The 1,098,546-nt window shown below is 43.6% G+C and overlaps 4 protein-coding genes and 1 long non-coding RNA gene across 5 annotated transcripts; 3 read left to right on the plus strand and 2 right to left on the minus strand.

The window, feature by feature from the left end:
- Positions 1-171,535: 171,535 nt before the first annotated feature.
- On the plus strand, positions 171,536-648,303 carry KCNH8 (potassium voltage-gated channel subfamily H member 8). The gene is made up of 16 exons (XM_052642660.1): positions 171,536-171,626; positions 345,696-345,929; positions 384,412-384,543; positions 431,164-431,291; positions 436,842-437,082; positions 479,928-480,085; positions 484,568-484,775; positions 529,441-529,638; positions 547,651-547,850; positions 548,708-548,957; positions 556,525-556,739; positions 595,928-595,966; positions 604,104-604,456; positions 606,708-606,814; positions 609,247-609,323; positions 647,605-648,303. Exons 1-16 carry the CDS (start codon positions 171,551-171,553, stop codon positions 648,301-648,303), a joined length of 3,315 nt encoding a protein of 1,104 aa, XP_052498620.1. The 5' UTR covers positions 171,536-171,550.
- A 289,462-nt stretch (positions 648,304-937,765) lies between these two features.
- LOC128054170 (uncharacterized) lies at positions 937,766-945,203 on the plus strand. The gene is made up of 2 exons (XR_008199999.1): positions 937,766-937,921; positions 944,446-945,203. It is a non-coding gene; the product is annotated as an uncharacterized LOC128054170 (long non-coding RNA).
- Positions 945,204-954,931: 9,728 nt separating this feature from the next.
- Positions 954,932-1,013,297, minus strand: EFHB (EF-hand domain family member B). Its single transcript, XM_052643942.1, is given in 13 exon segments — positions 954,932-955,151; positions 959,236-959,417; positions 961,171-961,383; positions 963,821-964,028; positions 972,119-972,273; positions 976,573-976,640; positions 977,233-977,316; positions 987,989-988,118; positions 993,113-993,223; positions 995,501-995,681; positions 996,696-996,839; positions 998,053-998,115; positions 1,012,401-1,013,297. Coding segments are annotated over 13 exon segments (2,610 nt in total). The 3' UTR covers positions 954,932-954,977.
- An 8,219-nt stretch (positions 1,013,298-1,021,516) lies between these two features.
- RAB5A (RAB5A, member RAS oncogene family) lies at positions 1,021,517-1,054,254 on the plus strand. The gene is made up of 6 exons (XM_052652710.1): positions 1,021,517-1,021,855; positions 1,025,047-1,025,302; positions 1,046,821-1,046,972; positions 1,047,282-1,047,404; positions 1,049,339-1,049,432; positions 1,052,875-1,054,254. The coding sequence occupies exons 2-6, from the start codon at positions 1,025,140-1,025,142 to the stop codon at positions 1,052,988-1,052,990; spliced, it is 648 nt and encodes a 215-aa protein (XP_052508670.1). The 5' UTR covers positions 1,021,517-1,021,855; positions 1,025,047-1,025,139; the 3' UTR covers positions 1,052,991-1,054,254.
- Positions 1,054,255-1,054,423: 169 nt separating this feature from the next.
- Positions 1,054,424-1,072,941, minus strand: PP2D1 (protein phosphatase 2C like domain containing 1). The gene is made up of 3 exons (XM_052645919.1): positions 1,072,808-1,072,941; positions 1,067,593-1,068,665; positions 1,054,424-1,055,223 (listed from the first exon to the last, which is right to left on the minus strand). The coding sequence occupies exons 1-3, from the start codon at positions 1,072,939-1,072,941 to the stop codon at positions 1,054,424-1,054,426; spliced, it is 2,007 nt and encodes a 668-aa protein (XP_052501879.1).
- Between the last annotated feature and the right edge of the window lie 25,605 nt (positions 1,072,942-1,098,546).

A 1,098,546-nucleotide genomic window follows, 5' to 3' on the forward strand; every position in this document is an offset into this window, starting at 1 on the left:
TAAATTTAAACCAGTTTAAATGCAAATAACCACATGAGGTTAGTGGTTGCTGACTGTGCGTCACAGGACAACTTGATTATCTGAGTGAAAATGCAGGTCTTAACCACTAGACCACCAGGGAATTCCCTCACTACGCTCTTCTGAGTACTGACTGTATACCACACATGGGGCTAAACATCATCTCATTTAACAACCCCAACAAGTTACGAGGTCAGCACTCTTATGTCTGAGGAACCCAAGTTCCACAGAAATTGTTGCTTATCTTGAAGGCATCAGACTAACACGGGAGGGAGTCAGGATGTAATTTAGAGTCTGACTTCAGATCTTTCCTTGTGGAACTCTGGACAAAGAGGCAGCAAGAAGCACGCCATTGAATTCATTCTGCTCATTCACAACGACTCAGCTTCTGAGGATCCAGAACATGAGGTCAAATGCTGACGGGGTGGCTGATACAAGGAGGCTCATATTGACAGCGAATCCAGCGGTCCACCTGGTTCATAACATCGACAAGAGGGAAGCCCAGAAGAGCTGAGTTCAAATGTACCGGTCAGCGGTTAGCGAGCCTAGAACCAACGCCCCTGAGAAGCACGTTTACACTGAGCGCCCCGGACGCACGGCATGTGGCAGACACGTGTAAAACGGCGCCTGTGCCTGCTGTAGGGAAGTCCCACGCAGTGACGAGCGGGCAGACACGGGAAGGGTAGGGGCCTGGTCTTTTGCTGACGAGGCGTTGTGCAAATGGAAAACGGGAACTGCAGAACGAAAGCAAGTCACTCACCCGTTTATCCATAGTCCTGCTTTTCATGTGTTATCCTTGCTTCTTAGAAGTGATGCTTCACCAATGCATGGTCCAAAAATTCACGAATGGCCTCATGCTTAAGGCTCATCCAAGAAAGGAACAATGCTAAGAGGTTAGTCAAGGGAATAAGGAAGGCAGAACATTGGTTCAGCTACTTTTTGTCCCTCTCACACTGTAGGGGGTACTGCCAAACCCCAAGGTGGGGTCTCACTATCATGGCCTTTGCAATATTCTTAGAATTCATGTAGTCTTCTTGAGAGTTTGACACTTGTACACATCTTTTGGTTAAGGGGCCCAGAGAGGTCTAGAACATAAAAGAAAACTCTTTTCTCCTAACTGTGTATTAGGCATGAGAAGAGAGTTTTCTTTTATGCTCTGGACCTCTCTGGGCCCCTTAACCAAAAGATGTGTACAAGTGTCAAACTCTCAAGAAGATTACATGAATTCCAAGAATATTGCCTCCATTGAACTGCACAGGCATTAAGTAACTTTCCCCCAAATCCCACGGCGAGTGAGTTAGAAAGCCAGGATTTGAATGCAGAGCTACTGCATCCATAAAAAAATAATAATAATAATTTTAAAAATAATAAAATAAAATTTAAAAATGGCATCTAACCCTACCCTAAAATTGCCACTCTCTACTTCTGGGACCTGCTCCTCGTTGGCACCGTAGGGTTCGTGACCCTGGCTTGAAATCAAGAATATGATATGGCCTCATGTACGATGCTCACTGAGTGAGGTAGCCACAACAGTGAGGGCTTCACAGGCGTGTGCGTGTTCCCTTATCACTGTTGCCATCTGACCGCTTCCCCACAGGACTGTGAGCCCTTTGCGAGAAGGATCTCGTTTATGCCAATGCAGCGCGTATGCTAAAAGCGCAGACCCTGGAGTCAACAGCCCAAGCCCACCCCTCTTCACCTTACCAGCTTTATGGTTGAATAGTACCTGAGGCTTAATCTATAACAATGACTGAGTGTCAACGTGGAGAAGTTGGTACCATTGCAAGAAACAGGACGCAGGACAGGCCCCTGAGGGCCACGGGGAGGCACCGGATTCAGGCCAAAGAGAAGTGAGGGCGTAAACCTCAATCAGAGCCTTTATCTGGGTTTCTGTGGGAATGCCGAGGCAGCGCAGCATGAATATTTTAGAACTGGCCAGCTTGGGCTTCTCCAGTGGCCCGATGGTAAAGAATCCCCTGCAATGTAGGAGACACAGGAGGCATGGGATCGATCCCTGGGTCGGGAAGGTCCCCTGGAGGAGAGCACGGCAACCCACTCCAGTGTCCTTGCCTGGAGAATCCCATGGATGGAGGGGCCTGGCGGGCTTCAGTCCACGGGGTCACACAGAGGTGGACATGACTGAGTGACTTTCTCTTCACTTCATGACAAGCCCACTTCTGGCTGAGGCCTTTTCTGTCTCTGAAAATCAGCTACCCTGAGCAGTTTTAAGATGTCAAAACGTCGTAAGATACAGAAAATAAAAAGACATGGTGAGTACATGTTTTACTTCCCTCATTTGTCAAATGAGGATAACATAATTATACAATTACAACATCACACAGTTATAGTAACTATATACCGCACAGTATGTGACATGTAGGAAGCACGGTGTAGAAATGAGCGTAGAATTAGACACGACACCAGCTCTCACAATGCCTCCCAGAGTCAGAAGTGCCCTGAAAGACAGGAATGGGTGAATGAATGAATCAGTTCCCATGAGGATTCTCCTTAATGTTAGGCAACCGACATTCTCCATGTCTTAGACACAGAAAGTGAACCGGTGGATAAAACGGCAGCAGAGAAGGAACCAGACCTATGGAAGGAATGTGGCTCCCAGCAATGAGAGGCTTCGCCGCCGTTTTCTGAGCCTGCTCCCTGCAGTCCATCTATCTCTGTCTCAATATTTGAGGCACGCATTTGTCTTTCAGCCTCCTTCTGGCAGTTCCACAGTCCTCCCTTGAAATGTAATCTCCCCCATCCATAACCAGTGAAGTTTACTTGGACTTGGTGCCGCTACCCTCACTCCCAATTTAAAAAAGAAAATTTGCATCTTCAGACATCAGCAGCATGAGGCAACCTAAGAAATAAGTGTGCATTAGGCTTCTAAATAGACTTTTCCCTTGTTATCTGTATATAGCATCTGTCTAATGGAAAATGAAGCAGCAACATCCATCTCTTTCGACTGCCATTAAAGTTCACTGGAATCCAATGAACTCTCCCTGTTACAAGCGTAGGATCTGGTACCAGTCGCTGCTGCTAATGAACCTGGATCTTAGAGGCTTAGGCATTTAGAGTTGGGGGACTGGATGGTATGCAATCTATTCCCTGGATTTCCAAAGAAGAAAACAGAATCTAACGTCACATCTGCCAACAATCCTGGATAAAGGACTCATTTGTGTGTGTTAAGGTTACCCAATAAAGTTAAGTTTTCCTAAATCAGTATTTGGTCAATGAATGCAGACATCTTACTAGCATTAATACAAGAAACTTATTCAGTGAACAATGAAGCTTGGAGATATCCATATAAGGTCCCTTTGATGCCTGGAAGAAATAATTCACATTAAAACTTGGATAAGAAACTAACTCCCTTGTTCATAGTTAAGAATAGTTGTCTTCAAAACGGCATTGGATAAAGCCTTTGGCGGCCCATATCCGTCAACTTCTAGCCATGTGACTTCGTGTGAATTATTTAAAGACTCAGAGGGCCTGTTTCCATGCCTGTAAAGTGAAGACGCTAAACCAGATGCTTGAAATTTGAGCATTTCCCAGTTGGATGAGAAACTTTATATTCAAACTCTATGGTGCTAATTACCTACAGGTCGCCACACCGCCTATCAATATCGTTTCAGAACACGAGACAATACCAGACCCAGAATAGACTTAAGTAGACCACGGGATAACCTCATAAATGTGCTTTTTATATACACTTATGATTTTGCTTAATCTTTTGAGGCTATTGAGAAGTCCAATTTAAAAGCAAGTTGAGTTAGAGGCCTTTATATAGCATTCATTCTCACACACTCGAAACAGGAAATGTCAGCTATTTAATTAGTCAGCTTCATAATTTACTTTGTAAACTTGGAGACCATATCTGGGTTTTACATAATATTGATTACATGATCAGGGTTCATTAAGGGATAATAATTTTAAAATCACTTTTAAGTGTTAGGTTTTTCTAGCTAATTTCCTTTCCATATGAATGCTTCATATTTTAACATATCATCCTTTTCTCCTACTTATTTATTTATTTTTGCTCTAGAAAACCAGGGAGAATTCATCTAGAATGATGACAAAATTAATGGAAATTTAAATGAAAGTGTAATCTTATTGGAATTTCATTTTTGATGACATAATAATAGGCTTATAGAGCACCTTTCATCTATGGACCTCTAAGCACTTTACAACGTTAGTTAATTCGCACAACAATCCTGTGAGGTTGGCAATTATAATCAGCCCCATTATGTAAATCAGAGAAGTGTGATTCAGGGAGGTGAAACTCCCCAGGCGATGGGAAGCCAGGGGCAGAGTCACCGGCTTTCATGTCCTTAGCACTGCTCGCCCAAAAAGGCTCTTGGAAAGCCTTCCATTTTCATTGACTGCAACAAAAAGTTCTCTTTTCAAAAGAAACAAAGCCTCAAGGAGAGTTTAATTCTGTCACCTTGTCAGTGTTCCACACGGGATATGAAAGAATCTGAAGGATGGGACAGGACAGAAGGGCGCTTGCCTTGCAGTGCGAAAAGAACTTACTGTCATGAATTTTCCCACCAGAATAAGACTATGATACTCATTTACTCATCGGCAATATTCAAAGGAAAAAATATTGACCCAAATGCTAATGTGAGCATTGTTTATAAAGGCAGGAATTCTTTATTGAGTACTTTTTGGTTAGTGGGCCTGATACTAAGCATTTTGGATGCTCCCTCTCTTAATCCTTGTAAAAGCTTGAGTGTACTGGTTAGCCAATGCTGTGTAACAAATACCTTAAAACTCAGGGCCTTCAGAATACACTTGCTCATTTATTTGTGGCTCAGCAGCGGGGTGGCTGTATAGGCTGCAAGCCGTTCCACAAGCCTCTCCTGTTTAGTAGCAGCCGGAGCATGGATTTCCCACTAGTTTCTCTTAACCAGTACTGCATGCCCCATTAGCTGTGCAAGTTACCTGGCCAAGCACAGCGCCAAACTGCAGTGAGGCACACGGTGCCCAGCACGTTCAGTCCAGTTCAGTTCAGTCGCTCAGTCGTGTCCGACTCTTTGCAACCCCATGAACCACAGCACACCAGGCCTCCCTGTCCATCACCAACTCCTGGAGTCCGCCCAAACCCGTGTCTGTTGAGTCAGTGATGCCATCCAGCCATCTCATCCTCAATTATCCCCTTCTTCTCCTCCCTCAATCTTTCCCCAGCATGAGGGCAGTCCAGTTGTATAGCTAACCCATCAATGCGATAGGAAATTTTATTCCTCCCATGAAGGTGGCAAAAAGTGTGACTAATTTGAGTAAATAACCAAACCTAGCTTGGTACTTATTCCTGTTCTCATTTTACATGTAAAAAAGCAGGTTGCAGGCCGGAGGAGCTCAGGAGCTTGACTTTACGTACTTCTCTTGACCCCTGGTCTCACGGCTGTTTCTCTTTAAGCAGAAATATCTCACAGGCTGATTTCTCGTCCCTCAGATCATCCACACAGAGCAACATAGAGCCCCCTTATTCTCCTCTCTGGAGACTGGTGATGATTTAAATTATAGGGCCGTGGACCTCTCCATTCCGGTTATGGCTTAAGCAGGGGGTTAAGTAGCCCTTTTGATTCTGTGCGTAGAGCTCCTCATGGGACCAGAAGCCCTGAACCCTCCTCAATCCTTCACCACTAGTGAATTTTAGCCATTAAACCATCCTGCTGTGTTTCAAAGAATGAGGCAGACAGGGCACAGAAAGCACCCCTCAGCTTCAGGATCTGTGAATTAATCATTCCAGCGAACCAGACGCAGAGTTCCCCGAAGGTCTCAGACCTCCTCAAGATGAACACTAAACATATCTGACTCATTCTGTAGAAGCAATGCAGATTACCAACAGTCCCAAAGTCGAGGGTCTGAGGAGAGACAAGAAGTTCAAATAAACTCGCCCCTGAGGCCAGGCAAGGATGTCACTACTGGTGTGGCCATCACACATCCATCGATCACACATACTGTCTCCTGCCAGTCCCGGCAGGGACACCAGGAGGTGTGAGATGGGCTGGTTTCAAATCCCTTACTTTTATTGGCTCATCTTTCAGCTCAATTTGCATTCTGCAAAATCATGAACACAAGAAAAGAGAAAGATTGGCAACTTTATTGGTGTGTGTCTAGCAGTTTAAAAGGAGCTAATAGTGTGTAATATCTGTGAAAGTGGGAAATGGATAGAAGCTGCAACATTCCAATATTTGCTTTTCAAATTCCATTTTGCAGAGTGCAAGGATTCCCTGGCAGGGCTACAGGAGCAGCTGCAGGAAAAAAAGAGAGGCAGAGGTGCAGTGCCCTTGGACTCCCCTTACTCTATTGGAGCAGCTGCATTTTTCTCTGCTTTATCAATTGAACTCCATGTACAATTACATTTGAATAAAAGCATTCTGCTGCTTAAAAATGGTTAGAAACCACTGGTTTTGATCATGGCTTCCTCTGCCATAATATCCATTTTTCTGCACCCAAGAACAGCGCTCGTCTTAAACATGCCCTCAACGGGTATTAATTGAATGTTGGCTATTTATGTATCAGCAAAGAATGGGATTATCTTTGCCATGCTTTAGCCTTTTTGTCCCCCCCCCAAAACATGCCCTGTTTTATTTTGATTGCTTTAATCTTTTGTTCTCTCTCCCTTATGTTCAGCCTCAAAATTGCTATTTTACTCCTTGCCTAAGGACAGGCATGTTTGAAACCATTTCAAATAAATAATCTAACTGGAGATTGGAGAGGAAAACAATGTGATCTCTCAGGTCTAGGAATGGTTGTGTTTCACTTAATTTATGCAAAGCCTTCTGTAGCACACTCCCAGTAGAATTTCCTCTGGAAGCCTGGTGACTACCTTTCAGGCCAGCAGGGCTTCCTGGAGCACATGGACAGGCATCCCCCAAGGCCTCTCTCCAGTCACTTCTGCTTCCCATCTCTTTTTCTAAGTGTCGTGTTCAGATGAGCAGGGAGACTGCAGGCACACAGGCTGTTCCCTGCAACCAGAGCAGCTTTGTGTCTATTTACATGTGTACATGGTGGGATGGCTTGGACAGGCACTTCATTGAGAATGCATGGTGGGGTGGCTTGGACAGGCACTTCATTGAGAATACAGGGTGGGATGGCTTGGACAGGCACTTCATTGAGAATGCATGGTGGGGTGGCTTGGACAGGCACTTCATTGAGAATACATGGTGGGATGGCTTGGACAGGCACTTCATTGAGAATGCTGCAGCCTTCTCTTGTAACATGATGTTCGAAGCCTCCTTTTTCTCACAGCATTGAGTACTCTCACATGAAAGCGTCCCTCATCTTCTTGGCCATCACAGTTCAGAGAAGGAGGAGCCATGTTTAACCTTCGAGAGTGCCAATAACCCCTTCCATTCTCTTTGGCACCAGGCTTAGTGGCACACCTCTGATCCTAGATTTAGACACCTGTGGCCTTAGACTTCATGACAGTCTCCTTGCTGGCCCCTTTCCAATGGTCTTCATAGCTAGAATCATGTTGGAATAAAATTCATGCTTCTTCTTGGTCACATTTTGGGGTTGTTGGAGGAAACAAATTGGAATTATTAGAGAAAGCAAAGCAAAACCACAATGAGGTACCACCTCACACTGCTCAGAATGGCCCTCATTAAAATGTCTACAAGTAACAAACGCTGGAGAGGGGATGGAGAAAGGAGGATCTTCCTACACTGTTGGTGGGAATGTAAGTTCCCACAGCCACTGCGGAAAACATCATGGAGGTTCCTCAGAAAGCGAAAATAAGAATTACCGTATGATTCGGCAATCCTACTTCTGGGCAGGTGTCCAGAGAAAACTACAATTCAAACATATGCAGGCACTCCTGTGTTTCTAGCAGCACTATAGCCGAGATATGGAAACAGCTTAAAGCTTAAATGTTCATCAGCAGAGGAACAGACACAGAAGGTGTGGTGTCTGTGTGTATATATTGCGTATATGTATAATGCATATGTATAATATATACATATATGTGCGTGCATATATATATAATGGAATACTACTCGGCCATCAAAAAGAATGACATAAAGCCACTTGTAGCAACATGGACGCGACTACAGATTATCGTACCAAGTGAAGGAGGCCAGACAGAGAAAGACAGACACCGCATGATGCCACTTGCATGCGGAATCCAAACACAACGCAAATCAACCTATCTACGCAACAGAAACGAAATCACACGGAGGACAAACCGGTGGATTCCAAGAGGGGAGGCACTGGTGGAGGGATGCAGTGGAAAGCTGGGGCTAGCAGATATAAGCTTTACATACAGAATGGACAAGTAACAAAGTCCTACTGCAGAGTAAAGGAAACTATATTTAATGTCCTATGATGAACTATAATGGAAAAGGATATTTACAAGAGAATGTATATATATGTGTGTGTGTGTGTAACTGAATCACTTTGCTATACAGAAGAAATTAAAGCAACGTTATAAATCAACTATATGCCCATTTAAAAATTAACTAAAGAAAGTAAAGAAAAATAAAGCAAATTGGAATACTCGTGAATTTTTACTAGAGTTCAAAATCATGGGACTGTATTGACCTCTATTAAACAAGGTGGGTTAACCTTCCTTGTGACACAGAAATAAGCCTTATGGAGATTCTACTGATGTTTTAAGTTCATCCTCCAGCACCACATGGGTTTATGAGAACATCCAGATTCTGCAAAACACTAGTTGCCTAGCAGCCTGTGACAGACCCTTTCAGTGTCTCACTCGTGTTTGCACCTACATGTGCTTTGCACACCTTGGGCCAACTTCCAACTGCTAACTCCTGAACGTCTTTGCCTAAAGGCTTTCTCTAGTGATCCAAAGAATGTCCCAAAAGTACAAAGTCCAACAGCGAGAGAATTAGTGCCCTTTGGGGAGCAGCCCCAACCTGTGACCGACGGAAGTTTGGGCCACAAACACTGCCCTTCTGACACGACAGCTCTGAGAGGCGTCTGTTTCCTCCTGCTTTGAGGGCCCGCCCCTGCCCCATGGGCTGAGCTGCAGCTGCCCATAGTCGCAGTTGCCTTGATAACATCATTTTCTGTTTTCTTCCCTTCTCTGACTGGATTCCCCGGTGTCCTGTTGGCATCTTCAAGAATCATCTCTCAAATAAACTACCTGCACTCAGATCCTGTTTCAGGGTTTACTTATAGAGTAACCCAAACTAAAACACTACTATAAGCCTCAAATTAATCATTAGTAAAGGATGGGAAATGAACTCCCTCATAGCTTTGAAAGGATTAAATTTTAAAATGGCTGTATAATTATTGGGCTTCCCTGGCAGCTCAGCTGGTAAAGAATCTGCCTGCATTGCAGGAGATGCTGGTCTGATTTCTGGGTTGGGAAGATCCCCTGGAGAAGGGATAGGCTGCCCGCTCCAGTATTCTTGGGTTTCCCTGGCAGCTCAGCTGGTAAAGAATCTGCCTGCATTGCAGGAGACGCTGGTCTGATTTCTGGGTTGGGAAGATTCCCTGGAGGAGGGCATGGTAACCCACTTCACTATTCTTGCCTGTAGAATCCCATGGACAGAGGAACCTGGCGGGCTACAGTCCATGGGGTCGAAACAGTCAGACATGACTGATCAACTAAGCACAGCACACACACTTCTTACCACTGCTATTGCTGCAGAGAAGGCGTTCAACATACATCAGTTGTCCATAGAATCCCCCTCCTAGTCCCCACACCTTGGTTACCTGACTTCCTACCACTTTATCCCCTGCTTATTTCAATCAGGACACAGTGGTTTTCTTGCTCTTCTTCAAACATACCAAGCACACTCCCCACTCAAAGTCTTTGCACCTGAATGTCTTCTTTATAGGCACAGCTTTCTCCATCACTTCTTTCAAACCTTGTTCAAATAAGATCTGACCAGAGAAAGATTTCTAAGGCCATCACATATAAAGTAGCATTTCCCATAAGATCCCAGGTCCCACTCTAACCCACTTTAGTCATCACTCTCCACTGGAACAGAAGGCCCACAGCAACAAAAGCCAAGTCTGGTGTGTTTTCTGGTATGTCCTCAGCATCTATATCAGGGCTGAGCAAAGAGCAAGCACAAAAATACTATCTGTCGAAGAATTCATGAATGGGTAAGCATTCAGTTCAGCCGTGCCTGACGCTTTGCAACCCCGTGGACTGCAGTACCCCAGCACCCCTGTCCATCACCAACTCCCGGAGCTTGCTGAAACTCATGTTCACTGAGTCGGTGATGCCATCCCACCATCTCATCCTCTGTCGTCCCCTTCTCCTTCTGCCCTCAATCTTTCCCAGCATCAGGGTCTTTTCAAATGAGTCAGCTCTTCACATGAGGTGGCCAAAGTATTGGACTTTCAGCTTCAACGTCAGTCCTTCACATGAACACCCAGGACTGATCTTCTTTAGGATGGACTGGTTGGATTTCCTTGCAGTCCAAGGGACTCTCAAGAGTCTTCTCCAACACCACACTTCAAAAGCATTAGTTCTTCAGCACTCAGCTTTCTTCACAGTCCAACTCTCACATCCATACATGACCACTGGAAAAACCATAGCCTTGACTAGACGGACATTTGTTGGCAAAGTAATGTGTCTGCTTTTGAATATGCTATCTAGGTTGGTCATAACTTTTCCTCCAAGGAGCAAGTGTCTTTTAATTTCATGGCTGCAGTCACCATCTGCAGTGATTTTGGAGCCCCAAAAAATAAAGTCTGACACTGTTTCCACTGTTTCCCCATCTATTTCCCATGAGGTGATGGGACCAGATGCCATGATCTTAATTTTTTGAATGTTGAGTTTTAGGTCACCTTTTTCACTCTCCACTTTCACTTTCATCAAAGGACTCTTTAGTTCTTCTTCACTTTCTGCCATAAGGGTGGTGTCATCTGCATATCTGAGGTTATTGATAGTTCTCCTGGCAATCTTGATTCCAACTTGTGCTTCAACCAGCCTGGCACTTTGCCTGATGTTCTCTGCATAGAAGTTAAATAAGCAGGGTGACAATATACAGCCTTGATGCACTCCTTTCCCAGTTTGGAACCAGTCCATTGTTCCATGTCTGGTTGTAACTGTTGCTTCTTGACCTGCATACAGATTTCTCAGGAGGCAGGTCCGGTGGTCTGGTATTCCCATCTCTTAAAGAATTTTCCACAGTTTGATGTGATCCACACAGTCAAAGGCCTTGGCATCGTCAATAAAGCAGAAGTAGATGACACAATCCTAAATGGAAAAGGTACTTTTAAAGTATTCTTATATTGAAATATATTGATGAGGAGAACCTTGCCTGATTATGCCAGTGGTATTCTGAAGCTGGCTTGTATAAACTCATCAGAGCCAATTAATAGTCAGTCATTTTCCCAAGATTATAGTACAAACAAAAGTGCCTTCTGATTGACCAGATCAGAGCTTTACAGTAAGGATACATGTTAATGCTAGTGGAATACTGGTATCACCCTTATCACTAAACTGGCCTTTATATATGTGCTACAGACTGAATGCTTATATCCCCCCAAAATTCAGATGGTAAAAACTGATGCCCAGAGTGACGGTATCTTAATGAGACTTTGGAAGGCAACTAGGTCGGTGAGTGGAACCCTCATGAATGGGGTCAATGGCCTTACAGAAGGGACTCCTGAGAGCTCCCTCACCCCTTCACCATACGGTGATCCAGCAAACAGGCAGCCACCGTGAGCCAGGCAGCGGGCCCTCGGCAGACACTGAACACACTGGCACACGGATCTAGGACTTTCCGCCTCCAGAAGCGCGAGAAACGCATTTCTGTTGTTTACAAGCCACCCAGCCTAGGAGATTTGGTACAGCAGCCTGAGCAGACTGCGTGTGTGGTGCAGAGAGTGGAATCGTCCTCGAGGCGGGTTTAGTGATGCTCTCTTCTGTGCTAACTGCACCACGCACACTTCACTACAGCTCATATGACACACGAGTGGTTATCGCTGTAAGGACAAGGCTCTGTTTGTCTTTATAATCCTCGAGACTAACAAAATCTGCCCGTTTTCTTAAATGTTTGAATGTCACAATGACAGCACTCGGGGGTGTGGAGACTGACGTAAGAAGCAAGGACTTGTACAGCCGACCCCGTAACGCTTCCTCTCGTAGTGCCACACAGCGTGAAGTTGAGTCCAGCCTCGTCCTGAATTTGCATTAATTTCTGTGGAAATGATGAAGATAAATCAGTAGGCTCAGTCCATATTTTTTCACAAATAAACTCTGCTAAGGGGAGGGATTTTCAAGATATGAATCGAGTCAGCCCTTAAATATAAGCTGACTTCTGGAGCCACAGGAATATATCATCAAGAGTGAGTGGAGCTTCCAGTTTTGATCTCGCACGACATCAGTGAAAGAGCTACTGAGAGTTTGTACGAGATTTTCCTCCTCAAGAGATTATGAATCGAAGCAGGGGAGATTATGCGGCAATAGCAAGTGAGCCTAAAACCTGCAGTGACGGAGATTAGCACACACTGATTTTCCCTTTGAATCTCAGTCCTGTGAGGAAGATATGGCTTTCTTGGCTGGTCTCTCCATAGGCACTTTTACCCACTTTCCATTGGCCAGAACGTGGTCACATGGTCCTATTCTAATTTCAAGGGAAGCTAGGAAGGTAGTTTTTCTCTGTATCATGGAAGAGGGTAGTATTCAGATGAACACCTAGTCAGTCTCTACCACAATATGGTTTAAAAATAATCAGAGATTTTTTTTTCTACCTCTACCTTAATTTTATGGTAAATCTCATCATTGACCCAAATTACCGACAACAGCTCCCTCTTCCTATGAGTGGACCTGCCTGTTTGCTGCCCAACAAATAGCCTTCTCACTTCTGGTTGGGAGACTTGCACCCCTCCCCTAGAGACTGGACTTCCCTGGTGGCTCAGATGGTAAAGCATCTGCTTACAATGCAGGAGACCTGGGTTCAGTCCCTGGGTTGGGAAGATCTCCTGGAGAAGGAAATGGCAACCCACTCCAGTATTCTTGCCTGGAGAATCCCATGGACAGAGAAGCCTGGTAGGCTACAGTCCATGGGGTCGCAAAGAGTTGCACATGACTGAGCAACTTTACTTTCTTTTTCTTTCTTTCTTTCCTAGAGATTAACTCTCCTACACTCCCTTTATTAAACTCACGAGTTTGAAAGAGAAATCTGGTCTGAGCTGCTGTATTCTGCCTTTTTCCTCTACTGATGTGGCCATGTGGTCTATGACCACCATCTCATGCCAATGAGAGGAGATACAGCGAAAGCCCAGACAGCAGTTGCCGAAAGGACAGAAAGAACGTGGTTCTCGACAACCAGGGAGACCCTGAATGAACTCCAGAATGCACTACATTGGAGCTCTTCTTATATGAGATGGCCTAGTTTTTCTTAAGAAACACTTTTCCACTTACTTTTTATACAGTTCACCTCATGCGAAGAGTTGACTCATTGGAAAAGACTCTGATGCTGGGAGGGATTGGGGACAGGAGGAGAAAGGGCCGACAGAGGATGAGATGGCTGGATGGCATCACTGACTCAGTGGACGTGAGTCTGGGTGAACTCTGGGAGTTGGTGATGGACAGGGAGGCCTGGCATGCTGCGATTCATGGGGTCACAAAGAGTCGGACACAACTGAGCGACTGAACTGAGCTGAACTGAAGGTGTTTATGGTTTGATTCAACAGGTATTTATTGCGTGACCAGCGGGCAGAAGATACAGTGTCAGCCACAGAAAGGCACGTCCCATGCACTCCAGGTCTCTTCCTCTACCCAGAGTGATGCCAGACGCTTATTTCTAAAAGATAAACATAAACTCTCTCATGTTGAAACTTGCCTGAATATTTTGCCTGGAACCTTTCTATTGGTCAATTTGGGCTGTGCTAACAGAATATCATAAATTGAGTAGGTTATAAACAACAGAAATGTATTTTTCACAGTTCCTGCAGCTGGGAAGTCCAAGATTGAGGTGCCACTAGACTCTGGGTCTGGTGAGAGGCCCCTTCCCAATTGCAGATGGCTGTCTTCTCATTGCATCTTCACATGGCAGAGGAAGAGAAGAGAGCTCACTGTGGTTCCTTTTCAAGATCATTATTTTTGTTCACAAGAACCCCACTCTCATAACCTAATCACCTCCCAAAGGTGCTCCCACCCCTTAATTCACACGGGGGTTAGGATTTCAACATATGAATTTGGGGGAGAAGTGTAAACTTCTAGCTCATCATACCTGCAATCCCTGGAAGATGTGTAGTTTTAGAACTGCTAGAGTTTGCTGTGTTTCTTAGGCCAAGGAGAAGAGGAGAGAGGACCAGGCCCTTGGCTACACTGATGTCTCAGCTGTGAGTGGATGTGGTCTTCTTTTCTGCATTTATTTCATCTGTCTTGTCTGCAGTGGTCAGGCCATTTATTGTACATAACAGAGTTGAATACTGGTATCTTAGAGAATAAGGTGAACAACTCATTCTGCTTTTTGCCCAAGAGGTCTCCAGTTTTAGTCCAGAAAGTCCTACATCCGGGATGTAGGCAAATCAGGATGGTAGGCCACCCTCCTTAGAGAACAAAGGCAAGAGTGGTGGTAATTAGATGAAAACTAATCTAAGTGGATTCTGGAGCAGATTTTCCACCAGAAGGTAACAGATACTGGAGAATTAAAGGAGTTTCCTAGGCATCCTGAGTGATGCAGGACAAGTTGTCAGCTTTCCCCTGGAATAGGGGGGTCAAATGCCGCATTTCAATGGCAGGGAAAGGGTGCCTGCAGAAGACCGGGAAGTGGAGATCCTGATGGTGTCACTTGCAATGGCTGCAGGCGTCACTAAGAGACACAGGGCCCCCTGAGAGCACGTAACAGAGGAGCCCATCTCGACGTGTCCCCAGAGACCCCCGCGAAGATGTGAGCCCCAGTCCCGTGGGAGCTCAGGTCTTCTGAGTTGATTCATTCCCGCACGTCACTGACATAACATCGTGATTCCTAATGCAATTTTCAGGGACTCTAAAAAGAACTTGGAAACTAGCGTTAGAATCATTCAGTTCAGTTCAGTTTCTCAGTCGCGTCCAACTCTTTGTGACCCCATGAACTGCAGCACGCCAAGCCTCCCTGTAATTCTGATTTTAGCTCCTTCAAGCAATCTTTTACAGGCTGTTCCTTCTCCTATGAAACTAGTCTATCCTCAAAACGTGCCAGGCTTGAATGTCTCTGCTTATTTTCTACACTGGGGTTGAATTTTCCCCATTAAGTCAATTCTGCATAAGCTGTTATCTGTTTGGAGAGCTGATCCTCCTTGTACAGTTATCTGACGTAAAGGCATGGTGATGACCCTGATCACTTCAGATGCAGGGTGACGACTCACAATTTTGACTCCATGACTCTCAAGGTCTTTCCAGAGTACAGCCACTTTCCAGAATAAACAACAAGAAGGTTATTTATAGCCACATGCAGAATGTTCCCTAAAGCCTCACTGAACTCCATCACTTGACAACTTGTTGTCCATTCACGAAAATATACCATGTGACTTTTTCCCGGCTAGAGAATAAACCGTTCTCCAACTTGTCAATCAAGTTCATTGTTACTGGCCTCATCTTCCCTCTAATGGATTGTGAACATGTTCCTGCTATTTCTGCTTAGAAATGGTATCATTGCTGCTTATGAGGTCAAAAGACCACTAATAGAGCTTCTCTACGTGAGCAGAGTGCCCCAGAGGCACTTTTGAAATTTATTTTAAGAATCAGGCGGTTGAAAAAACAGATTGCAGTGAAGATTCTATAAGGCACTTACTCTTCAGCAAAAATTTTCATGTGTTCTGAACTGAAGAAATCTAAACCCGGATTTTAAACATTGTATTTTAAAAATAATAATGAATTGCCAAGCCTAAAATGAGAAATAAAGAAACTGAATAAACAGACAAAAATGCCGGTGTGCTTCAGGTGACTTTCAGTTTTACACGATAACAGTGGATCAACAGAAGCAGACTCATGGCCCATGGGCAGAAAATCTGAGCTCTTCCCAATCTCCTGGCTCTAAATTTTGATGATTCTTGGACACCATCACTGGTGTCTCAAACTTTCACTTCAGCCTTTCTTCTCATCAAGCAGTGACATTCAAAAAAGTATTTCAAAAGAAAATGATCAAAAATAAAGATTACCGCCACTGGACCAGCTAAATGGAACACATGCCTCAGATTTAAGATGATCTTTCCGTTTTAGAAAAGGCAGAGGAACCAGAGATCAAATTGCCAACATCCGCTGGATCATAGAAAAAGCAAGAAAGTTCCGGAAAAACATCTATTTCTGCTTTATTGACTATGCCAAAGCCTTTGACTGTGTGGATTACAAGAACCTGTGGAAAATTCTGAAAGAGATGGGAATCCCAGACCACCTGACCTGCCTCTTGAGAAATCTGTATGCAGGTCAGGAAGCAACAGTTAGAACTGGACATGGAACAACAGACTGGTTCCAAATAGGAAAAGGAGTATGTCAAGGCTGTATATTGTCACCCTGCTTCTTTAACTTCTATGCAGAGTACATCAGGAGAAATGCTGGGCTGGAAGAAGCACAAGCTGGAATCAAGATTGCCAGGAGAAATATCAATAAGCTCAGATATGCAGATGACACCACCCTTATGGCAGAAAGTGAAGAGGAACTAAAAAGCGTCTTGATGAAAGTGAAAGAGGAGAGTGAAAAAGTTGGCTTAAAGCTCAACATTCAAAAAATGAAGATCATGGCATCCAGTCTCATCACTTCATGGCAAATAGATGGGGAAACAGTGGAAACAGTGTCAGACTTCATTTTTGGGGGCTCCAAAATCACTCCAGATGGTGATTTCAGCCATGAGATTAAAAGACGCTTACTTCTTGGAAGAAAAGTTATGACCAACCTAGATAGTATATTCAAAAGCAGAGACATTACTTTGCCGACTAAGGTCCGTCTAGTCAAGGCTATGGTTTTTCCTGTGGTCATGTATGGGTGTGAGAGCTGGACTGTGAACAAGGCTGAGTGCTGAAGAATTGATGCTTTTGAACTGTGGTGTTGGAGAAGACTCTTGAGAGTCCCTTGGACTGCAAGGAGATCCAACCAGTCCATTCTGAAGGAGATCAACCCTGGGATTTCTTTGGAAGGAATGATGCTAAAGCTGAAGCTCCAGTACTTTGGCCACCTCATGCGAAGAGTTGACTCATTGGAAAAGACTCTGATGCTGGGAGGGATTGGGGGCAGGAGGAGAAGGGGACGACCGAGGATGAGATGCCTGGATGGCATCACGGACTCGATGGACGAGTGTCTGAGTGAACTCTGGGAGGTGGTGATGGACAGGGAGGCCTGGCGTGCTGCGATTCATGGAGTCGCAAAGAGCTGGACACAACTGAGCGACTGAACTGAACTGAACTTCCATGTAGCAGTTTTCAAAGACCCTTAAGAAGCGGCAGAGAGGACTGGAAAGTCTGTGAAGCAGTCAATCTGAGGTCACAGGGTCAGAGTTTAACTCTAGCTGCACCTCTCACCACTGTGTGATCTCAAGCAGGAGGCTAGAACCTTCAGAGCAGCATCTAAACAATGAATCTGTGGCTGCACTCCAAAGGGCCGTCTTCTTTCCTGCACTTCGGTTTATACGTGTGTCTCTTTTTTCCAACACAGGTGTGACTACCTTGAGGTAGAAAGGCAGAACCTCTCTTCCCCTGAAAGGAAAGCCCTCTGTACCAGGACTCAAGTATGGCTCAATAAATATATGATATAGAACTAAAAATTTGGTGGTGGTTTGATGTTTATGTTTCTGATCTTTATTGCTCTGTATCACTTGTGAAACGAAAATAAAATTTTCTCAACTAAAATCTTCTCTTTCTTGGGGTTCAGAATCTTTTTTGAGGCAGAACAGGGTGGTAAGAGCTGCTATGCTTGAACCTACTCCCCGTCACTTACCAGCTGCGTCATGTAGGGGCACTTCCTTGTTTCTTTATGCGTGTTTCCTCATCTCTAAAATTGGAGCAATAACAGTAACTCCATGATGGAGTTATTATAAAGATTAAATGAGTTAATAGACGAAACATGCTTAGAATGTGTTTGGTGCATAACAAGCCTTGATAATTGCCATATAAATAAATGTATACAATTAGTATGCCTCTTAGAATTGATGTTACAAATTATCATAACTCCTTCCCCTCCACCAAGCTTTTAGTTAATCTATGGTATATCTTACAATTAATAATACTTTAAAATTAAGGAAATACAGTAATTAAAGAAAAATAAGGGAAGAAATACAATGAGAAAATTCACAAAAGAAAATGTAGCTGAAGGAATGGAGAGTCCTGGAAAAACTAAAAATGAAACTCCTTTCAGTCAGTGCAGTTCAGTCACTCAGTCACGTCCAACTCTTTTTTGATCCAGCAATTCCACTTTTGAGGATATATCTGGAGAGTCTTAATTTAAAAGGATATATGCAACCTGATGTTCGTTGTAGCACTGTTTACAAAAGCCAAGACAGAGAAACCACCTGAATGTCCATCAGCAAAGGAATGGTTGAAGAAGATACAGCGTATATATACAACGGAATATCATTCAGCCATTTAAAAAAGACCAAAACAATGGCACTCACAGCAACGTCAGTGGGTCTGGCGATTATCGTACTGAATGAAGGAAGTCAGACAGAGAAAGACAGATAGCACATGATATCCCTCATATGCGGAAACTAACTGTAAAAATGATGCAGGTGAACTTACTTACAGAACGGAAACAGACCTACAAACACAAACCAAACGTATGGTCACCAAACGAGAAATGTGAGGGGGAGGGGTAAGTCAGGAGTTTGGGATAAGCAGACACACACTACCATGTACAAGACAGATAATCAGCAAGGACCTACTGTAGAGCACAAGGAATCCGACTCAGTATCCTGTGACAACCTACGTTTGAAATGAATCTAAAACCAATGGACATATGCATATAACAGAATCACTTTGCTGCACATCTGAAACTAATTCTATATTATAAACCAATTATAATCCAATATTTGTTTTTAATATAGAGGTACGGGAAAAGTGAAAGTGAAAAGATATACAAAAGGCAAACAAACAGTCTAGGCCTCATGGCTGCTTCATCTGGTTGCTTTACCTTGAGAATGACAGTGATCTTACAATCGTCACCAACTCCAGGAGTTCGCTGAGACTCAATCCATCGAGTCAGTGATGCCATCCAGCCATCTCATCCTCGGTCGTCCCCTTCTCCTCCTGCCCCCAATTCCTCCCAGCATCAGAGTCTTTTCCAATGAGTCAACTCTTTGCATGAGGTGGCCAAAGTATTGGAGTTTGAGCTTTAGCATCATTCCTTCCAAAGAAATCCCAGGGTTGATCTCTTTCAGAACGGACTGGCTGGATCTCATTGCAGTCCAAGGGACTCTCAAGAGTCTTTTCCAACACCACAGTTCACAAGCATCAATTCTTCAGTGCTCAGCCTTCTTCACAGTCCAACTCTCACATCCACACATGACCACAGGAAAAACCATAGCCTTGACTAGATGGAACTTAGTCGGCAAAGTAATGTCTCTGCTTTTGAATATACTATCTAGGTTGGTCATAACTTTTTTCCATGGAGTAAGCGTCTTTTAATTTCATGGCTGCAGTCACCATCTGCACTGATTTTGGAGCCCCCAAAAATAAAGTCTGACACTGTTTCCATTGTTTCCCCATCTATTTCCCATGAAGTGATGGGACTGGATGCCATGATCTTCGTTTTCTGAATGTTGAGCTTTAAGCCAACTTTTTCACTCTCCTCTTTCACTTTCATCCAGAGGCTTTTTAGTTCCTCTTCACTTTCTGCCATAAGGGTGGTGTCATCTGCATATCTGAGCTTATTGATATTTCTCCCGGCAATCTTGATTCCAGCTTGTGTTTCTTCCAGCCCAGCGTTTCTCATGATGTACTCTGCATAGAAGTTAAATAAGCAGGGTGACAGTATACAGCCTTGACGTACTCCTTTTCCTATTTGGAACCAGTCTGTTGTTCCATGTCCAGTTCTAACTGTTGCTTCCTGACCTGCATACAGATTTCTCAAGAGGCAGGTCAGGTGGTCTGGTATTCCCATCTCTTTCAGAATTTTCCACAGTTTATTGTGATCCACACAGTCAAAGGCTTTGGCATAGTCAATAAAGCAGAAATAGATGTTTTTCTGGAACTCTCTTGCTTTTTCCATGATCCAGCAGATGTTGGCAATTTGATCTCTAGTTGCTCTGCCTGTTCTAAAACCAGCTTCAACATCAGGGAGTTCATGGTTCATGTATTGCTGAAGCCTGGCTTGGAGAATTTTGAGCATTACTTTACTAGCATGTGAGATGAGTTGTGCAGTAGTTTGAGCATTCTTTGGCATTGCCTTTCTTTGGAATTGGAAAGAAAACTGACCTTTTCCAGTCCTGTGGCCACTGCTGTGTTTTCCAAATTTGCTGGCATATTGAGTGCAGCACTTTCACAGCATCAACTTTCAGGATTTGAAATAGCTCCACTGGAATTCCATCACCTCCACTAGCTTTGTTCATAGTGATGATTTCTAAGGCCCACTTGACTTCACATTCCAAGATGTCTGGCTCTAGATTAGTGATCACATCATGATTATCTGGGTCGTGAAGATCTTTTTTGTACAGTTCTTCTGTGTATTCTTGCCACTTCTTCTTAATATCTTCTGCTTCTGTTAGGTCCAGACCATTTCTGTCCTTTATCGAGCCCATCTTTGCATGAAATGTTCCCTTGGTATCTCTAATTTTCTTGAAGAGATCTCTAGTCTTTCCCAATCTGATGTTTTCCTCTACTTCTTTGCATTGATCGCTCAGGAAGGCTCTCTTATCTCTTCTTGCTATTCTTTGGAACTCTGCATTCAGATGCTTATATCTTTCTTTTTCTCCTTTGCTTTTCGACTCTCTCCTTTTCACAGCTATTTGTAAGGCCTCCCCAGACAGCCATTTTGCTTTTTTGCATTTCTTTTCCATGGGGATGGTCTTGATCCCTGTCTCCTGTACAATGTCACAAACCTCAGTCCATAGTTCATCAGGCACTCTGTCTATCAGATCTAGGCCCTTAAATCTATCTCTCACTTCCACTGTATAATCATAAGGGATTTGATTTAGGTCATACCTGAATGGTCTAGTGGTTTTCCGTACTTTCTTCAATTTAAGTCTGAATTTGACAATACGCAGTTCATGATCTGAGCCACAGTCAGCTCCTGGTCTTGTTTTTGTTGACTGTATAGAGCTTCTCCATCTTTGACTGCAAAGAATATAATCAATCTGATTTCGGTGTTGACCATCTGATGATATCCATGTGTAGAGTCTTCTCTTGTGTTGTTGGAAGAGGGTGTTTGCTATGACCAGTGCATTTTCTTGGCAAAACTCTATTAGTCTTTGCCCTGCTTCATTCCACATTCCAAGGCCAAGTTTGCCTGTTACTCCAGGTGTTTCTTGACTTCCTACTTTTGCATTCCATTCCCCTAGAATGAAAAGGACATCTTTTTTGGGTGTTACTTCTAAAAGGTTTTGTAGGTCTTCATAAAACCATTCAACTTCAGCTTCTTCAGTGTTACTGGTTGGGGCATAGACTTGGATTACCTTAATATTGAATGGTTTGCCTTGGAGATGAACAGAGATCATTCTGTCATTTTTGAGATTGCATCCAAGTACTGCATTTTGGACTCTTTTGTTGACCATGATGGCTACTCCATTTCTTCTGAGGGATTCCTGCCCGCAGTAGTAGATGTAATGGTCATCTGAATTAAATTCACCCATTCCAGTCTATTTTAGTTCGCTGATTCCTAGTATGTCGACGTTCACCCTTGCCATCTCTTGTTTGACCAGTTCCAATTTGCCTTGATTCATGGACCTGACATTCCAGGTTCTATGCAATATTGCTCTTTACAGCATCGGATCTTGCTTCTATCTCCAGTCACATCCACAACTGGGTATTGTTTTTGCTTTGGCTCCATCCCTTCATTCTTTCTGGAGTTATTTCTCCACTGATCTCCAGTAGCATATTGGGCACTTAATGACCTGGGGAGTTTCTCTTTTGGTATCCTATCATTTTGCCTTTTCATACTGTTCATGGGGTCCTCAAGGCACGAATACTGAAGTGGCTTGCCATTCCCGTCTCCAGTGGACCACGTTCTGTCAGACCTCTCCACCATGACCCGCCCCTCTTGGGTTGCCCTGCAGGCATGGCTTGGTTTCATTGAGTTAGACAAGGCTATGGTCCTAGTGTGATTAGATTGACTAGTTTTCTGTGAGTATGGTTTCAGTGTGTCTGCCCTCTGATGCCCTCTTGCAACATCTACCCTCTCACTTGGGTTTCTTTTACCTTGGGCGTGGGGTATCTCTTCACGGCTGCTCCAGCAAAGCACAGCCGCTGCTCCTTACCTTGGACCAGGGGTGTCTCCTTGCCGCCGCTGTTCCTGACTTTCAACGTGGGATAGCTCCTCTAGGCCCTCCTGCGTCTGCAGAGCCACCACTCCTCGGATGCTCCTCCCAGCCGCTGGCCCTGTCCTCGGGCATGGGTGGCTCCCCCCAGCTGCCGCCCCTGGCCTTGGGCTCAGGGTGGCTCCTCAGGGTCACTGCCCCTGGCCTTGGGCACGAGGTGACTTATCCTAAAAACACATGTACAAAAGTAATCAACTTGTCTTTTGAACCCTGGAGAAGGGAACAGCTACTCACTCCAGTATTCTGTCCTGAAGAATTCAGTACATGGGGTCACAAAGAGTCAGACACAACTGAGCGACTTTCACTTCACTTCTCTTTTGAAAGCCGTGACGTCTTTATCTTTAAGTCATGCTTAAAATAGTTTAGATCTGGCTTCTTAAATTATGTTCTATTGAAAACTAGTTCCATGAATGTTCGTTTGTATGTTTTTACCTACCCTTCACCCTCACCCATGGAGTTTTAATGTCTAATATTGTATTTGAAAATACTTTTGAAAATTCAAAGATCAGGGACTTACCTGGTGGTCCAGTGATTAAGAACCCCCCTTCCGACGCAGTGGACTCAGGTTCACCTCTTGGTGGGGGAACTAAGATCCCACATGCGGCACAGCAACCAAGCCGGCACATCACAACTCGAGAGTCCTTGTGCTGGGACTGCTGAAGCCCAGGCACTCTGGAGCTGGCGTTCGGCAGCAGGATAAACCCGCAGACTGAGAGTGGAGATAAGCCACCTCCCAGCAGCATTACCTCGCACCACAACAAAGAGTCAGTGCAGCCAAATCAAGAATTCAGTGACCAAAGAAGTGAGGCAGTCACCAGCAAGCCAGCTGTGATGAGCCTCCTCCTGATGAGACTTCTCAGAGTTTTTAATTGCCAGCAAGCGCTGAGATTCTCCTGGGGGAGATACCATAGGCCTTTTTTTTTTTTTTTTTTTTTTGCCAAACACATTCAGCCACATAACATTTACAGTGTTTTCCCCCACAGAGCATATGGCAGATAAGTTTTAAGAAGAAAAACATTACAATGGGCTAACTCACACAATACTTTATTCCTGTCTGTTGCCACCCCAGGGAGGAGTGGACACCACGTGAGGAAACATGGTACCCTGGGTCTAGGCTTCAGGGGTCAGCTGAGAAGGGCTCTTTCTAAGGGGCCAGCAGCTGAGAGAGGCCGCACTTCTGGAGCAATTGTTAGAGAAGATGGAGCAGCCTTTGGAGGCTGATGGCAAGAGAGCGGCCTGGGCTGGGAATGGGGGCTGTGGCGGCCTGGCCATGGCTTAGGAGGCAATGGGGAAGGTTCTCGTCTCCGCGCTAGCTGGGGGCCGCGTGACCTTGCTTAGTTGTCGCAGTTCAGCCAATGTAGATGAAAGACAAGCTTCCAACTCTGGAAAGCCAGTGAGAAGCGGAAAGCCAGTGAGACGCGGAGAGCCAGTGAGAAGCGGAAAGGGCCTGAGAGGAAGGAGCCGTGGCCCTGCGTCCTTTGCTTCTGCCGCACCTGGAGTTTTAAGAGTGAAAGCAGCCTCAGTCATACGCGGCTCAGCCCAGCAGAGCAGGGTAGGAAAAACACTTGAAATTCAGTACCAAACACTATTTTCTTTTAAATTTTTATTTTATGTTGGAATATAATCGATTTACAGTTTTGTGTTCATTTTAGATATATAGCAAATGGGTTCAGTTATACATGACAGGTGTATCTATATATCCCGTTTAAGTTATTACAGAACGGTGCATAGGGCTCCCTGGGCTATACAGTGGGTACTATTTTAAATATAGTACCATGCCTATGTTAATCCTAAATACCCCGTTTATCCCCCGCCCTATTTATATTCGGGTGGTGCAGCTTCTTATCATCCAAGTCCCCAAAGCTGAAAGGAATGTGCAAAGTCAAGTACAAACCAGGGCTTCCCAGGGAAGAGGATTCTATTCAGCCCAAAGTCAGTTAATCTCATAATGTGTTTTCCTGTGCTAAGTGGTATTTCACCGTAGAAGTTGTTTGAGCAGTACTCACTGGATTGCCACCAGCCTCCAGAGCTGGAGGGAAAAAAACGATCGTTTATGTATCTTGGTGGCTTATCAGGGAACAGAGAAGAATTAATGTATTTATTCTTTCTTCTGAGATTAAATGTAATTGCTTTAAAAAGATAATCACACTATTGTTTGAATTGTATGCATTTCTTATGAAGCTCTAATACATTTTCCTGTCATCTGACAAAGTATGCGTTCTCTTATCCTCATTTCCCTGTGGATAAATACTTCGTCAATTAATAAAGTATTATATGAGCACTTAGTGTCTGCATTTACCAGTGCAAGGATTTCATTCAGATTATGTTAATAGATTGTTCGCCTTATTTCTTGCATTAATTACAACTTCTTTCTGTGATTTCATCATACGAGCATTGTCTCTGTGAATACAGGGGGCTTTTTGGATTACATTCTTGTTTGACTACTGAAGTGATGCTAGGAAAATATTATTATATTGAGAACTACTCTCTAGGACTTGGATCAAAAGACAGAAACAGAGATTCAATTATTTTCAAATCTTAGAGGCGACACAATTAGTGCAAGTCTGTCTTCATTGAATCAAAATCAAGCAAGTTGGGGCTTTCTCGGGAGCTCACACTATCTTAGAAACAAATTTGTAAGATTGGTATGCCACATCATGATACCTTAGGCATAATTATGGGACGAAAATTAAAAAGGTTTCCTCCTCGTAATAGATCAACGTGGAATTCAGATGAAGCAGATATGTGGAGTGGGTATGAATTTGGGGCCACAGGTGTGCAGGAAGTTTTATTTTTTTTTTTCCCCTCAAATCAACTTAGCTCTGACTCACCCTGCTGTGCTGCTGGGAAATTTAATCACAGTTACGACGTGATTGTAACAACGTGACCCCCACCCTGCCCGGTGTCATACAAAGCTTCCAGGGCCTTCGATAACTTCTAGAAATGAAGAAGGCCCTGAGCCATCAGTCCCAGTACATCGCTCTTAGCCCTGAGGCACCATGGGCCTGACTCCCGGGGTCTCTCCAGGCCTCACCTGGCTCTGTGCTCCAGCACTTTGCCCTGTTTGGGAAGGCTGGGGGTCACAGCCACCCCTCAGAAACATGTCCCCACATCCGTGCACCTGCTCTCCTAATGTCTGCCTCCATTTCCTTTTTTTTTTTTTTTCCCCTTATTCTAGGGAACATTTCCTCCCTTCATGCTGTCGCTTTAAATATTTATTTATTTGGCTGCCCGGGGTATTAGTTGTGGCAATGGGAATCTAGTTCCCTGACCAAGGACTGAACGCAGGCCCCCATATTGGGAGTGCGGAGTCTTAGCCACTGGATCACCAGGAACGTCCCTGCACCTGTTGCTTTAATAACTACTTTCCCTCGAGACACCCCCGCCCCCAACCTCGTCTCTCCTTGCCCTCAGAGGTGATTTTAGAGTTGTCCTTTTAGGCTTCTCCGGGTTGGGAAGACTAGTTCAAGGGAACTGAAGATTACTGCCAGGTTAAAGCAGCTTGGAACTCGATCTGCAAAATCATCAGCTTTGTGCTTAGAATATAGGCAAGCAGGATGGACAGGGCAAGCGTCTTGACCCTGGAACACAAACTTTACAAAACACAATCCTACTGTCACGACTTCCCGTCAAAGGAGAAAAAAATTTATAAAAATCTAATTCATTAGTTTGAATTCAGAATGTACAAAGGCTCAGATTTGATGTTCTAGATGACAACATGGTGAAACATTAACACTGTGGTAAAACATTGACATTGTTTTATCTAATTACATTTGTTTATAGAAATGGTTGCTATTTCCATTTTATTCCTTAAATACGCTCATGAAGCATAACTCCTGAAATAGGGAGGAAGTGATTTTTCTCCCTGTATACTCCCCGCCCCCCACCCCCGCCACACACACACACACACACACGCACACGCACACACGCACACACTGCCATCCTCACCTCTTGGTCTTCCTGTTCCAAGACTTTCAAGATGGACTTAGGTTCCCATGCGGTCTCTCTCACTCATGGCCACCCTGCCCTCTGTGTCTAGACTTCTCCTCCATCTAGAGTGGTCGATTTAGCAGGTAAAACTATAGAACTGCAAAAAAAGCAGACAGCAAGTGAACTCTGAATTTCTGATAATAACGTTGAATTCTTTAGCGTAAGAATGCCCCATGGAACTTTTAAGATGTACGTATTCTAAAAATATCTTCATGGTTCATCTGGATTTCAAAGTCATCTGTGGTTTGCATTTCGTCTGGCAACTCTCCTCTTATCCTCAGGTCACTAGCTTCTTCTTTGAAAAAAATTTAACTGGAGGATAATTGCTTTACGATGTTGTGTTGGTTTCTGCCATACAACAACGTGAATCAATCGCGAGTGTTCACAAGCGCCTTCTCTCTTGAGCCTCCCTCCCAACCCCCACCCCATCTGCCCCTCTAGGTGGTCACAGACTAACTCTCTTGTTTTCCCCACTTTGACCTCCTCTTACAGAAAATTGCTCCATCAAAAGAACCATTGCACTAACTGTGAAAGAGTCTTCAACGAAAAACCCCAAACTCTCGGATGAGTTTCTCAACCTGCGCTCCCAGGCTGGGAGCTGCCTGAGAGACAGGCAAATGGCCTCGACAAGCACGATCAAACAGCTTCAGGATCCACTTCATGGCAGAAAGAGAGTCAAGATAAGGGATGAAGTCAGGGTAAGAGACTGCTTGTGCCGCATGAGAAAGAGAACTGAAACAGTCTCTAATAATCAGGCAATCTGACGTCTGGAAATAAAGTGAAAACTCTTCCACTGTGCCCTTGAAATGAGAGCTTGTTTTTTTTTCTCCAAGTGATAGCCCTTGATCGAGCTAGGAAAACAGACTTGCTCCTTGAACAGTTCTCTTTAGAAAAAATCTGTTTGGAGCATGAAGCCTCCTGTTTTAAAGAGAGGTGTGGCTGGAGGAGACAAGGGTCATTGAACTTGGCAGTTGTGCTTTGTCAAGCATTTAATATAGTTGAAGCCGAGGCAGAAGACTGTTCCTATAGGTAAAGAGAGTGAAACTTATAGGCCAGGCTTTACAAATAAGAGCGAAAGGAAAAGAAAGCCAGAGGCTTTTATTTTGGGTGAGAATAAGAAAAGCACAGGATACGGTCCTTCTGGTTCAGCAAAGCCTCCAAGATGCCTTCCAGTTGACCCTTTTCCTGAGCATTGCGAGGGTACTTCATAAATGGCTGTTCTTAAGCTGTTGCTTATTAAATCAGGTCTGAATCTGGCAAAGGGGCAGCAGCAGGCGGAGCAGAGTCAGTAGATGACGCATTAATGCAGCCTCGGAAATAATTTTCAAGTCTTACTCAACAACACAATTTGGTTATCTCCCACTTCATAGGGATGATTTCATTCCTTTGTTTTCCTAATCAGTCCACCTTCTACAATAGCCTTTTGAGTCAGCATTAAGTTCAGCAAAAGGGCATTCCTTACTGTAATTAATTCTAAGAGAAGACTACCACCTTCTTTAGCAAACACAGAGTGAAGAACTCTAACCTTCAATCATATTTGCACAGAAAGAAATCTGTTTATATAAGAAAAGAGACTGCAGACCGAGGCAGATCTGTGTTTAAAAACCATCTCCATCGTGCACTAGCTTTGTGATTTTGAAAGTGAAAGTGAAAGTCGCTCAGTCACGTCCGACTCTTTGCCACCCCATGGACTGTACAGTCCATGGAATTCTCCAGGCCAGAACACTGGAGTGGGTAGCCTTTCCCTTCTCCAGGGGGTCTTCCCAACCCAGGGATCGAACCCAGGTCTCCCACATTGCAGGAGGATTCTTTACCAGCTGAGCCACAAGGCAAGCCCTGATGTTAGATGGACCCATCAACCTCTTTGGGTCTCTCCCCTTAATGGTGATATGCAATAACAATGTCTCACATACATGACAGTTGTAAAAATTTAAGATAACACATTTAAAGTGTTTCACACATAATAGTACCTACCATTTAATGAAGTCTACTAGGACAACCTGAGACTCATGAAGAAGAATTGCTAAGATTTCTTGGGTAACATTTTCCAAAATGTGTTGGGAAAACATGCGTCCTCAGAGATGGGTCTTATAAAGAGATTCTATTATCAAATAAGTGTGGATAATTCAACTATAGGCACCAGTTAGAAACTGGTAAAACACTCATCTTTTTAAAAACTCTGAGGATCTCTGCAGCTAAGACATCTGCTTAGCTTTGTTTAACACTGAGTTTTCTAAGCTTAAGAATCTGGTAACATTCATTTTGGGCTTCCCTTGTATAATGAGGCATCAACAGGAATTCTAGTCTTGGGTAAATCTGATTCTTGCAGCAAAAAAAGAAAGCAAATTTGTTGATATTTGTTCAGTGGAGGATGTATTTCCCACTTATGTTAATTTTCCCATTGTTGCCTTACTTTTCCACTGATTTCTTTTTAACCTCTAATTTTAATTCATGGAAAGAAATTTGGAGGAAGTGTCACCTATTAGAATGTACCAATAACATATATAGACTACTGCTCAGCCATAAAAAGAATGAAATAATGCCATTCGCAGCAGTGTGGATGGCCCTAGAGATGGTCATGGTAAGTAAAGTGCATCAGACAGATAGCGTACGAAACCACTTACATGTGGGATCTGAAGTATGACGTGGATGAACTCATCCACAAAACAGAAACAGACTCACAGACAGAGAGGCTGGGCGTGTGGAGGCCGTGGGGGCAAGGGCTTGGGGGAGATGCAGGTTAGGAGTTTGGGATCAGCAGAGGGAAGCTATTATGTATAGAATGGGTAAACAGTAGGGTCCTACTGCATAGCACAGTGAGCTATATTCAAACCACAACGAGAAGGTTTGAGAAGGAGTATATGTGCGCGTGTGTGTTAGTTGCTCGGTCATGTCTGACTCCTTGAGACTCCATGGACTGTTGCCCGCCAGGCTTCTCTGTCCCTGGAATTTTCCAGGCAAGAATACTGGAGTGGGTAGCCACTCCCTTCTACAGGGGATCTTCCTGACCCCGGGGATCGAATCCGGGTCTCCTGCATTGCAGGCAGATTCTTTTTTACTGTCTGAGCCACCAGGGAAGCAATTTTTAAATGTATCAATTCATCTTATGACTGAGCACCTTTTTCCGGTGCAACTTTTAAATTTAAAAGTTTGTTGTCTGGCCAGATCAACTTCTAGAAGAAATTATTATATCTACAGCCTAGAAAATGCAGATGCTTTGCCTTTTGAGACAAACATGCTACGCTTGTAGCTTCCATGAATATCGATCCTGGATTGTCCACGTCCACTGAAGCTTCTTTCTCCGCACGTCATCTCGAATTCCGTCAGCTTCTGTCCTCTCTGCTCTCTCCTCCTCGGCCGTCGCTTCATCTTTGTAGCGTTAACATAATCCACTCTTCCAATTGTTTTGTCTTCAAAATGTATCTCTTCCCCATCTATTTGCACAGCAAAGGAAACAATAAACAAAATGAAAAGCAACCCCGCAGATTGGGAGAAAATATTTGCAAATGATGTGACTGATAAGGGATTAGTCTCCAAAATTTACAAACAACTTATGATGCTTAACAATATCAAAACAAACAGCCCACTCAAAAACTAAGCAGAAAACCTAAATAGACATTTCTCCAAAGAAGACATACAGATGGCCAATAGGCACATGAAAAGATGTTCAACGTTGCTAATTATTAGAGAAATGCAAATCAAAGCTACAATGAGATATCACCTCACCCCTGCTAGAATGATATCATAAAAAAAAATCAGCGGAGAAGGAAATGGCAACCCACTCCATTATTCTTGCCTGGAAAGTCCCATGGACAAAAGAGGCTGGTGGACTACAGTCCCAGGGGTTCCAGAAAGAGTCAGACACAACTCAGTGACTAAACAACAACAACTATTGTTACATAGCTAGGTTGTTGCAAGTTTTCCCCCTAATTTTAGCAAAGGTTATGAAGTGTGTAGCATTGATTCTCTCTGACTTGTGACAAACCTAATTCTAAAATGTTCACATGACTGACCTACTCTTATGCAATTCAGGGGGAGAAAATCTGGACCCCGTTATGTGATGTGTTGTTAATATTTTGTGGTGATCTTTTTTTTCTAGAACAAAAGCCAACAAACAGTGATTGCTGGAGAGGGTGTGGAGAGAAGGGAAACCTCTGAATTGTTGGCGGGAATGTAAATTGGTGCAGCCACTACGGAGAATAGTATGGGGGTTCCTTAAAAAATTGAAAATAGAGATGTCATATGACCCTGCAATCCCACTCCTAGGCATATATTTGGAGAAAAACATGATCCAAGAGAATACATTCCCCTAATGTTCACTGCAGCGTTATTGACAACAGCCAAGACATGGACGCAACCGAAATGTCCACTGACAGAGAAATGGATAAAGAGGACGTGGTACACATGTACAATGGGAAGTTACTCGGCCATTAAAGGAGTAAATTAGTGCCATTTGCAGCAACGTGGACGGGCCCAGAGAGTGCCATGCTGCGTGAATTAAGCCAGACAGAGAAGGAGCAGTATCGTACGCCATCCTTTATACGTGGGATCGCCAAAGGAATGATACAAATGAACTTACTTACAAAACAGAAAGAGACTCACACACTTAGAGAACAAGCAAACGGTTGCCACGTGGATGGGACGGTTAGGGAGTTTTGGATGGGCATGTTCACACGGCTATATTTAAAATGGATGATCTGCAAGGACCAACTGTATAGCACATGTAACTGCTCGAGGTTATGTGGCAGCCTGGATGGGAGGGGGGTTTGGGGCGAATGAATACGTATATATCACTCAGTCATGTCCGACTCTTTGCGACCCCATGGACACCAGGCTCCTCCATCCATGGGATTTTCTGGGCAAGAGTACTGGAGTGGGGTGCCATTGCCTTCTCCAATATGTATGGCTAAGTTCACCTAAAACCACCAGAACATTGTTAATCGTTTACACCCCAATACAAAGCAAAAAGTTCAGAAGGAAAAAAGACAAAGAAAAAAAAAATGTATTTCTTTCCCATCTAGGCTCCCCATTCCCATGAGCACCTGTCTATAAATAGCATTTCCACGAGCATCCAAGAGCATCTGAATGGAACATGGAATGAACAGGCCACACCCTCTGCAGGCTGGACCTTTCTCTGTCCACCCAGCATCCACTTTACTCCCCTGCTTCCTAGAGTTCTGACAGAGAGATCTTCACTTGATCTCTCCTAACTTCAAAAGTCAGATCCAGCCATTTTTAATAACCTGGAAGTAAGTTGTTGGTGGCCTGAGAATCCAGTGTTGCTGGTGATACATATACAGAGCCTCACGGCAACTGTCCCATGGATGGCAAAGTGCAGGCGACTTGTCCTATGAGACGCTGACTGGTCTGTTAGCAGACTGCTCACAGTCTTATCCATGTACTGCCTATGGCCTTTGGAAGAAGTATCCTATCGGTAATAACCCAGAATTTGCCAGCTTGCTCCCATTTGAGCCTTTTGGAGCCTCTCATACCTGGCCATCATGCAATGAGCCCAGGGATCCACAGCTCCCATCCCACAGGCCTTGGAGAAAGTGCCAGTTGTGAGGTTCAGCCAGAGCATCCATCTCATAATCTCAGCTCCTAGAACACTGAGCCATCAAAACAGCCTGCTGGGTTGGCAGGCTCCAAGCCGGTGTGTCCAAGCCCAGGGCCGCGGCAAGGAGAGGGCTGAGGTGCTTTGGCACAAGGGACGTGAGTGCTTTCTCAGCACCTGCCCACAGTATGCTTGCTTCCAGGTGCTATGACAAACACCTCAGCTTCTTTACGACTCTCTAAAATTATTCCTCAGCCCAACATGAGACTATAAACAAACAGGAATGTGGATGAAGTCCCTGAACGGTGAAACATAAGACCCCTCTTAAAGGAATACAACACACCCTCGCATCCTCAATCTTTGGTTGTGTTTTCCATGCTGCTCACTTCATGGATATGAAAGCTTGCTATTGCAAAATTCAAGTGCAGGCTTTCCATCAAGTTCCAGCCTCCCAGGGCAGAAGGCTTTGGATAAAAAGCCCAACAGAGATGTGGATGAGCCTAAGGTCTGTCATACGGTGTGAGGTCAGAAAGAGAAAGGCAGACATCATCTATTAACACACGTATGTGGAATCTAGAAAAATGGTACAGATGAGCCTATTTGCAGGCAGGAACAGAGATGCAGATGACAGAACAGCCACATGGACACAGCGGAGAAGGGGAAGGTGGATCAAACCGGGAGATCAGGATGGACACATATACACAACCGTGAGTGAGATAAATAGTGGGAAGCTTCTCTGCAGCACAGAGAGCTCAGCTCAGTGCTCCACGATGACGCAGAGGGTGGGGTGTGGTGGAGGGTGTGAAAGAAGCCCAGGAGGGAGGGGGTATATGCTTACACGCAGCTGATTCACTTTGCTGTACAAGAGAAATTAACACAATGTTGTAAAGCAGTTACAGTCCAACAGCAAGACCAAAAAAAAGAAAACAGTCCAATGATCAGAGGTAACTCACATAGCACGTGTCCAATGCAAGCCCTGTTCTACACACTGTACCTGTAGTGGCCATCTTCACCCTCCCAGTAATCCACTGAAGTAGATGCTGCTGGTATTTCCATTTTAGAGACGAGCGGTGAAGGAAAGAACTCTGACTGTGGGTAATGAGGCTTTGTGGTTGATAGGGAGCCGTTATAGAATCGACCGTCCTGCTGGAGTGAGGAGGCTGCTGGTGACCACAGAAAAGCACTTCGGGTTGACAGAGGAAACTGACAGTGCCGCCGCCTCCATTACTGCTGCAGGAAAGGCGTTCTGCTCACCACTGGCCTCAGTTTCCCCGTCTGTAACATGCACATACACTCATCTTTCCCCACAGTATTTGAAGGCATATTTCAAACCATCGCAGAAACCCACGACAATCACTGTGAATAACATGGCTGCTACCGCTAATACGTGACTTGAAGCTATGGAAACGGAACACCTGCTTCAGCATCATTACCTGGCTCTCTGGGCAGCTCTGTGCCTCCTGCAGCTAGAAGTGGGGGAGGGCTCAGAGCACATCTCCGGGACCAGGGAGCAGACCCCAGGGCAAACTCTTTAGGAAGGGAGGCAATCGGAGTCGCTTCGAGGTACTTTTCCAGGCAGGGTAAATTATTCAGCTTCTTGTTACTCTTCAGTTGCGCAGTCATATCCAACCTTTGTGACACCATGGACTGCAGCAAGCCAGGCTTCCCTTGTCCTTCACTATCTCCCTGAGTTGCTCAAACTCAAATCCATTGAGTCAGTGATGCTATCCAACCATCTCATTCTCTGTCGTCCCCTTCTCCTCCCACCTTCAAGATTTCCCAGCATCAGGGTCTTTTCCAATGAGTCAGTTCTTCACATCAGGTGACCAAAGTATTGGAGCTTCAGCTTCAGCATCAGTCCTTCCAGTGAATATTATTTCCTTCAGGATGTACTGGTTTGACCTCCTTGGGACTCTCGAGGATCTTCTCCAACACCACAGTTCAAAATCATCAGTTCTTTGATGCTCAGCTATCTTTATGGTCCAACCTTCACATCCACACATGACTACTGGAAAAATTATAGCTTTGACTAGACAGACCTTTGTTGGCAAAGTGATGTCTCTGCTTTTTAATATGCTGTCTAGGTTTGCCATAGCTTTTCTTTCAAGGAGCAAGCATCTTTCATTTTCATTACTGTAGTTACCATCTGAGGTGATTTTTGAGCCCCAAAAATGAAGTCTCTCACTGTTTCTGTTGCTTCCCATCTATTTGCCATGAAGTGATGAGATTGGATATGATATTAGTTTTTTCAATGTTGAGCTTTAAGCCAGCTTTTTCACTCTCTTCTTTCACCTTCATCAAGAAACTCTATAGTTCCTTTTTGCTTTCTGCCATTAGGGTGGTATCACCTGCATATCTGCGGTTTTTAATGTTTCTCCCATCAATCTTGATTCCAGCTTGTGCTTCTTCCAGCCTGGCATTTCACAAGATGTACTCTGAGAAATGGAGAAGGTGATGGCACCTCACTCCAGTTCTCTTGCCTGGAAAATCCCATGGACGGAGGAGTCTGGTGGGCTGCAGTCCATGGGGTTGCAAAAAGTCGGACACGACTAAGTGATTCACTTTCACTTTTCACTTTCCTGCACTGGAGAAGGCAATGGCAACCCACTCCGGTGTTCTTGCCTGGAGAATCCCAGGGACAGGGGAGCCTGGTGGGCTGCCGTTTTATGGAGTCGCACAGTTGGACACGACTGAAGCGACTTAGCAGCAGCAGCAACTCTGAATAGAAGTGAAATAAGCAGGGTGACAATACACAGCCTTTTCCAGTTTTGAAACAGTCCATTGTTCCATGTCCAGCTCTAACTGTTGCTTCTTGACCTGCACACAGAATTCTCAGGAGGCAGGTAAGGTGATCTGGTATTCCTAGCTTCTGAAGAATTTTCCAGTTTGTTGTGATCCACACAGTATATTCAACCACTTTTGACTTACAGAAAGGACAAATTTATATCATCAATCTAATATAAAGTTCTAATTTAATGGATTCTTAAGAAAATTTATGTTTGATTAGAAGGTAAGTTGATAACAAGTCTGAAATATCTAGCCCAAACCAACTAACCTACATCAAACCTATAGCACCCTTGAATACATGATAGAGGTGTAAATATGCAAATTGTACTCATTCCTGTGGAAAGCCAAATCAGTCTTGAGTGATACACCTTCCAGTGAAACACCTGGAAACCTAGGAATTTTGTCTGCATGCCCAGGGCTCCAGGAAGCTTGGTGTAACGATGCTCATCCTTTCTAGCAGACAATTTTAAACACAAATCTGTCACACCTCTTGCAAAAAAAAAAACACACAACAACAAAAAACGAAACAACAATAACAAATCTTCCTATGATTTTTCTCTTTTGGAAAGACAGTGAGGTAATGTAATGGGACTCTGTAATGTACTTCTACGACCCCCACTGTATTCTGTGAGATATCCCCACAAAAACGGATTTGGAATCACTCCAGCTCATGCTGTTGGTTTGGACTAAGACGGGCAGTATAAATGGGCAGACAATTTTTGATAATGAAATGTAGAAACTCATTTGGAAGACCCTGAGCAATGTCATTGGTGCTTGTTTGATACTGCAGGCCCATCAGCATGAAGTGGAACAGCTCTGCCTTTAAAGTGCCTGGCACAAAAGGAGTATGTCTCTCCATCTCGGGAGCATAAGCAATAAACATTCTGTTACTGTAAATTCCATTTTTTATAGCAGAGATTAATAATGCATGAGCATGCACTTCTTACTGCCATTCAAACGGATTTCCAGAAGACTTCTAATTCTAAATTTTAAAAGTTGTGTTTATGTTTTCCATATTGTCATGTGTGTGGTGTACCCGTATTAAGACGCAGAGACATAAATAGAAAATACACACTGTGAATCTCAGAAGAATCACCTTTCCATCCATACACATTTCTGGTGTCTCTGGAGAGATCAAAAGTGTCACTGCACATTTTTCAGAAAGGAAGAAAAGAACAGAAGCATAATGATGTTATAGCTTCCTGGGAATTTCATTACTTAAAACAAGTGAATTGTGCAGGTAAGCACAAGAGAAAGATTTCTCAGCACTCCTCCAAGAAATCCCTAAGAAATAAAACACTGATGTGAAGGTTGACTCTGAAATGGCTAGCCTGGAAAATGTCATTTATGCAAGGGTGTGTGGCCACCCTGACATGCGCGTGCATGCACGCACACACACACACACACACACACACACATAGAATATATGCACAAATAGAATGCAGTAGCTACGACAATCTTCCTGCAGTCAAGTTCTGAAACTGAGAAATTCATTTTTCAGTTTATGAAGTCGTTCAACCTCACACTTAGACCACAGATGGAAAATTACGTTCAAGTGGGCTCCCTGAAAGCCCTTCTGTTGGCTGTGATTCGTTTAGCCAGCTATGGAGTTGGGTGAAAAGTGCTTTCTGCTCCCTGGCTCGGATTGTTGAGGAAGCACTACAGCTTCTTCTGTCTCTTGTTCTGGCTCCTTCTCTTCTTTATAAGGTTGCCCTGGATTTTTAATCCATCTTATTTTTAGATGTTAGATAGGATCTTCCCCAAACCCCCACCACACACCACAGCATAGGTGGGCGTCTGATTGCATGAGACCAGCAGAATAGTACATGCCTCTGTCTAGGGCCCACTTTTCAGAAACTGAATTTATAAGATGACCTCGGAGGGCCATGCCAACCTTGCCGTGAAAGAGTCTGAGTTTTACTTGTGCTCACCTTATGTATGCATGGTGATAATTGCCATCTAATACTGACTCCTCAATCCCTTCCTCCTTATTCAGGGTGGCAATGTACCCAGCTAAAAATAGTCCATTATAGGTAGAGATGGCTTTGAGTACAATTCTAGCTAATAATAGCTGAAACTTACCGGGAAGGCTTAGACTTCTTGGGGTAGGTACCATTCCTTCCTGTTTGGTAGGTACCATTCCTTCTTCCTGCAGCGGAAGTTGAGGAGGGCATGGCAGCTATACTGCACCAAAGGAAGCCAGCATGCTTCCAGAAGAAGGCTGAAGCAGGAGAAAAGAAGATGCCCAGGTTCCTGCATTACTGTTAATCAGTTGGAGGAGACTTGGACTTACTGCCTCCACACTTTTTAAATATTTCACCAAATTAAGTTCATGTGCTCAAGTGACAAGGGTCAAAATGGTTAACATACCATAAGGAACTGACTTGAATGACTGGGGAGGCTGAGAAGCCCCACAGCCTGCCACCTGCAACATGGAGACCTCAAGAGCTGATGGTGTGCTTCTAAGAGTGAGTCCAAGACCTCAGAACCAGAGGAGCTGCTGGTGTAGGTCCCAGTTCAAGGGCAGGGAAGACCAATATTCCCAGTCCACCAGCCAGAGGGCAAATTCTCCCTCCCTCTGCTTCTTTTGTTCCAATCAGTCCCTCCACGGATTAAATGATGCCCACCTATGTTTGGGAGGATACTCTGCTTTCTCAGTCTACCAATTCAGATTCTAATCTTGTCCAGAAACACACTCCCAAACACACCCAGAAACATTTAACAAAATATCTGGGCATCCTGTGGCCCATCCAAATTAACATAAAATTAACCATCTCACATGCCTTACACTGCAGTAACCATTTCAGATAACCACATGTGTTATTTGAGGGCTGCTTGGGAGCTTTGGATAAGTGCTTGATGGGGCAAAATTGTCAGCAAAAAGTTTTTCTTTCCAATTCTTTCCTTCTGAGCAGGTTAACCCAACACCTCTTGAGAACACCCTTTGTTTTCCCCGCTTATCCTTCCCTTCTTTCAATTATGCTTTCTTGTTTTTTTGTTTTTTTTTTTCCAGCCCTCTCTAAGTCAATGCTTCTATTTTGCTTCACAAGGGTAAACAGAAAAATTGGAGATACTGAAATGGGGCTAGATGTATCTTAGTTTGGGTTTCCCCAAAGCAGACCAAACCTTGCCACAAGGATGTGGTACGAGTCATTCACTCAGGGAGTGATTCTAGAAAACACCTATAGAACTGTGAAGAAGTGAGACAGGAAAGGGAAGACGGCAAAGGAAGGTGGTGTTGTCATCCAGGTAACCAGTGGGCGTAAGTTGCCTCGGAGTTATCCCAAGTTGCCCAGACGCGAGACTCAGCAAGGCAGCTGGAGTATTTATCTTCCAATTCCTGTTACTTATTGTCCAAGGGCTGTTGGGGAGGGGTAGCTATTCCCTGCCACCTTTTGTTTGTAGGGTGAGAAGCTCCAGGTGAAGAGTTGCAGGGGGTTGTAACTGGAAGCTTTTGGGTCACTGTGCTCATAAATGGCTCATGAAAAGCTGAGAGCATATAGGCAAAGCGTCATCAGTATCTGTACATGTAATCCCTTGCCCCATTCAAATCTGTGTTTGTGCTACAGTCAAAGTTCACTCTGTTAAGTTAATGCTTCTTCAAGGTGGTGTCTAGTTTCAAGGAGATAAAGAGAGACTTACCTAGCAGGTTTAGTGGAACAAGCTACTCTTCTTGCTGCAATTCATCCAAGAGCTTACTTACCGTATCAGGAGTCTGTTTATCACCTGGTCCTTGCAAGCTCTCCACTATCAAATTGCCATTTCTGAGCCTTCGGGTGTCAATGTCATCTGAGATTGCATATCTAAGAGCCGTTGAAAGATCTCAGTGTTCTTATTTCCAGAGTTACTGTGACAAATACTTATAAAGCCCCTCAGAGAAGAACTGAGGAAACTGCTGCTAACAACCCTTGCTGTGTCATTTCAAGGCTCTCTTTCAAAGGGACTTGGAATGTACTCCCATTAAAGAGAAGAGCGGTGTCATGCTTTTGTCTGAGAACTGGCTCGTGTTTGGAAGTTAGGTGAAGAACAGCGATTTCCCATTTTTATAGCTACGATCAGCCTTATTGCTCACTTGCTTTTGATTTTTGTGGTTATGTTAGACAAAACTCCCATTGGCTGCCCACCTACCTCACCACACGGCACCCTGTGTTCTCTCTGCCTTTGTCACGTGTGGGCCACACTGGCCATGCTGACCGCCATGACGTGGCAGCTGTCTTGCCTCTAGTGTCTCGGCGCTGTCACCTGGCTCCTCTGTCCCGGCTGCTTATCATCCACATTGTCACCAGAAAGCCTGCTTTCAAGGCGGCAGACGGCAGCCATCACTGAGTTCTCAATGATGTCAGTGTTTCTCTCCCTACGATTCCTTATCATCTCCATGATGGGAGTATCTTCTTGTCTTTCCCTGGGAAAATATCCAGCTGGTTGCTTATCTAATCTTATATCTCTTAGTCAGGGAGTTAATTTTAGCACAACTTTACAGACCTTTTTTAACCACACCACATGGCATGCAGGATCTTAGTTCCCTGACCAGGGACCAAACCCATGTCCCCTGAAATGGAAGCATAGAGTCTTAACCACTGGGCCACTGAAGTTCATGAAGACTTGTAAACCCTTACCTGAGGTTGTACCAAGACATTCTGACATCTCTGTCTTATTTATTGCCATTGCTTCCAGCCCTGAGGAACCAACTCAGCTCCAGAATGGTGAAAGCAAAGGAGTCATTTCCAGGGCACCAGCAGCTGCTGCAAGAAGAAGGAAAGAAACCCTTCCAGCTTTCTGCCTGCCTTACTAATCTGCATGCCGCACTGCCCCCGAGGGTAACTGCTAGCCATAAGGGATTCTTTCACAAATACTATATGATATCATTTATCATACAAAAAGTGATCCAAATGAATCTATTGGGTTGGCCAAAAAGTTCATTTGGTTTTTCCATAACATCTTACAGAAAAGAAAGTGAAAGTAAAAGTCACTCAGTCGTGTCCAACTCTTTGCCACCCCATGGTCCATATGGTCCATGGAATTCTCTAGACCAGGATACTGGAGTGGGTAGCCCTTTCCCTTTTCCAGAGAATCTTCCCAACACAGGGATCGAACCCAGGTCTCCCACATTGCAGTAGGGTTCTTTACCAGCTGAGCCACCAGGGAAACCCAAGAATACTGGATTGGGTAGCCTAGCCCTTCTCTAGAGGATCTTTCCAACCTGGGAATCAAACTGGGGTCTCCTGCACTGCAGGCAGATTCTTTGTCAGTTGAGCTATCAAGGAAGGCCCTACATCTTACAGAAAAACCCAAATAAACTTTTTGGCCTGTCCAAAATATACAAAACAGAAAGAGACTCGCAGTTATAGAAAACAAACTTACCGAAAGGAGGCAGGGGAGGATCAAACTAGGAGTATGGAGTTAACTGATACAAACTACTATACATGAAATAGATAAGCAACAAGGATTACCCGCAGAGTAGAAGAAAAGCATTATAGCAGGCAAGAATAAGATATCCCTTCATACCCACTGCAATGGCTATAACAGGACAGACACAATTAATAAATATTAATAAGGATATGGTGAAACCAGAGCCCTCATACATTGTAGTTGAATACAAAATAGTGAAGCCACTTTGTAAACTGGTCTGGCAGTACCTCCATAGACTAAACCTATAATTACCATATGATTCAACAACTCCACTTCTAAGTATATACGGAAGGCATGTTGCATCCCACAAAAACTTGTATGTACGTAAATAATGCTTACAGCATTGTTTACAATAGGCAAAATGTGGGACCAACCCAAAAGTCCATCACGTGTAGATGGACCAACATAACGTGGTATGTCCATGCGATGTGGAAGCAAAACGCGATGGAATACTGGTACCTGCTGCAGCGCGGATGAGTCTGGAGAGCACCGGGGCGAACGAAAGAGACCAGTCATACTGCGTGACCCCGTTCGCGTAAAATGTCTGAAAGAGGCCAGTCTATACAGACAGAAAGCAGATTCCTGATCCGCCATGATGGAAGGATGGGGTGGGGGAGGATCGGGGTGAGAGAAGATGCCCAGAGCGGTGTAGGTTTTGGGGGCAGGTGATGAAAACGCTTGCGTGCGGTGATGGGTGCCCAACTGTGAGTACTCTAAACGTCACTGAATTACGTATTCCGCATGAGTGGATTTTGTGGTATGGCAGCCGCAAGGCAGTTTGCAATCGAGTAGCAGCTAAATGTCAGGTTTGCTGTGAAATGAGAAAAGCAGGAACGGTACACGAATACCTAAGTCCCCGGATTTTCTTTATCCAGCACAGGAGCCTCTAGGCACCAGTGCCTGTCTAAATTCACAACATTAATTAAAATTAAGCACAACTCAAAATTCAGTCCTTTATTGCAGTTACAACATTTCAGCCTTCAATAGTCACACGTGGCTGGTGACTCCACATTGAACAGTGTGCGTATAGCGCATACTCGTCGTGTCAGAAAATTCTCCTGGGCAGCGGTGCTATCTGTAAGTTTTATACCATAAGCTTATTTTTACATTTGTCCAGTGCACTATCTACTTAAGGACAGTGTCTCACTTTGAAATGTTTGTCTTTTCTGGTTTTAAGTGACTTTTCCTAATAATAATATATTTTTCATGTTATTCTATTTTTTAAATGGGCAATCTATATTAATTCCCTGCTACTACTCCAATCTTATCAAAGATTTCAGGATCAAATGGTGTAAATTATTTTCAACAGCACATTGGTTTGAAAGTTTATGCAGAAATGAAGTAGTCTGTATGACTGAAGAAAGATGAGAGTGTTGGCATATTAAGATCCATCTTATTCGTATGTGGATATTGGGTATTAATTTAGAAACAAAGGTGGTTTTGACAGTGAAGTTCTAATAGTTCAGCCTCATCTGAGAGGAAAACATGCCTCTGATTGAATCAAAGGCATTCAAAAAGGAGGGTTGGTTCAGTCTCTGTCACTCAAGAGGAAGAAAAGGGCAAAAGAAAATATTCTATTGATATGTGTTGTCATCTGGGTTTCTCTTCCATGGTTATCTGTGTCTGCATTTGATTGTATTTTATATCACCCTTGTGAACAATAGCACAATATGTCAAGAACATTAGAATTCAACTACAAAGGAGTTAAGGAAAGAGTTCTGGTTTTCATGTTGATCAGCATATCCTGCTTAGATTTGAAGGCCTCAAAATTAACTCATGCAATATAAAAAAAAAAAAATCAGACACAATGCAAACAGACAGTCTCACAAAAGACTTCCTCTATGGCTCATCAGAGTAAATTTTTTGTCAAAATACTCCCGTGCTAAGTAAAGGTTATCTATTCATACAAACACCTGACTTATAAAATCAATCAGGGCACAATAAAAAAGATGCTTGCTTTGTGTATGCATTCAAGTTGTGGCTTCCATGAACTTAACTTACTAAAAATATATTTCATTTTTTCTGTCTGCTCTGCATAACTCATTAACATCATAATCGCCAGCAATAATTGCCTGGAGTGAGTAAAGCAAATCATGAAAGATGAAGAGTTGAATTACCACTTAATGAAAGAAGAAAAAAAAGAAGACAATTTAAATCAACAGTCTACGATAGTGCCACCACTCCCTTTCTTGAGAAAATATATAGTAATTGTGTTTCTTGGAGCTTGTTGTGTTTATAAATGAGGACTCTCAGACAGTGAATTCTTGGAATGATTCTAAGGGCTTAATTGATGATATGAATCAGATGAACTCAAAATTATTTGCTCAGCAATCATAAGATGCATCTTTATAGCAAGTTGCAAATTAATACTCTTCAAAATATTTCAAAATTATCTTGACGGCAATTAGAAACCCTGACCAAAATGAAATGCTCTCTTTTGGTCTCCAAAATTAGTGAAATCCTTCTGATGTGTTCAATGTATTTGGGGACTTGATGGCTATCCATTTAAACAAGAGCTCTTCAGCTAGTGTTGATTTTAACTTTTAGGAAACATTTAGCAATGTCCGGAGAGATTTTTGGTTATCACAACTTAGAGGATACTAGTGACAACCAGGACAGCTGCCAACAAGAAAGAATCATCTCACCCAAAATATCAATGATATTGAACTTGAAACTCCTTATTTATATCAACAAAAGAACCGAAGAAAGCCCTAAAAAGGGTAACAAGTGAAAGGAAGGGATGATGTGTCTTAATAACCGAAAAGTTTAATGAGTTTGACCACAGATAAAATAATTAATGCAGTATTTTGCAAAACAACAATTTATTTTACAGTTTGCTGAGCAAACTGGAGGTAGGGAGATGAGGGACGACATGATACATTACATTACCCCAGCTGCCCTGAGGCGCCAGCTCTGCGGCCCCTGGTGACCAAGGTCTGGTGAGGGTCAGACAGCCAGCAGGCTGTAGTTGTCCTGAAGTGCAATTGTGATTTATCATTTTATGGTTCCTTCTTGAATCTGTGAACATGTGAATTATTGTGAAAAGCAGAGTAAGTGGGTTTAACAATGTCAGCCAAGTACACGTGAGAGGAAACTAAAGTGGAATTTTGACAGATGCCTTCACATAGTGCTTTTCAAACATCAGCCTTCATCAGAATCATCTAGAGAGCTTGTTAAAATACAGACTTTGGGGCTCCACCTGTAGAACTTCTCATCCAGGGGACGTGGAGGGCTCTAAGACTTGGCACTTTTAATAAGTTCCACAGGGATGCTGACCAGTGCTGGCCTGAGGCCACTCTTTGAGAAGCTCTGTCCTAATTTAATGGACACTGCACCTTAGAATGGAGTCAAAGATGACCGTGATGCAAAATTTTAGGGAGCAGAGGTTAAAGGTCCTTCTCTATGACACGCAGATACATGGGAACAGATTCACAGGAGGGGGAACTGGAGGCTTTAGAGAGGATGCTGGAATGTCTATGAGTTCCATCCCCTCTTGGATAAGGAAATACGCCCATCTACTCACTTGGGAAGACATGTTCGTTACAGTTTGTCCACCCAGAATGGATTTGAAAATTGGACCTGATAGGTCTAAACAGCAAGAGACTGATTGGCTCGCTGCTCTGAGGGCAGGGCAGGTGGGAAGAGGGTTCTGCGTTGGAAATGGGCTGCACCACTGGAGTTTTCCCAGGGAGAAGATGACAGAGTAAGTCCCTACTGGCAGATCGGATGTGGCTTGTATGCAGAAGACTCTGCATGTGTCTTCTTAAGTCCTGTCCAAGAAGGCAGCCTGCGGGGGTAGGCAGAAAAAGCTGGAAGCATTGCTGGATTTGTAAGGGCTGGGAGGAAGTACCATACGAGCCATGATCAGTTCAGTTCAGTTCAGTCGCTCAGTCGTGTCCGACTCTTTGTGACTCCATGAATCGCAGCACACCAGGCTTCCCTATACATCACCAACGCCCAGAGTTCACCCAAACTCATGTCCATCGAGTCGGTGATGCCATCCAGCCATCTCATCCTCTGTCATCCCCTTCTCCTCCTGCCCCCAATCCCTCCCAGCATCAGAGTCTTTTCCAATGAGTAAACTCTTTGCATTGAGGTGGCCAACGTATTGGAGTTTCAGCTTTAGCATCAGTCCTTCCAAAGAACACTCAGAACTGATCGCCCTTAGAACGGACTGGCTGGATCTCCTTGCAGTCCAAGTGACTCTCAAGAGTCTTCTCCAACACCACAGTTCAAAAGCATCAATTCTTCAGCGCTCAGCTTTCTTCACAGTCCAACTCTCACATCCATACATGACCACAGGAAAAACCATAGCCTTGACTAGATGGACATTTGTTGGCAAGGTAATATCTCTGCTTTTCAATATGCTATCTAGGTGGGTCATAACTTTCCTTCCAAGGAGTAAGTGTCTTTTAATTTCATGGCTGCAGTCACCATCTGCAGTGATTTTGGAGCCCAAAAAAATAAAGTCTGACACTGTTTCCACTGTTTCCCCATCTATTTCCCATGAAGTGATGGGACTGGATGCCATGATCTTCGTTTTCTGAATGTTGAGCTTTAAGCCAACTTTTTCACTCTCCTCTTTTACTTTCATCAAGAGACTCTTTAGTTCCTCTTCACTTTCTGCCATAAGGGTGGAGGCATCTGCATATCTAAGGTTATTGATATTTCTCCCGGCAATCTTGACTCCAGCTTGTGCTTCTTCCAACCCAGCGTTTCTCATGATGTACTCTGCATAGAAGTTAAATAAGCAGGGTGACAATATACAGCCTTGACATACTCCTTTTCCTATTTGGAACCAGCCTGTTTTTCCATGTCCACTTCTAACTGTTGCTTCCTGACCTGCATATAGGTTTCTCAAGAGGCAGGTTAGGTGGTCTGGTAGTCCCATCTCTTTCAGAATTTTCCGCAGTTTCTTGTTATCCACACAGTCAAAGGCTTTAGCATAGTCAATAAAGCAGAAATAGATGTTTTTTCTGGAACTCTCTTGCTTTTTCGATGATCCAGTGGATGTTGGCAATGTCCCTCTGCCTTTTCTAAAACCAGCTTGAACATCAGGAAGTTCGCAGTTCATGCATTACTGAAGCCTGGCTTGGAGAATTTTGAGCATTACTTTGCTAGCATGTGAGATGAGTGCAATCGTGCAGTAGTTTGAGCATTCTTTGACATTGCCTTTCTTTGGAATTGGAATGAAAACTGACTTTTTCCAGTCCTGTGGCCACTGCTGAGTTTTCCAAATTTGCTGGCATACTGAGTGCAGCACTTTCACAGCATCATCTTTCAGGATTTGAAACAGCTCCATTGGAATTCCATCACCTCCACTAGCTTTGTTCGTAGTGATGCTTTCTAAGGCCCACTTCACTTCACATTCCAAGATGTCTCGCACTAGGTGAGTGATCACACCATCGTGATTATCTTGGTTGTGACGATCTTTTTTGTACAGTTCTTCTATGTATTCTTGCCACCTCTTCTTAATATCTTCTGCTTCTGTTAGGTCCATACCATTTCTGTCCTTTATTGAGCCTATCTTTGCATGAAATGTTCCCTTGGTATCTCTAATTTTCTTGAAGAGATCTCTAGTCTTTCCCATTCTGTTGTTTTCCTCTATTTCTTTGCATTGATCTCTGAGGTAGACTTTCTTATCTCTCCTTGCTATTCTTTGGAACTCTGCATTCAGATGCTTATATCTTTCCTTTTCTCCTTTGTTTTTCGCTTCTCTTCTTTTCACAGCTATTTGTAAGGCTTCCTCAGACAGCCATTTTGCTTTTTTGCATTTCTTTTCCATGGGAGTGGTCTTGATCCTGTCTCCTGTACAATGTCCCAAACCTCTGTCCATAGTTCATCAGGCACTCTATCTATCAGATCTATTCCCTTAAATCTATTTCTCACTTCCACTGTATAATCATAAGGGATTTGATTTAGGTCATACCTGAATGGTCTAGCAGTTTTCCCTACGTTCTTCAATTTAAGTTTGAATTTGGCAGTAAGGAGTTCATGATCTGAGCCACAGTCAGCTCCCAGTCTTGTTTTTGCTGACTGTATAGAGCTTCTCCTTCTTTGGCTGCAAAGAATATAATCAGTCTGATTTCGGTGTTGACCATCTGGTGATGTCCATGTGTAGAGTCTTCTCTTGTGTTGCTGGAAGGTGTTTGTTATGAAACTCTATTAGCCTTTGCCCTGCTTCATTCCGCATTCCAAGGCCAAATTTGCCTGTTACTCCAGGTGTTTCTTGACTTCCTACTTTTGCATTCCAGTCTCCTATAATGAAAAGGATATCTCTTTTTTGGGTGTTAGTTCTAAAAGGTCTTGCAGGTCTTCATAGAACTGTTCAACTTCAGCTTTTTCAGCGTTACTGGTTGGGGCATAGACTTGGATTACTGTGATACATTTTCCTTCAAGATGATGGCAGGTGGAAAGTTTCTCCCCAAATGAGGGGCATGTTGGAGGGGCATCCCCAACAATCCACTTTAGTGCCTCCAGATAGTTCATTTTTAAATGCACGATAAACCTCTGAAACTAGATCAACAGAAGCCCACCTGTTAAGGGGGGATATTTAGCACTTCTCGTTCTCCTGCTCCGGTTCTGGAAGGGTCAGAAGCAAGGTTTGTCAGATGGAGGAGAACGCGTAGAATACGGGAGAGATGTCAGCTCTGCCCTCTTCCCTGACACTGGCCTTCCTGTCTGCAGGAGGCCTGAGCAACAGGAAGGGGAGATATGTCTAAGTCCGTGTGAGACTGGGCTTTTTAACGACTAAACTGAGAGTGCGCTTGTGACTTTTATTTCACTGGAGTACTATCTGTTTTACTGAAGAAGGACCAGAAAAGTCAAAAGCCTGCCTAAGATTTGATCCAGAGGAAGGGGAAAGCCTGCCCAACACTGGGGGTTTATAAGAATTGCAAATGAAACTTGTCTATGAAGCTAAAACCAGACTCACAGAAACAGAGAAGAGACTTGTGGTTGTCAAGAGGGAGGGTGGTCGGGGAGGTATGGATGGGGAGTCTGGAATTAGCAGATGCAAACTATACAGAATGGACCAACAGCAGCATCATACCGCATAGTGCAGGAACTATAGTCAATATCCTGTGATAACCTATCATGGAAAAGAACATGAAACAGAACGTGCATATATGCATAACTGGATCACTTGGCTGCACAGCAGAAACTAACACAGCATTGGAAGGGAACTATACTTCAATAAAATTTTAAAAAATAAATAAAAGAATTTAAAGCTGAAACTGAACACTTTGTCATACCCCTGTGAGTGACGCATCTTCAGCGATGGTTTTTACACGGTATTATCATTCCTTCCTCAGGACTGTGAAGACTTCTGTTGCACAAATCTCCGTCTGACCCATGGCTAGACTTTTGTCCTCCTTTACATTACGTTATAAAGTGCAGCTAATTGTAAACTAAAGGAAATCTGATAAATGGCTATCTGAAATCAGAAATACTATGTTCCAATCCAGGACAGACAGATAGCCTGAAGAGTTTACCAAGAGTTTGAAGTATTTTAATAACCCTAATTCCAAGATGAGCAAACTGAGAAAATCATTCCAGCTTTAATTCATACAAACAACTGCAGAACAAGAAAGAAAGAGCATGTGAGAATCCTAATGGATGCCTGTCATCATCCAGATCTGCCTTGAGTCTCAGGGATTTCACTGTTAGGAGCTGTGACCGTCTGTCAGCTCCTCATCACGTGTCCTGATCTCTTCAGCTTCCATCTGAGTACACCCTGCTCCCTGTCACCATATCAGTGTTATGAACTGACACGCCATTCTGATCAGATCACCAATCAAAGCTGGTCAGTGGGTCCTTATCTCTGCAGGGTAATAACAGCCCATGTCCTTTCGAGTACACCAAGCAGGGCATTCTCGTGGACCATGCAAATGATCGTTCTGGAACAGGATATGGTGACTGGATCAGAGCCTCACAGAAAGGCAGAATCAGCATTACCCAGTATTGCTCATCAATCTACCCACCTGACATATACATATATGTGTACTTGGAATACATATGTGAGCATGGAAGAGCTGATGCTTTCACACTGTGGTGCTGGAGAAGACTCTTGAGAGTCCATTGACTGCAGGGAGATCCAACCAGTCAATCCTAGAGGAAGTCAAGCCTGAATATTTATTGGAGTTATTGATGCTAAAGCTGAAGTTCCAATAATTTGGCCACCTGATGCAAAGAGCTCACTCATTAGAAAAAACTCTGATGCTGAGAAAGATTGAGGGCAGGAGAAGGTGGTGACAGAAGGTGAGACGGTTGATGGCATCACCAACTCAATGGACATGAGTTGGAACAAATTCCGTGAGACAGTGAAGGACAGGGAAGCCTGGCACGATGCAGTCCATGGGGTCACAAAGAGCCAGACACAACTGAGCAATGAACAACAACAAGTGACATATATGTACATGTGTGTATATATGCACATGTGTATATGATGTGTGCACACATATTTAAAAAAGATTGAGCAAGACCACAGAGTAGATGGACGTGCACTCATCTCCTGCAAGAACTCCAAAACTACAACTTGCTGCTGAACAACCGTCAACAGGAGAGTGTTGGATCCCACCAAAGGGAGACGTCACGCGGAAGTGCAGAGGAGAAGCCCCAGCAAGACAGCAGAGGGGCAGAATCTCATTCAGAATCTCACCCCATACCCGCCAGAGATGCTCGGAAGGGCTCAGATGGAACCTCGTGTGCACCAGCACCATACCTGCCAGAGATGCTCTAAGGGCTCAGATGGAACCTTGTGTGCACCAGCACCCGGAGACCCCACAGAGGTGGAGCCAGACCTGCCTTTGGGTGTTTGAGTGTCTCCTGTGGAGGCACGGGTCAGCAATGGCCTGCTGCGGGGACGGGGGCTCTGACTGCAGCAGACGGGTCACACAGCGTGTGGCACAAGCCCTCCTGGAGAAGGTCTCCATTAACCCCATTATAGAGCCACCGAGCAGATACCCCACAAACTGCAAAACAATTATACCAAAGAAATCCTCACACTGTTAAGAAAGTTCTAGGACCCACGACACTCTTCCCAACCTGGGTATCTGGCAAAGGGACTGAGAACTCCCAGAGAATTTGACTTTGGAGGCCAGTGGGATCTGACTACAGAACTTCCACAGGCCTGGGAAAACAGGCTCTGGGAGGGCACGAACAAAACCTTGTGCCACCAGGACCCAGGAGGAAGGGGCAGTGACCCCACAAGAGACTGAGCCAGACTTGCCCGTGAGTGTCCAGGTGTCTCTGGTGGAAGCGTAGGTCAACAGTGGCCTGCTGCAGGATCAGGGGTGCTGAATTCAAGACCTTTTGAAAGAGGTTGCATTACCAGTATCTTCATTACCCCTACCATAGCTTGGTCGCAGGGCAAAAAACAGGAAGGAAACACAGCCCTGCCCATCAACAGAAAATTGGATTAAAGATTTACGGAGCATGGGCCCACCCATCAGAACAAGAACTAGTTTCCCCCACAGTCAGCCTCTCCCATCAGGAAGCTTCCACAAGCCTTTTATCCTTCTCCATCAGAGGGCAGACAGAAGGAAAACCACAATCACAGAACACTAACCAAACTGATCACATGGACCACAGCTTGTCTAACTCAATGAAACTATGAGCCATGCCGTGTCAAGACACCCAAGACGGACAGGTCATGGTGGAGACTTCTGACAAAACGTGGTCCCCTGGAGAAGGGAATGGACTTCAGTACTCTTGCCTTGAGAACCCCATGAACAGTATGAAAAGGCAAAGAGATATGACACTGAAAGGTGACCTCCCCAGGTTGATATGTGCCCAATATGCTACTACAGAACAGTGGAGAAATAACTCCAGAAAGAATGGAAAGATGGAGCCAAAGCAAAAACAACACTCAGTTGTGGAAGTGACTGGTGATGGAAGTAAAGTCTGATGCCATAAAGAACAATATTCATAGGAGCCTGGAATGTCAGGTCCATGAATCAAGGCAAATTGGAAGAGGCCAAACAGGAGATGGGAAGAGCAAACATCGGTGTTCTAGGAATCAGTGAACTGAAGTGGACTGGAAAGGGTGAATTTAACTCAGAAGACCATTGTATCTACTACTGTGGGTAAGACTCCCTTAGAAGAAATGGAGTAGCCATCATAGTCAAAAAAAGAGTCCAAAACGAAGTACTTGGGTGCAGTCTCAAAAACAACAGAATGATCTCTGTTCCCAAGACAATATCACAGCAAGGCAACTCTATGCCCCACTACTAATGTGAAAGAAGCTGAGTTTAATGTTCCTATGAAGACCTAAAAGACCTCCTAGAACTAGCACTAAAAAAAAAGAAGTCCTTCCCATCATAGGAGACTGGAATGAAAAAGTAGAAAGTCGAGAGATACCTGGAGTAACAGACAAGTTTGGCCTTGGAGTACAAAATGAAGCAGGGCAAAGGCTAACAAGATTTTTGCCAGGAAAAAGCAATGGTCATAGCAAACACCACTTCAAACAACATAAGAGACAACTCTACACATGGATATCACCAGATGATCAATACCAAAATCAGATTGATTATATTCTTTGCAGCCTAAGATGGAGAAGCTCTATACAGTCAGTAAAAATCAGACTGGGAGCTGACTGCGGCTTCGATCGTGAACTCCTTATTGCAAAATTCAGACTCAAATTGAAGAAAGCAGGGAAAACCACTAGATCATTCAGGATGACCTAAATCAAATCCCTCACGATTATACAGTAGATGTGACAGAGAGATTCACAGCTGACAAATGTGAGATCTGAGAGACAGAGTGCCTGATGAGCTGTGGACGGGGCTTTGTGACATTGCACAGGAGGCAGTGATCAAGACCATCCCCCAGAAAAAGAAATGCATAAAAGCAAAATGATTGCCTGAGGAGGCCTTACACATAGCTGAGAAAAGAAGAGAAGCAAAAGGCAAAGGAGAAAAGGTAAGATTTACACCTCTGACTGCAGAGTTCCAAAGAATATCAAGGAGAGATAAGAAAGCCTTCCTAAGTGAACAATGTGAAGAAATAGAGGAAAACAACAGAATGGGAAAGACTAGAGATCTCTTCAAGAAAATTAGAGATACCAAGGGAACATTTCATGCAAAGATGGGCTCGATAAAGGATAGAAATGGTATGGACCTAACAGAAGCAGAACATATTAAGGAGAGGTGGCAAGAATACACAGAAGAACTGTACAAAAAAGATCTTCATGACCCAGATAATCACGATGGTGTGATCACTCACCTAGAGCCAGACATCCTGGAATGTGAAGTCAAGTGGGCCTTAGAAACCATCACTATGAACAATGTAGTGGAGGTGATGGAACTCCAGTTGAGCTGTTTCAAATCCTAAAAGATGATGCTTTGAGAGTACTTCACTCAATATGCCACCAAATTTGGAAAACAGCAGTGGCCAAAGGACTGGAAAAGATCACTATTTATTTCAATCCCAAAGAAAGACAATGTCAAAGAGTGTCAAACTACTGTACAATTGCACTCATCTCACACACTAGCCAAGTAAAACTCAAAATTCTGCAAGTGAGGCTTCAATGATACGTGAACCATGAACTTCCAGATGTTCAAGCTGAATTTAGAATATGCAGAGGAACAAGAGATCAAATTGCCAACATCCATTAGATCATCGAAAAAGCAAGAGAATTCCATGAAAACATCTACTTCTGCTTTATTGACTATGCCACAGCCTTTGACTGTGTAGATAACAACAAACTGTGGAAAATTCTTAAAGAGATCAGAATATCAAACCACCTGAGAAATCTATATGCAGATCAGGAAGCAACAGTTAGAAACAGACATGGAACAACGGACTGGTTCCAAATTGAGAAAGTACATCAATACTGTATATTATCACCCTGTTTATTCAACTTATATACAGAGTACATCATGCAAAATGCCAGGCTGGATGAAGCACAAGCTGGAATCAAGATTACCAGGTTATTATCAATAACCTCAGATTCAAAGATGATACCACCCTTATGGAAGAAATTGAAGAGAAACTAAAGAGCTTCTTGATGAAAGTGAAAGAGGAGAGTGAAACGCTGGCTTAAAACTCAACATTCAGAAAACGAAGATCATGGCATCTGTTCCCATCACTTCACTGCAAATAGCTGGGAAAACAATGGAAACAGTGACAGACTTTATTTTCTTGGGCTCCAAAATCACTGTAGATGGTGACTGCAGCCACAAAATTAAAAGACGCTTGCTCCTTGGAAGAAAAACTATGACCAACCTAGACAGCATATCAAAAAGCAGAGACATTACTTTACCAACAAAAATCTGTCTGGTCAAAGCTTTTGTTTTTCCTGTTCAGTTCAGTTCAGTTCAGTTGCTCAGTTTTGTCCGACTCTTTGCGACCCCATGAATCACAGCCTGCCAGGCCTCCCTGTCCATCACCAACTCCCGGAGTTCACTCAGACTCACATCCATCGAGTCAGTGATGCCATCCAGCCATCTCATCCTTGGTTGTCCCCTTCTCCTCCTGCCCCCAATCCCTCCAAGCATCAGAGTCTTTTCCAATGAGTCAACTCTTCACATGAGGTGGCCAAAGTACTGGAGTTTCAGCTTTAGTATCATTTTTTCCAGAGAAATCCCAGGGTTGATCTCTTTTAGAATGGACTGGTTGGATCTCCTTGCAGTCCAAGGGACTCTCAAGAGTCTTCTCCAACACCACAGTTCACAAGCATCAATTCTTCGGTGCTCAGCCTTCTTCACAGTCCAACTCTCACATCCATACATGACCACAGGAAAAACCATAGCCTTGACCAGACGGACCTTAGTCAGCAAAGTAATGTCTCTGCTTTTGAATATGCTCTCTAGGTTGGTCATAACTTTCTTTCCAAGGAGTAAGCATCTTTTAATTTCATGGCTGCAGTCACCATCTGCAGTGATTCTGGAGCCACAAAAAATAAAGTCTGACACTGTTTCCACTGTTTCCACTCTTTCCCCATCTATTTGCCATGAAGTGATGGGACCGGATGCCATGATCTTCGTTTTCTGAATGTTGAGCTTTAAGCCAACTTTTTCACTCTCCTCTTTCACTTTCATCAAGAGGCTTTTGAGTTCCTCGTCACTTTCTGCCATAAGGGTGGTGTCATCTGCATATCTGAGGTTATTGATATTTCTCCTGGCAATCTTGATTCCAGCTTGTGTTTCTTCCAGTCCAGCGCTTCTCATGATGTTCTCTGCATATAAGTTAAATAAGCAGGGTGACAAGATACAGCCTTGACGTACTCCTTTTCCTATTTGGAACCAGTCTGTTGCTCCGTGTCCAGGGGTCATGTATAAATGTGAGAGTTGGACCATAAAGAAGGCTGAATGCCAAAGAGTGGATGCTTTTGAACTGCGGTGTTGGAGGAGACTCTTGAGAGGCCCTTGGACTGCAAGGAGATCCAACAAGTCCATCCTAAAGGAAATCAGTCTTGAATGCTCATTGGAAGAACAGATGCTGAAGCTGAAACTCCAATACTTTGGCCACCTGATGCAAAGAACTGACTCACTGGAAAAGACCCTGATGCTGGGAAAGATTGAAGGCAGGAGAAGAAGGGGACGACAGAGGATGAGATGGTTGCATGGCATCACCGACTCAATGGACATGAGTTTGAGCAAGCTCAGGGCATTGGTGATGGACACAGAAGCCTGGTGTGCTGCAGTCCATGGGGTCGCCTAGAGTCAGACACAACTGAGCGACTGAACTGAACTGAACTGAACATACATATTTATGGCACAATACACATATTCATGTATATGCCATATACACACACATGCAGACACATATGTATATATGACAAGGAATTCACTAAGTGACTGTGGGGACTGGGTGGATGAATCTGACTGCTGTAGGGAAGGGCAGCTGGAAATTCTCAGGCAGGAGCTGAAGCTATAATCCACAGGGGGAATTTCTTCTTCAGGGTACCCTCAATTCTGCTGTGAAGGCCTTTCCACCGATTGAGTCAGGCCTACCCAGACTGTTGAGTCTAATCTCCTTACTCAGTTTTAACCAACTGCAGTTGTTAATCATATCCATAAATACTTTTGTAGCAGCACCTACATATTTGGTTGAATAAGGGAACACTCTAACTTGGCTAAGTTGATGCATAAAACTGTCCTTCAGAGTAGCATTATCAAAAGTCTTAGTGATTTTCCTTCTGAGGACCCAGGATTCTAATTCCTGAAATCTGTCCTGATAGAAATAAGTAGAGATATGCACAACGTTTTATGTATTAATACACCAGCACGCATGCATGCTAAGTCGCTCAGTCACGTCCAACTCTTTGTGACACCAGGGACTGTAGCCTGCCAGGCTCCTCTGTCCATGGGGTTCTCCAGGCAAGAATACATACATTGCCATGCCCTCCTTCAGGGGATCTTCCAGACCCAAGAACTGAATCCAAGTCTCTTAAGTCTCCTGCATTGGCAGGTGAGTTCATTACCGCTAGGGCCACCTGGGAAGCCCAATACATCAGCAGCTCACTCCAGCTGCTATCTCGAATCAGAGCTCTGTCCCACCAGCCATAGGCACATGCGTGCTACCCCAGAAAGCACGCTAAGCCGGCAAGTTCAAGCCAAGGGCATCATTGAGTCATTGGTGTTCAAGCTGAATTTTTAATAAAAAGTGGAAAGGGCTTAAAAGCGTTAAGTCTGCAAATTGTGGTTATTTACTTCTTCACACTGAAACATTTCCCAAAGACTCCACAGTCAGAACATTGTACATATAAATATAAATAACTGCAAGAGGCATTTTTAAGCACCAGTAAAAGCAAAAACAACGTTGTAATTATGCTAAGTATAGCAGTCAGAACATGACAACATAATTCGTATGTATCACAACGTTATGACTTTAGTTCTGTGCCTAACACCGTAGACAGCGTCTAACATTAGGGAATTAAAACTGGATATTAGAGAACTGGACTCAGACCTCCGGGCTCAGTGTTGGCTGAGCCAGTGGTGACCGTAGCAGAGAGTACAATGGAAACCACCTCCTGGGAATTAGTAGAGCTCGTACAGGCTGTTGCTCCTTTACCTGGCGTCCAGCTGGCCAAGGGCAGAGAAGACCCAGTGCCAGCATCAGCTGTCTGCTGCCCAAGCCCACCACTGCTGAAAGCGCCTTGAGCTATTCTGTGTCACCTGCAGGCATGCCTACTATTCTTATGCCAGCTTCAGGAAAAAAAAACTGCCTTTTGTCCAACTTCTCAACTTCTCCTACCACCAGCAAGGGTACAACTAGTCATAGCTCAGGGAATTCACGGATCAGGTCCTAGAGCATAGTGGACAGAGCTGCTTTGACCTAATTGTCTGGGCCCAGCTCCGTGCACTCTCTTGACCTTCCAACCACAGCCTTGAGTAGGGCTGGCCCATGGGACAGGTCAGTTAATATTTTGAACTCCCTTCCGTATCCTACGTAGCAGGTTGCATGGGCTCAGGGCCCTTCTGGGTGTGGGTGCTCTCTCTTCAGATCTGTCTAATCACACGGGTCCCAAATTTTTAAATTTGAAATTGAGAGTGGGGAAGAGATGGTCAGAAGCTAGAAGTTTCCACTCAGACCTCAGCTGTAGTCCAGTCTTCTACTTAAGCTTTTATGAGAGAGCTTTCACTATAGTATGGAATATTTTCTCAAATATCAATCAAAGGTGACCTTGATGCTAAGTTTCTTTTGAACACAGACCCCCTGTGAGAATCAAGAGATGCAACGTGCTTGGCAAGCAGGATTCAGACATTTCCAAATTCCCTGCTCTGATTTAAGCACACCCGAGAAGAATTAGAATCTCACCCGTAACCGTAACCCCTAACAAGGCTTAAATTTGGATCCTCTTCTCCCCTGCCCCTTTTGTCATTCTTAGGTTATATTGACCTCGTATTGATACTGGTATTGACCCCACATCACTCTCAACTCACCTCGAGACTGGGTAGAACAGCAGACCCAATTCCTATGTAAGTTACAGCTCTTTCTAATGACCTTAATACCTTTCATCTCTCCTGAATCTCCAGGCGAAAGCCTCTCTATTCACAGTCTCCGTCTTTCTGAGTTACAGTTTCAGCCTCCTGTCGCGGTCAAGCCCTGGTATTCAATAACGAGTCTCTTCCTGTTAGATCTTATGGTTTACCTCCTGCATGCCTCCTCAGCAGGCTGACATCCTCTGCTGCTGCTGCTTGAGTCCTGTGGAAGGCAGAATTATAAGACAGCCACAAAATCTCTGATCCTGTATAACCAATCCCTCCCCTGGAAGGTGGGTGGGGCGTCACTCTGTGATTAGTTTGCATTATACACCAAAAGTAAGGGATTTTGCCTTAAAGTCCCAAGTTAGGTGATTCTGAGAAAGTAAAAAATGAGACTATCCTGGGTGAGCCCCCTTTAAAAGAGGGTCTGGAGGCAAGAGATAAGAAACAGCAGAGACAGGGAAGGAAAAATTAGGACTTGGGATGAACACAAATACACCGCCAAACACACAATGTGTGTGTGTGTGTGTTAGTCGCTCAGTCATGCCCGACTCTTTGCGACCCCGTGGACTGCAATCTACCAGGTTCCTCTGTCCATGAGATTTTCCAGGCAAGGATACTGGAGTGGGTTGCCATTTCCTTCTCCAGGGGATCTTCCCAACCCAGGGATCGAACCCGGGTCTCCTGCACTGCAGGCAGATGCTTTACCGACTGAGCTAAACATACAATGGAGAACCATGAAGACCTCCTGTGTGGCACGGGGAACTATACTCAATTTTTCTGTAATAACAGATCAGGGAAATTGGGCTTCCCCTGTGGCATAGCTGGTAAAGAATCCGGCTGCAATGCAGGAGACCAGGGCTTGATCCCTGGGTTGGGAAGATTCCCTGGAGAAGGGAACAGCGACCCACTCCAGTATGCTGGCTTGGAGAATCCCATGGACAGTATAGTCCGTGGGGTGGCAAAGAGTCAGACACAACTGAGCGCCTGTCACTTTCCTACGTGCATAGCTGAATTACTTGACCATGCAGCTGAGACTAACATAACATTTTAAGACGACTCTATTATTACTATTGTTTAGTTGCTAAGTCGTGTTCAACTGTTTTGTGACTCCATGGACTGCAATCTACCAGGCTCCTCTGTCCATGGGATTTCTCAGGCAAGAATACTGGAGTGGGTTGCCTGCCCTCCTCCAGGAGATCTCCCCAACCCGGGGATGAAGCCTGAGTCTCCTTCACTGGCAGGCAGACTCTTTCCTACTGAGCCATCAGGAGAGGCCAAGTCAACCATACTCCAATTTAAAAAAAAAAGAGCAAGAAGTGGCTGAGATGCTCCCTGTTGGCCTTGAAGAAGCAAAATGCCATGTGGTAGAAAGTACCTTGTGGTTGACTATGTCTAGTGATCTCTGGGAAATGGGGACCTCAGCCCTTCAAACGCAAGAATCTAAATTCTGCTGATAATCATGTGACCTCGGAGAGGAAGCCAAGCTCCAGAAACACCCACAGCCCAGTTAGCATCTCAATTGCAGCCAAGTGAGATCCTGAGCAAGGACGCACTTCAGCTGTGGCTGGACCCCGACTCGCAGAAGCTGTGAATTCACGCACTGACAGTGAACGCATCTTGCTTTCAGTTGTCGAACTGGCAGTGCTGTGTTCTGCAGCAACAGGAAACTAATTCCATGACAGGTTCCCAGGTTGTTTTTCCTCCCAGAAGTGTGCCTGGAGATGGCCATCCTGAAGTTTGCACATGCAAAGCCAAGGTTAGCCAGAAGTTCTCTCAGAGCACCCCACCGCCCCCCAAAAGAGAGGCAAATGCATTCCTTCATCTTGAAACTGCTGGACCCAATGTCAGGTTCAGGCTCCTCCCCCTCCTGTAGGAGACTGATACCCACTGGCCACCTATCAAGACGTTTCTGAGTCACAAGATTAAAGAGACGTTGTCCTTGGGGACTCACGGGCTCAGCTGGAGGACTTGCTTCCAATGATTACGGCACAAAGCACCCTCTTGAATATGGTATTGTGAAGTCTGTTGTTGAAAATCGTATTCTTTTTGAAAATTACCGTTCATTCTGCTTCGCAGTCAAATCATTTCATTTAGGAGCAAAAATGTGATTTTCCACCAACTGAAGAAGGATCTCTCCATAATGAAGCTAAAGAAGCGTTTCTTGAGCAAGACTGCCTCTCCTGAAGCTAAGCTCTTCCTGCACAGCTTAGGGGGATAATGGACAAATCACTCATGTAGATGGAGAAATAAATCTTGGAGGGACAGACAGACCTCCCTTTCCATGCCTTGCTATGAGCATCTTTTTCTTGTTTCACGTGTAAAATGGGAAACAACTCCTGCCTATTTGGTGAATAACTATATAACCCACCACTTCAACATCTAAATCTTTCTCTCTGATCTTTAATACCTCATAGCCTCTGTAATAAAACAATCAAATCAACTCAATGTGTCTCAAATATGCCATACTCTCCGGCATTCCTGTTTCAAGTCATTTTTTGGCTCCTTGACACTGCTGTTTCTTGATATTAATATCTGCAATACTGTATTTGTAGCTACGAATTGTGTTTGCAAGGCAGACTTGCAGTGATGATCTGTATAGTGATTGGCGATGTGTGTCCCTGAATGCAATCACACAGAAATAAATTGCATTATAAAGACCACATTTGATCCCGCAATCAAGCCCATTCATTATAATTCTGAAAATTCCACCTTGCATAGGTCAGAGCTACCCCTTTGCATTTATCAGTTTTCCATCCTCATGGACTAGAGATTTATAAGTTTCTAATTATTTTCTAGACCCAACTGAATACCAATAATCAAAGAAAAACTGTTTAGTTTCTAACTGTTATAGTAAAATACCTTGTCTGATTACAAGTAAATGAAATCAAAATTTTGATCAGAATACTTCCATGGGTACAAAAGCCCCAAAGTAGGTAATATATGGAGGAGAATCAGATTGTTTTGTGGACACAAAAGAAATGGGTATGATTCTTTTTCTTTCTTTGCTTTCTTTTTCCACCACCACTGGATAAGAACTGTTACCGACTCAAATGAATATGTAAATAAATGATACTAAAGAGACATCACTTTGCCGACAAATATATGGTTTTTCCAGTAGTCAAGCATGCATGTGAGAGTTGGACCACAATGAAGGTGGAGTGCCGAAGAATTGACGCTTTCAAACTGTGGTGTTGGAGAAGATCCTCTAGAGTCCCTGGGAGAGCAAGGAGGTCATACCAGTCAATCCCAAAGGAAATCAACCCTGAATATTCATTGGAAGGACTGATGCTGAAGCTCCAATACTTTGGCTGCCTGATGCAAAGAGCAGACACATTGGAAAAGGCACCGATGTTGGGAAACAGAAGCCAAAGGAGAAGGGGGCAGCAGAGGAAGAGATGGTTCAATAGCATCACCAACTCAATGGACATGAGTTTGAGCAAATTCTAGGAGACAGTGGAGGACGGAGGAGCCTGGTGGGCTAGAGTCCATGGGTCACAAAGAGTCGGACACGACTTAGCAACTGAACAACAACAGAGATATCCTATCAGTTCAGTTCAGTTCAGTTCAGTTCAGTTCAGTTGCTCAGTCATGTCCGACTCTTTGCGACCCCATGACTCGCAGCACGCCAGGCCTCCCTGTCCATCACCAACTCCCGGAGTTCACTCAGACTCGCGTCCATCGAGTCAGTGAGCTATCCTATAAATCCCACCATTTCTTTTGCAGTTCAGATCATTGTCTTGGGTATTTCAGAATCTCACTAAGCATTTTGAGCTGTATTTAGGGAAGAATGACTTTAAAATGGCCAATATGCCAAGTCAAGAAATAGAAGAAAAACTTATATTATCCCTTTTTCCACATTAGCCCCCTTCCCCAAATATGGACTAGCACTGCAGCCTTCTCCCCTTTTTTGCCATGCCTAGGAGATGGTAGGCTCCAGGAAGACTGAAATGGTGACTTTCTTCCTCAGTGTTATCTTGAGCAGAGTTAGACACATAGCTGGGAGCTTACAAATACTTGCAGGACACATAAATACCTCTAAACATTAATAAATTTGAATCTCTCTGAAGTCAGAAAGTGGACTAAATAAATCATTTCATATTAAAATATCCCCTACCATATGTGCTACGTGTCTTATAACCAACCGTTAATAGTAATAGTGTTAGTCACTCAGTTGTGACTGACTCTATGTGACCCCATGGACTGTAACCTGCCAGGCTCCTCTGTCCATGGAATTCTCCAGCAAGAATATTGGAGTAGGTTGCCATTTCCTATGACTATAAGAACCCAGGTTCAAAACATAAAAACAATAAAGAGAAAAAATGTTGACAGACATCAGTGATCACACACTGCAGGAAACACAGACTTCAGAATTAGTTTAGGAAAATCACCCAACAAATAAAAAGTGAAAGAAAGAAAAAGCAACATCCACTGCCACGGAGACAGAAAATCAGAATTTAGAGCAAACAATATACTACCTAAAATATCCAGTTTTTTAAAAATCCAATATTCAACAAAAAATACAAGGCACCCAAAGAAATAAGCCTATGTGGCCAACACAGATAAAGAAACTACTTCTGTTTCAACAGAAAGTCTTCGAGTGAGGCCAGATGTTGGAGTTAGCAGACAAAGAAAAGCAGCTGTTATATCTGTAAAAGGAAATCCTGCTTATGCAATGAGAGGAAAATATGATAGCAAGTAGAGGACATCGGTAAAGAGATGGGAATTATAGAAGTTAGTCAAATAGAATTTCAGGTATTGAAGCTAAAGATCACTACAATAGCTCAATAGAAGATCTGAGGCAGCAGAAGCAAAAATAAGCAGACTGGTCATGGGTCAATAAAGATGGCCAACCTAAAGAATAGAAGGAAAAGGAGCTTCCCTGGCGGCTCAAGGAAAACGATCCGCCTGCCAGGGCAGGAGACGTGGGTTCCATCTCTGATCAGATCGGGGAAGATGGCCCACGCCTGGGGACAGCTAAGCCCAGTGGGCCACAGTTACGGAGCCGTGACCTAGAGCCTCGGAACTGCAACTGCTGAGACAGAGCGGCTGGAGTCCACGTTCCCCAGCAGGAGAAGTCACCACGGGAGAAGCCCACGCCCGCAGCTGGAAAGGAGACCCGCCTGCTGCAGCCGCAGAACGGCCCACGCGGCACTGAGGACCCAGCACAGCCAAGCAGACAAGTAAGACCAGGCTCAGAAGAGCAGAGAAAGAAGGCGGACGGAGCACGCGCGGCAGCCTACAGTGCGCGGTGTGTGTGACGAGCACCAGCGAGAGAGCAGGAAAAGGACAGAAAAAGCACATAAAGACACAATGGACAAACACTTCAAACTCTGGTTATTCCCTCTCCCCAAAAGCATTAATATACGTGTCTAGAAAGCTTAATGGACTTCAGGTAGCAGAATTCCAGGGAGACCCACATGTACACACACCATGGCATCCCCAGGAGGGAATCTTGGCAGGAACTCCCTCCCACCCCCTCCACATACACCCTGCAGCTTCGTAGGAACAAGTTCAGTTCCGTTCAGTTCAGTCACTCAGTCATGTAGGACTCTTTGTGAGCCCATGAACCACAGCACCCCAGGCCTCCCTGTCCATCACCAACTCCTGGAGCTTACTCAAACTCATGTTCACTGAGTCAGTGATGCCATCCAACTATCTCATCCTCTGTCGCCCCTTCTCCTCCTGCCTCCAATCTTTCTCAGCATCAGGGTCTTTTCCAATGAGTCAACTCTTTGCTTGAGGTGGCCAAAATATTGGATTTTCAGCTTCAACATCAGTCCTTCCAATGAACCCTCAGGACTGATTTCCTTTAGGATGGACTGGTTGGGTCTCCTGGTAGTCCAAGGGACTCTCAAGAGTCTTCTCCAACACCACAGTTCAAAAGCAGCAGTTCTTCAGCGCTCTGCCTTCTTTATACTCCAACTCTCACATCCATATATGACCACTGCAAAAACCATAGCCTTGACTAGATGGATCTTTGTTGGCAAACTACTGTCTCTGCTTTTGAATATACTGTCTAGGTTGGTCATAACTTTCCTTTCAAGGAGTAAACATCTTTTAATTTCACGGCTGCAATCACCATCTGCAGTTATTTTGGAGCCCCCCAAAATAAAGTCTGACACTGTTTCCACTGTTTCCCCATCTATTTCCCATGAAGTGATGGGACCGGATGCCATGATCTTCATTTTCTGAATGTTGAGCTTTAAGACAACTTTTTCACTCTCCTCTTTCACTTTTATCAAGAGGCTCTTTAGTTTTTCTTCACTTTCTGCCATAAGGGTGGTGTCATCTGCATATCTGAGGTTATTGATATTTCTCCCGGCAATCTTGATTCCAGCTTGTGTTTCTTCCAGTCCAGCGTTTCTCATGATGTACTCTGCATAGAAGTTAAATAAGCAGGGTGACAATACACAGCCTTGATGTACTTTTTTTCCTATTTGGAACCAGTCTGTTGTTCCATGTCCAGTTCTAACTGTTGCTTCCTGACCTGCATACAGGTTTCTCAAGAGGCAGGTCAGGTGGTCTGGTATTCCCATCTCTTTCAGAATTTTCCACAGTTTATTGTGATTCACACAGTCAAAGGCTTTGGCATAGTCAATAAAGCAGAAATAGATGTTTTTCTGGAACTCTCTTGCTTTTTCCATGATCCAGTGGATGTTGGCAATTTGATTTCTGGTTCCTCTGCCTTTTCTAAAACCAGCTTGAACATCTAGAAGTTCATGGTTCAGGTATTGCTGAAGCCTGGCTTGGAGAATTTTGAGCATTACTTACTAGTATGTGAGATGAGTGCAGTTGTGCAGTAGTTTGAGCATTCTTTGGCATTGCCTTTCTTTGAATTGGAATGAAAACTGACCTTTTCCAGTCCTGTGGCCACTGCTGAGTTTTCCAAATTTGTTGGCATATTGAGTGCAGCACTTTCACAGCATCATCTTTTAGGATTTGAAATAGTTCAACTGGAATTCCATCACCTCCACTAGCTTTGTTCGTAGTGACGCTTTCTAAGGCCCACTTGACTTTACATTCCAGGATGTCTGGCTCTAGGTGAGTGATCACATCATCATGATTATCCGGGTCATGAAGATCTCTTTAGAACAGTTCTTTTGTGTATTCTTGCCACCTCCTCTTAATATCTTCTGCTTCTGTGAGGTCCATACCATTTCTGTCCTTTATTGAGCCCATCTTTGCATGAAATGTTCCCTTGGTATCTCTAATTTTCTTGAAGAGATCTCTAGTCTTTCCCATTCTGTAGTTTTCCTGTATTTCTTTGCATTGATCAGTGAGAAAGGCTTTTTTATCTTGCCTTGCTATTCTTTGGAACTCTGCATTCAAATGAGTATATCTTTCCTTTTCTCCTTTGCTTTTTGCCTCTCTTCTTTTCACAGTTATTTGTAAGGCCTTCTCAGACAGCCATTTTGCCTTTTTGCATTTCTTTTTCTTCGGGATGGTCTTGATCCCTGTCTCCTATACAATGTCACGGACTTCCGTCCATAGTTCATCAGGCACTCTATCAGATCTAGTCCCTTAAATCTATTTCTCTCTTCCACTGTATAATCATAAGGGATTTGCTTTAGGTTACACCTGAATGGTCTAGCGGTTTTCCCTACTTTCTTCAATTTAAGTCTGAATTTGGCAATAAGGAGTTCATGATCTGAGCCACAGTCAGCTCCCAGTCTTGTTTTTGCTGACTGTATAGAGCTTCTCCTTCTTTGGCTGCAAAGAATATAATCAATCTGATCTCAATGTTGACCATCTGGTGATATCCATGTGTAGAGTCTTCTCTTGTGTTGTTGGAAGAGGGTGTTTGCTATGACCACTGCATTCTCTTGGAAGAACTCTATTAGCCTTTGCCCTGCTTCGTTCTGTACTCCAAGACCAAATTTGCCTGTTACTCCTTTCTTGACTTCCTACTTATGCATTCCAGTCCCCTATAATGAGCAGGACATCTTTTTTGGTTATTAGTTCTAGAAGGTCTTGTAGGTATTCACAGAACAGTTCAACTTCAGCTTCTTCAGCATTACTGGTTGGGGTATAGAGTTGGATTACTGTGATATTGAATGGTTTGCCCTGGAAATGAACAGAGATAATTCTGTTGTTTTTCAGATTGCATCCAAGTACTGCATTTTGGACTCTTTTGTTGACCATGATGGCTACTCCATTTTTTCTGAGGGATTCCTGCCTACAGTAGTAGATATAATGGTTATCTGTTCAAATTCACCCATTCTAGTCCATTTTAGTTCACTGATTGCTAGAATGTTGACGTTCACTCTTGGTATCTCCTGTTTGATCACTTCCAATTTGCCTTGATTCATGGACCTAACATTCCAGGGTCCTATGTAATATTGCTCTTTACAGCATGGGACCTTGCTTCTATCACCAGTCCAATCCACAACTGGGTGTTGTTTTTGCTTTGGCTCCATCCCTTCATTCTTTCTGGAGTTATTTCTCCACTGATCTCCAGTAGCATAGTGGGCATCTACCGACGTCTTGCCTGTGGCTGCTTCCTCCATCCTGGTTCTTCCAAAGTGCCTAGACCCAAAACAGGAATTGATAGGCTCACCCAAAAATATGCTTTTTGGGGGCTGATCTAGAACCAGCATAGTCTCTGTGAATCTCTTTGATTTCAGTTGCGCTAGATGGTAGATCCAAAATGCCATTGCCCTGTCTTCATCAACAGTTAATCAAGTGTTGCAGAGGTAGGAACATGGGGGAGAAACCATCTGGGGAACATGGAAGCGATGCTGGTGGCTACGGGAAGGCATCTGGATTCTGTGGGAAGGGCTACAGCTGATACACCTGTTTTCTAATTGGAGACTTCCCTGATGGCTCAGCCTGTAAAGTATCTGCCTGCAATGTGGGAGACCAGGGGTCGATCCCTGGGTTGGGAAGATCCTCTGGAGAAGGGAATGGCAACCCACTCCAGGCTTCTTGCCTGAAGAATCCCAAGGACAGAGGAGCCTGGCGGGTTACAGTCCATGGGATCGCAAAGAGTCGGACACAGCGACCAATACTGTACGAGACACCTACCCACCTGGGGAGCTCCCCTTTCAGTGTCCTATCTTTTTGCCTTTTCATACTGTTCATGGGGTTCTCTAGGCATGAATACTGAAATGGTTTGCCATTCACTTCTCCAGTGGACCACATTCTGTCAGACCTCTCCACCATGACCCCAGCATCTTGGGTGGCCCCACATGACATGGCTTAGTTTCACTGAGTTAGATAAGCTGTGGTCTGTGTGATCAGATTGGCTAGCTGTCTGTGACTGTAGTTTCAGTCTGTCTGCCCCCTGATCCCCTCTCTCAGTGCCTACCATCTTACTTGGGTTTCTCTTACCTTGGAGGCGAGGTATCTCTTCACGGCCTCTTCAGCAAAGTGTAGCTGAGGCTCCTGACCTTGGACGCAAGGTAGCTCCTCTCCCCGCCACTCCTGCCCTTGGATGTGGGGTATCTCCCCTCAGCCTACCCTGAACATGGGATATCTCCTTTCAGCAGCTGCTCCTGACACTGGACGTGGGATAGCTCCTCTCACCGCTGCTCCTGACCTTGGACACAGGGTAGTTCCTCTCGGCCACCACACCTGACCCTGGACACAAGGTAGCTCCTCTCACCTCCGCTCCTGACCTTGGACATGGGGTAGCTCCTCTAGCCGCTGCTCCTGGCCTTGGACGCGGGGTAGCTCCTCTAGCCGCTGCTCCTGACCTTCAACGTGGGGTATCTCCTCTCACCACTGCTCCTGGCCCTGGACGCGGGGTAGCTCCTCTCAGCTGCCTTTCCTGACCCTGGACACGGGGCAGCTCCTCTCGCTGCTGCCCCTGGCCTTGGACGCGGTGTAACTCCTCTCAGCTGGTGCTCCTGACCTTCAACGCCGGATATCTCCTCTCACCACTGCTCCTGACCTTGCACTCGGGGTAGCTCCTCTCGGCTGCCGTTCCTGACTCCGGACATGGGGTAGCTCCCCTCCCCACCGCTGCGCAGGCAGCCGCAGGAGCAGGGGAACCCACTGAAACTAGCAGAGGACAGGGCCGGGGTGGGGTCAGGAGGCGATGGGATGGCACATTCAAAGTGCTAAAAACCTAACACCGTCAGCCAATACTTCTATATCAAGAAAAACCTGTGACTCATAAATGACGGCAAGACTAAGATGCCTCCAGATACGAAGACTGAAAGAATTCATTACTAACAGATTTTCATGAAAAAAAAACTAAAGGAAGCGCTTCACATTCACGGGCAAGGAACACATGATAGCCTGACTCCGCACAGAAAATAAAGTACAGCAGTTATCACACTTGCGTGAAGAAGCACAGAAGAGTAAGTTAAAAATACTTACAGGCAACGAAATAGGTATGTGTAAACATATATTTGCATTTTTCTTGTCTTAACTGATTTAAAAGATGACTACATAAAACAGTTATTTAAACCTGTGTTGTTGGGCTGACAGCGTATAAACATATAGATATGTGATGATGATAGCATAACGGAGTGAGAAGGGACCATGTCTGTTCGATAAAGTTTCCACATTTCACTGGAATTAAGGGCAAGATGCAACTGGAAGCGAAGTGATGCTCTGGGAAGCTGTTCCAATGGCTAGGAACGGCCGTGTAGGGAACACGTAGGATGAGACTGGAGACTATCTGAGTGGGACAAAGAGGGCTTTCCTGGTGGCTCAGGTGGTAATGGACCCACCTGTGATGCAGGAGAGCCAGGTCCAGTCCCTGGGCTGGGAAGATCCCCTGGGGAAGGGCTTTGGCTACCCACTCCAGTATTATGGCCTGAAGAATCCCATGGGCAGGGGAGCCTGGCAGGACCCAGTCCATGGGTCACAAAGAGTCAGACACAACTCAGCAACTAACACTTCCACTTTCAAAGAGATACAGTTAAGAGATTTGGCCAAGGATTAGAACAAAGGCACAGGCAAATGGGAGGAAACATAAGTTAAAGGAAATTTACATCAGTTGAAAGGGAAGCAGTGTCTGTTAACGTAACTGGAAGTATTGGTACATTATTGTCCATTTACTTAGATTGTTTTCCAGTCTGAGGATTAACTAAAGCCAGGTCTTAAATGGAAGATAAACCAGGTGAGTTTGATGAGACTAGTCTCTCTAACCCGCCTCATCCTTGTTACTGCCCTAGAAAGCCACAGTCGAGTGAGCCAAGAGTTTCGGCAAGAAGAGGAAACGCACATGAAAGATACCAAGCCAGAGTGGCATTTAATGAAAGTCCTTCATATTTCAAAACGCTGGCACTGAAGCTGTCAAGGAGAATGAATCTTTATCGACTCACTTGACTCATCGTTTCACTTAACTTTTTAAAAGCCTCATGGTGAGATAGGTTGATCAATACAGAGAAAATCACTAAATCTCAGATCTGAAGAGGACAGGAGAGCAAGTGAGAACAGAAGACTGAGAAACTAATGCAACTGGCAGGCTGCGAGGGGAATCAGGGCTTCCATCTAGTTACCCGCTGAGCCCTCACCTTCGACTTTGCCTCATTCTGTTCTTCTCTACAGACTGACACTGCCTCATTTCTTCCTTCTCCCCTCCCAGTATTAACCACTATGTGAATAACTTCCTGAATTTATGAGACCATTGTAAGAACTGAGGGCACATTTTTTATAATATTAAAAGATAAATTTTTTCCTATGGCTCATATTCTATTAAAATGGCCCCAGAGATTTTGATGAGACATCTGGCTCTCTGGCACCCAAGTCTCTATGTAGATAAGCCACTGTAACCTAGAACCTCTGGGTATTCTTTCCTTTGCAACTCATATTACACACACAGGTAGGGCTTGTGTGAAATATGCTTTCCTAGGTTAGAGAGATTCAGGGAAATAAGCAACCGTTAGAGTGCCCACAGATCAGACAAATCTCAGATTAATAAAAATGACAAGCAGTAATTCAAGAAAATAACTTTTTCTATTTCTGTGTCCTCTTTTTATCACACTTCCTATTCCTTCATCATTCTCTGTTTATGGGGAAATATTGCCTTCTGAAAAATTGCTTTATCAGCAGGAGAGGAAGTCACCATGAAGCTGTGGTCAAGCAGTGTGATATAAGTGCCTTTCCTGCTAAGATGTGTAACCAATAGTGATGTGATAATAACAATCTGAGATGGAGTTATAACACATACAGTGTGCCAGGGCATAGTCTCAGGATCCACACCAATAGAAGGGAAGGCAAGTGTCACCTGAAGAAATGCATGCATCCGAAGAGTGGAGAGTGATGCTGGTCAGTAAGAACTTTTAGGACTTAAGCGTGGGAGGCAGCATCTCAAGTAGCCCTGAGAGAACTGCTCTGAGGAGGCGAGGGGAGGAGCCAGGTTATGTAGAAGCTTTGTAACAAAGGGCAGGTCATCTGAACATCAAAAATATTTTTGTGAATTAAAGAAAGCCAGATATCTCACGTTGAGGAACTCAGCAGTTTTCTCCTCTTGGGATGATGCAAGAGTCTGGCCTCACTGAGATCACTCCTTTCATTCCTCTCAGCCCTCTGAGGTCAGAGCTCATCAGTTCAGTTCAGTTCAGTCACTCAGTCATGTCCGACTCTTTGCAACCCCATGACCACAGCACACCAGGCCTCCCTGTCCATCACCAACTCCCGGAGTTCACCCAAACCCACGTCCATTGAGTCGGTGATGCCATCCAACCATCTCATCCTCTGTTGTCCCCTTCTCCTCCTGCTCTCAATCTTTCCCAGCATTGGGATCCTTTTGAATGAGTCAGCTCTTTGCATCAGGTGGCCAAAGTATTGGAATTTCAGCTTCAACATCAGTCCTTCCAATGAACACCCAGCTTTAGGATGGACTGGTTGGATCTCCTTGCAGTCCACGGGACTCTCAAGAGTCTTCTCCAACACCACAGTTAAAAACATCAGTTCTTCAGTGCTCAGCTTTCTTCACAGTCCAACTCTCACATCCATACCTGACCACTGGAAAAACCATAGCCTTGACTAGACGGACCTTTGTTGACAAAGTAATGTCTGCTTTTTAATATATTGTCCAGGTTGGTCATAACTTTCCTTCCAAGGAGTAAGTGTCTTTTAATTTCATGGCTGCAATCAACACCTGCAGTGATTTTGGGGCCCAGAAAAATACAGTCTGACACTGTTTCCACTGTTTCCCCATCTATTTCCCATGAAGTGTTGGGACCGGATGCCATGATCTTAGTTTTGTGAATATCGAGCTTTAAGCCAACTTTTTCACTCTCCTCTTTCACTTTCATTAAGAGGCTCTTTAGTTTTTCTTCACTTTCTGCCATAAGGGTGGTGTCATCTGCATGCGAGGTGATTGATATTTCTCCCGGCAATCTTGATTCCAGCTTGTGCTTCATCCAGCCCAGCGTTTCTCATGAGGTTCTCTGTTCAGGGCTCACTGAGAACTCTCCTTTCACACCTTGCAGCCCTCCTAGGTCAGAGCTCCTCAGGGCTCACTGAGATTTCTCCTTTCATTCCCCTCTCAGCCCTCTGGGGCCAGAGCTCCTCAGGGCTCAGCACAGGCAGTGGTGGGATGGCTGCCTGGTCCCAGGGATTCTCCTCCTTCCTGGGAACCTTGAGTGCCCACAGGTTGGGAACTCTGTGGAGGCTGGAATTACTGATGGCTATGATGGCTTTGTTTACTGGTACGGTAGGAAATATGTCATTTCTGAGAAGGATGGAGGTGAGCTCTGATGAGGATTCAACAAAGGCCTCAGCCAACCCTCAGGGGCCTGTGCTGTGCGCCCTTCACAACTGTTCTCATCTGGGCTGGGAGGCTTGTCATCCACCCACTGGCGGACATGGGTCAGCTCCCTTTAAAAGAGGTGTGGCCTTGGGCAGAGGATGACCAAGAGACTTTTCTGGGGGCTCCCAGCCATGTCAAGAAAACCCCCCGTCACTCCCAAAGTGAACTCCAGGTGGATCGTCAGTGTCAGCTGCTACACGTAACTACCGCAGGGTTACATTGGTCTCCAGACCCAGACCTGTCTGCCTGTGTCGGGAGCCAGCGTGAGGAACTCCGCCCATGGCAAAGGTCATGAGGAAGGAAGCTTGGCATACGCAAAGGTGTGATCAAGCCTCAGGAAACCCCCTGTTCCCGAGCATCTACCCTCAAAACCAGAGTACTTTACGGGGAGCTCTCCCCCATAACCATTTCTCTCAGAGAAGGAGTTAACTTGCAGCTCCAGTTAATAAAAATTCCTGGGCGTGAAAAGAGTGTTTCAACTTACGAACTCTGATGGTTCTCTGGCCTGCCTGATCAGGCTCGTTCGGCCACATGTGATTGTTTATAGCCTCCCAACTGTGAGAGGCATGGGATGTTTTAAAACTTTCTAAATACAGACTCTTTTGAGAAGTTAGAAGATCATTAGTATAGTATTAGTAGGATGATTAGGAATTATATTGGTGAAGGGTTTTTTCATTTATCCTGCCAATAATTACTGCCAATTCCCTGCCCTGGGTGTGCCAAGGATGTCTCAGGTCAAACCTCTCTGCTGACAGACTAGCTTATGTGACAGCCTCTCAACCATAAACAGCACAGAGAGTTTGGAGAATTAGCATAGGGCTTTTTTCACTGATGAGTCAATCATTGCTGCCAGGCCTCCATATCCTTAGGCACCTGGGAATATATTAATCAACATATTTGGAATATAGAAAAGGAAATATAGTAGTTTTTGATGTTAGCAATACTAGACTTTTTGAGTTAATGGATCTTCTCTTTTGTTATAGATCACTGTACTTTGTTATAAATCACTATAAATCACTATGCTATGTAACTTTATCACTATCTTAAGACAAAATAGATCTTAAGGGGAACATTGGTGAAGGGTTTACATTTGTTGAGCCAATATTTGCTACTAAATCTCCATATTCCTGCCCTTATAATGAATATAACTAACATATAGGAAAAATAAGTATTAACCTTTAAGATTAATCATGTTAAACCTTAGGTTAAGTAAATTCCTTTCTTGATTGTAACTCACTACACCCTCACCCTATAGGAATGCAACTTTATTTGGAGGGTGGCGCCTGATTTAAGAAAAAATCACCCCTGGAAAAATAAGTTTTCTGGTTAACTGACCAGTATCAGAAAGGGCCATAAAATGTCAGCAGACCTCATGGCTAAAAGATGATGAAACTCATAAGACCTTTGTATAATTTTATATGAAGCACCTGATTGTGACAAGGGTCAGGTCTTCTGACCCCCGCGTGACTTTGTATTCATCCCTATGTATAACAGAAAGGTATATAAACAAACCTGAAAAATAAAGAAATCGGATCAGTTTCTGGAAAGACTGATTCCCCCGTGTCGTTTCTTTCTTGCTCCCCGCTTTCCTGGCTGAATTCCCATCTGAAATGTGGGTACTCACCAAGCCTGCTAATTCTGCCTGGGCTTCTGAGATCGGACCGGGGAGGCCTCAGTGCCTCCTCTCCTTCGGGAGAATGGAAAGACGCCTGTGGCCTACGTAGGTGGTGATTGATATTCCATGTAAACCAGTTATTCAGCCTCTTTTCTCCACTAATTCTCTTACTACACTATCTTTTTCTAATCTCCCTCTATATCTGTAATTAAATAAGTTTTTTCCAGGACGCTGATTCCGTCCCCACCTTCGAATTACCCTGGATCCACCAGGGCTGGACCCCAGCATGCCTGTAGCCCCTGTTTTGTCCCTTACGTTTTTATGCCTGTCTGAATGCACAAGGAATACTGTTTATAACCATCACCAAAGTTTTGGTTAAGACTCTGCCTGCAGTTTAGGAGACCCGGGTTCAGTCCCTGGGTCACGAAGATCCCCTGGAGGAGGAAATGGCAACCCACTCCAGTATTCTTGCCTGGGACATCCCATGGACAGCGGAGCCTGGCGGGCTACAGTCCACGGGGTCCCGAGAGTCGGACATGACCGAGAGACTAAACAATGATAAAGAACCAGGCTCCAGAGAACCTTATAAAGGAAGCACGTGTCCTGGCTGCTTGAGTAATCGTTTGGCCTGGCTGCAGCGGCTGTGAAATAGATGTGTGAAGGAGCGGGGCACAGCATGCTTCCCCACCATGTTCCAGACATAATAACATTCAGGGAACTCGGCCTGAAGTGCAGGCATGTGGAAGTATACAGCAAGACGCTGTTGTAGGCAGACAGTCCTGCAGACTTTCCTGATCCCTGGAGGTCACTCTGTAGTCATGAGGGCTGGGATCCTAGAAGACTCCCGCTAGCTTTTGCTTCCCAACCTAAAAGGCAACCTTTGCAGCTTTGCAAGAGAACATGTCAAGCTTTTGTTTTCCCCCCAAGAGCTGTCAGATGGCTGAAGATTTACGGCAGGGAAGCCAGGGTAAGTGAGAGTGAGCTGAATGGGAGAAGCCAGGCAATATCCAAACGAGAATATGGTGTCTTTAGGTTTGGGTTTCTTGACGAGCAGAGCCTGAGACCTAAGTGCAGGCAGATGTGGAAGGGGATGGGGAAGTTTAACCCAAGAAACAAGAGAGAAAAGTAAGGAGATGAGACAAGGAAGGAGTTTTAAAAGGTGTCTGTTGTTCAGCTGGTTACTGCTATAGGCAAGTGGCCCTCAATCAGTCCTACTGAGAAACCTTGCAGGACGCATCTCAGACTGCTTCCCAGCAGGGACATCCCCAGTGGGCCAGTGGTTAAGATTTTGCTTCCAATGTAGGGAGTGAGTTTGACCCCTGATCAGCGAGCTAAGATCCCACATTCCATGCAGTGGAACAACTAGATCATAAAGCAGAAGGAATATTGTAACAAACTCAATAAAAGCCTTAAGGAAGGTCTCTGCATTCTGAGGCATCTGCAGTTTTCAAAATAGTCTTAAAAAAATAAAAGAGAATTGTTCCCACGAAAGAGTGAGTGCCTGGGACATTTTTTATAGGGCCCCAATCTCCCATTGTTCAATTGTGTCCCCAGGGTTAGGGTTAGGGACTCGCTAACTCTCCCATGCTTCTTGAGCAAGTTCTCTTAGTTCTAGCAAAGTGTTGAGGATGAACAGTGTTGAGTCCACATGGGTGGCTGTCAGCCTGCAGAGGAGCTGTCCACCACGGCCGACGCTGAAACCAGACAAAGCTGAGGAAATACTGCGTGCAGCTTCCGTGGGGGCTTCCCGAGTGGCTCATCTGCCTGCGATGCAAGAGACTTGGGTTCAACCTCTGGGACAGTGAGATGCCCTGGAGAAGGGAATGACAACCCACTCCAGTATCCTTGCCTAGAGAATTCCACGGACAGAGGATCCTGGTGGGCTGCAGTCCATGGGGTTGCAAGGAATCAAACATGACTGAGCGACTGACACTTTCACGCTTTTCAAACACGTCTGCTGCAGCTGACGGTCGTCTGGGTAGATGAACTCTCACAATGAAGAGGCGCTCACCTGGACCGCCAACCCTCTTCAGTGTTTCTGTTCTCCAGTATTCATAGGCACTTCCCTCTGTGTCCATGTGAGGAAATATTTTCACCCTTAGGAATAATTTCTCCAAGACCTTTGTGGGCTTCTTGCTTTCAGTTCTGGCTCAATCCTCTGACATGCAGAGTAATTGACCTAAACAGGGCCTCTCTCCTTATCCACAATAAATGTCAGCTCCTTCTGCTGCCAAGAGGAGCCGAGGTCAGGAGATCAACAGTGTTTGTAAAGCTGGGGAGATGTCTCCAAACCACACAGGTTTAAATGACTGGATTGATCAGTACTCTTAAGAGCCAGTTACCAAAAAAAAAAAAAAAATGTCATTTTTGTGACCTTCCATTTTGTCTGCTGATGTTTGAATATTGGAAAGGGCCTCTGGAGTTAGCTTTCACCATTAATTTTGTTGCATCTTTGGGTTTCTGCACATCTCATTTCTAAATTCTGTGATTTCATTTTGCATCATGAAATGGGCTTCTGTATTAATTTTTCAATCCCTCAGGCTGCTGAGATATGATATGCCAGTTATTTTGGATTCGTTGACTGTAATGCAATTAAGGGTGAAGAGGGAGCTAAACTCAAAGGGCAGAGACCTTTCCATTGCAAACCAGTTGGCTTTTCTCCTGTTTGAAAAACTCTGACAACGTGGATGCTTCCAGATTTCTCCCACACTGCTTAACTTTTTTGACTTATTTCACTGCACTAAAGCTTGAAATACATTTTTTTTCAGCAGAGAAAACAAGGCTGCCATTGCTGGCTGATGTCAAGAGAAGAAAAATAAACCTGAGGGTAAGTTTTAGGCTTCCTTCCTTATGTGATGTTGAATGTATGATTCTAAATAAGACTGTTCAGACCCTAAAACTCTAATGCTGGCTATCCTTGGTTATTCAGTAGAGGACATGATGCTTAATTTTGTTTAAAGTGAGCTCGATTTCAGTGTGTGCCACGAGTTTATAGCACCCTGGTAACTACTGTTTCTGGTCTCATCCATAGGTGGAGACACAGACTGGGAGAGCCAGGATTCAGTCCCAAGCAGCATGGCTTTAGAAACCATGCTTCTGGATTTCCCTGGTGGGCTAGTGATTGAGGCTCCGTGATCCCAATGTGGGGAGCCCAGGTTCAATCCCTGGTCAGGGGCTTAGATCCCACATGCCTCAACTAAGTGCTCACACGCGACAACTAAAGATCCCTCCTGGCAAAACTAAGGCCTGGTGCAGCCAAATAAATAATAATGATTAAAAAAACAAAACAAACCAACAAAAAAAACGTGCTTTTACTACCATCTCCTGCTGCTTCTTAGCCGAAGTGAAGTGAAAGTCACCCAGTCATGTCCAACTTTTTGCTACCCCATGGACTCTACAGTCCATGGAATTCTCCAGGCCAGAATACTGGAGTGGATAGCCTTTCCCTTCTCCAGGGGGTCTTCCCAACCCAGGGAGTGAACCCAGGTCTCCCACATTGCAGGCAGATTCTTTACCAGCTGAGCCACAAGGGAAACCCTTCTTCTTTGCCAAAGTTCGCTCTGCGAAAGTCTTTGCCCTGAATTCAGTGCCACCTTGTCAAGCTTTCGGGGAGTGAAGGATACTGATGGTACTAGACCAAAGAACCCGCCTGCCAGTGCAGGAGATAGTACAGGCCCGGGTTCTATCCCTGGACCAGGAAGAGCCCCTGGAGAAGGAAACGGCAACCCACTCCAGTGTTCTTGCCTGAAGAATTCTGTGGACAGAAGGGTCTCGTGGGCTACAGTCCATGGGGTCACAAAGAGTCAGACAGGACTGAGAATCTGAGCAATGTAGCAATGGAATGTAACATTTTTTGGTAGAGTTTAAATTTGTTTAAAACTTATCAGTAAAGTAAGAAAATCTTTCATGATGCTCATCTTTGTACACTTGATTTAATTTCTGCGATCCTGATTTTCCCACAAATCAAAGCCCAAAGGTGTGCCTATGTATTTTTCTGGGATACTTCCAAGTACCCTAGATGTGAGGGCTGCCATTTGGAGATATTTCAGTCATAATAAAATATAATTAAAATAGTAATTTTATTAGTGAGCTTTGATCTGAAAATCACCAGAAAAGCTTCCTAGCTAGTGAATAGTAGCAGCGTATTACCCTGCCGGCATGCAGCAATTCCAGCCTGGTTCTATTTTCTGGTTTAGAGACGTAATGAGGCACAAGGACCACTAGATGGCACCCGCGCCACATGAGCGCCCAACCGAAGCCCAGCCTTTGAGAACTATTGTGAGAACAGTTCTTACTTCAACAAGTTTAATGAGGTGTGAATACAGGTCTAGAGATGAGTCTACTTCTTTGACTTGGGAATTAGAGGCCAAGACTTGTGGAAGGAAAGAATAACATAAAGGTGAGAGGCTTATCCTCCACTCAACAACTCAATAGGAGTCAACAGGTTACCCTAGAGAGACACTGTCCCTGTGAGGCTTGGGAAGGTCACTTTCTGCCCCTTGCACGGACGGAATCCTTGTAAAAAGCTTCTCTGGGGACCCATCAAAAATATTTGTAATTATACACCGAACTAACTGATTTCTTGTAGCTCTTAAGTTGCATAATAAATGTGCAAAAATTTTATTTTACAAATAAAACACATGTAATTATATGATTATAAGATAAAATACTGCTAAACATTCTGTGTATAATGTTTCTCAAAACCTCCAGCTTTATCTAAAACAGAGGAGATTTTACGGATAAATAAAAACGTTCTTTATGTCAGTAAAGAAACAGAAACCCATAGGCAGTAAAAGGAGGGTGTCGACCGAAAAATCACAGTCACAGGCTGAAAGTAGCGTCACTGTATCCGGTGGGAACGTTAGGACTCGAGTCCAGGAGACAGCGTCTCAGGTGACCCCAAGAGAGCTGACTGCAGGGAGGCAGGGGAGGACCCGGGCTGTACACAAGTTTGCAGCAAGGGGCAGGTAATCTGAATTTGCAAGCATTACTGTTAATTAAGAGAAGGCTAAATCTCTCACGTTAAGGGATTCAGCGATCTTCTACGCATGGGAAGACGCACGCCCCCGGGCTTCCTGAAATAATTCCCTTCGCACGCATCTAGCTATCTCGGGCCAATCCTGCTTTCTTTATTGTTTACATACTAATTCCCTGTTGGCCCTAACAGATGGAGAATGTGGCGAATGGCCACCTCTCACAGAGTGATTAATTAAATGATAGGAAGTTTCAAGTACTAAATCACGGGGAACTGGACAATTCTGAGAGAGACGGGGATACCAGACCTCCTGACCTGCCTCTTGAGAAACCTGTATGCAGGTCAGGAAGCAACAGTTAGAACTGGACATGGAACAACAGACTGGCTCCAAAGAGGAAAAGGAGCACGTCAAGGCTGTATATTGTCACCCTGCTTATTTAACTTATATGCAGAGTACATCATGAGAAACGCTGGGCTGGAAGAAGCACAGGCTGGAATCAAGATTGCCGGGAGAAATATCAATAACCTCAGATACGTAGATGACACCACCCTTATGGCAGAAAGTGAAGAGGAACTCAAAAGCCTCTTGATGAAAGTGAAAGAGGAGACTGAAAAAGTTGGCTTAAAGCTCAACATTCAGAAAACGAAGATCATGGCATCCGGTCCCATCACTTCATGGGACATAGATGGGGAAACAGTGGAAACAGTGACATGCTGGGGTCCAGCCCCGGTGGATCCAGGGTGATTGGAAGGTGGGGACGGAATTGGCGTCCTAGGAAAAATCTTAATTACAGATATATAGAGAGATTAGAAATGGCTAATGTAGTAGGAAAATTAGTGGAGAAAAAGTGGCTGAATAACTTGGTTTATGTGGAATAACATCCATGCTCCAGATGGGAATTCAGCCAGAAAAACGGGGAGCAAGAAAGAAACGACATGGGGGAATCAGTCTTTCCAGAAACTGATCCGATTTCTTTATTTTTGGGTTTGCTTATATACCTTTTGTGACACATAGGGATGAATACAGAGTCATGTGGGGGTCAGCAGTCCTGACCTCTATCAAAATCAGGTGCTTCACATAAATGTATAAAAAAAAGGTGTTAGGGGTTTTACATCATCTTCTGGCCATGAGACCTGCTGACATTTTACGACCCTTTCTTTCTGATAACCAAAAAACTTATTTTTTCCAAGGGTGTTTTTTCTTAAGCCAGGCACCATCCTCCAAATAAAGTTGCATTCCTATAGGGTGAGGGTGGTGAGTTACAATCAAGAAAGGAATTTATTTAACCCAAGGTTAACATGATTAATCTTAAAGGTTAATACTTATTTCTCCTATATGTTAGTTATATTCATTACAAGGGCAGGAATACGGAGATTTAGCAGCAAATACTGGCTCAACAAATGTAAACCCTTCACCAATGTTCCCCATAAGATCTATTTTGTCTTAAGATAGTGATAAAGTTACATTTTTACATAGCAAGGACACAGTGATTTATAACAAAGTACAGTGATCTATTACAAAAGAGAAAATTCATTAACTCAAAAAGTCTAGTATTGCTAACATCAAAAACTACTATATTTCCTTTTCTATATTTCAAATACATTGATTAATATATTCCCAGGTGCCTAAGGATATGGAGGCCTGGTGGCAATCACTGACTCAACAATGAGAAAAGCCCTATGTTAATACTCCAGACTCTCTGTGCTGTTTATGGTTGAAAGGTTGTCACACAAGCTAGTCTGTCAGCAGAGAGGTTTGACCTGAGACATCCTTGTCACACCCAGGGCAGGAAATTGGCAGTGATTATTGGCAGGACAAATGAAAAAAACCCTTCACTAATATAATTTCTAATAAACCCACTATACTGTACTAATAATTTTCTAACTTCTCAAAAGAATCTGTATTTAGAAAGTTTTAAAGCATCTCGTACCTCTCAAGGTTGGGAGGCTCTAAACAATCACATGTGGCCGGACGAACCTGATCAGGGAGGCTAGAGGACCTCCAGAGGAATTTCTAAGTTGAAACACTCTTGTCACGCCCAGGAATTTTTATTAACTGGAGCTGCAAGTTAACTCCTTCTCTGAGAGAAATGGTTATGGGGGAGAGCTCCCCGTAAAGTCAGAGGTGTAGGCGAGAGCATGAAACAGTCTGGTTTTGGGGGTAGATGCTCGGGAACAGGGGGTTTCCTGAGGCTTGATCATGCCTTTGCGCATGCCAAGCCTCCTTCCTCATGACCTTTGCCATGGGTGGAGTTCCTCACACTGGCCCCCGGCAGTGACAGACTTTATTTTTCTGGGCTCCAAAATCACTGCAGATGGTGACTACAGCCATGAAATTAAAAGACGCTTACTTCTTGGAAGGAAAGTTATGACCAACCTAGATAGCATATTAAAAAGCAGAGATATTACTTTGCCAACAAAGGTTCATCTAGTCAAGGCTATGGTTTTTCCAGTGGTCATGTGTGGATGTGAAAGTTGGACTGTGAAGAAAGCTGAGCACTCAAGAATTGATTCTTTTGAACTGTGGTGTTCGAGAAGACTCTTGCAAGTACCTTGGGCTGCAAGGAGATCCAACCAGTCCATCCTGAATGATATCAGTCCTGGGTGTTCATTGGAAGGTCTGATGCTGAGGCTGAAACTCCAATACTTTGGCCACCTCATGTGAAGAGTTGACTCATTGGAAAAGACCCTGATTCTGGGAGGGATTGGGGGCAGGAGGAGAAGGGGACGACAGAGGATGAGATGGCTGGATGGCATCACTGACTCGATGCACATGAGTTTGGGTGGACTTCGGGAGTTGGTGATGGACGGGGAGGCCTGGCGTGCTGCAGTTCATGGGGTCGCAAAGAGTCGGACACAACTGAGAGACTTAACTGAACTGCTCCTTAGAAGATAAGCTACAATAGACCTAGACAGCATATTAAAAAGCAGAGACACTACTTTTCCAACAAAGTCTGTCTAGTCAAATCTATGATTTTTCCAGTGAAGGTGAAGGTGAAGTCGCTCAGTCGTGTCCAACTCTTTATGACCCTGTGGACTGTAACCTTCTAGGCTTCTCTGTCCATAGGATTCTCCAGGCAAGAATACTGTAGTGGATTGCCATTTCCTTCTCCAGGGGATCTTCCTGACCCAGGGATCGAACCCGGGTCTCCCACATTAGAGGCAGACGCTTTAACCTCTGATCCAGATGTATAAATGTGAGAGCTGGACCATAAAGAAAGCTGAGCACTGAAGAATTGATGCTTTTGAACTGTGGTGTTAGAGAAGAATCTTGAGAGTCCCTTGGACTGCAAGGAGATCTAACCAGTCCATCCTAAAGGAAGTCAGTCCTGAATATTCATTGGAAGGACTGAGGCTGAACCTGAAACTCCAATACTTTTGGCCACTTGATACAGAGAACTGACTCATTGGAAAGATCCTGATGCTGGGAAAGATTAAAGGAAGGAGGAAAAGAGGAGGACAGAGGATGAGATGGTTGGATGGCATCACTGACTTGATGGACATGAGTCTGAGTTAACTCCAGGAGTTGGTGAAGGACAGGGAGGCTTGGCGTGCTATAGTCCATGGAGTCATGAAAAGTCAGACAGGACTGAGAGACTGAACTGAACTGAACTTCAAATATTAAAAAGGCATCAAGAAGAATGTAGTGGCCCTCTCCACATTTTTCTACTGTAGAAAGATCTTTAGGACACTGCTGCTAAGTCATTTCAGTCGTGTCCGACCCTGTGCGACCCCATAGATGGCAGCCCACCAGGCTCCCCCATCCCTGGGATTCTCCAGGCAAGAACACTGGAGTGGGTTGCCATTTCCTTCTCCAATGCATGAAAGTGAAAAGTGAAAGCGAAGTCGCTCAGTCGTGTCCGTCCAACTCTTCGTGACCCCATGGACTGCAGCCCACCAGGCTCCTCCGCCCATGGGATTTTCCAGGCAAGAGGACTGGAGTGGATTGCCATTGCCTTCTCCTTAGGACACTACTAAATGAAAATCAAAAGGCAAGTTGTAAATCCAATTTACATGGCAAAAAAGTCAATATTATCATGTATGATCCCTTAGTTGCTTAACATCTATCTTTTTCCTCATCCCCAAAATACCTCCTCTCATCTTCATCCCTGTTAAACTCAATCTAAAGCCAATGTTCTATACCAACCAACCCTCAGTAACCCCCAGCTAGTGAATCCATCTCGCTGTTAAATACAAGTTTAAGGGATTAAAAGGGGGAAAAGAACTTCCTATCTCATAGAGTCCAGAGAGACAGGCATATTCCTGCCATCCCATGGGGAAACCTTGCCCACATCACCCTGTAGATACAAAGACTGCTGCTGCTGCTGCTAAGTCGCTTCAGTTGTGTCCGACTCTGTGCAACCCCATAGACAGCAGCCCACGAGGCTTCTCCGTCCCTGGGATTCTCCAGGCACTGGAGTGGGTTGCCATTTCCTTCTGCAATGCATGAAAGTGAAAAGTGAAAGTGAAGTCGCTCAGTCGTGTCTGACTCTAGCAACTCCATGGACTTCAGCCCACCAGGCTCCTCCGTCCATGGGATTTTCCAGGTGAAAGTACTGGGGTGGGGTGCCATTGCCTTCTCCGGACACAAAGACTACTTCAAGCAAATTAGTCACTAAATAAGCTTTTGTGGGTTGGCTTGGGAACCAGCTACCATATATGTGCTTGTGAGAAGTAGGTTTGTTGAGCAGCACATGCTGTTCAAACACCTGGGGTACAAACAGCTCCCAGATTGGAGCCTAAAAGTAATATTTATCCTTTTCATTTTTGTTGGCTTCCTGCAGCTTTTATCAGATCTCCCAAGTCAGATGGCTGCTGATGTTCCAATTTTTTTCTATTGTTTATTAACAAGGTGATAATTATGACATAAATTCAGTGGGCAATACAGCTTTATGATTATCTTCTTAGAGATAAAAACAAAAAGCTTTCTGTAAAACCCTGCATTGAATGGGGGAGGGGAGTACAAAATCTAGGTGAGTGTTTAATACAATGTGGGGAAAGGAGTCTGCCTCTGATGCTGGAGACCTGGGTTTGATCCCTGGGTCAGGAAGATCTGCAAAAGGGAATGACTACTGACTCCAGTATTCTTGCCTGAAGAATTCCGTGGACAGAGGAACCTGGTGGGTTACAGTCCATGGGGTTGGAAAGAGTCAGACAGGACTGAGCAACTAACACTTTCACTTCACAGAAGATGAGTGATTCTGAAAAGTCACCAGCAAACTTTGAAGACATTCAAAAAAGTTTTTATGTACAATATATTTGCAACTCGAATAATTATAGACTTTCAAATCTTTTCATGTTCATATTTGTCTGCCTGCCTTCCTTCTGCCTTCCATCCTTCCTTTAGCAAAATTACTGGTATCTATGCATCAGTTAATGTATAAGGGCCAGAGTCAGTTTGCATGAAACACGTTACAAAGCAAAGAACTCCTCCAATATTATCTAGAAGATAACTTGAAGCCACAGAAAAGCTTTATATACAGACTGAAGTAGCATTTAAAGATTTGCAACGGTATTTCAAGCTCTTCCTTGCATGCTGTCATGTAAACCAGAGCATCCAACTCAGAACAACTTTGAGTTAAGAAAACAAACGCAAAGGAAACAGGACTAAAGGAGGTCAGTCCTGGGTGCTCACTGGAGGGGCCGATGCTGAAGGGTGCTCACTGGAGGGGCCGATGCTGAAGGGTGCTCACTGGAGGGGCCGATGCTGAAGGGTGCTCACTGGAGGGGCCGATGCTGAAGGGTGCTCACTGGAGGGGCCGATGCTGAAGGGTGCTCACTGGAGGGGCCGATGCTGAAGGGTGTTCACTGGAGGGACCGATGCTGAAGCTGAAGCTCCAATACTCTGGCCACCTGATGCGAAGAGCTGACTCATTGGAAAAGACCCTGATGCTGGGAAAGATTCAAGGCAGGAAGAGAAGGGGACGACAGAGGATGAGATGGTTGGATGGCATCACTGACCCGATGGACATGAGTTTGAGTGAGCTCCGGGAGTTGGTGACGGACAGGGAGGCCTGGCGTGCTGCAGCCCATGGGGTCTCGAAGAGTTGGACACGACTGAGCGACTGAACTGAACTGAAACAGACACAAAGTCCTGTTCCAGAGTATGTGGTGGGCTCCCCGCCAGGATCCAAGCTTGCTTCTGTTGAATCAGCAACCAGTGTGCTTTCGCTGAGGTTGTTCTCAGATGAATACTTAGATGCTTCCTCAGTTTTAAAACTAAATCTTTAAATGAGTGCCTCAGAGTGTTCTCTGAGTGCCTAAGCCTGATGATGGTCAATTGTGATAAAAACTGCTCTGTCAAGGGAAACTGACTACTTATAACTGACTCCATCAGCTATATGTTTAGTTTATACAAAGCTTCTCTGATGTTGAAAAGATGCATTCACAACTAAAATAGGTTTTCTATATGGTTACATATAAAGGAATAAACAAGTCAATGGAATCATTTATATTTCCACTTGATTGTACCACGATGTCAGCAGAACAAAGCTGTTAACCAACAGGGGCCCTATTACCATTTGTGGTCTAACTCCTTGATCCCCAAAGCTGGATGGGGCAAGTGCTGTTCTCAAGACAGGGCTATTCCAGGTCAGCGTCTCAGCCCTGTTATATGGGGGTAGTTGGAAGGAAACCTACTTTCCAAGGTGTAAATCAAAACTCCTAATAACCGAACCTAGTGAGAATGGATTCCAGGTCTGTGTCAATTTTAACAAGAATGAGCTTGAAGCCAAACTTTACCCATACTTCTGAAAGATGAGGAATATGAGAGAAGGACTGTTCTAGGGGTGACCTGAGACAGAGGACTCCGGGCCCCACAGACACGCCAGAGCGCCGCTCTGGTGCAGGCTCAGTCAAGTGGAGGGCATTCTGAGGCAGGGGGTAGATGCCCCCCTGGGCTGGGCAGCTAGTGTTTGTCAAGCAGAGTAAAGTTGAGGTTTCTTTGCCCCCCAGACACTCCAAGGACAAAGCTAGTGGCAGAAGCAGAGCTCTGCTGAGGAAGAGACATAAGCAGGAAGAGAGATGAGGAAGAGATGAGACTCCTGGGGTCAAGGGAAGCTTCCGGGCTGCACAGGCATAGGAAGGCTCCTTGGTGGCCCAAAGGGAGGAGGCCCCACCCCCTAGCAAGTGTGGACGTGTGCCCACAGGCCTCTGTGCTGGGATCCATCTTAGCAGAAACTCGTGCATGTGTGTTGCGGAGAATCCTAGGCAGGTCAGATGTGTGAAAAGAAACAAGATAATTAGCCAAAGGTAAATAAAGACCCAGAAGAACTGTCCTGTATAAGGCATTACATCACCTCTTCACTGCACTCATCCTCATTAGTGAGGGACGCCTACACCCTTTGCCTCTGGTTGTGTATTTCCCCCCTTGCTTCAGTCTTAAACGGTTTCTCTTATCCTCTAGCCCCTGGTGGTCTAGTGGCTAGGATTCCTGGTTTCCATCCAGGTTGCTGCTGCTGCTAAGTCACTTCAGTCGTGTCCGACTCTGTGTGACCCCATAAACGGCAGCCCACCAGGCTCCCCCATCCCTGGGATTCTCCAGGCAAGAATAGTGGAGTGGGGTGCCATTTCCTTCTCCAGTGCATGAAAGTGAAAAATGAAAGTGAAGTCGTTCAATCGTATCCGACTCCTAGAGACCCCATGGACTGCAGCCTACCAGGCTCCTCCATCCATAGGATTTTCCAGGCAAGAGTACTGGAGTGGGGTGCCATTGCCTTCTCCTCCATCCAGGTTACCTAGGTTCAATTCTCAGTAAACTAAGATCTCTCTTCAAGACCACTGATTGCTGTCTCCCTGAGATCTATTTTGATACATTTCACTCACAAGATGCTTTCTGTCTTTACAGTATTTGGCTGAGAGATGTACAAGGTGGGGGCCACCCTCCCCCTCAGAGGAAACTTGGAGGGATGTATGATGTCAGCACAGCAGGGACCTCATGAAAATGCCCAGCACTGGGGCTATGTCAGTGTCCTCCAAGCCGCCCTATGGACTCAGCCCCTGATCCAAATGTAGCTGTGAACTGCTCGAGCTCATTGCTAGTCTCCCTGCTCTCTGGAGCATCACTTGGAAAGGCTTTGACGGTGACTTGATGTCTGGGGACTAGAGTCATCTGCTCACCTAGCCACACGTCTGGTTGTTGATTTTGGCTATTGACCAAGACCCTACCTGGTGTGGTCATTGAGAACATCTGTGACTAGCATTTTCATGTAGCCTGGGCTTTTGCGCAGTTTGGTGGCTGAATTCCAAGAGCAAATGTCCCAGAAGAGAATCAGGTGGCTGCTGTTTCAACTTTCATAAATTAGCCTCAAGTTCCACATGGCATCACTTTTACTAGAGTCAGAAGTTTGTCCCAAAGTAAAGGGGAAAGAACATAAATGCTACCTCTTCACAGAAGATGCTGGAAGGGAGAGAACATGTTCATCCTTGGAAAATTCAATCTGCCACACTAAGTCAACAGAATTCCCTGCCTTTCTTTTAATACCATCATTTGAATGCCTTGCATGTTTTTGAAAAGAAACATTGTATTCATGTACATAATTTGATTGATTGTATTCTTTAGACATTATTTATTTGGTCATGCCTTATACAAATAAGTAATATACTGGCAGCAAGAGCGAAGTTATTTCTTGAATATGGATGTGACTCTGCACTTATATATATATGTATATATTATATTTAAAATATACATATTATAATTTTATAATTTTAAGTGATTAGTATAGTGTTATTATAAGTCCTGGCCCTCCATCCATAATTTTGATGTATTGGAAACCTCTAGAAAAGTGTCATTTATCTATTCAGATATTGAAAATATTGGGTTACAATCATTAGTTTTATAATATAGGGATATATATGTGAAAAATTTTACTTTCATTTGTTGACTCAAATCAGCAAAATTAGAAATGAAAAAGGACAGGTCACAACAGACAATGCAGGAACACAAAAGATCATAAGAGATTACTATGAGCGCCTTTATGCCAATAAAATGGACAGCCTGGAAGAAACGGACAAATTAGCCTTCCAAGACTGAGCCAGGAAGAAAGAGAAATTATGAACAGACAGTCGCAAGCAGTGAAATCAGAATTGTGATCAAAACTCTCACAAAAAAAACCAAACCAAAACAAAACAAAACAAAATCCCAGGGCCAGATGGCTTCACAGGTGAATTCTATCAAATGTTTAGAGAAAAGCTAATGCCTACCCTTCTCAAACTCTGCCAAAAATTGCTGAGGAAGGAATACTGCCAAACTCATTCTGCAAGGCTACTGTCAGCCTGATGCCAAAACCAGACAATGACATCACACACACACAAAGAAAAGTTACAGGCCAATATCACTGATGAACATAGAGGCAAAAATCTTCAACAAAATTCTAGCAAACAGAGTCCCACATCAAAAGGATTGTACATCATGATAAAGGGGATTTCTCCCAGGGATGCAAGGATAGTTCAATAGACTTGAATCAATCAATGTGATACACAACATTAACAAATTGAAAGATAAAAATCATAAGATAATATCAATAGATGAAGAAAAAGCTTTTGACAAAATTCAGCACTGTTTATGATACTATCAAAAAGAGTTACTAGAGCTTATCAGTGAATTTTCTAAAGTTACAGGATACAAAATCAATACCCAGAAATCCCTTGCATTTCTATATACTAACAATGAAAAATCAGAAAGAGAAATTAAGGAAACAATCACATTCACCACTGCAACAAAAAGTAATTAAAAAAAACCATAAGAGTAAATCTACTTAAGGGGCCAAAAGCCTTATACACAAAAAACTATAAGTCACAGTGATGAAAGAAATCAAAGATGACACAACAGAGCAATATATCATGTGCTTGGGTTGGAAGAATCAATATTGTGAGAATGGCTATACTACCCAAAGCAGTCTACAGTTTCAACACAATCTCTATCAAACTACCAATGACATTTTTTTTTTTTTTTTACAGAACTGGAACAAAAACATTCCCAACTGTATGGAAACACAAAAGATCCCAAATAGCCAAAGCGATCTTGAGAAAGAAAAATGGAACTGGAGGAATCAACCTTCCTGACTTCAGACTATGCTACAAAGCTACGGTCATCAATACAGTGTGGTCCTGGCAGAAAAGCAGAAACATAGACCAATGGAATAAGATGAAAGCCTAGAGATACACCCATACAGCTACGGGCATCTTATCTTTGACAAAGGAGGCAAGAATATACAATGGAGAAAGACAGCCTCTTCAGTAAGTGGCGCTGGGAAAACTGTACAGCTATATGTAAAAGAATGAAATAGAATGACTTTGAACACCATACACAAAAATAAATTAAGGCCTAAATTTAAGAACAGAAACTGTAAAACTCTTAGAGAAAAACATAGGCAGAACACTCTGACATAAACTGCAGCAAGATCTTCTATGATCCACCTCTTAGCATAATGGAAATAAAGACAAAAAATGCAAAGTAGAAAATAATTAAACTTAAAAGACTTTGCACAGCAAAGAAACTATTAATAAAATGAAAAGACGGCCCTCAGAATGGGAGAAAATAATTGCAAATGAGGCAATTGACAAGGATTAATCTCCAAAATATCCAAGTAGCTCATGCAGCTCAATATCAAAAAAACAAACAGCTCAATCAAAAAATGGGCAGAAGACCTAAACAGACATTTCTCCAAAGAAGACAAACAGATGGCCAACAAACACATGGGAAGACGTTCAACATCACTCATTATTAGAGAAGTAAAAACTACAATGAGGTATTACACGATACTAGTCAGAATGGCCATCATTTAAAAGACCTACAAACAATAAATGCTGGAGAGGGTGTGGAGAAAAGGGAACGTTCTTGCACTGTTGGTAGGAATGTAACTTGATAGCGCCACTATAGAGAACAGTATGGAGATTCCTTTAAAAAAAAAAAGAAACTAGGAATAAAACCACCATATGACCCAGCAATCCAATTACTGGGCGTTTACACTGAGAAAACCATAATTCAAAAAGACAAGGCACCCCACTGTTCACTGCAGCACCATCATCCAGATGTCCATGGAGAGATGAATGGATAATGTGGCGGATTTATACCAAAGAATATCACCCAGCCAGAAAACTCAGTGAACTTGAGTCAGTTCTAGTGAGGTGGATGAACCTGTTATACAGAGTGAAGTAACCTCAGAAGGAGAAAAACATCATATATTGATGCACATATATGGAATCTAGAACTGGTACTGATGGGCCCTTTTGCAGGGTAGGCACAGAGACACCACAGGGGGAGATGAGGGCGACAGGTTGAGAGCATGGCATTGAGACGCAGGCATCACCAAGTGTAAACAGTTGGCTGGTGCGAAGCTGCTGTGCAGTAAGGCATCCAACCTGCTCTCTGACAACTTAGAGGGGTGGGATGGGGGAAGGGCTGGAGGGAGGTCCAAGGGGAACCCATACTTATGACTTAATTAAGTTGTTGTGTTGCAGAAAGCAACACGGTATTGTAAAGTAATTATCTTCCGATTTTTAAAAGAAAATAAAAAACCTGCCAATGCAGGGGTCACAGGTTCTATCCTGGGTATGTGAAGATCCCATATGCCAAGGAGCAGCTGCGCCCATAGGGCACAACTGCTGCGCCCGCACCCCAGAGCCCAAGCTCCACGACGGGAGAAGCCACCACAGCGAGACGCCCACGTGCTGCAAGGGAGGGTCGCCCCACGACGGCAAGCAGAGAAAGCTGTCGCGCCGCGATGATGCCTCACATAGACAGCAGTGAACCGCGGAATGTGAGGTTAAAAGCATGACGCCCTTTGCACTAGCATCCCCCGCCACCCCAGATGAAAGATGACACTTAGACATAGGTCTAACAAAAGACGTGCAATCATTTCATGAGGAAGGCTACAGAACTCTGATGAAAGAGACCAAAAATAACAAGTGAAGTGACATTTTGTGTTCATGCATAGGAAGACGTGATATCGTCCAGATGTTTGCTCTTCCCAACAGGTCTATAGATCCCCTGCCATCCCAGTCAAGACATAAGGAAGTAATGCTGTGGGTACTGTCTGATTATAAAGTTTGTACAGAGAAGCAAGAAAGCTAGAATAGCCAACATGCTATTGAAGAAGAGGAGAGAGTCAGAAGACTGGAACTAACTTCAAGACTGACTATAAAGATACGATCATCAAGACAGCGTGCTATCCGCAAAATAACAGACAAACAGATCAATCCAGAAATAAATCTACATAAATACAGTCAAGTGGTCTTTGACAAAGGAGCAAAGGCAATTCAGTGGAGGAAAAAAAAACAAGTCTTTCAACAAAAGGTGCTGTAAGAACCGACACCCACACGCAAAATCAAAAGCAAAAAGGAATCCAGATACAAACCTTACACACTTCTTCACAAAATGGAACTCAGAGTGGATTACCCACCTAAAAATCAAATGCAAAACCATGAAACTCCTGGGAGACAGCACAGGAGAAAACCTAGGCAGTCTTGTTTATGGTGATGTCTTTTTAGATACAACCTCAAAGGCACGACCCATATAAGAAATAATTGACACGCTGAACTTCATTAAAATTAAAAATGCCTGCCTTGGAAAAGAAGCCATCAAGAGAATGAAGAGACAAGTCATTGACTGGGGAAAATTATTTGAAAAAAAAATCTGATAAATATTATCCAAAACTCAACACTAACAAAATGAAGAGCCCAGTTAAAAAATGAGCAGGATGCCTGAAGAGATACCTTACCGAAGAAGACCCATGTGTCACAGACACGCACGTGACGTGGACAGGGTGGCGGGAGAGGGTGGACGAAGCGAGAAGAGCACTGACCGCACTGTGAGCAATTATATTCCAATTTTCAAAAGAGCAAATGCAATGGTCAAGATCATGTGTCATTAAGGAAGCTTCAGATTAAAATAACCACGGGAGGCTACTACACTACACACCTACGGGAATGGCCAAAATTCAAAACACGACTCCAAAGCCTGGCAAAAATGTGGAACAATAGGAATTTCCATTCACTGCTGGTGGGAATGCAAAACGGTACACATACATTGTAAGGCAGTTTGGCAGCTTCTTATTAAAAAAGAAAAATGCCGGGAGCCGGCACGAGGAGTCCCGCCTGTGGCAAAGGTCATGAGGTTAAGGGGCCAGACAGGCAAAGGTGAGTCAGCCTTAAGGGAGCCTCGCTGGATTTTCTCGAGCATCTACCCCTCAAACCAGAGTCTGCCCACCGTACTGCTTTATACTTTTCGCTTACGCTTCTGACATTAACAGGGGCTGTCCCCCACCACCTTCCTCTAAAAGGAATTAACTTAGAGCTCTGGTTAATAAGTCTCCTGGGCGTAAAAAGAATGTCTTGGCTTAAACCCCCTGATAGCTTTCTAACTTACCTGACCGGTCTGTCCGGATTTTTACAACTGCACATGTGAATTGTTTACAGCCTCTCAACCGCGAGAGGCACTGAAAGCTTAAGAAATTCTAGGAAAAATCATTAGAATAAAACTGATTAAGGGTTTCATTGTTGAGCCAATACTTCCTGCCAAGTTTTCATATCTTTTAATGTAACTTTATTTAGTGCTTTGAGGGTGATGCAGATTAAAGAAAAACACTATAGGGAAAATGAGATTAACATTCATTAAGGAAGAGAGCCATAAAATGTTAACAGGCCTTTTGGCCAGAAGATACTGTAAATCACCTGAGACCCTTTGTATACAGGAAGATTTGCAGAAAGAAAGCCTGGTCTTGATAAGGGTCAGGGCTGCTGACCCTGCATAACTTTGTATTATCCATTGATCTCTATGTACAACCAAAAGTATAAAAAGCTTTCCTGGAAAATAAAGGACGGACCAGTTTCTCGGACCAGTTTCTTGAAAATCTGGCTCCCCCCATGTCGACTTTCTCTCTCTTTCTCTTTCTCCCTCTCCCTCCCTCTCTTTTTCAGGCTGATCCCTTGGAATGCGGAGGCTTTCCATGTCTACTCATTTGCCCAGGCCTCTAAGTCCCACACGAGAGGGAGCCCAAGGCGGGGCACCCTCCACTTTCCAGCAGGCACCTGTGGCCTAACGTAGATGGTGCAAGTTTCTTGTCTTGAAACTTTATTAGCCTTCCATGTAAACCAAGGAATATCAGCCTCTTTTCTCCACTAATTTTCCTACTACACTATTCTTTCCTAATCTCTCTTTATAGCTCTAATTAAATAAGTCTCTCCTCGCCGACTCCATCCCCACTTCAAATTCCCTGGATCCACCGGGGCTGGACCCCGGCAGAAAAGCACTTATACAGCCCAGCAATGGCACTCCTTGTTATTTACCCAAATGAGTCAAAAACCTATGTCTATACAAACTGCAGAAGAATGTTTTTACCTCCATCCATAATTGCAAAAACTTGGGAGCAACCAAGAGTTTCTTCAGAAGGTGAATGAATACATAGACTGTGATCCATCCAGGCAATGGAATATTACTCAGTTTTAAAAAGAAATGAGCTATCGAGCCAGGAAAAGAGATAGAGGAATCTTAAATACATGCTCCTTAGTAATAGAAAGAGCTACATGCTTTATGATTCCAACCATATGACAACCTTGAAAAGTGAAACCAAGGCAATAGTAGAGACCAGTGGTTTCTGGGGTTGGGGGAGAGGGTGGGATAAATAGGTTGAGCACAGAGGGGTTTTCAGGGCGCTGAAACTATTCTGTAGGAGCCTACAGCGGTGGATACGTGTCGTACAGTTGCCAAACACTATAGAATATCCAACACCAAGAGTGAATGCCCAAGTAAGAGATGGGCTTTGGGGGATACTGCTGTGCCAATAAATGTTCATCAGTTGCAGCAAAAGTGCCACTCTGAGGCAGGGTGCCGGTGGTGGAGTAAGGGATGTACGTGCAGGGGAAGGGCTGTATGGGCTTCTCGGTACTTTCTGCTCAGTTTGAACCTAAATCTCCTCTAAACATAAAGTCTGTTTTAAACATCAAGAAGAAGTTAAGCTGTATAGCTAGTAACATGATATCACTACAATATTTATCTTGTTTTGAGTTACAGGGAATTTGTGATACCCCGGTGAATGGACACACCACTGCCACCGCGCTGGAAATCAGAGTCATCTAAGTTCAGGTCTGGGTGGCAGCAGAGTATGCGAAACCCCATGTCTAAAGCTATGGAAGTTTCTGTGATTATTTCTGACTCAGAGTTGGAGGAGGGACTGATGCGCTGTTTAAGCCAAGCCAGCTCTCTGCCACTTTATTTTCCAAGTGACAGTTTCCAAGTATGCCAGGGAGACCTCATCCACTGCGTTCTTCTCAGTCAGTGCTGGCTTGGTAGATGACACAGGACCAGATGTCCCATTATTTGAAAGGAATTTTTCCATAAAATGGAAAAAAACCCACAAAAAACAAGACTCTTGTGGTCATATTATATCCCCCCTTGAACCCAAAAGGGGCACGCATAATTTTATCAGTAAATGTAGCATAACATTGGGCATTTGAAACTCCGTTCCCCATTGCCTTGAAAAAGTGTCTTCTGTAGACAAATGATACCTTAAAGGAAGAAAGAATCCCAAAAGGAAAAGAACACCACTAGCAATTCTTACAAACAGCAGTTTTAGTGCATGAAAAACAGCTTTAGATTCATGTGTTCATAGTCACCTTGAAAATATAATTTTGGAGGAAAGACTTTTCATATGCAGCTGTTATATTTTAAATATTTCAATAAAATCCTATGATACACATAAGCAATTTATAAGAAATATATAGAAACAGAGAGCATCCCCAATTTGCTGGGGAGTAAGAAAGAATCCTGATTTGGAAGTTGGCTCTATGAGCTACACATTATTCTCATTTTCAACTGGTACATTTAATAGCCCTATTGTCACAGGAAAATTGCTTCTTCATTTGAATGACTAGAGAATGAGTCTCTTCAATCTGGATTCAGGAAGATGCTAATGTATTTTCTTAAACTCAGAAAGAATGTGTTTTCCTGGGGTCTAAATGATCAGGCTTCCCTTTTGCCAGCTGTGATTATATGGAGGTATTTCCTCCAGCTAACTTCTCTTGACTGTGACTCTGCGCTCTCCGGCATAACTCGAGCCATCTCTCACCCTCAGTCCATCAGAGGTAAATCTGGCAGGGATTAAAGGTGGATGATGAAATGCTAAGGAAGGGGGTCACTTCCATCGTTCACATCCCCCAGTTAGAATCTCCACCTTGACACAGTTCTAGGAGGGCCCCTCACCTACCTGGGCACTGCCCTACGGGTTGTTTTGACTGGTCTAGTCTTGCCTGCCCATGAAAGGCAGCCCCAAACTCTCAGAATAACTCTCTTGCTATTTTATCTTATTTTTTTTTAATTTTAAAAAGCCATTCTGCCTCAGCAAATGATCTGATGAGCCCCTTTCTGACATACTGCTCCTATGCCCATACCGATATACCCAAATCAAGGAGACAGCTCTGCATCAGTCATAGTTTATGAAGTACTTTCACATATCACCTTCTGGCCGGTGGCCTGTTATCTCCATTTATCTTTTGAAAAGGGGAGACTCGGGGTCCAGGAAGGTTATGAGATTTACCTCAAGGCCACACAAGAAACAAACTGCAGAGCCAGCCCAGGAGACCAGCCTTTTCAGCATCTGGTTCCTGGCTCTTAAATCGAACGTGGATTACTGTCACCTGGAAGACTTGTTAGCACCCAGATCCCTAAGGGTCACAAGCCGCATTCCTGAGCCAGCAGGACGCGGATGTGTTGAAGCATTTGCCTTCAAACAAATTCCCCGGTGGTGCCAATGCTGCTGGTCTGGGGACCACAGGTGGAGAACCGCTAGAACGTGCCACAAGCCCAGACCTGCACTATTTGCATACCCCTCACTCCAGACCCAGATAGATTTCATACAATGAAACAGTGTGCGACAAAAAGCAGAGATGCAGGCTTGTCACCTGCCTGCCTCTGTCCTCTCACTGAGGCTGGGGAGAGCAGAAGGTGTCACTGTTGACTGTTCCCTCCCACACCTCCGTGTTGTCACTGGTGAGCAAAGACTTGAGTCTGAGATGAAGTGACATTAGCCCAACGTGAGGCTTTGATGGTTTCAAAGTGTTTTCAGAGATCCATTTGTCAAACGTTTCTATTAATGGAAGTTTCTGGAGTTCTTAGTTCAGCGTTGAAAAAATGAACAACTTTAGCATAGCAATTTCCATTTATAAGGAACTTTGTATATTATCCGATTTGGTTCTTATAACAGTTCACAAGCTAATTCAGGCAGTTATTATCCTCGTTTTTCCAAACACAGAACCTGATACACAGAGAAATTCCTGTTGAAAAGCTTATGCTTCATAGGTGACAAAGTTCCCTACAGATTAGTACTAAAGAGCTAGGAAAATAAAGATTAAAAGGTCATTGAAAAGAAAGTGAAAGTAAAGTCACTCAGTCGTGTCCAACTCTTTGCAACCCCATTGACTGTAGCCTACCAGGCTCCTCAGTCAATGGAATTTTCCAGGCAAGAATACTGGAGTGAGTTGCCATTTCCTCCCCCTGGGGATCTCCCCAACCCAGAGATCAAACCCAGGTCTCCCACATTGCAAGCAGACACTTTACCATCTGAGCCACCAGGGAAGCTTAAAAGGTCATTAGGGAATTGAAAAGTAAGAAACAATATTGATAATAATATTAACATTTAGATAGCAGTGACTGTCATACACCTTTCTAAATAAAACCCACACACTGAATCCTTAAAATGACATCAACCTCACAGCTGCTGCCAAGTCACTTCAGTCGTGTCCGACTCTGTGCGACCCCAAAGACGGCAGCCCACCAGGCTCCCCCGTCCCTGGGATCCTCCAGGCAAGAACACTGGAGTGGGTTGCCATTTCCTTCTCCAATGGCCTCACAGCATTAAAAAAAAATTAATTTGACACAGATCAGAGACAAAAGTATGAAAGATAAAACAGCAAAGCTTCCAGAGGGAAATATAGGAGAGCATTTCCCTAGACTCAGAATGGGGAAAGATTTCTACACCAAAAGCCTTAACTAGAAAACACTGCTAAGTTAGACTTTATGAAAGTTCAGTGTCTCTGTTCATCATACGGGGAGTCCAAAAGCAACACACAAGCTGGAAGACACTCACAAGACTTATACGCCGGGAATGAGCTATGCCCAAACATATGAAGAAATGCTAGAAATCAATGAGAGGCAAGCCTGCCACTGTGAATGGACAAAGACTAGAAGAGGCACTTGGTAAAGGAAGACAACTGAGAGACCAGCAAGTGTATGGCAAGATGCTGAGCTCCACCAGCCATCAGGGGCGTGCAAAGCGAAGCTTCAGACCCCCTCTCCCCCCACTGAGAGTCTAAAATGGAAAAGGCCGACTTACTCGCCATGGAACACGGGTTGCATAACCGGAACATTCCTGCATGGCTGGCAGGGGTGTGAACTGGGCCAGCCTCAGCAAAGTGTTTCTCCCAGAACAGAACAGAAAATGGAGGAGATGAGACACCTCCCTGAAGACAGGTGCAAAGGTCCCACTGCAGAATACGTAACTGACTTCAAGTCAAAACTGTCTATAGGTAACCTGTTCACCACTAGGAATCTCTTTACGTATGCTCTCTCGAAAACCTGCACTGTTATTTTTTTTGTTTTTAAGTGATTTATATTTCAAATACACTGAAGAAATTTGCATTGTAAGTGAATGCAGAGGTGGATGTATATTCCTTTTGTAATATGAATAAGCCACATTGTAATTGCGTCTAACTAAGGACATTTCTTGGAAGTCCAGTGCTTAGGGCTTCATGCTTCCCCTGCAGGGGGCATGGGTTTGATCCCTAATTGGGGAGCTAAGAGAAGGAAATGGCACCCCACTCCAGTACTCTTGTCTGGAGAATCCCATGGACAGAGGAGCTTGGTGGGCTACAGTCCACGGGGTCGCAAAGAGTTGGACACGACTGAGCGACTTCACTTTCACTTTCAAGATTCCCCAATGCCTTGCAGTGTGGCCAAAAATGACAAAAGAATTAAAAAGACAAAAATAGCATTAAAAATGTATCTAATTGACATGTTCACTTAATCATGAAAACAGCACAAGATATATGATGAAAATAGCTGACAACAACTCAACTAAAAAAACTGCAACTTGATTTAAAAATTGGCAGATGAGCTGAGTAGGCATTCTTCCAAAAACACACAGGCGGCCAAGACACATGAAAAGATGTTCAATGTCATTCATCATTATTCATTGCAATGGAATACCACCTCGTATCTGTCAAAATGGTTATTATCAACAAAGCAACAAATAGCAAGTATTGGGGAGGAAGTGGGGAAAGGGTGTACTGTACTGGTGGTGGGTTGTAAATTGGTGCAGGCACTATGGGAAAGTATGGAGGCTCCTCAAAAATTAAAAAAAAAAAGAGCTACCATATGATCCACCAAGCTTGCTTCTTAGTATTTGCTCAAAGAAAACAAAGAGAATAATTCAAAAACATATATGCACTACAATTTTCACTGGAGCATTATTTATACTAGTCAGTACCTGGAAGCAACCTAAGTATCCACCAATAGATGAATGGATAAAGAATCTGTGAGATGTATATATATATATATATATATATATATATATATATATATATATATATATATATGCAATGGAATATTGTTGTTTTTGTTTAGTTTCTAAGTTGTATGTGACTCTTCTGTGGACCATAAACTGCATCCTGCCAGATTTCTCTGTCTGTGGGATTTCCCAGGCAAGAACCCCACTGGAGAGGGTTGCCATTTCCTTCTCCAGAGTGGAATATTGCTCAGTCATTAAAAATATTTTTGCCACTTGCGACAATATGAGTGGACAAAATTCAGGGTATTATGCCAAGTGAAATAAGTCAGACAGAGACAAACAAATACCTTTTGATCTCACTTATATGGAATGCAAAAAGCAAAAACTGAACAAAACAAAATGGAAACAGACTCAGTGATACAGAGAGCAAACAGGTGTTTGCCAGAGGGAAGAGGAGGAAACGGGTGAAGGAGATTAAATGGTTCAAGCCTCCATTTGTAAGATAAATAAGCCACACAGACACAATATCCAGCACAAGAAATATGGCCAAGAATGAGTCTGAGTGAACTCCGGGAGATGGTGACGGACAGGGAGGCCTGGCGTGCTGTGATTCATGGGGTTGCAAAGAGTTGGACATGACTGAGCGACTGAACTGAACTGAACTGAATATTGTAATAACATTGTATGGGGACAAATGGTTACTACACTTATCATGGCGATCATTTCTTAATATTTGAAAATTTCAAATCACTAAGCAGTACACTTCAAAATAACGATATTCTATGTCAACTATATTTCATTAAAAAGTAAAAATAAAGACAGATATATAACAAAAAAAAGGTTAATAATCTCATTAAATTTCCCCTTCCCTTTCGTACTTCCATACTCATGAAGTAACTTGTGTAAAGACCTCAGTTTCCTTTCTAAATTCAAACACACAAGAAATTTACAAAAATAACAAAAATGTTTGTTTTTTGAAAACGGAATGATACTGCACACGTGTTTCTGAAACTTGTTTTTCTCACTGAACAATACATCATAAATAACCCTAGCGATCAGTATACACACACCTAGTTTACTTTGCATCAAAAGCTTCCCTTCTTCAGCTGCAAGGAATTTCAGCCTCTGATAGCAGTTCCCCCTGGGCACTACCCTAGCATCAGAAACTGCCTCACCCAGGGTCATGTCCCCTTCCAGGGACTGCCAGCAGCCAACAATCAACTGGTGTGGAAACACAAAGGCCAACTTTTGTCTCAACTGGGGATGACCCTTGTGGCTTTCCTTGGGGCTCAGCTGGTAAAGAATCAGCCTGCAATGCGGGAGACCTGGGTTCAATTGCTGGGTTGGGAAGATCCCCTGGAGAAGGGAAAGGCTACCCACTCCAATATTCTGGCCTGGAAAATTCCATGGACTGTAAAATCCATGGGGTTGCAAAGAGTTGGACACGACTGAGCGACTTTCACCCTGACTTTTTGAAGATGACCCTGAAGGTCCACCGCAGCTCTGGAATATCCTCACAGCATTGTCTGAGGCCCCAGTGGAGACTGATTGTGAGTCAGCTGGTCTCTTTGCCCAATCTCGCCTTCCCCCACTTCCTAACTGGGGTATCTCCTAAGATCCCTGTAGACACAAAAAATATTCACAACCTAAAAGTTGAGAGTTATGCTTTATGCAGTGGGGATTTTTAGGACTTCAAGCCGGGAGGCAGCATCTCAATTAACCCTGAGAGATGTGTTCTGAGGTGGTGGGAAGGGAGAGCCAGGTTATATAGAAGCTGTGTAACTAGGTGCAGGTAATGTGAATGTGAGAAGATTATTGTCAATTAAGAGAAAACCAGCTATCTCAAATTAAGGGACTGCAGTGACTTAGCAGCAGCAGCAGCGGTGCCTTTCTGTATATGGGGAATTCGAGAGTCTGGGCTCACTGAAATGAGGCTTTTGACATGCACCTGAGCTATCTGGGCGCCTGTGTCCTATATCTTCACATCCCGAGTTCCCTCAGGGCTCACCACAGGGAGTGGCTGCAGTCTGATGGAAGCTATATGGCAGGAATTCTTCTCCTTCCTAAATTTCCTCAGGGCTCGCCAGCTCACACTGGAGGGCTGCAGTCAGTGAGGACTATGGCAGCTCTTGTTCACTGATAAGGCTGGAAATATTCCATTTGCTGTCTCTAACCAAAAAAAAAAAAAAAACAACATGCAGATCCCAGTCTCAGGGTCAGTTTCCACCTTCCCTAAGACAACTGCCTAAGTGAGGGAAACAGGGGTAGAAAGTGGAGAAAAAAAGGAAATAAATGAACAAAGGCAGCCAAGAGACCTTATATGGACTGATGATTTTAGTGCTTCGTGACCTTGGGCAGCGATGTGGTGCTTGGACAAGGAGCAACAGCATCACCTAGAACTCTGCCTGCAGAGAAAGCGTCTGCTTAAAAAGCATTCACAACCCAAAGCTTGAGAGTTATGTTTTATTCGGTGGGGATTTTTAGGACTTCAGGACCAGGAAACAGCATCTCAAGTAACCTTGAGAGAACTGCTCCAAGGAAGGAGCTCCAAAAGGAGGAGCCAGCTGATATAGAAGTTTAGGGATAAAGAGCAGATCGTCTGAACATCAGAAGATTATTGTAAATTAAGGGAACCCAGATATCCCAAGTTAAGGAACTGAGCACTTTCCTATGTATGGGCAGATGTAAGAGTCTGAGCTTACTGAAATCATTCCCTTTATCTGCGTCTCAGCTCTCTGGGGCCAGCATCTTGCGTTTTTCACACCCTGAGCTTCCTTGCTGCAGTCCATGGGGTCCAAAAGAGTTGGACACTGAACTGAACTGAACTGAGCTTCCTTGAGGGTCACCATAGGGACCGACTGCAGGCTGATGGCTGCCAAATCTCAGGTGTTCTTTCCCCCGAATGCTCTTAGGACTCAGAAGCTCAGTTTGGAGGGCTGCAGTTGCTGGTGACTGTGACATCTTTGCTTACTGATATGGCAGTACGTACCCCATTTCTCAGAAGAATTACAAAATTACAAAATTCCCTGGTGGCTCAGAGGGCAAAGAGTCTGCCTGCAATGTGGGAAACCCGGGTTTGATCCCTGAGTTGGGAAGATCCCCTGAAGAAGGAAATCGTAACCCAACCCAGTATTTTCGCCTGGGAAATGTCATGGACAGAGAGAGGAACCTGGCTGGCTATATAGTCCACAGGGTTGCAGAAGAGCTGGACACAACTTAGCGACTGAACATCAACAAAAATTCTCAAACCCTGCTTCCAAATGACTTAGTCAGAAACCCTAGGGGCAAGGTCCAGCGATCGGTGTTAATGTCTGGGGACCGCTGCTTTAGGCCATCACCCCACTTGCTTTCCACTCTCTTGCTGATGAGAATGGGCCCTGGTATCACACTTCTTTGTGAAGCCTTCCCCAAATCCACAACCCTGTTCATAAAGCTGAACAGAATCGCTGCACGTCACTGTGTCCTCTGAGCTCTTAGAGCACTTTGTTCACGTGTACAAGCTGCCATCACAGGACGCATCGCCTTTCCCGAAAGAGCAATTTTCCACCCACATCTGTTTCCAGTTACCTTGGATCCTATGAAGCCCACCACAGTGAAAAGGTGTCAAAGGCAAGCCTTCTGCTGCTGACAGTGTTGGCCCAGGAGGTCATGAATGTAGAAGTGAGTCGTCAGAGAAAGTCTGAATGACCCAGCCCTGAAATTTTCATAGAAGCTTCTTTCTCTATTCTTGAGCCTCAGGAGAAACACAAACCAATAAAGCAGTTATTAAGAAGAGAAAGAAGTTGATGAGCTGGAGAAGATTAAAAATCAGATCAGTGATCGGTAGGAATGCTGAACTGTTGCCCTCTTGCTGGGTTTAGATACCTTTCCTCTTCTTTATTAAGCTGTCTTCTTGCCGTTGCTGTTCAGAAAGCTTCCAACAATCAGGGCTTCTTGTATTTTGGGCTGTGTATCTTCACCCTTTAAATGAATCATGGGCTTACAAGCTTATGAACCAGAGATGGGAGCAAACAGATTCACACAGTTTCAGTGGAATAGCTCCTTGATTGTAAATTAGGTACTTTTGGGAACTGCAGAATTCCCTTTTTGCTAGTTGAGTATAATTAGAAAATTACTGCTCTAGCAAACTAAAAACAATTTTTAAAAGTGAATGCCAAGGATGCAAATTCTGGGAGAACTCAATTCACTTTCCATTCAGTGTTGATCAAACATAGCTGAATATTTGCAGCCATACCCGAAAGCTCTTCAAATCAATTAATTCTCATTTTTAATTTTTTGTATTGGGATCAGCTCCATGAAATGCTTTTTGAACACTTGGGCTTTGGTGTGCTGGTCAATTAGACAGACTTTTCTTGCAGACTGCTTTTGAAACACTGAGCGTGGTTCTTCCCTTGGTATCCACGGAAACGTAATGCCTTCTTTTCTTTAGCATCCACTACTTTGAAGTTTATTGATAATGAAAGCAAATAGAAGGCTTAATTGATAACAGACAATGAAGGAGAAATGGTATAAAGTATTCCTACGTATTTGCCATCATTCACATAGTTAATTGTGCTATTGTAATTGCCCAAGACAATAGAAACAAGCACTTCTCATTACTTCTGTTCATTTTTTTGCATTAATTTTTGTTACATAGTTTGTAAATATGTTCCCATTATGCTATTTTATTTTTTTTATTTTTTTTAATTTTAAAATCTTTAATTCTTACATGTGTTCCCAAACATGAACCCCCCTCCCACCTCCCTCCCCATAACATCTCTGTGGGTCATCCCCATGCACCAGCCCCAAGCATGCTGTATCCTGTGTCAGACATAGACTGGCGATTCAATTCTTACATGATAGTATACATGATAGAATGCCATTCTCCCAAATCATCCCACCCTTTCCCTCTCCCTCTGAGTCCAAAAGTCCGTTATACACAGCTGTGTCTTTTTTCCTGTCTTGCATACAGGGTCGTCATTGCCATCTTTCTAAATTCCATATATATGTGTTAGTATACTGTATTGGTGTTTTTCTTTCTGGCTTACTTCACTCTGTATAATCGGCTCCAGTTTCATCCATCAGAACTGATTCAAATGAATTCTTTTTAACGGCTGAGTAATACTCCATTGTGTATATGTACCACAGCTTTCTTATCCATTCCTCTGCTGATGGACATCTAGGTTGTTTCCATGTCCTGGCTATTACAAACAGTGCTGCGATGAACATTGGGGTACATGTGTCTCTTTCAGTTATGGTTTCCTTGGTGTGTATGCCCAGCAGTGGGATTGCTGGGTCATAAGGTAGTTCTATTTGCAATTTTTAAAGGAATCTCCACACTGTTCTCCATAGTGGCTGTACTAGTTTGCATTCCCACCAACAATGTAGGAGGGTTCCCTTTTCTCCACACCCTCTCCAGCATTTATTGCTTGCAGATTGGATCGCAGCCATTCTGACTGGTGTGAAGTGGTACCTCATTGTGGTTTTGATTCGCATTTCTCTGATAATAGGCATTTCTCCAAAGAAGACATACGGATGGCTAACAAACACATGAAAAGATGCTCAACATCACCCATTATGCTGTTTTAAAAAGTAATAGTGAAAGGTGTGTATGTCTGTTTTGAATAATTAGGCAATAAAAGGATAAAGACCAAAAAGCCACCCTCACACATGATCCCGTCACTAATGAAAAGTTAGCTATTGATATTTTTGTGACAATTTTTTCAGCTATTTTTCCGAATGTGGGCTTAATTTTTTCAGGTTTGGGATCATAAATGCACTATTCTGTTTAATAATGCTCATTGGGTCTTGAGCATTTTTAAATATCTTTCGCATTTAAAAAATTTTATAAGGTGGCCTTATTGTTTTCTAATGTCTTTTAATTTTATTTATAACATGACTTTAAAATTATTTTGATGTTAGAAATTCCTCAAGTAGAAGAGAAACTCTAGCCCAGAACTATTGAAGAGAAAATATGGGCTGTGCATACAATTCAAAATTTTCTAGTAACCGCATTTTAAAAAGTCAAAAAAATGTTGAAAGTAACGCTAATAATACATTTCACTCAACCTAATATATCTCAAAAAGTAATTTTGAAGTGCTGTTAACACAAATATAATTAAGGAGCTATTTTACATTCTTTTCCTCAGTCTGCATCTTCGAAATTCGGTGAGTATTTTGCACACAATACACCTTAATCCTGATAAGTCACGTGGTGTCAGTTGCCCGAAGCCACGAGTGGCCGGTGGTCGCCACGCTGAAGAGGGCAGCTCTGCATCTTCTGGCACTGTTTGCTTGACTACAACAGATACCAAACAAGCAAAATATCTAAACTAGCGTGTGAAGATATACGGCTGTCTCCACCTGGCTCCTCTGCCACACTTCTTCTTCCTGTCACATTTTCCCTTGAGAGTCTAAGAGGAGTTTCACCTAAAAATCCCCAGTGACCTGAAGACGACCTCTCCTTAAAGACCCCCCATGGGACTCTCCCAATCCCATCCCCAGCAGCCCAGGCTTGTAGAGCAACACCCCTGCGCTTCCTTGCTTCAGCCACTCCACGCCCTTGTTCTAAGGAATTTCCTTTCTCTCTGTGCCTCATTCTCCCGCCTCTTGCTTCCTTTGAGGTTATGCTTTCAGGGGGTATTTTCCCGTTATGCATCCATTGCCCCTTCAGACACTGAGCAACTGGACAGTCTGTCCTTCTAAGCAGTAATCTTCACACTGGGATCGGGGAACCACTGGATTCCAAAGGCTACATGGCGCTATGGGCCTCCCTGGTGGCTCAGCTGGTAGAGAATCTGACTCCAGTGAGGGAGACCTGGGTTTGATCCCTGGGTTAGGAAGATCCCCTGGAGAAGGAAACGGCTGCCCACTCCAGTGTTCTGGCCTGGAGAATATACAAGACAAAAGACAGACTGTTAGTTGCCCAGTCCTGTCTGACTCTGCGACCCCATGGACTGTAGCCCACCATGTTCCTCCATCCAGGGGATTTCACAGGCAAGAGAACTGGAGTGGATTGCCACTTCCTTCTCCAGGGGATCTTCTCAACCCGGGATCGAACCCAGGGCACCTGGATCGCATGCAGATTCTTTAATATCTAAGACAGAATGGAAGTTTGGTAAACACAGCCATGCAGACATTTCTGAAAGAATCAGTTTCCAAATCCTCAACTTCCAGACACATGCCCAGCTGAAAATACTGCTTGATCATATTTCCCAGGTTGTCCTCTCTTCCCTCCTTTTTTACAGACACCCCTCAGCACAGTTTTCACGCATGCTCGGCATCTGCTGCTGTACCCAAGGTGGGAATCCTCAGGCATGCACCACGACGTCATTTCCAGACGTCAGTACAGGTGCCCGGAATGGATGCTTACGTAGCAAACCCTTTCTCAGGGTAGGTGCTTCCCAATTCTCTGCTTTTCACAACTCCTCTGAGTTAGAGCTTATACTTATTAAACATAACCTTTGATGATAGATCACTAAGAAATTTTTGTAATATAACTTTAAAGATATGTCAAAGAATCAAAGAGTCGTTGCTAGTTACATAACTTTTTATTCTCATCTATTTATGCAAATATTCACAGAAAAAAATGTTAAACAGGAATAAAACTGACACTAAACCCTGTGTTTTTAAAAAATAAGTAAAATTTACCCTGCATGCATGACGAAAATCCCTATTCATCTTCTTAAGAAATGCAATAAATTTTACATTTTATGTTGATGATTTATTAACATTTGTACTACTTCTCTGTCATTTTTATTAGCTATTTATTAATGATAACTGTAAGGAAAACTCAGTCTGGAGCCTTATTATCATAAGAAATAAAATATTTAAATTTCAGTTTATAACAAACACCATGTTGATTCAGAGAATTCTGAATCAATCCTTTCAAATATAAAATATATTTTAAAGAAAAAATCATGTGAAGGAAATAGAATGGGAATATGAACTCAAAGAAAAAGAAATTTAATATGAAAAAATATGTCAAAATTTTCTTCTGTTAGAGAAAAACTTGCTTACATATACTTTAAAAAAAGAATAGTGGGTATCAAAAGGCTTTTATATTCAGGTTGGATTTGTTACACAAAAGAAAAATGTCAGATTGCCATTATGCTAGAAGTTACACCCTTTGAACTGCTTAAATGTATGATGAAAAATTTTCAGTTATCAAGTAAAAAATGTGCACTGTGACACTGTTTCAAAAAAACAAGACAGTATACCACTTAGTGGAGAAGGAAATGGCAACCCACTGCAGCGTTCTTGCCTGGAGAATCCCAGGGACAGAGGAGCCTGGTGGGCTGCCGTCTAAGGGGCTGCACAGAGTCGGACACGACTGAAGCAACTTAGCAGCAGCAGCAGCAGCATACCACTTAGAATGGCCATCGTCAAGAGTCTACACATAATAAATGCTGGAGAGGGTCCGGAGAAAAGGAAATCTCCTTCACAGTTGGGTGGGGATGTAAGTTAGTATAGCCACTATGGAGAACAGTATGGGGAATTCCCTGGCTGTCCACCACTTAGGACTCCATGCTCTCACTGCTGAGGGCCCAGGTTCAATCCCTGTCCCGGGAACTAAAGTCCCACAAGCCCCCAGCAAAAAGAAAAAACCGCAGCAGTGTGGAGACTCCTGAAGAAACTAAGTCTGTCATGTGACCTGTCATATGGTGGATCTATCATGCCACCCCGCAATCTCACCCCTGGGCATACATCTGGAGAAAACTCTAATTCAAAATAATACACGCACCCCTATGTTCATAGCAGCACTGTTTATAATGCACAAACGTGGAAGCAACCTGAATACCTATCAATACCCTTTATGAATGGATAAAGAAGATGTGTACACATATATGTACGTGTACACGCTGGAATATTACTCAGCCGTGAAAAAGAATGAAATCCTGCCATTTGCAGCACCATGGATGGACCCAGAGATTCTCACACTAAGAGTGAAGTAATTCAGAATTAGAAAGACAAATACCTAATATCACTTACATATAAAGTCTAAAATTACAATACAAATGAGCTTATTTACAAAACAAAAATAGACTCACATAGAAAACAAATTTAGGGTTACCAAAGAGAAATGGAGGTGGGAGAGGAAGGGATAAATTAGGAGTTTGGGATATACAGATGCACACTACTATATAGAGAACAGAAAACAAAGTCCTGGTGTACAGCGTGCTGCCGCTGCTGCTGCCGAGTCGCTTCAGTCGTGTCCGACTCTGTGCGACCCCACAGACGGCAGCCCACCAGGCTCCCCCGTCCCTGGGATTCTCCAGGCAAGAACACTGGAGTGGGTTGCCATTTCCTTCTCCAATGCAGGAAAGTGAAAAGTGAAAGTGAAGTCGCTCAGTTGTGTCTGACTCTTAGCGCCCCATGGACTGCAGCCTACCAGGCTCCTCTGTCCATTGGATTTTCCAGGCATGAGTACTGGGGTGGGGTGCCATTGCCTTCCCTGGATGTTCAGCATAGGGAACCATATTCAATATCTTATAATAGCCCATAATCGGAGAATCTGAGAAAGAATAGCTGTGTTTACCTGAATCACTTTTGTATACCCGAAACTAGTCCAATATTGTAAATCACCTACATATATATACATACACACAAAGGTGAGACAATACAAAGAAAAACTTGAACACCTCCTAAAATTGGTTTAGCTACCTTGCATCTGGTCTTCAGGGAGACCTCATTGGTAAAATCTTTTAACTTGCTGCAGCTCAGTCTCCACTTGAAATAGTATTATGATTATCATCACATTAATAACATGGACTAAGATCACTTACCTGACTGTGTTTGTAACGTTAGAATGAGATAACCTATGAAAAAGCATTTTGTCAACTATAAAGTGTTGAGGAAAAGTTTGTCATCAACAAATTTTTTTATTCATGAATTCCTTCACCAAAAAATATGTCTAAAGTATCAGTGACAGGAACCCTTTCATGTTTTAGGTACAAAAATGAAATAGAAACAGGAAATGTTTTGTAGATCTTACATTTCAGTAGGAAGGGCAGAATGTAAACAAGTAAACAAGTGAATCAGTTCAGTTCAGTTTAATTTCTCAGTCGTGCCTGACTGTTTGTGACCCCATGAATCTCAGCACACCAAGCCTCCCTGTCCATCGCCAACTCCTGGAATTCACTCAAACTCATGTCCTTCAAGTCGGTGATGCCATCCAGCCATCTCATCCTCATCTTCTGTCGTCCCCTTCTCCTCCTGCCCCCAATCCCTCACAGCGTCAGAGTCTTTTCCAATGAGTCAACTCTTCACATGAGATGGCCAAAGTACTGGAATTTCAGCTTTAGCATCAGTCCTTCCAATGAACACCCAGGACTGATTTCATTTTGAACGGACTGGATGGATCTCCTTGCAGTCCAAGGGACTCTCAAGAGTCTTCTCCAACACCACGGTTCAAAAGCATCAATTCTTCAGTGCTCAGCTTTCTTCACAGTCCAACTCTCACATCCATACATGACCACAGGAAAAACCATAACCTTGATTAGACCTTTGTTGGCAAAGTAATGTCTCTGCTTTTGAATATGCTATCAAGATTGGTCATAACTTTCCTTCCAAGGAGTAAGCATCTTTTCATTTCGTGGCTGCAGTCACCATCTGCAGTGATCTGGGAGCCCCCCAAAATAAAAGCTGACACTGCCACTGTTTCCTCATCTATTTGCCGTGAAGTGATGGGACCAGATGCCATGATCTTCATTTTCTGAATGTTGAGCTTTAAGCCAACTTTTTCACTCTCCTCTTTCACTTTCATCAAGAGGCTTTTTAGCTCCTCTTCACTTTCTGCCATAAGGGTGGTGTTATCTGCATATCTGAGGTTATTGATCATTCTTCCACCAATCTTGATTCCAGCTTGTGCTTCTTCCAGCCCAGTGTTTCTCATGATGTACTCTGCATAGAAGTTCAATAAGCAGGGTGATAACATACAGCCTTGACGTACTCCTTTTTCTATTTGGAACCAGTCTATTGTTCCATGTCCAGTTCTAACTGTTGCTTCCTGACCTGCATACAGATTTCTCAAGAGGCAGGTAAGGTGGTCTGGTATTCCCATCTCTTTCAGAATTTTCCACAGTTTATTGTGATCCACACAGTCAAAGGCTTGGGCATAAGTGAATAATGGGTTCCAAATTAGGAAAGGAATACAGCAAGGCTGTATATTGTCACCCTGCTTATTTAACTTATAGGCAGTGTACATCATGCGAGATGTCAAGCTGAAGGAAGCACAAGCTGGAATCAAGATTTCCAGGAGAAATATCAGTAACCTCAGACACGCAGATGACACCAGCCTTATGGCAGAGAGTGACGAGCTAAAAGAGACTATTGATGAAAGGGAAAGAGGAGAATGAAAACCTGGCTCAACACTCAAAGTTCAAAAAGTGCAGATCATGGTATCCAGTCCCATCACTTCATGGCAAATAGATGGGGAAACAATCGAAACAGTGACAGACTTTATCTTCTTGGGCCCCCAAATCACTGCAGATGGTGAGTGAAGCCATGAAATTAAAAGATGCTTACTTCTTGGAAGAAGGCGATGACCAGCCTCAGTTCAGTTCAGTGGCTCAGTCATGTCTGACTCCTTGGGACCCCATGGACTGCAGCATGCCAGGCCTCCCTGTCCATCACCACCTCCTGGAACTTGCTCAGACTCATGTCCATTGAGTCGGTGATGCCATCCAACCATCTCATCCTCTGTTGTCCCCTTCTCCTCCTGCTTTCAATTTTCCCAGCATCAGGGTCCTTTCAAATGAGTCAGTTCTTCGCATCAGGTGGCCAAAGTATTGGAGTTTCAGTCCTTCAAAAGAATATTCAAGACTGATTTCCTTTAGGATTGACTGGTTTGATCTTGCAGTTGAAGGGACTCTCAAAAGTATTTTCCAACACTACAGTTCAAAAGAATCTATTCTTCATTGCTCAGCTTTCTTTATATTCCAACTCTCACATCCATACATGACCATTGGAAAAACCATAGTTTGATAGATGGACCATTGTCATCAAAGCACTTTATCTGCTTTTTAATATGCTGTCTAATTTGGTCATAGTGTTTCTTCCAAGGAGCAAGCATTCTTTAATTTCTTTAATTTCATGGCTAAAGTCTGCAGTCTTATTGGCGCCTAAGAAAATAAGCTGTCACTGTTTCCACTGTTTCCCCTTCTATTTGCCATGAAGAGATGGGACTGGATGCCATGATCTCTGTTTTTTGCATGCTGAGTGTTAAGCCAGCTTTTTCACTCTCTTCTTTCACTTTCATCAAGAAGCTCTTTAGTTCTTTGCTTTCTCCCATAAGGATGGTGTCATTTGCATATCTGAGGTTATTGATATTTCTCCCAGCAATCTTGATTCCAGCTTGTGCTTCATCCAGCGTGACTTTTCACATGATGTGCTCTGTGTAGATGTTAAATAAGCAGGATGACAATAAACATACTCGACATACTATTTTTCCAATTTAAAACCAGTCCATTGTTCCATATCTGGTTCTAAATGTTACTCTTGACCTGCACACAAATTTCTCAAGAGGCAGGTAAGATGGTCTGGATTCTCATCTCTTGTAGAATTTTCCATAGTTTGTTGTGATCCGCACAGTCAAAGGCTTTGGCATAGTCAATAAAGCAGAAAGAGATGTTTTGCTGGAATGCTCTTGCTTTATCGATGATCCAGCAGATGTTGGCAATTTCCTTTGCCTTTTCGAAAACCAGCTTGAACATCAGGGAGTTCATGGTTCGCGTATTGCTGAAGCCTGGCTTGGAGAATTTTGAGCATTACTTTACTAGCTTGTGAGATGAGTGCAATTGTGTGGCAGTTTGAACATTCTTTGGCATTGCCTTTCTTTGGGATTGGAATGAAAACTGACCTTTTCCAGTCCTATGGTCACTGCTGAGTTTTCCAAATTTGCTGGCATATTGAGTGAAGCACTTTCACAGCATCATCTTGCAGGATTTGAAATAGCTCAACTGGAATTCCATCACCTCCACTAGCTTTGTTCATAGTGATGCTTCCTAAGGCCCACTTGACTTCACATTCCAAGATGTCTGGCTCTAGCTGAGTGATCACATCATCGTGATTATCTGAGTCATGAAGATATTTTTTGTATAGTTCTGTGCATTCTTGCCTTCTTTCCTTAATATCTTCTGCTTCTATTAGGTCCGTACCAAACCTGTCCTTTATCGAGCCCATCTTTACATGAAATATTCCCTTGGTATCTCTAATGTTTTTCTTTTAAGAGTTCCTTCTTTCCAATTCTATTGTTTTCTTCTATTTCTTTGGATTGGTAACTGAGGAAGGCTTTCTTATCTCATCTCTCCTTGCTATTCTTTGCAATTCTGCATTCAGATGGGTATCTTTCCTTTTCTCCTTTGCCTTAAGTTTCTCTTCTTTTCTCAGCTCTTGGTAAGGTCTCTTCAGACAACCATTTTGCTTTTTTGCATTTCTTTTTCTTGGGGATGGTCTTGATCACTGCCTCCTGTACAATGTCACGAACCTCCATCCATAGTTCTTCATGCACTCTGTCTATCAGATCTAGTCCCTTAAGTCTATTTCTCACTTCTACCTTATAATCATAAGGGATTTGATTTAGATCGTACCTGAATGGTCTCATGGTTTTCCCTACTTTCTTAGATTTAAGTCTGAATTTGGCAATAAGGAGTTCATGACTGGAGCCATAGTCAGCTCCCTGTCTTGTTTTTGCTGGCTGTATAGAGCTTCTCCAACTTTGGCTGCAAAGAATATAATCAATCTAATTTTTGTATTGACCATCTGGTGATGTCCATGTGTAGAGTCTTCTCTTGTGTGTTGGAAGAGGGTGTTTGCTATGACCAGTGCATTCTCTTGGCAAAACTCTGTTAGCCTTTGCCTTACTTCATTCTGTACTCCAGGGCCAAACTTGCCTGTTACTCGAGGTATCTCTTGACTTCCTACTTTTGCAATCCAGTCCCTTATGATGAAAAGGACATCTTTTTTAGGTGTTAGTTCTAGAAGGTCTTGTAGGTCTTCATAGAACCGTTCAACTTCAGCTTCTTCAGCGCTACTGGTTGGGGCATAGACTTGGATTACTATGATATTGAATGGTTTGCCTTGGAAACAGAGATCAATCTGTCGTTTTTGAGATTGCACCCAAGTACTGCATTTTGGATTCTTTTGTTAACTATGATGGCTACTCCATTTCTTCTAAAGGATTCTTGCCCACAGTAGAAGATATAATGGTCATCCTAATGAAATTCATCCATTCCAGTTCATTTTAGTTCCCTGATTCCTCAAATGCTGATGTTCACTCCTGGCATCTCCTGTTTGACCACTTCCAATTTACCTTGATTCATGGACCCGACATTCCAGGTTCCTATACAATATTGTTCCTTACAACATTGGACTTACTTCCATCACCAGTCACATCCACAACAAGACATTGTTTTGCTTTGGCTCTGTCTCTTCATTCTTTCTGGAGTGGGTAGCCATTCCCTTCTCCAGGGGATCTTCCCAACCCATGGATCAAATGCAGGTCTCCAGCACTGCAGGCAGATCTTCACTGATTCAGTCACCAGGGAAGCCCATGACCAACCTCGATAGCATCTTAAAAAGCAGACATTATTTTACCAACACAGGTTCATCTAGTCAAAGCTATGATTTTTCCAGTGGTCATGTATGGATGTGAGAGTTGGACTATAAAGAAAACTGAGCACCAAAGAATTGATGCTTTTGAACTATGTTGTTGGAGAAGACTCTTGAGAGTCCTTTGGACTGCAAGGGGATCCAACCAGTCCATCCTAAAGTGGATCAGTCCTGGGTGTTCATTGGAGGGACTGATGCTGAAGCTGAAACTCCGATCCTTTGTCCACCTGATGCGAAGAACTGACTCACTGGAAAACACCCTGATGCTGGGAAAGATTGAAGGCAGGAGGAGAAGGGGAAGAAAGAGGATGAGATGGTTGGATGGCATCACTGATTCATTGGATATGAATCTGAGCAAGCTACAGGAGTTGGTGATGGACAGGGAGGCCTGGCGTGCTGCGGTCCATGGGGACGCAAAGTGTTGGACATACTGAGCAACTGAAGTGAACTGAAACAAACGAACAAAACATGCTAATTTGTTGGAAGTGGTTAGTGTTAGGAAGGTGATAATATCAGGTATTTCAACTGTTGCTGAGTTTCCATTTCACAGTTTTGAAAAAAAAAATACAATCTCTTTCAAGAGACAAAACACCTCTTTCTCAATGTTTTAGAGTAGCCAAAGATCTCACTATAGTTCCCATCCTGCCCCTGGCGGCCAGCACAGTCTCCCTCCATGCTGCACATTGCCCCGTGTGTCCCGGCCACCGTGACCTCCCTGCTGAACCCCAGCCAGCCCAGCCACACTCTGTCCTTTCAGTGTCTGGACCGGCCATGACTTTCCTCTGGGAGTGTGTGGATGCTCCACCCATAGTCTTTGTTTTCCCATTGGACAGTACATTCTAACAAATTATCACTTCTGTTTGCTCCTTCTAGGTTGTAAGCTCCACAAAGGGATTGGTCTCTGGAATTCTGACTCACTGTTACCATCCAATCACTAACAAGAGTTGAATTTAACTGTAATTCTCCCCCATATGATAATTCTTGTTTTAGTATATGATTGCTGTCTAATTTAATTTCAACAGACATCATAAGGGACAGATTCTTTTTCTATTTCAGGTTCCCATTGCTACCTAAGACACACCCCTAGAATGGCAAGGATTGATGCGCAATATCAGTCATTTCTCACTTTGCAGAGGGTCAGAAATTTAGTTAGAAATTTTAGTTCATCTGAGCTAGGTGGTTCTCCTACACTCCTCTGACTTCAGCTCATGGTGGGGCTGATCCCTGTGGACTCCACTCAGCTCTCTGGTGGGGTCTGTGTTCTACCTGTGACCTCTCTGCCATCCTGATTTCTCCTCCACCTAAGCGTCTTATCTGGACGTCTTTGTAGCATGGCAGCTGGCTTTCCTGAGCAGAAGCTACCTTAGCAAAGCTTCCTGAGGTTTGTTACTGGAAATGGCACAGAGTCATTTTCTCCATAATCTGTTGGTAAAAGGAATTCACAAGGCTGGCCTACTTTCAAGGGGGTGGGAAACAGAATCTACCTCTTAATGGACGGAGCAGCATGGATTCAGAGAAAAAGAAATGACTGCAGTCCACTCTTGGGGGCTCTCAACTGCAATTGTTCTCATTTTTCAGATGAAGAAATTGAGACTCAGGGAGGTTAGGCTGATGAATTAACAAGAGGCAAAGATGTGAGCCAAATCTCGTTTCACTGACTCCAGAGCCTTCATCCTTCAGCGCTCTGCTTTACAGCCTCTAGAAGAGGCCTGGGTCTCATAAGACATGCTGCTGGGGAGGTAAATAGTGACTGCTTCCGGACCCTCTCCTTGCTTCAGTCAGAAGAATTCAACCTCAAACTGATTTACCCTCTGAGTTTCCACAAAATTCAATTTAAAAAAGGGATTCCTTTTATTCAGAAGAATACAAAACAAATCTCTGAAATAAAAGTGATTTTAAATTTCTCTGAGTTTAAGTCCCTGCTGCTGCTGCTAAATCGCTTCAGTCGTGTCCGACTCTGTGCGACCCCATAGATGGCAGCCCACCGGGCTCCCCTGTCCCTGGGATTCTCCAGGCAAGAACACTGGAGTGGGTTGCCATTTCCTTCTCCAATGCATGAAAGTGAAAAGTGAAAGGGAAGTTGCTCAGTCGTGTCTGACTCTTAGTGACCCCATGGACTGCAGCCCACCAGGCTCCTCTGTCCATGGGATTTTCCAGGCAAGAGCACTGGAGTCGGGTGCCATTGCCTTCTCCGTGTTAAAGTCTCTAACATATTCCAAAAATAGTAACTTTGTCTTTATGATTGTTGTTATCATTATTTTGTTTATAAAGATGTGTCTTAAAGAGATAACAGTTCACCATTTCAAATAGGCATTTTATACCTAAGATGAAGGTGGTTTTTACACAGTGATTTTAAAATACTAGTTTTTGGGGAAGGTCTCTTTTGAGCTTTTTAAAAATATTGTAATATGTGATATATCCAATTTCAAGCTGATAGGGAAACTGTACATTTCTGCTGTGCTCTTTCTAGGAATGTAATTTGGGGAGCAATTTTTCATACAGGTGGTGGACATGTTACAATCGTGCGCAAGTTGGACACGACACTTTTGTAAATTTTAATCATCCTGTGTCTTCGTAATGCGGCAGATATGGGAGGAGAGGAAAATGGTGAGCACTCATGCCCCCATGCTTCGTTCAGAGGAATGCTCTTTCTTCCTTCTACACACGGCATTTCTAGGCAAGATTTCATTTGAAGAAATGTATTTGCTTCAAAAGAAAAATGCAAGTTCAAAGCAGTCTTACTAAATGGTCTCCAAGCCAGGGAGTTCAGATACAAAGTCTGTGGCTTTCAGTTACCAAGTAATTCCTTTCAAAAACTCCTACCAAATATATTCCTGGAGTGCTCATAGGACTTGATAATTTTATGAACATTTTTGGCAGTGATGACGTTAATTGGAAATAAACAGGATAGAATGAAAACCTTCCCTCCACATGCTGCTTATGAAGTGGTATTGTAAAAATATTTCGCACTGGTAAAATAACTTTTGGGATTCGCAGGCGGTATAGTGGTAAAGAATTCGCCTGCCAATGCAGGAGACACAAGAAATGTGGGTTTGATCCCTGGGTTAGCAAGATCTCCTGGAGGAGGAAATGGCAACGCACTCCAGTATTCTTGCCTGGGAAAACCCAAGGACAGAGGAGCCTGATGGCTATGGTCCTTTGGGTTGCAAAAGAGTTGGACATGGCTGAGCACACACACACGCTTGTAACTTCATTAAGGACCTCTCAAAGGTAGTTCAGACGCCCACAACTTCTCTAGAAAAATCCTGAACTTTCTAGAAAACTGCTTTAGTTGAGAAATGCATTGGTTTTCCACCCAAGAAATCAGTGGAGGGCAAGAATAACTGGCTTATTGCTAATCAAGAACCACTGGGGAACAGAAACTGTCCTAATTCGCAAGTGCCACAAGCTTAAACTTAATTCAAAATCCATTCCACCTTCTTGACTAGTTTTACTTTGTTTGCAACCAAATCATATTTTCAATATCTGGTTTTAATGAGCACACTTTTCTAGGAACAATTCCTTTTTGTTCCTGAGGTAGCAACCTGAGAAGACAGGGATCACTTGAATTTCTTCTGGACTGGACAAGAGTGTACTGAAACTCATCCCACAGAGAGAGTGCTGGAAATTGTCAGGCACCATCAAATCATTAAAGAAAATAAAGTTGCTCTAGACCTGGTGTGCTGCGATTCATGGGGTCGCAGAGTCGGACACAACTGAGCGACTGAACTGAACTGAGCTGAGCTGAGACCTGGTTTGACACAGGCAATTGATGCACACTGGAGCTAAAAAATATAAAACATTTTGTACAATCAAAATCGATCAGTTCCCACAGACTGGGGATAGTTTCTTCAAATGTTAGAACAAAGGGATACCGAATTTCTAGCAGAGAGGAACTTTGGTCTCAAGGCAAAACATATACAGAACTAGCTTCAGAAAGCTAGGTTTAGAAGCCATACATGCATGAAAGCTATGTATGTTCTGGGTTCATACACTTGAAAAGGACCGCTAAAATCAACAATGTATGAGGCCAATGATAAAAGCAAGAAATTCAGTTAGCAGGCTACTGCATCAACCCAGATTAAAATTTTCAAGGAAATGAACCAAGCTATTAATAATAGCAAAGAGGATAGAAAGAAGGGGATGGATAAAGAGAAAAGTTGGTGTAGGGTGACCAGCCATCCGGGTTTGTGTGAAACTGAGGAGTTGCCCAATATGTAAGGCTTTCTGTTCTAAAACTGGGATATTCCTGAGCAAATTGCCCAGTTTTGAGGAAATTGAGGGGTTTCCAGGTATGCAAGGCTAGAACTGGGAAAATCCTAAACAAAAGGGACAAGCTGGTCATCTAATTCAACCTTCTTCCATTTTTCTGTAATGACACAGCTGCTTCCTGCCTTGGCCTCCTTGCAGAAGATTTTCTCGCTGCCAGTGCTTTGAGCTCATCCCTCTAAAACACTCAGTCACATCTGGAAAGCTTCAGACAATTCTATTCTAATTGTCATGAGAACATTTTGAGATGAGCCAGAGATGGAAAAACATGTGAGTAAACAATGATAAGCATTATAACTGCTTTCTATCTAAATCAGTGAAAATCAGAAGACAAGGGTCTGGCATCTTTGAAATGCTGAATAAAAATATAAGAAAATCTAGAATTCTACCCCCACCAAAGTATACTTCAAAACTGAAGATAAAATACATTTTCAGTTAAATAAAAACTGAAGGGCCACCAAATGAGCTACACAACAGAGTACGATAAAGAAAATTCTTCGGCCTGAAAGAGAGTGATATAAGATAAAAATTTAGGGAAATCAAAGGAAAGAAGAGCACAAAATATTAGAAACATTTATAAATAAAAATAGCTATTTTCCATGCTTCTTAATTTCTCTTAAAGAGGACTTATTTATAGGAATAGTAATAATAATGTACCATGATTGGCATCTAGTTTCTACTCAGAATTGAAAAAGCTGGAAAAAGTTTCATTTTCACTATTACAATGAACACTTTAAAAACAGATAATCTGCCAATTCACAATTTTTTCTCAAGCCCAGCAAGATAACTGAAGTTACAAAGCAAACAAAAAACCTGAAATCTAAGGGAAAAATGGGCTCCTGGGATAGAGGGGACACGAACAGCTGCCTACCTGGATCCCATACAATGGAAGAGAAGAATTCAAGCAAAACTTAAATTACTAAAGAACGTATTTGAGCTGACAGGATATTATAGGGCCTTTGGGAGAAACAGACACAGTGGTTGGACCACCTAGTTGAAGTCTCTTTTCAGTAGATCTCCTGAGAGTCAGGAGATTAGGGGCAAGGAGAGAACCCTGGGAAAGCCCTCCCTGCCATGGGTGCAGGTCTGGAAAAGGGGTACGGCAGTCATGATGAGAAAACCAGAAAGTCCTGCCCTGATGCTTCACCCCCGTCTCCCATCCTGAGCAGAAACTTCCAACCCCTGGGAGAGAGGCATCAAATTCTGTCGCCCTTAGACCACAGGTGAGAGCTCACTGCCCCCAGAGCAGTAGAACAATGACCTTACAATGGAGGAAAGGCAAGGAAACATGCTGAGCTCAGACTGTTGGAGATTCTTGACCACTAGGAGAGAGGCAGGGTCGCAGAGGAGACCTCACGCCTGATGCCCAGAATCCTGGCACCTGCCTAAGACTTAGACCAAACCCAGTAACACCAGACACAATCCCTGCCCAGGACAGCCAAACCAGCAAAAGCTGAGTAGTCAGTAACAGTGCTCTGATTCTGGGAGAGAGGCAAGAACACGGAGAGAGACTCTCTTTGAGGAGCACATTCGAAGAGAGGACCTGAGGCCAAAGGTAAAGAGGACAGAGAAGACCTCTTTAAGACACCAGCTCTCAGCTAAGCCAAGAGGTAGAGTTAAAAGCATCTGAAGGGATTCAGAGACAAAACTCAAATCCAGATCAAAACCTCCATACCAAAACCCAGTCAAAACACAAGGCTCACCTATGTCCACCCAAGTACATTTGTGTCATCTCTAGTATTCGATACAATATGCCAACTTTTACTCAAAAACTATGCACCAAAGAAGCAATAGGGAAAACTCTGTTTAAACACACACACACACACACACACACACACACACACACACACACAAGACTCCTCTGGGGGAACAGAGGGTGAGAATCCACCTGCCCGTGCAGAGGACACAGATTCGATATCTAGTCTGGGAAGATTCCACATACCTGACCTCCTCCACCACTGTGGGGATCCAAGAGCTTTTTTATATCAAAGTAGGTAAAATTGAGAGTCCCTTGGACTGCAAGGAGATCAAAACAGTCCATTCTGAAGGAGATCGGTCCTGGGTGTTCATTGGAAGGACTGATGTTAAAGCTGAAACTCCAGACTTTGGCCACCTCATGCGAAGAGTTGACTTATTGGAAAAGACTCTGATGCTGAGAGGGATTGAGGGCAGGAGGAGAATGGGATGACAAAGGATGAGATCACTGGATGGCTTCACCAACTCGATGGACGTGAGTCTGAGTGAGCTCCGGGAGTTGGTGATGGACAGGGAGGCCTGGAGTGCTGCAATTCATGGGGTCGCAAAGAGTTGGACACGACTGAGTGACTGAACTGAACTGAGGTAAAATGGACAGGGAACAGGAAAAGAAGAAAAAAGTCTTCTAAAAACCCTCCTCTAAGACCAAAGTTTGTTCCCTGGATCCTGATGGAAAGTAAAATTAAAGGTATAGAAGTTGGCAAAATTTGGATAAAAGTACATAAAATAGGCATATTTAAATGGGCTTCAAATAAGATGGCTACATCTCTTGTAAAATTATATTGTGTGATCAACAAGGTATGTAGATTGCCAACTGGAGGAGGAAATGGCAAGCCATTCCCATAATCTTGCCTGGAAAATCCCATGGATGGAGGCGCCTGGCGGGCTACAGTCCATGGGGTCACAAGAGTCAGACATGACTGAGGGACTGAACCTACCTACCTACCTAAAGAAATAATAGCTGAATGTACTAGCCAATAGAGTTACCCGATTTGTAAAAAAATAATTGAAAACTGGGAACTAACATGGAAGGACTAAGAAAAATAGAATAGTTGATACTGCTTTGGCTTAATCTGTAAACTCAGAATGGTCTTTGTTGAATGCCTTATACAAACCTTTGAAGACATGATGAATTAAACTCTAACGTTATAGAACATAGAACTTTGTAAAATAAATTTCAGTTTAATTAAAAATCTTTTCAATGGCTTTAATATCTTTAGGTGACAAAACTGTTCTTTGGAAAACTAAAAGCAACTGTCTTTGTCTTGCAAATGTCTAAAACCCAGAAATATAAACACAGGCCACCAAGACCTGAATTAGATCAAGAAGGCTAGACTTCAAAAGAAAGGGCATAAAAGTGGCAGTTTTAAATCCAAACTGCTGAAAATGCTCCCTTAGCCAAACTTAAAAGACAGTAAGCCTTAAACATCTGAGCAAGCAACTTCAGTGTATTCCAACTGTTTGTAAAGTAGTCAGTTTATACTGTAACACCTGATTCTCAGCTAAGCTTTTAGGTGAAGCCACGAGAGCTCTAGTTGGCTGGTTTGTGTCCGTGTGCACGTTTCACATGAGCTATCTCCACTTCAAAAAAGTACTGGCAGCTTCAGCCTCTTCAGCATGTGTTTGGGGCACAGACTTGCGTCACTGTGGTGTTGAATGGCTGTGCTGGAAGCGAACTGGGATCATTCTCATTCGCTTCTGAGAAGGCACCCGAGCACTGCGTTTAGGACTCTTGTTGACTATGATGGCTACTCCACTTCTTCTAAGGGATTCTTGCCCACAGTAGTAGAGATAATGCTCATCTGAATTACACTCACCCATTCCAGTCCATCTTAGTTCACTGACTCCTAAGATGTCAACGTTCACTCTTGCCCTCTCCTGTTTGACCACTTCCAATTTACCTTGATTCATGGACCTAACACTCCAGGCTCCTATGCAATACTGTTCTTTACAGCACTGGACTTTACTTTCCCCACCAGTCACATCCACACTGCGCGTCCTTTCTGCTTAGGCCCGGCCGCTTCATTCTTTCTGGAGCTGTTAGTAATTGCCCTCCACTCTTCCGCAGTAGCACAGTGGACACCTTCCACCCTTGGGGCTGCGTCTTCTGGTATCAGGTCTTTTTGCTTTTGAATACTGTTCGTGGAGTTCTTGTGTTCTCACGGCAAGAACACTGGAGTGGTTTGCCATTCCCTCCTCCAGTGGACCACTTTCTATCAAAACTCTTCACTGTGACCTGTCCATCCTAGGTGGTCCTGCACAGCATGGCTCATAGCTTCATTGAGTTATGGAAGCCCCTTCTCCATGAGAAGCTATTGGCAATATTAAAGAAAAGTGTTTGGTATCTCCTGAGATGTTCTTTCTTCTCTCTCCTTGCCATTCTTTGGAACTCTGCATTCAGATGCTTATATCTTTCATTTTCTCTTCTGCTTTTCGCTTCTCTTCTTTTCACAGCTATTTCTAAGGCCTCCTCAGACAGCCATTTTGCTTTTTTGCATTTTTTTTCCATGGGGTTGGTCTTGATCCCTATTTCCTATACAATGTCATGAACCTCCGTCCACAGTTCATCAGGCACTCTGTCTACCAGATCTAGTCCCTTAAATCTATTTCTCACTTCCAATCCAGCTTTGATTTAGGTCATACCTGAATGGGCTAGTGGTTTTCCCTACTTTCTTCAATTTAAGTCTGAATTTGGCAATAAGGAGCTCATGATCTGAGCCAGTCAGCTCCCTGTCTTGTTTGTGCTGACTGTATAGAATTTTTCCATCTTTGGCTGCAAAGAATATTTATCAATCTGATTTTTGTGTTGACCATGTGGTGATGTCCATGTGTAGAGTCTTCTCTTGTGTTGTTGGAAGAGGATGTTTGCTATGACCAGTGTGTTCTCTTGGCAAAACTCTATTAGCCTTTGCCCTGCTTCATTCTGTACCCCAAGGCAAAAATTGCCTGTTACTCCAGCTGCTTCTTGACTTCCTACTTTTGCATTCCAGTCTGCTATAATGAAAAGGACATTTTGTGTGTGTGTGTGTGGGGTGTTAGTTCTAAAAGGTCTTGTAGGTCTTCATAGAACCTTTCAACTTCATCTTCTTCAGTGTTACTGATTGGGGCATAGGCTTGGAATACTGTGATATTGAATGATTTGCCTTGGAAACGAACAGAGATCATTCAGTTATTTATGAGATTGGATCCAAGTACTGCATTTCGGACTCTTTTGTTGACCATGATGGCTACTCCATTTCTTCTAAGAGATTCTTGCCCACGTTAGTAGATATAATGGTCATCTGAGTTAAATTCACCCATTCCAGTCCATTTTAGTTAGCTGATTCCTAGAATGTTGATGTTCACACTTGCCTTCCTCAGCGATTGATGCAAAGAAATAGCAGAAAACAGCAGAATGGGAAAGACTAGAGATCTCTTCAAGAGAATTAGAGATAACAAGAGAACATTTCATGCAAAAATGGGCTCAATAAAGGACAGAAATGGTATGGACCTAACAGAAGCAGAAAATATTAAGAACAGGTGGCAAGAATACACAGAAGAACTGTACAAAAAAGAGCTTCATAATCCAGATAATCACAATGATGTGATCACCCACCTAGAGCCAGACATCCTGGAATGTGAAATCAAATGGGCCTTACAAAGCATCACTACGAAAAAAGGTAGTGGAGGTGATGGAATTCCAGTTGAGCTGTTTCAAATCCTGAAAGATGATGCTGTGAAAGTGCTGCACTCAATATGCCAGCAAATTTGGAAAACTCAGCAGTGGCCACAGGACTGGAAAAGGTCAGTTTTCATTCCAATCCCAAAGAAAGGCAATGCCAAAGAATGCTCAAAATACCACATAATTGCACTGATCTCACATGCTAGTAAAGTAATGCTCAAAATTCTCCAAGCCAGGCTTCAGCAATACGTGAATCATGAACTTCCAGATTTTTAAGCTGGTTTTAGAAAAGGCAGAGGAACCAGAGATCAAATTGCCAACATCCGCTGGATCATAGAAAAAGCAAGAGAGTTCCAGAAAAACATCTATTTCTGCTTTATTGACTACGCCTAAGCCTTTGACTCTGTGGATCACAATAAACTGTAGAAAATTTTGAAAGAAATGGGCATACCAGACCACCTAACCTGCCTCTTGAGAAATCTGTATGCAGGTCAGGAAGCAACAGTTAAAATTGGACATGAAACAACAGACTGGTTCCAAATAGGAAAAGGAGTACGTCAAGGCTGTATATTGTCACCCTGCTAATTTAACTTATATGCAGAGTACTTCATGAAAAATGCTGGGCTGGAAGAAGCACAAGCTGGAATAAAGATTACTGGGAGAAATATCAATAACCTCAGATATGCAGATGACACCACCCTTATGGCAGAAAGTGAAGAGGAACTCAAAAGCCTCTTGATGAAAGTGAAAGAGAACGGAAAAGTTGGCTTAAAGCTCAACATTCAGAAAACGAAGATCATGGCATCTTGTCCATCACTTCATGGGAAATAGATGGGGAAACAGGGGAAACAGTATCAGACTTTATTTTGGGGGGGCTCCAAGATCACTGCAGATGATGACTGCAGCCATGAAATTAAAAGATGCTTCCTCCTTGGAAGAAAAGTTATGACCAACCTAGATAGCATATTCAAAAGCAGAGACATTACTTTTCTGACAAAGGTCTATATGGTCAAGACTATGGTTTTTCCAGTAGTCATGTATGGATGTCAGAGTTAGACTATGAAGAAGGCTGAGCCCTGAAGAATTGATGCTTTTGAACTGTGGTGCTGGAGAAGACTCTTGAGAGTCCCTTGGACTGCAACGAGATCCAACCAGTCCATTCCGAAGATCAGTCCTGGGTGTTCATTGGAAGGACTGGTGTTGAAGCTGAAACTCCAATACTTTGGCCACCTCATGCAAAGGGCTGACTCTTTGGAAAAGACCCTGATGCTGGGAGGAATTATGGGCAGGAGGAGAAGGGGATGACAGAGGATGAATGGCTGGATGGCATCACTGACTCGGTGCACTGGGTTTGTGTGGACTCCGGGAGGGTGATGGACAGGGAGCCCTGGCATGCTGCAATTCATGGGGTCACAGAATCAGACACGACTAAGCAACTGAAGTGAACTGAACTGAGATGTTCTTTATTAAAAAAAAAAAAGTTTTTAAAAAAATTATCACTGGTGTTTATGCTCACCAATCTATAAAATGCTAATGTAAAGACAGTTCAGACTGCATACTTTTGGCTTTTACTAAAAGTTAAGAGTTGTGGTTTCTTATTTAAACATGTATCTAAACATTAGGAATAATGCAGCAACATTTTGATGTACTATAAGAAATAAAATGTATATTTTCAGTAAAGAAAATATAAAAAATATAATAACATTTCATTATAAAAAAAGAAAGAATTAGGGTTGATTTTATTTGAATGAGGACTGAGAGACAGGGTATACAGAGGAAGTAATGAGAGATTGTAGAAAGGAACACTGAGGAAAAAGTTTTATGCATAGTCAGGATTAACTAAATTTAGATTAAAGTTAACTAAATAGAGTTTGTTAAAGGAGCTAGTACAGGACTGGAATTTGATTGATCTCTGCTAACAGTGCTCCTTTTGATAACAGATTTTGTGAGGTTCTGTGACCTTAAAAGATCTACGTATATATTTTTTATTGTTTTTGTGACTTTGGTTAAATGAATAGGTATTGTTTCAGTGATTTATGATCCTATTGTATTTTACTTTCTGATATTTCTAACAAACTTCCCAAATATAAAAATCAAACTAAACTTCTTTTTGCCTCCAGCTGACACTGGGATGGATGCTTCAAAGAAACATCTCTGAGACATCTCAGAGAGAAAAGTTTAACTAAGTTTATTTGGTATTTTTAATTCTGAGAACATTGTCAAGTGACTGAAAGTGAACTTTAGGTTCCAATAAATGAGTAAATATCTTTAATACAGATATTCCAAAATTTATATGAAATCCCTAACATCTGATATGTCCTGATATAATGTTACCAGTCACAATTCTAGTGATTATATGAAAATGTTATATGTTGCAGAAATATCCAAGTTTCCTACTTGTATTGTACTCAAATCTTTAACCATGATATTTTATGTTCTGTCCCTTGTAGAGTATCATAATGTTACATTGCTCTTACAACATGAAGATTTTCAAAAAGACTCATTAAAAAGAACTTTTAAACAAATGTGTTTCTGATAAGCCTTAACAGTACTGAATTGGGCAACCAATCATAAACTCTACTGGAAACCTGATTACTTCATGCAGATCAACAGGAATCCATTACCTGGGACTGGATGAACTGGTCAATATGATCCATAACTTTGACTTGAGAAAACATACTAACTGGAATCTGTTTTCCAGTAAACCTTTTTCTCTTATGCTGTGACCTACAACAAGTTGATAAAGTATGCCTTTGTAAACAAAGGTATAACATTCCTCTCTTTCTCTCTGCCTGATCCTGCCAGGATTTGCCTTCTCCAGCTGGCTCTCCTATGGACCTGATGGTTATTGCAACTGGATTACAATTAATTATACTAAAAATTCTTTTAATTTTCTCTTTGCTTCCAAACTGTTTATGTCTCTGTCTCTCTGCTACACTATGACTTTGTAGATGTTATTAGCTACATTACTTCTATCTATTTTATAAGGTCATTGTCTGTAACAGTGTAAGCAGGCCTCCAAATGTAATGGTGACTAGGTGACTTGAAGTTTATCAAAATAATATAGTTTTGTATGCCATCAACAATTATAATAGTGTGATTCTAGGTATGGGAAGAAGAAACAAGGGAAATGTATCCTGGGTCCTAATAGGTTAGAAGATAAAAGACGCAGAGAATCTATTGTTGTGTGTCAATGGATCTAATTCAAAAATTAACACTGGAGCGACATGTCGATGGCTGCGCAGGTGCAGGAGGGCCTACAGGACCTATCTCACGTCGAAGGTCAGAAACGGCGGTGGTAAGGAGATACCCCTCGTCCAAGGTAAGGAGCAGCAGCTGTGCTTTGCTGGAGTAGCCGAAAGAGATACCCCACGCCCAAGGTAAGAGAAACCCAAGTAAGATGGTGGGTGTTGCAAGAGGGCATCAGAGGGCAGACACACTGAAACCATACTCACAGAAAACTAGTCAATCTAATCACACTAGGACCACAGCCTTGTCTAACTCAATGAAACCAAGCCATGCCTGTGGGGCAACCCAAGACAGGCAGGTCATGGTGGAGAGGTCTGACAGAATGTGGTCCACTGGAGAAGGGAATGGAAAGCCACTTCAGTATTCGTGCCTTGAGGACCCCATGAACAGTAGGAAAAGGCAATATGATAGGATACCAAAAGAGGAACTCCCCAGGTCTTTAGGTGCCCAATATGCTACTGGAGATCAGTGGAGAAATGACTCCAGAAAGAATGAAGGGATAGAGCCAAAGCAAAAACAATACCCAGTTGTGGATGTGACTGGTGATAGAAGCAAGATCCGATACTGTAAAGAGCAATATGGCATAGAACCTGGAATGTCAGGTCCATGAATCAAGGCAAATTGGAAGTGGTCAAACAAGAGATGGCAAGGGTGAACGTCGACATTCTAAGAATCAGCGAACTACAATGGACTGGAATGGGTGAATTTAACTCAGATGACCATTACATCTACTACTGCGGGCAGGAATCCCTCAGAAGAAATGGAGTAGGCATCATGGTCAACAAAAGAGTCTGAAATGCAGTACTTGGATGCAATCTCAAAAATGACAGAATGATCTCTGTTCATCTCCAAGGCAAACCATTCAATATCACAGTTATCCAAGTCTATGCCCCAACCAGTAATGCTGGAGAAGCTGAAGTTGAACGATTTTATGAAGACCTACAAGACTTTTTAGAACTAACACCTAAAAAAGATGTCCTTTTCATTATAGGGGACTGGAATGCAAAAGTAGGAAGTCGAGAAACACCTGGAGTAACAGGCAAACTTGGCTTTGGAATGCGGAATGAAGTAGGGCAAAGACTAATAGAGTTTTGCAAAGAAAATGCACTGGTCATAGCAAACACCCTCTTCCAACAACACAGGAGAAGACTCTACACATGGACATCACCAGATGGTCAACACCGAAATCAGACTGATTATATTCTTTGCAGCCAAAGATGGAGAAGCTCTATACAGTCAACAAAAACAAGACCAGGAGCTGACTGTGGCTCAGATCATGAACTCCTTATTGCCAAATTCAGACTCAAATTGAAGAAAGTAGGGAAAACCTCTAGACCATTCAGATACGACTTAAATCAAATCCCTTATGATTATACACTGGAAGTGACAAATAGATTTAAGGGCCTAGATCTGATAGATAGGGTGCCTGATGAACTATGGAATGAGGTTCGTGACACTGTACAGGAGACAGGGATCAAGACCATCCCCATGGAAAAGAAATGCAAAAAAGCAAAATGGCTGTCTGGGGAGGCCTTACAAATAGCTGTGAAAAGAAGAGAGGTGAAGAGCAAAGGAGAAAAGGAAAGATATAAGCATTTGAATGCAAAATTCCAAAGAACAGCAAGAAGAGATAAGAAAGCCTTCCTGAGTGATCAATGAAAAGAAATAGAGGAAAACAACAGAATGGGAAGGATTAGAGATCTCTTCAAGAAAATTAGAGATACAAGGAAACATTTCATGCAAAGATGGGATCGATAAAGGACAGAAATGATCTGGACCTAATAGAAGCAGAAGATATTAAGAAGAGGTGGTAAGAATACACGGAAGGACTATACAAAAATGATCTTCACAACCCAGATAATCATGATGATGTGATCAATAATCTAGAGCCAGACATCCTGGAATCTGAAGTCAAGTGGGCCTTGGAAAGCATCACTATGAACAAAGCTAGTGGAGGTGATGGAATTCCAGTGGAGCTGTTTCAAATCCTGAAAGATGATGCTGTGAAAGTGCTGCACTCAATATGCCAGCAAATTTGGAAAACTCAGCAGTGGCCACAGGACTGGAAAAGGTCAGTTTTCATTCCAATTCCAAAGAAAGGCAATGCCAAAGAATGCTCAAACTACTGCACAATTGCACTCATCTCACACACTAGTAAAGTAATGCTCAAAATTCTCCAAGCCAGGCTTCAGCAATACATGAACCATGAACTCCCTGATGTTCAAGCTGGTTTCAGACAAGTCAGAGGAAACAGAGATCAAATTGCGAACATCCACTGGATCACGGAAAAAGCAAGAGAGTTCCAGAAAAACATCAATTTCTGCTTCATTGACTATGCCGAAGTCTTTGACTGTGTGGATCACAATAAACTGTGGAAAATTCTGAAAGAGATGGGAATACCAGACCACCTAACCTGCTTCTTGAGAAATCTGTATGAAGGTCAGGAAGCAACAGTTAAAATTGGACATGAAACAACAGACTGGTTCCAAATAGGAAAAGGAGTATGTCAAGGCTGTATTTGTCACCCTGCTTATTTAACTTCTATGCAGAGTACATCATGAGAAACGCTGGACTAGAAGAAACACAAGCTGGAATCAAGATTGCCAGGAGAAATATCACTAACCTCAGATATGCAGATGACACCACCCTTATGGCAGAAAGTGAAGAGGAGCTAAAAAGCCTCTTGATGAAAGTGAAAGAGGAGACTGAAAAAGTTGTCTTAAAGCTCAACATTCAGAAAATGAAGATCATGGCATCTGGTCCCATCACTTCATGGGAAATAGATGGGAATAGTAGAAACAGTGTCAGACTTTATTGTTTTGGGCTCCAAAATCACTACAGATGGTGACTGCAGCCATGAAATTAAAAGATGCTTACTCCTTGGAAGAAAAGTTATGACCAACCTAGATAGTATATTCAAAAGCAGAGACATTACTTTGCCTACTAAGGTCCATCTAGTCAAGGCTATGGTTTTTCCTGTGGTCATGTATGGATGGGAGAGTTGGACTGTGAAGAAGGCTGAGCACTGAAGAATGGATGCTTTTGAACTGTGGTGTTTGAGAAGACTCTTGAGAGTCCCTTGGACTGCAAGGAGATCCAACCAGTCCATTCTGAAGGAGATCAGCCCTGGGATTGCTTTGGAAGGAATGATGCTAAAGCTGAAACTCCAGACTTTGGCCACCTCATGTGAAGAGTTGACTCATTGGAAAAGACTCTGATGCTGGGAGGGATTGTGGGCAGGAGGAGAGGGGATGACAGAGGATGAGATGGCTGGATGGCATCAGGGACTCGATGGACGTGAGTCTGAGTGAACTCTGGGAGGTGGTGATGGACAGGGAGGCCTGGCGTGCTGCGTTTCATGGGGTTGCAAAGTGTCGGACACAGCTGAGCAACTGAACTGAACTGAACTGACATTCTTGAGAACTTTTGCCTAATCTGGGATGATCCTCCCAGCACCATGGGACAAGAAAAATGGTAAGAAATGTCTCTCAAATATGGTCGAATTTCTTAGCATGGGGATGGACTGTGAAACAAAATGTCCCCTTTCATATCAATAAACAAAAATGTAACAGCCCCCAGAAAACTGCAGCTTCCAAATGTTAATTTCTGAGTCTGGAGGGCCCCTAAGGGGGAGAGCAATACCTTGCATCTTCTTGGACATAGAAGAGCACTGAATTCCTTACCGTGATACATCTGTAATGTTCAGACTGGCTGCCCCTCTGCTACAAACTTCTTATAACCTGACTCCCTCCCCTGCCTCCTCGGAGCAGTTCCTCAGAGCACCTGAGATGCCACCTCCCACAACTGCAGTCCTAAAAATCCCCCAAATAAAATAACTCTCTCCTGTCAGGTTATGACAATATTTTTAGTCAACAGTTCAGTTCAGTTCAGTTGCTCAATCGTGTCCGACTCTTTGCAACCCCATGAATTGCAGCATGCCAGGCCTCCCTGTCCATCACCAACTCCCGGAGTTCACTCAGACTCACGTCCATCGAGTCAGTGATGCCATCCAGCCATCTCATCCTCGGTCGTCCCCTTCTCCTGCTGCCCCCCGTCCCTCCCAGCATCAGAGTCTTTTCCAATGAGTAAAGTCTTCACAGGAGGTGGCCAAAGTACTGGAGTTTCAGCTTAAGCATCGTTCCTTCCAAAGACAGGTACTGCGACTTTGGAAGTCTGTTGTTTTTCATGAAATTACACATATACCCACTCTCCATGACCCAACAATTCCTTGGAATATACCCAAGAGAAATGAGTACAATATCTTTACGAAAGAATTTTATGAGAATGTATCTTACAGGTTTGGTAACGATAGCCCAGGGTAGAGAACAACGCAAACGTTTATCAAGAGTTCAGTTCAGTTCAGTCACTCAGTCATGTCTGTCTCTTTGCAACCCCATGAATCGCAGCACGCCAGGCCTCCCTGTCCATCACCAACTCCCAGAGTCCACCCAAACGATGTCCATCGAGTCGGTGATGCCATCCAGCCATCTCATCTTCTGTCATCCCCTTCACCTCCTGGAGCATCCCTCTGAGCATCAGGGTCTTTTCTAATGAGCCAGCTCTTCGCATCAGGTGGCCAAAGTATTGGAGTTTCAGCTTCAACATCAGTCCTTCCAATGAATATTCAGGACTGATTTCCTTTAGGATGGACTGGTTGGATCTCCTTGCAGTCCAAGGGACTCTCAAGAGTCTTCTCCAACATCACAGTTCAAAAGTTAGTTCTGTTTTATTTCACTCAAAATCTCGTCTCTGAGATCTGCTTCTGCAGAGAGGCTGTTTTTGGTATCGATAATTTCTTGATCTGTGTAATAATTATCACATCGTAACAACTCCTTACTCTGTACACTTAAGATTTGTGAACTTCCCTGCAAGTATGATGGAATTCAATAGCATGTATATATTTAAAATAATAAAAATTAAATAGAGCAGAGTAAAGCATATTTAATTCCAAACGTGGGTAAAGTTAATGACTGTAAGATGGCAGCCTTGTTGTCAGTACAGTCTGAATGTTCCCGGGGAACCCGCATTCTGCACCAGGTACATGGGTGTGGCGGGCGTACGTCTCCATCAGCAGCCCCGTGGAGCTAGGAGCGGGAGTCAGTTCAGGTGAAAGGAGCCTCGGAGTGAGCGGTGCCCAGCAGGAGGCTTCCCTTTGCCCTTTACCAGCATTCCCTCCTCGCTTATTTCACGCTCCCTTCCTGCTGAGAGGTCTCTGGTATTAACAACAAATAAATGGGCAGCTGTAGGCAACTCAGAGGGATGCCTTAGGTAATCCCTGTGTGGCGAACAGTCTAATTTCTTATTCATTCCTGTCCTTTTTATTTCAGGAGAAGGTAGAGGGCACTGCCCAGAGTCTCACCACTAATGAATACTGTTTGCTGTTGATCTGCCAGTAATGGAGGGGATTAGTTCTCCTAGCGCATATGGTGGTTATAACTGCCTCTGCTCCTTGTACACAGCATTCCTCTGTGCATTATCTCACTTATCGTCACAATAATTATGACAAAAGAAGGGGAAACATTATTATCTCCCTTTTAACCAAGAGGAAACCAAAGTTCAGATAAACTTTGCAAAATAAACACTTTATTTGAATTGCATAAGGAAAGGTGAAGCTTTCTTTTTTTAAAAAATGTGTAGTGTGGTAAAAGTCACATAATATAAAACATACTATTTTAACCACATGTGACTGGACAGTTCGGGGGCACTAAGGACATTCACATTTTTGTGCACTTCTCACCATCGTCCATCTCCTGAATTTTTCACTTTCCGAAACTGAATCTCTGTCCCCATTAAACATTAACTCCCCAGCCTCCCAAACCAACACCCTCCTTGGCCCTGGCGTCTACAGATATATTTTCTGACACTATGAATTTGACTATTCTAGGTATCTCATGTAAATCAAATTGAACAGTATTTGTTTATACCTAATATATCAGTTTAGTTCAGTTCAGTCGCTCAGTCGTGTCCGACTCTTTGCGACCCCATGAATTGCAGCACACCAGGCCTCCCTGTCCATCACCATCTCCCGGAGTTCACTCAGACTCATGTCCATCGAGTCCGTGATGCCATCCAGCCATCTCATCCTCTGTCGTCACCTTCTCCTCCCACCTTCAATCCCTCCCAGCATCAGGGTCTTTTCCAATGAGTCAACTCTTCGCATGAGGTGGCCAAAGTACTGGAGTTTCAGCTTCAGCATCATTCCTTCCAAAGAAATCCCAGGGCTGATCTCCTTCAGAATGGACTGGTTGGATCTCCTTGCAGTCCAAGGGACTCTCAAGAGGCTTCTCCAACACCACGGTTAAAAAGTGTCAATTCTTCGGCGCTCAGCCTTCTTCACAGTCCAACTCTCACATCCATACATGACCACAGGAAAAACCATAGCCTTGACTAGACGGACCTTAGTCAGCAAAGTAATGTCTCTGCTTTTGAATATACTATCTAGGTTGGTCATAACTTTCCTTCCAAGGAGTAAGCGTTTTTTAATTTCATAGCTGCAGTCACCATCTGAGTGATTTTGGAGCCCAATAAAATAAAGTCTGACACTGTTTCCACTGTTTCTCCATCTATTTCCCATGAAGTGATGGGACCAGATGCCATGATCTTCATTTTCTGAATGTTGAGCTTCAAGCCAACTTTTTCACTCTCCTCTTTCACTTCCATCAAGAGGCTCATTAGTTCTTCACTTTCTGCCATAAGGGTGGCACCTAATATATATTGGAATTTATTTTTATGGTTAATTTAATCCATGTCCTACAAACAGATTATATGATTTTTTAAGTCAGAAAAAGAAAACAAATATCGTATATCAATGTATATATGTGGAATTGAGAAAAATAGTGCAGACGGACCTGTTTGCATGGAAGCAGAAACAGACATAGAGAACAAATGTGTGGACACCAAGGAGGTAAGGGTTGTGGGTGGGGTGGATTGGTAGATTGAGACTGAAGTCAGGACATTACTGTGTATGGGATAGAGAGCTCGTGAGAACCTACTGTATGGCACAGGGGGGAGGTGAAGCTTTAATATCCAGTTTGGGGACATTCATTAGAAAGGGCATTCTAATGAAATAAAGTGATTGAGATAATCCTAAAATATGTTCCCATTTAGAGCCCAACGCTTCTCAGATCATCATCATAATCCATTTGTTCCTACCAGATATTTTCCTTGGGAGCACAGATTTTCTTGTATGCCCAGAAGTTGTCTTTCTAAGTTCCTCTATGCCCTCTATGCCCTACACATCTATTCTGCAATATGTTAATGTTTACTCTTTCTTATGTATGATGCTGCTGCTAAGTCACTTCAGTCATGTCCAACTCTGTGCGACCCCAAAGACGGCAGCCCACCAGGCTCCCCCACCCCTGGGATTCTCCAGGCAAGAACACTGGAGTGGGGTGCCATTGCCTTCTCCAATGCATGAAAGTGAAATCGCTCAGTAGCATCTGACTCCTAGCCACCCCATGGACTGCAGCCTACCAGGATCCTCCTTCCATGGGATCTTCCAGGCAAGAGCACTGGAGTGGGCTGCCATTTCCCTCTCTGCTTGTGTATGATAGGCAATACTGTTAATAAAAAATATCACACATCATCAACGATGGATTTCTTCAAGAATCTCATAAAGCATTTGGTTACAGCTTTGCAAGAAAATGTAGGAGGGGTTTACTCTTCCAATGGAAATATCTGTTTTGCAAGTAGCAAATTCATGCCTCACTGCTTTCTTCTGTTGCTTTTCTAGGTAGACAATAACTTTTCACCTTTAAACCACAGTGAAAATTTTAAAAGACAGCAACATAGGGTTTTTCAGTAATGTCCACCGCTCAGTTGATGTGATAACAAATAACCAACTGTGATCAAGTTTTGGTCATGTACACAGGCAAGGATAACTATGTCATGACTGGTCTGATTGACAACCATTTGAAGATGCCTTAGATGGTATGTCACATGACAATTTCAGAGGTATTCAGAGTAAGTGAACGGAAAGACACATCTTACAGTAGATGAAATATGATGTCACGTGTCTCGTAATGCAGAATCGACTCAGTTCTACTATTCTGGTCTCCTTTCAATGCACTGCTTGCCTTATTCCAGTAAGGATGTTTATCTCCCTTCATTTCATCACTATAGTTAAAATCCTTTTAAAATTCTTATTGTTTATATAATAATATTTCTTTATATTATAGATATATATGTTTAACTCTTTGGGCATGAGAATTTGGTATTTGTTAAAATACATCATACAATCTAAGAATTTTGATTAAGTCTTTGTGAAACCACACAAGTCAGATTTGGGACTTGAACCCATGGTCTCTTCACTAAGATCACACAGCCAGTCTCAGGACTCAATGATGCTCAGGTTATTTATGGCTCATTGCAGGAAGAAATCAGTGGGAGACAAACTGATAGTGAAGTGGATTTATTTAGAGAGATATACATTCCATAGACAGAATGTGATCCCTCTCAAAAGGTAAGAATGGCCTTGGGAGAAATACATTCCATAGAAAGGAGCATGGGCCATCTCAGAAGGCAAGAGGCTCCACAATACAATATGGTCAGTTTTCTTTTCTTTCTTTTAATTGGAGGATAATGGCTTCATAATATTGTACTGGTTTCTGACATACAAAAACACGAATCAGTCATAATTATATATAAAGCTCCTCCCTCTTGAGCCTCCCTCCCTTCTCCACTCCCACCCTTCTAGACCATCAAAAAAAAAAACCATCATATATTAATTAATAAATATGAAATCCAGAAAAGTAGTGCTAATGTACCTATTTACAGAGAAGAAACGGAGGTATAGATGTTGCATGGTTAGTCTTTTTCAGCTGGGTAATTTCATAGGCTAACGAGTGGGGTTCACTCCAACTATTTTGGAAAAGGGGTGAAGATTTCCAAGAACTGGGCCACTGCCCACTTTTCAGCCTTCTATGGTCAGCCTTGGAAGTGTCACGGTGCTGCTGGGTGTGTCAGTTAGCAGTTAATGTATGCAGTGAACATATAATGAGACTCAAGGTCCACTGAAAGTCAAACCCTCTGCTTTCTTGGACCTAGTTGGTTCTAGCCAGTTTTTTGTCATGTCCCTGGGTTATGCTGTTCTTTTCAAGGTTGTGTCCTGACCCCTTCCCTCCTGTTTCAGTTGGACATTATTGTTTGCTGTTCCTTAAAATATATTCTAGCATCTAAGAATTTTAATATTTTTTAAATAAAGTAAGAGTTGAATAAATTGAGATGAACTTCCAGTACAGTAGATGCTGCACTTTTCCTCACCGTAACCTGGTGTCACTGGCTGACTCAGAAGGTGGCAGACTAATGCCTCAAAATAACCATCTTATCTGGGTCTGGATGCCAGGCTCTTTTATAGAACAGAGATTGAGGGAAGGGGAGGAAACAAAGTAGAAAGACCATTAATCTTGGAAATATCTCCTAGAACGACAAGTCTCAGGCAGGGGATGGGTGTTCTGCCATCTACAGATGGACAGGGTTCTGAACAAAGGCGCTTTAACACTTAGGTAGAGGGGCAGGTTTCTCTAAGGCGAGACATTATGCATCATTATAATAGCAAAAGCAACAGAAAGCAAGTCAAAGAAACAGCTCCAATGAGGAGTCAGAGTTGACTTTTCCCTCCAATACACAGAGGGGGAACAGGGGCAGGATAACATCAGGAAACTCTGCCACTAGGAAGGGCAAAAATCGGGGACACAGAGCTTGCACTGGCTGATGGCGATTCTGAAGTCCTGCCCCACTTCCTACCCTGGGTGCACATTCATGGGGCCCTAACTCAACAGTCAGGGAGGAAGCCCCTTGACCAGTGTTTCCCAGGGCTTTCCTTTTCAGTCTGATTTCTGTCCCCTGAAGTTTGGGAGCCTAAGGATTATTATGCTTTGACTAATCACAAATATTTTTGTATCACACTCTTGACTTTTATAAAAGTGAAACGCTAAAACCTTCAACACATTTACTGTTTGTTTGCTCACAGTCATATCGTGCCATAAACCACTGCTCTCAGATTTCTTACACTTTATTGCTTTCTTACCCTTATCTTACCTCCATAACTGCTCACTTGTGAGTAAAATGAAGGCTTCCCTGGTGGTTCAGCTGGTAAAGAATCTTTCTGCAATGTGGGAGACCTGGGTTTGAGCCTGTGTTGGGAAGATCTCCCTGGAGAAGGGAACGACTACCCACTTCAGTATTCTGAACTGGAGAATCCCATGGGTTCAGAAGGACTGATGCTGGAGCTGAAACTCCAGTACTTTGGCCACCTGATGGGAAGAACTGACTCATTGGAAAAGATCCTGATGCTGGGAAAGACTGAAGGCGGGAGGAGAAGGGGACCACAGAGGATGAGATGGCTGGGTGGCATCACCGACTCAATGGACATGAGTCTGAACAAACTCCAGTTGTTAGTGATGGACAGGGAAGGCTGGTGGGCTGCAGCCTATGGGGTCACAAAGAGTTGGACACGACTGAGTGACTTTCACTTTCCTATCCTTATCCAGCTCCTTTGGCTTGACTTAAAGGGGAATACCTTTCTGATCACTGGGCTGAATCATTTTAACAGCCTTCTTAAATGATGTATCTTATGCACTGGTGTCTAGAATCAATCACCATTTCAGTCTTAACAAGGTCTTGAATTTAGGGACTCTATTTCTTTTCATTTCAACTTATATCCCTGCCTTTTCTTTAAAAAAAAAAAAACTCAATATTTTCTTGAAATAAGTTGCCAAAGGTAATCAACATCACTGCCTCTATCACTAAGTTTTACCAAGTGTTTTGCCATGGGATAACCTGGATCCCCATCTTTCTAGGCTCAGTATACTTTTTTTTTCCACTTTCTACTGCTCATCTGTTAACCTAATGGCACATATTTTAGAGTTTTGTGTTTCTTTGTTTTTATGGTAGAACCCACTTCTAGTTATTAATATTTGTATGGGTTAGTATATAGTTAGTTAAAGCCGAAGTGAGAAACAGATCCGAAACCTCAGTGTCTTAATATAACAGATTCACTTTTCACAAGTGTATGTTCTGTTGCTTGGTGACTTTCCTGGTCAATAGGTGTCTAAAAAGAATGTCTTTCTCTTTTAATCTTGGGATTAGGTTTCCAGTTTACTGCAGAAGGGAAGAAAGATCTATAGAGTAACACCATTAACCAAAATTCGTCACAATATCATGCAAACAGAAAAAGAGCTGGAAATTGTAAGGAAGCTTGTGGATATTTGTGAGTAATAGATGTCTCTGTCACTACATATGATGTGCATTAGTTATAAGTACTGAGCACTATATTGAGGAACCTAAGTCCATTTTATACAAGTTTTTACTGCCCCTCCCCAAAAGAAAAAATATATATAATTTATTATTTAGAAGTCTATCGAGGAAGGAGAAAAAGCTAAAAGAATTTATTCAAAACTGATAAATGATGAAATACCTTATGTTCAGAGAACTATATTCTGATTTTTTTGTTTGTCAAATATATAACACAAAACTGACAACTATTTTCAGTTCAGTTCAGTCGCTTAGTCGTGTCTGACTCTTTGAGACCCCATGAATCGCAGCACGCCAGGCCTCCCTGTCCGTCACCAACTCCCAGAGTTCACTCAGACTCACATCCATGGAGTCAGTGATGCCATCCAGGCATCTCAACCTCGGTTGTCCCCTTCTCCTCCTGTCCCCAATCCCTCCCAGCATCAGAGTCTTTTCCAATGAGTCAACTCTTCGCATGAGGTGGCCAAAGTACTGGAGTTTCAGCTTCAGCATCAGTCCTTCCAGTGAATATTCAAGACTGATCTCCTTTAGGATGGACTGGTTGGATCTCCTAGCAGTTGAAGGGATTCTCAAGAGTCTTCTCCAACACCACAGTTCGAAAGAATTAATTCTCTGGCACTCAGCCTTCTTTATCATCCAACTCTCACATCCATTCCTGACTACTGGAAAAACCACAGCTTTGACCATGCAGACCTTTGTCAGCAAAATAGACTCTGCTCTTTAATATGCTGTCTAGGTTGGTCATAGCTTTTCTTCCAAGGAGCAAGCATCTTTTCATTTCATGGCTGCACTTACCATCTACAGTGATTTTGGAGACCAAGAAAATAAAGTCTGTCACTGTTTCCATTGTTTTCCCATGTATATGCCACAAAGTGATGGGACCGGATGCCATGATCTTAGTTTCCTGAATGTTGAGCTCCCCACTAGTCACCTATAGGTAACTAGTTATCTACACACATGGTAATGCGTATATGTCAATGTTACTCTTTCCATTCATCCCACTCCCTCCTTCCCCCGTTGTGTCCAAAAGCCCATTCTCTACATTTGTGTCTCTATTCCTGCCCTTCAAACAGGTTTTTCAGCACCATTTTTCTAGATTCCATACATATGCATTCATACTGTACTGGTTTTTGCTTTTCTGACTTACTCCACTCTGTGTGACAGACTCTAGGTTCATCTACCTCATTACAGCTGATTCAGCTTTGTTCCTTTTTAATGGCTGAGTACTATTTTATGTGTGTATATATAGCACAACTTAGGACTGGAAATTCTGAATGAGATGGGAATACTAGACCACCTGACCTGCCTCTTGAGAAACCTATACACAGATCAGGAAGCAACACTTAGAACTAGACATGGAACAACAGACTGGTTCCAAAGAGGAAAAGGAATACGTCAAGGCTGTATATTGTCACCCTGCTTATTTAACTTACGTGCAGAGTACATCATGAGAAACTCTGGGCTGGAAGAAGCACAAGCTGGAATCAAGATTGCTGGGAGAAATATCAATAACCTCAGATATGCAGATGACACCACCCTTATGGCAGAAAGTGAAGAGAAACTCAAAAGCCTCTTGATGAAAGTGAAAGAGGAGAGTGAAAAAGTTGTCTTAAAGCTCAACATTCAGAAAACTAAGATCATGACATCCGGTCCCATCACTTCATGGGAAATAGATGGAGAAACAGTGGAAACAGTGTCAGACTTTATTTTTGGGGTTTCAAAATCACTGCAGATGGTGATTGCAGCCATGAAATTAAAAGACACTTACTTCTTGGAAGGAAAGTTATGACCAACCTAGACATTACTTTGTCAACAAAGGTCCATCTAGTCAAAGCTATGGTTTTTCCAGGAGTCATGTGTGGATGTGAGAGTTGGATTCTAAAGAAAGCTGAACACCGAAGAATTGATGCTTTTGAACTGTGGTGTTGGAGAAAACTCTTGAGAGTCCTTTGGACTGCAAGGAGATCCAACCAGTCCATCCCAAAGGAAATCAGTCCTGAATACTCATTGGAAAGACTGATGCTGAAGTTGAAACTCCAATACTTTGGCCACCTGATGCAGAGAGCTGACTCATTTGAAAAGACCCTGATGCTGGGAGAGATTGAAGGCAGGAGGAGAAGGGGACGATAGAGGATGAGATGGTTGGATGGCATCATCGACTCAATGGACATGAGTTTGAGTAAACTCTGGGAGTTGGTGATGCACAGGGAGGCTTGGTGTGCTGCAGTCCATGGGGTCGTGAAGAGTTGGACACAACTGAGCGACTGAAATGAACTGAGCTGAACTGAATACCACAACTTCTTTACCATTCTTCTGTCAATGGACATTTAAGCTTAATCCATGTCCTTATTATTGTAAATAGTGCTGCAATGAACATTGGGTTATATGCGTTTTTCAGTTATGGTTTTCTCAAGGTTTATGCCCAGTAGTTGGATTTCTGTGTCATTTATTAGTTTTATTCCTAGCTTCTTAAAGGATATCCATACTGTCCTCCATAGTGGGTGCATCAATTTATATTCCCATCAACAATGTGAAAGATTTCCCTTTTCCTTCACATTCCCTTCAGCACGTATTGCTTGTAGATTTTTTTAATGATGGCCATTCTTACCAGTGTGAGGTGTGCCCATCTTTTTTATTTTTATTCATTTCAATTTTTTAATTAAAATTTTTATTGCAATATAGTTGATTCATCGTGTTTTGTTACTTCAGGTGTACAGCACAGTAATTAAATTGTACATATACATATTTTCACTCTGTTTCAGATTCTTTCTTCATATAGGTTATCCCAGAATACTGAATAGAGTTCCTTATGCTATACAATTACTTTGCCGACTAAGGTCTGTTTAGTCAAGGCTATGGTTTTTCCTGTGGTCATGTATGGATGTGAGAGCTGGACTGTGAAGAAAGTTGAACGCCGAAGAATTGATGCTTTTGAACTGTGGTGTTGGAGAAGACTCTTGAGAGTCCCTTGGACTGCAAGGAGATCCAAGCAGTCCATTCTAAAGGAGATCAGCCCTGGGATTTCTTTGGAAGGAGTGATGCTAAAGCTAAAACTCCAGTACTTTGGCCACCTCATGCAAAGAGCTGACTCATTGGAAAAGACTCTGATGCTGGGAGGGATTGGGGGCAGGAGGAGAAGGGGATGACAGAGGATGAGATGGCTGGATGGCATCACGGACTCGATGGACATGAGTCTGAGTGAACTCCGGGAGTTGGTGATGGGCAGGGAGGCCTGGTGTGCTGCGATTCATGGGGTCGCAAAGACTTGGACACGACTGAGCAACTGAACTGAACTGAACTGATTCTATACAATAGGTCCTTGCTGGTTACCTGTCTTTGTACAGTGGTATTATTATAGACTATACGTTATTTCCAAGCTCCAGGTTTATGCCCCATCCACATCTCCCCTTTGCTAAACATAAGTTTGCTTTTGATATATGTAAATATGTTTTTATTTTATGAATAAATTCATTTCCATAATTAAAAAATAAGACTTCATACATGCACCCATCTTTTTAAAAGTTGTTTGTTTTGTGTTAAGTCACAACAGCTCTTGTTTTGCTGGATAATTCTATCAGATATATGTACTGTGATCATTTCCCTAATCAGTGGTTTTTCTTTTTATTTTCATAACAGTGTCTTTCAAAATGCAGTTCATTTTTTACAATGGTTTTAAATTATTTTTCTTATATAGTTGGTGCTTTTTGTAACCTATCTAAGAAGGTTTAATCTTTGCTAACAGTTTTTCTCCTTATTACCCTCTAGTAACTTTGTAGATTCAGTTTTTACGCTTGTGCCTTGTTGCATTTTGCATGAATTTTAGTGTATAGTATGAATTAAGGATCAGGGCTCATTTTTTAACCTAAATGGGAAAAGACTCCGCTGTATGCATATGTATAAATAAATCACTTTACTATTCTATATCTGCCTCTAAATCAGCTATACGCCAATATAAAATTTTTGAAAATAAAATAACTGCCTACCAGGTAAGAAAAGATACAGCATAGTACTAAAGAATGTTTTGACCATTGGACAATTGCGCTCACCTTCCATGCTAGTAAGGTCATGCTTAAAATCTCACATACTAGCCTTCAGCATTATGCAAACCAAGAAATTCCAGATGTCTCAGCTGGGTTTAGGAAAGGAAGAGGAGCCACAGATCAAATTGCCAGCACTCTCTGAATCGAAGAGAAAGCTAGGGAGTTCCAGAAAAACATCTACCTCTCTTTCATTGACTATGCCAAAGCCTTTGACTGTGAGAATCATAATAAACCGTGGAAAACTATTAAAGAGTTGGGAATTCCAAACCATCTTACCTTTCTCCTGAGAAACCTGTATGCCGATCAGGAAGCAACAGTCAGAACCCTGTACGGAACAACGGACTGCTCGAGATTGAGAAAGGAGTCCGACAGGGCTGTCTGCTGTCACCGTTTGTTTAATCTATATGCTGAGCACATCATGAGAAATGCCAGGCTGGATGAGTTACAGGCTGGAATTAAGACAGGCGGGAGAAACATCAACAACCTCAGGTAGGCAGATGATACCACTCTAAAGGCAGAAAGTGAAGAGGAACTGAAGAGCCTCTTGATGAGGGTGAAGGAGGCGAGTGAAAGGGCTGAGTTAAAACTAAATATTAAATAAACTAAGGTCATGGCATCCGGCCCCATTGCTTCATGGCAGATAGAAGGGGGGAAGGTGCAAGTGGTGACAGATTCCCTCTTCCTGGACTCTGAAATCACTGCCAGTGGTGACTGCAGCCACGAAATCAGACGATTGCTTCTCAGCAGGAAAGTGATGACAAACCTAGACAGTGTGTTGAAAAGCAGAGGCATTACTCTGCTGACAAAGGTGAGATAGTCAAGGCTATGCTCTTCCCAACGATCACATAGGGTTTTGAGAGCTGGACCATAAAGAAGCAGAGTGTGGAAGAACTGATGCTTTTGAACTGTGGTGCTGGAGAAGACTCCTGAGAGTCCCTTGGACTGCAAGACCAAACCAGTCAGTCTTACGGGAAATCAACCCTGTATACTCACCGGAAGGATTGATGCTGAAGCTGAAGCTCCAGTATTTTGATCATCTGATGCGAATAGCTGACTAGTTGGAAAAGTCCCTGATCCTGGGAAAGATTGAGGGGAAAAAGAAGAGGGCATTAGAGGGTAAGATGGCTGGATGGCATCACCGATGCAGTGGACATAAACTTGGGCAAACTTCAGGAGATGGCAAAGGACTGGGAGGCCTGGAGTGCTGCAGTCTGTGGGGTTCTGAGAGCTGGACACGACTGGGAGAATGAGCAACAAAAACTCGAATGAAAAGATCGAGCTTGGAGGCCCAGAGGAGCTGCAGGTCCTCAAAGATCTCGCTTTAGGAGCTTGGCACATGACAGAGCACCATATGGTATATTTCAAAGACAGTTATTTCCTATGAAATTGTCCTACTAGGACCCACTTATAACAGTTTGAAGTTAAATCCTTATGAGACCACAGTCATAGAGGTTATAAAATCAGGAGGGGTAATTTCAAAGGCAACTGCCTCCAAATCGTGCTTAAAGAAGTATTCTATTGATTGGTTTACATTGTTGCACGGCAGAAAGCAACACAACATTGGAAAGCAATTTTCCCTCAATTAAAAATAAAAAATTTTAAAAAGAAAGAGTCAGGGAGATTCTATCTGCTTCTGCAACTTCTCTGAATGTCTTCCACCATTAAACTCTATATCTGAATGGAATGGTGGTGCAACAAATAAATAAAAATACAAAACAAAAAGAAATTAAGAAGAAGCAACTCTTAGCAAGTTGAGGGCTGAGAATATCCAGACATAAAGAACCTCTGTGCTTGGGTGGGGAGGGGACACACACTTGGGAGTGAGAGAGAGCACCAGAGAAGCATCTCTGACTCAGCAGCTCTCTTCACTGTCTTTCCTCTGGCAGGCATCACTTCTCTCCTCCTTCAGGAAGGTGAGAGAGTGGAGGCCGAGGAAGGCCCACCAGTCTGAAGCATCTGGGACTTCTGCACAGGTTCCTTCTGGGGCTGGTTAGACTCTGCCTCAAGAGCAGATCAGTACATGATGGGCAAGGCATCCCAAGTGAGAGAGCAGGACCACGCTTACCTTCGCACTCCTAGGACGCCAAATAGTGCAAGCTGGACACTCGGCTAAAACTCACTCAGTGAAAATTTCAGGCAAATGACGAGGGAGAGAGAAAACCATTTGACTCGCTGAGTTGATATTATGGAATAACGGCCTTGAAGAGTCAAAGAAGTGGGCAGGGATTTAAAACTACTTTATTTTCCATGATAGGTTATTACAAGATACTGAATCTGATTCCCTGTACTCCACAGTAAATCCTAATCTGAAATAGATAGAGAGATAGACAGATAGGTGGATAACTAAATTACTTTGCTGTACACCTGAAATAACACAATATTGTACATTAGGTATACTTCAATAAAAAATAGTTTATTGTATATTTTAACTTAAAAAAATAAAAGGCATATCTAGTTGTTTCTATTATTAGTTTAAAAGATTTTACTTCCCCATTGAAACGCTTTGGTATCTTTACAAATTCAGTTAACTCTGAGTAAAGGGAATTATTTCTGTACTCTGTACACTGTTGCCTTGGTTCATAAGTCTGTCTTGGCATGAATAACGTGTGGAAGTGACTCAGTGATCTCTTTGGAGGTGGCATAGACGATGGCCTATAGCCATATAAAGGGTTCCATTTAAAAGCCTCTGAATAGCTAAGATCTGAAAGCCCTCGAACAGCTAATGTGAAAGAACTCCCCCAAACATAAAGAAAGACACTTTTGGGAAAAAAAAAAAAAAAAACTTAGCTTCAGTCCAGTTCAGTCGCTCAGTCGTGTCCGACTCTTTGAGACCCTATGAACCACAGCACGCCAGGACTCCCTGCCCATCACCAACTCCCAGAGTTCACCCAGACCCATGTCCATCGAGTCAATGATGCCATCCAACCACCTCATCCTCTGTCGTCCCCTTCTCCTCCTGCCCTCAACCTTTCCCAGCATCAGGGTCTTTCAAATGAGTCAGCTCTCTGCATCAGGTGGCCAAAGTATTGGAGTTTCAATTTCAACATCGGTCCTTCCAGTGAACACCCAGAACTGATCTCCTTTAGAATGGTCTGGTTGGATCTCCTTGCAGTCCAAGGGACTCTCAAGTCTTCTCCAACACCAAAGTTCAAAACCATCAATTTTTCAGTGCAAAACTTTCTTCACAGTCAAACTCTCACGTCCATACATGACCCCTGGTAAAAACATAGCCTTGACTAGACTGACCTTTGTTGGTAAAGTAATGTCTCTGCTTTTTAATATGCTGTCTAGATTGGTCATAGCTTTCCTTCCAAGGAGTAAGTGTCTTTTAATTTCATTTCTGCAATAGCCATCTGCAGTGATTTTGGAGCCCATAAAAATAAAGGCAGCCACTGTTTCCCCTGTTTCCCCATCTATCTGCCATGAAGCAATGGGACCGGATGCCATGATCTCAGTTTTCCGAATGTTGAGTGTTAAGGCAACTTTTTCACTCTCCTCTTTCACTTTCATCAAGAGGCTCTTTAGTTCTTTTTCACTTTCTGCCATAAGAACGGTGTCATCTGTATATCTGAGGTTATTGGTATTTCTGCGACAGCACATGAGTGCGGCCAAGAGGGGCTACCCCACATCCAAGGTAAGGAGCAGCGGCTGTGCTTTGCTGGAGCAGCCGTGAAGAGAGACCATGCGTCCAAGGTAAGAGAAACCCAGGTAAGATGGTAGGCACTGAGAGAGGGGATCAGGGGGCAGACAGACTGAAGCTACAGTCACGGACAACTAGCCAATCTCATCACATGGACCACAGCCTCGTCTAACTCAGTGAAACTAAGCCATGCCATATGGGGCCACCCAAGATGGGCAGGTCATGGTGGAGAGGTCTGACAGAATGTGGTCCACTGGAGAAGGGAATGGCAAACCACTTCAATATTCTTGCCTTGAAAACCTCATGAACAGTATGAAAAGGCAAAAAGATAGGACATGGAAAGAGGAACTCCCCAGGTCATTAAGTGCCCAATATGCTACTGGAGATCAGTGGAGAATTAACTCCAGAAAGAATGAAGGGATGGAGACAAAGCAAACACAACACCCAGTTGTGGATGGGACTGGTAATAGAAGCAAGGTCTGATGCTGTAAAGAGCAATATTGCGTAGCAACCTGGAATGTTAGATCCATGAATCAAGGCAAATTGGAAGTGGTCCAACAGGAGATGACAAGAGTGAACGTTGACATTCTAGGAATCAGTGAACTAAGATGGACTGGATGGGTGAATTTAACTCAGATGACCATTATATCGACTACTGCGGGCAGGAATCCCTTAGAAGAAATGGAGTACCCATCAATAGTCAACAAAAGAGTCTGAAATGCAGTACTTGGATGCAATCTCAAAAATGACAGAATGATCTCTGTTCGTTTCCAAGGCAAACTTAGCTTCAGTTCAGTTCAGTTCAGTCGCTCAGTCATGTCCGATTCTTTGCGACCCCATGAATCGCAGCACGCCAGGCCTCCCTGTTCATCACCATCTCCGGGAGTTCACTGAAACTCACGTCCATCGAGTCAGTGATGCCATCCAGCCATCTCATCCTCGGTCATCCCCTTCTCCTCCTGCCCCCAATCCCTCCCAGCATAAGAGTCTTTTCCAAAGAGTCAACTCTTCGCATGAGGTGGCCAAAGTACTGGAGTTTCAGCTTTAGCATCATTCCTTCCAAAGAAATCCCAGGGCTGATCTCCTTTAGAATGGACTGGTTGGATCTCCTTGCAGTCCAAGGGACTCTCAAGAGTCTTCTCCAACACCACAGTTCAAAAGTATCGATTCTTCAGTGCTCAGCTTTCTTCACAGTCCAACTTTCACATCCATACATGACCATTGGAAAAACCATAGCCTTGAATAGATGGACCTTTGTTGACAAAGCAATGCCTCTGCTTTTAAATAAGTTATCTAGGTTGGTCATAACTTTTCTTCCAAGGAGTAAGTGTCTTTTAATTTCATGGCTGCAGTCATCATCTGCAGTGATTTTGGAGCCCCCCAAAATAAAGCCTGCCACTGTTTCCACTGTTTCACTATCTATTTGCCATGAAGTGATGGGACCAGATGCCATGATCTTCATTTTCTGAATGTTGAGCTTTAAGCCAACTTTTTCACTCTCATCTTTCACTTTCATCAAGAGGCTTTTGAGATCCTCTTCACTTTCTGCCATCAGAGTGGTGTCATCTGCATATCTGAGGTTATTGATATTTCTCCCAGCAATCTTGATTCCAGCTTGTGCTTCTTCCAGCCCAGCGTTTCTCGTGATACACTAAAAATCTAGCTTAGGGTTCCTCAAATTTAGATTTAGGATATTTCCTGTGTTGTCTGTCTGTTTTTTTTGCCCGTTAGCAAGAAACTACTGTGGGGCTTCCCTGGTGGCTCAGTGGTAAAGAATCCACCTGCTAATGCAAAAGACACATGATCCCTGGGTCAGCAAGGCCTCTGGAGGAGGAAATGGCAACCCATTCTAGTATTCCTGCCTAGGGAATCCCACCAACAGGAGTTTGGAGTGCCACAGTCCATGGGGCCGCCAACAGTCAGACACAACTTAGCAAGTAAAACAACAATGAAATAAAGTACCATGGCTCATTTTTATTAAAGGCCTGTATTTCACACTGGAAGAAACTTCAACCACATGTGCTCTAGCATTTCTCAAATTGGGGTTTACATAGCCTAAGGAACATTTATTTCCCAATAATCAGGCTTTAGTATTAGATATTTAATACTTTATATAACCTTTTTCAAAACATTAATTATTTGAAGAAAATAAACTCTTTTAGTAACTTACTGAAATGGGAACTTTTTTCTGATGTGTATTTTTGTAGATAATTATTAAAATAATTTTGGTACAGTCTGAAATTATCACAAGCAACTCCTCATTGTCATAATCTGAGAAGTACTAGGAGCCTATAAAACAACAAAAGGTCGTCCAGGGAGATTTCCACGGAAAAACGAGCAGTATCTCATCCAGTCAATACGTTTCATTTTCAGGAACAAATGAAAATTTCAAGTATTTATAATGTGGCTTTTGGGTGGTAAGCATTTAAGGAAGGATAGTGTTCAAGTCTCGTTATGCTTCGTATATTGTTTTGTCAACTATTCAGTTCAGTGCAGTCGCTCAGTCGTGTCCAACTCTTTGCGACCCCATGGACTGCAGCACGCCAGGCCTCCCTGTCCATCATTAACTCCCAGAGTCCACCCAAACCCATGTCCATAAGTCGGTGATGCCATCCAACCATCTCATCCTCTGTCGGCCCCTTCTCCTCCTGCCCTCAATCTTTCCCAGCATCAGCGTCTTTTCAAATGAGTCAGCTCTCTGCATCATGTGGCCAAACTATTGGAGTTTCAACTTCAACATCAATCCTTCCAATGAACATCCAGGACTGATCTCCCCCAGGATGGACTGGTTGGATCTCCTTGCAGTCCAAGGGACTCTCAAGAGTCTTCTCCAACACCACAGTTCAAAAGCATCACTTCTTTGGCGTTTAGCTTTCTTCACAGTCCAACTCTCACATCCATACATGACCACTGGAAAAACCATAGCCTTGACTAGACGGACCTTTGTTGACAAAGTAATGTCTCTGCTTTTCAATATGCTGTCTAGGTTGGTCATAACTTTCCTTCCAAGGAGTAAGCGTCTTTTAATTTCATGGCTGCAGTGATTTTGGAGCCCCCAAAAATAAAGTCTGACACTTTTCCACTGTTTCCCCATCTGTTTCCCATGAAGTGATGGGACCGCATGCCATGATCTTCGTTTTCTGAATGTTGAGCTTTAAGCCAACTTTTTCACTCTCCTCTTTCACTTTCATCAAGAGGCTTTTTAGCTCCTCTTCACTTTCTGCCATAAGGGTGGTGTCATCTGAATATCTGAGGTTATTGATATTTCTCCTGGCAATCTTGATTCCAGCTTGTGCTTCTTCCAGCCCAGCATTTCTCATGATGTACTCTGCATAGAAGTTAAATAAGCAGGGTGACAATATACAGCCTTGATGTACTCCTTTTCCTATTTGGAACCAGTCTGTTGTTCCATGTCCAGTTCTAACTGCTGCTTCCTGACCTGCATTCAGTTTTCTCAAGAGGCAGGTCAGGTGGTCTGGTATTCCCATCTCTTTCAGAATTTTCCACAGTTGATTGTGATCCACACAGTCAAAGGCTTTGGCATAAGTCAATAAAGCAGAAATAAATGTTTTTCTGGAACTCTCTTGCTTTTTCCATGATCCAGCAGATGTTGGCAATTTGATCTCTGGTTCCTCTGCCTTTTTTAAAACCACCTTGAACATCTGGAAGCTCAAGGTTCATGTATTGCTGAAGCCTGGGTGGAGAATTTTGAGCATTACTTTATTAGCATCAACTATACGGCTATGTTAAAATTACCTTTTTCCCTTTGTTTACTTTTTGAAACATATATTCAAGTTGTTGTTACCACAGTTTTTATGAGAGTGGAACCATTATCCACATTAATATAATTATGCAGAAAGAGGCCAATTAATAAGTCAAATTGTGCTTTTGAATTTTGTAAATTCATAATGCACAGAGCCCTCAAAATTTTGGTTTGTTTAAATTATGTCTCAGAAAGCAATCAAATAAACTTGAAATTTTATACATTTCATTTTCATGATTAACCTTGACTATCTAGTTTTTAATAGAATTTCAGGTTTTTCCTGAATGCAATCGATATGATTGAACACGATTTATCCTTTGAATATAATAACACACTATATATTAATTTTTAAAAGACGGTAAACCTCTACAAGGATCTAATCCTTAGGAGAAATAGGGAATAGAGGTCATTTTAGCTCCTCCCCCAGATCCTTCCACACGTGCTTAAATAAGCATTTGAAAGCAATTAAAACTGTTAGATGCTTCTGTCTTGTTGCCTTTGGCAGAAAGAATGAGTAAGCTTACAAAATGCTATCTAGGGAAGTGTTTGTTGAAACTTGAGCTTAATGTAAAGAAGCTGCAGCGTGGGCTTGTTGGTCGATAAAAATACTCCTCATTTCCAAAATTCAAATAAAGCTACACTTCTGGATAACACTTCAGAAACAGCACGTGGCGCGAAGCCTGGTCAGGGCGTGCTTGAGTTCATTCATTCTCTCCCTCCCTCACTCACTGTGGGGGTAACCAGAGTCTCTGTGGTTCCTGAGTCACTGTATGAATCATTTCTGTTCCAAATCATTTCGTACACCACAGCTGTGATATTGATACTGATGATTTTTTTTTCTCTTAAAAAAAGTTAAAACATTAAATTTTGCAATGGCAGATTTTGTTTGAATGAGGTGTCCTGGTGACATAACCGTATGCCGCTGAAGGAGAGCGGTAACCCTACAGAACTGCTGTGTTCAGGGCCAGAGTTGAGACTGGTGTGAGTCCTGTGGGGGAAGCCAGACCTCATCCAGAAGAAAATCAGCTGAAATGACCACGACACCAATTCTTCACACAATTAGGAAGAGACATCCTCACAACTGTTTGAATTAAGTACTGCGGTTTTTTGATACCATCGAGGAAAACACAGTTGTACCTTACATCTGTTGAGAAAACACAAATATGCTTACTGGCAAATAGCTGACAGATACCCGGGTAGTCACCTGAACGGCCATGCCCTGTGTGTGCTGGGCCCCTGAGTCGCCTGAACGGCCGTGCCCTGTGTGACCTGACACACGAGTTGTTTGCCTCCAGCACATGCACTTCACTTTTTTTTTTTTTTAAGCCAAGTCTGGTGTTCAGGTGCAGGGCCTCTGAGTCACCTGAACTTTCGTTGAGTTAAGTAATACCTCCTGAGCTTCCCTGGTGGCTCATACGGTAAAGAATCTGCCAGTAATGCAGGAGATCCGGGTTCAATTCGAGAAGAGAATGGCAACCCACTCCAATACTCTTGCCCGGGAAATCCCATGGACAGAGGAGCCTGGTAGGCTGTGGTCCATGGGGTCGTTAAGAGTCAGGCATGACTGAGCAACTTCCCTTTCACTTTTCACTTTCATGCATTGGAGAAGGAAATGGCAACCCACTCCAGTGTTCTTGCCTGGAGAATCCCAGGGAGGCGAGCCTGGTGGGCTGCCATCTATGGGGTTGCACAGAGTCAGACACAACTGAGCAGCTTCACTTACCCTTTCCTATGTGCATTTACAAGTTATTGAACTTCTTGTTGTTATTAAAGATCATGTGCTGTGCATTACAGATTTTACTGAACTTTCCATCTATTTTCACTCAGATCAGCAATTTAAAATGAAATTATTCCTCAAAGGAGCCTGGAATTTTTTTTCTAATATTTGTTAGAATATAAAGTATTCTCAAAGTGCTGTTCCTTCTCAATTCCCATGATCCCTACTGTGGCATACCTGAATTTTCATATCCTGAGGCAGAGTCTGTGTGCCCTCTGCATCTATAAACAGTCCACATAACCATTTGTCACCCTTTAAATGTTCTACATTATTAGGCAACAGATATTCACTGTGCTCAGTTCTTTGCTAACCGGTAAGGAACCCAAAGAGGAAGACTGACAGATAAAAAGCCAAGGCTGAATCACAAGTTTTACAATAATTGCGGACCCTTTTATAAACTGCTATTGTGAGTGGTTTTTCAACTCACTTGTTTTCTTACAGTCTCTGCTTCACCTTTTCTTCCTGAGTTCTGCCAACTTCAAGGCAGCCTGGATGCATATTCCCAGGAGAAGAGCCAGCAGTAGCAGACACAACTTTGAAAATTAAAAAACATCCCTTTATTTTTTTTGAAAAAAGTTGCACTTTAATATGAAAATACTTCCTGAAAGATGTGCCTTGTTTATCCTATGGCTTTAGAAATAACTTTACCACATACCATGAATCATCAGAGGCACATGTACTCCAGCTTGAGAAGCTTTAAAGGTGATCTACAAAAGAAGGACTGCCATGAATATTTTATCAGAAGAGTTAGAACTCAAAAGAGAAGGAGAAAGTTAACCTTCCATCGCTACATTAGCACTGGAGCATCAGGGGTGCCACCTTAACAGTTTGGGGGAAAATATATATATATATATATAGATCCAGGAAAGAGCAGAGGTACAAAGGAAAAGTCACAAGGCCATTCTGCTGGGACCATTTAGATGTAAGCGTGCTCTTCCGAGCCGACTATCCGACCTTGGGAACGTCTCTGCCTCTCCTAGTGTACCGTTCCCCCTCTGCTAGAGCACCTGTGCCATCTCTACCATCTTCTCTAGTTTTTCCATCCTATGATTTTTAAATGCCCTGAATTTCTTGTCACTTTATAGCACTCCACTTTGAATTAATGAACACAGTAGAGGGGCAAAGATCCCTAAGTGCCAAGCTCGCCACCAAAAATAGCTTCGGTAATGTGATTCTAAAATGTCTGCCTGTCTGCAACTTTGAGGCTGCTACAAAAGAAATAAACGAACCTTTATTGAGCTACTACATGTGCGAGCGATCGGATGCTCCGTAATAGGGAGGAAGCGGCTGAACTTTGCTCCTTGCAATCTATTTAGAACCAAAGTGGAATCACAGAAGAAACATTCCAAAACTGGGTAACAGCAATGGACAAAACCAAATCTTGAAATTTAAAGTGACGGCAAACATGAGAAAGAATCAGTGTTAGAAGTCTTTTGGAGAAGGCCAATTTTTCACCTGAATTTTGGGGAAAATGATACCTAAGTAATAAAATGGAGAAAGGGAAAGTAGATGTTGGAAAAGTGACAAGAATGCACTTGAATTTGCAGCATGAGAATTTTTAATTAAGTAGTAGAATGAAGAAATTGGCAACCTGGAGGCCATAGTTTAGCTCCTTAAGTGAGTCCACATGGAGTAAATAACACTCTCTAGTCAGAGGACATAAAATCTGTATTGAAAATCTACATTAAAAAAATAAGTTCAAGCCAAGGACCACAAAAGATACAAAGCGTCCAAAGCACAACACTAGCTCCTAAGATATCTCTGACTTAGCAGAAGACTCAAAGCACCCAGACCTTGAAAGGTAATACAGCTAAACTTTATAAGAAATCAAGACATCAAAAGAAGACCTGTCTTGATATTTTACGAGACATTTCCAAATAAAGAATTTGAGTAATAAGATTACAACTCAGAAAAGAGAGAGACCAGTAAGCCAGCACCATGAGATTAAAAAAGAAGCGAACAGCATGATGTCTGACCACCAGGGACTTATAATTTTCAAGCGTCTACTTCACCAACACTTAGAAACGTTTCACCCCTCCCTTCCCCCTCAATACCCTTTTATTCCTATTTTCTGTTAACTGAGTGATGATGACATTGCCATTTGCATCAGCAGCGAGCCTCTATTCTCATCTTCTGCTAAAACACTGGGTTTAAAAGCATACAAAGGAGCAGCAGGAGGCTCGAAAAAGACCAGCTTTATATATATGTATAAATTTATGTTTCTTTTTTCCTCTGTGAAAGTCTAAAAACGGAAATCAGGGTAGAATCTGGGGAAGAGAAGGAGGGTGTAAGAGTCACTCACATCTTTAAGGCACTAGGCAAGACTGAATTGTCTTTATCTGTATATGAGCAAAGGGATACGGTTCTTCTTTCAAGTTCTCAGGGGCAGCAAGGATCGTTGCCAGGGTTTGATTTTCAAGTGGAGAAAAATGATTCCTAAGCTTATTTTGAAGCTGTCTACCTGAACATGGACCGTGTTATTTAAGCAGGAAGGAGACTTGGAAATCCAAAGCTATTCTTTCTTCTTTTTCTCTATGTGAATCCCAAAGGTAGGAAGTGTTGTGTTCAAAATCACAAACTAGATGAAGATAAGCTTCGGGTGACTCTTGAATTATCAATGCTTAATACTTTGCTATTTCAATAAAATCAAGTGACAGATTTTTTTCCTTGAAATTTAATTCTAGGCAAGATTTTGATCTCACCCAAGTGACGGATGTTTACAATCAATGGGCCTTGGTTTGGCCTTGACTTAAGACAGAGTATAATGTTCAGATGAATATACCATACTTATTGCCTGCCAAACTGTCCCTTCCTTTACATAACTTCTGATTTTTTATGTTGATTTTCAGTGTCATTTGTACTTTATCATAAAATAGTGGATATAGAAAATCTGGAAAATATTTCAGACTGGAAAGAAAAAAGTTTCTATCTCATCACTCCTGTTAACTTTATTTGAACAACATTTCAGTACATGTTTTTTAACTATTAGTATAAATGGCCTTGAAATAGTTTAAGAAGTAGGAACAGCTCCCTTAATGAATACATTTCAGTTCAGCTCAGTCACCCAGTCATGTCAGACTCTCTGCAACCCCGTGGACTGCAGCATGCCAGGTCTCCCTGTCCATCACTAACTCCTGGAGCTTGCTCAAAGTCACTTCCATGGAGTCGGTGATGCCATCCAACCATCTCATCCTCTGTCACCCCCTCCTCCTCCCACCTTCAATCTTTCCCAGCATCAGGGGCTTTTCCAGTGAGTCAGTTCTTCCCATCAGGTGGCCAAAGTATTGGTGTTTCAGCTTCAGCATCAGTCCTTCCAATGAGTGTTCAGGACTGATTTCCTTCAGGATGGACTGGTTGGGTCTCCTTGCAGTCCAGGGGACTCTCAAGAGACTTCTCCAACACCACAGTTCAAAAGCATCTATTTGAGAGAGAGAACAAGATGGTGGAGGAGTCGGTGGACGTGGAGTGCATCTCTCTCCATGGATACATCAGGAACACACCCTCAGACACAGAAGTGCACGCAGACCACAAGCTGAGAGTGGACAGGAGGACCTGCCCAGCGGAAAAGAAAATAAGGAACCATGCAAAACCCTGTGGGATGAAGGAGCTGGGGGAAAACGGGGGTGTTGGTAGGACTGGACCTGCCTTTGGCAGGTGGGGGAATTGGAGCAGGGGTCTGATCCCCACATGGGGCAATTGTCTGAGTCAGAGGAGAAACACTCAAGGCTGAGAGTGAAACAGCTGAGCTGTGGCAGCCTAAATAGAAGGAGAATCAGACAGTCCTTGCCGCAGCCATACTTACCCTGCACAAGGACACAGGTCCCCTAGAAGGGGCAGCGGCTGGGAGCTGGAGTTTAGGGGTCGTGGAGCAGTTCCAGGGTGAAGGCTATGGAGAGAGACTGGCCAAAGAGGCTATCTGATCACCAGGTACAAGAGGCTCAAAAAAGACTCTGATAGGGACATAACTCCTTCGGCAGAGGCAGTCCATGTCCCCGCAAGCCAAGCAGCTGTGCCACCTTCACGCTCAACCCTCACAGGGGCAGAGCTGCCACAGGCAAAAGAAGTCTTGTGTCTGGGCACACAGGGTCCCTTTGGTCATGTCCAGCTCTTTGCGACCCTGTGGCCTGTGGCCTGCCAGGCTTCTCTGTCAGGGAGGGGGTTTCTCCAGGCAAGAACACTGGGGCATGTTGGCCAATACTGGTGCCATGCCCTTCTAGAGCACTGTATCTCCTGCTGCCCTCGCCGCCAACTCCCCTGAGTACCTGGTGCTGCCAGAACCCCTGCGACCCAAGCAGCTGCACCACCTCCACACTTGGCTTTCACTGGGGCAGACCCAAGCCCTCCAGAGCAGACACAGGAGCAAACCCCAGTGGACAACCCAGATGCAGAGGTGGAAATAAAACCACCGTTGAAACCCAGGGGCAGTGTGACTAAAGGAAGAGGCAGAGAAATACGACACAATGAAGGAACCAACTGGAAACACAGAAGTCCAAATAAATGAAGGGGAAGTAGGCAAACCCCCTGAAAAAGAATTCAGAATAATGATAGTAAAGATGATCAAAACCCTTGAAAGCAGAATGGAGAAAACGCAAGAATCAATTCATAAAGACCTAGAAGAATGAAAGAATAAATGTAGAGACAAACAACACAGTCACTGAGATTAAAGACACTCTAGAAGTAACCGACAGCAGACTTTCTGAAGCAGAAGAACGAATCAGTAAGCTGGAAGGTAAACTGGTGGAAGGAACTTCTGAAGAGCAGAATAAAGTAAAAAGAATGAAAAGGGATGAGGACAGTCTCAGAGACTGCTGGGATAATATAAAACACACCAACACTCAAATTATAGAGAGTCCGAGAAGAAGAAGAGAAAAAGAAATGGTATGAGAACATTTTTGAATAGATTATAGTTGAAATTTTCCCTAACATAGAAAAGGAAATAGTCAATCAAGTTCAGGAGGCCCAAAGAGTCCCATACAGGATAAACCCAAGGAGACACATACTAGTCAAACTAACAAAGACTAAACACAAAGAAAGAATATTAAAAGCAGCAAGGGAGAAGCAACAAGTGACATACAAGGGAAAACCCATATGCTTAACAGCTGATCTTCCAGCAGAAACTCTACAGGCCAGAAGGGAATGGCAGGATATATTTAAAGTACTGAAAGGGAAAAACCTACAGCCAAGATTACTGTACCCAGCAAGGATCTCATTCAAATTTATGGAGAAATCAAAAGCTTTTCAGACAAGCTAAAGTTGAGAGAATTCAGTACCACCAAACCAGCTTTATAACAAATGTTAAAGGACTTATACAGTCAAGAAATACAAGAGAAGAAAAAAGATCTACATAATCAACCCCAAAAATTAAGAAAATGGCAATAGGAACACATATATCAATAATTACTTTAAATGTAAATGTATTAAATGCTCCAACCAAAAGACACAGCCTGGCTGAATGGATACAAAAACAAGACGCATATATATACTGTCTACAAGAAACTAAATAAGGACCTAAAGACACATATAGACTGAAAGTGAGAGGATGGAAAGATCTATTCCATGCAAATGGGAAGCAAAGGAAAGCTGGAGTAGCAATCCTCATATCAGGCAAAACAGACCTTAGATAATATTGCAAGAGAGAAGGAAGGGCACTACATAATGGTCAAAGGATCAATCCCAGAGGAAGACATAACAATTGTAAGTATCTATGCACCCAACACAGGAGCACCTCAATACATAAGACAAACGCTAACAGACATGAAAGGAGAAACTGACTGTAACACAGTAATAGCAGGAGACTTTGACACCCGCTTACGCCAACGGACAGACCATCCAAACAGAAAATTAATAAGGAAACACAAGTCTTAAATGACACAGTAGCTGAGATGGATCTCACTGATATCTTCAGGATATTCCATCCAAATGCAGAAGAATACACCTTCTTCTCAAGTGCACACGGAACATTCTCCAGGATAGGCCACATCTTGGGTCACAAATCAAACCTCAGTAAATTTAAGAAAATTGAAATCAAATCAAGCATCTTCTCCAACCACAATGCTATGAGACTAGATATCAGTTACAAGTAAAAATCTGTAAGAAACACAAACACATGGTGATTAAACAACACGTTTCTAAATCACCAACAGGTTACTGAGGAAATCAAAAGGGAAATCAAAAAATTTCTAGAAACAAATGACAATAAAAACAGGACAACTCGAAACCTGGGGGATGCAGGAAAAGCAGTCCTAAGAGGGACGTTCACAGCAGCACAATCCCAGCTCAGAAGCAAGAAGAACGTCGAGCTGGCCACGTAGCTTCACACCTAAAACAACTGTAAAAAGAAGAACAACAGAAAACTAAAATTGGTAGAAGGAAAGATATCATAAAAATGTGAGCAAAAATAAATGAAAAAGAAACGAAAGAAACAATGCTGCCGCCGCTGCTGCTAAGGCACTTCAGACGTGTCCGACTCTGTACGACCTCATAGACGGCAGCCCACCAGGCTCCCCCATCCCTGGGATTCTCCAGGCAAGAACACTGGAGTGGGTTGCCATTTCCTTCTCCAATGCATGAAATTGAAATCGTTCAGTGGCGCCCAACTCCTAGCCACCCCATGGACTGCAGACTACCAGGATCCTCCGTCCATGGGATTTGCCAGGCAAGAGTACTGGAGTGTAATAAGGATTAATAAAACAAAAAGCTGGACCTTTGAGAAGATAAACAAAATTGACAAACGTTTAGCCAGACACATCAAGAAAAAAGAGAGAAGAATCAAATCAACAAAATTAGAAATGAAAAAAGGAGAGGTTACAGCAGACAGAGCAGAAAGGCAAAGGATCATAAGAGACTGTGGTGAACAACCGTGTGGCAATAAAATGGATAACCTGGAAGAGATGGACAGATTCTTAGGAAAGTTCAGTCTTCCAAGACTGAACCAGGAAGAAACAGAAATTATGAACAACCCAATTACAAGCACTGAAATGGAAGCTGTGATCAAAAATCTCCCAAAAAACAAAAGCCCAGGACTAGATGGCTTCACGGCAGAATTCTATCAAACATCTAGAGAAGAGCTAATGCTTATCCTTCTAAAACTCTTTCAAAAAATTGCAGAGGAAGAAACTCATTCTATGAGGCCATCATCACCCTGATACCAAAACCAGACAAAGACAACACAAAAAAAGAAAACTACAGGCCAATATCACTGATGAACATAGATGCAAAAGTCCTCAATAAAATTTTAGCAAACAGAATTCAGCAACATATCAAAAAGCTCATATACCATGATCAAGCTCGGTTTATTCCAGGGACGCAAGGATTCTTCAATATATGCAGATCAATCATGTGCTACACCAAATTAACAAACTGAAAGATTAAAAACCATTTGACAGTCTAAATAGATGCAGAAAAAGCCTTTGACAAAATTCAGCACCCATTTATGATTAAAACTCTTCAAAAAATGGTCACAGAAGGAACCTACCTCAACATAGTAAAGGCCATATATGATAAGCCTACAGCAAGCATTATTCTCAATGGTGAAAAACTGAAAGCATTCCCCCTAAGACCAGGAACAAGACAAGGGTGTCCACTTTCTCCACTATTATTCAACACAGTTCTGGAAGTCCTAGCTACACCAATCAGAGAAGACAAAGAAATAAAAGGAATCCAGACTGGAAAAGAAGAAGTAAAGCATTCCCTATTTGCAGATGACATGATACTGTACATAGAAAACCCTAAAGATAGTATCAGAAAATTAATAGAGCTAATCAGTGAATTTAGGAAAGTTGCAAGATACAAAATCAATACACAGAAATCACTTGCATTTCTCTATACTAACAATGAAAAATCAGAAAGAGTAATTAAGGAATCAACCCCATTCACCATTGCAGCAAAAATATCTAGCAATAAACTTACCTAAGGAGACAAAATAACTATACACAGAAAATAAGACACTAATGAAAGAAATCAAAGATGACATAAACAGATGGAGAGATATTCCGTGTTCCAGGGTAGGAAGAATCAATATTGTGAAAATGATTATACTACCAAATGCAATCTACAGATTCAGTGTGATCCTTATCAAATTATGAATGGCATTTTTCACAGAATCAAAACAAAAAATTTCACAACTCATATGGAAACACAAAAGACTCTGAATAGCCAAAGCAGTCCTGAGAAAGAAGACTGGAGCTGGAGGAACCACCCTTCCTGATGTCAGGTTATACTACAAAGCTACAGTCATCAAGACAGTATAGTACTGCCACAAAGACAGAAACGTAGACCAATGAACAAGATAGAAAGCCCAGAAATAAACCCACGCACCTATGGGTAACTTATTTTTGACAAAGGAGGCAAGAATATACAATGGGGCAAAAACGGCCTCTTCAATAAATGGTGCTGGGAAAGCTGGAGAGCTACATGTAAAATAATGAAATTAGAACAGTTCTTAACACCATACACAAAGATAAAACCTGAATGGATTAAACACCTAAATGTAAGACCAGAAATGATAAAAACTCTTAGAAGAAAACATAGGCAGAACACCAGATAACATAAATCACAGCAAGATCCTCTATGATCCACCTCCTACAGTAATGGAAATAAAAACAAAAGTAAATAAGTGGGACCTGAGGAAACTTAAAAGCTTTTGCACAGCAAAGGAAACCATAAGCAAGGTGAAAAGACAACCCTCTGAATGGTGGAAAATAATAGCAAATGAAACAACTGGCAAAGGATTAATTTCCAAAATATACAAGCAACTCATACAACTCAACACCAGAAGAACAAACAACCCTATTAAAAAGGGGGAAAAGACCTAAACAGACATTTCTTCAAAGAACACACAGAGATGGCTAACAAAGTTATGAAAAGATGCTCAACATTGTTCGTTAGAGAACATTGAAATGAGAAATGAAAATCAAATGAAATGTTCATTATTAGAGAAATGAAAATCAAAACTACAATGAGATATCGCCTCACACTGGTCAGAATGGCCATCATCAAAAAGTCTACAAACAATAAATCCTAGAGAGGGTGTGGAGAAAAGGGAATGCTCTTGCACGGTTGGTGGGAATGTAAGGTGTTACAGCTACTGTGGAAGACGGTATGGAGATTCCTTAAAAACTAGGAATAAAACTACCATATGACCCAGCAATCCCACTCTTAGGCATATGCCCTGAGGAAATCAAAATTGAAAAAGACACATGTATCCCATTGTTTACTGTAGCACTGTTTACAATAGCTAGAGCGTTGAAACAACCTAGATGTCCATCAATAGATGGTTGGATAAAGAAGCTGTGGTATCTATACACAATGGAATATTACTCAGTCATAAAAAGGAATGCATTTGAGTCAGTTCTAATGAGGTGGATGAACCTAGAGCCTAGTGAAGTAAATCAGAAAGAGAAAGATAAATATCATATTCTAACACATATATGTGGAATCTAGAAAAAATGGTACAGAAGAATTTACTTACAGGGCAGCAGTTGAGAAACAGACATAGAGAACAGACTTATGGACATGGGGAGAGGGGAGGAGAGGGTGAGATGTATGCAGAGAGTAACATGAAAACTCACATTACTATTATAAAGTAGATACCCAACGGGAACTTGTTGTATGGCTCAAGAAACTCAAACAGGGGCTGTGTATCAACCTAGAGTGGGATGGGGAGGGAGGTTCAAAAGGGAGGGGAATATATATACCTGTGGCTGATTCATGTTGAGGTTTGACAGAAAACAGCAAAGTTCTGTAAAGCAGTTATCCTTCAACAAAAAATAATTTTTAAAAAATGCATCAATACTTCGGCACTCAGCTTTCTTTATAGTCCAACTCTCACATCCATACATGACTGCTGGAAAAAATACCTACCAACCTGAGGAATTCTTCTTCCAGTGTCCTATCTCTTTGCCTTTTCATACTGTTCATGGGGTTCTCAAGGCACGAATACTGAAGTGGTTTGCCATTCCCTTCTCCAGTGGACCATGTTTTGTCAGAACTCTTCAGAATGACCCGTCTGTCTTGGGGGGCCCTCCCCAGCATGGCTCATAGTTTCATTGAGTTGGACAAGGCTGTGGTCCATGTGGTCAGTATGGTTAGTTTTCTGTGATTGTGGTGTTCAGTCTGTCTGTCCTCTGATGGGGAAGGATAAGAGGCTTATGGAAGCTTCCTGATGGGAGGGACTGACTGTGGGAGAAACAGGGTCTGTTCTGATGGGCAGGGCCACGCTCAGTAAATCTTTAATCCAGTTTTTCTGTTGATGAGTGGGGCTCTGTTCCCTCCCAGTCGCTTGACCTGAGACCAAACTATGGTGGAGGTAATGAAGATAATGGCGACCTCCTTCAAAAGGAGGAGTGCCCCTGACCCTGCAGCAAGCCAGGGCTTATTTTATTAAATAAACAAGTTTATTAAATGATAGTCTTATTTGATTAAATAAGAATAGTACCACCTTACACTTCATGAATATCCACCCATCTGTTAATATGGATAATTCCTTTAGTTTAATAGGCATCCAACAAATGGAACCCTCCTTTTTAAATATCCACATGTCATAGAGAGATGGGGATCCTAATGCAAGACAGCAGCACCACCTTGAATTCTTAATGAATGGTTATAGATTTGAGGAATATTCCATAAGTTTAAATTTCTGTGTCTTAAGGAATATACATTTTATTAAGTACCTGTTCCATAATTTGAACAGAGAAGTTTCTATCACCTACCAAGCCCTCCCTTCATTTCTTGCATGTAAATGAACAACCCAGCAAAATAATGGAAAGCACTCAGAATATTCTTTGAAGTTCAAATTTCTGTGATTTGTAGATCAATAAATCAAAAGTGAATGCCCACATCCAGATCCTGCTTTCAGGATATCAATCAACAAGGGAAAGTACAAGAGAAAGTACAAAAGAAATTGTAATGAAAGTCCTACAGTTAATGCTGACTCTTGCTTCAGGGGAGGGCCTGCTTTAGAAAAATTTCACTCATCCATTCATTTATTCCTCATTCATTAAACATTTAGAAATACATCATCTGTGCCAAATAGCCTTAAAAGATTGCATAAGCTAATCTCCTTAAGATAAATGTTAAAGAGCTTAGTGTCAGGTATAAGAGACAGAGGGATACACTGACAGATATCAAATCATGTAGTAGTGAAATGATTAAGATAATAATTAGGATCACTAACTTGCATCTTTTCAACAGATATTTCTGTGTCTATGATGTGCCGGAGCCCATGTTAGCCACCGGGAATACAATGGTGGACAGCAGTGGATCCTAATCACCTTTTTAGGTTGCCTCATTTACCCCTCACAATTGCCCTGTGAAATGTACATTATTACCATTACTGTGATACTCAGAAAATATAAATAAGTCACCCAGAAATACACAGGTAATACTAGGTCAGATCATATTCAGCAACTGATGTATAGCTGTTGTGACATCTAACAGCTCTCTTTTAAGTGGCATTCAAATTCGGCTGGAGTATATGGTGGTTACGCCCAGGAAGTTTGGGAAGCACTTTCCGGTAACTGAGGACAATATGATCAAAGTCACAGCCTCTAGAAGACCACTCTACATTTTGGAAACTTCTAGGAATTTGGGACTCTTTGAACATAACATGTGAAGATGATAATAACTGTGTTTTGAGAGCTGATCTGAGCTCAGACAAAGACCTTTGACTTTATCCCATAGGTAGCAAGAGAGGCGACATGATCGCATTTACCTTTGGGTGGGTCATGTCAGCCTGGAGTGCAGAGAAAGGATTCAGGAAGAGAAAACTTCCGGTCAGGAGAGCACTGCAGGGGATTTCCACAAGGGGTGGCTGTGCCGTGCTCAGCCGCTCAGTAGTGTCTGACGCTTGGGACCCCGTGGACTGCAGCCCGCCAGGCTCCTCTGTCCATGGGGATTCTCCAGGCAAGAGTACTGGAGTGGATTGCCATGCCCTCCTCCAGGGGAGCTTCCTGACCCAGGGATTGAACCCAGGTCTCCAGCACTGCAGGAAGATTCTTTACCATCTGAGCCACCAGGGAAGCCCCCCAATAAGGGATGGCAGAGCCCTAAAGTAGGGCATTGATTGGATGGAAAAGTTAGAGATTCTTCAGAATGTAGTTGGGAGACCAAGTAAGGGGTTTAGGATCTGAAGGACACTGGGAATAAGGCATAAGGATGCCTTTCTAGAGCCTCACATAGATTAGCTGACAGGAAGAATAAGCATTCATGTGGGAGGAATATTCAAGGGGTGAAATAAAGCCCGCAGTTTAACACTGTTCCTCAGAAGCTCAGAGGAGTGTCCTGGGCTTCAGATAAAGATATGGAACATATCCTCCTAGAACATATATTTAAAATATGACAAGAATTGAGATGCAGAAGTTTAGTGGTCCAGTTCATGGAATCCTGACTAACACCAGGAATAGGTGAAGGAAGAGAGTCTTTTGAAGAATACTGAACGTATAACAAGGAAGCATCTTTTTGTCCAAGAAAAGAATGTTTGCTGTGTTAGAAACTTATGAAGTAGGGAGTTTTAAGAAGGGATTTTTTGACAGAATCAAATGCAGCAAAAAAATTCAGGGATATAAGGATGGAAAATGGGCATTAGTTTAAACAAGCAGGTCATTGATGACGTCAAAAGAGAGCAGAATGGTTGAACATGCATCCAGATTATAGAGGGTTGATGAGGGAATAAGGAAGTAAGAGAACAGTCCTGCTGCTGCTTATAGACTGCTTTTCAGGAAACCTGCCTAAGAAGGAAGCACAAAGATTGACGAGGTCAAGGAAGGTTATTTCTTAGAGTCAGAGAGTCTGCATTAGGTTATCAGAAGGAGCCAGTAGGGAGGGAAAACAAAGATATAAGAAAGTCTTGAGAAAGAGCAAGATTCTAGACTATGAAAAAAGTACAGGTGGCTGTGTGATGCTACGGACAAGAAGACATGGGAGCAAAGGAAAGATGGTAGAAAGGATGCGGGTATAAATTCACTGGCAGACGAGAGAGCAGGAAATGGAGGGTGCTCATCGTGAAGGTCTGAGGAGGTGGGGTGGCAGCCTGTGTTGTAGGGGGCCTAAGCAGAGTGTTGGAAAGTCAGAACAGACACTGGGGCACAACGTTTCCTGTGACAGAACATCCTCAAGGCAAGGGAGAGACGGGGCTGTCTAATACACAGATAAAGCCAGTGTTAGCTCCAGGTCCACTTCCTGCCCTCCCAAAGAGGCTCACATTCATTGAATGGCAAAAAGATATGGGTTGTATTCCTGGCCACGTGACTTGGCAACTGTGAAGATTCACTCTAGTTGAGGATGCTATTGCTGTGCTAAGTCACTTCAGTCGTGTCCAGATCTTTGTGACAATTTGGACTGTAGCCCACCAGGCTCCTCTGTCCATGGGATTCTCCAGGCAAGAATACTGGAGTGGATGGCCATGCTCTCCTCCAGGGGATTGTCCTAACCCAGGGGTCGATCCTGTCCCTTGTATTGCAGGCAGAATTTTTTTTACCGTTTGAGACACTAGGGAAGCCTCTACATAAGCATCACACAGTATTTCCTCAGCTTTGTCTGGCTTCAGCTTTGTTTTGGTTACTCCACGTTTATGGCAGGCTCATGCCTATACCTGCAGAAGGCGATGGCACCCCACTCCAGTACTCTTGCCTGGAAAATCCCATGGACACAGGAGCCTGGTGGGCTGCAGTCCATGGGGTCGCTAGGAGTCGGACATGACTGAGTGACTTCACTTTCACTTTTCACTTTCATGCACTGGGGAAGGAAATGGCAACCCACTCTAATGTTCTTCCCTGGAGAATCCCAGGGACAGGGGACCCTGGTGGGCTGCCGTCTACGGGGTCACACAGAGTTGGACACGACTGAAGCGACTTAGCAGCATGCCTATACCTACAGGGCAAGTGTTAAAGGTTTCAGTGAAAGCGACATTGAAGGTGACCTTTGGGTTGAGTTCAGTTGGTGAGGAAAGTTGTAAGGTGGTCATCTGAGATATAGGTAACACACTGTTAAAAGGGATGGAGGCTTGAAGGAGAGCAGTTCATTCTGGAAACTGAACACAATTCAGCATGGATCAAGGGCAGGATGTGTGCTGGCAGATGAGGCTGCAGGTCTATGCAGAGGTCAGTGGCAGATAATTGCCCCCTTGATAGAACAGGGGATGAAATTTTGCTTGTCTTCTAAAATATAGGGGTTTTAAGGAGGGGACCATATGATCAATTCATATTATAGAAAAACATTACGCTAGCAGCAGAACAAAGCATAAAATAAAGAAGAATAGTTTTGATGCAGGATGACCAGCTGGGGAAATCACCCTAGTGAAAATCACTGACTATGTCAACCAGGAGAGCGACAGGAGAAAATGCAGAAATGATTCTGCAGACGCGGTGGCTCACAGGCACACAGATGAGTGGTGGGTGACTGGGCTGTAAGGAGAGGACGCTTGACATTGGTTTCCAGATTGCAGTGGGGCTGATGGTGAACCAGACCTCAAAAGGGGAAAGACAAAGAAAAGTAGACGCTGCAGGAAGGCAGTGGGAAATAAATGAAGCTTTTTCCCTTTTCTGTTTAAGATTCATTGTCAGCAGTAGAATCTAGCAAATGCACTCATGGGTCTCTCTTCTCAGGAAACCTCCCACCCTGATGTGTCCAAGTCAGTTCAGATCCTTTGAGAAGCAGACACTAAGACAGGGTTAGATGCGCAAGGCAGGGAGGGTCTTCAGACTGTGATGGAAGGTGTATACCCCCGAAAGAACAGGAAGGCAGGATGATGGGTTGGAAGTAGGCTACATAATTGAGTGTCCACCAAGATATGAGGGATCCCGGAGCAAAGATTACCTGTTAGGAGAGTCCCACATTGGGCACCGTCTGCCAAGCTATAATTCTTGCATACTGCTGGCCATTGGCAGGTAGTAGTCCAGAGTGAGCCTGGCTCAGCGTGGAGAGAGTGGCAGATCCTAGTGTGAGAGCTAGACGCTGTCACCAGTGACACTCCTCCCAGCAGATGCTCTAAAGAGGGCACTCGACTGGCACACTTCCTGGCACCAAATATCTGCCCAGAGCTCCTTTTCTTCTAACACCATGCTTGGATAGCTTTCTCTGTTTTCTTAGATTCTCTATTTGTCTATTTGGCATCCACTCATCACAGGGCCAATGATATTGACCATATTTTCTTACTTTCTGTATTCTTGATGCTCTGATACTTGGGGGCCTTACAAACTGTAGGGACTGCTCTTCCCAGGGCTCAGTTCAGTTCAGTTCAATCACTCAGTCACGTCCGACTCTTTGCGATCCCATAGACTGCAGCACGCCAGGCCTCCCTGTCCACCACCAACTCCTGGAGCTTGCTCAAACTCATGTCCATCGAGTGGGTGATGCCATCCAACCATCTCATCCTCTGTTGTCCCCTTCTCCTCCTGCCTTTGATCTTTCCCAGCATCAGGGTCTTTTCAAATGAGTCAGTTCTTCACATCAGGAAGCCAAAGTATTGGAGTTTCAGCTTCAGCACCAGTCCTTCCAGTGAGTATTCAGGACTGATTTCCTTTAGGATGGACTGGTTGGATCTCCTTGCAGTCCAAGGGACTCTCAAGAGTCTTCTCCAACACCACAGTACAAAGCATCAATTCTTCAGCGCTCAGCTTTCTTTATGGTCCAACTCTCACATCCATACCTGACTACTGGAAAAACCATAGCTTAGACTAGAGGGACCTTTGTTGGCCAAGTAATGTCTCTGCTTTTTAATATGCTGTCTAGGTTGGTCATAGCTTTTCTTCCAAGTAGCAAGTGTCTTTAATTTCATGGCTGCAGTGACCATCTGCAGTGGTTTTGGAGCCCGCCAAAATAAAATCAGCCACTGTTTCTACTGTTTACCCATCCATTTGCCATGAAGTAATGGGACATGGAACAACAGACTGGTTCCAAATAGGAAAAGGAGTACGTCAAGGCTGCATATTGTCACCCTGCTTATTTAACTTCTATGCAGAGTACATCATGAGAAATGCTGGACTGGAAGAAACACAAGCTGGAATTAAGATTGCCAGGAGAAATATCAATAACCTCAGATATACAGATGACACCACCCTGATGGCAGAAAGTGAAGAGGAACTCAAAAGCCTCTTGATGAAAGTGAAAGAGGAGAGTGAAAAAGCTGGCTTAAAGCTCAACATTCAGAAAACGAAGATCATGGCATCTGGTCCCATCACTTCATGGGAAATAGATGGGGAAACAGCGTCAGACTTTATTTTTTGGGCTCCAAAATCACTGCAGATGGTGACTGCAGCCATGAAATTAAAAGACACTTACTCCTTGGAAGAAAAGTTATGACCAACCTAGATAGTATATTCAAAAGCAGAGACATTACTTTGCTGACTAAGGTCCATCTAGTCAAGGCTATGGTTTTTCCTGTGGTCATGTATGGATGTGAGAGTTGGACTGTGAAGAAGGCTGAGCGCCAAAGAATCGATGCTTTTGAACTGTGGCATTGGAGAAGACTCTTGAGAGTCCCTTGGACTGCAAGGAGATCCAACCAGTCCACCCTAAAGGAGATCAGTCCCGGGATTTCTTTGGAAGGAATGATGCTAAAGCTGAAACTCCAGTACTTTGGCCACCTCATGCAATGAGTTGACTCATTGGAAAAGACTCTGATGCTGGGAGGGACTGGGGGCAGGAGGAGAAGGGGATGACCGAGGATGAGATGGCTGGATGGCATCACGGACTCGATGGACATGAGTCTGAGTGAACTCCGGGAGTTGGTGATGGATAGGGAGGCCTGGCATGCTGCGATTCATGGGGTCACAAAGAGGGGATACGACTGAGCGACTGAACTGAACCGAACTGAATGGGACCAGATGTCATGAGCTTAGGTTTCTGAACAATGAGTTTTGAGCCAACTTTTTCACTCTCGTCTTTCACTTTCATCAAGAGGCTTTTTAGTTCCTCTTCACTTTCTGCCAGAAGGGTGGTGTCATCTGCATATCTGAGGTTGTTGATATTTCTCCCAGCAGTCTTAATTCCAGCTTGTGCTTCATCCAACCCAGCGTTTCTCATGATGTACTCTGCATAGAAGTTAAATAAGCATGGTGACAATATACAACCTTGATGTACTCCTTCCCCTATTTGGAACCAGTCTGTTGTTCCATGTCCAGTTCTATCTGTTGCTTCCTGATCTGCATACATATTTCTCAGGAGGCAAGTCAGGTGGTTTGGTATTCCCATCTCTTTCAGAATTTTCCACATTTTGTTTTGATCCAGACAGTCAAAGGCTTTGGTATAGTCAGTAAAGCAGAGACAGGCGTTTTTCTGGAACTCTGTTGCTTTTTGGATGATCCAGTGGATGTTGGTGATTTAAGCTCTGGATCCTCTGCCTTTTTTAAAACCAGGTTGAACATCAGGAAGTTCACTGTTCACGTATTGCTGAAGCCTGGCTTGGAGAATTTTGAGCATTACTTTACTAGCGTGTGAGATAGTGCAATTGTGTGGTAGTTTGAACATTTTTTGGCATTGCCTTTCTTGGGGATTGGAATGAAAACTGACCTTTTCCAGTCCTGTGGCCACTGCTGAGTTTTCCAAATTTGCTGGCATACTGAGTTCAGCACTTTCACAGCATCATGTTTTAGGAGGTGACGTAGCTCCACTGGAATTTCATCACCTCCGCTAGCTTTGTTCGCAGTGATGCTTTCCAAGGCCCACTTGACTTCACATTCCAGGATGTCTGGCTCTAGGTGAGTGATCACACCATTGTGGTTATCTGGGTCATGAAGATCTTTTTTGTACACTTCTCTGTATTCTTGCCACCTCTTCTTAATATCTTCTGCTTCTGTTTCCCAAGGCTGACTAATCCCTAAAGATAATGATAACTCAATTACGAGTGTGCTTTTTATAGGAAAACCAACCAGTCTCAGGTTTATGTCACCAACCACCTCCTTATCTAAGTCTCACGCTCTAAGCTAATATTTCCCCTGATCTCAATCATCTGGGGGGCAGGTACTGTGTAACTTAAAGGCAAAGCAAAAGCCCCTCAGAATTTCCTAAACTAGCCAGTCCTGAATTGCTCAGCCTGTCCTGCCTTGCCTGAGCCTGCTCCCCACGTCTGACTGCGCGAGCCGCTGCTCCTCCTGTGAACCGTCAGTCACCTCACAGGTCCTGTGCAACGGCACTGACCTCTGCCTGTTGTCTCTCAGTCTAGAGCACGGTAACTAGAGAACAGCCTCTGCTCACTGCAGCTAAAGAAAACCCTCGCACTAAGGAAGACCCAGCACAGCCTAAAACACAATAAGTAAATAAGTAAAAGTTGTTTTTCTAAAAAAAAAAAAAACACTGATTTTCCTTCTGAGCTCTGGAACCATTCATATTTAGAAGGAAAAGCTCAGAAGCCATCTGTTGTGACAGGTTATTCTATATGAATGTGTTCTTAGTTATTTGCTCCTCCAGGGGATGTTCCCAACCCAGGGATCAAACCGAGGTCTCCCACATTGCTGGCAGATTCTTTACCAGCTAAGCCACAAGGGAAGCCTGTTCTTAGTTAATAAGACCACACATTATAACAGTCAGTCCACAATATTTATTGTCAGCAAAGGACTGAATTAGCTGTGCTAGAATACCAAAAATGGGGCTTCCCAGGTGGTCCTGTGGTGAACCATCCGCCTGCAACGCCAGAGACCCAGGAGGCTTGGGTCCAAGCTCTGGGTCGCGAAGATCTCCTGGAGGAGGAAATGGCAAACCACCCCCGTATGGGTGCCTGGAGAAGCCCATGGACAGGGGAGCCTGGCGGCCGACAGTTCATGGGGTTGCAGAGATTCGGACACGACTCAGCAACAGCACACCCACACAGAGACACAGAATACCAAGAAAGGAGAACTGCTCACTAGATGACACTAATAATCCTTTACAACATATGCCACTTGTTATGGGTTTCAAAGATTTGCACAAATATTTTTTACTACCCAGTGAGGCAGGTAGGGAAAGCATTATCCTCACTTTACAGCTGAGGAAACGGAAATGCATAAAGAGTAAGTGCGCTGCTCAAGGTCGCAGGAAAATCACAAGGGGCAGCGATAGAGCCGCATGCAGCACAGGCACCTCTGGCCAATGCTCTTTCATACCAGCCTCTCAATTCAAGCACTCACTTCTCTTGAGGGCTGAAATTCTTGTTGCCAGAAAGTTTTAAGAATATTTTCAAAGCCTATAGTCAAACACGTGAACATATAAGAAGCATTTGTTTGTATCATGGCACTGGATGAGTGCTATAGTCTAGAAAATGGACCTGGAGACCTAAAATCATCAGACAGGTGAGGGGGTTTCTAAAGCCCCTTGCAGTCTCATCCAGACCGAAAAGACAGCATGGAGCACGGGGGAGATGCTGGGTCCAAACCTCAGGAGCTCCCAGAATGAAACCTGAAACTCACCCCAAGGCAGGCATAGGCAGAGACCAAAGGCAGCGCAGATCCCTCCAGCTGGGTGGATGAGAGGCGTAATAAGCGAAGAACGTACACACAAGGCTCCTTTAGAGTGGCTGCAAGACAGCAGACCCTCAAGGTCGCCCACCAGAACCTGGAGCATTTATACAGAGGCCCTAATGGGGCTCGGACTTCCCTGGTGGCTCAGACAGTAAAGTGTCTGCCTGCAGTGTGGGAGACCTGGGTTCAATCCCTGGGTCGGGGAGGTCCCCTGGAGAACGAAACGGCAACCCACTCTAGTATTCTTACCTGGAAAATCCCAAGGACAGAGGGGCCTGGTGGGCTACAGTCCATGGGGTTGCAAAGAGTCAGATATGACTGAGCAACTTCACTCACTCACTCACTCAATGGGGCTCAGTCCCAGTGGTTTCAATACCAGGTTCCTCTCTCAAGCCTCTGTCTTTGTAAACAGCTCTAGCCGTGTGCTGGAGGGAAGGGCGGACTGAGATTGCCCAGGTCTAGAGTGCAGGTGAAGCAGGGCTCAAGCCCTCTCCTTGACTTCTCTGCAACAGGAAAGAATTAACATTCAAGGAAACAGCGGCACTTACAATTTGGCTTTCCTTCTCAAGTGATTTTCCTGTAAGTTTTTCACTTGCGTCTTACATTTTCCCTACAAAATTCATCGACTTGAGCCCAGATCTTGTATCCGAAACTCTTATGAAAACACATAGAATAAGTGAAAACAGATTCTTAAATTTTGGAATACTACTATAAGGCAACCTCCTTTGAAAGTGGAAGTATTAACAAGTTGATGTGGGGGTTCTAACATGTAGACCTGTGTTCCCTCCCATTGAATCTGGGCTCTGTGCCTGCTTTGTTCTCAGTTTCTAGACAAGCCTTAAGAAACAGGTCGATCCTAACTCCTGTCTCTTGGGATTATGCACTCTTGAAGCCCAATCACCGTGCTCCAGGGATGCCTGGAGAGATTCATATGAAGGAGAACTCAGGCCCCCAAGCCCCAGCCCTGGTTCAGTCCCCAGCTGACAGTCAGCACTGGATTCCATCCAAGTCAGGGAGACATATCAGAAGATACTCAGAAACGCGCTGTCCCAATGAGCCTTGCCCAAATGGCAGATCTAGGAGCAAAACAGAATATTATTATTGTGGGTTTTAGGATGATTTGTGACATGGAAAATCAGTGTTGGTTTGACCTAGAGAGGCCTTCTATAGAACATAACGCAGAGTACCCTAGTCTGAGTTGAGGGATTTTGTGTCTTCTCTTACATATGAGTCAAAGAAATGATCTCTTCTGTGAACATGAGTCTCTTCATGTGGGCCTTGAGTTTAGTGGGTTGTGTGGTCAGCCTGTGTTCTCGTGGTGTGGTCTTACTCAGGTCACAGGGAAATGTCACGGTTTCCACAGGATGGAAAGGTGTTCAATGAGATGAGCTGGGTTCCTTTCTGTCAACCAGTCTTGAAGATCCCTTGGAGGAGGGCACGGCAACCCACTCCAGTACTGCCTGGAGAATCCCACAGACAGAAGAGTCTGAGATGCTACCGTCCATAGGGTGGCAAAGGGTTGGACAGGACTGAAGTGACTTGGCACACACAGGACAGTGGGAACATTTCCTTTAAGGAAAGGAAGGGAGATTTGTGACAGATGGTGCTGGAATTCCAAGTTTCCATTGTGTTGCCTTCATTCTTGAGCCTCTTTGATTTCAAGGTGCCAAAGTATGTCTAAGGGAACTGGGATATGCTTCAACTCTCATCAAGGTCATGTTTTAAAGTCGCAGTTTGGCTTCATCCGCCTCACAAGCACTTAGGATTAGGTCCTTGACTAGGCCAAAGCTTAGAGATGGCCTGGACCCAATGACTTGAGTGCTGATGCCCTCCTAAGAAAGATTTCATCTTGGTAGGGAAAAACATGGGGCTTTCCAGGTGGTAAAGAACAGGCGGGTCAACGCAGATGACATGAGAGGAGGGTTCCGACCCTGGGTTGGGAAGATGCCCTGGAGGAGGGCATGGCAGCCCACTCCAGTGTCCTTGCCTGGAGAATCCCATGGGCACAGGAGCCTGGTGGGCTGCAGTTCACAGTGTCTCAAAGAATCAGACAGGACTGAAGGAACTTAGCAGGCACACAGGGGAAATATCTAAGAGGCGGTGAGATTCACTTGCTACAGACCAGTAGGACCCCGATCTTGCATAAGCATTTCGGGCATTTTGGACGGGAGTCTTGTCAGGTCTCAGAGCAGGTGCTGCAGGAAGGGCTAAAGCAGCCAGCGACACGCCGGTTCCATTCGCCATAAAACCGGCGCTTTCTCGGGGTGCGGGGGGTGGGGTGCCCTTCCGAAGTCCTTCGTGTTGCTTGTTTCTTGCAAGGGATTTCATGCATTCGGCAATACAGATAAAGCCCACGACACAACAGCTTTTACACACACACACACACACACACACACACACGGCCCCAAAGTACAAATTTTCTGAAGCCGAGTCGTGGTTTACACTTCATGTATTTTATATTTCACTTCAGCCTCAGGGCGCCTCAGAGGAGGAGTTCCCCGGCTTGCGCCCTGACAGCAGCAGGCTGGTTTTTCTCGAATCCCCTGCACCGCCCAGGCAGCAGGGCGCCCCTCGTCTGTGCGTCTCCGCTCTGCCCAAGAGGCGACCCCCAGCCACTGGCAGGTGGCGGGCGCGCCGCTGGAGGACTCCGCCCGCGCAGTCGGTGTCCGCCGAGCTCAGCTGGCTCGGGCCGGGCGGGCCGGGCACGGGGGCGCGGACCCTGAGCCCCCCGCCCGCCGCTGTCGCCCTGGCCACCCACTCACCAGTCCCCACAAGCCCACCCCGTGACAGGCGCGCCGCCGCCGCTCCCGCAGCTCGCGGAGGCCGGATCTCCTCGAATTTCAACACAAAGGGAATCCTCGGCCGCAGGAAGTGCATCACCAGGAAGGGGGGTCGGGGCGGGGAGAGGGGGGCGTGCCTCCGCCCCGACAGCCCGCCCCCCGGGGGCCTGGACGAGCCGTGACGACAGCCTCGGGGTCCCCCCGACGCCCCCGCAACCGGAGACCCCGGAGCCCCGGGGCCGCTCTCGCCCGGCGGCGCGGACCCGGCCGCCCCCGCCTCTCTGCTCGCGGGCGCCGGCACCTGGGCTGCCCCGGTGCCCTCCCCGGCTCGCCTCCCGCACACGCTTCCCTTGCGGACTTTTGCTGGATGCCGCGCTGCGGGGTGCCCCGCTCGCGGCGGCGCTGCGCCCCCAGCCGGGGCCAGGCTTCCCCGGGGCAGGACGCAGGGCGGGAGGGCGTCCCCGGGCCAGCGGGGCGGCGGGGCCCGGAGGCCCGCTTTCGTTTCCCGGACGCCGGCCGGGGGCGCGGCGCGGCCTGCTACCCGGGGCCGCGCGCCTGCGAGCGGGAAGGCGGGCGAGGCCCCGGCGCGGCTGGCCTTCCGTGCTCTCACTAGGCAGCCTCCCGCGTGTTTACTTACGTGGCGGTTTTCAAATCAATAGCAACAGCAAACTTTTCTAGGTTTTGTTCCCCTTTCCCCGCAGAGTGGGACCCCGTTCACCGTCCAAGTAAAAAGCTATTATATCATTTCGTTCTCCTCGCTTAGCATGGCCTGCGGGGACCAGTGGCCATCCGGGGGCGAGGGGCTGAAGGCTCCGATTCGGGGCCGGGGATGGGAAGGTGCGGAGCCCCCGGCGGCGCCGAGTCCCGGGTGAGAGACCCGCGGGCCTGGGGAGGGGGCCGCCCCCGCGGGCGCGGGCGCCGGGCTCGGCGGGGGCGCCGGGAGGGGCCGGCCCCGGGGCGCGGGCGGCCGGGTACCTGCCCGACCTGTCTCCTCCCCTTCGCCGACACCACACCCACGGGACTCCGGGCTCCCCGGGAGAGGGCCGGCGCCGAACAAAGGGGTCTTTGTTCCCCGGCTCCCGGGGCCGGGAGCGGCGCTCGCTCGCGTCTCCCCGCGCCCCGAGCCTCGCGCAGCCCCGAGCGCCGCCCTCGCGACCCCCGCGCCGGCGGTCAGGGCGCGGCGCCCGGCGCGGAGGGGGCGCGCGGCGGGGGCACCGGGGCTCCCGCGGCCGCGGGGGTGGAGCGTGGGCCAGGTGGCCTCGCCGGGCGGGCCGGGCGCTGCGGGCCGGGCCGGGCGGGCGCCCCGGGGCTGCCCCCGCCGGAGCCGCGCCCCCGCCCTCGCGTCCTCCCGCCGCTCGCGGCGGCCCCTCGCCGGCGCCGGCCCCTCCCGGCCGGCCCTGCGCTCCCCGCTCCGCTTCTTGGCACTTTCCTCCCGAGCCATCCTCCTGCACAAACTTTGATGGAGAATCTCACACCGCGCTGGAAAGATGCCGGTTATGAAAGGATTACTGGCGCCCCAGAACACCTTCCTGGACACCATCGCCACCCGCTTTGACGGAACACGTAAGTCTTGCACTTGGATGAGTTGCATATATATATATATATATATATATTTAAACGATCTTTTCTCATGTAAATTGCTTTCGTTCCCACTGTCCATTTTGCACCAGGGGAGTGTTTCCTTCGCTTCTTGCCGAGGTGTCTTTTGTGGGGAGGATTTTTTTTTTTTTTTTTTTCAGTGTAGTGTTAACACTTCGATGTATTTGGCCCCCTTGATTTTTGGGTTTGTAAAGGCTGGAAAATAATCTGAAGAAAGACCTACACCTGTGTTATCTGTGGGTCCCGTAATGCCTCTTTAAAAAATCGGTTTTTATTAGTTTTATGAGGTGAAGATGAAAATTGTCCATATCGGTGAATTGCCAATCTACCTAGAGTTTCAAGGCTCCGTGGACAGAGGAGCCTGGCGGGCTACAGCCCATGGGCTCGCAAAGAGTCGGATAGACTCAGCGCGACTAACACAACAAATTATAGGGAGAGTTTGGAGTGTTCTTCTTCAGTGGAGCTTCATTCTGAAAAGTCTTTTGGATAGGCATGATCCCATCTGAGTTTAAGAAATGCAACTAGAATCAAGATCGCCAAGTGTAAGCTTCCTGTAGAATTCTAAGCGTTGTGAGTTGGTCAGAATATCCAGTCCTGCTTCTCAGGTAGAATAAAATACCTTTCGATCTGGAATTACCCTAGCACTCCAGAAGAGACTGTTGTGGAAAGAGATGCTGGGCATGCTAAAGGCTGATCTATCATAAGAGAAAGTTTCAACATATACATATGTATTTTGAGGACGAAAATCACTGGACGTTTAGCCTGTTTAAGCTTCAGTTTAAAAGCAAAGATATGCCCTGTGGATTCTAGGAGACGTGATCACATCTGCGAATGGTTCTCTTTCAGTACCACGGTCAGGTCCCCGTTACTTCCGGGCTTCTCAAGCCCTCCTTCTCCAAGGGCTGTTGGTTTTCCTTGCAATGAGCAGTCTGTGCTTCGCCCGCAGCAAAAGCTATCACTTGGTTTCACTATGAATGCTCACACCGTCCTCCTAGCTTGTGTTGCTTCTGCGTGTTGGCTTTCCTTTTCTGCCTATGCACAAAACTCGTAGAAACTCATCAGCTCCAAAGGCTTGTAGTGATTTCGATATCACTTTTTAGGATGATGGCATATTTCTCGGAGTTGCTGGGGGAGCACACAACTCCAGAAGTCTGGATACAAGGTCTTACTATGGTGGGAAGTAAATCCTGGACTTAGGCGCTTCAGGGATAGTTAGGAAAGTTTATGAGAGGGAGGAATGAAATATTTACTGGATTTTTTTCAGTTTTTATTTTTGACATCCAGCCTACTGGGGTGGTTGTTGTGAACATTCTTTCCAGTGGTTTTATCTTTATCTTTAGCTTTTCCCTCCCCTGTTATGTTCTAGATGTACCAGTGAAGAGCAATGCTATTGTCTTAGTCAGATGATAAGAAGAGAAAATACCATCATTAGGCTTTCAAACCCTTGCCGATGCCATCATGCCCACCGCCCAACCTCTACACAACGTCACCACTTCTGTCTTCATGCATGATTGCAGTCACTACTATTTATTACATTAGGAACTGATTAGTTTCTAGTGGATGTTATTCTCGAAGTTGAAAATTTAAACCCCAAAGACTTTTGATATTGATTACAAATACATCTATTGAAAATGAACTAATTGGTAAACGGTGGTTGCTTATTTCATTGTCATTTAAAGTTGAATGGAATGCGGTGTGTTCTCAGCATAGCGCTGGGAATTTCAGCAGGGCTATATTTAGGTATCAGTCGCTAATGAGAGGAGGCTTCGGATCATCTGTAAGAACACCTTTGCCTCTTTCACTATAACATTTGATGAACAGAGGGCATGTAAGAGAAAGAATGCTGTGCTACTGAACAGCTCTGTTTCTCTTTTGACTACACATTCAGGTGAATGAAATAGAAGGTTAGAAGTTTTAAAGCCTTGTTTGGGAAGACCATCGTCACATCACATCACCAGCATTTAGAATAATCGCAGAACTGGAACTGTAGAAGGAGAGCATGCTTGTCCTGTGCTCCAAGGGCCTGTGGAATTCCTGGAGGGGACAACTTTGTATCAAATCAGTCTGAAAATCAGTGGAGCACAGCATATAATGATACCCCCCCCCCCCATCCCAACAAACCCCACTCGAGGAATGAGGAATCTGTCTTCTCATTTGCACTTTCTTAGAATTGCAAGAAGACCTGAATAATCTGAAACTTAAAAAAATACGTTCAGCAAAATTTAGCCACACATTTTGCTGTATCTAGCATCATGGCAAACCATTTTGCCAGCTAAATATTTAGTTTATTCTTTTCTATTTTTTATGTATTGACACAATTTTATTAAGTATAATTACTGTCCCTGAAACTCTTTTCCTATGATCATCCTTCTCTCTCTTGACTTTTTTAGAGCAGTTGTTTATTTCCTTGGGAAAGATAAAACTACTTGCAAGTTTTAAATTTGCAAAATTACCACTTGTCCAAATAAAAATTATACTGGAGAAAGAGTAATGCGACTGTACTCAAAACATGGTGTGTTTACTTGGTACATTTCTGCCTTATTTGTTGGGTATATTTTATAGTCATGTTAACTTCTTACTCTGTTTTATTTTGGGCAATATCATTGAAAAAATAAGAGACCAAACAATAACCCTAGCAGCCCCCTTAGTTAGCCACCATGCAGTATTATTATTATCTTTGTTGACTTAATACTGTAGTGGAAAATAATAAATCTTGAAACATCATCTAAAATTTCTCCCAGGAAAAATTAAATATATGACAATAAAACCCTATAACATAATCTATAATTTATCACTTGCTGTATTATCACAGAACAGCATCAAAGCAGCTGACAATGCTTTTTATCACCTAGTGATGCTTTCCCTGGGTTTCCCTGGTGGCTCAGTCAATAAAGAATCCACCTGCAATGCAAGGGACTGACTGCAATGCAGGAGACCTGAGTTTGATCCCTGGATCCAGAAGATCCTGGATCCAGAAGATCCCCTGGAGATAGAAATGGCAACCCACTCCAGTACTCTTGCCTGGAAAATTCCAAGGACAGTGGAGCCTTGTGGGCTACACTCCAGGGGTCACAAAGAGTCGGACAAGACTGAGCGACTAAACCACCACCAGAGACACTTTATTGTTTGGCATGACAGGATATTTCTTCTTTTTAATGTTTAAGAAGTGACCTCTCTGTCAGGAGTGAAAGACAGTAGTGGGCCGCTAACTGAAGGCTTTTCCTCAGATGCAGTGTACTTTTCAACAACTACTGGAAAATACAAGTCATTTCATATAGAACTTCCCTAGCATAGAGTTACTCTTGGAATATGTTCTCCTGGTAAATTGAACGTAAATGAGACTTAGAAAAACCTAGAACTTTGCAAGTATTGAATATGTGTGCCCCATTTAGCTTAAAGCTCAACATTCAGAAAACGAAGATCATGGCATCTGGTCCCATCACTTCATGGGAAATAGATGGGGAAACAGTGGAAACAGTGTCAGACTTTATTTTTTGGGGCTCCAAAATCACTGCAGATGGTGACTGCAGCCATGAAATTAAAAGACGGTTACTCCTTGGAAGAAAAGTTATGACGAACCTAGATAGCATGTTCAAAAGCAGAGACATTACTTTGCCAATGAAGGTCCGTCTAGTCAAGGCTATGGTTTTTCCAGTGGCCATGTATGGATGTGAGAGTTGGACTAGAAAGAAAGCTGAGTGCTGAAGAATTGATGCTTTTGAACTGTGGTGTTGGAGAAGACTCTTGAGAGTCCCTTGGACTGCAAGGAGATCCAACCAGTCCATTCTGAAGGAGATCAGTCCTGGGTGTTCTTTGGAAGGAATGATGCTAAAGCTGAAACTCCAGTACTTTGGCCACCTCATGTGAAGAGCTGACTCATTGGAAGACTCTGATGCTGGGAGGGATTGGGGGCAGGAGAAGGGGACGACCCAGGACGAGATGGCTGGATGGCATCACCAACTCGATGGACATGAGTCTGAGTGAACTCCACGAGTTGGTGATGGACAGGGAGGCCTGGCGTGCTGCAATTCATGGGGTTGCAAAGAGTCCAACAGGACTGAGCGACTGAGCTGAACTGAACTGAACCCCATTTAGGGGTAAAAGTAACTCCAATGAATTTCTTTGACTCAGCATATAGCCATACTTCTCACTTAAAACAGTTGAACACACACACACATACACACAATCTTAACATTATGACTGCATAATGTTTTATTTTTACACCATTAATGTACATAAAAAATTACTTTCAGAGTAGACAATTGTTTTAAATACATGAATATTAACCTGGACAAAGGAAGGTATAATAACAGAGCACATAATTGCATATTTTAAAAAGAGTTTTTCAGTGTGATGAATGTTTGCCACAGGGTACCGTCTGAGAAAAACACTTTTTTTTTTTTTTTTGAGTATATAAAACTTTCAAAGAAAAGTGTCCGTTTCCAAACAAAGTGGTGCATTATCCTACATTTTCCAGTCACATCAAAATTTGGCCAGAACATTTTTTTCCCTTTAGGGTTAGTGAAACAAGGTCGAAGCTCTAAAGGAAGTTTGTAGCCCATTGGACTCTGTCAAGGAGATTCCAGTCAAAGTATTCAGAAATAATGGTGGTTTAGACACTCATTCGTATTTGCATATATTTTATATATTCCTGCTCAAAGTGGTCCAACGACATTTGTTAAATGGGAATGCTTCCTGTTCAAAGGCAGTTCTTAATGGCTTTTCGTCTTTATAGTTTCTTCAAGGTATGTAGATTTCATAATACCAGGACAGAGAGAAGTAAGGTAGCGAGCGCTGCAGGAAGGGAGCACAGTGAAAAAGGGAGCACCCGGGACTTCCTGAGTCTTTTCTGGGCTATAGTGTGGGAAATATCCAAAGGCATGTAGCCGACGAAAAGAAGGAGCTCCGTCGTGTGTGGGTCTGTGTAACAAGCTGTTCCGTGGAAACGTTGGCAGAAACACGCAGCGCTGCATAGATGTGTCTCGCGAGCGGCAGTCTGTACAGACTCGCCTGTGTTTTCACACGCCACGGGAAGCCGCTGGCACTCCCGTTCTTTTGGAGGGATGGTTCCCGCGCTGGTTTTCTGCGTCTGTGCAGTGAACCACCCCCCGCCTCGGTGACGTGCTTTCTCACCGTCCTCTAGGTCAGACATCAGGCAGGGACTAGCTGGGGCCCTGTGCCCAGGCCTTCGAAAGGCCACAAGGTGGCAACCAAGTCATCAGCTGAGGCTTGAGGCCCTCCTTCAAGCTCACAGGGTGGCTGGAGGAATTTAGTTCCTTGGGGTTTTAGGACTGAGGCCTCTGCTTTCGTGTAGGTCTTCAGCTGGGACTTTTTTCAGCAGCTGGTTTCCTTTGGGCTCCTGATGCAAAACCCCTCCCCAGGCCCTCTCACCGCAGAGGGGCTAACTTCTTCACAATGGAACATAAGTCAGCCATAAAAAGAACTAAGTAATGCCATTAGCACAACGTGAGTGGACCTGGAGACTGTCATACCGAGTGAAGTCAGGCAGAGAAGGACAATATATTTGTCTAAAATGTGGGATCTAAACGAGAATATAAATGAATTTGTTTACAAAACAGCAATAGACTCATTGATATAGAAAATAAAATTATGATAACCAAGGGGGAAGGGTGAAAAATGAGAGTGAAAGTCACTCAGTCCTGTCTGACTCTTCGTGACCCTGTGGACTCTAGCCTGCCAGGATCCCCCGTCCATGGAATTCTCCAGGCAGAATACTGGAGTGGTTTGCCGTTCTCTTCTCCAGGGGAATCATCTTCCCAGCCGGGGGATCTTCCCAGCCCAGGGACTGAACCCAGGCCTCCCACATTGCAGGCAGATTCTTGACCGTCTGAGCCACCAGGGAATATTCCCAAGAATACTGGAGTAGGTAGCCTATCCCTTCTCCCAGAGATCTTCCTGACCCAGGAATCGAACCAGGGTCTCCTGCATTGCAGGTGGATTCTTCACCGGCTGAGCTACCACGGAAGCCCAGCGGGGAAGGGGGAGAGGGATAAACTGGAGATTGGGGCTGATGTGTACACACTACTATATAAAAAATAGATAATGAATGCTGCGATTCATGGGGTCGCAAAGAGTCAGACACGACTGAGCAACTAAACTGAACTGAACTGAAGGGTTTACTGTTCAGCACAGGGAACTCGCTACTCTGTAATGGCCAACAGGGAAAAGAATCTAAAAAAGAGTGGATATATGCATCTATGTAACTGAGTCACTTTGCTGCAGAAGCTAACACGTTGTAAGTCAACTATACTAAAACAAAAATTAAAAAAAAAATAAAAAGCAAGGATAACTTTCTCTTAGGAGCTCACCTCCATCAGGTCCACCCAGAATAATCTCCCTTTCGATGTACTCAAAGTTGACTGATGAGGGATCTTAATTACATCTGTAAAATGCCTTCTAAAATCACATGACCTGTCCATATGCAAGAGAAAGGGATTGGATGAGGTGTCACACGAGGGGTTGGAAATCTTCTGAGCTGCTGCTGTCCCATCGCTGTCCCATCACACAAAGCCTAACATTTTCACATCTGTCTTTCTGTAAGGCAGGTTTACTGAGCACAGTCTCTGTAATTCTGTATGCACATAAACTCGCATCTGAATCCTTGGTGAATGTATGGCCCAACTCACTGGGCTGAGGGTGTTTCTCTATATTTGGTGATGATGTGTGAGTCAGCCCAGCCTAGGACGCGTTTAGTCAGTGGTGTTATCAGACTCTTCATTCTCCGATCTAGGAAAAAGGTGGGAGACATAAAGACATTTTCAGAATATTAATCCCAGTCTTTGGACAGTGTGCACTCTTTCCAGATAAGGAAGAGCCCATGAGGTCTGTTGGTCTGTGTACTGGAGGGTGAGCCAGTCCACAGCTGTGGCATCCGTCTAGGATCCAAGACGAGTCCTTGTACCCTAAGCGGACCAAGCTGTTTCCACTGTACTTACCTTCAGAACCACTTCTGTAACTGGGCCTGTATGTGGACTGTTTTGAAAGAGTATGTTTTCCATCTCTTTTTTATGCCTCTAACCATGTTTCAAATTTTAAGAAACTCCACATTATGCACTGTTGTGTTGAAGTTAACTATGCTAAATTAAATACTTTTCTTTATATAAGCTTTATCCCAAGTTTACTAAAACATAGAAAAGAAGAAAAAAAGGGAGAGGGAAGAACAAATTGAGACGAGGGATGAGGAAGGAGGGAATTATTTATTTTCACTCTTTTGACTTGAGAGATGAATTCTTTATCCTGCAAAAGACTTATCATATAGGTTCTCAAAACTTTCCTGCAATGAACAAAGTGTTTGATTTATAAGAATTTGGATTTAAACTGACTTCCCTGGTGGCTCAATGGTAAAGAATCAGCCTGCAAATACAGGAGATGTAGGTTCGATCCCTGGCTTAGCAAGATCCCCTGGAAGAGGGCATAGCAACCCACTTTAGTGTTCTTGCTTGGAAAATCCCATGGACAGTGAAGCCTGGTGGGCTACATCCATAGGGTTGCAAATGAGTCAGACATGACTTAGCTAACCAGAGTGCATTTCTTTGAATGAGTGTGATATAATAATAAACATTTTTCTACATGACCTTTAGAAGTACCAGATAATTTTGTTTCGACATCATCGTACAGAAGAGCATGGATAGGTAAACAGGTTAAGAATAGAAGTTATACCCCCGCGTATTTTCCTAGGCTCTGGTATTTGACATTGCCTGTAGACCAGACACGATGCTTGTCTGGGAGGGTGCGTTCTCTCTTAGGACGTCTTTATTCAGTGAGTCAAACATTTCCTCGAGGGTGTTTAATCCATGCTGACTCTATACAAAGCCATTATGTTAGCATCTTTGGGGTAAAGCAGGCTTTCCATTCTCTAAAAGAGGACAGGAAATGTAGGCACAGATTACCATTGTCGGGTTGGAAAGGGACACGAGTGTTCAGCAAGTTTAGGCAAAGGGCTGTGCACGTTTGGCTGAGGGAGGAATAGCTTCTCCAGGGGGCATCACACAGTAAATGACTTCTGGGTGGGAATGCTCAGCTCATATATGAAAAGGGCAAAAAATAATCTTCCAGTTACTTTGCCAACTTGTGTAGCACTTGTCACTGAGCCTAGGAAACTGAAGGTACTCCTTTTTTTTTCTTTTTTAAATTGAAGTATAGGTGATATACAATATTATATGTTACAGGTGCACAATATAGTGATTCACAAATCGCAAAGGTCATATTTCACTTATAGTTATTATAAAACATTGGCTGTCTTTTCCATGTTGTACAACATATCCTTGTAGGTTATTTTTTACCTGAAGATTTGTACCGTCTTAATCCCCTTGCCTATACTGCCCTTCCTCCCTTCCCTCCAAAAGTGTTTGTTCTTTCCAGCTAGAGATTACTCGCAGCTTCCATGAGAGTTTTGCAATATTTTTCAGCTTCTACCTATTAAGAGTTACAATACTTGGTGTCTGAATTTTCTCCTGGGCTCTCTGAACAAAGCTGAGAGACTCAAGCTCATGGGCTTCAGTGGGAGAGAGCTATATTGGCTTGGTCTTGTCTTTGAAAAAGCAAGATATTATTTTATTGTGTGTGTGTGTGTGTGTGTGTGTGTGTGTGTTTATCTGGCTCTTATGTCTAGATACTGTAATTAATTCTTATAGGCTGTCCAAGTGTGTAAACCAAATCGCTAAGATCCTTCTTCTTACTGTGTCTTAATAAAGCCTTTACACTTGAGCAAGGGTCCCTTATTACACAGTGAAATTGTGTGTGATTCAATTGTTCATGAATGTCTGCTTTGCCCATGAAGCCAGCTTTCCTTAGGAAAGGGAAAGATTGATTTCTGACTGCATAGCTGAGTGCCTTTCTCCCCCAGGGCTGCTCACCACTGTGTTGCTCCGTAGGACTACGCCTGTGAAGAAGAAAAGTAATTGAGGGTGTGCTGGAAAAGTAATTGAGGGTGTGCTAGTCCCCGTGAAGCGACTGGAGAAACGCCAACACTCAAAGGTACAGAATTGCCACTTCTTCAGAGACAGTAGGCTCACCCAGGCAGTGCCTATTTGCTGATCCTGTCTAAACACTGTTTTTAAATCCTTTTTGGTTTAGCAGCGCCTGCAAACAAAAACGATGAGGTTTCAACTTCATCGTTGGCATAGGTCATACTTAACAACTGCAGCAACTGAAGAGTTTTCTCAGTAATTTAAACAGTCAAATGTGGTTCTTGGCTTATAAATTCCCTGGAAAATTAATTTTGCTTTCCTTTTTAGCTGTTAATACAACTAACATCTCCCTTAAGCCCTTCAAAATTCACATGACCCCAAGTGAACTAATACTCTTTTCTAGCCCATGAACCCTATTTGTTCTCTGGCACTGTAATTGGCGTCCCCACCCACCCGTTTCTTCAGGCGGGAGCTCTGAGCCGGCCTGAGCGGCCCGTCCATCTCATGGGTCATCAGGCTTTGATGTTTCGCTGTGGAAGTGCCCTGATTGGGCGCCTCATCTCCCTCTCCTGCTCCCGCTCCAGTTTGGACCCGTTTCTCATGGGCACGATGGCAGCCTTACTCTCCTAGACTCTCATAGGCAGAAGCTTCTATCTGACCCACTTGTGCCCCCTTTCAGCCTGCATGTCCCCAGAGTGATTTTCTGTAAAAGCAGTGTCATCGTTTAACCCTGCAGTGGACAGTTCCCTGCCACTTCTTCCTCAGTGTCATCTCACCCCAAGGTCACTCTGCAGAATCCTGTCCAGCCACTGCCTCCTAAGGCTGCAGACACTGTCACCTGGAACCCTCTGGGCCTCTGCCTGGCCCCCGCCCTGAGAGTCCAGAGAGTCAGGCGACCTTCTCCCGAGCGGCCACAGTACCTTGCTCAGGCCGTGCCTTACTCAGCTCTTCTGCGTGCTCTGATGACCTGCCTTCAGGTGTCAACACTCAGCCTTCAGCTTCTTCCAGCTCTGACTGTATCATTCATTTGTTGCTTCCTCGCTTGGGCTTATGCTGGGAAGAAAGTCTGTGCTCAATAAATGTTTCTTTGGCTAAAAATATTCACACTTCTTAAAGACCAGGTTTGTATATTGACTGCCTTTATTGCCTTTCAGTGATAACTGGTGCTCTATTTATACAGTACTATGTGCTTAAATGTAGTTTTGAAACATAATTCCAGACTGACTTCTAGCCCTTCATTTCCACATGGGGAAGTACTAATTTCTTTTATGGGACTCTGATGATAGCAGTGACTACCGTTTGGGGCCTGTCTGCATCCATGCTGTGTGGCTGGCTGCTGCGTTATCTGTTCCTACACAGCCCGGCTCAGCAAGGAGGCAGGCACTTCAGCGCCCTTTCTGTAGCAGATGACAGGACTCAAGCTCGGAATTTTCCCAGCGTTATCACAGTAGCTTGTGATTTTTCTACTATAGCCTGTGATTTTTCTACTATATCACACTGCCTCTAAAATGTGGTTTTTTAATAGTAAGTATAAACAGGCTGGGGCAATCTGTGACAGCATTTCTAGTTTCCAACTCTCGCAAAAAGGGATTTCTGCTTTAAAGGTTTTAGCCTTTTCTGGTTCATATACTGTTTTGCCTTTTGATATATTATGCTGTAAGTACTTGTCATTTAAGGACTGTTTTTTGATTGGTACTTAAGACTCGTATCTGGAACTAAGTGCACTCACTTGCAAAGCAGTTTTGCTCATCTAAGAATATCTACTGTCCATTTTTTTTAAAAGAAAAAGTAAACCCATCTTCCTTGAGATTTTGGTCCTTAGAATTTACTGACTTTAGAACTTTCTGTGATGTTTTTGTTGTCAGTCTATTCTTTCTATAGAAGATATTCTAATTTTTATGGCTGTTATAGTGGCATCTTTTTGTGTTTTTACACTGTCTTACACAGAAAATTCTTCTACTTATTTTAAGTCAACTTTTATGGGAGAAATATATTATCCAGTGTTATGCACTTTTCAGTTCAGTTCAGTTCAGTTCAGTTGCTCAGTCGTGTCTGAATCTATGACCCCATGGACCACAGAACACCAGGCCTCCCTGTCCATCTCCAGCTCCCAATTCACCCAAACTCATGTCCATTGAGTCGGTGGTGCCATCCAACCATCTCATCCTCTGTCGGCCCCTTCTCCTCCCGCCTTCAGTCTTTCCCAGCATCAGAGTCTTTTCCAGTGAGTCAACTCTTCACATGAGGTGGCCACAGTATTGGAATTTCAGCTTCAGCATCAGTCCTTCCAATGAACACCCAGGACTGATCTCCTTTAGAACGGACTGGTTGGATCTCCTTGCAGTTCAAAGGACTCTCAAGAGTCTTCAACAACACCACAGTTCAAAAACATCAATTCTTCAGCCCTCAGCTTTCTTCACAGTCCAACTCTCACATCCATACATGACCACTGGAAAAACCATAGCCTTGACTAGACAGACCTTTGTTGGCAAAGTAATGTCTCTGCTTTTTAATATGCTATCTAGGTTGGTCCTAACTTTCCTTCCAAGGAGTAAGCGTCTTTTAATTTCATGGCTGCAGTCACCATCTGCAGTGATTTTGGAGCCCCAAAAAATAAAGTCTGACACTGTTTCCACTGTTTCCCCATCTATTTCCCATGAAGTGATGGGACCAGATGCCATGATCTTTGTTTTCTGAATGTTGAGCTGTAAGCCAACTTTTTTACTCTCTTCTTTCACTTTCATCAAGAGGCTTTTTAGCTCCTCTTCACTTTCTGCCATAAGGGTGGTGTCATCTGCATATCTGAGGTTATTGATATTTCTCCTGGCAATCTTGATTCCAGCTTGTGCTTCTTCCAGCCCAGCATTTCTCATGATGTTCTCTGCATAGAAATTAAATAAGCAGGGTGACAATATACAGCCTTGACGTACTCCTTTTCTTATTTGGAAACAGCCTGTTGTTCCATGTCCAGTTCTAACTGTTGCTTCCTGACCTGCATACAGATTTCTCAAGAGGCAGGTCAGCAGCAATCATTTACCTTTTCTTTATAATGAACTTACAGGAAGAGGGCTTACCTGTAGCTCAGATGGTAAAGAATCTGCCTGGCATGCAGGAGACCCAGCTTTGATCCCTGGGTTGGGAAGAGCCCCTGGAGAAAGGAATGGCTGCCCACTCCAGTACTCTTGCATGGAGAATCTTGTGGACAGAGGACCTGGCTGGCTACAGTCCATGGAACCGCAAAGAGTTGGACAGGACTGTGTGACTCGCTCTCCTTTACAGGAAGAAGTAAGGGCACCTGCTCGCTAACTCGCAGATCTAATCTAAAGCACTCTTTTTTGTTTGTTTTTTGTTCTAATAAGTCTTTTGGACAGATTTCCTTTTTGTTCTGCTCAGTGCAACAGAGTTTCTTACTGTTTTTACTGTCTTAGTTATTAAACTAGAGGGAACTGAGGCCAGAACACTTATCCAACTTTCAGTGTTTTATCTGATTGTCTAGAAGAAATGATCTTTGTAAGAAGGTCAGATGTTATTGAAATGTCAGATTCTCACTTTGACAGGAAGTAGCTTGTCCTTAAGTGTAGTGTTCTGGCCATTGCTTCAGTGGAAAGAATGAAGTAGAAGATTAAGTGGAGCCTGTTTTAGCCTCAACCCAGAAAGCTGTTTCTACTGTGATTCCATGAATTGTTGAGAAGAGTGAATGTCTTGGGATTGCAGCTTTTGTATTGTATTGTAACTTTGGGTTTGAATAAAAGTTATACGGTTAATTAAAAGATAATAATAATAGCTATTTGCCTAGCATTTCAGCATATCCATTCTTTCATTCCATCGCTTGAATTGCTTTTGAACTAATTGATAAAAAGTGGCTTTCTATTGTCATTTTTAATGTACATGTATTTACTGTAAGGGAAGCTAAGCATTATTTAATATATTTAAGTTGTATTTAAATTTCCTTTCCTGAGCATATTTGTTTATTCATATTCATTACCCTTTATTAATTAAATTGTTTCATTCCCTTTTTGACATTTGTGAGCTCTTTACATACTAACACACTGAACACCTTATTAGTGATGTGAATTGTATGTGTTTCCTCCAGTTTTGGTGGATTTTAGCATTTTTATGTAAATGAATTAATCGATTTTCCTTTTATGATTTCTGTGTTGTGTGCAGTACTTAAAGAGATGCTTTCTACTCTGAAATTATTAACAAGATGTATCCTATATACGTGTTCTATGTGCTCGAGCATAGGTTCATTTTGTGTATTCGATTTCTTTACTCAACACATTGTATGATTCAGTCTACTGAGTAGAGTGTGGGGATCAGGCTCTTCCTTTCTAGATCCGTATCCATTTTTCTGACAATATTCTTCCATAATGTGTCTTTTCCATGCTGATTAGAAATGTCTGGACTATCATATTCTACATTCGTCTGTGTAATTCTATTTTTGACTTAGTATATTCGCCTATCTTCTTCTTAGTGTGTAGTTTCACAGTTTTAATTGTAGAAGTTTTATGATGTGTGTTAAAAGTCTCATTCTATTCTGTCTCCCCTCCAGAATTTTACTTGGCTAATTGTACTTATTTGGAAGTCCACAGGAACTTAAGAATCAGATTATCTAGTGGGAAAAACCCCTCATGGTATTTTTAATGGAATCTCCTGTAGGAAAATGACATCTTTATAATGTTGAAAATTCATATCCAAAAATTTGCTGCATATTTTTATCTTTCACATCTCTTTTGGGGATTCTCAATAAAGGCTTGCTTTTTTCTGGTTTATTTGATGCCTAGTAATTTTATCTTTGTAACCACTGGATAAAGTCGACCCTTTCCTTCCAGTGTTTAGTGTTTCTAATGCAGTCATGTTTATTTATTCGAAGGCTATTGATTCTTACATTTTTTTATTTTTCTAACCAGTCAGCTTGCTGAGTTTCTATTATTCTTTGTAATGATTTTGCACTTGGGTTTTTGAGGCTTTCAGATAAGAAATAATATTGCTGTCAAATAATGAAAAGTTTGCTTTATTTCCAGTTTTCACAGCTCTTACTTTTGTCCCTTTAGTTTTTCTCTTGTCTAGTTGCTTTGGCTAGTATTATAAATACTAAAAAAAATGGTGATAATAAAGAACATCTTTCTTGTTTTTGACTTTAATGGGAATTATTTTAGTGTTTTTCTAATAAGAATTTTTCTGGTTTTTAGTTTGAGAAATATTTTATTATTAAGAGATTTTGTTATGTGTTCTTATTTATCAAGCAGTTTAATCAATTCTTTTCATCACCTATTCAGGTAATTCTGTGGTTCTTCTTGAATCAATTAACAGATTCTTTTGACAAATTTTATAATTTCAACTATCCTGGCATTCTTTCAATAAAAATTTCTTGGATGTGTTGCTGGTTTTCACTTGGTAATGTTTTATTTAGCAATTCACTTAGAATTTTACCTGTTACTGTTTTATTTAGAATTTCAGAGTGTGTGTGTGATATTCATTTTTTGTATGTCTATGTTATTGGCTTTTTGGTGGGGGGATCCACACATCCGTATTTGTGCCAGTTACAGTGTAATCTCATTGGGCTTAATATTGGTGCCAGATTTTTCTCAATCTAATATATTATCATTCACTGTTACATTAGAACAAGCCAGGACGGGCTGCTAGGCCTCCAGTCAGCTCTGCAGCTTCGGCTCACGGCAGTTTTCTAGTGGTGTCTCAGATGTCTGTGTACTGAACGCAGTCCTTACTTTAATGTGTTCTTAAATCTGAAAGATGCCCAGCAGCAACACATATCTTGTATCCTGGCATTTTCCAGGTGAAGAACATGTATGCATGTCCTTTCCTAGAACAACAGGCACACTGCACAGCACCCTCCTGTGACACCGTGCCTCGCAACACGTGTGATGCCTCAGGGCCGCAAGCCAGTGCGCTCAGTGGGAGACGTAAGTTAAGCGCACACAAACGTGCTGACGTAGGTTAAGCGCGCACGAACGCGCTGACGTTTGCATCTGCCGTGGGTGCCCATATTGGGGCAGTGTTACTGACCCCAGTAACATCAAAAGCCACAAATCTGCTGAATAAGTATCAGCATGTTTTTATTTTTTACATTAGTATCTGATGTCAGGAAGTTATGCCTGCAAACGACGATTCATCCCACAGAAAGTACCTTGGTCATAATTGCTATGTAGCATTGTTGCTGCTGCTGCTGCTGAGTCGCTTTAGTCGTGTCCGACTCTGTGCGACCCCATAGACGGCAGCCCACCAGGCTCCCCAGTCCCTGGGATTCTCCAGGCAAGAACACTGGAGTGGGTTGCCATTTCCTTCTCCAATGCGTGAAAGTGAAAAGTGAAGGTGAAGTCGCTCAGCCGTGTCCGACCCTCAGCGACCCCATGGACGGCAGCATTGTTACTGAGTTCAAGTTCACACTACTTGCTGCACAACAGGCCAGTAAGTCAAGAGACGAGCTGTTGCGGCAAGAAGTATTGATTTTGTTTGAAAAGCCAGCAGACCAAGAAGATGGTGGACCAGTGTCCCAAAGAACCTCTTACCTGAGTTAGAATCATTCAGGCTTCTTTCATCCTTAAAGGGCAGGAGGCTGTTGCAAACTTCTTGGTGCAAAAGTCCTTTGTTCTTGCAGCTGCCCTCGTAAGTCTGGTACAATGTTCCTTAAAAACTCCAAGACAATTGTTCTTTTCTGGTCTGCAATTTGTTCATCTCTATGTGAATGGAAAAGTGTTATACCCTTAAACTTCAGAGCCTCAACAATGGGTTATTCTGTGTATTTCAGGCTCCAGGCAATGTTCTTTTGCAAACGTCCGGAGTCAGCTTGACTAAGCTGGGGCCACAGAGATTAGAGGTAAAGGGACAGACCCAATATGGTTTGCTCTTCTCTACTGGAGCGTGATTTTCCATTTAGATCAAAAAATTGATCTTCTAAATGAATTTCATTCATTCATTCTTTTTTATTTGGGGGGAAGTTTACAATGGTATAATTTACATGCCATATATATGGAATTTAGAAAGATGGTGATGATGACCCTATATATGAGACAGCAAAACAGACACAGATGTAAATAACAGTCTTTTGGACTCTGCGGGAGAAGGTGAGGGTGGGATGATTTGAGACAGTAGCGTTGAAATGTGTACATTATCATATGTGAAGTGGATCATGGGTCCAGGTTTGATGCATGAGACAGGGTGCTCAGGGCTGGTGCACTGGATGACCCTGAGGGATGGGAAGGTGAGGGGGGAGGTGGGAGGGGGTTCAGGATGGGGAACACATGTACACCTGTGGCTGATTCATGTCGATGTTTGGCAAAATCCACCACAATATTGTAAAATAGTTAGCCTCCAATTAAATAAATTTTTAAAAATTACATGCCATAAAATCATCCCTTGTAAGTATAATTCAATGAAGTTTTCAAAAAACCTGTAGTCATAAAACTGCCACCACATTCAAGATATGCAACAGTATCTTCCCCTTCCCACCAAAGGTATTACCCTCCTCCCACTTCCAGTCTCTAGGGACAACTAAATTGTCCCCCACCTTACAGTGCTACCTTTTCTAGGATGTATGGTTAATGTGAAACCACGTGGTGTGCCGCATGCTGGTCTGGGCGGGGTGCTTCTGGCTTCCTCACTTAGCATAAAGCTTTTGCAGTTAATTCTTTTCCACATGTCAGTAGTTCTATAGTATTGTTGAAAACTTTATTCAGTTTTAAATTTGAGTTTTCTGGTACACAGAAAAAAATGAAGCAACAGAGGGTTAATGTATTGATTCAATAGTAGAAGAACTTAGTATTCATACCATCAAAGTTTTCTATGAAAAATCAGTTAATTTTAATAATACTTGAGTTTTTGCATCAAATTCATGGATGTAAGTAACGCTTTCCCAAGCTTATCTTATAGAAGATAAATCATATATTATTTTAAGTGTTACTGTAAATTCAGTTAAATGAATCCTTAAAAATAAAATTACTTGTTTTGTGGTGACAAGAAAAATGTAAATTCTGATGGAGTATAGCATCATAGTGAAGATAATACATGTCAAATTAAAAAATATATGCAGGAGAAAGAAATGTGCTTGAACTTGGTTGTACATTTTTGTGTCGAAAAGTGGTATATTCAAGCAATCATTATAGCGGCTATAATGTTCATAATTACCAAATATGTTTATATGTGAAGAATTCGTTACAGCAGTCACACTATGTGCTATTTGTTAAATGCAGGAAAGCAAGTGGCGTGCAGAACTTGGTTTTCCTTTTTACTGCCATCATCAGCCAGAATTTTAAACTGTCTGAGCCTTTGAATGAATGCTTTGTAAACAGCCTCAATGCCTGACAATTATTATTCTTTTCTGAATGAGCCTTTTGTATTTTCTTTTCATTTTGTTTGAAATCACTTGAAAATATTTAGTCAAAGTATTTAATCAGCAGAGTATATAAAAACTTCATTTTAGTGGATGGCAAGTATTGTAAACCAAGCTTAAAGACAGGAGTACTTTGAAATGTATCACTAGATAAGAAAAGGGGAAAGTGAAACAGTAAGAGCTCAAACTATGTACTAGATTTAAGAATTTTCCTTTGGAATACTGGGAATATTTTAGCTTGGAAGACTTTGCTTCTGTCTTTAATTGGGCACATTGATCAGTACTAAAACTGAACACAGTTGAAAAGGTCTGTCATTTTGCAGCACCTACATTTGACAAAACACTAAAAAGAATCGTAGAGATCCTTTTTATGACAATTTCTTGTATTACAGAATTTGTATTATATTGTACCTTTTTTGAAGGTAATTTCTCTGAGTAATGAAAGGACCAATGAGGGATTTGGACTGAAATACTTAGATGCTTAACATAAAAAGTTGAGTTGAGATTTTCTCAGTGTAGCAAAATGCTGGGGACAAATAGAATTGAAAATATTCTCTGTGTAGTGGAATTTATCCTGTGTCTTTAAGGTAGTTCAGCAAGTACAGAATATTTTTTCAGTTAAAACTTTTTATGGTCTATAGCAAAGAGTTAACTGAAGATGCCCACAGTTTCAAATTTATTAAGCATAAAATGCACCACTGAGGAAAATTACAGGAAATTTTACAAAAAAACATTAAAATAATATAATATAGATGCAAGAGAGATATTATTTACATTAATACCAGCAACTTAGTGTAAGAGACAAATATGGCTAAGTATACAACAAATGTGTGAAAATATAATGAAAAATCATTGTGTTTAGGTTATTTTATTTCTGGTAATATATAGATGCCATCTCATAGAAATAATTTTACGTTTCAAAATAATTTTGGGAAAATGAAAGGCTATAGGTTCACTGATATTGTAAAACCAGTCAATAATAAAAAATAGATACTATAATAATTATATAATTATATTCTTTGATACCTATTTTCACTTTCAAAGATGTCCCCAAGTCATCATATGTTATGCCCACCTCATAACAAAATCTTCAGAACTTGCCAGGGTCCAGCCCCGGTGGATCCAGGGTGATTCGAAAGGGAGACGGAGTAGGCGAGGAAAAAACTTATTTATTTAGAAATATAAGATTAGGAAATAATAGTATAGTAGGAAAATTTAGTGGAGAAAAGATGCTGAATAACTTGGTTTAGTGGAAAGCCAATAAAGTTCCAGACAAGGAGCTTGCACCATCTACGTTAGGCCACCAGCGTCCATTTGAATATCGGAGAGTGCCCCGCCTTGGGCTCCCTCTCTCATGGACCTTAGAAGCCGGGGCAAGTAAGTAGACATGGCGAGCCTCCACGCCCCAGATGCGAATTCAGCCAGAAAATAGAGTAAAGAGGAGGTACAGGGGAAACCAGTCCTTCCAATGACTGGCCTGGCCTCTATTGTCTAGAAAGGCCTTTTATACCTTTTTGATTGTACATAGAGATCAATGGGTAATACAAACTTATGCAGCGTCAGCAGCCCTGACTCTTATCAAAACCAGGCTTTTCTCTCTGCATACCTAGTTGTATACACAAGTTTTAGGTGATTTACATCATCTTCTAGCCAGAGGGCCAATTAACATTTTACAGCCTTTTTTCTGATAACGGTTTGCCAACCAGAAGACTTATTTGTGTTGATCTTCCCAAAGTCTGGTGCCATGCTCAGCACTAAATAAAGTTACATTCTTACATAGCAAGGACACAAGAGGAGTGCAGTGATATATACCAAAGAAAAGTAATTAACTCAAAAGTCTAGTGTTGCTAACATCAAAACTACTACATTCCTATTTCTATATCCCTATTACATTGATTAATATCCTTCAGGTGCCTAAATGATAAAGAATATGGAGGTCTGGCAGCAATCATTGAGTCAACAGTGAAACCCATCACCAATATGATTTTTAGCTCTTTAGAAAAGGCTCTGTATCTTTAAGAAGCTTTAAGCTTTGTGCCTCTTGCAGTTGGGGAGCTGTAAGCAATTCACAAGCTGTAAAAAGTCCGGGAACCTGTTAGGCAAGCTAGAGAGTTATCAGAGGGGGTTTGAACTGAAACATCCCTTTCAAATACAGAAGACTAAAGCCCTGAGTTAACTTTTTCCAGAGTGTGTCAGAAGAGTGGAAAAGCACAGTACAATAAGGCAGGCAGATTCTGTTTTTTGGGGTACATGCTCAGGAAATTCCAGGGGGAAACCCTGAGACCTGACTCGCCATGCCTATCAGGCCTCTCTGCATGACCTTGTCATGGGTAGGATTCCTCATGCTGACTCCCGGCAAGAACTCTTTGAAATAGCCACTTTTTGCCCTGCCTTAGGTCTCCAAGTACAAATGTCTTTACATTGGACTTTTATGTACACCCATGGTGGATTCATGTCAATGTATGACAAAACCAATACAGTATTGTAAAGTAAAATAAAGTAAAAATAAAAATTATAAAAAATAAATAAATTACCTTCGAGATTATCTTCTGTGATAGATCGATGAAGTTGAGGAAAAATTTATCTCCCAACTTTAATTGTTAATATAAATAAAATAAAAAATAAAAATAAATATTCAAGGGTTTATATAACCCTGTCCGCTGTCTCTTTAATTTTGATACACCAGATACCTTGAATGGAAGTGACTTGGGTTTCTCTTGGCCTGTGATTGTTCCTAAAGATTTTTATTGTCTCCATTTTAGAGAAAAGGAGGCAGAGGACCCTAGAGAGCCTCAGGATTTTGCCTCAAACTATCACATGGGAGGCTGGGCTCTCCCAGCCTTTAATTGAAAACCCATATTCTTCTTTCAACTTTACTCTGATTACATAGAAAGAAGGAAAGGGGAGGTGAATTGACAGTTAATGAAGCACAAGCTGGAATCAAGATTGCCGGGAGAAATGTCAGTAACCTCAGAAATGCAGATGACACAACCCTAATGGCAAAAAGTGAAGAAGAACTAAAGAACCTTTTCATGAAAGTGAAAGAGGAGAGTGAAAAAGTTGGCTTAAAACTCAACATTCAGAAAACTAACATCATGGCATCCGGTCCCATCACTTCATGGCAAATAGACGGGGAAACAGTGGAAACAGTGAGAGACTTTAATGTGGGTTCTTCAAAATCCCTGCAGATGGTGACTGCAGCCATGAAATAAAAAGACGCTTGCTCCTTGGAAGAAAAGTTATGACCAACCTAGATAGCATATTCAAAAGCAGAGACATTACTTTGCCAACAAAGGTCCGTCTAGTCAAGGCTATGGTTTTTCCAGTGGTCATGTATGGATGTGAGAGTTGGACTATAAAGAAAGTTGAGCACAGAATTAATGCTTTTGAACTATGGTGTTGGAGAAGACTCTCGAGAGTCCCTTGGACTGCAAGGAGATCAAACCAGTCCATCCTAAAGAAGATCAGTCCTGGGTGTTCATTGGAAGGACTGATGTTGAAGGTGAAATTCCAATACTTTGGCCACCTGATGCAAAGAGTTGACTCATTGGAAAAGACTCTGATGCTGGGAAGGATTGGGGGCAGGAGGAGAAGGGGCCAACAGAGGATGAGATGGTTGGATGGCATCACTGACTTAATGGATGTGAGTTTGAGCAAACTCCAGGAGACAGAGATGGACAGGGAGGCCTGGCGTGCTGCGGTCCATGGGGTCATAGAGTTGGACACGACTGAGTGACTGAACTGAACTGAACTGAGTAACCATGAATCAATGCTATTTCTGACATTTCATTTATACTAGTTTATTTAATTGCTACAATTCTGCAAAGTAGATATTTTTATTCCTACTTTGTGGATAAGAAATTAAAACCCAGAAAGGCTGAATAAATTGTCAAAATCATACACTTTATAAGTAGTGAAGCTGGAATAGATACATATTGTCTTGACTATAGCACTTTGTGGTTAATAAGATGACAAAAACTTGGAGCTAAATTGTAAGACATGCCATTTATTAGGGTTAAGACCTTAGTGGTTAGGGTTGACTTCACTTGGAGACACAAACCTTTTTTGTGCTTTTTAAGAACATGTCCTTTGGGAAACTCAATTAAGAAAGTTACAAGTAGCATGTTCTCCAAGTGGCATTTAGTGGATGACTTAAACAACGGTTCTATTAATGTGAGGGGTCATGACCACTGGTGTTGGTCACTTGGGTGACACACATCCAGGGCTGACTGTAGAACCACGTCACATTTTAAAAATGATTCTGGCCAGTTAGTGGTTGCTTAGGAGTAGGAGGAGAGGTGGAGAAGGGTGGAATTATAAAGAAGTGTAAGGAAGTTTTGGGGGCTTCCCTGGTGACTCAAAAAGTAAAGAATCTGCCTATAATTAGGAGACATGGTTCTACTCATGGGTCAGGAAGATCCCTTAGAGAAGGAAATGGCAAATAGATGGGGAAACGCTGGAAACAGTGTCAGAATTTATTTTTCTGGGCTCCAAATTCACTGCAGATGGTGATTGCAGCCATGAAATTAAAAGATGCTTGCTCTTTGGAAGGAAAGTTATGACCAACCTAGACAGCATATTAAAAAGCAGAGACATTACTTTGTCAACAAAGGACCATCTAGCCAAGGCTATGGTTTTTCCAGTGGTCATGTATGGATGTGAGAGTTGGGCTATAAAGAAAGCTGAGCACCAAAGAATTGATGCTTTTGAACTGTGGTGTTGTTGAAGACCCTGGAGAGTCCCTTGGACTGCAAGGAGATCCAGCCAGTCCATCCTAAAGGAGATCAGTCCTGGGTGTTCATTGGAAGGACTGATGTTGAACGTGAAACTCCAATACTTTGGCCACCTGATGTGAAGAGCTGACTCATTGGAAAAGACCCTGATACTGGGAGGGATTGGGGGCAGGAGGAGAAGGGGACGACAGAGGATGAGATGGCTGGATGGCATCACCGACTCAATGGACATAGTTTTGTGTGGACTCTGGGAGTTGGTGATGGACAGGGAAGCCTGTCATACTGCAATCCATGGGGTCGCAAAGAGTCGGACACGACTGAGTGGCTGAACTGAGCTGAACTGAAAGCTGCTGAAATGCTTTCTTGGGCATAAGCTTTAATAAGCATAATGCTTCCCTGGGGAAGGGTGGAATTATAGCTATACTACTGGCAATGACACCCACTTATTCGATATTCTGTGTCTCACAACTTCTTGATGAGCAGCCTTTCTGGCGTATTATTAGTTGTACTGATCCAAATTATTGAATAGAAGTGCCTTGAGAAACAAGTGAAATAAACAATGAAGCTATTGAAATTAACAATACAGAGTAATTGTTTGCCAGTAAAATCGTATCAATGTTCTTTTTATCAGTAGTACAGACTTGCCTGCTCTATTAGTGGTCTATTGTTTCACATAGCTGACAAGTCATGGGCTGGCTGGGAGGTCAGCTAATCCACAATCCAGCCTGGGCTTTGCTGTGCTGAGCTGGGCCCTTGACCAGGCTCGTTGGCTTCTGCATCTTCAGGCTCTGCCCTGTCTGGTCTGTTCACAGGAAGCTGACCTGGAGGCGTTTCTGCTCCATACACCTCTCAATATATGCTGATCTGAGTTGGATTCTGTGATCATGGCAAAGACACCACAAAGCCAGCCGAGTAATAGACTTCTTAAAGACTTTTCTTATCACGTTTGCTAACATCTCAATGGGCTTCCCTCATAGTTCAGTTGGTAAGGAATCCACCTGTAATGCAGGAGACCTGGTTCGATCCCTGGGTCGGGAAGATCCACTGGAGGAGGGACAGGCTACCCACTCCAGTATTCTTGGACTTCCCTGGTGGCTCAGCTGGTGAAGAATCTGCCCGAGGTGTGGGAGACCTGGGTTCGATCCCTGGGTCGGGAAGATCCCCTGGAGAAGGGACAGGCTACCCACTCCAGTATTCTTGGACTTCCCTGGTGGCTCAGCTGGTGAAGAATTTGCCCGTGGTGTGGGAGACCTGGGTTCGACCCCTGGGTTGGGAAGATCCCCTGGAGGAGGGAGACACAAACTGAGTCATTTGGGAAATACAGCTGTGGGGATAATGCTCCTCCCGCAACGAGCAGGCACAGAGAGCAGAGCACCAGCGTCAGTGACAGTGCTTGCTTTGTTAATATTATCTCTGTGTGTGTGTGTGAGGGGCGGTGAGTCTTTCAAAAATGAAAAGTTAGTTCTTAAAAAAAGGTTGGCCGTGTTTATTTTCTTCACAAAATGACAGTCTGGTATCTTTAAATGGCTTTATTTTCTCACATGCTGTCAAAATTTAAACAGAATGCCATAGAATATAAAATGTGTGATGCCACTTGTTTGATTTATGAAAACGTCACAGAAAGAGAGGGCCTGAATATTGGGTTGGCCAAAAAGTTCGCTCGGATTTCTCTGTAAGATGGTGTGGATAAACCTGAACGAACTTTTTGGCCAGTCCAAAATTTGTCTGTAATGAGAAACTACACAATGTGAAAAATATACGTGTGTGTGATGTTTTGCACAGGTCACCTACTCTGACAAGAATGGAAGTCACAGGACCATGGCAATCTTCCCTGTCTTGTTGACAGCGTACTTCTTGTTCCTAAGCAGCAGGTCCTTGGACATAGTTAGAACATCAAGTGCATCTTGAATGAATGAACCTTCAAAATACAAAGAATTCCCTTCTCATTATTTAAAAGGCTTTTTTTAAGGGATTAATTTATTTACTTGACTGCTACTTGGTTGTAGCATACAGGATCTGTTTCCCTGACCAGGGACTGAACCCGGGCCCCTGCACTGGGAACTCAGAGGCTTAGCCTCTGGACCACCAGGGAAGTCCCTTGCCCTCTCATTTAAAGATTTCATGAAGTCAAGGACTTTCCTAGGTACATGGAACCAAATTTGGTTAAATTACCCATGCTGGAAGGCTATCTGGAAAAGGAAATGGCATCCCATTCCAGTATTCTTGCCTGGAAAATTCCGTGGACAGAGGAGCCTAGCAGGCTAACCAGACAGCAGACACAGTGGCACCAGCCTACCACAGGAGGGTGGGGATAACAAGAAAACCAATAGCTTTCTTTGAAAGTCAAGTTGAAGATGGTGGTGGTATATAATTTTAAATTCTACACTAAACTGGAAGACAACAAGAGATACCTAGAATCCTCAAGGAAAGTTTAGGCCCTTAACAGTTCTCCCAGCATTTCTGTAACAAAGCCACTGGTGTGTGCTGTTTGACACAGGTGACCAGACCACTCGTGGTTAGTATGATAGGGATGAGACTCCTCTAGCACTCCAGCTGTGCTGCTGGATGTCAGCTGGGAGTGACCAGAAAGATTATAGCCAAATGCCTCTGCTTATTAGATACCTTGATATATCTATATAATACTTCCTAATTTTCCTTGTTACAAGTGCCTCTTATTTATTCTTCACATACAATGAAGTAGGCATGGCAGAAATTTTATCCTCATGCTACAAATGAAGAAATTGAGTATTAATTATATCACAGCAATTCATTCACCTGATTCCGATTTCCCCAATGTTACATGTACTCATGTGTGTGGGTGTTCAGTTCTATGCAGTTTTATCGCACGTGTCGATTTGTGGAACAACCACACAGTCAAGCAGTCAAGATACAGAACCATTTTTTCACGAGAATCCCTCGTACAATCTTTTTATCATCACAGCTACCTCTCTCTGTACCCCCAGCAACCTTTAATCTGCTCTGTATTTCTATAATTTTGTCATTTCAAGAACACGGTATCAGTATTAGAATTCAATAAGTATTTTTTGAGATTGACTTTTTTTTCACTTAGCGTATTTCCTTGAGGGTCCATCCATGCTGATAAAGTTGATACGCACGTTTATCAGTAGTTGATTACTTTTTATTACTGAGCAGTGTTCCAGCTATTGGTATTCTAGCTCCAGCTTTTCCATCTGTAACTGGTATCGAATGGGTTCTTAAGTTGCAACTCTAAACATGATTTATCTGAACAAATGCTTTGAAAAAAGGCTGAAACAGTCCCAAGGAGTCACCAGGCCTGTAAAGTGTAAATCTTAGAACACTGGTCTGCTCTGCCTCGGGTGTTTAAGTGTAACCCCAGTCATCTAAGTTATTTTCAAATATGAACGATGAAGTGTAACAGCTTTCATTGACATGTTTAGAGAAGGTGCCTCATTAACAAGTTTCCTCAGAAAAACTTGTGGAGAGGCTGAATTCTCATCTCAAATAAAAATAGAAAAGAATTAAAAATATAATTATGATATCAAAGCCTTATCTGCCTTTTAACCTGAGCTTCAGCATCTTTAGGGGACCGGTACTCACCTGTCCTCCCTTGTCCCCCTCCCCACCCCTCTCCCAACTAGAGACACTCTGTGATCATCTGTTTTGCATGCTGAGCTTTGCATCAACTTTCTTTTGAGGAATGAGTTTTGTGGCGGAAATTTTGAAGACATCAGAACTGTTACCTGAACATCTGTAACTGCGATTGTTTCACTGAAATACCTCCCCACCCAACTTCATGCCCTGTTCCAACCCGTTGTTACCGGGCCAGTCCTCTCCTTCTGCTTGGAGAAAATCTAGGTCAAGTTCTGTGACACTTTCGGTCAGCGTCGGGTAATGGAAAGGTTTCCATTACTGTAGCTAAGGTTAACAAAGATGCAGTGCGATGTAACAGCCGCAGTTTCCATCTTCCTCTGAAACGACACCTGCTTCCCTCCCGCAGCAGTGGTCCAGTCTGGCCTCTGTCGTGGGACAGTCTCCTCCTCGCCATCCATTAGACTGGCTCTTCCAGGGCTGAACCTGGAGGAGAGAGGAGAGATACTGGGTGGAGAAGTTCTTGGCTGACAAGTATTATTGTAAGCTGTCGGCATTTGGGAGCAAAGCTGAAGTGAGTTTGCTACGTGCTGTTCCAGCCGAGTGGTAGAAGCTATTCTGGCTGGCCACTGCCCTCTTCTGATTGGCTGATGGCTGGGCCATCTGAGTATTAAATCTTCAGAATATGCCGTGTGCTTTGGGGTCGTGGTGAAGTTTTTCTCTTTGGGGCACTTTTTGAGTTCTTTAAGACCTCTTCCTGTGCACACACAGCACACAGCACACGTCCCAGGAGCTTTATCACCTGTTGTTTTCTTGATCTGGGGGATCATGGTCATCTTTAGCTTATGACTCTTTCTTCATCCCTGAGACATCCAGTGTACACCTTCTGCTTCTTCTAAGGGGGTCGCTTCAGCCCTGCAGGGATCCCTCTTGCACAGGATGTTGGACTGGTTCCCGTGTGGGCCTGGATTTTGTGGAGTCCGCGGGGAACACCTCCAGACTCTTTACTGGCTGTGGCCAACACCACAGCCTCTGTTAACTGCACCAGCAAAGCTACTGGCCAGCCCCCGGTGCTCACTGTTTAGACTGGTTTCCCCAACTTTCCAGAGGACACTCTGTTGGTAAAGGCTGGTTTCCTGGGCTTGATGAGAAAGCCAAGAGCTTTTTGTTCTCTTGAAACCACCACCCTTAACCTCCCAACCCCACCCTTTTATAACCTCAGTGTGGATGAAGGGTTCAGAGTGTGCAAAACCAGTTTTGTTGACCTCATTTAGAAATCTTGTGTACAGCCTCTCACTTCTTTTGGTAATGTGGGGACACTACCACCTAATATTTTAGAATGTCAACATAAGTGGAAAATAAAATAGATATATCTTATTATCCTGTGGTATAACAGATACTGGGCACATGCTTGTCATCCAGTAAATGGGTAGCTCCAGCTAAAACTGATCTTCTGGAGCCTATCAGGGATCAATAGATTTTCTCCTGATGACTGTCAGTTTATATAAACATATCTTTTGTTTTTTTGTCATAGAACTTTAATATCCATTTTTTGTTTAATATTATGTTGTTGAAAAGCATACAGAAATGCTTTATTATAAAAACACGCATAGTACTTCATTTATCTTTCACAAGTACCTGGCTAGTTTGGGAAGTAGTTAGCTATCTTTCCATTTAAGAGGCACGGAGGAGATTCATATCCATGTGTTACAACATCATAGTCGATGTCCTTTCCTTGTATCAGTTTATGTTAATATTTTGTTCAGTTTTTCCATGAGGCCCTTAAAATGGCATCACTTTAATCCTGCCTCGCAGATGCGTCTTTTGAAGGACAGGCATCCGGGTTCCGGGTAAACTGCATCTGCTGTGCCCCTAACCTCCTATGTCTTTGCTTCCTTCCTTTAACAGGTTCCCAAACTGTCCAAATAATGTACACTCACTCACACACACCACTATTTATAATTTAATATTGCTTCAGCTAATTGTTAATTGCTGCAAAGGTATAATATCTTATTATATACAGTGTAATCTTATATACACTGTATCTTATATACAGTGTAATAGTTTCTCAAAGCTTAAAGAATTCACAACAGCTTTCAATACCAGAGAATTAGATGGGGAAGAGATTTTGGAAATATTGTGAAACGGATTGTGTTTTTTCCATAAACTGGCTTCAGAATTCTCAAAGTTGAATGTTCAGCCTCTTTTGGCAAATATATGAGTCCTTGTGGCATTTATTTTAAGGACAGATACTATTCCTAGCCACAGAGACTCTTACTTGTTCTAATCTCATTTATTTGTTTTTATAAATTGTATGTATTTTTGTGAATCATATGAATAAACTCTGTTTCAGTTCATCTTCCAAATAAACATAAGTTTTAAGAAAACCTGGGTTGTTTTGCTTGCTGAGAGACTTTTTCACTGGCTTAGAGTTTTCTAGGTTAAATTAGGTCCTTTAGGGGATGCATCTCACGTATTTTGCTCTTACTCATTCATTTCTGTATGGCTGCTTATGACTAGAAGGGCAAAAGTAAGATTCAGAGAAAATTAATGATCCCTCCTTGCTGTGTATTTTTCAAGTTGTCATATGTTGAGGGTTGATGCAAATAGTAAAGATACATAGCTTTCCTTCGTTTCTGCTTCAGTTTTCACATAGATATTTGGTAACTTGAATCTATAAATAAATAAGCCAACCAGGATTAAGTTGCTGTGAATGACAGATCGCCTCTGATCACTAAATCCACTTGAATGATTGCATGTATATTTTTAAATTAGTGCCTGTGATGCTTTTTGAAGTGAGCAGGGAAGCGTGCTGATTGCTTCCATTGCCAACTTTACAGAGAAAAGTGAGAAATATCTCATTAACCCAGAGTGAGACATGCTTTGGGTAGCCTCTGTAAAGTGAGGAGCTGAGATGGGTTTTGAAATCTAGAAGAGCTCACAGGTAACTTTTGCCGTGATGGTATGTGATTAGCCTTGAAGTTTTCTCTGCTCACTCAGTTGTGAAGGATCATCGTTTTCAGTGCACTCAGGAGCTTGACAGCGTTTCCACTGAAAGTGTGGCACTGGGGTCATCTCATCTGAGCAGGCACTCCCCTGTCTCAGTCACGCAGGAGCCGGCAGGAAAGGCTTGGGACTTCTACAGAACTGCTGCCTGTCAGTGGGGTCTCTCCCTAAAGCAGTCTTTCCTTTTGTCCTGATGTTTGTTACTTGGCAGTAGTGGGAATACTTTGACTTCCTTCCTGGACTGGGAAGGAAAAAGCAGTACTATTGTAAATCTTTCCTTCTCTTAGTACCCAGATTATCTTAACAAACATGTTATTTGGAACTATAGTTTAGAGAAAGAGATAGCCCTTAAGCTGCTATTATTTTATTATTAGTACTTTTTACTTATATATTTATCTGCCATGCAAGAATGCATACTCCTTGGAGATGGTCTTGTCTCTTTTGATTTTCTCTTATCTTTGCAGAATGTCAAAAACATGATAGATATACAAAAAATTGTTACTAAACTTTTAAGCTGATCAGCATGAAATTAGAATTTTAGTGTTTTTCTATTCAACCACCAAAGCATTTTTTTTTAGGTGAAAGTGCTAGTCGTTCAGTTCAGTTCAGTTCAGTTCAGTCGCTCAGTCGTGTCCGACTCTTTGCGACCCCATGAACCGCAGCACGCCAGGCCTCCCTGTCCATCACCAACTCCTGGAGTTCACTCAGACTCACGTCCATCGAGTCGGTGATGCCATCCAGCCATCTCATCCTCGGTCGTCCCCTTCTCCTCCTGCCCCCAATCCCTCCCAGCATCAGAGTCTTTTCCAATGAGTCAACTCTTCCCATGAGGTGGCCAAAGTACTGGAGTTTCAGCTTTAGCATCATTCCTTCCAAAGAAATCCCAGGGCTGACCTCCTTTAGAATGGACTGGTTGGATCTCCTTGCAGTCCAAGGGACTCTCAAGAGTCTTCTCCAACACCACAGTTCAAAAGCATCAATTCTTCAGTGCTCAGCTTTCTTCACAGTCCAACTCTCACACCCATACATGACCACAGGAAAAACCATAGCCTTGACTAGATGGACCTTAGTCGGCAAAGTAATGTCTCTGCTTTTGAATATGCTATCTAGGTTGGTCATAACTTTTCTTCCAAGGAGTAAGCGTCTTTTAATTTCATGGCTGCAGTCCCTGTCTGCAGTGATTTTGGAGCCCAAAAACTAAAGTCTGACACTGTTTCCACTTTTTCCCCATCTATTTCCCATGAAGTGATGGGACCAGATGCCACGATCTTCGTTTTCTGAATGTTGAGCTTTAAGCCAACTTTTTCACTCTCCTCTTTCACTTTCATCAAGAGGCTTTTCAGTTCCTCTTCACTTTCTGCCATAAGGGTGGTGTCATCTGCATATCTGAGGTTATTGATATTTCTCCTGGCAATCCTGATTCCAGCTTGTGTTTCTTCCAGTCCAGCGTTTCTCATGATGTACTCTGCATAGAAGTTAAATAAGCAGGGTGATTCAGTCGTGTCCAACTCTTTGTGAACCCATGGACTGTCCATGGAATTCGCAGGCTCCTCTGTCTATGGATTCTCCAGGCAAGAATACTGGAGTGGGTTGCTATTTCCTTTCCAGGAGTTCTTCCTGATCCAGGGAATGCACCTGAGTTTCATGCATTGTAGCAGATTCTTTACTCTCTGAGTCACCAGGGAAACCCACTATTTTTTAAAGAGCTGATTTTACTTATTTATTTATTTACAGAACTTTTTGGCTATAGGGCTTGTGGGATCTTAGTTCCTCAACCAGGGATTGAACCTGTGCACCCTGAATTGGAAGTACAGAGTCTTAACCCCTGGATTGCCGGGGAAGTCCCTCCAAGGGGACTTCTTTTTTTTTTTAATTCCTGAGTCACTTGTATTCAGGAATCATTACCATCAGCATTGGCATTGCCATCATTACACCTCCCACTTCTTGGTCTATTATTAAGTCCCAGTCAGTCTACTAAGCAAGCTTTATACATAAGCTCCTTTATTTCACGGCAACCTTATAATGTTAGCCACATTTCCATTTTACGAACGAAGACAGCGAAGTTCAGAAGCATCAAGCAATCTGCCCAGCGTCAGAGCTCATAAAGTAGCAGAGTCCAGACTGAAACTCAGGCCTGTCTTATTTTAAGCGCCAGCCACCAGATGGTCATGGAAGGAAGTATCCGCACCCCACCCACACAAGTCTTCCTAATTTACATATGTATTGATTATCTACTACGTGCCAGACAATGTGTGAAAGCTTGTACTTGCCCAGGTGCAGAAAGCAAGACATCATTCAATCAGTCGAACCGCTTTCTTTTTAATTAAAACTGTGAGGCAGATCTGCTTGTCTACGGCACACTTAACTTCTCACTTCTCAGTTCTTTGCTCAGTTTGTAGACGTCGCATAGAGATAAAGGATTTAGAGAAGAGGGGCCGGGGAGAAAGGCAGAGCTCTGTGTGGACATATACCTCGCGACAGGAGAGCACACCGCGCCCCTGAGGGGCGCGGTTCACAATGTATGATTCGGGAGAAGAGGACGGCGCATTTAGACCGGTATCTAAATAAATTCCCCTAAGAAAGAGGGAGTTGTTTATGTGACTGCGATTCTCTTGAGCACTGCGTAGGCCATATATTGCAGTCCATCCTCAAAGAAAGCAGTTGTCTTGGCTTCCGCGCGACTGGCCTGCGCGCGTCCTGGGCGCCGGCAGGCTTGGCACCCGGGACGCCCAGGCAGCGCCGCGCACCCCTGGTCTGCGCGGGTTCCCGGCGCCCGTTAGAGCCCCGCTCCTCGTCTTGCCTGTCGCCACTCTCACGTCGCCACATCCCCTTCCTTCTCTCGTCTGTGCCTAAAACACAGAAAGGAGATGAGGAGGGCCAGACACCCCGAGACGGACGAGCCCCCCTCCCCGTCGCTGGCGCCCCTCGAGCCGCCTCTCCACTCGGCCTCTCCGCTCAGCCCAGCGTGCCTGCCAGCTTCACCCCGGCCTTGGTACTAGCCCTTACAAGGCAACTCTATTTTAAGGATTGTTTTCTGTAGATTTTCAAATATATTTGGATAGAATACGTTTTTAGACAATAAACATGGTGATTTCCTCTAAAATTGTGTTTTATAAACATAATTAAGTTTTTACATTTCTCCTGGCAAGTTCGTAAATCTCAGTGCCCCCTGTACTTTTAGGGAAATGAAAAAAGTACCTTGGGTGAAGTCAAGCAAGCCAACCAAGAGTTAAGCGTTTACTTTAAAAGCTCTCATTTGTAGGTTTTGATTTGCATTTCTCTGATAATTAATGTTATTGGGTATCTTTCCATGTGCCTCTTAGCCATCTGTATGTCTTTTTGTAAAAATGTCCATTTATGTCTTCCATCCATTTTTTTGATTCGGTTGTTTTTTTTTTTTAATAATATTGAGGTGCATGAGATGTTTGCTTATTTTAGAGGTTAAATCTTTGTTGCTTCATTCACAAATATCGTCTCCTATTCTGAGGGTTGTCTTCTTGTTTTGTTTACAGATACTTCAATTAAAAAAAAAACTAGGACCTTCTTTACGTTTTTAAGAAATATTGATTTTTTTTTAATGTTCTCAGTCTTCAGAACTAAATTAACACTGAATTTTCATGTTTTCAAAAGTTTATTTTCCCATCGTGTCTTAAAGCATGTTCCTTATTCTGTTTGCCTGATATCTGCTTTCATTCTAATTTCATTAGAATATTTATAAAACATTTATAAAAATATTCACTATCCTTAAGGAGGTGATGTCCAGCCTATACAATGGATATGCTTGTTATTTCCAATAATAAAACCTGAAAACTATTATAGTGGAGAAACGTATAACATTTGAATCATTTTGACTTCTATCTAGTAAAAACTGTTATGTGTGTTTTCTTTAACAAAAGGAATTTTTGAGTCTATCTAGAATCGTTTTTGTTTCTGTTAGTGAAAAGTGTTGCAAAAGAAGCAATGTGCCAACTTACTGTGTTGAGTTAGACACCAGCCATTTCATGTTTTACTTTATGAAAGCCTTTGCCCAGCTCTTTGGAATATGGCTTCCTCTTCTGTTTTGTTGTAATCTTCTTTCTCTTCTTCTCCTCCACCCACCACCACCTGCTTTTCCTTCTTTTTTTAAAATGGTGACTCTGGCCTCCTTACCCCAGAGGAAGTACCATGAGTTTTAAAGGACATCATCACATTGGGACAAGTACTTTGAGTCCACACCTTTGATGATGAATTAGCAGGTTCTAAATATAGTAATTTAGAAATACTCTCTTCACTTTTAGATAAAAATATGAAAACTCTAGTAATTTCATGATTGGAAACACATGCAGAATAACTTTTTTATCAGTCACACTTTATTCTGTACTCTTTATTTTTTATTGGTCCATAGAGTGGTGATAAATATTTCATGTGACTCTAAATAGTTGAGATACCACTTTATGTAATATTTTCTATAAAATCCATGAGAACATAAAGACTAATTTTTCTATACATTCTAGCATGTTTCTTCTGGAAATACTGCATTATCAGCTTTAATCACTTCTAATATTAAATTTGGGGCTTCCCTGGTGGCTTGGCAAAGAATTTGCCTGCAATGCAGGAGACGGCCTGCAATGTGGGAGACTTGGGTTTAATCCCTGGGTTAGGAAGATCCCCTGAAGAAGGAAATGGAAACTCATTCCAGTATTCTTGCCTGGGAAATCCTATGGACAGAGGAGCCTTGTGGGCTATAGTCCATGGGGTCACAAAGACTCAGACATGACTTAGCTCCTAAATCACCAAACTTTGGTTTAGTGTCTTGATTTTTCTGTGCATTATATATTTATCCAATTAAATGTAAAGGCTGGTTGTAAATTGGTCTCCTAATAATCTCTCTGACATTTTATCAGAGGGAGAAAAAAATCCCTGTGAGCTATTTATATTTACATTTGAATTCAAGCACAAGTTCCCACACAGTACAGACTTCACCTTAGACAATTTCCTCAACTAATACATTTTTAGCAGCTGTGTGGGAGTTTAGGATCAATTTAGCTACATTAGCTTGTTTAGAAATAATGCTACCTAAAATGATAGAAATTCAAATCATAATATCAGTACTTCCTCTGGGCTTGTTTCCTGTTATTAGGATTTTCTCAGAAAATGTGTGCTGCTGAGTTAGAGGTAGAATATTTGTTCGCCTCCTGTCCTTTAATATTTCACTCTGATTTTCCTCTCTGATAATTAGATTCAGAGGTCCTCCTCTGGTAAAGCACTAAAGAAGCCAGAAAAATTGTCTTCTTTCAGCTTCTTACTTGCTGATAAGGAGGATGAGGCCTATAAATGCAACTTGACTTGTCCAGGGTCATATAGCTGGTTAGGACCCGTGATTTTTATCCGGTGTCACATTCATCCTAAAGCTGAATGAGTGAAATTGAGAGAATATTCACCTTTGAGACGCAAAAGTTTCTTTTCTACGTAGACTTTTGTTCTATGAGAACTCCATGGGAAATGTCTTTTCTACATAGACTCTTATTCCATGGAAATTGATGCTTCCATTTAAAATAATAAATATCTGAGACGTTATGAGATTTTTCCTGGACAACAGTGATTAAAATGATACATTTTAGGTATTTTCTTCATAATGACCTTTTTGTAGACATTGTATAATTGAGGTTAGGCAACCATAAGAAAGTGAGACCACAATAAAGACAGTAAAAAACAGAAGACCTAGTAAGGTTAAAACATGATTCTGAGCCTCTCAGGCTTCTCATAATACGCAATGTCTACCTTGGTAGAAATGGCTCTCTAAGAACATTCCATGACTTCTTTTTCAGTTAGATGCTAGCGTCTTTGATTACTGGCGGCGTTCTAAGCCCTATATTGAGTGTTATGCATGTTCCATTGAACACCGCTCTTCTCTTGGGTTAGAATCTTTTTTGGCTCTATGAAGCAGAAGTGACCTTTAGTAGCCATCCTTGAAGGTGGACACAAGTCAGGAAAGGAAGAATCCTTTTTTTAATTTTCATTTTGGCAAGTTAAAAGTACCTTACCAAATCAGTGTTTTGGGATTTGGGTTAAGGCTCTAATATCCAAAGCTAGTAACTAACTGGCAGTAAGGTAAACACTTGTGTTCCACATGGCGTGAATCTGCTGTTGTCTTTGTGGGTAGTCATATCCTGGCCACAGAGTGACTTTTCCTCCTGGATTACAGAACTTCAACTCATCCAGCAACACTCCAGCGCCCTCCTTTTGGGGTGGGCATTGTTCCACATGGCGTGAATCTGCTGTTGTCTTTGTGGGTAGTCATATCCTGGCCACAGAGTGCCTTTTCCTCCTGGATTACAGAACTTCAACTCATCCAGCAACACTCCAGCGCCCTCCTTTTGGGGTGGGCATTGAATGTGGGCAGAGGACTATTATCGAACGTCACCTTCCCTGACTGCTTTAGCGTACAGGAACGGCTCCCCTTTTCTCCGACACAAAAGGCACCTCATTCTACATCGTTCTGTGTTACTTTAATATATATAACTTGTCTTTTCTTGCTGAGATACTAGTAGCTTTTTTTTAGAGCAGTGGTTTTATTTTTGTTATGTTCGGCTGTTTATTCGCCTGTCGTCAAGTCAGAGCAATGATTCATTCAATAAGTATTTATTTAGTGCTTACTATATGTCAGGCGCAGTTCTAGGTACTGGGGAAGAAGATGTGAATTGTTGAGAAAATGTCCCTTCCCTCGTGACACTTCTGTTCTAATAGTGAGTGTGGGAGGAGATCCTAAAGGCACAAAATGAGTAAAGAGAGAGATACATGATGTTGAGGAAGTGGAAGAGAAACAGAAGAGAGTAGATAAGGGGAAAAGAAGTTATTTCTTTAGATAAGATAATCATAAAAAGCCTCTCTAAAAGTGACCTGATACTTAAATAATGAAAACAATGGAATGAAACCAGCGACGGAAACATTAGAGGTAATGAGGGAACGTCCAAGGCAGATCATTCCTAAAGGGGAAAGTGATACGAAGCAAGTTCTGAGTAACAAGAAGAGGCTGAACCCCGTAGGGCCATATCAGGGCCACGGCGGAAAGGAGCTGTATTGGGTTCAGTTGGAAATAGGAAGCCAGGGTAAGGTGTTAGGCAACAGAGTGGTGTTATCACTTTGGCTGTATTGGGAGAAGACATTGCAGATAGACATGAACAGAAGCCAGCTCTTCATATGTTGAGTTATCCTCTACAGATGGATAGAGAGGAGTCTCCTGGGTGGGGCCTTTTGGAACATGTGGTTTGTGTGTGTGTGTATGAGTGCGTCTTGGGGCAGACCAGGATTTGGTTTATTCTTCTAGATGTTAGATAGGTAGGTATATTAGCTGTTAGGTAGTAGTAGATGTTAGGTGCTTAGAGAGATGGGAGGCACTGATTGAATCAAAAAGGATCTTGACGCCTGAGGGAACACTGGGACAGGAAGGGAAAGACAGATTCTGTTTGAAAAAGGAAGTCAAACAGCGATGGGGCAGGCAGGAAGTCAGGAAAAGGAAGAGAAACGGGCCTGGGCCTGGGCGGGCAGGGGACTCACCACAGTATGGATGGGTTGGAGCCCAACGTGAGATGCCTCAACAAACACAATGAATTTCCATGGTTTCTTTCATCCTGTTTTTGTTGGGTCAAAGGCAGTGTAGACTAGGGTGATATGACCTGATACGTCATCATGTGCACATACAGTACACACGTGTGCTTCTCATGTATTGTCATGTATTCTTCCCAGCAGTTTCAAGCTGAGCACTCCTCCTCCACACCCCCTTATCCAAAACCCTGGAGGAGAGGTGCATTTCAGAATGAAAGATTTTTCAGATGTTAGTTAAGACAATACGCTGAATGACCAGATGTTGCAGCACACTCTACTGGAGTCTGGGGTGGCACTCTGTAATGAAGTATATTAATATTTTTCTAACCTGAGAAAAAATTGACCATGTTTAAGTTTCAAGTATGCAGCAAAGTGATTCAGTTATACAATTCTTTTCAGATTCTTTTCCATTTTTGGAGGTTACAAGGTACTGAGTAGAGCTCCGTGTGTTATACAGTAGGTCCTTGTTTATTTTATATGGTAGTGTGCATATATTAACCCTAACTCCTAATTTATCTCTACCAAATGTATTAATATTTCTGCATAATAACAAACATTGTTATTCTCACAAATGGGAAACATTGAGAATATAAATAGCCTCACATCAGTTTAGATAAAGTTTATATACAATAGAATTTATGCTGAGCTTTCAAAAAGTTTCCCATTTTCAGAGCTTTAAAAAAGTTTTGAAATCAAGAGATTTTTACTAAGGAAAAAAAAATTTAGAGAATTAAAATGACTTGTTAAATAGTTGGGCTATAATTTACACACTGCATTGGCTGACCACAAACTCTGTGATCTTAACTACATTATAACACTTGTACAGAAATGATGAACCTTGCCTATAAATACTTGTCCTGTATATGAAAGCACATACATGTATATTGAGAAATAGATGCTGTAAAGGAACTGTTTAGAATCTAACCATTTTCTGCAGTGAGTATATGCCTGTAAATTGTTTTAAGTATACTCTTTCTAACATGATACCAGCCATAATATTAATAATGACAATTATCTTGTAGTGCTTTGAAGATTTAATTATGATAAATCTAATTAATAGTAATTAAATGACTATTTTTGATAAATTATCTAAATTATCATAAATTTTAAGGGCCACATTTTTTCATTATCCTGCTGATTAGCAGAGAAAATTTTGCATAAATTATAGATGAAAGCAATCTTGTTTATTTTAACAGAACTTTGGAACATAAATTCAAGGAGTTGTTTATGCTTGAGGCCATTGTTTTTATTAAGTATCTACTGGAAATCTCCAACTAAACAGTATGAGGGGATGAGGACATTCTAGGTTAAGTAAGAACATCTGTTGTTCAGTAGCTCAGTTGTGTCCAGCTCTTTGCAACCTCATGGACGGCAGCATGCCAGGCTTCTTGGTCCTTCCCCATGTCACAGAGTGTGCTTAAACTCATGTTCATTGCGTCAGTGATGCCATCCAACCATCTGTCATTCCCTTCTCCTCCCACCTTCAGTCTTTCCCAGCATCAGGGTCTTTTCCAATGAGTCAGCTCTTCCCATCAGGTGCCCAAAGTACTGGAGCTTCAGCTTCAGCATAAGTCCTTCCAATGAATATTCAGGACTGATTTCTTTTAGGATTGACTGGTTTGATCTCCTTGCTCTCCAAGGGACTCTCAAGGGTCTTCTCCAGCACCACAGTTTGAAAGTGGCAGTTCTTTGGCACTCGGCCTTCTTCACAGTCCAACTCTCACATTTGTACATGACTACTGGAAAAACCGTAGCTTTGACTATAGGGACCTTTGTCAGCCAAGTGACTTCTTTGCTTTTCGATATGCTGTCTAGGCTTGTCATAGCTTTTCTTCCAGGGAGCAAGTGTCTTATTTCATGGCTGCAGTCACCGTCTACAGTGATTTTGGAGCCCAAGGGGAAAAAAAATCTGTCACTGTTTCCATTTTTTCTCCGTCTATTTGCCATGAAGTGATGGGACCAGGTGCCATGATCTTAGATATCAGTTCTGGAAAGATCTGAAAATGCCAAGAATGTGGTTAGTAGAGCATTTAACTTGTATTTAATGTGGTGGCCAGATGACTGTTTCCTTTCCTAAGAGTCTTTTAAGACTGTTCTCTATCTTAAAAGTTACCAGAGAAATTAATAAAAAAATGTTCTTCCTATTACTGAAAGTTAATATATATTTTTCATACTGCTTATGGGGTTATGAAGGCAAGAATACTGAAGTGGTTTGCCATTCTCTTCTCCAGTAGACCACATTTTGTCAGAACTCACCACCGTGACTGTTGTCTTGGGTGGCCCTACATGGCATGGCTCATAGTTTCATTGATTTAGACAAGGCTGTTTTAACTTATTTAACTTATGTGCAGAGTACATCATGCAAAATGCTGGGCTGGATGAAGCACGAGCTGGAATCAAGATTGCTGGGAGAAATATCAATAACCTCAGATATGGAGATGACAGTACCCTTTTGGCAGAAAGCGAAGAACTAAAGAGCCTCCTGATGAAAGTGAAAGAAGAGAGTGAAAAAGTTGGCTTAAAACTCAACATGCAGAAAACTAAGATCATGGCATCCGGTCCCATCACTTCATGGCAAATAAATGGGGAAACAGTGGAAAGAGTGACTGACTATTTTTGGGCTCCCAAATCACTGCAGATGGTGACTGCAGCCATGAAATTAAAAGATGCTTGCTCTTTGGAAGAAAAGCTATGACCAACCTAGACAGCATATGAAAAAGCGGAGACTTTACTTTGCCAACAAAGGTCCATCTAGTCAAAGCTATGGTTTTTCCAGTGGTCATGTATGGATGTGAGAGCTGGACCATGAAGAAAGCTGAGCACTGAAGACCTGATGCTTTTGGAACTGTGGTGTTGGAGAAGACTCTTGAGAGTCCCTTGGACTGCAAGGAGATCAAATCAGCCCATCCTAAGCGAAATCAGTTATTCATTGGAAGGACTGATGCTGAAGCCTAAACTCCAGTACTTTGGCCACCTGATGTGAAGAACTGACTCTTTGGAAAATAACCTGATGCTGAGAAATATTAAAGGCAGGAGGAGAAGAGGACAACAGAGGATGAGATGGTTGGATGGCATCACCGCCTCGATGGACCTGTGTTTGAGCAAGCTCCAGTAGTTGGTGATAGACAGGGAGGCCTGGAGTGCTGCAGTCCATGGGGTCACAAAGAGTCAGATATGACTGAGCGACTGAACTGAATGTATACTTAGCTTGACTGAAATATACTGATTTTGAGCAGGCAGAGTTATCAAACTCAAAAAAGTAATTTAAAAACATTACCTATCTTTCGGCTATTTAACTTCATAACTTTGAGATCATCCCTCTTCACGGGTACATGTGTGAGTCTGCGATTGTTTGCGTGTACATGGTATATTCTCGTTATAGGTGGTAGTTATGCTCTGTGAAGTTGTCATGAGCACTGGATTTGCAGACACCGACAAGTGTTCCTAAGGGAAATTCAGGATCAGGTTTTACTGAGCCTCCGGTCACCACATTTCTGTCAGCAGGTCAATACATAATTTTGTTTTTCAAAACCTTATTTAATGTTTATTGTTGATTCATTTGCATTGAACTCATGACCCACAGCCCTTTAACTCACAGCTGAACAAATGTATGTAATGCATGCATTTTCTCCACAAGGCGCCTCCCAGCCCTCTTGGGCTTAGGGGCCCTGGGCAGTACTTCAGCAGTGCATGTGTGTGGGGGTGTCGCACTGAACAGCAAAGACACCAATAGAAAGTGCAAAACGTGAGAAAAACGTGGCATTAGACCATGAGAAGGACACTTGTTTTATCAGACACGAAACAAGGAGGCAGAGAATTGCCCTGTCTCCTTCAGGTGGGAACGGGGCAGGTGACTCTGTGCAGGTCTGTGAATGACTGTGGAAGCACAGGCGTTGATTTGGTGGATACAGATGCATCTTGGTGAATAAGAAACTGACAAATCAGAGACCCACAAGTGGGGCTTCCTTGGTGGTCCAGAGGTTAGGAATCCACCCGCCAGTGCGGGGAGCACAGCTTCAGTCCTTGCTCTGGGAAGATCCCACGTGCCACAGAGCAATAAGCTCGCACAGCAGAACTACTGAGCCTGCACGCCTGGAGCCTCTGTTACTTATGGCAAACTACTTGGTGTTGGAATCCTTTCTTCTTGCAGCTGTCCACCTAGGTCAGGTCATGCTGTCCCTGTAAACCTCTGATGAGGCAAATGTTAATGTTCTCTGTTCTGCAACTTGTTGCCTTTACATGAATGGAGTCTTTAAGATCAGAGCCTTGAGATTAGGACACCCTATATGTTCCAAGCCATAGGCAGCTTCCTTTTACAAAAGGTACAGAGCCAGCGTGACTAAGCACGGGGGAAGGAACAGACCGAATATGGAGCCAGATTTCTCCTTCCCTGTTACAACACTTGGTGGGCAGCCAGGCTCAGTCTGTGCCTCCCTTTGTTGTTAGTCAAAGGCAGGTATCTCTGAGGGCAATATTCATCATCTGCATACCTGTGTGTGATATACTCGAGTGTGTAGGAACACGTATGTTATTGTATGTCCATTCCGAGCCAGAGCCGGGGAGAGAGGGAGAGAGAAAGAGGAGAGCCCTGATAAGTGGGTGATGGAAGAAAGCGATTTCTTACAAGGTGATGAATGTCCTAATTATTTACGCGTTAGTGTAGCAGCCTACTTAAAAATTCTTCGAAGTCCATAAAATTGACTTACCCTCTCTTGTTTATAGACAATTAAAATGAAAAGCTTTCATAATTAATATAATCTTAACATTATTTTAAAAGGCAGTTAATGGGAAGCCATCCGTCTTCTGACATCATTAATTCAGTTTTTGCCACACTTGTAGTTACTGAATTTGAACAGGTCATTATACATTAGAAGGTGGTGCTTTGTTTTGCTTTTTTTTTTTTCTCCTTCTTAATATGAAAGTCAGCGGAACATTTGCTTAGTGTGTTGCTAACTCGATTCTTTGTTCATTTATCAGAATTACTTTATGCCTTCTGTCACGCTGAATAGCACAGGAAAGTAAACACAGTGATCGGGTGGCCTTTTCCAGGAAATTCTGCATTCGATTGTTAGTAAGATGCAGAATTGAAGCCTCTTGCAAAGAAGTAAATTTCCTGCTTTGAATTATATTTTGTACTTAGCTATTTTTCACTGCCATATTATGGGGTCACAGAAATACTTATTCATTTCATTTTATATTTAACTTTTGACTTTTATTTTTTTTTATTCTCTTTCAGATTCTTTCTCCAATTAGGTTATTACATAATACTGAGCAGAGTTCCCTGTACTATACAGTAGGCCTTTGCTGGTTATCCATTTTAAATGGATAACCATGTCAGTCCCAAACTCCCTAACTATCCCTTCCCCTCATTCTCCCCGACTGGTGACCATAAGATCATTCTCTAATGTACTTGTTCATTTTAATGTTTGTCCATTTAAAAAGCTAATTGGGAATAGGGAATAAAAATGAGTGCTGTGTCCACCCCTTAATCTGTAGGCGCTAACTCAATGCCTCAGACATGAGCTCAGTACATACTGCTGCAGGTCACTGTGTTGCATATGATTGAGAGAGTGGCTGAAGTCTAGGGGTGAATCTTCCCTGTCTCCAGACACACTGTAGGCAGGGAGGTTAGACTGGCGAGACCACCACACAGTTCAGAATGGAAAGGTTAACTGAGAACTGGCAGCCGGGACTAGGAATTGATAAACGAGGCAGAGAGCTTGTAGCCTGGGGTTTGTGTCCTGAGTGGCATCTGCTAGGTAGGAAGAGAGAGCGTGGTTCGTCAGCAGATTTTGCTGGAGCAGGACATTCTTGAAGGTGAATTGTAGGGTGGCAAATTCTTGCAAGGCTTCAGTGATGTTTGGGATATAATAGTTCAGGTCTTGGAAGCTAGGTAATATGCTGGACTTAGATAAATAGACCAAAAAGAGATATTACAAAATGTTGAGCTGTTAAAGTTTGTATGCAGATCAAGAAGCAACAGTTAGAACTGGACATGGAACAACGGACTGGTTCCAAATTGGGAAAGGAGTACGCCAAGGCTGTATATTGTCACCCTGCTTATTTAACTTATATGCAGGATACATCATGCAAAATGCTAGACTGGATGAAGCACAAGCTGGAATCAAGATTGCAGGGAGAAGTATCAATAACCTCAGATATTCAGTTGACACCAACCTATGGCAGAAAGTGAAGAGAAACTAGAGAGACTCTTGATGAAAGCGAAAGAGGAGAGTGAAAAAGCTGTGTGACTGCAGTGATGAAATTAAAAGATGTCTGCTCCTTGGAAGAAAAGCTACGACCAACCTAGACAGCTTATTAAAAAGCAGAGCCATTACTTTGCCAACAAAGGTCTTGAAAGGTTGTTGCTGAAAGAAAAGACACTGGGATTCTTGGCCTCCAGAGGAGAAGAATTCAAACCGGGGCCAGAGACAAGGCTTGATTGCTCAGAGCTTTTGTGTAATAAAGTTTTATTAAAGTATAAAGGAGATAGAGAAAGCTTCTGACATAGGCATCAGAAGGGGGCAGAAAGAGTGCCCCCCTGCTAGTCTTCAGCTGGATGTTATATAGTCACTAGCAGTCTGTTAATGAAAGAAAGGAATGTCTTAAAACTCAGAATGGCACCAGGCCCCCCATCCATAAGATGTATTTTGGGATAATCTTGGCACCAGATGATTCATCCCGGGCCATAAAACGATTGACTTGAATCTTATAGAAGGGCAGATTACCATACAAATAGTTTCATTTACATAGATTGCTGCTAAGTTGCTTCAGTCGTGTCTGACTCTGTGCGACCCCACAGATGGCAGCCCACCAGGCTCCTCTGTCCCTGGGATTCTCCAGGCAAGAACACTGGAGTGGGTTGCCATTTCCTTCTCCAATGCATGAAAGTGAAAAGTGAAAGTGAAGTCGCTCAGTCGTGTCCGACTCCTAGTGACCCCATGGACTGCAGCCCACCAGACCCCTCCGTCCATGGGATTTTCCAGGCCAGGAGTACTGGAGTGGGGTGCCATTGCCTGATTAGGGGAACAATATCTGAGTATAACATACTGGTTTGTCAAGTAGGTTCTGAGCCATTAGGTGGAACTGACTTGAAGACAGTTTAGGGTAAATGCATAGAACATTAACATAGCTTAAGACAAACATTTCCATAAGAAAGATGCATTGGTTAACTCAAGGTTTGAGAATAGTTAATTTCAGGTGAAACCAGGTGTCATTATGGCGACACAGTATTTTAAGAGAAACCTCCTTTTAAATTATACAGAGAAGGAAAAAATATCCCTAGTTTGTTTCCTTCTGCCGCTTAAGAGAGATAAAAATGTCTGACACTTGCAGCCCATTTCCTCCATTTGGAGACCCCTGGCCTTCATGCCTGTTACCCTCTCAGTCTGTATAGTCAAAGCTGTGATTTTTCCAGTAGTCACGTGTGGATGTGAGAGTTGGACTATAAAGAAAGCTGAGCACTGAAGAATTGATGCTTTTGAACTGTGGGGTTGGAGAAGACTCTTGAGAGTTCCTTGGACTGCAAGGAGATCAAACCAGCCCATCCTCAAGGAAATCAGTCCTGAATACTCATTGGAAGGACTGATGCTGAAGCTGAAACTCCAATACTTTGGCCACCTGATGTGAAGAACAAACTCATTGGAAAAGACCCTGATGCTGGGAAAGATTGAGGGCAGGAGGAGAAGGGGACGACAGAGGATGAAATGGTTGGATGGCATCACTGACTCAATGGACATGAGTTTGAGGAAACTCTGGGAGTTGGTGATGGACAGGGAGGCCTGGTGTGCTGTAGTCCATGGGGTCACAAAGAGTCAGACATGGCTGAATGACTGAACTGAACTGAAAGTCACAGGCTTACATCCCTCTAGCAATGGCATTTAGAAGGATTAGGAAAAAATGAGATATTCAGTTCAGTAATTAGAAATTAGAGACAAAAAAGTTAGGATTTGTGTAAGTGGTATCAAGAGATCTGAACCAGAGAAGGAAATTTGAACTAGGAAAAGGGAGACGATTGTGAGTGATATTGCTGTGAAAGAATATGTTTTTAATGTACTAAGTACTGTTCATTTGGCTGAGAAATTCTTTGCCCCAAACACTGAGCTTCTGTAGAGAATTTACTGCTAGATATTGTTGTTTAGATTTTATATTAGAGTGGGGAAAAAAGCTATGGGAGAAAAGCTTGGACTGCAGAGAAACAATTTATATTTATATAAACAATTTATATTTATATTATTTCTCTGCAATTTTTCAAGATGTATTTATCCATGATGTTAGTCAGATATTGTATATTAATGACCTCTTTTTGAGTAACAGGTACAAAATAAACTTGTGTTTAATATATTTAGTAGAAATAGCCCTGTTAAGGGCTTCCTGGTTAGCTCAAGTGGTAAACAATCTGCCTGCAAGATGGGAGACCTGGATTCACTCCCTGGGTTGGGAAGATCCCCTGTAGAGGGGAATGGCAACCCACTTCACTATTCTTGCCTGGAGAATTCCATGGACAGAGGAGCCTGTGGGCTACGGTCCATGGGACTGCGAAGAGTCAGACACGACTGAGCAGGCATGCATATACCTACAGAGTACAGAGCCATGAAACAGATCTAGACATGCTTAAAACCTGACATAGGGAACTATACTCAGCATTTTGTAATGACCTAAAAGGGAAAAGAAGCTGATTATAGGAAGAGAAGCATTTAAGAATACACAAAGAATGGGAACTATTATAAAGTTTGACAGATGCAATTAAAGCAAATTTTAAAATTATTTAACAACAATCACACACAGACACGCACGTGTATATATATATAGCTTTTCTGTACACCTGAAACTAATATAACATTGTGAATCAACTATACATCAATAAATATTGACAAATCCTAAAAAAGAAAGCAAAGAAGAACTAAAGAGCCTCTTGTTGAAAGTGAAAGAGGACAGTGAAAAAGCTGGCTTAAAACTCAACATTCAAAAAACTAAGATCATGGCATCCAGTCCCATAACTTCATGGCAAATAGACGGGGAAACAACGGAAACAGTGAGAGACTATTTTCTTGGGCTCCAAAATCATTGTAGATTGTGACTGCAGCCATGAAATTAAAAGATGCTTGCTTCTTGGAAAAAAAGCTATGACCAACCTAGACAGCATATTAAAAATCAGAGACATCCCTTTGTTGACAATGGTTCCTATAGTCAAAGCTGTGGTTTTTCCAGCAGTCATGTACAGATGTGAGTGTTCAATCATAAAGAAGGCTGATTGCCAAAGAATTGATGCTTTCCAACTCTGGTGCTGGAGAAGAGTCTTGGGAGTCCCTTGGACAACAAGAAGATCAAATCACTTAATCCTAAAGGAAATCAATCCTAAATTACCATTGGAAGGACTGATGCTAAAGCTGAAGCTCCAATACTTTTGCCACCTGATGTGAAGAGTCCACTGGAAAAGACTCTGATGCGGGGAATGATGAGGACAGAAGGAGAAGGGGGCAACAGAGGATGAGATGGTTGAATGGCATCACTGACTCAATGGACATGAGTTTGAGCAAACTCATGTGAAGGACAGGCAAGTCAGGCATGCTGCAGTCAATGGGGTAACAAAGAGTCATACATGATTTAAGGACAGAACTGTTACAACAAAAAGCAAAGAAAACCTAAGATAGGGCAGAGTTAACATTACAAATGGTCTGGCAAAGGGTGAGGTGATTATTAAATTCTCAGTGGACTAAAGACTTAGAAAAATCAATAAGTCACATTCTACTGTTTACAAAGTAGATAACTACTAAAAACCTGTTTATGGCACTCAGAACTCTACTCAGTACTCTGTAATGACTTATATGGGAAAAGAATCTAAGGAAAAGAGTTGATATATGTATATGTATGACTGATTCACTGTATTGTACACCTGAAACTAACACAACATTGTAAATCAACTACTCTCCAGTAAAAAATTAAAAATAAATTAATCGCACAGCATGAATATAGAACAAGGGTCTCCAACCCCCAGGAAACTGGGTCACGCAACAGGAGGTGAGCAGTAGGCGGGCCGGCCAAGTTCCATCGGCTTCTCCCCATTGCTTGCATTACCGCCTGAACTGCCCCCCAAGTCCCCGTCCCATGGGAAACTTGTCTTCCAAGAGACCAGTTCCTGGTGCGAAAAGGTTGAGGACCTCTGATAAAGAATGTCTTTGTTATTATAGGAAGGGTAGCATTTGAAAATACACAAAAAAAGTGAACTATTATAAAGTTTGACAGATGCAATTAAAGCAAATTTTAAAACTATTTAATAACAATGATCATATTTCCCACAAACATGGCTAAAATGCAGGCCGCAGACTAGAAGCAGATATCTGCCACATACGTGATTGACCAAAGATCACATAGAGAATTGAGAAGAGCTCCTTATATCCGTCTGAAAAAGGAATGTGTCAAGGCAAATTAGAGAGGAGGAAGCGTTAATGGTAAGTCAACAGAAGAAAGAAAAAGGGAAAGATGCCCAACCTCACTAGTAACCAAGAAAATGCAAATTAAGACACTTTGCATCCATTTGGTTAGTACAAATTTTGGAAATCTGAGTTTAACATGTATTGGCAAGAATTCGGGAAAATAGGCTTTAAATATGTTTATGTTACTATGACTTGAAATAGCCTCTCTGAAACCACAATTTGACACGCTGTAATAAACTTGAACGTAAGCACCGTTTTTAGCAGAGCTATGCCAATTTTCAAAATAAGTTCTAGAAAATAATCTGCTACCAGTACATAAAGAGGTATGTCTAGAATGCTTGTTGGCATCATTTTCTATCAGAGTAAAATGTACTATAAATTTGATATGGAAGTTGTGACTGTAATTATGTAAAGAACTACTAAACACTCGTGAAGATGAACATCTTCATTTTAGGAAACATCTGAAAGCACAGTCTTGAGAGAAAAAATGCCTCGTGTGTCATTGTTCATATAAGGTTTAAAAATATGCAAAAATACCTCATATTATTAACAGGCATATATCTATATAGTAATAGTATATCATAGGCATGTGAATGATAAACACCAGCTTAGTGTAGGGAATACAACTAGATAAGGCAAGATGGAATTTGGATACAGAAGTGCTTCAATGTTGATATTTTTATCCAATATCATCAAAAGCAAAAATGGAAAATTTTGAAATTTAATAAAACTGGTTCAGAGATACAAAGACATATCATTCTCTATAATAGTATAGACAGTGATGATATTTCACTGAAAATGGTGTTAAAATTCACCTGTACTGTTGCTGGATGTGCTAAGACTCTCTACGAGGCAAATGTAGTGTCCAGTTCTCCTCAGACACATTTGACCAGGGGATGAACATTGAAGGTATATATTGTGACCCTAGATTATTGCAGGAGGAATGGGCAAAATGTAAATCTAGAGAGGGACAATAGTGTGGAATTCTTTCTCAGTGCAAGTCTCTGGGAGCTGGATGGGCATCTGCCTTGCGGTCAGAATATTTAACCAAAATGGGTGAAGCTTTGTTAAATATGGTTTAGTTTGGCGGGGTTAATAGAAAAGCTATTCCGCCTTGTGCCATAAAATATCTGTAGAATTTAAAAGATTTCAATAAATAGTTTATAGTTTTATTGAGTCTAATTTATATTCCATGGACTTTTCTATGAGTGTATGATGACATGATTTTCAATTTAATGTACAAAGTTGTGCCGCCATAACCATGATGTAGTTTTATATCATTTCTACCACCTGCAAAATTCCCAACATCCGGTTTGTAGCTAATCTTGGTTGCCACCCCTAGACAACAACTGATTTGCTTTCTGTCTCCCTAAATTTGCCTTTTCTGGATATTTCATACAAATGAAATCGTATAGTACAGCCTTTTGAATCTACCCTCTTTCACTTAATCGTGTTTTTGAGGTTCATCCCTGCTGCAGTGTGTGTCAATAATTTGTTCCTTTGTAGAACTGAATGGACTACCGTCAACTGCCTGGATGCCCTGTGCTCGATTTACCTGTTCTGTAGTTAATGGCCATTTGAATTGTCTCTAATTCTTGCCTATGAGTAATCCTGCTATGAAATTCTTGCACAAGTCTTTCATAGACATGTTTTTATTTCTCTTGAGTAGATTCCTAAAAGTGTAGTTGTGTCATTGAATATTTATGTTTAACTTATTAAAATACTGCTAACCTATTTTTAGTGTGTTTGCATCACTGTACATTTCTACCAATAATAGATAAGCATTCTTACTTCCACACATCCTTGCCAAAACTTATTACTGTTTGTGTTTTGATTACAGCCATTCAGGTGGCTATGTTATGCTGCCTCAGTATAGTTCTTAATGTTCACTTTCCTAATGAAAAATGATACTGAATGTCTTATCATGTACTTATTGGCTGTTTGATGTCTTCCTTGGTGAAATGTCAAGTTTTTTGCTGTATTTTAAATTGGATTATTATTGTTATTTATTGACTTACAAGAGGTTTAGTCTAGGTATAAGTCCTTTACTAGATACAAGATCTGCAAACTTTTTTCTATATGAAAGAATTTAAAGTGGGGCTTCATTTTCATGTGCATCATATCTCTCCTATGATCTGAATATAGATAAAAGTACTGCTTGGAAGACAATTTAAAAGAGGATCATTATCACTGTAGCTAATGCTTTAGGTAGTTAGCATTTTTATGCTCCTATGATTTATTTCCCCTTTTTCTTTTCAAAGGCAATTTAAATCTAATGAAAAACATTGATTCTAACTTATTAGAACACATGCATTCCAATTACCAGTGATTCTGTCAAAGTAATTGTATTTATTCTCCACATGTATCCAAAAATATAGCCATTATTCAAAACATCCTTTGAGGTTTGCTCATGGTTTGCGTTCCAAGCCAGTGTGAACCACCTGCACACAGTGTATGAGTGCAAACGCGCACACTGGCTTTCTCTGCTTCAGGCTCCAAGTTCATCCTTGGCCAGTTGCAGGCGGTAGTTGTGTTACAGGACAGGCCTTCCCGGCCCGAGAGCGGGCCCTCCTCTAAGCTCAGAAATGAGTTATCCGAGGAGACACGTGCTGACAAAGCAGGAGACGTCACTGGGCAGGGGCCCCGGGTGAGAGCAGCGGGGTGAGGGGCCCCGGGAGGACGGCTCTGCACGAGGCTCGCGGTCCCGGGTTTATGGTGAGAGGGTTCGTTTCGGGTCATCTGTGGCCGATCCTTCTGACCCAGGGCCCCTCCTGGGGACGCCCTCACTGCTCAGGCAACATGGATTCCAGCAAGGAGGGTTCTGGGGCGACACGGGGACTGGCGAGTCCTCTCTTTTGCCCCTTCCCGATTCTTCCGGTTGGTAGCGACTTGTGAGTGCCGTGTTGCTTACCAGGACCTCCTGTTGTAAAATGACTCATGCAGATGGTCACTGTGGTGCCTGGCCAGGGTGGGAGATTTCAGTCACTGTTTTCCATAACAGTTGGGCAAACTCCAGTTGGCAAGATGAGTGTTTCATGGAAAATGGGATCTAGTGAGACAAGAATAAAAAATACTCCTAAATAGGCTTTAAGAAACAACAGTAAGTAACAGTTCTAGACTTACCTGCTTCTGAAGGAACTAGGTTCATCAGCATTAAAATTTGCTGGGACAGATAGCTCTCCTCCTGCGTCACCTTTGCAGGTTGTCTGGGAGACATTGCTGCATTGACACAACCCAGTTGGGTGTATCTCTCACGGTGTTATTTTTTGCAGACTGCTCCTCTTAAAAAAAAAAATTGCAATTCACCCTTCCTGGCTTGAAATGAATGTCCTTTACACTTGAATATGCCTTTTGTTTCATTTTCAAAAGTCTTTCTAGAAGAAAACCTTGTATAAACACCTGGCATTTCACAAATTATTGTGTTGCTTAAGGGCACTTTTCCTGAGCCTTGTCTTTTATTCATCCATTGAAAGGGCAGAGCATAAACAGATCACTTTTGTGTGCTGCCCCTCATATGATGTAAGAGGTGGGGCAGGGAGAATAATACATATTCTTTGATGTGTTCTTTTTGTTCTGTTGAAGGATCCATTTGAAAAAGGAGAATTCATAACTTTTGTGCAGATATAAAACAAAACATGTTAAAAGATTTCATTTAACCTGTTCTCAAAAAGGGCAGTATGCTGATGTTGCAGTGTTCAAAGAAGTCAAAGAATCTCAAATTGATATGGAACAAAGACATGTTGAAATGAATTTACAAGAAGAGGTGAAACTAGCTTTTTGGAGAGGAGGCAGGGTCGATGCATGGTATTTCATTGGAGACATCCAATAAATTTTTCATAGTCTAAACTTCTGTATAGTCTTGAGCAAGGGTTGTCAAATGTTTTCTGTAATGAGCCAGATAGTAAATATCTTACGTTTGTGGATCCACGGTCTCCCTCTCCAATCTGCTGTTGTTATGTGAAAGCTTCCACAGACATTAAGTGAACAAGTGGATGTGATGATATTTCAGTGGAACTTCATCTATGATCACTGAATTTCATATTATTTTCTTGCCATGAAATATGCTTTCTTTAGAATTTTGTCCCCAGTCAGATTGGGATTATGAACTGAGTTTGGCGAACCTCTAATCTACCAGGAGTAACCCGTAAAGCTCATGACATTAGCACAGCTTTTACGAAGTATGTATTTTATGGTAGTAAATAGCCATACACAGTAGCCTAAATCAGTCTTCCTATCAATCTATCTTACCTAGCAATAAGAGAGCAACAATAAAACTCTATGCTAAAATAGTCAGAAAGAAAAAATAGACCGAGTAAAGATTACTAGACTTTGTTGACTCAAGTTTTATCACTCTTATCATTCACTTTGGTTATAAGACTCAAAATTGCCTGAATCCTGAAATGATTCTCTTCCAGATAATCCATATGAAATTGACTTGGAGTTCCAAACATACAGGGGAACTATAGATATGAGTATCTTCATTTTATTAAATAATATTTTTTAATTGTACATGTAAAACAATCGAAAATCCTTGCAAATAAACTTTACCAACTCTCATCCACTTGGCTGAATAAACCGATGAGTCCATAAATCAGGGAAAGTTATAAAATTATATTTTTATGTATTTATGCTTCTGTTATCTATTAGTGTGATTTACAGCTGCTAGGGCCATCCTATATATTCTTGGGGGTCTATGATTGCTTAATAGGTATTTTTGTGTTTATGAATGATCTAATAAGGTTATAAGCATATTTTCTATTATCTGGATTCCCATTTTATGACCAAGTACTGCCATACAGTTTTTATTTCTATACCTGCATTTATTTTTTTAGTGTGCTTTAGTCATTGTTTTAAAATGTAACCTTTACCATAACATTGGTCCAACTATGAGCTTTGGCTCCTTGCAATGGGGCATACAAATATATTCAAGAACAAGGGTCAAGGGAGTTTCTATAAAGGGCTAGAAAGTAAGTAGTTTAGGCTTACCGTCTCTATCACAGCTGTGCAACTCGACAGTCATAGTGTGAAAGCAGCGAGACAACGTGGAAATTAACATGTCCCAATAAACTTTATTTACAAAAACAGGTAAACAGGCAAGAAGTAAAATTTAGCAAAGGGCCTCAGTTTGCTAACTCCTATTCTAGAACCCCTGATGATTCTCAAAAGTCTAAGAAAGCTCTATCTATAATTATCTATTACTACTTTAACAAAATTGTTCTATAAATTAGGAATAATAAATTTAGGAAGCTATTATTTGCTTTATAAAATGATCCTTCCTTTATAGAAGTACAGTTTAAAATTAGAGCATTACTGATGCTTTATGTTAAAATAAAGAATTCTAGGGTTTTTTTTTTTAATTTATTTATTTTAATTGGAGGCTAATTACTTAACAGTATTGTAGTGGTTTTTGCCAATACATTGACATGAATCAGCTATGGGTTTACATGTGTTCCCCATCCTGAGCCCCCTTCGCAGAATTCTAGGTTTTTAAAATTTGTTTTCAATTAAAAGCTCATTTTTGAAGAAAATTGACATGCATTCTACAAGTTTTTTGAACATAGACAATGGGTAGCTTTTCTTTTTGACTCAGCCATAAGCTGTACACAGAATTGAGTAACCAAATGAATTGCTACCCATATCCTAGATATAAGACATTCCTTTTCGTGCTCATCTTGCAAGTGAAGGAGTTTTAGATGTCAGCCAAATCAGAGCCGTTTGAAAGAAGAAATTTCAATAGTTAAAGTGCATCAGTGGGTCACACTTTGACAGACCAGAAAGAAAATTTAAAAACTTATCAGTTCCCCAAAAGTCTATTTGCTGGATAGCTGATTTGCACAATTTATCAAAATTACCATTTCTTTTTGGATATATCTAATCAGTTCTCAGTTGCTGAGCTGATGAATTTTTATGAATGCATTTATAAGTACATTGTTTTATTTACTATTTTTTGATGAATCTACCAAATGTTTCATATCTCTTTTTAATTCTTTCTAAAGTCATTTTTGCTTTTATGTCTTTTAAGGGATCCTTTAAATTCTCAAGTACCATTAATTTAGCTTACTTAATAATTTATAAATTTTATAACAATTCCTATTATAGGACTATGTTAATAGTTTTTAGGTATTTCTGTGAAATCTAGCTTATTGGATTTTTGTCTTCATAGCAGCATTTTTAGGAATTATTAGGTTGAAAGATAATTTTTAAAAGGTCATAGAATGACTTAGTTTTCTTATGATTATACTTAGACTATACATTTTTAAAAATAAAGTGAAGTGAAGTGAAGTTGCTCAGTCATGTCCGACTCTTTGCGACCCCATAAACTACAGCCTACCAGGCTCCTCTGTTCATGGGATTTTCCAGGCAATAGTACTGGAGTGGATTGCCATTTCCTTCTCCAGGGGATCTTCCCGACCCAGGGCTCGAACCCAGGTCTCCCGCATTGTAGACAGACGCTTTACCATCTGAGACATTAAAAATACGTAATCCATATTCAGAGGCAACCAAATTTAGATTATGATTTTAATTATAAGGGCCATAAACATGACTTTGCCAATAAATGCTCCAAAGCAAATAAATTGATTCAAAATTTTAACTATTATGCTAGTAATTAAAATTGGATCATTATTGATACTTTATGTTAAAGAATTCTAGGTTTCTAAAACTTGTTTCCAATTAAAAGCTCATTCTTGAAGAAAACTGATGTGCCTTGCACAAGTTATACCAAAACAATCATATCAAAATTATGGTTTATACGGCATTTGATGAAATAATGGTGAAATAAACTTACTTTAGGTCTGAAAGAATAAAGAAATGAAATTGCAAAGAATGGGAAAGAACTAAAAGAATTAAGGAAAACCAATTTTCACATGTGAAGTGCTGAAGTTTTATATTTTAGCTGATAGAAATAAAAAATTAAGGCTGATATATTTATAACAGCTTCAAAAAAGTATAGTTATTGACTGTAATTTTTAAATTTATTAATATTCCTTGAATATTAATAACAGTTGATACATTTGATGAATATTGATGATAATTGGTTGACTTTTGTCAAAACTGATGTTGAGTCAGCAGAGATGGCCAAGTTAAGTGAAAAAAAATACCTTTCCTTGCCTTGAGAGGACAACTTGATTGAGGACATTGGAATCAATATTTCTGTTAAGTGAAATGAACATTTTAAAGCTGGTGTTCACAGGTTTTCCTCTGATACAAGAAACTAGTAAATGCTTTATTTTTCACCTATATAAGTTCTAAGAAAAACTGAGTCACTTTCCTTCTTATTGTGTCAATAGCTGTTTGTCCTGGTGACAAATATGCTTCCAGTTGGAGGAAACCCTCGGACCCTTGTCCTGTGTGTTCCTGGCATTGGAGTGGACTGCAGATGCTCTTTGTATTACAGAGTCCGAGGTCATTCTGCTCAGTGCACAACAGACCAGTAAATCAAGAGAAGAGGTGCTTGTGTTTTCCAGCTTTATTTGGAAGGTCAGAAGACTTAGAAGATGGTGAACTAGGGTCCCAAAGAACCATCGAGCCCAGGCTAGAATTCAGTCTTCTTTTATACCAAAAGAGAAGGGGGTGTGATTAGTTGTTGCAAACTTCTTGGTGTCAGAATTCTTTGTTCTTGAACCAATCCAGTTAGATCAGGTCATGATGTTCTTTGACTGTGTGGATCACAATAAACTGTGGAAAATTCTGAAAGAAATGGGAATACCAGACCACCTGACCTGCCTCTTGAGAAATCTATATACAGACCAGGAAGCAACAGTTAGAACTAGACAAGGAATAACAGACTGGTTCCAAATAGGAAAAGGAGTACGTCAAGGAGGTATATTGTCACCCTGCTTATTTAACTTCTATGCAGAGTACATCATGAGAAACACTGGGCTAGGTGAAGCACAAGCTGGAATCAAGATTGCCAGGAGAAATATCAATAACCTCAGATATGCAGATGACACCACCCTTATGGCAGAAAGTGAATAAGAACTAAAGAGCCTCTTGATGAAAGTGAAAGAGGAAAGTGAAAAAGTCGGCTTAAAGCTCAACATTCAGAAAACTAAGATCATGGCACCCAGTCCCATCACTTCATGGCAAATAGATAGAGAAACAGTGGAAACAGTGTCAGACTTTATTTTTTGGGCTCCAAAATCACTGCAGATGGTGAATGCAGCAGATGAAATAAAAAGATGCTTACTCCTTGGAAGAAAAGTTATGACCAACCTAGACAGCATATTAAAAACCAGAGACATTACTTTGCCAACAAAGGTCCGTCTAGTCAAAGATATGATTTTTCCAGTGGTCATGTATGGATGTGAGAGTTGGACTATAAAGAAAGCTGAGGGCCAAAGAATTGATGCTTTTGAACTGTGGTGTTGGAGAATGCTCTTGAGAGTCCCTTGGACTGCAAGGAGATCCAACCAGTCCATCCTAAAAGAAACCAGTCCTGAATGTTCACTGGAAGGATTGATGTTGAAGGTGAAACTCTAATTATTTGGCCAACTGATGTGAAGATCTGACTTATTTGAAAAGACCCTGATGCTGGGAAATATTGAAGGTGAGAGGAGAAAGGGGCAAGAGAGGATAAGATGGTTGGATGGCATCACCAACTCAATGGACATGAGTTTGAGTAAACTCTGGGAGTTGGTGATGGACAAGGAGGCCTGGTGTGCTGCAGTCCATGGGGTCACAAAGAGTTGGACATGACTGAGTGACTGAACTGATGATGTTCTTGTAAAATTCCAACAACAAAATGTTATTGTCTCCTCTGTAGTTTTTTATCTCTATCTGAATTGAAAAGTGTTATATTAATATCTTTAAAGATTACAGGCTTGAGAATGGTGAAAGGGAAGATATACCCATTTGAATGAAGAGTTCCAAAGAATAGCAAGGAGAGATAAGAAAGCCTTCCTGAGTGACCAATGCAAAGAAATAGAGGGAAAAAATAGAATGGGAAAGACTAGAGATCTCTTCAAGAAAATTGGAGATACCATGGGAACATTTCATGCAAAGATGGGCACAATAAAGGACAAAAATGTTATGGACCTAACAGAAGCAGAAGATATTAAGAAGAGGTGGCAAAAAAAACACTGAAAAACTATACAAAAAAAGATCTTCACGACCAAGATAATCACAATGATGTGATCACTCACCTAGAGCCAGACATACTGGAATGTGAAGTCAAGTGGGCCTTAAGAAGCATCACTACAAAGAAAACTAGTGGAGGTGATGGAATTCTAGTTGAGCTGTTTCAAATCCTAAAAGATGATGCTATGAAAGTGCTGCACTCCGTAGGTCAGCAAATTTGGAAAACTCAGCAGTGGCCACAGGACTGGAAAAGGTCAGTTTTCATTCCACTCCCAAGGAAAGACAATGCCAAAGAATATTCAAACTACCACACAACTGCACACATCTCACACAGCAGCAAAGTAATGCTCAAAATTCTCCAAGCCAGGCTTTAATAGTATGTGAACCGAGAACTTGCAGATGTTCAAGCTGGTTTTAGAAAAGTCAGAGAAACCAGATATCAAATTGCCAACATCCACTGGATCATTGAAAAAGCAAGAGAGTTTCAGAAAAACATTTACTTATGCTTTATTGACTACACCAAAGCCTTTGACTGTGTGGATCAGAACAAATTGTGGAAAATTCTGAAAGAGATGGGGATACCAGACCATCTGACCTGCCTCCTGAGAAATCTGTGTGCAGGTCAGGAAGCAACAGTTAGAACTGGACATGGAACAGTGGATTGGTTCCAAATTGGGAAAGGAGTACGTCAAGGCTCTATATTGTCACTCTGCTTATTTAACTTATATGCAGAGTACATCATGTGAAATACCAGGCTGGATGAATCACAAGCTGGAATCAAGATTGCTGGGAGAAATATCAATAAGTTCAGATATGCAGATGACACCACCCATATGGCAAAAAAGAACTAAAAGCCTCTTGATGAAGGTTAAAGAGGAGAGTGAAACAGTTGGCTTAAAACTCAACATTCAGAGAACGAAGATCATGGCATCTGGTTCCATCACTTCGTGGCAAATAGATGGGGAAACAATGGAAACAGTGTCAGAGTCTATTTTTGTGGGCTGCAAAATCACTGCAGATGGTAACTGCCACCATGGAATTAAAAGACACTTGTTTCTTAGAAGAAAAACTATGACCAACCTAGAGAGCATAGTAAAAATGTAGAGACATTACTTTACCAACAAAGGTCTGTCTAGTGAAGGCTATGGTTTTTCCAGTAGTCATGTATGGATGTGAGAGCTGGACCATGAAGAAAGCTGAGCACTGAAGAATTGATGCTTTTGAACTGTGGTGTTGGAGAAGACTCTTGAGAGTCCCTTGGACTGCAAGGAGATCCAACCAGTCCATTCTAAAGGAGATCAGTTTTGAGTGTTCATTGGAAGGACTGATGCTGAAGCTGAAAATTCCACACTTTGGCCTCTTGATGTGAAGAACTGATTTATTTGAAAAGATCCTGATGCTGGGAAAGAGTGAAGGCGGAAGGAGAAGGGGACAACAAAGGATGACGTGGTTGGATGGCATCACCAACTGGATGGACATGAGTTTGAGTAAACTCCGGGAGTTGGTGATGGACAGGGAGGCCTAGCGTGCTACAGTCCATGGGGTCGCAAAGAGTCGGACAGGACTGAGCGACTGAACAGACTGACAGATCCTGTATATTTTAGGCAACAATCCTCCAGAAGTACCCAAAGTAATAGAGTAAAAATACCAAAGGAAAAGAAGCAACCCCAATATGGAGTCAAATTTGTCCCTCCGTGCTAGGACTGGCTTTCCTCTCGTTGGACTCTGAGCCGGTTCAGGGTCTGGCGCTCCTGCCCACTTCGGAGTTCCGTGGCTCCGTCATGGAAGTTGCGGATTTACTCTCGTGCGCATGCGCTCTCTGCTCGGTGGCTCTTTCTGTGGCTGTCTCCCTCTCATCTTGCCCAGAGCCAAAGTGGAATGGGTGCTTCGCTCGGTTACCTTGACTCCTCCAGGCTGCTTGTTTTCAGTAGATCAAAGATATTTTTTTAATCCCAGCAGAAGTGTTTTTAAAAGTGTGAACAACCCAGGTGATATTCATTTGACCTCTGATGAGGTGAAAGGAATAAAACGTATAAAACTGGCTTCTCTGAAGGGATTCTTTTTTCCTGGATAACTCTGTGGGGAATAAGATGGCTCCAATCTATTTATAGCCAAAAGAATATTATCAGCATGGAGAAGCAGCCTGATGCTGTAACGGGGAAGGAAAAAGGATGCTGTTGGAGATTAGCTATTTTCTTCAAGTAACGCGTGGAAATAACAATGTGGCCATAGTTTGGCTTTCCCAATACGAAATGACTGTAGAGTTTAGGACAGGGCAGTCAAATGCTTCCTGAAAACCTTACTTCCATGCCCCTACTTAAAATCTCTCAAACTCAGCCTTATAAACTTAGGGTGGCTTCTACAAATGTGCATTGCTTTATTTCAAATATGTTCTTTGAGTCTTGTTTTTGTGAAAAAGTAAATATATACCATATATAGAGAGATATATATAATGTTTTTCTATTTATTAATAAGTGGCTATCAGTACTTTGTCCATAGTTTTATAGAATTACTTTCATTAACCCTGTGGACTCCTTTGAAGAATTGCTGTGATCATATCTTAAAACATTCAAAGAAACTGTTATAATAGTAACAAGCTGTCATGTGTTAAAGTTACAAAGTTAAAACGTGACTACACAGTTAAAAAAATAGAGTCCTCCTTGACTCCTGACTGCTGCACACACGTGCACACACACACACGCTTGTCTGGTAACCCTGTTCCCCGTCTGCAAAGTCTTTAGTGTGCAGCCTTACGTGTCTTTGCTTTGTATTTGCATTTATGCATATAATGTAAATGGGCTCATTGTTTAACACCCTCTCCAATTTTCTTGCTCAGCCTACTGTGTTCCCACTGAAACTGTGTGGGGATGTCCATTTTCCCATAAGCTTGACATGTGTATTTTACCACCGTTCTGAACATTATGAACAAAAAGTGATGTATCATTATGATTTTGATGTGTCTGACTGGTAATTGAATCTCTTTCACACGTATGGTTCAATAGCAAGTATTTTCTTATCATTTTACAGCTTTAATTATTGGGCAGATTTAGTCTACTTATTCTTCCAGTTTTATTCAGGTATCCTTGACATCAGTTCAGTTCAGTTCAGTCGCTCAGTGGTGTCCGACTCTTTGCAACCCCAGGAATCGCAGCCCGCCAGGCCTCCCCGTACAGTGCTCTACAAGTTTAAGGTGTACAGCACAATTATTTGATTTACATATATCATGAAATGATGACCACAATAAGTTACGGAGTAGTCATCATCTCGTACATATAGATACAGAGCTCCCCTGGTGCTCAGATGGTAAAGAATCTACCTGCATTGCGGGAGACCCAGGTTCAATCCCTGGGCCGGAAAGAGCCCCTGGAAAAGGGAATGGCAACCCACTTCAGTATTCTTTCCCAGAGAATTCTATGGACCGAAGAGCCTGGTGGGCTACAGTCCATGGGGACACAAAGAGTCTAACATAACTGAGTAACTAACATTTATATATACATCAGTTCAATTCAGTCACTCATTCGTGTCCAACTCTTTGCGACCCCATGGACTGAAGCACACCAGGCCTCCCTGTCCATCACCAACTCCTGGAGTCCACCCAAACTCATGTCCATTGAGTCGGTGATGCCATCCAACCATCTCATCCTCTGTCACCCCCTTCTTCTCCCACCTTCGATGTTTCCCAGCATCAGGGCCTTTTCCAAGGAGCTAGTTGTTCATATCAGGTGGCGAAAGTATTGGAGTTTCAGCTTCAGCATCAGTCCTTCCAATGAATATTCAGGACTAATCTCCTTTAAGATGGACTGGTTGGATATCCTTTCAGTCCAAGGGACTCTCAAGAGTCTTCTCCAGCACCACAGTTCAAAAGCATCAATTCTTCGGCCCTCAGCTTTCTTTATAGTCCAACTCTGACATCCATACATGACTACTGGAAAAACCATAGCTTTGACTAGACAGACCTTTGTTGTCAAAGTAGTGTCTCTGCTTCTTAATATGCTGTCTAGGTAGGTCATAACATTTCTTCCAAGGAGCAAGCCTCTTTTAATTTCATGGCTGCAGTCACCATCTGCAGTGATTTTGGAGATATATGTATTTATCATATATATATGCAGATCAAAATTAAAGAAATAGAAAACATTTTTCTTTTTCGTGAGGGGAACTCAGGATTTTGTAACAACATTCATATATAATATACAGCAATGTTAATTATATTTATCATGGAGTCTGGTACATCCCTGGTGCTTCCTTATTTGTAACTTTTTACCTCCTTCACCCAATTCCTTCTTTCACCACCCCCTGCCTCTGGTAACCACAAACCTGCTCTCTTTCTTCTATGAATTTGTTTGTTTCTGAAGCATAATTGACCTACAACACTATGTTAGTCCCTGTTATACAACATAGTGACTTGATATTTCTGTTCATGTAAAAATGATCCCCACAATGAGACTAGTTACCATATGTCACTGTACAAAGATTTACCTAATTATTTACTGTGTTCCCCACACTGCACAGAGCAACCTCTCTCTATATGTGTGGTTGTTATAAGTTACTGATCTCTTAAGTTCAAGCAGATTTTAACAGTCTTGCATTTTTATTCTCCATCCCTCATTTACTGTTTTTGACATCGTATTTTACATCTTTTTGTGTTGTGTATCCCTTATCTCTTCATTGTGAATATAGACGATTGTACCACCTTTATCTTTTAACCTTCCTGCTAGCTTTATACCTGGTTGGTTTACTTATTTAACTGCATATTTGCCTTTACTGATGAGATTTTTCCTTTATGTTTCCAGTTGCGGCCTTTTCTTTTTCACTTGGAGAAGTCTAAAACATTTCTTTTAAAGCTGGCTGGTGGTGCTGAGCTCTTTCAGCTTTTCTTCTACTATAAAGCTGTGGTCTCCCCATCAAACGTGTATGAAAGCTTTGTTGAGTAGCGTGTTCTTGGTTGCAGGGTCCCCCTTTCATCACTTTAATAGATTGTGTCACCACATTCTGGCCTCCAGTTTCTGTTGAAAAGCCAGGTGACAGCTTTATGGGAATTTCCTTCCCTGCGGCTTTTTCCTTGCACCTTTATTTTAAGAATTTCCCATTTTAATTACAGTCTGTCTTGGTGTAGAGCTATTTGAGTTGATCGCGTTTGGGACTTTCTGTGTTTCCTCTCTGTTTCCTATAGGTCTTCAAATATGTTCTCTGCCCCTTTCTCTCTTTCTTTTGCATCTGGGACACCTTTCACACTTAATGTAAATGTCTGTACACTTGATGTTGTCACAAAGTGACTTAACTGTTCACTTATTTTTTTTTTCTTTTCTTTTCTTTTTTCTTTTCAGCTTCAATGATTTCCACCATTCTGTCTTCAGGTTTGTAAAGCTGTTCCTCGGTATCATTTAGCCTACTGTTGATCCCTTCTGGTGTATTTTTCATTTTAGTTATTATGTTCTTCTTCTCTGGTTGTTCTTTATATTTTCTCACTGTGTTAAAAATGTCGGACTTCTCCCTCGGTTCATCTAATCATTTCCTAAATTCTTTGAGCGTACTTATGATCATTACCTTGGATTCTTTATTGGGTGGATTCCTTACCTCTGCTTCACTTAGTTCTTCCTCTGGGAGTTTATCTTATATTTTCATTTGGAACACATTCCTCTGTCACCTCGTTTTGCCCAGTCTGCTGTTTCTATTTCTGTGTATCTCAACCCTGGAGGAGTGGCCGTATGCAGGAGACATCCTCTGCATTCCAGCAGTGCATACCCCTCTTTTCTTCAGAGGAGTGTGATCCAGGATTGCTCTATGTGTGGGCTGCATGGGGCCTTCTGCTGTAGCCGCCGGATGAGTGTCAGTGGTCTGGTGGGCATGACTGGTCCCGTCCAGCTGGTTGCCTGGCCCTCCTTGTGCAGAGGCTGCTGGCCACTGTTTGTGGGACTGGTCTCAAGGCTGCTGGCTACATGATCCTGGGGTGCTTGGAGGGTGGTGCTGGCCCTTGGGGTGGAGGTGGCTTGTGGAGTGGGTGGTTGTGGGTTAGAGGTCCCAGATGTATTGCTGGCCTACTGGTGGGTGAGGCCAGCTACTGACATGGCTGGAGGCTCTGACTGGGATTCCCCAGAGTGGTATTCGCCTGCTGGTGAGTTGGGCTTGATCCCAGGGCCGTGGATGAGGAATCCAGAATGTCTTGGAGCTGGTGCTGGATTACTGGTGGGTGGGCATGGGGACCAGGAATTGGTAGGCATGCTGGATCCTGGAATGAGAGGCTGCAGTTATATGGTAGTCTTTGGCCTGGTGTCTGCCTACCAGTGGGCAGGGTCAGGCGCCAAAGTCTGAGGCTGCAGGGCTCTGGAGGTCCTTACGTTGGTGTGCTGGCCTGCAGGGCTAGGTCCTGGGCCCTCTGGTCGACAGGACAGGGTCCTGGGACAACTGTGAGCACAGGAGCTCTTAAGGCAGCTGACTAGTGGGTCAGGCTGTGTCCCCATCCATTTAGTTGCGTGGCCTGAGCTCGCAGCATTTGTGCCAGATGGCTGGTGGGCTGCTCTGGGTCCAGGTGTCCATAAGCTGAAGGGAGGACTCCAGAATGGCCCTTGTCAGCACCAGGGTCCATGTGGTAGTGCAAGCTCCCCAAATGGCTGCCTGGAGAGTCTCTTCCTCAGAGTGAGCTCTAGTTACCCCCTGCCTCTCCAGGACCGACAGGTGGCTATGACCCAGGCTCCCTTCAATCTGTTGCTTCTGCCCTAGATCCCAAAGGGTGTGAGGTTTTGTGTGCTTTTAATGAGTGGAGCCCCTTTTCCTTAGCCCCCTGGGTTTTCTGAGAATGTGCTGGCCTTCAACGCCAAATAATCTGGGGGTTTATATTCCCGGAGCAAGACCCCCAGGCTAGGAGCCCACTCAGAGGCTCAGACCCCTCCCTCCGCAGGGAGAGCCTCTGCAGCTGGAGCCGCCTCCCCGTCTGTGGGTCCCCCACCCACCCAGGTGTGCGTCCTGCCTGCACCCAGCCCTGCCCTCATGTCTGTCTGATTGAGGTCTCTCCCTCATATCTTTAGCCTTGGGAGAACTTTTCTGCTAGAATCTGGCTTTTACCATCAGTAGGCACTCTGCAAATAGTTGTGATTTTGGTGTGCCTGTGGGAGAAGGTGAGCTTGGGGTCTTCCTACTCTGCCCTCTTGGACATAATGTAGTACCTTTTTTTTTTAGGATACTTACATTTGGCTGCTCTGGGGTTTAGTTATGGCATGTGGGATTTTCATTGCTCCATGCAGGGTCTTAGTTTTGGCAGCTGAACTCTTAGTTGCAACATGTGGGACCTAGTTCCCTGACCAGGGACTGAACCCAGGCCCCTGTATTGGCAGTGTGGAATCTTAGCCACAGGACCACAGGGGATTCCAAAGTTGTCTTCTTTGCTTTTGTTTTTATTCTTTAATTGGAGGAAATTGCTTTACAATGTTGTGTTGGTTTCTGCCATACAATGAAACCCAGCCTAATTATACATATATCACCTCCCTCTTGAGGCTGCCTCCCCTCCCGCTGTCTTACCCCTATAGGTCCATCACAGACTGCCAGGCTGGGATCCCTGTGTTATAACAACTGCTCACCAGACATCTATTTTACACATGGTAGTGTATATATGTTGGTGCTACTTTCTCCATTCATCCCACTTTCTCCTTTCCCCATTGTATCTGAGTCCATTTTCTATATCTGCATCTCCATTCCTTTCCTGCAAATAGGTTTGTCAATATCATTTTTTTTAGATTCCATATATATGCATTAATATCTGGTATTTATTTTTCTCTTTCTGACTTACTTCACTGTGTATAACAGGTTCTAGGTTCATCCACCTCACTAGAACTGACTCAAATTCACTCTGTTTATGGCTGAATAATATTTCATTGTATATGTACCACAACTTCTTTATCCTTCATCTGATGTTAGGCATCTGGATTGCTTCCATGTCCTAGCCATTGTAGATGGAGCTGCAATGAGCAATGGGGTACATGTGCCTTTCTGAATTATGGTTTTCTTAGGATATATGCCCAGTAGTAGGAGAAGGCAATGGCACCCCACTCCAGTACTCTTGCCTGGCAAATCCCATGGACGGAGGAGCCTGGTAGGCTGCAGTCCATGGGGTCGCTAGGAGTCGGACATGACTGAGTGACTTCACTGTCACTTTTCACTTTCATTCTTTGGAGAAGGAAATGGCAACCCACTCCAGTGTTCTTGCCTGGAGAATCCCAGGGATGGGGGAGCCTGGTGGGCTGCCATCTATGGGGTTGCACAGAGTCAGACACGACTGAAGCAACTTAGCAGCAGCTGCAGCAGGATTGCTGGGTCATATGGTAGTTTTGGAGAAGGAAATGGCAATCTTAGTTTCTTAAGGAATCTCCATACTGTTCCACATAGCGGCTATATCCCACCAACAGTGCCAGAGGATTCCCTTTTCTCCACATTCTCTCTATCATTTATTTTTGGAGATTTTTTGATGATGGCCATTCTGACTGGTATGAGGAGATACCTCACTGTAGTTTTGATATGTAGTTATCTAATAATGAGTGATGCTAAGCATCTTTTCATGTGTTTATTGGTTGTCTGTATGTCTTCTTTGGAGAAATGTCTGTTCAGGTTGGGCTGTTTGTTTTTCTGATATTGAGCCATATGAGCTATTTATATATTTTGGAGATTAATTCATTGTCAGTTGTTCCATTTGGAATTATTTTCTCCCATTTTGAGAGTGGTCTTTTAATCTTGTTTATTGTTTCCTTTGCTGTGCAAAAGTGTCTAAATTTAATTAGGTCCCACTTGTTTATTTTTGTTTTTATTTCCATTACTCTAGGAGGTGGGTCAAAGAGTTGTGATTTATGTCAGAGGGTGTACTGCCTATGTTTTCCTCTATGAGCTTTATAGTTTCTGGTCTTACATTTAAGTCTTTAATCCATTTTGATTTTATTTTTGTGTATGGTGTTAGGAAGTGTTCTAGTTTCATTCTTTTACATGTAGCTGTCCTGTTTTCCCAACACTACTTATTGAAGAGGCTAGCTTGTTTCCATTTTCTGCTATATTCTTGCCTCCTTTGTCTAATATAAGGTGGCCATAAGTGTGTGGGTTTATCTCTGGGCTTTCGATCTTGTTCCATTGGTCTTTATTTCTGTTTTTGTGCCAGTGCCATACTGTCTTGATGACTGTAGCTTTGTAGTATAGTCTGAAGTCAGGAAGGGTGATTCCTCCAGTTCTGCTTTTCTTTCTCAAGATTGCTTTGGCTTTCAGAGTCTTTTCTGTTTCCTTACAAATTGTGAAATTTTGGGGGGTTCTAGTTCTGTAAAAAATACCACTGGCAGTTTGATAAGGATTGCACTGAATATGTAGATTGCTTTGGGTAGTATAGTCATTTTCACAATATTGAGTCTTCCAATCCAAGAACATGGTATATCTCTCCATCTGTTTGTATCATTTTTTTTTTTATTTCTTTCATCAGCAACGTGTAACTTTCTCCATAAGGATCTTTTGTCTCTTTAGGTAGGTTTACTCCTAGTATTGTATTCTTTTTGTTGCAATGGTGACTGTGATTGTTTCCTTAATTTCTCATTCTGATTTTCATTGTTAGTGTATAGAAAGGAAAGGAATTTCTGTGTTGTTACTTTTATATTCTGCAACTTTACTATATTCATTGATTATCTCTAATAATTTTCTGGTGGCCTCTTTAATGTTTCCTATGTATAGTATTATGCCATCTGCAAACAGTAAGAGTTTTACTTCTTTTTTTCCACTCTAGAGTCCTTTCATTTCCTTTTCTTCTCTGATTGCTGTGGCTATTTGGTTATTCAACATAATCAAAATTATGTTGAATACTAGTGCTGAGAGTGAGCACCCTTGTCTTGCCCCTCATCCTAGAGGAAAAGCTTTCAGTTTTTCACCATTGATAATAATTTTACTGTGGGTTTGTCATTTATGGCCTTCATTATGTTGCATATGTGTGGCTCACACTGTAAAGAATCTGCCTCCAATGCAGGAGACATGGGTTTGATCCCTGGTTTGGGAAGAACCCCTGGAGAAGGGAATGGCTACCCTCTCCACTATTCTTGCTGGAGAATTCCATGGACAGAGGAGAACAACAGTCCATATGGTCATAAAGAGCCAGACACAACTGAACAACTAACACGTGCTCCTTCTATGCCTACTTTCTGGAGAGTTTTTAATCACAAGTGGGTGTTGAATTTTGTCAGAAGCTTTCTCTGCATCCATTGAGGTGATCATATTGTTTTTATCTTTCAACTTGTTTATATGGCATATCACATTGATTGATTTGTGTGTGTTGAGTTCTTGCATCCCTGGGATAAAGCCTGCTTAATCACTATGTATGATCTTTTCATGTGTTGTTGGATTCTGTTTTCTAGAATTTTGTTGAAGATTTTTACATCTATGTTCATCAGTGATATTGGCCTGCAGTTTTCTTTCCTTTTTTTTTGTGTGTGTGTGGTATCTTTGCCTAGTAACAGGGTGATGGTGGCATTGTGGAATGAGTTTGGGAGTTTTCCTTTCTCTGCATTTTCCTGGAGGAGCTTGAGCAGGATAGATGTTGGATTTTCTCTAAACTTTTGGTAGAATTTGCTGGTGAAGCCATCTGGCCCTGGTCTGTGTTTTTTGAAAGATTCTAGATTACAGTTTTGATTTCTGATTGATCTGTTCATATTTTCTATTTCTTCCGGTTCAGTTTTGGACAGTTATACATTTCTAAGAATTTGTCCGTTTCTTCCAGGTTGTCCATTTTATTGGTATATAGTTGCTTGGAGTAGTCACGTATGATCCTTTCTGTTTCTGTGTTTCTTTATTAATTTTCTATCTGGATGATCCGTTCATTGGTGTGAGTGGAGTGGAGTGTTAAAGTCCCCCACTATTATTGTGTCACTGGCAATTTCCCCTTTAGTAGGTGTTAGCATTTGCCTAATGTGTTGAGGTACTTGTATGCTGGGTGCATATATGTTATATCTTCTTATCCCTTGATCATTACATAGTATCCTTCCTTGTCTCTTGTAATGGTCTTTATTTTAAAATCTATTTTATCTTGAGATGAGTATTGTTACTCCTGCTTTTTTATTTCAGTTTGCTTGGAATTTATTATTTCTAGCCCCTCACTTTCAATTTGTATGTGTCCTTAGGTTTGAAGTGGATAGCTTATATAGGGGGTCTTGTTTTTGTATCCATTCAACCAATCTGCGTCTTTTGGTTGGAGCATTTATTCTATTTACATTTAAGGTAATTATTGATATGTATAATTCTATTACTGTTTACTTTCTTGTTTGGGGTTTGTTTCTGTAGGCCTTTTCTTTCTCTTGTGTTTCCTGTATAGAAAACTTTCTAGCATTTGGTGAAGAGCTGGTATGATAGTGCTTACTTCTCTAACTTTTGCCTATCAGTAAAGCTTCTGATTTCTCCTTCAAATACAAATGAGATCCTTTCTGGAGAGAGTAATCTTGGTTGCAATTTTTTTTTTTATCGCTTTAAATACACCCTGTCACTGCCTTTTGGTCTGCTGCTTTTCTGTTGAAAGGTCAGCTGTTGAAAGATCAGCTTGAAAGATCATCCTTATGGGGATCCCCTTGTGTGTTGTGACTGTTTCCTTTGTGCTTTTAATATTTTGGCTTTGTATTTAATTTTTGTTAGTTTGATGTATATATGTTTTGACATGTTTCTCTTTGGGTTTATCCTGTTTGGGACTCTTTGATCTTCCTGGACTTAGGTGGCTATTTCCATTGCCATGTTAGGGAAGTTTTCGAGTATAATCTCCTCAAATATTTTCTTACACCCTTTCTTCTTCTCTTTTTCTTCTGGGATCCCTATAATTCAGATGTGGATGTGTTTAATGTTGTCCCACAGGTCTCTGAGACTGTTCTCATTTCTTTTCATTTTTTCCTTTATTCTTTTTGCTTCAGTTATTTCCACCATTCTATCTTCCAGCTCACTTATCCATTCTTCTGCCTCAGGTATTCTGCTATTGGTTGCTTATAGTGTATTTTTAATCTCAATTATTATGTCGTGTCCATTGCTTATTTTCTATTCTGTATTTTTTTCTAGCCCCCTTATTAGATATTTTTTATATCTTCTTGATCTGCATATCTGTTCTGTATATCTGTGCCTCCATTTTATTTCCAAGATTTTGGATCATCTTCACTATTGTTACTCTGAATTCTTTTTCAGGTACATTGCCTATTTCTTCTTCATTTGTTTGGTCTTGTGAGGTTTTTACCATATTCCATCATCTGCTGCGTGTTTCACTGTCTTTTCATTTTGTTTAATTTACTGTGTTTGAAGTCTCCTTTATGTAGGCTAGAAAGTCATAGTTCCTCTCAATTGTGGAGTCAGTCCCCAGTGGGTGAGACTGGACCAGTGCCTAGTGGTTTCCTGGTTTTGGGGGGACTTGTTCCTGTATTCTGGTGGATGGATCTGGGTCTTGTCTCTCTGAAGGGCAGTGTCATGTCCAATAGTGTGTTTTGGGGTACCTATAGGTTTGGTATGGCTTTGGGCAGTTTGTCTATTTTGGGGCAGTTTTGTGTTCCTGTTTTGGTGAATGTTTGGCATGAGGCATCCAGCACTGGAGCTTGCTGGCCTTTGGGGGTGGGGGATGGGGCTTGGTCTCAGGGTTGAGATGGAGGCCACTGGGAGAGTTTGGGTTGATTAATGTTTCCTGGGGTCAGAAGTTCTCTGGTAGCCCAAAGTCCTGGACCCGGATCTCCCACTTTGGAGGTTCAGGCCCTACCTCTTACCGTAGCACCAAGTTTTCATGGGCCACACAGCACAGAAGGAAAAACCCCAAGACTAATGGTGAAAGGAACACTGAACAGCCAAGAACACCCAAGTAACTCCCACACAAAGAGAAAAGAAGAGAGGGAAAGAAGGATAAAAACAAGAGTCAAAAAAGAAGAGAACTATCAAGCCAATAAACAAACCCATTAGGGAAAATGAATGCTAAAAACTAGACTAGCAAAAACACAAAATAAAAAACACGGGAAAATTGCATTATAACTAAAAAGTACAGTAAAAATAGGAAAAAATAAATAAAATGAATCTGTTTAAAAATCTGATGTTTTTAAATGGGAAAAAGTATGTTATAAAAATTAAAGGGATAGTAAAGAAAGAACATTAGAATAATGTGAAAAGGAAAAAGAAAAAAACTGTGACAAACCTAGACAGCATATTAAAAAGCAGAGACATTACTTTGCTAACAAAGGTCCATATAGTCAAAGCTATGGTTTTTCCAGTAGTCTCATATGGATATGAGAGTCGGACCATAAAGATGGCTGAGTGCCGAAGAACTGATGCTTTTGAACTGTGGTGTTGGACAAGACTCTTGAGAGTCCCTTGGACTGCAAGGAGATCCAACCAATCAATCTCTGACACTGCCCTTCAGAGAGACAAGACCCAGATCCATCCAGAAGAACATAGGCACTGGTTCTCTGCCTGGAAACCAGGAAACCTTCACAAGGTTCTGGTCCAATCCCGCCCACTGGGGATAGACTCCACAATTAATTGGAACTATGACTTTCTAGACTACATAAAGGAGACTTTAATCCCAGTGCAACACAGGAGATCAGTCCTGGGTGTTCACTGGAAGGACTGATGTTGAAGCTGAAACTCCAGTTCTTCGGCAACCTGATGTGAAGAACTGACTCACTGTGAAAGACCCGGGAAGGTAGGAGGAGAAGGGGACGACAGAGAATGAGATGGCTGGATGGCATCACCAACTTGATGGACATGAGTTTGAGTAAACTCCGGGAGTTGGTGATGGACAGGGAAGCCTGGCGTGCTGCAGTCCATGGGATTGCAGAGAGTCAGACACGACTGGGTGACTGGACTGAACTGGACCTGCTGTGGTCAGTGTGGGGGCAGCTCAGAGTCAGATCTGGCCTTCCTCCAGCTTGTGTACTTGCCCCCAAAGTCCACAGCCTGGGGCTGATTGCGAGGGTTTAATTTGATCCACGGTACCCGCGGCTGCAGGGGTGAAGTCCCTTCCCCCTTTTGCTCACACAGCCCCGGTGCTGTGTGAGCACAGCAGACAGAGCTGGGCTGCGTGTGTAGCGGGCCCGCGGCGGCAAGACCTGCGGGAAGTCGCTCAGTCTGCGGCGCGCTGGGCGTCCCCGAGGCTGTTGGCCTCGGGTAGTGGGTCTCTAGGCAGAGGCAGGTTCCCAGGCTCCCGGGAAGGGGCGGGCAGCACCTGTGCCGGCAGAGGTGGGGGCAGCTGCCGTCGGGACCTCGGCAGCCCCCGTCCCCTGACTGCGGCGCCCAGAGGTCCTGCCCTGATGGTGGTGGAGCGGCCCGCGTTCCCGCTCTGGCATGGCGCGCGGCGCTCGGGTTGTGTCGGCCTCTGTCACTCGCGTTGGCTTGGCTCCTGCACCGCTGGAGGGACGGCCCGCCGCAGCGGCCCTCGCGAAGGCGGGGCCCCGCTTTCTTCCGCACAGGGGCCGCGCTCCTCCGGCCGGCCGGGCCGTTCCAGGGCTCCTGCAGTCGTCGTGCGAGCCCCCCTCGGAGTGCCCTCACCGCGGCCAACCCGGTCTCTCCCTGGGGCCCGACCCCGGAAGCCCGAGCCTGCACACGAGGCCCCTCCCCGCGCGGGGGCACCTGCCGCCTCTCCGCTGGGGGCGCTGTCCAGCCGCGTCTCTGTGGCGACTTCCCTTGGTTACACCTCCTGAGAGCCCGTCGCCCATTGCCCCTGAGGTTCGAGGCCCTTCCCGCCCCCCGGCCCCCTGGTCCCTGCTGTGAGGGGCTTTGCAAGTCTCCTCCCTCGTGACTCCCTCCTCAAGGGCAAGTCCCCATCCTAAAATCGTTTCTCTCTTTTCTAATTTTTATCTTTTAATCTACCGCATGCTGAAGAGATTGGCTTGCCTTTTGGGGAGTCTGGGGTCTTCTGCCAGCCTTCAGAAGGTGTTCCCTAGCAGTTGATCCGCGTGCAGATGCTGTTTTTGATGTATTTGTGAGAAAAAAGGCCCCTCCGCCATGATGAAAATCCCCCTGTCTCTGTACTTCTGTATGTCAGTTTTATTATTTTATGGAGTTGACACAGGTAAATTGTTTTTTTTCCTTTGGTTAGTTCTTCTTCTCTGTTACACCTCTCTGAATTCTGTTAGTTTAATGTTAAAAGACTATTTATAGCCAATCATTATGTCTTATGGAAAAGTCAATGGCAACCCACTCCAGTACTCTTCCCTGGAAAATCCCATGGACAGAGGAGCCTGGTAGGCTGCAGTCCATGGGGTCGCTAGAAGTTGGACACAACTGAGCGACTTCACTTTCACTTTTCACTTTCATGCATTGGAGAAGGAAATGGCAGCCCACTGCAGTATTCTTGCCTGGAGAATCCAAGGGACTGGGGAGCCTGGTGGGCTGTTGTTTATGGGGTCGCACAGAGTCAGACATGACTGAAGTGACTTAGCAGCAGCAGCAGCAGCAGCATTATGTCTTATAACTTTTTTCTTATACTATCCAACTCTTCTCCACTGCATTCAGCCAAAGTGCCCCCAGGCTTACTCTTCAGTTCAGTTCAGTCACTCAGTCACGTCCAACACTTTGTGACCCCATGGACTGCAGTATGCCAGGCCTCCTTATCCATCACCAACTCCTGGAGTTTACTCAAACTCATGTCCACTGAGTCAGTGATGCCATCCAACCATTTCATCCTCTGTCAGCCACTTCTCCTCCCACCTTCAATCTTTCCCAACATCACAGTTATTCCCAGTGAGTCAGTTCTTTGCATCAGGTGGCCAAAGTATTGGAGTTTCAGGTTCAGCATTGTCTGTCCACTGAATATTCAGAAGTGATTTCCTTTAGGATAGACTAGTTGGATCTCCTTGCAGTTCAAAGACTCTCAAGAGTCTTCTCTAACACCACAATTCAAAAGAATCTTTGGCTCTCAGCTTTCTTTTTAGTCCAGCTCTCATATCCATACATGACTACTAGGAAACCATAGCCTTGACTAGACGGACCTTTGTTGGGAGAGTAATGTTCCTGCTTTTTAATATGCTGTCTAGGTTGGTCATAACTTTTCTTCCAAGGAGCAAACGTCGTTTAATCTCATGGCTGCAGTCACCATCTGCAGTGATTTTGGAGGCCCCCCCAAAAAATCTATCACTGTTTCTGCTTTTTTCCCCATCTATTTGCCATGAAGTGATAGCGCCAGATGCCATGATCTTAGTTTTTTGAATGCCAAGTTTTAAGCCAGCATTTTCATTCTTCTCTTTCACCCCCACGAAGAGGCTCTTTACTTCTTCACTTTCTGCCTTAAGACTGGTGTCATCTGCATATCTGAGGTTATTGATATTTCTCCCGGCAATCTTGATTCCCGCTTGTGCTTCATCCACCCCAGCATTTCTCATGATGTACTCTGCATATAAGTTAAATAAGCAGGGTGACAATATACAGCCTTGACATACTCCTTTCCCTATTTGGAACCAGTCTGTTGTTCCATGTCCGGTTCTAACTGTTGCTTCCTGACCTGCATAAGATTTCTCAGGAGGCAGGTCAGGTGCTCTGGTATTCAATCTCTTTAAGAATTTTCCACAGTTTGGTGTGATCCACACAATCAAAGGCTTTGGCATAGTCAATAAAACAGAAATTGATCTTTTTCTGGAACTCTCTTGCTTTATCAGTGATCCAGTGGATGCTGGCAATTTGATCTCTGGTTCTGCTGCCTTTTCTAAATCCAGCTTGAACATCTGGAAGTTCATGGTTCACATACTGCTGAAGCCTGGCTTGGAGAATTTTGAGCATTACTTTACTAGTGTGTAGTTGAGTGCAATTGTGTGGTAGTTTGAGCATTCTCTTACTCTTCAGTTCAGTTCAGTCGCTCAGTCGTGTCCGACTCTTTGCGACCCCATGAATCCCAGCACGCCAGGCCTCGCTGTCCATCACCATCTCCCGGAGTTCACTCAGACTCATGTCCATTGAGTCCGAGATGCCATCCAACTATCTGATCCTCTGTTGTCCCCTTCTCCTCCTGCCCCCAATCCTTCCCAGCATCAGAGTCTTTTCCAATGAGTCAACTCTTCACATGAGGGGGCCAAAGTACTGGAGTTTCAGCTTTAGCATCATTGCTTGCAAAGAAATCCCAGGGTTGATCTCCTTCAGAATGGACTGGTTGGATCTCCTTGCAGTCCAAGGGACTCTCAAGAGTCTTCTCCAACACCACAGTTCAAAGGCATCAATTCTTCGGTGCTCAGCCTTCTTCACAGTCCAACTTTCACATCCATACATGACCACAGGAAAAACCATAGCCTTGACTAGACGGACCTTAGTAGGCAAAGTAATGTCTCTGCTTTTGAATATGCTATCTAGGTTGGTCATAACTTTTCTTCCAAGGAGCAAGCGTCTTTTAATTTCATGGCTCCAGTCACCATCTGCAGTGATTCTGGAGCCCAAAAAAAGTCTGACACTGTTTCTACTGTTTCCCCATCTATTTCCCATGAAGTGATGGGACCAGATGCCATGATCTTTGTTTTCTGAATGTTGAGCTTTAAGCCAACTTTTTCACGCTCCTCTTTCACTTTCATCAAGAGGCTTTTTAGCTCCTCTTCACTTTCTGCCATAAGGGTGGTGTCATCTGCATATCTGAGGTTATTGATATTTCTCCTGGCAATCTTGATTCCAGCTTGTGTTTCTTCTAGTCCAGCGTTTTCTCATGATGTACTCTGCATATAAGTTAGATGAGCAGGATGACAATATATAGCCTTGACATACTCCTTTTCCTATTTGGAACCAGTCCATTGTTCCATGTCCAGTTCTAACTGTTGCTTCCTGACCTGCATACAGGTTTCTCAAGAGGCAGGTTAGGTGGTCTGGTATGCCCATCTCTCTCAGAATTTTCCACAGTTTCTTGTGATCCACACAATCAAAGGCTTTGGCATAGTCAATAAAGCAGAAAGAGATGTTTTTCTGGAACTCTCTTGCTTTTTCCATGATCCAGCAGATGTTGGCAATTTGATCTATTTGATCTCTGATTATAAAACCAGCTTGAACATCAGGAAGTTCATGGTTCATGTATTGCTGAAGCCTGGCTTGGAGAATTTTGAGCATTACTTTACTAGCATGTGAGATGAGTACAATTGTGCGGTAGTTTGAGCATTCTTTGGCATTGCCTTTCTTTGGAATTGGAATGAAAACTGATCTTTTCCAGTCCTGTGGCCACTGCTGAGTTTTCCAAATTTGCTGGCATATTGAGTGCAGCACTTTCACAGCATCATCTTTCAGGATTTGAAACAGCTCCACTGGAATTCCATCACCTCCACTAGCTTTGTTTGTAGTCATGCTTTCTAAGGCCCACTTGACTTCACATTCCAAGATGTCAGGCTCTAGATGAGTGATCACATCATCATGATTATCTGGGTCGTGAAGATCTTTTTTGTACAGTCCTTCCGTGTATTCTTGCCACCTCTTCTTAATATCTTCTGCTTCTGTTAGGTCCAGACCATTTCTGCCCTTTATCGACCCCATCTTTGCATGAAATGTTCCCTTGGTAGCTCTAATTTTCTTGAAGAGATCTCTAGTCTTTCCCATTCTGTTGTTTTCCTCTATTTCTTTGCATTGATTGCTGAAGAAGGCTTTCTTATATCTTCTTGCTATTCTTTGGAACTCTGCATTCAGACGCTTATATCTTTCCTTTTCTCCTTGGCTTTTTGCCTCTCTTCTTTTCACAGCTATTTGTGAGGCCTCCCCAGACAGCCATTTTGCTTTTTTGCATTTCTTTTCCATGGGGATGGTCTTGATCCCTGTCTCCTGTACAATGTCACGAACCTCATTCCATAGTTCATCAGGCACTCTATCTATCAGATCTAGGCCCTTAAATCTATTTCTCACTTCCACTGTATAATCATAAGAGATTTGATTTAGGTCATACCTGAATGGTCTAGCGGGTTTCCCTACTTTCTTCAATTTAAGTCTGAATTTGGCAATAAGGAGTTCATGATATGAGCCACAGTCAGCTCCCGGTCTTGTTTTTGTTGACTGTATAGAGCTTCTCCATCTTTGGCTGCAAGGAATATAATCAATCTGATTTTGGTGTTGGCCATCTGGTGATGTCCATGTGTAGAGTCTTCTCTTGTGTTGTTGGAAGAGGGTGTTTGCTATGACCAGTGCATTTTCTTGGCCAAACTCTATTAGTCTTTGCCCTGCTTCATTCCGCATTCCAAGGCCAAATTTGCCTGTTACTTCAGGTGTTGTCTTGACTTCCTACTTTTGCCTTCCAGTCCCCTGTAATGAAAAGGACATCTTTTTTGGGTGTTAGTTCTAAAAGATCTTGTAGGTCTTCATAAAACTGTTGAAGTTCAGTTTCTTCAGCATTACTGGTTGGTGCATCAACTTGGATTACTGTGATATTGAATGGTTTGCCTTGAAGACGAACAGAGATCATTCTGTCGTTTTTGAGATTGCATCCAAGTACTGCATTTTGGACTCTTTTGTTGACCATGATGGTGACTCTGTTTCTTCTGAGGGATTCCTGCCCACAGTAGTAGATATAATGGTCATCTGAGTTAAATTCACCCATTCCAGTCCACTGTAGTTCGCTGATTCCTAGAATGTTGACGTTCACCCTTGCCATCTCTTGTTTGACCACTTCCAATTTGCCTTGATTCATGGACCTGACATTCCAGGTTCCTATGCAATATTGCTCTTTACAGCATCGGATCTTGCTTGTTTCACCAGTCACATCCACAGCTGGGTACTATTTTTGCTTTGGCTTCATCCCTTTATTCTTTCTGTAGTTATTTCTCCTCTGATCTCCAGTAGCATATTGGGCACCTACTGACCTGGGGAGTTCCTCTTTCAGTATCCTATCATTTTGCCTTTTCATACTGTTCATGGGGTTCTCAAGGCAAGAATACTGAAGTGGTTTCCATTCTCTTCTCCAGTGGACCACATTCTATCAGGCCTCTCCACCATGACCCGCCCGTCTTGGGTTGCCCCGTAGGCATGGCTTGGTTTCATTGAGTTAGACAAGGCTGTGGTCCTAGTGTGATTAGATGGACTAGTTTTCTGTGAGTATGGTTTCAGTGTGTCTGCCCTCTGATGCCCTCTTGCAACACTTACCATCTTACTTGGGTTTCTCTTAACTTGCCGTGGGGTATGTTCACGGCTGCTCCAGCAAAGCACAGCCGCTGCTCCTTACCTTGGACGAGGGGTATCTCCTTACCGCCACCATTCCTGAGCTTCAATGTGGGATAGCTCCTCTAGGCCCTCCTGTGCCTGGGCAGCTACCACTCTCTGGGTTGCTCCTCCCGGCTGCCAGCCCTGGTTTCGGGCGTGGGTGGCTCCTCCCAGCTGCATCCCCTGGCCTCGGGCTCTGGGTGGCTTCTCAAGGTCACCGTCCCTGGCCTCGGGCGCGAGGTGGCTCTCCTGGCCACCCCTGATCTTGGTCGCGGGGTGTCTCCTCCTGGCCCCCACTGGCCTTGGACACGGGGTGTCTCCTCCCAGCTGCCACTGACCTCGGTCATGGGTTAGCTCCTCTCGGCCGTTCCTGCGCCGTCGCAGCCTGGCCCTCTAAACAATCCAGGGCAAAACCAGTGTCTGCTCTCCTCAATCTCTGCAGTGACCCATTGAAAAAGGTAACATTTCAAGTTTTCCCTTCCTTTCCAAAGCCTCAGTCCTTGACTGGGGACCCTTCTTTGCCCAGTAACAGCCGGTGGCTCCTTGTTTGTTTCATCTGTGTCCTGTCAACATGGCGTGGGCTCGCTGCTTGCCCGAGGAACGCAAGTTGTCAGTTCTTACGTGTGCAGGTAGCTTATTGTCAGGTTCCACTCTGCTATTTAGACTTCTATTTTTTTTTTGAAATTTCATCTTAGTATTTACCCTTTTCTATAACAAGTTATTTTTGTATGTTTTATAATTTGAATATTTTGTTCTCACTATCCTTTTGGATAGTATTTAATTTTGAGAACATTAGCTCTACTCATTTTTCATCTTTGTCCTGTCTTGTGCTTGAGCAGTTTTTTTCAGATTTGTAAAAAGTTTGAAAATGTGAAAATTTTTTAAATTTGAAAATTTTTTTCAAATTTTTCAGAATTATTTTTTCAGAAAATTCAAAGAAAATTTCAGTTTTTTTCAACAAATTTTTTCTTCTTTGGGAGAGTAGGTTATTGCCTGTTTTTCAAGTTACTGGATTTCCTCTACACATCTCAGATTGTACAGTCTAAGTAGCTTCAGTGTATTTCCACAGACTGGATGAGTTTTGTTTGTTTAGCAGTAAATATACACCTTAAAAATGAGAGTTTTCTTCTAGCTATTGTTCAGCGAAGAATATGGGTAGAATATTGAACTTCAGCCAGCTTGTGCTTTCCTGAATGTCTCATGATGTGCTTTACTTAGGATTTTGTCTCCTATTTCCGGTACCTGTGCCCACTGTTGGAGTCGCCCATGTCAGAGTTCCTGCTGTGATAGAATGTGCTCGTGTTCAATTTTAGTTTCATCCAGGCCAAAAAAAAAAAAAAAAATTATTCACCTAAATAGTCAGCCACTGTCATAGGTCTTACAACACACTATGATTTTCTGTTAACTTCCTGTGATCCAATTCTCCAAAGAACACCATTATCCCAGGATTTTTAAAGGTATTTTTCTGGTGAAGATAATCACAATCTGGTTGGATTTTCACATTACTATTTTTCCATCTGCTTTATATCTTCCAGGAAGTCCATAATTGTCCCTGATTTCAGGTGCTCTTTTACTTTTATTTTTTCATTTGTCCTTTTCAAAGGCATTTGAGATATGTTTATTTCACTCTCTTCTGTCTGGATTTGTGGCAGCCACATTTCCTTTATTATTGACATTCAGTTCAGTTCAGTTGCTCAGTTGTGTCCAACTCTTTGCAACCCCATGAACTGCAGCACTCCAGGCCTCCCTGTCCATCAACAACTCCCGGAGTTTACCCAAACCCGTGTCCATCGAGTCGGTGATGCCATCCAACCATTTCATCCTCTGTTGTCCCCTTCTCCTCCTGCCCTCAATCTTTCCCAGCATCAGGGTCTTTTCAGATGAGTCGGCACTTCACATCAGATGGCCAAAGTACTGGAGTTTCAGCTTCAACCTCAGTCCTTCCAATGAACACCCAGGAATGATCTCCTTTAGGATGGACTCATTGGATCTCCTTGCAGTCCAAGGGACTCTCAAGAGTCTTCTCCAACACCACAGTTCCAAAAGCATCCTCTAATCACATGATGCATTCATTTTGAGTAACTGATTATGTTTTTCCAAGTTACTATTTTTCAGCTTTCTACGAAGTTGACTTGGCTGTGTGGTTGAATTTGTTACCATTATATTTATTTTCACTCAGCCTGATTCCCATAAAAGAGATAACTTCTTATCTTGTTTTCAGTTTGAAATACTTACAGTAGGCATATTTAAAAATGGTCTTCAAACTTGCTGGCATTTTCATCCAGTCAAATATTATTACAAAAGACTTATTCCTTGCTTTTATTTTTTTACTGTTTTAAATACAGAATTGCAACCAGTTGTCATAAAATATTTAAGATTTCCATGTCACCTTTTAGAAAAATTCATTAATAGAGGCACTCAAACTCTGTCATTTTAAAGCATCAGTAACCAACTCAAAGGACATGAGTTTGAGCAAGATCTGGGAGATGGTGAAGGACAGGGAAGCCTGGTGTGCTGCAGTCCATGGGTCGCAAAGAGTGGGACACAACTGTGTGACTTAACAACAACAAATGAGAAAAGGAGTTTTCATTTGAAAGCTGAGGCTGATCCCCTGCAAGGATGATTTTCATACCCTATTTGACTGAAAGTTTAGATTCTCAGACATACGCCATTTTTAAAAATAGTAAAGAAGACACCTCCTAATTCCAATATTTAATAAGTTCCTCCTTACCCAACCTGTAATTTAGTACTCAACACAAAGTATACATGTGAGAAGTGAATATTAACGTAATTTAGTGGAGTTTCTGCAACAGAGAAAAATAAGAACCTATCTTCTGTATTTCCATGGACACTAATGTTCCCTTATTTTTTATTTTGTATTTCAATTATTTTTTTTTGCATCTTTATTTTTTTAATAGAAGGATTCCTTGCTTTTGAGTCATATCATTCTCTTTCTTTCCTCCTTGTTTTTCTTTATCCCCCACCTGCATATTTAATCTAACAAATATTTATTCAGTATCTCATTGGACCAGGTGCTTTGCATCCCAAGAGACACAAAGGTGAATGCATAGGCCCTGATTTTGGCCTTGCCTTTGTGTCTGCAAATTTAAGTGAGACTGCAGGGATGACAAGTGCTATCAACTGTAAAGTGCTATATAAGGTGCCATCGAAGTATAGGCAGATGCAGAAGTGATTCAATTTAAATTTGGGGTACAGATTTAACGTTTTAAAATTAGCTCTAAAAGCTTTCTGATTGTTGCCTTCAGTACTGAGTATTAAAGTGGAGATAATTTTGCTATTGCAAAAGAAGTCTCTTCAAAGAAAGAACTGTTTTACTAATGAAATTTTGGTTTAACTTTAAAGCTTCAAACATTTCGGGGAATTTATTAAGTATTAGTACTCTTTTTTTGTAGTTTGTGTGTATGCATCTGTGTATGCAAAGATCCAATGAGACAGTATGTGTGAAAGTGGTTTAAAAACTGTGAAGTGCTATATAAATGTAAGGTGCCATTACTGTGAAGGGAGATGATGTCAAGAGTGGAGTTTGCATGGCGAGGGCGCAGAGCCAGGCTTCTGTGGCCATACAGGGACAGGAAAAGACAGTACAGTAAGTTTAAGAAAAAGTACAACTTCCTATACGGTATATTTGGAAGCACACTAGAATGGACCCCATTTCCAAAAATATCTTTTTGTCTATAAGCTCCTATGGCATTTGAAATTCATCTAGGGACATTGTTTTTGCTTGTTGCTAATAGTAGTTAATAGCATGCATTCAAAAGTAGTCTTTCTATGATGCAGGGCTTTAACATTTGAAAGCAGTTTTGCTATATTTTTATTAGTTCATGATAACACATTGAGCTAGGTCTTGGTGGTGGTATTTTTATCTTCATCATCTTTGTCCCTTTTTTATTAATGAGGGAGTAAGGATAGGCAGTTGAATAGAGTATTTATCCCATAATCAACGTGTGACAGACTTAACCCAGACCAGTTTGCAGGTTAAACCCTTGTTTGTTAAGCAACTATTTTAGACATAGAGATTCCAAAATCTGACAGTCCAGTCTCTTTACAGGGCTCCCACGCATTGGTTGAAGAGGCCAATCTTATGGGTTGGAAACAGTTAGGGAAGGTCATAGACAGTGTTTGATTTAAAGTATTAAATTGCCTGGTAACAGCTTTACTAATTTGGATAAGGAAGAAAGCAGTATGAGTTGGTTTAGGTCAGGAGATGCTTTGTTAAGAGGTGGGGTTGTCCAATTACTTTAAAAAGTTAGGTAAAAAAAGAGTAGAAGGCCATTTCAGGGTAGTAAAGCATTATGAGGAAAGCCATCCTAACTGAAAGTGATGGTAAAATTAATGACATGATGTGTTTTCATGGAAAATACCGGTGATTTCTATAATCTAATGTTTTCCCTGAGCCTCACCAGCTGTGGGAACACTTGAATCCTCTCTTGCCAGCTGGAGTCTCCCCTGGGAGGTACCCCCATGCCTTTTCTCTGCTTTCATCACCTACCCTGGCACCCACTTACGAGCTGCTGCCTGACCTCCTGAAGTCCCAAGGCTCAGTGTGCTCCATCCTCCTCTGGTTGTGAGGGTAAGCCTTTCCCACCGTATTCCGCCTTTTCAGAAGGAATCCTGTGGCAGAACTTCCTGGCTCTGGCCGCATAGGCTTTTCCCCCTCGACTCCCATAGGGCTCTTCTTCAAGGCACATTGGAGCTGACAAAGCAGACGCATCAGAGACGGGTCCACAGCTCATCTAGTCTCCATGCCCATCAGAGGCCCTCTCTTTGAACACTTGCTCTGCTGTTTGACAGTGAAGTATCTGTTGCCCTCTTTGTATTAGTACAGTTCATCATATGGGTACGATGCAATGCTTTACCTTGCACTACAAAAGTGAAAGGGAGAGATATTCCATCTGCCTGATAATTCCCCAGGAGCCAGAGCCGAGCATGTAACCAAGGCTCAGCCAGTCAGATACTGGAGTCTGAGACCCTGATTGTGGAGCAAGACGTCCAGGAGAGAAGAGTGAGTTAGCAACCACGATGAATATGGAAGTGTTGGTCGCTCAGTCATGTCCAATTCTCTGTGACCCCGTGGACTGTAGCCCCTTAGGTGTCTCTGTCCGTGGAATTCTCCAGGGAAGGATACCGGACTGGGCAGCCTTTCCCTTCTACAGGGGATCTTCCTGACCCAGGGATCGAACCCAAGTCTCCTGAACTGCAGGCAGATTCTCTGCCATCTGTGCCACCAGGGAAGCCCATGATTACTATAACAAGGTTCAGTCCTGGTGCCAGTGGCTTATACCAGTGGTGATTCCTTTGCAGAGGCACCAGGCTTATAATTGCCTCCTTGGTCCTCCAGCTCCCATATTCCCTGAGTCCTGCTCTTTTTTCAATTTGCATCTTTCTCTTGCTTTCTTGCAGATTCTGCCACACCTGATATTATTCTAGCAAATGTTAGAAAGATAGAAAGAGAATGTTCATTTGCTTTAAAAAAATATTTAGCTCAAGTTAGTTTATTTATTTATTTTTTGCAACAATGCCCTCTGACTCAAAGCAAAAGACACGGTTGCAGATTTGGCTTACCGGACCATGCTGACTTTTCTTGCCTTGTGCCAGATTCTCCCTAGGAGACCCCGAGTCGGCCCTTTGTTTGGCTTTCATCTTCCTCTGCCTGCAGAAGTGGTATGCTTGCAAATGCCTAAACCTCATGAATACAAGCTCTATTTCTTTTCTGAATTTTCCAGCTCACATGTATATTGAGAAAATAATTAGGTACTATTTAAGTCATGAGGAGAGGGAAAGGACTACCTAATTCCATGTGTTAGGAATTTTGGATCCCTGTTCTGGTCCAGTTATCACCGATATTCTCAGTTAATGCTCATACCAGTGTCATCAAGTGGACACAGTGGAAGACTTTGAAATAAATAAAAAAAAAAAATACTGAATTTCTTCAGTGGAAAACTAGGGAAACTTAAGGAATACATCCCTCCTGGTTATCTGATAATTTTCAGATAATTGTCTTTGAGCCATCTTTAATTGTCTTTTTGAGCCATCTACAACTCTGTAAGCTGTAGATCACTAATAGCAATGCAAATGATTCTTGTCTATAGATGTACAAATACATTATTTCCTGGTGAGGTAAAATTTGCTTCCTTTGCCCACTGTTGAAGAAGCCAGGTTTTTATTCTATTAAGTTTATTTTAACATTTTTTGCTGCTTTTGTCTGTGGTTCTTTGAGCTAGTTTCAACATCTGACTGTTTGTCTCATCAATTAATAAATTAAATATTGTCTTGGACGCCTGCATACTGTAAATTCACATGACAGATTTTATCTTGTTCAATAGAGATCCTTTAACAATCTCGGTTTATGAACTAGGAAATATTACACTTTTAGCCCCTAGTGCTAATGAATGGCGGGGGTAAAATTTAAGACCAGATTTTCCAACTTCAAATTCAACAATCCATTTACAAGAAAGAAGGGAGAAGTAAAACAAGCATCTTATCACTTCTGTCCCTGTAAATTTAGTGTTTTCACGAGCTTCCTGCTTCCAGTGTCTTTGTCCTTTATTTTGCTTTACAAACTATTGCCGACTACTATTCTGAAACGCTGCTTTGTTCCTTTCCCTTTGGCCGTTTCTCTCAATGGCTTCTAGGGTCAGTTAGAATATTTTGAGCTATGGACTTTGGAATTTAATCCTCCCCATTCTAAGAACTGACCCATTGGAAAAAAAACCCTGATGATGGGAAACACTGAAAGCAAAAGGAGAAGGGGCCACATAGGATGATGGGATGGTTAGGTAGTATCACCGCCTCAGTGGACTTGAATTTGAACAAACTCTGGGAGACAGTGAAGGACAGGGGAGCCTGGCCGTGCTGCCATCCACGGGATTGCAGAGTCAGACACAGCTTAGTGACTAACAGCATCAGCTTGCCCACGCATCCTCCAATGGTATCTTACAGGCAGCATGCCTTGTATTTACTCATCTTTGTTTCCTCTGTTGTGAGACCTTCCCCGAAATCCAGTAAATCCTAAAAAGTCCCTTCCAATCAAAGTTCACTTCTCCCGTGAAGTTTTCCTGAATCTGTCTGTCATGGAGTCATTGTCCTCTCCTCCAAAGTTCTATTAAGAGCATGTGTCTGTCCAGCCATTTGACAGCCAGTCTTGTGGTTGTTTAGGGGCATGCGGACATTTATGAATCATGATTTTAGAGGCAAAATGGAGCAGTAGGTAAGAATATAGGCTTTAGAGTGAGGCTGCCTGACTCCACATTTGAGCTCTGCCGCTTCCTCCTTCTGCAACCTTAGGGAAGCCAAATAACTTCTCAGCAGTTTGGTTTCTTCACTTCTGAGAGGATAGTGAGATGTCCTAATTAGATCATTGTGACGATTACCTGTGCTAGTATATGCTGAGTGCTTATATGAGTACTTTTGGTCCAAAATAAGTGTTGTATAAAACTTTAAGATTATTATTGACATTATTACTGATTTACTCATTCTTGACCTATTTTCTGGGTGGAATTTAAAATTATTTGAGGAAAAAAATGCTTTTCAGAAACTTTTTAATAGTGCTTGTCACAAATTTGATCCTTGGTATAGGGGAAACTGTCGAAGGTTTGTGAATAGGGTTTTATATGTCAAAGGCAGTGTTTAGACACCATGCAGCAAGGTATTGGAAAAGTTATTGAATCAGCGGTTAATTCAGTAATTACAAACAGGCCGTAGCTTTTTATTCATTTCTAATTAACAAATGTTTTTTCAGTATTCACCATGTGCCAGACATAGAGATCAATCATAGAGATTCAGAGTGAACAAGCAACCCTTCCAGTCTTCAAGGCACTTAGCACCCAGTATAGGAAAATTAGTAAGTACATGAACATGAAGTCTTATTTCCACACTGTAAAAGGGTTACTGACCAGGGTTCTTGGCCTTTCCCAATCATCAGAATGTTGTAAGAGGCCAGACGAGAAATTCAGGCAAGGCTTTATTGGGGCCCTTAAAGTTTCCCTTTCTTACTTCCTGAGGGGGAGGTGAGCTAGTTCCTTACAAGGGATGAGCGTAGGGGTGTGTCCAGGGGTTGGGCTGGGGGGCTCAGGTGATCTGCCTGCCCGTCAGGAGGTGCTGAGTGCAGGAGGCAGCCACAGGACCCTGCTCTTGTTCCTGACACCCTGCTTTTGCTCCTGCACTTCGTGAAAATCATGAAGTGTCGGTTGAGTTTTTTCAATCTTTTTGTATCTTGTCCATGATGTGTCCCAACTGCACATGTAACAATTATTTTTAGTCCCTTACAGTTTGTTTGCGTTCTGTTGCTCTGAGAAATGTTCATCCACACAGAAGTGCTGCAGCAAAGGGCCCAGGCCCCAGCCCGTCTCAGCAGGGTATGTGTAAGCGCAGGAGACAGTGGGGAACAAAGGCAGGGACAGAACTGGTTTCTTCAAGGAGGTGATTCTTGAGCCAACCTGAAATGGAAGGCTTTGGAAGGTAAAGGTGTGGGAGTGTTCTAGCAAGTAGGCAGATCTGTAGCGGCCAGACCAACATGGTGGCCTACAGAACTGCAAGAGGATAAGTCTTAACTATGGCACAAATAAAGCTGGATAAGTAATAGGGCTCCATCGCCTTGGGTCGGGAAGATCCCCTGGAGAAGAAAATGGCAACCCAGTCCAGTACTCCTGCCTGGAAAATTCCATGGATGGAGGAGCCTGGTGGGCCACGGTCCATGTGGCTGAGAGACTTCACTCACTCACTGTTGCCATAAAAATAGCTTAGACCTTTCCCTGTGGCCAGTAGAGAACATGTGGAGATCTGAATCTCTACAGTAAATGATCAGGAAGATTTATAAACTACTGTGGTTCTAAATATGCTTAATTTTAATATTACAGAAGTAAGGAAACATTGTATGAACACAGCCAGTGTGGTAGTGACCGCACAACACCGCATCCCGAACAATAACAACTAGTGTTAATCCCCACTCCCCACGGTGTTTCCACTATATTCTTAACAGGGTAATACCCCATGTTTGTTTTGTAGGGTGGCTCCTGGAATGTAGAATCCCAAATACTTTGTAGAATCCTAAGTAGTTTTTAAGATAAATTAGCTGTATCATTAAGAACGAGGGGTCTGTAGAAATGAGGCTTGTTTCAGAAAATATAGAACAGAGAGAGATAGGATGAGCGGGATCCCCAGCAAGGCCACTACTCGGAAGAGCCCAAAGTTGTTACCAAGCCCGTAACTGCTCGCCCCACCACAGGCCGGTGAACCCAGGGATGTACTGGGGCAAGGAACAGTGACTTTATTTGGAAAGCCAGCAGACCAAGAATGTAGCATCCTGAAGAACCATCTTGCCTGAGTTAAAATTTAGGCTTCCTTTATACTCAAAGGGCAGGAGTTGTTGCAAACAGAAGTTCTTACAGCTGTCCGCGTAGGTCTGTTCATGATGTTCCTGTAAAACTCCAACAAGACAATGGTTATTTTCTGTTACACAACTTTTTATCTCTATATGAATGGAAATGTGCTATTCATATCTTTGAGAATAGCCCTTGATAATGGGCTATTCTGTGTATTTCGGGCTATAGGCAACATTCTCAACTTGTAGTAAATGCAATAGAATACAGAGCTTAAAGTAAGGAAAACAGATCCAATATGGAATCAGATCTGTTCTTCGCTATTGCAAAGTCACCAGAACCTCAAAGCAGTGGCTGGTGGCAGATGGTCTGTAATGAAGACTCACTGGCTGATCAACGTTTGTCTGCTATTGATTTCCTCTTCCTATTACTGATATTCCTATTATTGGCCTTGTGTTTATGGCAGAAAATCATAAAATAGGAAATGCTGTGTGGAGGGAAAGCTTGGCATTTTGAAAGCTGTTTCCATTCCTCTCTCAGTGTCTAACTTCTACCATGCTGCGTGTCCCTGCTTGCATTGTCCTACTAACATATTAAGTCTGATACTTGTTCATCACTAATCAGGTTGAAATAAATCATGTTATGTGTTGAACTTAGCTGAATTCTACCCTCTCTTTATTCATCTGACAGGGTGGTTTTAGAACAGTAAGTTCTACAAATGTCAGTGCACCAACAAACCTTCATTATAGAAGCAATTCACTAATACTGCATAAATCATGAGAAGAAACAAAGGATACTGCATCTTAAGAGGCAAACTTTTCAATCATCTAACAAAAGAATATTCCCTCAAATTTGTAAATATGTATTCTCAGCTTGCAGTGTTAAAAGTTCTTGTAGCTGCTGGATAAAAATTGTTATTTATATGATTCATGCAGAAGTGTGCCTAAGTCATTAGTTTCTGGAAACAGTTCAAGTATATATTATGTATTTATAAACGTACATAAAATTTAAAAATTATGTTCATAAATATATATATGTATTTAAAACTCTCCATAGTGAATGCTGTAAGTGCCTAACTACCAGGAACTGTCTCTTATCCTCATAAGGAAGGCTGCATTCAGTAAATTATGCAAGTCAGTGAGAGTCTTATTGACAAACAGCAGATGTGGTGATAAGGCAAAGTACTGTGTGATGTAGTAGTACTGTTTCTATTTAAAAAGTGCGTAGTCAGGCCTCCCTGGTGGCTGCCAGTGCAGGATACTTAAGTTCGAGCCCTGATCTGGGAGGATCCCTCATGCTGCAGAGCAGCTGAGCCCGCGCCCCACAAGTATCAGGCCTGCACTCTAGCGCCCAGGGACCACTGCTGCTGAGTCCATGGGCCACAGCTAGGGAGCCCGCCGGCCACGCTTCACAGTGAGAGAAGTCGCTGCCATGAGAACCCGGAGCACAGCTAGGGGAGCCGCTGCTCATGGCAACTGGAGGAGAGCCTGTGCAGCAACAAAGACCCAGCACAGCCAAAATTCAACCAGTCAATCAATCGATACATTAACTAATTTTTTAAAAATTAGCAGTCCTTTCTATTCTGACGAACTTGGCTTCATTCAGCTAATTTCATGAGTGTTGCGGTTCATTCGCTCTTCATGTCCAGCTCTCTGTGACCGCATGGACTGCAGCATGCCAGGCCTCCGTGTCCCTCACCATCTCCCAGAACCTGCCCAAGTTAATGACCGTTGAATCCGTGATGCCATCCGGCAGTCTCATCCTCTGTCACTGTCTTCTCCTTCTGCCTTCACTCTTTCTCAGCATCAAGGTTTTTTCCAATGAATTGGCTGTGTGCATCGGTGGCCAAAGTGTTGGAGCTTCAGCTTCAGCATCAGTCCCTCCAGTGAACATTCAGGGCTGATCTCATGATCTAGAGCCGCAGTTAACAATGAAGGCGTTCAGAGTAGGGTCTCTTAAAAAACTATTTCACTATAAACTCTCATGTGATGTGAATACTTTAGTATTTATTTTTATTGTGGAACTGAGGAATATAATATCTTGTTCAATGCATTACTAAGGCTTCTTATTTTTTAACAGCTAGTTGATCAAATTATTCCTTACATTTTTCCAGAAACTAATTTGAAACCTCTTTCAGAGATACAAGTAACTGATAAAAATAAAATCAGTTCCCCAGACTCATTCATGGTTGCCTAGGAGGATCGGAGGAGGGGAGGGATGGACTCAGAATTTGGGGTTACTAGATACAGACTATTACGTATAGAATGGGTAAGCAACAGAGTCATAGCATAGCACAGGGAACTATCTAATCTCCTGTGATAAATGATAATTAAAAAGAGTGTCTATTAAAAATGTATATATATGTAAAACTGAGTCACTTTGCTCTTCAGCAGAAATTAGCACATTATAAATCAACTATACTTCAATAAAATAATATAAAATGTTTCCGTATTAAAATAAAAACTAAACAAAAAATGGGTGAAATAAATAAAAATAGAAAATAAGATTAAGCCCCAAGGATCAGCTTGACAGAAAAGATTATCTTGAGAATTTGGTAAATGTGGTTCAAAATTATATCCAGATCATATATTAAGCACAAATAACTTTTAAGCTTTTATGTTTTAGATATTAATTTCTAAAGATGATTTAGTAATAATTAATAATAATCTATTTAATGAATAAACTTTACTAAAATCTTATATTCTGAAAAAAATTGTGTCTGTCTTAAAATCTACTGAAAATGTAAACAGTATGGCACCCAAGTAAAGTTACAAATTTTTATAACACAGACAGTTGAGTTTCCCACTTCATTTCCTTTCTGGAAGAATGAGTAAATGGCAAGATATAATCAGTGTTATACTTAGCTAGTGATCCTTTTCTTGGTGACTCGGAGGCTAAAGCATCTGCCTGCAATGTGGGAGACCTAGATTCGACCTCTGGGTTGGGAAGATCCCCTGGAGAAGGAAATGGCAACCCAGTCCAGTATTCTTGCCTGGTGAATCCCATGGACAGAGGAGCCTGGTGGGCTACAGTCCACAGGGTCACAAAGAGTCGGACACGACTGAGCGACTTCACTTCAGTGATCCTTTTCAGTTTTACTTCAGGTTTTTAGGCTTTTAAAGTAATATCGGTGTGGATTCTCTGCTGGAAAGCCTAGAAAAACTGAAAAGGAACAGAGCAAACAAGGAGCAGAGATGAAGGATGAAGCGTCTGAAGGGGAGCAGAGCAGCAGAAGAGAGACAAGGCTCACGTGAAGATGGATTCTGAAGATGACTGTGGAGGAGGGGGGCCACTGGGCGATGCTGGTGATGATGGCTGAGCGGTGACCACTGGAGGTGACCTCGGATGATGGGGAGGCGGCTGGAACGGGGGGAATGACCACGGAGAGAGCGTTAGCGGCCAGAGTCTCGGGTACATGGTGGGGTTTGGAAACCTTGTCCCATTTTTCTTTACTGGGCGCCTGTCTAGGACCAACATTTTCACCAGATCCTCTCCCGAGCACTTTCAGAACACGCTCACTGCTCTCCCCATCCTGTCCTTCCGTGACCATCGGTGCATGCTGCCCTGCGCCTGGTCCCATTTCCATTTCCTTTGGTGTTCCTAGTAGTTACATTAAGTCTTAACTGGTGATTTTTGCTTCGGATTTTGATGCCTCTTTATGACGTAACAGTAAAGAGGATATATGGTTTTTATCAAAATAACCTCCTGTTATGCAGGGAGTGCAGTTCTTTCCGTTTATGCAGTAGTTCAGTAGCTGCTTCCCTGAATACAAAGATGAGCTCCTTAGCTGATTAGCACCTCAGAGTGGCTTTGAGTTAGAGGTGTGTGTGTCAACCTCACGTAATAGTGCTACGTGGCCTTGCTCAGCACAGACTGAACAAGGTGTTTTTTCAGATGCAGCCTCTAGAAAAATAACAGTGTGACGGACTTAAGATTTGTTTTCTAAAGTTGATACTGTGCGTTATTTTTGTGAACGGACTCATGTTTGGGACATGGTTTTTATATATATATATATTTTTCCCCCTCAGAATACCTGAGTTCTTAATTGGGAGAAAACAAAACAAAAAACAAACAGTAGTTTGCCCTGTGAGTTAAATACAATAAACAAACAACTTTGAAAAGCTACTTTCCCAAACCATTAACTTGCACACTGAAATTTCATTGTGGGAATTCTTTCCCTTAAATTGTGCTGTCTAATCAACTTTTTTACCCTTAGGTTACACACAATAGGACTTCCCTATGCAGGAGACCAGGGTTTGATCCCTGGGTCAGGAAGATCCCCTGGAGGAGGGGAATGGCAACCCACTCTAGTATTCTCACCTGGAGAGCTCCTTGGACAGAGAAGCCTGGCGGGCTACAGTCCACGGGGTCACAAAGAGTAGGGCAGGACTGAGTGACTAATACACACACAGACAAGAAGTGTCTAGAATAGCTTAAGCAAAGATATAATTAGCAATTATTCTCTTAAAAATGTATATTACATGCCCACATGCTGCTAACAATATTTTTATTACAATGCAGTTCTTTGTTTCCATCTAATTAGTTTTCAAAATTTTAAATTCCACAAATATTGTTTAAGGGCCAATTATGCGCCATTGTGTTATTTAACCTTAAATTCCCTCCCCTGAGGATATCAGCATGCTTGTTTTGCAGATAAGAAAATTGGCAATGTTAAAGGATTGTAGTAAGTGACCCGGAGGCAAAGGTAGCTGAATGTGAAGCTTCTCACACTTGGTTGGTAAAGAATCTGCCTGCAGTGCAGGAAACCAGGCTAGATCCCTGGGCCAGGAAGACCCCTTGGAGAAGGAAATGGCAACCGACTCCAGTATCCTTGCCTGGAAAATCTCATGGACAGAGGAGCCTGGTGGGTTGCAGTCCGTGGGGTCGCAGAGGCAGGCAGGACAGCATCTAACACTTCACTTCGCACTTCAACATAGCATCCCACCAGCTGCTACAGTTAGCACAGTTCCTCACAGTTGTTCTTAGTGGATACCCTGTTCAGATCTCAGTTTTTATGTCAACACTCCTAGGCCACACACCTTAATTCAATCTGTTGGGGCCTTGAAGAGCTACGCCCCCTAATACCATCTATTTAGTTCTCTGTACAAGACAGACTAAGTCCAGGATATCTGAACTCTCCCACATCAAAACACAAGTTTTCTCCTCACTAGGTTCCATTCTTTTAATTTCATGGCTGCAGTCACCATCTGCAGTGATTTTGGAGCCCCCCAAAATAAAGTCTGACACTGTTTCTACTGTTTCCCCATCTATTTCCCATGAAGTGATGGGACCGGATGCCATGATCTTCGTTTTCTGAATGTTGAGCTTTAGGCCAACTTTTCCACTCTCCTCTTTCACTTTCATCAAGAGGCTTTTTAGCTCCTCTTCACTTTCTGCCATAAGGGTGGTGTCATCTGCATATCTGAGGTTATTGATATTTCTCCCAGCAATCTTGATTCCAGCTTGTGTTTCTTCCAGTCCAGCATTTCTCATGATGTACTCTGCATGTGACTGCAGCCATGAAATTAAAAGACGCTTACTCCTTGGAAGAAAAGTTATGACCAACCTAGACAGCATATTCAAAAGCAGAGACACTACTTTGCTGACTAAGGTCCGTCTAGTCAAGGCTATGGTTTTTCCTGTGGTCATGTATGGATGTGAGAGTTGAACTGTGAAGAAGGCTGAGCGCCGAAGAATTGATGCTTTTGAACTGTGGTGTTGGAGAAGACTCTTGAGGGTCCCTTGGACTGCAAGGAGATCCAACCAGTCCATTCTGAAGGAGATCAGCCCTGGGATTTCTTTGGAAGGAATGATGCTAAAGCTGAAACTCCAGTACTTTGGCCACCTCATGGGAAGAGTTGACTCATTGGAAAAGACTCTGATGCTGGGAGAGATTGCGGGCAGGAGGAGAAGGGGACAACCGAGGATGAGATAGCTGGATGGCATCCCCAACTCGATGGACGTGAATCTGAGTGAACTCCTGGAGATGGTGATGGACAGCGAGGCCTAGTGTGCTGTGATTCATGGGGTCGCAAAGAGTGGGACACGACTGAGCGACTGAACTGAACTGAACTGAGGTTCCATTCTATTTTCCCTTTGAATGCTTCACTTAGATTGTTACTTGGGGTAACAAATTGGTTGCTTTTACACAAAGCCATTGGATGTTAATTTATGTTTCCGGGAAAACAATTCATTAAAATTCCTTTCTTTTCTAAAACTAAAGGAACTGGGAGGGCAGTCAGTAGGGTTTGATGGATGGGGGCATCAGTAATTTTAAAGATAAAAACTGACAATATCAACTTCATTAACATTTCTCCTATGCCAAATTAGTAAGTTAAGATAATTGGGTTAAAAAAAAAAAAAGAGTGTTTTTCTTGAGTTAGAGGTGGAAGTGCAAGCAGGCTTCCTGAGAAGGGTGACCATATATGCCCAGGTTCTGCTTCGGGCAGTCCCGGCTTGTACTGCTGTCCTGTCACTCATTCCAGGTTAACATCTATCCAGACCTTTTAAGGACATGATTTTATTATTTATCTTATGAAGATGCACTGGGTTGTGTTTGACAGATTTTTGCTTGGCTTGTAGCTTCTACCATAATCTGGTCTAGTGTTTGTGAGGCCCAGATGCAGTGAAGCACCAGGTGCAATGAAACTTCTGGTTAAATGTGAAAGACAGTGACCAGCCTGTCTCTCTGTTCCCAATACTTTCCAGCTTCAGCTTCTCTTCAAAGCCTGCATGCATTGTGCTTGCTAAAACAGAAAGCTCTCTGACCTCAAGACGAGGTACAGCGAACTCCTTCCCTGACAGACTCACAAAGCGCCGAGGACACAGGAAATGGGGGAAGTTTGTTTGTGACTTGGTAAATGTGTACAGAAAACACCGCGTGACTAATCAAATTCCTGGAGAGTAGTCTATAGTATTTTTGTCATTTATCGTATGGTTTATGTAGTATGCATACAGCTGTTTGCATGGTTCAGAAAAGCTTTTTTATTTTGGAAGTAAGCCCCTTTTACCAGCAGGAACAGAGGAAAATATGAAATGATTGTTTAATGAGATGTTAGGTACCAGATTTGCAGTTCTTTTAAATATGTAACTTGTAAAAGAAGTTTGTTGATCTTTGCAATCCATTATGGAGACTATATGCGTCACTAACCACAAGACCACCAGAAGATGCAAATTTGCTGAAGAAGTACCGGAGTCCTCTTCAAATTCTGTTTGCTTCAAAATTAGTTAGAAATTTAGAATCAAAATAATCATAAGAATGGAGTGGTGAAAATATTCATATTTTGAAAAGCTGACAAACTCATTATTACAGACAATACTTGCAAATAAGAATATATTGAATTAGAACCTCACAAAAGGAAAAACTAAGCAAATGACAGAGCTCCGGTGGTATAAAAGACTCAATTTTGGAATTTTGTAATTGCATCTTGAAATATCTTGACTTATGGGAAGTTATTTCCTTGGCAGTCCTCCCGGCCAGAACACTGGAGTGGGTAGCCTTTCCCTTCTCCAGGGGATCTTCCCAACCCAGGGATCGAACCCAGGTCTCCCGCACTGCAGGCGGATTCAGCTGGGCCACAGGGGAAGCCCTAATGTCAACAGACAGATGGACGGATAAGAAAGATGTGGTGCAGCACACAGGGGAATGTCACTCAGCCATGAGAAGAGGGACCTCAGGCCATCTGCAGCGACACGTATACAGCTGGAGAGCATCGTGCTGTGAGCAAGTCTGAAAGAGAAGGACAAGTTCCACAGGACATCACTTAGCTGTGAGGCCTAAAACATGGCACAATGAACCCATATGCAGAGCAGAGGCAGAATCACAGACACACAGACCAGACTTGCAGCTGCCGAGTAGGGAGCAGGGAAGGGGGAGGCCTGGAGTCATTTTTCTATACAGCAAAGATTGGTACAACACTATAAATCAAATATATTTCAATAAAAAAAATTAAGGTGTAACAAAAAAGGAGCCAAATGACCTGTCTGTGATTTTCATGTATTATTTATAAACTGCATCTTGGAAGATGTCTGCAGGTAATTTTACAGAAAAAAAAAAAAAAAAAAGGACCATATAGAAAAGTGCATTTTTCAAATAATACTATGAATTAGAATCTGGTTAAAGTTCCTAAATATGTGCTTAAATAATTTTATGCTTATGCTGTTTCTAAATGTATTTCTCTTGGTAAAATTTTATAGAGCTTTACAGGCTTTAAAAAATTTCCTAACTACTTCAGTGTATACTTTCTACAATAAAAAATAGTCTCTGATAAAATCAGTACAGATATCAAAATCTGGAAATGAAGTATTTTGGTGTCATGTACTGACAAGAAACGTGCTGTTTTTATTTTTTAGAAAATTTTATTTTGAAAATAGTTACTGAATGTTTAATGCCATTTAATGCTGCACCAGTACATTGTTTGTCTTCATAACTGAGTATTTATTCTTGGCTGCCCTGGGTCTTTGTGGCTGTGTGTGGGCTTTCTCTAGGTGCAGCAAGTGGGGGATGCTCTTGGCCACGCTGCATGGACTTCTCACGGCTGTGGCCCCTCTGGTTGCAGAGCAGAGACTCGGGCTCATGGCCTTCAGCTGCTGAGGCTCTTGGGCCCTCGAGTGGGATCTCAGTAATTGTGGTGCACGGGCGGAGTTGCTCTGCAGCGTATGGAATCCTCCCAGACCAAGGATCGAACCCTTATCCCCACAGTAGCAGGCGGACTGTTATCCACTGGCCATCAGGGACGTCCACCTCACTAGTATATTAAAACATAGCTGTCCACAGTTTATCAGATATTTTAAAAATTAAATAATTTAGTTATTTTTATTGCTCCCATGGACTGTTAAATATACTCTAATTGCATGATAAATTATATGGCTTCTTGCTCATGTCTAAAGGATATATGGAAGTCGACCAGATTAAGGCAGGGAGGAGAGGGCATTCTGGGAACTTGATTATACTTGAGGCTGCTACTCTCTGTTTCTGCATCTCCTCTTTGTCAGTGTTTGCCTTGGAAATGGAATTCCACCAGCTACCACAGCTGTGGAGCCCACCTTTCTCTGAAATGGGACAGTTTTAGAGGTGGCTGGATAGATGCCTTCAAAGATGTCAAGTACCAGTTGTCTTGAAATTGTAAACTGATAATTTTAAGCTATGGCACCCTATTCCACAAATAAAGGGTTCTAAAGAGGATTAAAAAATAACCCTGTATTATCACACAAGTGATTGTCAGGTTTTCTTTCCTTTTAAAATTCATAACTTGGGTAAAATAACTTTTAAAAATATTTAATAAAAACATTTTTAACTGCTTGAGAGGACAAACTGGTATTGGGTAGGAGAAAGAGGAGAGTGAAAAAGTTGGCTTAAAGCTCAACATTCAGAAAACGAAGATCATGGCATCTGGTCCCATCACTTCATGGGAAATAGATGGGGAAACAGTGGAAACAGTGTCAGACTTTATTTTTTTGGGCTCCAAAATCACTGCAGATGGTGACTGCAGCCATGAAATTAAAAGACGCTTACTCCTTGGAAGAAAAGTTATGACCAACCTAGATAGTATATTCAAAAGCAGAGACATTACTTTGCCGGCTAAGGTCCGTCTAGTCAAGGCTATGGTTTTTCCAGTGGTCATGTATGGATGTGAGAGTTGGACTGTGAAGAAGGCTGAGCACCAAAGAATTGCTGCTTTTGAACTGTGGTGTTGTTGAAGACTCTTGAGAGTCCCTTGGACTGCAAGGAGCTCCAACCAGTCCACTCTGAAGGAGATCAGCCCTGGGATTTCTTTGCAAGGACTGATGCTAAAGCTGAAGCTCCAGTACTTTGGCCACCTCATGTGAAAGGTTGACTCATTGGAAAAGACTCTGATGCTGGGAGGGATTGGGGGCAGGAGAAGGGGACGACCGAGGATGAGATGGCTGGATGGCATCACTGACTCGATGGATGTGAGTCTGAGTGAACTTCGGGAGTTGGTGATGGACAGGGAGGCCTGGCGTGCTGCAATTCATGGGGTCACAAAGAGTCGGACACAACTGAGTGACTGAACGGAACTGAACCGAACTGAGGAGAGTCATACACAACTGTCAATGGGGAATTGGAAGAGATCTTCACTTCAGTTATTATAAATGAAATCAAGTTGTTTTAATGAACGTCAAAAATAATGAAATATTCATTGAAATGCTCCAAATTCTTTGCACTTGGTTTTCTTAAGGCTTGTCAAAACGGAGGACAAATATACAATATGTATACAAATAGAACAAGTAATGAGGGACTGTAAGTGTTTCCTAGCTCTATGAATAAGTAGAGGCCTAAAGAGATCAAAAGAGAGATCAAGAGAAGACGGCATTTAATCTGTCCACCCACTCTTCTCTCTGCCCATCCCCCCGCCCACCAGTCAGTTTTTCATACGTTCAGCTAATACCTCATGAGTGCATACTTTTGACATATTTCCTTGGCAAAGAATTTAAAAAACCTGATCCCGATCTTAAGCTTTCAGTCTAATGCAGGGATTCAAATCAAGTAGATATATTTCAGTGTGGCTAGGAGATTTCTGCTTATATGCTAATACCTTGGAGAAAGATGAGTTATTTTCTGAGAACTTGCTGCTAAGTCACTTCAGTCATGTCCGACTCTGTGTGACCCCGTAGATGGCAGCCCACCATGCTCCCCTGTCCCTGGGATTCTCCAGGCAAGGACACTGGAGTGGGTTGCCATTTCCTTCTCCAATGCATGAAAGTGAAAAATGAAAGGGAAATCGCTCAGTCTTGTCCGACTCTTCGCGACCCCGTGGACTGCAGCCTGCCAGGCTCCCCTGTCCCTGGGATTCTCCAGGCAAGGACACTGGAGTGGGTTGCCATTTCCTTCTCCAATGCATGAAAGTGAAAAATGAAAGGGAAATCGCTCAGTCTTGTCCGACTCTTCGCGACCCCGTGGACTGCAGCCCGCCAGGCTCCTCCATCCATGGGATTCTCCAGGCAAGGACACTGGAGTGGGCTGCCATGAGAACTTAGATATTTATTATTTTAATAGTTACACTTTTTGGTAGTAAAATGCTCATCCTTGGGTAAATATAATCTGCACTCAACTATTTTACTTCATTTAAACAAAATTTTAAAGTATCTAGCAATTGTTTGGAGAAGGCAATGGCACCCCACTCCAGTACTCTTGCCTGGAAAATCCCATGGACGGAGGAGCCTGGTGGGCTGCAGTCCACGGGGTCGCGAAGAGTCAGACACGACTGAGCGTCTTCACTTTCACTTTTCACTTTCATGCATTGGAGAATGAGATGGCAACCCACTCCAGTATTCTTGCCTGGAGAATCCCAGGGACAGGGGAGCCTGGTGGGCTGCCATCTATGGGGTCACACAGAGTCGGACACGACTGGAGCGACTTAGCAGCAGCAGCAATTGTTTATTTATTTATTCATTGGCCATGTGTCAGGAAGCATTTAACAAGGCTTCCTGTGTGCTGTTTTTGCTCTGTCATGAATCCTCTGTTCCTTATTAATTCCTGAATATTCAGAAATTAAGAAGAGTGGCAACCGCTCCCGGGGCTGAGAAACGCATGCATCTCCTTCCTTAGTTTTTCCATACGGTGATAAGTAACTATTTATGACCCCCTCCCTTTTTATGAACCGTACGGTAAAAGTGACTATTTACAACCCTCTCTCTTTGATATGGATAGCCTTATGTTTCCTTGATAATTTGTAAGTCTGGACTTTTGATCTTTATCTTTGCTGAACAAAGCTACCTTGTACGACAGTATATAGACCCACACTATGTTAAGTAAAACACCCTTGTTCCATCAGAGCTTGGGCCTTGGTGTCTTTCTTTCTTTTTCTCTCTCTTTGTTTCTCTCTCTCAGACTAATTCTTTGGAGCTCAGAAGCCCACTGAGCTCACTTTCTTACCCGGGCTTGCAAGACCCTCATGAGAGGGTGCCCTGTGCCTACGTGGAACAGTGCAAGCCCCACATCAAAGACTTTATTGGTTTTCCACATAAACCAAAAAATATCAGCCTCTTTCTCTCTTTTACTTTCTTATTGTTAACTCCGGACCACCAGGTTCCAGTCCATTAAAAGATCTCAACAGCCATGCATATGAAATCTTAGTTCCCCAGTCAGGGATTGAACCCAAGTCCATTGTGTTGGAAGCCCAGAGCCTTAACCACCGGACCTCCAGGGAAATCCTCATTTAAACAAATTTTTATTGATTACTTATGACATGGGCACAGGAGTACAGAGAAATCTGGTAAAACAACATCCTTGAACATGAACAAAGAAGGTGTAATAATAGTAATAACAGTTATAATTTGGAAATAGCCCTGCTCCTGCTCTGGGAAGACAGAGAAGGGGCATCTCATATGACCCTGGCCTGAGAGCGGGGGAGGGGGTGACAACGTCGGGAAATACTTCTGGGGAGGGTCTTTAGGAATGCATGAAAATTAACCATGCTGGGGAGAGTCTTTAAGAATGTACAAAAATTAACCATGTAAGAGCAGGAATCAAATGGCCAGCATCCGCTGGATCATTGAAAACGCAAGAGAGTTCCAGAAAAACATCTACTTTTCCTTTATTGACCACACCAAAGCCTTTGACTGTGTGGATGACAAGAAACTGTGGAAAATTCTTCAAGAGACAGGAGTCCCAGACCACCTGACCTGCCTCCTGAGAAACCTGTATGCAGGTCAGGAAGCAACAGTTAGAACTGGACATGGAACAACAGCCTGGTTCCAAATTGGGAAAGGAGTGCGTCAAGGCTGTGTATTGTCACCCTGCTCACTTAGCCCATACGCAGAGTGCATCATGGGAAAGGCAGGCGGAGGGAGCACTGAGGAGAGCACCCGGGCTGTGCAGTCGGTTCTCGCCACTTATCTGCTCTATGCAGAGCAGCGCATATAGATCAGTCCCAGCTCATCCACTTCCCCTTCCCCTTTTGGTGACCATACGTTTGTTCTCTGTGTCTGTTTCTCTATCTCTGCTTTGCAAATAGGTTCATCTGTTCTTTTAGATTCCACGTATTTGCACTAATACACCTTGTTTGCTTCTCTCTTTCTGGCTTACGCTTCACTCTGTATGACCGTAGGTCCATTCATGTTGCTGCAAATGGCACGATTTGGTTCCTTTTCATGGCTGAGCAATAGTCCATTGTTATCACAGCACATCTTTATCCATTCCTCTGCGGACATTTGGATTGCTTCCCATGTCTTTGCTATTGTAAATAGTGGTGTTATGAACACTGGAGTGCATACATCTTTGGGAATTTTTTTTTTTTTTCCTGGATATATGTCCAGGACGTTGGTTTTTTGAGGTGGGAATTCAAGATGCCTGAATTACCTCCAGGCTGATTGGTCTGGCAGACAAAAGAATATGCAAACCTGAAACTCAGTGATGAAGTTGGTCTTCAAGGGAGCATTTGAGGTTAGCTCCACCTCATGCAAAGAGACGACTCGTTGGAAAAGACTCTGATGCTGGGAGGGATTGGGGGCAGGAGAAGAAGGGGACGACCGAAGATGAGATGGCTGGATGGCATCACGGACTCGATGGGCGTAAGTCTGAGTGAACTCCGGGAGTTGGTGATGGACAGGGAGGCCTGGCGTGCTGCAATTCATGGGATTGCAGAGTGGGATACGACTGAGCGACTGAACTGAACTGAACTGAACGCGAGGATGGAGTTGTATAGACACATAGCAAGGCAGTTGACAACTGAACCTTTGAGAACGTACAGAAATGGAGGAGTAGAAATCAGGAGAGAAGCAATCAAAGACGGGGAATGGTCAGGGGCGAGAGATGAGCTCGTGAAGCGTGATAGCGCACTGCCAAGGAAACTTTTCAGGAAGGAAGCTGTCTTAGTAACAGTGCTGCACAAAGGCGTCCTCAAGTATGAAGTGAGAAGTTTGCCTGGGCATCGTGGTTAGTGGGAGAGAAACACGTAAGACTTTAAGTGGAGGCACTGCTATTCTTCTCTGCAAACTTGATGGCTGGCTGCTCAAAACATGTTTGTGAGATGAATGAAAGAATAAACAAGTAACTTACACTGATTTATACTGAATAAAGAACCTTTATTGAGAATATGTTAATATAAGCAGCTCTCCGTGCCTAGACTCTTACAAGGATCATTGGCCCAAGTATTATATCAAATATCATGTCTAAGAAAATAGAGATTATTAGTGCTCCTCCCTTAATTACTTCAAAGTGCTATAAATTAATCTGTTGATGTCTATGAAGCATTTTTGATACTTTCAGACGTAGGCATTGCAGGGATGTATTTTTTGTTCCTTTTCATGCTAATATGCAGAAATAGCTGAATTAGGCCAGTGGCAAAACAAGTCTAATGTGTAAACCAACTCGTTTAATTTATAAATGATCATTTGTATGTTCTGAAATATGCCAAGTTGTGCCTACAATACTGTGAATAGCTGTCTCCAAAAATGTAAAACGTAGATATAATACTCATCACCACCTTAATGCATTCTGGATGTGAAAGAGGAGGGAAAGTTGTTTTGCATGATATTTAAATGTAACTGATATAGATTTCAAAATTATTTTCTTTTACAGGTAGTTCAGGATATTCAATGTATTTAATATCAACTGGCAATTCTACTAAGATTTTTTTAAGATAATAGTTAGAGATGAATTTAATAAAACTCTAGCATGTATAGCCTGTGCCTGTTTATCTTTTTATTCCACAAGTTGAGAGTTAAATGCTAAATGCTACAGAAATTAATTTCTCTAAATTCAATCACAGTTTAAGAAAATTAGTCATTTATTCCTCTTGTTAATGTAGTGAGAAAGGAGTGGTGCAAAAGTTGCCCAGCTTGAAAAGCTCTACATTACGTTTTTACTCATAAGGGAATACTTTATTCTTTGAATTTACTCTCAAGAGCATTCACAGTTAGTGATTCATGTATCATTATTTTTATTCCCATTGTGCATTTGCAGTATAAAGCAAAATATTGTTAATTATTGGGTCAAAAATTGTTGGATGCTACCAAAGAATAAATTCATTGTCTCTTTGTACTTAAATTAACACCCTAACTCTATTTGGATGTATGTTTTCGACTTGAAAGGCTGAAAAAAGTGATGTGTGATTGTCAGTCAAGCCAATCTGACTTGCATGCTTGTCTGCACTAATGCTGCTACAGAGTACCACAAACTACACATAAGTAGAAACTGTAATCTTTATTTTCAGAAGTTTTCAAGAACCATATGCAGATCAATAAGAGAACGCTCAGTGCTGAACCCTCCAGAGACTCATACACACAGAGAAGGTGTCTAAGGTGGGAGAGCTCCGTGGGGTACAGTGAATTCAGAGGAGTCTTCATAGGGAAGGTGGTCTTCTTCCCGTTTTGCTTGTGTGGGTCATAGTCCCAGAGACAAATCTCTTTTCCCAGTTGGTGCTAGAATCCTGTTTTTGATGACTGGGAGGTGAGAAAAGGGGAAGCACATTTGTCGCTCGGAGGAACTCATGGTTAAAGCAAGGGACCAAGAAAGAGCAGACTTCAACATGTTTGGACTGCAGGAGTATTTTTTCCATCCTTTCCTTATTCAGGAAACTCAACTATGGGTCTGCTTTGGGCAAAGTCATGTTTTTACTCAGTCTTTTGGGACTTGCAGTGGCAGAAAAATACCTCCTTCACGGACTCGTGGACACAATGGAAGCAGGAGAGTGGGATGAATGGAGAAAGCAGCATCGATACATATACATGATGTATACGCACATATATATGCACTGTCGTGTGTGAAATAGATAGCTGCTGAGAAGTTGCTTATAACCCAGGGAGCCCAGCCTGGTGCTGTGTGATGACCTAGAGGGCTGGGACGGAAGGAGATTCAAAAGGGAGGGGATGTTTGTATAATTATGGCTGGTTCACATTGGTGTATAGCAGAAACCAACATAACATTGTAAAACAATTATCCTGCAATAAAAAAATAAAGCATATATATACATATGTATACATACACATTAATTTTTCCAGTAGTCACTTATGGACGTGAGGGTTGGCCTATAAAGAAAGCTGAGTGCCGAAGAATTGATGCTTTTGAACTGTGGTGTTGGAGAAGACTCTTGAGAGTCCTTTGGACTGCAAGGGGATCCAACCAGTCCATCCTAAAGGAGACCAGTCCTGGGTGTTCACTGGAAGGACTGATGTTGAAGCTGAAACTCCAATACTTTGGCCACCTGATGCGAAGAGCTGACTCATTTGAAAAGACCCTGATGCTGGGAAAGATTGAAGGCAGGAGGAGAAGGGGACAACAGAGGATGAGATGGTTGGATGGCATCACCAACTCAACGGACATGGGTTTGGGTAAACTCCGGGAATTGGTGATGGACAGGGAGGCCTGGTGTGCTGTGATTCATGGGGTTGCAAAGAGTTGGACACGACAGAGTGATTGAACTGATACTGATATGCCGGGAGCCAGCGTGAGGAACTCCGCCCATGGCAAAGGTCATGAGGAAGGAGGCTTGGCATATGCAAAGGCGTGATCAAGCCTCAGGAAACCCCCTGTTCCCGAGCATCTAACCCCAAAACCAGAGTCTGTTTTATGCTCTCACCTACACCTCTGACTTTACGGGGGGCTCTCCCCCATAACCATTTCTCTCGGAGAAGGAGTAAACGTGCAGCTCCAAGGCAACAAAAATTCCTGGGCGTGACAAGAGTGTTTCAGCTTACGGACTCCTCTGAAGGTTATCTAGCCCGCTGTATAGGTTCGTCTGGCCACATGTGATTGTTTACAGCCTCCAAACCTGAGAGGCATGAGATGTTTTAGACTTACTAAAGGCAAAATCTTTTGGGGAGTTAGAAATTATTAGTATAGTGTGTTGGTTAGGAATTATATTGGTGAAGGGTTTTTTCATTTGTTGTGTCAATAATTGCTGCTAATTCCCTGCTCTGGGTGGGACAAGGATGTCTCAGGTCAAACCTCTCTGCTGACAGACTAGCTTGTGTGACAGGATCATCCATACTCCTGCCACATGATTGTTTACTACCTCTCAACCATAAACAGCACAGAGAGTTTTGGAGTATTTTGAGAATCTAAATTAGCATAGGGCTTTTTCTTCTTGTTGAGTCAGTGATTGCCGCCAGGCCTCCGTATCCTTAGGCACCTGGGAATATATTAATGTATTTGGAATATAGAAAAGGAAATACAGTAGTTTTTGATGTTAGCAATACTAGACTTTTTGAGTTAATGGATTTCCTCTTTTGTAATAGATCGCTGTACTTTGTTATAAATCACTGTGTCCTTGCTATGTAAAAATGTAACTTTATCATATCTTAAGTCTAAATAGATCTTAAGGGGAGCATTGGTGAAAGGATGTTCATTTGTTGGGCTGATGTTTGCTGGTAAATCTCCATGTTCCCTACCCTTATAATGAATATAACTAACATATAGGAGAAATAAGTATTAACCTTTAAGATTAATCATGTTAACCTTGGGTTAAATAAATTCCTTTCTTGATTGTAACTCACTACACCCTCACCCTATAGGAATGTAACTTTATTTGGAGGGTGGTGCCTGGTTTAAGAAAAAACACCCTTGGAAGAAATAAGTTTTTTGGTTATCAGAAAGAAAGGATCATAAAATGTCAGCAGGTCTCACTCATGGCCAGAAGATGATGTACCTTTTTAATACATTTATGTGAAGCACCTGATTTTCATAAAGGTCAGGACTGCTGACTCTCGCGTGACTCTGTATTCATCCCTATGTGTAACAAAAGGTATATAAGCAAACCCAAAAATAAAGAAATCGGATCAGTTTCCGGAAAGACTGATTCCCCCATGTCGCTTCTTTCTTGCTTCCGTTTTTCTGGCTGAATTCCCATCCACATAATCCAAGTTATTCAGCCTCTTTTTCTCCACTAATCTTCCTACTACACTATCCATTTCTAATCTCTCTATATCTGTGATTAAATATGTATTTTTCCAAAGACGCCGACTCCGTCCCTACCTTTGAATCACCCTGGATCCACCGGGGCTGGACCCCGGCACTGATACACATTTACTTTAAAAGAAAACACATATTCCTCGTATATACATCTATATTCCTTCCTTTAGTTATCTTGGCAATAGCAACTTTCTCTTTAGTCTAACATTTAAAGGAACTCACTGTGATTGCAGCATAGGCAAGCTAATGATCTCTCCTGTCCTTCAAAGTTCATTTACTAATGAAAATAAATCATTAAAATGTGTTTTTGTTCCATTTAGGAGAATAATTTGTATTTCTTTGGCACAATGTCATTGTATTTCCTGAGGTCAGGGAAGTAGATTCATTTAGAAAGCAATGCTGATATATTCAAGAAAATGCATCAACCATTCAAAAACAGAGCAGGTTCCTGTAAGCAAAGCTAGTTTAACCTTTGGGAGTTTGAAAGGTCATTAACACTTACCCAGAGATTCACTATTCCACTGAAACACATTCAAACCAGTCATGTGGACTCTCTCAAATACTCCAAGAGGTTGAAATTCTCTTGGAGAAGTAAGCAAACGATTGTGTGTTCACATCTGCTCACAATACAAAGCACAGATCTGCCTGCTGTATTCCAAGCAAAACGCACCTTTGCTTAGGGAGATGCATTGTCGATGGTTGCAGGAGACGTGAGAGAAGTGAGGGCTGCCTGTTCATTCCAGGTGTCAAGGACAGAAGTCACAGACGGCAGCTGTGTGCTTGCTAAGGACCCGTGCAGACCGTCAGTGGGAGAGCTTTCCTGCTGCGCTCCTGCTTCTCACTATCACTGCAGCCTGGGCTGAAAGGGAGCAGAGCCCCAGGCTCTGAGACCCAGGGAGAGAGCCCCGGTGAGACCCAGGCTGAGAGACTTCGCGCGGAAGATCTGCCTGCTAGGCCTCCCTTTGCCAAAAGTAACAGATGGGAGACACTTCACCTTCCTTTCTGGTCTCGTGTGTACAGTACAGAGTTTGAACTAGGCGGTTTCTGAGATCTCTCTCTGTTCTAACAAAAGTCTAGTTTAGAATTTCCCATTTCTTCTTCCGAAAGCATTCTAAACTTGCCATCGTCTTTTAAAAACATTTACTTTTAGTTGGAGGATACTTGATTTGCAGTGTTGTGCTGGTTTCTGCCATCCAGCCGTGTGAATCAGCTGTAATATGCAGATATCGTCTCCCCCTTGAGCCTCCCTCGCTGCGCCCCCACCCCGCCCCACCCCCAGGTCATCACAGAGCACCGGCTGAGCCCCTGGGTTACACGGCAGCCTCCCACTAGCTGTCCATTTCTCACGTGGTCATGTATACACGTCACTGCTGCCCTCTCAGTTTGCCTCACCCTCTCCTTCCCCTGCCGTGTCCTCAAATCCTTGCTCTGCGTCTGCATCTCTCTTGTCCTGCAAACAGGTTCAGCAGTACCATTTGCCGGATTCCGTATGTATGTGTTCGGTTATGACATCTGTTTTTCTCTTTCTGACCAACTTCGCTCTGGATGACAGCTCCGGGTTCGTCCACCTCCCCACCTTTTACAATGGAGAGAAGGCGGCGGGGAGTTGCTGGGGCTCTCGTTTATGACTCCTTTCTCCTTCTACTTGCTTTCTTTTCCCATGATCTTATTTTCTCTAAAGTGACATTACCCAAATGCACGAAATGGAATTATGTCTTTGCAGAACATACGCCCAGCTCTGTGATGACTCACGTCTTGGTTATTACCCAGGGCTTCGTTGACAGTAATGCAGGAAGCCTACCACTGGCTGCATAACACCTTCTATTTGTCCTTCCAGTCTTAGGTGAAGTCTAAGAGACGATTCATTTGAATACTTTACCTCTTGTGAAATCCAGTGCTTTTCACATAGCTTTCTTCAAGCTGGTTCTCCTGCTCCTGAAGCTCCCCCAGAGTGGGTTCTGATGTGTTGAGAAATAGCTCCTACTGCTGAAGCTCCCCCGGGGTGGGTTCTGACATGTTGAGAAATAGCTCCTCTAGTGTTGCAGCAGGTTGGGTTTCATGTATCTATCAGTTAAAAAAAAGTGATTTAAAAAAAAACCCCACATATCCAAAGAGGAGTGATTTGGGTTTCCCGGGGAGTCAGACAAGAGCTACAAAGGCAAGACTGTGGTGGTAGATCCCTCGGACAGCAGTGCCTGGATGGAGCCCTGTTACTGCTGGACCCTGGAAACACTGAGACTTCTGTTTTTAGTACTGACGGCTTCCTCTCACAGCTACGTGCATCCAGAATCCCTCAGGAAAACGTTCCCCTGCTACCCAGTAGGCAAATACTGAATTGGCCAAAGAGTTCGCTCAGGTGATGGAAAACCTCAAGTGAACTCTTTGGCCAACCCAATATTTTTATTTCAAAAATGCCTCGTTAATGTCAGTATGCTCGGTCTTCATGAAGATTCCCTCCATCCTCCAATATGGCCATAGTGCTCAAGGCTCTCTTTGACCACACTTTTAAATCACTTATTCTACACACTTTGCCCTGTTGTGTACCAGTCTCAAGGTACACAGGAATGAGATACTATGGGTGGAAAGGACACTCACAATGATGTATTGGGGAGAGGGGTGAAAAAGCATGCGCAAACCTCTGGTATAGCAGTCATAGCACGATGTCATGAGGGAAGTGCATGATGTGTTTCCAAATGGGTCTTCTAAATGCCAAGTACTTTGATGCAAAGCCTGATAGCTTAGCTCTGGTACTTAGGGGAGACTCTGGAGAGGAGCTGGGGCTCCAGGAAGCATGAAAAGTCACTAAGGAGTGTGGCAAGTAGGGCCCGCACGCTGGTGTGAATGAAGGCAGTGTTTCTCAGGGGCTCTGCACCCATGCTGAGAGGCAAAATATACAGATGTAACATCAAGTATAGTGAGTTCTATACATACGAACCTCCAAAGACACGAGCGTGTGCCCGCGTGTCCATTGGCGTTGGTTCACACGGCTGGTATACCTCCCCACGGGCATGCATCCTTGCCAGGCGGCTGTGCTTTGGGGCATTTTCCTCTCCAGTACTGTATAGACTAGCTCACTCCAGGATTCTTGCCTGGAGAATCCCCGTGAACAGAAGAGCATGGTGTGCCACAGTCCATGGGGGGTCGCAAAGAGTCGGATTCCACTGAGCAGCTAAGCGTGCAGGGTGGACTGTGTGGAGTGCCAGCACAATATCTGTTTCAAGCCCTGCATGTCCAGAAGCAAGCGTAAAACAGTGCTGATGAAGCTGATACTACTGTACTTTTCAAGGTACTGTGCTACAGGATTAAAAGTATTTCCTGTGTTTTGTGTTTGTTTTTTTGCATATTGTTTGTGTGGAAAGTACTATAAGCCTAACACAGTGCTGTGTGGACGATTATTTTAGTTGGGTACCTAGGATGACTTTATCGGACTTATGAACAAATGGGACTGGTAAATGCAATCTCGGAACAGAACTCGCTTGTATGTAGGGGGCTTACTGCCCTACTGAACCACACTGAGAGAGTTTTCAATCGTCTTTCAATACACTGTTTAGGAAACGAAGGCCCGAGCCTGATGTGAACACATCTTTAACCACTGACTAAGCCTGCTGGTTAGCCAGTCCCCCTTCCCTGCCCCATCCTATAACCTCTACCTAGCAGGGCCCCAGTCTCAAAGAGGGTGCCGGAGAGGAGTTACCGGCATTGCAGTTCAGTGGCTTTCAGCTTGCATCTGTTTTTCAGTTCTCCTTTTACGGAAGTCATGTTAGATTTCCATTTCAAATTGTGGTATAAAATATCTTAATCAAAGAAATGTATTTAAGGGAGAACTTAGATAAGTTAAGGAAAAGCAGAGAAAACAGGTTAGCAGATTTGTTTGGGTGATATGTGAATGCATTTGGGAAAATGTGACTTTCAGTAAGTTATTCTTGACTTAGTAAACACCTCCAGTAACAAGGACATTGTGATGGAAAGTAGCCAAAACAAAGATGAGAAGTGGAGGTTGTGAGCAGGTCAGGGTCAGAGGGTATGAGATTCACGAACTTTATGCATGCTGTGTCTTCCAAAAGATTCCAAACCGCTTCCTTTATCCAGATCTAAAAACTAGGGTTTATTGATTCCTTAAGATGCCAGATATGAAATTATCTTCCATATAATTGTTAATTTTCTCATCATAACTATGCTAAGAGGATGTGTTGGTCTTACTAAAGGCACACAGCTAACAGGTTTGGAACCCACATGTACAGACTTCTTTCCTTCCTGGTTCCCAGAAACTGTATTCACCTCCTATCCCCAAAGAACACTGACTTTTTCTGTCGAAGTCCACCTTTCGAGCACAGGGTCAATTTCCTCTTTATGTTTCCTGCATCCGTCACTGTACATTTCTGGGTAGTAATTTAAGTGCTTTGCTAGCCATCTGTGAATGAGATCGTAAGAGACACAGCCTATTCCCATGTCCCAAGGCGCCCAGCACTGTACTTTGGTCAAGGGTCATCAGTTCAGTGTAGTAGCCCAGTCGTGTCTGACACTTCACGACCCTGTGGACTGCAGCACACCAGTCCTCCCTGTCCATCACCAACTCCGGGAGCTTGCTCAAACTCGTGTCCATCATGTCCGTGATGCCATCCAGCCATCTCATCCTCTGTCTCCCCTTCTCCTCCTGCCCTCAATCTTTCCCAGCATCAGGGTCTTTCCCAGTGAGTCAGTTCTTCACATCAGGTGGCCAAAGTACTGGAGTTTCAGCTTCAGCATCAGTCCTTCCAATGAATATTCAGGACTGGTATCCTTTAGGATGGACTCGTTGGATCTCCTAGTAGTCCAAGGGACTCCCAAAAGTCTTCTCCAACACTACACTTCAAAAGCATCGATTCTTTGGCACTCAGCCTTCTTTATGGTCCAACACTCACATCCACACATGACTACTGGAAAAACCATAGGTTTGACTATATGGACCTTTGTTGGTAAAGTAATGTCTCTACTTTTCAATATGCTTTCTAGGTTGGTTATAGCTTTACTTCCAAGGAGCCAGCATCTTTTAATTTCATGGCTGCACTCACCATCTGCAGTGATTTTGGAGCCCCCAAAAATAAAGTCTGTCACTGTTTCCATTGTTTCCCCATCTATTTGCCATGAAGTGATGGGACCAGATGCCATGATCTTACTTCTTTGAATGTTGAGTTTTAAGCCAGCATTTTCACTCTCCTCTTTCACTTTCATCAGGAGGCTCTTTAGCTCCTCTTTGCTTTCTGCCATAAGGGCGGTGTCATCTGCATAGTTGAGATTATTGATATTTTTCCCAGCAATCTTGATTCCAGCTTGTACTTCATCTGGCCTGGCATTTCACTTGATGTACTTTGCATATAAGTAAGAATAAGCAGGGTGGCAATATACGGCATTGATGTTCTGCTTTCCCAATTTGGAACCAGTCTGTTGGTCCATGTCTGATTCTGTTGTTTCCTGACCTGCATACAGATTTCTCAGGAGGCAGGTAAGGTGGTCTAGTATTCCCATCTCTTTAAGAATTTTCCACAGTTTGTTGTGCTCCACAGAGTCAAAGGCTTTAACGTAGTCGATGAGGCAGTTCAGTTCAGTTCAGTCGCTCAGAAGTAGAAGTTTTTCTGGAATTCTCTTGCTTTTTCTATGATCCAATGAATGTTGGCAATTTGATCTCTGGTTCCTCTGCCTTTTCTAAATTCAGCTTGAACATCTGGAAGTTCTTGGTTCACATGCTGTTAAAACCTTGATTGGAAAATTTTAAGCATTTACTTTGCTAGCATGTGAGATGAGTGCAAGTGTGAGGTAGTTTGAACATTCCCTGATAGCTCAGTTGGTAAAGAATCTGCCTGCAATGCAGGAGAGCCCAGTTTGATCCCTGGGTTGGGAAGATGCCCTGGAGAAGGGAATGGCTACCCACTCCAGGATTCTGGACTATGTCCATGGGGTCGCAGAGTTGGACATGCCTGAGCAACTTTCACTTTCACTTGAACCTTCCTTGGCATTGCCTTTCTTTGGGATTGGAATGAAAACTGACCTTTTCCAGTCCTGTGGCCACTGCTGAGTTTTCCAAATTTGCTGGACATTTTCTTGCTCTGCCGTTGCTTATCACAGAAGTACAGCTGCGTCACCTCCAAAAGGAAGTGTGAACAGGAGCTCTGGCAAAGATAACTCAAGACCTACTGGAAAGGCTTTGCATTGTCCGATCCCAAGAAGCTAGTTAATTAATTTTCAGCAAATCAGCAACTCTTTTGATTTGTTAAATCATTTCGGAATTTTTTTATTGCTGGATTTTGTAACAAGTGAGTTCAATAGTACAAAAAAGGATACCTGGTAATTATAGACTTTCAGCTCTCAGGAGAGAGTTTTAAAGAGTATCTTATTCAGCTTATTCATTTTGTCAGTGGGGAAGCTCATGACTTAAGGGAGTTTCAGGAGTTTGCTAGAGGCCATGGAGAATGCTAAGGGTAGGCCTTTAACTGAAGACCTCTCTTGACTCCTAGTCAGTCATCTTCTGTGTTGAGGACTTTGCGCTTGAAGGTCATGCACTCCTTCTTCCCATTCGGTAGGCAGTTCTCTACAGCGCCTCTCACTGCTGTCTCCTGGTGAGCATGGAACAGGGCCTTGTTATCTTTGGAAACAATCCATTCCCTTTAAAATTAAAGAGCATCTTTTCCTGTCTTACCCACTGGAACCCTGCCATCCTCTCTGCTGCCTCCCTAGTTTTCTAAGGGTCCCTTTAAAACAGCCCTCATTTCCATCCAACACACTCCTTCTGTGAGCCTATCAGGTTTGGAATTTTAAATCTATAAACTGAGAATTTCACTTTATAAACTGTATCTCTAGACCAGCCCTCTCCTTTGAACTCTAGGCTCATGTACAACTACTTATTGAATGCCTTCTTTTAGGTGTCTAGTAGGCGTACCAGATTCAATACCCAGAAGCAAAATCTTAATTGTACCTTCCCACCAAAAAGCTCTCCCCATCCCCTAAACTTAATGTCATGGAATGATACTTTTTCCCGTTGCCTTGGCCAATAAGTTGAAATCATCCTTATGTTTCCTTTTTGATTTCATTGTCTGTTTAAACCATCAACTGTCCTATTGGCTATATTTTAAAATAACACAACATTGTTATCAACTATGCTCCAGTACAAAATAAAATAAAAAATATAAAAGAATCAGAAAAAGTATATATATAGATATATATGTACAGACACCCACACAGACATATCTCTGAATCACTTTGCTATACACCAAAAACAAACCCAACATTATAAATCAACTATACTTCAATTTTTAAAAATTGTCTTTTGATGAATAGAAGTTTTTTTTTTTCCTTAGCACTGTTAAATACATCAAACTTTTCTTTAAAATAATAAAATTACTTCCGTAGTTCAGGCTCCATACTTCTTGCACAGACAGCTAGCCTTGCCCCTCATGGCCCCTCAACAGTCTCTTCTCCCAGCAGTGACTGGAACATAACCCAGATTCCTCCAGGTGGGCAGCAAGTTCCTCACCAGGTTCTGAAAGCCCCTGCTTTTCTAGTGACTTTTTCTCCTACGCATCTCCTTCCCACTCAGTCTTCTCTAGGTACCTTCCAACATGCTCCAGAACCATCACCCTGGGACTCACTATTGTCTCTAATTAAAACAATCTTCCCTTAAGAAAGTATACCAATTACTAAAAGTTTCACCATCAATATTAAATTGGTTACCTTGTTAGCCTTTGTTCTTGGCTGAGGTAGCATTTAATTGAGGATCAAGGTTTTGATAATTAAAAAATGGTGGTGATTTTAAGGTTATAATGATGATCTCTGACCTATTTCTAAAGTTTTCTGTTTTAAAAAACATATTGGAAGTGTTTCTCCATTCAAAAGTATCTGAGCTTTGTTTTTGTTCAGTTGCTCAGTCATATATGACTCTTTGTGACCCCACAGACTGCAGCACACCAGGGTTCCCTGTTCTTCACCATCTCCTGGAGTCTGCTCTAACTCATGGCCACTGAGTCAATGGTGCCATCCAACCATCTCGTCCTCTGTCATCCCCTTCTCCTCCTGCCCCTAATCTTTCCCAGCATCAGGGTCTTTTCAAATGAGTCGGCTCTTTGCATTAGGTGGCTTCAGCTTCAGCATTAGTCCTTCCAATGAATGCTCAGGGTCGATTTCCCTTAGGATTGACTGGTTGATCTCCTTGCAGTCCAAGGGACTCTTGAGAGTCTTCTCCAAGACCACAGTCCGAAAAAATCAATTCTTTGGCACTCAGCCTTCTTTATGGTACAGCTCTCACATCCATACATGATCACTGGAAAACCATAACTTTGACCATGTGGACCTTTGTCAGCAAAGTGATGTCTCTGCCTTTTAATATGCTGTCTAGGTTGGTCATACTTTTTCTTCCAAGGAGTAAGTGTCTTTCAATTTCATGGCTGCAGTCACCATCTGCAGTGATTTTGGAGCCCAAGAAAATAAAATCTGTCACTGTTTCAACTTTTTCCCCATCTATTTGCCATGAAGTGATGGGACCGGATGCCATGATGTTAGTTTTTTGAATATGGAGTTTTAAGCCAGCTTTTTCATCTCCTCTTTCACCCTCATCAACAGGCTCTTTAGTTCCTCTTTGCTTTCTGCCATAAGGGTGGTGTCATCTGCATATCTGAGATGATTGATATTTCTCCCAGCAATCTTGATTCCAGCTTGTGATTCATCCAGTCCAGCATTTCTCATGATGTACTCTGCATATAAGTTAAATAAGCAGGGTGACAACATACAGCCTTGATGTACTCTTTTCCCAATTTTGAACCAGTCCCTGCTTCATGTCTGATTCTGTTGCTTCTTGACCTGCATACAGGTTTCTCAGGAGGCAGGTAAGGTGAACTGGTATTTCCATCTCTTTAAGAATTTTCCACAGTTGTGATCCACACAGTCAAAGGCTTTATTTCAGTCAATGAAGCAGAATAGATGATTTTTCTTGAACTCTTTTGCTTTTTCTATGATCCAGGAGATGTTGGCAATCTGATCTCTTGTTCCTCTGCCTTTTCTAAATTCAGCTTGTATATCTGGAAGCTCTCAGTTCACATACTGTTGAAGCCTAGCTTGAACGATTTTGATCTTTGCTTATGGGAGTCTAATAATGAATTGATATCTGAATTCCATAGCACATCAGAAAATTACCTCAAGGCAAAATTATATCTTTGCCAGTGCTGTGAAAATGTAGAATGCAACAACTGTCCTGTCACTTTTTATTCTGGGGATACAAATGAGAATTAAATTATAAGAAGGCAGATGGCAATAAGTGTGAGGGATAATTTAGATAAGGAAAAATCAACTCAGTTATTTTAGAAACAAGATACGCATTTTCTAGATGATTGTATAAACTTTTCTGACTATTCAGTATTAAAATATAATTATTCAACTGATTATAAAATAAGCCAAACTTCTACACTGGAGAAAAAGGCACTCTTCCTTCTGACATGCCCACACTCACTCACGTCTCCTCCTCTTATTAGAGAAACTTCCACTGGTCACTCCTCTCACAGATATTATCCCCATACTTTGATTAATTTGTCTTCATCCTATTTATCACTATATGACCAACTATGCATTTATCTGTTATTTCATCCTCTGCATATCCCACAAAGACGTGAGCTCAACGAGAGCTTTATTTTATTTTTGTGGTTTCCTGCAGTTTCCTCAGCCTCTCTCATGGTATCTGCAAACTGAAGGTGCAATCAGTAAGTATTTGTTAAATGAGTTTCTGCTTTACTTTGCCATCAAGCCAGGTCTTACACTTGCATCATGTTGTTCCTGGAAGCCTTGTGTGAGCATTTGCCTTTGTTCCTAGAAATATCATAATGTTTGTTTGGGACCATGAGGTAAAGTTGGCAAAGTCTTTGGGAATCTGGGTTTTTGCTGTCCTGTGTTAGTTGATGATGATTATCAACATTAACTACAGTTGCTATATACTGAATACATATGCAGCTATCACCCTGCCAAGTATCTTACTATATTATTTCCCTTAACCCTTACGGTGACCCTGTGGGAAATGCTACCGTTGTCCTCATTTTACACACAGGAATTGAAGCCTGCAGAGTTAAGCAACTTGATCATACAGCCAGGGAATGGCAGAGGAGGGCCTCCGCAAAGCCACGTGCCTGGATTCAAACACAGTGTTGTGATACAGAGTGTGGCCTCCACAAGTGCATGGATCCGAGTTGGCACTCACTCACACAGCTGTGTGACACTGAGTGGGTTGCTTCTCTCCCGTGACCTTCCCTATCCCATAAATGAAGACTCCATAGGGCTGTTATGATTAGATGACTCTGGTACCATGCTTCGTACAGTCCTGGCACAGAGTTGAAATTCAGTAAGTGTTGTCGTGAGGACAATATGATAGCACTAAAAAAGATTAGTGAATTTTGCTCCTTCTAGGCAATGCACGTCCTCTTAATGTTCTTTCATCCCACATCTGTCTATACAGTAAGGATGTACCTATGCATGCAAATGAGTTCCGTTCCAAGAGCACACTCAGAAGTCTAATATGTTCGTTAAGTCCAACAAACTTCACCTTGGTACCCAGCTAATATAATTGACTGTCGCGTATTGTACTGTAATATGCTTATAACACTTTCCACACAAATAATATATAAAAAACAAAAACAAAAGATAAAACATTCTGATTTTACAATACAGGCCCTTGGGAAGCACAGTGAGTGGTGCACTGCAGCAGGTGGATACAGTGGCGAATTTGCATCTTCGCAAGTTCCGCCTTGAAGGTTCGTATGCACGGGACTTACTCTGTTACTTCTCCCTCCAGTCTGTTTATCTACCAAACTTGATAATGTCATCTTACAGCAAACTATTGATAAAAAGTGTTGAGGGAGGTACGGTTCAGTTCAGTCGCTCAGTTGTGTCCGACTCTTTCCAACCCCATGAATTGCAACACGCCAGGCCTCCCTGTCCATCACCAACTCCCGGAGTTTACCAAAACTCCTGTCCATCGAGTTGGTAATGCCATCCAGCCATCTCATCCTCTGTCGTCCCCTTCTCCTCCTGCCCCAAACCCCTCCCAGCATCAGGGTCATTTCCAGTGAGTCAACTCTTCGCATGAGGTGGCCAAAGTATTGGAGTTTCAGCTTTAGCATCAGTCCTTCCAATGAACACCCAGGACTGATCTTTAGAATGGACTGGTTGGATCTCCTTGCAGTCCAAGGGACTCTCAAGAGTCTTCTCCAACACCACAGTTCAAAAGCATTAATTCTTTCACCCTCAGCTTTCTTCACAGGCCAACTCTCACATCCATACATGACCACAGGAAAAACCACAGCCTTGACTAGACGGACCTTTGTAAGGACAAAACTTCAGGCAGTCAGAGATGTCCTTTTGAAACTACCTGAGCTTTATTTAACTGCAAGAGGGTCCTGGTTCGTATGGCACCTTCCAGGAACATGATTTCCTTTCACCAGTCTGTTCTGCCCATCTTCTAAAAGACTAGCACCAATTTACTTTCTCTCCCAAGGGATTCTACTTGGGCTAAATGACTTGTTAGGAAATCCAAGAAGAAACTCTGACATCTACAGCCTTGGGCAGGCTGGTCTCTAATTAGCCCTCTTCTGAGCAGTGCTGGAGGTAACCTGGGTGCTTGGCACTTTTAGAAGAAATGAACAGCACCAAGCTGAGCTTCCTGTGCTTTATAGAAGCTTCCCAATAGCTGTCGATTTTACACACGTACAGTATGTACGGCAACCCTAATCTCCCAATTCGCCCCTCTCTCTCTTTTCCCCCATGTCTGCGTGTCCATTCTCTGCATCTGCCATACACTGGAAAAAAAAAATCTCCTTTTATCTGCACAATAAATATATACGGGCTGCCACTCCTGTTTTCTAGAGGAGAGAATAGTGTGGAATGGGTTTCGGTCGGTGCCCCTTCCAGATCCCCTTCTTAGGTCAGCCATCATTAGTTGCGACCTCGCAGCTCCCAGTGCAATTTCACAGGTGATAACGAACTTCCGGTAGAGGGTACCAGGGGCGGGTATGCACCGGGTGCTGCGGGAGGAAGAAGCTCTGTGTCCACGAAGGGTGGTCCTGGAGAAGGCAAGCTGAAGCTAGGATGGCTGCTGAAGCTGCCCACCGCACTCTGGCCCCAGACAGGCCCCTGCGCAGGCCGCAGCCTTGGCCTGGCCGTGATGCCCCGTCAAGCGGCACCCCGCCTCCCGCCCCCACCCCCCGGCCCACGTGGCTCCCGCCTGCAGCCCCCAGAGCCATGGTGCACACAGCATTAGCTGCCAATCTGGCTCGCTTGCACCTTCACCCCCGAGAGTGGAGGCCAGCTGCTCACAGTTCAGGGTGGACCCTGTCCCAGCGGCCAGATCGGCGTCCACCTCTGCCTGCTGGGCCCCGAGTCCCGCAGAAGCGAATCTTCCTTGGATCCTCTGCCCTCGCCCCAGCGTGCTCCAGGCGCTCCTTCCTCACGGTCTGTGCTTACTTATGCTGAGCCGGACACGCCTGAAGTGACTTAGCATGCGTGCATGCTGAGCCTTCCCGTGTCACTTCCCGCAGGGTTTCACCACGCAGGTTGGGTCCAGGCCCATCCCGTGGCTGCTCCAGCGCTTGCCGCTGAACCCATATAATTGCTCCCCGCCCGATGGGAGGTGCCTTGCCCAGGAGGTGAGCGCCCTCCCAAACCTCCCCTCTGCCTCTGGGCCGGCATCAGTGACTCACCCACAGAAGCCAGGCCCTGTGACCCCAGATGGGACACCTCTGGTTACGGCTGAACCCTCCAGAGCCCCCAGAGATGACCCAGGAGAGCCACGGGGTTGAAGCGAAGCCTCCGCAGAAACGAGGTCCTTCCTGTGCTCTCTCTCCTTTCTCAACCCTGCCCTTCCTCCTCCTCGCGTTCTCGTATAGGTTTTTCCTGATGATCTGCCCTCGATAAGTTGGGTGTGTCCTAATCCTTGTCTCAGGCTGTGCATCGAGCAACCTGTCTTCAGAAATGTTCCCAGGGCACAGAGCTAGGAGATAAGCTGGTGATTGTACTGGATCTGAAGTGTGAAAGTGAAGTGAAGTCAAAGTCACTCAGTCGTGTCCAACTCTTTGGGACCCCATGGATTTAGTCCATGGAATTCTCCAGGCCAGATAGCCTTTCCCTTCTTCAGGGGATCTTCCCAACCCAGGGATCGAACCCAGGTCTCCCGAATTGCAGACAGATTCTTTACTAGCTGAGCCACCAGGGAAGCCCAGGAATACTGGAGTGGGCAGCCTTTCCCTTCTCCAGCAGATCTTCCCAACTCAGGGATCGAATCCGGGTCTCCTGCATTTCAGGTGAATTCTTTACCAACTGAGCTACCAGGGAATCTGACCCCAAATCCTTTTCTTTTTCTCTTTTCTTTTTTATTGAAGCATAGTTGATTCATAATGTTGCGTTAGTTTAAGGTGTAGAATAAAATGATTGAGTTATTTCAGGTTCCTTTCCGCTGTAGATTGTTACCCATATTGAACATAGTTCTCTGTGCTATACAATAGGTCCTTGTTTTTCTCTATTTTGTGTACAGCGTGTGTGTATGTTAATCCCAGACTCCTAATTTATCCCTCACCACCTCGCTTCTTGTCCATTTGGTAACCCTAAGTTTCTTTTCTATGTCTATGAGTCCTTTTCTGTTTTATAAATAAGTTCATTTGCATCGTTTTAAAAGATTCCACCTAGAAGTGGTTGCACGTGGCATCTGCCTTTCCCTGTCTGGCTTCACTTAGTGTGAGCATCTAGGTCGGCGAGTCCTGCCCTCTTCACCACCACTGTCTTCCTGTTGAGGCAGTCCCCCACCTTCTCTAAGGTAGTGTGCCGTCTGTGCTGAGAATACTGGTGTTGACGAGGGTCAGGCATTGGTCCAGGGTGAAGTTTGTGATTATTGGTTCAACAATGTCTGAGGCCTGTGCCCGCTGTTAGCAGAGGCTCATATGCCCGCTGTCTGTCCTGTGGAGGCTCACACACCCTTTGCTTTACTGCCTGGAGCTGTATCTCTTCCTCCTGTCCCCCCAGAGAGCGTGGACCAGCATCCTGGTTGCAACTCTGCCATGCCAGTGAGTCTGCTGTTTAGCTGGATTGCGTGGTTCCTCTCCAGGCATGTTTATTTAGGGTAGGTTCATTCTCCACACCCTGGGAAGTATGCACTGGTGTTCACCGAGATTCAGAAACTAAGCCGACAACTCGACACTTGCGTGCCTGTTAGGTAAATCACAGTTATTACTGGGGACCGTAGTGGCAGGCTTATTTGTAACTCTCAGCACTGCATGCCGGCATGAGATGGGATTCTCTGTGTGGGGGGACAGGGGTGACTGGAAGGCTGAGACGACCCAGGAGGGCTAGGAGGACCTGCATTTACGGGTTGTACGTGTCAGTCCTGAAAGGTAATTGGGCAAACACTGTGTGAAAGCAGCTTGTTTCAGCCCATTCTCTTCTCAGGGGCTCAACACAGAGTGAGCGATTCAGCAGATGAGTCAACATGTCTTGCAGTTAATTGGCTCTTTTCCATGATCTGAACATGTATTTTGGTTTTGCCGTTGGTCCTTTGAACATCACATACCGATCCTGTTGGGGGGTTTCTCAGCCTAGCCAATGCTCCCTGGTTGCCCTAAGTGACTCCTGTTTTCCCATTTGATAGCAATTACCTGACAGTTACACAACTTTTCTCTCTGCCTCAAAAAACAAATGAAAAACAAAGGGATTAGTGTTGTGGTTAGTTCCTTTTAGTGCCTTTCTTCAGAGAGGGGGCATGGGCCCTTCAGGAGGCGATTCCATGCCAGTTTCTCACCTCTCCTTTGTGGCTGATAGAATACAGCTGTCGCTCATTCAGTCACATTCTTAGCTGTCCCACCATTAGATGAATTTATGAGCCATCCCTACCAAGTGTCAGCAACTGCAAAGAGCAATATGCCTTTGAAGGAAGCAGAAACCTACTGGGAATTGAGAAATTAACGGGAATTTAGAATAATGGACATACTTGCAATTAACCATTTATGTGTTTGGAAACATAGCTCCTCTGGTAATTTGAAAGAGCAGTTTTGCTAATAAAACGTGTCCATGTTGGGTGAGTCTCTTGGATCTGCCTGTCATTCATAAAACAACTTGAGTGACCACTTTCCCACCAAATCTTGCTCTTTCCTTTAGCTTGCTGGCTCTTAGAGCCAATTTTCTCCATTGAAGGCAGGGAATGGGGGAGAAAAACCAAAAAAAGATGGTAACGCCAGCAAAGGCAGGCTGGTCTCTGTCTACACTGGGGATGAAGCTTGCCTCCTTATTGCGCAGGTAGCTTTGGGTGAACTTCAAGTGGTGCCACACTGAGTTGAAAGGGCAGACATTCATAACAGAAATTCCCAATGGTGATCGATATTCACCAACAGCTCCTGATGAGCTTGCAGATCTGTGATCCCCACGCCTCTGACCAAAGTGGGTTTTAGCTTCAGGAAAATGAACAATGGTCACTGAAGCCTCCCAATTTTGAATGATCATTGTAATTTCCCAGACAGTAAAGTCTGTTCAATTGCCTGCCACCTTCACGGCCGTGCTCTTGGCCCCTCTTGGAGAACCTCTTCTGCCGTGTGGAAAAGAAATGCTTGTCCTCAAGGATTCAAAGCCTCAGATACATCAGGAGCCCCTTTGTGTGCCCCCTGCACTTTCCCCAGCAGTCAGAGTGCTGTTCTCAAGGAAACTGTTATCAGCGGGATTGATCTTTCCGCTGGGCCCGGGCATGGCTGCAGTGAGCGGCGGGCCTGACGGGAGCAGGAGCCCGGGAGTGAAACAGGAGGCAGAGCTGCAGGGCCGGGGCTCGGGCTAGCGAGGCGGTGTGACGAGGAGCTGAGACGCTGCTTCGCCACCACGCACGGCTGTGTGAGCGGAGAAGGAAGACGCTCATCCCTGGGGTTGCTTCTTCAGGGTGGTGGTTGCTGTTGCTAAGGTGGGTGGAACTCTTTTCGACCCCATGGACTGCAGCCACCAGGCCCCGGGTGTGGCCATCAGCCACGCCTCCTGAGTTTGCCCTGAGGACTGAGTGGGAGACTCCTGTGGCCCCAGCGCCGTCGCTCGCCCGAGAAGCCTAATAGTGCTGCCTGCCTACACTTACCCTCACTGCCAGTTCTCATTGTGAAGTGAAGTGAAGTCAGTCATGTCTGACTCTGCAACCCCGTGCAATATACAGCCCATGGAATTCTCCAGCCAGAGTACTGGAGTGGATAGCCTACCCCTTCTCCAGCAGATCTCCCCAACCCAGGAATCTAACCAGAGTCTCCTGCATTGCAGGCAGATTCTTTACCAACTGAGCTACCAGGGAATCCCCAGTTCCCACTGAGGGGACATCACTTGCTTTTGTTGAGAAGTGGTCTGTTTTTGCTTATTTAGCTATTATGTCTTGAGAAAGTTCACCTTACATTTCTGCAGTCTTTACAAATCTGTCAAACCCAAAGTTCTAAGGTAGATGAGGATTCTGTGAGCAAGTGAGCACGCAGGTGGAGTCGTGACTAGTACACACATTGTTTTGTAGAGGCAACTATTTTTAAAAGCCTGAAGAGTTTCTCTTTACTATATGAAGTCTTTTTTAGCCCTTTTTATTTTTATTTTGTTTATCAAAATCTTTTTCAATAAAGATACATACTTGCTTTGTATGGATTTAACAAATTTCTATATAACTTTTACTGAGTGCTAGGCATGTTCTCGGAGAAGGCAATGGCAACCCACTCCAGTATTCTTGCCTGGAAAATCCCATGGATGGAGGAGCCTGGTAGGCTGCAGTCCATGGGGTCGCTACAAGTTGGACACGACTGAGCAACTTCGCTTTCACTTTTCACTTTCATGCACTGGAGAAGGAAATGGAACCCACTCCAGTGTTCTTGCCTGGAGAATCCCAGGGACAGAGGAGCCTGGTGGGCTGCCATCTATGGGGTCACAAAGAGTCGGACACGACTGAAGTGACCTAGCAGCAGCAGCAGGCATGTTCTAGGTTCATGACAGAGATTAACTCAGTGAATCCTTATTACAGTACTCTGAAGTCAGTTCTGTTATCATTCCTGTTTTGTGTCCAGATTTCTCCTTTTTCCTAAGGACCGGGGTGGGGGGCCCAGCTATTCCAGTATGACCTTGTCCTAATTAGCTACTTTCCAGGCCGCATCTGAGAGGCCCTGGCAGGCTTCCCTGTATGAGTTCAGCTGAGACAAGCTCAAGCCAGAGCGCTGCTGTGTTCTCGTGCTCTGTGAGGCGTCTCACCCCCCTTGTTGTCGGGACTGCTCGAGGCCTTTGCGCTGTCTGTTCCCTGTGCCTGGAACGTCCCCGCACCCTAGCTGCCCATGGGGCTCACGCATGCCCCCTTCTCAAGTCCGTCTTCAAACATACCTTTTTCAGTAATTTCTTCTTCCCCCAATCGTCCTAGTTAAAATCACGCCTCCCTCTCCCCTCAGCCCCCCGGTCTCCCTGGCTCATTGCTTTTCCTTTCTCCACAGTTCTTTCCATCTTCTAACATACTTGGCAGTTTGCTTATTTACGGGCTTTGCTGTGTGTCCATCCCCTGCGCTGGCACTGGACTGTAAGCCCAGTGAGAGACTGTCCATTTCCCTCTCTGATTTATTCAGCTCGGAGAATGTGTACAGCTTTCTCATTTTCTTAATCTGTTGGTTTAGGGGTGGAGATGTATGCCTCTCATACGTTGGTGTAAGGTGTGTGGGAGAATGGCAAAACAGATCTTAAACTGTCTTTTTGAGCACCGTGACACAGCTCTCCTGTACTTCCCTACACCTGGGACCTTTAGGCAAATGTCATGCTCGTGATGGTCGCAGATCCTGGGAGGGTATGCGATGGAACCAGAGCCCTTCTGCTGAAACACTGAGAGGCCTGGTTTGACTTGTTCCCACCATCATTTGGCTGTTGCAGGAGCGATCACTGAGGCCCCTGCAACAAGACGATGGTCAGGCTGAGAACTCTGGCGTCCTGACCTGCTGTGATTTTCCCCTTAGCATCAAGCGGCAGAACGCTCTGAAAGTGACCACAGAGTGCTCTGGGGGATGTTTCCCTGGCTTCTGTAGAGTGAACGAGGTTTCAGTGGCCCACAGATATCATGTCTGATTCCGTGAATAACCACATCAAGGCCCCTCTCTCATGGGCCTCTGGTAGCGAATGTCAGCAGTGATTCACAGCAGAGCCACTGAACTAGGCAACTCTCCATGCATTTCTTGGTCTTAAAATCTGTAAATTTATATTAAATTTTTAAAATTTGTTGTCATCCTTTACCCTCATAAGTATTGAGTATTTTTACGAGCCTCTGTCCTCAGCTCAGCTGGTAAAGAATCCGCCTGCAGTGCAGGAGACCTTGTTTCAATCCTGGGTTGGGAAGATCCCTTAAAGAAGGGTGTGGCGACCCACTCCAGCCTTCTTGCCTGGAGAATCCCAGGGACAGAGGAGCCTGGCGGGCTACAGGGTCATAGTTGGACATGAGTCAGCACCTAAGCAACAGCACAGCCTCCTCACAGAAGGTGGAGATTCGTGAGGGGAAGGGTGTTGCTCACACTTCTGGTTTTCACTGTGGCGCCAGTATGGCTGGCACTTACAGGGTGCCTGAGAGCTGTTTAAGCTTCCAGCTGAAGTCCAGCCTCTGAGCTGCATCACCACCCAGCTTCCTGGCTTAGACAGACAGCACGGTTGGCAGGGGCCATGCCTGGGCCGTTTTGCATCAGTTTCTTCCGAGAACTCATGAATGGCTTTCAGAAGTAAAGTCTGAAACCCCACATTAAGCAGTGCTTCAGCTGGGACGAAGACTAGAGGTTTGTAGGAAAGTGTCGTCGGACATCAGGAGGTTTAGGAGGTGAAGTGTCTCAACATGGTGCCTGAAAGAGTGAGACTTCAAAGAGAAGGCACGGCTACAGAGAGGCCATTGGTTTCTTCTCAGCCACACTCATTCCTGGCTGGCAACATGTCCATGGCCAGCCATAAAAGAGCAGGGGTGTCAGGAAGTTGATGTTGGTTGAGGCCGCTCTTCAGGCCCTCGGTCCGCAGCTAAGGAAGTTGATGCTGGTTGAGGCCGCTCTGCAGGCCCTCGGTCCTCAGCTAAGAAACCGTCGTCCATCATGTTTCCTGCACGGTGTCGGCTCTTCCCTCGGCCCTGCTGTGTTGCCCCCGTGAATCTTCCTGAAAGAAAACACTGGGCGTGTTTCACTCCATCCGTTTGCTGGGATGCGTTCTTTCTGCAGATGAGGGCTTATCAGGAACTAAGCAAGCTGAAGCTTCAGGGCCTTTCACTTGCCTTGGTGGGGGCCCCACCCTGTTCCATTAATCTTTTCTGTTGCAAAATTTTCAAAAGTCATATTCTTTAACCACAATGGATTCATTGTACTGTCTCTATTTTAATTTCTCCTCTGCTACACTTTCCTTCTTATGCCTGCAGGCAATGTTGGGATCCAGCTGAAATGGGAGTTGAATTGAAAACACATCAGTTTGGTTCAGGTTGAACGGAATGTGTTTATGTCCTTTGCAGTAATTTCCAAGTGTGATTATTGCTCGCCGGCCTGGTGCAGGGGTGGCTAGCTTGTGGGAATACTCGGGCTACCCACTCTGTGACTCACCAGGTGTCCAGACACAGAAGCACAGGATCTGAGATCCTGATGCAGAATGACCCGCTCCTGGGATGCCCTGGAATTCTGTGAACCCCGGAAGGAAAAAGGAGGATTCCAACAGACAGAGCCAAAAATGTTTTTGTGAAAAGTGTCATTAAGAGGATGTCAGGCAGGGGATGGACATGCCATTGCTGCTATGCTGGGTTTTATGTTTGTGTTTGTCAGCTTTTTACAATTTGTCATTTTTGTGATGATTGTCATCCTAAATGAGTCTTCAAGTTTACTCCTAATGAATTTATATTTTCTTCTTACAAAACTCCCTTTATTTTTTAAGAAGCTTTCAGTTCAGTTCAGTTCAGTCACTAGTCATGTCTGACTCTTTGCGACCCCATGAATCGCAGCACGCCAGGCCTCCCTGTCCATCACCATCTCCCGGAGTTCACTCAGACTCACGTCCATCGAGTCCGTGATGCCATCCAGCCATCTCATTCTCAGTCGTCCCCTTCTCCTCCTGCCCCCAATCCCTCCCAGCATCAGAGTCTTTTCCAGTGATTCAACTCTTCGCATGAGGTGGCCAAAGTACTGGAGTTTCAGCTTCAGCATCATTCCTTCCAAAGAAATCCCAGGGCTGATCTCCTTCAGAATGGACTGGTTGGATCTCCTTGCAGTCCAAGGGACTCTCAAGAGTCTTCTCCAACACTACAGTTCAAAAGCATCAATTCTTGAGCACTCAGTCTTTTTCACAGTCCAACTCTCACATCCATACATGATCACAGGAAAAACCATAGCCTTGACTAGACTATGGTAAAAAGCTTTAGGCTGTGAGAGTTGGACTGTGAAGAAGGCTGAGCGCCGAAGAATTGATGCGTTTGAACTGTGGTGTGGAGAAGACTCTTGAGAGTCCCTTGGACTGCAAGGAGATCCAACCAGTCCATTCTAAAGGAGATCAGCCCTGGGATTTCTTTGGAGGGAATGATGCTGAAGCTGAAACTCCAGTACTTTGGCCACCTCATGCAAAGAGTTGACTCACTGGAAAAGACTCTGATGCTGGGAGGGATTGGGGGCAGGAGGAGAAGGGGACGACCGAGGATGAGATGGCAGGATGGCATCACTGACACGATGGACGTGAGTCTGAGTGAACTCCGGGAGATGGTGATGGACAGGGAGGCCTGGCATGCTGCGATTGATAGGGTCGCAAAGAGTTGTACATGACTGAGAGACTGAACTGAACTGAAACCTGAATTATCCTTGCCTCCATCTTCTCAATTCCCTTTGTTACATCTTAACAAGTCTTCTGGGGTCTAATGCATAAAAGTCTCAACATTTAATGTCATTTTTAAGTTAATATTGATAATGACTGCAGCTTCTAAAAATATGTAGATATTAAATAATTAGCACTTATCACATCTCTAAGTATAAGAAAAATAAGATTAGCATTCCATTTTTATAAGACAGGGGTAGTCAGGCAACTTGAGTAGATTTTCATAGCCTCAATGTTTCTATGAATTCCTCAAAGTTCTTATCTACCAGCCTTCCAAATAGGAATATGTTCACATATGAACATATTTCTATGTTCATTTACATAGAAAATTACATCTCTACATTAGAAAATATTTTTTCTAATTATTTTCAGATATGAGAGAATTGCCAAATGCCTTTTGCCAAATGCCTTTATTCTATAAAAATAGATACTTAAATAAAAACAACTGTTTCATTTAGCCAAAGTATCCTCTAGTTTGGTGCAATGTTTCATCACTTCCACTTGGACTGGAATTGATGAATCAGAGTAAGTGCTTGTGCGTTTGTGTACAGAGGGTAGATTGGTTTGGCATTTCCAATCCTCAACATAACTGCAGTAAAGCCTTCAGAGAACATCAGTAATGCCTTGTAAAAGTGCCTTGGTGTGACAAATAACACCAGATAGCATTTTAAATACACCGCATTCCGAGAAAAAGAAATACAAAACCCTTTCATTTGTTTTAATTTTTATTTTATACTGGAACACGGTTCATTAACAATGTCATCTTAGTCTCAACCCAGAGGGATGGTACGGGGAGGGAGCAGGGAGGGGGGTTCAGGATGGGGAACACGTGTATACCTGTGGCGGATTCATGTTGATGTATGGCAAAACCAATACAATATTGTAAAGTAATTAACCTCCAATTAAAATAAATAAATTTATATTAAAAAGCTGTGCTGTCTTAGTCCTAGGTGTGCTGTAAGTGATCCAGTTATACACACAGGCGTTCATTCTTTTTCAAATTCTTTTCTCAGATTATTACAATATTAAGCAGCATTTCCTATGCTATACAGCAGGCCCTTGTCGGTTACCTGTTTTAAATGTAGCACCGTGTACATGTCCATCCCAAACTTTCAACCTATCCCTCACCCCTACACTTCTCCAAAGGTAACCATAAGTTCTTCTCTGAGTCTGTGGGTCTGTTTCTGTTTTGTAAATAAGCCCATTTGTAATATCATTTTTAGATTCCACACATCATATGCTATTTGTCTTCCTCTGTCTGACTCACTTCACTCAGTATGATTCTCTCCGGGTCTATCCACATTGCAGCAAATGGCGTTAGTTTATTCCTTCTTCTTCTTCTTTTTTTTTCAGCTGAGAAATATTCAGCGAGTACAGACACCACATCTTCTTTATCCATTCGTCTGTCAATGGACACTAGCTTGCTTCCATGTCTTGGCTATCATTAACAGAACTTCACTAAGCATCAGGGTGTGTGTACCCTTTTGGACCATGTTTTTCTCCAGACATATGCCCAGGAATGGAATTGCTGGATCATATGATAGCTCTGTTTTTAGTTTCTTGCATGTGTGCTAGTCACATCTGACTCTTTGTGATGCCATGAACTGTAGCCTGCCAGCCTCCTCTGTCCAAGGAATTTTCCAGGCAAGAATACTGGAGTGGGTTGTCATTTCCAGGATTCTTCCTGACCCAGGGATCATACCCACATCTCTTGTACCTTGTGCATCGGCAAGCAGATTCCTTACCACTGTGCCACCTGGGAAGCCTTTAGATTCTTAAGCCTTACATTTAGATTTGTAATCCATTTTGAGTTTGTTTTTGTGTATGGCACAAAAGAATGGTCTCATTTCACTTTTTACAAGTAACTGACTGTCCAGTTTCCCAGCCCATTTATTGAAGAGAGTGTCTCTCCTCCATCGTATAGTTTGCCTTCCTTTGTTACAGATTAGCTGACCATAGGTGTGTGCGTTTTTCCTGGGCTTTCTGTCCCATTCTGCCGATCTATATTTCTGTTTTCTGCCAGCACCATATTGTTTTGGTTACTGTAGCTTTGTAGTATAGTCGGAAGCCAGGGATCCTGATTCCTCTAGCTCTGCTTTTCTTTCTCAAGATTGCTTTCACTCTTTGGGGTCTTCTGTGTCTCCATACAAATTTTAAGGTTTTTTTATTCTAATTCTGTGAAGAATGCCATTGCTAATTTGATATGGATTGCATTGATTCTGTAGATTGCCTTGAGAAGTATAGTCATTTGACAGTGTTAATTCTTCCAATCCAAGAACATGGTATATCTTCCCATCTGTTTGTGTCATCTTTGACTTCTTTCTTTCAAATATATATTAAGCTTTGATAACAGCAAGTGGGTCAGAAGAACTTTCCAACTCAAGTATAAGATAGTTGTAGAGACTTTGAAACCTTTAAAACTTCTGCTTTGACCATAGGTAAATCTCAGCAAGGCCACAGGCATCCAGTTTTATTCCAGCTCACTTTTTAGCATGGAGCCCATTTGGGAAACGAAAGGCTCCATCCACAGTATGCTTTTCTAATGGAGAAGCACCTGTGCTTTCTGGCCTAAGGTTTCCTGAGTCACTGCGCACCCAAGTGTAGGCTTGTTCCAATTCCCAGAGCTTCTCTGCATCTCAGTTTTCCCATTTTATAATGCAGCGACTTGGGGCCACCTCCCCAGCCCTGTTCCTGGCTCTGGCTCAGATATCCCATGGTCTTTATGTCTACCCACATCTTCAATGGGTCAGATCCACGGGAAGAGGAAGAGTTACTGGCACTCTATGTTTCAAAGATGCTGGGGGAGATGAAGGCACCTCTGGACCTTTGAGATTCCACTGAATAATTGCTTGACACTTGGCTCAGAGTTACCGAAAGGGAAATTCCAGACATAGGACACCAAATACAGTCACACGTTGTTCAGCAGTTCTGTGCTAAGATTAAATTTACATGTGGTCAAAATTACCCCCTGCTGTGCCCTGCAAAGTAAATCTCGTGCAGACACAGGTTTTCCTTCGAATTGAACAGGTCACTGACTCTTAACTTGTGCCTCTGATGAAATAGTTGCCTTATGTGTGCAGCCACAATACTTTTTTAAAAAGTAGCTTATCTTGAAACCATCCCAGTTGAATGGTTAAGTTACCTTTTTCCTCTATTTTAAGTTGTTTACTTATTTATTTACTTTCTCTATGTTCATGATGACTTTCTTTATTAAGTTTGTAAAAGTTAAATGAGCCTCTTTGGGTCTGGATGCCACTGTATTACTTTGCATTTGAAGCCTCACAGTTGGCTGCTAAGAGCAGGTGTTTGAGCTACCCGTTCAGTACTAACTCACATTGCTCCAGAGAACCACTTTATAACCGGTCGTCTGTGCCTCGTACCTTTACTTGACCATTTAGGACTGTGAAACCTCAAACTTCTTGCCCAGTTTTTTAAGAGTTCACAATTTACTTGTCATTTTCTTCTATTTTGGGGGGAAATTAAAAAAAATAATGTCTTCCTTTTTAAAGGTTGTACTGCTATGTCACTTTCTAATTGGATCTCAATTATTTTAATCTTTAATGTCTTTCTGAGCTAAAAAGGTGTGCAGAGCTAGGATGGAGAAGATGTAAGGGAAGTTCTTTGAAATCATAGAAGTCATGCTTGGTGATGCACAGAGTACTTCCTAAAGGCAGATTAAGACCCACAGTGATGCATCTCTTATTGATTTGTGCTCCTCTGTTGGAGAATGTGTACACGTCTTAAAAAACAGAGCCAAGATTTCTGTTAAGACTAACTGGCATGAAGTGGTTATTCTCTTGGTGATCTCAAAGTAAAGCCCTTTTTAAAAAATGGGAAATAAAGTCACTAAACAGGAGACCAATTTTTCTTGACCATTGAATAAAAGCAAATTCTGACATAGTTCAATGGAGAGTACATTATATGTTCCACCTTAGAAACTATTTTTTATTCCAGTCATTAGAATTTTTAAGTCACTTGACAATGTAATTCATTAAAAGCTGCTGCACAGTCTGTGAATAGTCTGGTAACATTTATTTTATTTACCTGAGACATGTTTGCTTTGAAAATTATGAATCCCAGCTAATCTATGTTTAAAGATAAACCATTTATAATGATCTGAAATGTCATTTAATTCTCATTCCTTTTCAAAGGCATTCATTTTAACAAGGGTGAGAGGAATCGAGTTTCCCCAGGCTCACTCACATTTTGATTTTTAACTAAATATATCAGTCGTTAAAGTTAAACCAGACCTTTCGTTGTTTTACCAAGATTAGGATCACGAGTCATTCTCAAGAATCTACTTTGGGGGAAAGTGGTGGCTGGCTACTGCACAGACCCTGTGTAAGGCCCAGCCTCTGACATCAAGGGGCTTACAGCTTATAATGAGGACAGATACACAGAATGCTAACCCAGAGGTGGCTTTGGAAAATAATAGAATGGAATAAAGCGCAGCTGAAGTTGCAGGAAGAAAACCAGAAGAGGGAGAGAAAAAGAGGATCTGAAGGGGGTATTGATGTGATTTCAGGGATAGAATATGGAGAATTTAATGCCAACCTGAGGTTGACCTTTATTCTCAGTTCCTGAAATCAAGTTCTAATAAGAAGGAAGATTTGAGGAGAGAGATGAGAGTAATAGAATGTAAGAGCAGAAAGGGTACATAAAAATCTAATCCATTGCTCTATAGACAAGGAAACTGAGGCACAGAAGTTTACGTGACCGACCAGAGGTCGCATAGTATATCAGTGTTAACAGCACATTCAGGCCCAAAGCTTGCCTGCTGACTCCCAGCCTGAAAGTCTTTTTATCCCGTCATGCCAGACTGCTCAAGGTCAAAGTCTTCAGTAGGTGCCGCTTCTCGAGTGCGTGGCAGATCCGCCTCATCGCCATTTTCTGATTCCTGTTTTCCTCCTTGAAGAATGATGGCTTTCTTCCTGATTCCTGAATGTGGTGTGTGTGTTCACCATACATAAGAACTTACTCCTCATGTGTGAAATTCTTCTTATAAATTCATTACCTTACTCTGTGGCTTTTGGAAGGGAGTGTGTTTTACTGATGCAGACTTGGAATTCCTGGTCATCCTCACCCTCCAGAACAGGCATTGCCATCTATTCTGGAAGTCCTTTCATTTCTTGTGCTCCCACATGCATAGACAATCAGTTTGGACACTGTTTATGTCCATGACATGAAACTAAAGTCAGTGCAAAATTATGTGTTTAAGATCCATATTATATTTTCTCCCATAAAATATTTGTGCTGTTGTGGTAGTTCGGGCAGAGGTACAGGCCAGTGATTTCAAGTGAGGCTTAGTGTTTATTTATTCACAGGTGTTTATTATGAATTCAGTGCCTATGAAAAGTGATACTTTGAGTAAACCACATTGTCAGGAATGGCATATACGTACCTTGGAGTAACCCTTTTGATTTGAAATTCTTCTTGACCACATGACTCCCTGCAGTCTCAGATGTTCCAATGGTATAAATATTAAAGACTTATCTTGTAAGGCATAACTTGAAAAATGCTCACAGCCTTCATATTGGGCATACAGATTAGACTGAGCAGTGCGTCAACATCAGCATGTTGGCCGGGTGACTCGGAGAAAGGCAATGCCTACTGTGTTTATTTTATAAAATGCCTGTGTCTGTTTGATATTATTATATAGCTCTCTGTGTGTATAAACGCGTGTGTGTGTTGATCAGTCATAGCTGTAATACCCAGAGACCTTTTGCCTCCGCTGTTACAGTGGTGTGCTTGGTATTTTGTGGAGACAAAGTGTGGGGAGTATCACTGACCCCCTCCAGAGCCAACATTGACTCTTTGGGTGCCTCGACCTGGTTTTCCCGCTCATCTGAAAACCAGACAAATCATCTTCCCTCTGTGTTTCTGCCTTAGACTCTCCTGTACTTGATTCTTCCTCCTACTCCTTTCTTCCCAACCCAGGCAAAGCTTGTGTTCCCTGTAGCATTAGCGATCTGCACCCACACTGACGCCATGAGAGGAAGCGGTCCATTGTCTAGATGAGGAGCCACATGTGCGTGTGAATGCAGCAGTCCCCAGTGTGGATGAGGAGCCACATGCGCGTGTGAACGCAGCAGTCCCCAGCCTGGATGAGGAGCCGCATGTGCGTGTGAACACAGGAGTTCCCAGTGTGGATGAGGAGCCACATGCGCGTGTGAACGCAGCAGTCCCCAGTGTGGATGAGGACCCACATGCGCGTGTGAACGCAGCAGTCCCCAGCCTAGATGAGGAGCCACATGCGCGTGTGAACGCAGGAGTCCCCAGTGTGGATGAGGACCCACGTGCGCGTGTGAACGCAGGAGTCCCCAGTGTGGATGAGGAGCCACATGCGCATGTGAACGCAGCAGTCCCCAGCCTGGATGAGGAGCCGCATGTGCGTGTGAACGCAGGAGTTCCCAGCAGTCCGCCGGGTTCTGTGTGGACGTGCGTGCTTTGCTGTCAGCACAGAGCTTGGCAGGAGGTGCACACAGAGGCACACACAGGCTATAAGTGATACAGACACAGAAAGTATATCCACTCCTATCCCCGATGGAGATTAGGAAAAAGACTTTAGCCTAAAATAGCAACAACCAAAACTTTTTAAACCTCTTGTTTATGCCAGAGACTCAGTGGAACATTCAATACCGAGTCCTGAAGTGCAGGTAACTTGCAGGCTCCCTGTGAGCTGAAACACAGTTAAAAGTCTGCAGCTGAGACTTGGGTGCATCTGATCGGATTCAAGGAGCCTGTGTCTCCGCAACACCTGATGCCTATGAAGATAAAGATGCTGACGGGGAGGGAGCTGCTGTGTGGGGCAGTCCCCACGCCTGATGCTGCGCGTGTCCATGTGCTCCACATGCAGACCCCCTGAAAGTCACACGGAGCTGGCAGAGGTCACCGTTCCAACTCAGACTCCTGAGTGGAGAGAGGAGACTCGTTTGCTCAGGTTAGCAGAAAGGAAAAGCCAGAATTTGAGCTCAAACAGTATGACTCTGGATCAGGGGTCTGGAAACTTCCCCTGCGGGCTCTGTCTGGCTCATCTTCTGTCTTTAAACAGCTGGTGACTAAGAATAGTGGTTACACTGTTGGATGGCTCAGAAGAATGAAAACAATATTGTATGACAATACTTGTTTATATATTTTCTATGACTTCTTTTGTACTGTCTTAGAGTTGAGGATTAGTGAGACTACATGATGCTCAAAGCCTAAAATACTTAAACTCAAGTTTTTACAGATCTCTACTCTGAAATCTGTATTCTAACCTTTAGGCTATACTTTACTCAATCATGTTAGGCTCATATGGTCTACGATTAGAATTTCTAGATTATTTGCCACTATGTGAGAGTTGAAAATAAAAGTGATCGTCATCTGGAACACTTTTATGAGAAAGGCACAGATGTGAAATTTTCAGAGTGTCTTGATGAAATCACAAAATAGATTCTATATTGTATTGTAGGAAAATAAGATAAATATTTTCCTCAAATCATTGTTAGCTCTGTGACTCATTAGAAAAAACTCATCCCCATTGACAAATAAAACTGAAGTTTAACAATGTTCCACAACACCAATATATTTAGCTAATTTGTATTCATTTATTTTCATTACATTATTTTCCAAAATAGATGAAAAGTAGAATGTTAGCTGGAAAGTTGTGAATAAAGCCCCACATGAACTGATTTGGCTAATAAGGCCTATGAGAAAGGATACAAGAATGAGCTTACCAATGAAAAAGACTGATATTCAAAATACCACCTGTGTGTTATACCCCTTTATGGGCAATGATTGATTTTATTCCTACATCATTTCATGGTTAAGGGCACCAGGGCTTAGAGGTAAAACACTTCTAAGTCATGCAGTTAGTAAGCAACAAAGCCAAACCAGATCGTTCGACTCTAAACTTGGTCTCTTCTTACAAAACCAATTCCAAGGCCTTTATCACTTCAAGTTGTGAACTACTCTAGAACCACCTTATCCAGTAGGACAACGGATTCTTTCTCAATGTTGCTCCCCTTGTTTGATTCTATTTCTTGTGTCTGTTATTAGCTGTTGAAAAGTAGTTGAGGAAGTAAATAATAGTGCCATCAATTTGTATCTTACACATATTTAAAAATAGTTGAAAATATTGCTTCAAAAGAATCTGTTTTAATAGTTTGAGAGCTTCAGTGAATTTTATTCCCAGTTTTCTGTAGAATTTGGAGAGTGAATTTGGTTTCTGTATATATGACTAGTTTTTACTTGTGATTGGTGGTTTTCACAGTGTTATGGTTACAAAGGGTAAAAATAGAAGATTAATGAAGTCTTTATAAGCAGTGCTCTATTTCATGTCTCTAAACCAAGTAGCAGAGATACCAGACTCGACGATGAGGGCAGACAGGTCAGCTCCGTGGTTTTAGATGATTGTGATAAAAGGTGACAGCAAGATGCGTAAAATGTCGTCAGTTATATGATACCAGAAACTGTACCTTCTCTTGCTTTAAAAAAAAAAAAGTTTTAAGTTTGAGATAGCAAAACAGATAAAACCAATCATCATCTCAGGGTCTTTATGTAATATAAACATATATTCACTTTTGCCCAGGAATGAGGAGAGTGTTTGCATGTGAAAAAACTTCAAACTTTGATGAAATCAAGGTCAGAATGAAAATCTATGAGTGTGTACTTGTGTATGTATCTTTTAAGAGGCTCACCTCTCGGGGGCATGTAATTTGGCACAATGCTTCTGTTCTTTGGAAAGCAATTTTGCAAAATGTGCCAGGAGTTTTAGAAATGTCCTTAACCTTTGAACCAAAACTTTTGACTTATAGGAATTTGCCTTAGGACAAATGTGAAAGATGTCCATTACTATATTAGGTATGGGGTGAAAATTTTTAAATAACCTGAACATACAAGTATAAAAAAAATGTTTAGGAAAACTGAAGTATATCCAAAGGATGAATTAGCTTGCAATCTAGTACGTGATGTTTAAAGCATATATCTTCTATCATGGGGATGTATCTACTATCATATTGCCTAAAGATGAGGGATCTAAATATTTTTTAAAATTGATTATGTCTCAATAGAAGATATGCATATTTACTTTTATGATGATACTGATTAAAATGTATTTTCTCTTCTACTGATATATGTTCCTCATTAGATGAGGACAGGGATTATGTTTTATTGAGCATATTTCTCTTCTACATTATGCTGGGGATATTGTGCTAAGTTGCTTTGGTCGTGTCCCACTCTGTGATCCCATGGACTGTAGCCCACCAAGCTCCTCTGTCCATTGGATTTTCCAGGCAAGAATACTGGAGTGGGTTTCCATTTCTCTCTCCAGGGGGTCTTCCCGACCCAGGGATCAAAACTCCCTCCCCTGTGCCTCCTGCATTGGCAGGCAGATGCTTTACCACTGAGCCACCTGGGAATATAACTTCTGTGGAATGAATGAGTGAAAGAACATCATCTTGTCTTTATGCAAATCGTAATTTTTGCGTGTTATGTTTTATTTAGTCATTTTGTTGCATGTATGGTCAGAACAGACAACTTTAAAAGTGACAGTAAATTTATATATTAGAAAGGAGAGATGGCATTTCTTTCTCCAGAACTTCTGGAAGCTTCGATATTGTGAAACGGTGCTTTGTAATTTGGCTCTAATTTAAATAACCCTCTCTTAAAGGGCCAGCCGATCTACTGCTTGGCTTCCTTTCTACCCCAGGGTATTCTTTTACAGAATGGAAGTACCCAACAATACGATGCTGAATCACTGTTAGCTCTAATTTGGGAGACTGAGCCTTGAGATAATAGGTGTTTGGGGTCTGAGTCTGTGAATGCCACTTATTCTAGGCTTCTGTTTCATCAAAGGGTCTCCTCTTTATCCGCAAACATTCCTTTTCTCCTAGTATCATCTTCCACAGTGCCCTTGTCAGGCAAACACATCTCTGCCCAAGATATTAACTCAGTTCATCAAATTAACTGCGGTGAGTTGAGACTTGACCACCAAAGTAAATACCTAGCTCAAGTCCAAGGTCAAGGTCACTCTGCTGAACTGCTTTTAAAGTCTCGGAGTTATACGTTTGAGATATTTGCTGCTATATCTCAGGTGGAATTTGTTTTTCTCAAGAGAATCATGGAGAAGAATCAGTGCTATGAAATTTTTTGTGTTTTGAAGAAAAATACAAGGACAAACGGGAGCCTCTTGCATGATCAGCAAGCAAAACACACCGCACAGGTTTATTATTCAATCAATCTATTCAATCAATAGATTGCAAATCTCCTAATGTAACTGGAATATGTCATTTCTGTTTGGTTGCCAAGAAGGTAATCTGACTCCTGGTTTTATTTCCTCAACTGTATTCTCTATTTAGACTCTAGAGCTGAAAATCAACAATTTCAGTGAGGGATTTTTGATATAGAAAGTTTTGAGATATGAGAAAACCAAATGTCCCATCTAAGAGAGCAGCGCCACCATCTGCTTGTGCTACAAAGACCCAGCTCGCCGTCGACCTCCAGCGCACGTTACGCTTCACTCTGCAGACTTGCATGAGTGTAGAGATGACCTCCAGTAGCTTCTGTAAAGCACTTTTGTGAAACTTTGAAAAAGGCACGCCTGTCGGGCGTGTGCAGTCAGTTTGAATAAGGAGCTTCCGGGGGGGCCTCCGTAGGGTCTGGGGGCCCAGGGTTGGTCACCGGCCCCCTTTCTCCTCTTCAGTTGGAGGATGTGAACGCACAGCTCTGGATGGAGTCTTCATCCATGAGTGTGAGGACTGTATAAAGCACTTGAGAGATGCGGTATGATGAAGGGACACATCCAAATCTCAGTTGCCACAGGTCACAGGTGTTCACGAATCTGTAGGTCTTGTAGAAACAGTTTCTAAAATATTTCAGAAAACATCAGTCCTACTCGTTTCAAATCCAGAAAGCATGAGGAACAGCCTATTTTGATGTAGTGCCAGCATCTCAACTGCAAAATGGCGGCTTTCTGTGGTTCAGCCTAAATGGTTCGTCATATCAGTAGCATCTGGCTATTTTCTGATGTTCTGATTGCAAGTGCTGTTTGTCTCTTTTCCATCCCTTAGGGCTTGATCTTCTTTCTCCAAATATAAACCAAGTTGCTGTCTTTAGTGGCTGCCATGTCCGTCTGGCTCTGTTAACTCTTGATAGCACCGAAAACAGTTTTGATTTAATATTATCATTACTGTCAGCCTGAGTGGGTGCCAATCAGGACACCATAGTAAGTGAACGGTTTTCTGTAAGCAGACAGGAGAGTTCCAGCTGTATTTGCTAATTATACCTAGAAAATAAAAATTATGTAATTAATTACTGGGTAAATATTTTGCAAAATGTATATAGTGCTTTTGTAGGTCCTAATGTCCATTTATAATTTAGCTGTCATATAAAATAAATGAAATCTTGCCTCCTAATGGGAAAAATTTTCCGAAGACATGTGGATGGCCTACAAACATGAAAAGATGCTCAGTATCGCTAATTAGTAGAGAAATGCAAAAGAAAACTACAATGAGGTATCATCTCACATCAGTCAGAATGGCCATCATTAAAAAGTCTACAAATAATAAATGCTGGAGAGTGTGTGGAGAAAGGGAACCATTCTACACTGTCGGTGGGAATGTAAATTGGTGCAGCCGCTGTAGAGAACAGCATGGGTGTTCCTTAAAAAACTAAAAATAGATCTACCTTCGTATATCTGAAGGAAATTCTTATTTCAAAAGGATAGATACACCCCAGTGCTCATTAAGCGGTAATAGCAGGGCATGGAAGCAGCAAATGTCTATCGACAGAGAATGGATGAAGAAGATGCGGTAACACAACGGAATTTTTTCATTCATAAAAAAGAATGAAATAATGCCATCTGCAGCAACATGGGTGGAGCTGGTGGCTATCAAATCAATATTAAGTGAAGTCAGACAGAGCACAAGATACGCAAAAAGAGATACAAATAAACATTTTTTTGCAAAATAGACTTCAGACATAGCGAACAGACTTATGGTTACTGAAGGGGATAGTGGTGGGGGTAGGATAAATTAGGAGTTTGGGATTAACAGATACACAGTACTATATATAAAATGGAAAACAACAGAACCCGCTGTCTAGCATAGGGAACTAGAGTCAATATCTTGTAATAAGCTATAATGGAAAAAAAATCCAAAAATATATATATATGGAGAAGGCAATGGCACCCCACTCCAGTACTCTTGCCTAGAAAGTCCCATGGATGGAGGAGCCTAGTGGGCTGCAGTCCATGGGGTCTCAAAGAGTTGGACACGACTGAGCGACTTCCCTTTCACTTTTCACTTTCATGCATTGGAGAAGGAAATGGCAACCCACTCCAGTGTTCTTGCCTGGAGAATCCCAGGGGTGGGGGAGCCTGGTGGGCTGCCATCTATGGGGTCACACAGAGTCGGACACGACTGAAGTGACTTAGCAGCAGCAGCATATATATATATCCATATATCCAAATCAATTTATTGTACACCTAAAACTAACACAACATTGTAAACAAACTATACTTCAATTTATAAAGATTTTTTTAAGTTTATTGAATTTACTATTAAAAATGTAAAATAATAGGGGAAGACTCAAGCCGACAGGAGAGGAAGATCCTGACACATCTCCTCCCAAGGATAAGTGTGAAGTCACTCAAGCATGTCTGACTCTTTGTGACCCCTTGGACTGTAGCCCACTAGGCTCCTCCATCCATGGGATTTTCCAGGCAAGAGGACTGGAGTGGGTGCCATTTCCTTCTCCAATGCATGAAAGTGAAAAGTGAAAGTGAAGTCACTCAGTTGTGTCAGACTTGTAGCTACCCCATGGACTGCAGCCCACCAGGCTCCTCTGCCCATGGGGCTTTCCAGGCAAGAACACTGGAGTGGGTGCCATTTCCTTCTCCAATGCATAAAAGTGAAAAGTGAAAGGGAAGTCGCTCAATCATGTCTGACTCTTTGTGACCCCGTGGACTGCAGCCCACCAGGCTTCTCCATCCATGGGGTTTTCCAGGCAAGAGGACTGGAGTGGGGTGCCATTTCCTTCTCTTCTCCAATGCATGAAAGTGAAAAGTGAAAGTGAAGTCACTCAGTTGTGTCAGACTTGTAGCGACCCCATGGACTGCAGCCCACCAGGCTTCTCCATCCATGGGGCTTTCCAGGCAAGAGGACTGGAATGGGTGCCATTTCCTCCTCCAGGGGATCTTCCCGACCCAAGGACTGAGCCTGGGTCTCCTGCATTGTGGGCAGATGCTTTACTGTCTTAGCCACCAGAGAAGCCCCAAGGGTAAAAGAAATCTATAGCCACATAGGGAATAACTCCTTTGAAAAGGGACCTGAAAACAGCCTCCACAATAAAAGGCGAGAGGACAGCGTGGGGGCAGGTAGGAGAGGCAAAGAGAATATCTCACCTGGGGGGGGCCTCACCCCAGCTGCCAGGATCCACAGTGAGAGGGACCTCAAAGGACCTCAGACCTTTGCCATGAGGCATGACGAATGCAAGTTCCAAACCTGGCACCGAAACTCTTGGATCCTTGCAGAGGAGAAACGAGCCCCCAAAACAACTGGCTTTGAGAACCAATGAGACCACATCCAGGAAAAGTGTAAAACTGCAAGGAACGGAACACCTATTCTTACCAAGCTTGTGCACAGACATTTTGTTGTTGTTGCTGAATCACCGAGTCGTATCCTACTCTTTGTGACCCCATGGATGGAGGCCCGCCTGGTGCCCAGACATGCTTGGTCCAAAAACCAGGGCAAAAACACCAGGCTGAAAAGCACAAGGATATAAGTGAAGGGAACCCACTTACTAATTTTGAAGCATTTGACGGAGAGGCGGAAACCAGGTGGGAGCTTCTCCGGGAACTGAGACACTGCTGAAAACCAGTTTTGCAACCTCAGGTGCCCTGCTAGTGCCAGCAGTGGTGGGCATCATTTGGAATTCTCCCTCTAATCTGTTAGTGCCAATGGGTGTGCCCTGCTAAGAGCCCTCTATAGCCTGGTGCCTTTGCCAGGCCCCACAGTAGGTCTGGGGGCCAACCCTGCCCAGCCTTATGCTGTAGCCCTGGCCCCACCTCTATGGGACAACACGCAGCATACCTCAGGGGACAGCCCTAGAGGGCCTGGTTCTGGTGGCCAGGTGGGATTGCATTCTGAAGCCCTACTTATCTCCTAAATAGGCCAAATCCTTCAAGAATGGGTGATTCTGAGTAGCTGATTTACCTAATAAGTAGAACAAACACAGAGGATTAGGCAAAATAAGGAGATAGAGGAATATATTTTAATCGAAAGAATAAGACACAACTTCAGAAAAAGAACTAAATGAAACAGAGATAAACCATCAACCTGATACTCAAAATAATGGTAATGAAATGCTCAGTGAACCTGGGAGAAGACTGTACGGACACAGTAGAAAGTTCAAAAAGGAGGACATATAAGAAAGTACCAAGTAGAAGTTATAATTGTCTTGAAAAATGCACTCAAGGGGTTCAAAACTGACTGGGTGAGGAACATTGGAACTCACCTGGATGGCAGGAAAATGAAAAAAGAAATAAAAGTAAAAACACTTCATGGGAACTTTTGGACAACATTAAGGAGAATAACATTCACATTATAGGTGTCTCATTAGACAGAGAGGGAGAAAGGACCAGAAATGATTTTTATAAAAAATGGCTGTAAAATTTCCTAATGTGGTGAGCAAAATAGACAACCAGGTCCAGGAAGCCCATATGTTCCAAATAAGATGAATCCAAAGTCACACACACCAAGACACATTATAATTAAAACAATAAAAGTTAGAGAATTCTAAAGGCAGCAAGAGAAAAATGACTTGTTACATACAAGGAAAATCTTATGAAGCTATAACAGATATTTCAGCAGAAACTTTACAAGGCAGAAGAGAGTGGCAAGACATATTTAAAGTGCTGAAGCAAAAGCTGAGTAGAACTCTCTACTTAGCAAGATTATCATTCAGAATTGAAGGAGAGATAAAGGGTTTTCCAGACAAGCAAAGCTAGAGAAATTTATTACCACTAAAATAACTTTATGAGAAATGCTAAAGGGACTTCTAAGGGTACTAATTAGTAAAAAACAAAAAAAGAAAGAAAGAAAAAAACCCTGAAAGTAAAAATCTCATTGGTAAACGTACATGTATAGCAAAGGTAAAGATTTCTCACTCACAGAGCTGGTGTGTGGAGTTTAAAAGGCGAAAGTAGTTAAGAGCAGCTACAACTACAATGGTTAAGTCACGTGAGCTCAGCAGCTCAGTTTTGTCCAACTCTGCAACCCTAAGGGCTGCAGCACGCCAGGCCTCCCTGTTCATCACCAGCTCCCGGAGTTTATTCAAACTCATGTTCATTGCGTCGGTGATGCCATCCAACCATCTCATCCTCTGTCAACCCCTTCTCCTCCCACCTTCAATCTTTCCCAGCATCAGGGTCTTTTCAAATGAGTCAGCTCTTCACATCAGGTGGCCAAAGTATTGGAGTTTCAGCTTCAGTATCAGTCCTTCCAATGCATATTCAGGACTGATCTCCTTTAGGATGAATTGGTAGGATCTCCTTGCAGTCCGAGGGACTCTCAAGAGTCTTCTCCAACACCACAGTTCAAAAGCATCAATTCTTTGGTGCTTAGATTTCTTTATAGTCCAACTATCACAGCCATACGTGACTATTGGACAAACTATAGGTTTGACTAGATGGAACTTTGTTGGCAAAGTAATGTCTCTGCTTTTGAATATACTATCTAGGTTGGTCATAACTTTTCTTCCAAGGAGCAAGCGTCTTTCAATTTCATGGCTGCAGTCACCATCTGCAGTGATTTTGGAGCCCCCGAAAATAAAAATCTGACACTGTTTCCACTGTTTCCCCATCTATTTGCCATGAAGTGATGGGACCAGATGCCATGATCTTCGTTTTCTGAATGTTGAGCTTTAAGCCACCTTTTTCACTCTCCTCTTTCACTTTCACCAAGAGGCTTTTTAGTTCTTCTTTTCTTTCTACCATAAGGATGGTGTCATCTGCATGTCTGAGATTATTGATATTTCTCCCAGCAATATTGATTCATGTATGGATGGGAGAGTTGGAGTATAAGGAAAGCTAAGTAACAAAGAATTGATGTTTTTGAACTGTGGTATTGGAGAAGACTCTTGAGAGTCCCTTGGACTGCAAGGAGATCCAACCAGTCCATTCTAAAGGAAATCAGTCCTGAATATTCATTGGAAGGATTGATGCTGAAGCTGAAGCTTCCACGCTTTGGTTGCCTAATGTGAAGAACTGGAAAAGTTCTTTATGTTGGGAAAGATTGAAGGTGGGAGGAGAAGGGGACAACAGAGGATGAGATGGTTTGATGCCATCACCAACTCTCTGAACATGAGTTTGAGTAAGCTCTTGGAGTTGGTGTTGGACAGGGAAACCTGGTGTGCTGCAGTTCATGGGGTCGCAAAGAGTCGGACACGACTGAGTGAATGGAACTGAACTGACATCTGCATCAACATTAAATAAGCAGGGTGACAATATTCAGCCTTGACGTACTCCTTTACTGATTTGGAAACAGTCTGTTGTTCCATGTCCTGTTCTAACTGTTGCTTCCTGACCTGCATTCAGATTTCTCAGGAGGCAGATCAGGTGGTCTGGTATTCCCATCTCTTGAAGGCTTTTCCACAGTTTGTTGTGATCCACACAGTCAAAGGCTTTGGCGTAGTCAGTAAAGCAGAAGTAGATATTTTTCTAGAAATCTCTTACTTTTCAATGATCCAGCGGATGTTGGCAATTTGATCTCTGGTTCCTCTGTCTTTTCTAAATCCAGCTTGAACATCTGGAAGTTCTCAGTTGAAGCCTGGCTTGGAGAATTTTGAACATTACTTTGCTAGCATGTGAGATGAATGCTATTGTGCCATAGTTTGAACAATCTTTGGCATTGCCTTTCTTTAGGATTGGAATGAAAACAGACCTTTTCCAGTCCTGTGGCCACTGCTGAATTTTCTAAATTTGTTGGGATATTGAGTGCAGCACTTCAAGCACGTCATCTTTTAGGATCTGAAATAGCTCAATAATTAGTCAACCGATTCACAAAATACAAAGATGCACACTGTGACATCAAAACATAGACCACTGCAGGCAGGAGGTAATAGAATTTTTGAGTTTTGAATGCTCTCAACTTGAAATAGACTGTTAAATATGCAGTCTGTTCTATGTGAAAATGATGGTAACCACAAAGCAGAAAGATACCCTGTACACGAAAAATAACAAGAACGGCACATAACTGTAAACCTAAAGGAAACCAACAAAACTCAAGGGAAGAGAACCAGAGAAGACAGAGCAGGGAGGAGCTATATACAAGCAGCTGAGAGGCAGTTGACACGATGGCATAGAGCACGTATCTATCAATAATTATTCAAAATGCAAGTGGGCTAAATTCACTAAAGGAAAGACATACAGAGGCTCAATGGATTTTCTTGTAAAGGGCACATACATATGCTGCGTAACAGAGATTTACTTTAAAAAAAAAAAAAGACTGAAAGTGAAGGGATGGAAAAACATACTCCATTAAAATAGAAATGAAAAGGAAGATAGAGTAGCTATTCTCACAGCAGACAAAATGTACTATAAAATACACAGGGCCAGCACAAAAACAGCATTTATTATCTCAGTAGTTACTGTTGCTGTTCAGTCGCTATGTCGTGTCTGACTCTCTGTGACCTCATGGACTGCAGCACACCAGGCCTCCCTGCCCATTACCAACTCCCGGAGTTTCCTCAAACTCATGTGCATTCAGTCGGTGATGCCATCCAGCCATCTCATCCTCTGTTGTCCCCTTCTCCTCCTGCCCTCAATCTTTCCCAGCATCAGGGTCTTCTCGAATGAGTCAGCTCTTCGCATCAGGTGGCCAAAGTATTGGAGTTTCAGCTTCAACATCAGTCCTTCCAATGAAGATTCAGGACTAGTTTCCTTTAGGATGGACTGGTTGGATCTCCTTGCAGTCCAAGGGACTCTCAAGAATCTTCTCCAACACCACAGTTCAAAAGCATCAATTCTTCGGTGCTCAGCTTTCTTTATAGTCCAACTCTCACATCCATACGTGACTGCTGGAAAAACCATAGGTTTGATTAGATGGACCTTTTCTGGAAAAGTAATGTCTCTGCTTTTTAACATGCTGTCTAGGTTTGTCATAGCTTTTCTTCCAAGGAGCAGGCATATTTTAATCTCATGGCTGTAGTCACCATCTGCAGTGATTTTGGAGCCCAAAAAAATAAAGTCTGACACTGTTTCCACTGTTTCCCCATCTATTTGCCATAAATGATGGGACCAGATGCCATGATCTTCGTTTTCTGAATGTTGAGCTTTAACCCAACTTTTTCACTCTCCTCTTTCACTTTCATCAAGAGGCTTTTTAGTTCCTCTTCACTTTCTGCCATAAGGGTGGTGTCATCTGCATATCTGAGGTGATTGATATTTCTCCCACCAATCTTGATTCCAGCTTGTGCTTCATCCAGCCCAACATTTTGCATGATGTACTCTGCACAGAAGTTAAATAAGCAGGGAGACAGTATGCAGCCTTGTTGTTCATGATACTGAAGATAGTATGCTATGTAAAATCAACTGTGTGCAGCAAGACATGCACTGTATAGTTTCATTCCTACGTGGACTTCAGAAAACAAAAGAAATGATCAAAAAATAAAACTAAGCAAGCTACAGATACGGAGTTTAGATTCGTGACTACCAGAAGATAAGGGGATTGAGAAAAACAGGTGAAGGGGGTCAGCTCTGTGGTGATGAATCGTAGCTAGACTTGTAGAGATCAGCTTTTAGAGTGTATAGATGTTGAATTACGGTGCTGTATACCTGAAACATACATAAGATAACAATGGACTTTGAGAGACTGGCGCACATGCTTACGTGTTTTCCTTCTTTGTTTATTGTAAGAAAAGACAGGAAGGAAGGAAGGAAACTAGTTAAATATCCATCCTTAGAGCAATGGATAAATAAACTGTGATGTATGCCTACAGTAGTTAAAATGAGGCAATTAGATACACTTTTCTCAATGTGGATAGATCTCAAAAACAAAATTAACTGGGTGTTATGGAACAGACTTCAAAATGATCCCCATTAAGAATGATACAATCTTTTGTAAATTTTAGAAACGTGTAAAACTTTTCGACACACTGTGCTCTTTAAGCACACACAAAAATATGATGGAAAGCTGAGTTGGAGACAGGTCCACTCCAGAACTAGGTGTGCTTCTGGGGAAGGATGAGAGGGACCAGCATCGAGGAAGGCAGACCACTTGCTTCTCTAATGTTGTTAAACGAAAAATCAGTATATGGAAAGATTTTACCATTCATCAGCTGTGGAGAATATGTACCTGGGTGTTATTCAGGTTACTGTCTTTAGTTTTTATGTTTGAATACTTAGCAATAAAAGCCATATTACAAAGATCATCTATGTAAGTCTGTTATGACACAGGCTCACACTTTGCAGTATAACAAACACGAGAATCTCTTAATAGTGTGATAATGGCTCCACGGATTCTTTAGAGAGACTTTTACTTCCTTCGCTCTCCAGTATGGAACACCAAGGCTGCAGAGGCTTCGCAGAAAACTGCTGGTCTCTCTCTGAATCACTGGAGAAGCCTTCCTCTGTGTGAGGTTGGGTCTGTCCAACTCTGTGGCTAACAACAAGAGAGGTGTGGATGGACAGAGCTTGGTAAACTACACGCTGCCTGTGCTTCCCTCTCAGCCTCTAGCCACTCGCCCCTGCAGCACATTTAATGCACGTGTGATGAGCTGCTCTGGTGCCTGTTTTGCTGAGGAGTCAGGAGAACAGGGAAACACTGCTGGGTGCTGCATGTTTGCATCTGTTGAAGGTGGAGTGGGGGACCTGGGTAAAGTCTGGTTGTGTGAGAGATGAAAACCTGAACCTGGAGAACGTGGTCTAATTTGTGAGTCTCCCAGTGTTTTGGAGAAACAGTCTTGTGATTTCTCCTTTCCTCTTAGACACCTCACTGTGATACCAGAGGTGTGGGTTTTTCTATACATCAAACAATTCTGTCACTCCCGCTGGGCACCCTTGCAGTCTAATGTCCAGGATCCCAGAGGCTGAGGGCACAGTCCACAAGGCTGCGCCTGCTTCCCCGCTCCAGATGCCACCCCAAGGCTGTCGCTGTTTCTCTGACTCGCTCGTCTCGTACAGGAAGTGCCTGTCTGAACCCGCCCTGGTGGCGGTGCTTTAGTCTCGAGTCGTGGCTGGCTCTGCCACTCCTTGGGCTGTGATCCACCAGGCTCCTCTGCCCGTGGGCTCTCCCAAACAAGAATCCTGGAGTGGATCGCCATGTCCTTCTCCAGGGTGTCTTCCCACCCCTGGTCTCCTGCACTGCAGGTGGACTCTTTAGCGCCTGAGCCTCCAGGAAAGTTCAAGGCTTCAAGTAATTCGCTACAGCTAGTGACAGAGCTCAGGAGAACTTTTGGCACCCTAGATTATCCATCTGGTAGATGGTACAACCCAGGAACCACCTGATGGAAGAGGCGCGGAGGGCGCGGAGCCTCCACACCTTGCTGGGGAGCTCTCCCAGCTCCTCCAAGGCCCACCAAACCCAAACTGCTTCCAGTCCAGTCCTTTCAGGTTTTTATGGAGGCATCAAAATGTAGGCAGGGTTGCTACTCAATCGTTAGCAATGGGTGAGCGCCCGAAGAATTGATGCGTTTGAACTGTGGTGTTGGGGAAGACTCTTGAGAGTCCCTTGGACTGCAAGGAGATCCAACCGGTCCATTCTAAAGGAGATCAGCCCTGGGATTTCTTTGGAAGGAATGATGCTAAAGCTGAAGCTCCAGTGTTTTGGCCACCTCATGCAAAGAGTTGACTCTTTGGAAAAGACTCTGATGCGGGGAGGGACTGGGGGCAGGAGGAGAAGGGGACGACCGAGGATGAGATGGCTGGATGGCGTCACGGACTCGATGGACGTGAGTCTGAGTGAACTCCAGGAGTTGGTGATGGACAGGGAGGCCTGGCGTGCTGCGGTTCATGGGATCGCAAAGAGTCGGACACGACTGAGGGACTGAACTGAACTGAACTGAACTGAACGGGTGATTGGCTCAATCTCCAGCTCCTCTTCTCTCAGCGGCGGTGGGGGTGAGGCTAAACACGCCAGCCTCCTAACTACACGGTTGGCTCTACCAGCAGCCCGCCCGCATCCTCAGGGGCTTTCTGAAAGTCACCTCATGAACAAATGCAGTGTGTTGGAAAGGGGCTTGTTGAGAATAACGAGGCACTCCTCCCACTTTATCACTCCGTTTACCCTTATCACTCTGGAGCTATTTCCCTTTGGTGCTGTAAGACCAAATGGCAGCTTCCCTGGTGGCACTAGTGACAACTCACCAGTTAATGCAGGAGACATAAGGGACGTGGGTTCCATCCCTAGGTCGAGAAGATTCCCCTGGAGGAGGGCATTGCAACCCACTCCAATATTCTTGCCTAGAGCATCCCATGGACAGTGTCTGGCAGGCCACAATCCACAGGTTTGCAAAGAGCTGGACACAGCTGAAGCAACTAGAAAGCATGCATGGACAGCAAATAGTAGAAGAAAAGATTATCCCATTGCTTTGGAAATTACAAGAATTTTAGGAGCTCTGTTCCAGGAAGGCCTAATATGTATTTGTTATTATAAATCACAATATCGCATATGGAATTAGGTTAAACTATTACACTTCAGCCATTGCATAGGCCATTTCTTAGAATCCACAAATGAAAATTATGGAACAACTTTGGGATGAGAAAATTCATAAAATTATTCACCAAAACTGCATAGTCTCCATTAACAGATTTTCACACAGAACATGACTAAGTGGAGATATGCAAGACAAGATGAGAAAAAAGGTAAAGTGTTAAACAGAAATTATTTGTATTGTTTTGTAATGTAATAGACCTTAATATCCTGTGTGCTATACATGTATCATGCAAAAAATATTCTAGTAAGATTGATTAAAAGAGTCTGTTGGATTTAAAGCTCAGTTGAGGATAAATAAAATTGACAAACCACTAGCCAGACTCATCAAGAAACAAAGAGAGAAAAATCAAATCAATAAAATTAGAAATGAAAATGGAGAGATCACAACAGACAACACAGAAATACAAAGGATCATAAGAGACTACTATCAGCAGTTGTATGCCAATAAAATGGACAATGTGGAAGAAATGGACAAATTCTTAGAAAAGTAAAGTTTTCCAAAACTGAACCAGGAAGAAATAGAAAATCTTAACAGACCCATCACAAGCACAGAAATTGAAACTGTAATCAGAAATCTTCCAGCAAACAAAAGCCCAGGTCCAGACGGCTTCACAGCTGAATTCTACCAAAAATTTCGAGAAGAGCTAACACCTATCCTACTCAAACTCTTCCAGAAAATTGCAGAGGAAGGTAAACTTCCAAACTCATTCTATGAGGCCACCATCACCCTAATACCAAAACCTGACAAAGATGTCACAAAAAAAGAAAACTACAGGCCAATATCACTGATGAACATAGATGCAAAAATCCTCAACAAAATTCTAGCAATCAGAATCCAACAACACATTAAAAAGATCATACACCATGACCAAGTGGGCTTTATCCCAGGGATGCAAGGATTCTTCAATATCCACAAATCAATCAATGTAATTCACCACATTAACAAATTGAAAAATAAAAGCCATATGATTATCTCAATAGATGCAGAGAAGGCCTTTGACAAAATTCAACATCCATTTATGATAAAAACTCTCCAGAAAGCAGGAATAGAAGGAACATACCTCAACATAATAAAAGCTATATATGACAAACCCACAGCAAACATTATCCTCAATGGTGAAAAATTGAAAGCATTTCCCCTAAAGTCAGGAACAAGACAAGGGTGTCCACTTTCACTGCTACTATTCAACATAGTTCTGGAAGTTTTGGCCACAGCAATCAGAGCAGAAAAAGAAATAAAAGGAATCCAAATTGGAAAAGAAGAAGTAAAACTCTCACTGTTTGCAGATGACATGATCCTCTACATGGAAAACCCTAAAGACTCCACCAAGAAATTACTAGAGCTCATCAATGAATATAGTAAAGTTGCAGGATATAAAATCAACACACAGAAATTCCTTGCATTCCTATACGCCAATAATGAGAAAGTAGAAAAAGAAATTAAGGAAACAATTCCATTCACCATTGCAACGAAAAGAACAAAATACTTAGGAATATATCTACCCAAAGAAACTAAAGACCTATATATAGAAAACTATAAAACACTGATGAAAGAAATCAAAGAGGACACTAATAGATGGAGAAATATACCATGTTCATGGATTGGAAGAATCAATATAGTGAAAATGAGTATACTACCCAAAGCAATTTACAAATTCAATGCAATCCCTATCAAGCTACCAGCCATATTTTTCACAGAACTAGAACAAATAATTTCAAGATTTGTATGGAAATACAAAAAACCTCGAATTGCCAAAGCAATCTTGAGAAAGAAGAATGGAACTGGAGGAATCAGCTTGCCTGACTTCAGGCTCTACTACAAAGCCACAGCCATCAAGACAGTATGGTACTGGCACAAAGACAGAAATATAGATCAATGGAACAAGATAGAAAGCCCAGAGATAAATCCACACACATATGGACAGCTTATCTTTGACAAAGGAGGCAAGAATATACAATGGAGTAAAGACAATCTCTTTAACAAGTGGTGCTGGGAAAACTGGTCAACCACTTGTAAAAGAATGAAACTAGATCACTTTCTAACACCGCACACAAAAATAAACTCAAAATGGATTAAAGATCTAAATGTAAGACCAGAAACTATAAAACTCCTAGAGGAGAACATAGGCAAAACACTCTCAGACATAAATCACAGCATGATCCTCTATGATCCACCTCCAAGAATTCTGGAAATAAAAGCAAAAATAAACAAATGGGATCTAATTAAAATTAAAAGCTTCTGCACAACAAAGGAAAATATAAGCAAGGTGAAAAGACAGCCTTCTGAATGGGAGAAAATAATAGCAAATGAAGCAACTGACAAACAACTAATCTCAAAAATATACAAGCCACTTATGCAGCTCAATTCCAGAAAAATAAACGACCCAATCAAAAAATGGGCCAAAGAACTAAATAGACATTTCTCCAAAGAAGACATACAGATGGCTAACAAACACATGAAAAGATGCTCAACATCACTCATTATCAGAGAAATGCAAATCAAAACCACAATGAGGTACCACTTCACACCAGTCAGAATGGCTGCGATCCAAAAATCTGCAAGCAATAAATGCTGGAGAGGGTGTGGAGAAAAGGGAACCCTCCTACACTGTTGGTGGGAATGCAAACTAGTACAGCCACTATGGAAAACAGTGTGGAGATTCCTTAAAAAATTGCAAATAGAACTACCTTATGACCCAGCAATCCCACTGCTGGGTATACACACCGAGGAAACCAGAATTGAAAGAGACACATGTACCCCAATGTTCATTGCAGCACTGTTTATAATAGCCAGGACATGGAAACAACCTAGATGTCCATCAGCAGAGGAATGGATAAGAAAGCTGTGGTACATATACACAATGGAGTATTACTCAGCCGTTAAAAAGAATTCATTTGAATCAGTTCTGATGAGATGGATGAAACTGGAGCTGATTATACAGAGTGAAGTAAGCCAGAAAGAAAAACACCAATACAGTATACTAACACATATATATGGAATTTAGAAAGATGGCAATGACGACCCTGTATGCAAGACAGGAAAAAAGACACAGCTGTGTATAACAGGCTTTTGGACTCAGAGGGAGAGGGAGAGGGTGGGATGATTTGGGAGAATTGCATTCTATCATGTATACTATCATGTAAGAATTGAATCGCCAGTCTATGTCTGACGCAGGTTACAGCATGCTTGGGGCTGGTGCATGGGGATGACCCAGAGAGATGTTATGGGGAGGGAGGTGGGAGGGGGGTCCATGTTTGGCAACACATGTAAGAATTAAAGATTTTAAAATTAAAAAAATAAAAAACTATAATAAAAAAATAAAGCTCAGTTGAAGTTTATCATTCCCCTGGTACTAACTGTAATTCCTTTGGAAGTCAGTATATTTCAGTATTTTCATCTGTCCTATAGAATGGTATGAGGCAATAGAATATAGATGTATCACGGTCAAGTTCAAAGAATACATGTTAATGGAGCAAAGAGCTGTTTAGGTTTTTTCATTTGTTTCGGTAATTATTATTCGTGAATCTCCTGGAAATTCATTTGTTGGGAGGTCAGACTCCAGTGCTCATGGCCCAGCACCAGGGCTCATGGCTTGCTGAGCTGAGGGCAAGCTGGACTTTGGTCCACAGACAGCCCGCAGTCAGACAAACTTATTCAGGACCTGACCTGCTCAGCGGCTTGTGTCAACCTTGGCTCTTCTCCCCAAAAGTCACGATAGCTCATAAAACCCTGACCGTGGCATTAGCACAGAGCCCACACTTGAACATTGGAGCGTGGCTACAGCAGACATGTGCGTTATATAGCCGTGCAGTCCCTGATTTCAGTGATTTACATGAATTTATGCAGAAGCAAATAACAGCAAATGATTAGGGGTATATAAATGCAGGCAATGAAGATCCTGTACTTCACAGACCGAGCTGAGTGGAAATGCAAGCAGCAACACGGAGAAATCTGCACAGTGAACACGTCAGCTCTGCTAGATTGAAATGCATGGACCAGCGTGGAGCGCAGAACAGGATCAAGATACAATGTACATCCAGGGTGTGTGTGTGTGTGTTTCTCTTTTGCTTCAAAACAATTTAAACCCAAATAATATCTCTATTACTTAAGAAAAATGTGATTAGAGTCTGTTTTCAGATTACTGGTTAAGGGATAATTACATAGTTATATTTACAATAATTTATATATATATATGAAAATTTTATAATGAGAACTTTAGCATATATTTAAATATTTTATTTTCATGTTTTGAAATAAAGATCTCCAGAATTTAGGCCTTGGTTGGAGAAATCCCTTCAACAAAACATGTCAAGATTATTTCTTAGATTTTTGTTAATGGGTCTTATAAGTCATCTGGGCCAAGTTTTTGCTGCTCACTGTGGTCCCCTTTCTGTAGCGTTTGTGTCCATCTCCCATCTCAGTGTAAGTATTCCTGGTAACAGGAAACACACTGTATTTGAGGTAGCTTGTTATCTTTGAGGCAGCCTTAGCTATTAGATACAATTATATTCATGCTGAGATGAAATCTTTTGTCTTACAATGTTGATCCACGAACCTTGCTTCTGCTCCTTGGACAGACCTAGAGCAAGGCTGCTCTCTCATCTGTGTGGCGGTGTTGCAAGTGTATGAACTGGTATCATTTTCTCATCGTTAGGCTGAGAAAGCAATGACTGGAAAACCAGAAAGCAAACTGAAGAAGGAAAGGAAAAAGCAGGAAGCAGAGATTATCCGGGTCTATGTTTCTGCAGACACGTACACCCTTCTCTGAGGATTTCTTATTTGTAAAGAACAAACCTTTTTGTGATTATATAATCACATGCTGAGCAAATGTCTTTTGTTTTCCAATTGCCGATGAATAACACAGATGAAGAAGAGCCTTTACAGGGGGAGAGGAACCAATTACCTGGCCTCCCTGCCTCTAGAATTGTAGTTAATACTAAAACAGCAAAGTAGTGTTTGGGGTGATGCTTTATAGCATACTTTATAGCATACTTTATAGCATGAAATAAACATCTTAGTTTTTTCCTTCAGTGGATTTTTGTTGGAAATTATAGAATTTGGTAAAGTATTTTAGGTCATTTGGTATCAGCAAGTGTCTAAGCAGTTGATGGGAAAATGGTATCATAGTCTTTTTCATTCCAGGAGATGTATTCCAAAATACTAACTTTAATTTTTACTCATGCCAAAAGCTTGTAAGGAGCTGACCTAGAAAGTTTTTCCCCAAATAATATTATTCTCAGAATGGAGGATTAGCTGAGTAAGTTTTGATACAATGATTATTGCATCTCCATTAAGTTATGGTAATAAAAACAGGAACAAATGGGGAAATATTAATGATAGTGTATGTTGGCCAAACTCCAGGAGATAATGAAGGACAGGGAAGCCTGGCATGTTGCAGTTTATGGGGTCTCAAATAGTCAGATACGACTTAGCAACTAAACAACAACATTTCAGGAGTGTTGTAAATATTTTAGGAATACTTTTAACTTCAAATACCAGTAAATCCAAATATCGTGGTTTGAACACACTGGAGTTTATTTTTCTTTCTTGGTAAAAGGTCTTGATAGGCTTTTGCTGGACCAAATTCTCCAATCAAAAGATTGAGAGTGGTGGAATGAATTTTAAGAGAGAGAGACCAGGCTGCATACTGCTGACAAGAGCGTCCCTTCAGATGTCAAGACACACACAGGCGGAAAGTGAAGAGGCAGAGAAGATGTTCCACACACGTGGGGCCCAGAAGGGAGCCAGGGCAGCTATGCGTATATCTCAGAAAATCGGCCTTAAAACAAAGACTCTGATAACAGACAGAGACAGGCATTACATAGCGGTAAAGGGGTCACTCCAACCACAGCATAGAACATTTGTAAATGTTCATGCACCCAACATAAAAAGCGTAACATACAGCACATAGACATATATATGTGCATGTGTGATAAGTTGCTTCAGTCGTGGCTGACTCTTCACAATCCAATGGACTGTAGCCCACCAGACTCCTCTGTCTGTGGGATGCTCTATGCAGGAATACTGGAGTGGGTTGGAGTGGGAAGATCCTCCTCCAGGGGATCTTCCCAGCCTAGTGATCAGACCAGTGTCTCTTAATCTCCTGCATTGGCAGGTAGGATCTTTACCACTACCGCCACCTGGGAAAGCTATATGTATATATATTGGTTGTTGTTTAGTTTCTAAGTCTTGTCTGACTCTGTGACCTCATGGACTGGAGTACAGTAGGCTTCCCTTGTCCTTCACTATGTCCTGGAGTTTGCTCAACTTCATGTCCATGGAGTCAGTGATGCCATCCAACCATCTCATCCTCTGCTGCCCTCTTCTCCTTTTGCCTTCAATCTTTCCCAGCATCAAGGTCTTTGCCAATGAGTAGGCTCTTCTCATAAAGTGACCTGAGTATTGGAGATTCAGCTTCAGCATCAGTCCTTCCAATGAATGTTCAGGACTGATTTCCTTTAAGATTGACTGGATTGATCTCCTCACAGGCCAACGGACTCTCAAGAGTCTTCCCAACACTACAGTTCAAAAGCATCAATTCTTCAGTGCTTAGCCTTATTTATCGTCCAGCTCTCACATCCGCACATGACTACTGGAAAAACCATAGCTTTGACTGTATGGACCTTTGTCAGGAAAACAATGTCTTTGCTTTTTAATATGCTGTCTAGGTTTATCATAGCTTTCCTTCTAAAGAACATGTGTCTTTTAATTTCATATACGTGTGTGTGTATATCTATATGTGTGCTAGGCCACTTCAGTTATGGCTGACTCTGCAACCTATGGACTGTAGCCCACCAACCTCCTCTGTCCATGAAATTCCCAGGCACGAATACTGGAGTAGGTTGCCATGCTCTCCTCCAGGGGATCTTCCTGATGCAGGATTGAACCTGCATCTCTTACATCTCCTGCATTGGCAGGAAGAATTTTTTACCACTATGGCTACATGGGAAGCCTATATATGTATGTATATATGTATATATGTGTGTGTGTGTGTGTACATGTATATGTGCATGTATATGTGTATATATACATATATGTGTATATATATATATATAATATTAACAGATCTAATGGATAAATAGCAATACAATAGGGGGTTTTAATATCCTTCTTATATTTTATGCATGGATCATCCAGCATAAAATCAATAAGCAAACAGCCTTAAATAACATGTAAGATCAAGTGGATACACACACACACACGTATATCCACACACATAGAAGAACACTCTATCCAAAAGCAGCAGAATACGTTCTCTTCTAAGCGCACATGGAACATATTCTAGGGTCGATTATATGTTAGGCCACAAAATAGACCTCAAGACAAATTTAAGAGGTTGAAATCATATCAAGCACTGTTTCTAATCATGTAGTATGAAACTAGTAATTAACTACAGGAAGGACACTGGAAAATTCACAAACACTTAGAGATGAATCACTATGCTTACAAATAACTTGTGGGTCAAAGAAGAAACCAAGACAAATTAAAAAAACACTTTTAGACAAATGAAAATGGAAAAATATGAATATTTGTAGGGTACAACAGGAGCAGTTCAAAGGGAAGGTCATAGCAAATAAATGCCTTAACCTGGAAGGTCAGGTCCATGAATCAAGGCAAATTGGAAGTGGTCAAACAAGAGATGGCAAGGGTGAACGTCGACATTCTAGGAATCAGTGAACTAAAATGGACTGGAATGGGTGAATTTAACTCAGATGATCATGATATCTACTACTGCGGGCAGGAATCCCTCGGAAGAAATGGAGTAGCCATCATGGTCAACGAAAGAGACTGAAATGCAGTACTTGGATGCAATCTCAAAAACGACAGAATGATCTCTGTTCATTTCCAAGGCAAACCATTCAATATCACGGTAATCCAAGTCTATGCACCAACCAGTAACGCTGATGAAGCTGAACTTGAACGGTTCTATGAAGACCTACGAGATCTTTTAGAACTAACACCCAAAAAAGATGTCCTTTTCATTATAGGGGACTGGAATGCAAAAGTAGGAAGTCAAGAAACACCTGGAGCAACAGGCAAATTTGGCCTTGGAATGTGGAATGAAGCAGGGCAAAGACTAATAGACTTTTGCCAAGAAAATGCACTGGTCATAGCAAACACCCTCTTCCAACAACACAAGAGAAGACTCTACACATGGACATCACCAGATGGTCAACACCGAAATCAGATTGATTATATTTTTTGCAGCCAAAGATGGAGAAGCTCTATACAGTCAGCAAAAATGAGACCAGGAGCTGACTGTGGCTCACATCATGAACTCCTTATTGCCAAATTCAGACGTAAATTGAAGAAAGTACGGAAAACCACTAGACCATTCAGGTATGACCTAAATCAAATCCCTTATGATTATACAGTGGAAATGAGAAATAGATTTAAGGGCCTAGATGTGATAGATAGAGTGCCTGATGAACTATGGAATGAGGTTTGTGACATTGTACAGGAGACAGGGATCAAGACGATCCCCATGGAAAAGAAATGCAAAAAAGCAAAATGGCTGTCTGGGGAGGCCTTACAAATAGCTGTGAAAAGAAGAGAAGTGAAAAACAAAGGAGAAAAGGAAAGATATAAGCATCTGAATGCAGAGTTCCAAAGAATAGCAAGAAGAGATAAGAAAGCCTTCTTCAGTGATCAACGCTGAGAAATAGAGGAAAACAACAGAATGGGAAAGACTAGAGATCTGTTCAAGAAAAGTAGAGATACCAAGGGAACATTTCATGCAAAGATGGGGTCGATAAAGGACAGAAATGGTCTGGACCTAACAGAAGCAGAAGATATTAAGAAGAGGTGGCAAGAATACACAGACGAACTGCACAAAAAAGATCTTCATGACCCAGATAATCACGATGGTGTGATCACTAATCTAGAGCCAGACATCTTGGAATATGAAGTCAAGTGGGCCTTAGAAAGCATCACTACGAACAAAGCTAATGGAGGTGATGGAATTCCAGTTGAGCTGTTTCAAATCCTGAAAGATGATGCTGTGAAAGTGCTACACTCAATATGCCAGCAAATTTGGAAAACTCAGCAGTGGCCACAGGACTGGAAAAGGTCAGTTTTCATTCCAATCCCAAAGAAAGGCAATGCCAAAGAATGCTCAAACTACCGCACACAATTGCACTCATCTCACATGCTAGTAAAGTAATGCTCAAAATTCTCCAAGCCAGGCTTCAGCAATACGTGAACCGTGAACTCCCTGATGTTCAAGCTGGTTTTAGAAAAGGCAGAGGAACCAGAGATCAAATTGCCTACATCCACTGGATCATGGAAAAAGCAGGAGAATTCCAGAAAAACATCTATTTCTGCTTTATTGACTATGCCAAAGCCTTTGACTGTGTGGATTACAAGAAACTGTGGAAAATTGTGAGAGACATGGAAATACCAGACCACCTGACCTGCCTCTTGAGAAATCTGTATGCAGGTCAGGAAGCAACAGTTAGAACTGGATATGGAACAACAGACTGGTTCCAAATAGGAAAAGGAGTACGTCAAGGCTGTATATTGTCACCTTGCTTATTTAACTTCTATGCAGAGTACATCATGAGAAACACTGGACTGGAAGAAACACAAGCTGGAATCAAGATTGCCAGGAGAAATATCAATAACCTCAGATATGCAGGTGACACCACCCTTATGGCAGAAAGTGAAGAGGAACTAAAAAGCCTCTTGATGAAAGTGAAAGAGGAGAGTGAAAAAGTTGGCTTAAAGCTCAACATTCAGAAAACGAAGATCATGGCATCCGGTCCCATCACCTCATGGGAAATAGATGGGGAAACAGTGGGAACAGTGTCAGACTTTATTTTGGGGGGCTCCAAAATCACTGCAGATGGTGACTGCAGCCATGAAATTAAAAGATGCTTACTCCTTGGAAGAAAAGTTATGACCAACCTTGATAGCATATTCAAAAGCAGAGACAATTACTTTGCTGACTAAGGTCCATCTAGTCAAGGCTATGGTTTTTCATGTGGTCATGTATGGATGTGAGAGTTGGACTGTGAAGAAGGCTGAGTGCCGAAGAACTGATGCTTTTGAACTGTGGTGTTGGGGAAGACTCTTGAGAGTCCCTTGGACTGCAAGGAGATCCAACCAGTCCATTCTGAAGGAGATCAGCCCTGAGATTTCTTTGGAGGGAATGATGCTGAAGCTGAAACTCCAGTACTTTGGCCACCTCATGCGAAGAGTTGACTCATTGGAAAAGACTCTGATGCTGGGAGGGGTTGGGGGCAGGAGGAGAAGGGGATGACCAAGGATGAGATGGCTGGATGGCATCACTGACTCAATGGACGTCAGTCTGAGTGAACTCCGGGAGATGGTAATGGACAGGGAGGCCTGGCGTGCTGTGATTAATGGGGTCACAAAGCGTAGGCCGTGACTGAGTGACTCAACTGAACTGAACTGAACTGAAACTCCATGAAATAAGAAAAGTCTCAAGTAACCTAACTTTAAACCTCAAGGAACTAGAAAAAAGAAAACTAAATGAACCCCAAAGTTAGTAGAAGGAAAGAATTAACAAATATCTGAGTACACATAAAGGAAATAGAGACTAAGAAGAAAAAAAAAAAAAACTAGAAGACTATTAAAGCTAAGAGGTGGATATGTAAAAGGACAAACTTAATTCACATGTGTTTAGGTAGACTTACTAAAAAAGGACTTAAATAATATCAGAAATGAAAGAGGAGTTGTATCTGATGCTACAGAAATACAAAGGAGCAATAGAGACTGCTGTGAACAACTATATGCCAACAAATTGGAAAACCCAGAAGAAAGTGGTAAATCCCTAGAAACGTGCAGTCTACCAAGAGTGAATCGTTATGACACAGAAGGTCTCAACAGAATGAGGACAGGTTAACAGACTCAATCAGTAATGAAAAGCGTCCCAGAAACCAAAGTCCAGGAGCAGAATCCTTCAGTGGTGAATTCTGCCAAACATTTTCAAAGAATTAATAATGTGAATCCTTCCCAAAGTCTTCCAAAAAGCACGAGGATAGAACTCTTCCAAATTCATCACCCTGATACCAAATCCAGAGAAGAGTGGCAATGAGTAGTGAAAATTACAGGCTAGTATTCTTGATGAATTTAAATGTAGAAGACCTCAACAAAATATTCCACAATACATTAAAGTGATCATGCATCATGATCAAGTGGGCATTATCTCAGGGATGCAAGGACGCCTCAACACCTCCGATCAGTCGCTGTGCACACTCCATTAGCATTAACTACGTTGGCATCACTGACTCAATGGACACGAGTTTGAGCAAACTCCAGGAGAGAGTGGAGGACAAAGGAGCCCCGTGTGCTACAGTCCATGGGGTCACAAACAGCTGGACACAACTTAGCGGCTGAACAACATTAACAAAACGAATAATAGAAGTCATGATATCTCAATAAACGGTCCCATCACTTCATGGGAAATAGATGGGGAAACAGTGTCAGGCTTTATATTTTTGAGCTCCAAAATCACTGCAGATGGTGACTGCAGCCATGAAATTAAAAGACGCTTGCTCCTTGGAAGGAAAGTTATGACCAACCTAGGTAGTATATTCAAAAGCAGAGACGTTACTTTGCCAACAAAGGTCCGTCTAGTCAAGGCTACAGTTTTTCCTGTGGTCGTGTATGGATGTGAGAGTTGGACTGTGAAGAAGGCTGAGCACCGAAGAATTGATGCTTTAGAACTGTGGTGTTGGAGAAGATTCTTGAGAGTCCCTTGGACTGCAAGGAGATCCAACCAGCCCAGTCTGAAGGAGATCCGCCCTGGGATTTCTTTGGAAGGAATGATGCTGAAGCTGAAACTCCAGTACTTTGGCCACCTCATGTGAAGAGTTGACTCGTTGGAAAAGACTCTGATGCTGGGAGGGGTTGGGGGCAGGAGGAGACGGGGACAGCAGAGGATGAGATGGCTGGATGGCATCACAGACTCGATGGACATGGGTTTGGGTGGACTTTGAGAGTTGGTGATGGACAGGGAGGCCTGGCGTGCTGCGGTTCATGGGGTCGCAAAGAGTCAGACACGACTGAGCGACTGAACTGAACTAAAGCTGAGAAATGGGGAATGTGTTTATTTCTTCTCTGGTTTCCTAATTCTTTGTAAATAATATAGCTACATTAGCTTGATAATGAAAGCACACATTCCTAACGAAAGTTCATTTGAACGCCAAGTAATTCGACTTGCCTGAAAGATGCGTTGATTTATCTGTAGTTTCCCAAAGCAGGGAAAAGGGCGGACAAGCCCTTCTGGGGCCTTTATGGTCCTTCTTAACTTCAGGATCTGTAGTGTCACGGCCAACATCTTGTTCAGTGTCTTCTGACTCAGAACATGATTTTATCGATTTATTTAAAAATCCATCTTACAAATCATATTTAAAACATAAAACATATCTGTTAGTGACCTGGAAACGTGTTTCATGTTGTCTGGTTTCCTGATCTCATCCTTGGGGTCCCTCCTACCTTACCGGTCTGTCCCAGTCTCATTTGACGGTTTCTCTTGCTTTTCCAGCCTGTAAATGTGGAAGTCTCCTGACTCAGTGTTCAGACTTTGCCGTTGCTTCCATTATACTCGTTCCTTAAATGATCTACGTCCTGCAAGTCCACGTTTGCGTCTTCATCACCGGTGTTGTGTCAGCTTCGGAGTCACTGACCCACCCACCTCCTTGACACCTCTTCCTGAATGCTTAATAAACATTGTGTAAATACCAAGTGCTTGAAATCCCTCAGAATTGCAGGGTTCTTTGCTTTTTCATCTTATAAAATGTCCCTCTACCTGTCTGATTTCTAATATAAAAGGGTTGGCATCATTCTCTGATCCCTTTTTCCTCTCTGCTGCAGCTGAATCCATTGGCAAACCTTTTCAGCCTTTCCTTCTAAAGACGCCTCCAATCTGACCATTCGCCATCACCTCCGTTACTGCCGCCAGAGAAGGCAAGTGACATGGACTCAGTCACCCAGCTTATTCCTGAGGGAGTCAAAGCCCCATTCTGAGATATCTCATATGCAGCCGGTGTTCATCCTAAGTATACAATGTCCACCAGATATGTTTCATTTCATACTGATGCCTTTTCATGACTTCAGTCTGGAAGAAACGCGAAAATGAAGGTCACTCTGTCGTGTCCGACTCTTTGCGATCCCAAAGTCTACAGTCCATGGGATTCTCCAGGCCTGAAAGATGTTCAACCTGAAATCTCATCTTTTCATCAAACAGAAATGAGCTTTCTCACAAAAGACAGGTTGTTTGTGTTGCAGATTAGGTGACTTCCATGGTGTCTGGTCAACATAACTCAGACGTACCAAGAGCTTTCACTCAGGAAAATGTGTGTTTCTGTGTGTGAGTGTGTGTGAGAGTGTGTGAGAGATACCATTTAATTAGAAAAAATACCCCCATAATGCGCTTGATGGTGGAATATCCAGGGACAGACCATTTCCTTATAGAGTTTAGCATTTACTTATAGTTTCGTGTCTTCACAAAACTATAGGCTTGGGCTTGAGTGGCTAAGAAATAATAAATGAATAAACATGTTGAAATTGCATTAAAAGTTGTAATGCTCATACTTAAGGGAAAAACAGGCTATTATGATAGAAAATAATAGGATATGATCTATTTAGAGAACACAGTCAGGAAATGACTCTCTGAAAAGTGGACATTTGGTCTGAGACCTGAAACAGAGGGAGACGATGAAATCCAGGAGCAAAAGCCTTGTGGGTGGAGAGAGCCAGGAAGAGCCTTCTTAAATGTCAGAAACCAGTGAAGGAGCAAGTGAAACCTTAGATGAGGTTTCACAGGTCATGGCAGAGACATTTAGTTCCATTCCAGTTTGCATGGAAAGTCTTTAAAGAATTTAAAACACGAGAGTGATCTTTTTCTTTGCAAAGATTATTTTAGGTAATAAGATGAAAGCAGGGGCTAAACCTGTATGCAGGGAATGTTGACGCTCTTCACCTTCACAACACTGGGGTCACTGTGAAAGAAGGAGGTCCCCCATGACTGCATACTTGTGGAACCACAAGATGAATATTGCCGAAGGGGCCTGTGGGATTATAGGCTGGGCATGAGGTTGTATATTGACCCTTATTATCATCCCCAAACTTTGAGCTTCTGGGTACAGCGAGTTCCCTGCATATGAATGAGTTCTGTTCGTAGAATGCGTTCATTAAGCTCAACTTATTCATAAGCCCAGCAAAGTTACCCTAGGTACCCAGCTAACACAATCGGCTACATAGCACTGTACTGTAATAGGTTTATAATACTTTTCACACAAATAATACATTAAAAACAAACACAAAAATAAAGCAGGCACTTTAAATCTGACAGTACGGTACCTAGAAAAGCACAGTGGGATGGTACAGCAGCTGGCACACAGGCTGGCATCGAGTGGACAGGCAAGGAGAGCTGCTGGCTGAAGGGGAGGAGATCAGAGGAGGCAGAGCTGAAGGGCCCTCAGCACCAGGCGATGAAAGGCGCACAGCAGGGTTGCCCACCCCTGACACTGCCGGCACAGGCTCTGGGCCCTTGCTGGAACAGACGCACATTTGCATCTCTGAAAATTAGCAACTTGAACATGCGATGTAGGGGACTTACCGTACTATTAACCGAGCTGAGTGTTAAAAGTCTCTTTAGGAATGATAGAAAATCATAAAGTGGTTACTTTTAGAACAGACTTATCCCTTCTCCAGGGGATGGCAATCAACTCCAGTGTTCTTGCTTGGAGAATTCCATGAACAGAGGGGTCTGGCGGGCTGTAGCCCATGGGGTCTCAAAGGGTTGCTCATACTGAATATATACTCAGCTACAAAGTGGGCATCCCCTGCCCAAGCTGGGGCATATTATCTGAACCTCTTTCTTTTAGGCTGGTGGTTTAGTTTCTAAGTCGTGTCTCACTCTTGCAACCCCATGGACTATAGCCCACCAGGCTCCTGTGTCCATAGGATTCTCTAGGCAAGAATACTAGAGTGGGTTGCCATTTCCTTCTCCAGGGGATCTTTCTGACTCAGGAATCAAACTTGGGTCTCCTGCATTGCAGGCAGATTCTTTACTGACTGAGCTATGAGGGAAGCCCTCTATTAGGCTGCTGCTCAGTCACTTCAGTCGTGTCCGACTCTGTGCAACCCCATAGACGGCAGCCCACCAGGCTCCCCCGTCCCTGGGATTCTCCAGGCAAGAACACTGGAGTGGTTGCCATTGCCTTCTCCAATGCATGAAAGTGAAAAGTGAAAGTGAAGTCGCTCAGTCGTGTCCGACTCTTAGTGACCCTATGGACCGCAGCCCACCAGGCTCCTCCGTCCATGAGATTTTCCAGGCAAGAGTACTGGAGTGGGGTGCCATTGCCTTCTCTGTCTATTAGGCTAGACAGTTTCAACTGTTTTGGAAATACATATTTACTGACTTTGCTTAAAATGAAAATCCAGGGTTCCCATCCCTTGGAGGTTCTAATCTGATAGACTTGAGTTGAGGCCTGAGAAACTGCGCCTTTAATAAGCCCCCAAGGAGATTGCAGTGGGTGCTCAGGGCAGCAGGGGAGACGGCGATGCCCCCGTGCGGGTCCTAGCCCTCCTTCACCTCCTGTCACCCACCACGATCAGGCTGCTGTGGCTCTCAGGAGATCTGAGCTTGCCCTGCCACGTTATTCTGCCTTCCTGAGTCCCTTCATCTACACTCACGGCGTAAGATACTGTTGTGAGGAAGGGAAATGCGAGAAGCTGACCTGAGAGCCTGGCCTATCATAGCTGCTTAGCAAACAGCATCCACTCTTTGCCTTGTTCCTGCTTTTCTTTGACTGACTTGGCTGCCTCCTCGCTAGTCACCTTGGTTTCCTACTGCCGAGTCAGCACTGACCCGTGTTGGTTTGTGTCTCTTCTACTGTCTTCTTCCTCTTGCGTCCACCTTTCCCACAGATTCCCAGAGACCTGCAGATATCACCTTCAGTAAAGTTTTGCCCTCTCTCTGCATCGTTATAAAGACACCAGAATAGAAATGCTAATACCACCTTGCGCAGCCGTGGAATACCTGTAACTCCAACATGCTTACTCCTGTTTCCTGTTCCCTAGCTCACAGTTTTCTCTTGCAAAACCCCTCATCTTTCCTGTTTAATCTGAGCACTGTGAAGCAGAGAAGACGGTGCAGTGGATAAGTGAGATTCCGCAAAATGCTAAAAAAATTATGAGAAATATTTGAATTGCATTAGCTTCCAAAGAATATAAACAATGCTTGAACAGAGAGAGAAAAGTCAGTCCCTTCCGGGGCCCTGGGCACACTAATTTGTATACGTTGTCTTCAAAAATTCAAATCTGGAAGGCTCTTCAGTGTACAGAGAATAACAAGGTGACTAAAATATGGTTGAATTAACCCCTTTTTGGGATTCCCTGGTGGCTAAGATGGTAAAGAGTCTGCCCTCAATGAGGGAGACCCGGGTTCGATCCCTGGATCAGGAAGATCCCCTGAAGAAGGAAATGGCAACCCACTCCAGATTCTTGCCTGGAAAATCCCATGGACAAAGGAGCCTGGCAGGCTGCAGTCCATGGGGTCCTAAAGAGTCAGACATGACTGAACGACTTCACTTTCACCTTCAATCCCTTTTTCTTGAATCTTCATGTGTGTTTGAAGTAAAGAATGTTTTAATTTGAAATTAAAAGAAAATATTCTTAGAATTAAATATGATTGCATGCAAACTCTAGGTTGTACTAGAGGAGAATCAGGGGAAAACTAAATGATATATTTGGGAAATCTGGAGAGACAAATTTGCTAGGTTACATTTAACCTACCTTTCAGCAGGTCCAATAACATGTCGAAGAAATAAGTATGTCTTTCAGACCAAAAATACTATCATGTGGTTTTGTTGTTCAACCACTAATTTGTGCCCAGCTCTTTGTGACCCCATGGACTTCCGCACTGCAGGCTTCCCTGTCCTTCACCATCTCCCAGAGCTTGCTCAAACTCATGTCCATTGAGTCGGTGATGCCATCCAACCATCTCATCCTCTGTCTTCCCTCTCTCCTCCCGCCTTCAATCTTTCCCAGCATCAGGTCTTTTCTAATGAATCGGCTCTTCGCATCAAGTGGCCAAAGGATTGGAGCTTCAGCATCAGTCCTTTCAGTGAATATTCAGGGTTGATCTCCTTTAGGATGGACTGGTTAGATCTCCTTGCAGTGCAAGGGACTCTCAAGAGTGTTCTCCAGCCCACAGTTCACAGAACCTTGTGCACAGCTCTCCGTGTTCTTACCTCCGCCTGCCTCTGTTAGGTCCTTACTCTTCCTGTCCTTTATCATGCCCATCCTTGCATAAAATGCCCTTGATATCGCTAATTTTCTTAAGGAGATCTCGAGTCTTTCATAGTCTATTGTTTTCCTCTTTCTCTTTCATTGTTCACTTAAGAACAGATATGCGTATATACACACACACACCAGATCTTCTTACTTCTCCTTGCTGGTCTGTATAACTCTGCATTCAGTTGGGTGTATCTCTCCCTTTGTCTTCTCCCGTACACTTCTCTTCTTTCCTCAGCTGTGTGTAAGGCCTCTTCATACAGCCACTTTGCCTCCTTGCATTTCTTTTTCTTTGGGAAGATTTTGGTCACTGCCTCCTGTATGATGTTACAAACTTCCATCCATAGTTCTTCTGGCAGTCACTACCAGATCTAATCCCTTAAATCTACTCATCACCTCCACTTGTGTAAGCATAAGGGATTTGATTTAGGTCATACCTGGATGGCCTAGTGGTTTTCTCTACTTTCTTCAATTAAAGCTTGAATTTTGCAATAAAGAGCTGATGATCTGAGCCACAGTCAGCTCCAAGTCTTGTTTTTGCTGACTCTATAGAGTTTCTTCATCTCTGGCTACAAATAACATAATCAGTCTGCTTTTGGTGTTGACCATCTGGTGATGTCCATGTATAGAGTCATTCATGTGGTCTTACTTTGCCTTTAAATAAATTAAGAAAAGTTTTACAAAGGTATGAAATTTAAACCACAATTAGCTACCGATTTGTTTATTTAAGAGAATAAAATGGCTTGCTCCTCCCCTATTGTTTGCAAAGCCAGGAAAAAAAGCTTCACCTTCCCAAGCAGCTCACCTATAGCTCATATTTAATTTGAAGGAAGATAGGTTGGGTGGGCCAGGAATCATGAATGTGAAAATGTAGGAATAATAGATATGCAAATACAGGGATATTTGCATCATTCCTACTCTTTTTCTGTAAGCCCTGCTGGGAGCAAGTCAGCCTCTCCTCACTAGGGTGGTGGCTGAACTAGCATCCTGGGCTAGAAAATTACACAGTGGCCAGAGAGTCTTTAGTAATTCCCAAATGCTGGACCCATGTGCACGGGTTTCTTTACTGAGTGAAGGTGCCTAATGACTTCATTTTATATCTTGGAGAAAGGGCTTTGTTTAGCATTGTTTGACTTTCTTTCTTTCTTTCTTTTCTTTTTTTTTTTTTTTTTTGGCTTAATTGGTTTCCTAGTGGAAAATAAAAACTTGTGTTTCTGCTTTATTAAACGGATCATGTCAGGATGAAAACTATGGGCATGAGATTGATTTTCAGGGCAATTCTGATTTCATTTTTTATTTTTCATTTATTTGGCTGCATTGGGTTTCACTTGCGCCATGCGGGGTCTTCGTTCCTGCACAAAGGCTCTCAGTTCCTGCATGAAGGCTCTCAGTTCCTGCATGAAGGCTCTCAGTTGTGGCCTGTGAGGCTCACTTCCCCGACCAGGGACGGAGCTCGTGGCCCCCGCATCGGGAGCACAGGGTCTTAGCCACTAGACCATCAGGGAAGTCCCTGATTTTAGTTTCAAAATGAAGGTGCTGGTTGTTAAGTGATTCCCACTGAGCAATAAAACAGTGGATCTAGCTAAAATCAGTTACTCTCATTTGGTGTGCTTTAATAAAGAGTAATGGAGAAGGACATGGCAGCCCGCTCCAGTATTCTTGCCTGGAAAATCCCATGGACCGTGGAGCCTGGTAGGCTACCGTCCATGGGGTCGCAAAGACTCGGATAAAGAGTAATAGGTTTCAAGTTTACTTCACTTATTTAACAAATATTTGCTGAACACCTATTTTGTACCAAATACTATTCCAGAGGTTGTGACTACATTAATCAAAAAGACAAACCAACCTCCGTCATATCCCTTGGAGTGTACATTCCAATGTCAGAGCAAGATAATAATCCTAATTTCCAAGAAAGGAAGCAGATTGTGTGAAAGACCATTTTGTCTGAAAGATTACTTCTATACCGCAAGAACCGCAGAAAACCGGGGAGTATTTTAATGTTGTTTCAGATGTATTTGTAGAGAATCAATTGTGGGTAAAATGCCACACACATTTTTACTAGTGCCTTTGAGATTTTCTAATCTCTCATTCCCGCCTTCATTTTACTTTTGATGAGTTCTGTCCTCCTGTCTTAATTAAAAATCACCCTTTTCCAAAATTGAACTTACTTACTAAATTTTGAGAGACAATACAGTTGAAAAACATTACCACTCGTCGCTGAAGTTCACACAGCTGAACGATGGAATTTGCACTATTTAACAATAGCTGGGAGGTGGAAGCAACCTAGATGCCCATTGACAGATGAATGGATAAAGATGTGGCACGTGTGAATACAGTGGAATATTACTCAGCCGTCAGAAGGAACACGTCTTAGTTCTAAGAGGTGGATGGACCCAGAGCAGGTGGATGAACACAGTGATGTGTGTCGGGAGGATGCAGACAAATGCAGTGTATCAGCACGTACGTGGGGATTCTGGAAACGGGGCACTGATGACCCTCCTGCAGGGTGGCTGTGGGCACGCAGACTCAGAGAGCAGACTGTGGACGCAGGGTGGGGTGAGGAGAGGGTGGGAGAGCTGAGGGGGTCGTGGTGAGACACACGCAGCCCCACGTGCAAAATTAGACAGCCAGCAGAAACCTGCTGCATGACGCAGGGAGCTCAGACCCAGTGGAAACCTGCTGGATGACGCAGGGAGCTCAGACCCGGTGCACTGCGACAACCTAGAGGGGTGGGGTGGGGTGGGAGGTGGGAGCGAGGTTCAAGAGGGAGGGGACGTATATATTCAGGCACCCACGGCTTATTCATGTTGATATATGGCAGAAACCAACACAATATTATAAACAATTATCCTCCAATTAAAAATAAATAAAATTTTAAAAGAATTATAAAATGGAATTTGCAAAGCTTACTGATGATTTTTCTAATACCAGATTATGATAGTTTACCAAATTTTCTTAGAATTTATTTATCTTTAGTAGCTTTTACCTTTGCTTGTTAGAAAATTTAAAATTTCTTGATCTTGGTTATTTTACATCAGGATAACCAATTTTTATCAAGTTATTTTTATTTAGTCATTTGCATGAATGGTTAAATATATTTTCAGATGTTTTTAAACAGGTATTCCTGCATATAGTACAAAATTCAAACAAGAGAAAGGGAACATGGGACTTCTCTGACAGTCCAGTTGTTCAGACTCTCTCACCCAATGCCGGAGAAGGCAGTGGCACCCCACTCCAGTACTCTTGCCTGTAAAATCCCATGGACGGAGGAGCCTGGTGGGGGTTCCCAAGTGCAGTCCCTGGTTGGGGAATTAACATCCTGCATGTCGTGGCCAGAAAGGAAAAGAAAAGGTGGGGAGAGCGTATGATGAACTCACCCTCCTTCCCAATGTTCAGTCCTCAGTCACTCAGCTGCCCTCCTCCAGCCATTTACTGCCGCTAGGTTCTCCCAGATCACTTGAGTGACTTTCTAAAGCAGCTTCTCAAGCGCTAAAATGTGCATATGAATCTTGTTAAAATATAGATTCTTATCAGGGGGTTTGCACTGAGGCGTGAGATTCTCCATTTCTCAGAAGCTCCCGAGGGAGGCTGCTAGCTTCAGTGGCAGCAAGTTTCTTTCTATCTGCCTCTGTGTTTATTTGTTTATTGGTCTTAAGAGAGCAAGATGTCCTCACACACAAACAGAACTCTCTGCTTCCTACCAGCACTTCAGCCCTAGGGGTCCAGCTTTGAGCTTTGCATTGTTACAGAGTTCTTTCCTAATCTTTGTCTGAAGCAATCATTTACACAGTATTTTAAAAATCCAATTGCAAACTGAAGGATGGAAGGTGGCAATATAACCATTTAAAGCACACTACTACGTGATGTGAAAATGGTAATGACTATGAGAATCCCTCTTTGCAAATCTTTCATCTGTTTTTTTTAAATAAGGTTAGAAGAAGTTCTCAGTTCCAAGCAACCTTCTACATTTTGGCAGAGGACTCACTGAGAACTTTAGCTTGCAGCCAGTACCATTCATCTAATGAGGATGTCATCATACTTGGAAATGATACAGTTAAGCTCCCTGAAAGCAATATGAAGTGCGAAGATCCTTTAAATATTTCAAAGTCATAGTCATTCATATTCTCTGTGCCTGGATGGTCTCTAGCGACATCCGGATCAATATCACAAGGGATAACGATGTTGTTTTGGTTGGGTCTGTATGTAAATGCAATTCAGAAAGCTTGGGGGGAACTCATAAAAGAAAATTGAAATCTCATGCGAGTTTCTTCCCTTCTGCAAGAAAATGAAGGCTTATAGGATTCACATTTGCCTGTCTATGTTGTCTGCAGAGTATGTTCATATGATACTTGTTAACATAACCCAAGATTTGTTTTTAAGAGAGAACCGATATCAGAGGTACTTTTCAGAAATAAAGATCTGGACCGTCCAAGTCTCAGTTTCTGTGTTTTGGGCAGGAACAACCACTGGGGACGAATTTCTCTTTGATCAGACAGTATCTATCAGTGTTTCCTGTGGTGTGACTGGCTCCAGGGTCTGCGTGTGGAGTGTTCTTAGACTTGGTGCTGAGCTGCTTGTCTTGAAGGACCTAGGGCTGTGAGGGGAGACAGATTTGGATTCTCTTGAGCATGTACCATTCTACCTCCAGTTGTGATTCCAGACCTAGGCCATGTAGAGGTGTACTAAATGGTACACACAGAGTTAGAGAAAAAAAGCCGCATCTCCTCCTGAAGTTTCCATTGAATTAAAGATTTGGCAGGTCAAATTATTAAAAGTTTTATTATGTTAAAACATGAAAACACTCAAGCATAAATACACAACACAGCAGAATGCAAAATTCTGATGGATTTTAAGTTAAACATGAGATTTCAATAGATAAAGGTCCATCTAGTCAAGGCTATGGTTTTTCCAGTGGTCATGTATGAATGTGAGAGTTGGACTAGAAAGAAAGCTGAGTGCCGAAGAATTGATGCTTTTGAACTGTGGTGCTGGAGAAGACTCTTGAGAGTCCCTTGGACTGCAAGGAGATCCAGTCAGTCCATCCTAAAGGAAGTCAGTCCTGAGTGTTCATTGGAAGGACTGATATTGAAGCTGAAGCTCCAAAACTTTGGCCACTTGATGCGAAGAGTTGACTCTTTGGGAAAGACCCTGATGCTGGGAAAGATTGAAGGCGGGAGGAGAAAGGGATGACAGAGGATGAGATGGTTGTGTGGCATCACCGACTCAATGAACATGAGTTTGGGTGAACTCCAGGAGTTGGTGATGGACAGGGAGGCCTGGTGTGTTGCAGTCCATGGGGTCACAAAGATTCGGACACGACTGAGCAACTGAACTGAACTGAAATTTCAAAACAATATCAAGATTAGGTCAGTGACTCCAGGCCCCTGGGAATACATACTTAGTGGCTTTGGCCAGTAGAAGGCTATTTCAATGGGAAAATTTTAGAAGTACTGTGATGTACACGAAGAGGTCAGAAACCAGATCATTTGAATGGTGACGACATTTCTTCGTCTCCTAAGGGCTCTGGAGTGAGCCTGCGCAGAATACTTGGGAGCCAAGAAAGTTGTTGCCCTGGTTTTGAAGTGCTGGCTTTCTGAAGGGGACGAGGAAGTGACATAAAGGTTGCTGAGAGATCCAGACTGGTTTAGGAGATGTCACCAGTGAACTTTTAATAAATGATCTCCGTAGAGAAAAATCTGTGACTCTGAGCTCTTTGCAGACTAGAGAGGCAAAAATGTTTTTCTAGAATTAATCCATTTCTACTGGAAGTAGAGAATAAGTCACTTCTTTATAGAAGGTATCCTTGGTAGTAAATATCACAGAGACTGGGCTTTAGTCCCTGCCTCAAACCTTGGAATGGACACCAAAGTTATCTAGGTCTCCGTGTTCTCATCTAGAAAATGGGCCAAGTATGAGGATGAAAGGCAGTGGATTAGTGTTTGCCTTCTTCTCTCCCATTTCCTTCTATATTCTTCCTTTCCAACCCCGTTCCCTGTGGACCTGGGAGTCTACAATGAATAGCATGCCTCCATTTAAATGGGAAGCTGGTGCCCTACACTAGGGAGTCGGGGGAATGACCTGGGTCTCCACCAGCCCTGAGAGCCCCTCTGATGATACATGAAAGCTTTTGGCTAAGGAGGCATTCAGGGAAATAGTCAGCTACCTACAACGTAAACACTTAGATCCTACTGTGTACTGGCACTCTACTGAATTTACACAGAAGGATGACCTAGGAAAAAACCCAAGAAAGCTGTGTGCCATTTAGATGCCTATCACACGTGCATAATTGATTCTTCAAAAGGTTAAACACCCTTGGCATATGTATGCTTAGTGATATGCCCGTGATAGGTTGATAATCATCCTGGCAGTGGCTTTGTTTTTCGTAATTCTAAGGTAAATGTCACACTTCTTCTTTGGAGATTCCAGGACTGGTATTCAGAAGAGCATCTGTTTCTCAGCAGATCACTGGGTAGGAGCTACTCTTTCCCAAACAGGACTACTCATGCCGCGAGTACACTGGGCTGTATGAAGCGCCGACTGCCACTGAATTCTCTCTGGAGTTGAAATGCAATTACATATTGAGAACAAGCGCTAAATATAACAGAAAAGGCCAAATACCTTTTTTTTTTTTTTTTTTTTTGCTTTGTATTTGAGGGGTATTTGCAAGGAGAATTAACTATCCTGAACACACCATAATCCTTAATTGAAATGCACAGATCAGGCAATTGGTTGAATCCTTTAGTGGCTTTTTTCAGAAGCTTATTGTAGCTCTGAAACATGGATTTTTTCTTGTGTTCATAAGCAATTGTAAAGATGCTAAGGAGATTAATAAAAGAAGCAAGTCACTAAAATTATATAGAATGAAATACCATAATACATGCCCTAAGAACTGGAAAAAACAGGCCATATGCTGCATGAGGCAACCATGTAACTAGGAGTGCTGCAGTTCACGGGGTCGCAAAGAGTCAGACACAACTGACCGACTGAATTGAACTGGGAATGATTATTACAAAAGTTCAAGTTGTAGTCTTCTTCTGGAAGGATGCAAATACAGTTTGATTGGTGCTCACAAGGGTTTTCACTAGATGAATGATCCATGGGTGTTTAGTGTTGTTTAAATCTTTTTTTAGATGTGTTATATTTCCCAACTTTTAAAAATGGAAAAGACAAAACAACAAAACGCAGTGAAGCAAAAGCAAAAATTCAGTCTTTTTAGACAAGCGATATAATACAGTAATCACAGTAAAAGTTGGTGGATCTCAGGTTGGCGGATGTATCTTCTTACTGTACTTCTACAAAATTTAAATACATGCTGTCTGCAAGACACAACTATAAAGTGCAAGTCCCTACAACGATCAAAAGTAGAAAGATGAGAAAAGGTTTACCTGATAAATACCAACAAAAGCAAGCTGTTGTGGCTGTTTAGGTCACAAGAAGGGCTTCCCAGGTGGTTCAGTGCAAAGAATCTGGCTGCCACACAGGAGACGCTGGTTTGATCCAAAAAGCCTGGTGGGCTACAGTCCACGGGGTCGCAAAGAGTCAGACACGACTTAACGAGTAAACAGCAACAGCAGCAGAAACCATGGGAGACCGGTGCTCAGGACAGGAGGGAACGTTGGTTATCTGTCTCCAGCTCCTTTCGCCGTTCCTCCTTTGAGCTGCTCGTCCAGGCATCTGCGCTGACCTCCCAGGACTTCTGATAATTATCCCCACCTACTTTTGTCATATTCCTAGCTAATCATTTTTAAAGCCCAGGATCTTCGCTTTCTCAACCCTCATAGTGCTTATCCGTGTACCGCTGATGTGGTGCTTATCATACTGTTTTAATGTTATTGATATTCATGCATTTCTTTCATTAAGCTGTAACATCCTGAAGCTAGAGACTATAACTTGAAGTGAAGTGAAGTCACTCAGTCGTGTCCAACTCTTTGAGACCCCGTGGACTCTATAGCCTACTACACTCCTCCCTCCATGGGATTTTCCAGGCAAGAGTACTGGAGTGGGTTGCCATTTCCTTCTCCAGAGGCTCTTCCTGACCCAGGGATCGAACCCAGGTCTCCCGCACTGTAGGCAGATGCTTTGCCATCTGAGCCACAGGGGAAGTCCATAAAGGCTGTAACTTGTTCATCTTCTAACCTCCATCAGCTCACCCTAGGACCTGCCATGTGGTAGAAGCTTGTCACCTGGTGTGTAGTAGAAAGTCAGCATGTCACTGGTCCACTGAAAAATGACTTCTGAAAAGCACATTGAAAGCTCTTTCAGGACATTTGAGTACTTTGCCAATGCAATGAATTTACATTTTCTAAGCAAGTTCTCAGCCAGAGTTGTAGAATGGAGGGAGAAAGAGATGCCAATGCTTAGAGTTACCGAGAACTGTGCAGAGTTGCTGAGACCAAGGCCGTCGCCTCAGCAAGAGGGCACCCCCGGGACCCAGCTGGGAGCTCCCGTGGGCGCATGGCTGATCTCCAAGGGCAGGGACAGCCTCTGTCAGTAAAATAGTTTTTTGCCTCTGCACCTCAAACAAAGTCCAGCACATAGGGCACCATCAACAGATGCTTCTGCAAAGTGTGAGAGACTTAAATAGTAGTCTTGGATAATTTAATTCACTGCTCTGGGCTCAAAGCATGTAGCCCTGAAGGGTTCCCAGTGTGATGTAAGCTCCCGTCCTCTGCACAGAGAGAGGGTGGCTGGGCAGGTGGAGGGGTCAGCCTGGCCCAGGCGGGATGAAGGCGTCAGCAAGTGGATTTGCACTCTGGGCTGAGGGCTGATTGGAGGACAGCTGAGGAGCATGGGTTCGGTTCTTCTGGCTACCGGGGGTCTATGTAAGCATGCAACAGGTGTTTTAACAAGATGGGAAAGCCTGTGGAGTGGATCTTCAGTGCTTGTGCTGCTGGCCACCCAGAAGTAGCTGGAATTCCTCTTTTCTCATGGCATACAACATGTGCTGTCTGCTGCAAACCTCTTTTAAACATCCTAGTTTTTGAATAAGCAATACATAAAACATACGGTATAAAATTCAAAGGAATATGACAAAAATAAGTGTTCTTATCACCTTTGCCCATAGTTACCCTCCCTAAAGACATCTACAGTTATCGTTTATCCCGCTTAGTTTTAGATAAACACAAACACTTCCTATTTCGGGGTACAGGTAAACATTTATGGGCTTCCCAGGTGGCTCAGTGTTAAAGAATCCAGCTGCCAGTGCAGGAGATGCTGGAGACATGGGTTTGATTGCTGGGTCGGGAAGATCCCTTGGAGCAGGAAATGCAGCCTTCTCCATTATTGATGCCTGGGAAAACCCCATGGACAGAGGAGCCTGGTGGGCCACAGTCCATGGGATTGCCAAGAGTCAGACACAACGAATCACACATGCATGCATAGATATGCATGATTCTATGGGCTTATATGTTTTCTGTCAAATAACGTATTATACCAAATCATGATTTTTTCATTTAACAACGTATGCTGTAGTTCTTTCCATTTTTCTCTTTCTTATCTTTAAAATCCCAGCCTCTAATATTGTCTGAGACACCGACAATGTTCAACTATAGTTTCATGAACCAAAGAATGAGTGATTTCATAATAGTCTCTAATTCATTCTGAACCTGAAATTCACCCACCAACACATTTTCTACATGCCTTATCTTAAACATCATCTCCAATATGCATCTTTTTGTCTGTAAACATCCCTCTGATTTAATCGCAAAGAATTTGAACCTTCCCTGCATATTGCCTTCTAGGCTCTCCTTCAGGAGTCATCTCTAAGTACTTAACGACTGTGTCCTGTGTCTTCTTGCTTGACTGTTCTTATTGGTTAATATAACAGCTATAAGCCGTGAATGACACTCTTTAAATTAATTTCTGGTGGAGTATAGTTGCTTTACAGTGCTGTGTTGGTTTCTGCTGTTCAGTGAAACCGATCAGATATACGTACATATCCGTCCCCTCTTTTCCGGATTCCCTTCCTGATGAGGTCACCACAGCCCCTGGGGAGGGCTCCCTGCGCTGCACAGTAGGGTCTCGTCAGCCATCCATTTTATCCACAGCAGTGTGTATATGTAGAGTGAGTGATCCTCTTAACAGTGGTTTATATTGAGTACTTATTTGTGCCAGACATTATACTAATATTTCTCCCACATCCCTAGAACACACCTGTAGAGTAAGCAACAGTATCACTCTCACAGCCCACCAGCCAGTGCTCCCCACCCGCCCGCCCAGCCCACCAGCAAGTGCCGCCCACCCGCCCGCCCAGTCCACCAGCCAGTGCCCCCCGCCCGCCCAGTCCACCAGCCAGTGCCCCCGCCCGCCCGCCCAGCCCACCAGCCAGTGCCCCCCACCCGCCCACCCAGCCCACCAGCCAGTGCCCCCCGCCCGCCCGCCCAGCCCACCAGCCAGTGCCCCCCGCCCGCCCGCCCAGCCCACCAGCCAGTGCCCCCCGCCCGCCCGCCCAGCCCACCAGCCAGTGCCCCCCGCCCGCCCGCCCAGCCCACCAGTCAGTGCCCCCCACCCGCCCGCCCAGTCCGCAGATCAGTGCCCCCCACCCGCCCGCCCAGTCCCCTGATCAGTGCTCCCCACCCTCCTGCCTCAGTGCTCCCTGCCCTCCCGCCCAGTCCACAGATCAGTGCCCCCCACCCGCCCGCCCAATCCCCTGATCAGTGCCCCCCACCCGCCCGCCCAATCCCCTGATCAGTGCCCCCCGCCCGCCCGCCCAGTCTGCAGATCAGTGCCCAGTTGCTCACAGCTGTAAACCTCTCCCTGCCTCACCCTTTATTGCCTCCCTTATTTCTTACTGCCCTGCCCATTTCCTTATCTCCTGTATTCACCAACAACGTAAAATACTGACACGCCTCATCCTTGTCTCAGAGTCTGCTTTTAGGGAAATCAAACCTAAGGACACTGAGGGTTAGAGTGTGAATAATCTGTTTATCGATTGGCAAACTCAAGCTGTCAACCAGAATCCATGCTCAGAAACACCAGCCCTTCCTGCCACCTGGATGGTAAATGCCACAAAGCAGGCTAAGAAATATTCTGTTCTTAACATGGTGGGTTTCAAACGCAAGCAGAAGTTGACGCTAGCATGTACTTCTGCAGGTCAGTGCTGGTTTATGTTCTGGGGTGTCTCCTTTCTACCCCAGCACATCAGGACACGCACTTTAGGCACCGGTAGCTAAATGTCTGTGTCACCCTCCCTTGCTGTGGCTCTCTCACGCGTGCCTCCCTGCTGACTGTGCTCTCCTTGGTGTCTGCAGATAGCAACTTCATCCTCGCCAACGCCCAGGTGGCCAAGGGCTTCCCCATCGTCTACTGCTCGGACGGCTTCTGTGAACTCGCTGGATTTGCCCGAACAGAAGTCATGCAGAAGAGCTGCAGCTGCAAGTTCTTATTTGGAGTTGAGACCAATGAACAACTGATGCTTCAGATAGAAAAGTCCTTGGAGGAAAAAACAGAATTCAAAGGAGAAATTATGTTCTATAAGAAGAATGGTGAGTCGACCTCCTTTGCTGGGGACTCCTTGGACAGTGGTGAAAGGTCACCTTCTTTCAACTGCTATTGGCTTGAATGCTTCATAACTCCCATTAAGGCTTAATGATCTTAGCAGCATAAACTACTTGAAAATTTAGAAAGTTTATAGTTATACAAAATCAACATATTAACTGAGTTAATATATATTAAAATAGGGTGTATTACTATTATGTTGTGGTCATGCTTAAGATATATATCAGATGTGATGATCATTAATATAGTAACAGGTGATCTTCTATCCAGAGCTAGTTTGCCATCTTAAAGAACACTTAAAGAATAGAGTCACTAGGGATGGAGATTCAAATGTCTGCTGGCATAAAAATTAGTTTAAAGGACATGAGTGTAGGTATTTTCTTTTCCAGTTTCCTGGCCACAAATCCTTTCTCACCATTCTTAAATTCTGGAGACAAGGTAAGAAACACACAGGGTCTCAGGGTGGGAGTAAACCTGCCTGGATTCAAAACTGCCACTGGGGAAATGCTAAGTATTTTTCGTGGGTGTGGCTTTGTGACTGTCTCCTAAATGGAAAAGTATCCAGGGATGGGTATGGCTTTTATTCCCTTCTGCGTGGGACTAGCTATCACCATCCTGTGGTAGGGGGGGTGAATACAGGAGGCGTCATATTGGAGAAAAGCCAAATCAAAACTGAGAGCAAACCATGTCTTCCCAGTTTCTGAAATTCTCTTTTTTTAATAGTCTTCCTTTGAGTAACATAGCCCCCTGAGTTTTATTTAGCTGGGCACACGACCTTCAAGCTAAAGAATATGTTCCCCAGCTTTCTCTGCAGTTAGCTTGGCATGTGACAGCGTTCCTGCCAATGACAGGAAAGAAGAATGACTTACATGCTATCTGAGCAAACTCCCTAAAAAATGAAATTGTTTGCCCTCTAGTTTCTCTTCTCCTTTCCTATGGTGTTGTTGACTGAATTATGTCTCTTTAACTTTCATATATCAAAGCCCTAATCCTGTAAAGCAATCATCAATCAATTAAAAAGAAATATAAGTTTTGAAAAAGCCCTAATCCCTAATGGGCTGTAGAGGTAGGGCCTTTAAAGGTATAATTAAGGTTAAGTGAGGTCGTAAGGATGGGGTCTTAGTCCAACATGACTGGTGTCCTTCTATGAGGAGGAAGAGATGTCAGGAATGTGTGTATGTAGAGGAAAAGTTGTGTGGAAACCCAGCCCTAAGGTAGCTGTCTACAAGCTAAGGGAGAGGCCTCACCTTGATCTGAGAAGTCCAGCCTCTGTCTGGAACTATGAGAAAATAAAGTTTCGTTGTTAAGTCACCCCGTTCGTTTGTGGTATTTTGTTATGACAACCCCAGTAGGCTCCTATGTAGGGGTTGGGATGCTCAGGCAAGGCTGGAAAGCCAGGTTTGATTGTCTGTCAAGGATGGCACCGTAGACAAACGCAGAGCAGCAGCAGGTAAGGCGGCTGTGTGTGGCCACAGGCCCACCTTTCCCGCCCTGGACAAAGGCAGATCGTTCCATCTGGTTTGAATCACTCTCTTAGGTCGTTTTTTACATTTAAATTGTACTCTAATTCAAGGTTTCTCAGCCTTGGCACCGTCAACATTTGGGGCCAGTAATTCTTTGTCGTGGGGTTTGTCCTGGGCATTGTGGACAATTAGCATCAGCTCAGGCCTCTTTATCACTTAGTGTTGAGGTCATTTTTAGGAGGAGATACTGGAACCTGAACATGGAACTTCATCCCCTTTTCAAGGTTATCCTTGGAGGACGTTCCTCGAGGGTGTGAATTTTGGATGCACAGTGGTCGTGAAGCATTGGCGAGCACTCCTCTGGGAGGAGTGGGACAGCCGATTCTCTGGCACCAGGAAGAAGGTTGAGGCCACTGTGTGCGTCTCAGTGTCAGTATATAAGGCCTGCATTGCAAATATGATAAAGCAGAAGCCTTCTAGCTCCCTCTAACTATACCACAATCCTTGGAGAGAGGGCCTGAGATAAAAGAAAGCAGAGGCCATCCCTGAGAATGCAGACTGGTAGAAAGTGATAAAAACTGCCATCCGGTGAACAAACGGAAAAGGAAAAGCTTCTTCTGAAATATCTGCTGACTGCAGACTTGTCTTTCTTAAGATAGGTGCCTTGTACTGGTCTCTGCAAATCCATTTATGTTTCTTCCTTTTTACACCTTCTCACAATATCCAAATGGGGCACCTCTGAGAAAGGTTTAGGCTGAGGAGGAGAAGGTGGCAAGGCCAAAAGACGGAGACCTTCGAGGCCAGATGGGTGGGAACATGGAGCTCAGGTGGGAGTGAGCCCCCAGCAGGGTTTCCTGAACCTGCTTTGTTTGTTATAAAAATACCCGCTGCTCTTGGACCTCTTTGGATGCAACAGTTTAAAGGACCAAGAAAGAATAAAGGTTTCACAAATTAAGGAATAATTAGGGAGGATAGCTAGTTTCACAGATAAACATAATACACAAATATTTCTTTGGCTAACATAGAGGCATATTTTATATGTTTATGTGCAGGAGTTAACGTTGCTCATTACTTGTCCTCCCTCTAAATTTCCTAGGTTCTACCTATGTACCAGAAATGGTGACACCAAGACATCTTCTCATAAAGCTGTCCCCTTTGGTTCTGCTGATATGCAGAAGGCATCCGCCGTGGCTGATCACATGTGTGGGTGTGCTAACCCGGGGAGACCATTTTGTCGATTTGATGTTATCCTCTCCTTGTTTCTTTAATATCAGAGATACTTATACGCGTGTGGTTCCCTCCTTTTCATACACACAGCATACTTTGCGCCCTGTTCTATTACTTGCAGAAGAATATCTTTTACAATGGTGGGTACCTTGCAGAACAACACATGCTGAGTGGCAGTCACCCGTTCTTCTCTACAGCATCACATCCTGTGGATCCACCATAGGACCGTGGAGTATTTCAGAGCAGCACATCGTACGCATCTGTCCTGGTCAGTCGCAGCACCACATCCTGTGGACCCACCACAGGACTGCGCAGTGTTACGTGGCGTGACGGCATACGCATCCGTCCCCCTCTCACAGTTGTCCGCCACGTGGATCCATGACAGGGTCACTTGGTCAATTCAGTAATCCCCTACCGGATATTTGTGTTCACTCTAGAGTGTGATCTCTTTTCTTTCTTCTTTTTCTCTCTCTGAAGGACTGCTGTTGTCGTTTGGAAAGTTTTGGGTTTTTTCCAAGTTATTTTTATATAAGATGTTTGCATTATACAGTCCCGCTTTCTTAAGTGTTTTCCTCATTTCCTGTCATAAGAGCGGTCATGTCAGCACCTCCAGGAGCCGCTTCCCCCTGCCCTTCTCCCGCTGGCTAACTGAAAGGGATGCACCATCAGATCCACTTGATCCTAAGCGTGCAGGATGCGCAGCACTCACGGCCTGCTTATCCTGCTGTCTGCGAGCCCCCCCCCCCCCCCCCCCGCCTCCCGCAGTTATATTCACATTGTCAGAGCGCTCAGTGCAACTGCCCTCGCTGCGTCGCGCCCATCTTTCTTCATCCAGCCTTAGTGCCACAGTGAAATGTGCTCACTGGTCACCGTAGCTTCTGTCCCACAGTTTCTCTGAGCATGTCTTGGTTATCAGAAGCTCATTCTCTGAGCCGTCTCAGGAAGAGCTCGTGGAAACTGTTTCCCTGAACTCTTGCACGTTAATAACAGTATGGCTGTGGTCATTAGGACTTGTAGACCAGTTTGCTGAAAATTAAATCACTTTACCATCTCAATTGTGTTTATTCTCACGGACTTGCATAGAGTATCGTTTTACTCTAAAACTGCTGCTTATTAAGTGAGTTGGGGTTTTGTCCTGGATGTTCGAGGAATCGTTTCATTATTTCATTTCATGTCCTGTCATTTCACGTCCTGTCATTTCATTTTGTTTCTTCATTTCATTTTAATCTAATAATTGTACTAGAATGCATCTTGGCATAGGCTAGGGTCGGCATACTTCTTCTGTGAAGAATCAGGGAGTAGGTATTATGCATATTATGAATTTTATAGTCCATACAGCCTGTGTTGCAAGCACCCATCTATGTCATCATAGTCTGAAAACAACCCTACAAAATACGTAAATGAATACATGTTACTGTCTTCCAATAAAGATTTTATTTACAAAAATATGAAGTGGGCTGGGTTTAGCCTGCATCCAGGTTACTGATACCTGGTGTAGAATTTCGGGGGTCAGATTCTTCCCTCTTGACGTGTGACATGCCCTGTAGTGTTTAAGTCCCTTTTACTTGGGAAACTTTTCTGGGGCTTTAGTCACCACTGATCTGTCTTCTTGCTTTGATTTTCCTCTCTGCGATCACTTATTACATGTGTGTTGGGTCCTTGCCTGCCCTCTGTACATGTTATTTTCTTTCTCTTTTTAATTTATTTTTTCTTCTTCATTGTTTTTACTTGTCCAGTACATTTTCTTTCCTTTCCTTTTGTGGTATATCTATTCTCACTGCATTTCTTCTCTTTAAGTCTTCAGTTATTTTCCTTTCATTTATATCCTCTCCTGAGCTCAGTTAGCTCATATAATTTCTATAATTTTTTTGCCTACTATCTTAGTTAGGGCTTCCGTCACAAACCACAAACTGGGTTTCTTAAACAACAGACATTTATTTTCTTACAATTCTAGAGGCTAGAAGCCGCGAATCAAGGTGTTGGATGGGTTGGTTTCTTCTGAAGCCTCTTTCCTTGGCTTAGAGATGGCTGTTTCCTCCTCTCTCTGTCTTCCCGCAGTCTTCCCTCTGTGTGTCTTTGTTCCGATCTCCTCTTCTTATAAGGACACCAGTCAGATTGGAGCCACCTTATGACTTCAATTCAAGTTAGCTGTGTCTTTACAGACCCCATCTCCAAATACAGTCATGTTTTGTGATAATGGGGATCGGGGCTTCAACATATGGATTTTGAAGGCATAGAATTCATCCTCTAGTAATTTTTTCCTGAGCTTTTCTGAATCAGTGTATGCTGTTCACGCTGTTGTTTCATGCATAGCGTACGCTGATTCAGTTATTTCCCTCAAACCTTTTACTTTTGAAAATTGCTCCTTTAAATTCCCTTTTACTTTTGAAATAGTTGCGCTCTGTGTGCCTATGGAATATTTTGGGATGCCTTGACTTTCTGTGGCAGTGAATGAAATGGCATCCCACTCCAGTCTTCTTGCCTGGAGAATTCCATGGACAGAGGAGCCTGGAGGGCTACGGTCCCTGAGGTCACAAAGAGTCAGACGGGCCTGAGCAACTCTCGCTCACTCACTCTGATTTTCTGCATCTGTGTTCAAAAAAGCTTCTCTTCACCTCTTCTTTCATCCTGCTGTGCTGTCATGCTTGAATAAGATGCGTGCTTCTCATCTTTAAGAATATTAGAAATAGAGGTGTGCGGGGAAAACACTCCTAAATCCACGGCTCCGTTGCCCCTCCCCCAGAGGTCCCGTGTCGACGCCTTCTGCATCTAGCTGCAATTTTTGCTACTTTCTGAGCCAGCTCTGCTTTCCTGGCCAGGCCTCTTACACAGTGTTATTTGAACCGTTTCCTTTCTTCACCTTGATGTTCCTGCTCTGACCAAGTAAAGCTCGGGTTCCAACAGTTTATCCTCAGTATATTAATAGTTCCATACCTTGGTGAATTCTGTACATCCCACAAAAATTTTCTGCTGAATTTTCTGAAAGCGCTGAATGCTCAGACAACTCCAACACCGTGCTATCTTTCTGTAACCCATTTTTACTCATCTTCAAACTGGGGCCTGGGAAGCTCTCTGCTGGTTTTAATTGTCTTCAGATCTGTGTGTGGAACCCTCTACTTCCAGAGGATTTCTGCTTTGGGGAGTAGATACCTGTTGACAGATTATGAGGTCCCATGCTCTAGAGCTATTATGCGCCTTCTTTTTCACCTTCTTTTTTCCTTCCTCATAAAGCTGCTCTTCCTGCAAGGGTCAAGCTTCTTGGCCGGTGTTGCCCATCATCCAGTATTCTCAGGTTTATGGGGACACACGGTCGTATATATATTTTGAGGATTTCTCAATTTACTATCTTAGTCACTTTAATTTTGTGAAAGGATTGGGGATATTTCAAAACCAATGTTTCCATTACCACTGCTGTATTTTAAAAAGTTTCTTTAGATAACATATAATTGCTCCGGGTATGTGAGCTCACTTTTTAAAAATCATCTCCTTCTCCTTTCTATCTCTCTAAATTTCTGTTTCCATGGTTGGAATGTGAGGAGCTTATCTGAACTCGAGGCATACTATAGAAAGGGTCCCCCTAACTCCTTGTAAATTCCCTGTTTCACACCTGGCCCATCTGTCTGATGCTCGCCTTTTAGTGTTTACAGCTGCAAATTATGGCTGGTGGTGAGCCCGACATGACTTCACCCTCCCTTTGCTCTTGAAACCACGGTAGATCACTCTCCGTTTTTGCCTCCTGTTTCATCATGCCGCAAATCAAGGCCTTCATTATTGCTCTCTACACTCAATATTGCTAGGCTTGGGAGGCTTACAGATACTTCAGGTGAGCCCTCCCGTCCTTCACACGTGGGAGCAAGTGGTGCCTCCGAGTACACATCCTTGAAACTGTCTTGTTTCCTCAACAGTAGGCATCAGGCACTCTCGTGTTGGGAGACAGATAGCCCGGCAACCAGCTTCTCTCAACAGTCCCAAAGAGAAAGCAAATGGTCTCTCTGCCTTCAGTGTTTACAAAAGCTATCAAAACACTATTGGACATAAGATTGCCTACAAGGATGTATTATACAACAAGGGGAATATAGCCAATATTTTGTAATAACTGTAAATGGAAAGTAACCTTCAAAATGCATTTAAAAACTAAAATAGTAAGAAAACTACACAAACACCCCTTCTCCCAGGCTCAAACTGTGGAAACTCACAGAGAGGAGATCATCTCTGCCTCTTCTGCTGTTGAGTCGCTTCAGTTGTGTCTGACTCTGTGCGACCCCATAGACGGCAGCCCACCAGGCTCCCCCGTCCCTGGGATTCTCCAGGCAAGAACACTGGAGTGGGGTGCCATTTCCTTCTCCAATGCATGAAAGTGGAAAGTGAAAGGGAAGTCGCTCAGTCATGTCCGATTCTGTGTGACCCCATAGACGGCAGCCCACCAGGCTCCCCCGTCCCTGGGATTCTCCAGGCAGGAACACTGGAGTGGGCTGCCATTTCCTTCTCCAAAGGAAGGAAGTTCTGCCTCTTCTACTTGCTCACAATCCCTTCAGCTGAGGATGGACCTGCTGGGATGTCATGTTGTCTTCACCTTCTTCCAGACTCTACCTTCTTGGCTCAGTGTTAATGGTGGGAAATCACGTCGTCTCTGTGTCATGGAGGATCACCATGTTTGAATCCACAAACCCGGCCTTAAGATGTGTGTCTTAGCAGATCTTCTCTGCAGGACGCTTGTCTTTCAGGCCCATTTTTATGTTAAGTAGACTCAACAGGAAGAGAAATGCTGCCAGAGAACAAAGATTTGAGACAAAAATCAAAATGATGCAGTTAATTTTGTAAAAATTTCATCCTGATATATTAGTTTGCTAAGGCTGTCATAGCAAAGTACCACAAAATGAGTGGCTTAAACAGGAGAAGTTGTCTAGGATTCTGAGTCCAAGGGGTCAGTTGGGGTGCTTTCTCCTGAGGACGAAGAGGAAGAACCTGTCCCACGCCTTCCCTTAGCTCCTGCTGGTTTTCTGGCCTGCGTCGGTGTTCTTCACCCTGTAGAAGCATCGCCCTGGCCTCTGCTCTCATCTCCCCACACTGTTCTCCCGGCGTGGGTGGCTGTGTCGATTTCCCCATGTTAACATGACATCAGTCTTACTGGATCAGTGCCCGTTCTAATGACTTCATCTTGTCGCCATAATAACGCTGTGTTCAAATAAGGTTACATTTTGAGATATTGTGGGTTAGTATTCTAACTTATTCTTTGGGGAGGGCAAAAGTCAGCCTATAACACGTGGTTATATTTACATTAAGCAGATTAGAATTTAAGCCGCTTGCCTAAGATTGTGAGTAAAGAAACTAGAATGTATAAAAATCCTCTAACTCAAAATTGGGGGTATTTTTGACATTTAATGGGCAGGAGTTACGGATGCTAGGCGTATTGTAATGTGTCGGACGGCCTTGCAATTGAAGAATTGCCCAGTGTTTGACTTGGCTTTCTCCTTCTTTCCCTTCTTTCTTGCTTCCTGGCTTCCTTCCTTCCCTCTTTCCTTCTTTTCTTCCCCGCTCCTTTCTTTCCTCCCTCCCTCTCTTTCTTCTCTACCTCCCTCCCTTCCTTCATTTTCTCTCTTTTTCTTTCTTTCTGAGTTTTATTGAGGTATAACTGGTAGACAAAACATTTCAAATGTTTCGTGTGTCTATCTTGATGGGTTTGGACATTTGCATTTACTTATGATATCATCACCACAATCAAGGTACTAAACATATCCATCACCTCTAAAAATTTCCTGTGTTCTTTTCTGATTTTTTTGTTATTTGTTTTGTTTTTTTTTTTGTGGCAAGAACACCTAACATGAGGTCTATCCTCTTAACATTATGCTAAATGAAGTAAGTCTATTATGGTCCCCTTATATGATGTATCTCAAGTAGTCAGACTTAAAGAAGCAGAGACTAGAATGGCCATCGGCAGGGGCTGAGAAGAGCGGTAATTGGAGAGTTGTTGCTCAATGGACGTAAAGTTTCAGTTACGCAAGAAGAGTAAATTGTAAGGGTCTGCTGTACAGCATGCTGCCTGCAGTTTATAATACAGGGCTGTGCACTGCGGGACCCTCTAGTGCCCCGCCGGGCTTCCAGGAAGCCAAACGACCTGAACTAGGACCTGAACACACAGTGTGTCTGTGGAAGGCTTTAATTTTCTATTGAATCTCTAAGAATAAAACCATAGTGTAATGAGAGAAGATTGAGTTTTATCTTGTTCTGAATTCACCGTTTCAGAAGACTGTCACTGACTCACAATGCTTGTCACAGATGCAGCACACCTGCGTGTGTTTTGTACTTGGAGTCATTGCATTCCCAGTGATTCCACGTATTGGTCCAACTTCTTGATGACATCTTCTGCTGTAGTCAGTCACACCTGCGCATTTTATGTTGAGGTGCCTATTATTTTATCAGAGACAGCTTCACTTTTATTTCTGTTATATTACTCTTAATAATACAGACTGTCACTTTTCTGAAAATAATGCGTATTGTCAGTAGGCAGGGTTTTTTTTTTTAATTTTAATTTTTCAGTTCTAAATAGAAAAGAGGGAAATGTAAGTGTTTGATACGGAAGGGAATCTTGAGCCTGACCGAGCTGTGGAAAGCTCTCTTCATTCACAGACTCATGGCACCATCAAGGTTTGTCATTCATTTCCATATACCTACTGAAGTGTTGCTTGCTAAGCATTTTTCTTTAAGTTGACTCTGTTATTTTTACTCAAGTTGCAAGCAAAAGAAAATGAAATCACTGTTCTCTATGGAAAATAGTGATCTCTAGCTCAAACGGAAGGTAATCATAAATAAATATACTTTATTTATATTTAAGTTCAATATATCATTGTTAAACATTTAACATTAATAAAAATGATACACAAAATCTAAGTAATAATTAATTCATTATATTCTGCCCCACAGTACACATGCTATTTTAATTTTTCTAATGAGACTTTGAAGTAAACATGAATTACATCACGTTTACAGATGGAGAGACTGTGAGGCAGGGAAATGACGTGGACGCAGAACCATACACTGTATGCTCACCTTGCTGCTGCCCCAGCAGTTCCCTGTTGCTCACTGTCTTCACTCACGGGTGCACTTCGCATTTCTCTAGTTGATTTTCACAAACCGTAGTAAAATGTCTGGAAAGATTAACGCCAAGAAGAGAAGAGTCCCAGACAGCAGCATAGGAAGATGCTGCCCTCACCTCCTTCTGTGGACACACCAGATTGCTAGCCACATGTGGATCATTTCCCTCTGAAAAAGATCTGAGAGCTGCATGAAACGTTAAAAGGGCCACACTGAGCTGGGTAGGAAATGTAGAGCCATGATCTCAGCAAGTCCCTACCCTGACATAGTGACTCACAGTAGGGAGGGACCTCGGGAATCCAGCGCTTCTCCCGGAGGAATGAAGGGTTAGGGCCCCACATCAGATGCCCTGGGCCCTGGGCATGCCACCAGAGAGATGAGATGCCCTGGGCCCTGGGGACGCCACCGGAGAGAGGAGACGCCCTGGGCCCTGGGACGCCACCGGAGAGATGAGACGCCCTGGGCCCTGGGGATGCCACCGGAGAGAGGAGACGCCCTGGGCCCTGGGCCCTGGGACGCCACCGGAGAGATGAGACGCGCTGGCCCCTGGGGACGCCACCAGAGAGATGAGCCCAAAATGCCCGGCTAAGAAAGCCGACTGAGGAAATGTCCAAGGGACCGAAAGTGCTGCAGCAAACTGAGGTTCCCTTTCTGAAGAGCTCACATACAGTCTCACACACCCCAAGACCCAGTGAAAAAACAGCAGTTTGCACAGCATCTAAGCTATGTGATGGGGACTCATCTGCTAACGTGAAAGCCTCTGCTGAAGAGCTGGGGGCAGGTGAGACTCTTCCTGGAGACAGAGGCTGACTGATGCCATCATTTCACTCTCCACCTGCCCCAGGAGCCCACCTCTTTCCACTTTATGAAGCACAGTCCTGCTGCCTTGCTGAAGTCAGAGAACTTGGGCAGTTGCAACACCAGTCTGCTTCCAGATGGGGTTAGCGAGCATGAACCATCAGTGCGTTCTCTCCCTCCCATCCTGAAGCCAGCAAGCCATTCTCCTGCTGCGTCGCTAAAACCCACAGGCGTGTGCAGTCCCGACATCCCCCCTGCCTTTCTGAGGCTGGCAAGTGTGCCCCACCCACGTGCCCTCCAGCTGCCCTGCTAAAGCCACTGTGTCCACACGGGGACACCCCCTAGTCCCCTGGCCCTGGTGGCCGGGGGGTGGAGTTACTGACTTCCATGGGACTGTAACAACTGGGAAGACTGTTTGCGGCAGCCACCACCCCAGGGAACTGCACACACATAACCCATCCTTCTGTGAAGAAAACACTTATTCGCTTGTCCTGGAGCTTTAGCTTGAGAGACGGGCTTCAGGTTCCCCCACACCTACGATCTAAGGAAGTGCTCCCAGGGAATTAAGCAGTGAGAGGTCAGCGTGTCACACTCCCGCAGCATCGGTGAGACCTTACAGAGAAGCATTGCACACTCGTCTGGGGCCCTGCCGTGTAACTTTCGCCCATGTGACGCCTCCAGGTGTGCTTTGGAGGCCGTAGAGATTACAGCTGTGGCCGCGCAAGTCCTGTGCACACGCGCATGCTTTAAAAGGTGCTGCTTGAGGCTTCGTTTCCTAATCAGCCTAAAACTGGGTGTAAGTGAGAGTCCTGCCTTTGGGACACTGACATGCCTTGGCATAATCTCCACAAAGGAGACATATCAAGGCTAAATTAGAGGAGTCAGACAATCACAGAGACTCACGAGACAAAAGATCTAAGGCAAGTTTAAATAAAGTCATCTTCACAAGCCCACCCCTTTAAGCCTGGGATTCACCTGATGCATAAAACTAAGAACAGAGGGCCAGGGAGAATGAAGAAACTGAGAAGTCTGTGTCAAGCAGAATTATCAGCAAAATCTCAGAGAAAGGATTTCAATTCTATGAAGAGGAGTAATCTACTTGATAAAGAATTAAAAGTGCTGATCATAAAGATGCTCACAAGCTCAGGAGAAGAACGGGTGAACACAGCGAGAACCTCAACAGAGAGGTAGAAAATATAAGGAAGAACCAAACGGAAGTCACACAGCTGAAGAATCCAGTAACTGAACCGGGAAGCACACTAGAAGGGTTCAGCAGCAGACTGTGATGCGGGAGAGAGTCGCCCAGCAGACTAGAAGACAAAGTGACGAAACTCACCCACAGAGAGCAGCAGAAAGGGACACCATGGGAAAGTGGAGATGAGAGGCTTAAAGGCAACATCAGGTGAGTGATATCCACACTAGGGGAGCCCCAGAGAAGAGACAGAGGAAAACGTCCGTTTGGAAAAATAACGCCTGAAAATTTCCCGAACCTAGAAAAGGAAACAAACTTCCAGGTCCTGCAAGCCACATCCCAAGAAAGATGAACCCAGAGAGACCCACACTGAAACATACTGTAACTAAAATGTCAGAAGATGCAGATAAAGAGAAAATCTTATAAGCAGCAAGAAGCAAATTAACTGTTATAGATAACGGACCCCATATGACTATCAACAGACTTCAGCAGAAGTTTTTCAGGCCAAAAGGAGGGTGTGACATATTCAAAGTGTGAAAGGAAAAAACTCCCAACTTAGAATATTCTGTCCATCACATTTATCATTCAGGACTGAAGGAGAGAGAAAGACTTTCCTCGTCAAGCAAAAGCTAAAGGAGTTCATCACGACTAAGCCAGCCTTACAAGAACTGTTAAAGAACGTTTTTCAAGCTGAAAAGAAATTGGCATTAGTTAATAACAAGAAGACACAAGAAACCAAAAATCTCACAGGAAAAGGTAACTATATAGTAAAGGTAGGGAAGTAACCCCTTACAAAACTGCTATGAAGGTTCAAAGACAAAAGGAGTAAAATTAATTAAACCCATAATAATTTGTTAAGAGAATGAATGAAAAAATTCTAAAATGTGATATTGAAAGCATAAAATGGGGACGGAGTGAAAATGAAGAATTTTGGAATGCCTTGTAAGTTGCTATCAACTTAAAATGGACTGTTATATACATAAGCTATTCTATGTAAACCTCATGGTGATCACAAAGCAAACACCTGTAGCAAATACACAAAAGGAAATCAGAAAGGAATCTAAATATAGCGCTAAGGAAAGTCACCAAATCGCATGGGAGGTGAAAACGGGAAGAAGAAATGAACAGAGGGGAAGTACAATCAGCCAGAAGATAATTGACAAAATGGCGCTAAGTGCAAACCCTATTACTGTAAATGTAAACAAACAAAATCCTCCGGTCAAAATACATAGAGTGGCTGAATGAGTAAGAATAAGACCCAGCTACAGGCTGTCCACCGGAGACTCACTTCAGAAGCAGTGAAACTCATACATTGAAAGTGAAGGTGTGGGAGAAGATATCCCATAGAAATGGAAGCAAAACGAAAGCTTGCGTAGCTCTGTCCATAGCAGACAGAAAGGTTAAACCAAGTGTCAGAAAAGATAAACAGGAGCAGCACATGATGATGGAGAGGCGAATCCAGCATGAAGATGCAGTGTTTACAAAGACAAATACCCACCTGGAAGCATCAGAAGACATGAGGCAAGCATGGACAGACCTAGAGAGAGAGAGACAGGAATAAAATATTAGCAGGAAACTTTAACACCCTCTGTCAGTTGAGTTCACTTTGGTCGCTCAGTCGTGTCCGACTCTGCAACCCCATGATTCGCAGCACGCCAGGCCTCCCTGTCCATCACCAACACCCGGAGGCCACTCAAACCCATGTCCATCGAGTCGGTGATGCCATCCAGTCATCTCATCCTCTGTCGTCCACTTCTCCTCCTGCCCCCAATCCCTCCCAGCATCAGAGTCTTTTCCAATGAGTCAACTCTTCACATCAGGTGGCCAAAGTATTGGAGTTTCAGCTTTAGCATCAGTCCTTCCAAAGAACACCCAGGACTGATCTCCTTTAGGATGGACTGGGTGGATCTCCTTGCAGTCCAAGGGACTCTCAAGAGTCTTCAACACCACCACAGTTCAAAGCATCAATTCTTCAGCGCTCTGCTTTCTTCACAGTCCAACTCTCACATCCATACATGACCACAGGAAAAACCATAGCCTTGACTAGACAGAGTTGGCAAAGTAATATCTCTGCTTTTCGATATGCTATCTAGACTGGTCATAAATTTCCTTCCAAGGAGTAAAGCGTCTTTTAATTTCATGGCTGCAATCACCATCTGCAGTGATTTTGGAGCCCAAAAAAATAAAGTCTGACACTGTTTCCACTGTTTCCCCATCTATTTCCCATGAAGTGATGGGACCAGATGCCAAGGTCTTAGTTTTCTGAATGTTGAGATTTAAGCCAACTTTTTCACTCTCCTCTTTCAATTTCATCAAGAGGCTTTTTAGCTCCTCTTCACTTTCTGCCATAAGGGTGGTGTTGTCTGCATATCTGAGGTTATTGATATTTCTCCCAGCAATCTTGATTCCAGCTTGTGCTTCTTCCAGCCCAGCGTTTCTCATGATGTACTCTGCATAGAAGTTAAATAAGCAGGGTGACAATATACAGCCTTGACGTACTCCTTTTCCTATTTGGAACCAGTCTGTTGTTCCATGTCCAGTTCTAACTGTTGCTTCCTGACCTGCATACAGGTTTCTCAAGAGGCAGGTTAGGTGGTCTTGTATGCCCTTCTCTTTAAGAATTTTCCACAGTTTCTTGTGATCCACACAGTCAAAGGCTTTGGCATAGTCAATAAAGCAAAATCCTACTTATATCAATTTATAGATCACTCAGAAGAAAATCAATAAGGAAGCATAGCCTTAAACAACACATTAGACTAGATGCATTGAATACATATACACAGAACATTCCATCCAAAAGTAGCCGAACACATATAATTTACTTCTCAAGTGCACACGTGCCGGGAGCCAGCGTGAGGAATCCCACCCGTGACAAGGTCATGCGGCAGAGATCCGATGGGCAAGGCGAGTCAGGTCTCAGGGCTTCCCCCTGGTATTTCCTGAGCATGTTCCCAAAAAACCAAAGTCTGCTGGCCTTTGTACTCTGCTTTTCCACTCTTCTGACACACTCTGGAAAAAGTCAAACTCAGGGCTTTAGTCTTCTGCATTTGAAAGGGTGTTTCAATCCAAAAACCCCTCTGATGGCTTTCTAGCCTGCCTGCAGGACTCATACAGCTGAGCACATGATTGTTTGAGGCCTCCCGACCGTGGGAGGCACAGGAAGCTTAAAACATCCTAGGAATGTAGGGGCTTCCAAGGAGTCAAAATCATTAGAATAGGACTGACTAAAGGTTTCATTTGTTGAGCCAACACTTGCTGCCAGATTTTCACATCTTTTATTTGTAGAGATAGTTGGTATATAGAAAGACAGGTAGTAGCCCTGGTATTAGCAAGGTTAGATCTTTGAGTTAAGTACCTTCTTTGTTATAACCCACTGCACCTTTGTTCTACAGGAATGTGACTTTATTTAGTACTTTGAGGGTGATGCACAGTAAAGAAAAAACACTTCTAGGGAAAAGGAGTTTTCTGGACAATTATCCAGGAAGAGAGCCATACAAATGTTAACAGGCCTCTTGGCCAGAAGATAACCTAGGCCACCTGAGACCTTTTGTATACGGGAGGGCATGCAAAAAGAAAGCCTTGTCTCAGTGAGGGTCAGGACTGCTGCCCCTGCATAACTCTGCATATTCCATTATTTCTTTATGTACGACTTGGAGTATATAAGCTGATTTTGAAAATAAAGTCTTGAGTCTTGCACCGATGCTGGGCTTCCCCATGTCGTTCTTTTCTCCCCTTTTTCGGCTGAATTCCCATCTGGAGCGGGGAGGCTCACCACGTCTACTTGCCCTGGCTGCTAAGATCCACGCAAAAGGGAGCCTAAGGCGGGGCACCCTTCGATATTCAAGCGGACGCCGGTGGCCTAACGTAGATGGTGCAAACCTCTTGTCTCGAGGTTTTTTTGGTTTTCCCCGTAAACCAAGTTATTCAGCCTCTTTTTCTCCACCAAAATTTCGTACTATACTATTTCTTCCTAATCTAATCTTATATCTGTAAATACATAAGTTTTCCTCGCCTATCTGCCTCCCCTTCGAATCACCCTGGATCCACCGGGGCTGGACCCTGGGACACACAGAACACTCTGAGGATAGATCGCAGGTCAGTGTCACAAAGTCTCAATAAACCCAAGAAGATTGAAATTATATTAATCATCTCTTCTGACTACAGTGGCATGTAATGAGAAATCTATTACAAGAAAAAAAACTGGAAAAATATAAATATGTGGAGATTGAGCATCATGCTACTGAACAGCTACTGAGACACAGAAGAAATTTCAGGAGAAAGCAGAATGCCTAGGGGAAACGAAAACTGGAATATGGCATACCAAAATCCATGGGATACAGCAAAAGTGGTTCTAAGAGGGAAGCTCACAGCCATACAGGCCTCCCTCCGGAAACAAGAAAAATCTCAGATAAACTTAATACACCTAAAGGAACTAGAAAGAGAAGACATAAAGCCCAAAACTAGCAGAAGAAAGGAAATGATAGAGTGGAAATAAGTGAAACAGGGACTAAAAAGACAGATGGAAAGATCAATGAAAATAAATGAACTGATTCCTTGAAAGAATAAACTGAAGTTGACAAAGTTTTAGATAGAATCACCAATGGGGGGAGAAGGAAAGAGAGAGTGGATCCAACCGTATTCTTACTCACAGGCTGGCGGAGTCTGGAAGTTCCCTTCATGTTCCCATGTGCAGGTGAGCAACAGCTGCCTTGGAACCCAGTGGCTGAACATGGCAGCGACCGTATCTTGCAGCACTGTAGGCCAGGAGTCCAAGCTGGACTTGTCTGAGCGCCTCCTCTCCCACGGGGGCTTAGCTGAGGCTGGCTGGTAGTGTGCAGACGGGAGGGGCACTGCTCTGCACGATCTTGGATGGCGTCTTGAACGTGTGGGATCAGCTGGGACAGAGGATGGAAGTGCCTGCCTGTAGCTTCCTTAACCTGGCGGCCTCTGGGTAGTCTAGGGTCCCAGGAAGCAGGCAGAAGCTGAAGACCTCTCATGATCTATTTTAGGAAATCGCTTAGCACAAGGGCTTCCATCCCAAACTGGTACTCTGGGTGGAGCAGACCCAAGGACACCCAGATTCATGAGGGGCCACCTAGACCCCAACTCTCAATAGGAAGTGTGCCCCAAAGATTTTTACTATTTTAATTTAAAATTTTTATTGGAATATAGTTGATTTGTGATATTATATTAGAACAGTATGGAGGTTTCTTAAAAAAAAAAACTTAAATTACACCTACCATATGATACAGCAATCCCACTCCTGGGCACATATCCAGAGAAAAACATAATTTGAAAAGATGCATCAATCCCAATGTTCATTGCAGCCACATTTTAAAAACACCACTTCTAGATTTCTAGAAATGCTTGTGGGTGTGTGTGTGGGTGTGTGTGTGTGTGTGTGTGTGTGTGTGTGTAGCAAGAAGACATTTAATTTCATTTTTATTTTTTATTTTTTAAATTAATTTATTTACTTTAATTAGAGGATAATTACTCCACAATATTGCAGTGGTTTTGCCATACATCAACATGAATCATCCATGGGTGCCCATGTGTTCCCTCCACCCTGAACACCCTCCCACCACACTCCCACCCCATCCCTCTGGGTTGTCCCAGAGCACCCACTTTGGGTGCCCTGCTTCATGCATCAAACTTGCCCTGGTCATCTACTTTATATATGGCAATATATACATGTTTCAATGCTATGCTCTCAAATCATTCTACCCCCCCTTCTCGCACAGAGTCCAAAAGTCTGTTCTTCACATCTGTGTCTCTTTTGCTGCCTTGCATATAGGATTGTTGTTACTGTCTTTCTAAATTCCATATATATGTGTTAATATTCTGTATTGGTATTTCTCTTTCTGACTTACTTCATTCTGTTTAATAGTCTCCAGTTTTGTCCACCTCATTAGAACTGACTCAAATGTATTCTTTTTAATGGCTGAGTAATACTCCATTGTGTATATGTACCACAGCTTTCTTATCCATTTGTCTGCTGATGGACATCTAGGTTGCTTTCATGTCCTAGCTATTGTAAACAGTGCTGTGATGAACACTGGGGTACACGTGTCTCTTTCAATTCTGGTTTCCTCGGTGTATATGCCCAGCCATGGGATTTCTATTTCCAGCTTTTTTAAGGAATCTCCTCACTGTTCTCCATAGTGGCTGTACTAGTTTGCATTCCCACCAAAGAGGGTTCCCTTTTCTCCACACCCTCTCCAGTGTTTATTGTTTATAGACTTTTTGATGCTGGCCATTCTGACTGGTGTGAGGTGATACCTCATTGTGGTTTTGATTTTCATTTCTCTGATAATAAGTGACATTGAGCATCTTTTCATGTGTTTGTTAAACATCTGTATGTCTTTGGAGAAATGCAAGACATTTAATTTTGGTGCTTGGAAAATTTGCAGTTTTCATATAATCTGAAGGGCTGCCAAGTAGGGACTGTGCTCTCTACAACTAAGTTATTGGAAAACCATGAAAAGTGAAGTTGCTCAGGCGTGTCCGACTCTTTGCGACCCCATGGAGTATAGCCTACCAGGCTCCTCTGTCCATGGGATTCTCCAGGCAATAGTACTGGAGTAGATTGCCATTTCCTTCCCCAGGGGATCTTCCCAAACCAGGGATTGAACCTGGATCTCCCACATTGTAGACAGATGCTTTACCCTCTGAGCCACCAGGGAGGTCCTAAGAGAACCATGGCTCCAGTTATTTTCGCTACAATCAGCCACTTTCTCCAGCCTGATTTGAGACCTCACTTCAGACTTGGCCTGCTCTGAGATAGGAAGCATTTTATGATGCTTTTATGATGTTCTGATGATTCTCCAGGAAGTCCGTTCACTCTCACAGAAGATTAACGTTTCATGTTTTCCTTCCACATCTTTGCACTCAAGAGTGATGCTCAGAAACGCAAATGCAGTCAATGACTTCAAAGAGACATTCGCCAAAGGGAAGGGCCCGGGAAGAGCCTGGCTGAGGGCAGCACACACGACTTGACAGAAGAGTCTGCCCTGCAGTTTATCCTTCCAATTGCCTGGGTTCACGCTTTGTCCTTGTAAATGGAGATAACCTTCCTGGTCTGCTAGTCATACGTCTGAACAAGCTGAGAAAGCCTGTTCTTTTCTACACCCACGGCTAAGCATGCATTGTTTAATGAATGAGCAGTTTTACGTCAGACGGTTTATTGAGGGGGCCTGTGCTCACCCCATCTCTTCAGCCAGGATGATCAGAGCAAAGTGAGGCAGACATGTGGCTCAGGTCTCATTGCATTCATTAGGAAGCACTTAGCTAGGCCTGTCCTGCCACAACTGAGCTATCACGATCTTGCCTAGCTAGCTAGATTTCTGGAGACATTTGCTTCCTGGAGGTCAGCCTTCCCAACTTAACACAGACACTGGCATAAAATAGTAACAGCCCCCACTGACTGAGTGCCCACCACCTGCCAAGCTCTGTGTTCTGCTCTTTGCCTGTGATGCCTCTCCTGTTCTTTCTCACATCCACCCTTGGAGGCAGATCCTAGTAATACCCCCACTTCACAGTTCAAGAAACCGACTCACAGAGAAGTTGAGGGGGTCGGTCAGAATGTAGGTACAAGCATGTCCACCCCAGCTCCCCATCCAGGACACCCTGGCCCTCCATCCCCTGCCCTGGCCTCTGAGCAGGGAGAGCTGGACTTGCCAGCTGCTGTAGGTGCCTCCTGGGGGATAATGGCAGACTGGGAATGCAGGGATCCACTAAGTTGGGGTCGGGATAAATTAGAAGTTTGGAATTAAATTATATATACTACTATATACAAATATATGTATATATTTATATATGTAGTAATTTATTGCAGTTCAGTTCAGATCAGTCTCTCAGGCATGTCCGACTCTTTCCAACCCCATGGACTGCAGCACACCAGGCCTCCCTGTCCATCACCAACTCCCAGAGTTCATTCAGACTCATGTCCATTGAGTTGGTGATGCCATCCAACCATCTCATCCTCTGTCATCCCCTTCTCCTCCTGCCCTCAGTCTTTCCAAGCATCAAGGTCTTAACAAATGAGTCAGTTCTTTGCATCAGGTGGCCAAAGTACTGGAGTTTCAGCTTCAGCATCAGTCCTTCCAATGAATATTCAGGACTGATTTCCTTTAGGATGGACTGGTTTGATCTCCTTACAGTCCAAAGGACTCTCAAGAGTCTTCTCCAACACCACAGTTCAAAAGCATCAATTCTTCGGCACTCAGCCTTCTTCACAGTCCAACTCTCACATCCATACATGACCACAGCAAAAACCATAGCCTTGACTAGACGGACCATAGTCGGCAAAGTAATGTCTCTGCTTTTCAATATGCTATCTAGGTTGGTCATAACTTTCCTTCCAAGGAGTAAATGTCTTTTAATTTCATGGCTACAATCACCATCTGCAGTGATTTTGGAGCCCAAAAAATAAAGTCTGACACTGTTTCCACTGTCTCCCCATCTATTTGCCATGAAGTGATGGGACCAGATGCCATGATCTTTGTTTTCTGAATGTTGAGCTTTCAGCCAACTTTTTCACGCTCCTCTTTCACTTTCATCAAGAGGCTTTTTAGTTCCTCTTCACTTTCTGCCATAAGGGTGGTGTCATCTGCATATCTGAGGTTATTGATATTTCTCCCGGCAATCTTGATTCCAGCTTGTGCTTCTTCCAGCCCAGCGTTTCTCAGGATGTACTCTGCATAGAAGTTAAATAAGCAGGGTGACAATATACAGCCTTGACGTACTCCTTTTCCTATTTGGAACCAGTCTGTTGCTCCATGTCCAGTTCTAACTGTTGCTTCCTGACCTGCATACAGATTCCTCAAAAGGCAGGTCAGGTGGTCTGGTAGTCCCATCTCTTTAAAAATTGTCCACAGTTTCTTGTGGTCCACACAGTCAAAGGCTTTGGCATAGTCAATAAAGTGGAAGTAGATATTTTTCTGGAACTCTCTTGCTTTTTTGATGATCCAACGGATGTTGGCAGTTTGATCTCTGGTTCCTCTGCCTTTTCTAAATCCAACTTGAACATATATATGTATTTATGTATTATGTATTTATATGTAACACATCACTTCATGGCAGATAGATGGGGAAACAACGGAAACAGTGACAGACTTTATTTTCTTGGGCTCCAAAGTCACTGCAGATGGTGACTGCAGCCATGAAATTAAATGATGTGATGCTCACTCCTTGGAAGAAAAGCTATGACAAACCTAAACAGCGTATAAAAAGCAGAGGCATTACTTGGTCAGCAAAGGTCCATCTAGTCACGGCTATGGTTTTTCCAGTGGTCATGTATGGATGTGAGAGTTGGACCATAAAGAAAGCTGAGCGCTGAAGAATTGATGCTTTTGAACTGTGGTGTTGGAGAAGACTCTTGAGAGTCACTTGGACTGCAAGGAGATCCAACCAGTCCATAAAAGGAAATCAGTCCTGAATATTCATTGGAAGGACTGATGTTGAAGCTGAAGCTCCAATACTTTGGCCACCTGATGTGAAGAGCTGACTCACTGGAAAAGACCCTGATGCTGGGAAAGACTGGGGGCAGGAGGAGAGGGGGAGGACAGAGGGTGAGAGGGCTGGGTGGCAGCACCGGCTCGGTGGATGTGGGGTGGAATCTTCCCTCTCTCCACTCACTGTATATCCTAGCTCAGTGACCTTGCTTGTCTGAGCATCGTCTTGGATTTCCCTGAAATGGATCTAGCAGCGCCAGCCTCAGAGATGACTAATAAAGGACCAGCTGAGAGAACTACTCTTCAGCAGGCCTTGTCAAGACAGGCTACGTAGAATTTGCTGTTGCGAAGTGAAAATGCAGAGCCCATTTGCTAAAAAAAGAAAAATTCACAATCTCAAAATGGCAGCAGCAAGTCTTGAAACCAAAGCTCTAGGGCTCTTGTGGGTGTAGGGCCTTTGAACTACACAAGTTGCAGACGTGTGAGGCAAGTTTTGAAGATTATAGCCATTCAGTAAATATCCCTTTCCCCTCTGCCATGTTCCCCCAAGTAGAACCCATCTCCTAGAATGCCAGGCCCTCAGAATCTCCCAGTTCAGTGCCTGAATCCAAAACCTGGCCCTGGAAAAACTCTGAGCCCTGCGCTGTGGGCTGGTCTCCTGTCCCCCACACCCAACCAAAAAGCCATGGGCGTCTCACCAGCTGAAAGGAGACCCTTGAAGGACTCTGTGATGTCTCAGCTTAGAGGCTTCATCTCTTCTGAGTGTTGTATGAATTACAGAACTAACACCAAAATTTGCAGCACGCTGGACATGATAGGAGCCTGTTTCCAAGATGAATAGTTATAAAACGCTGACTGCCTACGAGTGGACGAAAAGAGAGCTGCGTTCTGTGTGTTAGTGCCCCCATCAAGTTTACACAGCAGTTGTTACCAGAAGTTCAGACCCCCAGAGCCCCCACCGAGACCCTTTTGCCCTGCTTAGGAAAGCACTTCTCTTGCTGCGGATTCTGTTCAGACTGTCCTGGTTCTGGGCCCAGGCTGCAATAATTCCCTTTCATCAGTACCGATCACCTAGTCTCCAGTGGACCCCCTCAAATCGTTTCTTCCCATCACTTCCACAGATACCTTCCTACGGGGCAAACTCGATCATGCAGCCTTCCTATGACAGAGGCTCCGGGGGCTCCACATGCCTCTCAGGCAAAGTGGATCCTCAGGCTACAGATGAAGCTCCTGGTGAGCTCTCTCCGGGCTGGTGTCTCTGTCTCCAAACCCAGCCTTCTTTTCCACCCTCCCCGCCCCCCCGCCCCCGGCAAAATCAGCATTTCCACCAAGCATCCCCTACCCAACCTCAGCCTGATTTATTACTTTAAGCTTTTTTCTTACCCACAACTTCCATATTCTGACTTGCGTCATGCCTTTGAGCTTAACGCTCTCCCTGCCAGGATGGTTCTCCACACCTCCCCACTCACAGTGCTCAGCTGCCCAGTCATGTCCAACCCTCTGTGACCCCACAGACTGCGGGCTGCCCAGCTCCTCAGGCCGCTGTGTTATCCAGACAAGAATACAGGAGTGGGTGCCCATGTCCTCCTCCAGGGGATCTTCCTGACTCGGGGGTAGAATCTGCGTCTCTTGCGTCTCCTGCCTTGGCAGGCACATTCTTTTCCACCGTGCCACCTGGGAAGCCTGCTCACGTGGAGCTAATAAAATGACTGAGACTCAGTTCAAGCCTGTTTCACCAGTAAGGCCTTCACCAGCTGTGACCGTCTGATCCTTCTCTTTCACATCACACTTCCATTCTTTGTGAAGGTGTGAAGTGGAAGTGAAAGTCACTCAGTCGTGTTTGACTCTTTGCGACCCCAAGGACTATACAGTCCATGGAAGTCTCCAGGCCAGAATACTGGAGTAGGTAACTGTTCCCTTCTCCAGTGGACCTTCCCAACCCAATAATTGAACTGGGGTCTCCTGCATTGCAGGCGGATTCTTTACCAGCTGAGCTGTGAGGGAAGCCCGTTCTTTGTAGCTGGTACCAACTGAGGGAACTGCAGTGAGCTGCATTCATCATGCAACGAACTGAATGTTTTTATTTCCCCTAGAATCCATATAGTGAAGACCTAATTCCCTTTTGGTGGCATCTGGAGAGGTCTCTGTGAGTTACTGGGTCACAAAGGTGGAGCCTTTATGAGTAGGACGAGTGTCCTTGTAGAAAGGGGCCAGGAGCTCACCCATTATCTGTCAACCGTCTGAGGACAGGGTGAGAAGTTGGCAGTTTACAACCTGGAGGACGGTTCTCACCAGAGCCCAGTGGCCCTGGTACTCTGAGCTCAGATGCCCAGCCCATCCAACCTCCAGAGCTGTGAGGAAAAAAATGTATTGTTTATAAACCAACTCTTTGCAACCCTGTGGACTGTAGCCCATCAGGTTCCTCTGTTCATGGGATTTCCCAGGCAGGAATTCTGGAGTGGGTTGCCATGGCTTCCTCCAGGAGATCTCCCTGACCCAGGGACTGAACCCACATCTCTCATGTCTCCTGCAACGGCAGAGGGGCTCTTTACCATTAGCAGCCCCTGAGAAGCCCACTGTGGGTTATCGCTTTCCCTTTATGTATCTGTCTCCCCCCATGAGACTGGGCACAGCCCTCCTTTCTGGTGCCATGTCATCGTGGTATCTGTATGTCTAGAAGAGTCCCTGATACTTCAGAAACGCTTAACAGATAACTTGCCCAGTGAATGTAAATATTTCTCTTGCTGTTTCCAGTGAAGCCCGGTTCTACTCCCACCAGGAATGGCCCTGAGATCCCGTACGAGTCTGTCTCCTAGGAGCTCGTTTTCCCTTTTGTTGCAAGCTCATGGTCATCTCTCCTGCGAAGTCTTCCTCCAGCCTCTGACCCCACCCTCCCCACTTCTTTCTGTTTCTAGGCCGAAATTGGCTCCATTGCTTGGAGATATATATATATATATATATATATATCTTTTAATAAATAGCTTGCACAGAGAGAGGGCGTGCTATCTACCAGGTTACTAAATCAGCATGTTTGCACAGGAAATGACCAGGTTGTCCTTGCTTCGAGAATGCGGGGCTGGGGTCTGCAGGTTTATTCACCCACGTCCCTCTGATGTTCGTCTTTTCTGTCATAGCTGCCTGGGGGGTGGGCAATGCAGGCAGAGAGCGGGTAAACAGAATAAGGAACCCGGGAGAGATGAGTGCCTCCCCACCCACCTGCTGGCTGGAAAAGGCAAGGGGAGTGGGTTCATCGTACCATCCTTTTAGAGTCCACATGAAAGAGATACCATAGGACATTTGTCTTTGTCTGACTCGCTTCACGCAGCATGACAATCTCTAGGTCACAGAAGTAAACACGGTAGAAAACAAATCATGGTTACTAAGGGGGAGCAACAGTTAGAACTGGACATGGAACAACAGACTGGTTCCAAATGGGAAAAGGAGTGCGTCAAGGCTGGATATTGTCACCCTGCTTATTTAACTTCTATGCAGAGTGCATCATGAGAAACGCTGGGCTGGAAGAAGCACAAGCTGGAATCAATATTGCCGGGAGAAATATCAATAACCTCAGATATGCAGATGACACCACCCTTATGGCAGAAAGTGAAGAGGAACTAAAAAGCCTCTTGATGAAAGTGAAAGAGGAGAGCAAAAAAGTTGGCCTAAAGCTCCACATTCAGAAAACAAAGATCATGGCATCCGGTCCCATCACTCCATGGGAAATAGATGGGGAAACAGTAGAAACAGTGTTAGACTTTATTTTTTTTGGGCTCCAGAATCACTGCAGATGGTGACTGCAGCCATGAAGTTAAAAGACGCTTACTCCTTGGAAGAAAAGTTATGACCAACCTAGATAGCATATTCAAAAGCAGAGACATTATTTTGCCGACTAAGGTCCGTCTAGTTAAGGCTATGGTTTTTCCTGCGGTCATGTATGGATGTGAGAGTTGGACTGTGAAGAAGGCTGAGCACTGAAGAATTGATGCTTTTGAACTGTGGTGTTGGAGAAGACTCTTGAGAGTCCCTTGGACTCCAGGGAGATCCAACCAGTCCATTCTAAAGGAGATCAGCCCTGGGATTTCTTTGGAAGGACTGATGCTGAAGCTGAAACTCCAGTACTTTGGCCACTTCATGCAAAGAGTTGACTCATTGGAAAAGACTCTGATGCTGGGAGGGATTGGGGGCAGGAGGAGAAGGGGACGACCGAGGATGAGATGGCTGGATGGCATCACTGACTCGATGGGTGTGAGTGTGTGTGAACTCCGGGAGGTGGTGATGGACAGGGAGGCTTGGCTGCTGCGATTCATGGGGTTGCAGAGAGTCGGACACGACTGAGCAACTGAACGGAGCTGAACTGAAGGCAGGGGATAAACTGGGAGATTGGGATTGACACATTCACATGACCACATATAAAGTAGGTGACTAATAAGGAGCTACTGTTGAGCATAGAGAACTCTAGTCCATATTCTCTGATAACCTATATGGAAAAGAATCTAAGATGAGTGGATATATAGATACATAAAACTGGTTCCCTTTGCCGTACAGCAGAAGCAAATCATTATAAATCGCAGCCATTCTAAACCGACCGTTACACCACTGTAAATCAACTGCACGCCAATTGTTTTTGTTTTTTGTTTTTTAATAAAGGCAAAGGGGTGGCAGCTGGAGAGGCGGCCACTGAGCATGGAGAGAGAGTTGGCAGCCTGCAAACAGCGGCGGCATCACTGTGCTTGGTGCGGGAGACAATGAGGCCCCTCTGAATGTGGAAGGAAGAAGCGTTTTTGCTCTCCCTAGAAGCCCTGGCATGGAGATACCTCTCAAAGCTGAAAGCGCTTTCTAAGAAACAATCCAATTGTCAGTCTTTAGTAACTTGGCAGGAGGTTCAAATGAATTCACATTTTCAGATGCATATTTGAATCAGAAATGCAGTGAAACTCGTCTTATTATAGAGAGCACCTTTTGCCATTTCCAACATGCTTGACTGGAAAAATTGTAAGATTCTTGTGTGAAGACTTGAGTCCTGGCTGAGTCACTGACATTCTGTACACGACCTTGGCCAAGGTGTTTCACCTTCAACATCTTATCTTGTCTGTAAGAGGTGAACAGAGACGATATTTATATCTTATATCTTAAAGCTCTTAAGAGGGTCAGATAAAGGAAATAAGTGGTAGAAAATATAGCAATGATTCTTCAACTTCCTGAGCCTCAGTTTTCTCATCTGGAATATGGCCATAATAGTGAGAGCATATCCTTAATGGGCTTAAGTGAAATATTGCTCGTCCAATGCTGAACGCAGTGCCAGGCACACAAATGCTTACTGAATATTAGTGATCAGTCTTGCAACCAGCTTTATTATTGAAAATTGGAGCTCATCTTCTAATGAGGAACTGTGTTCTTTTAACACAGAGTTTTGAGTGCCTCCCAAGTTTAGGCTGGGCACGCTGCTTTGCATGTGGGAGAGTGAAAGATAAAAAAGATATAGTTCTTATCTCCTGTACCTTATACCCTTTTGAGAAAGAAAGACAGATCAAATAATCACACGACCTGTTAAGTAGTTTGCAGGGAAATGACAGTCTGTTATACAAGGGAATAACAGCGGGATTGGACCAAATACAGTGTACAAGGAAGATTTCATCAAGGAAGTGATATTTGAAGTGAATTTTGAAGGATGTGGGAATTTACTCCATGGAGGAAAGAATGAAAGCACCCCAGGCAAAGAAAGTTGCATGTGCAAAGGTCCTGGGAGAGAGCGTCTCATGGGAGAAAAGGAGAGAACACCAGGGCCCTTGGAGCGCCACGTTCCTGTGGGGGCGGGCAAGGAGGCAGGAGTTAGGTCACTGTCACGCTGAGGCCATGACAGCTAGCTAATGGTCGCCAGGCTCCCAGTGTTCTGAGCAGGAGGTATGGGGTGAAGGTCGCATTTTTCAGAGATCACTTTTCTGCCATGTGAGGTGGGTGGTGCACACGCGTGGCGACGATCCCTCGGACCAGTGGGTGCGCAGAGTGTGGCGTGAAGTCCAGTCGCATCGGCGTCACTGGGAGCTGTGAGAAATGCACATTGTCGGGCCTTGCTCAGACCTATCGAGTCAGATCTGGAGGTGTGTCCAAGACTGTTTTTAGGAGCCCTCCAGGGGATTAAAGTTTGAGGAACCCTGCGTAAGTATAGGATGTGCCCAATTAAGATGGGAGAGTGACTGGATTTAGAAGCGATTTCACAAGTTTAGCTCCTGGAAATGACAATGTTGAGTGATGCCTTGATTTGGGGGATAAGAGAGAAGTCAATGTCAGGAATGTCTCTAAAACGGGTATTTGCAGCAGAAGTCACCTTACCTGTTTTTTGTGCTTTATTGGGTGCATATTTGAGATGAGACTACATGAGTTGAGGTTTTTCTGTCTTTGCTTTTTAATATTTACTAATCTACAGAGTACCGATGAAAGGAACCAAGAGACATCATATTATAACTGACATCAAGTGGAAAAAGAGGATCTTATGGCTTAGAACATCTGTGCTAATGGACAATAAAGCAAGCTATAACCAGAAGGCTGATTTCCTCTATGATAAGGAGAACTATTTTTCTTGAAGTCTTGACTTCCCCAGAATTCTTCAATTTCAAGTCTACTAAATAATCTTTTGAAATGTTATGTTCCACTATTTTTTTAAAAAACACTCTGTTTTAGGAATATAGTAGGAATCAAACAGCAACAGAAATCTTGTTAACAATTCTAAGAAAAGACACTATTGAACAGGGAAATGTTAACCTCAGAACATGTTCTGAAGTTAAAAAAAATCCCCTCTGCTTAAGGTTGTTTTATTGTGTAGAATATAATTTAATGGTTTTAATATATTTTAATAGTTTGGAAAGCTACCTGTTCTCTTGAATAAAAGAGATTGCCAGAGTAGAAATTTCTTGCACATTTTAGCTTCTTTCTCACGTGTTTTAGCTTGCTTTGTCCTGATTCATAGACTCTTTGACCACAATCTCATTTCACTCCTTCAGCCTTCTGATTTGAATGGATTTTGCTCTGTGATGCCACCTAGACATCCCCAAAGTACTTCTACTGACAGAACTGGAAGAAAAGCCTTGTCAGGGATCTCTCTGGGTGGTTGACAGTTAAGCCTATTTTTCAGGTGAAGTATCATTAAGTCTATTCTCATTCCTGAAAGAGAAAGGATACAGTTACCCTCTATTCTGGAGGAGGGCTGTCTGGATAATCTTTTATCATGCACCACTCTGACATTCCTAATCTCAGTTCTGCCTGAACAAAGATGCTGCCTGATTCTCACACTAACAAACCATGCTTCTTAAATAGTGCGGCAGGTGAGACTTCCAAAGACTCAAGAGCTAGCCCCTATCGTGCAGTAACCTGCAGGCTTCCGCACAAGGAGCCAGCCAAGTAGCAACTGCAGGCCATATCTGGTGGGATGCCTGTTTTACAAAGGAGAGCAGTCACATGCACTTTTTAATGTGCTATTTATTACTGCTTGAGCACTACAGCTGCAGGCTTGAGTAGCTGAGACAGAGAATGGCAAAGTCAAAATATTTCCCATTGGGTTTGCCAACCTCTGAAGATGAATGTGCCATAACTGTTAGGCTGACTACCAAACTGAAACTCTTATGGTTTAGGAGAATTCCAAACTGTCCTGTTTTAATTACAGATACAGGCTCAAAATGTACTTTTTGAAAAATTTCATAAGTGCATTTTTTAAGAGACAACACATCTACATTTATGTATATATATATAATATATACATATTATATATACGTATGCAAAAGCCACAAAATACATTAATAGAAACAAATATCTTCATTACCCCAACCCTTAACATGTAGGAGCTCTGGGAAATGGCTGGTACTGTGCAATGCAATCAGCTTGGGTCTGTTTCATTTCTTTGATGTTTGTTTTAGTTGGAAGATAACTGCCTTACGGCGCGGTGTTAGTTTCCGCTGTGCAGCGGCATGAATCAGCCATGCCCCCCTCTCTCTTGGGCCTTCCCCCCACCCCGCCCCACCCGCAGGTCGTCACAGGGCCCCGGCTGAGCCCCCGTGTCACACGGCAGCCTCCCCCTAGCTGCCCGTGTCGCACGTGGTCGTGTATACACGTCACTGCCACCCTATCCGTTTGTGCCCCGCGTCCTTCCCGCGCTGGGCCAAGTCCAGTCTCTACAGGTGCCTCTCTTTTGTACTTTTCTTGTTGTGGAGGGAAGTGCCCGTGATCGTCTGGAAGCGGGTAGGAAAACGCGACGCACAGACTTGTTTTTGTCGAGATGCTGTCTGTCTGGGGCAGGCCTGCGGTGCGAGCAGCTGGCTGAGCGCGGCGGGTCCGGCGAGCCTCCCCAGGCACCGGGTCCTGGTGAGACGTCGGCGCGTGCAGGAGAGAAACGGGACGCTGCCTGGCTGTTCCCCTCCCGTGCCCGCCGAGCTGTGGCTCGAGCAATCTGGCGCCCTGTTTCCGAGCTTCGCCGAGGCGAGTTCACACAGTGGAAGAGATGCCCAGTGGCTGTGGTTGCCATGCTCTCGGAGAGTGTTAAACTGGCCCCTAAAACCGCCGTCATACGTTTACGCTCCGGAAAATTGTCGAGAATCTTTAACGAGCTCTTTTCAGTTCCCGTTTCCTTGTTTCCAAATTCTCATCTCAAACTTATAGCTTTCTCCCGTAGGACTTATTTTCCATCCATTTTGCCTTACTTCCCCGGGCTTTTAAACACAGATTCTAACTCTGCGCCTAATTGCTTAAAAAGGACTTCATTAATGTGGAATTTATGTGTCCTGGACTTTTTTTAATCAATAACATATATAAGTACAATGTTTCCTTTTTTAAATCATAAAAACCACAATATTTTCTCATATGAGAACTACTCCTGTTTTCTTTTTCTAATGTTTGGAGAAATGCCCTGTTTTTTTAGCACAAAGCCCACGAAAAAGAGAATCATATGACTTGAGGTCTAATTCCACCTCTTTCAACAATAACATTAGCCATTTTGCACAGTTTACGCACCCACCCTGAACTCAGGATCTTCATCTTTACAATAAAGTGTTCCTTGCATCATCTCTAAAGATCTTTTCTAAATCCAGCAATCTGAAAAGATTTTGTTCCAGCTTAATTCTAGATTTGATGTTCAAGGAAGCGCTGAATAATTCTCCTGTTTCCTTAATGAAAAACATCATGAAATGTTTCATATATACACAAAATACAGAGATTTTTACAACAAATATCCACCCTGAACCCCCCTAACAAATATTAACACTGAACTGTTAATTAACACTATTGGTTTCCTTGGTAGCTCAGACAGTAGAGAATTTGCCTGCAAAGCAAGAGATCTGGGTTCAATCCCTGGGTCAGAAAGATCCCCAGAGAAGGGAATGATTAGCCACTCCAACATTCTTGCCTGAAGAATTTCATGGACGGAGGAGCCTGGCGGGCTACAGTCCATGGGGTTGCAAAGAGTCAGACACGACCGAGCGACTAACTCACACATGGAGCTATAGTTGTGCCTGACCTTTTTTTTCAATGATTAAAGAATCAAAGCATTATATATTCAGGTAAACTCCTTACTTAATAGACAAAAAGCACAAAATACTTTTATAGGTATTGACCTCTTCAGAGCTCTTAACCATGAGAAGTAGAAATACATCCAGTATGCAAATATAAATTGATTCTGGTTATTGGAGGCAAAAATATTAATTTATTGAAAGCATAGGTTGCAACATATGGAACCAAAAAGAGGAATGAGCAGCCAGTCTTTGAAAAAAACAAGAAGCAGTGGTGTTCCATGAGGTCTCGGAAGCAGGAATGATGGGCAAGATTTTCTGGTCTTCACTGTTAAATAAATCTGCTTCCTTCATTTTTGATCTTGGGTCCCACTGTTCAAGATTGCAGTTACTGGAGGAGAAAGAATGACCGTCCAGCAGAAAGGATGGCCCATGCCTCCAGTGAAGGCTGCCCCACGCACTGGGCGGGGCAGTCTACCAAGGTGGTACATGAGGAGGAGTCTCCATCTCCCATGGAAGACGGGGGTGCAGTGGCTGGGCAGGGATGCTGTTCTGCTGAACACGTGAGATGTCTGCCATGCCAGCAGCAGCGACCGCGAGAAAGGGCGTCCCATGTCTCTGGTTACACGGGAGTGTGGCTGCTACCCCAGCTGCTGTCCTCTGAAGCACATCGCTGTGTTGGCGCAGACCAGACTTTGCCAGGGCTGCTACCAGCCAGCGACTGACCGAGGCAGGGCTGCTGAGACAGGGCCGTTCCGAGGAGAGGCAGTGACGCTCTGATGGTTGGCTTGGCTAGGTGACTCTGGGATGGCCTTGGAGAACTTTCCTTGGAACTGCACTGAGATCTAAGACACTCTCACCCAGTTTTCCTTCCTTCTCTCTCGCTTTTGCGTGACCTGAGATCTGCATTGTGGTCTTCCCATCATTTGCTTCAAAGAGGACCAGCAAGAACCCACAGTTTATTTATTAATATTTGGAAGATTCATTAAGCAGCACTTAAGAACCTCACACCAGAGCCTTATTCCACCTTTTCCTACATTCTATATCCCTTTACCCTGTTCTACTTTTTCTTTTTGTCGTAGCATTTAAAGCCCCCTAATAAACCATACAGTTGTTGTTCTTCTCTCCGAAGTAGAGTATAACTTCTCTCAGGACACAGGACAGAAATCTGTTCTCTTTGGTTTACTGATGTGTTTCCCAACACTCAAAATAGTTCCTGGCCATTGCAGGCACTCAGTAAAAATATGCTGAATGAATGAATAACTTTATGTCCAATTGCTTGCAATGCAATCTCCAACTATTTTCTTTTGGGTCCTAGACTAAGTAGTTCCAGAGTCCCAGACCCCCTTAACCACACTGAGTGTAGGTTGGCATTATGCTTATTGGTACCAACAATTATTCCCCTCACCCTGCAAAGACCATAGATTTATCCCTCTAAAGCTTTGTGCAATTAGAGAGGGTTAGCTTGATCCTCCGATTCTCATTTAATCCAAATTCTTTTATACCGAACAACTGCAAGTCTAAAGAAATCTTAAATTGCTTTCCTTAAAGTCAAGTATCAAGGGAGTGAGTTTGTCTCAGCACCTTGTTCTCAGAAAGAAGTGGCTTCTGAGGAGCAATTGTGGGGTCAAGCCCGTTGGATGAGACGTCTGTCTGCTCGCTGACAGTGATCAGGCATGGGTGGCCTTCTTTCCCCAAGGGCCCCCCTGGAGAAAAGCCCAGGCCCAGGGTTGGGTGGGCTCAGTTCTGTTTGTCGTCTGCAGAGAAGAGAAGAACATAGGGTATGTTGTATGTGTCCTGCCTGCAACTAGAGAGGCACGAAGATCACCATTTCTAGGGAAGGGGCAGAAACACCCTGGGGAGAGGGGTCAAGCAAAGGTTTTGTGAATGAGGTCAGGACATGATGCCGTGTACGTTCACAACTTAGGTGACTGCGCCTAAAGATTGGAATAACAAAGGTTTCATAACTGCATCCTCATTGTCTCAATGAGGGGACTGAAAACAGTACCAGAGGTGGTTTTCAGATCTCATTGTCTATTCGGTTACTGAAGAAAATTTAAAAATTAGGGCCATATGTGCCTAAGTGATGGATGTATTCCATTCTAGAACTAAAGTAGCTGAATTTTACTGCAAGTAGAGTTTCTCCTGTTATTTTTGGGTGGAGAGCGATATTTGTTGATTATCCACAGGTTTTATTTCGCTTTGTCTCTTCTAATACGACATTTTAAAGAGAATACGTATCATTGTGTTCTAGAGCACAGGTAGAAAGAAAGATTAACCTCAACTTTTAAAGCGTTGTTCACAGATTACGATCACTCCCAGAAGACTAGAGTAAACCCACATCAGAAATCAAACTCAGGCCTGGGTTTAAAGCCTGCTGTTTGACACTACTTAACTGTGGGACCCTGAAGAAAATGCCACACATGGCAGTTTCCCTGGTTGTAAACTATGGATCAGTCTGTGAAAATGTTGGTCAGGGTGATGGATGAGAAGTTTACCCAGAATGCATAGAGAGCTTGTGGCTCAGTGTCCGGCACATGGTGGTGGTTTATTCACCAAGTCGTGTCGGCTTTTGCAACGCTGTGGAGTATAGTCTACCAGGATCCCCCGTCCATGGGGTTCTCCAGGCAAGAATCCTGGAGTGGGTTGCCATTTCCTTCTCCAGGGGATCTTCCCTACCCAGGAATCGAACCCAGGTCTCCTGCATTGCAGGCAGATTCTTTAGCAACCGAACTATGGAGGAAGCCCGTAATAGAAGTTAATGAATGAGAGCTGTCCCTGAACATCACATTGTCAGGAATCCCTCAGCTCCGTTTCTCACTGGACTGTAATCAGCTATCTCGGCTCCTCCTCTGAATCTATCCCAGATGAATTTGTGGCTACCCATACGAGTTGTAGGTAAGAATTACCTCTGTCTATCAGAAGCAGTTAGGTTTTCTTAAGGCAAGTAGTAAATAGCTCTACTGGTCAAATCTCCATTAAATGATTTGTTGAGCAAGGTTGTCGGCAATATTGACTAAAGCACATCGTGGAGATATTTTTCAGATCTCAAGCTCCCAGGCTCCTCTTGTGTTTAATTGTTAGAGATTTTTGAGGACACTGATACATACTCTTGGGAGAGGAAAGAGGTACTTGTATTTAAGGAGAGGCAGTACTTGGAACAAAATGGAAAGATGAAGAAAAAAGAAAGAAAAACTTGGTACATTCTATGCAGCCAAGATCAGTTGATTTGTATCTACCCCTCTTTCCTTCTTTTTTTTTAAACTTTTCTTTCCCTCTTTCCTTTTTTAAGTTACCCTAACTCAAAACAGGACTTTTCTCACAGTCTGAAATGGGGTATCTGTTAGAAGTGAATCATGGATAATACATGCAGAGTGATCACGGCTTCAGTAACCCAGTCCTGAACTCTTCATTTCCTACTGCAAATCTCTAGAGTTGCCAGAATTCCACTATATATTCCTTTGTGCTTATTCTAGCAAAGCTGAAAATAAGGATCTGAGAAGAAAAGAAAAGGAGGAAACTATCACCCCACACTCCACCGCTGTGCACCGTGCGTGTGCGTCCGCCTAGTTTTTGTTTGTTTGTTTTTCTCTAAAGAAGCAAGTGCTGTGCTGGGCTTAGTCGCTCAGTCATGTCTGACTCTTGCAACCCCATCGACTGTAGCCCGCCAGGCTCCTCTGTCCATGGGATTCTCCAGGCAAGAACACTGGAGTGGGTTGCCATTCCCCCCTCAGGGGATCTTCCCAACCCAGGGATCAAACCCAGGTCTCCTGCATTGCAGTTGGATTCTTTACCAGCTGAGCCACCAGGGAAGCCCAAAGAAACAGGCTTTAAACATTTAACATGCATTGTTTCCTGAGATCTTCATTTTTCATTAAATGTTGAAATAAAAGGTGTCCTTAGACCCTGCCCAGCTCAGCGAGATCTCCAGCTGACTCGGTTCTTGTCCCACCAACCCCGCTCTGCCTTCCACTGCTGCACAAGGAATCCGGGCCCCAGTGTTGTTAAGTTCTGTGCTTTAGGATCCTGGGGCATTTGGAGGAGAGCTGTCCACTCAAGGCAGATTCACTGGGAACGGAGCACAGATCTGAAACACACACGGGCTGCACCATAGACGGATGGTCCTCGGAAGAGGTGTTTCCTGCAGGGAAGTTGAAGGAAGGCTTCCTGCAGGTTAAAGGTGGAGGCTTTACCTGGTAACCCACCGAAGAATCCTTGCTTCCGTCACTTGGAGGAGCACGGGCCCCCGGAAGCCCTGGAGACGCTGCTGTGGGGCTTGTCTTCCTGGGACTTCCTCCTCCTTTGGAATCTGACCCTTCTCTTAGGTCATCTCCTCACCCCACCATCCCATTCCTGTTTTCCTTTCCCATTCCATGAAAATAGATCCTCCATGTTGATAAAGTGTCTGGGATGCTATGCTGATTTTTTTTTAAGCAAGCAAGCAGTGAAAAAGCCATTGGGTGTTTTTAATCAGGACCCTGTATTTTCACAGATTCTTTAAGCAGCCTGGGGAGAAAATCTAAGGGTAGAGAGAAGGCATTTGGAGAGTGGGCGAGAGATGATTAGGGCGAGGACGAGGCAGAAACTACGTGCTGAAGAGACTCACCCCTCGCCCCACTCTCTGCTGCAGACCCTGCGGTCCTGCCATTCAGCCTCCGGTAGCAGTGCCTTGTTGACACACCTGCCGCCCTTTGGCAACACCCTCCCTGGTATTACATTCCCTGGCTGGGTTTCTAGGTATTGTCAACCCTTTATCACACCGCTGAGTTTGCAGCACTGAGACCGTGGCAATAGACAGCGACGCCCGCCAGGTTTGCTGTGAAACACTAGGAGCACCTCAAAATGCTGCGCCACCCAATACTGACACTGTTCACACAGGGTGTCGTGTTGTCAGAGCCCCAATGTCAAAGACTAATGATCACGCTTATTTATCATTAAAAACCCAGTCAAAATCCTGCTTGATATAAGGCTCATGCAGAGGGTCCCCGGGCTTCCCAGGTGGCTCAGCAGTAAAGACCTCGTCTGCCAACACAGGTGACCCGGGTTCCATCTCTGGGTGGAGAAGATCCCCTGGAGAAGGAAGTGGCAACCCACTCCAGTATCCTTGCCTGGAGAATCCCATGGACGGAGGAGCCTGCAGGGCTACAGTCCATGGGGTCGCAAAAGAGCCAGACGCGATTTAGCAACTAAACGACAAGAGCAAAGCGCCCCGTTCCACTCGCTTCTGCTCTATCTCACTGGAGACGCAACGCGCGTTCTATCATCGCAACGCAGCTGCTCGAGAGAGGGGAGCAGCTCAGCTCAACCTTCTTTACATTCCCGCCTCCTTGTATTGAGTTATTGAACCATGAACTCATACTAGAAACCTTACCATTAGTCTACACTTACTGCTAAATGTCATCTTTTGGGGGTATGTGGAAAGTATATACCTTCTTTCAATTATAAATATCACCAAGTCAGATTCTCTCGCACCCTTGTTTCCCAGTGAAGTAAAAGAAAGTACCAAAAACGGAGACGTGGGTCCTTCCACCAGGTTTCAACCCTATGTGATTATTTATGCAATTCCAAAAATACAGTTTCCCATGTAGGGTATAAACCTTGCTTTCTCCCCATGAATTGTGTTTATCTGCGGAAATTAAAGGTGCTATTAACTTAAATCTTGGCAGAGCCTCATCTGCTTTAGTGCTCACCAACCCACAGGCTAATTACTATTGCTATATACAGAGGGAGTTAACACTGACACGATGTCTGCCCTCTAACCCTGCTTTTCAGAACCCTTCCCGTCTTTGGATTGGAGGCCGAGGGGTTTTCTTCCTCACTTCTTAACCCTAAGAGAGATTTCTGGTACCAAGTCCGGGTGGCTGATGAGTAAAAGACATTACGTGACCATCATTGCACCTGTGGGCAAGAAAGGAAGAAGCAGAGCCTGGGGGACTGCTCTGAGTTATCACAGGCATGCAGGGTTGAAGATTTTGTCAGAGTCAGGGTGGAGACACTGAAGACAGCAGGGAAGGGGAAGATCAGTGAGCAAACTAAGCGACAAGGGTGTTGCTTTGAACCTGATTGGTAGGTTTCGGCACTGGTTCTCTTTTTCTGGAAGAACGAGCAAATGACTTATGCTTTGCTTTCTAACATGAAGATACCCAAAGCCATATTTGTAAGCAAGCTGGTGTGGTTAAATAGGATGGCAGCTGAAGGCAGAAAGGGGGAAGGGAGCATGGAGGGAAGGAAGGAAAGAAGGAGAAAATAGGCGTATGTGTCATTTACACTGTTCCTGATTCACTTGCCGTATACACAGTGGGAATGCAGACAGTCGCCTAGCTGACGTCACCTCATTACACACTTTGTATTTAGAGCGACCCGTGTTAATGAAGGGGCTTCCAGGTGGCTCTCGTGCTAAAGAACCCGCCTGCCCATGCAGGAGTTGTAAGGGACCTGGGTTTGATCCCTGGGTGGGGAAGATCCCCCGGAGGAGGGCATGGCAGTCCACTCCAGTGTTCTTGCCTGGAGAACCCCAGGGACGGAGGAGCCTGGTGGGCTGCCATCTATGGGGTCTCACAGGGTCTGACACGACTGAAGCAACTTGGCAGCAGCAGCAGCAGTGTGTATATGTCAGTCCCAGCCTCCCAACTTATCCCTCCTGCTCCCTACCCTCGTTGGGAACCATAAATAAGAAGTTCACTGGTACCTTTTATTTTCATATCCCACATAGAAGCGATATCAAAGATACTTGTCTCTGTCTGGCTTACCTCACTTAGTGTGATCTGATCATCTCTAGGTCCATCCACGTTGCTGCAGATGGCATTACTTTGTTCTTTTTTGGGGTATTAAGTATCACTTTTAAGAATATTTTCTTGAAATAAAACATACATACTGAAAAGTACATGCATGTAGAGTCTGATGAGTTTCAAAACCTGAGTACTCCAATGTAATCATCATAAAGGTCACGAAAGATGGACCAGCATCCCAGAACTTCCTGACCTCTGTTCCCTCCCAGCCTCCCAAAGGTAACCACCAACTTGACCTGTAACAGCATAGATTAGTTTTGCTAGTTTTTGTACTTAGTTTAAATGGATTCCACTCCTCCGTGTCGGGCTGTTTTTACTCAACAGTATGTTCGTCTACTGCCAATTACTATATTATCACTCATTCACATTGCTGAATAATGTTGTGTTATGAAAATGTATCTTGATACTGCCAAACATTTTTTAAAATATATGTACTAATTTGCAACCCCTCAGCAATGTAGGAGAGTTCAGTGACAAAATATCCTTCCCAAAACTGGTATTTTCCATCGTTTTTTCTTTTAGCTCTTCTGGTGCACAAGCATTGATTTTTAAACTGACTAAATAAACCTCTAGGAAGCTCACACCAAACAAAGATCTTCATTTAGGAACCAGTGTGTGCTGGAGGTGGGAAGGGGCAAAGTTTTATCAGTTTGAATGCTTCAACATCAATACATTCAAAGAAGAAATACAGCTTGAATATCGTAAGCAGAAAGGTCTCAGCACAGACCAATAGTTTTCTTGAAAATACCGCTTTATTTTCAGAGAAAACCCTTCATATGGAAATGAAGAGATATCTATATGGGCTAGACATGTATGGAATCTGAGCACTGACATTTTTGAGATTTGCAGGGAGAGTCGTGGGCTAGCAGCAAACAGTAAGGGCTTTATGAACTATATCGTGAATGATGTGATTTTCGTACAGAAGCAGGAGGCAGTGGCTGATGTGTTTCTCTTTTACGGTTGCAGGGTCTCCATTTTGGTGCCTGTTGGATATTGTTCCCATAAAGAATGAGAAAGGAGATGTGGTCCTTTTTCTGGCCTCGTTCAAAGATATAACAGACACGAAAGTGAAGATTACTCCAGAAGATAAAAAAGAAGGTTTGTGCTGTTTTCAGAAAACATTGACAGATGGAATAACATTTTGAAATTGTTTACTCGGAAACTCCAGTAGGAAAAAGGGTGTTTTTAATAACAGCAACTGATAAATATTCATAACTCAGCAGTCAGTATCTGGCGCTTTTCCCGAAATCACAGACTCACGCGAATTTGCTTTCTCCTGTTTGTAACAAAGATTCACTTGACAGGAACCAGAAGTTTGTATTCTGATTCCAAGAGGATGAGGATGGAAAAATTTGTATTAGAGTACACAGATTCATACCACCTGGTTTTATCAGGGAAAAATACAAACTGATAGCAATAAGTGAAGTTAAATGAGGCAATTAAAAATATACCTCTCAGTTTAAACTAATGTACAGCAGCTCAGAACTCAAAACTGCAAGATTTCATTTTAGGTACAAAACCCAGAACTCGATTTAGCACTTTGTTAGAGTGGAACATTGCCGATGTATCTGTATCTTGCAATAATAATTTGTGTTGACATAGACAAGATTTTCAATGATTTTTAAAGGATTCTAAGACTTCATATTGCTTACCCTATAGCTTCTGCTTATAGTTTATGAGGAAATTCCCTGAATTTATGTAAGCAGACAACAATTAACACTGGAAAAATGGCCCATATTATTTCGTTTAAACAGAAGTAGAGTTGGATATTTTGATGACCAGAGAAAAAGCAATTGTCATTGTAGGCATTTCCTACAAAGTTCTTTATAAGAATCAGCTATTTGACATTTTAACAGCTATGTCTTCTTAAAAATGTATCTGTGTGTTTTATATATATTCTGTCTTTTGAATGACAACACAGACTGAGAGCTATTTGGTGTCCCCACCTCCCAGCATCTGTCATTTAGAATGTTTGCAAATGCATGACTGGTTCCTGTGTGTTTGCAGAACTGAATATTGTGGTATATTTTAAACACAGGAGAGGCAAGCATTCATGTCAGTAAAGCTACTTGAAGATCAGAGCAAGTGTAATACTTGCCTAGGGAGAGAAAAGTGTGTCAACAGGTGCACACGATTTTTGTTTCTGTTTTCAAATTTTTCTTTGCTGTTATAGGAAGAAGAAGGTAAGTGTGAAGTGCATTTACTTAGAACACCTCTAACACCAACCGTAGGTTTTTTTTTCCCTCACTGATGTTGAAGCTGAAACTCCAATACTTTGGCCACCTGATGCGAAGAGCTGACTCATTGGGAAAGACCCTGATATTGGGAAAGACTGAGGGCAGGAGGAGAAGGGGATGACAGAGGATGAGATGGTTGGATGGCATCACCGGCTCAATGGACATGAGTCTGAGTGAACTCCAGGAATTGGTGATGGACAGGGAGGCCTGACATGCTGCAGTTCATGGGGTTGCAAAGAGTCAGACACGATTGAGCGACTGAACTGAGCTGAACTGAACCACCAGTTCTGCAGCTCTCTGGACACCATGGGGTGCCCTAAAATTTAATTCAGTTTTGACACTATTTTTGCTGTTCAGTCACTCAGTCGTGTCCGACTCTTTGCGACCCCATGGACGCACGCCAGGCCTCACTGTCCATCACCAACTCCCAGAGTTCACTCAGACTCACTTCCATTGAGTGGGTGATGCCATCCAGCCATCTCATCCTCTGTCGTCCCCTTCTCCTCCTGCCCCCAACCCCTCCCAGCATCAGGGTCTTTTCAAATGAGTCAGTTCTTCGCATCATGTGACCAAAGTATTGGAGTTTCAGCTTCAGCATCAGTCCTTCCAATGAAGACCCAGGACTGATCTCCTTTAGGATGGACTGGGTGGAATCCTTGCAGTCCAAGGGACTCAAGAGTCTTCTCCAACATCACAGTTCAAAAGCATCTGTTCTTCGGTGCTCAGCTTTCTTTATAGTCCAACCCTCACATCCATACACAAAAACATAGCCTTGATGACCTTTGTTGTCAGGCCTTTGTTAGCAAAATAATGTCTCTGCTTTTTAATATGCTGTCCAGTTTGGTCAGAGCTTTTTTTTCCAAGGAGCTAGTGCCTTTTAATTTCATAACCAGTCACCATCTGCAGTGATTTTGGAGCCCCCCCAAAATAAAGTCTGTCACTGTTTCCATTGTTTCCCATCTATTTGCCATGAAGTGATGGGACTGGATACCATGATGTTAGTTTTTTGAATGTTAAGTTTCAAGCCAGCTTTTTCACTCTTTTCTGTTGCCTTCTTCAAGAGGCTCTTCACTTTCTTCCCTTAGAAATTGTCATCTGCATATCTGAGGTTATTGCTATTTCTCCTGGCAATCTTGATTCCAGCTTGTGTTTCTTCCAGCCCAGCGTTTCTCATGATGTACTCTGCATAGAAGTTAAATAAGCAGGGTGACAATATACAGCCTTGACGCACTCCTTTCCCACTTTTGATCCAGTCTGTTGTTCCATGTCTCATTCTAACTGTTGCTTCCTGACCTGCACACTGGTTTCTCAGGAGGCAGGTCAGGTGGTCTGGTACTTGGAATGAACATCAGTGTCCACAAGTATAAGGGCCCCCACCCGCACACAGATGCTGGTCACAGGTACAGGGTCCCCAGGCCCCACATGCTTCTGTCCATCTTGACTGTAATGTTGGGAAATTCGCAGCCCTCCACTTTCTTGTCAGATTTGAGAATTTGCTAAAACTGCTCCCAGAACTCAGGAAAACACTTCTGTTATGGCGAAGGCTGTAGCTTGGGAACAGCCGAATGGGAGAGATGCTGGGGCAGGCATCGGGACAAGCCTGGGGCTGCCACCCCTCCCCTCTCCCCACCCCTCCCGGATGTGTCCCTTGGGTCTGCTGCTGTGTAATGGTTTTCATGGAAGCGTCATCAGACGAACAAGGTTGATTACATCACTGGCCATTGGTGATCACCTTGTTGCTTAGACCCAGAAGGTCTGGGGGCGGGTTCGAGGCCCAGCCTTCTCATCTCCCATCTTCCTGGTCATGAGCTCCCCTGTGGGACAGAATATCCACTAGTACGGAAGAGACCCAGCCCTCCAGGGATTCCTAGGGTTGTAGGGTTGTATGTCTAGAGCAGGGATAACACCAAGTATGTTTCTGACTATGCCACCATAAGGATTACTTGAATAACATTAAATATATGTGTATGTATTATGTGTACTCACATACATGTGTCGACACACAAAACTGCCTTTAGAAATAAATATATGGCTTTGGGGGCTTCCCTGGTGGCTCAGCTGGTGAAGAATCTGCCTGCAACGTGGGAGACTTGGGTTCGATCCCTGGGCTGGGAAGCTCCCTTGGAGAAAGGAAAGGCTACCCACTCCAGTGTTCTGGCCTGGAGAGCTCCAAGGACCGTATAGACCATGGGGCGGCGAAGAATCGGACACAACTGAGCGACTTTCACTTTCACTTTCATTTTTTGCTTCGAAGAGGGCAGTTTAATCAACCTGACTTGTTTTGATCATGAAGATCATCACTACTGGTTTTATATAGTTGAGGTCATCATCTTTGCCCTGTGCTCCTGGTGTCTGTGTGATCGGGCAGAAATCCCCCTTTTGAAAGCTGGCAATGGATAAAAGGGTAAAATATACTTGTTAATTTGGGGTTTGAAAGAGCTCAGTACAAACATTCCTTTTCCTGAGAGAGAGAGACTTCAGTAGAAATCTGGTGATTTTAACCATCTTTTAAAATGCCTTCCATTTTTGACACAAACTTCATTTCGATTCTAAAAGTAGTGTGTCAACCAATAGCTTCTACATGTGTTCCTAGCATTTCTAAATTACTTTAATAAGAGATCCTATTTACCTCTTCAGTTCAGTTCAGTCACTCAGTCATGTCTGACTCTGCGACCCCATGAACTGCAGCATGCCAGGTCTCCCTGTCCATCACCAACTCCCAGAGGCCACCCAAACTCACGTCCATCAAGTCCGTGATGCCCTCCAGCCATCTCATCTTCTGTTGTCCCCTTCTCCTGCTGCCCCCAATCCCTCCCAGCATCAGAGTCCTTTCCAATGAGTCAACTCTTCGCATGAGGTGGCCAAAATATTGGAATTTCAGCCTCAGCATCAGTCCTTCCGAACAACACCCAGGACTGATCTCCTTTAGGATGGACTGGTTGGATCTCCTTGCAGTCCAAGGGACTCTCAAGAGTCTTCTCCAACACCACAGTTCAAAAGCATCAATTCTTTGGTGCTCAGCTTTCTTCACAGTCCAACTCTCGCATCCATACATGACTACTGGAAAAAACATAGCTTTGATTAGATGGACCTTTGTTGACAAAGTAATGTCTCTGCTTTTGAACATGCTATTTAGGTTGGTCACAACTTTCCTTCCAGGGAGTGAGTGTCTTTTAATTTCATGGCTGCAGTCACCATCTGCAGTGATTTTGGAGCCCAAGAAATAAAGTCTGACACTGTTTCCACTGTTGCCCCATCTATTTCCCATGAAGTGATGGGACCAGATGCCATGATCTTCATTTTCTGAATGTTGAGCTTGAAGCCAACTTTTTCGCTCTCCTCTTTCACTTTTATCAAGAGGCTTTTTAGCTCCCCTTCACTTTCTGCCATAAGGGTGGTGTCATCTGCATATCTGAGGTTATTGGTATTTCTCCCGACAATCTTGATTCCAGCTTGTGCTTCTTCCAGTCCAGCGTTTCTCATGATGTACTCTGCATAAAAGTTAAATAAGCAGGGTGACAATATACAGCCTTGACGTACTCCTTTTCCTATTTGGAACCAGTCTGTTGCTCCACGGCCAGTTCTAACTATTGCTTCCTGACCTGCATACAGATTTCTCAAGAGGCAGGTCAGGTGGTCTGGTATTCCCATCTCTTTCAGAATTTTCCACAGTTTATTGTGGTCCACACAGTCAAAGGCTTTGGCATAGTCAATAAAGCAGAAATAAATGTTTTTCTGGAACTCTCTTGCTTTTTCCATGATCCAGCGGATGTTGGCTATTTGATCTCTGGTTCCTCTGCCTTTTCTAAAACCAACTTGAACATCTGGATGTTCACAGTTCACGTATGCTGAAGCCTGGCTTGGAAAATTTTGAGCATTGCTTTACTAGCGTGTGAGATGAGTGCAATTGTGCGGTAGTTTGAGCATTCTTTGGCATTGCCTTTCTTTGCCTCTTACCCTATCAGTAGGAAATATTTTAATGTAAGTTAGAAGTGGATTAATAATGAACCAAGCAATTCCACAGATATTTATTGAGCCCCCATTCTGCCCTCGGGATTGAATGACTGCAGACGTCAGAATGCTCATCTAAACCTCAGCACAAATCCTGCTTCTAGGCGTGTTGGCTGTTAGGCCTTAAATAAGCTGCTTACCCTCTCAGAGACTAAGTTTCTACACCTATAAAAGGGGCAGCCATATAGATGTCTACAGTGACTTTAGGTTTATAAGAGATAATATTTGCACCACGTGGCAAATCACAGCAGACATTCAACAGAAAGGACTTGCAGTCGCTGTCGTGTTCCGCAGGTTGCATAAAAATAGCTAGCTGTCATTGAGCCTCTGCTTCATATTGCCACATTGCCTCATTTGCGTCTCATTATAACTCTATGAAACAAGAATTGTTCTTATTTCTATTACCAGTGATTGAAGTAACCTGACAAGTTATGCATAGTAAAAAGTGGAAGAAGCAGGATTTATACTCATGCAAACCCCAGGGTGTACATTTTTCAAGCTGGCATGTTTTCGTTTTGTTTTGTTTTGTTTTCCCTCCAAAAAGCACAAGATCTTGTGAAGCACACAGATCCAGCACTGCAGCAGAGTATGTCCGCTGACGGCGGAGTGGCAGGAATGGTCAGTTCCTCCCAGATGAGCCAGAAGGGTGGGGTGGGGCCCGCAAGAAGCGGAGCAGAGACAAGGAGACCTTCACAGGGAGATGCACACGGAAGCGCGTCTCAAGGATGAGTGGTGTTTGATGAGCTGCGAGGAAGGAGTGTTGACTTTAGGAGATGCAAGAACAGATAGCTGATCTTTGTTCAGAAGTGGACTGCAAAAGTCAGGGGATGGAAGTTCAGCTCTAGGCAGGCATGGCTTAAAATGTAAAGATTTTATTGTTTTTTTTAAGGAGCCTAGATGGTGTGGCGATAGAGTTCAGTTTCAACAGTAGACCTTTACAGTTGGAGATGAGTGAATAGGAGGGCTTGATGAATTCCAGGATTCTGCTTTGGGGACTGTTATAAACTTAATTACTCATTACTTTGTCAACAAAGGTCTGTCTAGTCAAGGCTATGGTTTTTCCGGTGGTCATGTATGGATGTGAGAGTTGGACTATAAAGAAAGCTGAGAGCTGATGAATTGATGCTTTTGAACTGTGGTGTTGGAGAAGACTCTTGAGAATCCCTTGGACTGCAAGGAGATCCAACCAGTCCATCTTAAAGGAGATCAGTCCTGGATGCTTATTGGAAGGAGTGATGCTGAGGCTGAAACTCCAATACTTTGGCCACCTGATGTGAAGAGCTGACTCATTTGAAAAGACCCTGATGCTGGGAAAGATTGGGGGCAGAAGGAGAAGGGGACAACAGAGGATGAGATCATTGAATGGCATCACTGACTCGATGAAAATGAATTTGGGTGGACTCCAGGAGTTGGTGATGGACAGGGAAGCCTGTTGTGCTGTGGTTCATGGGGTCGCAAAGAGTCAAACACGGCTGAGCGACTGAACTGAACTGTAGACTTCATTGTGTCCCCTCCAAATTCGAGTGTTGAAGCCCTTAGCCCCCAGGAGCTCAGATGCCTGGATCAGATAGAGAGCTGCTGTCCTAGCTGCCGGCCGGCCGCCCGCATGCTGGCACCTCTGGTGGAGGGGTGCCTGCTGAGCATGCCTGTGGCTCACTGTCCGTCTGCTCTGGGCCAGCCCGCTTACCCCAGGGCCCCGCAGGGTGGAGCAGTGAGGCTCAGAGCAGTGAGCTGGCCAAGCCTCAGTGTGTGAAGAGCTGGAGACAAGATGGGGCCGGGCGGGTCCCCATGCCCTGGGGTGGCCCGTGAGACAGAAGAGAGACAGTCAGAAACGAGGTGGGCACAGCCTAGACTTGTTCCTTCCCCCAGACTCACACACGTGCCTGCGATGGAAGCTGAGAGCTCCTGCCCCAGCTCTTTTTACCATGCTCATTTTTTTTTAACTTATTAAAAAACTTTTTTAAATTGAAGTATAGTTGATTTGCAATGCTGTGTTAGTTTTAGGCATACAGCAGTGATTCGGTTTTATATGTATACATATTCTTTTTCAGATTCTTTCCCATTGTAGGTTACTACAAGACATTGAGTATAGCTCCCTGGGCTATACAGTGAATAGGCCCCAGTTTATTTTGCATATAGCAGTGTGTAAATATTAATTTCAAACCCCTAAGTGATCCCTTTCCTCCCCCACCCTTGGTAACCATAGTTTGTTTTCTGTGTCTGTGAGTCTGTTTTGTAAATAAGTTCATTTGCATCGTTCTTTAAGACTCCACATATAAATGACACCCTGTATCTGTCTGTCTGACTTCCTTTAGCATGGCCATCCCTAGGTCTCCCCATGCCGCAGCAACTGGCACACTTTAACCTCTTGCATGGCTGAGTGACATTCCATGATGTATATGTTCCACATTTTCCTCCTATGTTCAGCTGTTGAGTCACACTGAGGCTGCTTCCACACTTTGGCTATTGAGAATAGGGGTGCTATGAACATTGGGGTTCGTGCATCTTTCCTGATTAGACTTTTTGTCTTTTCTAGATATATGCTCGGGAGTTTTACCATTCTCATTTCTTATTCAAAGTCCTTACTATCCCAAGTGTGGTCTGAGGACCTGATGTATTAGTATCACCTTATAGCCATAAAGAGCTTCCCTTGTAGCTCAGTCAGTAAAGCATCTGCCTGCAGTGCAGGAGACCCGGGTTCAATCCCTGGGTTGGGAAGATCCCCTGGAGAAAGAAATGGCAACCCACTCCAGTATCCTTGCCTGGAAAATCTCATGGACAGAGGAACCTGGTGGATTGCAGTCCATGGGGTCGCAAAGAGTTGGGCACGACTGAGCGACTAACACAAGATAGCCCATAAAAATGCAGAACCTCAGGCCTCTGAATCCGAATCCTCCGACCTCTGAGTCAGAATCTGAGTTCTGACGAGATCCCACACTACTCTCAGGCACATGGAGAAGCCGCACACTGGGCACACCCCTTAGGAGGGTGCCCCTGCCTGTCCAGAATGAAGGGTCCACCCCCCAGTGTCTGTTCACCCTTCACCTGTTCACTATCAGCATTGCCTGTACAGTGTATGCAACATCTTTTTTAAAAGTGAGTTTGCACACACTATTATATATAAGATAAATAGCCAACAAAGACCTCCTATTGGTATATGACAGAAGGAAGTCTACTCAGCATTCTATCATACTCTATACGAGAACAGAATGTATGTTTAACCGAATTGCTTTGCTGTGCACCTGAAACTAATACGATATTATAGATAAACTACACTTCAATAAAGTTAGAGTCTTTTTTAGAAAGTTTGTATTTCAATTGTCCTCCACTCCATTAAAATGTAAGCCTAATCAGGAAACAGATTTCGCTTCTCTTGATCAAGATAGTATCCCCAACCCAGAGTGCCTAACACTTAGTAAATACTCAATAAATGATTGATGGGTGGAATGAATGCACGAATGTGCAATGGATGTTCAATTTAAGAAATGTGACTAGCGAAATAAAACAGCATAGAATTCTTCCTTTTACAAAATATTCATCATAATTATCAAACGTCTCAGGTGAACATCTGATGAATGCATTTAGTTTAAGTCAAAGGCAGTGTGATGTGTTTGGGTCAAAGTCAGCTCGAAGACTCCCAAAATGGGTTCTTACTCCTGGTATGGAGTGGCCTTTGCACTTCAAGCAGAATCTCTGCTGCTGTTAATTGTTCTTGATAACTCTTTTGTTTGTCCTCCAATTTCTGAGAATCTCAGTTTGGTCACATTTTTTTAAGCTAGTGGTGGTTGCTTGTTTAAAATACATATAAAATATTCTCCATAAAAACAGATATTAAGCCACTGATCAGATAGTAAGTCAAAGATGATTTTATTTCAGTTTTTGATTTATTTTGAATATTTTAATTTTCAGTGGGGAACATGGTGATAATGTTCCTTTCCCCTGCTGAAATATCCTGCCTGATTTTTTTGTTTGTTTGTTTGCATAAGGAAGAAACACACTCCAAATTCCAAATAAAGCACAGTGGTCTGATGAAAGAACTGTTGTGAAAATTGACGCTTTTACTGAGGAGGTAGATATCTGCCTTTAGGAGAGCTACACTGATTTTTTGTTAAACGTGTGATGACCTTGGGAATGAAGAGCCCAGGGAGATCCTCAAAGTGATTGAAGAGTTTCAATCACATCCGTAAATTATCATCTTATCTACATTTTTTTAAGGCTGTGGATTTTGCTTATATATTCACCAATACCATTCTCTCCTAGAATCTTCTAAATAGCGTGAGCCGGAGTTCATAAACCAAATTGCCTTTGGAGATGCAGGATAATGTGATGAATGGAATGCTGTGGTTGGTTATAGTGGAAACCAAGCCTGACACACCAAGCATGCCTCACCACCTCGTCCTACTTTAAAGGAGACTGTCAAGCATTCTACAGCCAGTCAAAATATGCCTGTGGACTGAGTTTTTCTATTGGTCTGTGATCCTTGGACAAACTAACAAAGTAATTTCTTTTTTAAAAAGATTTATATATTTCTAGCTTTATAACTTTTGGGAGGGAGACATTTTTTTTTCTATTTTAGGCAAATTTGACTTTTAAAAACGTTTGACAACTGAAAAATGAATTAAAGCACCAGATAAATATGTATTGGATTGGCCAACAAGGTGGTTTGATTTTTTCCACTACATTGTATGGAAAAACTGAAACAAAATTTTTGGCCAACCCAATATTAAGAGGATAAGGAACTCCAGGCTGGCAGTTTTAAAAGCCGTGTAACTTGACTTCCTGGTTAGACATACATTCTCAGTGAGGCCTCTGTTTCTGGCAGAATTTGCTAGACCTTGGCTCCCAATTCCAGGAGTATAGCTGTCCTGCTACTGCCATGAATGATGGCAGCGTCCCTTGGGAGTGGCTAGAAACTGAGAACTCAAACATCTGCAGGCACCTGAGTCTCGAGCTTCAGCATCTTGTGTAGAGACATGCTGGGGACTGGCTGGACACAGGGCTTGTTTTAGTGGATGCTGCAGGGGGGATGTTTTCCCTTTTTTTTAAAATGTGAGTTAGTGTGCCAATGGCTTTGCCAGTGTGAGAAAAACAGACTATTTGGTTCCAAGAACTTAGGTGTCAGATACCTAGAGAAGTGCTGAGAAACACTGGGTACCCCAAAGGGGAGAGATTGGGTCCCCAGTTTCAAGGGAGTTTGAGTTTCTGCCCCTCATATTAGTGAGAGTGAACTTTCCATCCCACCTAGCCTGTCTTCATACAGGAAGACTAATCAGGAACCACCATCAAGCAATCCTGCTTATCTTTAAAAAAAAAAAAAATACTTTTATTTATTTACTGATTGGGCTATGCCAGGTCTCAGCTGCGGCATGCAAACCCATGTGTGCCATCTGGGATCTAGTTCCCTGACCGGGGCTCAAACCCAGGCCCCCTGTCCTGGGAGCACAGTCTCAGCCACTGGGCCACCAGGAAGTCCCGATCCTGCTTATCTTTGCGACCTACATATGTGTTCAGTCGCTCAGTCGTGTCTGACTCTTTGTGACCCCGTGGACTGTAGCCCACCAGGCCTCCTCTGTCCATGGGATTCTCCAGGCAAGAGTACTGGAGTGGGTTGCAATTTCCTTCTCCAGGGGACCTTCCTGACCAGTGATTAAACCCACATCGCCTGCGTCTCCTGGATTAGCAGTTGGATTTTTTGCCACTGTGCCACATAGGAAGCTCATTATCTTTACAATAGGTCTCGCCAAAATTCCATAAGGCTTTTAATGTATTTATTTGACACATTATATGGGGAATGATTTGATTCCTAGAAAACACAGAAGTCTCACTGGATAAATGTCTCCTGAACTGTTCATCTAGTTGTTTCAATCTCTTAAAATTATGCGTGTTAAGTCACTCAATCATGTCCGACTCTTTGAGACCCCGTGGACTGTAGCCCGCAAGGCTCCTTTGTCCAAGGGGTTCTCCAGGCAAGAGCACTGGAGTGGGTTGCCATGCCCTCCTCCAGGAGATCTTCCCGACCCAGGGATGGAACCAACATGTCTCAAGCAGGTTCTTTACGACTAGCGCCACCTGGGAAGTCTCAAAATTGTATGGTAATTCAATTTCATTTGATCTACTTAAAAAATACACCTTTCCATTCCTGATAAAAGTGTATACACACATAATTTGGCAACTGCTCCTCAGTGTGAAGAATGTAATTTTTGCCTGTGTGTACCAGCATTTTTCAAAGCAGACATTCATATTAAGAGAGTTTACGCATGAAAAGATGAATATATATTAACTAGAAAACTGCAAAAATGACTGAGTATACTGACAGGGAACTCTGGAAGTTATGAATGGTCTCAGGAGAGTGCTGGACTGTGCCTTTTTCCCATATGGCCCTTCTCCCTTCTCGCCTCTGAGCTCTGTGAAGGCAGAGGCCGTGTCTGGTTCACTTTTGAGCCCTAGAATGTAAGCCGGGGCAGGCACACGAACGGCTGAGCTGACTCTGGCCAAGAGATGCAGAGTCTTGTGGCTACTTGAAATCGGTCTAGAATTTGCTTTTTGGAAACTTGAGGAAAAGAGCACGGAAAGGCAGTTCTTGAGCTGAGCAGCTCGTGGTAATCTGAGGTCTGGGTGTGCGTGGTGACTGTGGGAGATCATAAGCAGCGGGGCGAAATAAGGTGGCAAAAAGAGGAGAGAGGGCGAGAGTATCGGAGAGGAAAATAGCGGCTGCTACTCACCGTAAACAATCTGTGCGACCCCGTGGACTATACAGTCCATGGGATTCTCCAGGCCACAATACCGGAGTGGGTAGCCTTTCCCTTCTCCAGGGGGTCTTCCCAACCCAGGGAGCAAACCCAGGTCTCCAGCATTAAAGCCGGATTCTTTACCAGCTGAGCCACAAGGAAGCACAACAATACTGGAGTGGTTACCCTATCCCTTTTCCAGGGGATCTTCCTGACCCAGGAACCAAGCCAGGGTCTCCTGCATGGCAGGTGGATTCTTTACCAGCTGAGCTATTAGGGAAGCCCTTAGAAAAATTAGACATAGGATATTCCAAGTATATAGATGCAGAATATATTCTTTAATACCACCTTAGTGCAATGATGGGTAAATATGCCTATTAGAGGAAATATGAAAACAAACACATTATAGCAAAGGAGGATATAGACACTGAGTGAGTTGATCTCTCAAGAAAGTGGCTGGGAACATTGCGATCACTGGGATTTCCAGTGCTTAAGACGTCTCCTCCCCATGCTGGGGATGTGGGTTCGATCCCCGGTCAAGGAGCTAAGATCTCTCATGCCTCACGGCCAAAATCCAAAACATAAAAAAGGAAGTAATACTGTAACAAATTCAATAAAGACCTTACAAGTGGTCCACATTAAAAAAAAATCTTAAAAAAACTAAAAGAATAATGTGATCATGAGTAATATAGTCAGATCCATTAAAAAGAAGCTGATACCCAGAAAATAAGGGAAAATAGGGCAGAATTCTAAGTCAAATTGCAGCATAGTATTAAGAAGTTGCCATCAGAATAGCTAAGAGTCATAATTTTGTTTGATTTTTCACGTGTATAGTCTCTGATCTTTTTAGGGTGCCTTACGTATGAGCCGAAAGAAATAAGTGATGGACCCAAAATGAAACACCAGTTGTATTTCATCTTGCAATAGAATTTCAGTGAAACCTAGAGGATATTTTGATGAGATTAGGAGTGAACAAATGACATATTTATGTACTTTGCAACAGAAGTGCAGAAAATCAAGTCATACCATCAGGTGACGACTTCCTGAGCAGATAGTCTGGCTTTGTGGCTAAAGGTCTAGCTAAATTAAAGTTACAGTGAAAGTTAATCCTCTTAAAGTTCTGCCATTACCTCCTGTGAAGGGATAGAACTTCAGATTAACTCGAAGCCTGGACCTACTGAGAGTAGGTTTCCCTGGAAAGCTGGCTGTTAATTCTCTAGTCTAACTGCAAAGACCTTAGGAATATGGTTGCTGCTGCTGCTGCTGCTAAGTTGCTTCAGTCGTGTCCGACTCTGTGCGACCCCATAGACAGAAGCCCACCAGGCTCCTCCATCCCTGGGATTCTCCAGGCAAGAACACTGGCGTGGGGTGCCATTTCCTTCTCCAATGCATGCATGCATGCAAAGTCACTTCAGTCGTGTCCAACTCTGTGCGACCCCATAGACAGCAGCCCACCAGGCTCCTCCATCCCTGGGATTCTCCAGGCAAGAACACTGGCGTGGGGTGCCATTTCCTTCTCCAATGCATGCATGCATGCAAAGTCACTTCAGTCATGTCCAACTCTGTGCGACCCCATAGACGGCAGCCCACCAGGCTCCTCCATCCCTGGGATTCTCCAGGCAAGAACACTGGCGTGGGGTGCCATTTCCTTCTCCAATGCATGCATGCATGCAAAGTCACTTCAGTCATGTCCAACTTGTGCGACCCCATAGACGGCAGCCCACCAGGCTCCTCCATCCCTGGGATTCTCCAGGCAAGAACACTGGAGTGGGTTGCCATTTCCTTCTCCAATGCACAAAAGTGAAAAGTGAAAGTGAAGTCGCTCAGTCGTGTCCGACCCTCAGTGACCCCATAGATGGCTGCCCTCCAGGCTCCCCCATCCCTGGGATTCTCCAGGCAAGAACACGGGAGTGAGTTGCCATTTCCTTCTCCAATGCATGTATGCATGCAAAGTCGCTTCAGTCGTGTCCGACTCTGTGCGACCCCATAGACGGCAGCCCACCAGGCTCCCCTGTCCCTGGGATTCTCCAGGCAAGAACATGGGAGTGGGCTGCCACTTCCTTCTCCAGGAATATGGTGGTTCCCAGCAAATAGGAAGGGACTAGAGGGTATCTAAAAATTTACTCAAAACAGGAAAACAGGTTCTCAGAGGCCTGATGACACCCTCTCCTTAGTCAGGGCAGAGGATCTCACCGGCAGCAGTGGGGCAGTGTGAGAACTTGAGAGCCGAGAGCGCTTACCTGACTGCGTGAGTGTGGCTGGCTGGCCGCCTCAGTCTGTGCAGCAGGTCTAGGTGAGTAGGTGGGCACTTAATCCATTACCTACATTAAAGGGACGCATATCTTTTGCTGGTGTCTTTCCATGGAGACTATCACCCTTGTGCAACCACACATCATCATTAGAGTCAAAAGACACACTATTAATCTGTAAGGATAATAAATAATGATGGAAAAAATCTAATGAGTCTGATGACCTAGAGGAGGATCGCAGATAAGAGTTACTATGTGGCCTAATGTCACGGGATTGGTAATAGCTAGAATTTTATGCTGAAGAGCCTTTTGAGGCGGCATCTTGTCTCAGGGGGTAAAGACAACTATAATCAATTATTGAACTTTTCCAAGGTCACAGTGATTTGAACAGAAGGGAACAGTCAGAAGCAAGCCACATATTTGCTATAGATGCTGTTGAGGAAGATGTTATCATTTTTATAACAAGTAGAAAATTGGAGACCTCAAACTTCTCCTATAGGGTTAGATCACTGATACAAAATTATCTTTCATATATTTTTGAAATGAAATTGATTCCTCCATTGTGGTTTGCTGTTGAGTTCTCAAGAATCTATTATTAGAAATAAATCAATTATATGATTAGCAAGCATATAATGAGCTAGACATGCAGAGGAGAGATCCTCATTTAGAGTATCTAAGACTGATGCACAATATTAAAAAAAAAAAAATTTAAAATACGGCTGTGCTGGTGGTAAAGGGAAATAAATAGATTTGCATAGCAAAAAGAAAGTGTGAGCTTTTAAGAAGAGTGTATTGGAGTTGATGAGGATGGAAAGACGAGGCCTAGGTCCTTAACAGAGCAGAGATCAGACTGAAGTCATAAGCATGCATCTTATGTAAGCACGCATGGGACAGTGAAGGACATTGACAGTGTCACTTGCAACAGGGGCTGAGAGGTCCCAAAGAAGAAGCTGTTGCTCAGTCGCTCGGTCGTCCGACTCTTTGAGACCCCATGGACTGCAGCACGCCAGACTGCCCTGTCCTTCACCGCCTCCCAGAGCTTGCTCAAACTCAGGCCCATGGGGTGGTGATGCCATCCAGCCATCCTGCCCTCTGTCAACGCTTCTCCAACTCCCTTCAGCCTTTCCCAGCCTCAGGGTCTTTTCCAAGGAGTCATAAATGTCTCAGTGTCCAGTGAGTCGGCACTTTGCATCAGGTGGACAAAGGAGTGGAGCTTCACCTTCAGCGTCAGTCTTTCCAGTGGATACTCAGGGTTGATGTCCTTTAGGATGGACTGGCTGGATCTCCTTGCAGTCCAAGGGAGTCTCAAGAGTGTTCTCCGGCACCACAGTTTGAAGACATCAATAAAGATTTGCTTACTTAACCTGGGCTTCCCTGATACCTCGGTTGGTAAAGAATCTGCCTGCAATTCAGGAGACCCCAGTTCGATTCCTTGGGTCAGGGAGATCCGCTGGAGAAGGGAAAGGCTACCCACTCCAGTATTCTGGCCTGGAGAATGCCATGGGCTGTATAGTCCATGGGGTCACATAGAGTCAAGTCGGACACAACTGAGTGACTTTCACTTCACTTTCACTTACTTAATCTTGGTTCCCAGGAGAGCATGATAAAAGACTGATCTTCATAAGAATTCCTAATTAGAAAGTGAAAGTGAAAGTCACTCAGCGGTGTCCAACTCGACTCTTTGCAACCCCAAGGACAATACAGTCCATGGAATTCTCCAAGCCAGATTACTGGAGTGGGTAGCTTATCCCTTCTCCAGGGGATCTTCCCAACCCAGGAATTGAACCAAGGTCTCCTGCATTGCAGGCAGATCCTTTACCAACTGAGCTATCAGGGAAGCCCTCCTAATTAGTACCTTACCTTTATTTAGGTTTGGGGTCTGAATTCACAACGTCTGTTAAATATCAAGTAATCATAGCTAAAAATTTTATTTAAAGTGATTCTGATCACTGGGGCCCCCAGACACATAAGAAAATTAAATGGGAAAGTTCTTATTGGGCATTTTTAATTGAAGTTCTAAAAGAATCTCCCAAGGTAAAGTTCCAAGGAACACAGTATATGATAAAAATCATGAATGCTGTGAGATAAACTACCACAAGCAAGAATCATCACAAAAAAAATTACAAAATTGAATCTTCAAGGACTAAAACTGTTGGAATTCTTAGATAAGAAAATGTTTATTTAATTTGCTTAAAGAACATTTTTGTGATTTTTAAAAGTAGTGGAGGGACAAAGACAGTTAAAATTAACCGGATATATTTGGAAGAAAACAAAACCTGTCTACCAAAGAAAACAATGCAGTGTGAACGTTGTGAGTCAAGTTTTCCTTGGGGCAAAATGAGGATCATGACCCGGGGACAGGGTCTCACGTAGCTCTGAGAAACTGTGCCCACAGAGGGAGTGGTCAGTGTTCCATACGACCTTAGTTGGGAAAGGGGCTATGTGTCATCAAGCTCACGTTTTGTCAGAGGTTTGCTGCTAGTCTGGAGGGGCAGATGTCACCATTACTGATTTTAGTGCTTTTCTAGATATGAGGAGATGGAAGAACTGGGCTCATAAAATTTTCTCTTGCATATACCTGACTGTCAGAAGGTTTGATATGCCAGCTTTTCCCAGAGCACAGAGTGCCTCATTTTTTATCTCTGCCCTAAACTCCTTCCTGGAGAAGGAAATGGCAATCCACTCTAGTACTCTTGCCTGGAAAATCCCATGGATAGAGGAGCGTGGTAGGCTACAGTCCATGGGGTCGCAAAGAGTCAGACAGGACTGAGCGACTTCGCTCACTCATTCACTCAAGCTCCTTTCAGGCTGTACTGGAGGCCAGTGGCTGTGGCGGCTTGCGACTTCATCCTTGTAGCGGCAGATGGCAAGCGCCAGTATTTTTGTTTGCAGATCCAAAGAGAACTCCTATAAATGAGAAAGAGAAAAATGAAAAATACTCAATGAACAGGATAAACAGCAACCTGGTCAAAGAATAAGAAAGAATTAGTGAATTAGAAAAGAAAAGTTAATCCATGCAGTTATTATAAACACATATGAAAATGAAGTTCAAGAGAAATAGTGGTTAGAGCCAAATAATCCAGAATAACTGGCATTTTAGAAAGAGAGAATAGAATGGTAGGGAATAAAGTGTTGGTGGTTTTTCAGAGTTCACATGCATTTGAGTATTCTTTTTTTTTTTTCTGCATCTGAGTATTCTAAGGCAATACTTAGAAAGCCCAACACACCTGAAAGGTTGGTATAAAGGTTAGCAAACCAAGACTCACAACTGTTATGCTGTGAAACTAAAGAACAGGGGATGTAAAGAGAATATCTTAAAAGCAGGCTTAGGGAAATGACTTTATCTGCAAATAAAAGCTGGTTTGACTGACAGCTGTGCTCTCAAAGGCAACAGTAAAAGCCAGAAGACAGTCAGAAGCAATTTTCAAAATGTTTATGAGAGTCCGCGACAACTAGAGTGTTTCATCCGCTTGAGCTCTTGAGAAAATAATAGAGACAAGGTGCAGAAACTCCGTTCTAAACTGTAGATCATTCACTAACCAAAACTTCACTGTTAGAAACTTCAGTGTTAAAAATGGCTGAAATGGGAAAGAAACCTTAAAAAAAGGGGGTATATGTATATGACGATTCACTTTGCTGCCAGAAGATACTGACACGGCATGGCAACCATGCTCCAAAAGAGAGAGAGAGGGACGAAAAGGGATCTGATGAGGGCCACAGAAAGAGAAAAAGGAGATGATATAACAAAGGCCTTACACCAGCGATTCTGAAAAACTACCCAAAATGGAAAGCTTGTTAATTTTTTAAAAAAATGACTCAGGATGAGAAATAAAACTTGAATTATCTATAATCATTAAATGTTCTGAATCAGTTTTTAAAACTTTCCCCAATATGTTACACCCAAATGATTTTATCAATGAATACTCCCACATATTTAATAAACCCAATCTTAAGCAAATTCTTTCAGAGGGGTAGAAGAGTAACATAATCTTGATGTTAAAACCACACAGCTTGAAAAGACTGGGGGGAAAACTGACAAACTCACCATAAATATAGAAAAAAGTGCTAAACGAAACTTATTAACAAACCGAATCCAGGAATGGAAAAAACAACAGTGTATCCTGGGCAAACGGAATGTCTCACATCAAAGAAAGGTTCCACAGTCGCAAGGCTGTTAATAGGACTTCCCTGTGGTCCCCGGATTGGAGAAGGCAATGGCACCCCACTCCAGTGTTCTTGCCTGGAGAATCCCAAGGATGGGGGAGCCTGGTGGGCTGCTGTCTATGGGGTCGCACAGAGTCGGACACAACTGAAGCGACTTGGCAGCAGCAGCAGCAGTGGTCCCCGGGTTAGGAATCCACCTACTAACCCAGGGGACACCAGTTCAACTGCAATTCCTGGTTTGGGAGGATTCCACACGCCCCAGAGCTACCCAGGCCAGGCGCCATAACTGCTAAGTTAAGGCGCTGCAAGCCCTGCTGAAGCCCCCCAGAGCCCACGCCCCGGACAAAGAGACTGAAGCCCCCCAGAGCCCGCACCCGGGACCAAGAGACTGAAGCCCCCCAGAGCCCGTGCCCGGATAAAGAGACCGAAGCCCCCCAGAGCCCGCACCCCGGACAAAGAGACTGAAGCCCCCCCAGAGCGCACACCCCAGACAAAGAGACCGAAGCCCCCCAGAGCCCACGCCCCGGACAAAGAGACTGAAGCCCCCCCAGAGCGCACACCCCAGACAAAGAGACCGAAGCCCCCCAGAGCCCAAGCCCCAGGTAAAGAGGAGCCGCTGCATGAGGAGCCCACACTCGCTGCAGCAAAGGCCCAGGGCAGCTCAAAGAAATAAATATTGTCTTTAAAAAAGAAAGGCTACTAATAAAATATACCGTATTCATGGGTTAAAGGAGAAAATATGACCATCTTAATAGATTTATGAGTGCCATAGTGGTATACAGTACACATCTTCTGATAGAGCTTGTGGTAAAAACACAAATAAGGCAATCTTCTACTTTTTGATTAACAGTATGTTCCATTTCCCCCCTCCTAAAAAAAAAAAAAAAAAAAAGACCAATATAATAGCCAATTGAAACAGTTGGAGTATTTCCTCTAAAAATTAAGATCTAGGAAAATAAACCTGTAATTGTTGCCAGTTCTGTTTAATAACACAGCAGCAGTCCTGGCCAGTGACCTAAGAAGAGGAGAAGAAGGAAAAATAAAGATTTTAATGAAAGTAACAAAATTACCATTATTTTCAAATTATACAATTCCCCATCGATAGCCCATACAAATGCATAGAGAAATAACTGCTATTTAACGTCGACAAACTGAGAATTACAAGACAAATAGCTAAGCCAACTGCATTTCTATACAAATCATAAATGCAGCACTCTCAAAAAATCATCTACAATGGAATATTACTCAGCCATAAAAAGGAACATATTTGAGTCAGTTCTAATGAGGTGGGTGAAACTAGAGCCTATTATACAGAGTGAAGCAAGTCAGAAAGGGAGAGATAAACATCATATAATGATGCATATGTATGGAATCCAGAAAGAGGGTATGGATGAATTTAGTTGCAAGGCAGCAAATGGAGAAACAGACATGGAGAACAGACTTATGGACACGGGGAGAGGGGGGAGGGTGGGCTGTGTGAGAGCAACATGGCAACTGGCATAGCCATAGGTAAAGAGACAGCCAATGGGATTTGCTGTCTGGCTCAGGAAACTCAATCAGGAGCTCTGTATCAACCTAGGGGGGTGGGGAGGGGAGGGAGATGGGAGGGGGGTTCAAGAGGGAGGGGACATACCCATACCTGTGGCTGATTCATGTTGAGGTTTGACAGGAAACAACAAAATTCTGTAAAGCAGTTAGCCTTCAATGAAAAAATAAGTTAATTCATTTAAAAATTCTATATGTAATAGCGAACAAAAGGCAGCACCTAACAAAAAGGTGCATAGACTTTAGAAAGAAAATTGTGCCCTATTGTAAGGCACTAGTTCAGTTCAATTCAGTTCAGTCGCTCAGTCGTGTCTGACTCTTTGCGACCCCATGAACTGCAGGACGCCAAGCCTCCCTGTCCATCAGCAACTCCCAGAGTTCACTCAGACTCACATCCATCGAGTCGGTGATGCCATCCAGCCATCTCATCCTCTGTCGTCCCCTTCTCCTCCTGCCTCCAATCCCTCCCAGCATCAGAGTCTTTTCCAATGAGTCAGCTCTTTGAATGAGGTGGCCAAAGTGCTGAAGTTTCAGCTTTAGCATCATTCCTTCCAAAGAAATCCCAGGGCTGATCTCCTTTAGGATGGATTGGTTGGATGTCCTTGCAGTCCAAGGGACTCTCAAGAGTCTTCTCCAACACCACAGTTCAAAAGCATCAATTCTTCGGCGCTCAGCCTTCTTCACAGTCCAATTCTCACATCCATACATGACCACTGGAAAAACCATAGCCTTAAAGAACATCTAAATAAGTGGAGCATCATGAAATGATCAGGGGTTAATGGTAGTCATGTATGGATGTGAGAGTTGGACTGTGAAGAAGGCTGAGCACCGAAGAACTGATGCTTTTGAACTGTGGTGTTGGAGAAGACTGTTGCGAGTCCCTCGGGCTGCAAAGAGGTCCACCCTGTCCATCCTAAAGGAGATCAGTCCTGGGTGTTCATTGGAAGGACTGATGCTAAAGCTGAAACTCCAATACTTTGGCCACCTCATGCTAAGAGTTGACTCATTGGAAAAGACTCTGATGCTGGGAGGGACTGGGGGCAGGAGGAGAAGGGGACGACCGAGGATGAGATGGTGGATGGCATCACCGACTCGATGGACGTGAGTCTGAGTGAACTCCGGGAGTTGGTGATGGACAGGGAGGCCTAGTGTGCTGCAGTTCGTGGGGTCGCAAAGAGTCGGACACGACTGAGCGACTGAACTGAACTGAACTGATATATGATAGAGCTTTGATTGTACACTAACGCAGTACTTGTGGACTGTTAGTCGGATGACCCTGAAAATACTGAGCCTCTACATTTAAATAAAAATGTATTTGGACCGCCACCTCACATCTATAGTCACAGATCAATTCAAAGAGAACTCAATGCTTAAAAAAAAAAATAGGTAAATATCTTACTGATTTTGGTAAAGGTTTTCTTCAATGTGATACCAAAAATGGGATTTATATTTGACTCCATTAGACTGAGTGTAATGCTCAGTAGCGGATCTAAGCGCCTGGCTTTTGGGACATTCTTGTCATGCCATCACAGCTGCTTTTCATAGTTTAGGAGAAGACAAATAAACGAACAAAATGCTTGCTTGCCATGAGGAAGCCTGGCCCCTTGGTTAGACATTTATGTTAAAATTTTAACAGAATTTGAGTGGAGATTGCATAACGTTTTATGTTTTCTAATTTTAAAAAAAGTTATCTATCCTAGTGACTATGAGAATCCTGGGGAAAGACATTTTTAAGTCAAGATATGGGTTTTGAAATTTTATTTATAGATACCATAGTTTTGACATCCAATCACATTTTCCTCTTTTTAATTGAGCTAGAAATCTTATAATAACATTAAATACTATTAATAAACAATATTAAGCTTTTAGCTTTTGAGTTTTATTTCATTATTGTGAATACTTTGCTTAAATTCTTTTTCTTATTTTTAAAAACCTCCCATACATCTACTTTTGTAATCACCTTAAATGTTTTTTGGAATAAAAATGATATCTAACTCTTATTGTTTACCATAAATCAGATATTTTTCTAAATGCTTTCCTTATTTTCATTTATTTAATCCTTTCAACAACCTTATGGTAAAAGCAATATTATCATCAGTGTTTTCAAAAGTTAAATGACATGTGCAAGTTCACAAAACGACTTCGTGGCAAGGCCAGGCCAGAAACCCAAGCTTTGTTTCCCTTGAGTTTGCCTCCTAATCTTTACATTTTCTCTGTGTTACAGTAAAAAAGAACATATCCACAATATCAGTTTAATTAAAAATGCAAATAGTGTCCATTTGTAAGCCACTGGAGAAAATATCACCTGGTCATTGATGAAAAATTACGTCAAAAAGTAGGGAAATAGAAAAGAAAACTGGAGAAACGAGGATGTATCTTTCCTGGGTTCGTTACTGAAGGAAAACTACCTTCACACAGTTGTTGACCTAGTTCCATCATCTCTTGCTCTCTGTAAATATCAGTTTTTAAATAAGTAAATTTATCCTGTAGTAATCCTCACCTGTAGAGAATTCTTATGTTAGCTTAACCCCTTCTGTTGAAGTTAAAGACCGTTTTATCACGCTTGGATCCGTGAAGATGGAAGGAAGCTAACTCTGATAGGCCTGCTATGAATAAAGCACTGTGCTCACCAATCACCCCATTAAATTTTCCCAGGAAGAGCTCTTAAAATGTGAAATGAATTAGTATTGCTTTATGTGCTTCAGGGCCATTAGAAACCATCTCACTCTTCTCTTCTGAATAAACTGTGTGTTCTTCGGCTTCCCACTTAGATTCTCCCTACTCCCAGCCCTTTAATCATATTTGCCATTTTCCTCTAAGCCCTCTTGAAGTTCATCCTACTCTTTCCCGTCTAGGACAGTACATACTACTGTGTATTATATCTCATTATACGGAGTTTAATGAAAAGATAGCTTTTAAGTGCCTGCCTTTTATGTATCCTACCCCATCAGTACGGTTGTTAAAAATAATTATGACTGTCATTCAAGCCATAAAACCGCCATGATCCTTGATATAAAGTCCGTGTTTCAATCTATATTCAGTCATTTATATCATCTTGTAATTGCAAAACCTGTAATAACTCCTTCCAGACTGAACCTCTGTCTTATAGCTTCCTATCATTTACTTCCCCAAGAATATATCAAATTTCAAGACACACAATCCCGTTTTTACTCACTCTCCTTTCCTGGCTTAGTGCAACCCGAAAGCTTTAACGATGAGTATTTCTGTTTACTTTACAACATGGCTTGCAAATAAAAATGTCAGAAGTTCTAGATGCTGAGTGACGTCTACATCAGGAAACCAGCAGATTAAAGGCACACATTTCCAAAACTTGACTAAAACAACTGGGAAGAGATTTTTTTTTTAAAGATATAAGCCCACAAGTCAAAGATAATAAGAAAATTGATATGTGAACTGATTTAATGGATCTGAGAAGCCTAAATCCTAACGAACAGTGGGAAAAGCCAAGAAGCAATGCAAATGCCACTGGAGGACCTTCCAGTGGTCCTTAAGAATAGAAAGCTTAAGAACAGATACGCCTGAAAGTGGCAATGATGAACACTGAGCTGTGGGGGCTCACAGAAAGATCGTTAGATAATGTGAAAGCATTTTCAAGAAGCAGCTGGACCCAGATTCCCCCCTTCTTATTCACAACCAGATGACTGCTCTCCTGGAAGCAAGTCTCAGTGGGATCAACATATGCGTGGGAAAGGAAGCAAGCAAGATGGAGCAGAAGACGTTAGGTCCTTGATCATCACAAAAAGACCTTCTGGCTGGGACGGCCTTTCGGAATCGCCCTGAGTCGGGTGAAGGGCGTGGACACTGACCAGTCACTGTAGCAAGCTGATCTCCACAAATAGCACATGCTCATTGCGAGGTGAGCCTTCTCAACCAAGGGCATACCCAGCAGCTGGGGAATCGCGTTTTTTTTTGAGAAGGGGAGTTTGGAGGGCACAGCACAGTCTGCACACCGACTATGAGCCCCCACACTCTGACCTTGCACACCACTGCTAGAGAGAAGTCCACGCACCCCAGAGAAAGACCCTGCGTGCCGAAACTAGACTCAACACGGCCAAATAAACATAAAGCATTTTTAACAAAGATCTAGTAAAATAGAAAACAGTATGATCAGTGCGTTAAAGGAGCATCTAGGACTGACTGTCCTGGAACTTTCTGCGATTATGGAAATATTGTATATTTTCACTGTCTAGTATGGTATCCACTAACTGTAGGTGGCTACTGAATACTTGAAATGTGGCTAGTGGGACTGAGGAATTGAATTTTTAAAATCTATTTAATTTCAATTAATTTAAATGCAGGTGTGAGAAATCACGTCTCTAATAGATTCAGGAGATTAAACCACTAGAATCAAAAGAGTACCCCAGCAAAAAAAAAAAAAAAAAAATAGAGAGAGGAAAAAAAATGAAACTAATTAGAAGGGGAAGAATAAATCAATAAACTAACACATATTCCTAAAACATGAATTTCCAGACTGTGAAATCTTTTTTTCGTTTGTTTGTTTCCAAAAAGGAAAAAACAGTAATATGCAAGGGATCAGGAATCAGAATGACTTTAGACTTCTCCAGAGGAAGGCTGGGAGCTAGAAAGCAGCAGAGCAGTGGCTTGTACTCGGGAGCCCTTCACTGTTGCGGGGATGCAAGATGGTGGGAGCCCATGGAAGCAGCCCAGAGGCTCCTCCAGGAGCGAAGCTGCAACTGCCGTCTGATCCAGCTTTCCCCACGACTGGACATTTATCCCAAAGAAAGAAGCACCTCCAGGAGATGCTAGCACAGCTGCACTCACTACCGTGCTGTTCATAATGGTCAAGATGTAGAAATAGATTAAATCTCAACTAATGGATTAAAAAATGAGGAATATACAGAGGGTCTCCGGCATTGCAGGCAGACCCTTTACCGCCTGAGTCACCAGGGGAGCCCGATGGGATATTATTAAGCCTTAAAAAGATGGGAATCCTGCAGTGTGTGCAACACGGTGAAGCTTGCATTATCGTGCTAAGTGAAGTCAGACAGGAAGACAAACTCTGCATGACTCCACTGATGTGAGGCCTCTAACATAGTCAAGCTCCTGGAAGCAACAGATAGAACTGCGGTCGTCCAGGGTAAGGGGAGGGGGAAGTGAGGAGTGCTAATCAGCACATACAAAATTTCACTTATGCAGGATGAGTAAGAGATCTGCTATGCAGCATTTCGCCTGGGGATAACAATACTGGATTGTATATTCTAAATTCTGTGAAGAAAGAAAATCTCATGTTTAGTGCTCTTACCGCACTAAAAAGTCTTTTTTTTTTTTAAATCTGGATGAGTATGACTTCAAATTATACCCAGCCAATTGCCAACAAAGTGAAGGGTAAATACATATATATATATATATACATTTTTTTCAGACATGGAAGGTCTCTAAAGGTTTACTTCTCTCCAATGTACCTTTTCTCAAGAATCTACTTGAGATTCTGGTGTGAAAAATTAAGGCAGGAAGCCGAGAAAAAAGAAGACATGAGTTTGGGAAAATTAAGATGTAATTCGAGAGGGTATATGGTATTTTCAGGATGACAGTCAAGTTCAGGAAGCCGTCCTGCCCAGATGAGAGGAGGCAGAGGGCTCTGGGAAAGGTTCTCAAGACGAGCTGGGATTCCAGTTGAGGCAATGAAAACTGCTGAGGAAAACTTTGCATAATTGTTGCATGAAACTAGGAAAAAACCTCAGGTAATTATTAACTCCAAAGAAAACAAAAACTTGTCTACTATATTTAAAGCTATTTATTGCACACCAGATGGCCCAGCTTTCACCATATTGTGAACCCTGATTTAACCAAAGGAACAATATAACTATGGATGTGGGTGCCTTGGGGATGTGAAATAATGGTGAATGAAATTCTCATCTATTAACAGTGAGAAAGGCAATGCAAAGAATGCTCAAACTACCGCACAATTGCGCTCATCTCACGTGCTAGTAAAGTGATGCTCAAATTTCTCCAAGCCAGGCCTCAGCAATACGTGAACCGTGAACTTCCAGATGTTCAAGCTGGTTTTAGAAAAGGCAGAGGAACCAGAGATCAAATTGCCAACATCCACTGGATCATCGAAAAAGCAAGAGAGTTCCAGAAAAACATCTACTTCTGCTTTATTGACTATGCCAAAGCCTTTGACTGTGTGGATCACAACAAACTGTGGAAAATTCTGAAAGAGATGGGAATACCAGACCACCTGACCTGCCTCTTGAGAAATCTGTATGCAGGTCAGGAAGCAACAGTTAGAACTGGACATGGAACAACAGACTGGTTCCAAATTGGGAAAGGAGTACATCAAGGCTGTATGTTGTCACCCTGCTTATTTAACTTTTATGCTAAGTACATCATGATAAATGTTGGCTGGAGGAAGCACAAGCTGAAATCAAGATTGCTGGGAGAAATATCAATAACCTCAAATATGCAGATGATACCACCCTTATGGCAGAAAGTGAAGAAGAACTGAATAGCCTCTTGATGAAAGTGAAAGAGGAGAGTGAAAAAGTTGACTTACAGCTCAACATTCAGAAAACAAAGATCATAGTATACAGTCCCATCACTTCATGGCAAATAGATGGGGAAACAGTGGAAAGAATGACAGGCTTTATTTTGGGAAGCTCCAAAATCACTGCAGATGGCGATTGCAGCCATGAAATTAAAAGACGCTTACTCCTTGGAAGGAAAGTTATGACCAACCTAGACAGCATATTAAAAAGCACAGACATTACTTTGCCAACATAGGTCCGTCTAGTCAAGGCTATGGTTTTTCCAGTGGTCATGTATGGATGTGAGAGTTGGACTGTGAAGAAAGCTGAGCGCTGAAGAATTGATGCTTTTGAACTGTGGTGTTGGAGAAGACCCTTCAGAGTCCCTTGGACTGCAGGAGATCCAACCAGTCCATCCTAAAGGAGATCAGCTGTGAGTGTTCATTGGAAAAACTGATGCTGAAGCTGAAGCTCCAATACTTTGGCCACATGATGGGAAGAGCTGACTCGCTGGAAAAAACCCTGATGCTGGGAAAGATTGAGGGCATGAAGAGAAGGGGGCAACAGAGGATGAGATGGCTGGATGGCATCACTGACTGGATGGACATGAGCTTGAGTAAGCTCATGGCCAATCAGAGCTGTATACTCTGATGCAGAATAGGTCCCAAGTCAGAGGCATGACCTCACCAGAGCCGAGGAGACATCCAGAAATGCAAGCATATGTACTTTCTGGCTAGATTTGAAACTGAGATGATACAAATTCTTAGAATCTTTTTGAGAATTGAGTTAACTCAGAGACTGGACCAAAATTCATTTCTCTCCTCTTTGGCCAGTTTGGGTGGGATTTTCAGTCAACTTCTGCAAAAAATCCTAATTGTGTAAGGTTGATATAGTTCTAAATTAAATGGTGAATTTTTAGAAGTAAAGACAGCTTTTCAAGCTCTTCTGCAGCGTTTTGCACTTAGATACCATACAACTGAGTGACTGAACTGAACTGAACTATATAATGTTAATGAACCCAGTTTGGAAATCACCTGAATCTATGCTAAACAAAAATTCTTGCTAAATGTACTGCAAAGTACATACAAGCTTAGGTTAATTTTACTGTGAATTAAACTTCTTATTTCTTTATTTGAAATCGTACATTCCAAAAATCCAAGTGCCTGTAGATAAATCTAGGGCATAAAAAGAGGTAAAGTACTTCTGTCTCTATTCCCTGCACATTTCCTTAATGCTTCTTTCCTCTTTTCAGAACATGAGGGCTATGTGACTGTTTTGCTATAGCAGATTCCATACTATGAAATAACATGTTTTAGTGGAAGGAGCACTGACTTGAAAATGGAAAGCTTGGCAAGTTCCAGAAGCTCAGGTAGAATTTTAATGCTCTCTCAAGCTTGGGCTTGCATTTCCTCACCCGTACTCTGAATATACAAGATTTTTATCACTTCAAATTCACCTTATTAAAAACGATGGGAGGTGTGATGATCTGACGTGTTTCTGACCCATTAGTCACTTCATAGAAATCCTTCTGATTTCATCAACAGCTAATCAGAGCTTCCAGTTATGTGAGTTTAGTAAATACTATTCTTGATAAGGTATAGGTTAGGAGACTATGATAGAAATGTGGCTTTTGTGAATATTATTAATATGATGGATAACCATGATTTCTCCTTGGTTTCATGCACTATTAGAATTAACTCTAAGGGGTTTATCCTTCACTGTGCATAGATCTGAAATCACGCAGAAACTGGCTAAGATGTTCCGCAAGCCCTTCCAGCCCCAGCTTCCTGGGAAAAGACACCAGGCCCTCACCTGGAACAAGCCCTGGGCACTTGGTCAAGATGGGCACCTCCTCTGATCCTAGATGTTTGCTCCTTGGGGCCTGGGTGAGTTCTCAGCCCCAAGTTTTCCTGAAGACCATTTTTCTTTAGAGCTGTCATTGGATGCTTGGGCCTCCTGAGGACGGCCTGGCCTGTGAGCTGTTCTGAAGCATCTCTGGTCTGGGAATGTGAGTGTCTGCCTTCCGCAGGGAATGCAAAAGTGCTTCACACCTTCGGCTGTAGGTCATGCTGAGGAGTTTGGCTTTTATGTTTCATTCAGTGGTGGGTACACCCTCTCAAGGCGTGCAGTCAGAAGGGAGTCTGGGACTACGTGTGGTTGTGTGAGGCTAGCATTTCTTTATTTCACAATTTTATCTGTGCCAGGCCAACCTGCTAACTCTGTGAGACAGTCAAAAGGCCCCAGGAGTTACAGGTTAGAGCCCCATCTGTGCCTCTAATGAGCAGTGTCACCATAGGCCAGGCACTTTTCCCCACCTAACTGCTGTTTCTTTAGCTACAGTATAGCATAATTATTCTAGGCAGTTCTTTACAGCTTCTTTTATTACAAGGATATGTAATTCCACACAGGAAGGCTTGTAGTGTGCTGGATCACAGAGCATCTTTACAGACTCCAACCTGAGGGCCCTATTTTCTGCATCCCCAGTCTGAACTCATCAGAGAAGGGAATACTCAGTGTGTTTCCACCAGCAGTTTCACCAGCAAAAGGAAAAAGAAAAAAAAAAGCTACTGTTCTGGCCTAAGTCCTTGAAGTTGGGCTGTACACTTTCTGATGCTTCCACAGATTCAGTTGGAAAAATCTAAATAGCTCTGTGCCTAAGTAATGAAGTGCTTAATGATGATGGTCCTCTGAAGCTTGCTAGGGTCCCTAGTTAACTTATGGTCCTATTTACAGAGGAGAAAGACAAAAATAGAAAAATATATATATATCCATGCTAAGTTTAGTGGGAATTTGCATTTCAATGTCAATTCTTAAATGGTTTGATTCTCATAAACACTACATTTATAGAGTGTTTGATATTATATAATGGTGAAATGAATAGAATTGGGAAATATTTGAACTTTAGTTGTACTTGGTGGTATGCTTTTTTCCCCCTTCAGTTCAGTTCAGTTCAGTCACTTAGTCGTGTCCAACTCTTTGTGACCCCATGAATCGCAGCACGCCAGGCCTCGCTGTCCATCACCAACTCCCAGAGTTGACTTAAACTCATGTCCATGGAGTCAGTGATGCCATCCAACCATCTTATCCTCCATCATCCCCTTCTCCTGCTGCCCTCAATCTTTCCCAGCATCAGAGTCTTTTCCAATGAGTCAGCCCTTTGCATGAGGTGGCCAAAGTACTGGAGTTTCAGCTTCAACATCAGTCCTTCCAATGAACACCCAGGACTGATCTCCTTTAGGATGGACTGGTTGGATCTCCTTGCAGTCCAAGGGACTCTCAAGAGTCTTCTCCAACAACACAGTTCAAAAGCATCAATTCTTCAGTGCTCAGCTTTCTTCACAGTCCAACTCTCACATCCATACATGACCACTGGAAAAACCATAGCCTTGACTAGATGGACCTTTGTTGGCAAAGTAATGTCTCTACTTTTTAATATGCTGTCTAGGTTGGTCATAACTTTCCTTCCAAGGAGTAAGCGTCTTTTAATTTCATGGCTGCAGTCACCATCTGCAGTGATTTTGGAGCCCCCCCCAAAAAAACTCTGACACTGTTTCCACTGTTTCCCCATCTATTTCCCATGAAGTGATGGGACCAGATGCCATGATCTTAGTTTTCTGAATGTTGAGCTTTTTTCTCCTTAAAACCCCCTCAACCTAGGATCAATTACATAAAGTTTAATTTTTAAAAGTTTTGTTAAAACAAAGAATATATAACAAACAAACACAAAAAATAAAGAAAACATTTTTAAATCTTATGGTACAGTACTCTGAAGGCTTCCCTAGAAAAGGAAATGGCAACTCACTCCAGTATTCTTGCCTGGGAAATCCTATGGACAGAGGAGCCTGGTGCGCTACGGTCCATGGGGTCACAAAAGATCCGGAGACGACTTAGTGACTCAACAGCAAAAATCAGGGCCTTGAAAAGTACAGTAATACAGTAGGATGGTGGCACAGAGGGGCAGGCATCCAGTGGACGGGCGAGAAGCATTATAAATCTATTACAGTGAAGCACCATCCAGTCGATTGTGTTAGTTGGGTACCCAGGCTTAGTGTGACTTACAAATTGGTAACATGATCTCAGAATAGAACTTGTTTGTACCTAGGGGCCTTGTAAAGACGGAGACTAAGGTAACACTGCCCTTTGGCTTCTCTTTCATCTTTTCCTGATGACTTGCTTTCTCCACTCCAGGACCCCAAATCTAGGCGCATCAGTTAGCCTTCACTGCATAACAAATGTCTCCTAAACTCGAAACCAGCAGCAGTGTATCACTTCTCCTGATTCTTTGGGCAGGCTTCCTTCCCTGGTGGCTCAGATGGTAAAGCCTGTGCCTGCAATGTGGGAGGCCTGGGTTCAGTCCCTGGGTCTGGAAGATCCCCTGGAGAAGGAAATGGCACCCCACTTCAGTATTCTTGCCTGGAAAATCCCATGGAGGGAGGAGGCTGGTAGGCTACAGTCCATGGGGTTGCAAGGAGTCAGACACGACTGAGCGACTTCACTTTCTTTCTTTCTTGCGGTTCTTCTGTTCCAAATCATATTGGCTGGAGTCACTCAGGTAGCTATTAACTTGCACATCAAATGGGGCTGGAAAATTCTAAAGGACTTCACACCTTTGGTGCCCTAATGAAGGAGGACGGATGACTGGAAGCTGTCTAGCTTTCCCTCTCTCTCCCTCTCTGTCTCCCTCGAGCTCCCTCTTTATCTATCTCTCTCTGTTATTCAGAAGTTGAGCCCTTGCTTATTTGCACAGAGGCTGCATCCAAAGAGGGAAAGTAGAAAAGCTTCATAAGTCACAGGACAAATTAAAAGGAAAGGAAACTGACCTTGTGTTTTGATAGGAAGAGGGGCATGTGTGGGTGAGAATGTGACCCAGCGCTCTCTGGAGAACTGTTCCGTCTCACCCCATCTCCCACCTCTCCTCCCGACTCCCTTGTCATATTTCCCTGTCAGGATCAGTACAATCAGGGGATTTTCAGTTTATAAATTGTAAGTCGTTGCCATCATTCTCTTTAACGCTGTGTGTTCAGTGGCAAACACGCGGGCTTTAGAGCCACGCAGAGCTGCACGCGATGCTGCGGCAGGTGCTACTGGTGGTGTGATGCAGAGCCAGGTACGTCAGCGACCCCACCTCGTCCAGGAGTAAAGGGGACAAAGCTTATCCGATCGGGTTAACGCAAGGTTTATATTAATGTAGTTTATCCACAGTGAATAGCTGAAATCCAATAGATGTGAGTTCCTGTATTTTTTCCCAGTTTATACCACTCTCTCCCGGTTTTTCTATTTGTTACTTTTATCTGGAAGAGAACATTTTTTTGAAACTTTCTAGACACTGCTTATAATAATCTAAGGCATCCGTCCTAAGCCCTCTGACAATGTCCCCCCAAAATGCTCCAAGCTTTGTAGAGCATTTTGAAGATCACTGTTTTCTTATGCTGATGACCTTTTCTTTCCTGAATGTATCACGCCACTGCTGCCTGTAAGCCCCAACTCATGTTTTTCTCTTGCCTTGTAATTCATCCTCATTGCCTGATTCTAGACCTACATGAAATCCTTTGTCTTCCAAAAGGTTGTGTTTCTGCTGCCTAATATTTACAGCCTGGTGTTTCAATCTAGGTTTATCAACTCTTTTCCCATTGATTTTACTCCCCATGATGATTTTGGGGGTCTTTTAAGGTACCTTGCTCCCAACTACTCACTCCAAATTACACGCACTATAATTACAGCTAAACCATTGGCACTCTTCAAAACAAACATGTTGACTTCAGTTCTTCTACAGAACACGCTAAACTTTAAAAACGTGTTTTAAGGGCCACATCCTCCGTGAGAGATTCCAGTTATTGCATTATTCAATGGCTTGATACATCCTCCGCAGGAGCGGTAGGGGGTGCAGTGCAGGGGAAGAACAGACAGAAACTAATAGCGCTGATTATGGACAGTTGACTGACTGCAGTTTTTGAGAGGACAGAGTTGAAGACAGCACATTATCTTGAGTGATTCATGCATTATTTTGTACAATTAGAATTTTCAGCAAAGAAAATCCTAACCACTGTGTGACTAGGCATTAAAAATAAATAAATGTGAACGAGAGAATTCTGTTTCTATCATAATACTTGATATATTTATAATAGTTAGGGACATTTTCCTTAGTGTGGTTGATAGATTTATTTATGTCCTGGATAAATATTGTCAGAACTATGTCCTAAAAGAGTAAATAATTAGAGATCAGCTCTTAACCAATCCAGAAACCCTTACCATTAGAGTTTTTGTGGCTAAACACCATTTGTCTGACTCTTCTGCTTTTAAAATCCTCTAACTCCAAAAGCAAAAGTCAGTTTATGTATTCTCCTTCTAGATCACTCCAACATTTTTCAAGAGTTAAAACTAAGTTTTTCAACATGATGCCAGTAAACTGAGAACAAAGTTTTCCTCCAATCTGTTTTCTTGTAACTGATGATACTCAACTGAAAGAAAGGGAGAAATGCGTGGTCCTCTGGCAAATTGGTGTGTTGTTTCTGATTTGCATACACACAGCTCTCTCATTAAAAGATAATTACCCCAGCCTTGGTCCAGTTATTTGAAGTAATTTCTGAAAGACAATTTCATGAATTCAAAGAATCAATCACTCATCAAAGCATTTTGTTTCTATAATATTTTCTGAAAATGTTTCTACCAGTATTGTTAAGAAACATAGACTAAAAAAAAATACAAATATTTCTCTTCATTTGCCTCTTCTCCTCCTCTATTATCTTCTTGGTGAATATTTTTTTCTAATTTTAAAATTTACATATTTTAATTTTCAAATATAGGCAGTGGTCACTTTTAAGATTCAAAATGGCTAGTGGCTTGGTACTGACTTAGATTATAATCACAAACATTTATGTCTTTTTAATATGCTTTAAAAATGTTTTGTTATGAAAATTTTTAATGCAGAAAAGAGTAGGAAACATATTACAATAAAATCCCATGCATTTGTAATCCAGCTGCAGCAATTTTCAACATTTAAAATAGATAAATATAAATTTGCTGTAACAAATGTCAAAGTGAATAACTCAGGTCACTTTGTAATTTGATTTATCTTCCAAGTTTTGAAAGAAATTTTATTGTTTTTCATGACAATTTAGGATAACCTTGGTCTTCACACCTAGACTCCATTGTAATTATTATATACTTTAAAAGTTCTCAGTTTATCTCAATGTCTTACTTTATTTCCTGCTGTTTCACTGCTTGGACTTCTCATACTTTTATTTTAGATATTTCTGCTTCTCAGGCCCAGGCGAAAACTACCTGATCTTGTAACAATCCTCCGGCATTATTCTAGTATCCTCTGACTCAACAAGGAGTCTATTCAAAGAAAATTGAGGTCCTGCCATTGAATTCTGGAACAATTCTCCTTTTGTCTCTTTACCAGTGCTTGGGTAAAGACTCCTCCCAGACGTTCCTCAGTTACTTAAATTCCTTACACAGAATAACTGAAGTGAATATATGGGCTATGTGGGTAAAGAAATCCAGCTACAGTTGGGAACTGACCTACCCCTTTCTCGGGACTAGATTTGAGTGACAGGGTTTTTAAACACTTAATAGTGTGTCTTTTAGAACAAAAGATTATCCAGTATACTTCTCTACTCGTACAATTTTTTCCTAGTTTGAAGAAAGTAGAATCAATTCTACTTTTTAAAAAGTTAACCTTTTCTTTTAAGTTGAAGTACAACTGATTTGCTATGTTGTGTTAGTTTCACATATATAGCAAAGGAAGGCAGTTTTCTGTGTATGTGTATATCTATGTATTTTTCCCAGATTCTTTTCCATTACAGGCAGATACTGAATGTGGTTCCCCGTGCTGTACGGCAGGTCCTTGCTGTTTATTTTATGTATAGTAGTATGTAAATGCTGACCCCAAACTCCTAATTTAGCTCTCCCCCTTGCCTCCTGCTGTCCCCTTTCGTATACTACTTTTTTATTTTGACTCAAGTTTCAGTTCAGTTCAGTCATTCAGTTGTGTCCGACTCTGCAACCCCATGAATCGCAGCACGCCAGGCCTCCCTGTCCATCACCATCTCCCAGAGTTCACTCAGACTCACATCCATCAAGTCGGTGATGCCATCCAGCCATCTCATCCTCAGTCGTCCCCTTCTCCTCCTGCCCCCAATCCCTCCCAGCATCAGAGTCTTTTCCAATGAGTCAGCTCTTCTCATGACATGGCCAAAGTACTGGAGTTTCAGCTTTAGCATCGTTCCTTCCAAAGAAATCCCAGGGCTGATCTCCTTTAGAATGGACTGGTTGGATCTCCTTGTAGTCCAAGGGACTCTCAAGAGTCTTCTCCAACACCACAGCTCAAAAGCATCAATTCTTCAGCACTCAGCCTTCTTCACAGTCCAACTCTCACATCCATACATGACCACAGGAAAAGCCATAGCCTTGACTAGACAGACTTTAGTCGGCAAAGTAATGTCTCTGCTTTTGAATATACTATCTAGGTTGGTCATAACTTTTCTTCCAAGGAGTAAAGTGAACACACTCAGTCATGTCTGACTCTTTGTGATCCCATGGACTAGTAGTCTATCAGGCTCCTCCCTCCATGGAATTCTCCAGGCAAGAGTACTGGAGTGGGTTGCCATTTCCTTCTCCAAGGGATCTTCCCGACCCAGGGATCGAATCCGGGTCTCCTGCATTCCAGGCAGATGTATACGTCTTTTAATTTCATGGCTGCACTCACCATCTGCAGTGATTTTGGAGCCCCAAAAAATAAAGTCTGACACTGTTTCCACTGTTTCCCCATCTATTTCCCATGAAGTGATGGGACCGGATGCCATGATATTTGTTTTCTGAATGTTGAGCTTTAAGCCAACTTTTTCACTCTCCTCTTTCACTCTCATCAAGAGGCTTTTTAGTTCCTCTTCACTTTCTGCCATAAGGGTGGTGTCATCTGCATATCTGAGGTTATTGATATTTCTCCCGGCAGTCTTGATTCCAGCTTGTGCTTCTTCCAGTCCAGCGTTTCTCATGATGTACTCTGCATAGAAGTTAAATAAGCAGGGTGACAATATACAGCCTTGATGTACTCCTTTTCCTATTTGGAACCAGTCTGTTGTTCCATGTCCAGTTCTAACTGTTGCTTCCTGACCTGCATACAGATTTCTCAAGAGGCAGGTCAGGTGGTCTGGCATTCCCATTTGTTTCAGAATTTTCCACAGTTGATTGTGATCCACACAGTCAAAGGCTTTGGCATAGCCAATAAAGCAGAAATTGATGTTTTTCTGGAATTCTCTTGCTTTTTGCATGATCCAGCAGGTATTGGCAATTTGATCTCTGGTTCCTCTGCCTTTTCTAAAACCAGCTTGAGCATCTGGAAGTTCATGGTTCACGTATTGCTTAAGCCTGGCTTGGAGAATTTTGAGCATTACTTTACTAGCATGTGAGATGAGTGCAATTGTGCAGTAGTTTGAGCATTATTTGACATTGCCTTTCTTTGGGATAGGAATGATAACTGACGTTTTCCAGTCCTGTGGCCACTGCTGAGTTTTCCAAATTTGCTGGCATATTGAGTGCAGCACTTTCACAGCATCATCTTTCAGGATTTGAAACAGCTCCACTGGAATTCCATCACCTCCACTAGCTTTGTTCGTAGTGATGCTTTCTAAGGCCCACTTGACTTCACATTCCAGGATGTCTGGCTCTAGATGAGTGATGACATCATCATGATTATCCGGGTCAGGAAGATCATTTTTGTACAGTTCTTCTGTGTATTCTTGCCACCTCTTCTTAATATCTTCTGCTTCTGTTAGGTCCATACCATTTTTGTCCTTTATCGAGCCCATCTTTGCATGAAATGTTCCCTTGGTAGCTCTAATTTTCTTGAAGAGATCTCTATTCTTTCCCATTCTGTTCTTTTCCTCTATTTCTTTGCATTGATCGCTGAAGAAGGCTTTCTTATCTCTTCTTGCTATTCTTTGGAACTCTGCATTCGGGTGCTTATATCTTTCCTTTTCTCCTTGGCTTTTCACTTCTCTTCTTTTCACAGCTGTTTGTAAGGCCTCCCCAGACAGCCATTTTGCTTTTTTGCATTTCTTTTCCATGGGGATGGTCTTGATCCCTGTCTCCTGTACAATGTCACGAACCTCATTCCATAGTTCATCAGGCACTATCTATCAGATCTAGGCCCTTAAATCTATTTCTCACTTCCACTGTATAATCATAAGGGATTTGATTTAGGTCATACCTGAATGGTCTAGCGATTTTCCCTGCTTTCTTCAATTTAAGTCTGAATTTGGCAATAAGGAGTTCATGATGTGAGCCACAGTCAGCTCCTGGTCTTGTTTTTGTTGACTGTATAGAGCTTCTCCATCTTTGGCTGCATGTTTATAAGTTTTCATTTCTCTGGGACAATAGCCCGGGAATATAACTGCTGGTTTGTATGGATAAGTCTATAGTTAGTTGTTGTTGTTGTTTTTCAAGAAACTGCCAAACTGTTTTCCAGGGTGAGCGTATCGCTTTACATTTCCACATGAGCACTATGGGAAACACTCAGGTGCTCCATTTCCTCACCAAGATTTGGTATTGCCACTGTTTCCCACTTCAGCTCCCCTGATTGGTGTGCAGTGATATCTAGTGACACTCACAGTTTACACTTCCTCAATCAGTAGTGATGCTGAAGATCTCTCCATGTGAGTATTTGCCATTCTGTATCAGCTTAAGTGAAATACGTTGTCATGTGTTTTGTTCATTTTTCAACTGGATTGCTAAGTTTTCTTATTGTTGAGTTTGGGGAGTTCCTTTTGTATTCTGGAGATGAATTTCTTGTTAGATAAGTGATTTGGAAATGTTTTCTCTCAGCCTGTAATTGTGATATAAATGTGCTAATTTTGAAATTTACATGTATTATTAAAATTGAGCAATAGCCACAGCAACTGTTTTGAATTCAGATTATTAAAAGATTTGAGGTTGAGGAGGACTGTTTTGCCAGTGGAATTATTTTAAATTACCAGCACATAGCAGTAATAAACAGCTGACCAAATGCAGTTGCATCGCATGTTTTTAAACATTTTCTATAGACAGCACTTCTCCCTGTCGCCTTCGTCTGGTTTGGATGCTCTCACTGCCCTGTCCTGGCACACCAACCCTCTGATGGATCCAGAGACTGGCAGCGTGTGAGACACTCTTAGAGGACCAAAGTCACAATAGACCATTGCAGAGCTCAGTATACGCAAAACCATAAAATACATATCCCCGAAGTCTGCTAACAGACTACCTAAACATGTCTTCCAGCCAGTAGATTCAAAATTGTAAGTCTAAGAATCTAGAAGTTATAAATTTGTGTCTTTTGGCAGATATTTTGCCCTTTGACCCTCTTCATACCTATAAATTAGTGATTATTATGTGTTAATTATATTTAAGATTAGTTACATGAAATGAAAAACATCTATTTCTGCTTTATTGACTATGACAAAGCCTTTGACTGTGTGGATCACAATCAACTGTGGAAAATTCTGAAACAAATGGGAATGCCAGACCACCTGACCTGCCTCTTGAGAAATCTGTATGCAGGTCAGGAAGCAACAGTTAGAACTGGACATGGAACAACAGACTGGTTCCAAATAGGAAAAGGAGTACATCAAGGCTGTATATTGTCACCCTGCTTATTTAACTTCTATGCAGAGTACATCATGAGAAACGCTGGACTGGAAGAAGCACAAGCTGGAATCAAGACTGCCGGGAGAAATATCAATAACCTCAGATATGCAGATGACACCACCCTTATGGCAGAAAGTGAAGAGGAACTAAAAAGCCTCTTGATGAGAGTGAAAGAGGAGAGTGAAAAAGTTGGCTTAAAGCTCAACATTCAGAAAACAAATATCATGGCATCCGGTCCCATCACTTCATGGGAAATAGATGGGGAAACAGTGGAAACAGTGTCAGACTTTATTTTTTGGGGCTCCAAAATCACTGCAGATGGTGAGTGCAGCCATGAAATTAAAAGACGTTTACTCCTTGGAAGAAAAGTTATGACCAACCTAGACAGCATATTCAAAAGCAGAGACATTACTTTGCTGACTAAGGTCCGTCTAGTCAAGGCTATGGTTTTTCCTGTGGTCATGTATGGATGTGAGAGTTGGACTGTGAAGAAGGCTGAGCGCCGAAGAATCGATGCTTGTGAACTGTGGTGTTGGAGAAGACTCTTGAGAGTCCCCTGAGCTGCAAGGAGATCCAACCTGTCCATTCTGAAGAAGATCAGCCCTGGGATTTCTTTGGAAGGAATGATGCTAAAGCTGAAAGTCCAGTACTTTGGCCACCTCATGCGAAGAGTTGACTCATTGGAAAAGACCCTGATGCTGGGAGGGATTGGGGGCAGGAGGAGAAAGGGACGACTGAGGATGAGATGGCTGGATGGCATCATGGACTCGATGGAAGTGAGTCGGAGAAACTCCGGGAGATGGTGATGGACAGGGAGGCCTGGCGTGCTGCGATTCATGGGTTCACAAAGGTCAGACACGACTGAGCAACTGAACTGAACTGACTGATATGAAATGAGGTCAGTGATGTGAAGAAACTAAAAGAAAGCCTAGAACAAAATCAAAAAAGAAATTCACCAAAAATGTTAAGTTATTGCTGGGAGGTGGTGTTATGAAAGAGAGTCATTCCCTGCTTTATATTGTTACATTTCTAAATTTTGTAAAATATACATGTACCATTTTTTAATATTCAAGGAATAATTGTGTATATGTTATGTGATTACAATTGAGTTAGTAAAAAAATGCAGAAAAAATTTGGAAGGAAATGCATGAAATCACTGATACTGAAAACAACCAGGCATGCTTATTATTTTTTAAATTTTTCTGTATTTTCAACACTTTTCATAACGGGTTTACACTGACTTCATTTTCCATTTTAGAGGGGAAATTCTGTCTTGCCCCCTCTCCAAAATAAGAATAAATTGCAAAAACTGTGAAGTTTCTAATGTCGTCTCATTAAATGAGTTTTCCCTTGATTACTGATTGATATTTTCTATCAAGCTAAAGATTCCTTTCTTCTATTGCTTGCTTATTAGAATTTATTTTTAAAAAGGAAGCATGTTCACGTCTCTACAAATGACCCAGTTTCGCTCCTGTTCATGACCTAGTGATGCTCCGCTACAAACATGCACTGTGTCTTCTTTCCGTTCATCTGCTGATGGACAGCTGTGTGGGCCCCATGCCCTGGCTGTTGTGGACAGCGCCACAGTGAACGCCGGGCTGAATGTATCCTCTTGAATTAAGGCTTTCTCAGGGTATATGCCCAGGGGTGGGGTGGCTGGGTCATTTGGTAGTTCTAGCTTTATTTTTTTTTTAACGTAAATTGGGTTATTTTAATTTGTTTTAATTGGAGGGAAATTACTTTACAGTGTCATGTTGGTCTCTGCTGTGCATGTGAGCTAAGTCGCTCCAGTTGTGTCTGACTCTCTGCAGCCCCATGCAGCCCGCCAGGCACCTCTGTCCATGGGGCTCTCCAAGCAAGAGCACTGGAGTGAGTTGCCATGTCCTCCTGCCGGGGATCCTCCCGACCCAGGGATCGAACCCACGCCTCTTAGGTCTCCTTCATTGGCAGAAAGGTCTTTACCACTAGCGCCTCCTGGGAAGCCCGATTTCTGCTGTACGACTGTGCAAATCAGCCATAATTTCACACATATCACCTCCTGGTTTTAGTTTTTAAAGAAACCTCTACATTGCGCTCCATAGTAGCTGTTTCAACTTACATTCCCACCAACAGGGTAAGAGGGCTCCTTTGCTCCACACGCTCTCCAGCATTTATTGTTGGCAGATTTTTTTTATATATATTGAGTTATATTTAAAAAAACATTTACTGAGATATTAACACGGATTTTCTTCTTTATAAATCTACTAAATTATATAATGATTTCCTAAAATGAAGCCATCTTTGGCATGAATCCCAAATAAGCATGGTGTGTTTTCTCTTAATACACTTCTATATTCAGTTTACTAATGTGCTGTTTAGGAGTTTGCATGCATATTCTATGTGGTATATGGTTATCTTTTCGTATTATACTCACCTAGTTTTGGTATCACAGTTTTCTGGGCTTGTAGATTGAATTCAGAAATTTTCAGACTTCTTTGTTCTCTGAAGCTTTAAAAGAATTTTTTATTCCTTTTGCGCTTGATGACATTGACCTTTAAAACCACCTGGTTAGCAGGGGTGATAAGCAGTATGGAGGAGAAGGCCACTTTATCTACTTGTCCCACAGCTGTTGATCTAGTCAAGGCTTTTACCACTTTGGGGACATATTTTGGTAATTAACTACCCACCCCAAAGTTTTCATTTACTCTAGAAAACTATTTGATAGATTTTTGTACAAAGGAATCTCATCACTTTAAAAGTCTTCTAAATTTATGGTCCTTTTAAAACTCTTTAACACTGTTGGTGTTGTCTCTATCTTGCCCTGGAACACAACTGCCAAAAGGGTTTAATTCTTTTATCTTCTTTTGCTTTTATTGATCATACATTTTCTGAACGTGTGTGTGTGTGTGTGTGTGTGTGTGTGTGTGATCTTAATTCCCCACCTGGAGATTGAACCTGGGCCCACAACAGTGGAAACGCCGAGTCCTCACCACTGGACTCTCAAGGGTTTCCCTACCTTTGCTTTCTGCTTCTGTAGCTCTTTCCTGTGTGTCCTTCTAGCTTACCCTGACTTGGTTTTCCCTTGCAGTCATAGCTGTGGAAGTGACCGTACAGGCTTACTCTGTGTCTGGGAGGCTCTTGCACGTCCAGCTGTGAACTGCAGGGCACAGGACTCTTGCGTGTGAACCACAGGGCACGTGGCTGCCTGGCTGGAGACTGTGTCCCCAGTCTTGTCTACAGCTCAGTGCGGCTGACACGGTGTGAGGAAAAGCACTACCTTCCAGGTTCTGCTTCTCCTTTTCTTCCCGTTCTCTGTGTCTCAGCCCTCCAGGACTTCTTTGAGTTTTTCCCAGTCAGCAAGCTCCTTTCTGGCCAAGACTCTCATCTGCTTTACTTGCTCTCAGAGATGTTCTGCCCTCTGCCTCCCCCATCTTATCAGCAACTCTTCCACCTTTGGATTTTAACCCTGAGTCATTCAGCAACTGATGGGTCACCCCCAGTCCCACCCCTAACGGAAGAATCTGTTCAGATCTCACTGTTAAAGCATCCATCACTACTTTAGTCTTGTGTTGTGAGATATTTTTACATTCAAAATATATACCTTATATAACTTTAAAATATTATTTTTAAAAAACCCATACACTCCAAATCCAGTTTACAAAATAGAATTTCACTATTTCCATTTAGTGAGCCGCACGGGGACCCAGCTGAAGACCCTGCTTTCCAGCCTCTTGGCAGTCTGCCCTGTGCATGGGACCATGGGTGGCTTTGCGGTGAACACGTTTCCCCTGGGTGATATGTTCCTTCCTTACACATGTGTCTTCTCAGTCACTCAGTCATGTCTGGCTTTGGGACCCCATGGACTATAGCCCTCCAGGCTCCTCTGCCCGTGGAATTTCCCAGGATTTCCAGAATTTTCCAGAGAAAGTTTGACTATGCAGGACATAAAGTCTGGGTTAAACCCCAAAATTAATATATTGATAAGCCTGACAACATAAAATTGTAAATTTTTATGCTACATAAATATAAAATCCGAGGTGAAGGAACAAAATGGAAGCAATGTCAGCAGCATATGTGACAAGAAAATGGTGACTAAAACACAAAAGCTCTTAAAAATAGACAGAAAAGAGCCAAGCTAACTTCGAAACTGGCACAGATAACTTGAAGAGATTTCATAAAAATAAATGCAAATGGACAATAAACATATATCTGCAGCTTATTCACCTTCATCATTTTAAAAATGCCGCTCCAAACAGCTTCACACATTTCTTGACTGTTCCCAAGAATACTCCAGCGCTGCACCATCTCCTCTCCAGGGGTATCCCCGACCCTGCGCCTGAACCTGGGTCTCCTGCGTCTCCTAATTGGCAGGCAGACTCTATACCACTAGCTCCGCCAGGGAGGCGATCGTGCATGTTTGTGAATACTATAGAAACGTTGCCATGCTCTCAGTCCTCGTCTGCTTGCTGCTTTTGTACCTGACATTACGATTGTGAGATACTCCTGTGCTAACAGGCAGGCACTATTTCCTTCATGTTCCATTTATCCAAAGTCTAGTTTAATGGAATCTTAACATCCTATGTCGTGACTGTATCAGCGTTTATGCATTTTTCTGTTTATGGACATTTGGCTTATTTCTACACAAACACACGTGTGTATTTCATATGCATATTTCATGTGTTTGTATGTACATGACAGTTACAGACATGGCTGACAGGACTGTTTTGTGTGTATGAAGTGGAACTGAACGTGTTAGTCATTCAGTCACGTCCGCCTCTTTGCGATCCCATGGACGGTAGCCCGCTGGGTTCCTCTGTCCATGGAATTCTCCAGGTAAGAGCACTGGAGTGGGTAGCTAATCCCACTATATATGGATGCAGGGCTTCCCAGATGGTGCTAGTGGTGAAGAACAGGCCTGCCAGTGCAGGAGACATAAGAGACGCAGGCTCAGTCCCTGGGTCAGGAAGACCCCCTGGAGAAGGTCACGGCAGCCCACTCCAGTGTTCTTGCCTGGAGAATCCCGTGGACAGGCTACAGTCCATACGGCCACAAAGAGTTGGACACAACGGAAGCGATTTCACACACACACACACCCCCACACACACACACACATATTTTTTAATGAGTTGTTTCCTACTCTGTTTATGATGTTTTTTCATTCAGGAGCTACCAATCCGGAAATTCAATCCTTTGCTTGGGAGATTTTAGATCACCTATGTGGAATGATCTTTCAATCCCAGTCTTGAAGACACTTAAATTGTGAACAAAACTTTTCAAGGAAACCTTTTTTCTTTCTTCTGCTTAGAGCCAACATCAAGACATATTTCTCTGACATTTCCCTTTGAGGGGTTCTCTTTTAGGACTATAAAATCACTTTTGTTTGATTTGGGAAATCTCACCAATAATTAAACGTCTCCACGGAGCTGGGACTTGGCTTGCTGGCTGTCACAGACCTCTCATCTGGCCCACTTTGTAGTCAGCGCTGTAACCACACTGGTGGCGCGATGCCACCTGAGGGTGTACAAGGAGCCCACTGCGTTTCCGAGCGCGTTCCTATAGATGTCACCGTGAAACTCGGGCCGGCATCCAGTTTAAGTATACTTAAAGTTACACCCTGATGAATTAATAATCACATTTTCAGATGCAGTTTATGAGAGTTCTATGCAGATCAAAAAAGAAATGAACACATGAAAACGCAATCTTAACTTTTAGTAGTACAATGAAATGGGCTTTGTTCACTGGCGTTTTGAAAAGAAGGGAACCCCTTTTGATCTTCTGCATCGTGTTTTGTTAATCTGTTCTCATTGATTCATGACTACAGTGATACATCATTTCATTTGAATATACCCTCAAAGTTTGAAGCAAAAAAATCAGCAATGAAAAAACATGTAACATCAGATTAGACTTTTGCAATGAATAAAACATCTTATTTTCCAGTCATTGAAAGCATCCCAGTGTGGCCTGAGAACGGGAGGTCATTAAAGGCCTTGAAATGCCTAGAGATCAGAGTCAGAGGGGCTGTGACTATGGCACACGTTCACTGTGGGCCACTTCACACTGACCAGCACTTGAATATGGGCTTAATTCACTGACGGACCCGGGCTGCATGTGGAAGTAGAGACTTCAGACCAATCTGGCTTCACAGACTGGCCCATCCCTGAGTAGCCGTGTGGTCACCATCAGCCTTCCAGTACTCTCCTCTGTGAATGGAGGATAATAATGCTTATCTCACTGAGGATGAGAATTAATTGAAATTTATTTATACCGAGGCTCTAGAATAAGCCCTGGCACGTGGGCCATCAATAATAGTTAGATGACTTCCTCAGTGTAGCAATGAAACCAAGTCATTTTTTTTCCCAAATAAGTTTTATGAAGAGAAATCAGACAGCCTTCCAAGCACTACAGAGATTTGATGATGAAGCTTAGAAAAATACGTTTTCAGTTTTTACATTTTATAATTATTCTCAGTTCAGTTCAGTCGCTCAGTCGTGTCTGACTCTTTGCAACCCCATGGACTGCAGCACGCCAGGCCTCCCTGTCCATCACAAACTCCTGTAGTTCACTCAAACTCATGTTCATCGAGTCGGTGATGCCATCCAACCATCTCATCCTCTGTCGTCCCCGTATCCTGCCCTCAATCTTTCCCAGCATCTGGGTCTTTTCCAATGAGTCAGTTCTTCGCATCAGGTGGCCAAAGTATTGGAGCTTCAGCTTCAACATCAGTCCTTCCGATGAATATTCAGGACTGATTTCCTTTTATGGACTGGTTGGATCTCCTTGCAGTCCAGGGACTCTCAAGAGTCTTCTCCAACAACACAGTTCAAAAGCATCAATTCTTTGGCATTCAGATTTTTTTATGGTTCAACTCTCACATCCATACATGACTACTGGAAAAACCATAGCTATGACAATTATTGTCATATATATACAATTTATATAGCATGAAATTGTATCTTCAACAACTGACCAAATAAAGACTAAATGTTTCTTTAAGTCATACAATCAACTTTTTATTTCTCTTGAGAAGTAGACTTTTGGAAAGAAAATAAAATAGCTGGATACTTACCTAATTTTACTAAAATAGAATCCAATTGAATTCAAGATTTAAATGTTAAAATTTTTAAAAAGACAAACATGTTGGAAGAAAGCAGGCATAATTTTTTTTTAATAATTTTTGTTTCCTTTTTTAATTTTTGAGTGAAGACAGTTTGACTATGCAGGACATAAAGCCTAGACACCACAAATTCATATATTGATAAGCCTGACAACATAAAATTGTGAAATTTTTATACTGCATAAATAAAAGCCAAGGTTAAGTAACAAAATGGGAGCATTGTCAGCAGCATATGTGACAAGAAAATGGTGACTAAGATACAAATGCTCTTAAAAATAGATAGAAAAGAGCCAGGTTAATTTCAAAACTGGCAAAAATAATGTGAAGAGACTTCATAAAAATAAATGCAAATGGACAATAAATATATACCTGAAACTTATTCATGTTCATCATTTTAAAAATGCAAGTCCAAACAATTTTATGGCATTTTCAGCTATCAAAATATCAGGCTGCTGCTGTGGCTGCTGCTAAGTCACTTCAGTTGTGTCCGACTCTGTGTGACCCCATAGACGGCAGCCCACCAGGCTCCCCCGTCCCTGGGATTCTCCAGGCAAGAATGCTGGAGTGGGTTAACATTTCCTTCTCCAATGCATGAAAGTGAAAAGTGAAAGGGAAGTCGCTCAGTCATGTCTGACTCTTCGCGACCCCATGGACCGCAGCCTACCAGGCTCCTCTGTCCATGGGGTTTTCCAGGCAAGAGTACTGGAATGGGGTGCCATCGCCTTCTCCACAAAATATCAGGCAACAGTTATTTTATATATTTCATAATTTTGATGTGTGTGGTGAAGCAGACACATCCACTCAGCATTGCTGGGAGTATAAGTTGCTGGAATTAAATTTGGAATATGCATACCAAAATTTAAAATCTGCAGAGCCACTGTTAGCAATTTATTTACTGAATACCTTGGCACATCAATGCACAGTGCTATGCATATAAGAATTTTCTTTGCACATTATCTACACAGATTTTTTTTTAATGCTGGATAAATCTACATGTTCATGATAGGGAAATAATAAAGAAAATAACACTAATTATATCTTTATCATGGCACACTTTTAGCTCTAGAAAAGAATGACAAACTCTAACGTGCACATTAGAAATGATTTACATTATTTTGATGGGGAAAAGTAATATGCAAATAGTTTTATTGTAAATTTCCATTTATGCAAGAATAGATATGAATGTGGTGATATAGCACACAATTGGATATTTTTCTGGGAAAAAAAATGAGAAAAAAAGTTGAAAGTCAAATTAGGGATAGCAATGTGAAACAGCAGGCAGGAAGGGGCAGGGCTTTTTATTTAGTGCTTTCCTGAACTATTTGACAGTTTCTCTGTGCTCTCGTATGTTTTGCTTTCGTTGAAACAATGATGTTAGCATGAAGATAAAAATATATAAATTGTAAAGAACTAAAATTAAACGTCATTAGAAGTCAGCAGATAATTTGGGGTGTTGAAAAACATGTACTGTGTGCTCTTGAGAAGGAACTGACAAAATGACATTCTTGGGGTCAAATGATACATTCATTGGTGCTTAATGAGTTTTATTTCCCCCAGACAAAGCCAAAGGACGATCAAAAGCTGGAACCCACTTTGATTCAGCCAGGAGACGAAGCAGAGCGGTGCTTTATCACATCTCTGGCCACCTGCAAAGAAGAGAAAAGAACAAACTGAAAATAAACAATGTAGGTGGTATGTGTGTACACTGTGGATGTGAGATCTTCCCTTGGTGGCAATGTTTGATTCACTAAAGAAAGGTTCCAATTACTCATTTATTGACTTGCCTAGATTTTTTCCACTTTGACTTGCACTTTCCTATAAAGAACAAACTGGGAAAGGTCAGCAGTCACAAGGCATTTCCATAATAAACATGATTAATCATAGTGTTATCACAGCCTAGAATATTATTGCAGTCAGTACAATATGGTGCTAGAGAGACTGCAAATGAGGCTGGTTGCATTTTATGAAGAAGTTATATTACACATTCATCGTTTGTTGGTTAAAATTTCTCAAATTTAATTTTCACTCCATCTGTTTTGCACTTTATCTAATTTCACTGAATGCTTTCATCCAAGGGAGCCATGAACAGATCAGTCATTACTCCATTTAGAAATTTGCATTTTATGTGACACAGAATTGGGAATTTCACACCTAAGAACATTGGATTTGAAATGACATGCCATATACCTTATCGTTTTTTTTTTTTTGTAAGTTAACTTTTAGTAAATCATAGTAGGGCAACTTTCTGAAACCTGGTAGTCATCTGGCCAAAGCCACAGCAAATAACTGTGCTTATAAAAGGTTACTCCACAGAGTTTTAAGTGGCCCATGTCCCGCAGGATTTGCCAGTTAATTTCATCATAGGTTCCTAGGACAAAGAGAATTCACTAGAAATCCAGAACTATACCTGCTTGATTGTAGATACTCAAAGGTGATTTTTCAAATCATGGTAATATCATTAACCTACATGGTAAAATCTCCAGAACATACAACTTTGGGGATATGCCTGACTATGGGGGTCAGACATCAAGACTCAGCGTCTGACTTGCCAGTGACTTTAGAAAAATCATGTGAACAACCAGAGCTAGTTTGGAATTGACCTCAGGTGCTTACGTTCTGGGAATGAGGGACACAGGAGCTTCTTTGGCATCTCATTTTACATGGAGAACTCAAAACTATCTAATCTGATGTGCACACAGTTTGCTAAAACAGTCTAGCATCAGAGGCACAAAGTATCCTCTTGTCTGAGTTTTATGAACAGAGATTCCGGGGTGGTGTGCCATCCAACATGAAGGGCTGCATAGCCGGCTCTGCCTCAGAGCGGCTCTCTCTGGAAGCCAAACCGTTTCCACCCATTTGTGCTCCAGGACCATAACCCACGCTGGTGTTGATCTGGAGGTACCGCTGTTAAGAGTCACGCTCCGTTTAGTTTGTCTTGGCTGAATGTAAAGATTCTCTAGGGAAACCTGTATGTCACATTGATTTGCTGAGAATCCAGGGATACACCTGAGACACGGCTCACCACTAGATCATGAATCCTTCTCCTGGTTCCTTGTTACACCTGCTTCCATTCACCAAGTCAGCCTTAGTGACAGCATAAGTTCTAGGAAGCAACAAATCTAACCACACCTGGCCTTTATTCTATGCAAACCAGCCAGCAAAGCACCTGAACAAATATTAGCCTGAGACTCTGAGATGCTGAAAGAAGACACTCTACTAGCCTTTAGTCCAGAGTCACTTAAATGCACCAAGTCTTAGTGAACTTAAAAATGCATTCACAGAACATGCTGTTCTTCCCCTTCTGATTCAACAAAGTACAGAACAGCACTTAAAAATCTTATTTAAAAAATCATAACTCCCACTAATTGGCTAATTTGCTAAATTGCATTTATTTAAGAATTACACACATCAGGACGGAGCATTAAAATACTACATGGTAATGAAGGGTGTCTAATCAACATGGAGACTCTGCCAGTGCAAGTGGTACAGAATTTCTGAAAAGGAAACGTGAGGCAGGACGAGCCCTGTTCACCATCTTATTTCAAGGAGAACAGAGCCAGAAGGCTGAAAGACGGCAGAGAGACTAGAGACGGGGAAACAATGGCCCAGTTTATTGGCTAAACGTCAGTCTTCTGGAAATTCTGAATATATTAACATTCAAGTGACCAAAAGAAAGATTTCTTAATATTTTTGTAGGTCTTTGCTATTTATAAATCCCCTTTGCTATTATCATATTATTTGATTCTTACAGCAAGCCGGTACTAGATATGATTTTTATTAGTTCCATTTTAATGATGGAAAAGAACAACTTAGTTGAAATATCAGAAGCGGAACCAGCAGAGGTGGGACGCAACCAGGAGTCCCCTGACCCTAACTCTTCCCCACATCTTCTCTGATACAGTTCTGGGCAATAAGAATATGTGATTCAGCTTGGAACAAATTAGCTCATCCGGCCATTAGCAAGCTCTGAGAATTGCATTATTACTAATGCCCTTCAGTCCTGGCTCTAACTTTGGAAACAGCTTTTAATTTCTGGTTTCCTTGACTGGTTATTCTATTCAGTGACATTGGGATGATGCAAGTGCCTTCAACTCAAAAGATCCCATGGCAGACTTGAGAGCTTGAAAGGACAGTGCTGTCAATGCCCAAATATGACCGACAGGGCTCTGGGCTGGTCGTCATGGAAGGCATATGCTACCCTGCAATCACCCAGCATGATCACTGTAGAGACATTTTCCCATCCCTTTGTTTACTCAGAAGTTGATTTCAAAGACATGTTGCAGAAATAGTTTATGGAATAGTTAGCCTTGATGAGGTTTTGGCCTGAAGCGCTGTGATTTAATAATACATCCTCGAAGAGTCGGGGGCAACCGAGCATGCCGGCACTCCCTGCGGCCTGTGGGATCTTAGTTCCCCGAACAGGGATCAAACCCTGGGCCCGCTGTAGTGGAAGCGCGGAGTCTTAACCGCTGGGTCTGCAGAGAAGTCCTGCTGGCCCAGTTTTTGCCTGTGGCAGCATAGACGATTGAGACGGACCTGCTCCCGTCCTTTCTGCAGTGACCCCAGTTATGTCACTTCCGCAGCAACACAGCAGGCAGCGCCTTCTCTTTGTCAACATGTCGTCAGTCATAAGAAAGATGGTGGTGCCCTACAACCGATTTTTGTTAGTGGAAGGTAGAGCATCCTGGCCCCTGGTAAAGACTTGGCCTGCAGTGCAGGAGACCCTGGTTCAATTTCTGGGTCAGGAAGATCCACTGGAGAAGGGGTAGGCTACCCACTCCGGCGTTCTTGAGCTTCCCTGGTGGCTCAGCTGGTAAAGAATCTGCCTGCAATGCAGGATCCCTGGGTCGGGAAGATCCCCTGGAGGAGGGCATTGCAACTCACTCCAGAATCCTTGCCTGGAGAGTCTTATGGACAGAGGACCGTGGTGGGCTGTAGTCCACGGGGTCGCGGAGAGTCAGACATGACTAAGCGACTAAGCATAGCAGAGGTTACGCAACTCAAACACAATTTCTACTAAAGAATACGACCCAAATTCAAAGTGACAAGTGCGATTGAGCATAGTTGGTTGCATCATTCTGTAGGCAAACGTCATATATTTCAGGGTTATAAATATGCCTTTTTCTCCATACTTGCTAAACGCACACTTTCCAATTGTAAGAAATTTCTTCCATCCCAAAGGTTTTTGATAAAGCTTTATAAATAGAGTAGTGAGAGGAGAAGGATGTCTCTTTTTTGCACTCCTTTTTTCAATCTTGAGTGTGTCAAGATGTATGCAGAATTTGAATGAGAAACCTTTTAAACTTTAAGTCTAAGCTGAGATGCATTAGATTCTCAGTATCTTTTAAAATACTTTAATGTATTTTGAGTAGCCTATAAAAATGAAGTGGTGTGATTTATTTTCTGATTTTTGGAGATAACCATTACATTGTTGACCTTTGCAACAGCACCACTAATGCTTCATATAGTGCACATACTTCAAACGAAAAAATATTTTCCTTCTAGAGTTTTCACAGCCCTCACTCCCGGAGCTGGCTTCTCTCTGAAACAAAGTCAGAATTTCATTTCTATAACACGATAGAAGAAGACTTATTTGGATACAAACTGAGATATTCTTCCATGGCTTTTGGTGATGTGTTATTATAGCAAATATTTGGGGAAAAAATCATATTGGACTCTGTCCCATTCTATGGTAAATACAGTGCTTATCAACTTTGAGACTCTAAGTCTGTAACAGCCCCTAAGTCTTTCTTTTCCTCACCCACCTCAGCTCTGATGAGAAGCCCAGCAGGTGCTACTTCCTTCTTCCTCTCTGAATTCTATGGCTTAATCTGCCTTTGGAACTAGTTCCCAAAGCCAAAGAATGAAGCGAAGGAGGCAGGCCCAGTCAGGGGGCTGAGTGGAGCAGAGACACAGTGGCAGAGGGACAGGAAAGAACCGTCAGGAAGGAGGGACGCAAACCCCCCCTCAGATCCTGGGTTTCTGAAGTGCCCAGGTGGGTGGAGTGGGACCATTACCCGGAAGTAGAAGCTTGTGTTGTAAGCGCCTGCCAAGGAGAGACGCAAGACAGAAGCAGCGTTCATATTAAGGGAGCAGGAGTGTTTGGCCTCCAGAGAGTCACCGCGAAAGAGCCCATGCTCCTGACTGCTCTGAATCTTTCTTGAATCCCCAGGTACTTTAGGGATCCCTGAACATGTCATCTTAATTTGCTCTTTCCTCAATGCCTGAGAGAAAAACACACTGCAACCTGCAAGTGACATACACGTCAGAGCTTCTAACTGTTCATTCGATGTAACTTTCAATTTTAAGTTTCCATTACCTGGCTTGTAATTCTCATTAACTGAGGTCAAAGCAAGGTGCGCAAGTATCTGGTCATGGACTGTCAAATTTCCCCACGCCCTATTGTTCGGCCTCCTTTTGTCTCGTCACAACAAAGGGAAGTGTTCATCAATTTGGACCGCTTTCAAAGTGGAGTGCTTTTGCAGTTATAAAAACTCCAGCTATTCTTCTGCATTTAATCAGCTGCACAGTGAACATTGCTTTTCTCCTCCCATGACTTGAATAATAACTGTTAAGTAACTGTTTTTCACTTTGCCGTCTTAACAAGGGCGAGCCAGTGTCAGAATAAACCCATGTCCATCGAGGTTGTGAGATTTGGGTTCCCAACTGGAAGCTTCACCAACAACCATAATGCAAGTAGTCAGTACAATCTAGTCGTATTTTGAAAGACAGCTGTGTTAACAGCTATTTACAACCAAATTTGATCATATAGCTTTATCCTTTCTAGAAAAAAATGGCACCTTTGCTGTTATTAGAAGAATTTCAGGTATTCTTTACATATATTCTTTACATAATGACTGTCTTCTCAAAACTATAAGTATATGGAATGTCCCCACCACTAGTTGTATCTGGTGTTTATAATGTATGTAGGATTCTACTTGCAACTTTGGATGTCTCTAGGTGACATTTTGGGTAATGATCTTTTTACTCTTCATGAACAAAAGTCCAGATTACTCACACGTTAACATGGATGACTACACTCTGCATTTTTCTGCTACTTATAACAAAGATCCTTGCCCAGTTTTAATTTCTACATCTCTATTTTTTTGCATCACCAGCTTCTAAGTGTCTCTTGTAAGGCCTAGTACCATGATATGTGTTTCTCAGCAGTTCCCCCTGCTCCTTATCGCTAATGCTGTGCTTCCCCCTTCTCTCCTTTCTGTCTTTATCCACAGAATGTTTTCGTAGACAAACCAGCATTTCCGGAGTATAAAGTTTCTGACGCAAAGAAGTCCAAATTCATACTTTTGCATTTTAGCACTTTCAAAGCCGGCTGGGACTGGCTTATTCTATTGGCGACGTTTTATGTTGCCGTGACGGTACCTTACAACGTCTGCTTCATTGGCAACGATGACCTGTCGACGACTCGGAGCACAACGGTCAGTGACATTGCAGTGGAGATTCTTTTTATTATAGGTAAGAACCAATGGCTGTTTTCCTAGATTTGCATAGGGGGAAGGCAGATGTGTTCCAGATTTTTGTAACATGAATTTGAGCTAAGATCCATTTGCATGGGCATAACTCAGCCTCTGATGCAAATTTTGGAGAAGCACATATTTGGATTTCTGAAAATTACCTTTTCCAGCTTTCTCTTGGTTCCTTTTTGCAGAGATCTACACTGATGTTTTCTGTTTCTATCCTTATTTCATCAAAAGCAAGCTGAACAAGACGTAATGACTGTTCTGTTCTGTGCTCTCAGCGTCTGTGATGGTCTTACCTGCACAGGGTCAGAGATGAGTCTTGGCAAGCACACATTAGGGGCGTCCTGGTAATGGTCCATCCTGGGCATGTTCCTTCAAGCCCGCCTGTGCCTTCTGGGAAGCTGATGGTGGTTGCCACAGGTGGCCTAGTTGCAGAAGCAACGGATTACATAAGCTTCCTAGTCAATCATCAGAAGCACCGAGTATCTGACTTTACCTAAAGCAGAGGCCCTGAGGGATGTTTGCTAAGAATATTTATCTCTAGAACACTGGGGATCTCAGCTGAAGCTGCGTCTGCTCCGTGCTTCTCGGCCTTCTCCTAGATTTCTGTCCCTTAAAGTTCCATCTTGTGTAGACCACAGCCAAGCTCTTGCTTGATTATTCTAGATCACTGTGAAGGCTCAGGCTGATCCCCTGTGGAGCTTCTGAGCACCATTAGCAACCAGACTCCTGCATTTCTACCTGGTCATGGTGATGTAGGCTAACATCACTTCTGTAAAGACGAGAGAACTGAAAATGTTTTCAAGCAGTAGGTGAACAAGGGACTGAAAAAAATGGACCCTAAAAGTTCAAAGAAAAGGAAATGAATAAGTGAAGCAAGTCAAAAGCTTGTTTCAATGGTTACGGTACATTTTTCTCTGTGGAACTGGTGCAGTTTGGGGTTCTCCAATGGAATGTCAGCATGAGTTTGCTCTGCAAGAGTTTTATGCCCTTGGTGTGATTTTGGCATCACAATTAACATGCACTTCCCAGGCATACCCCTCAGACCCCAGCTCCCACCCCAAAGGTGATGACCACAGTACGTTTGGACCACTAGGTGGCAATGTTGTCTAGTTAGGTATCTTGGTAAGGTTAATAGTTTAAATAAATTTATCTTTTTTTAACCTAAACTATTGTTTATTGGAGAAGTAAAACCCTAGAGGAATATTAAACCACTGTTAAATGGCAAATAACATTCTAGTTTGAAGTAGAATTGTGTGAGATGTGTTTCAAGACGGCCGTGTGGGATAAGTCTGAATTCACCTGCTCCCGCGAAAACAGCAAGTCCACCGCTGCACAGGGCGCAATTTCCTCGAAAACAGAGCAGAAAACCAGCTGAACAGCTCCTTCATTAAAAAAAAAAAAAGGATAAAAGGCCCATGTCAAGAAGGTAGTTGAGGCAGAGATATGGTCTCTCCCAAACCACACTGCTGGTGTGGCCGCCTGCAGCTGGAAGCCCAGCGAGCACACGGAGCCTCTTCCTGAAGAGTGAAGGGCTCGTGTTCACCCACAAGCACACGGAGCTTCTCCCTGAAGAGTGAAGGGCTCGTGTTCACCCGCAACAAGCTCATGGAGCTTCTTCCTGAAGAGTGAAGGGCTCGTGTTCAGCACCACAAGCTCATGGAGCTTCTTCCTGAAGAGTGAAGGGCTCGTGTTCACCCACCACAAGCTCATGGAGCTTCTTCCTGAAGAGTGAAGGGCTCGTGTTCAGCACCACAAGCTCATGGAGCTTCTTCCTGAAGAGTGAAGGGCTCGTGTTCAGCACCACAAGCTCATGGAGCTTCTTCCTGAAGAGTGAAGGGCTCGTGTTCACCCACCACAAGCTCATGGAGCTTCTTCCTGAAGAGTGAAGGGCTCGTGTTCAGCACCACAAGCTCATGGAGCTTCTTCCTGAAGAGTGAAGGGCTCGTGTTCAGCACCAGGACCCCAGTTCTTGAGACCTCACCTGAGAGACAAGCCCCTCAAACATCGGACTTTGAAAGTCAAAGGGGCTTGCATCTGGAAGACTCAAATGGCTGTAGGGAACAGAAATGCCACTCGTAAGGGCTCAACTGCAGACCTAGACAGCCTGGGACTGAGTGTCAAGCAGTAGTTTGAAAAGTGCCTAGAACACGTGTGCAGAAGATTTGTTAGCCAACCTAACGTGTCTGATGAAGGCACAGAGGCCGGGGGCCTCCAGGGTCTGAGTGGCCAGAGGGCCCCACTTTTGTGCTCCTGCTAGCTGGTGCTGATGGGTGTACCCCACTCCTGCAGTTGGCCACGGCCCTATTTAAAGTCACTAGTGCGTGCTCCACGATTGTCTGGTGGCCAGGGGAACTGGTGTCTCTGGGCCCCATGGGACTAAAACAACCTGAGACGCAGTTCTTGGCAGGCTGCGACTCCTAAGGCATGGCACAGCACAGACTGAAATGCACTCCAGATCTTCCTGTGAAAAACATCCATCTGCTTGTCTAGCGCTTTGACCTGAAGGGCAGGCTTCAGGTTTACTACACATCTATGGATTAAGAGGGATTCCTCCTTTGTGTTCTTCCTTGGCTGTGCTAGAGCTCATTAGTGCTTCCCAGTGAGAAGCTTAAAGATCATCTAAAGCCCTGATTTTTGCAACTGTCACCAGAGCAATATCACCAAATTGCCTGTTCTAGAGGTCAGCAGAGTTTACAGCTAAAGTCTCGGAGGATGATGTATATTTTCATACTTTTAAAGCTTCTGCCTGAGGATCTGACTCCCAATCAGCCTGAAACTAGGTGTTGAGATCCTCCCTTAGGAACATTGACACTTGGCACACTTAACAAATGAGATATATCAAGAGAAAATCAAGATGCAGGGCAAGGTTGAGCAATACCCTACTCAAGGTATTCATCCCCTACACAAGGTCTCTCCGTCAGGACTGGAAGAGGTAGCTGTTCTGACTAATGCATAGAAACAAATAGAATCAGGCAGAATTAAGAAACAGAGGAATATGTTCCAAATAAAAGAATAAGAAAAACACCCAGGGTGGGGGGGTGGGGAAAAAACCTTTAATGAAGTAAAAATGATAATTGATTAGGTGAAGAGTTCAAAGGAATGTCATAAAGATGCTCAACAAACTCAGAAAGGAATGGATGAACATAGTGAGAATTTCAGCAAAGAGATGAAAATAGAAGGCATCACATAGCTGAAGAATACGATAACTGAACTGGGAAATATACTAGAGGAATTCAATTGTGGACTAATTGAAGCAGGAGAAAGAATCAGTGATCTGGAGACAGGGCAGTGGAACTCACTCAAAGAGAGCAGCAAAAAGAAAAAAGAATGCCAAAAAGTGAAGATAGCTTCCTATGGGACGACTTCAAGCAAAATAACATTTGCATTACAGAGTCCAGAAGGAAAAGGAAGAGAAAAGGGGGTAGAAAACTTATTTGAAGAAACAATGGTTCAAAGCTTTACTAAGCTGGGGAAGGAAATAGACATCCAGATTCAGATCCAGAGAATTCCAAAAAGAGAACCCCAAAAGAGCCACACCAAGACACGTTATAATTAGAATGTCATAACTTAGAGAGAATCTTAAAAGCAGCAAGCATAAAACAACTTATTGTGCACAGGGACAGCCCCATGAGACGATCAGACTTTTCAGATCAGAAGAGAGTGGCATGATATATTCAAAGTGCTGAAAGAGAAAAACTTCCAAACAAGAATAATCGATCCATCAAGACTGTTGTTCAGAATCAAAAGAAAGATAGTTTCCAGACATGCAAAAGCTAAAGTTCATACCACTAAAATGGTCTTACAAGAAGTGTAAAGGGACTTCTTGAGAGTATTAATTAGTAATAAAATTATGTGAAAGTAAAAATTCTATCAGTAAAGGTTTTTCTTAGTGATTTATAAAGCTTATATGAAGGTTAAAAGATAAAAGTGGTTAAAAAAAGCTATAACTATAATAATTAAGGGATACACAAAATAAAAAGATATAAATTGTGACTTCAAAAACAGAATACATGGGGGGTAGTAAAAATAGAGTTTTAGAATGTGCTCAAACTGGCCTTGTTATCAACTTAAATAGACTGTTTTATTTAGGCCGTCCTGTGTGAGCCTCATGCTAACCATGAAGCAAAAGCCTAGAGTAGATACACAAATGGTAATGAATGAGAAAGGAGTTTACTCATAAAGAAGCCACTAAAATGCAAGGAGAGAGAACAGGGAAGAAAAAGCAACTACAAAAAGTCACAAAACAATTAACAGGATAGCATCAAGTGCATAACTGTTGATAATCACTTTGTACATGGACTAAGTCTTCCAACCGAAAGACATAGGATGGCTGAACGGATAAAGAAATAAGGCCTGATCTTCATACTGCCTACAAGAGAAACTCACGTTAGATGTAACGACACACACAGACTGAGAGCCAAGGAATGGAAATGATGCTTCACACGAATGGAAGCAGAAAGAAAGCTGGGATAACCGTGCTCATGTCAGACAAAACAGACTTTAAAACAAAGACAATGAAGAGACAAAGACAGGCATTACATAATGAGGAAGGGATAAATCCACCAAGAGAATATAACACTTGTATTAATAAATATGTATGCTCTCAACACAGCAGCGCCTACATACATAAAACAAGTGTTAACAGACCTACAGGGAGCAGTAGGAAGCAACACAGTAACACTAAGGGACTTTGTTATTTCTCTTACATCAATGGATAGATCACTCAGAAAGAAAATCGAGAAGGAAGCATTGGCCTTAACATGTTAGACCGGATGCAATGAGCACACGTATAGAGCATTCTTTTCAAAAGTAGCAGAACACACGTTCTTCTCACGGGCACGTGCAACGTTCTTCTCAAGGGCACGTGGAATATCCTCCAGGATAGATCATATGTTAGGCCACATAGCAAGTCTCAATAAGGAGACTGAAGTCAAAGGAAGCATTTTTTCCTGAACCCATGGTATGAAACTAGAAATCAGATACAATAAGAATAAGAAGAAAACTGGAAAAACCTTAAATGTGTGGAGATTAAACAACATGCTACTGAACAGTGAGTGAGTCAATGAAACAATCAAAGGAGAAATCAAAAAATGCCTTGAAACAAATGAAAATGCAACACAGCAGAATCTGTTGAATGCAACAAAAATAGTTCTGAAAAGGAAGGAAAGTCATAGTGATGCAAGACTCCCTCTAGAAACAGAAACATCTCAAATAAACAACCTAACTTTTCACCCTCAGAATACTAGAAAAAGGATAAACAAAACCTCATTTTAGAAAAGGCAGAAAAGCATTAGAGAAGAAATAAATGAAACAGAGACTAAAAAGAAAGTGGAAAAGATCAGTGAAACTAAGATCCAGTTCTTTGAAAAGATAAAATTGTCAAACCATTAGCTAGATTCACTAAGGAAATAAAAAAAGAAAGTGAAGCTCAAATGGAATCAGAAATGAAACAGAAGACACAACTGATGCCAAAGAAACACAAAGGATCAGAAGAAACTGCTGTGAACAATTATACGCCAACAAACTGGCCAACCTAGAAAAGTGGATACGTTTCTAGAAACATATAATCTTCCAAGACTGAATTGTGAAAAAATAGAAATCCTGAATAGACAAATTAGTAGTAAGGAGATTGAATCAGAAAACAAAAACTGTCCAATGAACAGAAGTCCAGGACCAAGTGACTTCATTGGTGAATTCTACCAGGCACTCAAAGCAGATTAAATATGTATTTTTCTCAAACTCTTCTAAAAAATCAAACTCATTTTATGAGACTATCATTACCCTGATACCAAAACAAACAAGGGTACCACACACATACACAAGAAAATTATAGACTAATATTCCTCATAAACGTATATGTAAAAATCCTCAACAAAGTATCAGCAAGACAAACTCAACAAAACATTATAAGAATACACATGACTGAGTGAAATTTATTTCAGGAATGTAAGAAGGATTCAGCATCTAAAAAACAACCACTGTGATACACCACACTAACAAAGAGAAATGTAAATCACATAATCATCACAATAGATGCAGAAAAAGCATCTGAAAGAAGCTGACATTCATTATGATAAAGAAATACCTCTTAACCAAGTGGGTATAGAGGAAATGTTCCTCAGCCTAATAAAGGCCATATGATAATCCCGCCGCTAACATCGTAGTACATTCACTGAAAGCTTTTCCTCTGAGATCAGGAACAAGACCAAAAAAAACCCATTTTAACCACTATTTTTTTGACATAATGTTAGAAGTCCTAGCCACAGCAAGTAGGCAAGACATGGTAGTAAAAGTCATCCAGATTGGAAATGAAGAACTAAGGTTACTTGCACTTGATACAATTTTATGTCTAGAAAAATCTTAAAGATCCCACCAAAAAAGTATCAGAACTAGTAGCTATGTTGGGAAATTTGTGGGGCTACAAAATCAATTTACAAAAATCTGATGTATTTTTATATACTAACAATGAACTTTCAAAAAGAGAAATAAAACAATTCCCCTTACAATTGCAAAAAAAAAAAAAATACAGAATAAAGTATCAAGGAATAAACTTAATGACGAAATAAAAGACCTGGTGAATGAAATCTTGGGACACTGATGAAAGAACTGAAGAAGACACAATGGTCAAAACATTCTACACTCAAGAATCAGAAGATTCAATACTGTTTACATGTTTATATTATCTAATCTGTCTACAGATTCAGTGCAACCTCTACCAAAATCTCAAGGGCTCTTTTCACAGAAATGGGTCAGTTCAGTTCAGTTCAGTTCAGTCACTCAGCTGTGTCCGACTCTTTGCGACCCCGTGAATCGCAGCACGCCAGGCCTCCCTGCCCATCACCAACTCCCAGAGTTCACTCAAACTCATGTCCATCGAGTCGGTGATGCCATCCAGCCATCTCATCCTCGGTCGTCCCCTTCTCCTGCCCCCAATCCCTCCCAGCATCAGTCTTTTCCAATGAGTCAGCTCTTCACATGAGGTGGGCAAAGTACTGGAGTTTCAGCTTTACCATCAGTCCTTCCAGTGAACACCTAGGACTGATCTCCTTTAGGATGGACTGACTGGATCTCCTTTCAATCCAAGGGACTCTCAAGAGTCTTCTCCAACACCACAGTTCAAAAGCATCAATTCTTTGGCACTCAGTTTTCTTCACAGTCTGACTCTCACATCCATACATGACCACAGGAAAAACCATAGCCTTGACTAGATGGACCTTAGTCGGCAAAGTAATGTCTCTGCTTTTTAATATGGTATCTAAGTTGGTCATTACTTTCCTTCCGAGGAGTAAGCGTCTTTTAATTTCATGGCTGCAATCACCATCTGCAGTGATTTTGGAGCCCCAAAAAATAAAGTCTGACACTGTTTCCACTGTTTCCCCATCTATTTCCCATGAAGTGATGGGACCGGATGCCATGATCTTAGTTTTCTGAATGTTGAGCTTAAAGCCAACTTTGTTACTCTCCTCTTTCACTTTCATCAAGAGGCTTTTTAGTTCCTCTTCACTTTCTGCCATAAGGGTGGTAAATGAACATATATTAATCATATGGGCATAAAAACAGACACATAGATTAATGGAACAAAACTGAGAGCCCAGAAATAAACTCACACATATATGATCAATTAATTTTCAATAAAGAAAGCTAGAATATTCAATGGAGAAATGACAGTATCTTCAATAAATGGTATCGGGAAAATGGGACAGCTACATGCAAAAGAATAAAAATAGGCTGCTCTCCAATACCACGCACAGAAGTCAACTTGAGTTGGTTAGAGACCTGAATGTGAGGCTTGAAACCATACAGCTCTGAGGGAAACCCATGGACAATAAGCTCCTTGACTTCAGTCTTGGTGAGGATTTTTTGGGTCAGGCACCAAAGGCAAGGGCAACAAGAGCAAGAGTCGATGAGTAGGACTCCATCAAACCAGAAAATTTCTGCACAGTGAAGGGAACCATCAAAAAATAAAAATAAAAAGGCAATCTAATGAATGGAAGAAAATGTTTGCAAACCATATTTTTGATAGGAGGCTAATATTCCAAAATATACAGAGAATTCATTACAACTCAATAATAGAAAAACAATCTAATTAAAAATAGAGTACAGGATATGAAGAGACATTTTTTTCAAAGACATACAGATGACTAACATCACTAATCATTCAGTTCAGTTCAGTTCAGTCGCTCAGTTGTGTCCAACTCTTTGCGACCCCATGAATCGCAGCACACCAGGCCTCCCTGTCCATCACTATCTCCTGGAGTTCACTCAGACTCACGTCCACTGAGTCCGTGATGCCATCCAGCCATCTCATCCTTGGTCGTCCCCTTCTCCTCCTGCCCCAAATCCCTCCCATCACCAGAGTCTTTTCCAATGAGTCAACTCTTCTCATGAGGTGGCCAAAGTCCTGGAGTTTCAGCTTTAGCATCATTCCTTCCAAAGAAATCCCAGGGTTGATCTCCTTAGAGAAATGCAAATCAAAACCATACTTGTTAACATGACTATTGTCAAAAAGACAAGAATAGCAAGTGTTGGTGAGGATGTGGATTAAAGGGAACCTCACACACTGTTGGTGGGAATGTAAATTAGTGCAGCCACTGTGGAAAAGAGTATGGATATGCTTCAAAAAATTAAATTGAAATAGAACTACTGTGAAGTGAAAGTCGCTCAGTCGTGTCCGACTCTGTGACCCCATGGACTATGGCTTCTCAGGCTCCTCTGTCTTTGGAATTGTCCAAGCAAGAATACTGGAGTGGGTTGCCACGCCCTCCTCCAGGGGATCTTCCCAACCCAGGGATTGAAACCACGTCTCCTGAGTCTCCTACGTTGGCAGGCAGATTCTTTACCACTGAGCCACTGGGAGAGCATCCTGATATGAATCTGAAGAAACAGAGGAGACTAATTCAGAAAGCATCTGTGCCTCTGTGTTCACTGCAGCGTTATCTACAATATCCGAGACGCAGAAGTAACCCAAGTCTCCATGGATGGATCACTGGGCGTAAAAATGTGCTGCCCCTATATCTACGGGTTCCACATCTGCAATCTCAACCAACTGTAGATCAAAAACATTTGAGAAAAAAAATTTTCTTGGAAATTTCCATAAAGCAGAATTTGAATTTGTCATACACCAGCAACCATTTACATCACATTTACACTGTATTTACAGTGATTAGTCCTTACATGACATTTGCATTATATTAGGTATAGTACTTAATCTAGAGATGATTTAAAGTCTATGGGAGCATATGTGTAGGTTATACACAAATACTGCGCCATTTTTGTGAAATATGAGAATCCACAGATTTTAGTATCCTGGAGGTCCTGAAACCAATCAATTCCTTACAGATACCGAGTGAAGTCAAAGTTACTCAGTCGTGTCCGACCCTTTGTGACCCCATGGACTGTATAGTCCATGGAATTCTCTAGGCCAGAATACTGGAGTGGGTAGCCTTTCCTTCTCCAGGGGATGCCCCCAACCCAGGAATCGAACCCAGGTCTCCCACATTGCAAGCAGATTCATTACCAGCTGAGCCACCAGGGAAGCCCAAGAATACTGAAGTGGGTAGCCTATCCCTTCTCCAGGGATACCAAGGGGAAACCATTTACACAGTAGAATACTATTCACCCATTAAAAAATGATGAAATATTGCCATTTGCAAAAACATGGATGGACCTTGAGGGTATTGCGCTATGGAAAACCAAACCAATAGAGAACAATTTGGTGGTTGCCATAGACCAGTGGTCCCAACCTTTTTGGTACCTGGGACTAGTTTCCTGGAAGAAAACTTTCCATGGATAGGCAGGGGGATGGTGCAGGGGGTAATGTGAGTTTTGCCCAGTCAGCCGGTGCTCACCTCCTGCTGTGTGGTCTGGCTCCTAACATGCTGCAGGCAGGGAGTAGTCCCCGGGCTTGGGGCTGCGGACCCCTGCTTGAGAACGGGGGTGTTGGGAGGTGGGCAAAATATGTGAACAGGGCCAAAAGGTGCACACTTTCAGTTATAAAATATAAAAGTCTCAGGAATATAATGCATAGCATGGTGACTACAGTCAATAATACTCTATTGTCTGTTTGAAAGGTGCTGAGAGAGTAAATCTTAAAATGTCTCATTACAAGGAAAAAAAATTATGGGACTTTGTACCAAGGGCTAATGGTAGCTAGACCTATTGTGATCATTTCACAGTATATACGAATATCCAATCATTATATTGTAGTCCTGAAACTAATACAATGTTATATGTCAATTTTACCGCAATTAAAAAACAAAGGAAAAAAATGAAGATTGAAGACAAATGGGGTGTGTCCATATGCCAGCGCTTTAGTTTTATGTCCTTTTACTTTGCTAAACTTTGATGCTTTCTGCCACCCACCCAAGAAAAATGTAAATCAGGGCTCTAAAAAGCCTCCTCACAATCACGTCAAAGTGCTCATGGACTTGGGCAATCATTCAACATATCTAAGCCTGAGTATTTGCTTAATGAATATTTATTGCAGCTATTTTTCAACTCTGTTATAGAGACAAGGCTGTACCTTGAACTTTTTTTCCCTCTCTTCCTGGTTCTTAGATATTGGGCGTCTCTAGGCTTGGAAGCCATTTCTGCTCCTCCAAGCTCACTGATAGACGGTGTCTTGTTTATGCTCAGGGAAGCTGACACTTGTGAGAAAGATATGTTATTTTTTTCTTTTTTTCCAAGCCTGCTTTCCTCTACTAAACTCATGGAGTGTGGCTTACCCCTCTGATAGCTGTCCTTAAACCTTCTGCTGTTCTTTCTTACCACCAATTCTACTGTGTTGCAGACAGCGAGAGTTTTTGCTAGGTAAACAATACCTGTCTCTTTCTAGTTGCGTGAGAAAAGAGTGGACACCCACTCCTGTTTTTATGCGGTTTGGCTTCCACAAAGATGACGTTATAGTTTGGTATATGTCCTGCTGAAGCAAGCACAGACTTTATAATTTGGGACTTGCCAACAGCTTTAGTGTGACTTCTGCCTGGAATCCCTAGTTGACTGACTTATTTTTATAAGCACTAAAAACATCTCTGCTCTTTCCCTACTGTGATACTCCTGCTCTTTCTTCTTTTAAATGAGCTTAAACTCATCTATAGTTTATAATAAAATATCTGGAAAAATAGTTTAACCTTTCTTACAGTACATTCCTCCAGAACTTTTATTCTAAATATTTCACAAAGGTGGCCTAAAAATGAACATTGAGAACTCAGTCAAATACAAGGAATAAAAAGTGTTTTGCCTCTAACAATATATTTTTATAATATGAAGGCAGGGTTTATATTGTTTAATACTAAATAAAGTGGTATGTGAGCTTCCCTGGTGGCTCAGCAGTTATCTGCCTGCAATGCAGGAGACCTGGATTCCATCCCTGGGTTGGGAAGATCCCCTGGAGGAGGGCATGGCAACCCACTCCAGTATTCTGGCCTGGAAAATTTCATGGACAGAGGTGCCTGGAGGGCTACAGTCCATGGGGTCACAAAGAGTCAGACACAACTGAAGTGGCTGAGCATGCGGGCACACAAAGTGGTGTGTGCAGTAAGCCTCACGAGTGTATCTCACGTGTTGTTTACATTCTGTTTATGCTGCTGCTGCTGCTGCTGCTGCTAAGTCACTTCAGTCGTGTCTGACTCTGTGCGACCCCATGGACGGCAGCCCACCAGGCTCCCCCGTCCCTGGGATTCTCCAGGCAAGAACACTGGCGTGGGTTGCCATTTCCTTCTCCAATGCATGAAAGTGAAAAGTGAAAGTGAAGTCGCTCAGTTGTGTCAGCCTCTTCCCAACCCCATGGACTGTAGCCTCCCAGGCTCCTCCGTCCATGGGATTTTCCAGGCCAGAGTACTGGAGTAGGGTGCCATTGCCTGCTCTCCATCTATTTATAGATCAGTGTATTAAATTGGCATCTTATAATCAATGGGTCAGAACTGTTAAAAACTAGTTCAGCAAGAGATTTGGGAAGGAAAGATTTTCATATAGCCAAAAAAAAAAAATGATGTTTTTCAAAATATTCTTTTATTTAAACCACTATATATACATGAGATTATTTGCTAAATGGGGAAAAATTAAATGTTCCATGAAAAATAAATATCAATGTATAACCAAATTTAAAGTTGGAAGGTAGTATATCCCTTTTGGAGATTCACAGTATACTTTAGCATTATAAATTCCCTGAGAAATTCAGTGTAAAGAAATCTGTTTAACTGTTATTAATCCATCATCTCCTAAAATTATTTTTATTTCTCAGCTAATTCTTCTCTGACCACTCAGTAACCCTGTTTTGGGAAATCTGACTCAAAACTATTGTTCCCTGATAGAGTCACCATAAACAAAGTATCTGAGTGTGATTCTGCTTGTCAGAATATAAATGTGAATTATGAGCTTGAATCTCTCCTATCTATCTCCTATCTATTCTCTTCCTCTTCAAATAAATTGTTTATAAGACACCTTTATGGCAGAAAGTGAAGAAAAACTAAAGAGTGTTCCGCAGTTGACCTTAATTATCAGAAGAGACATAGGAAAGAAGGTGTTGTTCACAGAACAGGAAGCTGAAGTTTTGCACCTCTAGGCTTTTGCTAGGTCATCTAATACAGTTAAGTCCTGTACATATAAATGATTTTCCTTCTGAGAGCACTTTTGTTAAGTCTAATTTTTTCGTAAGTTCAACAAAGTTAGCCTAGATACTCAACTAACACAATTGGGTACACAGTACTGCATTGTAATAGGTTTATAATACTTTTCACACAAATATTACATTTTAAAAAATGCAAAAAATAGAAAACCTTTTTAATCTGACAGTATGGTAGGAAGTACAGCAGGTGGCACACAGGGGCTGGCATCGAGTGAACGGGCAGGAGGAGGAAGAGGGGCTGGGAGACAGCAGAGCTGAAGGGCCCTCAGCAGCAGGAGACCCCGGCTCGTCCCTGCTGCTTTCACACCACTTCCAGACGTCTGGGCCTGAAGTAAAGACACTGAACGACCGCACACTACGCAGTACCACACAGTGGATCACACAGAAGCACTTGTAGAGGGTGCCTGCACGCGGCAATGTATGCCAGACGTGTGCCCTAACTCACGTGATTTGACGTGTGAACGACGCTTGCATCTTTGAAAGTGAGCAACTTGTAGGTTTGAATGTAGGGAATTTACGGTAATGCTCCTATTACTGGAACCACTGTTAATTAGATATTCCATTACTGATAGAGCTATCACTCTAAAAATAAAAAAATAAATTACTCTGCTATTCACCACGACTCCAAGTACTGGGCAATATCTATTTCAGAAAATAGAATGCTCTTTCTTCTGACCTGTCATTTTACCATGAGCCTATCTAGGAAGTGACTTGCATGTACTTCTTACCTGCAGTTATAACCACAAAGGCTTAGAAGCATAGGCTACACCATAAATCTATAACTCTGACCAAGTTGATCTCTCTAAGAAGTCCTCAGAAAGCTACAGGTCAAAGGAAACAGGGTATGCAACTGTACTTTCTGTTTACCCTGCACTTAACTTTGTCATGAAAGGAAGCTGAGAGTCCTGAGAGCTAACAAGCAGTCCTACACTGTGTAGTCTCCTCGAGGTCTGAACATCCAGCATTTTTACCCCCTGCCCACCAGCAAGCCTCCCCAGTCATTACAATGCCAAACACCCCGTGCATATTAGAATGGCATTTTTTCCTCAGTGTTACATCTTTAAGATTACACTCTGTGCTGATTTAGGTAGCTCTAGTTCACTGGTTCTCAGAGGGGACAGTATCATACATAGATACTATTTTAGAAATATACAGGTTTGACTGTAATGCATTAGTCATCGCTACCATCATTTGGTATTTGTTTGGTGCGTTTAGATCACAGTTTATATATCTCCAAATGAGTTCACCCCAAACCCCGACCAAAAGAACAGAATTCCTGTAAATGCAGTATTTCCTATGAGTGCACGTCTGTATTTTCATTATTTCTGATTATTTCGTTTCTTTCTCCTTTTGTCTGCAGTACTTGTTAGCCACAAGTTCTGTTCACCTACATGTCATCAAATTTTGCTGTCTCAGACTCTATTTCTTCATGTCATTTAATTTTAATTATTACCTTGTGACATAATTTAGGTCTGTTTATAGATAAGAAGGAAAGGGGAGAAAGAGTAAGAAATGTTCCAAGACCTAGCTAATTACTGGCCAAGCTAGGACTGAAACTCACTGGTAAGTTGGGAAAAAACAGTAGCGTCCTTATGAGGATTGAGTTAATTATATCAAGAAACAAAGTCACTCACACTTGTGTCAGTAGTGATGAGTGCTACCTTGGTTTATTTTACTACCCATTATTTTCGGAAAACTAGCACTCTTTAATACATACTGAAAATCCAGTTGATCATAAGAATAAAATAGATCAGAATATTCCACATCTTTAGCTTTCAGGAACACAGGTGCCTGGGGATCATTTACCACTGAAGCGTGTCAGCTTCTCCTAGAGACTTGGCTCAGCACCCTTTAGAAGAGCTAAGAGCAGATCTCAAATACTGTCACCCTGATGCTGCTGCTGCTGCTGCTAAGCCGCTTCAGTCGTGTCCGACTCTGTGCGACCCCGCAGACGGCAGCCCACCGGGCTCCCCAATCCCTGAGATTCTCCAGGCAAGAACACTGGAGTGGGTTGCCATTTCCTTCTCCAATGCATGAAAGTGAAACATGAAAATGAAGTCCCTCAGTTGTGTCTGACTCTGTGCAACCCCATGGACTGTAGCCCACCAGGCTCCTCCGTCCATGGGGTTTTCCAGGCAAGAGTACTGGAGTGGGGTGCCATTGCCTTCTCCCTATGACTACCTAAATCAAGTATCTTTAATCTGCAGTGTTGTGGCCTGGCATGAACTGAATGATTCCCCAACAACATTAGAGGTGATGACTCCCCTGTCTTTTCCCGATCTCTCATCAGCCCTTCTAGGAACAAGGAACTGAGATGATCTGCATTTCAGCCCTTCCTTTCTTTTGCCCGGGTCTTATGAGGCTTGAGAACGGAAGCTGGGCTTCCAGTACTACAGTCAGGAAGGAAGACCTTAGCTAAAGCCTTAATCACCAGCTTTAGAGGAACAAACTTGTCTATTCAACAACTTCAGGATTTTGTTGGATCTGTGTTCAACTTCTAATAGTATTTCTAAATGCATTTGCTTTGTGAAACTTCTCCCCAATCGCCTCTTCATGTGCACGATCTGTATGAAGTAAAGTCACTCAGTCATGTCCGACTCTTTGCAACCCCATGGACCATAGCCTATCAGGCTCCTCCGTCCATGGGATTTTCCAGGCAAGACTGCTGGAGTGGATTGCCATTTCCTTCTCCAGGGGATCTTCCTGACCCAGGAATCGAACCCGGGTCTTCCACATTGCAGGCAGACGCTTTACCGTCTGAGCCACCAGGAAGCCTTTTTCCGTTTAATGTGGACCAAGGAATACTGTTCTTATCCCATTCAACTCCAGTTCGCTCCTCTCCAGTAGAAACTCAAGCCTCAACAGATTTAATTGTTTCAGGATTCTTGAGTGCCTTTTTCTGTTCAGTTCAGTTGCTCAGTTGTGTCCGACTCTTTGTGACCCCATGGACCGCAGCACGCCAGGCCTCCCTGTCCATCACCAAGTCCCGGTGCTTGCTCAGACTCATGTCCTTCAAGTCAATAATGCCATCCAACCATCTCATCCTCTGTCGTCCCTTCTCCTCCCGCCTTCAATCTTTCCCAGCATCAGGGTCTTTTCCAATGAGTCAGTTCTTCGCATCAGGTGACCAAAGTATTAGAGTCTTTTCTGTTAAGGCAAAATAAATAAATCTCAGTGCAGTTTGAAAGTATATAGACATTTCATTGCCATTTCATTGTACAACTCACCCCAACTTATATTAGTTTTCCTGAAAAGTGCAAAGATGTTATTTCCCCCCTTCGTTAAATGACTGAAAATTGAAAATATAGACTTTGATAGTGGAGGGAAAGACTTTGAAGAGTAAATAAAGTTGAAATTTCATTGTGATGATGGAATTGCAGTAAATTCTGCCGCTGAATGATTTGGGCATCCTGGTATTCCCAGACTGCACTTTCAGAAGCGTTGGTTAGTTAGCATCTTTCTATCTCTTAGTGTCTGAGTCCTTCCCTCCTATCTCCCTCCCTCTGTTGGACCCATTCTTCCTGTTAATTTCTTTCTGCCTTTTAAATATAGGGCGGCCACGGAAGTCCGTCCACACAGCCCTACATCCCCACGTCTGCACAGCTACAGCCCCACAACCCAAAGCCAGAACCAGGCTGAATTACTCCATTTGGCCATTCACACTGATCTTGAATGGAGTCACAGGGTCTCTTACTAAGAGCAACTCAAGAAGACATTCATAGCAGGGCTCAGATTTCACCCTTGTCTCGCGAAGACATTTTAACCCAACTACCAGAGTATTCCCAGTGCCTACATTCACAGGTAACATATTTGGAATATTAGATAAATGAAATGTATTGCACTGAAAATTAACCATTGACTGGAAATGAATCAGTGCTCATTTGGCTACTTACCAGCCATTTCCTGCTGAATAAGTCTAAGCCTGAGAACATGGCAATAATTAAACCAAAAAAAGAAAATTACTTTCTCTTCTTCAGATATATTGTGCTAATTATATAAACTTTAAATAGGAATAGTGGAGAAAGACAAGTGGCCTTCAAACACACCCATTCCAATACGGCCATTCCAACAGTAAATATTTCTGGTTGCTGCTTTCTCTCCTTTTCACGTGGTTATAATCATAGTCTACACAAATTTTGGTGCCTCCTTTTAAAGTCACATTTTAATATACATGTTTCTCTGTGTTTTTATGAGTATTTCTAAACATTGAATAGTGGCATGATATTCTGCCATGTGAACGAGCTAGTCTGTATTCATAATCACGTCTGATTTGTTACCCATTTAGGAAAATTTTTATTTTCTTGCCCCTCAAATAAAATACTGCATTGAACATCTCTGTGAAAAACATGCTTAGTCACTAACTATGAGTCTGAGTGAACTCCGGGAGATGGTGATGGACAGGGAGGCCTGGCGTGCTGCCATTCATGGGGTCGCAAAGAGTCGGACACGACTGAGTGACTGAACTGAGCTGAACTGAACATGAATCTGTACTGAACGCTTTTTGTTTGCCATGTGCTGTTTTAGAAGCTGATGGAGCAGCGAAACAAACGGAGATCCTGCATGTTCTAACAGGAGGCCAGAGAGAAAACAAGCACAGCAATAGCATATCAGACGTGGTGAACTGATGAAGCCAGGCAGGTCACAGAGTGGGGCAGGGATAGCTGCAGTCCTAAGTGAGGTGGCCAGGAAAGCGACCTGAGAAATGACTTTAGGGAAAGACAGAAGAGAAGCAAGGAACAAATGTATGTGTTGGTGACCCTTCCAAGGAAAAGAGCGCCTAGTGCCAAAGACCCTGCTCCTGTGGCCAGAAGTATTTTGAGGAACAGAATTGTTGGGTCAAAAAGTATTAATATATTAACATTAATTTAACATTTTTAAAGTTTAATTTTTAAATTACATTATCCTTATAGCAATTATTGGTAGTAAAACTCCACTTGCAATGTGATTTTTCATGCTCATATTTTTTAGAATAATAACCATTGTGAGAAGGCTCCAGGTGCATATGGCTTTCTGAATTTTTTAATAGTCATTTAATAGAGTAATTCAGACATAATGTTATTAATATTGTATTATTGTTCCTTATTCCTTTCTTTAAAGACATTAGATATATAGGAAAAATAGAGTTGTATTTGCCAGACACACACAAAACTTATTTTACAATGCACCTGAATTATTTTAAAGTCTGAAACATTTGTGAGATGGCACACTTTTAGGAAGCTTATCTTGGCACACATCCGAGAAGGATGCTGCCTGAGCCTCCCAGATTACTGTAAATAGACATGAGAAGGAACACGCACTCATGAAATATGAAACAGCGGTGCTTGTTTTGAGCGAGGCCAGAAAATCAAGAATGGAACATTACTAAAGTTAGAAACCCAGAAGAAAATGGTGCGTTCTTGATTTAGAAACTTATTGCAAAATAATGAGGTTTGTTTTTTTTTCCATTTGTCTCTTACCCAAATGAGAACCCTACTGTGTCATTCTCAGCCCACTTTTCAAGTATATTTTCTCGCAATATAAAAAAAAATTGTGTTCTCTACATAAAAATGGCATTGTTCATGTGGCTTATAGTCTGCATTTCAGCTCGTGCACTCAGCATATGCCGTGGGCGTGATCTTTACTCCCATTACCCCCACTGGCTTTTTTAAATTTATTTTTAATTGGAGGATAATTGCTTTACAATGTTGTGTTGGTTTCTGCCATACAACAGCATGAATCATCCATAAATATGCATACATCCCCTCTCTTGAACCTCTCTCCCACGCCCCACACCCCACCCCCTGTCGTCACACAGCCTCCTGTGTTATGCAGCAGCTTCCCACCAGCTATCTATCTCCCGTGTGGTGATGGACATGCTTGACACTGCTCTCTCAATGCACCCCATCCCCTCCTTCCCCAGCTGTGTCCACAGTCTGTCTTCTATAACTGCATCTCTATTCCTGCCTTGCAAATAGGTTCACCAGCACCATTTTTCTAGATTCCACATGTGTGAATATATGATAGTTGTTTTTCTCTTTGTAACTTAGTTTACTCTGTATAACAGCCTCTAGGATCATCCATCTCAGTTCAGCTGACTCAAATCGGTTCCTTTTTATGGCTGCATAATATTCCATTGTATTTATGCACTGCAGCCTCTTTATCCATTCATCTGTTGATGGACATTTAAGTTGCTTCCACGTCTTGGCTATTGTAAATAGCGGTGCAGTGAAATTGGGGTATGTGCGTCTTTCTGAGTTGTGGTTTTCTCACGGAATATGCCCAGAAATGCGACTGCTGGGTCAGAGAGCACTTTTCTTTCTCTCTTGATGAGCCTCCGTACTGTTCTCCATGACGACTGCACCAGTTCACAGCTGCACCAACAGTAGAGGAGGGTTCCGTTTTCTCAACATCCTTCCAGCTTTTCTTGTTTGCAGATTTTTGATGATGGCCATTCTGACTGGTGTGAGGTGGTACCTCACTGTAGTTTTGATCTGCATTTCTCGAATAATAAGCGGTGTTAAGCAGCTTTTCACTGGCCATCTGTGCATCTTTGGAGAAATGTCTCCTGAGGCCTCTGCCTATCTTTTGACTGAGTTGCCTGTTTCTCTGATATGAGCCGCACTTGCTGCTTGCATCTTTTGGAGATTAACCCTTTGTCAGTTGCTTTGTTTGCAATTTTTTTTCCCACTCTGAGGGTTGTCTTTTCATCCTGTTTATGGTTTCCTTTGTTGTACAAAAGCTTTTAAGTTTAATTGGGTCCCATTTGCTTATTTTTTTTTATTTTCATTACTTTAGGAGGACCCCTATCATTTTAATATAAATATATAAATAATTTAGAAAACCAAATACATATTGAATATTTTGTGAAATTGTTTAAAGATTTTAAATCGCTGAAAACATTATGGTCACTCATCTAACTCACTGAAGATCAGTGTGATGCCACCCATGTGATTACACTTGGCAGTTCCTCAGCAGAGCATAGAAAGCCCTTCATGGTTTGGACTTCATATCTCTAACCTTTGACCTATCACCACATGCTCCTCCTTTCTGTGACCCCAGCCACACCGGACCACCAGGGTCCAGCCCCGGTTTGATCTAGGGTATCCAAAGCGTGGATGGCGAGGCAAGAAAGGTATATAGATATAGATTTATAGACTTAGAGATATATAGAGAGATAAGAAAACAGTTAAGAAAATAGAGGAGAGAAGGAGGCTGATATTCCTTGGTTTACACAAAAAGCTAATAAAGTCTCAAGATAAGAACTTGCTGTGTTCATGTAGGCCACGGCACCCACTTGTATAGCGGAGTGTGCCCCACCTTGGGCTCCCTCTCACGTGGGTCTTAGAAGCCCGGGCAGAAAAGTGAATGAAAAGAGCCTCTGTGTTCCAAGGGATCAGCCTGAAAAAGAGAGGGAGAGAGAGGGAGAAAGAGAGAGAAAGAGAATTGACATGAGGGAGGCCAAGCTTGTGAAAAAACCCCATAACTTTATTTTCAAAAGGTGCTTATACACCCTAAGTTTTACATAATGGAAGACGCAGAGTCACGCAGGGGCAGCAGTCCTGACCTTTGTCGATACCAGGCTTTCTTTCTGCATACCTTTCTGTATACAAAAGGTCTCAGGTGAGTTACATTATCTTCTGGCCAGGAGGCCTGTTAACATTTTATGGCTTTTTTCCTTGATAAATGTTAATCGACCAGAAAACTCATTTTCCCTTGAAGTGTTTTTCTTTAATCTGCATCACCCTCAAAGTACTAAATAAAGTTACATCCTTACAGAACAAAGGTGCAGTGGGTTACAACAAAGAAAGTGCTTAACTCGAAGATCTAATGTTGCTACTTGTTTTTTCTCTATACCAACTATATTAATTAATGCACTCCTGGGGACACAACAAATAAAAGATATGAAAACTTGGCAGCAAGTATTGGCTCAACAACGAAAACCTTAACCAGTTCTATTCTAATGATTTTTAACTCCTCAAAAGGCTCTACATTCCTAGAATATTTTAAGCTTCCTGTGCCTCTAGTGGTTGGGAGGCTGTAAACCATCATAGGCGTAGTTGTAAAAGGTCTAGATAAACCTGTCAGGCAAGTTAGAAAGCTGTCAGAGGGGTTTGAATTGAAACACTCCAATTACACCCAGGAGACGTATTAACTAGAGCTCTAAGTTAATTTTCTTTAGAGAAAGGTGGTCGGGGACAGCCCCCCGTTAATGTCAGAAGAGTATAGCATCGCAAACAGTAAACAGACGGATTTGGGTTTCGGGGCAGATGCTCGGGCAGACCTAGGGGATCCCTTTGAGTCCTGACCCCGCCTTTGCCTGCCAGGCGCTTCCTCATGGCCTTTGTCAGGGGTGGGGTCTCCCGTGCTGGCTCCCGGCACCGGACCACGCGCAGTCCCTCGGCTGCCTCACTCTCCACGTCCTCTGTGTTCTCACACCCTCCGTGCTTTCTGCTCTTGGAGGGAAAAGAGGCAGAAGATCCACTTGGCTCCTCTTTCCCCAAGCGAGTCGTCCTTCTTCTTGCAGTATCGTCTACGGCCTCTCCTGTGAATCCTTCACGCCCGTGATCGTGAGTCGGGGCTGGCTTTCCCTCCTGCTCTATTGTCCGTGCTCCAACCCCGTGTCATACTTGTCTGTCTCTCTCCCCCTATATCCATGTCGGAAATAGACTGTGAACTCCTGGAGGACGTGGACCAGCCGGTATCTTTATTTCTCTAGTTCCTCCAACTGTTACCTGACCCTTAGTACGCAGTGAAACTAGGTGACATACTTCCATAGTTCAGAAAACAAAGTGTGAAATGTAGCTGACTGAGTCGAGCAGCCTTATTTCCAAAGGCAGGCCTGTATGGCTTTCTTTGAATGGCTGCACAGGGGACTGTTTTTATTTTTACACAGTATGGACTGCTTTGGAGTTACTGATCCTTAGCAAGTTGGCACCATTAACAAAGAACTCTTAAGCTTTGGTGCTGTGTCCAACTCCTTGAAAATACACCAAGAGCTTGTCAAGACCTTTCAAATGTTGCACTTGACTAAGCATGAGATGAGGCCAGTAATTCTAAAAGTTAGGTGTTGGGATTTTAGCTTCAGTATTAAAGTTTCTGAGGCTGAAGCTCCAGTACTTTGGCTACCTGATAGGAAGAGCCAACTCATTGGAAAAGACCCTGATGCTGGGAAAGATCGAAGGCAAAAGGAGCAGAGGGCAGCAGAGGGGGAGATGGTTGGATGGCATCACTGACTCAGTGGTCACATGAAGTTGAGCAAACTCCAGGAGAGAGTGGAGGACAGGGGAGCCTGGCGTGCTCCATGGGGCCGCAAAGAGTCGGACATGACTGAGGAACCAAACATCAAGGACAGCAAGGTGTTAGGATGCCGTCTCTCTATGAATGGCATCCTAGGAGGGAAATCTACGGACAAGCAGAGACGCAAGGAGATGCGCTAACCGTGACTCAGCTGGACACTCTGCCCACCAGAAAATGTAAGGTCGTTCCTGTTGCTCAGCTAATAAGAACTGTCTAGAAGCAGGCCTGGTGAAACCTGCTGCCGTGATTTGGCTGATGGGAAGGGCACTGAAGGAGCTGGAGCCCTTCTCCCTGTGTTTTGGAAGCTCATACGGAAATAGGGGACCTTGTTGAAGTGTGAGAACTGACCAGACAGTAGAAGAGTGATGGGAGCCACGTGGTGTGGCTCCAGGACTATGGGAGAGACATCTGTGGCGTGTTCTGAAATCAGAGAAACGGTTCGTATTAGCTATGGGTCACAAGGCTGTGATCGGAGAAGACAGGTCGGTAGGAAAGCGGGAGAGACCATGAAGACCAAACGCCTGGAATGACGAGGAACTTGGCAAGAGGGCAAACGCTGCATAAGCTCTGCTGCGGCCACTCACCGGAGCCAAGCAAAGCTGGCCACCCTGAATGTGTGCATTCGCACGTGGGAGGGACAGAAGACTCAGAAAGTTATTTTTGTCACCTCTCCCTTAGCTGCCTAAAAGGATTTAGATAGGGGGCCTATTCCAGGAAAAAGAAATATCACCAGAGAGACAGACAGTACCATGCGAACTAGGCAAGTAAGGTCGGGAGAAAGCCGGCAAAACTTGCTTGTTACGCTTTCTCGGTGCCCCACCTTCCATTTCTACCTGGCCCAGGAAACTTGTTTACCAACATTTGCTCTTTTTTCATCTTCCTGTGAATTGCATCCCTTCTCTTTGAAGTCCCAGACCCCTGACCTCTTTTCTTTAGCCCACAATGAAACATATATCTTATTCTGCCTTCCTTTAGACTTTCCCATGTTTATACAGATTCCCTGTAAATATGTATGTAATTAAATTTTATTTTCTCCCACCAATCTCTTGTCTCATTTTAACTACTCAGCCGGTTAAAAGAACCAAGGAGGTTAAAGAAAAATTTTAGCCTTCCTGCTGTCACCAATTCATAATTCTGTCTACATTTCCAAGCAAAATGAAATTTATTGATAGAGTGCAGTGATTGAAGAAAACCTAACATGAATAGGGTGAAGATCATACTTGTAGAAGCAGAATTCAGCATAAAGACACTTGATTCCTGGTATCTGGTTTGTTCTATAAACTTCTGTTGAATATTGGAAAGTGAGTATGACTTCAAATTGACTACAGTAGGGAAGAAATAAAGTAAGGAAAGATTATGATCTGCTTGTGTTGAATTAGATATTGGCCTGGATAAAACAGATGGTCTCACAAAGACAATGAAAGATGTTAAATCTGGTTTTTAAAATGATTGGTACTTCATTACTCTACAAAATATTTGACTATTTAAAGCATATCTATTGGCATTAGCTCATTTAAAACTTAGATACACCCTTTAAGTAGATGGAAGTTGCAAAAGGCTACCGCTGTTTGTCTTGTCTCACAGTATTTTAAGGTTGACTCTATGTGAGTGCATGCTTGCATGCTAAGTCGCTTCAGTCGTTTCCAACTCTTTATGACTGTGTGGACCATTGCCCATCAAGTTCCTCTTTCCCTGGGATTCTCCAGCAAGAACACTGGAGCAATCCCTGCGTCCTCCTCCAGGGGATCTTCCTGACCCAGGGATCGAACCCGAGTCTCCTGCATTGGTGGGCGGGTTCTTTACCGCTAGCACTGCCTGGGAAGATTGTATATACCATAGTATAATAAAGAATGAAATTTGATAATAATATTTATTCCAGTTTATAGATAAGGAAATGGAAGCTTAACAAGGTTAAGTCACTTTAAAGGAAAAGAAACATAAAGGGAGACGAGAAGGAAACATTTTGAACAGTAGGTTTAAGAAAAGCATTCTTATGTTTGTAAAAAGCCCTCAGAAGAGTTTTCCAGTCGCTTCTGGTCTCTTGTTTGTCAAATGGTGCTGGTTGGTCTTTTTCTGACTCTTTCTAGACTCTCTGGGTGTCTCCTGAGAGCTTGATCGTCTGAGCACGGTTGTAGTAGTAAAAGAAATTTTCATGTTTATGGGGCACATTTATGCTAAAGAAGTATTTATTTTTTTATCTGAAGTTCAAAGTTAACTGGCTGTCCCACATTTAATTTGCTGAACTTGTTAAGTGGCCACAAGGGTGACCTCAATGAACCATATTAATGCCCTGGGCTTGGCAAGCCCCCCAGGAGGTTGAATGCTCAGGCACGGCTGCAGGAAGGGTTTGTGTGGAAATGATGCTGACTGGTTTTTGATTAGCCATTGAGAAAGAAATGCTGCTGCTTAGGAGTACTGCCATCCTTAGGAGAGGCTGGAGAGCTGGGTGAGTCTTTACCTATAATTATAAAGTCACATTTTGATTTGATTGTTAAGAACAGCCACCGGGCCGCTGCTTCTTGAGGCTGGGAAATCTTAAATTGCTAAGTTAATGGAAGGAGAGAACTGTGGGCTTTGTGCATTAGTTAGATTTAACAGGATATTATGGTGAGAGCTGCAACATTACTGCAGTGGCTTGTGAGCTGCAGAAATTTATTCTCTCTCACCTAATGTTCTGCTGAGTATACTGAAGACAGGGGTTGGGACTAGTGGTTCTCTCACGTAGTCATTTATGGGCAAAGACTAACAGTGTCTCTACCATCTTTAGTAGATGGTGAAAGCTTGTTGTTGAATCACGAAAAGACGCCAGCATTCTTGGCCCCCAGAAGAGAAGAATTCAATCTGGGGCCAGAGATGAGGCTTGATCAGAGCTTTTGTGTAATAAAGTTTTATTGAAGTATAAAGGAGATAGAGAAAGCTTCTGAAAAAGGCATCAGAAGGGGGCAGAAAAAGTACCCCCCTGCTAGTCTTCAGCTGGATGTTATATAGTCACTGTTGCTGCTAAGTCGCTTCAGTCGTGTCCGACTCTGTGCGACCCCATAGACGGCAGCCCACCAGGCTCCCCCGTCCCTGGGATTCTCCAGGCAGGAACACTGGAGTGGGTTGCCGTTTCCTTCTCCAATGCATGAAAGTGAAAAGTGAAAGTGAAGTCGCTCAGTCATGTCCGACTCTTCGTGACCCCATGGACTGCAGCCTTCCAGGCTCCTCCGTCCATGGGATTTCCCAGGCAAAGTACTGGAGTGGGGTGACATCGCCTTGTTAATGAAAGAAAGGAATGTCTTAAAACTCAGAATGGCACCAGGCCCCTAGCCCATAAGATGCATTTTGGGATAATCTTGGCACCAAATGGTTCATCCTGGGCCATAAGATGATTAACTTGAATCTTGAAGAAGGGCAGATCACCATACAAATAGTTTCATTTACATAGATTAGGGGAACAATATCTGAGTATAACATACTGGTTTGTCAAGTAGGTTCTGAGCCAAGAGACAGAACCAACTTGAAGACAGAGTTTGGGGTAAATGCATAGTACATTAGCATAGCTTAAGATAAACATTTCCATAAGAAAAAGGCATTGGTTAACTTCAGGTGAAACCAGGTGTCATTATGGCAACACAGAATTTTTAAATTTGTATAGAGAAGGAAAAAATATCGCTAGTGTGTTTCCTCCTGCTGCTTAAGAAAGATAAAAATGTCTGACACTTGCAGGCTATTTCCTCCTCTGGAGACCCCCAGCCTTCCTGCCTGCTACCCTCTCAGTGGCTTCTAGGATCACTTCATTCCTTATTCCAGCCAGAAGAGCAGAAATGCAAGAGCATGAACAAGTTAGCATGCACAGTTTTATGGACAAAGCGTAAAACCGACACACAACACTCCTGTTTGCAAAAGGTTAGCTCTGTGACCACAGTAGTTGCAAAGGAGGCTGGGAATGTAATCCTGCTGTTAATTATTCTATTAATTAATAGAATAGGTTCTATTACTACTACTGTGGAAAAGGGAGAATATGAATTTAGGTGAAACGATGTAATCTACATTATATCCTCGAGTTGCTTTACAGGGCTTTTAGGTTGAGGGAAAGAGACAGAAAAAGAGCAAGGTAATATTTTAAATATTAGAGGGAATAACATACTTTAAGGGCATGTCATGTTCCTTTGGGTAAAATTCTGACCCTGTGAGTGATCTTTACTCACTGAGTTCAGATCCTAATATGAACATGATATACAAATTTTCTACTTGAAAAATTAATAAATATGCTATTTCTCCAGTCATTTATGAGAAACTTTGCTCTCACGTTTTTTAATGCATTTCAAATCTTGTGTATTACAAGACAGCAGGCCAGTTCTTCCCAAGTGGTGAAGTCTGTTGATAAGCAAAGATAATACTTATTAGATAATAATTGCTCATTAAAGGTGCCACATGAAAGAAAAGTAGGAGGAGGGATTTTGAACTCTGATGGAAGGTGACATTTGACCAGATCAACCCCTATCTTGCACATCTTTATTAAGATAATACGAATGAACTTTTATCATCAAGAGATGTATTTTCACGACAGATTGAAAATCTGAACTTGCCAAAAGCATGAAAAGTCTGATAACAATTGAAATATACAGAATGCTTAACCAATACCAATCCAGAGCCAAGTTAAAGGTCAGTTCTGTTTGAATCTCCCAATAGCAAAAATGCATGCCTGCTTCCATTTAAATTTATGTTCAGAATAGCGTGATACTAATGGACATTCAAAGGCTAAATAAGCACAAAGCATTAGCGTGGGTGATGGAAATCATCAAAACCACTCAAAACCTAGTAACACGCGGTGGACTGCCAGATACTGCATCTGCACTACCCAGTTGATGGATGCCTCAAAAAACAATATTTTTTTTTACAGTTTGTGGCAGTGTTCAGTCCTGAGTAACCTGAATTTTGTAGCACCTTCTTACTCTAGCCCCAGTAAAGACATGGTTTTGTTGATATTGCTAGAAAAATAGCAATAAACCTATCTCAGTATAATAAAAGAATAATTTGAGGACAAGACCTTTCCTGAGTATATGAAGAGATTATTTTAAAAATAGATGTGTTTTGTAAAACTGTATTTATTTTTGCACCAACAAACACTGCCCTATAAGTAGAAAACAAGTAGAAATAAGTAATTTAACTAGAAAATATTGTAAGTAGAAAAACCTAGAGTTCATGAGTTTTGAGAGTTGTTTCATTCTCTGTGGACTATCACTGAGAAACTTTACAGACTATGTTTTCATTATATAAACAGATATGGGAGCAATTTCTTCTCTTCCCTCCAGAAATACCATATAATAAGTTTAAAGGATAGACTCTGTAAGAACTTAAAAAAAGCCTTCAGTGTGAAATACAAACACACAAAATAACTGGGGAGTTCATTTGTCTTGAGGCTGCAGCTCTGACAGTGGCCCCTTTGACACTGTGCATTCCCGAATCGTAGTGAAGCCCCTGGGGAACATCCTCTGCCCTGACTCTTAAGCCACGTGCATCGGACTGAGCTGCCGCTGGAAGCCCTCCTGCCGCACCCCGGCACTGCTCCCTCAAGCTGGACGCCAGTGTGGTCATTCAGAGTTTTAGCTCTGCTCGCCTTGTGGTTTCCTGTCTTGGCTTTGGGGAGCCCGCTGCCGTGATGAATTCTTGGCCCCTAAAGGCCTGGTGATCTGATGTGAAGAACTGACTCATTAGAAAAGACCCTGATGCTGGGAAAGACTGAAAGCAGGAGGAGAAGGGGACAACAAAGGATGAGATGGTTGGATGGCATCACTGACTCAACGGACATGGGTATACTGATGGGCAGGGAGGCCTGGCATGCTGCAGTCCATGGGGTCACAAAGAGTTGGACATGACTGAGCAACTGAAATGAACTGAACTGAACTGAAAACCCTGGTGATAGTGACTTGACTTATTAGGTCAACAAATATTTATTATATATTTATTTATAATGAATATTAGGTCAATAAATATTGATTAGGTCAATTTATTAAAAGCCAAGAGTTAGAGAGGCAACAGTCAGTAGAAAGTAAACGTGCTTTAATCAGAGTAGCCACGGATGACCGCAGTGGTCCAGTGGTTGAGTCCGCCTTGCAGTGCAGGGGACATCCATTTGGTCCCTGGTCCAGGAAGGCCCTGCTCGCCTGGAGCATCTCAGCCCAGGTGCCAGAGCTGCTGAGCCTGTGCCTGCAGCTGCTGAGGCTTGCGTGCCACAGTGACTGTGCTCTGAGACAAGAGGCCTCTGCACTGCAGCTAAATAGGCCCCCGGTCACTGCAACTAGAGAGAGTCTTGCGCAGCAGCAAAGACCTGGTGCAACCAAAAATAGCCAAATAAATACAATTATTTTAAAAAATAAAAAAGAATAGCAATCTGAGGAGAAGGTGGACTTCTGTCTTGAGACCAACTCTGAAGATCCTGCTCCGCCAAGATAGGTTTTTAAATGGAAAAGGGGGAAGGATCTCAGTGAATCGTGGAGGCAGGACGTTGGGCTCCTGGAGGCAGGACGTTGGGCTCCGCGTCCTCCTCCATTGCATGTCGAGCGGACGTCTCTCCCTTCTCATGTTGCCTTCCCTTCATGATATGCCTGCAGGATCGCTCAGGGGGCTGTTGCGGGTAGAGAGCTAACTATTCTGTAACTACACTCTTCACTCTTCTTTTTGCCTAGGAAAAGAATTGGCAGGCTGGGCAAGGCATGGTGAGCACTCAGAGGGCGAAAGTCAGGAGCTAGGCTAAGTTGCCTGGTGATCTCATCCCTGTAATCACGACCTTTTAAAGTCAGAGGGGAAGAGAAAAGGGCAAACGGGACAGGGAAGAGGCACGGCTTTCAACCGGGCTACATTCTCAAGTAGCCCTGAGGGAGATTTAGTAAAACAGACACCATTCTGCTTTGCAACTTGCCCTTTGATTTCAGTGACCTGGAATATAATACTGTGCTCTCCAGCGTTGGCAAACGTTTTACTCAAACGTTACTGAAATCAGATGGATGTAGCTTGAGAATATTGATAATTTGTGATTTTACTCTTCACAGTGACTAAAAATAGACTGAATTACGGAAACCACAAGTGGAAAAGCAATTCTAGCATAGCGCAAATGTAACTTCTACTGATGGCATTCCTAAGAATAATTATGGAATTATAATGTGCTTAAGTGAGGGTCCGTATTTCTCATCATCAGTCATGGTTCCATTATTTCAAACACTTCAAATTTAGGATCTGAAATTCAAATATTTCAAATAAAAATCCATCTAGCTTTTTCAAATGTAAGTTCAGATTAGTTAGTGACTAATCAACTTGTGCTTTAAAAGTCAGATATATTACTCATATTTTGAATGCTATTGAGAGTCCTAAAATATAGCTTGGACATATCTATTTCTGACTCTGCTGATTCTAACAGATAGGCGGTTCACTGGAACAAAATATAGAGGCCAGAAACAGATTTATACACACATGATCTCCTGATTTATGACAAAAATGTCACTGAAATGCTCTGGAGAAATAATAAAATTTTCTAAAACGGTGCTGGGCCAGTTGGTTATCCACTGGGAAAATGTAACTCTTGACCCCTGCATTCACACCATACACAGAGTCAGTTGTGAATGGATCACTGATGAAATACACAAGTTAAAAAGCAAAACGTCTAGAAGACATTGTAGAATCTCTTAATTGCCTTGGCATAGGCATAAATTACTTAAACAGACACAATGCACAATCAGAATATATGCTAACAATTCCTACAAATCAGTGAAAAGAATGAAGCCAACTTCAATATACAAAAGTCCTATACCGACATTTCAGGAAGGAAGGAGAATACCCAGATGTGTAATAAATTGTGCTCAATATCATTACGAAAATGAAAATAATTTCATTACCACTAGAGTCCTTTAAACAAAAGACAAATCACCAAGGTCGCAGGAAGACGTGAGCAACTTGAAATGTCATACACTGTTTGTAGAAATGTAAGTTAGTACAGTCTCTTTGTTAAACTCTTTGCCAGCATAAATGAAACTACTTGATTACTTTATGACTCAGCAATTTGATTCATAATATCAACAGACACACCTATTCCTATACAAGGAAAAGTATAAATACTTTTTGTGTACATATATACATATATAACATACATACATATTTATTTATGTATTTGTAAAAGTATTAACTATAATCGTCCAAATTAGAAGCAACCCAAATCAAATTTTCAGCACCAGCAAACCTAAGAAGCAAATTTCTGTATGGTTATACAATGAAAGTCTATTTAGCGAAGAAGTGAACAGGGTACCATGGTACCAAATTGATGAAAATCACGTAAGCAATGTCTAGTGAAAGAATTTATACACAAGAGTACATGCCACCTGATTCCTATTAGTTTCCAACTAATTAAGCAAAACTAATCTATGATGATTGGGGCAATAGTGACTTTGGGTGGTTAGTGACTGGAAGGATCATGAATGCTTCTGGGTTTCTGTCCTAGTTATATCTCTATCCACGATAATGACAAGGATGGTCAACTTTAGGGAAATTTATAAAGTCATCCATTTAAGACTAGTGTACTTTATGGTATATATGTAATACTCAAAATAAGACACTTTTAAAATATGTTGAACAATTTTACATTTGGCAACCTAGTCAAAATGCTTTTTACATCTCTAAAACTTACCTAAATCTCAAAAATTAGTTTTTGAATATCACCAGAAGACTCCCCTCACTAGACTGGAAAGAGAGGGAGGATTCTCATAAAAGTGTTTTGAGGGTAGCACACAGGTGGGCTCTAAGCATGAATCCCAGTTCCATCACGTCCTGGTTGAGCAACCTTGGGCAAGTTAATTCCAAGACTGTAACGTGTCACTGGACTTCCCAGGTGGTGCTGGTGGTCCAGAGCCCGCCTGCCAGTGCAGAAGATGGAAGACATGTGGGTCCATCCCTGGGTCAGGAAGACCCCCTGGAGAAGGGCATGGCAACCCACTCCAGTATTCTTGCCTGCAGAATCCCAGCCAGGAGACAGTGAAGGACAGGGAAGCCCGGCGTGCTGCAGGTCATGGGTTTGAGTCAGACACAACTCGACTGAACAACAACGAACAACCCATCATCACACACAGAACCCACTTCACAGTGGCCATCTGAGGGTCAAAATAGTTACTGCATGTATAGCGCTTAAGGCTTATCACAGAGCAAAAAGTCAACACATTACCTGTGACTATTGTTATTTTGCTATTATTTTATTGTCCTTTTAATATCATTGTATGATGTGTATCAGCTCTATAAAGTAACAATAAAAATAACAGTATGAATATGCCAGGCAACCTCAGATGTCACTCATGGTCCTTATTACCCAGTTTTGGAGCTTATGGAGTGGCAGTCTCACTACAGGCAGCAGTAGCAGCAAACACAACTCATACCTGCCCAGTGGTCTACCTCTTGGGACCCTGGTTCCAAATTCTTACTGTGAGCCACTCTGCTCTCTATACAGCCTTTCAGGAAGGTCTGTCAGGATGGGCCAGGGTTTTCTGTGGTAACAGGCAGTGTCCAACTCTCAGGGGGATGTGCACAGAGACGTGTGAGCCCAGCAGTCGCTCTGAATCCCAGGCTTATAGATGCTCCAGCTTGTCACGTAACCATCAGGGCATGGAGAAGAAAACGTGAGGAGTTGCCTGCTGGCTCTCACACCTTTGCCTGGAAGTGTTTCAGGATATTCCTGCCCTCACAGTTTTAGCCGTAGTGCGTCATAGAGACATGCTTAATCCCTCCAGGTAGTCGGAACTGTAATCATTCCAGGAGGTGGAGAGCCAGGAAGATTTGGTGAATAGCACTAAAGACTATCATGAATTAGGGCATTCTTTTCCTCAAATATGGAAATGAACATGAAAGTCCTAAGTAAAATGTAAAATGTTGCATACCTGTGGAAACTCTTACTATTTAATCCAACATTTTTCTCTCCAATGAGGAGATACATGTTGGATTTCACACTGGGGCAAACATTAATTGTATTAATACATGTTTTGTTATCTATGTTAGTCTTCATTAACTCTAAGTTTTGTTACTTGGATAACCAATATTTACTTCTTATGAAATTAGTATATTTTAACTATTTTTTAAATTTAATGACTGGATATTATAGATGTTATAGTCCTTATGTTTTCTATTAGAGTTAAATTTGGAAATTTTGCCAGTTGAAAGCTATAACTATAAACAGGATAAATATGCTGAAGACTTTCTATAATTAAGTAGTTTATATGTGAATCATGGTTTTTCAGCAGGTTTATGTTTAAATCATTAAGCTATTTTTACCAAAAATGATCCAGTAATTCCAAAGTTCGATATCTAATTTAGAGTTACATGGCATATGAAAAAGTAAATAACTTACAGGGAGCCAAAATTGGTGGTTTTTACACGGACTTAACGTGCATGTCATGTGAAAGTGTTTTGAGGTGGTAGCCTTACACAGTAAAATGAAAGCTATGCACAGATTCAGTATACTAAGAAAATCAGTTACAGGTAATAATCGGCAGTTTTCACAGAGGTCTGCAGAGAACGTGTGCTGCGTCCTTTGACCTGCCAGCATACTGACAGATGGGGCTTCCTCGTGGACTGACGTCACATAATAACAACAAGAGTCCAAGGTCCTCCTCGCAGGCAGGCCTCTTTGGGATGCCTTTTCCACCTTCAAGTGCCACGAACGCTGCGTGGGGCAAAGAACGCAAGTCTTCAGTCTCAACACTTTCCTAGTACTTAAGGATGTTGCCATACTGAACGGCATAGCTATGCTGGATCTTCTAACGAAGAATGTTGTTGCTGCTGTTGTTGTTTAGACTCTAAGTCATGTCCAACTCTTCCCGACCCCCTGGACTGTAGCCAGCCAGGATCCTCTGTCCATGGGCTTTCCCAGGCATGAATCCTGGAGTGGTTTGCCATTTTTTTCTCAAGGGGATCTTTCTGACTCAGGGATCAAACCTGCCTCTCTTGCATTGGCAGGCAGAGTCTTTACCACTGAGCCACTCCAGAAGCCCCCCAGTAAAGAACAGAAACAACCAATTGGGAGCAATCTATTCAAAACCCCCAACATTTGGAGGTTTAAGTGGGCAAAATGCCCCAGCCAATAGTAATGTAAGAGGTTTTTTGTTTTTTAAAGATTCCCCAACCATTTACTAAGGCTGTATTACTAAAAGAAAAAATTCTAAATGCATTACCACCCAATAGACAAGATCTTTTAAATGTGAAGGCATGAAGTGTCGATGAGACTGTGAAGTAATGAGAACTCTGCAAACACGGCGTTGGGAGTGTCTGCTGCTGTCTTCCCACGGGACAGGCTACATCTGGGGATTAACTTCTGTCTTTCCGGGTTGGGAAGGGAGCAGGAATGCTACTGAAAGAGTATGTCTTACTTTTAAGCAAATAGGAGGAGGGTAGGGAGCTTTTTGGCTTCTGCTTCTTCTCAATTGCCTTCAGCTCAAAATAATTCTTATGCCAAAGTGGCATATTTGAGGATGGCATATTCTGCTGCGCTTTCAAGACTTTACTTCAAAAATGACAGTAGTCAGCTTACATGAATGTTTGTTTTTCTTTTCTTCATTGTGTTAAAGACTTTGAAATTTCTTTTTGAAATAAAAAACAGTAGTGCAGCTCACTGCGTAAAATGAATAAAACTTCAGTCTGGAAAGAGGAAAGAGAAAGAAAGAAAGGAAGGGAGGCAACAGCCCCAGCTGGGTCTCCATGAGACTTTGCTGTGAAAACCAAAAACGAGAGGAAAAATATAGGACTGGGAAGAGGAAATTGTATCAAGAAGAGACAATTTACAAAGAAACCAAACCTGAAAAAGAGACATGTATCCCATTGTTCATTGCGGCGCTGTTTACAATTGCTAGAACATGGGAGCAACCTAGATGTCCATCGACAGATGAGTGGATAAGGAAGTTGTGGTGCACATACACAATGGAATATTACTCAGCCATAGAAAGGAATGTGTTTGAGTCAGTCCTAATGAGGTAGATGAACCTAGAACCTATTATACAGAGTGAAGTAAGTCAGAAAGAGAAAGATAAATAGTGCATTCTAACACATATAATATGGAATCTAGAAAAATGGTACTAAAGAATTTATTTCCAGGGCAGCAACGGAGAAACAGACATGGAGAACAGACTTAGGGACATGGGGAGAGGGAGGAGAGGGTGAGATGTGTGCAGAGAGTAACATGGAAACTCACATTACCACATGTAAAACAGATACCCAACAGGAATTTGCTGTAGGTCTCAGGCAACTCAAACAGGGGCTCTGTGTCAGCCTAGAGGGCTGGGGTGGGGCGTGAGATGGGAGGGAGGTTCAAAAGGGAGGGGATAGGTGTATATCTGTGGCTGATTCATGTTGAGGTTTGACAGGAAACTACAAAATTCTATAAAGCAGCTATCCTTCAATTTTAAAAAATTAATAAATTTTTAAAAAAGAGAGACAATTGAAAGAAAAGGAGCTGACTGGGGCACAGAAAGAACTTGATGACGGATATTGAATATTTGTAAGAAGGGCTTGGAGAGGACAGCATATTCTGTGCCTCGTGAAGGATGGATCAAGCCAAGACAGCGCTCTCAAAAGGCAGAAGGCTAAACATTGCTGGAAGTAAGAGTTCCTGGTTGATTGCATCTTTATGAAGCATGTTGTGGATAGGGTTATTCCATTCAGTGATTATGTTAGAAGGTCTTCCCTTCTGGATGAGTCCATCCGATACGGATGTTGAGGGCCAAAAGTGATGTAAATGTCCACCACGGCCCTGGGACAAAACGGAAGCCAGTGACAGCATCAACCACTCCTGGCCCACCCGGCTGCCTTCTTTCAGCCCTACCTTTCCTTCTGCAGGTAACTGTTCTTAAATGTTGCTTCTCACTGTGCCTGCTGCCCTTTCTTTCCCCAGCACTTCTCATTAAGATAAGCGAGAGGGACGAAGGCTAACAAGATGAGCAAGGATCCAGTCATATGAGAATCTCATCCACTAATCCTGGTGATCAGTTAAAACAGCTATTTCTAGAATTACAAGTCCCCATGGTTTTACCGGTAGTCATGTATGGATGTGAGAGTTGGACCGTGAAGAAGGATGAGCGCCGAAGAATTGATGCTTTTGAACTGTGGTGTTGGAGAAGACTCTTGAGAGTCCCTTGGACTGCAAGGAGATCCAACCAGTCCATTCTGAAGGAGATCAACCCTGGGGTTTCTTTGGAAGGACTGAGGCTGAAGCTGAAGCTCCAGGACTTTGGCTACCTCATGCAAAGAGTTGACTCATTGGAAAAGACTCTGGTGCTGGGAGGGATTGGGGACAGGAGAAAGGGACGACCGAGGATGAGATGGCTGGATGGCATCACTGACTCGATGGACGTGAGTCTGAGTGAACTCTGGGAGTTGGTGATGGACAGGGAGGCCTGGCGTGCTGCGATTCATGGGGTCGCAAAGAGTCGGACACGACTGAGTAACTGAACTGAACTGAGCTGAGCAAGCCTCTTCATTAATTCACTTGCAGTTATTCATTTTTCCCACACCTTCTAGCCCAAATTTGCTGTGACACCCTACCATGTTCAAAGGAGTGTCTCACAAGCAATGAAAAAAAGGCAGGGTATGTTTAGAATATTGGTCAGCAGCTGGCTCAGTCAAATCTCTCCCCACCCATGCTGTACTACACTGATTAGCTTGTGAAGAAATGGCTAAATGAAGATAGTAACTATTTGTGTTTGGTGCGTATGCCCTCATGAACACCATTATATTTTAATTCACTTTTCAATGAGTAAGCCGATATTATTTTTTAATGATTTCCCATCTTGCATGCATGCTAATAAAGAAAAGAAATCTACTAATTTATGCCATATCAACTTTAACCTTTTTTTGGGTACTTTCTAATTACATAGTTCTGGAGGAAATCAAACTGGAAAAGCTAGGTTTAATCTTCTTGCCTTTTAGTTCTCATACACAATCATTTAGTGAGAGAGAGAAATAAAACACTCCTTTTTGGAGTTTAACAATATGAGGACAGTTATCTCTCTATTATTTCTCTTTATTTTCAATCAGGCTTATGTAAAACCTGAATACAGCAAGGTAAACTAGTTATCCTGCAAAATAATTCAGGGCCATCCAAATCCTCAGAGAATTCAATTATGTTCTGTCTCATTTTGATGGGGTGGATTACGATCCATTCTTTTTGAAATTCTGTAAATCACATGTATGTATGGTAATTCCCTGTTTACTTATTTACTTCACATGATACAAGCAGGTGTGTCCCAAGAGATTATACATATACACATACAAGAGGCATTAACACTTCTAGGTGCTAAATCTGTATGAGTCAATTTGTTTCAATTTTGGGAATAATTTTCTTGATTCAAATTGTGCATATTATGTGTATCTATGCACAGTTGTGCATGTTGTTAATAAATGAAATTAGCAAGAAACATTAAAGATCTGAATATTACAGAATTTTCACGTATTTTTCAACATACAGTTGAAAGTTTTCATCAAAAATTATATTGCAATATAATGAAAAACCTTATACATAGGCTTTCTTAGATGTCTCAGAATGAAAGCCTTACTGCCATTTAGGTAGGTTGTGGATTGTCTGGAGGAGACCACATTCCTAGCGCAGCATCTGAATGAGTTGCTGATTTAATTCACTGAGGATGTGAAACTTTCTGGGAGGTGAGACACTTCAGGGGGAAGCATGGTTGGTCAGTCTCCACTTTGCACCCACAGTTCTTGGTCCTTGTACGAGGGACACTGGTTCTGGAAGGCTTTTTTTCCCCCCTCATCATTACTTAACCTTATTCTGTGTTTCCCTCTTTCATAAACAGCTTGTACTCCCCATCTGGCTCTTCCATTTAAGGGCATATTTACTTTGCCACCACATCCTTATCAGTGGGGAGAATACAGAGTGTTTTCTCCATTCTCCCTGGAGAAGCGCTTAATCCTTGTATTTCTAGAATCAAAGACAGTTCATTCCCCTGCATTCAATTCTGTGACCTGGTTTAATATCCTTTTACCTGGGTGCTTCCAATGCTGAATTGAATCTAAGGGCTACAATCGGAAACACATTTCCTTGCACTGAACTATTGTTATCGCCTCTAAAATTTATTTGAAAGTGGTGGTGTTGTTCAGTTGCTCAGATGTGTCTGACTCTTTGTGACCCCATGGACTGCAGCGTACCAGGCTTCCCAGTCCTTCACCATCTTAGGGAGCTTGCTCAAACTCATGTCCATTGAGTCAGTGATGCCATCCAACCATCTCATCTTTTGCCATCCCCTTCTCCTCCCGCCTTCTGTCTTTCCCAGCATCAGGGTCTTTTCCGATGAGTTGGTTCTTTACATCAGGTGGCCAAGTATTGGAGCTTCAGCCTCAGCATTTGAAAGTGTAGTGAATCTTTAAGATAATGGAATTGCCTGTCAAATGATGTCTTGTTTCTCTCTTGCTTACTACCCTCATGACCTTAAACAATTTTCTTAAGTTTCCAAGTCATTGGTAAAATGTCAATGATAGTACACCAGAGAGAGTTGGCATGGGAACCACACAGACTAATATACATGAAAATATGTCTTGCAAATCACAGTACAACAGAACTATGTCTGTTCTTACGTGCATGACAAAAGTAGGTTTAAAAAGTAATCAGCTAGCTAGAAATAATTCTGTAATAGCCTAAATGGGAAAATAATTAAAAAAGAATAGATACGTGTATCTGTATAATTGACCCACTTTTCTATATACCTGAAACTAACACAACATTGTAAATCAACTATACTCCAATATAAAATAAATTTTTTAAAGATAAAAATAATATGTTGTGAATCAACTATACTTCAATAAAATTTTTAAAAAGAGTTTAAAAATAAAGAATAAATAAAAATAATACTCATCACTCACTCAAGAAACCTGCAATCTTTGTACAATACCATTGTCCTAGAAAGAATGTAATATATATCTAGGTTTTTCCCTGAAAATAAACCTAGTAGTATTCAAGTACTTCAAATATATATTTGCATCCTTTTTCTACTAACGCTCTTTGTGTATAAAAGTCTTATCATGATTTCTTTTTAAGTTTAAAATTATAGTATCTTCTTTTCATCCAATTAAATTGAACTGAGTAGCAGATTATTTTTAAGAAGATTTCTAAATGGATATTCCGTAACGACTGATCCAAGAAAACACGTTTTCTTTTCAGAAGTCTGCACTTCTATTTTATTCTTGAGTCAACCACATAATTAACCACAGAGCTTTAAAAACTGTTTGTTGTATCAATCAACCAAAGGGATCAGTCATTTCTTCATTCCTCCATTTAGGGGAGTGCCCCACGTATGTGGATGGTGGCAGTGGGCTTTCTATAAAATTTGTAATAGAATCCGGTGTTCGGTTAGTAAATACACAAGACACTTTTTCCTTCAGTTTGATAATGAACTTATTGACTCAGCTTAGCCTGTGTTTTGGAAACCAAAGCTCACTGAAGGGCTTGGTAAATAACTCTTTGGGTTTCTCCCTCATAAGACAGCAATCTAAATGCCTAGCCTGAGCTTTCTTTTAAAAACCATGAAGCTGAAATCTCTGCTTTATTTCAACAGCTGATGATCTAAGCTGTTAAATTGCTCTGCTAACACACAAATCCGTGAGTTTAGAAAGTTAGACAGAAAGAATGAAACATTCACGTGCGGTTCTGACAGCTCCCAGCCCCGCCCTGGACTCCCGGCCCCGCCCAGAACTCCCAGCCCCGCCCTGGACTCCCAGCCCCGCCCAGAACTCCCAGCCCCGCCCAGAACTCCCAGCCCCGCCCTGGACTCCCAGCCCCGCCCAGAACTCCCAGCCCATCCTGGTGGCGTGTCTTGGGGCATGTCGGTGCTTCGTGTGAAGACATTTTCACTCTGGTGAAAATCACCTTGGGACTGTGCTCAACCTTCGTGAGAGGCTCAGCAACTAGCTTCAGCCTTCATTCTCTAACGTAATTCTCAGTGTTAACAGGGGGAGTATTTTTAATAGTTTTATTCCTTGACAAAAGTATAACTTCATCATAAGTTAGATCATTCACAATAGTCTAGAACATTAATGCTTTCTTTTTAAGTCACCTAGAACCTCCTTCCAGAGCTGAGATATGACTGTTCTCTGTTAAGACATCAAAACCCAAAGCACACAATTAGAACTCAAGAGACTTGAACTGGGACTTGCTCTTTCCCTAACTAGCTGTGTGGCTTAATTTTTGCTTTACTTTCCTTGTCTGTGTGATCCTGGAGAGATCACTTGACTTCTTTTCTGCCTCAGTTTTCTCATCTGTGAAAGGGGTTAACAGAAGTGCTTACCTGTTAGCATTGTAATAAGAAGTCAATCTTCTTCATCTCAAGAAGATGCAATGGTTCTGAAGGTCCTGGAGCGGCACTGGGCTCATATTAAGAACCTGTGTGTTGTCTTGTAATAATGTAATACTGATCTGCTTTGTCATAATTCCTGTATTATCTCATCTCACAGGCTACGATGAAAACCAGATGACTCAGTAAATTTTGTACTAGTTTGTATTGCTACATAGTCAATTACCACAAACGTATCATCTGAAAACGATGCCCATTCTTTGTCTCATGGCTCCTATAGGTCAGAGGTCCAGCTCTAGCTTAGCTGAAGTCTCTGCTCAGGGCCTCACCAGGTTGAAATCGAGGTGTCATCTTTTGCTCTTTCCTGGATCTCAGGATTCTCTTCCAGTCCCATGTGGCTGTTGAATGCATGTCATTTCTTTATGGTTGTGGAACAATATCTACCATTCCTTGGTAGATATCTAGGAGGGATCTCTCCCAGCCATTAGATGCTGCCCACCATTCCCAGCCATGTAGTCCATCCCAGAATGTGACAGTTGCTTTCTTCCAGGCCAGGAAGAGCGTGCCTCCCTGCTTTCCAATTCCTTAACACCAGAGGAAGAAAACTCTGCTTTAAAGGGCTCACCTCATTAGGGTAGGCCACACAGATCACCTCCCTTTAGCCCTATAATGTAATGTGATCATGCCTTGATGTCTCATCATGCTCACAGGGTACACCCTGACTCAGGGAAGAGATGGGAGGTGGTGGTAGCTGAGGGGAGAGGAGATAGGGGAGGGAAACAGACTTCTGCCTTCAAATGTGACAAGAAGTGAAAAGTAAAAGTGATATACAAATATGAAATGCACGTTATTGTAATTTCATTATTGTTATTACAATCATGATGGCAACAAGTTTTTAACCTCATACAACACTATTCCACTTATTTTCAATGGCTTAAATTAGCTATAAAGAGCACTCTAATTCATTTTGAAATTATGTAGTTCATAACTCCTTAAATTCCTATTCCTTTTAGGGTGTTTGCGTCCCACATTCTGCCCTTTGAGCTTTGTCCCTAAATCATGATGCTCCCCGTGAAGCCACTCCTCAGAGAAATGCACCTCTGTTGGAGCCACCAGTTCATAAGGAGCTCAGCCCTCATTGCGTTTACAGGGACACACCAATCCTGAAATTCCCCATAGGTTAGTTGTACTTAACTAGCAACCTAAATGTCCATAGGCAGATGAATGGGTAAAGAAGATGTGTTACATAGGTGCAGTGGCATCCCATTCAGTCATAAAAAGGAATGGAATAACGCCCTTTGCAGCAACAAGGCTGGACCGAGAGAGTGTCACACTGAGCGAACTAAGTCAGACAGAACAGAAATCATATGTTATCACTTAAATGTGAACCTAAAATCTGATACAAGTGAGCTTACTTACAAAACACTCAGGCTCACAGACTTGAAAAAACAAAGATATGGTTACCAGAGGAGAAAGTGGTGGGAGACGAAGCAGGAGTTGGGGACTGAATATACACACTATCGTATGTAAGACGGGCTTCTTAGGTGGCGCTAGTGGTAGATAGCCCACCTGCCATGCAGGAGACGTAAGGGACGTGGGTTCGATCCCTGGGTTGGGAAGATCCCCTGGAGGAGGCCATGGCAACCCACTCCAGTACTCTTGCCTGGAGAATCCCACGGACAGAGGAGCCTGATGGGCTACTGTCCATAGGGTCACAGGGAGCCGGACGTGACTGGAGCAGCCTAGCACGCGTGACGTATATAAAGCAGATGGCCTGTGAGCCTATCCTCTATGTCCCCATCTCCACTGCTGCTCTGCAGACAGGCTCATCAGCACCGTCTTTCCAGATTCCATACATGCGTTAATACACAATATTTGTTTTTCTCTGACTTACTTCACTCGTATAATATGCTCTAGGTTCATCCACCTTCTTAAAACTGACGTACTTGTGGACACACTGCAGGGAGGGAGGAAAGGATGAATCGAAAGCGGAACGTGGGGGCACATACATCGCCATACGTAGAATAGATAGCCGGGGGCATCGCCATACGTAGACTAGATAGCCGGGGGCATCGCCATATATAGAATAGATAGCCAGGGGCATCACCATACATAAAATAGATAGCCGGGGGCATCGCCATACGTAAAATAGATAGCCAGGGGCATCACCATATGTAAAATAGATAGCCAGGGCAAGTTTGCCGGAGGACACAGGGAGCTCAGCCCAGTGCTCTGAGACAGCCAGAATGGGTGGGAGGGGAGGGCATGGGTGGGAACAAGGCTCCGAGGGGAGGGGACGCACGCGTGGCTGTGGCTGATTCATGCTGACGCATGGCAGAAACTAACACACTATTGTAAAGCAATTATCTTCCATTTAAAAATAAGTAAATTTAAATTTTAAAAAAATAGATAATTAACAAGGACTTACTGGATAGCACAGGAAACTACTCATTTTTTTGTAATAACCTGTATGGGGATATAATCTGAAAAAGAATGCAAATGTATATATGTATAACTGATTCAGTTTGCTGTACACCTGAAGTTAGCACATTTTAAATTAACTATACTCCAATGTAAAGTAAAAATTAAACTGAGAAATAGAGCAAATTAAGGAAAAAATGAACTTTCCCAGTGCTTTAGTGATATTTAATCCAGGAGCTATGTGAGAGGCTCAGAGAAGTCTACTCACAGGCAGCCTGACTGAGCTCTAGACGACTCACAGGGCTGTGGGCTTGTCCTTTCACCAGCACTCGCAAGGATATCATAGATTATAAAATGTTTGATAAGTAGTAAAATACAAGTGTAAAATAAATACAAATATAAAATGAACATAAAAGTTCAGTATATTAAAAGGGTGATACAAGCAAAGATTGATAAAGGATTGCATCTTCCCTTTAAATGAAATAGGGAATTTAACCCGGAAATCCAAACAAGAAATTTCTGGTATTTTGTGAATACGAACACCTTCAGGGAAGGGATGAATTGCATACCCATGCAGAGATTACTAAAGCTTTTGTATGCACAAGAGTGTACTACTGGGAAAATAAATCAGGAAGAATACAGACTGCAGAGTGTGCCTGTGTCCAGCACTGCCTCTGCCGCTGTTGCCAAGATGGTCACGAGGAGCTACTTTTCCCACTGAGACGTGGTCTCTGCCCCTTTAATACCGTCTGCTATGAGCTGCCTGCTGTGATAATACTGCCTACTGGAAGGTGCTCTAGGGAGGAAGGGAAAGAACCTACACCAAGGTCTTAGGACAATGTCAATACGCAGGGAGGTTCATTTAGTATCCGTTGCCTATTGTTCTTCTTCTTATTTATTTATTTTGAATTTTAACATGTGGCCCAAAGTCTAGAATGCATGAAGTGCTCAAAAAATACTTTCTTCACCCTTCTCCAATACTTGTTTTTTGAGTTGAACTGGATCTGTCAAAAACAGTGTTTCGAATGTTGTCAACCTGAAATAAGCTAAGAGGCGGCTGCTCATCTCACCTAACACGATTGCCTTCCTCCCTTCCTCCTTCCCGCCCGCCTGGCTGTCTTCCTCCCGTCTTCTCTTCTTTCCTGCCTTTCCTTCTCCTCCCTCTCTTTCTCCTAACGTCTCTTTCTCTCCTCTTTTGTTCTCGCTCAGATATTATTTTGAATTTTCGAACGACCTATGTCAGCAAGTCTGGCCAAGTCATCTTTGAAGCGAGATCAATCTGCATTCACTACGTCACCACGTGGTTCATCATCGATCTAATCGCTGCCCTGCCCTTTGACCTCCTGTATGCTTTCAACGTCACAGTGGTGAGTCCTTGTAAAAATGCTGGATTGAGCAAAGCTCTAAATAATAAAACGACCAGCAGAAATCAAGCATCCTCTTGAATTTTTATTGATATCTGTTAACTTCTCTTTATTCAGCTAAAGTATTTATTTTTATGATTTCTTATAGGAAAGAAAGGATGCCCACTTGTAATCATAGCTATTTTTACTATTTAACAATTGACACTCTTAAAAGCATTAAGTGCTCCCTTCTAAATAGACTTTCAAGAAGGTATAATAGCATTTTTGGACCAGTCATGCAATTTGCTGCTAGAATAACCAAATTTAGCAGGCAAAAATTTACCAAGCATTTGTTCAAATTAAACATTGACAAGCCTTCCCAAAAGAAATTATATCCTCTATCAAGAATTAAAAACATAGTTTTCAATATTAAACAAAGTGATCAATATTTCAAGTACGATCATTACTTACTTCATAATGAAGACTGAACTGTACTCCTGACTATTTAGTACAAATCTGTGCACTTGTTAACTGCTTGCATAATAGTATTTTTCTTTTCTTTTTCTTTCCATATATATATATATATATATTTTTTTTTTTAAGCTGGGAAGTTGAGAGTGTCAACATCGCTAAAAGGTTTATAACTCAACTGAAAAGAAAGCTCTGGGGGAAATCTAGTATATAATATCAATCAGTGTTAAACTGAATTGCTATCTGAACTTTTTAAAGTGCTTTTCAAGACTGAATTTGACTAGATAAGTATACTGTAATGAAAGTATAATGACTTAAAACAAGGCTTCTGCAAGACTGCCAAAAAATATCCCAAAGAAATATATAATGCATAAAATATAAGAAAAATTTTCCAAATTATCCTGGAGAATTGTTAAATAAGTGGTGTCTCATAGACTTTGCTGTAAATCAACTTGCTACTCTGCTTCTACTAATAATAATTTTTATATTCCATTTTGCTTTGGGCACTGAACAAATAGCATAAACTTAAAAATTTATATTATATAATGTAAAGTATTGAATATATATAGTATAAAATACATAAGATGCTTAGATATGATTAAAAGTTTTCATTGCCTAAAATTAACATGGGTAAAGAATTTTTTGAGATGTCTAATTTTCATAATTTGATGGATTTTAAATGCTTGCACATTTTTGCTGTGCTTTTGCTATCTTTTTTCATTTTCACTTGTGAAATAAAGAGCATGAATTCTTTATAAAGGTGAAGTTATAAATCAAATCTATGTCAGAAAGTAAGAAAAAGAAGGAAGGAATCTCTCTTATCAGTGATATTTTTTCTGCTTTTCATAGGGGTGAGCATGTAATCATTTAACAAACTGGCTTATAAGTTTGTTATCCCTCCCAATAAACTAGTCAACATCAAATATTCTATTTGAATAGAAAAGCTTGTTTAAAATGTATATGTATTTCCCAGGAGAGCATAAGTTATGAGGAAAAGTCTATAAGTTATACTTTTGTTACACTACACAGACTTAACAAAAAGAAGAGCAGGAGCAAACAAATACATAAACAAAAGTGCTGATTTTCCAGACCTAAAATGGAGCCAGTTAGTGAATCTCCATAGGCGACATTCAAAAACGTATGACAGATTTTAGTGTGGGCTGTGTCCACAGTTGCTGACGGCAAATGTTTTATGCACAGCTTACACGTTTCTTTATTAAAACTCACTAGGTATAAGTCACTGTGAGAGGCATGGCAGATAAAATCATGGATGAGTCATAGAAAGTACGATGGAGTGGAGAAGGCAGATGTATGAATCCAAGTTTTGTCGCTTACCATCTAAGTGACTTCCTGGGGGAGTTAGTGTCAAAATAGGCCCCGAACCATAAAAATTCCTGCAGGGTTTCTGAGCAGCCTAAAAAAAGGCAATCTTTCTGTAGAATACCTTGCCAAGAGTCTCATACCTAGAAAGACCTCAGCACATGTTCACTGGCTTTTTGCTTTCTCTCTTTTTTTTTATTTCCTAGTTGATAGTCAGGCGATGGCTATGGCCACTTGGTAATGGGAAACTGCTAATTCATAGGAGTTTTTAATGAAGGCGTTCCCTCATCGTCTTGAAGCTATCTACAAGGTGCTTGTAATTCTCATCAGTGACAAATTTACAGCAGCGTCCCAAGAATGAGAAGACTCCTTTCTCTTTTTCAGATTATATATTTCCATCTAAATCAAATATGCCTCTTTCTTGAACCATTCATCAAGAGCCCAAATTCATGTTTTACAGCAGGAAGTTGTTGACTCCAATAGGAACACATATAACTTTCTTAAACTGCCAGCAAAACCCCTGGGGCTGCCTCTTCCTGGACTCCCAGGCTCATATCTCTTTTCACACCATTTTGCAAATGGCTGTTGTTCTTGTGGAAGGGCAGCCCCACATTTGTCCCTCAAACATCCCTTTTCAGAGAAAACAGAGAGCTTGCCTGCATCCACACTCTGTGTTCAAGACGGTGTGTTCATCTGCTCAGGCAGCTGTAGCAAAACATCATGACCTGCCGGCTTCAACAACAGGAATTTATTTCTTGCAGCCCTGAGAGCTGGGAGGTCTCCCATCAAGGTGCTCGCCAGTTTGGTTCTTGATGCAAGCTCCTTCAGGCTTGCCGATGGCTGCCTTCTTTCTGTATCCTCATGAGGCCCCCAGACAGGAAGTGGAGGGAAGGATGGAGGGGCTGGTCCCTTCCTACAGAGACGTTAATCCCATCTTGAGGACCCCACCTTCATGACCTCGTGTAAGCCTAACGAACCTCATGTAAACCTCCCAAAGACCCCATGTCTAAATACTGTCACAGAGGGTTAGGGTTTCAAGATACGACATTTTCAGGGACATAATTCAGTCCACAGTAGATGGTTATCCCCCATCTGAGACTTCTGCTCCAGGTTTCACTTTACGTACAAAACTGTCATCTATCTATCAGATTCACCTACCTATAAAATAACTTCATGCCTAGTAATTCCTGTAAGCTGGCTTATAATCGGCTGGAGAAGCGATAGATGAGAACTTGGTGGAACAAGAAGAAAGTAAACTCAACCTAGAAACTGACAAAATGGAATAAAAGGCCACAGCTACCTGGCAAGTTCCTCAATTACATGACCTTAGGATTTTTTTTTAAGCCGTACCTCATTGCTTGTGGGATCTTAAATTCCCTGCCCAGTGATAGAACCCAGGCCCCCTACAGTGGAAGAGTGGAATCTTAAACCCCTGGATCTCCGGGGAATTCCCATCCTTCTGATGTTTTTATATTTCAATATAGAATAATTCACAAGATTACAACTGAAAGCACTTTTATTGATTACCTATTGTTACAGTAAGCCTGGGCTGTTTTGTATCTTCACATAACCATTTATCCATTCACTCACTTAACAGAAATGTGTCAGGCACCTTTCTAAGTACAGCGTTTCTTGGAGATAAGGGGAGATGGCTGGAAGAGGGAGAAACTGGAAGTCAGTCGACTCCAAATAATTACAAAGGCAAACTCTCCAAAGGTGCTGGGCTTGTTTATGATCCTGCCTAAAAAGGAAAATTATTCTCAGGTATAATCATACAAGCCACCTGCTTGCCCTTTATTTATGGTTCACCCCTCCGATTAGAATAGATCAAGGAATTCGTCAAACTGTTTGCACATGAGTTAGTATGTTACCTGACTTCTCCTTCCTCTCGGAAGGTGTGAGAAGAGTGTAGATTAGTAAGAGCGCTGGGTCAGTACACACTCGCCTTTCTGGCGGACTCCATGGTGGGCATTTTTCAGTTGAGCCCTAAAGTCAGGAAAATAACCCCTTAACTATAAGTCTAATTTTTTAAAAAAAATTTTAGACCATACAAAGGCAGAATCTAGGAGATTTTTCCAAAATGTTGTTCCAATTGCTTTTGGTTCCCTAAGCATGTAAGTTTATCAGAGAGCTCAGAATGTCTGTGCTTCGGGCAGGTGTTTTCTCTGTCTGTTAGCAATGTTAAAAACAAGAGAGCAAACACGTGAGTCAGGCAGGGCAGGCGGTGCTGCTGCTATTGTGAGAGGACCTTAGGCAGGTCTCTAGGTCTCGTTATTTAAAATCGAGAAGCCCAAGTGATCGCGTTACCGCTCCAGTGATTGCCCTCAGTCTGCCGTTTTCTGGTGAAGGGGCTCCCTTCCGTGGAAGAGGGGCAGTGGAAGGAGAGGGCCTGAGAGAGCGGGGACACGTCTCCCTTCGGTGCTAGTCCCATCCTGCGCTTCAGCTCGGTATCAGAATCCTAGAAAGTTATGTCCAGGCCCATAATAGGGGAAAAGGTAAGCCTTAAGGAAGATAAGCACTCGCTCAGAGAAATCAAACGGCCCTCCCAGTCTTTATGTTACCAGCTTCCGGTAACATGTCAAGAAGACAGAAACGGCCCCAAGGTGCGCTTAGCGCGGGCGTGCCGGCTGCACCAGCGCTGGTCCCGGGCGCCCCCCGCGGCTGCGGCTGGCGGCCGCGGGGCCCGAGCCCAGCTGAGCGCTGTCGCCCCTGCAGGTGTCCCTGGTGCACCTCCTGAAGACCGTGCGGCTGCTGCGCCTCCTGCGCCTCCTGCAGAAGCTGGACCGCTACTCCCAGCACAGCACGATCGTCCTGACTCTGCTCATGTCCATGTTCGCCCTGCTGGCCCACTGGATGGCGTGCATCTGGTACGTCATCGGAAAAATGGAGAGGGAAGACAACAGCCTTCTGAAGTGGGAAGTTGGTAAGGGCTTGCTTTTGCCGCATTTTCCATTGTTAAGTGAGAAGGAAGCCTGTCTAGAGTTTGGAGAAGGTGGAAGATAAGCCTATAAATACTGACATCTGTATTCTGACTGTCTTATTAGTCTCCTTGTGGGGAGATGTGTGGAGAGGGACCATGATAGAAGTGATGGCTTTTGAGTGAGTTTTCTGAACAACCTTGCATTTTTTTTCAAAGAACAATGGGTTAAGGTCTCAATGGTGAACTTTTAAATATGACCAGTGTGTGCATAGAAATGTTTAGATCTAAAGTCATGTGTGATATTATCTTGAAAAATCTGATGGAGGGTTAGTAACAGTAAACTTGGCCAGTCACTACAATATTTTTAAATCATAAGAAAATGATCATTTGCATCTGAGATGGCAAGTTAATAATAGAAAAATTTTACTATTTTCTCCTTTTTTAAAAAAAGAGAAAGAACACTATCATACTATCTTTCCGTATTTAGTATACTTTGGGAACTTGCAATGATAAAGAAGACGGGATATTTACAAATATAATTTGTAAAATTTTATGTCCCCATAATCCATGGGCATTTAAGGGAGTTGTTCCAAGTGTTACATAATTCTGCATAAATGAATCTGAAATGTTCTGCACATGTGTGTATTTTTAAACTTATATCAACTGCAAGGACTTTATAGAAAATGAAAATTCTGAAGGCTATAACCCTCTATTTTAAAATATCTGTGTCCTTCTCACAGTCTTTCTTTTTAGAGAATTGTCACAGTACCTTATGTAGGGTATTTTTTCTTCCTATTCTGACATTTAATCAGAGAATCCTTGGCTAGCTAGAAAATCCTTCATTTATCTTCTCCAAAAATCAATCTTGGACTTTTGAAAGAAGCTCAGATCTTTGCACAGAGATAAAGCTGCAAGAGATTCCCAAGAAGAAAAAAAAATGCTCTAAGTTCTTATATGAGCACTTAGCGGCAGAGAGCATTTAGAACATCCCTGAGTGGACTCTAATAAGTGCCAGTCTTCACCATAGGCCATATGCAAAGCCTTCACAGGGCATCTTTGGAGAATGAGCTGGAGAACTTAAGAAAGCACGTTCAAGGGAGTGAATCTCCTGTCTGCTGCTGCTGCTACTAAGTCGCTTCAGTCGTGTCCAACTCTGTGCGACCCCAAAGACAGCAGCCCACCAGGCTCTGACCATGGGACTCTCTAGGCAAGAACACTGGAGTGGGTTGCCATTTCCTTCTCCACTGAAGCTCCTGTCTAGGTTCTCAAAACTGACATCTCAGTTTTGTCCTGGAGCTACACAGAGAAACTGATGCATCTGATAATTTTCATCTCAGAATCATTTTCTTATGTTCTTATCACAACATTTTTCTATACTTTGCTGTAGACATCCATTCTCAGAAATGAAGTAAAAAAGAGCAATAAAGTCATACAATGGAAGCAAAAAGTCCTACATAAAGAGCCTATGAGCTGGAAGAGAGAGAGGGAGAAAAAGAGAGGGACAGAGAGATGGGGAAAGGAGATCTGACTAAAAGGAGAATCAAAGTCTGGACTGTACTTGGATTAAAACATCTTCTGTCCTTCAATATTGGTTCCTTCTCTATGAGTTTGTCCAGAATGCTTCTTCATCAGTCTCTAGCATGCTGCTAATGTTGTCCAGTGAGTTACGGCACTAAATCTCTGCCTTTGTTGTGAATCCATATCAATTCTGATTTGTAATCAGTTACCTGACTGCCTTTTGGCCCTGGCCTGATTCCCCTCACCTATACGCTCGTATTAATTCGTAAGGCTAGTCTAGTCTGAGAGCCTCCAGACAAGGAAGCTCAGCTTATGCGTACTCTCAAATTCAGCTGTAGAAGGAAAGCTTTTTGTCTTTCATTTCCAACATGCCGGTCCTGCTGCAGACTGACTAATCAGCTTATGGTTTTCATCCAACAAACATGCAGAAATATTTATTTTCCAAGAAAGAAGGGGCCACCCCCTTGAACTGCTTCTGCATTGCCCCTACCACACCTACTCTCTGTCTGGGTATTACGGCGCAGTGTCATGAATGGGGCCTTGTAAGCTGGAAGTCAGTTCATAAAGAGAGTGTTGGCAAAACGCAGCGATGGGAAAACCCTGGGCTGAGGGCAATGGGTCTGTCCTTTCATCACGACTCCAGCATCCATCAACCGTGAGCTTTCTCGTGATTTTGTTCACCTGCCTGGGCCCGTTTCCTCATCTATAACATGAGAAAACAGGCTAATAACTTGAAAGGCTATTTCAGCTTCCACGATTTATGACTTTAATGGAAGAACAAATTCAGTTTTGTGTACTTAATACATCTATTTCCTATTATAGTTCAGTGCCCATATTAACCAGCAGAAGCAACCATCCAATGTCAACAACTTTGAGGGATGTGTCACGAAGGGCGTCTTATGGTGACAGCATGTCAAGGAAATGATCTGTTTCACTAAGTTACGATTTAAAAAAATAACAGAGAGTTTATCTTTAGAGAATTAGACTTGCTGTCCAAACACCTCTTGAGGTATGGTCAGGAAGGCAGCATGCTAATTATGTCTGTCAATATTGGGTTTTATAATCTTGACTGCAAGGACTTTCCCTTCTCCTAAAATTACTTGGATCGTTTGTTCCTTTGGAACATTTTCCAGCTGAGATTTGGACACAAATTAAATAATTATGACCTCTCCCACCTAATTTTATAATGAAGCAGCCAAGAGTCTAGGCTAATTTAGTTTTCACTCTGTAATTTGTCCACTAATAATATGCTTTACCTTTTCTGGTCCAATTACCATGAATCAGAAAATTCAACACACACATAAAACCTGATTAGAGAACACATTGTTCTTTATGTTTTGACTAATATCAGACGTACAGAACAGATTCATCTTCCCAAGGAATAAAATGGAACTTCCTTTCTCATCACTGTTAATTTCCTTGAAATAATTTTTTCCCTTTTGTCCCTGACAGGCATGCTTCCTGAAAGAGTTCCAATATTTTGCATCAGACCAAACTGAAGCTAACCTTTAAAAAAACATTTTATAATGTCCCTTCTTTATAGTATGACTTCCCTGATAACTCAGACGGTAAAGCGTCTGTCTACAATATGGGAGACCTGGGTTCGATCCCTGGATTGGGAGGATCCCCTGGAGAAGGAAATGGCAATCCACTCCAGTACTCTTGCCTGGAAAATCCCATGGACAGAGGAGCCTGCTAGGCTACCGTCCATGGGGTTGCAAAGAGTCGGACATGACTGAGTGACTTCACTTTTCTTTATAGTATATCTATTTTTGTAAGGAAGAATTAATACTCCTAAGGTCAACTCTATCAGAGGTGAGTTATAAGCTGATTTTCCTCGTGTTCTGTTTTACTTCATATTTTTATCTGTTCCTATACCGTATTTTGAGGAATTTGAGATTTGGCTTATTGTTTAGTGAAATTTTAGGCTGGGAAGGACCTTACTCCAGCTCTTTGACTTTATGGTGAGAAATCCAGCTCCAGGTTCACAAACTCTTTCGTGAAAGGGGCTTTTGTCCACTGTGTCCACCCCTGCTTCCTTACTGTGGTGTACGATTCCTGGTGTATGGACATGTGGAAAAAGAGTTTTTGAACAAATCAATATTCAAGGTCATTTCATTACTAAGTGACAGTCAAGAGGCGAGAGCCCGGGTCCCTCACCCCTCGCGCTGCTGTCAAGTCACCAGGTCGTGTCCGACTCTTCGTAACCCTAGGGACTGTAGCCAGCCAGGCTCCCCTGTCCTTGGGATTCTGGAATACTGAATACTCCATGAATACTGGAGTGTGTGGCCATGCCCTCCTCTAGGGTGTCTGCCTGACCCAGGGATGGAACCCGTGTCTCTCCCGTCTCCTGCATTGACAGGCGGGTTCTATACCACGAGTGCCCCCTGGGAGCCCATATACCTGATTCACTTAGAAATTAATACAACATTAGAAATCAATAATACTCCAATGAAAAATTAATTTAAAAACTGAATCCAGTGAAGAGGTGACATTTCTGTATTAGTGATGATTCTTGATTGCAAGCAGAGATAGAAAAGGAATTCGTTAGTAGGACATGCAGACTCAGAAATAGAAAGATGGAAACTAACACTTAGGAGAAGAATGTGAGCCAGACGCCCCAGTGCAGGAGGCTCAGGTGCTGGCGTTTCGCGAAGATGACCTGGATGTGTGTCTGCCTTTGTAGATGCCATGAGCAAGAGTCTTGACCTTCTGTTCATCTGGGATTCACAGTCCCTGAAAGGAGAATCTGATTGGCAGAGCTTCTATCAGATGCTCAGACACGCACTGCCAGGCAGGTTGCGGGGGGGGGGAGCCCCACCAGCGACCTTACACTTTCATGGTTAGAAGTGGGGCCCTCTGTCTCTCTATTACTATACACAATGAAGAGGACTGCCCTCTCATAGGATTTCAGACAGCCCCCACTCAAAAAAAAAATGTCTTATACAATAACATCTTTCAATTCAGTTCAGTTCAGTCACTCAGTTGTGTCTGACTCTTTGCAACCCCATGAATTGCAGCACACCAGGCCTCCCTGTCTATCACCATCTCCTGGAGTTCACTCAGACTCATGTCCATCGAGTCCGTGATGCCATCCAGCCATCTCATCCTCTGTCGTCCCCTTCTCCTCCTGCCCCCAATCCCTCCCAGCATCAGAGTCTTTTCCAATGAGTCAAGTCTTTGCGTGAGGTGGCCAAAGTACTGGACATTCAGCTTCAGCATCATTCCTTGCAAAGAAATCCCAGGGCTGATCTCCTTCAGAATGGACTGGTTGGATCTCCTTGCAGTCCAAGGGACTCTCAAGAGTCTTCTCCAACACCACAGTTCAAAAGCATCAATTCTTCGGTGCTCAGCCTTCTTCACAGTCCAACTCTCACATGCATACATGACCACAGGAAAAACCATAGCCTTGACTAGATGGACCTTTGTTGGCAAAGTATATGCCTCTGCTTTTGAATATGCTATCTAGGTTGGTCATAACTTTTCTTCCAAGGAGTAAGTGTCTTTTAATTTCATGGCTGTAGTCACCATCGGCAGTGATTTTGGAGCCCCAAAAAATAAAGTCTGCCACTGTTTCCACTGTTTCCCCATCTATTTCCCATGAAGTGATGGGACCAGATGCCATGATCTTCATTTTCTGAATGTTGAGCTTTAAGCCAACTTTTTCACTCTCCTCTTTCACTTTCATCAAGAGGCTTTTTGGCTCCTCTTCACTTTCTGTCATAAGGGTGGTGTCATCGACATATCTGAGGTTATTGATATTTCTCCCAGCAATCTTGATTCCAGCGTGTGCTTCTTCCAGCCCAGCGTTTCTCATGATGTACTCTGCATAGAAGTTAAATAAGCAGGGTGACAATATACAGCCTTGGCGTACTCCTTTTCCTATTTGGAACCAGTCTGTTGTTCCATGTCCAGTTCCAACTGTTGATTCCTGCCCTGCATATAGGTTTCTCAAGAGGCAAGTCAGGTGGTCTGGTATTCCCATCTCTTTCAGAATTTTCCAGTTTCTTGTGATCCACACAGTCAAAGGCTTTGGCATAGTCAATAAAGCAGAAATAGATGTTTTTCTGGAACTCTCTTGCTTTTTCCATGATCCAGCGGATGTTGGCAATTTGATCTCTGGTTCCTCTGCCTTTTCTAAAACCAGCTTGAACATCTGGAAGTTCATGGTTCCCGTATTGCTGAAGCCTGGCTTGGAGAATTTTGAGCATTACTTTACTAGCGTGTGAAGAAGTGAAGTCGCTCAGTCGTGTCCGACTCTTTGCGACCCCATGGGCTGTAGCTTACCAGGCTCCTCTGTCCATGGGATTTTCCAGGCAGTAGTCCTGGAGTGGGTTGCCATTTCCTTCTCCAGGGGATCTTCCCAATCCAGTGATCGAACCCGGGTGTCCCTCATTGTAGACAGACGCTTTATCGTCTGAGCCACCAGGGAAGTGTGAGATTTATCCAATTGTGCGTCTTTACCTAATGCTTAAAAACACACAGTAACATTTATAAAGCATTCATTAAAATGCGTCTGTAAATGATCATACCCCTCTCAGACATCATAGGTCACATGGACTTAGCTGGAAGGTGGGCTGTGACAGTCCTCGGTGCTTCCTCCTCCCTGTATCAGTCTGTGCTGCTGTGCCCTCCTAACAGTGGTACTTACCAGGCTTTGCTTCCTCAGCGAGGTCACACCATGGTCTGTAGTTCTCTTTTGTAGCCAAAATGCTACCTTGTGTTGTATCAAAGTTATCTCTGTTTCTAAGGCTGTGACACACTGAACTCTAAATGATCTGCTTCAGCGTTAGAGATGAGAGTACACTGTAATAGAGGGAAGCATTTTTTTTTTAATCTTGTTAATCTTTTAATCCTTTGGCAGGAGTACTCTCATCCATTGGAGATGTCTAAACCTGTATCTGTATCACTGGGAAAAAAAAAGAAAAAGAAGCCCAAAATCTAGAATGGAAAGAAAAGGATTAAGTAAGATACCATTTTCAAATTTTCATTGACAATTTAATCCTAAATCTCCTGATCCTCATTGGATAAAACATCATAAAAAGCTGATTGATTTGAAAGACTCTCTAGTTATTAACGGCTTAGCCTTTACAAGCCTCATATAATGGGGGGGACATGACCAGGCTCATGATATTGTGAGCTGATTATTTCAATCACTGTATCAAATTTCCCTCAAGAAAGCGGAGTTGACTAGCACTCTACATTTTCACGTTCTGTGTAAAGGATTACAAAAACATTTTTAGATAACCGTGATCTATAGATTCTCATTCTTAGGAATGTATGAAATTAAGAAAGGGGAGAAAAAGCCTAAAATGAAGTTTTCTAACCATTAAAATGGACCCTAGTGACAGATCCCTGGACTTTTTTTAAGTACTGTCTCGAACTTTATGCTGAAATCATGTGAGGATTGTATTAAAAAACATATTCTAATTCTAGAAATTTTGAGGTGGAGCCCAAGATCCAGCATTTTTAACCACCTCCCCAGTGAGTGGGACCCCACATCATACTTTGAGTAGCAATGTTTTAAAAAGCCTTCTGACATTTTGTGAATTTCATACTCCCAGTTATAAAGTCCTAAACCAAGATCAACTGAATTCTTCTGATTTTAATTTCTCTATGCTTTTCCAATCCCCATCACATCTGCAAGCTAGTTCATGTATGAACAAGAAATAAATTTAATGAGTAGAAAAATAAGTTGGAAATTTGTTCTTTCTTTACACTTTTTGGAAACAATAGATTTATATTAGATCAATATTTAACTTACGTTTATTAAGTACCACCTACTGCATACACGGTGCAGTGCCTAACTGTGTGCATTATCTCATCTGATATTTATTGAAATCCCCTGTGGCAGATATTTTCCACCCATTTTACAAAAACACAGAAACAAAGCCCTAAAGCTTGAAAATTTTGAAATTTCCTGAAAATTTATTTTTTAAAGTATGAAATATTTTTAACACAAAAAGTTTAGAATAAATATAATGGTCCCCTTATAAAACTTACATCTTTTTTAACATTTTGCTTTAACATGTTTATTCTGTTTCTATTTTTAAAGTCCATGCAAGATTACAGATAAAGCCAGAGGCCCGGGGCTTCTCTGGTGGTTCAGCGGCTAAGACTCTGCGCTCCCAACTCAGGGGAGCCAGGGTGGAGCCTCGGTCAGGGCATTAGACCCCGCTTAATGCAACTAAGGATCCTGTGTGCTGCCACGAAGACTGAGCAGAGCCAAATAGAATCAGTATGAAAAAAGAAAGCCAGAGCCCCACAGTCCTTCAGCTCTGCCTTGCTCCTTCTGTCTTTCCTCCTTGCTGTTCAAGTGGGTGCATAAGATTTTCTTAGATGCTGTTGTTACAATGCTCATATCTTAGTAAAGTAATAGGATATTATTTTCCCTCGTTATTGTTGTTTAGTGGCTAAGTCGTGTCCAACTCTTGTGACCCCACGTAGCCCACCAGGCTCCTCTGTTGGAATTTCCCAGGCAAGAGTACTGGAGTGGGTTGCCATTTCCTTCTCCAGCTTTCCCTCATTATCTTCCATATAAATCATCACACATATAAGAAGTAGTAGTAATAATAATTATAATGATAACAGCAATAACAACCATTCACAAGGCTGTCTCATTGCTAGGCATTAAGGCATCTTGTAGGAATTATTCATTTAATCTTGCCATAATTTTATGATACCAATACTGTTATCATCTTTATTTACAGATGAGAAAACCAAGGCACATAGATTGTATGGGTTGCCCTAGATATGCAGATAATACACACAGGAGCTGGGATTTCTCTCTGCTTTGTATCTTTTTACATTCTCATTGAACTCATTTCTTCTTAAGATCAGTCCCTCACAGTTATCCATCTTACATGTTTATTTTTGACTGTTTACTAGAAACCTATTGTGCAATAAGCTGGTTTTCTCATCCTTTCGATCGGCACTTTCTCACCCTTTCTTACCCATTCCCTTTCTGAGTTGATTAGCGCCTCTCACTGTGACAATAGTGGGCAATGAGCAGTCAAATGCAAGTTTCTCTCGGTCCACATGTGAGAATTCCTCTGGGTCAAAGGCATGTACATCTATAGAATCAGCACAAATTGTCAAATTCTTTTGAAGCAGTTGTACTAATTAATTATGCAGTTGGTCATATTGTATGTGTTTTTCCAGAGCTTCATCAGCAGTTGTTACCAATGTTTCGAAACTTGAGAAAATCTTGGAGGGTGTTGGGGAGTAGAGGGTATAAAAAATGTCTAATTCTTATTTAAATTTTCATTCCCTGAGTAAGTAAAGTAGAACAAGGCAGAACATATATATATATATATATATATATATATATATATATATTTTTTTTTTTTTTTTTTTTTTTTTTGCTGGAGAGGGTCATTCTAATTTCCTCTTTGGTAACTTAGACCCTCAATTTAATTAATCTGAAACTTCTCTTCTTTCCTAAATAATGTATTTAATGCTATACACTTCTAAGTGTTGAAGTCTCAAAAGTTGTTACTCAAACTATATGAAATTTCTGAAGCTAAAACTTTGTTACAGCTTCTAACTACATTTGTTGGCCATCACAGAATCTGTTCTCTGTGACACCAACTCTTCAGTGCCTGTTGAAGCCTAACTGAATATGTTCTTTATGTGTCAGGATACTATTATGTACATAAAATTTTTTATATATAATTTTAGTTCAAGATTTTATATATGTCCTTTATATCAAGCTTCTGAATTTAATTATACAGAGGGTACAGATCCTTATTAACTATTTTCTGACCAGCTATATATAGAAATTTTATTTGGTGCTTTTTCAGATATCTGTTGATTTTCCATAATTTTTGGTTCCTTTTTTATAATTCCAGTTTCTTATTTTTGTCCGTGAGGTCAAGCTTCTGAATTGAATTTAAGTATTATAAAGGCATACTGCCTTATTGTATTGCCTCAGGTTTACTTTATTAATTGAAGTTCATCATGGGCTAATTTTCTATTCATCTAACTCTTGCAAAAGATGAGCTATTTCCTCACGGATTTTGTAATTTTTTAAAAAACGTTTATTGTTAATTCATCTTTAATAGAGCTTCTTTCTTGTAGGATCCTGTACAGATTGAATGTCAGTCACTCAGCCGTGTCCAACTCTCTGTGACCCCATGCGGACTGAGTGTTACTCACTTGCTCATGTCTGACTCTGTGTGACCCCATAGGTGGTAGCCCACCAGGCTCCTCTGCCCATGGCATTCTCCAGGCAAGAATGCTAGAGTGGTTTGCCATTTCCTTCTCCAGGGAATCTTCCCGACCAGAGGCTTGAACCCGGGTCTCCCTCGTTGTGGGCAGATCCTTTACCATCTGAGCCACCAGGGAAGCCCTGTGCAGACCGAGCCATGAGAATATTCAGAGTTCTGGCTGCTCTTTGTGTGCTTGCTTCTGCCAAGAGCAGTAGGATTTACCCTTGCCCGATCAAATGTTTAAAAATTTCTTAACTTCAAGGTTTCAGTGCTTCATGGAGGGTGTACATTTAGATACTAATGCAGTGCAAGGCACAAGTCTAAATTTTTTAAATTCAAGACGCTACTTTTTTTTCAAACTCTGGTTTTGCTCATCATCTCTGTAAGCTGTTGGGTGAATTACTTCTACCCTTCACCTTATGTGTGTCACATTCGAACATCCCAGTTGTATACAAGGCGTCGTCGGTTCCAGTGTCTGCAGGACTTCAGTGTGCTTTCCTGAGCACTGTGAAAGAACCATCTTGCAGCCGTGAGATCCGAGATCAGACACTGTTAATTCTTTCAAGCTGTGATCCCTGTCTCCCCAATACCATCCCCCCCGCAGCGTCAGCCAGCAGACTTGCTAGTCCTCATTTTTGCATATGTACATTTCACTTCCTCTTCTGAAAAGAATATGTATATTTCCAGGTGTTTCTATCAGAAAGGCTTGCACATAAGGTAAGTTCATAATCTTGCCAGAACCACAGTCTTCATTTCTGCCCAAAATAATATAACCTAAATTCCAATGTGATATTTTTGTATATTACCTTTGAAATATACAAATGGCTGTAATCTAACCCATAAAAGGCCAATTGAATAAGGGTTAATTACTTAAGACCTTATTCCCACTTGGAATGCCTTTATGGGGGGGAAATCATTTAAACTTAAGACCTCAAATCTGAAATTCTTCAGGCAGAATTGTTCAGTTACCAGGAAAACAAATTATGCTGCTGTCTTAAGAAGACATCATCAAATGTGTTTAAGATACAATTATTTCTTTCCAGCGAGTGTATTAATCATAGCAATTCTTTTGGAATAAGTGACAGTTTAATGTTCTGCATATTATTTTCCTAAAAGACTAAAGAGATAGAAAAAATAAAACAGAAAAAGACCTCTTTGAGATTGTTGCATTTAAACCCTACAAAGTTCTCAGTATTTACTGTAAAAGAAATATTCAGACCATAAAGAATCTGCCCGCAATGCAGGAGACCTGGGTTCAATCCCTGGGTCAGAGAGACCCTCTGGAGAAGGGCATGGCAACCCACTCCAGTGTTCTTGCCTGGAGAATTCCATGGACAGAGGAGTTGGTGGGCCACAGTTCATGGGGTTGCAAAAAGTTAGACATGACTGAGCGACTAACACAAGTATTTGTTGAGGCCTTAAGAAGGATAGTATTATGAGCTGTGAGCAAAACAAGGAATCTTAGAGCCTGCCTTTAAGAAGTGGACTTTGTTGTTAGAAATTCAAGAGCTGGACATAAAGATACGCAGATTTTTTCTTTTCTTTTTTGTTTCATATTGGTTTGGCGTAAGTTTGTACAGGCAAAAACTTCCTTGGTAGTTCAGAAAGAAGTTGAAGTGCTTCTAACTGACTCTCCCTGAAGATGGCATTTGAGCTGGGCTGCAGAAAATGAGTCCTGCTTTGGAGAGGCTGCGTTAGAGGACATTTAGGTGGCAAGGCAGAGTTGGGCACAGTGTGAAGAAAGGTGCAAAGGCAGGAAATCTCACGGTGTGTTTCAGAAATGGCGAGTGGATGAGATGACTCTGTTCAGTCTAGAAAACTCTTCCCCAGACGGGGGTCACAAAATAAAAAGCCTAGAGGAGAAGGGGGCCTACATTCATGGAGCAAATGGAGAAGCCGAGCACCATCTGAGGGGCCAGCCACGACCGACCCGGAGACAAGTATAGATGAGGGGTGACCTACGCCTCATCTTTCTAGACAATTACAGAACTGGGACTTTGGGGGTAAATCTCTCATATTTAAGCATTTCAGAACTTTTAATTTTTTTTAATTTTTTTTGTCATGCCAGACACACAGTAAGTAAAAACAAGGATGCCACAAAAATAATGGATTGGAGTCTTTACTGATGTCGTGCAGATACAATCCCCAAGACAACAGAGGCCAGGGAAGGTCTGACCTGATTAATACAGATTTTTCAGGAATTTTTCATTCCAATCCCAAAGAGAGGCAATGCCAAAGAATGCTCAAACTACAGCACAATTGCACTCATCTCACATGTTAGTAAAGTGATGATCAAAATTCTCCAAGCCAGGCTTCAGCAGTATGGGTACCGTGAACTTCCAGATGTTCAAGCTGGTTTTAGAAAAGGCAGAGGAACCAGAGATCAAATTGCCAACATCCGCTGGATCATCAAAAAAGCAAGAGAGTTCCAGAAAAACATCTATTTCTGCTTTATTGACTATGCCAAAGCCTTTGACCGAGTGGATCACAATAAACTGTGGAAAATTCTGAAAAAGATAGGAATACCAGACCACCTGACCTGCCTCTTGAGAAACCTGTATTCAGGTCAGGAAGCAACAGTTAGAACTGGACATGGAACAACAGACTGGTTCCAAACAGGAAAAGGAGTACATCAAGGCTGTATATTGTCACCCTGCTTATTTAACTTATGTGCATAGTACTTCATGAAAAATGCTGGGCTGGAGGAAGCACAAGCTGGAATCAAGACTGCCGGGAGAAATATCAATAACCTCAGATATGCAGAAGACACCACCCTGATGGCAAAAAGTGAAGAAGAACTAAAGAGCCTCTTGATGAAAGTGAAAGAGGAGAGTGAAAAAGTTGGCTTAAAGCTCAACATTCAGAAAACAAAGATCATGGCATCCAATCTCATCCCTTCATGGGAAATAGATGGGGAAACAATGGAAACAGTGTCAGACTTTATTTTTCTGGGCCCAAAAGTCACTGCAGATGGTGATTGCAGCCATGAAATTAAAAGACGCTTAGTCCTTGGAAGGAAAGTTATGACCAACCTAGACAGCATATTCAAAAGCAGAGACATTACTTTGCCAACAAACATCCGTCTAGTCAAGGCTATGGTTTTTCCACGTCATGTATGGATGTGTAATTGGACTGTGAAGAAAGCTGAGCACCGAAGAATTGATGCTTTTGAACTGTGGTGTTGGAGAAGACTCTTGAGAGTCCCTTGGACTGCAAGGAGATCCAACCAGTCCATTCTGAAGGTGATCAGTCCTGCGTGTTCATTGGAAGGACTGATGTTAAAGCTGAAACTCCAGTACTTTGGCCACCTCATGTGAAGAGCTGACTCATTGGAAAAGACTCTGATGCTTGGAGGGATTGAGGGCAGGAGGAGAAGGGGACGACAGAGGATGAGATGGCTGGATGGCATCACTGACTCAGTGGACATGGGTTTGGTGGACTCCAGGAGTTGGTGATGGACAGAAAGGCCTGGCGTGCTGCAGCTCATGGGGTTGCAAAGAGTCAGACATGACTGAGCAACTGAACTGAACTGATTACAAACTCAGGACAGAGAAACACAGAAAATACTTTTATTCATGGTATTTGCCAAATTTGGTCCAGCTGCACATTCTCATGAAAAGAAATACACACCCTATTTTAAAATACTTTTTAATTTAAGAAAATTTTATTGAAATACATTTGATTTACAATGTAGTGTTAGTTTCAGGCATACAGCAAAGTGATGCAGTAATACACACACATATACGTTGAAATATTTATATTCTTTTTAGATTCTTTCTCATTATAGCTTATTATAAGATATTGAATATATACAGTAGGTCATTGTTTTCCTGTTTTAGATATAGTAGTGTATATATGTTAAAATTGATCTCACAAAAGTTGAACTGATGAAAAGCTTTCCTGTTTATTACCTTAATTATGTGGATTTTCTTCTTCAGTGATTCTCTGTTTTGTTGCACACACAGTTGAGGAATAAAGTTTTTTTAATTTTTATTTTATTTTGCTGCATAATTGATCAAGGGCTTCCCACATGGCTCAGTGGTAGAGAATCCACCTACCAATGCAGGGGACGAGGGTTTGATCCCTGGGTCAGGAAGATCCTCTGAAGAAGGAAATGGCAACCCACTCCAGTATTCTTGCCTGGGAAATCCCATACACACACAGCACATAGTTGACTAACAATGTTGTTTTAGTCTCAGATGTACGGCAGAATGATTCAGTTATGCATATACAGGTATGTATTCTTTTTCAAATTCTTTTCCCTTTTAGGTTCTTACAGAATATTGAGCAGAACTCTCTGTGCTATATAGTAGGTCCTTGTTGGTTATCTGTTTTAAATATAGCAATTTGAAATGTCCGTCTGAAACTCCAAATCTACCCCTCCCCACTTGGTTTGTATTAATATGAATATTTTTATAAAGGCAATTGAATTTATAAAGAATTTCCACTGGGACAATCTCCCCATTTTAGATTTTATGTTTATCTATGAACATAACTCCTGGATACATGATAAGAACTAGAAGATAATTAAACATTTTATCTAAACTAATTAAACATCTGGCATAGAAATTTAAATTCCTCTTTTCTCCCCTTCCTTGTGTGTGTATATGCAATCATTTGCTTTGGATTTAAAGTTTCCCCAACTAGCTACAAACATAAGAAATAATTAAGATGTTTCATAGTCTACAATCTTATGGAGACTACTGCCAAAATTTCCTTGTAACATGTCCTTTAGGCTTCCCTAGTGGCTCAGTGGTAAAGAAGCCTCCTGCCAATGCAGGAGACCGGGTTTGATCCCTGGGCCCAGAAGATCTCCTGGAGAAGGAGATGGCAATCCCCTCCAGTGTTCTTGCTTGGGACATCCCATGGACAGAGGAGCCTGGCGGGCTACAGTCCCTGGGGTTGCAAAGAGTCAGACACGACTTACCAACTAAACAACAACATGTTCTTTACTAAGGCATAAAGTCTTGATTTTTATTTTTTTATTTTTATTTCTTCCATTCTGATTTGTCAGGAAAGACAGAGACAAAACCCAACTACAGTTTCTCAGAAACTAAAATCCAAAAACCCCATTGTAGATAGAAGTGATTTAGGAAGACCTTTTTAAAAATGATGGCTTTGCTTCCTGGTGTATTTTTCCACACCTCCGATCTCCACAAAAAAATTATTACACAGACTGACAGACACTGGATATTGGCAGATTCAGTCGATTGAAACATTAAAAGACGGAAATAAAAGCTAATGTCCACGTAAGAGTTTGTAGCTTTAGAAATCTACATCCATTGTTTCTTCTGAAGATGTTGGAAACTGACCTTTGGCTTCACAGGCCCCTGTGGACTTCTGTTGACATCACACGGTCAGACTCTGTGTGAAGGGGAGTTCTAGATTCATTTCAAGGCCTGGCTCTCCCATTTATTCCCTGTGCCGGTTTTGCTTGGGTTACTTACCTGTCGAAGGCACGATCTCCTGTTCTATAACATAGAGAGAGGATTAGCTGCTCTCAAATGGTAAAGAGTCTGCCTGCCACGCAGGAGACCAGGGTTCGATTCCTGGGTTGGGAAGTTCCTCTGGAGAAGGGCATGGCAATCCACTCCAGTATTCTTGCCTGGAGAATTCTATGGACAGAGAAGCCTGGTGGGCTATAGTCCATGGGGTCGCAAAGAGTTGGACACAACTGAGTGACTAACACACACAGGTGCTTAATGCTTAGTTGCTCAGTCATGTCCAACTCTTTGCGACCTTTTGGACTGTAACCCACCAGGCTTCTCTGTCCGTGGGATTTTTCAAGCAAGAACACTGGAGTGGGTTTTCATTTCTTCCTCCAGGAGATCTTCCCGACCCAGGGATGGAACCCACCTCTGCTGTGTGTCTTGCATTGCAGGTGGATTCTTTACCCGCTGAGCCATCAGGGAAGCTTCACTACATTTTCAGTGCATGTTAACTTTACTGCTGCCGCTGACCAGTTGCTGTTGATGGGGCTGTCATCATTGCTATTACCAACATGTGGTACTTCATTAAAGTTGTAACCACAGTAGCTGATTCTGTTCCCAAGAAATTACATTTACAGTAAATTTACTGCAATTTTATTTACAGCATCAAAGTCAGTGTCCAGATTGCCCGCAGTCTTTACTGAAAATCTGCTGCTGATGGTCAGCAGTGATGGGCTTATTTTTAGCAATCTTTCTAGCCTGAAATGGAATTTTGTCAAGGTTGAGTTTTTTCAATGTGACCCGCAGAAGAAGGGCAGTATTTCAGATTTTATCATCTGCCCATAAAACCATGTGTTAGTGCTAGCTAATTCCATTAATTTTTTAAATATCCTGGTTTGGGTTTACAGGTTGCAAAGCTATTCTGTAGCTAAATGGCATATTTTGGGATATGTAGGGACTCTCTCTCTCTGACCCCCTTGGGAATTACCAAAAACACCAATTCCAAAAGTCAGTTAGCACCCAGTTGTATTAAGAGCCTGTCATAAGTGAATATACATGATTCTGGTCTTCAAATACAGTGTTTTATAAGTTTCATGCAAAAACATTTATTCATGGCAATGCAAATGTATCTATAGGAATCCAAAAAATAATACTATGGTACAATAGGACTCTGAAGAGCTGCGTATTCTTTCATGAATAATCCAGTGTTTTTTGTTGACAGCTGAGGGCATGTGACTCTCTGTGACTCCTCTGTCGAGCGCATGCTTGGTGAACACTGTAAGCAAGTCAGCTCTGCTGGGCATTCTTTACCGATACTGTGGGCATGTGGATTGTGATGAGAGATTGGTAAGGAAAAGGGGAGAGAGAGAGAGAGAGAACAGCAATTTGTTACCACTGCCAAGTTTAAAAATAAATTTGACATCGTTTAGTGAATCAAACGCTTTTCATCCTTTAGAAGGGAAGGATTCCATCTTTGTGTGGCAAGCTTAACAGAACTAATTTAATAAAATTCTCTATTTTCTATGAGTCAACAGGTACATTCAAAGATATCAATCAAACAATTTAAAATTTCTTTACTCAACCGAACATGGAATTGATTTTGATTAATGCAAGATGCTTTGATCCTACCATTTTGAACATCCTATATTAATCCTGTGACTGTTCCATGCTGACTTTCTTGACCCCTAAGGATGTTTCTGCTGTCTAATGAATACAGACATCCTCACTAGAATGATAGCAACATTTCTGATTTCTCATCTAGAGGGCTGCACAAACTTGCTAAAATTTCTTCATACAAATTTAATTTTTTAATCAAACACCTTTCAGCAGGGTTAAATAATTTTCTTCCATTTCCTTTTTCTATTGTATTGGAATTATTTTTATTACATTCTTTTTTTTACATCCAAGATTTCATTCATCAATGAAGTTTTTAAAATAACATATCAGATATGATGAACTTTATTTTGTGACATCCAATTAAAATAAATAAATTTATATTTAAAAAATAATAAAAATAATATACTCTAAAATAAGTTCAATCTTCTCAATTTAAGTTAAATTGAGAACTGCTTTTTAAAGAATATTTTCTTCTTCAATCACTTTTTGACAAATAACAAATTTTACTCTATATAATTTTAGTTCTTGCAAATTTTATTTTTTATTTATTATTTCTACTATGTCTAGTTTTCCCCCAGTCTGTTTGCTGTATTCAGCATTCCTAAGGAATTTTTTTTTCAATCATGTTATTTTGTTTTGTTTTGGAAACTAACAAATTTTAACTTGCTCTGTTGTAAACATTGTCAACTGTATCTCACTTCTACTAACCATGCTTATTAATTGGATAAAATAACTAAAATTTGCCTCTGTTTCTTTGAACATGGAGCAAAGAGCTTGAGATAAACCAAATGATGGTATCTAGATGGAGATGAGGGTCCGAGGTCATTGCAAACAAAACATTAGGTCAAAATGTCCTTCAAACTTGTAGACACGTCAGTGGAATCAATCAGAAAACAAATGGTTATGCTAAGTGATAATGAAGTCTTTGAGATATTCAGTGTATCTCGTTCTCTGTCTACATTTATGGATCATTTTATTGGGGCACCCCGATTTCCCCATGGGCATATATCCATGATATATGGTGAAAATTGTCAACTCATCTTCCAGTCTAGAAAGTTAACTTATTTTTGAGTCTTACATTTGTGAAAAAACTGATGGACTGCAGAAGAAGTGAAAAAGAACCTACATTTTAATCAGGTAACCATACTCCAGGCGCCATACCCAGATGCTTTCAGAGTTATCCTCTTTGATTCGCACAACAAGCAGGAAGGCAGTTTTATTTCCGTTTTAACTGAAGGAGCTGGAACATAGAGGGCTAGATTGTTACTGTTGTTGTTCCGTTGGCTAAGTCACATCCAATTCTGCAGCCTCACGAACTGCAGCATCAGGCTCCTCTGTCCTCCCAGAGCTTGCTCAAATTCACGTCCATTGAGTCAGTGATGGATGCCATCCAACCATCTCATCCTCTGTCGTCCCCTTCTCATCCTGCCTTCAATCCCCCAGCATCAAGGTCTTTTCCAATGAGTCGGCTCTGCACATCAGGTGGCCAAAGTATTGGAGTTTCAGCTTTAGCAACAGTCCTTCCAATGAATATTAAGGGTTGATTTCCTTTAAGATGGACTGATTTGATCCCCTTGCAGTCCAAGGGACTCTCAAGAGTCTTCTCCAACACAACAGTTCAAAAGCATCAATTCTTCAGCACTCAGCTTTCTTCACAGTCCAACTCTCACATCCATACATGACCACTAGAAAAACCATAGCTTTGACTAGATGGATGTTTGTTGGCAAAGTAATGTCTCTGTTTTTTAATATGCTGTCTAGGTTGGTCATAACTTTCCTTCCAAGGAGTAAGTGTCTTTTAATTTCATGGCTGCAATCACCACCTGCAGTGATTTTGGAGCCCCCTAAAAATAAAGTCTGACACTGTTTCCACTGTTTCCCTGTCCATTTCCCATGAAGTGATGGGACCAGATGCCATGATCTTCGTTATCTGAATGTTGAGCTTTAAGCCAACTTTTTCGCTCTCCTCTTTCACTTTCATCAAGAGGCTTTTTAGTTCTTCTTCCCTTTCTGCCATCAGGGTGGTGTCATCTGCCTATCTGAGGTTATTGATATTTCTCCCGGCAGTCTTGATTCCAGCTTGTGCTTCATCCAGCCCAGCATTTCTCATGATGTACTCTGCATATAAGTTAAATAAACAGGGTGACAATATACAGCCTTGATGTACTCCTTTTCCTGTTTGGAACCAGTCTGTTGTTCCATGTCCAGTTCTAACTGTTGCTTCCTGACCTGCATATAGGTTTCTAAAGAGGCAGGTCAGGTTGTCTGGTATTCCCATCTCTTTCATAATTTTCCACAATTTATTGTGATCCACACGGTCAGAGGCTTTGGCACAGGGCTAGGTTACCTGAAGTCAAATAATCAAGTAGTGATGGGCTGCAGCCTCAGCCATTCTGAAAACCCAAAGCTTGTTTTAAATACACGGCAAGAATATCGACTCTGCGGTCTCTGGGATTTAGAAGGCTGTGCTTTGTCCTGTAAAAAATATGTACTGAGCTCATATTAGGTGCCACACCTTGAATCACAAGTCAGCCTTAGGAATCGGGTGTGTAAGAGCCCCTAATCTCTGCTGTCACAAAGAGGCCAGTCTAGTAGGAGCTACGGCAGATAACCAGTGTGAGGAGAGTGCAGCAAGCCCCCAGCGGATGGTAAAGGAGCAGACGCCCAAGGGATTGATCCCTTCCGGCAATGGAAAGGAAAAGCTGATTCCTTAGATTACTGAAAAGTGAGAGGGGATAAAAATACTCCTGAGTGGAAGCACTGCAGGTGAGGCGATTTGTAGGATCCTGAAAGATCGTTTAGGATATTTATAAGTGCATCGCTGTCATGACGATTCATGACGATTATGAATATTCATCTAGACACCAGCATGGGAGATAACTGCGGAAATCGTCAGGATGAGCCTCTCTGAAGACTGGAAAATGTCTTTCATGCTTCTGCACTAATTGGACTTTGTAGCCAGAATAAATGGCCCTCAGATGAATCTCAAGAGGTTTCTTCAGCAATATCCTAAAGCCTCAGGACTTTTTGCTTTATTGTTTCTTTAAAAATTATTTCTAGAGTTAAAAATGGGCATTATCTTTGTGCAGGCTTCCCAGGCGGCACTAGTGGTAAAAAAATAAAATAAATAACCCATCCGCCAGTGCATGAAACATGAGAGACTCGGGCTCCATCCCCGGGCTGGGCAGCTCCCCCAAGGAGGGCATGGCAACCCACTCCAGTATCTTTGCCTGGAGAATCCCATGGACAGAGGAGCCTGGTGGGCTACAGTCCATGGGATCTCAAAGAGTCAGATACAACTGAAGCGATTTAACATGATCACGCGAACACATTATCTTTCGGCATTATGATATTCTCAAAACAAAGTTGAGCAAACTCCCCCGGAATCTATGAAGAACTAAGTTAAATCTACCCCCCATATTATTTGTGATTTCTCTGTCACACACACACACACACACACACACACACACACACACACACACACATCGAGGGAGAATGATTTGACAAGTATTCCTGTTAATTTATTCAAAGTCTTAACATTCTTGCTAGGAATTACACATTTTATCAAATATGAGTCTGGAATATAGCAGCTTAAACTATATTTAAATCCAGCTTTTCTTGTTGTTGACTTTTGATTCTTTGAAAGAAAAGGAAAATATTTAAGTTTGAAAATGTGTAGGTAAGACATACCTTACATGACTTTCCACCCCACGTTTGCATGCCTACACGGTAAGTTGCATCAGTTTTGTCCGACTCTTTGCAACCCTATGAACTGCAGCCCTCCAGGCTCCTCTGCCCATCAGATTCTCCCGGCAAGAACACTGGAGTGGATTGTCGGGCCCTCCTCCAGGGGATCTTCCCGACCCAGGGATCGAACACGCATCTCATATGTCTTCAACGTTGACAGGCAGGTTCTCTACCACAGCACCTTCTGGGAAGCCCTGACTTCACACCCCACGCCCTTATTCCATCCAGATTGCGTGATTCCCTTCTCCCCACTGCATGCACTGCATCATCCTGCCCTAGCGCCTGTACCGATGGGCATTCAGGGCTCCTTCATCCATGTGACCCGAAACCCCACTCGTTCCTCCAGCGCAGCTTGGACACTCCTCCTTCTTTTGCACCCTGATTGCTCTGGCAAGGAGCACTTAGTTTGTCAACCTCGTCCTTGGATTATTTCCCCAACAGACTGCCAGGTAGTGAAGACCTAGCTCCCCTATCTTTACATATCACACAGCATCTCAAGAACTACACGCGGTCACTAACTGTCTGCTAATTGAGTGCATTTGTTAATTAACTCATTAGAAGCTATTTAGAGACTGTTGAGTAAGTAGAAGCCATGAAAGTAATATCTTAGTCTCCTGGTTCAAGCGAAACCTCTCTTCAGGAGGGGTGGAGGTTAAAGCAAAGGAAACTGGTCTGAAGACTCACCTGGTGGTTGGTGACTGGATATGAGAACAGCACTCAGAGGCCAGGAAGTGTTGTCATGATGACCCCCAAAAACTGACTCTGTTTAAAACTCTGCAAAATATTCAGAAAGTGGGAATCAGGCACAGCGCATGGTGTCATATGACCTTGAAAACAGTGACCTCAGAGAGTGGGTGGAGCTGGATCTGAGCTATTGACAACTATATTTCTGATCACTTCTTGCATATTGTGGGAGAAGAGCAGACAGAGGGCTGAAGGGCAGGGAACCAGGGGAGGCAGGTTAGTCTCAACACCAGACTTAGAGCCAGGCTGCAGGTTGGTCTCAATACCAGACTTAGAACCAGGCTGTGGCTTCAGGGCAAATCATGCATTCCTTGGATCCCCAGCTCTTGCTGAAACTTGGAGCCAATCCTGGGGTGCACCAAGGCCTGGGCTCACTGGGGTGCTGAGTACCCAGTTCCTCCTAAAATGCCCTGCAGCCCCTCCCTCTGCCCCACCAGGTTAAGCTGATGCTGCTTCCAGCCACCTTCCCCACGATATTCTTGGACTTCACTGTGCCCATCAAGGCTGTGCTTCTTGTCACCTCTGCTGTAGACCCAGAGTTGGAAAGCTTTCTCCCTGCATAACACCTACAAAACCTGCCCCATGGAATTTGAAATGTGTTTCCCAGAAATTAGACTGAAGGGTTTTCAGAGGGTACCATCCAATGAGTTTGTTCTTCCAAATTGTTAGGGCAAGTGGATAAATAAACTGCATCCAGTATTTTGGGTGCAATGTGTGTTACGTGCTGGGCCAGAGACCAAGCCGTCTTTCACCCCTGTTTCCATTGTTTCCAAGTTCTTAAAAGGTCCCCATGGTTGTCAGATGATGGACTTGTAAGCAGAGAGTTGATGTAAGTAAAAGTGTTGTAGGTGAAAGTAAGTGTCAAGCTCCAGTGAGTAGAATGGTTAAAATATGATTCAAGACACTTGGTTTATCCAATATTTTCAATCAAGTCCAAGAAATTACATAAGAAAGTGGGTTCTCATAAGAAAACAAAAGCTGTGTGGTCTTTCATTTCCCCACAGTGTGGGTCTGACCTATATAAAGTCTCTTGCAAAGTCCACAAGAAGGTAACCAGAGTTCTATTCCTGGAAAAGGAAGCATTGGGAAGTGGTTCAGAGTTCAGTCTGTGGTTCCAAAAAGCTCTTTTATTACCCTAGCCTTTGTATACACAGACCATTAACTCATCAATTCCTGCCAACAACATTTGGAATAATAGCTAGGGCTTCTGGGGGTGGGAGGTTGTGAAGAACATTACAAAAGTTTCCACACTCCAAGTAAAAATAATGCCAGTTCTCCAAGACTGTGTGTCCTAGATGAAGGTGACCTTAAGCCAAAGACAATATGGAAAATTTCCATTTGCAGGTGGAGGGGAAGAGCAATACAGAAAAAATCTACTGGGGCAGCCATTTCTATGAAAGAGATAAAGTCAGTCAGGAGTGCATGAATACCAAAACCTTGACTGATAACAAGGATCAGGAGGGAGGGAGTATGGCAGGTTAAAATGGGTAAAGACTTTGAACTCAGGCAGACTCCAGGCCAATCCTTCTTAACAGATGCCTGCTTTTGGTTGTGTTTTGCTTCAACCTTTTGTAGTACCAACATTTTAATATTAACTTTCATATAATAATATTTAGCTGTTAGAGTTGTAAGAAGTTAAATTACACAATGTAGGATTAAATTGAAGAATATGTGAAGGACTTCCCTGGTGGCCCAGCGGCTAAGACTTTGCCTTCCAGTGCAAGGCATGCAGGTGTGATCCTGGCTGAGGAGCTGAGATCCCGCATGCCTCGAGGCCAATAAAAGCAAACCATAAAGCAGAAGCAATATTGTAACAAATTCAATAAAGACGAATCCAGGTCTCTAGCATTGCAGGCAGATTCTTTACCGTCTGAGCCACCAGGGAAGCCCTTAAAATAACTGTCCACATAAAAGAAAATCTTAAAAAAGAATATATAAATACTTAACGTATTCTTAATATTAATGTATTCTTAATATTGATATATTCTTTAATATATATTCAGCACTGAATATATTCAGGACATTGGGCGATCAATATGTAGTCTCCAACCACAAGGGCGCAAATAAAAATGTTATCAGTCAGGTAACAACAAACCAAATGGAAACCGGGAAATATTCTGAAATACGAGTCCTACCCATTTCATGCCTTCAGTATGATAGCTCGTCATGGAAAGTAGCATTTGTAATTATGAATGATGCAAGATCCTTGATTTCCAAGAATGATGTGATCGTGTCCTTTATTTCTACTATTGGGTTGATTTTTTTCTACTTATGGAAACAGAATTCTGGACATATATTTTGTACATGTTTTGAATAATGAAGGATTTCAAAAGTCCATTATTTTCCACAAGACAAAAAACCTTCGTTCCTTTAAACAATAGCAGCAATAATCATCGGAGAAGGCGATGGCACCCCACTCCGGTACTCTTGCCTGGAAAACGCCATGGACGCAGAAGCCTGGTAGGCTGTAGTCCATGGGGTCGCGAAGAGTCGGACACGACTGAGCGACTTCACTTTCTCTTTTCCTTTCATGCATTGGAGAAGGAAATGGCAACCCACTCCAGTGTTCTTGCCTGGAGAATCTCAGGGACGGGGGAGCCTGGTGGGCTGGTGTCTACGGGGTCGCACAGAGTCAGACACGACTGACGCGACTTAGCAGCAGCAGCAATAATCATAACAGCTTTTTGCTTTAATTTTTAAAGCTTTACTTATTGTGCGTTTATCATTTGCTCTGCCGAGTAGTCTTAGTCGCGGCTTTCTCCAGCCGCGGCGGGTGGGGCTCCCCTCCAGCTGCACGCGCGGTCCCGCATGACGCCTTCTCCCGTGCAGCGCGGCTGCAGGGCGGGCAGGCTCAGTACTTGCGGCACGGGGGCTCGGCTGCCCCGCGGGACGGGGTCTCTTCCCAAACCCAGGATCAACCCACGTCCCCTGCAGTGGTAGGCAGATTCCTAACCACCGCACCGCCAGGGAAGTCCGTAATAGCTTTTTATCCACGCTTGCTCTGTGTTACGCTGCTGTCTGCCGGCACTGGAGGTGCAGGGTGTTGGTCAACCTCACGGCAGCCTGTGAAGTGAGTTACTGCCGCGTTCTCCACTTAAGAGAGGAAGAAGCTAAGACGTTATCCAGTGACTAAGTGTCAGAGCTAAGGTGCCCCAGGTCAGGCAACACAGTCCCAAGACAAGCTGTCCCGCGCGCTTCCAGATGCCGCGTCGCTTGCCTGGGGGGTTTCCAGCGTTCCTGCTCTGCCTAGCCTGACGCTCTTCACTGCAGCCGCGTTTCTCTTCTGCGTCCTTCCTGTGTTCCTGATTCTGGCACGCGTTGCCTCTCCGCACTCTATCTACTTCTCATTTTTAAAATGTGCGTGACCCGCTTTCCATCTCTGACACGACCCCATGGCCCTGCGTTTGTTTCAATCACTCAGTCGCCCGCTGGCTAAACCTTACTTTGTAACGGTCACACAAACACCCGCAGCTTACTGTGTTTCACGCCACATCAAGCCATCAAGCAGTTAGCTGCATGTGTTTAAATGCATTATTAGACACGTGACTCAGAGTCAGCCTTTCAAAAGAGAACATAGGCTGACACCTCACAGCCGACGTGTCATTTTGAGACCAGGGCACTTCCTAGAACTGGTAGAACATGCCTCTAATAAACCGTTTCAATACCAAGTAAAGAGAAATAAAATCCAAAAGACTCTTTAATGGGGCATTTGAATAAAACATTCTAGCATGTTATGTGGTCTAATTTATTTTAGCATTACTTTTATAATTGAGATGTTAGAAAATGTATCTCCCTCTAATATATTTGGAAGAAATGTAATTAGAATTTTAATCTGAAGTACACAAGCCAGAGAAATTTGAGATTACTCCCCAGTAGACGCCAAAGTCCTGTCTTCTGACTTACATGACTGTCAGGCAGCTGCCAAAAACAGCTGAGACATGGGCTGTGGACATGGTAGGCAGCGATTCATTTTTCTGTCCTAGGTTTGCTCCAACTCTGAACCTTTGAGACAAAAGACAGGACAAGAAAGAGATTCAGTTCAGTTCAGTCACTCAGTCGTGTCCAACTCTTTGCAACCCCATGAACCGCAGCACGCCAGGCCTCCCTGTCCATCACCAACTCCCGGAGCCGGTGATGCCATCCAACCATCTCATCCTCTGTCATCCCCTTCTTCTCCTGCCCTCAATCTTTCCCAACATCAGGGTCTTTTCAAATGAGTCAGCTCTTCACATCAGGTGGCCAAAGCATTGGAGTTTCAGCTTCAGCATCAGTCCTGCCAGTGAATACCTAGGACTGATCTCCTTCAGAATGGACTGGTTGGATCTCCTTGCAGTCCAAGAGACTTTCAAGAGTCTTCTCCAACACCACAGTTCAAAAGCATCAGTTCTTTGGTGCTCAGCCTTCTTCACAGTCCAACTCTCACATCCATACACGACCACAGGAAAAACCATAGCCTTGACTAGATGGACCTTAGTTGACAAAGTAATGTCTCTGCTTTTTAATATGTTGTCTAGGTTGGTCATAACTGTCCTTCCAAGGAGTAAGCACCTTTTAATTTCATGGCTGCAATAAACATCTGCAGTGATTTTGGAGCCCAGAAAAATACAGTCAGCCACTGTTTCCCCATCCATTTGAAAGAGATTGGGGGCAGATAATAACATTAATCCCTGATGGCTTAGATGATAAAGAATCTGCCTGCAATGCAGGAGGCCCAGGTTTGATCCCTGGATCCAGAAGATCCCCTGGAAAAGTGAGTGGCTACCCCATCCAATATTCTTGCCTGAAGAATCCCGTGGACAGAGGAGCTGGAGGTCTAAGTCCATGGGGTCAAAAAGACTGAGCACGTAAGGATAAGAGTGAGCTAGCATACTGAGATCATCTGGCCGGATTCGGTTACTTTTCACCTGCATTATCTTCCGGAAACAGGCTTTTGCCCTGATGCAGATGCAGGTGAGCATCTTCGGGCTGCAGGTTTCTTGCTGAGTGACATGTTGTGCTTGGTAACACTGAGCTCAGGCGTGGACATATGTCCCACCGACTCTATAATCCATGAGAAACACCAAGGAAATTACTCAGAGAAACAGGTCATAGTTCTGAAAGCCCTGTGAGTTGTGTGAGAATTTTATGTAGGAAAGTTAAGTGCAAATAGTTCATTGTTCATGTTCTGCTAATTTAGCCATGAGCCCAATCTACATTAGAATTTCCTCCATTTTTAGCTCGAATTTGAGAGGTATTTAGAAGTGCCCCAGTTGGCTGGAAACAGATGGCCTATGTTGCCGCTTCTTAGGGTTGACCGCAAAACTCTACAGTAGCTGCTCAGCTGTGGTTTCAGATTGTCTCACATGTTTCATTCTAGCTAAGGTGTTTTTGTTTGATTGGTTTTGGTTTTTTTGATGTACCTGATGACAGCCTACTTTGGAAGTTTGCAATACTGTTTAATATTTTCATTAATCGTTGCTTAAACAAAATGCTGTATCTTAGTCATCAATATTCAGGAAGTTTCTATAATACAAATTTCAACTGTAGATAGACTTCAGAGAACTGGCCAACTCTGGGCTGGTTTTAGCACAAACGGTAGATTTTTTTTTCTTGACATTACTAACAGCATATAACATTGCCTGCTCTGAAAAATTGTTCAGCAGGGGAAATAGAGCAGAAATGATAAATGGATCAAAACGTGAAAAGCTTCCATCCTTATCCCATCAATGTTTGCTGATGGGTCATCATTCAAATAATTAAAAACAAATAAAAGAGAAATTCACAAAATCATGGGTTATTACACAAGCATTTTGCTTTAAAAAACTCATCCATTTTTGAAGAAGCATTATGGATCTTATTTCATAAAATCTTAGACCTGAAAGAGCTTAGCAATTACTCAGTCCAGTCACTTGGTGTGTGTGCTCATAGGCTCAGTCATGTCCAACTCTTTGTGACCCCATGGACTGCAGCCCACCAAGTTCCTCTATCCATGGGATTTTCCAGGCAAGAGTACTGGAGTGGGTTGCCATTTCCTTCTCCAGGAGATCTTCCCGACCCAGGGACTAAACCCAGGTCTCCCCCGTTGTAGGTAGATGCTTTACCATCTGCACCACTGAGGAAGTCGTACATGTACTTCATTACAGGCAAGAACAAGATTAGTGCTCCTATTTCCTGACACAAAGTTCAGTCTCTACTATTTTATGATTAATTCTTTGTTTCAGACTTTTGTCCCAAGGTAGGTTGTACAAATTCAGAAATGTAAGTTTCCTTTGAGTTTGTGAGAATCAAAGTGTGAGACTCATGGGACCTCCAAGAAATGAAGTTCTTAGTTCTTCAGTTCAGCACAGTTCAGTAACTCAGTCATGTCCGACTCTTTGCGACCCTGTGAATCACAGCACGCCAGGCCTCCCTGTCCATCACCATCTCCCGGACTTCACTCAGACTCACATCCATCAAGTCCGTGATGCCATCCAGCCATCTCATCCTCTGTCATCCCCTTTTCCTCCTGCCCCCAATCCTTCCCAGCCTCAGAGTCTTTTCCAATGAGTCAACTCTTCACATGAGGTGGCCAAAGTACTGGAACTTCAGCTTCAGCCTCATTCCTTCCAAAGAAATCCCAGGGTTGACCTCCTTCAGAATGGACTGGTTGGATCTCCTTGCAGTCCAAGGGACCCTCAAGAGTCTTCTCCAGCACCACAGTTCAAAAGCATCAATTCTTCAGCGCTCAGCTTTCTTCACAGTCCAACTCTCACATCCATACGTGACCACTGGAAAAACCATAGCCTTGACTAGACGGACCTTAGTCGGCAAAGTAATGTCTCTGTTTTTGAATATACTATCTAGGTTGGTCATAACTTTTCTTCCAAGGAGTAAGTGTCTTAATTTCATGGCTTCGGTCACCATCTGCAGTGATTTTGGAGCCCAAAAAATAAAGTCTGACAGTGTTTCTACTGTTTCCCCATCTATTTCCCATGAAGTGATGGGACCAGATGCCATGATCTTCGTTTTCTGAATGTTGAGCTTTAAGCCAACTTTTTCACTCTCCTCTTTCACTTTCATCAAGAGGCTTTTTAGCTCCTCTTCGCTTTCTGCCATAAAGGTGGTGTCATCTGCATATCTGAGGTTATTGACATTTCTCCCAGCAATCTTGATTCCAGCTTGTGTTTCTTCCAGCCCAGCGTTTCTCATGATGTACTCTGTATAGAAGTTAAATAAGCAGGATGACAATATATAGCCTTGACGTACTCCTTTTCCTATTTGGAACCAGTCTGTTGTTCCATGTCCAGTTCTAACTGTTGCTTCCTGACCTGCATACAGATTTCTCAAGAGGCAGGTTAGGTGGTCTGGTATTCCCATCTCTTTCAGAATTTTCCACAGTTTATTGTGATCCACACAGTCAAAGGCTTTGGCATAGTCAAGAAAGCAGAAATAGATGTTTTTCTGGAACTCTCTTGCTTTTTCCATGATCCAGCAGATGTTGGCAATTTGATCTCTGGTTCCTCTGCCTTTTCTAAAACCAGCTTGAACATCAGGGAGTTCACGGTTCCTGTATTGCTGAGGCCTGGCTTGGAGAATTTTGAGCATTACTCTACTAGCGTGTGAGATGAGTGCAATTGTGCAGTAGTTTGAGCTTTCTTTTGCATTGCCTTTCTTTGGGATTGGAATGAAAACTGACCTTTTCCTGTCCTGTGGCCACTGCAGAGTTTTCCAAATTTGCTGGCATATAGAGTGCGGCACTTTCACAGCATCATCTTTCAGGATTTGAAACAGCTCCACTGGAATTCCATCACCTCCACTAGCTTTGTTCGTAGTGATGCTTTCTAAGGCCCACTTGACTTCACATTCCAGGATGTCTGGCTCTAGATGAGTGATCACACCATCATGATTATCTGGATCGTGATGATCTTTTTTGTACAGTTCTTCTGTGTATTCTTGCCACCTCTTCTTAATATCTTCTGCTTCTGTTAGGTCCAGACCATTTCTGTCCTTTATCGAGCCCATCTTTGCATGAAATGTTCCCTTGGTAGCTCTAATTTTCTTAAAGAGATCTCTAGTCTGTCCCATTCTGTTTTTTTCCTCTATTTCTTTGCACTGATTGCTGGAGAAGGCTTTCTTATCTCTTCTTGCTATTCTCTGGAACTCTGCATTCAGATGCTTATATCTTTCCTTTTCTCCTCTCTTCTCTTCACAGCTATTTGGAAGGCCTCCCCAGACAGCCATTTTGCTTTTTGGCATTTCTTTTCCATGGGGATGGTCTTGATCCCTGTCTCCTGTACAATGTTACGAACCTCATTCCATAGTTCATCAGGCACTCTATCTGTCAGATCTAGGCCCTTAAATCTATTTCTCACTTCTACTGTATAATCATAAGGGATTTAATTTAAGTCATACCTGAATGGTCTAGCGGTTTTCCCTATTTTCTTCAATTTCAGTCTGAATTTGGTAATAAGGAGTTCATGATCTGAGCCACAGTCAGCTCCTGGTCTCATTTTTGCTGACTGTATAGAGCTTCTCCATCTTTGGCTGCAAAGAATATAATCAATCTGATTTTGGTGTTGACCATCTGGTGATGTCCATGTGTAGAGTCTTCTCTTGTGTTGTTGGAAGAGGGTGTTGCTATGACCAGTGCATTTTCTTGGCAAAACTCTGTTAGTCTTTGCCCTGCTTCATTCCACATTCCAAGGCCAAATTTGCCTGTTACTCCAGGTGTTTCTTGACTTCCCACTTTTGCATTCCAGTCCCCTATAAGGAAAAAGACATCTTTTTTGGGTGTTAGTTCTAAAAGGTCTTGTAGGTCTTCATAAAACCGTTCAACTTCAGTTTCTTCAGTGTTACTGTTTGGGGCATAGACTTACAGTAAATCAAAAGAATATCTCAAGGTTGTAAAGATCTTATTAGACCCACTCCCATAATTTGCATTTTAGGATAACAGGATTAGCCAGAAGGTTCTCAGGAGGAGAAACTGTCCTCAGGCAGGATACACTGTTGTTACAGAATCCTTGGCACAGAGTTTAAGCTGAGTTGTTTGTTGTGTAATCACCAGCTGACCCCGTAGACTGTGGCCCACTAGGCTCCTCCGTCCATGGGATTCTGTAGGCAAGAGTACTGGAGTGGGTTGCCATTTCCTTCTCCAGGAGATCTTCCCGACCCAGGGATGGAACCCAGGTCTCCCTGTGGCCCACTAGGCTCCTCCGTCCATGGGATTCTCCAGGCAAGAGTACTGGAGTGGGTTGCCATTTCCTTCTCCAGGAGATCTTCCCGACCCAGGGATGGAACCCAGGTCTCCCTGTGGCCCACTAGGCTCCTCCGTCCCTGGGATTCTCCAGGCAAGAGTACTGGAGTGGGTTGCCATTCCCTCCTCCAGGAGATCTTCCCGACCCAGGGATGGAACCCAGGTCTCCCTGTGGCCCACTAGGCTCCTCCGTCCCTGGGATTCTCCAGGCAAGAGTACTGGAGTGGGGTGCCATTCCCTCCTCCAGGAGCCCCCCAGACCCAGGGATGGAACCCGTGTCTCTTGCATCTCCTGCACTGGCAAGTGGGTTCCTGAGCACTAGTGACGCCTGCGAAGCCTAAAGTAATCCTCAGGTTCCATCAAATACGATGTTATCCCATGTCTGCACTGTGAGTTACATTTGGATGAACCTGTTTTCTCTGAGTTGATTTATTTTTTATCTACTTTATTTTGACACACATTTCTCCACTCTAAGCAGAAATGGGCACTGGAAATGCAAACTTATTTCATAATGGTTCCAATGAGACAGCTGAATGATACTTCTAAACGATTACTACTTGGTGTGCAAAGTCAAATAGCAGGAAGATCATGGATGTTTAAGTTAGCAATAGATTTGTTTCTCAGTTCTAACAATTCCTAAAAAGAAAGAGAAAATTGTTCAAATCGTGTGTTGGAACTACACAAATTTCATAACATTTTAAAAAAGAAAAAAGGCAGATGTGTTGTGAGTGTTGGCTGAAGATGATGTCATATGAAAAAGCCTAGTGAAATACTTGGCCTTAAATAAGTGTTGGCTGTGGCTTCAAAAGCTGCTGTACTGCACCACATCCCCTAAATCTGCCCGAGTCTCGCCTTTAGGGTCTGATCGATTTGCCTGGGGCATTGTCCCACGTTGTGGAAGACTGCTCTGCTAGTGGGCACGGCACTGTGAGGAAGGCGTGCTCCCAAGGAGCAGTCTCCATCAACACCGGCTGCAAGACGGGACTAATCTCCCTGCTCTGAGAAGGCTGTGTGCAGCACTTAAGTAAATTACTTGTTTTTATTTTTGGTTAATTTTCCTGGGGCACAGTTGCTTTACAATGTTGTGTTAGTTTCCACTGCACAGCAAAGTGAATAGCTCTGCGTACACACATATCCCCTCTGCTTTGGATTTCCTTCCCAGTTAGGTTGCCACAGAGAACCAACCGGAGTGCCCTGTGCTGTGTGGTAGGCTCTCATTACTGGGGCTTCCCAGGCGGCACTAGTGGTAGAGAACCCCCCTGCCAATGCAGGAGACGTGCAACGCGCGTTCAATCCCTGGGTGGGGAGGATCTCTGGGAGGAGAGCATGGCAACCCACTCCAGTGTTCTTGCCTGGAGAATCCTGACAGGGGAGCCTGATGGGCTACAGTCCATGGGGTCGCAAAGAGTTGGACATAACCGAAGCAACTTGGCAGACATGTACACTCATTAATATCTGTTTTATGGAGAAGGCAATGTCACCCCACTCTGGTAACTCTTGCCTGGGAAATCCTGTGGATGGAGGATTATAGGCTACAGTCCATGGGGTCGCTAAGAGTCAGACATGACTGAGCGACTACACTTTCACTTTTCACTTTCATGCATTGGAGAAATATATGCCATTCAAATCTCCCAATTTATAATTAAATGTTTCTGTGCTTCTGGAGAACTTTAACAAAGACAGTTTCCTTCTCCACCATGTACATATAACATGGCAACTTCTAAAATGGCAACTTGCATGTAGAGGCATTCAGCCCAGTCACAACACCAGTGACCTTGGGTCTGTACATATAGCGTGGAAAGCACTGTGGGATAACAGACGTAGAATTAGGCTCCAAAAGCACAGCTAGATTTAAAACCCTGACTCTGCCATCTTGAACAAGTTATTTCATCTCTCTGAGCCTTAGTGTTTTCATCTTTAAAAATGAGGATAATAATTTCTACATATTGTAATGAATAATGAAATAATGAATCAAACTATGGATAACTGTGCCTATTTTATAGGGTTGGTGCCTACAAATGAAATGGAAACCATCTATAAAGTATTAACCATTTGTCAGCTTAATAACAGGAACCCCCTAACATGAGTGCTATTCCTGTTTCTAGCTGAACTCCATTGCAATATGGTTCATTTGTAACAAATTAAGTAAAATAGTGTTAATGTCTGGAATTATAGCTGTCATGGTGCATGCGCTAACCCTTCCTTTTCTCTGTCCATGTGAACGGGGTTTCCCAGGCGGCGCTGGCAGGAAAGAAACTGCCTGCAAATACAGGAGCCCTAAGGAACGCAGATTAAAACCCTGGGTCAAGAAGATGCCCTGGAGAAGGAAACAGCAGCCCACTCCAGTATCCCTGCCTGGAGAATCCCACGGACAGAGGAGCCTTGTAGGCCACAGCCCATGGGGTCTCAAAGAGTCAGACACGACTGCAGCAATTTAGTACACACACAGGCACACATATAGACCTGATTCCACAAGCTCAAGTTTTGCTGGGTGGCTTTTCGTATTCAGTTCAGTTCAGTTCATTTCAGTCGCTCAGTCGTGTCCGACTCTTTGCGACCCCATGATTCACAGCACGCCAGGCCTCCCTGTCCATCACCAACTCCCAGAGTTCACTCAGACTCACGTCCATTGAGTCCGTGATGCCATCCAGCCATCTCATCCTCTACCGTCCCCTTCTCCTCCTGCCCCCAATCCCTCCCAGCATCAGAGTCTTTTCCAATGAGTCAACTCTTCGCATGAGGTGGCCAAAGTACTGGAGCTTCAGCTTCAGCATCATTCCTTCCAAAGCGATCCCAGGGCTGATCTCCTTTAGGATGGACTGGTTGGATCTCCTTGCAGTCCAAGGGACTCTCAAGAGTCTTCCCCAACACCACAGTTCAAAAGCAGCAATTCTTTGGCGCTCAGCTTTCTTCACAGTCCAACTCTCACATCCATACATGACCACTGGAAAAACCATAGCCTTGACTAGATGGACCTTAGTCAGCAAAGTAATGTCTCTGCTTTTGAATATGCTATCTAGGTTGGTCATAACTTTCCTTCCAAGGAGTAAGTGTCTTTTAATTTCATGGCTGCAGTCACTATCTGCAGTGATTTTGGAGCCCCCCAAAATAAAGTCTGACACTGTTTCCACTGTTTCCCCATCTATTTCCCATGAAGTGATGGGACCGGATGCCATGATCTTCGTTTTCTGAATGTTGAGCTTTAAGCCAACTTTTTCACTCTCCTCTTTCACTTTCATCAAGAGGCTTTTTAGTTCCTCTTCACTTTCTGCCATAAGGGTGGTGTCATCTGCATATCTGAGGTTATTGATATTTCTCCTGGCAATCTTGATTCCAGTTTGTGCTTCTTCCAGCCCAGCGTTTCTCATGATATAATCTGCATATAAGTTAAATAAGCAGGGTGACAACATACAGCCTTGACGTAATCCTTTCCCGGTTTGGAACCAGTCTGTTGTTCCATGTCCAGTTCTAACTGATGCTTCCTGACCTGCATACAGGTTTCTCAACAGGCAGGTCAGGTGGTCTGGTATTCCCATGTCTCCCATTACTGAAGTGTTTCTAACACCGGAGAGACTCACCATAGGCTTTTATTTTTCCTTCAGTTTTATTGAGATGTAATTGACATATAGCACTGTCACGTATGGATGTGAGAGTTGGACTGTGGAGAAGGCTGAGCGCTGAAGAATTGATGCTTTTGAGCTGTGGTATTGGAGAAGACTCTTGAGAGTCCCTTGGACTGCAAGGAGATCCAACCAGTCCATTCTGAAGGAGATCAGCCCTGGGATTTCTTTGGAAGGAAGGATGCTAAAGCTGAAACTCCAGTACTTTGGCCACTTCATTCGAAGAGCTGACTCATTGGAAAAGACTCTGATGCTGGGAGGGATTGTGGGCAGGAGGAGAAGGGGATGACAGAGGATGAGATGGCTGGATGGCATCACGGACTCGATGGATGTGAATCTGAGCGAACTTCGAGAGTTGGTGATGGACAGGGAGGCCTGCATGCTGCAATTCATGGGGTCTCAAAGAGTCAGACCTGACTGGGCGACTGCACTGAACTGAACTGCATACGTTTATGGTATATAGCATAATGATTTGACTTACATCATGAAATGATTATCACAGTAACTTTAGTGAATGAGCATTCATCATCTCAAATGGATATGAGATTAAAGTAGAAAAACATTTCCTTGTGATGAGAACACTAGAATTTATTATCTTAACAAGTTTCATACATAACACACAGCAGTGCCAATTATACTTATCATGCTGCACATTAGACCTTTAGTGTTATCATTTATCTTCCGTATCTTATAACTGGAAGTTTGCACCTTTTGACTGCCTTTATCCAATTTCACCCCCACCGCCAGTAGCCACTAAACTCTTTGTTTTTGAGGCTAAATTTATTTATACACTCTGTGAGCTCCTGTTATGCAGCATTGTTATTCAATATTTCTATACAACAATTGCCTCTACAGTAAGCCTAGTTGCGGTATGTGATCATACAAAGGCATTGCACAGTTACTGAGCATGCTCCCCACACTGTGTAGTTTATGCCTGTGGCTCAGTTATTTTGCAATGAGAGATTTGCAGCTCTTAATCTCCCTCACACATTTCTTCCTTCTATCCATCCCTCTTCGCTCTAGCAACCATCTGTTCCTTCCATATATTGCTCTGTTTCTGTTTTGTTATGTTTGATAATTTGTTTTGATTTTTAGATTTCAGATAGAAGTGAAATCACATGGTATTTGTCTCTCTCTGACTTATTTCATCTAGCATCAGTTCAGTTCAGTTCAGTTCAGTTGCTCAGTCATGTCTGACTCTTTGCAACCCCATGAACTGCAGCACACCAGGCCTCCCTGTCCATCACCAACTCCCGTAGTTCACTCAGACTCATGTCCATCGAGTCAGTGATGCCATCCAGCCATCTCATCCTCTGTAGTCCCCTTCTCCTCCTGCCCCTAATCCCTCCCAGCATCAGAGTCTTTACCAGTGAGTCAACTCATTGCATGTCATCTAGCATAATATACGCTAAATCCATCCATGTTGTCACATATGGCAAGATTTCAATTTTATTGCAGAGTAATATGAGAAATGCTGGGCTGGAAGAAGCACACGCTGGAATCAGGATTGCTGGGAGAAATATCAATAACCTCAGATATGCAGATGATACCACCCTTATGCTGGAAGAAGCACACGCTGGAATCAGGATTGCTGGGAGAAATATCAATAACCTCAGATATGCAGATGATACCACCCTTATGCTGGAAGAAGCACACGCTGGAATCAGGATTGCTGGGAGAAATATCAATAACCTCAGATATGCAGATGATACCACCTTTCTGCCCTTATGGCAGAAAGTGAAGAGGAACTAAAAAGCCTCTTGATGAAAGTGAAAGAGGAGGGTGAAAAAGTTGGCTTAAAAGTCGACATTCAGAAAATGAAGATCATGGCATCTGGTCCCATCACTTCATGGGAAATAGATGGGGAAACAATAGAAACAATGTCAGACTTTATTTTGGGGGGATCCAAAATCACTGCAGATGGTGATTACAGTCATGAAATTAAAAGACGCTTACTCCTTGGAAGGAAAGTTATGACCAACCTACATAGCATATTCAAAAGCAGAGATATTACTCTGCCAACAAAGGTCCATCTAGTCAAGGCTATGGTTTTTCCTGTGGTCATGTATGGATGTGAGAGTTGGACTGTGAAGAAAGCTGAGCACCGAAGAATTGATGCTTTTGAACTGTGGTGTTGGAGAAGACTCTTGAGAGTCCCTTGGACTGCAAGGAGATCCAACAAGTCCATCCTAAAGGACATCAGTCCTGGGTGTTCTTTGGAAGGACTGATGCTGAAGCTGAAACTCCAATACTTTGGCCATCTGATGTGAAGAGCTGACTCATTGGAAAAGACCTTGATGCTGGGAGGGATAAGGGGCAGGAGGAGAAGGGGACAACAGAGGATGAGAGGGCTGGGTGGCATCACCAACTTGATGGACACGAGTCTGAATGAACTCCGGGAGTTGCTGTTGGACAGGGAGGCCTGGCGTGCTGCGATTCATGGGGTCACAGAGTCGGACATGACTGAGCGACTGAACTGAACTGAACTCTGGGTTTCTCTTCATTTCCATTTGTGCAGAATGCCTTTGCCACCCTCTCACTCTCACTTTGCATCTTCAGATCTGAAACGAGTCTCTTGCAGACTCAGCAGGCACGTGGGTCTTGTTTCTGCTTCCGTTTGGTTAGTCTGTCTTTTGCTTGGAAACTATAGTCCACTGACGTTTACAGTAATTATTGACACTTATGTTCTTATGTCCTTTTGTTGATTGTTTAGGGTTGTTTTTTAGCTCTTTTTTGCTCGTTTCTTCTTTTTCTCTTTCCTTGTGATTTGATGACTGTATTTTGCACTATATTTGAATTCCTTTCTCTTTTCCGTGAATATATCTGTTGTAGTTTGTCTTTTGATTTGTGGTTACATAAGGTTTTTTGGAGAAGGTTTCTTTGCTTTGGGCTGCATCAGGTCCCTGCTGTGGCACGCAGGCTCCTCCCCAGCTCTGGCGCTTGGGCTCTGGAGCACAGGAGCTCTGCAGCCTGCAGCGTGCAGACTCTGAGGGTGAGGTGCAAGGGCTCAGTGGTGGTGGCTTCAAAGCTCCGTTGCCCTGTGCATGTGGGATCTTATTTCCTCAACCAGGGATCAAACCCATGTCCCCTGTATTGGAAGGCAGATTCTTGTCCCCTGAACCACCAAGGAACTCCCTACATGAGGTTTATACATAGCAATCTGTATATACACATGATTATTTTAATACTAATCTCAAGTCTAAAAGCATTTTAACAATCCTGCATATTTACTCCCTACCTCCACATTTGTGGTTTTTGAGATCTTATGTTGTATCTTTTTGCTTTGCTCATCCTTCGCTGTTTATTTTGGTTAGAGATAATTTTAGTACCTTTGTGTTTTAAACTTCCTAGTAACTTCATGCATGGTTGATTGTTTGTCTTTATATTTGCCTTTACTAATAAGATTTTTTTGCATGATATTCATACTTCTAGTTGTGACCTTTTCTTTTTAGCTTAGAGAAGTCCCTTTAACATTTCCTGTAAAGTGGGTTTAGTAATGCTGAACTCTTTTAGCTTTTGTTTGTAAAACTCTTATTTCTCCATTACATCTGAATGAAAGCGTTCCTTGGTAGAGTATTTTTGGTTATAGATTTTTCCCTTTCATCATTTTAAATATTTCACCCCACATCTTTCTAACCTGCAGTTTTGGCCAAAAAGTTTGCTAATTGCCTTATAGGAGTTCCCTTGTGTGTAAATGTCACGCTTTTATTTGCTGCTTTTAACCTGCTCTTAATTCTGCCATTGCAGTCTTCAATCACAGTGTATCTTGGTGTGGTCTTCTTTGGATTGGTCTCATTTAAGACCCTCTCTTCTTCCTGGAACTGAATTTCTGTCTTCATCCCTTGTTTGGGGAGTTTTCAGCTACTACAACTTCAAGTATGCTTTCTGCCTTTTTATCTTTCTTGTCTCCTTCTGTGACACTTAAAATGCAACTGTTAGTGTGCTTAATATTGTCCTAGATGTTTTAAAGTGTCCTCATTTCTTTTCACTCTTTTTCTTTTTTTCTGTTCTGATTGAATGATTTCCATTACTCTGTCTTCCAGCTTGCTGATCCACTCCTCTGTATCATTTAATCCACTATTAATCCCTTCTAGTGTTTTTTATTCCAGTTGTGATATTCTTCACCTGCATGGTTCCTCTACGTATTTTTAATTGTTTGTTATAGACTTCTAACTTCTTTCTCTGTTCATCTATCATTCTCCTGAGTTCTTTACATTACTTCCTTGAACTCCTCATGAGGTAAGTTGCTTCTCTCCACTAAATTCTTCTGGTGTTTTATTTTGTTCTTTCCTGTGGGCATATTCCTCTTTTGCTGCATTTTGCCTACTTTGCTATTTTTATTTCTGTATATTTTGCAGGGTGATTGCTTCTCCTGGCCTTGGAGAGATGGCCTTTGGTGGGAAATGTCCTCTGCATCCCAGCAGCGTGTCCCCCTCTGGCCACCAGCCGTATATGCCCTTGGGGTGCCCTGTGTGGGCTGTGTGAGTCCTTCTCTTCTGGAAGGTGGTATTGTAGGTAGTCTGCCAGGCATGGCTGGCCTGCAGTCTGGCTAATTGCTTTGAGTGGAAGCTGCTAGCTACTGGTGGGTACAATCAGGTCCGAGAGCAGCTGTGAGCTCAGGATGCCTTGAGACAGTCAACCTGCTGGTGGGTGGGAACTGTCCCCACCTGGCTAGTTGCTATGCCTGAGGCGTCCAGCACTGGTGCTGACAGGCTGGCGGCTGGGCTGGGTCCCAACATTAACAAGCTGGAGGCAGGACTCCAAGCTAGCACCTGCTGCACCACTGTCCCTGTGGTAGGGCAAGTTCCCCAGAATGGCTGCTGCCTGTGCCTATGTCTCCAGGATGAGCTCTGGTTAGCGCTTGCCTCTCTGCTGCTGCTGCTAAGTCACATCAGTTGTGTCCAACTCTGTGCAACCCCACAGATGGCAGCCCACCAGGCTCCTCTGTCCCTGGGATTCTTCAGGCAAGAATACTGGAGTGGGTTGCCATTGCCTCTCTGAGAGACCTCCAAAATCAAACGACGGGTCTGATCTAGGCTCCTCTCAATTTCCTCCTTCTGCCCTGGGTCCTGCAGAGTGTGAGATTTTGTGTGTCCTTTAAGAGTGGAGTCTCTATTTCCCAGAGCCCCCTGGCTCTCCTGAAAGTAAGTCCTGTTGGTTTTCAAAGCTGAATGCTTTGGGTGCTCATCATCTCACTGTAGGACCCTGGACTGTGGAGCCTGGAGTGGGCTCTGCCCTGCTGCTTCTTGAGCAGAACTGCTCGAGTTGTCATTACCCGCCACCTGTGAGTGTAGGTCTTGACTATACACCATTTCCAGCCTTCCTACCCGTCTCAGTATGGTTCCTTCTTTATAGTTTTAGTTGTAGAATATCTTTTTCTGCTATCTCCTGGTCTTCCTCACCAAAGTTTCTCTTTAAGTATTTATAATTTTTTTTGTGCCCATGTAAGGAAGTGACCTTACGGACTTCCTACTTTTCCATCTTGGCCCCACCCTCTCATAGGCTTTGCTTAAATAACATGCTTCCATTCCTTTCATTAAAGCTAAACTATCTGTTAATTTACCAAATACAAATATAAACTAACCTTTTCAGGAGCACATCTATTCTATAAAGCAGGTCATACCTGTATAAACTGTGAATGCGCATATATGCATGATAAAACTAAGTCTATGATTGTAGGAAACCGATAGTAAAATCATAAGAAACTGCCTTTTAGAGTTAAAAGTATATAATTAAGCAAAATACTGGGCCCATGGTAAGTATGCAATGAAAAATACATGGATGAAATTATCAGGCTTAATTATAGGCTCTTCTGAGCATGCTCATTAAGAGGCATTCTGTCTTTGAAATTGATACTTATGTCATAAATCTATCTTATTCATCTGAACTGTTTTGGTAATGACAGACTTATTTTATGACATCTTTTGTTTTTATCAGATGGCCGTGTGTTCAGTATATTTAGATTCTACTTTATTTTCTGTATGCTTTTTCCTTCAAAATGTTCTTTAAGGGAAAAAGCTGAGCAGAAGCAGACAGACTGTTCTAGGACATCCCTTCCTTTAGAGATGAATTTCTCCAGATTAAAAAAAGATTGGCCTCCAAATTGGTGAAACTGCCTCTTCGGTACAGTACAATGACATGTTGTCTTCTTACAGTGGAACATGTGCTCTCATTTTGGACAAGCTGTTCTGCGAAAAAGTTTTATTTAGCCCACAGAGCCCATCCCCGGATTTGTGGGTGTTACCTCCTTTCCCCGTGTTACCAGAGGTTTTCATCGCCATTATTGCTTCTGTTTCATCAGCTGTAACACAATTTAGTAGCAATCCTTCTTGAAGAAAAAACAAGATGCCTCTGAAAATAGAACAGCTGGCTGGACAGAAAGAGCCAGCAAACGCAGGCCTGTTGTCTGTGTCCTGCCCCTTGAATTGCTTCTGAGATGGTTTCACATGTGCGTGAATGAGCAGGAGTAGAGTGAGCACATAATCCAATATCGTCTGCATGGCCTATCACAGAGTTTTATCCTATTTTATTAAGGAAATGATATTCTAGGAAAACTGATTTGGTTTGGAGGATTCTTAAATGCTTTGGTTTTGTTCCAATTAAGGAATTAAATCACATGTGTCGGCTGGTTTGTTCGGCTTTATTTTTAATGAGAAAACTTGGGGTTCTGTAAGCAAAGGAACACGTTAATTCAAGATGAGTAGATGGTGGTGTGGAGAAGGAAATGGAAACCCACTCCAGTGTTCTTGCCTGGAGAATCCCAGGGACAGAGGAGCCCGGTGGGCTTCCATCTACGGGGTCTCACAGAGTCAAACACGACCAAAGCGACTTAGCAGCAGCAGATGGTGTTGGTGGTGTTTCATTCTTCTTCTCATCAATTAAAACAAAAATTAATCATGCAATATTTACTCTCTAGGAAAGAGGACATTTTTTTAGCCACTCAGACTTCCCAATATTAGTGGTAACGACCAACGTGAAACAAAGGGACAATTGCTTGGTTGACAGTCCCATCTAATCACTTTTTTGAGCATGACATCCGTTTCAGAGTACTATTTTAAAGGCACATGAGAAGTAGCTAAGCCACCAGCCCCTCGGAGTCTTGTGGTTGGTTGTACTTGACAGACCCCATGGACGGTATACTCCATGGGATTCTCCAGGCCAGAATACTGGAATGCGTAGCCGTTCCCTTCTCCAGGGACTCTTCCCAACCCAGGGATCGAACCCAGGTCTCCCACATTGCAGGCTGATTCTTTACCAGCTGAGCCACCAGGGAAGCCCAAGAATAGTGGAGTGGGTAGCCCATCCCTTCAGTGGATCTTCCCAACCCAGGAGTCAAACCAGGGTCTCCTGCATTGCAGGTGGATTCTTTACCAGCTGAGCTACCAGGGAATCCCGTACTTGACAGCACTTGGGTCAAATGCCTGTAAGAGCCCTGCTCTGCAGAAATCAGCACCCTGAGCACAATGTATATCCACGCGTCATCTCTGCTCCCTGATCTTACTCGTCTTGACTCTCCCCCTACAGTGCATACAAATGGACATGTGTTTTGACTTGTAATATCTGCATAATTAATCTTGGATAAGTTGTCTTTATATCTAAGTCTTTTTCTGCACAAGATTAAACCAGATTTTACCAAATCATGCTTCACCACTTCCTACTTTCCTTCATTTTAAATTCTCTTTTTTTCACTTATTTATTTTTTTAATTGAAGGATAAGAATACTGGAGTGGGTTGCCCTTCCCTCCAGGGAATCTTCCCAACCCAAGGATCAAACTCAGGTCTCCCGAATTGCAGGCGGATTCTTTATCCTCTGAGCCACAGGGAAGCCCCACTTGAAACTCTGGAGCAGAATTTTTAATCTGGGCCCTTGGACCAGACCTGTACAAAGCAGCCCTGAGCCGCCTGAAAATGTACACGAAGTTGTTTTTGTGACTCCACACGTGCTTTGTCCTGGGAAAAGGAGCCTGTCTTTTTTCAGATTCACAAATGGATGTGTAAGACCCACAGTTTTAAGAATTGCTGTCACCTAGATTCTCTCCTCTCATTTCTATTAGTTAACAGATCCTCAGTTCTATCAGGTGCCACACATGGATTCTCCGAATACACTTAGTCGCCACCTTCCTTTTCCTTTAGAATTCACTCCTGATCTCACATTTCCTTTACTTTCTGTTCCAATTTAAGTAACATGAGAAAGAGAGAGAAACAAGATATGAAACACTAAACCTCTGCCACTAAAGGGGTTGACGTTTCTTCACGGCGCATCTCATTTATCCCACTGCAACTGTACAAGCTGCGAATGAGAAATGTGAAACAGGAAGGAGTTGGTCATTCCCACAGCCTATAATGGAAGAGCCCAAATTTAAATCTGTTTAGATGTCAAGTTTATTCCTCTTTTCCAGATGGAATAAAATGATCATAGCTTATGAATGGCATCAGCTTTCATAATGTGTAACTTTCCTTTTATTATTCTCTGTCATCAAAAAAAAAACAACCCTTCATTAAACTTTGTTATGAATCTAGTACAAGTTTACAAACGCTATATTGCATCAATGTTGTACAATCTCATCCCAGAGGGCAGGAATCATTTACATGTGTGTGTTGTGTGTGTGTTAGTCACTCATTCGTATCCGACCCTCTGTGACCCCATGGACTGCAGCCCGCTAGGCTCCTCTGTCCAGGGAATTCTCCAGGCAAGACTACTGGAGTGGGTTGCCATTTCTTTCTCCAGGAGATCTTACCGACCCAGGAATCAAACCCGGGTTTCCCGCATTGCAGGCAGACTCTACTGGCCAAGCCATAAGCAAAGCCCACAGAATCATTTATATGTTCATTAATTCATTCACTTTTAAAAATAACACTTATTAAACTCTGCTATTGCTAGAGGCTTTGCTCAGTTCTGGAATAGTAGTTCTAAATTCTATCTTCACATCAGAATCTACTGGGGAGCTTTTACAAATACCAGTACCTGATCTCAGAACCAGAAGTTCCGATTCCGTGTATGGAGGTGACCCTTGGGAATGTGTTTTTGTTTTAAGCTTTCCCAGCTGCAGCCAGCACTGAGGATGACTTTGCAAACATGGTTCCCTAGATCTGCTGCTTCAGCATCACGTGCGAACCCAGTGCAAAGGCGAATCCTCAGCCCTTCTCCACAGCCTCCACGCACTGTCCCAGAAACTCCAGGGACACGGCCTGCTTGTCTCTATTTGACAAGCTTCGAGATATTTCTGAGGCAAGCCAATGGCTGATAAGCACGTCTCTAGAGACAGGATAAATAAAACAGAGCGCTTGCCACTGAGCATTTCTCCTTGACCTCAAGGAGCCCTGTTGTCTTCAAGTTTGCATTCTAATTACCTAGCGCAGGTCCACACTCTATAACCTTAGTTGGTAATGACAGCATTTTTACTACTTAGCAATGTAGTGACTTTTCATCTCTTCTTGGGCAGCCATTAAATGAAGTGTTAATAAGAAAATAGTGGTCAGTGAATAAGATTCCTTAACGAAAGTCTTAGGGACATTATGGGTTGAAGGGAATTGTCATAATGCTTTGTAGCACGCATACACACACACACATACAGAATTTTTAAACATAAGATTTTAAAGGACAACTATTTCTTATAAAGGATTTTATTTTAACATGGTCTCTGGGTTGTGTTTCTAATGCACTATTATTAATATTATACTTGCTATTTCCCTTCTTTATTAACATAGCTTTATTATAGCTTGATGATAGTATAATTGATATACAATGAAATGCACTTATTTGAAGCATTTAATTAGATGAGTTTTGATGCATGTATACCCCAGTATTGTGGAACAGTTGTGTGGCAGCTGCCAGTTCTATTATAGGGACCTCTTGGTTATAGTTCTCTCCCAGCAACCCCAGACAGCAGAATGAGGTTGCAAAGAAGGCTTCTTGAGAAAAACATGGGACTGAGACCTGTAAGGTAGGAAATGTCAACCCACTCTAGTATTTTGCCTGGAGAATCCCCATGGACAGAGGAGTCTGGTGGACTGCAGTCCATGGGGTCATGAGTAGTCAGACAGGACGAAGCAATTTAGCACGCAACACATCAAGGGGACAAAGTAGGGAAAGTTAATGCACGATAGAAATAAACCACATCTTGCCTGTCTGAAGTCTAGACTTTTGTGTTGGTTGCTATTTACTATCACGTAGGGTTGAAAAACACATACTCAGCTCCTTTATTTCTTAAAATTCCAATTGAGAAACAAGCTTAATGACTAGTGAAATATACAACATTATTACTAAGCTTAGAAATATCTGCTTCTGTCACTGAAGGTAGTTCTTGCATTAGGAGCTGTTCAGCTTTGATCACCAATCCACTCTTGAATACATATTTCTCTACTGTGTGTGCTATAGAAAACAGTAGTATGAGAGTGATGCTTTGCTTCTAGAGCCATGGAATCTAATTCCTTGCTTTTAACTTCCTTTTAACATTCTTTCTCCCAAGCAACTTGGTGCAGCCTTATATGTTCATTCATCACTACGCCCAGGTGCTAATACTGGGACTTTATTTGGGGGGCTTAAGTGCTTGTTTTTGTCTTCCTCTGCAGGCTGGCTCCACGAGTTGGGGAAGAGACTGGAATCGCCCTACTATGGGAACAACACCCTGGGCGGGCCGTCGATCCGAAGTGCCTATATCGCAGCTCTGTATTTCACGCTCAGCAGCCTCACCAGTGTTGGGTTTGGGAACGTCTCTGCTAACACGGATGCAGAGAAGATCTTCTCCATCTGCACCATGCTGATCGGCGGTAAGGAACCTTCTTCCTTAGGCCAGACGGAACGAGAGCTGCCACACCGCTGCTGCTCCGTCTCCTCCGTCCTGAGACCCAGCACGTGTAGGTTGGTTTCCACTGGACGAGTCTAGCAGCACTAATGAAGTCACTGACCAGCGTTTTAGTGCACATGTAGACTAGCAGTGAACGTCTGTGATCCCAAGAGTTCTGTGCTCTGACGGATGGAGAAATATCCATTTCCCCGATGGTTGATTTTTAAATGTGTACATATACATATGTTTAATTGAAGTATGTTGCTGCTGCTGCTAAGTCGCTTCAGTCATGTCCAACTCTGTGCGACCCCATAGATGGCAGCCCACCAGGCTCCCCCGTACCTGGGATTCTCCAGGCAAGAACACTGGAGTGGGTTGCCATTTCTTTCTCCAATGCATGAAAGTGAAAGTGAAGTCACTCAGTCATGTCTGACTCATAGCGACCCCATGGACTGCAGCCCACCAGGCTCCTCCACCCATGGGATTTTCCAGGCAAGAGTACTGGAGTGGGGTGCCATTGCCTTCTCTGAATTGAAGTATGGTAGATTTACAATTTTGTATTAGGTTCAGGTATACAGCACAGCACTTCAGTTATACATGCAAATATAAATATATAAATATATATATATTCTTTTTATATTTTTTCTTGTACATTTTATTGTAAAATATTGAGTATAGTTCCCTCAAAAGTGTGTTATATCATGTTTTCTTTTTTAATTTAATTTAATTTTATATTGGAGTATAGTTGACTTGACTTCCCAGTTGGTGCTAATGGTAAAGAACCTGCCTGCCAGTGCAGGAGACATAAGAGGTATGGGTTCAATCCCTGGGTTGGGAAGACACCCTGGCGAAGGGCATAGCTACCCGCCCCAGTATTCTTGCCTGGAGAATCCCATGGACAGAGGAGTCCTGTTCGGTGACAGTCCATAGGGTCGCAAAGAGTCCTACATGCCTGAAGCAACTCAGAACTCGCACACATGGTCGGCTTCCAGGGCTGGTTAGCTTCAGGCCTATAGCCACGTGACTCAGCTATGCAGCTACGTATTCTTTTCCAGATTCTCTTCCCACCTAGGGTATCACAGGGTGTGGAGTAGAGCTCCCTGTGCGATGAGGTAGGTCTTTGCTGATTATCCATTCTATATACAGCAGCATGTGTACATTGATGGGGATTGTCATGTCCTCCGACATGAGGTTGAACCTTCTTATAGAGCACGGTTTCTACCAGCTCCCTTGCATAGATGTGAAATGAATACTGAGACTTCACACAGTGAGTCATCCAACCTACTGTGAAACCAGGGCAGCATAAAGGCAAACCTTCCCTCAAGGAGTTTAGGATCAGTTTGAAAGGGATCAGCTGAAATGTGTGGAAAGAGTTTAAACAATGCCAGGCAGGATACGCTGAGTGCCAGATCAGTTAGGAAGTTCAGAAGCATTGAGAAACGGGGCCAAGGGTCAGAGAATTTCTTGGAAAGGCAGAGGAGCTGAAGCAGCAGGCTGGGACTGCAGTGCTTGGAACAGGCTTTTGGCCAATGTGGAGCAGTAACAGCCTCGGGAGCAGAAAACAGGAATTCTCATTTTCTGAAGAGCTGTAACGCGCCAAATCCCATGGTGACGATTTTATACCCGGTATTGTGGCTTATATAATTGCCACTCTCTTTGAGGGCCCATCTTTCAGCCCAGCAGAATGACAAGCATTTTACAAACAAACACAGTCTATACTTATTTAATATTTGCCCATGTTTTTTCTACTCCTAATGGAAATTTTTTGGAAATGCTCAAGGGTTAACCTACTAATTTGACTTTGGAAGAATATGTTAGATAATGACGCTTATTTCCTATTGATTCACAGACTCTAGTGTAAGCAATCCTGAATTAGATATTGCTAAGGATATTATTGTTCCCTGCTGTTCCCTGTAAGTAGAAGCTAAGCCAGTCACAAAGCCAAAAGATATGGGAAATATTCAGATAATGCCACTTTGTCACTTGGTAAATGTTTATTGACCAAATGACCCAGGTGCAAAACCAGTACTCATTTGTAAATGGCATTAAAGCATTTAGGTAACTTAGCAGAACTTAGGAAGCCATTGGTTTTGAATGGCAAATGACATCTAGGTAACTTGAATTTACTAAAAAAAGCTTTGCAAATTTATGTCTGTGGGAAATAGCTGTATTATTGTGATAATTACCCTAGGCTAAGAGAAATGATGCCTTCATTTTAGTATTTCCTGGTTAACCAATTGCTGGCATAATCTTGAGAACTAATCCTAGGAGCTCACAATACTGAATACGTTGTTCATTTAATTCTTGTAACACTATGAAATAGGGGTTATTAGCACCCTAATTTAGATATAAGGCGACAGAGACTTATTGAATTTAAATGCCAGGATTCACCGAAACCCAGCAAACTTTTTGTGAGATGTCCCTTTTGTTATATACTGCAAATTTATTTTATTAATTGAATTTCTATAATTATGTACAAATAATTTATTTTTTAAAGTATGCATTACCGTGGACTCAATGCTAAGATATCTTATTAGGGATCCCCACACAGGCCTATGAAATTGCTAATGACAGGGACACAATATTTACTACAAAAGCAGCCAGGAGTGGTATTAAATGCTGCAGGTGGGTGTCAAAACCCCAGATAATTATCTGGGGCAGAGGCTCTCAGACGCTCAGTGAGAAGAGAGACAGAAAAGATCCTACATGGCATCTGTAATTAAAGAGTGTACATATCACTGATTTATGGGAAGAATATTTTAAGCTATTGAAGGGAAGCAAAAATAATAAAAAAAATCCATACCTAGACAAGTCTATGTAAATTTTGAGAAGACTCAAAATAAAGGAGGAACCCTAAAAGCTTCAACAACTCTTAGAATTAATAAGTAAATTCTGGAAGGCTGAAGAATATAAAGTCAATATGCAAAAGAATCAATTATATTCTCTATTAGTAATAAACAACAGGACAATGAAATATAGGAAAGAATTATGAAGCATCAAATACAGAGGAACATATATTTAAAATATGCAATATTATTACACAGAAAACTACGAAATATTGAAAAATCTACCAGTAGTTTAAAAGAGTGGAAGGATATGCCTGCACTGGGGCTTTCCCGTAGTTCAGCTGGTAAAGAGTCTGCCTGCAATGCAGGAGACCCCGATTTGATTCCTGGGTCGGGAAGATCCCCTAAAGAAGGGATAGGCTACCCACTCCAATATTCTTGGGCTTCCCTGCTGGCTCAGCTGGTAAAGAATCCGCCTGCAATGCCAGAGACATGGGTTCAATCTCTGGGGTGGGAAGATCCCCTGGAGAAGGGAAAGGCTACCCACTCCAGTGTTCTGGCCTGGAGAATCCCATGGGCTGTATAGTCCGTGGGGTGCCAAAGAGTCGGACATGACTGAGCATTAACACTTTCAGTTTCATGGTCAGCATACTAGTTTTATTTAAACTGACCTTAAGAGTCAATGCAATCTCAATTTTAAAAACCCAGTAAACGTGTGTTTGTCTGTATGTATGAGCCTGTTTGAAAACTGACAAGCTGTTTCTAAAAATCAAGGGAGATACAAATTAAAAAGAATGTAAGCAGTAAAGAAGAGCATTGCATTGTAAAGCTTCATAAAGAAGAACAAAATTGGAAGATTTATGCTGCAAATATCATGCTGTGCAACAAAGTCACAATAGTTAAAGTGTGGTGTTGCCTCAGGGATAGAGAACTGAGCTAATGGAGAAGAAGAGCATGCAAAAACCTGCCCGTAAACATACGGCCACTTGATTTATGACGCTGGTGGCACTGTAACACGAGGGAGAAGTGAGGGTGCTTTTAAAAATTAATCTGTATTGGCGCACAGTGGCACTGAAATGTTGTGCTGGTCTCTGCTGCACAGCAAATTGAGCCAGCTCTCTGTATACACACATCCCCACGTTTCTGAATTTCCCTCCCATTTAGATCACCGAAGAACACTGGGTAGAGTCCCCTGAGTAGGGTTCTCCTTGGTTATCTATTTTATACATGGTACCAATAGTGTGTATATATATCAACCCCATCTCCCAATTCCTCCTGCCTTCTTCCCCTTCCTTAGCACTCACATGTTTGTTGTCCACGTGTGGGTCTCTATTTCTGCTTTGCAAGTAAGTCCATCCATACCATTTTTCTATATTCTACATGTATGCGTTGACATGCAATATTTATTTTTCTCTTTCTGACTCACTTCACTCTGTGTGACAGTCTCTAGGTTTACCCACATCTCTGCAAATGGCACAATTCCATTCCTTTTTATGGCTGAGCAGTATTCCACTGTATTTATGCACCACTTCTTCTTTACCCATTCCTCTGTTGATGGACGTTTAGGTTGCTTCCTTGTCCTGGCTGTTGTAAATATTTCCACAAAAAACATTAGTGTACCTCTATCTTTTGAAGTTATAGTTTCCTCCAGGCATATGCCCAGGAGGGCAGGGATTGCTAAGGCAATGGTAGCTCTATTTTCACTTTTTTTAAAAACTTCCATACTGTTCTTCTGAGTGACTATCAATTTACATTCCCACCAATGATGCAAAAAGCTTCCATTTTCTGCATACCCTTTCCAGCATTCATTGTCTGTAGATTTTTTGATGACGGCCATTCTGACCGGTGCAAGGTGATACCTCATTGTGGTTTTAATATGCATTTCTCTAATAATCAGTGATGCTGAGCATCCTTTCACATGTTTGTTGGCCTTCCATAGGTCTTATTTCTACAGGTTGAAAAACAAACTTGACCATTCTAAACACTAAGTTGAAATTAATTCCAGATGGATTTTCATCCAATGGTAAAAAGGGAAACAATAAAACTTCTACAAGATAACATCAGTTCAGTTTAGCCACTCAACATGTGCGACTCTCTGCGACCCCATGAGCAACAGCGTGCCAGGCCTCCCTGTCCATCACCAGCTCCTGGACTTCACCCAGACTCGTGTGCATCGAGATGGTGATGCCATCCAGCCATCTCATCCTCGGTCGTCCCCTTCTCCTCCTGCCCCCAATCCCTCCCAACTTCAGAGTCTTTTCCAATGAGTCAGCTCTTCACATGAGGTGGCCAAAGTACTGGAGTTTCAGCTCTAACATCAGTCCTTCCAATGAATACCCAGGACTGATCACCTTCAGAATGGACTGGTTGGATCTCCTTGCAGTCCAAGGGACTCTCAAGAGTCTTCTCCAACACCACAGCTCAAAAGCATCAGTTCTTCAGGACTCAGCTTTCTTCACAGTCCAACTCTCACATCCATACATGATCACAGGAAAAACCATAGTCTTGACTAGATGGACCTTTGTTGGCCAAGTAATGTCTCTGCTTTTTAAGATGCTGTCTAGATTGGTCATAACTTTCCTCCTAAGGAGTAAGCGTCTTTTAATTTCATGGCTGTAGTCACCATCTGCAGTGATTTTTGAGCCCCTAAAAATAAGTCTGACACTGTTTCCACTGTTTCCCCATCTATTTCCCATGAAGTGATGGGACCGGATGCCATGATCTTCGTTTTCTGAATGTTGAGCTTTAAGCCAACTTTTTCACTCTCCTCTTTCACTTTCATCAAGAGGCTTTTTAGTTCCTCTTCAACTTTCTGCCATAAGGGTGGTGTCATCTGCACATCTGAGGTTATTCATTTTTCTCCCGGCAATCTTGATTCCAGCTTGTGTTTCTTCCAGCCCAGCATTTCTCATGATGTACTCTGCATAGAAGTTAAATAAGCAGGGTGACAATATACAGCCTTGATGTACTCCTTTTCTTATTTGGAACCAGTCTGTTGTTCCATGTCCAGTTCTAACTGTTGCTTCCTGACCTGCATATAGGTTTCTCAAGAAGCAGGTCAGGTAGTCTGGTATTCCCATCTCTTTCAGAATTTTCCACAGTTTATTGTGATATACACAGTAAAACTTAATAAAGTAGAAATAGATGCTTTTCTGGAACTCTCTCGCTTTTTCAATGATCTGGTGGATGTTGGCAATTTGATCTCTGGTTCTTCTGTCTTTTCTAAAACCAGCTTGAACATCTGGAAGTTCACGGTTCACGTATTGCTGAAGCCTGGCTTGGAGAATTTTGAGCATTACTGTACTAGCGTGTGAGATGAGTGCAATTGTGTGGTAGTTTGAGCATTCTTTGGCATTGCCATTCTTTGGGATTCGAATAAAACTGACCTTTTCCAGTCCTGTGGCCACTGCTGAGTTTTCCAAATTTGCTGGCCTATTGAGTGTAACACCTTTACAGCATCATCTTTCAGGATTTGAAACAGCTCAACTGGAATTCCATCACCTCCACTAGCTTTGTTCATAGTGATACTTTCTAGGCCCACTTGACTTCACATTCCAGGATGTCTGGCTCTAGGTGAGTGATCACACCACCGTGATTATCTTGGTCATGAAGATCTTTTTTGTCCAGTTCTTCTGTGTATTCTTGCCACCTCTTCTTAATATCTTCTGCTTCTGTTAGGTCCAGACCATTTCTGTCCTTTATCGAGCCCATCTTTGCATGAAATGTTCCCTTGGTAGCTCTAATTTTCTTAAAGAGATCTCTAGTCTTTCCCATTCTGTTGTTTCCCTCTATTTCTTTGCACTGATTGCTGAGGAAGGCTTTCTTTTCTCTCCTTGCTATTCTTTGGAACCCTGCATTCAGATGCTTATATCTTTCCTTTTCTCCTTTGCTTTTCGCCTCTCTTCTTTTCACAGCTACTTGTAAGGCCTCCCCAGACAGCCATTTTGCTTTTTTACATTTCTTTTCCATGGGGATGGTCTTGATCCCTGTCTCCTGTACAATGTCATGAACCTCATTCCATAGTTCATCAGGCACTCTATCTATCAGATCTAGGCCCTTAAATCTATTTCTCACTTCCACTCTATAATCATAAGGGATTTGATTTAGGTCATACCTAAATGGTCTAGCGGTTTTCCCTATTTTCTCCAATTTCAGTCTGAATTTGGTAATAAGGAGTTCATGATCTGAGCCACAGTCAGCTCCTGGTCTTGTTTTTGTTGACTGTATAGAGCTTCTCCATCTTTGGCTGCAAAGAATATAATCAATCTGATTTCGGTGTTGACCATCTGGTGATGTCCATGTGTAGAGTCTTCTCTTGCGTTGTTGGAAGAGGGTGTCTGCTATGACCAGTGCGTTCTCTTGGCAAAACTCTATTAACCTTTGCCCTGCTTCATTCCACATTCCAAGGCCAAATTTGCCTGTTACTCCAGGTGTTTCTTGACTTCCTACTTTAGCATTCCAGTCCCGTATAATGAAGAGGACATCTTTTTTGGGTGTTAGTTCTAAAAGGTCTTGTAGGTCTTCATAGAACTGTTCAAATTCAGCTTCTTCAGCATTACTGGTTGGGTCATAGGCTTGGATCACCATGATATTGAATGGTTTGTGTTGGAAAAGAACAGAGATCATTCTGTCGTTTTTGAGATTGCATCCAAGTACTGCATTTTGGACTCTTTTGTTGACTGTGATGGCTACTCCATTTCTTCTAAGGGATTCCTGCCCACAGTAGTAGATATAATGGTCATCTGAGTTAAATTCACCCATTCCAGTCCATTTTAGTTTGCTGATTCCTAGAATGTCGACGTTCACTCCTTCCATCTCCTGTTTGACCACTTCCAATTTGCCTTGATTCATGGACCTGACATTCCAGGTTCCTATGCAATATTGCTCTTTACAGCATCGGATCTTGCTTCTATCACCAGTCACATCCACAGCTGGGTATTGTTTTTGCTTTGGCTCCATCCCTTCATTCTTTCTGAAGTTATTTCTCCACTGATCTCCAGTAGCATATTGGACACCTACTGACCTGGGGAGATCATCTTTCAGTATCCTATCATTTTCCTTTTCCTACTGTTCATGGGGTTCTCAAGGCAAGAATACTGAAGTGGCTTGCCATTCCCGTCTCCAGTGGACCACGTTCTGTCAGACCTCTCCACCATGTCCCGCCCATCTTGGGTGGCCCCACATGGCATGGCTTAGTTTCATTGAATTAGACAAGGCTGTGGTCCTAGTGTGATTAGATTGACTAGTTTTCTGTGAGTATGGTTTCTGTGTGTCTCGCCACACCTACCGTCTTACCTGGGTTTCTCTTACCTTGGACGTGGGGTATCTCTTCATGGCTGCTCCAGCAAAGTGCAGCCACTGCTCCTTACCTTGGACGAGGTCGCCCCTCCTGACCTTGAACTTGGAGTAGCTCCTTTCGGCCCTCCTGTGCCTTCAGCTGCTGCTCCTTGGACCTGGGGTTGGTCCTCTCGACTGCCGCCCCTGATGTCAGACATTGGATTAAAGACCTTGCTGCTCTCCAGATGGGCACCCCTTCTCAATAAAGGGCTTCCCTTGTGCTCTTGCTTTGTCATGTGTCTCCCTGGACAATTCATTTCCAAAAGACAGCATAGGAGAGTATTTTCATGACCTTGGGTTTGGCAAAGATTTCTTAAGCATGACACAAAATGCCTTATCCACGAAAGTAAGTGTGAAAATCGAAATTCAGAGCTTCTGTTTATCCAGTGAAAGTCGCTCAGTCATGTCCCACTCTTTGCAACACTATGGACTATACAGTCCACAAAATTCTCCAGGCCAGAATACTGGAGTGGGTAGCCTTTCCCTTCTCCGGGGGATTTCCCAACCCAGGGATCAAGCCCAGGTCTCCCACATTGCAAGCAGATTCCTTACCAGCTGAACCACACGGGAAGCCTTTTCTAATTATCAAAAGATATTATTCAGAATGTGAAGAGGCAAGCCACAGGATAGAAGTTATTTGCAAAAACAAACGTGTTTCTGACAAAAGACTCATCTATTATATATAAAGAACTCTTACAAATCAATAAGGTCAGACAACTAAAAAATGTGTTAAAGATTTTTAAGCACTTGAAACATAGATTTCCATACCAGAATAAACAATAAACATATTAAAAACGTTGCCCAGCTTCATTCATCTCGGATATACAAATTAAGATCAAAATTAGATGGCATCCACATCCACCAGAACGGTATACTTAAACACACTGACCGCCCTAAGAGTTTGAAAGGATATGGGACAGCTTGACTTCTTCTCTAAAGTGTGTCAGTTGGTACGAGTCATCAGCATTTACCAACTCTGAGCATACCTATTTTCTGTGACTCAGCAATTCCATTTGTGCAGGTATATCCAGGAAAAAAATCATATATAGACACATCATCGACATACGTGTAGAAGCGTTACTGAGAAAATTGCAACGTGGAGGTGCCCATTCATAGGAGAATAAGTATGTAAACTGTGAAGTGATTGTTCGGTAGAGAACCAGGCAGTAATGAGAATGAATGGACTGCTGTGTCATGTGGCCACAAGGATAAATCTTATGAACGCAATGCTGAGCAGAGCAAACAGACACAAATAAGTAGTTATTGTAGGATTTTGCTTGAGGGAAGTTAAAGAGTAGGCAAAAACTTATTGCTTGCAATACGATTTATAACTGTGGTTACCTTGGTGAGGGTGCTGGTTAGTGACTATGAGATGAACTCCAGGGAGTCTGGAATGCTGATAAGACACCATCTGTTCATCTGAGGGGATCCCATAGGTCTGTTCACTCCGAGAAATCTCTATGAGCTCTACACTTAGTACATGTGTAATTTCCTCAGTGTGGGTCTTTGGTATTAATTTTATCTTGTAAAAGTATAATAGGTGACCTAGAAATGATAATGCAACTATATAGTATGGGGTGAGAAAGGGGATAGCAGTGAGCTGAGAGCAGTGACCGTTCGTGTCAAGTTGCTTTCTAGGTTTCGTCTTAATATGACAAGTCAATCAATGGAGGCGGAATGGCACGGTCTACAACATTCATAATTACAAGACCTAAAGGAAACAATTTGCAGAGACTGCCTTTGGGGATTGGGATCAGGATGCTGGGACAGGCTTGGGACCAAACTGTTCACAAATTTTCTAAGCTACTTTGGTGTGATTATAAAGCTTTTTAAAGAAAGTATCAAAGTGCCAGAGGTTCATTTCAGTTCCATAAATATTTATGACATACTAAAATTATTCTGGGCACTGTGCTAGATGCTAGGGAAACAAAGATGACTAAGATAGGATGCTTTGCTTCGAGGAGTTCACAGTGGAGTAATGGAAATAGGTACTTAGGCAGATGATGTTCTTTATTTTTCCATTTTCGCTTCATAATGCACATTTCGAAAGAACCAGAAAAATCCACATAAAAAGTAAAAGCACATATAATCCCGTCTCCAAAAAGATATTCTTTATAGTCTTTTTATACATTTGCATCCCTATTTTCTGAAAGATTTATATCAATTTCACATATCATTTTTGTCACCAAACAGAATATCTTGAGAACATTTTGCCGTGTCTTTTAAAATTCTTCTGTTTATTAGTGGCTACTTAATAGTACCCTAGTGAGTGAGCCACAAGTATTGGGACCATTAGCTCAGCCTTGTAGGTTAGACAAAGCTTCCAAATGAAGAGGACTCCTCACTGAGAACATGTCTAGTTCAAATATGGCATCGTTGTCATGGAAAATGTGGAGTTAAACTCAACAGCTAAGGCGTCCTTGGGTCCTCTTATCCTATATTTACTACCCTGAAGTGGTTTTATTAGACCCAGAAGTTTGCTGTTTTTAAGGTACCTTTACACTGCCATTTCAGCTCATCATTTAGGAAGTTGATCTCACTTTCTGATTTCTCTGCCAACTGCCACCCACAAGCCGTGTACTTATAGCAAGGACTGGAAAATTCCAGGGCAATAAGTAGGCAAGAGTGAGGAGCAGGGCAGCTGAAGTACCCCAGAGCCTGAACTCTAGGCTGCTTTTATACCAGGAGCGCCTAGACCCACTGTGGACTCACTGCAAAGTAGCTGACTAAAGGAACCAGAATTGACGTTGCATCTCAGGATAGCAAGGTTGCTCCAAATCCAGACAGAGAGCTGGCAGAGAGGAAGGGAGAGAGGAGGGGGAGAGGAGCGGGGGAAGAGGGGGGACAGGAAAGGAAAGATGAAAAAGGAAAGAGAAAGCCGGGCAGCCTGTAAGAACTCACTTTCACTCAAGGCCTGTTTATTTTCTTCTCGGATCCCGATTGTTGAATGTCCTCCAAAGACCTGATATTATGATGATATTTTACAAAATATGTTCTATACAAAACTCCTACACAATGCAAAAGAGCCTCCCACATACTCAGCAGCAGGCCTAGCATGCTACTTTAAGAATTATACACATCAAATTTGCTGGGAATAAAAGGAAAAGCAAAGGATAGTTTCCAGACTGACCTGGATATAGAAGTTCTTCTGTCAAAGTTTGATAGCAGATGGAATGATTTAGCCTGACGGTTACACACAAACTTCACCAGGGTGAAAATGATCACCCATGGCAGAGAAGCAATAGCTTTGGAAACTGAGAGACTATGAGAGCTAGGTTTTATTTTTTAACCACTTGAATTAGAAGTATTTTCCTATGCTAAAATGAGGCTTTGAAATTATGATGATTCAGACATACACTGGGCTTCCCCTGTGCCTCAGCTGGTGAAGAATCTGCCTGCAATGTGGGAGACCTGGGTTCGATCCCTGGGTTGGGAAGATCCCCTGGAGAAGGGAAAGGCTACCTACCGGGGCCCAGCCCCGGCAGGATCCAGAGATATCCAAAGCATGACGGTGTCGGCAACTGAGAGATTGATAGAGAGATAAGAAAAGAATGTTATAGTTAAGAAAATAGAGGAGAGAAAGAGGCTGATATTCCTTGGTTTACGCAGAAAACCAATAAAGCCCCAGCAAGGGACTTGCACTGTTCACGTAGGCCACAGGCGCCCTCTCGAATCGCGGAAGGTGCCCCACCTTGGGCACCTTCTCAAGTGAGTCTTAGAAGCCTGGGCAGAGAAGTGAACTCAGAGGGCCCCTGTGCTCCAGGGAGTCAGCCTGAAAAGAAAGAAAGAATGACACAGGAAGACCAAGCTTCGGTGAGCAAGGCCCGCAACTTTATTTTCCAAAGGAGCTTATATACCTTAAGCTGTACATAGAGAATAATGGGAGATGCAGAGTCATGCAGGGTCAGCAGCCCTGAAAGAAAGCCCAGGCTTGCTTTCTGCATGCCCATCTGTACACACCCGTCTTAGGGGATTTACATCATCTTCTGGCCAGGAGGCCTGCTAACATTTTACAACTCTTTCTTCTGATAAAGGTTAGTTAACCAGAAAGCTTATTTTCTCTAAAAGTGTTTTTTCTAAAGTCAGGTGCCATTCTCCGAAAGCACTCGATAAAGTTGCATTCCCATAGGGCAAAGGTGCAGTGGGCTGTAACAGGGAAAGAATTTATTAACTCAAGGTTTAGTGTTGTTAATATCAAGGTCACTACTTATATTTCTATATATCAACTATGTTAATTAATGCACACAATATGAAAACTTGGCAGCAAACTTTGGCTCAACAATGAGACCCTTCACCAGTACCATTCTAATAATTTTGACTCCGCGAAAGGCTTTATTTAAGCTTCCCGTGCCTCTCGCAGTTGGGAGGCTGTAAACAATCACAAGCGTAGTTGTAAAAGCCCAGATAAACCTGTCAGGCAAGTTAGAGAGTCATCAGAGGGGTTTGAATTGAAACACTCCTATTATGCCCAGATTTATTAACTAGAGCTCTAAGCTGATTTTCTTCAGAGAAAGGTGGTCGGGGATAGCCCCCCGTTGGTGTCAGAGGGGTTGGTGAAAGGCATAATATAGTAAACAGTAGACAGGCAGATTCTAGTTTGGGGTAGGTGTTCGAGCAGGTCCAGGGGGTCCCTCGAGTCCTGACCCACCTTGCTCGTCAGGTCTCTTCCACATGACCTTATCACGGGTGGGATCGGCCCAGGGAGTCCCTTGAGTCCTGAAGCCTTGCTTGTCAGGTTTCCTTCGCGTGACCTTGTCATGGGTGGGATCTCCCGTGCTGGCTCCCGGCAGCTACTCATTTCAGTATTCTGGCCTGAAGAACTATGGACTGTATAATCCTTGGGATCACAAAGAGTCGTACATGACTGAGCGACTGTTACTCATTCACTTCCTGTGCTAACATGAGACTTTGAAATTATGATGACTCAGACATACAGTACTTACTTTCCAACAACACAAGTGAATACTACAATTAATCTAGTAATTCATTTTATCGATAATGTACAATTAGGATGCTGCATGAACTGAACATATTACTTCTCTTACTTTAAGTGCTTTACACCCATTATAATTAAGCAAAGCAAAGTTAAAATCACACACATAATAGGGAAAGTGGTATTAATAAATGAAATAAAACTGTCCTCCACACTCAGTTTAATCACCACAGAAGACTATTACTACACACTTTTACAGACGGTGGGGCTTCCAAACACTGTGCCCATTAATGTATTAACACAGCCTGAAACTGATGTTTAACTCCTTGGACTTGGAGCAGAATCAGTTCTTTCCTTTGCTGAGTGTTTATCATAAATAGAGATCTCCCCATGCAAATAAAATATTTAAGGATCAGAATAAGTGAAGTCGCTCAGTCGTGTCTGACTCTTTCTGACCCCATGGACTATAGCCTACCAGGCTCCTCTGTCCATGGGATTTTCCAGGCAATAGTACTGGAGTGGATTGCCATTTCCTTCTCTAGGGGATCTCCCAGATCCAGGGATGGAACCTGGGTCTTCCACATTGTAGACAGACGCTTCACCATCTGAACCACCAGGGGAATAACCATTCAACATTTAGTTGTTAAGCAATATGTGTTTTTCTTGGGATAGTTTTAATCCTTTGAGAGACATTTCATCTTTGAACTTTTAGAAAGAATATTCACCTACGTATGCTGGCATGTGGCAGGCATTTCTTAAATATTTCTTGAATTTCTTCCATCAAGAAGTTATTTACACAAACAGCCATTCTTAATTATTTGACAGGTTGCTGGAAAACCTTAAATCTTGGTTTCTTCCCACAATTGTATACCACTACTGTTGCCTGGAAAACCCCATGGACAGAGGAGTCTGGTGGGCTGCAGTCCATGGGGTCGCTAGGAGTCGGACATGACTGAGCAACTTCACTTTCACTTTCCACTTTCATGCATTGGAGAAGGAAATGGCAACCCACTCCAGTGTTCCTGCCTGGAGAATCCCAGGGACGGGGGAGCCTGAGGGCCTGCCGTCTGTGGGGTCGCACAGAGTCGGACACGACTGAAGCGACTTAGCAGCATCAGCAGAGCAAGCTGAAAATGCATAGCACTTCTCACTTTGATGGAAAATCCAACGTAAGTTGAGCACCCACTGTTTTTCACATACATCAAGCACTTTTTAAAAACATATATTAACACTTTAAATCCTTATTGATAGGAAAATCCTGTCAATAAGGTACAATATGCCCGTTTTAAATATAAAGACACCATGCAAGGGAATTGTATATCTTGTCTGATTTACAAAATTAGGACGTGGTATAACCAGGATTCAAGCCCAGTGTGGTCTGATTCCAGAGTCTAATTTCCTCTGCAACATTATATTGCCTCCTGTTTATAGACTTTAAGTTTACCTCTATTCTAGTCACTTCTCCAAAATATCGAGACCTTTCCTGTTAATATGGGCTGACTTTAGTAGCACGGTGGCCATATTTTCCATAGAGAAATGGTAATGTTTAACCTGATGAAGAGTTTTAAGTCCAGTGTTAGATTAGCTGGAAGTTAGTATGACAGAGGTTGATTTCTGATAAATGTAGGGACAAGAAAGAATTTGAGTTGGGGCTATCTTGAAATAGTCAGAAGGATGGATATAATAACAGGTTGACACATTTACACTGATTTATTGATTTGATGCTAAGAAATTTTTAACATAATTCCTTAGACATTGGGATTTTGGCACAGAAATGTTTTGACAGGTCTTAACAGACAAAACAGACATTTTTAGTCTTTTTTTTTTAACTAAAACTTGCTGAAGTTAGTGATTTCACCCAACCCCTGAGCTTCTTGCGTGCTTAACTGCTCAGTCATGTCTGACTCTTTGTGACCCCATGGACCATAGCCCGCCAGGCTCCTCTGTTCTCGGGATTATCCAGGCAGGAATACTGGAATAGGAAGCTGCTCCCTTCCCTGAGCATCTTACCTCCTGGCCAATTCCACAGGGATTGATGCTGAAATCTGAACAGACAGTTGATCTGCCCACAAATATGGGCACACCTCATTCCTTCTCCCAGTTTCATAAACCCAGGTGGGTCCGAGGCCTTCTTGGGCTCCCTACTGGTGGTGCCACCAGGCCATTCCTACTGTTAGACCAACAGCTTCTGTTTAGGGCCGAATCCTCACATCTGTTTTGACTTTGAGATTCCTGATCCAGCCCCAGAGCATGCAGCTCCTGGGAAGTGGAGTCCGTCTGCACTCTCTACTTCTATAAGACAAATCCCATCCCCAGGCCCCATCCACTCTGGAATTCTGGTCAACAAAGCCTGATCTCTCATTACACTCTGGTGGTGCTTTAGGGAGGGAAAGTCTCAACGAGGAGGCAGGGATGAAGTGAGTCAGAAAGAGAAAAACAAATGCCATATATTAATGCATATGTGTGGACTCTAGAAACATCAGGTCCTAGTGAACCTATATTTGCAAAGCAGAAATAGAGACACAGAGAACGAATGTATGGACTCCAAGGAGGAGGAGGGGGATGAATTGAGAGGTTGAAATTGACATATATACACTGCTATGCTTTGGCCACCTCATGAGAAGAGTTGACTCATTGGAAAAGACTCTGATGCTGGGAGGGATTGGGGGCAGGAGAAGGGGACGACCAAGGATGAGATGACTGGATGGCATCACGGACTCGATGGACGCGAGTCTGAGTGAACTCCGGAAGATGGTGATGGACAGGGAGGCCTGGTGTGCTGCAATTCATGGGGTCGCAAAGAGTCGGACATGACTGAGCGACTGAACTGAACTGAACTGAACTGATGCATAAAACAGATAACTCCTGAGAAACTGTAGCCCAGGGGACTCTGCTCAGTGCTTGGTGGTGACCTAAATGGGAAGGAAATCCAAAAAAGAGGAGAGATATGTGCATATACAGCCGATTCGCTTTGCTGTACAGTAGCTAAGGCAACCTTGTAAAGCAAGTATACTCCAATTAAAAAAAAATACTATCTGACCAAGAAATCTCATTAAAACAGGAGTCACATATTCATGGACCATCTGGCTCTTCTCAGAACGGCAGCAAGGGCTCGACGCACAGCTCCTGATTTTCTGTGTTGATTCTTTGTTCCTTGAATGGTCTCAAAATTTCTAATATCTATTGCTCTTAAAATTAAAGCGACTAGAGAGCTGGGGTTCAGCTTGTCCAAGAAATCCTCAATTACGTTTCTAACATCTTTTTTGGAATCTTTATTAATATAAATGCGTCACATTTAATATCTTAAAACCAATTTCAAATGATGGCTTTGGGGAAGAGACTAATATTCTCATAAAGGTTAACCCAGTTTTTTATTATAGACTTACTTTTGAAATGTAATTGTTATTGTAATAAAATTATAAGGCCCTAATTTGATAGCTTATTCTATGAAATTATTAAAACAGTTTCATCATACCTACACAACTATGGGCTTCCCAGGTGCTGCTGGTGGTAAAGAACTGGCCTGCTAGTGCAGGGGACATGAGAGACGTGGGTTCAGTCCCTGGGCCGGGAAGTTCCCCTGGAGGAGGGCATGGCAACCCACTCCAGTATTCTTGCCTGGAGAATCCCATGGACAGAGGAGCCTGGTGGGCTACAGTCCATAGGGTCACACAGAGTCAGACACGACTAAAGCAGCTTAGCACACACGCAACTCTACACAACTATACCCAACTGTTAGAATAATACAGATGTTGAATAGAGTACAAAATAGAAGTTTTTGTCATAACCGGAATGGTGGCCAACAGATTAAGTGTGGGTCAAAGGGGGTCTATTTTTCATATTATTGAGTGTTTTTCAAAAGATATTTTTATTCTGATCAAGCCACATGAAATCAAAATGACTAAATCAGGATGCATCCCGTGGCAAAGTGGCTGCAGCAAAATGCCTGTATCAGAATAGCGGTGCCATAGTCTAAGTGAGCATGTGTGCACTCTCGGCGTGTGTTACTCTCAGACTTGTGTATACAGGGTCAGACCCATTTATGGCTGAGTGAAGGCTTGTCAATAGTCTTCTAATACAGGTAGAAACATGATCATTAGCATGGGTTTATTAATTCACCTCGCTAATACTTGCCGAGGAACTACCATAGTCCAGGCTTCTTTCAATAATAACTTCTCCTGGGACTTCCCTGGAGGCCAGTGGTTAAGTCTGTGCTTCCCCTGCAGGGGGCACAGGTTCAGTCCCTGGTAGGGGGAACTCAGATCCCACATGCTGTGTGGTAAGGCCAAAAAGAAAATATATATATTTTTTTTTTAAATTAATTCTATTATTATCAGCGTCTAAGATCACTGACATCCTTTTAAAATAATTTGTTCAATGTGAATCATGATTCATGAAGTTAATTAAGCAAATTACAAGATATTTAAGGAGGAGAAATCCCATATGTGCCAAGGTAAGTGGTATTCCATTCAGGTACTAAGTGTCACCAGTAAACGGGTTAACTATCTCAGTTAACTTACTGTATCAGGGAGTCATGATACCTGCATGCTGCGCTAGAATCCACTTTATAAACAACTCTCTCCTCTTCACCATGTATGAGCAGACAAAGCTTAAGTGCCCTTTGCTCACAGATTAAAATGTTTTAAACCATAGTTTCTTGTCTCTTTGAAAATTGTCTAGTCAAGGAATATGATATCAAGCATACAAAGACTCAATGTGCTGAAAAGCAAGCTCACTATAAAATATAGCTATCTTACCTGGCTAAATCAGCTTCAACTTACAGCCTTTCTCTTAATAAAATTCCATGGTTTTCACTTAAAGTGGCTGTGACACAGTGACCACGCAGCCGCGCTCCTCTGACCCCGATCTATAGCCTGCACATCTGTAGGTGAGGAGGCCGCCCCCCCAGCCCCCGTGACGTGTGGCGTTGTCTCCTCAGCCTTGATGCACGCCCTGGTGTTCGGAAACGTGACGGCAATCATCCAGAGAATGTACTCCAGGTGGTCCCTCTATCACACCAGAACCAAGGATCTGAAGGACTTCATCCGCGTCCATCACCTGCCCCAGCAGCTCAAGCAGCGGATGTTGGAGTATTTCCAGACAACCTGGTCAGTCAACAACGGAATAGATTCCAACGAGGTAATGTGAATCTCTCCTGTTGACGTTTTCAGGCAGAAAGCACATATCCTGAGGTAAAAACAAGGGCTTTAGTGCAGGTCTAAGAAGGGAAGCACACACTAGCAACTTCTTCATCGCTTTACGTTCAGCCTCTCATGCCCCCACAGGGGTTCTTTTGTCTGGTCTTGCTTATGTTTCCATGATGTCGCTGTGCGTTGGCCAGTGTTTCACAGTAGCTTGCTACTTCGGTCAGTCAGGTAGACATATTTTCATGTGAGATGACCCTCTTTGAAGGAACCAATTCTTATGACAGTTGAATGGTATAATCATGGACTATTAGATTAATCAAGCTAATGTTTACCTTTAAAACCAACAAAGTAAAAAAATGCATTTTCTGCAAACATGTTATGTTTGGACTTCCAGAAACACCCTCGACCACCACTGTCGGTATCCTATAGGTCAAGCAGCCATCCCATCAACCTGTCAACAAAGTCAGTCATCAATATTTTTAAGTGCTTATTTGGTTTTTCCTCTCTTCAGATGATCAGGACAGCCAGGGAGACTCTAGAGGGCCTAAACTCCATATTTTCCATCCCGAGTCAAGTGTCTTTGTGAGAAGCAGGCCACAAGGAACAATGTGTTTCATTCTAGAGTCTTTTAGTGACTTATTGTCTTTCTCCAGACTTATGAATAGCTGACTATTCAGGAGCACACAGCCGGGGTCACTGACACAGAAACCCGGGATTATTCGTACATGTAGCTTCCTCTTCTGTCCTCTGACTGGTCAAACAGTGGGGAAAGGTCCCTGTGGTCTTACAGTCTGTCGGCTACACAGCACTGCTCCCCAGCTCGACCCCTTCTTTCACCTCCTCTGGCAGCTTTTGAAGGACTTTCCGGATGAGCTCCGCTCCGACATCACCATGCACCTGAACAAGGAGATCTTGCAGCTGTCCCTGTTCGAGTGTGCCAGCCGGGGCTGCCTGCGGTCACTGTCTCTGCACATCAAAACCTCCTTCTGCGCCCCCGGGGAGTACTTGCTGCGCCAGGGGGACGCTTTGCAGGCCATCTACTTCGTGTGCTCGGGCTCCATGGAGGTTCTTAAAGACAGCACGGTGCTGGCCATTCTCGGTAGGTCTTGTTGAAAAGCCCCATGAAATTCTACTCTGAAGCATGAATTAAGGAGATTAAAAGAGGGGAGAACTTGTGACTGAGAGGAGGAAAGTGAGGGAAGAGTATGTCGATTCAGGACAGGGGTTTAATCTGCCAAGTTATTATTACTGCTGTTATGCCATATACTGAGTTTGCACTGTGCGGTTGTAGGCAACACCTGTTTTGACTCTTACAAAAAGCCATTTTTAATAAATATTGCCCCTATTTTACTAGTGAATAAATAATAGTTGACTTAATTTCTCCCCAAAACATGGCAAGAGAATGAACACAGTCCTGTTTGATTCCTAAAGCCAGGTTATGAATGGTGACGTGCATTGCCTCTTGGTGAAATAGCTCCTGTTTTAAGAGTGTTTCTGCATTTTTGTGGAGAATCCATTCAGAGAAGAACATTGGAAATTGTTTTATCTGTGCTAGAAATAGCACAAAAATGAATGCATATTGAGAATAAGCTCTCACAGCAATCAATAATGCAATACATTCACGGTGATGACAGGCTAATTTTCCTCCCTCAAAGAAAACCCACAGGACAATTTGGGAAGATTTTGTATCACAAAGTTGACTCCGACTATTAAGATGCAGTGTTTATTGAAATGTAAAGGTCAGCTAACAACAGATGATATGCAGGGTTAATGTAGAAAAGCTCCTATCTATTGATACAATTTTAAGTGTACCTCTTTTAAAAATCATTTTCATTTGTTTATTTTTTCAACTCATATTTCTTGAGGGCCTACGAATGAATCAGGTAAACAGGTAAACAATATATTTTGAACGCCAGTTGCTGCTGCTGCTGCTGCTAAGTCGCTTCAGTTGTGTCCAACTCTGTGTGACCCCACAAACGGCAGCCCACCAGGCTCCTCTGTCCCTGGGACTCTCCAGACAAGAACAGAACACCAATGTTTAGAATTTGTTAATGAAAAGTGGCTAATGCAGCATTTTTTATTTTTTTTTTAATTTCCATGTTCAAGAACCTAATTTTACGTCTTAATCCTTTATAAAATATTTTCACATATGGGACCTTCATTAAGTTTTCCTAACACAAAGAGACAGATGTATTTTTTTTCCCAAGGTCAAAGCTAACCTAGGTCTTCAGATGCTCTATCCAGTGCACTTTCCCCCTCTAAACAATGCTTTTTAAAAATTAATTTATTTAATAGAGGAAGACAACAGAATGGGAAAGACTAGAGATCTAAGCTCATGGCATCTGGTCCCATCACTTCATGAGAAATAGATGGGGAAACAGTGGAAACAGTGTCAGACTTTATTTCTTTGGGTTCCAAAGTCACTGCAGATGGTGGCTGCAGCCATGAAATTAAAAGATGCTTACTCCTTGGAAGGAAAGTTATGACAACCTAGATAGTATATTCAAAAGCAGAGACATTACTTTGCCGACTAAGGTCCGCCTAGTCAAGGCTATGGTTTTTCCTGTGGTCATGTATGGATGTGAGAGTTGGACTGTGAGGAAGGCTGAGCACCGAAGAATTGATGCTTTTGAACTGTGGTGTTGGAGAAGACTCTTGAGAGTCCCTTGGACTGCAAGGACATCCAACCAGTCCATTCTGAAGGAGATCAGTGCTGGGATTACTTTGGAAGGAAGGATGCTAAAGCTGAAACTCCAATACTTTGGCCACCTCATGAGAAGAGTTGATCCATTGGAAAAGACTCTGATGCTGGGAGGGACTGGGGGCAGGAGGAGAAGGGGACGACAAAGGATGAGGTGGCTGGATGGCATCATGGACTCGATGGACGCGAGTCTGAGTGAACTCTGGGAGATGGTGATGAACAGGGAGGCCTGGCGTGCTGCGATTCATGGGGTTGCAAAGAGTCGGACACGACTGAGCGACTGAACTGAACTGAACTGAACTGAAAGTTAACTGCTTTTCAGAATTTGGTTGTTTTCTGTCAAACCTCAACATGAATCAGCCACAGGTATACAAGGGCAGTATATACCCTCCCTCTTGAACCCCCCTCCCACCTCCCTCCCCATCCCACCCCTCTAGGTTGATACAGAACCCCTGTTTGAGTTTCCTGAGACCTACAGCAAATTCCCACTGGCTATCTATTTTACACATGGTATTGTGAGTTTCCACGTTACTCTCTCCATACGTCTCACCCTCTCCCCTCTCCCCGTGTCCAGAAGTCTGTTCTCTATGTTTTAAACAATCCCTTTTAGTCTACATGACCGTTGTGAGTATGCAGTCAGTTGATTTTCGCTATAAGCTTCAGGATGGGTTCTGTTTCGGAAGAGAATAATACTGATTGCTTCCCTGACATGAGCAGAGTGTAATGTGTCCGCTATGCAATTCCAGTCTTGCAGCCCTATTAGGCTGCTGTGATGACCCCAGTTGGAGGTGCAGAGATGAGGGCAGCTAGGGGTGGAACACCAATGTGCTTTCCACTGCTTCCTGATGACTTCCTCCGTTGACCTCTTAATCAGAGGAGAGGTGGGGCTTGCCTTCCAAAGTTTGGACTCAACTCTTGATTCACCCCTGTACTTTTCTCTTTTTTTTCTTTGATTTGGACCATTAAAAAAATCTTTCTTGAATTTGTTACAATATTGCTTCTCTTTCAAGTTTTGGCTTTTTGGCCACTAGGCATGTGGGATCTTCACTCCCTGACCGGGGATGGAACTGGCACCTGCTGCCCTGCAGGGTGGAGCCTCAGCCACTGGGCTGCTGGGGAGCCCATGGTTTTCTCCTTAATAGAAAGGCATGGAAAGGTGACTAAATAAAATAACAACCAGCTGGCCTCGGTGTGGCCAGCTTGTTATCAGTGTGAGGGTGAGAGTCTATATATGTCTGTTTTTCAAGAGGAGAATTGAACACTCTTTCCTGCCCATTTATCAACTTGGTGAAGTTAAAAACCAGTCATTCTATCATTTTTTATTCAAAATTAAAAGTGAGAATCCTTTGAAAATTTGCTTCAGAAACCTTGCTCCAATCATAAAATATTTTTCTGCGGGTTTCCTTAGTACCGCTGTGAGTTCTGTAGCCTGCCTGCTGACTGTCTTCTTTTAAAAGGGCGTTTAGTGCCATCTGCATCAACACGGATGGACTCAGAGTTTGTCATACTGAGTGAAATAAGTCAGGCAAAGAAATGAATATCACAGGGCATCATTCATATGTGGAATCTTAAAAAAAAAAAAAAAAACTGGTAGAGTTGAGCTTATTTACAAAACAGAGACACCCGTGTAGAAAACAAACTTACAGTTACCAGGTAAAAAGGGAAGGAGGGATGAGTTGGGAGCTGGGCGGGACATGAACACACTGCCATGTATAAAATAGATACTGATGGGGATCTGCTGTGCAGCTCAGGAAACTCTACTCGGTGCTCTGCAGTGACATACATGGGAAGGAAATCCAAAAAAGAGTGGATATACGGACACGTATAACTGATTCGTTCTCCTGTCCCTGAAACCAGCACAACACTGTAAAACAACTACAATTAATCAAAATAAAAACAACAGGGATCTAGTTATTTTTCTAGCAACTTATGGTTTTGTATACATATTAGTAAATTGATCCAGCATTTTCAGATGTATATATTATGGGTTTTTCCATAATTGTGGTGAATGTTTAAATTTGGTAACTAGCAACAACTCCAGGAATGGAATATGAGGGCATTATCCCTGACATTACATCACAGTAGGTGCAAATCTGACAGCCTCTATGTAAATACTATTGTCTGTAATACACGATTCTGTCAGATTTTCTTCTTTCAAAAAAGCTTCTGAAAGAAAGTGAAAATGAAGTCGCTCAGTTGTGTCCGACTCTTTGTGACCCCATGGACTGTAACCTGCCAGGCTCCTCCATCCATGGGATTTTCCAGGCAAGAATACCGGAGTACAATGCATTTCCTTCTCCAGGGGATCTTCCCCACCCAGGGATCGAACCCAGGTCTCCTGCATTGCAGGCAGACTCTTTACCGTCTGAGCCTCCAGGGAATCCTGGTGGCCAATACCTACAGCTAAAAGTCTAAGCCATTGGCTTGTGCCTCTGGCCCTGGTTTCCTCCATAACTTGAGCTTACCCCATAGTTAACATTTCACAACTTTGCTGGTACCCTGTACCTCTCAAAAGTGATTTAAATCCATGTGGCCCTTCTAAAACATGTCTGTGTGGTATTGGGACCAAGCCCAAACAAATATAATAAATTATTAATATTTTCTCTCTGTGGTTAACATTATCTCAATGGAGATCAACTATTTTACTTTCCCTGTGGTAATATTGTCTAATTGGCCAATATAAATCAATATTGACTCTGATAAACTTCAGCACATTGTTTAAATATAGCTATTTAATACATGTTCACTCTGCCAACAAAATGAATTAATACATAATATCGTAAGGGAAGCCTATCACCAAGCACCTGTCAAGCCAAAACTTATTCAAGCAATTCCATTGTCCAATCAGTTCTTGAAGGCATTTCTTAATCCGATGCAGTTGACAGAGAGGCAGGGATTTGTTACAGGGATAGAATCTGTTTGCCTGTGCACCTTCATTTCATGTCCCAGTAACTGTGTTTTCCCGCCAAGGGCTTCACTGTGATTTAAAAGAAGACAACAAAGCCCCAGTAAGGGCAGTGCTCACAGATGGCATTAGTCTGCCTAATTAGAGTTAAACGCAAGTTACGGCTCTAACTAGGAAGGTTTGCAGATGCCTCCCATCAACCTTCCCCCCACCCAGTGGAAAGATAACTGATTAGTAAATATCAGAAGCAGAATTCTGAGTAATAGAGACTACGCTGCTGTGCTGTAGTCACTCAGGCGTGTCCAACTCTTTGCGACCCCATGGGCGGCAGCCCACCAGGCTCCACTGTCCATGAGGATCCTCCAGGCAAGAACACTGGAGTGGGTTGCCATTCCCCCCTCAGGGGATCTTCCCAACCCAGGGATCAAATCCAGGTCTCCTGCATTGCAGGCAGATTCTTTACTAGCTGCGCCACCAGGGAAGCCCAAGAATACTGGAGTGGGTAGCCTATCTCTTCTCTAGGGGAACTTCCCAACCCAGGAGTCAAACTGGGGTCTCCTGCATTGCAGGTGGATTCTTTACTAACTGAGCTACCTGGGAAGCCCCAACAGAGACTGTAAGGGACCACAAAAACCTTCCCTTCTTTTAGAAATAAGGATACTGAAACCCAGAGTGATTAAGAAACTTAGGTCTAGTCTCTAAATCTAGATAGTGAGTAATCCACAAAGTTGTAAAATCAGTGAGGGTGAAAATTAGGCCCCACACAAGGCCTGGCACACATGTCAGTGATCTGTAAATATTCACTGAATAAATAAAACACCAGAATTCTAGGATGCCAAGTCAGCAAGATGCTGGGGCCTTTGTGGCTGAAATCACCATTCTGTGGGCACTCAAAGTATGAGAGTAGGATAACCCTAAAGTTTTTCCAAACACAAGTAGAAAATGTGAATTCTCACCACGGCAGCATGGTGCGTCAAGGTAAGTTCTCCTCAGGTGTGCAAAAGTTGGGGCTTCCCCGGAGGCTCAGCAGTAAAGAATCTGCCTGCAATGCCAGACACCCAGGTTTGATCCCTGGGTGGGGAAGACCCCCTGGAGGAGGGCATGGCAACCCACTCCAGCCTTCTTGCCTGGAGAATCCCGTGCACAGAGGAGCCTGGGGGGCTGCAGCCCACAGGGTCACGCAGAGGTGGTCATGAACGGGGGTGGCTCAGCAGCAGCATACAAAGCCTGGACATTTGCCGTTTTCAGTCCAGCCTGACTGTATTTACATTTTACGTCAGTACCCAGCCTTGAATTTTTGAGCAGCAATTTAGATTTCTAACAAAACATGCAAGAGAAAAGAAATCGCCAAGTGAGTGGTGGTGACAATGAATTCTCCAGTTTATCCTCTTAGTGTCTATAAATGTAGAGTTCAGCCTTTCTTCCTTCTGCCAAATAGGCTTAATTTCAAGGTTTTAAAAAGATGACACCTAGAAATAATTCAATAATTTGAGTTTTTGGTCTGCCACAAATACTTATGAATGTCTCAGATATTTACGGATAAGGTGGCGCATCTCTTTTTAATGTCAAGTTCAATAAAAACAGACTTTTACTGAAGCCTGCTGCATGCCAGAAACTGCTTCCAGAAATTCTGAGCAAAATAAAAAAATAAACATTTAGAAGTTTAAAAATTAATTGAATGAAGAATGGTTGGGACAGTTTGTTCTACAACATTCCAAAGATAATATTTGCTTGGTGAGTTTTGGCTGGCAAATTGTTGGTTGTTGGTTCCCTACAAAATGGATCAAAGTGACCATTTGGAAAAAAAATAAAGCTCAGGCATGATGATGTTTGAGGACAAAGATAAAGCAGAAACTCCCGAGCTGTAGCCTTGAGTCCAAGGCCAGCGTTCTTTGTGAACTTGATCATATGACCTCGGCTTCTAACCTAAGTTTGTCTGAGAACTGAATGGGTTTTCTTTCTGGTTTCTAACATGGACGCTGAGTGCATTAACGGCTCTAAAATAAAACTGACGCTGTAATCAGCTCTTTGCCAGCACTTGCAATTATGCTCACCTTCCTGCTAGGTTAGACTGATTCAAATCAAGCTCAAGATTTTAAAGATTCAGAGAAATTGTCCAGTGTTATCTAATCAGCAAGCTCAAGGAGGTAAGCTGGTTCCCAGTTTAAGACCGATGGGCAGAGGTGTTACAGACAAATATCAGAGGTGCTGGGGTGAGAGTGCGCACAAGGTAGAATCAGACCCTTCTCCCCTCAGGGTAAGGGCTCATGGTTTTTATTTATTCGCTCTCTTTTTTTGCTGGAGAAAATGGGATTTTCACACTGTCACGGAGCATTGAAACTATGACCTATGTCCTGCATTTTCATGTAGTAGATCTCATTGTCCACAATGCCCAGGAGTTGCCTTTGCCTCTTGACTCTCCTCCTTCACACCCGCCCCCTGTCTTGCAGATGTGTTCAGAGATAAACAAAACAACTTGAGTGTGTTAGAAAGCAGATGGTGATGCGTATATTATTGTCCAAAGTACTAGAATCAACATGATTAATATACCTCTTGATGGTCTTACTTCAAGATCCTGAAGCATTTTTACTCAGAAAAACTGAGCCGTTATTATTTCCTTTGAACGGTTAAAGCAGCTGTGATCAAAAATGTCAACTGCTTTGTCTAAAGTCATTTACCAAATCCTTCGGGGGACTGACGTGAGCCCATGTGTGACCTACAATTTCTAACTCCGGGTCTCCGAGGCTTTATTCTCGAGACGAGTGTTCTCGACTGGGTGTGATTCAGATTGCCAAAGGACGTTTGGCAATGTCTGCAGATATTTTGGGTTGTTATCTCTGGGGGTGGGTGATGTGAGATGCCACTGAACATTCCACCCTGTACCCAAGCTCCCCCCACCAGCACAGAACGATGGGGCCCCAAATCTCAACCCTGCCCAGGCTGAGAAACCCTGCCCCAGATAAAGGTTGCTCTTCTCTTTGAACGTAATTTTAGAGAAATGAAGCCTGTAAATCAAATGACGTCTTTCAAGCACCGTGTCTCTTTTCTCACTGTTTCAAGGGAAAGGGGATTTAATCGGGGCCAATCTGTCAATCAAGGACCAAGTGATCAAGACCAACGCAGATGTGAAGGCGCTGACCTACTGCGATCTCCAGTGTATCATCCTCAAAGGGCTCTTTGAAGTGCTGGACCTGTACCCAGAATATGCTCACAAATTTGTGGAAGACATTCAGCATGACCTCACATACAACCTTCGAGAAGGTCATGAGAGTGATGTAAGTCTCCCTTCTAATTACTGCTGAGATCCAAACACACGGGGCCTGGAGATCATGTATAACAGCAAAGAACATGTTCTGACCTCACTTCAAGAAGTCTCTGAGCAGATAAGGTGGGACTGTTCAGTCACTAATTGAGCAATTAGGTAATTAGCCAGGAGTCAAACCAGGAGCGTGTTATCAATATTTTAGAAAAGTAGGATTTATGGAGGAGTTCCCTTAATTTTTTTCTTGTTTACTTTCATTTGCTTATAACCAGGAGGAATGTCAGGGGCATACAATATTTAGCCAGTGGTTTAGTTCGTGATTTCTCCCAAACTTGAAGATTTCTGGATAGGGTATATGGTTCAGAGTTTGCTATGTGAGTGTGTATTCCCTACCCCACGGGCTTGACGTGCATTTTGCTTAAGAATATCTTTTTATTTGTTAACCATGACTCACAACAGTCTATCTTAAAATGAGTAAATAGGTATGAAAGGATTCAAACCAAAGATTGTCACTCTGGAAGCATAATGAACATTTTATGAAATTATATATTTGCTACACGTTTCAGTTTATACAAACAGCTTTCCTGTCAAAATATGTACCAAACTGTGTCCTGTGATTAAGCTGCTCGTGACCATGACTTCATTAAATGTGTCAGAGAGACAAATGACTTAATAGGAATGACTGTCAGAAGGCAGGCCAGAGTGTGCATGTGTACTGCTCTTATCAGCAGACGCCTTCATTTGCTGCCTTGAGCTCTGCCCCAGATACTTGCTATTCTCGATTTTTTCCCTAAGGGTTTGAGAAGCAAGGCTCCTGTTTTGACTAACCCGTATTGTGGGGACATCGTCATCAGCGTTCTCCAAATTGTCGGTAAAGAAGGAATCCAAGTTGTATGACTTCCTCTTGGCTGAGGACATCAAATGGCAGAACACAGACGGTGCCCCTTCTGAAGTTCAGGGTTACCAGTTTCGAATGTGTGCATCTCCGCATGGACGGTGGCAAACAGCAAAGGAGGTGCAAATATTTATTCAAAACTTTTTGTGTTAAGGACTCTGTCGGTGTAAAGCGTTTTATTCAGTGCCGAAAGCCACTGTCGAAGCTAAGTGTCAGTCAGGTTTTACAGGACAGAAAACAGATGCAGAATGGTTAAGTAACATGTGTGTGATCACACACACAGGCTCCTCTGTCCATGGAAATTTCCAGGCAAGAATACTGGAGTGGGTTGCCATGGGTTATATAGCAACCCAGATATATATATCCTCTTCCAGGGGATCTTCCTAACCCAGGGATTGAACCCCACGTCTCCCGCGTTGGTAGTCAGGTTCTTTACCACTAGCAAAGAAATAGCCAACATGTCCTCAACATGGACAAATGGAAAATATTGGCTCTCAACCCCAAGTTTTGTTTCATTCAATTGCTTTTAAAGAGTCTTACCTTTAATCCATTTTTTAATCCTCTTTTTGTCTTTGCTGAAACATTCATCACAGTGATTTTAAGCCTCCAGTGTCTGAATAGCCAATGAGACTGTTTTCTTTATCTGTTATTTCTTTTGGGGTTTTGTTTTTTTCTTTTGAGGTCACTTTCCTTCCCCTACTATTTTTCAAACAGATATCATGACTTTGCTTCAGTGTAGATATTGTTTATGAACAAAGTAAAGTCACTCAGTCATGTCCGATTCTTTGCAACCCCATGGACTGTAGCCCACCAGGCTCCTTCCTCCATCCATGGGATTTTCCAGGCAAGAATACTGGAGTAGGTTGCCATTTTCTTCTCCAGGGGATCTTCCTGACCCAGGAATCAAAGCCAGGTCTCCCACGCTGCAGGCAGACTCTTTACTATCTGAGCCACCCTTGAAAAAAGCACTTGTATTATTTTCCTTCTAACAGGGTTATGTCTTCCTGGGACAGGCAGAGAGACCACCCAACAAACCACCTTCACCCTGTCTACAGCTCCTCCTAGGCTTTGTTAGGTTGATCTGCTTCAGTTTTGCCCCAACCCTGGTAGTACAGCTCTCACCCCTAAGACATGTTTTGGAATCTCTGCTAAAATCCCTGGGTGTTGCCCAGAGCCCCTCCTATTTGACACGCCCTTCCTGCAGCCTGCGCCTCCCCAAGCATCACGAGGGAACCGAATCCCTGGGCTCCTTGGAGACTGCCCCATGCCCCTAGGTGAGGAGCTGGCTGACCCCTGGGGGCCAGCACGGGAGGGGGCCTCCTCCCCGGGAGTCACTCCTCAGATCCCGGGAGTGTGGGGACACATGGATTGCTCTCCTCCAGGAAGACCGCTCCTCTCTCTCCTACTCTCCGCCACCCCACAGTGAAGCAATAGATTCCCTCAGAAAAACCCCTAGATAAACGTGACCCTCGGGCTTCCCTGGTGCCTCGGCTGGCAGAGAGTCCGCCTGCAGTGCAGGAGACCTGGGTTCGATCCCTGGGGTGGGAAGTTCCCCTGGAGAAGGGGGGGCTCCCCAGAGTGGATTGTGGGCTACATACTTAAGGACTTCCATTTTCTCAGGGGTCATAGCCCTTCAAGTCTGACCTGAGTTGGTTGTTCTCCGTTGCTTTTAAAGTTATTTTGTGTGTTTTGTCAAGCTTTATAATTATTTTTAGTTCGATATTAGGTATTTCACTATGGCTGAAACAAAAACTTATGCTTCTATACAGAGGACCCCCTCTGAGCTACATTTTCAAGGGCAAATGGGAACAGGAGCTCTGAAATCTTTATTCTTTTATAGTTCCTCATCTTGTATCACTCAAAGTTTACATTTACACTAAGATTCTGGTAGCTCAGTTGGTAAAGAATCCACCTGCAATGCAGGAGCCCACCTGCAATGCAGGAGCCCACCTGCAATGCAGGAGCCCACCTGCAATGCAGGAGACGTGGGTTCCATCCCTGGGTTGGGAAGATCCCCTGGAGGAGGGCATGGCAGCCCGCTCCAGTGTTCCTGCCTGGGGGAACTCATGGAAGAGGAGCCAGGTGGGCTACTGTCCATGGAGTCGCAAAGAGTGCCACATGACTGAGTGAGAAAACCTCCAAGATCCTGGGTCGCTATGCCTTTTAAAGGCTAGGTAAATTTGGACCATACTTACCAATAATTTTATAATCCTGGGGAGGTTACAAATCGTCTAAAAATAGCCTAATAGACTAAAAATAGCCTTGTGCTATTTTATAAATTGGGGTATAGTTGCTTTACAGCGTAGGGTTAGTTCCTGCTGCAGGTATACGTTTATCCCCTCCCTCTGTCTCTTTCCCGTTGATGCATATATGCAGAATCTTGTGCCATTTCTAAGGATACTGTGACCTTGGCGGGCTGCGGGGCTTCTATTCTGACGATTACCGATGATGATGGCTGCAGCTGCTCTGGTGTAAGACCAAGGTGGACCCAGCCCCTCTCCTTAATCTCCACACCCACACAAGCAAAAATATCCAGTCACACAGAGTTTCCGGTGGGTTGAATCCTTTGTGAAAATTTGGTCTAGGGATTCTAGAAGGAGGAGCATTTGCATCATGGAAATGCCAACAGTGTAGATATCACTTCACTCCAGCCTTGCTCTTAAAGCTCCTGTGGCCCCTCTGCCGTCAGCCCTTTACTGCTGCTCTCTCCTCTCCTACCTTCAGCCTCTGCCTCCATTCCCAGACTCCCCACTGCGTCTGACAGGACTGAACTCTCTCTTTGATTGGTTTGTGTCTTTCTGATCTTGCCTTCTGGATGTACCCTCTCTCACAAGTGCTTTTAACTATCTGGTGACAGCATAACCAGAATATCTGGATAAAGAGTGGACTGATCATCAACCTGTTTTGAAATAAAAACAAAGAGAGCGTTTTAAGAGACAGTCGAAAGGTATGCAGGGCACAGTGAGCTATGAATCTAGATAACTTTAGAGTGCCAGCTCATCCAGCTAATTAAAACATATACAATGTGTTCTGAGTTTGCGAAAAGGCAAGCTAGTACTTTCTGACCTCATGCTAATTACTCATTTTATGCACTCAGTGTATTTTATGTTTGCCCTTATTTATATCTCCTGATGACCCCAATAATGACATAGATTAATTCAGCTATTTCTGTCTATGGAGATTATGAGAAATTTGCTTCACAGCTTCTCACGGTAAACCCTATAAACCTGATTTTAGCACAGACTCATCTGTTGTTGGTTGTGAAATTTAGTGTGCCTGAACATTAGAATCTGGGGATAAATAATGACTGAAGAGCATCTAAAATAAATTTTCCAAAATTAGTAGAGCTGACACACAGAAGCTCAGATATTGACATGGTTGCATGTAGATACCTTCTGGGTGTGAGCACAATGGCCTCTGACCTGCTGGTGTGGCTATGGAGCAACCAACGGCAATGCCTGTTGTACCTTACCAGGGCTTACTCGATGTAACTCATTTTTATTTTAGTTTTTTTTGGCTGTGCCGCAGGAAACACAGGGATCTTAGTTCTCCAACCAGGGGTCAAACCCATGCCCCTGCAGTGGGAGTGTGGATTCCTAACCACCGGGTTGCCAGGGAGGTCCTGAAATTTTTTGCCTTTTTTTTAATTGAAGTATTGGAGAAGGCACTGGCAACCCACTCCAGTACTCTTGCCTGGAAAATCCCGTGGATGGAGGAGCCTGGTGGGCTGCAGTCCATGGGGTCGCGAAGAGTCAGACACCACTGAGCAGCTTCCCTTTCAGTTTTCACTTTCACGCATGGGAGAAGGAAATGGCAACCCACTCCAGCATTCTTGCCTGGAGAATCCCAGGGACGGGGGAGCCTGGTGGGCTGCGGTCTATGGGGTTGCACAGGGTCGGACACGACTGAAGCGACTTAGCAGCAACAGTAAGTGAAGTACGGCTGACTTACGTGTTTGAGATGCACGACGATCCCAGCACCGCTGTGACTCAGTCCTACATGCGCGCGCGTTCTTTTCCGGGTTCTTCTCCAGCGTAGGGCGCCACGTGACACTGAGTGTGGCCGCCTGGCTCTGCGGCAGGGGCTTGCTGCTGGTTGACTTTATGTCTGGGACAGGGTGCATGTTGGTCCCAGGCGCCTAGCTTCCCCCTCCCCGCCTTCCCCTTGGCCGCCCGAGTGTGCTTTCTGTCTCTGTGTGTGTCTCTGTTTTGTAAACACGCTCATTTTTTCAGCTTGCACACGTAAGCGATGTCGTACGATAACCTCCAGGCTCATCCATGCTGCTGCGAACGGCGTTACTCTGTTCATTTTTATGGCTGGGTGGCATCCCGGTGTTTATATGGACCGCATCTGTTTCATTCATTCATCTGTTGCTGTTTAGGTTGCTCCCAAATCTTGGCTACTGTAAATAGTGTTGCTGTGAACACTGAGGTGGATGTATCTTTTTGAGTTAGAGTTTTCATCTTTTCCAGACACATGCCAAGGAGTGGGGTTGCTGGATCTTATGGTGACTCTAGGTTTAGTTTTTAAGGAGCCTTCTTTCTCTTCTCTGCAGTGGCTGCACCAGGTCTCAGCCACACCAGCAGTGCAGGAGGGCTCCCTTTTCTCCACACGCTCTTTACCACTTATTGATTGCAGTTTTTTCGTGATGGTCATTTTGATTGTTGTGAGATGATACCTCATTGTAGTTTTGATTTGCATTTCTCTAATAATCAGTGATATTGAGCCTCCTTTTGTGTGCCCATTCTCCATTGGTGTGTCTTCTTTGGAGACATGTTTGTTTAGGTCTTCTGACCATTTCTTTGATGGGAGGCTTATTACATTTTAAGTGTGTTGGTTACTCCATTTTCCCCCTCAGTTTTCCATTATTTCATATAATCTGATCAGCATAAAAAATAAAGTCTCCTCCTCCAGTCTTCCCCTTTCTCTAGTAACAGGAGAGAGAGTTCCCTGGGACCCTGAGGGTCAGCGGCCTCTGTGCAAAGGTCCTGGGAGTGCCACCTCCACGCCAGCACAAGGGGTTACCCCGAAGTTTAGGGAAGTTTCCTGAACAGAGACAAGGAAGCCTTGAGGCGCACCCACCTTTGGCAGTCCTTCTCCCTTTTGATGTCTTCGATGCTATGTGGGTAGTGTATGGTGGGCTGATTCATCACAATACTCCAGCCCCTGAAAAATACACTCTACACACCAAGCACCAGGCACCAATGGTGTAGCTACAAAACCTCACACTCATAACCTTGACTCCTGAGTGAAACGAGCACGTGTACAGACACAGTTAATGGGAAGCTTCCCAGCGTGGTCACATGCCTTAGGTAGCGCCTGTATGTTAAACATAATTAAATATAAATGTTTCACACTAACGAAGAGTCGGCTTGCTCTCACCTGCCTGTAGGCGGTGTACAGGAGGGGAGTTACAGGCTGAAACGCTTCTCCCTGACCGTGACCAACGAAAGGTGATGTAATGGTGCTCCCTGCATCTACTCTTTTTCTTTAAATTGAGTTATAATTAACAGACAATATTAAATTAAGATGTTCAGCATAGTGATTCCATATTTTTAGATCCTGCAAAATGATCACCGCAGTAAACCATCCACCACCATACAAAGTCGTTACATTATTGGCTGTATGTCCGTAAGTGGGATGATATATCCCTGCGACTCATTTATTTTGTGGCCAGAAGTTTGGTTCTGTCTTTTCTTTCCACGTAGCCAGAAGTGTTTACCTCTCAACCCCTCTCACCTGCTTTATTCCCCACCCAAACCCAAGCCCTCTCCCCTCTGGCAACCACCGGTGTGTTTCTGTTTTATTCTGATTTTTTGTTTTGTCTTTTAGATTCTACCTGTAAGTGAACTCAAAGGAGCGTGTTTTCCTGCCTGACTTACTTCACATAGCGAAATACGCCCCAGGTTCACCCACGCTGCAGCAAGTGCTAGGGTTTCACCGTTTTTCTGGCTGAGTCATGCATTGCCGTGCAGCGCGCCGCACCTTCTCCGTCCGCTCACGCATCGGTGGGCGCCTAGGCGGCTTCCACGTCTCGGTTGTAGTAAGCAGCGCGGCAGCGATTCCAGGGGTGCGTGCATTTTTCCGCGTCAGTGTCTCATTTTCTTCAGATAAATACTCAGAATCCTTGGGTCATGCACAGCTGAGCACACACGTGTATTTCTATCCTGCGTTTTTTGAGGAGCTTCCATACTGTTTTCTTTAGCGGCTATTTTTACAGTTAATTTCCGCCAACAGCACCTGAGGGCTCCCTCTCTCCGCAGCCTCGCCAACACCTGTCCCTTATTGTCTTCTTTTATGATCGGCATTCTTACAGGTGTGAGCTGGTAGCTCATCTCCCCAGTGGAAGTTATTTGAGCTTCTCTTCAGGTGCCTGTCGGCCTTGTGCATGTCTGCTTTGGAGAACTGTGTTACGTCTTCCGCCCATTTTTTGATTGGGATGTTTGGGGGTTTGATATTGAGTTATATGAATTTCTTCTATGTTTTTGTATCAACCCTTTCTTGGATATACAATTTACAAACGCCTTCTCCCGTTCAGTGGTTGCCTTTCGGTTTTGTTGATGGTGTCCTCCCCGCGTGAGAGCTTCTTAGTACCGCGCAGTCCCATTCGTTTACTTTCGCTTTTGTTTCCTTTGCCTGAGCAGACACATCCAAAAAGAGCACTGCTCAGATCAGTGTCAAAGAAGCTCCCACCTGTTTCCTTCCAAGAGTTTCAGGTCCTACATGTAAATCTTTCGTCCATTCTTGTATAAGGTACAAAAAAGTGATCCGACTTCATTCTTTTTCTTGTAGCTGTCCACTTTGCCCAATACCGTTTTTGAGGAGACCTTTTCCCTGCTGAATGACCCTTCCTCCTTTGTCATAGATTAATTGACCATGTAAGTGGGCTGACCTCTGGCTCTCCGTTCCGCCCCATTGAGCCTTATGTCCGCTTCCGTGCCAGTACCTGCTCTTCGATTTCTAGGTCTGTAGCATAATTTCAGGTCTGGGAGCGTGATTATCTTCAGCTTTGTTCCTCTTTCTCAAAATTGCTTTGGTTATTTGAGACTTTTTATGGTTCCAAAATAATTTGAGAATGTTTTCATTCTAGTTTTGTGGAAAATGCCGTTGATATTCTGATAGGGGTTGCATTGAATCTGCAGATTGCTTTATGTAGTGTGACCATTTCAGTGATATTGATTCTTCCAGTCCATGTTGTTGGTGTTGTTTAGTTGCTAAGTCGTGTCTGACTGTTTTGCAACCCCATGGACTGTAGTCCACCAGGCTTCTCTGTGGAGATCTTCCAGGCAAGAGTACTGGAGTGGGTTGCCGTTTCCTTCTCCAGGGGATCTTCCCAACCCAGGGATCAAGCCTGCATCTCCTGCACTGCTGGGTGGATTCTTTACCGCTGAGTTGCCAGGGAAGCCCCCATCAATGCTTGAGCACAATATAATTTTCCGCTTGTTCATGTCATCTTTCTTTCCTCAATGTCTTGCAGTTTTCAGAACACAAGTCTTTTACCTCCTTGGTTAAATTTATCCCTAAGTATTTTGCTCTCTTTGTTGCAGGTATAAATGGGATTATTTCCTTTATTTCTCTTTCTGATAGTTTGTTATTAGTGTACAGAAATGCAATAGATTTCTGTATATTAATTTTGTATCTTGCTACTTTACTTATTTATTAGTTCTAACAGCTTGGTGGGGGGACAGTTCTATATATAGTACATGCTACCTAGAAATGGTGACAGTTATACTTCTTCTTTTCCTACTGTTCATGGGGTACTGAAGTGGCTTGCCATTCCCCTCTCCAGTGGACCACATTCTGTCAGGCCTCTCCACCATGACCCACCCATCTTGGGTTGCCCCACAGGCATGGCTTGGTTTCATTGAGTTAGACAAGGTCCTAGTGTGATTAGATTGACTAGTTTTCTGTGAGTATGGTTTCAGTGTGTCTGCCCTCTGATGCCCTCTTGCAACACTTACCATCTTACTTGGGTTTCTCTTACCTTGGCGTGAGGTATCTCTGCTCCAGCAAAGCACAGCCGCTGCTCCTTACCTTGGACAAGGGGTATCTCTTTACCGCCACCGTTCCTGACCTTCAGCATGGGATAGCTCCTGTAGGCCCTCCTGCGCCTGTGCAGCAGCAATACGTGAATGATGAACTCCCTGATGTTCAAGCTGGTTTTAGAAAAGGCAGAGGAACCAGAGATCAATTGCCAACATCCGCTGGATCATGGAAAAAGCAAGAGAGTTCCAGAAATACATCTATTTCTGCTTTATTGACTATGCCAAAGCCTTTGACTGTGTGGATCACAAGAAACTGTGGAAAATTCTGAAAGAGATGGGAATACCAGACCACCTAACCTGCCTCTTGAGGAATCTGTATGCAGGTCAGGAAGCAACAGTTAGAACTGGACATGGAACAACAGACTGGTTCCAAATAGGAAAAGGAGTACGTCAAGGCTGTATATTGTCACCCTGCTTATTTAACTTCTATGCAGAGTACATCATGAGAAACGCTGGGCTGGAAGAAACACAAGCTGGAATCAAGATTGCCAGGAGAAATATCAATAACCTCAGATATGCAGATGGAACCACCCTTATGGCAGAAAGTGAAGAGGAACTAAAAAGCCTCTTGATGAAAGTGAAAGAGGAGAGTCAAAAAGTTGGCTTCAAGCTCAACATTCAGAAAACAAAGATCATGGCCTCCGGTCCCATCACTTCATGGTAAATAGATGGGGAAACAGTGTCCGACTTTATTTTGGGGGGCTCCAAAATCACTGCAGATGGTGATTGCAGCCATGAAATTAAAAGACGCTTACTCCTTGGAAGAAAAGTTATGACCAACCTAGATAGTATATTCAAAAGCAGAGACATTACTTTGCCGACTAAGGTCCGTCTAGTCAAGGCTATGGTTTTTCCAGTGGCCATTTATGGATGTGAGAGTTGGACTGTGAAGAAGGCTGAGCGCCGAAGAATTGATGCTTTTGAACTGTGGTGTTGGAGAAGACTCTTGAGAGTCCCTTGGACTGCAAGGAGATCCAACCAGTCCATTCTGAAGGAGATGAGCCTTGGGATTTCTTTGGAAGGAATGATGCTAAAGCTGAAATTCCAATACTTTGGCCACCTCATGCAAAGAACTGACTCATTGGAAAAGACTCTGATGCTGGGAGAGATTGGGGGCAGGAGGAGAAGGGGACGACCGAGGATGAGATTGCTGGATGGCATCACAGACTCGATGGATGTGGGTCTGAGTGAACTACGGGAGATGGTGATGGACAGGGAGGCCTGGCGTGCTGCGATTCATGGGGTCTCAAAGAGTCGGACATGACTGAGCAACTGAACTGAACTGAACTGATACTTCTTCTTTAATTTGGATGACTTTTTTTTTCTTATCTGATTGCCATAACTAGGACTTCGAATACTATGTGAAATAAACGGGACGAGAGTGGGCATTCTTGTCTTGTCCTTCAGTTTAGAAGGACACCTCTCAGCTTTTCACCAGAGTGTGGTGTAAGCTGTGGATCCGTCCCGCATGGACTTCATGACGTTGAGAGTCGTGCATGCTAAGTTGCTTCAGTTGTGTGACTCTTTCCAACCCTATGGACTGTAGCCCACCAGGCTCCTTTGTCTATGCAATCCTCCAGGCAAGGATAGTGGAGTGGGGTGCCCTGCCCTCCTCCAGGGCTTCTTCCCAACCCAGGGATGGAACTCACATTTCTTACGTCTCCTACATTGGCAGGTGGGTTCTTTACCACTACCGCCACCTGGGAAGCTCACATTTCCTAATGTGTTTATTATTTGTAGAGTTTTTATCCTAAATGTATGTAGAATTTTTTTCTGTATCTTGAAGAAGTGGCATTGTGGAATGTGGGAGCGCCCCCGTGTAGACTCCTTGCCCTTATCCTTATCTCTACTCTTAAACCCTTACCAGCCTCTTTCCTCAAGTCTGTGGGAGAAACCCTTTCAAAATATAAATTGGATCATGTCATTGAGTTGCTTAATGTATTTCAGTGGGCCCTCACAAACTGTTAGTAAAATCCAGACTTCTTACCGTGACTTTCAAGATCCTCTGCCTTCCGACTCCCGCCTGTCTTTCAAGCTCGTCTCCTGCACCTGATGCCCTCTTGTGTCCAGCACTCCATCTGTACCTTGTGCAAGTTTTATGTGTTTCATTTCTGGCGGTGCTGGGTCTCTGTCGCTGTGCAGGCTTTTCTGTAGCTGTGGGGAGCGGGGCTATGCTCCGGTTGTGGACACGTTCTGGTGGCCGCTTCTCTTGTTGCAAAGCACAGACTAGGGCGCGCGGGCACTGAGCCCTGGGGCACAGGCTCAGTAGTTGCCGTGATACAGGCTCGGTGGCTCCGCGGCACGTGGGGTCTTCCCAGATCAGGGATCAAACCCGTGCCCCCTGCCTGGCAGGTGGGCTCCTTGCCACTGAGCCGCCAGGGAATCCCCACGTCCAATGTCATCTCGTGTCCAGCATCACACTGCAACAGACTGGCTTGCTCTCTTTCCTTGCGTGCGCCGGGTTTCCAGTGCCTCTCATGCCTCAAGGCCTTTGCACGACCGTTTTTCCTTTATACACAGTCACTCCTCTGGCCTTACCTGACCGTCTGCCCTGGAGCTGGCCTCTCCCAGTTATCCTGTCACTTCACTTTATTTATCTTTTCCAAAGCCTTTAACAAGATCTGTTAATTGATATGTATATTTTCTTGTTCATTGTCAGTTTCTCCTGCCAGAATGTCTATGAAGGCTTTGTCTTATTCCAATGATATCTTCAGTGCCTAAATCAGAGCATAATGCAGAATCAACATTTAATATATATTTAATACCTGAAAGGGTAATTGTCAGATATTTCGTTTCAAACCTGGAACCCATGTGAAATGAACTGATAAAATGAATATATTTTGGAAGACAGCAGCCTATTACAGCCAATAAATGAAGATACGGAAATTTAGAATTACGTATCTTAGAAGTAACAAAACCAAAGACAGTACCAGTAGTAGGATTTGAAAGAACTGCTAAATTGCAAAACAGGTTTTTTTTTTTCACTTCCCCATAGTTCAAGACAAGAGGTTTTCAAAAGACATAGGAGAATAATAGGAAAAAAAAAAAGTGATAGGGGGAAAAAACAACCCTCTTGCTGCATCAGTTCATTCAGTCATGTCCAACTCTGTTGGCCTCATGAATCGCAGCACGCCAGGCCTCCCTGTCCATCACCATCTCCCAGAGTTCACTCAGACTCATGGCCATTGAGTCCATGATGCCATCCAGCCATCTCATCCTCTGTCGTCCCGTTCTCCTCCCGCCCCCAATCCCTCCCAGCATCAGAGTCTTTTCCAATGAGTCAACTCTTCCCATGAGGTGGCCAAAGTATTGGAGTTTCAGCTTTAGCATCATTCCTTCCAAAGAAATCCCAGGGCTGATCTCCTTCAGAATGGACTGGTTGGATCTCCTTGCAGTCCAAAGGACTCTCAAGAGTCTTCTCCAACACCACAGTTCAAAAGCATCAATTCTTCAGCACTCTGCCTTCTGCACAGTCCAACTCTCACATCCATACATGACCACAGGAAAAACCATAGCCTTGACTAGATGGACCTTAGTCGGCAAAGTAATGTCTCTGCTTTTGAATATACTATCTAGGTTGGTCATAACTTTTCTTCCAAGGAGTAAGTGTATTTTAAAATCATGGCTGCAATCACCATCTGCAGTGATTTTGGAGCCCCCAAAAATAAAGTCAGACACTGTTTCCACTGTTTCCCCATCTATTTCCCATGAAGTGATGGGACTGGAGGCCATGATCTTCATTTGCTGAATGCTGAGCTTTAAGCCAACTTTCTCACTCTCCTCTTTCACTTTCATCAAGAGGCTTTTTAGTTCCTCTTCACTTTCTGCCATAAGGGTGGTGCCATCTGCATATCTGAGGTTATTGATATTTCTCCTGGCAATCTTGATTCCAGCTTGTGTTTCTTCCAGCCCAGAGTTTCTCATGATGTACTCTGCATATAAGTTAAATAAACAGGGTGACAATATACAGCCTTGACGCACTCCTTTTCCTATTTGGAACCAGTCTGTTGTTCCATGTCCAGTTCTAACTGTTGCTTCCTGACCTGCATACAGATTTCTCAAGACCCAGTTCAGGTGGTCTGGTATTCCCATCTCTTTCAGAATTTTCCACAGTTTCTTGTGATCCACACAGTCAAAGGCTTTGGCATAGTCAATAAAGCAGAAATAGATGTATTTCTGGAACTCTCTTGCTTTTTCCATGATCCAGCGGATGTTGGCAATTTGATCTCTGCTTCCTCTGCCTTTTCTAAAACCAGCTTGAACATCAGGGAGTTCACGGTTCCCTTACTGCTGAAGCCTGGCTTGGAGAATTTTGAGCATTACTTTACTAGCATGGGAGATGAATACAATTGTGGGGTAGTTTGAGCATTCTTTGGCATTGCCTTTCTTTGGGATTGGAATGAAAACTGACCTTTTCCAGTCCTGTGGCCACTGCTGAGTTTTCCAAATTTGCTGGCATATTGAGTGCAGCACTTTCACAGCATCATCTTTCAGGATTTGAAACAGCTCCACTGGAATTCCATCACCTCCACTAGCTTTGTTCATAGTGATGCTTTCTAAGGCCCACTTGACTTCACATTCCAGGATGTCTGGCTCTAGATTAGTGATCACATCATCATGATTATCTGGGTCGTGAAGATCTTTTTTGTACAGTTCTTCCATGTATTCTTGCCACCTCTTCTTAATATCTTCTGCTTCTGTTAGGTCCATACCATTTATGTCCTTTATCGAGCCCATCTTTGCATGATATGTTCCCTTGGTAGCTCTAATATTCTTAAAGAGATCTCTAGTCTGTCCCATTCTGTTGTTTTCCTCTATTTCTTTGCATTGATTGCTGAAGAAGGCTTTCTTATCTCTTCTTGCTATTCTTTGGAACTCTGCATTCAGATGCTTATATCTTTCCTTTTCTCCTTTGCTTTTCGCCTTTCTTCTTTTCACAGCTATTTGTAAGGCCTCCCCAGACAGCCATTTTGCTTTTTTGGATTTCTTTTCCATGGGGATGGTCTTGATCCCTGTCTCCTGTACAATGTCACGAACCTCCGTCCATAGTTCATCAGGCACCCTATCTATCAGATCTAGACCCTTAAATCTATTTCTCACTTCCACTGTATAATCATAAGGGATTTGATTTAGTGTAGCGGTTTTCCCTACTTTCTTCAATTTAAGTCTGAGTTTGGTAATAAGGAGTTCATGATCTGAGCCACAGTCAGCTCCTGGACTTGTTTTTGTTGACTCTATAGAGCTTCTCCATCTTTGGCTGCAAAGAATATAATCAATCTGATTTCGGTGGTGACCATCTGGTGATGTCCATGTGTAGAGTCTTCTCTTGTGTTGTTGGAAGAGGGTGTTTGCTATGACCAGTGCATTTTCTTGGCAAAACTCTATTAGTCTTTGCCCTGCTTCATTCCACTTTCCAAGGCCAAATTTGCCTGTTATTCCAGGTGTTTCTTGACTTCCTCCTTTTGCATTCCAGTCCTCTATAATGAAAAGGACATCTTTTTTGGGTGTTAGTTCTGCATAGGTAATGTAATTCTTCCAGGTGGTTTGGTATGCTAGGTTGTATTAAGATGAAAAAAAAAGAAAATCCGTCTTCAAATCTAAGCTAACACACATATTTTCTGTAGAAACAGATTAACTATGATAACACTAATACCTTCAGTAGAGATTCAATACTGTTAAGTGTAAAATCATTCTTAACTGTTATTCACCTCACTTTTATTGCCCAGAGCATGAGGCCACTAATTTTTCTGATGAGACAAATGTATGGGGAACTCCAGAGGCTAGTAGAGCATCTTATCTGTGGTTATAAAACATTTGATCAGAATGTAATGCATCTCTGTTGCCCTTAGTGGTAAACTGAGGCATAAGGTCTGTAATATATATGATGGTCAAGCATTCCTCATATTTCTTAATCAGAATTAGCCTCAATGACACCAAAATATGACTTTATATTTCTATTTGGGTATGGACCCGTGTCTTTAATATGCAAAGGTGAATCTTTATTTTGAGTTTTATGTTTTCAGAAGGCAGCCCTATCTCAGATGCAAATATCCTTGGGAAAAGCCTCTAATTCCTGGGCACTGGGTTGTGCCCACTTGGATCTCCTGGCACTAGACAGTCTCTTCTGTAATTAAGCTGTACTCTATCCATGAGGTTCGACTCCTTACTTTTTCCCTGAGATAAAAGACAAGCCTGAATGGGTCTCAAGTGAAGTCTGTGATTTGCCAATATCTCTGGCTTCCTATATTACAATTTATTTCAAGATTAAACTGAAAAGAGAGTTATTTCCAAAGGAGGGACTCGGTTTAAATTTAGTCCCCACTTCAGTCTGAAATAAGATGGGGCTGCTTGGAAGCAATTTTCCTGAAAAAGATGTACTGGATAGTAATAATTTTAAAAATCGTATCTGACAGCCCACATGCTTAGCTCTCCAAGGGTAGCCTGGGTGTAGGTAGACTGCTAGTGCAGTCTCACGAAATACGAGAACATAAATAATTCCGCACCTTTCTGAGATCATTGTTCTTAGAAAACTGCACACTGAGGGACTCACATGGCATTTTACCATGTCAGCACTTCTTGTCATCCCAGCCTGAACAAGAATCTTGCCGGCTGTGTATTTCCTCCCTTAGGGAGCAAAACCCTTCCTGGAAGTGTCTTGCGGTGAACTGGTACCTGCCCTACATTTTTATGATGCTTGCGACAGCGTCAGATATGCTGGGGAAAGCTCAGCACATAATGGTCTGGAAATTTTACATGCGTCTTGTGTGTATTTTGTTTTCTAAAACACACAAGTGTTTTCCAGTGAATTCAGAAGGTGTGGCAAACTCTTTGTATTTAGTTGCATTGAGCAACATTAGCTGTATGCAACAAATTCTGATCAATTCTCTTTTCATTTTTATTCTGTTAAAAGTATTTTCTAATTTTCCTTATTATGGCTTCTCAGATATACAATCGTCATTTAAAAGTGGAAATTTAATTTCCAAATACACGGAGTTTGGGGCTTTTTAAGTGTCTTTGATATTAATTTCTCATTTAAATGCTTTCTTCTTTGCAATCACCTTCCATGTTTCCTCAGTATTTTAACTTGATTGAGACTGTCAATGGCTAAGTCTAAGATCTCTTTTGGTAAAGAGACTGCACTTCAAAATATGTGGGTTATTTTAAATTATCTTTTGATGTTGATTTTCATGATTGCACAGTGACAAGAGAACAGACTCTGCATGATTTCAATACCTTTGGGCCATGAAATTTTTGCACCTTGTTTTATGTCCCTGGATATGTTCCAGTATCTCCTGGTTTATAGTCTATGGGAACGTGAATAGAATTTGTACCCTGCTGTTGTGTGAAAATTGTGTAAGTCTTACTTATGCTGAGTTGGTTCATGGTGCCTTTCAGGCCTACTGCAGCCTTTTACTTTTCTGTTTATTCTTTCTATTAGTTTTTGACACTTCGATATTGACACTCCAACTAAAAATCTTAATTTGTCTACTTAAAAAATAACTATGATATATAGTGGAGCTATATGTAACTTTGTTCTTATTTTCCAAGTCTCCGATAAATGTGCTATCATACTTTCATAATGTCCAAAAGGAAAAAAGAAGGTGTGGCAAGCACAGTGCCTTGAAGGAAGGGACGGTGTCTCAGTCCGAGTCCTCGGGGCCTGGCACTGCCGTCTGGCTCGTGGCACTGAGTGAACGCAGCTGCTGCTGAATTTCTTATGGGTGGCGGCCCACCCTGCTTGCTCAGGCTGCAGCAAGGTCACCCTAGCGTCCTATCCGCTTCTTAGCAGTTGCTGTGCTAACGGCTTCACCCCCTCCACGATGGTCAGTGTTGTATCAGTAGCACCCAACAGTTTTTGACCAAATCATTCACAATATTTTCTTTTATATGGAAAATGCACAATAGGAATAAAAAGTTGATCATAAGGAGGACTGGACTCCCCAGAACTCTAGGTTCACACTCCCCTCTAGCCCTGAAGCTCTGTTTCTTCTGCTTGGGCTCTAGCCTCACAGAGATGATGGCTTTATAACCTCCAAAATCTGTAAAGCAAAAGAAAGAGGTTAGCATCCGTTCAGTCAGTTCAGTCACTAGTTGTATCCAACTCTTTGCAACCCCATGGACTGCAGCATGCCAGGCTTCCCTGTCCATCACCAACTCCTGGAGCTCACTCAAATTCTTGTCCATCGAGTCAGTGATACTATCCAACCATCTCATCCTCTGTTGTCCCCTTCTCCTCCTGCCTTCAAACTTTCCCAGCATTAGGGTCTTTTCCAATGAGTTGGCTCTTCACATCAGGTGGCCAAAGTATTGGAGTTTCAGCTTTACCATCAGTCCTTCCAATGAATATTTAGGACTGATTTCCTTTAGTATTGACTGGTTGGATCTGCTTGCAGTCCAAGGGACTCTCAAGAGTCTTCTCCAGCACCACATTTCAAAAGCATCAATTCTTTGGTGCTCAGCTTTCTTTACAGTCCAACTCTCACATCCATACATGACTATTGGAAAAACCATAGCTTTGACTAGATGGACCTTAGTCGGCAAAGTAATGTCTCTGCTTTTTAGTATGCTGTCAAGGTTGGTCATAACTTTTCTTCCAAGCAGTAAGCATCTTTTAATTTCATGGCTGCAGTCACCATCTGCAGTGATTTTGGAGCCCCCCAAAATAAAGTCTGTCACTGTTTCCACTGTTTCCCCATCTATTTCCCATTAAGTGATGGGATCAAATGCCATGATCTTTGTTTTCTGAATGTTGAGCTTTAAGCCAACTTTTTCACTCTCCTCTTTCACTTCCATCAAGAGGCTTTTTAGCTCCTCTTCACTTTCTGCCATAAGGGTGGTGTCATCTGCATATCTGAGGTTATTGATATTTCTCCTGGCAATCTTGATTCCAGCTTGTGCTTCATCCATCCCAGCGTTTCTCATGATATACTCTGCATAGAAGTTAAATAAGCAGGGTGACAATGTACAACCTTGAAGTACTCCTTTCCCAAATTGGAACCAGTCTGTTGTTCCATCGGAGAAGGCAATGGCAGCCCACTCCAGTACTCTTGCCTCAAAAGTCCCATGGATGGAGGAGCCTGGTGGGCTGCAGTCCACGGGGTCGCGAAGAGTCAGACACAACTGAGCGACTTCCCTTTCACTTTTGACTTTCATCCATTGGAGAAGGAAATGGCAACCCACTCCCAGGGACGGGGGAGCCTGGTGGGCTGCCATCTATGGGGTCGCACAGAGTCGGACATGACTGTAGCAACTTAGCAGTTGTTGTTCCATGTTCAGTTCTAACTGTTGCCTCTTGACTTGCATACAGATTTCTCAGGAGGCAGGTCAGGTTGTCTGGTATACTTATCTCTTGAAGAATTTTCCACAGTCTTGTGATGCACACAGTCAAAGGCTTTGGCATAGTCAATAAAGCAGAAATAGATGTTTTTCTGGAACTCTCTCACTTTTTCGATGATCCAGCAGATGTTGGCAATTTGATCTCTGGTTCCTCTGCCTTTTCTAAAACCAACTTGAACATCAGGAAGTTCACGGTTCAAGTACTGTTGAAGCCTGGCTTGGAGAATTTAGAGCATTATGTTGCTAGAGTGTGAGATAAGTGCAATTGTGTGGTAGTTTGAGCATTCTTTGGCATTGCCTTTCTTTGGGATTGGAATGAAAACTGACCTTTTCCAGTCCTATGGCCACTGCTGAGTTTCCAAATTTGCTGACGTATTGAGTGTAACACTTTCACAGCATCATCTTTCAGGATTTGAAATAGCTCAACTGGAATTCCATCACCTCCACTAACTTTGTTTGTAGTGTTGCTTCCTAAGGCCTGCCTGACTTCACATTCCAGGATGTCTGGCTCTAGGTGAGTGATCACACCATCATGGTTGTCTGGGTCATGAAGATCTTTTTTGTTCAGTTCTGTATATTCTTACCACCTCTTCTTAATATCTTCTGCTTCTGTTAGGTCCATACTATTTCTGTCCTTTATTGTGCCCATCTTTGCATGATATGTTCCCTTGGTATCTCTAATTTTCTTGATGATATCTCTAGTCTTTCCCATTCTATTATTTTTCTCTATTTCTTTGCACTGACCACTAAGGAATGCTTTCTTATCTCTCCTTGCTATTCTTTTGAACTCTGCATTCAAATGGGAATATGTCTTCTTTTCTCCTTTGCCTTTAGCTTCTCTTTTTTTCACAGCTAATTGTAAGGCCTCCACAGACAACCATTTTGCCTTTTTGCATTTCTTTTTCTTGAAAATGGTCTTGATCACTGCCTCTTGTACAATGTCACGAACCTCATTCCATAGTTCTTCAGGTACTCTGTCTATTTAAGAAAGTTAACATCACACGTTCTTAAACTACAGACTGGTTATTTTTTATTTTTTTTAATTGTAGGACAGAGTTAGTGTGGAGCATTGGCAAACAGGCTGTCCTGAGAAACTTGGTAAATTAGGGAGCAACTTAGAATGAAGACATCTACCATAGGCAATAGAAATCCAACTCAGTCATAAACAGCCATGCAACTTAGCCCCAGATCCAAGAAACAGAATATGTCCATTCCCCTGGAAATTTCCATGAGCCTCCCCACCACTGCTATCTGATTTCCATCAACATAGATTAATTTTGCTGTATTCTGGTATCATGAAGATGAAACCATTCAGTATGCACCCTTTGAATGTGGCTTCTGTCGCTTAACATAACGTTTCTGAGACACCTCCGTGTTGTTGAGTGTACCAGTTCTTTTTCGTTGCTAAATATTCCATTATATCAGCATATGATTTGAATATCTATTCTCTTGTTGATGGATTTGGGATTGGTCCCAGTTTGGGATTGTTACAAATAAGGCTGCTTTAAACATTCTTATCTATGACCTTTTGTGGACATAGCCTTTCCTTTTTTCTTGAGTTAATATCTAGGAGTGAAACTGCTGGATCCTAGAGAAGCAATTCATCAAGCTGTTCACTTAAGATGTGTGCATTTTGGTGTATGTTAATTATTTCTTTAAAACCTACTGCAAATGCAATACTGAGAAATGCAGTTTTAAAAGCAAACTAAATTGCTATTGGTTTAGTTAACTTACTTAAGGCACTAAATGAGCAGTAATTTGATTTTTCGTTTCAATAAAGTTTGTAAATCCGTGGCAGAAAAGAATAATAAAGTGATCTGAGTTTCTGAAAAGTGAAGCCAGTGTGAAAAACAGCCTAAGCTGTAGAAAGAAAACAAGCCAGCAAGGCAGCAGAAGTCAAGTGCTAGCGACTGCATGCGGCGTCCCCCCAAGTTCAAATGCTGCAGCCTAACCCTCAGTGTGATGGCACTCGGGGGCGGCGGCCTTGGGGTGATGGAATCGTGAGGAGGGAGCCCTCCTGAGCGGGATTCGTGCCCTTATGAAACAGACGCTGAGAACTGTCCCACTGCTCTGGCACGTGAGGGCCTGGTGAGGGACACCCATGTGTGAATCAGGAAGTGGGCACTGCCAGATATGGAGTCTTCCAGCGCAGCCTCCACAACTGTGAGAAATGAATCTCCACTGATTTTGACTAAAAAAATTAAAAACCCCAAATTCCAACTCAAGTAAAGCACTAAAGTCAGATTTATTGTAAGGATTAGAGTTTTCTGACAGAATCAAATAAAGCACACCAGACTTACCTGTTGCTCTGTCTCCTCTGTAAAAGGGGAAGTTTCTGGAGAAGGAAATGGCAGCCCTCTCCAGTATTCTTGCCTGGAAAATCTTGCCTGGTAGGCTCCTCTGTCCATGGGGTCACAAAGAGTCGGACACGACTGAGCGACCTCACTTTCACTGTAACATGCACACCTGGACGTCAGGATTCTTGTAACCAGGCCCTCGAACTCCATTGCTCATCCTATTTCCTCTCCATTTCTTCCTTTTCCCTTTCTCTCCGCCCTCCTTTCCTTCAGGGCACTTGCCATCTCTCTTTCCTCCTGCAAATGGCAGTAAGTGTTGACAGTAGCAGCTTCTCAGTTCGAGGGGGCAATAGACTAAGCTAGACGCTTAGTTGGTGCTAGATTCCTGAGGAAAGATAGTGATTCAGCTTATGTCAAGTGCCCACTCAGGTTTAATCAGTCTGTGTGTGTGTGTGTGTGTGTGCGTGTGCATGTATGTAGGTGTGTGGTAAGGGGAGGGGGTGGTCAAGGATACAGAAAGATTGCACTGTGGTAGAACCACAGTGGTTTCCATGACAACCCTGTGGGCTGAAGAGTTGAAATAAGAGACAAGATCCAGAAAAGGGGAGGGGGGTGGTCAGAGGCAGTTAGACAAATGAAGCCAACTGTGGGTCATTATGTCACTGTGGGTTGTACAGTCATATCTCAGCAACGTTTTCTTAGAAACCGAATTCCATTTAGATATATATTAAAGAGAAAAGCTCATAACAAAGAACACAGGAGAAGCTTTAAACCTCTCTGGGTGGGCTCCTGCTTCATCTCCTCTGGATCCTTTCCTGTGTAGCCTTTTGTCAATCAGATAGCATGAGACACACCCTGGAAAGAGCTCAGCCACATTTCAGTGGCATCTGGGGATTGCAGCTTGTGTTTGCAAGTTGAACAGTGAGCAGTTAGATTTTTAAGCTCCTTATGGGGAGATGGGGGTTAGCTGAGTTGGGGAAGCCAGAGGACGAAAAGGCCACCTGCCATCCCATAAACAAGACCAAGAAAAACCAGGTCTTTCACTCTCTACCTCCCTGGTTACTTCCGCCCCGCAGGGAACAGCAGGTGTTCAGCCTGAAATAAAAGGAATCAGGTCTGCAAGTGTACACACATGCACACCGACACCCGCAGGATGCAACTTGTGTGCAGTCCTTTGAGAAAGAAAAACTATCGAGGGTCCCTCCACCAGGAGTTCTCAACCCTGCCCTACGAGGAGGGACTCAGGTCTCCACTCCACACTGCATTCTCAGTGCCTGTTTCGGTCGAGTCCGGAGCTTGCATCCTTCAATCTGCATATCCCCGATCTCTAGACTGGGGACAGCAGAGGCCTGCCCTCCTGACAAAGGCTCTGTGAGCTGAAGATTATGCCAATCCTGCTGATGGATGGTGTCTTGGCTCTGATGAACCAAATCGTATGCGAAGCACTTTACGCACATTAGCATTTTTATCCCCACAGCAATCATGGAGATAGGTTGTTAAGTTCGTATACTAGACACGAAGACTAGTCAAGGATAAAATCATAGCTCAGATGGTAAAGAATCTGCCTGCAAAGCAGGAGACCCCAGTTCAATTCCTGGATCAGGAAGATCCCCTGGAGAAGAGAGAGGCTACCCACTCTAGTATTCTTGGGCTTCTCTTGCAGCTCTGCTGGTAAGGAATCCGCCTTCAATGCAGGAGAGTTGGGTTCAATCCCTGGGTTGGGAAGATCCCCTGGAGAAGGGAAAGGCTACTCACTCCAGTATTCTGGCCTGGAGAATTCCATGGACTGTGTAGTCCTTGAGCTCCTCAGCAAATACGCAAGGGAAATCAAGAACTACATGTTCAGTCCCAAACCACCTGACTCCAAAATCCAGCTGAAACGTAGCGTCAGTTTATCCAGCAAAGCAAAGTTAGAAATTCCTGCCCTGTCCTCAGTTCTCTGAGCCCTGAACGCCAGCTGTGCTGTAGGCTAATGGAACACTGACAGGAAAGAGGTTTCCATGGGAAATGAGCTTCGCATGCCAAAAATATAAGTGAAGACTGAATCACAGAACTTTCTGATCATTCATCAAGCGGTAATGCTTTATATTTGTGCACTTTTTTCTGTAGGTTATACTTTAATGAGGGTTTTTGAAAAATGAATCATAAGAATTCAACCAAGTTGTAAGTAGAGAGCTCAATTGTATACATATAACTTCCTTGAGAGCAATAATTTCATTTTATTCATCTTTGAATCCTTTTCCTTGTGAAATTGCTGGCACAAAGTACGTGCTTGACGAATACTTATTGGAATTTGATTCATTCCTTTGTATATAGACACGTTTCCATATCCACAAAATAATAGAATGTTAGAACTGGAAAGCACCTGGTATACCGGCTGATGAAACTCAGTTCTTCTTTAGATTACAAGTGGCTTAAAGAGGAAGGGGTCAGAAAATTGACTCACAGAACTAAAATTCCTCTCTTATAGACCAAAGTATGTTAGAATATGCTCTTTGCACAAAGAAGTTCACTCTGGGGTAAATCTCCCATCTACCACATGAAAGCATGTGTTTCAAATATGCTTCAATAGATTCCATCCAATGATCAAACTGTATCTGATCCGGTTTTAATTTCTCTTGTCAGCTGAAATTTATTTAGCAGCACACCTACTGACCTCAGGGCTTCCCGGGTGGCGCTAGTGGTAAAGACCCTGCCCGCCAATGCAGGGGGCAAGAGACAGGAGCTCGGTCCCTCGGTCGGGAAGGTCCCCTGGAGCAGGCCATGGCACCCCACTCCAGTGCTCTTGCCTGGAGAATCCCACGGACAGAGGAGCCTGGAGGGCTACAATCCATGGGGCTGCAAAGAGTCAGACACGACTGATGCGACTTAGCACACACGCAATCTACTGACAAGAAAAGGATACTAATGTTTATTAAATATGTGTTTATGAGCAGGGCAACTTGTTCACAACGTCTCATTTAGTTTTCCATCTTTGTGTCACCCCTGAGAGTCTGGGTTTTCCTTCTGCTTTGCAGGTGGAGGAGCTGGGTGTCCAAGTAGCACGCTGCCTGAGATTACAAACTCAGTGAAAGGATCAAGCAGGGAAAAATTGAGTCAGACTCTGGTATTCAGAATCCCAGACTAGGACATTTGTCCACTAAAGCACTCTGCCACAAATCAGAACATAATTTTCCTAAAAGGAGCTGTTCTACGTCAGGCATTCTGAAGCTATCCTGAAGTTCCAGTATGTTACAGCAGAAGCTATCCTCAAGTTTCAGAATAACTTTCACTTTAATCTTCTTAACCCTGATGCTATTACTTGTCATGTCTCATCAAAAACTCAATGTACCTTAATATTTCGGGAAAGACATGTCATTAGCAAGAACACAAGAGAGACAACAGCGCTACTGTAGTCTGGCCGTTTGACTTGGGCTGTCCCCTGATGTATGTGCTTTGAATCGCTCATGAATCCACCCATTTATTAACTAGCCCTGTGGTCACAGCCCAGCTCTGGGAGAATTTCTTCCCATTCAAGTATATGCGTTTCAGTCTGCTATACACGTCATTGTTCTTTATTCTTCACTTGCTCCATGTTTGAGAGTAAACTTGTAAAATCCTTATTCCATCATCAATTCAAGTGTACAAAACATTACTCCAGTTTCTTTCCAGACTCAGTTTCATCCTTGTAAGTGGGAAGCCTTTTTATTAACTGAAATAAAAAATCTCTTTGATACGTAAATATATCACATTTGTCAACAGATAGCACATTCTCAGTGTTTCCTGCGTGTACGCGCAGGCTTGCACACATTCATAGCGTTTGGCAGAGGGACTGAGTGGAGGTTAAAGAAGCAATATCTTAAATTTCTGAATTTGTTTATGATTATTTTTATCAATTTTTGTTGGAGTATAATTCCTTTACAATGTTGTGTTAGTTTCTGCTGTACAGCAAAGTGGATCAGTTACATGTTTACATAAATCCCCTGAAATTTGCCTGCATTTCTCCATCAGTCTGCAAATACTTCTCCTGTGGATACGTCAGGGCTTCTTGAAAACATGACTTTGCTCTGGTTTTGTTGTTGTTCAAGAATTCGGTCTCACAGGACTTGTTGGAATAACCCTGGATGTTTTACTGTGGTAAACATTTCACTGTGTGGGCTAGCTGGTCTGTTCATGTTTCAAAGCTCATCCTTGAGTGGGCGTGGCATGTCTTCACACTAATCCCATGAATGCCTCCCTCTCATCCCAAACCTAGAGTCAGCTGTCAGGGCCTGGAGTCAGTGGGTGGTCTGGTTAAGGCTGTTGTAAATGAGCTGAGTTGGTGGAAGTTAAATTAAGATTAAAAACAAATTACAGAATCCCAAGGTAAACATCTTTACAGTATTTTCCCCCTGAAGTCCCCTAAAAGGATGAAGACAGCAGAGGGGAAGGCATATGGCAGACACAGCCTGCTTCCACCGCGGCGCAGAATGCGCTCAGCAGGAAGGGCTGGCGGACTCCAGTTTCACGAGATTCGAGGCTTCCACAGGCTCCCTGTTCAAACCCAGAAATCTGCAACACCAGAAGAGCAGCAGCTTTGACTAGTTAACCGTAGCCAAAGAGTCAGGAATATGAAGCAAGCAAGATGCCAAGTTAGGGGGGGAGATGGAAAGGTCTTGAAGTTATGAATTGAACAGCCAGTGGGCACTAATGATGACAGCTAGAGGGGGTGGCGGGGCCTGAGGAGAGGCATTGCTGTCAAATGAATTGGGACTTAAAGGATTTGGTTTTCGTGTCATTGAGGAAAATGATTAAGGAAAATTCCGAGATGAACATCTGCAAGATGCTAAGCTTTTAGTGATGTGGTAATCCCACTTACATTTTCCACCCTGAAGATTAAGCAGAGCATATGGTGACCTATCTGTGTCCCTGCATTCTGCCAGCTTTCAGAAATAGTCCCAAATCTGACCAGTGCTAACGAAGCATATTTACATTCTAGGTTATACAGTTTACATTTTTCCTTTGAGGTTATTAGCCACCCATTTTTTTCTTTATGGTACAAAACATTGGCCTCATAGATGGGAAGATACCCCAAATGCCAAACAGGCTTCCGTGAGAAAGAGCAGTGAATGGTAGGTCAGAGTCAGCACGCCTCCGAGCCTCACACTGGGCAGTGAGCCGCTCTCCTCCAGTGCACCTCCAGCTCTTCACCTGGACAGTCTCAAGAAACGGCATCAGCTCAGTCGGGCTAAAGGCTGTAACAAAAACCTGCACATCTCCGTGGTCTGATACAGTCCATAAAATAGGATGGATGAGGCGCATTGCATTCATATCTCAAGCACAGGCGGTGGGCGGATGGTGGCTTCGCACAGGCTGACTCATGGACCCAGGCTCCCTCTTCCTCGCCGTCCGTGAGGCCTCACCATCCTCTGGAGCTCACAGTCCTCCACTGGAGGGTTCGCACCTCACCCGCCGATCTGTTGAGACCAAGAGAATGTAGAGGCTTTCTCTGCACCACTCAGGGGCCAGATCTAGAAACAGCCGAGATCTCTGCTCCCCTGCCCCTGGCACAGCCAGTCAGATGAGGGGGCCCGAGTGCCAGCAGTCTAGGACCCTCGTCAAGCTGTGCGCCCGAGAGGACACAGCCGGTGAGCGACCCATGCATCTGAGCCTCAGGACCTTCTACCGCTATTTCTCTGTTATTTTTAAATTCCAGTTTAAGAGAGCTTTCAAACACTGAGAAAGGGTTGCAGCCAAACTAGAATTTTGCTTCAGTTCTCTGTTTGCTTTATTTCACTACAGTGCTTTTACTGTGCCTTTAAATTCAGAACTTGTTCTTGGAAAAGACCGAAGTGGCACACATGACATTGCTTGGCATTTGAGGAAGATATGAGGAGTGGAAAGGAAAGGCAGCTTTCTGGTATGTGAGTGTCCAACATTCTAAGGAAGCCTGGCCTGTAAGAAAATGAATCTACCAAACCCATTGATAAATTGGAGGGTATTCGTAACTGATGACTGAAAAAAAATGCACAGTGTGAGAGCTGTGAGTTAACAGTCATTTGGGGGAAAATGAGGGCTATAGCCTGGGAGGCAGCATCTCAGATAGCCCTGAAAAACTGCTCCAAAGAGGCAGGGCGGGAAGGTCAGTGTGCCTGTGATTTGGTGAAAGGGGAGTACGTGCAATCAAGCACACGTTTTTCCAGAAGGTTTCTGCCGGTCTCATGAGGCTTCACTAGTCGTGAGGAACAGTCGTCACCGTGAAGGATTTCAGAGCTTTTCTAGATGCAAGGAGGTGCAAGAACTAAGCTCATGAATCTCCTGAAATTGTCTAGGCATCTTCAGTCTGTTCTGCCCATTCTTCCAGAGCAGAGTGCCTCATTCCTAGTCTCCGTCAGGAACACCTTTCAGAGGCTGTTGAAGGTCAGCGGCTGTAGCAGCACGTGATTTAATTCTTGTAGCCGTGCATGCGTGTGTGTGTGCTTAGTCACGCGGTCATGTCCAACTCTTTGTGACCCTGTGAACCGTAGCCCACCAAGCTCTTCTGTCCTTGGGATTCTCCAGGCAAGGATACTGATGTGAGTTGCCGTTTCCTCCTCTAGGCATCCTCCTGACCCGGGGATTGGACTCGTGTCTCCTGCATGGCAGGCAGACTCTTTACCCATCAGGGAAGCCCTGCAGTGGTAGATGGCAAGTGCCAGTTTGTAGGTGACATACCTGGAGGTATTTTCTCAGTTTTTCTAAATAATTTACCACCGAGTCGCTTTAATGGAACCTCCCCAAGTAAAAGCAAATAGTCCTTTAGGAACTGTGAGTGAATTAGCAGAAAGCGAGGAGTAAGAGAAGTCTCAACGGCAATCATTCACAGCCAGTGCTGTGGAGAGGCGACACCTCCTGACGGCTGAGTGGCTTCCTCCGTGAGGCTCCAGATGAATTATTTTGGAAGCGTCTTTCTTCCCTAAATGTGGTGTGCCCTCACGGTCCAACTAAGGCCAGAACTGTTCCTTCAATTACCCAGCATTTCTCATTTCTTTCAACCCCCAGAAAAGCAACCTGACAAGCACAGTCTGACACAGCAGATGGGAAAGAGGAAGGCCAGGACTGGTTTGCACAGATTTGTGTAAATAGTTGTGAAAGCTTCATCCTTCCCATTGGCTCACTTGTGCATATTAAGCAATCATTGAAATAATTGCCTTGAAACCTGGAAAAAAATGTGTTCTGAACAGCAGTCTAGGCATTTCCTCTCCATAACTAAAAGAATGGTTTGTATGGGTCTGTAAGTGATGGAGTTAGATAGTTCTGTAAATTCAGAAAGACTCACTGTAAGAAGTTCTGCCCATTCTGAATGGGTCTGCCTTACTCACTGTTCACGTTTTTATGAAGAGGTTTCCTCAGTGGATATCTCTGTGGTTTCCCCCAAAATAGAAATGGCCAGTTTGTGACTAGGTTGCCATGTGATTATGCTAAAACCATGTTCGGCTCCCCTGGTAGCTCAGCTGGTAAAGAATCCACCTGCAATGCAGGAGACTCTGGTTCGATTTCTGGGTCAGGTAGATCCGCTGGAGAAGGGATACGCTACCTACTCCAGTACTCTTGGGCTTCTCTTGTGCCTCAGCTGGTAAAGAATCCACCTGCAATGCAGGAGACCTGGGTTCAGTCCCTGGGTTGGGAAGATCCCTGGAAAAGGGAACAGTTACCCACTCCAGTATTCTGGCCTGGAGAGTTCCAGGGACTGTATAGTTCCAGGAACTGTATAGTTCCAGGAACTGTATGGTGTCTCAAAGAGTCGGACACGCCTGAGTGACTTTCACTAAAGGAAGCATGCTTTGGGTGAGAACGTGGTTAGAAAAGAGGCAAAGAGAAGAAAATAGCATGGTTTTGAAATATGATCAAGTATATTTTATCAATGACAATTTTTGACCTCGGAACTTCTGGAGCACCACTGGGGAATCAAAACTGCGAAACAAGATACATTTTCTTTTTAAATTTCAGTGACTTGAAATTCCATTGTGAACTCTCACAGGGAGTTGCTTTCAGTCTATATGCAATTAGTCAGTATACCTTCCTTATTTTGCCTCACACATCACCTTTGTAAAACAAAACCCTAACTTTTAAATTATTTTTATTAGAGTGACTTGATTTACAATTTGTGTTAGTTTCTGCTGCAAAGCAAAATGAATCAGTTATACATAGACATGCGTCCACTGTTTCTAGATTCTTTTCCCATAAAGGTCATTACAGAGTACTGAGTAGACGTCCCTATGTTAGTCAGCAGGTTCTGTTAGTTATCTATGTTATATATAGCAGTCTGTATACGCAGAGAAGGTGATGGCACCCCACTCCAGTACTCTCGCCTGGAAAATCCCATGGACAGAGGAGCCTGGTGGGCTGCAGTCCATGGGGTTGCTATGAGTCAGACACAACTAGGCAACTTCACTTTCACTTTCCACTTTCATGCATTGAAGAAGGAAATGGCAACCCACTCCAGTGTTCTTGCCTGGAGAATCCCAGGGACGGGGGAGCCTGGTGAGCTGCCGTCTATGGGGTCGCACAGAGTCGGACACGACTGAAGCAACTTGGCAGCAGCAGCAGTATGTATATGTCGATCCCAACCTTCCAGTTTGTGTCTCCTACCTCAGTCTTCCAGTTACCATATGTTTGCTTCCTGCGACTCCACTTCTGGTTTGTAAATGAGTTCATTTGTACCGTTCTCAGATTCCACATATAAACTATGTCATATGAGGCTCGTCTTCGACTTCCTTCACTCGGGACTGTAACCTCCAGGAGCATCTGTGTTGTGCAGATGGCATTATCCTGTTCATTTTAATGGCTGAGTGATATTCCACTGAATGCAGGCACCACACTGCATCCACTCTTTGTCCGTCTGTTGATGGACATTTGTGGTGCCTCCGTGTCTCAGCTATTGTAAAGAGCGCTGCAGCGGGCACTGGAGTGCATGTATCTTCTAGAATCATGGTTCTCTCTGGATGTATGCCTAGGAGTGGGATTACTGGATTATATGGTAACTCTATTGTTAGATTTCTAAGGACCCTCCATACTATTCTCCATAATGGCTGCACGAGTTTACATCCCCTTCAACAGTATAGGAGGAAACCCCTGGCTTTAGAAGCTTGGCCTCATATCTCTTAACTGTGAGACTTTTTCCCTCACCTAGAAGTTATTGAAAGTGAAAGCAAAAGTCTCTCAGTCGTGTCCGACTCTTTGCGACCCCATGGACTATACAGTCTATGGAATTCTCTAGGCCAGAGCACTGGGGTGGGTAACCTTTCTCTTCTGCAGGAGATCTTCCCAACCCAGGGATTGAACCCAGGTCTCCTGCATTGAAGGTGGTTTCTTTACCAGCTGAGCCACAAGAGAAGCCCAAGAATACTGGAGCGGGTAGCCTCTCCCCTCTCCAGGGGATCTTCCCAACCCAAGAGTCTAACCGGAGCCTCCTGCATTGCAAGCAGATTCTTTACTGACTGAGCTATGAGGGAAGCCCTGTTACTGAGTATTGGCTAAAAGTATGAATGCTGTGATGAATGATATTCATCTTGCTTGAGTTTCAAAGATTTATTTCATTAAAAATATGAACTCCAAACAAATGTGTGCATTTGGTCATGTAGAAGCTGCCTATGACCCCAGTATGGTGGTCCTTCCTATATGGTGGTGGTTTAATTGCCAAGTTGTATCAGACCCACGCAACCCCGTGGACTGTAGCCTGCCTGGCTCCTCTGTCCATGGGATTTTCCAGCCAAGACTACTGGAGTGGGTTGCTATTTCCTTCTCCAGGGGACCGTCCCGACCCGGGGACTGAACCCCGTTCTCCTGCATTGCAGGCAGATGTTTTGTTGACTGAGCTTCCATGACTTGCTAGATAGACCTCTTCTTATTTTCTGTAGCTGAATGAGACTATCTGAGGTGCCATAGTTCAAATTTACAAATTGCCCTATTTCCATTTGCTGGTTCAAACACTGCCTTCAGCTTTTCAGTCTGTAATTGGCAGTGGGCTTCCTAGGTGGCAAACCAGGTATTTCCTATTAACTTTAAAAATGCCACCGGGAGTTGTGATGCAAAAATTCCTCACTCCAAATTGAGAATCTTTGTTCACCGACCTGGTTTGGAACCGGAGTACCCAGCATGTATCCTGAAAATCTTCTGAAACCAGCTATTGTGTTTCCTTACAATTGCATAGTAGCTGGTTTTACAGGCTAACCAGGAGCCATTGTACCCTAATCAGGAGCCGGTCACTGGGGGGCCTGGAATCTCAGCTCCACACAATGAGTTTAAACTGTGTAAATTCTTCTAGCATTGATTAGCCTGCTGAACTCCCAAATCATTGATTTGGTGCATACCTCCTTAAACCTGAAATCTTTAAAGATGTGTGTCATTGCTGAGAGATTTCTAGTTAGTTTTCTTCACACAATTGTGTATTTCCTTTCTTTTTCATTCTAGGATAATATGAAATACATATCAAAAGAATCCTTTTTACATAAGTGTTAAGGGATATCTTTTGTTTTTTTTTTTTAATTCCAAAGGTAATTCACATATTTGAATTCAAAGAAGTTAAAATTGTGCTCGACTTAATTTGTACATATTTCAGTGTCTTACTGACTATGTTCATACTTGTGGGCAATTTGAAAGTGCCTCATTTTACTTAAGTGAAGCAGATAAAGAGGTTGAGAGAGAAAAGAATAGAAAGTCAAGCTCTTACTTCTTATAAAGTGTTCCATCCAGTACTGTACAAACAGAAGTGTGTTTTTGCACATGGGATGACCGCTCTTCTATTAATATAGGAGAGCAATTTGGAGACACTTGTGTCTAAGTCTAGCAGCCTCCTTGAGAAGTCTTTGTATGTGTGCGTTAGTTTTTGAGTTGGACAGACCCATCTGTTCAGTGTTAAACTCTGCAGCTAGATAATGATGCTCTATTTCTTATTACCTCAACTGAGAGAAAATTTTCTTCATGACCAATGTATCAGTAATAATATACTACCACTTATTAACAGGAATTAGCTTTATGCCAGACACCACACCAAATACTTACCAAATGCACCAGTGTGAGGACTTTTTCACCATAAATTCTAGGTGAGGATTCTTTGTGGATCATTAAATTGCAGTGATAAGAAATGTACACATCCCGTGCATAGTCACTCAGTCATGTTTGATTCTTTGTGACCCCATGGACTGTAGCCCGCCAGGCTCCTCTGTCCATGGGATAACCCAGACAAGAATACTGGAGTGAGTTGCCATTCCCTTCTCTTAGGGGATCTTCCCAACCCAGGGGTCGGACCCTCGTATCTGGCATCTCCTGCGTTGCAGGCAGATTCCTTACGCTGAGCCACTGGGAAGCCCAGCAGGTTTCCTGGAGATAGAAGAAGAGGGCCCCCTCTGGCGGGAACGCTGCACGTGACGACCGGAAGGAAGCAGAAGCGAACAGGAGAGATGCAGGGAGGGTCTCAGTGAGGGAACTGGGAGAGCCCCACTGTGATCACAGAGGGAACAGACGAGGAGGGCCTCTCTCCAGAGGGCTCACTGCAGCTCATCCCTGCACCGCCTCTAAGCATCTTGAACGATATGGATGAAAAGATCAGAATTACTTTCAAGTTACTTTTGGTTGCTGTACTGTGTCTCTCTTCGAGGTGACACTGTGTCAGATGCGGCCAGCTGGGCCTCCAAGGTTTGTTCACTTTACACAAACCGCTCTCGTTTTCATCGTCCTTTTCGAGAGGCAGGATGAGGCACAGCATGCATTTCTGTTAAGCCGCTGAAACCTAGTGCAGTGTCTGTTACCTCAGCATTGCCTGTCCTGTCACCTGCTTCCCAGGGATGAGTAGCTAATAAGTGACAGGACTGACGTGATCCCAGCTCTTGACTGCTTTGCTGTCGTACTGCCTAAATGGGTCCCGTTCCCCACACACAGACCTTTCACCATAATTTGTATCAGCGAAGAGTTTTTGTGGTGCTTCCTACACTGCAGGTTCAGGGAACAATTCCCTAGCTCTAGCCACCAGTAAGTGGCTGGATTCAAGGCTAAACTCAAGGCTGGATTACTTGACTTGTGCATCCTACAGCAGAAGCGATAGTGGTTCCCCGGAGAAAGAGACTACACCTCCAAGTTTTAACAGTCTGTCTTGACCTCAAGGCTCCCGGTGAAATTAGGAAATGTCAAAATTACTAGTCTTTTCATTAAAATCTCATTTCTATTCCTAAGTTAGATAAAAAGCAAAGAAAACAATAGAAACTGTATTATCCACTTTGAGTTTCAGACTAGCCTCAAATATCTCTTTAGATTAGATGGTGGGGAGCACTCAGATGAGTTGAGCTGAAAATGAATGCTCCCACATTGAAAGCCTCCTCCTTCTCTGGAGGTGTCTAATGCCTCGTATCTGCCGCCCGCCCGCCGGTGTCGCTCACTGCTTGTGGGCACCTCCACTCAGCCTGCAAGAGAAAGCAGCAGATTGAAAGTGAGACCTGTTGGTTTGACAGTTACTTATGACTTTGTTAGAGTGGACTTTTAAACTGTGTGAACTACAGGGCTGTTTGTGAGTATCCTTCATTCATCTTTTATTTATCCCAAATAATCTCCAGTGCTGGTTAGCACTGCTCTTCAGTAAAGGAGACAAATGCTGTGGTAACCCCCTTTTCTGAATGGGGGCATATGCTCCTTCCATCTACCCTGTGACTTGATCACTGTGGCGTTAGTAACAAATAATATCACGAGTCAGTTGAAGAGAGAGCCTTGTAATTCGCATCTCATTTCCCCATTAAGCAGTTAGCTGCTTTGGGGCTTATGAGAGTCCGTAGTAGAGACAACGTTTGCAGACCACACAGGGGCCTCTCCGCCCTACCTGCAGGGCAGGCAGACAATGGGGATGGATTTCCTGCCTCCCTTGGGCCGCCGTCCGGAGCACTGGGTCTGGGTGGTGCGTCCCCCAGCAGGTGCTTCCTTCTTGCCCCATCGTGGTCAGTTTCTCCCCGGCGTGCCCCCTTGAGAAGCGCTGGAGGGAAGGGAGAAGTCACTGATAACGCCTCATCACGCCCTGTAGCTCCTGTGAAAGGCAGGGCCCCACACCTTACCATCACATTGTCAGAGCAAAACAGGATTTTAGTGGATGAGGGGAAGAGAGATGAAAGAAATCAAAGAGCTCCCTTCCCGACCACGAGAATTCACAAAAATCCTAACGTGAGGAAGATTTGCTATTAGAAAATTTTAGAACTTAAGAAAAAACATGAGTTGAAAGGCCAAGATCAGGTGTGAACCTATGAAAGCCCTTGTTAAAGTGTCTTCATCCAATAAAAGAGACAGCCTTAAGGGGTGCAATGGCACGGGCCGCATCCATAGTTACTATTAATCGTAGTATATTTGATATCCGTTTGCAATTCAATCTCAATAGTAGAACTTGGGGCCTTTGTAACACAGTTTAAAAAATTGTGAATTTGTTTTGCCTTTTTCTGTAGCAAATCTTCTGAGGACTAAGGGGCCATTTTTCCCTTTCTGGTCCTCCATGACAGTGAGCAGTATTTTTGCAGCATAACAGTGCAGGTTCCCAGCTCCCCCTGGACTCACAGATAACTCTGTGACTTACTCTGTGTGCTTCCAGATTACTCAAAGAGTAATTTAGATGGTTAGGACTGGGGAAAAAGAGAAGAATTTTTGAAAACCTATATACCAAAGCTGAGAAAGTTTCTTACACAGTCTTCAAGGTGATGAAGCCTTACTTCTTTTTTAAATTTACTTTTATTGGAGCATAGTTGTTTTAGCTTCAGTGTACAGAAAAGTGAATCAGTTATACAGAAACATGTATCGGCTCTTTTCTTCGTTCCTTTTCGCATACAGGTCATTACAAAGTATTGAGTCAAGTTCCCTGTGCTGTACAATAGGTATTTATTAGTTATCTGTCATATATATCAGTTCAGTTCAGTCGCTCAGTCGTGTCCGACTCTTTGCAACCCCATGAATCACAGCACACCAGGCCTCCCTGTCCATCACCAGCTCCCAGAGTTCACGCAAACTCACGTCCGTCAAGTCAATGATGCCATCCGGCCGTCTCCTCCGCAGTCCCGATCTCACTTACATGCGGAATTGAGAAAGGGGGCCCACACGAGCCTTCCTCCCATCTAAAGCCTCACGTGAGGCCAGGCTCAGTCCTTCTGCCCTTACTGCACTTCCTCCATCTTCATGGACGGAAGGGCACAGCCCAAGGACGGGAGCCTTCTTGAGCTCGCTCACAGCCCAAGGACGGGAGCCTTCTTGAGCTCGCTCACAGCCCAAGGACGGGAGCCTTCTTGAGCTCGCTCACAACTCTACTTTAACAGCTTTGTTTCCTTCTCTTGAATCTGGCTTACTTCCCTTTTGTCTTCCCAACTTCTATCACCCTGGTCTTTCTTCCCCCTAATTACCCCCACTAGAGAGCACCAACAATTCTCATTGTCTAAAAGGTGTAAAAACTCCATGTGGGAATGACTCAAAATTGGATAGCTGCCTTCCTCAAAACTTTCGAAACTGTTGAGTCTTTTAGTTCAGAACAAGAAAATGGGATCAATAAACAATTTTCATCCAAAGGTCATAGCTGTGTTTCTCTCCTCCACCCCCACTGGGGAAAGAATGCCTAGAATTCAGCCAGTTTCCTAACAGATCTGTGGCTTCAAGGGTTAACAAGACGCATGGATAACTCAGCATCATGAGTTTTGGGGGATCTACTTTGCAACAACCATCAAACCAGATTAAATTCTGAGGCTCATCAGACACTCGGTCTTTCAGCCCGAGAAACAGCATTAACTGCTGGAGCAGGTACCTGAGAAAACTCCTGGTGCCGTGGAAGGTCACTAAGAATCCGGAGGCGTGGCTTCTGGTGGAAAAGCTCTCCGACTAACTTGTTGCGCGAATTGGGCGAGTGTTCTCGTTTCTGGACCACTATTTCCTCACCTCTAATTAAGGAGTTGGACTAACTCATTGGTTTCAAACCTGACCTGGAGATCTGGGCCCCACACCCACCCACCACCAACCGAAAGAGACTCTATAACCTGATTTTTTAAGGAACCCTCCTCAAAGCATCCTATCATCTGAAACGTGTACAAACCATTGTAGCTGAGACTCTGTAGGGTCACTTCCAGCTTTAAAACGCTGCACAGTAGTCGTTTCAGCTGTGTCTAACTCCTTGCAACCCCATGGAGTATAGCCTGCTAGGCTCCTTTGTCCATGGAATTTACCAGGCAAGAATACTGGAGTGGGTTATCATTTCCTTCTCCAAGTTAAAACACTGAGTTTCCATTAAGCTGGTATTCTCTACACTAGTGGTAATCTGGATTAGCATGAAGCATTGATATTAGTCAGGGCTTCTCTGATAGCTCAGCTGGTAAAGAATCTGCCTGCCATGCAGGAGACCCTGGTTTGATTCCTAGGTTGGGAAGATCCGCTGGAGAAGGGATAGGCTCCCCGCTCCAGTATTCTTGGGCTTCCCTTGTGGCTCAGCTGGTAAAGAAGCCAGCTGCAATGCAGGAGACCTGGCTTTGATTCCTGGGTTGGGAAGATCTGCTGGAGAAGGGAAAGGCTGCCCGCTCCAGTATTCTTGGTCTTCCCTTGTGGCTCAGGTGGTAAAGAAGCCAGCTGCAGTGCAGGAGACCCTGGTTTGATTCCTGAGTTGGGAAGATCTGCTGGAGAAGGGAAAGGCTGCCCGCTCCAGTATTCTTGGGCTCCCTTGTGGCTCAGCTGGTAAAGAAGCCAGCTGCAATGCAGGAGACCTGGGTTCGATCCCTAGGTTGGGAAGATCCCATGGAGAAGGGAAAGGCTGCCCGCTCCAGTACTCTGGCCTGGAGAATCCCATGGGCTGTACAGTCCATGGGGTCCCAAAGGATCGATCATGACTGAGCGACTTGCACTTTCACCCTCTTTGATATTAGTCAACAGAATGAATATATCAGAGCATTCTTTTTAAAATACATGTGATTAATAACATATGTGAATGAAACGATTTATTCAGAGAGCCTAGCACAGTAGTGCAGGCTATATAATGAACACTGACCTCATAGGATTTGCAGTGAAAATAAGTGTGATATCGTGGCTGAGCAGCATCGGCCGGAGCGCTGATGACAGTGAATACTCGATGGATTGACAGCTGATAGGATGGTGACAGGGCTTCCCCGGTGGCGCTAGTGGTAAAGAACCTGCCTGCCAATGCAGGAGACGTAAGAGACGTGTGTTTGATCCCTGGGTTAGGAAGATCCCTTGGAGAAGGCAGTGGAAACCCACTCCAGTATTCTTCCCTGGAGAATCCTATGGACACAGGAGCCTGGCAGGCTATAGAGTCTATAAGTCTATAGGATCGCAAAGAGTCAGACACGACTGAAGCAACTTAGCACGCACGCACACACAGGATGATAATAACAGTGACATTGGTTATAAGATCTCACTACTCAAAGTGTGTCCCAGGGGCAAGCAACATCAGTATTATCTGGGCACTGACCGGAATGCAAAGCCTCAGGCTCCACCCCAGACCTCCTGAGGCAGAACCAGCATTTTAACGAGATCTCTAGGTGATTTCTGTGCACACAGAAGTTCGAGAAGCACTGATATAGAAAAAGTCTTGGGGTTCAGCAACTCCAGGGAACTCACACTAGTAGTAAACCATGGGGGTTGGGAGTCACACTCAAATCAGAAGATGCTAAGGCCGGTGCCTTTCTCTTACTCCTTAGAGAGGGTCTCTGACCTGGAGATGTCGGACTTCCTGAATCCCCCTAGCATGTCTTTCTCTCATCCAAACTGTAACTGAAAAGCTTTTTTAAAAACACAGGATTACGCTTACCATGGTACCAATAGCACTGTGATTCTGCTCTATTTTTCACATTTTTAATTATTCAGCTGTTTTATTTGTCACCACTTAGGGAATTATTGCAAAACTTATGTCTACAATGCTACTGATTAATGCATATTTAGGCAACTAAACAGATGTAGAATGGTTGACTGCTCTGATAAAATTAAACATTGATGAAACATATATTTGCAAAGCAATAATGACGCTGGCATTTGTGTAAATAATAACAGTCTAGCTCCCTAATCATCTACAAAACACAGGGAGGGAGGTGACAGAATCACCACATACATCTCACTTACCAGGCAGATCATTTTCGAGTGCGTGTTTTTTTCCATGTGAATAAAGTTATGTTAATTCATAGCATCTATTACGATTTTAAAATGAGAGAAGTATATCTGAGCATAAAACAATGCGACCCGAAGCATATTTCCAAAATATGTTATAATTTCCAGAGTTTCTTTGTACTTCATGGAAGGTTGCTGTTTTAATGTATTCCTCCACAGTAAGGTAGTCTGATTTTATGCACGATGTGTTTTGAGCTTAACTGAATCTATGTTACACATTTGTGTTTCACATTTTAACATCTCTGAAATCGGGATCTGTCACAATTGATGGCATGCCACAATTCAATTGACAGCATTTTAAAAAATTTTTTACAACCAGTTGGATCTTAAAGTTAATTAAATTGAAAATTAGGATCTGTAGTGAACTTAATCCTGGTCCACATGCTAAGTCACTTCAGTCGTGTTTGTGACCCTAGGGACTGTAGCCCGCCAGGCTTCTCTGTCCATGGGATTCTCCAGGCAAGAATGCTGGAGTGGGCTGCCATTTCCTTCTCCAATCCTAGTCCACAGAGTACAACAGATAGAACATAAAGGAATCATTGCAGCCACCTGCATTTAAGGAAGAAGGGCTAGAGAATAAAGAGATAGAAATGACATTAAATGAGAAATGGTTCCACGGATTTCTATTTTCACAAGAACCAGAGAGGAGAATCAGAGAAGACAAGATAATTTAGCAAAGGGGCAAGAAAGAGCAATAAGGGAGATGGAAAACAAAAGGAGGGCAAAGAAGCACCCAGCTGCCAAATGCAGCCAATGGCTGCATCGCTGTGGCCACCGTTTCCTTGAGCGTTGCGTCCGACACCAGCCAGGCAATTGGCTGCTCCCTTTTCCAGACTCAGGAGGTGCTCCCAGCATCTTTCAGGGGGTGTTTTCTCTCTGCTGGCCCACACAGGTGGGCCAATCACCCCATCACCTCTGAACTTCCATCTCTTTCCCTGCCTCCGGTGTTTCATCCAGGCCCACACCACCCATGTTACCATCCAGGGTTCTTGGCTTCCTTAATCAATAGAAATTAGCAAAAGGACAGACAAGAAATTCAGGCAAGTCTTTCTCAGGGCCCCTGCTGCACAGAGACAACCAAGAACAGACAACAGGTCCCCTTGCTTGCTCACTCCCCAAGGTGGGGGCAAGCTGGTCCTTATGTGGGGTGAGGGCAGGCTGTGTCCAGGGCTTGAGCCCGAGGCAGCTTAGATGATCTGCCCAGCCCGCAGGTGGTGCCAAGTGCAGGGGGCAGGCAGAGGACGCTGCTTTCTCTCCTGACCCCAGCTTTTGCTCCTGGCTCTTCAGAAGTGGCAGTTGTTTTTTTGCTTTGTTTTGTTTTTTGGTCTTTTTTTATCTTCTTGTCCACAATTAGCCCCAGCTGCACATTTATTTTTGGTCCTTTGTACATTTGTTGTATTTTCTTGCCTGAGGAAGGTGTGTCCAGATGCAAGCACAGCCGCAGAGGGTCCCGGGGCACAGGCTCGTCTCCCAGGGTGTGAATGATTTTACAACTTCTGTTTGTTTGTTCTTTCAGGTGATATCCAGATTATCAAACAAATCGACAGTCTCACAGGTATGGCTTTTTGCCAAAGAGCAAAATATTTATCTAAAATTTCTGGGATTTCCAACAAATCTGTTTCCCCCTTGAAGATTTTATGTATTCACCTTTGACTTCCGCTAAAACACTTCCCAATGAGAGATGTGGTAATTGACTTTCCTGCATTTGGGAACAGAAAGATGGAAACTCATAAGTCTTTTTAAGGGCCTTATTGGTATTGTTAAAAAGTAGTTTGTCACCAAAACCTGCCCAAAATATCAAAGTCCTGAAGTGTTCATCCTAGTAGAATTGAGCTTGTAGGTCAGTCTCAACTTTTCAGAACCATCCAATTTCATGGAAAACTTCCCCCAAAACAGTGGCTTGTCATATTTATAACCTAGACTTTTATTGCCAATCATCCTGTGCCAGGAGCCCTGTGCTGCTGCTGCTGCTGCTGCTGCTGAGTCGCTTCAGTCATGTCCGACTCTGTGCGACCCCATGGACAGCAGCCCGCCAGGCTCCCCCATCCCTGGGATTCTCCAGGCAAGAACACTGGAGTGGGTTGCCATTTCCTTCTCTAATGCATGAAAGTGAAAAGTGAAAGTGAAGTCGCTCAGTCCTGTCCGACTCTGTGCGACCCCATGGACTGCAGCCCACCAGGCTCCCCCGTCCCTGGGGTTCTCCAGGCAGGAGCACTGGAGTGGGTGCCATCGCCCTCTCCCTGTAAACGGCTCCCTTCCTTGCCTTGTTCTCTTCATGAAACAGAGCCCCCCCACCCCCCAACTTTCATACACACTCAGAGGCACACAAATAAATCCAGCTGAGTAACACATTATAGAGATGCTGACCCGGACTGAAGACGGTTGGAGGTGGGGAACAAACTGAGCTACTATCGAGGAACATCTTTGAAACTCTAAAGCCTCTCAGCACCGTCAGCCACGTTTCCCTCTGGCACTGACTGTCTTTCATCTCCCTTCTCTACAGAATCCCTCCTCAGGAACTAGGAAACCTGTCTCACCTGTAAACGCTCCTCAACAGGCATCCTTCCCTCATTGCTGTACCTCTTTTCTGCCAGCCCTTTCCTATATTCGCTTTCTTGTCAAGAGAAATTTAGCCTTCTTTTGGATTTTCCAATTTGAACTCTTCGCCCCTCCACAGCACTCTAAAAATGAACATCCCTTCCAAGAATACACCACCCTTAACTTTCAAAAAAAATTCTGTATTTTTTTTTCATTTGCAGAATCAAAGCCACTAGAATAACGGGGGTTTTAATAAAACACATATTTATTTGTCTCTCATGGATTAGGCCAGAGGTGGGCAATGTGACAGTGTCAATTGGGTCTAGAGATTTCCTTCTTGCTCATGATCCTTAACACATGCCCTCCTTCTTTAAGATCTCCTCATTCTCATGTGTCTGCTCCAGACTAGAAACTAAGTAAAGGTAAAGAGCAAGAAAGGCGCTCCCCTTCTTCTAGGAGCCTTCCTAAAAAGTCCTTATAACTGGCCCACTTATACACTACCTTCCCAGAATTTGGCCTCATGCCTAAACCACGTGGCAAGGGAATGTCGAAAAAGTGATCTTTGGGCAAAGTGCATCAGTTCACTCGCTCAGTCGTGTCTGACCCTTTGCGACCCCATGAATCGCAGCACACCAGGCCTCCCTGTCCATCACCATCTCCTGGAGTTCACTCAGACTCACGTCCATCGAGTCAGTGATGCCATACAGCCATCTCATCCTCTGTCGTCCCCTTCTCCTCCTGCCCCCAATCCCTCCCAGCATCAGAGTCTTTTCCAACAAGTCAACTCTTCCCATGAGGTGGCCAAAGTACTGGAGTTTCAGCTTTAGCATCATTCCTTCCAAAGAAATCCCAGGGCTGATCTCCTTCAGAATGGACTCGTTGGATCTCCTTGCAGTCCAAGGGACTCTCAAGAGTCTTCTCTAACACCACAGCTCAAAAGCATCAATTCTTTGGCACTCAGCCTTCTTCACAGTCCAACTCTCACATCCATACATGACCACAGGAAAAACCATAGCCTTGACTAGACGGACCTTAGTCGGCAAAGTAATGTCTCTGCTTTTGAATATGCTATCTAGGTTGGTCATAACTTTCCTTCCAAGGAGTAAGAGTCTTTTAATTTCCTGGCTGCAGTCACCAACTGCAGTGATTTTGGAGCCCCAAAATATAAAATCTGACACTGTTTCCACTGTTTCCCCATCTATTTCCCATGAAGTGATGGGACCGGATGCCATGATCTTCGTTTTCTGAATGTTGAGCTTTAAGCCAACTTTTTCACTCTCCTCTTTCACTTTCATCAAGAGGCTTTTTAGTTCCTCTTCACTTTCTGCCATAAGGGTGGTGTTATCTGCATATCTGAGGTTATTGACATTTCTCCCGGCAATCTTGATTCCAGCTTGTGTTTCTTCCAGTCCAGCGTTTCTCATGATGTACTCTGCATAGAAGTTAAATAAGCAGGATGACAATATACAGCCTTGACGGACTCCTTTTCCTATTTGGAACCAGTCTGTTGTTCCACGTCCAGTTCTAACTGTTGCTTCCTGACCTGCATACAGATTTCTCAAGAGGCAGGTCAGGTGGTCTGGTATTCCCATCTCTTTCAGAATTTTCTACAGTTTCCTGTGATCCACATAGTCAAAGGCTTTGGCATAGTCAATAAAGCAGAAATTGATGTTTTTCTGGAACTCTCTTGCTTTTTTCATGATCCAGCGGATGTTGGCAATTTGATCTCTGGTTCGTCTGTCTTTTCTAAAACCAGCTTGAACATCAGGGAGTTCACGGTTCACATATTGCTGAACCCTGGCTTGGAGAATTTTGAGCATTACTTTACCAGCATGTAAGATGAGTGCAATTGTGTGGTAGTTTGAGCATTCTTTGGCATTGCCTTTCTTTGGAACTGGAATGAAAAATGACCTTTTCCTGTCCTGTGGCCACTGCAGAGTTTTCCAAATTTGCTGGCATATTGAGTGCAGCACTTTCACAGCATCATTTTTCAGGATTTGAAGCAGCTCAACTGGAATTCCGTGACCTCCACTAGCTTTGTTCATAGTGATGCTTTCTAAGGCCCACTTGACTTCACATTCCAGGATATCTGGCTCTAGATTAGTGATCACATCATCATGATTATCTGGGTCGTGAAGATCTTTTTGTACAGATCATCCGTGTATTCTTGCCACCTCTTCTTAATATCTTCTGCTTATGTTAGGTCCATACCATTTCTGTCCTTTATCAAGCCCATCTTTGCATGAAATGATCCCTTGGTATCTCTAATTTTCTTGAAGAGATCTCTAGTCTTTCCCATTCTGTTGTTTTCCTCTATTTCTTTGCACTGATCGCTGAAGAAGGCTTTCTTATCTCTTCTTGCTGTTCTTTGGAACTCTGCATTCAGATGCTTATATCTTTCCTTTCCTCCTTTGCTTTTTGCCTCTCTTCTTTTCACAGCTATTTGTAAGGCCTCCCCAGACAGCCATTTTGCTTCTCTGCATTTCTTTTCCATGGGGATGGTATGATCCCTGTCTCCTGTACAATGTCATGAACCTCATTCCATAGTTCCTCTATCTATCAGATCCAGGCCCTTAAATCTATTTCTCACTTCCACTGTATAATCATAAGGGATTTGATTTAGATCATACCTGAATGGTCTAGCGGTTTTCCCTACTTTCTTCAATTTGAGTCTGAATTTGGTAATAAGGAGTTCATGATCTGAGCCACAGTCAGCTCCTAGTCTTGTTTTTGTTGACTGTATAGAGCTTCTCCATCTTTGGCTGCAAAGAATATAATCAATCTGATTTCGGTGTTGACCATCTGGTGATGTCCATATGTAGAGTCTTCTCTTGTGTTGTTGGAAGAGGGTGTTTGCTATGACCAGTGCATTTTCTTGGCAAAACTCTATTAGTCTTTGCCCTGCTTCATTCCGCATTCCAAGGCCAAATTTGCCTGTTACTCCAGGTGTTTCTTGACTTCCTACTTTTGCATTCCAGTCCCCTATAATGAAAAGGACATCTTTTTTGGGTGTGAGTTCTAAAAGGTCTTGTAGGTCTTCATAAAACCGTTCGACTTCAGCTTCTTCAGCATTACTGGTTGGGGCATAGACTTGGATAACTGTGATATTGAATAGTTTGCCTTGGAAACGAACAGAGATCATTCTGTCGTTTTTGAGATTGCATCCAAGTACTGCATTTCGGACTCTTTTGTTGACCATGATGGCTACTCCATTTCTTCTGAGGGATTCCTGCCCGCAGTAGTAGATATAATGGTCATCTGAGTTAAATTCACCCATTCCAGTCCATTGTAGTTCTCTGATTCCTAGAATGTCGATATTCACCCTTGCCATTTCTTGTTTAACCACTTCCAATTTGCCTTGATTCATGGACCTGACATTCCAATATTGCTCTTTACAGCATCGGATCTTGCTTCTATCACCAGTCACATCCACAGCTGGGTATTGTTTTTGCTTTGGCTCCATCCCCTCATTCTTTCTGGAGTTATTTCTCCACTGATCTCCAGTAGCATATTGGGCACCTAATGACCTGGGGAGTTCCTCTTTCGGTATCCTATCATTTTGCCTTTTCATACTGTTCATGGGGTTCTCAAGGCACGAATACTGAAGTGGCTTGCCATTCCCTTCTCCAGTGGACCACATTCTGTCAGACCTCTCCACCATGACCTGCCCATCTTGGGTTGCCGCACAGGCATAGCTTGGTTTCATTGAGTTAGACAAGGCTGTGGTCCTAGTGTGATTATATTGACTAGTTTTCTGTGAATATGGTTTCAGTGTGTCTGCCCTCTGATGCCCTCTTGCAACACCTACCATCTTACTTGGGTTTCTCTTACCTTGCCGTGGGGTATCTTCACGGCTGCTCCAGCAAAGCACAGCTGCTGCTCCTTACCTTGGACGAGGGGTATCTCCTTACCACCGCCGTTCCTGAGCTTCACCGTGGGATAGCTCCCCTAGGCCCTCCTGCGGTTGCACAGGCACCGCTCCTTGGGATGCTCCTCCCGGGAGGAGCAAGGTGCATCACTAAGAGTAATTTAAGAAATAAGGCGAGATTATGTAAAATATCCCAATACTATCTGTAGAACCTGCCCAAATGTAAATATTTTTTCCATTTTCTTCATGACCATCCTCATCATCACAAGGACAAGCATTTAATTAAGCACATTCACTGGAGAAGGAAGTGGCAATCCACTCCCGTACTCTTGCCTGGAGAACCCCATGGACAGAGGAGCCTGGTGGGCTACAGCCCATGGGGTCGCAGAGTCAGACACAACTCAATGACAGAGCACAGCACAGCAAAATGCATATCACTAAGGGTTTAACATGCTGTACCTCATATCTAATTTTCCCTCACACTATTGCCAGTTTACAGATGAGGAAACCAAGGCTTTAAACAGTCACATTACCTGGTCAAGGTTGCAGCTGGTAAGTAAGACTTTTAGGACCATGTGACCAAAAATGCATGAATCCAACCACGAGGCTTTATTCTGCTTTCCTTTGAGTCAAGACAGGTTTGACTGACTCATTCCTGAGTTTGAGGTGACTATCCCAGCAAAATGTCACAAGCTCACTTAGAGATTCCTTTGACTGTGGGAATTGCCCCATGGGAGCTTTCGTGAGAAAGATGAGAGGGAAATGAAGAAATGGGTCAAAGAGAAGGGCAAGAGAGGTCTGTGGTTAAATTTTGTGGCCGTGTGCACACAGGTGAGCCCAGCAGCACGAGAGAGAGGGTGTTTCTTCATGGATGGCCCAAGGAAGTAACTGGTGCTCCTCCTGCACAGAAGCTGCCTGTGGGGCTGGTGCTTAATAATTCAATAAATTTGGGTACTGTCTGCAGTGACGGTCCAGAAATAACTTCTTGCTATAAATTGCATTGGCCGCCCCGATCACAACTGGTAGTATCTAAACAACTGGTCCAACGTGCCAAATCTCCATGATGAAATGGAAGTATGAAAATTAAATCAACTTGTAGAAGTACACGCATCTTATAGGTTACTAGTCAGAGACTCTCTTAGAACCAAGGGAGCCTCCCTGAAACAAAAGCATGGTTAATTGCCAGTGCAGATGGAAACAGAAGCCCAATTAGAGAACATGCTCATTGATGTTGATAGGTTTGCTCTGTCCTGTCTTTAGCTGGATGACCTCACTGTTCTTTTCCACAATACTAGTGTGTGAATGTTCCTCTCAGTTCCACATGGGTCCACCTTTTGTTAAAAGCACAGAACTTTAAAATGCTATGGGGGAAAACCAAAATAAAGGCAGAACCATGACTATTGAATAAAGGGGCTTCCCTCACGGCTCAGATGCTAAAGAGTCTGCCTGCAATGCGGTAGACTTGGGTTTGATCCCTAGGTCAGGAAGATCCCCTGGAGAAGAAAACTGCAACCCACTCCAGTATTCTTCTTGCCTGGAGAATTCCATGGACTGTAGCCCGCCAGGGTCACCAAGAGTCGGACACGACTGAGCGGCTAAGCACGTTGAATAAAGACCGAATGGCATTGCATTAATTAAAATGTTTGCAAATAGCTGGGAAGATGAGTCTTTCCCTTTCTTCAGGAAATTTTAACCCATGAAATTAGAATACACAAAAAAATCTTTCTAAGTGAACTGATCATTTTGCTTATGAAAGCTCTGGTGTCCTCTGAATGGGCCTGTCAGTCACTATAGATTCAAATTCACTTGGGATTCTCCACGGCAAGAATATTGGAGTGGTTTGCCATTTCCTTCTCCAGGGGATCTCCCCAATCCAGGGATCGAAACTGGGTCATCTTCTGCATTGCAGGCAGACTCTTTACCAGCTGAGCCACCGGAGAAGCCCGTATACACACACACACACATATATATGTATAACTATTACAGTAAAGTTCATACACCAGTGAACCAAGTGTTTATTAAGGTGACGTAATAACCATAACACCTCGTGACATTTGATTAGTGCTCTTAGATGTTTACTGTTCATTTTAGTTTTATTAGAAATTGTGGATAAGAAAGTATAAAAGATACTGAGGCACAGGACAGTGAATGGACCTTTTGGGGAAGGGAAGCCACGTCTGGGGCAGAACAAGAAACACAGACTCTTCCAGGAACTCTGCTGAGGGCCACCAGTCTGCCTGCCCCTTCAGCATCACCTCTTCTGTCCTTGCCCATGCTCTCCCTGGCTTCTTCTAAGCCTGTGAGGCTGAATGGCCCCAGGCAAGGACTCTGCGTAGGATCTGGCAAGACCAGCTCCTTCTTTTCCCAAGGCCCTTCACAGGGAGCAGATCACAGCACTTGCTGTATTTCACACCACCTGACCTGTGGGAACCAGGAGAACCGAGGAAACTTCTCATCTTCTTCCATCTATGACACAAAATAGGAAAAGCTTTCTTCTCCATGGTAACATAATTCTGGTCTCCACAGGAAGTTCCACTGAGGACCCTGTACCTTTAAAATATCAAGGCCCAATCAAGCTAAGTGAAATCAGTCAGACAGAAAAAAGACCAAAACCGTATGAGATAATTTACACCTGGAAGCATCTAAAAAATATGACAGACTAATGACTATACCCCACAAGAAGCAGACTGGCAGACACAGAGAGCAACTGTTGGTCACCAGTGTGCAGGGGGAGGGCGAGCTACGGGGTGTATTGCACATGAGGAATACAGCCAACACGTTACAGTAACTGTAAGTAGAGTGTAGCCTATAAAAATTGTGGCTCGTATTATATATCTGTGAATTACATGACGGATTTTTATATACTATCAACCATCATTCAATAAAAATAAAATGATAAGGATACATGAAATTAATTAGTTAGTTAATTAAACTATCAAGGCCCAAGACTTCTCAATAAAATTGAAAATGTCTTATTCCTAAAAGTGTGCCATCATACGCTATTATAAATGACAGGCTGCTGAAAAGCCCGATGCAAACCTGGTAAAATGCACCTTTCACCTAGCTCCCATAAGAAGGTTTAAAAGACCAAACAAACAAAAGCACCTAGCAGAGATCAGAAACTGGGAGACTTGAACACCTGAATAAGTAAAAGCCAAGTCTGTGAAGTCTTCCCTTGTAAAGTCTCCCGGGGAGCTGACTGTTCAGATGGGAATTACTGGTGAATGATGCATGCCTCTGAAAAGCTCTTCACATCTGTGCTCATCTCTGTCATCCTCTGCTTCAGTCGGAGCCCAAGGGAAACGGCAGTATCAAGAAGAGACTGCCGTCCATCGTGGAAGACGAGGAGGAGGAGGACGAGGGGGAGGAGACAGCCTCCCTGTCCCCCGTCTACACCAGGGGACCCGCCTCTTCTCGCAGCAAGCGGCCTGGAGGCGGTAAGAGCTACCTCGGCTTAAGCCTGAAGCAGCTGGCCTCGGGAACGGTGCCCTTTCACTCACCTATCAGAGTCTCCAGTTCAAACTCCCCCAAAACCAAGCAGGAGACGGATGCCCCAAACTATGGCAAAAGAAAAGAGAAGAACTTGAAATTGCAGCTTTCAACTTTGAACAGTGCTGGACCCCCAGACCTCAGTCCCAGGTAAGAGCTTAGTTCACAGAATCCTTTCCCGGTGGAGCTGGCTGCTTTTGCTCCCCACTGGCACCTGGCTAGAAAATTACTTAGCCTTCTGGACCTTTCTACCATGCAAGTTCCTAGCCTGGAGGCTTCAGCTTTCCTAAATTTTTCTGTGCACTTTTTGACTCTATAGTGAAGTGTGGGCAGAATGAGAATAAATCATATTAGTCATATTTTCAAAAGAGTCCATTAAATGTTCCCAATTCCTTCTCTTCTCCATTTATTCATTTAGCTCTACCTATTTTTATATACTTGAGCAGGTTGCCGTATCCTCCTCCATGGGATCTTCCCAACGCAGGGACTGAACCCGCGTCTCCTCTGACGTCTGCATTGGTGGGTGGGTTGAGTCAGTCTGCCAGTGAGCCACCTGGGAAGCCCCAACCGTGCACACACTTTTATAGATGTATATTTCTACACTGTGATTTTATAATTTATAAATTTCTGATAAAAGTGAAAGAGAGGAAATGAAGCTTATATCATTATCTCCCAATATCTGAAACTTCACCAAAAGTTTCACAGGGCAGTCAGTGGAAATGATAAAGGAAATGAAGTGCTGGTCTTCATTTCCCATAGTATTTGCTTCACTATTGTGGGTAACTGAAGCTTGGTTTTACTTCCGGCCTCTTCATTAGGTAATATGGGATGGTTCTATTTTTAATTTAAAACATTCACTTTAGGATCCACTAAAGATGACTGAGACAGCAAAAATTCCTGACTCAGAAATTGTGAAAGGGGTAGTATGGAGCATAGCAGCTAATTTAAAAAGAGACATAAGAAAAACCATATTAAATGACTTCGATTCCCGGATACTCAGCTGGGTGATTTTTCATTTTCTGTTATGGTTAGTCTTTTCAGGAATCTTATAAAGTAGTTCGTATTACCTCAGCTATAAACTTAGAAGAAGTGTATTTTGAAAGTTAAATAGCTTGTCTAAAATTTCAAAAATTTGAGTTCTGAAATATAGATTCAACGTCTGTTTTTCTGTTTATAAGGCAAGAGCTCTTTCTGATATACTATATATTGGTTACTCTCTTGAAGAATATAATTTATCCATTTAGAGAAAATAGTAAGGAAAAAATAAGCAAAGCAGGTTTAGTGAAAAGTAGATGGATATTAAATGTTCAGGAATTCAGCTGGAGATGGTAATTTGAAAACTCAGCTTAACTGTTCTTTGTAAAGTTTCTCTAACATGAAAAAGTAATAAATTTTAAATAGGGGAAAAATGTAGCAGAGCTGGAAAATAAAGGTTCATGTACACCTGATTCTACACTTATGAAAGAAAAAGTTTTATTTTATATACAGAGAAAAGTTTTGAGAACATGGCAAAATGTGAATGGTAGTAGTGCATGACAGGTGCTTTTTTTGATATTTTGATTGTATGTTTACATTTTCTACAATAAATTCATGTTTTTGAAAAAATTATGACTGGATTAGATATTCACCAAGGAAAGAAGATTAGCTACAGCCCTAGTAGTCATTGGCACCCCACTCCAGTGCTCTTGCCTGGAGAATCCCAGGGACAGGGGAGCCTGGTGGGCTGCAGTCCATAGGGTCACACAGAGTCAGACACGACTGAGGCTACTCAGCAGCAGACGTAGTCATTTAAATACAATTCTTCAGCTGTCACTTTGGAGTTTCATCTAAGTCTAGAGAAAAGTTACCATTAGGTTAAAACTCTCTAATTCTGGATAGAACAGTAAATTAATATGAATTTAGATAAGAGGACTTCTGTAGCTAAGCTTTTGAATCTGAGAATAAATAAGAATCTAAAATCTATAGAAATATGACATGAAATAAAATTGTGAGACACACAAGTATTTCTAAAAATCCCAGAGCCACGTCTTTGAAAAGTAAGCACACACATGCACACGTGAAATTATTTACTAATAATTTAATGATATGGTTTATTTGATTCGAGATGCCTCAAATATTAGCATTTCAAATGTAAACAGTATAAAAAATTACTAGTTAAATAACATAATGTTTTTACTAAAATCTTCAAAATCCGGTGTGTGTTTTACACTTACAGCACGTCTCATTTTCACATTTCAGGCACTCAGTGGCTGGATAAGGCTAATGGCTACCACGTTGGTTAGCACAGTTCTAGAGTGTCTAGAATTTAGAGATTTAGCACAAGGTTTTTTAACTCTTCTAGAAGTAACTGTGACCCATGAACATAAATGCACAACTAGCCAACCCTCATTATCTTAAACAGGATTGTTGATGGAATTGAAGATGGAAACAGCAGTGAAGAAAGCCAGACTTTCGACTTTGGCTCTGAACGAATCAGACCAGAGCCCAGAATTTCTCCTCCTCGTGGAGGTAAGCTCTATAGTTAGTCTTCTCACAAGGGGTGACATTTCTTTGTAACTTGTAATATTTGGCTCTTCACATCAGGTGGCCAAAGTATTGGAGCTTCAGCTTCAGCATCAGTCCTTCCAATGAATGGTCAGGGCTGATTTCCCTTAGGATGGACTGGTTGGATCTCCTTGCAGTCCAAGGCTTTCCAGAGTCTTTTCCAGCACCACAGCTTGAAAGCATCAGTCCTTTGGCGCTCAGCCTTCTTTGGGGTCCGACTCTCCTGAACGCAGGCAACCCCAAATAGTCACGAGGTGTGAGGCCGGCAGCCTTTTGCCAGCTCCCTCCGCCCCTTCCCACCTGGCTCCGATTGTGTGAGGCTCTCCTGCTGATGAGTGAGTCCTTCCACGGGCAAAGCCCAGCACAAGAAAGACTTCTGAATGTGCAGTTCTGGGGGTGTGTTGCCACTTGGTAGAATGCCAGTCTTCTATCCCAGTCAGCACCCCTTCGGGGCACCCGTCATCTCCTGGGGAGACGGGCGGATGAGACCCCTGGTGGGCCGACGGTGGGTAGGGGTGGAGGAGAGGAATGTGGATGGCAGTCAGCAGTTCTCATGCATTCAGGGAATGGACTTTAACGTGCTGATACCACTCTGCTTGGAGCCAGAGGCACAGAAGTTATAGGTCTGGTCAAACAGGTGTGAGCCTTTGCTGTGGAAGCTGGTGGTGGGTCCCCCTGGGAGTTCTCCTTGCTGGGTCACAGGACATCACCATGACCGCCCGCCTGACAGTCCTGGTCCCGCCCCCTTCCACCCTCCTCCTCTCGCTTTCCCAGCGTTCACCCTGACATCCATTCAAGCAACAGGCACTCCTGACTGCCTCCTACATGCCTCTCGTTTCTGTCTGAGACTCTGTCCTTTCTGCCACCACCCTCTCCTTGCCTCATTCATCTCTTGCCTGCTTTGCTACCAAAGTCACTTTCACTCTGTTCTCCACACAAAAAGCGGACTATTCAAAAAAAAAAAAAAAAATACAAATCTATTCTTACTATTTTATTCCTGTGCTTAAAATCCTGAGATGGACTCCCATTGCCTTTAGTGTGAAATTCAAACTTATTGCATAATTGCTTTTTGAATGTCTCTTTTCTCTGCTTGGAGAAGGAAATGGCAGCCCACTCCAGTATTCTTGCCTGGAGAATCGCCCTAGACCCAAAGCTCCATGAGAGTCAATGTGTTTTCTTTATTTCTGTCTCCTCTAAAGGGGAGCTTCCCTGATAGCTCAGTTGGTAAAGGATCCACCTGCAGTGCAGGAGACCCCAGTTCGATTCCTGGGTTGGGAAGATCCCCTGGAGAAGGGACAGGCTACCCACTCCAGTATTCTTGGGTTTGCCTGGTGGCTCGGCTGGTAAAGAATCTGCCTGCAATACAGGTGGCACGGGTTTGATCCCTGGGTTGGGGAGATCCCTTGGAGAAGGAAAAGGCTGCCCACTCCAGTGTTCTGGCCTGGAGAATTCCATAGACTGTATAGTCCATGGGTTGCAAAGAGTCAAACATGACTGAGTGACTTTCACTTCACTTCACCTCTAAAGGAGGTCTAGCCTGCTGTTAAGTGATCTATTATTCACTGAATGAAGACATTAACTTTGCAAATATCTCTGTAAAAGGAGCTTTTACCACTCGGCCACTTCAGATTGTTTTGAACAACATTTTTCCCCCTCCCACAAACAAATTCTCTATGCTTAGTTGACCAGAATTAGGGTATTAAGATAGTCATATCATGATATTTATACTGACAGATAGTACAGGCATAGATGTCTCTATATATCAAATCCTTTCCACTCTAGCTAGCAGTGACTCATCTGTGCTTCTGCTCCTAACAAATGTGAATAGATTTGTAAAAGTACGGTAGAGAAAAGGTGGAGACGAGAGAACCAGGGAATGGGGAAACTACATTTTCATGTGCAGAGCAGACAGAAATCTGCAGTGGAGAGGAGCACCTTTAATAGAGGTGGGAAGAAAATGCTCTCGTGGACCCAGGAATCAAAATTTGCAAAGGAAAGAGAGGAGGAAAAGAACGCTCCTTTTCCATGGCTTTGAGGACACTGGCTGTGATATATTTTTTGGCAAACAGTCAAAGAAGGGAACAAGTGCCACTGGGCCACACGGCAGTGATAGTGTTGAGGAAACGGGGCAGTTGGCCACGGACACACCCAGTTCGTGTGGTCACAGTCCCCGCCATGCTGCATGCCCGGTTCCAAAGAGTCCTTCCGGTGCCGTCCAGAGGCATGCTAGGGAGACAGAACTGATGGTGTGCGCATCTCAGGAAAGGCTTAGCTACCTTCCTAACGGTTGGCTTCCTACCCTCCTAAAGGTTAGCTCCTTCCCTGTTCCAGTTGCCCCAATCCTCAAATGTGAGGCGTCTTCCTAAAGGATTCATTCTGTGTGTGTCACTTTCCAGACCCAGAGATTGGAGCTGCTGTCCTCTTTATCAAAGCGGAGGAGACCAAGCAGCAGATAAGCAAACTCAACAGTGAGGTACGGAGCTTTGTCTTTCTCTGGCCAGGCTGGAGTGGTGAGGGGCTAGGAATCCCAGGCACCGGCAGAAGCGGGGTGGTAGAATCATGACAAGTATGCGCTGTGGCTGCTAGTGGCAAGTGTGGATGGACTCCCACTCAACCTGATGTAAGTATCAGTTACTCAGCTTCTCTCAAGCTCTGTCTTGCCACGTGTGACGAGGAGACAGCAGTTATACCTACCTTGTGGCCCATTTGTGAGGTTAAACGAGACCATCTAGCTAGATCATTTAACATACAGGAAACATTAAGTGCTAATTTCTCTAATTAATGTCATAAACGTATTGATATTTGGTTTCATTGGTGCTTTTTCACGTTTTTATATACTTCAATTTTTAACAAGTTAAAGCAAGATCATTCGTCCAGAGATGAATCAAAGTAATGAATCGGAGTAATCCAGTGGTCTGACACTGTCCTCTTCCCTAGTCGGCACCCACTTTATAACTTTGAGCACTTTAGCTGTCTAGATCTTGCCATCTCTTTGTATAAAATAAGGTAATTTAAAAGATAATTTTATTGAGGTATATTGTATACCTTATAAAAGGCACTCATTTGAAATGAGTACAATTTGATAATTTTTAGTAGCTTTATTGAGTGATTCAGCCATGCCCATTTAGAATATTTTTTATCATCCTAACAAGATCTCCCACACCCATTCATGATTAATTCCTGTTCCCATATCCAGTCCTGGGCAACCACTTGTCTACTTCCTGTTTCTATTAGTTTGTCCTTTCTGGATATTTCATACAAAAAGAGAAGGTAATTTCTGAATCACTCTCTCCATTTGGGTGCCCCCCAATATAATTAATTTTTTAAAAAGATTTTGAGACAACGATTTGCATGCAAATACCTTCTCTGGGAAGTGATCTGGGAGCAAGAGGAAGGAGAAGAGGAATAAGACGGGAAAGAAAGGAAGGCAAGTGAATCAGGGTGTTAATGAGATGGATAACTCTGTAGGCAGTTGGGCTCCATTCTTCTGGGGTGGGGGCACTGAGAGCTTATGTGGGGCAACTCGGAATTGTTCTTCCATGAGACAAGAGAAAAGAGGGATTCTGAGGGATTACCTGCAGGCTTAGCTGCAGGAGAGACTAGAAAGATCCTTCAAATAGGAAACTACAGGAAGACCCAACTGTTTGTGACGACCTTCAGGGTAGACCTAGGTCAAGTACCCTGAGCAGGCACAGACAGGGTAATAGGACTGAAGTGGTAGATTCTCTGAGGAGATCTTGGCAGAAAATGTAGCCAACTGATGATAAGATCTGAGAAAAGTGAAATTCATATAAACGTAACTGGTTTCCAATTTTCTGTAACAATGGAAAACTGGGCATCTTGTCATAACATGCAGAGGTTTCTGCTCCCCTGTGTTCCATCAGCTCACTGCCCTCTCTCCTGAGTCTGAGCTCTCTGGAGGTGAGATTGTTGCCAACAAGAAGTAAGAGGCCAAAGTGCAAACTGACTAGTTAGGAACAGAAACACTGACTGGATTGGAACCCCTTTAACTGTAAGGGCTTGTCCGTACATGGGCCACCCAAAAACCTCTTATTGAAAGTACACCGAAAGACCAAAACAAAACCAACTAAACCCTCTGTTGGAGACCTGGACATCAACTTGTGTGTGTGCGTGTGTGTGTGCGCGCGCGTGTGTGTGCGCGCGCGTGTGTGTGCGTGCACGTGTGTGTGCGTGTGTGTGCATGTGCATGTGTGTGTGTGTGTTTGGTTTAAGAGCACTTTATTGTTGAGTTTCTTTGATTGGTGGGGTTTTTTTGTTTGTTTGTTTGGACATCAGCTTCTTATGAAACAGTTTCATTTAAGATATTGTCATCAGATAAAATCACCCATCCGAATTATTTTCTCTCACATTTGAGGGGATTATCTAGGGGCTGTAAGAATGGATTGACCAATATCTTAGCTCAGCTACAGAAGTTAGTGATTAGTTTGGGGAAAAAAATGTGTATCTTCACCTTTTGGAATGTTGATTTTTCCAAGTTACAGATGAAAATCCGTACACTATATGCCTTTCCTTTCAGAATCTGAGTCCGTGATAGATGCCTTAGAACAGATAACCGTTTGGAAAACAAAATATTTCCCCTGTGTGATTCTGCGTTCATGACTGCTTTCCTAGTGAGATGACATAAATCGTGTTATCTTGTCATACATTGAAGTAAAAAGGGCAAGATAAGTGTCAGTGGTCTGATTATTCCTTCCCTAAAGAATCAGTTTTTCCTTAGTTGAAAATATCTGATTTCTTCATAGCTGAAGCGTAAGTCAAAAAGACCTTATTTTTCACACATAATTTAATTTGTACATAGTCTTGACCCTTTAGGTATAACATTAAACTCACCAAGACAGAGAGGATTAAAATACCAACTGACTGCAAACTGTAAAATTACCCCCTTCTAACCACCGACTTGTCTTTTCCCCATAGTTTCTACAAAGTAATGTTTATATAGCCAAAAAAAAAAAAAAAAAATTTCTGTCTTTCAAAGGCCAAGACTAATTTCTCCATTTCACCTACTTCTTGCTATTCACCTGTGATCATTCGGTTGCTCTGTTCTTTCTTTCCTCTATTCTCTTGGTTAGAAGTGAGCAGGAGAAGAATCAATAATCAATGGTAACAGGCACTGCATGACAATAACTCTGCAACCCAAAGGGGACCCTCGTAGTCCAGGTGAGCCATGTCTGACACTGCGTAACCCAGAGGGCTCCGTGCGATGCCCATTCTGATATTTGCTCAGACATTTCAGATACAAAGAAATTGTTCATTGATGTGTAGGGTTCATAATCAACTGACTAAACACAGCACTAAAATGAGGAAAGGAACACTGTTGCTAATAACCGACATTCACAGAACTGTTTAGAGAGCTCAGGAGATGCAGGACAGCTGCTGGTGTTAGAAGGCTTTTGAAAACATTGCCATTGCTTTGCAGCAGCGAAATGGTGACATGCTAAGAAAACTGTTTAAAAATAACAAAAAAACACCGATGGGTGGCAGGGGCCGTGTCAGTCGAATGTTCTGCTTCTGAAAAGGTTTGTAGGTCAGGCTCAGAGGGCTTCCTCGTCTCTGAAATCTGGGTGACCCAGAAAGACTCCACGGCCAGGCCTCCCAAGAGAAGCTGCGTGCCCACCCGGCAGGAGTGACGCATCAGACACAACAGAGAGAAAGGGGGAAGTCTGGAGCGAGAATGGCTTCCAGATCCCTATCCATGGACTAGCTCCGTGACTTCAGCAAAGTGGTCACCTCCCCTATGTTCAGCTCTGTCGTCTACTAAATATTAATAATACAATCTGTCAGAGAAGAGTGTTGTAAGGACTTCAGACTCTGTGTAAAGCCCCAGACATGGAGTCTTCCTTTAATAAATGGTCAAATGATCTTCCTTCCTCATGCAAGGTCATGCTTCTAGTCAACAAATGTGACTCAAGTTAGACCCCCTGCTACCCAACAGTGCCCCATGCAGACTGATAGAATTCGTCAATGCTGATGGAATAAAATGGAATGAATTGAGAAACATACTTGATTATGAAAATTACTGCTTTCACCTGGGATTTCCTTTTGCTATAAAGATGCTCACTATCAAGTTAGTATCAAAAATGATAGGGGAAAAAAATACATTTCAATGCATCTTACTTTAGCTAAACAGTTTGAGATAATGGTGTCACTGACTTACTGTAAAGAACAGTTCCTCCATAACACTTATAGATTGAAGGGCAAAGAGCGCCAGTATGCCAGTTAATAATGCTTGACCGTTACTTGACATTACACTAAACATATAAACAGCAAAATGATGATAAAACGAGGCAGAAGACAAGCTGCCAGACTTAACAGAAAGAGGACCGCAGTCAAACCTTCGTTTGCAAAGCGAGAAAATGTGGTGACTTGTTAAATCATCCTTAGCAGAATGCAGCTTGGCTAGAATGCTCTACTCGCCACTTTTAGTATTTTTCTTGTAGGTACATAAGGGAGTCAGTTAATATTGGGCTATTTTAAGGCAACTTCAGCTTTAACTAAATTCAGAAGACTGAAATATATACATGCCTAAACAAAAGAAACTTTATTTTGGGGGGCTACAAATTCACTGCAGATGGTGACTGGAGCCATGAAATTAAAAGACACTTGCTCCTTGGAAGAAAAGCTATGACCAACCTAGACAGCGTATTAAAAAGCAGAGACATTACTTTGCCAACAAAGGTACATCTAGTCAAAGCTGTGGTTTTTCCAGTGGTCATGTATGGATGTGAGAGTTGGACCATAAAGAAAGCTGAGCATCAAAGAATTGATGCTTTCAAACTGCGGTGTTGGAGAAGACTCTTGAGAGTCCCTTGGACTGCACGGAGATCAAACCAGTCCATTCTAAAGGAGATCAGTCCTGGGTGTTCATTGGAAGGACTGATGCTGAAGCTGAAACTCCAATACTTTGGCCACCTGATGTGAAGAACTGATTCATTTGAGAAGACCCTGATGCTGGGAAAGATTGAGGGCAGGAGGAGAAGGGGACGACAGAGGATGAGATGGCTGGATGGCATCACCGACTCAATGGACATGGGTTTGGGTGGACTCTGGGAGTTGGTGATGGACAGGGAGGCCTGGCGTGCTGCAGTCCATGGAGTCCAAAGAGCTGGACACAACTGAGTGACTGAACTGAAACAAAAAAAGTGAGCTTTGTAGAAACAACAATTTATATTGACTTAATTGAGACAGAAGTCGGGCTTCTCGTACTTTTTATTAACTCCAGGTTTGAAACAACTTGATTGAGATATGATTGACATGTCGTCTTACAACCTAAGATGTCCCTGGGCAGTCCAGGCTTCCCCTGCAGGGCGCACAGGTTCAGTCCCTGGTTGGGGAACTGAGATCCCGCATGCTGTGCAGTGGGGCCTAAATTAATTAAGTAAAGTGTAAAACGCAAGGCCTTTTAGTATATTCCCAGACTCAGGCATCCATCACCATAATAAATTTCTGAACTTTTCGTTACCCACAAAGGAAGGTTGACGACACAGCCAACACCAGTGGCTCCCGGCCCCTCAGCCCCGTGCAGCCGCTGACCCACGCTCCACGCCTATGCACTCACCTACTCTGGACATCTCGTGTCAATGGAATCGTACAGTGTGGCCCCTTGTGACTGGCTCTTTCCGTTGAGCATGTTTTTGCTGTACTCATCTCACATTGCGGCATACCTGTGCTTCATTCCTTTTTATTGCCAAATAATAGGTTTCATCATGTAGACATTCCACACTGTATATTCATTCATCACTAGACGGGCTTTCGCAGTGTACCCACTCTTTGGCAGGAAGAATAACGCTGCTGTGAGCATCCATGAAACACTCAGAAAAAGTTTTGTGTGGACTTTACAAGAAAAGCATGTGCGAAAGGATTTCGTTTCTCTCTGTCCGCCCTGGGTGATTTCAACCAGGTACAGACGGTCATCACGGTGTGATGGGTAGTCCACTGAATGTGCTGTTCTATTTTCTATTTTTAATTGGAGGATAGTTGCTTTACAACGCTGCGTCGGTTTCTGCCGTACAACATGAGTCAGCCGCAAGTCGTCACACACGCCCTCCCTCCGGGGCTGCCTCCCACGCCCCTTCTCGCCGGCTCAGGCTGAGCTCCGTCTCACGCGTGCTCGTGTGTGTCCGGGCTGCTCTCGGGTCGCCCCACCCCCGCCCTCCCCCGCTGTGTCCGTGAGTCCTTTCTCTGCGTGCGGCTCAGCGCCTGTCCTGCAAACAGGTTCCTCGGGACCATTTTTCTAGATCCTGTATGTATGCGTTAACATACGACAGTTTTCTCCCCGACTTTGTGTGCACGTTTTAATTTCTCTTGAGTAAGGAAGAATTGCTGGTAACTCTGTGTAACATTTGAGCAGCCGCCAGACTTCCCCAGAGCAGCAGACGCCGGTACACTTAGCCGCATATAAAGATTCCAAGTCTCTGGTTGCTCACAACAACTTTTATTTATCTGATTTTCCTTTATTATGACCATTCTTGTGTGTGTGAGGTGGCACCTCATGTGGTTTTCAGTTGCGTTTCCCTGAGAGCGGATAATGTCGAGCATATTTTCCTGTGCTTACTGGGCATTTGCATGTATGTGGACAACTGTCAGTTTACGACTTCCCTTTCACTTTTCACTTTCATGCACTGGAGGAGGAAATGGCAGCCCACTCCAGCGTTCTTGCCTGGAGAATCCCAGGGACGGGGGAGCCTGGCGGGCTGCCGTCTACAGGGTCACAGAGAGTTGGACACGACTGAAGCGACTTGGCAGCAGCAGCAGTTTACATTCTCTGCCCGTTTTGAAACTTGTTTGTCTGTTTATTACTGAATTGGGGTGTGCTTTATAGTTCTAGATAACAGGTTATGATGCACCGTTTTCTTCTCCCATTCTCTAAGTTGTCCTTTCATTTTCTTAATGTTTCTCTACAAAGCACAAAGTATTAATTTTGGTGATATCCATTTCACCTGGTTTTTTTTCTCTGTGATTTTAAGGTGACGTCTAAGAAACCATTGCCTATTCCAGGGTCATGAAGACACATCCCTCTCTTTCCTTCCAGGAGTTTCATGGTGTGAGCTCTTGCGTTTAGTCTCTGATCTGTTTTGAACTAATGTGTGTGTGGTTGTGTGTGTGTGTGCGTGTTGTCGCTTCCATCGTGTCTGACTCTTTCTGACCCCGGGGACTGTAGCCCTCCAGGCTCCTCTGTCCATGGGATTCTCCAGGGAAGAATCCTGGAGTGGGCTGCCGTTTCTTTCTCCATATGGTTGATGAATGGGCTGAATTTTATTAAATTTTTTTGTGTGGATGTTCAGTTATCACATCACCATTTGTAAAAAAAAAAAAAAAAAAAAACCACTGTTTTCCCCCATTGAATCATCTTAGCATACCTATGAGACACTTGCCAGTGATATTAGGGTTTATTTCTGGAGTCTCAATTCTATTCTATTGATCTATATGTCTATCCATATCTTTTTACATTTCTTTCAACAGTATTTTAATTTTTCAACAGTAGTTCTTAGTGTACAAATATCCTTGGTTAATGTATTCCTGAGTTCTATTATTTTTGATGCTGTTGTTAACAAAATTGCTTTCTTAACTTACGTTTGGGTTGTTCACTCACACTGCACAGAAACGCACCTGATTTTTCCATGCCCATCTTGCATCCTCCAACTTTACCAAGCTTTTTAAATAGTTCTAATAATATAAGGGTGGATTTTATGGAAAATTTTTATATAAGATCATGCCTTCTAAAAATAGAGATGCTTTTATTTCTTCCTTCCCAATTTAAATACCTTATATTAACTTTTCTTCCCTAATTGCCTTGCCTAGAACTTCCAATACAGCACTGAATAGAAATGGAAAGAAATATCCCTGTCTTCTGCCTTCGCTTGGGAAGGAACTCTTTCGGTTTGTCACCATTGAATATGACGTTCAGTTCAGTTCAGTTCAGTCGCTCAGTCGTGTCCGACTCTTTGCGACCCCATGAATCGCAGCACGCCAGGCCTCCCTGTCCATCACCAACTCCCGGAGTTCACTCAGACTCACGTACATCGAGTCCGTGATGCCATCCTGCCATCTCATCCTCGGTCATCCCCTTCTGCTCCTGCCCCCAATCCCTCCCAGCATCAGAGTCTTTTCCAATGAGTCGACTCTTCTCATGGGGTGGCCGAAGTACTAGAGTTTCAGCTTCAGCATCAGTCCTTCCAATGAACACCCAGGACTGATCTCCATTAGGATGGACTGGTTGGATCTCCTTGCAGTCCAAGGGACTCTCAAGAGTCTTCTCCAACACCACAGTTCAAAAGCATCAATTCTTCAGTGCTCAGCCTTCTTCACAGTCCAACTCTCACATCCATACATGACCACAAGAAAAACCATAGCCTTGACTAGACGGACCTTAGTCGGCAAAGTAATGTCTCTGCTTTTGAATATGCTATCTAGGTTGGTCATAACTTTTCTTCCAGGGAGTAAGCATCTTTTAATTTCATGGCTGCAATCACCATCTGCAGTGATTTTGGAGCCCCAAAAAATAAAGTCTGATACTGTTTCCCCATCTATTTCCCATGAAGTGATGGGACCGGATGCCATGATCTTCGTTTTCTGAATGTTGAGCTTTAAGCCAACTTTTTCACTCTCCTCTTTCACTTTCATCAAGAGGCTTTTTAGTTCCTCTTCACTTTCTGCCATAAGGGTGGTGTCATCCACATATCTGAGGTTATTGATATTTCTCCCGGCAATCTTGATTCCATCTTGTGCTTCTTCCAGTCCAGTGTTTCTCATGATGTACTCTGCATAGAAGTTAAATAAGCAAGGTGACAATATACAGCCTTGATGTACTCCTTTTCCTATTTGGAACCAGTCTGTTGTTCCATGTCCAGTTCTAACTGTTGCTTCCTGACCTGCATACAGATTTCTCAAGAGGCAGGTTAGGTGGTCTGGTATTCCCATCTCTTTCAGAATTTTCCACAGTTTATTGTGATCCACACAGTCAAAGGCTTTGGCATAGTCAATAAAGCAGAAATAGATGTAACTGCTGGTTTTTTATTAGTTCCCTTTTTCATGTTGAGGAAACACCTTTGTGTTCCTGATATCTTTATCACATTGCTAAATTTTGTCAAATGCCTTTTCTTGCATCTATTGGATAGTAATGTGTTTGTTTGGTTTTGTTCCTTATTCTACTGAGATGGGGGAGAAGGAAATGGCAGCCCACTCCAATGCTCTTGCCTGGAGAATCCTGTGGCCAGAGGAGCCTGGAGGGCTGCCGTCTATGGGATCTCACAGAGTCAGACATGACTGAAGTGACTTAGCATGCATGCATGCATTGAAGAATGGCAACCCACTCCAATATTCTTGCCCGGAGAATCCCAGGGACAGAGGAGCCTGGTGGGCTGCCGTCTGTGGGGTCGCAGAGAGTCAGACACAACTGAAGCGACTTAGCAGCAGCAGCCACTGAGATGGTGTATTACATTAATTAATGGTTTGGGGATGCTGAACTAACCTTGCGTTCCTAAAGTAAATCCCTCTAGCCACCGTGTAGAATCCCTTTTGCATATTTCTGGATTCAATTTGCCAGTATTTCGCTGAGAATGTTCGCCATCTACACTCGTAAATTATTTGTCTGCAATTTTCTGTTTTCTGTGATATCTTTGTCTGGTTTTTGTGTCAGGGTAATGTTGGTCTCACAGAACAGGTTGGGAAATATTCCCACCTCCTCTATGTTTACGGAGTTCGTGAAGAATTTCTATTAATCTTGAAGATTTGGCGTAATTCACCAGTGACGCCATCCGACCCTGCACTCTTCTTTGTGGAGAGTGTTTTGATTACTAGTTTAACCACTTTACTTCTATCTCCATTTAGATACTCTATTCCTTCTTGAGTTAGTTTTGGTACTCTGTGTCCTAAAATTTGTCTAATTCACCTGAATTATCTACTTTGTTTGCCTGTGATGGTCAAAGCTGTCGCTTATGACTCTTTTCATCTCTGTAATGTTGGTGGTAGTCTCTCCTCTTTCATTCCTGAGTTCGGTCGTTTCAGTCATCTCCATTTTTATCTAGATGAAGCTCTGTCAATTTTGTTGATAATTTTTTAAATAACAGCTTTTGCTTTTGATCATTTTTCTTCATTTCTGTTCTCTATTTTTATTGTTTTCTGCTCTCATCCTTGTTATTTCCTTCTTTCTGCTTTCTTTGAATTTAGTTTGTTCTTTTTCCAGGGCCTTAAGGTGGAAGTTGGTGTTAGATCTTTCTCATTTTTTGATAGGCATTACTATAAATTTATCCCTAAACACTGCTTAACTATATCCCATAAACTTTAGTATATTCTCATTTTCATTTATATCATTATTTTTAAATTTCTCCTGTGATTTATTTTTTTTGAACTACTTGTTATTTAGTAATGTGTGATTTAATGTCCATGTACTTGAGAATTCTCTACTATTCTTTATTAGTAATTTCTTATTTCATTCCAACTGGAGAAGACACTTTCTATGATTTTAATCCTATTAAATATATTTAGGTTTCTTTAATGACATAGCATATGGTCTTACCTGGAGAATATTCTGTATGTGCTTGAGAACACTGTGTATTATACTGTTACTGGGTGAATATTCTATAGATATCTGTTAGGTCTATGACTGTAGGTCTGGTATGTTCAAGTTTTCCATTTCTTTATTGATCTAATTGTTCTATTTATTATTAAAAGTTAGATACTGTAATCTGCAGCTGTTATTACTATTTCTTCCTTCAATTCTGATTTTTTTGCTTCATGTGTTTAATGCTCTGCTATTAGAAATATATATATATATAATTTTTATAATTTTCTGTAAAGTTGACCACCTTTCTTACAAAACATTTCTTCTTTATCTCTAATAAAAAAATTTTAATCTGTTTTATCTGACATTAATATAGCTTTTCCAGCTTTCTTGTGGTTGTTGTTTGTATGATATTTTTTTCATCCATCTACTTTCAACCTACTTATACCTTTGAATCTAATGTGTGTCTTCTGTTGACAGCTTACACATGAATCTTGATTTTTATTCAGTCTATAAATATTTACATTTTGATTAGATGGCTTAACTCATTCATATTTAATATTCTTTATATAGTTTGATTTGGCCTTCCGAGGTGGCTCAGTGGTGAAGAATCCACCTGCCAATGCAGGTAGACCCAAGAGATGTGGGTTAGATCCCTGGGTCAGGAAAGATGCCCTGGCATAGGAAATGGCAGCCCACTTCAGTATTCCTGCCTGCAAAGTTCCAGAGAGAGAGCCTCCTGGAGCGCTGCAGTGCATGGGGTCACAAAGAGCTGGACATGACAGAGAGACTGAATGCAAATATAGTCTGATTTACCTCTTTTTTTTCACTTATTATTTTCTATTTATCTCCTGTGTGCTTGTCTTCACCTACTAACTGTGGCCTTCTTATGTTATGAAATCTTTTTTAAAAATATGTTCAAAACACTTATCATGGTTGCCTAATAAAATAGAATTACATAGACCAAGGAGTGGAGGTTCCTCACTTACTTTATATAATTCCAAAAGCATATAATACTTGAACATTTTTGTTCTTTTTCAGATGATTTAAAATAAAACTTAGAGAACAATCCCTCCTTGGTTAAGTACATCTGGTATATTTTACTTAAAATTAACTCATATTCTTAGAGATGCACGCTAGTCATTAGCATACTAAGGCTCTGAATTCTTGCAGTGAAGAAACTATGTTATCAATAACTTATCTTTAGCCTATACTGATGAAGTGTGTTTGCTTATGGATCACTCTAACAACAAAATAACTATTAACATTTTGTCTGCCATTAATATAGCTTGGAATAAAATGGAAAGCGCTGGACTAAAGAACAAGCCTCTTTCAGATGTTATCCAAAACTCCTATCTACCATTTTTAGCTTACGCTATTCTGAGCTTGGTTTTGCCCCATTTTATACACCAAGATTTATTCCTTTTCTTATTGCAGGTCTCTTTGTGATGCTCCCAAAACATTCTTGATTTTTGCTTTTGTACCTGCTTAAAGTTCATTTCAAGTAAAGTCTTTACCAATTGATTTCTGTGATGGTTTGTACCTTCCGTTTGTCGTTATTGTTCAGTTATTGAGTCGTGTCTAACCCTGCATCACCACGGACACATCAGGTACCTCTGTTCTCCACGATGTCGCGGACGTTGCTCAAGTGCACGTCCTTTCAGTCAGTGATGCTATCTAACCATCTCATCTTCTGTTGCCCCTTCTCATTTTTCCTGCAGTCTTTCTCAGCATCAGAGTCTTTTCCAGTGAGTTAGCTCTTAGCATCAGCTGGCTGAAGTATTGGAGCTTCAGCATCTGTACTTCCGATGAATATTCAGGGTTGATTTTCTTTAAGGTTGCCTGGTCTGATCTCCTTGTGGCCCAAGGAGCTCTCAGGAGTCTTATCCAACACTGCAGTTTGAAAGCGTCAGTTACTTGCTGCTCAGTCTTCTTTATGGTCCGACTCTCACACCCACACGTGACTGCTAGAAAAGCCAGAGCTTTGACTATGTGCACCTTTTTCTACAAAATGATGTCTCTGCTTTTTAATAAGCTATCTAGGTTTGTCATAACTTTTCTTCCAAGAAGCAAGTGTCTTTTAATTTCATGGCTGCAGTGATTTTGGAGCCCAAGAAAGTAAAACCTGCCACTGTTTCCATTTTTCCCCATCTATTTGCCATGATGAGATTGATGGGATCAAATGCTATAAACTTAGTTTTTTAAATGTTGAATTTTAACCAACTTTCTCACTCTCCTCTTTCACCCTCATCAAGAGGCTCTTTAGTTCCACTTTGCTTTCTGCCTGTCTGAGGTTATTGATAATTCTCCCAGCAATCTTGATTCCAGCTTGTGATTCATCCAGTCTGACATTTCACATGATGTACTCTGCATAGACGTTAAATAAGCAGGGTGACAATAAACAGCCTTTTCGTACTCCTCTCCCAATTTTGAACCAATCAGTTATTCCATGTCCAGTTCTAACTGTTGCTTCTTGACCTGCGTACAGGTTTCTCAGGAGATAGACAAGGTGTTCTGGTACTTCCATTTCTTTAACAATTTTCCACAATTTGTTGTGATCCACACAGTGAAAGACTTTAGCATAGTCGATGAAGCAGAAGTAGATATTTTTATGGAGCTCCCTTTCTTTCTCCCTGATCCAACATATGTTGAGAATTTTGATATCTGGTTCCTCTGCCTCTTCAAAACCCAGGCTTGTACATCTGGATGTTCTTGTGTTCACATACTGCTGAAGCATAGCTTGAAGGATTTTGAGCATTACCTTGCTAGCATTTGAAATGAGCACAAATACACAGTAATTGAAACTCTCTTTGCCATTTTCCTTTTTTGGGATTGAAGTGAAAACTGACCTTGTATAGTCCTTGTTTGGGACTGGAATGAAAACTGACATTTTCCAGCCCTATGGCCACTGCTGAGTTTTCCAAATTTGTTGACATACTGAGTGCAGTATTTCATAGCCTCATCTTTTGTGGTATGAAGCAGCTCAGCTGGAATTCTGTCACCTCCACTAGCTTTGTTCATAGTGATGCTTCCTAAGACCCAGTTGACTTCACACTCCGTGATGTCCGGCTGTAGGTGAGTGATCACACCATCGTGGTTAACCCAGTCATTAAGACCTTTTTGTACAGTTCTTTGTATTCTTGCCCCCTCTTCCTAAATTTCTTCTGCTTCTGTTAGGTCCCTGCTGTTTCTGTCCTCTATTGTGCTCATCTTTGCATGAAATATTCCCTTGATACCCCCAGTTTTCTTGAAGAGATCTCTAATATCTCCTATTCTGTTTTCCTCTATTTCTTGGCATTGTTCATTGAAGAAGGCCTTCTTACTCTCCTTGCTCTTCTCTGGAACTCTGCATTCAGTTGGGCATATTCTTCCCTTTCTCCCATATCTTTCACTTCTCTTCTTTCCTCAACTATTTGTAAAGCCTCCTCAGACAACCACTTTGCCTTCTTGCATTTCTCTCTCTTTGGGATGGTTTTGATCACTGCCTACTGTACATTGTTATGAACCTCTGTCCATAGTTCCTCAGGCAATCTATCAGATCTAATCCTTTGAATCTATTCATCACCTCCACCATATAACCATAAAGGATTTGATTAAGATCATACCGTAATGGCTTAGTGCCTTTCCCTGCTTTTTCAATTTAAGGCTAAATTTTGCAATAAGGAGCTCATGATCTAACACACAGTTAGCTCCATGTGTATGTGCTAAGTCACTTCAGTCAAGTCCGATTCTGTGCAACCCTGTGGACTGTAGCCCACCAGGCTCCTCTGTGCATAGGATTCTCCAGGCAAGAAGAGTGGAGTGAGTTGCCATGCCCACCTCCAGGGGATCTTCCTGGCCCAGCAATCGGACCTGAGTGTCCCACGTCTCCTGCACTGGCAGGCAGGTCCTTTACCACTAGTGCCACCTGGGAAGGTCGGTCAGCTCCAGGTCTTGCTTTTGCTGAGTGTATAGAGCTTCTCCATCTTCCGGTGCAAAGAACATAATCAGTCTGATTTTTATATTGACCATCTGGTGATGTTCATGTATGGAGCTGTCTCTTGGCTTATTTAAAAAGAAAGTCTGTGCTATGACCAGTTGTTCTCTTGTCTAAGCTCGTTTAGCCTCTGCCCTGCTTCATTTTGTACTCCAAGACCAAACTTGCCTGTTGTTCTGGGTATCTCTTGACTCTCTACTTTTGCATTCCAGTCCTCTGTGATGAAAAGAACGTCTATTTTTGGTGTTAGTTCTAGAAGGTGGTGTAGGTCTTCATAGAACCAGTCAACTTCAGCTTCTTCAGCATTAATGGTTGGGGCATAGACTTGGATTACTGTGATGTTGAATGGTTTGCATTGTAAATAAACCAAGATCATTCTGGCATTTTTGAGATTGGGTGCAATTTCAGACCCTTTTGTTGACTATGAGGGCTACTCCATTTCTTCTAAGGAATTCTTGCCCACAGTAGTACATACAGTGGTCATCTAAATTAAACTGGTCCATTCCCATCCATTTTATTAATAGCTCACTGATTCCTAAGATGTTGATGTTCACTCTTGCCATTTGCTCTTTGACCGCGTCCAATTTACCTCGATTTGTAGACCTAACATTCCAGGTTCCTATGCAACATTGTTCTTTACAGCGTCAGACTTTGCTTTGACTGCCAGATAACATCCACAGCTGAGCGTCATCTCCAGCTTGGCCCAGCCGTCGTATTTTTTCTGGAGCTGTTAGTAGTTGCCACCGGCTCTTCCCCGGTAGCATCTTCCAACCTGGGAGACTCATCTGTTAGCGTCTTGTCTTTTTGTCTTTTCACACTGTCCATGGGGTTTTCAGATAAGGAGACTGGGGTGGTTTGCCATTTCCTTCTCCAGTGGACCACGTTTTGTCAGAACTCTCTGCTCTGACCCATTCACCTTTGGTGGCCCTGCACTGCATGGATTATAACTTCACTGAGTTACACAAGCCCTTTTCCATTTCAAGGCTATGATCCATGAAGGGATGTACATTTCGTATGTTGCCCAAAGCAAGTATATGGATATAAACATGTATTAACAAAGAGTGACAGAGAAAGAGAGAGAGAGAGATTTTATTATAACGAATTGGCCTGTGGCATTAGGAGAGCTTTGAGAAGTTTATTCATAGTAACTTGGCCTCTGGCCTATTAGCGTCCTAGCTCTTGTTGCTATGGAGACCAACCGAAGAGCATCTTCTTTTGAGACAAAGCTGTGTTTGCAACATATTTCATAATTGGGTCATAGATTATGTGCTTCTAAAATAGCTGTTCCAGTAATCTCCAGAGGTCCAGTATAGTCCCAAGGCTTAAAGGATGACTTTGTAATAGTCACAAAACTATACATCCAGTTTCAAATCGTGTTTTTGTAACATCAGTTCAGTTCCATTCAGTTCAGTCACTCAGTCATGTCCGACTCTTTGTGACCCCATGAACCGCAGCACGCCAGGCCTCCCTGTCCATCACCAACTCCCAGAGTTCACTCAGACTCACGTCCATCAAGTCAGTGATGCCATCCAGCCATCTCATCCTGGGTCGTCCCCTTCTCCCCCTGCTCCCAGTTCCTCACAGCATCAGAGTCTTTTCCAATGAGTCAGCTCTCTGCATCAGGTGGCCAAAGTACTGGAGTTTCAGCTTTAGCATCATTCCTTCCAAAGAAATCCCAAGGCTGATCTCCTTTAGAATGGACTGGTTCTTTCTTCATTTCCAACTTACTCAAAATAGTCTAGTAACTTTTTCTGAAATATCAGAGTTCCACCATTCTCAGATAGGCAGTGTCACAGAGTAAAGTACACTGAGGTAACAGATGAACCCCAAATCTCATTAGCTGAGACTTCTCCCTTGTTCGAGCAAGATGCCCCATCCCAGTTATCAGGGGTGGGCACCACTACCTGGGTTGTCACTGATGAGCCAAGTTCCGTTTGAAGAGGGGAGCAGAGATGACTATCTTGGCTCAGAAGATATACACATCATTTTTGTTTACATTTCATTAACCAGAATTAATTCCGTGGATGAAATTAATTTCAAGAGATAAAAAGTATAATCTTCTGCGTTCTCTAGGAGTAACAGGAAACTGGATACTGGCCAGCACTAGTAGAATTTCCCACAGCTTCCAGACAAGGGACTTCCGTTTCCTCTTTCCTTTGACTTAAGGTCAAATGCCAGTACATCCCCAGTTAAACGTGTCATACAGCATCCAAGTAAACAGATACAGATATGAAATATTTTCTGCTGAAAACACAGAGAGAATCTCGGTTGTTTTCTAGGTTGTATTTGAGAAAGTCACTAGATCAGTGAAGTCTCTCTCAGTGAAATAAATAGAATTGTAATAACAGGTCATTCTTTAATTAAGAGTTGCTTTACTTAGATAAGCAACAAGGACCTACTGTATTTAATATCTTTTAATAACCTGTAATGGAAAAGAATCTGAAAAAAACTTCATATGTATAATTTGAATATACATATTCAAATGTATATGTATGCATATCCAATTATATATTTGTAATGTGTTTATTTCAGGTGTACAGCAATAATTTCAGGTATATGCATTTATGTATATATATATAACTGAATCACTTTGCTGTACCTCTGAAATAAACACATTATAAACCAATAATACTTCAGTTTTAAAAGCGTTGTTTTACTGCGTTTCTAGATGGCTGTGACAACCCAGGGTTCTGTCAGTAATTCACACTAGAGAGCCCGCATGCGTCTACCCTGTGGCAACATCACCCTTTGGCCTTCTGAATTCGTGCGTCATCATTATGCCTTTTCATTGCCCGTTGGTTCAACTGAAACACAGATAGAACTGCCAGACCATCCCAAGATCTGGCCGTACAGTCTCTTACCGTCCCCATCATGATCATAAATAAGTAGTCCTTGACCATAGAATAAAACGGATGACCCGTGCAAGCTCGATGCGTGAAGCGGGGCACCAAAGCCGGTGCTCTGGACGACCCAGAGGGGTAGGGTGGGTGGGAGGCGGCAGGGCTCAGGGTGGGCCACACAGGTGCACCCGTGGCTGGTTCATGTTGATGTCTGGGGAAACTACCACAATGTTGTGAAGCAATTGTCCTCCAATTAAACTAAAACAATTAAAAAAAAAAAGCGAGACATAAAGAAAGGCTGCACATTCACTTTTTAACATAGAAAAACAAAGTCCATTTAAAACTGCTGGCAAAACCGTTCTGCTTTTTCATTTTCATACATATGTAATGCTGATACTAAAGCTATATTTTGTGGGTACAGGTTTCTAAATTGAAATATATACAACTAATTAATGATTTAACTTTTTTTTGGTTATTTTCCAGTCCTCAGGCATAAGCCTAATGTGCATAAGCAGATTCATAGCTCTCGTGAGAGTTTTACTGATAGTAAATAAGTAAATTAATTACACACTAAAGGAGGCTCTCTCAAAAGGAAAAAAAAAAAAAGCCACTCAAAAGTTTGTCTTTTAAAGTCTAGATTTTAAATGCATCTATTTTTTGGAGATTATTTTTGTCCTCTTTGTTGGGATTACTTATATATGGATCTCTTCTCATCTCTGATTGGAGGGACTAAATGGATATGACATTTGTGTCCAAGTGAGACCAACGCCACATTCCAAAGGAGCAATTTGACATGAGTTGGGCAAAGGAGTCTTTACAGAGGAGTTAGTAGGTAGGGAACCCACAAAGGATGGACCCACCGCCTCCACCCTGGGGCAGCGTCCACAGAAGTTTGCTACCTCTCCTAGGCCCAAGGAGCCAGAGTGGGGGATGGTTACAGGCTGTTGAGTCAGAGGAAACTGAATCGAGAAGGCCGCCTCCCAGGAGCCAGGGTCTAGTTGGTGCCTTCCGCACCAGCTCAGCCGCCGAGGAAGCACTGGAGAGTCACAGGCCCTGCCTCCCCGTCTCGCATCCTTCTGAAGTGACGGTGTTCCTCAGTGGCCAAGCCCAGCCAGAAGCCAAAGAGCCGATGGCTCTGTTGATGGACATCATACACCGTCCCCGGAAAGCGGATCTATTTTAGAGATACGGATGGAAATGTTAGTAAAATGAGCTACTGCGTAGGCAAACAAGTATAGAAATGTTCTATGGAAATTAAACAAGTGATTAACATTCATTGCCAGAAAGAAGCCTGTCGGTGGTGGCTAGTTACTAACTGACCACTAACTGAGAATTTCTGAGCTATTGGTTGTTTTTAAAAAATGGGTATAACTATTTGACCCCCGTATCTCCTGAAGTTTCTAAGTTGATGTAATCTTTCAAAAGTGTTTAGGTCTGCCATTTTTCATTCAATAGGAGAACTAAGTTCAATAATTAATCCAACCCAGCAGCTATGACTAAGGTTGGAGTACTTTCTTTTTTTAGGATCTGAAAGTTGGAAGGGATTGCAGGAGCCCTTTTCTTTCTTATTTGCTTCCTGCTATCATGAATTTTCCCTTTTTAAAAATGAGAAGACCTCAGATCTTTCAGGAGGCTCCAATTCCTTCAGTATTCATTCTACCTTCAATCTCCTGTGAATTTCCTTGAATCCCACTTCCTAAGTCCCTCTTCTCAATTTCAACACCTGTTTTAACCTTGCCATTCCTATTCGTTTTATGTAGCTCTATATTATTTTCATGCACACGTCTTTCTTCCCCAAATAGAGCACAATACTCTTGAGAACTTGAATTATGCACCCCAAAAGTTCTGTGAATTGCCTCAAAATTATTATTATAAAAGTAGTCTGGGATTTCCCTGGTGGTCCCGTGGTTAGGAATCCATTTTCCCAGTACAGAGGACCCGGGTCCAACCCCTGGTCAAGGAACTGCATCCTACATGCCGCAAACCAGGATCCAGGGCAGCCAAGTAAATAAATAAATGTTTTATGTATTCTGATTTTATGTGCTACGTCAGTTCAGTTGTGTCCAACTCTTTGCAACCCACTGTAGCACACCAGGCTCCTCTGTGCTTGGGATTCTCCAGGCAGGAATCCTGGAGTGGGCTGCCATGCCCTCCCTTCTCCAGGGAAGTTCCTCACCCAGGGATCGAACCCGCGTCTCCTGTGTCTCCTGCACTGGCAGGTGAGTTCTTTACCGCTAGCTCCACCTGGGAAGCCCACACAAAACTATTCTGACGTTATTGACATAAAATAGAGAATGCCCATTGTCTCAAGTAACTCAGTGTTCAGGATTAGAAAATAAATATACATGAATTTGGGGAGACTCTGATTTTTTTTTGATCATTTTATTAGAAAACAATAAGGCATCTAGGGAAAGAGGAGCAGTACTTCCCACTCGTGCACAATTAGAAATAAACACAAGATACATAAATCAGTACAAAATTAGTCAGATTTCCTTTTTGTGTTTATATGACCAAAGGATGGGCTTCCCCAGTGGTTCAGCTGTAAAGACCCCACCAGCAATCCAAGAGTCTCAGGAGATGCTGGTTCAATCCTTGGGTTGGGAAGATCCCCTGGAGAAAGGCATGACACCCCACTCCTGTATCCCTGCCTGGGGAATCCCATGGACAGAGCATCCTGGCAGGCTACAGTCCATGGGGTCGCAAAGAGTCAGACCTAACTGAAGCAGCTTAGCGTGCAGGATCACAGGATAGGATAGAATTTGAAATAATTGATTATTAAAAATAACAGATAAAAGAATTATCTTGAAACAAATAATTAAGCAACTTCACTTCAATACAAATGTAGTTTCAAAATGTGGCGGTTTCATGAAATCTGAAAATTGAGAGCTATGTTAGAGGACACCTACTCTGACTCCTCACCCAATGTGGGAATTTTTTTTCCCAGGGTTACTGGCAAGAAGTTATCTTGTCTGAATGTTTCGTGTAGTAAGAATCTCACCACGCCCCAGGGGAATCTACAGCAATGATTCCCAAACCTGGCTGCACTTCCAAATTCTCTGAAAGTATGTTTTTATATAATTATAAATATGTTTAATAAACTAATATATAAAATAATGAATAAATATTTTTAAAATAACCTTTCATGTAGCTCATCATAGACAGACTCTTAAACCTATAGAGCATCTCTATTTTAAAAAATTCTTCAAATATTCCGAATGACAGCAAAGCACGCAAACAATGGCCTACTTCATTCCTCAACTGCCTTAGCTGTGAGAAACCTCCTCTCTATATTTATCAGATATGACTCTGTGAAACCTGTTATTCATTTTCCTATTCCTTTTGCTCCTGATTAACAAGTGTCAGTCACTCAGTCATGTCCCACTCTTTGTGACCTCATGCGCTGTAGCCCTCCAGGCTCCTCTGTCCACAGGATTCTCCAGGCAAGAATACAGGAGGGGGTTGCCATTCCCTTCAGGGGAAACTTCCCTACCCAGGATTGCTCTTGATTAGAATAGGAAAAGCTATTCACCTGTTCTTTTTAAATGAAAGTACTTTACCATTTGAAGGAGCTAATACTTCTCTTCCTCCTCACTCTGCGGCATGTAATCCTCTGCTATGAATGTCCTGCCATCCTTGAAACCTTCCTCATGTGATGTGAGATCCAGACACTTCATCATCACGGTTCTCCCTTTCCTCTGCCCCTCCTAACCCAGCTTCCCAAAGACAGTGGCGAACGACCCCAGGGTCCTACAGACGACTCTTCCAGAACAGCTTATGGTCTATTAAATATCATAAAGTTTCAGCTCACGAAAGCACCTCAAGGTCTTGCATTCCTTCTCTCCATTCAGAGAGCTCTTTCCCAAGACATCTGCGTGGACAGGCTCTCTTCCCTCTACACTCAGATGTCAGTTTCTCCATGAGCTTCTCCTTGGCCTGGCTTTTAAAATTAGCAGCCCTCCTCTCCCCAAATTTACCTGCAGATTCGTTTTCCCTATCAAGCCTCTATTAGGGCTTATTTACCCACATTTTCATTGTTTGTGTGTGTGCTCAGTCGTGTCTGACTTCTTGCAACCCCATGGACTGCAGCCAACCAGGTTCCTCTGTCCTTGGGATTTCCCAGGCAAGACTACTGGAGTGGGTGCCATTCCCTTCTCTAGGAGATCTTTCCCACACGGGGACCAAACCCACGTCTCCTGCGTCTCCTGCGTGTGTCTCCTGCATTGTAGGAGGATTCTTTACGACTGAGCCACCTGGGAAGCCCCTTTCATTGTACTTATCCATTTACCCATTAGGAAGTCAGTTTTAGGAGGACAGGAATCTTTATCTGCTTTTTCCTTTGTTATCAGTTGGCACATAGTAGACACATATTTATGATGGATGAATGAATAAAAGACGTTTGGATTATGTATTATGTCCATTTTAACTTTTAGGCATTAGGACATTGAACAGAGGAGGAAAATGGAATTTCAGTTCTGAGTTTGAAGAGACCTTAGAAATCCTGACATTGGAGATGCTGCCATTGCAGATGAGTAAACTGAGGTCCAGAGACAATCACACATGCACCAAACGGCAAAGAAAGGCCTGGAAACAAGACCTCAGTCCCAGCCCATTAGGGTTAGCATTCCAAGCAGATGGTCCCTGGTCTGCACTGAAAAGATTTCTTCTCTGAAATGTCAGAAGCCCACGTCAAGACCTGAGTCTTTGATTCCTTAAACTGACCAGATATATGCTTAAATCTGACTCAATTAAATTGTGGACAGATAATTTTAGGATAGTATAACTTCAGAAAGAGCTTTTCAAAAAAGCCTGATAAAATATACCATATGCTTATTCAAAGAAAATCACATATTTCCTGTATATGTTTTCCCATACATGTTTCCCATCCATGACTATTCCACATGTTAGCATTTTCAACTCTTAGGACAGCAACAACAAGGAAAAATAGGAGTGCACTGTAAGACAAATAGTATTAAAGAGAGACAGAGATGTGGGGAAGTCACCGGTAGTTTACTGACCTTTTCAATGTATTTTTAAAGTCAAATCGGATTGTTAGTATTTATTGCTGTTCAGTTGCTAAGCCGTGTCTGACTCCTTATGACCCCATGGACAGCAAGCAGAACGCCAGGCCTTTCTGTCCTTCACTATCTCCTGGAGTTTGCTCAGATTCACCTGCTTTGAGTCCGTGATGCTATCTAACCATCTCATCCTCTGTCATCCTCTTCTCCTCCTGCCTTCAATCCTTCCCAGCATCAGGGTCTTTTCCAATGAGTCAGGTCTTTGCATCAGGTGGCAAAAGTATTACTACAGACCTGTGCTGGTCTCAGCTGGCGATCTGCAAGTTTGCTTTCTAAACTGAATCTCCTCAGCCTTGGAGAGGAAGAATTGTGTTCAAATTAGCATTTATTAAGGAGTTTGTTCAGAGACTCTGTTTTTTATTTAAAGCCCCATTATCAAAAATTATCACTGGGGAAGATGTCTGCCAATGATTAAAAGAAGACTCCTTTGGGAGCCCTGACACAGAGTCCCGGTCCCATGGTTCGTGACAGTGTTGCTCCAGGCCTCTCTGGGTCAGCCTCTCATTGTGATGCTCACTTCTTGGCTTTTCTTTGAGTGAAGGAAGAGTCTCTGCATTAACTCAGTAAGAACCTGACCTCTTGGTGGGCTTCTGTGGACATTAATTGGCAGTAGTTAAAAATGGGTCATTGAAATGTACAGTAATCAAAGATAAAAAAAGAAACAATGGATGAAAACTCGTTCTTTTCTTCATGTAAAAGTTTGGGTTTTTTCATTAAAGGTATACAGACACTTATAAAATAAGACTATTGTGCATACTGGCTATTTTGTTTTTCCTCTTTAACCATGAGCTAATTAAAATATATAGAAAGTTATGTGGTAACAAATATATAAATAACTATCAGACAAATAATATGTGCACACATTTCAGATATTATGCTTTAAAGAAATTAAATTTTTGGACCCTTTAAAATTCTTCTTTCTTATTTCATAGAATGATAGAACTCAACGGTTAGAAAAAAATTCAAAAAGAAATTAGAAGTGAGAAAAAGATCATTGTAGAAACTAGCAATGCAGGAACAAATAAACACGTTTGTCAAAGCAGATGAGGAAAAAGAAGGAAAACGCAATATGTCTAATCTGGTTGAAGAAGATTTTTTAAAAAATATTTTAGGGAAGGTGACAGATATTTAAAATGAACACAAAAAAGACCTAACATGAAAAATATAGGTCTCTGAAGAAGAAAGCCAAGTGTAGCCTTTCTCGTATAGGCTTCTATACAAACACACACTAAAACTGATTCTCCAATAAAACTGTCTTAAATATTTTTAATGAAACTACATATTGAAATTATGTACTATAGTGTAATTACCAGGTTTTAGGAAAAAAGATCCTTTGGGCATCTAGCCAAAGAAGACCTTATAAAAGATTTGCAAGGGGAAAATCTGGGCTATCGTCAGACCCTCAGACAGCACAGTCCATGCGAGGAGGTGGAGTGAAGTGCAAACTACATAAGGCTCTGAAGAAAGTAAAGTGTAAGCTAAGGATTTTTCTATTCTGCAAAAATGACCACAAGTATCAAGCTGTTATCCATACAAAAGAATTCAGGGAGTATTCTTCCCATGTACATTTCCTGAAAAATGTACTAGAGAACAAGATTCAGAAAACCAAGATGACCTGAAAAAAAAAACCAAGAAGCTGTCATAGGACAAGTTCCTCAACATTACATATGTACTTGTTTATAGCACCAAATCTAAACGAAAGTCAAATGGAGGAGAGCACAAGTTGTCAAGAGCCAGATACCCTGACGGCGTAAATAGAGCAGGCCTATAAAAAGAGGGGAGTGAGGAGAGAATGCTCACTGAGCACGCCAAAACTTTTTACCTGTTTTCAGTAATCATAATTCGCAGTGGTATTTGCTTGGTATTGACATGCATGAGTAATGGGAGGATAGGGCAGCTGAATGTAGACACACCCCAGAAATGGCAGGTTCAGCTCCAGACAGTGCAGTGAAGCAGATACCACAAGACAGAGAGTCACAATTTTTTTTTATTTCCCAATCCATATAAAAGTTACATTTACCCTATACTGTAGTCTATTAAGTGTATAATAGCATTATGCCTTAAAAAACCCAATGCACATGCTTTAATTTTTAAACAATGCTTTATTGCTAAAAAATGCTAGCCATCACCTGATGATACAGGTTTGCCACAAATCTTCAATTTGTAAAAAGTCCTGCACCCGTGAAGCATGATAAAGCTGAGCACGACAGAACGACATACGCCTGTAATTATGGCATATCCTGATTCTGTCATCCTCTGTACCTCAATAGCCAGAATCCACCATGCAGAATAAAGGAGATACAAACATAATACGGAAAAGTGTTAAGTAAGAACCCCACAGTCCTGAAAGGGAACTAGAAATACTAATAGGAACTGATATACGATCATCAGCATGCATACATCTCCAAGTTCTTTTAACAGAAATGGAATAAAAACGATGCCAGCCCAATCACAGTGAGTATTTCTGTGCCTCAATCATGGTCTTGAAGTACAGTGTCCCACGAAAGGGAGCAGGGTCTCTTGTATGAATGGCTGTTTCCAGTTGTGGGGCACGAAGTACACACGGCACGTCTGGAAGACCTCAGTGTTCAGCGCACAAGAGCACTACCAAACCCTGTTAGCGTGAGGCTGAAAGAACTCGGCTCCGTGGCCAAAGACGGGACAATCTGAGCTTCAGTAAAGACAGGAAAGGGTTTCCCTGAGCTCAGATGGTCAAGAATCTGCCTGCAATGCAGGAGACCTGGGTTCAGACCTTGGCTCGGGAAGATCCTCTGGAGAAGGGAATGGCAATCCATTCCAGTACTCTTGCCTGGATAGGATAAGAAATACAATGAATTAAAACACATAAAATGATAACAAATGCTCCAAAATGGTGCCGCCGCCGCTGCTGCTGCTAAGTCACTTCAGTCGCGTCCAACTCTGTGCAACAGGAAGCACCTAAATCTTTCTCCTCCAATAGTGCAGCCACATAAAGAATAATTCAGAAAAATGCAGAGACTAGCGGGGCGACTGCTGCACATGGGTAATGAAGCAGCACCCGCAGGAGGACGGGCGGGGAACACTGAAGTGCATCTTTGTCATCCCTGGCTGAGCACCATACCGTCGGGGGTGGGGGGACTCCAACTTGCATCTTCTTCCTGAGACTGAAGGGTTTAAGTGGCATACCCAGTACCCCTGACTTCTAAGGCTCCCGCCTGACAGGTGGGTCTCCAAAGCACCTGGCTCTATAAGCCAGTAGCATCTGTAGCTCAGATGGTAAAGCGTCTGCCTATAAAGCAGGAGACCCGGCTTTGATCCCTGGCTTGGGAAGATCCCGTGGAGAAGGCAATGGCAACCCACTCCAGTATTCTTGCCTGGAAAATCCCATGGATGGAGGAGCCTGGTAGGTTATAGTCCATGTGGTCACAAAGAGTCGGACATGACTGAGCGACCTCACTTTCACTTTCTATGAGCCGGTGGGGCTTGTGCTTAGAAGCCCCCACAGACCTATAGCAAAGAATCAGTTTGAAAGGGCGCCCCCGTGGCGCTATACCTGGGCCAGACAGAAATGCCTTTCTCTCAGTTTCTCCCCAAAAGTGGTTGGACTGTGTACTCTCCAGCTGCTTCCCGAGGGTCCAGCTCCTTACCAGCCAGCATCTCGGTGCTCACTGACATCCCCTGCTTTGACACACCGACGGGTTGGCACATCCCCAACTTCAGGGATCCACCAAGAACAAAGGCCCTAAACCCCCAAAATGCCACCAAAAAGCTGTTTAGAACTAAGAAATGAATTCAGTAAAGTTGCAGGGTACAAAATCAATTGACAAAAACCCTTTGCATTTTGATACACTAACAATGAACAACCAAAAAGCAAAACTAAGAACACAGTCCCACTTGCAATAGTATAAATAAAATAAAGTACCTAAGAATAAACTTAACCAAGGAGATACAAGCCTTGTATACAGAAAACAACAAAACAGTGTTGGAAGAAAGATCTAAACGAATGAAAAGCTCCAACCATAAACTCACTGTGTGCGTGAAAGTCGTTCAGTCATGTCTGATTCTTTGCAACCGCACAGACTATACAGTCCATGGAATTCTCCAGGCCAAAATACTGTAGTGGGTAGCCTTTCCCTTCTCCAGGGGATCTTCCCAACCCAGGGATCGAACCCAGGTCTCCCGCATTTCAGGCAGATTCTTTACCAGCTGAGCCGCCACGGAAGCCCATAAACTCACTAGAGGAACTGAAAAGGTTAGACTAAATTTTAAGCTCTTACTGAGAGATTGGTCTCTGAAGAGTTAACCATAATGACCGCACCCATAAGAATAGGATTCCTGCAAAGCCACCGTCATCAAGACAGCATGGTACTGGCACAAAGACAGAAATATAGATCAATGGAACAAAACAGAAAGCCCAGAGATAGATCCACGCACCTATGGACACCTTATCTTTGACAAAGGAGACAAGAATATACAATGGAGAAAACACAATCTCTTAAACAAGTAATGCTAGGAAAACTGGTCAACCACGTGTAAAAGAATGAAACTAGAACACTTTCTAACACCACACACAAAAATAAACTCAAAATGGATTAAAGATCTAAACGTAAGACCAGGAACTATAAAACTCCTAGAGGAGAACATAGGCAAAACACTCTCCAACATAAACCACAGCAGGATCCTCAATGACCCAGCTCCCAGAATATTGGAAATAAAAGCAAAAATAAACAAATGGGACCTAGTTAAAATTAAAAGCTTCTGCACAACAAAGGAAACTATAAGCAAAGTGAAAAGACAGCCTTCAGAATGGGAGAAAATAATAGCAAATGAAGCAACTGACAAAGAACTAATCTCAAAAATATACAAGCAACTCCTGCAGCTCAATCCCAGAAAAATAAACGACCCAGTCAAAAAATGGGCCAAAGAACTAAACAGACATTTCTCCAAAGACATCAGTTCAGTTCAGTTCAGTCGCTCAGTCGTGTCCGACTCTTTGCGACCCCATGATTCACAGCACGCCAGGCCTCCCTGTCCATCACCATCTCCCGGAGTTCACTCAGACTCACGTCCATTGAGTCAGTGATGCCATCCAGCCATCTCATCCTCTGTTGTCCCCTTCTCCTCCTGCCCCCAATCCCTCCCAGCATCAGAGTCTTTTCCAATGAGTCAACTCTTCGCGTGAGGTGGCCAAAGTACTGGACTTTCAGCTTCAGCATCATTCCTTGCAAAGAAATCCCAAGGCTGATCTCCTTTAGAATGAACTGGTTGGATCTCCTTGCAGTCCAAGGGACTCTCAAGAGTCTTCTCCAGCACCACAGTTCAGAAGCATCAATTCTTTGGCACTCAGCCTTCTTCACAGTCCAACTCTCACATCCATACATGACCACTGGAAAAACCATAGCTTTGACTAGACGGACCTTAGTCGGCAAAGTAATGTCTCTGCTTTTGAATACGCTATCTAGGTTGGTCATAACTTTCCTTCCAAGGAGTAAGCGTCTTTTAATTTCATGGCTGCATACGGATGGCTAACAAACACATGAAAAGATGCTCAACATCACTCATTCTCAGAGAAATGCAAATCAAAACCACAACGAGGTACCATCTCACACCAGTCAGAATGACTGTGATCCAAAAGTCTACAAGTAATAAATGCTGGAGAGGGTGTGGAGAAAGGGGAAACCTCTTACACTGTTGGTGGGAATGGAAACTAGTACAGCCACTACAGAGAACAGTGTGGAGATTCCCTAAAAAACTGGAAATAGAACTGCCTTATGACCCAGCAACCCCACTGCTGGGCATATACACCGAGGAAACCAGACTTGAGACATGTGTACCCCAATGTTCATCCCAGCACTGTTTATAATAGCCAGGACATGGAAGCAACCTAGATGTCCATCAGCAGATGAATGGATAAGAAAGCTGTGGTACATGTACACAATGGAGTATTACTCAGCCATTAAAAAGAATACATTTGAATCAGTTCTAATGAGGTAGATGAAACTGGAGCCGATTATACAGAGTGAAGTAAGGCAGAAAGAAAAACACCAATACAGTATACTAACGCATATATAAGGAATTTAGAAAGATGGTAATGATAACCCTGTATGCGAGACAGCAAAAGAGACACAGATGTGTAGAGCAGACTTTTGGACTGTGGGAGAGGGCGAGGGAGAGGGTGGGATGATGGGAGAATGGCATTGAAACATGTATAATATCATATGTGAAATGAATCGCCAGTCCAGGTTCAATGCAGGATACTGGATGCTTGGGGCTGGTGCACTGGGATGACCCAGAGGGATGGTGTAGGGAGGGAGGTGGGAGGGGGGTTCAGGATGAGGAACACATGTTCACCCGTGGCAGATTCATGTTGATGTATGGCAAAACCAATACAGTATTGTAAAGCAATTAGCCTCCAATTAAAATAAATAAATCTATTAAAAAAAATAAAAACCAATCATGCCAAAATGGAAAAAAAAAAAGGAACAGGATTACTGATCTGACTCAGAGCTGGAACCAGTGGGCTCTGGCTCTGCACCTGTGGGCTTGCTGGAAACACAGACTCCCAGGCCCCGCCCGACACCTACTGATTCCCAGGTGGTTCCTATCTGCATTAACTCTTGAGGCAGTTAGTATTCTGAAAGGAGACAGACTGGTTTCTTGGTCCTGATAGTGGTGAGGATCCCAAGCCAGACAGCAATTCAGACACTAATCAACTATCACAGGAAGCAGGACGGTAGATGAGGAAAGCAACCAAAGGGAGATAAACAACGGATTCGCATAGTACAGCTGAAGTTACCCGGTTGGCCCAAAGGCCTGAGCTTGCAGAAATTCATTGAAACCATTAGAGTAACCACTTTCAAGACTATAACTCGTCATTTTCTGTGTTGGTCACACTAGACTTGCATTCTTCTCTTATGATTTGAGAAGCGTCAGTTGCACCTGCAAAAGGAAAGCCCTTGGTACTGTTCCTGTGTGACCTTGGGTGAGCCGCTTCACCCCCAGCGTCCTAGTCCCTCCAGCTGTAGACGGAACTTGCAGCTTTTGTCAGTAATGGCACAGAGATCTTCATTTGGCTGGAATTTATGCAAGTGCCAAGTATGATTATTATTTTAGCTGACAGATAAAAAGACTGTCACTTGTTTTTGAATGCTTTGTGAAGCAGAAAAACACAAGGATGAAATTATGCCGATCGTCTCTTTTGTTTTGCCTGCTTATGGAGTTTGATTGAACTTGTCTGAATCCCGTGATAAATTTGCAACATAACAAAGGATTAAATGAAAGGCCATTTAATTACCTGAATCAGAGCTTGTAAAAATGTATATGTGATCATGGCAGGGGGAGACGATTGGTGTAATTAGCACCCCTGAATTTAGGGAAATTGTGTCTGGCAGGAAAATGTGTACATGTTTGGCAAAAATTGAGTGACAGGTCAAGAACTCTTCAAGCTAAGAAGATTTTATCAACGGATGCATTCCCCATCTGCTCACTGAATGCACAGAAATGGAAATCACATTTTTCCTCTGTCAACTGAAGTTTCAGTTATACTCAGAGTCCATAAATCATACCATACCGATAACTGAGGTGAAGAAATGTAAAACAGGAATAATATAAGATGAAGCTATTTTCTATGTGAAACGAAAGATTTTGTCAAAGACACATTCTGGGCTTCATTACGAAACTCACACTTGTGTTTGCAAAAGGCACAATTCAAAGACACACTACGAAAGCAAATCTCTGCTTGTACCAAAACTCATGAAATCTCAGTGTAAAAGCTGGCCATTCAGGTGTTATTGGACCATAGGGCACCAACACCACAGAAGGATTATTTAAGCCATGTTTAATAACACAGCGTTTTCAAAATCTGCTGTTTTGACATGATGGGGGCTTCCATGAGACGAGATCATATGCAACATTTTTACCTGCCAGAGTTACAGTGACACGTCTGTGTTTTGCAGTGCTATTTAGAGGAAATTGGAGAAAGCTATTTAAGTTCAAGTGAAGAATAACAAACTCATAGTAAGAAATTAACCATGCAATTTATTATTTATTAAATTACTCATGTATCAACAAAGATTTGCACTGTGTTGGCCGAAAAGTTCATTTGGGTTTTTCCATATGCTGTAACAGGAAAAGCCAAACAAGCTTTTTGAACAACTTGATCAATGGCAAGGTTTGTGCAAGGCCTTGGACTACTATGAAAAGATAAAAACCATCGTCCCTGCCCCCACCCCTGCCTCACACTGGGCCTTGCTCGATTCTTACCAACACCAAGCTGCGTATCATTCTATTTTAGCTCACACATCATTTTTAGAGAATTCTTAGTCCATCCGACTGCAATTTCTCAAAACTCAGACTTAAGGGTGCGTATGTGCCAAGCCACTTCAGTCGTGTCCGACTCTTTGTGACCCCATGGACTGTAGCCCACCAGACTCCTCTGTCCATGGGATTCTCCAGGCAAGAGCACTGGAGTGGGTTGCCCTGCCCTCCTCCAGGGGATCTTCCCGACCCAGGGGTCAAACCCAGGTCTCCCGCAGCTCCTGCACTGCAGGTGGTTTCTTTACCACTAAGCCACTGGGGAAGCCCCAGACTTAAGGATACAGGATCTTAATCAAAGAATTTCAAAAGCTCTGATTACTGCTATTACCATTTGCCCCTGGAAAGGCTAAAACATGGAGACTCTGTTTCTTCCAATATTAATTATGTCAAAGTGTTAACAGGAATGGTTTACCTCTCTGTGCTGAGGCTGAGGAGCAGTTACAGAGATAGCTGGCTTTTATTTCCTTTGGGCTCGGTGTTTCCTGGGTTAATATTCACCACCATAGGGTTTGAACTAAGTTTAGTGTCTGTGTTGCATTATTAAATACAGACACCTGAAATTCTGGCATAACACCAGTCTTCTAGGAGATAAACTTTAACATCCATCATATGATTTAATCGTCACAACAAAGCCCTGGTTGAGATATGACTCAGGAGGATGAGACGTACTATCACATCAATGAAACAAATTAAACATGAAAGGGGAAACCCAGGCACTCTGGAAATGTAGGCGATGATGATTTCTAGGCCAACAGAAGCTCAGAGGAAACGTGGATATGGCAGAAATAGAAAAACTGTGGTACTTCATGATTCCCTTCTTAGCGGTAGGGCAAGGTCAGTGTGCGGATTATCATGGATGGTTGAGAGGTCTCTTGGCACGCAGGTGTTTCTACTCATGACAGAGATGTGGCTCAAAAGAGGGAACACACTGCCAGGAAGCCTTCTAAACCTCGCGATTTGTCGGCTAACTGTGTGGTGTGGGGAGAAGGGAGAAGGGAAGAACCTTTAGATACTCCAAAGTTTTGGCTAGAAGACTGAGCTACTTGGTAGCACAGATGGTGTTTTCATCAATTCTTCTTCCTAACAGTTGGGATTTCGGAAGGCCTAGAGAAATCTTGGATGTGAGTAATTGCCCACTTAGATGGTAATGGTGAACTGGTTTGGCCAACAGTTTTGAAGACTGATGGACTCTCATCCACTGAGACACGAGAAGGCAGAGGAGAAAGAGAGGAGAAAGTGAGTAAAGAAGGTGTAACTTAATTCAGAAGTGAGTGAAAGAATAATGTGTAGTATTGATAAGCTGTGGTTTCTTTACTATATTTGGAAGTAGCAATAATCAGAAGGCCACTCTAAAACAGCCGTGAAGGATGGCAACCAGGGATGAAAACCTTTGCCAAGTTTCAGCTGATAAAACAACTTTGAATAACTTGATTGGATCCCTCACTTGGCACTCTGCGTGTAATCATGAGATATGAGAGTCAGTAAACAGAGCAATCTCCCCAGGGAATCAAAACCACCCGTGGAAATCAAGCTTATATAGGGATGAGTGACAAAGCAGAAGGATAAATGAAGTCTAGCAGAAGTCTCTGCCTAAAGAGACCTATTTCTACAATTGTGAAGGAAACACAAAATGAAAAGGATTATTAGTGGTGGGAATGCCACCTGCTCACAGAAACTGGGAAATATCCAAGGATTTGATTCAGGACATGTATATACAAAACCTTTAACAGTCTTAATACTTACTTTTAGCACATTTATGTGGGTAAAGAGCCCCAGTTACAGATTTTCCAAAGTAATTTTGTAGTAGGAATCTTTCCCGCATGATATTTACAGCAAATTCATGAGATAACATAAAGTAAACATTGAAGGTGATGTGCGAACCAAAGTCCTTCAAAACGGCAGGAACTGAATTCATTTACACATTCAAGATTTACTGGGAACATGTTGTGTTCTAGGCATTGCCCTGAGTCCAGGAGATACTGGACTACTCTCAGGGAACTCAGAGCCTCATGGGGCAGACAGCCCTGTCTAAGGTTTAAACTGCTCTGTGAGTATCAGTGAGCTGTCAGGAAAAAGCTCTGCAGAGGAAACGTGGAATTAGATGTGTGAAGGCAGAGAAAGTTACCCGACGGAAAGGGGCCGAGGAGAAGAGCCCTTCTCAGAGGAACCGCCTTCAGGAGGGCAGTGAGATGTGACTCGCCCTGTATTCAGATGGGTGGTGTGCGAGGGGAAAATGCAGCAAACGGGCCATTATGGGGCCAAGCGGAAACACTGTTTACAGCAGCCAAGACGCGGAAGCAACTTAAATGTCCATTGACAGAGGAGTGGATAAAGAAGATGTGGTATGTATATATATACACAATGGAATATTACTCGGCCAAAAAAAGGGATGAAATAATACCATCTGTAGCAACACGGATGGACATAGAGATTAGCGCGCCGAGTCAGAGAACCACAAATGTCTTATGATACATGTAAATGTGGAATCTTAAAAAAAAATGATGCAAATGAACTTATTTACAAACCGAAAGCAGACCCACAGACGTAGAAAACAAACTCACAGTTACCCAAGGGGAAAGGTCAGGGGTGACTGGTTAGGAGTTTGGTATTAACATATACAAACTACTATAAAATAAACAAACACAGGGAGCTCTACTCAATATTTTGTAATAGCCTAGAGGGGAAAGGAATCTGAAAATATAAGTGTGTGTATATAAATCAGCTTATGTACACCTGAAAGCAATACAAGGTTGTAAATCAACTACGCGTGTATGCTAACTCGCTTCAGTCGTGTCCAACTCTGTATGACCCTGTGGACTGTAGCCGGCCAGGCTCCTCTGTGCATGGGATTCTCCAGGCAGGAACACTGGAGTGGGTTGCCACGCCCTCCTCCAGGGGGTCTTCCCGACCCTGGGATTGAGCCCGTGTTTCCTGTGTCTCCTGCATTGGCAGGCGGATTCTTTCCCACTAGTGCCCCCTGCGAAGCCCGCAATTCAGTTATACTTCTATTTTTAAAATAATGATTTAAAAAAAAAAAAAAAACAGACTTGTGAGGTGCTTTGTAATACCAGCTCTGCTTTCTAATATGAGTGACAGAGACATCCAAGCAGTTGAAGGTAAATGGGAAAAAAAGTGGGTTCATTGGATCTGAGCGATTCGTTTACTTCTATTGACCGATCTGCGGCATCCCGGTTTCATGCTGTGTTTTGAAGACATCTCCTTAAGCGGACTTAGCCTTGATCACGAAGTAGTCCCAACAACCTTTTTTTTTTTTAAATGATCATCTTCTTATCTGTACTGTCAAAAATGCCATCCTTGAAAAGCAGAGAAGTTGGCATTTTTGCTTTCTACATTTGATTAAGAGTAAAGCCTTTCCTGTTTCAGAATGAATTTTGTTAGCGAGCCCAGCAGGACGCAGAAGATAAAAGTGCTATGAAGCTCTACCGTATTCCGTGCGGCAGGACGCGGTCACCTTCAGTGACACCAGTCTCCACCTGCAGGGGATGCCATCTCTCCAGCGGCTTTGTCCTTACACAGGGAAAGGTCCCTTACCTAACAGGAATTGACTCCCTATGAAGCTTTAACAAGGGGCAGGGGTGTTCCCAGTGACACAGTGACAGAACCTTCCCTGGCGTAAATTGAACATTGCGCTCTAGAGCTAAAGAAAGCTCTATTTCCTTGGGTTCTTTGCTTCTTTGTAGTTCAAGCTAATGTAGTAAATTTTTTATGAAAATGCTAATGCTGTTTACATTCCTGGAGCCATTCAAGATTCTGGAGTTCCCATTCAAAGTTCAGGGCCTCAAAGCTGTGGCATAGAAAAAGTTCAGTGTCAAAAATGCGGCCATGGAGAAGTATCCCAACCATAGGAAAATACTGGTTTATTGTGAATGCTTAAAAAAAAAAAAAAAAGTTCATCAGCAATATGTCTATTAACCAATTGCCCAGTTCCAGATTTTCCCTTTTTACAAACCTTTTTTGTTTGTGGTCCATTCATATAGTTTGCTGTGAAAAGACCTGACTGTGCTTGATTGGTCTCTTGTTTTTGGAGATGATGCTATTTGCTTATCTGATGTTCAGTTACCATTTCAGATGATGTCGAGTTACTCCCAGGTGCACAGCAAAGTGATTCTGTTATACATACAAGTTGTTCAGTTGCTCAGTCATGTCTGAGTCTTTTGTGACCCCATGGACTGTCTCCGCCAGGCCCCACTGTCCATGGGGTTTCCCAGGCCAGAACACTGCAGTGGCCCACCACTTCCTTCTCCAAGGGACCTTCCTGACCAAGGATAGAACCCATGTCTCCCACACTGGCAGGCAGATTCTTTACCACTGACTCACCAGGGAAGCCCATACGTACGTGTGTGTGTGTGTGTGTGTGTGTGTGTGTGTGTGTGTGTGTAAGAGAGAGCAAGCGCATCTTTCCTCAGATTCGTTTCCTTTGTAGGTGATTACAGCTACTGAGTAGAGCGCCTTGTGCTGCCCAGTCCGCCATCCTCTCTGCTTCTCTGTTTAATAGTGTGTGGACGTTAGTCCCCAAACCCTAATTCATGCCCTCCGCTCCCCCTTTCGTGACCATACGCTCATTTCCTAGGCCAGTGGTTCTATATCCCTTTTGCATATGAGTTGGACCTGGAGTTATCATACTAAGTGAAGTAAGCCAAAGACAAACATGATACTGTGTATATGTGGAATCTAAAAACAGCGGCCTAATTTCAGACAGCTCTTAAACATGAGGCTCCCGTTTGCATCATGCGTGCTCCTCACAAATTCTGACTACGTTAGCAAAAATCTCTCAACTCTTAACCAATATTTTCTCTTCTGTGAGGTAAGATACCGTAACAGAAAAAGCACCAAACCTAGAAAGCTGGAATTCCCTACCGAAAACTGTCAGTCATGAAATAAGAGAACTTAAAATGTCATTTAGGGACTTCCTTGGTGACCCAGTGGCTAAGTGTGCCTTGCAATGCAGGAGATGTGTGTTCGATCCCAGGTCAGGGGACTAAGATCCCACATGGTGCAGAGCAACTAAGCCCTGCACTCAGAGCCAACCAAGACCCGATGCAGCCAATTTTTTTAAAATGTCAGTTAACCTCCGAGCTTTAGTGTCCGCACTTCACAGATGGGAAAATAATAGTGTGTTCCTGATGGTCTTAGTATTGTTTGTCGGTCCAGTAAGGAAAGTGTATCTAAAAGCATGTTGTATTATTTACTTCTTTGTTCAGTATAACTGTTGGCATGTCTAAAATGCAAAGCTATGCTTCCAAGATTATGTCTTTATTCAATGCTAAGGCCAATAATAGTTAACATATCCTTCAAACATCTCATTTAGTATCAACTTTCTCTTCGGAAAGTTTGATAGGAGAGCTAATCAACCGAAGACAGAAGCCCTGGGTGAATGCCTGCTGTGCTGAGATACAGAGATGACTTGTGTCGACCTGGGTGCTTTAGAATTGAGGCCTGGCAGGGTACAAAATTGACAACCTGCAGTGAAAATCTTAAAACACATAGACTCTTTCTCAGATTCACTGCTTCACTTATTAAATGTGAGTCTCAGAGGCATCTTTTTTGTCACCAAAAGTTTTAGATCTGCTGAAAAGCCTGGGCAAGTATTAGATTGAGTCCCTTGAGTTCCACCCCAACTGCAAGGCAGAAATATTTTTGGTCTGGCAATTTCAAGGCAGGTGTTACCAGTTGGTTGCCTGAAACATGGAAAAACCTCCTTCTGGCCTTTTAGAAATGCCCAGTTTGACTGGTGCTGCCTCCTGATGGGCCTGCCAGGGAGAATTAGTTTCTACTGCAGTTACAGGAAGTGGACTGGATGAAGTTACTGGGTGAATTAGGAATATATATGCATATATTGAAAAAAAAGAGTCTGACCAAAACAGCAGCATTGGTTTTGGCTTCAGTGAAACTGAACTGCCCTTTGGTCTTTTTTATTTGTGATGGTATTTGGCCAATGGGTTTAGCTGCTTGTGTTGGAATTTGTGGTTCACAACAGTAGGATCAAGGCACAGGAAGTCCTTTATAAAACAGCCTTACAGCAGTGAAGCCAAGATGTTATCATGGGCATGAGTGTTATGAATATCACCAAAGGCTAGAAAATAGGTGTGTCCTGCTTTCTGAAATATAGGTTTTCTTCACTTTGAAAAATCCAGAAAAGCTGGATTTAAGTCAAATTGAATTTTCTGGCAGTCTTCCATGGTTAAAAAAGCAGTGCAGTTATTAGGAAAATAAACCCTCCCGTGAATTATAGTGTTAGTTCAAGTGTGAAACAGATGATGAGGAGAGAACTTGAGGGTCATGTTTCCTTTGAAAATCTTACACAGACTAAGTGTCTCACCTAGAAAAGTGAACAAAGCTCATACTGTGCAACTGGGGTCATATCAGTAATTCTGTAGGTTTTTGACACAGTGATTCTGGGATCACTGATGGATCCCAGCCCTCCTGGGTCGCCATGGTGTTTGTCTTTAGATTCACACTGCTTTGAGATGTCTGGGGTCAGGGGTGTCTACCCTGGAGCATCCACTAACTCAGAGGAAGCAAAAGACGCTCTATTTAAGAGGCACCAGCGTTGATGGACCTACCTTCTAATTTTGCCCAAGAACTCTCAAATCACTTATTAAGAATGTCAAAGACAAATATCATATGATATCATTAACGTGTGTAATCTTAAAAAAATGATACAAATGAACTTATTTACAAAACAGAAAGAGATTCACAGACGTAGAAAACAAGTTTATGATTGCCAAGACAAAAAGGGGGGAGAGGGCTAAATTAGGAGTTTACTAATTTACACTACTGTATATGCACTAGAAAAACAGCAAGGACCTGCTGGGTAGCACAGGGTGCTCTACTTAATGGTCTGTGATCATCTTTAAGGAAAATAACCTGAAAAGGAATATGTGTGTGTGTGTGTGTCTGTGTGTGTGGGTGTGTGTGGGTGTGTAAGTGTGTGTGTGTTGGGGTGTGTGTGGGGGGGGTGTGTGTGTGTCTGTGTGGGGGGTGTGTGTGTGTGTAGGTGTGTGTGTGTGTGTGTGTGGGAGTGTGTGTGTCTGTGTGTGGGGGTGTGGGGGTGTGGGTATGTGTGTGTGTGTGGGTGGGTGTGTGTGTTTGTGTGGGTGGGTGTGTGTGTAGGTGTGTGTGCATGTGTGTGTGTGTGTGAGTGTGTGTGTGGGTGTGTGAGTGGGTGTGTGTGTGTGTGTGAGTGGGTGTGTGTGTATGTGAGTGTGTGTGAGTGTGTGTGTGGGTGTGTGTGGGGGTGTGTGGGTGTGGGTGTGTGAGAGTGTGTGTGTGAGTGTGGGGGTATGTGTGTGTATGAGTGTGTGTGGGTGTGTGTGAGTGTGTGTGAGTGTATGTGTGAGTGTGTGTGTGGGTGTGGGGGGGTGTGTGTGGGTGTGGCTGTATGAGAGTGTGTGTGTGTGTGAGTGTGTGTGTGTGTGAGTGGGTGTGTGTATGTGAGTGTGTGTGAGTGGGTGTGTGTGTATGTGAGTGTGTGTGAGTGTGTGTGGGTGTGTGGGGGGTGTGTGTGGGTGTGGGTGTGTGTGAGTGTGTATGTGTGTGGGTGGGGGTTTGTGAGTGTGTGTGTTTGTGAGTGTGTGTGAGTGTGGGGGGGGGTGTGTGAGTGTGTGTATGAGTGTGTGTGGGTGTGTGTGAGTGTGTGTGTGTGAGTGTGTGTGTGTGTGTGTGTGCGTGTGTATTGCGTTTGCCTAAAAGTTCCAGGATGAACTTTTAGGCCGACCCAATGTGTGTAGCTGAATCACTTTGTTATCCATCTCAAACATTATACATCAATGGTATTTCAATTAAAAAATAATAAAGGTATACAATTTTTTTAAAAAACAGACTACATCTTTCCAGGTCTCCTCAGAATGAGGATGGCTTTAGATCAGGTGCTCAGCTTCCTCAGTCACCTTAGGGTTTGGCTTGAGTTGGAGGCGAAGCCATTTTTCGGACCTTCTTACTGAGAAACCGCCCCTCCCTTCCTCGCGCTCTGAGATCACAGCCCTGCTGGTCTGACCGCTGCCTTCCGCTCTGCTTTGTCCACGCAGGTAACCACGCTGACTCAGGAGGTCTCCCAGCTCGGCAGGGACATGAAGACGGTGATGCAGCTTCTCGAGCACGTCCTGTCGCCGCAGCAGCAGTCCCGGCTTTGCTCTCTGCACACCGCCTCTCTGCGTCCCTCCGGTTTCCAGGGCGGGATGACCTGGAGCACGCACCAGCCCTGTCTGCACTTGCAAGCCGCCGGGGCTGCCTACACCCCAGCCCAGCTCTGCCAGGGGAGTGTCACCCCCGAGAGATGGAGTGTGGGGCCCTCCTCGGCGGGGGGCAGCCCCCTGCGGACGGGAGCCCACGAGCAGAGTCCTGCGGGCGGGGAGCTCCGCGCCTCCCGGAGCCTGGATCATGCACCTGCCCACTGCCAGGTGGTCCAGGAAGGTCGCCTGCAGCTTCTCAGGTGCATCTCCCCGCAGTCAGACACGACGCTGACGCCACTGCAGTCCATCTCGGCCACCCTCTCCTCCTCCGTTTGCTCCTCCTCAGAGACCTCTTTGCACCTGGTTCTCCCCAGCAGATCAGAGGAGGGCAGCTTGGGCCAGGGCGCCGTGAGTTCCTTCAGTCTGGAAAACCTGCCGGGATCTTGGGAGCGGGAAAGGCGGGCATCCATCTCCACCGAACCCCTGGAGAGCTTTCCGCTGGAAATGGTCGCAAGCACAGCAGAAGGTAAAGATGGCAGAGCCGGGCACGTATGATGTCAGTGCAGCTCACCAGTGCCCGCCTCCCCGTCACTGCAGAATGCCAGCCTGGGGTAGCCTTGCTAGCCCGTGGCAGCGTGACGACTGGGCAGACCCGTGGAAAACGGGACCAGGCCAGGGCAGAACCACCTCCATCCTGCAGCAGACACTTCCTACATCCTAGAGACAAAACAGGACCCTTTTCCTGTGCAGGTATTAACTTACTGGTCTGTCTGACAGACTTCGGTGAAAGTCCAAAGACCCTGAGGGTCTGAGCAGCTACAGGTCCCAGACGAAGAATGTGTGGACTCGTGTCCTGGGTGGCTTTTCAGAAAAGCAGCAAAGGTTTTTTCCTGAGTGCCTGCGTGTCACTCCTGAACAATATCCATATTGTGGGCCCTGGGAGTACACAGTTCCTGCTGACCTACTTTTCAAAAATAGAAGGCGAGTGGACAATTCTCACTGCATGTCATCTCCTAGACAATCAGTCACACAGAACTGGTGGCCAGCGGTCAGCTATTGCACGTTATTTGCCATGTAAATGAATATGTCTTTATTTATCAGAAAAGAGAGGCTATTTTTATATCCTTGGTATGAAATATGTATTTAAACTATTTAAACTATTTATAAAGAAATGAATGTTTTCTTTTCATTTTGGTAAAAAAAAAAAAGCTTGCTGTTTTAACAAGAAATGCACTACTGTTACGTCTAGTAGATCAAAAATTATTATTAAGAGGATGTAGTTTTGAAAGGAAGCCCACCCCCTTTTATCTGCATGCAGTTTGCAACAAATGTATCCTCAAGCTTCTGGATTACAAAAAAAGTGAGATCATATTTTATTAAGGAGATAAAAACCCAGTCAGAGCATCTGGTATGGTGGGGGGTGGGGGCAGAATCCACCCGACCTCTGGGGACTCATGTAAAGTCCTGACTTGAGGCTACCCCCACCATGCCCACATACGTGTTTCTCCTCCAGCCACCTTATGTGTGGTTCTGGAACCCAAAACTGGTCTAGGGAATATGGAACACTGGACTATTTTGGCCTCAAAATGAGGAAGGAAACCTTGAGTGTGATCTTCCTCTGTGCTTATCTTTCAGGAGAGCTTGTGTAGACTGGTGAACATTCCAAAATGAAGCCAGAACTTCTGAACTCTAACTTGTAAAAGGGCTGCCAGCTTGCTTTGGATCAGCACTTTAATTTTTTTCTTGAAAGCTCTCAACAGTGCTGTAAGTTATGAAGAGCAGGTGTTTTCTTTCTCATTTTGCAGAGAAAAAAAATAAATAAATAAAGCCCCAGCAATTATACAGCTAGGATGCTGGAGATAGTCTAGAACCCATAATGCTTTCTACACCTCAACCAACATCCAAATTCAGATGCTGGCACGGTAATAGTTTACATGCCTTTGCTTCAGGTTTATTATGGTTAAGAATGTGTAAGGCCTCATCATTTAAGATGTTCTTAGAGAATATACTGAATTCACCTTCTGGAGTCCCCTGTTCCCATTTCCCACTGCAAAGAATAAATAATTTGAAAGTTGTATTATTAAAGACATCTACACAAAGCAAGACTTCTGGTGTGTGACTCTTATACCCTAAAATTGGCTAGAGCAGCAGAAAGAAAATAAAGCTTCTCTAAAAAAAGTGAAAGCCGTACATGTGTCTGAGGCAGGTCATTTAAGAATCTATCTTCCATTCCCCCAGTTCCAAAATTCAGTCTCTCCTTACCCAAGTGAATGGGAAAACTGAGGACAAAGCAACATGCAGGGTTTAACATGCATTTGTCGCCACACTTTTTGCTCATCGTGACCTACATCGTCATTTTAAGTACAATCCCGATAGATCTCACTGGTGTGGGTTCCGCCATCTTTCTGGGAAACTAGCACGGCCATCACTGAGGCCTAATAACAAAGCCTGACATTCTGATCTGGGAGTAGGTCTACGTACCAACCCCTGTTTAAGGAGTAAGACCTTATGTTTCCTTACATAATAGTCAAACAGTGTTAAAGTTATTATTTTATTCCCATTTTGTAAATGAATGATTGGGACACAGATGTGTTTAGCCTGCCTCGTCACACTGCTTTGAGTAACAGCCGCAAAACCCCCGCGGCCACTCTGGGCACCCCTCCTTTCACAGTCAGACCTAGTCCTGCTGCCTTTTGAAGTTGTACTCGTCATTAATGTCCCTGGAAATCCATGAATAAAATACAAATCTTTTGGTGTTTTTTTAAGCACACCTATGGGGTAAATTAGACTTCCCAGGTGGCACTAGTAGTAAAGAACCCGCCTGCCAATGCAGGTTGGATCCTTGGGTTGGGAAGATCCGCTGGAAGAGGGCACAGGCAACCCACTCCAGTACTCTTTCCTGGGGAAATCCCATGGACAGAGGAGCCTGGTGGGCTACAGTCCATGGGGTCACAGAGAGTCAGACAAGACTGCAGGGGCTGAGCATGCATTCATGGGATAAATCAGTCACACTCTGGGGATTTTGGAAAGTCCTAGTGACACACCTGGAAATATGCCCATGATTTTCTGCTGGGGTCCAGCCCCGGTGGATCCAGGGAATTCGAAGGGGGAACGGAGTCGGCATCTGGGAAAGGACTATTTAATTAGAAATATAAAGAGATTAGGAAAGAATAGTGTAGTAGGAAAGTTAGTGGAGAAAAGAGGCTGAATAACTTGGTCTACGTGGAAAACCAATAAAGTTCCAAGGCAAGGAACGGGCACCGTCGACATTAGGCCACCGGCGCCCCCGTGAATAGCGGAGGGTTCCCCGCCTTGGGCTCCCTCTCGCGCGGGTCTTAGAAGCCAGGGCAAGTAAGTACACTCAGTGAGCCTTCTTATTCCAAGGGATCAGCTTGAAAAGGAGAGGGAGGGAGAGAGAGAGAGAGAGCCGACAGGGGGGAGAGCCAGATTTATAAGAAGCCAGTTCAAGAAGCTGGTGTGAGAAACGGGTCCCTCCTTCATTGTTCAGGAAAGTTTTTATACTTTTGGCTGTACATAGAGATCAATGGATAATACAAAATTATTCAGCGTCAGCAGCCCTGACTCTTATCGAGACCAGGCTTTCTCTCTGCATACCTAGCTGTACACACAAGTCTTAGGTGATTTACATCATCTTCTGGCCAAAAGGCCTATTAGCATTTTACAGCCCTTTTCTGATAAGGATCTGCCAACCAGAAAACTTATTTGCCTTAATAGTGTTGTTCTTTTCCAAAATCTGGTGCCACTCTCAAAAAGCACTAATTAAGGTTACATTCTTACATAGCAAGGACACAATGATTTATAACAAAGAAAGAGGAGTACAGTGATTTATAACAAAGAGAAAGTTCACTAACTCAAAAGTCTAGTGTTGCTAACATCAAAACTACTATATTCCTTTTTCTATATCCCAATTGCATTGATGAATATCCTTCAGGTGCCTAAAAGATAAAGAATATGGAGGCCTGGCAGCAGTCATTGACTCAACAGTGAAACCCATCACCAACATAATTTTTAGCTTTTTAGAAAAGGCTCTATATCTTTTAAGATGCTTTAAGCTTTGTACCTCTCACGGTTGGGGGCCATAAACAATTCACATGCGTAGCATAACTGTAAAAATCTGGTCAGGTAAGTTAGAAAGCTATCAGAGGGGTTTAAGTGAGACATTCTTTTTATATGCTGGAGACTGTCAACTGGAGCTCTAAGTTAACTCTTTCCAGAGAAAGGTGGCCGGGGATAGCCCCCTGTCATGTCAGAAGAGTGGAGAGCACAGTACAATGAAGCAGGCAGACTCTGGTTTTGGGGGTAGACGCTCAGGAAAATCCAGGGGGACCCCTGAGGCCTGATCTCAGCCTTTGCCTTTTGCCAGGCCCCCTTCCTCATGACCTTTGCCATGGGCAGGATTCCCCATGCTGGCTCCCAGCAATTTTCCAGCCAGTCACCTTCCCTGTGCCTACTCCTGACCACTGACTTAGTGGGTGTAAGACCCAACTGCCCACCGTGAGCAGGTCTGCAGCTGGACAGGACTGAGCAAGCACCAGGGAGCATTGCAAAAGGGCCCCTGCCCCTGTGAGTCAGCCCCACTGTATCCCCTATTAACCTGTCCCCTCGCCACCATCGGGCTTCCCTCATAGCTCAGTTGGTAAAGAATCTGCCTCCAACGCAGGAGACCCGGGTTCGATCCCTAGTCAGGAAGAGCCCATGGAGAAGGGAATGGCAGCCACTCAGTGCTCTTGCCTGGAGAACCCGGTGGACAGAGGGCCTGGCGGGCTACAGTCCACAGGATCACAAGCATCCGACATGACTGAGTGACTAAACCACCATCGTCACCGTTATGCTGACAAACAGGACTCTCCCATATCCAGGGCAGCTCAGAATGGCGCGTTTGGGGTTTTCCCTGTGTGGTTGTGTGTGTGGTGATGATATTCTAGGAAATGCGGGTTCCACGTTCCCCCAGATGTTTGCTTCTCTGAGCACTGTGGCTGTGCCAGTGGCAGAGCCCGTAGCATCCCACGAGACCCGTGTTCGTATCCCCACCCTTTCCTCTCCTCCCCGCTCTCTGCCAAAGAAGCGAAGCAGGGATCTAGCAAGAAGGGAAGCACAGATGTTCTCGGTCAAGCGTATTTTCTTTAAAATAATATTGTTGACTGAAGTCTTCTGTGTAGTTCCATTTAAGAGAACCAGACAGATTATATTCGACTTTATTTTGAGACAACGTAAGAAGACATTTCTGGCAATTTAAGTTACTTACGAATGGAGTTTATTGTGTAAGAGGCGATAAAAATCAGAAACAAAGTGTTCTTTCAGAGGCTGCTTAACTCTCTGACAGGAATATTGTTTTCCAGAGGGTTCTGTATGAGGTGGGAATCTAGCAGGACACCTGGAGCAGGACCACATGAGGTAGTTGTTTGAAATGCCAGGAAATCTGGCTTCAACCCAGTCCCTTCGAATGGGGTCTGGGAATCAGCCGTTTGGTAAACTCCCTGGTGACTTACATGCATTAAAGATTGGGAAATATTTGTCTAGAGCCTATAGTAGTACAAGGTTGAGTCCTAGGTAATTTATACACAAGCGGGCCAGCATCTAGATTTCATTAAGGACAGCCTCGGGTCTATAATTGTACAGTAGAGAAGCTTGGTTAACACCTGTATCAGGAGTTCCCAAATTTCCGTTTGAGTAATGGATTTCTGGGTGTTGCACAGTGAGGCCAAACAATACTGAAACACTGGCATCTGGAACAGGGAAAGGTTGATTACAAGGTCATGCTCACGCCTAAAGAACCCCAAAGTTACTGAAAGCTTTCAGCAAAGCCCGTTTAAAGCAAACAGGAGGGGCTCGGTTAGTTGTTGCAAACGTCTTGGTGTCAGAGCCTTTCTTCTTGAAGTCAGGTCGTGGTGAGGTAACGATGTCCCTGTAAGTCTTTGCCAAATGAATGTGCTGCTCTGTCCTGACAAGGAAGGGCGAGGTCTCAAGGCACAGCGTTTCCCCTCTAGAGTCCCGGTCCTGGCTGAGAGCAGGCAGATCTCAGACGCCAGCTCCCCCAGGGCCGGGTTCCCACAGGCTGCCCATATGGGGTGGGGGGACCAGGTCCCACAGACTGACCCGGGAAGACGGCCGCCGCCGTTAGGTTGCAGAAACAGGGGCGGGGAAGAGGTTCGTTGCTGCCTCAAGGCCTGGGCCCACCAGGGGGGCCTTGGTGAGGCTCCAGAGCCCTGCAGTACACGGCCCCAGCCTGTTACCTTGGGGCCCAGTGCTGCTGGTCCAAGTTGAGGTGAGCTGGAGGGCTTCCAGGAGGAGGCCTGAAGATGCCTCTCACTCTCTGTCCACCTGATGACCAGCTATTGGCCACATCCCCTCACTCACAGCCCCTCCTCGGCAGCTTGTTATGTGCAGGCAGGCCCGCTGCGGCTCCACCCAGAGCTGAGCAGGACTGGACCTGCTCCTGGACCGCTGCTTGCTTGTGAGTGAGGCCCAGTGAAGCGCTGGCCAATGGCTGTGCAGGGCGTGTTGCCTGGTAACAGTGGGAAGTGATGAGGCCTGATGGCTGAGGGCCGAAGGCTGTGCTCACCACTGTCTGCTACGTGGGGGCCATTGTCAAAACAGGGATTTCAGTCCTGACACCCTCAGGTAAGGGCTGGGTCCTGAGGGAGCAAACTCAAGAAACACCAAGCAGTGTCAGCGTCTTGACAGTGAGGAGTTAGACCAGTTAGAATCAAACCAGTTACAACTGGCAACTGCGTGCAATACTGTTTCCATTGGTTGCTGCCACGTCAGTGATTTTCCCATGAAAGGGTGCATCATCTGCTCCCAGAGGCCTTCGAATGCTCGCTCGCTACTTAAATTCAAATGTTTGAGAGCCTACAATGTGCCATCCACTAGCAACATTTACTTCGGTGTTCATCTTTTTGTTTTGAAACTAAGAGCTCTTTTATTTAATGGAGATATAATTTACATATAATATTACACGAGTTACAACATAATGATTCGAAATTTGGGCACACTGCAAAATAAGCACAATAATATCCAACACAGAGTCTCAGTTTTTTTCTTGTGCTAAGAGCTTCTACCATCCACCGTCTTAGCAACTCCCACATGTATGACTCAGCGTGATTAAATACAGTCACCCTGTCGTACTTACATCCCCAGGACTTAATAATTTTGTAACTAGAAGTTTGTACCTTTGGACCATCATCACATAGTTTACCCATCCCCACTCCCTTCTCTGTTTCAAGTCTCATTTGGATTTTCTAGAAAGGAAAGAAGAAAGTGAAGATGCCCTCTGAACTCTCGTAGATGGGCCAGTTCCACTGGATATGGAGAAGCATTCTTGGATGTGAATCAAGCCAGCTGTCTGGTTGGAGAAGGACGGCTGCCACGGGTGGCCCCGGGTGGACCAGAACTGCTCCGGTCAGGATTACGATTTTACCCAGAACAGTGAAGGAGCTTGTCCCCAGTGGAGCTTGCGAAGGCTGCTGCTTCCCGTGAGGTGCGGCTCCTTCCCCAAGGTCGCCCTCAGCAGACACTGCCTTTACCCAAGCATCTGCCACTCTCCCCATGTCATCTTCCACAACCACTGCCACAGCGGAGCCTCAGCACATGCAGACTCAATTAAAGGCTGTTCCAAAGGCTGCCTTTGCCCACTTCTTCCATCTCATCCTGTGATGAACGCTCCAAATAAACAGGATGCTGAGAAAGACTAGGATCTTTGGCGGAACACAAGCGAGGGTTTGTGTCCAACGATTTTTCCCTTGATCCCGGACTGCAGATGAGTTATTTCACATGACTAATCTTCATTTCTCCATTTGAAAATCGAGGATTAGACCACATCTAGCTCGCAGAGTCTTTGTGAGGGTTTAATGAAATGATTTATGTGAACACACACTGCCTGACCTCTGATGACTGCTGTGCAAATGTCAGTTCTCCCCCTGGGTCCCGTCCCTCCCACCCACCTCCCGGAGCCTCTGTCTCCCTCTCCTTCCCCCGATTCCTCCATCCTTCCCCCCAGAACTCTCCCCCACCTCCTCCCTGGGCCTCCTGTCTTTCCACCTTCGCCTCTGTCTCTCCCTCACCCTCCCACGCATCCCAGGCTCACTTCTGGAACCTGAGCCCCTTTTGACAATTCTCTCCTCAAAGGTCACGATGCAGCTTTTACACTATGTCCCCCAACAGCCCACTTCTCTCGGTATTTACCATCATGTCAACATCTACCTTAAAAAAAAAAAGAAATCACTGAGGAGACGCCAGGGGAAAAACATGCTGTCTGTTCCTGTCTTAGCCCCAACCCATGTGGCTTCTGATTTATCTAAATTTCAGCAAGTAAAGCCTTAAAAAAAAAAAAAAAGTAATAAAATTACAGGAAGATGCAAGACTTGTATTCACTGATGTGAGCACGCTACATAAGCATATACTTTTCTTGCCCTCAAGTTTCTCTGTGGAAGTTTGTGGTTGCTTCAAAAGCTGCCCATACACGCACACACACATGCACATGCGCACACACGAGTCAGGCCCACCACCCTGGGTCACGGAAGACCTGGGCTGTGTCAGCCACAAGGCCGAGAGCTTTCTGGCAAACAGTCGAGCCCCTTGGCTGCCTGCAGAGAGGGCGCACTGTCGGCCACTGGACACTGATGCCTCCAGAGCCCCTCCTTGAGTCCCTTGGGGAGCGTGGCTCCTGCCAGCTGCGAGGCCTGAGAGGAGCCGCCTGGGGTGGCCTCGTTCAGCAGAGCCCCGAACAGAGAGCTCCCAGGAGGCCTGCCACGGCTGAGAGGGGCAGGGGCACCTGGGACTTCAGGGGACCAAAGAGCCGGACCATCTAGAAAAAGCAGCAAGGCGAGCAGGACAGGGCCTGTGGGCAAAGCCAAGCCTCCGCAGGCCCTACCGCCTCAGGCTTCTCTCCCTTCTGTGGAGACGAGGGTCTGTGTTTGAGACGATGTCAGTGCTGACTCTAGGGCTCGGACTTTTAGGGGGTTTCCCCCTTTTTTCTTTACAGTTGATAAAAATTGTACATCCATATGTGATATATTTGAGTATGACAGAAAAATAAACGGAAAGAAAAAAAGACTTGAAAGTGTGTCTGTCCACGTTTCTCATTTTTGTGAGAAAACAGTATGCTCCCTTGATCCAGTCGCTAAGTCATATCCGACTCTTGCAACCCCGTGGACCATAGGCCACAGGCTCCTCTGTCCGTGGGATTCTCCAGGCAGGAATGCTGGAGCAGGGCCATGCCTCCTCCAATATGCTCCCTTGATCCAGTCGCTAAGTCGTATCTGACTCTTGCAACCCCTTGGACCATGGGCCACAGGCTCCTCTGTCCGTGGGATTCTCCAGGCAGGAATGCTGGAGTGGGGCCACGCCTCCTCCAATATGCTCCCTTGAGGGGACCCTTTTCGGCTAAGACCTCCCTCCAGGGCAGAGAGCGCACTATGCCTTCGCTTTCAGTGGTGGATTTCCCACCGGGGCCGAGGCCCCTGCACTCAGCGGCAGTCTCTTCTTCAGGAGGGTTCACCTGTCCTGAGGCGGAATCAGTCCCGAACTGGGCATGGGGGTCACGCTAACCGCTGCTGAAGAAGAGGCTGAGCTTGGCCCTGGTCCTCAGGGGCTGCTGAGGCCTCCGGGCCCTGCAGCCGCGTGGCCAGCCCGTGTCTTTGGGAGCCCGTGCTGTGACGGGCTGAGACGTCCAGGAGCCCTCAGTGGGAATGCAGCTCTCTGAAAGTCGCCATGGTAACTGACCCATTGCCCACAATGTGTCCTGACTGTTCCTCCTGCTCCAATCAGGCAGAAAAAAATCAGACTGTCATCTCTGTTTCCAACTGAAAAGACATTTGAGCCCTGCGCCGGGGTCACTTCGTATATCTTGTTAGCTTGCTCAGAACCTGCATCCACAGAACAAGGATAAAAGACATTTCTGACTCTTGGTTCTCCAAGTGCGGTCTGTGGAGCAGCCACAACAACTTCATCTGGAAGCTGGTTAAAAATGTAGATTCTGGACTCCAGCCCAGAGCTGTTGAATCAGTGTCTGCATTTTAACAAGATCCTCGGGTGTACATGTTGCACTGTTTTTTTAGGAACACTGGACACACATTGGTTCTTGACTCTGACTGCCCGTGAGGATTACTTTTACAGCTTTTAAAAGCCAGATTCCTGGCCCTAACCTCAAAGACTTAGATTTAGTTTGCCTGAGAGGACCCCAAGCACTGGTAATATTTAACACTTCTCAGGTGACTGCAGCACGCAAACAGTATGGATACACACTGCTCTGGAACGGTTTTTCTTAAAATGTGGTCCCTGACCAGAAGCATCAGTGTCGCTGAGAACTAGTGAGAAGTGCAAATTGTCAGGCCCCAACCAGAGGTTACAGAGTCAGAAACCTGGGGGCGGGGATGGGGTGGACCCCAGGGGTTCAAGATGATTCTGATGCCGCTAAAATCTGAGACCAGCCCAGGCTGAAGTAGGTCTCAAGCAGGTGAAACATGGATGGCAATAATACAGTGTTATATGGCACGTGTTTACTAACATATATATCAGTGTCAACCTTCTTCTAGGAGACTCACCATTTTCTATTTCAAATGTTCCTCTGTGTTTTAAAATCATACTGATAGACACAGAAAACAAACTTAAGCTTACCAAAAGGGAAAGGGTGGGGAAGGGAACATTAGGAGTTTGGGATTCAAGTACACATACTATTAACACTAAATATAAAATAAATAACCAACAAGAACCTACTATACAGCAAAGGGAACTGTATTTAGCATCTTATAATAACCTATAATGGAAAAGAATATAAAAATAATATATATGTATATGAATCACTTTCTGTACACCTGAAACTAATCCAATATTGTAAATCAACTAATTTCAATAAAGAATTTTTAAAGATAGAGAATTGAAAAGAAAAAGAAAACTGATAGATGAACATATCGCTATCTGATTAGAATAGGCTCTCTCCGTCCTCATAGTTCCTATTTCTGCCGTTTAGCCTAATGACGTCCTTGTGGGAGGTTGCATTCCTGGGAGAGCACCAGTGCACCTGTTCCATAAGGCCCGCTTTGGGGAAAGATGCTGGTTCACTAGAAACGTGGCCTGAAAGAGAAGCTTCCCCGCAAGACAATAGACAGCACGTACCAGAGAAAACCAACCCCATGTCTTTCTCAGTGTTAGTTACAGAGATTGTGATACATGAAACGTAAGTCAAGCCTTCATCTGTCAACACAGAACCAGCCTCACGTGTAAGCCACAAGAGCAACTTCATGCTGTTCCGATCACGTTCACAGAAAATAACTAACAACCTATAATCTGACGTGGAGAGGCAGTACCTGCTGACTGGGAACTATCACACACAGAAGAATGAGAAGGCAAAGTTTTCTGTTGTCAGAAATAAAGTGAAGGTGAAAGTCGCTCAGTCGTGTCCGACTCTTTGTTGCTACAGACTATACAGTCCATGGGATTCTCCCGGCCAGAACACTGGAGTGGGCAGCCTTTCCCTTCTCCAGGGGATCTTCCCGACCCAGGGATCAAACCCAGGTCTCCTGCATTGCAGGCGGATTCTTTACCAGCTGAGCCACCAGGGAAGCCCAAGAACACTGGGGTGGGTAGCCTGTCTCATTTCCACGGGATCTTCCCGACCCAGGAAATGAACCGGGGTCTCCCATGTTGCAGGCGGATTCTTTACCAGCTGAACCGCCAGGGAAGCATATTTATCCTCACGATGCCTATGCGGCAGCTGTGGGAAGCCTCTGCAGAGCTTCACTGTTGACATTAAACACCCAGCACAGAGTAACATATCATCACAGTAAATTCCCACCTGCTCCTGACCTACTTCAGCCTGGGTTGGTTCCTGTGCCGTCCAGACTAGAGCAACCACCAGCCGTCACTGGGGTCCGCCCCCGGGACTTCTGACTCTGGATGCCTGGGGTGGGGCCTGGGATTCGGGTTTCTACCGAGTTCTCAGTGACGCTGATCCTCCTGGTCAGGGGACAGCATTTCCAGAACTGCTGTTTCTGAGCAGTGTGTTCTCACTTTTAAATGAGTCAATTTTATCTTTATATATGGGACACCTGTATTCTAGACTAAGAAGTCTGAATCTATCCAATACCTTTACAGAGATATACACTGAAGGACGTGTAAACAGCGAGAGCGGGGCTGCGATGAGCGGAGGTTTCAGCTCCGCTACGTGTGCTTTTGACTTTAGACATGATCCCTAAACCCTCAGACTCCTCCTTCCTTCGTCTCTGAGATGCACTGTGTTCATCTGAGAACTAGGAGCCTGTCCTACAGTTTACTTGGGAGTGGCTTCAGGAGACACTGGTAGAGGCAATAAGTCAGGGAGGGAAAGGAAGCCCAGAAAAGCTGCAATTCTAGTTACTTAGGGTTGGGTCATAGTGGACTGACAATGTTCATTTCTGCTGTACAGCAAAGTGAACCAGTTATACTTACATGTCTTCTCTTCTTTAGATGATTTTTGAGTACAGGCCACTACAGAGTATTCAGAAGCATTCCCTGTGCTCTATAGTAGGTCCTTATTAGTTCTCTATTTTTTATATAGTAGTGCATGTATGTCAATCTAATCACCCTAACTGGCACCCCAGCCTTCTTCTCTGGTACCGTAAGTTTGTTCCCTATGTCTGGGAGTCTGTCTCTACTTTGTAAATAATTTCATTTGCGTCATTTTTTTAGGTTCCTCATGTAAGTGATCCATTTGTCTTTCTCTGTCAGACTTACTTCTCTTAGCAGGATACTCTCCAGGTCCATTCGCATTGCCGCAAAAGGCATGATCTCATTCTTTTTATGGCTGAGCAGTGTATTCCACTGTATGTGTCTGCCACGTCTTGTTTACCCATTCCTCTGTTGATGGGCACTCAGGTTGCTCCCATGTTCTGGCTGTTATAATACTGCAATGAACACTGGGGTGTATCCTTGTGAACCATGTTTTTCTGAAGATGTAAAAGATGTACTGCTGGGCAGATGATCTCTCCGAGCAGCTGAGGACCGATGGCCTAGAGGAGCTCTGGGAGACTCTGTAAGCACGACCGTGAGTTGAACCATCTGAGGAGGAAGAAGCTGGTGACTCCACCCTCCAGCTCTCACCGGCCAATGGCTGCCAGAGGCTCGCAGACATGCTACCCCCCACAGCAAGCCCCGCATGCAAAGACAAAGCCTTAGTGTCAGATGCCTGTAGTAGGCCTCCTGGGGCCGGGAGTGGAATGGTGTGCAATGGCAGAGACGGGCAGGACAACAGGAGCGTCTGCTACCAGGGGTGTGCATCGAGTCAGGCAAGGGACAGACACTTGGAACAGGAAGCACCCGAAAGAGAGAACTAGCAATTCCTTATGGAGTATTAGCTCCTATGAAGAGACGAAAGAGAATGCTAAGGAATACCCTACAGTGGAGGAAGGCGCACCAAGGAAGGAAAAAATTTGGAAGAAGCATTCCTCAAGGTAGGATCCAGACTTGGTTGAAGAAGGTAGAGATGGAGCCCACTGAATAGCAGAGAGGTTTGCTTGGTTGCCTGGACCAGAAATGGCGAGTCTCTGGACTGAGGCTGGAGGGCAACGAAATGCATGCGAGGGCTACAGAAAGCCCCCGCCTGGGGTGGGCCAGGGGGCTCAAGGCTGGTGCCGTAAGTGGCAAGCCTGAATGCGAGTGTCCTGGGCATCCCACGCACTGCAGGTCACTTTGTACCACAGGAACCACCCAAGAGGCAACCCACAGAGCCAGAAGGAGAAGCCCCCCTCCTTCCTGCAGCATCTGCAGTGAGGGGTGGATTTCCAGGTGAAAGATGACCACACAAGGCAACACTACTCACCTAAGATCTTTCTGCATGAAGTAAATGAAGCGGCAAGTGTTAGGAGTCCTGTTTAGACTGTGACGTTCTCCTTTATAGTATTTTCCCAGTGCGTGTTCTTTCAAAAACATCATCCAAATCGCTGCTTGGAATAAAGGATTTTTTTCATCGAGACCACTGATTTATTGTTTTATGTAAAGAAACCTTTATCGTATGGAGTTCTTCACAGGATTTGCAGTCTATGTAAGAATGTTGTGAATGACTCCTGGGTCCATACACATCTTCGTGGGTGGCTTAAAATTCCTATAACGGGAGCAAGTCTTTTCTGTACAATTAACATGTGCGACAGATTCATTTTAATCCATAGAAGAGAGGGCTCGACCATGTCTTTATTTCTTTAACTGCAAATGTTCTCAGGCAGCAGTAGCAGTAAGTCATATGGCTGGGGTTCAGGGTAAGTAAGCCGTTACTGAATAGCTAGAAGGTCATTGCTTCCTCCCCCCAAAGACCCTCTGCAAACTGCTCGTCTGCTTACCCTGGTTAGTGTAGAGTCAGTCAGGGTTCAGCAGGGCGCCGAGTTGAAATCCTCTGATGGAGCACACCCTCTTACCCTCCTCGCTAGTGTGAGGATGTGACTGTCAACTGAAATGTCACCTTGAGATGTCTTTATCACACACACATCCAATTAATTAACCTTTCCACTAAATGCATTAGTCCCTTGACCTATTAATATGCTTCTGGCTATTAACTCACTGTTTTCTTTCAATTACCATCCATCTTCACAGTCACTCATAATTCTTAAAAGTAGGAAACAACCTGTCTTAGGGAATGCTGGCAGGTCAGAGCATCCTTCTTTCTTCCTCCCCCTTCTGGCTTCGTGAAACTTCAAAGACAACCAAAGGGATACATTCCCGTGACGTCATAACTCACAGAAGCCAAAGGACCACACAGGGGGCTCAGGAGAGTTGAGAGACGGGTCCACGGCAGAGCAACTGGGATTCTGAAGGAAATTATAAGCCAGGTGGGCAGAGGTGCTCTATGCACATTGGCCAAGGCCAGTGTTGAACTAAATTGGACCAGGTTGCGGCAGAAATGTCTTCACGTTTAAGATCCTCCGATCATGAAGAAAGAAAAGCAAGGCTAAGGGGAAAGTTCCAAGGCTTCTTGGGCTCTAGTCTATGTGACCCACACTGACGTTTATCGTCCACAGAGGCATGGAAGTAGGGAGCCTGGACGAGAGTGAGAAACGATTTAGTAAGTATTCGAGCAGCTCATCCCGTGAATCAGAAGCCTTAGGGAAAGTGACTTCTAGAGCCACCAGGGAGAACTTCAGCCCTCCTTCTGATGCCAGGCCTGGTTCAGGGCTGGTCAGTTCACGTCACTCTGGTGTTCAGCGGAGCGGCTGGGGCAGGAGACAGCAGAGAGGGAAAGTGGAGAGAAATGACCAGGGGTGGACACGGGGCCTCGGCCCCAGCCCACGGCTCAGGTGCCGCGGATCTGGGGCTCGCATCAGTGGACCTCCTTCTTGGGCTTCACTGCCCTTCTCCCAAAGCCTGCCTTTCGGTCCCACCTTTTTCTTTTCTTTTCGCATCAGCCCACACGCATGTGTGCTCAGCTGCTTTAGTTGCGCCCAACTCTGTGATCCTGTGGGCTGTGGCCCACCAGGCTCCTCTGTCCGTGGGGTTCTCCAGGCAAGAACACTGGAGTGGGTTGCCATGGCCTCCTCCAGGGGATCTTCCCGTCACAGGCATTAGACTCACATCTCTTGCTTTTCCTATGTCGGCAGGTGGGCTCTTTAGCACTGGAGCCGCCTGGGAAGTCCCTTCATATCAGCCTAAGATGACTCAATCAACCATCTGTTCCATGCCAGGTACTTTAAACGTGTGCTCCTTTAACACTCCCAAAACTGCACAAAACATGCTCTCTTCTCCCTTTATCACAAATAAGGAAGCAGAGGCTGAGAAAACAACAAATGGGAAATATAGTCCTTTCTCTTACAGTCCTCTCAAACTCCACCCTGGACGTTTATGAGCACAGACTTAACCCTCTCATGAACCTGAAGTTGGAAAACAAATCTCATTAATAAGCACATATAATTGTATCATCCCTTAAACGTGTGGGTGCTTTTATTCGAGTCTCTTGATAAACCTGTTATATTGTCAGGGCATATGATATTTGTTGTTATTCGGGTACTAAGTCATGTCTGACTGTTTGCAACCCCATGGACTGCAGCACACCAGGCCCCCCTGTCCTTCACTGTCTCATGGAGTTTGCTCACACTCATGTCCATTGAGTTGGTGATGCTATGATATGAAGCTTATTTTATAGATGAGGATATTGAGGCAAGAGTCTAAATCTGAAAGAAATGAAAACAGTTGATATTTAACAAACGCTTACAAGGTCACAGGCACTCTACTCAGAGTTTTAAATATCAATTCACTTTGTACTAATAAGACAGTAAGTCCCCTACATATGAACCTTCACGTCACAAGCTTTCAGAGATGCAAATGTGAACGCTAGCCTCTGTCTAGCAGCTGTTGCACTACTGTGCTTTTCAGGGTACTGTGCTGTAAGATTAAAAAGTCTTCTTTGACTTTGTGTTTGCTTGCTTCTTATGTGTCATCTGTGTGAAGTTCTATAAACCTATTGCAGTACAGTGCTATCTAGCAGACTGTGTTAGTCAGGCCCCTAGGGGGACGTTGCTGCCTTTCAGATGGACTGGACATAGGCATGCGCTCTCAGAACAGAACTCATTCGTGTGTGGGGACTTCTGCAATCCTTATAGAGGGTTAGTGCTGTTCTCTATGTCTCATAGCTAGGAAAATGAGGATAAAATAAGATAAATAATCTACCCAAAGTCGCACTTTTAGTGAAAGATTGAACCAGGATTTAGACCCAGTTACACGGGTTCCAGAATCCTTGCTGTTCCTCCTAGCTGTGTTACAGTCCACTTTTGTGCTTTTTTTTTTGGGGGGGGGGGGGGGCCTTCCCTGGTGGCTCAGATGGTAAAGAATCTACCTGCAATGCAAGAGACCTGGGTTTGATCCCTGGGTTGGGAAGGTCCCCTGGAGCTATCCCAGGGGTAGCTATCCGTTCCAGTATCCTTGTCTGGGAAACCCCGTGGACAGAGGAGCCTGGTGGACTGAAGTCCTTGGGGTCACAACGAGCTGGACATGACTGAGTGACGCTTTCACTTTTCCTTACCTCTGTGCCTCTTGAGTTGTAAGGCATTCCAGGGCAGCCAGTCTTTCAGCAGACGTATATTCCCAACACAGCAACCAGGTCAGGGCCTGGCATGAAATGATTGCTGTGAAAATGTGGCTGAAAGACCATGTACCCTATAAAACAACAGTCATTTGCATGGGAAGGACTGTTCATTTCAAGGCTTCATCTGACAGCATCCAACTCAAATAACTGAAATGGCATTTAAATCAGCCACTGCTTCCAGGTCCCCCATCAACTGTGCAGCAAAGGCAGGACGTAAAAGGATTTTTTTTTTCTTTTTGCCATGGTTTGTGGGATCTTAATTCCCTGATCAAGAATTGAAGCTGAGACTTTGGCAGTGAAAGCTCTGAGTCCTAACCACTGGACCACCAGGGAATTCCCATAACTAAGATATGATATTGTGCATTGTCTATGCTCCAAACTGGAACCCAGAGATGGGCAGGATCTCCACACATTCCACACAATTTTCTTAAACCATAAACAACCTCTTTCCTTGGGAAAAAATCTGAAGTCCCCCTTACTCTGTCAAATTTCCTCTCTAGAAATAAAAAAAATTTAGCTGTCTGTCTTTCAGTAAACGAATCTCAGCAAGTGAATTATCCCTTCTGATTTTATTTAAGGCAATAACAGAGTCGCTGCACTGCAGCCTCTCCCTTTAAGGGAGCTTGGCTACGTGAGGGTACTAATTACCCTGCAAATCAATAACCAGCATACTCAGCATTACCATGCTTCACAGGTGGTGGTAGTGGTAAAAAAAAAAAACCTGCCTGCCAGTGCAGAGACTCCGGCTCCATCCCCGGGTTGGGAAGATCCCTCAGAGGAGGGCAGGGCAACCCACTCCAGCATTCTTGCCTGCAGACTCCCATGGACAGACGAGCCTGGCAGGCTGCAGTCTGCGCAGTTGCACAAAGTCAGACACAGCTGAAGCCACTGAGCAGGCCCGGAGGTGTTCAGCATTACCAGCCTTATTAAAAAAAAAAAAAATGAGTCAAAGGAAATGGCACCTTTTCTTAAGGTTTAAGATCTTTGAATAGCCCAAGTCAATAGCTCAGACACTGCTAGTGATAAACAAAAGAACTGAAATACACCCAAACAGTGTTATTCCTCTGTCAAAAGCAAAATGGCAAGACATTCACACATGAACATTCAAGACAGGTACACAGCTTTCTCTTCAGTCTCACTAAAACGGATAAGTCAGCTGTGACCCTTGCCCCAGCGGCACTATTCTGGGTAATCATGCACTTTTTTTTTGAGGACTCAGATTCTTTTTTTTTTTTTTTTTAATTTGGCTGTGCCAGGTCTTAGTTGCGGCATGCGGGATCTTTCAGCTGCGGCGCGCAGGACCTAGTTCCTTGACGAGGAATCGAACCCGGGCCCCCGGCACTGGGAGCGCAGAGTCTGAACCCCTGGGAGACTTAACCCCCGGCAAAGTCCGGAGGACACCGAATTCTTATGATTAATGCTAGAGCGTTCTGTTGGAACCCAGCCCTTTTCATCTGCCAAGCTCGAGACTTCAGCAACAGCGTCTCTGCCCTTTCTTCCCTCCCCTCCTCCACGTCCCTCCTCCCCCTGACTCCGCCCCACCCTCTATGCTGAAATATCAACACAAGGGAGTTGGCTTAAATGCGAGAGAAAATATTTCCGTCATCTGTTCGGAGACCTCTGCCAAATATCAAGGTTGTTGACCCAAGCGAAGTGTAAATATACTTTGAAAACCACGTGTCAAGGGACCTCAGCTCACCTTACCCACCTGGGCCGCTCAGAGAGGCGGCTACCCAGGGCTGCAGAGGGGCTGCTGCTTTATGGCCCTGGAATAGGGATGATTCGCTTGCTGTGATTCATTTATTGGAAAACAAACTGCTAAACCTTTTATTCATAGGGAGGAAATTTGACAGAGCAAGTGGGACTTCAGGCTTTTCCTAAGATAACACCCAGGTTAGTTTCCAGGCACCATGTCGACCCCCATCTTTGCTACCGGTCTGTGGGCAGAGGAATGTAAAAGGCAGCTTCGCATGGGTCCAGTGGCCGCTGTCTCCTGGTGCTCACGCCCTCGTGTGATCGCCTCCCCTTGAGTGTGCGCTGGACCTGACAGCATACAGCCAAAGGGATGCGATATTCCTGCCTCTGCTGCTGTGCCTCAGTCGCAAAGCCGCGTTTGACTCTTTTCCAGCCCCCTAGACTGCAGCCCCGCAGATGCCTCTGGGGCCACCGGAGACCGTGACTCTTTGCTGACACCTTCTGTTTCCGGTCTCCTTTACTTACTGTGATGAAAGCTCCTCCAGGCAAGGACTGAGGGCACTCTGGCCAACATCCCCTAGGAACTGATGCCTTCAGCCCAACAGCCCACGGAGAACTGAATCTTGCCAACAACCGCTGAGTGAGCCTGGAAGCCAGTTTTACCCCAGTTGAACTTGGAGTTGACCTTGCAGCCTCTGCCTACACCCTGATTGAAGCCTTGCAAAAGACCCTGCTGAGCAAGAGACCCAGCTGCCACACAATCTGTGAGATAATATACATGTATTGTCTCATGCCAGTAAGTTTGGGAAAATTTGTTATACAGCAACAGAGAAGTAATATAATACGAATTAGGGCATATGTCCTTAAATTGAACAGAAGCCCTAATGTCCTTCCTCAATATAAAAGTAGCTGCCCCAAAACCCCAAGTGTCTCATGGTCATGGGATTGCTTGGTGAGCATGAGGAAAGGTGAAAAGTTCATTCGCCTTAAAAGCTCTTTCATCCAGAGTTGAATAGCAGTTAATCTAGCGATTTAAAAAGACTGTTCTCTCCTTAGACAGGACGGGAAGGCACTCATGAGCTTTGACCTTTCTGTCTACACAGGTCTCCCCTTGACCGTCCAGTTACAATACAGTTGATTAGATTCCTGCCCCCTATAGTCATCTCCCAACTCGCGACCCCCTGACCGCGCTGATTGGCTTGCGTTATTTCCAAGTCTCAAGCAGATGGTTCAACTGTCCACCTAATGCGGACAGCTCAGTCTTGTCCCAGTGACCACAGTGCTGTTAGCTCCAGCTTGTGCGGGAGTGAATCTGGAAAAGGTCTCACGACACGTAAGTAGAAGAGCCAAGAGTGGAGCCTAGTCTCAAGGGCTCGTCTCTGGGGCCACCCAGGTGCTCAGCACCATTGCTTCTTGATTCTTTGTGGAAGTGTCCATTTCAAGACTTGCACGCTGACTAATGCTCGCAGCTCCCACTCTGCCTGCTGCTGCTGCTCCCGCCCCGCTTGACGCCAGCTTTTTGCCCACAGGGCTTACGTAGTCCCTCTCCCCAGCCCTGTGCCTTCCAGAGTTCATTATGCTCTCTTCCTCAGACTCTCAGAATGTGGGACCTCTCCCCCAAATATTCTCTCTTGCCTCCTTGAAAGGCTTAGGAGAGGCATGGGTTTTGAAATCGTGCCTCCTTGGGTTCTGGCTCTTCCATTTACTAGATGTGTGGCCTTTGACAAAATTACTCTCATCTCTAGTTCTCCATTTCCTAATAGTTTCTGAAAAAATGAAATAGTCATGTGTGTTTTCATAATTAAATGAGCTGCTGGATACAGGGCATCAGCACAGAGGCCGCCACACTGAAGTGCTCAGCAGCTGTCAGCTCTCTCCTACCTGTCTCTTCCGTTACCTCCCCGGTCATCTTTCCTGTATAAATGGAAAGGAGTGGACTATCTTTCCTGGCTAGCAGACCCAGCATCATCTGAGTATTAATAAGATGCTTAAAACGCGTGCATCCTCGCAGATGTTGATTCTGCCTGTGGTGTTGTTGCCGGCTTATTGTTACAGTTCCTTCCGGCATCCCCATACAGTAGTATCACACGTTACATTAGGTACCAGGCACCACTCAAAGATGCTGGGGTAGGGGGATGTTGGTGATGGTGATATTAAATCCCAAGTCATTGTGAATGTTGGTCCCCAGGTAAGTCTGCAGATAATCCCATGAGTTCATCTGCTTCTAAGAAGTGTCGTAACCCCTGACAAAAATCCCCAAAGCCCAAAGATGGTCAATATCAGATCGCGAATCTGATGGTGTGCGACACTCTTTCTTGGTGTGTGCCCTCTTCTGAGTCTGTGCCTCCCAGCTGAAATTGCACATTACACGGAGTCAGAAAGGCCCTTCATAGACCTTCTCTGAGCTCGTCTTTGCACTTCAAGCCATATGATAATGGGCCTATGTTTGTTTCCAAAAAGCAGTTTATCCGTGATTGTATTTTCAGATTTTTCTGATTAGTTTCTGCTTTTTCTCTTAGGGGAACATAGCCTCCAGTTCTTGCGTGAAACTGTATTCTGAGCTTTAAAGTATGGGTGCCTTTCCATTTTACTGATGCCTTTAGCCTCGGATGCATAACAGGTGCTGGGCTCACAGGAGAATCAGAAAGGAGTTGACAGGTAGCCTGGCGGTGACTGACCACAGCCAGGTTGCAGCCCCACCCAGGGCAAACGTTCCTTCTGTATCTTCAAGACCTCCTGCTCTCTCTTCAATGATTTATTACCCAAATGAAACAAGTGTATTTCTTATATTCAGGACAAGGTTTCAAGCTTTAAGTTAAGGAATGTAAGAGCTGCTGGAATTCCCTCTTAATATTTATGTGTGAAAAGGAAGCCACCATCATCTTTCTTTATTCTCTTCCCACTTAAATCGTTGTTATTTCTTACAGCCTGCGAGCAGAAGCCGGACTAGATTCCACAATTTTAATATGAAACTGGTACTTCATACGGGAATTCAACCTTCAGTTCCTAGCTCAAATGCCACTTTTTTTAGGTTTATACTCTGAGAGTGCTTTGAGATTTTATTTTTTTTTAAGTTTTTCTATTTTAATAATTACATTCATAAAATGTTTAATATCTTAATGCCAAAGTCTTAACCTATGAATGATTGTAAACCATTCTTAAAATGTGCTTAATACTCATGGCTGCCTTATTTCCATGAATAAAGATAGTAAGAAACTTAAAGTCAACACCATTTTCTAATTTTTAAGTCCACCATAAGGTGTTTTAGGCGTGAAAAACTAGCTCGATGTAGTGAAGAAAGAAAAAAAAAAGAATTAAAGATAATTGAGGCTTTTTTCCCTCTTCTAAATTGCTATGAGATTTCCTTTTACAGATTTTAAAGTTAAAATGTATGCTATTTATTTGATTAATGTCTTCTACTTAGACTATAGACTTTTTGAGAGTAAGCACTTTATTTTTCTCATCAGTATATCTGCAAAGAACACAGAAATTAGTGCACGTTTGTTCAATGAGTGAACAAGTGAAGGACTGAATGCATGGGGAGGAGCTGGGGTCAGATTTCTGTGTGATCAGCTGTGTCCGCAGGAAATCTAGCTGACACCCGGCCAGCCTCCAACTTGCGTCCCCCACGTGTGGCGTGTTTATTGCTTCATAAGGTGGTGGATCTTCCTGTAGACGAACCCTGAATTCTTTAAGCATCCTTGAAATCCCTAACAGTGTGACTACTCTGCTAGGTCCAAGCACATCCAATCTCTAGCTTCCTCAGATTCTTCGGGTACTGGCTAACAGACCACTATCAACATCCAGAACTTCTAGGCTTCTTATCTAAAGACCATGAGGTTATATGCGTTGGGTCAGACTGTCCCCAAAACCTGAAAGAAATCTTGGACCTAGCACTCAGCCATACTTGAATACAGAGGAAAGCAGTGAAGGGGGGTGGGGGGGAAGGTGGGAAGAGAAAAGAGAAAGGGAAAGAGAAAGAAAGCAGAAAACAGCTTTTTTTTTTTAATACAACCTTTGGAAGTAGCAAAAATTATAATTCTTATGTAACTATATCATTCCACAATTAACAAAAACTTATAGCACATTTCTCAAAGCTCATGTTTTTACATCCCATGGACAGAGGAGCCTGGTAGGCTGCAGTCCATGGGGTCGCTAAGAGTCGGACACAACTGACTGACTTCACTTTCACTTTTCACTTTCATGCATCGGAGAAGGAAATGGCAACCCATTCCAGTGTTCTTGCCTGGACAATCCCAGGGACGGGGGAGCCTGTTGGGCTGCCGTCTATGGGGTCGCACAGGGTCGGACACGACTGAAGCGACTTAACAGCATGTTTTTACAGCTGATAAATAGATTGCTGAGACAGCGGTATTTCTTCTTATGGTTCAATATGTTACTATTGGGAGCAGAGTATAACGTGTGTGTATGTTTAATTTAAGTTTCTACCTTTTGTCTGTCAGGGGAAATTTGAATAAGGATACAGTGGTTTAGAATACCTCAGTTTCTCAGTTGTAGCTCGGCATGCAGGCATAATTAGTGGTGGGAAGAAATTCCCTACTCTGGGGATTCTGGCTTTATTGCTATTAAGTCTTATGCACTGAGGTTGGGCCGGAAGGTCTTGGAAGCGCATGTTCCATGGCCCCCTCCGATTCTATCCCTGATTCTGCTTCTGAGTAGATTTCCTCCAAGAACAAAGCCATGCGGTGTAGGCGGCTCCTGTCGCCATAGCAGCTGAAGCGTTCAGCTGTTCTCTCCCCACCTCAGAGACCGTAATGCACTCAGTGCCTGCCTTGGTTAGAACACGGCAGCTAGGCTAGGATTAGCCGTAGATACTCTGTTAACAACTGAGAGAAAGCTTCTGTGAGGATTCACTGGCTGTTGATATTGCAAATCATCCTCAAGCCACTTGCAGCATGAAAAAGAATCAACCAAATGATTGACTGATGGTTCTGGAGTAATACCATCTGTCAGGGGCTCTCCTGAGAGAGAACAAAGAAGGCTAATTGAGCCTGAACTTTCTGTGGCTTAAAAAGTTGGTTACACCTCAAATTAGATTTACATGTTTGATTCCCTGCAGCTTACTTTAGCAAGCAGCACCCCATTAAGGTTGGTTCTTCCTCTGGCTGAGTCAGATAATTACTTGCTTATACTTCCAAGTTCTCACACTCATGCCAATTTCTTTCGTTTCCTCAATGGAACTACTGTCTTGTTGGTTAATTAGAAAGATTAAACCCTAACTGAAAATGAAGTCAAATTCTTTTTTGGAAGCGACTACTCTCTGGGTCTCCGTCATAGAGACAGGAAAGGCAGGAAAATTTACAAACACTATCATATTTATTGCTATGTTTATACGTGTCTGTCCATTTCAAGGCATGGCTCTCTGAAGCGGCAGAAAATCAAATCAAATAGGGAGACCGAGTACACAAAAGGAAAACAAAACCAGAAAAACACATGGCTACACAAACACATTCACAAAAATCCATAGCAGCTTAATTCATAGTAGTTTTGACCTGGAAAACAACACAAACGTCCACCGACAGGGGAGGAACAAACTGCTACTCAGCAATGAAAAGCAATGACCCACTAGATGTGGGCTTTATATAAATGGAATATTACTCGGCCATGAAAAACAACGAGATACTAATGCCGTTTGGCAACATGAATGGACCTAGAGACTGTCATATCAAGTGAAGTAAGTCAGACAGAGAATGACAAATGTAATATGACACCATGTATATGTGGAGTCGATAAACACAATACAAACGAACTTACAAAAGAGAAACATACGAGAAGGGAAAGGGGAGCAGCATGAGTGCAGGGTTTGGGATCAGTATACACGCTCGGTTCAGTCCAGTCGCTCAGTCGTGTCCGACTCTTTCCGACCTCATGAATCGCAGCACGCCAGGCCTCCCTGTCCATCACAACTCCCGGAGTTCACTCCGACTCACGTCCATCGAGTCCGTGATGCCATCCAGCCATCTCATCCTCGGTCGTCCCCTCTCCTCCTGCCCCCAATCCCTCCCAGCATTAGAGTCTTTTCCAATGAGTCAGCGCTTCACATGAGGTGGCCAAAGTACTGGAGTTTCAGCTTTAGCATCATTCCTTCCAAAGAAATCCCAGGGCTGCTCTCCTCTAGAATGGACTGGTTGGATCTCCTTGCAGTCCAAAGGACTCTCAAGAGTCTTCTCCAACACCACACTTCAAAAGCATCAATTCTTCGGCACTCAGCCTTCTTCACAGTCCAACTCTTACATCCATACACGACCACAGGAAAAACCATAGCCTTGACTAGACAGACTTTAGTCGGCAAAGTAATGTCTCTGCTTTTGAATATGCTATCTAGGTTGATCATAACTTTTCTTCCAAGGAGTAAGCGTCTTTTAATTTCATGGCTGCAGTCCCCATCTGCAGTGATTTTGGAGCCCAAAAAATAAAGTCTGACACTGTTTCCATTGTTTCCCCATCTATTTCCCATGAAGTGATGGGACCAGATGCCATGATCTTCGTTTTCTGAATGTTGAGATTTAAGCCAACTTTTTCACTCTCCTCTTTCACTTTCATCAAGAGGCTTTTTAGCTCCTCTTCACTTTCTGCCATAAGGGTGGTGTCATCTGCATATCTGAGGTTATTGATATTTCTCCCGGCAATCTTGATTCCAGCTTGTGTTTCTTCCAGCCCAGCTTTTCTCATGATGTACTCTGCATAGAAGTTAAATAAGCAGGGTGACAGTATACAGCCTTGACATACTCCTTTTCCTATTTGGAACCAGTCTGTTGTTCCATGTCCAGTTCTAACTGTTGCTTCCTGACCTGCATATAGATTTCTCAAGAGCCAGGTCAGGTGGTCTGGTATTCCCATCTCTTTCAGAATTTTCCACAGGTTCTTGGGATCCACACAGTCAAAGGCTTTGGCATAGTCAATAAAGCAGAAATAGATGTTTTTCTGGAACTCTCTTGCTTTTTCCATGATCCAGCGGATGTTGGCAATTTGATCTCTGGTTCCTCTGCCTTTTCTAAAACCAGCTTGAACATCAGGGAGTTCACGGTTCACGTATTGCTGAAGTCTGGCTTGGAGAATTTTGAGCATTACTTTACTAGCATATGAAATGAGTGCAATTGTGCGGTAGTTTGAGCATTCTTTGGCATTGCCTTTTGTATATAAAATAAACAATCAGTACCTACTGTATGGGCTTCCCTGGGGGCTCAGAGGTTAAAACGTCTGCCTGCAGTGCAGGAGACCTGGGTTCCATCCCTGGGTTGGGAAGATCCCCTGGAGAAGGAAATGGCACCCCACTCCAGTATTCTTGCCTGGAGAATCCCATGGATGGAGGAGCCTGGTGGGCTACAGTCCACGGGGTTGCCAATAGTTGGACACAACTGAGCGACTTCACTCTCTTTCACTTTCACCTACTGTATATCACAGAAAACTCTACCTAATATCTTGTAATAATCTATAATGAAAAAGAATATATATGTTTGTGTATGACTGAATCACTTTGCTGTGTACCAGAAACTAACACATTGTAATTCAACTACGCTTCAATAAAAAATAAATTTTAAGAAAGGAATGACCTACTACTATACACAACATAGATATATCTTAAAAGCATTATGCTGAATGGAAGAGGCAAACTGAGTAAGTGAACTTAAAATGACAAAAAGCATACCCCAATTAAACACACACACACACACACACACACACACACACGGAACATTTGTGGGGTGATAAAAGTGTTATGTATGTTGATTGTAGGCGTGCTTATGTGAGTGTATAAATTATCAAAACTTATTAGAAAACTTAACATGGTAGCATTTTTCAGTTCAGTTCAGTTCAGTTGCTCAGTCGTGTCCGACTCTTTGTGACCCCATGAATCGCAGCACGCCAGGCCTCCCTGTCCATCACCACCTCCCGGAGTTCACTCAGACTCATGTCCATCGAGTCAGTGATGCCATGCAGCCATCTCATCCTCGGTCGTCCCCTTCTCCTCCTGCCCCCAATCCCTCCCAGCATTAGAGTCTTTTCCAATGAGTCAGCTCTTCACATGAGGTGGCCAAAGTACTGGAGTTTCAGCTTTAGCATCATTCCTTCCAAAGAAATCCCAGGGTTGATCTCCTTCAGAATGGACTGGTTGGATCTCCTTGCAGTCCAAGGGACCCTCAGGAGTCTTCTCCAACACCACAGTTCAAAAGCATCAATTCTTCAGCACTCAGCCTGCTTCACAGTCCAACTCTCACATCCATACATTACCACAGGAAAAGCCATAGCCTTGACTAGATGGACTTTAGTCGGCAAAGTAACATCTCTGCTTTTGAATATGCTATCTAAGTTGATCATAACTCTTCTTCCAAGGAGTAAGCGTCTTTTAAGCTCATGGCTGCAGCCACCGTCTGCAGTGATTTTGGAGCCCGTGTGTGAAACAGATAGCTAGCGGGACACTGCTGCGTAGCACAGGGATTCAGCTGGGTGCTCTGGGATGACCTAGGCGGCTGGGATGTGGGCAGGGAGGAAGGTTCAAGAAAGAGGGCATATAAGTAAACACACAGCTGGTTCACTTTATTGTACAGCAGAAACCAACACAACATCGTAAAGCGACTATACTCCAATAGAATAATAAAGATAGACAAAACTCCATTCAATGAGAAAAGGATTTAATGAGTGAATGTTATAAATAAGACCTCAGAGAGAACCGAGCTCAAGTCAGTTATAATCAAAAGGAGGAAACAGAGGCTAGAATCAGGGCAGATGAGAGAACTGTAACAGAAGCTACGTGGGCCATGGGAAATGGAGGTGGGAAAGACGACATCTGCCCCAAGGACCAGGGATGCTTTGGGGGGAAAAGCCATCTTAAAATTTCGCCTTGAGAGTTGGTAAGACTTCAGCAAACGTTAACAGGAAACCTGGATGTATTTGAGGGCCACTCACGTGAGTTCATTCATAACTAAGGTTTCTTGAGACTCTTGGTGTCAGCCAGTTTGTAGTTCATGTAATGTCCTGTGAAATCATGGCACCACTTTCACCTGAAACGGAAAGTGTGTTAAATTGATGTTATTCTTACATCTGACACCAGCCGTAACCAGTGTGACTCCTCTGTAGGAAACGTTCTAAGCTCAGATGAATGTTAAAAATACAGCTTCTCTTGGCACTAGCCTTTTAAATCTGTGTCTAGAGGCAGGAGTTTCAGGTTTTGTCCTTGGTTGAAAGCAGTCCCAACATCTCGTTTGCCCAGAATGTGTAATCCAAGAACAAATGAAGAGCACAATGCCCAGGTGTGCTCTAAAAAAGCTATCTAGGGACTGGTGACCAACAGCCACATTTTTCAAAGATAGAAACCAGGTTCCAGGATGTATGGCTTAGGAAACTGCAAAATCCTCCTCACCTCTACCAGTCTCCACATTCTCCCTCCATATACACGCGTGTTGTTGATAGATAGGAATGAGCCCTGCCAGGTCTGAACGCACATTATGTGATGAAATGAGCTCACTGCTGGAGACAGATTATTGAACTCAGTAATGGAGAAAGCAGGATTACACAAATGTGGCAGAAGCCTGGTATATGACAAAGTTAATATTGACATGGATATAATACGATATGACATGAGCCATAAATTATATGAAAAAACTAGCATGAAAAAGTTAGCTGGATCCAAATTCACCTCTTGCACCAAAACATAAATTCCAGAAGATCAACGCTTTAGGTTTTTTAAAAAATGAAATAGTAAAAGTGCCAGAAAAACAAATGCACAAATACACACAGACGTGGCAATCTCCGAGTATAGAATTCCTTTCCAATCAGGACATAAAACCTAGTGCCATAAACGCAAAAATACTGAAAATATAAGTAAAAAAGACTGATAAATCTGATTACATAAAAATGAAAACTTTTGTACCAAAGAAAATAGTATGAACAATGTCAACATTATGGACAAAATATATGCAACCAATGACAAGATAATTTTCTTAGTATATGGAAAAATTATAAATGTGAAATAAAATATATAAAAGATTAGTCATCCCACGGTAAGATTGATAAAGGGCAAAGACTGATGGTTTTCATTATTAACAAAACATCTATGGATGGTAGGTTACACTGGTGCCGTCATCTAATGGGCACGTTGAGCGCCATCTGTCAACCTTTTTAGCTAATTAGCTTATTTGTTTGTTTGGCTGTGCCAGGGCTTAGTTGCAGTGCATCTTCATTGCAGCGACTGTTAGTTTTTAAAGTACATACACAATTTGATGGAGGTTCTAGAAAATTATTCTACAAATAAACTCAACCAACTGTCCACAAATATTTATGTATAAAAATATATTTTATACGTGGCAGCATTGTGATATAGGAGAAGGCAATGGCACCCCACTCCAGTACTCTTGCCTGGAAAATCCCACAGACAGAGAAGCCTGATGGGCTGCAGTCCATGGGGTCGCCAAGAGTCGGACACGACTGAGCGACTTCACTTTCCCTTTTCACTTTCATGCATTGGAGAAGGAAATGGCAACCCACTCCAGTGTTCTTGCCTGGAGAATCCCAGGGACGGCAGAGCCTGGTGGGCTGCCATCTATGGGGTCGCACAGAGTCGGACACGACTGAAGCAACTTGGCAGTAGCAGTAGCATTGTGATATCCTCATGGCATATAAAATTGTTTAATCAAATTTGTCCATTAAGAAGAGAGTCTCAGTTGTTTTATAATGGATGAGTATCATCAGTACTCTATAGAAAGAGGTATCAGTTTATGAAAAGTTTTTGCTATTATTATTAAATGTTGAAAAGATTTTTATTGGAGAAAGGTCACCAACGGTGTGTGTTATGGAGAGGGAGAAGCAACCTATATTTATAGATTCATCTTGTATTATTTTATTTCAAAGAGCAATAGAATTTCAAAAACTGTATGAAAAATAAACTTGGAATATAGATATCTTCTATGCTGAAACTCATTAAGATTGATCATCCTCACTTCCTAAGGTTTTCAGCTAAGCATTTAAAAAATATCTCTACCACCACCAAATAAGTCAGAAAAAGTCATGTAGCAGAAATTCTGGGTGTGGGTTCCTTCTCAAATGATGTTTTAGCCTGCTGAACAGAACACTCATCAATGACAAGGAGATCACGAGACCAGTCTCACTTGAAATGAAGGCAAATAATACAGGGAACATTTCATAACTTGCCGAAAATAAATGTCACTCCCAAATGTCAAAAAAAATAGCTTTTATAGATTTTCAGGGTTAAAACTATAGAATACACTCCAGACAAGACCTGGGGTAGATGGCTGAAGTTTCTCTAAGTATACAAAGTTGCCTCTGGAAAGCTACTTGAGAAAAAAATCTTTGGTTAGCTTTCACTTGTGGTCTAAACCTTTAGTAACAGGGATGAAAGCTTTTGTTCTACCAACTCTCTAGCTGGAAATTTTGTTAAAATGACCACCAGCGACTTTAAAATTTATCAGCAAGCACATGAACCCCTTGCCAGTAAATGGAAAGATTTATACCCTAGGAATTCTAATCTAGACAATTGAAGAATCGAGACAGGGTTATTTCAACATCACCATGTACTCTTACGCTGAGAGCACACCTAAGCATCCCAGGTGACCGCGGGGGACGACTCCAGTCCTAAACGAGAGGTGCCAGGCTCTGGGTCTGCAGCCCAGGCTCTCTCACCAGGCCCCTGGCTCCTGTGATAACAGAGCCGGTGCTCCTTCCAGTTTTCAGAAAAGTCAGTTTGCCCAAACATACAGTTTCAAAGATGCAAAAATGCTCCGTGTAAGCCACCGATTTCCTGTGCCGCTACGGCCACTTCCGCTTAGTCACGCTCTCTCCTCTGCGGCAGCTTTATACGCGCCAGTTTAGCTTTCACACGAAGCTGCAGCCTGCTCTCTCGATGGGACCAAAACAGTTTACACACTTATTGACCACTTACAAATATATTTTTAATAGACTCTCAGAGAAGTTGTATTTTTGAGATGTAGTAAATACCTACTGTCAACCCAATTATTTTTATTTTAAATCAAGCTGTAGCAACTTAAATATACATATATTCTACCCCACCTTTGTCAGTACAAAGCGTTACAAACTTTTAAAAAATTTTATATTCAGTGTTGCTATAGTCTACATTTTTAATAATTTCTCATTTTGTTTTCCAATTGTACTTCTGTTTTAATTTTATAGTTGATATAAGTTTTAATTCTATAGTTTATAGTTTAATTTAATAGTTGATATTTATAGTTGAAATAAAATATTATAATGTTTGTTTCAGGTGTACTACTTAGAGATTTGGCATTTGCATACATTATGAAATGTTTACCATGATAAGTTTAGTAAACAACTGTCCCCATTCAGTTATCACATATTATTGACCATATTCCTTAAGCTGTATAACAAATCCTATGACACGATATTACTGGAAGTTTACACCTTTTAATTTCCTATACTTATTCACTTCCTCCTCTCACTCCCCAACCTCTGGCAACCATCCGTTTCTTCTCTGTATCTGTATGCCTGTTTTCATTTTGCTTTATTTTGTGTTTTAGATTCTGCATAGAAGTGAATATATATGTATATATATACGCCACGTTTTCCTTACCCATTCATCTATGGATCAACACTTCAGTTGCTCCTATATCTTGGCTATTTTAAATAATGCTGTTATGAACATTAAGAGTTCATATAGCCTTTCAAACTAGTGGGGTTTTTTTCCTTCAAGTAAATATCCAGAAGTGAAATTGCTGGATCACTGGTAGTTCTATTTTTTATTTTCTGAGGCACCTCCGCATCGCTTTCCATAGAGGCTACACTAATTTACCTTCTCACCACCTGCACAAGCATCTCACCTACTCTACGTCCTCAGCAGCACTTGCCATTTGGCGTCTTTTTGATAACAGCCTTTCTGAGCTGTGAGGCGGGATCCCGTTGCAGTTTTATTTGCATTTCCCTGATGCTTAGTGATTTAGGTCATCTTTTCACATTCTGTTAACCATAATCTTCTTTGGAAAAATGTCTATTCAGGTCCTCTGTGCATTTTCAACTGCGGCTGTCTGCATTTTTTGTGTTGATTTCTTTTAGTTCTTTGTTTATTTTGCATATCAACCCTTTGCTGAATATATCATTAGCAAACATCTTTTCCTGTCCAGTGGGCTGCCTTTTCACATTGGTGATAGTTTTCTTCCGCGTATAAAAGCTTCACAGGGTTTGACGCAGGCTCAGCTTTTGCCGCTGCTTCTCTTGCCTGGGGAGACGTTCCCTCCAAATACTGTCAAGACCAAAGTCGAAGACTGTAGACCCTGTGCTGCTTCCAGGAGCTTTTTGGTTTCAGGCCTTACAGGTGAGTGTTTAATCCGTTTTGAGCTAATTTTTGTGTATGACATGAAGACAGTCCAGTTTGATCCTTTTGCATGTGGCTCTCCAATTTTTCTAAAACTATTTATTAAAGAGACAGTATTTCCCCACCGCATGCTCTTGCCTCCTTTGTCACACTAACTGAGTACATACGTGGTGTGTCTAGTTTTTTATTTTTAACCAGTACCACACTATTTTGATTACTGTAGCTTTGTGGTATAGTTTGAATCAGGGAGTGTGATACCTCCAATCCAGTTTTGTTACTCTTTCTCAAGATTATTTTCAGTCTTTAGGGTCTTTTCTGTTTCCATGCAAATATTAGAATCATTTGTTCTAGCAGTGTGAGAAATGATATTGGGGTATTTATAAGAATTGCACTAAATATATAGATTGCCATGAAGAGCAGAATTATATTGACAGTATTTAAATCATTCAATAAATGATAATGGTATATCTTTCCATCTGTGTCATTTTCAATTTCTTTCATCAGCTTCATATAGTTTTCAGAGTACGGTGTTTTCCCGCCTTCAGTGCAGCCATGCAGTCGTGTCTGACTCTTTGCAACCCCACTGACTGCAGCACACCAGGCCTCCCTGCCCATCACCAGCCCCCCAAGTTCACTCAGACTCTTTTCCATTGAGTCGGTGATGCCATCCAACCAACTCATCCTCTGTTGTCCCCTTCTCCTCCTGCCCTCAACCTTTCCCAGCATCACTGTCTTTTCAAACGATTCAGTGCTTTGCATAAGGTGGCCAAATTGTTGGAGTTTTAGCCAAAACATCGGTCCTTCCAATGAATATTCAGGACTGATTTCCTTTAAGATGCACTGGTTGGATCTCCTTGCTGTCCAAGGGACCCTCAAGAGTCTTCTCCAACACCACAGTTCAAAAACATCAATTCTTTAGTGCTCAGCTTTCTTTATAGTCCAACTCACATCCGTACATGACTACTGGAAAAACCATAGCTTAGACTAGACAGACCTTTGTTGACAAAGTAATGTCTCTGCTTTTTAACATGCTGTCTAGGTTGGTGATAACTTTTCTTCCAAGGAGTAAGCGTCTTTTAATTTCATGGCTGCAGTCACCATCTGCAGTGATTTTGGAGCCCAAAAAAATAAAGTCAGCCACTTTCTACTGTTTTCCCATCCATTTGCCATGAAATGATGGGACTGGATGCCATGATTTTAGTTTTCTGAATGTTGAGATTTAAGCCAACTTTTTCACTCTCCTCTTTCACTTTCATCAAGAGGCTCTTTAGTTCTTCTTCACTTTCTGCCATAAGGATGATCTCATCTGGATATCTGAGGCTATTGATATTTCTCCCAGCAACCTTGATTCCAGCTTGTGCTTCATCCAGCCCAGCATTTCTCATGATGTACTCTGCATATAGGTTAAATCAGCAGGGTGACAATATACAGCCTTGACATACTGCTTTCCCTATTTGGAACCAACCTGTTGTTCCATGTCCAGTTCTAACTGTTGCTTTCTGACCTGCATACAGACTTCTCAAGAAGCAGGTCAGGTGGTCTGGTATTCCCATCTCTTTCAGAATTTTCCACAGTTTCTTTTTGTGATCCACACAGTCAAAGGCTTTGGCATAGTCAATAAAGCAGAAATAGATGTTTTTCTGGAACTCTCTTGCTTTTTCCATGATCCAGCGGATATTGGCAATTTGATCTCTGCTTCCTCTGCCTTTTCTAAAACCAGCTTGAACATCTGGAAGTTCACGGTTCACGCATTGCTGAAGCCTGGCTTGGAGAATTTTGAGCATTACTTTACTAGCATGTGAGATGAGTGCAATTGTGCAGTAGTTTGAGCATTCTTTGGCACTGCCTTTCTTTGGGATTGGAATGAAAACTGATCTTTTCCAGTCCTGTGGCCACTGCTGAGTTTTCCAAATTTGCTGGCATATTGTGTGCAGCACTTTCACAGCATCATCTTTCAGGATTTGAAATAGCTTAATTGGAATTCCATCACCTCCACTAGCTTTGTTCGTAGTGATGCTTTCTAAGGCCCACTTGACTTCACATTCTAGGATGTCTGGCTCTAGCTGAGTGATCACACCATGATGATTATCTGGGTCATGAAGATCTTTTTTGTACAGTTCTTCTGTGTATTCTTGCCACCTCTTCTTAATAACTTCTGCTTCTGTTAGGTCCATACCATTTCTGTCCTTTATCGAGCCCATCTTTGCATGAAATTTTCCCTTGGTATCTCTAATTTTCTTCAAGTAATCTCTAGTCGTTCCCATTCTATTGTTTTCCTCTATTTCCTTGCACTGATCACTGAGAAAGCTTTCTTATCTCTTCTTGCTATTCTTTGGAACTCTGCATTCAGATGGGCACATCTTTCTTTTCCTCCTTTGCTATTCTTCTTTCCATACCTATTTGTAAGACCTCCTCAGGCAGCCATTTTGCTTTTTTGCATTTCTTTTCCTTGAGAATGGTGTGGATCCCTGTCTCCTGTACAATGTCATGAACCTCATTCCATAGTTCATCAGGCACTCTGTCTATCAGATCTAGGCCCTTAAATCTATTTGTCACTTCCACTGTATAATCGTTAGGGATTTGATTTAGGTCATACCTGAATGGTCTAGTGGTTTTCCCTACTTTCTTCAATTTAAGTCTGCATTTGGCAATGAGGAGTTCATGATCTGAGCCACAGTCAGCTCCCAGTCTTGTTTTTACTGATGCAGAGCTTCTCCATCTTTGGCTGCAAAGAATATAATCAATCTGATTCCAATATTGACCATCTGGTGATGTCCATTTGGAGAGTCTTCTCTTGCATAGTTGGAAGAAGGTGCGTTCTCTTTGCAAAACTCTATTAGTCTTTGCCCTGCTTCATTCTGCATTCCAAGGTCAAATTTGCCTGTTACTCCACGTGTTTCTTGACTTCCTACTTTTGCATTCCAGTCTCCTATAATGAAAAGGACATCTCTTTTGGGTGTTAGTTCTAGAAGGTCTTGTAGGTCTTCAGAGAACCATTTGACTTCAGCTTCTTCAGTGTTACTGGTTGGGGCATAGACTTGGATTACCGTGATATTGAATGGTTTGCCTTGGAAATGAACAGAGATCATTCTGCCATTTTTGAGATTGCATCCTTACATAAGTTTATTCCTAGGTATTTTATTCTTTGATGAAATTATAAATGGGATTGTTTCCTTAATTCCCCTTTCTGATATTTCATTGTTAACATATAAAATGAAGCAAATTTATACATATTAATTTTGTATCCTTCAAATTTATTGAATTCACTTATTCTGATAGTTTTGGGTTGGCAACTTTAGAAGTTTCTACAAATAATATCATGTCATCTGCAAACAGCGGCAGCTTTACTTCTTCCTTTTCAACTGAGATGCTTTTTATTTCTTTTTATTTGATTTCTGTGGCTAGGGTTTCCAATACTAAAAGTGATGAGAGTAGGCATAGTTGCCTTGTTCCTGACCTTAGAGAAAAGGTTTCAGCTTTTCACCACTGAGTGTGTTAGCTGTGAGCTTGCATAGATGGTCTTTTTAATATTCAAGTGTGTGCTTTCTATACCCAGTTTATTGAGAGAGGTTTTTTTAATCATAAATTGATATTGATGTCTGTCAAAAGCTTTTTCTGGCTCTATTGTGATGGTTGTTGCTGTTGTTTATCACCAAGTTGCATCCAAATCTTATGTGACCCTACGGACTCTAAGCCAGCAGGCTGCTCTGTCTGCAGGATTTTGCAGGCAAGATTACTGGAGAGGGCTACTATTTCCTTCTCCAGGAGATCATCCTGACCCAGGCATCAAACCTGCATCTCCTGCATTTCAAGGAGGTTGTTTATCATTGAGCCACCAGGGAAGCCCCTCACTGAGATGATTATATGATTATTATTCTTCGATTTGCTAATGTGGCAATGTGATGTTGGTTAATTTGTGAATATCAAACCACCTTGCATCCTTACGCTAAATCCAACTTGATCAGAGTGTACAACTCTTCTAACATATAGCTGAATTTGGTTTAGTAATAGTTTGTTGAGCATTTTTGCATCTTGTTCCCCAGTGATGTTTGCCTGTAACTTTCTTGTGTGTGTGTGTGTGTGTGTGTGTGTGTGTGTGTATGTGTGGTGGTGGTGGTGGTGGTGGTATTCTCTGATTTTGGTATTAGGGTAATTGTGGCAAATAGAATGATTTTGAAAGTGTTTTCTCCTGTGTAACTTTTCAGAAGAGTTTGAGAAGTATAGGTGTTAACTTCCCTAAATGTTTGGTAGAGTACAACTGTAAAGCTGTCATGTCTGATCCTGGGCTTCTTTTCACTAGGAGTTTTGTAATTACTGATTCAATTTCATTAGCTGTAATTTCATTAGCTGTAATTGGTCTGTTCGTATTTTCTATTTCTTTCTGATTCAGCCTTGAGAGCTAGTACATTTCTAGGAATGTCCTTTTCTTCTAGGTTTTCTACCTTATTGGCATATAATTATCTACAATAATCTCTTATCATTGTCTGTATTTTTGTGGTGTTGGTTGCAACTTCTCCTCTTTAATTTTTAAAATTTATTTAGGCTTTCTCTCTTTTTTCTTGATTAGTCTGGCTAAATGTTTATCACTTTTCTTTACCTTTTCGAAGAACCAGGAGTTAGTTGCACTGCTCTTTTCTGTTTCTGTAAGAATCTATTTCTTACATTCCCACTCAGGTATTTACTGTTCTTTCTTTCTGATGACTTTGGATTTTGCTTATTCTTGTTTTTCTGGTTCCTTTTGGTATAGAGTTAGGTGGCTTATTTGAGGTTTTTTTGTCTCCTGAAGCAAGAACTTCCGTCTTAAAACTGCTTTGGTTGTGCAGCATAGATTTTGGATCATTATATTTCCATTTTCATTTGTCTCTAGATATTTTTTATTTCCTATTCGATTTCTTCAGTGACCCACTGGCTTTTTAGTAGCATATTGCTTAGCCTCCATGTTTGTGGGTTTTGCAAGTTTTTTATAGCTGATTTCTATTCTCTCTTCATTGTGGTCAAAAAGATGATTGATATGGTTTCGATTTTCTTAAGTTTATTGAGACTTGTTTTGTGGCCTAGCCTGTGATCTATCCTGAAGAATGTTTGAAGTGCACTTGAAAAGAATATGTTATCTGCTCCTTTGGGGTGGAATGTTCCATACATAACTATTAAGTCCACCTGGTATAATGTGTCATTCAAAGCCAGTATTTTCTTATTGATTTTTCTATCTGAATGATCTGTCCATTGATGTAAGTGGGGTGTTTATAGTTCTCTACTACTTACTGTCAGTTTCTCCTTTTATATTAATATCTGTTAATATTTGTGTATTTAGACACTCCTATATTGGGTGCACTTTGCCAACAAAGGTGTGTGTAGTCAAAGCTATGATTTTCCAGTAGTCATGTTTGAATGTGAGAGTTGGGCCATAAAGAAGGCTGAGCACCAAATAATTGATGCTTTCAAAGTCTGGTCCTGGAAAAGACTGAGAGTTCCTGGACTGCAAGGAGATCAAACCAATCAATCCTAAAGGAAATCAACCTTGAATATTCATTGGAAGTACAGTTGCTGAAGCTGAAGCTCCATACTTTGGCCACCTGATGCAAAAAGCCTACTCATTGGAAAAAGACTCTGATGCTAGGAGAGATTGAAGGCAAAAGGAGGAAGAGGCAGCAGAGGGTGAGTTGCTTAGACAGCATCCCTGACTCAATGCACATGAATTTGAGCAAACTCCAGGAGACAGTGAATAACAGAGGAGTCTGGCATGCTGCAGTCCCTGGGGCCACAGAGTCAGACATGACTGAGTGGCTGAACAACAACAGCAAATGCCGTGAAGCCGTTCTGTCCATTCATTCATGGTAAGCGAACACTAAAGTAGATATTCTTGTTTCTTGTAAAGTCAAAATTTAAATATTGTTTCCCTTAAAATAGTAAAATACGTAAAATAATAAAAAGATAGGGTTACATTTTGCAATATGTATGAATATCGAATCACTGTGCTATGTACCTGAGACTAACCCAATGTTACATTTCAGTTGCACGTCAATGAAAAGCTTAACAGTTGGGAAAATTATAGCACCATATAGAGAAATATAAAAATAAATTGAGAAATGCTTCTTTGCAAATAATTACTTTTTAATTATTCTCTTCTATATTTATTATTTCACTTGTGTTTTGTTATAATTCATAGATTTTATTTTAGAGCAGTTTTAAGTTCACAGGAAAGTTGAGCAAAAAGTACAGGGAGTTTTCTTATACTCCCCTGCTCCCCCTTCCCCACTATTAACATCTTGAATTAATGTGGCACACCTGGTATGATTAATAAACCAATAATGATACAGTATTATTAACCAAAGTCCATCATTTATTGTATGGCTTACTCTTTGTGTTATTCAGTTCCATAGGTTTAGAGAAACACTGTGCATGCACCTTTGGTTTCAAATATTTAAAACCAAACAAATAATTTCACTACCCTAAAAATCCCCTATGTTTCTGTTCATACAACCCTCATCCCCTCTCCCAGAACCCCTAACAACCATTGACTATTTTGTTATCTCTACTTCTTTTGTCTTTTCCAGAATGTGATATAGTTGGAATTATACATTTTATGTAGTTCATATCAATTTCTTTTAATTTGCTTTATGCTTTTAAGATGCCTTTCAATGGCTTGAGAGCTCATTTCTGTTTATTGCTAAATAATATTTCACTGTACAGATATGCCATAGTGTTTATCCATTTACCTATTAAAGACAATTAGTTAATTGCTTCCAATATGTGGAAGACTTCTCATTCCTTTTCTCCATCTTTCAATGTGCAGCGCATTAGGAAATAGGAAAGATAAAATTGGGCATCATTATTATATTGTCCTTGAGTTTAAAGGAATGTCTATACTTCACTCAAATACAATGGTGGCTTTGTGCTTACAAGTTAAGTACAAAGATTCTTAAAACTGAATATAATTTTTTAAATATACAAAAGGCCAAGGAAGGGAGATTCTTCTAAGAATCAGTGATATCTTTATTCAAGTCTTATTTTAAATATGTCAATAAAGATTTACACTTTATAAATTCTACATAGTTAACTTTTTTGAACAATATATATTTTTAATGATTTGATATTTATGTTTTCTTGCATCATTTTACATATTTGTTTTAAAACACTTTAAATGTTTTGAAGAATTGATATTCTTATAATGGTCATAATACCTAAAGCAATCTACAGATTTAATGCAATACCTCTCAAAATATCCATGATATTTTTCACAGAACTATGACGAACAATTCTAAAATCTTCATGGAAACATAAAAGACCCAGAATTGCCAAAATAATCCTGAGGATAAAGAACAAAGCAGGAGGTATTATCTGCTCTGACTTCAGACAATACTACTGGGATACAGTAATCAACACGGCTGCTGCTGCTGCTGCTGCTGCTGCTAAGTCGCCTCAGTCGTGTCCGACTCTGTGTGACCCCATAGATGGCAGCCCACCAGGCTCCTCTGTCCCTGGGATTCTCCAGCATGGCACCAGCACAAAAGCAGACATATGGATCAATGGAACCAAATAGACAGCCCAGAAATAAACCCACATCCCTATGGACAATTAATCTTCAACAAAGGAGGCAAGAATATGCTATGAGGAAAAGACAGTCTCTTCATCGAGTGTTTTGGGAAAGCTGAACAGCTGCATGTAAATCCATGAAACTAGAACACACCCTCACACAATGCACAAAAAGTAATCTTGAAATGGCTGAAAGATTTAAATATAAGATAAGACACCATAAAACTCATAGAGGAGAACATAGGCAAAGCATTCTCTGACATAAACGCTACCAGTATTTTCTTGGGTTAGCCTCCCAAGGCAATAGAAATAAAAACAAGAATAAACGAATGGGAACTATTCAAACTTATAAACTTTTTCATAGCAAAGGAAACCATAAACAAAACAAATAGACAACCTATGGACTGGGTTGCAAATGATGTGACTGACAGGGGCTTAATTTCCAAAATATATAATTCCTACAATTCCAGAACAAAAAACCAAACAATCCAATTAAAAAAAAAAAAAAAATGGGCAGAAGACCTCAAAAGACATTCATCCAAAGAAGGGATACAAATGACCAGCAGGCACATGGAAAGATGCCCATTATTGTTAATTGTTAGATAAATGAAAATCAAAATAACAATAAGGTGCTAACACCAGTCAGAATGCCCATCATTAAAATGTCTACAAACAGTAAATGTTAGGGAGGGTGTAGAGGAAAGGAAACCACATTACAGGATGGAAAAAATGTAAATCGGTACAGTCACTATGGAAAACAGTACGGAGGTTCCTCAAAAATCTAAAAATAGAGTTGCCAGATGATACAGCAATCTCACTGCTGGGCATATACCCAGTAAAAACTATAATTCAAAAAGATATAAGCACCCCTATGTTCATAACAGCACAATTTACCATAGCCAAGACATGGAGACAACCTAAATGTCTATTGACAGATGAATGGATAAAGAAGAACTGAACACTACTCAGTCATAAAAAGGGCCTCCGTTGTGGCTCAGCTGGTAAAGAAGCCTCCTGCGATGTGGGAGACCTGGGCTTGAACCCTGGGCTGAGAAGGTCCCCTGGAGAAGGGAAAGGCTACCTACTGCAGTTTTCTGGCCTGGAGAACTCCACGGACTGTATAGGCCACGCGGTTGCAAAGAGGTGGACATGACTGAGTACCTTTCACTTCACAGCCAGAAGGAAGAAAGAACCAGTGCCATATGCACAGCAACACAGATGGACCTAGAGATTACCACCCTGAGGGATGCAAGTCAGACAGAGAAAGACAGATACATGTGACATCACTTACAGGTGGCATCTAAAATACGACGCAAACGAACGAAACCAGACTCACAGAAAGGGAGACCAACTTGTGGTTGCCAGGGGGGAGGGGTGGCGGAAGAAGGGGGAGGGGTGGCGGAAGGGGGGGAGAGGTGGCTGAAGAAGGGGGGAGGGGTGGCGGAAGGGGGGAGGGGTGGCGGAAGGGGGGAGGGGTGGCGGAAGGGGGGAGAGGTGGCTGAAGAAGGGGGGAGGGGTGGCGGAAGGGGGGAGGGGTGGCGGAAGGGGGGAGGGGTGGCGGAAGGGGGGAGAGGTGGCTGAAGAAGGGGGGCGGGGTGGCGGAAGGGGGGCGGGGTGGCGGAAGGGGGGAGGACTGCGAGTCTGAGATTAGCACATTCAGACTATTTCACACAGGATGAGTAAACACGGTTCTACTGTAGTCAACATGCTTTGATAGCCATAACGGAAAAGAATATGAAAAGCAATATTCAGTAAATGAGTCACTTCACTGTACAATAGAGGTTAAACACAAGATTTTAAATCAACTATACTTCAACAGAATTAAAAAAAAAAAAAAACTTTAAATACTTCTCAGAGCAACGTGGTAATTCATTTTTTCCACCATGACTTGGAAAGTTTTCGAGCTTTTAATCACTGAAAGTGAAGTGAAAGTGAAAATCACTCAGTCATGTCCGATTCGTTGTGACCCCATGGATTATACAGTCCATGGAATTCTCCAGGCCAGAATACTGGAGTGGGCAGCCTTTCCCTTCTCCAGGGGATCTTCCAAACCCAGGGATTGAACCCAGGTCTCCCATATTGCAGGCAGATTCTTTACCTTCTGAGCCACCAGGGAAGTCCAAGAATACTGGAGTGGGTAGCCTATCCCTTCTCCAGGGGATCTTCCAAACCCAGGAATCAAACCCGGGTCTTCTGCATTGCAGGTGGATTCTTTACCAGCTAAGCCATCAGAAAGTGTAAGTGAAGTCGTTCAGTCGTGTCCAACTCTTTGTGACCCGTGGACTATAGCCCACCAAGCTCCTCCGTCCATGGGATTCTCCAGGCAAGAATACTGGAGTGGGTTGCCATTTCCTTCTCCAAGGGATCTTCCCGACCCAGAGATCAAACCCAGGTCTCCCACATTGCAGGCAGACGCTTTAACCTCTGCACCACCAGGAAAGCCCTTAAATCATCAGGGAAGCCCCTTTTAATCATCAGTAATATTCAATCTGTTCAGTTCAGTTCAGTCAATCTGTCGTGTCCAACTCTTTGTGACCCCATGGACTGCAGCATGCCAGGCCTCCCTGTCCATCACCAACTCCCGAAGCTTGTTCAAATTCATGTCCATTAAGTCAGTGATGCCATCCAACCATCTCACCTTCTCCTCCCACCTTCAATCTTTCCCAGCATCACGGTCTTTTCAAATGTGTCAAGTCTTCGCATCAGGTAGCCAAAGTATTGGAGTTTCAGCTTCAGCATCACTCCTTCCAATGAATATTCAGGATTCATTTCCTTTAGAATTGACTGGTTGGATCTCCTTGCAGTCCAAGGGACTCTCAGTCTTCTCCAACACCACAGTTCAAAAGCATCAATTCTTTGGCACTCAGCTTTCTTCACAGTCCAACTCTCACATCCATACCTGACCACAGGAAAAACCATAGCTTAGACTAGACAGACCTTTGTTGACAAAGTAATGTCTCTGCTTTTTAATATGCTGTCTAGGTTGGTCATAACTTTCCTTCCAAGGAGCAAGCGTATTTTAATTTCATGGCTGCAATCACCATCTGCAGTGATTTTGGAGCCTAAGAAAATAAAGTCTGACACTGTTTCCCCATCTATTTGCCATGAAGTGATGGGACCAGATGCCATGATCTTAGTTTTCTGAATGCTGAGCTTTAAGCCAACTTTTTCATTCTCCTCTTTCACTTTCGTCAAGAGGTTCTTTAGTTCTTCTTCACTTTCTGCCATAAGGGTGGTGTCATCTGCATATCTGAGGTTATTGATATTTCTCCCTGCAATCTTGATTCCAGCTTGTGCTTCATCCAGTCCAGCATTTCTCATGATGTACTCTGCATACAGGTTAAATAAGCAGGGTGACAATGTACAGCCTTTCCTGATTTGGAACCATTCTGTTGTTCCATGTCCAGTTCTAACTGTTGCTTCCTGACCTGCATACAGATTTCTCAGGAGGCAGGTCAGGTGGTCTGGTATGCCCATCTCTTTCAGAATTTTCCACAGTTTATTGTGATCCACACAGTCAAAGGCTTTGGCATAGTCAATAAAGCAGAAATAGATGTTTTTCTGGAACTCTCTTGCTTTTTCGATGATCCAACAGATGTTGGCAATTTGATCTCTGGTTCCTCTGCCTTTTCCAAATCCAGATTGAACATCTGGAAGTTCACGATTCATGTACTGTTGAAGCCTGGCTTGGAGAACTTTGAGCATCACTTTGCTAGCATGCAAGATGAGTGTAGTTGTAAAATTCGTTTTGTATATGTCTATATTACATCTATATGGACATCTACCTATATGTGGACATTCATACATATATTCATACAAGATTTTTCTAGTCACTTTTCCAAGGATTTCCATCATTCCAGGGTTTCTTCTTTTTATTCCTTCACTGTGATGTTTTGTGAGGTCACACATCTAAGATCACATTTGTTCTGTAGAAAATACTTGTGGAAACTTCTAGCTTCCAAAAGAAGCTCTGCAACATGCCTTTCACTCTGCCACAAGTGCTTTGTTTTACCATGATCTGACTTTTTCTCATTAGATCTGTAGCAGATTAAATACAATGAATTACAATCCTCTCCTTCTCCTTTTATTTTACACAATTTTCTGCCGTTATTTTGTGCATGCGTGAATGTTTCACTTGTGCGTGTGTTAGTGCATTAGTGACATAAACTCACTATAATTAATACCATACATTGCAATGATTGTATTTCACTTATGATAGCTTTTCCCTTGACTCTGTCATTTTTGATACCCCTTTATACATTTGGTCCGTTTGTTTCAACACAGACCTAAGAGCAACAAATCCCTGGGACATTTGACACAGTAGTCACATCTTCACTGGGCATGACATTCCTGCATTTCATTCTTTTCCCTCACAATATTTAAATATTGTTGTGTTATCTTTTGATTTTGATAGTATGATACAGAAGTAAAAGCTAGACAAATTTTAATTCCTTTGGTCTTTAATTTTAAGATGGGAAGGGAATAAAAAAATTTTCTACTCTGAAAGAAACATATGAAATAGCCAGCGTATGTCTTATATTTTTCTTTTTTACTCATCTGAGAGAGTAAGGACTTCCCTGGTGCCTCAGATGGGAAAGAATCTGACCGCAATGCAGGAGACCTGAGTTAGATCTCTGGGTTGGGAACAGCCATGGAGAAGGAAATGGCAATCGACTCCAGTATTCTCGCCTGGAAAATCCCGTGGACAGAGGAGCCTGGCGTGTTGCAGTTCATGGGGTTGCAAAGAGTTGGACAAGACTGAGCAACTAATACTTCTCCAGGAGAGTAAGACATTATTGTCTCATTTTTTTTTCAATTCATTTTTTAAATTTATTTTTTATTAAAGTATAATTGCTTTACAATATTGTGTTAGTTTCTGCTGTACCTGAAGTGAATCAGTCACACATATATATATCCCCCCCCACCGAGCCTCCCTCCCAGCTCCCCCACCCCACCCTCTAGGTCATCACAGAGCACCAGACTGAGCTCCATATGCTAACCAGCAGGTTCCCACTAGCTGTCTGCTCTTTTTTGTTTTTTAACTTTTAATTTTTACTTTATTTTACTTTATAATACTGTATTGGTTTTGCCATACATTGACATGAATCCACCACGGGTGTACATGCGATCCCAAACGTGAACCCCCCTCCCACCTCCTTCCCCACAACATCCCTCCGGGTCATCCCCGTGCACCAGCCCCAAGCATGCTGTATCCTGCATCGGACATAGACTGGTGATTCGGTGATTCGTGTCTCGTTTTTTTTTAACATCTGTGTTTCTCATGTATACTATTGATTATCAATGTGTTCTTTTATTCTGACTTTTTATTAAGTAACTCCTATTTTCTCTCAAATTCATCTTTTAGTTAATTTCTTATGTTTCACCACGGTGGTAGTGATGGTGGTTCAGTCGCTAAGTCGTGTCTGACTCTTGCGACCCCATGGACTGTAGCCTGTCGGGCTCCTCTCTCCATGGAATTTTCCAGGCAAGAATACGAGAGTGAGTGGCCATTTCCTTCTCCAGGGGGTCTTCCCAACCCAGGGACTGACACGGGGATTGAACCTGAGCCACCCGCATTGCAGGCAAATTCTTTGCCATCTGGGCCATTAGGCAAGCCCTAGCTACCAGCGCGAAGCTGGCACTCCTGGGTTCGGGCTGTGTCTGTATGCTAGCGCTCCCACGACAAAGTGCTGCCCACTAGGTGGCCTACTCAGCAGAAACATTCTTTTCCCATCTGAAGGCTAGAAATCCAGGATTACGGCGATGGCAGGGTTGGTTCCTTCTGGAGCTGTGAGGGGGAATTTGTTCCATGCCTCTCCCCAACCTTCTTGTGGTTGCTAGAAGCCTTTGGCATTCCCTCATCTCTGTCTTCATGTTCCCTTCATGTACTCCCTGTGTGTGTCCATCTCTGTGTCCAAATTTCTCCTTTTTGTGAGGACACCAGTCATACTGGATTGCGGTCCACCCTACTCATCTCAGCCTGACTTGATCATCTGCAAAGAGCCTGTTTCCAAATAAGCTCGCAAGCACTGGGGGCTGAGATTCCAACACCCTTGAGTGAGTGAGTGAGTGAAAGTCGCTCAGTCGTGTCCGACTCTTTGCGACCCCATGGGCTATACAGTCCATGGAATTCTCCAGGCCAGAATACTGGAGTGGGTAGCCTTTCCCTTCTTCAGGGGATCTTCCCAACCCAGGGACCGAACCCAGGTCTCCCGTATCACAGGCGATTCTTTACCAGCTGAGCCTCAAGGGAAGCCTTCAACATCCTTTTGTAGGATATAATTCAACCCACAACAGATGATGACATCAGGCTAGCAAAGTTAAGTAAGGGTTTCAGCTTTGATCAGTAGCAGCCTTTCTATACTTGTGTTTTACTCAGATGACATCAAGTTAGGGACTAGATCAAATTACCTATTGCAGATGTTTTCAATCCTGCTTCTTCATGATAAAATATATAAAAATCTCTTCTGGTGATTTTTTATTTTTACTTTATTTTGCTTTACAATACTGTATTGGTTTTGCCATACATTGACATGAATCAGCCACGGGTGTACATGAGTTCCCAATCCTGAACCCCCCTCCCACCTCCCACCCCATATCATCTCTCTGGATCATCCCTGTGCACCAGCCCCAAGCCTCCTGTATCCTGTATTGAACATAGACTGGCGATTCGTTTCTTGCATGATAGTATACATGTTTCAGTGCCATTATCCCAAATCATCCCACCCTCTCCCTCTCCCTCAGAGTCCAAAAGTCCGCTATACACATCTGTGTCTCTTTTGCTGTCTCGCATACAAGGTTATCGTTACCATCTTTCTAAATTCCATATATATGTGTTAGTATACTGTATTGGTGTTTTTCTTTCTGGCTTACTTCACTCTGTATAATCAGCTCCAGTTTCATCCACCTCATTAGAACTGATTCAAATGTATTCTTTTTAATGGCTGAGTAATACTCCATTGTGTATATGTACCACAGCTTTCTTATCCATTCATCTGCTGATGGACATCTAGGTTGTTTCCATGTCCTGGCTATTATAAACAGTGCTTCTGGTGATTTTAAATATTCTTCAATATTTTGGGGTTTCCCCAGTGGTTCAGACAGCAGAGAATATGCCTGCAATGTGGGAAACCCAAGTTCAATCCCTGGGTTAGGAAGATCCCTTGTAGAAGGGAATAGCTACCCACTCCACAACTCTTGCCTGGAGAATTAGATGGACAGAGGAGCCTGGCAGGCTACAGTCCATGGGGTCCCAAAGAGTTGGACATGACTGAGTGACTAACATGTTCACTTGCAATATTTTTGTTTAGGCTAGTGAAAACATTTTCCTTCCAGATTAAATGATCTCCTATGCTTTTTTGAGAAATTAGAAGAGGCAGCCTATTGGTGTTTTCCAGAACTCAGCCATCTTCCTAGACATTATCAATTGGAGATTATGGTCAGGAAGAATGTTTCTCTGTCAATCTCAATCAAATTAAAATAGCAAACACGTGGTATAATCTCCACTTTCCAGTATCCATTAGAAATGCTTAAAACAACATCAATGGTGATTTTATAATGATTTTCAATGACTCATCCAACATTTTATTATGCTGGGCATTCATTCATTCACACACACCCCCCCCCCCCACACACACACACACACACACACACACACTTGTTCAGTTGGTTATAGCCAACCCAAATTTAGTGCAAGAACTCTGTATTCAGCCATAGCCTTCATTCCAATTAAAGGTAGTAATACAGGAAGCCTTCACAGATATTAATTTTCTGTTTTTCTTCAATACATTTTTTAGCATGGATAGCAGTAGCAGTGTTAGTCACTCAGTCATGTCTGACTCTGCGACCCCATGAACTGTAGCCCGCCAGGCTCCTCTGTCCGTGGGATTCTTCAGGCAAGAATACTGGAGTGGATTGCCATTCCCTTCTCTAGAGGATCTTCCTGACCCAGGAAGCAAAGATCCAGATTTGGCATGGATACTTTCAAGCAGATATTTTCTTCTATGCCTATATTTCCAAAGTTTCATCACTTTAGGCTCCAGCATTTAAGACTTGGATTTTAGGGGTTTTGCGAGCAAATGATAGTAAGGTAATAAGTGAATTAATGAATGAATGTACTCAAGATCACTTTTACTAAAGAAGGTGGTTTTCAGCCAACATCATCAATTTCCATTATTCCTTGTGATAGAACTAATTTCTAGGACTTTTACCATTAAAATACTCCTGATTAAATATATCAAATTGAGAGTTATAAAAATACTACTTTTGCTTTGGGTTAAATTTATAAATCTTTGTGCTAAGTTAACACATACATTGTCCCATGGACTGAGGAGCCTGTTGGGCTGTAGTCTATGGGGTCACTAAGAGTTGGACATGACTGAGTGACTTCACTTTTCACTTTCATGCATTGGAGAAGGAAATGGCAGCCCACTCCAGTGTTCTTGCCTGGAGAATCCCAGGGACGGGGGAGCCTGGTGGGCTGCCGTCTATGGGGTCGCACAGAGCCTGACATGGCTGAAGCGACGCAGCAGCAGCAGCAGCACATACATAAAATATGGAATGTTTTGCCATCAAGTTTGTATCTGCCATCACATGTACTCGATACTAAAATATTTATTATTGGCCTGAAATCATAGGAATCCTTACCTCCACATGATTATGTGAAGTATATCATGGCATTTACTGGGTTTCCAAAGCTCTAGGACGTGGAAGATAATTGGATGCTGGAAAAAGCAGTCTTCGTTCCAAAGTTTACCCTCTACCGTACAGAAAGACTGGCAATCCCAGCTCCATCCCCAGAGGCCACACTGAGTCTGGAATTTCACATGCAGTTGGAGTGTCTCTGTCTCCGGTGGTTGGAAACGGTCACTGACATTCAGACAGGTAGTCTCCTTTTTCAGCATTCCTTTTCTCTAGAATTTTCCTTCAGTATGACTGTCATTGCTGAAAGGACCTAGGAAAATAAAAAGGATGAGAACAGAGAATGACAACGCAGGAGCAAGAAGGAGGGCTGAGCAATCAGAACATGACTTTCCATTATGTCTGAAAGGTTATAAGGCAGCTTCCTTTCAGAATTATTTTTTGTATGTACCTAATTGATTGCCATGTCATTAAGCAGAAGTTTTGATCTATTTCATTTTTTCTCAAGCTGCTACATGAATTCATATTTCATATTCATCATATAGCTGAGAGAAGCTTTCATTTTTCATGGATAGTACAAGGAATGAAAGGGGTAAAGACTCAGAGGCAAAGAAAAGAAAGAAACAAAATTCAAGATTCAGAGAATTCTAACAAGGCACTCCACTACAGAGAAGGGTGTGGAAGTGGCTGGGAGGGTAAACTCCAGGACCCAGTCTGAGACAAAACTTCCTCCTGCACTTTCTGGGGATAAAAATCCTGTTAGAATCACACTGTTGAGATGGGATAAATGCCTTATATAAACAGGACAGAAGTGGCTCTTCCGGGTGATGAACATGAAGCCAAGGATGGTGTGCAGGACCTTGGTCAGGGTCCAGTGCCTCCAGGATGAGGTCATGGCTGCGAAATACAATTTATCATGATCCTGTTGGACTAAGGATTGCATGAAGGAGTCCACAGCGAGCTCAGGCCTCCTTATTGCGGTGCTGGAGATGTCGTATTGGGTGTGAGCATCTGTGCATGATATGAGTGTTCCACAGACAGACATACCCCTTTAGAGTGGTGGCGACAAGGCTATAGCAATGAAGAAAGCAGCCTTTCCATGCAAGTATCTTCTAGTCAAGGGCCGTCTCTGTCATCTCTGACCCAGAGGCACTGGTGCCCATGGACACTTGGGATATCCTAGTGAATACCCGTGAAGAGACCTTCTTGTGGTGAGACTATCTCACTTGACCCTAAATATTACAGTCTAAACAACAAGATACCCACCTGGTGACTTCGGGTGTCCATCAAACAAGATATCCACCTGGTGACTTTGGGTGTCCATCAAGTATGCAACAGAGAACATGCAAGCACAGCCAATACCTTCTTGGCATCGTGTAGACTTGTTGGCTGGACTGAAGATAGATATTCCATTTCTGGGTATTCAGATGTCATTTCTTGAATGGCTTCCCAGTTGCTACAGAAATATTGAAACCAGAAGTCCACATGAGGACGGCTTCTCAAGTAAGCCCAGCAGAAGGCCTGCATGGGAAGCCCTGTAGAGGCAGGCTTTGCATATGGTGGACAGCCAGGAAGTAAGGCCCCTCCTGTTATCACGGGCTGCACTCTGTTGGAGTAACTGCCCTGCAAAGCTGCAGAAATGGTTCCAGGTTGAGGGACAATGGGATAGCAGAACTGGACCTGACTAGCTCCTTTCCACCAGGGGACAGGGCGGATTTCCCTGTGGTGCGGGAAGAATCTCTTGTACCACACAACCTATCTCACTGCGAATTGCACCTGGGTTCCCTCCCATATTTGCCACTACTTGCAATGGGCCTGCTTGAGAGACACCAAGAGGGAGAAGGAATAAGCAGATATATTCATGGGTTTTTCTCTCCCTTCCTTGGACAGGGACCTGCCACACCTTCATGTTCCTGCAGCTGAACCACCATTTGTGGCTACTGTTCAGAGGAGGTGAGGGCAGGTCTCAACCCTGGCTCCTGCCTAGTGTCACAAATGCCTATCAGTTCAGGAAATTCAGGGGTTGATAATAACAGCAGTAAGATAGTACTGCAAAATAATCAAAACAATAAGAGACGTTACTGAAAGTTTATTATATTCCAGCCACAGTGGGTGGCATCACCAACTCAGTGGACATGGGTTTGAGCAGGTGCCGGGCGTTGGTGATGGGCAGGGAGGCCTGGCGTGCTGCAGTCCACGGGGTCACACGAGTCGGACATGCCTGAGTGACTGGACTGACTGAAGCACCACGCCACACGCTTTACATATACTAGCTTTCTTATTCTCACAAAAACTCTGTGAAGTAGATACTATTGTAATCTCAGGAATATGAGATGGATAGGCTGAAATAACTTCCCTGATGTCACATATTAAGTGAGTAGCAGAAGAAAGCTGAAATTCAGTTCCATCAGATATGAAAGACCACATTCTTAAACATGGTGTGGAAACACACAGACATTTTACATATACATATATCCATCATATACAGATGAGGAAGATTATTCTCTGAAAAGAGATTTTTCAAGACTCTCTACTAACCTACTAAATATCCATTCTCCCTTACTTTCTTAATAACCAAAAGCCTGATTTGGGGAGTGTGTCAAATTTGCCAAACTAGAAATTTTGGTTTCCTAGCCATTTTTGCAATTGTGGGTGATCCTTCAGTCTTACTCAATGAGACATCACTGAAAGGGAATGTACTATGAAAGTCATTCAGGCTAGAATATGCATTTGACACTTGGAGGTAATGGAGCTACTCAGAAACTGTGGGGAGGAGGGTTTCCACACACTAAGGATGGTTAGTTAGTTAGTTCAGGTGCTGTCGTGTCTGACTCGACGAGACCCCATGAATCGCAGCACGCCAGGCCTCCCTGTCCATCACCAACTCCCGGCGCTTGCACAAACTTGCATACATTGAGTCAGTGATGCCATCCAACCACCTCATCCTCTGTCCTCTTCTCCTCCTGCCCTCAATCTTCCCCAGCATCAGGGTCCTTTCCAATAAGCCATTTCTTCGCATCAGGTGGCCAAAGTATTGGAGTTTCAGCTTCAACATCAGCCTTCCAATGAATATTCAGGATTCATTTCCTTTAGAATTGACTGGTTGGATCTCCTTGCAGTCCCTTGGAGACTTGCAAGTCTCTCAAGAGTCTTCTCCAACACCACAGTTCAAAAGCATCGATTCTTCAGCACTCAGGTTTTTTATTTTCCAACTCTCACAACCATACATGACTATTGCAAAAACCATAGCATTGACTAGATGGACCTTTGTTGGCAAAGTAATGTCTCTGCTTTTTAATATACTGTCTAGATTGGTCATACCTTTCCTTCCAAGGAGCAAGTGCTTTTTAATTTCATGGCTCCAGTCACTATCTGCAGTGATTTGGGGGCCCAGGAAAAGAAAGTCTGCCACTGTTTCTGCTGTTTTCCCATCTATTTGCCATGAAGTCATGGGACCAGATGCCATGATCTTCATGTTTTGAATGAGGAGTTTTAAGCCAACTTTTTCACTCTCCACTTTCACTTTCACCAAAAGGCTCTTTAGTTCCTTTTCACTTTCTGCCATAAAGGTGGTGTCATCTGCATATCTGAGGTTATTGATATTTCTCCTGGCAATCTTGATTCCAGCTTGTGCTTCCTCCAGCCCAGAATTCCCCATGATGTGCTCTGCATAGAAGTTAAATAAGCAGGGTGACAATATACATACACCCTTGACAAACTCCTTTCCCAATTTGGAATCAGTCTGTTGTTCCATGTCTGGTTATAACTGTTGCTTCTTGACCTGCATACAGATTTCTCAGAAGGCAGACAGGGTGGTCTGACATTCCCATCTCTTTAAGAATTTTCCACAGTTTGTTGTGATCCACATAGCAAAGGCTTTGGCATAATAAATATAGCAAAAGTAGATGTTTTTCTGTAACTCTCTTGCTTTTTCTATGATCCAGCGTATGTTGGCAATTTGATCTCTGGTTCCTCTGTCTTTTCTAAATCCAGTTTGAACATCTGGAAGTTCACAGTTCACATATTGTTGAAACATGGCTTGGAGAATTTTGAACATTACTTTGTGTGTGAGATGAATGCAATTGTGCGGTAGTTTGAGCATTCTTCAGCATTGCCCTTCTTTGGGATCGAAATGAAAATTGACGTTTTCCAGTCCTGTGGCCACTGCTGAGTTTTCCAAATTTGCTGGCATATTGAGTATAGCACTTTCACAGCATCATCTTTTAGGATTTGACATAGCTCAACTGGAATTCCACCACCTCCACTTGACTTTGCATTCCAGGATGTCTGGCTCTAGCTGAGTGATCACACCATTGTAGCTATCAGGGGCATGAAGATCTTTTTTGTCCAGTTCTTCTGTGTATTCTTCCACCTCTTCTTAATATCTTCTGCTTCTGTTAGGTCCCTACCATTTCTGTCCTTTATTGAGCCCATCTTTGCATGAAATGCTCCCTTGGTATCTCTAATTTTCTTGAAGAGATCTCTAGTCTTTCTCATTCTATTGCTTTTCTCTATTTCTTTGCACTGATCACTGAGGAAGGCTTTCTTATCTCTCCTTGCTATTCTTTGGAACTCTGCATTCAGATGGGTATATCTTTCCTTCTCTCCTTTGCCTTTAGCTTATCTTCTTTTCTCGGCTATTTGTAGGCCTCCTCAGACAACCATTTTGCCTTTTTGCATTTCTTTTTCTTGGAGAAGGTTTTGACCACTGCCTCCTATACAATGTCATGAACCTATGGCCATAGCTCTCAGGCACTCTGTCTATCAGATCTAATCCCTTGAATCTATTTCTCACTTCCACTGTATAATAGTAAGGGATTTGATTTAGGTCATACCTGAATTGTCTCGTGGTTTTCCCTGTTTTCTTCCCTTTAAGCTGGTGGAAGCTGGCAAGATGATGGAGTACAAGGATATGCACTCATCTTCTCTTGGAAGAACTCCAAAGTTACAACTCACTGCTGAACAACCACCCACAGGAAAATGTTGGATCCCACCAAACAAAAGATACCCCACGTCCAAGGCAAAGGAGAAGCACCAGTAAGATGGTAGGAGGGGCAGAATCACATTCAGAATCAAACCCCTTACCCTCCAGAGACTCTTGTCGGGCTCAAACAGAACTTTGTGTGCACACCAGGACCCAGAGACCCCACAGAGACTGGCCAGGCCTGGGTCTGAGTCTCCTGCGGAGGCACGAGTCGGCAGTGGCCACAGGGGCAGGGGCTCTGCGTGCAGCTCCCTGGGCACACAGCCTGTGGCACAAGCCCTCTTGGAGGAGTCGCCCGTGAGCTGCTGAGCGGATGACCCGCAAACTGCAGAAAGATGATACCAAGGAAAGTCTCGTACTGATAAGAAAGGTCTAGGACCCACAACGGATTTCCCAAGCTGGGGATCTGGCAAGGGGACTGAGAACTGCTACCGAATCTGACTTTAGAGGCCAGTGGGATTTGATTACAGAACTTACAAAGGACTGGGGAAACTGACTTTTGGAGGACACTGTTATGCCCAAGTCGCAAAATCTCCAAATGAGCACCAGGGAGCCAATATCCAATGCTAAAGCAAGAGAGTTTTTATTACCAAGCTCGAGCTGGGGCTCCCACCGATACCGACACAGTGGCTATAGGGAGGAGCCCCGGGTTTTGGATTACATTGCTTATATAGGGAGTATACATGGAAGAAAAAGGATTTCTAGGTAGGGGAACGTCTGATTGGCCACTTTCTTTCGAAGGGTTGTGTGTTGGTTCTTGATTGGTCCCTATTGTCTAAGTAGACCACAAGTTCCTGAGCGTTAAGTCAGGAGATTTTGGTCTGGGGTCCAATTGGCTCGTGGGCGGTGGGGTGAAGTCAGGGAATTTCCAAAGGCTCTTGGATTTCCAAAGGCTCTTTTCCCGGAACCTTACAAAATGGAGTTTTTCTGTTAACAAAATGGAGTAGCTTAGATTCTTCAGGCACAAGCAAAACTCAGGATGGTAGAGCGGGGCATTGGAAGAAACTCGAGGCCCCGATGGCACCAGAGTCCTACTGAACACTTTCTCAAATTTGTCTGATAAAAACTCTTATTTGTTTAAATCATTGTTTCATGGATTTTCTTCTGCTTTAAGCAGAATGTACTCCTAATCGATGTAAATATTAATGAACACTAGTCTCATATTTGATAGCTCAAATTTGAGAATTAAAAGCTCTTCTTTCCTAAGTCTTGCTTCAGGGGGGTTACTTGGTAGTGAGAGGGTAACAGGCAGGAAAGCCAGGGGTCTCCAAACGGAGGAAAGAGGCTGCAAGTGTCAGACATTCTCTACCTCTCTCTCAAGTGGCAGAGGAAACAAACCGCTGCTGTATTTTTCCCCTTCTCTACACAAATTTAAGAAGAGGCTGCTTTCAAAATCCTGCGTTGCCTTGCCGACACCTGGCTCCACCTGAACTTAACTTTCCTCAAGCCTTGAGCTAGCCAATGCATTTTTCTTACTGAAATGTTTGTCTTAAGCTATGTTAATGAACTATGTATTTACCCTAGACTCTGTCTTCAAGTCAGTTCCTCCTAAGACTCAGAACCGACCTGACAAACCTGTATGCTTTTCTAATACATTGCTCTCCTAATCTACGTTATGAAACTCTATGTTTACTTGGAAATCTGCCTCTCTTGAAGGCTCATGACCATCATTTTATGGCCCGGGATGACTCACCTGGTGCCAATGTTATCTCAAAATGCATGCTTGTGGGTGAGGGGCCTGGTGCCATTCTCTGAGTTTTCAGGCATCTCCTTTCTATAACAGAAAGGAGATGCCCAGTATGAACAGTATGAAAGGCAAAATGATAGGATACTGAAAGAGGAACTCCCCAGGTCAGTAAGTGCCCAGTATGCTACTGGAGATCAGTAGAAATAACTCCAGAAAGAATGAAGGGATGGAAGCAAAGCAAAAACAATACCCAGTTGTGGATGTGACTGGTGATAGAAGCAAGGTCCGATGCTGTAAACAGCAATATTGCATAAGAAACTGGAATGTTAGGTCCATGAATCAAGGCAAATCGGAAGTGGTCAAACAGGAGATGGCAAGAGTGAACGTCAACATTCTACAGATCAGCGAACTAAAATGGACTGGAATGAGTGAATATAACTCAGATGACCATTATACCTCCTACTATGGGCAGGAATCCCTTAGGAGAAATGGAGTAGCCATCATGGTCAACAAAAGAGTCTGAATTGCAGTACCTGGATGCAATCTCAAAAATGACAGAATGATCTCTGTTCGTTTCCAAGGCAAACCATTCAATATCATGGTAATCCAAGCCGATGCCCCAACCAGTAATTCTGAAGAAGCTGAAGTTGAACGGTTCTATGACGACCTACAAGACCTTTTAGAACTAACACCCAAAAAGATGTCCTTTTCATTATAGAGGACTGGAATGCAAAAGTAGGAAGTCAAGAAACACCTGGAGTAACAGGCAAATTTGGCCTTGGAATGCGGAATGAAGCAGGGCAAATGCTAATAGAGTTTTGCCAAGAAAATGCACTGGTCATAGCAAACACCCTCTTCCAACAACACAAGAGAAGACTCTACACATGGACATCACCAGATGGTCAACACTGAAATCAGATTGATTATATTCTTTGCAGACAAAGATAAAGACTCTCTATACAGTCAACAAAAACAAGACCGGGAGCTGACTGTGGCTCAGATCATGAACTCCTTATTACCAAATTCAGACTTAAATTGAAGAAAGTAGAGAAAACCACTAGACCATTCAGGTATGACCTAAATCAAATCCCTTATGATTATACAGTGGAAGTGAGAGATAGATTTAAAGGACTAGATCTGATAGATAGAGTGCCTGATCAACTATGGATGGAGGTTCATGACATTGTACAAGAGAAAGGGATCAAGAATATCTTCACGGAAAAGAAATGCAGAAAAGCAAAATGGCTGTCTGGGGAGGCCTTACAAATAGCTGTGAAAATAAGAGAAGTGAAAAGCAAAGGAGAAAAGGGAAGATATAAGCATCTGAATGCAGAGTTCCAAAGAATTGCAAGGAGAGATAAGAAAGCCTTTCTCAGTGATCAATGTAAAGAAATAGAGGGAAACAACAGAATGGGAAAGACTAGAGATCTCTTCAAGAAAATTAGAGATACCAAGGGAACATTTCATGCAAAGATGGGCTCGATAAAGGACAGAAATGGTATGGACCTAACAGAAGCAGAAGATATTAAGAAGAGGTGGCAAGAATACACAGAAGAACTGTACAAAAAAGATCTTCATGACCCAGATGATCACAATGGTGTGATCACTCACCTAGAGCCAGACATCCTGGAATGTGAAGTCAAGTGGGCCTTAGAAAGCATCACTACGAACAAAGCTAGTGGAGGTGGTGGAATTCCAGGTGAGCTATGTCAAATCCTGAAAGATGATGCTGTGAAAGTGCTGCACTCAATATGCCAGCAAATTTGGAAAACTCAGCAGTTGCTACAGGACTGGAAAAGGTCAGTTTTCATTCCAATCCCAAAGAAAGGCAATGCCAAAGAATGCTCAAACTACCGCACAATTGCACTCATCTCACATTCTAGTAAAGTAATGCTCAAAATTCTCCGAGCCAGGCTTCAGCAGTACGTGAACTGTGAACTTCCTGATGTTCAAGCTGGTTTTAGAAAAAGCAGAGGAACCAGACATCAAATTGCCGACATCTGCTGGATCATGGAAAAAGCAAGAGAGTTCCAGAAAAACATCAATTTCTGCTTTATTGACTATACCAAAGCCTTTGACTGTGCAGATCATAAGAAACTGTGGAAAATTCTGAAAGAGTTGGGAATATCAGACTACCTGACCTGCCTCTTGAGAAACCTGTATGCAGGTCAGGAAGCAATGGTTAGAACTTGACATGGAGCAACAAACTGGTTCCAAATAGGGAAAGGAGTACAAGGCTGTATATTGTCACCCTGCTTATTTAACTAATATGCAGAGTACATCATGAGAAACGCTGAACTGGAAGAAGCACAAGCTGGAATCAAGATTGCCAGGAGAAATATCAATAACCTCAGATAAGCAGATGACGACACCCTTACGGCAGAAAGTGAAGAGGACCTAAGAAGCCTCTTGATGAAAGTGAAAGAGGAGAGTGAAAAAGTTGGCTTAAAGCTCAACATTCAGAAAATGAAGATCATGGCATCCAGTCCCATCACTTCATGGGAAATAGATGGGGAAACAGTGGAAACAGTGTCAGACTTTATTTTCTTGGGCTCCAAAATCACTGCAGATGGTGATTGCAGCCATGAAATTAAAACATTCTTACTCCTTGGAAGGAAAGTTATGACCAACCTAGATAGTATATTCAAAAGCAGAGACATTACTTTGCCGACTAAGGTCCGTCTAGTCAAGGCTATGGTTTTTCCTGTGGTCATGTATGGATGTGAGAGTTGGACTGTGAAGAAAGCTGAGCGCTGAAGAATTGATGCTTTTGAACTGTGGTGTTGGAGAAGACTCTTGAGAGTCCTCTGGATCACAAGGAGATCCAACCAGTCCATTCTGAAGGAGATCAGTCCAGTGTGTTCATTGGAGGTCTGATGCTGAAGGTGAAACTGCAATACTTTGGCCACCTCATGTAAAGAGTTGACTCATTGGAAAAGACCCTGATGCTGGGAGGGATTGGGGGCAGGAAGAGAAGAGGACGATAGAGGATGAGATGACTGGATGGCATCACGGACACGATGGACATGAGTTTGAGTGAACTCCGGGAGTTGGTGATGTACAGGGAGGCCTGGTGTGCTGCGATTCATGGGGTTGCAAAGAGTCAGATACGACTGAGCAACTGAACTGAACTGATAGTGAAGTTGCTCAGTCGTGTCTCACTCTGCAACCCCCTGGACTGTAGCCTACCAGCCTCCTCCGTCCATGGGATTTTCCAGGCAAGAGTACTGGAGTGGGTTGCCATTTCCTTCTCCAGGGGATCTTCCTGACCCAGGGGTCGAACCCCAGTCTCCCACATCGTAGGCAGATTCTTTACCGTCTGAGTTACCAGGGGAGCTGTAACTATATAACATCTGCTTAAAGTCTAGCAAAGGAGCACTCTTTCTGCCCTCCCCTGACGTCTATGTCAGAAGCTTTCTCTATCTCTTTTGTAGTTTAATAAAACTTTATCACACAGAAGCTCTAAGCGGTCAAGTCTCACACTGGCCCCAGATTGAATTCTTCTCCAAGGCCAAGAATCTGGGTGTCTTTCACGGCTCAGCAACCACCTTTCAGTAGTGGGCCCTTTTAGAATGTGGCAGTACTGCTTCCAAACTATAAGATTTTTCTTCCTTGTTTTCTTGCTTTATTTGTTATTTTATTGTTATAAGTTTGAGATATTACATGTAATCCTAATAGTAATCACGTGGGAAAATCTTGTATTAATAGTAATTATTATGAAAATTTTACTGGAGTTATAGTTGATTTATAATGTTAGTTTCTGCTGTACAGCAAAGTGAATCAGTTGTACATTTACAGATATCTACTCTTTTTTAGATATATCTACTCCAGTATTCTTGCCTGGAAAGTCCCATGGACAGAGGAGCCTGGTAGGCTACAGTCCATGGGGTCTGGAAGAGTCGGACACGACTTCACTTTCACTTTCACTTTTCACTTTCACTCTTTTTTAGATTCTTTCCCCATATAGGTTGTTACAGAGGACTGAGTTGAGCTCCTGCGCTATACAGCAAGTCCTCATCAGTTATCTATTTTATATGTAGTTGGCTTGCCTGGTGGCTCAGAGGGTAAAGAATCTGCCTGCAATGCAGGAGACCTGGGTTTGATCCCTGGGTTGGGAAGAGCCCTCAGAGAAGGGAATGGCTACCCACTCCAGTATTCTTACCTGGAGAATCCCATGGACAGAGGAGCCTGGTGGGCTATAGTTCATGGGGTCACAAAGAGTCCGACACGACTGAGTGACTAAGCTCACATACGTGTGTCTATCCCAATCTCCCAATTTATAGAACGTTCCCATATGCCACTCCTTGTGGTTAAAGCAGCAACACAATTATGCACCAAAAAATGCCGTGTCCCAGGCACATCACAGCTTTGGTGCTGCAAGCTGATTAGTTAAACTGAATTACCAGGGGGTCGTGGGGAGGAAATATTGTGATAGCTCCTGCTGCTCTCCAGCCAATTTGCACATTTTCCTAGAATTATTTTAGACGTTATTATCACCCAAACACCTGCTGCTACACAGGCAGGAAAACAAGCCAAAATCAAATGAGAAAGCAAAACACACTGAGTTAGAGACGAATGAGAAGCAAAACACACTGAGTTAGAGACGAATGAACACAGTCCCTAAGTACAGGATAGAAATCATAGCCTTCAAATCTGAGGGCCGGGTCTCCCGGGTATTAACTCAGGCACTGTAAGTGCCCAAACTGAAAAAAGGAGGCAAAACCATCCAGGTAATTTCCATGTTGGTTTCTCTTCTTTTTCTCTATGTTTTCTGCAGAATGAACAAAAAGAAAATATTTCAAAGATACATTCTCATCTACTCTCCTCTTTTTTCAGTGAACTCAACTGCGACTTTATTTTGTTGTTCAGGCATTCAGTCATGTCTGACTCTTTGCAACCCCGTGGACTACAGCACCTCGGGCTTCCCTGTCCTCACTATCTCCCTGAGTTTTCTCAAACTCATGTCCATTGAATCAATGATTCCATCCAACCATCTCATCCTCTGTCGCCCCCTTCTCCTCCTGCCTTCCTCTTTCCCAGCATCAGGGTCTTTTCCAATGAGTCAGCTCTTTGCATCAGGTGGCCAAAGTATTGGAGCTTCAGCTTCAGCATCAATCCTTCCAATGAGTATTCAGGGTTGATTTCCTTTAGGATTGACTAGTTTGATCTCCTTGCTCTCCAAGGTACTCTCCAGAGTCTCCTCAGCACCACAGTTTGAAAGCATCAATTGTTCAGCATTCAGCCTTCTTTACAGACCAGCTCTCATATCCATACATAACTACTGGAAAAACCATAGCTTTGACTACATGGACCTGTGTCTGTAAAATAATGTCTCTGCTTTTTAATATGCTGGCTGGCTTTGTCATAACTTTTCTTCCAAAGAGCAAGCATCTTTTAATTTCATGGCTGCAGTCACCATCTGCAGTAATTTTGGAGCCCAAGAAAATAAAATCTGTCACTGTTTCCATTGTTTCCCCATCTATTTGCCATGAAGTGATGGGACTAGATGCCATGATCTTGGTTTATTTGAATGTTGAGTTTTAAGCCAGCTTTTTCATTCTCCTCTTTCACCTTCATCAAGAGGCTCTCTAGATCCTCTTTGTGACTTTATTTACAGCAGTATTTTTACCCAAAACATCTTTTAGCCATCTCAAAAACCACACACATACAGAATATTCAGTAGTAAAGAAGAAATGTTGATATTAAATATAACTTTATATGACTTGAATATTGAGAGCTGTTGGTTTTTGGGGGGTTTTGTTTTTGGTTTTTGTTTGTTTGTTTTTTGGCTCTGTTGACTCAGTGGACAGGGGTGGGGAACTGGGAGAACAGCTCAGAGATTCTAAACTGAATAATTTAAGACTGGTTATTAGGATAAATACTACACTTCCAGAGCCTTTCTTTATTCCTAAGATTGCCCATGAAAAAGTTTCCTCTACAATTCCTTCCTAATTGAGTTTGGGAGAAAGGAACCAAAGGAGAAAGACATCGAGATCCAAACTTTGATTTCTTGTTGCCAGCCCTTTCTAGAGAGATGACTTTATTCATCACTGTTTCAAAGCAGGGTTGATGCCTGGTTATCATGAGACAGGCCTTCAGACAGGGACCAAACTATCTTCTCAAGGGCCACACACAGTTGTTCTGGGAAAGCGTGTTGCACACCGAGTACAATTGGGGAGGAGAAGGTCAATGAAACACAGGAGGGTGCTGATGGAATCAGTGAGAGAGACAGCGGGGCTGGTGGGAGGAGGTTTTAAGCAGTGGCCATAGTAGGGAAAAGTTTCGGGGACAGAGAGAGATCAAAAGAGGATATTTATAGAAAGCTTTGCATCTTCGTGAAAGTGCTTGTGCTTCTGTTTGAAAACCCGCAGCGCTGAGGGACATGATTCTTTCAAGCTTCAGTAATGGACAGTAACTCCTTTAGAGTAACATGAATCCTTAGGTGACCAGGACTGCACTGGCTGTATATTGGGGCCACCACACAGGCAGTATGAACGTAGGCCCAGTCCTGGCATATGCTGAGACAAAACACAGCAAAGATCCAAGCCCCAGAGTGCCCCATCAACTGCACTAACTCAACTCCCAGAAAAATAGTGCCAAAGACCATCAGATCGTGTCAGACACCAAACATACACTGTGAGGGTTCTGGGAATATCATTGCAAGCCCAGACTGACAGTTTGGGAAAGAACATCATTTTAAACTGCATGTTCTTGATAGAAAACCAGATGGAGGTAGCATTATATGAATTCTCTAAATTAATGGAAGTCTAAAAATTTGTTCATGAAATTGCCTCTTGAAAACTGGGTTTTAACCTAGACCTAATCAAAGATCTATAACTTTCTTAGGAAATTAGTCCTTTTTTTTTCCTGGAAGAAGTGAGGTGCAAAGGCAGATAACTTGAGACTGGATTGTCTCTTGCCCACCCCAGCACACTGAGACATTTGAGCTTTAGTTTCCCTTTGGGCCTTGAAATGGAAACTACCTGGAACATTTTGCCTCCTTTTTTCAGTTTGGGCACTTATAGTACGTTCAGTTCGATTCAGTCAGTCGCAGTCTGCTGTCTACTGGGCTTCCCTGGGGGCGCAGAGGCTAAAGCGTCTGCCTGCAGTGCGGGAGACCGGGGTTCCATCCCTGGGTTGGGGAGATCCCCTGGAGAAGGGAATGGCCACCCACTCTAGTGCTCTTGCCTGGAGAATCCCATGGGCGGAGGAGCCTAGTGGGCCACAGTCCACGGTGTCGCAGAGTCAGACACGACTGAGTGACTCCACTTTCTTTCTTTTCTTTCTTTCACTTTCTGCTGTCTATTAGAAACGGAAGGAAAGATTTTCGAGCACAGCTGACGGAAGTTAGAGGGCCAGTGGCAGTCCCGTGATCCCTGCCTCCTTCACGCCCTTTCTCCTCTTGAGAGTGGCTGAACCCAGTGCTGCATCAGTGAGTAAAATATGGCAAAGGTGACGTGATGTCATTTCCACACGCAGGTAACAAAACGACTAAGGACTCCGTCTTGGCAGCAGTCCACGGGGTCGCAAAGACTCAGACACAACTGAGCGACTGAACAACAATGGCAAAGTAAAGTCGCAGCTGAGTTCGTGAAAAAAGAGGAGGGGAGATAAGAATGTATCCTTTGAAATAATTTTTTTTCCATTCTGCAGAAAACATTGAGTAAGAAGAAGAGAAACCAGCATGGAAATTACCTGGAAGATTTCGCCTCCTTTTTTCAGTTTGGGCACTTACAGCACCTTCAGTTCAGCTCAGTTCAGTCGCTCAGTCATGTCCGACTCTTTGCGACCCCATGAACCGCAGCACGCCAGGCCTCCCTGTCCATCACCACTCCCTTAGAGACTGGTTAGTAACCAGGAGACCTGGCCCTCAAATTTGAAGGCTACGGCTTGTATCCTGTAGTTAGGGATTGTGCTCGTCTGTCTTTAATTCAGACTGTTTTGCTTTCTCATTTGTTTTTGGCTTGTTTTCCTGCCTGTATAGAAGTCCACCCCAGGAGCCACATGATCTGCGCAACTTTAATACCTTTTCACAAGAGCACTCTCGAACACCTCATTAGGTTTTTACTCCTTGCCAGATTCTGCCCTGAAACACACCCTTTGATGCTTGTGAAGCAGAGTGTCAAAAGGTTACATCTTGGGGGTCTTTTGAGCATGCTGACATAGGGATTTTTTATCATTAGAGAACATATATTAAAAGATACGCTGCCTTTGTTACACACTGTTAAAAGCAATAGTGTCTTACAATGGCTACTGCTAGAAGGAATAGTGACTGGAAAGGGCACAGAAGGGCTTCAGCTGACATTGTGACGTCGTTTGGGTCCAGGCTGCTAACACGGGTGCTTTCCATTTCCAAGACTACATCAAGTGTACATTTATGATTTGTGCACTTTCCTGTATGCACAGCATACTTCAACAAACATGTCACTAAAAGCAAACAAATGATGTAAACTTGACATCACTGTCCCACCCGTTTGGGGAAGACCAAGTTATTCAAATATTTATGAGGCACTAAATCAGAGCAGGGGACTATTCCAGGTGCCATGTGACAGGGCTTCTCTTCCTCCAGCAGTTTCTAGTCAGAAAAAGAAAGAGAAGTAACCCACCACTAACCCATGTACAGACTTCCCTGGTGGCTCAGTGGTAAAGAATCTGCCTACCAACACAGGAGACAGGCTTCCATCCCTGGGTTGGGAAGATCCCCTGGAGAAGGAAATGGCAGCCCACTCCAGTATTCTTGCCTGGCAAATCCCATGGACAGAGGAGTCTGGTGGGCTACTGTCCATGGGATCACAAAACAATCAGAAAAGTCTTAGCAACTAAACAACAACAAAATCCATGCACAGTTCAGTTCATTCAGCCGCTCAGTCATGTCCGACTCTTTGTGGACCCTTTCTTTCCTAATTCCAAACTTGAGGCTACAGTGGAAGCAATCAGTCTTCGTGCCCAATCCCCACCCACTCTCACTGGTCCAGAAATGGGCACATGGATCAGATCAGCCTCTCAGAGTTATCGCCTGTCTCTCTTGAGAGAAAAAATTATGGGATAAAAAGCAGCCAAGAGCCATGTTTCCAGCTATACACAGAAGCCGGTGTGAAAGACTGAAGCTCATACGCAGAAAGACGCAGGGAGAGTGAAGAGCCAGCAGGAGACCTGTCCCAGCAACACTGCTCTCTCTGTTCCAGAAAACGCTGGGGCTCAGCCTTGTCCTTGCCCTTTACATAGTCCGGGATTTACACCAGTTAATTCCCCATTTTGCCTATATTAGTTCAAACTGGGATTTTGTGATCTGCAATCACTATCACATTCCCCTCACTGAAGTCTGGTTTTCTGACCGCAAAACTGATAATGCAGCTATATAATGCAGAGTTTGAAACAAAGGCGAATTATGTTAACCCCTTATCATCAATGTCCCGCCAATGGGATTCCTCAAACTAGGATGAATGTGGGTTGCCTCTGACTTTATAGAGCAGCTGAACAATCCATGCACCACACTCCCATCATCTGATAAAGGTAAAAGGTAGGCTGATCTCAGATATTTCTTATGACTCTCCTTTCTTTTTCTCTGATCAGCTCTCATTCCAAACTCAGTCTCCTCTCATTCACCAGAGTGCTCCCCACACCACACTTGACGCCACCTCTGGTCTGTTATAGATTCCACGCTTATTCTCCACAGCCTGTTGCTGTCCAACATCACAAGATAATTTTTTTTTACCTTGATATGCCTCAAATACCATCCCTCTTCCCAAGGCCAATTAAGCATACTGTTAATTTGGCCCCTTGAATTTCAACCCCTGACAACATCTGTGTGGTCAACACCTCTTGGTTTAGCTACCGACTCAGTTTTCATCCTTTTTCACAGCAATAGTTCCAACAGCCTCAGATGACATCCGAAATACCACAAGATTTATCACCTATAGCTAAAATTCGTTGCACACTGATATGAGAGTTTCTGTACTAAGCTCCATGTTTATGTTACGTCATTGAATCCTCACTCTAACACTACAATGTAGGTCCTTTTATTTTCCTTTGTTACTAGACAAAGAAATTGAGACAAATTAATACAAAATTTTCAAGATTTTTATGGCCAGAAAGCTATAGAGTCCATATTTAAATTCATGTAGGTTGATGCTAGAAATTAGATCCTAAACACTGTTCACAGTTATGAAATAAACCACATGCCTCAGATTTCAGCTCTGTGCCCCCTTCCCTTCTCATGCCAGGACTATTGGTTTCAAGTTTGCTTATAATGTTTCATAGACTCAAACTAAGAGGGAAACACCACTGTTTTTTCTACTCCTCCTACCATTAAGGATATTTCCATCCCAGGAAACACAAAAACGTGTTCGTGTGAGATGAAAACTTGGGCACCAAAGCATTTAGTAGAGAGAGTTACTTACGAAAATGTTGGCAAATTCAGACTGACTTGTCAAATTAAAAATATGACAAATGTAAAGAGAAAAAACTGTGAAATTACCTGTTATACAGTTTGCATTAATCTCTTCTTAGTAGAAAAACAACTTTCTGACATAATTACCATGTTCACAAAGCATGTTGCCACCTTTAGAAATGAGCTTTGTGAAAGTCAGGTTATAGTTGTCTTGCTTGGGAGTGAGTAATTGGAAGAAATGCTCAAAGTTTCACAGATTTTAGGAAGAAGAATTAGACAGGGTGGCCCTGTTATTTCCAGTCCAGCCCACTTGGGGACATCACACATACGTTTATCGTTCACAAGGGCGGCGGGACGGAGCGTTCATCTTCCTTCCACACTGGCCATGACTGACAGGGCTGGGATCGCCCGAGATCATCTTGATAACGTGGAAGATAACAAAAATACCTTCTGGCTGACTCAGAAACCATGTCATTGATAAAGTGGTTATTACTATTAACCATGGAAGGATACGTTATAGGGAAGGCGCTTTAATGAGCTCAGAGACCTCCATTTATCCTCAATTTTAAAAAGACAACACAGTCTTGCTGAAAGAACACGGGCTTGGGGAGACTGAACCTGAGCCCTGACTCGGTGAATTACCAGTCTGACCCTGACAAAGTCATAGTCTTGTGACTTTGGAATATAATGATTTTTTGCTGTTGATGGGGCAGAATAAGAAAGAGAAAAATAACCATGAAAAATGAAACCAAAACATAAAATAAAATTAGTAAGTCCAAACATGAGTATTGTCAAAAGACTCAGCTGGGGGAGAAGGACAGGGCACAATAGATATATCAGTGTCTGTCGAGTGGCAGAGCGGCAGCTTAATGTACACCGAGCAGTCAACCAATGCTGCTTCTTGTTCTCAATTTTCTAGGTTCATAAAAATTTTCCATTTTTTACTGAAAGTTGGGGCTTCTAACTTACATGGAAGTCTCTGTGTGCAGTGCCTGAATCAATCAAGTATAAATTTGACGGAATGTTAGCCACAGTGGGAACCCGCGCTACACCAGGCTTGTCACTTCGACTTTATCTAGTCGTTAGCGTGAATGATATTGGTGAGTATTTAAACAATTTCTCAATAAAACGATACTACATTTCCTCCATAATTCGTAGCTTACTGAAATTTCTGATATATGAAGTCATTTCAGCTGGCAGCAAAGTCATTCTGAGTAGCCTTATTTTAACATCATTATCAAAGGCTAGACACTGTGAAGAGTTTGTACATCTTACATATACATTTTTGCTTAAAAAGTAGAGAAATTTCCAAAGGAATTTGCCTATCAAGTTATTTTAAATCAAATTATCTTGACTTACATTATAATTTTAGAACCATGCAAACCCTTTCTAGTGGCTTGTTGATGGTGACTTCTATTCATTACACTTAAGATCTCTACTTAGTGATTGAACACTGAGCAAGTAAGCAACCATTTACCTGCCCAGAAAAAAAAAAAAAAAAAAAAAAAAAACCAACTACATATAAAAGAAATCTGTAAACATTCATTTTAAATTTGGGTCTTAGTAAAGACAACCAGCCCTTAATAATTCAAGCTTGCATTTTCTTGTAATTTTTTTTTTTGGTAGCACCCATTTATGCCCCATTTTTGGCCTTCTTTTTCTTTGTCAGATTGATAAAGGTTCATGCAGCAGGGGTCCACTGTAAGGATCTTTTCCCATCACATAGAAGTGCAGCCTCTGAAGTGAACTTTTCACAGCCAAGAGAGGCTGAGAGGACTTTCGATCACACAAGCTGTTAATTTCCCAAAGGGGATTTGGTCAGGGCAGTGAAGTTCATGGATTTGGAGAAAACTTAGTGAAGCTTTAACAGTGATCAAGACCTCAACTTTGGCATCTTGTTTTTAAAGCTAGAAACAAAGCCAAGAAAAGACTGTGTCAGGGCAAATAGAGTCTATTCTAAAAAGGAGGTTCTGACAGAATTGCCATTTTGTAGCGCCAGTATATTCTTCGGAGAAAGCAATGGCACCCCTCTCCAGTACTCGTGCCTGGCAAATCCCATGGGCGGAGGACCCTGGTGGGCTGCAGCCCATGGGGTCGCTAAGAGTGGGACACGGCTGAGCGACTTCACTTTGACTTTTCACTTTCATGCATTGGAGAAGGAAATGGCAACCCACTCCAGTGTTCTTGCCTGGAGAATACGAGGGACGGGGGAGCCTGGTGGGCTGCCGTCTCTGGGGTCACACAGAGTCGGACACAACTGAAGCGACTTAGCAGCAGCAGCAGTATATTCTTAACTACATTACACTTGAAACTATGAAGAAAACCCACCTGGAGTAACAGGCAAATTTGGCCTTCGAATGCAGAATGAAGCAGGGCAAAGACTAATAGAGTTTTGCCAAGAAAATGCACTGGTCATAGCAAACACCCTCTTCCAACAACACAGGAGAAGACTCTACACATGGACATCACCAGATGGTCAACACCGAAATCAGATTGATTCTGTTCTTTGCAGCCAAAGATGGAGAAGCTCTATACAGTCAACAAAAACAAGACCAGGAGCTGACTGTGGCTCAGATCATGAACTCCTTATTGCCAAATTCAGACTTAAATTGGAGAAAGTAGGGAAAACCGCTAGACCATTCAGGGATGACCTAAATCAAATCCCTTATGATTATACAGTGGAGGTGAGAAATAGATTTAAGGGCCTAGATCTGATAGATAGAGTGTCTGATGAACTATGGAATGAGGTTCGTGACATTGTACAGGAGACAGGGATCAAGACCATCCCCATTGGAAAGAAATGCAAAAAAGCAAAATGGCTGTCTGGGGAGGCCTTACAAATAGCTGTGAAAAGAAGAGAATTGAAAAGCAAAGGAGACAAGGAAAGATATAAGCATCTGAATGCAGAGTTCCAAAGGACAGCAAGAAGAGATAAGAAAGCCTTCTTCAGTGATCAATGCAGAGAAATACAGGAAAACAACAGAATGGGACAGACTAGAGATCTCTTCAAGAAAATTAGAGATACCAAGGGAACATTTCATGCAAAGATGGGCTCGATAAAGGACAGAAATGGTATGGACCTAACAGAAGCAGAAGATATTAAGAAGAGGTGGCAAGAATACACAGAAGAACTGTACAAAAAAGATCTTCACAACCCAGATAATCATGATGATGTGATCACTAATCTAGAGCCAGACATCCTGGAATGTGAAGTCAAGTGGGCCTTAGAAAGAATCACTATGAACAAAGCTAGTGGAGGTGATGGAATTCCAGTTGAGCTATTTCAAATCCTGAAAGATGATGCTGTGAAAGTGCTGCACTCAATATGCCAGCAAACTTGGAAAACTCAGCAGTGGCCACAGGACTGGAAAAGGTCAGTTTTCATTGCAATTCCAAAGAAAGGCAATGCCAAAGAAGGCTCAAACTACCACACAATTGCACTCATCTCACACACTGGTAAAGTAATGCTCAAAATTCTCCAAGCCAAGCTTCAGCAATATGTGAACCGTGAACTCCCTGATGTTCAAGCTGGTTTTAGAAAAGGCAGAGGAACCAGAGATCAAATTGCCAACATCCACTGGATCATGGAAAAAGCAAGAGAGTTCCAGAAAAACATCTATTTCTGCTTTATTGACTATGCCAAAGCCTTTGACTGTGTGGATCACAAGAAACTGTAGAAAATTCTGAAAGAGATGGGAATATCAGACCACCTGACCTGCCTCTTGAGAAATCTGTATGCAGGTCAGGAAGCAACAGTTAGAACTGGACACGGAACAACAGACTTGTTCCAAATAGGAAAAGGAGTACGTCAAGGCTGTATATTGTCACCCTGCTTATTTAACTAATATGCAGAGTACATCATGAGAAATGCTGGGCTGGAAGAAACACAAGCTGGAATCAAGATTGCTGGGAGAGATATCAATAACCTTAAATATGCAGATGACACCACCCTTATGGCAGAAAGTGAAGAGGAGCTAAAAAGCCTCTTGATGAAAGTGAAAGAGGAGAGTGAAAAAGTAGGCTTAAAGCTCAACATTCAGAAAACGAAGATCATGGCATCCAGTCCCATCACTTCATGGGAAATAGATGGGGAAACAGTGGAAACAGTGTCAGACTTTATTTTCTTGGGCTCCAAAAATCACTGCAGATGGTGACCACAGCCATGAAATTAAAAGATGCTTACACCTTGGAAGAAAAGTTATGACCAACCTAGATAGTATATTCAAAAGCAGAGACATTACTTTGCCGACTAAGGTCCGTCTAGTCAAGGCTATGGTTTTTCCTGTGGTCATGTATGGATGTGAGAGTTGGACTGTGAAGAAGGCTGAGTGCCGAAGAATTGATGCTTTTGAACTGTGGTGTTGGAGAAGACTCTTGAGGGTCCCTTGGACTGCAAGGGGATCCAACCAGTCCATTCTGAAGGAGATCAGCCCTGGGATTTCTTTGGAAGAAATGATGCTAAGGCTGAAGCTCCAGTACTTTTGCCACCTCATGTGAAGAGTTGACTCATTGGAAAAGACTCTGATGCTGGGAGGGATTGAGGGCAGGAGGAGAAGGGGACGACTGAGGATGAAATGGCCGGATGGCATCACGTACTCGATGGACATGAGTTTGAGTGAACTCCGGGAGATGGTGATGGACAGGGAGGCCTGGCATGCTGGGATTCATGGGGTCGCACAGAGTCGGACATGACTGAGCTTCTGAAATGAACTGAACTGAACCCAAATTTTTGTTTATGTGAGTTATATCCATCAATATTTATAGTATTAGAAATTAGAACAGGGAAATATTTTAAGTATTTTTAATTGACTTTAGAATACATTCATTATGTTATGTTATGGAAAAAATAACACATTGTGTGAAAAATAACTATATTTTCCCAAACAAAAAGATGGAGATTAGCATCATTTCACATTTTTACAAATCCCTTTAATGTCCAGCTTAATAAAAACAATTGGATTCTTATATCAGCTTCTTTTATTTAGCCAAATATTATGTGTTTTTGAAGTATGTGAAGAAAATCAGGCCTCACCAAAATATGTAATTAGAAAAAGAGGAGTATTTTAATAGCCTTTTCAGAGAATTTTGGATTTGCCTCTTTGATGCAAAGTCAAAACCAAACAAGCTGCAATAAGGAATCTGAAAAATTTCTCAGTTAACTACCTTTGCTTGCTCTGTGACATTAAAACCCATTGGTCCACCCTGCACTCTGAGTGGACCTTTTAATCATGAATTGTTTGTAGCACGAGATGGTCATTTGGAAAATACTTGTTCTCTGACTTTTGCACATCTCCAGAATGTTAACACATTTTATTATAGAATATCAAAATAATACTAGTTGATAACACCACTGATCTCATCAGTAAAGTCCTTGGGAAACTGTCAAGATCACATATCAAATGCAAGTTTTCTAAAACTCTGATTTTCATGTGAAAACTTGAGTGACAGCTTACCTCAATGATTTTTGCAAAAATATTTGCCAAATACCCAAGTCAGAATAATCATGGTTTGCCTGTCAATAGATCTTTCAAGTAACAGTGGAATTTCCAGTTTCATGAAAACAGTTTTAAACTCAAAACACACATGTGTTTTATGGATACTTACCATTATGTCACTCTGGATATTCTAAGAGTGTTGTCCAGGGTGATTTAATAAGATTAATAACTTTACTAGTTCATAAAGGACATTCTTGGGCTTTCCTGGTGGCTCCGAGGGTAAAGAATCCACCTGCAATGCAGGAGACCTGAGTTTGATCCCTGGGCTGGGAAGATCCTCTGGAGAAGGGAATGGCTATCCACTCCAGTATTCTGGCCTGGAGAACTCCATGGACAGAGGAGCCTGGTGGGCTACAGTCCACGGGGTCACAGAGTCAGACACCAGTAACTAACACACTGAACGAAGGACATTCTTAAGTAAAGTTGATGCTTGTGAGTGTAGCCGTGAAGCACACAATGACTGCTAACTGATACAGTTTGGTACACCCGCCTTGATTTGCACTTTAATACAAGTCACTTTACACACCACAGCTTTGCACAAATGCCAACACGATGCAAAAGGTAAACGTTGTCTTGTATCGATATTATTCTGAAAATAACTTCAACTTCACGAATTTCCTGAAAGACTTTCGAGTACCCCAGACCCCTGTGGGCCATATTTTGAGAACTGTTGTTCTAGAGAATTCCAGTTCTATTCAGTGGGACCAGTTTTTAAAAGCCTGTTAAGAAGGGCCTGATGTCCTCAGTTTCAGCTATCCTTTCATGAGCTAGCTGAGAACCAAAAAACTGGGCCCCTAGTTGCCTGATGATATGAGATACTCAGGGATTCTCAAGTCAGAAAAATACAAAATACAAAAACTTAGTTCATTTTTAAAAACAAAACAACTGAGTCATTACATTATTTAAAATTTTTAAGCCCCATTACTGTTTTACCAAATTGTACATCACTATGCATAGAATTCTATAAACAGTGAAATAGATAAGAACAAAAATTAAGATGACAGCATAATTTAGAAAATCTTTAGTGTAACAAACCACGTATCTTGCTCTTTCATTTTGAACTTGCCTAAATATGTCCAATATCTACGCATAAAATTTTACATAGTCACACTGCTTATTTAACTTATATGCAGAGTACATCATGAGAAACGCTGGACTGGAAGAAGCACAAGCTGGAATCAAGATTGCCGGGAGACTTATCAATAACCTCAGATATGCAGATGACACCACCCTTATGGCAGAAAGTGAAGAGGAACTAAAAAGCCTCTTGATGAAAGTGAAAGAGGAGAGCGAAAAAGTTGCCTTAAAGCTCAACATTCAGAAAACAAAGATCATAGCATCCAGTCCCATCACTTCATGGGAAATAGATGGGGAAACAGTGGAAACAGTGTCAGACTTTATTTTCTTGGGCTCCAAAATCACTGCAGATGGTGACTGCAGCCATGAAATTAAAAGACGCTTACTCCTTGGAAGAAAAGTTATGACCAACCTAGATAGCATATTCAAAAGCAGAGACATTACTTTGCCGACTAAGGTCCGTCTAGTCAAGGCTGTGATTTTTCCGGTGGTCATGTATGGATGTGAGAGTTGGACTGTGAAGAAGGCTGAGCGCAGAAGAATTGATGCTTTTGAACTGTGGTGTTGGAGAAGACTCTTGAGAGTCCCTTGGACTGCAAGGAGATCCAACCTGTCCATTCTGAAGGAGATCAACCCTGGGATTTCTTTGGAAGGAATGATGCTGAAGCTGAAACTCCAGTACTTTTGCCACCTCATGCAAAAAGTTGAGTCACTGGAAAAGACTCTGATGCTGGGAGGGATTGGGGGCAGGAGGAGAAGGGGATGACATAGGATGAGATGGCTGGATGGCATCACTGACTCAATGGACGTGAGTCTGGGTGAACTCCGGGAGTTGGTGATGGACAGGGAGGCCTGGCGTGCTGCGATTCATCGGGTGGCAAAGAGTCGGACACGACTGAGCAACTGAACAGAACTGAACTGATACCTTATCTGTTCTGAAACCCCTCTTTTTTTTTCTTGTACAGAGAACATAAATTGAAGCTCAAAGAGTTTTCACTTGAATCCTAGAAACTGTGAACTGAAACACTTTTAGATCACCTAGTTCAACCTTCCTTCTAAATGAATTTCATCCTTCTTAGATGAACTTCCAGGCTTGCTTTGAACGATTCCAGTAACAAATAGCTCACTGCCTCAGGAGGCATTACTGCATTTCAGACAGGCCATCAACAGCAATTTAGCTGTTTTTCTTTAAATTGAGGCAAACAATTCTTAGATATGCTTCATAAAGTAATATAATATTTCTCTTTCCTAAGACCATATTAGGTTTTCAGCATTCAAGCATATTGTCAGTTTATGGTGGCCAGATAGCCTCTGAAACCCAGAAATCTTTCATATGAGTTGTTATCAAGTCTATTTAAACCCGTCTTTGGACTGTACTGCTGTTATTTTTCTTTAATGGTTAGGTTTTAAAATTAAATTTCATACGGATCATTTTGATCCACAGTCATCTTCTTATGATCAATTTCAACTTCAGTTTATTCAATACTAACTGGCATTACCCACAATGGTAACATAGGGGTGTAGGGGTTAATCATATCCATCTAACTTTGTTTCTTGCTAATGGTGTGATATTCACATATAACCTACACACGCCCTCCCACATGCTTTATTTCTGTTTCGCTTTTGGCTGTGCTGGGTCTTTGCTGCCGTGAGCAGGTGTCCCTACTTGGGGCACGCAGGGGCTCCCGTCCACTTGTGGTGAGCAGGCTCCTCCTTGCAGTGGCTTCTCTCATGTGGAGCCCGGGCTCAGAGCACCTGCGCTTCGGCAGTCGCAGCACATAGGCTCAGGAGCTGGGGCACATGGGCTTAGCTGCCCCACAGCAGCGGGGTCCTACTTCCTAGGCCAGGGATTGAACCCGTGTGCCCTGCATTGGCGGGTGGATTCTTAACCACTGGACCACAAGGGGAGTCCTCCAGTTTTGCTTCTAACAGAAAAATAACAGGAGAATAGGACTATGGCCGGACACTGCTGCTGCTGCTAAGTCGCTTCAGACGTGTCCGACTTTGTGCGACCCCAGAGACGGCAGCCCACCAGGCTCCCCCATCCCTGGGATTCTCCAGGACACTAGAGCTACACGTTTATTCAACCACATTAGCCAAGAGTTCATAGTACTGTTCTAGGACCTTAACTAACTACCTAGCATAAAGGAGAAGAAAAAGAAGGGACAAAAAGTCTATTAAAGCAATAATAGCTAAAAACTCCTCAAACATGTGGAAAGAAATTAACATCAGATTCACAAGGCCCAAAAGAAGCAAGGTAAGAAGGATCTACGAAACAGGAAACAAGAAAATGTCAACAGCTAAGTATTCACCTGTCAATAATTATCTTAAATGTAAACTGATTACATTATCCAATAAAAAGACATAGAATTGCAAAATGGATAAAAAGAACAAGACCAACAATAAGCTGCTTATAAAAAAACTCACTTTGTATCAACCTAGAGGGGTGGGACGGGGTGGGAGATGGGAAGGAGGTTCAAAAGGGAGGGGACGTATGCACACCTGTGGGTGATTCATGTTGAGGTTTGACAGAAAATAGAAATTCTGCAAAGCAATTACTCTTCAATTAAAAATAAATAATTTTTTTAAAAAAGAATTGTAGTAAAACAATGACACACCAGGGTGTCTACATGCCTGTCATATGCTGACCTATCTGGTCAGCTCTCTCTATAAATTAAACTATTGAAATACTGCCTAGGGTGCAATAAACAGTGCAATGTAACTGGTTTTGAATTAAAATTGTTTAAAAAACTCACTTAACTTTAAGGAAACTCATAAACTGAGAGTGAAGGTGCAAAAAAAGAGTTCAGACAAATAGTAATGTGCTTACATCTCTAGATTTCAAGCTAAAAACAGACAAATGGGACAAAAAACGGTATTTGATAATTATAGAGAATCAATCCATCATGAAGAAACAACAATTATGAATATTTATCTACCCAACATTGGATCATGTAGATATATAAAGCGAATATCAACAAAACTAAGAGGAAAAATAATACCACATGATAAGCACTGGAGACTTTAACATCACACTCTCAACAATGGATAGACCATCCAGACAGAGAATCAGTAAAGAAATAGTGGAATTAAATATAGACCAAATGAACCTAAAAGACATATATTGAGCATTCTATTCAAAATCAGCAGAATATACATTTTTCTCAAGTACACACAGAACATTTGCTAGGATATATTATATGTAAAGCAACAAAATAAGTCTAAACATAGTCAAGGAGATGGAAATTATATAAGGCATCTTTTCTGACCACAAAGTTAAAAAAAAAAAAACTAGAAACCCATAACAGAAGAGCCAGGAAATTCACAAACACATGAATTTATGGAGATTAAGCAACACATTCTTGAACAACCAACGGATCAAGGACTAAAAAGCAAGAGTAAATTTTTAGAAATGTCTTGACAAATAAAAATGAAAATACAGCACCCCAAAACTTACGGGGTGCACCAGAAGTAGTAGTGCATGAAGTTTATAGTAAAAAATGAAAATTTCAAAAACAAAAATTTCAAATGACCAGCTTAACTTTTCACCTCATGGCTCTAGGAGAAGAAAAAGAACAAACTAAACCCAAGGTTAGCAAAAGAAAGGGAATAGTAAAAACTAGAGCAGAAATAAACAGGAAAGTAATAGAAAAACTTTTAAAACCTAAAAGCTGGTTCTTGAGAAGATTTTTTTTAATGACAAATGTTTACCTAATCTAACCAAGGTAAAAAAGAGAAGAGAAAGTGTTTGCAAAGCACATATCTGATAGGGCATTAATATCCATAGTGTAAGGAATTTGTGCAACTCAATATTTAAGATGTCCTTTTTTAAAATGGATGAAAACTTAAATCAGCATTACTCCAAGAAGATTCTCAAAAGGCCAAAAGGTACGTGAAAAGGAGCTCGACAACATTAACCATCAGAGACATGCAAATCAAAACCGCAATAAGACATAACCTCACACCTGTTAGAATGGCTGTCCTCAGAAAGATAAGAGAGGAGTGCTGGCTAAATGTTAAAAAGGGCACACTCAGGCACTGTGGGTAAGAATGTAAACCAGGGCAGTCACTGCAGAAAGCAACACGGAGGTTTCTCAAAATATTGAAAACAGGATCGTCATGTGATCTAGCAGTCCCATGTCTTAGTACATGCCCAGTGGAAACGAAATCCCTACCTTGAAGAGTGATCTACCATCCCACGTTCATTGCAGCATTACTTACAATGGCCAAGACATGGAAACGACTGAAGTATCCACAGTGGACGAGTGGATAAAGATGTATTCTATATGTGGCTATATACAGGTATCAGTTCCGTTCAGTCGCTCAGTCGTGTCTGACTCTTTAGAACCCCATGAATCACAGCACGCCAAGCCTCCCTGTCCATCACCAACTCCCAGAGTCCACCCAAACCCATGTCCATTGAGTCGGTGATGCCATCCAACTATCTCATCCTCTGTCATCCCCTTCTCCTCCTGCCCTCAATCTTTGCCAGCATCAGGGTCTTTTCAAATGAGTCAGCTCTTCACATCAGGTGGCCAAAGTATTTATCAATATTTAAAATGGAACAGCATTCAGTCATAAAAAGAAGAAATCTTGCCTCTTGCAACAATATGGATGAAATTTGAGAGTGTTATTCTAAGTGAAATAAGACAAAGAAAGACACATGTTGCGTGAGCTCACCTAGAGGTGAGATCCAAAAGACTAAACTCATAAACACAGAGAGCAGACTGATGGTTGCCAAGCCTGGGGGCCGGGGTCGGGCAGAGAGGGCACAGAGGTCCAGGCGTGAGACAGGGCAGCGCCAGGAGGTGACACGCAGCATGGCGCCTGCAGCTAGGAGCACTGTGCTGGGGACATGAGTCTGAGCAAGCTCCAGGAGACAGTGGAGGACAGAGGAGCCCGGCACACTGTCATCCACGGGGTTGCAGGGCGTCAGACAGGGCTCAGTGACCAACGGTACTTGAAAATGCTAAAGAGTAGATCTGAAGAGTTCTTTACACACACACAGACGCAAATATGTGAGGTGATGGATGGATTAGCTAAATGTACTGTGGTAATCATTTCACAATATACATACATTTCAAACAATTATGTTGTATCTCTCAAATTTACACCATGTTTCACCCAATTATAGCTCATTGAAGCCTGGGGGGAAAAATCTGAGAAGCTGAGCTTAACTCAACTGTCCATTGAGTTAAGGTCCAATTAACAGTAATAGCACAGAACGTGGAAACCCCCAATTATACCTACATTTGTTGGCGTATGTCATTTGTAACTCCATAAGCTGAGGTCCGTTAAGATGACGTAGATGCCGTTAGTACTCCTTTGAAAGTCACTCCACTTTTTACCCAATGTATGAATTCTGTATTCGGGGTCGATGGCAGTCGCTTCTCGCAGTAAAATAAACACTGCTATTTCTTAGGGTTTATATTACCGTCCACACCTCAGCTTCATAATGTGCTCTCTTTTGAGCCTTTGCACACTAGTATCTCTATATTTGCACCCTGAATTTTAATAAACTCTCCCTGGTGAAGTTCATTCATTCATTCATGACTCTCTTCATTTACGCATCTATCCATTCGCTTTATTGAGTGCTTGCTATACGCTTGTCACTAGGGACTCCAAGAATAATACAGAAACCCACTGAAGATTAAATTTGTTTCCAAGAAAAGGGAGAGCCAACATTTTTTCAAGGACTTAAAAAATAGACCAAGATGTTACTAGTGATTATCGCAAGTAGTACTTTAGTTTACCTCTTTGATCTATATTTCTGCCAAGACATGCTTAATTTTATAATCAGTAAAATGCAGTGAATTAAAAATGTTATAGTTTAAAAAAGGATATCACATTTTCAATTAAGTGATATGATATTAAATAGCATGATGAGATGAAAATCATATGTACAGGTAAATATATCTCTATGGTATCCAGTGTAGGAGGCCAGAAAATTGGTCACACAACAATTCAGTAAGTTTACTGATCATCTAAAAAGTTAGGTACAATTTATCTCTCTTTCATATTAACAACATGATATAATTTCATTTTCTTCCTGTAGTTTATGATAAACATTATGTCCAATACTGTTCTGTTTTCATCTCTACTAAGAATGAGTCTAATGTTCAGTCGCTAAGTCATGTCTGACTCTTGTGATTCCATGGCCTGTAGCCCACCAGTCTCCTATGTCCATGGGATTTCCCAGCCAAGAATACTGGAGTGGTTTGCCATTCCCTTCTCCAGGGGACTTTTGTGAACCAGGAATCAAATTCATGTCTCCTGCATTGGAAGGCAGATTCTTTACCACTGACCCACCAGGGAAACCCCCTGTTAAGACTACATGATTCCATAGTCCCATATAGGAACCATTTTTCAGATCACATGATCTGATTTGGGATTCAAAGAATATGCCCCTCCAGGGGGTTGATTTGCAGAGCTTTCCTGGGAACCTGATCGCAGATCCCAAGGAGAGAGGTGGGAGATGGAAAAGAAAGGCAGATGAAGGAGAATAAGAAGTTTCCAAGTTCTTAGGTCTTAATTTCAGACTCCACTGATAGTGCATCTCTGAGTAGGATTATGGAGAGATGCTAGAGCATTCTCCCCGAGACCAGAGTCAAAGGGCTATCAGGATGATTAAGAACACGGTGGTGTGTGAGATCGCACGATCTGATTCTAGACTCTCACAGGCAACACTGAGAGGCTGCAGCGGCATCAGAGCAATCAGCAGGTGTGTGTGTTGCAAGCACGACTCTCCTCTCTCCACCATCTTCCTATTCAGCTGCTTCCTCTTCTGCTGCACTTTGTTGGATTAATAAACTTGCAGATTCTCCCTTTTCTCCCCTCTTCCAGAGAAAACTAGAGGTTACTCTTATTAATAGAGTTTAACATGCTTATTGGAGTCTTCATTTTTCTAAATTTGAAGCTGTTCAAGATTTCTTTCTTCCTTCTGAAAAATGACATTGATCTTATACCTTTTAATTTTCAGCAGAACGGCATATGCATGTTGTCACTGCTACCTTAAATATTGCCCTTCCCCTTTTTATTCACACAAAATGTTTGTTTGGCATTATTTTTATATCCAATAGTGTTTTCTATATAAAAATAGTATTTTTATATACAATAGTTGATGAAAACTACACAAAATTTACATTAAACTGTGTACAAATACTTAACATTTTGTATCTCACTCCCCTCAGGGTTTAATTTTCTTCAAGAATCTGCCTGCAGTGTGGGAGATCTGGGTTCGATCCCTGGGTTGGGAAGATCTCCTGGAGAAGGGAACAGCCACCCACTCCAGTATTCTGGCCTGGAGAATCTTATGGACTGAGGAGCCTGGCAGGCCACAGGCCACAGTCCACAGTGTTGCAAAGAGTCAGACACAATTTAGAGACTAACAACAACAAGAGCAACACACACTAATGGACACACTTTTCTGCAGTTCCTTCCTTTAACTCTCTGACTTCTACAAAAGATTATGAGCTCTTCACAAAGGAAGATGTATTTGTCTTTGTTACGCCCAATGATGAGCGCATAACATATGTTCAAAAGTGTCTATTAGATGCAGCGACTGAAGAATAAATGAAAGACCAGTTCTTTTAGCTTTCGTTATTTTCAATGTGAGCAGGGTAGTTTATGTCCAAAATCTAACTCAACTGATCCTCCTTTTTCTAGACCGAAGCTGTCCAACGGAAATAGACACCACATATACAACTTTAAATTATCTAGTAACCACAAAGAAAGGAAAACGAAACAAATGGAATCACCTATTTTACTTAATTCCATATTTCAAAATTATGATTTCAACATGTAAATAAAATTTTTAAATTATTATGAAGTATTTTACATTTTGGGCTTCTGAGATGGCGCTAGTGGTAAAGAACCCACATGCCAGTGCAGGAGACATAAGAGACACGGGTTTGATCCCCGGGTTGGGAAGATCCCATGGAGGAGGGCACGGCAGCCCACTCCATTATTCTTGCCTGGGGAATCCCATGGACAGAGGAGCCTGGCAAGCTACATCCATGGGGTCGTGAAGAGTCTAACACACCTGGAGCAACATAACACGCATGCATTCTGCATCATTCTTTTCATACTAAGAAACCCAGTGTGTGTTATACACATGCAGACTAGTCATATCTCAAGTGTTTAATAGCCATATGTAGTTAATCAGTATTCCACCAGACAATTTAGTTCTGTATGCTACCTCAAAATGTGAAGCTAACATTTTTCCAGTACAAGACTCTAAGAAGCAAGAGGGGTATCTCCTTACCACCACCGAATGGGTGAATTTAACTCAGATGACCATTATATCTACTACTGCGGGCAGGAATCCCTCAGAAGAAATGGAGTAGCCATCATGGTTACCAAAAGAGTCCGAAATGCAGTACTTGGATGCAATCTCAAAAATGACAGAATGAACTCTGTTCGTCTCTAAGGCAAACCATTCAATATCACAGTAATCCAAGTCTATGCCCCAACCAGTAACACTAAAGAAGCTGATTTGAATGGTTTTATGAAGACCTACAAGATCTTTTAGAACTAACACCCAAAAAAGATGTCCTTTTCATTATAGGGGACTGGAATGCAAAGTAGGAAGTCAAGAAACACCTGGAGTAACAGGCAAATTTGGCCTTGGAATGCAGAATGAAGCAGGGCAAAGGCTAATAGAGTTTTGCCAAGAAAATGCACTGGTCACAGCAAACACCCTCTTCCAACAACACAAGAGAAGACTCTACACATGGACATCACCAGATGGTCAACACTGAAATCAGATTGATTATATTCTTTGCAGCCAAAGATGGAGAAGCTCTACACAGTCAATAAAAACAAGACCAGGAGCTGACTGTGGCTCAGATCATGAACTCCTTATTACCAAATTCAGACTCAAATTGAAGAAAGTAGGGAAAACCACTAGACCATTCGGGTATGACCTAAATCAAATCCCTTATGATTATACAGTGGAAGTGAGAAATAGATTTAAGGGCCTAGATCTGATAGATAGAGTGCCTGATGAACTATGGAATGAGGTTCATGACATTGTACAGGAGACAGGGATCAAGACATCCCCATGGAAAAGAAATGCAAAAAAGCAAAACAGCTGTCTGGGGAGGCCTTACAAATAGCTATGAAAAGAAGAGAAGTGAAAAGCAAAGGAGAAAAGGAAAGATATAAGCATCTGAATGCAGAGTTTCAAAGAACAGCAAGAAGAGATAAGAAAGCCTTCTTCAGTGATCAATGCAAAGAAATACAGGAAAACAACAGAATGGGACAGACTAGAGATCTCTTCAAGAAAATTAGAGAGATCAAGGGAACATTTCATGCAAAGATGGGCTTGATAAAGGACAGAAATGGTATGGACCTAACAGATGCAGAAGATATTCAGAAGAGATGGCAAGAATACACGGAAGAACTATACAAGAAAGATCTTCACGGCCCAGATAACCATGATGATGTGATCACTAATCTAGAGCCAGACATCTTGGAATGTGAAATCAAGTGGGCCTTAGAAAGCATCACTACAAACAAAGCTAGTGGAAGTGATGGAATTCCAGTTGAGCTATTTCAAATCCTGAAAGATGATGCTGTGAAAGCACTGCACTCAATATGCCAGCAAATTTGGAAAACTCAGCAGTGGCCACAGGACTGGAAAAGGTCAGTTTTCATTCCAATCCCAAAGAAAGGCAATGCCAAAGATTGCTAAAACTACCGCACAATTGCACTCATCTCACACACTGGTAAAGTAATGCTCAAAATTCTCCAAGCCAGGCTTCAGCAATGTGTGAACTGTGAACTCCCTGATGTTCAAGCTGGTTTTAGAAAAGGCAGAGGAACCAGAGATCAAATTGCCAACATCCACTGGATCATGGAAAAAGCAAGAGAGTTCCAGAAAAACATCTATTTCTGCTTTATTGACTATGCCAAAGCCTTTGACTGTGTGGATCACAAGAAACTGTGGAAAATTCTGAAAGAGATGGGAATACCAGACCACCTAACCTGCCTCTTGAGGAATCTGTATGCAGGTCAGGAAGCAACAGTTAGAACTGGACATGGAACAACAGACTTGTTCCAAATAGGAAAAGGAGTACGTCAAGGCTGTATATTGTCACCCTGCTTATTTAACTTCTATGCAGAGTACATCATGAGAAACGCTGGACTGGAAGAAACACAAGCTGGAATCAAGATTGCCGGGAGAGATATCAATCACCTCAGATATGCAGATGACACCACCCTTATGGCAGAAAGTGAAGAGGAACTAAAAAGCCTCTTGATGAAAGTGAAAGAGGAGAGTGAAAAAGTTGGCTTAAAGCTCAACATTCAGAAAACAAAGATCATGGCATCCGGTCCCATCACTTCATGGGAAATAGATGGGGAAACAGTGGGAACAGTGTCAGACTTTATTTTGGGGGGCTCCAAAATCACTACAGATGGTGACTGCAGCCACAAAATTAAAAGACGCTTACTCCTTGGAAGAAAAGTTATGACCAACCTAGATAGTATATTCAAAAGCAGAGACATTACTTTGCCGACTAAGGTCCGTCTAGTCAAGGCTATGGTTTTTCCTGTGGTCATGTATGGATGTGAGAGTTGGACTGTGAACAAGGCTGAGTGCCGAAGAATTGATGCTTTTGCACTGTGGTGTTGGAGAAGACTCTTGAGAGTCCCTTGGACTGCAAGGAGATCCAACCAGTCCATTCTGAAGGAGATCAGCCCTGGGATTTCTTTGGAAGGAATGATGCTGAAGCTGAAGCTCCAGTACTTTTGCCACCTCATGCAAAGAGTCAACTCATTGGAAAAGACTCTGATGCTGGATGGACTGGGGGCAGGAGGAGAAGGGGACGACCGAGGATGAGATGGCTGGATGGCATCACGGACTCGATGTACGTGAGTCTGAGTGAACTCCGGGAGATGGTGATGGACAGGGAGGCCTGGCGTGCTGCGATTCATCGGGTTGCAAAGAGTTGGACACGACTGAGCGACTAAAATGAACTGAACTGAACTGAACTGAAGAAGCAAGAGAGCCTCAGACATATTATTTAGATCAGGATTTCTCACCAGCGACACGTTGACATTTTGGCTAGATACGTCTTTGTTTTGGAGGGCTGTCTTGTGCTTTGTAGAATGTCCAGTAGCATTGCTGGCCTCAACTCATTAACAACTTTCTCCTCCAGCGTGACATCAAAAATGTCTCTTGGCATTGCCAAATGTCTCCTGGTGGTAAAACTGCCCCTTTGAAAACCTCTGAATTTGACTATCCTTTTAAGCTTTGGGAACCACTTTAGCTCTGGAATCTCTGCTTGCTGAGGCTTTGTTATGTGCCAAGAGCACCCACACCTTCCTACCTGTGGCCACTGTGGGACACAGCATTTGTCTTGACTGGTATTTTTCCAGAGAGTGCACCAGAAAGAGACATTTCCTTGCACTTTCTTTCACATTTCATACAGCAGTCCAATATTTCCTGCTTGTAAGCAATATTGATTGATTCCGGGTAAACAGAAAATAATTTATTGGGAGGTTAACAGGAAGGTTGCCTTCTAAAATACTTTGAGAATGGATCTGCAATGATACTATAAGCTCATTAAGAAGCTGAATAGTATTAACCTTTTAAGTTAAAGACTGAGAGTTAAAATCTCCCCTTAATGACATGTCAACTAGATACATCAGCATGGATTATCACTATTATATTGATAATTATAGCCCTGTTTACTGTATTTCACTGAAAATTTCTAAATATACTTATCCTTCAGGCCTATAACTAAAATCAACTAAAACACAAAAACACTCTGCCCCTTGAGAAACAAAATGCATAAAAATTCATTTGCCTCTTTATCACCTCAACCATAACAGGATTACCTATTGACATGTTTAATCATTATACTTCTAAGCTTTCTATTTACCACACTCAGCTGACTGATTAATAACTGCATAATCTCTATTCAACAGTGACTAGTTCAGCTCATATCAAAACAGATCATGACTGTCTGCAACTAGAAGGGACAAACTTGAACACATACTCATGTCACTCATTTACTGGCTCAACAAACCTAGTAGGCCTCTTACCACACTCAACTATGCCCATGAAGCAACCTTCAATAAATTTCGGTGCAGCAGTTTTTCTACGAGCAGGAGCGGCAATCACCGGCTTCTACCATAGAACAGAAGCATCTCTAAGGCGCTTTCGACCACAAGGAACACCAACTCCTTTTATCCCCATGCCTGTAATTGTTGAAACTATTAGCTTATTTGTTCAATCAATAGCTCTGGCCATATGGCTAACAGCTAATATTATGGCCACTCACCTATTAATCCATCTAATCCAAGGAAAAGCCCTGGCCCTAATAAGATTTCATTCAGTTCAGTTCAATTGCCCTGTCCTGTTCGACTCTTTGCGACCCCATGGACCACAGCACGCCAGGGCTCCCTGTCCATCACCAACTTCCGGAGTTCACCCAAACTCATGTCCATTGAGTCGGTGATGCTATCCAGCCATCTCACCCTCTGTCGTCCCCTTCTCCTCCTGGCCCCAATTCCTCCCAGCATCAGGGTCTTTCCAAATGAGTCAGCTCTTTGCATGAGGTGGCCAAAGGATTGGAGTTTCAGCTTTAGCATCATTCCCTCCAAAGAAATCCCAGGGCTGATCTCCTTCAGAATGGACTGGTTGGATCTCCTTGCAGTCCAAGGCACTCTCAAGAGTCTTCTCCAACACCACAGTTCAAAAGCATCAATTCTTCGGCGCTCAGCCTTCTTCACAGTCCAACTCTCACATCGATGCATGACGACAGGAAAAACCATAGCCTTGACTAGACGGACCTTAGTTGGTAAAGTAATGTCTCTGCTTTTGAACGTGCTGTCTAGGTGGGTCATAGCTTTGTCCGGGGGTGAGCGTCTTTTCACTGCATTACTCTCGTTCTGCTCACCACTCTTGGACTTGCAGTCGCCCCGATCCACACTCTCATGCTCACCCCAGTGGTTAGTCTCTGCTCCCACAGTGCACAGTGTGAGCCAACAAACCCACCTGCATCATGTGCGAACTCCCAGCCCAACAGGAAGACCGGAAAAGCAGACTCGGAAAATGGTTGCCAACCAAGGGACTGTCCCCTTTGTCCAGTACTTTAGCACAGGAAAGTCTGATTAGGATGCTGTTACTGTATGCCCAACCTAGATAGGATATTCAAAAGCAGAGACATTACTTGGCCAACTAAGGTCCGTCCAGTCAAGGCTATGGTTTTCCCTGTGGTCATGTATGGATGTGAGAGTTGGACTGTGAAGAAGGCTGAGCGCCGAAGAATTGATGCTTTTGAACTGTGGTGTTGGAGAAGACTCTTGAGAGTGCCTTGGACTGCAAGGAGATCCAACCAGTCCATTCTGAAGGAGATCAGCCCTGGGATTTCTTTGGAAGGAATGATGCTGAAGCTGAAACTCCAGTACTTTGGCCACCTCATGGGAAGAGTTGACTCATTGGAAAAGACTCTGATGCTGGGAGGGATTGGGGGCAGGAAGAGAAGGGGACGACCGAGGATGAGATGGCTGGATGGCATCACTGACTCGATGGGCATGAGTCTGAGTGAACTCCGGGAGGTGGTGATGGACAGGGAGGCCTGGCGTGCTGCAATTCAAGGGGCCGCAAAGAGTCGGACACGACTGAGTGACTGAACTGACCTGACCTGAACTGGGCTCACAGCCACAGGATGCTTGCTGCCCTGGAAATGCCCTGGTGCTGGCGCTGCGGGCGTCCCTCAGTGTCGCTGTGACTCGGCACCGTTCTCCACTGCAGGCTCCAGCAGGTTTTCGCCACTCTCGGTGGCCCTCGGCTGCACAGTGCAGCAAACACTGGATGTGGTCAGAGGACCCCGATCCATCCTCACACCGCCTGGATCCATTTCCACAGCCTCTGTGAGCCTCTCTCCTGGAGGTTTGCACTCCTACTATAACTGCTTCCTTCTCAAAATCCACACCAGGGATGCAGCGGCTCTGGGTGCTTAGAAGTCTCTAACCACTGCAGGCAACTCTACTAATCCCATCAGTGGGGAGGAATTCAACTGGTCTCACCAGAGCCACTGGCCTTTCTTTCTGTGACCTTCTCCCTTCTCCTTTCCTCTCAAGAGTTGCATCCAGTGGCCCGCGGAGCATCCCCGGCCCACCACAAGGATTTTTCTCTCTTTCTTCTCTGTCTGTGTCCTGCTGGCCTGAAGCTACTTGCTAATTTGTTTCCCGAAGTTACTAAATGATAACGAGACAGGATCATGGCTAAGGTGACTCATATGGCATTGCAGTGCTACAGTCCTCCTATTCATTCATCCACTTATTCACCCAACAAACATTTATTTACTGCTCACCGTGCGTTAAGCTCACTGACAAATACTGCAGATGCAAAGTAACCAAAACCACCCCCATATCTGGGGTCGTGCAGTCTAAGAAGAGAGACAGGCATTGATTAAATGATCACGGAAAGAAACATGAAGTCACAACATGGACAAATCTATGAAGGAGAGCTTACATCATGTAACGTCCTGTATTTGGCAGGTTATCGTTCTGCTCCAGTGCTCAGGACATCAGTAAAAGTTTTCTCTGAGGGGACCTGGGGAGAGCTGAGGGCTGAGCAGAAGGGAAGCACTTGAGGAGAATAAGGAGCATTCCAAAAGTGCACAACAGCGGCAGGAAGAAGTGTGGGGGATTTCAGATCAGCTCAGTTCAGTCGCTCAGTCATATCTGACTCTTTGCAACCCCACGGACTGCAGTACACCAGACCCCCTGTCTATCACCAACTCCCGAAGTTTACTCAAACCCATGTCCATTGAGTCAGTGAGTGATGCCATCCAACCATCTCATCTTCTGTTGTCCCCTTCTCATCCTGCCCGCAATCTTTCCCAGCATCAGGGTCTTTGCAAATGACTCAGCTCTTTGCATCAGGTGGCCAAAGTATTGGAGTTTCAGCTTCAACATCAGTCCTTCCAATGAACATCCAGGACTGATCTCCTTTAGGATGGACTGGTTGCATCTCCTTGCAGTCCAAGGGACTCTCAAGAGTCTTCTCCAACACCACAGTTCAAACACATCAGTTTTTCAGTGCTCAGCTTTCTTCACAGTCCAACTCGGACATCCATATGTGACCACTGGAAAAACCATAGCCTTGACTAGATGGACCTTAGTTGGCAAAGTAATATCTCTGCTTTTTCATATGCTGTCTAGGTTGGTCATAACTTTCCCTCCAAGGAGTAAGCATGTTTTAATTTCATGGGTGCAGTCACCATCTGCAGTGATTTTGGAGCCCAAGAAAATAAAGTCTGACACTGTTTCCACTGTTTCCCCATCTATTTCCCATGAAGTGATGGGACTGGATGCTATGATCTTTGTTTTCTGAATGTTGAGCTTTAAGCCAACTTTTTTGCTCTCCTCTTTCACTTTCATCAAGAGGCTTTTTAGCTCCTCTTCACTTTCTGCCATAAGGGTGGTGTCATCTGCATATCTTAGGTTACTGATAAGTCTCCCAGCAATCTTGATTCCAGCTTGTGCTTCTTCCAGTCCAGCGTTTCTCATGATGTACTCTGCATAGAAGTTAAATAAGCAGGGTGACAATATACAGCCTTGGCGTACTCCTTTTCCTATTTGGAACAAGTCTGTTGTTCCATGTCCAGTTCTAACTGTTGCTTCCTGACCTGCATACAGATTTCTCAAGAGGCAGGTCAGGTGGTCTGGTATTCCCATCTCTTTCAGAATTTTCCACAGTTTCTTGTGATCCACACAGTCAAAGGCTTTGGCATAGTCAATAAAACAGAGATAGATGTATTTCTGGAACTCTCTTGTTTTTTTGATGATCCAGTGGATGTTGGCAATTTGATCTCTGGTTCCTCTGCCTTTTCTAAAACCAGCTTGAGCATCTGGAAGTTCATGGTTCACGCATTGCTGAAGCCTGGCTTGGAGAATTTTGAGATGTGTGCAGTTGTGCGGTCGTTTGAGCATTGTTTTGCATTGAATCTAAGGGAATAAAAAAGGCCAGGGGGCTGAAGCAGAAAGAGTGAGCGGCAGCATACGTGTTTAAGTCCTGAATCTCTAGCTCTGTTCAGCCACATGTAAGTCAAGGCAAGAGTTTTGTGTGTGTGGTGGTGGGGGCAGGGTGGGTGTGGTTTCTTCCTTGAAGTATAATTGATTTGCAATGTGTTACTTTCAGGTGACTCAGTTATACATATGATCCGCCTGCAATGCTGGAGACTGAGTTCAATCCCTAGGTTGGGAAGACCCCTGGAAGAGGGCATGGCAACCAACTCCAGTATTCTTGCCTGGAGAATCCCATGGACAGAGGAGCCCAGTGGGCTTCAGTCCACGGGGCTGCAAAAAGTCAGAGACGACTGAGTGACTAAGCATGCACAGCGCACCTGTGTTTATGTATCTGTATCTATTCTCTTCTGCAGGTTCCTCTATATCTTATTACAAGATATAGAACATAGTTCCCTGCGCTATACAGTAGGTGCTTGCTTTTATGCATACGTATATGTGTGTATATATATATGTGTATCTTCAACCCAGGTCTCCTGTGTTGCAGGCAGATTCTTTACCCTCTGAGCCACCAGGGAACATATATTACATACACAATAGCATATACTGAGCCCAGCTTCCTAATTTACGCCTACCTCACCTCTCCCCGTTGGTAACTATAAGTCTGTTTCCTATGTCTACGCGTCTATTTGTTTGCAAAAAAAGTTCACCTGCATCATTATTCTTAGATTCCACACTTAAGTGATGTCATGAGGTGTTCCTCTTTCTGACTTACTCTGCTCAGCACGACAAGCTTCAGGTCCATCTGTGTTGCTGCAAATAGTGCTATTTCATTCCTTCTATGGTTGAGCAACCTTCTACTGTGTGTTATGAATGCAAATATGTACGTATGTGTGTATATATGTGTACACACACACATCTTTTTCCATCCATTAATGGACATTTAGGTTGCTTCTATCTCTCAGCTATTGTAAATAGTGCTGCTATGAACATCAGGATGCATGTATCTTTTCAAGGCAAACATTTTGATTAACCAAGGGAAGAAGTCCTTTGGCTGCTTACAAGGAAGGTATAGAGGCCAACTTGAGGCAGTGGTCAGAGTCTCTTGCAAACTCAATCATGATTTAAACAAGAGGTCCCCTAGATGGCCCAGAAATAGCTCTGTTTATAATTTACATTCGTAAATTATATGTAAGTATAATTGGCATCCCCACCTGCAAATACACTTTTTTCCCAAGTTCAGTTGCTGTGACTAGCTAATTTGTACGTACCTCGCCAGAGAAAGGGCACTCTGGGACGTTTCAATTATTGTCATCACCACCAACCATACATCTGAGTCCAAGCATGTAGGGAACAGGTATAAAGAAGGTTGAGAAGTGCTTGCAAACGAGACTCTCAACCAGGGCTGAGCATTCTTACAAACGAGATGTTCAGCTAAGAATCCTGTTTGTTCCCGTGGGAAAAGAACATTTCTTGCACACAAGGATGTTTCTCTGATTCCTCAAAAGGAACAGACCCTGGGACAAAACGGATTCTAAGTTGATAAGGAAGTTCCCCAAAACAAAGTCTTAGCTGCAGTAAATAAGTCAAGGTAAAGGTTATCTCACCCTGCGCCTGCGCACTGTATAGCCTCTGAATCATAGTGCTTGGCAGCTTGCCCTGTAGGTTGTTGTGCAAGGGATATAAAATAAAGCAGCTGTAAGAAGCAAGTGTTAAAATATAAAGATTTAAACCACTCTGCAGTGTTGGTGTTTCATTCCGTCGCCAGCACAAGCATAAATCTGATGCCAGAATAATAGATGCCTAATTAAAAATGAAGAACATTTGCTTCTGGAACATTCTAAGTTTCCAAGCCAGCCTGAAGAGAAATTAAGCAAGCCTTTCCCTCAAACGCCTGTGGTTGGTCCACGCAACTCAGTGTAGAATAATTCAAAGCGAAGTAGCTTGTGTCAGGCAGGATGGCTTCTTCGCAGCTGACGATCTGGAAGCAAGGCTGGGAGCAAGCCAGGCATGGCTGGCTTCCCTTCCTCATTCATCTGTTCTCAGCCCAACTGTCTGCCCCGCGGGGCTGGTGGGAAGTTACAGCTGAGAGGGCAACAGGCAGGAAGGCCGGGATCTCCAGACCGAGGAACCGGGCAGCAAGCATCGGCCACTTGTTATCTCTCCCTTAAGCAGCAGGAGGCAACCAACTACAAGCGTCAGATTTTTTTTCCTCTTAAAATTGTGTTGCCATGACGACACCTGGTTTCACCTGAACTTAACTTTTCTCGAATTGTGAGCTAACCAATGTGTTTTTCTTATGGAAATGTTTTTCCTAAGCTATGTTAATGAAACCATGTATTTGCTTTGGAATTTGCCTTTCCTCAAAATGGTTCCACCTAAGGCTAACTTTTGGCTGATGAAGCTCAACAGACCAGTATTCTTCTCCATTGTTTTATGGCTGGGGGATGACATGCCTCGTGCCATCCTATCTCAAAAACGCACACTGTGGGGGAGGGGCCTGGTGGAACTGCTCAGCCTTGAGGTGCCTCTCTTATCTGATCAACAGCGTCTAACAGACAGGAGACATTCGCTCAAGACTGGCAGGGGGCACGCCCGCCCGCTGCTGATGTCTCCGTCAAGCTTGCCCCGTCACTTTTCATACTGTAATAAAACTCTGCTGCACAGAAGCTCTTGAGTGATCAAGCCGGGTCCCCGGTCCCGAAGGCCTCTTCTTCTTCAGAGATCTCAAGTCTGACACCGTTCACCGTAAGCTACCACAACCAGACTCACCGACCCGGATGGTTCTTCTGACCCGAGAAGAGTAAACGCCATGGAAACTAAAATAAGTAGCTGTTTGACTCTCATTTGCAGCAGGGAATTCTGCTTTGATAAAACTAGCTTACTCCCTAAGATTAAAAGGTGAGAGAGGGTAAGAGGAGGCAGCCTTCCCTGGAGTCACTGCCGCTGAAGGCCACTGCCTTGTAGGGGCCTCCTTGGCGCTTTGAGAAGGACTTCTGTCTCAGTGAGCGCCTGTCACTCACGCGCCAACCTGGGTCCACACCTGCGGAAGAGGCAAAGCCGGAAAGCCTCTGATACAGAAACAACTGGAGAATTAAGGTCAGTGTGTGCCAGCGCCTGCTGCCTCAGCTCTGCAGATTCTAAAGCCCCCGGGGTGGGGAACGGACAGCGAAGGTAGGGCCAGAAATAGTGAGCAGAGCAAAACGTGAGCGAAAAGTGAGACGGGAAGGAGGGAGCCGCTCAGGGGTGACGGTGAGAGGGGAGCGGGGCAGGGAAACGGGGGGGGGGAAGCAGGAAGAGACGAGGCAGCCGCAGAGGCAGGCGGGGGCACAGAGGGGCAGGGACAGAGAGGGGAGAACAGGCAGAAGTGGAAAGAAGAAGGATACCCGTAGTGGGGCCGTGAGAAAAGGAATACTTACCGAGCAGCTCCTCTGTGAGGGGCCGTGTTGGCAGGCCGCGGGACTGAAGGGGAATCCAGCACATAGCCGCTGCAGAGACCGGCAGAGCTGGGCGCTCCCTGAGAAGAGGGACAAAGTGGGAATTCTCAGCTGGGATCAGCGGTCTGGCACCCTCTGGGGAAAGCTACAGCCCTTTCCTCCTAATAAATGTGTCCAAAAAGTAGTTTACAAACAGTAGGCTCAAAAGGCTGAATTTCATCTGATTTTCAGCCTTCCTGCACACTGTCCTTTGAACTCATACTTCTCTTTATCAGAGTGGCCACAAGTCCAGTCAACTGGTAAAAAGCTAGCAATAAAAGATTTCTTCAAGGCGATTTACTTCCGTTATTGGAAAACTGTCATAATGTGCGGTCTTCTAAGAACAAAATACTGCTATCTGCTGAAAAAACTATCTTAATAAAGATAAACATCTTTCATTGGACTATGTCAACAGGGACTCGTGGTGCATGTGTCCCGGTCACTGCCCAGCCTACACAACCACACACAGCAGCCCTGCCCTGAATGCCAATATACCCCTCTCCCCCCGGCTGGGGTCTCAGAAGTAAAGTAATGGAAATACTTCTGCAACTTCTGGATCGTCCGTGTTCAGGACTTCTCAGCGAGAAGCCTGCAGGTTGATGTGCCCCAGACTTCTGCTTGTTTTATCTGAAACTCTGAGAAATCGAAGTAGCTAAGAACCCAGATTTTTGGTTTCTCTTGCAGAATTTGTTCTGATCATAAGTTTTGTTCCCTCATTGCAATAGCCAGCAGGAGCAGAGGGCTCCCCCTGGTAGCTCAGTGCTGAAGTGCTAATGCAGGAGATGGAAAAGACGTGGGTTCGATCCTTGGGTCAGGGAAGCTCCTCTGGAGAAGTAAATTCAACTCACTCTAGTGTTCTTGCCTGGACAATCCCACGGACGAGGGAGCAGAGTAGCCCTGCCCCTTGAGTCAAGCACACGCTCAGAGGACACCACCTCCCATTCTCCACTGTTGTCTTTCTTCGGTCGCTAAGTTGTGTCCAACTCTTTGGGGCCCCTTGGACTGCAGCACATCAGGCTCCTCTGTCCCTCCCCACCTCCCCAAGCTTGCTCACATTCAAGTCCATTGAGATGCGGATGCTGTCTAACCATCTCCTCCTCTGTCGCCCCCTTCTCCTTTTGCCTTCAGTCTTCCCCAGCATCGGGGTCTTTTCCAGTCTCCACTATTCCTCGCGAGTCTCTGGAACACTGAGGCCAAAGATCAGCATCGTTCATCATAACACCTCCACCATTGTCTTGCTTTTATTCGGTCAACTTCTCATATTTATATATCCTGCCTGGCAATTGAACTTGGAAATGTTGTGTTGTCCAATATGATAGCCACTAGCCACGTGTACCTATTGAAATTAAAGTTAATTAAAAGTTAAGTTTCTGTTCCTCAGTTTTACCAAGTCACAATTCAAGTCCTCAGCAGCTGCTGGAGAAGGTCGTCAAGAGGACATGGCCACCATTTGACTGGAGACCTGGACCCAAACAATCGAAAGCCCCTGACCACTCCCCTGTCCTTGGAAGGTAGAGTCTGCCCCCACATCCTGTCCTGAAGACGAAGCCTTGAGAGAGTGAGGTGCTGCTGAGACCATCTGGACAGGGTATGTGGCTAAACCCAGTTAAGTCCTCTGTGTAAACTTTCAAGGTCCAGCAGGCACGTGGCAAGGTCTACTTGTCTTGTGATGTCCAATGCAAGCCTCAGATGTAAAATTCCTTGCTTATTATTATGCAAAATTCTCTTCTTTCTTCAGGGTCTTCTAGCCCTCCATGTACAGGGTCTGGTTCATACCCAGGAAGCTCCTAAAGTTGAGAACTAATGGACACCTCAGACATGACACTTTCATCATTACAGAAACTTCTATTGGATGTGGTTAAAGAAGAAAAAGAAATGGCTGGGACCAGCATTCCCCTTAAATTTTGCCCCAAATTTGGACACAAGAGCCAGGACACAAGATGATCATATAACTTTGGAAAACGTTATCTGTATCGAAGTCTTAAGGCTGAGGTGACAAGTGATTATAAACTTGGTGGGTTAAGACCACACATATTTATTATTTCACAATTCCGGTGGCCAGAGTCCAAGGGTGGGGGGGTGGGGGGCGGATTCTCTGAGTTAAAATCAAGGTGTTAGCAGGGCTACGTTTCTTTCAGAAGATCCAGGGTAGAGTAATTTTCTTGCCTTTTCCAGCTTCTAGAAGTCACCCCCTTCCGTCTTCAACAGGAACAGCCAGTCAAGTCTTCATCTGACTCTGAAACTGTCTCTTCTGATTTTGTCTTCCACTTTTAAAGATGCTTGTGATTACACTAGCCCCATTTAATATTCCATGACAATCTTACCATCTTAAGCTCAGCTGACTATCAACAATAATCCATCTGTAACCTTAATTTTCCCTTGTCATGTAACACACATTAACAGGTTCTGAGATTAGAACACAAGCAAACGTGGAGATATTACTCTGCCCATCATGCTGTGTTAGATACAATTAAGCAGGGATCTTTACAGAAGGACGCTGATGAACTTTGGGTACCCAAAGAACGAAGTGAACTGGCAAAGGACTGCATGATACATTGTTCACTAAATATATTTCATCACATAACTTTTTTTATGAAGAACATTTATTAAGTGTTTCAAGGGACAAAACTAAAAAATACCACTGTTAGAAGTCAAAAAGAATGACTTGAGAAGAAGTAATCCTTCCAATTAAAGACCATGATAATAGTGTAACTCTAAATAGCATATGGAAATTGTTTTGCAGATACCTACAGGGTCCTCTTGAGATCTTGTTCCCTCAAACAAGACTGGGTGGAGGAGGTGGGAATGAGCTAGACACACAGAAAGTTTACTGAGCCTATTTGTTCTGTGTTGTACAAGGGGCATGTTCTTGCCTGGGCCCTGCCATACTCCCCCTGACTGTGGAATAGTCATGGGACATTATAGCTGTCAGGAAAATTTGCAGTAATCTAACCTAAAGGCCTGGAGTATTAATTCATCCTATGTCATGCAGCTAATACGTATCTAAGGACAAACCAGATTTTCATATCCCTAAGAAAATATTCTTCCCTCCTGTAAAGTTGCATCTTCCCAAAATGTAGAAAGTCAAGTCTCGTAAATTAAGTTGTTGGTAACTAAACCCCTAAGATATGATCTGTCTCTCTTCTAGGTATTAAGAAATAAAGGCTTTCATTAGAAAGAAGTGCAATAGCATTCTGTTGTTGGTTTCTTCCCTCAGAAGTTTCCCAGGAAGTCACGTGGAGATTTTAGATTGGGCTTCCCTGTCCATACTGACACTCTAATAAAAAGGGAGATTAAGTCTCTGACCTGACCTCCTTGCCAAAGTCTCTTCAATGGACCTGCCTTTCATGAAGCAAGAAACCAAAACACACTACAGAAAGGATGAAATCAGTCAGACTGACGAGGTGGGAAGTCCTTACATTAAAACATGAACAGAAGGACCATTTTCTCCAAGGACGAGAAGGAAGGATAAATGACTTTGCTCTCAACTTCAAGTGGGAAATTGATCTCCGGCAGACGTGCCTCCACCAGGTCAGAAGGATCTGTACAATGTGTGCTACAAGAGGGAGGCCCGGCCTAGCCAGTTCCCAACAAAGATCTCACAGTGGATTTGAAAACTTCAAAAGTTCTTAACAAATAGCCTTTGCTATTTTAACAGTACATTTTTCAGACTTGTCATCTGTCTCACTGGTTGTTGATAACCATTATATCTACTACTGTGGGCAGGAATCCCTTAGAAGAAATGGAGTAGCCATCATGGTCAACAAAAGAGTCCAAAAGGCAGTATTTGGATGCAATCTCAAAAACGACAGAATGATCTCTGTTCGTTTCAAGGCAAACCATTCAATATCACGGTAATCCAAGTCTATGCCCCAACCAGTAACGCTGAAGAAGCTGAAGTTGAACAGTTCTATGAAGACCTACAAGACCTTTTAGAACTAACACCCCAAAAAAATGTCCTTTTCATTATAGGGGACTGGAATGCAAAAATAGGAAGTCAAGAAACACCTGGGGTAACAGGCAAATTTGGCCTTGGAATGCAGAATGAAGCAGGGCAAAGGCTAATAGAGTTTTCCAAGAAATTGCACTGGTCATAGCAAACACCCTCTTCCAACAACACAAGAGAAGACTCTACACATGGACATCACCAGATGGTCAACACCGAAATCAGATTGATTATATTCTTTGCAGCCGAAGATAGAGAAGCTCTATGCAGTCAACAAAAACAAGACCAGGAGGTGACTGTGGCTCAGATCATGAACTCCTTATTGCCAAATTCAGACTTAAATTGAAGAAAGTAGGGAAAACCACTAGACCATTCAGGTATGACCTAAATCAAATCAGTGGAAGTGAGAAATAGATTTAAGAGACTAGATCTGATAGGGACTAAATAGATAGAGGGCCTGATGAACTATGGATGGAGGTTCGAGACATTGTACAGGAAACAGGACTCAAGACCATCCCCATGGAAAAGAAATGCAAAAAAGCAAAATGGGGAGGCCTTACAAATAGCTGTGAAACAAAGAGAAGTGAAAAGCAAAGGAGACAAGGAAAGATATAGGCATTTGAATGCAGAGTTCCAAAGAATAGAAAGGAGAGATAAGAAAGCCTTCCTCAGTGATCAATGCAAAGAAATAGAGGGAATCAACAGAATGGGAAAGACTAGAGATCTCTTCAAGAAAATTAGAGATACCAAGGGAACATTTCATGCAAAGATGGGCTCGATAAAGGACAGAAATGGTATGGACCTAACAGAAGCAGAAGATATTAAGAAGAGGTGGCAAGAATACACAGAAGAACTGTGCAAAAAAGATCTTCATGACCCAGATAATCACGATGGTGTGATCACTCACCTAGAGCTGGACATCCTGGAATGTGAAGTCAAGTGGGCCTTAGAAAGCATCACTACGAACAAAGCTAGTGGAAGTGATGGAATTCCAGTTGAGCTATTTCAAATCCTGAAAGATGATGCTGTGAAAGTGCTGCACTCAATATGCCAGCAAATTTGGAAAACTCAGCAGTGGCCACAGGACTGGAAAAGGTCAGTTTTCATTCCAATCCCAAAGAAAGGCAATGCCAGAGAATGCTCAAACTACCGCACAATTGCACTCATCTCACACACTGGTAAAGTAATGCTCAAAATTCTCAAAGCCAGGCTTCAGCAATACGTGAACCATGAATTTCCAGATGTTCAAGCTGGATTTAGAAAAGGCAGAGGAACCAGAGATCAAATTGCCAACATCCGCTGGATCATGGAAAAAGCAAGAAAGTTCCAGAAAAACATCTATTTCTGATTATAGCCATGAAATTAAAAGACACTTACTCCTCTGAAGGAAAGTTATGACCAACCTAGATGGCATATTAAAAAAGTAGAGACATTACTTTGCCAACAAAGGTCCGTCTAGTCAAGGCTATGGTTTTTCCAATGGTCATGTATGGATGTGAGAGTTGGACTGTGGAGAAGGCTGAGTGCCGAAGAATTGATGCTTTTGAACTGTGGTGTTGGAGAAGACTCTTGAGAGTCCCTTGGACTGCAAGGAGATCCAACCAGTCCATTCTAAAGGAGATCAGTCCTGGGTGTCCTTTGGAAGGACTGATGCTAAAGCTGAAACTCCAGTACTTTGGCCAACTCATGCGAAGAGTTGACTCATTGGAAAAGACTCTGATGCTGGGAGGGACTGGGGGCAGGAGGAGAAGGAGACGACAGAGGATGAGATGGTTAGATAGCATCACCGACTCGATGGACATGAGTTTGGGTGAACTCTGGGAGTTGGACAGGGAGGCCTGGCGTGCTGCAATTCATAGAGTCACAAAGAGTTGTACACGACTGAGCGACTGAACTGAACTGAACTGAACTTGCAGAAGAATATTAATCACAGTATAAATGTTTACATTTGGAAACGAAATCAGAAATATTCTGAAGGTAATAGCCATCGAGAAGTTGAGGGAGATGGTTAGTTTTTGGATAGTTCTTACTCTTGGAATCATAAAAGGACACAGAACATTCTGTTTTTGAATATTTGGGGGTAAACTTATATAGGAAAGTAATACAGACCTTGTGAAAGACCTCACACTCATTCAGATTAGCTTTACAGAATTTAGAGCTCATGTAGTTAATTTACACAAATGACCCTAGAGGGATTGCTCAGTTTTCTAATCATGGTCTGAACTCTCCTCACTAGAAGCAGCCTTGTTTAGGGCTAAGCGCCTGGATTTCAGCCATGACAGCCAAAACCCACCCCCCAACAACACCTGGGTCTTGGGAAATTATGTAGATTACTAGATAGAGATAGACGAAAGGTTGTTAATGTGTTTGCTTGTTTTTTAATAAAACACTGAAGGAGACTACAGGCTCAGATTTCAATTTAAAACACTCTAACCTGCAGCAAAACCACATTATTCATCACTGGAACTTAACCAAATGACAAGTCAGAAAGACAAAGCATTAAAAAAGGAAAGGAAGGAAGGAGAAGAACCTGCCAACTCAGCAAGAGTTGACAGGTATTCAAGGATTTAGGCTAATTAATTGACCACATGGTTGATGAATGAAGACAGAATCCTTGTTTGGAATGAAGTAAGCTCTCTATGCAGTCTGAGGGGGCTATTGAGGAGAAGAAACAGGGGAAACATAATTGAGATTCAAATTAAAGGTAACGAAAAGCATTAGTAAATGAAAAAAAAAAAGAGTAATGGGCAAGTGGGAACTCCAGCAATTTAGATGGTCATCCTGAAATAGAATACTATTTGGGTCTAAGACCTGGATGCCTTATAAGACTGGCCAAAATTCTATGATCTCCAAGTCTTTTACAGAAAACCATATATTTGAAAAAGATGATGAAAGCCAGAAGCTAACAGACTAAAGATATATTTACCACCCACCACACCATAAGCCAGTGCTTCTTGAGACAAACTCTTCCTTCAGAAGCTAAAAATATTCAGATTGTCCAAGGAAAGGTTAACAGCATGAACACCCTCTAACAGGCTTGCTAAAATGCTGTGGCGATGGGTAGCAGAGTTCAGGGAGGGATGAGCCAGTCAAGGAAGCTTCAGTTCAGCTCAGTTCAGTCATTCAGTCATGTCTGACTCTTTGCAAGCCCATGAACCGCAGCACACCAGGCCTCCCTATACATCACCAAGTCCCGGAGTCCACCCAAACCCATGTCCATCAAGTCGGTGATGCCATCAAACCACATCATCCTCTGTCATCCCCTTCTCATCCTGCCTTCAATCTTTCCCAGCATCAGGGTCTTTTCAAATGAGTCAGCATTTGAAAAGTCAGTTTGCATCAGGTGGCCAAAGTATTGGAGCTTCAGCTTTAGCATCAGTCCTTCCAATGAACACCCAGGACTGATCTCCTTTAGGATGGACTGGTTGGATCTCCTTGCAGTCCAAGGGACTCTCAAGAGTCTTCTCCAACACCACGGTTCAAAAACATCAATTCTTTGGCACTCAGCTTTCTTCACAGTCCAACTCTCACATCCATACATGACCACAGGAAAAACCATAGCCTTGACTAGATGGACCTTTGTTGGCAAAGTAATGTCTCTGCTTTTTAATATGCCATCTAGGTTGGTCATAACTTTCCTTCAGAGGAGTAAGTGTCTTTTAATTTCATGGCTGCAGTCACCATCTGCAGTGATTCTGGAGCCCAAAAAAATAAAGTCTGACACTGTTTCCACTGTTTCCCCATCTATCTGCAATGAAGTGATGGGACCGGATACCATGATCTTAGTTTTCTGAATGTTGAGCTTTAAGCCAACTTTTTCACTCTCCTCTTTCACTTTCGTCAAGAGGCTCTTTAGTTCTTCTTCACTTTCTGCCATAAGGGTGGTGTCATCTGCATATCCGAGATTATTGATATTTCTCCTGGCAATCTTGATTCCAGCTTCTGCTTCATCCAGCCCAGCATTTCTCATGATGTACTCTGCATAGAAGTTAAATAAGCAGGGTGACAAGATACAGCCTTGATGTACTCCTTTTCCTATTTGGAACCAGTCTGTTGTTCGATGTCCAGTTCTAACTGTTGCTTCCTGACCTGCTTGGGATGCAGTAAATCTGACCTGCTCTGCAGGTCCTTGCCCTTCCCCCAGCCTCTGCAGCCTAAACAGAAACACCTGCACCATCTCTGCTTGAGGGAGTGCACACCGTTTGAAACCTGGGTTCTGACTGTTTCTGCCACTGGCCAACTTTGTCACCAGATAAAAGGCATAACTCTTCAGGACCTCTGTTCTCTTACCTGGAAAATGAGCCAGGCTGCACAAGAGGTTAACTTCAACAGTTATTAATCCTCTTTCGAACCCTGTAGCAATCATTCTTAGACACTAAAATGGCAAAGTACCATGACTCAGATCACATCGCATAGCAATCAGCTCTACTGATGGCTGTGTCAGCTGTTTTGACTCGAAAGTGTTTCCCATTAACATAGTATCTACTGCTACTGAGGGCAGCTTCTTCCCTCCTGGCTCTCCCTTGGCATTAGCCCCTCTGACGACAGATCATTTGATTCCTTTGCAGTTATTAAATAAGCAGTTAACCCCTGAGGTTGTGTGGTCTAGTGGAAAGAGTGTGGCACGGCGGAGCAGAGGCCCTGAAAGCCAATTCCTGCCTCACCGCCACTGGATTTCACAGACACTGGGAAAGTCACGTAACTCTAGAAAGCAACCATAATTGATTTGTCTTCTTCATAATATTTTCGGGGTCAAAATACACATAACAGAGAGCAATTTGAAAGTGCTGTATTTGGTAAACTTGAATCTCAGGCCACAAACTAGTATTTTCCAAGCTATAACTTTATTTCTACAAATTAATTTGATTTCTGTTTTGAGCTCTCATTCTACTAGGTATGAAAAGTTAACCTTCATCAGTTCAGGTCACTTCATACCTCAGCTGTGTCTGTGCCCACAATCCCAGAAGGGCTACGTGGTGCCAACGCACAGGGTGGTCTCCATTTTTCACTTGTGCTTACTGACATCTGCCATGATGCCCCCTTTTGCCCCCAGCTGGCTTCTGGCCAACAATCCCTCGAGGTCATCCTTCTTCATAACTTCAAAGCTGCTCCAAGACAAAACGAGTAAAGGACAAAGAGAAAAACAAAAGGGCCAGAGAGTTTAAAAAAAAAAAAGTCTAATATTTTAAGATGTGTATAGAAGACAAGGAAGAGAAAATACCAGGAAAAATCGCAAAGGCTGTAAGTGATTCAGAGAAGTCTAGAAGTAACGGAAGACCGGAACAAAGCTACAGGTAACTTCTTCAGGGAGTTTCCACTGAGTGGCAGAAACAGAGTCCTAGCTGCAGAGACAGAGAAAGCACACTGACAGCAAGCGCGGCAAGTCCCTTAAGCGCATTTCTAAACCCTGATTGATGGAAACAATCTTCACTTTGGGGGCTTCCCGGGTGGCTCAGCGGTAAAGGGTCCACCTGTCGATGCAGGAGACACAAAAGACACAGGTTCAGTCCCTGGGTGGGGAAGAGGCCCTGGAGAGGGACATGGAGATACACTCCAATATTCTTACCTGGGAAATCCACACACCGAGGAGTCCGGTGGGCTACAGTTCACGGGGTCGCAAAGTCAGACACAACTTAGCGACTGAGAACACACACATTTTCACTTCGGAAAAGGGTGACAGTTGTAGTCGAAGTCTTAACACACAATGCAATAATTTGAGTACATGAAAGGAGACAACTTCATACACTGGCCAGTGAGACCTGGTCACTGGGTTATTAAAATCTTGCATTATCAATTTTATCTCCCTAAGCATGATAAAATATTTAAGCCCACAATAATTAGGCCACCATTTCTCTAAAATAATAGTCTTAGGAGTAAATAGCCCTTGAAAATCAAATCCCTTCTTCTGCTATAACTACTTGAGGCAATGGATGCCAGTGAGGAATGAAATAGGCACCATTTCACACAGATGAGGGGGAGGAGAAGGTGAGTGGAACTGCTCTGGTGGCCATAACTTTTTACTTTGCATGATTTCATAAGACCAACCTGATTCCTTCTAATGTAAAGAGTACCAAGTAAAATCAAGCTGGTGACATAGGATGATCATTATCAGGGCATTTAATGCCAGACACATCCCTCTTGGAGATGCACAGATTATGAGAACATTCCAACCTAAATTAAACTCCAAGGACTGTGAAATATAGGAGGAAATAAGCAGGAACCACCATGACTTTCTTCTCTTTCCATATAGACCCATTAATCCCAATAAATACTTATTTTTAAAGTTTTGAATGTTCAGTGTCAAGAGCATTCAATTCAGTTGGCCAGTAGAGTAGGTTAGAAAAACCTTAGCTAAGTTCATTTTTCCTCTCATCCTGCTTAGCTCAGGTAAGCAGTATGGAGGGGCGGGGGAACAGGCTTTGGCAATTCATGTCAAGCTGACTCAGTGTTAGACTCACAGAGTAAATAGGACTCAAGTATGCATATATATCATCTATACCCAGTGTATTTTCAGATGGATAAAGTGAAGCTCAGGGAGGCTGTGCTATCACCCAAGATATCACAGTGAGTGGAGCCAGGGATAGAACTCAAATTTTCTAACATTAAGACCAAGAGTCAACAAATATTTATTAAGTTCTTAGTCCACACTGGACAATGAGCTAGCCATTGGGGATGAAGAACTGAAAAATATCACTTGGGATATGGAAAATAAATTGATACCTGGCACAACCACTTATAATAGCATCACAAACATGAAACACTTAGGTATAAGTCTAGCAAAATATGCTCCAGATCTCTGTGTTGAAAACTCCAAACATGGATAAAAGAAGTCACAAGAGACCTTAGGAAATGGAATCAGGCACCAAGCTTGTGGATTAGAAGACTCGACAGAGTTAAGATGTCAATTCTCCCCCGTGGGCCCACAGATTTACTATAATCCCAATCGAAATCTTAATAAGATGTTTGCAGATGTTGATAAACTGATTCTAAAATGTATACGGAGAGGTAAAGGAGCTAGAATAGTCACAGTAATTTTTAAAAAGAATCAGAAAGTTGGAAGATTCACACAACCTGACTTCAAGACTCACTACAGAGCTGTGGAATTGGCAAACCATGCACAGATGCACAGAACTGAATAGACAGTCTAGGAACAGACTCTCAAAAACACGGCCAGGTGATTTTGACAGATGCAAAGCAATTTCATGAGAAAAGGCTAGCCTTTATAATAGATGATACTGAAGCAATTCAGTACCTACCTATAAAAAAAAAGAACTTTGATCCATACATTATATTATACTGTACATAAAAATTAACTCAAAATGGGTCTAAGACATAGACATAAAACTAAAACTCTAAAACTTCTAGAAGAAAATTGGTAAAATCTTTGTGACCTTGGGTTAAGCTAATCATTCAGAAAGAAGACCCTGAAAGTACAATCTAGAAAACAAACAACCTAATTAACATTGAAAAACCGCCAAATGCTGGAGAACATACAACCTGGATCGCCCACATGTTACTGGCAGAAGTACAAAAGGGCAGCTTTTTTAAAAAACTAAATGTGCATTTACCATATTATCCAGTCATTGTACTGATCGGCATTCCCAGGAAAGTAAAATTCATGTTCACACAAAAACCTATGTGTTAAAGCCCACAGCAGATTTACTCATAAGAGCTAAAAGCTGGAAACAATCCAAATGTTCTCTGGGTGGACGGTTAAAACTGCGGTACCTCCACGTCAGGAATACTCCTCGGCAATAAGAGTGGATGAGCTATTGATACGTGCGGCCACTTGGGGAGAGTGCAAAGGATTTATGCTGCACGAGAAAAGGTAATCTCAGAAGGCTGCATACTGTATAGTCCCTTTATACTACTATTGATACACAAAACAACTCAGGTGGAGCTCAGCAGAATTGTGCTGAGACAACAAAAGCCGGTTTCTTTCTTCACCGGGCTCTCAAGCAGGAAGCCAGAGAGTCTTCTTGCTGAAATCTGAGCAGCCCAAGGGTGCATGTCCATTTGCTCAGTCGTGCCCAGTTCTGCAACCCCTGGGACGATAGCCCGCCGGGCTCCCCTGCCCATGGTATCTCCCAGGCGAGAATGCTGGAGTGGGTCGCCATTTCCTCCTCTGGCGATCTTCCCAACCCAAGGATGAAACCTACATCTCCTTCATCTCCTGCATTGGCAGGCGGGTCCCCTGAGCCACTTGGGAAGCCAAGAAGCCTAAGAGGCAAGACTGAGGCATGGCTTCCCGACAGACTTCCAATCAGATTGCTCTACACTGCAGCCCTCAGCCAGCATGCTCTAAGAATGTCCTCAGAGCTCCCAAAGCAGCTCTCATCCCCGACTCTTGACAAAGGTGGCAAATACGGATGGCCAACCACTGAGGGAAGTCTCTAACCCAAAAGACAGAAGGCTACAACAAAGTAAATAGAAAAAAAGAACAAACTAGGGGGAAAAAAAACCCAAGATTGCTTGGAGAAGACTTCTCACACAAACATACACCAAGGGAGTCAGAGACCACAAAATACATGGCACACGTGGAATAAGAACAAGGTGTTATCAGAAAGGAGCATTCAGGGAACAAAAATAAACCTCAGAGAAGAAAACATAGCAGAAATGAAGAAGCTAAGAGAAGAGTGGAAGACAAAGCCAAAGGGGTGTGTGTGTGTGTGTGTGTGTGTGTGTGTGTGTGTGTGTGTGTGTGTCTGAGAGAGAGAAGCAAAGAACAAAGAAGCAGAAAAGAGGGGAGAAAAGAGAGAAAAATGAAACAGTCAGTCCTCCCAATACGTCCAAGGAAAACAGATTAGAGAAAATGAGGGGCAGGAAGCCTGCAATAAAATCTTGCAAACAGAAGACATATATTAATAGCTTTTTAAATGATACTAAGTAGAGTTCTCTGTGCTGTACAGTAGGACTTTACTTTTTATCTATTTTATATATAGTAGTGTGTATCTGTTAATCTCTAACTCCTAACTCATCCCTACCCATTCCCTTCTTCCTTTGGTAACCATAAGTTTGTTTTCTGTATCTGTGTGTATTTCTGGAAAAGCATATTTTTATTGCAACAGTTTATAATATACTCTCAAGGGGGAAAAAATGTTATAGCAAGAATCTGTGAGAAATAACCATATCACAGAAAGCAGGACGTGAAGAGATGTCTTCCGAGCACACAGAGGTGATGAGACGCACCGGATCGCTTCTGGAGAGCGCGCGGTCACTGTTCTGAGCATCAGGTCAGGGGCAGGCCGACTCACAGCCTCTCTCTCCTCATCAGTCGTGTACTCTCATCTTATTTTTTTAAAAAGCATGTCTGTTTCAGGTTTTAGCCACAATTTAATTTAAAGGATCTGAGCCAGTTATCACAGTGAAATCTAGTGACTGATTGTGGCATTTGATTTTATAGCAAAGGTCACTTTTAAGAAAGGAAAAGCACTACCCAGCTTTCAGCTTGAAAATATGCCGGGCTGCCTATAGCTCTGTTCCCTACGGACAGCTTGTGTGGCTCTCCTTTCTGAAAAAGATGTCTTTTTGTTGATATACAGGATTCTGACGACTCTGACGGCCCCTGTTGGCAGCTCTCCGCTGCTCTGAAATGACGACCTGGAAACGGCACCACTGGGCGGGGGCCACGTTGGCACCGCCCCCAGCGCTCCAGTTCCAGCGGCCTCATCAAAGGGCCCGAGGCCGGCTCTGTGATGGAGGGATATGAGTTAGGCTAAGCAGCCAGGCCTCAGGAAGGCAGATCCGCCAAACGTTTTCATTTTATCACCATGATAGCATTTAAATCTGATTTTTTGGAACAAATTGTTCATGTGCAGCCAAGAGTCTGTTCTGTCTTATGCTCTGAACTACTTTTTTTCAATAAACATTCCTGGGAAATGCATGCAGTTTCTTACCATTTGAAGTGGCATCATTGAGCAAAGACAGAGTAAAACCCAAGAAAAGCCCCTAGATTGATGGGCGGGCACTTCAGAGTTTAAAGTGGCAGATCCACGTCACTCTCCGTCTTCAAAATCCTTTACCAATGGGAATTTGCTATATGGCTCAGGAAACTCAAACAGGGGCTCTGTATCAACCTAGAGGGCTGGGATGGCGTGGGAGATGGGAGGGAGGTTCAAAAGGGAGGGGATATACATATACCTGTGGCCGATTCATGTTGAGGTTTGACAGTAAACAGCAAAATTCTATAAAGCAATTATCCTTCAATAAAAAAAAAATTTTTTTTAATCCTTTGTGTTCTAATTTCTCCAAAGAAGACACACAGATGGCTAATAAACACAGGAAAAGATGCTCCACATCACTCATTATTAGAGAAATGCAAATCAAAACTACAACAAGGTATCACCTCACACCAGTGAAAATGGCCATCATCAAAAAACCTACAAACAATAATTGCCGGACAGAGTGTGGAGAAAAGGAAACCCTCTTGCACTGTTGAGAGTGCAAGTTGTTATAACCACTATGGAAAACAGTACAAAGTTTCCTTAAAATACTAGGAATAAAACTATCATATGACCCCGAAATCCTACTACTGGGCATACTCCCTGAGAAAACTATAATTGAAAAGGACACACGTACCCCAGTGTTCACTGCGGCACTATTTACAGTAGCCAGGACACGGAAGCAGCCTAGACGTCCATCGAGATGAGCGGATTAAGAAGTTACGGTACATATACACAATGGAATATCACTCAACCGTAAAAAGGAACCCATTTGAGTCAGTGTTAATGAGAAGGATGAACCTGGAGCCTATTATACAGAGTGAAGTAAGTCAGAAAGAGAAAAACAAATGTTGTGTGTTAACACACAAATACAGACTCTGGGAAGACGGCGCTGATGAACAGGGCAGCGATGGAGATGCAGGCTCATGGGCAGGGTGGAGACGGCGAGGCTGGACAAGTGGACAAGTGGCCCAGTGGCAAGGCAGCGCGTGCGTCACCATATGCAAACTAGACACCCCGCGGGAATCTGCTCTGGGACCCCAGGAACTCAAGCCAGGGCTCTGGGACAGCCGGGGCGGGGTGGGAGGTGGGAGGGAGGCTGTTGCACAGCGATGGCTGATCCGCGTTGGTGCACGGCAGGGGCCGGCACGACACTGCAGGGCAACGACTCCTCAGTCAAATAAATGCTAAAAACTCTTTGTCTTCCAAATTAAACATGCATGTATATCATATGATATCACTGATACATGGAATCCAAAAATACGGCACAAATGGACGTATTTACGAAACAGAAACAGACCCACAGGCATAGAAAGCAAATTCATGGTTACAGAGCTGACAGGAGGGATTAATTAAGAGTTTGAGATTAAAACATACACACTACTATATGTAAAATGAACAACAGACCTACTGTCTAGCACAGGGCACTAGGCTCGGTTTCTTATAATAACGTATAACGGAAAAGAATATGAAAAATAGATATGTGTGTGTACATACACACGTATACACTCCGAGTGTTTTTGCTGTACACTTCCTGAAACTAACATGTTGTGAGTCATATACTTCAGTAAAAAACAAAATAAATCCCTTGTCTTCAATTCAATTTTTCTCTGCCTTGGCCTCATTTCACTCTTTCCCTCTCAGGCTCTCCCCCAAGCACAACTTCCTCATGACTTTTACAGATTGTAAAAGTCTACAGTTTACATATTACATCTTTTACATATTGCATTGACAATAATATACGGATATAGTAAACACTTACTCATCAAAAAATACTGAGTTTCCAATATATCATATACTGTGCTAGAAACTGGAATTACTATGTTAACCAGTAGAGAAGGAAATGGCAACCCCCTCCAGTGTTCTTGCCTGGAAAATTCCATGGATGGAGGGACCTGCTGGGCACTAGTCCGTGGGGTCGCCAAGAGTCAGACACGACTGAGTGACTAACACACAGACACATGTTAACCAAAAAATATATATTTGTGGGGTTTATTAGTAATGGGAATTAAAACTTGAAATTCCTGTGTCACTACTAAAGCTTCCCTCCTTTCATCCATCTGTCCATCCATCACTTTGCCCCTTGAAAGTATTAATTGCCCCTTACTCGTTCCTGTCACAAACACGAAGGACATAGGAAACGGTTTTATTTTAACTGACATGTTCAGGAACCAGTAACGCCAAAGCCTCAAAAGGCTAAAAATAGATGCCTGCGCTCTCTGTTCACAGTCAACAACAGCAGAAAGAAAGACTTTAAATAATCAAACCAATCAAACAGCGCATTCCAAGCACCCGAACTGGCTATCAGATTAGCTATAACTAGAATTTTAAAAGTGAGCCAAACACCTGTGCAAACTCCTTAGCACCTGTGTGTCCCCAGGCCCCACGCGTGTGGGAGTGAGAGAGTCACGTTTATAGAAACACAGTGGTTCTCAACTCCTCCCCGGCCTACTGTTGAGTGTTTTCCAGCACCCCTTGGACGCTCCCCCGAGCACTTCTGCGTGGCCCCCGACACAGCCGGCTGGGACTGAAGAGCCACGGGCTCACAGTCTCTGCTCCCTACTGTCTGCTCTGGCTTCCGTCCTGCCTCCGCGGGGCACGGGCAGCAAGCCTCCAAGCTCCGTGGAGCTGGGGACGTGCGGTTTCACCGTCGCTGCCTCTGATGACAGCTTCTAGCCGTGTTGTCTGAGGTCACGCTGAGCCCGGGTTGTGCTTTGCTAAAGCTGCCCGATCTCCAATACGGCCAGCGCCCTCCCCTGCGGACTGCCCAGTGCCCTCAGCAGAGGAATGGACAGAACAGACAGCCTCCCCCTGTTGCTCTCCACGAAACATACCTTGTTAGTAGTTCAGAGTGCTGCCGCACACAAAGCCCACGCAAGAAGCAAACGCCTGGCGTATTTATGTGCGGATCTGCAGAACGCCGGGCCTCTGGGGGACTGTCGCAGGCTGAGTCGGAGGCCAAGGCCGAGCCTCCCACCTCCCCTAACAGACCTGCAAGCCGGCGTGACTGGCACACGCAGAGGCCTGGCGGGGCTGCAAACCAGACTCCTACACTTACTCCGACAGCCCTACCGTACACGCCCGGGTGCGCGCAGAACAGACAGGGCTTCGAGAATGAGGGGAAGCCGGCGGCGGCCAGGACAGCTGTACAGAAGGCGTGCCCCAAAGACACAGCGGGACGCGTGACAGTAAACACGGGTAGCCGGGAAGACGTTCTCGTTAGCTCGTTGGGCCCGCGCTTGTCTTCCCCCTGAGTCCCTCTGACCTGGCCGGGCCTTCCCTCTGCCTGGGCTGAGACAGAGCTCCCGGCGCTTCCATGAGGACACAGGAGGAAGCACGGAGCTCCCTCTGCCTGGACTTCCAGGCAGCCCCGAGTTCAGGTGCGTCTCTTCTGTTGCTTGCTGAGACCCAGGAAAGCAAAGGAGCAGCGACCAAGGACTAATGACAACAATCAGTGGTGCTCACCTTAAATTTAGACTCACCTATTTTTCACTGAAGTACAGTTGATTTATAATATTATATTAGTTTCAGGTATACAGCATAGTAATTCAGGCTTTTTTTTTTTTTTTTTTTGCAGATTAGACTCCACTGTAGGTTATTACAGGTATCGGCTAGAATGCCCTCTGCGTGCAGTATAAAGTTTATAATTTATTTTACGCAGAGTAGGTTGTATCTGCTCACCCCACACCCCTAATTTATCCTGCCCTACCCACTTCTCAGAGGAGGCAATGGCAACCCACTCCAGCACTCTTGCCTGGAAAATCCCATGGATGGAGGAGCCTGGAAGGCTGCCATCTATGGGGTCGCACAGAGTCAGACACAACTGAGCGACTTCACTTTCACTTTTCACTTTCATGCATTGGAGAAGGCAATGGCAACCCACTCCAGTGTTCTTGCCTAGAGAATCCGGCAAGAGTTACGGAGCTACGGAGCCTGATGGGCTGCCGTCTATGGGGTCGCACAGGGTCGCACATGACTGAAGTGACTTAATGCTTAACGCTGCCCACTTCTCTTTCCTCTTTGGTCACCAAAAGTGTGTTTTCTACATCTGTGTAGATTCACCTTTTGGGCGTGGTCTAGCTCACAAGACCTTCTTCAGAATATGGGTTGCAGGCCCTTCCCTGGATAAATGCATACAGACCAGGACGCATGTAGCTGGGAGGTCACGTGTGAGCACCCCGCTCTCTGACGGATAAATGCCGGTGAACAAAGCTCTGCCTAAAGAGATCAGCTCGTCCACCTCCCTCCGCAGGAGAAAGAGAAACCAGAGGGCTTCTCTGTCCTGCCTAAGGGGTTTGGAAGAAAAGTTCATTCAGTCCTCGAGCCCAGAATATACCAAGATAGGAGTTTGAGAAGAGAGGCGCTAAGTGTTTTTCTCTACAGATTTCAGAAGAGTGGATGGTGCCTTCTGTATCATTTCAAGTTTTGGAGAAACTTCACCTTCAGTGTCTTTGGTGGTCTCCTGCCTCCCTCTGAAACTCAAGGTCAGTCCACACAGGCGCTGGTTGAGGACGCTCTGCACAGCGTTTAAAATCACCTTCTCCCTGCCAGTGTTTTGGGGCTATGATTACACCCACATACACATTCTCCCTGCTCAGGAGGAGTCATTCCCAAGGGGTCTCCTCTCATCCATACAGATGGATTCCTGGTGATCCCACCCTTCCAGCCCTCCAGACGGGCCTCAACACACCTAGGCTGAGCACAACCCTGGCTCTGCTGAAAGCAAGACCTATCACTGACCTTTATAGTCACATTTACCTTTATAACCAGCTCACTAAACTGTTCACACTGCCTGAAGTGTGGGCACTTAGTCGCTCAGTCATGTCCGACTCTCTGTGATCCCGTAAACTGTAGCCCACCAGGCTCCTCTGTCCGTGGGATTCTCCAGGCAAGAATACGGGAGCGGGTTGCCATGCCTCCTCCAGGGGATCTTCCCAACCTGGGGATTGAACCCAGGCCTCCCTCATTGCAGGTGGATTCTTTACTGTCTAGCCACCAGGGAAGCCCTCCTGAGGTGCACAGATGACCTGTGAGCATATACTCCTATATTTGATCCAAATATAGGCCAAAGACTGAGGCCAAAGACTTCATGAGATTATAAACCTACACTAGAATATGCAATCCTTCGTCCCCTCTACTAGGAAATCAGCCCGTTATCTTCAAATTTCACATAGCTATGAGCTAGGGAAATGCCTGTCATGGGTCTAGGCCTAAATTCTAGACTGCTGCTTTATTTGGTTTTACTTTTATAATATACTTAGTAGAGCTTACTGTGCTGCCTTTGGACTGAAATATTTGGATATTGTCTTCAAGGTGTCTATAATTACTGTACTTTTATATTTCTGAAATTATAAGGCCTTAGTTAAACTTATCAGTTAGAAAACAGCAAGCATTTTGACTAAAATTCTTTGCAAAGGAGTGAAAAAACAGCCTGGAGTTGAAGCCTTTTCCCTAACCCGCTCAAGACAAAGTAAATTGAGTTTGGAACACAGAGGGGAAAATGAAGCTCTAAAGAAATGTCACATAAAGGGAACCAGATCTGGTACTTTGCAAAATAATGCTGCCTCTGTGTTTAAATAAAAAATGAGAAAATTGATTACATTAAATGCTCCTAGTCTTTGTGGTAAATTGCATTATTAGCTCCAAATTCTTTAAACCCACCCCCCTGTTTCCATACCTTTTTCTAAATTGTGCCAGGTCCAGCCTAGGTTTTAAAAGGCCTGAGTGTTTCTATTTGCCTTCTTGTGTTTTTGCCATATATGAGAAGTTCATACCTGGCTTGCCTGCCAACCTCAAGCAAGGATGAGTCACTCGTGGAACAGAGCCATCCAGCCAAGCTGCTCCAACCCACCAGCCTGGATCAGCTAGCCCCCAGGCAACCCACAGACACGTGAGTGAGTCTAGCTGAGATCAACAAAGCTGACTGGCCAATCCCAGTCTAGACCTCCTGACTCCAGGCTGCCCTGCAGACACACATGAAGAAAATAATGCTTTTGTTACAGACCACTGAGGACTTTTTTTTCTTATTTTGTTGTTATTTAACAATACTTTTTATTTTTTTAACCAATACCATCTAATTAATAGGATGTATAGCCTTGAAAAATATTAACTTTAATTCCACTTGGAAATGTGTTCCTTTGGAAAAGTTAAATTCTAACTCCTCTTGAAATTAAAGTTGCTGCTGCTGCTGCTGCTAATTCACTTCAGTCGTGTCCGACTCTATGCGACCCCATAGATGGCAGCCTACCAGGCTCGCCGTCCCTAGGACTCTCCAGGCAAGAACACTGCAGTGGGTTGCCATTTCCTTCTCCAATGCATGAAGTTGCCAGATAGAGCCAACACTGGACTTTCAAACCAAAGTGTGATAGAGTGATCGGATGCGTATTTTACTCCATATTTTAAAGTGAGTGTTCTATATGGACACACACACACACACACACACAGAGTCTACTTGACCAGACAGAGATGAGAGAAAATAGAAATCAAGATACAAGGACAGTCCATTGACTTTTTAGTAGAATTCTGAGCAATAACGCCTTAGCCAACCCACTGACCAGTAGCCTGGTTCCATCTCAAAAATTTACAGATTTCCAAAGGAAGACTTTGTTCCACCTTACCAACCGTTCCACACACTCCAATTCAGGAAAGGACCACTCATCTCTACATCGTGTAATCCCAGAGAACTTTCTAGGAGGCAGAGATACAGTGATAGCAACTCGACAGCCACCTTTAGCAATTTACTTTTAGCAATGTAGTCATTCGCTAAACAAGGATTCCCTACAAAGACAAATCAACATCTATATTCCACCTTTGCAAACTATTTTCTATAAGCCAGTAATTGGCATTAATCAGCAAGCACCTTTCAAGCTTCTGAAATCGTATAAGAAGACAGAGCTTCATTATCCTAATTTCTGTTCTTTTTTTTCTTCTCCAGGGTGAAATGAAACCACTCCACAGGTCTTCATGCTAGGAAATAATGGAAAATCATTTATTTAAATTAAAGCAATTTATTAGTCTTTCATTTGCTAACAAGTTACCTTCAATTATTGAGAATATAAAACTATTAAAAAGTGGTATTCCCTTGGTTTGTTTTAAATTAATTGTTATCATCTCAGCTCTGTGGAGTTTATTAAGAAATTAAATCTTTATGAATATAAAACACACTTATAAGAATAAAAAATGAGAAAGCTACTTTATCTGCCAAGTAGCTGAGAATTTTATAAATTCATTCAAAGTAGTTCTGAAGCAGTTTAAATTCTGCAGAATGTGAACATTCACTGACTCCTTTCAGAGTTAGAATGACTCACTTCTATAGATAAAATAGGTAACTGATGAGAAGCTCTGTGCAGCACAGGCAACTCCACTTAATGCTCTCTGGTGACCTAAGCAGGGAAGGAAATTTAGAAAGCAGTGGATGTGTGTATATGTATAACTGATGTACTTTGCCATTTAAAGAAACTGATACAACATTGTAAAGCAACTATGTTCCAATAAAAAATAGAATTTCTATAGTCTCATTCATTGGGCATGATATGAGGATATGTATAAAATTTCATATAAACCTGAGAATGTATCCGTTTGTCCTGAAAAATCTGTTTTGTAATCGTTCATTCAAAAACAGTTACTGAGTGCTGTCTTAGTCAGGGCCCCCGCAGGAAACAGACAGCAGCCTCAAATCAGGGGGTTTGGATGAGGGGCTCCTTCTAACAGTCAGGCAGTATACTACCCAAAGCAATCTACAGATTCAATGCAATCCCTATCAAGCTACCAGCGGTATTTTTCACAGAGCTAGAAGAAATAATTTCAAGATTTGTATGGAAATACAAAAAACCTCGAATAGCCAAAGCAATCTTGAGAAAGAAGAATGGAACTGGAGGAATCAACTTGCCTGACTTCAGGCTCTACTACAAAGCCACAGTCATCAAGACAGCATGGTACTGGCACAAAGACAGAAATACAGATCAATGGAAAAAAATAGAAAGCCCAGAGATAAATCCACGCACCTATGGACACCTTATCTTTGACAAAGGAGGCAAGAATATACAATGGAGAAAAGACAATCTCTGTAACAAGTGGTGCTGGAAAAACTGGTCAACCACTTGTAAAAGAATGAAACTAGAACATTTTCTAACACCGCACACAAAAATAAACTCAAAATGGATTAAAGATCTAAATGTAAGACCAGAAACTATAAAACTCCTAGAGGAGAACATAGGCAAAACACTCTCCGACATAAATCACAGCAGGATCCTCTATGACCCACCTCCCAGAATACTGGAAATAAAAGCAAAAATTAAAAAATGGGATCTAATTAAAATTAAAAGCTTCTGCACAACAAAGGAAACTATAAGCAAGGTGAAAAGACAGCCTTCAGAATGGGAGAAAATAACAGCAAATGAAGCAACTGACTAACAACTAATCTCAAAAATATACAAGCAACTTATGCAGCTCAATTCCAGAAAAATAAATGACCCAATCAAAATATGAGCCAAAGAACTAAATAGACATTTCTCCAAAGAGGACATACAGATGGCTAACAAACACGTGAAAAGATGGTCAACATCACTCATTATCAGAGGAATGCAAATCAAGACCACAATGAGGTACCACTTCACACCAGTCAGAATGGCAGCGATCCAAAAGTCTGCAAGCAATAAATGCTGGAGAGGGTGTGGAGAAAAGGGAACCCTCCTACACTGTTGGTGGGAATGCAAACTAGTACAGCCACTATGGAGAACAGTGTGGAGATTCCTTAAAAAACTGGAAATAGAACTGCCATATGACCCAGCAATCCCACTGCTGGGCATACACACCGAGGAAACCAGAATTGAAAGAGACACGTGTACCCCAATGTTCATCGCAGCACTGTTTATAATAGCCAGGACATGGAAGCAACCTAGATGTCCATCAGCAGACGAATGGATAAGAAAGCTGTGGTACATATACACAATGGAGTATTACTCAGCCATTAAAAAGAATACATTTGAATCAATTCTGATGAGGTGGATGAAACTGGAGCCGATTATACAGAGTGAAGTAAGCCAGAAAGAAAAACACCAATACAGTATACTAACGCATATATATGGAATTTAGAAAGATGGTAATGATAACCCTGTATGCGAGACAGCAAAAGAGACACAGATGTGTAGAACAGTCTTTCGGACTCTGAGGGAGAGGGAGAGGGTGGGATGATTTGGGAGAATGGCATTGAAACATGTATACTATCATGCAAGAAATGAATTGCCAGTCTAGGTTTGATACAGGATACTGGATGCTTGGGGCTGGTGCACTGGGATGACCCAGAGAGATGATATGGGGAGGGAGCAGAGAGATGATATGGGGAGGGAGGTGGGAGGGGGGGTTCAGGATGGGGAACTCATGTACACCCGTGGTGGATTCATGTCAATGTATGGCAAAACCAATACAGTATTGTTAAGTAAAATTAAAAAATATAATAAAATAACAAAAAATAAATTAATTAATTAAAAAGTTAAAAAAAAGAAAAGTCGGGCAGGCCGAAGAGCAGGGCAGACACGCTGGATCAAGCGTCAGATCTGCGGGGCCCCGGAACCCACGGTGCAGAGTGGAGGGGCGTGTCATCACAGCCCTCGGGCGGGGTCAGCCAGGGGACTGCCTTAGAGCAGCAGTGACTGCCAGCCGGAGGCCTCCGCGTCAGCTCTCGGTAAAGTGCGGCAGAACGTGACCTGCCTTTTGAACCCGTGTCTCGGTGCTAACTCGGGTGCTGGCTGAGTTTGGGCGAGCACATACACACTCCACCTTCCCTCCCGTTTCCGTTAATCACAGGTGCTGGGTTCAGCGCCCTCCAAATCTCCTTCCAGGGCTCACACTCTACACTCGACTCTCCCGTTGGACCGTCTGTTCCAATTCTGTGTTCAATTCTTGAACACAGAAGAACTGAATACCCTACCCAAAAGCCAAATTCTCTCTTTTTTTTTTTTATTGGCTGTTTTGGGTCTTCGTTGAGGCATGGAGGCTCTCTCTAGTTAAGGCGCTGGGGGGTTCTCTAGCTGTGGTGTGCAGGCCTACTTGCTCGGGGCAGGGGGCTCTTATGTTCCCCGACCAGGAAAGTCCCGTCAGACTCATTCTTTTGACTTACCTTCCCTCACTTAAACAGTTTTATTTGACCTAGCCTAGCATCTTACTCGTTACAAACGGTTAACAGATGATTTCTGAATCCAATATAGTTACACTGACCGCAGTGGGGTACCCTCACTGATCTATTTTTATCTACCCACTGGATCGCCTTTCTCTGATTTTCAGCAACTTGATAAACAAAGTAGCAGTTTTGAATAATTACATTATGTGTTAGCTTTTTAGGCTTTTCATACCTGCTACCTCGTTATACCATCATAGATTCTTTTTATAGCATTTTCTAATCATGAATAGATGTTTTTAATTACATAAACTTGAAGTATTCTAGAAACAAAAATTTCTATTTATTTGCATTAGTACATTTTACCTAGTATGTTACAGATTTGAGATTATTCTGAAGACTATTTCGTTCTTTTCATTTAATATGTTGTAATAATACCCCATCTCTTCAAACAGTTTGGAACATACTATCAAATCATTGCTGATTCTCTCCTGGAATAGTTGTTTTTTCAGAGGAAGTTATTTTCTTAACACTTTATAGGTGCAGAAACCTGAGCACAGAAAATTACAGTTTTCTGATATATGATAAGTGAAGATTTTAAGTTACTGTGACTCCTCCTGATATAACTTTTTCCACTGAAACATGAAGATGTTCCCCAAAATGTTGATGCTGGTGATCAATAATTTTGATAAATATCACATAAAATCAATTTTTCATCAAAATCCTCAGAGAAATTACACAGAAGATATATATTTTTATTAGAAGTAGATATGTAATAGATATAGATGGATGGATGGATGGGTAGATGTCAGTAAATAGACGACTGGATAGATCTGATGAATCTGAGCTGGGCTGCTCTTTCCATCGAGACAAATAGCCAAAGTCTGCATTCGTTCAGTTCAGTTCAGTCGCTCAGTCGTGTCTGACTCTTTCAACCCCACAGACTGCAGCGCACCAGGCTTCCCTGTCCATCACCAACTCCTGTCCATATGGGTTTACTCAGACTCATATCCATTGAGTTGGTGATGCCATCCAACCATCTCATCCTCATCGTCGCATTCTCTTCCTGCCTTCAATCTTGCCCAGCATCAGGGTCTTTTCCAATGAGTCGATTCTTTGCATCAGGTGGCCAGAGTATTGGAGCTTCAGCTTCGGCATCAGTTCTTCCAATGAATATTCAGGACTGATTTCCTTTAGGATTAACTGGTTGGATCTCCTCGCAGTCCAAGGGACTTCAGGAGTCTTCTCCTGCACTACAGTTCAGAAGCATCGATTCTTCAGCGCTCAGCCTTCTTTATGGTCCGATTCTTTGTGACCCCATAGACCTGCAGTATGCCAGGCTTCGCTGTCCTTCACCATCTCCCAGAGTTTGCTCAAGCTCATGTCCATTGAGTCCATCTCATGGGCAGCTCATGTCCATCCAACCATCTCATCCTCTGTCCTCTTCTCCTCCTGCCCTCAATCTTTCCCAGCATCAGGGTCTTTTCCAATGAGTCAGCTCTTTGCATCAGGTGGCCAAAGTATTGGCGTTTCAGCTTCAGCATTAGTCTTTCCAATGAATATTCAGGACTGATTTCCTTTAGGATGGACAGGTTGCATCTCCTTGCAGTCCAAGGGACTCTCAAGAGTCTTCTCCAACACCACAGTTCAAAAGCATCAATTCTTCAGCTGCTGCTGCTGCTAAGTTGCTTCAGTCATGTCCAACTCTGTGTGACTCCATAGACTCAGCTTTATTTAGAGTCCAACTCTCACATCCATACGTGACTACTGAAAAAAACCATAGCTTTGACTAAATGGACCTTTGTTGGCAAAGTCTGCATCAGAGTACAATATTTGGGAAGAGACTGAACGTTTATCACTTCCTCTATGCTTCAGAGCTAAAATACCAGGCCTGATACAATCTTTACCGAGCTAGTCTCACCAGAAAATGAGAACCTGTGAATCACTCTTGAAAGGGATGGACCCTTGACCATATCCTAAGATATCCCAGCTGCATCCCACCAGCCCGTCTCACATGGCTGCTGAGACACTGTACACAGTGGAAAGGGTCGCCACGGTGCCTCCTGCAGTGCAGATGGTATCCCTCATGCAAGCTTGCAGGAGCACCCAACATCCTGCCTCTTGCAGAACGGTGAGCAATATTTGTTTCTTCTACCCCGAAATAACTCTGCTAGTTCTTCAGTTCTGGAGAAATTACTTGGTATAAGTGAACTCAATTACAATGTCTGGAACACAGAAGACCATGCGTTGGGAATAAACTTTGCTATCGCTGAAGAAACACTGAGGAGAGGAAGCAGGGAACATCTGCCCGTCCTGGGTGGAGGAGGAACTGCATTCTCCCTCTCCTGGGATCTGACTCTAGCTTGTGGTGCCAGCAAGCCACACTGTCTCTCACTCGAACTCTCATCGCCTTGCCCATAAATGTTTAAGCATGTGAGTTGCAAGTATGTATGCATGAAATGATAAAGACTCCTTCAAAGAAGTATAACACTATGTCCACTTAAGAAAAATTACTAATTTCTAATATCTTAATATCTTCTTAAATCTTAATTACTAATTTATGTCTCTCTCTCCTCCTCATTTTCAGTGTGTGTTCAAATCAGGATCTGAAAGTTTCATGCAGTTCAACAGGTAGGCAAAAAGCTGCTACGTCCCTTCCATCTGCTTCAATCTCTGTTTTTCACCCCTTCACTCTCTGTTTGATTCGCTTGTAAAAACCAGGAGCTTCTCTTGTTGAGTTTCTCTCTATGTGCATTTTACAGGCCGCAAACCCATGTTGTCATATAGTATGTTCCTATCCTTCTATATTTCCCATGAATTTATATTAATTTCTTTGCTTCCTGTGGATCCAGAGGCCTAATCAGATCCATGCTTCATTTGAGGGGAAGGAGGGAGTAGCCCTCTCATTCTAATACCCAAGGGAAGAGGTTGGGCTTCTTATACCATATAATCAGAGAATCATTCTGATTGCTTTTAACTTCTGTTCTACCTCTAAATTTTCCAAGAGACTGTGGAAAGAACAGACACACCCTGGCTGCCAAACTCTCACCTTCCGTGACGAGGGAGGAAGGACCGTCTGTTATAGACGCAGAGCCTTTCTGACTCCAGGTTAGCAGTCGGCTGTGTCTGCACCAATCTCACGCTCTCCCAGTCTCAGCCCTGAAATCGGGTCTCCATTACAGATGCTGCCTTCCCCTTCTATCCTTTGTTCCATCAAAGGTCTTCAGTAAAGACCCTCTCAATCCCTTAGATCCCTCATTAAAGGATGCATCTTGGTCTTGAACCTCTAGCTCATAAAGTCCCCATGATCTCAACACTATGAGCTCCTCCAGCCTTTGACCTGTTACAAAGGGGATTCACTGCCCTTACTGTTATATGTCTAAGAGAAACACTTGCTGTTCACTCAGGTCCGACTCTTTGTGACCCCATGGACTGCAGCACGCCAGGCTTCCCCGCCCTTCACCATCTCCAGGAGTTTGCTCAGACTCGTGTCCATTGAGTCAATGATGTCAGTCAACCATCTCATCCTCTGTTGTCCCCTTCTCCTCCTGGCTTCAATCTTTCCCAGCATCAGGGTTTTTTCCAATGGGTCAGCTCGTCACATCAGGCAGCCAAAGTATTGGAGCTTCAGCATCAGTCCTTCCAATGAATATTCAGGGCTGATTTCCTTTAGGACTGATGAGTCTGATCTCCCTGCTGTCCAAGGGACTCTCGAGAGTCTTCTCTTGAAAAGAGAAACACTACCTCCTTCTCAAATCAAAGACACTTTTCTAAAATTATGTACTGTTTCCATCTATACAGTGAAATAGCAGGCAACTCTATCTGATAAGCCCAGTCTCCATGATATAGGATTTAACACAAAGAGTAATATAATAGGATTATAGGATTTCATGGAACAGGTCACAGTAAGTCAAGAAAACTTTTACAAAGCTGATATAATCCTTAAAGGATTATTACCTGATATAATCCTTAAAGGAGCGTTGCCAGTAGCCTCATCATCCTCATTCTACCAGTCAAACTGAGAAACTTGCCAAGGGACAGAAAACTCTTTTTCTATTACAACATATGGTATTTAATCAATATTCAAATTAGCAATGGCTGTCCAAAGTCAGACAATGACAAGAAAAAAGAAAAACATATTTTAAAAAATCTGCATGGGTCAGACTATGGGCAATATTCATTCTGCATTCAAACTGGTGCAACCATCTCTCAGAATCAAGGGAAGAAAAAATAAAGAGTAAAACTCCACATACTCTTCTGGGTCCGGGAGATTGGCAGGTCACCCGAGGGGGTAATCTCCTGTCACTGATGGAGATGCAAAATGCTGGTGCTGCAGAGCAAGACGCAGCTTGGCACTGTTCTGCTTTTGGCTCCGAAACCGTAAGCTTGCTCCTTGCTAAGCTGTTTATCTCTCCTCGCCCCATTCTCTCACATGGCGTGATCAGCGCTTTCGTGTAAAATCTTTCTTTTTACTATGCAGCACTATTTAAATATCAGAGTATATGTGATATTTAGGATTTAGCTAAACATTCAGGTCTTCTATACCAACTTTATCTGCTTGTCTCTGTAACCTCCCCTGCTAGGCGCCAGCACTGAAGAGACCTGTTCCACTGCCTAGTCCCCAGGTGTCTCCTGATTTGTTCAAGCCCAAACAATAGGGAGGAAGGTAAGTTAGGATCCGTCATTTTGTGCCCTATGAGGGCTTCCCTGGTGGCTCAGATCGTAAAGAATGCGCCTGCAGTGGGGGAGACCTGGATTTGATCCCTAGGTGGGGAAGAGCTCCTGGAGAAAAGCATGGCAACCCACTCCAGTACTCTTGCCTGGAGAATCCCATGGACAGAGGAGCCTGGTGGGCTACAGTCCACGGGGTCGCTAAGCGCCGGTCACGACTGAGTGACTAAGCACGGCCCACAGCCGATTTCAATGCTGTGTTAGTTTCAGGTGTACAGCATGTTGATTCAGCATTTTTGCGGATTATACGCCATTGTAGGTTATTACAAAATAATGACTATACTTCGCTGTGCTATACAGCATATCCCTGTTGCTAATCCATTTTATACAGAGTAGTTCATATCTGTTTATTCCAAACCCATAATTCGTCCCTCCCCCCCGTCCTCTGGTAACCACCAGTCTGTTTTCCGTGACTGTGAGTCTGCTGCTTTGCACGCGCATTCAGTTCTGTATTTCTTAGATTGCACATATAACTAATATCAGACAGTATGTCTATTTCTCTGTCTCACTTATTTGACTAAGCATCATAATCTCCAGGTCCATCCACATCTCTGCAAATGGCAAGCTTCCATTCACTTTTATGACTAATAGCTCATTGTATGTATATACTGCGTCTTCTTAATCCGATCGTCTGTTGATGGGCACGTGGTTTGTTTCCATGACCTGGCTATTGCAAACAGCGCTGCTGTGAACACTGGCATGCATGTATCTTTTTGAATTACTGTTTTCATTTTTTTCCAGATATATGTATACACAGGAGTGGAATTGATGGATCACAGGGTAGTTCTATTTTTCGTTTTCTTTTTTGCAGGAAATGCCATACTGTTCTTCATAGTTGCTGCACTAATTCACATTGCTACCAACAGTGTAGGAGGATTCCCTTTTTTCCACATCCTTGCCAATATTTGTCATTTGTAGGCTTTATGATGATAGACGTTCTGACTGGTGTGAGCTGATACCTCATTATGGTTTTGATTTGCATTTCTTTAATAATTAGCAATGTTAAGTAACTTTTCATGTGCCTCTTGGCCATCTGTATGTCTTCTTTGGGAAAATGTCTACTCAGGTCTTCTGCCCATTTTTGAGTGGGTTGTTTGGCTTTTTGCTGTTGAGTTGTATGCATCAAATATATATTGGATATTAATCCCTTCTCAGTCAAATCATTTGCAAATATTTCATCCCAATCCATAGGTTGTCTTTTCATTTTTGTTGATGATTTTCTTTGCTGAGAAAAAGCTTGTATGTTTGATTAGGTCCCATCTGTTTACTCTTTGCTCCTATTTCTTGTACCTTAGGAAACGGATACAAAAAAAAAAAAAAAAGCTGCTGCACTTTTTGTCCAAGAGTGTGCTGCCTGTGCTCCCTGCTAGAAGCCACATGATTTTTGTTCTTACACTTAGTTCTTTAAACCTTTTTGAGTTAATTTTTATATATGGTGTAAAGAAATGTTCTAATCCCACTGTTTTTCATGTAGCTGTCCAATTTTCCCAGCACAGCTTATTGAAGAGACTAAATTTTCTCCACTGTACATTTTTGCCTCCTTTGTCACAGATTAACTGACCATAAGTACGTGGACTTATTTCTTGTCTCTATTCTTCATTGATTTCTGTGTCTGTTCTGTGGCAGTATGACGCTGTTTTGAGTAATGTAGTCTTGCATTATAGTCTGAAGTCTGGGAGGGTTATACCTCCAGCTTTGTCCTTTTTTTCCTCAAAAATGTTTTGGCAATTTGGAGTCTTTAATGATTCCAATACAAAGAAATAGAGGAAAACAACAGAATGGGAAAGACTAGAGATCTCTTCAAGAAAATTAGAGATACCAAGGGAACATTTCATGCAAAGATGGGCTCGATAAAGGACAGAAACCGTATGGACCTAACAGAAGCAGAAGATATTAAAAAGAGGTGGCAAGAATACATGGAATAACTATATAAAAAAGATCTTCATGACCCTGATAACCACGATTGTTGTGATCACACATTTAGAGCCAGACATCCTGGAGTGTGAAGTCAAGTGGGCCTTAAGAAGCATCGCTATGAACAAAGCTGGCAGAGACGGTGGAATTCCAGCTGAATCATTTCAAATCCTTAAAGATGATTCTGTGAAAGTGGTACTCAATATGCTAGCAAATTTGGAAATCTCAGCAGTGGCCACAAGACTGGAAAAGGTCAGCTTTCATTCCAATCCCAAAGAAGGACAATGCAAAAGAATGCTCAAACTCCTGCACAATTGCACTCATCTCACACACTAGTAAAGTAATGCTCAAAATTCTCCAAGTTAGGTATCAACAGTTCATGAACCAAGAACTCCCATATGTTCTAGCTGGATTTACAATAGGCAGAGGAACCAGAGATCAAATTGCCAACATCAATTGGATCATCAAAACAGCAAGAGAGTTCCAGAAAAACATCTGCTTTATTGACTATGCCAAAGCCTTTGACTGTGTGGATCACAACAAATTGTGGAAAATTCTTAAAGAGACGGAAATAACACACTACCTTTCCTGCCTCCTGAAAAACCTGTATGCAGGTCAAGGGGCAACAGTTAGAACTGGACTTGGAACGGCAGATTGGAACAAAATTAAGAAAGAAGTATGTTAAGGCTGTATGTTATAATCCTGCTTATTTAACTTATATGCAGAGTACATCATGCAAAATGCCAGACTGGATGAAGCACAAGCTGGAGTCAGGATTGCTGGGAGAAATATCAATAACCCCATATATGCAGATGACACCACTCTTATGGAAGTAAGCGAAGAGGAACTAAACAGCCTCTTGAAGCTGAAAGAGGAGAGTGAAAAAGCTGGCTCACAACTCAACATTCAAAAAACTAAGATCATGGCATCTGGTCCCATCACATCATGGCGAATAGATGGGGAAACAGTGGAAACAGTGACAGACTTTATTTTCTTGGTCTCTAAAATCACTGCAGATGGTGACTTCAGCCATGAAATTAAAAGGTGCTTACTCCTTGGAAGAAAAGCTATGACAAACCTGGACAGCCTATTAAAAAGCAGAGACATTACTTTGCCAACAAAGGTCCGTCTAGTCAAGGCTATGGTTTTTCCAGTGGTCATGTATGGATGTGAGAGTTGGACCATAAAGAAAGCTGAGCACCAAAGAGTTGATGCTTTTGAACTGTGATCTTGGAGAAGACTCCTGAGAGTCCCTTGGACTTCAAGGAGATTCAACCAGTCCATCCTAAAGGAAATCATTCCTGAATATTCCTTGGAGGGACTGATGCTGAAACTGAAACTCTAATACTTTGGCCACCTGATGCAAAGAACTGACTCATTGGAAAAGACCCTGACACTGGGAAAGATTGAAGGTGGGAGGAGAAGGGGATGATAGAGGATGAGATGGTTGGATGGCATCACCGACTCAATGGACATGAGTTTGAGCAAGCTCTGGGAAATGGTGAAGGACAGAGAAACCTGGCGTGCTGCAGTCCACGGGGTCGTAAAGAGTCAGACACGACTGAGCAACTGAACATCAACAAATGATTTCATATGAATTTTAGGATTATTTTTCTAGTTCTCCGAAAAATACCATCAGTATGTTGATAGAGATTGTGCTAAGTCTATAGACTACTTTGTACCCTTTTAAGATGATTGGAAACATTGCCAATTTTTTTTAACAGACTATTAAAGGATCCACTCCTTTTGGGCAAGATATGTTTTTGCTGTGCTCATCTTTTCCAAATCACTGTATTCCAACCATTCATGTATTCATTCATCCACCCATTAATTTATTTGGACATCCATCAATCTATCCATTCCCTTGACTGCTTATTCATTTATCCATTTATCCATTTATCCATTCAACAAACAGCTGTTAAATCCCTGCTCTATGTTAGGAACCACTGTCAAATCATTCTCTCCATTTCATCATCCTGTTTCATTCCTTCCTTTTTTCTCTTGTTCTACTCAAACTTCTGGATCCACCTCAGTAATGTCGTAATTCTTCATTATCACCTTCAGTGCATGTAACAGCCTCTCAACATCTATGTGCTGATTCATAAGAAAAGATTAGACAACAAGGGTCTGGAAACTGAGGTGAGTAAGCAACAAAGAGGAAGGTTAGGGAGGGTTCAGGAAGCGATGTGGCCAGAGGATTATCCAACCCAATCAAATTTCTAGGAATGTACATTGGGAATACTGGCATGTAATTTAAGTTTCATAAAACGTTTGATATGGAAGGAGGAAACCAATTTTCTCATAAAATAAGCAGATTTCCCAAGGCTAAGTTGTTGTGGGTGGTTCACACTTAGGTTTATTTTTCATTTGGATTTGTATTTCAAACAGCGGAAGTTGGCAGCATGCAATAATCCTACTTTGATATATATGAAGTGATATTGTTTTGTTAAAGAAGACCATGGCCTTGTTGGGACTCACTAGACGTTTATACATGTTTGGGGATGAAACAGACCTGAGTTCAAAGCTAAACTCTAACATTTTCTACTTTAGGCAATTATTACCATTTCTGAGCCTTTGTTTCCTCATTTATACAATAAGAATTACAATACTTATCTGTGTAAAGTTTTAAAAAGTAAGTGAGATATATGATAAAATTTTAGCCCTGCCCCTGACACACAGTAAAGTGTTTAATTAAAGTAGATATTATTAGGACCATAACATGGATTTGCTATTTCTTATAAGCAAATTTAGGTAATTCTTTGTTTATTTTCATACATGCCTACTTCTTTGTAAACAGGAGAGGACATCACCTATATGAAAATATGTACCAGCTTCAGTTATCAGGTAAGGACATATAATTTAACTGAGGCTTTATATCTTTAAAGAAATTCCAAATCTGCCTATTTTATTGACAATGAATGTTTAACATGGACTACTTCTGAGAAAGTCTCTGAACTTCACTTATTAAATCAATTGCTTCCTTCGATTGGCTTTACTTCATAATGGGAAGTAACCCTGAACAAATTAATCCTTTACATCCTAACTTAATAAAATTTTAATTCACAGGTTTGGGCCAGAAGGTAATAAAATGTAAATCAAATAAGATTATGGGGGAAATAAATCAACCATTAGAAGAATTTTTTCAGTAATCCAGAAGCCAGCTAGGATGACCCTGCATCTTAAAATGAGCATAAAGTTGGTGTAGACCCTGTGCCTCAGCAGTGGGAAGGCCAGTGCTCGCCTCAAGATTCCTGCAAATGGACTGGGAGCTGCGGTTCTTATGGTCTCCATTTATCAGCTTCTTCTAAAGACAAATTATTCAACATATGACTAACTTCACCATGACCCTCTTTTCCCCAACTTTTCCCAACATTGTACTGACCCAAACTTGAAACTTGACCTTTTTCTTTTGATTTCTATAAAGACAAACTCTTCACAAAAAGCATTTATGTGCAAAGCTGACTTTGCTGAAGGTTTGGAGAGGAAGGAAGGAGAGGAGGTGGTCACCATCACAATAACGAAAAAACAAAGCTATGGCTGATTCTGAGATGAGTCTTCTCAAAGTTCCTTTATTGACTCTGCCACGGCAGCTGCTGTGCTCCAGCTTACATACCAATATCTTTTTTTTTTAATTTATATTTATTTTTAATTGAATGAAGATTGCTTTACAATACTGGCTTGATTTCGGCCATACATCCACCTGAATCGGCCCTAGGTGTACCTATATCCCTTCCCCTGTTTCTCTTCCCCTGCTCCGTCTTAAAATGTCCTGGAAAAGCTAACAAATCTTCTTGTCATTTAATGGTGCATCCAGTTCTCTCTGGCTATTCTTTCTAAATTCAGTGCCAGATCTGCTTTACGTTGGATGAATCCCAACCGCTCATTTGTTGAACAATGGGTCAGTCTTCAGTCCTGGCCCCACAGAAGACCAGTAGAAAACCAAGGTGTTCTTTACCACGATCTTGTTTGCTAAAAAATCTTAAACAGTGGTTCCTCTTTGTTATGCAAGTACTTAAGGAGGTAACTGTATAATCATAAGGGATTTGATTTAGGTCATACCTGAATGATCTAGTGGTTTTCCCTACTTTCTTCAATTTAAGTCTGAATTTGGCAATAAGGAGTTCATGATCTGAGCCACAGTCACCTCCTGGTCTTGTTTTTGCTGACTGTATAGAGCTTCTCCATCTTTGACTGCAAAGAATATAATCAATCTGATTTCATTGTTGACCATCTGGTGATGTCCATGTGTACAGTCTTCTCTTGTGTTGTTCGAAGAGGGTGTTTGCTATGACCAGTGCATTTTCTTGGCAAAACTCTATTAGTCTTTGCCCTGCTTCATTCCGCATTCCAAGGCCATATTTGCCTGTTACTCCAGGTGTTTCTTGACTTCCTACTTTTGCATTCCAGTCGCCTTTAATGAAAAGGACATCTTTTTTGGGTGTTACTTCTAAAAGGTCTTGTAGGTCTTCATAAAACCGTTCAACTTCAGCTTCTTCAGCGTTACTGGTTGGGGCATAGATTTGGATAACTGTGATATTGAATGGTTTGCCTTGGAGACAAACAGAGATCATTCTGTCATTTTTGAGATTGCATCCAAGTGCTGCATTTCGGACTCTTTTGTTGACCATGATGGCTATTCCATTTCTTTTGAGGGATTCTTGCCCACAGTAGTAGATATAGTGGTCATCTGAGTTAAATTCACCCATTCCAGTCCACTTAAGTTCAGTGATTCCTAGAATGTCGACATTCACCCTTGCCATCTCTTGTTTGACCACTTCCAATTTGCCTTGATTCATGGACCTGACATTCCAGGTTCCTATGCAATATTGCTCTTTACAGCATTGGATCTTGCTTCTATCACCAGTCACATCCACAGCTGGGTATTGTTTTTGCTTTGGCTCCATCCCTTCATTCTTTCTTCAGTTATTTCTCCACTGATCTCCAGCAGCATATTGGGCACTACACCTACATCAAATCCCTTATGATTATACAGTGGAAGGGAGAAATAGATTTAACAGACTAAATCTGATAGAGAGAGTGCCTGATGAACTTCAGATGGAGGTTTGTGACATTGTACCGGAGACAGGGATCAAGACCGTCCCCATGGAACAGAAATGCAAAAAAGCAAAATGGCTGTCTGGGGAGGCCTCACAAATAGCTGTGAAAAGAAGGGAAGTGAAAAGCAAAGGAGACAAGGAAAGATATAAGCGTCTGAATGCAGAGTTCCAAAGAATAGCAAGAAGAGATAAGAAAGCCTTCTTCAGTGATCAATGCAAAGAAATAGAGGAAAACAACAGAATGGGAAAGACTAGAGATCTCTTCAAGAAAATTAGAGATACCAAGGGAACATTTCATGCAAGGATGGGCTCGATAAAGGACAGAAATGGTAGGGACCTAACAGAAGCAGAAGACATTAAGAAGAGGTGGCAAGAATACATGGAAGAACTGTATAAAAAAGATCTTCACAACCCAGATAATCACGATGATGTGATCACTAATCTAGAGCCAGACATCCTGGAATGTGAAGTCAAGTGGGCCTTAGAAAGCATCACTACAAACAAAGCTAGTGGAGGTGATGTAATTCCAGTTGAGCTGTTTCAAATCCTGAAAGATGATGCTGTGAAAGTGCTGCACTCAATATGCCAGCAAATTTGGAAAACTCAGCAGTGGCCACAGGACTGGAAAAGGTCAGTTTTCATTCCAATCCCAAAGAAAGGCAATGCCAAAGAAGGCTCAAACTACCGCACAATTGCACTCATCTCACACGCTAGTAAAGTAATGCTCAAAATTCTCCAAGAGAGGTTTCAGCAATACGTGAACCATGAACTTCCTGATGTTCAAGTTGGTTTTAGAAAAGGCATAGGAACCAGAGATTAAATTGCCAACATCTGCTGGATCATGGAAAAAGCAAGAGAGTTCCAGAAACACATGTATTTCTGCTTTATTGACTATGCCAAAGCCTTTGACTGTGTGGATCACAAGAAACTGTGGAAAATTCTGAAAGAGATGGGAATACCAGACCACCTGACCTGCCTCTTGAGAAATCTGTATGTAGGTCAGGAAGCAACAGTTAGAACTGGACACGGAACAACAGACTGGTTCCAAATAGGAAAAAGAGTACATCAAGGCTGTATATTGTCACCCTGCTTATTGAACTTCTATGCAGAGTACATCATGAGAAACGCTGGGCTAGAAGAAGCACAAGCTGGAATCAAGATTGCTGGGAGAAATATCAATAACCTCAGATATGCAGATGACACCACCCTTATGGCAGAAAGTGAAGAGGAGCTAAAAAGCCTCTTGATGAAAGTGAAAGAGGAGAGTGAAAAAGTTGGCTTAAAGCTCAACATTCAGAAAATGAAGATCATGGCCTCTCGTCCCATCACTTCATGGGAAATAGATGGGGAAACAGTGGAGACAGTGTCAGACTTTATTTTGGGGGCTGCAAAATCACTGCAGATGGTGACTGCAGCCATGAAATTAAAAGACGCTTACTCCTTGGAAGGAAAGTTATGACCAACCTAGATAGCATATTCAAAAGCAGAGATATTACTTTGCCAACAAAGGTCCTTCTAGTCAAGGCTATGCTTTTTCCAATGGTCATGTATGGATGTGAGAGTTGGACTGTGAAGAAAGCTGAGCACTGAAGAATTGATGCTTTTGAACTGTGGTGTTGGAGAAGACTCTTGAGAGTCCCTTGGACTGCAAGGAGATCCAACCAGTCCATCCTAAAGGAGATCAGTCCTGGGTGTTCTTTTTAAGGACTGATGCTAAAGCTGAAATTCCAATACTTTGGCCACCTCATGCGAAGAGCTGACTCATTGGAAAAGACTCTGATGCTGGGAGGGATTGGGGGCAGAAGGAGAAGGGGACGACAGAGGATGAGATGGCTGGATGGCATCACCAACTCGATGGATATGAGTTTGGGTGAACTCGGGAGTTGGTGATGGACAGGGAGGCCTGGTGTTTTGCAATTCATGGGGTCACAAAGAGTTGGACATGACTGAGTGACTGAACTGAACTGAACTGAAGGCTAGAGTCCATTCAATCTTGTTAAACCGACTTCGCCTATTCTGAAGGGATCAATTGTACTACAGTCCAGTTTTTATTTTGCTCTCCAGGGTCTCTACCTTATCCCCCCTATTTCTAAGCCATCTGAGAGGCACCTCACTGTCCTGACTTCTTCACACAGCCAAATAGGTATGCTCAAAAAAGAAAATGTCAGCTTGCCTACTACCCCGCCATCTATTTACTCTCCATGGTGGAAACTCACCAACACTTGTCTTTTCAAAAACCTGAGGGACCTCCCTCAGGCACTGAACAGCCTCCTAAAAATAGACTTCCCAAAAACGTCAGAAAGTCCCTGAGTAATAACAAGACATAAATCATGAATACCTGTAGAAGTTGGTCTCCAGAGGTTAAAAATAAAGTTTTAAGAAGTAGTGATAAAGGCACTCAGATTCGGTTTTTTAATTTTCTGAGTGCTCTCCTTATTTTGCTCAGGATCTTTCAAAACAGCAAAACTTTTAACGAACCCCCATGAGCATATTGTCCAAAGTCCAATGTACATTTCAGAGCACAAACTATATGCCAGTTCTTGTGGCCGATGAGCAAGATCAAGTTGAGGTCGTGGTCTTAGCTCTTATGGAATTTACACCCAGGGTAGGAGACGGAAGGAACCCACCAACGACTGGAACAGAGGATGAGAAGTACACACCTAGCTAACCACTCGGGAGGGACTCAGTCCTCCTCAGCAATAGCAGGAGGTAAACAGTGTCATCAAGACGGTGGTCCCCGTCCCTTTCCTGTCCCTGGGCTTTCTCCTACCTGGTGACACCAGCATCTGGAATAACAGAGACAACAAACAAATTTATGCAAATTCACGAGCAATTAATTTACTCTGGTTATAACATCAGCAGAAATGACAACAGCCACGCAATATCCTTCCAAGTTCCCAGCTCACAGGCTCCATTCAGCCATTTATTTAACGCCCAAAACACCTCTTTGATTCATTATTTGTGAACCTCACAGAACCCTCCAGAACTGCTCCTTTGGTTATTGTCAGTCCAATCGTTGCTTTCATTGAAGTCTCTTATTAGAACGGCTTGATTTGTTTTTCTCCGTATAACATCATTAAGAAGAGGAGGGGCCAGATCAGTCAGGAGAGAAACCAATACATTTCATTCCTCGTTAGACTCTGTGCTCCTGCAGGTTGAGCCCAGTGTTGCCCTGAGCTCTTTCATGTCATCGCCACAAAACTGTAAGCACACAGTCATCTTACCCTCATCATCTTTGTTTTTCAAACGTCTACCAAGAATTTACTGAATTAAAATATTCCATTTTGACACCAAATATATTTTCCTCTCCTGTTTCATAGATTTCCTTTTTGACCATTCGAGTTTGGATAAACTCCAGGAGTTGGTGATGGACAGGGAAGTCTGGCGTGCTGCGATACATGGGGTCACAAAGAGTCGGACATGACTGAGCAACTGAACTGAACTGACCTGAACCCAATTTAAGGGATGGTGAAACATGAAAAGGAGACACCTTCTCCAGCCCAAAAGAGATGCCAGCTAAGATGGGTATGGAAGGGTGGATGGAAGCTATCTCATCAGTGAAGAAGAGGAAGGGACAGCCAGCAACAGGGACAAGACCCAGAAAAGTGGGAAAATGTGATTCCTTCAAGGAAGAACACGTTTGTAAAAACAGAGCATCTGGGACATCTCAGAGAAAGGCAAAAGAAGAGGGCATAAACAAACCCTGTCGCCAACTGACAGAGCATGAAACACTGGGTTCAGCTGTTTCTGTGAATCAGCACAAAGGCAGTGACTGCGCATTTCTTGTCCCTGCTGCAACCCCTGGAATAGTATACGGCACATGGTCGGAACTACACACAGTGAGTGTGTGAATGGATAAATGGATGGATGGATGGACAAACGAATACAGGTCGTCCTTCACGTGTAGCCGTGTTGCATGTGGCACTCCCAGCAGAGCAGTCCCATGAAGGGAGCTATCAGGCACAGGCGAGAAAGAGTCAGTGCTAGGAGGTGTGCACGAGCAACAAGATGCACAGCATGAGCGTGCACTCACCTGCTCCTGTGAGAACTCCAAACCTGCGGCTGACTGCTGGACAAGCGTCCACAGGAGAATGTTGGGTCCCACCAAAGAAAGACACTTCACATCCAAGGGCCAAGGAGAAGCCCCGACAAGGTGGTAGGAGGGGGAAAATCACATATAGAATCAAACCCATCTGGCCAGAGGTGCTTGGAGGACTCACACAAAACCTCTGGGTGCACCAGGGCCCAGGGACCCCACAAGAGAATGAGCCAGACCTGCCTTGAGTGTTTGAATGTCTCCTGCAGAGGCACGGGTCAGCAGTGGCCTGCCGTGGGGACAGGGGATCTGGCTGCAGCAGACCTGGGGGGCGAAGCATGTGAGCCTGACCTAGGCCACCGAGCAGACAACCCACAAAGTGGAGAACAATGTGCCAGAGCAGCCTTGCACTGTTGCAAAAGTTCTAGACACACATCAGATTCCCCAACCTGGGGATCCGGCAAAAGGGCTGAGAAGCCCTGGGAAATTTGACTTTGGAGGCCAGTGGGGTTTGATTACAGAACTTCCACAGGACTGGGGAGAAAGACTCTTGGAGGGCACAAGCAAAACCTTGTGCCACCAGGACCCAGGAGGAAGGAGGTAACCCCGCAAGAGACTGAGTCAGACTTGCCTGTGAGTGTCCAGGAGTCTCTGGCAGAGGCCTGAGTCGACAGTAGCCTGCTGTGGGGTCTGAATGCAACAGTCTGTCATAAGTCCTTTTGAAGGAGGCTGTCATCGCCACCATTACACCCACCATAGTTTACTGAGACAGACAGGGAGGGAACACAGCCCCACTCATCAGCAGAAAATTGGATTAAAGATTTACTGAGAATGGCCTGGTCCTTCAGAGCAAGACCCAGATTTCCCCAAAGCTAGTCCCTCCCATCACGAAATGTCCACAAGCCTCTTATTCTTACCCTTCAGAGGGCAGACAGAATGGAAGCCACAATTACAGAATACTAATCAAACTGACCATACCCTTGTCTAACTCAGTGAAACTCTGAGCCATGGCGTGTGGGGCCACCCAAGACAGACAGGTAATGCTGGAGAGGTCTGACAAAATGTGGTCCACTGGAGAAGAGAATGGCAAACCTCTCCAGTATTCTTCCCTCGAGAGCCCATGAACAGTATGAAAAGGCAAAAAGATATAACACTGAAAGGTGAACTCCCCAGGTCAGTAGGTGCCCAACATGATTGGAGAAGAGAGGAGAAATAACTCTAGAAAGAATGAAGAGGCTGAGCCCAGACAAAAACAACACCCAGTTATGGATGTGACTGGTGATGGAAGTAAAGTTCAAGGCTGTAAGAACAATACTGTGTAGGAACCTGAATGTTAGGTCCATGAATCAAGGCAAATTGGAAGTGGTCAAACAGGAGATGGCAAGAGTGAACATCAACATTTTAGGAATCAGTCTACTAAAATGGACTGGAACAGCAAATTTAACTCAGACGACCATCATATCTACTACTGTGGGCAGGAATCCCTTAGAAGAAATGGAGTAGCCCTCACAGTCAACAAAAGAGTCCAAAATGCAGTTCTTGGGTGCAATCTCAAAAGCAAAGAATGATCTCTTCGTTTCCAAGGCAAACCATTCAATATCACAGTAATCCAAGTCTATGCCCCAACCACTCAATTCAGTACAGTCGTTCAGTCACGTCCAACTCCTTGAGAATCCAAGGACTACAGACGCCAGGCTTCCCAGTCCAACACCAACTCCCAGAGTTAACTCAAACTCATGTTCATTGAGTCAGTGATGCCATCCAAATGTCCCATCCTCTGTCGTCCCCTTTTCCTACTGCCTTCAATCTTTCTCAGCATCAGGGTCTTTTCCAATGAGTCAGTTCTTTGCATCAGGTGGCCAGAGTATTGGAGTTTCACTTTCAGCATCAGTCCTTCTAAGGAATATTCAGGAATGATTTCCTTTAGGATGGACTGGTTGAATCTCTTTGCAGTCCAAGGGATTCTCAAGAGTCTTCTCTAACACCACAGTTCAAAAGCATCAATTCTTTGGTGCTCAGCTTTCTTTATGGTCCAACTCTCACATCCATACCTGACTATTGAAAAAATCATAGCTTTGACTACATGAACCTTTACTGGCAAAGTAATGTCTCTGCTTTTAAATATGCTGTCTAGGTTGGTCATAGCTTTTCTTCCAAACAGCAAGCATCTTTTAATTTCATGACTGCAGTCACCATCTGCAGAAATTTTGAATCCCAAAAAAATAAAGTCTGTCACTGTTTCCATTGTTTCCCCATCTATTTGTCATTATGTGATGGGACTGTATGCCACGATCTTAGCTTTCTGAATGTTGAGTTTTAAGCCAATTTTTTTCACTCTCCTCTTTCACTTTCATCAAGAGGCTCTTTAGTTCTTCACTTTCAGTCATAAGGGTGGTGTCATCTGCATATCTGAGGTTATTGATATTTCTCCCAGAAATCTTGATTCAAGCTTGTACTTCATCCAGCCCAGCATTTCTCATGATGTACTCTGCATAGAAGTTAAATAAGCAAGGTGACAATATACAGCCTTGATGTACTCCTTTCCTGATTTGGAACCAGTCTGTTGTTCCATGACCAGTTCTAACTGTTGCTTCTTGACATGCATCCAGATTTCTCAGGAGGCAGGTCAGGTGGTCTGGTATTCCCATCTCTTGAAGAATTTTCCACAGTTTATTGTGATCCACACAGTCAAAGGCTTTGGCATAATCAATAAAGCAAAAGTAGATGTTTTCCTGGAACTCTCTTGCCTTTTCTATGATCCAGTGGATGTTGGCAATTTGATCTCTGGTTCCTATGCCTTTTCCAAATCCAGTTTGAACATCTGGAAGGTCATGGTTCACATACTGCTGAAACCTGGCTTGGAGAATTTTGAGCATTACTTTACTAGCATGTGAGATGAGTGCAATTGTGCGGTAGTTTGAGCATTCTTTGGCATTGCCTTTCTTTGGCATTGGAATGAAAACTGACCTTTTCCAGTCCTGTGGCCACTGCTGAGTTTTCCAAATTTGCTGGCATATTGAGTGCAGCACTTTCACAGTATCATTTTTAAGCATTTGAAACAGCTCAACTGGAATTCCATCACTTCCACTAGCTTTGTTCGTAGTGATGCTTTCTAAGGCCCACTTGACTTCACATTCCTGGATGACTGGCTCTAGGTGAGTGATCACACTGTCATTGTTATCCGGGTCGTGAAGATCTTTTTGTACAGTTCTTCCATGTATTCTTGCCACCTCTTCTTAATATCTTCTGCTTCTGTTAGGTCCATACTGTTTCTGTCCTTTATCGAGCCCATCTTTGCATGAAATATTCCCTTGGTATCTCTAATTTTCTTAAAGAGATCTCTAATCTTTCCCATTTTATTATTTTCCTCTATTTCTTTGCATTGATCACTGAGGAAGGCTTTCTTATCTCTCCTTGATAGTCTTTTGAACTCTGCATTCAAGTGGGTATATCTCTCCTTTTCTCCTTTGCCTTTAGCTTCTCTTTGTTTCTCAGCTATTTGTAAGGCTTCCTCAGGCAACCATTTTGCCTTTTTGCATTTCTTTTTCTTGGGGATGGTATTAATCACTGCCTCCTGTACAGTGTCATGAACCTCCTTCCATAGTTCTTCAAGCACTCCGTTTATCAGATCTAATCCCTTGAATCTATTTGTCACTTCCACTATATAATTGTAAGAGATTTTATTTAGGTCATATCTCAGTGGTCCAGTGGTTTTCCCTACTTTCTTCAATTTAAGTCTGAATTTGGCAATAAGGAGTTCATGATCTGGGCCCATCAACTCCTGGTCTTGTTTCTGCTGACTGTATAGAGCTTCTCCATCTTAGGCTGCAAAGAATATAATCAATCTGATTTCCATGTTGACCATCTGGTGATGTCCACGTGTAGAGTCTTCTCTTGTGTTGTTGGAAGAGGGTGTTTGCTGTGACCAGTGCGTTCTCTTGGCACGACTCTGTTTGCCTTTGCCCTGCTTCATTCCACATTCCAAGGCCAGATCTGTCTGTTACTCCAGGTTTAGTCTCCTGTGATGAAAAGGACATCTTTTTTGGGTGTTGGTACTAGAAGGTCTTGTAGGTCTTCATAGAATCATTCAACTTCAGCTTCTTTGAAGCTGAAGACAAAAAGATAGGAACAGTATGAAAAGGCAAAAAGATATGATGCTGAAAGATGAACTCCCCAGGATGGTAGGTACCCAATATACTACTGGAGAACAGTGGAGAAATAACTCCAGAAAGACGGGAGAGGCTGAGCCAGAGCAAAGTGAGAACAACACCCAGTTGTGGATGTGACTGGAGATGGAAGTATAGTCTAAGGCTGCAAAGAACACTATTGCATAGGAATCTGCAATGTTAGGTCCATGAATCAAGGCAAATTGGAAGTGGTCAGACAGGAGATGGCAAGAGTGAACATCAATGAAGTCAAGTGGAAGTTATGGACCTAACAGAACCAGAAGATATTAAGAAGAGGTGGCAAGAACACACGGAAGAACTATACAAAAAGCTCTTCATGACCCAGATAACAGTGGCGGTATGATTACCCACCTAGAGCCAGACACCCTGGAGTGCAAAGCCAAGTGTGTCTTAGGAAGCGTCGCCATGAGCAAAGCTAGCGGAGATGATGGATTTCCAGCTGAGCTATTTCAAATCCTAAAATATGATGCTGTTAAACTGCTGCACTCAGTAGTGGCCAAAGGACTGGAAAAGGTCAGTTTTCATTCCAATCCCAAAGAAAGGCAATGCCAGGAACAATCAAGCTACTGCACAATGGCACTCATCTCACACGCTAGCAAAGTGATGCTCAAAATTCTCCAAACTAGGCTTAAACAGTATGTGAACTGAGAACTTCCAGGTATTCAGGTTGGATTTCGAAAAGGCAGAAGACTCAGAGATCAAATTGCCAATATCCCCTGGATCATAGAAAAAAACAAGAAAATTCCAGAAAATAACATCTACTACTTCATTGACTACGCTAAAGCCTTGACTGTGTGGATCACAACAAACTGGAAAATTCTTAAACAGATTGGAATCCCAGACCACCCTACCTGCCTCCTGAGAAATCTGTATCCAGGTCAAGAAGCAACCGTTAGAACCAGACATGGAACTGGTTCCAAAATGGGATAGGCATATGTCAAGACTGTATGTTGTCACCTTGTTTATTTAACTTATATGCAGAGTTCAGTTTAGTTCAGTCACTCAGTCGTGTCTGACTCTTTGCGACCCTATGAATCACAGCACGCCAGGCCTCCCTGTCCAGCACCAACTCCCAGAGTTCACTCAGACTCACGTCCATAGAGTCAGTGATGCCATCCAGTCATCTCCTCCTCTGTCGTCCCCTTCTCCTTCTGCCCCCAATCCCTCCCAGCATCAGAGTCTTTTCCAATGAGTTAACTCTTCGCATGAGGTGGCCAAAGTACTGGAGTTTCAGCTTTAGCATCATTCCTTCCAGAGAAATCCCAGGGCTGATCTCCCTCAGAATAGACTACTTGGATCTCTTTGCAGTCCAAGGGACCCTCAAGAGTCTTCTCCAACACCACAGTTCAAAAGCATCAATTCTTCAGCGCTCAGCCTTCTTCACAGTCCAACTCTCACATTCATACATGACCACAGGAAAAACTATAGCCTTGACTAGACAGACCTTTGTTGGCAAAATAATGTCTCTGCCTTTCAATATGCTATCTAGGTTGGTCACAACTTTTCTTCCAAGGAGTAAGCATCTTTTAATTTCATGGCTGAAGTCACCATCTGCAGTGATTTTGGAGCCCAAAAACATAAAGTCTAACACTGTTTCCACTGTTTCCCCATCTATTTCCCATGAAGTGATGGGACCAGATGCCATGATCTTCGTTTTCTGAATGTTGAGCTTTAAGCCAACTTTTTCACTCTCCTCTTTCACTTTCATCAAGAGGCTTTTTAGTTCCTCTTCACTTTCTGCCATAAGGTGGTATCATCTACATATCTGAGGTTATTGATATTTCTCCCAGCAATCTTGATTCCAGCTTGTGTTTCCTCCAGCCCAGCGTTTCTCATGATGTACTCTGCATAGAAGTTAAATAAGCAAGGTGACAATATACAGCCTTGACGCACTCCTTTTCCTATTTGGAACCACTCTGTTGTTCCATGTCCAGTTCTAACTGTTGCTTCCTGACCTGCATATAGGTTTCTCAAGAGGCAGGTCAGGTGGTCTGGTATTCCCATCTCTTTCAGAATTTTCCACAGTTTCTTGTGATCCACACAGTCAAAGGCTTTGGCATAGTCAATAAAGCAGAAATAGATGTTTTTCTGGAACTCTCTTGCTTTTCCCATGATCCAGAAGATGTTGGCAATTTGATCTCTGCAAAATGCCACACTGGGTGAAGCACAAGCTGGAATCAAGATTGCCAGGAGAAATAAATACCAATAACCTCAGATATGCAGATGACACCACCTTTATTGCAGAAAGTGAAAGAGGAGAGTGAAAAAAGCCAGCTTAAAACTCAACATTCAAAAAACTAAAATCATGGCAACCAGTCCCATCACTTCATGGCAAACAGATGGGGAAACAATGGAAACAGTGACAGTCTTTATTTTGGGGGTCTCCAAAATCACTGCAGATGGTGACTGCAGCCATGAAATTAAAAGACTCTTGTTCCTTGGAAGAAAAGCTATGACCAACCTAGACAGCATATTAAAAAGCAAAGACATTACTCACCCACAAAGGTCTGTCTATTCAAAGCTATGGTTTTTCCAGTAGTCGTGTATGGATGTGAGAGTTGGGCCATAAAGAAAGCTGAGTGGTAGAGAATTAATGCTTTTGAGCTGTAGTGTTGGAGAAGACTCTTGAGAGTCCAACCAGTCCATTCTAAATGAAATCATTCCTGAATATTCATTGGAAGGACTGAGGCTGAAGTTTAAGCTCCCATACTTTGGCCATCTGATGTGAACTGACTCATTGGAAAAGACCCTGATGCTGGGAACGATTGAAGGTATGAATAAAAGGGGACGACAGAGGATGGCAGTTGGTGGCATCACCGACTCGATGCACCTGAGTTTGAGCAAGCTGTGGGTGTTGGTGATGGACAAGGAGACCTGGCGTGATAAACATAGCACGTTAATGCTCAAAGTGCTTCCCACCTGGCTGAGTAAGTAGCTAGAGCAGTGGTCGGCTGCTGAATATTGCAGTCATGTGGGAGCTTTTAAGAACCTCAAAGCCTAGTTCCCAATTAAGGCAGAGGTGAAACTGAGTCACAGTACTTTCAATTCTCCATGTGATTCCAGTGTGCACCCACATCTGAAAACTCTTGAGCTTGTATATGAACATCGTCCAAGGTTAACAACTGCAATTCTTTATCTGTGGTATACATGGAATTACCTGGAGACTTTTTGCCTCAGAAACCACAGGTGTAGTTTCAACTCCTGATTCAGTGGATAGGAAGGACCCCTACGTGTGTACTTGGAAAAAGCCCATGAGAGCGTTCTGCCAGATGCCGAAGTTTGAGCATCACACTTCCTTTAGAGAAAGGACAGTGAATTCTGGCAATTACTCCACATCGCGGAAGTGCCAGGCTGGAGATGTGAAAAGAACTCTCCCTGTCTTGCGTCAAGAAATGTGAGACTGTCACTGCCGGAGAGAGACCATGCAAGAATGAAGACGGAGGCGCCCGAGACGAATGACTGGGAGCATCTCTTCATCCGGGGAAGCGACACGCACGTCTCCCCAGGCCTGTGACTTGTTTCCTAGGAAACACATCGAGAGATGAGGCCACCCACCCAGCTTCTTCTACAAATCTAACAGTGGGTCATCAGCTTGACTTATCTGCATCTGCTTTCAGGTAGGGGGTAAGAAGGACCCCCAAGTCCTACAGACAGTGGGCTGTCTTATCACACTGAGGCTATATTATGAATCACCTGCTCCTGCACCACTGACTGAGCACAGATCTTTCTTTAATTAAATCCCCTGAGTGAAAGAATCTTTCCAATCAAGCAAACTCTGGAACACTCTGCAGAAGTAAGCACATTAAAGAGAAGAAAAATAGGGTCAGTCAATTATTAGTTAAGGGAGTGGGAGGCAGAAGTTATCACGTATTTCTTTTTTAAAAGGACATGAATCAAGGAGGAAAAAAAAAATCCTAACAGTCATCCGCATTGTGTTCTTCACAAGGCAAAAGATTTTTTCAGGTTCTTCCAAAGCCTTTGAAGACAAAATCAATGAGCTTCATTGCAGCATAGAGACAAGAGTTTCTCAAACTGTCAAAAGAGAGAAAGACGCCAGCGTTCATTAGTATTAAATTGAGTGTTCTCTTATCAAAGTCAGTATGCCTTCTCTCACCTTTATAACACTGCACTTATTGGGTTGTCTACTTTGCTGTTATTAACTAGATAGAAGGGAACACAGGCTTAAAAATTAGTTCATTTTTATATAATTTGTTCTCAATTTCTCTTTTTTCTCATAGAAAATGAGTTGGAGTGTGGCGCATTGCTCTCATTATGATTTATAATAGTAATGAAATTTAACTTTCACGTGTATTTCTACAGTACCATTTCGTCAAGCTGCTTTGCCAGTTTTGAGACAGCCTTGTGCTCAGAAGCTGTGAGCCTGTCCCAAATTAGAACGATTAAGGATGGTCTGGCGCCTGTCACTTGCACGTCTTTTCTCAGAAGAGCTTTCTTGCTAACGGCCCTCACACGCACTTCAGGAGGATTTGTGTCCACGAGGGGACAGCAGCCTCTCCAATCCTAAGACCCCTGGTGACGGCAATTGTCATTGCGCTGCTATCACAAAGGCATAAGCAGGACAGACAGGAGGGAGGACCTGATGCTGACCTTGATGTGAAAAATCACTCAATTTAATACTAATGAATGCCAATTTCTTATTTTTAAGTCTGAGAAAAAAGTAATAAATGTAATAAATGCTCATCTTTATTGAGCAGTGGTGATTGCTGTTTAGTTGCTAAGTCATATCTGACTCCTTGTGACCCCATGGACTGCAGCACACCAGGCTCTCCTGTCCTCCGCTACCTCCCAGAGTTTGCTCAAACTCATGTCCACTGAGTCAGTGATGTCATCTAACCAACTCACCCTCTGCCACCTCCTTCTCCTTCTGCCTTCAATCTTTCCCAGCATCAGGGTCTTCTCCAATGAGTCATTTCTTCACATCAGGTGACCAAAGTATTGGAGTTTCAGCTTCAGCATTAGTCCCTCCAATGAATATTCAGTGACAGGCTGGTATTTTGCTATATCTTTGCCATATGCTACCTTAATCTTGGGGCTTCTCCAGTGGCTCAGCAATAAAGAACCCACCTTCTAATGCAGGAGACATGGGTTTGACCCCTGGGTTGGGAAGATCCCCAGGAAGAGGAAACGGCAACCCACTCCAGTATTCTTGCCTGGGAAATCCCATGGACAGAGGAGCCTGACGGGCTACAGTCCATGGGGTTGCAAGAGTCTGACACAATTTAGCAACTAAACAACAACCTTAATCTTAGTCTTAATCTTCTAATAATTTTATAAAATAGGTTGCTTTGTTATCACCATCAAAGAGAAGAAAACTGAGGCTGAAAGAGATTTAGTGACTTGTCAAAGGTTACATGTGAAGCAAGTGAACAAGTAGTGATTAAAACTGGGTTAATTTAAAACCCTCATGGGAATATCCCAGACATGCTCCCTCCACTCAGATGAAGGGGGATGGTACCAACTCCAGAATTTACCTACCCAGGCCATATCTCATTCTAGACAAGCCAGTGTAACTGATCTTTGTGCTGTTCTTCAAATTTTGAATTTGTTAAAAAGTTTCTTTACAAACAATAGCTTCATGTTGCAAGAGTCTAACTTTAAACAGTAGAAACTACATTTTCTCAAAAACTGACTTCTCTGGAATTATTGTCTCTAATGCATTTGGCCCTTTTTCTCAAAGAGAGGGATTGATCGCCAGGAGTAAGTCATAACCATTCTCAGCCATGCGTGGACGAGCCCCTTTTAACTGCCAAGGAACATCACAGATACAGATTCCAGGTGCCTTCCAATCCTAGAGTTAATTTGCCCTTGGTCCTGTTAGGGGGTTAAAAAAACATGCCGCATCTGACAGCTGGGCTCTATTACTGGAAAAACTCAACAAAGCCATGCCGGATACTGGCTCTATATCCAGCAGTGTCATAAATGCTATGAGGAACACCAAAGAAATACAAGCAAAGGTCCTTACCTTTGGAAATTTCACAGTCTAACTGGTAAAATGAGATACGTTCATATGAAATTACTCATAAATGAGGAAAGCATGCAGTAAAAATGGTAATCATGTGTGGGAAATAACACTGTGATGAGAGTGGTGACACATAACTATAGGCTGAATTGTATATTTGTTCATTTATCAAATATTAATTCAACACTTGTCAGGTAATGTGGGATTTCAAAGATGCATCAGATATGGACCCTGTGTTGTAATATTGAAGCTTATAATCTACTTGGGAAAAATATGTACCTATAAACAAAAATAACTATAATACATCAGGCAAAATATAATGTGTCTTAAGGTCTCTGATACGGAAAATCAGAGAAGCCTTCCTGTAAAGAGATTCCATGGAAGTCTATCTTGAGGGCTGATGAGATTTTCAGGGGGCACAGTGGCGAGAGGTTTCCAGGAGAAGGGAAATTTTGGATGTGAGCCTGCATTTACACATGCATGCATTTCTAAAAATTGGGAAAATCTACAAAAATAACTGACTGTTTATGGGTTGGGGAACTACAGGGACTTTTTGTTTACTTCTTGAGAAATTTCTGAATTTTCCAAGTTCTTGACAAGTATACGTTTTTCTTCATAATCAGGAAATACTTCATTTTGAAGGCGTTTTACAACCCCTAGTAAGAAGAGAGGAAAGCCGAAGCAAAGACCAGACAAAGCAGGTTTCCTCCCGCCTTGTTTCAGGAGGCAGTGAGGCCGCCTGGGAGTGGACGTGCGCGGGTCACCTCCTCGTCTGCCCAGACGCGAGGTCCGTGCAGCCCTCCGCTCTGCTCCCGCGGACCTCTCGGCAAAGGAGTCCGTCCCCTGTCTCCTGAGCTGTGCGGAGGAAACCTAACCCCGAGCCCTTTCCGACCGAACACCGAGAGAGCCGGCGGGGAGGGCGAGCACCGGGAGGCGACACATCACCAGCCGGCCCCTGCACCGCCGAGACAGCCGGCTGGCCCCTCGGCTGAGCCGGCGTCTCCCCGCGGGCCGCGCAGACCCTGCGCGCGGCACCCGCGGGGAGGCCGAGCGAGGCGGAGGCTGACCGGGTCCTCCCGCTCCCGCTCGCGTCTGCCCGCAGAGGGCCAGCCCCTTCTTCTCCAGCTGGCAGCGGGTGGGTGCGGGCAGGCCCTGCCAGTGGCCGGGAGTCTGCTCGGTAGGAGAGAAGGGCGCCGGGTCGGACGGGGCCCAGCCCGAGCCCGCCCCACGGGCGCCACGGAGCAGCCCCGCAGCCGCGGCCAAGCGGGCCCCGGCTTCCCGGGAGCCGGCGTCTGGCGGCCCTGGGCTCGCGGAGAGGATCTAAGCGAGAGCTTAGGGTGCAGCCGTAAAGCTCACGATCCTCGCTGCGCTTTCTCCGGAAAAGCAGAGCCTGAAACAGAGCCCATTCCCCAGTAGCTATCTGGGGATGTGATTCTGGGTAACAGGAACGGAGACGCGGCGAGAAAGGCGAGGTGAGAGTGAAGCTCGCTCAGTCGTGTCCGAGTCTGCGACCCCACGGACTCTACAGTCCATGGGATTCTCGCAGCCGGAACACGAGTGGGTGGCCTTTCCCTTCTCCAGGGGATCTTCCCACCCCGGAGATCGAACCCAGGTCTCCCGCACTGCAGGCGGATTCTTCACCAGCTGAGCCGCCAGGGAAGCCCCTTGTGGGGAACAGAGAAGGGGAGAAAGCAGACCGGACCGATCTTTCCTGCTTGCTCACGGCTGTGGGCACCGGGGCCTCCATCCTGCCGGGACCTTCTGGGGACAGGACGCAGAGGTGAACGCCCCAGGGATGGAACGGGGCCTCTCTTCCCCGGCGCCCTGTCCCCGTAGGTCAAGGGCTGACCGTGGTGCCAATGCCCTCGCGCTTCCAGGCCCTTCCAGGTCGCCCGCATGTAAACACTGGGTGGATCCGCACCAGCTTCTTAGGCCGTGGGGTCGGAAAACCCTGAGGAGGAACGCTGAGGATGTGCGGCGGGCCTGAAGGGTCACCCCCGCACCAAGCTGGCTGTGGGGGCAAGGGCGGGGATGAAACGTGGGCCCCAAGAGCTTGAAGAAGGATTCACACCCATCAACAGCCTTTCAATAGCAGGATTTCTCTTTATTTGTACTTTCAAGAAGCAGTCAGATATCTGTCAACTGTCCATTTGGAGGAGGAAATGGCAGGCAACCCACTCCAGTATTCTTGCCTGGAGAAACCCATGGACAGAGGAGCCTGGTGGGCTGCAGTCCCTTGGGTCCCAAGAGTCAGGCACGACTTAGCGACTAAACCACCACCGTTGTTATGCTGTTTAACAGGTAACCCTATCAATATGGTGTCTCTATTTTCACAGAAAATAAGCCATAAAAAGTAAAGGTGTGTTAACTAGGTTTACATTAAGATAGTTAAATGGGAAAAGTAGTTTCCTCTCTCTTTCCTCTGGAAGAAGGTCTAGAAAGAAAGAAATTTACTTTCCTGCACTAAACACTATGCCCTGTGGAACATTTTAACTTTCCATAAACTCAACAAGAAAAGCATTGCAATCCAGATATAGGCAAGACCTCACTGCACCTCAGAGGTTTCAGTTTAATAGGCTCAGGGCCCTTTCATAGCATGTGCAAGTCAAACATGCTTCCCCAAATTCCTGCAACCACCCCCCGTCCAGCTTCACTTTTGCAGTGTCTCCTCTGACGCGGCCCCTTTATCTGAGAGTGACATCTCAGTAAGGTCCTTTCTTGTAGACCAGACAGAACTCAGCCCTTTGGCTGTGAACACCCCAAAATATCCAACCGCACTCATGATTGAGGAATAATTTAAAGAGATCACATCCGTCACCATCCGGCCTCCTGCCTTCTCCCTGAATCCCCTCATATCCTGCCCCCACCTTCCAAAAGCCTGCTTGGGGCACAGGACCATCTGACCGCACATGGCCCTGAGAATGGGGCGGGGGTGGGGGAAGCCTCCTGGCGCTGGCTGTCACTGAGGGCTGCCTAGACCAACTTATCAGACTTTCCCATCTCCACTAGGACACTTCAAATAAAATTACATCATTTTCACATTATTCATCCAAGAAAACATATTTACTGTCTATTATACATCAAGCTCTGTGCGAAGAACCAGAAATTATGGCACCATCCATGCCCACTCGGTACTCACAGTTTTATAGAAGAGACAGACAAATATATCATAGTTCAGAGTGGTAGGTTTAGTAACAAAAACACTTTCAAGTAACAGAAGAAATGATTGACCCTGTCTGAGGCAGCCAGCAAGTCTTCCAAGATGAGCTGATGACTAAAATGTTTTTTAAAGGGAGACGGTGGGTTCATTGCATGGAAAAAGGATGGGAGAAAGTTCCAAAGGCTATATCACATACAAAGGCACACAGGTAGTAAGCTCCATGATATGTCTGGGGGGATTAAGATAGTTTTAGAATGATACATGAAAAGCATCAAGGGAAGGACATGTGAAAGGAATTTAGATAGGCAGACGACAACCAGATGACAAAATCTGGAGCCATCTAAGGAACCTGGACTTCTCCTGGGATCGACAAGGGCCAGTGAAAGACCTGAAGAGCACAGTGGCAAGGCTAATGTTATATCACTCTGGGTACCACATGGAGGATCAGAGACCAGTGAGCAAGGGCACAGAGACCCATTATGGCTCCGTTGCAATAACTCAGTTGAAAAATTGTTAGGCCAATGACAGGTAGCAACACTGAGGATGGAGATGAAAAAGAAAAGGTATTAGAACTAGTTAGGAAATGAAGTTGACAGAATTTGGAGACTCAGGGGATGTAGAAGATAAGGGGAAGGTTACTCAAGAATGACACACTCCTGTCTCACTGAGCGATGGAAATAAGTGATGAGCCACCAGCCAGCAAAGGAAATGCAGGCCAAACGCGCAGGTTTATGGTCAATGGGAGAAAAGGAAGTTAGTTTTAGGCAAGCTGAATTTGAGGTGCCTGAAAAACATATTTCTGTTACCTAGCTGTTTATGAAAAACAACCTCAAAACTCAGTAGCTATAAAAAGTAATTACTTATCGTCACCTGTGTATATTATGACGGACTGGGGTTTGGCTAATCCAGGCTGGGTGCAGCAGGGTACCTGGCTAGCTGCTTTGAGGGGGGTCTGCTTCCCACCACCAGGCTTGGGTTGGATGGGGAGGCTCTGCTAAAGGTTTCATTCATCCTCCTTCGATTAACGGGCTAGCTAAGGGATTTTCCATGAGATTTTTCCTGCAGAAGTGGAAGAGGGCGGGTAGAAACACATTAAGCCTCTTAAGGCTTGAGCCCAGGACTGGCATGCTATCACTTCCACCCATGGGCCAGTGGCTAAAGAAAGGCAGGGCATATGGCCAAGCCCCAAATCAAAGGGTATGGACAGATACCTGTATCCACAGATCAGCTACAGCAAGGGAGTGGGTGTGAACAAGGGTGAAAATTTTGAGCCAGTGATACGCTGGTTCAAATATCTAGGTAATGGTTTGGGGAAGGCAGTTAGATGTGCATGAGGTAAAAACTTGAAGGAAAATCAGGGTTACAGTTACAGATTTTTATGTCATCAGAGCATAGCTGGTGATTAAAGTAAGAGGAGAAAATTGTAGGTAGTACTTACAGTGATAAGAGAAGTAGGTCGAAGACAGACCTCTAAGAACAGGGTGAGGTTCCTAAAGGAAAGCAGAAAAGAAGTGATCACAAGGGTTGAAGGAGGTACAGGAGGATTTGCTGTTAAGGAAGCCAGATGAGTAGAGATTTTCAAGAAAGACTCAGGGGTTAAATATTACATTACATCTACTAGTGATAGTGCTTATGAGGAATCAAGTATTTTTAAACACTCGGATGAACTAATTCACTTAAAACTCACAAGAATGAAATTAAGTGCATACCGTTGTTACCTCCATTTTGCTGATATAGAAACTGAGGAGGATAGAAGGCATCTGTGCAAACTCACCCAGCAGCTGAGGTGGGACAACTCCAGAAACCATGCTCTGAATCTCGACACCACACTGTGCCTTAAGAATGTCAGATAACCTCCAATTAAAATAAATAAATTTATATTAAAAAAAACACTTTTCAGTCTTTAATAATTTAATATGAAAATCACTCATTTTCACAAATGAAAGGACAGGCTAAGAAGATTTACCCAGTTTGCCTAAGATTCATGCAGTCTGCAAAAGGCAGAGTAACAATTTGAACCCCGATCTTTCAAACTCCAGGGTTCTTATCCCAACCACACTGCAGCTGACGCAGCGCTGATACATCTCTGCACGTTCAGTTCACCCGAAGCCCTTCTCCAAGAGCACGGGATTGAAGCTAGGCTTGATTACCAACCGCTTTTCTTCTCTTGTTGCATCAATGACAGTCTAGTTCAGTTCAGTTCAGTTCAGTCGTTCAGTCGTGTCCTACTTTTTTCGACCCTATGAACCTCAGCACGCCAGGCCTCCTTGTCCATCACCAACTCCCGGAGTCCACCCAAACCCATGTCCACTGAGTCGGTGATGCCATCCAACCATCTCATCCTCTGTCGTCCCCTTTTCCTCCTGCCCTCAATCCCTCCCAGCATCAGTTCAGTTCAGTTCAGTCGCTCAGTCGTGTCCTACTTTTTTCGACCCTATGAACCACAGCACGCCAGGCCTCCCTGTCCATCACCAACTCCCGGAGTTCACTCAGACTCATGTCCATCGAGTCCATGATGCCATCCAGCCATCTCATCCTCGGTCGTCCCCTTCTCCTCCTGCCCCCAATCCCTCCCAGCATCAGAGTCTTTTCCAATGAGTCAACTTTTTGCATGAGGTGGCCAAAGTACTGGAGCTTCAGCTTCAACACCAGTCCCTCCAATGAACACCCAGGACTGATCTCCTTTAGGATGTACTGGTTGGATCTCCTTGCAGTCCAAGGGACTCTCAAGAGTCTTCTCCAACACCACACTTCAAAAGCATCAATTCTTTGGCGCTCAGCTTTCTTTATAGACCAACTCTCACATCCATACAAGACCACTGGAAAAAACATAGCCTTGACTAGATGGACCTTTGTTGGCAAAGTAATATATCTGTTTTCTAATATGCTGTCTAGGGTGGTCATAACTTTCCTTCCAACGAGCAAGTGTCTTTTAATTTCATGGCTGCAATCACCATTTGCAGTGATTTTGGAGCCCAGAAAAATAAAGTCAGCCACTCTCTCTACTGTTTACCCATCTATTTGCCATGAAATGATGGGACCAGATGCCATGATGTTAGTTTTCTGAATGTTGGGCCTTAAGCCAACTTTTTCACTCTCCACTTTCACTTTCATCAAGACGTTCTTTAGTTCTTCGTTTTCGGCCATAAGGGTGGTGTCATCTGCATATCTGAGGTTATTGATATTTCTCCCGGCAATCTTGATTCCAGCTTGTGCTTCTTCTAGCCCAGCGTTTCTCATGATGTACTCTGCATATAAGTTAAATAAGCAGGGTGACAACACAGCTTTGACATACTCCTTTTCCTATTTGGAATGTGTTTTGTTCCGTTCTAACTTTTCTAACTGTTGCTTCCTGACCTGCATACAGGTTTCTCAAGAGGCAGGTCAGGTGGTCTGGTATTCCCATCTCTTGAAGAATTTTCCACAGTTTCTTATGATCCACACAGTCAAAGGCTTTGGCATCGTCAATAAAGCAGAAATAGATGTGGTGTGTTTTTTTTTTTTTTTGGCTCTCTTGCTTTTTCGATGATCCAGTGAATGCTGCCAGTTTGATCTCTGGTTCCTCTGCTTTTTATAAAACCAACTTGAACATCAGGAAGTTCATGGTTCACGTATTGCTGAAGCCTGGCTTGGAGAATTTTGAGCATTACTTTACTAGCATGTGAGATGAGTGCAATTGTGCAGTAGTTTGAGCATTCTTTGGCATTGTCTTTCTTTGGAATTGGAATGAAAACTGACCTTTTCCAGTCCTGTGGCCACTGACCTTTTCCAGTCCTGAGTTTTCCAAATTTGCTGGCATATTGAGTGCAGCACTTTCACAGCATCATCTTTCAGGATTTGAAATAGCTCAACTGGAATTCCATCACCTCCACCAGCTTTGTTCATAGTGATGCTTCCTAAGGCCCACCTGACTTCACATTCCAGGATGTCCAGCTCTAGGTGAGTGAGTGATCACAACTTCGTGATTATCTAGGTTGTGAAGACCTTTTTTGTACAGTTCTTCTGTGTATTCTTGCCATGTCTTCTTAATATCTTCTGCTTCTGTAGGTCCATGCCATTTCTGTCCTTTATCGAGTCCAGCTTTGCATATTTCCCCTCAGTATCTCTAATTTTCTTGAGGAGATCTCTAGTCTCTCCCATTCTGTTGTCTTCCTCTATTTCTTTGCAGCCTAAGAAAACAGCCGAAGGGTAAAACACATGCATCATCTACCACTTTCCTTCCTGATTGAGGTGGATTTCAAACATGCACTCGACAGATAGAAATCAGCATCTGGCGAACGCCAGGGCAGCGGCTGCTCTTTGGGGGCTGTGCTTGCTGAATAATCAACAAGTGGAACAGATCTTGCCCACCAAATTCAGTCCAACCAAACTCTCTGTCGAACTCTTTGCGGCTATGGCCAGATCGTTTCACAAAATCAAAGCCTCTGACAAATTCAAACATTTGATCTATATGATATGAGGTCATTTAAAGTGTTATTTGGAAGAAACATAAAACTGTATTTTTTGCTATAATTTAAACTATGTAAATAGCTCTTCGTATATATGGACAAAAATTGATAGGAACTATGGAAACTATGAAGATCGATTGTTGAGGTTTCTATTTCATTTATATTTCCAGAATTATTTCTTGATTATAATGTTCCTTCAATACATTAATCTTTTATCCATATGGTTTTAAATCTACTCTGAATTTTCCCCTCTGTTTTGGATTGAGAAAAATCTGAATAATAAATAGTAAGATTTATTATTATGTAAGGAATTCTGTCTAAATTATTTCTTAATGTCATTTTAGAATCAGAATTCATTTAATGAGTGAACCGAATTAACAGGACCCACGACTCTGCTTCTATCTCCAACTTTTCCTTGGATTTCAAGGACACACACACACACACACATCAATCCAATTACACACCCTGGCTTTTGGTTTTATAAATAAGCCTTTCAACCCCAAAATTAAAGCTTCTTATAATAGATTTCTCTCTGCATGGGGGTTGAGAGAAGGGCATATAAAACTCCAAATCTGCTCTTCTGTCCGAAGAAAACTGATACCCATAGATTTTTCTCATGAAGTCAAGTTCCAACTTTAGACACTTCCTCCATCCAGCCCAAAGATTTACTAGTAAAGAAGGTATTACAGTACCCCCCACACTCAGGTCATATCTTAGAACACAACCAATTACATCACACTAAAATTGATTGTATGTGTTTCTGTTTCCACCACAAAACTGAGACTAATTTTAGAAGAGAAATTTCTTACATTTTTAATTATACCTACAGTGTCTAGAGTGATGCCTGACTTCTGAACAGAGGCTATTGAGTGAACAGAAGCAACTGCAAATAAATATCATGAGTTGTTAAGGCCCTACTCAATGGCTGGTGATTATGATTAACGGTACTCTCTACAAAGTTCCGAGAATATGTTAAGCACCTTATAGGCACCATTTTCTTGAATCCTCATCTCAACTTCATGTAGTTGGTACTATTATTTCCCTCATTTTGCAGATGAGGAAACAGATTTCACGAGGTAAATTATTTGTTCAGTGACTCACGAATAGGAAATGGTCTAGATTCAAACTTGGACATTTTAACTCTGTTCTTACCCAGTATTGCAAGCTATCTTTAGAGCTAAGGACAGTGTTCCCTGGGGACCATATGGAATGTTCTATTTCCTCTTTATCTAGAAGAGGCACAAAGAACAATAAGAAAACATATTCTCTGTCAGTTTGTAGACTTCATGTTCTTGGGGCTTGTTCCATTTTTGAGGTCGTGGAAAATATAACAAAAAGTCACTCCCTGCAGTTCTGGGCTCAGGAAGGTTCTCCGGATCTTTCCTTCTTTTCTTCTGCTCTTGGCCAAGGTAGACACTGACTCTCCATCTGGACCCATACATCTCACATTGCTCCCAACTTTGACTCAATAACCTGGTTCCAGAGTGCCTCTTCTTTGCTGATTCTGAAAGCCCACGGGCCAGTGCACTGGCTACACCGGATGCCACAGCACAGACCTAGCCTGGGGCCTGCGTTGAGCCCTGGGACCCAGAAGTCACCACCTCCCTCACCCTGAGTGCAGTCTGCAGACACTGCCAGGGAAGGGCACCAGCCACCTGGAGTCCTGTAGCTTTCTTTGGAATGTTCAGGTGACCAGAAACTCATAAGCATTTTTTCTGACCCTCTCCAAATTTTATCCCTCACTTCCAAAGAATCAGTAATAATTCTTAAAAACTAGGTCAACCATAAAATACGTATATACCAAAGTCTTTATTATACCAAGCATAAACTCCAGACCAAGAGTTTGTTGGAATGTAGATTCTTGAGCCCTACCCAAACATGGAATCAGAACCTTCATTTTAGCAAACCCTAACTCCAGTACTTTGGCCACCTCATGCGAAGAGTTGACTCATTGGAAAAGACTCTGATGGTGGGAGGGATTGAGGGCAGGAGGAGAAGGGGAGGAGAGAGGATGAGATGGCTGGATGGCAGCACTGACTCGATGGGTGTGAGTCTGAGTGAACTCTGGGAGTTGGTGATGGCCAGGGAGGCCTGGCGTGCTGCGATTCATGGGGTCGCAAACAGTCGGACACAACTGAGCGACTGAACTGAACTGAAGTGAGTTTTTGCATATTAAAGTTCGAGAAGCCCTGCAGTAGGAGGCAACCGCTCTTTACTGAACTTCTGAAATATTTTCCACATTCTTATCCTTACAAAATATGTTTTTATTCCTAATAATCCCTTCCATTCATTACAACATATTTCATACATTTCTCGGTATAGCTGGGCGGGGGGGGGGGGGGGGACATCCAAGAACACAAAGCAAAATCGCCTTTATCATACTGTCTAGACCTTTACTTCTGTCCAGCTTGAGAATTTTATTGAGTCAAGGATACTATTCAGAATGTTGCTATTCTGTGCTCTAGTCTTCCTTTTCCTCACAGACAAAGCCTTTGTTCAAGGCAAGGAATGTATTCTATTCATATTTGCAGCCTCAGAGGCTGCCGTAACATCTGATACCTGGAAGTGACAGTAATATTTGCTGAATGAATGAATGACTGTATTACCTTGCATATATTTATTTTTCTGAACTAATACCTTTTTAAGATTGCATAACCCTGTGAAGTAGATGTCTTGTCTTACCTATCTTTGCTTCTCCCTCTAACATCTAGCAGTGTACCTTACATGTAGTAGGTACTTCATGAATATTTATTAAGTTGAACTGATTTGGTCACTGGGCATGAAAACCAACAGGACATTTGCCAAATTAGAAGATTGAATCTGAAAGCATAGTTGAACCTGTCATCGAGCAAACAAGATGGAGAAAGCATCGGTGAGAATGGAGTGATTGTCATTAAATTGTAATAGGGTGAAATCTTCCCCAAGGGAAAAGAAAAGGATAGGACATTAATTTCAGTGACAGTGAGTTTGGGATTATTTCTTGACTCAGATGTGTTATGTAAATAAGACAAACTCCCTTCTTTAAAATACAGTATAGAAAAAATATTCTAAATGTATACATTATATCTAACTAAATCACATTGCTGTACTGAAAAAATTAAGACAGCACTGTAAATCACCTATGCATCAATAAAATAAATATATGAAATAGAAATGTGTGATGTGAAAACGTCATGCATACTTTCCTTTCTGCATAAATCGGAGTAAGGAGACCATGACTAGTGCAGAGTGGTACGAAGATCAAACAAGATTCTATAGGCAAAGGGCTCAACACAGCTCTTGACACGTATTAGGCACCAAATAAATCTTCATTTCCTCCCTCTTCACTGAGTAAACCAATGCGTTTATTATACCCCATTCATTCATCTATTCATTCCTCTTTTAGTGAAGATATGCTATGAAATCAAGAAAGATTTCAAAGAGGAATGGCACTTGTTTCAAGCCCTGAAGGACAAAGAAGATTTCAGCAAAGAGAGGAAAAGAAAGGTAATTCAGTAGAACAAAAAATACGTAATATTTTGAAATATCCTTAAAAAAAGAAGTACATTAAAATATGAGGTTAATGTGCCAAGTCACTTCAGTCGTGTCTGACTCTTTGCAATCCTATGGACCGTAGCTGGCCAGGCTGCTCTGTCCACAGGCTTCTCCTGGTAGAAATACTGGAGTAGGTTGCCGAGCGCTCCTCCAGGGGATCTTCCCAACCCAGGTATCGAACCCCCGTCTCCTATGCCTACTGCATTGGCTGGTGGGTTCTTTACCATTAGCGCCACCTGGGAAGGCCAGGAGGTTGATAATTTGGAGAAAAGGCAGTGAGTTCAAGTTGAGAAAACATGGGCAACATCACAGAGTTGGCGTATTTAGAGCACAAGGCAAACTAGAGGACAGGGGCAGAATGTGAACCTGAAGCAAAGAAGCGGATGAGGGCGAGGAAAGGCACAGCTTCAACACCAACACCAGTATCTGAGTTTCGCGGCCCCAGCTGCTGAAAAGCACCGCAGGCACCTGGCGCCACTTGCGGCCTCTGCAGTCTTTTCTAGCTGATCTCCTCGACTCCTGTGTCACTGTGACAGCCTCGTGTGACCCAGATTCACATTTTCAGTCCAGACCTCTTCCCTGAGCTCACAGCTGTAAGCTCACATCACACAGTTGCTTAAGGACAGCTCCACGTGGAAATATCACAGACACATTTCAGCTAACAATGCAAGATTAACCTTGTCATCTGCCCCAGTATTTCCTCAAGTCCAGTTAACTACTATTATCCACCCAGTCCTTCAGACCCAATGCTTGAGATACATCTTTGACTTCTCCTCCCTTGTCACCTATATCCAGTCATAAAATTTTCTAGAATCAACCCTTGCTCGGGGCAATGTTGTCTTTCCCCTGGATGAATGTGAAAGACTCCTAACCACTGCTCCACTTCCGGTTTCCCCCCCTCCAGTTTATTCTCCACGGAGAAACAAAAGTGATTTAGTTGAATTGTAAATCTGAGCTCATTACTCCCCTGTTAGAAATCCCTCAGTGGCTCTGTTGCACCCGGAGCAAAATTCCAACTGCTTACGATGGCCTGCAAGGCCCTGCACGCTTTGGACCACAGTCACCTGCGTCTTCGTCTCCCACCACTCCCCCTGGGTCACTGCACCCCAGTCTCACTCGGCTCACGTGAGCACCTGCACACAGGCACTTCCCTCTTCCTGAAGACCCCGTCCCCTTCCCCCACCAACGCACTACCTGCCGCGCATCAAGTGCCTAACGCTGGATGTAATACCTGTCCCCCCAGGAAGATGGCACAAGAGCCGTCTCGACCCTCTGCACCAGTGGACGATGCCGGGCAAACAGTAGCTGCTCGACAGAGACTCGAGTAAAGAGGAGTAGCAGGAGCCCAGCTGGGCAGGATCCTTCTGACGTCAGGCGCGAGGTTGTCCTAGACAGTCCAAGGACCATATTCAGAATGCTATTTCCAGATTAGATGAGGGCCAGGCCTGAATGTCATAAACAGAACAAAAGAGAGATGGGAACAGTGGACACTACTATCCATCCTCATGCCCTGAACTAAAATGAAAGCCCATCACAGAGTATCTTTGCATAGAGACACGGGATGGAGCAGAAGAATTGCCCAACGCTGGGACTACGGAGAAGGGGTTTTACTTGACCAGATTTTCTTGATTCTAAAGCCTCCACCACTCCCCTTGAGAAAGAGACTATGAAAATGCAGCCTACATTTCAGGACTTTACAAAACTATTCAGTCTATAAAAACTGCCTAAAAGCCTCTTTTCACTGCCTTGGCAAAGTGCCCAGGGAAGTTTGCAAAAGGCTTTTAATCTACCTCAAGAGAGAAACTTGTCCCTTTAGAACCACCATTATTTCCTGTATTATATTTGATGCAAGTGAAACTAAAGAGAAATATCTAGTAATGTAAAATAAACCCAACAGTACCATTCAGTATTGCTATTGCTTCAAGTCTACTTTTGAAAGTTCATTTCTTACAGGAATATTTTTTGATGGGGGTCTTTATAACCACAGCTTTCCTGGTGACTCAGCTGGTAAAGAATCCACCTGCAATGTGGGAGACCTGGGTTCAGTCTCTGGGTTGGGAAGATGCCCTGGAGGAGGGCAGGGCAACCCACTCCAGTATTCTTGCCTGGAGAATCCCATGGACAGAGGAACCTGGCAGGCTACAGTCCATGGGGTCGCAAAGAGTTGGACACGACTGAGTGACTAAGAACAGCACATAGAGCCACGGGCACTGATCACTCAGTGAATATACCATTGTGATATTTGAAGAAAAAGGCATAACAAACTAGAAATTTGTTGATAAAATTCTAGCAAACTAAAAATTTGTTGATAAGCTGTTTTAAAATCATTTGGGGGCTTTGAGTTTCTAGGGCTAAACGTGTTTCTAAAAAGCCACACAAACAAAACGTCAGCACATATAATAGATCCTCATTCCCATCTGTTGCTCAGGAGCCATGTCAATATCACTGAAGGAATGGTATTTTTAAACTAGGAAAAAGGCAAGCAAAAACTTTTCAGAGTTCCTGTGAGTTGAGCAAACACTTATCTAATGACCTTGGCTGGCCTTGACTTCTCTGCCTTAGTTGCCCCATCTTTCAAACGAGAAGGGTCAGCCAAGTGATCATTAAGCTCTCTTGCTCTTGGAAAAATATCTCACAGTTTGAAGAGAAAAGTAGGCATTTAAAACAAAAAGAAGAAAATAACTGTCACACAACGTGATGTGCACAACAGTAAAGCTGAGGGGAAGTTAAGCTACCTCCCCCGGGGGTCTCGGGGAAGAAAGTCTTCAACAGGAAAGAAATGGTTCTTTAGCTGAGGTCCTGAAGGACAAATAAGAGTCGACTAGAATGACAGACGGAGAAGGCAATGGCGCCCCACTCCAGTGCTCTTGCCTGGAAAATCCCATGGACGGAGGAGCCTGGTGGGCTACAGTCCATGGGGTAGCAAACAGCCGGACATGACTGAGCAACTTCACTTTCACTCTTCACTTTCATGCATTGGAGAAGGACATGGCAGCCCACTCCAGTACTCTTGCCTGGAGAATCCCAGGGACAGGGGAGCCTGGTGGGCTGCAGTCCACGGGGTCGCACAGAGTCGGACACGACTGAAATGACTTAGCAGCAGCAGCAGCAGCATGACAGAAGTGGGAGAGGCATGCCAGGCAAGAGAAAATCTGGGAAAAGACCTAGAGGGCCGAAACATCAGTGGCCCCATGAAACAGCAAGGGTGTTGTGGAAGATGCAGCCGAGCGTGCCAGCAATGGGCTGCAGGCAGTGAGCTTAGCAAGCTAGGCTGGAGCCAGGAGGGTTGGTTTATAGGGGACAGAAACGAGGGAGGGCAGAATGGGCACTGAGGGACCCTACGGAAGAAAGAAAACAAGAAGTTTTGTATTCTCGGGTAACAACAGAGGATGCAAGAAGGTAGTGTGACGCTGCATGAGGATGAGTGACGGTGACTATGAAGACCTCCTTTTGACCATGCCGTGTGGCTGGCAGGATCTGACTTCATTCCCCAACCACGGGCTGGACACGGGCCACACAGGGTTGTGACCATGCCATGTGGCTGGCAGGATCTGACTTCATTCCCCAACCACGGGCTGGACGCGGGCCACACAGGGAAACTGTGGAGCCCGAGCCACTGGACGGCCAGGGAACACCCCTGGAAAGGCATTTTTAACACACACACACACACACACACACACACACACACACAAACCTGTATTGTCAGGGCTTAAAAGTGGTTAGAAGTGGTATTTAAGAGACAGGGTAAAGCTGATGCTGACTTTCATAGGAAGAAAATACAACAAAAATGCTAACACACAGGGCTAGTAGGAATGCACAGTGGTGTGACTGCTTTGAAAAACAGTCTGGTGTGTTCTCAAAAGATTAAATTTAGGTACAGTATGACCCAGCAATTCCTAGGTATATGCCCAGGAAAATGAAAGCATATGTTTACCAAAACAGTGTATAAGAATGCTCAGAGCAGCACTATTCGTAACAGAAAAAATGTGGAATTAGTCCAAACGTCTATCAACTGATGAATGGATGAGTAAAACGTGGTCGAGCCATGCAGTGAAACCCTACCTGAAAATCTAAAAGAAACGAAGTACCGAGGCCACAAGATGAATGAAGCTCAACCGTATGTTCCACGGCTTTATCTGCAGGACATGTTTAGAAGAAGCAAATCCATTGAGACAGTAAGCATTTGGGTGGTTTCATAGAGCTGGGAAGCTGAGGAGAAATAGGCGGTGACTGCTAATAGAGTTTCTCTTCAATAATGAAAACATTCCACAATTGACTGTGACGGTGGCTGCCCACCTCTGGGAATATACTGAAAACCACTGAACTGTCGCTTTAGAAAGGATGAATTGCATGGTATGTGAATTTTATCTCAATAAAACTGTTATCTAAAAAGTGCCAGGGGGAACCACACCAGCTACAAGGTCCTCAAGAATGAGACGCATGCCTTGATGTAGTAGGCACTCAGAAAAATATTAGATAAAAATCACATGAACAGGTCAGAATCAAAGAGAAGACAACATTTTGTTACAATGCCAAGGACTGCACAATCTTTCAGCTTTTGGTTGTGCACCTAGAACTAAGGATTATCCAGAAAAATACAGAATGATGGCATCTGTTCTCTGTTCCTCCTCTCAGAGGTCAACCAGCATCAAGCTGTGCCTGTGTCCCCATCAAATCACACCGAGAAAATGCATCCCAAAACCTGCCTTTTTAATTGAGCCTGGTGACTAAACCCTGTTTCTCCTGCGTGGCGGCGAGGGCTGAACGGAGAGGTGAGAGGCAGGTGTGAGAGCTGGGGTGTTTGTTCTGCTGGTTTATTGACTGCTTGGTTTTTTAGTTCGTTTGAATTGGTTTGTTATGATTTGCTTTTTGGAGGCAATGAAAACTATAAGAATGATACACACCAGATCGTGAAGTGTGGTTACTTTTGAAAAAGGAGCTGAAGTTTGGAGCAATGTTACAAGTAGGGAGACTGTGATTTATCTGTGTTAGAATTTTTTTAATTTATTTATTTTAATTGGAGGCTAATTACCTCCAATGGTGGGTTTTGCCATACATTGACATGAACCAGCCATGGGTGTACATTTTTGTAAAAAGAATACATACACTATTATTGGTTTTGTTTTTAAAATATTTAAATGAGCCTAACCAAAAAAGGAAAGATTTTAATTTCAGTTTAGTTAGATTTTAACTTTCTTAGTACTGCTTTTGCTGTATCCCATAGGCTTGGTTTTGTTTTCCATTTTTATTTTATATTGGAGTATATTTGATGAACAATAATATGTTAGTTACAGGAGTACGGGAGAAGGCAATGGCAACCCACTCCAGTGTTCTTGCCTGGAGAATCCCAGGGACAGGGGAGCCTGGTGGGCTGCCGTCTCTGGGGTCACACAGAGTCGGACACGACTGAGTGACTTCACTTTCACTTTTCATTTTCATGCACTGGAGAAGGCAATGGCAACCCACTCCAGTACTCTTGCCTGGAAGATCCCATGGACAGAGGAGCCTGGTAGGCTGCAGTCCATGGGGTCACAAAGAGTCAGACACGACTGAGTGACCTCACTTTCACTTTCACAGGTGTACGGCAAAGTCATTCAGTTATACCCATACAAGTATTCATTCTTTTTCAAAATCTTTTCCCATTTAAGTTACTACAGAATATTAAACCAAGTTTCTGGCGCTAAACAGCAGGTCTTCAGTGGTTATATACTTTAACCAGAGCAGTGAGTACGCGTCAGTCCTAATCGCCCAGTCTCTCCTCCTCTCCCCACACTTTGCCCTCGGAAAGCATGAGTTCATTCCCTAAGTCTGCATTTCTGTTTCATAAATAAGTTTGTTTGTATTGTTTAGATTCTGCACATAAGCAGTATCATGTGAATGTTGTCTGTGTTTGACTTACTTCACTTAGTATGATTATCGCTGGGCTATCCATGTTACTGCATACCATCCCTATGGTTTTGCTTTCATTCATCTCAAAGTATGTTCTACCCTCCCTTTCATTTCCTGTTTGACCCACTATCTATCCAAGAGTGTGTCATTTAACCTCCACGTATTTGTAAATTTTCCAGTTTTTCCTTTGTGACTAATTCCTATTCTCATTCCATTGTCTGTCTACTGTGCTCAGATGACATTTGATATGAAGAAACTCTATTCTTTAGAGGGATTTAGACACAGATGATCACCAATCGCATAAGCCTGGCTTCACTGCTTGAAAATAGAATCACTAAAAGCATCTCTCCTACAACAAGAGTTTCCCCAAGTATAGCTTATGAAATGAATTTAGGTGAGTCATAGAACAAGTTATCTTTTAATATTTATGCATCCATTTCAATATGAATTAGAAAACAAAGTTTTCTATTTAAGGCAGTGATTTCAATTTTCTTTCTACAGAACTATTTTGAGTTTTAAAAATGACTCCATCAAAAATATTAAGTACAAAGTCAGACAAAGACAAATATCACATGATATGGCTTACATACAAAATGTAAAAAGATGATACAATGACCTTATTTATAAGACAGAAACAGACTCAGACTTCAAAAACAAGCTTCTGGTTACCAAAGGGAAAGGACAAAAGAGAGGAATTGATTAGGAGTTTGTGATTAATATTACACACTGCTATACATAAAATACACAATCAACAAGGACCTACTGTGTAGCAATGGGAACTCTACTCAATATTGTATAATAACCTACATGGGAAAGAATCTGGAAAAGAATGGTTATATATGTACATAAGTGAATAACTTTGCTATTCACCTGAAAACAACACAGCATTATAAATCAACTTATACCCCAAAATAAATAAAATTTTAATTTAATTTCAAAACCAAAACACATTTAAGGAATGATGAGCTATAATTTATATTTTATATAGTACTAAAACATTGTCTATAATAAAAATACTAAGTACACATGAGTATAGCTGATGAAAATATCATGAAGGTGAAAATAACGCCCGAGTGACTGATACTGAAGTTTCAGCTGCACAGGCTAGAGGAGTCGCTGGTGCTGCAACATAGAGAAAATTATCAGAAGATTTGGACCAAAGCTGTAACTTAGTCTCTACTCGATGCTCACTAATTCAATCCAGTTTTAAAACAGGTTGTGCCCTAGGCTGCTTAAATGATCTTATTCTGCTGATGTGTTCAGTCACATCTGACTCTTTGCGGCCTGTGGACTGTAGCCCACCACGTTCCTCGGTCCATGGAATTTTCCAGGCAAGAATACTGGAGTGAGTTACCATTCCCTCCTCAGGGGATCTTCCTGACCCAGGGATTGAACCTGAGTCTCTGCATTGCAGACAGCTTCTTTACCACCGTGCCACCAGGGACACCAAGGAGAGATGTAAACCGCCCTCCATGTGGCTGTCCACCAACTCCCGTCACAGTAGAGTCCACGGGTGGAGAGGGGGCCAGAGGGCCAAGTCAGAGCAGAGCAGGCCGCTCCAGTGTCCACAAGAAATTCAGTTTCACCTGCTACACCAAGGGTGACCCAAGGCTCCGCTGGGGTAATGAAAGTCGATCGAGTGGGATTTGTAGTCAGGCAGGCACCTGGGCCCGTCCGTCAGCGTGTGGGTGCCCTCATCCGACTCGTTCATAAAGAACAGGGACCAGCCGGGGTTGCCTTTTGGGAGTCCCCCAGGAGGGCACTCAGGGCTTTCCCCCTTCCAGCGCCCCCCTTTCTGACAAAAGCACATCGGTTCACGCCAGGTGGCTTCTTGTGGTCTGTCCAGTCCTTCAGGGTCCCCTCGAGGTGGTGGGTGAATCAGAGCAGCCAAGAACCGCATTTTCTTTATTAGCCTGCGAAGAGTTGACTCATTGGAAAGACTCTGATGCTGGGAGGGATTGAGGGGAGGAGGAAAAGGGGACGACCGAGGATGAGATGGCTGGATGGCATCACGGACTCGATGGACGTGAGTCTGAGTGAACTCCGGGAGATGGTGACGGACAGGGAGGCCTGGCGTGCTGTGATGCATGGGGTCGCAAAGAGTCAGACACGACTGAGCGACTGAACTGAACTGATCCTTATTGGCCTCCTCCAAGTCTTGGTCGTTACAGACCCTGAAGGCCTCCTCTACCAAGGCTGACGATGGGATCTGGGGCCCAGCTCAAGCTTTCGTGATTTTCCATGGATGCCAGGAGTAGCCTCAGTGATAAACTGCATGGCGAATAGTGTCCTGCCCTCTGCGGACTCAGGTCTGTACAGGTGTGATTCCTGAATGCTTCTCACCACCTGACTCAGGAAACCTACCGGGTTTTCACCTTTTTGTGTGTAACCTCTCCTACCTAACATGGTATAATGTTCTTTAAAAAGTCATACATTCACTAAGCCTGTAAGCCAGGCATTGCAAAGTATTAATACAGGAAAAGTGAAACATAACCATGTGAGGAACTTTCAATACATTCAAAGGTCTGCAGCAGTCTTACTTGCAACAGTCAAAACCTGGGAACGCAAATACGGATAAAGAGATGAATGGACAAACAGAAGTATATCTACAGAACATATTTCTCATTGATATAAAAAGATATATTTCACATAAGGGTACCTGAGAGGAAAAGTAGAAACACACCATGACTTTAATCATATAAAATTTTAGACAATTAAAACTTAGTTCAGCTCAGTTCAGTTCAGTTGCTCAGTCATGTCTGACTATTTGTGACCCCATGGACTGCAGCCTGCCAGGCCTCCCTGTCCATCTCCAACTCCCAGAGCTTACTCAAACTCATGTCCATTGAGTCAGTGATGCCATCCAACCATCTCATCCTCTGTCATCCCCTTCTCCTCCCACCCTCAATCTTTCCCAGCATCAGGGTTTTTTCAAATGAGTCATCTCTTCACATCAGGTGGCCAAAGTATTGGAGTTTCAGCTTCAGTATCAGTCCTTCCAGTGAATATTCAGGATTGATTTCCTTTAGGATGGACTGGTCAGATCTCCTTGCAGTCCAAGGGACTCTCAAGAATCTTCTCCAACACCACAGTTCAAAAGCATCAATTATTCAGCACTCAGCTTTCTTTATAGTCCAGCTCTCACATCCATACATGACCACTGGAAAAATCGTAGCTTTGACTGGATGGACCATTGTTAGCAAAGTTATGTCTTTGCTTTTTTTTTTTCTCTTTGTCTTTGCTTTTTAATATGCTATCTAGGTTGGTCATAACTTGTCTTCCAAAGAGCAAGTGTCTTTTAATTTCATGGCTGCAGTCACCATCTGTAGTGATTTTGGAGCCCCCCAAAATAAAGTCTATCACTGTTTCCATTGTTTCCCCATCTATTTCCCATGAAGTGATGGGACCAGATGCCATGATCTTAGTTTTTTTGAATGTTGACTATAGGTCAGAGTGACATTAATAAAGGAAACAAGGTAAAAATGAAGGTAGATGGGTTTTTTATGGATGTGATGATGATTTCATGGATCTATATAAATGTCAAACTTATCAAAGTGTATATTTCAACTATGTGCATTTTACTGCCTGTAATAATATGTCATTAAAACATACAAATATATTCAAAATAAAAATCTGTATTTCTTACTGCTTAAATAAATGAACTTACTGTTTAAATAAATGATCTCATTAGGCGAATGTTGGCTATCAACTATCCCATGAATAGTTAGATTTGTGTTCCTTTTATTAACCCATGATTGTAAACAACAATCATCTTAGCATAGGTGGTGCTATGGGTCCAGGCAGTCACAAAACACTTTTCCTAAAGCCTGATATTATTGTAATCAAAACAACAGAAATGTTTCAACCTTCTCAGGTCAGCTTCCAAAAACATACAATGGTTGCCTGAAAACTCACTGTCCAGTCAGCACCACTGTTTCCCAAGAAGATGCAACGGTTTGCTGGCACTGGCAACATGGAAGTGTCTTCTGAAACATTCTAGATGGGTGGGCTATCTTTAATACATTCCTACAATGACATGATTCCTTCCACAGGAGGAAGCCCCAATCCAATAAGGAAATGAGAGGACAACAAGTCAGAAGAAATAGCACCATGGGAGGGGCCACGAGGGGTTCACTGTTTGAGAAGTGAAAGCTGAAGGAAACTCAGATGCTTCTCCAGGGGAGCCTTCTGGTAGAAGAGGTTATCGCCTGAAACTAAAGGTTTATTCACTAACTAAATCAGACTTTAGTAAAAGTGAAGTCGCTCAGTCATGCCCAACTCTTTGTCACCCCATGGACAGTAGCACCAAGCTCCTCTGTCCATAACATTTTCAAAGCAAGAGTACTGGAGTGGGTTGCCATTTCCTTCTTCAGGAAATCTTCCCAACCCAGGGATCGAACCCAGGTCTTTCACATTGTAGACAGACACTTTACCGTCTGAGCCACCAGGGAAGTCCTTTAAATCAGACTTTAAGTGTCCACTAATTAGGTCCTGAGACATTCAATGAAGAAATTCAGCAGGAAATTACCTATCAGTGCATTCAGCCCAAATTTTTATTCTACTTCAGAAAATGTCAAGTCCTGTTATAAGACCTGAGAATAACAAATGTGGCTTCAGGTTGACTTTTTCAAAATCCAAAAGGGAAAAATGAACTATAAAGGGGAAAAAAAGCCTTCTTGACTCTTCATAGGCAAATGGAAAGATGGAAAGAAGAAAAAGTCAGACCCAAGAGGATTATCTGATATGTTCAAGAAAATTAGAGATACCAAGGGAACATTTCATGCAAAGATGGGCTCAATCAAGGACAGAAATGGTATGGACCTAACAGAAGCAAAAGATATTAACAAGAGGTGGCAAGAATACATGGAAGAACTGTACAAAAAAGATCTTCACGACCCAGATAATCATGATGATGTGATCACTAATCTAGAGCCAGACAAAAATTTGGAAAACTCAGCAATGGCCACAGGACTGGAAAAGGTCAATTTTCATTCCAATTCCAAAGAAAGGCAATGCCAAAGAATGCTCAAACTACCGCACAATTGCACTCATCTCACATGCTAGTAAAGTCATGCTCAAATTCTCCAAGCCAGGCTTCAGCAATATGTGAACTGTGAACTCCCTGATGTTCAAGCTGGTTTTAGAAAAGGCAGAGGAACCAGAGATCAAATTGCCAACATCTGCTGGATCATGGAAAGAGCAAGAGAGTTCCAGAAAAACATCTATTTCTGCTTTATTGACTATGCCAAAGCCTTTGACTGTGTGGATCACAATAAACTGTGGAAAATTCTGAAAGAAATGGGAATACCAGACCACCTAACCTGCCTCTTAAGAAATCTGTATGCAGGTCAGGAAGCAACAGTTAGAACTGGACATGGAACAACAGACTGGTTCCAAAGAGGAAAAGGAGTACATCAAGGCTCTATATTGTCACCCTGCTTATTTAACTTATATGCAGAATACATCATGAGAAACGCTGGACTGGAAGAAACACAAGCTGGAATCAAGATTGCCAGGAGAAATATCACTAACCTCAGATATGCAGATGACACCACCCTTATGGCAGAAAGTGAAGAGGACCTAAAAAGCCTCTTGATGAAAGTGAAAGAGAAGAGTGAAAAAGTTGGCTTCAAGCTCTACATTCAGAAAATGAAGATCATGGCATCCGGCCCCATCACTTCATGGGAAATAGATGGGGAAACAGTGGAAACAGAGTCAGAGTTTATTTTGGGGGGGCTCCAAAATTACTGCAGATGGTGACTGCAGCCATGAAATTAAAAGACGCTTACTCCTTGGAAGAAAAGTTATGACCAACCTAGATAGCATATTCAAAAGCAGAGACATTACTTTGCTGACTAAGGTCCATCTAGTCAAGGCTATGGTTTTTCCTGTGGTCATGTATGGATGTGAGAGTTGGACTGTGAAGAAGGCTGAGCGCCGAAGAATTGATGTGTTTGAACTGTGGTGTTGGAGAAGACTCTTGAGGGTCCCTTGGACTGCAAGGAGATTCAACCATTCCGTTCTGAAGGAGATCAACCCTGGGATTTCTTTGGAAGGAATGATGCTGAAGCTGAAGCTCCAGTACTTTGGCCACCTCATGAGAAGAGTTGACTCATTGGAAAAGACTCTGATGCTGGGAGGGATTGGGGGCAGAAGGAGAAGGGGACGACAGAGGATGAGATGGCTGGATGGCATCATGGACTCGATGGCCATGAGTCTGGGTGAACTCCGGGAGTTGGTGATGGACAGGGAGGCCTGGCGTGGTGCAATTCATGGGGTCGCAAAAAGTCGGACACGACTGAGCGACTGAACTGAACTGAACTGATTTATACAGTGAAAAGATGTAATTGGGTAAGAAGGTTGTACTTTCAGGTAGGTTAACAACTTCCTCTTTGTCCCTACCAGCTCAGCAGTGTTCCCACCTTACTTACTTCCCGTTCATCCAGTTCCCTTTCCCATCCCACTTATGCTTCTAGCTCTTTCTCTCTACTTGTTACCCGAGGTTCTGCTTTCTTCTTCTCAATTCCATAAGCTTCCCATTTTTCTTAGTTCAGTTTCCTACAGAAATCCCTACAGATTCTGAGATGAAATTCCTGTCAAAGCAGTTCATTTTTAAAGTGCAAGAAACACTTATATAGGCAAAGGGAAAAAGATGAGGGAAGGGGAAGCAGTAAGTGGCATACATCAGGTGAGTTAACACTGTGGGTAACTGGAGTTTAACTCTACAAGAAACTGCTAGAAAACCATGCAAAATTGTGTGCCTCGGATTTCTCCCAGTTGAGGTCAAAAGAGCTGCAGCATTGTACTCGACTTCTCAGCAGACTGAAGGTGAAAAGCTGGGAAAAGATATTCTGTGAGAATGGAAACAACAGAAAAAAATTACAGTGGCAAATACTTGTATCAGACAAAATAGACTATAAAGCCAAGGCTGCAACAAGAGCCAAAGCCGCGATATACTGATAAAGGGATCGATCCAACAAGAAGATATAAAACTTCTAAATCTTTATGCGAGCAAAAGAGGCGCATCTGAGTGTATAAAGCAAATATTAACACACATAAAAAGAAAGAGTGACAGTAACAGGGTAGCCGTAGGGACTTTAATATGCTACCTAGACCACAGGATAGATAAGCCAGACAGAAAATCAACAAGGAAACACTGGTCTTAAAGAATACCAGACCACATAGTCTTAATAGGACATTCCATCCCAAGCAGCAAAATACAGACTCTTTTCACGTGCACATGGAGCATAACCCAGGAGAGAGCATGTCAGACCACAAAACAAGCCTCAGTAAATTTTGAAAGACTGGAATTATATCAAGCATCTTTGCAGACCACAGTGGTATGAAATTAGAAATCAACCACAAGAGGAGAGCTGGGGGAAAACACCAATGAGCAAAGACTAGACATGCTGCCGGATAATCAGTGGGCCACAAAGAGGTCGAACAGGAGAACAAAAAGTGTCTTGAGAGGAGTGAGAGTGGAGACAGAACGGACCGAGGTCTAGGAAACGAGGCGAAAGCAGCTCTAAGAGGGAAGCTTTCAGTAGCATAGGCCTACTCGCCCGAGAAACAGGAAGATCACAGCCCTCTTGACACCTGGAGAAGCTGGAAAAAGAAGAACAAAGACTCAAATTAGCGGAAGGAAGGAAACAATGAAGATAGGAGTGGAAATAAGTGAAATAGAGACTGGAACAGCAGGAAAGATTAATGGAACTAAGAACTGGGTCTTTCAACAAATATCGTGATAGCACTTGTATGTAGAATCTAAAATATGGCACAAATGAGCCTGTCTACGAAACAGAAACAGACTCATAAGCACAGAGAACAGATTCTGTAGTTGCCAAGGGGAGGGAGGGAAAGAGAGAGACAGACTGGGAGACTGGGGTTGGTAGATGCAAATTGTCACCTTTAGAACAGATAAACAACAAGGTCCTAATGTATAACATATGGAAATATTAACATACTCAGTATCATGCAATAAGTCATAATGGAAAAGAATATTTAAAAAGAATACATATGCGTGTAAACTTTGAGCTACTTTGCTATACAGCAGAGACTGGCACAGCAAAGTAAATCAACTATACTTCAATTTAAAAAAAAGAACTATGTCTTTCAAAAGATAAAATCTACACATCTTTAGGCCAGACTCATAAAAAGGCGGGGGGTGGGGGGAGGAGGCAAACAGACAAAGGCAGAAATGAAAAAGGATAAGCTACAACTGACACCAAAAAATACAAAGTACTGTAAGAGATTACTAGAGAACAGACAACCTAGAAGAAATAGATGGATCCCCACAAACATATAATGAAGACTGAATCTCATAATAACCTAAATGGGAAAAGAATTTGAAGAAGAGTAGATACGTGCTTATGCATAACCGAAGCACTTTGCTGTACTCCTGAAACTAACACAACATTGGTGAACAACTATACTTCGATGTAAAGTAAAAAATCTTTTTAAAAGATGGACTCGAATCAAGCTTCCAGTTCAAGATGGTGGAGAAGGACACCCACTCATCTCCTTCTGTGAGAGCACCAAAATCACGGCTAGCTGTTGAATAACCAGCAACAGGAGAGTGCCAGAACCCACCAAAAGAAGATGCCCCATACCTACAAACAGGAGAGGCTGCAGTGAGGCCATGGAAGGGCACAACTGCAATAAAATCAAATCCCACACCCACCCGGTGGGTGACCCTCAGACTGGGGAACAGTAATCCCAAGGTTCTCCTGCGGCTGTGACAGTCCTGAACCCCACATCAGGCTTCCCCGCCTGGGGACCCAACAAACAGACGGGAAACCCCCAGGGAATCTGACCTTGAAGCCATCGGGATTTGATTTCAGGACTTCCACAGGCCTGGGGGAAACAGAGACTCCACTTTTGGAGGGCACAAACAAACTTCTGTGTGCACCAAGACCCAGCGGAGAGGAGCAGTGACCCCACAGGGGACTGAACCAGGACCACCCGCCAGCACTGGAGGGTCTCCCGTGGAGGGGCCGCTGGAGGGTCTCCCGTGGAAACCTGGATCACAGAGGCTCCCCACAGGGCTGGGGCGCTGGAGGGTCTCCCGTGGAGGCCTGAATCAGCAGGGGCTCCCCACAGGACCCGGGCGCTGGAGGGTCTCCCGTGGAGGCCTGAATCAGCAGGGGCGCCCCACAGGACCCGGGCGCTGGAGGGTCTCCCGTGGAGGCCTGGATCACAGAGGCTCCCCACAGGACCCGGGCGCTGGAGGGTCTCCCGTGGAGGCCTGAATCAGCAGGGGCTCCCCACAGGGCTGGGGCGCTGGAGGGTCTCCTGTGGAAGGGCTGCTGGAGGGTTTCCCGTGGAAACCTGGATCGCAGAGGCTCCCCACAGGGCCGGGGCACTGGAGGGTCTCCCGTGGAGGCCTGGATCGGCAGGGGCTCAGCACACGGATGGGGCACTGGAGGGTCTCCCATGGAGGCCTGGATCAGCAGAGACTACCCACAGCACTGGGGCACTGGAGGACCTCCCGTGTAGGCACAGATTGGCAGGGGCTCCCCACAGCGCTAGGGCACTGGAGGGTCTCCCGTGGAGGCCTGGATCAGCAGGGGCTCCCCACAGGGCCGGGGCACTGGCAGCTGCAGTCCTAGAAGCTCCCCCTTAGTGTAAGCCCTCTTAGAAGCCAGCATTAACCCTACTGTAGAGCCCATAGGGCTGGGTCTGAGCAGGCCACACAACTGACAGGGAGGGTTGCAACCCCACCTAACAGCAGATAATTGGATTAAAGCCTTTCTGAGCAAGGCTCTCTCCACCAAAGCAGCTTTTCCCACCCAGTCCCTCCCATCAGGAAGCTTACACAAGCCTCTTAGCTTCCGCCACCAGAGGGCAGGACAGATGAAGCAAGAAGCACCACAACCCCACAACAGCTAGAACAAAAATCACATTACAGAACCTTAATCAGAATGAAAAAGCAGCAAGTTATGTCCCAGATGAGGGGACAAGATAAAACTCCAGAAAAACAACTAAATGAAGTGGAGATAGGCAAGCTTTCAGAAAAAGAGTCCAGAATAATGATCGTGAAGATGACCCCGGATCTCAGGACACCAATGGAGAAGATGCGAGGAATGCTTGCCAAAGACCTTTCAGAAAAAGAGTCCAGAATAACAATCGTGAAGATGACCCCGGATCTCAGGACACCAATGGAGAAGATGCGAGGAATGCTTGCCAAAGACCTTTCAGAAAAAGAGTCCAGAATAACGATCGTGAAGATGACCCCGGATCTCAGGACACCAATGGAGAAGATGCGAGGAATGCTTGCCAAAGACCTTTCAGAAAAAGAGTCCAGAATAACGATCGTGAAGATGACCCCGGATCTCAGGACACCAATGGAGAAGATGCGAGGAATGCTTGCCAAAGACCTGCAAGGAGCAAAGAACAAGCAGACAGAGACGGATAATGCGCTAGACGGAATCAACAGCAGAACAGCTGAGGCAGAAAACCAGACAGATGACCTGGGGGACAGAACGGTGGAACTCACTGCCATAGAACAGAATATAGAAAGGAAAAAGAGTGAGAATGTGTGAAAACAGCCTAAGGGACCTCTGGGACAGCATTAAACACACCGTTTGCAATACAGGGGGTCCCAGAAGGAGAAAAGAGAGAGAAAGGGTCTGAGAAGATATTTGAAGAGATAGTAGCCGAAACCCCCAAAACATAGGAAAGGAAATAATCAACCAAGTCCAGGCAGCACAGAGAGTCCAGGAAGGATAAACCCAAACAAGAACACACCGAGACTCACAGTACTCAAGCCAACAAAAATTAAAAACCAAGATAAAATATTAAAAGCAGCAAGAGAAAAACAGCAAATAACATACAAAGGAACTCCCAGTAGGGTATCAGCTGATTTCTCAACAGAAACTCTACAACCCAGAAGCGAATGGCCTGATATATTTCAGTGATAAAGGGAAGAGCCTACAACCAAGAATACTCTACCCAGCAAGACTCTCCTTCAGATTTGATGGAGAAATCAAAAGTTTTCCAGACAAGCAAAAGTGAAGAGAATTCAGCACCACCAAGGCAGCTTTACAACAAATGCTAAAAGCATTTCTCTAGGCAGGAAACACGAGAGAAGAAAAAGATATACGGAAAATAAACCCAAAACAATTAAGAAAATGGTAATAAGACCATACATCTCAATAAATATCTCAAATGTAAATGGATCAAATGCACCAACCAAAACGCACAGACTGGCTGAGAAGATGAAAGCACGTGCGTGTATGCACCTCACTTACCACATCGCTCTGCTTGACCCCCAAATAGTGTGTAATCATTTCATATTGTTAAGTTAGTCATGTTCCCATTAAGGCTTGCAAATGTAATTATCTTTTATTTTTTGCCTGGCTATTAATTGTTAAACATCTTTTGTGATTATGTAACTATTACTCAGTAACACTGTATCACGACTGGTGAACAGAGAAATAATAGAATTCTACCATTTAATAAAAAAAAAGTGTAATCACTTTTGAAAATCCAGATGCACATCAGCATTATCTCAGGACTTTTTGAAAAATACAAACGCCCAGGTATTGCCTTTTCTCTCCAAAGCTCCAGACACGTTTCTAAAGAGCAGTCACGTTTATATGATTCATTTAGCAGACTCTATGCGATCTTCTACTTTATCTAGTCTGTCTCACTTTTTCCATTTCCTATTCAGTCTCACATTTCATTTATGTTTTCCAGTTCCTCCATCTCTTCTTTTTTTCCTTGATGTTCTTTCTCAAGGCTTTATCAAGCAGAGTAGAAAAGCTTTTGTATAGATAGATAGATAGAATGTATGTATAATATACATATTTTAGAGGACTTATTAATTTTTGCCTAACTAAAAATTTATGACATTTTGAATCCACTTGTTTGACTTAGTATGAATAGAATGCTAGATTTCTAATTGTAAAGAAATAGATATGCAACAAGCAACAAAAGTTTACTGCGTAGCACAAGGAACCACAGCCAATATCTTTAATGTTCTGAAATGGAAAATAACCTAAAAGTAATCATGTGTATTTGTATAACTGAATCACCTGCTGTGCACCTGAAACAGTGTAAGTCAAATATACTTCAATGAAATATATATTAAGAAAGAAATGAGAATAAAAAAGAATCAAGAGGAAATGGAACATCTAATAGATAAATTACTAGTAGCAAAATTAAAGCAGTAGTCGAAAAACTCCCAGAAACCACAAACCAGATGATATTACGGTTGTAGTCAACCAAACATTTAAAGAACATTTAATACCTATCATTCTCAAACTATTTCCAAAATATGAAGAAGTGACACTTCCAAACTGATTGTATGAGGCTAGCATTACCCTAAAACCAAAAGCAAGACAAAGCTACTGCAAGAAAAGAAAATTAAAGTTCAAAATCTTTGATGAACATAGATGCAAATACACTGAGCAAAATATTAGCAAACAAAAATCAACAGCACATTAAAGGGATCATATACCTGATCAAGGGGAGTTTGTTCCAGGAATGCAAGGATAGGGCAACATCCACAAGGCAGTCAGCATGATCCACCACACTAACAAAGCCAAGGATGAAACTTGTCTGATTGTCCCAAGAGATGCAGAAAAATCATAGAAAAAACTCAGCAACCATTTATGATAAAAGCTCCCAACAAAGTGAGTATAGAAGGAACATAGCTCAACATAAGAAAGGCCATATGTGACAAACCCACAGATGACGTCACACTCAACTGCGAGAGGCTGCAGCCTTTTCTTTGAGATCAGGAACAACACAAGGGTGCCCATTGTCACATGTATTCAACACAGTACCGGAAGGTCCCAGTCAGAGCAATCAGCCATCAATAAATCAAGAAAGAAATAAGAGGCATTAAAATAAAAGGCAATCAAACTGGAAAGGCAATGGTAAAGCCGCCACTATCTGCAGGTTATATGATACTGCATATAGAAAACCCTAAAGACGCCACCAAAAAGCAGAACTGTTCTAAAGAAAAAAACGAAAAAAAAAAAACATACTGTTCTAAATAATAAATGAATTTAGTAAAAATGTAGGATACAAAATTAATAAACAGAAATCTGCTGCATTTCTATATAATAATAATCTATCAGAGAGAGAAATTAATTAATTCCATTTGCAATTACATCCAAAAGAATAAAATTCCAAGGAAAAACTTTAGTAAAGGAGGTAAAAGCCCTGTACTCTGAAAACAAAGACACTCATGAAAGAAACTAAAGACAGCGCAAATAAATGGAAAGATGTACTATGCTCATGGGTTAGAAGAACAAATGTCGGTAAAATGGCCTTACTCCCCAAAGCAATCTGTATATTTGATGCAATCCCTATCAAAACACCAACACCATTTTTTTGCAGAACTGAAACAAATAATCCTTAAATTTTTAATGAAATCACCAAAGACCCTCAATGGCCAAAGTAATCTTGAGAAAGAAAAACAAAACTAGAGGCATCAGACTCCCTGAATTCAAACTGCATTTCTGCTGCAGCTGCTGCTAAGTCGCTTCAGTCATGTCCGACTCTGTGCGACCCCACAGACGGCAGCCCACAGGCTCCCCAGTCCCTAGGATTCTCCAAGCAAGAACACTGGAGTGGGTTGCCATTTCCTTTTCCAATGCATGAAAGTGAAAAGTGAAAGTGAAGTCACTCAGTCGTGTCTGACTCTTAGCAGCCCCATGGACTGCAGCCCACCAGGCTCCTCCATCCGTGGAATTTTCCAGGCAAGAGTACTGGAGTGGGTTGCCATTGCCTTCTCCGTCAAACTGTATTACAGAGCCATAATAATCAAAACAGTATGGTTCTGACAGAAAAACGAACGTATCAGGGAATCTAGAAATGAGCCCAAGCACTTATGGTTTATACAATGGGGGAAAGACAGTCTCCTAACTAAATATATTGGAGAAGGAAATGGCAACCCACTCCAGTACACTTGCCTAGAAAATCGCATGGACAGAGGAGCCTGGTGTCCATGGGGTCACAAAGAGTCAGACTTTTGTGTCTCATACCTTATACAAAAACAAATTCAAAATGGATTAAAGACTTGAATACAAGACTGGAAACCCTAAAACTCCTAGAAGAAAACATAGGCAGTAAATTCTTTGAAATCATTCTTAGTAATATCTTTTTGAATCTGTGTCCTCAGGAAGGTTGACAAAAGCAAAAATAAACAAATGAATTTTATATCAAATTATAGGCTTCTACACAACAAAGGAAATCAGTAACAAAATGAAAAGGCAAGCTGCTGAGTGCGACAATACATTTGCATATCACATGCTTGGTAAGGGGTTAGCACCCAGAATCGTTATATATAAGCTGATCTGTTGTTGCTGTTTAGCTTCAAAGTCACGTCTGACTCTTTGGGACCCCATGCACTGTAGTCTGCCAGGCCCTTCTGTCCATGGGATTTCCCAGGCAAGAGTACTGGAGTGGGTGGGCATTTCCTTCTCCAGAGCATCTTCCCAACCCAGGGTCTGAACCTGCATCTCCTGCTTGGCAGGCAGATTCTTTAAAACTGAGCTGCTGGGGAAGCCTGAAAGAACTGATACAACCTAATTTTAAAAAATTTTTATTAAGAAATGGGCAGAGGACCTGAACAGACACTTTTTCTGAAGAAGACATACAAATGACAAACAGGCACATTTTAAAATGCTCGACGCCACTGACTATCAGGAAACGCAGTCAGACGTGATGAGATATTACTACCTCACACCTTCTAGAATGGCTGTTACTAAGAAGACAAAAAATGACAGGTGTTGGTGAGGATGTGGAGAAAAAGGAACCCCTGTCCATTGTTGGCTGGTGTTCACTCACTCAGTCGTGTCCAACTCTGTGACCCCATGGACTGCAGCACGCCAGCCTGCCCTGCCCACCATCTCTGGAAGCTTGCTCAAGCTCATGTCCATTGAGTCAGTGATGCCATCCACCTCGTCCTCTGTCATCCCTTTCTCCTCCTGCCTTCAATCTTTCCCAGTGTCGGCTTTTTGCATCAGTGGCCAAAGTACTGGAGCTTCAGCTTCAGCACAGTCCTTCCAATGAGTATTCAGGATTGATTTCCTTTAGGATTGACTGGTAGGAATGTAAATTGGGGGAGCCACTATGGAAAACAGGATAGAGGTTCCTCAAAAAATTAAAAATAGAACTACCCTCAGTTCAGTTCAGTTCAATCGCTCAGTCGTGTCCGACTCTTTGCTACCCCATGAATAGCAGCATCCCAGGCCTCCCTGTCCATCACCATCTCCTGGAGTTCACTCAGACTCACGTCCATCGAGTCCGTGATGCCATCCAGCCATCTCATCCTCGGTCGTCCCCTTCTCCTCCTGCCCCCAATCCCTCCCAGCATCAGAGTCTTTTCCAATGAGTCAACTCTTCGCATGAGGTGGCCAAAGTACTGGAGCTTCAGCTTTAACATCATTCCTTCCAAAGAAATTCCAGGGCTGATCTCCTTCAGAATGGACTGGTTGGATCTCCTTGTAGTCCAAAGGACCCTCAAGAGTCTTCTCCAACACCACAGTGCAAAGGCATCAATTCTTCGGCACTCAGCCTTCTTCACAGTCCAGCTCTCACATCCATACATGACCACTGGAAAAACCATAGCCTTGACTAGACGGACCTTAGTCGGTAAAGTAACTACCCTACAGTCCAGCAATTCCACTTTTGAGACTCCAAAGGCAATAAAAATGCTAAGTTGAAAAGATATATGCACCCCTACATTTGTTGCAGCATATTTAAAATAGCCAAGATATGAAAGCAACCCAAGTGTCCATCAACAGATGAATGGATAAAGAAGATATAGAATACACACACATGTGCACACACACACGTGCACACACACACATGTGCACACACACATGCGCGCGCACACACACACACATGTGCACACACACATGTGCACACACACATGCGCGCGCGCACACACACATGTGCACACACATGTGCACACACACATGTGCACACACATGCGCGCGCACACACACACACACACACATGCGCAGGCTTCTCTGGTGGCTCAGCTGGTAAAGAACCCACCTACCAATGCAGGAGACACAAGAGATACTAGCGCAATCCTGGGGCCAGGAAGATCCCCCAGAGAAGGAAATGGCAACTCCCGGGGTCCAGCCCCGGTGGATCCAGGGAATTCGAAGGGGAGACGGAGTCGGCATCCTAAGAAAGAACTATTTTATTACAGATAAAAAGAGAGATTAGAAAAGAATAGTGTAGTAGGAAATATTAGTGGAGAAAAGATGCTGAACAACTTGGTTTATGTGGAATACCAATAAAACCTCGAGACAAGAGGTTTGTACCACCTATGTAGGCCGCAGGCGTCCTCCTGTTCTCCCGAAGGAGAGGAGACACTAACACCTCCCCGGTCAGATCTTAGAAGCCCAGGCACAATTAGTAGGCTTGGCGAGCATCCACACTCCAGATGGGAATTCAGCCAGAAAGTGAGAGAAAGAACGACATGAGAAGACCAGTCTTTCCAGAAACTGATCCGTTTTCTTTATTTTTCAGGTTCGCTTATATACTTTTTGTTACACATAGAGATAGAATATAGAGTCACGTGGGGTCAGCAGACCTGACCTTTATCAAAATCAGGTGCTTCATATAAAAGGTCTTAGGGGTTTTACATCATCTTCTGGCCAGGGGGCCTGCTAACATTTTATGACCCTTTCTTTCTGATAATGGTCAGTCACCCAGAAAACTTATTTTTTCCAGGGGTGATTTTTTCTTAAACCAGGCACCACCCTCCGAAGGTAGCAGATAAAGTTGCATTCCTATAGGGTGAGGGTGTAGTGGGTTACAGTTAAGAAAGGAATCTACTTAGCCTAAGGTTTAACATGATTAATATCAAAGGTTAATACTTATTTCTCCAATATGCTAGTTATATTCATCATAAGGGCAGGGAATATGGAGATTTAGCAGCAAATATTGGCCCAACAAATGAAAAACCCTTCACCAATATAATTCCTAATCAACCCACTATACTATACTAATAATTTTCTAACTTCTCAGAAGAATCTGTATTTAGAAAGTTTAAAGCATCTCGTGTCTCTCATGGTTGGGAGGCTGTGAACAATCACATGTGGTCGGACAATCCTGCTCAGGCAGGCTAGAGAAACTTCAGAGGAGTTTGTAAGTTGAAACACTCTTGTCACGCCCAGGAATTTTTATTAACTGGAGTTGTAAGTTAACTCCTTCTCTGAAAGAGGTGGTGGGGGTCAGCCCCCCGTAAAGTCAGAGGTGTAGGTGAGAGCATAAAACAGTAAAGTAGGCAGACTCTGGTTTTGGGGGTAGATGCTCGGGAACAGGGGGTCTCCTGAGGCTCGATCCCGCCTTTGCGTATGCCGAGCCTCCTTCCTCATGACCTTTGCCACAGGCAGAGTTCCTCACACTGGCTCCTCGGCAGGCAACCAGCTCAGTATTCCTGCCTAGAAAACTCCATGGACAGGAGCCTGGTGGGTTATAGTCCATGGGGTTGCAACAGAGTCAGACATGGCCAAGCGCACACGTGTGCACACACACACACACACACACACACACACACACAATGAAATATCACTCAGCCATGTAAAAGACTGACAGCATAGACGGCCGTGGAGGGTGTTGCGTTGAGGTAAATAAGCCAGACAAAGAGACACAGGCTGCACAATCTCACTTGTATGTGGGATATAAAAAAATACAGATTCATAGATACAGAGAACAAACTTGATAGACTGATGGTTGCCGGAGAGGAGGAAGGTGGGAGGCTGAACGATGTGAGTGAAGATTAAGAGGCACAAGCTTGCAGCTATGAAATAAGTAAGCCACGAGGATGTAACATGCAGAACACAGAATACAGTTTAAAATATTATAACTTTAAGTGGTAACTAGACTTAGTGCAGTGATCATCTCATAATATACACGTCAAATCACTATGTTGTACACCTGAAATGACTATGATGTTGAATGTTTTAAGACTTAAATTTTTAAAATATGATGTGCAGCACTTCTCTGCAGTATCAACCTCATGACCCTGAAATATTGCTTCCCAGAATTTCCTTCTCTGTGGCATTCTAGGTTAGCACTAGCCTTTAAAGAAATTCACACCAGATTTGGAAGGCAGAAATGAAGCAGTGTCCACTGTTCTTTGAGGGTCAGTGTAGAGTCCCTGGTGCTGTGGCAGCTCATTCATTGTCACTGACCTTTGACCTGGCTGGCTGGCCTAGAGCTGTAGCTCCTCCAACTCCACGGGTCCTCCCCAGCTTCCCCAGGCCCTGAGCCAGATGTGTGCACATCTCCATGATGAAAGACACCAGCTTTTCCTGCAGGTCTGAAGTCTGGCTTTCCCCCAAGCCACCCACTTTATGGAGATTGAAGGCAGTGAAGGACAGACATGGGTCCTACTAGGAGAGGCGGACACGGGCTCTAACTCACCTTTGTGGGCTCTCATTTCTCCTCAGTGTTATTTGCATCTAGTCTTCCGTCCTGATCGTAGATCTGAGATTCAGAGACTTCCAGCTGAGAACCAGAGGCAGAGACAACAGCCTGCATAGCCCATCCCACCAGCTCCCAGTCACAGAAGATCCAACTCAATAATAAATCTCTTATTCTATGTCAAAACCTGGCTGTTACAACATGGTAGCTGGTAGCTATGTGACAAGGTACTTAAGATGAAACTATTTCAGACTCAGATGCACTTAAGTGTGTCATCATCCATAAACTTTCAGAGACAAAGTAATAACATGGGGTATCTAGAATAAAGAACAAATGACTCCAAAAATAATGATGACATTCTTCTGTCTGTAAGCCTTTAAGGCTTTCCCTTGCACTCAAAATAAAGTCTAAACTTGCTTATATAACACAGAATCTTCAGTCACAACTCTACTCTCCAGCCAAACCGAAACCATCTGCAATCACCCAATTCTTTCTCCTCTCCTCTCTGCTCCCTCCCTTCCATCCCCTCCCCTCTAACTCTCCTTGCCTGCTTCCCTCCCTCCTTCCCAACCTTCTCATAGGCTCTTCCACCTATAACATCCTGCTCTTACATCACACACACACGCACACACACACACGCACACACACCTCTTTCTCCTTGAGAATATAATTTATACCTTACCATTTTTCCGAGAAGGCAATGGCACCCCACTCCAGCATTCTTGCCTGGAAAATCCCATGGACGGAGGAGCCTGGTGGGCTGCAGTCCATGGGGTTGGGAAGAGTCAGACATGACTGAGCAACTTCACTTTCACTTTTCACTTTCATGCATTGGAGAAGGAAGTGGCAACCCACCCCAGTGTTCTTGCCTGGAGAATCCCAGGGACGGGGGAGCCTGGTGGGCTGCTGTCTCTGGGGTCGAACAGAGTTGGACCCGACTGAAGTGACTTAGCAGCAGCAGCAACCTGGCTCCAAGAATTCAGTTTGAAAATACTTCCATAAGCATTCCTTCTTTTCTTACCACCTGGCTTTTCAATCTTTCTCCTTATCGTCACCTCATCTTTGTCCCTCTAATTCCCAATAATTTCTCACAACTTGGATGCTCAGTTCAGTTCAGTCGCTCAGTCGTGTCCCACTCGTGTGGTCCATGGGGTCACAAAGAGTGGGACACGACTGAGCGAGTAAACAGCAGCAGCCTCTGAGCTACTCTAGGAGTCTTTATCACGCCCCATCAGAGCTGTTTATTTGGCTGCCACCCCTAGAGGACACTTTACTCTCTGACCGCCCTTTGTGGCGGATGCTGCGAGGTCCTGCCCAGATTTCCCCGCAGTAACCAAGACCTCAGTCTCGCGCCGATAGCGGGAAAGCTGCCGGTAGAGACCCGTGTGCTGCCGGCCGCTTGGGGACTGCAGGAAACACGCCGAGAAGGGCCGAGGCCCGGAGTCGCAGCCCCCGCGGGGCTACCGACAGTGACACGGATGCCTGAGGCTCCAGCCCTCCCGCCGGCAGCCGGCGCCTCTGCAGGCCCTTCTCGGCGCCTGCCGCGCGCAGGGCTGTGGCCTCCACCGAGCCCGCCTGGCGGTTCAGCCTCCCGTCGCTCGCCCCCAGTCCTTCCCCTCCCCTTCGGCAGATGCCGCTTCCGAGAACGCTCCAGAGAGCCTCTCGCACCCTAACACCTGTGTTTCCCAGGGAACCTAACCCGAAACACCCTGCTCCCCCATCCCTTGGCACAGGGCCTATAATGGGGCGCGGCAAACCCTCGGCTTATTAAACACAAGACACAGCTGGTGACGACTCCGATACTCCAGAAACACCGCAACACGGGCGCCACACAGCTGAGGGGCCGCCGGCCGGCTGCTTGGAACCCTTCAAAGAACCTCCAGAAGCCTGGACACATGTCGGTCCGGGTTACACAAACTGACCTACCTGCTCCAACCTTCTGGATGTTACTGCAGTCTCAGCCAGCAGCTTCTTGAGGCTGATTTAATCATACAAGGCCACCCAGCCAGGTTGAAGGAACCCAATTCTGACCGAGGTAACTAGCGTTTCTGAAGACTTACTTGCAAATTAACTAAAATATCTTATTCTTAAATGGCAAAATATGAAAAGAACACTCCAGCAAGATGTTAGTGAAGGAAGAACCAAAGAGAAAGTAAAAAATAAGCCTTCTTCATGGCCAGTCAGCAATAAGGAGCTCAAGCTGCCTGAAATTCACCACAGAAAGTGCTGGGGAATGAGGTGGGGGTCAGACAGGACCGAGTCATAATAGACAGAGAAATTAGGTTTTTTAATATATAGCATCAAAATATCTCAAACTTTCCTTCAAGTTGATAATGACATTTATTTACAAATCACATTAGTTGCCTTTTAATTTTGATTTCATTTTCCAAAGAATAATTTCCCTTTAGAATTATTAAATTAACGTTTCCTGAGTTACTCCCTCTAAATCTAATCTACTCACAGAGATTGAGTTATCTTTTCAGCACATTAGGCTCAGATACTTTCTTACTTAATTGTCATTTAATACAAAAAAATTAAGTCTATTAGTAAGCAGAAGAAATATGATAGGGAAGTGAAGGCAAGGCTATATTGTGACATTAGAACAATAAAAATCAATATAATAGTCTAATTTCAAATACTGTGAATTCTGTTGGAAGGTAAATATTTACAAAATAACCCTATATCCTTCAAAAACTGTGGTGCACAGGCTTACACTGACATTTTCGAGCATCCTATCCATGTGGTTGCACCTAGGGAGACAAACAGTGTTTATTCGGGTCTCCATCATAGCAGTTGCTATGACCTAAAAGCACTTTGTGCAGTTATTTCTACATCTGTCTCACTGCCTGCCTAGAATGCCAGCTCCTCGGGGCTGGGATCAGGTGTGTTGCTGCTGCTGGCCTGTGTTTTATCTCTAGCACCTAATACAGCATCTCTCTCACAGTTCAGTTCAGTTCAGTACAGTTCAGTCGCTCAGTCGTGTCCGACTCTTTGCGACCCCATGAATCGCAGCACACCAGGCCTCCCTGTCCATCACCATCTCCCGGAGTTCACTCAGACTCACATCCATCGAGTCTGTGATGCCATCCAGCCATCTCATCCTCGGTTGTCTCCTTCTCCTCCTGCCCCCAATCTCTCCCAGCATCAGAGTCTTTTCCAATGAGTCAACTCTTCACATGAGGTGGCCAAAGTACTGGAGTTTCAGCTTTAGCATCATTCCTTCCAAAGAAATCCCAGGGCTGATCTCCTTCAGAATAGACTGGTTGGATCTCCTTGCAGTCCAAGGGACTCTCAAGAGTCTTCTCCAACACCACAGTTCAAAAGCATCAATTCTTTGGCGCTCAGCCTTCTCCACAGTCCAACTCTCACATCCATACATGACCACTGGAAAAACCATAGCCTTGACTAGACGGACCTTAGTCGGCAAAGTAATGTCTCTGCTTTTGAATATGCTATCTAGGTTGGTCAACTTTTCTTCCAAGGAGTAAGCGTCTTTTAATTTCATGGCTGCAGTCACCATCTGCAGTGATTTTGGAGCCCAAAAATATAGTCTGACACTGTTTCCACTGTTTCCCCATCTAATTCCCATGAAGTGATGGGACTGGATGCCATGATCTTAGTTTTCTGAATGTTGAGCTTTAAGCCAACTTTTTCACTCTCCTCTTTCACTTTCATCAGGAGGATTTTTAGTTCCTCTTCACTTTCTGCCATAAGGGTGGTGTCATCTGTGTATCTGAGCTTATTGATATTTCTCCCGGCAATCTTGATTCCAGCTTGTGCTTCTTCCAGCCCAGCGTTTCTCATGATGTACTCTGCATAGTAGTTAAATAAGCAGGGTGACAATATACAGCCTTGACACACTCCTTTTCCTCTTTGGAACCAGTCTGTTGTTCCGTGTCCAGTTCTCGCGAGTGACGCTCAGTAACTAATTGGAGAACAAGACTCAGTGACTGATGAATAATTGTGAGCAGAAGGAAAGTCATTTGGGGATTTCAGTTACACTGCGCAACCTGAGAGATACTGACAAAACTGCTGGAATCATTAAAACCTTGGTTTTTAACTTTTAATCACATCTGATCAAGTTCAGTTCAGTTCAGCTGCTCAGTCATGTCCGACTCTTTGTGACCATCTTGTCAAAGGGAATGGTAAAAAAAAAAAAAAAAGTCTATTTAATTCTCAGATGCTACCTGTGCCTGTATTGGATTATCATCCCAATCAGTGGGCAGAGGTGGGGAAAAGGAGACTGGGTGAGACGTTAACTCTTGTTATGAGCTCGGCGTCTCTGGTGGCAAGTCACAGAAACCCAGGGGCCGACCGAAAGAAGGAGGGCTTAAGCTCCCAAAACAAAAATAAACAGATGCCTCTATTGGGACTTTGACTGGAAGACAATTATAGACCAGCTTGAGGATATCTAATTTATTGACGACATTGACACTCTTAGCTATAAAAATTTGTTCCCTCTTCATTACAACATTGAACCATTCATTGAAACATACATTCACTGAATGCATGTTTCATTCAATGAATACATTCATTGAAACATTGTGTATGTTTCAATGATTTTTTTATATTTTTCCTCATAGAGGTATTGCACGTCTCTGTTAGATTTACTTCTAGATTTTTCTATACGCATATACACACAACTGTGTCAATATTTAAGTAATATAACTTAAAAATTATATTTTCTAAGTGGTTACTTGATGCATACATGAAAATTAAATTGGACAGTGTACACTGATTTTACAACAGCCTGTATCACCCAGTCATAGTTGTGTAACAAACCACCCAGAGCTCGCTGGCTGTGTTCCATGTGTCTCTTGGGAGAAGAGAAGGTATATACAATCTTTCGTGTCCATGAGATGTGAGCTGTTTGGTCCATTATCTTGTGCAGAGTGTAAATCTGAGGAATTGGTGGGAAGACTTCATCCTGAGGGCAAATCATACCACGTGGTCCTCAGCCCCGCTCTAAGTGAACGGCGGATGCAGAACACGCATTCCCACAGTGGCCGCAAGCAGATCTCCCCAGCAGGCTCCTCTAAGGCATGACCTACCGGCGCCCCCACCCCTTGAACCCGGGCAGAAGTACGACCGCTTTGGTGAATGGAGAATGGCAGCGACAACCCCGTGACTTCTGAGGCTAGATCATAAAAGTTGCTGCAGCTCCTGCCAGGCTCATGGGAATTATTTTCACACTGAGAGCTCTGCGCCACCCTGTAAGCAACCCAACCACCAACCACCCAAAAGCCTCCATGCTGTGAGGAAGCCAAGACCCGCGGAAAGACCACACACAGGTAATCCACTTGACAAACCCAGACAAGGTTCGGGCCAACAGCTAGCACCAACATCCAGATGTGCAAGTGAAGAAGCCATCTTTGGAAATGGACCTTCTCTCTCAGCCATTTGCGTTTCCCCAGCTGAAGTCTCAGCTACCACAAAGAGAAGCAGTCACCTCCATGCCCTTATTGAACTGCCAACCCGAAGGATCTAGGGGCATAAAAATGTCTGATATTTGAAGTTATTTGGGGATGGATCCCTGCACAGCAGGTGGGGCAGTCGCTGTTGCTGTTGTTTAGCTGCTGCTAACTCATGTTCAACTCTTTGCAACCACATGGACTGTAGCCCACCAGGCTCCTCTGTCCTGGGGATTCCTCAGGCGAGAATAGTGGAGTGGGTTGCCATTTCCTCCTCCAGGGGATGATCCCAGGGGTGAAACCTGCATCTCCTGCATTGGCAGACGGATTCTTTCCTGCTGAGCCACCAGATGGAACAGGAGGTTAGCCAAATCCTCCTGAGACCTTCAGCAACTGGGAACTGAGAGCCTTATTTCTAACTTCACTACAAAGTCAACCATATCAGGGCAAAGCTATGAGAATGCTGGCATCTAAATCCCAGCCTACTTGCTTGAAATCGAGAGGATTCGTTTGCTCTGGAAATGATGCGTAATCCTGAATCAGCCTCTGCCTGCGTGGGGCTGTGTTTGTGTGGCGGGAGTGTCCCATGAAAAGGTCATAAGTCCTTGCCAGGTATTTTTGAGTACAGGATCAAGGGAGCTGACAGAAGAGACAGCCATGCCCACTGCGTCTCTGAGGAACTGACCCAGCCAGATTTCAAAGTGAGCCTGATTCCGTTACTTTAGCTTTATTCTGTGTTTTCTGAAAGGATGCTTTGCTCAGCTGCTTTTATAATATTCTTTTCTAACTAGGACAACTAGAGAAAGACACAGACGGGGGGAGGGAGGAACTGTTGAAAACACCCACTGTGTTGAATAATTAACTATTCCCCCAAATACAATGTAGCCGACAGAAGCTGGACTGAACTCAAATCTTCCAGGGTCTTCCGTGTTCTCGTGTGGACTGCCCCTTTTCAGCCCCTAAAGCAGCATCCTTCCAACTTCCTTCTCTGACCGTAATGGAGAAAAAATACCCGCAAGCCTTCCTGTTACATTTCCCACTTTCAAAGGAGTTGCTCAGAATATCACCCCCGTCAATTCAGAAGACTTTCTTTAAAGTGATTGTACTTCCAACCTGAGTAATTCACACAACTATAAAAGCCCAGCTCCCCACAAAAGATGATTACATGCTAAAAAGACATTTGATTGTAAAATTCTGAGCAACTCAGAATTGGCTTATGGAAGGGAGCCAATGAATCCTTTGAGGGAAAATGTCTTTTCATCTTTTCCAGAAATTGTTTGTTCTCACTTTGGAAGAGGGAAGTATCTCGACTTCACCGTTTGAGGGACTTCACCTTGGAGCAAGAATTCCAGCTGTCAGAATCCCAAGACAGGAGCACTAATCCACAGCCTCTCCGTGGGAGACAGAAGCATTCCCAAACCAGACGGAGCGCCAGCTCTGTGAAGCCTGGCAACAGCCACTGCTGGCTCTTTCTGGAATAAAAGGCCATTTTAAGATTTTTAGAAGTCCTCCTATTTGTAAAAATCAAACCCAGGTCACTTCTTTGAAAGGGAAGGTGCCAGCAGCCTACAGTTTTGCTTTCCATGCCGTTCAAATCTCACAGGAAGATGCTGAGGTGGGGGAATTATTACAGAAGGAACCGTGGTACTAGGAAGCCCGGAGGGAGAGACGGAGGCTGCAGGTGGTCCCTAGTCTCCAGAGAGATTCCCAGCAGCCTCTGCCCCACTGTTTGCGCTCACCACGCCCTCAGCAAAGGTGGAGCTTACAGCATCGCCCCGTGACTCTTCACTGGGTTTCCTATTGCTTTGACCAACTGAATGATGAGGAAGTGGGTTCTTAGACATCTCAGACCTCTGCCTCCTTCAAGGACCCTTGAAAGTCAGTGAAGCATGCTTTCTTTTTTAAGGTTTATTGAACATTTATTACACGTCAGACACTGAGGAGACAATAATAAATTATGAATACTGCCATACAAGACCCCACATTCTAGAAGATGCATATAAAACCTCTGAGCTTAGTCCCAGAGAATGCTTAGAAAAAATTGATAATAATCACTATGGTCTATCAGATGCTGACGGTCTATGAGGCATAAGTCTTGCCTTCAGTATGGTTTTTAAACACCGCTCATTTACAGCCGCACTGGCCCTGTCGCTGTGGGGCCTGCTCCAGCTGCAGTGAGCAGGGGCTGCCCTCTGTGGCGGTACACAGGCTTCTCACTGAAGCACTCTCCCTTGTGGCGAAGCACAGGCCCTCGGCACAGCGGCTGCGGGAGTCGTGGACTTAGCTGCTCTGAAGCATGTGGAATCTTCCCAGACCAGGAAGCACACCTGTGTCCCCTACGCTGGCGAGTGGAGTCCTGTCCACTGCACCACCTGGGAAGTCCTCAGTGTGATTCTAGCCTACTGTAAGATCTAGGACTAACACAGAATATACAGCAAGAGTACTGACTGTCATACTCTAAACTCTACAGATGCTGCCCGAGAAGTACAAAAACTGGGAAATGCGGTGTGGAGTAGTCCTCCAAGGCATGGCAGAGGTGAGAATGAGTCAGGCTTCAGTGAGGCCAGCAAGTTCTGCAGAGGCAATGTGATCGGGGCAGTGGATGGGAAAAAATATTAAGCAGAGTGATAACAAGACCAGTATTGTGGACAGAACTTTCTGCCACAGTGGAAATATTCTATGTCTGTCCTAACCACTGCACTAGCCCCTGGCCACATGCTGCTGTGGCACTCTTGACATGTGGTCAGTGTAACTGAGAATGAAATTTCAATTTATCTAATTAGAGTACATCATGAGAAACGCTGGACTGGAAGAAACACAAGCTGGAATCAAGATTGCCGGGAGAAATATCAATAATCTCAGATATGCGGATGACACCACCCTTATGGCAGAAAGTGAAGAGGAACTAAAAAGCCTCTTGATGAAAGTGAAGGAGGAGAGTGAAAAAGTTGGCTTAAAGCTCAACATTTAGAAAACAAAGATCATGGCACCCGGTTCCATCACTTCATGGGAAATAGATGGGGAAACAGTGGGAACAGTGTCAGACTTTATTTTGGGGGGCTCCAACATCCCTGCAGATGGTGACTGCAGCCATGAAATTAAAAGATGCTTACTCCTTGGAAGAAAAGTTATGACCAACCTAGATAGCATATTCAAAAGCAGAGACATTACTTTGCCAACTAAGGTCCGTCTAGTCAAGGCTATGGTTTTTCCTGTGGTCATGTATGGATGTGAGTGTTGGACTGTGAAGAAGGCTGATTACCGAAGAATTGATGCTTTTGAACTGTGGTGTTGGAGAAGACTCCTGAGAGTCCCTTGGACTGCAAGGAGATCCAACCAGTCCATTCTGAAGGAGATCAACTCTGGGATTTCTTTGGAAGGAATGATGCTAAAGTTGAAGCTCCAGTACTTTGGCCACCTCATGCAAAGAGTTGACTCATTGGAAAAGACTCTGATGCTGGGAGGGATTGGGGGCAGGAAGAGAAGGGGACGACGGAGGATGAGATGGCTGGATGGCATCACTGACTCGATGGGCATGAGTCTGAGTGAACTCCGGGAGATGGTGATGGACAGGGAGGCCTGGCGTGCTGCGATTCATGGGGTCGCAAAGAGTAGGACATGACTGAGTGACTGACTGAACTGAAAGAATTTAAATTTTGAGGCCAGTGGTTACCATGTTGTATGGCATATGCCGGAAGAACTTGGGAAAGACCAATCATGATTTTCTTTCTATTACTTTCAGTGACATCATTCAAGCTCAGTTAAGTATTAAGACTACATTACCCAGGATACCCACCCCAAAGTATAAAACAAAACAGTGTCAGAATACAGTCTTCCCCTGTGACGTAATTCCAGGGCAACTTCATGAGCTGCCAAAGTTATACTCCTTTCTGCACATCCTTACTTTGGGTTTATCTGGACCAGTGGTTTCTTCCTTTCAGTGGATTGTTTTCTATAAAATCCACAGAAAAATGGAATATTTTAAGCCAGCAATGAAGAAGAAATGATGGAAGGTGCATTTACCAGAAAGCTTTTAGCGTGCATCAGTTTCCTTGGTTACAGGTAACAGAGAAAAGGGAGCAGGGCAAAAAAACATTTGAAGCACAACGTGCTGGAACGAGAGACCAGACAAAGGATTCAAAGCTCAGGGTGACATTTAGGTCACTGGCAAAGCAAAGTGGAAAAAATGATGCAATTATCCTGGTGAAGTGAAGTCGCTCAGTCGTGCCTGACTCTTTGTGACCCCATGGATTGTAGCCTATCAGGTTCCTCCATCCATAGGATTTTCCAGGCAAGAGTGGAAGATTTTCCAGGCTGGAGTGGGTTGCCATTTCCTTCTCCAGGGGATCTTCCCAACCCAGGAATTGAACCCGGGTCTCCCACATTGCAGGCAGATGCTTTACTGTCTGAGCCACCAGGGAAGCCCCCCAATTATCCTGGTAGTCCAAGGCAAAATGACATCTCTCACCTGGAAACAGCAAGATAATTCCAACGGAAGGACTTTTTTTTTTTTGGTTGTTGTGTTCCGTTTAAGCTGATAATTGCCAGGGTTGATTTTCAATGTACCCTTCAGCATAGCTATAGATGAGAAAGTGCAGACAGACCTCTTAGGAGCCGGAGCCTGCCTGTCATGGACACGATGGAATCCCTCTCTCGGGAGCTAAATCAAGGTCAGAGAGGAAGACAGAAAGGAATGCAGTAACATGGATCCAGAAGCCCTGGGAATATTAGAGGAGACAGCTATGCTTGCTTTTTTTCCAAGACGTTTTCAGTGGTGTTTCATACCCAGGTGTGCACCCTGGGCTCAAGGAAGAGAAAGTGGGGAGGGAGGAAGCTGGCAGCTCGGCGCACAGGATGGGGTAAGCTGGAGGTCCTATTCTCTCACAGCAGCCGGAGGAGAAAGTCTCATTAGACGATGGTAAACGTGCATATGGACGCCCTGATGCAGGGAGGGGTTCCTGGGGGAAAGTGTATTCTTTAGACTAGTTAGTGAGGTGCAGAAATAAGCCAAACAGCAAGAAAAAAACTCCAGAACGTTTAGATGTGTTGCCTAGGACCCTAAATGTCGCCTCTCTGCACAGGCACAGTGAATCTGGTATATTCCACTAGGGGAAACGCTCACCAGACAGGCAGCTGGGGCTGGCTCTGCCCTCTAGCAGGTTAAAAGGTGGAAAGAGTGGGGCAAGGCACTCTAAGCGCTCAATAGCCACAAAAGAATCCCCCATGCTGTTCAGCGCATTGTGCGGGAGCAGTCAGATTTCCAGAAATAGACTCACCCAAATCCCCTTTGTGTATTTTCCAGAGCTGAATCTGAACTTCCCAGGGGCTTGGCTCTTTTTTTTTTTCTTTCCACTCTTCTTTTCATAGATGATTGAATTTCCTGGTGCTGCTTTCAGATCAGATGTTATTTTGAGCACAACTCAAAGAAAGCCATCCATACACACTGAGAAGCAGTAGGTGGCAGAAAAGTTCAGCTTCATTCCTGATTAAGCAAAGAAACCCCTCAGGGGGTGGAGGAGAGGGAAACACTAAAGGCGCCGAGGTCACTGAAAATTACAAGCATTTGATGACACGGGATGATGCCAGCTGATGCTCAAGGTCTGCTGGGTTTTAAAGATACGTTTGTAGTTTTTAACCTTCCAGAGCCATTGCTCACATGTGTGACCATCACCAGCAGTTCATTTAATCACTATACCTTGAAATTTAAACGATTAACAATAGAAACTGTAAAAAGTCACAGCGGAAAAACATCATTTGATGTAGTAAGTGTGCTTGTGGTTAAAACCTGAGTTAACCTTCTCTCAGGAGCACAGCAAGTCTCCAGCCCTAGTTCATAAACCAGCCCCAAACTGCTCCCTGCCAAGCTCCTTCACGTCCTCCCTCTCACCTGCCAGGAGATATTTGTTGAGCCTGAGACCCTGTGCAAAACCATCTGCTTGATCGTCTCATTTAATTTTCATAATTACACTATGAGGGAAAAGTCAGGCTCAGGCAGATATAACCTGCAGGTAGGTCTGATCCGACCACATCAGATCTGTCTGACTAAAAAGTTGACAGCCCAAAGTTTTCTGCTTGACCATAAGGAGAGAGACTCATTTATTTTGAATTCAAATGTTTGCAGATTTGAATGTAAGAAACTTAAGCAGGAAAAACCTGGTATCAAACACTCCAAGTCATCATTATCCAATTGCTGGCTCCAAGGGGTACTGGAAAAACTAATTTTAATTTACTCACCAGGGACTACATAACAAAATGCGTTGGTGTCTTGAGCCTGCTGAAGTGGAGTTGAAATTACTTTTGTCTCTTTCCCTTCCTTGAGAGTCTAATTCATCAACAGCCACCAGGGACAGCGCCCACACACTGAGCATCACTCCTCAGCTGGGCTGCTCCCTCCAAGCTCCTGAGCGGGATCCCAGGCGAAGGTCCTGCGCTCAAGGGCAAAATAACAAAAGCAACAACAAAAGGGAAAAAACACAGCAGCCAACTCATACATCCATTTCTAAGGGCTAAAATCAAATGAGGTGAGTAACAGAGAATGAGCTTCATATATTGAAGCCTAGTTTTTAAAATATATATACATATATTCATCGACTTTTATACTCCAATGAAAACATTTGAGGCCTCACTGAAGATGTCTTAAAACAACTGGAAAAGTATTTAGGCTCAAAATACGCACCTCCTTTGCTGTCATAACCTGCCTTAGCTTCCAAAAAAAGCCTGTGGAAATTAAATTTAATAGAAACATAAGCCCCACTTTTCTCTTTGACATTTCTTGGTAGCAGGGTGGTAGAATCAAGATTAAAGAAGACAATTGTCTTGTTCTGAACCACCCTTTAGAGATGAAATATGACATCAAAATACTGTTATCCAAGGGATGGGGAGAAGTTTGGGAACAATTTTTATCTTTATCATCTTTACTGATCTCTGTTTTCTATTTTTAAATGACTGTCATATATGAATATAGTTTATAGGTTGTTTTATAAAAAAGAGAAGTTAAAGCCTGCATGTAAAAAAATAAACAGAAAGAAATCTGATATGCTCCTATAACTTCAGCAACAGCTAGGAGACAAAAGCATTAAGGCTTCATAGGGTTCATATCATTCTCAAGCTCCTTTATCTTTACGACTTAAAAGTTCAGGCATCAATAAAATGTGGTGGAAATCCCCCTGGAGCAGAAAGCAAACTAGATTCTAAACTCCAACAAGTCCATCCAGTGATGGGATGACCTTGGGCAGATCATTTAACTTCTCCAACTCTTGATTCACATTTATAAAAGGAAAATAAGCTGGATACACTCTAAAGATGTCTTACAGTTCTAACTGTGCTCAAAATCCAATACAATAAGCTATATTTAAGCTGTAATGGATGTTGCTTTGGGAGGTAATTAGGTATCTGTGGAGGATTGCAAGATGGTAAATGGATGCCTGTTTCTCTCCAGGGATATTATTCCTCCATCTGTTAATTCCCTTGAGCCAAGACAATAGTCATTAGTCCTTTCCTGAGTTTGTTCTTGTCTCTTTTATTGCACATATAATTTGAGAATGATGTACACTCTCCTATTTCTTGATGCTATCAAGGCACACATTATTCTCTGTCCTCTCACCATCTCTACAGTCAAAAGGACATCACCCTTAACCTGTTTGAAAACACCACAGAATCTCAAAAAAAAACTCAAAAACACAACAGTTAGATGGAATGTCCCAATAATGGCAAATACCTGCTGGATAGCATTTCTATATGGGCTGCCCAGGAAAGGCTTCTTTGAAGAAGAGAGATTTGAATTAAGATGTGTTGGATATGGAATTAGACATGAGAAAAGCAAGGAAAGAATTTCCAGGAGAAAGAAACAGCATGCACAAAGGTCCTTAGATGAGAAAGAGACTGCTATAGCCCAGAACTCAGAGATGAGAGGCTGCTATAGCCCAGAACTCAGAGATGAGAGGCTGCTATAGCCCAGAACTCAGAGATGAGAGGCTGCTATAGCCCAGGGCTCAGAGATGAGAGGCTGCTATAGCCCAGGGCTCAGAGATGAGAGGCTGCTATAGCCCAGGGCTCAGAGATGACAAAGAGACTGCTATAGCCCAGGGGCTTGGAGATGAGAGACTGCTATAGTCCAGTGCTCAGAGATGAGAAAGAGACTGCTATATCCCAGGACTCAGAGATGAGAGACTGCTATAGCCCAGGGCTCAGAGATGACAAAGAGACTGCTATAGCCCAGGGCTCACAGAAAACCAGTAGAGAAGCGCGCTGAATAGAGTCAGCGAGGCTGGTTCACCCAACGCGCTGCAGGCTGTGCTAAGGTGTGCTGCACAGCAGAGGGGCATAGCGTTTCCTACTCTTAGTTTTTGGAAGAAAAAGTCTTCTGGCTGCTGTATGGGAAACAGATGTTGAGCCAGTGGGGTGGCAAGAGCAAATGTGGAGAAACTGTGGGAAGAGTACGGGCAGGGTTGATGAGCTGTAACGGCAGCAATGCGGATGGGCAAAGTGGCGGCAGCAATGCAGATGGGCAAAGCGGAAGCGCGTGAGATACACGCTGGGAGAGAGACAGCAGAACTTGTTGGCGGATCAGATAAGGTGGGAGGTAGGGGTGGTTGAGAGAAGCAATAGTGACCCCTCAGGCTCTGACTCAAGTAACAAAGACATGGGGAGGTTTAATGTGATGGGAAATGCTAGGAAAAAATCAAGCTCATTTTGTGAAAGCAAGACTATTTGTGTACAGATAATATTTAAACAGATAGAAAGAGATGGGTTTACCTAGACAGAGAATATGGGCAGAAGACGGTGGAGGACTTGGGACCAATACCAGGGGATTGTAACGTGCACAACAGAGTGAAGAGGAAGAAAGAGGTAACAGAAAGGCAAGAGAGGATGCTGCCCCAGGAGTAGAGAATTCTCGAGAGGGAGCAAATGATGGACTGACCCTAACACTACTCAGAAGTCTGATGAAGTGGGACCTGAAAAGTAACCCTGCAGGCGGCAACATGGGAACCATCAGCGGCCTGGTACGTCACCGATGCTTTCTCAGTTCTTAAGTACGTCTCTAACGGCATGTTAGGAAGTCAGTCCCACTGCAGAGAGGAACGAGTGGAAGGTGAGGAAACATAGGAGGCACACGAATAAGCTCCTCTCATGCCTTCCAGTTCCGACTAGGCGCTGTGTGAAACAGCACTCCAGTCACAGGGCAGGAAAGAGCTCGCAGGGAGCTCCCCCTCCCGACGTGAGGCTAGCCCAGCTCCACCTTCTGAGGCGTTCTACGCACAGGTTAGCAATGCTCTGGTCAGCTTTGTTTCCTTTCTACACAAACAACACTGTACACACAGCTCTGAGCCTTCCTTCTTTCACTTAAAATCCTCTTAGGGACATGCATATAATGGAAAATATTTTGAAGCACGTTTTAGGCCCTGGGTTCTCGTCCATGAAACCAGTCTCTCCAGTGTGAAGTTATCATCTGTCAGGATGCAGTGAGAGTCTCAAGACAATCAGACGGGTGTAAAAGTCGTGAGCTATGATGACATCACCCTGACCATGCTAATGAAAAGACAGCATGCTCAGCTGCCCAGCGTTCTGTTAACGGTGCTCAGGCCGTCATATTACCTATCTCCAATAAGACTAGTGTTCACAGTTTTGATCCTAAAGTATTGCAAACTTTCTCACACATCTTCAGAGCTAGATTAAATATGCTATTTGATATAGCTTTAATTTTTTACTTTAAACATTTTGAACATCTACAAGTCAAGAGGTTATGATTTTTCTATAATATAACATCATGGACATTATATATGAGATCTATCTGCTAAACCACTTATTTGATTAACCAGAATATCTCTTTTAAAAATTTTTTGTTGCAATTGTTTTATAATGCTCTGTTAATTTCTGATGTATAGCAAAAGGAATTCATTCTGTGTCTCTCTCTATATATATATATTTCCTTTTCTTCCTATTTTTGGATTTCCCTCCTGTTTAGGTCACCGGAGAGTATTAAGCAGAGTTGCCCGTGCTCTACAGTAGGTCCCTATTCTACTTAATACACTTCTGCCTTATTGACTATGCCAAAGCCTTTGACTGTGTGGATCACAATAAACTGTGGAAAATTCTAAAAGAGATGGGAATACCAGACCACCTGACCTGCCTCCTGAGAAACCTGTATGCAGCTCAGGAAGCAACAGTTAGAACTGGACATGGAACAACAGACTGGTTCCAAAGAGGAAAAGGAGTACATCAAGGCTATATATTGTCACCCTGCTTATTTAACTTCTGTGCAGAGTACATCATGAGAAACGCTGGACTGGAAGAAGCACAAGCTGGAATCCAGATTGCTGGGAGAAATATCAATAACTTCAGATATGCAGATAACACCACCCTATGGCAGAAAGTGAAAAGGAACTAAAAAGCCTCTTGATGAAAGTGAAAGAGGAAAGTGAAAAAATTGGCTTAAAGCTCAACATTCAGAAAACGAAGATCATGGCATCCAGTCCCATCACTTCATGGGAAATAGATGGGGAAACAGTGGAAACAGTGTCAGACTTTATATTTTGGGCTCCAAAATCACTGCAGATGGTGACTGCAGCTGCCAGGGTCCAGTCCCCGCAGGATCCAGGGGAACCCGAAGGAAAAACAGCGTCGGCGGATGATTTAGAGAGAGATAAGGAAAGAATATTGTAGATAAGAAAATAGAAGAGAGAAAGAGGCTGATATTCCTTGGTTTACACAGAAAGCTAATAAAGTCTTAGAAGCTCAGGCAGGAAAGTGAACTCAGGGAGCCTCTATGCACCAAGGAATCAGCCTGAAAAAGAAAGTAAGAGAGAGAAAGAAAAAAAAGAAAAACACGGGGTGACCAAGCTTTTTCGAGCAAGGCCCCTTTTTTATTTTTAAAAGGGTCTTTTTATACCTTTACTTGTACACAGACTTTGAAAGATTCAAAGTCACACAGAGTCAGCCCAAACGTTACATCTGTTTTGTCTTTATCGAAACCAGGATTTTTTCTGCAAACCTTGCCCATAGACAATGTTGTGTACATTATCTTCTGGCCTTTGAGGCCTGTGGACATTTTATGACCCTCTTTTGATAAAGGCTGTTCAGCCAGAAAACTTATTTTCCCTTGAAATGTTTTTTCTTTATATTTCTAATCTATGTCAGCCTCAGAAAGTACTAAACAAGTTACATTTCTCACGGAGCAAAGGTGCAGTGAGTTACAAGAAAGAACCAATTACCTCAAAAGTCCAATGTGGTTAATTTCAAGGCTACACTTGTTTTTCTTACTTTCCAACTATGTTAACTAATGCACTCCCAAGTGCAGAGTGGATAAGAGATATGGGAACTTAGCAACAAGTATTGGCCCAAGAATGAATTCCTACACCAGCACTACTCTAATAACTTTTTACTCTTTGAAAGGCTCTATGTTTTAGGCTTTCCATGCCTCTCACAGTTGGGAGGATGTAAATAATCATATGCGTAGCTGCAAGGGTCTGGCTATACCCGCCAAGCAAGCTAGAATGCTAACAGAGGAGGTTTGATTTGAAATATTCCTCTCATGTCCAAGAGACTTATTAGCTAGAGCCCTAAGTTGATTTTCTCTAGAGAAAGGTGGTCGGGGATAGCCCCCTGTTAATGTCAGAGGAGTCGGTGAAAGTCATGAAATAGTAAAACAGACAGATTCTGGTTTTGGGGCAGATGCTCGAGAAAGCCTAGGGAGCCCGTTGAGTCCTGAAGCCTCGCTTAACAGTCCTCTTCCACACGACCTTGTCACGGGGGGATCTCGCGGGGCAGCTCCCGGCATGCAGCCATGAAATTAAAAGACGCTTAGTCCTTGGAAGAAAAGTTATGACCAACCTAGATAGCATATTCAAAAGCAGAGACATTACTTTGCCAACAAAGGTCTGTCTAGTCAAGGCTATGGTTTTTCCTGTGGTCATGTATGGATGTGAGAGTTGGACTGTGAAGAAGGCTGAGTGCCGAAGAATTGATGCTTTTGACCTGTGGTGCTGGAGAAGACTCTTGAGAGTCCCTTGGACTGCAACGAGATCCAACCGGTCCATTCTAAAGGAGGTCAGCCCTGGGATTTCTTTGGAAGGAATGATGCTGAAGCTGAAACTCCAGTACTTTGGCCACCTCATGCGAAGAGCTGACTCATTCAAAAGACTCTGATGCTGGGAGGGATTGGGGGCAGGAGCAGAAGGGGATGACCGAGGATGAGATGGCTGGATGGCATCACGGACTCGATGGACGTGAGTCTGAGTGAACTCCGGGAGTTGGTGATGGACAGGGAGGCCTGGCGTGCTGCGATTCATGGGGTCGCAAAGAGTCGGATACGACTGAGCAACTGAACTGAACTGAACGGAACTGAGGGTATACAGGTCAATCCCAGTCTCCTAATTAATCCCACATTTTCCCCTTTGGTATCCAAATGTTAGTTCTCTATCTCTGTGTCTCTCTTTCTGCTTTGCAATTAAATCATCCATGCTATTTTTTTCGACTCCACATAAATGTGTTAATATACGATATTTTTCTCTTTCTGACTTCACTCTGTATGATAATCTCTTTATGACTAGAAAAGAAAAAATAAAAACAATTCTATGTGTGAAAACTGTGACAATACTAAAATGTGGCCCCAATTCTCTGAGATGAGAAGCCACTTGAGGCTTCCCACGTGGCGCTCGTGGTAAAGAGTCCGCCTGCCAATGCAGGAGACCTGGTTTCCATCCCTGGGTCTGGAAGCTCCCCTGGAGGAGGGCGTGGCAACCCACTCCAATATTCTTGCCTGGAGAGTCCCATGAACAGACGAGCCTGGTGGGCTACAGTCCACAGTGTCGCAGAGTGGGACACAGCTGAGCTCACACACATGCGCCCCTCAAAAGGAGAGTATTACGTATGTAAGTTTCCTGCCCCCAGATCTGCACCGGCTTTGATTGCCCTGACCAATAAATTATGGGGGACCACCGACCCTCTTTCAAGGTCTATATGTAGCCCTTCCCTTTGAAAGCAAACCCGAGGTTTCTGGAGGAGAGGCAGTCGACTATGCCTGCACAATAACCAAGCCCCCTCTCCCTTTTGAGAGCAGAGTGACTCACACCGGTGGTTGCACCTGCCTTTGCCGTCTGAGGATGGCCTCCCCACAACTATGAGGCACCTGAAAATCTAGGCCAGGATGCATGAGCGCTGACCCCCAAACCACCACCGTTTGTGGGTGGAACCATCCTGCTGTTGCCACATGAGGAAGCTGGGCCACACAGAAGCACCTTGTGCAGACACTCCCGCTGTGGTCCTCATTGGGTCACTCCAGCCTAGGCACCAGGCAGATGAGGACAGAAGCCTCCAGAGAATCCCAACCACCGTCTATCCAGCCACCCCAAGCCTTTTAATCTTCCCAGCTGAGGCCCCAAGCATCGCGGAGCAGAGGCACTCCATCTCAACTAAGCCCTGTCTGAATTTCTGACTATAGAATCTGAGAGCAAAATAAAAATAGTTGGTTTAAGCTGCTCAATTTTTCAGAGGAATTTTTAATGCAGAAATAGCAACTGAAATAACAGTTTTAAACAATCAAGTGAGCCACGATCAGTAAAATTGTGGTGGGATCTTTAAAACAAACAAAGACACAGAATCTTTACTCTCTGACTCTGAAAAAGATGGTTTATAGGGACAACTGTTCAGAATGAGTTCACACAGCAGTGTTATTCATGAGAGCACAGCTGTAGGTGCTCTTCCCAGAAGGCAGTGTTTTTTGGCTGGAATTTGTCGGAAGTAAAGAAGAGGTTGTGAAGCTCAGAAAATGTAAAGCTGCTTTCTCCACTGGGAAAGCAGTGATGCCGTGTTCTTCCTGGTCTCTAATGAGACACTCCTGCCTTCTTTGTGAGGAGAGCGGTAGGAAGACAGCTGTTCTATAAATAACTGGGAATTGAGGAGATGTTTTTATGACCATTTAAAATTAAAATGCACAGTACATTAGCAAGTGCATGTTATGCAGAATTATGTACGGATATATTGGAGAAAATCAATTCAAAACATGATTATAAATCTCCAAAATTATTGGTTGACAATGTTGTGTCAATATTTTTCCCAGGGATAAAAGCAGAGGTTTTCAAAACACATGCATACTTAAATACACACACATAACATATATATTGAAATGCATACTTAATAACATACTATATGTTATATTCTTCTATTATATATAAGTATCATATATAAATATAAATATATATATGCATGCATATACACAAAAGTAGAGCCAGAAATAAATAGACCAAAATATTACTGGTAATCTCTTGGTTCTGTCATTCCAGGTGGTTATTTTGTTCTTGCTCTGTGATAAGGAAAAATAAATCTTTTTGAAATTTATTTTTAAATTTTAAATGAATTATAACTGATTTACAATGTATAATTTTTAGGTATACAGCAAAGTAATACAGTTATATGCAAACATATTTATATTCCCTTTTGCATTCTCTTTTATTATAGGTTATTACAAGACACTGAGTATAGTTCCTTGTGCTATACAGTAGGTCTCTGTTGTTTATTTTATATATAATAGGATGTATATTTTAAGCCCAAGCTCCTAATCTATCCCTCCCCACCTCTCTCTTTAGTTCAGTTCAGTTCAGTTCAGTCACTCAGTCATGCCCGACTCTTTGCGACCCCATGAATCGCAGCACGCCAGGCCTCCCTGTCCATCACCATCTCCCGAAGTTCACTCAGACTCACGTCCATCCAGTCAGTGATGCCATCCAGCCATCTCATCCTCGGTCATCCCCTTCTGCTCCTGCCCCCAATCCCTCCCAGCATCAGAGTCTTTTGAATGAGTCAACTCTTCGCATGAGGTGGCCAAAGTATGGAGTTTCAGCTTTAGCATCATTCCTTCCAAAGAAATCCCAGGGCTTATCTCCTCTAGAATGGACTGGTTGGATCTCGTTGCAGTCCAAGGGACTCTCAAGAGTCTTCTCCAACACCACAGTTCAAAAGCATCAATTCTTCTGCACTCAGCCTTCTTCACAGTCCAATTCTCATATCCATACATGACCACAGGAAAAACCATAGCCTTGACTAGACAGACCTTAGTCGGCAAAGTAATGTCTCTGCTTTTGAATATGCTATCTAGGTTGGTCATAACTTTTCTACCAAGGAGTAAGCGTCTTTTAATTTCATGGCTGTAGTCACCATCTGCAGTGATTTTGGAGCCCAAAAAAATTAAGTTTGACACTGTTTCTACTGTTTCCCCATCTATTTCCCATGAAGTGATGGGAGCAGTTGCCATGATCTTCGTTTTCTAAATGTTGAGCTTTAAGCCAACTTTTTCACTCTCCTCTTTCACTTTCATCAAGAGGCTTTTTAGCTCCTCTTCACTTTCTGCCCTAAGGGTGGTGTCATCTGCATATCTGAAGTTATTGATATTTCTCCCGCAATCTTGATTCCAGCTTGTGTTTCTTCCAGTCCAGCGTTTCTCATGATGTACTCTGCATATAAGTTAAATAAGCAGGGTGACAATATACAGCCTTGATGTACTCCTTTTCCTCTTTGGATCCAGTCTGTTGTTCCATGTCCAGTTCTAACTGTTGCTTCCTGACCTGCATACAGATTTCTCAAGAGGCAGGTCAGGTGGTCTGGTATTCCCATTTCTTTCAGAATTTTCCACAGGTTCTTGTGATCCACACAGTCAAAGGCTTTGGCATAGTCAATAAAGCAGAAATAGATGTTTTTCTGGAACTCTCTTGCTTTTTCCATGATCCAGCGGATGTTGGCAATTTGATCTCTGGTTCCTCTGCCTTTTCTAAAACCAGCTTGAACATTTGTTTTCTATGTCTTGAGTCTATTTCTGTTTGTAAATAAGTTAATTTTCATCATTTTTTAGATTCCACTTATAAGCAATATCATAGAATATTTGGCTTACTTTATTTAGTTTGTTAATCTCCAGGTCCACCCATGTTGCTGCAAATGACACTATTTCCTCTCTTATATATAAAGAGTAATATCCCTCTATATATAGACATATCTATATGCACACCGTATCTTTATCCATTCATCAGTCGATGGACATTTACACTGGTTCCGTGCATTGCCTGTTGATAATAGTGTTGCTATGAATATCAGGACGCATGTATCTCTTTGAATTATGTTTCCCTCTAGATGTATGCCCAGGAGTGGGACTACCAGATCATACGGTAACTCTATTTCAGTTTTTTGAGGAATCTCCATACTGTTATCCCATAGTGACCACATCAACTTATTTTCCCACCAACAGTATAGGAGGGTTTCTTTTCCTCCACACCCTCTGCAGCATCTATTATCTGTAGACTTTCTGATTTTGACCAGTGTGAGGTGACCCCTCATCATAGTTCTGATTTCCATTCATCCATAATCAGCAATGCTGAGCATCCTTTCATGTGCCTTTTGATCATCTGCATATCTTCCTTGGAGAAGTGTCTTCAGTCCATTTTCTTATTGGATTGATTGTTTTTGATCTTGACCTGTATGAGCTGCTTGTATATTTTAGAGATTAATCCCTTGCCAGTTGCATCATTTGCAAATATTTTCTCCCCCATTCTATAGGGTGTCTTTTGCTTACAGTTTCCATTGCCGTGCAAAACTTTTAAGTTTAATTAGGTCTTATTTGTTTCTTTTTGTTTTTATTTCCAATAATCTAATAAGAGATAGACCCAAAAAGATATTCCTGCAATTTACATCAAAGAGTGTTCTGCCTATGTTTTAAGAGTTTTATAGTATCCAGTCTTACTTATAGTTCTTTAATCCATTTTGAGTTCATTTTTGTGTGTGGTGTTAGGAAATGTTCTAATTTCATTTTTTTACATGTAGCTGGCCTGTTTTCCCAGCGCCACTTACTAAAGAGGTTGTCTTTTCTCCATTGTATCGTCTCCCCTCCTTTGTCATAGACTGACTGACCGCAGGCGCTTAGGTTTAGGTCTGGGCTTCTTTCCGGTTCCACTGGTCTGTTTTGTGCACACTGCCATACTGTTTTGATGACTGTAGCTCTGTAGTATCGTGTGAAGTCAGGGAGCCGGACTCCTGCGGCTCCATTTTTCTTTTTCAAGATTACTTTGATTATTCAAGATCTCCTGTGTTTCCATACAAATTTTAAAACATGTTTGTTCTAGTTCTGTGAAAAGTGTCACTGGTAACTTGGTAGGAACTGCCCTGAATCTGTAGATTGCTTTGGGTGGTACAGTTATTTTGACAATGCTATTAATGGAAAGATAATACGATGTTATCTTTCCATTCTTTGTGTCATCTTCAGCTTCTTTCGATCAGTTGCCTTACAGTTTTCTGCATACAGGTCTTTCGTCTCCTTAGGTAGGTTCATTCCAAGGTATTTTATTCTTTTTGATGTGATGTTAAGTGGGGTTGTTTCCTTAACTTCTCTAATCTTCCATTCTTAATATATAGAAATACAACAGATTCCCCTGCATTAACTTTGTATCCTGAAACTTTATCGAATTTGTTCATTCTAGCAGTTTTCTGGTAGTGTCTTTGGGATTTTCTATGTACTGTATCAAGCGGCATGCAGTCAGTGACAGCTTCACTTCTTCTTCTCCAGTATGGACTCATTTCTTTTCTTTTTTAATCTGATTCCTGTGGCTGCTGCTGCTACTGCTACTGCTGCTGCTAAGTTGCTTCAGTCGTGTCTGACTCTGTACGACCCCACAGACAGCAGCCCACCAGGCTCCCCCGTCCCTGGGATTCTCCAGGCAAGAATACTGGAGTGGGTTGCCATTTCCTTCTCCAGTGCATGAAAGTGAAGAGTGAAAGTGAAGTTGCTCAGTCGTGTCTGACTCTTAGCGACCCCGTGGACTGCAGCCCACCAGGCTCCTGTGTCCATGGGATTTTCCAGGCAAGAGTACTGGAGTGGGGTGCCATTGCCTTCTCCAGATTACTGTGGCTAGGACTTCCAAAACTATGTTGAATACAAGTGTTGAGACTGGACATCCTTGTTTTGTTCTGAGAAGAAATGCTTTCAGTTTTTCACCACTGAGTATGATGTTAGCTGTGGGCTTGTTATATAAGGCCTTTATTATGTTGAGGTAGGTTCCCTTGAAGCCCCCTTTCTGGAGAGATTTTATCATAAGTGGATGTTGAATTTTATCAAAAGTTTTTTCTGCATCTATTGTGATGATCATATGGTTTTTAATTCTTCAATTTGTGAATGTGGTATATCACACATTCATTTGCAGATATTGAAAAGGAAAAAGAAGCACTTAAAATCATAGAGAATAATTTTGAGAGTGGAGTGTTAGAAAGATAGACGCTAAAGGAATGTATCATTAGGCATCATTGTCTTTGTATACGTAAATGTTTCCTTTTCAGAAGCAGAAGTGAATTTAGCTTAGCAGTTTTAGTATAGGAATATGTACATATGTTTACATACATACACATTGCTAAAATTTAGCTTAGTGGTTTTAGTATAGGAATATGTACACATGTTCACATACACACACATTGCTATACTGCACACAGTGCTCCCAGCTGTCTCTAAAATACGTTAAGTCTTCCCTGGTGGCTCAGTGGTAAAGAATCCGCCTGCCAACACAGAAGACACAGGTTCAATCCCTGGTCTAAGACTTCACATGCTGCAGGGCAACTAAGCCCATAAGCAGTGACTACGGAGCCCATGCTCTGGAGTGCTGCGGAAGCCTGCGGGCTCCGGAGCCCGCACTGCGCAGCAAGAGGAGCCGCCCCACCGAGAAGCCCCCGCACCGCAACTAGAGGAAAGCTTGCACGGCAACCAAGGCCCAGTACAGCCAAAAACCAAACAAACAAATAAATAAAAAAATTTAAAAGCACACATTAAGAAGGGATTTTAAACTAGAACTGTATGCCATGATTGCTACTTCAGATGAGATACTAAGCATAAATATTTTTCATCTAGTAACATTTCTGATTTCAACTCCAGAAGAAATTAACTAAAGCAGTTTTATTAAGAAATTGCTGTTGTTGTTTAGGTAGTCAGTTGTGTCCGACTCTTTGTGACCCCCATGGACTGTAGCCTGCCAGGCTCCTTGGTCTAAAGGATTTCCCAGGCAAGAATACTGGAGTGGATTGCCATTTCCTTCTCCGGGGAATCTTCCTGACCCAGGGATTAAACTCATGTCTCCTGCATTGGCAGGCAGATTCTTTACTAATGAGTCACCAGGGAAGTCCTTGTTAAGAAACAGAAACAGTGATGAGCTGATAAATTAACTCTGGTTTCTGTACTTTGGTTCTGAGATTCAGAAAGCCTACTATGTGAGGAATTGACTAGGTTCAAAATTAAAGTACTTTTTTATTGGTTGATTGGGGCAAATACCATAGAGAGCTACAGATGCAGAAAAGTTTCTGGTTTGGAGTTAGGGAAAGGAAACCCAAGGTTTTTCCAAATCTCTCTATCAAAGTATGGTGACAAAGCCTCTTCACTCTTGCCTGCAACTTGCAAAATTAACTGGCAGACGTTATCACCTTTAAAAACATTACAAAATTATGACATTGTTAAAAATACCCCAGCTTTTAATAGAGAAATTGATGTCTGTAATGGATAAAATTTTTGTTTACAATACTATCTGAACATCATGAAAGCATGAAAGCAGAATTTTATGATAAAGTTATTCATAAAATCAGACTGATTAAACCAAGTTCCAAGTCACAGATTTATATCCAGCGAGTTTCAGGACATTTTTTTCCTGTGTTTTACTCGTTTATTCAGTGAATATAGAGACTCTGTACGTGATGATTAACATCTAAGGGAATAAGTTGAAAGAAACTTTAGCACTCTTTTTGTTTTCTACATTTATTTTTCCAGGCTTGTTGAGGTAAAATCGACAAATGACATTGTATAAATTGAAAGTGTACCACACAATGATTTGATACACGTATATATGGTCATATTAGCCTTCTTTTACTGATATGTTAATAGTCACTTTATCTTCAGACACATGCTGTGTGGCAGCAGACGCTACAGTTCCCCCCATGATCCCCATCTCCTGGTGTCTATGCCCTTGTGTAATCAATCCCCCCTGGATGTGGGCAGGGCCTATTTCTTCCTCTTAGCCAGTGGCGACGGAGTGTCGCTTGCAGGATTATGTTACATGGGATAGTGATCTCTACCTTGCAGAAAGATTCTCTCCCTTGCAGGCTCTGAAGGAACCAAGTGTCCATGTTGGGAGGACCCTGTGGCAAGAAACGGAGGGCAGCTCCCAGGGACTGAGGGTGGCCCCCAGACCACAGGCAGCCAGAAACAGGCCCTCCACCCTGCAGCTCCAAGAGCTGAATCCTGCCAAGAATGATGTGAGCTTGGAAGCAAGTCTCTAGATGAGAACTCAGGCCTGCCTGACACACCTTTATCATCCTTGCTAAAACCAGCTAAGCTATGACAAGACTCCTGATCCATAGAAACTACAAAATAAGGTGTACTATATAAGCCACTATGCTTGTAATAACATTGTTAAGCAGCAAATCAAATTAATACAGCTTGATTTTCAGAAATTGCAAGATTTAACTTTGTCGTGCTTCACAAACCAAAGTAACTTTTAGCTCCAATTTTAACCAAAAAAAAAAAGTTGAATGTTTTTAGTCCAATTAACAGTGATTTCCTTTAAGTAAGCTTAGCTTTTCTAATACAAAACACGAATATACTAATTTTATGATGCAAATCATCTTACATGATAAATTTTTCCTTTTCAAAGCATACAAGGTAAGTTTAGATCTTAAATAGAGGCTAATCACAGAGTTATGCACCTTGTTCTGACTTTATTATTTCTCTGACTGTGACTTCCAAACCTGCAAGTTTTACTCCTCTGATTCGGATCAAAGAATAGTAGAATTTTTTTTAAAAAGCTGGCATTTATTCTGTGCGGCTATATTCTAAACCCCGGACTAGATGCTGTACATGTATTTTTTCCTTTAATTTTCACAACCACCCATGCAAGGCAGGCATTAATTCTACCACTTTACTGATGACACAATGGATTCAGAGAGCTGAAATCACATACTTAAGGTATCACAAGTAGTAAATGACAGAGTCAGGGTTTATACTCAAAGGTAATACGTCTCCCAGTTCCATGCTTTTCCCACACTACCACTTTTAGAAATGAGAATGCTATTTTTAAATGCATCTAGTATTGCTAAATTTCTCTGCAATAATCCCAGGTTGCACTAAGGAAACCAACATTTTAAAGCAATTCCTGCTGCTACAAGAAGTTGGTGTTAATTGAATATCACCGAGTGGCCAGATCTATACAAAGCAAACTTGGGTATGCAGAGAAAACTTAAAGCATCCTTTCCTTAAATAGTCTATATCCTTACAGACTTGGGTCATTTGGGAGGGACTGGAAGAAGTGGTGGACCCAGGGAAAACAAGGACAGTGGAATACTGACCTACAGTTGTATCCCCTGGGAGCTCGCTGGAAATGCAGAGTTGGGCCCCAGCCAGACCTCCTGAATTAGAATCTGCATTACAAGATTCCCAGTGGTGCAACTGAAGATAAAGGGACACTATGGTTGAAAGATTAAGAAATTCTATGGGAAGGAATATCTTAAAAAGAAAGGAGGTATTTCTAATTTAAATTTTAAATGGAAAAAATATATGGATGTTGCTTTTTCAGAATGTTAGAATTTTCACATTTGACTCTTTAAAGTTATCCTTAGAAATAAGACTCATGCATTTTATTTCATACTGGTTATCTCTAAATTAAATCTCTTTCTTTGCACATCCATACTAAATTGTATCCCAGTACTCATAGCTCATGTGTGCTGTGTTTCATTCTTCACATGGGCAGCTATTACTACATTACCAAGAAGACAACTTCTATATGCCTCTTGGAGTTCATAGATTACTAAAACAACCTAGTAAAATAGTTATAATATACCAAAGAGTTCTGGGATTATATCTGGTAGTCAGAGTGCCTGAAGAACTATGAACGGAGATTCATAACACTGTACAGGAGGTAGTAATCAAACCCATTCTCAAGAAACAGAAAAGCAAAAAGGCAAAATGGTTGTCTGAGGAGGCCTTACAAGAGCTGGGGGGGCCTTACAAGAGCTGAGGAAAGAAGAGAAGTGACGGGCAAAGGAGAAAAGGGAATATACACCCATCTGAATGCAGAGTTCCAAAAACAGCAAGGAGAGATACGAAAGCCATCCTACACGATCAACACAAAGAAACAGAGGGAAGCAACAGAACGGGAAAGAATAGAGATCTAAGAAACTTAGAGATTCCAAGGGAACACGCGTTTGAACTGCGCTGTTAGAGAAGGCTCTTGAGAGTCCCTTGGACTCCAAGGAGATACAACCAGTCCATCCTAAAGGAAACCAGTCCTGAGTGTTCACTGGAAGGACTGATGTTGAAACTGAAGCTCCAATACTTTGGCCACCTGAAGGAAAGAGCTGACTCATTTGAAAAGACCCTGATGCTGGGAAAAATTGAAGGCGGGAAGAGAAGGGGGTGACAGAGGATGAGATGGTTAGATGGCATCACCAACTAAATGGACATGAGTTTGGGTAAACTCCAGGAGTTGGTGATAGACAGGGAGGCCTGGCATGCTGCGGTCCATAGGGTCACAAAGAGTCAGACACGACTGAGCGGCTGAACTGAACTGAACTGAAGGGAAGATTTCAGGCAAAAATAGGCACTATAAAGGACAGAAATTGTATGGACCTAACAGAAGCAAGAGATATTAAGACAAGGTGACAAGAATACACAGAAGAACTATACAAAAAAGATTTTCATGAACCAGGTAATCACGATGGTGTGATCACTCACCTAGAGCCAGACATCCTGGAATGCGAAATCAAGTAGGCCTTAGGAAGCATCACTACAAACAAAGTTACTGGACGTGACAGAATTCCAGTTGAGCTGTTTCAAATCCTAAAAGATGATGCTGTGAAAGTGCTGCACTCAATGTTACAGCAAATTTGGAAAACTCAGCAGTGGCCACAGAACTGGAAAAGGTCAGTTTTCATTCCAATCCCTAAGAAAGGCAATGGAAAAGAATGCTCAAACTACCACACAATTGCACTCATCTCACAAGCTAGTAAAGTAATGCTCAAAATTCTCTAAGAGAGGCTTCAACAGTACGTGAACCAAGAACTTCCAGATGTTCAAGCTGGTTTTAGAAAAGGCAGAGGAACCAGAGATCAAATTGCAACACACGTTGGGTCCCAGAAAAGCAAGAGAGTTCCAGAAAAACATGTACTTCTGCCTCACTGACTATGCTAAAGCCTTTGACTGTGTGAATCACAACAAACTGTGGAAAATTCTGAAAGAGATGGGAATACCAGACCACCTGACCTGCCTCTTGAGAAATCTGTATGCAGGTCAGGAAGCAACAGTTAGAACTGGACATGGAACAACAGACTGGTTCCAAATAGGAAAAGGAGTACATCAAGGCTGTATATTGTCACCCTGCTTATTTAACTTCTACGCAGAGTACATCATGAGAAACGCTGGACTGGAAGAAGCACAAGCTGGAATCAAGATTGCCGGGAGAAATATCAATAACCTCAGATATGCAGATGACACCACCCTTATGGCAGAAAGTGAAGAAGAACTAAAGAACCTCTTGATGAAAGTGAAAGAGGAGAGTGAAAAAGTTGGCCTAAAGCTCAACATTCAGAAAACTAAGATCATGGCATCTGGTCCCATCGCTTCATGGCAGATAGATAGGGAAACAGGGGAAACAGTGGCTGACTTTATTTTTCTGGGCTGCAAAATCACTGCAGACAGTGACTGCAGCCATGAAATTAAAAGACGCTTACTCCTTGGAAGAAAAGTTATGACCAATTTAGACAGCATATTAAAAAGCAGAGACATTACTTTGCCAACAAAGGTCTGTCTAGTCAAGGCTATGGTCTTTCCACTAGTCATGTATGGATGTGAGAGTTGGACTATAAAGAAAGCTGAGTGCCAAAGAATTGATGCTTTTGAAGTGTGGTGTTGGAGAAGACTCTTGAGAGTCCCTTGGATTACAAGGAGATCCAACCAGTCCATCCTAAAGGAGATCAGTCCTGGGTGTTCTTTGGAAGGACTGATTCTCCAATATTTTGGCCATCTGATGCGAAGAGTTGACTCATTTGAAAAGACCCTGATGCTGGGGAAGATTGAAGGCGGGAGGAGAAGGGGTCGACAGAGGATGAGATGTCTGGATGGCATCATCGATGTGATGGACATGGTTTGGGTGGACTCTGGGAGTTGGTGATGGACAGGGAGGCCTGGCATGCTGCGGTTCATGGGGTCACAAGGAGTCGGACACAACTGAGCTACTGAACTGAACTGAAGTGAGTGCTCAGTCAGTGCTAAGCACAGGGTTTTAATCCGTCGCACCTGTCACGTCCAGAGTGGTTCCCTCCTTGTTTATTTTGGCTTCCTCTTTTGCAAGTCTCTTTCGTGTCTAATTTCCACCCTGACACAAGGGGGCGGAAGTGGTCACTTATTTAGGTTCGCTTGTTCAGTTGTGCTGTGGGGAGGGAGGCACACTGCAAACAAGTATCACTGGCATGCGTGGGGAGAGCTCGCGGCATCTGGGCCACACTGGGTTTGCCCCTGCTCACAGCGTGTGTGCTTTCCCAGTCTGCACTGCTCAGGCTCCAGGTTGCTCTGCAGGGAAACTGTCCAAAGCGGGACCTGCGTTGCATCCACTTCCCAGGTCTAAGCCCTCAGGTTCAGGTTCTCAGGAACTTCACAAAGGCGCAGATTCAGTTGGGCCTGCGTTTTGTGCCCTTCCCAGGTTGGAGCAGCTCAGGCGACCAGGTGCTTGGCAAGCGTACTCTCCCGGGTGGGCGGTGCATCTTATCACCTCCCCCATCCCAGCCGCCCGGTTTCCTGGGTGCGCAGCGGGAGTGCCAAGTGCCGTCTCAGGTGTGCCATGTGTCTCATCTGGGGAGCTGGTCTCTGGCTGCGACCCTCCTGGAGAATGTCAACCTTCCAGGATCCCAGGAAGACTTGGTTAGCAACTGGGAGCCTGCTCGCAGTTTGGTGGAGGATGCTGTCTCTGGGGCCGAGATTGCCCCTTGCCTTGTAGCTCTGGTGGCCGCCTGCCTCTCTGCCTCTGGCAGGGGATGCGCCAGTCAACAGCCGCTAGCTCTCCTCTGGAATTCGCTCAGTCCTTTGTTCCGTGAGCGGGCCAGGTTGTGCCTCTCTCTCTCTTTTTCTCCCTGGGTATCCCACAGTTTCGGTTGCTGTCTCACGTTAGCTCCCTCAGATTGTCCTCAGGGCATTTGGGCCCAGTCCTTACCCTACACAGGCAGCCTGGGCGTCCCTGTCCAGCCCCTGCTCGCTGGTGGCGGATCGGGCATCTGGGCTACTTCTCCGCTGGGAGTTGCAGTTAGGCGCATACTCTGTGGGTGTTTTTCTTTTTCCCTCCCAGTTGTGTTGCCCTCTGAGATCCCCAAACTCCCCACAGACCCACCAGTGAGACGGTTTCCTGCTGTTTGGAAGCTTCTCCTCCTTCACGACTCCCTCCCCAAGACAGGTCTCCATCCCTAACTCTTTTGTCTGTTCTTTTTGTCTTTTATATTTTGTCCTACCTCCTTTCAAAGACAATGGGCTGCCTTGCTGGGTGCCTGGTGTCCTCCACCAATGGGCTGCCTTGCTGGGTGCCTGGTGTCCTCCACCAATGGGCTGCCTTGCTGGGTGCCTGGTGTCCTCCGCCAGTGTTCAGAAGCTGTTTTGTGGAAGCTGCTCAGCGTTGGGATGATCTTCTGATGAACTTGTGGGGGAGAAAGTTGTCTCCCCGTCCTATTCCTCCGCCGTCTTAAGACCGCCCCCCAGAAAAGACAGTTTTAAGAGGAAAGTTAAAGCAGTAAAGGTCTACTCAGGAAATAAGAAAAATCTAAAAGTAACATCTTAAAGTGATGTACGGCAGAAACCAACCCTATACTATAGAGCAATTATCCTTCAATTGAAATAAATAAATTTTTGAAAAGAAAAAAATTCTAAAAGAACTGCAAAAAAAACAAAACCTATTATTTTAGATAAACACCCCCAGCTCTGCTGGTTTCCCTGGTAGCCTGACGAGCCACCCTGACGTCAATCCTCCCGGTAACTGGTAAACGTCCCTGCCCCCAGAAGCAAGGACTGCCACCACGTCCTGCCCCACCGTCCGCTGCGTGCGGTAGGGTGTCACTCCAGGATCTGGCTGCAGACCGGGAAGCTGCCCATCCACCCACCCACCCACCAACCACTGATGTCTTTGCCACTGACTCTGGGATCTTTCTTTAGTCTTGAAACTGGGCAAGCACAGGCCTTATAAGCCTGGAGCGTGAAACCCAATGCAGACAAAACAGAAACAGACTTAGAGAGGCAAAGAAAAAACTGGCGGCTGCCACAGAGGAGGCGGATGGGAGTTTGGCAAAATAATGAAGGGAATTAATCAATACAAAGTTCCAGTTAAAAAGTAATTCATGGGGATGTAATGTGCAACATTAGGAATATAGTCAATAATACTGTAATAATTCTGTATAGTGACAGGTGGTCACCAGACGCATGACCATTCTGCATTGTATTTGGTCATCAAATCACTGTGTTTTACACCTGAAGCCAACAACATTGTACATCAACTATATTTCAACCAATTAATCAAGAAACAAATCACATAGTATGTTAGATGGTATTCACTGCTACAGAGAAAAATAAAACAGGAAAAAGACATTGGCAATTTATGTTTTCATATTTCAAATCCTGGCTTTTTTCATACTTAATAATATATCTATATTATCAACATGGGTGAACCCTGAATATCCATTCAAAAGACTGAGGCTGAAGCTGAAGCTCCAATACTGTGGCCACCTGATGCAAACAGCTGACTCACTGGAAAAGACTGATGCTGGAAAAATTAAGTGCATGAGAAGAAGGGGATGACAGAGGATGAGAAAGTTGAATGGCATCATCGACTCAATGGACATTGAGTTTGAGCAAACTCCAGGAGATGGTGAAGGACAGTGAAGCCTGGTGTGCTGCAGTCCATGGAGTCACAAAGAATTGGACACCAACAGAGCAACTGAAAAACAATAAAATTATCAACATAATTTAAAGTCAAGTTTCAACTTGTAGGTAGATCACAGTCTATTCAACTCTTCACACATTATTAAACATTTACATTATTTCTAACTTTTCACCGTTTTAAATAATTTTCAATTGTCTTTTATTATTCCATATATGAATATATCTGGCTTCCTAGATGGCTCAGTGGTAAAAGAATTTGCCCATCAGGGCAGGAGACATGGAAGACACAGGTTTGATCCCTGGGTCAGGAAGATCCCCTGGAGGAGGAAATGGCAACCCATTCCAGTATTCTTGCCTGGAACATTCCATGAACAGTGGAGCCCAGCAGAATGTAGTCCATGGAGTTGCAAAGAGTCAGCCATGACTAAGCACACAGCATATGAACATATCGTCTTCTAGTTTTTAATCATCTCAAATACAGGGATAATGTCTTCAATTTTTATGTCTTGAGAGTAATCCCCCTATACAAAATTCTCTACTCATCTGCACGCAGTGAGTGTTTTCTGGATAATAAACATACAGCCTAATAAAATGAATGGATTAAATCCTCAGGGGACACAACTAACACTGAAAGAAGCCAGCAAACTGCTCCAGGCTACACAGGACAACAATGGGAGAACGGGAGAGCTCCATGCTTTGACAAAACTCTACAGAGATAGAAAGCTTCTTGTTTTCCATCATTATAGCATCACTAGGGAAAGAGAATTCTTTTTGTAACTATGAAGCACAATTCCAGTGACTTATGGAAGCTGTTTAACAGTGAATATGTACACCCCCTAAAAAAACATGTCCTATGTTAAATTTTTAAAAGACCCTGAATGGGACAGGGAGTAGTGAGAACAGAAATCAAAGGGTCTCCAGACCTTCCTGTATAAAAATGTCCTAAAGTCTGTTTGAGTCTCCTGTGTCAGAGATGATGTATCTGTACTGTCACCTGGAAGCATCAGGAGGGACAGACCTCCAATGAGTACCTACTGTATATCAGACACTCTAGCAGGATGGACGAGCTCTTCACGGAGTTGGGACTGGAAATGAAATGGAAGTGGGCAATGGGGAAGGAAGACAGGCAATCAGTGCAAGCAAACAGATGAATGATTAAAAGTGGCGGGAAGTGTTTCCGTAGAAACAAACAGATGCTGAAAGTTATTTGGTGGAGATGGTGACTACTTAAAGTAAGAGCATTTCTAATGAAAAAATGCTAGACCTGATACCGAAAGGGTAAAATAAGCATCTATACAAGGAAAGAGAGAAGGGAGGAGAGTAGCAAGAGGAATAAAAATGTTCCAAGTGGAGACCACGTCTTGGGCTCGACTGCAAAGCAGCCAATTTAACCTCAGAGTGTTCCCCACTATCTTTTTTCATTTTCACAGCCCAGGTGCTCCCATCCTGGCTTCCTGCCTCAGCCTACTTTCCACAACTTGTTTCCCAATTAAATTTTAGCTTTCGTTTCAGTGCCTAAGCACCTTGTTCTCTAACAAAGCAATTCATTTTGATGTATGCAGACTAGTAAGTCCCATGTGACACACACTTTCTGCATGTTTCAATTTTTGTGTGCAACACCTGTGTGTATTTAGCTGCATATGTAAAATACAGTCTAAGCAATATTTCCAAAGTCCAGCTGAGAGTAATATTTACGTTCAGCCAAAGAATATCCGAGTATTCAGTGATCACAGGAAAACTTCACCTTACTTTATATATGTTGATAGCTTCTCAGAAAATCAAGGTTCCACATATGTTTTTAAGTTACACTGTTATTTGTTTACTTGTGAAGTTAGTTTAAATGTTGGAGTCCTTGAATTATAATAAAACTGTCAGCTTCACAGCAAATCTCAACATTTTAGGAAACAGACACAAATTCAACAAAATAGCTTTGAAGTAGCTCTAGTATCATGGTAAACACTACGGACTATTCACTTCTGTGTGTGGCCAGTGGAGACAAAATGCAATGGTTAATTGTGGCTTTCACGTTCTCAAGAAGTCAAGGCCCATAGTTCTCCCCAGTTCAGTTCAGTTCAGTCACTCAGTCGGGTCCGACTCTTTGTGATCCCATGAATCGCAGCACGCCAGGCCTCCCTGTCCATCACCAACTCCCAGAGTTCACTCAGACTCACATCCATCGAGTCGGTGATGCCATCCAGCCATCTCATCCTCTGTCGTCCCCTTCTCCTCCTGCCCCCAATTCCTCCCAGCATCAGAGTCTTTTCCAATGAGTCAACTCTTCTCATGAGATGGCCAAAGTACTGGAGTTTCAGCTTCAGCGTCATTCCTTCCAAAGAAATCCCAGGGCTGATTTCAGAATGGACTGGTTGGATCTCCTTACAGTCCAAGGGACTCTCAAGAGTCTTCTCCAACACCACAGTCCAAAAGCATCAATTCTTCAGTGCTCAGCCTTCTTCACAGTCCAACTCTCACATCCATACATGACCACAGGAAAAACCATAGCCTTGACTAGACGGACCTGAGTCGGCAAAGTAATGTCTCTGCTTTTGAATATGCTATCTAGGTTGGTGCCGGGAGCCAGCAGGAGGAGTTCCGCCCGTGGTAAAGGTCATGAGGTTAAGGGGTCCGACAGGCAAAGGCGAGTCCAGCCTTAAGGGAGCCTCGCTGGAATTTCTTGAGCATCTAACCACAAAACCAGAGTCTGCCTGCTTCATTGCGCTATGCTTTCCACCTACTCTTCTGACATAACAGGGGGCTATCCCCGACCACCTTTCTCTGGAAAGAATTAACTTAGAGCTCCAGTCAATAAGTCTTCTGGGCGTAAAAAGAATGTCTCAGCTTAAACCCCTCTGATAGCTTTCTAACTTACCTGATCAGTCTGTCCAGATTTTAACAACTACGCATGTGAATTGTTTACGGCCCCCAACCACGAGAGGCACGAAGCTTAAAGCATCTTAAAGATATAGAGCCTTTTCTAAAAAGCCAAAAATTATATTGGTGATGGGTTTCACTGTTGAGTCAATGACTGCTGCCAGGCCTCCATATTCTTTATCTTTTAGGCACCTGAAGGATATTCATCAATGTAATTGGATATAGAAAAAGGAATATAGTAGTTTTGATGTTAGCAACACTAGACTTTTGAGTTAATGGACTTTCTCTTTGTTATAAATGACTGTACTCCTCTTTCCTTGTTATAAATCATTGTGTCCTTGCTATGTAAGAATGTAACTTTATTTAGTGCTTTCTGAGAGTGGCACCAGACTTGAGTAAGAACAGCACTTGTAAGGCAAATAAGTTTTCTGGTTGACAGACCCTTATCAGAAAAGGGCCGTAAAATGCTAATAGGCCTCCTGGCCAGATGATGTAAATCACCTAAGACTTGTGTAGACAGCCAGGTATGCAGAGAGAAAGCCTGGTCTCAATAAGAGTCAGGGCGGCTGACACTGCATAATTTTGTATTATCCATTGATCTCTATGTACAACCAAAAGTATAAAAAGCTTTTCTGGACAATAAAGGAGGGGCCAGTGCCTGGAAAGACTAGTTCCCCCGTGTCTCCTTTCCTTTCTCATTCTATTTTCTGGCTGATTCCCATCTGGGGCATAGAGGCTAGCCATGTCTACTTATTTGCCCAGGCTTCTAAGACCCACATGAGAGGGAGCCCAAGGTGGGGCACCCTCTGCTATTCAAGCGGGCGCCTGTGGCCCTACATAGACGGTTCAAGTCCCTTGTCTCGGGGCTTTATTGGCTTTCTATGTAAACCAAGGAATACAGCCTCTTCCTCTCCTCTATTCTCTTAACTGCAAACTCTTTCCTTATCTCTCTCTAAATCTATATATCTCTCTCGCCATGCCGTCCCTGCTTCGAATTTTCCTGGCACCACCGGGGCAGGACCCCAGCAGGTTGGTCATAACTTTTCTTCCAAGGAGTAAGCATCTTTTAATTTCACAGCTGCAATCACCATCTGCTGTGATTTTGGAGCCCCAAAAAATAAAGTCTGACACTGTTTTCACTGTTTCCCCATCTATATCCCATGAACTGATGGAACCAGATGCCATGACCTTCGTTTTCTGAATGTTGAGCTTTAAGCCAACTTTTTCGCTCTCCACTTTACTTTCATCAAGAGGCTTTTTAGTTCCTCTTCACTTTCTGCCATAAGGGTGGTGTCATCTGCATATCTGAGGTTATTGATATTTCTCCCAGCAATCTTGATTCCAGCTTGTGCTTCTTCCAGTCCAGTTTTCTCATAATGTACTCTGCATATAAGTTAGATAAGCAGAGTGACAATATACAGCCTTGACGTACTCCTTTTCCTATTTGGAACCAGTCTGTTGTTCCATGTCCAGTTCTAACTGTTGCTTCCTGACCTGCATACAGATTTCTCAAGAGGCAGGTTAGGTGGGCTGGTATTCCCATCTCTTTCAGAATTTTCCACAGTTTCTTGTGATCCACACAGTCAAAGGCTTTGGCATAGTCAATAAAGCAGAAATAGATGTTTTTCTGGAACTCTCTTGCTTTTTCCATGATCCAGCGGATGTTGGCAATTTGATCTCTGGTTCCTCTGCCTTTTCTAAAACCAGCTTGAACATCAGGAAGTTCTCAGTTCATGTATTGCTGAAGTCTGGCTTGGAGAATTTTGAGCATTACTTTACTAGCATGTGAGATGAGTGCAATTGTGCAGTAGTTTGAGCATTCTTTGCCATTGCCTTTCTTTGGGATTGGAATGAAAACTGACCTTTTCCAGTCCTGTGGCCACTGCTGAGTTTTCCAAATTTGCTGGCATATTGAGTGCAACACCTTTACAGCATCATCTTTCAGGATTTGAAATAGCTCCACTGGAATTCCATCACCTCCACTAGCTTTGTTCATAGTGATTCTTTCTAGAGCCCACTTGACTTCACATTCCAAGATGTGTGGCTCTAGGTGAGTGATCACACCATCGTCATTATCTGGGCCATGAAGATATTTTTCATACAGTTCTTCTGTGTATTCTTGCCACCTCTTCTTAATATCTTCTGCTTCTGTTAGGTCCATACCACTTCTGTCCTTGATCGAGCCTATCTTTGCATGAAATGTTCCCTTGGTATCTCTAATTTTCATGAAGAGATCTCTAGTCTTTCCCATTCTGTTCTTTTCCTCTATTTCTTTGCACTGATCACTGAAGAAGGCTTTCTTATCTCTTCTTGCTATTCTTTGGAACTCTGCATTCAGATGCTTATATCTTTCCTTTTCTGCTTTGTTTTTCATCTCTCTTCTTTTCACAGCTATTTGTAAGGCCTCCACAGAGAGTCATTTTGCTTTTTTGCATTTCTTTTCCATGGGGCTTGAAAATAATAACCTCTAAATGTCAATTTTATGTTTATTATTAAATATGGAAGAGATGTAAAGGAATAATCATAAAATGTGTAAAGTATAAAGAGTAACAATACCTGTACCCACCAACTCATGCTTCAACTTAAGAAAAGAACATTTCTGATTAACCTCTAAACATGACCCTGATGCTGGGAAAGATTGAGGGCAGGAGGAGAAGGGGACAACAGAGGATGAGATGGTTGGATGGCATCACCGACTCTATGGACATGGGTTTGGGTGGACTGCAGGAGTTGGTGATGGACAGGGAGGCCTGGCATGATGCGGTTCATGGGGTCACAAAGAGTCAGACACAACTGAGTGAAGTGAACTGATGGAGACAGCGTGAAGTTTCCTTAGAAAACTAAAACTAGAGTCACCATATCATCCAGCAATTCCACTCCTGGGCATATATCCAGGGAAAACTTTAATTTGAAAGGACAATGCACCCAATATACACTGCAGCACTATGCACAATAGCCAAGACATGGGAAAATCTGAATGTCCATCGATATATGAATGGAGAAAGAAGGTGCGGCACAGCACACAATGGGACATCAGTCATTAAACAAGAGTGAGTGACGCCATCTGCAGCAACGTGGAGGGACCTGGGGATGATCACACTATGTGAAGCAAGCCAGCCAGAGACAAACGCCCTGTGCTATCACTTCTAAGTGGAATCTAGAAAAAATGACGCAAATGAACTTATTTGCAAAACAGAAACAGATTCAGAGACAGAAAAAACAAACTTACGGTCACCAAAGGGGAAGAGGGGAGGGATAAATGAGTTTGGGTTAACAGATACACACTGCAATACATAAAATAAACAAGGATCTGCTGCGTGGCACAAGGAACTGTATTCAACACCTTGTAATAATCTATAATGGAAATAATTTGAAAAAGAATATATGTAGAAACATATATTTTTTCCTCCAACTGAATCACTTTGCTATACACTGAAAACTATTACAATATTGCAAATCAATAAAACTTCAATTTAAAAAACTACTATATTTGAATGAATTTAGCAGATGTGACTGTTTTTCTGATCGATAGTTTACTTGACCAAATAACTTCAGTGTTTCTGAAATTTAGTTATGCAATCGATATTCAAGCACTTAAAGGATGTACAAATGAGTGAGTTGAAAAAGGAAGAAAGGGTATACAAAGTAAACAGATCAGTTACAAATCTCTATGACAACCAAGGTGGATAAATGCTGAAAGAGTAAGCCAAAACGGAATTCGTAGTCAACAGCTGGTCGTGGCGGAAGAGCACGTGTTTGAGTCCTAAGATGGAAAATATATGGGTCAAAAATTCAAAGCGGAAATACAACAAATGCCTTTCTGGTGAAAATGACTCATTTCAACAATTTTCTGAGACTCCAACTTTTTTATGAGAGTTTCTTCCAAGAAATACACCTGAAGAAAAAGCTATAACAGATTTGTGTGTAGGAAAATGACAAGCTAGGGGATATCCATCAGACAAGAACAAAGGGCCATTCACTGCTTGTATCAGTCATGAATAACTGTTGATTTTGCTCCCGAATTTTAAATTAAATATAGAACTAGGTAATTAGATGCATTAATATTTCATTTAGCATTCAGTTCAGTTCAGTTCAGTCGCTCAGTCGTGTCCGACTCTTTGCGACCTCATGAATCGCAGCACACCAGGCCTCCCTGTCCATCACCAACTCACGGAGTTCACTCAAATTCACGTCCATCGAATCAGTGATGCCATCCAGCTATCTCATCCTCTATCATCCCCTTTTCCTCCTGCCCCCAATCCCTCCCAGCATCAGAGTCTTTTCCAATGGGTCAACCCTTCGCATGAGGTGGCCAAAATACTGGAGTTTCAGCTTTAGCATCATTCTTTTCAAAGAACACCCAGGACTGATCTCCTTCAGAATGGACTGGTTGGATCTCCTTGCAGTCCAAGGGACTCTCAAGAGTCTTCTCCAACACCACAGTTCAAAAGCATCAGTTCTTCGGTGCTCAGCCTTCTTCACAGTCCAACTCTCACATCCATATATGACCTCTGGAAAAACCATGGGCTTGACTAGACAGACCTTTGTTGGCAAAGTAATGTCTCTGCTTTTCAAATGCTATCTAGGTTGGTCAACTTTTCTTCCAAGAAGTAAGCCTCTAAGAATTTCCTTTAGGCTGTTTTAAATCTTGAAAATATCTCAAGGCTGCCCAGCAAGTTCCTTCTTTCTTCCCAACTCAATCCCTTTTGCTTCCATCTGCTACAGCCTCTAAACCTACCCTCAATCCAATTCGTACAAAAATACTTATCTCCCCATTTCACAAAAGATGATGAAATAATTACTCTCTACCCATTACTTTTCCTCCTCTCCAAGGGCTTCATGCTGATCATGCTGCCCAAAAGACAAAAAGAAATACCACTGTTCCATGGGCCCAGCTGCAAGGACAAAATAGCCAGCTTTAGGAGTGTGACCTTTCCCAACAGAAAGCTATTTCAGAACTTTGATTTTGTAAATTCTCATGAGGCATTAAGCCTCATTGATTTTATTATGTACCTACTGGCACTGAATTCATTTCTCATATTTGGCAGAAGTACTCCAGGGTATTCAAATTTTCAGAAGTTTAAGTTCTTCTGAACAGCCCTGTAGTTGGTTTATTTACAAACTGACAGAAATGAATTGTTTTTCCTGAGAAGCCAGTTTGAAATATAGGAAGAAAAATTAAACTCAATCTCTTAAAAGAAGAAAAAAAAAAAAAACTCAGTGTTTAAGAATGTATTAAGGCTTCTATTACCAAGGATGATTCTACACTTGAATATCAAGAGTCATTTATTTCTGAAGCTTGTGTATCATGTTTGACATTGATAAAGAAATTACACCTTAAATAACAGTGTCTCCTTTCTACAGATCCTTCCATTGCCATCATTTCTATTCTTCCTGGAGTCTCCCCATTGCCAGAGCTTCAATTCACTGTTCTGAAAGAATTTATTTCTCACCCAGAACTCCAGAAGAGTTATAGAACTTTTCCCCAATCTGTCTCCATATTAACAGTACAGTCACAAAATTAAAAGATGTCTGCTCCTTGGAAGAAGACCTATGACAAACCTAGACAGCGTATTAAAAAGCAGAGACATCACTTTGCTGACAAAGGTCCATATAGTCAAAGCTATGGTTTTTTCAGTAGTCATGTACTGATGTGAGAGTTGGACCAGAAAGAAGGCTGATCACTGAAGAACTGATGCTTCCAAATTGTGGTGCTGGAGAAGACTCCTGAGAGTCCCTGGACTGCTAGGAGATCAAATCAATAAATCCTAAAGGAAATCAACCCTGAATATTCATTGAAAGGACTGATGCTGAAGCTGAAGCTCCAGTACTTTGGCCACCTGATGAGAAGAGCCAACTCACTGGAAAAGACCCTGATGCTAGGAAAGATTTAAGGCAGGAGGAGAAGGTGGTGACAGAGGATGAGGTGGTTGGATGACATCACTGACTCAATTGACCTGAGTTTGAGCAAACTCAGGGAGATAGCGAAGGGCAAGGAAGCCTGGCATGTTGTGGTCCACGGGGTGGCAAAGAGTCAGACACAACTTAGTGAACAACAACAGTATCTAGTGCTTAATTATATAAGCACCAACTCTGATGTAGGTTTTTCCTTAAGTGTCAATGAATTTTGTGAGACATTCTTTTGGGTATGGTTACTTTTCAGGCTGTAATTTTTCAGAGGGCTACAGGGATACTGGTGCAATAAATATAACTTGCATCACTGATATTCCAACCCCTTGCTTCTCAAAGAGTGGTGCAGGACCCAGCAGAAGGAAGATCCCTCAAGAGCTTGTTAGAAATGCAGAATTTCAGAACACATCTCAGTCCAAGTAATCAAGATTCCAGGTGACACCTACTCACATTGCATTTTGAAAAGCATTGTTTTAACTGACATAACCCATCAGTGCCAACAGCATTCAGAACCATTTAATGAACTTCCTACTACCACCACCAACAACAACATTTTACACAAAATATGTCTTGTTTCTTCACCAGTGTTAATAACTGGACATTCTTAAAACCCGACTTTCACATACTGATGTGGAATGTTCATAACAAACCTATTCTTGGGTTGAGAGAATTATTAACATTATAAATATACTTCAGAAATTGGTTTTTATGAGCCAATATTTCTTACACCTAAAATGGGATTCTAACTCAAACATTAATATGTGAGTATATTACTTAATTTGTCTGGAATTCTTTCTTCTCATCAGCAAAATGAGGATAGCAATGGACAATCTAATGGAATATTGTGAGGATTAAATGAGATCATACAAATGAAGGACCCTGCATCTCCACACTTCCCCTCACACATTGGTCCCTTTCCCTCCCACTAGAGATGACTCTGCACACAGCCAAGGGAGCTGGCAGCAGGTTTACAACTCACAACCCCTGATGCCTCCAGCCAAAAACTATCAGAAAAGACACTTATTAGTCCTGATGGAGGGAAGTAAATCCTAAGTCACATTCCCAATCATAAAATGAAAGTAGGAATAAGGGAAGAAAAATGAGGTCCTCGCAATTCAAATTGTTTGAAAAATGGAAAGGAATTGTTTTGCAGAGGAATAATGGACAAGTTTAACGAGTGTCTAGCCACTTCCAACATCCATTACCTGGAGCAGTGTAGTTGAAAGGGGAGGAAGCTGAACTCAGAAGCAAGGCCAGAGTCAGGAAGACAAAGGGATGGGGATGCATCAGAAGGATCAGGTGAGTGGTGCCCAGAACAAGATCAGCGTAGGACGAAGACAGTAATGTGAGTGTTAGGTGTCCACGGGAGCACCCTGACGGCATTTAAGCAGACTGATTAAGGTAAAAGGATCTGGTTCTCTATGCCACCAGTAGAATGGAGTGGTGAGTCTCAACTCCGATTACACATTGTAATCACTTGGGGAAATGATGCCAAAACTCACCTTCTCTGCGCACCAGTGCTGAATCAAATCTCGGAGACAGAGTTTGGGGTGAAGTAGAATAGAGTAGTTTTATTGCTTTGCCAGGCAAAGGGGGACACAGTGGGCTGGTGCTCTCAAAACTAAGTGTCCCGACCCGGCAAAAAGCAAAATGGCTGTCTGGGGAGGCCTTACAAATAGCTGTGAAAAGAAGAGAGGCAAAAAACAAAGGAGAAAAGAAAAGATATAAGCATCTGAATGCAGAGTTCCAAAGAATAGCAAGAAGAGATAAGAAAGCCTTCTTCAGCGATCAATGCAAAGAAATAGAGGAAAACAACAGAAAGGGAAAGACTAGAGATCTCTTCAAGAAAGTTAGAGATACCAAAGGAACATTTCATGCAAAGATGGGCTCGATAAAGGACAGAAATGGTCTGGACCTAACAGAAGCAGAAGATATTAGGAAGAGGTGGCAAGAATACACGGAAAACCTGTATAAAAAAGATCTTCACGACCCAGATAATCATGATGATGTGATCACTAATCTAGAGCCAGACATCTTGGAAAGTGAAGTCAAGTGGGCCTTAGAAAGCATCACTACGAACAAAGCTAGTGGAGGTGATGGAATTCCAGTGGAGCTGTTTCAAATCCTGAAAGATGATGCATGAAAGTGCTACACTCAATATGCCAGCAAATTTGGAAAACTCAGCAGTGGCCACAGGACTGGAAAAGGTCAGTTTTCATTCCAATCCCAAAGAAAGGCAATGGCAAAGAATGCTCAAACTACCGCACAATTGCACTCATCTCACATGCTAGTAAAGTAATGCTCAAAATTCTCCAAGCCAGGCTTCAGCAATACGTGAACCGTGAACTCCCTGATGTTCAAACTGGTTTTAGGAATAGGCAGAGGAACCAGAGATCAAATTGCCAGCATCCACTGGATCATGGAAAAAGCAAGAGAGTTCCAGAAAAACATCTATTTCTGCTTTATTGACTATGCCAAAGCCTTTGACTGTGTGGATCACAAGAAACTGTGGAAAATTCTGAAAGAGATGGGAATACCAGACCACCTGACCTGCCTCTTGAGAAATCTGTATGCAGGTCAGGAAGCAACAGTTAGAACTGGACATGGAACAATAGACTGGTTCCAAATAGGAAAAGGAGTGCGTCAAGGCTGTATACCATCACCCTGCTTATCTAACTTCTATGCAGAGTACATCATGAGAAACTCTGGACTGGAAGAAACACAAGCTGGAATCAAGATTGCCACGAGAAATATCAATAACCTCAGATATGCAGATGACACCACCTTTATGGCAGAAAGTGAAGAGAAGCTAAAGAGCCTCTTGATGAAAGTGAAAGAGGAGAGTGAAAAAGTTGGCTTAAAGCTCAACATTCAGAAAACGAAGGTCATAGCATCTGGTCCCATCACTTCATGGGAAATAGATGGGGAAACAGTAGAAACAGTGTCAGACTTTATTTTCCTGGGCTCCCAAATCACTGCAGATGGTGACTGCAGCCATGAAATTAAAAGATGCTTACTCCTTGGAAGAAGAGTTGTGACCAACCTAGATAGCATATTCAAAAGCAGAGACATTACTTTGCCAACTAAAGTCCGTCGAGGCTATGGTTTTTCCTGTGGTCATGTATGGATGTGAGAGTTGGACTGTGAAGAAGGCTGAGCACCGAAGAATTGATGCTTTTGAACTGTGGTGTTGGAGAAGACTCTTGAGAGTCCCTTGGACTGCAAGGAGATCCAACCAGTCCGTTCTAAAGGAGATCAACCCTGGGTGTTCTTTGGAAGGAATGATGCTAAAGCTGAAGCTCCAGTACTTTGGCCACCTCATGCGAAGAGTTGACTCATTGGAAAAAACTCTGATGCTGGGAGGGATTGGGGGCAGGAGGAGAAGGGGACAACCGAGGATGAGATGGCTGGATGGCATCACGGACTCGATGGACGTGAGTCTGAGTGAACTCCAGGAGATGGTGATGGACAGGGAGGCCTGCGTGCTGGGATTCATGGGGTCGCAAAGAGTCGCACACGACTGAGCGACTGAACTGAACTGAACTGAACGGAAGGCATATACCCTGGGGAAGTTCAGTTCAGTTCAGTTCAGTCGCTCAGTCGTGTCCGACCCTGAGGAGACCAGGGTTGAAAAGGGCGGGGGGCGGGCGGGGCCAGGGCGAGGGGCGAGGGGCGAGGAGCAGGGCACAGGGAGGGGTGAGGGGAGGGTGAGGGGAGGGGTGCAGGGCGAGGCATGGGGCGGAGCAGGGGCGGGGTGGGGCGGGGGCGGGGCGGGGAGGGGGAGGGGGCGGGGCGGGGAGGGGGAGGGACGGGGCGGGGCGGGGAGGGGGAGGGGGCGGGGCGGGGAGGGGGAGGGACGGGGTGGGGCGGGGCGGGGAGGGGGCGGGGCGGGGCGGGGCGGGGGCGGGGCGGGGCGGGGGCGGGGCGGGGCGGGGGCGGGGAGGGGGCGGGGCGGGCGGGGTCTGCTGGCCCAGGAAGGTTCCTAGGTATAGATCCAGCCCGAGTTTGAAGACCTGAGAACCAGCATAACAGATAGTGTAAGTTCCAGTCCAAGCTGGAGTCCAGCAGCAGAAGACCACTGTGCAAGCTGTTCTGTGAAGCTTTTCCTGCGGCTCCAGGAAGAATCCCTTTCTTCTAGGTCTTCAAACTCGGATCGAAACTATACTTGGGGACCTTCCTGGGTCCCCAGATCGCCAACTACAGCTCTTGGGGCTTCTCAGCTTCCATAATCATGTGACTTGATAATTCATATAATCTCTTTAATGTATTTGAGTCTGTTTCTCTGAAGGACCCAGACTAATCCTTAGCTTACATTGCTTCTTAAATTAATGATTTTGTGCTTGAGCAAAACTTTCTCCATTCACAGTCCTTTTATGGCTCCTAACTGTACTCAAACTAGAATGTACTCAAATCTAGGATGCTTAGCGCTTTAATTTGGGTGAGCTCAGCTAGAAGGCAGTCATGAGCATTCAGTGAACGACAGGAAGCTGAGACTGAGGGAACTTGGGGCAGGGGCAGAGAGGAAGGGAGTGGCCAGAGGTGCAGCGTGCACTGTTCTGGAGTCTTCCAGGAGGTGAGGATTCTGTGGAAGGGCAGTGACAGTGACATCTGGTATCTCAAGAAATGGAATAGTCAATGTGATGCCCCAATCAGTGTGACAATTCTAGATGACCCATCTATTTGTAATAGACTTCCAGAGAGCCATGAGCTGCATATAGGGGCACAAGGGGGGAGGGGAGGTCCAGAACTGGGAAAATCTCTGTCAAGTGGGTTGACTCTTTGGACAAGGTTCCAGATCCAGCAGAGGACCTGGAGGGTTAGGTAGGAACTATCAAATATGTGCTCAATATATACCATGGGCGTGAAGAGAATAGAGCAGCTCGCTGAAAGTGGGGGTACCCATGGGCTCATCCCAGTGACCCCACGTATAATCCTACACCCTTACCAACCCAGGGATGGTATCTGTTCTGTTGCAGCTCTTTTAATGTAACCCAGTGAAGGAGTTCCCAGAAGCTAACAATCAGATGAATTATGTGAACCATCCTCTTGTAACGATTACAGATCTACAGGCTTCCTAAGGGGACTGCAACATGATTGGGTCAAGAATTGCATAGATTAGAACCTGAACGAGAGGAAATGGAGATGTTTCATTATGAAATAAATATCAGAGATTAGAATCAGAGACCATGCCTTTTCATACCGTCAATAAAAGAAACGTTGGGTGCCCAGGCTGGAACTGGCATGAGACAAGCGACGGGTCTAGAACTTGGGCACCAGGTGTCATTCTTGTCACAAGTAACTGCCCCTAGGTCAGCAGTGTCAATGTAGGAGTGGCCTTGTTGGTGAGCAGTATTGACCCAAAGATACTTGGTGAAAAACCTAATAAATTAGGGGGAAACACACCCTTCAAAAGAGATTTTTTAGAAGTGAGACGGGCAGAGGGGAGGGAGAATAGAATATAGTAGACAGCAAGCTCTGCATAGTGGTGCTCGGGGGCCCAGTGGCAACAGCAGAGGGGGACAGCAGTACTGTGGAAGGAAAGCCGTAGAGGTTCTCACAGGAGACGGGGGCCACAGAGGAGCTCAGTGCGGGTGGGGGAGCTGACCTGTGAAGACAGCCTGATGCCAACAGAAATGCGTATCAGTGACAGAACAGGTGAACGTGTGTGTGTGTGTGTGTGTGAGAGAGAGAGAGAGAGAGAGAGAGAGAGAGAAAAGAAAGTGAAAGTGAAGTCGCTCAGTTGTGTCTTCCTCTTTGTGACCGCATGGACTGTGTAGCACACCAGGCTCCTCCCTCCATGGGATTCTCCAGGCAAGAGTACTGGAGTGGGTTGCCATTTCCTTCTCCAGGGGATCTTCCTGACCCAGGGACAGAACCCGGGTCTCCGGCACTGCATGCAGACGCTGTAACCTCTGAGCCACCAGGGAACGTAAAGAGCTTAGAAAAGCACCTGGCGTAGCTTACAACACTCAGCGGATGCTGTTGTCGCCGCCACTAGTGTTGTTATTAGTAGGAGCAGTGCCGTATGAGTCCATTACAGCAATAGCAAACTATGTTCCATAACAATGACCGTGGTTCTGTAGAAAGTCATTAAATATGTCCACGTAAGAGCGCCAACATCCACAAATATACAGCGGATGTTGGAATGATTTCTGTCAAGCTGTAGTTACCTAGTTAAGGTTGGAGTTTGAAGGGTTTAATATTTGCTTATGTGGAAACTGAACCACCTTAACTATGTCGTTTCTATATAGTGTTGGGTAATTGAGAGGTCCCCATGAACAGATATGAAATATTTGTTTAAAAAAAATCTACAGGAATTGGTATTGGATTGGCATAGAGCAGGGTTTGGCTGTGGAAGAAAGAAGAATCAAGGGTGATATCTATCTATCAGCATAGATGGTGGTTGTTCCCTGAAAAAAGGTGGAGATGAACAGGTAGGGTGAAGTGGAGGCTCATGAGTTCAGGACATATTATATTTGAGACATAATGAATCATACAAATGGAAATGACAAATGTGTGGTTGGAGTCAAGTAAAATAACTAGACTCGGGACATAAATCTGTGGATCATCAGAATACAGGTAATATCTTGAGCCATAAGAATAGACGACGTATCTCAGTAAAACGTAAAGAGAGGAAGAAGGGAAGTATTGCATGTCAACCTAAGAAAAAGCATAAAGTACTGATGGCTGCAGAGAATGTAAGCTCGTGCATTTTGAGAACCCCAGGTGACTCTGCTAATGAACCAGGCAGGAAACCACCACTTTATAGTATTTTTTTGAGTAAACTTTCCGACAAAGTTACTTCTCCCATGGTTCAAATAATTCCACAGATGCTGAGAAGGGGAATATGCTTCTCAAAATACTCAGCAAAAATAATTACTGCGAGAACTCATGAAAAAAATCATTAAGACAATAGAGAAATACAATAATATAATGTATATAATGAAATATTGTATAATATATGTGTAGAATAAAGTACACAATAAAATGTGTTTTATAACTAGGCTTCTTAAAAAGAGTTGACTAATTGGGTAGATATCAACATACCGGACTGAACAAATATCCTGGTTTCTTCTACCAACCATTTGACACTAGATAATTAAACGTTCTCAGAAAGTATATGTATTTCTCCCCAAAGCTTGAACCAAACCTCCTAGATCCTGTTAGTGTCAGAAGGAATCATGAAGGGGCAGATGGAACTCTAAAATGGAACGGTAATTACAGGAAAAGAGCATAACTATTACTTATAATTATATGCCTTTCAAGAGTTCTTTCCTTCTAGTTCTAGAGGTTTGACCCCTTCTGAGGTAGAGTACTTGTAAATACTAGGCAAGTAAGACAGATTTAAAGGTTATCTGTCAGGAGGTGGAGGCATATACTTCCCAAACTTCTGTAGCTTCATGAAAGGAGACTGAAAAACACAGTAAATGTCATCTCAAGACACAGGTGCCCTAAGTCAGAATGAATACGAATAATTTATTTAAATATTAAATTTTAGGGTGATAGCTGTAACTCTTAATGGATAATAAAGAAGCATGAAAAGTAGTTTCCCTCAAAAAAAAGAATGAAATTTTGCCATTTGCAGCAACACAGACTTGGAGGGAATTATGCTAAGTGAAATAAGTCAGAGAAAGACAAGTACAGTATGATATCACTTATAAGTGGAATCTAAAAAATACAACAGACCGGTGCGTGTCACAGAAAAAGAAGCAGACTCGCAGATACAGAGAACAAACTAGCGGTTACCTGTGAGGAGAGGGAAGTGGGAAGGGGCAATACGGAGGTAGGGGACTAGAAGTGTAAGTATCAGACTGTGTATATAATAAGCCAAAAAACAATCTTCAGTTCAGTTGCTCAGTTGTCTCCACCTCTCTGCAACCCCATGGACTCCAGTGCACCAAGCTCCCTTGTCCATCACCAACTCCCAAAGCTTGCCCAGACTCATGTCCATCAAGTCAGTGATGCCATCCAACCATCTCATCCTCTGTCATCCCCTTCTCCTCCTGTCTTCAATCTTTCCCAGCATCAGGGTCTTTTCAGATGAGTCAGTTCTTCTTCGCATAAGGTGGCCAAAGTATTGGGAGTTTCAGCATCAGTCGTTCCAATGAACACTCAGGACTGATTTCCTTTAGGATGGACTGGTTGGATCTCCTTGCTATCCAAGGGACTCTCAAGAGTCTTCTCCAACACCACAGTTCAAAGCATCAATTCTTCAGTGCTCAGATTTCTTTACAGTCCAACTCTCACATGCATACATGACTATACTGGAAAAACCATAGCTTTGACTAGATGGACCTTTATCAGCAAAGTAATGTCTCTACTTTTTAATATGCTGTCTAGGTTGGTCATAGCTTTTCTTCCAAGGAGCAAGCATCTTAATTTTATGGCTGCAGGTAGGGGATTAAGAAGTGCAAACTATTATATATATATAAGCAAAAAAAACAAACCAAAACGGGTAATATAGCCAATATTTTATAATGGTTATAAATGGAGTGTGTCGCTCAGTTGTGTCTGACTCTCTGTGACCCCATGGACTGTAGCCCACCAGGCTTCTCTGTCCATGGGATTCTCCAGGCAAGAATACTGCAGTGGCATTATCAGAGAAATGCAAATCAAAACCACAATGAGGTACCACTTCACACCAGTCAGAATGGCTGCGATCCAAAAATCTGCAAGCAATAAATGCTGGAGAGGGTGTGGAGAAAAGGGAACCCCCCTACACTGTTGGTGGGAATGCAAACTAGTACAGCCACTATGGAGAACAGTGTGGAGATTCCTTAAAAAATTGCAAATAGAACTACCTTATGACCCAGCAATCCCACTGCTGGGCATACACACCGAGGAAACCAGAATTGAAAGAGACACATGTACCCCAATGTTCATCGCAGCACTGTTTATAATAGCCAGGACATGGAAACAACCTAGATGTCCATCAGCAGATGAATGGATAAGAAAGCTGTGGTACATATACACAATGGAGTATTACTCAGCCATTAAAAAGAATTCATTTGAATCAGTTCTGATGAGATGGATGAAACTGGAGCCGATTATACAGAGTGAAATAAGCCAGAAAGAAAAACACCAATACAGTATACTAACACATATATATGGAATTTAGAAAGATGGCAATGATGACCCTGTATGCAAGACAGGAAAAAAGACACAGCTGTGTATAATGGACTTTTGGACTCAGAGGGAGAGGGAGAGGGTGGGATGATTTGGGAGAATGGCATTCTATCATGTATACTATCATGTAAGAATTGAATCGCCAGTCTACGTCTGACGCAGGATACAGCATGCTTGGGGCTGGTGCATGGGGATGACCCACAGAGATGTTATGGGGAGGGAGGTGGGAGGGGGGTTCATGTTTGGGAACACATGTAAGAATTAAAGATTTTTAAATTAAAAAAAAAAAAAAAACTCTTTCATAAAAAAAATAAATAAATAAAATGGATAACCAAGAAGGACATACTGGGAACTCTGCTCAGTATTATGTAGCAGCCTGGATGGGAAAGGAGTTTGGGGGAGAATGGATACATGTGTATGTATGGCCAAACTCCTTCACTGTCCACATGAAATTATCACAACACTGTTAATCTGCTATGAACCATGAGAGAGAGTCATGTCCACCAGGCCCCTCTGTCTATAGCATTCTCCAGGCAAGAGTACTGGAGTAGATTTTCTTTCCCTTCTCCAAAGGGTTTTCCTGACCCAGAGATTGAAGCTGGGCCTCCTGCACTGCAGGAAAGTTCTTTACTGTCTGAGCCTGGAGGGAAGCCCATGACCTGCTACACTTTAATGTAAAATAAAAAGTTAAAAAAAAAAAGAATACTGCAGTGGGTAGCCATTCCCTTCTCCAGGGGGTCTTCCCTTGCATCTCAGGCAGATTCTTCACCATCTGAGCTGCAGGGAAGCCCCTCTAAAGGAGTTACTCAGGGACCCTTCCCCAAGCTCTGGCACTCATCAGTGCAGTTATGTGTGACGCTTCTCTGTACTCTTGAGTAAATAGTCACCCCATTGATTATCACCCATTATTTAAAATACCATAAATTAATAGGATGAGGGATCTAAAAAAAAAGTTTCATGCCAAATAATCTGCTAAAATTAAGGGATATTCATAAACAAATTTGGCAGTCAAAAAACAAATAAGAATATCCATTCTATGGGGAGACTTTTTTCACTTCAACCTCTACCAAATAAGGAGGCAACTCCAGAGAGACTTCAGATCTCTCTGCAGCACCTCTCTTGACAATCTAATTATCTCACAATACTCATGCTGATGTAGGTGACTCCCAAATTCAGACTTCTTTCCTAAGCTCTTATTCTCATTTTCAGTGACCAGCTGGATATTTTCACCTAGACCTCCTTAAACTCACCCTGTTCAAAGTTGACTGCACCCTCTTCCTGGGAAGCCTGCACCTCCCCTGTGTTTTCTTTCCCTGTCTATGTCATCACCACCCTTTGTCACTTGTAAACTGTAAATCTCAGATCTATCTTTGCCTCTTCCTCTTCTTTGCCTCCAGCAGATGCTGTAGACTGTGTAATTTTAGCTTCCCGGTTGTCAAGCCCTGAACGTTTACCTCCATAGAGTCTGATGTTCGTCCCATCTCCCCAATCCCCTCTGCCATTTCCACATCTAGTTCTTGTTATCTCATACCAAGATTAGGGTTGCAGCCACTGCGTTTAATATCACCTGCACAGGGGGATGTTCTAGGAGGCTAGTAAAACTTAGATTTCAGGACCCAGCATTCGCAAGAGCCCCTTCCAATGTCCTGTACTTAATGTCAAATTCTTTCTTGAGGAGCACCCCATAATTATTTAAGCTTCAGGCCCTCAGCACACCATGTTTCCTGAGGCATGACTAACCATCCCAATCTCTGAGTCAGTGGCCCACCATCAACCCACCCAAGCTGACTACATCATAAACTCATTCTCCTCTGTCTGATTCAAAAGCCTTCCCACCTATATCCATATTAGTCCACTTAATGTATACTGTTCTTACACCAATGAGTTGCTAAGACACACCTTCTTATTACCCAGCTCCACTGTGCTTCTGCTTACCTATTTTCCTTTACCATGAACATCCCTCCTGCCTCACCCTCACCTTTCTCCCTACCATACCCCCAAGTTGAAATTTCACCCTATGCTAAGGTTCCAAATGAGGGGTCACCATCCCCATGAAGACTCCTTAGATGTTTGCTAACCAGACACAAATCCTTCCTCTAAATCCCTGCTGACTGGAACTTCCCAGATAAAATTATTACTTTATATCCTTGTGTATAAGCAAATAAGGGCCCACGTGTTAAACCCATAAAAAAATCCTGTTCATAAGCTGAGCTTTGCTGGCATACAGCCACACCCATTTGTTTGTATTTTGTCCTGTGGCTGCTTTTACATGACAACCACACAGTTGACTCTTGCAACTTTTACCCAGAATATATATTTTTTCATCTTTTAAACTCCCTACAATTGAGAGGCCTTCTTAGCAGTCAATAACTGACTGAGTAGACTGCTGTACTCCACCAGTTTCTGCTCGCACTGTGATTCCCTGCATCCCAGGTGAAAGACACTTAGAATGCAAGGAACAAGTAGAGACCTTAAGATGATGTCTGAGTACAACGGGAAGATATGACTGATTTACACATTAAGGAAATCATTCTTGATGTCAGAGTGTGTGGATATAAAAATCCTCCCTCAAAAGTGTCTTACCGTGGTAGACAATGAAATGTGATGCTCAGACACCCTTTCAAGATGGGACTCACTCAGCAACTGTGAGGAGAGTGATTGGCTGATACCTTTTCCAACATAACGTGTACACAAACATTCTGATCTTTGCCAGTGACAGGTGAGAAGTGACATCCCAGTGCTTTCAATATGCATTTCCTCATTTGTATTTCCTTTTTTTCCTCATTTCCTCATTATGAAGAGGAGCGAGCATTTCTTCTTGAGTTTATTTTCATGTGTTAAGAATTATTTAATTTCTATGAGGTGTCTCTTCATATTCTTTGACTATTTTTCAATTGAACTAGTAGTCTTTCCGATACTGATTTGTAGACCTTCTTTATTTATTAGGGAATTGGCTTTTTATCTGCACTGTAAGCTGTACTTCATTTTCCTCATTTGTCACTTGCCTTTTGACCCGGTGGCTTTGTTGAAAGGACTGATTCCTACAAGTCTGAATTAGCCTGAATTGTTTGGCTGAAACACATGCACAGCATCGGTTCAGGTATGAAATGAACTGCTTAATAGTGCTGCCTCATAACTGTGGGTTTTAGGTGAGGTTTGGGGTAGCAGTCTATGCCAGCTTGTCAGCATTGTTGATGGATAACAGTGGGACTGTTCACTTATACCCAGCCTCACTAAGGCTCTTGGAGGAGCTCTGACCTAAGCTCTTATATGGAAGGAATGTGCTTAAGTGACCAGCAAGGTGCAAATAAGCCCCGTCTGAGACTCCTTGGGGGCTCCTTGGTTTTGAGACATTTTGTACAGACATCAGTGTTTCCTGATCTGAGAGGTAAAGTGCATCCTGGCCCAGCCAGGGCAGAGCACAGCTGAAGTTTGTACCTGGTCCTCCAGGCTGCCCTGAGCCATGATGCATGTCCTTGTTTAATGCTGTTGCTATAGTATATAGCTTTCCTGCAATAAACTGTAGATCTGAAACCCACTGTCCTTTAGGATCCTATGAGTCTTTGTTAGCAGTGAAATGCTCACCATCCATCGGAACAGTGAATTCTGCAATACAAATTCCCTTTTATCTTTATATAGTCAAAATTGTCAATCTGCTTTATAGCTTAGGGATTTGTTGTGCTGTTGTTTTATCTATATTATAATGATTTTTTCATCTGATTGTTGATTTATCCTTGGCTTAAAATTGCTTTGCCTGTTGTAGAATATCGAGTTTCACACGTGTTGAGTGGGAGCTTTTGCTTTCTCTTTCTCTCTTGCTCCTCTTCATCCCAGGTGGACTTATATTGCTGATTTAAACTCCTTATCCAGAGTGACTTGGGGAAATACAACAAATCCAGTTCAGTCACTGAGCCAGTGACTTGATGCGGCTGTATTGCAGCCCCTCAGGCTCACAAAGTTCTATTAGCCATAAGCCCACAATACTTCTTTATGCCTCATTTCCAGAACAGAGAACATTAAAGAGTTACCCCACACAGTTCCTATAAGCATGTCACCCAAAGCCCAGCAAACCTATACTTTGAACCTCAATCAGACCTTTGATTTTCTCCCCATAGAGATGCTCCTCTAGATTTTGAGCCTTACTTATGTCTTTTATATTTTATATACCTTTCCAACATGTTTGGAGCAAAATTTACAACTCTATCTGGATCAGAAGTGTGTGGTGATATACAAATACTTTCCCTATATTTCTCCATCTATATGCTGAAAGAAATAAAATGTTATGTTATTAAATAAGACATGTTAGTGTCTATAACTATGCTCCCAAGAAGAAGTCTCTTCTAAAACCATGATCAGGAGAACAAAGAATGGCTTTCAGAAGAGTTTGATAAATATCCTCTAATCACTCTCAATCAGGACTCCAGCTTGAATTTCTGACACTGCTGTATATTTTAATAATCTCAGCTACTCACTAGGCAATCTTTCCATGTAACAATAGATCACTGACATACCATTGTAACTAAAGTTCTGAGTGTGATGTTTTGATTAAAAACTAAATTGCTAAGCATTGTACAATAAAAATCAGGCTTCTATAATTACAAGTTTAAGTAGCTGAAAATGCCTGAAATAATAGCCTCTGACCTCTTTTTTCATTGATATAGGCAAGAGGATGAAAGTTGAAAGCCCACTGGAGATCTGAGGTCTGAAGGAACGCGTGGATGAGATGCTCCATGGAGAGATTTTCGGATCCAACTGAGATTGAACCGGAGAGCGTTAGAAACCAAAGTCATTAGCACTCCGAGCCTCAGCTAAAGCTCTAGAGACCGATAGTTCCCCCATTATAATGACATGGAGAAAACCGCATTCACTAGAATCCTTTTTCAGGGACAGCACTACTTGTGCTTGGAAATCACTCCTCAATAAGCCTGCCTGGGGTAGATGTTGAGACCTGCAAGGCACCTCAGAGTCTGTGGAAGTGACCTGGGGGAAGTCTTCAGTGATGCCAGATGGAGGGGAAGGAAGAAGAAGAAATACAGGCTATAGCAAGCAAGATGGCAAGATGCGGTATGCCTGTGAGCTCTTCCTATGTTCCTTCCCCAAACTTTGTAGAGACCCTCATGAAACATGTAAAGATTTGATAGGAATGGGTTTTCTCCAGTGGAAACAGTAAGCAGATGGGCCTATGCATCTAAGGCATTCTGGAACAATTTAGAAACAGCCTAGAAGAGAAGGGAAGGCCAGCGAAGAAACGCTCGTCCCAGAGTCAGCAAGCACTTTCTATAGAGAACCAAACAAGGGTCTTCGGCCTGTGAGCCGTACAGTCTCTGTCACAGCTGCTCAATTCTGCCATTTTAGGGGGAAAACAGTCGTGGACAATATGTTTTTAAAAAAGTAATTTCACATAAGTTTTCATGTGTCACAAAGATTATCCTTTACCTTTTCGGACACCATTTAAAAATGTAAAAGCCATTCTTAAGCTGTGGACCACATAAAAGCAAAATTTGGCCCATGAGTTGTAGTTTGCCATGCCCTGGCCTGAGATATAAGGTATGAGACGGCAGTTAAGGCATGGGAATGTTAGGCAGTTAGAATAGGAAAACAGAGTCCCGAATGGTGGTGGCTAAAAACAAGGAAGGGAGAGCCCAGGAAAACAGAACAAAGGAAGTTCCGAGGACTGCAGTGAGGACCTCAGGTAGAACTGAACAGTGCTAGCCCGTTTACACAGGGCAGGCCCCGCGTTGGGGGAGAAAGCACACACAGAAGGAGGAGCCCGAGGGCCGGAGGCCTCCCTCCCTCCCTCTCTCTCCTCTTTATGTCTCTTGGGTCGGCATGCCCTCAAGCCTCGAGGATGTATTTTCCTTTATTTTCTAAATAAAACTGAGCTGTACACGGAGCTGCAGCACAGATCTGTCCAAGAGCTGTGACACGGTCTGTCCAAGGGCTGTAACGCTGCTCCATCACTTCAAGTTTTTGTTGTGACGAGAAAACTACACAGTCCTCCAACAGGAAGATCTTCAGGCTGTCTCAGGAAGCAGAAACCATGCTAGTCTATAAAGGTAAGGTTATATCTGCAACCATGCAGATAACTTCTATAAAAACTCCAGGCAGCTCTCTTAAAAAGACATGGTGAACTCTAAGGAGCCTCTTAGTTACTTTAGCAGGCCTCCTGACTTCTGCACCCCTCTTTTTGTCATGCCTAGGTTTGTGAAACACTCTTATGTACTATTTAACAAAACAAGATTGTTGTTTTTTCAGACCAAAGGGGACAAGGGAAAGAATTTCATGTGGAGTGGAGTGAAGGAATGATCAGATGACACAAGTCTGGTTTGGGGGAACTCAGGATGCAGTTAGATTCCAGGCACAGATTTTTCAAAGGCTTGAATTCATTGTATATTAAATTATTATCTAGAAACTTTGAAAATGAAGACCCTTCTTGCTCTCACTCCTCTGAGCCACACATCTCCCAAACTAGGAGGTAAATGGAGAAAGAAGCAGTTCAAGCTCCCATGGAGCTCCTAGGCGATGGCGTGGAAGCTTCTGGAGTAGAAAGAGGAAGAGCATGTATTCCTGAGTCACTCCAAGAAAGGCACTCAAGAATCGAAGGCCACGTATTACAGTTAGATTAATAGAAAAGGAACAGGTGGGGAGAGAAAACATGATGTGGACACATAGATGCACCCAAGAAGAAGAAATGGAGATTAGAGGCTTGGCTTCATTTCAGTCTCTAATTCACCAGTTGTCGTTTTTTTTCTTTTCTTTCCCTTGGCTTTGTATTAGAAAAGCCAGTTGTATTCCCAACTTAAAATTGCCTTAAAGTTTTAAAAATCGCCTTACAGTCTAAAAATTGCTGGTAACTGTATTAGGCATTCTTGGAATTCAATGCCTTCTGGAAAACATGTGGATGACATTATCCAACTTTGACTATATACTGTACTAAAACACCCAGAAGATCAGAGAATCTCAATACCTTTCTTGAAACTGGTCCTAATTAAGGACTTAAATTGCTCAGAGAGATTCCTCTCTGCCTCTGATGGATTAAAAACAATGAAAGTTCTCACCTCCTTCAGAAGCATCAAGGGCACTGGTTCCCTTCCCTTCTGGTCCCAGGATGCTGCTAAGGACATCCCCTTGAATCCAGATGAGATAGGCTGGGACCTGGGATTCTCTACCAGAGACAAAGATCTCCTCCAGCAACAGAATACAAAGAGACTCTGAATGGCTAAAAGTAACTACGGGCATGTGCAGTTGGGGTAATTATGAACAATAGGGTTAGCACAGCACAGCACAAGATACCGAAAGGTGACAAACCAACCGCCATTTCTGCAATGCCAGGAGCAAAGCAGGGCAAGGTCCCTGCACAGGGCCCACCACAGGGGCGGGCAGACCCCCTAAGGCAGGCCTCTTGCAGACCCACAGACCCGCCCCTGCTATCACCCTCTTTAAGAACCGAAGAATCTACCCTCCGGGAGCAGCAGGGACACCTCTTTCTTGTTTTTGCTCCTTTGAGCTACAGAAAGAGCCTTAATAAAATCTTCCTGGAAATTCTGCCTGGTCTCTTATCAATTTCTACTTGATTAAAGAGTCCAAAGACCCCCAGTGGGTAACACAACTTCACAGTGTTCTTGGGTTTTTCTTTATGTCTTTACATCTTTAAAAACATTTGGGAACTTCCCTGGTGGTCCAGAAGTTAAAAATCTGCCTGTCATATGGGTACAGCTTGACCCTTGGTCAAGGGAGATTCCATGGCACCCCACTCCAGTACTCTTGCCTGGAAAATCCCATTGGACGGAGGACCCTGGTAGGCTGCAGTCCATGGGGTCGCAAAGAGTCAGACACGACTGAGCGACTTCACTTTCACTTTTCACTTTCATGCATTGGAGAAGGAAATGGCAACCCACTCCAGTGTTCTTGCCTTGAGAATCCCAGGGACGGGAGAGCCTGGTGGGCTGCCGTCTATGGGGTCGCATAGAGTCGGACACAACTGAAGCGACTTAGCAGCAGCAGCAGCAGTGGGGGAGATTCCACACGCCACAGGGCAACTGCGCCTGTGCACCACAGTTAATTACTGAGCCCGAGCTCTAGAGACTGTGCTCCTCAGCAAGAGAAGTCAGCACAGCGAGAAGCCCCCACACACGGCACCTAGAGAGTGGCCCCTGCAACCAGAGACAGCCGGAGTGTAGCAGTGAAGACCCTGTGCAGCCGGATAAATAACTAAGCAGACATTCAGGGTTGCTTATAACAGAAACAGGCAGAATAAGATCACAGACAATTAAAAGAGAACCAAGGACACAAACAAGCAAACAAACACACCTACAAGGACACCTAAAAGTTTCTAACAAACAGGAGAATAGGGTATGGATCTTTCATTATTATTGGAAGGAAATACACCAGTTTACTGCCAAGATTCAACCCTCAGCATTACCCTAAGTTTTTAAATGAATTTTATTATTCAGTAACATGGATTTGGAGAAGACGCTTGCGAGTCCCCTGGACTGCAAGGAGATCCAACCAGTCCATCCAAAAGGAGATCAGTCCTGGGTGTTCATTGGAAGGATTGATGTTGACGCTGAAATTCCAAGACTTTGGCCACCTGATGCAAAGAGCTGACTCATTTGAAAAGACCCTGATTTTGGGAAAGATTGAGGGCAGGAGGAGAAGGGGACGACAGAGGATGAGGTGATTGGATGGCATCACCGATTCAATGGGCATGAGTTTGGGTGGACTCCAGGAGTTGGTGATGGACAGGGAGGCCTGGTGTGCTGCAGTCCATGAGGTCTCAAAGAGTCGGACATGACTGAGCGACTGAACTGCACTGAGCTGAGCATGAATTTATTTGTCGAGACCTACCTCTAGGCCTCAGTGTTAGGCACTGGAGAGACGAAGATGGAGTGTGCATGTCCTGAGCCCTGACTGTTATAAGCAACCCCGAACGTCTGCTTCTCTGTTTATCCGGCTGCACAGGGTCTTCACTGCTACGCTCAGGCGGTCTCTGGTTGCAGGGCCACTCTCTAGCTGCCGTGTGTGGGGGCTTCTCGCTGTGCTGACTTCTCTTGCTGAGGAGCACAGGGTCTAGAGCTCGGGCTCAGGTGCTCACAGTGTAGTGAGGGAGACAAATATCTAAACCAACTACGATTTGGGCTGAGATTCCTAATGGGACTTTATACGAGACGCTGTGGAGGGGCTATCACGAGCACCACTGCTGCTAGGCAGCCAGGGTGAACCCGCCCACATCCCTGGCCACGGGGTCCCCCTAGATCAGTCCTGGGGCAGCTAAGCTGAGGGCCCAAACCAATGATGGAGCAGGGGGCCCATCAGGGGTGGAGGAAGGAAACCTGAGTGCCCTGATTGGGAGAATGAAACGGAGGAAGCAACAGAAAGGACGGAGGGTCCTGCACACCAGTGGATGGGGCCCTGGATGTGGCACCCTGGGGACATGCGGAGCCCGCAGAGGCAAGCCACTGCCCTCCTGGAAGGTGGTTTCCCAGGCGCTGGCTTCCTCACTCGCAGTAGCCAAGAGCATCTCGATAGGGACGCGGACGCGGTTGAGGATGTGGAGGACACTGGAGTTTGGGGAGCCACCGTACACGGAGGCTGGTGCCACGTGCCAGGTGAAGCCGAGGAGAGAGGCCCAGACCTGAGGCAGGAACACAGCCCTACATGGCCTTCCCTCGAGAGCTCTAAGCAGGCCGGGGGGCGACGGCAGCCGCCGGCAGCTGGAGAGAAGCAGCACGTGGGGGACAGAGCCAAGGACCGGCAGCAGTGCCGGCTGAAGATGCTGCCGTACCCGGGCTGCCGTAGATAAAAGTTCTCAAGCTAGTGTTTTCCATATGTTCAGGTGAACACCCAGGAGTGGGGTTGCTGTGTCATACGGGAGTTCTGTTTTTAGTTTTTTGAGAAACGGCCGTACTATTTTTCACGGTGGCTGCTACAATTTATGTTCACACCAACAGTGTGTGAGGGCTCCGTTTTCTTCGCATCTTCACCAACACTTGTTATTTACGGATTTTCTGATAGCCGTGTTTACAAATGTGAGATGGTATCTCACTGTGGCTTTGATTTGCATTTCCTGAGCTTCCCTGGTGGCCCACTGGCAAAGAATATATCTGCCAATGCTGGAGTCACAGGTTCAGATCCAGGGTTGGGAAGATCCCCAGGAGAAGGAAATAGCAGACCATTCCAGTATTCTTGCCAGGAAAACCCTACGGTCGGGGAGCCTGACAGACTACAGTCCTTGGGGCCACAAAAAGTCAGACGGGACTCAGTGACCGAGCATGCACGGTAATAGCAACACTGAACGTCTTTTCATGGATGTGTTGAATGTCTTTATGTCTTCTTTAGAAAAATATCTATCCAAATCTGTCCATTTTTAATTACGTTGGGTTTTTCTTAATATTGAATTGTATGAGCTGTTTATACATTTTGGATATTAACCCCTCGTTGGTCATATCACTTGCAAATATTTCCTCTGATTCAGCATGTTGTCTATCCGCATTGTCAGTGATTTCCTTTGCTGTCCAAAAGCTTTTAGAGGGCTTCCCTGGTGGCTTAGCTGGTAAAGAATCCACCTGCAATGTGGAAGACCTGGGTTCAATCCATGGGTTGGGAAGATCCCCTAGAGAAGGGAACAGCTACCCACTCCAGTGTTCTGGCCTGGAGAATCCCACAGGCCGTGTAGTCCATGGGGTCACATGGCCTGGAGAATCCCACGGGCTGTGTAGTCCACAGGGTCACATGGCCTGGAGAATCCCACGGGCTGTAGTGTCCATGGAGTCATATGGCCTGGAGAATCCCACGGGCTGTACAGTCCACAGGGTCACATGGCCTGGAGAATCCCACGGGCTGTACAGTCCACGGGCTCACATGGCCTGGAGAATCCCACGGGCTGTGTAGTCCACGGGGTCACATGGCCTGGAGAATCCCACGGGCTGTATAGTCCATGGGGTCACAAAGAGTCGACACAATAGAGCAACTTTCGCTTTCAGGTTCCAATTGATTTATTTTTGCCTTTGTTTCCTTTGTCTTAGGAGACAGATGAATACATATATATATGCAAATATGTGTATATATATATATGTTTACAATTGGGGCTTCCCAGGTGGCACTACTGGTAAAGAACCCACCTACCACCCAAGACTGACGAGTCATGGTGGAGACTTCTGACAGAATGTGGTCCACTGGAGAAGGGAATGGCAAACCACTTCCACACTGTTGCCTCGAGAACCCCATGGACAGTTCAAAAAGGCAAAAAGATATGACAGTGAATTATGAACTCCCCAGAACTCCCCCAGAAGGATGTGACTGGTGATGGAAGTAAAATCCAATGCTGTAAAGAGCAATATTGCATAGGAACCTGGAATGTCAGGTCCATGAATCAAGGCAAATTGGAAGTGGTCAAACAAGAGATGGCAAGAGTGAACGTCAACATTTTAGGAATCAGTGTATTAAAATGGACTAGAATGGTTGAATTTAACTCAGACGACAATTGTATCTACTACACTGGGCAAGAATCCCTAAGAAGAAATGGAGTAGCCATAATAGTCAACGAAAGAGTCCGAAATGCGGGACGTGGATGCAATCTCAAAAGCGACAGAACGATCTCTGTTTCCAAGGCAAACCACTCAATATCACAGTAATCCAAGTCTATGCCCCAACCAGTAACGCTGAAGAAGCTGAAGTTGAACAGTTCTATGAAGACCCACAAGACCTTCTAGAACTAACATCCAAAAAAGATGTCCTTTTTTTTATAGGGGACTGGAATGCAAAAGTAGGAAGTCAAAAGATACCTAGCATAACAAGACAAATTTGGCCTCAGAGTACAGAATGAAGCAGGGCAAAGGGTAACAGAGTTCTGCCAAGAGAACGCACTGATCATAACAGACACCCTCTTCCAACAACACAAGAGAAGACTCTACACATAGACATCACCAGGTGGTCAACACCAAAACCAAATTGATTATATTCTTTATGGCCAAGGATGGAGAAGCTCTATACAGTCAGCAAAAACAAGACTGGGAGCTGACTGTGGCTCAGATCACAAACTCCTTATTGCCAAATACAGATTTAAATGGAACAAAGTAGAGAAAACCACTAGACAATTCAGGTATGGCCTAAATCAAATCCCTTACAATTATACAGGGGAAGTGACAAATAGATTCAAGGGATTAGATCTGATAGACAGAGTGCCTGAAGAACTATGGACAGAGGTTCATGACATTGTACAGGAGGCAGTGATCAACACCATCCTCATGAAAAAGCAATGCAAGAGGGCAAAATGGTTGTCTGAGGAGGCCTTACAAATAGCTGCGAAAAGGAGAGAAGCAGAAGGCAAAGGAGAAAAGGAAAGAAATACCCATTTGAATGCAGAGTTCCAAAAAATAACAAGGAGAGATAAGAAAACCTTCCTCAGTGATAAATGCAAAGAAATAGGGGAAAACAATAAAATGGGATAGACAAGAGATCTCTTCAAGAAATTTAGAGACCAAGGGAATATTTCATGCAAAGATGGGCTCAGTAAAGGACAAAAATGGTCTGGACCTAACAGAAGCAGAAGATATTAAGAAGAGGTGGCAAGAATACACAGAAGAACTATACAAAAAAGATCTTCATGACCCAGATAATCACAATAGTTTGATCACTCACCTGGAGCCAGATATCCTGAAATGTAAAGTCAAGTGGGCCTTAGCAAGCATCACTATGAGCAAAGCTACTGGAGGTGATGGAATTCCAATTGAGCTATTTCAATTCTTCAAAGATGATGCTGTGAAAGTGCTGCACTCAATATGCCAGCAAATCTGGAAAACTCAGCCGTGGCCAGAGGACTGGAAAAGGTCACTTTTTATTTCAATCCCAAAGAAAGGCAATGCTAAAGAATGCTCATACTACTGCACAATTGCACTCATCTCACATGCTAGCAAAATGATTCTCAAAATTCTCCAAGCAGGGCTTCAACAGTATGTGAACCGTGAACTTTCAGGTGTTCAAGCTGGATATAGAAAAGGCAGCGGAACCAGAGATCAAATTGCAAACATCAGTTGGATCATCAAAAAAGCAAGAGGGTTCCAGAAAACATCTATTTCTGCTTTATTGACTATGCCAAAGCCTTTGACTGTATGGATCACAACAAACTGTGGAAAATTCTGAAAGAGATGGGAATACAAGACCACCTCATCTGCCTCCTGAGAAATCTGTATGCAAGTCAAGAAGTAACAGTTCGAACCAGACATGGAACAGCTGACTGATTCCAAATTTGGAAAGGAGTACCTCAAGGCTGTATATTGTCACCCAGCTTATTTAACTTATATGCAGAGTACATCATGAGAAACGCTGGGCTAGAAGAAGCACAAGCTGGAATCAAGATTGCTGGGAGAAATATCAATAACTTCAAATATGCAGATGACACCACCCTTATGGCAGAAAGTGAAGGGGAACTAAAAAGCCTCTTGATGAAAGTGAAAGAGGAGAGTGAAAAAGTTGGCTTAAAGCTCAACATTCAGAAAAGTAAGATTATGGCATCTGGTCCCATCACTTCATAGCAAATAGATGTTAAAACAGTGGAAACAGTGACAGACTTTATTTTTTTGGGCTCCAAAATCACTGCAGATGGTGACTGCAGCCTTGAAATTAAAAGACGCTTGCTCCTTGGAAGAAAAGTTATGACCAACCTAGACAGCATATTAAGAAGCAGAACATTACTTTGCCAACAAAGGTCCATCTAGTCAAAGCTGTGGTTTTTCCAGTAGTCATGCATGGATGTGAGAGCTGGACTATAAAGAAAGCTGAGCACCAAAGAATTGATGCTTTTGAACTGTGGTGTTGGAGAAGACTCTTGAGAGTCCCTTGGACTGCAAAGAGATCCAACCAGTCCATCCCTAAGGAAATCAGTCCTGAATATTCATTGGAAGAGCTGATGCTGAAGCTGAAACTCCAATACTTTGGCCATGTGATGTGAAGAACTGACTCATTGGAAAAGATCCTGATTCTGGGAAAGATTGAAGGTGGGAGCAGAAGGGCACGACAGAAGATGAGATGGTTGGATGACATCACCGACTCAGTGGACATGAGTTTGAGTAAGCTCTGGGAGTTGGTGATGGATAGGGAAGCCTGGCGTGCTGCAGTCCATGGGGTCACAAAGAGTCAGACACGACTAGTGACTGAAATGCTGTTTACAATGTGGGCTTCCCAGGTGGCACTACTGGTAAAGAACCCACCTGCCAAGCCAGGAGGCAAAGAGACATTGGTTTGATCAGGAAGATTCTCTGGAGCAGGGCATGGCAACCCACTCCAGTATTATTGCCTGGAGAATCCCATGGACTGAGGAGCCTGGTGGGTGCTGTCTATGGAGTTGCAAAGAGTTGGACACGACTGAAGCGACTTAGCACATAGCTACAATTTATGTCAAAGCATGTTCTGCCATGTTTTCCTCTAGGAGTTTTATGATTTCCAGTCTATATTTAAGTCATTGTCCACTTTGACTTTATTTTTGTATGTTGTATGACAAAATGTTCTAATTTCATTATTTTGCATGTAGCTGCAGTCTTTCCAGAACCATTTATTGAAGAGACTGTTTTTCCATCATGTATAGTCTTACTTCCTTTGCCATAAATTGACCATAAGTGTGTGGATTTATTTCTGGGCTGTCTATTCTTTTCCATTGGTCTATGTGTCTGCTATTGTGCCAGTGCCATACAGTTTTGATGATTGTGGCTTTGTAACATAGTCTGACATCGGAGCACATTGAAAGGTGGCAGTTGCAAGCCGTGTGCCACGCCAATGTTTGTGACCTCTGGAGGAGAGGATTTCAATCCAGGGCCAGACACGAGGCTTGACTACTCAGAGCTTTTTGTGTAGCAAAGTTTATTAAAGTATAATAGAGATAGGGAAAGCTTCTGACATAGACATCAGAAGGGGACAAAAAGAGTGCCCGCTTGCTAGTTTTTAGCAAGGTATTTTATGTCTGTTAGCAAGCTTCTAATCAGATAAAAGAGGCACCTCAAGGCTGGAGGAGTTTCACCAGGCCCCTCTCCCACAATATGCATTTTGAGATAGAATGGCATGAGGTCTCACATCCCCAGTCATAAAGCAATTGACATGGTTACTGCTTTCTTGAGCCATTATCAGCCCAAGGTTTGAGAAAAGAAAAAAAAGGCTAGTCTTATGCAGAACCAATTTGAAGAAAGGCAGATTCCAAAGCAAATACATAGTGTTGTTAACATAGTTGAAGCAAAACATTTCCATAAGAAAAACGCATTGGTTAGCTCAAGGTTTGAGAAAAGTGCAGTTCAGGCAGAACCAGGTGTCATCAACAGAGAAGGGAAAAGGGCCTGTCACTTGCCGTTTACCTCCTCCTTCAGCTTGGGGACCTCTGGCCTCCCTACCGAGGCCGTTAACACTCTCAACATGGTGGCTCCAGCTCTGTTGCTTTTCTCAAAGTTTTCTTGTTGTTGTTGTTTGTTTGTTTTGTTTTTACTATTTTAAGGTCGTTTGTGTTTCCATACAAATTTTAAAATCATTTGCACTACTTCTGTGACAAGTGCTATTGTTATCAGGATAAGGGTTACACTGAGTCAGTGGATGGCCTTGGGCATTATGACCATTTTACCAATAACTTTTCGACCCATGAACACGATGTATCTTTCCATCAGTTTGCGTCAGTTTCATCAATGTCATATAGTTTTTCGAGTACAAGTCTTGTACCACCTTAGACAGTTTTATTCCTAGGTATTTTACTCTTTTTGATGGCATTGCAAATAGTATTATTTCCTCCATTTCTCTTTCTGCTAGGTCATTGTTAATTTATAGAAATACAACATAGTTCCATATGTTAAGTTTATATCCTACTACTCTGAAAGTGCTAATTGCTCAGTTGTGTCTGTCTCTCTGCAATCCCACAAACTATAGCCAGCCAGGCTACTCTGTCCATGGAATTCTCTAGGCAAGAACACTGGAGTGGGTTGCTATTCCCTTCTCCAGGGGATCTTCCCCACCTAGGGATCAAAGTTGGGTCTTCTGCACTGCAGGCAGATTCTTTACTATCTGAACCACCAGGGAAGCCAAATTTATTTATTACTTCTAATAAATTATAGTGGCATTTTAAGGATTTTCTATGTATAGCATCATGTCCTCTGCAAACAATGACACTTTTGCTTCCTCCTTTCCGTTTTGAATTCCTTTTATTTCTTTTTCTTATCTGCTGAGGCCAGGACTTCTTATACCATGTTGAATAAAAGTGGTAAGCATGGTGAATTTGAGAAAATGCTTTCAGCTCTTTACTGTTGAGTATGATGTTATCTGTGGGTTTATCACGTGTGCACATGTGCTAAGTGCCTTCAGTCATGTCCGGCTCTTTGCAGCCCAATAGACCATAGCCCACCAGGCTCCTCTGTCCATGGGATTCTCCAGGCAAGAATGCTGGAGTGGGCCGCCATCCTCTGCTCCAAGGGCTCTCCCCAGCCCAGGGATCAAAACCATGTCTCCTACATCTCCTGCACTGGCAGCAGGGTTCTTCACCATTAGCACTGCCGGGGAAGCCCTAGCTTTATCAGATATGGCCTTCATTGTGTGAAGTTAAGAGTTTTTATCATAAACAGATACTGAATTTTGTCAAAGTTTTTATCTATCTGTTGGGATGATAGTCTGTATCACACTGATTGATTTGTGGATATTGAACCATCCTTGTATCCCTGGGGAAAATTCTACTTGGTCATGGGGTATGATGCTTTAATGTGTTGTTGGGTTCTATTTGAAGTTTCTCATCTGTGTTCATCAGTGATATTGACCTGTAATTTTCTTTGTTTGTAATATCTTTGTCTGGATTGGTAACAGAGTGGCCTCAAGGAGTGAGTTCAGAAGTATTCCTTCCTCTACAACTTTTTGAAATAGTTTGAAAAGAGTAGGTCTTAACTCATCTTTAAATGTTTAGTAGAATTCGCCCATGTCTGGACCTGAAATTTTGCTTTATTTATTACTGATTCCACTTTATTGCGGTAATTGAATGGTTTGTATTTTCTGTTTCTTCCTGGTTCAGTCTCAGGAAATTACACATTTCTAGGAATTTGTCCATTTCTTCTAGGTTGTCCATTTTATTGGTATATAGAAATCTCTTATGATCCTTTGTATTCCTGTGTATCAGGTGTAACTTCTTTTTCATTTATGATTTCATTGATTTAGATCATCTCTTTTTCATGATGATTTTAGTTAAAGGTTTATTTTGTCTATCTTCTCAAAGAATCAGTTATTCGTTTTATATGTCTATCTCAACTTCATTTATTTCCATTTCAACCTTTATGATTTCTTTCCTTTCCTTCAGTTCAGTTCAGTTCAGTCACTCAGTTGTGTCTGACTCTTTGAGACCCCACGAACTGCAGCACACCAGGCCTCCCTGTCCATCACCAACGTCCGGAGTCCACCCAAACCCATGTCCATTGTGTTGATGATATCATCCAACCATCTCATCCTCTGTCTTCCCTTTCTCCCTTCAATCTCTTCCAGCATCAGGGTCTTTTCAAGTGAGTCAGCTCTTCGCATCAGGTGGCCAAAGTACTGGAGTTTCAGCTTCAACATCGGTCCCTCCAATGAACACCCAGGACTGGTCTCCTTTAGGATGGACTGGTTGGCTCTCCTTGCAGTCCAAGGGACTCTCAAGCATCTTCTCCAACACCACACTTCAAAAGCATCAATTCTTCTGTGCTCAGCTTTCTTCATAGTCCATCTCACATCCATACACGACCACTGGAAAACTATAGCCTTGACTAGACAGACCTCTGTTGGAAAAGTCCTTTCCTTAGCAGTTATGATTCCTAACTTTGAGCTTTGTTTGTTCTTCTTTCTCTAGTTCCTTCAAGTATAAGTTTAGATTATTTATCTGATTTGTTTGTCTGTTTCCTAATATTCCTATAAACTTCCCCCTCAGAACTGCTTTTGCTGTGACCAATAGGTTTGGGGTCATTGTGTTTTCTTTTATCTCTGATATTTTTTTATTTCCTGTTTGACTTCTCCAGTAATCCACTGGTTGCTTAGTAGCATGCTTTTTAGTCTCCCTGTGTTTGTGGATTTGCAGGATTTTCTTTCTTGAGGTTGATTTCTAATCTCACACTGTTATGGTCAGTTAAAAAAAAAACCAATGGACTAAAATAATCTAATTTCTTCCTAGCCAACAGAAAGCTAGAAATGCTATGTAAAATATAACCATATCTGAATAGGGTTTTGTTTTATTTTGTTTGAGTTCACAGGAAAAAGAGGGAAACCACCAGGTGCCATAAAGGAAAAGTGAGCTAAATATCAGAGTAGTGAGGACTTGCTCTGATACCAGACTTCCCTAAGATCAGACACTTTCCTAATATCCAGGCAGCAGTGAGGACTTGCTCTGATACCAGACTTCCCTGAGATCAAACTGAACTTCAGACATTAGGGCAGGTAGGTATGGATCTTAGTAGTCCTACTAAAGTCTTATAAACACCTAGGTAACCAGCTTCTTCATAAGTGATTCTCGAATACAGTGCTTCCCAAGCTTACATGTATGTAGAATCCTCACATATCTGATTCTCTAATACACTTCTTCCAAAGCTGACATGCACGTAGAATCCTCACATCTCATTTTCTAACACAGTGCTTACATGTAGAATCCTCACATATCTGATTTTCTAATACAGTGCTTCCCAAGCTTACATGTGTTTAGAATCATTTGAAGATGTGGTTAGCATACAGATTCTGACTGAGCAAGTCTAGAGTTTCAACTTTGAAGTTTCTAACAGCTTCCCAGCAGATGCTGCTGGTCTAGAGGCCATATTTTAAGTAGGTACACTGTCACAGAGCCAGAACACTTTCAAAAACAAAAGTAAAAATGCATTAATTCCCTTATTTATACGAAAATATTCTAGGACCAACCATGAAGCAGTTGAGTCTATCCTACCAACACCATTATCAGCATGTACCCCAAACATCCAACCCATTTTACAGCACAGAGTAGGCTTGACGGAAAAACAAAGTTGCATCTGAAGCTGACGTCGAAGGCAAAGCAGGGGAGATAGAAGGGAATGAGGAGAGGTCGACAGAATCAAGTATTCTCTTCACACATAATTGCCAGGCTAGCTAAGTTGTCAGCTTTTCATATTTTCTATCTATACACTATTAATATTTTCTATCTATACACTATTAATATTTTCAATAATGATAATTTGTCCAACTAAAGACAAAACATAAATACCACTTGAGATGCACCAGGGGGCCTAAAAGGGCTCTAATCCATCAATTCAGATTTAAGAAGATTTAACACAACACTTGAAGAGCATAGAAAGGTGAGGCAAGAATGTTTGATATCAGCCAGCATCAGGTGGTGCTAGAGGTAAAGAACCCACTTGCCAGTGCAGGACACTTAAGACACTCCAGTTCGATCCCTGGGTGGGGAAGATCCCCTGAACGAGAGGACGGCAGCCAGCTCCAGTATTCTTGCCTGGAATCCCATAGACAGAGGAGCTTGGCAAGCTACAGTCCATAACTTTGCAAAGTCAGACACAACTGAAGCGACTTAGCCCACAAGTGTCAAAAGGTTCATCTTTAATGAGCAACATGATAACTTTCTATTAAATAAACTCACACTCCAGCCTGAATGGCTCAGAAAGTCATTCATGTCTGCCACCATTTCAACACTTGGCAAATCAAAACTCCTTGTGTCTATGCTTGGGGACTCACAATCAACTCACTGAACACCTGGGCAAGAAGCAGGTCATTTAGCTCTAATTGATTCACACCCAAAGTAAGAGAGAGAGAGAGAGAGAGAGAGAGAGAGATTATATTGTGTCATTCTTGTTCAGCCACTATGTCATGCCCAACTCTTTGCAACCCCAAAGACTGTATCCCACCAGGCTCCTCTGTCCATGGGATTTCCCAGGCAAGAATACTGGAGTGGGTCACCATCTCCTCCTCCAGGGCCTCTTCCTGGATCTGAGATAGAACACATGTCTCCTGCACTGGCAGGTGGATTCTTTGCCACTGTTCACTAGGGAAGCCCTACATTGTGTCAACTCCCCCAAATTGAATTAGAGATTTTTTTCAGGACAAGCTAAACTAACTCTTCTCAGGACTAAAATGCATAAAATTTCAGTTCAGTCACTCAATCGTGTCTGACTCTTTGCAACCCCATGGACTGCAGCACACCAGGCTTCCCCGTCCAACATCAACTCCTGGAGCTTCCTTAAACTCATGTCCATTGAGTCGGTGATGCCATCCAACCATCTCATCCTCTGTCATCCCCTTTTCCTCCTGCCTTCAATCTTTCCCAGCATCAGGGTCTTTTCAAATGAGTCAGTTCTCCTCATCAAGTGGCCAAAGTGTTGGAGTTTCAACTTCAGCATCACTCCTTCCAGTGAATATTCAGGACTGATTTCCTTAAGGATTGACAGGTTTGATCTCTTTGCAGTTCAAGGGCCTCTCAAGAGTCTTCTCCAACACTGCAGTTCAAAAGCATAAATTCTTCAGCACTCAGCTTTCTTTCCAACTCTCAAATCCATACATGATTACTGGAAAAACCATAACTTTGACTAGATGAACCTTTGTCGGCAAAGTAATGTCTCTGCTTTTTAATATGCTGTCTAGGTTGGTCATAGTTTTTCTTTCAAGGAGCAAGCATCTTTTAATTTCATGGCTGTAGTCACCATCTGCAGTGATTTTGTAGCCCGAGAAAATAAAGTCTGTCACTGTTTCCATTGTTTCCCCATCTATTTGCCATGAAGTGATCGGACCATATAGATGGCCCAAAAGCACATTAGAAGATGTTCAACATAGCTGATTATTAGAGAAATGCAGATAAGAACTACAATGAGGGGTCACCTCACATCACTCAGAATGGCTACCATTAAAAAACCTACAAATAAAATGCTAGAGAGAGTGTGGATACAAGGACACCCTCCTGCATTGCTGGTGGGAATGTAAACTGGTACAGCCACTGTGGAAAACAATACAGAGATTACTTTAAAAACAGAGCTACCATCTGACCAGCAATCTCACTTTGGGCATTTATGTGGGTAAAACCATAGCTTGGAAAGACACAGGCACCCCAGCGTTCACTGCAGCTCTATTCACAGTGACCAGGACATGGAAGCAACCTAAACGTCCATCAGCAGAAGAATGGGTAAAGATTGGTTCACATATACATCGGAATATCACTCAGCCGTAAAACAAGAATGGAATGATGTCACTAGAAGCAACAGGGATGTGCCCAGAGACTGTCATACTGAGTGAAGTAAGACAACGAAAGACAAATATCATATGATAGCACTTACAGGTAGAATCTAAAAAAAATGGTGCAAAACAGAAATAGAGTTACTAATGTAGAAACTGAATCTATGGTCACCAGGGAACAAGGCGGGGAAGGATAAACTGGAAGGTTGGTGTTGACATATACTCATTACTTTATATAAAATAGATAACTAATAAGGACCTCCTGTGTGGCGCAGGGAGCTCCACTCAGCACTCTGCAATGCACTATGGGAAAAGAATCAACATGAAGAGTGAATATTTGTATAACGGGTTCACCGTGCTGTACGCCTGAAACAAACACAACACTGTAAATTTATAAAAAAAAATTTAACTCTTGTATGAGACTTGAATATATCACATTCCTTCTCCAGGGGATCTTCCCGAGGGATCGAACCCTGGTCTCCTGCATTCCAGGCAGACACTTTAACCTCTGAGCCACCAGGGAAGTCCACATTCTTCTTTAAACCACCATAATTAAGCCCCTCTTACAATAACTTTTCCTGTATGTTATCTACTGCTGTAGCCTTCTGAAGAAGCTGTCAAAAACTACGTCCTACTAAATTAATCTGATGAAGCAATTTCACACCTTCCTAGAAAAGTTATATCAACCATGCATTAAAATTTTTTTAATAATAAAGTAGATATATTTATGGGCAAACATATTTAAAGGAGATTGGGGAATTTAGCCATTCTTATAACTGTTAAATCATTGTGCTTTACATAATAAGAGAAATGTATTTAAAGGCAATACAGCTAAAATTGGAGAAGATAGTTATTTGTATCACTATCAGTCATTTTTATTTCCAGTTATTCAGTAAAAGAGGATATGTGGTATAAAGGGAAAAATTATTTGTATAAATCATCAACGCCAACTCTGTTTCCCAATCGAAGTGAACACTGATTCATCCTGTCCCCACAGACATACAGCTGATGCACTCAAAAGCGTATCACTGGCATATTCCCTCAGGCAGATTTTCCTAGCACTTTCCCTCATGGATTAAGCGAACAGCACAGCTTTTGTTACAAGAGCCACGTCCGTCTGAACATCGGGCTTAGGGATTGCCATCTGTTCATTTGTTTAGTACTCAGGATACGGAGATGGCTACGTTTGGTTGATACCCTCTGGGATCTCACAGCCCAGAGGGGGAGCTGTAGTTCAGTCGCTCAGTCATGTCCGACTCTGTGACCCCATGAACTGCAGCACACCAGGCTTTCCTGTCCTTCACTACCTCCCAGAATTTGCTCAAACTCATGTCTATTGACTCAATGACGCATCTCATCCTCTGCCAGACATCTAAAAAAGATTATCACATACAAAACAGTACAAGAGAGCAAGTGTTTCAGGAGAGGCCGAGAGGACGTCTCGTCCCTTCATGATGGTCTTCTTCCACACTTGTATCCCAGCTTCCATCCAATATATACTGATCAAACCAAATAAATTTGAATACAAGATGCATCCATAGGAATTCTGGGGCCTTATACAAGCTATTTCTTTAAGTCATATTTTCCTCATCAGTAAAATGGAAAAACTAACCTTTACTTCATAAGATTGTTTTGAGGAATAAATGAAATAACATGTATAAAGTACCTTCACATAGTAAGGACTTAATATTTCAAGGTTCCTTCTCTCTTCCCCTTCCAACAATGACTTGAAGATAGAAATATTCATGTATATTAGATTCATTATCAACCGCCTCACTCACCAATGTCTATACTAAACACTCTCTCATGTATTTCTATTTTCAGCCTATAAATCTCTTGTGGAAAATATATTCTGATGGTTTATTATTTTCTATAAGGAACAGTATTTTCATATAATGGCTCTAAATTTGCTGCATCAAGGGTCAATGGATTTACTCTATTTCTTAACACATGGTGATTTATTGTACAAATTTGTTAACATGAGCCAAACTGTAATTTCATCAGCTGAATCCAGACATGAGGAAAACAGTCTCTCTTCAGTCAATGAAGATCAGAAAATCCCAATCCACCAGGCCAAAATTGCAACATAAATCAGTCACCCAACTCTAGCCATGTTGGAAACACAACCCGACAGAAATTAGATCTTGTACTATCCATGGGGTGAGATTCAATATGCACCACCTACATGTACGGATGTGAGAGCTGGACTGTGAAGAAGGCTGAGCGCTGAAGAATTGATGCTTTTGAACTGTGGTGTTGGAGAAGACTCTTGAGAGTCCCTTGGACTGCAAGGAGATCCAACCAGTCCATTCTGAAGGAGATCAACCCTGGGATTTCTTTGGAAGGAATGATGCTAAAGCTGAAACTCCAGTACTTTGGCCACCTCATGTGAAGAGTTGACTCATTGGAAAAGACTCTGATGCTGGGAGGGACTGGGGGCAGGGGGAGAAGGGGACGACCGAGGATGAGATGGCTGGATGGCATCACGGACTTGATGGCCATGAGTCTGGGTGAACTCCGGGAGTTGGTGATGGACAGGGAGGCCTGGCCTGCTGCAATTCATGGGGTGGCAAAGAGTCGGACACAACTGAGCGACTGAACTGAACTGAACTGAACTGATTCCCACTCCTATATATTTGATTATTAAAATGGCCATGACTTTTTTCTTTTGTAGAAAAGCCTCCACATACTATAAACATAAGCCTCTACTACTATAAACATACACACACACATACATACAAAACTTATATATATATATATATACACACATACATACAAAACTTATATATATATATATACACACACACACATACAAAACTATATAAATATATATATATACACACACACATACATACAAAACTAATATATATACACACACACACACACATATATAACTTCTTTTAAGTTCATGTTACTGTAAAATTCAGGTGCCGAAAAATACATAAGAGACTTTACCTTCTTGATAGGAAAGGGTAACTTGTGGAAAAGCAATTCTTCCTCGAAGAACAACTATAAAATATCTAATCCAACACCAAAGAATACCTGTCTGAAGGCTCAAAGAGCTACCAAGGCAATTAGGACTTGGGAAGCCAAGGTCACAAAAAGGTTAAACCAAGTAAACCACTTTTACCTTCAAAGCATTTGCAAATACTTTGCATGGTGTGAGAATTTGGGAAGGGAACTACAAAAGTAGAACTTCTGACACAGTTAGAAAAATCATAACCTGGGCCCCTAAGGCCGCTATAAGTCGAAAGCCAAGTTCCTGAACAGAAGGGGAATGGAGTGGCTGGCACATGGAGCGGCTGTTCCATCCAAGGCTTGTGTTCGATGCTTACGCTGCGTGGGGCAGAAATCTAAAGGGTTAGACACGAGGATGCCGAAAAGAAGGAAGAATATCAAATAGTCTCAAGTGCCAAGGAGGCAAGAACTAGAATTCAAGACCAGAAAGTAGACGGGTACTAGTACACACGTCGTCTGGACTTTCAGCTGAACCTCAAGACGGCTGCGTGCCAGGCACAGGTATAACCCAAATACCATATGATACTGTTTTCATGTGGAAAGTAAAAAATGATGCAAATGAACTTATTTATGAAATAGAAACAGATTCATAGACATAGAAAACAAATTTGCAGTTATTAAAGGGGAAAGGACTAACAGCTACACACCACAATACGTAAAATAAACAGCCAGGACCTACTTTATAGCACAGGTGACCATATTCAATATCCTATAATAAACCATAATGGAAAAGAATATTAAAAAGAACATATACATATATGAACTGAATCACCTTGCTGTACATCAGAAAGTAACACAACATTGCAAACCAGCTACAATTTTAGAAAAAGACACTGAAGACAACACAGATGCAAAAACATATGTTCATGGATTGGAAAACTAAATGTTAAAATGGCCACACTGGACTTCCCTGGTGGTCTGGGGGTTAAGAGGGCACCTGCGGATGTAGAGGAGACAGTGTAGGCTCGACTCCTGGTCTGAGAAGATCCCACATGTCTTGGAGCAACTAAGCCATATGGCACGACTGCAGAGCCCATGCACCCTAGGGCTCAGCAGTCAGAAGCCTGTGCACCACAGTGAAGAGGAGTCCCCGCTCACTGCAGCTCAGAAAAGGTGAGGACCCAGCACAGCCTCAACTAGAAAGCGTTTGAAAATGGTGATACTGCAAGACAGTCTACAGATTCAGCGCAACCCTTATCAAAATACTAACAGCGTTTTTCACAGAGCTAAAACAAAACGCTTTAAAATTTTTATGGAAACACACATACGCACACACACAAAACCCACATAGCCAAAACAATCTTGAGAAAGAAGCACAGAAGTAGGGCAGTCACACTCCCTGACTTCAGGCTATACTGCAAAGCTGCGGTAATCAAAACAGCACGGGGGCTTTCCTGGCAGTACAGTAAAAACGAATCTGCCCACCAGTGCTGGAGACACGGGTGCGATCCCAGGTCGGGAAGATCCCACATGCCGTGAAGCAACCAAGCCCGTGCACTCTAACTACTGAGCCAGAGCTCCAGGCCCCTCAGTCTGTGACCACTGAGCCCTCTCGCAGCAACTACTGAGGCCCATGCGCCCTACAGCCCATGACCCACAGGAGAAGCCCCCACACCACAGCTAGAGAGGGGCCCCCGCTCTCCACAGCTACACAAAAGCCCAACAGCAGTGAAGACCCAGCACGGCCCAAACAAGCAAAGAAAGTGACAGAGAAACAAAAATGCAAAACAGCCGTCAAAAAAAAACACACAGTATGGAAAGCTGGCACAAAACCAGACACACAGATCCATGGAACAGTTTTCCCGTTACAGATACTTTCTCCCACTTAGTAAGCTGTCTTTTTGTTTTGTTGATAGCTTCCTTGGCTGTGCAAAAGCTTTCAAGTTTAATTAGTTCCTGTTTGGTTTTGGTTTTGTTTTTGTTTTTGTTTTTGCCTTTATTTCCATTACTTTAGGAGATACATCCAGGAGATATTACTCTGATTTATATCAGAGTGTTCTGCCTATTCTTCTAGGAGTTTTATGGCTGCCAGCCTTACATTTGTAAATGATGTGATTGATAAGGGGCTAATATCCACATGTATAAACAACTCAGTATAAAAAATAAAACCCCAATTACAAAATAGACAGAAGACCTGCATAGACAGTTTTCCGAAGAGGAAATGCAGAGACCAATAGGCGCATGAAAAGATGCTCAGTATAGCTAATAATCAGGGAAATGCAAGTCAAATCCACAGTGAGATATCATCTCACTCTTGTCAGAATAACTATCAATAAGAAGGTCATAAATAACAAATGGCGAAATACACTGTTGTAAATGTAAATTTGTTGAGCTGCTATGGAAAATAATACAGAGGTTTTTCAAAAAACTAAAAATACAACTACCGTATGATCCAGCAATTCCACTCTTGGGTACATACTCAAAGAAAAGGAAAACACTAATTTGAAAAGACATTTGTAGCCCAGTGTTCCTAGCAGTATTGCTTATAATGGCCAAGTCATGGAAGCAGCCTAAAGTGTCCATCACAGATGAAAGGACAAAGATGATATGGTATAGATAAACAATGTAATGCTGCTGCTGCTGCTGCTAAGCTGCTTCAGTCGTGTCCGACTCCGTGCGACCCCACAGACAGCAGCCCACTAGACTCCTCTGTCCCTGGGATTCTCCAGGCACGAACACTAGAGTGGGTTGCCATTTCCTTCTCCAGTGCATGAAAGTGAAAAGTGAAAGTGAAGTCGCTCAGTCGTGCACGACTCTTAGTGACCCCATGGACTGCGGCCCACCAGGCTCCTCTGTCCATGGGATTTTCCAGGCAAGAGTACTGGAGTGGGGTGCCACTGCCTTCTCCGAATGTAATACTACTCAGCCATAAAAAACAGCAAAATTTTGCCATTTGCAACAACACAGATGGACCAAAGGGTATCAGGCTCAGAGAAATGAGTCAAAGACAAACACTGTATGATGCCACTCACACGTGGGCTTCCCTGGTGCTTCAGATGGTAAAGCGTCCGCCTGCAATGCAGGACACCCGGCTCAATCCCTGGGTCAGGACGATCCCCTGGAGAAGGCAATGGCACCCCACTCCAGTACTCTTGCCTGGAAAACCCCATGGACGGAGGAGCCTGGTGGGCTACAGTCCATGGGGTCGCACAGAGTCAGGCACGACTGAGCAAGTAACACTTTCACTCATATGCGGAATCTAAAACTTAAGACAAGCAGATGATTATACAAGAGAGAAGTGGCCCCACAGGTGCAGAGAACAGACTCGTGGTCACCAGGAGGGAGAGCAGTGGAGCAGGGGCGAGAGAGGAGCAGGCGACAGAGAGACACAAAATATCCCTGCGAAATGAATAAGCCATAAGAATATATGTTAGAGCACAGGGATATAGCCAATATTTTATAAGAAAAAAAACTGAAGTCGCTCAGTCTTGTCCAACTCTTTGCGACCCCATGGACACCAGGCTCCTCCGTCCATGGGATTTTCTAGGCAAGAGTACTGGAGTGGGTTGCTGTTTCCTTCTCCAGGGAGCTTCCCGACCCAGGGATCGAACCCAGGTCTCCCACATTGTAGACAGACGCTTTCCGTCCGAGCCACCACTTGATCTTTTAAGTGGAGTATATCCTACAAAAGTATTGGAGCACTATGTTGTACATTTTAACAGAGTATAAAATCAGCCATACTTCAATTTAAAAAGAGAAAGGCAAAAATGGAGGTGAACAGAAGCATCCCAGCTGACAGGCAGCACCAAGCCCCCCAAGGTGTGAGTGAAGCCACCTTGGGCATCAGTGCCTTCCCAGCCCGGACGGGCGCAGTTGTGCGAGTCAGCTCAGCCAGCAGTGTGCAGAGTGGAGATATGCTGTCTCCTGAGTCCTGCCAGGATTTCCTGACCCACAGAATTTTACACAGTGAATGGTGTTGCTTTAAGGCACTACTCTGGGGGGAGACTTGTGCAGCGGCCTCGTAAGCCATCTCTTTCCCCTACCCCCTTGTCTCCATTACTCAGCTGCCTTCAGCTCTCATCAGTCTGGGTCTGTTAAGGAAGCCAGGAAAGGACGCCAGATAGAAAGAAGCTTCCTGGAGCCAAAATGGGTCGCAGACCTGCTTCCTGGCCATGTCTCCCAAGCCAGCCTCGTCCTGTCTCCACTCTGCCTTGCCTCAGACAAACCTCCAGCAATTTCCCCCATTTTTGCTTTATTTTGCAATGCTTCGGTCCCCTGCTAAGTCCACTATCACATCCAGCTTCGATCGTGCTTCAGAGACCCTAAAATCACAATTTACATATGATTTTTGAGGGGCATAGGGAAGATCTGGAAATTTGTGTATGTGTATCTGTAAGCACATACTAATTTTTATTTATATCCCCTAGGTCTCAATCAAGTCAAAATGACATTTAATTCTATATATACTTGAGTAATACAACCTAGATGTCTACCTCTTATGATAAATCTCTCAGAGCCAACTAATAATGTACCAATTTCTAACAAAAAGCCCCTTTTATTTCTCCATAAAAGATTCTTTAATCCAATTTGATTTATTCAGTAGTCACAATATGAATATGAATTGACCTGGAGAGTTGATTTGGTGTTTTTAAAAGATTCAAACTGTTTCCAATAGCAACCAGAGAATCAACTTGACATCTCAGACTATGAAAACCTTTGAGTTCATCCATATGATGAGCCCAGCAGAGAACTGGGAGGTTTAAGACATTTTAATCACTGATAATTTGGGTTGTTGCTGATGAGAAGACTTTAATGTGAAGAACTTGGAGAGGGTTTCAAGGAGAGTTGCCAAGGTAATTAAAACAGCCTTGTAAATTGGTTTGAAGAATATGCCAGGCTGCCAAGGAGACCGTCAGCCTATCTATCTGACCCTCCCCGGACCACCCCACCTATTCGTCGGATGATCTGAATATGCCAGGCTGCCAAGGAGACCATCAGCCTGTCTGACCCTCCCCGGACCACCCCACCTATTCGTCGGATGATCTCAGCCTTAACTGAAACGACAACCCAGTGAAGAGAGAAACGCATCGCGGTGCGCGCGGTACACGCCACTCCACAGCCCCTGAGAGACTGTGACGCTGAATGAGGAGAGAGGGCACTTGCAATTTCTGAAAGGCTACCTGAAATAGATGGCTGCCGTTCAGGTGCTCAGTCCCGTCCAACTCTTTGTGACCCCATGGACTGCAGCACGCCAGCCTTCCCTGTCCTTCACCATCTCCCGGAGACTTCTCAAATTCATGTCCATTGAGTCAGTGATGCCATGCAGCCATCTAAAACAGGCAATTTACATTTAAAAAGGCACTGGGAATTAGAACAGGATAACCGCCAAACTTGAGCATATTAAAGGTGTGTGACAGAAAGTGTCAGTCACTCAGTTGCGACTCTTTGCCATGCCATGGGCTGCAGCACACCAGGCTCCTGGGTCCATAGGATTGCATAGGCAAGAATACTGGAGTGGGTTTCCTGTCCCTTCTCCAGGGGATCTTCCTGACCCAGGGATCAAACCCGGGTCTCCCTCATTGCAGGAAGATTCTTTACCATGTGGGTCACCATTAAAATGTATATAGGAGAAGGTAAAGTAGAAGAAATTAAATCCCAAAAAATCCTAAGTGGGCAAACCTAGGGTATATGGATATAAACATAACCTTGACTAACTGGCGTGGGGCTTCCCTGGCGACTCAGTGGCAAAGAATCGGCCTACAATGCAGAATATGCATCTTCAATCCCTGGGTCAGGAAGATCCCCTGGAGAAGGAAATGGCAACCCACTCCAGGATTCTTGCCCTGAAAGTCCCATGGACAGAGGAGCCTGGTGGGCTACAGTCCATGGGGTCCCAAAGAGTCAGACAGGACTCAGCGACTGAACAATATAGCATGGAGAAGAGACGGTGGGAGAGGAGGAGAAAGCACACTCATGGGGAGAGGGAGCAGAGGGAAGGGGAGCGAGCACAGGCAGGGCCCTAACGTGTGCTGCGCTCCAGCTCCTTAGAGCGAGCTGTTGTAGGTTCTCGGCATCTCCTGCCATCTTCAGAGTACCTGACAAGAACATGGAGACTCAGAGCTGGAGTCTCAACCAGAGTCTCCTTCCAGAAAGTGACGCAGAAGTATGCCTAACTAACCTGAAGCTGTATGACTTCAAAGCCAATATTCCTTCCACCCCCAGATTCTCAGTCAACAGGGAATTTATTTAAGGGCACTAAACAACAGAATCCCCTGGAGTAGAAAGTGGCAACCCGCTCCAGTGTTCTTGCCTGGGAAATTCCATGGACAAGAAGAGCCTGACGGGCTACAGTCCATGGGGCCACAGAGTCGGACAGGACTGAGCGACTGAGCCCCGCAGAGCACAAACAACAAAATACATAGCCTTATGCAAAAGAACTATTTCACACGCACAAGGGTGGGTCTATTTACCAAAGTCAAATGTGTTGCAGAGGTGAGGCATTTGTACACAGTGGTTAAGAACACAAGATCCAGAATAGGTAGGGGAAAAAAATTGAATCTTAGTTACATCACTTCCTAGCTATGTGATCTTTGGCAATTTACTGTGCCTCTTAGAGCTTCAGTTTCCCGTTCAGAAAAGTGAGAACAGCTATGCCTAGATGATTAGATGACGAAAGGACAACACAGTACAAGACAGAATGCTTAATAGAGAGTCCTGCACACAGAGCTTAACACATGTGAACTACAATAATCCACTCTATTCCCACTCTGTCCTTTTCATTACAGGGGACTGGAATGCAAAAGTAGGAAGTCAAGAAACACTTGGAGTAACAGGCAAATTTGGCCTTGGAATGCGGAATGAAGCAGGGCAAAGACAAATAGAGTTTTGCCAAGAAAATGCACTGGTCATAGCAAACACCCTCTTCCAACAACACAAGAGAATACTCTACACATGGACATCACCAGATGGTCAACACTGAAATCAGACTGATTATATTCTTTGCAGTCAAAGATGGAGAAGCTCTATACGGTCAACAAAAACAAGACCAGGAGCTGACTGTGGCTCAGATCATGAACTCATTATTGCCAAATTCGGACTCAAATTGAAGAAAGTAGGGAAAACCGCTAGACTATTCAGGTATGACCTAAATCAAATCCCTTATGATTATACAGTGGAAGTGAGAAATAGATTTAAGGGCCGAGATCTGATAGATAGAGTGCCTGATGAACTATGGTTCATGACATTGTACAGGGGACAGGGATCAAGACCATCCCCATGGAAAAGAAATGCAAAAAAAGCAAAATGATTGTCTGGGGAGGCCTTACAAATAGCTGTGAAAAGAAGAGATGCAAAAAGCAAAGGAGAAAAGGAAAGATATAAGCATCTGAATGCAGAGTTCCAGAGAATAGCAAGAAGAGATAAGAAAGCCTTCTTCAGCGATCAATGCAAAGAAATAGAGGAAAAGAACAGAATGGGAAAGACTATAGATCTCTTGAAGAAAATTGGAGATACCAAGGGAACATTTCATGCAAAGATGGGCTCGATAAAGGACAGAAATCGTCTGGACCTAACAGAAGCAGAAGATATTAAGAAGACATGGCAAGAATACACGGAAGAACTGTACAAAAAAGATCTTCATGACCCAGATAATCATGATGATGTGATCACTAATCTAGAGCCAGACATCTTGGAATGTGAAGTCAAGTGGGCCTTAGAAAGCATCACTAAGAACAAAGCTAGTGGAGGTGATGGAATTCCAGTTGAGCTGTTTCAAATCCTGAAAGATGATGCTGTGAAAGTGCTGCACTCAATAGGCCAGCAAATTTGGAAAACTCAGCAATGGCCACAGGACTGGAAAAGGTCAGTTTTCATTCCAATCCCAAAGAAAGGCAATGCCAAAGAATGCTCAAACTACTGCACAATTGCACTCATCTCACATGCTAGTAAAGTAATGCTCAAAATTCTCCAAGCCAGGCTTCAGCAATCCGTGAACTGTGAACTCCCTGATGTTCAAGCTGGTTTTAGAAAAGGCAGAGGAACCAGAGATCAAATTGCCAACATCTGCTGGATCATGGAAAAAGCAAGAGAGTTCCAGAAAAACATCTATTTCTGCTTTATTGATTATGCCAAAGCCTTTGACTGTGTGGATCACAAGAAACTGTGGAAAATTCTGAAAGAGATGGAATACCAGACCACCTGACCTGCCTCTTGAGAAATCTGTATGCAGGTCAGGAAGCAACACTTAGAACTGGACATGGAACAACAGACTGGTTCCAAATAGGAAAAGGAGTACGTCAAGGCTGTATATTGTCACCCTGCTTATTTAACTTTTACGCAGAGTACATCATGAGAAATGCTGGACTGGAAGAAACACAAGCTGGAATCAAGATTGCCGGGAGAAATATCAATAACCTCAGATATGCAGATGACACCACCCTTATGGCAGAAAGTGAAGAGGACCTAAAAAGCCTCTTGATGAAAGTGAAGGAGGAGAGTGAAAAAGTTGGCTTAAAGCTCAACATTCAGAAAACGAAGATCATGGCATCCGGTCCCATCACTTCATGGGAAATAGATGGGGAAACAGTGGAAACAGTGTCAGAATTTATTTTTTTGGGTTCCAAAATCACTGAAGATAGTGATTTCAGCCATGAAATTAAAAGACGCTTACTCCTTGGAAGAAAAGTTATGACCAACCTAAATAGTATATTCAAAAGCAGAGACATTACTTTGCCAACTAAGGTCCGTCTAGTCAAGGCTATGGTTTTTCCTGTGGTCGTGTATGGATGTGAGAGTTGGACTGTGAAGAAGGCTGAGCACCGAAGAATTGATGCTTTTGAACTGTGGTGTTGGAGAAGACTCTTGAGAGTTCCTTGGACTGCAAGGAGATCCAACCAGTCCATTCTGAAAGAGATCAACCCTGGGATTTCTTTGGAAGGAATGATGCTAAAGCTGAAACTCCAGTACTTTGTCCACCTCATGTGAAAAGTTGACTCATTGGAAAAGACTCTGATGCTGGGAGGGATTGGGGGCAGGAGGAGAAAGAGACGACCGATGATGAGATGGCTGGATGGCATCACGGACTCGATGGACGTGAGTCTGAGTGAACTCCGGGAGTTGGTGATGGACAGGGAGGCCTGGCATGCTGCGACTCATGGGGTCGCAAAGAGTCGGACACGACTGAGCGACTGAACTGAACTGAACTGAACTGATTCCCACTCCTATATATTTGATTATTAAAATGGCCATGACTTATTTCTTTTGTAAAACAGCTTTGAAAGTGAAAGTCATTGTTTGCCACCCCATGGACTATACAGGGGGATCTTCCCAACCCAGGGATCTCACCCAAGTCTCCCACATTGCAGGCAGATTCTTTACCAGCTGAGCCACCAGGGAAGCCCAAGAATACTGGAGTGGGTAGCCTATCCCTTCTCCAGGGGATCTTCCCAACCCAGGAATCGAACTGGGGTCTCCTGCATTGCAGGCAGATTCTCTACCAACTGAGCTATCAGGGAAGTCCCAAAACAGCTTTATTGAGGGATAATTTACATATCACAGAATCCCCTCACTGTATATGTACAACTCAATAGTTTTTATTGAATTACAGAATTGTACAACCACCTCCAGAATTCAGAACATTTCCATCCTTCCAAACATAAATTTCTTGCGATTTGTGCTTGTCTCCATCCCCACCACCAACTCCAGGGAACCACAAATCTTTCTGTCCCTACTCTCATTCTAGACTGTAACAAAGGTCAACTTCACTAAGAAAAGTATTTTAACACTAATTAAATATTAATATTTTAAACACACAACCAAAAAATTGACGTCAACATTTCTCCAGCCCTGGGATGAGTCCTCTCTGAAATAAATCTATGCCAAACATCACAAATCTGGAAGAGGGTGACCCTGTACTTCAGAAGTCTGAAGATACGAATTATTAAACAGTCTCCAGAGTTAAAGGTAATTATTTTTCCAACATCATTCCCCTGGTTTGCGTTTTCCCCACTTGCATCCATTGATGTCATCCCTCATTTTCATCTTTTCCGTTCCTACTGATCAATCCCTCCCCTCACCCCACACAGCTTCCCTTTCCTTTAGAACTACCTTCTACCAACCTGGGGACTCCAGCTGAAGTTTCTATGGCTGGTCTTCCTCAAATGTCCTTCAAATGACTCTTTCCCTACAGCCTTCAATGGCCCTATTAGAAATGCATTTCTTGAGGTAAACAAAATAGCTTGTTACTAAAGGCAAATATGCCTTTAGGAAGGAAAGCACATTGCTACTCATTTGTACAAGTCAATGGATCAGAAATTCAGCAGCATGTGATTCCAGAGTGTGCTGACTGTGGGAAGAAGTATTGTGTGTTCAGAAAGAGGAGGTCAGACTGAAAGGTAAATTTCACGATTTTGCTCCATATTTCCCAAAGAATTACCTCATGCTTGTACCCTGCACTCCTACTTCGTAACAAACTCACCTGTCCGCCATCACATGACGGTGCCTTCTGTTTTCTAAACTAGACAATATGACCAACTTACCCTTGATAAGGTGGAAATGGCCACACAGTGCACATTTCAGGACGGGAGCCTCCTAGGAAGCCAGAGTGTGGAGACAAACCACAGACTTTGACCTCAGGCGGCCCAAGACAGAAAGCAGCGGCCCCTATTCAGTCCCAAGTGCCGCACGGTGATGCGCTGGAAGCGCACTCATGCTAATAAAAGCCACCTGTGCACTTTCTTCTGAAATCAGATTGGACCATGAAGGCACAACCCTCCACCAGGGTATTATACCCTCTCATTCCACTGCGGCACTATGGAACCACCATGGGGATCCATGCTTAGCAGGCAGAATTTAAGACACCCATTCCATTCAGCATTTTCTCACAAGTCTAAGGAGTGATGAGTTAGTCACTCAGTCGTGTCTGACTCTTTGCAACCCTGTGGATTGTAACCTGCCAGGCACCTCTGCCCATGGGATTTTCCCTGCAGGAATGCTGGAGTGGGTGGCTATTCCCTTCTCCAGGGGACCGTCCCAACCCAGGAATCGGCCCCAGGTCCCTGCATTGCAAGTGGATTATTTGACCACTAGCACCACCTGGGAGGCCCGACACACCCAGTGTTTCTAAGGCCAGGATACCAGGCCGCAGCCAGGAGCACAGCCTTGTTTCCATTTCATCCAGCATCTGCTGTGTGCTCAGCTATCGTCTCTGGCTCCTTGCATAAATAGATTTAGGGATATTGGTCTCCCGCTAAATCACTTCATGAAACTTGAAATTACCTTCAGTACGAGTGCTATCTTTTTTGAGAAATCAACTGCTAAATAACAAAGAAAAGTTTAGCTAAACATCATCTTACAGATTTCAGCCACAAAAGGATTTTCCACATATATTACCAAACTCTATCCCTTTTGAAGACAGAAGCCATAAAACATTAAGTCCAAGCCTTCTATTAAGAAATAATGTATTCTAAACAAATAACTCACAGACACAGAAAACAAACTTACCTTCACCAAAGTGGGAGGAAGAGGGGGAGTTTGGGATTGACAGACACACACTACCATATATATATATTTATAAACATTTATTAAAATAGATACACAACATGGGCCTAGTGTATAGCACAAGAACCACTCAGTATCACACAGTAACACACGGTGGAAGAGAGTCCGAGTGCCTGCGCGTGCGTATAAACAGTGGATATTAAGAGAGTCCGAGTGCTTACATGTGCAGATAACAGTGGATATTAAGAGTCCGAGTGCCTGCGCATGCGTATAAACAGTGGATATTAAGAGAATCCGAGTGCCTACGCGTGCATATAACAGTGGATATTAAGAAAATCTGAGGAGTGCCTACGAGTGCATATAAACAGTGGATATTAAGAGAATCCGAGTGCCTATACCTGCATATAAACAGTGTATCTTAAGAGAGTCCGAGTGCTACGCGTGCAGATAACAGTGTATATCACTGTTGTTGCTGCTGTGCAGTCGCTCAGTCGTGTCTGACTCTTGCGACCCCATGGACTGCAGCACGCCAGGCTTCCCTGTCCTTCACTGTCTCCTGGAGCTTACTCAAACTCATGTCCATCAAGTCGGTGATGCCATCCAACCATCTCATCCTCTGTCATCCCCTTCTCCTCCTGCCCTCAATCTTTCCCAGCATCAGGGTCTTTTCCCATGAATCGGCTCTGCATCAAGTGACCGAAGATATATATAAATTGAATCATTTTGCTGTACACCAGAAACAAATACAACATTGTAAATCAACTGCACTTCAATTTTAAAATAAAAATGAAAGTATTCTTCCCTGAAAATTCTACGTAAATCCTTTGGCCCCCCCTTTTTTTCCTCACAAGCACAGCTGACAGCCGGAGAGATTTAGATGTGTTCCCTTCGTCTGTGGTTACTCTCAGGGTTGCCTGTGATTGAAAGCTTTCTCAGCCCACTTGGGCCTCACATAACCTGAGTAAGCAGACTGCAGCCAACATGCCGCACACCTGTGATTTCCTTGCTGCCAGGCTGTCACACCCACACCTTATTACTAAAGCAATTTAGAGACTATTCTGGAAAGAAAATCCTTTGCATGTTGTTTTTCCTTTCGAGGTTTCTCACTTCAGTCGGATGGAACACTGGTCTCTGTAACCAGGCTGATTAACCCCTGGAGCTGAGCCCTGTGTGTGCGTGCTCCCGTGTGCTGTCTGTCAGAGGTGCAGTTATCTGCCGACCTGTCCACTGCTCCTTCTAGATGAAGAGTTCCTTTCTCTCACATGTCTCTAAATCACAAGGCATCTGACACAATGCCTGGTGCACAGGAAATGCTCAAAAGTCTGTGTTAAAGCCATCATCAGAAGGTAATATCTAAGCTAAGACCCAAAGGTTGAGAAGGCTCTTGCCACGCAAAGATCTAGGGAAAGTACGTTTTATTTGGGCAGAGGAGACAGCGCGTGGAAGGCCTGGGGCATCACAAGGACCGGCATGCCTGAGAACCGGAAGGGCAGCCAGCACGGCTGGGGAAGCCAAGCAAAAGCGAGCAAGAAGCACTCCGGTCTGAAAGGTAGGGGAGAGCCAGACTGCGTGGGGCGCGCACGCAGGTAAAGGGTTTGAGACTTCTGTCCTGGTCCAGTGGTTAAGAATACGCCTGCCAGTGCAGGGGACATAGGTTCAATCACTGCTCTGCGAATACCTCACGTGCCAGGGAGCAGCTAAGGCCAGGCGCCACAGCTGCTGACCCTGCGCCCTGGCGCCTGTGCCCTGCAGTGAAAGAAGCCAACACAGTGACCGGCCCAGTGGCCGCAACTAGGAAAGCCCATGGGCAGCGGTGGCAGCCCAGAGCAACCGCAACAAAGTACATAAAGCTCTGTAGACAAAGAGGTTTAGATTCTATTCCATTTTTTAAATTTATTTACGTTTAGTTGGAGGATAACCACTTTACAATGTTGTGCTGGTTTCTGCCATATATCAACGTGAATCAGCCATAGGTGTATGGACGTCACCTCCCTCTTGAACTTTTTCCCACCTCCCACCCCATCCCACCCCTGCGCGTGATCACAGAGCGCCGGACTTCAGCTCCGTGCATCGTGCAGTACATGTTCGCTGGCCATCTGATTTCCTACATGGTGGCACGTCGGCTTCGGCGCTGCGCTCGCAATTCACCCCACTCCCCAGCTGTGCCCACAGCTCTGTCCTCTCCGGCTGCATCTCCACTGCTGCCCTGCGAACAGTGTCATCAGTGCCCTTTCTGTTAACGGACTCCATATATATGTGTTAAAAGATGATACTTGTTTTCCTTTTTCTGACTTTCTAGTTTCATCCACTTTGTTAGAACTGAATCAACTGTCTTCCTTTTCATGGCTGAGTAATAATCCACTGTGCATATGCACCACGATTTTTTATCCATTCAGCTGTCAGTGGACGTCAGGTCGCCTACGTGTCCTAGCTATTGTAAACACAGTGCTGCAATGAGCATTGGGGTGCGAGTGTCTTTTTCAGCTTCCTCGGGGTATATGCCCAGTAGTGGGATTGTTGGGAGTTTTATTCCTGGTTTTAAAATAATCTCTATATTGTTCTCCATAGTGGCTGCATCAGCTTATATTCCCACCAATAGGGCAAGTTCCCTTTTCTCCACATTCTATCCAGCTTTTATTGTTTGTAGACTTTTTGATGATGGCCATGGAGAAGGCAATGGCACCCTACTCCAGTACTCTTGCCTGGAAAATCCCATGGACGAGGAGCCTGGTAGGCTGCAGTCCATTGGGTCACTAAGAGTCAGACACGACTGAGCGACTTCACTTTCACTTTTCACCTTCATGCATTGGAGGAGGAAATGGCAGCCCACTCCAGTGTTCTTGCCTGGAGAATCCCAGGGACGGGGGAGCCTGGTGGGCTGCCATCTATGGGGTCGCACAGAGTCAGACACGACTGAAGCGACTTAGCAGCATTCTGACCAGGATGAGATGATACTTCATTGTAGTTCTGATTTGCATTTCTTTAATAATGAGCAATGTTGAGGATGACCCTGAAGTGGGTTTTTGTTTGTTTGTCTTACTGACATTTAGGTGATTTACAATATTATATACATTTCAGGTGTACAACATTGGTGGTGTTCAGTCACCCGGTTGTGTCTGACTCTTTGTGACCCCATGAATTGCAGCACGCCAGGCCTCCCTGTCCATCACCAACTCCCGGAGTTCACTCAAGTTCACGTTCATTACACTGATGATGCTGTCCAGCCATCTCATCCTCTGACACCCTCTTCTCCTTCTGCCCTCAATCTTCCCCAGCATCAGGGACTTTTCCAAAAAGTCATCAGCGTGCATCAGATGACCAAAATACTGAGCTTCAGCTTCAGCATCAATACTTCCAGTGAATACTCAGGATTGATCTCCCTTAAGATTGACTGGTTTGCTCTCCCTGTAGTCCAAGGGATGTTCAGGAGCTTTCTCGAGCACCAGAGTTCAAAGGCATCCATTCTTTGGTGTCCTGCCTTCTTTATGGTTCAGCTCTCACAGCCGTGCGTGACCACGGGGAAGACCGCAGCCGTGGCTATGTGGGCCTTTGTCAGCAGAGTAATGTCTGCTTTCCAACACACTGCCTAGGTTTGTCATCTCTGTCCTGCTGAGAAGCAGTCGTCTTCTGATTTCATGGCTGCAGTCACCGTCCGCAGTGAGTTTTTGGAGCCCGAGAAGAGGAAATCGGTCATGACTTCCAGCTTTTCCCCTTCTATTTGCCATGCAGTAATGAGGCCAGATCCCATGGTCTTAGCTTTTTTAATATTTATTCTTAGGCTGGCTCTTTCACTCTCCTCCTTCACCCTCATCAAGAGGCTCTTCACTTTCTGCCATTAGAGTCCACATGTCCACATATCTGAGGTTGTTGACGTTTCTCCCTCCTGTCTTGATTCTGGCTTGTAACTCATCCAGCCCAGCATTTCTCATGATGTGCTCAGCGTATTAGTTAAACAAACAGGCTGACAGCAGACAGCCCTGCCATACTATTTTCTCAACCTTGAACCAGTCAGTTGTTCATACAGGGTTCAAACTGTTGCTTCTTGACCCACATACAGGTTTCTCGGGAGACAGGTAAGGCGATATGGTATTCACATCTTTCTAAGAGCTTTCCACAGTTTGTCATGATCTACACAGTCAAAGGCATTAGCGTAATCAATAAAACAGAGATAGATGCTTTCCTGAAATTCCCTTGTTTTTGCTACAATTCAGCGAATGTTGGCAATTTGCTCTCTAGTTCCTCTTCCTTTTCTAAACCCAGCTGGGACATCTGGAAGTTCTTGGTTCACATAATGCTGAAGCCTAGCATGCAAGGTTTTAAGTGTGACCTTCCTAGCACATCCGATGGTCAGCACATTCTTTGGCACTACCCTTCTTGGGAACTGGGATGAGGGTTGACCTTTTCCAGTCTTGTGGCCACTGCTGAGTCTTCCAGATTTGCTGACATAATGAATGCAACACCTTGATGGCTCCTCCTTTAGGGATCTGAATAGTTCTGCTGGGATTTCATCACAGCCACTAGCTTTATTAACAGCAGTGCTTCTTAATGCCCACTTGATTTCACACTCCAGAATGTCTGGCTCTGGGTGACTAACCACACCATTATAATAATCTGTTTCATTAAGATCTTTTTTATACAGTTCTGTGTATTCTTCCCATCTCTTCTTGATCTCTTCAGCATCTACTAAGTCACTACCTTATTTATCCTTTATTGTGCCCATCTTTGGGTGGAAAGCTCCCTTGATGTTTCCAGTTTTCCTGAAGAGATCACTAGTCTTTCCTTTTTCGTTGTTTTCTTCTATTATTAAACACTGCTCATTGAAGGAGGCCTTCTTGTCCCTTCTAGCTACTCTGAAAACTCCATGTTTAACTGGAAGTACCTTTGCCTCTCTCCCTTGCTTTTCGCTCCTCTTCATTCTTTCCCTGTTCGTAAAGCCTCTTCTGATGACCACTTTGCCTTCTTGCTTTTCTTTTTCTTTGGGGTGGTTTTGCTCGCTGCCTCCTGTACAATACTATGGCCCTCTGTCCATAGTTCTTCAGGCACATGGTTATCTAATCCAGTCCTTGGAATCTATTCGCTACCTCTACTGTGAATTCATACGGGATTTGACTTAAGTCATACCTGGCTGGCCTAGTGTTGTTCCTGGTTTTCTTTAGATTAAACCTGAATTTTGCTATGAGAAGCTGATGATCTGAGCCACAGTCAGCTCCAGGTCTTGTTTTTGCTGACTGTATAGAGCTTCTCCATCTTCAGCTACAAAGAATGTAATCGACTTGATCTTGGTGTTGGCCGTCTGGTGACGTCCATGTGTAAAGCCATCTCCTGTGCTGTTGAAAAAGAGTATTTGCTACGACTCGTGCATTCTCTTGGCAGAATTCAGTTAGCCTTTGTCTTACTTCATTTGTTCTCCAAGGCCAAACTTGCCTGTTACTCCAGGTATGTTTTGACTTCCTACTTTTGCATTCCAATCCCTAACGATGAATAGAACATCTTTTTAGGTGTTAGTTCCAGGAGGTCTTCACAGCACTGATCAACTCCACCTTCTTCAGCATCGGTGGTAGGGGCATAGACTTGGATTACTCTGATGTTGAATGGCTTGCCTTGGAAATGAACTGAGATTATTCTGTCATTTCTGAGGTTGGACCCAAGTACTGTATTTCAGACTCTTTCATTGATTGTGAGGGCTACTCTGTTGCTTCTATGGGATTCTTGCCCACTGTAGTAGATATAATGGTCACCTGAATTAAATTCACCCATTCCCATCCATTTTAGTTCTCTGATTCCTAGGATGTCGATATTTATTCTTATCATCTCCTGCTTGACCATGTCCAGTTTTCCTTGATTCATAGTCCTAACATTCCAGGTTCTTATACAATACCGTTCTTTGCAGCATCAGATTTTACTTTCATCACCAGACGCACCAACAACTGAGCGTCCTATCCACTTCGGCCCAGCCACTTCATTCACTCTGGGACTATTGGTAATTCTCCTCTGCTCTTCCCCAGTAGCACACTGGGCACCTTCAGACCTGGGGACTCACCTTTTGGTGTTGTATCTCTCTAGCCTTTTATACGGTTCATGGGGTTCTCACAGCAAGTACACTGGGGTGGTTTGCCATTCCCCCCTCCAGTGGATCACACTTTGTCAGAACTCTCTGCTATGAACCATCCGTTTTGGGTGGCCCTGCACAGCATGGCTCACAGCTTCACTGAGTTATGCAAGCCCCTTTGTTGTGACAAGGCAATGATCCACAAAGGTGCGTTTTGTCTGAAGTGAGTCTTTGTTTGTTTTATTGACATATAGTTGATTTACAATATTATGTACATTTCAGGTGTACAACATACTGAATCACAATTTTTGAAGGTTATATTCCATGTAAAGTCATCATAAAATATTGGCTGTATTCCCTGTGTGTACAGTATATCTTGTGGCTTATTTATTTTGTACGTAGGGTTCGTACTCTTAATTGCCCCATCTTGTCCCTCCTCCTTCCCTCTCCCCACTGGTAATGACTAGTTTGTTCTCTGTGTCTGTGAGTCTGTCTCTTCTTTGCTGTAATCACTAGTTTGTTTCATTCTTAAATCCCACATATAAGTAATATACAGTATTCATACTTCTCTTGCATTTATCTGGTGATTAGCATCTTCTCACATGCCTATTGGACACCTGTATGTCTTCTTTGGAAAAAATGTCTATTCAGTTCTTCTGCCCATTTCTTAATGGGGTTGTTTGGTTTTTCATGTTGAGTTGTATGAACTGTCTATAGATTTTCGATATTAGCCCTTATTAATCATATTATTTGCAAATATTTTCTCCCATTCAGTACGTTGTCTTTTCATATTGCTGATGGTTCCCTTTATGTAAAAAAAAAAAAAAACTTTTAAGTCTAATTATATCCCATTTGTTTTTTTTTCTTGCTTTTGTTTCCTTTTCCTTGGAAGACAAAAAATTATTGCTACAACATATGTCAAAAAGTATTTCGCCTATGCTTTCTTCTAGGAGTTGTATGGCTTTAGATCTTACATATAGGTTGTTACTCCATTTTGAGTTTATTTTGTGTATGGTGTTAAAGAATGTTTTAATTTCATTCTTTTCCATGTATCTGTCCAGTTTTCCCAGCACCACTTATTGAAGAGACTGCATTTTGTCCATTGTATATTCTTGCCTCTTTTGTCAAAGATTAATTGATCCTAATGAATTGAATGGGTTATAAAATCATTATGGAGAACAAGTTACAGAGAAGCAAAATAGGAGTCCAAGAGACTAAGTCAGAGATGATGGGGATTGGATGGGAGATGGCAGTGGAGACAGAGAGACATGGATGGATTGGAGAGAACTTTCAGAGAGAAAGCTGGTGGTCTCTGGTGACTGGCTGGATATGAGGATGAAGGAAAGGAGGATGCTAAAGGTGATTCTTGGTTTCTCATGTTTACAGTTTCACAGGCGCAGGAGGCTGCGAGCCCGCGCACTAAGCGTGGCCGAGAGGAGCGACCCCACGTCCAAGGTCAGGGGCAGCGGCCTAGAGTGCCAGGCTGTGACGGCACAGGAACGGCCAAGAGGAGCTACCCTGCGTCCGAGGTCAGTGGCGGCCGGAGGAGACACCCCACGTCTGAGGTCGGGGCGGCGGCCTAGAGGAGGTACCCCACGTCTGAGGTTAGGGGCGGCTGGGAGAAGCCACCCGAGCCAGAGGCCAGGGGCGGTGACCCTGAGGAGCCACCCTGAGCCCGAGGCCAGGGCCAGTGGCCGGGAGGAGCAACCTGAGGAGCGGTGGCTGCGCAGGCGCAGGAGGGCCTACAGGAGCTATCCCACGTTGAAGGTCAGGAACGGCAGTGGTAAGGAGATACCCCTCATCCAAGGTAAGGAGCAGCGGCTGTGCTTTGCTGGAACAGCCGTGAAGAGATACCTCACGCCCAAGGTAAGAGAAACCCAAGTAAGATGGTAGGTGTTGCAAGAGGGCATCAGAGGGCAGACACAATGAAACCATACTCACAGAAAACTAGTCAATCTAATCACACTAGGACCACAGCCTTGTCTAACTCAGTGAAACCAAGCCATGACTGCGGGGCAACCCAAGACGGGCGGGTCATGGTGGAGAGGTCTGACAGAATGTGGTCCACTGGAGAAGGGAATGGCAAGCCACTTCAGTATTCTTGCCTTGAGAACCCCATGAACAGTATGAAAAGGCAAAATGATAGGATACCGAAAGAGGGACTCCTCAGGTCAGTAGGTGCCCAATATGCTACTGGAGATCAGTGGAGAAATAACTCCAGAAAGAATGAAGGGGTGGAGCCAAAGCAAAAACAATACCCAGTTGTGGATGTGACTGGTGACAGAATCAAGGTCTGATGCTGTAAAGAGCAATATTGCATAGGAACCTGGAGTGTCAGGTCCATGAATCAAGGCAAAATGGAAGTGGTTAAACAAGAGATGGCAAGGGTGAACGTCGACATTCTAGGAATCAGCGAACTAAAATGGACTAGAATGGGTGAATTTAACTCAGATGACCATTATATCTACTACTGCGGGCAGGAATCCCTCAGAAGAAATAGAGTAGCCATCATGATCAACAAAAGAGTCCGAAATGCAGTACCTGGATGCAATCTCAAAAACGACAGAATGATCTCTGTTCATCTCCAAGGCAAATCATTCAGTATCACAGTTATCCAAGTCTCTTCCCCAACCAGTAATGCTGAAGAAGCTGAAGTTGAACAGTTCTATGAAGACCTACAAGACCTTTTAGAACTAACACACAAAAAAGATGTCCTTTTCATTATAGGGGACTGGAATGCAAAAGTAGGAAGTCAAGAAACACTTGGAGTAACAGGCAAATTTGGCCTTCGAATGCGGAATGAAGCAGGGCAAAGACTAATAGAGTTTTGCCAAGAAAATGCACTGGTCATAGCAAACACCCTCTTCCAACAACACAAGAGAAGACTCTACACATGGACATCACCAGATGGTCAACACCGAAATCAGATTGATTATATTCTTTGCAGACAAAGATGGAGAAGCTCTATACAGTCAACAAAAACAAGACCAGGAGCTGACTGTGGCTCAGATCATGAACTCCTTATTACCAAATTCAGACTCAAATTGAAGAAAGTAGGGAAAACCGCTAGACCATTCAGGTATGACCTAAATCAAATCCCTTATGATTATACAGTGGAAGTGAGAAATAGATTTAAGGGCCTAGATCTGAGAGATAGAGTGCCTGATGAACTATGGAATGAGGTTCGTGACATTGTACAGGAGACAGGGATCAAGACCATCCCCATGGAAAAGAAATGCAGAAAAGCAAAATGGCTGTCTGGGGAGGCCTTACAAATAGCTGTGAAAAGAAGACAAGCAAAAAGCAAAGGAGAAAAGGAAAGATATAAGCATCTGAATGCAGAGTTCCAGAGAATAGCAAGAAGAGATAAGAAAGCCTTCTTCAGTGATCAATGCAAAGAAATAGAGGAAAACAACAAAATGGGAAAGACCAGAGATCTCTTCAAGAAAATTAGAGATACCAAGGGAACATTTCATGCAAAGATGGGCTCGATCAAGGACAGAAATGGTATGGACCTAACAGAAGCAGAAGATATTAAGAAGAGGTGGCAAGAATACACAGAAGAACTGTACAAAAAAGATCTTCATGACCCAGATAATAATGATGATGTGATCACTAATCTAGAGCCAGACATCTTGGAATGTGAAGTCAAGTGGGCCTTAGAAAGCATCACTACGAACAAAGCTAGTGGAGGTGATGGAATTCCAGTTGAGCTGTTTCAAATCCTGGAAGATGATGCTGTGAAAGTGCTGCACTCATTATGCCAGCAAATTTGGAAAACTCAGCAGTGGCCACAGGACTGGAAAAGGTCAGTTTTCACTCCAATTCTAAAGAAAGGCAATGCCAAAGATTGCTCAAACTACCGCACAATTGCACTCATCTCACATGCTAGTAAAGTAACGCTCAAAATTCTCCAAGCCAGGCTTCAGCAAAACGTGAACTGTGAACTTCCTGACGTTCAAGCTGGTTTTAGAAAAGGCAGAGCAACCAGAGATCAAATTGCCAACATCTGCTGGATCATGGAAAAAGCAAGAGAGTTCCAGAAAAACATCTATTTCTGCTTTATTGACTATGCCAAAGCCTTCGACTGTGTGGATCACAAGAAACTGTGGAAAATTCTGAAAGAGATGGGAATACCAGACCACCTGACCTGCCTCTTGAGAAATCTGTATGCAGGTCAGGAAGCAACAGTTAGAACTGGACATGGAACAACAGACTGGTTCCAAATAGGAAAAGGAGTGCATCAAGGCTGTATATTGTCACCCTGCTTATTTAACTTCTATGCAGAGTACCTCATGAGAAACGCTGGGCTAGAAGAAACACAGGTTGGAATCAAGATTGCCGGGAGAAATATCAATAACCTCAGATATGCAGATGACACCACCCTTATGGCAGAAAGTGAAGAGGAACTAAAAAGCCTCTTGATGAAAGTGAAAGAGGAGAGTGAAAAAGTTGGCTTAAAGCTCAACATTTAGAAAACAAAGATCATGGCATCCGGTCCCATCACTTCATGGGAAATAGATGGGGAAACAGTGGAAACAGTGTCAGACTTTATTTTTTTGAGCTCCAAAATCACTGCAGATGGTGACTGCAGCCATGAAATTAAAAGACGCTTACTCCTTGGAAGAAGAGTTATGACCAACCTAGATAGCATATTCAAAAGCAGAGACATTACTTTGCCGACTAAGGTCCATCTAGTCAAGGCTATGGTTTTTCCAGTGGTTGTATATGGATTTTAGAGTTGGACTGTGAAGAAGGCTGAGTGCCGAAGAATTGATGCTTTTGAACTGTGGTGTTGGAGAAGACTCTTGAGAGTCCCTTGGACTGCAAGGAGATCCAACCAGTCCATTCTACAGGAGATCAACCCTGGGATTTCTTTGGAAGGAATGATGCTAAAGCTGAAACTCCAGTACTTTGGCCACCTCATGCGAAGAGTTGACTCATTGGAAAAGACTCTGAAGCTGGGAGGGATTTGGGGCAGGAGGAGAAGGGGACGACCGAGGATGAGATGGCTTGATGGCATCACGGACTCGATGGACATTAGTCTGAGTGAACTCTGGGAGATGGTGGACAGGGAGGCCTGGCGTGCTGTGATTCATGGGGTTGCAAAGAGTCAGACACAACTGAGCGACTAAACTGAACTGAACTGAACTGAACAATTGAGCGAGTGGATTTTATCATTGGATGGCCCTTACTGAGTTCGGGAAGGAATTTATCAGAGAAAAGAACAGGAGATGAGAAACCACAGAACTCCTCAAATGCATCCAGCTGCCCTTTCAGATGCCACGTGCAGGGGTCTGATTCAAACCTGGGGTTCTCTTTTATTGAACTGTAGTTGATTTATGATGTTGTGTTAGTTTCAAATGTACAGCAAAGTGATTCAGTTTGTATATATACATATATAGTATACAATATATATACATAATATTTTTCAGATTCTTCTCCATTATAGATTATTACACAATACAGAATGTAGCTCCCTGTGATATATGGTTGGACCTCACTGTTAATCTATATAGTAGTGAGTATCTCATGCAGGTATGAAGAAGAAATCAAAAGCTTTACAGACAAGCAAAAGCTGGGAGAATTCAGCACCACCAAACCAGCTCTTCAACAAATGCTAAAGGATATTCTCTAGACAGGAAACAGAGAAAAGGTTTATAAAATCAAATCCAAAACAACAAAGTAAGTGGCAACAGGATCATACTTATCAATAATTACCTTAAATGTAAATGGGTTGAATGCCCCAACTTAAGACAAAGACTGGCTGAATGGATATAAAAACAAGACCCTTATATATGCTCTCTTCAAGAGACCCACCTCAAAACAAGGGACACATACAGACTGAAAGTGAAGGGCTGGAAAAAGATATTCCACACAAATAGAGACCAAAAGAAAGCAGGAGTAGCAATACTCATATCAGATAAAATAGACTTTAAGACAAAGGCTGTGAAAAGAGACAAAGAAGGCCACTACATAATGGTCAAAGGATCAATCCAAGAAGAAGATATAACAATTATAAATATATATGCACCCAACATAGGAGCACCACAATATGTAAGGCAAATGCTAACAAGTATGAAGGGGGAAATTAACAGTAACACAATAATAGTGGGAGACTTTAATGCCCCACTCACATGTATGGATAGGCCAACCAAACAGAAGATTAGCAAGGAAGCACAAGCTTTAAATGAAACAGTGGACCAGTTACACCTAATTGATATCTATAGCACATTTCACCCCAAAACAATGAATTTCACCTTTTTCTCAAGTGCACACAGAACATTCTCCAGGATAGATCACATCCCTGGCCATAAATCTAGCCTTGGTAAATTCAAAAAACTAAAATCATTTCAAGCATCTTTTCTGATCACAATGCAGTAAAATTAGATGTCAGCTACAGGAAAAAAAAAAAAACTTAAAAATACAAACATATGGAGCCTGAACAATACGCTTCTGAATAACCAAAAAAATCACAGAAGAAATCAAAAAGGAAATTAAAATATGCATAGAAACAAATGAAAATAAAAGCTCAATGACCCAAAACCTATGGGATTCAGTAAAAGTGGTGCTAAGAGGAAGGTTCGTGGCAATATAAGCTTACCTCAAGAAACAAGAGAAAAAGCAAGTAAATAACCCAACTTTACACCTAAGGCAACTAGAAAAAGAAGAAATGAAGAACCCCAGTGTTAGTAGAAGCAAAGAAATCATAAAAATTAGGGCAGAAATAAGCGAAAAAGAAACAAAAGAGACCTTAGCAAAAATCAACAAAGCTAAAAGCTGATTCTTTGAGAAGATAAATAAAATAGATAAACTATTAGGCAGACTTATCAAGAAAAAAAGGGAGAAGGATCAAATCAGCAAAATCAGAAATGAAGATGGAGAAATCACAACAAACAACACAGAAATACAAAAGATCATAAGAGACTACTATCAGCAACTATATGCCAATAAAATGGACAACTTGGAAGAAAGGGATGAATTCTTAGAAAAGTAGAACCTTCCAAAGCTGAACCAGGAAGAAACAGAAAATCTTAACAGACCCATCATAAGCACAGAAATTGAAACTGTAACCAAAAATGTTTCAACAAACAAAAGCCCAGGACCAGAAGGCTTCACAGGTGAATTCTACCAAAAATTTAGAGAAGAGCTAATACCTATCCTACTCAAACTCTTTCAGGAAATTGCAGAGGAAGGAAAACTCCAAAACTCATTCTATGAGGCCACCATCACCCTAATACCAAAACCAAACAAAAATGCCACAAAAGAAGAAAACTACAGGCCAATATCACTGATGAACATAGATGCAAAATCCTTAACAAAATTCTAGCAAACAGAATCCAACAACATATTAAAAAAATCATACATCATGATCAAGTTGGGTTTATCCCAAAGATGCAAGGATTCTTCAATAATTGCAAATCTATCAATGTGATACACCACATTAACAAATTGAGAGATAAAAGCCATATGATTATCTCAATAGATGCAGAAAAAGCCTTTGACAAAATTCAACAGCCATTTCTGATTTAAAAAAAAAAAAACAAAAACAAAAACAAACCTCCAGAAAGCAGGCATAGAAGAAACATACCTCAACATAATAAAAGCCATATATGATAAGCCCACAGCAAACATTATCCTCAATGGTGAAAAACTGAAAGCATTTCCCCTAAAGTCAGGAACAAGACAAGGGTGCCCACTCTCACCTCCACCATTCAACACAGCTTTGGAAGTTTTAGCCACAGCAATCAGAGAAGAAAAAGAAATAAAAAGAATCCAGACTGGAAAAGAAGAAATAAAACTCTCACTGTTTGCAGATGACATGATCCTCTACATAGAAAACCCTAAAGACTCCACCAGAAAATTACCAGAGCTAACAATGAATAAAATAAAGTTGAAGGATAAAAAATTGATACACATAAATCCCTCGAATTCCTATACACTAACAATGTGAAGAAGGCTGAGCACTGAAGAATTGATGCTTTTGAACTGTGGTGTTGGAGAAGACTCTTGAGAGTCCCTTGGACTGCAAGGAGAGCCAACCAGTCCATTCTAAAGGAGATCAGTCCTGGGTGTTCATTGGAAGGACTGATGCTGAAGCTGAAACTCCAATATTTTGGCACCTCCTGCGAAGAGTTGACTCATTGGAAAAGACTCTGATGCTGGGAGGGATTGTGGGCAGGAGGAGAAGGGGACGACAGAGGATGAGATGGCTGGATGGCATCACGGACTTGATGGAAATGAGTCTGAGTGAACTCCGAGAGTTGGTGATGGACACGGAGGCCTGGCATGCTGCGATTCATGGGGTCACAAAGAGTCGGACACGACTGAGCGACTGAACTGAACTGAACTGAACAATGAGAAAACAGAAAAAGAAATTAAGGAAACAATTCCATTCACCATTGCAACAAAAGGAATAAAATACTTAGGAATAAATCTACCTAAAGAAACCAGAGACGTATATATCAGTTCAGTTCAAAAGCATCAATTCTTTGGCACTCAGCCTTCTTCAAAGTCCAACTCTCACATCCATACACGACCATAGGAAAAACCATAGCCTTGATTAGACGGACCTTAGTCGGCAAAGTAATGTCTCTGCTTTTGAATATGCTATCTAGGTTGGTCATAACTCTTCTTCCAAGGAGTAAGCGTCTTTTAATTTCATGGCTGCAATCACCATCTGCAGTGATTTGGAGCTCAAAAAAATAAAGTCTGACACTGTTTCCACTGTTTCCCCATCTATTTCCCATGAAGTGATGGGACCAGATGCCATGATCTTCGTTTTCTGAATGTTGAGCTTTAAGCCAACTTTTTCACTCTCCTCTTTCACTTTCATCAAGAGGCTTTTTAGGTCCTCTTCACTTTCTGCCATAAGGGTGGTGTCATCTGCATATCTGAGGTGATTGATATTTCTCCCAGCAATCTTGACTTCAGCTTGTGTTTCTTCCAGTCCAGTGTTTCTCATGATGTACTCTGCATAGAAGTTAAATAAGCAGGGTGACAATATACAGCCTTGATGTGCTCCTTTTCCTATTTGGAACCAGTCTGTTGTTCCATGTCCAGTTCTAACTGTTGCTTCCTGACCTGCACACAGATTTCTCAAGAGGCAGGTCAGGTGGTCTGGTATTCCCATCTCCTTCAGAATTCTCCACAGTTTATTGTGATCCACACAGTCAAAGGCTTTGGCATAGTCAATAAAGCAGAAATAGATGTTTTTCTGGAACTCTCTTGCTTTTTCCATGATCCAGCAGATGTTGGCAATTTGATCTCTGGTTGCTCTGCCTTTTCTAAAACCAGCTTGAACGTCAGGAAGTTCACAGTTCACGTTTTGCTGAAGCCTGGCTTGGAGAATTTTGAGCATTACTTTACTAGCATGTGAGATGAGTGCAATTGTGCGGTAGTTTGAGCAATCTTTGGCATTGCCTTTCTTTAGAATTGGAGTGAAAACTGACCTTTTCCAGTCCTGTGGCCACTGCTGAGTTTTCCAAATTTGCTGGCATATTGAGTGTAGCACTTTCACAGCATCATCTTCCAGGATTTGAAACAGCTCAACTGGAATTCCATCACCTCCACTAGCTTTGCTTGTAGTGATGCTTTCTAAGGCCCACTTAACTTCACATTCCAGGATATCTGGCTCTAGATTAGTGATCACATCATCATTATTATCTGGGTCATGAAGATCTTTTTTGTACAGTTCTTCTGTGTATTCTTGCCATGTCTTCTTAATATCTTCTGCTTCTGTTAGGTCCATACCATTTCTGTCCTTTATCAAGCCCATTTTTGCATGAAATATTCCCTTGGTATCTCTAATTTTCTTAAAGAGATCTCTAGTCTTTCCCATTCTATTCTTTTCCTCTATTTCTTTGCATTGATCGCTGAAGAAGGCTTTCTTATCTCTTCTTGCTATTCTCTGGAACTCTGCATTCAGATGCTTATATCTTTCCTTTTCTCCTTTGCTTTTCGCTTATCTTCTTTTCACAGCTATTTGTAAGGCCTCCCCAGACAGCCATTTTGTTTTTTTGCATTTCTTTTCCATGGGGATGGTCTTGATCCCTGTCTCCTGTACAATGTCACGAACCTCATTCCATAGCTCATCAGGCACTCTGTCTATCAGATCTAGGCCCTTAAATCTATTTCTCACTTCCACTGTATAATCATAAGGGATTTGATTTAGGTCATACCTGAATGGTCTAGCGGTTTTCCCTACTTTCTTCAATTTGAGTCTGAATTTGGTAATAAGGAGTTCATGATCTGAGCCACAGTCAGCTCCTGATTTTGTTTTTGTTGACTGTATAGAGCTTCTCCATCTTTGGCTGCAAAGAATATAATCAATCTGATTTCGGTGTTGACCATCTGGTGATGTCCATGTGTAGAGTCTTCTCTTGTGTTGTTGGAAGAGGGTGTTTGCTATGACCAGTGCATTTTCTTGGCAAAACTCTATTAGTCTTTGCCCTACTTCATTCTGCACTTCAAGGCCAAATTTGCCTGTTACTCCAAGTGTTTCTTGACTTCCTACTTTTGCATTCCAGTCCCCTATAATGAAAAGGACATCTTTTTTTGTGTGTTAGTTCTAAAAGGTCTTGTAGGTCTTCATAGAACTGTTCAACTTCAGCTTCTTTAGTGTTACTGGTTGGGGCATAGACTTGGATAACTGTGATATTGAATGGCTTGCCTTGGAGACATACAGAGATCATTCTGTCGTTTTTGAGATTGCATCCAAGTACTGCATTTTGGACTCTTTTGTTAACCATGATGGCTACTCCATTTCTTCTGAGGGATTCCTGCCCACAGTAGTAGATATAATGGTCGTCTGAGTTAAATTCACCCACTCTAGTCCATTTTAGTTCACTGATTCCTAGAATGTTGACGTTCACCCTCGCCATTTCTTGTTTGACCGCTTCCAAGTTGCCTTGATTCATGGACCTGACACTCCAGGTTCCTATGCAATACTGCTCTTTACAGCATCAGACATTACTTCTATCACCAGTCACATCCGCAGCTGGATATTGTTTTTGCTTTGTCTCCATCCCTTCATTCTTTCTGGAGTTATTTCTCCACTGATCTCCAGTAGCATATTGGGCACCTACTGACCTGGGGAGTTCCTCTTTCAGTATCCTATCATTTGCCTTTTCATACTGTTCATGGGGTTCTCAAGGCAAGAATACTGAAGTGGTTTGCCATTCCCTTCTCCAGCGGACCACATTAAAACCTATAAAACACTGATGAAAGATATCAAAGATAACACAAATAGATGGAAAAATATATCATGTTCATGGATTGTAAGAATCAATATAGTGAAAATGAGTATACTACCCAAAGCAATCTATAGATTCAATACAATCCCTATCAAGCTACCAATGGTATTTTTCACGGAACTAGAACAAATAGTTTCACAATTTGTATGGAAACACAGAAAACCTTGAATAGCCAAAGCAATCTTGAAAAAGAAGAATGGAACTGGAGGAACAACCTGCCTGACTTCAGATTAAATGACAAAGCTACAGCCATCAAGACAGTACGGTACTGGCACAAAGACAGAAATATAGATCAATGGAACAAAATAGAAAGCCCAGAGATAAATCCACACACCTATGGACACCTTATCTTTGACAAAGCAGGCAAGAATATACAATGGAAAAAAGACGACATCTTTAACAAGTGGTGCTGGGAAAACTGGTCAACCACCTGTAAAAGAATGAAACTAGAACACTTTCTATCACTATACACAAAACTAAACTCAAAATGGACTAAATATCTAAATGTAAGATCAGAAACTATAAAACTCCTAGAGGAAAACACAGGCAAAACATTCTCTGACATAAATCACAGCAAGATCCTCTATGAACCACCTCCCAGAGTAATGGAAATAAAAGAAAAATAAACAAATGGGATCTAATTAAACTTAAAAGCTTTTGCACAATGAAGGAAACTATAAGCAAGCCTTCAGAATGGGAGAAAATGATAGCAAACGAAGAAACTGACAAAGAATTAATCAAAAATATACAAGCAGCTCATTCAACTCAATACCGGAAAAATAAATGACTCAATCAAAAAATGGGCCAATGAACTAAACAGACATTTCTCCAAAGAAGACATACAGATGGCTAATAAACACATGAAAAGATGCTCAACATCACCCATTATCAGAGAAATGCAAATCAAAACCACAATGAGGTACCATTTCACACCAGTCAGAATGGCTGCAATCCAAAAGTCTACAAGCAATAAATGCTGGAGAGGGTGTGGAAAAAAGGGAACCCTCTTACACTGTTGGTGGGAATGCAAACTAGAACAGCCACTATGGAGAACAGTGTAGAGATTCCTTAAAAAACTGGAAATAGAACTGCCATACAACCCAGCAATCCCACTGCTGGGCATACACACCGAGGAAACCAGAATTGAAAGAGACACGTGTACCCCAGTGTTCATCGCAGCACTGTTTACAACAGCCAGGACATGGAAGCAACCTAGATGTCCATCAGCAGACGAATGGATAAGAAAGCTGTGGTACATATACACAATGGAATATTACTCAGCCATTAAAAAGAATGCATCTGAGTCAGTTCTAATGAGGTGGATGAACCTGGAGCCTATTATATAGAGTGAAGTAAGTCAGAAAGAAAAACACCAATACAGTATACTAACACATATATATGGTATGTAGAAAGATGGTAATGATGACCCTATATGAGAGACAGCAAAAGAGACACAGATGTAAAGAACAGTCTTTTGGAACTTGCGGGAGAGGGCGAGGGTGGGATGATTTGGGAGAATGGCATTGAAACATGTATAATATCATATGTGAAATGGATCACCAGTCCAGGTTTGATGCATGATACAGGATGCTTGGGGCTGGTGCACTGGAATGACCCAGAGGGATGGGATGAGAGGGAGGTGGGAGGGGGTTCAGGATGGGGAACACATGTACACCCGTGCAGATTCATGTCAGTGTATGACAAAACCACCACAATATTGTAAAGTAATTAGCCTCCAATTAAAATAAATTAATTTTTTAAAATTTTAAGTAGTGAGTATTTGTTAATCCCAAATTCCTATTTCATTCCTCCCCACCCTCTTTCCCTTTGGTAACCATAAACTGCTTTCTATGTCTATGAGTGTATTTCTGTTTTGTAAATGATTTCATTTGTATCATTTTTTAAGATTCAGCACAAAAGCAATTCCCATGTGTTCCTCCACCAACATGGCAAACATAGACTTTGATTTCTCTGGATACCAAACTACCTTCTTATGAGTTCTGAAGACAGAATACAAGATATCTTGTTCATTTAGCAGAAAAGGAATTCCTCCACCAAAAGGTGTCATTCTGACCTGTGATAGGTGCACAAATTAGAATAGAAAAATTATTTTCACAACATCCAACTGAAGTTTAGCACTTCCTTCAACTATGAATGTAGACGACAAGCTGCAGTATTATTCACAGTACCCGTGACTGTGTTAAAAGTACAATTACAGATTTTTTCATATCGCATCAGAGGTGTAGCCGGTATCTCAAAACGTTATTTATGCTCATTATTATTTTAGAAATATACCAGCTATTTGACCTGACACTGAATCTTTCATTAAATAATATGATATTTTGTACCACAGTGTTTTCTTTAAGATTTAATAAATACATTTCAGTAGAATTGGTCTACTTTGTATTCCTATGCGTTTTGTCTTATATATTTAAGAGCATTGTTCTGAAAAGAAACTCACAGGGTTCACCAGATTCCTAAAGTTCATCGAGTGCTTAAAACATGCCCATATCCTCTTAACATAAGTTTTCCTTAAACAAGTAAAAATAAATATCGTGGGTTACTGGGCAGCAGGTGGTTACAGAATTATGGACCAGGAAGGATAGGTAATGCAGAAAAGCAAATGAAAAAGGAAACAGGAAAAATATAATTTCACTAAATAAAATCCCAGGATGTGTGATATGATCCCACTGATGCCTGTTTATATAATCATATGCTTATTTATATAGTGAAATTGTAAAACAATATCAAATTTTAAATCTCTTTAAAGTGTTGGAAATCACTCGCTCCTAACACTATCTTGAGAGTTTAAAAATAAAATACTCTTAATAAAAAGCCATAGCTAGGGCATCTGCAGAAAGACCAACCACAGCAAATTTACCCACTGAGACTATACATTCTGCCTTTCTCTGAGCATAGGACCAGTCCCAAGTTACTGAATTGTAGGAGATTCTCATTAAAAATATAAGACAGGTGAGAATTTAAGAAAAAATTATCATCTGTGCTGTGAAAATCTCTTTCAAAACAGTTACGGCTTCTTGGCAGCTCACTTCAGAACAACACCAACAAAAAGTGACGAGTAATACGCTATAAGATACGAGAGAGCTGGACCACACCTTCAGAGGCCACCAGGGCCTTTCCCGGGACCCTCCATCACCCAGGGACCTCTCAGCATGGGTGATGCTCTCTGAACTCACCAGTTCTGAAGACTATTCCCTTTCATCAGTTAGGTCCAGAGTGGGCCTCAGTCTTTCCAGGTTATCCTTCCTGCAAAGAAATAAAGTCATAGGCTAGACTGCAGCACCATCCACTAAGCTTCCATCCACCCTGCATCCATCTTTCTTACTGCAGCCCAAATCATTGCTTCTAAAACACAAATATGATTCTCTCAAACTCCTCCTCCAAAACCATTTAGGCTGCCAGTGCACGTGTGCTCACTTGCTCAGTCACGTCCACCTGCTTGCAACCCCATGGACGGTGGCCCACCAGGCTCCTCCGTCCATGGGATTTCCCAGGCAAGAACACTGGAGTGGGCTGCCATTTCCTTCTCCAGGGGATCTTCCTGACCCAGGGATTGAACCTGTGTCTCCTGCATTGGCAGGCGGATTCTTTACCACTGAGCCACCAGGGAAACACTAGGATAGCAGTGCATTGTATAAACACTGCCTCTATGTTTCGATGAAATACAGAGACTTTCTTGGTATTCTGTGCAGCTCGTTTCCCCACTGGTCACAGTGTAGTTTCTGCTTTGTCTCTATGTGTGATTAAATCTGTCTCCCTCACTAGACTATAAGGACTGGGACATGGGACTGTTTTTTCCAACATCGCTGCAGTTCCAGAGCTTTGCACAGAGCTTGATTGAATACCAGGTGCCCAATTAATATTAACTGAATGAATTAACTCATAGGTTGATGGAAAGATGGATGAATGGGTGAGACAGTTCCTTTGCAGCATAACTACTGGGCATGCTGCCAAGATCACGGCCCTCTTGGCTCATTACCTTTCTGAATCAACCAGACCCGTGATCTTCCATAGTCAGTTCCACAGGAACTAGAAATCCACTCTTGAGAAGCAGCACACACCCCCAGGCCATCCACACCCTTCAGATGTCTGCATCATTCCTCTTTTACCCCTCAGGCCACTTCCTGCCTCTCCCCACCCGCCCCTTCCCTAATCCTCTACCCATTTAGCTGAAATGCCCTGCTCCCACCCGCTGTGAACCAGACATGCATCAGTACTGATCTGCCAAGACTCAGCTCACCGGCCATGTTCTCTGGTTTTCCCTATCAGGATGCCATTTATTTATTTGGGGTAAGGAGCGGGGAGCAGTCAAGAGCCCTGTGCTGAACACCCAAATGAGCAGCAGTCTCTCACCCATCCAAGTCCAGAGCAAGATCCAGGTTTCTCAGTCTCTGGATCAGTTCCACCATTGCTCAGCAAGCAAACAAATCCCACTGTACTGTTTTTAGTTGTGAGAATATTTTTCTCCATACTGTAAGCTCTCTGTGCCCAGGGACCACAAACAAGGCATTGTGGCTCAGAGCCTTGGATTTGGAGCCAGGTAGAGTGCGTTAGAATTCTTGCTCTGCCTGTGTGTGGTCTTGGGCAAAGTCCTTAATCTCCCTCTGTCTGTTTCCACATCAATAAATAAAGGCAGCAGCTACCTCGTGGTGTATGAAGTGTTAGGCAAAGCAGACTCCCAACAACACTGACTTTGAGGTCGCTGGCCTCTGGCTCTGAGCCCCTGTTTCTTTGGGTTTTGCTGTTTCGTTTTTCACTGTGTTTCTGACTTGTTCTGAGCTCCAGTGCCTCCTTTGCACCTTTGACTCTGGGTCTGGAGGCCGCAATGGAGACAGTGTTACCCGCAACCCAGTACACCTGGCACTGTCTACCTGCCTCCCTGGTGTCCAGGGCCACCAGCTCCCAAACATCCCCATTATCTGCTGTACCCTCCTGCTTGCACCCTCACGGCTCTTGCCTAACAGGATTCTCAGGAAGCCCACCACCCCCTATCTGACATCCCACCTGCTTAGTTGGCAGCTCATAAGTATCACTCTTTCCCCTTTGACTCCTTAGTTCCCATGACTCAGCCCTACTCAGATATCCAATCCTACCACTTTCAGGACCAAAGTTCCATCACAAAGAACACCACTTCTGATTTAAAAGGCATAAAGTGAAAGTGAAACTCACTCAGTCGTGTCCAGCTGAGCGAGTCCCTGGAAGTCTCCAGACCAAGAATACTACAGTGGGTAGCCTATCCCTTCTCTAGCAGATCTTCCCGGCCCAAGAATCAAACTGGGGTCTCCTGCATTGCAAACAGATTATTTACCAACCGGGCTATCAGGGAAGCCCAAGTAAAATGCAAACCATGGTCTCAACCAAATCTGTCTTCAGGCCCAGTTTCCAAAGTCAAGGAAGACTATCATTTCCCAACAACATTTTAATATATATTTTTAATATTATTTTCTTGGCTTTGCTGGGTCTTAGTTGTGGCGTGTAGATCTAGTTCCCGACTAGGGATCAAACCCAGGCCCCCAGCATTGGGAGCACAGGCTTAACCACTGGACACCAGGGAAGTCCTCCCCCCGACATTTTAGCCTGCATCCCGCCTGGGTCCTCACACCACCCTAACTTCCCTCTGTGGACCATGGTGCTCACCTCAGTGTCGTTACTGCCCTTCCCACCCCACCACCAGATATCTTAACAACTCCTCAGACATCTTATAGTAAGGTAACGCCTATGGGTATAAAAATCACTTAATACATTAATGCATTTTTTCATGTTAACATTATTTACTAAAATCATTAATACCCAAAGCATGGACTGAAATAAAGGATGAAGTTATTTAAAACTAATAAGGATTTATTTACTAGCTGTTCCTCTTCTCACAGGGTAAAGCGTCTGCCTGCAATGCAGGAGACCCCAGTGTGATTCCTGGGGCGGGAAGATCCGCTAGAGAAGGGATAGGCTACCCACTGCAATATTCTTGGTCTGGTGAATTCCATGGACTAAAGAGTCGGACACGACTGAGCGAGTTTCACTCACCCCTGGAGAAGGAAATGGCAACCCACTCCAGTACCCTTGCCTGGAAAATCCCATGGATGGAGAAGCCTGGTAGGCTACAGTCCATGGGGTCACAAAGAGACGGATACAACTGAGTGATTTCACTTGTTCCTCTTAGGAAGTAAAGATGACTACCATTTCCTTTCAAATAAAGACAAGCAAATGGGTTTCTTAGTGCAGAGTTGATGTTCCACAAATCATCTAGGATAATAATAATTATGATTTGCTTGGGGCTTACACATACAGTATATGCTACTATTGTGTCTTTTAACAAATGCAGAAATCATAACTTGGAAGGGTTAATACTTGACTGCAAGGTCATAAATCTACAAAGTGATGGACATAAGACTTGAATTCAGGTAGTCAGATGCTTCTAAGGAAGGAAGGAATTTCAAAACAGAAAATGGTGAATTTCTCATTGCAGTGAAAACATATTCCCTTTAAATCTTGAAATAAGTCATCTACTCATAAATGTGTATCATAAATGTGTACCTACTTATGTGTTTCAAATAGCTGTGAAAAGAATAGAAGCAAAAAGCAAAGGAGAAAAGGAAAGATATATCCAGTTGAATGCAGAGTTCCAAAGAATAGCCAGGAGAGATAAGAAAGGCTTCCTCCATGATCAGTGAAAATAAATAGAGGAAAACAATAAAATGGAAAAGACTAGAGATCTCTTCAAGAAAATTAGAGATACCAAGGGAACATTTCATGCAAAGATGGGCTCAATAAAGGACAGAAATGGTAGGGACCTAACAGAAGGAGAAGATATTAAGAAGACCTGGCAAGAATACACAGAAGAACTGTACAAAAATGATCTTCATGACCCAGATAATCACAATGGCATGACCCCTCACCTTCCTTCTCTTGTATTTCTTGACTATATAAGTCCCTTTAACATTTGTTGTAAAGCTAGTTTGGTGGTGGTGAATTCTCTTAACTTTTGCTTGTCTGAAAAACTTTTGATTTCTCCATCAATTTTGAATGTGATCCTTGCTGGGTACAGTAATCTTGGTTGCAGAGTTTTCCCTTTTGGTACTTTAAGTATATCCTGCCATTCCCTTCTGGACTGCAGAGTTTCTGCTGAAAGATCAGCTGTTAAAGATATGGAGTTTCCCTTGTATGTTCTTTGTTGCTTTTCCCTTGCTGCTTTTAATATTCTTTCTTTGTGTTTAGTCTTTATTAGTTTCATTAGTATGTGTCTTGGCGTGTTTCTCCTTGGGTTTATCCTCTATGGGACTCTTTGGGACTCTTGGACTTGATTGACTGTTTCCTTTTCCACGTTGGGGAAATTTTCAACTATAATCTCTTCAAAATTTTCTCATACCCTTTCTTTTTCTCTTCTTCTTCTGGGGCCCCTATAACTCGAATGTTGGCGTGTTTGGCATTGTCCCACAGGTCTCCGAGCCTATCCTCAGTTCTTTTCATTCTTTTTCCTTGACTCTGCTCTTCAGAAGTCATTTCCACCATTTTATCTTCCAGGTCACTGATTCGTTCTTCTGCTTCAGATATTCTGCTGTTGACCCCTTCCAGAGTATTTTTAATTTCAGTAATTGTGTTGCTTGTCTCTGTATGTTTATTCTTTAATTCTTCTAGGTCTTTGTTAATTGATTCTTACATTTCCTCCATTCTGTTTTCAAGGTTTTTGATCATCTTTACTATCACTGTTCTGAATTCTTTTTCAGGTGGTTTGCCTATTTCCTCTCCATTTATTTGGACTCTGTGTTTCTAGTTTGCTCCCTCCTTTTTGTAGTGTTTCTCTGCCTTTCATTACTTTTTAGCTTACTGTGTTTGAGGTCTCCTTTTCCCAGGTTGCTAGGTTGCATTCTTTCTTCTTTGTGGTTTCTGCCCTTCTACGCTTGGTCCAGTGGTCTGTGTAAGGTTCCTATAGGAAGCTCAGTTTATTGTTTGTTTTTCCTCTGATGGGCAAGGCTGAGTGAGGTGGTTATCATGCCTGCTGATGGTTGGGTTCGTATTTTTGCTTTGTTTGTTGTTTAGATGAGGCATCCTCCACAGGGTGCTACTGGTGGTTGGGTGATGTCAGATCTTGTATTCAAGTAGTTTCCTTTGTATGAGTTCTCACTATTTGATTCCCCCTGGGGTTAGTTCTCTGGTTGTCTACGGTCTTGGAGTCAGCTCTCCCACTCCAAAGGCTCAGGTCTTGATCTCTTGTCAGGAATAAAGACTCCACAAGTGGTTTATTATGGCATTGAGTGAGATTAAAACAAATACCCGAAAATAAGAAACCAAAGATGAACCCCAGACAAATGGCAGTTACAAAACCAGGCAAATAACAATAATCAAAATAATGGAGTATACACATATGCATAAATCATAATAATCAAAATAATGGAGTATACACATATACATATACACCCGTAAGCAAAATCAAAACAGTCCAACAAAAAAAGTACAACAGGCCCAGTGAACAAAAGAAACCAAAGGTTATCCATCAGTTATCCAACGGTTATCCGTTAAGAACAAAACTAGCTAAAGCACAAACTAGAGAACAAAACCAAAGCAAGGGGCCAAGTGCAGAATAAAGCATGAGAACAAAGCTAACAAATGCGCTGAGAGGAAAGGAAAGACAGAAAGAACAGACACACAAAGGCAAACAGGGGTAGAAGAAGCAGATTCATGTACAGCGAAGCTTACCTGGAAGGAAAAGCAAACAGAGGAATAGATGCAGAAAAATAATGATTGCTTAAAAAATTAAAAAAAGAAAAAAAAATTTTCTTTAAAAAAAGGAAAACGCCACAGAACTGCAAAAGCCCAGTGTAGACACAGACGCTTATAACAATAAAACATAGTGACTGAGAAAGAAAGCTCAATAGCTTAATTAGATTTCATAGTGCCAATAAAATCTATAACAACCACAATGGGGGGGGCGGGTGGGAAGAAAAAGAAAAGGAAAAAAGTAAAAAAAAAAAAAATCCAAAAGAATCTACAGAACAAGTCAAAAGATAAGAATAGTAAAGGTTTTTCTTGAGTCACTGCTCTCAGAGTCCTTTCCCGGGCTGGGAGTGATCGTCCACCTCACCTCCCTAGGATGCCCTCCAACACTGTGCTGATCTCTGGGCCCGCTGTGGGGGCAGCTCAGATTCTAATCTGGCCCTGCTCCTCTGTGTTCTTGCCTCCAATGTCCACAGCTATCAGAACTGGTGCATTTTCTTTTGTGGGAGCTCTCAACGGCCTTTTATATATTCCATTGACACAGAGTCTGCTAGCTGAGTGTGTGAATGTAATCTGCAGCTTGTACAGCTGGTGGGAAGGTTTGGGGTCTTCTTCCTTAGTCACACTGCCCCTTGGTTTCAACTGTGGTTTTATTTCCACCTCTGCATGTGGGTCCTCCACTGGGCTTTGCTCCTGCAGCTGCCCTGGAGGGCTCGGGTTTGCCCCATGAGGGCCAGGTGTGGAGGTGGTGCAGCTGCTTGGGTCGCAGCGGTTCTGGCAGCACCAGGTACTCAGGGGAGTTGGCGGTGAGGGCAGCAGGAAACACAGTGCTCTAGAAGGGCATGGCACCAGTACTGACCGACATACTCCAGTGTTCCTGCCTGGAGAGCCCCCTCCCTGACAGAGAAGCCTGGCAGGCCACAGGCCACAGGGTCGCAAAGAGTTGGACACAACTGAAGGGACCCTGCTTGCAGAGATGCTAGACTTCTTTCGCCTGTGGCAGCTCTGCCCCTGTGAGGGTTGAGCGTGAAGGTGGTGCAGCTGCTTGGCTTGCGGGGACCCTGACGGCACCAAGTGTGCAGGGACTTGGACTGCCTCTGCCACAGGAGTTATGGCCCAATCAGAGTCTTTTCTTGAGCCTCTTGTAGCTGGCGATCAGAAGGCCTTTTTTGCCAGTTTCTCTGTAGCTCCACCCATCCAGGCACTTAGAGGGCTCCCTTGCCTGGGGCCTGGGGTCCTTCTCTGTAGATCGGCGCATCAGTCACTTAAAGGGGCACCCTGGGTGTGGTCCTGGTTTGTAGTTCAATGTGTCAGCGTTTGATGGGCCAGCCTCTCTACTGTTCAGCTGCCAAAGCTGGCGTGTGGGGAGAGAGAGGCTATGGTGATGGCTCCACCCCCATGCGTGACTCAGCAGTATCGCCTTGCTTCCACAGCTGCCTGGCTTTCCTCCACAGGCATTTCCCACCACAGCCTCCTTCCTCACGTCCCCTCGACCCATCCCTCCACAGTCAGCACCAGCCCTCGCCCTGGGATTGCTCCACAATCCCCAAACTCCAGCTCCCAGCCGCTGCGCCTCCCAGGAGTCCCGCATTCCTGTCCGGGGTAAGTATGGCTGCAGCAAGGACTGTCTGATTCTCCTATTTAGGCTGCCACAGCTCAGCTGTTTCACTCTCAGCCTGGAATGTTTCTCCTCTGACTCAGACAATTGCCCCCATGTGGGGATCAGACCCCTGCTTCAGTTCCCCCACCCGCCGAGGGTAGGTCCAGTCCTACCAACACCCCTGTTTTTCCCCCAGCTCCTTCATCCCACAGAGTTTTGCGTGGTTCCTTATTTTCTTTTCCGCTGGTCAGGTCCTCCTGTCCACTCTCAGCTGGTGTTCTGCTTGCGCTTCTGTGTCTGAGGGTGTGTTCCTGATGTATCCATGGAGAGAGATGCGCTCCACGCCCACTGACTCCTCCACCTTCTTGTTCCTACTTCAGTTCTCTTTTGCTAATAAGTTACTCAAACACTTGGTTGGTAAAAAAAAAAATTAACTGCATTTTTCCTCATGATTCTGTGGGTTGACTAAGCTCAGTTGGGAGGTTTTTCTGCTTCACGTGCTCTCAGCTGGATCACTCACGTGACTGCTTTCAGCTAGGAGCTGGGCTGGGATGCCTTGATGTTCCTCCACAAGCTTTATCACGCAGTGAGGGTATCTCCTCCTCTGGGCATTCTCCAAATGGACTCTCAACTGCAGCAGCGGATCCTGGACATTCAGCTTGGCAGTTGGGTTTCAGAAGTGAGAAATGCAAGAGGACCAGCCCCAGAATGCAAACACTTACGGTAGCCGTAAGGTCAAGCCCAGGCTCACTGCGGGAGGGGAAACAGAGCATGGGTGCAGGAGCTGAGGCTCCCTCAGGCCACTGTGTGCCATCTGCCCCACTGGCTAACTCGCTTCCCCTTCATCTCTGTGAATGTGAACCAGTCCAAAAGGCTGCTGTTGTAATAGCCAGGATACTTCTAATTAGACATAACAAAAACTTGACCCAGAGAAACTAAGGCAAAAGCAAAACCAATCGACTATTGTGGCTGTAATCAGGCATAGTTGGGTCTAGGTGCTTGAATATTGTATTCAGGGCTCTCTCTCTAACTCTTGGCTCTATCTGATTCCATGTTAGCTTTATTTCCTGTCCCCTGGAGGAGGAAATGGCAACCCGCTAAAGTATTCTTGCCTGCAAAATCTCCTGGACGGAGGAGCCTGGTGGGCTACAGGCCATGGGGCCGCAAAGAGTCAGACACGACTAAGCGACTTCACGTTCACTTTCACTTTCATGTAATGAAAAAAATCACCAACGATACATATTTAAATTGTCTTCACACCTTACAAACTCAAAAGGTTAGAGCTCTCTTCTGACTTTAATTTCCCAAAAGAGACTATTTGCCCAGAGTCTCCAGACAGGAGACATCTCCAGACACGTCTGCGTCTCTGTGGGAAGGATCCTTTTAGTCTTTTCACTAAGAGAACAGCTGTTCACTGTCATTAACACTGCATAACAAATTGCTAAATTTTAAGTGGCTTAAAATAACATAAATGATCATTTTATTATATCGTGGCTTCTGTGGGTCAGAAACTTGAGGCTGGCCCTGTTGGGTGGTTCCGACTCAGGAGGGCTCGAGAGGTTGGGGTGCCAGGTGACTGGAGCTGGAATGGGGCGGAGGGCGGAGGAGGAGCGGACGGGCGCCAGGGTCCCTCTCGGTGCCGCTCCAGGGCTGCCGCGGGCGGTCTCTCCACCTGGAATGACTGGGCTGCTTCATGGCACGGTGGCCTCAGGGCATGTGGCTTCCTTGGCAACAGTCCCCCAGCGAGAGTGCTCCAACAAACAGGTAAAAATGCATTCCATTTTCTGACCGAGACGTGGAGAGCACGTGGAAAATCACTTCCACTGGCCAATCCTGTCGGTTACAAGCAAGCCAGAAGAGGCTCAAGGGAAGAGGAACCAGACTCTGCCAGTGACGGAGGAGGGGGCACGTCCACAAAGCCATGTAGATGGAGAAGTCGTCTTTTCTTTTCTTTATTTTTAACGGAAGAATAATTGCTTCATAATGTTGTGTTGGTCTCTGCCACACATCAACGTGAATCAGCCGTAGGGATACATATGTCCCCTGCTTCCTAAATGTCCCTCACACCTCCCAGATCATCCCACCCCTCTAGGCTCTCACCAAGCCCCAGTTCGAGCCCCCCGGGGCATACAGCAAACTTCCGCTGGCTCTCTATCCCACACATGGTCGTGCGTGTGTCTCCACGTGACCCTCTCCATGCATCCCACCCTCTCCTTCCCTCACCCCCACCCCCAGCCCCTGTGTCCGCAAGCCTGTTCTCTGTGGGGTAATAGTTTGGGGCCGTCTTTGGAAATGCAATCCATCACAGCAACCCTCACAGGGCCCTGGCTGGGCATATGAGCTTCACTTCTGACGTGTACCCTACACTGGCCCAGGCCATCACGACAGCATGCTGCAAACGTGTTTCTCTGACTTCAGATGGCCTTTACGTGAAGCACCCGTGATCTCCGTCTCCAAGCTGACTTGGTTTTGTTGCTGTCTCGTAGTTCATCCTTCAGGCCTATGTGTTAGCAGTGGGATGGAAACCAGTGTCAGTCCAGTCTTCATGCCCTACACTGGATTTCAACCCTGTTCCTTCTCTCTGAAACTTCAGTCTGATTTGGCCAAAACCTCCACCAAAATTTAAATCAGTTTATTCTTAATTTTGTAACTTGAGAGAATAAAGCGAATGAAACTCTCGGGCTTTCTTTTTAGTTCACTTGTCAAAAGTGAATCTAAATAAAAAGAATAGATAAGTTTTAAGCAAAACAGAGTCACAAAAACTACGAAGAAGTCTTGAAAGCAAGCAGAGAGAAAAGACATATGGCATACAGATAAACAATAATTAGTCAGAAGGCAGCTGTTTCTAAAGCAACAATGTAAACTGCAGTGAACACTGCCAACATGCTGAGTGACTATGATTATCAAATTGTCAGGAAAACGTCCACATCCAACTAAAACAAGTGACTGAAAATAAAATGTGATTGAGGGTATGCCCAAGACGGCAGAGTAGGAAGACCCTGAACTCATTTCCTCCCACGGACACAGCAAAATTACAACTTACAGAGCAACTGTCTATGAGAACAACCTGAGTACTAGCAGAAAAGACTTTCCAAAAGTAAAGCTATTATGGAGGAACCTCAGTGAGGTGACGGGGGCGGGGGGTGCGGGGGGCTGATGCAGAGACACAGTATAGTGGGACGTACCGCCTCCCCTGCCCCCCGAGCTGGTAACCTCAAAACAAGAGGAGCAGCGCAATGGCGGAGCTTCTCCCCAGGAAGCGAGGAGCGACTGCCTCGCATGGGGCTCCCTGGCTGGGGTCCTGCACCAGGAGGACAAGCCCCCAGAAAACCTGGTTTTGAAAACTAGTGGGGCTTAAGGAATTCCCTGGTTGTCAAGTGGTTAAGACTCCAAATTTCACTGCAAGGGTTCAATTCCTGGTCAGGGAACTAAGATCCCACAGGCCGCTTGTCAAAAAATATATATTTAAAACAAAAGATCCCACATGCTGTGCAGCCAAAAAAAAAAAAATATCTACTTTTGCAAACTAGCAGGGCTCATGTTTGGGAGCCGAGGGCTACAGGACACACATGCAGAACCTCACGTGCTCTGAGTCCCCAGGCGGAGACGGTAACTGGGAAGAAGCCTGGGTCAGACCCACCTGCTGACCTCGGAGATCTCGCCGGAGAGACGGGAGGCAGCCGGGACCTGCCCTGCGGATGCCGACGCTGGGGGCAGGCGCGTCAGGGACCTCATGCTACTGCCACACAGAAGCACCCGCACGGGCCATTTGGGACGGCTCCATCCAGCCTGCTGGTGCCAGAGACGTACTCGCCCACCCGCAACCCAGCGCCAGCCTCACGGCCCTCTGGGACAGGCAGACAGCCTCGCAGAAACCTGGCCCCCCCGCCCCAGGCCCTCGGTCACCGCGCGGGGCAGGGCCTCGGCGGACGGCAGAAGGCTGGAGCCACGGTTTCCCAGCGCCATGGGTGGTCACAGACCGGCAAGGAACAGAGTCTAGAATGATCCATACGGTAATGGGTCAGCATCCGAGACACCAATACGAACTCAAGCTTAGCTTGACATAGACATAAATATTTACACAGAGAAATACCTGCGGATGTGTGTATACACAGAGGTTAACATGCATGCCTGCTCCACCAGCTAAGAGGGCGCAGAAGCTGCAGCCAGCGTAATTAGCGTGCAGAAGTCAGTTTCCGGTAGCGTTCATTATTAGGAGGGCTCGTTAGGGCTCTTTGGAGAAATGGCTCATTCTATGACGGGGGCAGAAAAGAGATGAGATGAGGGACTTCCTTGGCGGTCCAGCGGTTAAAACTGCCTGCCACTGGAGGGGACGTGGGTCTGAGCCCCGGTCGGGGAAGATCCCACGTGCCAAGGGGCGCCTGAGCCCGCGCTGTACAGCCTGGGGCCGCAGCGACTGGCGCCGCCGAGGCTGGAGCCCACGTCTGCAAGAGAAGCCGCCGCAGTGGGGATCCACTCGCCACAACCGGAGGGGCCCCACCCCTGGCAACTAGAGGAGGCCCGAGCCCAGCCGCAAAGACCCAGGGAGCCCCCACCCCCGGCAACTAGAGGAGGCCCAAGCCCAGCAGCAAACACCCAGGGCGTCCAGAAATAAACGACTTAAAAAAAGAAAATATACAAGATGAGCCCAGAGCATCTTATAGTGCCAGAAAACTTAAAAGTGCTAAAAAAAAAAAAAAAAAAAACTTGGAAAATTTGAATGACAGAATCAAGTCGTATGAGGTTAAAACCCAGAGTATAAAATAAATATGATATAAATAAATGATGAAATAAACATATAAATGGGGGAAATATGCAAATCTCCCATGCAGAACTGCAAATAATTTATGGAGACACCCCACCCTCAGAGAGGTAGAATATGACTTTCAAGTGTGGGCCGCACATGGCAACTGCCTGCTGCAGGGAGAAGGTGGGAGAGCAGGAACTTGGCAGAAGAAAGATTTGAAAACACTGCCTTAGCCGAGTAATCCAGGCCAACAGCAGCAGTGACAGATGGGCTCAACAGTATGGCCCTTAGATGCGATGAGGATGCACCTTGACCTCCGGTGGTCTTCCCCCCAAGAACATATAATTCCCACAACATTTAATCACAAGGGGAAAAAAAAACAGACAATTCTCAATTGAGGGATATTCTACAAAATACCTGACCAGCACTCCTCAAAACTGTCGTTACCAGAAACAAGGTCCTATCTGGAAAACTATCTTAGCCAAGAAGACCCTAAGGATACCTGACAGCTAAATGGAACGTGGTGTCCTGGGTGGAGCCTGGGGCAGAGAAAGGGCATCAGGTGAAGACCAAGGAGATTCAGGGTGGCGAAAAGTCGGACACAGCTGAGCGACTGAACAACAACGAGGAGATCTGAACAAAGTGGGGGCTTTGGTTAATAACAATGTGTCAGTATTGGTTCATTCCTTGTAACTGCTGTTGCTGCTGTTCAGGTGCTAAGTCATGTCCGACTCTTTCTGACCGCGTGAACTGCAGCACGCCAGGCTTCCCTGTCCTCACCATCTCCTAGACTTTGCTCAGACTCATGTCCATTGAGTCGGTGATGCCATCCAACCATCTCATCCTCTGCTGCCTCCTTCTCCTCCTGCCTTCGATCTTTCCCAGCACTGGGGTCTTTTCCAACAAGTCAGGTCTTCGCATCAGGTGGCCAAAGTAATGGAGCTTTAGCTTCAACATCAGTCCTTCCAATGAACACCCAGGACTGGTCTCCTTTAGGATGGACAGGCTAGATCTCCTTGCCGCCCAAGGGACTCTCAAGAGTCTTGTCCAACACCACAGTTCAAAAGCATCAATTCTTTGGCCTTCTTTACGGTTCACCTCTTACATTTGTAAATGATTACCAGAAAAACCATGGCTTTGACTATGGACCTTTGTCAGTAAAGTGATGTCTCTGCTCTTTTAAATACACTGTCTAGGTTTGTCAGACCTTGTAATTTCTTGTAATGGTTCTTAATTTTTAAGAAGTTAATCATAAGGGAAACAGTGTGGAGGGACTATCGTAATTTTTCTGTAAACCTAAAACGGTTCTAAAATTGAAATGTTATTTTTAAAACTGAAGTGAATGCTACCCAGAGAGAGGGAATGCCTGCACGCCTGATAAGAGAGCAGGTGGGTGAACCGTCAGAGCGACACCAGCAGGGAAGGCGACTAACGGAAGGACTGGTCTGCATCAAGCCAGCGATGACAGGGAAGCTTAGAGCTTTGTCATTCCAAGAGTGATGCTAACCAGCAGCACTGTATCACCTGGAAACATTAGAAATGCAGAGTCTCGAGCCCACCCCAACCTACCTACAAAAAGAATCTGCATTTTAACAGGCCCTATGTGGCTGATTCACACGCACATTAAAATTTAAAAGGTACTAGTTCCGTGACTATCAAACATGGATTGCCTAGTCATCTTCTGTCCTCCCCAAACTCCGCCCCAGCAAAATTCTTCTATCTATAAATCTCAATAATTCAGTATTTCTTTTTTATTTTTATCTTTTTAACTTTGTCAAGATTTTTAGGGATGTCCCTGGTGGTCCAGCGGTGAAGAATCTGCCTGCCAGTGCAGGGGACACGGGTTCGATCCCTAGTCTGAGGAGATCCCACATGTCCCAGGGCAACTAAGTGTGTGCACTGCAACCACAGAGCCCAAGGGCCTAGCGCCTGCACACCACCGCAAGGGAAACCGCCACAACGGGAGACCAGCCCTGCTCCCTGCAACTAGAGAGGGCCCATACACACCACCACAACAGGAGATCAGCCCTGCTTCCTGCAACTGGAGAGAGCCCGTACACACCACCACAGGGGAAACCACCACAACCAGAGATCAACTCTGCTCCCTGCGACTGGAAAGAGCCTGTACACACCACCGCAAGGGAAACCACCACATCCAAAGATCAGCCCTGCTTCCTGCAACTAGAGAGAGCCCATACACACCACCACAGGAGAAACCACCACATCCAGAGATCAGCCCTGCTTCCTGCAACTAGAGAGGGCCCATACACACCACCGCAAGGGAAACCACCACATCCAGAGATCAACTCTGCTCCCTGCAACTGGAGAGAGCCTGTACACACCACCACAGGGGAAACCGCCACAACCAGAGATCAACTCTGCTCCCTGCAACTGGAGAGAGACTGTACACACCACCAGAAGGGAAACCGCCACAACGGGAGACCAGCCCCACTCCCTGCGACTGGAGAGGGCCCGTAAAGCAGCAAAGACCTAGGGTGGCCACAAATTAATTAAAAATAAAGCATACTGTCATATAATTTTTAAAGATTGTTTCTCATTTACTGTTATCACCAAATATCGATCACACTCCCCATGCTGTATGGAGCCTGACTGCGCCCAAGAGTCCGCACACCGCCCACTCTGGCCTGCCCCGTGCGGTAACCACTGGTTTGCTCTCTGCACATATGAGTCTGTCTCTTTCTTGTCACAGTCGCTGGTCTGTGCTCTTTTTTAGATTCTGCATATAAGTGCTCTCCTTCAGTTCCATAACTCAGTTTTTCTGATAGACATCACTTAATTACAAAAGCTGATGAACTCACGAGGAGCTCACACCAGCGCTCTGTGACAAACTAGAGGTGAGCTGCGGTGGGAGGTGAGCCTTCAAGAGGGAGGGGCCACAGGTACCCCTACGGCTGATTCATGCCGACGTGCGGCAGAAACCAACACAGTATTGTAAGGCAAGTATCCTCCAATTAAAAACATATTTTTTAAAAAAACATGATAAACTTACCAGGGATTCTAATTGTGAAAATATTTCTAATAGGGCGAATTACAGCCTGGATTTCTGGACAGCGCTTTTAGTGTTCATTTAAATTTTGTACTAGTTAATTATCCCTCAAACAGTTGGGAGAGTTAGCGTGGGGAGCTCTTTTTTTCAAAGGTGTTTATTGATCAGTTTGAGGTACTGGTATCAATAAATGTAACCTTCCTCCCCTGGTGGCTCAGTGGTAAAGAATCCACCTCCAACGCAGGAGACACAGGTTTAATCCCTGGGTCTGGAAGATCCCCTGGAGAAGGAAAGGGCAATCCACTCCAGTGTTCTTGCCTAGGAAATCCCATGGACAGAGGAGCCTGGTGGGCTACAGTCCATGGGGGTCACAAAGAGTCTGAAATGACTTAGCGGCTAGAACAAACAAACCCAGGAGAGAAAGAAAAAGCTTTCCCGCTGCCCAGATGAAGGTGTACTCACCTCTGTCTACAGAGTGGAAAATCAGGTAATTACCAGTGAAATAAGGACTATAAGCTGTAGATTACTCTCAGGAAACATTTTCTGAGTCTAAATGCACTTTTCAGTTAGCTCTTCCAATAGCATCATGCTAATTGGCTACTTTGGAAATGATATGAGACCCCATGTGCTTTAAAGAAAATCTGTTTGCTGATGTATTTATTTGCACCTGAGACGGTCTTATTGCTGGCAGGACAGATATTATTAAAACAGAATCACCTGCTTATTTTAACCAGATTTTTTTTCCAAACATGCATGAATTGGACTTATCCCTAGTGTTTCAGGAGTAAGTATTAGCATTTCGAGTGATGGGAAATTGCCACTTAGCCAGGAAATAAATGAGCCTTAAAAAGATCCCATTATTTTTTACAAGGTTATTATTGTAAACGTTTCATAATAGAAGGAACGCCCTCCAGGTTCACCCTCGTCGTTGGTTTACGACCAGGGTGTTAACCTCCAAGCAGCTCAGCTCTTCACATCAAGCCACAGTGAGTTTTCATCAGTGGTTACTACATAAAACAAAATCACCTTTTATTGGTCCACACAATATTTTCAACAAGTCTCTCCGTGTGTTACTAACAGCTCTTTTGTGAGGAAAATCTATTGGGTTTATTTGGGCTAGGAAACTGGCTTTCTAAAGCTTTCACGAGTTAAACACACTGTACTATTAACAAGAGCATCCTGAACTCTAGAAAGGTGATGTAGGTGAGAACATAGTCACATATGTGGATATTTATTTATACCTCACCTGAGGGTTTCATCCTGCCGTGCTTGTTTCACTGAGAGGGCACTCCCCGCCAGCTTGCCCGTGAAAATGCTCCTTTACAGTCTAACTGCTGCCACTAAATAAGAAGAGGAGGCGCTCACGGGTCGCGCTGGGTTTCAGAAGCGCAGGCGTCCCAGTCTGCTCCCCCGGCGAAACCTTTCTTCTGCAAGCGGAGCAGGGCCGCGCGCTGAGCCTCGGCGCCAGGTCTGGAAACGCTCGGGCGCCCCCTGCCGCTGCCGGCGCGGAAGCACGCGCCTCCGCGCTTCCGTCCCGAGGGCGGGACTCTCAAGGGGACTTCACGCGAGTTCAGGGCGCGGTGGGTAGTCCGGCGGCCGGAGCGAGGAGACCGAGGAAGACCAGACGCAGGGAGGGAGAGACATCCCCCTGTCTAAGGGTCAGTTCAGGATTTGGAGCAGAGCTGCTTTAGTCTGCCGCCTGGCCTAGGCATCCATCCGTGAGGGGGCTGAACATTACGCAACCGGAAGGGTGTGCGTATCCGCACTTGCCTAAAATGCTCCTGGTACCCAGGGTTCAGGGCAGCGCTGCTTACAACAGCCAAGACATGGAAGCAACATAGTCGCCAGGTGAATGGGAAAAGATGCGCCACATATATATAATGGACGTTACCTAGGACGGAATATTAGCCATTGAAACAAATGAAAGAATCCCATTTGCAGCAACATGGATGGACGAACAGACTGTCCTACTGAGTGAAGTAAGCCAGACAGAGAAAGAGAAATATCACATGGCATCCCTTATATGCAGACTCTAAAAAGAAATAATAAAAATGAACTTAGAGGCTCACGGGCTTAAAAAACGAGCTTATGGTTGTTGGGGGGAAGGAATAGTTAGGGAGTTTGGGAAAGTCAGGTTAGGGTTGGAAAAACGGATAACCAACAAGGACGTATTGTATACCACATGGAACTCTGCTCAACCGCCATGTGCCAGCCTGGATGGAAGGGGGTTTGTGGGGAGGATGGATATATGTGTATGCATGTCTGTGTCCCTCTGCTGTCCACCTGAAATTACCACATTTTTAACTGGCTATACTCCAATACAAAATAAAAAGGCTTTTGAAAATAAAATGAGAGTATGTAGCTTTCATCGTGATTTCAAAGGTGCACGTAACCAGTGTTACTCTCCGTCTGCCGCCTTCCCTGCCCCTTCTTCGGCAACATCAACATTCCTGTGGGTGGTCCTCCTACTCACCTCCAGACTTCCCACATTCTGAGCTCTTCTCCTTCAACAATCGTATTCTCCACCAACATCAGTCACCCATGCCTGCTGTCACATTCCAAACATTACCACCGACTCCACCACCTCCAGGATCTCAGATGCAAGCATTCCACTCTCGGATCCCCATCGCCTGTTTTTCTAGACTGTGTGTGTGTGTGTGACCCGCTAGAATGGTCCGATCCATTGACTCTGCCGTTTTTCACTACCCTTTCATTTCTGAGCATCCTCTTTACCCACCTTAGTTTCCACGGTAGTCACCACAATCACACCCTTGCATGCACTCAGCTCCTTTATCCATCCATCTTACTCACCAGGTGAAATTCCTACCCTGGCTAAATCCAGAGCTCCTCTTACTCCAGATCTGAAGTCCAGCGGTTGCAAATGAAGATACTAACTGAACATAAACACAAAACTGAGTGATCGATCTCACCTTACATTTGCAATCTCCAATTTCAAGAATTCTGGCAACTTTAGTATATTATTGATAAAACAGGACTTCATCAGAATTTAAAACTTCCTTTTAAATTTAAAAATATCTTCACAACCCAAAGCTGATAAGGAACTTGTATCCAGAACACATTTTTTAAACTCTCAAAACTTAATAATAAGAAAACAAGTCAATTTTTAGAGAAAAAAAAAGGCAATATATTAGAATAGACACTTCACCAAAGAAGGTACTGGCATGAACAATAAGGAAGAAAGATGGTTAATATCATTGTTAGCACAGTAATGCAACTAAAACCACAGTGTGCTCTTACTACGCACCAACAGGATGACTGAAATTTTCAGAGAAAGAAACTGACAACACTAGGAGCACTAAGGCTCCTTAAACTGCTGGTGAAAACACAAGCCTGTACAGCCATTCCAGAAAACAGATCTTCAGTTTCTCGTAACATTAAACATGCACTTCCTATATAGCCCAGCAACCTTACCGCAGGTATTTCTCCAAAAGAAATGAAAACTTATCTTTGTACAAAACCTATACATGATTATTCATGGCGGCTTTTTTCAGACTTGCCAAAAACTGGAAACAACTCAAGACAGGTCTTTAACTGGGGAGTGGATAGACAAATTATAGCCTATCCACGTGGTGGAAAACCGCTTAGGACTAAGAAGAACTCAGCGCCGATCCATGCAGCGATGCGGATGGATCTCAGAAGCATTGTACTAAGTGAAGCAGGCTGCTCTCAAAGGGCTAGCTACAATCTCCGCGAGTCCACCGATAGGACGTTTTGAAAAAGGTGAAACTACAGGACAAAAAGCAGGTCAGCTGCTGCAGGGGCCAGAGTAGGAAGGGAAAGTGACAAGCATCTGAGACGCGGCTCAGCGTTCCTGCGTTTTCTTTGTGACGGTGGTTACACACCTCCATGCATCAGTCAGCACCTGTGGGCTTGCATGCTTTGAAAGAGCAGATTTTAATGTACGTAAATACATGTCAACAAGTCTATTTAAAAGCTGATAGAATTTATCACAGCATTAAAACAAAAACCACAGAAGCAAGTCTGATAGAAGATGTGAAACATCTCAGCATGGAAGGTCGGGATTTGTTGCTTTCACTGCCAGGGTCTGGGTTCAATTCCTGGTTGGGGGACTAAGATCCCACAAGTTTCACGGTGTGTCCCCCCAAAGTACATATATGGAAATCTAAAAAGTGTTTACTGAGATAAAGAAAAGCTTAGTGAATGCATGGATATACCATATTAATTGTTTGGAAGTCACAGCATTATCATGAAAACTGAAACTAAAACCATGAGATGATAGCGGAATAGATGGAATAAAACTATCAAAGTGCTAAAAATATTTTAATCTACAACATAGGTATATAGGGTTTTCACAATCTTTTTACTTTTATAAATTCTTTAAATTTTTTAATAAAAAAACACAATGTAAGAAAATGGAAAGCTAAAAAGTGTTTACTGAAATAAACAAAAGCTGAATAAATGCATGATGGACCATATTAATTGTTTGGAAGTCACAACATTATCAAAATGTCAGTTCTCCCAATTAATCTTTAGAGTCAATATGATCACAACAAAAAAATCCCAGCAGACTGTCTGGGTGTGCATATTTTAAAAAATAGAATAAGGAGCTCTGCTCAAAGCTATGGAAAAGTGATAGGCTGGCCATGATAGGTACTCTGAATTACCTAGAGCAGTAGGCCAAGGGGAATTGTTGAATCTGCCAAAATCAAATCATCCTTCGATAAAAAATAAATTAATAAAAAAACAAACAAACAAAAATCAACCACGGACGCCTGGTTAAGGAAACCGAGAATCGCGAGGATGCGGACAAAGCCGAGAGGCCGCCATAAGGATCCCATGAGCAGGTGGGGACAGAGGGCTGCTTAGGAGCAGGTGAGATGAGCTACAACCTAAACGCAGGCCTTCCGATGGTATTTCCTGAGCTAAAACGGTGCCTAAGAGCTCTATAACCATCGAAACCAGCTTGCAGGCTGGGAGGGAAGCCCTTTGTTATTTCCCTCTTGTAAGTAAGAACGCCACAGCTTTGTAAGGGTCAGAGTCTCGCAGTCACAGAGCCAGTGGATGGCAGACTGATTATTCCCACCAACCATGTCTAACGCTCCCAATTTGCTCCTCAGAAGGGGAATGACTGATGAACCAACATCGCTAAGCTTTAAAACACTTTTCAGGGGCTTCCTCAGCAGTACAGAATCTGCCTGCCAAGGCAGAAGACCCGAGTTTGATCCCTCCTCCAGGAAGATCCCACGTGCTGCGGAGCAACATCCCCTGTGCTCTAGGGACCGGGGGCTGCGACCACTGAGGCCCAAGCACCCAGAGCCTGTGCTCCGCAACAAGAGGCCACCGCGATGAGAAGCCCGTGCACCGCAGCAAAGAGCCGCCCCGGCTGGGCAATGGAGACCCGGCACAGGCAAAGACAAATAAATACACAAAAATAAAACTTTAAAAACAAAACACTTTGTAGTCAGAGAAGCGTAAGGACGAGAAGAGTACGTCATACTAGGGACCACGATCTCTGCAAATGGGAATCAAGAAATCAGCTCTCGATACCCGATGCAATACAGTTTAGGAAAAAGGTGTCACTGTAGCAAAAGGCAGAAAAGACGTTAACGGTGGATTAGAAATCACGAAGGCATGAAACTTGATTGAGGTTACAGTTCTTCGTACCTTCTGATCATAGCCAAAGAAATGTAACTCACCCTCACTGCACACGGTGACTGCAGCCATGAAATGAGAAGACGATTGCTCCTTGGAAGAAAAGCTATGAACAAACGTAGACAGGGTGTTAAAAGGCAAAGACGTCACTTTGCTGACAAAGGTCTGTATAGTCAAAGCTATAGTTTTTCCAGGAGTCACATACAGATGTGAGAGCTGGACAATAAAGAAGGCTGAGTGCTGAAGAATTGATGCTTTTGAACTAGAGAAGACTCTTCAGAGTCCCTTGAACTGCAAGGAGATCAAACCAGTCAATCCTAAAGGAAATCAACCCTGAACATTCATTGGAAGGACTGATGCTGAAGCTGAAGCTCCACTACTTTGGTCACCTGATGCAAAGAGCTGACTCATTGGAAAAGATCCTGATGCTGGGAAAGATTGAAGGCAGGAGGAGAAGGGGACGACAGAGGATGAGATGGTTGGATGGCGTCACCGACTCAATGGACAAGAATCTGAGCAGACTCCAGGAGACAGCGGAGGACACGGAAGCCTGGCGTGCACACACAGCCCGTGGGGTTGCAAAGAGTCCAACACGACTGAGCGACTGAACGGCAACCACAGACCACAGCATAACCACAGTAAGTTAAAAAGAGTCATGTTTCAGACGAACAGACAAAAAGGCAAGCAACAAAATGCTGGGGGCCAGCGTGAGGAACTCCGCCCAGGGCAAAGGTCATGAGGAAGGAGGCTTGGCATATGCAAAGGCGTGATCAAGCCTCAGGAAACCCCCTGTTCCCGAGCATCTACCCCAAAACCAGAGTCTGTTTTATGCTCTCCCCCATAACCGTTTTTCTGGGAGAAGGCGTAAACGTACAGCTCCAAGGCAATAAAAATTCCTGGGCGTGACGAGAGTGTTTCAGCTTATGGACTCCTCTGAAGTTTATCTAGCCCGCCTGTATAGGTTTGTCCGGCCACATGTGATTGTTTACAGCCTCCCAACCTGAGAGGCACGAGATGTTTTAGACTTACTAAAGGCAAATTCTTTGGGGGAATTGGAAATTATTAGTAGTGGGTTGGTTAGGAATTATATTGGTGAAGGGTTTTTCATTTGTTGTGTCAATAATTGCTGCTAATTCCCTGCTCTGGGTGTGACAAGGGTGTCTTAGGTCAAACCTCTCTGCTGACAGACTAGCTTGTGTGACGGGATTATCCATACTCCTGCCACATGATTGTTTACTACCTCTCAACCATAAACAGCACAGAGAGCTTTGGAGTATTTTGAGAGTCTTAATTAGCATAGGGCTTTTTCTTCTTGTTGAGTCAATGATTGCCGCCAGGCCTCCATATCCTTAGGCACCTGGGAATATATTAATCAATGTATTTGGAATATAGAAAAGGAAATAGAGTAGTTTTTGATGTTAGCAATGCTAGACTTTTTGAGCTAATGAATTCTCTCTTTTGTAATAGACCACTGCACTTTGTTATAAATCAGTGTCCTTGCTATGTAAAAATGTAACTTTATCACTATCTTAAGACTAAATAGATCTTAAGGGGAACATTGGTGAAAGGATTTTCTTTTGTTGGGTTGATGTTTGCTGCTAAATCTCCATGTTCCCTGCCCTTTTAATGAATATAACTAGCATTTAGGAGAAATAAGTATTAACCTTTAAGCATATAGGAGAAATAAGCATTAACTTTTAAGATTAATCCTGTTAACCTTGGGTTAAATAAATTCCTTTCTTGATTGTAACTCACTACACCCTCACCCTATAGGAATGTAACTTTATTTGGAGGGTGGTGCCTGGTTTAAGAAAAAACACCCTTGGAAAAAATAAGTTTTTTGGTTATCAGAAAGAAAGGATCATAAAATGTCAGCAGGTCTCATGGCCAGAAGATGATGTAAAACCCCTAAGACCTTTTTTTATACATTTATGTGAAGCACCTGATTTTGATAAAGGTCAGGACTACTGACCCCTACGTGACTCTGTATTCATCCCTATATGTAACAAAAGGTATATAAGCAAACCCAAAAATAAAGAAATCGGATCAGTTTCTGGAAAGACTGATTCCCCCATGTCGTTTCTTTCTTGCTCCCCGTTTTCCTGGCTGAATTCCCATCTGGAGCGTGGGTGCTCTTCCACGTAAACCGCGTGACTCCGCCTCTTCTTCTCCACTGATCTTCCTACTACACTATCCGTTTCTAATCTCTCTATATCTCTGTAATTAAATATGCATTTTTCCAAGGACGCCGACGCCGTCCCCACCTTCGAATTCCCTGGATCCACCGGGGCTGGACCCCGGCAACAAAAGGTCAAGGACAAGAATTTGAGCAGACTCCAGGAGATAGCGGAGGACACGGAAGCCTGGCGTGCACACACAGTCCGTGGGGTTGCAAAGAGTCCAACACGACTGAGCGACTGAACGGCAACCACAGACCACAGCATAACCACAGTATCTAAGTTAAAAAGAGTCGTTTCAGACGAACAGACAAAAAGGCAAGCAACAAAAGGTCAAGGTAGAATACATGTCATTGATCATTCAGCTCATCAGGTGATATTACTGAGAAAGCCTCTGTCATGGGTCCAACCCACCCTGGTGCTCTCCTGATGCCGAGAGCACACCCGGCCTGGATCACACTCCCGTCACCACCTGGAGCTCTTCCAGGCTCCCACGTCCCATCTGCACATCAGGAGCCAAAGTGAACAACTCTGCTGGCGCAGTGAATAAGAATCTGGCTGCCAGTGCAGGGGATGCGGGTTCAGTCCCTGGTCCAGGAAGATTCGATACGCCAGTAGCAGCTAAGCCCCTGGGCCACCGCCCCTGAGCACACACTGTGGGGCCCACAGCCGCCAACAACAGAGCCCCTGAGAGGACTCTAGATCCCTCTCACTGGAAAGAGGCCGCACGCACACAACAACGGGGCCGCCCTCGATCACAGCTGGAGAAAGCCCGCACAGAGCAACGAAGACCCAGCCCCACCAAACACTAATTAATTGATTAAAATTTAAAAAGAGATGAGGCATAAGGGAGGGAATGATTCTGCACAGTTTGCTACTAACAGCTCTCTAGAGCTACATAGCTAACGCTGTGGTCAGCTGTGTCCTCCAGATACTTCAAGGACAAGATGCTTTTCTGGACATAGATGTGAAAAGCCACCAGCCATTGTCTTTGTTTGAAGTTAAGTTTTTTCTCCCTGAATCTACTCCTTGTAATTAAACCTGTTTTCCTCAGATGCTGACAGACACATGAAAGCCCATCAAGCTTCAGCTGTGTCACGGTGACGTCTACAGAGAAAAACAACGAAATGCTGAAGGCAAGATCTTGTGAACCTGGTGTCCCAAACCAGACTTTGAATCTCAGAGTGCCCACCAAAATGCTGAGAACTCTTAAGCACACCAAACATGGACAAACGTCCAATATATTCTGAGCTACACCCTGGGTGCCGTTGAAGGTAAACTCCTGGTGCTTGTCAGGTTCTTTGGTGCTTTATAGGAAACAAGAAAATAAATTTTAAAATTCAAAATCAAATTTATTAGCAATTGCATCCAGGCATATGAGCCCTGCCACAGTGACTGCTGAATTATAGTATCTAAAACCAGAGTGGACTGAACATATTAGGTGAACACAGATGTAGCAATTCTTCTATCTAAATGCGTGAGCCCCACAAAGATCACGTGGCCGCTTTGCACTTGGCTCGGTCTGCATGTTGTAGCTCATCCAGGACATTTCTGATGTTCTCAACACAAACTTCTCCTCTGTGGTGCTTTTCTGATGCAAGATTCCATACGTTTTCAAATTCATCCTCAGAAAGCTTGACACCAATGTTACATAGTATCTCTGAAATCTAGAGGGGGGGAAACATTGAAGTCAGACCAAGATTTACAGGTATTTTAGTCTGTATTTTTTAAAATATCTTGGTAATCTCTAAGACTATGGACATTTATCCCTTAAAAAGTGTGTGGATGTGTGTGTGTGGATACGTGTCTGTGTGTGCGCTTATTGCACATAATAAGCACATACCAAAATTCCAGGCCTCCCAGTTCAGGAATCATCTTGTAAACGTAAATGATTATGAGGGTGCTTAGCTGTACTAGCCAATGTGCAAAGCCCCTTCCGAGTCTAGTGTTTCTGATCACGTTAAAGGGAGGCAGCCAGGGACTTCTCGGGCATCCCGGTGGTCAAGACTCTGAGCTTCCAACGCAGGGGGTGTGGGTTCGATCCACAGATAAACAAAAAATAAATTTAAAAATTTTTAAATAAAGACAGCCAAATTCAAGCAGAAAGAGTAAAAAAATTACAGACGGCAGCCTCACTAGATTTGACTTCTATCCCCGTAACTCCTTATGTGTGTTATCTAAACCCCTAGCATATTAGTTCCTCTTTTTTAAAAATAAGAACATTTATGAAGCATCTCTAACTGGCCTGTTGTCAACCTTAACCATACTTGTGGGTGTGCAAATGTCAGAGAGAGAGTGCAAGCTTGAGCAAGTGATCAGACTAAGCCTGAGCGTGATGCAATTCCCTGGCAGTCCAGTGGTTAGGACTCAGGCCTGGGTTCCATCCCTGGTCTGGGGACTAAGAGCCCACAAGGCATGGAGCACGGCCAAAAAAACAGAACCTGAGTACACTGAAAACCAGCACACTTTATTAGTCATCTCTCTGCAGTGACAAACAGTAAGGAGAGAAGGGAGGGGGAGATCCCAGGGAAAATAAAGAAGGGAGAGAGAAGAACAGTAGTGGGAAGAAAAATTAGAATGAGTAGAGAGGAGAAAAGATTTCAGGGGGAAATGAAACTAAAAGAGGAGAAGCATTTACTAGAAAGCACACAGGAGGGAAGCAAAGAAGGAAACGGAAAGAATGGTTAGACGGAAAACAGGAAAGCCAAAGAAATGGCTCCGCTGCTGAGCACAGCTCCTGAGTGGAACCCTGACAACTGGCTGGTCCCCTGGGCGGGATGCGTCTTGTGGGAAATCAGCAGTAAAATCAACCACACTCGAGACTCAGAAGAGCAGGGCTGCCAGCAGCGGCAGCTACAGCAGGGGCGACTCAAGGCCCGGCACAGCTTCTGTTCCCACCCAGCGACTGAGCAGACATCTGTTCTCAGGGTGATGCTGTTCTCCAACCAGGCCTCGAGGTCCTTTCTTAATAAACTTTTCTTAGAGCATTTTTAGGTCTCCAGAGTAATCGAGCAGAAATTACAGTGAGCTCCCACATGCTCTATCACTTGCACCCCCATTTCCCTTATCACTGCCGCTGCTACGTCGCATCAGTCGTGTGCGACCCCACAGACGGCAGCCCACCAGGCTCCCCCGTCCCTGGGAGTCTCCAGGCAAGAACACTGGAGTGGGCTGCCATTGCCTTCTCCAGTGCATGAAAGTGAAAAGTGAAAGTGAAGTCGCTCAGTCGTGTCCCACTCTTTGCAACCCCATGGACTGCAGCCCACCAGGCTCCTCTATCCCTGGGATTCTCCAGGCAAGAACACTGGAGTGGGCTGCCATCGCCTTCTCCAATGCATGAAAGTGAAAAGTGAAAGTGAAGTCGCTCAGTCGTCTCCAACTCTTAGCGACCCCTTGGACTGCAGCCCACCAGGCTCCTCCGTCCATGGGATTCTCCAGGCAAGAACACTGGAGTGGGTGCCATCGCCTTCTCCCTTACTACTAATTCTTTCTAAAAGCTTACTCATTTGCGGCCGCGCTGGGTCTTCGTGGCTGAGCAAGGGCTTTGTCTGCTTGCGGCGTGCTGGCTTCTCAGTGAGGGGGGTCTCTCTTATGGTGGAGCTCGGGCTGCAGGGTGAGTGGGGTTCGGTAGCTGTGAGACGTGAGTCTGGTAGGTGCAGCCCCGGGCTCGGGAACACAGGCTCAGTAACTTGGCTCTCGGGCTTAGCTGCTCGCCGCATGTGGGATCTTCCTGAACCAGGAATCGAACCCGTGTCCCCTGCGGTGGCAGGTGGATTCTTAACCACTGGAACACCAGGGAAGCCCCCATTAATATCTTTTTCTTTCTTTTTTTTTTTGGCTGTGCCACATGGCATGTGGGATTTTATTTCCCAGACAGAGATCAAACCCCTGGTGCATTGAAAGTACAGAGTCTTAACCACAGGACCACCAGAAACACTGCCTTAAGTGTAGCATATCTGTTACAACTGATGAGCCAGCACTGATACAGTATTATTAACTGAAGTCCACAGTTCTCCTGAAGGTTCACTCTCTCTCTTGCATAACCTATGGATACTGACAGGCGTATAATGACGTCTATCCACCATTAGGTGGCGGTAGAGTAAAGAACTCGCCAGCCAATGCAGGAGACAGGCGAGCGTTCGATCCCTGGGTCCTGAAGATCCCCTGGAGAAGGGAATGGCAACCCACTCCAGCATCTTGCTTGGAGAATCCCACGGACAGAGGAGTCTGGCGAACAACAGTGCACAGGGTCGCAGAGTCGGACACGGCTGAAGCACACACCATTACGGCCTCATACTGCCGTAAAGACCCCCTGCCTCTGGTACACTGGTCTTACTTCTCCAAGGCCTTGCCTTTTCTAGAATATCATTTGGTTGGAATACTATATGTGCAAGCCTCTGGGTTCTTACTTTCTACCTAGAATCATGAGATAAACAGTGACTTACTGGTTAAAAGAATTTTTTTCTTTTAGTTGAAAGAATTTTAAGCATCAGGAAACAAGCAGGAGATTTTCATTTCTTTCATCAACCCCGACAGCCCATTTCATAGGCCCTTAGAGTGACTAAGGGAAGAGAAAAGGTGGGTGTCTCCTCTCCACCGTCTCTGTGCTGGATGGAGGGTCCCTTCTTCGGGACCAGCCAGCAAGCATCATCCTTTCTGCTGACCCCCTTTCAGTGGGCATGAATCACTGCAATGAATATTACTAAGTCTGCGTGTTTGTAAGTTGAGGGACCCTTCATCTGAAGTCCTGGAAAGCATCGTAGATCTGTTCACATCATTTCCAGCTCTGGATCTGAGAGTTCAAAGAAGGAGTTGCTCCCTAGATCACAACTTGCCTTCCACAATGGCAGATCCAGAGGGGCTGCTCTGACCCAGACCTGCTATTACTTCTCGGCCCTCAGAATCCCAGTGGCTATTCTGGCCTAGCCGGTTGCACCTGCTGGAAACCCAACGTAGGAAGAAAATCCCCTGGGGCATGACGACCACGTTTTCCAAGTGAAAAAAAAAACAAGACACGTGTGGGGCTGACACATGAGAACAGGACAGAACATTTTAAATCAGGGCCTGTTGCGATCACCTGAGGTAACAGCTCACAGAGAAGGCGGAGGGGCCCTCCTCACATGTACTCTGTGGTTTTTGGAGACCCGCGACCACAGGGAGACTCACACAAGGAAGGGACTGAGCATCTTTGCTTTTTTAAAAAGTTATCTTTGGCTGTGCTGGGTCTTCGCTGTTGCACGCGGCTTTCTCCGGGTGTGGTGAGCACGTCTCCCCTCCAGTCGTGGGGGGCTGCTCTCGTCATGGAGCGTGGGCTCCAGAGTGCAGGCCAGTAGCTGCAGCCTGCAGGCTTAGATGCCTCCTGGCATGTGGAATCTCCCCACCAGGGATGGAAGCCACGTCCCCTGCGCTGGCGGGCGGATTCTTAACCCGTGGACCACCAGGGAAGTCCTGGGCCTCTTTGCTTTTACTCAACACAGAAGAGGGCTGAACGATAGGGAAACATTTTCCTTTGCAGACACAGGTCATGGTGGATACATGTCATGAGTGAGATGCCTCTTATCAGAGTCAGTTCTACATGAAGAACTGTACCAACTATCACAACCAAACTGCACATGACCCTCAGGAATCCTAATCTGAGCGGCTCCTGATGACTTTCATAATATAAGAGCTCAAGCAAATAAACCTTTCCATCTTGGTGTGCCAATGTGAAGCTGGCCTTTCTTTCAGCCCTTCTGAAATCCCATGCGGTACCTCTTGTTTGGATCTGGTCTTGAAGAAGTCCCTTTCAAACACCCCTTTCTGGGCGAAGATGGTCGGATGCAGCAGTGAGTAGGCGTTTCCCTCCTCACCGTAACTCGTCCTGTCGCTCACTCGGCGAATTAGGGGGGCGGGAAGATCCGACCGAATGGTTGGAACGCCATATGTGGGGAAACCTAGGATATCAATCGAGGGGGAAAACAGACATTCTAAATATAGCAGCTGCCACTGAGCACTGGAAATGCGGCCAGTCCAAACTGACATGTGCTGTGAGTGTAAGATACACAATTTCAAAGATTTAGTTAGTACCCAAAGGAAGAATGTGAAGCATTTAATTAGTCATCTTATATCGATTCCTCGTTGAGATGGCGATGCTTTGGAGATACATATCGTGTATTACATGGACATACAATAGTACAAATATGTACTCTTTAAAAGAACACTTTTGGCTGCTCCCTGTGGCTCTCAGGGTCTTAGCTCCCTAACCAGGTGTTGAACCTGGGCCACAGCTGTGAAAGCGCTGAGTCCTGGCCACTGGGCTGCCAGGGGATTCCCAATATACTATTAGAGTTAATTGCACTTGCTTCTTTTTCTTAATGTGGCTACTAAAAAAATTTAAATACATATGATGACAATTGTATTTCTGTTGGACAGGACTGTTCCACAGAGAATAGCAAGATCCCATCACAACAGAATGTAACGTGTGTCTATGAAATCCAGTAAAGAAAAACATGTAAAACCTTAATCGTGGCCTTACTCCAAAAAAGGGATCTTGACCAACATAAAAAGCCCTTCTAAATAACCAGCATTCATCATGATTGGTACTGAGATTTCGGGGTCTATGAGTTGAATTCTATCCTCCCCAGACTCTTATGTTAAAGTCCTAACCCTAGTACCTCAAGAGGTGACCTTATTTGGAAATAGGGTCACTGCAGGAATAATTAAAATGTGGTCATACTGGAGAAGGATGGACCCTTAGTCCAATACGCCTGGAGTTCTTATAAAAATGGGACACGGGGGCACAGACACTCACACGGGAGAAAACCACATGAAGATGGAGGCAGACGCTGGGGTGACGCAGCAGAAAGCGAGCGGCACCAGAGACTGCCAACGAGCACCCAGCAGCCAGGAGGGGCCTGGAGGAGAGGCCCTCACACCTCAGAAGGGAGCCAGCCCGACAACACCCTGATCTCAGACTTCCAGCCATCGTGGAGTCATGAATTTCTTTTTAATTTTATTTAAATTAGTTTTTATTGCAATACAGTTGCTTTACAACACTGTGTTAGTTTCTACTGCACCAGCACAGTGACTCTGAGTGGTGACCTAAACAGGAAGGGAATCCAAAAAAGAGATGATCAATTTCTGCAGTTTAACCAGCTTGTGGTATTTGTTGGACAGCCCTGGCAGATTAACAGATGGAGAATGAAAACGAAGGAACTGTTCTCTGACAGCTCCTCAAGTATTTGAGGGAAAGTCTGTTTTTCGCTGAGAAGCCCTTGACTTAACTCTCCCACCACTTGGGACTCCCCTGTGGTCCAGTGGTTAAGACTCCAGGCTCGCAATGTGGGGGCATCAGTTTGATCCCTGGTCAGGAAACTAAGATCCCGCATGCTTCATGGTGCCGCCAAAAAAAAGTCTCCTACCACTTGCTGAATTCTGAACTATGACAATATCTAACATTCGGGGTTCTGAGCTATACTGGTTTCGATTTCATTAGCACAGAGAGAATCGTTTCACTTGGGTCACCATGAACACTAACTCAATTCAGCCTCTATCTAGTAAGCCCCCCTGGGTGCTTAGAACAGAGATGAACGAAAGTCCTAGGCTTTGAGAAAGCTGGAGTCTAATGGAGGCTGGGGACAGCCGAGGACAGACCCTTCTGCGTTTGCTGCTCCTTTTAAAACGCAGCATATGAGGTGACAAGCTTACAAGTAGAAGGAACAGCGCCTACAACCGCGCTGATCTCGGAAGAAGTCGTCTTGTAGTGATTAGAAACTTTATCGCCTGGCCTCAGAAGTGTCCGCAGAGTCTTGTCTGAGCTCCCTGGTTCTTTTAAGACAATATCTTCAGGCTTCAACAGGAGAGTTGGTTCAGATTCTTCTCCATTAGCCTCAGCAGGGTTTGCACAATCCGGTTTTCTACCTTCAAACAAAGAGGGAAACGGGGAAAATGGACAGGACAAAGTTACAACCCAGGGCTGGCCCTGTAGCAAGGTGAGTTTTACCGTTAGTCCCTTCTTGCTGGTGGAAAGGGAGGCTGAGCTGGTGCAGGCAGTTCTCTGGCAGCAGAGCTCGCTCTGGAAGCACAAGCTCATACACCAGCAAATGTGGACAACGTCTAATATTTCTATTCACCACTCCGCTCACTTCACTCTAGCTTAAAGCTTTTAAGTCTGAAACACCAAAAGAAAACAGAAAACACTGTTTCTTTCCTCGTTTTTAAAATTAGAGCTCATTTTCACATTTGACTTGAACACAGGATTACCAGAGCTGTTCTAGGACTATGCCCTGGGAAGGGCAAGAGATGTACTCGGAGCTGCACACGCCACCCAGACACGGGATGGCGGCGGGGGGACGCCGCGCACTGCGACCTCTGGAGACGTGAGGAGGCCTCGCCGTGCGCGCCCCGCTCCAGAAACAGCCCCTCAAGTCGGCGAGCAAAACGAAACCCCGAGGTGCGGCTGCCGCGCCAAGACTCGGCCTCCTCCGCAGCCTCGCGCGGGCGGCCGCGCGGCCGAGGCCTCGGCCCCGACGCAGCGTGCCCCGGGCCGGAAGTGCGCCGGGCCGGAAGTGCGCCGGGCCGGAAGTGCGCCGGGCCGGAAGTGCGCCGCGCGGCCGCCCGCGGGAGGCGCCGAGGGGCGGGGTCGGCTCGGGGCCGGAAGACGCCCGGGCCCCGCCCTCCCTCCGCTCGCGCGGCCGCGGCCCCGGAAGCGGGGGGCCCGGCGTTCCAGGCCCTCCGATCCGCTCCTCGCGCCGCTCCTCCCAGAGGCAGAAGTCCGGAACGAGGAGGACAGGCTTTTAGAAAACTCCCAGAAGGCCAGCGCCTTGAAGAACTCAACCGCTTTTCTCTAGCCGACAACACGGGGACAGACCATGCCTGAGCCCCTGCTGACTGACCCTTCAGCCGCTATCTCAGAAGAAAAGGAGAGAGGGAAAACCCACAACCTCCACCGGAAAGGGCTGCTGAAGTCAGGACCCCCAGACCAGGAACGACTTGAAGAACCATCTGGTTTGAAAACAGGCTTCAGCTCTCCCCCCTGCTTATGAGTTGTGCCAAGAAAGAGACGACTGTCACCCTCTACTTATTTCTGAGAGGACTAGGGTAGAGCTGTTTTCTATAGGAAGCTTCATTAGGTAGAGAAGATCTTCCTGCTCTCAGTGTATAGAGTAGAAAAGCCGTCCCAGAAACTGGTAAGGGCACCCATCCTCAATAAAGCCCAACATGTGGCATTGGCTCTGCAAAAATAAAAGTGAAAACTTTTTAGAGGGAGAGAAATTCCAAGAGGAGATAAAAATGCAAACAACCTTTTAAAAGGTAATCATCTCTAATAATCCAGACTTGAAAATTAAAGCAAACGAGGTGTCATTATATAACAACTAAATTACCAGAATGTTTGAAATAACACTCAGTGGTAGCTAGATTGGAGTAAGACCTTCTCGCAGTCTTGACGGATAAAATTGCAAATTGGTACAGTCATTGAAAAAGGCAAAATGAAAACAGTTACTTCCGGGATGAAAATGACATTCATAAGAAATAAGATGTAATTAGAAACAGAAAGCTTTCTGAAAGATGATAATGGTTATGTGGTCACTCGTACTACTCTTGAAATATTTGGAAATAACCTAAGTTTTAGAGAGTGAGGAAATGGTTTAGTAATTTACAATACATCAGTGTGAAGGAACTGAAAAATGAAGTTTACAGAAATCATGAAAGTATCTCTTTGTTCCACAGAAATTTGAGACCTAACTTCTTTTTAAGCCAAATAAAAAGGGTACATTCACTGTGATTTTAGCTATTTTAAAATATTTCCATACACACACAAATGTATTCCAACATATATCTATATCTATATGTGGTTAGTGATTCAGGAAGATATTGTGTAAACATTAAAATGTTTGAATAAAAGTCAAGATTAGGGTTGTCCTTTTCTTAAAAAATGTAAAAGATCAAATTCTATTTTACAGTTGACTTTTCCAGGGAAAGGAAGCTAATTTCTCTAAGAATATGGCTTTCAAACATCTTCCTTAGGAACTCTCTTTCATATTTTGGGCTTTTGTGTAAATTGCTTTGCTCATAATTACTTTCTTTTAAGTAAGTAATACATAGTTCCAAACTCAAGAGATAGGAAAACACAGACTGTCCCCTAGCAACCTATCCCTACCTCACCTCCCCAGAAACAATAAATGTTACCAAATTCTTTCCTGTCCTTCCACAGATACTCTATGCATGAAAAAGAAAGTAAATATGTATATATGTGCAAATTTTTAAACATATTAAAGTTGACAAGAGTTGAACTCCCAGGACAAAGAAAACATGAAAGTACATTTAAGAATTTAGCAAACCTTCAAAAATTAAATACCTTTAATGAGGACCCTCTCTTCATACTCTTTAAGGGGGGTTTTATCTTTCCAGGTAAGAAAATTCGCAAATTCAAGGTAGTTAATCAGCCCGTCTTTGTCCACATCACAGTATTCAAATAGCTGGTCCAGGAGCTTCTCGTCTAAGTGCAAGCTGGCCTGGTCACACGCTTCCTGAAGCTCAGCTTTGTCTATCACCCCATCTCCCTTCTGTTGGACACAAAGCAAGAAAAGGGGACGTGAGCACTGTCTTCAAGAACAGGGTGGGCAATGTCTGTCATTTCCCTTGAGAAAAAAAACATCTATCACATAAATTCCAAGAATCTGTCTTATTTTTCACATAAGAGTCAGACTTTAAGCGAGATTGGCCCTCATTGTGTCCATCTGATACATACCCAGTATTTCAACCCTTTGTTTGTTTTAGTATCTTGGTCTTTAAATCGCGCTGCCTACACTCTGTTGGAACAGGCCCAAGCAGGATCCATGCTTGACATTTCATTTGACCAGCATTGTATACTTCCCACAACTTCCTACAACTTTCCATGCTTCCAAAGCTTTGAAAACCTCTGGTGTTCCAACTGGGCAGCCCTTGGTCCTCCACGCCACTGCCTGATAAAGAGGAGAAAGTCGGAAGTGGCTGCAGGCCAAGCACAGAGAGGTGGGTTCAAAGACAGCTGCCTCTGGGGAACTCCCTGGCGGTACAGTGAGCAGTTAAGACTCCACACTTCTTCCACTGAAGGGAACATGGGTTCAATTCCTGGTCAAGGATCTAAGATCCCGCTGCACTCTAGCTATTAACACTCCACTGGGCAAGAGGGGAAGTTTCCACCCATTTCAGACAACAGTTAAAGACAGAAGCACTTAAGGTGAGCTGCAAAGCAGGAAAGGGAAATTTAGAAAGGCTGTGGGCAGAACTGGCTGATTCTCTTAGAGGAGTGAGGACCTGGAGCACGGGATGCTTGTTAAGGAGGAATGGCCAGAGCGGGGCGTCTTACCACTCAGCCCTGCTGCAGCCTGTCAGGCCCGCCTTAAATCCACCCTCGCCGACTGTGAAAGGGCCAGTCCTCCCTGCCGGCTGCCACAAGGGAGCTTTGCCCTCTAGAGAGACTTCCCTGAGACAGATCAACTCCCAAGGGAAACCGTGAGTGACTCACTGACTAGCGTTCGGCTCCTAGGCCCAGAGTTGGAGACACAACGCTGACAAAGGAAATCCCTTGGAAAATGAGAAACTGACCCAGTGAATTCCAGATGAATTCTAGATAAATTCCTGCAGCCAGACACACAGGCCTGGATAATGCTCCTAACCCTCCTGTTGAAACAGAATTAGGATCTAAAATATATTATCTTGGCAGGGAGCTGTAATGTCCTGGATAAAGCAGACTGTTTTATGAAATTCTCTGCTGCATGCCCAAGTCAACAAAAAATGCAGACCCCACAGTCCTAACAGAAAAGCAATGGGGGGACAAGGGGGTTGGCTATTGATCCAAGCTAAAATAGATTGGCTGTTGATCCAAGCTAAAATAGGTTGGCTGTTGATCAAGCTAAAATAGGTGGTGGCAATAATGAAAATAAATGCTTCTTGCTCACCAGGGACAGAGCCACTCTGCCTTTGCGTCCTTTATTTCTCCCTCCCCCACACCCAAAACCCAGCTCTTCTAAGGAGGACGTTGATGTGAGCTAAAGTCTCCTCACATGGACACAGTCCTACACGTGGACGTCACCAGACGGTCAACACCGAAATCAGATTGATTATATCCTTTGCAGCCAAAGATGGAGAAGCTCTACACAGTCAGCAAAAACAAGGACCTTGACTAGGTGTGAGCCAAAGTTCTCGCGTCCCCAGGGGGACTACAGGCCACAGGTGTCTGTGCAACTTCAGGGGGCAGGGACTCAAACTGCAATGGCTTCACAGGCTGTGGGTGCCAAAGCTGCCATCCCACCCAGTCTCCAACAAGCAGAGGTGCCAGGAATCGCTGGTGGGCTTAGCAGGGCTTGTTCAAAGCGGAGAAGGAAGGCTCATGGTGTATCATTTCTGCAGCTTCCACTGCTGGATGCATCATTGTGTTGCTGCTCTCCACACCCATCTGGGGAATGTTCCAGCGCTTCTGACCAGAAGCCACGTGGAGGCAAGCTGGGGCCTTTGGGGCCTCACAGCTCTCAAGATCGCTTTGAACTGCAAGTCTCTATGAATAACGGTTTCATGAACCTGAAACTCAGGGTCCTCACTGGTCTGCTGTGGCTTTCAACCTCAGTGAGAGCTATGAAGGACCAAAACAAGCAGTCACTCTCCTCGGTGGGTGGACTGCTGCTGCTGCTAAGTCGCTTCAGTCGTGTCCGACTCTGTGCGACCCCATGGACTGCAGCCTATCAGGCTCCTCCATCCATGGCGTTTTCCAGGCAAGAGTACTGGAGTGGGTAGCCATTTCCTTCTCCATCGGTGGGTGGAACTCAAGTTTGTTTCCATGGTTCCAGCCAGCACTCCCCCGATGAACCTGTATATATTTTACTGACTCTTGAATTGTTGCCAGTGGCCTGTCAGTTTGGTTTCCACATGGAAAACGACAGATTGGAAATTAAAGACGTCTCTTTTCGAGTCTATGGACCAACAGAGGAATGGATAAAGAGGCTATGGTACATATAGCCAATGGGATATCACTCAGGAACAGAAAAGAACACAATAATGCCATGTTTGTAGCAACATGGATGGACCTAGAGATTGTCACACTGAGTGAAGTGAATCAGACACAGAGAGACAAATATCTCATATCACTTCTGTGTGGAATCTGAAAAACGGAGGGGGCACAAATGAACTTATTTACAAAACAGAAGTAGAGTCAAGGATGCAGAAAACAAACTCTCGGTCCAGGGGACGGCGGCAAAGAGACAACGGGGACTGAGAATGGCGTGTCACAGTCTGTGTGTGCTGAGTCGCTTCTGTCATGTCTGCTCTTTGTGACCCTGTGGACTGTAGCCCGCCAGGCTCCACTGTCCAGGCAAGAATACTGGAGGGGGTTGGCATGCCCTCCTCCAAGGGTCTTCCCGACCCAGGGATCGAACCTGCGTTTGCTACTATATCTGACATCGAGGACTGATGAAGACCTACTGTATAGCGCAGGGAACTCTGCCCAGTCCTCTGTGCTGGCCATGTGGAAAAGAATCAGAAAACAGGTGGATATATGTGTTTGTATACCTGATTCACTTTGCTGTACACCTGAAACTACCACATGATAAGTCAACTCTACTCCAATAAAAATTTTTTAAAAAGAAAACCATGGAAACAAATAGCTGCTGAGTGAACCATCCAAGTAATTCATACAGCTGCCCACGATAAGGGTCCACCCTCCTGTAAGGACGGCTGGGATCAAGCTTCAGATGGAGCCTGAACCACCCAGGGGGCCACCATCACTGCCGGGATCCGTCCTTGCCCCAGACACGGCAGTACAGTTACCATCAGACTGGGCGGCAAGTAAAGCCACCGGCCTGAGCAGAGGCTGCCACCACTTGCTGACCTCGCGACGCCACGAGGCACTGCCCCACGCTCCAGCCACACTGACGACGTGAGCCTGTGTCCCCTCCCAGAGCTGCTGGCGGCGCCTGTCTCTGCTGACACGTCTTCAAGTTATGGAGTCGCTATTTCAGGCCAGCGCGCCAGCCCCAGTCAGAAGCGCGAGTGCATGGAGGGCATCTGAGTCACGCCCTCTGCCTTCGGCCCATTTTCAGCCTGGCGGTGGCACCACTTAGACCACAGAGGCTGCTCAGCACCGAGCCGCCAGTCCAGGCACTCAAGGAGCCCCCCTGCCCCCAGGCACCCACGGCTGCCTGGTTGCTGAGCCTCGGGACCGCCTTCTCAAAGCCATCTCCCTCCCTCCCCAGCTCCTGGCTCACACATCTGAGTAGACCACTGTTGTCACTGACGGAACTGTTCCTCGAAGGACTCTTCCCATCTCAGCTACTTCCTGGATAATAATTAGAATAAAAGGAGCTGGAATTACACAGACGAATTTTGAAAATCTAAGACTCTGCTGGGACCATTCTTGGACACGATGAGTCTTTTTTTTTTCCTTTATTTTCCCTTCTAGATTTTACATCCCCTGAGTAAAAAGCCTGCACATTATCTGGAATAATATTGGATGTACTATGAGTGTTCAGCAAATAACAGAATTAATCCTCTAAGCCAAGAAGATTCATTTAGGAAATCACAGTTTATTTGTTCTGTTTTGTTTTGCTTTTCAATTAAATTAAATCTGGGCACTCAACAGTATAAGATGTAAACAATCAAAAAGCATCCTACAGCTGTCCCAGGAAGACCCCCATCTTATTACCCTTGCAGAAAAAAGCTCCTCAAGGACCCTGAGCACTTGCTGTGCATGTTAACAGTTAACTATTTAAAAGGTGTATCAGCATTAAATAATTCTCAGTAATTTTCTTCCCTGCTTAATTTACTTTTATCATAAGGGATGTGCCTGGTGGTTCACTAAGATAATCAACAGCTATTAAGATGATCGTCTTGCCTATAACTACATCTAAAATGAAGAATTTCCAGAAAGGAGCACATCCTGCCAGTTTCCTTATTCACGTCACTACCGTGTGGGTTTCTCCAGTGTCATCTCTGTAGATACTTGGAGTTGAATAAAGTTAAAAATATACTTGTTCAGAAATGAAATAGTGCCATTTGCAAAGATGTGGATGGACCTAGAGATGTCATACAGAGTGAAGTAAGTCAGAAAGAGAAAAACAAATACTGTATAATATCACTTTTATGTGGAATCTAGAAAAATGGTGCAGATGAACTTATTTGCAAAGCAGACATATAGACACAGACACAGAGGACAAACGTATCGACACCAAGAGGGAAAGCGGGGGATGAACTGGGAGATTAAGATCAACACATTTACACTATTGACACCATGGATAAAATAGGTGACTAATGAGAACCTACTGTGTAGCACAGGGAGCTCTACTCAGTGCTTCGTGGTGACCTAAATGGGAAGGAAATCCAAAAAAGAAGGGATATATTTATAATATATATATTATATTAATAGCTGAGTCACTTTGCTATACAGCAGAAACTAACACAACATTGTAAAACAACTATACTTCAAGAAAAATTTTAAAAATGTATATAAAATACTTGTTTTCACTTATGTATTTAATTCTAAAGAATACTTTTCAAATTACCTGTAAATAGCAATCAGACTTTATTAAAAATCAGAGAAACAGTTGAATACTTTCTTTAAACACAACTTTGTGAGAAATGTTGCTGATGGCTGGCATTTGTCCCAACATAATTAGTATAAACTTAGATGAGATATTTAACCCATGTTTTATTCATCAGTACATCACAGACACACAGACCCTCTAATCTAAAATAAAATGAATGGGCTTAAAACGAACTAGCCAAAGAGTGATCAAGATTTTTTTATAAGATAAACAGTGAGAAGTGTCACTTTGCTAAAACTGTACTCAACATCAGAAGGGAGATAAGAATATCGTCTTTTCCCTTTGAGATAAACTAAAATCATTCTGATCTTTCTTTTCTTATGTCAAGATGATGATGTGTTACATCATCATAGGTTTCTTTATGAGCTTTTATTTGTCTGTTTTAGACTAATTCTAAAATGGTTTTAAGGCTGCCTAGAAAAATAAGTACAAAGAGAGCCAAAAAAAAAAGTGATGAAATCAGGGCAAAGAGAAAAATAAATCTGGAATGAAATAAGATGAAACCTGAAGCAAAAAGAGTGCACAGAATGTACGCTGTCAGATCATGTTCACAAACTAGACGTGTTTCCCTGGGTTGGTTCTACACTTGCTGGTGGCCAAGTCACAAAGTTATGTACAATCGGTACAAAATTCATGCTCCACAAGAGGTAAGAACGAACCAGATACTTAGACAAAGCACGGTTATTTGCTCTAGAAAGACTGAGTTTCCTTATAAGGAGGATGTACGTGACGAAAATAACAGGGTGCACTAATAGAAGTCTGCCATGCTTCACATCTGTGTGGTGGGACTCCTAAGTGCAAGCCGAAGGCAGTGCCACTTGGTAAATCCTGCGATGGCCTAAAATGATGTCAGGTAATCACACAGCCCCACATTGCTCTGATTTGTTCAAAGCATAAAATTTTTGAGTAGCTTGAAAATGGAATGACCTTGCTCTCTCCAAAACTGAAACCACACCTGATCCCCATGGGGAGACGTGTTCTAAGCTTGACTGAGACCAGACTGACGGTACCATGCGTGCAAGTTCAGAGTGAGGCAGAGACTGTCCATCCCCCACGTTCCCAGCACACTCCAGTTTAATGATTTGTAAGAGTGGTTCTCAAACCTGAACACACAGCAGAATCACTGAGGAGCTTGTTAAATAGAACACAATCGCTAGACCCCAATCCCAAGTTCCTAATTCAGTAGGTGTGAGGTGGGCCTTAGAAAGTGCATTTCTAATATCTCCCCAAGTAACAATGCTGATGATCAAAGCACCTTATTTTGACAAAACAGATCAATTCCAGGGGTCAGCAAATGTTTCCTGACAAGGGCCAAAATGTCTGTTCAGTCTCTGATGCACTACTCTGCATGCGTAGCTGCAAAGTCAGCCGCAGACACTACTTATGACACATGGGCACACGCGTGTGCACACACATGTACTCGAGCAATCCCACTTGGCAGACAATACTTAGGACACATGGGCACACGCGTGTACTCGAGCGATCCCACTCGGCAGACAATACTTAGGACACATGGGCACACGCGTGTACTTGAGCGATCATACTTAAGACACATGGGCACATGCGTGTACTCGAGCGATCCCACTCGGCAGACAATACTTAGGACACATGGGCACATGCATGTGCACACACATGTACTCTAGCGATCCCACTCCGCAGACAATACTTAGGACACATGGGCACACGCGTGTACTCGAGTGACCCCACTCCGCAGACAATACTTAGGACACATGGGCACACACAGGTACTCGAGCGACCCCACTCCAGAGACAATACTTAGGACACATGGGCACATGCATGTGCACACACATGTACTCGAGCGACCCCACTCTGCAGACAATACTTAGGACACATGGGCACACGCGTGTACTCGAGCGATCCCACTCGGCAGACAATACTTAGGACACATGGGCACATGCATGTGCACACACATGTACTCTAGCGATCCCACTCCGCAGACAATACTTAGGACACATGGGCACACGCGTGTACTCGAGTGACCCCACTCCGCAGACAATACTTAGGACACATGGGCACACACAGGTACTCGAGCGACCCCACTCCAGAGACAATACTTAGGACACATGGGCACATGCATGTGCACACACATGTACTCGAGCGACCCCACTCCGCAGACAATACTTAGGACACATGGGCACATGCAGGTACTCGAGCGACCCCACTCCTGGGCATATACCAGAGAAAACTGGTTCAGAAAGATGCACGCACCCCAGTGCTCACTGCAGCACTATTTACAGCAGCCAGGACGTGGGAACCATCTAAGCGTCCCTCAGCAGAGGAGCGGGTGAGGACGCGGAGCGCCTGTGCAGTGCAATACCACTCAGCTGTAAGAAGGGAGTGAAGGAGTGCCGTCTGCAGCAACGTGGATGGACCCAGGGATGACTAAGCCAACTAAAGTAAGCCAGGCAGAGAAAGACAAATACAATAGGGTGCCACTTCCTTGTGGGATCTAAAATACGCCACAAATGAGCTCATCCACCAAAGAGCAACAGACTCACAGACAAAGAGGACAAACTTATGGCTACCAAAGGGGAGAGGAGGCGGGCGAGGGGTAAATTAGGGCTTTGGGATTGACAAGCTACTATACAGAAAGTAGGTAAACAAGGACTTATTGGACAGCACAGGGAACTATGTTCTATACGTGTGTGTGTGTGTGTGTGTGTGTGTGTGTGTGTGTGTGTGAGTCACTCAGTCATGCCCGGCTCTTTCCAATCTCATGGACTGTAGTCCGCCAGTCTCCTCTGTCCATAGAATTCTCCCGGCAAGAATACTGAAGTGGGTGGCCATTCCTTTCTCCAGGGGATCTTCCTGACCTGGGGATCGAACCTGGGTCTGCTACATTGCAGGCAGATTCTTTACCATCTGAACCACCAGGGAGCCAGGATCAAGCCCAGTCCACCACCACCTGTCTCAGGAAACAGTCTTACGCGCCCATGTCAATAGCTGGTTCACGATGCTGTCTTAGTTTCTGGTGAACGGCAAATCTGATCCTGATCTACGCCAGGTCGCTGGACCTGTAAGCCCATGCATAGACCAAAAATCTCCCCTTCGCTACTGGCCTTGTCATAGTGCCTGAAGGCCGCCAGCAGCGTGTCAAAGCTTTGGTAGTTAACTTTCTTCAAGTGATGCCGCACTGCCGCTACCAGGGCTCGCGGTCTGTCCTTGCCTCGGAGATACTCCCCTGGAAGCCTTCTGTGGATGAGATCACCAACTCCTATTGAAGAGGGAAAGAAAAGTCTTTTATCTGAATTTAAAGTCTGCCTCTATTATTCACATTCTAAAAGACAGAGAGAGACCTAGCAACTTCTGTGAACGAAAAAACCTAATGCCAAGACTATTGAGCAGCATGACAGAAAACCCTTTTGTATTAAAAAAAAAAAAAGTGTACACAGTAATTGATGAAAATGAATATTTCTGCTATTGCCACTTCTCCAATCAATGAAAAAAATCTGAATAAATGAATTTTACGAGAGAATCATGAGCCCACTCAGCTATCAAGCTATCCTCTCCTAAGACAGCAAAGCTCTTGCCTGTCTAAAGAGACAGGCAGACAAATGTAGACATTTGTCTATAAGGCCGAGGATCTGAAAGCTGGGGCTGATCCATGTCCCGATCACTCTGTGTGCCTCAGGGCCACTGGACCTCTGGGAAGCCTTGTAAAAACTGGGCACGAGTTCCCTACTCCCGCTTAATGTGAGTTTCCATTCTGCCCTCACTCTGCACATCAAGTCTCCACTTCTCAGCCCTGCTTCCCTACACTGCGACCAGCACGGGAGAGCTGCCTCCATCCACAGCCCATTAATTAACTCAGTCCTGACCCACAACCGCCAGTAACAACCCCTCCAATCCACCAGCCACGAACCCCCAGACCCCACCCTTGCTTTCACTTTTCTTTCATGACTTAGAGGAACTTTGTTGAATTATGACACACAGCATATGCACACTGCCTGTAAACCGCACTCCTTGGATGTTGATGGTGACCAAGATCAGACCAGAGGTGACCATGTGGCTTCAGGGGTGATGGTTTGGTGGATGTCACCAGGGAGGGAAGAAACCCCTCCTTCTGTTCTTTTCCCCATGGCCTATACCCCACCCTTCCTGCTTCTACCGGCAACTGGCTGTGGTATCCTGGGTAGGTTAATTTAAATCGCAACACTGACGGATGCCGCCAGAGATCATCGTACTAAGTGAGTCAGAAGAAGGAAGACGAGCCCCATCTGACATCACATGTACGAGGAATTACAATAGGCCACAAACAAGCCTATCCATGAAACAGAATCGCAAACACAGAACAGACTGGCAGCTGCCCATGGGGAGGTGGGGAGGGATGGACTGGGGTCGGCAGATGCAAACCATTATATACAGGATGGGTAAACAACAAGGTCCTACTGTACAGCACAAGTGTGGTCAACGCCCTACGACAAACCATGGTGGAGAATTTTAAATATATACATGTATATGTGTATATATACACAGAATTGTATCACTGTGCTATACAGCAGAAATTAATACATTTTAAATCAACTATACTTCAATGCTTAAAAACTGAAAAAACTGCAAATTTGCCTGCACTTCAAAGCAACTAATATTTACACCTACTCTGTGCAAGGCTCTATATTATTAGGGTCTCTCGAGGGTCTCTTTTAACAGGTATTAGTAGCACCTCTAGGTTTATTATTATAAAGTCAGGAGTTAATCCTGCACATTCTGATAAAAGCCTTCTCTCTAAGGGCAGAGCCTTACTCGTATGCATGAAAAGCTGCCACCAGTGCTGGTTCCAGAAACAGGGCAAGTGCTCAGACCAAGGTAATCTGAAATGGAGTCGGCGTCCATCAGACCGTCCTAAAGTGGGCAAAACCTGAGTAGGCCTCTTGGAGAGGCAATCGAAGTGGTTGGGTGAGGAGTGATTCCTGACAAAGCACGGCTGCTCTTCCCCTCCATGTTTCTTCCTCTGATGTCAATCCCCTGGGGGCTGTTCTGTATAAGGAAGCCCTGTCCCCTGGCTCTTCCACAAGACAGCCCTTGGTTGAGTTGGTTTTGTTTTTCGTTTTTATCCTGAGAGGCCTTCCATCTACATTAACATCCAAAAATAACTATTGAATGGTCAGCCTGTGGGTGAGGTGCAGGCTGACACCCTCTTCCAGCCCGGCCCTGGGAGAATACTTATGAAGCTCATAGCAAATCACTGAAGACTACTCAAGACCCATTGCTGAAGAGCTGAAATCGGGAGTCCAAGCTCTGGCCCTCAGAGAGACTAACGCCCTCACCACCACACCAAGGACGTGAGAGAAGCCAGGCCAGCTCCGCGGCGGCCCCCTGCCCACGACCAGCTCCTGTGATGCACCCTGCCCGCCACCAGCTCCCGTGATGCCCCGCTGCCCGCCACCAGCTCCCGTGATGCCCCGCTGCCCGCCACCAGCTCCCGTGATGCCCCACTGCCCGCCACCAGCTCCCGTGATGCCCTGCTGCCCGCTGGCCCCGGGTGTCCCCTCAGGCACCCCTGCCTGGGTGTATTCTGGGAGCTGCACGCAGCCCGGGCCCTCTTCCCAGAGGCACATTAACAGAACCAACGACCCCAGGCCCGGGGATGAGGCATCCTTTGTGTCGTTGCCTTTATTTCCCCAAAGCAAGAGGAGGGGAGCAATCCAGATCCAGTAGAAAAACCTGTGCGTCCTCAGAAGCAGGCAGACCCTGAATTACACTCGCAGTATTCACAAGAGACAGTTAGGGTTAGTCTGTGCGCATCCGTGAGCTCCATGGAAAGTCTAGAGAGCGCTGAGAGTCCCCTTTCCCATTACACCGTAGCTGCCAAGGCTGCTGCTGACACATACAGACTTCATAAGCTATTAATAGCAGTGTTCTTCCTTTTCATTTTATGACACTATCTTGTCACTCAATTTATAGCACAGCTCAACTGCGTTAAAATCACCCATAGAGTTTATTAGATATGCCGGTTCCTGGGACCCATGCCCAGATAATTCTGATTCAGTAGGCTCTCGTGTACACTAAATTTTAGGAACCTCCCAGGTGGCCCTAGTGGTAAAGAACCCACGTGCCAATGCAAGAGACACAGGTTCGATCCCTGGAGGAGGGGATGGCAATCCACCTCATTATTCTTGCCTGGAGAATCCCATGGACAGAGGAACCAGGCAGGCTATACAGCTCATAGGGTTGCAAAGAATCAGACACAACTGAAATGACTTAGGACACACACTGAAAGGGTGTTAGCTAAAGCCTACTCACTAACAAATAAAATAAACACTTCTTTGCTAATGCAACATGATGTTCTAGGGAATCTTGAGCCACCACGTTAGGAGGTCATACTTCTTTTTAGATCAACTGTTACGTGTTTAATGGATGTCTGCCCATCTTAGAGGCTCTGGTAAGGAGTGATTTAGGAAATCCATCAGTTAGTCTGAAAAACAAGTAGATAATCATGGTCAACTGCCTACTTGAGGGCAGTTTCATGCCAGGGGAGCCCCAACTTGCTGTCTGTTGGGTTCTTGGGGTCTTGTGCACAGTATATTGCTTTCCAGGTATTTACAGCATGAATCAATGAATCCAACACATGGTTTATCATGCTGATAGTGAAACACAGACAAATTTTCTAATGCCCTCCTCCAGGGATCGAACCCGTGTCCCTTCCGTCTCCTGCACTGGCACGTGGGTTCTTTACCACTAGGGCCACCTGGGAGGTTCCTAAAACTTAGTGTACACGAGAGCCTACTGAATCAGAACTATCTGGGCATGGGTCCCAGGAACCCATATTTAATAAACTGTATAACTCTATGGGTGATTTTAATGCAGGTAGACTGCAGACTATATTTTGAAAACCACTAATACACAGCTCAATTCTGATAAGCTTTCAAATAGTCTTCCCTGGGGAAGGTTGCTACTTAGATCACTCAGCACTAAGGACAAGATCCTGGTTTCTGCCGCTGCTTCATAGGTCGATTTGTTGATCGGCTGGTGGGAAGAGCGGTTCTTCGGTGTGTGGTTGTACAGTGCCTTCTGGAACCTGATTGCCCCTACAGCTCATCTGGGAATGCTGTGAAAATGCTGTTTCTGATCTGGGAGATCTGAGGGGAGAACCCGAGAGTCTGCACCTCTAAGAGCCTTGCAGGGGCACCAACACTGCCTGTCTGCAACCACATTTTGAGTACAAGGGCCCGCTACAATATTTGAATTCATTAAAAAGTTGCCTCAGTTCACTTCTGATTGTTTAATATAGGCCTTATTTATATTCTAAATAAAATTCTAAGCCTTAACTACACTTAAGGAATTCATTTCCAGGGCTTTAAACTGTACCTGTTTCAAATAGAATAGGAAAATGTTGCTTCTTTCTTGTGCTACAAATTGTTCTCATTACTGTTAATATAATATTTTAAGCCTTTAAAATTGGAAGCTTTGAGAGAAGGAGATGGTGAACTTCACTGCATAATTTGGGCGGCAGGGGGTGGGGGGGGCAGGATTTTGTCTTTGTTTGCTTTTTAAAGAGAAACTGTATATTTACCGTAGTCCTCAGGACGGAGACAAGCCCCAAATGTGTGGTCTGGGGGAACATTCATTGTTTCCGCAATGCTATCAAAGAAAAAAGTTCCTTTGGTGAAAATTCCCACCACATGGCATCCCTGGAATTTAAAATATGTTTTCCGTACATTTTTAATCATCAATATTTTCTCCTATAACCAAACTATAAAGATCAAACAGAAGCCCTCCAACAGATCTTTTCTCTAATCTCCAACGCACAGTAGCAACGGCCGATGCTTTCACTGGCTTCCAGTGAACAGGCCCAGACGGAAAAAGAAAACACAGAACATGGTCCCAAAGCAGAATTATGGAAGCATGCATGTATACAAACACACTCTCTCTATCTAGAGAGAGAGGAGCGGAAAACGTAACACAATAAGTTGAATTTCTGGGACCCTAGAAATGAAGCTTTACATAAAATTCTTCCTCTTTCTTTTCCAAATGCCCTCTCCCTTTTGGAGACTCAGTACTTTCCCAGAACCCCAAGCTCTTGGGTGGCTAACAGGGTTCCCCGATTAACAGAAAAGGATGATTCTTATTTAATAGATATACTCTAATAGAACACAAAGCAAAATTTATGACAGGAGTACTTTGTAAATTTGATCCAAAAACATTATCAATTTTAAGTGAATCATGAACTTACGGATCTGAAACTCTTCCAAGTCTATGCTGAAACTTTTCTTTGAAATCATCAGCTCTCTTGGATACAATCTTAGCTCCTCTTTTCCTATAAAATTAGAAAATTGTCAGGTGTTTGTATGACCCAAAGTATTCCTGACTACCAAATATCCATATATTGAAGAATACCAGAGTATCATTTGGGTCAGTTCAGCTCATTTCAGTTGCTCAGTCGTGTCTGACTCTTTGCAACCCCATGGACTGCAGCACGCCAGGCTTTCCTGCCCATCACCAACTCCCGGAGCTTGCTCAAACTCATTTCCATCGATTCGGTGATGCCATCAACCCATCTCATCCTCTGTCATCCCCTGCTCCTCCCGCCTTCAATCTTTCCCAGCATCAGGGTCTTTTCCAATGAGTCAGTTCTTCGCATCAGGTGGCCAAAGTATTGGCAGTTTCAGCTTCAACATCGGTCCTTCCAATGAATATTCAGGGCTGATTTCCCTCAGCATGGACTGGTTGGATTTCCTAGCAGTCCAAGGGACTCTCAAGAGTCTTCTCCAACACCACACTTCAAAAGCATCAATTCTTTGGCACTCAGCTTTCTTTATGGTCCAACTCTCACATCCATACATGACTACTGGAAAAACCATAGCCTTGACTAGATGGACCTTTGTTGGCAAAGTAATGTCTCTGCTTTTTAATATGCTGTCTAGGTTGGTTAAGCTTTTCTTCTAAGGAGCATGCGTCTTTTAATTTCATGGCTGCAGTCACCATCTGCAGTGATTTTGGAGCTCCCAAAATTAAACTCTCTCAGTTTCCCCATCTTTTTGCCATGAAGTGATGGAACTGGATGCCATGATCTTAGTTTTCTGAATGTTGAGTCTTAAGCCAACTTCTTCACTCTCCTCTTTCACTTTCATCCTGAGGCTCTTTAGTTCTTCTTCACTCTCTGCCACAAGGGTGGTGTCATCTGCCTATCTGAGGTTACTGATATTTCTCCCAGCAATCTTGATCCCAGCTTGTGCTTCATCCAGCCTGGCTTCATCCACACTCTGAAACTGGACATTTTAGAAGGAGAGGGAGTCGGAGGTGGTGCGCGGCTCGGTCTCCTGGCGCGGCGCGGCCCTCCCCAGCGGCGGCGCTGATCCAGCCCGGAGCCCCGCTCCCCCGGTGCCCGCCGACCCCGCGCCCGCCAGCTCAGCCCAGTGCTTCTCTGCGGCTTCCCTGGCTGGCCAGAGACGCGGAACCCGGGCTGAGTCCAACCTGAGCAGCAAACTCCAGCTCGCCAGCAACAAGGAGTAGAACGGTGTGGCGGAGTAGGACGTGCAATCATCTTCTCCTGCGAGAACTCCAAAATTACAACTCACTGCTGAACAACCGCTGACAGGAGAATGTTGCATCCCAGCAAAAAAAAAAGATACCGCACATCCAAGAGCAAATGAGAAGCCCCAGCAAGACAGGAGGAGGGATGAGATCACGTTCTGAGTGAAACCCCATACCCAACAGAGACACTTGGAGGACTCAAACGAACCTTGCACACGCCAGGTCCTAGAGCCGAAACCGTGCTCCAGACCCCTTCAGGAAAATTAGAGACAGCAAGGGAACACTCCACGCAAAGACGGGCACGGGGAAGGACAGAAATGGTATGGACCTAACAGAAGCAGAAGATATTAAGAAGAGGTGGCAAGAATACACAGAACTATACAGAAAAGCTCCTCATGACCCAGATAATCACGATGGTGTGATCACTCACTTAGAGCCAGACATCCTGGAATGCGAACACAAGTGGGCTTTAGGAAGCATCGCTATGAACAAAGCTAGAGGAGGTGATGAAATTCCAGCTGAGCTATTTCAAATCCTAAAAGATGATGCTGTGAAAGTGCTGCACTCAATACATCAGCAAATATGGAAAACTCAGCCGTGGCCACACGACTGGAAAATGTCAGTTTTCATTCCAGTCCCTAAGAAAGGCAATGCCAAAGAATGCTCAAGCTACCGCACAATTGCACTCATCTCACACGCTAGCAAAGTAAAGCTCAAAATTCTCCCAGCCAGGCTTCAACAGTGCATGAACCGTGAACTTCCAGATGTTCAAGCTGAATTTAGAAAAGGCAGAGGAACCAGAGATCAAATTGCCAACATTAGTTGGATCATCGAAAAAGCACGAGAGTTCCAGAAAAATATTTGCTTCTGCTTAATTCACTATGCAAAAGCCTTTGACTGTATGGATCTCAACAAACTATGGAAAATTCTTCAAGAGATAGGAATACCAGACCACCTGACCTGCCTCCTGGGAAACCTGTATGCAGGTCAAAAAGCAACAGTTAGAACTTGACATGGAACAACAGACTGGTTCCAAATTGGGAAAGGAGTGCTGTATATTGTTAAGGCTGTATACTGTCACCCTGCTTATTTAACTCATATGCAGAGTACATCATGCAAAATGCCATGATCATTTGGATCATCAAAAACTAAATCCAGTTCCAGAAGAAAGTATATGCTGAAAGGAAAGCTTTATGTTTCACTCATGTGTGTTCTATCATGTATATTCCTTTATAAAGATAAGTAACAGAACACAAAATTTTGATTGAAAAGTAAGACAAAAATTTTTCAGTAAATAAAGCTAAAGTGTTAATATCATTCATATAACTCCTAAGATTTATAACAGAAAAGTAAGCATTAAAGAAATAAATAACCAAAGGATATAAGCAACTTATAACTAGCAAGTAAATATATGGAGAAATTATCATACTCTACAAATGAAATAAAAAGAACAACAGAATATCCTGTTTAACATAGTACATATTTAAATACATATCTATATATATAGAGAGAGAATATCTAACATTGGCAAATAGTATGGCAAAACACTTGCAGATTGCTAGTGCAATGATAATTCTTTTGGAAATATTTTGGCAATATGATTCAAAAAGCATAAAAATAGTCACCCTTTTATCCACATCTGAAAACCAATCATAAGGGGATAATACGCAAATTAAAAGTCTGAAAAAATTATATTCATAAAAATGCTTGTAGTCTCACTGACTATAAGGGGAAACAAAGAAAAGAATCTAAGTGTTCAATCCTGGAGGTGATTAATCACGTCATATTAACAAGAACACACTCTGTGTGCATTCTAAATGTTGGTTATTAAGAATACACAGCCATATAAAATTATTTTATGTTAAGAGCCAAAACAGGATATAAAATGAAATTGCACTCTGATTAAAGTTATGCAAAAACAAAACAAAAGGTATGCAAAAATCAACACAGGAAGCCACAGTAGAAAGAAATAAATGAAAAAGATAATAAAGGTTGAATTAAGGTGACAGGATTATGGGTGATTTGATTTTATTTTGCTAATTTTCTGTAATATAATTTCATTACTTCCACCACTGTGATTAAATGAGTAAGGATTTCTTTTGAGAACTGTAAAATTACAACACCACTATTTAATAACATTAAAATTAATAAATCTCTATTGTTTTGCGAAGACTAAAAAGAGTGAGCTTAAAATTCTTAAACTCCTTTTGCTTTTAAAACTATTTCCTGTACTGGAGAAATACAGAGCTGAATAAACTTCTGCAGAAGAATGACACTCTGTAGGGAAACAAAAGATGAAAGATAACATAATTCATCTCTTATTTCTTTATTTACTTCCCATTAGTTCAAAAAGAAGAAAAAGAACAATGGGGTAAAGTCAGAATAAATCAAAGGCAGTTTGAAGGCCATAATTTGAACGTATAAAGTTGACAGTCTGAAACCAGCGCCAAGAGCTTGATTAGGAGCATGCCAGATGGCAAAAAGGAGGATTCTAAGCCACACAGCCCTCGCTTCTCGGCCTAACACTGCCTAGAACATGTTGCTGGGAGAATCGGGAACTATTTGAGATTCAACAGCTGTAATCATGACACACCTCATGGCATTCACTCACCAATCAAGTCTTCTGTGTGCCAGGCACAGTCACACACGCACATGCACACGCACACACGCACACGCACGCATGCACACGCACACACACACACATGCACGCACGAGTCTATCATTTCTAGGTTCTAACTAATTCTTCTGACCAGAGGTCATAAGCAGAATATAGATACAGGTAATTTTAAGAAGGAAGTATATCCCTTAAAAGTATATATCCTCAATAACTCTTAAAAAAGTTAAGAGTAAGGCAAATGTATGTTGAATAGTGCATAGCACATTAAGATGTAAGCAAAATAGAAATGGACTCACAGACACAGAAGACAAGCTTAACAGTTGCCAAAGGGGAACGGGGTATAAATGAGGAATTGGGGATTGACATGTACATACTACATACTATATTTAAAATAGGTAATCAGTATATGTAACAGGTAATATAGTTTCTGAGCTATACTGTAGGCCCTGTTTAGCACAGAGAACTATACCCCTTATGGTCTAATAACTTACAATGGAAAAGAGTCTGAAAAACTGTATTTTATATGTGCACATATTTATGTATCACTGAGCCCCTTTGTTGAGTACCTAAGACTAACACAACACTGTGAACCAGCCATGCTTCAGCTGGGCTCCCCGGGGGCTCAGGCGGTAAAGACCGCCTGCAGTGCGGGAGACCCAGGCTCAACCCCTGGGTCAGTAAGATCCCCTGGAGAAGGAAATGGCAGCCCACTCCAGTACTCTTGCCTGGAGAACCCCATGGACGGAGCAGCCTGGCGGGCTACAGTCCACGGGGTCGCAAAGAGTCGCAAACGACTCAGCAACTTCACTTTCTTTCTTTCTATACTTCAATTAAAACTAAAACACACAAAAAAAGATAGAAACAAAAAAAAGTGAGCTGTAAATGAATATGCTTAACTCCAAGCACAAGCTGGAATCAAGACTGCCGGGAGAAATATCAATAACCTCAGATATGCAGATGACACCACCCTTATGGCAGAAAGCGAAGAGGAACTAAAAAGCCTCTTGATGAATGTGAAAGAGGAGAGTGGAAAAAGTTGGCTTAAAGCTCAACATTCAAAAAACTAAGATGATGACATCCAGTCCCATCACTTCATGGCAAATAGATGGGGAAACAATGGAAACAGTGAGAGACTTTATTTTCTTGGGCTCTAAAATCACTGCAGATGGTGATTGCAGCCATGAAATTAAAAGATGCTTACTCCTTGCAAGAAAAGCTATGCCCAACCTAGGCAGCATATTAAAAAGTAGAGACATTACTTTACAGACAAAGGTCCATATAGCCAAAATTATTGTTTTTCCAGTAGTCATGTATGGATGTGAGAGTTGAACCATAAAGAAAGCTGAGCACCGAAGAATTCATGCTTCTGAATTGTGGTGTTGGAGAAGACTCTTGTGGTGTTGGTCAAGTCCCTTGGATTGCAAGGAGATCCAACCAGTCCATCCTAAAGGAAATCAGTCCTGAATATTCATTGGAAGGACTGATACTGAAGCTGAAACTCCAATACTTTGGCCACCTGATGTGAAGAGCTGACTCATTGGAAAAGACTCTGATGCTGGGAAAGATTGAGGGCAGGAGGAGAAGGGGACGACAGAGGATGAGATGGCTGGATGGCATCACTGACTCAATGGACATGAGTTTGAGTAAACTCTGGGAGTTGGTGATGGACAGGGAGGCCTGGCGTGCTGCAGTCCATGGGGTTGCAAAGAGTCAGACACGACTGAGCAACTGAACTGATCTAGTCAAGTATTTAAATAATTTCCTCATGTTTTCCTTTATGTATGTTTCAACCCCTTTAATAGTAGTAAATTAATGAATGTTTGTTTTAGGAGCTCTTCTATATCCTAAAAAAAAAAACCACTGTCTCCTATGGTTTTTCTGAAATATGGAAGGGCTTCCCTGGTCGTTCAGATGGGAAAGAAGGCCTGCCATGTGGGAGACCAGGGTTCGATCTGTGGCTCAGGAAGATCCCCTGCAGGAGGGAAAGGCTACCCAGGAAGGAATTTCTTCTCTTTGTGCTTTACCATTATTGCTTTGAATAATTCAACTAACAGAAACTCATCTATTAAATAATAAGGGAGTGGAAGAATGGAAATCCCAGTTTCAGGCCTGCGATCCCAGAGTCAGTGCCTACAGCCTTGGTGCCGTGGTAAGGGCAGCCGCTGGAGAGACACTGCCGGGTTTCAGCCCTACCCCTGGCACCTCCCTGCGTGACCTCGGGCCCAGGATTTAACTTCTCTGTACCTCAGTTTCTTCATCTATAAAATGGAAAGGCTAAAAATTATAGTACCCCTACCTCCTGGAGTTGCTGGTAGGATCAAATTAATCATGTATAAAGTACTTAGCACTTTGTCTCTATAACTGGGAGCTGCCATCTCAGCTATCAGACCAGCAAGTGAGCGAGGCAGACTGGGTGCCTGGGGGAAGGCAAGCTGTGTATGCCCTCTGGGGCCTGCGGAAAGGCGGAGGAGGGCAGTGTATTCTATAAAGAGGGCAGAGAGGCTCAAAACATGGTACAAATAAACTCACTCACAAAACAGAAGTGGAGTCACAGATGGAGCCTGTGTGCTAGGTCACCCCACTCGTGTCTGACTCTCTGTGACCCCATGGACAGGAGCCCACATGCTCCTGTGTCAATGGGATTCTCCAGGCAAGAACATTGGACTGGGTTGCCATGCCCTCCTCCGGGGGATCTTCCCGATCCAGGGATCGAACCCACATTTCTTACGTCTCCTGCATTCGTAGGCAGGTTCTATACCCACTCCAGTACTCTGGCCTGGAGAATTCCATGGACTGTATGATCCGTGGGGTCAGAAAGACCTGGACACAACTGAGTGACTTTCATATTCACTGTCTTCACCACTAGCGCCGCCTGGGAAGCAGAACATCACCAGGGGGAAAGCGGGGTGTAACTGGAAAATTGGGACTGACATGCACACACTACCGCCTATAAACTGGACGACCAAGAAGGACCTACCGTCCACACAGGCAGCTCTACTCAGCTCTCTCTAATGACCTATTCGGGAAAAGGATCTTAAAAAAACAACAAACTACATGGGGGTGTGTGTGAGACTGATCACTCCGCTGTACACCTGAAGCTAACACAACGCTGGGAGTCAACAATACACCAAAAAGCTTAACCTTAAAAAATTATAAATGGAAAAAAAATTTTAAACAGAGGGCAGAGGGCAAAACAAAGCCACTCCCACCACTGAATGTACACAAATGCAGGTCCCGTGTGTTCATTTCCTGGGGTTGCGAGAACAAATGACCACAAGCCAACTCTCACATCCATACAGGACCACGGGAAAAACCATAGCCTTGACCAGACAGACCTTTGTTGGCAAAGTAATGTCTTCTTAAATATGCTGTCTAGGTTGGTTATAACCTTCCTTCTAAGGAGTAAGCATCTTTTAATTTCATGGCTGCAGTCACCATCTGCAGTGATTTTGGAGCCCCTCAAAATAAAGTCTGATCCAGCGGATGTTGGCAATTTGATCCCTGGTTCCTCTACCTTTTCTAAAACCAGCTTGAATATCTGGAAGTTCGTGGTTCACAGATTGCTGAAGCCTAGCTTGGAGAATTTTGAGCATTACTTTACTAGCGTGTGAGATGAGTGCAATTGTGTGGTAGTTTGAGCATTCTTTGGCATTGCCTTTCTTAGGGATTGGAATGAAAACTGGCCTCTTCTAGTCCTGTGGCCACTGCTTGACTTCACATTCCAGGATGTCTGGCTCTAGGTGAGTGATCACACCATCGTGATTATCTTGGTCATGAAGATCTTTTTTGTACAGTTCTTCTGTGTATTCTTGCCACTTCTTCTTAATATCTTCTGCTTCTGTTAGGTCCATACCATTTCTGTCCTTTATCAAGCCCATCTTTGCATGAAATGTTCCCTTGGTATCTCTAATTTTCTTGAAGAGATCTCTGGTCTTTCCCAGTCTGTTGTTTTCCTCTATTTCTTTGCATTGATCGCTGAAGAAGGCTTTCTTATCTCTTCTTGCTGTTCTTTGGAACTCTGCATTCAGATGCTTATATCTTTCCTTTCCTCCCGTGCTTTTCGCTTCTCTTCTATTCACAGCTGTTTGTAAGGCCTCCCCAGACAGCCATTTTGCTTTTTTGCATTTCTTTTCCATGGGGATGGTCTTGATCCCTGTCTCCTGTACAATGTCACGAACCTCATTCCATAGTTCATCAGGCACTCTATCTATCAGATCTAGACCCTTAAATCTATTTCTCATTTCCACTGTATAATCATTAGGGATTTGATTTAGGTCATACCTGAATGGGCTAGTGGTTTTCCCTACTTTCTTCAATTTAAGTCTGAATTTGGCAATAAGGAGTTCATGATCTGAGCCACAGTCAGCTCCCTGTCTTGTTTTTGTTGACTGTATAGAGCTTGTCCATCTTTGGCTGCAAAGAATATGATCAGTCTGATTTCGGTGTTGACCATCTGGTGATGTCCATGTGTAGAGTCTTCTGTTGTGTTGTTGGAAGAGGGTGTTTGCTATGACCAGTGCATTTTCTTGACAAAACTCTATTAGTCTTTGCCCTGCTTCATTCCACATTCCAAGGCCAAATTTGCCTGTTACTCCAGGTGTTTCTTGACTTCCTACTTTTGCATTCCAGTCCCCTATAATGAAAAGGACATCTTTTTTGGGTGTTACTTCTAAAAGGTCTTGTAGGTCTTCATAAAACCATTCAACTTCAGTTTCTTCAGCATTACTGGTTGGGGCATAGACTTGGATTACTGTGATATTGAATGGTTTGCCTTGGAAACGAACAGAGATCACTCTGTCGTTTTTGAGATTGCATCCAAGCCCTGCATTTCAGACTCTTTTGTTGACTATGATGGCTACTCCATTTCTTCTGAGGGATTCCTGCCCGCAGTAGTAGATGTAATGGTCATCTGAGTTAAATTCACCCATTCCAGTCCATTTTAGTTTGCTGATTCCTAGAATGTCCACGTTCACTCTTGCCATCTCCTGTTTGACCACCTCCAATTTGCCTTGATTCATGGACCTGACATTCCAGGTTCCTATGCAATATTGCTCTTTACAGCATCAGACCTTGCTTCTATCACCAGTCACATCCTCCACAACTGGGTATTGTTTTTACTTTGGGTCCATCCCTTCATTTTTTCTGAAGTTATTTCTCCACTGATCTCCAGTAGCATACTGGGCACCTACCGATCTGGGGAGTTCCTCTTTCAGTATCCTATCATTTTGCCTTTTCATACTGTTCATGGGTTCTCAAGGCAAGAATACTGAAGTGGCTTGCCATTCCCTTCTCCAGTGGACCACATTCTGTCAGACCTCTCCACCATGACCTGCCCGTCTTGGGTTGCCCTGCGGGCATGGCTTAGTTTCATTGAGTTAGACAAGGCTGTGGTCCGTGTGATCAGATTGACTAGTTTTCTGTGAGTATGGTTTCAGTGTGTCTGCCCTCTGATGCCCTCTTGCAACACCTATCGTCTTATTTGGGTTTCTCTTACCTTGGACGTGGGGTCTCCCTCAGCCTTTCCCTTATTAGGACACTTGCTACTGGATTTTCGCCCCACCCAGATCATCCAGGGGCTTCCCAGGTGGTTCTAGGGGTTAAGAACCTGCCTGCCAATGCAGGAGATATAAGAAACCTGGGTTCCGTCCCTGGGTGGGGAAGATCCCCTGGAGGAGGGCAAAGCAACCCACTCCAATATTCTTGCCTGCAGAATCCCACGGACACAGGAGCCTGGAGGGCTGCAGTACGCCAAGAGTCCGACACGACTGAAGCAACTTAGCACACATGCACAGATCATCCAAAATCATCTCAAGAGCTTCCATGGAATTGCATTTACAAGGACCCTTTTCCCATATAAGGTAACCGTCACAGGTTCTTGGAATTAGAACGTGGACATCTTTGAAGGCCACTATTTAACCCACTACACCAGCATTTTCAATCCTCTGATTTTTTTTCAGCATAGTAGGAAACAGAGGATTTTACTTTGTTTGTTGCCTTAGATATAAGACAAGAAATGAAAAACTAAGGAAACTTATTTTAATATCTTAGGAAAGTAGTCAAGTGTAGAATGCAGGTGTAAACAGGTCACAGTTTGTAAGAGTTAAGTCAGATGCTCAGGTGCCCACCTAACTACTACAGAAAGCTGAAGGATAGATGACATGTCAATTACATGCTGTCTTTGTAGAGACAATCTACCCAAAAGTCCGCGATCTTTAAGGAACGTAGTAGGGTGGGTCCCGTAGATAAAAAAACATTCATGTATGTCTTCTGATCTGCTGAAAGTGAAGTCGCTGAGTCGTGTCCGACTCTTTGCGATCCCATGGACTGTAGGCTATCAGGCTCCTCCATCCATGGGATTCTCTAGGCAGGAATACTGTGAAGTGGGTTGCCATTTCCTTCTCCAGGAGATCTTCACAACCCAGGGATCAAACCCAGGCCTGCTGCATCGTAGGCAGATGCTTTACCGTCTGAGCCACCAGGGAAGTCCTCTGATCTACTGAAAAGGCATGAAATAACTTCAGAATCACACACAAGGAGTTCCCTGCCTGTCCAGTGGTTAGAACTCTGTCCTTCCACCGCAAGGGGCCTGGGTTCGATCCCTACTGAGAGAATAAGATCCTGCAAGCCACACGGTCAAAAACAGACAAACAAAAAACCAGTATCATGGTGATCTCTGGGGGAACTGGATAGTTTAGAAGACATATCACTGTGTATCTTTTTATATTATTTTTATGTTTGAACCAAGTCAATGCCTTACCTCTTAAAAAAACAAATTTAATCACTTTTTAAATCTGTATGCCATTTATCTAACACTTGTTCCAAGACACAACATACGTACATTTGTAGTTCATGAAGCCAACGTAAAGTTTTTGCCATATTCCGTCCATCATTAAAATGTGGTGTTGGGATCCCATACAAGTTAAATCTATGAAAACTTGACGGGTCATACTTCCGGTTCTTTGCTTCTCCTAAGAAAAGAAAAGGGAAGACTTTTGACTTAAGCAACACAGCTTTATGCAAGAGGCACATGATGTTCTCAGTAACAAGGAATATGCCAGTGGGAGAAAGTGAGACTGTAACAGCGCAGGAACTCCAGCTTGGGCGACAGACAGAGGCACTCTCCCATGAGCGCTGGGAGACGGCGGAGCGCGAGCTCCTCGAGCGGATTCTCGGAGAGTAGAAAAATGATGTAGAGAACGACACGCAGATGGAAAACTCAGGCCCATCAACGTGAAAGAGGTTCTGAAGCTCAGGGGATGTGCGGCGGAGCGCTCCGCTAAGATCTGAGAGGTCGGCGTTTTACTTTACTGTCCCCGCCCCCCGACCTCCCGCAGAGGGAGCCCGAGTCAGCCTGGGCCACCCCCGGGAGGCTGGTATTTTAGAGTTGCTCTCACTAAGATTTGCATTACAACCCTCACATTTCATTATAATCACTTATCGCAGAGACGTTTGAAGGCTGATTGAGGACTGAAAACCCAGCAGGGAGGTCTTTAAGATCTAACACTGTATTTTTTTTTTCAAATATGATGTGGTATTAGTTCTCTATTTATAGATAAGAAAGCAAGACTGAAACTAGAGGTGAGCTAAAAGGTTACTGGACAGAGGAGCCTGGCAGGCTACAGTCCACAGAGTTGCAGACAGTCAGACGTGACTGAGCGTGCATGCACACAGAAGGTTACGGAATGACAAGGAAAAGACTCAGTCTCACTAGTAACCCAAGTGATGTAAGCAAAAGCAATAGTGCGCAGTCACAATTCGTCTCTCAGGTGAGAAAACCTAAAGACTGGCAAAGCCCGTCACTGGGGAGGACGCTGGGGATGGGAGTCTCACACCCAGCAGGTGCGAGGGCAGGCTGGGCGCGATTCAGGGGGGCAGCCCGGCTCTGAGAGTCAGAGCTTCAGAAACCTAGGGCTGAGTCTTAAAGAAGCGAACCGTGTTCACAAAGATAGAGAAACAATACATTTCCATAACTCTGAAAAATATAATATTGGGAACTGACCTGAGAAGACAAGCATAAACACATAGACTCCTCTCTGAACGGCAGAGAAAAACATAAAGCGAAGCATCATCTGTGACTGGGATTTTAGAAGATTTTCTTTGTATTTTATACATTTCTATGTAGCCTGTATTTTCTTTTTTTAGTTTTTTGGCCACTCTGCGAGGCATGTGGGATCTTGGCCCCTGAGATGGAATCAAACCCACACCCCTTGCAGTGTAAGCTTGGAATCTTCACCACCGGACTGCCAAGGAAGTCCCTATGCAGCTTGCATTTTATAAAAGAAAATATAACTTTAGTAATAATTTAAATTAAGTATACTTAAAGAGGTCATCATTAATGGTGTCCTTGACACATTATTTTAAGTAAAAAAATTTAAACGCATATAGCAGCTTCCCCAAAAGAATGGAGATTACTATCACATTTAACTGAAGACAATAGCTCAGTGGATGAGCTTAGAAATTATATATTATTATATTATGGATAAACAACAAGGTCATACTGGACAGCACTGGGAGATATACTCAATACCCTACAATAAGACATAACGGAAAAGAACCTACACGTGTACAGCTGAGTCACTTTGCTGCACACCAGGCACTAGCACATCGTAACTGAGCACACCTCGATATAAATGCAGAATGAAATGTTTTTAAAATCTGTACTCCGTTTCATCCAACTGCTAAAGGCATTTTCAGTTCAGTCACTCAGTCGTGTCTGATTCTTTGCGACCTCATGAATCGCAGCACGCCAGGCCTCCCTGTCCATCACCAACTCCCGGAGTTCCCTCAGACTCATGTCCATTGAGTCCGTGATGCCATCCAGCCATCTCATCCTGGGTCGTCCCCTTCTCCTCCTGCCCCCAATCCCTCCCAGCATCAGAGTCTTTTCCAATGAGTCAACTCTTCGCATGAGGTGGCCAAAGTACTGGAGTTTCAGCTTTAGCATCATTCCTTCCAAAGAAATCCCAGGGTTGATCTCCTTCAGAAATGGACTGGTTGGATCTCCTTGCAGTCCAAGGGACTCTGAAGAGTCTTCCCCAACACCACAGGTCAAAAGCATCAATTCTTTGGCGCTCAGCCTTCTTCACAGTCCAACTCTCACATCCATACATGACCACAGGAAAAACCATAGCCTTCACTAGACGGACCTTTGTTGGCAAAGTAATGCCTCTGCTTTTGAATATGCTATCTAGGTTGGTCATAACTTTTCTTCCAAGGAGTAAGCGTCTTTTAATTTCATGGCTGCAGTCACCATCTGCAGTGATTTTGGAGCCCAAAAAATAGAGTCTGCCACTGTTTCCACTGTTTCCCCATCTATTTGCCATGAAGTGATGGGACCAGATGCCATGATCTTCATTTTCTGAATGTTGAGCTTTAAGCCAACTTTTTCACTCTCCTGTTTCACTTTCATCAAGAGGTTCTTTAGTTCCTCTTCACTTTCTGCCATAAGGGTGGTGTCATCTGCATATCTGAAGTTATTGATATTTCTCCCGGCAATCTTGATTCCTGCTTGTGCTTCCTCCAGCCCAGCGTTTCTCATGATGTACTCTGAATAGAAGTTAAATAAGCAGGGTGACAATATCCAGTCTTGACGTACTCCTTTTCCTATTTGGAGCCAGTCTGTTCTTCCATGTCCAGTTCTAACTGTTGCTTCCTGATCTACATATAGGTTTACTCAAGAGGCAGGTCAGGTGGTCTGGTATTCCCATCTCTTTCAGAATTTTCCACAGTTTCTTGTGATCCACACAGTCAAAGGCTTTGGCATAGTCAATAAAGCAGAAATAGATGTTTTTCTGGAACTCGTTTGCTTTTTCCATGATCCATCGGATGTTGGCAATTTGATCTCTAGTTCCTCTGCCTTTTCTAAATTCAGCTTGAACGTCTGGAAGTTCACGGTTCACGTACTGCTGAAGCCTGGCTTGGAGAGTTTTGAGCATTACTTTACCAGCATTTGAGATGAGTGCAATTGTGCGGTAGTTTGAGCATTCTTTGGCATTGCCTTTCTTTGGGATTGGAATGAAAAGTGACCTTTTCCAGTCCTGTGGCCACTGCTGAGTTTTCCAAATTGGCTGGCATATTGAGTGCAGCACTTTCACAGCATCATCTTCCAGGATTTGAAATAGCTCAACTGGAATTCCATCACTTCCACTAGCTTTGTTCGTAGTGATGCTTCCTAAGGCCCACTTGACTTCACATTCCGGGATGTCTGGCTCTAGGTGAGTGATCACACCATCGTGATTATCTGGGTCATGAAGATCTTTTTTGTACAGTTCTTCTGTGTATTCTTGCCACCTCTTCTTAATAGCTTCTGCATTTTAGATGTATCCTAAAATGTTGTCTCTATATATATTCATTGATACAGTTCTTTCTAAAACAGCTAAATGGCATTGGATTAGACAGTGCTATCGATGCTAAACTTTTTCCGAAAAGGAATAAAATATTTTCACAAGAAATAGAGGGAAGGAGGAATAAAGGCAAAAACAAGAGGGAGGAAAAGGAGAGAGGGCCGGGGAGTGAGGATGCAGCGGGCAGGAGAGAGGCTTTCAGAGGCCAGGAGACGGGCCGGGGCGGGGCGGGAGGGTGGAGGCTACCCACGGCTCGGGGTCCTGGGCGCGTGACGGTGGAGCCCACCCAGGGCCCAGGGTCCGGGGTGGGGTCCAGCACGGGTGACGGTGGAGCCCACCCAGGACTCGGGTCTGGAGCGCGTGACGGTGGAGCCCACCCAGGGCCCGGGTCCGGAGCACAGTGAAGATGGAGCCCACCAGGCCCCTCTGCCCATGGGGCCTCCCAGGCAGGGATACTGGAGTGGGCTTGCCATGCCCTTCTCCACTCTCAGGGCGTGTATTGGAGTCTAGCTCTCAGTCCTCTCTTAGATCAAAATCCTACTTTGCTCACACAGGCAACTTGTAACTCACAGCACTTAAACACCCAATGCCTTTCGGTTGTGCTACAGAATAATTCCAGCAACGCAAGCTAAGTCGCTTCAGTCCTGTCTGACTCTGTGACCATGCGGACTGGGGGCCACCAGGCTGCTCCATCCATGGGATGTCCCAGGCAAGAAGACTGGAGGGGGTGCCATTTCCTCCTCCAGGGGATCTTCCTGACCCGGGGGGTCGAAGCCGCTTCTCTTACGTCTCCAGCACTGGCGGGCGGGTTTTCTTTACCACTGTCGCCACCTGGGAAGCCCCGGTTCGAACAATAAGCTACTTTTAGTCACAATCACTTAATACTAACACTACTATCACCGAGCCCTAACTACGTTCCAGACGCCATGCTTGGCATTTTGCAGGCACTCACTTCATCCGCACAACATCATCATCCCTGCCTATTTAAGAAATTTAAAATAGATGATGATAAGTAAAATATTCAAGGTCTGAAAGGTAATCAGTGGTAAGCAATGCCTTAAACTTCATGATGTGAAAACTTCTGCACTTGACCAGTAACTGTATTCCTCATATAAAATGAAGCACTTAGAATAATCTTGATATTTGAATAAGAATGGTATTTTTAAGCCTAAATCCACTCACACAAGATTAGACTACCTAACATTTCATCTTAACTGCTTCTTTTCAGACATTTTATAAGGGTATATGTTCCCAGCTATCAGGGTTTGTAACCTTATAAGTTGGGCTTCTCAGATGTTGCTACTGGTAAATAACCCGCCCGCCAATGCAGGAGACAAAATGAGACCTGGGTTAATCCCTGGGTCGAAAGATCCCCTGGAGGAGTGCATGGCCTCTCACTCCGGTCTTCTGGCCTGGAGAATCTCTGTGGACAGAGGAGCTTGGCAGGCCCCAGTCCACAGGGTCGTACAGAGTCGGACGGGACTGAAGTGACTTAGCATGCATTACTAGAATTAGTCTATAGCACAACCAGGCATCTCATCGTTGAGCTCATCATCTGCCTATCCCTCTTCACAAGTCTGAGTGCCATATTCTCCTGTTTTACACCGGAGGAAACTTACCCACAAAATAGTCGTTGTGAGATACGATGTACAGATCGTGGCCTGCCTGCGCTTCTTCAAATACCTCTTTATAGGGTTTTGGTGGATTCACCATATCTCTAGCAGACATTTCTGAAGAAAGAATGAAAGAAATGAGTTTTAAGATGCTTTTCATCTCTTTGTAACATTTAAATTGACTGGAGCAAATGGCAAACTAGGTGTGCTGCCTGCCCAAGCTACAGGGAGGGGCACAGAGCCAGCGCACACCGAGACTGGCCACCGAGACAGGAGCGGCCCAGGAGTCACCGTCTCACGGACCCCCACGGGAACAGGCTCCCTCCCTAGAGTTCTGAAGAATGTTAACCACTTTGGTCGTCCTGAGCCACATGCCAAGCCCAATTAATTTCCCAATTTTGAGAATCTCAGGATAATTTTTATTTTAGTTTGCTCCATACTTCCAAGATGATCTAGGCAAATTTGAATCACAAATCAGCTTCATAAGCCCTGGTGCCCTGTGGGGATGCCTTGATGCAAATTTTGGCAGCTATAGACTACAGCGCACATCCTGAATCTGTAGCTGTGAATATCCATCTTCGAACTGGCCCACGGTGCCAGGGAAATCACTGGCATCGGAAAGAAACTCTTATTCCTTCTGGCCCCAAACCTAGAGCTAGAAGGTCTTTGTTGAATAGCTGCTTTCCCAGGACTGGTAGTTCCTGGCTTTATATACAGTGAATTATTTTGTCTTTATTGTTTCCTGTGATGATTTTTAAATGTAATTCCATTTGCAGTTTTCTCTTTGTACCTAACAACATACATTGAGGTGTTTTCTTTCTTTTGGACTGTATGCCAAGAATTGGGGTCTGTAAACAAACCGTTAAGAATATTGGAAGGTGGTCCTGCCCAGAATAATCCTGTAAAGCAGTACTTCTCTTTTGATGTAGGAACCATTACACCTATTAATACACATACATGTGTTCTGGAGCATTCCTTTTATTACATATATAAGTGAGTACTTTTCATATTAAATGAACTAATCTTAGATAGCAGTTGTGGTATAAGTACGGTAATTCTGTAATGCTCTGTCTGCTTAAATACAATTTTTATTCCTATTTAAAAGGAAAACAAGATATTTTACCTCTTCTAAAATACATTTTAATATTTCAAATATTAACAAATTTTAACTTTATATGTGATACAATAAAGTACAACTGCAGATTTTGCCTTCCAAGACAAAGGCATAATTTATCTCCAGAACGGATACTACTATGTGAACGAAAAAACACCCTAATGGACCTTTTGATAAGAAAGATAAGGTTCCCGGAGCAAAGCCTCAGCGGGTGCAGAAAGACAAAGAGAGAAGCACCTCTCTCAGCAGAATGATAAAAATATGACAGAGTTTGAGGTCCCCTGTAATGATATCTGGAGGGGGAGCGTAAGGGACCTAAAAAGGCCGAAAGTGAGAAGATTTGCAGGACAGCACCGGAGAGGGCAGGAGGCAGGGAGGCACAGGAGAGACGGCCTCTGACTGATCGTGAGTCACGCGTGGAAATACACGCGCCACCCCCTCTCCAGATGAGAGAGGAGTCTGCCGTGGCACTGCCTGTTCGCTTAGTAAGCAGGTACACATCGTGGACTGGTATGAATGAGCGTCGTGGGCAGCATTCACCAAACTTATCTGTTCCGCGGCCTATTGTATGAAACCGAGTTCCATACAGAGTTGAGAGTTATACGCAGACCTAGGGAACAGACGAGGGCGAGGGCTCTGGGGGAGGGAAGCATTGGGCATTTCGGCTTCGCAGATGCGAGCTGCTGCAACAGGATAGGTAAGGAGCACAGTCCTGTTGCATGGCGGCGGCGGCGGCGGCTGCGTCCCGTCAGTCTCAGGCAGCTGTATGCAATCTCCCGGGATAAACCACAGTGGGAAAAAATACAAAAAAGAATGTGTATGCATGCATAACAGAATCAGTTTGCTGTACGGCTGGAATCCACAGAACATCTGTACATCAACTGTTCTTCAATTTAAAAAGAAATTTTTTAAAAAGAGTTGAGAGTTACGAGCATATCAGAGGCCTTGGTGGAAACAAAACCCATCAGCAGGTGCCCGGGGGGAAGGAGGGCAGCCCTCTCAGCTGGTCCCAGCATCGGCGTTCCTGGGTCTGTTTCCTGTCTCTGCACCGTCTCTGCTCTGCGCCCTGAACCTCTTCTCCAAACCCTGAGCTCACTGCCTGAACACACGGCCTTGATGCACTGGAAGGCCTCTGGGTGTAAGGGTAGCTTTCTTGCTATGATCCTGTCTTTCATTCTTGACATCATCTGCACCAGCACTAAATAAACCCCAACAGGATACCGAATCCCATTTTCTAAGAAAACATTGTATCACTCCCTCCCACCGCTTACTTTCTCTACCTCTGACGATGGCCGTCCCAAATGTCGTATTGAGTATGTCCAGGCCTTTAGGCAATCCTGGTGTCTGATCGTGAGATTTTCCTAACGGTGCCCGTTGATGGCTAAAATATACTGACTCCTTTTTATCTTTCATTTTCTGTTGAAACGTTGTTATAGGCTGTGGGTTGATCAATACCTTTGCCTAAAGAAGTCATACAAAGCAAAGATGTAACAACCAAAAAAGAAAGAAAGAAATCTGAACACTGAAACTCAACAGCCCGGGAGAAGAGAATACGACAGCGGAAAAGCATTTCGTGATTGTTGCCTCGGCTCACCTTCAAACCCACCATCGGACTGGGACCGTGCAGCTTAGAAGTGTCAAAATGTGACTTTTCACTGAGGCTACAGTGTTCACGAGGGCAGCTCCCTGGTTCCGCAGCTCGAATATTCCAGAGGAGTGGGAATGACGAGAGCCCCACAGGCTCCCTGCAGGTGCAGGAGCCGGCCTTCTGCCCCGGGACTGCCCTTTCAGTCCGGAGCAGATAACACGGAGACCCGGCGTGCACACAGCTCACGCACCAGCACGCGGACGTCTCCAGCAGCGGCACCCAGCCCCTGTCCTCGCCACGCTCTAACGAACCTTGGCAGCACCTCTCTTTACCATCAAAGTGCGAGTGTCAGTGCTCAGCCGTGCCCGACTCTGGACCGGGGCTCTCCAGGCCAGAACACTGGAGTGGGCAGCCTTTCCCTTCTCCAGGGGCTCAAACCCAGGTCTCCCACACTGCAGGCGGATTCTTTACCAGCTGAGCCACCAGGGAAGCCGAGAATACTGGAGTGGGCAGCCTAGCCCTTCTCCAGGGGAGCTTTCCGACCCAGGAATTGTTCGCCAGGGGATCTTCCTGACCCCGGAATCGAACCGAGGCCTCCTGCATTGCAGGCGGATTCTTTACCAGCTGAGCTGTCAGGGAAGCCCACCCCTTTTTACCGTGGGAAAATGAAGTGCGGCTCAGCTTGTATCATCATTCAAGGAGACAATACGCAGTCTGGGGCTTACAACGTTGACTTTCCCGCACTCACTGTCTTGCCTACTGCTGCTTGGAATTTTTTCATTAAGAGCAGGAAGGAGGTTGGAAGCGATGATTTCACTAGCACTTCGTTTGTGCTTTTTCCACCTTGGAAGTGAATAACATACAGGGAAAAACAGAAGAGAAGTTACCGGTATCGAAATTTTCGATCTTATTCCGTGTGTCAAGGAAGGTGCGATTTGGGGATCATTTGCTCTGCCGTAAAATACTCTTTCGGCTCCAACGGGTGGATATCTGAAGTTGAAAAATTTTTTTGCCTCAGGTGGGGTCATTAGCTGTCAACAGTGAGAGAAGAAAATAGAATCAAGTACAGTTGATTGATATCAGCAAGACTGATCTATACCAATCAACAAACATCTTTCATTACATGAGTATAACAAGTACCTGGGGAGCTCCAGCACCCAATAACAAAACATCTTGAAAGTTGTTTAATGGAAATAAGCAACATATTTTTAAAGTTATATTTAGCTGCAGCAGCATGGATAGACCTAGAGATTATCACACTAAGTCAGAGAAAGACAGATATCATGATATGCCTTATATCTGAAATCTAGAAAAATGATAAAACGAACTTATCTACAAAGCAGAAACAGAGTCACAGATGTAGAATTATGGTTACCAAAGGGGAAAGGAGGTGGAGGATAAATTAGGAGTTTGGGATTAACATACACACACTGCCATGTATAAAACAGGTAAACAGTAAGACCCCACTGTATAGCACAGGGAACTCCGCCTTCATGGGAAAAGAACCCAAGAAAGCATGGTTAGGTATATATATATATATATATTTAAATGATTCACGTGGTATAGGTACACACATATACACATATATATACATGATTCACGTGGTATACGTACACACACATATACATATATATAGATGATTTACGTTGCTGCATTCCTGAAACTAACAGAGCATCATAAATCAGCTATACTCTAATAAAAATAAGTCATATCTAGAAAACAACCAGAGAAGGCAATGGCACCCCACTCCAGTACTCTTGCCTGGAAAATCCCATGGATGGAGGAGCCTGGTAGGCTGCAGTCCATGGGGTCACTAAGTCGGTCATGACTGAGCAACTTCACTTTCACCTTTCACTTTCATGCACTGGAGAAGGAAATGGCAACCCACTCCAGTGTTCCTGCCTGGAGAATCCCAGGGACGGGGGAGCCTGGTGGGCTGCCGTCTATGGGGTCGCACAGAGTTGGACACGACTGAAGCGACTTAGCTTAGCAATAGGAAGTATTTAGGTTAGGAAGAATACCACAGAAGACTCTTTCCAATCTAAATAAATGGAAAATTCCAGTAGTTTTCGTAGAGCTGGAAATCGTAAGCCTGGGATTTTCATTTCCTCATTCACACTCAACAGAAGGTCTTATAGTAAAAAAAAGAGAAATCCAAATGGACGTTAAAGTCATGCAGCTCTCACAAGAAATGTTGGACGTGTTTATCTGAGATTCTCACAAGTGCGTACTGAAAACACTCACCCTGGGAAAGTTTTCAGTCAAGCAGTTTGCAGCTCTGTATCCAGTCGGAAGAACTTTCCCTGCCTAAGGAGAGAAAAGCAGTAATAGGTCTTTGTGAAGGTACAGGGAGGGTGTTTTGAAGAAAGCAATGTATTTCCAATTTGGCCTATGCTTCTAACACTTCAACTACTTAACACAGTTAAGAGAAACAGGAAAAACGAATACCAGATCTAAAGCCATCCTGAGGTGTAATACAAACATCAGGTGCTATGTATATTTTGAGTTTACTTTTTTTCTTTTTTGGCAACCTGCTAAGGTACTCCGCTCTCGGAAATCCCTTGCCACACTTCACAGGTTAAGTATCAGCTGTCCTATCATCACGGGCTTCCCTGGTGGCTCAGAGCATAAAGCGTCTGCCTGCAATGCAGGAGACCTGGGTTCAATCCCTGGGTCAGGAAAATCCCCTGGGGAAGGAGATGGCAACCCACTCTAGTACCCTTGCCTGGAAAATCCCATGGACGGAGGAGCCTGGTAGGCTATCGCAAAGAGTCGGACACGACTGAGCGACTTCACTTTCACTTTGTTATCATCAGTGCACTGGGACTGTGACTGAATTCAAGCTAAACACAAACGATCAGCATTTCTGAGTATGCATGCGTGTGTTTGCATTACGGGTATATTTCCGCCGACACCCTAGCTTTTGATCTATGAGAACGTGTCCCCCCTGGCCAAGCTCCTTCTGTGAATGGTCCGAACCTCACTTGGCTTTGTTCTAATCTGGGTCTTATCTCCTTCTCTTGCCCAAGCAAAGATTATAACTGCTCATTCCCAGCCATGCATCTCGTATCTCTTTCCCCTTTATCATTTCAAGGCAGCTGGTAGCTATTTTTACAAAGCATAAGTTTCTCTTTAAAAAGCCGAGAGAAAGAAAGTTCCCGTAAGAGTGTTCTAGGTCTCTGGAGGGGGCTGGGGAGAATCCGTGAAAAGCAGAGAGGCTGAGAGTTGGGTGGAGGGATGACTGATTAGATAAATGAGGGATGGCTGGGTGACAACATAGACACATGGATGCAGATGAATAGGGGGAAGTGTTTTATTATGCTGAACGTTAACTGCAGAATTCCTCTTAGAGGGAGAACCAACAGAGATTAAGAGAGTATCTTGGTGGCATCTGAGCACAGAAGAGGATGCCCACAGACATGCTCAGACAGAGGATTTAACTGCTTGGCCAAAGAATGAGGCTTCCTCCTGGCTCAGTGGTTAAGAATCCGCCTGCCAATGGAGGAGAGGCAGATTCTATCCCTGGGTGGGGAAGAGCCCCTGGAGAAGGAAATGGCAACCCACTCCAGTGTTCTTGCCTGGTGGGCTACAGTCCATGGGGTTGCAAAAGGGTCGGACACACCTGAGCAACTAAAGCAACAACAACAAATGGAAGCAAATAGGAACTCCCGATGGGACAGACTAAGGAAGGATTAAGGGAGATGACCAGTAAGAGTGAGAGGAGGCTTGCCTGATGGTCCATGGTCAGGCTCTGTGCTCCCAACGCAGGGGCACAAGTGTGATCCCTTGTTGGGACGCTAAGATCCTTCATGTTGCATGGTATAGCAAAAAAAAATAAAACAGGAAGAAAGAAGAGAAAAATTGAGTGGAAAGTGAGCAGAGAGAAAGATGAAACAGTGAGGTCACAGGCCAGGAGCCCAGGATGAGAACTGGCCAGTGACACGCAGCCCAGCCTTAACGCCAGACCTGGAGTAAATTCTACTTATAACAGCACAAAGGGAGAAGAGTCCTGTGTGAACAAGGAGAGGGACTGTGCTCTAACTTGAGCTGAAGAGGGTGGGGAAGAGAGGAGAGATGTGTGACCTTTTCCATTTCCTTTAACTTTGAGATACAAGTAATTTTTTAATTCAGCTGGAAATTATAAGAAATCCCAGTGGTATCAGAGAACATAAAGTTTCTCTTACTATACATGTTACGTAAGTGCCAACCATTCTTTTAAATATTTAATGGAAAGCTTACTTCATAAAGCTGGGGATACCCAGGGCAGCTACTCTCCAGATGACAGACGATTAGAGAGACAGAAGGAAGGACGGGCGGACTGACAGGCCCATCCGTCCACGGCCTGAGTCTGCTTGTCCCTCAACCACTTCCCTTCGAGAGTGTGACAGCAGATATTCCAGGTTTCCATCATGCAAACATTTTATTGGGCAGAAATACCCTCGATATTCCTCCCAGAGCTGCCCACTTGGAAAGCAGTTTGACTCCAAATCAGTGGCTATAATCAGGTTTGGATGTCCTCAGGTCGTTTGATCGGGGGCACAAAGATTGGCGCCATCATGTGTGATTTCCGTCTGCGGAGTCATCATAATACGTGTGTCCACCTCCTCCAGTCAGGGAGCTCTTCTTATTTCCGTTGTTCTCAAGGATGACTGCTCATCAGCTTGCGGTACGAAGGATGCAGAACTCGCCACCCCAAATGAGCCTCTTTGGCATAAGCATTATATTGAACCGATTACTTTAATAAATAGCAGACGTGAGGAAGCTCTGAAAATGGGGTAGAAGTTGCCCTTTTATAAGGATTGCATGCATTTTACAAAAGACATCACTGTAAACATGTCTCCTTCTCTGTATGAGGAAGAGAAGTTTGAATCTAAATGTCCAGAAATGCTTATCAATGGAGAAGATACCAATGTAAGCTGTGTAATACACCTTATCCTTGCTTACCACACTTTCCCTGGTAACCTGCTATAGCTGGCCTTCTTTTTGCACTAATTCTTTTTTTTTTTTTCATAGTTACATGAGCTTTTTTTTTTAATTGAAGTATAGTTGATTTACAAGGTTGTGTTAATTTCTGCTGTACAGCAAAATCACTGAGTTATACATATATATTAAAATATTATTTTCCATTATGCTTTATCACAGGATACTGAACATAGTTCTCTGTTAACATCTTTCTTTGTCTTTAGCTAAATGGTACTTAAAGTGGTGGCTTGAGCCATCTTGGGGTTACTCAGTTTTCCTGGGTTTTTTCCGTGTACATATGAGGTATACATGTTAATAAATAGGTTTGTCTTTCTCTTGTTAATGTCTTTCGTCACAGAAGGTTCTAGCCTAGAAGCCAGAAAGGTAGAAGGAAAATTATTTTCCCTTCCCTATCGTTTCTCTGTCAAGTTCCAAGATGTGAATGTACCCTTTTCTTCATAGCCTGCATTTTGAATCTGTGTATTTGAACAAATCCCAAACATACTCCCCAAGTTTGGTGAAAATCTGTTGTGTAATTTTTCATGTGGTGCAGTTAGAGACAAGCAAAATGAACTTTTGTCTTCGTTGTATAAACTGCTAAATATGCAACAATAGGCAAATGGTTAAATAAAATGTTACTTTCAAATGACATGCTATCATGGAATGGTCTAAAATCATGTATATAAACCATTTTAAATGTTCACGAGACAACATCAATTCTAAACAGCAATATAAATCTGTATTGTACAAAGTCACAGACGCGCGTCTCATAACACAGCGACAAAAAGCTGTGAGCTGTGACTGCCATTTCTGAGTGGAGGCCTTTTTTATTGTTGTTGTTGTTCAATCACACAGTCGTGTCTGATCCCATGACCCCCGTGGACTGCAGCACACCAGGCTCCTCTGTCCTTCACGATCTCCCGGAGTTTCCTCCAATTTATGTCCATTGAGTTGGTAATGCTATCTAACCACCTCACCCTCTGCCGTCCCCTTACCCTTTAGCTTTCAATCTTTCCCACCAACAGGGCCATTTCCAATGGGTCAGTTCTTCACATCAGGTGGCCAAAATATTGGAGTTTCAGCTTCAGCATCAGTCTTTCCAAAGATTATTCAGGACTGATCTCCTTTAGGATAGACTGGTTGGATCTCCTTGCAGTCCAAGCGACTCTCAAGAGTCTTCTCCAACACCAAAATTCGAAAATATCAGTTCTTTGCTGCTCAGCCTTCTTTATGGTCCAACTCTCACATCCATACATGACTGCTGGAAAAACCACAGCTTTGACTAGAAGGACCTTGTCAGCAAAGTGAGGTCTCTGTGTTTTAACACACTGTCTAGATTTGCCATAGCTTTCCTTTTAAGGAGCAAGTGTCTTCGTTTCATGGCTGCAGTGGTGAACTTGCACGTGCTTTTATTTTCTTCTATGCTGTTTTCTCAATATTTTACTATGTGTTGCTGTATTAAGCAAAAGAAAGCGATGAGGGGTTATCAAAAAGTTATTAAGCAAAAGAAAGCGATGAGGGGTCATCAAAAAGTCTGTAAACAATATCAACTAGAAGGGAAACAGCCACAAGAGCGCTGGAAATAAAAATGAGCATGAGGCGCACGCAGAACCGGGACAGGGTGCAGGAGCAGGGACTTCCCTGGTGGTTCCGAGTCTGCGAATCCACCTGCCGATGCCGGGGGCACGGACTGCAGCCCTGGCTCGGGAAGACCCGCGCGCCTCGGAGCGGCAGAGCCCGGCGCCTCAGCTGTGCAGCCACACGCCCAGCGCCCGTGCGCCCGGCAAGGAGCGGCGCCGCGGCCAGGGAGCACCCCGCTCACTGCCCGCAGAGAACGCCTTCGTGCACCCACGGAGAGCGGGGCAGCCAAAAACAGACTGGGAAACAGGAGCAGCTGCGATGGCCCGCTTGAGTTCTCCTCCCCAGCTCTCAAGGGGGAGGCCTCAGCTGGTACTAGTGATCCCCAGCCCGAGAGATTGGACCATGACCCACTTCGAGACTCTCCCTTCAGCCTCCGGGGCACTTGCTTCCACGTCTAGGAGACGTCTGTGACTGCACCCTCCAATCCTCTGCAGAATGTTTATTTAGACTATCCAAATACCTTATGTTCTGTTCTAAAATGTCCTCCCTTCTTCTTCGGCTGTTCTTTTAAAAGTTCCAACCTTGTCTTACAAGTGCAACCTCTTATTTCTGGACTAACTTTCCTGTGGGCTTACCTTTTCCCTGTTCTGTCTGGGGTTTCTGCTTGCTTGTTTTGGCCCCTCCCTTCAAGCTGGCCTCTGATCCTCACCCAGTTTACGGCTCCCCAGAGACGGCTGTGTTACAGGGCTTGTTGAGTCTTGGCCTTTCCTGTAAAGTGATCAGATGATGAGGCTGCCTTTATCTCAGTAGAGTCCCCAGTGTCTTTTTTTTCCTCTAGGTTGTTCAGAATTTCCAGAGAATAGTAACGGTGGTAATCCGATTGTAAAGCACAGCATCTCTGTTGGACGCTGTTCTCGGGGCTTGCTTCACAGAAGGAACGCTGCGCTTTCCCTCAGCGAGCAAACATGGTCAATTTGTCCACCGACTGGTGGGGTCAGCTTGGCCCCCTAAAGAAGTAAAGGCTGCTAGGTTTCTCCTTGGGAAAGTTTGTCATCAATAATTATCCTATAGAGCCAATAAACAACAAGGCCCTGCTGTATAGCAGAGAACTGTACTCAGTATCCTGTGATAACCCGCAATGGAAGAGAATGTAAAGAAGACTGCATATATTTATAACTGAGTAACTTTGCAATAAAGCAGAAATTAACACACTGTGAATCAACTATATTACAAACTAAAAAAAATATTCTTTGTAAATATCCAGTCCCTCACTAAACTTGGCACTCCACACGGCATGTGGGATCTTCGTTCCCCAACCAGGGATCAAACCTGCCCCCTCGCCAGCCCCACCTGGCCACCCCTGCAGGGGAAGGGCAGCTTCTTAACCACTGGATCACCAGGGAAGTCCCTAAACTGTTACTTACTGTTCTAACATCTGCTGATGACTCTTGTCTAAACCGTGACTACTGTGATGGTTGCCAAATTGTCATTTTTTTAATCCCATCATTTCATCTACATTTATTAACCGGAATTAAACTGAAAGGAAACTCTCTTTCCTTACTATTTATTTAATCATTCACATTTTTATATCAGTATTAAGTGCATGGATTTCTATTTTATTCAATGGCAATTTTTAACTGAAGTAGTTGATTTACAATATTGTGTTTCAGGTATACAGCAAAGTGATTCAGTTTATATATATATATATATAAACTATTTTCAATTCATAAAATGCTTATGAATTTCAATTAATAAAGACATTTTCAATAAATGCCTTTTTATATATAAATCTCCCTTCATTGTTTCCATAATAGGTTGTTACAGGGCACTGATTCCAGCTCCCTGTAATCAGCAAGTCCTTGCTGGCCTGTCTTATGCCTGCCACTGTGTGTATCTGAATTCCGTACTCCGAAGTTATCCCTCCCCGCTTCCCCTTTATTCAACGGCAATGGTACTGAATGCTCAGAGCAGGATAGTTTGGTGGAACCCCTCCAGGAGCCCGTTCAGACTTGCTTCTGCACCACTTTGACATACCTGCAATATTCTTTGAGCGTTTTCTTACTTTTGGGCTCTCAAAAGTGCTCCAAGTTCATATTATAATACTCCAGCCCTAGAGTCCTGATTCCCCCAGAGTCCTGATTCCCTTTAATAGAGAAAGATGTTTAGAAATCAAGATCCAGGTGCTGGTGTGCTCATTGCTACGAGATAAACATTACTTCTAGATCCTCTTAGAGGGTGAAGCTAGTAAATGTGTGATATATGCACACCCCCACACACTTGCCGCTGTATCAGTTCTATAATATTCTATTTAGTTAAATGTATCTAGCTTAGATACTGACAAGAATACAGACATAGATAGAGATATAACCGTAACGTGAGCTTAGTCGCTTAGTCGTGTCTGACTCTGCAACCCCATGGACCGTAGCCCACCAGGCTCCTCTGTCCACGGGGATTCTCCAGGCAAGAATACTGGAGTGGGTGGTCATGCCCTCCTCCAGGGGATCTTCCAAACCCAGGGATCAAACCCAGGTCTTCCACACTGCAGGCATATTCTTCACCAGCTGAGCTACCAGGGAAGCCCTATAAATAAATAAAGCTCTATAAACGTAGAGCTATCTAGATATAGATATGCAGATATACCATGAGTTTCCACTGATACCTCCAATTACAAGTCACACAGCAGGATTCCTTCCACCTTCTCCTTTTTGTATTTGTGACTTTTTTCTCTGCCAGTGAGAAGCCTGACTCCTACCATCCTGTCTTTGCCTGCCTGCTCAGGCTCTCTGCGTGCAAACAAGCTCCCAGCCCGCTGACCAGCTCCGCACTCCCTCCTCGCCACACCCAGGCCACCTCACTTGGCCACCTCGTCAGTCAGCCCTCAAAACACAGGTTTCAAGGACTAAGTCCCCCTCTCACTTCATGTCATTGGTTCCCAAGATTCAGGTCAACTCAGGAAGGCTGATGGAGAAGGCAATGGCACCCCACTCCAGTACTCTTGCCTGGAAAATCCCACGGATGGAGGAGCCCGGTGGGCCGCGGTCCATGGGGTCGCAAAGAGTTGGATACGACTGAGCGACTTCACTTTCACTTCTCACTTTCATGCATTGGAGAAGGAAATGGCAACCCACTCCAGTGTTCTTGCCTGGAGAATCCCAGGGACGGGGGAGCCTGGTGGGCTGCCGTCTATGGGGTTGCACAGAATCGGACACGACTGAAGCGACTTAGCAGCAGCAGCAGCAGGAAGGTTGATACAAGACCACTTTCAGCTGTGAAAGATCCAGCAGCCCATAATCGCTCACTCTCCGAATGCAGGGTAGGCTAACACAAAGGTCCCATCTCTCCCTTGGTCAAGGTCACTGTTTTACTCACAGATGTCCCTAACTCTGAACAGCTCATCAAAGAAGAGGAGTGATAGCATCAATCTTTCTGCCCATTAGACCCTGAACCCATTATGCAAATGAAACCATCCACTTCTGAGAATTCTGCCCAAATTGGCTCTTTGCAAATTCAGACAAAAATTAGGAGTTTTTAAAAACTTTTCATTTCTGTATTTATTTTTGGCTGTGCCGGGCTTTCCTCTAGGTGCCGTGAGGGGCGTCGCTCTCTAGCTGCGGCGCAGATGTGCCGCTGCAGCGGCTGCTCTGGTTGCAATGCTTGGCCTCCCGGCTGGGCCTGCAGTGGTTGCAGCACGTGGGCTCAATAGCCGCAGTTCCTGGGCTCCAGAACACGGGCCCAGTGGTTGTGGCTCAGGGGCTTACTTGCTCCTTGGCATATGGGATCCTCCTGGACCGGGACTAAACCTGCGTCTCCTGCATTGGCAAGCAGACTCTTACCAGTGAGCCACCAGAGAAGCCCCGTGCCTTTTTTTTGAGTACCAGGGTTTGCACAATTATCGGGCTCTCGTAAGATTTACAAATGGGTAACCCCTTTGCCTCTACCCACTCCCTGAATAGCTGTCAGGGGCTCCCCTTGTGGCTCAGATGGTAAAGAATCTGCCTACAACAAGTGAGACCCAGGTTCAATCTCTGGGTCAGGAAGATCCCCTGGAGAAGGGCATGGCTACCCCCTCCAGTATTCTTGCCTGAAGAATTCCATGGACAGAGGATCCTGGCAGGCTACAGTTCATGGGATCGCAAAGAGTCAGACAGGACTAAGCAAGCAACACTCTTACTTCCACTTTCTGTTAGTGTAGAGTGAAGGGAAAAGGCATCTCTTTGCCTGACGTTTACCACAGTGTAACAGCATCGGTTTGTTGGTCACAAGTCTCTGGATTTTAAGAGTGTTTTGAACACGGGGTACTGAATTATTTCTCATCTTTGCATAGCCCTAGGAAAAGGCAATGGCAACCCACTCCAGTACTCTTGCCTGGAAAATCCCATGGAAGGAGGAGCCTGGTAGGCTGCCGTCCATGGGGTCGCAAAGAGTGGGACACGACTGAGCGACTTCCGTTTCACTTTTCACTTTCATGCACTGGAGAAGGAAATGGCAACCCACTCCAGTGTTCTTGCCTGGAGAGTCCCAGGGATGGTGGAGCCTGGTGGGCTGCCGTCTATGGGGTCACACTGAGTTGGACACGACTGAAGTGACTTAGCAGCAGCAGCAGCACCACCTAACATAATGTCCAGCCATTGCAGATGACAGAATCTTTTTAAACTTTTCTTTGAAACGTTCCTTCCTTTCTCCTCTTTGTACGTCAGGGCTCAGTGTACTTGTTGCTCAGGACAAGCAGGCCCCGGGAGTCTCGTAACCTGTCAGGGCAGACCTTCGCCTGCAGCCACAGGACGGGAGTCGTTACAGAGACGCGTGCCTCCTCCAGACGCTGGAATGGCCTGACAGAGCGGGTGTCCTCAGGGGCTGGCTTCAGCAGGCTCAGCAGCTAGACTTTTCCATCTGAGCTGTCCTCACTGCCAAACTTGGACATGGGTCTTGACCCCACCCATATGCACTTCCTCCCTGCTCTGAGGCTGGATGAACTCAAGGGTATCAAATGCTTCCCCATCCCCCCCTCGGGGAGCACACTGGGGATCCCCTGTCCTTTTCCTTTCAGCTACATGAGTTCTACAAAATCTGCAGGAAGTAGACACTATGCATAATATCTGAACTGTCGCGAGTGTAAAGAAAATGGAACTAGGGAAGGCTTCCCAGTCCTTTTCACACACTAGCATGGCCCTAACACCAAACTTGGAGAAAGACGACACAAAAAGGAAAGCTCTGTCCAGTTGGACTGCAAGATCAAACCACTCCATCCTAAAGGAAATCAACCTTGAATTTTCATTGGAAGGACTGATGTTGAAGCTGAACCGTCAATACTTTGACCACCTGATGCGGAAAGCTGACTCATTAGAAAAGACCATGATGCTGGGAAAGATTGAGGGCAGGAGAAGAAGGGGACGCCAGAGGATGAGATGGTTGGATGGCATCACCAATTCGATGGACATGGGTTTGAGTACACTCCGGGAATTGGTGATGGACAGGGAGGCCCGGCCTGCTGCAGTCCATGGGGTCACAAAATCAGACATGACTTAGCAACTGAACAAAAACTGATACAAAAACCCTAGTAAATATCTGGGAAATAAAATCCCAAAGTATATTATAATAATAATATATCACAACCAAGTAGGGCTTAGCCCAAATATATGAAGATGGTTCACTATTAGAAAATTAACCATGCTAATTCAGAAAAGATATATTTCAACAAACGCTGAGAAAGCTCTTCATAGCTTAAGCTCTATTCCTGATTTTTAAACATACTTAGCAAACTGGGGCGGAGAAGGCGACGGCACCCCACTCCAGTACTCTTGCCTGGAAAATCCCATGGATGGAGGAGCCTGATGGGCTGCAGTCCATGGGGTCGCAAAGAGTGGGACACGACTGAGCGACTTCACTTTCACTTTTCACTTTCATGCATTGGAGGAGGAAATGGCAGCCCACTCCAGTGTTCTTGCCTGGAGAACCCCAGGGAAGGCGGAGCCTGGTGGGCTGCTGGCTCTGGGGTCGCACAGAATCAGACACGATTGAAGCGACTTAGCAGCAGCAGCAGCAGCAAACTGGGGATGTATATTACAAATATAATACTTAATGGTGAACCATTAGAATCATTCCCATTAAAGTCTGAAAAGAGACTTTCTGTATTGTGTTATTGATCATAGGAAATGTAGTGAGATAGGAAATTAAAGTGAGAATTGTAAACATCAAAGAAGGAAAGACCATAGAGTCAGTGTGATTGTCTACCGAGTAAATCCAGAAGAAATAGTAAGCAATAAAGACCGATCAGAGTACGGCAAGATGACCAGATGTAAGAATTTTTTTTTTAATGAAAACAACCATATGAAACAGCATTTAGTCTTGTCATAAATCAAATAAATTTGAATTAAAACAATGCCTTACAAATCATTATTAATTTTTAAAATTCAGTAGTACAATCTTACAGGAAGTGATTTGGCAATAAGAACCAGAAAAAGATTCATCCTTTGACTTCTCCTGAGACTCTATCCTAAGGAAATACTGTAAGACATATAATACCTAAAGAAGTTCATAGACTATTTTTACAGAAAAACAGTGGGAAAATAATATTTTGTCCAAAAAGAGAGGGAAGGAATTGGCTAAAGAATCACAGATCAACTTAAAGAAAATTTTTTTTATCACTAAAAAATTCTTTGAGTTCTTTGTAACAACTCTGAAAATGTATTAAATAGTAACAAGTGAAAATAAAGACAGTTTTAATGCTTGCTGTAACAACTACATGAATTTGGAGAAAAATGTTACAGGAAGTATAGTACAGTCAAGAACTCAGATTCTGTTTTTATAGCCACGCCTCATGGCATGTGGGAAGTTTGTTCCCTGACCGGGAATTGAACCTTCACCCCCTACATGGGAAGGGTAGTCTTAACCACTGGACTTCCAGGGAAGCCACAAAAACTTGTCCCCTTAAATTGGAAGGTGTGGCTTCAAATCCTGGGGTTACCACTTCTTAGCTGTAAGACTTTGGCCACATTACCTAATTGGCCTCATTTTCATCACCTGTAAGAGCTGATCCCTGCAAAGCAACATGAGTAGCAATGCAGATAGAGTGAAGCCAGCAGTAACTGTTCATTCACGTGGATGCAATGACGTGCCAGTAGGCTTGGTGTTATGGTAACGAGATTGTGCGTGTTTTCATTCCTGTGTTCTCAATTTTCCATGTTATTTCTTTGTTTTATAGTGAGAGTAGGTATTTCCATTTTTTTAAGGTTTTTTTGATGTGGACCATTTTTTTAGTCTTTATTGAATTTGTTACAGTGCTGTTTCTGTTTTATGGTTTGGCTTTTTTCATCATAAGGCGTGTGAGATCTCGGCTCCCTGGCCAGGGATGGAGCCCACACCCCCTATATTGGAAGGCAAAGTCTTAACCACTGGACCACCAAGGGTGTCCCAGATATTTTAATATTTACACATGTATTTTTAAAGGAGCCTCATTTCTAGTCTTAGCTCATCTCTCCTCCTGTGATCCCACTTTCACTCCCCCCTGCCTACGCAGGGTCTGGTTCCGCTCATCACCTCCTTGGAGTTATCTCAAACTCCCCTCCCGACTCACTAAATAAACGTATCCCTGAACGGAATCTTCACTCCATCCCCGTCACTGTCACACTTCTTCAGGGGAAAGAAAAATTCACGATATTTTCTCTAATTCTAATTTCACTCTTCAGTATATTGGAATCTGAATTCTAACAATGTCCCTAGTTCCCTTAATGTTCAAAGCTGGTTTATCTTTATTCTATTTCCCCTATCGCAGACGTTTTTAACACTGCTGGTCACTTTCTCCTTGAAGCTCTCTTCCCTATCCTTTCACATTTAGAAAGGAGGATGTGAAAGGTAGGAGGAAGCAGGGGTTTTAGGATTGCCTGTATCGGAAACCGGAAGCTGGCCTCCGCTCCTACGTGAGGTCGGGTCTGAAGCCGTAGCCGGCAGAGCCCATCCAGAAAGGAGAAGCAGGCACGGCCAAGTGAGAAGAGGGTGGCTGGGGAAACCCAACAAGGGAACCAGAGAGTAAAGGGGTCAGAGGCAAAAGAACGCCCTGAGCCCCAAGGGGAACAGAAGTCTGCAGACGCAAAAAGAGAAACTTCTGCAGAATCCCTGTGACCAGTTCAGCGAAACGGCGTTCTCCGGTCTCCCCTTTATTCCCGGAACATTTTAAGGATGCTCCCTTTCTGGTCCTCAATACCACCTTCTTCAACTCACCTTTTCCTTCTATTCCACTCGCTCATCCAGCCCTCCTCCTATTTATCCAACATATATTTACTGAATGGCCACTATAAGCTGGGCATTGTGATATGCCATGAAGCTATGCGATAAATACGAGAAAATCCTTGTCCTCAAGAACTGGCGTAGTTGGGACGTCTCTGCTGACTCAGTGGTTAAGACTCCACACTTCCACTGGAGGAGGAGCAGGTTCGATCCCTAGTAGGGGAACTAAGATCCCACATACCACATGGCAAGGCCAAAATGTTTAAAAAATAAAATAAAATAATTACCTAGCTGACTTTCCTTTTCCTGACGGTCTCACATATTCCCCAAGGTTCCTGCCCAGATCTTCTCGTCCCACCCCCACCCACGGCTCCGGCTGTCTCCCTGGCTGTTTCATCTGGCACCTGCAGACGTCTCACACTCAGGACCACAAGCTCCAAGGGTTCCCCAGATACTCATGGGCCACCAAACAGGAAGATGTCTCATTATCAACCGAGAATCTCCTAAGTTGTCCATCAACTTCCCTGCCTTTCACCACGTAGATCCACAACCAGATGGCAATTCTTAACAATATCCTCTCCTAAAAGCTTCTCAGAATGGCTCTTTCCTATCCATTCTTTCTAACTCTGCATTAATTTCAGGCCATCATTACCTTGAAACAGCCTAACTATCCAATATCTTTCCCTTCCAGTCCACCATTATTATTGATAACATCTATATCTTTACAAAAAGCAAATTGTATTTATTTCCTCCCTCATGAAGACCCACCATTGCTCTCTACCCACACGTTTTACTCCCACATTGTGGACCTTTCCATTTCTTCTTCATCTCCTACCGCTATGCTGGCTAAACAGAATTGCTTACACCTCCCAACTCAAGAAGTTTTGGCCATGCTGTATGCCGTTCTCGGCTCAAGGTGCCTCAGTCCTATTTCCCATCTGACAAATACTGACACATGTTTTTAAGGACTCAGTTCAGGTGCTCAGTCATGTCCAACTGTGACCCCATGGGCTGCAGCACGCCAGGCTTCCCTGTCCATCACCAACTCCTGGAGTTTACTCAGACTCATGTCCATTGAGTCAGTGATGCCATCCAGCCATCTCATCCTTTGTAGTCACCTTCTCCTCCCGCCTTCTATCTTTCCCAGCATCAGGGTCTTTTCAAATGAGTCAGTTCTTCGCATCAGGTGGCCAAAGTATTGGAGTTTCAGCTTCAGCGTCAGTCCCTCCAGTGAATATTCAGGACTGATTTCCTTTAGGATGGACTGGTTGGATCTCCTTACAGTCCGTGCAGGATCTTAATTCTCCAGCCTGGGGTTGAACCCATGACTCCTGCACTGGAACGGCAATCTTAACCACTGGGCTGCGAAGGAAGTGCCCCAACACCTTTCTAAACAAGCTCAAGTACTACTGGCTCTGTAAAGACCTTCCCATCTCCTCCAAACAAAACTGTCTGAATTTTCCATTGAGCTCCATGTTTACAGTGTACCTCTATTAAGGAAGAATCACATTTGTTTTCTACTCATATAGACATCTATATAATATTTGTTTAGTTATCGTCTTCAACATTGGAGTGAGAACCTAAACCCACAGGGTAGGGACCACGCGCTTTTCAATTGTTAGTGCCCTGGACCCAGCATAATAGTCACAAGTCTTAACTGAAAGAGCAAACAAGTCACAGAATGACGAATGGAAAAAGAAAAATGTTTCTGAAAAAACCTACATGAATACTAGGATACAACATGCACTTCAGAAAGAAGATTGAGAAGACGCAGACTGAGGGATGCAAGTCAAAGAAGGAAGGGGAAAGTGTTAGGAAAAACTTACACTTGGCCAGCAAGGCATCCGATCAAAAAATTTCCCGGAGTATATGGGTCTGATGGGGTCTGGAGGCTCTACTCCCGGCTGAGTGTTCTCAGCCGCCCTTTGCTCCTCAGGTTGTTGGGCCAGCTGGCACTCAGAAGGTTCTATCACCAAGCCCATCTGGGGCTCCTCTGGGCGGGTGAGCCCCATGTCCACCTCCACAGGAGGCGCCGTCTCTGCGCTGGGCTTCATCACCACACAGGCGGACTCTCCTCCCAGTGCCCCTCTATGCTCCATCCCCAAAGCAGGTAGCTTTCCCACTGGCACCACGAACCCTTCAGGGTCACCAGTCACAGGACATCTCCTGCCCCCTGAAGCCTGTGGACTTCCACACGTCTGGCCCATTGGAGGCTGTGTTACCCTTTCCGGACAATACCCTGCCAGAAAACGCTCCTTTTCTAAACCCACTCTTCCAGGCAATGCACTCAGAGGAGGTTTTGTTTCCTGTGAGGCTGAGACCCCGTGGACTCCTAAATTACTCCCATCCACGAAGGTCCTAGAAATATTCTGTCTTTTCAATCTCAGTTCAAGCCCCGTGCGCGATGGAGATCTTATTTCTGGTGATGCCATCCTCTCCTCATACGTCTTACTACATGGGACATCTTCTCCTAAGCCCACTCTGAGCCCCAGCTCCGTGGGAGATGTTGTTCCCATGAAGACTCTCCTCTCTTGTAAGTCATCCTTTCCTTCCGGGGCGAGTCCCACCTCCATGCTCAGGGGAGATTTCCTCCCAGACACCGTCATTCCTGGTCCAAGGGCACTCATCTCTGAGCGGTAAGCTGTACCGGGCTAGAGGGGAGCTCCTAACCCCTTGGAGGGCCCCAACCCTTTGGGGGACGGCACTCTCAGAAAAGAGCACATCTCCACCCCGAGTCCCTGCCCCTTCAACACCTAGCGGGGATCGCAGGGAAGAGGAGACAAGGTCTGTTTACCCGGTTACCTGGGAAACGGGGGCGGGGCTTGGAGTGCAGCTCTGTGCGCGAGCCACGCCCATCTCTTCCCTCCTCTCTCTTCCCCCATCTCTCCTCTTTCTTACTCCCTTATCCTGGCCTCCTCTCTTACCCTCTCCTTCCACCCCTCTTTAGTCGACTGGAAGGCAAGAAAATTACTTGAAATATGTGGTTCTGGGCTCTAGAGCAAATGATGCCCAACATCTCACAAGGCGGTCCCCTCAGGGTGGATTCGGCCAGGGGTCTCCTCCCCGCTGCGGGCCTGTTGACTTCACTGGTGTTCAAGGAATGAATAGCCCTCTCTGGTGGTGAGCACCAGTTTTGCGTCCTGGCTTGTGAAAGCACCTGCAAACTGCATGTAGTTCTCTCAGTGCTTAAGAACTTTAAAAAAAAATCTGTGAAGTTGTGTTTGGCAGCTGTGGTAAGGACCATCTTAAAAGTGTGACTTGCACTTCAATACGGAGAAGGCAGTGGCACCCCACTCCAGTACTCTTGCCTGGAAAATCCCATGGATGGAGAAGCCCGGTAGGCTGCAGTCTGTGCTAAGTGTCGGACACAACTGAGCGACTTCCCTTTCACTGTTCACTTTCACGCACTGGAGAAGGAAATGGCAGCCCACTCCAGTGTTCTTGCCTGGAGAATCCCGGGGACGGGGGAGCCCGGTGGGCTGCCGTCTATGGGGTCGCACAGAGTCGGACTCGACTGAAGTGACTTAGCAGCAGCACACTTCAATAACCATACTTTAAAGAGCATTTCAAGTAAATATATTGAAGCTTGGACTGAGTTCTGCAATAATGCATGATGGATTTTTGATTTATTTAGGATCGTTGTGCGCGGCGCGTCTCCAGGTGCCGTGAGCGGGGTCTGCTCTCCCGTGGCGATGCGAGGGCTTCTCACCGGAAGCGCTTCTCCTGTCGCAGAGAGCGGGCTCCAGTGCTCAGTAGCTGTGCTCAGGCTTAGCCTCCCAGAGGCATGTAGGACCTTCCCGGACCAGGGGTGAAACCTGGTGTCATCTGCGATGGCAGATGGACTCCCAGCCACTGGACCACCAGAGAAGCCGGGAATATTGGATTTTAAAATAATGTGGCAAACTCAAACTTACATACGGGATTTTCTTTAAACTCTTTCAAGTTTTGATGAATATGTATTTGAATATTTGCCATGTTCTACAGATACTAGGGGCTTCTACATATACATATACATCACTGCATATACCGGTGGCTCTGCTGGTAAGAATCTGCCCACAATTCAAGAGTCCTGGGTTCGATCCTTGGGTCAGTATTCTTGCCTAGGAAATCCCAGGGACAGAGGAGCCCGGTGTGCTACAGTCCACGGGGTCCCAAAGGAGTCGAACACGACTTTTCAACTAAACAACCACAATAAGGGATAGATAACCATTGAGTAAACCAGTGAATAAGGTCATTTCACAAGATAAGTGAAGAGTGTTACGAAGAAAATGGAACACTGTGACATGGAGGGAAGCCCCTTTAGAATCAGCAGGCTCAGCAATCCCTTGGCGGGCAGCACTGAGCTGAGGCTACAGGATGCCCTGCAAACACACAAGCTTTTGAAACCTGACCAGCTCAGGTTCCCACCTTTTCTCACTGCCTTGCCACCAGGGCTACAATTTCTTCTGTCAGAACTACCTTTCGTTTTTTCTCCAAACTGTCCCAGTTAAAAGCAAACGTTACCATTTATCACTGTCTGTGCAAAGAGTCATTCTTCAGCTACACAGTCAAGGGAAGACAGATTTCCTGGAGGAGAAGGAAGAAGACATGGAGTGTTGTGGGTGGTTGAGAGATGCAAGGTACTGGGAATTCCCCAGTTCGTGTTTCGAGATTTGGGGGCAAAGGGAGCCTTTGAATGCTGTGCTGAGTTCTGTATGACTGTATTTAGGCTCTATCCTTAAGAAATTTTATCAACTGGTAGGATCTTACATTTGATACAAAAATGTATCAAATTATCTGTCCTCCTCAGGTATCCTGGGTTAGGGGAAAAAAAATCACAGCATATGTGAGTGGTAGTACAAGGGCAAAGCTTCACTGTGGCATTTCCAGCTCTCCAAAGTTACCACTGCATCGTAGAAGACCAGCCACTGAGCAGCACTTCCCCAGGCAAACATTACGGCTAAACTATAAAATACTATGGAATGCATTCATGAATGAAGTGAGGTGTGTTTTTTTGGCCATGGCCTGTGGCTTGCTGGTCTTAGTTCTCAGAACATTGAACGCGGGCCTCAGTAGTGAAAATGAGGACTTCTAATGACTAGACTGCCAGGAAATTCCCTCATGAAGGAGGTGAGTTAATAGACAAAATTGGTAAAAAGAAATGAATAAGGAAGCAATAGCCTAGAACAATGATGGGGAGTTCCTTAACAATGAATAAATTTCGGAATCCATGTATTACCTGCGAGGTCTTAAGTCAGATGTTCAGCATTGCAAATGTAATTAAACTCAGGAGTTCCTTGGCAGTCCAGTGGTTAGGACTCGGTGCTTTCACTGCCAAGGGCCGGGTTTGATTTCTGGTTGGGGAACTAAGATTCCACAAGCCACACGGCACTGCCAAAAAAAAGTAATTAAGTTCACAAATATTTTGGTGGTCCCTCTTATATCAATCAAAGTTCCTCTGGGAGGAACTGAAATCATGAATAAATTATGGTCCTGGCCTTTAGGAACCTTAAAATCCTAATGGGAATGAGAGCCTAAGGAGGAAAGTCTAGGCAGACACTTTCTAACCATAAAATAAGGCAGACAGATATCAGAACTACTATAGACTGTAAAGTACCATGAAATTACAGGAATAAGATCACTCCAGGAAAACAACCCTCAGATGCCACCCAAAGGAGCCTGCAACCTGGCCAAGGCGAGACCTGAGTGATGAGAGGGCGTGACGTTCCGGCCGCAGAGAAAAAAGTGGTCAAAGACGCCAGAACGGAAGATGGCGGCACTGTGGATCACAGAGAAGATTGGTATGATTAGGGCACAAGGCGAGTTCTGGGAGGAGGGGGCACTTACAATGAAAGAAACATGGGCTGGGACCAGAGTTGAAGAACTTTGCTAAACTCTGTTTAGCAGCTGAATGTTTCTGAGTAGGAGTGACTGGCGAAGGGGTAAAGAAAGGATTGGAAAAGCAGACGTATGCATTAACTCCGGTTTCTATGAACATTATCATGGCCCAGGCTTTGGGAATATAGCTCAGATTTGGTGATTAGAGAATTTTGGGTGATAGAATGGACATGAAGAGCTGAAAATGATTCTGCTTTTTCAGGTCTAGGTGACTGAGAGGCTGTGAATGCCAGTCATCAAGCAGAATCGGGTTTCAGATGCATAGCTCTCGTTTTGGACATACTGTTGACTTGCCAAAATTAATATGACAAATCCCATTTCCTGATTCTTCCCGGGACTGTTCAACAGGTATCACCATGACTAACACACCATATTGGAACCGCCCCTGGGGATAAAGTGCCACAGACACCATTTACACATGACACATAATGCTCTCGGGTTAGTAACTGGGGAGCTGATCTGAAAGACTGGCTGCTCAAGGATTCAAATTACCTTCATTGCAAAATGTTGCCTGAGCACCCACAGGGTTCGGTTCAGTTCAGTTCAGTCGCTCAGTCATGTCCGACTCTTTGCGACCCCATGAATCACAGCACGCCAGGCCTCCCTGTCCATCACCAACTCCCAGAGTTCACTCAGACTCACGTCCATCGAGTCCATGATGCCATCCAGCCATCTCATCCTCTGTCATCCCCTTTTCCTCCTGCCCCCAGTCCCTCCCAGCATCAGTCTTTTCCAATGAGTCAGCTCTTCGCATGAGGTGGCCAAAGTACTGGAGTTTCAGCTTTAGCATCATTCCTTCCAAAGAACACCCAGGGCTGATCTCCTTTAGAATGGACTGGTTGGATCTCCTTTAGAATGGACTGGTTAGATCTCCTTGCAGTCCAAGGGACTCTCAGGAGTCTTCTCCAACACCACAGTTCAGAACCCACAGGGCGCCTTAGCCCAGATACATGCATGCGTGTGTGCAGGCTTAGTTCCACAGTCATTTCCAGCTCTGCAGCCTCATGGACTGTAGCCCACCAGGCTCCTCTGTCCATGGAACTTTCTAGGCAAGAATATTGGGGTGAGTTACCATTTCCTACTCCAGGGGATCTCTAAAATAAATATGAATACAATACAGAGATATTATCATTAATAAATGACACAAATACAATAGTATGATTACTGCAAAAGATTCTATATAAAAATATCATGAAGTTATAGTTCACAGAAAACAGAAACAATGATTGACCTCACCCCTATTATGTGAAAAAACGCACACCAAAAAGTGCAGAGATCAGTGTATGTAAGAATGGCAAAGATCCACAAGCGTGACACTACCTCAAGTTGGTGAAACAGGGTAACAGACATTTTGTGCATTGCTGGTTGGAGGGCAGTGTGGAAAAACGTGTCAGAATTACAAAGTATGTGATTTTAACAGCAATCAACTGGGAGAAATTTGTTACAGAAATACATGAGAAGTGACTTATCAATGAAATTATTCACTGCAGCACTTTGTTGCTCTTGTTATTCAGTCGTGTCTGGCTCTTTGTGACCCCATGCACTGCAGCACACAGGCTACCCCGTCCTTCATCACTTCCCAGAGCTTGCTCAAGCCCATGTCCATCGAGTCGGTGATGCCACCCAACCATCTCATCCTCTGCTGTCCCTTCTCCTCCTGCCTTCAATCTTTCCCAGCATCAGGGTCTTTCCTAATGAGTCAGCTCTTCACATCAGGTGGCCAGAGTATTGGAGCTTCAGCTTCAGCATTAGTCCTTCCAATGAATGTTCAGGGTTGATTTCCTTTAGGATGGACTGGTTTGATCTCCTTGCAGTCCAAGGGACTCTCAAGAGTCTTCTCCAACATCACAGTTCAAAAGCATCAATTCTTTGGCACTCAGCTTTCTTTATGGTCCAACTCTCACATCTGTACATGACTGCTGGAAAAGCCATAGCTTTGACTATACGGACCTGTCAGCAAAGCGATGTCTGCGTTTTAATACACTGCCTAGGTATTAGATTTTCTTCCAAGGAGCTTCCAAGAAGCAAGTGTCTTTTGCTTTCATGGCTGCTGTCACCATCCTCAGTGATTTTGGAGCCCAAGAAAATAAAATCTGTCACTGTTTCCATTGTTTCCCCATCTATTTGCCATGAAGTGATGGGACCAGATGCCATGATCTTAGTTTTCTAAATGTTGAGCTTTAAGCCAACTTTTTCACTCTCCTCTTTGATTTTCATCAAGAGGCTCTTCAGTTCCTCTTCGCTGTCTGCTGTACAGGTGGTGTCATCTGCTTATCTGGGTTATTGATACTTCTCCCCGGCAATCTTGATTCCAATTTGTGCTTTATCCAGCACTGCAGCACTAACACCCCAAAATATGAAACTGTGCAAATCCGAAACTAGAACTGTTAAAACTATTGATATGTTTCATTCAATAGACTGCTGATATAGCCAAGAAAAATGAGGACACTGTTCATAAAATGATTTAAAAAATCAGTGTATTTTCCAAGATGGCCACAAGATTTCATGCATATTCTTGTTAAAACACAACACTGCCTTTCTTTCCTCAAATCTGTACAAGTCTGTGACTTGAGCATCACTGATACTATCTCTGTGAAATTCTGGAGGTAGGTCGTAAAAAGCCACCCAGCCTCTGCCTGGTATCTTGGGGACGTTCATGCTTGAACCCAGCGACATGCTGTGAGGAAACCAAAACCAGGAGGCAAGCCATATGCAGGTATTCTGGCTGACAGCCCCAGCTGAGATCCCAGACATGCTGAGATGATGCAAGCCCCAGGACTGACCCCCCCCCCCCCGCCATGACATCAGAAAATCACCTAAGCCCACTCTACCCCAAGAGACAGTAATTGTTTTAAATGACTAAGCTTTGGAGTCATTTGTTTCTGAACAACAGATAACTGGGACAGTAATAAAGAGAAAAATAAAAAGTATATTGCAGAGTCTGCTATGTTTTAGATTGCATAAAGTGGAGAAAATATATAGTTGAATGTAACAGTAACTTTGCAAAAACAAAGTTAACACTACCTCTGGGAAAAAGAACTAAGTAGTCAGAAGATAGGAGTGAGGCTTTTCAACATAAATCATTTGAATTTTGATTCACAAGAACAAACTAATGACAAAATAAAAAGGTGATACGTGTGGGCGGCATAAAAATGAATACAGCGGTGCTGACTTTGGAACATGAGTGACTTGAACATTTATTTTAAAATACTTTATCTTATTTTCCTTATAAATCAATACATAAGGGTGTTCTGTATCTGTCAAGTACAACACATTTTATAATAGAATGCTTACATCATGCATATCCTGAACCTAAACTACCAATTCCAGGATACAGGTGGCACTGAAGAAAGATTTGTCCTTAATTCCACCTGTCAGTCAATACTGATGTCCTCACAACAGAGCTATAAATAATAAACAGCAAATTGGGGGGAAAAAAAACCAAACCCTCATCCTGAGGAAAAATCGACTTAACACTCTACCAAATTCCAAAAGGATTCTTGGTTGGTTTGGTTTCAGATGCCCAGAAACAAGTTTTTTGTTTTTTGTTTTTTTAACTTTTTATTTTGTACTGGAGTACAGCCAATTAACAATGTTTGTGATAGGTTCAAGTGGGACTCAGCCATACATATATGTGTATCCGTTCTCCCCAGAGTGGCTTCTCAGGCGTCACGGTGGAGAAGACTCCACCTGCCAATGCAGGAGATGCAAGAAACCCTGGGTCCGAAAGAGGCCCTCGAGTAGGAAACGCAACCTACTCCAGTCTCCTTGCCTGGAACATTCCACGGACAAAGAAGCCTGGCAGGTTACAGTCCCTGGCGTTTCCAAAAGCCTGACAGGACTCAATGGTGAACACGCATTCTGTTCCAAACTCCCCTCCCAGCGGGGCTGCCCTCTAACATGGAGCAGAGCTCCCTGCACTACACAGTAGGTGCTTGCTGCTTATGCGTTTAAAATATAGCAGCGCGTACATGCCCACTCCAAACTCCCTATCCCTTCCTTCCTGGCAAACATGTTAGTTCTCTAACTTCCTGCAGAGGAAGCTAATGAATGTCTTGGGTTCTTTAATGGAACTGTGCTTAAGAACTCAGGTTCTGAGCCAGTCTGCAATTTAAAGACGATTTCACCACCTACTCCGCCGTGATTCTGGACAAGTTACACAAGCTCCGTGCCTCGAATTCTTTACCAGTTAAACGGGCAGGGCACATTCATGAATTCCACAAACATGACTGAAGACTTCCCGGCTGTCAAGTCATCGTGCTAGACAGCAGCGAGACCACTCTGTGGAGGTCACAGTCCAACAGAGGAAGTCGGACAACCATGCTAGTCTCAGAGCTAAAGCCTCCTAGCGTAGGAAGAAAAATGGGTTAATTCCTGGGAAGAATTTAGTACAAACAGTAACCCATGACAGGAAGTTCTCTGTAAAAGCTACCTATTATGTCATAACGTGCCCTTCTCCACCAAAACCGTGTAAAACTCTCGGGAGAGCAGGTTATTATGGAAGACCTCCCTGCCTAAAAAGACACCTCTGGGTCACACCCTCCTCCCCGGAGTAAACGCCGCTCACCAGCCTTCACCCACCCATCCACCCCCAAGGACGCGCGTCAGGAGGCTCTCTGCCAGAAAAATCTGCCGACCTAGCAGAGTCGGTGCTGCAGGGTAAGGGATGGGGGACACCGCGCCAACAGTCACAGCCCTACGTCGGCCCGAGCTCTCCAGGGTGCCGCCGAAAGCAGGGCAGCTAAAGAGCCCTCCCCGCCGTTCCCGGCCCACAGCCCGAGAGAGCCCCAAGCAGCCAGCCGGCCAACAACGGCGCGCGCGCGGGCGGGGCTGCGCGCGCAAGGGCCGCCGGGGGTGGGAGGTGGCCTGCGGCTGGACCCGCCCCGCGGCGGGCGGGGTCACGTGACCCAGCGGCCCCCGCCCCGCCTGGGAGGGCTCTGAGAGCGGGCGCGGGCGCGGACCGAGCGCGCGGGCTGGCGGCGGCGGAAGTGACGGAGGCGCGCGCCTCGCTACGTGCGGCGACGTGGCGGCGAGGCCGGCGCCCGGCGGCGGAAGTGGCTCTCGCGCTGGGGCTGGAGTGTTTGTGTTTTGGTTCGCGGAGGAGCCGGCGGCGGGCCTGAGGGGAGGAGGGAGGAGGAGGAAGAATCAGTGGGAGCTCGAGCGCCGGGCGGCGGCGGCGGCGGCGGAGGAGGAGAGAAAGGAAAGAGGAAGGCGGAGCGGGGAGAGGCGGGGACGGAGCCCGACGGGGGCGGCACCGCGGCGCGGTCCCCGCACCGTCCAGTCTGAGGGGAGCGGCGCGACTGGAGGACACGCCGCCGCCGCCGCTCTTTAGGCCCTGCCTGGGCTGCGCCTGGAACCTGCAGCCGGAGCTTCAGCGCCGCAGCTCCACGCGCGGCGAGCCCAGGTAGCCCCGCCGGCCTTCCGCCCGCGACGCGGGTCAGAGCCCCGGTGGTCCGCGGGCCCCGCCGTCACAGGGCCCCCCAGCCTTCCTGCTCGCGCCGGGGCCCGGGACCGGAGAGCCCCCGGACGCGGCGTCCCGGCCCGGCGGCCGCGGTGGCCCCCTGAAGGGGCCCCGGAGGCCAGGGTTTGGGGGCCCTGTTCCCTTCTCAAGATGGCGCCGCGAGAGCGGCCCGGAGGCCGCGGCGCCGCTGCCCCGTCCCGGCAGCCGGGGAGGGGGTCCGCGGCCGGCGTCGGGCCGGGTTCGGGGAGGAGGCGGGAGCCGTGCGCGCGGGCCGGCGGGCCTGCCTGCTGGCCGGTCGGAGCTGCTGCCGGTGGCTCAGGTGTTCCCCGAGGAGGAACCTGGGCCTCCGGCGGGTGTGAATTCGGGGAGCTCCGCCCACCCCGGCTCCCCGAACCGGGTAATGGAAGGAGGCGGTGGCCCGGGGAGCCCGGCTGTCCAGGGACTCTTGTCTCAGCTCTGGAAGGTGGTGAACCGCGGCCTGAAAGCAACCCGACCCAGCTAGGCCGCCGAGGCCCCAGACGGTAGAGCCGTTTGAACGTGCTCTGCTGTTCGCCTCCCTGCAAACTGGCTACTCTCTGAAGACTTTGAGACTTTTTAAGCTCTGAACGTCATAATTCGCATACTTGGTTTTTGTCTTTTGCTGAAGTGGAGCCTAAGTGTCCAATCAGTTGCCTTTCACATAACTAGTGGGGGGAAAAAACCACATGGACACCACTGCGATAACTCAGGGCAGTTCAGAAACTTGATTCTTAATTTAAAATGGGGATCATAAGAGCTTCTTAGGGTTGCTGTAAGCCTAATTCGTGGAATGGTGATTGGCATAAAATAAATGCCTAGTAAATGTTAGCTGCTGTTATGAATTCAATTTTGATCAAAGAGCACCCAGAAGGACTTTAACTACAGAACAGCAGTTATTTTCAAAAGATTTAAAATGCATTTTCTGCAAAATCTTTGGTTTTGGAAAACAAAAGTTTGTAACGAATACAAATGAATATTACAAAATATAGCTTTTAACCTTAATGTAATGCTAACTATATTCATAATTAGATTTAGTTAATATTTTTGTTTGAGGTCCTTGGAGGGAACTATAACCAAAGCTAAATCTTTTTTTTTTTTCCCCTTTAATGAGCATCTGATGCTTTCCCTGAAATTTCGGGACGACTATAGGAATTCAGAGCATGTTGTCCTTGATGAGTAATTCAGTTTGCTGTTTTGTAGGTAATAGCTGGGAAGTGTTTCAGTTGCTGTTGTGTGTGATATATGAATATTTGTTGGTACATTTTCAGTTTACATGACATTCTATTGATATTTGGTCATTATTTCATCAAAGGGGCACTTTAATTGCCTATTTTCAATCGCTGCTATGTGTTGACCACTGTGTCAGAAATATTTTAGGTATATATTCTCTTAATTTCTCACAGCAGTTGTGAAAATTGGATATTCTGGAGTAGAGAGTTTGAAATGAAGGCACTTGCTCCAACAGAAATTAGTATAGTTATATCGAATTAGATCCCCAGATGTATGTTTGGGAGTGGTGGGAGGATAGATATGAGATTGGAGCATTTTTTTAATCACAGAAAATTCTTTATGCAGAAGCAGGAAGAACAGTATAATGAACCCATCAACTAGCTTCAGTTATCTTGTTTTATTTATACCCCCATTGTTTGGGAGCAACTCAGATCTATTATTTCATTTGTAAATATTTTAGGTACAGTATGTATTACTGAAAGATAAGAGGTCTTCAGTGCTGCCGTTTAGATAAAGTAGAGGAGATTTTATTGTCTTAGATGTATGGTCTCATAGATATGTTTATTAATGAGTTCATTGTTAAGAGAGATTCTTGTATAAACTCGTTTCATGGGCAAGACAAATTTCTTACGAGGTACCTAAATGAAATCCAACAGTGACTTGAGAAGGAGAATCATCATATTTAATGTTATTAAGCACATGGTCAGACTTTGATTAAAAGTAGAAGAAAGCTATTATGATTGATTTGTGAGTTATTTAGCGTTAGTCACTCAGTCGTGCCCAACTCTTTGAGACCTCATGGGCTACTACAGCCCACCAGGCTCCTCTGTCCATGAGATTTTCCAGGCAAGGATACTGGAGTGGGTTGCCATTTCCTTTTCCAGGGAATCTTCCCAACCCAGGGATCGAACCCGGGTCTTCTGCACTGCAGGCAGAGTCTTTACTGACTGAGCTAATGATTTGTGAGTAGCTTGGAAAATAATTTTTTTAAAGTTTGCTAATATCTTTGAGAATTATCATTATTAAATGATAAAAGACAACTTAGAAGTTGCATTTTAGGCTTTTTTTTTGTAAGTGTGTTAAATAGAAAATAATGACACGTTTAATTGTTAGCCCCAAAACTGCAGAAGAGTAAAAGTAAGTAGGGCACTCACTCACTCACCATCCGGAGGACCGCTGTTAACACTTGCATGGATGATGTATTTGAGGACATGAGAATACAGTATTAAATCCTTTAGCCACCAGACATAGATCTGTTTAAAGTATTTGTTGCTGCAAAGTTACCATTAAATAAAAAGCATGTGCCATTTACAAGGAGCCTTCAAAGAATAATGGCTGACTTTTATTGAGCTTAACTGTTTTAAGCTCTGAGGTTTTTTCCTTAATTGGCTTAATTTTACTCAAAACCGTTTTAACCTAAGTAATCTAGTTCCAGAACCAGAACTAGTCACCTTTCAGGTTGCATGGGTTGAAAATCAGCTCTGTTGAAGCTCTGTCACAGTAACTATGTGACCTCAGTCAAGTCACCTAACCTTTCTATGCTTGTTTCCTCATTTTTTAAGGATTGGAATAGGGAACTTTATAGGATTGTTGAGTGGCTATGTTAAGTATTTAAAACCATCTGGCACAAAATTGAGTCTTTAATAAAGGTTAGATTTAGAATGTTTACAGAGGCTTAAAAATTACAGTATGATTTTAGGCTCAAAGCTCATACCTTTACTTATTAATCAAGGCAGTGAATTAAAGTAAATGACAGTCAGTGTCCAATAGAGGTTATAATTGTCATGTATTACTGTGTTACAGGCAAAATTTTAAAGTGATGATACGAGGTTTGCTTTGTTTTGCTGATTTGTATTTTTAATTACTTCATATTTGTTTTTTTACAGGTTTCTTTACCTCCAGAAAGAAAAGAATTGACACCTTGCATCCTGGAAGTTCATTTAAGAAACTGATATTAGGGACTTCTTTCAAATTTGGACATGGCTAATCGAGGAGCAGCAAGACCCAACGGGCCAAACACTGGGAGTAAGATCTGCCAGTTTAAACTGGTGCTTCTGGGGGAGTCTGCTGTTGGCAAGTCGAGCCTTGTGCTTCGTTTTGTGAAGGGCCAGTTTCATGAATTTCAGGAGAGTACCATCGGGGGTGAGGTTTTCTTTTACCTTTCTTCATTTAATTGACTCATACATTGACAAATAAGATTTTGCAGTTCTGATTGTATGATGATGGGTAACTAAATAGGTCACAGCATGAATAAAAGAGCTGAGCTGCAGACTCAAGCTTTATAGCTTGATTTTTGATAAGATAATGTGTTTTATTTTTTTTTGATAATGTGTTTTAATATTTTGATTTCCTGGTTATCGCCAAGATCATAAAATACAGATGCAAACATGAGTAGAATCAGTGTCCCAAGTCTCAGATTTGATTGGTATCTTTCTTGATAATGTTTAAAAGCATTTTCAAATTATCACACGTCTGCTGAACTGTGTTGGCTTTAGAATGAATGGCGAAAATAGTAAAGGTAAAGAGTAAAAGAGTTACTATTTAAATTCTGAATAACTGGACTATTTACAAATTACACTGATTTGCAAAACTAGTTACATTTTATTAAACATATTTAAGAATGCTCCTAGGGTGAGGGAAGAGAAGAAGCCAGTGATTAATGAAGAGGGACATGAAAGGGAAATGAGACCTGGAGAGAAAGTGAAAGAAAAGGGAAAGAGGTGGCGTCAAGACTGCTCACAGGGACACAGGGGCGGTGTTCAGACTGGAGGGAAGGAAGGTGTGGGACCAAGAGGAGACAGCCAACAGTGCCGTACTGGGAAGAGATGAGAAGTGAGATCCCTGAACTTAGGTCTGCAGCTGTGTAGCAGTGGGGCAAAGCCCGTTTTGGTTTTGCTTAATGTGTCAAATGAGCTTTTGAATTAGGTAATGTCAGAGGAACCACACAGCTATAAGGTTCATGCTACTTTGCAAGAGGTGTGTAATTAAGCAGGACCATATTTTTTCAGGTGTTCACGGATATATTTTTAACCCCATGTTTTAAAAAGTCAGATACTTTTTTTTACTTCTGAAATATGTAAGGTAGATACCCTTTGGCATATAGGAACTTCTTTGGAGTCCATCTTTTAGAAGCATAACTTATGCTGTGCATTGAGTATATGATCTCAAGTACACTGAGAATTATGTTTATGATTTTAGATTATCCCTTTAATGTAAATTACAGAACTCGGCTATCTCCTGACTTTTCTATAGGAAATGCAGTAGATAACGGATATTTCCTACTTAACAGACTAGCAGTATAACAAGGGCCAGCCAGCCCCCAGTGTTTGGGGAGCATGTTACAGTGTGATCCCATTTTATTGTTAATACTTCATGTTTGTTAATAATGAGTGAGCATCAGAAATACAGTCCTTTACATGAGTTTTTTATTTTGATTTAGAAATCTTGGTATCTTTAAAAATTGTGATGAACAATATATCACACATGCTTTGTTGTTTCCTTGTTAATATATCTGTGTATATGTGGGTTAGTAATGAAATATTACCTCTCAAGCTTTAGCCTCCTCCAGAAAACAAATTGGACCAAAGGAAACTAGTCCACACAGTATATGAGTCACTCAGTTGTGTCTGGCTCTTTGCGTTCCCATGGACTGTAGCCCACCAGGCTCCTCTATCAGTGGAATTCTCCAGGCAAGAATAAAGAGTGGGTGGCCATTCCTTTCTTCAGGGAGTCTTGCCTATCCAGGCATTGAACCCAGGGTCTCCTGAATTGCAGGCAGAATCTTTACCAACTGAGCCACCAGGGATGCCTAGCCCATATGGTAGGAAAAATTTTAAAGACTTTGGAGACTGTGCCCACCCACCTTAACCTGGTGCAAAAGGTTAATTATTATAATTACTTTTTGGCAAGTGATTGTTGCTTGCAGCATTTCCCAAAATACACGTGCATTGTAGGCTAAACACCTGGGTCAAAATAAGTTTGGGACTTGCTATATTCTTACCCTCCCTGCCTTCACAGTACATATTAAAATAGCAAAAGCAGTGAAACACTGTAGTAAAGAACTTAATTCCTGGGAAATGTAGGCCGAGAGGAGAAGTTTTGCTTTTGTTACGGATACTCCCAATAACCTTCTAAGAGTACTTTTTCCTAATGACATCCCAAGGACATTTAAAAGAAAAGTTTAACCCCATGTCAATACATCATAAATATACATATCTTCTGATATGTGTGTATGAGTGTGTGTATATAATCTCTGTTTCCATTTAATACCAATTAGATTGTTTACATTTCATTAATGAAATTGTCAAAATGTTTTCATTCTAACATGTGAAACTTCAAATACTTTGTACTTGTAGAGATTGAATCTGGCATTTTTAACCACCTTTGGAAGGAATTTACATCCTAGTTTCTGTCTTAATGGTTGTTGAATACCTTTTCAGTGTGTTGACCACATTTTAGTCCTGGTTTTTTGTTTTTGAAAGATAATTAACATGTGTTTAAGGCATAAGATGTATTAACTTGTTTACAGAGTGACCACTGTTTTATGCTCTTTGCTAAGCAGCTCTTCACTCTTAAGGACTAGAGTAGATTGTAAGCATCTAAGGATTTCAAGGTTTGAGTTGTTTAAGATCTGTAACTTGTAGGTAATGTGTATTTTTGTGTGGCTGATGTGTGGGAGGAGTTATCTAAAAATGAACCTGGCCAGATGTTTTATGTTTCATCTGTTCTTTATTTTAGATTTAACTATTTATGTTGAGTAACATTTAAGAGCTCACTTAAACTTTCCATCTCTGGTTGCATTGTAAGGTAGAAATGATATACTGCACTCTTGAATTTGTGTATTCTGGAACGTTAGAGTGGTCAAAAACATTAAGATGTCGTCAGTTTTTGTGGTGGTTCTTAAACATGATGGCTTGATTTAAGAAAACAAGAATCCATGTTGTCTCCCTATATCGCCCGCCCCTGCCCCTTGATTCTGTAGCGCTCATAATGAGATGGGTAGTTAGGTGCTGGGTTTAGTGCTTTGGGGAGTTCTAGCTTATGGCAGGAGTTAAAGGCTGCGTGACATTTGTGTTCCTGCTGTTTGTCTGAGACTAGCCCATAAGGTTTGCGGGGAGCTTTAGGCTCAGGTGGTTGCCTCCCTTCTTGTTACCTCATCTGGAGGCTCAGAAGCTCTTCAGTAAATACTTGTTGGATGATAGGGCTGGCCATCTCCCACTTAACAACCTGAACACCTAAAGACTTCAAAGATTTCTAGGGAATTCCTTGTGTCAAAAATACACTTGTTTTTAAAAAGACTTTCGCGTGCTATCTATAAACAAGTGGATCCTCAGGGTAAATCGGAGCAAGTTTATAATGTGCAATGAAAAAGCGTGCAGTCTCCCTACTCTTCGAGAGAGAAGTGTTTGATATCACAGCCAGTGAATGGGATAATTGCTTTTTTACCTGTGATTTTTGTAGGATTTTAAAAAGCATGCTGTTCGTCAGCTATTCCAGTTTGAGGATCGCAAGTGTTGTACGCTGGTCGCCGTAATCTGCTAGGCCTCTTTCAGAACCATAGTCCTTCTCTGTTCCATCGAGGACTCTCTGCCTCGTCTTCACTTAAAGGAGTTGAACAACCAGCATCTTCAGTCGTCTGCACTGAGGCTGCTCCCCTTTGTTGCCGTTGGCAGTCACGGACTGGTGATGCACAGAACACTCAAAATAAGTGCCCTCTGTTTAAAGCTGTTTGGAGCAGTTACTAACCCTAAAGAGAATGTTTACATAATTATTTCAGGACTTTTTTTTTACTAGAAGGACAAAGTTTATACTTTATTTAACATCTGTCCAATTTCCTCTACCAGGCTACCAGGACTTGTTTTTCTTTTCAGATTCAAAATATCTAATGGGTCTAAAGTTATTATTAAAAATTAAGAAAAACTAAGTTAGTTTCAAAGATACTGTCATTGGTTTTACCTTACCTTACCAGTTTATGGCCAGGACTTTAAGAGTGAAATTGTGGTGAAGAAAGGGGTGTGGCCTGGGGACGGACTGTATCTGCATTGTCTGATTTAAAATTCTAGCTCCAGCACATACCAGCTACATCGTCTTACACAAGTCATGCCCAGCTTTATTTACTCTTAATATGGAATGAAAATAACAGTACCTAAATTTGACAGGCTTGGGGGTATTTTTTAATTAAATGAAAGTACATACACATTTCTTGGCACAGGGCCTAGCGCAGGGTGAAGCGCTGACGAAATGTTAGCTGTTACCTCTGCTGTCACCACCACTGCTTTTTGCTGAGTCATTCTGACTACTGTTGGTATTTTTCTGAAATTGTCAGGACACGGCATTATGTTAGAGTTGTGGCTGTTCTGCCAAGGGCACAGCATTTTAGGGTTTGACGGTGTTAAAGAATTTTACGTCCAGATTGTCTTCTCTTGGAAATTTCTTATTAAAGATTTTAAGAGCAAATAAGATGTAGAAACCTTTATGAGCAACTGCTTCCTCAATTTGAGCCTTCCTAAAAATGGACTTCAAGTAGATAGCATTTATTAATACAACTATGTTTCTTTAAATTCTGTATGGTAAATTCTTGCTTAACTACCCCAGCATTTGCGCCTGCTCCCCATGTCAACTAAGTCATTTATGGACATTTTCTTAGAGGGAGAAATTACACAGTTAAATAGAACACTACATGTATGTAGATACTAAAATTGCTTCCTAAGCTGAGAAATAAAACAGCCAGAAAATGTGAATCAGAATAACTCATATGTTTCTCCTGTAGTAAGCTTTCCACTGTTGCCCTTCACTTGTGAGCCTTAAGAAGGACTTGTTTGTGTAATTGTAACCTGTACATTTGTTTCCTTCTTCATCTTTTTGCATCTGTATTATATTCAGTCACCAAGTCGTGTCTGACTCCATGGACTTCAGCACGCCAGGCTTCCCTGTCCTTTACGGTCTCCTAGAGTTTGCTTAAACTAATGTCATTGAGTCGGTGATGCCATCCAACCCTCTCATCCTGTCATCCCCTCCTTCTGCCCTCAGTCTTTCCCAGCATCAGGGTCTTTGTCTCCACATCAGGTGGCCAGAGTACTGGGGCTTCAGCATCATTCCTTTCAATGAATATTCAGGGTTGATTTCCTTTAACTGGTTTGATCTCCCTGGAGTCCAAGGGACTCTCAAGAGTCTTCTCCAGCACCACAGTTCGAAAGCATCAGTTTTCAGCAGTCAGCTTTCTTTATAGTCCAACTTTCACATCCATACGTGATGACTGGAAAAACCATAGCCTTGACCAGATGGACCTTTGTCAGCAAAATGATGTCTGCTTTTTAGTACGCTGTCTAGGTTTGTTATAACTTTTCTTCCAAGGAGCAAATATCTTTTAATTTTGTGGCTGCAATCACTGTCCACAGTGATTTTTCCACAAGAAAATAAAATCTGTCACAGTTTCTACTTTTTACCTATTTATTTGCCGCGAAGTGATGGGACAAGATGCCATGATCTTAGTTTTCTGAATGTTGAGTTTTTAGCCAGCCTTTTCACTCTCCTCTTTCACCCTCATCAAGAGGCTCTTTAGTTCCTCTTCACTTTCTGCCATAAGTGTGGTATCATCTGCATATCTGAGGTTACTGATATTTCTCCCAGCAGTGTTGATTCCAGCTTGTGCTTCCTCCAGCCCAGCATTTCTCATGATACACTCTGCATATAAGTTAAATAAGCAGGGTGACAATACACAGCCTTGATGTCTTCCTTTTCCTATTTGGAACCAGTCTGTTGTTCCATGTCCAGTTCTGACTGTTGCTTCTTGACCTGCATAAAGGTTTCTCAGGAGGCAGGTAAGGTGGTCTGGTATTCTCATCTCTTTAAGAATGTTCCAGTTTGTTGTGATCCGCACATTCAGAGGCTAAATTTAGCGTAGTCATTGAAGCAGAAGTAGATGTTTTTCTGGCGTTCTCTTGCTTGTTCTATGATCCAGCGGATGTTGGCAGTTTGATCTCTGGTTCCTCTGCCTTTTCTAAATCCAGCTTTCACATCTGGAAGTTCTCAGTTCATGTACTGTTGAACCCTAGCTTGGAGAATTTTGAGCACTACTTTGCTAGTGTGTGAGATGAGTGCAATTGTGCAGTAGTTCGAACATTCTTTGCATTGCCTTTCTTTGGGATTGGAATGAAAACTGACCTTTTCCAGTCCTGTGGCCCCGGCTGAGTTTTCCAGATTTGCTGACATATTGAGTGCAGCACTTTACCAGCATCATCTTTTAGGACTTAAAACTGCTCTACTAAAATTCCGTCAGCTCTACTAGCTTCGTTCATAGTAAAGCTTCCTAAGATCCACTTGACTTCCCACTTCAGGATGTGGCTCTTTTTGAGTGACCACATCATTCATGGTTATCCAAGCAAAGGCACCTGCATATTGTTTTCAATTAAAACTGCTTTTGAGAAAGGATAGAAGACCTGGGAACAAACCACCAGTGTATCGTTTTCAATTCATGAGAAAAATGATTTTTGAAATATACATTATTCTTTCTGTTACAGTGAGAGTTGAAATTTTTTGAAGTTAATCTTTTGGCTTCAAGTGGAAGAATATTGTCTTTATGTGTAATAATGTTTCCTTATAAAAAGTACATATTCAGCATTTGAGATAGGTTAGTAAAGAAGTTAGTCAAGATTTGATATTTTATATGTTTGTACCGGTTCTGACCAAAAATATTTTAATAATCTTAACTTCAGTTATTCTCCAGTGTCCTGGTTTTAGATGTTACCGTATGTGGCTACTGAAACATTGCTGTGAATTAGGAACCAATAAGCTTAGCTTCAGTCCTAGCATTGTTTTAGAACAGTGCTGTTTACACACTGTAAAATGAGAATTGAGCTAGATAAGGAGTCTTCTAGAGCAGACTCTTTTTTTTTAAAGAGTGTGCTTTCTCCACATTAAGTGAAGCAAGCAATACAGGTCAACTTTTTCTTCCTCTTAAAGTTTGTTTCACGTTTTGCGATCATGAATATCTGTTTTTGCCCTGTCTCACTTCATTCATTAATTCCGTTTGGTGCTGCTGAAATGTTCAGAGCTGTTTGGCAGAATGATTTCACCAATTAGCTCTAACTAGTCAAGGCTATAGTTTTTCCAGTGGTCATGTATGGATGTGAGAGTTGGACTGTGAAGAAGGCTGAGCGCCAAAGAATTGATGCTTTTGAACTGTGGTGTTGGAGAAGACTCTTGAGAGTCCCTTGGACTGCAAGGAGATCCAACCAGTCCATTCTGAAGGAGATCAACCTGGGGATTTCTTGGAAGGAATGATGTTAAAGCTGAAACTCCAGTACTTTGGCCACCTCATGCGAAGAGTTGACTCATTGGAAAAGACTCTGATGCTGGGAGGGATTGGGGGCAGGAGGAGAAGGGGACGACCGAGGATGAGATGGCTGGATGGCTTCATGGACTCGATGGACGTGAGTCTGAGTGAACTCTGGGAGTTGGTGATGGACAGGGAGGCCTGGCGTGCTGCGATTCATGGGGTCGCAAAGAGTCGGACACGACTGAGCGACTGAACTGAACTGATGGTGAACCACCTCTGTTGATTCACTAATTTATTGCTTTTATTCTGTTACATACAGGGAAATAAGATTGTCAAGCTTCTCAAAAATTCATTTATTCAACAAACTTACCAAGTTCCTAGTACTGTGGGAAATACTAGGAATCGAAGTTAACCTTCCCCCCTTTTGGGTCTTTCGTGTAGTAATCCAGTGTTCCTTCTACGTACTCTCCCTTATGGCGCGTGCTGAGCCAGTGCACTGTACGACAGCACCATGTGGAGTCGTCACACCCTTTTGTTAACAGGCCTCTTAGTGGCAGATAGGGACGTATTAGAGTGAGAAAAGAGCAGAGCCCTTCCAGGGCTTTTGGATTTAGCACTGGCTGTTTCGGCTGAAACATGAACTCTGGCTACCAAGTTACCAAATCTCTCAGGATGAGAATGACGTCACATAGTGGATTTTGAAAATAAATAATCCTTTATGTTTTATAAGTGTTGCAAAACAATCTTTGAGATAAGTGTTCACCTTTTTTTTTATTGGTAATATAGATGAGGAACGGTAACAACAGAGTGAGGAATCAGTCATTCATGGTTCTTTATCCTGTTTGCAAAGTTGAAGATATTACTAGCAGGCACTCTTTGGATTCAAAAAAAAGAGAGTTGTGTGATGATATGGGACTTCACTCACTCTGTAATTATCAGACATCGTCAGCATTTCTCAGTCAAATAAAATAGCTACTCAGGGACTTCCTGGCGGTTCAGTGGTTAAGATTTCATGCCTCGACTATAGGGTCACAGGTTCAGTCCCTGGTCAGGGAACTGAGATCCCATATCCCATGTGGTACGGCCAAGAAGGTTTAAAAAATACTTTTAAGTTATTTATCCTTGTATGTTAGAACCTGGAGAATCCTAACTTTTTAATCTATTGTATTCATAAGTAATTTGTAAATTTTAGGAAAATGTGACTTCTGTGAGATACAGTGTGATTTTAGGATCGCGTGTGAGGTGATTTTAAAGCTGGTTGTGTGTTATGTGACGCACTCATAGGATTGGCATTCCCACAGTGTCATCTGGACCTTACTGTGGCTCTGTGAGGAAATGCTACTTTTATAGACGAGGAAACTAAGGCAACAAAAGTGATGCGGCAGAGATTTTGCAACTAAGTGACAGCTGGGATTAAAGACAGATCTTTCTTTTTCTTCTATGCAGTCTGTATTCTGGAATTCATGAAGTTTAGGGTCAGGATATACATGATGTAAGCACTCTGTTATGATTAAATGTGTGGTACTTGACAGATACAGACCACCCTTATGTATCGATTTATAAGGAAAATGATGTGAAAGTATCTTAAATAAACATTTGGGTCACTCATGTTCCAGAGTTAGTGCCGCAGGGTTCATCTTGATGCCATCCTCATGTGCCACATTTTATTTATTAATTTGTTCTTGTGACTCAAAATTCAAATGGTTGCCTTCCTATCTTCTGCCTACTCAGTTCTTTTTTCCCAGAGATTCCCTGTTTGCTCGGCGGGTGAGGAACCCGCCTGCAGTGCAGGAGACACGGGAGAAGTGGGCTCAGTCCTTGGTTTGGGACGACCCCCTCGAGGAGTCAGGCGGCAGACTGCTCCAGTACCCTCGCCTGGAGCGTCTCACGGACACGGTAGCCTGGTGGACCGCAGTCCAGAGGGTCAGAGAGCCAGACAGCCTGAGCGACCACACACAGGGCAGCCCCGTGCTACTCTGTCCTTGAAAAGTTACTGTGACATTCACATCTATATGTTTTCTCTACTTTATGCAATCTAAAACATAGAAGACTCTCTGCAATATGCTTTTTATTTTTCTCTTTATTACTGTCCCAGTTATCTGTTGTTCAGAAACAAATGACTCCAAAGCTTAGTCATTTAAAACAATTACTGTCTCTTGGTTCTGGGGGTTGAGTGGGCTTAGGTGATTTTCTGATGTCATGGCGGGGGGTCAGTCCTGGGGCTTGCGTCACCTCAGCATGTCCGGGAGCTCAGCTGGGGCTGTCGGCCAGAATACCTGCCTGTGGCCTCCCTCCTGGTTTGGGTTCCTCAACAGCATGTCGCTGGGTTGCATGAATGTCCCCAAGACACCAGGCAGAGGCTGGGTGGCTTTTTATGACCTACCCCCAGAAGTTCAGGGATCGCATCAGTGGTGCTCAAATCACAGGCTTGTACAGATCTGAGGAAAGAAAGCCAGTGTCGTGTTTCAACAGGAATATGCGTGAGATCTTCTGGCCATCTGGGAAGATACACTGATTGTTTGCATCGTCTTATGAAGGGTGTCCTCATTTTTCTCGGCTATGTCAGCATTCCATGGAATGGGTCCCGTCAGGATTGCTTATCAGTTCTAGTCTCAGATTCGCACGGTAGTTTTATACTTTGGGGTATGAGCAGTGTTGCAGTGAATACTGTCATAGTCATTTCTTATGTATTCCAAGTATTTTGTAACAAATTTCTTGAAGTCGATTGCTGTGTCACAAGTTACATAGTTTTGTAATTCTGATACATTTTTCCCCACTGGGCTCCCCAGCAGTGCACAGAATGCCTGTCGCCCTGTTGCACTAACTGGAGGAGGTGGCACGCTGGTCGGTCTTTGCCATTCTTGCGTACATTGGTCTCTGCAGTTTTCAGTGTGCATTTCCCCGTAACAGGGATGAGGCCAAGCATCTTTTCGTGCTTCCGAGTCCATTCGTTTCCATTTTCTGTAAAGTGTGACTGCATGGTGTTTTTATATGGAATCACTTGCAATGTCACACTGCTGTATTCTGTCCCTTTATTAGGAATGATACTTCTGTATTCATATTTATTTTAGTAACTGGTAATCTAGCTTTTGACCATACCATTATTGTTAGACATTTAGTGTTTACACATTTTGTTTGCTGTTGTGGGTAATCATCTAATATTGAATATGTTCTTGGGAATTTTTCCCCTCTGGACTTATTTCTGTAAGATCAATGTCTAGATGTGGTTACTGAATCAAAGTAATTTTATTTAATGATTATGGTATCAAAGGAATTTCAGTCTTCATCACTTTTTCCTTCCCTTAGAGATAGATAGTCCCAGCTTCCATGGGCCTTGCTTAGCGTAGATGATTGTATCTGGGTCTATAGTTGGTGATGGACAGGGAGGCCTGGCGTGCTGCGGTTCTGAGCGACTGAACTGATAGGTCCTGAGCTCTTACTCTGGAGCTTAGTCGTGTCTGTCTCTTCTTGCTTTCTTCAGCTTGCCCTTTTCCAGTCTTCTGTTATAAAATTCTCAGATACTAGCACTTTTATTTTAAACTCACTTAGGTAGGATTATTGCTAAGCATTAAAGGTCAGTTTCAAGGCCAGTAATGTTTTAAAAGTCTGGAAGATTACTATCAGCCCTGGGAACTGTTAAGTGCTAGATTCTTGAACCAGGTGGAGTAGGAATATCACTAAAGAGAAGGGGGGAAGAAGCCTCCTTTGCAAAATAGCCTGGGCTCTGTCCTGCACATTACCTTTGATTTTCTGCCATTTGAACATGATATGTCTGGGTGTGGAATTTTCAGCATTTACCTTAGTGTTCTCTGAGCTCCCTGGATATGTAGTTTGACATTATTTGGGGGAAATTCTCTTTTTTGCCTCACATATTCTGTTCTGTTCTTCTTGCGATAGTCCCGCTGGGAATATACTGCACCTTTTGTAGTTGTCCCAAAGTTCATGGATATTTTGTCCTATGTTTTCCAGTCTTGATTCTCTTTATGTTTCAGCTTTGGAGGGTTCTGTTGATAGACCTCAAGGTCTGAGGTTCTTGGGTCAGCTGCGTCCAGTCATCCGAGAAGTCCCTCAGAGGCATTCTTCATTTCTGTCATGGTGTTTTGATCTCGGCACTTTGGGGCCCTTCATATCTCCCGGCTCTCTGCCGGCACTGCCCCTCTGTTCTCAGCATTCTGTCTCCGCATTAGGGCTCTTAGCTCGTTAATCCTAGTCGTTTCCAGTTCCCAGTCTTTTGATTCCAACATTTCTGCTGCTGATACTTTTTCTGTCTCTTCAAACTGTTTTTTGCCTTTTAGTATGCCTTGTAATTTTTCTTGCTGTCTGGAGATGATACAGTAACTAAAAGCAACAGCTGTCAGTACACTTTCAGTAGCGTGGTAGAGTTGTTGAGCAAATGGTCATCATGTTTTTTCTCCCCTGCCTTAGACAAGACAGGATGGCTAGAATGGTCTGGAATTAGAAATTTCCTTTCTCCCACGTGGAAGGATAGAACTGGCTTAAGTTGGATATTTCTTTCTCCAGGTCCATTAAAGTGAAGTTGCTCAGTTGTGTCCGATTCTTTGCAACCCCATGGACTGTAGCCTGCCAGGCTCATTCATCCATGGAATTTTCCAGGCAGGGATACTGCAGTGGGCTGCCATTTCCTTCTCCGGGTCCGTTAAGAGTCTGATAATACTCCCAACAGGTTATGCTCAGATCAGTTAGTTTCTTATGTGGCTTTGTTAAGAACATGAAGATCTCGTTTATTTCAGAATGGCTCCTTTCCCCTCACCTTGCCAGAAGCGGGAGAGGATTTCTCTCTGATGTTTGCTGTGAGAGCCTAATCTAGTTCCTGGTTGTCAAACCCACAGGAGTGTGGTGCCTCCCTTCCTGCCAGCTTCTCCTGGAGTTTGTCTGTTGATGGTTGCTCCGGGTCTCTTGCTTCTTGCGGGCTTTTTCCAGGTTCAGTGATCGGGGGCTGCTCCTCACCGCGCTGCTGGGCTTCTCACCACGGTGGCCCCTCTTGTTGCAGAGCACGAGCCCCAGACACACAGGCTTAGTTGCTCCGCGGCACATGGGATCTTCCCCGACCAGGGGCTGAACCCGCGTGCCGAGCCTCAGCAGTGTGTTCCCAGCCGGTGGGCCACCGGGGGATGTCCTGCTGGAGTTGTGACTCAGGCTGGTCTGTAGCTGGCCCCAGCAGTTTCACCAGGTAGTCCTGCAGCAGCGCGGGTCTCCTCAGGTGACTTTGCTCAGACACCGTGCTTTTTTGTACCAGCCTGTCTTATTTCTCCAGTTTGGGGGTGGTAGAAACCTTGTAACCTCACTTTTTCAGATCAAAGAACAATTATTGATTTTTCAGCTTTTGTAGTTTCTCCTTTGAACTCTGAGTTCCTAAGGTGCAGAACCAGGCCGCTTTATGCAGCGTGTGGGATCTCAGTTCCCCGACCGGGGATTGAACCTGTGCCCCCTGCATTGGGGACATGTAGTCTTAACCACTGGATTGCCACGGAAGTCCCTGCAGGGATTTTTTTAAAGTACTGTTTAAACTATTCAGCACTGTATCTGTTGTCCATAAATAAACTGTCCTTCATAGGGACTTGCCTGGCTGTCCAACAGTTAAGACTCCACGCTGCCACTGCAAGAAGTGTGGGTTCCATCCCTGGTTGACAACTGAGACCCCGCAGCCATGCGATGTGGCCAAAAAGTAAAAAAAAATAAAATGTCTTTCACAGACGTATATCCCTTCAAGCTAAGTTAGCTTTATCGCCTTTTTCTTTCGCTGTTTGTTGGGGAGCATTTGTCTGACACTGGTTACTAGCTTATAACAGCCTCTCCCCTTTCCTCCCTTCTCTCATATCTCTTCCATTTCTTCCCCGTATGTCTTTCATAGACGTATATCCCTTCAAGCCAAGTTAGCTTTATCGCCTTTTCTTTCGCTGTTTGTTGGGGAGCGTTTGTCTGACACTGGTCGCGAGCTTGGGACAGCCTCCCCCTCTCCCCCCCCCCGCCCCCCGACATCTCTCCCATTTCTGCCCCGTTCCTCTGTGTTCTGTGCCTCCGTTCTGCTCCCCGGTTAAGTATTTTGCTACATCGCTGTTCTATACGCGCAGTCTGGTGAGTCCCCTTGGTGTGGTGACCACAGTCTGTGAGCCTTGAGGATTCAAACACTGTTTTTTTCTCGGGTGACCAGGCTTGGTGCACTAGCTTAATACTAACCAAGTTCAAACTCCTGCGACTGACTCTAGAACAGCATGCGTTAGTGCAGTTAGACGTCCTCATGTGACCCTGTTCAGCTGGACATCGACTAGCTTAGTCCTGCTAGTAGATTCCCTTAGAAGAGCAGTGTCCTTTAAGAATAACTGTCAAGCTGTGATTGATGGTGAAATAAAAAAACACACTGGCTTTTTTTACTCTTTTGTTATTTCTGAAAAAAATTACATGAATTAGTCTTTTAAAAAGTGTCTCTTCCTCCTGGACAGTGTTAGAGAAAAAGTGGTGATCACGTTTTTACCTCATTTTGCATGACTTCCTGCAGACTCTTCCCTGTGTGTCATCATGCGCTCCAAGATTGTGTTCGCTTGGCAGCAATTATTTTCAGATGCTGCTTGAGTGATCTTTGTTGTGTGAAGATGTGCGTAATGAGTTCTTATAATTCTAACCATTTTAAAGGTGCGTTTGGCATCAGGCACATCCGCACTGTGGTGCAGGCGTCATGTCCAGCCCTGCTCATTAAACAGTGACGCCCTGTGTCCCACCTCCATCCCTGCCAAGTACCGTCCTGTTTGTGAATTTGACTGCTCTGGGAACCTCACTCATATGTGAGAAATTATATGATGGTGTCCTGTTATGACTGGCTTAGTTCACTTAGTATGTGATCAAGGCTCATCCATCTTGTGAAGGTGCCAATTTACCCTTGATTTTTATAGGGAAGCTGGTATTCCATCGGCCACATTTTGCTTTCTCGTCCACCCTTCAATGGACTCTTTGGTCTCTTCCACCTTTTGCCTATTGTGAGTAACACTGCTGTGAATATTGGTGTGCAAATACCTTTCATATCTTTTGAGCATATCCCTGGAAGTGGAATTGTTGGATCATATGGTAACTCTGTTTAATATTTTTGAAGAATTTCTATGCCATTTTCCACAGTGGCTGCACTATTTTACATTCCCACTTCGAGTGTATAAGCTTTCAATTTCTCTACATCTTTGTGAACTCTTGTTTTTTGCTGTTTTGATAGTAGCTATTCTAACGGTATGAGGTGGTATCTTGTAGTATTGACTTGCATTTTTCTAGCAGTGATGTTGAGCATCTTTTCGTGTGCTTCTTGGCCATTTGTGTGTGTATTTCCCCGCCTTTGGCCATGCCACATGGCTTGTGGAATCTTAGTTCCCTGACCTGGCATCCAGTCTGGGCCCCAGCAGTGAACGCCCTGAGTTCTAACCACTGGACTGCCAGGAAATCCCTGGCCATTTGTATATCTCTGGAGAAATGTTTATTAAAGTTGTTTGTCAGTTTTTTCTAACTGGGTGGTTTGGATTTTTTTGTGTGTTGCTAAGTCATAGGAGTTCCATGTGTATTCTGGATACCAACCCCTTGAAAGTGAGTGTTAGTCGCTCAGTCGTGTCCAACTCTTGGTGACCGTGGACTATCGCCGCCAGGCTCCTCTGTCCATGGGACTCTCCAGGCAAGAAAACTGGAGTGGTTGCCATGCCCTCCTCCAGGGGATCTTCCCGACCCAGGGATCAAACCCGGGTCTCCTGCCTCACAGGCAGATTCTTTACATCTGAGCCCCCAGGGAGCCCCAGGCTCTTCTCAGGCTCTTCCCAGATGTCTCAGAAGGAGCTCAATGTGATGAGTGTTAGGTCATCTCATAGAGTGGATTTACCTTGGGGAACGACGCCGTCTTCTGGCTGCGCTGGGTCTGTGTTGTGCCTTGCAGGCTCAGTTGCCCCATAGCGTATGGAGTCCCGCTTCCCTGACCAGGGGTCCAGCTCGTGTCCCCTGCGCTGGGAGGCGGAGTCTTAACCGCTGGGCCACCAGGGACCCCCTGCCGTGTTTCTAGTACACGACCTATATAGTAAGGCTTTTGCCTTGCGCTCCTCTGGAGTGTTTGCTGTCTGAGCTTAATTGCTGTGTGTGCTTTGCTCTTTGTCCCAGTCTGCTTTTATCCCTTCTTAAGCTCTTCCCTGCTTTCATTGACCTGTCGCTCTCCTGGGAGCGCTTTGTCTCCGTCTTTGCTCTGTAGCCTAGTGCTCTAGTCTAATCTCCTATACACACATGCAGTTTTAGTGGGAAATAAAAATGGCCTCAGCTTTTATTTTTTCTGTTGTTGGCATTAAACCATCCATACACTCCTGTCTGTGCAGTTTTATCATCTGAAGTCCGTGCTAACCTGTCTGATAAAGTTCATTCTATTAATATCGTGATACTAGCAGCCATTGCTTCTCTGTTTCTCAGCAAACCAGCGTCTGCCTCCACAGAGGGCTTTGCTACCTCGTTCTCGGTCAGTTTTCGCCATCTTTCTTCCTGAAGTTGGATCCAGATCCATCAGACTCAACCGTTGACTTACTTGGCTCTAAAACCTTTGGGGCTTCCCCTGCACATCACTTCCAAACAACCTTAAACTTGGATTTTATGATCCCAAGTCCCTGACCTACATCTGAGATCCTGAACAAAGCTCTTCCCGTCTCTAACTACTATAGCCTTTTAGTTTTAATAGGGCATCAAATCCACCACTTTTGTGAAAGTTTTATTTAAGGGAGGACATTTACATATGTATGTATGTATTTATATTTATATATAAAAAATGTTATATAATTTTGCTTTTTGACAATTAAGAGGTCATTTTGTAAATTTTAAATTTAGTTTTTTCTTAGTACTTACCAAGCCATCAGTGCCTTTCATTTATACATTATTGTTTTTAATTAATTTACTTATTTTAATTGGAAGAATCACCTTACAGTATTGTGGTGGTTTCGGCCATACATTGACAGGAATCCGCCACGGGTGCACCTGCCCCCCATCCTGAGCCCCACCCTCTCCCCTGCCCTCCCGTCCCTCTGGGTCCCCCGTGTACCAGCTCTGCGGGTGCCGTCTCACGCATCACACCCGGCCTTGTCGCCTCTTTCACACAGCAAAGTGCACGTGTCACTGCCGTGCCTTCACCCCACCCTCGCCCAGAGCCCTAAAGCCGGTGCTTCACATCTGTGTCTCTTTTGCTGTCTTGCATACAGGGTCATCGTTACCATCTTTCTAAATTCCATAAATATGCGTTAATATACTGTATTGGTGTTTCTCTTTCTGACTTTCTTCACTCTGTATAATGGGCCCCAGTTTCATCCACCTCATTAGAACTGATTCAAATGTATTCTCTTTAATGGCTGAGTAATACTCCATTGTGTATATGTACCACAGCTTTCTTATCCATTTGTCTGCTGATGGACATCTAGGTTGCTTCCATGTCCTGGCTATTGTAAACAGTGCTGCGATGAACACTGGGGTACACGTGTCTCTTTCAGTTCTGGTTTCCTCAGTGTGTATGCCCAGCAGTGGGATTGCTGGGTCATAAGGCAGTTCTGTTTCGTTTTAAGGAATCTCCACGCTGTTCTCCATAGTGGCTGTACTAGTTTGCATTCCCACCAACAGTGTAAGAGGGTTCCCTTTTCTCCACACCCTCTCCAGCATTTATTGCTCGTAGACTTTTGGATCGCAGCCATTCTGACTGGTGTGAGATGGTACCTCGTGGTGGTTTTGATTTGCGTTCCTCTGAGAATGAGTGATGTTGAGCATCTTTGCATGTGTTTGCTAGCCATCTTACTACATTAGGTCATTTCTCGCTGTTAAACACAAAAATACTTCAAACTTAAAAGGTGTGTTTCCCTTCCCTCCTTGCTCCCATACCATCTTTAGAGATTCCTCGAGATGCTACAGTAACAAATAAGAGCGTGTTTGTGGCTCTGCCACGTGCTGGCAGAAGTGTTTCCAGGACAGTCACACAGTGTCCCCACCAGAGCGTGAGTTTGGCTGTGCTCTGCTTCAGTTTCATTTTTCAGTCTTGCTTAGTTAAGGGATAGAATTTAACTGTTTTTGCTCTGAGAATGATTTTGTTGATTACTAGTGGTCTTGATTTCTTTCTGTGTTATATGGCTTTTGTGAATTTTGTTACATGTTTATCTTTGATGTATGTTTTAAGATTTACATAAGGTTTCTATATATTAAAAATCAAGCTCATAGCATCCGCTGTAGAAGTTTTTCTAGATGTGTTTGTCCCTGTGTTTTGAATGTGTGACACATTTTAATTACAAACCTAAAGACCTTAATTTTTATGTAATCAAAACTGATCTAAGGATTTGGGGTCAGTTCTAATAAAGTAATTCTTTCCTATCAATTTGGTGAAATAGTAAGTTGAGGATTGGGGTGATAACTGGTCCTGTGCGTTTTCTCTTTTGCCCTCTGTTTAGTTCGTGTGGACTCATTTTACTTGTTTGAATTCTTATTCGTTGTTAACCTTTGGTTACTGTTGCTGATGGGGACGGCCTTCCCTCACCTACTGTACCGCAGTGTCCCCTCCTTGCTCACTGTTTTTCGGGGTCTTACACATTACACGCTGTGGGGTTTTGCAGGGTTCCCGTTCACAGTTTCAGCTGCTCTCAGCTGACCCCAGGCTCTGCCATTCAGTAACCTGCAGTGTGGCGGAGACTGCAGGGTCAGCCGCCGCCAAGCTTGCCATAGGAACTGATGGCGTCAGCTCAGGGGGCGCCTGTTAGACAGGCCGGCACCCGTATCTCAACGCAGCTTTGTTTTTCTCTATCTGTCGTCTGCGAACACAGTAACTCTCGAAGTGATAAAAGCTGTTTCTTTGTGACATATGGGCCTGAAAAGAAAACCAACAGCTATTACTGGTGATGGAAGTGAAGAGGAAATAGAAGGGGCCTAAGAAAGTGATGGTTCTTAGTGAGAAAATAGACGTTTTGGATAAATTGACGTGGTTTTGCAGATTCAGGTGAGTTGGTGGTTGGTTAATGCTGCTACAGTATTGATGTAGTTGTTGATGTTTTGAATGCTAGAATTTATGTTTACAACTTTATAAATGACTAGTAATGTCCTTTTCGAAGCACTGAGGATTTGAAGGTATCATCTATACTTGACTGACTCATGGGAGAAGTTAAGTCCTGCATTAGTCCTTGGAAACTTGAGGATTTGGGGTCATCCTGATGGCCATGCAGTATGACGTTTATAACCCTGGGCTGTTTTAGCCCCGCGTCTCTGCTCTCATGGCACTGCAGCACTGTTACATGGTTCTCACTTGTGGCTGTGCTCACATCGGTCCACTGGCCTCTGATATTGGCCTTTCTCTCCTCCCCCCAAATCACGCTCTAACATACAGTGTTAGCAATGTGGTGTTACTAAGTTAGAAAGGTCTTGTTGGTAGTTTGAGGTTGTGTTAGTTACATAATAACTTGAGAGAGGCCTTTTGAAATACCTGTTTTTTCCTATTTGGAAACTGTAATTAATCAAAATAGTCCAGAATAATTGTACATATCTGTTACGAACTTCAGCAAGCTTTTTGAATATTTATATGAGCTGAGATTTATATTAGATACTGGATATGGACAAGAATAGATTGTTTCTGGAGAAGAAAATGGCACCCCACTCCAGTGTTCTTGCCTGGAGAATCCCAGAGACGGGGGAGCCTGGTGGGCTGCTGTCTATGGGGTCGCACAGAGTCGGACACGACTGAAGCGACTTAGGAACTCTCAGTCTAGGAGAAAAAAGATGCTGTGCACCAGTGATTATAGAAAGTGTGAAACGTTTCCTCGCACAGGGAGCTCTGCGAGTGCGAAGACGGGGCCTGCTGGAAGGGTGTGATGAGGAAGGCTTCCCAGAGAGTTGAGCGAGCTGACTGTCCTTGTCATTTGCTAATTTGATAGGGACCGAGTCTTCTCCCACATTCCACTGAAAACCTGGTCGCTGCTTGTGTATTTAAGGCAGTTACCTGGATCTTTTCCAGCCAGTTGAAAGAACTTACTGTCTGCTTTGTTTTAGCTGGTGTCTTTGGATTTTCATTTCAGTCTTCTTCCTTCGTTCAAATAATGTCTCTTTCTAATAATTTGTTACTTATTTATTAAGAGATTTAATCATGATTAATAAATGTTATTAATTAATATTAAATATTACCATGTTTAAGAATATCTGAAGTGATATTATGTGATTGTGATCTTGACTTTCATATCTGCCTTCTAGATTCAGAGAGATTGCCTAAGAGTTTTGTGTAAACTGCTGGTTTCTGGCTTAAGGGTGAAATTGACACTTGATCTGTTTTACAGAAGAATTCTGTGTATATATTAGGAATATTGACTCATGCCCTTTTATAGTTTATTTAAATAATATATGATTTTTCTTTTTTAGCCTGCTGGTGTAATAGCTTTGTATTTCTGAAAGAAACTACTTGGTCATGGGGTTGTTACTCTTTTAATGTATTGGCTGAAATTTCTTTTTCCTGTGTTTTGTCATTTTGTACATGCATTTATAAAAAAAGATTGGTAGCCTTTTGTGGTATCTTTAACTGGTTGGAGAATCAGATTATATATCCTTTAAGGCAGCATAATTAATAATTCTTTACCTGAGCCTAGGGTTGATTATGAAAGTGTAAATGAATCTGTTTGTTATCACTGTACTTTGTGGTTATGGAACAGAGAAACCAAAAGTCTGAATGCAAATTATAACCCAGTTTTTTTCAAGTTGCATCAAACTATACTTGAGAAAGGGATTGTATTTTGTGATCCATTCCTTACCTTTTTCCCCCTCTCATTTAAAAAGGAGTACTTAATTTTTTTAAGTGTTTAAAAATACTGATTCTGCATGAGAACTTTTCATCTCTGTGAAAAAGTGGCATAGTACTTTTTTTGGTATCCTTTATTCTACATACTAGATACAGAATTTTTTTTAATATTATTGCTGATTTTGTATGGTAAAAGAAGTTTTCATTGGTGTGTATTTTAAATATGACTAGCCACTTGTGGGAATTCACAGAACTATTAATAGAACTTAGCTGAAAATAGACATTTCTATTACGATGGTTACAAAATTGAGATTATAGTTGTTGATACTAAAGCCATCACAGCAGTCAGTTGACCTAATAAAAATGGCATGAAAAATGTATGTTGCATTCCATATAAGCGATGTAAATCGAATTAAACTTGACTTACCCAGCATAGTGATATTAACTAGTAAATCCCTTAAGATTGACATCACCAGATAAACTGCTACAATTTACAGGAGTGAATAATAATTCTGTTACATGGGAGGACAGAGTATTTGAAAACTTTATAACTTAAGTCTGTGCCAGTTTCAGAGAAGGACTGGAACACACCTTGAGCTAAAGGAAGAAGGAAGAAGCACACTGACTGGTGTGGATGATGCAGGGCGTGGTGACCGAGGTTATGAAGGAGGGGCCTGGGGGTGCTACTGTGTGGCCCCCATGCTGGGAAGCGGCTGGGTGTCGGTCTTGTTGACCTCTCGTGCCGCTAACTACTCCTGAAAGGTTAGGGTTAGGGTTAGCCATACCTTAAGGTACAGTTCAGTTGTTTATAACTTACCTCTTACAAATCAGTTTCTTATTCTTCATAAATATACATGTGGTCTTTCCTGATGCTTATTTCTAGAGCCAGGAGAATCTTGTTTATAAAAGACATTTTACTTCATATTATTCTCAGAAAACAAGTGAGAAAATACATGATACAGTAATTATTTGTGAGATATGTCAGCCATCTTTTTAAGAGCAGAAATATCATTGTAAAATGTTACTTTCTTATTAAAATCTGAGAAAAGAACAGATGAAAAAGTACAAATCAAAAAATCCATAAAGCAAAGGATGAAAGCCAGGAGTTGATACTGAATCTCTGTTAATAAAAGTCTAGGTTGAGGTAATAACGATTACAGAAATTAAAGTCTCAATGCTTGGAAGGAATAATACAGGAAATACACTGGTTTGGTGGTGATGAGCTGGCCCTGAACTACTGCCGTCAGTGTAGACGGGAGTTACAGGCCTGCTCGTCCACCACCCCCACTGGTCAACAATATCAACATGTGTGTTTCTTAAAGCATTTCACAATTTAAAGCTTTTAAACTCACAGTCTGTAAAAACCGCTTGCGCGCTGTATCAAAGCTATTTGATATCATACTTTTCAAGAACGTAAGAGGCACTTTCAACCTGTGATTTTATTACAGAGCTTTTACGTGCAAGCATTTATTAGTCTAGCTTTGAAGCATAGATCTTGCAGGTATTTAAAGTCACTGTTAACTGTGAGTATGCAGTAAATAAGGTTTCCAGGTGTTTTCTATAAATTTAAAATATCAGGAGAAAAATGATAAACTTACTGCAGACATTTTCTTCTTTCAGCTGCTTTTCTAACTCAAACAGTGTGTCTTGATGACACGACGGTAAAGTTTGAAATATGGGACACGGCTGGCCAAGAACGGTACCACAGCCTGGCGCCCATGTATTACAGAGGAGCCCAGGCCGCCATAGTCGTGTACGATATCACAAACGAGGTAAGTAGAGATGCATTCTACCCTGAAACTTGTTTGAATATCCGTTTCTAGTATTCAGAATTTCGGTTACAGAAGAGATTTTTTAAAATCTTTGTTAGCCAAGTATGACATTTCTGCCAAAGCAGAAATAGAAATAGCTTTTATGAAACAGAAAAGCTGATTTTTAAAAACATGAAAGTGTCTCAAATAATACAACAGTCCTAAGAATTTCTTTCCAAGAGTCACATTGGACAGTCTTTAAAGCCTCATCTCACAAAGACTCTGCTTATTCTTTGAGCCTGTGCCAAATAGCTGTTTCTTTGTTCCCAGGAGTCCTTTGCCAGAGCCAAAAACTGGGTTAAAGAGCTTCAGAGGCAAGCCAGTCCTAACATTGTAATAGCTTTATCAGGAAACAAGGCCGATCTGGCAAATAAAAGAGCTGTCGACTTCCAGGTATGCTGAATTTAACTTGTGGGTGCATATTTTTCTTCTGTGTCCACACTTGAATTTTAAAACTATACAAGTGATAAAAAATTTTCAGACAAATGGTATGTGGTATGCTTTGTAATTAGACATGTGGTATACTATGTAATTAAATCTCATGATAATAAGATCTCAGACTCACAGACTGACTTAAAGAATGAACTTAATGGCTAGGGGGCAGTGGAGGGAGGAACAGTGAGTTTGGGATGGACAGGTACACACTGCTGTGTCTAAAAATGGATAAGCAACAAGGACCTGCTGTGTGGCATACACTGCTCAGTGTGACAGCTTAAATGGGAAAAGAATCTGAGAGAGAATAGAAGTGTGTGCATGGAGCTGAGTCACTTTGCTGTCTACCTGAAACTAACACAGCATTTGTAATCAACTATATTCCAGTATAAAAATTTTTTTAAGAAAAATTTATATCCATCTGAGAATCTCACATATGTGTAAAGAAACTCACAATAAAGAATTTTAAGATATCTTTATTTAATTGTAATATACAAGCTGATTCAAAGATTTTTGTTGACCTAAACAGTTAGAAAAGAAGTTATTTGTTCACAAACAGTATGGGAGTATATAAAGGAAAAAGTGATTGCCTCCTACCCTAATCCCTCCAACCCTCACATACACTTCAGTATCCTTCCTAACTTTTAAAAAAATGTACCTCTGTGTATCAGCACACATAGGCATGCCCACAGAGTCACGTGCACCTGTGTAGCTGCTCTTAAAAGGTCTTCAAAAATAAAGGTTTCAAAATCAGGTTTGCATGTTTTCTAATACAGCTAAGTAAGAATGTTCTGGCTCCAAAAGTCATTTTAAATAAAGCAGCTGTCTCTAGTTAGACGTTTTTAGAATCTCCCATCCTCTCGCTCTTCAGCTTCTCTACCAGAGGAGTTTGCTTGTGGTCGCTAAGTGTATGGTCAGTGATGGGATGGTCTCCTTCTCCGGTGCTGGAGTGATTCACACCGGAGGAGCAGCACTGGGTCTTGCTGCGTTAGGTAGTGAGCTGAGCATGCGCACGTGTGGTTTCCTTCAATTCTGCAACAGCCCTGGGAGGGATGGTGTCTCTGCTCCTCTTTCTGAGATCGGTACCTCCTCAGCACAGAGGCAGAGCAGGCGCATTAGAGTCAAAAGCGGGCCTGTCACAGAGCATTTCAAAGGAGCGTCGCTTTGTTTTCTTTATCACATTGGGAAGATGACTGATGGTTCTTCACGACAGCTGTGAAGCTCAAGAGCAATAACACAACCAGACTGTAAAGCAAGACACAGTGAAGTAGCAATAAAACCTCGAAGGTGACGCGCGGCCCTCAGCGCGGGGCTGCGGAAGCCGTCCAGGGCCCGAGGGACACGGCGGCATCCCGAGGTGCAGGCCAGGGTCCAGAGTTCGGTTTCCCTTCGTCATCATTGCATAGCATGAGCACCAGTAAAACTGAACTGCCATAGACAGCAGAGAGAGCTTCCTGGCATTTAGAACGGAGTGGCCTCCCCCTTCTCCCAGAGAAGGAAATGGCGCCCCACTCCAGTGTTCTTGCCTGGAAAGTCCCATGGATGGAGGAGCCTGGCGGGCTACAGTCCAGAGGGCCACAGAGAGTCAGATGCCGCTTAGTGACGACACCACCGCCTCCCTCAGACCCGTCATCTGAGAGCGCGTTTCATGGGAGACCAGAAGAAGCAGGGTGGGATGGTGCGAGAAGTTAAGGCAGGAAAAGGAAATTATAACTGCAGTACCCTTACCTTTGTTATAGCTGTAAGTAATTGCTTATTATACAGTTGTTGGTTATAGGGGATCACGTTGGAATAGTACTAAGGAAGCCTCTTTTTTAAATAACAAAAATAAGGGAGGTATAGTAATAGTGTGTGTAAAAGTGTCTCATTTATCTCATTTTTTGTTATGCAAACAGGAGGCACAGTCCTATGCGGATGATAACAGTTTATTATTTATGGAGACATCAGCTAAAACATCAATGAATGTAAATGAAATATTCATGGCAATAGGTAAGATTAGCTTTTTTGCACACAGTAAATATAGTTAAAACAAGTTATACTGGGGGCATATTTGGTTTGACAGTCTTCTTTTTGTAAAAAAAAAAAAATTCCTGGTTTTTTTTCTTTTTTTTTACTGATTATACCCATGAAACGTTACTTTGTTAGGCATATTGTTAAATTTGAAAAATTATTACTCATTAGGTTACAGTGCTTTCAGTTTAGTTAAGTTTCTTCTAGGTGAGTTGAAGGCCTGAACTTAGAGCTAATAGTTCAAGCGGGTAGATTTTCTGAAGATTTCACTGAAAATTTTGGATAAATACATTTTTGTATTAGGTTATATTATAGCTTTTATATAAAAGAGGGATAAGTTCAGTAATGTTTTTCAGTGCAACATAAAGTCTTAATGAGATTTTTCTGATTATTCACTCATCTCTCCTTTGCCCTAAACAGAGCACTGTTTTTATTTTTCAAGTTCTTTTTAAATCATTGATGACTGACAGGTATAACACTGATAAGTATATTGTACATGCAGATTGACAGATTGTTTTAATGCAGATACTTTAACAGAGAACATTTCACAGCCTTGAGGCACGGAGGACAGGAAGGAAAGCAAAGCAGCGCCTCCGGTCTCCGTCGCCTTGGCGGCGTTGGACCCTGCAGGACGCTCTCCCCTTTCCTCGGAGAACCGTCAGTAATAATGAGCGCTCTTGTGCAGTCGTTGACTATAGGTGATAAAGTTTAGTGGGAATAAGGAAGCCTCCCTTTTTTGTAACAACAGTTAAAATATTTTTATTGACCCTTGCCTTCTCCTGGCGTGGGGCTTCCCTGGTAGCTCACCTGGTAAAGAGTCTGCCTGCGATGCAGGAGACCCAGGTTCGACCCCTGGGTAAGGAAGATCCTCTGGAGAAGGGAATGACAGCCTACTCCAGTCTTGCCTGGAGAATCCCTTGGACAGAGGAGCCTGGTGGACTGTAGTTGTGGGGTCACAGAGAGCTGGACACGCCTGGGTGACTGACGCCACCCTGCCCGCTGGTGGTCTGAAGGGGCAGGCTCTCTGGGAAGGGCACCCACAGGCTGCTGCCCCGCACCGCTCACATGCCGAGCCTCCTACAGCAGCCCTGCACACAGCAGTGATTACCACCTGGGATGTCTACACCCTGGATCCCTAATAAATTTCCTCTGATACTGAAGTCATAAATTAACCAGTTAACAGCTGATTGAGAGGCTAAAGAAAACCCAGTAAGAGCGGCCAGCGCGGTCGTCCTCTTCCTAGATAAGGGAGTTTAATTGTGGCTTCGTTTAGTAAAACCTTGCCTGGTTTGCTGTGTAAAATATTTTCCTGAGAAACTCAGGCTTGCAGGTTATTGGGGAAATACTAGCATAGTTAAGAGGGATTATGCGACAGTATATACTTTTTTCTTTTTTTAATAAATGGAACAAATCACACCCAAAACCACATCTGAAAAGTTAATAACAGGAAATTAAGAGATGATGCGCCCTTCCAATCAGGCTGAACTTTAAACCTTTCTTTCTGACGCTATTAAAACTCCTCCAGATGGGCTTCATTTAATTTGTACCTTTTATTCAGGCTCGCTGATACTCGCTGATACTCGCTAATAAGGTTTTTTTTTTTTTTAGTCAGAAAGTAGTCTGTGTATTAGAGCTTTTGTTTACACTTCTGAAATTAGAATTTTTTTCCCTTGAAAGAAACTCCAAGTGTAAATTGAATTGTGACCTCTCCATTAGTACCTTAAATAAATCACACAGTGAACTTATATTTGCGCTTTTGATGACTTCCCAAGTAGAGTAAACCTGTTTAGTGGGAGAGTCTACAATAAGTTTATCATCTTCTTTTAATTTGATAAGGTCTTCAGTGGCTTTTTCCATTACACATCTTTCTTGAGTCATGATTTTTAGCTTCTTACAATCCTAATCAGTTCAGGGTCCGATTGGTAGGCTGCAGCACTCAGTAAGATAGGAGACGACTTCTTTTGAGACTCCCTAAAGATATGTTTTAGATTTTCTTAACACAGTAAAGACTGACCAGTATAAGTTAAAGGTTCCTCATTCCAGCTTATGTCTTTCAGCCCCTTATTCACTTAGATCTAATTACAAAAAGCCCTTGCGGAAGTATGCTAAAGGGAGAAATGATCACTCGGTCTAAAACAACATGTTGATTATAATAAAGTTTGTAACATTAGCCTACTCTTTGTCCTCACGGGGCTTTGTTCGTAAATACATTTGACTGGAAGTGCAGCCTTTTGTTACCGTTCACCCTGCCTCTCCTGGAGCCGTTGCTAGAGAAGTGGCCCACGGTGAGGCTTTGCTCCCCAAACCTTGGTGCTCCTGGCTCCCAGATCCAGCGTCCAGCCCAGCATCTGGGATTCTAAAGATGATCAGTGCCGTTGTGGAATGTTACAACAAAGGGTAGAAGGTCCAGGCCACACCTAGGCAGTTCTATTTCCCAGCAGAGCCTGTTTGGCTTTTGTGTAACCCAAGCCATGGCTCAGGCCAGGCTGGATTCCTGCCAAGGGAGGGCCGTCCCTGAGGCGACAGGAATGGTCGGTGCTCCACAAATCCCAGCAGGCAAGGGTCCTTGAGACCCAGGCGGACTGCAGGTAGTGTTCTCATCAGTGGGGCCCACACTGCGGAGCATTAGCAAGGCTGACACTGTAGCTGCAGTTGTGGGGCCTGTCCACATGTGGCCAGCTGTGCTTATCTGGCTCAACATGGGAAACCGGTTTTTTGAGATAGCGCCTTCAGGATCAAGTCCATTTATATCAGGCAGCGCTGTTGAATCAGATTAGGATTCTTTAGCAGCCACAAGAGAGAATACAGAAGGTAGAGGTGTATAAGCGAGGAAGGAAATAGGAGATTCGGTCTGTTACGATGCAGGGTAATAAGCTGCTCAGTAGAGGACACATTCTATTGAGGGGATAGTGCTCTCTGTCCTGACTTGCTCTGGAAAGCGTGGGGCTGTCCGGAGAGTGCCGGCGGGCAGAGCTGAGCTTGTCTGTTTTGGTTTTTGGCTGCGTCAGGCGGCTTGTGGGCTCTTGGTTCTGCAGCCAGGAATCGAATCCGTGCCCCTGCTCTGGGAGCTCGCAGCCTTAACCACTGGACCCCAAAAAAGCCCTGGAGCCGAGCTTCTTGGATATAAACATGGTGGCTGCTGTTACCTTCATAACTTCCCATTTCCTTTAACTAACAGGAGTCCTGGTGACTGCGAGGAGAAGGGAATGGCAGCCCACTCCAGTGTTCTTGCCTGGAGAAGGGGAAGCCTGGTGGACTGCCCTCCATGGGGTCGCACAGAGTCAGACACAAGTGAAGCGACTTAGCAGCAGCAGCAATTACGAAATAAAGCATAACCTTTTCTGGTATTGTGAACTGAATCTTTAGAAACAGTTAAATACAGCTGTTCTAATTGTGTTTGTTTTGATAATTTATCCCTCAGCTAAAAAGTTGCCAAAGAACGAACCACAGAATCCAGGAGCAAATTCCCCCCGAGGAAGAGGAGTCGACCTCACTGAGCCCACACAACCCACCAGGAGTCAGTGCTGCAGCAACTAACCCTCCAGTGTAAACTCCCGGAATGTTCTTCTGCTTCCTAATTGTTAATAACAGTGGAATTGGAGCATTTAACCAGCCCAGTGTGACTTCCAAAAAGAAGAGGCTTACCAATAGTCAAGTTTCTAATACAGAATTATTTTCAGTGTTTTGACCCTAATCATTAGTGGCATGCGTGCGGCCCTCTGACCGTGTCTCGGCAGTAAGGGGCGGGGAGCCGTGTGCACGGCTGTGTCCTTGGAAGGTTAGCGGGGTTCACTGCTCTTCTCCAGGGATGTAGACAAATGACTCTGAAGCCACAGTGAACCAGCCAGTTCTGTGAAAAAAATTTGGAACTTACTCATTTGGGCTTTTCAGAAAAAACTTCTTGCTTTGGAACGAGGTTCTAAAGATATTTATGCTTAGCTGCCATATCCAGGCAACCTGTAATTTCTCTTAGTGTCCTTATTTAAAGTATACATTCCACATTTTAACAAATTTGCCACAAGGAAACAGTCCCACATCTTCAGTGGGAAGAGATGAACATTAGTGGCATCTAAATTACAGCTAATCCTGTGGTTTTTTAAAATGGGGTAAAATGCATCTTAAAGGATAGTGTTCCCTTCAAACATGTGAGTTCTTCAACAAAAATGAAACAAACCAGGTGTCTGTGATTTCTGTGTAATCACTGCTGGCCATTGCATAGGTTTTGTTTGGGTGTAGGGAGGGGGCCTTTGTGCCCTTTGGACATAAGTATAGTCAGTGCACTAACAATTATGGACAGTCAAGCTTGATCATTTTAAATCCGCTCTTCAGCTGCACTGTAAATAGGGGCCTGCTTTGTCGTCTCCAAGTATGTTTATTACTTTTCGGTAATATTTAAGAGTTGCTTAAAAGTATACAAAATGTACAGTTACTAAAACAGCTAATTTTTTCCTTTTCTCCCCCTTTGAAAGGAAGGGGCTTCAATTGTTCCTACCTGGCTAGAACCATGATAAAAAATGTACCAGTAATTTGTAACATAAGTATTGGATATGTTAGTAACAACCTCGCAGCCTTGTTTTCCAAAGTTCATTTTATTTTGATCAGTATATTGCACTAACTGTTTTAGGCATTTTCATTATATGAAATCTACCATGTGTCAGAGATGATTTAATCTATTTAAGTGTTGAACTGCTAGCAGACATGTACATCTACAGTGATTCCGAATTAGTAAGGAGAACAGTTCACCAGTGCTTAGTTTCATATTGAGGTGCTCAGGTTGGAATAAAGTGGTATTAAAAAGCAAGTACTGGTTCTCCTCTTTTTTCACATGAACATATATAAATGGCATTGTGTTACCTGAAATCTGCTTCTATATTTTCTTCACTGCATTCTTAAAAATGGATGCATTGTTCTGGTACCTGGCTCATTGAAGAACTGTCTCCATGTTTCTCTCCTCTGGATAGCCAGCGCTTTTATGTCAGCAGCTGATGCTCGGTTCCGTTGAGAAGTATCACCATGACCGTGATGTTGTCTCTGGAGCCAGCCGCTAGAGCAGCATTGACGAGCTCGTGGCTGACGTATGCGGCAGCGCCATCGTAGAAGCTCCGACTGCCGGGTCCTCCCTGTTTTTCTCTCGAGTCTTTCGGCTGTCTGTCCACGCTGGTCAGTCCGCCAGTCCCTTCCTCGCTGCAGGGATCACGAGTAGTCTTTTTTGGTGGAGATGGTCCTGAACTTTCGGGATCACAGATAGAATGTTCTGAAACTGGCAGGTTTTCTTTTGAATCCCCAGTTGGCGCCCGTTCTCCAGATCTGCGCTGGAACACTGTGTGGATGTTATCTGATCTCGATGTGGTTTGTTCACTGATGGGGCAAAGCAGAGACCCTCTGGGTGGTGACGGTTGGTTCCCCGCGGCGGGACCCCATGTTTCTCTGTGTGCTTGGAAAGCCGACATGGCAAGCGCGGTGACCTCCTTCGTGTCCAGAACTCCCCAGAGCCCATTGGTGCCCAGGATAAGGAACTGACACAAGTCATCTATGGGCACAGAAATCGTCTGAGGCGCTGGGATGACGAATCTTTTCAGCTTGAGATTCCCATGGAAGCCGAGTCCTCGTGTGGTGGCCGTCTGCCCCTGGAGGAGGCCGTGCGGCACGTTGGCGCTGATGACCGCTCCCTGCCGGAGCACCCGCCTTCTCTCCTCCACGTTCCAGGTGGTGTGCTCTTTGGTTAAGCAGAAGCCTTTCCCGTTTCTGCATAAGACCGCTTGCACATTACCTAAAAGATTTTTAAAAATTGGTCCTAGAGATTTATAACCAGTTGCATCAAACATGCTGTTAACTTCATTAATTTGGTTCAGAGCATAGACAGAAAGCAGACCATTAAAAAAAAAATTTTTTTTAATATATGTAATGTTCACATCATTATTAGATTTATAGTAATTCAGATTTCAAACTGGAAGGCTCATTTATTCCTCTTAGCAAACTTAGTGTTTAAAATATATTTAGTATTGAAACAACAAACTACAGATAATGAAAATCTTTATGAAGCAGCTTCTGAGTATTATATATAGAATCAAGAATTAAACTTTTCTAATCTATATTCCATAGAACAGACTTTTTTTTAATGTTTTGATAAATGCCTTTTCAATTAAAAAGCTGATTTTTTTTTAAGAGTGGAGTTTGATAGTTTTTTAACTGGTTAAAGTTAAAACCTGAATATATTATAGGTATGGATAATTATTAAAAATTATAATGCCACTGTTAGTATCCATCTTACTGGGTTTGTTATGTGTGTTACAATTCACTCAGCCAGCCCTGGGAAGAGAAAATAACATGGTGTTAGTGTGTGAAGTGGATAATATTTAGCCAACATTAAACCCTTTGAAAACTGAGGTGTTAAGAGTTTGCTCATGGTTCAGACAAACCTGTGATGTGTGTTTTATTGAAATCCTAAGAAAATTTAAATGTCATCCTTTGAGACAGTTTGGAGGATGGTTTTATTACCAAACTTTTCTTTGGTATACAAAAAAAGAACATTTTTTTTTTTTCATTTGTTAGGAAAAACTGATCTTCCCAAAGTTTTTAGGAACATAATTGTATGTTTATAATACCTATGAGAATTAATATTCCTGGAATCATAGGCAAAATTTGCATTACAATATTCTGATTTCAAGCATGGTACTGTACCTGGAGTCAGAATTTTGTTGTTGCAGCCCCTAGTTTTGAATCCCCTCATACTTTAGGTAAAGGGACTTAGGTGTCAGAGGGTAAGTTTCACACCCCTAATCTGGACAGAGCATTAGCTCTGGCATAGAGGGAGCCTGTTGGCTTATTTACATAATGGAAACTGCTAATATCTACTAGGCATTAGATAATAGTATCTAATAATAATAGCTACTGAATGGGACCAAAAGATGATTACGTGGACAATTTTGGAAACTTGATAACTGTGTAAATGATGATCTTCAAAACTGCATGACCTCTTATTTAATTGTGGTTTAGTTATTAACGATTTCTGTTAACTTTTCTGCTGGTCATTCTGTTGACACTCTGCAGAAGATAAGTCAGTAAAATAATTCTTGGCTTTTGCTAGTTGTAAGTTGTTATTGTGCCAACAGCGTAAACTGAATTGCTGTTAGCGGGACACATGGTTCAGTTCCTCTTTTAAGTTAGGAAATTTCTTTGTGTGTACCTACACTTGTAGATAGTGCGACCGGAGCTCTGAAAACGGGGGCCCACAATAGTGAAATCCACCGACTTCCTGAATGTTTCATTTGCATGTGGCACGCCAGAGCTCACTCAGCAAAAAGCACTGTCTCCTCTGTGTGGTCTGAAAAGATCTCAATACAATTCTCTGGTTACAGCGGAAGGGACTAAACTGGTGTTTTGACTTTAGTTGCCTGTGCAGAGGGCTTGGCAAAGGCCTGTCCTGCCGTTTGCCTTTCTTTCTTTATTGTTGTGCTGCAGAGAGGGAGATGCCATTTTGGTTGATCTTATTTTTGTGAACGTCCCTGAGCTCAGCACAAATGAACTTTCAGAAATTGAGGACGCTAAGTAATAGCTTCAGGTTTTGTCCTGCCATTGACTTGCATGAGTGAGTTATTTAATTCCTTGGACAGTTATTCCTTTATTCAACGCTGCCTTCTGAATACCTCACAGCCTTACCTGTGTGACTTTGCTTGAAGGAAGGGGGGGTACCCACTGTTTCTCAACTGTTATGTGTAACTCAGGAAATACGGGATGATGAAGATTACTCAGGCCCTGGAAGAGTATTCCTGGCATGCAGAATGGGAAGTGGATGGACAGCTGGTACTTGCATCTCCTGAACGTTGGGCTGCTAAGCTGTCAGCTGCAAACGGAGTTGCTGAAAGCCGTCGACTACATTGCTGAGAGCTAGCGTGGAATAATGAGCAAAAAGCTTCGAGGAAAATAGGAGACTGGAGGGGGATTTAAAGATAACCCTCAGTGTCAACGTTTCTTGGAGAATTGAGGCAAAAGAGAAGAGCGAGATTTGGCAGTTTGAGCACACGATTGCCTTTCAGAAAGGGCCCCTGTGAAGCCTGGAGGAAATGGACACGGTGAACTGTGATGACCCTCACCCAACGATCGGTGAACCAGCAACACGGAGAGTTCAAATCCCTAGAGATGAACCTACCAGCTTTCAATAGCTGGAGAGCCAGCGCTCTTCAGAGCAAAATGGAGCAGGGGGATGAGAAAGCCACGTGTGCAGGGACACTGGTCTAGTGGGAACTCACTGCTTTGAGAGGACACAGGAGCCGTTTAAAGACAGTGTGTGTGTTCGTTACACAAAAGGCCGTGAGTTAGCTGCCTCCTGCAGCTGCCGGGGTGTCTCCAGTTTATGAAAAGGAAGCGCCCCTGGTAGTCTGAGGGCCCCGGGATAAAAGGACGGCTTGGCTCAGAAGCAGGGCTTGGGACCAGAACCTGACGTATGGGACATCAGTCCCAATTCTGTCCATGTGTCTTTCATTAAGTCACTTTTTTCTCTGAGTGACGCTTAATTAAGTAGACAGTTTTCACTGCACGTCCAGAAAGGTTCCTTTGTCTTTGTAAGATGTGCAAGCATGAAACATCTTCACCATTTTCCGTCTGGCATCTAGAGAGTACTTAACCCTTCATCCTCAACTGTCGGTCAAATATTTGTTGTGTATATATGAGTCCACCACCAACCCACCCCTTATAAGGAAGGTGGGGAAGAGAATGTCTACAAAAGGTGAATGTTTTTAAGAATGCAGGTTTGTTGTTTGTTTTTTTTCCTGCTTAAGATGACTCTGGAGTTGAATTGTGTTTTAGGGGGAAAGATGGAGCTGGAAATAATTTTAAAAGAAACTGACTAAGCCATCTTTAAGAACAATCATTTCTAGATAGAATCACAATGCATGAAAAGATCTGCAAACACAGTGTCAGCCATGAAATGAGAAAGGAGAGGACCTGGGAGTGAAGGGGCACCCCGGACGCAGGACGCTGCAGGCAAAGGAGCCGAGCCAAGGGGGAGTGTCGGGCGAGGGCACCCCGGAGGAGAGGAGTCCTTTCTGAGGCCTCGTTAAAAGGAAGGGTGAGCAAGAATGTATCACCCAGACGTAAAGAAACTGGTATAGCGGATACACTGAAAGGCTTCGCTCTCCGAGCAGCAGAACCTGTAACTGCTGAGCCCCAGAGTATGCCCAGAGCACAGCTCAGCCTTTAGCTGAGAGCGCTTGTTGAGCTAAATGAGGGACCTTGGCTGTTCACAGGATTATGGGACAGGAAGCGAAGCCTGGGACTTGGCTGGCTTGGGGAGACTAGTGGTTCTCCCCAGCAAAGCTAGGGCCACAGACGGCCGTGCCCTCACTGAAACACCGAACAAAAATACGTGCCCCTCATCCGCCCTCCCAGAGTGCCAGCAAAATGAACTAGTTCCAAATCGATGCTGAGCCGTGGAGGAAAGAAAGGGAACCACAAAGCACTGGCAAGCACAGCCTTTGTGTACTTGTAGTCTGGAAAAGCGCAAATTGATCATTTTGAGTCAGATTGATAGTGTTAACAGGCAGGGATCAGGCGGTGGCCACTGTAGCTGAGATGACAGAGGCCTCAGTTAAATCCTCCCAAGTATTAATACAGGGAATTTCCCTGCTTCTGGCCAGGATACGGTAACAGTGACTGGACTTAGCCTCTGATCTGTGTTGAGACAGAACTGAGAGTTCAGGGAGACCAAGGCAGCCAGACTTCACCGGGGAAAGAACCAGAGGGAAGGGTGCTCGGAGACCGCCAGGGGTCTGCAGAGACGCGTCCCGGGGTGTCAGTGAGGTCCTGACCCATGTGTGTTAGGAAGCCCCGGCCCCAGAGGTCTGCAGAGATGCCTCCCCGGGTGTCAGCAAGGTCCTGATCCATGTGTATGAGGAAGCCCCAGCCTCAGCACTGGCAAAGAGCTATTGGACCCTTCAGCAGAACGTGGCTGAGGACACAGCAGTCAGGCTAGAACAACACACCCGTGGGTCACTGAGTAGTGTACTGAGGAAGGGCTTGCCTCAGCCTGAATTAGACACTGCTCTGAATTTATCTGACAGATTGTAAAAGTAGAGTCTGAAAGGGTCAAATGTTTCTAAGTAACTCCACCTTAGAACAAAGCTCAGGAAGTTAAAAAAAAATCCATATACTACCCCCCCTTATAAGACCTGTGAATATGATTTTATTTGGAAACAAATCTTTACAAGTGTAATTTAGGGTTTTGAGATGGATTATTCAAGTTGATCCTAAACCCAAAAAGTATCATCATAGAGGAGATAAACAGAGAGAAGAGTAGAAAGTCAGTGAAGACAGAAGGATCTCCCTGGGAGTCCAATGGTTAAGACTGTGCTTCCAAATGCGGGGGGTGCAGGCTCATTCCCTGGGTGGGGAATGAAGATCCCATCCCACATGCCAAGTGCCTGCCCCCCCCCAACCCCCGCAAAAAAGGAAGATATTGGGAGAGGTTTTGGCTGGGATAGTGGTTTTTGGCCCAGATACTGGGAGTATGGGACTTCCCTACTGGCTGTTAGTAAGGAATCTGCCTACAATGCAGGAGACCCAGGTTCGATCCCTGGGTCAGGAAGATCCTGGAGAAGGGAATGGCAACCCACTCCAATATTCTTGCCTGGAGAATCCCATGGATGAGGAGCCGGGCAGGCTACAGTCCATGGGGCCCCAGAGTAGGACACGACTGTGACTAACTTTCACTTTTGCAACTACAGGCCAAGAAGTGCCTGGATCCACTGGAAGCTGAAAGAGGCAAGGAAGAATTCTTCCCTGGAGAATTCAGGGCAGCCTGGCCTTGGAAACACTTTGATCGGGAGCAGCTAGTCTCCAGAACTATAAGAGAAGGGATTTTTGCTGTGTTAAGCTGCCAAGTTCAGAACAATTTGTTATGGCAGCCCTGAAAAGCTAGAACACAAAGCATGCAAATAAGTCGGGAAATACTACCCATAATAAAGGAAAAAATCCATTGAAACCAACGCAGAACTGACAACGGATATTGGAACCAGTAGAGAACTCTCAAAGTTGTAAGTGGAGTGCATTTGACTTCCTGTAAGTGTTCAGGAAGTTAAACAGGCATGGAAAGTGAAAGAAAGTGAAAGGGAAGGCGCTCAGTCATGTCCGACTCTTTGTGACCCTGTGCACTGTACTTCGCCGGGCTCCTCTGTCCATGGGAATTTCCAGGCAAGAATACTGGAGCGGGTTGCCATTCCCTTCTCCAGGGGATCCTCCCGACCCAGGGCTCGAACCCAGGCCTCCAGCATTGCAGGCAAGCTCTACTGTCTGAGCCACCAGGGACGCCCATAGGCATGGAAGACAACTTTAAAAATCAAACTTCTGAAGATAAAAAATACAAAATATAAAATGAAATGTGGGTTTCCCTGGTGCCTCAGTGGTAAAGAATCTGCCTGCCAAGGCAGGAGACGAGTTTAACCCCTGGTCCCAGAAGATCCCACAGGCCGTGGAGCAACTAAGCCCACGCGCCACAACTTCCGAGCTAGAGCCGAGCGCAGCTGCTGACACCTGCGTGCCTAGAGCCCAGGCTCCACCAGAGACGCCAGCGCCTGAGGAGCCAGGCACCCCCGCGGAGAAGCGCCTGTGCGGCACCGAAGACCCGGCACAGCCGGAAACAGAGAAACGGCGCGGAAGACGCACCGATGTGGTTAGCAGCAGACTCGGCATCCCGGGAGAAAAGGTCAGACTGTTGCAGAGCAACGTGGGCGACTGTGCGCTCGTCACGTCCAACTCTCTGCAAACCCGAGGCCCATAACCCACCAGGCCCCTCTGTGCATGAGGTTTTCCAGGCAAGAGTACTCGAGTAGGTTGTCATTTCCTGGTCCAGGGGATCCTCCCAACCCAGGGACCAAACCTGAGTCTCCTGCGTCGCCTGCAACGGCACGTGGATTCTTTCCCACTCTGCCCCCAGGGAAGCCCATCGCAGAGCAAGGATCTCCGAAAATCTGCTCCTCAGTAAAAGGACGGAGAGCACCGTGAAAAGCTGTTAAAGCCAACTTTTCTAGAATGCTGGAAGTTGACGAAAGGCTTGCAAAAAGCTGAGCATTATTGAAAAGAGACAGCTTAAAGTAGGTATTAATACAAGTAGAAGTGTTTATGGCCTTGTAACTTGACCTACTCCAAACCTTTTCTCTTCAGCTCTGCAGTAGCCATGAAAACCAAAAGTTTTATCATGAAAATCAACAGTCCAGTCTAGAAGCCTCTGCAGGGGAAAGAATGGCTTTGGACCTCCCTAAAAATCTACCCTCAGAGAAACGTCACTATTTGGACTATATTGCAATTACCTGAGGAAAGCTCCATTCTCAATCTTGTTGTCATTTGATCCGACTCAGAGCTTACTCTGTGCAAATAACTGACCCTCGGTGTGTTTGCCAGGCTTCCCAAATGACGTTAGTGGTAAAAAAATCTGTCTGCCGATGCAGGAGATATAAGAGATGCAAGTTCGATCCCCGGGTCGGGAAGATCCCCTGGAGGAGGGCATGGCAGCCCACTCCAGTACTCTTGCCTGGAGAGTCCCATGGACAGAGGAGGCTGGTGGCTTACAGTCAAAGAGTCAGACACAACTGAGCGACTTAGCAGTGTGTATGCTGAGAAGAATCAGCAGCAATGGTTTCAGAGCCCAGCTGCCTGAAGCAGCAATGCCGAGATCCCGGCACCCAGTAAACTGTGTAAGCAACAGCTGAATGGTGAGACTCTGTAGAAGGTTTTGAAAAGCTCAAATATATTCCCGGAAAAATAGAAAAGGGTGCACGCGCAGCATGCTGTGGGCCGGCCCGGGACGCGACCAGCCCCTGATGACTCACCTGTGGATGGTCTTCAGGATGGACCTAAATAGGAAGTAAAAGCTTAGGCAGCGTTGTAAACCCCCTGTTATTGTTTACAAGACAAGGATACCCCCTCAGAAAGACTGGAAGCATATGTATTAGTACTAGGTGTTTAAGGAAACCATCTAGTTCTTAGCTGAACGCTACATAACCAACCAAGCAGAGACTTTGTGTCTACTCATGACACAGCATATAGACTCTAGAAAATTAGTTCTTAAAAGTCACAAACCAGCAGCAACAACAAACCCTGGAGAAGAAGGACGTCTGTACTATTTTAAATGTCCACTTTCCAACAACAACAAAAAAGAATAGTGAGACAGGCAATGAAACATCAAAGCACAGGGCATGCGCAGGAGGGAAGTCAGCAGAAACTGTCCCCGAGGAATTCTAGGCACTAGAATTACAGTCCCCGGAAAACAAATGTCTCAGAAGTCATAAACATGTTTACAGGGAAATATGGCTAAAAGGGAAAGCATGGGAACACCGATTCCCCCAGATTAGAAACTGCCAATAAAGAGGTGGCAACTGTAGCAAGCAAACCAAAACTCTGGACTTGAAAAGCAGTTTCTTAAATGAAAAACTCAATAAAATGAACTCAGAATCAGATTTGAACTGGCAGAAGAATCAGCAAATTTGACTGATACATTGAGGTTATCCAGTCTGAAGAAGAGAAGAAAGAAAGAATGACGTAACGGGAACAGAGTCTCAGAGACTCGTGAGTCACCACCAAGGACACCGACGTACACACAGTGAGAGGAGAGAGAGTGGGGAGAGGGCGGGAGGCATGACGGCCCGAAATCTCCCAAACCTGAGTAGAAAGATCCAAGAAGCTCAAAAGCCTCGCAACAGTATAAGTTAGAGGCCAGTCCTTAAACACGTCATAGTCAAACTGTCAAAAAACAAAGGAAAAAATAATACTGGAAACAGCATGAGAAAAGTGACTCATCACCTACAGCCAAGGGAAGCTCAGTAAGATCAACAGTCGTATCAGAAACCACGGAGGCTAGACGGCAGCGGCATGACAGGGTCAAAAGGCGAACGAACTATCCTTTTAACAGTGAAGAAATTAACATGTTCCCAAGTAAACAAAGACTAAGAGAACCCATCACCAGCAGATCTGCCGGACAAGACGTAAGAGCGGAGTCTTCCAGATTAACATGGAAGCACTAGGCTGTAAGTTGGACCCACCCACAGAGGAGGAAGGCTACTGATGCCGTCTTTCAGTACCAGGGAGCGCTGGTTCCCGGACTCCCTGAAGATGCATCTGTGGGAATCCAAGACCCACCAAAATCTGCGGCTATTCAAGTCCAGCAGCCAGCCCCGCCCCCACATCTGCACATTCCCAGATCCCGCCAACCGTGGATTGTGTAACAGGTATTTACTGTTGAAAAAGTTCTGCATAGAAATAAACCCACACAGTTCAAGTAATGTTGTTGAAGGCACAACTGTATACAGGCAAACATAAGACAGTAAAACTACTTTTTAGCACTCTTTGTCTCCTGCCCTCATGAGACAAAAATTATAAAGCGTTTTTAGGCTTGTACTGTGTAAAGATGCGATTCTATAAAGTACAAAGAAGGGTGGAGGAAACAGAGCCATACTGGAGCAAAGATGTTGGGAGCGTCTTTTTTAAACTAAATTGGCGTGAATCCAAGCCAAATTGTTTTTAAGATTTTATTATAATCTTCAGGATTGCCACTAAATTTTTTTAATCTAGAAAATCAAAATAGAAAACTAGACAATATCTAATACAAAAGAAAGCAGTAATGATAGAAAAAAGAGAAGGCTAACAGCAAAATGTCCGACATGTATCCTACCCCATAATTAATTACATTAAATGTCAATGAATTACTAACTTGAATCGAAAGGGAAAGATTAGCAAAATGGAACAAGCTAACCCGCCCACTGGCAGGCTGAATAAAGTCCCCAGGGGTGTCGGAACCTAACTTCTGGAGCCTGGAACTGTTATCTTCAAGGGCAAAGACTTTGAAGATGTGACTTTGACCCTGAGATGCTTACACGGGATTGTCTGGGTGGGCCCTAAATGCCATCACAGGCGGGAGGTTTCGCTGTAGACACACAAGAGGGAAGTGTGCCCATGGAGGCACGCTTGACCGGTGTGGCCACGAGCCAGGGAATGCTGGCAGCCGGGCAGAAGCTAGAAGCGGAAACAGATCCCTCCCACCCCCGCGGGAGCGGGCGCTGCCGTGGAGATGTTGGGCCAGTTATGCTGAGGCAGAAGGCTCTGAACCGTGAGAGAATACATTTCTGTAGTTTAAGCCACCAAGTTTACGATAAATTTGTAATAGCAACCGCAGGGAGCAAAGAGAAGCAATACCCAGCCATAGCTGTCTAAGAAGACGCTTGATTCAAAGACAAATAATCTCAAAGTACAGGCCGGGGAGAAAGGACCGGACCAGTGAAGGAACTGAAGGCCACGGAGACGTACACTCCACCTGGGTGACTTCTGTGCTTTGTGAGTTTTATGTCAGCAGAAGTATTAAAAACGAAAGTACTGGGGAAAAGGATCTAAGATCAAATGAAAATCCTTTATGTTTATAAGGACTAGTGTGGTTATTAAAAACAAAGTTTGTGGTTTATTTGATATTATGAAAAAAGTGTATGTTTCCATATCAATACGTTTTTTAGTGTTCTAATCCTGTGAGGATTAATTGAAGTAAAAGAGTACCAAGAGAAATTATAAAATGCAATGCAAATGAGAAGGGCTAAGAACAAAAACCAAGAATGTCTGCTCTGAAGAAGCTTTTCCCACATGCACAAATTCAACATTTATTCAATGGCTTCACCACCACGTTTGCTTGTCATTATAAAGTGAGGTGGGTTTGTTTTTTAGTTTGTCTGCTTTTTGTTTTAATTTCAGAGTTAATGGTAATACTGGTACTTGATAAATTTCAAACAAAGAAAAATGAATTTTCTTGCTAGCTATATAGGTCATATTTTATAAAATACAAACTATGCTCCTGATAAATTTGTGTCCAAATTTATGTTTTTGTAACTCACTTAAATTACTTTCTTTTAGGAGCACTTTCATATTATAAATCATGACCTCTCTTTCACTGGTTGAATTTTTTTCCTCTACTTATTCGTTTCTGTTAAAATGAAGGATGCTCAAATGAAACCATTTTAACACAATTAACACATTTCAACACAATTATTTCACACAATTCCTGTAAGTTAGAGCCAACAAATGTTTGACCTGGAGACTAGGACCTGCCAGACAGCAGTGAGTGAGCTTGGAAATAATGAATCAGAGTAAACTCAACATTTAATGATGGCATCTCCTTACTGAATATCTCATAAATTTTCTTTTCATTTTCCAAGAACCCTGATGTCAAATGATACCTTCTAACAGAGGTCCCAAGTCCAAGGATATGGGTCAGTTCCCAGGTTAGTCTGAAAGCCGAAAATCCTCCACCCCTGAAGAAGCCTGCTCTGAAGCACTTTGGAACCTCAGGGTAGAACCTGAGGAATGGCAAAGACCCTGAGGAGACTGGCATTGCGCTTGCCCCCTTGATTTTGCTTAATTTGGAGTCTTCGCTTTGGGCTCACAGCCAGAGCTAGGCCAGAAGCAGGCCAGCTTCCAGGAACCTTGACATTGTCATGGCCTCGGTGGGTCTATCTAGCCCTGCTTTGGAGTCCAGGTCCTCCTCCCTGAGGCCCAGACTCTTCAGACTCTAGAACAGGCCCCTTCAGAGGCAGCTTGATTTCCGTCTCCAGCTCCTATTACCTCTGACACCTTAAACAGATAATTTCACCTCTCAAGTTTCCATTCTCTCATCTGGAAAATCGAGTCAACACCACTTAGAAATGGTGGCAGGGGTTGAGAAAGAGATAGAACAGATGTTGTTTAAGGATCCAGACTTACAATGGTCAGTAAATCAGTCCTAGAGATGGAATGCGCAGTATCGGGAAGAGAGAGAACATATATATTTTAATCGTCAAACTTGCGAAGAGACTAGAACTTCCAGCCGCTGGAGAGAAATGAGAATTGTGTAATGTGATAGAAGTGGTAATTACTGCTACTGTGGCAGTCATGTTACAATATAAAAATGTATCAAATTAACATGTACCTCTTAAACTGACAGAATGTCACATGTCAAATATGTATTTTTTAAAAGCGGTACTTAGATATCCTTAGATATGAGAATTCTTGGAAGACCACGTGACAAATCACTCTATATTCAATATTCAATAAGTGGACATTGTCCTTAATAATAATTCTGCCCAGGAACCCTGGTTAAGCGTCTCGTGGAACTCAGGTTAACTTGGCTGAAACTTTTTGAACTCCAGGCTTTCCATTTTGGCAAGCTCCATAGCTAGAACTTTAGACTGCAGGTCGAAAGAATTGCTTCTTGGACGTCCCTCGCGGTTGGGAATCTGCCTGCCAATGCAGGGGACACAGGTTCGATCCTTGGTCTGGGAGAATTCTACGTGCTGTGAGGCAGCTAGGCCCGATCGCCACAACTGCTGAGCATGAGCTCAGCAACGAGGGAAACTGACGCCGTGAGACGGCCTGGCAGCCCTGCTCTCTGCACCGAGAAGACCCAGCACAGCCACAAAAAAACGCATGAATAAATACAAATTAAAATAAAATTTAAAAGAATTGCTTCTTGAAATGAAAGACTCCAGCCACGTCTTTTGAGAAGCATATATATGCCTAGGGGCTGGCCTAGTGCAGGGGACACAGGTTCGATCCCTGGTTGGGCGACTGAGATCCCCATATGCCAAGTGGTGCAGCAAAAAAGATGAGAAGAGAAAAAACCCACACCTATAACGCAGAGTAGTGAACGACTGTTTCCTCTAAGACGAAACTGAGGTGGCTTGGCCCGTGAGCACAAGAATGACCTTTGCAAACATGTTAGTTACCGGAGTAACTAACCACTTTGAGCAGCTACATTAACACCACTCAGAGAACTTTCCTCTCTCCCAAAAGAGGGAAGTGTGGGAAAGGTTTTGGTTCCATTCAGATCTAAGCAAGTGTAATAGATTTGCTTTGCCTTTATCAACTGCTGTGTGACTACCCCATTTAGAAAACTTCATATTTGGATCACATTGTTTCATATACGTGCCTCTTTGAGAAATAATTACAATTCATTTTGTGCCTGCAATCTGAATCTAAACTGTGGTTGTTGATTTCTTAAACTGGTCAATGAAATATCTAGGCATGAATAAGTCACTAAATAATAGATCCGTAGATAATTCCGGAAGCATGAGAGGTTTCGCTGCCAGGAATAAAACATGTTAAGATGTAGTCTGCCGCCATTCGATATACATACCAGCATTTGCAATGTGCAGCACCCCGGTGGAGGTTTTGGGCATCCCCGGGAAAAGGTGTCTATCTGCCAAAGCACCAACGTCACTGGTTCTTCCCCGAGACCTCCTGGCCTCGGGACTCTCAACACTGCTTTCCAGAATGCCAGTGACTGCGGAACAGCCGCTCCATCGGACCCTGGACACTTCCCTCCTTCCGAGACGTAAAAGCCTGTCCATTCTCCAGAACGCCTTGGCAAAGGCTTTGTGTATGTTCTCATACACGCTCTTCATTCCTTTTGTCCTTTTCTTTTTGGAGGAGAAGGAGTCTTCCACAGCTCTGTAGTCGTCACTAAACACTGTGTTGAAAGAACTGATTACTTTCTGCTCTTCTGAGGTCATTTGGTAGGAAGGATCAAGTCTGGAAAGTTGATGGAGGAGTAAAACCGGGAGTTCCACTGAGGTCAAGTCGGCCGCTGAGGCCCCGTGATGTCCATCAAACAAACCAAAAAAACACACATTGGGTTTCCTGCCAAAATTATTCACGACAATGAATTTATCATTCATGTCAACTCTCCATGTAGAATTCCTGTCTTCGCAAACAGCTGCTCCTTTAACTAATAGGTGATCGATTTTTTGAGGATATATGGAGCTCTCACAAATGCTCTGCATAATCTTGTAGTATGCTGGTATCTGTCTCTTCCACAGTAGCTCAAAAGCATTATTAATGCTCTGCAAGGCTTTCTCGTTGAATGCAAAAGATGACAGCAGCTTAGTAATGGCAGACTGTCTCAGGCCTATGACCGCTGAGAGCCCTGGTTTCTTGCCGCCCGTCCACTGCAAGCCCAGTGTGCTCAGAGCCACGTGCTCCTTCTTGTGGAAGAAAACTCCAGGCAGGTCAACCTCACGCTTGCAAACGGAGCAGGGCAATGTGAGCGTCTCGCTGCAGTCCTGCACTGGAGAGTGTTGCTCAGAGACTTCTTTTGGGGGCCTCTTCTTCTTCCTTTTAAAATGCTTTCTTTTCCATGTCACTGGGACTTCATCCTCTGAATCAGCTGTTGGTTTTCTCGTGCACAATTGCCTTGCTTTCCAAAACACTCTGCGAACAGGATGAAAGGTATTTACATGCCTGAAATGAGGCAATTTGCAGTTTGCTTTGACTCTTCGAAATTTAATATTGTTCTAAAATATTCTGATTGCTCTTTCTGTGATTCCTCCTCCGAAACACAGAGTATCAACCCAAGGAATTGGTCACTGGCCTGTGTAGGCCCGAGTGAAATTAGGCAAAATCTCTAGGATGCCAGATAGACCTCTAAGAACAAATAAAGAAATCAGCATAATACTTTATCCGGGCAAGTGAAGGCATATGCTTGAGCCTTAGTAATGTGATTTCAAGTATAAGCATAATTATTTTTGTACTTAATTTTTTCCTAATAATAAAGTAATATTATATAATATATATAATATAAAGAGATATAATAATTTTTTAAGACACTTTTGTCCTAATTAAAGCACTCTCAAGAAAACGGGTGGGAGATGTATCTGATGCGGGAGCATCTAACGCACTGCTCTCCTGATGTGTATTTAAATCCCTGCGCACAGCTCTGTCGGATGCAGCCACTCATCCCTACGGTAACATTTCAGTCACCAGTTTCTACTTCATAAATGCTCGTTGATCTATTACCCTATTAGCAAACTTTCCTGGCTTTGCCTCACCAACCAATTTTTGTTTCTCTTTTTTAATGGAAAATTTCAACAACACACAAGAATGGAAACACGCAATGAGCCCCCATCGCCAGCTCCAACCATTATCAACATTTTTTCACTCTTGCTTCTGTGTCCTCAGCCACATTTTATCTTATTTTACTCATGTCTTTACTGGAGTATTTTTAAGCACATCCTCCAATTTCATCAATCTCACTCATCACTTCAGTACTTAGCACACATTCACTTCTTCAGTGTCTGCCGCAGGCCAGCCACAGGCCAGCTACAGTGCAACTTAGGAATCAAGTTGGTATCCTGGCCTTGAAGCGATGAGGGGAGGAGTCTCTGGCCTCATCCACACGCTTATATGAAGAACCAGACAGGTCCGCTGGAGCCGGCGCAGAGCCCCGTGACGGTGCCCAACCGAGGGCCCAGCCCTTCATCTGCACAGGAAAGGGGCACGCTGACAGCTGAGCTGACTCGAGAACCAGCTGAGAAAAAGCAGCAAAGGCTCCAAGGCAAACCCACGGGGCGACAAGTTAGCAGGCAGGAGGGGGAAGAGGACCCAGCCAGGGAGCTGGACAGGCAAGCCGAGAAGTACCGGAAATGGCAAAACTTTTCAGCTCTTCTGACCAAAGTGTATATCAAATATCTTTTAACTGCTGTTATTGCATAATATGGCCCCCACTCCAGTGCTCTTGCCTGGAAAGTCCCATGGACGGAGGAGCCTGGTAGGCTCCAGTCCATGGGGTCGCTAAGAGTCGGGCACGACTGAGCGACTTCACTTTCACGTTCATGTAAAGAATACAGTTTTTCTGAGGCTTGTTGAGCTGTTTGGACCGTACATAAGGCACACGAACTCTGTAGTGAGACCTAGAGCCTCCGAATAAACAGCAAGCTGTGCCAGCACGTATGCGCCCGTCTGTAGAGGACAGCCGTAATACAACTCTGTCTCACGTGGAGCCGTCCTGGGAAAGCAACACGCCCGTTCGTGCATTCAACAAGCACTAGGGGCCTGCCATTTGCCAGGGACTGCTTTATTTGCTCGGGACAGAGAGGTGAACAAAGGCCTCGTCTGCGATTGAGCTTATAGCCTCGTATGGAAACAGACAATAACTGAAGGAAACATGGAAACTGGTACCATCAGAACTGCTAGCATGAAAGAGCAGAGTGAGAGTGGAGAGGCCATCCCCAGAGGCCCAGGGCCTAGGAATCTGCCTGACCAGGGCCTGAGAATCCCTGGCCGGGGAAGACACCCCTGCCACTGGGCAGCGGGGCCCGTGAACCACAGCTAGGAGCGCCTGGAGCCTGCGCTGTGCGGTGAGAGAAGCCGCCTCAGCGAGAAGCCTTTGCTCGCGGCTGGAGAGGAGCTCACACTCACTGCAGCAGGGAAAGCCCACAGGCAGAAATGAGACCCAGTGCAGCCAGAAAGAAAAATAAATAAAGACTCTTTCAAGGAAAAGAATAAGAGTAAACAGACCCTGAGCTCCCAATGCAGGAGCACCAGCTCAGTCACCGGTGCGAGGAGATCCCCCATGCTGTGCGGCATGGCCCAAAAGGAAACGGTAGAAATGGCACCCCACTCCAGCACTCTTGCCTGGAAAATCCCATGAACGGAGGAGCCTGAGGGGCTACAGTCCATGGGGTCGCAAAGAGTCGGACACGACTGAGCGACTTCACTTCAAGAGAGACAGAAGCGCTTTCAGTACATCCCTCTTCCGTGAACATAGTCTACCAGGAAGTCACGCTTTCATCTGACGACTGAGAAACTGGAGGGAAAAGGAAACTGCAGATATAATTGTTTCCTAACTACATTTGTTATCCGATACAAATGGAAAGAAAAATTACCTGAAAGCACTGTTCGCCTCCATGCTGCTTTGGGATTGCCACCTTCCTTCGCCCGCTCTTCAGCAGCGCTCCGCGGCCCCTGTCCCTCCACTGCCTGCCAACGGTGGCGGTGGGAGTGGGGTGATGGCGAGGTGTTGACGGCAGGGGGAGGGCCCCCTGGCTTGGTCACGGACCTCCTCGTGTGGAATGTCTGCTGCGTCTTCTGGAACCTCAGTCAGAACGGACTGATTCTGAAGGACTATGAAGCAATAAGGGCACAGATTGTGCTAAGTAACAAACTTGTCTTTGAAATTTCTGCAAGCAGGATCATGCATTGAATATGCCGCCTTACGTCTGCATGATCAGATCCAAAAAATGAAAGGAGTGCCTATCAATTCATGTCCGCTAATTGACTGTCAACCAAGTTGTGTTCCCACTCAGGGGGAAGGTATCTTGGGCCATCTCTCCAGGACACGCCTTCCTCCCTTGTCCTGGAGAGCCTGTCCGCTCCATCTCGCTGCTGCAAATCTTCGCTTGAAAGTTGTACCCGCCCGCCTTCTCCTGGACTTGGTTCCTGAGGCTGACCTCTTCCTGGCCAATGCCTTCAGCTCTCGGGATCTTTGAAGCTGCCTCGCTGCAATGGAAGCAGAGTCTTAGCCACTGGGTCACCAGGGAAGCCTGGTTCCTAGATTCTCAATCCACAGCTGTATTCCACTTTCTCACCCTGGGCTGGATTAGAGCTGGAGTCCAAGAGTAGCTTGTTTGCATATTGAAGATTGGACAAGCCTGGCTACATACTTGACGTCACTACGGGCACATACCCTAGTCAACCCGAAGTTATGCATCCAAATGGAGCTCACTACCTTTCCTCTGGGCTTCCCAGGTGGTGTGGTGGGGAGGGCCGGATGATTTGGGAGAATGGCGTTGAAACGTGTAATATCATATAGGAAACGAATCGCCAGTCTAGGTTTGATGGAGGATACAGGATGCTTGGGGCTGGTGCACTGGGATGACCCAGAGGGATGGTATGGGGAGGGAGGTGGGAGGGGGGTTCAGGATTGGGAACACGTGTACACCTGTGGCGGATTCATGGTGATATACGGCAAAACCAATACAGTATTGTAAAGTAAAATAAAGTAAAATAAAATAAATAAATAAAATAAACCAGGGAAAAAAAAAAAAAAGAATCCACCTACCATTTCAGGAGATGCAGGAAACTTGGGTTCAGTCCCTGGGTTGGGAATATCGCCTGGAGGAGGGTGTGGCGGCCCACTCCAGAATCCTTGCCTGGAGAATCCCATGGACAGAAGAGCCTGGCGGGCTGCAGGCCACGGGGTCGCAAAGAGACAGCCACCACTGAGCTCTCACACGCTTTCCTCCAGAATCGCCTTCCACCGTTAACTTGCTGAGGCTGGAGACAATGGTGGCCTGGGTCCCTTTCCCTGCAGTTCCAGATTAGGGCTGGCTGCGAAGGGAGCCTGGGGGCAGCACCCCTGAGCACCATCGTGGCTCAGCGAGTGACTGCAGGTGCAGAGGCGCCTGGCAGCTTCCTCTTTGTCCGGTTCTCTCAGCACTGATGAATCCGCAGCAGCTCCTGCCTCTGGAGCCCCAAAGGCAGACACTCCCTGCAGACTCGTCTGCCAGCGTCCCCGTTCCGCAGCTGGGCCTTCTCGGCTTCTCAGGCTTGTCAGGGACTCCCCTGTCCCTTGCCTGTCCCGGAGGTCCGTGTGCCCGGCTCCTTCCACAAACTGTGTAAGGTCAGATTTCAACAGTAAAACCTTCACTCGGTCACTCGTGGGCTTCAGCGTTACTGACTGAACCCGCGCTGACACGGGCGCCACCATCTCACCTGTCCTCCCCTTCAGGACTGCGATCACACCCCCGACTCCCCACGTAGCCCCTCCCTGCTGCGATCACCCCTCTGGGCACCAAGGCACGCGGCCCGCAGGAGCCCCCTGGGCGGGGACTGCTCTTCCCCGCTCCAGCCTGGGTGCCCCTCAGCGCGACCCCCTCGGAGCATGCAGAGCTGACCCTGCTGCCGGAGCCTTGTGACAGATTTGCCCTTGTTCTTGGGATAAAATCCTTCAAGCTCCACCTCTGTTCAATTCAGTTCAGTCGCTCAGTCGTGTCCGACTCTTTGCAACCCCATGGACTGCAGCACGCCAGGCCTCCCTGTCCATCACCAACTCCTGGAGTTCACTCAAACTCATGTCCATTGAGTCAGCGATACCATCCAACCAGCTCATCCTCTGTCATCCCCTTCAACTCCCGCCTTCAATCTTCCCCAGCATCAAGCTCTTTTCAAGTGAGTCAGCTCTTCACATCAGGTGGCCAAAATACTGGAATTTCAGGTTCAGCATCTGTCCTGCCAATGAACATCCAGGATTGATCTCCTTTAGGATGGACTGATTGGATCTCCTTGCAGTCCAAGGGGCTCTCAAGAGTCTTCTCCAACACTGCAGTTCAAAAGCATCAATTCTTCGGCGCTTAGCTTTCTTTATAGTCCAACTCTCACATCCATACATGACCACAGGAAAAACCATAGCCTTGACTACACGGACCTTTGTTGACAAAGTGGCATCTCTTCTGTTTAATACGCTGTCTAGGTTTTGCTTCCGGTAACTCGTCCAGCTTCCTGGGCATCACTGCCGCCCTCAACCCCCTCCTTAACTCTTTCCCAGTTTGGTAAGAAATGGTATTTGGTTATTTTAATCTGAATTTCTTGCTGCTCAGTTAGGTTGCTTTAAGCTTTTCCTTTTTTTGGATGCGGACGTTTTTAAAGTCTTTATTGCATTTGTTCCAATACTGTTTCTGTCTCGGTTTTTTGGCTGCAAGGCACGTGGGATTTTAGCTCCCCAGCAAGGGATAGAACTGTGCCCCCTGCACTGGAAGGAGACCTCTTAACCCCTGGACCGCCAGGGCAGTCCCTTCAATTGTTTTGAGGGGGATTTTTAATTTGTCTCCAGCTGGGCCGTCAGCTGCGCTGTAATCCGCACCACGCACGCAGGCGTGCCGCACACTCGCTCCCAGCAGCCACATCTCCCCAGGCCACGTCCAGGTGGGGGGGTTTCTGGGGCGGCGCCTTCAAGCGCGTCCTGACCCCCCTGGGCTCCAGCCCCTGGGCGGGGTCGGGTATCTCCCCATATCTCCACATGCAGCCCTCAAGCCTGCTGGTGATTAGGGTTGTAGGAAAACCTCCTTACAAAAGTGACTCAAGAGCAGCTTATTTCCAGAGGCAAAACTAGAGAACACATATTCCTGAAAGACTCTGCAAGGGAAAGGCGGGTCTGCATCCACGCGGATCCTCGGAGCCGCTTTTCTTCTGAAGCATGTTCGCTGTCCGTTAGTTCTGTCTCCAGGATCCCTGCAGACGGCGACGCAGCCGTGAAAGTAAGAGACGCTCACTCCCTGGAAAGAAAGCTATGACCAACCTAGACAGCATATTCAAAAGCAGAGACATCACTTTGCCAACAAAGGTCCATCTAGTCAAGGCTATGGTTTTTCCAGTGGTCATGTATGGATGTGAGAGTTGAACTGTGAAGAAAGCTGAGCACCGAAGAATTGATGCTTTTGAACTGTGGTGTTGGAGAAGACTCTTGAGAGTCTCTTGAACTGCAAGGAGATCCAACCAGTCCATTCTGAAGGAGATCAGTCCTGGTGTTCATTGGAAAGACTGATGTTGAAGCTGAAACTCCAATACTTCAGCCACCTGATGCGAAGAGCTGAGTCATTCGAAAAGCCCCTGATGCTGGGAAAGATTGAGGGCAGGAGTTGAAGGGGACGACAGAGGATGAGATGGTTGGATGGCATCACTGACTTGATGGACATGGGTTTGGGTAAACTCCGGGAGTTGGGGATGGATAGGGAGGCCTGGCGTGCTGTGGTTCATGGGGTCTCAAAGAGTCGGACACGACTGAGTGACTGAACTGAACTGAAGTCCTGTCCAGCTCTTTACAACCCCATGAACTGCAGCACGCCAGGCCTCCCTGTTCTTCACTACCTCCTGGAGCTTGCTCAGACTCATGTCCATTGTGTCTAATAATCAACTGGTTATTTTGTGTTATTTCTTTTATTGAAAAATAAAACCATGTACTTCTTTTTATAAGATACAGAAGTATGTAAAGGAAAAACAGAGGTCTCTCTTTCCCCGAAGTTACTACTGCCAAAAATTAGGTGTGACTTGTTCCAGGCTGGGTTCTATGCATTTTCATATATGTATACCTAAAAACACAGACACGATCTATTTTGAAATTTAGGTTTAATTTCTGTACAGTCAGTCGCAGAGATTCTAGAGGTACAGCCTGCTGAATTGTATAGGAATGCACTTGGAGACTCCATGAGGTCTTGCTTTGTATATTTTTAAACATAAGGTTGCAACATGGTCATAGTATTAAACTAAAAATGTTCGCTGTCACTAGTGGGCAGTGATGATGTTTCAGCTCAGTACCTATCAACCTTCCCCATTTCTTTGTGTGTGTGTGTGTGTGTGTGTGTGTGTGTGGAAGCAACAGTGAGAGCACAGAGCCCTAATCACTGGATCATCAAGGAATTCCCTCCACGGGAGTGCACAGTCCATGGGATTCTCCAGGCCAGAATACTGGAGTGGGTGGCCTTTCCCTTCTCCAGGGGATCTTCCCCACCCAGGGATTGAACCCAGGTCTCCCGCATTGCATGCCATTTTTCACCAGCTGAGTCGCAAGGGAAGCCCCATTCTTTTCAACGTGTGTTATATGCCACATCAAATATAAAGATGCTACCTAGCTTATTTAACCATTTACCTCTAACGAGGGAAGTGGCTCTTTCTGTTTTGCTCGGTGTAATAACGTCACAATGAACATGAACACGCGTGGTTAGGTCTCTTTCATGGGTGCTGGTGCTGGCTGGATGTCCAGCCTTGCAAAGTCGACACGCGGAGCGGAAGGGGCAGGGGCTCGGGGGCGGTACCCCGGCCCCAGCTTGCTGCTGGCTGCCTGGTCTCTGAGGTCCTCTCGCTCTTCCGGGTCCCAGTTTTGTCAGCGGTGAAACAGGGACTTCTCGGAACCTTGCGGACTGATGTGAAGCACCGAGCGCCGCGCGCCTGCCGTCATCGTGAACGCCGACTCGGGAGCGCGCTGCAGCCCCGCGCTCCTCCGCGCGTGCGGCCGCTGAATCCGCTCCCCGAGACGCGCCTTCGCCGGTTTCTCTCTGCTCCCTTCCGGCCCTCCTGTGCTTGCTTTCACTCAGCAACTCCATGTCAGCTTTCCCTGCACACCCATGTAGATATGTACACACGTACGTACACAGACACACACGTTTAAAAAGCAACTTAAAGGAAAGAGTAGAGGGCTTCCCTGGTCTCCAGTGGCTGAGTCCGCGCTCCCGACGCAGCGGCCGGGGTGCGATCCCTGGTCAGGGAACCAGATGCCACGCGCTGCAGCCAAGGCCCCGCACAGCCGAATCAGTGAACAGATGTTCTAAAGGCAGACAGGAAGTAGGCAGGGAACATGAGGCAGAGCAATTCAGAATCTGAAGCTTCAATATTCCTGAGACTGTCACGTGTCTTCTAAAATGCCATGGACTATTTACCCAAATATAAACAAAACATGAGGTAACAGTACAGAATTACATGGTTAATGCAAAAAAACTAATTTGAACAAATTTGTATGAAAAACTATAAAAAATAAAAGAACATGAAAGGAAACATGAATAAAGGCAGAGGCTCCTCCATGTTTTGGACTGGAAAACAATATTATATAGATCTCACCATAAAAGGGGGGGAAATATGTGCAACATGTATAATTGACAACATATATAAATTCAGATGAACACACAACTGTACTCATCTCACACTCCAGCAAAATAATGCTCAAAATTCTCCAAGCCAGGCTTCAGCAGTACGTGAATCAAAAACTTCCAGATGTTCAAGCTGGATTTAGAAAGGCAGAGGAACCAGAGAGCAAATTGACGACATCCATTGGATCATAGAAAAAGCAAGAGAGTTCCAGAAAAAAACATCTACTTCTGCTTTATTGACTACACCAAATGAAATGCAAAAAAGCAAAATGGCTGCTGAGAGGCCTTACAAATAGCTGTGAAATGAAGAGACGTGAAAAGCAAAGGAGAAAAGGAAAAATATACCCATGTGAATGCAGAGTTCCAAGGAGAGAGAAGAAAACCTTCCTCAGCGATCAATGCAAAGAAACAGAGGCAAACAACAGAATGGGAAAGACTAGAGATCTCTTCAAGAAAATTAGAAATTAAAAGGGAACATTTCATGCAAAGATGGGCTCAATAAAGGACAGAAATGGTAGGGACCTAACAGAAGCAGAAGATATAAAGCAGAGGTGGCAAGAATACACGGAAGAATGTATAAAAAACATCTTCACGACCCAGATAATCACGATGGTGTGATCACTCACCTAGAGCCAGACATCCTGGAATGCGAAGTCAAGTGGGCCTTAGGAAGCATCACTACGAACAAAGCTAGTGGAGGTGATGGAATTCCAGTTGAACTATTTCAAATCCTAAAAGATGATGCTGTGAAAGTGCTGCACTCAATATGCCAGCAAATTTGGAAAACTCAGCAGTGGCCACAGGACTGGAAAAGTCAGTTTTCATTCCAATCCCAAAGAAAGGCAATGCCAAAGAATGCTCAAAGTACTACACAATTGCACTCATCTCACATGCTAGTAAAGTAATACTCAAAATTCTCCAAGCCAGGCTTCAGCAATACGTGAACCGTGAACTTCCTGATGTTCAAGCTGGTTTTAGAAAAGGCAGAGGAACCAGAGATCAAATTGCCAACATCCGCTGGATCATCGAAAAAGCAAGAGAGTTCCAGAGAAACATCTATTTCTAATTTATTGACTATGCCAAAGCCTTTGACTATGTGGATCACAATAAACTGTGGAAAATTCTGAAAGAGATGGGAATACCAGCCCACCTAACCTGCCTCTTGAGAAACCTATATGCAGGTCAGGAAGCAACAGTTAGAACTGGACACGGAACAACAGACTGGTTCCAAATAGGAAAAGGAGTATGTCAAGGCTGTATATTGTCACCCTGCTTATTTAACTTCTATGCAGAGTACATCATGAGAAACGCTGGGCTGGAAGAAGCACAAGCTGGAATCAAGATTGCCGGGAGAAATATCAATCACCTCAGATATGCAGATGACACCACCCTTATGGCAGAAAGTGAAGAGGAGCTAAAAAGCCTCTTGATGAAAGTGAAAGAGGGGAGTGAAAAAGTTGGCTTAAAGCTCAACATTCAGAAAACGAAGATCATGGCATCTGGTCCCATCACTTCATGGGAAATAAATGGGGAAACAGTGGAAACAGTGTCAGACTTTATTCTCTTGGGCTCCACAATCACTGCAGGTGGTGACTGCAGCCATGAAATTAAAAGACGCTTGCTACTTGGAAGAAAAGCTATGACCAACCTAGACAGCATATTAAAGAGCAGACATTAATTTGTCAACAAAGGTCCTTCTAGTCAAAGCTATGATTTTTCCACTAGTCAGGTATGGATGTGAGAGTTGGACTGTAAAAAAGCTGAGCACTGAAGAATTGATGCTTTTGAACTGTGGTGTTGGAGAAGACTCTTGAGAGTCCCTTGGACTGCAAGGAGATCCAACCACTCCATCCTAAAGGAGATCAGTCCCGAATATTCATTGGAAGGACTGATGCTGAAGCTGAAACTGCAATACTTGGCCACCTGATTTGAAGAACTGACTCGTTGGAAAAGACCCTGATGCTGGGAAAGATTGAAGGCAGGAGGAGAAAAGGACGACGGAGGATGAGATGGTTGGATGGCATCAAGGACTGGATGGCTATGAGTTTGAGTAAACCCTGGGAGTTGGTGATGGACAGGGAGGCTCGAGTGCTGCAGTCCATGGGGTCACAAAGAGTCGGACTCGACTGAGTGACTGAACTGAAGTGATAAACTCAGAATATGTATCAATATAAACGGTATGAACGCTGTGCTCTGGAGTCTGGGAGCTGCAACTGCTGAGCCTAAGCGCCTGCGCTCTGCGTCCCGAGAAGCCATTGCGAGGAGCAGCCCTGCCCACTGCGCTCGCTGCCGCTGGAGATGCCGCGGAGAGCAGCCAAGGCACCGTGCCGCCAAAAGAAAGAAGTGAATTAGTAAGATTAATTAGTTAATTAAGAAAACAACTCAGATACTACACAACACAGTACACTTTAAACTGGGCTTTGTCAATAATCACGTATAATACAGTAGTTGCTCATCAGGGTAACAAAGGCACCGCGCTAACGGCAGATGTTAGTAAGTCACGGGAGAGAGTGAGGGCCATGTGGGCAGCCTCTGTGCTTTCTGCTCAATTTTCCTGTACCCCTGAAACGGCTTTAAAAAGAAAGGTAATTTAAAACGCATATATGTATGTGTCTGTGTAGGTAGAAATGTAGGAAAATATCTCTCTGGCAGTATATCCGATAGTTTAATTTTCCGAAGGCATGTCTGAATAAACAGTAAAGTGAAAAGTGAAAGTGAAGGCGCTCAGTCGTGTCCGACTCTCCGCGACCCCGTGGACTAGCCTGCCAGGCTCCTACATCCTCGGGATTTTCCAGGCCAGAACACTGGAGTGGGTTGCCATTTCCTTCTCCAGGGGATCTTCCCGACCCAGTGGTCGAACCCAGGTCTCCTGCACTGTAGGCAGACGCTTTGCCGTCTGAGCCACCAGGGAAGTAAAAAAAACAGTAAAGGTTGTAGGAAATTAAAAGATTGACGATCTGGGAGGGAAGAGAAGGACTCCTTCAGTCTTTGCCGTCTGCAGCAAGCATTCACCTTGTATGCTGAGCACTGGCAGGAGTAGGGGCTGGAGAGAGAGGCCAGCGATGGTTCTCTGCACGTGAGGAGCTCGGGGTCGCAGGGGGAGAGTCACACAGACGTGTTACCAGACAATAACCAAGCTGGGGCTTCTTTCTCTCCGTCTTCTTCTTTTTTGCCTGTGGGATCTTTGCTCCCAGACCAGAGATGGAAGCTGCACTGACTGCGGTGGTCGTGCAGAGTGCTGACCACTGGCCTCCGGGGAAAGTCCCTGCTGCCGCCTGTTTCCCAGCAAACTGCGCACACTGGGTCACAGCCCCGCAGCCCTGCGACAGGCACCGTGAGCCGGTCTCACGGGCGAGGACTCGGGATCTCTGTGCGCTGACTGACCTCGCCCACAGTGAGTGGCAGAGCTGAGCATCAAGGTCAAGAGTGTTAGCCAGAAACATGGGTAACTTGTCCACAGCGCCAGGGGTGGAGGTATAGCATCAGCTCGTTTTGGAAGAAGAGGACTGTAAGGAATTCGTTTTGTGGAGTCAGTCCGAGTCTCATCGTGGTGAAGCCCTGTTCTCCCCTTTTCCTTCTTCTTGCCTTTCTCCCCCACCGGAGTGAAGTCTCTGCTTGTCCCTTGCCCTCATGAGGGCTGCACAGTGATGCACAGCTCAGTGGACAGGTGGCCAGAGGAGGGAACGCCGAAAGCCAGCCCGCCCACCCCCCGCCTCGGCATAAGCGCCTGTCCAGCTCAGGTTCCTGGATGTAAGAGCGAGGCCGCAGCCTGGCCTCTGTGGTCCTGAGACCAGCGGTCCTCCAGGAGCGGCCTCTGGGCATCGCAGCTCCGGCACAGCCTGCTAGTGTGCGAGGCCTTCTGGGCCCCAGGCAGGGAAAATGTAGTGTGCAGTTTGCGGACAGTTTCTATAAAAGCCCAGTATTTACTGAATAGCAGAAACACTCAGAGAGAACACGCAGAGCGAGAGGGCAGAGCCGCTCAGCGCCCCTCGCCCGCCGGGGGGGCCCAGCTCTCCATGTCCGGGAGGGAAGGAGGGGAGGACAGGGGACAGGTGGCCCTCGTGAAAAGCCAAGCTGCTTCTGGTTGGTTTGGGTTTTATTTCCCAATCACATCACTCCTCTACTTGAACCGTCCCAGGACGCAGCCCCTGCTCTCAGGATAAAGGTCAGAAGCCCCCATGTGGGAGATGAAGGGCCCGGAAAGCTTTAGCCTTCCTCTTCGCCCGGCCCTCCTTTTCTTTTATTTTTGATTAAAAAACAAACAAACAACAGGTGGTTTTGTTTTTTTTTCCCCCTGCATCACACACAGCTTGTGGGATCTTGGTTCCAACCACAGGTGGAACCCCGGCAGCTGGCAGTGACCAAGTCCTAACACTGGACGGCCAGGGAATCCCCTGAGGTCCCTGTCTTTATTTTTTATGATTGTTTTTAAAGAAACAAATGCTTTTATCGCACATTTATACAATCTGCATAGTTGTAGCAAGTGTTCACCCCTTCTACGATTCCCGCAGTAAAAAGTGGTCATCAGGGGATGTTTCTCTATTGACACACACACACACACAGTATTTTTTCTTTTTTTACAAATCCATATCCCTTATTTTTTAAAAGCGGAAAAAGGCGCACTGCCCCTTTCTTGAAAGGCCCTTAAACACGGCCGTACTCTGCACACCTCAGGTCTATTCATTCCCCTCCACTTTGAATGCCTCTCTCTCCTCGTCACTCAGTTAGTCCTAACTCATTCTTAGCTTCTCAGCCAAAGCATCACTTTCACAAGCTGAACTTGAGTGCCAGCAGAAGAGCGCTTCTGATGCCTCACACGATTCCACTGACCTTGTCAGAGGCGTTCACGACTCCTGGCACTTTGCCTTTATTTGAGTTTCTACGGATGCATTTGTGTGATGATTTAATTAATGTCTGTCTCTCCAGTCCTGCCTGCCTGCCATTTTAACCAGAGCCAGTGCATAGACTTAGAATAAGCAGATACGCCTGGCCTGAGAGGGGAGTTCCACAAGCATGTATTAGATAATAAATAAATAAGCGAACATGTGAAGCCAGTGTTCGAGCACTTAAATGGTTTTGCTTGTTTGGGCCAGGAGCATGGCTTTTGGGATCTCAGTTCCTGGACCAGGAATCGAACCCGAGCCCTCGGCAGCAAAAAGTGCAGAGCCTAACCACTGGACCACCAGGGAATTCCCTGTAGGTAATTAGCTTTGAATAAAGGGAGTAAGAAAGACCCTGATCCTTCTCCCTGTCCCTGAGTTCCTGGTCTGACGAGCCCGGCCCCAGATGCTGAGCCACGGCAGAGCTAAGAGAAAGGAGCGTGTGAGGGTCTCTTCGATTCTGTCGGGAACCTGAGCGCCGGGCACTTACCCTCTGTGCCGTCCGCTGTGGCAGCCACCAGCCGGGTATGCTCTTTAAACTTAACTAGTAACAGCAAGTTAGCACTTTAGCTCCTCAGTGTCACTGGCCATGTTTTACACGCTCAGTGGCCACACCTGGTCAACAGCTACCAGGTTGGACCGTGCTAACATAGAACATTTTCACTGTCACAGAAAGTTAAACTGACTAGTGCTACCTAGGGTGAAAAACAGCCTTTTCTGCACAGGAAAGAGGGGTGGGGCGGAGCCTGCCCTGGTTACTGTTACTGTGTTCCACGTGATGCGGAGTGCCACCGCTGAAGAATCTCCACCTATAGACGGGACTCCTAAGTGCTTCCAGTAGGGTTAGTATAGCATTAAATTTGTTATAACACATGTTTAGGCCCCTAGTCAGCCCTCAGGAAATAGTAGCCACTATTAGGGAACAGTCCTACACTGTTGTTGGGAGTGTGAACTGGTGCAGCCTCTATGGAGAACAATATGAAGGCTCTTTGAAAAATTAAAAATAGAAATACCATACGACTGGGCAATCCCACTCCTAAGCATATATCCAGCTACTGCTGCTAAGTCGCTTCAGTCGTGTCCGACTCTGTGCGACCCCATAGACGGCAGCCCACCAGGCTCCCCCGTCCCCAAGATTCTCCAGGCAAGAACACCGGAGTGGGTTGCTATTTCCTTCTCCAATGCATGAGAGTGAAAAGTGAAAGTGAAGTCGCTCAGTCGTGCCCGACTCCTAGCGACCCCATGGACTGCAGCCCATCAGGCTCCTTTGTCCATGGGATTTTCCAGGCAAGAGTACTGGAGTGGGGATATATCCAGAGGAAACCATAATTCCAAAAAATGCATGCACCCCCAATGTTCACTGCAGCACTATTTATCAGAGCCAGGGCATGGAAGTACCCTAAATGTTCACGCATAGAGAAATGAATAAAGACGTGTCACACAGACGTACTGGAATATTACTCAGCCGTGAAAAGAGGGAGACACTGCCATTTGCAGGGCGGACGGGCCCAGAGACTGTCATCCCAAGAGAAGCAAGTCAGACACAGGAAGACAGATGCATGATATCACTTGCATCTGGAATCTTAAAAAAGGGTACAAAGGAACTTATTTACAAGCCAGAAGTAAGGTCACAGATGGAGAAAATGAACGTATAGCTCCCGAGGGGTTGGGGGGTGAGGGGTAAACTTGGAGACGGAGACTGCCCTATAAACACTACCACACATCACACTATTTGTGACAATATTAACAGTGCTGTACATGATATACAGAGGATAGCCAACAGGAAACTCTGCACAGCGCATGGGGACTCTACTCAGCGCTCTGCAATCGCCTACATGGAAAAGAATCTTGGAAAGAGCGGATATGTGTGAGTGGATGACTGATTTGCTCCGCTGTACACTTGCGATTTGCCCAACATTGTGAATCAGCTATACTCTGATAAAAGTTAAAAGCAAAGCGGCAGCCACCATCGTCATCGTCTGAAAGGTAAAGTGATGGAGAACAAGAGAGAGACTGGTCCAAGTTACTTACCTTCTCTGAACCCCAAGTTCCGCATCCATAAGCTGGGGATACTGTAGTAGCTTGCACGTCCAGGTAAGGATCAGATGGGGCACTGCAGAAATGGGCTGATGCAGTGCCTATCGTGTGGTAAGTGTACCTAAGCTGTTAGTTGAAAGCGAAAGTGAAAGTCGCTCAGTTGTATCCGACTCTTTGCGACCCCATGGACTGTCCCTGGGATTCTCCAGGCCACAGTACTGGAGTGGGTAGCTGGTCCCTTCTCCAGGGGATCTTCCCAACCCAGGGATGGAACCCAGGTGCCGCACATTGCAGGCGGATTCTTTACCCACTGAGCCACCAGGGAAGCCCCAAACTGTTCGTTTTTCTTCATTATTGTTGAGCGCTACAACAAATTTGATTTTCTCATACATCAACTCAGAAATTGGATTCCAGCTGTGAAAACATTCCACGTGTGTGCCTAAAGCCATGAGGATGTGGCTGGCAGGGCTAACTTCCTGAAGCTTTCGTTTGGTTTGCTGAGGACTCACAGCCCAACTTGTAAATCCAATGGTTAGTAAGAATCAGTTAGATTCCTTTAATCAGACCCGTATCTCTGGGATGCCCAAGACAGCTCACCAGGCTAGGGAGCGCGCCCGACTTATGCTGTAGGTCAGAATTCTGCAAAAAGAACTGGTAATCTCTAACAACTGAGCTTTATAGCGAGACTCCGCTAAGGTCTCCCGTCAATTCTGCTGGCTCTGTTTTCTTCCAAATTTTAGGCTTGTTTCCATAAGGCAACCAAGTTCCAAATAGGATACGTGAGAGTGGGAAAAAAAGAGGGAGGGAGAGGATGTTTAATCTGATGTCAAGTTTAAGAAGAGGGAGGGAAAGGTGTGGGTGGCAGAAAGGGAGCCCTAATATTTCTTGAATACCCACCATTTGCCAGACAATGTTCTGAGTACTTTTTCTTGTGGACTTTCTTTTTCCTTATTTTTTTTTAATTCAAAAGAATACTTAACCATATGGTCAAAATGTAATTATATTTAAAGCCTATAAAATTTAAATGCATGCTTATATTAAAAAGGTAAATTACATGAATATAAAATTGTTTTAATTAAACCTATTTTTTACGTTTAAAAAATGCTATTTTTCTTCTACCATAGGCAAAGTGACCTTTCAAAACTAAAAAACAAAGTGAAGTCATAATCACTGTCAGATTTTTAGTCAAAGATACTAAAATAAGCTGCTTTATTAGCTTTTTAGAAAATTCAGTGATGTCTTCTTAAATAATTTTATAAAATTGTTCACATTCTTTGCACTCAAAAGTTCATCTATTAATGGAAAAGAAAATCTACTTCATGCTTCCCAGATGTAAGGTTTAGATGTATAAGCACATACATTTAAGGGCAAGCAACATGAATTCTTTACCGTACAAAATGTCCAGGCACTGTGTGGCATTAGCGAACGCGGGTCTCCTGGAAGAGAAGCTTCGGAACCGCGCACTGAAGACGAAGGGAAGCCGGAAGCGGCGCCCGGCGCTCTGGGAGACAGCACTTTGTTACGCAAGAGTCTTCTGCATTCCTGCTCAGAAGGAGGATTTGACAAGCTAATTAATTTGTCTTTTCTCTTCCCTAAGCATTCCTGCCACTCAAAACTTTCCTGAACTCCCAAACGGTGCCTCGTTCGGATGCAGAACTTCCCAGTATTCTGATGCGGGCGACTTCGGCTTCCAGGCTCCAGGACGAGAGGCGCGGGGAACAGGTCTCAAGCGCGGGCTTGCTGCTGCGGGCAGAAGGTGCGCGCTCGGCTCCCTGGGGCCGCACCGTCTGGAGCTCACACCAAGTGACAAATGGAGGTGAAACGAAGTTGCTCAGTCGTGTCCGACTCTGCGACCCCATAGACGGTAGCCTACCAGGCTCCTCTGTCCATGGGGTTTTCCAGGCAGTAGTACTGGAGTGGGGTGCCACTTCCTTCTCCAGCGGGTCTTCCTGACCCAGGGACGGAATCCAGGTCTCCCGCATTGTGGGCAGACGCCTTACCGTCTGAGCCGCCAGGCAAGTCGGACAAACGAAAAGGTGAGTGTTAGCGACTCTGATTCTCCGAGCTGTGGGTCCCAGCACAGGACTCCTCTTGCCTGAGGCTAAGGGTGGTCCTGCTTTAGAAAGGAGTTGAGCAGCTCGCATCTTCCATAGGGGCGTGAAGACTATTCTTAAAAGGCAATACTACAGTGACCTCTCGGTGAAGACTGAGCTAGGAGGCCATGCAATAAGGCCCTCCTTTTGCTCCGAACATCTCGCACGATGGTTTAGAAATAAAATTCAAAGAGAAAGTTGAGTATGATGACGACCATGATCAGGGCCACCTCACACTATGCTCAGTAACTTATTGAGACACAGAAAAGGCATACGTGTGAAAGGTAAGGTCGGCAAAGCTCACAGAGCGCGCAGCAGAGCACCCTTAGAAACACGGCTAGGCAAGGAGTGTTTAAATGGGGCACACAGAGGCAATGAACCTAAAACACCGACCAATCACATCTTACAAGGACACGCTTCCGATCGTTAAAGGACATGATTAAGAGTCAAAGGTAAGTCACAGACCAAGAGGAGAGAGTCACAACATAGTGTGGCCGTCAGAGAGCTTCCCCGGGGGCTCAGTGGCAAAGAGCTGGCCTGCCATAGCAGGAGACAGAGACGCAGGCTCGACCCCTGGGTTGGGAAGGTCCTCTGGAGAAGGAAATGGCAACCCGCTGCAGTGTTCTTGCCCAGGAAATCTCATGGACAGAGAAGCCTGGTGGGCAAAGTCCAGTGGGGTCACAAAAGAGTCAGACACGACTCAGCGACTAAACAACATAGCCTTTGAAGGATTCAAACCTAGGCTGCACATTGGAAAAAAAAAGCGAAGTCTCTCGGTCGTGTCCGGCTCTTGTGACCCCATGGACTGTAGCCTACCAGGCCCCTCTGTCCATGGGATTTCCCAGGCAAGAGTACTGGAGTGGGGTGCCATTTTCTTCTCCAGAGGACCTTCCCAACCTAGGGATCGAACCCAGGTCTCCCGCACTGCAGGCAGACGCTTTATCGTCTGAGCCACTAAAAGTCCACCACAAATAATAAAAAAGACAAACTGATTTTAAAATGGGTAAAAGACTAGGGCAGACATTTATTTGACCAAAGAGGATATCCTAAATGCCAATTCACAAAAGACAATGTGCTCAATGCTATTACACATGTTGTAAACGCTAATGAAAATCTCGAGAAAGCAGAGCCACCCTGGCAGTGAAAGTTAAGCAGACTGATGGCACCAGAGCCCAGTGAGGAGGGCGGGTAAGTTGTACAGTCGTTTTGGGGAACTGGCAGGACCTCTTAAAGTTTGACGTGCGCTTTCCCTATGAGCTAGCAACTAACTGCTACCCTAGATACCTACCCTGGAGAAATGAGCATATTCTGTTAGGGAAAACAGTGACTGAAACCTCCCACCCTGGCCAGGCACCACCGTGACCATCTGCATGAGTCATTTTACAACAGGAGGTCCTGGTAAGGAACAGGGAACTCACAAGTCACTACCAACCGGAAGAATCAGGAAAGGTCAAAAGAGAGGACTCGCCAGTCCCCGTGTCGCCCCAGAACCCTCCTTGCTGGAATCCATGTTGCCTGAGCGGTGAGGGCGTCCCCAGGAGGGGCCCTGGGTCAGAACAATCGGCCACAGACGACCCGAAACGAACCCTCTCACCATAAACCCAGGACCGCGAGCCGCGTGCAGAGCCGTCCTCCCGGGGCCCCTCACCCCGCTGCTCTCACCCGGGGCCCCTGCCCAGTGACGTCTCCTGCTTTGTCAGCATGTGTCTCCTCGGATAACTCATTTCTGAGCTTAGAGGAGAGCCCACTTTCCGGGTCTCCCTTCCTGCAACAATATGACTACAAACAGACATTATAAAAATAGTCTTAGAAATTTTATTCGCAGTAATAAAAAAAATATTGGACCTGTTCACCAATAAAGGAAGGAGTAAACAGGCGGTGCAGTCATGTAATGGACACTAAACCACAATAGAAAGTAATACACGGGTACACGGCGCAACCGGACAGATATCATACTAGTAGTGTTCCAAGAGATGCCTGACAGTGAGGGCCCATGCGCTATGGCCATATTTATATGAAGCTCAAAACCTTAAAACTAATCGATGATGATGAAGCCAGAATAAAGATTGCCTTAGGGTCCTGACTAGAAGGGAGCAAAAAGAAGTCTCCTTGGGTATTAGGAAAATTCTTTGTCTCAATCTGGAGAGGCCAAGTAAATGCATTTATGAAAATTCATTAAGCTGGACAATTAATGTCAGTGTGCTTACCCCAGTGTTCATAGGAGCAATATTTTCAATTATTTGCCAAGATATGGAAGCAGCCTAAATGTCCACTGACAAATGAGTGGATAAAGAAGATGTGGTCGTGTCCGACTCTGTGCGACCGCATAGACGGCAGCCCACCAGGCTCCCCTGTCCCTGGGATTCTCCAGGCAAGAACACTGGAGTGGGTTGCCATTTCCTTCTCCAGTGCATGAAAGTGAAAAGTGAAAGTGAAGTCGGTCAGTTGAGTTGACTCTTTGCGACCCCATGGACTGCAGCCCACCAGGCTCTTCCATCCATGGGATTTTCCAGGCAAGAGTACTGCAGTGGGGTGCCACTGCCTTCTCTGATATATCAATATATATATATATATATATACGTAAATACAGAATGAGCTATTAACTATAAAGAAAGAAGGAGACAATGCCTTCTGCCGCATCGTGGCAGGACCTAGAGGTTATCACACTAACTGACGTCTATCACCTGCTTCTGTTTTGTAAATAAGCTCATTTGCATCAGGTTTTCAGGTTCCGCATATGTGATGTCTGTTAGCTATTCAGCCACGTCTGACTGTTTGTGGCCCCATGGACTGTAGCCCGCCAGGTTCCTCTATCCATGGGATTCTCCAGGCAAGAATCCTGGAGTGGGTGCCATTTTCTTCTCCAGGGGATCTTCCCGACCCAGAAATCGAACCCCGGTCTCCTGCATCACAGGCAGATTCTTTACCATCTGGCAACTAGGGAAGCCTACCGTCCCTGGGATTCTCCAGGCAAGAGCACTGGAGTGGACTGCCATTTCCTTCTCCAGACATATGTGTTCCCATATGATGTTTGTCTTTCTCTGTCCAAGAATATGCATATATTTATAAAATGAAGGATCACTCATTAAAATAAAAGAATGAAAAAATGCCATTTGCAGCAGCACGGATGGAAATGTTTCACCTCCTTTAGACTTAAGGCCTTCCTTCAATAGAAGACTGGGAGATCTGCTAAACAGTAGGTTCCGCAAGAAAAGAAAAGACAAATCTAGACTGAAGGCGTATCGTGCAAGAAACGGAGCGTGGGCTTTGTTAGAGTACGTTCGCATACCGGGAAGGACAGAGGGAAGAGGTAGCTAGGGAGCTGGGGATGGATGTGCACACACTGCCGTGTCTGAGATGGGCCAACAAGGACCCACTGTGCATACAGCAGAGGGGGCGCTGCCTGGGTGGAGGGGGTTTCAGAGGAGAAGGGAGACATGTATATGTATGGCTGAATCTCTCTGCTGTCCACCTGGTGCTCTCACAGCATTGTGAATCACCTATACCTCCATACAAAAGAAAAAGTTTTTAAACAGTTGGCATAAATTGTTAAATATGTTAATTAACTTTGTCCCGCATGTTATGGACTGAACTGTGGGCCCCCCTCAAAAAAACTTTCTATGGTAAAGTCCTAAACCCTAGTACCCCCGATGAGATTATCCTCTGAGACAGGATCTTTTAAGAGACAAGGCTAAATGAGGTCACTGGGCTGGGCCTTCAGCCACCACGGCTGGATCCTTATAGGAAGAGGAGATTAGGACATGGACACACAGCTGGAAGAGCGTGTGAGCACACGGGCAGAACGCACCGCCTATGCACCAAGGAGGGGCCTCAGGAGAAACCAGCCCTGTCGGAACCTTGATCTTGGACTTGCGGCTTCAGCCCTGTGAGGAGAGAGGCCTGCTGGCTGAGCCGCAGTCTGAGGCACTTGGTCACAGCAGCCCTAGCAAACAAATGTGTTGTGCAGTCGCTCAGTTGTGTGCAACTCTTTGCAACCCCATGGACTGCAGCACACCAGACTTCCCTGTCCTTCACCATCTCCCACAGCTTGTTCAAACTCATGTCCACTGAGTCGGTGATGCCATCCAACCATCTCATCCTCTGTCGTCCCCTTCTCCTTCTGCCTTCCGTCTTTCCCAGCATCAGGGTCTTTTCTGATGCGTCAGTTCTTCACATCAGGTGGCCAAAGTATTGGAGCTTCAACTTCACCATCAGTCCTTCCAGTGAATATTAAGGACTGATTTCTTTCAGGATTGACTGGTTTGATCTTGCAGTACACGGGACTCTCAAGAGTCTTCCCCAACACCACAGTTCAAAAGCATCAATTCTTCGGCACTCAGCCTTCTTCATAGTCCAAATCTCACATCCATACATGACCACTGGAAAAACCATAGCCTTGACGAGATGGACCTTTGTTGGCAAAGTGATGTCTCTGCTTTTTAATATGCTGTCTAGGTTTGTCATAGTTATTCTTCAAAGGAGCAAGTGTCTTTTAATTTTGTAGCTAAAGTCACCGTCCACATTGATTTTGGAGCCCAAGAAAATGAAATCTGACTCTGTTTCCTCATTTTCCCCATCTATTTGCCATGAAGTGGTAAGACCAGAGGCCACGATCTTAGTATTTTGAATGTTGATTTTTAAGCCAGCTTTCTCACTCTGCTCTTTCATCTTCATCAAGAGGCTTTTTAGTTCCTCTTCACTTTCTGCCATTAAAGTGGTATCATCTGCATATCTGAGGTTGCTGATATTTCTCCTGGAAATCTTGATTCCAGCTTGTGCTTCCTCCAGCCCAGCGTTTCTCATGATGTACTCTGCATATAAGTTAAATAAGCAGAGTGACAATACACAGCCTTGACATACTCCTTTCCCAATTTGGAAGCAGTCTGTTGTTCCCTGTTCGGTTCTAACTGTTGCTTCTTGTCCTGCATACAGATTTCTCAGGAGGCAGGTCAGGTGGTCTGGTATTCCCATCTCATTAAGAATACTCCACAGCTTGTTGTGATCCACACTGTGAAATGTTTTAGCATAGTCAATGAAGCATAAGTAGATGTTATTTTGGAATTCCCTTACCTTTTTTATGATCCAGTGGATGTTGGCAATTTGATCTCTGGTTCCTCTGCCTTTTCTAAATCCAGTTTCAACCTCTGGAAGTTAAAGGTTCACATATTGATGAACCTGGCTTGAAGGATTTTGAGCATAATTTTGCAGGCATGCGAAATGAGTGCATTTGTATGGTAATTTGAACATTCTTTGGCATTGCCTTTCTTTGGGATTGGAATGAAAACTGAACTTTTCCAGTCCTGTGGCCACTGCTGAGTTTTCCCAATTTGCTGGCATATTGAGTGCCGCACTTTAACAGCATCATCTTCTAAGATCTGAAATAGCTCAGCTGGAATTTCATCACCTCCACTAGCTTTGCTTGTAGTGAAGTTCCCTAAGGCCCACTTGACTTCACACTCCAGGATATCTGGCTCATGGTCGTTTGGGTCCTTAAGAACTTTTTTGTACAGTTCCGTGTATTCTTGCCACCTTTTCTTTTCTTAATTTGTTCTGCTTCTGATAGGTCCTTCCTGTTTTTGTCCTTTATTGTACCTATCTTTGTATGACATGTTCCCTTGGTATCTCCAATTTTCTTAAAGAGATCTCTAGTCTTGGCATTGGTCACTTAAGGAGGCTTTCTTATCTCTCCTTGCTATTTTCTGGAACTCTGCATTCCGTTAGGCATAGTCTTCCCTTTCTCCTTTGTCTTTCGATTCTCTCTTTTTCTTTTCTCTTCTTTTTGTTTCTCTTCTCTTCTTTTGCTTTGAAGAACACAATGAAGCAGGGCAAAGCCTGGCAGAGTTTTGCCAAGAGAACACACTGGTCATAGCAAACACCTTCTTCCAACAACATAAGAGACAACGCTACATGTGGACATCACCAGATGGTCAGTACCGAAATCAGATTGCTTATATTCTTAGTAGCCAAAGATGAAGAAACTCTATACAGTCAGCAAAAACAAGACCTGGAGTTGACTGTGGCTCAGGTCATCAGCTTCTTATTGCAAAATTCAGGCTCAAGTTAAAGAAAGTAGGGAAAACCACTAGGCCATTCATGTATGACCTAAATCAAATCCCTCACGATTATACAGTGGAGGTGAGCAATAGATTCAAGGGACTCGGTCTGGTAGACAGACGGCCTGGGAACTATGGATGGAGGTTCGTAACATCGTACGGGAGGTGAAGACTAAAACCATCCCAAAGAAAAAGAAATACAAGCAAACGAACATACTGTGGTGAAAAGCGGAAAGTTGCTTTTTGTCATGGAGAATGTGGATCAAGTGTTCTAGACAAGAAGAAAGGTGTGACTGTTTGGCCAGGAGTGAAAACGTGCATTCTGCTTAGCTCCTTCCCAGAACACTGTTGGCAGAATCGAGTGCTTCTGCTAGAGACTGACCCTCACAGCCTCAAGTACCTGGACCTAGGCCCGCAGAGTGAAGGTGCCTCTAAGCCTTGCCTACAGGCTTCAGTCTGTAAGTGCTGAAACACATGAACGAGAAGGACGCGGCTGTCCTTAGAGTGTTTACCTCTGGGGAGGCGGGCACTTGGGGAATGAGATGAAAGCAGTGAGGAAGGAGGACGTCTTTCTTTTTCTCTTCTCGGCCGTGCGGCTTGGGGGACCTTCTCTTGGACCAGGGGCTGGGGCCAGGCCCCCTGCCGTGGAAGCGCAGAGTCTTAACCACTGGCCCGCCACCGAGGCCCCTGATTTCTTAAACTAATAATACACACCTCTCTGGCAAATGAACACATTAAGAAAATGTGGTTGGTGAACATGCAGATATTCAATCACTCCCCATGTTTTCCTGCAACAACGTGCGCAGCTTTGTGCTTTGGGGGGATCATGTTACCAGCCTCATGTAGTTTTTGTTTGTTTTCTTCAGCCAAAGTGTTTGCTGAGATACAGCACTTCTTTTATAAATTTTGAAACACTCCCCTCTGGATTTTAATTTTAGCCCCACAGGGTCAGCAAGCCAGGATTTAAGATTATGGAACTGAAGACACAGACTTTCCCTTGATATGCTAAGTCGCTTCAGTCGTGTCCAACTCTGTGTAACCCCATAGACGGCAGCGCACCAGGCTTTCCTGTCCCTGGGATTCTCCAGGCAAGAACACTGGAGTGGGTTGCCATTTCCTTCTCTAATGCATGAAAGTGAAAAGTGAAAGGGAAGTCGCTCAGTTGTGTCCGACTCTTCGAGACCCCATGGACTGCAGCCCACCAGGCTCCTTCGTCCATGGGAGTTTCCAGGCGAGAGTACTGTAGTGGGGTGCCATTGCCTTCTCTGATAAGGTCCCTTGATAAGGAGACCCTAAACTGGGAAACCTGTCCTAACACAAGCTTTTTCTTAATGGAAGTGAAAGTTGGACTGTGAGGAAAGCTGAGCGCTGAAGAATTGATGCTTTTGAACTGTGGTGTTGGAGAAGACTCTTTAGAGTCCCTTGGACTGCAAGGAGAACCAACCAGTCCATCCTGAAGATCAGTCCTGGGTATTCTTTGGAAGGACTGATGCTGAAGCTGAAACTCCAGTACTGTGGCCACCTCATGCGAAGAGTTGACTCATTGGAAAAGATTCTGATGCTGGGAGAAATTGGGGGCAGGAGGAGAAGGGGACGACAGAAGATGAGATGGCTGGATGTCATCACCGACTCGATGGACATGACTTTGAGTGAACTCCGGGAGTTGGTGATGGACAGGGAGGCCTGGCATGCTGCAATTGATGGGATTGCAAAGAGTCGGACACGACTGAGAGACTGAACTGAACTGAACTGAAACTGGGAAACCTGTCCTAATACAATCTTTTTCTTAATTTGTGAAATTATGTGTATGAACATTTTTATAGTTTGAGAATTAGACTCCCTCTTACAATGATCTGGCACTAACATTAGTAAAATTCATGACATTCAGACTTTTTACAGAAAATGTAGGTCACACCAAAGTTTGGTTCTTTGGAAATTTGATTTTATCATATAATGTTGAAGTTGCTCAAAGAGATAAATATTCACATATTGCTTTACATAAGCAGTCAGTCATTTAGCTGGAGTTCAGAAAAAGGACACTTTATCTCTTTTACTTACTTTGCCCCTTTATTGTACATGATAGGTAGGTTGGTAAAACAGGTGTATGTATTAGTAATTATAAACAAAAAAACAAAAGAGAAAAACCCTCTCTCTTTTCAAAGGCCATGCTCAGCCAAACACAGAAAATCCCATGGACGGCAGAACCTGGTAGGCTGCAGTCCATGGGGTTGCTAAGAGTCAGACACAGCTGAACTACTTCCCCAACATTAGATATGAAAATTTCTATTAAGAACACATAAAACATGAATAAAATTTAGCACTGATGGTATTTAGGGCATAGTTAAGGCTCACACTGGAAATCATGATTTAATTGCAAAAATGCTTGAGAACCAAGGAAAGAGATTTTACGTCTCCCCGTCCTAGGACTCATTTGGTGACTATTTTTCAATGATTTCCCCTTAGAAGGATAAATTTTATTTTACTATACATGTGCTCAGCCGTGTCTGACTCTTTGTGACCCCACGGACTGTAGCCCGCCAGGCTCCTCTGTTCACGGAATTTTCCAGGCAAGAATACTGGTGTGAGTTGCCATTTCCTTCTCTTTCTTCTTTATTTTATTGGTTATTAAAATAAAAGTCCAGTGATCACAGTCACTTTCTCCAGTGGGAAGCTGGCCCAAGCATCTCCACGCTAAGGCCTCTGCCTGCCCGGTCTTCATCTTACACTCCCGTTGAGCCTCCGTCTCCAGAGCAGGCGGCTGTGCTGGGAAGGACGATGCCAGTCACCGGGCACCTGCTCTGCGACCTGGTGCAGACCCAGCCCTTGGAGAGGAGACGCGCCCTTGGTGGGAACAGCATCGATCTGCTTGTGGCCTTCAGGGTTGGTGTTTTACAGAAGCTGAGTAGGAAGAAGTATGGCCCAAAGGTACTAGATGTTGGAGCAGTGACTGATGGTCCCGAACCTGCCTTTCTTGGATGGAAAGGTGTCTCCAGCCAAAGGATCCTGGATGAACAGGGGCCAGCCGTGCTGTTTGGGGGAGGGTGTCAGGCCAGACAGAAAATGCAAAGGCCCTGAGGCAGAAAAAGCTTTCTGAGTTAAACCACTCATTTGGGAGAAGGGCCCAGAGAGGTGGCCCTTGCCAATCCGGTTATGGGGTTGAGAGTGTATTTGCAATGTTATGAGAAACTATGGGGGGGTTTCAGGCAGGGGGTTGTGGGATCAGGCTTGCATTTACAATTTGAAAGCTCAGCTGTGAAGAGGGGATTGTGGTAGAACAGGGGCAAAAGCAGACAGACCAGAAGGGAAGTTGCCCATGGCCTGGGCAATAGGTGATAGCCTTGGAGACAGGGTGGGGAAGGAAATGGCAGCCCGCTCCAGCGTCCTTGCCGGAAAGCCCACACGGGCAGAGAGGCGCGGCAGGCACCAGTCCAAGGGGGCACAGAAGAGGTGGACACAACCTGGCGGCGAAACAACAGCAGTGTGGAGACGGAGGTGAGCAGACTGGAGGCTGAGTTTACAGGAAAAGGAAAACGAGGAAAAGATGGCATGTGGCAGAAACCAGCGCAATATTGCAAAGCAATTATCCCTTGATTAAAAACAAATCTTTTTTTTTAATGAGAAAAAGAAGCTTTACTCTCAAAGGAGTCCAGTGAACGGCAACTCCATTTAGAAGCTGGCTGCAAATGTTTCTAGGTCTTTGTTTTGCTTTTGCGTTTTTAAATGCACTGATTGGACACAGACAGAATTGTGCTTGTATGCCAGCATGAGTTTGTTTTGCTTCTGGCTGTGCGTTGAGGCATGTGAAATCTTAGTTCCTCAACCTGGAATGGAACCTGTGCCCCTGCAGTGGACGCATGGAGTCTTCACCACTGGAGAGTCAGGGAGCTTCAGTGTGAGTTTGGTTTTAACACAGATGGTATTATCCTGTACAGGGTTCATTCAGCAATATTTCTGGACATTTACCTATCCTATTACCCTTGTATGAGAAGGAAATGGCAACCCACTGCAGTACTTGTGCCTGGAAAATTCCATGGATGAAGAAGCCTGGTGGGCTACAGTCCATGGGGTTGCAAAGAGTTGGACAGGCCTGAGTGACTTTGCTTCACTTTCACTTACTTGTCCTTGTGTAAAGGCCACTTGGGACAGCTGCACACTGTTCCACAGTGTTTACAAGCCAGAAGTAATTTCCAGACGGTGACCTGCTCCCTTAAATCCTTTTTTCCACGCCTTTTCTTTCCTAATGGTGGTTTTCTTCCTTCAGCAAGTCGTGTCAGACTAAATAAAGAGGTAAACTGAGGCAAGCTGGAACTACCAGAAAGTGAGATTACTTGGGAATAGAATAGGAATTGCAGTTTGAGGAAATGCAGATCCCAGGAGGCTACAGGCGAGCCAGTTAGGCAGAGGGGCTGTAGAGGGGCCAGGGTGGGGGGGGGGGGTGGGGGGGCGGCGAGTGGGGCGTGGTCAAGCAGGGTCGTCAGCTCGAGGACCGCCGAGACTCTGGCTGTTACTGGTCAGGAAGCAAGGGGGCTGTCAGCAGGACCAGCCTTTCAGGCGAATCCTGGCTCAGTTCTTACGTTCAACATTTCTCTCTTTTCAGGGCCCCGGGGCGTGAGATCTATGCTTTAGATCGCGCTTTCACAGCTGTGAATTCTTTCTGATTGGAAACCTTGCCTTTTAGGTTCTCGGTGCTCTCTTCATTCAAGGATGACACCCGGGTGTTTTCTAAATGCTCACAGTGCCTGACTATGTAGACGCAGCAAGCCTCCTGGACGCTGTGCCCTTGAACTGTGCCGGCCTGGTGCTTACAACACATTTCGAAGCAGGCCTTGACACTGTGGGCCTTCAGCCTAAGGCAGAATGTCATCTGGGCGCTCTGAGCATGGAAATAATGAAAAATAATGTTCAGTGGATGTCACACGCGATTCACCACTCGGACAATGATGGTTTTCAGCGTAGGCCGAGATGAGGTTATTTTCTTCTGCTCCAAAACATCCTGGAAATAGCCTGCCTCCTGAATTCTGGGGACAGCTTGGGAGGGAGAGGTGATGGGCAAGTTAATATTGATGCTGGGTTCCCCCCACTATTTTATGATGAAAATTTCAAACGTACAGAGCAGATTTAAAAATTGCAGTGAACACTCATATACCTACTGTCTAGATTCAACATTCGCTCTACTGGTTTGATCTTATATAACGATCTGATCCTGCTTGTGCACTCACAGACGGATCAATCCACCTTCTTTTTAATGATTCTTAAAGCACACGATATATATCAGGACACTGTGTCCCTAAACTTTCAGCAGGAGAACCACCAACTAGACTTTAATATTTACGATTTTTGATTTCTTTAAAAAATATAATTTTTTAAATATAGGAAGGATACTTTTATCCAGTGAAATGCACAGATCTCAAGGGGACCATCAGTTTGACTAATGCCGCCACGTGGAACCTAAGCTCCTTGCAATATCTGCTGACATCATGATGTTGGACTTTGCTCATGGGATTGCAGCCTTTAAGACATCCTGCTGAGACTGTCCTGATGGAACTAAAGTCTACCATTTCAGACCTTCCGATGGGGCTCGAGTTGGGAGGGGCCCTTTCCTTTTGTGCTGTCTAATGTCCCTGGATTTACAAACTTAGAAAAAATAGAGTTCATTTTTATATATCACTCTGTATTAAAAGTAGAAAGAACACAGAGAACCTAGAAAAAGGCTAGAGAAAATTAACTGGAAAAAAATGGGATGGGAGAGGGAATAATTTCAGGGAAAAGCACATTCCTGCAAGCATTCTGGCTGGAGTTGGGCAAGGCTATAAAGTATGCAAAGAATTTGATAACACGCACATTAATGGCCCGTATTAGGTAAAAATTATGACCGTTATAAAAGCAGGACACTTGTGGAGGGTCTTGAAATATAGCATTGGGCTTTCAAAAGCTGCTTCGGAAAGGCCGACCAAAAGTGCACAACCTTCAAATGAAGAAAACTGAAACATTCTGCGAATTACTAACCACCACTCTCCTTGTCATCAACCATGGGAACGGTAGTCTGCGACAGTCTCAACAAAGTTGAAAACGCTGAGTTGAGCTTTTTTTTTTTTTAAGTTGTTTGAGGCCAGAATCAACACATTCTTTTGGATGCTGCCTAATTGTTTTCATGTTTAATATGCATGCTGGTGATATCAGTTTTGAAAACCGTGAAACATTACAGGGAAGAAGGATATAGAAAGGAGTACGGTTCTAACCCCCACCTGCAGAGATGAGCCCGAGCAGCCAACTTCTCCCCCTGCGTTTAGTTTTCATACGGCGTTTCTTGGACGACCGTTCTTTCCACAACCAGCCCTTTCGAACAAAAATGTCAGAAAATATCGATTAACGTCTTTGCCTTTCTCTGCCGGATGGGATCCAGAGATCGCTTATAGGCTGGAAGCGTTCTGGATTAAAAGAGAGGCCTTGGAAGGCAAAGGAACTGCAAAGAGACACGCAAAACATCACGCCTTTACTTTGGTGAATTAGCAACAAAGAAAAGGATTAGCATGGACGGGTACTTTTCAAAAATGTTTTTCTCCCTCGGGCTCCCGCTAGGGTGGAGGAAGTTGCCCGGCTCCGGGGGCGGGTGG

The sequence above is a fragment of the Budorcas taxicolor genome, chromosome 1 (assembly GCF_023091745.1).
Source record: "Budorcas taxicolor isolate Tak-1 chromosome 1, Takin1.1, whole genome shotgun sequence".
NCBI classification, from domain to species: domain Eukaryota; kingdom Metazoa; phylum Chordata; class Mammalia; order Artiodactyla; family Bovidae; genus Budorcas; species Budorcas taxicolor.

Excerpts from the sequence above, each read along its gene's own strand:
- KCNH8 (XM_052642660.1), top strand. The coding sequence starts at position 171,551 with ATGCCGGTTATGAAAGGATTACTGGCGCCCCAGAACACCTTCCTGGAC. Across the intron at positions 437,083-479,927 it reads GGAGATTCTTTTTATTATAG|ATATTATTTTGAATTTTCGA; the intron begins GTAAGAACCAAT and ends GTTCTCGCTCAG. Across the intron at positions 606,815-609,246 it reads AATTTCTCCTCCTCGTGGAG|ACCCAGAGATTGGAGCTGCT; the intron begins GTAAGCTCTATA and ends GTCACTTTCCAG.
- RAB5A (XM_052652710.1), top strand. The coding sequence starts at position 1,025,140 with ATGGCTAATCGAGGAGCAGCAAGACCCAACGGGCCAAACACTGGGAGT. Across the intron at positions 1,025,303-1,046,820 it reads TCAGGAGAGTACCATCGGGG|CTGCTTTTCTAACTCAAACA; the intron begins GTGAGGTTTTCT and ends TTCTTCTTTCAG. Across the intron at positions 1,046,973-1,047,281 it reads TGTACGATATCACAAACGAG|GAGTCCTTTGCCAGAGCCAA; the intron begins GTAAGTAGAGAT and ends CTTTGTTCCCAG.
- PP2D1 (XM_052645919.1), bottom strand. The coding sequence starts at position 1,072,941 with ATGGTGGCGCCCGTGTCAGCGCGGGTTCAGTCAGTAACGCTGAAGCCC. Across the intron at positions 1,068,666-1,072,807 it reads CACACGGACCTCCGGGACAG|AGTGTTTTGGAAAGCAAGGC; the intron begins GCAAGGGACAGG and ends TCCTGTTCGCAG. Across the intron at positions 1,055,224-1,067,592 it reads GCTGCACATTGCAAATGCTG|GTAATGTGCAAGCGGTCTTA; the intron begins GTATGTATATCG and ends AAAATCTTTTAG.